The sequence below is a fragment of the Loxodonta africana genome, chromosome 10 (assembly GCF_030014295.1).
Source record: "Loxodonta africana isolate mLoxAfr1 chromosome 10, mLoxAfr1.hap2, whole genome shotgun sequence".
NCBI lineage: Eukaryota > Metazoa > Chordata > Mammalia > Proboscidea > Elephantidae > Loxodonta > Loxodonta africana.
In genome coordinates this window covers 79,573,560-80,726,992 of record NC_087351.1, presented here as the reverse complement: position 1 = coordinate 80,726,992, position 1,153,433 = coordinate 79,573,560, and the positions used below count along the sequence as shown (strand labels likewise).

At 41.0% G+C, this 1,153,433-nt stretch overlaps 6 protein-coding genes, 1 long non-coding RNA gene and 1 pseudogene across 23 annotated transcripts; 5 read left to right on the top strand and 3 right to left on the bottom strand.

The window, feature by feature from the left end:
• Positions 1-222,501: 222,501 nt before the first annotated feature.
• On the bottom strand, positions 222,502-939,578 carry RAD51B (RAD51 paralog B). Of its 8 annotated transcripts, XM_003408521.4 has the most exons (11): positions 938,215-939,578; positions 932,856-932,969; positions 929,063-929,176; positions 918,574-918,690; positions 901,347-901,483; positions 889,037-889,156; positions 888,299-888,482; positions 434,885-434,981; positions 303,171-303,274; positions 239,081-239,159; positions 222,502-229,218 (listed from the first exon to the last, which is right to left on the bottom strand). In XM_003408521.4, exons 2-11 carry the CDS (start codon positions 932,937-932,939, stop codon positions 229,214-229,216), a joined length of 1,041 nt encoding a protein of 346 aa, XP_003408569.3. In that variant the 5' UTR covers positions 932,940-932,969; positions 938,215-939,578; the 3' UTR covers positions 222,502-229,213. The 8 variants fall into 8 exon arrangements, 7 of the variants coding, with proteins under 7 accessions (XP_003408569.3, XP_023402062.2, XP_023402061.2 ...); XM_023546294.2 differs by lacking the exon at positions 303,171-303,274; XM_023546293.2 differs by lacking the exons at positions 222,502-229,218; positions 239,081-239,159 and adding an exon at positions 282,985-288,807.
• LOC111750164 (large ribosomal subunit protein uL23-like) lies at positions 250,685-251,502 on the top strand (annotated as a pseudogene).
• Positions 497,288-524,205, top strand: LOC111750165 (uncharacterized). 3 transcript variants are annotated; one of them, XR_002785324.2, is made up of 5 exons: positions 497,308-497,835; positions 505,154-505,267; positions 516,128-516,189; positions 516,360-516,397; positions 516,679-524,205. It is a non-coding gene; the product is annotated as an uncharacterized LOC111750165 (long non-coding RNA). The 3 variants fall into 3 exon arrangements; XR_010323181.1 differs by having other exon boundaries at positions 497,288-497,835; positions 516,128-516,397; XR_002785325.2 differs by lacking the exon at positions 516,360-516,397 and having other exon boundaries at positions 497,313-497,835.
• Positions 939,579-939,593: 15 nt separating the features above from the next.
• Positions 939,594-1,027,181, top strand: ZFYVE26 (zinc finger FYVE-type containing 26). 5 transcript variants are annotated; one of them, XM_023546288.2, is made up of 43 exons: positions 939,599-939,901; positions 940,402-940,673; positions 942,089-942,167; positions 947,927-948,016; positions 949,427-949,949; positions 950,962-951,092; positions 951,717-951,881; positions 952,031-952,119; positions 953,244-953,407; positions 956,371-956,574; positions 957,922-958,533; positions 958,789-958,881; positions 961,375-961,443; positions 961,866-962,017; positions 964,624-964,825; positions 965,821-966,099; positions 971,671-971,790; positions 971,884-972,048; positions 972,829-973,047; positions 976,255-976,357; positions 977,151-977,896; positions 979,854-980,050; positions 981,113-981,217; positions 983,975-984,097; positions 984,460-984,636; positions 986,102-986,348; positions 987,661-987,759; positions 991,139-991,302; positions 992,747-992,883; positions 994,802-994,833; positions 995,755-995,832; positions 996,132-996,268; positions 997,597-997,817; positions 1,001,221-1,001,368; positions 1,001,624-1,001,833; positions 1,002,722-1,002,940; positions 1,007,833-1,008,030; positions 1,008,732-1,008,931; positions 1,009,977-1,010,118; positions 1,010,425-1,010,484; positions 1,012,330-1,012,512; positions 1,013,923-1,013,967; positions 1,025,110-1,027,181. In XM_023546288.2, the coding sequence occupies exons 2-43, from the start codon at positions 940,480-940,482 to the stop codon at positions 1,025,311-1,025,313; spliced, it is 7,725 nt and encodes a 2,574-aa protein (XP_023402056.2). In that variant the 5' UTR covers positions 939,599-939,901; positions 940,402-940,479; the 3' UTR covers positions 1,025,314-1,027,181. The 5 variants fall into 5 exon arrangements, with proteins under 5 accessions (XP_023402060.2, XP_023402056.2, XP_023402058.2 ...); XM_023546290.2 differs by lacking the exon at positions 958,789-958,881 and having other exon boundaries at positions 939,600-939,901; XM_064292626.1 differs by lacking the exon at positions 995,755-995,832 and having other exon boundaries at positions 939,601-939,901.
• A 24,798-nt stretch (positions 1,027,182-1,051,979) lies between these two features.
• Positions 1,051,980-1,094,820, bottom strand: RDH12 (retinol dehydrogenase 12). 3 transcript variants are annotated; one of them, XM_064292625.1, is made up of 7 exons: positions 1,061,873-1,062,266; positions 1,060,343-1,060,461; positions 1,059,639-1,059,809; positions 1,058,771-1,058,875; positions 1,057,762-1,057,971; positions 1,055,887-1,056,076; positions 1,051,980-1,052,697 (listed from the first exon to the last, which is right to left on the bottom strand). In XM_064292625.1, the coding sequence occupies exons 1-7, from the start codon at positions 1,061,938-1,061,940 to the stop codon at positions 1,052,595-1,052,597; spliced, it is 966 nt and encodes a 321-aa protein (XP_064148695.1). In that variant the 5' UTR covers positions 1,061,941-1,062,266; the 3' UTR covers positions 1,051,980-1,052,594. The 3 variants fall into 3 exon arrangements, 1 of the variants encoding a protein (XP_064148695.1); XR_002785321.2 differs by lacking the exons at positions 1,051,980-1,052,697; positions 1,055,887-1,056,076; positions 1,057,762-1,057,971; ... (1 more) ...; positions 1,059,639-1,059,809; positions 1,061,873-1,062,266 and adding exons at positions 1,073,518-1,073,635; positions 1,094,331-1,094,820 and having other exon boundaries at positions 1,060,369-1,060,461; XR_002785320.2 differs by lacking the exons at positions 1,051,980-1,052,697; positions 1,055,887-1,056,076; positions 1,057,762-1,057,971; ... (2 more) ...; positions 1,060,343-1,060,461; positions 1,061,873-1,062,266 and adding exons at positions 1,081,014-1,089,448; positions 1,094,331-1,094,573.
• Positions 1,075,129-1,093,336, top strand: RDH11 (retinol dehydrogenase 11). Of its 2 annotated transcripts, none has more exons than XM_023546286.2 (7): positions 1,075,129-1,075,264; positions 1,078,589-1,078,707; positions 1,080,388-1,080,543; positions 1,082,880-1,082,984; positions 1,083,555-1,083,764; positions 1,084,642-1,084,876; positions 1,090,777-1,093,336. In XM_023546286.2, exons 1-7 carry the CDS (start codon positions 1,075,197-1,075,199, stop codon positions 1,090,877-1,090,879), a joined length of 996 nt encoding a protein of 331 aa, XP_023402054.1. In that variant the 5' UTR covers positions 1,075,129-1,075,196; the 3' UTR covers positions 1,090,880-1,093,336. The 2 variants fall into 2 exon arrangements, with proteins under 2 accessions (XP_023402054.1, XP_003408568.1); XM_003408520.4 differs by having other exon boundaries at positions 1,075,131-1,075,264; positions 1,084,687-1,084,876.
• On the top strand, positions 1,094,804-1,111,518 carry VTI1B (vesicle transport through interaction with t-SNAREs 1B). Its single transcript, XM_003408519.4, has 6 exons — positions 1,094,804-1,095,037; positions 1,100,657-1,100,715; positions 1,103,442-1,103,633; positions 1,107,511-1,107,684; positions 1,109,453-1,109,514; positions 1,111,384-1,111,518. Exons 1-6 carry the CDS (start codon positions 1,094,923-1,094,925, stop codon positions 1,111,478-1,111,480), a joined length of 699 nt encoding a protein of 232 aa, XP_003408567.2. The 5' UTR covers positions 1,094,804-1,094,922; the 3' UTR covers positions 1,111,481-1,111,518.
• A 414-nt stretch (positions 1,111,519-1,111,932) lies between these two features.
• On the bottom strand, positions 1,111,933-1,149,007 carry ARG2 (arginase 2). Its single transcript, XM_003408724.4, has 8 exons — positions 1,148,825-1,149,007; positions 1,147,881-1,147,953; positions 1,122,338-1,122,515; positions 1,118,445-1,118,604; positions 1,117,495-1,117,589; positions 1,117,238-1,117,342; positions 1,114,855-1,114,991; positions 1,111,933-1,112,138 (listed from the first exon to the last, which is right to left on the bottom strand). Exons 1-8 carry the CDS (start codon positions 1,148,933-1,148,935, stop codon positions 1,111,933-1,111,935), a joined length of 1,065 nt encoding a protein of 354 aa, XP_003408772.1. The 5' UTR covers positions 1,148,936-1,149,007.
• Between the last annotated feature and the right edge of the window lie 4,426 nt (positions 1,149,008-1,153,433).

Here is a 1,153,433-nt window from a genome sequence, read left to right as displayed (position 1 = left end):
AGCAGCTGAGTGTTAAGTGCTTGAAAGGCTTCCCAGTGAGAGTTGGAGAAAGGAAATGAGTTAGGGAAACACAGGGGCTGGATCACATTGGAGGGGCCGAGCTGTCGGAGCAGTGAGCGCCCTTGGCTTGGAAATGCTAACACAGGCTGGAGGTAGGGCCCGGGAAATGCTGGGGAAACAGGAAACAGACATTAGGACTTGGCCAGTGACACGCAGAGTCCTGGAGGAGCCATGTGGAAACCCTTCCCAGGAGCGGTTCTGTGCATCATCCCTTCCTTGCAATGACAGGCTTGGGGGACACCAAGGATTGGGGCTCAGCCTCAGTCCCCTGCAGGACCCGGTGCCCCTGGAAATTCCCAGCCGAGGCCGCCTAGGAGGGCCAACAGTCTGCTCCCCCACCTACCCCTTGAAAGGTTTTCTACTAATAGCCACAGCACCCCAGGAGGGGTGCACTGGGATCCATTTGTTTTTCCAGAGTCTGACCTCTGGGTAAAACTCTTCCCCCAAAATGTGCCGGTTTAAGTGAAAGCGATAAATCAGCCCCTTTGAAATGCAGAAGAAGCTCGGGAAGCCCCCTTTGATATGCAGCTTGGAAATGGGGCACTTAAAACCTGGGTTAATTCTCTGGCTTTATTGGAGGCAGAGAAAGGGAAAAGGAGGAAGCCGAGGGCCGGTCATTAAGTCTGGGGGACTTGAAAAGCCCACGGCAGGATCACGGAGGCAAAGCGGCCATGGGAAAAGCACCCCCCACCCCGATGAACTTTAATCCTGGTTCCCACCCAGACAGATGAGATGGGGAGGGGGCTCGGCGGGGGCGGCGGTGGGGGAGGCAGGGCCAAGGAGAGGCTCGGGAGGGAGGAGAGACTGTTGCTATGGAAATGAGCCGGTGCCTGGGGAAGGAGAAAGCCAAGGGCTAACTTGGCAATTTCCTGAAAGGAGCTGAGAATTCACGTGAGTGTGTGTTCCATTCATTTCGCTGCTTGTGCTTTCAGAGGCCAGGGGGCTGCGGCCCCTCCATGGGGGCCAGGCTGTATGGCTCGCCCACTACGTCGGGGGCCCCTTGGTCTGAGCCCTTCATTAGAAACACCTGGTCCTCGCGGCACTCTTCCTCACAAGGCAGGGTGGAGGTTAAGGCCCTGAGGGCTCCCCGTGATTTTCAGACACAAGGTGGGGTTCTGAAAATGCAAGGTGCTTTCCCACCCATTCCCAGAAGGGAGGACAAGCTGGGTGCCGGGGACACAGGAGGTCCCAAGGCCGCCTGTTGGTGGTGAGGTGGCCCTGTATCCTGGATTTTCTAGGGGGGTTCTCCTTCAAGATGTTATGGGCCACTATTATCCCCATCCTGTCATTGGGCAGATGTTCCAACTTGGGGTCAGGGAGAAGCAGCCCGTCACTTCCCCCTTGAGCAGGATTCCTTGGAGTTCCTGAAGGTAGCTCCTGCAGCTGCAGGCCAGCCCTGCCTCCTTGTCCAAACAGCTGTCCCTGGCTGGCCTGTGGGCTGTGGCAGGGTAAGTGGGGAGACAGCTTGGTGCAGCCTGCCCACTCCTCCTCAGTCTTGTTTTAGGGGGTTGGGGAAAGGCAGGTGGGAGGGGGCGGGTGAGAGATGAGGAAGTAAGAGCTTGATTGTCTAGAGTTTAGACCTTGTCATTTCAGAAAGGCCAAGGGAGAAGGTGCCTGACAAGCGCTTGCCATCTCCAGCCCTTCTCTGATCTTTGGTGCTGAATTCTGGGGAACACATTTGTAAAGCAGCTGGGCTGGCCTGCTGGCCCACACAGGTCTGGGATCCTGAGCTCAGTGGGCTTGGGTTTCACCCACACACACACATACACACTCACACACACGCACGCACACATGGTAAACTTAGAAGCCAGTGGCAGAGGCCTTTCCTGAGGCCCCTAACACATCTCCCCACTCCTCTCTCACCTGTGGGAGTCACAGACTCATGCCCATTTGGAGACGTTTCACCCCCCCACCTTTTGACTCCTCAGGAGTCCGCTGCGATATTCCAAATCTTTTTCCTGAGTTAGAACAACATGCTTACAATTGCGTTCCTCAATAAATTAACTCAATACGTTAAATAAACTCAATAAATTACTGAAATAACTTGCTTGAAGGTCCCCTAACTTGGGACAAACTGAGAGCAAGCCCCCCAAGGAGGCAGAACTTGGGATAAACTGAGAGCAAGCCCCCCAAGGAGGAAGGGGCACAGCAGTGTTTTCTGTTGTCACCTCCACCTCCCTGAGAGATATGAGGGGGGCAAGGCCCCTCAGCAGCTTCCAGGTCCCCATACGGGGCCCCTCCACACAGCCATTTCTGCTGCCTCCTCATCTCTCTCCTGCTCTTGGAGTGACCTGGGGTGGAGGGCTCCCCCTGTGCCAGCTTCCTCACACAGCTCTCATCTTGGATCTCCTGATGCCCCAGCATTTCATAGAGTGAAAGCAGCAGACACTGGGTGACACCACCTGAGCTCCAAGGCTGTTCTAGAAGGCCTGGGTGGAGATGCCATTTTGCTTTCTCCCTCCCTCCCCGACTTTAGGAAAGGTGGGGCTTGGGAAAAGGGGGAGGGGGAGCCATGTTCACAAAATGCCTGCTTGAAAGCAGAGCCAAAGAGGATTAAGAAAGGGGATACAATCAACGAAAGGCCCCAGAGAGAAAGGCAATGATGGCAGGAAAGGAGGTGGATGGTTGCGGAGCCCGGAGGGAGGAAGACAGGAGAGAAAAGACAGACCTCAGTGGCTGGGGGGAATGTCAGAACCAATCCCTGGTCAACAGGAGTGAAAGCTAAATTCGTGTTGCCTGAGGTGTTGCTGGGGAAGATTTATGGGGGTGGTGTGTGTGTGTGTGTGTGTGTGTGTGTGTGTGTGTGTGCGCGCACACACGTGCGTATATGTACATGAGAACAGGAGCCTGTGTCCATATCCACACATCCGCACTCACTCAGGCACACCCAGGGGGAGCTATAAGGTAGGCCTGTGCCAGAAACTGCTGCATTCCTCCTAACCCCGAAGCCAGCTCTCTTTCCAAAATGCTTTCTCATTATTCGCAGGCACATTCTTCCCCCACCACACTCGCCTCTTGTTTCTACGTGCCTGCTGCAGTCGAGACTCTTTTTTCCCTCCTCTCTAATGCAACTGTAAAAACACCTGCATTTTATTAATGCTGCGTGGGGCTGGGCTGAGCCCCCTCTGCTCTCCGCACCCCCTCACCCCCAACCAAGCCCAGTGAAGCACAGCACTAGGGTTAACCCTGTGTGGCTGGGTTTCTGTCCTGGAGATGTGGGTACCCACTCGGTCTGTGCGGAAAAGTGCAAAAGAGGTGGAGGGGTCTGATCCGCATCCCCCAGACCTCCCGCCTGTTCAGCTGGATAGAAGTTCCCGAAGCTTTGCCTAACTCCATTCTTCCCTTGCTCCGAGCTTTTGGTCCAGTCCTCTCCTCACTGCCCTCAGTTTCTCTCTTCAGAATACGACGACACCATTCTGTCTTGAAAGGAATCCTTGTGAAGTTCTAAGAGAAACTCCTAAGAAGCCTGGCCCTTTAAGAGTCTACGCCACCCTTGTGCCTTTAGGATCCATTGAGACTAAACCACTCTAGAAAAATAGCGGCTTTCCTATTTAAAATATTTTAAATAAGGAAAGTATAAAGAATATAAAAATGGCCCATAATCCCATCCCCCTGAGAGCCATGTTAACTTTTTTTTTTAAAAAATGCAATATGTTTAGTTGAGTGACTGAAAAAAAAAAAGCTTAGAGAGGTATAACATGAAACTTAAGTTTTTCTCCCCTCAAACCACAGATGCTCCTCCCAAAGGTAACGACTGTTTGAACAGTGCTTCCTTCTTCTCTCACATAACTTAGAGAGTGAGAATTTTTTTTATGCCTTGGTAAACTGTCATGTTATTGTTGTTGTTAGGTGCCATAGAGTCAGTTTTGACTCACAGTGACCCAGTGCGAAAGAGTTGAACTGCCCCATAGGGTTTTCTAGGTTGTAATCTTTATGGGGGAAACCCTGGTGGCGTAGTGATTAAGTGCTACAGCTGGTAACCAAGAGGTTGGCAGTTCAAATCTGCCAGGCGCTCCTTTGAAACTCTATGGGGCAGTTCTACTCTGTCCTATAGGGTTGCTATGAGTCGGAATCGACTCGACGGCACTGGGTTTGGTTTTTTGGTTTAATCTTTATGGGAGCAAATCACCAGGCCTTTCTCCCACGGAGCCACTGGCGGGGTTTGAACCGTCAACCTTTCGGTTAGCAGCCAAGTGCTTAACCATTGTACCACCAGGGCTCCTCGAAAGCTAACACTTTCTTGTGTACCCTTCAGGGGAAGAATTTGGGCTGCTTCTTCTTTTAATTAAAAATGAGTCTGGAATTCTTGCCACCGCACAGACCCACTTCGTTGTTTTTAATGGCTGCACATTAATCCATAGCGTGGCTGTACTGTAGTTTATTTAACCAGTCTCCTAGCGATGGACATATAGGCTGCTTCCAGTTTATAACTCTTATAAACATTGCTGCAATGAGTGTCTTTGGACACATACTCGTGTGTGAGTGTATCTGCAGGGAAATTCTTAGCATGCAATTACTGGCTCCGATGATATGGCCATTTAACTCTTTTTTTTTTGTTGTACTTTAGATGAAGGTTTACAGAGCAAATTAGTCTTTCATTAATATACATATTGTTTGGTGACATTTGTTGCCAACCCCACAACATGTGAACATTCTCCCCTTCTCCACCTTGGGGTCCTTGTTACCAGCTTTGCTGTCTACTCCTGCCTCCTTATTCTTGCCCGTGGCCTGTTGTGCTCATGTAGCCTCGATTTGTTTTATGGTCCTGTCTAATCTTTGGCTGAAGGTGAACATCAGGAGTGACTTCAGTTCTGAGTTAAAAGGATGTCCAGGGGCCATACTCTTGGAGTTTCTCCAGTATCTGTCAGACCAGCAAGTCTGGTCTTTTTTTGTGAGTCAGAATTTCGTTCTACATTTTTCTCCAGCTCTGTCCTGTACCGTCTATTGTGATCCCTGTCAGAGCAGTTGGTGGTGGTAGCCAGGCACCATCTAGTTGTGCCAGACTCAGTCTGGTGGAGGCTGTGGTAGATGTGGTCCATTAGTTCTTTGGACTAATCTTTCCCTGTTTTTGGTTTTCTTCATTCTCCCTTGCTCCAGATGGCGTGGGACCAGTGGAGTATCTTCGATGGCTGCTCATGAGCTTTTAAGACCCAGCATTTAACATTTTGTCTACACTTTTTTGAAAAGAACTGTTCCTTTTCCTTGGATGCTCTTCTCCATATTTTTTGGGCAAGCTCCTAGTCATCTGTCAGAACCAATTCAAATTTCATCTCCTCTGTGAAGCCTTCTCTGATTGCTCCAGAGACAAACAGACTCCCTCTTCCATGTGCCCTTAGTCCCTCTTAGACAGCCATGTTGTAGCTCAGTTTTCCTTCGGCGTCTGTTCTCCCAACTGGTTCGGGATTGAGTGCACTGAAAACCTTTCTCCTGGGGCACATTTCTTGTGACTTTTTTAAAATTTTCTTTGTGTGAAAATGTTATCATCTCAAAGACTCCAAGTTGCTAGCGAGCCCTCTCCATGGGGTGATGTCTGCTTACTTCAAGGCAGTTTTGACCCATCTAAGACTGGCCAGTAGTTACCCTGTATTCAGATATTTTCTGGGAAGGGAGCCCATTACATTATTAGGCAATCTTTTCCAGTGTCTCAAAACCCCAGACATTCTTGGTACCAGACCTTTCCTGCTGCACCTGAAGTCGATTTTTCCTTGGTCAGTAAGTGCTTTGTCAGACCACTAACTCCTCACGCACTGGAAGGCTCTCATTACATCATCCCTCAGCATCAGACCTGAGGGCAACGAGTAATAGGCTGGGTGACTGTCTGTAAGTGGACTTTGGGGGCCTGGCAAGCCTTCTCTCCTGCTCAATTCTTATCAACATGATGAATAAACATTTCTGGGCTTCTATTCCTCGCCAAGACAAATGCATGATAGCAAGAGGAGCAGTTCTGAGTCCAAGGGCTCACAGCCCCATGATGTTGTTGTTGTTAGCTGCCGTCAAGCTGGCCCCAACTCATGGGCTACAGTTCAGACCATTGTGATCCAGAAGGTTTTCATTTGCTGATTTTGGGAAGTGGATCACCAGGCCTTTCTTCCTTGTCTGTCTTAAGCTGGAAAGTCTGCTGAAGCCAGTTTATCATCATAGGAACAAGTAAGCCTCTACTGACAGACTGGTGGTGGTGGCTGAGTACGACGCGCATTGGCGGGGAATTGAATCTGGGTCTCCGCGTGGAAGGGGGGAACTCTACTACTGAACCACTATACTGCCGCTGAGGTCCGATTCCTAAGCAGAGCCCAGAGCACAAGACCTTGGGGTCTTGGCACGTGAAGAGTTGTTCCATCTCTCACCTCATTTGGAATGTGGTTTGCTAGACACTAGAGCTTTACCCTCTCAGATCTCCATCTGCACCTTCTGCTGAAGGCCTTTTGCTGTCAGGGTTGAGTTCACAAAGGCACAAGGGCAGAGCTGGTGAGCTATTTCAGCAATCCCCTTTGACTCCCTCCGCTGACCAGGGACTGCATGACATATTAATCAGCTGCTTGAAAGGTCTGCCTGGCAGGCATATTCCCTGCAGCCTGGGAGATGCTGATCTTGTCAGCTTTGCAACATCAAAGAGGCAATGAGAGAAGAACAACGGGCTCAGAAAGACCTAGTCACCTGGGTGCCTGTCAACCGCAGGCTTGCAAGGCCTAACACATCTGAGACATGTTGTCTGGCTCTGGGAGGAAGTGGAGCCTTCTCTGCTGAGAGGACCTGCCCCCAGTCCCTGCTTCTGGGGCACAGGAAGGGGTGGGGGTAAGCCTAAATGTTGGCCTCCATGCTCAGTGACTCAGATGTCACTGCTACCACAAAGGAAAATTCGTGTGGGGGTGAGCACCTCCAGAGACCTCTCACCTGAGATTCAGGGCATAATATCTTCACTCACATGTTCATGGGCCAGGCCTGTCAGCCCCGGAACATTAGTCAATAGGCCTGTGTTGACATTTCTGATTTCAACTCATAGTTTCTATGAAGGACCTGGCCTCAAGAAGGGGCTGAGCCCTGAGGGAGACAACAGCCCTCAGGTACTTCACACAGTAACGGTTAAGGTTAGAGGAGTCCTCAGGAGTCAGTCTGGTAACTGGGTTTTGATATGACCTAGGTGATGGGGCATCAACATTAACATAGTTTGTGTGCTATAAGATGGTCTTGGTCCTTTTATTTCCCAATAAGCTGGAATGTCTGACAGAGTAAATTCCAGATGCCCTTAAGGGATTTTTTTTATGACTAGGTTGCTAAGGGGACTGTCCTCTATTGATAAGCATTTGGGAAATGCTAGTATTAGGATAGGTTTTTTGGTGTGTGTGTGTTTCTTGTTGTTTTTGTATTTGTTCTACTCCCCTCCTACCCCAGACTCACCCACCCAAGGAAACTTAGGAAATTATATGCTGCAGAAGGTGTAAAGTGTTGCCAAGCTTTCACTAGACTGTAAGCTCCACAAAGAAAGGGATTCTATCTGTATTGTTCACCATTGAATTCCCAGTACCTCACACAGTGCAGGCTCCAATTAACAGTTGATAAATCTTGAAGAAGAGCCCTGGTGCTAACCAAAAGGTTAGAGGTTCAAACCCACCCAGTGGCTCTGCAGGAGAAAGAGCTGGCGATCTGCTTCTGTAAAATTATAGCCAAGAAAACCCTATGGGGCGGTTTTACTCTGTCACATGGGGTCGCTTTGAGTTGGAACCATGACTCAATGGCACCCAAGAACAACAAATCTTGAAGGGAGGAAAAAACAGTCGCAGAGAGTTCACTTGAGTTGCCTGAGATTTCACAGTGAAACCAGGAGGAGAATCCTGCACCCAACTCACAGGCAAGAGTTCTCTGCAGCAAACCACTCGACTTTCTTTGTAAAGATCCTTTGGGTGGGTTTGGGTGTCAATTACCTCTCACAGGGGAAGCAGCAGCCAGGGTGGACATGGGTCTTGAAGCTCAGGACTGGCCTTGGGACCGTGACTGAGACAAGATGGGCAGGACCGTGACTGAGACAAGATGGGCAGGTCCCAAAGGCATGGAAAACCTGGATAAGGCCCTGGTTTTGGTGAAATAGGGCCTTCCTACAGCAATCCATAGAGGGAATGGCTTGGTCCTAGAGGCTAGGGAAGGTGTTCTCTTGGCCAAGACTTACCGAACAGCCGAATGTCAGGACTCGTGTCCCTGGAGGCTTTCCTAGAAAGGGCCTTCTCCCAACCTTACCCTGTAGAGCTGGGGCAGGGCTGGGGGCTTTCTGCCCTGTGAGAGGCTCCAGAAAGCCCAGAGACAAAAGGGACGGTGCATATGCATTACTCCTCCTCTACAGGGCTCTGTTCCCTTCAGAGAAAACTTCTTGATTTTTTTTTTTTGGTCAGCTAGGTACAGAAAGCTTCCCTTCCCTTGACAGCTCTAACTGGGTAGAATGTTAGCAGGAGGGAAATTATGACTCTCCAAGAGTGTGTTGTACTTAGACTGACCATTCCCTGTATACTGGTACTGAGAGCCATGAGACTAAGAACATGGAACAAAGATAGACACTGAACCAAACTCCAGAGCCTCAGTTTGCCATGGCTCAGCTCCCGCACCAGGAGCCTGTGAACCAGCAGTTTTGAAAAGCCAATGCAGGAAAATACCTGAGGTTGTTGGCGGCTATGACCAACCAGTCCTTCTCTAGCTCCTGTTCTTTAGACTTCCCTGGAGTTAGAAGTCTTCCATGTAAATTCTTGTCAGTCTGTACCCCGAACAGCCTAGGGTATGGTGGAGGCCCAAGATAGTGCTAGTTTTGCTGAGGTCATCAGAACAGCTTTCCAAGCATGTCTGGCCATAGTAGTCCCATCCAGGAACTCTCTTGGAACTGGTGTGGGTTGTCACAGGTTCCCTGTGATACAATGAACTCATCCACATCGAGTCCACCAAAGCACTTGTTCTATATCCTGGTCCTTTTTCTGTTATATTTTTCTCTCCTCTTGGGACTGCTTTCCTCCTGTCCTCTCTTGTTGCCCCTCATCTTTCCAAGTTCTCAGTACCACCTAACTCCAAGGACTCTGAGAGCTGGAAGATATCATGGAGCCAGCTTTCTTCAAGTCATACTCTAACCCTGTGAAACATCTGAAGATGTTTTCTTTTAAAGATAAGTTTGGGGAGAGGGTTAGATGAGCTATGAGAAGTTACGCCTGTTTCTTCTTTATTTTTCTTTCCCCCTCTGGGGTGAGAGACTAGCTTTTTTTCTTTTTTTTTTTTTTACAGTACATTTTGGCAGGCCCCATTTTTTTTTTGACAGAAAAAAAAATAACAGGCATATTTTGGGCGATTACTCAACTGGGGTCCTTTGTGACAGGATATGCAGCTGCGTGACTAATGGAGCTGGCTTTCTCCTGGCTTCCTTCCCCTTTCAGAGCTCTTGTTTACTGCCCTATACAGAAAAAAAAAAAAAAAAATGCCATAAGCTACAGACTTTTTTATAAGAAAAAATGCCTGTGAGATACTCAAAGGCAATAAATCCTTTGGATATCCTATTTCCAGGCTGCAAACTCCCCACTCCCTCCCCACTTCTTTTTAAATGCTCAAGCTCTTGACTCACGACATGTGAATCTTCTTCTCCCACCCACACACCCTTGCTTTCTTCTGAACATATGTCCAGCAGATCGTGTTCGCGAGTGTGTGTGTCCCTGTGTGTGTGTTTGGGGTGGGGGAAGGGAGCAGGATGGAAACCATATTTATGATGCTTAACTCAGCAATTGCTGAAGGAAGGAATAATGACTTCCAGGGGCTTAGGGCCTTTTTTCCAAGGCCTTTGTGTTTCCATAATCTATGAGAATTTTGCAATGCAAGCAAAAGTTATTACAAAACATGGAACGAGCTTAATGAGGAAGAATATATTCTAAACATGGAGGCACTGTCTCTTTACAAAGGAAATCCAAATTCGGCTGGCTTTGGAATTCAGAATCTTTGGGCTTCCCAGAGAACTTTTGAGGAAGACTTTCTTTAGCTTGTGGCATTCGACAGCTGGAACTGACCCTTTAGTTTCTCTAGAGATCAGACAACATTTTATTTGAAAAGGTGTCTGGCCTGTGGATGGAAACATTGACTAGCTATTTAGGTTTCAAAGAGACAGTGTAGATAGAGTATAGGATTTATAGTCAGGTGATGGGTTTAGGTTTCAGTTGTGTGATAGGAGCAAGTCATTTAACATCTCTAGGTCTTGGTTGCTCCACTGTTAAAATTGAGATATTGCCATCTCCCCGTCTAGGTTGCTGGCAAGAAAAATGACATGAGAGGAGTGGGACAGTGGGAGTTTTAGAGCAGTGTACTGTGATCCCTGCTAATGATTCTTCAGCCAAAGGACCAGCTCACACTTTCAACAGAGGAGAGAGTATGGTCACATGAGACCTATGATGCGCTCCTGATGAACAGGGGACCTGATGAACAGGAGAGAATTTATTTATAGAGCAGCCCTGGACACAATATTACATGGATGTTTGAGAGGCTGGTATTGCCTCCAAATTTGCCCACATCCTAGTTATCGTCCATGCAGGTCTCAGAATCATAACTTCGATCACATTCCTTCCCTACTCAGGAAACTGTCTCATGAAATCCAGACAAAAGGTACCTACTAACCCCAGTTCGCCTGCTTTTTCTTCTGTAACTCATCTTATGCACAAGCTCGTTGTTCTAGAGAGGCGAACACTGGACACAGTTTTCTCTAGCCCCTTGCCCAACATTTTCACTGGACGTTGCCTTCACTTTCCTCCTTTTCCTCTCTGTTAAGCCTTGCTCATCTGTTGTTTCTGGTAAGATTCTACCCAAAACTTAACTCTCCTAGAGTTTCCACTGACTAAGAACACCTTGAGTAGAAACTCCAAGCCTTCCAGCAAATTCCAGCAATGGTCTCCTTTTACTTTCCTTGCTCAAGTCTCATGTAGGTTACGGGTCCTCAGGAAAGTCTGTCGACTTTGTCAGAGGGTAAACTGAGGTACCAGCCAAGGAACTAATTGACCAGGGTTTACACAGCAAGTCAGAGGCACAGACAGGAATAGAAACCCCACATCCTGATCCCAGTTTGCTTGGAGTCTAGAGAGGCGCCTTAGCTTGGTATCCCAGAATAGCTTCTCCCAGGCTGACCAGCTGTGAAGTGATGTGTTGCAAGGGTTATTTTTTGCCTTGGCTTAACTCTTAAAAAAACACCCCAAACTCCTAAAATCGGCCTAAGAAAATCCATTTCTCACAATGTCATCCGCTTGCCAAGTTTAAACCTAGTATATTACATCATGAACACCTTCAAGCCTCACTCTCAGCTTACGGTGACGCTCAGGTATCTGAATTCAGTTCAGAAATCACAGTTTATTGAAGGAAACAGATCATTAAGTCACTGCACTGGACTGAAACCATCGACATTGCTTATTTGGAGAAGCTGAGCATTGAATAACGTTCTGTAGAGTCGTGTGGACCTGGACTAGCTGGGGCTATTTAATAAAGGGTGTGGCCATCCGATGGCATGAGGCCCACCAGGGCTAATGTGAAGAGGGAAAGGGGCAAAGGTGTACTGGAGCTAGCTTGCATTGCCTGTGAGAACTGACGGTTAAATTTTCAGTAATTTTGCAAGTTCGTTGTTAGACTCAGACATTATTAAACATTAAATTACATTAACTTATAATTAACTAAATTATATTAAAAACAAAGGTCATAAATACTAAGAACTAATCACATCCTAATTATTTTACTACAATTTGCTATTATCAATGTGCTCGAGTTATTTACGTCTATTGTATCTATGTGGTGGGAATATGGTCTAGTGGTATGCTGCTATGCATCTCTTCCCGATTCCAAGTTCAGTGATGTCACATTGATAGCTTGAAATTGGCCACAGTAGGAATATTTACACCACGGAAATTGGCAGACTGTACAGGTTAGGGCTGGATTTTTTGTTTTGTTGCTGGTCTAGGCTTAAAAAAATGAAGGAGAAAACGTTAATAATGAGATGTTTGTAGCAGCGACATCATAAATAACAGAAAAAATTGAGAGAAATTCTTTCAGTATTCAGAAACTATTATCTGATTCAGCAAAGAAGCCACCCATATCATGGACAAATGAGTGAAGTTCTGAAATACATCTCTGCTGTTTCACTTTGTCTTACTTGTTATTGTAAATGAATTTATCAATCAACATTGGTGTCAGACCTATGCTTGGAAAGTCAGCTGTTAAATTTACCAGCACACTGTTGGAAAGGAGTGCGTATGGAATACTCCCTTGAGGTCTTAGAGGAAAGATGTTTTAGAATACCTACAACTCAGCAGTCAAGATCTTGCCGGAGGGACAGCTGTGGAAGAGGAGAGATTAATTGCTGGGAAAAGAGCAATTCAGAGCCAGCAGCCAGCGACTAGTCCATCAGAACAAGCATGTGGGAAATAAACCGGATAGACTAATCTGAAATATACCACTAGATACCAACAAGGTGAGGTGGCAGAAAAGCCATCATCACTTCTAAATTCAAGGTGAAGATTAATACCATATGTTAATACCATGCCTTAAAGTTCTAAATGTCTTTCCTGTACATAAGCTCATGTGATAACCAGAACAGAACTGTGAGGTAGACAGGTAAGCTAGATCCAACCCATTGGCATCATATTCATTTTACAGATGAGAAACTGAGGCAATGGGAGGCTAAATAGTTTACTCTTTCTACGTAACTGCCTACGCCGGCACTTGAAGGAGAAACAGAAATAGCACGGACTTTGGGATCAGACACACCTGGGATCAAACCCAACCTTGTAATTTATGTAACTCTGAATGAGTTACTTTCAGTGGCGTATCTACAGAAAATAGTGCCTATGGCAATTAGTTTTAAATTGCTGAATGATCTCTCATCAGCCGGCGATGGAAACTGCGATGGCCAACAGAAACTGCTCATTAGCGCTCTCCTCAGGCAGCGCCAGGTCACTCACTCTACCTGCCATACCTTAGTTACACCTCTGGTTACTTTCCCTTTTAAACTTCGGTTTTTAAAGTTACAAAACTGAGGTATAAGGCCCAGGTTACAGGTTTGCACCGGCGACTGGTTTAAATTAAATACTAGATGTGAAGGACCTGGTACTTAGGACGTCACCAATAAATGCTTGTTTCCTTCTCCCTCCCACTATCATATTTTAAAATTACTGATACTTGATTTTGAAATGCAGATAAGATTCTTTTGGCTAACATATTTACTTTTCTAATTATATTTTTTAGACTTAGGCAAAATTACTCTGCATGGCTTTAGGCCAAACCAGTTCAAGGGGGTAGGGTCGGGGCAGGGGCAGGGAGATGGGCCCGAAGAGGGCTAGGCTAGGGTTTCAGTTTCATAGAGAAGTTCTTCACTTATAGGTAATCGGAAAGAATCCAACACATTTTCCTAGTTCAACAAGCCTATTCCATGCAAAACGAGCCAGATTCCAGATGGACGGCTCCTTCCTGGGCCTAGGCCTCTGCATCACCACCAGCAGAAAAGAGAAGACCCCTTTCCTGCAAGACCCTCACCCTCTGTCCCCTAAAATACACAAAGCCTCACTACCACTCTCTGCCTTGCAGGAGACTATCTATGGAAAATAGTGCCAGTGAAAGAAAATGGGATGGCCGATAGATACTGTTCATTGGCGCCCCTCCTCAAGTGGTGTCCAGGGCACACGCCCTACCTGCCATGTCTTAGTTAGGCTTCTCCTGCCTGACACCCCAGGACCTATCTCCACAGGAAGCCAGGGCCTCCAGACCATTCCTTACCTCCATGGGCAGGAAGGCAGTCCCCACCCCTATCAGAGCCCTGCTCCTCCTTTCCAGCTTTATCTTCTCAGCACTTTCCCCATCTGGCACGCTGTGTAATTTACCAGGATGAGTGGGAACCGATTTGACTGCGATGGGTTTGGTTTTTTTGGTTTAAGCTCCATGAGGGCAGGGCCTTTTGTTTGTTTCATTTGGAACCTGTTGTTGTTGTTGTTAGGTGCCGTTGAGTTGGTTCCAACTCATAACGACCCTATGTACCACAGAAGGAAACACTGCCCGGTCCTGTGCCATGCTCACAATCGTTGTTATGCTTGAGCCCATTGTTGCAGTCACTGTGTCAATCCATCTCGTTGAGGGCCTTCCTCTTTTCCACTGACCCTCAACTTTACCAAGCATGATGTCCTTCTCCAGGGACTGATCCCTCCTGACAACATGTCCAAAGTATGTAAGACACAGTCTTGCCATCCTTGCTTCCAAGGAGCGCTCTGGCTGTACTTCCTCCAAGACAGATTTGTTCACTCTTCTGGCAGTCCATGATATATTCAATATTCTTCGCTGACACCACAATTCAAAGGCCTCAATTCTTCTTCTGTCTTCTTTAGTCATTGCCCAGCTTTCACATGCATTATGAAGCGATTGAAAGTACCATGTCTTGGGTCAGGCGCACCTTAGTCTTCAAGGTGACATCTTTTCTTTTCAGCACTTTAAAGAAGCCCTTCGCAGCAGAGTTACCCAATGCGATGCGTCTTTTGATTTCTTGATTGCTGCTTTCATGGGTGTTGATTGTGGATCCAAGCAAAATGAAATCCTTGACAACTTCAATATTGTCTCCGTTTGTCATGATGTTGCTTACTGGTCCCGTTGTGAGGATTTTTGTTTTCTTTATGTTGAGGTGTAATCCATACTGAAGGCTGTGGTCTTTGATCCTCATCAGTAAGTACTTCAAGTCCTTTTTGGTTTCAGCAGGCAAGATTGTGTCATCTGCACAACCAATCCTGATGCCCCGTTCTTCTTCATATAGTCCAGCTTCCCAGATTATTTGCTCAGCATACAGATTGAATAAGTGTGCTGAAATGATACAACCCTGACACCACGCAGTATCCCCTTGTTCTGTCTGAACAGCAGTTTCTTGATCTATGTACAGATTCCTCATGAGCACAGCTAAGTGTTCTGAAATTCCCATCCTTCCCAATGTTATCCATAATTTGTTATGATCCACACAGTTGAATGCTTTTGCATAGTCAATAAGACACAGGTAAACATCCTTCTGGTATTCTCCACTTTCAGCCAGGATCCATCTGACATCAGCAGTGATATCCCTGGTTCCAAGTCCTTTTCTGAATCCAGCCTGAATTTCTGGCAGTCCCCTGTTGATACGCTGTGGCAGCCGCTTTTAAACGATCTTCAGCAAAATTTTACTTGGGTGCGATACTAATGGTATTGTTCTATAATTTCCATATTTGGTTGGATCACCTTTCTTGGAATAGGCATAAATGTGGATCTCTTCCAGTCGGATGGCCAGGTAGCTGTCTTCCAAATTTCTTGGCATAGACGAATGAGCACTTCCAGCACTGCATCTGTTTGTTGAAACATCTCAGTTGGTATTCCATCAGTTCCCTGAGCCTTGTTTTTCACCAATGCCTTCAGTGCAGCTTGGACTTCTTCCTTCAGTACCCTCAGTTTCTGATCATATGCCACCTCCTGAAATGGTTGAACATCAACCAATTCTTTTTAGTATAGTGACTCTGTGTATTCCTTCCATCTTCTTTTGATGCTTCCTGCATTGTTTAAAATTTTTTTGCCCATAGAGTCCTTCAGTATTGCAACTCGAGGCTTGAATTTTTTCTTTAGTTCTTTCAGCTAGAGAAATGCTGAGCGTGTTCTTCCCTTTTGGTTTTCTATCCCCAGCTCTTCGCACATGTCATTATAATACTTTGTCCTCTTGAGTCAGCCTTTGAAATCTTCATTTCTTTTAGTTCATCATTTTCACCAACATAAATGGTGACTACACACATGGACCTTGCCAGATGGAATACACAGGAATCAAATCAACTACATCTGTGGGAAGTGATGATCAAAAAGCTCAATATCATCAGTCAGAACAAGGCCAGGGGCCAACTGTGGAACAGACCATCAGTTGCTCATATGCAAGTTCAAGTTGAAACTGAAGAAAATTAGAACAGGTCCACAAGAGCCTAAGTATGACCTTGTGTATATTCCACCTGAATTTAGAGACCATTCCAAGAACAGATTTGACACACTGAACGCTAATGACTGAAGAACTGAAGATGAGTTGTGGAATGACATCAAGGATGTGAGACATGAAGAAAGCAAGAGGTCATTAAAAAGACAGGAAAGAAAGAAAAGATCAGAACAGATGTCAGAAGAGACTCTGAAACTTGCTCTTGAATGTCAAGCAGCTAAAGCAAAAGGAAGAAATGATTTGGAACCTAGAACAGAGTAAATCCTCTCTCCCCCCTTACTAATTCAAATAACAATTCATATTCAGTAGACAGATTTGGCTCAGACCTCACAAGCGCAAATCATGGAGGGTGGAGGGTGTTGCCAAAGGCCTGGAGCAGAGGTCACTGTCGGAAACAGACCTCCCTAAGGATCAGCCACAGACTGGCCATGATGGGGACTGAATGAGGAGATGGAGCTCAGTGGTTAAGAATGTGGTGGTTCAAATCCAGATCCTGGCACTTATTAGCTATGTAACCTTGGGTACGTTATTTTATCTCCTTGGTCTCATTTTTCTTATCTGTAAAATGCAAATAAAAATATCCACCTCATATGGTTGTAGTGTGGATTAGTGAGATAAAGCATGGTGAGTACTTAGCACAGAGCCTGGCACGGGGAAAAGGAGCCAGTATCCACTCCACTGTGAAGGCAGAGGTGGAGATGGGGCACTTGGGCAAGCTGGAAGTGGACAACTGGGGGAGATGGGGAAAAGCCAAGCATGCTAAAAAAGCCTTCTCTTCTGTATACACAGACAACATGCCCACCAGCCTGGCATGGGGCAATGCAAAGGAGCTTTGTAGCAATGACGTTGATCCAGGAGGCCTGGCTGGCTTAGGGGTGTCACCATCACAGCACTCACTGAACCCAGAGATTGCTGGAATGACTCCAATGCCTTCAGGTATATATGGTGTCTAACACAGCTTTCCTCTCTTGGGCAAAGCAACGGCAAATACACTTCAGCACATAGGAAACCACATAAGAGGGAGGATACCAGGACTGAAGCCACGCTCGAGGATAAAGGACACCAGGAGTCACGAGATATACTGAGTCGAGGTCTACAGGGTTTAGACCCAGGAAGAAGCAATAAGGCAAATGGAGAAGGTAGCATCATTTTTCTTTCACTAAGACAGTTGTGGCTTATTAAAAGAGGTGGGATTTTGAGGGGGCATTGAGGTAGAGGGGCTTTGAAAAAGGGCAGAGAAGGAGACAGCAAGAATAAAAAGTGGCATGTATGAAAGTATTAAGTATGCTATAAAGAAGACTGGGAAAAGGGGCGGAGTCCCTCAGTGGTGCAAACCATTAATGCGCTCGGCTGCTAACCGAAAGATTGGAGTTGGAGCCCATCCGGAGGGACCTAAGAAGAAAAGGTCTGGTGACCTACTTCTGAAAAATCAATCATTGAAAACTCTGGAGCATAGTTCTACTCTGACACACATGGGACACCATGAGTCAGAGTCAATTCGATAGTAACTGGGAAACTGGTAGACAAGAGGGAGGAACACAATGCAGGGTGTACAAGGGAACTACAGGTCTGTTCAGCCTTTAGGCAGGGCCTGAGTACATCAATCATTAGGTAGCAAACAGTCTGCCCCAGACACTGAGAGGGTCCTCCTGAGAAGCCTGATTTAGCACGAGAGGTCCCTGTTCCATCTGGCATTTTAAAGGGTGAAGTTGCTCAAGACACTATGGTATATGTGAAGAAAGACCTGGAAAAGAGGTCAGGAAATTTGATTTGAGGTTTCAGAAATGTCATTTTCTAGCTTTGACCTCAAGACTCAGTTTCTTCATCTGTAGAACAGAAGGAACATGCCCGGCTCCTCTCCTCCATAAAGCATTAAGAGTATGTGGTCAATCTCACAGGCCCATCTATTCTTGACCATTGGGGCCTTTGGCTCTGGATGCTCCGTGCTTTGCCCTTCCATGAACACTCGCTTAAACAGGCCCACCTGCCTAGTGCGGCTCCAGTGAGGAGAGCGTCCTTTCCTGTTAATTCTGACCTCTCACTGCCCCTACCTGCATGTGGAGACACAGCCTCTGGAAGCTGGGTGGGGTGGCTTGTCCATCAGTCAGGGCAGCTCAGGCGCTAAGTACATGAATGGACTCTTGCAAAGCATTCTGGGCCCTTTGCTTGAAAGCCACTGGAGCAAGACAAAGGGTGCCTTCCCTTGCTGCATTCCTTAGCAGGGGGCTCGCCACACCTGTCTTGCCCCAGAAGCACCTGTGCAGGTGTAGACATGTACACCTTCCTGGACGCTGGCTCTATCCCAATAGTATACAATGCAGGTGCAAATTCCTTTCCTCTGCAGCTTCCTCTGGAACTGTGTATCAGTCACATAGCCCTAATCTCGCCAGGACTCAGTTTCCAGGTTTGCAAAGTAGGGTCCTCAATCACTCTAAACTCCCTGCCTCCTGGGGAATTTTCTGAAAGCTGTTACAGACTGTTTTAGATTCTCTGGGACCTCTGCTTTCCTCGCTCATCAGGGTCTCAGAGATCCTTTATTCAGCACAAGTCAGAAATAGAAGACAGAGAAATGGACCAGAGACCTGAGCTGCACCCAGAAAGAACAGGACTTGATGATGCCCTTATGGGTCTGCCAGCATTCCCACACCAAATGCAGCCATTTGCCTCATCCTAGCTGAGAACATTTAGGGTCCCCAACCACAGCTTACTGTGAGGGTCCAGAGCCAGCCTGCTGGGGTGTGGGTATTCTGCCTCCCACTTAGTAGCTGTGCAACCCTGACCAAGTCACTTTAACCTCTCTGTGCTTATATTTTCCCACCATCTGTCAGTTTGCCGTGCTGTGGTAGCTTGCATGTGCTTTGATGCTGGGAGCTATGCCACTGGTACTTCAAATACCAGTAGGGTCACCCATGGTGGACAGGTTTCTGCAGAACTTTCGGACCAAGACAGACTTGAATGAAAGGCCTGGAGGCCTACTTCCAAAAAATAGCCAATGAAAACCCTATGGATCACAACACAATATTATCTGAACGAGGGCTGGAAGATGAGCCCCTAAAATGGAAGGCACTAGACAATAGCAACAACAATGGACTTAAACATACCACGGATCATGAAGATGGTGCAGAACCGGGCAATGTGTCTTATTTTGTTATGTAAAGTTGCCACGAGTCGGAGCAAACTTGACAGCAACTAACAACAGCAACAACAGTTTACATTTTCTCATCTCTAAAATGGGGGTAGTAGTTGCACTCACCTCATAGGCCCTTACATGTACAGTATTAACTTATGCTGTTAATACTGTATTTGTAAAGTATCTGGTACCTAATACAGTAATTATGAATGATAAATAAAAATAATAATAATAATTGTTGTTAGTTGCCATTGAGCCCATTTTGACTCATGGTGACCCCATGTGTGCAGAGTAGAACAGCTCTATGGGGTTTTCAAGGCTGTGACCTTTTGGAAGCAGATCATTAGGCTTACCTTCTGAGGTACCTCTGGGAAGTCCCAACCACCAAACTTTCAGCTAGTAGTAGAGGGCTTAACTGTTTGTTCCAATCCTTCTTTCTTCACCCCAATCATCATTCTGGTCCATTTCTCTGACTTTCTCATTACAGCCCCAGAGCCTGGCCCTGTCTTTGCCCTAGGTTTGCTACTACCATGAACACTCCAAGACTCATGGAAGCAAGGCGAGGAAGAGAAGTTGTGTGAAGCAGGTTGGGAAGAAGGATTGAAAAGAGAATGGGGTTGGGCTCAAGGGGAGGGGAGAAGATTAAGGACATAGAAAAGAGGAAGAGAACAACGCCTGAGTTTCCCCTCACAGGTTTGATACCGCAGTGCATAGCTGAGTGTCGGTGGAATTGTCCCCATACCTGGGCTCCCCCCAATCTAACTTAATCCAGCTTTTAGTAACCTGTGTATGAAAATGTTGTAGGACTAATTATACCCTCCAGATTTTGAATTCATTGAATGTGGGGGCCTTATCTTTGTATTCTTTGGCTCTTGAATTGAACCACGTTTAAAAGTTATTGCATATCCATATTCTTCCTTCCTTGACTTGGAATGGGAGGTTGGGAATAACTATGAGAATAACTATGGCCTCTTTGTCCCAACCCTAGGCCTTTCTTCAGCGTTTCTGCAGCCCCGCTGGACACAAAGAGAATCAGGAATCCCCTAGGCACCCAAATGAGCAATGTGAGTAAGGGTGTTATCCCCTGCCCATTTGACTAGATACTAAACTGTTCCCCGCTGCCATTTCTAATCTAGCACATGGTACCATATTGGATTTGTGCCAGATAAATCCAAGGAGTCTCCTCAAGCTATATCTCAGAAAGCTGGGACCCCAACTCAGATGTTTTTAGGTCTCTCAAGCTCTCTCTGGTTGTTAATAACACCCTAATCTTTAGGGTCTCTTCCGCAGGAAGGGTTAAAAAAAGCCATTGCCGTCTAAACTATTGCTTCTGTTCCTCTTTCTCCCCTGTTTCTCCTTCCAGCCTGGAACAGCCTTCTACTTTCTCTTTCCATCTAGAAGGAACTTTCCTTAGGTCTCCTCCACACCATGGCTTGTAATAAAGTCCTACTATCAGGTGTTGTTCTGGATATGTAAAGTGAAGATTTTAAAATTTAGAAATCCTTTTTTCCATAGAGCCTCTAGCAACTCAAGACAGTCAGCTTGGATTCTCAAGGCCCAGCAGTAACTCATTGTCCGGGTGGTTCTATCCCTCTACAAGAAGAATTAAGCACCATGGGTCCATGGTTGGGAAACCATAGCAAAAGATGACTTCCAGTGGAAAGGAAAATACAATGGTTTAAGATTTTTAATAGTATTGTCGTTGTTGGTTGCTGTCGAGCTGGCTTTGACTCATGGCAACCTTAAGTATAACAGAACGAAACGCTTCCTGGTCCTACACCATCTTCACGATCATTGGTATGTTTGAGTTCATCGTTGTGGGTATTGTGTCAATCCACTTTATTGAAGGTTTCCCTTATTTTCACTGACCTTCTACTTTACCAAACATGATGTCCTTTTCTAGCGAATTATCCTTCCTGATGATGTGTTCAAAGTAAGCAAGTTGAAGTCTCACCATCTTCCCTTTTAAGAAACGTTCAATAGTATTACCTCTGGCATACTTATAAAATGGAACATACATCATGGCACTATTCCTGTATAATTTTACATATCATTTTATACTTTTGTGTGTATATAATGGGGAGGGCATATGTCAAATGAAAGTAATCTTTTCTCAACAGTGGAAATATATGTGGTTTTCACCTTTTTCTTTTGGCTTGTACCCATTTTCTGATTTTCTACAATTAATATATGTTTCCTTAGCGTTATGGTGTTGGTGAAGAATATTGAGTATACCATGGACTGCCAGAAGAATGAACAAATCTGTGTTGGAAGAAGTACAGCCAGAATGCCCCTTAGAGGTGAGGATGGGGAGATTACATCTCATGTACTTTGGATATGTTTTCAGGAGGGGCCAGTCCCTGGAGAAGGACATCATGCTTGGTAAAGTAGAGGGTCAGCGAAAGAGAGGAAGACCCTCAACAAGATGGATTGACACAGTGGCTGCAGCAATGGGCTCAAGCATAGCAACGATTGTGAGGGTGGCACAGGACTGGGCAGTGTTTTGTTCTGCTGTACACAAGGCTATTATGAGTCACAACTGACTCAATGGCACCTAACACCACCACCACCTTAGAATAAAAATAAGACAATAAAATCAATGATTTCTTACATCTCTTGGGATAAAATAAGAATTAACTATATTTATGTAATATAATATTTTATAATATAAAAATATATAATATAAATAAATTTATAATATAAAATATATAATACTTTATATGAAAAATAATCCTATTTACCTGTTTATTTATGTAATATATGATACATACGATGTATTAGCAGATAGATGACTACTCGAAGGAAAATACTAGAAGGAGATACAACAAAATATTATCAACAGTTTTCCAATATGTGTTTTTTCTAAGTTTTTTTGCATTATTTATTATTTTTGTAATTTGGAGAAAAATCTGTGTGTGTGTATGTGTATGAGTGTGTGTGTGACTCCGTATGCTTCCTTTGGTGAAAACGAACATTTTCAAGTTATTTTCAGATCGTTATTTTTGTTTATTTTCCTGGTACAGATTAGTTATCTGTTTTTCTTAGCATAAAAACAGGTACTGCTTTTTTCCGGTACTGATAACTTCTAACAGTTACATGTTGGAGAGTTTGGCCAAGTCTGGCTAGTGCATATAACTGATGGACATGGTTGGGTGAACTGTGGATGAGCGTCTAAACTTGTTTACAAATAGTGAAAAAAACCACAGAGTAGAGAATGTTCTGGCCCTTATTTCCATGCACAAGGAAGTGTGTTTTGGGGGATATATGTGAGCTTAATCAGGAACACTGGTCATCGTCCAAAGCGAGAGACAGGTAATGACTGAAGCATCCCCAGAAGGGGGATTGTGAAGTTGCATCCCGGCTGTCCAGGCCCCCGGAGAGATGGACATGATGATCTCATGGTTATTTTCCATCCCTTATGATCTCTGGGACTTCCCTGATGCTTGTGTAGCTGTTTGTAATTTGTGCTTTGGCTAGTGCTTTCTAGATTGCTCTGAGGGAAAACACCGATTTCTCCATTTTATTCTGGGTCATATAAATAGCAAAGTTTTAGGTCTCCATCCCCTGTTTATGAATTTGCTTCAGGAAATATTATCCAATATAAAAATGGCCTTAAGAAAAAGGAAGTTCTTATTAAAGAGGTGGATTTGAATTCCCAGGCACCTCTGGGCCAAGATTTGTTCACGTGTTAAGAGGACTCCCTGTCCCTACTCCCAGCCCCATTGCCCTTGGACTTCTCTGTGGGCAGAAAGGCCTTCTTTTCTGCCTAGAATTTTGAAATTTTCTGATGGAAGTCTTGGTGCAATGACAAATGTCATTTTGAGACCTCAGAATGTTTTCCATTCATCACAAATCACCCTTCTACAAAGCAGTTTTTAAATCCTTCTCTAGCACTAGTAAGGACTGAGAAACAATAGAGGTTTCATGTATTTGTCCAAATTGCATGGAAAGTTCCAGGGACTATGGGAGGGAAGGATGGGGAGGAGAATAAAAACAGAATGTCAGGGTCTCAGGATGTCCAACTTAAAATATTGTGCTTCAAGCATGTCCCTCTGTCTATAAATCCCATTCTCATCTCACTTACTTGGAGGTGGAAAGTTAACATTGTTTAGCTTCTCTGGTTTTGCTTCTCTGCTTTTATTTGACTGTTGGACACTGTTCACCCAGCTACCACCTTCCATGGGCTCTGTGAGACTCTAGGACTATCAGGAGGACTGCCTAGAAAGGAAAACCCATTTTACCACTGCCCCCTCGAGAAGGGACATCTGGGTCCACAAGGATAGTTTCACTTAACACTGCTATAGCTCTTCCTAGTTATGTGTCTGATAGCTTAAAATTTATGTTTAGATAAGCAATCAAATTCATACTATCGCCCAAGGCCCTAGAGTGTTCAGAGCACTGGGGAGGCAATTTTCAGGCATGTAAAGATTTCCGAGACAAGGCTGGGGGACACATAGATTCATTAGGAAGACAAAGGCCAACACATCTGAAACAAAGAACATAGAAGATGGTCTTCAAAAAAGAAGTTAATTGTGGGGAGTAGACAAAAAGTGCAGTGTGTGGAGGAGAGGCAAGGTAGGTTCCAGGCTTCCCAAGGGTTTGGCTGGGGATGGGAGAGTAGGGCTGGAGCTAGACCTCAGAAGATGGGCAAAATCTAGATGGATATGGCAAGCAAAGGAAATGGAATGAATAAGGACAAAGAATAGGCATGGAGCAGAATTTGGGATGAGTTTGCACGTCTGGTCAAGGTGAAGATTCGTGTTGGGGAAGACATTCAGGCAACAATGGAAAAACTTGATTCAAGTTTGGGGCTAGATTATGGTCACTATGAATCGGAATTGAATAACTCGATGACAACGGGCTTTGTTTAGTTATGGAGGACTTTAAATGCTTCTTTTTCACTGTAAGTTCCTGTGCGCCCTCTATTTTCCAGATAAAGACATTTTTCCAGCAGTGGCTTGTTCAAAAATCTGACATTTGTCCTGGACCTCTTCTTACTTCCTTCCTCATACTGGCCCACTACTAAACCTCTGAGCCCACCAACCAACCCAGACTGGGTGGTTTGCTCAGTTATACTGGGTACCATGCAAAGTCCAGGCTGGCAGGGAGGTTCATTTTGCCGATAGAGATGGACTGAGAAGAAGTTGAATCAAGGGGTTGGGCTGTGTCTCCACAGGCTACCACACTGGGAGGGTCAGTGGCAGATGCCAGGAGCTGCCTGGCATTAGGGTGCAGTCTGGTAGCCACAGAAGAGACCCTCATCCTAGGAGGATCTGAGAGCACTCAAACACCTGCTTGGCTTGATTTGCTTTGGCTAGTAGCATTTCTGGCAGGATGAGCAGGAGACGGATGGTTGAGAGCTGGCAGCAGTAGGAAAGGAAGTGTCTTTAGTGCTGAAATGAGATAACCTGTGAGCTCCTATCTGCAAATGGACAAGTTCTGATTTTAGATAATGTTGCTGGCAAACTTGAATCAAGTTTTTCCATTGTTGCCTGAAGCACTCCAATAGAAGACGAGGGTGGAATGGACCTGCCAGTGCCACTCTCCATGTGAAACAGACGATTAAAAGAATCCAATGGCCAGGAGGTCAAAGTGAGGTTTGACCCTGTAATGAGACAGAGGTACGTGAGGGGTCAGGATGTAAGAGGAGACAACATTGTTGGGTATTGCTGGGGAATGGGGCTCCCAGAGATGGGAACTATGGCCGCGGTTCTCGAGCCCTTTCCATGTCTGTGTTCCTGGCCTGCTGCCCTCTACATGGATTCATGAAACCAAGAAGCAAATGTAAGGGAAGAAGGGCTTTTCAGCCGAAAACACCCCATGAAGAACGACTTTTCTACAAGCAGACCAGCGGGGAGGACATTTGCCACTCCTCCCTGCCTCATAACCATGACTTTCTCAGTCAAAGACTGTCCATCTTTCCAGCTGTCCCACCAAGCTCTGGAGCCCCATGCTGATTTCCTTTGGAAGTGCCCCAGCTCCCGGGGCAACCTCCACAACAGCAGGGCCCATGGACGGCTCCAATGCCAAACTTCCCGTTGCAAACAAGGGTCGGCCTGGTCTGTGGAAGTTAAAATAACACACCGGCTGTTTATGAGCAAGAGCCCTCAGTAAAGTCATTGGGATGGTTCTCTCTGCAGCGTGTCTAATCTTCGCTGGCTGCCTTTCTGGGTCCTTGATTCTCAATCTATTTTGGTTTCTCTCTTCTTTGACTCATTCTGGAACTTCTGTGCCATAAATCTGATCAGCCCCCTCCCCCTGCCCCATCCCATGTCTGGTCCCACCAGCAGGCAGACAATTCAGAATTAGCTGTGGTCATGGTTGTCCAAACTGACAGGCAGGGAAACTGAGGCACAGCAGGCTGCAGGACCTTGTCTGGACTCCCACAGCGACCCAGTGGCACAACTGCCAGCAAGACCCAGGGTTCTGGCTGGGGCATTAACTCTGGAGCTCTTAGGGACGGCCCAGGGCCATGTGAACTATTACAAAGCTCTTACTAGGCCACACTTGTCTAAAAATCCTAGGACTATGTGGCAAATGGGATTGCAGTGGGGGTGGGAAATGTGTAAGGGTGTGTGTGTTTGTGTGTGGCAGATTTGATGGTGCTGTTTGCAATCCCCTCCATGCCTGGAATTTGACAAGCTCAGAAAAGGAGCAGAAAGCCCAAAATAATGCGGGGAAAGAACAAAGAGCCTTCCCAAAGCCATGGTTCAAGCTGTGGGCAAAATGTCTTCTTGGTTCTCATCCAAAGCCCCTGCCCTCAGGCTCTAGGGGCTAGCTGGGCTGGTTTGGCCAGTCCAAGGCCATGTCTAAGGAGTCTGATCAGCTGAACTCCTAGCTCCAAATCTTCCTGCTGCCCCAGGCCTCCCTGGGCACAGCCTACCTGCTCCAGGGAGGGGAAACAGGGAGGCAAGGAGGTAGTCAGGCTTTTAGACACTTTCCAGGTGCTTCAGGGGGTCCACATATTTTCTATGTTAAGTTCAGTCTGTTTGCAATTAAGCCTTTCTTCTTTGCTTATTTCTGGAGGGATTAAAAATAGCGAAATCAGCTTAATCTGGGAGACTGAGATCAACAAGGCCACTGTTTCCAGCAGTATGAAAATACCAAGCAGTCCCACCCACATTCATGGGTCATACAGTGAAGCAGGCCTGGTAGGCTTTCTGGATGAAGGAACTTTAAGTTGCGTAAATTCTCAACAGATAAGCCTGTTTTTGGACTTCAGCAAGGATATCTTCTTTTCAACTTCATCTAAAACAGAAAGGGCCCAGCACTGTTTAAGGCCTGGAATCCTCTCTTTCTTTCTTTCCTTCCTTCTAAGTGAGCTTAAAGGGGCTAAAGGCCTTTCAGAGAATCTCATCTTGGTTCATTTACTTCACCAGCTATAGCCTTTCCTTAGAGATATGGGCACACAGGGATCCTGGGCAGCGCGGGATCCAAGAGCGCTGCTCCTGAACTGTCATACCAGGAGAGTGTGTGTCTATGGTTCTTTCACCAGAGGTTGGAACAGATGTCACTGATCATCACGAGGGCTGGGGAGGAACACCCGCTTCTGTGAGATGGCTATTGGGCTGAGAAGGACAGGTGTGTCCATGGATCAGAAGAATAATCCCTTTTATGTTCTGCATTAGTCAGAATGGGAAAGGCTATGCTCCTATAACAAAGAAACCCCCAAATCTCAGCGGTAATCCTTCTGAGGAGTCTCTGGGTGGTGCAAATGGTTAACACATTCAGCTGTTAACTGAGAGGCTGAAAGTTTGAGTCCACCCAGAGGCACCTGGGAACAAAGGCCTGGCGATCTACTTCTGAAAAATCGGCTATTGAAAACCCTATGGAGCACAGTCTTACTCACCTCACTACCCCAGGCTGGTCTGCCTACAATGAGAACAAAGTGGAAAACATCCTCATCCGCTGGGGGAACAGGGGGCAGGCCTGAAGTGCTTTTCTGGGGTGTTGGTTGCGAGGGGAACTCTGCAAACAGTAAAACATAAGCCAAGGGAATTTAATAAATAAGAGCCAATTTACGTACTTCAACAGCAACAGAAATAGAGCATTCCATCCAGATTGAATCAAGTGATCACCATGGATTTTCTTCCATCCTTGGAACTGACAAAGCTTCCTCAAGGGACATTATTTACAGTGTCCACCTTGGTTTGGCCTGAGTACCCCAAGTTGAACCCTCACCGATAAGTAGAGGAGCAAGTGGCAATATTGGCTTAAGCTGGGTGAAGCCTAGACGAAATTAAAATGTCATGATTAATAGACATTTTAATTAATTCATAGTGAAAGAGAGTAAATTGTGAGGAAATATCATTTATGGTAGTATACATAAGAGGGTTTCACCATGGAAGTAATATTTATTATTACATTAAATACACACTAAGAACAAAGACTCAGCTCAACAGGCATGATCTGGACTTATTAGTAATTCCAATTCTAAAAACGTAGTGTTTGCTAGTGGAACTCCTGTCTGGGGTACCCCCACCTGCTGGTACTGCTGTCCTCACACTAAAAGTGTCTGATGTGCCTCAGTCTCTGTACCTGAGCAACAGACTGAGCTTGAAAAGTATCAGCCTAGTGCTGGCCCTGCCGCCTTTCTCTTAGTGCCACTGAAATGATATCTGTGCATTTTTTTCCTCCCCACTCCTCCCTCCCAGCCGCTGGTAGCCACTAGTCTACTTCTGTCTCTATGCCTTGGCCTTTTCTAGCTATTTCATATAAGTGGGATCACACAATATTTTGTCTGGCTTATTTCACTTACCACAATATTTTCAAGATTCATCCATGTCGTACCATGTATCAGAACTTCATTTCTCTTTGTGGGTGAATACTATTCCATTGTATGGATAAACTACATTTTGCTTATCCATTCATCTATTGGTGGACACTCGGATTATTTCCACCTGGTGGAAATAATGCTATTGTGAAGAATACTGCAATGAAAATTGGTGTGCTAGTGTCTGTTTCAGTCCCTACTTTCAATTCTTTGGGGGTGTGTATCTAGGAGAATTGCTGGGTTATAATGCAATTCTTTGTTTAACTTTCTGAGGAATCATCAAACTATTTTCCACAGCAGCTGCACCATTTTATATTCCCACCAGCAATATACGAGTATTCCAATTTCTCCACATCTTTGCCAACACTTGTTACTTCCTGTTTTTTTTTTTCTTTTTAAATAATAGCCATTCTAGTGGGTGAGAAGTGTATATGTACTTTTTGACTGCAACTGTAAATTAGGGCTCTTTAGTTTCCAGGGACAGAAAATCTGCCTTAGTCTGCTTTAGCAAAAGGAAAATTTAATAGCCCATGCAATTGAAAGATCCAGAATTAGGACCAGCCACAGACATAACTGGATTCAGGGCTAAAATAATATGTTTTTAGGATCTCCATCACAGCTCTGCTTTCTCCTATATTGGCTTCAGACTCAGCTTCCATGAGACAGTAAAGAGGGAGCAGTTCCAGGCCCTATACCTCTCAGATTTGAAGTTCAAGGGGAAAGAGTGAGACTTTTCTGCTAGAAGTCCTAGGGAAACCTCAAGGTATCTCATAGGCTTCGACTGATCAGCTGACCCTTCCCTAAACCAGTCACTATGTCCCGGAGAATGCTGTGCACTGATTGGCTCAGGCCTGGATCATATGTTTCGTCCTGAATCTCATGGACTGAGATCAGGGGACAGCGTGGGATTCCCCAAGAAGAAACTCTACATTAATGTTTGGCAATTAATGCTTAGCAGTACAAACACCAATGAGGAAGCCTAAACATGCTGAATCTAATCATTTACAGAAAAGCACATTCTGGGGGCAGCGTCTGTGTGAAGTTGGTTCAACCTTTTTTTTGACTGCCCCAGGATCCCTTTCTGTATGTGCTTGGTATAATTGCCACTGCCAGGTTGGTATAAGTTCTATTAGTGAGTTATTCTCCCCCGAACCCCTCTCCCAAGACCCAGTGCTATTACCAGCCTCTTCCGTCCAGAATCTGATTATAGACACAGTTGGGGATGGGATGGGGGAGTGTGTTTCTGATGATCCCTGACAAAGTGATGTTTCCATTTCACACATATGACTAATAAGGAACTTGGCCAGGAATAGCTCTTTATACAGCTTTAGAAACCCTGGCCTGAGCCATAAATCACTGAATGAGGCTCAATCTACATCCTTTAACTTAAAATCCAGTTTCCGTCTGCCCAGTATCCTGCCTGAGGAGTGGGACAACAGAGCATCTGACGGTGTCATCCCACTGGGACTACCTCCAGGCTTGTGGGGAGGTCACCTTCCCATGGTGTTGCCCTCAGCAGCAATCTGGGGTCAGGCAGAAACTCTGAGCTTGGCCCCTCACATCCTTCTACTTGCTGCCTTGCCAATGCAAGCCTTAAAAGTCATGGAAACATCTCTGGTTTTCTAGCTCAAAGGATTCCAGCAATAGGGGTCAGAGGGTAGAGGGTCAAGTAGGAATATGTGGAAGGGTAGATATCTCTGGGCAGGAAGATTCTTGCTCTTCCTGCATCCATGTGAGTAGCGGGACAAAAGGAGCTGAAAGGACAGCAAGAGTGTGGCAGGGCTTGGGCTTCTCAGGATAGAGACCAGGAGTGAGCGGCATTGCCAGAAGAGGCTGGGAAAAGACGTTTGTCTAGATTGAGCATCCAGAACACTTTGTCATGCATTTCCATTAGGATAGAAAAAAAGAAACCCAGTTGCCATCAAGTTGCCTCTGACTCATAGCAACCCCGTATGTGTCAGGGTAGAACTGTTCTCCATAGGGTTTGCAATAGTTGATTTTCCAGAAGTAGATCACCAGACCTTTCTTCCAAGGCACCTCTGGGTGGACTTGAACCTCCAGCCTTTCAATTAACAGCTGAGTGTGTTAACCATTTGCACCACCCAAGGACTTCAGTAGGATAGGCATCCAGAAAACCATCAAATTTCTAACACAGGAGATAGAGAGTAACATGGCATGAGATGGTCCAGCAGACACGATGACACATTGATAATTCAACAGCAAAGCCGCACTAGCAAAGCCTGCGGTTGGAGCAGCAAATAAGCAAACCAACCCAGAGTGATCAAATGCAAGCAAGATAGCAGGTGGAAGACTCACTGGCAACAAATAGATACCCTGGGGTGATGAAGACGGAATTGTTTTCTCTCTCCAACAAGGATAGCTGTTTTCCTTCGTTTGGGCAGAATTTCCAACTTTCGCAGGGGCCAGGTCTTTCGGGAACCCTGTTTCACCCTACACCAGCTATAAATAGTCTGGTGACGCCAGAGAACCTTTGACCTTCTTTGGATTTAGCTTTTGGACAAAGTTAAGAGTCTTTTCTGAGCCTTATTTTGGTAAGAACATCATTTGAAGGAGGATGGGTTGGGAAGAGGGTTCGTAAGGGCAGGCTGAAGACACATTTCTTTAAAGACATGTGAGTTGTATTTCATGGCTAGGGAACAGATGTCTCAACCAGTGTCCCTGGGCTCGTCCATAGCCCTTCCTTTTCAAAAACTCCAGCAGAGATTTGGAAGAACTTTCAGAGGTCAGGCTTACACGCTTGCTGCTAGAAGGAGTAGCTCATACCTGGGATAGCAGAAGTGGAATCTTCAAAGAGCCCAACATTTGGATTAATGGTGGCTGAACATAACAAGATGAAATAATAGGGTACAATAGGGAGCCTTGGGGCCAAAACAGATTGAAATCTACATTTTGGTTAGCAGCTGAGTGCTTAACCACTGCATCACCAGGGATCCTGATACATATCCAGGATTGGAGAGATGTGAAAAAAGACTTGGAGGTTTGAGTTGAGAGTAAACTTGATGTGAGTCGACATGCATGAAGTGTCAAGAAAATTGGTGTGATCATAGGTGACATTAATTTAAGAATAATCTTAGATGACATTAACTGAAGAGTAATCTTAGGTGACATTAACTGAAGAAAAACATTGAAGACCAGAAATGTATTTCCCTTGTTGGACTCTTTGCTGGGCTGTCCTACCTGGCATACCACAGCACCACCTTTAAAGGAGAGACAAAAAGAAGTTGGAATACATTTGGGGAGAGGTATTGGGAAGGGTAAGAAGCTTGAACGCTTGTCACGTGGGAAACGTACGAAGGAAAAACAGAAGAGACAATCCAGGGCAAATAAGAGAGAAGTCATCTTTGAGTATATGAAAAATGGTCATGTGGAAGAGCCTTGTCCAGATAGTGCAGAAAGAAAGCACAAAGACCAGTTGGTGAAGGCTAACATAGATAGCTCCCACTGAGTTAACTCTGACTCATGGTGACCTTATGTACAACAGAACCAAATGTTGCCTAGTCCTGCATCATTGTCATGATCACTGGCATGTTCAAGTTCATCATTGTGGCAATTGTGCCAATCCGTCTCACTGAGGGCCTCCCTCATTCTTGCTGGCCCTTTGCTGCACCAAACATGATGTTCTCCAGCAATTGATTCTTCCTGTTGATGTGTCCAAAGCAAGTGAATGGAACAATGTCTTGTTGCGATCCACAGGGTTTTCATTGGATAATTTTCAGAAGTAGATCGCCAGACCTTTCTTCCTAGTCTGTCTTAGTCTGGAAGCTCTGCTGAAGCCTGTCCACCTCAGGTGGCCCTGCTGGTATTGGACATATCAGTGGCAGAGCTTCCAGCATCATAACAACATGCAAGCCACCACAGTACGACAAACTGAAAGACGGGTGGTGGGAAGGCTAGTGGGAGGCAGGTCTAAGCTCACTCTGCTGGGAGTCAGAGTGAGATATAAGCTAGTGAGCCTGCTTTCCCTGGAGGTGTTCAAGCCAAGGGCTGTTGGAGAAGAGACTGAGGAATTGAATGAGAAGTAGAGCCATGTTGCCCCAAAAGATCTCTGTCAAATCTAAATGCCTAACCACATGAGTAATGTTTGCAAACTTGTACTTCCTGCACTCTAGCTATTCATCAGCTGTATGACTGATGACCTAACATACCCAATGACTATTCTTCAATGCTTAGGTCATCAGGGTCTCTGAGCAGGGGATTCCCCTACGTGACCTTGGGTAACCTTTGGAAAAGCAGTTTCCTTCCACACAGTGGAAAGATCCTGGGCTTTGGGGTCAAGCAGACCTGGGATTGAATCTCCTCTGGGCCACTTTTCACTATGAGGCCTCAGATAAGTCACTTGGAGCTGGGATCACTCAGCTACTGGGCACAGGCTCTGTGCAGACACCAGAATTTGATAGTGAACAGATAGACACTGTTCCTGTCCACAGGGAGCTTACTTTCTTGAGCCTGTTTCCTGTTCAGTAACAACGTGCCTGTTCTGCAGCGTGTTGTGAGGAATACACGGACTAATACATGGGAAGCTCAAGGTCAGCTCAGAGTTGGTTCCTTTCCTTTCTCTTCATTGCAAGGAGCTCAAGGCTACAGCCATTCCCAGGAAACCATAGCTCCCAGAAACCCTTGAGGGCCCTTGTGTGAAATCTGTCACTATCTTTCCTTTCAAAGGTTGCTGAGAATTGGGCCCACCTGTCTCTCCTCCCTAAACAGATGCCCTTCTTCCATGGCCTACAATATGTTCACATGACCCACTCACCAACTTTTCCTTGGAGAACCTACACACAATTTGGTGGCAGCGGGGGTGGGCAGGTGGGGTGGCAAGGTTGGTAGCAGGAGTAGGATGGCTGCTGTTTCCTAGCAGGCAGGTATCCCCTGGTTTCTGTGGTCCTGGGTCCTGATTCTAGAGCCCCTGTTACAGATTTCTCAATGTCCTGGGTTGAGTAAGAAGACTCTCAGTTTCTGAATTTTCCATCTTTTCTAACAAGGAGGCCTTCATACTTATTTTTCAAAGTTCATACCAAAGACCATTTCCCCTGGGCAGCATCGCCTGATTTTTCCCCTTCGCCTGAACGTTCTGGGCCACATAACCAAGCACTGCCAACGGTTGGTCTCTAAACATTTCCTGCACCAGTCTTGGTTTCTCCAGTGTGAGGGTGGGACCAGGTCTGATTCTCTGACCCCGTCCAATGTCCAGCTCCTTTTGGGTAGACAGTTGTTGTTGTAGGTGTGGTCAAGTCAGCCTCTGACTTGTGGTGACCCTATGTACAACGGAACAAAATGCTGTCTGGTCCTGTGCCATCCCCATGATTGGTTGTGGATCGGACAGTTGTGAGCCGTAGGGTTTTCACTGGCTGATTTTCAGAAGTAGCTCACCAGGCCTTATCTTCCTAGTCCATCTCAGTCTGAAGCCTATTTGGCCGCATAGCAGCACGCAAGCCTCCACTGACAGATGGGTAGTGGCTGTACACGAGGTTCATTGGCCAGGAACCCAGCTGAGGCCATCGCTCAGGGAAGGCACGATTTCCACCACTGAGGCGTCCAATAAACCTTGCTGTTGAATTCTGTTTTCAGCTTTCCTCTCACAAATCCCTTTGTTAAGTGGAGAGCAGGAAGAGTAAACACCAAGTTAGCAGTCATTCAACCAATATTTCACAAATGTCTCAAGCCCGTGATTTACAGAATAAAACCTGCCTACAGTCGTGCCTCATGTGGCCTGTATTGTGTGTAATTAAAAAAAAAAAAAAAATTATTACAAAAAAAAAAAAAACCCAGGAGATTTGTATACAAAAATCTGAATCTCTAGGCTCTCTTGAAAAAACCAGCTAAAACTGAGTTGCGGCTGCCCCCTTTAGACGGGCCTGCCTTCTCCTGTTCACTGCAGACCCTAACCAGCTAGCTTCCCTCCTTTGGGTTATTGCCAGTCCCCAAAGGCATCGGAGTTTTCAATCCGTGGCTTATTCGTTTAAGAGCTACTGACACCAATAGGAACCCTATGAAACTTTGAGCTTAGAGACGCCTGACTTCCCGGGCTTGTTTCTTGATCCACTGTAGGGTGTGTTCCTCCAGCCCAAGACTCTCCCTCTCCCAGGTGCAACCAAATCCCAGTTCCCACTGTGGGTGCTGCACCTCCCATGGGTCTTGCTGACAGCTTTGCTGGCAGCAGCCTGCCACAGAACCGTGCCCAGCTTGCAAGGAGAGCTCAGGTGGGCAGGTGTGTGCCCCCTCAGGGCACCGCTCCAGGTTGAGCCTGAGGGCCCCAGCAGCTGCTGTCCACGTGTTGTTTCCCAGGCAGAGGGAGGCTGTTTGGAAAGACCACCCACTCAAAGGCTGGCCCACTTCTCTTGAAACTCCTTTCAAAGACACCCAGGGATTGACCCTCTGCTTGGCCTGGTGCAGTGACCTGAGTTTACTCACGCTCTCAGGGCAGTAGGGACCCTACTGAGGTCCAGTTTCCTGCCCTCTGCAGGCCTGGATTTCAAAGCTGTCCATTCTCTCTTCCTTCTTCTCCTGCCCGCCTCCCGCCCTCCTTTCCTCCCCAACATTCTTTGCTTCTTGTTTATGTTGCAGAAAACATCTGCGAGAGTAAATGACTGAGATGAAAGATCTTGGCAAAGGGCAATTTTTCTTTGCTTGGCTTAAAGGCGGACAGATGAAGACTTTAGCCTCACCCTCGCCTTCCCCAGTATGACGCCCTCCTCCACGTCCCGGGGAGGATAGAAATGGGATCTGAATGAAGACAGACCAGAAGGTGGCCCAGCCAGCCCCAAGTCCCCAGGCAGGGGAGATTGTTTTTCCAATGGAACAGGCTCGCCTAGAGGAAAAGGCTGCACCGAGGGTGGAGGAAAGCAGCTCGCCATGTTTCTACAGCTGGTTCTGCCATAGTGTTTTTCCTGCCTGAGAGGGCTCTGTCACTGCTGTCTCCCACTGCTCTCTACTCAGCCCTCCCTCTAGGCTGTGTGGCCGCCAGCGCCTGCGACTGACTCTTTGTTCTGGACTCAGTGGCATGGAATGGAGGGGAGTCCATCCCACCCTCCCACCAGCCTTTCCACCCTTTTGCTCCTCTCTCCTGAGAGGTTGTGCAGTACAGGGAGAGACAGCCTATGCTTCAAATCCTCTCTCTTATCTCAAAATGGCTGCATGGTTTTGGACAACTTTGTAACTTCTCTGATCCTCAGTTTTCATGTTTGTAAAACGGGATACCTACCTCAAAGCGTTGTAACGAGGATGAAATGAAATAGCAAAACACAAAATTGAACACTTAATAAGGACATAATATATGGTGGTGATGATGATGATCTGATAGGCTGTGGGGAGAGAGTAAGTGAGGGAGAAAGCTAACCCTGAGTTTCTCCATTTCTCCCTCTGTTGATGGGTTAACTTCTCCCTCTGCCCCTCTTCTCTGTAGAGGAATCGTGAAACAGCTCTGAACAAAAGTACTTGGTGTGTCTGTGGTAAGGGGTGACGCGGAAACCAGCTTCACCATCCTTGGCAACGTGAGGGCTATTGGCTTTACTTTATGGCTGTTGTCTCCCTGCACTTGCTGACTCTCCTCCAAGGGAGGGAGGTCAGTGGCTATTATGGCTTGAATTGTATCCCCCCCAAAAGATGCATTTAAATCCTAACCTTTGTACCTGTGAACCTGACCTTGTTTGGAAATAGGGTCTTTGAAGACGCTACCAATTGAGTTAACATGAAGTCATACCAGACTGGGATAGTGTCCTGATAACGGAGGAGAAGGGACACGGAGGCACTGGGAAGACGACAGCACCTGATGCTGCAGCTGCAAGCCAAGGGGCACCTGGAGCTACCAGAAGCTCAAGTGGGGCATGGAACAGATTCTCCCTCAAAGCCTCAGAAGGAATCAACAGGGCTGACACCCGGATCTTGGAGTTCCAGCCTCTAAAGCTGTAGAGAATAAATTTCTGTTCTTATGAGCCACCCAGTTTGTGGAACTTTGTTAAGGCAGCCCTAGGAAATGAATACAGTGGCCGTGGTCATCTAGATGAACACCTGGAGCCCTGCACCATGAAGCCTGTTTGCCATGGCTGGGGCTGAGTGCCATGGGCTGGATTGCTGGGCCCCCAGATTCTTAGTCCAAGCATGGCATGGTGGCACCAGAGGGTTTCCCACAGAACAAAGGTAAAGAGTGTAGCTGCACCAGAGAGCAGCATGGGCAGCTCTGTCCACCCCATCTCATCTGCCAACCTGGCCCAGAACCTCCCTTCTTCTCCATGTTGCCTGACTCTCCTTCTGTTGGAGTACTGCAATAGCCATAAACCTTTTGGAAAGGGCAGGGCCAGATCTTAGGAGGACATCACCACCTGGGACCATGGCAAGGCAGTTGTCACTTGGGAAAATAATGAACAAATTCTTATCAGGAGGGACATGGGACACATAAGCTTTGGCCTAGATATAGGAAGAAGAAAATTTGGAGTATGGACTAGGGTAGGAATCCCCTTCCTACTCACATCATCACCAGGCTCACTGACTGAATCCAGGAAATTTTGCTCTTAGAGATTCTAGCTGGAGGGCATGGAACAAGGCCCATGCCTGGCGACCTGTCCTGAGGCTCCCAGACCTGCCCTGTCAAATCTTCCTGCACACAGGCCTCCCTCTTTGGAGAAGTACAGGCCTCAAAAGAGAAAGGCTGTGTCTGTCTCCTTTTCCAAACTGAGAAGCCTGAAGCCCCCAGACTGATCTTTGCAGGGAAAGGTGAAGGGGAAGAGCCTTGGCCGAGGAGCGGGGGCAAGATGAGCTACAAGTTCATCTCTGCCCCTGTGAGCTGGACCCCTGGGGTTTGGTCCCAGGTTATTAGGCTCACTCAGTATCATTATTACATCATGTATTTAATAATGGAGAAACTGGGTTCCAAGAGATCAAGCAACATTCCCTGTGCACATGGTGGAAAGTATAAATTGCAGAGTCAAGGTTTGAACCTGGGTCGGTGTGGTTTCATATCCTTAGTGTTCCTTCCCCACTAGACCGGCATGGTCCGATACGAATACCACTAGCCACTAAATATGAATTACCATATGACCCAGCAATTCTGCTCCTGAGTATATACCAAAAAGACTTGAAAGGAGGGACTCAAACAGATAACGGGTACACCAATGTTCATTGCAGCATTACTCACAAGAGCCAAAAGGTGGAAACAAACCAAGGGTCCATCAACAGAAGAATGGATAAACAAAATGTGGTATATCCGTACAATGGACTATTACTCAGCCATAAAGAGAAGTGAAGCTCTGATACATGCCACAACAGGGATGAACCTGGAAAACTTTATGCTGAGTGAAATAAGTCAGACACAAAAGGACAAATATTGTATGACCCCACCTAGATGAAATATCTAGAACAGGCAAATACATAGAGATAAAAGTAGATTAGTGGCTACCAGGAGCAGCTGGGAGGAGGAAATGGGGAGCTATTGTTTAAGGGGTAGTGAGTTTCTGTTTGGGGTGATGAAAAAGTTTTAGAAATGGATATTGATATTGATTGCACCATATGGTAAATGCAATTAATATCACTGAATTGTACTCTTAAAATGGAATTTTTTTGTTATGTATATTTTACCACAATAAAATAGAAAAAAAAAAAGTCCCCTGTGGCTCGTTACTATCATATTGGACAGCGCAGATACGGAACATGGCATCTTCACAGAAGTTCTATTGGATAGCACTGCAATTAGACGGTACGGACTCTCTATCCTTCTCTTAACCACATTGTTTAAACCATTTAATTAGCTACAAACTCTTCTCTTCAAACACCTACACACTCACACCCAAAGACAGGGTGGTAATTATTCACCCCATGTTGGGAATAGGAGCACCGAAGAGCAGAAAGGGCCAGTGATCCATGGTGGCTTGGAGCCAGGAATTCAACCCCTGTCTTCCAGGCCTCTCTGCAGCTTCCTCGCTGCTCTGTGCAGAGTCAGGGCTCAGCTGGGCCTGCACGGCTAGGGGAACTTGGGGAGTGAGCCTCACTCACTCACTGACTCACTGAGGCAGGCCTGAAGGTCATGTTGCCGGCCTGCAGCCGTCCTTTCAATCACCCAGCCCTCTGAATAGGACCCTGTGAGCCCAGCCTTCTGAATAGGACCCTGTGAGCGGGCTTTGTGCAAGAGCACAGGAGAAAGGGGCTCTGTCTGGGAGCCCTCGAGCTGCTCTGAATCCCAGCACAGAGACCAGCACTGTGCATGCCTGCCCAGAGAGGTCAGGGCAGGGGAGGGGCCACGCTCCAGCATCACACGTCAACCTCCCTGTTCTGATAGTGGCTCATGAGTGTGTGTGTCTCTGTGTGTGTGACAGACCTTAGTCCCCAGTTGCCCCATCAGGAAAAGCAGGAGAAGAAGAATATTAGAATTAGACAAAGGCTGTATAATTTGCCAAGGATTTCACGCACAGTCTTGCTTTTCACAGCTGCCTTAGGAGGTAGATAGGGCACCTATGATCATCCCCATTGGCAAACGAGATGACTGGGGCACAGAGAGAGACTTGCCCCACAACACCCAGCTAGATGGTGGCAGAGGAGGCTGCCTGAAGCCAGGCCAGTGGTCTCTCAAAGGTTTTGCCCTGTCTGAGCATCCTTCACAGCGTGCTACAGATGCTTGCCTACCCCTGGGCTAGGAGGCCTGGCCCAGGAGACTCCCTGAACCAGGGCTTCAGGAGGGCAGAGACTTTGTCCGGTTCCTTGCTGAAAGCCAACCCTTAGATGATGCCTGGCCCTTAGAAGGCCCTCAACAGAAACTAGGTGGATGGATGAGTGGCTGCTGTTGAATGTGAGCAGAGTGCAGGGGACAGTAGTGTCACCTGGCTCCTGTCTACTGTGATCAGTTACCTGCCTTGGAGAAAAAGAGGAGATGGTGGACAGAGGCTGGGAAAGTTCCGGCTCTATTCCGTCCTCAACAAGCCACAAAGGCCAGAGAGAAAAGACACCACTGATAATCGAGGCTAGGCTTAGTCGAAGAGTTGGTACTCCCCCAGGGCCCCAAGTCCTAGTGACAGTCTCCCGCTCCTCACTTACCCCCTTGGCCCTGGATGCTGGGACCCAGAGGCCTGCTCCGGGGCCTGACTTCCGGTGTGTGTGGGGGCCTGCAGGCGTCCCTGGCAAGCCCAGGGCTGGGCGGAGACTGTGTAACTGGAGTGAGGGTGCGTGTCAGAGGGGACCGGGCTGCACAAGGAGACCTCAGCCAGGATGAAATAAATCTGCCCATTTCCCCCCACTCGCCTGCCCTCTCCCCCGACCTGCACAGGTTTGCAATTCATCCGCCGTCCTCAGATGCTGTTCATGCTATCAGATGATGAAAATGGAGATTCATCTTGAAGAAAGAAAAAGGTAGCTCGTTCTCCCCTTCCTAGTCTATTTGAGCCCACTCCCTCCCCCATCGCCATGTGTTCCTGAAACCTGGGGCTGTTCCAAGCCTTAAATGTGCTGGAAAGTATATCCCTGAGCAGCTGTGAACCTGCTCAGGCTGCAGTGGCCTGGGGTGAATCAGAAACCAAGAGATAGCTGGCTAACAATGCAGCCCCTTGTTCCTGCGTTGAGAGAGAGATTGCCATCAGCGCCAGGGCTTCTGGGAGAGAGGGGCTGTAAGCGCACGCAACACACACACACACACACACACGTGCACACAGGCACACTCACACATATGCATGCTCTTGTTCTTACACACACTCCTGCATGCTCACACTCACACGCATTCACACCCACTTACACACACCAGCATGCTCACACTCACAGTCAAACACCACACACACACAAACCCATACACACACATACTCTCACAGTATACCCCCACACTCACACACACACACCTGCATGCTCACACACACCTTTTGCCTCCTGGCACCATCCACCCGCAGTGCTGTGTTACCTAGCAGGCTGGAGGTGATCGTGACTGGCCGGCTGGGTTAGTCTCTCTTTCACTCTTACCCCAGCCTCCCACTCTTTTCCTCTCATTCTGACCTAGCTGGGAAGGCAGAAAAGGGAGCTGGATGAGGGGGTTTGCATGAAGCCAAAGGGAGTGGGAATGTTTCAAGGTTTCCCAGGGAGCTGGGGGATCGTGAAGGACGATGGGATACACACCTAGAGGGGCTTCTTGGAGCCTGAGAAGGTTTTGGGGAGCCGGTTTGTAGGAACCAGACATTCTGAAAAAAAGAACGTGCAGGCAAGTCTCAAAGCAGACCTGGTCACGGACTTGGCAGCCACTCAAGGCCGCGGTGGAGTCAGGGGGCCTTCTCATCAGGCCTGATTACAACCACTTAGAACCCTGGCCAACTGCAGGCATGAAGTGCCAAGGACCTACAGGGGTCCCAACCACCCACAGAAACTGCCCTATTCAAACTCACCACATCCTGGAGAGGTGAGGGCGCTCTCCCCTGATCATGGATGGATAAACTGAGGGGCAGCACTACTTGGCTTCCAGGCACTGGCAGTGAGGAAACTATGATGCTCAGTTCCTTAATCCACGGTCCCCGGGTGATGCAAATGGTTTGCATTCGACCACTAACTGAAAGTTGGCTGTTCAAACCCACCCAGTGGTACCATGGAAGACAGGCCTGGCGATCTGTTTCTGTAAAAATTACAGCCAAGAAAACCCTATGGAGTTTAGTTCTACTCTTAACATGTAGGGTTGCCATGAGTTGGAACTGACTTGATGACAATGGGTTTTTTTGTTGTTGTTGTTGGCTCTTTCCACCAGATGCCTCCCATGAGCCTGATCTAAAGGTGAGCAAGGAGAAAGGATGAACATAAATACTTCCAGATGTAAACGTATCCCCACAGCCCATGGAGCAGGTCTTGTCTTCCTACACAAGATGGGCACAGCCCAAACTCCAGAATGCTTCCAGGACAAAGGCCTTGACTCTAAGACTGATCCTGAAGGACTCTACCAACTCTGAAGCATGGGATCACCTTCAACTCTACTCTCTCTCGGTCCTCACATCCAGTATGCTTGAGTCCTGCAGGTTCTTTCTCAGAAAGAACTTTCAAATCCTGCCTACTTTGCTCCCTTCCCAACCACCATTGCCTTACATCATCTCTTCCTTGAATTGTCACCACAGTTTCTCTCCTTCACCATACACCATGCCAAAAATGCATCTGTTCATGACACTCTTCAGTTGCAAAACCTCCCCTGTGTTCCTTTCCTCAGGATCAAGTGCAAGCATCTTAGTTACACCAAGCTGAGGCCAGTCTGAATCCAGCCTCATCTCTAGTTCCTTCCCAGGCACCCTCTGAACTGAACCGCTCTGTGACACCTCAATGCCTTTGCACATGCTGTTCCCTCTGCCTAGAATCTCTTACCCCCAACATTGTCTGTACCTGGAAAATTGTACCTCTCCTCTAGAACACAGCTCAGGTGCCCTCTGACTCCCTGCATAGCCCTGTGCTCATGCCTCTATTATACAGCTTCTTTAGACTGTGATGATCATTTACACACTTGTCCATCCCACTAGACCAGTGGTTCAAAACCAGGATAATTTCACCTCCAGGGGACATTTGTCCATGTTTAGAGACAATGTCACAACTTAGGTTGTATGTGTGCTACTGGCATCTAGTGAGTAGAGGCCAAGGATGCTGCTAAACATCCTACAATGCACATACAGAAAGAATTATCCAGCCCAAAATGTCAATAGTGTTGAGGCTGAGAAACCCTGAACAAGACTGTGTGTCTCTTGAGGCAAATACTTACTATTTGCTTATTTTTTATTGTACTTTACATGAAGATTTACAGAAAAAAACTAGTTTCTCATTAAATAGTTAGTACACATATTGTTTTATAACATTGGTTAACAACCCCATGACATGTCAACATTCTCCCTTCTCAACCCTGGGTTCCCTATTACCAGCTTTTCTGTTCCCTCCTGCCTTCTAGTCCTTGCCCCTGGGCTGGTGTTCTCTTTTAGTCTCGTTTTGTTTTATGGGCTTGTCCAATCTTTGGCTGAAGGGTGAACCTCAGGAATGACTTCATTACTGAACTGAAAGTGTGTCCGGGGGCCGTGCTCTCAGGGTTTCTCCAGTCTCTGTTAGGCCAACAAGTCTGGTCTTTCTTTTGGGGGCAGATACCTTTGTAATTCCAGTGCCTGGCCTAAAGAGGCATTCAATAATTATTTTTTTAATGAATGAATGAAAAGACTCATTTAATAGTTAGAGATTCTCTCTCTTTCTCTCGAGGATGTGGGTCACTTTGAGATGGCCAAGTTAGAACTTAAGAAGGTGAACAGACACTGAACAAGCCTATTGAAAAGGATGGAATAAAAGATGTATGTGAACCAAAACGTGCTGTTTTAAGGCAGAAAAGGATGAAGGTATAGCATAATTAAATAATTATTTGATTAAATCATGTAATTAATCACTTAATTGATTAATTATTAATATTATTATTATTGTATTTTAACGTGGATCTCAAGTTAAGCATGAACACACATCACCATTGTAGCCCTTCTTTTATAATTAGACAGGGACCTCAGGTAAATTCCCCCAACACATGCACACAGGGAGAGTCTACATTTATTAGGGCAGAGGATGCAAGGCCAGGCTCCACATCTTACATGGGATGTGGCCAGCTTGGAGACCATTCAGAGAGAAATGAAAATGATTAAAGCTCTCAATACCTAGGCCTGATGGAGAAAGGAGAAAGGAATTGGTATTATTTAACCTCAGAAAACGATGGCTGAGTAGTGTCCTAATAGTTATTTCCAGTGACAGGAGGGAGTGACCAGACACTTTTTGACATCCAGGGCCCAAGAAGAAGATACAGCCGAGGAAGGATGGAGTTTAAGTGGCTTCTGACAGAGCAAGTAAGTGAAGGGATGAGTGAGAACCCACAGAAGCTCATTGTCTAGGGTTCTACCTGACTCCTGGTCTCTTGCCTTGTTCTCTGCCCCGCCACAAGCACAGATGGAGGGCTGGAAGGGGTGCTGCCTAGGCTTCAGACCCCGTCTCTAGAACTTTCCTTTGAACTGGATGGGCAGGAAAGACAAAAGAAGCCTGGAAGGCAGAGGGCAAGAGTATTGGGGTGGGGGGATAAAAAGGGGAGAAAGAAGGAGAAAGGAAAGCAAGAGAGAGGAGGCAGCTGGAGAGACATCAGGAAATGTCGAGGCTGGGTGGTGAGGCCTCCGCATCTGGAAAACAGACTGGGGGATATATTTAGCCTGCCATGACTTGCAATAATTTGTGTGAGGGGGAAAAAAGGAAAATGTGAAGTTGGCGTCGTTTTGGGGAGGGAATGAGTTATAAGAAAGGAACAGCTTGATAGGGGAAGCAGCGCATGAAGCCATCAGCCCTTGGCAGCTAGTTAAGGGCGTCTGAGCAGCACAGGCTGTCAAGAGTGAGTGATGGTGTTTACTGAGCTTAATTCAGCTCATGCCCCCATCCCCTGATGTGCCCTGTGCTCCCCATTGAGAATGTGGGGTGCATTCCTGGGCATGCCAGGCGCACCACCTACCATGCACCATGGCGATTCCAGGATGATTCAGGATGCTTTCTGGAGAAACAAGGGCAGACGGAGGGGCTCTGGATGGGGCCTCAGGACTACGTGAGCAGCACTGTGTAAATTCTAGGAATTTGTATACATTGCAGAGGCCTCTCTCCAGCTGGATTATAAATAGAGGATTAGTTCAAAGGCAAGCAGCCTTTTAAAGAGACAGTGCCAAGCAAAGCCTGCAAACCAAATACAGTAAAACCTCCTTAAGCCCCTGTTGGTTTATTCCAAGTAACATATAAGTCAAAGCAACAGCACTTTCCTGGCTGGCTAGGCGTTCTCTTGCCCTATAGGGAAAAGTCTCTTCCCCCCCCGCTGCCCAAACTCATGGTGTCCCCATGTGTGTCAGAGTAGAACTGTCTTCCATAGGGTTTTCAGTGGTTTATTTTTTTTTCAGTAGATCACCAGGCTTTTCTTCTGAGGTATCTTTGGATGGAGTCAAACCTCCAACTTTTTGGTTAGCAGCTGAGCAGGTTAACCTTTTGCACAACCCAGGGACTCCTAGAGGACTCAAATCGAACTATTGTAAGAATTCAGTTATCCAGAATGAAACAAGTCATTCTGCACAACTGAGCTTTCCAGCTAGCTAAAGGTTTGCCCTTATTTTAAGTATCCCATTTAAAACATTTAATCATTTTGGATGTAAGTCTTTCTAAAAAGAGCCACATACATCCCTGGTTTTAAAATAGAATGTACTGATCTTAACATTTTTGTTCTACTTAGAGTCATTTTATAAACGTCAGTAACTACACTGTTATTCCAGTAGTGCCAAAGCCTTTTGAGGTATGGGCGGCCTTTGTCTCTACGACACGTCACTTCATAATGCTGTGTCTTGGTGTTCCTGGGTCTACTTTTCATCATTTTTCTCTCTCGCCTTTTGTGGCCAGTAGTTGCATTGGCCTGTTGTTAGGGAGAGTGCTATTTTACCTGTAGCAACCTCATAACCTGATCTTCTTTCAGTCTAATTTACTTCTTTTAGTCTATTCTGGGTTGAGAAACCAGATAGGCAAACTTGTTAAAATTCTGTAAACAAAAAGTAAACAGACTTTGAGTGATCTTAGTCTTTCTTATCCCTGTAGGATTCACCCAATCTTTTCTTAAAGGGTAACAGGCCATCCAGCCCTCCAAAAATGTAGTTGCTTTCAATTATAGGCTACTTTATATAAACCAGTATGGGTCTATGCAGGTAATTTTGGCTGCTGAGATGCATCTTGGCTCATCTCCAGGTTCTGGTGTGACCTTAGATAATGAGGTGTTGGGGTAGCTGTGTTTTGGGTAGGTAAAGGCTTACTCTATTTAATGTGAAGTCTATGATCTCAAGGTCCTTCATTTGAGCTAAATCGTTTTTGTTTTTGTGTTTCGCTTTTTGCCTGCATATATTTGAGACAGAAACGTGATGGCACAGTGGTTAAGAGCTACAGCTGCTAGCCAAGAGCTCAGCAGTTCGAATCCCCCAGCCACTCCTTGGAAAACCTGTGGGGAAGTTCTACTTTGCCCTATAGGTTGGCTATGAGTCGGAATCAACTCGATAACGGTTGTGTGGCCTGGTTTGATTTTGGTGATATTTGAGGCTGGTGGTGTGATTAAACCCAGCACAGGGAAAAGACCATAAATAATTACCCTACCCACTTATTCATTAATGCTCCATTTTCTATGCCCTGGAAGATGACGAGGACTTCCAGGCAAGATGCTAAGCAGGAGAGCCATGCCTAGCCTCAAAAAAATGGGAGGACAATGGCTCAGAGATGTTGGGCTGTAAGTTGGTTTAGGGAAGCAGGTAGAAACTGGATATTCAAAATGGGTGAAAATAGGTCAAGTCAACTCTAGAGGGCCTAAAGGTATTTCCTTGAGTTGTTTCTCGTATCTTCTGATTAAATAGTGAAACCCTTTCTGTGGTTAGTCAGATCTGGTGCTTTGTAAAGTCCTCAAACTGCTGACCTCCCATCAGCAAAGATCAGACATTACTGATGGAGAAATTAGGCTAGGACCAAGGGAGTGACTTTAGGCTCTCATAGACCGACAGACCAGGAGGTGACTCTGAAGTTCAGGCCACAGCCTCAAGGCAGCTCTCTGTTAGCATGTCTGAGGCAGAAGGAGTCCTACATTATTTTGAAGTTCTATCACAGTTTACTCTTGGATCAGAGCTCAGGGTCAGACTTATTTTGTCCTCATATCAGTATCAAAGTAAAAGACAGCTGGTCCCTGTGCTGAAGATGCTCAGCAGAGCCAGTCTGCCCACATTCTATTGTGAGGAAATCCATCCCAAAAGGCCAAAACAGGCTCTGGAGCACGTGCTTCCCTCTTCACATATGGACAGACTAGGGGTGCACACCTGGCTCAAGGACGACCCATCTATTGGCTAGCCAAAAATGGCCAATGGTTGTGTGGCCTGGCTCAAATAGATGGGCTAGGGTAAGTACATCCTTTTAGGGGAATCTGAGATTGAAAAATGGAAGGACTGGGCTAATTGACAACAGACACTGCAGCTGAAAAGTCACATAGGTCTAGAGTGGGGCATTGATGTCCTTCTGTAAGTTGACCTTATGGTAGAGTAGAAACGAATAAGAGGTGGAGACTGGAGGACAAAGTAGAGTTTTAGAGAGAGAATGCTTAGAGGGAAAGAACATAAAGAACTTTCCTAAGAGAGAGATGTCTAAGTTCTTCACAGCTTGTCTGTTCCTGTGAGGCCTGGTTACACTTGTGTTCCTGACTGTGGATTTCTGTGAGCTAGCTCAAGTTTTTTTTTTTTTTTTTTAGCTCAAGTAGGTCTCTGTTCTTTGCAAAAGAAGCACGTTGCCTAAGACTACCACATTCTCTATAAAACAATTTTTCAAACACTAACTAGGAGCTCAAAGTTAGATTCATCTTAATATGTTCTTCTCTCCTCTAAGGAATTCCATTTCTTAACTTCTCCTCAGAGAACCCATTTGTCAAGGCTTTAATCCTTATCCTGTAGGATAGAGCAGAACGGCCCCCATAGGGTTCCCAAGGCTGTAAATCTTTACAGAAGCAGACTGCCACATCTTTCTCCCACAGCACAGCCGGTAGGTTCAAATCGCTGACCTTTCAGTTACCAGCCAAGTACTTTGCCACTATGCCACCAGGGCTTCTTGTCTTTTTCTGACCCCTCCTAAAGATTTAACTGAAAACCCTAAAAATCTGCAAATCCTTCATGTTCCGTTGCTATGACTGGGGTCAGAATTGGCCTTGGGGATGGTCAGAGTTGGTTCTAGTGCACACTGTTCTCTCGGCCATCAATCCTAGGACTGCACTCAGATTGATTTTTTAATAACAGAGCAGTCCTGCTGACTGACTCCAAGATCTGCTTCTTCCCAAACCTGATATTCCCCAGGGCCATCACCATCACAAAATGTCAGTGCAGGCAGGGGCTTGGCCCCTATGGAGCCCAACCCTGTGGTTTTAGTCGTGAGGAAACTGGGTCCCCCCACCAAAAAGAGACTGCATTATTTGCCCAAGGTCAGGCAAAGTTGAATAACTTGTTTTTTCCCCTCTTCAAGTGCGTGTGTGTGTGCTTTGCTCTTGCCATTATTGAACTTTTTCCCATGAATTTTAAAATTCTTCAAGCTTCAGAGGGCATTTTGAATTGCACGTATCCAAATTTCAATACCTGATTTGTGATCCTCTGTGAGTGACAGAACTGAGTGTGCAGATGTTCCACAGAACTCTGTAGATGCACAGGTGGACCGAGCCACAGATGTTCCCCTAAAACTCACTGCATGTGACTGGTCTCCAAAGTAGGGTGTGTGCAAGTTGATTTGTTAGGGTAAGGGAAAAACAGTAAATATCTATTTTTTAATCTCATTTTAAATCGTCATTTTCTGTGTTTTATAATGTATATAATATTACAGCAAACATGCATATACCTCATAAACAAATATACGTATGTCTATATATTTGAGGGTGGTCAACTTTTTTATTGATAGAAGTGTGCAATCGAGGCTTTAACATGTAGTTCAAGTTCAGAGTTGCTGGTCACAGAAGAACCGTACATTACAATGTGGTGGGGATTGTGTGCTCACCATCATTCAGCCTCATGCAGTCCCACTAAACTAGTAGAACTTATATCAAAATGAAGAAATCATAAAGGAGAATGATATGATAACCTTAATAGATTCTACAAAATACATTTAATTAATCAATCACTCCTGGCTTTCTTTTTAAAATATTTCTTAGAAATTACTTTTTTAACACAAAAATACTTTCTACCTTAAATCAAATGCCAAAGTTATTCTTAATGTCCCAACATTAAAGGCATTCTCAGTAAAAAAAAAAAAAAAAAAAAACTAGTGCCATCATAAAAGCAAAGATAAAATGAAGATATCAGCTCTCATTTTTACTATGTAGTTTTACTACACCACAGTAATTCTGAAGTTGTTTTTCAATGCAGTAAGACATGTTACAAGAAATAAAACTCCCGGAAAGGAGATGATTAAAATTGAGTTACAGTAACACAGCTTAATATAAGACAAATAAATAAAAACCAACATGTGAAGCAAATTATGTCAATTTCCTCAAATTATCAGAGATTAAATAAATAAATACATTTTTTTAAATAATAGAAGTTGCTTTATACTTAGAATTTTAATGCTAGAAGAGGTAGTAAACATGTACCTGACCCACAGGTGTTTGGTGCTTGTTGAATGCATGAATGAATTACAAAGTAGTCTCATTTTATAAGTAATGTAACTAAGGTCCAGAGAAGGAGCCCTGGTGGCACAATGGTTAAGCTCGGCTGTTAACTGCAAGGTCGGCAATTCCAACCCACCATCAGCTCCTCAAGAGAAAAGACCTGGCAATCTGCTTTCTGAAAGAATACAGCCTAGGAAACCCAATGGAGCAGTTCTACTCTGTCATATTGCGTCACTATGAGTCGAAATCTGCTCGAGGACACCCAACAACAATTGTAAAGTACAGAGAGATTAAATGACCTGAATGAACTCACCTTTAAGGAAAATAGATTTTTCTTTATACATAAGACTAAGGATTGGAAGATAATAGTTTTATCCAGCAAATGAAAATAAGACAAATTAGATATTTGAGCAAAAAAAATAATTCAGAAATTCACTAAACAGCATTCCGAAATAAACTCCATATAGTTTAAAGAGTTAAATGTTAATAAATAAAAAAGAACCCAATCAGATTTCTAAAAGAAAATATAGGTGAACAGCTACAGCTGCTCCGTGGAAGAAAGATGTGGCAGTCTGCTTCCATCAAGATTTATAGCCTTAGAAACTCTTACAGGGCAGTTCTACTCTGTCCTATGTGGTCACTATGAGTCGGATTTGACTCCACCGCCCATAACAATGATCCCTGGAGGAGAAGGGACTCTAGACTAAAAACAATGGAAGTATCACGAAAGACCTAGAGATTTGACTACATAAAACGTTTAGATGTTTTTACTTTGAAAAACCAACTTAAAAGGCCAACAGCAAACGAAGGGAAAGATTTATAACAAAATGCAAGAGACACAAGGTTAATATCCTTCCAGAGTTCGTATGGTTTGACAAGAAAAACAAAAAGATAAATGAACAAAGAACAGGAACATAAAGGGAAGTGCAAAAGACCAACCACTGGAAACAAAAGGTCAGCTTCATTGATAATCAAAGCTTTGTGAATGACTATTTTCCACTTATCAAAGAAGCAAAGTTTTAGGTATTTGCTTACTTTTAAAGAAGCACCCAAAGCTGACAATTTGTAGGGAAACAGTCATTCTCATTCACTGCTGGGGGAGAGAAAACCGACACCACTTTTCTGTAAAGCTCTTTGTCCATATACATCCAGACTCCTGAAAACGCTCATCAGCTTTGACCAATTCATTTTACTTTTAGGAATCTACTTATGGTAGGACTGCTAGATTCCAGGTGCCCAGGTGCAAATGAATTTCAAGAAAACAACAAAAAATGTTTAGTGTAAGTATGTCTCAGGCAATAATAGTTTGGGCATACTTACACTAAATTCTTCATTGTGTGTCTGAAATTTAAATTTAACTGGGACGCCTGTATTTTATCTGGCAATCCTAGCCTATGGAAATAATCTGAAACGCAGCAAAGATTTATGTGCAAATCTTCTTTGCAATTTTATTTATAATAGCAAAATTACTGCAAGAAAAAAAAATCCTACATTTCCAACCATGGGGGGATAGGGGAGTCTGTGTCTGAAGAGTTTTTAATGACAATGCTTATGACATAATGTAAACTTAAAAATCAAGCAGGGTCCAGCCTATGATCTCAAGTACATAAAGCAATATGCACAGAAGAGTGACAAAATGGCAACAATGGCTCTCCCCAACTATTGACATTATGGACTATTTTTATTCTCTTCTCTCTATAGTTCTCTATTTTCTAAATTTCCTATCATGAGCACATAAAACCTTTATAAGGAGTGTGTGTGTGGTTAATTAAAATAACAATAATGATAAAACAAACCAGGCATGGTCAAAACCTGCATTATGGATGGTTGAGGACATATCCAGGAGGGTCCTGATGCTACTCAAGATGAGTGGGAAATGGGGCGAAGGCAGTGCTTCTTCTAACACATCCCTACTCTCAGGGCAGAGATCCGGGAAGGATGACAACCCTCGGGGTGGTTTGTGGGCTCCAAAAAGCAGCAGCAGGAACCTACGTCCCATTTCCAGGCAGGGCCCCAGAAGGCTTCCAGGCCTTCAAGAAGAGATGCTGCAGACTAGTCATAAGAAGGTCTCACAGAGTCCCCTGTGCCCCAGGGGGCTTGAGAGCCACAGAAGGATTTGGGGGGGGCCCTCAGAGTGGCACAGAAGTGGCAGGCAGAGGTCGGCCCTGTGGCCGTATGGCCAGGAACAGGACTTTCAACAAGGGTCCTGGGCTGCTGCCTGGGCACCAGAAGGGGGTGGACACCTTGGCCCTACACAAGCTGTCTAAGGGGCAGCTTTCATGTTTGAGCACTCAGTAGGTGCACAATAAATGCTTGTTGCATGAATTGTGATGCCAGCAATGCCCAGGGCAAGCCTAAAGCAAAGTTGCAGGAATAGGAAGGGAGTAGAGAGAACTATGGGCAGAGGAGGAGGAACAGATGGAGGCCGTGTAGGGGAGCATAAGATAGGAGGGTGGGGTGAGGCTGGAGACTGCCACCGGGAGGGGCAAAGCCCAAAGAGGAAGCTGAGAGACAACAGTCTTCTGCTCCAGCATCTTCTCCCATCCAGGGAGAGGCCCAGCCCATTGTACATGGCAGCTCCTCTCACCTGGGAAGATGCTGGAGAGGAAGCAGGGACCTGGTGCTGCCGTTTTTGAGACAGGGCCATTGAGGAGGGGTGAACAGCCCACCCAGACCTTCTAGAAAAGAAAGACACAAGGAGTTGGTCTGATTTCTTGGCACATGTTTAACATTAATATTAAGTGAGTTACATGCTATATGAACATGTCTACCTGTTCCTAGGGTCCCCGTAGAGTCTCTATGAGTCGGAATCGACTCGATGGCACTGGGTTTCGTTTTGGTTTTGACCCATTCCTTGGAGGAGTGTGATAAGAGAAGTAAATACAGGGCAGGGGAGGAGAGTAGTTTTATCTTCCATCAGTGACGAATTTTTTTCCTCCCCACTTCAAAATGAGGCGATGCAGTAGGTTGGTATTTGCCATATTTTAGAGGGATCTGGTTTATTCTTTATTCCCCTGCTGCTCCCCCCCCTCCTCTGGACTCCCTTCTCTCTGTAGCACCCGGAGCAGTGTTAACAATGAAGGCGGCTGAAATTACAGCCATGACTTCAATGCGCAGCCAGTTGACTTCTGCTGGACTCCTCCATCTGATGGTGTGGTGGGTCGAATAATGTCCTCCCCAAAATCATGTCCACTCACAACCTCAGAATGTGACCTTATTTGGAAATAGGGTCTTTGCAGATGTTGTTGTCGTTAGGCGCCATCGAGTCAGTTCTGAGTCATAGCAACCCTAAGTACCATAGAACGAAACACTGCCCTGTCCTGCAGCATGCTCACATGAGCTGGTTGTTGCAGCCACCGTGTCAATCCATCTCATTGAGGGTCTTCCTCTTTTCTGCTGACCCTTTACTTTACCAGGCATGATGTCCTTCTCCAGGGACTGATCCCTCCTGACAACCTGTCCCAAAGTATGTAAGATGCAGTCTCCCCATCCTTGCTTCTAAGGAGCACTCTGGCTGTACTTCTTCCAAGACAGGCTTGTTCGTTCTTTTGACAGTCTGTGGTATATTCAATATTCTTTGCCAGCACCACAATTCAAAGGCGTCAATTCTTCTTCGGTCTTCCTTATTCATTGTCTAGATTTCACACGCATATGATGCGATTGAAAATAACCATGGCTTGGGTCAGGTGCACCTTAGTCTTCAAGGTGTCATCTTTGCTTTTCAACACTTTAAAGATGTCCTTTGCAGATACAATCAAGTTAAAATGAGGTCATACTGGGTTAGTTGTTGTTGTTAGGTGCTGTTGAGTTGGTTCCGACTCATAGCAACCCTCTGCTGGATTAGGGGGAGCCCTAAATCCAATGAGTGGACCTTATACTGGATTAGGGGGAGCTCCAAATAAATGCAATGAGTGGAGTCCTTAAAAGAAGGAGAGGACACAGACACACAGAGGGAAGATGGCCACGTGAAGACGGAGGCAGGAACTGGAGTGATGCTGCCACAAGCCAAGAGCCAGGAACCAGAAACTGTACGAAGCAAGGAAAGATTCTCCCTCAGAGCTTCTGGAAGGAATCAACCTTCACAGGAATCAACCTGTGACGTATTGAATTTAGACTTCTCGCCTTCTGACCTGTGAGAGAATATATTTCTCTTGTCTTAAGCCACCCAGTTTGTGGTTCTTTGTTACAACAGCTCTAGGAGGCTGCAGATCTTGCTCCTCTTGCATCTCAACTGCATTTTGGACTTCCTGCCTCTATTTTCAAATCCCATGCTAAAAACCAACCAGTGTGAGCTTGTAAGAACGCAAACATGACCATTATCAGTCTCCTGCTTAAAACTCTTCAAGGGCTACCCACTGCCCACATTGTAAAGTCCATGAATGAAACAGACGAGGTCTCAAGGTTCAGGATCCTGCCTACATTCACCATTGCGACTCCCACCCCTGCCAGCTTCTACCGCATAGTCCAGAGACAGTAAACTCTGTGAGATTCCTGCCTCACCCACGTTCCAGCTCCTGGGCCAACACATGTGGAACATCATGTTGCTGTTTGTTGCTGCTCTTTTGTTTCTGCTGTTCCTTAGGCCTGGAATTCTGTAGCCCATCCCTCTTACCTGGTGAACTCTCTTCTCCACTAAGAGTCAGTTGTCACCTCCCCAACAAGCCAGGGCTGGGTCACCCTCCTCTAGGAATACCTAGATCATTGCATTTACCATGCCATATTTTCAGGATCTGCTTCTGTATCTGTTAGCCCTACTAGAGTATAAGATTCTTGAGGGCAGGAATTTTGTTTGATTCATCTTTGTTGTTGGTTTGTTACTTTGGAGACCCCATGTGTTACTATAGGGTTTTCTTGGCTGCAATCTTTATGGAGGCAGATCACCAGGCCTGTTTCTTCTAGGATATTGCTGGGTGGGTCTGAACTGGCAACCTTTCAGTTACCAGCTGAGTGCAAACCATTTGTGCCACCCAGGGACCATAGTTTGATTCATCTTTGAAGCTCCAATAACTAGTAACTACTGTCTGGCCTGTAGTAGGTGCATAATAAATGCTTGTTGCATGAATTACTGTGTATTGGTACTGAGCTAAGCACTTTATAAAGTGGATTATTTTTAACCCTTACAACAAGCTTGAAAGGTAGGTACCAGTGTCCCCATTTAATAGATGAGAAAACTGAGGCTCAGAGAGGTTAAGCTATTTGCTCAAAGTCAAGGTGGTTGCATCTGGATTTAAACACATATCTTCTGATTCCAAAGCCCATGTTCCTGCCGCAGCATCACAAAACCCCCCTGGGAAGAGGTCTTTTCCGGGGGCCCCCTTGGATGTTTGGAAGTGAAATTGATGCCTTTCAGGGGATCATGCTCGCCTGGTTTAGGGAAGTGTCATGTGAAGTACTAGGGAGACATTAGCTACTTCCAAAGCCTTGAGGCCCGGCCTCTGCACCACATCTCCCCCACAGGCCTTATGGGAGCCAAATTTAACAGCTCTTTCTCAGTCCCCACCCCTCTAGAACTCTCTGCAATACTGCCCTGTTCTCTCTCATTCCCCTCAAACTGCCTCCTTTCTCCTTCTCTGGCTTTTCCTCCTCTTAATTCGTAAATGTTGATACTCTCCCTGCTTCCCCCTTTTGCTGACACGCCCATCCAGGTTCTCAGTTCCTCTCCCTGTCCTTGTGGCAGAGATGACCACCTGTCCACCAAACTGTCATGTCCCTAGAGATGCATGCTCAGCCAGTGACAACCTATCTCCACCCTTCTTGCTTCTGGGTGAGGCCATAAGACTGAGTTCTGGCCAATGGGATGTCTGGCTCATAAAAACCTCCTATGAGACACTCTACAACCCCGTATGCCAAATGGATGTTAATTTCAAGGCAATCCTCAGTCAGGATCCTTCAGCCCTGTGCCAAGGTGACTTTATGTGAGTGACAAACAAACTTCTATTGTGTTAAAGCACTGAAATTTGGGAGTTAGCATAGCCTTAACTGGGAAACCCTGGTGGCGTAGTGGTTAAGTGCTATGGCTGCTAACCAAAAGGGCAGCAGTTCGAATCCACCAGGCGCTCCTTGGAAACTCTATGGGGGCAGTTCTACTCTGTCCTGTAGGGTCGCTATGAGTCAGAATCGACTCAACAGCAACGGGGATTGCCTTAACTAACTCAGACCCCCTCACTGATTTCTGTGTTCCTGGGCTCTCCCCACCCCAATAGGTTCCCCATTACTCTCTACCCTATACCTTATTGCTAATTAACCTTCCTTCAATCTATTGGGTCATGATGCCACCTTTCCCCCTAACTCTGCGATAGCTCCCCTATACCTACTGACTCAAGGACGAGCTTCTGGGAGAACTATGGAGACTTTGGGCTCCAAACCACCTCCCCTTTACTCTCTTTCTCCTCCTTGCACTCCTGTCAAATCTATCTCCAGAGAGCTCATAGGTATCCTGCCCTCTCCTGTCTCTGCTTCCTGTTGTTTTCTCTGCATCTCTACCTTTTAAAATCTTGCCCGCCCTTAGAGACCATCTCAAATCCCTGTAGTCACATGGAGTTGCTCCTCTCTGAACGGTCACAGCTCTCTGCTTGTCTCCCACATGGGATCTCTGAGATGTTGCATTACACTACAGTGATGTGTGTTTATTAACCCTCCTTCTTCCCTGCTAGACTGTCGGCTCTCTGAGCACAAGCCTGGGTCTTCCTCGTCCCCCACTGGTCGGGTCAGAGCCCCAGGTACACAGCACTAGTAAATCCCCTCCCCAACCACCCAGCTCTCCGCCATCTTTCTTTCTTGAGGGCGAGGCTGGGGAACTGCAGAGTGTACACAACCACCTCATCCATCTCCCTTCTCCCAACACACTCAGAGGGCTAACAGTGTGACCTTTTGCATCTGCGAATTCCTCTGGCTTGCTCCTTTTTTTCCTCTTTAAGCACAGGGTCCTGGAGCTTGCTCAAAGGCCTGACCTGGCTGGGAAGAAGTTGGCTGCTCCGTTTTATTTAGGCTAGCCCAGACATCAATCTAAGACTCTTTAAAAATAAAGTCCTGTTTCAGCTGAATCCCCAAGCATGTCCCCACCCACTCCTAACAAGGAGCTTATTTGCCTCCTCGGGCCCCCAGTCTCAATTACATATCCTTCACGTGGCCCACACATGTGTGAACGTGTGAGTTAGGATGTCAGCTAACAGTTGCCCTTCCTGGCCCAGTTCAAAGGAGGATTTCTCTCCTGTCCTAGGCCTTCCTTCACTGGTGCTTTTCTATCCTTTCTGTCCCAGGGGACCTTGCGAACTTCCTTGAGGCCTCTTGCCTCCCCAAACTAGCCAGAGCAAACCTTGTTCCTGGAGAAGATACTGCCAGTTCCAAAGGTCTGGGTCCTGCCATTCTCTTCCCACAAGGCCTTCTTCACAGTCACCATAAGAGCAAACAGAAGACAAAAGCCAAAGCCTGAAGCAGAAAGTGAGTTTGCAGTTGTGCTAGAGTGTGTGATGGGGGCCTTTGAATAAACGCTCCTAGTTGGGGGTGTGGGGAAGGGCAGCAGTCTGAGGGTGTACGAGAGGAAGCCCAGATTACTTAGGGGCCGACCCTTCTTACTAGTTTGCTTGGCTACCGGAGCCTTGGTTCTTTCCCATTTCGACTGATGAAACACTTCTTTATGTCTTATTCACATCCTGTCTTGACTACCACAATTGTCTCCTTGCCGGCCCACATGTCTCTCATCACCAATGGGATCCAAATGTTGCTGACAAAACAATCTCCCTGCCTTGGTGCTGCAATTGCATTCCTCCACTTCTTCAAATTCTTCTCTGTCTCCCCATTACCAGGGGAATCACGCAAGCAGACCACTATCTCAGCTTCTTCACGTCCCCTCACATCCCCACCCTCCACCCCCATCCTTCTCTGCTCTTCCTACCTCCTTGTTCAGCCTCTTGCTAGTCCTAAGATCACAGCCCTTTCAGACCTGCCCCAGTTTTCCTGGCAGTCAATGAAGGTTTATTTAGAGGGACATGCAGTCTTCTAGGCAGTGGAGGTTCAGCAAGAAACACAACTGAGGGATTCTTGCCCTCCTGGAGCTTACATTCTAGTGGGGAAGACAGACGACAAACAAAAGTACAGTAGAATGCTGAATAATTATAAGTGCTCTGAAGGAAAGTAAAGCCCAGAGAGGATAGAGAGCAACAGGGGAGGTCCATCCCTCTTACACAGGGTGGTTGGGGAAGACCTCTTTACGGAGGCCTGGAGCCTGCTGCCCATCTTCCCCTCATATGGGGCTCAGGCTTCTCTAATACCCTCCTGCTTTGACGGAGGACTCCCCTCCCACCCTTCTCTTTGCATATGTATACCTTGAACTAAGATCAGGGGAGAGGCACTGGGTGTAATTTAGCTTCAACAAGAGACTTGAAGCATTATTAATTCATGAAAGAGTCATGGTCAAAAGATGAGACGGTGGTGGTTTAGTGGTAGAATTCTTGCCTTGCATGTATGAGATCTGGGTTCTATTCCCAGCTAATGCGCCTCAAATACAGCCAACATCAGTCTGTCGGTGGAGGCTTGCATGTTGTAATGATACTAAACAGGTTTCAGTGGAGTTTTCAGACTAAGATGGACTAGGAGGAAAGGCGTGGTGATCTACTTCTGAAAATCAGCCAATGAAAACCCTGTGGATCACAAGGGTCCAATCCTCAGCTGATCAGGGGGATGGTGCAGGACTGGTCAACATTTCCTTCCATTGTGCAGAGGGTCGGTCCATGAGTCAGGGGGCTGACTCGATGACAGCTAACAACAAGAATATGATCAAAAGAAATCAAGCATAAACACACAAATCACAAAACATACTCTGTTCTTTTCCATTTTCCTACCTAGAATGGAGGTTATTTAAATATGGCATCTGACTGACTAATGGAAACTCTGAGCGTCCTATCAATGTCTCAATTGTGTATCCCTTTACCTGGGATCAGAGAGCCTCTTTGGCATTAGTGACCCAAATCCAGCTCTGTCTAGCCTAGCTAGTCTTCCTTCTTCAGAGAAAGTGTAGTGGAGCCCACTACATGGATGCTTAATGGTGATCAGCACCATGTTCACCTTTAAACAGCCTATAGGAAAAAGTACCCAGTGATGGGGCTTCAATGAACAACTTTATTAGCAGGCGGAATGACTAATATTAAGTTAGCAGCAATACAAATTGTGTATGTGTAGGTTTTCTTCCTGGTAGGAGAAAGGGTTCTGAGGGGTAGGAAGATGAATTTGGGTGTGGGTTTAGACTGGAAACAATGTTGTTGCCCATGATCTCCTACTGGCTCTCTGGCAGCCAGCTCAAGAGTAACAGCCACCCCGTCCCTCACAGTTTCTCTTTGCCCCAGATTTCATAGCTTCGCCTGTTTAGATCTGCTCTGTCCAATAAATAGACAGTAGCCACTGGTGGCTATTGAGTCCCTGAAATATGTACGGTCCAGATTGATACATGCTGTCAGTGTAAAATATATACTGGGTTTTGAAGACTTAGTACAAAACAAATAGTAAAATATCTTACCTGTTATTTTGATATTGATTACATGTTGAAACAATACTTTGGGGTTAAATATATTATTAGAATCAATTTCACCTGTTTATTTTCCCTCTTTCGATGTGGCTATTGGAGTCCCAGAGTGGTACAAATGGTTAACACACTTAGCTGCTCATCAAAAGGCTGGAGGTTTGAGTCCCCCCAGGGGCACTTTGGAAGAAAGTCCTGATGGTCTGCTTTTGAAAAATCAGCCATTGAAAACCCTGCAGAGCACAGTCCCACTCTGATACATGTGGGGTCTCCATCGGTTGGAATCAACTCCATGGCAAGTGGTTTTTTTTTTTTTTTCTTAATATGGTTATTAGAAAATTTAAAATTACATATGTGGCCTGCATTACATTTCTATTGGACAGTACTGGTCTAATATCAGAACTCTGGTTTTAAAAAATATTTTTCCAAGGAAGTTACACTTTTTTCTATGGAAATCTTACACAAAACTGCACTATGTAAAGCAGGCAAAAGTGGAGCTCCCTAGGTTGGAGAGGGGGATGCCAGGGGAGAGGAAGTTGGGGTACATGGAGGAGGCTGGGAGTGTGGGAGGACCCCCATCCATCGCTGAGCCTTGTCTGGCTCATCTATTATTGGATTGGATGGCCCAGTCATTTGAAATTGTGGGGAAAATGCTCAGAGGCGGTCCTCATTCAATCACCCTAAGTGGAATCTGATCCTTATCTTGGGATAAACATTCCAAATGGAAGGTGAGTGCTGGGAGATAAGGAAGATAAGAAAACCATATGGCCCCCATCATGGGAGGCTTTGAGGACCTTATTCTTGAAAGGATTAATGATTCCAAAAGGGGATCATAGCTGTTTTGTTTCTTCAGGAGGCAGAAGCTCCAAAGCCCTAAATAAGGGATATGAACTGTCCTGAGGCTGAGAGGACTAGAACTCAGGAAGTGATGTTCCTCCCCTCCCTTACCTGGGTTCTTCTCTCTGCCCTCTTCCACTCCCTCCTTCCCCCCACCCCCATCAAAGCCTCTGGGGCTGGTGTAAATGGACTTCTAATCTGTAATGCACTGGGCAGCCTAGATCTGAGGAGTTTGGGATCTGGATCCCCCTCCCCCAACCCCTTAATCTCAGGTAATTTCTAGAGACTCTACCTCTGCCCCCCGCCCCCCTTCTGTGCCTGGCCTGGAGAGAGGCAGGGGTTCAGGGGGCCTGCCTGGACCAAGGCAGGCAGCTGTGGGGGAGGGCAGGTAATCTGAGCCCAGGAGAAAGGTACCCAGGGATTTGGGGTTGACGGGAGGGGGAGGCAGAGGCGACAGGCTTTTGAGCACGTTCTCTCCTCCCTACATCACGAGGCACCTCATCCTTCATTCCTCTGGCACCGATGGTCTTCCACAGCTGTTCCTCTTACCCACAACTGGAGATTGTCAAATGCATTAGGTTTAGGTGCAGAAGTGAATGCTCTCACCAGGGATGGTGTAGCATACTAATTGATAATAATAAGAATAATAAAAAGAATAACCAGTATTTATGGAGGGCTCACTTTGTGCTAGTGCTCCACAAGGATTGTCTCTGTGAATCCACAGTAGCTCTATGAGGTAGGTGCCATTTTACTAAGGAAGAAACTGAGGCTCAGAGAGGCTCAGTAACTTGCCCAAGGTTGCATAGCTAGTAAGAGCTGGAGCCAGGAGTCAAACCTAAGAGTCTGAAACCCCGCGTCCAAGTTCTTGACTATCTTGATGCAGGCAAGCACGCAATTATTCCCATGAAACTTCAGCAGGCTTGGTCAATGGCAAGCAATTGCCCAGACTCTCCCGGGTCACATTTTGGACAGCCCCAAGGTAACAAGGGCAATTGCACCAGGCTACCAACCAAGCAAGCCTGAGCTGTGGTCTCACACCCCGCTTGGTGGGACAATTCGAGCCCACTTTTGTTCAAACAGTCCTGGTAGAGAAGGGGACACCCCCTCCCCACCCCCATCCCCAGCAGGGTCAATCTTCGGGAGAGGTGGGAACAACTTAGTGGTGGGGAATGGGGTTGGGCAGAACGGCATGAAGGCCCAGCCCACAGGCTTCCCCTACCTCAGGCTTGCCCTGGCTGATGGCCTGGGTTCGGGGCTTTTCTGTGCTCTGAGCACATCTAAACGTTTGGAGAAAAACAAGAAAGCAAACAATAGCCACTTGTGGGCTACAGAACAGGACCGACTTCCCCTGGGACTCAAGCACCGTTCATAAACTGCCCCAGCTGCACTCTCACGGTTGGGGTGTCACTGGAGCCTCACTGAATTACAGCCTTGTCCTCGCTGGGGGCGGCTACTGGCTCCTTTTATATCTCCTTGCGGGAATGCAGTGCCAGTGGGGGGAACCAGCCTTTTGGGGGAGGGCATGTCTTCCTGCCTGTCTTTCGGCAACTCACATAAAAAAGATGCACCCAAGCCTGGCATTGTAGCGCTGCCAAGACACGCAGTGACAGACATGTCCTGGTCAGAGCTGTATGCCCCACAGAAAAAAGGATCAGCTTTCTATCAAATGGGCCTTGGGCGCAGCCCCAGAGAGCTCGAAGGGGTCAAAAGGCCGTGGAGAGCAAGTGGAACTACCTTGTGCTGAGAGCAGTTTAGCCAGGAGGTGACGGCATGGGTGCCCACAAAAAGAGGCCTGTTTGTCCTCATGTTGTGCTGGGTGGGGCAGGTGGGCCCACGGTAGGCTTCTCCGAGCTGGCTCCCCTCAGGCTTTTCAGAGTTGCTTCTCATTGTCACCAAGCTCAACTCCCTTCTCATTCACAGTGGAACCAGTGACACCAACCAAGGCTCAACCAGGCTAAATTCCCCAAACAGGTGCTGCCTGATGGACCTCAGGACCCTCAGACAACTTCGATGTGCTGCCTGAGAGCATCCCCATCTGGATGGCATCCCTGGAAACGGCTGGAGTGTTTCTAAAGAGGCTGTTCAGACATCACATCACAGTCCCAGACGGCCCAAGCAGTTCTTGCACTCACTTGGCACCCTCCCTGAGAAATGCTTTGGACCAGACAGCACTTCTGGGGTTGTTTTTGCCTGAGGAAAGTGGTAAGAATTCCTATTGAAGGAAAAGTCAGTGAGTTCATTTACTAAAAGTATCAGTAAAGAACTGTCTTGGGGCTGTGAAGGGTACCATGTCACGGCCTGGACAAAAGACACTAGTGTGGGCAAGGAGGCCCCCAGCTGAGGGGACCTTAGGGCAGAGAGAGAGAGAGGGATTTAGAAACAAATGATTTGGTTTCTGGAGAATGAAGTGTCTTTGTTATTGTTAGCTCCCAACTCATGGAGACCCTATGTACAACAGGCTCAAACTGTTGTGACCCACAGGCTTTTCACTGGCTGATTTTTGGAAGTAGATCGCCTTTCTTTCTAGGCCTTTCTTCCTAGTGTGTCTTAGTCTGGAAGCTCCACTGAAAGCTGTTTGGCCTCATAACAACACAGAAGCCTCCACTGACAGGTGGATGGTGGTTGTGCTGGAAGCACATTGGCCGGGAATCAAACCCAGGTCTCCTGCATGGGAGGCAAGAATTCTACCACTGAAGCACCACTGCCCACCTCATCCTCTTTTTATTAGTGTCTAAAATGTTCAAAAAGGCTGTGCTAGGTTATACCCCCAAGCACTGATCCAAGGCAAAGATCAATAGTTCTGTGCTGACGAGGTCTTCCTGGGAATGTAGCATTCCTTTCTTCCCTCATTCACTTAGTACAGTCTTATTGAGGGGCTACCAAGTGTGGATGCCGAGGATAAAAAGATGAGTAAGAAACCATCACCCTCAAAGCTCTCAGTGGTGATGACATGGTGGAAAGAGTGAGGATAGGGGTGGGCAGAGGGTGGGCAGCGGATCAACTGTGGGAGGGCAGCAACCAGAGCCTGGGGAGGCTCCTACAGGCATAAACCTGAGCTAAGCCTTCGAGGATGAGCCAGGAGTTTGCCAGGCAGCCAAGGAGGGACAGATAATCCAAGCAGAGGGAACAGAGTGTGCAAGGGCTGGGAGTGAATGTGTGTCTCCCTAAGGGGAGCTGGGACAAGGGCTATAAAAGGGGATGGTGCCCAAAGAGCCCCACATTCTTTGCTTTTGACTCTCATGATTTTCTATAAGCAGGGCACACGGGGGCTGTGAAAATCTTCTGGTATGAGGCTCTCTCTCCAGTCAAATTCAGCACCCTGGCTTTGGTGCCATGGTGATCCCCACAAAGAGGGTGCCTATAGCCAGCCACCCGCTCCTTTCATAGCTAACGCTTTCCTGAAAATCCGTGCATCAGGCAAGCATGTTGTAAGAGAAGGTTCTGTTCCCAGGAAGTTAAACAATATTTTCACTGTATTTTCTTCATTTCAGTCTGACAGCATGTCCCCCCACCCCCTGCCTGGCCTCAGCCCTAAAAAATTGTTATTAAATCAATGCACCTTTAGAACTGAGGGAATACGGTAAATCTTTAATTATATCCCCACCTTTTAGACACAGTCTTTGATGGTGTATTTCCAGAATTTCATATACGCTCTCCAAGTTTATTCTCTTCCTTCACAATTGAACAGTCAACTGGCTTAAGTCCAGTGAGCATTTGATTGAGGCTAAACATTCCCCACTTTCAGCACTCTTAATGATTTCCATCTTTGTCTCAATTATGCAAGGTTTATGAGACCTGCCCTTCTTATCACTAGCATCAACACTTCATTTTTCCATTTCCCACTCATTTTTATAAAATAATAAGGTCAAAATGCAATAGAATATTCAAATATTTGCACAAACAATGCTGAACAGTCAAAAGGTGACGTTGCTGAATTTGTACTGTCGACAGCCAAGCAGTGTTACCATGTGATAGCTTGAAATGTTAGTTCATTAGCCAATCTGGGAAAGATGAACCCAGCGTTTGGTTCAAGGGGTCAGGGTGGTGTAGCTCAGTGTATAAAACCAAAGCCAAACCACTTGCCACTGAGTCAGCTCTGACTCATGGCAACCCCACGTGTGTCACAGTAGAATGGTGCTGCTCCATGAAGTTTTCAATGGCTAATTCTTTGGAAATAGATCTCCAGGTCTTTTCTCTGAGGCACCTCTGGGTGGGGTCAAATCGCCAACCTTTTAGTTAGTAGTTGAATGCTGAACCATCCACACTACCCTCTGAGGACTGGCTGGGTATAAATTCTGCCACCTCCTGTCCAGATGGGCAGGCATTGCTGGGTAACGAGGCTGTTGGTAAAGGCATTTTTCCAGGCAGTTTGTATTGCATCACAGACATGCTCCAGTAAAATTTCCAATTTCTCTGAGTCTGAGGTGCATAAGGGGAAAGGGGTGTAGAGACTGCCACCCCATTTTATAGCTGGGGAGATTCTGACACATCCATCACAGAGGGAGGTCAAGTTCTAGGTAACACTTTCCATAGACATGGCCCCAGGCTGATCTGCTGGCAGGAGGAGGTGGGGTGGAGGGGCTGCTATCATCTCAGAGATAGGGGGCTTACCAGCAAAAAGAGTGGTGAAAGGACACTTAGTGTTGCTTGAAGAAATTCCTCAGAAGGCTCAGTGGTGCATGGAAACAGATACACAGGTTTTCTCTGCCACTTAGCAACGCTTTGCGGTGGAACGTGACTTACAGCTTATGTGTCTAAGCTTGTCGCACTCTGAACGTGGTCCTTGCGAACTCAGCAGTTCTAGGGGATACACAGGCAAGATACTCCCTATCTCCAAGGCCACCTGAATCTCAAGAACCTTTCGGTACTGTTGAGTCAGAATCTCTTAGGTGCAAAGGAGTTTGTGAGGAAGTGGTGGACGAAAACCTGTTTTTTTTAGCCCATGACTGACTAGCATGTTAGAAGGGAAGAAACCTAACCATGGAGGTGGGAGACCTGGCTTCCAGGCTCACCTCTGCCACAACTTTCTGAGTGAGTCCAGACAAGTCCCCTCATCTGCAAAATAAGAGGGTTGGTCTTTGTGAGCTCTTGCTTTAATACCTGACTATTAGATTGGTGAAATGGGATAACATGGGAAGTGTGAAAATTATAAAGTATGATTTTAAAAACTATCTTAGGAGGTATTTACTGTTTTCTCACCTGAGAAAGGTGACCAGTCTGACCCTGAGATTTGTAACAACATATGCTGGCCGGGGTGCTCTGGGCTTCCAATACGGCCTAAAACAACCACACAAAACTACAAAGCCATTTGCTTTTGAATCAGATCCACAAGAGCTCTGGGTGGAAGGGTCACAGGTTCCCCGCAAGATTCTGACCAGTGGAAAGCTGGGATAGGAAAACCTCCTTTTTTACTAAGGTTAAGACCAAGCACACTTCTCAGTCGCTACGACCCACATTTTATGTTTTGCTTTGAGTTTTCAAGATCTAGTCTGAAAGATGGTGTTTTCCCAGCCTTTAAAGAAGAAAATGGGAAACGTGGGTTTCGTGATTCTTACTTTGCAACCCTCCTGGGAGACAGTACAAGAGCTCCACCTTTGCAGCAGCAGATACACACCTGAGCTTGGAAGGAAAACTACCTGGTAGTCAGCTGTGAATGTCCGTGAGACAAGGAAAGGGAGTCAGGGCTGGGAGGCAGGCGAGCTCCCCTGCTCGCTGAAAGCCTACTTTTGTTTGAGCCACATCCCAATCATGACCTACGCTCGAGAGGCAGGGACCATACCAGGGAAGGTGGGAAATTCCTAAAATGAAGCCGGGGCACCGGATGGGCCTGGAAGCTTGTGGCTGCAAGAATCCCTTTCTGCTGCGCCTCTTGAGGCAAGAAGGTTCCTCTCCCCCGCCAGCCCGTTCGGGTTGGTTTGCGCTGGAATGCCAAGCTTTTCAAAGTGTCTGAGTGATAGGCACTTTCTAAATATGTACAGCGATGGGCTGATAAGAAATCCAGCGTCTGGCTTCCAGGGTTCGTGCCCCCCCCCCCCCCCCCCCAGCCCGCGCGACCGGCGCTCCTCCTTGCAGCCCAGGGGGCACGAGCTGGGGCGGCGTCCCCGCTGTGCTCAGCTGAAACCCTAGCACTTCCTTATAGGCCTTGTTTGGGAACGCTTCTGTTCACTCCTGGGGTCCCCGTTTTCCAAGTTTTACTTCTGGAACTGAAAAAGAAAAAAGAACCCCCACCCCCGTCCTCGGCACCACACCCACAACTTGAGCAGGGCAGCAGCCGGGGTCACCCAAATGGCTGAGTCAATTTAACGAAACGGGAGCGTCCCCAACGGGCCGACCGCCCCCAGCTGCCTTCACCCCTCGCTAGGCCCCACAATGCGCCCTTGTGCCGCGCCTGCAGCCAGGCCGAGGGATTTGGCGCAGGGATGGGGGGAATATTCGTCAGATATTTAAAACAGAGCCGGGAGAACAAAGCAGGCCTTTGTGCTAGGAGCAGGGCCGAAGCCGGCGGCCCGCGCCGATTGCTCGCCGACGCGCATGCGCCTGGCGGATCCGGCCGCGCTCGGGTTGCGGACGGCTTTGCACCCCAGGTACGCTGCGCGCTCAGTTAACCCCTTCTCCGCTCGCTCCCCTTGGCGGGGCTGAAAGAAAAGCTGACTTTAATCGATGGCCATTACATGTTTAATTGAAAAAAGAAAGTCATTTTCCCTGTTTCTATAGGAAGCGCAGATCATTAAAATAAAATTATATACCAGTTGGGAATCCAGGTTTTAAATGACCAGGATTAATAGGACGCTTGGTCTGTGTAAAAATCAAGACATTTTGAAACGAGGCCTTCTATGGACTCTAGAAGTGAGACTTTTTAAAAAAGAAATAGAGCTTCTTCTCGTTTCTGCTATGGTACGTGTTTCATTTTCCTGTTTACTGTCTGTCCCTTGGGATTTGGAAGAAGCATTGGTTATTGTCGAGGTGTTGACTCTTGTTTTAGATTGTGGGCTGGAGGGTGCTTATTTAATATCAAAAATAGCTAAATAGAAGTGAAACGTGCATGGAACACAGATGAACCAAGGAGTAAATCCAGTTTTGTGCACCAGAGTTTCCTATAGGAAGGAAGGAAGAAAGAAAGAAAGAAAAAGAAAATAGTTGGCACTAAACACTTTGTTATTGTTGGGGGAAGAGTTTGCGGAAGTCTCTCAAATAGGGCAGACTAGGAGTAACTAGGTGGGGGATGGGATGTGCAAAGTACCCCGTCTTTCTTCACATTGGCACTAATTGCCCTGGAATGTGTAATGGGACAGTGACAGGCAGAGGCTGGGGGAAGCCAACTTCAGGCTTTAGGTAGAAATGAGTTATTGTGAGTTATACAGGTGGATGGATGGGAAGGGCAGATGATTGCATAGCCTTCCAAACCAGGCTTCTGGGCCCAAGTCCAGAGGGGTTAGATCAACAGTCCCCTGCCAAGTAAGTCAGGGGCAGTGGGAGGAATTAGGGGGACATCTCACGACTTGGGCGCTAGCTCTCTCTGTACACACACCCGTGGAATATCTGGCTCTTTTTCTTTCCATCCTAGCTCAATTACCAGGTGGTCACAAGAAGGGAGAGGTATTTTTGTGTGAGGTCATTTTGGCAGAAGCTCCCTTACCATCCTTGACCTCTAGGTCTCCAGGGCAATGGCTGCTGGGATGTCACTGGCACCAGATCATGTTCCTTAAAGGCCACACTGCAGCAAGGGCAGATAAACAATTTCGCGGCAACAGTCACGTAGCAAACTCATTCTCAAATGTGGCCTGGTCAGTTAGGATGATGTAAGAGTTTTTTCCCACTCCTTCCACATTCTTGCCTCAGAATTCCAGGACTAGGGTATAGTCTAAGATTGTACCTTGGAATTTTGGCTAAGAGAACAGCATGGGGTGAGACTTGGAGATGTACCTTCTTCTAGATAGAGGGACAAAGCCTCTGTCCTCTTGGCTTCCCCAGCCCAAAGCTCATTTCCTCTCTCTCTCCAAGCCCAGTAAATAGTTTTATCTTTATATAAAGGAAGTTGCTATTGACAGCCTCCAAGATGACAGCCCTCAATTTGTTTCCTCCCCGTGTATACAAGTCTGCTCCTCATCCCTTGAATCAGGGCTGGCCACAGTGACTTGCTTGGCCAATGGAATATGGTGGAGTGACGCCCTGGAACTTCCAAGGCTTAGTTATAAGAAACCTTGTGATATTTGCCTGGGTCTCAATTTTGGGACACTCCCTCCAGAAACCACCCACCATCTTATAAGATGTCCAAGCCATATAGAGAGGCCAGAAATAGGTGCTCCAGTCAAGAACCCCAGCTGCTCTGTCAGCCAACACTCAGCATCAACTGCTGGCCATGTGAGTGAGTGACATCCATCTTGGATGTCCAGCCCAGTAGAACCTATAGATGACTACAGCCCTAGTCATTAACTGACTGCAGCCTTAAGAGATCCTGAGTGAGAACTGGCTAGCTAAGCCTAGTCAACAGTGGTGTGAGAGATAATAATAAATTGTAGTAAACCATTAAGTTTGTGGTTATGTAGCAATAGATAATCAACAGGAATGAAATGCTGGATGGTAAGTGGAAAGAGAAAAGAGACGCTCTTGATATCTCAACCACTTCAAAGGGCTCTGACCATTTCTCTGTCTTTTCTGCCCCTGCATCCCTCCCCGCCCCAAAGGAGTGCCTGAATGGGGCAAACAGTTAAGGTGTTTGAGTGCTAACCAAAAGGATGGAGGTTCAAGTCCACCCAGAGGCACCTTGGAAGAAAGACTTAGTGATTTAATCAGCCTTTGAAAATCCTATGGAGCACAGTTCTACTCTGACATATTCAGGGTCACCATGAGCCAGAGCAGTTGATGGCAACTGGCTACCCCCCAACACCACTTTTCCTTTCTGAGTTATGCCTGGAACACAGAACCACACGAACCTTGTATTGCTCACTAATTGTTTCATGGGCATGAGGGTAGGGCCCTGTTTTACTTGATTCTTAACACTCCTTAGCACTGACAGATTCGTCAAGTGGTTCTAGTGGATAAATATGGAGAATAACACCTGAAACAGCATTTCAAGGTGCTTTAAATAGCTTCTAATCTTTGATTTTAGATATCTGGTATATCACGACTGACTGGGCCCACCCAGGAGCCAGCCACATTCTGGGAGAGTCTGAACCCCACCAACACTGTGGTTGCTCAGGGGAAGCAGATGGGAGCCAAGAGTCCAGCTGCTAATCTCCTGCTTAGATTTGTCCCTACTGGGGCTTTAGGATAGGACACAGGGATAGGACACAGGGATAGGACACGTGTGGCAGCCTTGGAAACCCAAAGGGGGTTAAAACCATGAATGGGAGAAAACACCACAAAGATGCGAGCCCCCAAGACTCACTCTCAGAGCTCCCTGTCTTACAGCTGAGTGCCTGCCTTACAAAGGGCATTGCCACTTGTTCAGGCCTCCTCCAGCTGTCCATTTGTGGACATGTATGTTCTAGCCCCACCAGGGTCAGAGGTGGGGACACAGATCAGCTTGTGCAGAACCTGGTGCCTGCTCAGAGGTCCTGCTGAGCCCAATGCACACTTAGCGCTCTGCCCTGGAGGTGGGAAGACAAAGGCAGTTTAGGGAGGAATTCCTTCTTGCCTTTACTGTTTACCTGTGAGCTAAGCCTAGCTTCTGTAACTGGGGATGCAGCTGGGAATAAGACAGATGGACAGACCAGTCCCTGCCCTCAGGGAACACACCTTCTTGGGAAGTTGTCACTGATACACATCACACCTAAGTGAGAAGAGCTTGGCTGACTCTGGGAGTTGGGGGAGCTTGTGGTCTTGTCTCCTTACATCTCAGCCTACCAACTTCATTAAAGAGCTGGAACTCCCTGTGCTGGGGTGGTAATGAGTGTGGGTGCTAGAGCCACATGGTACGGGTTCAAGTTTTGGTTCCACCACTTATTGGCTGTGTGACCTTAGACAAGTTACTTAAACTCTCTGAACCTTTAGTTCTTCATCAGTGAAAATAAGCATAGTAATACAGAGGCAGATTATCTAATAAACAAGGTAAGCATAGGCTTACTTACTTATCTATATAGTGAACAATGTCACATTTTTTTTTTCACCACATCAGAGATTCTGCTTTGGAGTATGGCTGGCATCTGTCTCTCTCCCAACCTCACAGCACCTTCCTACAGAATCAAGGCCTCTTTTCAAGTTTACAATCTTTGACAGGGGTGGAAGACTCAGTAAGCAAGGTAAGCATGGGTTTACTTGTGCTTACTTACTAATCTGTAGTGAACAATTTCACATGGGTTTCACTTTGATGTGGTGTGGTGAAACTCATGTGAAATTGTTCACTACAGATAAGTAAGGAAGCACAAGTAAGCCTTTGCTTACCTTGCTTATTGGATAGTCTGTCCCTGGTGATAGTACTCCATCTCAGGGTTGTGCAAAGCTAGCACTTAGCTCTGTGCCTGGCTCCTATCATAAGTGCTTCCCATAGGACATGGGAAGGCTCTGCCTCTGAAATTGTCTGCAAGGTCCTGGCTGAGGTAGGACAAGTAGCTTTTGCTTAGAAAAAGCAAAATGGATAATGAGGGAAGGGAAGAGGACCTCACCTGGGGATGAAATAGTCCCGCGACCTAGCTGCTCCAGTTATCTATTTCCTGAGAGGATGGAACAGGACCCAGTTGACCCAGGTCTGACTTTCCTGGCTAAAGTGTTTACATGGATCCCACCACCAAGAACTGCCCCTGCATGCTCTGAATCTCACACAGCTCTGGGAGCCTAGGCTCCTTTTCCAGAAACTTGAGATAGGTTTGAGGTCACCATTGTGGGGCGGGGGTGGGGGGGTGGAGTTAGAGGAATGGGGGAGGAGGAATGGAGGATGGGGTGTGGGGGGATGAGGGGTGGCAAGGGGGGGGTGGGCCATGAGAGCAGAGAACTGAGGTTCCATCATTTTCATTCCATCCCTTTATCTCACTTCAAACTCTGACATACGAGAGCTATGACTCACAGGCCCTGTTCCCAGCCCATCAATCCCTCTCCATGCTCACTTTTCTGCCTATAAAATGAACATAATACACAGCCCCTTTTGACTTTGAGGGGACTGGGGAGATGGGCAGGTCACAAAGGATATCACACTGGGGGAGCAGTTCTGAGAGGGGGTTAGCTGCCCCTGCCCATAGGAATGGGTTGTCTTTGTCAAACGTTCCCACAGTATAAAGCAATCAGCAAGGGGGACCATGGCCCTTTCTTCTGTAGTCATCAAGCATCTGCTAGAATCACAATTCCTTTTCCAAGCAACACATCCATGTTAAGCCACCATTCAGACAGTACTGTGGGCCCAGTTGTTCTGAGTATGGAATACGCTCTCTGGTCTGTAGCCTAAACCTCTACAAGAAGGGCCATTTTCCTGAGAAAATGCCCACCTTACCTCATATTTCAGGATCTAGCTGGTGGCAGGGGCCCACGTCCTAACCAAGGGGCTCTTGGTAAGCAAAGCTTTAGCCCCGCGTCTGGGAAAGATTCCAAATCCCCAGTGTTTCCAATGCAGAGGGGTTATACTTATTGTAAATCTCTACTCTCCTTAAAGTAGTTTAACAGAAAGAAGGTATTTGATCCTTCCTTAGTATATCTCAGTAGTTTGATTTTCACTGTCATCTGAACTCAGGACATAGAAAAGCAAAACATAAAGCTCTACTGGTCCTACTGGTTTATCCATCATATTCTGTTACCCCCTAAGAAGCCTGCTTTATTAGCATATCTGATCACTTGAGAAACACCTGGTCAGAATGAGTAAGTGGCAACAAGGGAAGAGTTGGCCTAGTTTCCTCCCCAGATGTAATTCTTTGCGCTCTCCACCCAGCGTCACTACTAGTCCACATGGCCCCTATGTACAAATTAGCAAAAATTGCCACTTCTCTGTGTGGACACGGCCATGCTAGGGAACACAGTTTGGATTTCAGCCCTCCACCTGACTTCTTGCTGTGATGAGCCTGTTCAGTGAACAGCCTGTACAACTGTACATGATGGCCCTTCCTCCAACCATTGTCACGAGCTCCAGTTCTTCTTCTTGGAAAGTGCTTGTTGGAGAGGGGTGGGAGAGATGATCATTGCTGTGCATTAGAGACAGGTGCCTGGAGGCCCAAGAGCAACACCTGAATAGGGGCATGTATTGAGTACTGATTGAGCTTCCAGGGCATTTCACTGTAGGGCCAACTTTCCCTGGGACAGGGGACCAGGCCTTAAAATTAAGATAGTCATGGGACATGGAACAGCTGGTCAGCCTGCCCATAATCCTGCCTGGAAACCTGACAGCAAACAGCTCTGGATTTGCTCATTTGGATGCTTTAAGGGAATTTCCAAGAACCCTTCACCCTCTTCTGAGAAAGAAAGGGGGTGGGGGTTTCATGGAGCTACTCCCCTCTTGCCTCCTATTAAATTTGGTCTGTGGTTAGGACATCTGGGTGCAGGGAGTTTTAACCCATCTCTGCTTTCAGATCTAAATCCAATCACCTGTCAAGGGGCTTGCCTTCCCTGCTTTGATGTATCTATTTAAGGAGTTCTCCATGGTGCGATATGGGGGATGAGCCCGGAAGACTCCCTATGAGATCTCAGGGATATCATCTTCCTGGGCTGTGACCCAGTATCCTCACCTCTAAAACAGAATGAACAGCACACAGCATGCCCATAACACGGAGAGCCCTCATGACGAATCAGGACATGAAGCTTAGTTGGGCTTTTTGTAATGGATGCGTGACTAGATCCAGCCTCAAGTCCTGTAAATAACCAGGGCTATTAGGAAATGCAGAGATACTTGTTCATTTCCTAATTCATTCATTCAACAAACATTTTCTGAGTGTCTACCATGTGCCAGGCCTGTATGAGACTCTGGGTGAAGAGGCAAGTGAGGTAAATACCCTCCTGCCTACAACTTACACATCACTTCCTTGCTTGGGCAGGCCTTTCCAGACCACCCCCTCTCCGGACTTTGACCCCCTTTGTGTACTGCCTTTTGGTAAATAGCATCACGCTTTAATTATCTGTTCCATGCCTGTCTTCCCCACTAGAATCAGCTTCAGGAGAAGAGGAACTATGTCCACATTAATCAAAATGAATCCGTTCCAATGTACCAGACCTGGCACAACATGACCCCAAATAATGTGGGTTGACGGAATCAAATTTCCCCCTCCTTACTGCACTCTTGGGGTCACCATGAGTCAAAATCAGCTCCACGGCAACTAACAACCAACGTACTGAAGTCTGGAATGGCTCCCCCGCCTATGATTCTCCTGTGTTTAAGAAATCCAGCCCGCTGGAGGGTCAAATCCCAAGTGAGGATTCATCTGTCAATGTCGGGGTCACAGCCAGAGGATGGCCAAGCCCCCTCCCGCCTAAAGCCAGCAATTCTAGGTTGGTCTGGAGGCCTGAATGGTGAAGGGACAGCCAGATCACGGTGTGGGGACCATGTTAGAGACAGACTTACAGACCCATTCCAGGTGCCCAGGCTCCAGGCCTGGTCCCTCTTTAGGAAAGAAAGAAAGATATGAACCAAGAGTGTGGGTCTGAACTAGACCCCTCTGTGGGCCTGATGTTGACCTGCCACTACCCCCAGCCCACGTGCTCCAGATGGGGGAGACTAACCACCAATGAGTTTGCCAGAGGCATGAGGTAACATGGGATAGGGGAGTGGTGTTGTGGCTGCTTGGCCTGCCTCCTCACACCTCAGAGTCTGGGTCCAGTTACACTCATTGTCACTGTGCACAGAACCCACGTCACCACTGGGAAGGAGATTAGCTGGGCCCTGGTTGCTGACAGCACTGTTTTATTCTTGCCCAGTCACTAAATCCTGGCTGTGTTGTTGTTTCCAATAGTAACAGGAGGAAAGGCTGTTTTTCCTCTTCCCTTTTACGATAGGTTGGTTACAGCATCGAGGCTTGATGACCTGGGTCTCCATTGAGGCCTTAATTCGGATCCTGGTGACCCATAAGGAACAGATCCAGTTAACTCTGCCCCAGGCAAACTGAGGGTGGCTGGGTGCTGGGGGAGCCAGAGTTCATCTGGGATTGGGCTCAGCTGCCCCTCCTTAGTTTGAGTGCTTATAGAATGTCCTTGGTGGCTGCCTTGGGTAGGCCTTCGGCAGTAGGACAGAAGGCAGAAGAAGGAGAGGAATTAAAGGAGAGAAAAAGAAAAAGGAACTTAAGAGAAGAAGAGGGAGGGACAGGGAGAGAATGGGGAGAGAAGAAATGTGTCTTGGAGAAGAACAGTGACAGTTATCAGCAGCCTTGGACATTCTTTGGGCTATGAAGCCAAAGTGGGATAACCCCATGGGCCTGGTGGAAAGCATGGGGTTTCTTTCTGGCAAGGGGCTTTTGTTTTCCCCTAGGAAGGAGCTGCCATTGTGGCAGATGAATGAATGAGTGAATAGGACCAAGATCAGTGGAATGGGATATTTCAGGAATTGAGTGAGGGAAAAAGGGGAAGAAAAGAACAAGTGAGCTATGGGAGAATCCAATAAGGGGGTTAAATCATTTTAAGTGAGAATAGTTAGTTACAATGTTGGTGCCAACTGGTGGTTTGGGAGGGGCTTGCTCCTTCCCCAACCCTCCTCTACCCAAATTCTGTTGGCTTCCCCAAAAGCCATCCTAAGTACACATGTAATCAAAGTGAAAAATAAAATGTTTACTATAACAAACAGCCTGAAGAAAAGTCCCCTACCCCCTGTATCACCAGCTTGCCATCTCTAGGAGCCCTTCTTTCCAGAAACTCCAGAATTCCTGCTCATCAACTGCAAGGCACTGTGTCTTGCTTTCTCCAAATTCCTTCCCAGACCAAGCGAATTCAGGCTATGGACAGACAGGTGAGGACCTGAAACATGACTAGAGAAGGCGGGGAAAATAAGCTTCAGATTAGTTTGAGAATAGGAAGAGTAAACCTTAAACTTCCAGCCACTCCTACTTGGGGACTTGGGGTATGAATTACTCTAACAATAGCAAATGATTGGGTAGATTGCCTCTTCACTTACTTCTTATCCTCCCGTTCCCCAGTAAAAAATGTTAAGTACAAACTTCTTCCCGGGGAAGATCCAGTGGGAATAGTCCACTGGAGTCAGGGTCGAGGGTTAGAGGTCAAAAAGTTGTGCCCACAAGCCTTGAACCAATCATGTGGGCGGCTGGCGCAGAGGTGAGCAAGTCTCTTCTTTCATGGAAGGCCTCTTATTAGAAACCAGAGCTGCACAGAGGGACTCAGTGAGTCAGATTACAATAGCTACCCATGGAGGGGACAGGCCAGAAGGGGTTGGGTAGAGGCTGTAGGGAAGGGGTGCCATTCTTAGGCCTTTGCTGCCTCAGGGACCTGCTGACTCACTTGGGAATCCTGGGACTCCAGGCAGATCCAGTCCAACAACCTGCCTGGGTGTGTCTTCAGTTAAGTCTGGGTTGCCTTTAATGTTAACAAAGAACTGGAAAACACTAGCGTTTCCCTAAAAAAAAGGTGCACTGTCATGTTCAAGCCTTTGTAAGAGTGAGGAGGTCTGATTCCCAGAGAAGCATACATCTTTCCTGACATCTTGGAAGGAACCCTGGAGAGAGAGGAAAAAGGAGAGGGAGAGAGAGGAACTAACCCAGGAGTAGTGTCCCTGGAAGCTTTGGCACTGAATCCCAACGTGGATAGGGAAAGGTGCATTCTATCTGGAGCGAGGGTCAAGTGAAACTCTTGGAAACCATCAGCTCTGGAGAGTGAATAGGCTTGCCATGCTGGAAGCCGCAAAGGTACCATAATGTTCATTTAATCAAAGAGGAGACATAAAAGATGTGCTTTGCAAAAATAACCTCTTAGGAAGGCAAGTAGGTTAAGGGGTTTTCACAGAAGGTAGATGGCCATTTCATTCCTTCTCTCTCTCAGGACAGGGATCTGGAGACACTTGTGCAAGATGTTAAAGTTCACTTTTATGGTCCTCACTGTGGACTAATGTCTTTCCAGGTAGACTGTCTCTGTTTCCTTGGGCTCCTTCTATTCACAGATTCCTTCCACCGTAGCTTCAGCTTCCATTTCTAAATCTGCTTTTGCCTGGGGGAGGCTGCAGTAACCGGCTCTAACTTGCTTTCTTCAACTCAGGACTAACCTTTAAATAGGACTAACCTTTTAAAACTCATGATTTTCTCTTCTTTATTATTTGAAATCCTGATTTTTAAACTTTTTCCTTTACTCACGCTGTCGATCTTTCTAGTTAAAAAATAAAAATAAGTCCTCCCCAGGGAGCTTGTATCGGGAGGGGGAAAAGGCTCCTTGTGTGTTAAGTCCTGCCAAAAACACCCAGAATAAAGCCTGTTGCTGTTGAGTCAATTCTGACTCATAGTGACCCTGTAGGACAGAGCAGAACTGGCCCATAGAGTTTCCAAGGAGCATCTGGTGGATTTGAACTGCTGACCTTTTGGTTAGCAGCCATAGGTCTTAACCACTACGCCACCAGGGTTTCCTAAGTCATGCCAGCCAGGGCTAAATGCTGAGTTACTTGTGTGAACTTGACCTTGATTATGATCCCCAAATGATTGCTGTGGTTCATGAGTGGTCTTCATCTGGCCTGATGCTCTCTTAGACCTTACCAGGTTGTATCTGTTGCTATAACCTGGACGGAGAGGCTTGGGTTACCCTATGAAAGAGAGCAGCTGAGCTAGGAATTCTGAGGGGAGAACAAGGAACAGAAAAAAAAAAAAAAAAGATAGCGGGTGAGTCAGGAACTCATTTTGCTCCAGGGCTGCTTCTGTGGTCCATCCTTCTGAGTTTGGGTTTTGATTTATAGTGCCCCAAAAAGTCAGGGCTGGGCCAAGGGGAAACTAAAGCTGGAGTCAGTAAATTGAGCTGCTGAAGGTCCTACAATTAATGGAGAATAGAAAATGTACATTTGGGGGCAGCATCAAGAGCCCTGTAGTATCAATCAGGGTCCTGGTAGGGAAAAGACAGAGAAGAATTTAATGAAGGGACTACACCTGCTCCTCACTTATTGACTCTCATTATCTAACATTTCACATTTACAACAATACTAAAAAAATCTACCATTTGACTATTTTGGGCATTAATGATCTGCGTCTGGCAGCAACGAACGCTGAGGTGCGAGGTGAGAGTAACTCTGGCTATGATGGTTAAGGTTATGTGTCACCATGGCTGGGCCATGATTCTCAGTGGTTTGGCAGTTAAGTAATGATACAATTTGACAGTTCATAATGATGTAGTCATCTACCATTTTGTGATCTGATGTGGTCATTCTCCATTTTTGCATAACACCAATTTTCACATAACAACCTGGTCTTTGGAACCTAACTGTGTTTATAAGTGAGGAATGGGTGTATTTACAAAAGTATGACAGGGTTTAGGGGAACCAACAAGGGATAGTACAATACCCCAGGTTTAATAACATTGGGGAGGCATTACCATCCCTAAATCTGAAGGGGAAGGAATAGTTATCAGAACCCAGAGGGAGTAACTATAAGGAGAGAGCTGCCTGATAGGACCTGTAACACTTGGCGGAGGCACAAAGCCAATACACAAGTGATTTGGCAGAGAAGAAACTAGGGGAATAAATACCCCAACCTCAAGATGTTCTTGCCTTCTAATTTCCTGCCAGTAGCTCTCTTTTGCTGAGCACAATTAGAAACCAGAGAGAGAAGGAGCCCCTTGATGCAAGATGAAGTGTGGAGAGTAGATCTGGAGGAGAAAATAGCCCATCACCTGGGAACACAGTTGAGATTTGTTTTCAGTAACTTCTAGCTTTTTTTGCTTCCTGCTCCATTGTCATACCTGTTCCTGTGTGGTTTGCTGATAATAGAATTTTTCTGCTACTTCCCTATACCCTGGAACTTCTAGCAAAATCATCGGTGTCTAGTTCCTGTCCATCTCTTCTCTCACCCACTATTTCTGTATCAAAAATCTTAGCGTTTTTGCTACTGGTCATGATACAGCGTGATGGTTAATGTTACGTGTCAACTTTGCTAGGCTATGATTCTCAGTGGTTTGGCAGATATTATGTAATCATCCTCCATTTTGTGATCTGATGTTAGCAGCCCATCAATTGGAAGGGGAGTTTCTTTGGGGTGTGGCCTGCATCCAATATATATGGATGTTCTGGCAAAGCTTGCTCTCTCTCTCTTTCTCAATCTTGCGTTTATCTCGTCATCCTCTGACCTCCAGTTCTTGGAACATGAGCCAGCAGCCTACTGCTTGACCTGCAGATTTTGTATTCATCAGCCCTTGCAATCATGTGAGTCAGCAAAAGCCTCCAGCTTGCTGTCTGACCCACAGATTTGAGACTTGCCAGCCTCCACAACCGTATGAGCCATTTCCTTGAAATGAGCCTCTCTTCAGTAGTCCCCAACTTATGATGTACCTGAGTTACAATGAACCACACTTACAATCTTTTTTTTTTTTTTGGTACATCTTTTTGTTAGTAACAGCAACAATAAGATTGTTAGTAACTCCCATGTGTCTGTCAGTTTGTCATACTGTGGGGGCTTGTATGTTGCCGTGATGCTGAAAGCTATGCCACCAGTATTCAGGTACCACCAGGGTCACCCATGGCGGACAGGTTTCAGCTGAGCTTTCCAGACTAAGACGGGCTAAGAAGAAGGGCCCATCAGTTTACTTCTGAAAAGAATTAGCCAGTGAAAACCTTATGAATAGAAGCAAAACATTGTCTGTTATAGTGCTGGAATATGAGCCCCCCAGGTTGGAAGGCACTCGAAAGATGACTGGGGAAGAGCTGCTTCCTTGAAGTAGACTTGACCTTAATGACATGGATGGACTCAAGCTTTTGGGGCCTTCATTTGCTGACGTGGCATGACTCAAAATGAGAAGAAACAGCTGTGAACATCCGTTAATAATCAGAATGTGGAATGTATGAAGTATGAATCTAGGAAAATTGAAAATTGTCAAAATGACACATTGCATCAGGCAAATCTCCTGCAAAGGACTTCTTTAAAATGTTGAAAAGCAAAGATGCCACCTTGAGGACTAAAGTGCCCCCGACCCAAGCCATGGTATTTTCAATTGCCTCGTATGCATGTGAAAGCTGGACAATGAATAAGGAAGCCTGAAGAAGAATTGATGCCTTTGAATTGTGGTGTTGGCGAAGAATATTGAATATACCACGGACTGCCAAAAGAATGAACAAATCTGTCTTGGAAGAAGTACAACCAGAATGCTCCTTAGAAGCAAGGATGGCGAGACTGCGTCTTACATACTTTGGACATGTTGTCAGGAGGGATCAGTCCCTGGAGAAGGACACTGGGCTTGGTAAAGTACAGGGACAGCAGAAGAGGAAGACCCTCAATGAGATGGATTGACACAGTGGCTGCAACAATGGGCTCAAGCATAACAATGATTGTGAGCATGGCACTGGACAGGGCAGTGTTTCGTTCTGTGGTACATAGGTATGAAGGTTGTTAATGAGTCTTCCTCTGATCCTCATGCCATGTTACCTTCATATAGTCCAGCTTCTCAGATTATTTGCTCAGCATACAAATTGAATAAGTATAGCTAAAGGGTACAACTCTGACTCACACCTTTCCTGATTTTAAACCATGTGCTATCCTCTTATTCTGTTTGAAGGACCGATCCAACAAAATGTGGAAATTATCGAACAATACCGTTAATATCACAGGTAAGTAAAATTTTGCTGAAGATCATTCATAAATGGCTGCAGCAATACATAGATAAGTAACTGCCAGAAATTCAAGCTGGATTCAGAAGAGGATATCAGGTGGATCTTGGCTGAAAGCAGAGGATACCAGAAAGATGAATACCAGAAAGGCATTTGACTGTGTGGATCATATCCAATTATGAATAACATTTCAAAGAATGGGAATTCCAGAACACTTAATTGTGTTCATGGAGACTCTGTTCATAGATGAAGAAGTAGTCATTCAAAGAGAACAAGGGGATACTGTGTGGTTTCAATGGCAAATATACAGGTAAATATAAAAGACACATTCTCTTCATTTTTAAATATACTTAAAAGATGAAAGCAAAAATAATTATGTATTGTGGAATTCATAACATATTCGAAGTGAAATGTGCAGCAACAATGGCACAAAGAAGAGAAGTATATAGCTAATAAGTTAGTGGTGGAGATAAAATGAAATCATAAAAGAAAAGCTCAATCAAAAAGAAGTTAGGGAAAGTTTAAAACAAACAACAGATAGGACAAACGGAAAACTAATAATAAGATGGAATGCTTAAACAGAGCATATTATATTACATGTGCTTGTAATTAAATGCAAATGGTCCAAATACCCCAATTAAAAGGCAGAGATCATCAGACTGGATGGATACTAAATCAAGAAACCCATTTTAAATATTAAAATGCAAACAATATAAAAACGATAGGAGGTATACCATGTAACACTAATCATAAGAAAGTTGGAGTGACTGTATTAATAACAAAGAAGACTTTAAGACAAAGAATATTACCAGAGATAAGGAGAAATAGTTTCATAATGAAAAAGGCAAAATTTTACTAAGGAGACATAAGAATCCTAAATGTATACGCAACTCCTAACAGAGTTTCGTAATACATAAAGCAAAGCCCGACAAAACTGAAGAAGGAATAGACAAATCCACAATTTCACCACTCCTCTCTCAGGAGCTGATGGAACAAATAGGCAGAAAAATCAGTTAATTAGTAAAGATATAGAAGACTTGAACAACACCGTCAACCAAGTTGACCTGATTTATATTTATAGAATACTCCACCAAAAAGCAGAATGCATATGTCTTCTCAAGGGCTCAGGGAAACATTCACCAACACCAACTGCAATTCGAGGCATGATACCTGACTAAACACATTTGCATAGATTGAAATCATACAGAGTATGTTCTCTCATCACAAAATAATTAAATTAGAAATGACAGAAAGATATTTGGAAAATCCTCAATTATTTAAAAATTAAATATTATATTTTAAGTAACCAATAGGTCAAAGAAGAAAACACAAGGATAATAAAAAATACTTTGAACTGAACAAAAATGAAGACATAACTTATCAAAATTTGTGGGTGCAGGTAAACTACAGCTTGGATGAAATTTTTAAAATCTTTCAAGAAAACGTATTTGCTAACGTATAATTTACATATTTTAAAATTCATTTGTTTTAAGTGTACGATTCAATGATTTTTTTCTCCTTTAAAAAATTTTTAAACTCCATAAGCTTTCATAAATTTTTACAGCTAAGAGTCTTCTTCTAGAGCATGTGACCCTATCTGCTCTAGGTAATACTTATTATATCGTAGAAAACACAGATCAAAGTGAGTTTATAAAGTTAGCTGGGCTTTTCTAATGTGTAGCAGATGCATGGGTTCCAGAATAATTGTAAATGCCTTGGTATCACGTAGCACATTTTCAGGTACTGTAGGTCTCCCACTATATTTGGTGACAGATTTTACACCCTATTGTAAGTCAAGGGAAGAGAAAGGACATGGAGGTTTATGCAGGACTTTTTTTTCCCCCCTCATTATTGTAAATATGTATATAATATATACATATTATAAAAATATGTTTGAAAGTATCCATGAAAAGTTTGACACATAGTAAACATTCCGTAGATTTTTTTTTTTTAATTGTGATTTAGGTGAAAGTTTACAGAACAAATTAATTTCTCATTAAACTGTTAATACACATACTATGCAACAATAAAGAACAATGACGAATCTACGAAACATCTCACAACATGGATGAATCTGGAGGGCATTATGCTGAATGAAATAAGTCAATCACAAATGGACAAATACTGAATGAGACCACTACCTTAAAAACTCATGAAAAGGTTTACACAGAAAGAGAAACCATCTTTGATGGCTACAAGGGAGGGGACAGGTGGGGATGGAAAAACACTAAATAGATAGTAGATAAGTGGTAACTTTGGTGAAGGGTAAGACAGTTACACAATAATGGGGAAGCCAGCACAGCTTGACCAAAGCAAGGTCATGGAAGCTTCATAGACATATCCAAACTCCTGAGGGACTGAATTACTGGGCTGAGGGCTGGGGACCATGTCTTGGAGAACATCTAGCTCAACTGGCATAACATAGTTTATAAAGAAAATGTTCTATATCCTACTTTGGTGAGTAGTGTCTGGGGTCTTAAAAGCTTATGCTCGGCCATCTAAAATACTCCACTGATCTCACCCCATCTGGAGCAAGTGAGAATGAAGAAAACCAAAGACACAAGGAAAAGATTAGTCCAAAGGACTAGTGGACCACAACTACCACAGCCTCCACCAGACTGAATCCAGCACAACTAGATGGTGCCTGGCTACAAGGATCACAGTAGAAGGTTCCGGACAGAGCTGGAGAACAATGTAGAACAAAATTCTAACTCACAGAAAAAGACCAGACTTTCTGATCTGACAGAGGCTGGAAAATCCCTGAGAGTATGACCTCCGGACACCCTTTTAACTCAGCACTGAAGTTACTCCTGAGGTTCACCCTTCAGCCAAAGATTACCCATTGCCGTAGCGACTCACAAAGACCCTATAGGACAGAGTAGAACTACCCCATATGGTTTCCAAGGAGTGCCTGGTGGATTCCAACTGCCAACATTTTGGTTAGCAGCTATAACTCTTAACCACTATGCCACCTGGGTTTCCAGCAAAAGATTAGACAGCCCCATAAAACAAAATGAGACTAAATGAGTACACCAGCCCAGGGGACAAGAAGGAAGGAAGGGACAGGAAAGCAGGTAACGGAGAGCCCAAGGTTGAGAAGGGGAAAGTGTTGACATGTCGTGGGGTTGGCAACCAATGTCACAAAACGATATGTGTATTAATTGTTTAATGAGCAACTAATTTGCTCTTAAACCTTCATCTAAAGTGCAATTAAAAAAAAAGAAAGACAGTTAATACACAAATTGTTTTGTGACATTGGTTGCCAACCCCAGAACATGTCAACACTCTCCCCTTCTTGACCTTAGATTCCCTGTTTCCATTTGTCCAGTTTTCCTGTCCCTTCCTGCCTTCTCATCTTTTCTTTTGGGCTGGTGTGCCTATTAGTCTCATATACATAATTGAACTATGAAGCATATCCCTCACATGTGTTATTGTTGGCCCTATAAACCCATCTAATCTTTGGCTGAAGGGTGAACCTCAGGAGTGACTTCAGTACTGAGTTAAAAGGGTGTCTGGGGGTCATACTCTTGGGGTTTCTCCAGTCTTTGTCAGACCAGCAAACCTGGTCTTTTTTGTGTGTGTGTGAATTTAAGTTTTGTTCTACAGTTTTCTCCAGCTCTGTCCAGGACCGTCTGTTGTGACCACTATCAGAGCAGTTGATGGTGGTAACTGGATACCATCTAGTTGTTCTAGGCTCAGTGTGGTGGAGATAGTGGTAGTTGTGGTCCATTAGTTCTTTGGACTAATCTTTCCCTTATGCCTGTGGTCTTTTTCATTCTCCTTTGCTGCAGCTGGGATGGGACAAGTAGATGTATCTTAGACGGCTGCTCGCAGGCTTTTAAGATCCCAGTTGCTACTCACCACAGTCTGATGTAGAACGCTTTCTTTATAGACTATGTTATGCCAGTTGAGCTAGATGTCCCTCGAGACCATGGTTCCCAGCCCTCAGCCCAGTAGCTTGGTCTCTCAGGGCGTTTGATGTGCCTGTGAAGCTTCCATGAGTTTGTCCTGGTGGAGTTGTGCTGACTTCCCCAGTATTATGTTCTGTCTTACCCTTCACCGAAGTTACTTACCACTTGTCTACTATCTAGTTAGTGTTTTTCCCTCCCCACCACTCCTCTCCCTAATAAGCATCAAAGATTGTTTCCTTCTGTGTGGAAACATTTTCATGTGTTTTTATAATAGTGGTCTCATACAGTGTTTGTCTGTGATTGACTTATTTCACTCAGCACAGTGCCCTCCAGGTTCATCCATGTTGTGAGATATTTCGCAGGTTCGTCATTGTTCTTTATCTTTGCGTAGTATTCCATTGTGTGTATGTACCATAGTTTGTTTATCCATTCATCTGTTGATGAGCACTTAGGTTATTTTCATCTTTTTGCTATTGTAAATAATGCTGCAGTGAACATGGGTGTGCATATATCTATTCGTGTCATGGCTTTCATTTCTCTAGGATATAGTTCTAGGAGTGGGATTGCTGAATCATATGGTATTTCTATTTCTAGCTTTTTAAGGAAATGCCCTATTGTTTTCCAAAATGATTGTACCATTTTGCATTCCCACCAGCAGTGCATAAGAGTTCCAATCTCCTGCAACCTCTCTAACATTTGTTATTTTCTGGGTTTTTTTTATTCATGCTAGTAATGTCGGGTGAAATGGTATCTCATTATAGTTCCGATTTGCATTTCTCTAATGGGTTTTTTTTAATGGCTAGTGATCTTGAGCATTTCCTCATGTGTCTGTTAGTGGCCTGAATGTCTTCTTTGGTGAATTGTCTATTCATATTTGCCCATTTTTAATTGGATAATTTGTCTTTTCACTTCAGAGATGTTGGATTTTCCTTTAGGTTTTAGGGATTAAACCTTTGTCTGATATGTCATACCCAAATTTTTTTTTCCCAGTCTGTAGGTTCTCTTTTTACTCTTTTGTTGAAGTCTTTTGATGAGCCTAAGTGTTTAATTTTTAGAAGATCTCAGCTATCTAACTTCTCTTCTGGTGTTTGTGTATTGTTAATTATGGTTTGTATGCTGTTTATGCCATGTATTAAGGCCTCTAGTGTTGACTCTATTTTTTCTTCCATGATCTTTGTAGTTTTTGGTTTTATATTTAGGTCTTTTTTTCCATTTTGAATTAGTTTTTGTGTATGGTGTGAGGTATGGGTCCTGTTTTATTTATTTATTTTTTTTACTAATGAACATCCAGTTTTGCCAGCAACATTTGTTAAAAAGACTGTCTTTTCCCCATGTAACGGACTTTGGGCCTTTGCTAAAGATCAGGTGGCCGTACATGGATGGATTTACATCTGGTTCTCAATTCTGTTCCATTAGTCACTGTGTCTGTCGTACCAGTAGGAGGCTGTTGTGACTACCGATGCTGTAAAATAGATTCTGAGGTCAGGTAATGACAGGCCCAATTCAATGATTTTTAGTAAATACAGTCATGCAACTGTTACCATAATATGAATTATCTTCTTACGGTCTCTTAGAGATTCCTGTTCTGCAATTACAACACAGGTGTAGTCGTCAACTCTGCTTCTCACTCTTGTAACCAGCTATTTTTAAAACTCTTTAAGTTGAGATACAATTCACATAACCTAAAATTCACCATTTTGAAGTGTACAATTCAGTGGATTTTAGTATATTTATTATGCTGTACAACTATCACCACTATCTAATTCCAAAACATTTCTATTATCTGAAAAAGATACCCTGTACCTATTAGCAATCAGTCCCAATTCTTCCACATCCTATCCCCTGGAAACCACTAATCTATTGTCTCTCTCTATGGATTTGCCTATCGTGGCCATTTAACATAAATGGAATCTTACAGTATGTGGCCTTCAATTCCTGGCATCTTACATTTAGCATTTGGATGGAATGTTAAAGCTTTAAATGCTCATATTAGAAAAGGAGAAAGACCTATTTTTGACACAGGTGCCAAGACAATTCAATAAGGAAAGAATAGTTTTTTTCAACCAATGGTCCTGAGAAAACCGATATCTATATGCAAAATAAAAAAATAAAGTTGGACTCCTAATATACAAAAATCAACTCAGAATGGATCAAAGACCAAAATGTAAGAACTGAAAATATAAAACTCTTAGAAGGAAACATAAGTATAAATATTCATGACCTTGGATTAAGCAATGGTTTCTTAGGGTGTGACATTAAAAACACAAGCAACAAAAGAAAACATAGATAAATTGGACTTAATCAAAATTAAATCTTTGGTGTGGTAAAGGACACTATCAAGAAAGTGAGGAAACAATGCAAACAATGGGAGAAAATATTTGCAAATCATAGATCTGATAAGGATCTGGCACACAGAATATATAAAGAATGTTTACAACTCAACAATAAAAAAATAAATAACTAAAAAATGAGCAAAAAATTTGAATAGACATTTTTCCAAAGAAGATATACACATGGGAAATAAATATATGAAAAGATAAAAAAAAAAAAAAAGCCAAACCCGTTGTCATCAAATCTATTCTGACTCATAGTGACCCTATAAGACAGAATAGAACTGCCCCATAGAGTTTCCAAGGAGTGCCTGGTGGATTCGAACTGCCGACTTTGGTTAACAGACGTCACTCTTAACCACTACGCCACCAGGGTTTCCACTAGTCATTAGGGAAATGCAAATCAAAACTATAATGAGATACCACTTTACACCCACTAGGATGGCTATAAACAAGCAAAAAAAAAAAAAAGCTGGCAAATAAAAAGTGGGGGGTGTGAAGAAATTGAAACCCTCAGACATTGCTGATGAGAATGTAAAATGGTTCAGCCACTGTGGAAAACAGTTTGGTGGTTCCTCAAAGAGTTAAACATAGAGTTACCCTATGATCCAGCAATTCCACTTCTAGGTATATATTGAAGAGAACTGAAAACATACGTTCATACAAAAACTTGTTCACGAATGTTCATAGCAGCATTACTCATAACAGCCCACAAGTGGAAACACCCCAAATGTGGATCAACGGATGAATGGATAAACAAAATGTGGCATATCCATACAATTGAATATTATTCAGCCGTATAAAGAATGAAGGACTGATACATCTACAACGCGGATGAACTTTGAAAACATTATGCTAAGTGAAAGAAGCCAGATATATGTTGTCTGATTCCATTTATATGAAATGTCCAGATAGGCAAATCCATACGGACAGAAAGTAGATTAGTGTTTGCTAGGGCTTAGGGGAGAGGAGAATGGGGGACTCAGGTTACTTTTCTGGAGTGATGAAAATGGTCTCAAATTAAATTGGGATGGTTGTACAACTTTGTAAATAAAAAAACCCACGTAACTGTAAACTTTATAAAGGTAAATTTTCTGGTGTGGGAATCAACTCAACTGAAAAAAAAAAAAGGATCTAACAGAAATGACTTTATGTCCCAGTGGTGATGACTGAATACAGACTTAACAGGGGGGTCTTTTCAGGAATATCTGACTCATCTCTGGCCAGTGCCTGCCCCCAGAGGTTACGGAATCTGTTTTCTCAGAAAGTCTAACTCCTAGGATTTTTAATTTTCTTCTCAGGTGTGGTTGCTACCAGGCTGCCTCCAAAACCCAAAGAATCTTGTAACAAACAATGCTGGTTGAATTTCCTATTTTGCTATCCAAGCTTACTTTCCTACTGTATGAGTCCTTTAAAATCCTTTGCTAACTTGTTCCCAAAGCCAGACCCCATGGAAAGAATTGAAAGATGGTGAGGCACTTTACAGTTTACGCTCACCACTGTTTTGATCTGAGGCACTTAAATTTAAATCGAGCATTATGACATGCCCAATGCCACACAGCCAGAAAGTGGCAGGCCTTGAACCATAGCCCCAGTTTCTCTGACTCCAAAAATCTAGTCTTTCTTAGAATAACTGAAATGTATTTGTGAACGGGTCATGGAGAAAAGGCCTCCCATCCTTACTTCCATGGATACTATGAAGGCTCTTGGGCATTTGAACAGCGGCTTCCACCGAGGATCTTCCATTAGTCTGCAGGATGCATAAGGGCCCCAGTTTTAGTTATGGGGAGTTCCCAGAGAGGAAATGATTTGGTACAGTAGGCACACCTCCTTGAGCATGCTATTTGTGGATCCATTTGTCTCCTGCAGGGCCACATACACACATGCACACATACACAGGCACCGCTCTTTAGGACTGGGAATTGAGAACCCGGCTGCCTTCTCCCAGCAGTGGTCTGAGATCCCACTTGTACTTCTTGATGGCAAAGGATCATGTGGTTCCAGAGCTGGCCCATGGGACCAGGTGATTGCTGTGGTAGCCAGCTCAGGAGCACTGATAGGAGAGTCTGGAGCATAAAAACAGCTCCCGTCAGAATTAGGAGTGCTCTCCTCACCCCAACGACAGCTGGAAATTCTTTTTGCTCTTCTGCAAGTCGGGTGTTACAAACAGGAGATTTTTCAAGCACAACCCCAAACACAGGAATTCTCCTCTCGTCAGTCTGTCTCCTGGGCCCCATGGAGACAGCTGGACTTCCCACGCAAGTTGTGAGTGCCCCTTCCTGGGTCAGCCTGCTCCAGCTTGCTCTGGAAGCAGAGCATAAGCTCCTTAAGAGCAAAGATTACGTTGCTGTTCCAAGTTGTGTAGAATGCAAAGTGGGCCATTTGCAAAATGTCCATTTCTGCTCTTAGTAGCAATTAATGCAATCTAGGCTACCTCGGGTTGGCAGGACAACTGTATTTACTCAGCTAGTTCTTTGAAATTCATGCATGATCCTTCCACTGGCTTTGGTGAACATAAATGAACCAATTTGTTATTACTGAAAAAGAAAATCCTTCACTGCAGACCACAATCTGGGCATAAGGCTAGACTGGAAGTAAGAAGACTAGAAAATGAAGGTGGAGCTAACAGGCTCCGTGATGTCCCAGGCCAAATCTGGTGGTAGAGGGTGGTAGAGGGTACACAGGCACAAAGGATATGAAAATCTTTCCGAAGCGAGAAGGGATTGGCTTAGCTTTCTCCAAATTCCCATACGAGATTGCCTGTGTGACTACCCAGTGTGGGCCATCACACAGACAAGTGGTTTCTGACTTGACTTTTACAAAACACACTAATTTGTTGAGTGTTTTGGAAACCCTGGTGGTGTAGTGGTTAAGAGTTACAGCTGCTAACCAAAAGGGTGGCAGTTCAAATCCACCAGGCGCTCCTTGGAAACTGTATGGGGCAGTTCTACTCTGTCTTATAGGTCGCTATGAGTCAGAATCAGCAATGGGTTTTTTGTTTTGTTTTTTAATTTTTATATGGTACATTTCCTTCCAGGAGCCACAAGCCTTAACAAGCTTCAGAAATTCTCATAAAATAAAGATGATGCAGTAAGGAAGGCAGGAAAAGCCCTTCCCAACTCCACAGAAGACCCAACCGGAGGAAATGAGATAGATGGCGGGCATCAGGGGATGAAGGAGTGGGAGGAAGGTTTAAAGAAGCGGAAAAAGAGGTTTTTCACTGGGGAGATGGTAAGACAATGACATTTTGTGCTGAAAGAGATAAGGAAGCAATTTCCCTGGAGGTTCAGAACTCCTGATAATACTCTTTGCTCAGAAAGGTATTACGTCCATACCTGGGCAAGGAGGGCATGAAAGAGTGGGCTGGCGACTTCTGGGTGCTCATCCAAGGTCTCTGTTCTGATTCTACTTGGCCAGGTTTGCAGAAGGAGGGACAGCGGTGAGAACAGTTAGAGCCATCTGCGAAGGGCATGTCCAATCAGACATTGGACACCTGAGCCTGGGATTGTTTGTTTTCCCATGTATTGCACTAGCAATTAGGATACTGGGGCTGAGATACGATTCTGCCTCTGACAGGCCACTCTGGCCTCCATTTTATCATTTGTGAAATGAGGGAATAGGACCTGATTCAAATGCAACACACTCTCATTAAGAATGTGTAGGATACAAAGTTGAATAATTATCCTTTGGCCTGCAGGACCACACAACAGGGGGATAAGACACCCACACATACATTCGGATGCAGTTATAGTAGGGAACAAAAAATAGTCTAAGGGAGAATGGGAGAGCGGAGAGATTGATCATAACTTTTGGAATCTTACAGGTTTCTTGGAGGAGATGGGCTATGAGCTAGGTCTTGAGTATGGTTGAATAAGGTTCTGACAGGTGGATATTGGAGCAAAGAAGCTGAGGCAACTCTGGCAGAGGAAGCCATGAACAAAAAGAGGAACCAGCAAACTAGGTGAGGGCAAAGTGGCAAATTCTGGGAATGGAGAGTAGGTAGCCGTGACCCAAGCACATGTATGTGCCACATGGAAGGTTTTCAGTAAACACCAACTGAGTGATGGAGGCGAGGACCGGGCTGGAAAGGCAGGCAGGGCCCTCTCCCTGGCTGTGGACTCAGAAGCAGTGTGGAGTCTGCACGGGTTTCTGAAAGGGGACCCACTGAGATGGCTCCGTGTCCACGGTTGATGTGCAGGTGAATCAGGGAGGGGAGAGCCAAAGGCAAGAGAAATGGTCCAGGGTAGAGAAGGCTAGGGCTTGAGTGTAGACAGCAACATTGAAGAGGGGATAGATACAGAAAATAGTGCAGAACAAGATTCTGTAGGCTTCTGGAAGCTGATTAGATATATAGGGAGAGGGAGAAGAAGGAGATAAAGATAATTTTTGAAGGTTTCAAGCCTGGGCAGTGGCAAGGGTGGAGATTCATAAACAGAGATAGGCAACCTCAAGAAGAGGGATGAATTGAGGAAGGAGATGATCAGTTCAGTTTTGTGCAGAAAGGTTTTAAGATATCTACAGGGATTCTGGAATCTCTGGGTGGTACAACTGTTAATGCCCTCAGCTGCTAACTGAAAGGTTGGCAGTTTGAGTCTACCAAGAGGTGCCTCGGAAGAAAGGCCTGGCAATCTACTTCTGAAATAGCCATTGAAAACCCTGTGTTCTACTCTAACACACATGGAGTCACCATGAGTCAGGATCAACACAGCTGCTACTTTTTTTTTTTTTTCCAACAAAGTCTGTGTAGAGATGGCCAGCAGGCAGGTTATTGTTGGTTCCGACTCATAGTGACCCTATGTACAACAGAATGAAACACTGCCCAGTCCTGTTCCACAGCTGGCCCCTAGCCTTGTTCTAACTGATGATATTGAGCTTTTCCATCGTTTCTTTGCACAGATGTAGCCTATTTGATTCCTATATATCCTATCTGGTGAGGCCCATGTGTGTAGTCACCATTTATGATGTTGAAAAAAAGCATTTGCAATGAAGGAGTCGTTGGTCTTGCAAAATTCTATCATGTGATCTCCAGTTTCTGTCACTAAGGCCATATTTTCCAACCACCAACCCTTCTTTGTTTCCAACTTTCACATTCCAATCACCAGGAATTATCAATGCATCCTGATTGCATGTTTGATCAATTTCTGACTGCAGAAATTGCTAAAATTCTCCAATTTCTTCATCTTTCGCCTTAGTGGTTGGTGCATAAATTTGAATAATAGTCATATTAACTGGTCTTCCTTGTAGGCGTATGAATATTATTCTATCGCTGACACCATCATACTTCAGGATAGTTCTTTTTGACAACGAATGCAACACCATTCCTCTTCAACTTGTCATTACCTATGTAGTAGACCATATGATTGTCTGATTCAAAATGGCCATTTCAGCTCACTAATGCCTAGGATATCAATGTTTATGCATTCCATTTCATTTTTTACAATTTCCAATTTTCTTAGATTCATACTTTGTACATTCCATATTCCAATTATTAATGGATGTTTGTAGCTATTTCTTCTCATTTTGAGTTGTGCCACATCAGCAAATGAAGGCCCCAAAAGCTTGACTCCATCCACATCATTAAGGTCAACTCTACTTTGAGGAGGCAGCTCTTCCCCGGTTGTATTTTGAGTGCCTTCCAGCCTGAGGGGCTCATCTTCTGGCATTGTATCAGACAATGTTCCACTGCTATTCATAAAATTTTCACTGGGTAATTCCTTTTAGAAGTAGACCGCCAAGTCCTTCTTCCTAGTCCATCTTAGTCTGGAAGCTCAGCTGAAACCTGACTACCATGTGTGACCCTACTGGTATTTGGATACCAGTGGCATAGCTTCCAGCATCACAGCAACATGTAAGCTCCCATAGTACAACAGACAGGCGCGTGAGGGTAGAAATGTGGAAATGCCAGTGACCAGAGATTTGAGGCTCGTGGACTTGGAAGTAATGGATGAAGTTGTGGATGAAGTAGACAGATGGGATGTGCTATGAGAAGATTCCAGGGCAGGAAGTGGAGCACTTGGATGGAGAGGAAAATGGGAACCCAGCAGGACAATAACTAGGAGAGCCCAGGAAAGAGTCCACATGTGAGGAGGAAGCAATGGGTTGGCTCTCAGGCCACTGTTTGTGAGGAAGTCCTGAGAGAACGGCCTCAGGGCAGCAGTGGGGTTGTCAGGACCTGAGGAGAGGAAATAGAAGTAGAAGGTGTAAACCAAAACCAAACTTGTTGCCATAGAGCCGATTCATACTCACAGCGACCCTATAAGACGGAGTAGAACTGCCCCATAGGGTTTCCAAAGAGCTGGATGCTCCCTTTACTGCAAACTTTTTTAAAGGGTCCTTTACACTTTCAGGAGCCCTGCTGGTGCAGTGGTTAAGGGCTTGGCTGCTAACCAAAAGGTTGGCAGTTCGAATCCACCAGCTGCTCCTTAGAAACCCTATGGGGCAGTTCTGCTCTGTCCTGTAGGGTTGCTATGAGTCAGAATGGACTTAATGGTAACAGGTTTGGTTTTGGTTTTATAACAAAGATGAGCAAAAAGATGGTGACCTCAGAGAAAACAGAGCTAAAGGAAATATTTCAGGATAAGGAAGATGAGAACATACTTTGGGTCAGTGCTCCTCAAACGTCAATGGGCATTCGAATCACTGGGGTTCCTGTTAGCATGCAGCTTCTGATTCAGGAATGCGGAGAGGGTGATGATGCATCAGCATGGAAGAGACAGGGGCTGATGCCATCAAGGATCTAGGTAAAGAAGTTAGTATTTGCAAAGGAGGCAGAAATATTGGCTGACCTCTGATTAATCAAAAAATAAAAAAATAACGGAAACCCATTGCAGTCAAGTTGATTCCAACTTATAGAGACCCTAAGGGACAGAGTAGGACTGCCTCTGACTAGAAGGAAGAAAAAAGACAGGATGGTGATATGAAGGCAATGTGAGGTGGAGGACAAAAGGAGATGTGAGCGGCCCTATGGAAAGGCTTGGGTCTTCTTGGTAAGGTGGATGGTGAGAGATTCTGCAGAGAGAAGGTAGAGGAGGAGGTTTAGGGGGTCTGAGAACAGTGGAAAGCTCAGGAACAGCTGCGTGGCTGACTTGTTGGTATGGGAAGCGAGTTGGGACTATAGCCTGTGTGGTGGCTGTGACTTCCTCTGCAGGGCTCAGACGCTGCAGAATGAGTGGAACCTATTGGGCAGGTCCAGGAAAAGTCAGGGGTTGAGGGGACTGAGGGTGCAGATGATTGGAATGGCTGGTCAGGGAACCCAGAGAAGCTCCTATGGGGGACTAGGGGGCAATGAGGCACAAGAGATGAGAAAGGAGAGCAGGAGGAAGGGGTTGAAAAGGTAAGAGGAGGAGGTGGTAGTCAGAGTGGTCGGAGTGGACATCAATGGCAAAGGTCGTGGAGGTGAGCAGATGGACCTTTCTAAGAAAGCTAGGCAGGTAAGTGACCAGCTTGGAGACTGGAGAGACGAGGAGGGTTGGAGGAGGGGCCAGCACCAGAAGGGAGAGGCAGGTCCAATGGCAGAGTAGATGAATGATTGAGGAAGAACCAGGGTCCAACTGCAGCAGAACAATGGAGTCCAGGGCTCTGACAGTGAAATTGCGGTAGAAAGTCCTACTCATTAAGCAAAAGCACCTGCTTAGAAGTCAGGATGGCTCTCAGGCAAAGAGGGCCTTCCCCATTTACACCCTCTCAACCCCCATTTCTGGAGGCTCCGTGAAGCTGGACACAAGCTTCACCCCTGGGGACTACGAAGCCGAGAGCAGGGCAGGAAAGGTGACTCCTTCAGCTGCTGACCCACTGCCCTGAAGCCTGCTCAGAGGCACTCTGCCGCCACCCCTGCAACCTGCAGCTGCTCTCTGGGGCCGGAGAGGGTAAACCCCACTCTGAGGTCAAGCCCTTGGGTGCTGAGATTCCAGCAGTTCCTGCTTTCCCAGACCCCTGAGACTCAGGGAAAGCCATGAGGCCCAGTTTTGAAGGCATGGAGCATTTCCAACACACTTCTGCATCAGGGAACTCATGGTAGGGGAGGCCGTCAGCACTTCTGGTCTGAAAGGGACAAGCCCACTCGGCACAGCTGGACTGCCCAATCTCCATTTGTTCAGCTCAGTTTGATTTTCTTTCTCTCCCTGGTGGGCTTCAGTTTGGAGTTGTTTGCTCTTCATCAGCTGTTTTAGGGAAATGGTAGCGTTGGGGAGGGTTGAGGAAGCCTAGCGAAGGGAAGGCTCCACCGTGCTTGGGGTGGTCGACCTTGAGCTGTGCCCACACCCAGCCCTTATGCCTGCTGCCCTTCTCACACAGCCCTGCGTTGATGTCTTTTCTAGACCCTGTCAGGCCATTGACCTCAGGCCACTCCCTGCCAGAAACTGCCACAATATCTTTCCCTCCAAATCCCTCCCTTCCCTAACGCCTGGGATTTCTTTTCTTTTCCGCCCCAATCTTTCTCCTTATTGAGGCCTTTGCAAGGAGGGGGTGGAGGTAGGGCTGCTGGCCTTCCTTTGGCCTTGTCCTCCCTGGATGACCTACAACTCCTCATCTGGTGTGGCCAGCCCCCATGCTTTCTCCCCAACACCACATGGACGGCCTCTGGCCTCTCTCTGAGTGTGCCTCCTCCGTGTCTGTGTGCTCCTTGTCCCATCTTGTGTCCCTTATTATTTGTCCGCAGCGGGGGAGGGAAGCACTAAAGGATCTGTGCAGAGACCCTGGGCAGAAGAAGATAAATGGAATTTGCAATAAATCCAGGAGCAAAGTTGTAACTTGACTTAAAAACAAACAAAAGCGCCAGAACTGCACTTAAGCGCAGCAGAGGCTCATCTCCCAGTGTAAACAGAAAAGGGCGGACGTGGGCCGAGAGGCCTTGCACAGGCTGGGGCCGGTGGAGGAGGGCTCTGGAGCAGGCACTGCACTGACTTTCTCTGGGGGGGTGGGTTGTGGGGAAAGGTCTCTGTGGCCTCATTAAAGGAAAAAGACGATGCTGGCACTGCTGTTGTTTGCCAGTCATTTTTCCATGACTTACTCTTTTGGAAAGGATTGGGACAAGAAGGTTGTTTGAGGGAAATGCTTTCTTAGCCTGTTACTGTGGCTGGGGTTGAGCAGATAGAAGCTTGGACCAATGAGAAGGAACTGAAATGTTGGGCGTGAGCTCCCAAGCTCTTAGCCTTCCCCAGGAGTGGGACATTAAGAAGCTCACTTGGACCTCTCAGGCTGAAAGGGGCGGGGGGCTCCACACTGCTTTTCCCTCAGCGGAGGGTGGCAGGTGGCTCTTGGCTGCAATCACTGTGCCTCACCTAGAAGTGTGAGGCTGTAATTACAAAAATTACTGTGCCTTGCCTTTACATATTAAACATCATAATTTCAAAGTGCTTCCACACGGGCCCTCTCATATGAGCCTCCCCAACAACTCTGAGTTGGTTGCAACTTTTGTCATTATCAATTTGTGGACAGGAAAACTGACACAGGAGGTAAAAAGACTTATCGAAAGCCACACAGCAAACCAGCAGTTGACGTAGGCCTACTAGTTGCCAATGAGTCGATTCAGAAGGATGGAGTCCAGGGCCCTTTAGGACTGAGTAGAACTGCCCTACAGGGTTTCCAAGGCTGAAATCTTTATGGAAGCAGACTGCCACATCTTTTGCCCACTGAGCGGCTGGTGGGTTTGAACCTCTGACCTTTTGGTTAGCAGCCAAGTACTTAACCACTGTGCCACCAGGGCTCCTTTGACTTAGGTCAGTGCAGTGGAAAAGATCGATCAAGAGACATGAGTAATACAAGCTGTGTGATCTTGGGTGAGTTATTTAACCTCTCTGGGCCCAGGCTTTTGTCTAAACGGTGAGGTTCCTTCCAAAGGCTAAACAGGTCACCTCCTGCCCTCTCGAACCCTGTGTAGCCAGATCTTTCAAAGTCAGAAGCCTGATGCTGTGTTAGGGAGTATACAAAGGCACAGTTAAAAATGGCACATCCTTGACCCTCGGACACCCTTATAGCTCAGTAATGAAGTCACTCCTGAGGTTCACCCTTCAGCCAAAGATTAGACAGGACCATAAAACAAAACCAGACTAAAGGGGCACACCAGTCCAGGGGCAAGGATGAGAAGGCAGGAGGGGCCAGGAAAGCTGGTAAAAGGGAACCCAAGGTCAAGAAGGGGAGAGTGTTGACATGTCATGGGGTTGGCAACCAATGTCACAAAACAATATGTGTATTAATTGTTTAATGAGAAACAGTTTGCTCTGTGAACTGTCATCTAAAGTACAATAAAAAATAAAAACTATAAATAAATAAAGAGAAAAAAATGGCACATCCTCCTGGAGGAAAAAAACCAAGCCTTTTTCTTTTAAATGTTAAAAGACAGCTATATTATAGAAAAGAATGCAAAATCTACATTTTAAAAGTAAAACAGGAAATTTCAAGGACATTCTGCACTGTGGCTGGCAGCTTCAGGCCCTCAAAGTGTGTGTTCACTCTCCCCTGTTGCCTGGGAACCTGGTGGGAGCGTTTGGAAAGTGTTGCTGGGGGCCCAGCCCAAGTCAGGCTGGATTCCCAAGCTCTGTCCTCTGAGACGCCTGGCCTGGCCCATGGGCTTGGCATGATGAAGAACTGCTCTTCTCTCTAATGGGCATTTGGGGCCCACCGGGCAGTGACCTATAGACACCCATATTCCTGGTGGATGCAGGGGGGCTGCATTTCCTCTCCCAAGGAGAGAACTGTTTTCACAGCACCTGGCGTAGTCATTCACATCCCAGGTTATATGTCAGAATCATCCAGTGAGCTTTTTAAAAATACCCATGCCAGGCCCAGCCCCAACCAAGTAACCCAGAGTCCCCAGGAGTGTGAGTAGGGCTCAGTGTGTTCTGATATGTGGCCAGGTGCACTGGCCTCTGTTTCAGACTTCAGAGGCCAGGGAGCCCCACAGTGTCCATGTGTCCATAGTGTCATGTCACTGGAGGGGAATCAGTGACACAGACAGTCCCCCACCCTCTACCTTGAACTAGTGCTTTGAACCGTGGGCAAAAGAGCTGCTTCCAGAAGCCCATACCCTCCACTATAGGGAAGAGTGGGGAGGGTAGGAGAACAAGACAGATCTTTGCTGGGAGGATAGGGAGGCTGCTGTTAGTAAGTCCTGGCTGTAGCTGCTCCACCCGTGGATATTTGAGAAGGGGACTGCAGCCCCCACTCCCAGACACACTGGGTGGGCATCTGAGGAGCTGCAGAGTGTTGCTGACTTGATGCCAAAGATTCTGTGAAGCTGGAAGGGAACAAACCCTTATAGGCTCGTTTTACTGAAAAACCGAGGAGATAGAGTAAAATGACTGTCTAAGGTGTTACTCTCTGAAGGTAAGACAAGAACAAGGGGATCAGCTCATCCACTCATTCACTCACTCACCACCTAGTTATGGAGCCCTACTATGTGTCGGGAGCCCCTGGGTGGTACAAACAGTTAATGTGCTCAGCTGCTAACCAAAAGAATGGAGGTTTGAATCCACCCAGAGTTACCTCAGAAGAAAGGCCCCGGTGATCTACTTTTAAAAAATCAGCCATTGAAAACCGTGTGGAGCACAGTTCTACTCTGACACACGTGGGGTGCCGTGAGTTGGAGCTGACTCAACAGCGACTGGTGTTTTTTGTTTTTTTTTTTTTAAACTATGTATCAGGCTAGACAGTTTGAATCCGCCAGGCGCTCCTTGGAAACTCTATGGGGCAGTTCTACTCTGTCCTATAGGGCGGCTGTGAGTCGGAATCGACTTGATGGTGACGGGTTTGGGTTTTTTTGTTTATCAGGCTATAGGGTTGCTATAAGTCGACACTGACTCCGCGGCAATGGGTTTATCAGGCTTTGGGAACACAAAGGTACACAAGACCAGAACTGGCCCTGGCCCCAGGGAACGTGAGTTCCCAGGGTCCCCTGCTGATAAGTGAGGAGTTGGGTGAGTGAGCACTGTGATTTCTTCCAGTTCTGACATGTGGCAACTCAATGGGAGCAAGGAGGCAGGAAGAGCTGCAGGAAAGCACGCCTGTGAGGGCGAGGAGCCACGTCCACCGCTCTCCTCTGCAGGCACAGATGGTGAAGTATGCTTACCGGAGAGCCAAAGTGCCAAGGACCAGTGCTGTCCCCACTTGGCCACTGCGGCCACTATCAGTCCTCTTTAGGAGGTGAGACAGGCCTCGGCAGCTGCCACTAGTTGTGCAAAACCGAAAAAATCTCCGGAATATTTTCAGCCCGTTTGCACTTATCAAATATCACACTCGAAAACCCAGCAATTTGCCTAGGATCCTTTCCAGAATAAAGGGGATTTCACAAACTTGGCCTTGTGTGGGGTGAGTTTCTTGGAATTTCAGCCTGGGAGCGGGCCTGGCCTCCTGTTGGTGGGTTCACCCCACCTTCCCATACTCTCCTCCAGCTCCTCTCACGGACACCTGGCCACACTGTCAAAGGCGACTTTCTGGACAGACGCTCCAGCCACAAGATGTCTGCGTTCCTCTGGCTTTTTGGTTTCCCCTTTGCATTTTTGGGAGTTACATGACACTCAGCAGCCAGTGATCCTGGCAGTCTAAGAAACACAAAGTTCAGGGCCCTGGGCCACTGTGGCCTCCACTGCGGTTTTTCTGAAGCTCTGTTTCAGTTGGGCTAGAGGTGAACACTTCCCTCCTGAGACCCCAGCAGGCGGGGTCTGAAGCAAAGTTCAAGGAACAGTCGCTTCCACCATGGCTGGGTGATGTTGGTCTCGCCCAGAGACAGCCTGACAACATGCTGACAGGCAGCCTAGGAACAGCCCACGGGCCGGACTGCTGAGAGGAGTGGCCTGGGGTGAGACGCAGCGGACGCAGAGACGCAGCGGACGCAGCAGACACGGGGTTCCTGACTCCTTCCTAACAACAATTTAACAACAGCAGCCATCATTAACTCTCCAAATGCTTTTATTAAAAGTTCCATGTTACCTGACACGAATATAATTAGAACAGAACAACCGTTTGCAGTTAACTGTGAGTTTTATGACCTCACAGGCTTTTACAGGAAAGTCCCAGAGCACCTCATTTTCAAAAGGAGCCCAGAAGTGTGCTGAGGGTCCCAAGAAAGAGCTGAGATCGGAAGCCCAAATCTCCTCATACTCATAAAAGAAAAGATTAAAGAAAAAAAACATTTACTGCTTTTATGGTTATAAAAGTAATGCATGGCATGTGAGGACAATTTGGAAGACATGGAAAAGTATAAAAATAAAATAGAATCCACCCACAGTCCTTCCCCAGAGGCCCCTGTCAATGTTCTCAGGAATACTCCGATTATGAAAATATTAATATCTCTCAAAACCTGTACCTTCAAAATAAAAGTGGAACCAGATTTTGGAAAGACAATTCATAATTTCATAAATGAGCTGTTAAAAACCTGTTATATTTCAGATAAATTTGATATAGGGGTGTGATTAATAAAAAAGGATAAAATTCATTCACCAACAAGTGATTGGGGGCCAGTTCTGGGGAAGGAACTGTATTATGTACTGTGGGATTATTGTTAGCTGCTGTCAAGTCAGCCCCCGGCTCATAGTGACCCTGTGCACAATGGGACTAAACACTGCCCAGTTCTACACCATCCCCGTGATTGGTTGTGGATCGGACTGTGGGGATCCTAGGGTTTTCTCTGGCCAATTTTTAGAAGTAGATTGCCAGGCCTTTCTTCCTAGTGTCTTAGACTGAAAACTTCCCTGAAACCTGGTCAGCATGGTAGCAATACACAAGCCTCAGCTGACAGCTAAGTGGTGGCTGCCCGTGAGATGCTTTGGCCCGGAATGGAACCTGGATCCCCCGCCTGGAAGACCAATATTCTACCCCCGAACCACCACTGGGTGGCTGCTGTTGGAATTGCCACCAGTTGCCGTTGAGTCAATTCTGACTCATGGTGAATCCATGTGTGTCAGAGTAGAACTGTGTCCCACAGGGTTGTCAGTGGCTGTTTTTCCGAAGCAGATCATTAGAGGTTTCTCCTGACGTGCCTCCGGGTGGACCTGAACCTCCAACCTTCTGGTTAGCAGCTGAGCGCACTAACCATTTGCACCACCCAGGGGCTCCCAGTGGGGATTAAAGACATCTAAAGCATGACCCCTGGCCTTAAGAACTAGAGGGAGATGAGTAGCACACAAGGGTGGCTTTGGCCTTTACGTCTCCGGTCTTAGCAGCGATTGTCATGAGGCCCTCAGGAATGTCTACTCTTTACTCATTCACTCAGCAAATATTTACCTAGTGCCTACTATGTGCCAGGCAGTTAACACTGAGACAATGGACAACTCTATGGGCTTGGTATGGGGGAGGACTACTCCCAGCAGAGGCGGTCAGGAAAGTGGGCTTGAAGGGTGCTGGCAAGATGGGTGTGCAGGGCGGAGGGGAACACCTCTGTGAGAGAAGATGAAGCAGCGGAAGAGCACCGAGAAAACGGGGGCGGCGGGGGGGAGGCGGCAGTGGGTCTGGTGGATAAGCACCATGTGCGGAAGCGGGTTGGGGGCAAGGTTGGAAAAGGGCACAGAGCTGCCTCGAGGCAACGAGAACATGAAGCCGTTTAGGTTTTGGAGCAGGGAAGCATTGTGATGAGAGCAGCATTTTAGGAGATTTATATGGGCAGTGGCTTGTCTATGCATCTGTCTGCCTGAGGGTATATGCCTGTCTGTATGTCTTTGTGTGTGTGTCTGTGTGTACCTCTGTGCATGCCGGTACATGTTTGTGTGTCTATGTATGTCTGTGTCTATATCCATGTATCTGCGTGTTGTGTAAGTCTTCATGAATGTGTGTCTGTGTGTGCATTTCTGTGTATCTGTGACTGTGTGTGTGCCTGTGTGCGTGTCAGTGTGTGTGTGTATCTACATGAGTGTGTACGTGCGTCTATGTGTCTGTGTCATGGTACCCTGGGAAAGGAAGTCTTTTAGTAGAGTTTCTGTCAGTACAGATGGTTTGTTGGGAGGGAGAATGCAAGCTGGGTCTGGAAGCCAAGCAGGAAGTGGGAGCAGCAGTAGAGCAGGTTACACAGTGAATCAGACTGGGGCAGCCACAGGAAAGGGGCAGGAGACCAGGGCAGGTTTGGGAACAGGATGGCCAGAGGTCAAAGGTGGAGCAGAAAGGTCTGCAGGGCAGCTTAGGGACATAAACATGTCACACCTGCCTTGAGTCTGACGTTTTCATGGCCCAGGGTAGGGCTTTTAAAGGGATCAAGCAGGTCAGGGCAATAAAGGCCTGAACTGAGGAGGTGGCAATGGAGAGAAAGATCTGGAGACTGGGCCCTGAGAGAATGGTAAATAGGGCCGTTGGGGTAGAGAATTGGTTTGGGGAAGATGATGACTTCAGTTTAGACATGCTGGGGTTGAGGAAACCACAGAAAAAGAGGCGGTCAAGTGTGTGGGCTGTGTGTGACCAGTGTCATGCTCCAGAGAGGACAAGCAGAGTGAGGAAAGGCCATTGGGTTTGCCTATTAGGCGATCTTGGTACTCTCAGTGGAGGGGACAGAAGCTGGTGAAAAGGCAGAGGAAACAGTGAATATGCATGGATTGAATTATGTCCTCCCAAAAATGTGTGTATCAGTTGGGCTGGGCCAAAATTCCCAGCATTGCATGATTTTCCTATACATTGTAAATCCAACCCTGGTGGCGTAGTGGTTAAGTGCTACGGCTGCTAACCAAGAGGTCAGCAGTTCGAATCCCCCAGGTGCTCCTTGGAAACTCAATGGGGCAGTTCTACTCTGTCCAATAGGGTCACTATGAGTCGGAATTGACTCGACGGTAGTGAGTTTGGTTTTGGTTTGGGATGATGTTAATGAGGGAGGATGGGTGGCAGTTGTGTTAGTGTTAGTGAGGCAGGACTCAACTACAGGATTGGATTGGGTCTTGAGTCAATCTCTTGAGATAGACTGAAGCAAGCAGAGAGACAGGGGGTCTCATATCACCAAGCAAGCAGTGCCAGGAGCAGAGCGCATCCTTTGGACCCCGAGTTCTTGCGCAAAGAAGCTCCTAGTCTGAGGGAACATTGATGAGAAGGCCAACAGAGAGAGAATGTCTTCTCCTGGAACTGATGCCCTGAATTTGGACTTTTAGCCTACTTTACTGTGAGAAAATAAACTTCTCTTTGTTAAAGCCATCCACTTGTGGTATTTCTGTTATAGCAGCACTAGATGAGTAAGACAGGCAGTATGTCAGGATCCTACTATGATCATATGGAAATGAAAAACAAGGATACTAACAACATGAGTGGGCAGCAGAGTTGGGTGATGGGAGCTTTGTGTTTATCTGAATAAAGAATAAAACTCAGTCATCAAGATAGTCAGGCCTGATCCCATTAAGTACTTCCTCTGAGAGTTAGCAAACTGATATCCTTTAATCATATATTTTTAAAGACCTTTCTCCAAAGGACCCCAAGTGCTCAATAAACATTAATTCACTCTCTCTCGCAGCCTCCCTTGGAGAAAAGTTGGTGGCAGCTATCACTGTTATGTTTAGAGGCACAAAAACTGTGGCAAAGATGAGAATGACATTGCCAAGGTCACAAAGCAAGTCTGTTATGGGAGGTGTTGTACCTGGCTTTCCTTCTTCCACTGCTGGGCCATTCCTAAAGTACCCACATCTTTCCAGGATCCTCCAAGTTACTGGTGAGACTTGGCTATGAGACCAACTTCAGGGTCTGATGCTTCAGGCTGTGGCCACAGGATAATCCCAGAGAGACCCAGAAGCCAGGTGTGGGGCTCGCGGTGTGGATCCGTTGTTTGCCCAGTCCTGGACCATATGGGGACCAAAGCAGCTTACTTCTGCTGAGTCCTCAGGAGGTCATGAACATAGGCTGGGACCAAGCAGTAACAAAATTCTTAAACTCAAGTCATTCAGATTGTGTTTGATGGGTGACATGCTTGGAAATAAATGTAAGCTCATGCAAGAAATTCTCTAGTGCCTTAAGTATGGAAATACCCGATCCTTGTGCTTTGGGCTGTGCAAGATCCAACCAGATGCTCAGAAGCAAAGTGCTCTCTAAATGCAAAGAATAATCAGGGGCAGCCCACTAAGAAGATGTTTTCGTCACTTCTGATAGTGAGCTTGGGCTTTATCGGGGCAAGAAATGAAGGGAATCCCCAAAATGGAGGTGGTCTGCAAAGTCTTCCCAGCTGTGGCCCCGAAGAGTACAGATGTAGGGACCATAAGTCACTCTGTACTTCCCAGGATTGGGCCTGTTGACACCTGCCGAGCCCTGTGAGCTGGTGATACTCAATCTCTTAGTTAATGGGATGGGCTCGTGCAGGATCAGCTAAGTGTTACACATTCCCAGTCTAGTGTTTATGCCTCTTGGGTGGATCTGGGAAATTCAAGGGGCCACCAGCATGTTGGCCCAAAGCCAACAGTTTAATCAGGCCCTGAATCTCCAGAGATTCCACAAGGGGCTGGGTCCCTCTGAGGCCAGCCAAAGGGAGAAGCATCCCAAAGATCACTTGATTGGCTTCTTTTGAATCTTCTCTTTAACTCATTGTTCGCAGAGGCATTGCTTGTTAGTGCAAATTGTTCCCTCCGAGTCACGAGTCACGGAGCAACTGTAGAGAAAACCAGAGGGCCAGGTCTGCACATGAGCAGCTGAGCTTTCTTGGCTATCGTGCATGTAGGTTGTTTCCCACACCCATCTACTTCATTCCGTGGAACACGGGTAACCATGAGGAAAGAGAAAAGAGATTAGCACAATAAAGCATTCATTTTTAGGTTTCTGTTGAGGAATCCTTGGTGTTGGGTCAGAAATCACCAAAGCATGGAATGGTGAGGGTTGACTTATTTGAGTTTGGAGACCCAGAGAGCCCAGATACTTATAGGACAGGGGCCCGGGCCCTGCAAGACAAGGCCTAATCTTTGGGGCACCAGGAGATCCCTGGGAAGGAAGAGGCTTGTCTTAATTTCTTATTGCTACTCTAACATGAATGCAAGTAAGTGGTTTTAAGAGAACATAAATTTATTTTGTCACATTTCTGGAGGCTAAAAGTCCAAATCAGAGTTTCAGTCATGTCAATTCCTTCCTCGTTGGTAGCCCCAGGCATTCCTTGCTTTCTTGGTGATCCTTACACAGCATCTGTCTTCCCCTATGTGTGCAGGTCTCTATGTCTAATCTGCTCTTTTTTATAATTTAGAAGTGATTAGGTTTAGGATCCACCCAATACTGGTGTGATCTCAACAGACTCATATATTATATTAGATTACATTGTGGAAGATGATTACATTATATTACATTCACAGGTGTAATGGTTAGGATTCCAACACATATTTTCAGGGGACACAATTCAATCCATAACAAGGGTGATGTGAAGTAGTTCTGAATGGACGAAGGACTTGGGGCTTCCATGGAATTTCTGTCTTCTCTTTCCTTTCCCCATCCCTTTCTATGCCTTATAGCAAAGAAATTACAGCTTCTTACAATTAGCGTGAAGAGAGCCAACGCCAGAGTAGGCAAGCAAGGGCAGATTTGCCTCATGGTCTGGGTGGCCATGCATGGGTGAGCAAATTGTTTCCATGGAACTGACTGGTAACTCAGGTGCACAGGTGCATGTTTGATGTAGGTAGAGCTGAAGGGATGGAAGGTTGTGGGAAGAGAACTGTGAAGTCTTGTCTTTCTCCAGTTTTCTTCTTTCATTTAAAGAGAGTAAAGATTAAGTCCTCAGGTCTTGAGTCAGATGGCTTGAGTTTGTGCCATGGAAAATGCCACATAGAAACCTGGTCCCAACCCATATGGGGAGTCTACTGACTTCCTAGTTCTTCTCCTTGCATTGGGGCCAATGGGTTTTCCAAAACTGACTAGGGCCAGATTTCTACCTTGTGGTCCCTTCCTTCTGCTGCAGCCTAGGAAGTAGTATAAACACCTCCTGGGTGTTTATTAAATGAGCTATGATCTATAACATTAGAACAGCGTCTGGCATCATAATGGGTTCTATATGCTAGTCATCGTCATCATCATTGTTATTTTCAGCCTGGGGCTTGGCTGGTTATGGAGATTTGCCCACACTGCCACAACTCCTGGCAGCCTCCCTGTGTTCAAGGAGTGTGGGAACAGGGCACTGGCCTGAGTCCGATGGTCAGCACTGCAGTGGGTCATAAAACAGCGGCAAAGGGAGCGGCCAGCTCAGATAGGGCGCTGGAGATGAAAGCTGACCGTGTTTTCCTTTCCAAAGTGCCGCTGTGTTCCTGAAGGCCTGCAGCTTCCTCTGCCCTGCTGGGTCTTTTTTTTTCTTCCCAGTTCCTCTCAGTGATATCTTAAGAGGCAAACTTCCAGCACTAACAGGAGGTCTTTTGTTCTCCTTTTCTCTAAGTGGACTTTAACCCAGTTACTACAGACTGAGTCACTGTGAAAACAAACAAATAATAATATTCCATTTTCTTAAAGGCTCTCCCATGCCTGCTGACAGAAGAGGGGGAACTTGACATGGTGCTGGGTCTATGAGGCCCTTCTCTGTCCCACTTTTTGAAGGCACAGCCCGGGAGAACCCTCCAGAACACACTGGAGGCCGGCACCATGAAACTATTCAGCTGGGCTCTGGCCTGTTTAGAATTTCGTCTGATTTGGGGTGGCCCATGATATTCGGAAAAAGCCAGGTTCCAAGGAATTCTGGTTTCAGCACAGTTCTGGTGGGGTTTAGCCCAGGCTGAGAAGTAGTTATTACACTCCTGGACCTGCCACAAGCTACATTCTGGAGTTGCTTCCCTTCTCCACACTTCCGTTTCTTTATATGTGAAACAGAGATATGAGACACGCTTTCATTTTTTTAGGAAAGACTTTGCAATAGTAATATCTTCCTGCTCTATTAGAAGACCCCAGGGAAAGCCTGTGCCCATTCAATAAAGGTTTCACCAGGCACTTTGTTTCACTGGGGTTATAGAAATGAGAAAGACCGTCTTCTTGCCCTCAGGGACACAGGTACATAAATAAGAGGGCAGTGACATCCGATACAGGTGAGATGAATATCTGCTGATGGTGGGGATGGTCATTCTACCTGGGATGTTGGGAAAGTCTTCTTAGAGGAGGTGGCTTTTAAGCTGAGTCTTTAACCATGAGTAGATGTTCACCAGATGCTCTGGAGACATGAGAGCAGATTGTGCAGGTGGAGGGAGTGAGGGGCATAAGCAAAGTACTGAGGAATGAAATCCCATGTCAAGTTTGAACTGACCTTTGTGCAAACCCTGCCCAATCTTTGTCCATGCATTTTTGGCCTACATGCTTAAGAGGACTGGACCCTCATTTTCCTGAGAAGGAGTAGGCCTGGGTGGACATGCCTTTGACTTTAGGACTCTGATCCAAGACGTTTTTTTTCTAGCTACATCAAACACTAAGCCTTGCTTTGAGCCACTAGCCCTCTGAGCTCACTGGCAAAGAGTACAACATATGGTTCCTAATGGATATTGTTGTACATGTCCTCCAAAAGCTTGTAACCCACTGTGTTCCTGACTTCCTGGAGCTCAAATGCGGAGTGAAACATACTCATGTCTATGATGAAAACATCATTCCAATTACCTGGAAAACTCCTGCTCATTGTCTACCCCAACTTACAAGCCTCCTTTACTGAGAAGCTCTCAGAAGCACTGGATAGCATTAGCAGCACTCTGCTTTGTGCTTTGTGCTCAGTGGCTCATTCTTCTCATCTTGGTTTAGGCTCTAGCTGTATTCTATTATAATTTCTCTGTTTCCCTGAGTGCCTCTCCTCATGGGCTGTGAGCTCCTGACGGGAGGATCACAGCTAATGCATTTTCGAATCTTCAGTCTTTAGCATGATATCTGGCTCATTTATATACAAGGTGTTCAATAGATGTTTGTTAAATGAACACCTGAAGGAATGGATGAGGTTTCAGTTGGCGTATTGCATAATCAATCACACTGACAGGAAGCTTCACCTTCCACATCTTTGATAACAAAATTGTAAGGCCTAGCTAAGGATTTCCTATTGATAGAGCTGCTTGGTGCATTAGTACATCTGTCTTTCTGAGAAGTTACTTGCATTTGATAATTTAAAGTTGGATTGAGCCAACCCTGAGCCGCTAGTGCAAAGAAGGCCCTAGTCTATTTTTTTCCTGCTGACTTCTCTACTTTAGAAAATTCCAGGAGCCAAAACAGTGAGCATCCTCCATGAAATGTGTTGAATTTGCACCTTCTGGAACACAATTCTTTACATCCTGTGTCAGTCATCTGAAAAGTGAACATCTTCTCATCTTGTGACCTGACAAGGATGGGGCAGGCTTCCTTCCATCAGGGCCAATTTATGTGCCTCCTTTTTTGAGGAGTCTTATCAAATACCATGGGGGTGACAGGAGCCTCATTATACAGGGAAGTGCTCCTCTGCTGGCCCTTCCTTCCCCACTCTCTATTCTGCCATTCCCAGGTGTCTCCAAGCAGCCAGGAAGAGGCTGACACTAGATGATTTCAGTGTTAGGCCTGAGCTGACACCCCCACCCTCCCATGCTGGGTATAGATCCCAGACCTAGTGCGGAGCCCTGGGCCTAGCAGCAGCTTATCTCTGTGTCTAATCTGCTCTTTTTATAACTCAAAAGTGATTAGATTTCTCTGCTTTGGAAGAACGCAAGTCCTTGCCTCAGACCTCATCTCTAGGGGTTGGATTATGGGTTTATAAGGATGAGTAAAAAATTCCAGGAACAGGCTTGGTCTCAATGACAGTAGCTGGTTAATTTCTTCTGAGAACACGGAAAGCTTGGTCTTCTGATGTGTGCCATGACAGGCATAAGAGGAATTTTCCAACACAAGAGCTGAATAAATTTTCCGAAGACAGGCTGACTGAGAAAAGCCACCATTTGACCACACATCAGAATTAAGAAATATGGCACCCCTGGAGAGGCAGTATTGACCAGCTGGAATAGTGGACCACAAGACGGACACACTCCCTTATCCCCCAGGTTTGTCACCAAGATCTACCACTGACTGGATTAGTAATCCCAGGAGAGCTAGAATGCTTGTTGTGCTGTTTCCTTACAGTGAGAAGTTGGACAATCTTGACCATTGTTATGGATTAAATTGTATCCCCTCAAAATACGTGTCCTGCCACTCATCTGGCAGTTTGCGGTACTGTGGTGCTTGTGTATTTCTGTGATGCTGTAAGCTATGCTGACGGTTTTTCAAATACCAGCAAAGCCACTCACGATGAACAGGTTTCAGTGGAGCTTCTAGAATCACTTGGAAGAAAGGCCTGGCAATCTATTTCCAAAAACTAACCAAGGAAAACCTTATGAATCACAGCAGAACATTGTCTGACTTGCTTGTTTTGGACATGTTATCAGGAGGGATCAATCACCAGAGGAGGACATGGTATTTGATGAAGTAGAGGGCCACCCAGGGCAAGGGAGACCCTCTGTGAGATGGATTGGCACAATAGCCACAATGGTGGACTCTAACGTGCTGGCAATCATGAGGATGATGTAGGACCAGGCAATGTTTTGTACTGTTGTCTGTAAGGTTGTCATGAGTTGCAGTAGACTCAATGGTACTATCTATAAAATATGTATTAGAATCTGTAAAAATGGCGTGGAGGCAGTGTCTGACCTCCTCTAACTTGACAAGGAGGAGGGAGGACCAAGATCAATAGCACAAGGCTGATTCCTATGAGGCAGTAGTCAGCCATGCCTCCTCTCCCGGCCATCTTAACCAATTCTGACACCAAGCATCCCTGCCACAGCACTCTCTACTTCTCTGCTGGGTTTGATTATTCATTGCAATGGCTACATAGAACTCACAGACCATACTCATTATTATGGGCTTTATTAGAGAAATAATAGGTTACAATTCAGGCTCAGGAACACTCAAGAATACAGTTTTTCCATCAGGACAGCCTCTTCCCAGCCATGCTCGCAGGTACTCCTCTCCCTGGCCCTTAGTCTCTGCCCAAAGACACTCAGCTTTCTCACTCCATGAGCTGGGAAGTCCACTGCGCCATCTCCTGCGGGTCAGTCTCTCCTTCCTTGGTGGTGGCGGGCTCTTCTCTTTCCTGCCTCTGATGTAGCTCATTTCAAGCCCAGTGGGATGGCAAAACTGGCCAGTCCCTTTGCTCAGTCCCAATTACCCTACGACGCAGTCCCGCCCAATCATTTCGGTGGGAATTATAAGACCATGTCTAGAAAGGCCATACAAAAGCGATGCATCACACAGCAGGCCACCCCCTGGCTTTTCTAGTCATGGTTCTTTCATATTTGGAGGATAGCTTCGTCTCCCAATCATTTTACCAGTCTAAAACAATCACTAACAATTAATCCTTCAATAGGGCAAAGAGTCCTCAGGGTGAGAATACTCAGGTACCGCCATTCAGGTCTGCTGTGGGTGAATCTTAACCCCTATATCTGTGAATATAATCCTGTTTGGAAATAGGATTTTCTTTGTTATGTTCACTAGATCATACTCAAGGAAGGTGGGCTCTAAATCTAATCACTTCTGAGTTATAAAAAGAGCAGGTACACACAGAGTAGGCACACACGGGGGGAGGGTGTGGTGGGAGACAGATACCATGTGAGGATTGTCTGTAAGCCAAGGAACCAAGGAATATCCAGGACTACCTACAAGGAAGGAATCCACATGGCTGAAATCCTGATCTGGACTTTTGCCGCAGAACTGTGGGAAAAATAAATTTCTGTTCTTTAAAGCCACCCACTTGTGGTATTTTTGTTACAGCTGTACTAAAAAAAAAAAAAAGACCTGCTGCCATCGTGTTGATTTCGACTCATAGCAACCCTATAGGACAGAGTAGAACCACCCTATAGGGTTTCCAAGGAGCAGCTGGTGGATTGAAACTGCTGACTTTTTGGTTAGCAGCCAAATGGTTAACCACTGCACCACCAGGGCCCCACAGCAGTAATAGGAAACTAAAACAACCATTTTGCTTCAGAAAGAGGCGGTGATGAAGAACAGCTAAAAGCTAAATGGGGTCTTTAAAATCTGTGACAAAAATGGTGTGCACAAGGCCTAGCATTATTCCTCAGCAGACGTTTACAGTGGTCCAGCTGTCCCCTTCTGTGAACTCAGTGATCACTCCTGGTGTCCACTCACTGCACACTACTCCATGTGGAACATTGTCCAATGAACTGGACAAACAAGGGTGAATTGTCTTCATCTCTTAGTGTTGTTCTCTTCAATTCCCTTCATCATCCTTCCATAAAAAGAAACGGGCCATTGTTTCCCCCAGTCCCTTTCTTTCTCACTTCAACAGCAGATCTTTGAAACTCTGAGGGCTAGGGTGCTGTAAAAAAGTCCAGGAGAAGGAATGCATTGCCCTTGTGTGTGAAAACCCACTGAGCAGCTGTCTAGGTTTCTACCTATCTTCTGTGAACCTTTGGAAACTTCCTTGAGAACTTGGAGATCCTCATTCTTGATTATGAAAAAAAAAAAGGTTTTGGTACGATTAATTCCCAACGTCAGGTGGAAACAACACCTTTTCAAAGCTGTTACTGTTGGCGAAAACTTCAACTTAGTGGTATTGTTTAGGACATCAGCTACTCTCCCTCGACAAGTGTCTGTGTGGGGAGGATCAAGGAACTGGAATCTGCGAAATAAAATGGAGAATAGACATATAATGAGAAACAAGTAATTGACATCAGCAGTTCTCTCAGATTACCTTTTTTTAATATAAAAATTCTTCCTGATTTTGAAATAACATGTATTCATGAGAGAAAACTTGCAAAAGTAGAGATAAATCCAAGGCGGGAAAAAAGAGTCAAGTATACTCTTGTTACTCAGAGATAGCACTTTTAATGTTTTTATGCATGTTTTTCTAGTTAAAAAAATACGTGATACTTTTTCTTACAAAACTGCTACATTCTATGTATATTCTTTTATAATCTTCTTTTTCCTTTCAGTGATGTACTGTGAACACTTTCCCATGCGATTAAGCCTTCTTCTAGCACCTAATTTTAGTGACTGCCTACTATTCCATCACACAGATGTTTATTTAACTAATTCCCTGTGGCTGAATGTTTAGGTTGTGTGCTTTTTTTCTATTGTAAATAACGTGATATAAACATCAGCGAGACTGACTTCTCCATTGTTCTGGTCATAAGGTCACTTAGTCCTGCCTCAGAAGCCATTGGCCATTTGGGGCCAGAGAAACAACATCATATTTGACTTTACAACCCTTGCTCAGAACATAAGAACAATCTACTCAAGCTAGCCACAGCCCCTAAAGTTGTCTTGATTCTACAGAAACACTCACCAACATAAAAGGATAGTTGTGCTCAATTTATTTATTCATGGATGTATTGTTTCAGACAATACAGGCTCCCTTGACTGAGTCCCCCTTGACTCTGGCCACCTTTTCCTACAGGGAAGACTGACTTACTGTCACAGCAGTGGAAGCTGGATGCCATTTAGCAAGGTAATTCCGTAGAGGCAGCTTGAAGTGTGCATTCCAGAGTGAATCATGCATCGTTTTGGAATTATCAGTCATGTTTAGGATTTTCGGTGTCACTGTTGCGCTCCATTCGGATAGATAATCATGAGGAGACTCAAATAAAAGGCCCAGGACTCTCAGCATGCCCTGCAGTTTACCAAAACACTGTGGTGTCATGGGCAGAATGGGGAAGGTGTGGGTTCAGGAACACCGAGCAAACTCCCAAAATCTGGGGCAAAATCTAGGCCGCCTGCTCCCAGTTCAGCTCAAAAAAAAAAAAAAAAAAAAAAGTTCAGCTCAACTTCAAGAAAATCGATCTGCCACACGGGGTGTGCCTTAGCATACCTTGTGTTTCCACATCCATGGTACTTTAGCCTGGCAGGAAGCCAGAGTGGACATGTGCTCCAAGGTAAGGGGTGGGTGCTGCATGACTGGGAGGTTGGGTCTGGGTGGGGCAGAGCAGCAAGTCACCTCCCCCTACATCTTCCCCTCATCTCAGTGGCCCTACAGAAGACTCCAGTGGCTGTTGGATGAGATCTGTAAGGAAGAAATTCTCATTTTCAAGGCAAAGTCTGGAATCCCTGGCCATCCTCTGAGGCCCTTAAGCTTCTGGAAGAGGCTGGTAGAAGAAGACTTAACAGAGAGAGAATGAGTTCAAGAAGGATGGCACGGAGATGCACATAACGGTAAAAATGTAAAAAGAAGTACGAGAAATTAAATACATGTGGGAAAGGAATACTGGTGCACAGATACACTCACACACACACACTCTCGCAGTTTAATGGGGTTTCTGAGAAAGGAAATTGTGGTCTCAAATGCATATGAAAAGTGGCTTGTCCTGGAGGGAGCTCTCAAAAGAGAGTGTGTGTTGGGGCGGGGGGGGGGGGGGGGGGAGGCGGGGGTGCTGAGGGAATCACAAGATTCCCCTTAGGCAAACATTTTTGTCCCACCTCCAAAAGGTCGTCCTCTCTTCTCAGCTGCTCTAATATGTCACCAGACACCCCTGGCCAGTCTGACAGTCTCGTGTACACAAACAAAGCACCCCAGTGAACCATGCCTTTCCCAAGCTGCCGAGGGGTCTTCTGGGGGTTGGAAAGGATTCTTTCTGAGTTGATCCAGCCCTGGCTAAGGAGCTCAGCTGTCTCCTCTTCTAGGAAAGCAGGCAGGGCTTCTAGGAAAGATTTACTGCAACAGGACGTGGCTGTCTTCCACCATCTTTCCCGCCCGCCCCCTTCTTTCTTCCCAGCCAGAGACCGAGGTGGGGAAGTTTATAGAGGGGATGCTGGGAATAGATCAATATTCCCGTTCTGGGCGACTGAGGAGCTGCGTGAGGACAGCAGATGCCTCTCTTGGGACTCATAATTGGACAACTGTGGCACCCGGAGACATTCCCCACTTCTGCCCAGCCCAGGTGCCCAGCCCCTGAATACTGGCATCTGGTGATGAAGAAAGAAGAGCCCCATGCCCATTTTGCCAAACCAAGGACCTGAATTGCTTCCGTGCCCCATCAGGTTTAACTCTCCCTCCCCTTCTACAGTTTACTTCTGCCTACCACTGTGGCGATTTGGCCCCTACTTGTAGTCCTAACATGATGACAGATGGATGAGAGTTTGAGAGCTGACCCAAAGTCCCAACATGGGCCAGGTCCTGTTCTAAAGGCTTCTCATATATTAACTGCTTTAGACCTCCCCTTCACATTTATGGTGCAATTAAGACCTCTGGAGTTGCGGCCATTCCCTTACCAGCCCATGAAACCAGGGTCTCTTGATGTTGGGAGGGGTTTGGTGCTTGAAGCTCTGGAAAACATTCATTCCCTTACTCCTGAGCCCAAGGGAAATGACATCACAGCCATCTGAAAAGAATGTTTTGGCCAGGCCCTTCAGGGAATTGGACCTTCAGAGGACAGGGAAAGTAAGCCTCCCCTTGGACCATCTGCAAACCGCTTGCCACCTGAGTCTGCGCCTGGCTTCATGCAGTCCTCTATGGTGAGGCAGCGACCCAGGGCTCTGTTTTTCCAGCAGATCCAGTAGTAAAAGGCAAAAAGGGCAGTGACAGTAGGACTGTGTTGGGCACTCAGGTGGCTGGATGATCACTTTCACATCCTGAGGGCTCAGGCTTGCAAGTCCAATGTTCTGGATGCCTACAGATCTCTGTCACTGTGGCCCAGGTAGAGCCAGACTCCCAAATGGCAGCAGGAGCCCAGCACTCCTTAGCAACGAAGTAAATACACTTGTTATAGCTGGTGGGGGGAACCCTAAAGAGCACGGTCCTGGCCTGTGCCACAGTGTTATTGGGAATCCAAGCTCACTCCACTGTCACTGACTCCTCTAGGCAGATTCCCTGAATCCACTGGGGGAAGATGCCATGACTCTGCCTCCAAAACCAACAAACATGAGCCAGGGCTTTAACTTGTTTAAATAGAAAGGAGGGAAGAGAAGACTCAGTGCAAAGAAACAGAATAAGAAGAGGTAAGGGGCCGTGGCCATCGGGCCTTCCTCAGGTGGGGGCAATCGCCTAGTAAGTACTTCATGGGGCTTAGCTCAGCCATCATTCCACTGTCCCTCTGGAAAGGTCCCTCCGTGGTGAGAGTGTTGAAGATGTGACATTCTACGGACTCTACCCACCCCTCAATGGTCAGGGTCAGGGTGGATCATGCTAATGTGGAGTAGTTGGTAGCTCAATTATGAAAATATCCTGAGAGGTGAGTCTGCATCATCATACTCTTAGGAAGAAAGATTGCAAAGACATGAGAAATTGAGATTGGATAGCCCCTTACAGGCAATCAGTCGAAACCCAAGGTAAGGCAGCTAGATGGTGTCAACATTTAGGACCTAGCTACATGTTTATACCCCCAGTGGGAGTCCAGAGGAGAAATCCAGGTTTGGGAGGCAAGGAGAGGTCTACTCCTCAGTCTTGGGAGTGATGAGGCCTCTGTCCCAGAAGCCTTTGATGTGGATAGGCCGTAAGCTAAAGAGCCATATCTGAGGTCTCCAGGATTTCTTTGCTCTGGGAACTGGACTCATGGAACAGGCTACCCCGGACCCTGCAGGGGAGGTGGATGGGAACACCCTGCCATGCCGGCAAGCTGAGTGGAATTATAGGTGTTGATCTGAGGAGTAGACAGACTGGTTTCAAGCCTGTGACCTGCTGGTGGAAAACTGGTTCCATTATTTAACAACTGTCAGCTTGGCCCCACCTGGGCCTGGGCAGACTGGCTAGCCGGCTGAGTTTGAAGGGATGTGTGGTAATTGCCGTCTCAGCTCTCTCACCCATCAGTCTGCAGAAACCCTCCGGACTCACAGGCTGACAGACTTCGAAGTTCTTAATGTTGGCAGGATGAACAGGCTAGAGGCCGGGGCCAGCACTAGCTTTCCGAATCACCGTCTGGGAGGGCACGCCATTGGGCTGCCCCAGGGTGACCTGTGTGGGGATAAACGGGATGAATGTGAGGTGTGGGTAGAAGCAGAGAGGGAGGCTTTGAAATGTGGCTAGGTCTAAAGTGAAAATAAATACCGGAGCAACATTAACAAACAGACACCAGGAGCACAAATCTGAATGCGCATGGAGTTTGTGTGTGTGTGTGTGTGTGTGTGTGTGCGCGTGTGTGTGTGTGAGAGAGAGAGAGAGTGCTTGAAGAGCTAAGGGAAAAGGGGAAAAAAAGAAAAGTCCCTTCTTTCCCTGTAACCATTAGAAAGAAAATGAAGTCCAAATTGCATTCAGGGCTGCTGGGACAGAGGAAGAGAGGCAAGAATGGAAAAAACAGACCATAAAGATGCCAGGGCTCCTTAAGCAGAAACATCTGTTGAAGTCATAAGACTTGGGGCCTGGTCAGGCTTCTAACAAACCCAGGAAGAGGAGAGTCCATGCTGGATCAGGACTGACCTCTCTCGCCCTGCGTAGACCCCTGGGACCAGCATACGTGCAGAGGAGATACCTGCTCCGGGGCTCAGCAAGGGCCTGGCTTCCAGCAGGAATGGGAGGGAGCGCTGTCCCCAGGTCCGGAGGGGCCTGCGGCAGTCATGGGGGCAGGGATGTGACTGTGGTTTTGAGCATGTATTTATTTAAAACTTTAACTCCCTGGGGTAGCCTGGGGAGCCACATGCCTCAACTCCTGCAGCTAAAGAAAGAGAAGATGAAGGTGGGGGAGGGGAGGGGAGGGCAGTTGCTGACTTGCACAGGAGAGGGGAGGCTGGGCTTGTTTTTTGCAAATGCAGGCCACTCAGTAAATTGTGATTTTCAACCTAGGCCAACAGTCCAAGGCCTACCTCTTCTAACAACCACAAGAACGGCCCTAACATTTACTGACCATATACCACTCTCTGTACCAAGTTCCTTAGTAATCCTCCAGCAATCTCGTCATCCTCAGAATGGGTAGGGACTTGCATGACCATCTTTAGGGAGGCTCTCGAATTATCCTCGGAGGAAACTGAGGCTTAGTGAGTTTAAGACTTGCCCAAGGACACCCAGCCAGTACATTCCAAGGAACACCCAGGAGCTGCCCCTCCTTCTTTCCCCCCAAAACTAATTTGAAAATCAGCTTCAGCAAAGCACCCTTGAGAAAGCAGCTCTGCAAAACCATCTCGAATGCATGGAGACCTCGAGGCAAAACCATCTCGAATGCATGGAGACCTCGAGGCCCCAGAAGACCCTTGAGGATTGCCCGATCTAGTGCTCTGTTGCACAAACATGCTAAAGAGGGAGGGAGCTATGGCCACAGAACACACTAACCCAAAACAAGGGCCAGTGGGCTCCAACTCCAGCTCCCCAACAGCAACCAAATCTGAATGAAATGGGAAGATCGAAGGAGAACTGACGGATTTGAATTGTGGCGTTGGTGAAGAATATTAAATATACCGTGGACTGCCAGAAGAACGAACACATTGGTTTTGGAGGAAGTATAGCTAGACAGCTCCTTAGAAATGAGGATGGCGAAGCTTCGTCCTGCTTACTTTGGGCACATGATCAGGAAAGACCAATCACTGGAAAAGGACATCAGTTTGGTAAAGCGGAGGGTCAGTGAAAATGAGGGAAACCATGCATGAGATGAACTGATACAATAGCTGCAACAATGGACTCAAACATATGAACGATTGTGAGGATGGCACCGAACTGGGCAATGCTGTGTTATAGATAAACTTGCCATTAGTAGGAAGGAGCCGGCAGCTAACCACAGCAACAGCGAAATGCACAGATGGGAAAAGAAGTTCAATCCAGATCCGACTCGACGGCAGTGGGTATATATATATATATATATATATATATATATATATATATATACAGTGCTTGCCTCTGGGAAACAGTCGAAGTGCTGGTTATAAAGCTCCATCATGAAGTCAGATGTTATGTCCCATCTTCCTAGAACCACCCTCCTCAGGACCTGACTCTGCCTACCCACAGTCATTCAGCACTTAATCCACAGCTACTCATCCTTCCACGAGACAGCTTGGCCCCTCATAGGGCACTCACACTCTTATTTCACAGGTGGTGCAATTGTGTCACTAGGGTTGCTGTCACCCAGTGCGGAAACTCGTGGTGTCACCTCCACCCACCTAGTAGGCAGACCGGCTGATTCTGCCCCTCCTGGCCCCATCCTAGCAGCTCCCCAAAGCTCCTAACCTCTCCCATTGGCCGAGGTAGAGACCTTCCTCTTCACCCAATGGCAGTTGCCGCGGCCTGGCTGTCAGCACTCTTACTGGTGGGTGAGGGGGTTGGTGGTGACAAGTTACCACGCCAGATGACAGGCGACAGGTGACACCAACCCTTGGCGGCCCTTCCTCAGGTGGCACCAGTCTACCTGCCACCACTGCTGCAGTGGACCCTGAGGTCATTTTGGTATCACCCCCTCTAACAGTGCCAGAGAGCGTGATCTACACCTTCCCCCAGCCCCTTTGTGACACCACTAAGGTGGGGTACCTGGAAATGAAAGACTACCCCTCTTGGCTACAGGGTTCATGATCAGGGTCATCCCCCAGACAATGCAAAAGTGAAATGGCAAGGAGACTGGTTGAAGCCCCATCTCCTGGGCAGCTGACTTGGGAAAGTAAAGAATATTAATGTTTCCTGAGCAATCGACTCTGAGCTACTAACATTTACTAGGGTAGGAGCCTGCTGGAGCAGTCTCAGTCTCACACTAACCCTTTATGATAGGTAACTTCACCTCTCCTTTGAAGGTGAGGAGGACACTGAAGCTCAGAGAGGGTGCCTAACTGACTTAACATCACACAGTTGCTAAGTGTCAGGTGGGAATTAAAATCCACGAAGTTGGAGACCAAAGCATCTGTCCGTCTTTTCCTCTGCTCCAGTGGATCTCACACTCTATGTGCATCAAGTCACCTAAGGATCTTGCCAAAACACCCAAGATTCTGCAGTCTCTAACAAGTTCCCTGGTGATAGCCATGCTGCAGGTCCGGGACCACACTTGAATAGGAAGATTCACACACGCTACCTTCTCTAACCCATGACTGTCTGTGCCATTTGAGCTGGCATGTCTCAGCCTCTCCAATGAGCTTTTCCACCAGAATAGACCCCTGAAACACACCGTGCAGTCCAGCCTTGTTGATTGCCTCATTCCTCACTATTACTTGTCTGACTGTTGAAAATCCAACATCACAGTAGGGTAGGAGAGGCTGGTGGGGGTCTGCTTAATGGAAATACATAAACGAATGGTGGAGGAAGGCTGGGATAACACTTTGATACAATTCTGTACCTGGGAAATCCATGTGATAAAATCTCCCCCCGAAGGTCTCCCACAAGCTAATGGGGGAATTTCCTGCTCAGACCAGCAACTGGAGGTTCAGGGGGCCAAGTAGGAACACGAAGCAAGAAGGCAAAGAGATGCTTTTGTCTGGGCCCAAATGACTTTCCTTCCTGGTTCTACTCCATTTTCGATAAGGCTTTTCTCCAGGGCTTCCTGGAGAGCTGGGAGCACAAACCTTGCAGGAGGGCTAAGGTGATCTGCATTCCACAGAAAGGAGGGGTTGAGAGAGGCTTGGGCTTAGGTTTGCTCAGGAGCACAAAGACAGACTAGCAAGACAACCCAGAAAACTCAACCCCGGCCTCCGTGGCACCCTGACAACTGTTCCCATTCCTCTGACTTGGTGGAGGGGTTCCTTCTATCGACAGAAATTACTGAGGGTTCCACGTGCAGAGGCTGTGCCGGACATCTGCACATAGTACAGGGCAGGATTCCCTGGCTGCTTGCTGGCCCCATGAACTCAAAGCAAGAGAGGGCAAACTTCTAACTGGGTAATAGAGTTGCACGGGGTAAATGCATGGAAGAGGGGAGTCTGTGGTTCTGGGGTTACCTGTTCTGGGGGCGCATTCCCTGCCCAGCATGTCAATCATGCCCCTCGGCTGTCTTTTCTCCAAGTTGAAACCATCACCTCTTTTGGTTGTCTCCCTCACTCTCACTCTGCCTTGAAAACTTGGGTCTCCTTTCCCCCCTGGCTGGCCTTTATCTCCCTGATACCACCCTTTTAGAACCCACCGGACACCTTGGCGAAAACCAGAGTCACAAATCAGTTTGTGCTAAAATGGGCATCTGGAACTTATCAGCACAGTGACTGATTAGGCCACGCATGGGAACTCTGCAAATGTTTGCACTGGTCAAGAAGAAAGGTGTATGTGGAGGGGAAAGGTCAGGTCAGACAGGGCAGACAGGAGTCCCGGCTGGGTGTGTGCCACAGAGAAGGGACTGTGGAGCTGGGGTCTGGTCATCCTGCACCCACTACCAGCTTTGAAAAGATCCCAGGTACATCACCTCCCCAGGACCAGGACAGCTCTGGCTCTCCACACTAGCCTTACAGACTCTTGATTGCAGTCCCTCCAACCCAGCCCCTGCTTTCTGCCTTTTATTATCTTCTCTTCCACAGCCCAGGAGGCGATGAGGGTGAGGAGAAATTTTGGATGAAGACTGATTGCAGCAGATTCACTATTAAATGAGCAGCTTAACATGCCGTGGATGCTTTACGGGGGCGTGTGAGATCTGCAGCAGATGAACCAGTTGCCTTGGTGACGCTAATGAAAATCAGGCCTCTGAGAGGTCCAAGAACCCCTGTGGCTGAGCTATCTTCCCCCTCTGCAGTTCTCCTTGAAGTAAGGTTCAGCAGTGGGGCATGCGGGCTCTTGGTGGATAAGCTCCTTTAAACCCTGGACACCTCCTTGCCCGTGGTTGGGCAGTGACTGAAGGAGAGCTACTCATGCCCCACTGCTGAACCTTGCTGCGGGTACTCGGATCCTAGAATTTACTGCCCAAATCTGAACCCAGGGGATGTGGGCCTCTACCCTAGGTGTCTCCTCCCAATGAGGGGCAGCTGTGCCACTGGTGTGCACATTGTAGGTCTCAGGGAGTAATCAAGGGCTGGCTGTTTGGGGGCGATGTTGAGCTTGGACATGTGGGGTGGATGTCCACATACGTGTGCTCAAGGCCCTTCATAGTGCCAGATGGAGCCTAGGTATGAAGCCAACCCAGGGCTGGCCCTTCTTATGCCACCACTTTTCAGTGTGGAGCTCCAAGGAGTCCCTAAATTCTAAATTCAGACTTGGCCTTCAGGATGTCATGGTAGGACGGTCGAACCTATTATATTTAATAGTTTGTTAGCTTGGTTTATAGCTTTGAGATATTGAGGCACATGGATGGGGTCCTCTGTTATACTTTTGCCCCCCTCAAATGTTAGGTGGTGGGCCAACATTTCCTAACCCATTTTACAGACTTTCTGTCAACTTACACGACTATGAAGGGCCACTTTTTCTCTGAAGGCTTGCACCGCCTCTCAGCAAGCCCTCAGGTGTCCTAGAGGGAAACCTAATGGGCCTAAGGCTTTATACAGCCTGCCTGTGCCCACAATCATCCCACCAACCAGTCCCAGGAAGCCTAGTGACATGGATTCCAGGCCAGCAGAAGGTCTGTTATGCTCCCAAGGGTACCCCTCTGGCCTTGATGACTCATAAGCTTTGGGATCCTGGGTGGATGGCAGGGCCTGCCTTACAGGGCAGCAAAGTAGTGGTCTTTTGCACCCCTGGGTGTTTGTGAGGGAGCGTGGAAGATCCCCTTGGCCGGCCAAAACACCTGCTCCCCACCACATCCCCCGTGAGGCCTGAACTTTCTGTATAGGTACCAATTCACTCTGAGTTTCCAGCTCCGTACCTTTGCTTAGACTGTTTGTCAAACTTTACCCTTACCCACCCCATCTTAAAGGCAAACTACTCAATAAAGAAGGCATGAGAGCCTGGTCCAAAGTCATCCATTCCTTCTTACTAAGTGACATTATGGTTGCAATTACTGTTAAAAAAGTAATTAATGCTCACGGAAAAATTTCAGTCCAAAGAACGGTATAAAGTGAGAAACAGAGGCCCCCTCACCCCACGTCTCAGCTGCCTTTTCTCAGAGATGACCATCCCCAGAGATGACCAGAATTGCTTGTGTCCCTGTGTAGAAAAAGTCTGTTTTTACCCAGGTCTCTATTCTCTTGGTACTTCCACTGCTACTTGAAATCTACAAGGAAAAACGATAAAGAGGGATGAGAACAGGGCCAACACCAGAACCTTGGAGAGATGGGCCTGGTTAGGCTGGTCTGAGAGTGGAAAATAACGGAGAAGGGAAGCAGAATGGGCTAAGAGGGGAAAGAAAAGTAGAACAGTGTCATGGATCCGAAGGGAGGAGCATGAGATGTGGCTAACGTGTGTGCATCAGGAGTGGCAGATGAGTGGGCCAAGGAGGGCGAGAAAAGAACAAAACTGGTGGGGGAGACTGAGAACAATTTCAGTGGAGTGGTGGAGACAGAAACATATAATAACACATATACAATAGTGTTTACTCCACGCTGGCCACTGATGAGCACATTTAATCCATATGCTTCCCACGTATTAACAAATTTAATCCATATGAGGAAACTGGGGTACAGAGAGGTAAGTATCTAGCTCAAGGTCACATAAACAGTAAAAGGCAGGAACGGGCTTGAACCCTGGGAGTCTCTCAAGCTGATCCACAACTGTCTAAGCTTGAGCAGGAGGTGAGGATGTGGGGCAGAGTGATGGGGACTCCCTGCATAGCTTCTACCCCGAGAGCACCTTCCAGAACACAGAGGATACTGGGGAAGAAGAGGAGATGCGTGGAAAAGGGAAAAGAGAAGAGCAGGAGCCCAGGCCCTGATTTTTTCCTGGATGGTGGGGAGCCAGCGGAAGGGTCAGGGAGGGCAGGGAAAATGGCGGCTCAGGAGGGAATCAATGCTTCCTGGTTGGCGACTTTCAAGAGGCCCTTCAAAGCTCCAAGGCTCTGAGCTCTCCGAGGGGTCCCGCCTCCACTCTCTGTCACTGCCTCCCAGGCAGACTGTTGCGAAGAGGCCCTTCTCATAGACTTGCGCCCTCACCTGGGCCAGGAGGCATCCGCGATGAGCCTGACAGCTGCTGCTGTAGTTTCTCCTTTCCATTGTCTTTTCTGGGCACTCCGACAGCAGGGCCTGCAGCCCCCTTGGGAAAGGGTGTGAGAGGGGAACGGGAATTGAGGACGGAAGTTGTGCCCTACGCAGCACACCCAGCTCTATCCTGGCTGCTTGAGAGTGGCTGGTGTGTTTGGGAACTGTGCAAATAGTGTTGCCAGATAAAATACAGAAACTTGAATTTCCAATAAGCAGAGACTTTTTTTTTTTTAGTGTAATCAAGCACGTCCCACATGTATATGGTAAGTATTTATATGAAAAAAAAAAAAAATCCATCGTTTATCAGAAATTCAAATTTAAATGGGGGTCTTGTATTTTTGTTGTAAATCTGGCCATCTTACTCACAGACAGAAATACCCACTCCCAGGACTCCCAGGACTCAGTCAGAGAGAAACCCAGGCTGGTGCTATGCCTTTGGTTTAGCCAATTTTAGTCCTTATGTACCAGGAATAGAAGAAATCTCTGAGCTGCTTTGGCTCTTGTCTGAGAAGCTCAAGTACCAAGCTAAGAGGCCCCTCCTGGGCCCACTCTGGAGGGAGCTTAGATCTCTGTGCGTAGTAGATTGGCAGTTTGGAAGCAGCTGGAAGAAGGACTTGAAAGGGAAGACCAGGATCTGTTTCCTAGCATGGGAGGCTCAGAAATGGCTTGTCTTCAGACCCTTGAATTTTTGAGGTGAGTGAGGCATTGTATGCAAAGGGAAACTGGTAGTGGTATCGTTGCAACTTGGAGAGTCAAGAAAGTCCAGCATCGGTGACTGCCAGGAGCCCCCCTGGGCCCTGCTTTGTGTCCTACCTCTCGACTCTTCAAAGAGCCATGGAACATTGGTGCAAGAAGGGGCCAGAGAAGAGATCACTAATGGAAAATGAGGCCAAGCAACTTCTCCAGGTCCACACAGGAAACTAGAGGTGAAGCCTACAACCCAGATCACTAGACACCCCAATACTGCCAAAGAGTTAGGTCTTGGATGGGTCAAGCATGAATCTACTAGATATCCCTCAAGTGCACTCTCCTCTCCTTTCTCTTGTCACCCCTCTATCTGCTATGTGTTGGAAGCCACATGGGTTTGGTGCATGATGTCTAAGTCCAGACCACCTGAACTCTCTCTCTGGATTTTGCTCCTCATGATCCTGTGACCTACTCTTTCCAATCGTGGCCTCAGAAATTCATTATCAAGGCCTTTTCCCAATGAACTGATATATCCTTCAAGGGGATATCAAAAGATATTCAGATGTGAATGCCTTTATTGCTTGCTTTCTTTCAAGCTAATTGTGTAGCAGGTCATGCATGAGGTGGGCTGGTAGATGGGGGAAACTCTGTGAAAGCTGCCGTGTCACACTATCCATGGAAAGAAAATTACCTCGTTCATCTTTGTATTTCTTTGTTTTCACTTCCATTAGCAATGAGTTCCCATAGCCATCTCCACATTCTGCTGTGTAGGCAGCCACTTGTTTGACAATGTGTTGTTGACAAACACACACCACAAAATCAAGAAGGTCAATGTGTTTTTAAGGAGTTTGTCTGATGGAAATGAACTCAGCTGTGGACCAGTTTGAAGCCCTACAAAGCAGAGGGCACACCCACCTACCCCTGAGGACATGTCTGACTTTGTTCATTCATTTAATAGACACTGTTGTCCACTCACTACATAAACCAAAAACCAAACCCACTGCTGTCAAGTCGATTCTGACTCACAGTGACAGTATAGGACAGAGTAGAACTGCCCCATAGGGTTTCTAAGGAGCGGCTGGTGGATTCAAACTGCTGACCTTTTTTTTGGTTAGCAGCCAAGCTCTTAGCCACTGCACCACTAGGGTCTACCCACTACATGTCAGGCCCTATTTTAAGTGCTGGGGATACAGCTTTGGAGAAAATAGACAAATTTTATTTCCTGCCCTCATCCTACTGTGTGTGTGTATGTTGTGGGGGAGATGATTAATAAACAGTAAGTGCTATAGACAAAACTAAAGCAGGGAAACGGGGATAGAGGGTGCTTGGGAGTGATAAGTTTGGTCTTTCACATAGGAAGGTGAGGGAAGGCTTCTCTGATAAAGTGATATTTATGGAAACCTGAAGCGAGGAAGCTAGACATATGGATTTAGGGAGTAGAACATTCCAGGAGGAGGGAAGGGAGTAGAACGTTCCAGGAAGAGGGACCATGCCTAACATGGTAGAGGAACAGCTTGGAGGCCAGTTTGACTAGAGCAGACAGAGTAAGTGGAGAAGTGGTGGAAAAGTAGTAGGTGGAAGGGTAGTAAGGCCGTATCATGCAGGGTCTCATAAGACCTTTACTCTGAGTGAGGCTGGAAGCCACTAAGGAGCTTTGAGCAGAGATATGACATGACCTGATTCATGCTTTTAAACAATGACTCTGGCTGCACTATTGAGAATAGTGGGGATGGGGGGTGGTGGTGGTGGTAAGAAGCAGAGACCAGCTGGAGGCTTTTGCAATAATCCAGACAAATGATGATGGTAGCTTTGACAGTGAGATAGCAATGGAGATGGTGAAAGGTTGTTGGATTCTGAATTTATTTAAGGGAATGGCCAACAGGATTTGCTGATGGCTTGAATGTGGGGTGTGAGATTCCCAGAGGAGGCAAAGATGACTCTAAGACTTTTGGTGTGAACAACTGGAAGAACGGAGTTTCCATATACAGAGATGAGGAGACTTGGGGGCTGATGAGAATCAGGAGTTTGATTCTGATGTTAATCTGGACATGCCCAGTAGCTATCCCAGTGGAGATGCCAAGTAGGCAGTCAACTGTAGATGCATTTTTGGAATTTAGGGGAGAGGTCCAGGCCAGAGATCCAGTTTGGGAGATGCCAGCATATGGATGTCACATGAAACTATGAGACAGCATGAGATCACCTAGGAATGAGGTAAGACCTGAGAATGGAACTCTGAGGTCCTTCTCTGCTGTTCATGAGCAATCCTGAAGAGCCATGCTTGGCATTCAATGGGGAGGCATGGCACCCACAACAAGGGTTGGTTCCTTTTGGGGGAAGATCTTCTAAATCAAAAATAGGCTTAGGAATGAGTTGGGGGTGGGAGGCACTAAAATGGATGCATACCTGCTCCACTTCCCTGGCAGAGATGTTTAGGGAGATGGGCAGGTCCTGGTGTCCCTACATCCAATGATCCACCATTTGGCAGGCAATGAGACTTGAGCAGTTCACAACTGAGAGACCTGCTGAGAAGAAGAAAGCCTGGCAACATGGGTAAGAGACCTTGGGCATAGCTGACACTTGGAGGTGGTCGTGTGCTTGTGACAGGCCCTGGGACTTTGTGAACCAGAGATGTGGGGTGGACCAAGCAATGTCTGACAAAGTGGGTCTCAAGATGCTGAACATGCTTGGTGAGAGGTACTGTAAGGAAGAGTGTAGACAAGGTGAAATGAGAGAAGGCGGAGAGGAATCTTTCAATGCAGGGGTTAAGAAAGTGGGCTCTGCAGTCAGTCAGACCCAAGTTCAACTCCTTGGACAAGTTGCTTGAGCATGCTGTAAATGAAGAGCTAACAACTCATTGTTGTTGTTAGGTGCCGTTGAGTTGGTTCCGGCTCATAGCGACCCTATGCACAACAGAACAAAACACTGCCCGGTCCTGAGCCATCCTTACAATCGTTGTTATCCTTGAACTCATTGTTGCAGCCACTGTGTCACAACTCATAGAGTGCCTATTTAATGTTTTTGACAGAATGCCTCTGGCTGAGCAGCTCCTACTGAGGAGATTCATCTAAAGGGCTTGGCTCATAACAGAGTGCCAGTAAAAGTCACCATCAGTTATTAACTAAGCCCACCCCCATGGCTTCCTGTTAGAGAAATCGTCATTCTTGAGAAGCTTCTTGGAAGTGAAGGTCTTTTTAGTCTTTAGTAAGGACTTAATAAGGCAACCAGAAAACCAGTCAAAGACTTTTTTTTTCCCCTTTTCTCTCGCTTCAGAGAAGGTGCCGAGAGAAGACTTTCCTCACCCCCTGCTTCTCTTGCTCCTCCAGCCCGTTTCCCCAATTCCTCCACCCCTAGCTACATGAGACAATAATTCCTTGCTAAACTGGCAGGCTTTCACCCTGCTCTGAGGAACTCTTGGAATTGACTAATAAGGCTGCCACAGGTGCTGCCTTGCCGTCAGCCATGAAAAATATAAAAATAAACTCTTCTCTGTTGGAGAATGGTGACAGGGCGCATATGCCCAGAACCTGCTGCTGCAGGGGTCTCAAGCCACAGGGCCTTTTTGATATCACATTCTTGTTTCTCTGGCCCAGAACCCACTTATCGGCCTCGCTATCCCATTAGGGTAGGCCTGGTGGATTCAAAATGGAGGCCTGAGTGGCCTGGACTATCCCTGGCAACCCTCTGGGGCCAACTATGCAGGCTGTTGAACTGTTGGGTGCAAGGACAAGAACTATCTTTTGGGAGAGACCAACAAAGATTTGTTGGTTTTATTATTTTAAATAATGTCCAGTGGACTAGACAGAGTTTTGAGGGCTGAAAGCTAAGACCTGTGTGGCCAGCAGTGTTGTTACTGGAAAAAACAGCTGCTTCTCACCCTCTGCTTGCCGGAATTACAGGGAAGAGAATGTAAGGGAGAGCTTTGGACTCCCTTCAACAGGTGAGTTAGCACTCAAAAAAAAAAAAAAGGGGCAGTCAATGAGAATGGAAAATTGAGCTCAGCCCAGAAACATGTGCTGCATGTTCTTGTTTGCTAAGCTACGTGGAGGAAACTGAGCACCAGAGTGAAGCTTAAGTCTAGATCTGTGACCTGAATGGAAGATTTTATACCTGGTGACCCAGGAACAGACATAGTTTAAGCCTGAGATCTGGATGGTAGCCTGGAGCTTCCCTGGAACCTTAGGTTCCTGGAGGTAGTCATGGGGCTTTGTACATTCATTCAACAAATACGTGCTAGACGCTGCTGGGACACAGCAGTGAACAAATGCTCTGCCCTTCTGGATTCTTAGCCTCAGGGAGAGAGACAGATAAACAAATACATGTCTCATGGGGTAACACATTTATGGAGAAAACTAAAGCTGAATGTTAGGGATCGAATTGTGTCCCCAGAAAGATATATTGAAGTCCTAACCCTTGGTACCTGTGAATGTGACCTGGTTTGGAAATAAAGTCTTTGACTACATTATCAGTTAACATGAGGCCACGCTAGAGGAGGGTGGATTCTAATCTGGTTCTAGCAGTGTCCTCATAAAAGAGAACAGACACAGAAACAGAGGAAGGAGGGCCATGTGAGGATGCATCTACAAGTCAAGAAACACCTGAAGCTACTGAAAACTGGAAGATACAAGAGAGGATCTTCCTCCAGAGACTTTGGAAGGAGCATAGGCTGGCCAATACTTGGATTTGGACTTAAATTTCCATTCTTATAAGCCACCAGTTTGTCGTATTTATTACGGCAGTCCTAGGAAACTAATACACTGGATAAGTGGGGTGGGAAACTTTGGGTAGGGATGGGGTTGCTGTTTTATGCAGAATGTCAGCAAAGACCTTTCTGAGACAAGAAAGAGCCCAGCAGATACCTGGGGTAAGAGCCATCAGGGAGAGGGAATAGTAAGTGCAAAGACAGTGAAGCAGGAAGGTGCCTTGGCTTCCTGAAGGAACAGTAAGGCATTTAGTGTGGCTGGAGAGAAAGAGAGGGTATGTGGGGTGGAGGTGAGAGGACAGCAAGAGATAAGGGCAGGGAAGGAGCAGGGTTGGATCATGTGGGCCCTGTTGGCCACTCTGAGGCCTCTGACTTTTACTGAGTAATACAGGAGCCACTGGAGGGTTCTTAGCAGAGCAAGGACATGATCCAATTTACCCAGATCACCTTGGCTGCTGGGAGTTGACTATAAGCAGGGTAAAGTGGGAAGAGGGAGACTATGCTAGTAATCCAGTTGAGGGATTAGGGCACCCCACAGCCTGGGTTTGAATCCTGGCTCTGTCGCATGGACCTATACCATTTTGGGTAAATTATGTAATTTCTCTGTGTTTCTGCCTCCTCACCTGTAAAATAGGCTTGTACCCATTCTTCATAGGATTATTGTGAGGATTAAATGAGTTTATACATGCACAAAGCACAGGAAGAGCTCAATAAGCATTATCTATTATTACGCTGAGGATGATGTTGTTAGTGTAAAGTAGGCAGTTTAGAGACAGGAAGTTAAGGTCCACAAGGGCAAAGGGACATCAAGATGGGAGTCACCCACTGGGAGCTCAGTCATGAAAGTCAAGATCCACTGGGAGGTCAGGATAAGCTGTGGATCATGGATGAGAGGATAGCCCAGGAACAGGTGGGAGGAACCTTGGCAGCCAGAGGCCAGGTGAGAGTCTAGGTGTGGGCAGTGGGGGTGTCCCAGGAGTTATCTGAATGTCTGACTGGAATCAGGAACCCCAAGCAAGGAAACTGGAAAATAAGAAGCTGGCCCCCAGGCAGAATGAAAAGATGGGGCTCTCTGAGGGGTCAAGTTGAGAAAAGCAGTTGGTGAATAGAAATCACTGAGCTGCAGGGACCGCTCAAGAGCAAGTAACCAATGCCCACATCTTAACTCAAGAGTTTTTTTGGCGTTTTGAAGAGAAAGCTTCGGTTTCAACAAGGTGGAAGGCAAGACAATTCCTGACACAACCTCTCTTGCAAGATGTAAAGTCTGGGGGGCATTTGGGCAAGGTCCATGATGCCGGGTTGGGGCTGATGTCTGTGAGCAAGACTTAAACCCACAATAGGTTTGAGAGGCTCAAGGGGACCAATGGACATTTAACGGAAACGACTACTTTGTTTGGATTAGAGATAAAACCTCAAAACTTTGGCCACACATTTAAAGATGGATCACAAACATCTCTTCATCTAAACCAGAGAACACAGGACAGAAAATGAGGACTCAAGGCCAACTTTTTTGTATGGAGTATAAAATAGCTATGCACCGAGGTTTGTAATGGTATGTGTGCTAACAAATTTCCCCCAAATGGCATGCTTTCTAGTTCTTGGGATTGTGCTTTATAGATTTGTTCTAATAAACAATAAGATAAAACCAATGCTCATTTCCTTCGTCTGTCTCTAGCCGCTCCTTCTTCCCTTTAGAGACTATTTGCTGTAATTTTTCTCTTCTTCTATCTGGGTTTTGAGTGAGGACCTGAGGAGGATCTCTTAAAAAAAAACACCAATCAACAACCAACCAACCAACCAACCAACCAACCAACCAACCAACCAACCAACCAGCCAACCAACCAACTACCAATCAACCAGCCAACAATTGACCAACCAACCAACCACCAACCAACCAGACAACCTATACCTCTAATCCGCATGGTTTAAGCACAATGCTGCTGGCATGCGTTGTTCTCAGCCTCGTTCTCCAGTTTTAGCTTGCATCATCTCCTGCCTTGTATTCCAGGCAAGCAGGGAAATTGCTCATTCCTTCACTGTCCCTGACTCTCACGTCTACCAATTCTTGCCTCCTCCTGGAAGGGTTGTTATAATATCTCACATTTGCATAGAACCTTCAGGCTTACAAACACCCTCACTGGTTGGTATCAGGTTTAAAAGAAATGATGTACATGTGAGTGTTTTGCAAACTGAAAGCTAATATAAACATGAAGTATCATGTGATTTTAAGTGTGTGGGGGGCTCTCCAGTCTTTGAGCCCGAGGCCTCTGCATGTCCTTAGGGCTTTTGTCTTAGGGTATTTATCACAGTGTCTTAAACTATAGTTATACTCTTTATAGATTGAGAGAAGGGCTCTGGACTTAAGTATTTGTCTTGGTAACGCACATAGTGAGAAGGTTAGCTGGAGGTAAAAGTGGGAGTAGGAGGTAAAAACAAGAGGGTCGTAAGGTTACAATAGTTGCCAAAGGCACTGGCCCCACCTCCTGGCTCAGCCAGGGCCCCCAAACTTAGACCCCCTGATGATGGAACTTGGCCTTGCTTTTGTCCCATCTTTAAATAGTACAGGGCACTCAGTAAATAGTTGCTGAAAATGTATTTCTCACAGTACCCGCCTCTGTTTTGTCCAGGTCACACCATCACCTCCTGCAGATGCCTCCATCCCTGGCTTCTTCTGGCCTATCTTATGCATATAAGACTAGTCCTCCACAGCCCTGTTTGATCCCAGACCTTCCTACCCTAAAGTCAAATGGCCTTTGGAGACAGCCTTCATTCTGGGGCCTCTCCTGATCTCAGGCTTCCACACAGGTCCTGTCTGCCCTGTGCTCTGTTCAAGGCAGGGCAGTTCTCTGGGTGCTCCTTATTCCCCAGGTAGAGGAACAGAGGCTGGCCAAGGAGGGGCAGGGTAGAGGGACCTGGAAATGTGGACCCAGAAGCCACCAGGGCAGGCTCATTCTTCCTTCTCGTTGGCACGGTCTGTCCTGTTACTCCGGGCCACTTTAGGTAAACAGGGGAAAGAAAACAATGTCTGTCTGCTACAAAATGAACCTGTCAGGAAAGAAATGTTATTGCCAAGTGTTCTCAGAGGGCAAGACAAACAAAGAAGGTGAAAACCTGTCTTTAACATTAGGCCCCAGTTCCCAGCCATGGCCCAGTGGCCTTTCTGTAACCAAAGGCCTGATGCCCCTTAAAAAGGGAGCCCTTTCTATGCACCCCTCCTCACTTTTCAGGGATTAGTTTGGCCTCTTCTCTCAGTCCTGCTTTAGAGGCTCCCAGCTGAACAGCCAGTGGGGGGCAGAGGCTGCTGGGATTCAGGCTGCTGCTAAGCCTGCTCTACAGCAAAACTAAAAGCTCATGGTAATGTCGGTTGCTGGCTATGCCCTTTTGGTGGTGGCATTCCCATCTCCAAGGAAGCAGTCACATCAACCTGGGGCATTCGGCATCCTGCCCTCTCGGCAGGCAGAGGTGTCCCATAGCAACTGGAGCTGTGATCTGCATATGACAGCACACTGCGTCTATTCAGGACTTTTCTTTCCCCTGCTTTCTTTGAAACAGGCTTGCCCTATATCCAAGTTCCCTATGAGCCCCATACAATGAAAACAGCAGTTGACAGGTTCCCTGTAACTCGTGAAATCTGAGTGCATCCAAGGGGAGAAAAAGAGTGCTCGTTACTGAAACACAAAACGAGCCTCTGTCAAGGCGCAGCTAGTTGGCCCTTCAGTTTGCCGCTGCTGACCCCGCTGCCCTTCCAAGCACAATAAGCAGAGGGAGGAGAGGGAGAGAGAGGTCTTTGCTCCTTAAGTTGCCAATTGACCACCCTCCTAACCCCTATAGGGACTTCTTCACCCAAACAATTCGGGTGACAGAGGTCAGGGCTCCAGCTCATTCCTCCTGGGAGATCTTAGCTCTGCCTGTAGGGACTTTCCCAGGTAAAACAAAGACAAACCCTAGAAGCATTAAACAAACTCCTGCTGATGACGCAGAAGGGAAACAGAGAAAAGGGAAATTAGAGGTGCCCAGAACCACAACACTGGACCTCAGTCCTTTCATCTAGCCAGACTTCAACAGCCTTGACACATTCTGGTATTGGGTCATGCATTGGGAAAGCCTAGCCATGTCCAAACTCCAAAATGGTGGTCAATGACCACCTAGCAACCGGGTTGGAAAAAGAAGCCAAGTAGCCAGAGGAAACTGCTCTTCTGTTTTTGTCTACACTGGCTTTCAGCTGATTAACTAGATTTCGAATAACCAACACATCAGAAGATGAGAAAAAGAGAAAGAAAAGGCAGAGGAAAAAGAAGATGAGATTTACAACATAAGACAAAAACAGTGCAAGCTTCAAAGGAAAGCCTGCAGTCAACTGCTACCCATTCCTGATTTGCCCAGTAAGGACTCTAGAGGTATCCAACTCCATCCACCCTGTGAATCATACACTCTGTTCTGCACAAAGTAACACAGGGTAGTGTAAATGAAGAGAGAAAACAAAACAGAACGCATTGGACTCTGTATTTTATCCCCACGCAGCTCTCAGAAGAGCATGGAATGGCCAAGCAGGATAGAGCTCTATTTTTCTTTCACTTCTGATTCCAAAAGCAGTGACTGAGAGCAGTGATAATCTCATTGTACCAGCGATAGAGTATAAGCATACTTGGGGACTACAGGCAATCATTTATCCTTTGGGCCTCATATTTTATCATCAGGAAATAAACTGTACCACTTGCAAGTCTCTAGATTTGGTGGTGTGCTTTCACTTCCCCCTGCATCCATCTGCCCATGCTGACCCTTCTTGTTGGAATGCTTTCCACCCACTCACCTACCTGGCATATTTTTGCTACTTCTTCAAGTTCCATATCAAGTGCCATATTCTTTATACAGGCTCTATTTTAGCACTTTGCACATTGTATTATGATCATCTATTTACTTATTTTTAATATCACGAGACTATAATTCCTTTGAGGGTAGGATCAGCCATTTTATTCAGTTGGGTGTTCCTGGTGGTTACCATGTAGTAACTATTCAAGAATTGAACAGAATCATCATGCGGATAATTGTTTCTTTTTCAGGTCCTGGATTGAATTTTATTCAATCACAATGGACTTGTGAACAAGACTATGGCATTGCATAACATAATAAAAGTGAAAAAGGCCCTTGGAGTTATGCAATATGGTGGCCCTACTTATGAAACTCCTACCTTGTGCCTAGGAGGAGCCCTGGTGGTGCAGTGGCTAAGCACTTGGCTGCAAACTGAAAGGTTGGTGGTTCAAATCCACCAGCTGCTCCATGGGAGAGAGATGTGGCATTCTGCTTCCATAAAGATTTACAGCCTTGGAAACCCTATGGGCAGTTCTACTCTGTCCTGTAGGGTTGCTATGAGTCAGAATTGACTCAACAGCCCACAACAACAACAACAACAACCTTGTGCTAGGCACAATGGGAGAATCCAAGTACTAGGAGCTTACACTCTAGTTTCAGAGACAGAGCTGATACAGAAGGAGGAAATACGGGCACAGCTGAGGGGGGCCCTGCTTGTGGGTGCAATAAACACCCTGGGAAAGTAGAGATCTGTGTGGACTTCATCCATTAGGAAAGGTTTCATAAAGAAGGCAGAACTTGTGCTCTCCATGACAACTGGAATAGAAAATAGAATGATAAAGTATGAGCCTATTTGGGATATTAACAAAAGCAAACATATTGAGAAAGGAATGAGCAGAACACAAAGGGAAGACAATAAACAACACAGCCTGACCATAGATGGTAAAGAGGAGTATACATTGTAAAGTAATAAGAAATTAGGTTGAATTGGCAAGCTGGGGTCAGATAATGAAAAATCTTGAAAGCTAAGGACAGACAGTGGGACTTTATGTAGGAGGACACAGGAAGGTCTTGTAGGTTCTAGAACAGAGAGAGAAGTGATATAATGAAAATAGTGACTTTAGAAGAGGGATTTGTTGAATATTCAGATACATGGGTGACTAGAATATGCCCACTGTCGTCGAGGCACCAGGTAAGTTTCTCCCAGCTCTACAGGTGTATGCTATGATTCCATGACTCTCTACGAGCAGAGCTGTGGAGGAAGGCAGTTGATCTGGCAGCAGTGGGTAAGAGCCTACAATGCTTTATGAGTACCAGTTTTCTAAAAATGGATTAGGTTCACATTATAAGGAAAACTGGTCTAATGGGGGATATGAGACAAAAAATGCCCAAGCCCGAGGGTCTGGCTTGGCTTTGCTGCTTACTTGTTTGAAATTTGGCTCCACCTTGATTTCTTAATATCTAACGAGGATGATGTATACAAGACTGTTAGATGGAGAAAGAACCAGATTCACCCTATCATTAATCTCTGGATTTTTATACAAAGTATAAGAGCAGAAGATATAGTTTCCTTTATAAGTTGCATCCTGAGGACCAGCCAGTCATTCAACATAGTCTTGTAGACTCTGAAGATACAGCAGCAAAGAAAACACACAAATTCCCTGCCCTCATGGAGCTAACATTCCAGTAAGAAACCATATAAAGTGAGTTTCTCATTAGGTGTGGAGAAGGGTGAGTCCTGGAGCTGTTTAATCCAGAGAAGCCAGAGAAAAGGGTGGCAAAAGCAAGGGAAGCTGCCTTCCAAAATGTGAGGGTTTGACATCAAGAAGAGGAAGTAAGTTTACTTTTTCTGGAAAAGTACTCCTCAAATTTTCCATCCCATCAAACCCAAGGGATGCAAACAGATATACCACACTCGTTAAGAGTGGCTTGTGGCAAGAGTGGTTCTAGGAAGGGATGGGAATGGAGAAATGCCCTGGGAGAAAAGATCCAGGAACACTTGCACTGGGACAAATTGATGAAGTGAAACTTCGAGGGGAGCGATTGCCTTCCCTGACCACATTCTCCAAAAATTACATCTTTTCAACAATGTTTAGAAAGATATTATATTGTATTATATTGACATGAAGCTGTCTAAGGCCATCGTGAAAATATATAATAGGGAATGAAGGGTAAAAGCAAGAGTCAGTCTGTCCAATATATGTAGTCAAAACACTAGTGAGCAGGCAACAAGATGAGGAGAGAAGCGGCAAAGAGGGAGACAGCCCTCTTTATGTATCTGCTGTGCTTGATATTGGAACCTGGCTATACTTCTGCCCAGCTTTTGAGAAGTATTGAAAAAATTAGGTCAATGGATCAAGGTCATAGAGTAGCAGAGTCCACCTCAATATAAGAAATAACTTTTAAGGATGAACATTTTCAAACAGTGGCTCAGACTTCTTCACAAAATGGCAAATGCCCCATCTTGGAAGCATTCAAACCCAGGATGGTTACCTGTTTGAACATCCTGTACTACGGGAGATGTGACTCCATGATCAATCCTAGCCCTCTGAATCTCAGAATCTGGACATGCAAAGCAGAGGTCTTAGGAGCAGGAAGGGGAATCCGAGGACCCCTTCCTACCACCACCAGCCACAGTTCAGGGAGAAACCTTTCAGCAACAATTAAGGGAGCCCAAAGGCTGGTTCTTAAAATTGAATGTCAATAGAATTAATTCCCTGCTGAATTTTCATCACCAGTGTCTAAGCATTCATTCCCCTGAACCATTATTTATGCCTTGGAGGCATTTTTTTTTCCTTTGTACTTTTTTATTGTGGTAAAATATATATGACATAAAATTTGCCATTTTAACCATTCTTTTTTTTTTTTTAAGTGTACAATTCAGTGACATTAATTATATTCACAATGTAGTGTAACCGTCACCACTATCCGCTTCTAAATTTTTTTCATTATCTTAACCTGGAACTCTGTACCTGCTTCAGCGACAACTCTATTCCTCCCTCCTCCCAGCCCTGGTAACCACTAATAAACTTTGGTCTCTATGCATTTACCTATTCTAGATAGTTCTGTAAGTGAGATCATACAATATTTGTTCTTTTGCATCCAACTTATTTCACTCAGCATAACATTTTAAAGGTTCATCCATGTCATAGCATGTATCAGAACTTCATTTCTCTTTATGGCTGAATAATCCATTGTATTTTTTTTTTTTTTATGGATATACCGTATTTTGTTTATCCATACATTTGTTGATGGATGGCTTGGGTTGTTTCCACATTTTGGCTATCATGAATAATGTTTCGGTGAACATTGTTGTGCAAGCATTTGTTTGAGTTCCTTCTTTCATTTCTTTTGGGTATATACCCCGGAGTGGAATTGCTGAATCGTATGGTAGTTCTATGTTTAACTTTCTGAGGAGACATCAAACTGCTCTCCACAGAGGCTGTTCAATTTTACATCCTTATCAGCAATGGACGAGGGTGCCATTTCTCCACCTCTAGAGGCATTTTAAAGATGGCTGAAATTGAGATGTGAGAAAGTAAAGGAGAGACTTGCCTGGAATTAGAACACAATGAGGTTTGCTCTGAAGTGGCTGTGCAGAAACAGTAAAACAGACATGCCTGCCTCTGACAGCATCAGGTCCCATCTGCCCGTGGGTTATAATGAGTCTTTCTGGATTATTGAACAAACGGCTTGAAATCACCTTTGGCCGGAGGAAGTGTGCTCCTTACAGGAGGACCTTAGAGTGGCCCCCTGATAAGGCAGCGTCCTGTCTGGCTCCCCGTCCACCCCTTCACAGCTGGTCCTGGTGTGGTTGCTGCTGACTTCAAAGGCCCTGCTTCCCTTGGATCCACATCAAGGACTGGAATGAGAAAAGGGTCCTCTGACCTTAGAGTAGTAAGGGACGGGACCACCTTTGGTTGTGTGCGTGCACGTGGATTTTTCCTGTTGCTATTGTGTTTTTATGCACTAGATATAGAATATCTGAAAACAATAATCGGAAACAGTCTTTCACCTAAGGCCAGAAGCTGGAAACTGGCCCAGTTGGGGGAGAGGCTGGTGGCCCACGTTAATGACTTCACCAGGGTGGTTAACTGGGCCCTTGCAGCCCCAGCCCCAAACACTGGTATTCTCAGGTTTTCTCAACCAACTATGCCACAGGCTATGATCAAAAATGCCTTCTAAAAAAAAAAAAAAAGCCTTCTGCCTACCTAGGTCTCTCAATGGGAGTTGTCTACCTGGAGGCCAAATCTTATCCTCAAACCCATAATCTGCCTTGTTCTCAAGGTTTTCCACTTCGGTTTCAGCCCAACCTGATAATCAAGACCATTCTACTCTTGAAATCCAGCCCTCTCCTGGGCTCTTGGGAGGGTGCCTTGTGGTGGTGGTAAGTCATATGGGAGGACCATTCTGAGGTTAAGGCTGCTGGGTACTGGTCATGGGAAGCTGACAAACTCTGTGGCTGTAAGTAAGGGGTAGGGAAGCTCCTTAAATCCAAATTCCCCGCCTCAGGCCTGCACCTGGCCTCCTCTCTGGGAAAGGGGCACACATCACATGCTTTCTCACGGACCTGTCCTCCACTGGGATGGATCTTCCAGCTCCAGGGGCCTCTCATTAACAGGAAGTGCCACAGCAATGCTAACAAGGCAGTCCAGGCCTCTGCGGTGTGACCTCTCCTGAGAGGAGCCCGTCAAGCCGTGAGCCAATACCCACAGGCTGAAAGGAGACGGGGAGCCTTGATGAGGGAAAATATGAGAAGCATGAAGGTTTGTACCAAAGCGTTATTGGCTGCAGTGACCGCTCTTCAGGCTTTCTCAGCCATTTTCTGTGGGTCCTGAGGTTTAAAGGACCCAATGAAGAAAAACTGGGCCCCAAACTGATGAAGGCCCAACTTCTCGAAAAGACACAGATTGCCCCTTCCCTGCTCCAAACACCAGGCAGAACAAATGCTATTAATAACCCTGGGCTCTCCTCAGTCCAGGCAGGGTGTGCAAGGTTGGGGCCTGCACCCTCAGTGAAGCCAGCTGTTCCAAAACAGGTTTGGGAAACTGATCTTTAGCACAAAATAAAAAGTGTGTATGTGTGTGTAGGGGTACCCAAGAATTCTTTATCAAGACCAGCGTTATTTTTAATTGCCAAGAGTCAGCTGGTGGGTGTTATTCAAGGCTACAGAGCAAAGGCTTGCCTGGGATCAGAAACCAATTTCAAGAGGAGATAAGAAAGCACAGCCCAAGGACTGGTCGTTATGGAACTGCTGTTTTCTTGTGGAAAATTTGGCTACACCTCAGAGTTTATACGACTCTCTCCCTCTTTCTTCCCTATTTAAAAAGGGAACAGTGGATTTGAGCAATCTGGGAATTCTGGTTTCTGCCCTCCCCCCAAAGCATGACCGATGGCCCATTTTTCAAGCCAAATCTAACCCCTTGTAGGCAGCTGTCAGGAAACCACAGAAGGTGCTTGAAGGAGTGCAAGAAATAGCTGGTTCTAATCTGGAGAAAAAAAAGATGAATTAACAAGGCAGCTACTTATGGAAGAATGTTTTCTTTTCTTCAGCCCCAGCCTGCATATTTTCACAACATGTGTACTCTGTTACCTTGTCACTTCCCTGTTTTCTTTGGGTAAATAACTGGGTTCTGGACTTGGGGAAAAAAGAAAAAGCAGCTTGGAGTGTCCCTGGGCATGCCTGCCTGCCTGGCTGTGCTGGAAGGAAGAATGAATACGCACTGCCAGCAAACAGGCCCGTTTCAAACTCAGCTTGGCCAGCCCTGGATGGGGCTTTTCATTGAACTCTCCAGGTGAGGGTGTGGGAGTCAGAGAAGGGAAGAAGCAAGCAGTTCAACTCAGCCTTCAGGTTGGCAGGCCCTGAGGCTGGGGGAAATAAAGAACTTTTCTCCTTCGCCAAGTCAAAGGTGAACCCCTCTCTAAGCCTGACAGTCAACAAGGCATACCACGGCTTTCCTTCTAGTTTCTGCCTTCCGACTGGTCGGGAGGCAGCCAGGAAGACAAAGGTCTGGCCTCACAGTGCCAGTTTGTGAACTCTGGCAGGGACCAGGTTGTTCCAGGGAAAACAGGAGTAGGGTGTTCCTCTGCAGCAATACGTGGTCAGCGTTTGGACGTGTAGGCAATGGGCTCCACCTAGAACATGCCCAGAGGTTTCCGAGTCACAGTCTTCAAGAAGCGTATTTAATACCGTTTCACATCTCTCTTCTTGGAATACTCACTTGGCAGAGTCTGTACCATATTCCGGATGAGTACACAGCAGCCCTGGTTTTTCATTACCAGTATACCATTTTAGACATGCACTGTCGATGAGAGTGTAGGGGGATGATGAGATTGTGGGGCAACAGCTGGTTACCCTGATCAATTGGGGTCTTTTATTTATAAAGCTATTTCCTGTTCTTGTTAGCAACTGTAGAATTGACTATGACTCATGGCAACCGATGTACAACAGAACAAAATGTTCGAGTCCATCGTAGTGGTGCCCATCCATCTCATCGACGGTCTCCCATGCCCTGTTGGCCCTCTACTTCACTAAATATAATGTTCACTCCTAGCAAAAGATCCCCCCCGATGGCGTGTCCAAAGCAAGTGAGTCAGACAATGTTCCATAAAGCTATGTTTCTGTTGTTGTCGTGTGCCGTTGAATGGATTCTAACTCATAGCGACCCTATATGACAGGGTAGAACTGCCCCATAGGGTTTCCTAGGCTGTGATCTTTATGGGAGCAGATTGCCAGGTTCTTTCTCCTGCGGAGCACCTGGTGTGTTCGAACCACTGACCTTTTAATTAGCAGCCAAACATTTAACCATTGCTCTACCAGGGCTCCTTCTATAAAGCTGTTGTTGTTATGTGCTGTCGAGTTGGTTCCGACTCATAGTGACCCTACAGCTATAAAGCTATGGCAACTCTTATTTGGTTAGATTCCTCACAGCTGATCATTAAAACAGAGAACCAACAATCATATTGCTCCCAACATTGAACAGCCATAAAAAAGAGTTAGTTTACTGTACTCCATAGCATCCCTGTGGGTGCTAGTTCCACCCTGCTTGGGGAAACTGAGGCAGGGTGTGTGTACTTAGAGGCTGAGGCCTGCCACAAAAGCCCCCACAGGTGACATGCAAAAACAGGATTAATTGGATGCTCTCTGTACCTGTGTGTGTGTGATTCCTTTCTCCATCTGCTCAGGAGCCTTTGAGTCCAACCTTGAACTCCCTGTCTCACCTTGTAGATCACACAGCTTTCATCAGGCAGAGGTTTGGAATCCAAAACCGGAGTTTTCAGTTGCAAAGGTCTGGCCCCCATCTGGTGAGCAGTTCTTCCAGTATCACTCAGTGGAAGGGCTACATATGTCCTAGGAGATGGGTCCCTTGGAAAGGAAGGGCAATGCTGTTGTAAGTGTTGGCTATTCTGAACTGGCACTTCAAGAATGTCAAGGGCTTTCAGAAGGAGAAAAAGGGGAAACTAAAAGCTTTCTGGTAGCAACAAGACAAGGACATTCATGAACTATCCAAACTATTTACCTGGTCTAGTCCTAAAAAGACAGCCGTGGAGATGTGTTGTGAGGCAGATGGGAACATCTGTGTGAACAAAGATGATCGCTAATGTTCACTGAGCAGTCCTGCTCCCAGGGCTGTTTTAAGTGCTTTGCCCATATTACCTCATTTAATCCTCTCACCTACCCTCTGAGGCAGGTACTATTTTCCTCCTTTCCCAGATGAGGAAACTGAGGCACAAAGAGGGTAAGTAGCTTGCTCAAGTTGACCCAGAGAAACCAGGCCCAGGCAGTGTGATTCCAAAGCCAGCATTTGTATTTGTATTCACTGACCCTGAGGAGAAACCCGAAGGAATTCTCTCCTCACAGTTACGGAATTCAAGAGCAGTCCCTCCATCTGGCTTGACTGCCTGTCCCCAGGCCCAGGAGACAACTCTACTAAAGCCACCCTGGCAGCAGATTTAAATACCTCTCAGGTTTTTTCAGGTCACTGTCACAGCATTCTTTCCACAGGGAGCCCTACGACCTGCTAGTCCCTGAGCAGCCAATACTTGGACTCCCCTTCCTCTACCTCCTCCCAAGGGTACTCGACCTGGTTTGTATTTGTCCCTAAGCCTGCACTTCTGGTCTTTGCTTCCTTCTAGCTGCCTCCCTTAAGTGTCTTGGGTGGTGTTTTGCAGAGTATAAGCCCCATACTAGGCCAAGATTTAAGCCGTATTTCTCCAAGGCGACCTCTAGACTGCCAGTATCAGCATCATTTCAGGTGTTTCAAGAATGTGGATTCTCAGGCTTTGCCCAGACCTGAATAAGATTGTCAGTGATGGTGCTAGAAATCTGCATTTTTAACAAACTCCCCAGGAGATTCTAAAGTGCGCTAAAGTTTGAGGCCAACTGTTTAGGCTATTTATCTGAATTAGCATATGTTGAAAAAGCCAGACTTGGCCAAACAGAAATCAGCCATTCTCAAACTGAGCTTGGCCTCTTGCCCTGGGGGTGGGGTGGGGTGGGAGTGGGCCCCATGCAAAGAGATTGAGCACATTTAGGTGCAGCAAGGGGGTCCTCAAATGGGGAGGCCGGGGTGAAAGGTGAGGAGCGGCAGAGGGGGGCGAGGGAGGCTGGGCAATATCCCTGCCAACCCATTTGGAACTCCTGGATGGGTGAAGGCCCTGCCAAAACACTCTCCAGTGACGGTTCCAAGCAGAATGCCTCCAGAACCCTGTTTTAATAGGTGTTCCTGAACCTGCCTATTTCCTGCTGGGAAGCAGCGTCCCTTTGGTTCCCTGCTGGATCATCCCAGGCAGCAGGATGGATAGAGAATCCTGGCTTGGGGCTTCTAGAAAGGAAGTCAACCAGGTCTGGAAAGTGGAGAGAGGGGGTGGGATGGAGAGGCAGGCAACCTGGGGGGCTGAGAAGTAGAGGCCACGAGAGCCATTCCAATGCAGCTGAAGGTCACTCACGAAGAGGCTTAGGGGAGAGACAGCCACTAAGAGACCCAAGTCCCCAGGTCCTTAATGAAAAACCTCCCAGGGAGCCCACTGTCTCTAGAAGATGAGATTAAGTTTATGGTTGGTCAGTCTGGAGTTGGAGAAAATGGAAAAATAAAAGAATTTTTTTTTTCTAAAATTGAGAAAGTAAGGCTTTTTTTTTTTTTTTTTCCCACCTCACCAACAACTCCAAAACAACTGAACACAAAGTACCTTAAACTGGGCATGTGGCAAGACTTACATGAAAATAATTTTTCAGCTCATTTGAAGGGGAAAATATTGCTATTTTTTGTGACCACCTGTAACATATGGACTTGCTCAGTGGAAGTAACACAAATTAGAAATCTGATTATTGGTTGAAAAAGTGGGGCAAGATGGAGATAGAGAAGGGAAGTGGGCTGAGGAGGGAGTCTTTACAGGGTACATGAAGGTGGGACTTTTACTTCTAGAACTGTTGTGCCCATGTGGACTTGGGCAAGCTACTTCATGTCTCTGGACCTTGGTTTTCTCATCCAAAACAAGGTGGGGAAGAACTCTGTGAGGTCAGGAGAGTTGCTGCTCTGTGGACTAGGAACACTTGGGGTGGATCCGCAGGGCCTCTGTCTATTCTGTGTACTCAAGTGTTTTTTCCAGTGGCCTAGCCTGGGGCCAAAGAAGTCCTCGTGGTGCAATGGTTAGGCATTCGGCTGTTAACCGAAAGGTCAGAGATTCAAACCCACCAGTTCTTATGCGGGAGAAAAGACCTGACGATCTGCTCCTGTAAAGATTACAGCCTGGAAAACCTATGAGGTAGTTCTACTCTGTCATATAGGGTCACTATGACTCAACAGCACACACAAAACAACAACAGTGTGTGCCAGAAAGGAGCCCTGGTGACACAATTAAGTGCTCACTTGCTAACCAAAATGTTGGTGGTTCAAGTCCACCCAGAGGCACCTTGGAAAAAAGGCCTGGTGATCTACTTCAAAAAAATCAGCCATTGAAAACCCTATGGGAAGGAGCCCTGCTGACACAATGGTTAAGTGCTCAGCTGTTAACTTAAAGATTGGCAGTTCGAACTCCCTTTCGGCTTTTCAGGAGAAAAGATCTGGCGATCTGTTCCTGTAAAGACCACAGCCTAGGAAACCCTATGGGGAAGCTCTACTCTGTCCTATACAGTCACCATGAGTCAGAATCGACTTGATGGCACACAGCAACAACAGGTTAAATCGATTAAACAAACAAAAAAACCCGGTGGAGTACACCTCTACTCTGACACACATGGGGTTGCGATGAGTTGGAGTCAATTCTAGGGCAATTGGTTAGCTTGGGGCAAGTTCTTGTGTCTCAGGCAAAGACAGGCTTTTCCCACCACCTCTTTGGTGGGAAAACCACTAAAAAGGGATTAAGAGCAGCTTTGCTGCCTTCTTCCCTAGATTAATAAAATTAGGGCATGACTCAGAATTGCTCCTATGATTTGTATTTATATGAGTGTTTTGTCTATATATTATAGTGTTTATGTCCTTGCTGGTTAAGTAACCTAAGGCTTTCCCATAAGGCCATGAACAATTACGCATTTGACTCCCATTAGAGAGTGGAAGGGAAAGAAAGCCTTTGTGGAGAGTCAGAAGTACATTAGCCTGAGCCTCCAGTTCTTGGTCCCTCTCCCTGGCTTACCCATTCTCTCTGGGGCAGAGATGGAGTGGAGATATTCAATGGTTTCAAACTGAAACCAACATATGAAGAGTTATGACGGCCTCTACTCTCCCCTGCTCCTTAGTGGTGATGGCCTATGACTAAGGCCACACAGCCACCAGCCTAAGCCCAAGCTTGATCACCTGGAAATGGGAGCCAGGGAAGCACAGCCTTCCTACCTGTGCCCCTCTCCCGCCCAGCACCAATACAAGTGTCTTTGAACTCTCAAAGCCTGGCATAAATTTATGGTTAGAATGCCTCTAGATCAGAGGCCTCACAGTTAGAGAGTTTCCTTTTTTACTTTAATGGCACACAGGAATTCTCCCCTCTCAAAACACACACATCTTTTTAAAATTTGCACCTTTTTTTTTCAGGCTGGTTTCCTATGGTGAGGGAGAGGCTAGGAAATGCCCAATAAATCATCTCTCTGTCCTCACTCAATTGAAAGGCAGGAAATGCAGAGAACAATCCGTTACCTTTTCCACTTTGCATATAACCAGAGCCATCAGGATCTGTTCCTTTGAAGGGCAGACCCCTTTGACATTAACTCTTCAGGGCCAATGGCATTTGTTTCTAGGGACCAGACCCAGAAGGAGTAGGCGCATGTGGAATGCCTCCTCTACCAGCCCCTTCGACAGGCAACTTTTTGTGGGCTTGCCCTGTGAAGTCCATTCAATCAGCCATGATTTAAGGGCTTATGTGCAGGACATTGTATTAAGTTGTGCAATATACAAGGAATTATAATCCATGTTCCTTGTCCTTAAGGAGTTCACAATCTAAGTGTGATGACAGTTAAGTCATGAACATCAAGATAATAACCCCATCAAGGAGAGGCTGAGTGGGGTGGGAGGAGCAGAAAATGCTTCCCAGGAGCCAGCAAAGTCTTCCCGAAGAAATGAAGAAAGCTGTGGGCAGAGGCCTGAAGACTAGCTACAGCTTGATGATACGGAAAAAAGGAGGAATGGCATTGCTGAAGATGCCGGGGACTCCTGAGAATGTCACGAAATGGGGGCTGTGGGGGGCAGGAAAGAATGCGGCTTATTCAGGGGATAGTGAGAAACCAGGAATGTGTGGAGAATGTTTGGGTGGGAGCGATAGGAGACAAGGCTGGAAAGGTAAGTAGGGATCTGTAGTAGGTTGAATTGTGTCCCCACCCCCCACAATTCGTATCTGCCCAGAACATGTGACTGTGACCTTATTTGGAAATAGGGTCTTTGCAGATTTAATTAAGTTGAGATCATACTGAATTAGGGTGGGCCCTAAATCCAATCGCTGCTGTCATTATAAGAGGAGAGGAAACACCCAGAGACACACGGGTGGAAGAAGGCCACGTGAAGATGGAAGTAGAGGCTGGAATTATGCTGCAACAAGCCAAGAAATGCCAAGAACCACCAGAAGCTGGGAGAGGCAAAGAAGAATTCTCCCCTAGAGTCTTCAGAGGGAGCATGGCCCTTGATTTAGGACTCTGGCCCTCAGACCTGTCAGAGAATAAATAACTGTCGTTTTAAGGCACCAGTTTGTGGTACTCTGTTATGGCTGCCCTAGGACACTAATCCAGGGCCTTTTCTGGGAGGTCGTGGGAGTGTGGCTGAGGACGGCGGACCACCGAGCACGACATATTGAAATTGTGCTTGCAACCTGCATAAACCTGACTCACTGGCCCTCCCTGGAAGACGGCTCCACTTGGGTTTGTCTTCAAAGAACACGCGCAACTCCAAATGCCTTGAGACCTAAAGTGATCTCTGCCATAGGTTTTCATGAAAGGGGCTGTGATGCAGGGGTTTCCTACAGTGCATTTCACAGAAAACTTTCCCCTAAACCTCCTGGGACATTTTCTCCTCCTCTCATGTACTAAAATTATCTCTCAATCTCTTTCTTTCTCTCTTTCTAGACACCTCCCTTTTTCAAGACACCCCTCCCCCACCCTCTCCTTGCCAGGCATTCTCCCACCGCTGCTGACCCTCCGACCCACCCACAACCTCCTCACACCTGCTGTTCAGGACAGGTGAGCTTCTCCTCCTCAGGCTGTTGGGGAATTAGAGATGTCTTCTGCTGTGCCTGCTTTTCTCCCCGTGACTCACCCTCTAAGTATCCTGGGGCTAAAATCCTCTATCTTGTTGTGGCTCTTAGGAACCATCTGGAAGGGAGTGCAAGTGAGATCTACAGAGAGGGAGGGGATGCTGAGGAGGCTGGAGACAGGGTAGCAGCAGGAGGCCACTGGCTCCAGGGGCAAGGCCTGAGCAAGGTCCTGGGAAAGAGCAGACCCTGAGAGGCATCCGGTTGTCCACTGAGGCTCTGGGTTGGGCTGGAGCTTCACATTCGAGGTCTGTCTTTTTTTTTCTCCCTTACCTCATTGTGGGATCCGTGAGTCTGTTTTGTTCACCAGCCCCCAGCACAGCACCAGGCACATGGCAGACATTCAGTACATAGCTACTGCATAAACGAATGTTGGGATGAATGAACGGGTGTGTAAATGAGTAGCTCAGCAATGCCCCAGGTGAAGAGAAGGGACCCTCCACAGCCCCATGGCCAATCAGTGACCAGCCATGGCCATTGGATCACCTGCACTGGTGTCCATGAAGATGAGAACTCCAGCAGGTGGAAGGAAGGGTCCCTTGTGCCATTGCCAGTTTCCTCCCTCACTGATTCCCACTAGGGTGGAACCATAGACACACTGGAAACGTCCTCAGAGATCACAGTCCCACCCCCACATACAGACACGGAGCCCACAGCTCTGCCAGCATGTACCTCGCGCCTTCTACTGAGGGCCAGTGTGTTGTTTTTCCCCTGTAATATCTGCTTCATGGGCTAGATGTTAAGGCTTAATGTGTTATCTCTTCTGGAAATATTTTTTATTTTAAAAGAAGAATGCACTGAGCAGATTACATTTAACACTGGAGAAAGAAAGAAGAGAAAGGGAACCACCATGTTTTAACTCCCTGTTATGAACCATTCACTGCTGATGCTTTTAAAAATAATATTTTTATTTATTCCAATCTCTATTGCTATTCATTCAACAATTATTTTTTGAGCACCTAATGTGTTCCAAGTATGTTCCAGACATAGGGAAATATTAGGGAACAAAACAGACAAAAATCTCTGTCCTCATCACACTTACATTCTAGTGGAGAAAACAAACAACAAATAGGAAAAACGAATAAAATGAGTGTATCAAGAGGAATTAATGAATGAATAATGACTATATTAAAAGGAATAAATTAAGTGTATTAAAAAGTGATAAATACTATGGAGAAAAATAAAACTGGGAAGGGGGATAGCCCAAGAAGTGGGGGGTTGGGGAGGTTGGCAGTGGGAAGGGGGCAACGTAGAATAAGGTAGTCAGTTATCACTGAGAAGGTGACATTTAAGCAAAGACTTGAAGAGGTTAGGGAATGAGCTGTGTCCATACCTGCCGGAGTGTTTCCACCTACAAGGAGAAAGCTCTTGTGGTGGGAATGTACCTGGCCTGTTCAAGCAACAGGGAGACCAGCCTGGTAAAAAGTACACTAAGACAACTCTTTAATGGAGAGAACTGGTTTACCCTGGTAGCCCACTTGGTTAACTCATATTGCTAAGGAAGTCAGGTCACAGATATAGGATATAGTTGTTTTCCGACAAAAGCTATCTTATAATGGCAGGAGAGATGCTCACCAGGGATTGGATTAATTATCACAATCCTGTCCTTGGAGACAACCTGGAGCCTGATTCCACTGCTCACTACCTGATTTATACAAATCACTCTCTCTGAGCCTCAGTTTTCTCTTCTGCAAAATAACCCACTGCCGTCGAGTCGATTCCGAATAGGGAGACATTTAATAACAATTACCCCAAGAGATCAGTCTAATTCATTGTATGAAGTACTTTATAAACTGATCTATTGCAGAAATTGTTAATTGCTGTCATTATACTATGAAGGTAGCTTGATGTCTTTGCCTAGCTCACGATGGGTCTGTAAAGCCATTTTAGTAGGCAAAGGAGATTTCTTGGTTCTGTCTGCAAGGTTGCAAAGACTGTGTGTCAGAGTAATCACACTATTTGGGATGGGAAAAGATTTCATAAGGCACTCAGCCCCTCTGATCTTTGGCTGGATCTGCTAGGCCATTTCCCAAACCTGAGATAATCCCACTATCCCCACTCTCCACCCCTCCTCTCCTCTGCTCTGTCTCTCAGCCGTACTGGAGAGAGACATGTATCTGTGCCAACGACCTATTACTAAATCATATTGTGTGACCTTGACCAGGCTCACAATGCTAACAATTTCCATCCTTTGGTTAAGCCCTTGTTTGCTTCATGTGGTGAAGCTCTAAACCTTCTCCACCCTCTCCAAGGCCCCAGCCCCCCATCTCCTCCACTTTGCTCTAAGCTGATGGTCTGTCTTCAGCCTCACCTAAGAGGAGCCAACTCAGCATTGGGAGCTCCCTTCTTGCCTGGAAATTCTTCACCTTTATTCCACTCACCATTTTCAGGTCCAGAAGCAATACCATCTCCCCTGTGGAGGGCATGATTGCTTCTTGAGCTGGCAGCTCACTTTCTATAGACATAATCAGAGTGGCCCCAAAAGATTTACGAATAAGGAAGTTGATTGCAGCAGTGTTTATTATAGCAAAAACTGGGAAGTAACGTCTATACCCCAAAAGGAATTGGTTAAGTTGATCATGGTACTGCCATGAGATGGTAAAGAAAACTTTACAAGTAGAATGATCTCAGTTTTGTTAAAAACCAAACAAAGTCAGCAACAACAAACACAAATATATGTATAGGGGAAAAAAGACTGGAAGGACAAATACAAAACATAAACACGGATCATCCTCAGGTGCTGAGACGGCGAATGACTTTTCTTTTCTTTTAACCTGGCTGTCATGGAGTTGATTCTGAGTCGTGGCGACTCCGTGTGTAGGAGTAGAACTCTGCTCCCTAGGGTTTTCAATGGTTGATTTTTCAGAAGGAGATCACCAGGCCTTTCTTCAGAGGCACCTCTGGGTGGACTTGAACCTTCACCCTTTCAATTAGCAGCTGAGAGTGTTAACTGTTTGCACCACCCAGGAACTTCATTTACTCTTGGTAGGTCACTATATTCTAAAATTTCTACTGTGAAAATATTGTATTTTTGTAATTAGAACAAAAGGCAAAAAATATTATGTTATTACAACATTTCTCTGTAGAGAGAAGCTGCGTATAATTCAGATCCTTTGTTGTCCCTTTAAATGCAGCTTTCCTGGGGGGGTGGCCGGTTGACAGCTGCACAGTAACTCGCGTTACATGTAAGGACTAGAAGCAAAGAAAACCATAACCAATTAGCATTGCAGCGGGAACTGAGGCATGCAGAATGGAAATGCCTCAACGAGAACGTGTGATTACTAATTTTTTTTTTTTCCCATTCTGAGACAGGTGTTTAGGGGAATGCACTTGATTTGTTCCAGATTTTTTTTTTTTTAAATACAATTATTTCATGTTTCTACCTCTGTTTTCCTGGGAACTGTTAACATGCTGAACCATTCAGTTGTGAATGCTGCGTTCCAAATCTATTTCATCTCTTTAATGGAGGCCCTACTGTGTGCCAGCCCTGGTGATAGAAGGAATTATCAGCCAGTGGTTCTCTGCCTGGGGTGGTATGGCACCCTTTACCAGGAGCTTTTGGAAATGTTTGGGGGTATTTTGAATTGTGAAAACAAGCAGAGAAAGGGTGCTACGGATGATTAGTGGGTGGGGATCAGGGCAGTGAAACATCCTACAATAGGAGGGGTAGTCCTTTACAACCAAGAACTGTCCTACCCCAAATGCCAGGGCTCTGGTGGGCAGGTGAGTACAGGTGTGACACTCTTGCCCTGGGCCACGCAGTCAGATAAATGAGTGACTGGGCCTGGGCAGGACAGATAGAAAGGAGGGGACACCGGGGACAGTTGTTCCTCAGCAGCATCCCAGCATACCACACTGAAATTCAGGGGTACTGGATCGCCCAGATTTTCCAGCAGAGCCAGAATCTAGATGATGATGTAAATTTTTCTGACTGTTAAAAACACTGCATGGGCCAAACAAAACACATCTGCTGGCCAGACTAGGCCTGCAGGTTGCCAATTTGCAGTCCTGTCTTAGGGTAAGATGCAGTCCCTGTGTTCATGAAAGGAGTATAACAGAGCCTTCATGAGTTCAGGTTCTAGAGTTGACAAACCCAGGTTGAGATCACAGCTCCATCGCTCACTATCTGAGTTCTCAGCAAGCCAAAATCCTTTGAACCTCATTGCCCTACTCCATATATGGAACTAATGGTAACGCTCATTGGGTTGCTATGAAGTTCAATCCATGCAGGACAGGTGCCCAGTGCCTGGCATACAGGAAATGTTTAATAAAGTAGAGCTATTATTATTATTCCACCATCCATATGTCAGTTTGTTGTACTGCGGTAGGTTGCCTGTTGTTATGATGGTGAAACTATGCTACCAGTATTTCTAATACCAGCAGGGTCACTCATGGTGGACAGGGTTCAGCAGAGCTTCCCAACTGACTAGGAAGATCTAGTGATCTGCTTCCAAAAACTAGCCAATGAAAAAACCCTCTGCATCACAAAAGAGTATTGTCTCATCTAGTGCTGGAAGATGAGCTCTCTACTTTGGGAGACACTCAAAATGCACAGCAGCTGCCCCAGTGGTGCAGTGGGTAAGCGCTTAGCTGCTAACTGAAAAGTTAGTGGTTTGAACTCACCAGCCACTCCGAGGGAGAAAGATGTGACAGTCGCTTCTGTAAAGATTACAGCCTTGGAAACCCTGTGGGGGCAGCACTACTCTGTCCTATAGGGTCACTAGGAGTCAGAATAGACTCAACAGCAACAGGTTTGGTGCAACAATGGACTTGAGCATATCAGTGATCGTGAAGATGGCTCAGGACCAGGCAATATTTCATTGTGTTGTACATGGGGTCGTCATGAGTTGGAGCTGACTTGACATCAACTAGCAACACCAACTCTTACTATTATTAAGGACATCACAGTCTAGCATGAGCACCTAGACTGTGTACACCGCACTTGGTGCTGAGGGGTTAGAAAAAAGTATGAGAGAAAGCCCTTGGCTCAGAGGCATGTTCATTCTGGAAAGACAAAGGAACCCTGGATATCAATATGTGAGCTGGTCAGATACGTGAGTGGTGTGACTGACACGAGACACTTATTGCAGACCAGAGGTGAGCATTTCTTGGGGAGGTGGTTAGGGCAAGGGGGAGAGAGGAACACTACAAATGAAAGGTGTGGCCCAAGCAAAGGCAAGGAGACCGATTATAAAAGAACAATAACAACTGAGTGCTTGCCATGTGCCAGGAACTCTCTCTAAGAACTTCAGTACCAGTTGCTGTTGAGTCGGTTCCAACACACAGTGACCCTATAGGACAGCATAGAACGGCCTCATAGGGTTTCCTAGACTGTAGTCTTTATGGGAACAGACTGCCACAACTTTCTTCTGTGGAACTGCTGAGCAAGTTCGAACCGCAGCTGAGCATTTAACCACTGCACCACCAGGGATCTTTAATAACTTCACTAAGGACAGTAAATATGCTCCTTTTCCTTGTACACATGGGCAACAACGGATGAAGCTGGTAAGGTCCCCTGGAGCCAGGCCATCAGGGGCCTTGACTGCCAGGCCAGAGCAGGAAGATTTAATTTGTTGGCAGGGAAGTGGAAGGATGGAAGTAACATGAAGGAAGATGGATCTGGGGTTGCCTACAGGGTGGAGTGAAAGTAGAGAGACTGGGGGCAGGCCAGCTTGTGGGGAGACCACATGTACGGCTTGGTAGTAGGTGGGGCGAGCAGTGAAGGACGCTTTAATAGGCTTCCAGACTGATTGAATTTGGGGGGTGGTGGTGGATTAGGGGAATTTTGTAAAGGGAGAACAAATTTAAACTCTTGTCTTCAACCATTTCTACAAGCTCTCTTGCTCTCCTGTCCCCCTCCACTTAGCATGTCCGTTGTCTTTATTGACCAGACCTCATGGTTGTAAATATCTTTCCCTTAACTATTTTTCAAAGTTTCGGAAGCAAGTACTTCCAATCTCTCCAGAAAACCCATACCCCCCCCCCCACCCCCCAACTCCTCACTCTCTAGAACACAGTTCTCTGCCAGTGTTATTGATGGATTGGGTGCAGCAAAGCTTCCAGATTTTTGACCCACTGAATCCCATCCTGCTTAGCAAATACATGAAACAATCTTTTTTTCCCCAGGGGGAAATTCTTAATCCACTAAAAGAGCAAACTCTTTCCAAGCACTCCAACAACAACCATTTACATTCCAACAGGCAAAATGCTGTTTACACACGAGTCTCATCTATTTTCAGAAGTAGACCAGGCAACGCCTCTTCTAGGGAACATTTTTCAGCTGTAATTCTGATTTATTCTATACAACGTAGAGTAATAGGACTACTTTGCTGGAGAAGTTTCATGACTGATGCATTTTTAGCACGAAAGGTGCCATGAACGATCACTTAAGTTCTCCCAGGTAACTACTATGCAGTAGCTGTTGGTGGGGAACATACATCTGACCATTACTTCCCTCTCAGAAAGGATCCCTCGCTTTGAAAAATGAGTAAAATGCATCCGTATCCACGTTTCCAGGAGGAAAAGTAAACAAATGAGAGTATGTGGTGGTAGGGCGCCTCTTGGACCAAAAGGGAGAGCCCTGCAACTTGTACCCAAGGAAGGGGCAGAGGCCAGGGCCTGCTTGAAGAAAGGAGAGATTGCCTCTTCTTGCTGCACCTTTCGAAGACATCTGAGTCCTACTAGTTCTTTCCCTGCCCTCCCTTCAGAGGCCCTTAATCTTCCTCCCATGTCCAACCCCCACCCCTGAAACCAATGCTGGTGGACAGCAGAAAAATTTGCAGCAATAGAGTTTCCGGACAACAGACGGTAGACCCAGGTTTTAATAGGCTGCCTTGCAGATGGCATAGTTGCTGTCACCAGAGGTGAACATAGGCTGAATTTCTGTCAGCAAGAATTGTTGTTGTTGTCAGCTGCCATCGAGTCAATTCTGACTCATGGTGACCTCATGTGTGCAGAGTAGAACTGCTCCATAGGGTTTTCAAGGCTGTCGCCTTTTGGAAGCAGATCACCAGGCCTGTCTTCCAAGGTGCCTCTGGATGTGTTCAAACCTCTAACCTTTCTACTAGTAGTGAAGCACTTAACCTTTTGCAGGTTTCCTCCAAGACTCAGGAGCAAAGAAATACCTATCAGACTCTTGTTTCCTTCTTTCAGATTTTCTATAACGATGTATCCAGACATGGGATAACAATCCTGTGATTACCTGGCCCCCCATACACACACACAGCCATTGCCATTGAGTTGATTCCGACTCATAGTGACCCAATAGGATAGAGTAGAATTGCCCCATAGGGTTTCCAAGGAGCGGCTGCTGGATTCAAACTGCCAACCTTTTTGGTTAGCAGCTGAACTCTTAACCACTGCACCACCAGGGCCCCCTACAGCTGGGCACAAATCACTTCTCATCTGTCAAAGGAGAATTTGGGCTTAAAGAAATCTGAGTCCCTTCCCTGGGCTTCAGCCTTGTATGACATAAACTCGAGACGTCTCAACCATAGATAGTGGCTCAAAAACTGGGATGATCCCAAGTTTGACTCAGTCAAAGGCTTTGGAATCAGAGCTGGCTTGTGAAGAGGAGTAAGGGTATCTGGTGGCTTTTGAAGGACCTGAGCTGCCCCTTGGCTCAAAACTCTCCCAACTCCCATCTCAACTCCCAGTACCTGAAATGTTAGCCTTATATTCACTCCCTGGGGATTTGAATCCTCCCCAACCCCACTAAGGGGCCTTATAATTAAATACAAATTATACCTTTATGCACCAAAGGGATGGGGGACTGGATTAGTTGACAACTCTGGGAGCACCAGGCAAATGGCTCTGCAGAGTGACAGTCCCCCACAGGGGGATGTCTGGAGAGGAAGGAGAACAGAAAGGGAGAGAACTCCAGGGGATCAGAGACCTCAGCTGGCTCCTGCTTCATCCCCAATGTGTCTGTACACATACACAGTCCTGGGTAGGGGTATTATCTGCCCTGGGCATTGTCTTGACTTGGCCAGGATTCCCACCCCGTGGGTCTCTGGCTGCAATTCTGGCCCCTCAGCTGTGGTGCTCTGTTTTAACCCACGACTCTCCAGGCCAAGTCCCCAGAGAGCCTGCTCTATCCTTCTCAGTTCTCCCCAGGCTCAAGAAGCTAGGCAGAATACAAAAAGGGCCCTTGGTGGGGGCACAGCTTCCTGGGAGAACAGGGACGCTGAGAGTGACAGAGTCTACTCTGAAACCTGCTCCAACAGTGTAAATCAAACTGCTCTCCTCCCTCAGCCTGCCCTGCCACCCTTTCCAATCAGGGAGTCTAAAATTACCATATTTACAGCATCTGCAGCCAAGCCAAGCACTAAACAAGATGAATAGCCATGACGCAGGAGGCTGAGTAGAAGTATGTACCCTAGCTGGGCTGGGCTGGGCTGGGCTGGGCACCAGGGCAAGAGCCACAGGGGGAGGGCTAGGACAGTCCCCAAGTGGGGGTCCTGGTAGAGAGGACTCACCAGTGCTAGGGGTGGGGGTGGAGACAGTCAGAAATGAGGAAGCCCAACGATATCAGCCCCTTGGAATAAGAGATGGAGCAATTAAGTATTAGATATGAGAATATGCTGGTAACTTTAGAAAACTTCTCCCTTCCCCATTCTATCCTATCCTCTTTCTGTCTCCCTCCCCTTAAGCCATCAAGGACAGAAGTGTTGAGTCCTCTAAGACAGGCTTCCTTAAATTGGGTTTGCTTGAGTTTGGGGATGGGGCAGAGGGGTAGGGTGGAGGGTCTCCAGTGGGGTCTTGCTTTGGACTTTTACAGTGGGGACGAATGTGTCTTGTGAGTCCCTTTCTAGAGCAACCTTTTCCAGAGAAGTCTGGTCAACCCACACAGGCCAAATGACTCATGCATAAAGAGGGCCTTGAAGGTCTGGGCGACTTTGCTCCGGAAGGACTGGTGAGGGGAATGATGGGAGTGTGTTCTGTGTCCAGGTGTTCCAATGCTCTTTGTCTTGGCCTGGCTTGTTCTTTACTTAGGAGGGAAAATGCCCACTGTCTTATTTATCTAGTGCTGTTGTAACAGAAATATCACAAATGTATAACTTTAACAAAGAGAAATTTATTCTCTCACAGTCTAGTAGGCTAGAAGTCCAAATTCAGGGTGTCGGCTCTAGAGGAAGGCTTTCTTTGTCTGTCAGCTCTGAAGCAAGGTCCTTCTCATCAATCTTCCCTTGGTCTAGGAGCTTGCCTGCATAGGAGCCCTGGGTCCAAAGGATGAGATCTGCTCCCAGGCTGCTTTTTTGGTGGTATGAGGTCGCCCTGTCTCTCTGCTTGCTTCTTTCTTTTATATCTCAAAAGAGATTGATTTAAGACAAAACCAAATCTTATAGATTGAGTCCTGTCTCATTAACATCACAGAGGCAGAATTTACAACGCATAGGAAAATCACATCAGATGACAAAATGGTAGATAATCACACAATACTAGGAATCATAGCCTAGCCAAGTTGACACATGTTCTTGAGGGACAAAATTCAATCCATAACACCCACAAATTCTCTCAGAGATTTCAGAGCTAGGTGGGACCTAAATACAACAGAGAGAGGGAAAGAGGCTGGGCTAAGGAGCCTCAGCTTGCGGACTCTAAGACCAGTTCTATTTCTTCTGGGTCAGGGTTTTTCAAAACAGATTTTGTGGTGCTCTAGCATTCTGAGGAGTGAGCCAAACTCTGGGACCCGACACTCCTCCTTTTAAGCCAGGGCATCTCCAATTTGATCTGTTTTGTGTCCTCAGCTTCTCTTTAAGTTTTTATCTCATTTCTGCAAAATTTTCAGTGATTCAGGTATGTATGAAGATAACTGGCCTGTACCACAAGACAGGAAGTAGTAGATGGTCCATTGGTGACTGGAAGTCAAGCTGAATGAGGTGGCTGTGGAAATTGGATTGGCTGTGGCAGGGAATACTGAGAAAAGGAGACAGATATCGAAGGAACATCAAGACCAGCACTAATGTGTGTAACAGCTCAGAAGAAAACGACTCCCCTGAGAAAACCAGAAACTGCAGCTATCTTCAATAACCCTGCTGGAAGCTGAACTCAGACCCCAAAGCTCAGGCTATTTATGAAACAACTCTCTAATCCAGAGAAGCCATTCTTGGTAGGAGGTGATAAAAGGTAAGATTTGATGGTGTTTAATTTGTAGTTGTCCACACATACAAAAAAATGTTTCCAAGCTGTGGACATCCTCAAACAGGTGGACAATTCAGCACATGACTAAACCTGGCCCTACCCTCAGGATATGCTAGAGGAGAAAGTCCTGATAAACTGACAGATGTGTTTCTGTTCTTGGTGGCCCAGAAGAGCCAAGAGCCCTCCCCCCCGCCATTAACATGGTAAGAACTGGGCAGAATTAGTCACCCAAAGACGACAGCTCCTATCCCCACCAGCCTTTGCCCTGTCCTAGGTGGGGTCTTTACTTCTCAGTAGTAGCCAAGAGTCCTCTGCTCTCCTCCTACCTCTCATCTCATCCATTCTCTGTCTCCTCCACTGGCTCCGTCCACTTTCCTTCCCTCCTATTAAGTGGTACTTCCCCAGGTTTGGGCTTCTGTTTTTTCCTCCAAATCTGTCTGCTTTTCTTGAGTGACCTTGTCCTCTGCTGGCTTCATTTATCACTAAAAACCTGTGACCTCAGCCCTGACCATCTTCCTGAATTGCCAACATATATTTTCAACTGTCTACTGGACACCTCCAGTTGGACATTCTATGGTTGTCTCAAACCACACATGTTCAAAACTGATTTCATTATCTACGCTCCCCTGCTTCCCATGACAAGCCACTCTTCTGGTTCTTCCTATATAGTTTTCTCTCTCCATCAATTGATATCACCAGCCACTCAGACATCAAAATGGAAAACTTTAAAATCACCTCTGGCTCCTCCCTCTCCATCACCAAGGCCTGGCAATGTTAACTCGATGAGTCCCTTAGATATACGGTCTTTCCATCTCTGCCACCAGTGCCTGGAGTAGATTTTCAGCGTTTCTCTGCTACTATAAATCACTCCTACCTGATCTCCCAACCTCAGGTCTCCTTCTGCTCTACAAACCTGAGATAACTGTCTAAACATGGATCTGATTGTTCATTCACTAAATATTGACTGAGGGCCCACACTATGGCAGACTTTGTGCCCAGAGCTGAGTAAACAATGGTGAATAAGTTCTTATGGGGCTCACATCTCAGTTGGAGAGGCAGACAAGAAACCAGCACGAAACAGACAAATGAAAAAACAACTTCTTTGTTGTAACACCCATCTGTCAGTTTGTCATGCTGTGGTGGCTTGCATGTTGCTACGATGCTGGGAGCTATGTCACTGGGAGCAGGGTCACTCATGGTGGACAGGTTTCAGTGGACCTGCCATACTAAAACAGACCAGGAAGGAAGACCTGGCAATCTACTTCTGAAAATTTGCCAGTGAAAACTCTATGGATCATGATAGAATATTATTCAATATAGTGCTAGAAGATGAGCTACCTAGGTTGGAAGCCACTCAAAATACACAGTGGCCACAACAAAGAACTCTAACATGCCAACAATCTTGAAGATGGCGCACAATTGGACAAGGTTTCAGTCTGTTGTATGTGGGATCCCCCTGAGTTGGAACTGACTTGATGGCAACTAACAACAACAACAAAGTTGTAACAAGTATTATGACAGAAACAAACCAGGGGCTAATGTAGAAAATAACGGGGTAGGGTGTATATCTGTGCCACCCACTGTGGAAAGACCTTTGAGAGCCCCTCATTAACTACAGAACGAAGTTCAGACTCCTCTGTATGGCAAGTAAGCCCCTTGCCAATCTAGCCCAATATAAATTTTCAGTCATTTCTCCTACCACTTCCCCTGTACCCTATGCTTCATGCCCTATTCATTTTTGAATCCCAAGTCCCTTGTTCCTGGCAAATTACAAGGTGTGTAATCAATAGTTAAGGAGTACTAGTGGTGTAATGGTTAAGCCTTTGGCTGCTAACTGAAAGACTGTTGTTTTGAACCCACCAGCAGCTCTGCAGAATAAAAGACATGAAGATTTGCTCCTGCAAGGGTAACAGCCTAGAAAACCCTATATGGCAGTTTTACTTTGTCCTACAGCATCGCTATGAGTTGGAATAGACTCAACGGAACACAACAACAGCAACATTCAGTGTTTGGGGAATCAGCGTGTAGATGGATGAATGATGAATAGGGTTCCCTTTACAGGGCACACCCTCTCCCCTTTCTCACGTCTGCTCTTAGGTGAAATTTCTTTACTATGTATGACTCCTTCTCCTGAGTCTTCATTGTGTTTCTCACATGGTTTCTGCTTGTGAGAAACACAACATCTGACTGTCTTTCCTGCTAGACTGCTGAGGCATTAAAGGCAAGGGCAGTCTTGTTCCAGTCTGAAAACATGCCTGGCACATAGCCGATGCCTGAAACGTGCCAGTTGAGTTGACTGTGAAGGGCATGAAGCAAAGGGAAGTGATTCTTGTCCATTTTAGATAGTTTCCTGTTAAAACAGCTCCAGTGGCCAAAATATTTGGGTGGAAAGAAGCATGAAGACATCTTTTGCCAAGTGGGCAGCCAGAGGCACACACCTCTTCTCATTCAACAGCCTTAAAGAGCCCATCTTTGTCACTCTGTTTTTGCCTTTGAAAATGTTTTTGTGCAATCAGAGAACAAACAACATGCCCATGGCAACTGGTGCTCAAAGATCTGCCCTTTCTCATCTGAACTTCTCTGGGCGGGGGGTTGATTCTATGGCTTGGCTTATGCCTTTAAATGCTCTATGAAGAACTAACTCCATTTTCATCCTAGCAACGAGGTATTTGTTTCTTTCCAAGGAATGTCAATGAAACTTGACTTCACTTGGCTATCGTGAAAAGGTTGCTACTCGTGATTTCTTCACTGATCCCAGCCTTCCGTGTGTCACGTTACCAGATAATAATGGATTCCTATGCTTCTCCTGTCTTAGCACACCATTTGTTTCAGCAAGCACCCTCTTAATTGATGCCATCTTGATTGTTCCCTCAAAATTTTTTGAAATTTCCCAACAGTCACATTTTCTGTCGCTCAGAAGATGCATCAAAGAAAAAAAAAAAATCAAATCCATCACCCCTGAGTCAATTCCAACTCAAAGGGACCCAGTAGGACAGAGTAGGGGTTTCCAAGGCTATAATTCTTTACGGTTGCAGACTGCTGCATCTTTCTCCCATGGAGCAGCTGGTGGGTTTGAACTAATGACCTTTCAGTTAGCAGCCAAGCACTGTGCCACCAGGGCACACACACTCTAGATATCCTAAGATGTGTTGGTCTCACACTGACACATGGTATGACATGGGGAGAAGTGCAGCTCTGCCATTCACTGGCTCTGTGACCTTGGAGAGCTATTGAATCACTTCAAGTCTCTGTTGTCTATCTGCGTAATGGAGATCACAATAGAACCCACCATTTTGTAGTTTTGCTGTGAAGAAATAAATGATATTCATAAACCTTATGCCTGACATATGTGAAATGCTCAGCAATGTTAACCCAGTGCCGTCGAGTCGATTCCGACTCATAGGCACCCTACAGGACAGAGTAGAACTGCCCCATAGAGTTTCCAAGGAGAGCCTGGCGGATTCAAACTGCCGACCCTTTGGTTAGCAACTGTAGCACTTAACCACTACACCACCAGGGTTTCCACTTAGCAATGTTAGCTACAGTAAAAGCTCAATACATATTAACAATCATAAAGTGCTCTCGCTGCTCTGAGCATATATCTTTGGGCCTTAGTGAATGGTCTGGCTACACATTACAAATCCTGTCCCTATTTATGATTGTATCACTTCCTTTCAGAGCCAGCTGATCATATAAATCTTAGGAAGGATGTCGTAACATCCCAGAGATAATCTCTATTTCAGATGCAGACTCAGAATGCCCAGGGGTTCAGTAAGCAGCTAGTTAGTGGACGAGCTGGCATTTGAATTTATTCTTTCTGACTCAAAAGCAGTAATGTCTTCATCTTTTCACTTTACCTTGTTTTCTCCCGTGTGAAATGGGCTGTCATTCCCTGTTGATTATTGTAGATAGTGCAGCTGAGGTTATTCTACCGTTCTGTAATTACCCTCAGACACAGCTGATTGAGATATCTGATGGCCTCCATTCCGACCCACTCCTGGCCTGGGGGAGATGACAGGCAAGGCTGTGAAAATTTCCCCCATCTTTCTCAGATCTCCCACTTCGCATTCTTGGAACTCCCCAATCACTATTCTGTAGGCCAGAGTAACTGAATACAGGGGTCTCTTGGTCTTTGGCAAATATATTCAGAGTCCCTGACTCCTATGGCAGGATGAGGGGAAGGTGGACAGGGAAGCAACCATAAAAAATTCCAATAAAAAGCCAGATTAAAGGTAATAATAAGACAAGAGGTAGTTTTTAGCCTTGCTGCTGCTCTCAGAAAGTCATTGGGTGTGTGCTGATCTGCCTCCTTCCAAAACACGGTTGACTCTTGAATTTCACACGTGGTCACTAGTCCTCCTTTCTTTTTTTTTCAGTCTCCCCAGAAAGCACCCCACCTGGACCTGAGCATTTCATTAGCCCTACCTCTGTAGGGGCCATTTCAGATTTTTCTTGACTGCTTTATTTTATTAGCTCTGGTTCAATGTCTCCAGCTCGACTGGTCTCGGCCAAGCCTCCAAAGGAAATATGATCTTCTTGCTGCGTCAGATCATTTGGAAATAGGTACAATTGGCTTGGAGTCTCTCCATGTAGGCCTGTAAAATTGCTCTCTCTCCTTCTCAGTGGGTTGGGTTAAGCCCAAACTGAGGCAAGAGGTTTCCAAGGAATACAGAGCCGAGAACTGTAGTAAGGGCTGGTGATTCAGCCAGTGGCCCTGTGGCTTCGGAGTCAGTACTAACCTTCCACTGGCAGCAAGTCTCATGTAGGCGGCCTCCAGAGTCAAACAAAACAGTGAGATCTTCAACACTGGGCTTCATGAAACATTTTATATGAGTAGCGGGGATGCAGGTTGAGTGTGAATCTCTTCACTCAAGCCAAGCTCTAGTCTAAGTTTTTGTGTTTCCAAGATAAATGAAGGTTAGTGAAATTGATTTCGAGATTTATGTATCTTTTTGCAAAGTTGGCAGGATGTCTACATTCCCATTGGACCAATTCCGCTAAATACCATTGAAATTCTGACATACATTTGTCCCAAGGTCTTCTTGGAGTTTCAAATGGGGTTAATATATTCTCTGACCTAAATTCACATTGTGTTATTTTGTTCTACCTAGTTGAGGGCCTGTCTAGTATAATGAAAAGAGCTCTGGGTTGGAAATCAGAAGACTTGGGTCAAAGTCCCAACTGTATCATTCATTCACTGACCTTGAGTAAGCCATTTGACGTGCCTCAGTTGCCTCATCTGCAAAATGGGAATTGTCCTATTTGCTTTGAAAACCTAAAGCACCGTACAAATATAGAGAGGGCTCGGCCTCACTAGTGGCTGTGTGGCTGAGAATGAAGTGATTCTCCAGGTTTTGTTGAAGCCATGAAAACCTGTGGGCCCAAAACAATGTGATAGGGAGATGGACATGAGTTATCTGGTAAGCAAGACACTGACTGCACACTTAGAGGCCTGATTCCAACTCATGTCAAACCCTTTAATCTCATTAATTAGGATTTTTATATAATCTTTGATTTGGGAAATGTCTTAGTCATAAACCATTCAATCTTGTATCCAGTGGAAGAATTTTCCGGTATTTTCCTACCAGGAGCACCCTAATAATGCTCAATATTCAACAAGAAGCCTTTATTAAATGGCTTCTAGGTTACAGGTTTTAGCACCAGAAATAAAAGACTTTGACTTCAAGGATTTCAGTCCTTTGGAGAAAATAAACTTATAAACAACCATAAGGAAAAGCAAAGAAGCTAGAAGGAGGGCAATAGAAGAACGACAACATCTCTAGGGCAGGGGTGGGCCAATTAGGGCCTGAGAGCCAAATAATAAGAACAGCAGCACTGACCGCTCTGCTGTGGTTCTCTTCAGACATATTACAAGCTGAAAACAATGACCAGATGTGACAAGAAGTCAAGTCAAAAAATTTTTTTTAATTTTTAGAAATATGAATTTACATCCATCATTATTTATGATGAATCTCATCCTACATATTTATTGTTCTTTGAGATATTAGCTAATGATAGTATGAAACCATCACAATTAGTAAGATATCTTAAGCTATGGTTTATTTCATCCTTTTAAAATTTAATTTTGTATATGTACAGAATATATGTATATACATATATATGTATAGTAATACATTTGTATAATGTATAAAAATAAATTTACATATATTAAAACCCACTGCCATTGAGTCAATTCCAATTCATAGTGACCCTATAGGACAGAGTAGAACTGCCCGATAGAGTTTCCAAGGAGCACCTGGCGGATTCAAACTACTGACCTCTTGGTTAGCAGCCTTAGCACTTAACCAGTATGCCACCACAGTTTCCGTACGTATATTAAGAGTACATATTCAATAATGGAAACCCTGGTGGCGTAGTAGTTAAGTGCTATGATTGCTAACCAAAGCGTTGGCAGTTCAAATCCGCCAGGCACTCCTTGGAAACTCTATGGGGCAGTTCTACTCTGTCCTATAGGGTCACCATGAGTTGTTTCCTGATAGGGTGTTCAACCAAAAAACTTTGGAGGTCACTTCTATAGACAAGAGAAAGTAATGGAGATTTTTTTAAAAAAGAAGAGATAGGATTAGGCTTGTTGAAGAAGTTCCCACAGGATGTGTATCTTAGTTACCTAGTGCTGCCATAACAGATATACCAAAAGTGCATGGCTTTAAAGGACAGAAATTTATTTGCTCACAGTTCTGGATGCTGAAAGTCCGAATCAGAGTCTTGGCTGTCTCGATTGCTTCTATGGCCTCTCTCCTAATTTCTGATGACTGCCAGTAATCCTTGGCATTCCTTTATTTGCAAGCAATTTTCCCGTGGCACCTGTTTCCCCCCTGTGTGTGTCTCTGTGTCTATTTTGCTTTTTTTTTTTTTTTTTTTTTAATAACTTGGAAGTGATTAGGTTTAGGAGCCACCCTAATCTGGTATTATCTCATTAACATAACAATAGAAACTCCTATTTCCAAACAAGATTACGTCCATGAGTACAGGGGCCAGGACCTCAATACATATTCGGGGGGGGGGGGGACACAATTTAATCCATGAGTGTGTTTCTCTAATAGCTTCAGGTCTCCCCAGCTGCAGCCTGAGTTTCTTGGGTGCATGTGCTATGTGGAGGATAGACTGGAGAAGGAAAGACATGTCAGCGTGGCCAGTTCCAACAGTTTTTAAACAGTTGGAACAAAAGGCAAAAATACTAAAAACTACTACTGCAAGTCCCATTCTGCCAGTTCTCTTTTCTTTCAGAAATGATTCCTGGCTGGCCTAAGCAGTGCCTTAAAGGATTGCACTGACAGTTCCTGGTTTGGCATCAAGCAGTTAGTTGGGTGACATAAGAGCACAGAAGAAGCTCTAGGGCTGAGGACACATACCCTGGGAACACTGCATGCAATCCAGACCCAACTTTCTTTTCTGACCTACATGAGTTTCCAAGGCAAAGGATTCTTCATTCAAGAAGGGATGTAGCCACTGTTTCAGCCAGAGAGGCCATTCCTACTCCTGATCAGCATGATTAATTGATTCTGACAAGCAGACACATTCTATCAAGACTGTGTATATAGGATGTGGCTTCTGGGAAGGCATTTTTCTTCGGAAAGGGGCCAGGTAGACCACTAATCTATTACAGTAAGTTCTTCTTAGCCATCTACTCCTTGCCACAAAGAACCCAGTTGCTGGATTTGAAGAACTTAACCCATATACTGTCAAGTCCTCAAGAAAAGAGGAGGCTAAACTGAATTGGGCAGGATAAAGTTCATGGAATTCCACTGATGGTATAGCCCAGGCATTGCCTGAGAAGCCGCCATTATCCATTATTGGTCTTGAGCCTAAACCTAAAAATCTGGAAACTTTAAAGAGAGCTTTCTTCTTTATAGTCCATGAAGGAGGACATATTATCTTCCTTCCTGCTTTTCTATTTAAAGAACTTGAAGGGAAAAAAATAAATACAAAAACAAAATGACAGCAACTACTGTCACTTTTTATGGCCAAAGATGGAGCTGGGAGAGAAAAAAGAAAGGCAAACTCTGCCTGGTTTTCATAACGCTATACCATCCGACCCTCCCCTGCAACTAAATCTTATTCTCCAAACGAATTCTTCATTCCAATAATGTCTGTTTCCCTCTCTCAAGCATGCCATCCAATTCCATCCTTTGCTCTTGGTTGAAATTCTTTTCAACCTTGTAGCCCTCACAAACCTTTGTCCCCTTCATGAAGCTTCTCTTACTGGTGCTAAGCCCACTCTCTCTTTCTTCTCCAACTCCTGGCCAGTCAGGTGTTCATACTCAATAGGTGCTCCCTTATGTCTCTTTTACACACATGGGATCACCATGAATCAGAATTGACTCCATAGCAACTGGTTTGTGTGTGTGTGGTGGGGGGTGAGGGTGGGATGGGGATGATCTCTAATCATTTCAGGTCTCCTCAGGTGAAATTTGAGGTGACGTGTCATTTTGTATTTCTACAGTACCTAGAACCATGCTAAACCCAACTTTACAAATACTTATTTTCTGACCAGCTAGTAGCATGTGTTACATGGAGAAATGAGTGATCACATTGGAAAATAAACAACCCTCTCATTCCTACCTAAAGAGCAAGATCTTGGAAGGGTGGCAGGTGAATGAAACTGAATAAGGGGGGGATAGATTAATAAATTTCATGGTGAACAGAGCTTGTCTCAGCTGTCCAGGATTACTGACAATCCCCTATACTGTTGTGGTGTGGTCTGCAGAAGAGTCTCCGCTCTTGAGCTCCAAATAGCGTGCAAGGATCTGGGAATTCTTCTCCCATGTTTGTCCTGAGCAGAACATTTGAGTTCCCTAGATCTTGTATTTAAGAAACAAATAGGAGAAGGGTGGGGATTCACTCCTGATCTGGAAGCACTTGAAAGGGGCTGAGCACAGGATTGCTATCTAGTGATTCCCTTGGTGCATGTTGCTTTGTACAGCAGTTGGGGATGGATGCCAGCACAGACATGCTCCCACAAGGACACAGCCTGCCAGGGTTACGGGGCCTAAAGGAAACACTGACAGAGAAGATACTCTTAATACCCTTTCTTATTGCATTGGTACAAAACACTGAGCGCAAGAGGCTTAGCCAACAGCAGCCTGGAGGACAGGGGGCCCCATTAAAGGCCACAGTTTAACATCCTTTCACTCAGCTGAGGGGAAAAAAGTCCCTCCTTTCTCACCCCTTCCCCAAAATTAAAACAATGAAAATCAGTTCTCATTATCCCAATAATTAAGTTCCATTCAGCCAGCTGACAACGGCCAAAGAATGATTTTTCTGTGCTGCACTGTGTGGCTGCCCTCCATGGCCCCATTCATGGGCTACTATGTGCATTTAATCACCCTTAGCTGGGCCGAGCTAATGAAATGCTGGGGCCTTGCCCTGCCCTGACCCTGCTGCTATTTCTATCTGAGCTCAGCATGTCTTTTGCTTGACAGTTGCAACCGAACAAGCAGATTTTTCTCTCCCATCTATGGAGTGTAAAGAGCCTATTTTGGCAGCCTGTGGGGCTGGGGACCCCGCTGGAAACCCAGTGAATGCCTCTGTACGTTACTATGTAAAGCTGTTTTCCAGACTGAAAGGAGGGGTAGGGAAGGGGGCAACGTGCAGGAGACCTGAAGGCTACGCGGGTTGTGGCCCCCAAGCCCGAGGGAGGAAGGGCTGGGGGCTCTTCCTGGGGCAGGAAAGGAAGATGAGCCTGGAAGAAGTAAGGGCCCATGTGGTAGGGTGAGCTGCTTTATCCTGGTACAAACCTGAACAAAAGCTCTTTGTCAGTTGTCAAGGCTCTTCCTCCCTCCCTCACTGGCGTCAAAGCAAGAAAACCATTGCATTGGGTTTCCAGTTCACATGGCCTGGTGAAAGAGGGGGATACCACAGGGAGACTGCTCTCTTGAAATTCCTAGCTCTTGTTCTACTGGTTCCCGAAGATTGAGAAATTAGGGAATAGGATGCCAAAATTATAGGCATTTATTTATATCGAAATTTAGGGAATCACAGTTAGCTAATGGAGAAGAAAACTTCCTTTGAGGGAACTTGGAGAAAAAAAAGCAAAAGAATTTCCTAAAGTGATAACATGGTGGCTTTATAGAGAAAGAACATAGCTAATGAACTCAGCTGCTAAACCAAAGGTCAGCAGTTCGAACCCCCCAGCTGTTCCATGGGAGAAAAGACCTGAAGATCTGCTCCTGTAAAGATTACAGCCTAGGACGCCCAATAGGGCAGTTCTACTCTTTCGTATAGGGTGGCTATGAGTCGGAATTAACTGGATGGCACGCAATAACAACAGTAATGAAGGACTTAAATCAGGAATGAAAATTCAAATGTCCCCAGGGGCCAGAAAGGTCACCCAGTAAGGGAAGGAAGACAGGTAGGAACTGTGGCAAATTAGGAAGCACCAGCCAGAGCCAGTGTTTTCTACTCAGCATCAGCCCCTGGTTGCCACAACGGTAGGTGAGCCTAGAATTCCATGATTTTCTGGGTTTTGTTATTTTTTAAAAAAGAAACCAGAAATCTGTATTCGTATATGAAGTCTCCCAATTTTTAACTTTGGAAACTAACTCAAGATGTTAAATGGTGCACTAAAAAAAAAAAAAAAGAAAGAAAAAACCAAACCCACTGCCATGGAGTCAATTCCGACTCATAGCGACCCCATAGGACAGAATGGAACTGCCCTGTAGAGTTTCCAAGGAGCGCCTGGTGGATTCAAACTGCCAACATTTCGTTTAGCAGCCACAGCATTTAACCACTACACCACCAGGGCTTCCCAAAACAGTGCACTCGCCAAACAAAATACGTTGGCGTGCTGCAAGGCCACCCCTAATGTTTGCAGGACTTGGGGCAAGAGTACATATGGAGGCCCATGTATCTAATGTCTAAAAATTTAAAAGGTGTAAATTAAGCTCACAGATTACTAAACAAGCTATACCAACCTTTCCATTATGAAAAGTATGCCTTCTTAATGACCTCATGAGAAACCTGTGCATAGATCAAGAGGCAGTCATTCGAACAGAACAAGGGGATACTGCAAGGTTTAAAGTCAGGAAAGGTGTGCGTCAGGGTTGTATCCTTTCACCATAATTACTCAATCTGTGTGCTGAGCAAATAATCCAAGAAACTAGACTATATGAAGAAGGACAGGGTATCAGGATTGGAGGAAGACTAGTTAACAACTTCTGTTATGCAGATAATCCAACTTTGCTGAAAGTGAAAAGGACTTGAAGCACTTACCGATGAAGGTCAAAGACTACAGCCTTCAGTACGCACTACACCTCAACTTAAAGAAAACAAAACAACATAAAGAAAACCAAAATCCTCACAACTGGACCAATAAGCAACATCATGATAAACGGAGAAAAGACTGAAGTTGTCAAAGATTTCATTTTACTTGGATCCATAATCAGCACCATGGAAGCAGCAGTCAAGAAATCAAATGATGCACTACATTGGGCAAATCTAGTGCAAAAGACCTCTTCAAGTGCTAAAATGCAAAGGTGTCACCTTGAAGACCCAAGTCATGGTGTTTTCAGTTGCCTCATATGCATGTGAAAGCTGGACAATGAATAAGGAAGCCTGAAGGAGAATTGATGCCAATTATGGTGCTGGTGAAGAATGTTGAATATACCACGGACTGCCAAAAGAATGAACAAATCTGCTATGGGAGAAGTACAAGCAGAATGCTCCTTAGAAGCAAGGATAGAGAGACTATGTCTCACATACTTTGGACATGTTATCAGGAGGGACCAGTCCCCAGAGAAGGACATCATGCTTGGTAAAGTAGATGGTCAGGGAAAAAGAGGAAGACCCTCAACGAGATGGATTGACATAGTGGCTACAATAATGGGCTCAAGCATAACAAAGATTGTGAGGATGGTGCAGGACCAGGCAGTGTTTTTTTCTATTGTACATAGGATCGCTATAAGTCAGAACTGACTTGACAGCAACTAACAACAACAATATCCTGGAAACCAGGTGTGAATTTGGAGTTCTGGGACACCCTGGTGGTTAGGAGCTATGGCTGCTAACCAAAAGGTCAGCATTTTCAATCTATCAGGTGCTCTTTGGAAACTCTATGTGGGAGTTCTACTCTGCTCTATAGGGTTGCTATGAGTAGGAATCAACTCAATGGCAACAGGTTTTTTGGGACATCTTAGAGTTCCTCACAGAACTGACACAGCAGGGGAGAGCTTGCTCCTGGACCCCAGCCCTTTTCTTCCTATTCCCCGGCTCTGCCTTGCATTTCCAGGGGCCTTGCACACTCATGGAAACCCTCGTGGCATAGTGGTTAAGTATTACAGCTGCTAACCAAGAGGTAAGCAGTTCGAATCTGCCAGGTGCTCCTTGGAAAATCTATGGGGCACTTATGCTCTGTCCTATAGGGTCACCATGAGTCGGAATCGACTCGACGGCAGTGGGTTTGGTTTGGTTTGGGTTTTGCACACTCATGTAGTTACCCAGCCCACAAGTCCAAGCTCTGTCTATCTACACCTACACCTACAGTTAGCTTTCCCTTTGCCTCCCTCTAGGTTAGTGGTACATTCACCAAGGGTGCATGCAGTTTGCCCAAATGGTCTTGGTGACATTTGACAGGAAATTTCAGAGTTCTGGGGCCCAAAGTGTGGTCTAGAAAGAGGGTCATGGGTTCTGGGTGGTCACATCTCTTTGCCCCATGTGGCTGGGCAAGAGCCAGAGTGGTGCGTTTTAAAGTGTGAAGTCCATGGCAGGAACCCCTCTTGCCCAGATCTAAGGCATGAATTAGATCTCTGAATAAATGAACCAAATGCCCAAAAGTGAAGACATCTTGGTTTTTGCTCTGGTTTTATGACCAGCTATGTGATGTTGGGTAAGTCACAATCTTTTCATGAATCACTTTCTACGTGAATAAAATTGGGATAAAACACCTGTTCTAACCAATTTATCTGAGAAATAAAATGAGATTATGCATTTGAAAATTAATGACTAATGAGAGAAGTAAAGAAGATGATTTAGAAAATAATAGTACCTGACACAAAGGGAAAGTATATATGAAGATCTCTCTCAAAATATCTCATTAAAAGTCTGTTTTAGCCCAAGGTATGGACTAAATCTAGAAGGACTAAAATGGTAGTACTTCTCATTGAGGGTTTTCCCTCTTCTCCAGTAATCCCTCTGGTTGGGTTTCTCATCACACTGATCTTAGAAACGCACTGCAGAGGTGAACAAAACAAAACAAAAAACCTGTAGACTTCAGAGATTCATGGCTCCTTTCTAAGAACATAGCAACTCCTTTGATCACCCCTAAAGTAGAATTTCTCTTTAGGGACGTGTGTGCCATTATTGTGATAGTATTCCAGAAATGTCGGGTCCTGATTTTTAATGAAAGAAGGCCAAAGGGAAAAGTAGCAAAGGGGAACAAATTTATTTAAAAGAGGAAGAAAATACTAAAAATTTCCTAAGGATCTAAATCAATAACAAAGCAGGAATTTTTTTTTTTTTTTTGGTAAGCCGATAGAAGAATTAACTTATCACCAGAGAAGTAGACAAAATCTTGCGAAGGGTACCTTCGGCTACCAGGAAATATTTATATGACAGTAGGTTTAAGAGTTCCTTCCAAAGCAGTATTGCTTGATATAGATAATCATGTCAAAACATAACTAGCCTGGTACTGAAAGATATCCTTTTATTTAGACAAATTCAGTCCTAATTCTGAAAGTAAGGCTGGAGAGGAAATAAGTTTTAATATTTTCTTAAATATCCATGGAGGAGTTGGGAATAGTGAACATTCGTTGTGTTAGAATGCTCAGCACCTGTTTCCTCTTCCTAATAGCATCATGATTTCCTTTTTCTGGTGTTATGTTGTTCCTATAGGACAGAGTCTATAGATATAACCGGTAATCAGGAGGTCTGCGATGAAGCTAGGCCAATCAGATACTCCCCCAATGGAACATGAATTTTGAGCAGAAGGACAAAGAAAATGAAAATGTTAGGAATGTCATCTCTTCCAAGGAGAGTATCCTGACCACAGTTTTGTGACCCTTGTTGTAGTTCTTGTTTCCTAGCTTCTGGAACTTGCTTGCTTCTTGCCTGTTTCCAAGACTGCTTCTCCAGCTTTCCCTCAATCCTGTGGACTCGCATATCCTTCCTTCAAATTCCCCTGGGCTCACATTAGTGTAAGTGTCTCTGTTGTATGCAGCCGAAGAACCATAACAGATACAGTGACACCAATGCACTGTGGGAACTGACCTTCAGTCCAATTTACCATATTTATTGGTCCTTCCATGTGCCCTGACCTCATGGAGGGTACTTCTCACTGAGGGATAGGACACAAACACTTAACACAAAAACAGTGCCCCCATTCCAGGATTTTTCCACCTAGTTACACATATTCATTTTCTGTCTTGGTTTTCCTGAAATGTTGGACTGTTCATTTAACTTTTTACTTCACTGTATTTTTTTTTTTTTTTATGAGCTGTTTATAAAATGGCCAACAGAATCTCAGCACTTCAAAGGGTGCTCCTGGAATGAGTTTATGGTTGGAATCAGTGTGACAGTGAGTCAGTTTGGTGAGCCTAAGGCCTGTTGTAAGATCGATGTGTCAATATCACATGCTTAGAAGTTAGGTTTCAATGCGCCTGACTGCCCTTGAAAGAAGTTGGTGGAAAAAGGCCGAGGGTTTGCCAGGTGTCAGGGTTGGGATATGCTGAAACTAAAAATAACAAAGAAGGGAGATATGGGGGGCGGGGGTGAAGATACATGGGAAGGAAGCAAAAAGAACCAGGGAGCTGATAACAGAAAGTACAGAATGAAAGATAAACAAGAGTGCAGGGTATTAGGGACAGGAAATGCTCTGTACTGGGTTTTGGTCTAGATTTTGAAATCAGTATTAACATTTTTTTGTTTAACTTTTAACCTTAGTCACCACTAGAAGTCCAGCCTCTTTGGTCATTTACCATGACTCTTACCTTGATATTGATCTGTATGTCCACCAACCATAGGGAGGCAGGGTAATTTGGTGGTTAACAATACAGGGACCCTAAAGCCAGACCAGAGTTATAAATTGGGTGGCATTCCCTCTTTTTGTACTCCTAAAGCAGATTGTTTCATGTAAGGGTTAACATAAGGTTGTTCTTTAAAAATTAATTTTTCTAAAGAATTATAAATTTCATCTATTGGTATTAAGTTATTCATAGAGTTGTTCATGAAGTTTCTCATTCTATTTTTATTTTCCCATAAAAAAAAATTTTTTTTATAGTATCCATAGTTATACTCCCTTTTTAAATTCCGAACACCATTGATTGCATTTTGTCTCTTAATTTCTTGAGCAGTCTTGCTAAAGTTTTTTCTATTTTACTAGTCATATCCAATAATTTACTTCTAGATTTGTCGATTCTATTATTACTTTCTTTTCCATTAATTTCTGACCTCTGTTATTTCTTTCTGCTTTCTTTGAACTTAATCTGTTGTTTTTCTTGCTTCCTGGTTTAAACACTTAACCCCTTTATATTGAATCTTTTAAAACTCTTTTTGAATTAATAAATTTTAAGGTTATAAATTTCTCTAAATGCAGCTTTAGCTACGTCTTCAAGCTTTGATAATACACAGTTGGTCCTTATTATTCACTGGTGGTGCATTTGTGAATTTTCCTACTTGCCGAAATTTGTTTGTCACCCCCAATCAATACACATTGTGCCTAAGTGGTCATTCATGGACATGCAGAGATACAAAAAATTTGAGTCACCCCAAACACGTTCCTAGCTGAGCTCACACAGGGCGATGCTCTGCCTTCTTTGTATCAGCTTTCATACTGTAAACAAGTGCCTTTTAGGGTCTAGCTGGTGTTACATTTTTTACATTTTTATGGCTTTTATTGTTGATTTTGATGTTTAAAATGGCCCTCAAGCATATTGCCAAAGTGCTGTTTAGTGTTTCTAAGCAAGAAGACGGTCATGTGCCCTATGGAGAAAATACACATGCTAGATAAGCTTGGCTCAGGTATGAGTTACATAGTGCTGTTGGCTATGATTTCGATGTTAATGAATGAACAGTAGGTACATCCAGAAAAAGAAGAACTTTGCTAATTTTGAGTGGGAGATCCTGTTTCTCTCTTTTTTCTTGTCTTTCCCCCCATAATGGTTTTGTAGAGGTCTCTGGTTCAGAATCATCTTATACTAGTAGTTTGAGATCCTGCCCAACCATGGTATTTGTGATCTCTCCTTGTGTAGTGAAAGCACCCTGGTTTCTGGTTGCTGGCTGCTAGGCTGTCACTACTTCTTCTTGCCTCCCCAGGTTGCCAGTTTCATAGAAACCAAAGGCCCAGGTAGAGTCATCAGCAGCCTTTTCCAACCTCCTTTCCCTAGTGATAAAGATCTACCTCACAGTTTCATTTCAAGTAGTGATCCTGACCCTGGTAACCTACCTCACATAGAACAATGTCAGTCCCTGTTAATTCCACAGGAGTCGTTTGTCCTTCTTCTGGATTCAGAACTCAGTCAAACTGTGGTTTCAGCTCTGTTCACCATTTCAAAATTAATCCACTTGGAGGAAGGAAATCAACTGCATGTGTTGAAGCAAAATAGGGTTGGGGATGATTTAGAGTTGGACAGACCAGGGCTTCAAACACAGACTCATCATTTACTAGCTGGGAAATTGGAGGCAAATTATTTTACCCATTCGAGCCTCCAGTTTTCTCAGTCATCATTTAGAAATTATAATACCTACCTCACAGGATTTCTGGGATAAAGTTTAAGATAGTACCTGGCACCCAGTAGGTACTCATAGCAAGTATTAAAATGATTATTAAAGACTAACTTTTAAAGTGAAATATTTAGTTTCAAATAAATCCATGCTTGCATTCATGATGTTTTTTCCACTAAATATTGAACCTGGATTCAGAGGCTCTCTCGTTGATGCTCTTCATGCCTCCTCTTGGTAGTGATCAAGATGTTTAATAATATGAAAGTTAACAGATGGATCGTGAGTTTTTACAAGAGATTGGGTAAAACTTCATTTATTTAATTTATACTTTATGATTTATGTCCACCTTTCAAAGTATACTTGTAGTAAGTTTACAATAAAAGACACATGTACAATAAGATGGTTGAATAAGAAAATGAGAACTTTAAACCATAGAGGAGAAAGGGGAAAATAATAATGCCAAAAACCTGAACTGAGCTAATAGTTATTGTAATTGAGCATTAAATTTGTTCAAGGCTTCCTGGCAACTTAAGGCAAAAAAGAGGAAATGCGATGCATGACATAATTCTCAATGGCTGAAGTTTTTCTCTTGAGTAATTTAACAAAGTTATGATGGTCCTCAACTTTGTCTGTCAATTTGTCATACTGTGGTGGCTTACATGTTGCTATGATACTAGAAGTTAGGCCACCAGTAATCCAAATGCCAGCAAGGTCACCATGGTGGACAGGTTTCAGAAGAGCTTCCAGACTAAGACAAACTAGGAACAAAAGCTTGGTGATCCACGTCCAAAAATTAGTCAATGAAAATTCTATGGAGCACAGCAGAATATTGTCTGATAGAGTAATGGAAGATGGGCTCTCTGCCTTGAAAGGTACTCAGCATATACAACATATGCAGGTTAGCCCAGGCAGCTGTTCTGATGGTTTTGGTTTCATAAAATACTATAATACAAACCTCTTTTATAAGGATAAAGCTAACAGCAACATACAATGCCCCAGTTCTGCTGTTTTCAATTCCAATGATACCAAAGAATATGGAGCATTTTTGTTTTCTTGTTATTGTTACTGTAGTTTGTAATCAAAACTTTGTGCAGGTGTAACCATCTTCCGTCCTGAATTCTCTGCTCTGCCCAGAAACTTCTCTCCTGGGCTTGTCCTGCAGCTGCTCCCGAAGTAGTCACTTAGAGCTTGCTCCCTCTGCACTGACCAGGCCTCATGGTTGCCAGGCGAAGCTGGCTGCCACATCAAGAAGGGGCAGCGTGTTAAGAGAGGCCTCTGTCTAGGACAAGCAGTGTCCTGGGCACCATGGGCATTTCCTGGTTGAAAATGAGCTGGTCTTCTTTCCTTTGGTTCTCTGCCTTTGGGAACCTATTAGCTAACACCCAAAGTGCCAAAAGGCCTAAAAGTCCAAGGTTGGCCTCACAGTGAGATGAGATTCTGGGACCAAAGATCTCTCCGGCAGGGAGAAGCAGTCTGGACGAATCAGGCTGGGTCAGCAGGGGGCATGACTTAGCAACTGAGGTGCCCTTTCCCCACTATACTTGCATAACTCTAAACACAGGGCTTGTGTCTCCAACACTCACTCATCTGGTCCCGGCACACCAAAGCCTGCTTCCTGAAGGAGATGTTCAGGAGAAAAAAAAAAAAAGGTTTTAAAAAGGACGTGCATACCTGTGCTTGAACACTGTGTCATTCATCTCAATCACGGGGAGCGTAAACGATGGCAAACCAGGAAGAAGCCGGTTTTCCTGACATGCCAGATAACTTGCCCCTCAGGTTTGGGGCCCATTTAATAGTAATAACAACAGCTAGCACTTCTTTAGTGCTGAACACATGCTAGGCAGTACTCTAAACACTTTGTATATATTAACTCATTTATTCTCCCATTTTATAGATAAGAAAACTGAAGCATGATGAAGTTAAATAGCTAATGTCACAGAGCTTGTAAAAGACTGAGCCAGAACCCCAGGAATCCTAACTTTTTAATCTGGATCAAAAGCTTTACTTGGATATTTATGTGATAGGGATGGGGGGAGGGGTTGGGAAAATCACAAATTTCCACAGATAGCTTGTCAAACCCAAGAATGGCTCAGGTTGGCCCCCAACACTTGGCATGTCATGGTCTTGTCATACTAATTCTACATCCTGGAGCCCATAGAGTTGTGACAGGCTATCTGGAAGGGAAGAGGGGTCCTGCAAAGGGTGTGTTGTCCAGAAGTGTTTGGCATTTTGGATGGGTGTGCGGAGCAGCTAAGTGTAACACAATGGGCTGCCTGGGCCATACTGAGGAGAAGCCCTGGCAACATTCCTCAGAAGTGAAACATCTCTAGTCAAAAGAGGCTCCCGCCCTGGGAAACTCTAAAGGGGGAAGCACTCAGATGTTGATGGGGCTTGGCCAGCAGGGCGCAGTGATTTTCCAGATGGTCAAAGAAATGCTAAGGTAGCTTGTCCTGGTTTTCAATCAGCAAAGGCCAGGTCATGGCACCTGGAGGAGGTTGTTTTCTTTTGTGATGCAGCTGTCTGTTGGGTTCTGAATTAGCTTCCTATCACTGCTGCAACACCTTACCATAAATTAAGTGGCTGAAAACAACACAAGTTTATTATCATATAGTTCTGGAGGTCAGAAGTTTGAAATGGGTCTCACTGGGCTAATCAAGGTATTGGCAGGGCTGGGTTCCTTCCTGGAGACTCTAGGAGAGAATTCATTTCCTTGCTTTTTCCAGCTTCTAGTTGCTGCCTATGTTCCTTGACTCATGGCCCCCTTCCATTTTCAAGGTCAACAAGGGCCCATCAAGCCTTTCACAATCACTTCACTCTGACACTGACTCCCTCTTCCACATTTAAGGGCACTTGTAATTACATTGGGCCCACCTAGATAATCCAGATTATCAATGATTAGCAATGTTAATTCCATCTGCAACCTCAATTCTTCTTTGCCCCTTAACATAACATATTCACAGGCTCCAGGGATTAGACGTGGGCATCACTGGGGGCCCATTATTCTGCCTTACACAGGCCCAAGTGGAAAGGCTCAGAACCCAAGATGGAGCCATGGATGTTCTCAGAACATTTGAGGTCCTGCTAAGCAGCTGGTGGTCTCTGCTGCATGCTGGAGAAGAATAGTGGGGACCTGCTTCAGAGAAAAGATTGTGAAGTTAAATAATTTAATATCTACCAGGCTTTTAAAGAGCTACAGATGCACTCATCTTCTTGAGAAGACTCAAGCAACTAAAAGTCTAGAGCTGCCAAACTTCTGTTCCCATCAGAGCCTAACAATAGAACCATCATGTGGACCTAGACCACCTGGAATTCTCTGGAACAAGGACCACAAGGGAAAGTTTGAAGGAGAACATGAGAATTTGCCACAGTTAAGCCAAAAACCAAACCAAACCAAACCAATTGCTGTTGAGTTGATTCTGACTCACGGCAGTCCCATGTGTGTCAGTAGCATTATGCTCCATAGAGCTTTCAATGCCTGATTTTTGGAAGTAGTTCAGCAGGCCTTTCTTCATTCTGAGGCACCCCTGAACGACCTTGAGCTACCAACCTTTCAGTTGGTGGCAAGCATGTTAACCATTTGCACCATCCAGAGACTCCTTCCACAGTTAACTCAGTCCTAAAATCTCAAAAGGATGTATCCAGAACGCTCTATCATCATGTTTCTTGGATCTGTTAGATACAACTTTTTATAAAGCCAGCTTGAGCCTGTGGGCATGATTAGCCTGTCTACCTACTAGGGTAGTAAGCTTAGTGCTTGCAATGTGCTTTTATTTCTTGGTCTTGAAACAACCCCTTCTGGAGTGAGGCCTGTAATTCTAACACTGTTAGGTTACTCAGTCAGGGTTTACTCTATCCATATACCTTATTTTTCCTGTTCTGCTCTGGTTTCCTCTCAGTTTTAGTCTGCCTAGCCCGAAAGGTTAGAATTTATAATGTTAAAGCATCTTTTAAAATTATTTAACTTTTCTGTGTGTTTAAGTCACCCCAGAATCATGGCAGTACCTCTTTCTGTTGGTCTATCATAAGGAAGGGCCAACTGTGGGTCAAAACATCAATTACCCATATGCAAGTTCAAGTTTAAACTGAAAAAATTATACCAAGTCCATGACAGACAAAGTACAATCTTGAGTATATCCTACCTGAATTTAAAGACCATCCCAAGAATAAATTTGACACGTTGAATAGTAATGACTGAAGACCAGGCGAGTTGTGGAATGACATCAAGGACATCATACATGAAGAAAGCAAGAGGTCATTAAAAAGACAAGTGAGAAAGAAAAGACATAAATGATATCAAAAGAGACTCTGAAACTTGCTCTTGAATGTCAAGTAGCTAAAGCACAAGGGAAAAAATGATGAAGTAAAAGAGCTGAACAGAAGATTTCAAAGGACGGCTCGAGAAGACAAAGTATTATGATGACATATACAAAAGCCTGGATATAGAAAACCAAAAGGGAAGAACACACTCAGTATTTCTCAAGCTGAAAGAACTGAAGAGAAAATTCAAGCCTTGAGTTGCAATACTGAAGGATTTCACAGGGAAAAACAACACAGAAAGCATCAAAAGAAGATGGAAAGAATACACAGAGTCACTATACCAAAAAGAATTGGTCGACGTTCAACCATTTCAGGAGGTAGCATACGATCAGGAACCGACGGTGCTGAGGAAAGAAGTCTAAGCTGCACTGAAGGCGTTGGCGAAAAACAAGGCTCGAGGAATTGACAGAGTATCAACTGAGATGTTTCAAAAAACGGATGCAGCGCTGGAAGTGCTTACTCATCTATCCCAAGGAATTTGGAAGACAGCTACCTGGCCAACCGACTGGAAGAGATCCATATTCATGCCTATTCCCAAGAAAGGTGATCCAGCTGAATGTGGAAATTATCAAACAATATCATTAATATCACATGCAAGCAAAATTTTGCTGAAGATCATTCAAAAGTGGCTGCAGCAGTACATCGGCAGGGAACTGCCAGAAATTCAAGCTGGATTTAGAAGAGGACGTGGAACCAGGGATATCATTGCTGATGTGAGATGGATCTTGGCTGAAAGCAGAGAATACCAGAAAGATGTTTACCTGTGTTTTATTGACTATGCTAAGGCATTCGACTGTGTGGATCATAACAAATTATGGATAACATTGTGGAGAATGGGAATTCCAGAACACTTGATTGTGCTCATGAGGAATCTGTCAAAAGACACATTGCATTGGGCAAATCTGCTGCACAAGATCTCTTTAAAGTGCTGGAAAGCAATGCGTCCTTTGATTTCTTGACTGCTGCTTCTGTGGGTGTTGATTGTGGATCCAAGTAAAATGAAATCCTTGACAACCTCAATCTTTTCTCCATTTATCATGATGTTGCTTATTGGTCCAGCTGTGAGGATTTTTGTTTTCTTTATGTTGAGGTGTAATCCATACTGAAGGCTGTGGTCTTTGATCTTTATCAGTAAGTGCTTCAAGTCCTCTTCACTTTCAGCAAGCAAGGTTGTGTCATCTGCATAATATGGGTTGTTAATGAGTCTTCCTCCAATCCTGATGCCCTGTTGTTCTTCATATAGTTCAGCTTCTTGGATTATTTGCTCAGCATACAGGTTGAATAGGTATTGTGAAAGCATACAACCCTGACACACACCTTTTCTGACTTTAAATCACACAGTATCCCCTTGTTCTGTTTGAACGACTGCCTCTTGATCCATGTACAGATTTCTCATGAGCACAACCAAGTTTTCTGGAATCCCAATTCTCTGCAATGTTATCCATAATTTGTTATGATCCACACAGTCAAATGCCTTAGCATAGTCCATAAAACACAGGTAAATATTTTTCTGTTATTCTATGCTTTCAGGATCCATCTGAAATCATCAATGGTGTCCCTGTTTCTATAACCTCTTCTGAATCCAGCTTGAATTTCTGGTAGTTGCCTGCCGATGTGCTGCTGCGATTACTTTTGAATGATCTTCAGTACAAATTTACTTGTGTGTGATATTAATAATATGATTTGATAATTTCTGCATTCAGTTGGGCCACCTTTCTGGGAATAGCCATAAATATGTATCTCTTCCAGTTGGTTGGCCAGGTAGCTGTCTTCCAAATTCCTTGGCATAGATGAGTAAGCACTTCCAGCACTGCATCTGTTTGTTGAGACATATCTATTGATATTCCATCAATACCTCTTAGCAATTATTATTATTAAAAGTTCAGATAAGACATGAACCTCTTCTCTTATAGTTGGTGAACCAGCCACCTTGATGTCTCCAGAGCATTGATATATGCACTCCATTTTGAGTGCAGCAAAAAACATTTTCAATCAAAGTCCCTTTTTGTTTGGCTCTATACAGATATTATTCCCACAAACGCCAAGTCTTGTGGGGGAGGGTAGACATCAAGATCCATTGTTGAGTGCATACATGACATCTAGATGGATAGCTGAATACTTACACCAGGACCCAGAAAAACTCCTCTACTCAGCTTGTGTCAAGCACACAAATAAGGCAGAGTGGGTTCTCTTGGGGCTCTTTGGTGCTCATGCTTTACCCTAACCCTATCCCAAACTCACAAGGAAGCCTCCTAGGACAATGCCACATTGCTGTAACAGCCAATTCAACCCTATTATTCAAAAGGCCATCAGGACAATACTTCTCATGAACAGATCTTGGTTAAGACCATTCTAACTGGGCTTCGAACCTCTGTGCACAGCTTAACTTCTCTGTGTGCACTTTGTGGCACAAAGTTGAATGTTACAGGATTGTCCTTGGGTTCTGTAAAGCTGGATCCCTCAGGCTTCCCGCCCTATCCCAGGGCCACTTGCTATTCTCTGACCTCATGCCTGCTGTTAAGGATTGAATTGTATCCCCTCCAAAAGATATGTTGAAGTCCTAACCCCCTGTACCTGTGAATACTACCTTGTTTGGAGATGTTATCTTTGAAGGCATTATCGCTTACCATGAGGTCATACCGGAGTAGGTTGTGACCTAATCCAATAGGAGTGGTGTCCTTATAAAGGAGGAGAAGAGACACAGAGATACACAAAGAAGGAAGATGGCCATGTGACAACAGAAGCAGAGATTGTAGGAGGTAGAGCTGTAAGCCAAGGATTGCCAGGAACCACCAAAAGGGAGAAGAGAAGAAAAAAAAGCACAGATTAAGTTCTGCCTCAGACCCCTCAGCAGGAATCAATCTGACTGACCCTCTGATTTCAGACACCTATTCTGCAGAACTGTGAGACAATAAATTTCTGTTGGTATAACCCACCCCGTTTGTGGTGCTTTGTTACGGCAGCCCTAGGCAACTGATACATCTTATATTCTGCTCTCCTCACAGTAGTAGTTTACACAGCCTGCCCTCCAATGGCCAGATTCTGTCACCAAGCCCAGACGAGCTTCAAGGCTGGAAAACTTGAGCAAACTTCAAATGGCACATGAGCTGCACAAATTGCTCAAATGTGCACCCCAAAACAAAAGGGTCCCCAGGGATTCCATCTATTTCACCAAGCTTCAGCTGAGGAAAAAACATTCTAATGGCCCCGAAGCAAAAACGTCAGAGATCCGTTTTGCACAACAGCAAATGCACTGCCAGCTTTATCTAATCGGGGAGACTTCTTCACAGCTGATGCAAGGCTGTTCCTACAAATCGGTCCTGAGCCGTGGGGAGTACAGGGAGAGGGGCCTGGATTTTAAATACTAAATGATGGTTCTTTTGGCACAGGCAAAGTAGGTTGGCAGCTGAAGTTTGGACTGACCTCTGACCCTGTCCCACAGTTCCGCCAAGTCCCACCACACAAAACTAAGCCATCTTCAAATCCCCAGGCTGTAATTGGCTCTGGTTTGTTTTGCTTTTCTATTCTACTCAGAGCTTCAAAAGGTGCTTCCATAATTGTTTAAGGCATGAAAAAGGCAGGTTTCAGCTTTCCTAACTGGAATTGGAGGTAATTACTGTCTTCCACATACGAGCCAGTACATGCTTTAAATCAGGTGGCTTTGGGTTGTTTTATAAAGTGTAGCTGGGCCTCTGGGCCAGGAGAAGGAGGATTATGGAAACTTTCAGAGGCTTCGTTCCAGAAAGAGAAGGATTCAGACATCTCAGAGACTGTGAGGGGTCATCCATATTCTTCTGTAGTCATCTCAAGCTTTGTCCAAGAAGTTTGGCCTGAAAAGATTGTGTCTTCAACCTCATCCTGGAAATTCAGGAGACATTTTTCAGTTTCCTCTCTCAAGAGACAGAAGCTGACGGCCTGTTAACTCCCATCTTACTTGTAATCAGCAACTATGGGCTTGATCTGGGGCTGTTCTCCTGTCAAATCTAAACATAGGTCCAAACCCACTTAGGTCTAGTAAGAGCCTCCATAGAGGACCAGAACAAGAATTCATTTTTGTACTTTCAGGTCAACAAACCCAAATGTTGGCAGTCTCAGGCTTATATCCCACCCACACTGCCCTGAGTGTGGACTTGGAGCCAGACCTTGTTTCATATTCCAGTCTAGTAGCTGTGTGTCCATAGGAAGGGGCTAACTTCTCTAATCCTCTGTGGCTGCTCCTATAGGACAAGAGTAGGAACTGGCCTGACCTAATAGAGTTGCTGTGAAGTCTATGTGAGGTTAGCCCATGTAAAGTGTTTGGCATAGTACTTGCCACATAGTAAGTGCTCAATAAACATTAGCTATTTTTAGCTACCATTACCCACTTATCAGTTTGCCATACTGTGGTGACTTGTGTGTTGCTATGATGCTGGCTTTCCAAATACTAGCTGGGACACCCATAGTAGATGGGTTTTAGCAGAGCTTCTAAACTAAGACAGACTAGGAAAAAGGCCTGATGATCTACTTCTGAAAATTAGCCAGTGAAAACTCTATGAATCACAATAGAATATTGTCTGATATAGGGCTAGAAGACGAGCCTCCCAGGTTAGAAGGCACTCCAAGTACACAGTGGCTGCAACAATGGACTCTAATATGCCAACGATCTTGAAGATAGTACAGGACTGGGCAGGGTTTCATTCTATTGTACATGGGGACCCCATGAGTCAGAACTGACTCAACGGCAACAACAACAAAAACATTCTTAGCAAATATAATTGTCAGAGGCGTGGCCACTGATGCCAAGGGAACCACTCTGAACATTTTGGAAGTTCTGGGGTTTCAGAAATGGAGGAAGAAAATAAGCTGCTACAGGAACAAGGTAAAGAAACTGGAGGAAGAGCAGGGCAGACAGCTCCCACCTTAAAATGTCTTCCTTCCTGAGGGCATCATCTTAGACGTTCCACAGGCTAGAGATTTTGTTTTGGTTACTCTCTAGCTTCTTTTCAGCAGTAGATCTCAATGAGAACTGGATGGTTAAATATCATGCTGCTTATTGAAAGCTTGGCTGTTTGAACCTACCCAGAGGCTTCGGAGGAGAAAGACTTGGTGATTTGCTCCTATAAAAGTTACAGCCTAGAAAACACTACTGGGTAGTTTTTGTCTGTCACATAGGGTCACTGTGAGTTGGAATCGACTCAACAGCACTCAACAATAACGTATATTGGCATGAATTGGTTTACTTGCTTTCTTCCTAACGCCAACACATTCAACAGCTCTTGAGGGCAAGGGGTTTGGGTCTGAGACAGGACTGAGGAAAGAAAGAAAGCAATAATTTAGGGTCATGAAGTTCTGTCTGGGAGAAGGCCAGCTGTTCAGATTCTGAGAGCCACAGGTCAATTCACTCTCTTTGGCCCACAGACAGCCTGCCTGACTCATGGGAAAAGAAGAAGGAGCTAAATGGAGACCCTGAATGGCTTCTCTGATTTTTGTACTTTCGTATTGATCACTCCTAAAACACCGTCTTAAATGGCTTCCAGGACTCCAGCCTCTCTGGGAGCTCCTCTCCTCTGCCTGAGCTACATACCTGGGCTGCCCTGGGTTCGGGCCTCAGACTCTTCTCCTCTCCTCTACAAGCCATCCCTAAAGGATCTCACCCAGGCCCAGGGATTGGGTCTGCCTATTTGTCATTGACTCTCAAACCAGCTTCTCTCTTGACTTGAATATTCAGTTGCCTACTTGACATCTCCCTTTCAAACCCCTCAAATAGAACTCTCGATGTTCCCTTGCCCTAACTCCATGCCAACAAATACAATCAAAACAAGAACCAACCCATCAGCAAGGTCTCCACATGAATGTTCTTGCTGTAGACAACCTTTCAGAAATATTTCTCTTTGTACCATGCATCTTTTTTCATAGCACTTAAGACAATGTATAAACACATATGTATTCTATACTTATTTGTACTATGCCTATTTCCCCAACAGACTGTAAGTTTCATGAGGATGAGGTAAGGTCTATTGGTTTCCTGTTCTTCCCCACACTCAGGCCAGTGCTTGACATACAATAGGTCCTCACTATGTATTTGCTGAAAGCGTCAACGATTTCAGAGTGGAGATGGGTCCTGGGGTCAGGAAAAGAGCTTCTTTACACACACAGAAAAGGCTGTGAAATCCAGCAAAAGTAGTTGAGATCATATCTTATTTTCCTTAAGTGGGCCATCTGACTTCTTCCCCTCCAAAAACCCTGGACAGTTAGAACCAGCGTATAAGACATGACCATGAACTTGGTGATGAACTGCTGCAAGCTTAACTCTCTGATGTAAAAAAACCCAAAAAACCTGTTGCTGTGGAGTCCATTCTGACTACAGCAACCCTATAGGACAGAGTAGAACTGACCCATAGGTTTTCCAAGGAACGGCTGGTGGATTCAAACTGCTGGCCTTTTGGTTAACAGCCTGAGCTCTTAACCACTGTGTCAGTATGGCTCCTATCTGATATAGGGAGTACCTAAATTATATGTGTACACATGGTCAACTCTCAATTACCCATTCCAACGGATAATCTAATGGCCAATAATCTAATAGTTTATAATTTAATAGTCCTTCCTTCTGAAAGTTTTAGATGTGGCTTTGGATTATGTTTCTGAATTTGCATGAGGATACAGGGAGCTCTGATGGTTTAGGAATTCACAGTACTTTGAGCTCATTATGCCCAGTGTCCCAGTCCCAGTCACCTCTTAAGGGCTCCTTTGGCTCTAAAAACATGCAGAAGAAATACTGCATCATACTTGAGAGGAAAATGTATTGGGTATTTACTGGGTTAGAAGATTTGGGGTCCAAATCCCAGTTCTTCCACTTATTCTGTTTTCACATTACCTGGCCTGGTCTTTGTTTTCTCATTTATAAAAGGGGAATATGAATCCCTACCTCCCAAGACTGTTATGAAACACAGTCAAGTTTTCAATGACTCCTCAGGCAGATGTAAAAAACCAAGTCCAAAGCAGAGATGAGCCCTCTACAAACTTTCTGTTTCACATTTGAGGAAAGTAAGACTTCTCTCTTCTCTCTTCTCTCCTTTTTTTTTTTTTTTTCCTTCTCCCTAAAGGGCCTTCTCTTCTAGGCCCAGTGGGCCAAGGTAAACAAAGTCCTGCCTTTATAATCATGCCTGGTTCTGAGAGTTCCTGACAATGACTCTACAAGTCTGAAAGAAAATGCTGTCCTCAGCAACCTAATATGGAAAATGACTGTGGGCTCTCCCTGGGCTCCACTGGCCCTGTCAATGGTACAAATGGTGGTGAATTTCTTCACACTGGTGCATACGTCTGGGCATTTGCTCATGTTGTCTTGGCCCCAAAATGTCAAGGCTAGAAAGTGAAGGCACCCTGAAATCCAAGGCAGAACCAATCATGCTGTCAGTGGGTGGCTGGGACTCGGAGGGCCCCCAAGGTCCCACCTCCTTTTTCTGTCATAAAGTTCATATCTCGAGGGAAAACAGCTGTCCATTCTCAGGCCAACTGGGACTGAAGCCAGCTGCTCCTTCCAGATGCCAAGAGCCAGATGCACGCCCACTCTTCTCGCTCACTCCCTAAGCCTAATGTCTCAAACTTTGAGTTTATGAATAAGCTGAGGAGCTTGCAAAAAAAAAAAAAAAAAAATGCATTTCTCAGGCCCTACATGCAGAGATTCTGAGTCAGTCAGGTCAGCATGGCCAGAAAATCTGCATTTTAAATAATGACCCTCCATCCTTCTCCATTCCCCAGGAAATTCAGATGTAATTGGTCTGAGAATCATACCCCAAGCAACAATCTTTGCAGTAGAGGCACTGGTGTGGCGGTAAATGTTTAACAATTAGTTCTGGAAGGGGAAAGCCTGGTTTGCAGATTTCCACGGTGTAAATAATCCCACCATGGCCAATTTCAAGCTACCAACATGACATCACAATTGCGGAATTGGGGAAGATGCATACAGTCAGTTCTTTCAAGCCCATACAAGCCGGCTTCAGCACACCACTGAGTCTAAGTCTCTGGAAGCCTCTGAATGCTGGTTCCTGAGCTCTAGGACAGAAGGGCAACTGTACAGCCCAGGATGTCACATCTCCCAGTTTTTGATAAATTCTTAGCTCTTTGAATGGTTTGTTTTGGTGATTGGTTCCCAAAAACCTCTAGAGGCTCCAAACCAGAAAGAGAGGAAGAGAGAGAGAAATGGTTCCAGGAAAGAAAATGCAATTAGTGCAGGATGTTGGCCTCAGCCACACTGTCAACCTTGTTCAACCCAGCTTTTAGTGGGGAGGGGGTTTTCAAACACCTGCTTTCTGCCTTCGTTTGATAAGCTTTCTGGTTGACTCACATAAACCTGATCCTGCTGACCTGGAGAAGGATGAAAAGGCTGAGTGTTGGGGACCTGAGGGGATGAAAGGACCGGGGAAAGACCGTAGGGTGGTCATATGACCTGAGGTCGCCATCGGCTTAAGGCTTCCCCTTTGTCTCCTGCTCTGGCCCCACGTTGGAAGGTCTTGGTGATTTCCTCCTGCCCCCGAGTAGGAGAACAGATGTGGAAAGGTCTCGAGTTCCCAGGGCTCAGGACAGAACCCCTTGTTGTTTCCCGCCTGCAGATTGGGGCCTGTGATCACAGATACAACAGCTATACAATCACTCACCACACGGCTCAGCCCAGTCAGGTGCGGGGTTCAAGCCTACTCTGCATTTCTGTGGTGCAAACAATTTACACATAAGCTAAACTGAAAAGAGTGAAAAACAATCACATCCCTGCCCTTTCTCGAAGCCACTTTATATGACTTCTGAGGGACTTTCAGAGAGGCAGTGCCTTTGGTTCTTCCACAGTGATAAATCCTCATGGATGCCATGATTGTTTGAACAAATGCAGCCTTTTGTCCATGCTATTCCTCTTGCCCCGTGTTGTGGGGGCTGCCGACAAGAGAACTTTGCCTGTGTTTGCCTGGAGCTGGAAGGAGCCAGCTACCCTGAGAAGGAAGTCTTCCATGGTCCACTGAACTTTCACTGCTCATTAAGTGAAGGAGGGAGAAGGAAAAGGGTTACAAAGGAAGGGGCGCAGGTGTTATCTTCCTCATTTACCTTATTTTTTCAACACTGATAGTCTGAGGAATTTCTCAGAGCCTAGTTTCCTCATCACCCTCTATATATCTTTTACAAGTGGGACAAACAAAACCATAAAAATTATCCTAATCTCTCTTAAACAAAGAACCTGTCTCATATCTATACAAGAATAGGCTTATACAAGAATAAGCTGATGTCTAATGATATGCTTTCTAGCTGATGCAACAATTGATGGCCATTAAAATTTTACACAAAGACTTGGTACATGTGTGTCTTGGCACGTAGCATATTCACCTGTACATGCTACAAGTGATGAAATATCACTCATTTCCCTAAACCAGTGATTCTCAAAGATTCCTGTGACCCTTTCAAGGTGTCGTCAAGGTCAAAACTATTTTCATCATAATGCCAAGATGTTATTAGCCTTCTTTGCTGTGTTAACACTTGGGTAAAACTGCTGGCGCCTTAGCACTAATCAAGGCAGTGGCACCAGACTGTACTGGCACCCATGGTATTCTTCACCACCACAAACTCACAGGGGAGGGGGAAAAAAAAAAGGAAACCAGTTTCTTTTAAGAATGTCCTAGATTAAGCAGTCAAAATTGTTAATTTTATTAAATCTCAGCCCAAGTACACATCAGTTTACAATTCTGTGTGATGAAATGGAAAATAAGAATTAAGCTTTTCTGGTACATTCCGGAGTATGATGGCTGTCTTGAGGGAAAGCACTTGTGTGATTGTTTGAGCTGGGAGCTGAACTAACCACTTTCATGGAACACCAGTTTTACTTGGAAGGACCGAATAAACACGGTTATTCAGACTTAGTTATTTAACAGACATTTTTTCAAAAATGAACAAACTGAGCTCGTCACTTCCAGAAAGATAATTGACAGTATTTGTTGCCAAAATCTGAGCTTTCAAGCAAAAATTAGGCTTCTTGAAAACTCATATCTGCTACAGTGAGCATAACACCTTCCCAATACCTACAGAAGTGTCTGGTGAAATTGGTGGTGATACTAAGAAATATGAATTTTTACTTTTTATAATGAAATGCACCAATATTTGGAAGACCTGTATAACTTAGTGCAACGATGTTTTCCAAATAGCCCATGCATGGTATTATGAAATTGTGCAGGGTAAAAGACCAATTCAAGCTGCAAGATAGACCCCTGGATCTTCATGTAACAGAGCGTGAAAAGTTCATTGGTATGGTTTCAGAGTCCACATTGCAACTAACCTTTAATAAACTACCATTTATCAAGCTTTGGTAAAGTGTCAAAGAAGAATATCCACAATTATTTGAAAAGGCTATAAAGATATTCTTCCCTTTTCCAAGTATGTATCTATGTGATGCTGGATATCCTTCATAGCCTTCAACCAAAACAACATTATCACAGCTGATTGAATGCAGAAGCAGATATGGGAATCCAGATGTTTTTTATTAAGCCAGACATTTAAAAGATTTGGAGAAATGTAATACATTCTCATTCTTCTTACTAATTTTTGTTTTGTTGTGAAAAATGCAGCTATTTTAAAAATAAAATTGTTATTTATGTTAACATGTAATGGGTTTATTAGTTATTTTAAAAATAATTGGCAAATAAATATTGAACATTCTTATGTTTTAATTTTTAATATGGTAAATGGTTAAATTATCTATTGCTACATAACAAAATTCCCCCAAACCCAGTGGCTTAAAACAACACTAATCATTGGCTATCTCTCAGAGTTTCTGTAGGTCGGGAATTCAGGAGTGGTTTGGCTAGGCAGTTCTGCCTCACGGTCTCTTGTAAGGTTGCACTCATCTGAAAGTTTGACTGGGGCCGGAGGATCTGCTTTCAAGGTGGCTCACTCACGTGCCTGGCAAGTTGGTGCTGGCTGGTGACAGGGGACCTCAATTGCTTTCCAGATAGGCCTCTCCCTGGGGCTATTTATGTGTACTAAAAGCATGGTGATTGGCTTTTTCCAGAGTGAACAATAGAAGAGATCACGTAGGAATCTGTAGCCCCTTTTATGACCTAGGCTTGGAAATCCCACACTACCACTTTTGCCATTTTCTGTTGGTCAACTAGACCAACCCTGATTCAGCATGGGAGAAGAAGGCACAAGGGCATGAACACCAGGAGATGAGGATCATTGGTAGCTATCTTTGAGGCTAGCTACCCCAGGAAATACCAATAGATGTAACCCACATAAACAAAGACTCTTGAGGGTCTTCAAAAATTTCTAAGAGTGCAAAGAGTCCTAAAGACCAAAACATCTGATAGCAGCTAGCCTAAAGGAATCAATCCATTTCTTTCTCCTTCTTCTTCTTTTTTTTTTAATTGTGCTGTAGGTCAAAGTTTACAGCTCAGGTTAATTTTTCATTAAAAAAATTTATGCACATATTGTTTTGTCAATCCATTTGTTAATAGCATCTTTGTTCCTTTTTAAAATTTCTTGGTTCTATTGCTCATAGTTATACCATTATTTAGGCAACTTCTTGTGCATTTGCCTTCCGTAAGTTTAGAGACGATTATCTCTAGCTTGTTTCTGCTAAGTTTGAGTTTATTGGGGGCTTTCTTGTGAGTTTTAATCCTCCCCATAATTTTGGGTTGTTGAATTTTTTGCATGGCAGTGCTGGGGCTCACTTTCAGCTCCAGTCATCCTGAGATCGGGCTTCTTGAACAACCAGCCTGTTCAAGATGGGGTCACCAGCAGGAAAATTGGGGTACTAGCAGATAAAGAAGAGCTGCCCTGAGCCAAATGCCTATAGAAATTGGGGAAACATCAGTGATCTAAACAGACTGAGGTCCCTGTCCTCGTGGGGTCTGCATTCCAGAGGAGAGATGAAGAGGAACAACAAACAATACATAAGCAAATTACGTAGTGCGTTAGAAAATGAGAAGTGCTGTGGGGAAAAAATGGAGTCAGGTCAAAGGAATTGGGAATGCAAGGGGGTGTAGAAAGCTTGTAGGATTAACTAGGGCGGTTAGGGTGAGCCTCACTGAGAAGCTAAAATTGGAGTGAAGACTTGAACAGGTGAAGGCACTAGCAGAGGGAACAGCTGTAGCAAAGGCCCTGAGGTGGACACATGTCTGGTGTGTTTGAAGAAACTAAGGAGGAGAGGGAGGGAAGACCAGATCCTTCAGAGGGGCCAGATCATTTAGGACCTTCATGGCCACTGTAAGGACCATGGCTTTTCACTTTGAACCAGATGGGAGACCTCGCGGGGTTTGGGGAAGGGGGTATATGGGATCTGATTTGTATTTCAAAGGGACCACTCTGGCTACTATGTTGAGAATACAGTACCGGGGAGTCCCAGGGTGGTGCAAATGGTTAACGCACTCAGCTGCTAAGCCAAAGTTGGAGGTTTGAGCACCACCTCAGAAGAAAGCTTGGCCACCTGCTTCTGAAAAATCAGTCAATGAAAACCCTGTGGGCCACAGTTCTACTCTGACATACTTGGGCTTTCCATGAGTGGAAATTGGCGCAATAGCAACTGGTTTATACTACCAGGAACAAGTAGAATAGAAAGACCAGTCAGGAGGGTCTTACTGTTGATCAGGGAATAGACGACAATAGCTTGGAACAGGGTATTGGCAGCGGAAGCAGTGAGAATTAGTCTGACTCTGGATAGCTTTTGAAAGTAGAGCCAACATGATTCCCCAGCAGCTTGGTAGTGAAGTGTGAGAAAAAGGCAGGTGCCAAGGATGGCTCCAAGGTTGTTGGCATAAACAGCTGGAAGGTTGGTGTTGCCATCACTTGACAAGAGGAGGTTTCAGGAGGAGCAGTTTGAAGGAAGGAGAGATTTAGAGAGTACCATTTTAAAACATATTAAGTCCAGACATTTCCCAAGTTTTCTGTAAAACCCCAGTTACAGTTGGTCTCCCCAGAGCCCCCGTCACACCTCGGTTCTAGAGGCTTGCCCAGGCCCTCCTACTGCCTACTTTATAGAAGACATTAAAGGCAATCACACACTGTATACAATTTTATTTAAAGGGGCTCAAGAATGTTGTTTTTTCACCTCCCACTCTTTGTCTTTCTTATCGGAAATGAAGCGAAACAGCCAGTGGAGATGGAATCTCAGGTTTAGAAATCCTAGCAGGTAATTTGGAAGTTGAAAACAAATCTCCCCTGAAATGCATTAAGCAGGTGAAGGGGATTCCAGCTTCAGCTCTTAAACCACACCTTATCCTGGCCTGGCAAATAACTTCCTCCCAGCCCGGGGCAAATCCCAACTTCCACCCACCAAATGCCTGTAGTTAATAAACCTGAAGTGACAACAAAACCCCAAAGTGGGAAGAGGAAGTCTGATCGAAGGGCATGATACCAGAAGGGCTGGCTGCCTGAGAGTCTTTCTCTGAAGTAACACTCCCAGAAGGAACATTTGGGCAGGGTAGCAGGGGCCCCGGGGATGGGGGACCAGCGGCATTACTTCAAGTCTTGAATGCCAACAGCCAACAGCCAATACCACAAAGAGAGGACAACAGCCTTATTTCAGAAAAGGGCAAATACCTGACGAGTCAAAATGATTATTCTTCTTGAACAGCCTTGTCCACTGGTTTAATTAGAACTTTATATCACCAATCATAATAGTCAAACCCCACAAAATGGCTAAATCTCCAGATCCGTTACCAAGTGGTGATATAAGTCATGCCTCCCGCTAAGCGCAGCAGGGCTGGAGTTTCCAAACTTTGGCCTAGATAAGTCATCTGAGGGTCAGTGAGGAAAATTCTTAGGGATTCAGGGGGAACTAAGGAAAATAAAGATCATGTTATGCTGCGAGGAATGTACGCCAGCAGTGCTTAGCATTCCCATTTTACATATCAGAAAACTGAGGCTCAAAGAGGTTGAGCGACTGGTCACACAGTTAGCCAGCAGCAGAGTCAGGACAGAGATTCATTTGAAAATTTATGGTGACTACCTTGTACTGAAGGAGCCCTGGTGGTGCAGTGATTAAGTGCTTGGTTGCTAACTGAAAGGTTGAAGTTTTGAACCCACCCAGTGGCTCTGCAGGAGAGAAAACCTGGCAATCTCCTTCCATGAAGATTAAGATTACAGCCTAGAAAACCCTATGGGGCAGTTCTACTCTGTCCTATGGGGTCGCTATGAGTCGGAATGAATTCAATGACACATAACCACCATCGCCACCACTACCTTTTGCTGAGCACCTCTAACGAGATAGGAAAATACCCTATGCTTTGTGTGTACTGACTCGTTCAATTCTCATGGATCAGTCTCTTTTTAAAGAAGTGAGAACTGTCCAACAGAACTTCCTGTGATGACGCAAACATTCTATATCAACCCTATTCAGTATGATAGTCACTAGCCACAAGCAGCTATCGAGCTCTTGAAATGTGGCTAGTGCAACTGAGGAACTGGATTTATTGTTTTATTAATTCTAATTAATTTAAACTTAAATGGTTACATGTGGCTAGTGAAGAACTGACGCCTTTGAATTGTGGTGTTGGCGAAGAATGTTGGCTATACCATGGACTCCGAAAAGAACAAACAAATCTGTCTTGGAAGAAGTATAACCAGAATGCTTCTTAGAAGAAAGATGAAGAGACTACATCTCACATACTTCGGACATGTTATCAGGAGGGACCAGTCCTTGGAGAAGGACATCATGCTTGGTAAAGTAGAGGGTCTTCGAAAAAGAGGAAGACCCTCAATGAGATGGATTGACACAGCAGCTGTAACAATGGGCTGAAGCATAACAACGATTGTGAGGATGGCACAGGACCGGGCAGTGTTTCGTTCTGTTGTACACAGGGTCGCTATGAGTTAGAACCGACTCAATGGCACCTAACAACAACAGTGGCTACTGCATTGGACAGCACAGCTCTAGGAGGCTATGTAGCTTTTTCCAAGCCCAGAAGCTAGTAAGTGGTGCAGAAGGGTGAGCCTTGGGGCTAACAGAGCCACAGTCTTTACTTTTCCCCTCTGCTCCCTAGCCAGGCGGCCTGCATTTTATAGAATGAGAGGCCCAGGGAAGTAAACTGACTAGACATATACAATCAGCCAAAAATAGAGCCAGACCCCGCCAAAGGCCAGGTCTGTATTCAAGACTGCTTCTGAGTGTGTCTGGAGGCCCCAACAGAACACCAGCTGAAGGCCAAACAACCCATGAGGTGTTTGGAACCCTGCATCAACGGCTTCCCAGATCCCGCCCAATGGAAGCCCAGTTGGCAGCGGGTTCTGTGACTCACAGGCCAGTTCCAACCCTGCTATTTACACAGCAGCGTTTCCTTTTTCTGGGCTTAAGAATAATCAGTAGAGAAGTGGTGAGCTCCTAGGCCCAGCCTAACCCTGTTGAAACATGTAGCTGCTAAAGGCTTCCACTTCAGGCACTACCCGGGAAGCACAGCTACCACCTGCCCTGTGTCTGAACGCAAATGTTCCACCCAAGCTGGGCCATCATTTGTTTCATCAGCTGCTCTACAGCCTTCGAATGTTCACCTCTACCCCATCATTCCCCTGATTCAAAGCTGCCAAAGACATTCCACACTGCTCTGAACAAAACCCAGAATCACCACGTCCATGGGCTGGCTCTTGCCCACTTCTCTGACCTCATGTCCCACCCTCATCCTCATGACTCACTCTGTTCCTCTTCTCCTTGGTGTTCCCCAAACACATCAAACGTGTCCCTGTCCCAAGCCTTTGCACTTGCTGTTCCTTCTGCCTGGAATGTTCTTCCCCAGGACTGGCATGTGGTTTACTCTCTTTTCATTCAATCTCTGCCCAAGTATCACTTCTTCAGAGAGGTCTTCCTGATTCTATGTGTGTTAAATAGTGCACTCCGTACCCCCTTCTCTTTATCTGGCTTTACTCTTTTCAAGGCACTTATCACTAACTAGTATTACATGTATTTGTTTGTTTGTTATCTCTCTCCCCTGAGAAGTTATAAGCTGGGTAAAGGGACATTGTCTTTTTTTAACCTGTGTCTCCAGTGACTAGAATAGAGTCTGGCACAGAGGTACTGCCTGAATATCTGTTGAATGAATAAGTGAACAAATGAATGAATGCATGCATGCATGCATGCATGACTGCTTACTGAGAGTGCAGGGAGTGGGTAAGTTCAGGCTTGGCTCGCTCTACACAGATCAGCACTTCCATGGTTTGGAGGCTGAACCATGAGAAACAGATTTCTTGGTTGAATTTCCTTTGCCCTGGGAAAGTTAAAAATCACAGATAATCCAAAACTCAGTGCCAAGTTCTCTGATTTATTCATGGAATCATTCTCACAGAGGTAAACAAGAGCAAAGGACTGAAAAGTGAACAGTTGAAGGAAAATGATGGAAAATAGCCTGGGGGACCCATATGCTCCACATGCCTTGAACTGGTCTGGGCTCCTTCCACCACACTCACTCAAACTTGGATTCAGAGAATCCCCGATGATTTTCACTCCCAGACTGCTTTGGTTCAAGCTCCCATGTAGCTGTTAGGAGCGAGGGGTGACTGCAAGAGAAGGCAGCCAGGGAAGTCCCACCTGCATGTGAAAATGACACTAAGCACCCATCCGAAAGGCGCACCCATCCAAAAGCACACCCAGAACAGCTGGCATTTCCCAAGGATGCCACAGGCTCACAAAAGCCACCCAAATTTCTTAAAACTTGATTTTTTTTTCTTTTCCTCTCTTTGTCCTTTTCCCTGTATTGATATTTCACTTGATGAGGTTTTGTCCTTACCTTCTCTTTTCCAGTAAACGAAATTGTGTTGCGACCTTGATTTAAAAAAAAAAAAAAGGGTATTTGCCAAACAAAATAAAAACTACCACAGTGAAACACACAACAAAACCAAAAATGTTTCTAAGCTATAGAACCTCAGTTTCGGGAAGAGTTAAGTGACCCAATAATGAGAAACTACCTCTTAGAAGAATGCTTACTTTTTTTTTTTCATTTGCCATTTCAACATTTTTTTACATATACAATTCAGTGACATTAATTACATACATCATGTGTAACCATCACCACTATCCATTTCCAAATTTTTCTATTACCATTAAAAATCTGGATTTTTTGGAAGAAATTTCTTTCCTTTAGTGTATTCCACACAAACACATCTCTTTTATTCCATCTTTAAAAACTTCAAAGACATAAAATTAGTGGCACCTAGAACAGTGCTTGATGCATAGAAGGTAGCCAGTATATATCGAGTGAATAAATGAAAATATCATGCCAAAAGGGAAATTGTAGGCTAATATACAATGGTGCCATTACCCATTTAAATACCAGCAGGGTCACCCATGGTGGACAGGTTTCAGTGGTGCTTTAACACTAAAACAGACTAGGAAGAAGGATCTGGCAACTTCTAAAAAAAAAAAAAAGGCAGTGAGAACCTTATAAACAGCAGCGGAACATTGTCTGATACAGTGCCAGAAGATGAGCCCCTCAGGTTGGAAGGCACTCAAAATACAACTGGGGGACAACTGCCTCTTCAAAGTAGAGTCGCCTTTAATGATGTGGATGGAGTAAAGCTTTCGGGACCTCCATTTGCTGATGTGTCACACATCTCAAAGTGAGAAGAAACAGCTGCAAATATCCATTAATAATTGGAACATGGAATGTACAAAGTATGAATCTAGGAAAACTGGAAGTCATCAAAAATGAAATGGAACACATAAAGATAGATATCCTAGGCATTAGTGAGCTGAAATGGACTGGTATTGACCATTTTGAGTCAGACAATCACATGGTCTACTATGCCAGGAATGACAAAGTGAAGAGGAACGTGTCACATTCATCGCCAGAAAGAACATTTCAGATCTATCCTGAAGTACAATGCTATCAATGATGGGAGAATATCCATACGCCTACAAGAAAGACCAGTTAAAATTACTATTATTCAAATTTACACACCAACTACTAATGCCAAAGATGAAGAAATTGAAGATTTTTATCAACTTCTGCAGTCTGAAATTGATCAAACATGCAATCAAAATGCATTGATAATTCCTGGTGATTGGAATGCAAAAGTTGGAAACAAAGACGGATCAGGAGTTGGAAAATATGGTCTTTCTGGTAAAAATGATGCCAGAGATCACATGATAGAATTTTATAAGACCAACAACTTCCTCATTGCAAATAACTTTTTTCAACAACATGAACAATGTCTATACATGCGAACCTTGCCGAATGGAATACACAGGAATCAAATTGATTACATCTGTGGAAAGAGACAATGGAGAAGCTCAATACCATCAGCCAGAACAAGGCCAGGGGCCGACTGTAGAACAGACTTCAATTGCTTATATGTAAGTTCAAGTTGAAGCTGAAGAAAATTAAAACAAGTCTATGAGAACCAAAGCACAACCTTGAGTACATCTCACCTGAACTTAGAAACCACCTCAAGAATAGTTTTGACACATTGAACACTAATCACATAAGACCAGAACAGTTGTGAGATGGGATCAAGGACATCATACACAAAGAAAGCAAAAGGTCATTAGAAAAACAAGAAAGATCAGGCCAAAATGGATGTCAGAAGAGACTCTGAAACTTGCTCTACAATGTAGAGTGGCTAAAGTTAATGGAAGAAATGAAGTAAAAGAGCTAAACAGAAGATTTCAAAGCTCAGCTCCAAAACACAAAGTAAAGTATTATAATGAAATGTGCAAAGACCTGGAGTTAGAAAACCAAAAGGGAAGAACACAGTCTGCATTTCCCAAACTGAAAGAACTGAAAAAAAAAAATTCAAGTCTTGAGTTGCAATTTTGAAGGATTCTGTGGGCAAAATATTGAACAACACAGGAAGCATCAAAAGAAGATGGAAGGAATATACAGAGTCACTGCACCAAAAAGAATTGGTCAATGTTCAACCATTTCAAGAGGTAGCACATGATCAAGAACCAATGGTATTAAAGGAAAAAGTCCAAGGTACAGTGAAAGCATTGCTGAAATACAAAGCTCCAGGAATTGTTGGAATACCAATTGACATGTTTTGACAAATTGATGCAACGCTGGAAGCACTCACTCATCTATGCCAAGAAATGTGGAAGACAGCGACCTGGCTAACTCACTGGAAGAGATCCATATTTGTGCCCATTACAAAGAAAGGTGATCCAACAGAATGCAGAAATTATAGAACAATATCATTAATATCACATGCAAGTAAAATTGTACTGAAGATCACTCAAAAGCAATCGTAGCAGTACATCAAAAGGGAACTGCCAGAAATTCAAGCTGGATTTAGAAGAGGACAGGGAACCAGGGCTATCATAGCTGATGTCAGATGGATCCTGGCTGAAAAAAGAAAATACCAGAAAGATGATTACCTATGTTTTATTGACTATGCAAAACTATTTGACTGTGTGGATCATAACAAAGTATGGATAACATTGTGAAAAATGGACATTCTAGAACACTTAATTGTGCTCATGTGGAACCTGTACATAGACTAAGACATAGTCACTTGAACAGAACAAGGGGATACTGCCTGGTTTAAAATCGGGAAAGGTGTGGGTCAGGGTTGTACCTTTTCACCATACTTATTCAGTCTGTATGCTGAGCAAATAATCCGAGAAGCTGAACTATATGAAGAAGAACATGGCACCAGGATTAGAGAAAGACTCATTCACTAACTTCAATATGCAGATAACACAACCTTGCTGATGAAGATCAAAGACCACAGCCTTCAGTATGGATTATACCTCAACATAAAGAAAACAAAAATCCTCACAACTGGACCAAGAAGCAACATCAAGACATCGTCAACAATTTCATTCTACTTGAATTCACAATCAATGCCCATAGAAAGAGCAGTCAAGAAATAGAAACGACATATTGCATTGGTCAAACCTGCTGCAAAAAACCTCTTGAAAGTGTTAAAAAGCAAAGATGTACACCTGACTCAGGCCATGCTATTTTCAATTGCCTCATATGTATGGGAAAGCTGGACAATGAATATGGCAGATGGAAGAATTAATGCCTTTGAATTATGGTGTTGGCAAAGAATATTGAATATACCACAGACTGCCAGAAGAATGAACAAATCTGTCTTGGAAGAAATACAGCCAGAATGCTCCTTAGAAACGAGGATGGTAAGACTTCCTTCCGTCTCAAGTACTTTGGACAAGTTATCAGGAGGGACCAGTCCCTGGGAAGGACATTGTGTTTGGTAGAGGGTCAGAGCAAAAGAGGAAGACCCTTAATGAGATGGATTGGCACAGTGGCTCTAACAATGGGCTCAAATTTAGCAACGATCACGAGGATGGTCCTGGACTGGGCAGTATTGCCTTCTGTTGTTCATAGGGTTGCTATGAGTCAGAATCGACTCCACAGCACCTAACAACGACAATACACAGCGGTAGGGTTGAGCAAAGCCTGGATCGACAGTCAGAAATCATGGGCTGAATGCCCTACTATGTAACTTTGGACATGCCCAGAGCCTCTGTTTTCCTCTCTGTAAAATGAGAGGCCTTGCGTAGCTGGATGTGAATTTCCCTCTCAGCTCCAACATTCTCTAATCCTCTGAGCATGACTTCTCAACCTTTATTCTGGGCTAGTTCCTACTTGTGTCCTACTGAAAGCAAGGTCAGCTGCCCTCAGGATCACCCATTGTTTTTAAGCACTAAAGGTTATTTCATAACAATTCTCCCTGAATATTTGTCATGTCTTCCATGAAAGAAGGTTCAGGAAGGTAGCCTTCATCAAAATAGGAAGTGAAGCAGGCTGCTATTGCACTTATCAGGTAATGCAGGCTTAACCGAGGTTCCTGTGACCCGGTATGAGGATTCTGGGAGCTGGACTAGGTTTCAGAGGTTTTTAGAGTGCTGAGAAGTCATCTCTGTGGCTCGCTGGATTTGGTGCCTATTTTCCTCCTTTCTGCACCTCAGGGGCATGGGTGCCAGGTGAAAGTTTCATGGCCCTTCCCTTCCTCCCAGGGTCCTAGTGCAGGCATCCGGGCCTCTGTCCTCTGAGACTAGTTCCTTCCTGTAGATGCCATTGGAAGCCCAGCACTGGCCCAAATCGTTCCCCGGTCCACCTCGGGATTTTCTTTTAAGCTGCCTGTGAACTTGGCCGTTTCTTTCCACTTTTAGAGTGTCGCAAAGCACCAGTGTGGTAAAATTTGGGTGCCTTCTCTACTTTTCCCAACTCGGTTCACAGCCTCAATTTACCAGAAGGAGAAAGAACCCTGGACAAGAGCAAGGAGAGCGTGTTAGGCCTCAGTCTCCTGAGATGTGATTAGATAAGGGGCTCCCTGATTGGGCTCTGGGATGCAGGGCCCGCCCCTTTTCCTTGTTTGTTTGTTATGTCACTTCTACACAGGCAGGGACTGTTTTTTTTTTTTTTTTTTTTAACGTTCTTAGGTACTCTAGGAAGAGAGAAACATTTTTATGACCCAGTAACTAAACAATAATGGAAATCATGGCAGCCATCAGCCTAATCAAACCCATGGCAAAAAGCTCCACATTCCCAAAGGAGACCCTGGGAATTCAAAGCTCTCTGAAGCTCTAAGTGGTGAGGGCATTGCCGAGGGCCCCAGGACGTGGGCTGATGGCTGATGAAAGGATTTTAACGCGCCACTGAAATTCGCTTTTTCAAAATAACCACTTTGAAACCTGTTAATTACAGAGACACAACCAGCCCCAGCCCCCCAAAGGGACCCAGGGCTTTTCCCGGGGAGAGCTGAGCTCTGAGGCTGGAGCTTCCATGGCGCTGCACAGGCTTTGTGTTGGGTGAATTAGCTTCAGGAAGAGAATCCAAATTAATTAAAACCACATGGCCACTCCCCTCACCCCAGCCTCCTACTCCACCCCCTCCCCTGGAGACAGAGGCCGGCTCAGTCTAATTTGGTCCAGTGTTTTTGTTTCCTAAAATCTGTCTTGGGCTCTGGGCCATTAATAGGTTGCAGCTGATTTTAATCGACATGAATCAGAGACCTCGCTTCTTTGGTTTTGAGGAGATTACAAATTGTGTGTCCCACAAACTGGGGATGGAGGGGAAAGGCCCTGGGTGGGAAGGGGGGGGGCGGTGCAGAGATCCTGGAAGGCACAAAAACTCTGCTCTCCATTAAGCGGGACAGGGACTGAATAAGCCTGTGATCTCGGAAAGCTGGGGGGAGGCCAGTTAGTAGGAGGCGGGGGTCTTGCTGCTGTGACCCTCTGGCAGAAAAGCAGAATGCCTTCTGTGAAAAAACAAAAAAACCATTGCTGTCCAGTCGATTCTGACTCATAATGACTCTATAGGACAGAGTAGAACTGCCCCATAGGGTTTCCAAGGAGAGGCTAGTCAATTTGAACTGCCAGCCTTTTGGTTAGCAGCCTAATGCTTAACCACCTTTCCACTCACCTATCTTCAACAAGGAAACCCTGGTGGCATAGTGGTTAATTGCTACGGCTGCTAACTAGGAGGTTGGCAGTTTGAATCTGCCAGGTGCTCCTTGGAAACTCTATGGGGCAGTTCTGCTCTGTCCTTTAGGGTCACTTTGAGTCAGAATCAACTTGATGGCAGTGGGTTTGGTTTTTGGTTTCCAACCTTCAACAAATTAATTTCTGAAGTTTTTGCTGGACACCAACCATGAGCTAAAACAGCATCAGTAAAGGCCCGTGGGTCAAATTCTGCCCATAGTGTTTTTTTGGAAATAAAGTTTTATTGGAACACAGTCAATCCCATTTGTTTATGTATTGTGGAAAGTATTTACTTTCTGGCTCTTTACAGAAAAATTTTGCCGACTCTAGAGCAAGAGAACTATGCTAAATCTCACTGGGCAGGCATTCTACTTACATGACAACAAAGGACAGATTTAGAATTGACCCTGTTCCCACGTTATACCCAGATCTAGGTTTCTTCTAAATATCATCTTCAAAGGAAGTGTCTTTATGCTCATTTAACCAATGGTGGTAAGAAATAATGCCCACGAGCTTGCTATTCAGGTAAGATTCAAAGTCCTCACCCTGACAACCCTGCACTCCCATTTTACAGATGAAGAAATGAAGTCACTGAGCTTAAAAAAAAAAACACTGAAGATTAAGTGGGCATGGGCAGCCTCTGGGGCAGAGAACAGTGCTCCATTCATCACATGACATGTAAACTGTTAATGAAGGGAGTTGGGTGCTTTAACATGACACTACTTCCTTATATATGTTGTTTGTTGTTGTTAGGTGCCATTGAGTCTGTTCCAACTCTTAGTGACCCTATAGGACAGAGTAGAACTGCTCCATAGGGTTTCCAAGGAGCAGCTGGTGGATTTGAACTGCCGACCTTTTGGTTGGCAGCCTAGCTTTCAAACCACTAGCCACTAGGGCTCCCCTTATATGTGTAAGGTCATTTTACAAAGCTCTTTCACATGCGGCTCCACAAACAATCCAGTGAGCAGCTGAGTCCATTTTTTTCGGTAAAGAAATGTACCAATGGATGTCAGTGGAGCAGGGATGAGATTCAGATATGCCACACCACACTCACCCCTTGAAAACCACTTTTATTCAAGGCCCAATGGCTTATGAGTGGTGGGGGTACTTGGGCCAGGCCTTCTGGGCCCAAGGCCAGCCCCCACTCTGTCAGGATCCCAGGCTGCCCCTCCCACTCTCACAGTGTGCTTCTAAGACAGCCCTTGGCCTTCAGATTCTTTCAGCCTGGGGGTGGGGTGAACAAGAAAGGGGGGAGTTATAGTTAAGTGACAGGTACAGTGATGGAGGGATGCATGGGTGCTTGGAGAGGACAAAGGAGAACACTGCCCTGTCTGAAAAGCAAACCTCTTTATAAGGATCCCTGAGTTAAGAGTCTCCAATGCAGAGGCTGCTCTCTGGAAATGCAATCAGGCACCCTTCCAAGGCTTTTAGGGACAAAATAATTCTTATTGGGATCATCTTGGGGACAGGCAGAGAAGTCTGAGAAATGAGCAGTCTCCCAGGGACTAGTTTTGGCAGGTAAACGGATGAAAGCTGCTGCATTGGACCAGTAAGGACAAGTGCAGGCCTCTTCCCAAAGGAACCCATTTCCTCCCTCCTCTGGGGGTTCCAAGTCAGGGCCAGGCCTGCGCTCCAGGTGGAGACCTTCCAGCCAAGGGAGGAAGTCTCCCCAGGCTGCAATCGCAGTGCTCTGGAACACACTGGAGAGCGGCTATGCCTGGCCTTGAGCAGAATTGCGGAGGACGTGGAGAGCCACACTAGCTTCATACAGAATGCTGACTCTCTGCAAGGTCTCCAGCTAACATAGGAGCCGAAAGTTCCTGTAATGGATAATGGTCTGTACTTCACCGTACCCACTGTACCCGGGTCCCTTTTCCTTGCCAAGCTTCTCCCTGAACTTTAGGCAGCACCTTAAAGGAGTTTCAGAACTCATGGAGGAGTCACAGGTCCCAATCTTTAGAAGCTCTTGCTGACTAGAGATTGTGAATTGCCTGAGGGCTTCAAAGAGACTCCAACTGAGCAGGGACGAAGGGTAAAGCAAACTCCAACACCATTAAACAACTGGAGTCTTGAGTTGAACCAGGGCAAAGCCTGGGAAATGACCCCATTGGTATCTTTGTGTCCCACAGCCATCAGAACTCGGTGCTCGGAGTCAGCCATAAGTAAGGCCTGTCCTGAGGGAGGACAGGCATGGCTGCCTCTGGCTTCTACCTCCCAGTAACCCTCCCAGGACATTGTTTCTGATAGCACCAAGGGTTGTGGGTGTTATCCTCAAAGTTCTGTTTTGTCTAGACTTGGCTTCCTGGGAGGCTTGGGTTCTCTGTGCCACGGAACCCAACAGCCTTTGCGTTGGTTTTTGTACTGCTTCCTTCAGTCTAGGTTAGAGGAAGAGCAGGGGCTCGTGATCCTCCCCTGGGTGCATTGGGAACCCACATAGGCACTCAGGACACCTAATTTACAAGACCCTGAGCTGTGCTAAGAAGCCATGTTGGCATGGTGCATCTCTGGTGATGGCATTGTGGCTCTCGAATGCAGGAACGCGCCACAGTTAATAGTCATCACTGAGTATCTATCATGGACTGTGGCACCATGTAGCTCAACGAACTGCCAAGACAGACTCCGAGGAGGTCAAATGCCAAGGAGTTTGTAGAGTGGAGTTGCTCCCCATATTGCAGGGTTCAGAAATGTCTGCCCTTACATCTGCCACAGCGGTGTTTGGCCAAACTCCTCAATTTTTCTGTGGGATGCCAGTTTGAGGACCCAGAGCAACCTGGAGCCCTCACACAAAGAACAGAGCGTTAAGTCAAGCTCTACTCTTCTGTGCTACCAGCCAAAGCCAACTGAGAATAACGCAAAGTGAAAAAGCTTGTGACTACTTCCTGGGGCTGGGCTCACAAACTGAAGCTCAAAACAGAGGAGGCCAGACAAGTTTAAAACCACATAAACACAAACACTCGAGCTGCTATTGGCTGAGCAGATTTGGCTCTAAAATGGCTTCAGAGCAATGAAGGAGGAGAGGGTTTTAAAATTAGAGCTGTATCCTCTCTCCCCTCCAAGCATATATGGGTGGGAATTGTGGATGGATACCGAAAATTGATTTCATTTGTCTTTCAAAAGAAACAGGCAGCAAAAGAGCTTAGCCATCTCCCCCCTCCATCCCCTTTCCATGCCCCCTCATCGTACTCTTCCAGCTCACCTCTAATACCTGGAGCTTTGGCTGTCAGTCATATTTTGTGTCCTATCTAAACAAGGGCTGGTAACTCGCCCAGGAAATGAACTTCGTGAGCACTGCATATATACCGGCCTGTGATGTGGGGAGTTGCCAAACTTTTTTCTCACGGAGAATTTTCTCAAAATCTTGAAACTTTCCCTCAGCTTCCCCCTGCACCCTTGAATGTGTGCATCTGCTGTGCAAGCACACACACTCAAACACAAAATTTCCCCTCAGTTTCCCCCAACACACACGCACAGAGACACTTGCTCATACACACACACACACACACATTCTCAAAGCTTCCCCCCGCCCTAGTTTTTCCCCCCAAATATTAATGTAAACATCTAGGCATGCAGCCACACCCCCTACCTCTCAGACACACAGAACTTTTTGCCTTTCATGGTTTCCCAGCACACAGGAACTCAGGGGCTACATATGTTTATATTCCCGTGCGTGCGCACTCACTAGCGCACACACACATGCGCGCACGCAGCCACGTTCCAACTGGTTCACTCACAGCCATGAGAGGCCGGGGTCTGCTTGCAATTGTTTTTCATTGGCCTCTAACGGGGCATTCATGTAAGAGAGACGGTCACCAGAGGTTTGCCATCCGTTTTGTAGCACTTACCCGGAGCCTGAGTGCTGAGAAGGTGGCTTTTTCAAATTATGCGTGGGTGACAGGGTGAAAAGCTGAGACAAAGGTGTCCTTTCCCATCTTCTGCCTGAATTTCACTCACGAATGAGCACTGTTCTGGATTATTCTGAGGATTTATTTGTTGTTCTGCTTGAAATTGGGCTGGGAGGATGGTGGCTCAGCTAAAGGATTTCTGAAAGTTTTCCCTCAGAGTCCTGCTTGGCCACTTCATATTACTCCAATTATTCTAGGCCTGGGCTGCCAGGGGCAAACTGTCCTCTGAAGGCCTGGGTGGGAAGTAGAAACTAAAGGAGATAAAAATGGGCCCCATGTAATCACCATCCTTCTGGGAAATTCTGGCCCACAAGGAAACCTGGTACATAGAGGATTCCCCACTGCAACCCCAACTGCACTGAATGTTTTAATGATTCTCTCAGCAATACGTATGCAACGGGGATATTGCCTTTACATTGGCAATAAGGCTGCCTAAGGCACAAGTCCATTTTTTTTATTTTCAAGAGCCAGATGGACTTAATGCTGCTAAGAAACTCACAAATCCAGCGTTCATGTGGATCTGGACAGAGGGGCTGTATTCTGTTGCTTCATTCACACACAATTTTACTCCTGGTACACACACCGAGCTGCTGACGGATCTCACTGCACCCTGCTCGGCAGTGGAAAGGGGCTGGCTAGAAGTACGAGTTCTTCGTCCTTAGCTTTTGCTTGTAAGTGCCACTCTACTGTCCTCCCCAGCAGAAGCCTTTCTCCAAATAAAACCTTGCTAGAAAACCCAGTGTGCAAAACTGATAAAAGCAGTGTTGCTCTGGCTGGGAAGGGAAGGGGTTGAGCGAGGGATTGGTTTGCGTGTGTGTGTCGGAGACTGGGGGGAGTCCCATCTGCTCTTACTCCGTCCTGATCCTTCCCCCATGTACACTTCAGGGAACCTCCTTGGAACCCAGTTTGAAAACCATTGCCACAATGCAGGCCCTTGCTCAAAATAGCTTAACTTACAGTACCCAAGAAAACACACAATGATAAAGAGCTGCTAGAAATTTGACAGCTCTTTTAAATTTGCTGGACCTTTACATTCCATTGAATCAAGCTGCAGCCTATGTTTGGTGTGCATATGGAGTTGTGGACCCCTTTCAAAACTCCCTGCCTCCCCCAAGGCTCCATGCACACACACATATGCAGGTCTACAGCCTATGCAGAAATTAAGAGAGGAGCAGGAAAAAAGACTGGGGTCCCAGATGGAGCCACGCCATCAAAGGACTCCGGTGTCCAGTGAAGGAATTTGTACGTAATGCTATTTGGTAATGTAAGGCCATCAAAAAGCCATATGCAATCATGCATTGTTGTTAAAAGCAAAATAAAACAAACAAAAAAAACCCTGTAGCTATTGAGTTGATTTCGACTCATAGTGACCCTCTAGGACACAGTAGAACTGCCCCATACAGTTTCCAAGGAGCCCTTGGTAGATTCAAACTGCCGACCTTTTGGTCAGCAACCATAGTGCTTAATCACTACACCACCAGGGTTTCCATTGTTAGGTACTGTCAAGTCAGTTCCGACTCATAGCAACCCCATGTACAACAGAACGAAACACTACGTGGTCCTCCATCATCCTCACAGTCACTGTTATGCTTGAGCTCATTGTTGTAGCCACTGTGTCAATCCATCTCATTGAGGGTCTTCCTCTTTTTTGCTGACCCTCTACCTTACCAAACGTGATGTCTTTCTCCAGGGACTGATCCCTCCTGATAACATGTCCAAAGTATGTGAGACGAAGTCTCGCCAGCCTCGCTTCTAAGGAGTATTCTGGTGTACTTCTTCCAAGACCGATTTGTTCTTCTGGCAGTCCGTGGTATATTCAGTACTCATTGCCAGCACCATAATTCAAAGGTGTCCATTCTTCTTCAGTCTTCCTTACTCATTGTCCAGCTTTCGCATACACATGAGGTGATTAAAAACACCATAGCTTGGGTCAGGCACACCTTAGTCTTCAAGGTGACATGTTTGCTTTTAAATGCTTTCAAAGAGGTCTTTTGCAGCAGATTTTCCCAATGCAACCTTTGATTTCCTGACTGCTGCTTTCGGGGCTGTTGATTGTGGATTCAAGTAAAATGAAATCTTTGACAACTTCAATCTTTTCTCCATTTATCATGATGTTGCTTATTGGTCCAGCCGTGAGGATTTTTGTTTTCTTTATGTTGAGTTGTAATCCATACTGAAGGCTGTAGTCTTTGATCTTCTTCAGTAAGTGCATCAAGTCCTCATACATATATACATATGTATACATCTATATATATATGTATTTTTTTTAAAGTATTATCCCTTTGCAGCTGAAGTTCCTTTTCCCATCTTCAGCTCTCTGAGCCTCTGGGTCTCCTGTCCTGTACAGGCCACTGGGAAGTTTCCCTTCAGAGACAAGCACCAGTCCAGACACCTTTTTCCAGCCATCATCATCAGAAGCGTGTACCGTCAGATGTGGCACTACTTCGAGTGAGTGGCCCAGCCCAGTCCTCTGGATCCTCTTAACTGGATTGTGAGCAGACCCATTGAAGTACTCAAATGAACACAGGCCTAAATTAAAGAATGTGTGTGTGGGCAAGCAACAGAGGATTCATACTGTATGCAGGCCAAAATGGGGACCTGATTCCTCGGTAGGAATTCCTAGCTAGGGCTGCAGTAACAAAATAGCACAAACTATTGACTTATAAAAACAGAAATTTTTTGTTTCTCAATTCTAGAGGCTGGTAGTCCAAATTCAGGGTGTAGGGGAAGATTCTTTCTTTTCTCTCCTGGCTTCTGGTAGCTCCAGGAATTCCTTGGCTTGTAGCTGTAGCATAACCCCGTGGTCACATGGCTGTCTTCCCTCTGTCTGTCTCTGTGTCCCTTCTCCTCTTTTTATAATGATACCACTTGTATTGGATTAAGACCTACCCTACTCCAGTGTAACCTCATGTTAACTCAACTGATAACATCTTCAAGGACCTTATTTCCAAAAAAGGTCATGTTCACAGGTACCAAGGGTTGGAACTTCAATATATGTTTTTGGGGGGACATGATTCAATTCACCGTCATTCCTAGACCTTCTGACTCCTCCAGACCTCTCAAGAAAGAATTTGATTGCATTTGCTGAGTCAGGAAACATAGCTCTAGGTGGCATCCGACACTGGCTTAGGCATTTGGGCAACAAGGCAGCACTCCTAGCTCCAGCTCTGTACTATTTGCCTTGGGGAAAATTGCTAAAGCTTCTGGTACCTGAATGTGTTCATGCCTAAAGCTCAGAGTACTGTTAACTTGCATCTAACAAATTCAGAAGGGGCGGTGGGGATAAAAATGTAATTAAAGTCTGTGAATGCTTTGGGCTTCCTGGATGAAAGACAACACTGAAGTTTTATTATCTACCTACTCTGCTTTTTTATTGCTCCGGTTCCCTTCTGTTTTTCCTTTTGCGGGTCTGCATAAACTTTATTAGGTATTAATTTCAAAAAAAGTCCTCCTCGCACCTCAGAGCAGGATTTTGTTTGGTGCCTCAGAGAATTAGTCTCCATAACTAGGACCCTCAAAGGATTCCTCTTGGTCAGAGTGGAAGAAGCCTACATGTATTTGGCTACTCAGTTCAGCTCAATCTAGCAAATATTTATGGAGCATCTACAAACATATGCCTAGCCCTGAGAGGCAGGGCAGGCCTGGAGTGATTAGAAAAGAGATTATGAACTTTGGAGCCAGCCAGCCCAAGGGATGAATTCCAGCTCTACAGTTTCATATGGTGTCCTTGGATACCTTCATCATCTCTCTGAATTTTTGTCGCCTGTGGAGTGGGGATAGCTTCCTCCATCTCATGGGGTAAAGTAACAGAAAGATATAAACCTTCTAGTAAGCAATTGGTGGGGGCTCCGTAATTCCCAGTTGCCTCCCCCTCCAGGATCCCACCTCTGCAGAAGGGGGAGAGGAGAGGACTCTACCTGCAGCTCCACTTCCTTTCCTTGAGGCCCTCTGTCTAGTCCTGGAGGGTTGTTAATCCATTTTGGAAAGAATGCTGGCTGGTTGAACCAGTGGTTCTGGAACCTTCTCATCTCAGTTTCCCCCAGGGCTCCTGGGCAACCCACTTCCTCCACACACTCCCTCCTCCCCCCACCAAAACCTCCAGGCCTCCACATTATTATTCCCCTCCACCCATCCTCTAAACCCATCCCCAAGAAGGAAAAAAGAGCTTTCCCATTCTTCTGGGAAGGAGAGCAAGGTGGAAATGCCTTTGCTTTGTTGCAACCACTTCAGGAAAGATCAAACCATGGGCTTTGTGAAGTGCCAGTGCTCCTAAGAGGAGCTTCAGGTAGAAGGGAGGAGAGGCAAGGCCAGGCAGGGTAGGCCGACAGTGTCACACCAGGGCCAGTCCAGGCAGGACTGACACAGCTGTCCAAGATAGAGCCTGCTCACCAGTGCCCTCATCTGCCTGGGCCCAGCCTCAAAGATGCCCCTAGGATGTTCCCTGGCAGAGATGGCTCTCCAGTCTGAGAGAACCATGCTAATGGTGTCCACGTTGGACCTTGTCCCTCCCTAAATGAGGATTCTTGTTGTCTCTCAGGTTGCCAGAGAAGAGAGCGGATGCAAGGAAACCCTTAAATAGGCACCACTGAGGCCAACACACTTTAAGAGTCTGATGCTTAGTAGGGGCTGTGCCTTCCCACAAATCCCCCAGTGCATGGAGCTTTGAGTCTGAGTGCTCAGTCTGTTTGTTCTTTCAGAAATGCGCCCTGGAAGCCAGGAGTTATTTGTTTCCGAAAGGTAGGTGCTCATCAGGTGGGTGGTCTTCGCATTTTTTGTGTGCTTTGATTCCCTCTCTTTTCTTTTCAGGACCACTGAGTGGTTTATTTTTCCCTCTCCCTGCTTTTTTTTTTTTTTTTTTTTTGATTCCCTCTCTTTTCTTTTCAGGACCACTGAGTGGTTTATTTTTCCCTCTCCCTGCAGTGCTCTGGGGGTTTGGCTGCACAGTGCATCTGTGTTGGGTTTTCCCACAGGCCGGTGCAAAGGCAGCCCAGTTGTCTTCAGAAAGCCCTGGGCGCCCCGTAGGGAGTGCCGGAGCTGCAGCTGTGTACCCCCTCCCTTCTGCAGCAGGCTTTGATCAGTTTTTGTGGGGGCTGCGTGCAGACTGACCTCCCGTCTTCAGCGTCTCTCAGGTGGAAAGCTCTGTTCAGCTTGTCTGTGGCTTCAAAGGCCCTCTCTCCTTCGGGCTGGGACGGGACTGATAATGGTTCCCATTTTGTTGTTGTGTGATCTCCCAGCAGCCCTCATCTTTCCATTGACAGGCTCTTGCTTGTTTGGCTGAGCTGCTTTGGCCGAACTCAAACCACCTTTCTGGTTGAGGAAGCACATTGACATCCTCTCCCATTGAGGCTCCTTTGATTGCTCAGACATGGCCTTCCAGCCTAGACAAAGGTGACTAGGCTGCAATGGCTGGGCACCTGGGTAATCAGAATCTGGGTGCTGAGCAGGGCCGATGGGCATGAGAGGCAGAGCACTCCCGGAGCCTGGTGTCGGTCAAGAGGAACACTCAGTGCCGCCCTTCCTACCTCTCAAGTACCAAGCTTAAGGGGAGCTGGTGCTTTCTGCTCCAGTTGCTTGCAGGAATCCAGCATGGTGGCTGGATTAGCATGCCGTCCCACACCAGGGTCTGAATCTAGTCTAAGGCTGAGCAGAGGAAAAGGCCAAAAGTTGTGAAGTGACTACATTTCCCATGAACTTGAGCTATTCATTATCTGGAAAGGTAGGCACTAGGCCAGCCAAACTCAGAAGTTCCTTTCTGGCCTATTATTTCCAACATTTGTGGCTTTATGGACTCAGTTCTCAGCCTGAGGGGTAAACAACAACTCACTCAGCCACTCTTGGGCCCACTTCCTGCTCCTGCCCCACACCATCGCTGGCTGAGCTCAGCCTTCCAGCCCTGTGGTCGGGGTGGAAGGAAAAGACCTGGACGACCAAGGTGGCTGCCAGGGAGTTTGAGTGGGAGCAGGGATTTGAACTGGTTAGTTCTGGTAGAACCTGTACTGAGAATCTGCATTTCGAACACTTCCCAGGCAATGCTAATGCTGCTGGTTAGGGACCAAGTCTGAGAAGCACTCGTAGAGCCAAAAAAAAAAAGAAACGTTGCCCTCAAGTTCATTCCGACTCACAGGGACCATATAGGACAGCGTAGAACTGCCTCATAGAGTTTCCAAGGAGCGCCTGGTGGATTTGAACTGCTGACCTTTTGGTAAGGGGCCTTAACTCTTAACCACTACGCCACAGGGTTTCCCACCTGTAGAGTAATGGTTCTCAAATTTTGTTATAAGTAAGAATCACCTGGGAATCTTGTTAAAATGTAGATTCTGATTCAGGATATCTGGGGTGGAAATGCAAATTCTCAGCAGGGGTTTGAACTGGAATGAACTGCTCTGAAGCCCTGGGTGGAAGTTGCTGCCTCACCAGATGATCCAGTGGGGCCTCAGCCACAGCTCGCTGCTCCTCACCGTGTGGATGGGGTTAGGCTGCACGCTGCCCTTCAGTTTCCTCACATTTAAAATGAGGGTGGCCAAGGGCAACAGGAGCGGTCAGGAGATCATCCTTCTTCCCCAGCCTGATAGCACAGTGCTCTTCCTTCCTTTTGATCATACTCAAAACAACTCCTGCAATAGAACAATAAGTCCGGGAGGAGGTGGAGGGGGGGGATTTATTATGCTGTTGTCCTGGGGCAGAGCTTTGCCTGACTTTATCTTGCACAGAGGTCTGCATGGGAGGAAATCTGGCAGGCCCTTGGGTCCTCTCCCTGATGCTGACGCCCACCCCCATCCCCCTCCTGCACTCCCTCCAATGCGGAATGCTGGGAGGACGGAAGACACTGCCATATTAGCCACACCCCAGTCTACGCCACAGCAGGAGGGATATCAACCTTGATCTCCAAAACTAAAAAAAAGGCAACTCTGTGAAAGACACAGGGACTCCTGACAGGGCCAGCTTAAGTCCACCCCACAAAGAGGGGACTCCAAAGAGTGTCAATTTGCCCCAACAAGACCTCTTCAAACCTTTCTCACCAGCCAGTTTATTTCTTCTCTGTCCTGGCTGCAGGAGTGAGTTCTGCTTGGATGAGTCCTGTGTTCGTGGAGAAGCAGGGGACAGACTCAGCAGTGAACTCTCAGCTTCTCACACCGGAGAAACCAGTAGATTAGGGGTTTCAGCTCTTTCTCCAACATGGCTGAGAAAGGAAAAAGGATCTTGGAGCCTTGGGGCTAAAAAGACCTATATCAGCTCAAGTTTTGACTAGATTTTCCCCAGAATGCAGGTACCTTGCCATCCATCTGGTTTTAGCAGGATCTAACCAGGTCCTCTCAGCAGCTTTAATCTCACAATCCATCACCCCAACTCCCCTGTCAAAGAGAAAATGTAATGCCAGTGCTGCTAAGATTCAGAAAATAAATCTGTTCGCATCAACGAGCCAGGCACTATGGGACCCGGACCAAGTGTCTTTGTGGGACTTGAGCTTTTTGTAATGCCATGGATTGCATACAGGCAGATCTGGGTTGGAAGTCTGATTCCATCATTTGTTGAATGACCTTAAACAGGTTACATGAGCTCTCAGAGCCTCAGTTTCCTCATATGGAAGATGGAGATCAGAATACCAACCTTATAGAATGACTTCTCTTTGTGTCAGTTCTACTCTGACACACATGGGGTCACCACGAGTTAGAGTCAACCCAGTAGCACCTGGTAGGATGGCTTTGGGGATTAAATGACAAAATTTATGTAACACCCCTAAGCACGTGTTAAACAGTCTACAAAAAGTGTGGACATTATTGTTAACATTGTCTCAAATAGATGTGAGGGTCTGATGTGAGTAGCATCCTTGAGTGAACTGTGAGCCCTACTCAGCCACAAGGGGTAAATGTATGAGAAGTAAAAGAGGGAACAGCAGCACAATGTTTAACAGAGTTAACCTCTGACACCAGCAGCAAAGCCAGGGGCAGAACTCAGTTTTCTAGACCTCCAGATGCTCTCTCTCTCTCCAGTCAAGTCATCTCTCTGCACAACCTCATTGTTATCAGTTTCCTACAGCTGCTACAACAAATCACCAAAGACTGAGTGGCCTTGAAACAACAGAAATCTATTCCTTCACAGTTCTGGAGGCTAGAAGCCTGAAATTAAGGTGTTGTCAGGGCCATGCTCCCTCTGAAGTTTCTAGGGGAGAAGTCTTGCTTGTCTCCTCCAGCTTCTGGTGGTTGCTGGCAATCCTTGACTTCCTGGGCTGCATCACTCCAATCTCTGCCTCTGTAGGCACATTGCCTCTGGCTCTTCATGGATCTGTCCTCTGTTTCTCTCTTATAAGCACACAAGTCATTGGATTTAGGGTCCACTCAGGCAATGCAGAATGATCTCCTCTTGAAATCCTTAACTGAACTTATATCTGCAAAGACCTTTTTCCAAATAAGGTCAAATTCACAGGTTCCAGGGATTAGGATGTGAATATATATTTTGGGAACCATCAGCCAACTCTCTACATCCACTAACCCTGCAAAATGTCCCATTGGATTGGTGCTAAAAAATCAAAGACCAGTGCACTTGGCCTGTGGCTGATGAGGAAGATCATCCCTCTCCATGCTGACATAACCAGTTTTCCACTTGGCCTCAAGAAGGGAGTGTTACCTCCCACCTTCAAAAAAGAAAATCTGGCTGCTCCTTCTTTATTTATTCGCATGTAGCGAATTACAGCTTTGGAAAGCCTTATCTATATTACTGGGTCACTGTGAGTCAAAATCGACTGGATGGCGACGAGTTTGATTTGGTTTTTAGAGAAGACAGAAAAGGACATCACTTAGAAAAGGACATCAAAACCACCCACTGCATCAAGTCGATTCTGACTCATAGCAACCCTATAGGACACAGTAGAACTGCCCCATAAGGTTTCCAAGGCTATAATTTTTACAGAAGCAGACTGCCACATCTTTCTTCCTTGGTTCAGCTGGTGGGTTCGAACCACCAATCTTTTGGTTAGCAGCTGAGTGCTTGACCATTGCAGTATCTTCAAAAGAAAATCTGGCTGGCTGTTTGTTCTGGTAGAGAAGATAGAAAAGGACATCGCTGAGAAAAGGACATCATGTTTGGTAAAGTGGAGGGTCAGTGAAAATGAGGGGAACCCTTCATGAGATGGATTGACATGGTGGCCACAACAATGGGCTCAAGCATAAAAATGATTGTGAGGATGGCACGGGCCCAGGCCATGTTTCATTTTTTATACATAAGGTCGCCGCAAGTCAAAGCCAACTCAACAGCAACAACAGCAGTGAAGACAAGTTCTTCCTGCCCTTGGAGAAACTGAGACCCCTTGCATTCCATGGGACAGTTCAAATTAGAGCTGAGTCCTGGGTCCTCCTATTCTTAGCTGAGCATGTTGGGACTTCACAACCTGTTTTGCACCTTAGGGTTATGAGTGAGCTGTGAACACCTGCTTCCAAACTGTGTAGTGGGCTTCCTCTCTGCTAAACTCCACAGGAGACATCAATTCTCCTGGTGTTCAAGCTCTTCACCTTCTCTTCTTCTCCTTGCCATTCTCCCAAGGTCCCCCCCCCCCCCGCCCATGCTGCTTCCCCTAGAAAATGACCTGGGGAGCCTTCTCCTGTCTTTTCTCACAGGTCTCCTCTGGCCTTGCTCCCTGACCCCTCTTCTCCATTTCCTCCTTCAGCCCCTCATTCAACCGTAAAGATCCAAGTCCAAACAGAAAGTACATTCTCCCAGGGGTCCCCAGGCCCCTTTTGGGAATACCTTTCCCCGCAAATTGCTTACACTTCAGCTCCCAGTCTGTGAGGGAAGGAAGATTACAGCCAATAGCATTCTTCACTATTCCAATCAAACAATACTCATATATCAAGTTCACACAGGCCTCAGCTTCTTTTCAAGAAAGAAACCAGGTCAATGTTCTTTCCCTCTGAAGAGTCTAATTCAGTGGCATTCTTGTGGTCACCTTGCTTTTCTCCTCAACAGCTACTATTAATGACTTGGGTTTGTAGCTTTCTCTTTAAAGGTGTCCCTCCTATTTCTGGCTTGCAGATGTTGACAGGTGGCACGTGTAGAGCTCAACCTTCGCACACTTGGGAGCTCTAAACTCTGGAAGACATACTAGCAGAGTCCCATGGGTTTATGGAACCTGGCTAAGGATGGGAAAGTCAGTATGAACCTACAGTCCTAAGAACAGGGTAGCAGCAGAGACTAACTGGAAATAAGTAAAAATCAAACACAGTAGACAACAAAACTACCCAGTGTGTCCCTTAGTTAAGAGTAGCATGGCAAGGAGATGGGTAAAGTCCATTACCTCTCTGAACAATCCTTCAGCTCATCTACTGAGGGCTCCACTTTCTCCCCTCTCCCTGCCCACATGTTTGTACAGAACTTGTGTCTTCAAATACAGACCATGTATGCACAGGGCACAGCCCTTTAGACCTGGAAGGGCCTTGTACCACTTTAGAATGTGACTCCTAGAAGGGTAAGATCTGAGCTGTTTGTTCCATGCACACAGTCCAACCCCTGCTCTCGCTCTCACTTCACACTTCCTTCCTGGGCAGACCCAGGTGCCCCATGTTCATGGTACCGTATTGGCTTATGTGCAGGTTACCAATGAGCTTGCTCTTGATCCCTCTTCTTTGGCACTTCCTCTAAAATGCAATGACTAAAGCTGAGTCTACAAGGTAGCAACCAAACTTTCCAGCAGAGAACAATGGGTGTGGGTGAGAACACCTTAATAGCCAGACTGTTGTTTCCCAATATTTTGTTTCTGTGGCAGTAAAGCAGATTTTTCTGGGCAAGATGAACAGGTTTGGACATTCCTTTGTCTTTCAGAATTCCTACAGGCTGCAAGAAGAAAAAGAACACAAGCGATACAACACAGAGGAAAAGATGCTTGAGTCCTGTGTAGGGCCCAGCCAGGACCTTGTTTGAAACTTGCTGGTCTCAGTTATGGGGGAAGAAAGTGAATGCTCCCATTATATTTGCTCCGACTTCATTTGAGACTTTTTAGTTTTGTGCTTCTAGAACAGAGAGGAGATTTGAGACTTAGAGGAGAAAAATGCCCACAGAGAGAACTGGGGATATAGAGACTGTGCCCCATGTTAACTGGGGCAGAAAGTAGCAAATCCGAGGACTGAACTGTCATTCACACACTCACTCATTTAACACAGGCCTGCCATGTGCTGCCAGGCAATGGGCTAGGCCCCTGGTCAGACACAGAGAAGACCCAATCTTATACCTGCATATACAGGTCAGTGAGACAGCCAAGTGGGCACACCAAGAGCACCATGGCCATAGTACAAGTGCTCATTCAGAGTAGCAGGTCATGGAGCACCCAAGGAGCCCCTTCCAGGGGCGCCAGGAAAGGTTTCCCAGAGCTGGTGACATTGAAGCCTAGAGTTGAAGGATGTATAGCAGTCTTCCAGATGGAGACAGGAGATGAGCATCACAGGCAAGTGGGCACAGTGTCTGCATTGGCTCAAAGGTATGAAAACGTGCGTATTTGGAAACTTCGCGTCTGGAAGGCCGGGGAGGGCTGCAGAGAAGGCAGGTCATGGATAAGATTGTCGAGGCAAGTCAGGACCAGGCTGGGAAGGGCCTTGCATTTGACCCAATTCTTTCTGCTGACTTTTTTCCTTTTCAAAGAACAACAGCCAGATATTTATCATAAATCATTTCCTTTAATCCTCTCAATAGCACCTTTTATACAAATGAAGATTAAAAAAAAGGACATTGCCATGGAGTTGATTCTGACTCATGGCAACCCCATGTGTGCCAGAGTAGAACTGCTCCACAGGGTTTTCAATGGATGCTTCTTGGGATGTAAATCACCAGACCTTTCTTCAGAGGTGCCAGCAGCCCAGCTTTTAACTGCGCCACACAGGGACTCCACAGATCAAGATAGTGAGGTTCAAAAAGATTGTGATTACCCCCAAAGAGGGATGTAAACATCTTGGATGGTATCAGGAAATGCAGGGGAATGACAGCATGGTCACCGCTGAGGAGGGGAGGAGGAAGGATGGAGCCAGGAAGGACACACAGGAGGCTTTAACTACATCATAATATTTAATTTCTTAAGCCGGGTGTGGGTGCACAGCAGCTCTTTATGCGTTTCTGTATGTGTGACATTCTCATGATGACCTTTTATGTCACTGGACTAGTACATTAGGCTATCATTTCAGTTGGGAAGCAGGCACTGTATTAGGCTGAGGAGCCCTGTGGGGCCCACAGGACCTGCTTTCTCACCTTCTAATACCTGCTGAGTTTTTCACTATGGTGGAGTATAAGTTGGCTATTTTCCTTTTTTAAATACTTTGCCAGGGTGTCAGAGGTAACACTTCTTCAGAAAATGCGAGACAGAGGGGTTTATCCCTCCCGGCCTCCTCTGTGGACGGTTATTAGAACTGAATGTTTCCTTCCTGGGATATAGGAGGAAAGAGAGGAGGAGAGAAAGGGAGTCCAAGCCCCACTTGGTGTCCTCAGGGATGGTCTATATGCTTGAAGGATGGAGCTCCTTTAAAGTGAGTTTCCCTTCAGCTACACTGTTTGCTTTTCCTGCCAGAGCATCCTGCCCCCTCCAGCGCAGCCCTGAGGAGGAGACCCAGCCTCCTGCCTTCCTGGCGTGCAGAGCCTAACACAAGAGCCCTCTGCCATCGGACATCCTTACCATTTCCAGCTATTGAGTGTAATCAGGTGTGCCAGGATCCGATTTCAAAGCCAAAAGCAAAGGGACTCAGAGGACTCCTCTCTTGCTGCTGCTTCAGTGGAAGACAAAGGGGACTGCACAAACAGGATGTGCCGAGAACAGCACCCAGCACTGCCCCACCACTGAGGGGCGGGCAGGATGCAGGGCGGGAATAGATGGCCAGTGAGCTTGGATGTTGTCATGGGAGGTAAACCAGGCCCAAGAGAAACAAGAGGCAGGGTGAGAGGGACACATGTGGTGGCTCATCTGACAGCCTCTCTGGGAGGCTCTTTTTTCTTAATTAAATGAATTTTTAATTGTTGTAAAAATATAGGTGGAAACCCTGGCGACTTAGCGGTTAAGAACTATGGCTGCTAACTAAAAGGTCTGCAGTTCAAATCCACCAGGCGCTCTTTGGAAACTCTATGGGGCAGTTCTACTCTATCCAATAGGGTCACTATGAGCCTGAATCCACTCGATGGCAATGGTTTTTTTTTTAAACATAGATAACATGACATTTGCTATATGGGTGGTTCTTGATAGACAATCATGCTCTCGCAGTGTCCAGGGAGTTGTATAATCCCTGCTACCAGAAGATTCTGACTCTGGCCTTGCATAGAATGTTGATATTTCTAGAAACCAGAGGGAACCTCCTTGAAGGGCAGGAGAGGAGTGGTATTCGAGGAGGCAGGACTCCTGCGGAGTTGAGTGGTAGTGAATCTGTCTCTGTCTATTTGATCCCAGATTCTGATTGCTGGGTTTGGGACCTACATCTAGTATTCTCCCAAATGGAAACTTGAAAAACAGCCCAAAGTCATTCCAGGGAACAGGACCCTTCTTAGAAGGATATGGGCTGTCTTAGTCATCTAGTGCTGCCATAACAGAAATACCACAAGTGGATGGCTTTAACAAAGAGAAATGAATTTTCTCACAGTCTAGTAGGTTACAAGTCCAAATTTAGGGCGTCGGCTCCAGGGTAAGGCTTTCTCACTCTGTAGGCTCTGGAGGAAGGTCCTCGTCCTCAATCTTCCCATGGTTGAGGAGCTTCTCAGGCGCAGGGACCCCGTGTCCAAAGGACGTGCTCTGCTCCTGGTGCTGCTTTCTTGTAGGTAGGAGGTCCCCAACTCTCTGCTTGCTTCCCTTTCCTGTAATCTCTTGAGAGATGAAAGGTGGGGGAGGCCACACCCCGGGGAAAATCCCTTTACTTTGGATCAGGGATATGGTCTGACCAAGAGTGTTACATCCCACCCTAATCCTTTTAACCACAGACAGAGATTATGATTTATAACACATGGGAAAATCACAAAATGGAAGATAACCACACATGGCCAAACCAAGTTGACACATTGTGGGGGGACACAATTCAATCCATTACATGGGCCCAAGGAAAATTTCAGTATTTCCTCCTCTCCTTCCCACTACCTACATTCTTATATAAGAGAAATCAGAGATTTTAAGAAATATTAATCAAGGGTGGACTTGAAGGCGGACAAAAGTGTTTAAGAGCAACAAGAGCAGGAAACAACTTACAGTGGGAGGGGAGATGTCTTTGAGGGTGGACCGTCTCCCTTGCAAATGGTAGATTTAACTGGGATGTGCCCCCACTTCAGCATCTTTCAGAAATAACTTTGCGGGTGCTCCCAACCAAGGGGGCTTGGAATGTTGCCTACGGGCACTTCTGGTGGCACAGTGACTGGGGGATGCTCCTGGCATTTTGTTGCTGAGACAGGAAGGCTGAATGTCCTCCAGTACACAAGACAGTCCCACACGGAGAACTATCTCAGCCAAAAGGCTCATAGAGCAATACTGGTGAAAGTGGTTGTTTCTGACACTGAACTGAACCCCTAGCTTCTCCATCCTAGAGTCATGGGACGTGAAACCTCCAGAACCAGTCTGAGAGGGAGAGGCAGATTGTAGGGCAATTGTTGGTTCTTGGTGAAATAAAAAGCACCCAGAAAACGAAAACCTGCCTGGTATTTACGGTTCCTCATTGCCTCTAAAGACAACTCTGAAATAAACTGTTTCTTGGAGAAATTTTAACCTGATGCTTTAAGCCTCCAGAGATTTACTGAGATGCTTTCTTCCAGGGTTAGGGTTCAGAGAACTGGAGATTGAGTGGTTGCCTCTGAGCTTGCATAAAATAGGCCTGGGGCATATACTAGGTTCTGCTTGGCTGCTAACTGAAAGCTTGACTGTTGGAACTCACCCAGCAGCACCGTGGAAGAAAGGCCTGGTGATCTGCTTTCATAAAGATTACAGCCAGGAAAACCCTACAGAGCTCAGTTCTACTCTGTAACACAGGGGGTCACCATGAGTCGGCACTGACATGATGGCAACGGGTTTGGTTTTTGGTTTTTTGTTCCTGTTCTGGTGCAAATAGCTGCCATACTATACTTCAGCAATGGCTAACAAATAAAAGTCCAGCTAATAGTGGGTATATAGAAAGCACAACAAATGTGCTAATTATAAATGATTTCTGTCTATGTACAGCGACAACATGATTGGGGCTTTTCCTTAGTGTAGGCAGGCTGGAGGAGTGTGGAGTCCTTGGGGGAATTCTAATTCCGTTAAATGGACTAACTACAGTTGTGCTTTTGGAAAAGGCAGAGGCAATCCTCTAGATACTACCTAGATTTTTCTTAAAGGGTGAGGCTGTATGAATCCATCATTCTACTCAATAGCAAGTGACCTTCAATGAGAAGTTGAACTGTACGGAGATTTTAAGCACAATGTTGCAATGACTTTTAGTATATGATTTATGATTCAAGATGAACCACTGCTAACTCCTGGGTTATCCAGCCAGGGAGGGTGGAAAAGGCGGGCCCATTAATCCAAAGGTGGCAGGAGACCCCTCTAGTGAGCTAACTGAATGGGGAGAGGAAGTGAGCCCAGGTGGAGAAGAGAAAGCCAGGAAGAAAGACCCCCTCCCCTCATCTCCTGGCAGTCCTGAGCGATGGTCCACCTGCATTCTCTCTCAGAACCAGACTGACTCTGGAGCTTGTCTGAGTAGAGTTTAAGTCCTGGGTGCCACCCACAAATTGTGTAACATTAAGCAAGGCACCTAAACTTTGAACCTTGGTCCTTCACGTTTAAGATGGAGATAATAGTACCTTCCTCAGAGGGTTGCTTGGGAAATAAATGTGCATTTATGGAACAATATGTGCCCAGCCTTGTATGAGGTGCTGCAGAGACAGTAGTGAAAGGACTGATAGTTTAATGAGATCATTTATGGAGTGCACTGGGCCCAGACACTGCCTGGTATATAGTAGCTGCTCAACTAACAGTTCCCTCCCCCCCTTATAACCTATACCAACTGTGCACCTGCTGTGTACAAACTACAGTGCCAAGCCCTCGGATCTGACATTACAGTTACGGCTGCTGATAGTCAATTTCGACTCGTGGTAACGCCCCCCACCCCCGTGTGTCAGTAGAACCGTGTGCTCCAGAGGATTTTTGGTGGCTGATTTTTGGGAAGTAGATCACCAGGCCTTTCTACTGAGAAGCTTCTGGGTAGACTCTAACTGCCAACCTTTTGGTTAATAGCTGAGAGTGTTAACTCTTTGCACTATCCAGGGTCTTCGGACCTGACATTACACAGCACTTTATAGCTTCAAAACTGGTTTCACATATGAGAACAATTGTCACCAGTTTTCAGACTTGCTCACTGGGGTATGGAGCTTCCATGTAGAGCCCCAGGAATGGTAGAAGGGTTTTTGATACTTCCCTTCAACTGGAGCAGCCTTTCTTCTACAACTGTGCATCTGGGACCTCTCAGGAAGATCCAGTCTATTTATTGAACATCCTTGACGTACCAGACACTGTTCTAGGTGCTAAGGACACATTGGTGAGCAATAAAGATCCCTGCCCTCCAAAGCATATATTGCAACAGGGAAGACACATAATGAATGGCAGACATAATGAGTTCTTCAATGATGTTGTAGGGTGATAAGTACTTTGAGAAAATAAAGTAGAGCAAGTTGGGGGTAAGGAGATTGGGCTGCAGTTTTAAACAGGGTGGTCAGCGTATGTCTCATGAAGAAGGTAGTATTTTTGCAAAAACTTAAGAGGCAAGGTTTGTAAAAACAAAAGTTTTTTTAAACAAAAACTTCTAAAAACTTAGGAGGTTATAATATTTTTGCAAAAAACTCAGCTATGGGAACATCTGGGGGGAAGAGAGAGAATCAGCCATGTCAATATCTGGGGAAGGAGGTGAGGAGTTAGCAATATCTGGGGGAAGGAGATGAGGGAGTAAGGTCAATATCTGGGAGAAGGAGGTGAGAAACAGCTATGTTGATATCTGGAAAGGAGGCAAGGAGTCAGTAATATACGGGGGAAGGAGGTGAGAGTCAGTTATACTGATATCTGGGAATGAGGTAAGGAAGTCAGATATGGGAATATCTGGGGGTAGGAGGTGAGGGAGTCAACTATGCCAATACCTGGAGAAGGAAGTGAGTCAGCTATGTTGATATGTGGGGGGAAAGCATTCCAGTAAAGTGTCCAAATGTGCAAAGGCCTTGTGGTGATGGTGTGCCTGGGGACAGGAGGAACAGCAAGGAGAGGAGCATGGCTTCAGCAGGTGAGCAAGTAAGGTATTGGATATGCAGAGCTTTGTGGGCCAGTGGAAGGACTTTGCTTTCACTCTAAGTGAAAAGGGAGTCACTTCAGTGTTTTGAGCAGAGGAATGGTGTGATCTGATTCACTTTTTAAAACTGTGTTGTTGTCAGGTGCCATCGAGTCAGTGTCAATTCATAGTGACCCTGTGTACAACAGAACGAAATGCTGCCTGATCCTGTGCCATCCTCAAAATCGTTACACTTGAGCCCATTGTTGTAGCCACTGTGTCAATCCATCTGGTTGAGGGTCTTCTTCTTTTTCACCGACCCTCTACTTTACCAAGCATGAGGTCCTTCTCCAGGGACTGGTCTCTCCTGTTAACACATTTAAAGTATGTGAGATGAAATCTCACCATTCTGGCTTCGAAGGAGCATTTAAAACTGTAGAACACGTTATTGCTCCAGGCTCAGACTGTCATGAAGGTTGGAAAACCACTGATCTTTCTTTTACCATCTCATAAGGCCCCTTTGGGACGAGGGTCAGGCAGATTATTTCTATTTTTTCACACTGAGAAACTGTGATTCAGGAAGGTTACAGGAGTTTTTCGCCCCAGAGCTGGAAGGTGGTGGGCTGGGCTTGAATCCAGAGAGTCTGTGGCCCAGGCTTCCCATGGCCTCCCTGACTGGTCTAAAATGGGTTCCTGGACAGTAGCAGCTGCTTGCTCCAAGTGTTAACGTGAGTTTCTTGTATGCTCGAGGGCTGTTTTGAGGCAGAGAAAAAGTCCATCTGGGACTACTTTGGTTTTTGAAATTAATGTTTTATTTATTAAAGTTATACATTTAAAAACCTACTTTTCCCTTAGGCTTTAAAGTTCACCTTACAAATTTCATATTCTAGTAATAAATTGTTGATGCTCAATAAAAATTTGTGGATGATGTCCTCACATTTCAAAAGATCCTTCCTGCATAGCACCTCAACAGTGAGCCCAATACACTCCATGTAAACCAAACCTGTTGCTCTCGAGTAGATTCCAACTCACAACGACCCTATATGACAAAACAGAACTGCCCCATAGGGTTTCCAAGGAGCAACTGGTGTATTTGAACTGCCAACCTTTGGGTTAGCAGCTGATCTCTTAACCACTGCACCACCAGGGCTCCACACTCCACCTAGTGCTTCCCATATCATACTGCTGTTGTTAGGGGCTGTTGAGTCAATTCTGACCCCATGTGACAGAGTAGAACTGCCCTGTAGGGTTTTCTGGGCTGTAACTGAAGCAGGTTGCCAGGTCTTTCTCCCTCGGAGCTGGTGGCGGGTTCGAACTGTAGACCTTTCAGTTAGCATGTCCCATAGTAAATCACACCAGAAATGAAAAAGGGGTCCTGTTAGGGGCTGGTGGTGGGGGTGCAACTGAGCCAGACACTGACTGATAACCAAGGCGCATGGGTAGAAGATTCCAGAAGCACCTGAATGAATTAATAAAGGGAAATGTTGTCCCTTCTCCTTTTCTCTATCTCCAGGAATCCTTGGGTGGGAGGTTTGAACCCAACCAGAGGTGCCTATAAAGACAGGCCTGCTACCTGAAAATCCCAAGGAGCGCAGTTCTGTTCTGACATACATGGGCTCATCATGAGTTAGAATCGACCAGACAACAAACAACATTTCCCATCTCACTTTTCAAACTTACTCCAGGGAAAAATTGTGACGGCAAATTTGTAGGCTGTTTTTGCTTCCACCATGTTGATTAGCAGAGGTGCCAGGGGCAGGTTTGTAGCCCAAGTCCTCTCCAAGACCCTCTTCCCTTCTCTGGCCACGGCTTCCCTTCCCCCATCCTCTCCTGGACCTGCGACAGTTTATCTCTGCTTTTTCCAACTCTTCCCCTCTCCCCTCTGGCTCCCAATACTTCAGCCCTTCCCTCTCTCGGTCCTTCCTGCTGCGTTCCTCCCCTCCCCTTCCTTCTTTCTGCCCTGGGAGCCCTCCGCCCTCCCTCTCCCCACTGTTCCTCTCCATCCCCCACACTCTTTGTTGCCGAATCCAAGGTTCTCAATACAATAAAGCTTTGATGATTTGCCCCAATTGAGGAGGAATGTCAGCTTAAATTAATGAGGAGTCTGAATAATAGAAATTTAAAGCAAAGTTTAGTTGCTTTCAGGTTATAAGACATCCTTTCTAGGGTGAAGCGTTAGCATTTAAATGCAGTAGTAGCCTATGTCGAGAAATGGGGCAATATGTCCTAAAGAATCTTTAAAATGGTTTCACAGAAAAGAACCATTTGTAATTAGCACACTCTTTCTTTGAATCTGAGGGTTTCAGCTCCTAAAATCTTTCATTTTTAGTGGCCAACATTTCTTATTACCACGGTGATTTTACTGGGCGTCTCGTGAGTTTTTCATGACAGAGACATTTCTACATTGGAAGTGCTCTTTAGAAATTTTTAATTTTCAATTTCATGAGCAATATATGAATATATTTTCTTTGCAAAAAACTAAAACCTTAATAATAATAATAAATTAAAACCTTATAAATATTGAAATCATTTCTGCATCCCAGTTTGTACCCCTTTCTACTAGCCTGTGCAAAAATGCCTTCTCTGGGGTTCTATCCAAAAAGGAACCATCTGCACTTTGACTGGTTCTTGCTTTCTTTAAAAAGTAAGGAGTGGCAGAGGGAGTTAAAGCTCTCAGCTCTCCCATTCAGTACTACTAAGCCTCAGTTCCTCCCTACTTCCTTACCACAGCGCCACCATAGTCCACTCCCATCTCTGCCAGGAAAACTCACCAAGATGAAGTATATATGGTGAAATGTTAAAACCAAAACCCATTGTCGTCGAGTCGATTCTGACACATAGCAACCCTATATGACTGAGTTGAACCACCCTATAAGGTTTCCAACGCTGTAATCTTTATGGAAACAAACTGCCTGCCACATCTTTCTCCCGAGGAGCAGCTGGTGGGTTCCAACTGCAGACCTTTCAGTTAGCAGCCGAGCACTTTAACCGTTGTGTCACCAGGGGTCCTGATGACAAGATGCTAGCAATTGTTAAATCTAGATAAGGGTATTTGGGTGTTCATTATATTTTCTACTTTTCTGAATGTTTAAAAATTTCATAATAAAAAATCAAAGAAGAAGAAGGAAAAAAAAGACAAACTCACCAACCAAACTCTCTGAAAAGCAAAATGGCAAATGACCCCAGGGGAAAAAAAAAAAGGAGTGTTTTTGGTTACAACTGGCCTCTTCCTCCTGAGGATTCCCCAGCCTCTCAAAGGCTGTGCCTCATTTATAGGTATCATAACAATAATGCCACAGCAACGTCCATATCCTTCAAGCCCTTTCGTACATATTTGTCTTTTATTCTCACAGCAATCCTTTGGGGGAAAGGCAAAGCAAGTGCTGTCCCCGTTTTACAGAGGAAGCCATGAGATTTAGTGACACTAGCTAACAATAACGTTGTTGCTGGTAGTTGCCATGGAGTCGGTTCTGACTCATGATAACCCCATGTGTACAGAGTAGAATTGCTCCATAGGGTTTTCAAGGCTGTCACCTTTTGGGAGCAGATTGTCAGGCCTTACTTCTAAGGCATCTCTGGGTGGGTTGAATGGCCAACCTTTGGTTAGCAGCAGTGATCTTAACCATTGCGCACTAAGGCTCTGCTAACAATAATAGCTCCCAGTTGGGGCTTTCTTACTAGGCAGCAGGCATTGTTCTAGGCATTTACGTGTGTTAACTCATTTCATCCCGACAACAACTCTATGAGTTAGGTGCTATTACTATCCTCATTTTACAGATGAGGAAAGGAGGCACAGGGAGGTTAAATAACTTGCTCAAGATTACAAAGCTAGTAAGTGGTGGACCTGGGATATGAGCCCAGGTAGTCTACTCTTGAGCCCATGCTCTTGAATACCTCATGTGATGACATTACAGATGTCTTCCTAGTATTCCAAGAGTGGAAATCTGGCAGCCTCCAAGCTGTATTCAGCTTGCAAATGTGCTTATTTGATGCACTCAGTATTTCACTATTGTTAAATTAGTTGCTATTCTTTAAATATGGAAAGATTTCATCTGAAATTCCGTATTTCTGGCCTCTCTTGAAAAACCCAAAGTTCTGGCAAAAGTAGGCCAGCATCCCACAAGGTAGCAGTTAGCTGGAGCTGATACCTGCTGTCTCTTTAGACAGGGCATACTCTCTCCAATTTGTCACAGTCCCTACTACCCCCTGTTATCCACCTGGCCTCTTTTTGCAATGCTGTTGTCTGTCTGGCTTATATAAGCATTTGAGTTTAGAGTTCCTGTACTGTAATAAAACTACAACTCCAAAGAAGCAGAATGTAATTTCTGCCCTGGTGCTGTCAAAGCACTACCAGATTCATCCATCTATCTGTCCAGCCAATCATCCATTCATTTTCCATCCGTACATCTTCTGACTCTTCCTGTCTCACGTGCCCTCATTACCTAGCTCAGCAGTTCCCAAACTAACTGTATATAGTCACACCTACTGTTTCTTGGCCAACATCTACTTTTCTCCCACTTAGGACTAGAAGGGTAGCATCAGAGGTAGGAGATGATATATTGAAGAAAGGAGTTATGGCAGGGAACTATTTCCCATATGCCCCATGTCCACCCTTTTTCCCTCCCCTTCCTCTACAAAGGCAATCATCCAACACTCAAGGTCATTTGTTTTAGCAACTAAGAGTAGTTGTCAGCAATCAGTCAAGAAATTCTATGGTTTCCCCAGTGGTGTGAACACAACCACCAGGATGGACTGTGAGGGTGGGGAAGGGCTAGGAAGATACAACTAAAGAATTCTACTAAACTTTCACTAAAGATGAACTCAGACCATTTCACCAACCCTCCCGCCCCCACCCCATACCAGAAATGGGCAGATGTTGCCTAAAGTTCATAGCATAAGGAAACTCTGGAGCTGGGAAGCAGGCATGGAGAAATTAGCAAAACCCAAGGTGGCTTAAGGAACTCTGAGAGCTCTATAGGCCTATCTAGCTAATTTGTTGGGTTTAGCAAGCTGTTTTTGTCTGGAGACTCTGAGTCCAGTTTAAACAGAGTGATGGTCGGAATAATTACTGCAAATTTTGCTTCATCTTAAGCCTTGCTATGGGTTTCCTGCAGGTGTTCTGGTTAGAGAGGCTTATGTTATTGACACAAAGATAGGTGGTTGCTGATTAACCCCGGAGGGGCCTAGAGAACTGGGAGAAAGCCAATCTGGCTTCTGCTCCATTTTTGCATCAACTTTCAAGCTGTTAGCTTGGTAATGACTGCAGAGTTTGGATGATGGAGTTGGAGTGAGAGGCCAGACAAACCCCAGATGGGTTCTCAGACCCAGGGGACAGCCAATGGCAATAGACTTCAACCTCCGATTCTAAATGAAATGAGCAGAGATCTGGAAGTTATCCAGAGGAACTGACTCTAGAATCCCACAGCATCAGGTTTAGAAACACTGTCAGATTTACCTTCTCTGCCTTCATAGGCTTCTAGGAAAACTTTGCAATTTCAATCAGTAGGTAAAAGTGTCAATCACAGGACAAGGATGATTTAATCAACATGGGCATATTCAGAGCTCAGATACAGAAAAGGGCAGGGAGGCACAGGTTTGTGTAGATTTGCCACTATTTCACTTCTAGGTTCATGTGCTGAAATTTGAATGTAGATGGTTTGGGTTGGCTTTTAAACATCTGATGATAAGGTATAATGGCAGTGGTATCTAATGAATAAGGGTTAAAACAAGTGTTACAATTCAATTGTTTCCCCTATTCCTTTAGTTAGTGCGTGAATTCAGACAAAGTTACAATTTCTCTGACTCAGCTGATATAGGGCCACAAAACACATGACTAATCTTCCAAACACATCATGAAGATCTGTGAGTAACTGTCCATGAAGAGCTTTGGTATCTCAGGAGAACACATAGCAAAGGCCTGTGCCACACAGAGTCCTTCACTTGTATTCTAAACCTTAGTTGGACAGTAGATTGTTTGGGATTTGCTATTCAAGAATCTGGGACCAGGGCTGAAGTCCCTGGGCTGATGGATGAGCAGTGATGAGGGATGATGACCTGGCCTAGGTGGTAAAGGGACCAGGTCTACAGTGATGAGAAGGGGAAAGAGGAAGTGCAAGAGAGAATGGGTATTCTTGTAGCAATTCAATCTGACAGTACAAAGAAGCTGCCTTATGACATCTGCTGCTGTTTAGGCAGCCATGTTTTTGGCAATACATTCCTCCCTCGGCCCACGACTGATTGGTTGGCTGGCGACCAATGATGTAGTCTAAGACAAAACAATATGATGTGGCTGAGCCAAATAGATTCTCTTTTCAGAATTTTAACTACAAAGTACCACGAAAAAAAGACAATGAGAACTGAAGATGAAAGGCTGGGGCATACGGAGAGAGGCTAGTGACACCATATGCAAGGTGAAGTTTTGAGTAAGCAGAACTACAGTACGTAGGCCAATCTATTGGGAGGGAAAGTTCCCGTGGGCAGACACGCAGAGAGAAGCAGAAACACCAGGGTAATGAATCCCCAGGGCTCTTAAATGCATTCCAATTCAGTTCCATTTCCAGGCCACCTATGTCCTTAACAACATCATCCCCTTTTATCTGAGATAAGCAAGTCTCTTCTTCCCAATGAAAAGAGCCCAACTATAACAGTATGTACAAGTTCCATGTAAGTAAGTCAAAAACTGAATTATTATCTGAAGAGACTTATTTTGGGGAGAATGAGTAGGCTGGTTCCCTGAACAAACATGGTTTACTACCATTGCTTGCTTGGAAGCATCTTGTGTACTTGAGATTAGGTTTTAGGCAGGAAATGGTGTGACCTAATTTCTTTCTTTGTTCTCATGATGTCAGGGTAGGCCAAAACTATGTCTGAGTCCTGAAAAGAGGAAGTCTTGGCGTCTACAAAGAACTGGTCTGGTCTGAGAAAATTAAGTCCTTTTTAAGTTGCTAAGATTCAGGTCCACAAGTCTCTATGAGGAAAGCTTTAAAGCCAGGACTTTTTGCCTAGTTAAAAGGAGCAAGGCATGGCAGCCATGTTGGTTCACCAACAAGATCTCTTGAATCATTTCACATCTCTGATTTCAGGGCTCAGGAGAGCTAAACTGGAAGAAAAAACAAGAGCAGCTCTTGTCCATATGAGACTTCATCTGTTATGTCCACAGGCTCTTGGAAATGTCCCCCGGCAAGGCTGCCATCAGCACTTGACTGAAAACACATGGAGGCAGCTCACTCAGAACAGGAATTCATTATTGGAAAAATAATAAGGGAAAGTTTCTCTGTGTGTGTCTCTCTCTTCTGCTGCTGGGAGAGCTGCTTTCTGGAAAAGTCGCAGGGCTTAGACGGAATTTGACTCATGTCTGGTAACAAGGGAAGGAATGAAGGGGGAAAGGCACATTTCCAGAAGACTTTTCATACAAAGCATGATGGTCCCAGGCAACTCAAAATGAGTTGTTCCATCTTAGATGTACTGTTGAAATCAGGCCATGGCTCCCTTTAACCCATTATCCTTTCCCAGAGTTGTTAGTGTCTGATAGCTGTATGTGTAAAGTTTTCAGAGTTAACTGGTCTTTCCTGGATACAAGCTGGAAAATTATTTGGTCTCCCTTCCTCAACACTACCTCACAGATCTTCAAATATATGCCAGGTGATCCAAAGGAAAGACATATATAAAGAGTGAATGCGAGGAAGGAAACATTTGCCAGCCACTGAGCATTGCAGTTCATGGCAGACATTACGAGCATTCACTGATATCTAGTTTTCCTTCCTTTCGAATCCAAACATAGGGGAGATGTGTACTTCCCCACGTCCTTGAAGTTAGGAGCGGGCATGTAACAGCTTGGCCATGAAAGCGGAAGTGATGGTGCCATTTCTTGGGAGTACTTAATTGCCAGTGTTCAGCCTCTCTCTCTTCCCCTGCTGTGGTGATTGTAGAAGTGCCTTTTGATACTGAAATGTGATATTGAGTCATCACATGGAGGACAGCTTCCCTGGAGTGTCTCTCATGCATGTGCAGACTTTGTTTTAAGTCACTGAGGCCTGTGGGTGAGGTTTTGTTTATGCAGCAAAACCAAGTTGATCCTGACTTACACCCGGTGATTTATTGGTGTTCCCTCCTCACAGATCTATTTGGAGTCCTGGAGAACCTGTGTTCCATTTCAACCCTGAAATTCAGAGAAGTAGGCAACGTACATTCTCTCATACCTAGGATATTCGGCTGAGAAGTGTGATGGGCTCTTTCCTTCCATTTGAGCATAAGAGGCCTCTGGAATTCTGTAGCAGAATAAAGTCCTTTCACAGCCATAGGACAAAAATGATGGTGAAGATATTGAAAAGCCTGGAAAAAATGACAAAGCCTGGAAAAAATGATGCTCCCAACTGGTTCTAAGACCACATTTTTTTTTAGGCCAGAATCAGATATTTTGCACTTTCCCTTGCCTCTCTCCTATTGCCCTCACTAGCTAATCCCCATCGTTCACCTTGAAAACTTTCATTTGGCAAACCGGATGTTGCCTGATAAAACTTTCAGCAATCCTGTCACTGAGCAATAACTGCTTCGCTCACAACAGACAACATAAAAGACACTAGGTACAGAGTTCAGCACCTCTGGGTTAATCCAGAAATCTTCACTCTGTGGGACTGACAGGAACCACACACTTCTGAGTCTTCACCAGTAGCAGATCAACAGAATAGCTAGGAGACTAGAACTATTAGGGAGACAAAATTGGACTTAGCCATATACGTACATTTATATATACATACACATACATCCCTAAAAAATCACTGAATCACATCCAAATTAAATAAAAGTAACTAACAACACAAGGTGCCTCACTAGCATCTCATGGGTGGTGCCAGTCTGGCAGATTTCCAGCTCCCGGGGAAGAACACCACCTGTGACTTCTTGCTTGTGAACATTTCCTAGGGCAACTTTGCTGTGCATGTCTCCTAATCTTTCATCCTGGTGAAAAGAGAAGAGGCAGCGATGGGGTCGCTCTGAATTCTCAGCCTCTCAGCACCACTGCCCAGACGCTCTGCAGCCCCTGCACACACCGGATATGAAACCTAGTGTTGCTTCTAGTGATTCTTTCTATTGAAAAATATTTACTGAGACCCTGTTACGTGTACAGTATTGTGCTGGGTACTTCGGTGAATCAAGACTAAACAGGAGAGTTGTAATAGATGTGAACAGAAATACAACATGCGTGAGGGGTGAGATAGAGAAAGAAGGAGTAAGACTGCTTGAGTTCAAATCCACGTTCTGTCACCTTGTGGAAGAGGCTGAACCCCTCTTGCCTCCATTCCTCATCTGTAAATAAGGAATACAAATCGTGAGATTGTTAGGTGGATGAGATAGGGTTACGTATGTACAGTGCGTGTCAGACATGCGGCAAGAAGGTAGCAAATTTCGGCACAATCCGAGATGGTTCTTAGGTCCTGTCTCAGCAGCATGGTTTGTGGTGAAAAGCCTTCTGGATCTTGGAGCAGGAGAGTATGTGGAGTGACGTGTCAGTCACTGGGTGTAGAGCTAAGACATTTCCTGGGCTCAGAAAAGTAGTCTCAAGGAGGAAGCCATTTAATCTTTAACATCTGGGGTCAAGATATGCCTTCCTCTTACCTTTTTTAAACACCTTTGAATGCCCTATTTTAACATGTCACCTGTTGAGCTTTCCTTTCTTGATGGACAGTGAAAGTGGAGAGACATCAAATTAATAGTTGCAGAGAACAAAAAACATCTTTCCCAACTTCTCAGATAGTCCCTTTATATTTGCAATTAGCTGATCCATGTAATAAGAATTCATAGGAAATGTATATTTAATCAGCTGCAAAACCTCAGCTTGGTTTCCGCAGACATTCTATTAAAGACCATAAGTTCTCAAAGTGTCCCTCAGTCAGAGGGAGACAAATGACCACAGTCTGGAACGTTGGCCTCCCCTACCTCTTCCTGGTCCACCAAAATCCTTCTTGTCTGATGCCTAGTGCACACGCTTGCTCTTCAGGAATAACTTCTCTGATCCACACCAGCCAAATAAAAAGCTCTTACTTTTGCCCTTGTAGCATGTGGCTCGGGCATGTCTCTATCATGTCACTTATTTTATTGTGCTTTACACTATAGTTAGTAGTATATGAATTTTTCTCTTTTTTCCATTCCTTGTAATACATTTCTCAAGGACAGGGTGCATAACCTGTTGTTTTTAAGGCTTCACCTTAACACTGGGCACTTTGTATGTGTTCAACAAATGTCAAGTTGTTAAAGGATGTAGTCATTAACCATTCTTTGTCAATCTGCACTACTATGAACACAGCATTCTGTTGGGCACTGATAAGACCAAACCAGTTGCCGTTGAGTTGATTCTGACTCATGGTGACCTGTGTGTGTCTGAGTAGAATTGTGCTCCATAGGCTTTTTGATGGCTGAATTTTTGGAAGTAGATTGCCAGGCCTTTCTTTCGAGGTGCCTCTGGGTAGGTCTAAACCATTAACCTTTTGCATGAAATAGGACATGACTTGATTTCAGCCCCCAAGGCAATTAAAATCTCTGAAGGATGGGTAGGTACAAACTGATTCTACAGAGAACAGCTTGGACCACTAAGAACCTGGGTAAGAGAAATCCCAGTGCCAAAGACTGGGAAAAGTTAATGCCTAGCTCTGAAGAAGCCCCTAGACTTGCACTGAATGAAGCCTGAAGCTTTGGTCAGAAGCCTCATGGTGTTAGGAGCCTGTAGGCTGGGTGTTCTACTGGAAACATGACTAAATTATCCTACGGGTCACCAGTTGGTTTATTTGCTAATTGACTAGCCCAGCTTTGGGCTTTGAATCTAAAGAAATCATTCCATCCTTTATTAGATACTGCATGAATCTCACTCTTTATTCTGCAGGTCTATACACAATATAATAGTGAAACTTGAATTTACACCACAATAGTTATGTGGCTAATGACCCTCCAAATGCCACTAATACCGTACATGCTACGCTTCTTGGTTGGATCTGAACCTGTCTGTGAATTCGGAGACCACTGACCTCCCTTTGACACAAGAGCCACGCCTATGCCCACCCTCGGCCTCCCCCATCCTTCCATGATTTTATTTCTGAATCAGTTCCTCTTTGGAGACCCCAATTCCTTTACACCTACTTTTTATTTGCTGGACAATACTTTATTCGGAAATGTTCCCTCCTGTAATTACAAATCCTGTTAGTCATCCTCCTCCTCTCCACGGGGGGATTGTGAGCCTTAATTAATTAATGTGGTTAAACCGCTTTGAGGTGCCTGGTTGAAAGGTGCTATATAAGTGCAAATTATTATTATTATGACTGTTGACATCCCATGGCGGCAAAGCCTTCAGCCCCATGCATCTAGAAACCTGAACAAAGGCTTCTTCATCTTCACCTTCCCTGCTAGGTCTGAAATCTCTGGCTCAATGGTACAGGAGCAAATCTGTTACCATCTCAACAGCAATCAACTAATTAATCCCCATTATGTTGGCTTCCGTTTCCTTCTTTTAAGCAGCGTGGTCCTATTTCATTTCACAAATCATGCATCCATCAGCTCTAGACAAAGACTGCAGTATTCTTTTGGCCTCTGTTAGCCTAAAAGGAAAAAAAAGAGCGAGAGAAAGTGTGAGAAAACTGTTGCTGTCATGAAATGCACTAACTTCTCACCACCAGTCTAAATAAAACTCTCCTTACAGCAGCAGTCCTCTTACAAACCTGTCTACTATCCGGAGAGCCAACAGCCTCACAAACCAAAGACACTCAGAAACATAGCGCAGGTGTGGATTAAGGTTCCACAGCTCTAGCTTGACTGCCCATAGCTATAGACAAAAGGGGAGCTGTCTGGGCTGATGGGAAGAGGTCATGCAGAGAAGTGGGTGTCCCTCTTTGGCTTCGTCCGCTACCCCTCCCAAGTTTCCCCTGAGAAAGCCAGCTGCCATCTGTAGCCAGGAAGCTCTCACAAAGGCAAGGGACCATGATTTAGATGTTTTGTGCTACACCTAGCACACCATAGCCCTTAACAAATGCCCAATACTTCCACTACGAGGGTAGCCATTGAAAACAGCCCTGTGGGGGAGGCTTGGCCTCTCATAGGGACACTGCTGACCAAAACGCTCCTTACAAGGTTGCGCCTCAGCCCCTTTGTTAGAGTGGATGTGGGTGAGCCTCAGGGGGTCATGTCTTCATCTGCCTTCATTTATCCTCCCTATTGAAGGGCTCCTTCAGGACATCGGTCAGTCTCTGTGGGGAATGATTTTGAGAGCAACAAAAGAACTTGGGCCCTTTGGGGGGCCTTCAGAATTCAGTAAACATCTGGACACGGAAGGCTAGGTTCTCAAGCAGTCTAGCTGGGGAGATGTCAAAAGAGAGAAAGAGCCGTGTATGTAATGCAAGCTCTTAGTTCTGTGGCGACATTTGTTGTAGAAAGACACAGAAGCCCAGTAGGTAGATAGGAAGATTTTTCTAAAGCTGCTCTATTTGTCAGTTTTTGTGAGAGCAGTGCACTGTTTGTTGGTTCTCATGGCATGTGTGAGGAAATAGAAGTTTCGCATCGCTGGCGAGCAGCATGTGATGGATGTCGAGTCTGTATGTGCTATGAATAACCCAAGTTGCATAAGCATGTCCTGGTAGTTATTGTTAGGCATTTCTGTTATCCCTGAGGTTTACACAGCACTTTCTAATCAAGGTGACTTGTTGGATTCTCATCATGAGCACATTTTAATTGATGAAAAAATGAAGCACTAAGAGGCTAAGTGATTTCCCTTCATCACACAGTGAAATTCAGGATCTGAACTCTTGACTCTTAACACTCCCGTTATTGTTGAGTCAATCCATTTAGAACAAATTAGTCAGCATGATTCAACATTCATCACACGGCACTAATCAGCATTCCCCCATGTCCCCAAATCTATCCTCGAATAGCAAAAGAAACTGGTGTCTGTCAAGAGACAGTGGAACGTGGTTTTTGTCAGTATTCAGGAGCTGACGTCCAGTTCATGTCTGTCCTATGTACTCCCAGGAATCTTCCTTGGCCCTCCTAGTTGGAATGAGTCTACCTCTTCTATCTTTTCATATCCCATTGTTTGAGCCTAGGTAATAGGCTGTTTTCAATAAAATATATTTAAGTAAGTTTCCTCTAGCTAGATTTTGAGCTCCTAAAAGTAAGGGATCATCTTTTTTTTTTTTTAACCTTATATCCCCTGAGCCCTGAGCACCATGGTTTGCAAACAATAGACACTCAACAAATACTTGCTGAGCTGAACTCACTGAAGTGGAGCTTTAGTCATATTCAAGAAAGAACACCAAATCCTTTGGAAGAGGTTTTTAAAGAAAATCAACAACCTGAATTGATTTAACATCTTTTGCTATTACTACCTGGGAATGTTCACAAATGCAAATTGTTAACTTTACAAAGATAGCCAAGTAGCTTCCAGGTTCTAAAAGAGAAGTGTGGATCCAGTCGAACTATAATCCAGGCTCTGGAATGAAGTTTTTGTCTCTAATCTTATTCCAAGTGATATTTTGTTCCAGTTAAAAAAACAAAACAAAACAAAACAGAGACAGGAAGAAACATTTTTGGGGAAAAAAATGTGTTTGGTTTATGACTTTGGACTCAAGTTCACACTCTGCCTTGTGCTATAAGGATGAGTAGCTCTTGTTCAAGCATCTTTCTTGCATACTAGCAAACCACTCACTGAAGTTCCTGTCCTAGGGAGATTCTGTTTTTGGTAGGGGACCAAGATTTTTGGGTGCAATCCTTGCGTAGTGACAGACTGTAATGTCCTACTCCTCTGTTCTAAACTCTGGAAATAAATGGGGTCCACAAAGCATTTCCAACTCAAACAATATTTGTGCGTTTGTTTCAAGACTGTAACTCTATTATGCAAGAAGGCCAACCCTAGGGTCTGTACTACTGTACGCTGAGGCCTAATCTCTGCCACTGGGTTCCTCTTAAAGGGCTGTATCATTGAATATTCATAATCTTCTCTCTCGTCATAATAGAATTGAAAATTTTAGCTGGGCACATGGCTGTACAGGTTAAAGACTACATTTTCCGATCTTTCTTGTCCTATTTATATAGATTGGTCAATAAGATAGACACATAAATAATGTGTGTAACATCTAAGTAATGTCCTTAAAGAGAGATGACTTTCCCTCCTACCACCACTCCTTATCCCACACAAATCCTGCTACCTGCATGGAGGACATGATGCTGAGTCATCCTGGATCATGACAACAAGGGCAATACCTTAGGTCTGACAGGGCAATAAGATAAGAGTCTGGGTCCCTGGACAACCATGTGGAGCACAGCTGCCATTCCAGTTCTGGAATGTATGCCTCAGCAATGCTACATGAAAAAGCACTAAGCTTCTATCTTGTACGCCACTGATAACTTAGATTGTGGTTACACACAAGCAAACTTACAGCCCTACTACACTCAGAGTTTCTTGAGGGATCACTATTATCAGTGCAAATGATCCATTTTAGCTCAGAATTTCAAGATTCAAGATTCAGGATGGGCCTGGAGTATCTCAACGGAGGCCCAAGAAGCCTGACAGATAAGTTGTCATGGGGCTGCCATGATGGAAGATGAGAGGGCCCAAGCCCCTTTATGATTTTTCAAATCTTAGGAGCCCAGGCTAAGTTCTTGGAAAGGGATAAGAATTCAAATTTGAGGCCCTGGACATACTTGACTTTACCTTTTTGGAACTCCATTCCCTGACCTGAAAAAAGGGTGTTGGATGAGATTACAAGCTTTCTGGGAAGAATATGAAGTTAACTTTTGGGAAAGTAAAGTCATTTTTGTCAGTTAATCATCGAGGTACATGCATAATGCACACACACTATACAGAAGATCCCACCAGAGGCTCTGGAAAGTTTATGCTCCAGTGACAGAGAAAAAAGAGGCACCCATAAAGTATGCATAAGAAGACTGACCTTGAAAACATTACCACAAATTATACACAGCTGCACAGGTCCATTACCTTCAGAGGAAGTGCAAACTGATAGACCTCTTTGGAGAGCAAATTGGGAATATATAGTAAAGATGAAAATGTGTATAACCTCTGACCAGCCATTCCATTTTTTTTTGATATATATGTAGAGAAACTCTCAAGCCTGCATACCAAGAAACATGTGTAATGATGTTCATTAAGTTAGAAACAATAGCAATTTTCATCAATAATGGAGTGAATAAAATATGGTATATTTATACAATGAATGTGAATACCTCAATTAAAGCAAAAGAACATGATCTATATGTATCAACATGGATGTTTCACAAAAATATAACATTAAGTGACAAAAGCAAGTTGTAGAATAATAAAAAACCATTTATGCAAATTTTAGGATGTACTCAAAACAAATCATTGTATTATGTTTGGATTCATATATATGTCAAAAAGTTTTTAAAAATAGAGGGGAAGGATTTACACCAAACCCTGGAGAACTTTTACTTCTGGGAAGGAGTACAGGGTGGGGAAGGAATGGACTAGGGATAGGTACAAAGGAGTTTTGACCTTTGTCAAGTTTTATTGCTGGAATTAAAAATAGAAAACTGAAACAAATATGAGAAAAATTTAAAATTTGTTAATTCTGGATGTTAGCTGCATGGGTGCTTGTTTTATTATGTCCTGTACTACTCTGTATTAAAAATATTTTTCCACATTGAAAACAAAATCTCTCTTTGAGAGCTAATAGCCAGAGTAAAAAAAGTGGACAAAGCAGAGGGTCAGATTGGGAAGATGTCATGGAAGGAGTGAATGTGAAATGAACGTTAAAAGAATAGAAGAGAACTGGGCAGCCAGGGGTCCTTCCTCATTCCCCCTGGGAAGCAAGCCCCTTGCCAAGAGGCAGGCAGAAGGAGAAAAGGATATTGCTGCGGCCTGGACAAGCTTTCTGGGGCTGCAGTGGCACCTGGCAGACTCAGGGCAATGTGATAAGCCTGCTCTGTCTCCTTCCCCGTGACCTCTGGAGAGAAGTTTGCTCTCTCTGCTCCATGAAGCCCCAGGGCTCTCTGCCCAGGCTACCACAAGAATGCCAGTCTGTGCCAGGTGTGTGGGTGGTATTGACCATGTAGACACCTCTGTACCTGGATGGAAACTGATCAAGAATCTTCTGGGTCACTTTGAGTCCATCAGGCAGAAAACATTTAGATGGGTTACTGATTCAAACTGAAATCTGATGAACTCACATGGTGGTACTGCGGGGGAAGGGGGGGTGGGGGTGGGGGAGGGAAGAATTTTTCAATAAATCATCCAGTTGGCTTGGTGACTAAGAAAATGGGGTGGAAGAATCTAACCCAAGTTTGTGACAACGGAACAAATAGAGGAGATTAATGCCTCTTCGAATGTGCTTCAAAAGGCGATCAAACAACTATTTTTGATTGTAAAAGCGAAGCAAAGAAAGACGAGGCACATAATTTTCCAGCTCTTTAAAAAAAAAAAAAAATCATTGTTTCTTTGTTTTCTGGTGTCTTCTGAGTTCCTACTCTAGGTGGATGGAGAAACAGGAAACCATTTTGTTTCTAACACCTTCTCTGGCTCTCTCTCAGGGTGTCCTGGTCTCCTATGAGGTTCTCCATGTCCTAGGTTTACGCCGCTTATTCAGACTTAAATTAGTAGAGGTCAGCATTAGAATCCAAATTTAACCTGTCATACCCGATCTTGATTAAAAATATATATATATATATATAAAAACATACTCTGTCTGAGAAGGGAAGCCATTATCTTCTGTTGGTTTAAAACAGACTAGCTTTTGCTTTTCCAAATGTTCTCTAGAAGAAAAGATGGTAGGGCACAGAAAAAGTGAATAATGAGGAGCCCCCGCTGAATCAACATCTCTCTCCCTGGTGGCCCCTTCTTTAGGATCTGCTTCTTTACCAAGTCCATGGGTGGTTAGTCCCTGGAGCCCCAGGAAAGCCAGGATGGCAGCAGGATTGCCAAGCCCTGGATTTGCCCTCGGCCTCCAGCAGCATCAGCTACAGAGCCTGGCTGCTTTCAATTATAGAATTTCTATTCTTGGCATGACACAAGAGGCCCAGAGGTCCCAGACGTGTTCTGGGTGGCACAATGCTTGGGGCTTGCTGGGAAAAACAAGTATATCACCGGAGCAGACTTGGATCACGTTGGAGCTCACCTGTAACCTCTTCCTCCCCACTGCAGCCAAGTGCTTCTGTGGGCTAACCCCAAAGGCAAATTCCCAAAGAACTCCTGGCTTTTAGTCTTAGTGGTTAAGAGTTCGGCTGCTAACCAAAAGGTTGGCAGTTTAAATCCACCAGGTGCTCCTCGGAAACCCTATAGGGCGCTGGGGCTTTCATGGTGAACTCTGGGGACAAAAGGGAAAATGGATTAACGGGATCCCCTCCCCACCCCAACCTTTCCCACTTCGGTTGCACAAAAGGACTGAACTCTGCTGTCTGGGCCTCGGTCCCTCTCAGAGTCCCAACAGTCAGGGCACTGATGGCTGTGAGGTCCCTCTTCTTTGGAGCGCAAGCATTTCCAGGGTCTTGGGCCCAGCCAGGAGAGGCCAGGATGCTGGACAAATGCAGAACAGACAAAGACGAATGCAAACAGGATGGTATTACCATGTTAATGGCCTGAGCCAGGCGGCCTCCTGAAGATGGTGGGAGGGTTTTCTTTCTTTTACTTTTTTTTTGCAAAAGGAGAATAGTTCCGCTTTCTATTTTTCTACAACAATAGCAGGGAACGGCTCCTTCAAGTGTGGCAAACAGCAGCCTGAGAAATCCCTAACCAGCCCCTCAGTCTCTCCAGCCTGCCGTTTTATTGTTCCCCCATCCCAGTGAACAAAGGGGAAAGAAGGGTATAAGGCCCCCAATTGCTGACTGTTCTCAGCATCCTAATCTTTGAGAATTAGTGAAGGGAATGGCCTGTGGAGCCAGTAAATCAAATTTCGGCCTCACCTTTTATTCCCTCTCCCTGCTTATTCACTCAGGAGCTCTTCAGGTATTATAAGGCCTCTTGGTTAGCAGGCCAGTAGGAATCTTGGAACTTGCCAAGGGGATTGGGGCTTGCTAAGGGGATAAAAGGCACTAAGGGATCATTCCCACATTCACTAACAATCCGCTCCTCACTCCCCACTTCCCTCCCCAGGACTAGCCTGTTGGGATTCTTTCCCACAGTTCCAAGCTGGCTCCAACACAGATTGAAATGTCAGGCCACAAGAGGCTGGGCAGTTCCTCTTTTAGTTGGTCCTGCAGGAGCTGCCTTCACTCTTACAGTCCGTCCTTCACTGTCTCTCTGCCCCTCAGACATGGATATGCCCCCAGAGCCCAAGTACCACCATGCTCTATACCAACTGGGAGCTATCATGCCAGAGCAACCCCTCACAAATAAGGAGGCTTCTTGGCCTAGGACTGCTGGTACTTTTCCAAGGTCACCACCAAGGATCTAAGATTTCTTTGCTTTAAACCTGGGGAATTGTGCAGGTGTCTTTTAGCTCTGTCAGCTGGTAAGAGTGGGAAACAAACAAACAAGCAAAAAAAAACCCGTTTGTGTTTCAATGTGTGGAGATCTCAAGGGTATGGCTCTACTGAGCTAAATGAATGATAAGTACACCGCCTCCTAAGAGAATCAGATAAAGCTGAGGTGGGGAGGCCACTAGAGATCACCCAGTCTGGTTACTACAAACCAAGTAAGAAAGACATTTTACATAGCAACCCTCAAACATGAACTCAAAATTTTCACACACACACACACACACACACACACACACTCTCTCTCTCTCTCTCTCTTTCACTCATTCACTCACATAGCAAGCATGTCATAAAACGGTATAATGTATGTAATATAATCTGATATTTTCTATTTACCTCTATTTCATTAAAAAAAAAAAAATGCTGGTTGTGACCCATTAGTTTGATTTCAAGACCCACCAATGGGCTGCAACAAGTTTGAAAAGTGGTTCATCAAGGGTAACATTTTCATTTTCAAGCTAACAAAACTAGGGCCACAAGGATTTTCTCAAGATCACACCAGAGCTGGAATTGAAATCTGAGGGTTCTTTCCAATAAAGAAGGGTCCCTATTTTTCTACAGAGCAGGAATTCTTTTTGTTTCCCCTAAGTCTTGGGAGCCCCATAGCAAGAGGAAGGAGGTGCTGGGAGGTTTGTATTCAGTGACATTGCTAATTAGAGATAGAAGGTTCCACTGCCCCCCAGAAAACCTCAGAGAGAGGTGTAGCTTCAGAGGAAGGGTGTGGGATAGAAAAAACAGTTTGAAAAGCAACCAGGTGAGATTCTGAAGTCTCTTAAATGCTTTATTTACTTGTAAGGAGTTCTTGTAACATAAGAAATTTTCCTGAGTTTTTCTGTTCTCTGGACGCACACTTCCAGGTCATTCTCTTTTAGTAATTCACTTTCTCCCGTTTTCCAACCTTTTTCTAATAGTCATTCCTTGCAGTAAATTTTTAGCCTCCAACAATTCATTGGATTTCCGGTGTCTACTTTCTCTGAACAACTTCCTCTTCCCTGTCAAAAATCATGAACTTAGCAATAAGCATTCAAGAGGCCAATCTGTGACTCTTGTTCCCACAAATGTTATCCCCAAAGTTATCCAAGTTAGTTCAGGCTTAGAAATGCTAGTTGCCAAAATGCCCAGGAATCAAGATGCAGGCATCGTGTCAGGACTCTAAATACGTTGTTGCAGGCTGTCAGGGCAGAATGGGCTCTCTTTCCCTCCTGAAATCGTCTCATAATCTTCCATAGAATTTCTTAAAATCCTCATCTAAGTGTGCTACCTACTAGAATTCTAATCTTTTAAGAAAGCCTCTAAAAACGAAGAGCTGAAAGCCACACCAAGCACTAGGTAAATACAAGTCCAGCTTTCTGATTGCTTAGTTCTCTACACCCTTGGAGAGTATGTAACAAAGGGGCCTGCTGTTTGCTTTGCTTAATCTGGTCTTAAAATCTCTGCTTCTTTGTCAGAAAACAATATTTGCAATTGTAAAAAAAAATATTTACCAAGGAACTTGGATAGCATAAGTCAAAGGCTAAGAGCCAAAGGTCAGTAGTTCTTACCCCAAATTTCCCTGGACCTGAGAGTCCCTGCTGTGGAGCTCAGCTCCACCAAACAAACACAGAGCTTTCTGGGCCCATTAAGAAGCAGACATTTGAGAAGGGGAAAGAAAGGGAAGGCTGTAGCCTGTTTCTCAGTCAGAAGCATGAACTTTCCAGCCTGCCCCATAGAATCCTGCTAGACCTTTGCAGGGCAATGGTCTCCACGGGGATATTGCAGGGACTCACCCTGTTGCACAAACCTAGGAAAACACAGTATTCTCCTTACAAGCTCCTAAAGGGCAGATGTTCCTCAAATTGGCAGTGATGGCAACATGCTGTCCTGCTCCCCTGTGGTCTAGGCCAGATGCTCACCTATGCATCTCTGTGGGTGAGGCCTCTTGCCTGACAGTGGGGGACAGATGTGTATCCTGAGAGCCTCTGCAGGGACCCTTTCCTCACAAAGCAGATGACATCTACCCCATGGGCTGATTCTTCTGAGTTTAATGGTGTTTGCATTTACCCCTAATGTTAACTGTTTTCTGGACAGACCTGCCATTGGGCACCAGTGACCACCAGAGTGTCCAGCAACTAGGACTGAGCCACCACTTGTAGATCAGTGAGCTCTGGGTTGTGGTCTTGTGGTGCTCCACCCTGAGCAAGAACTCACTCTTTCCAAGTCCCAGGCCCATGTCACAAGATACAGGTCAGTGAGGTCTGGTCCTCAGGGGAAATGCCCTGCTAGAACTTCAAAACAGGGAAAGGAAATGGAGGAACTAGAAGGAGACGGTGAAAGTAGGGAGCATGGAGCCATGACAAAGTGCCCCACGGGCTGCCGACCTAGATGGTTTTTCAGCCTGCTAAGCGAGGTGGCTCCTCCAAACTGGTGTAGGAGACTCAATGCCCAGTTCCTCACTCCATAGGATCTGACAGGACTGTGGTGGTAGCAGTTCCTAGCTTGCTTGGTTGGAGACTCATTTTTACATACAGTAGTATAATGCGTATGAATTCACACTCTTCTACTAATTGGCTAGGTGCCTATAGCAGGGCCTACAATTTCCCCTGCTGTCCATTCCCCCTTCTCCGTTTTAGTAAATAGCTCCTCAAGCTTCAACATTTGCCTGCCTCTTTTAAAGCTAGATGTGGCCATTTCACTAAGCTTTGGCTAACAGAATGTGAGCGGAAGTGATAGGCAGAACTTCCAGCTGTCTCACTGCTATGGAATTCTGTAGTTCTCCCTCAACCCCACCTCAATCTTTTGTCAAATTCTTGCTGCAACTACCAATCTCTTTTATCTTTCAGGATAAATATCACTGATCAATTCATCCTGGCTTTTGATTCTGTCTTGAAGTAGCTTCTAGCAGGATCACAGTGGCAATTACCACGAGCAGTGGGCAGCACTGAGCAATAATTAGCTTAAATAAATGGTTTAATTCAAAGGTCTTACCTTGAAGAACCAGGCCTTCATCCTTGATGGTGTAGACAAATGAGGTGAAAGGAGCCAGAGGGGACTTGGCAATGAGAATCTGCACACAAAGCATATTTTCCCATGTTAGTCAAAGGAGATATTAGGGATGAACCTCTACTCACTCCCTTTCCCACCAAAATGTTGAAACAAAGTGGTAACCTCTAAGCTGTAAGGTTTATTTTTTAAAAAATGATTAGAAAACTAAATGTTCAAATGAGTTTTATCCCTTCAAAGTGGTCACCTTGAAAAGTCATACACTTACTCTGCCACCGAATGCTTCTAGAAATAAGTCTTATTATTTTATGTCACCCACTTAAATAGCTATTTTTCTGTCCAAAGATAAACCAAGACTGATTCTTTAGTTGTAGTCATCAAACTTAGCTATTTTACTAAAAAAGGCGTCAAAGTCACCCTTAAAAGATAAAGATTTACCATCACTGTAAATACTCAAAATAACTTGCTATAAAGGCAATGCTAGCTATGGATGGGTGTGTTGTGTGTTGCTGACCCCAATGCTTCAACCCGTCTATAGTCACACCCTTTGTCATGTGACTGCATGTCCTCTTACTAAAAGGGTGGAGTATTTCCCATGGCTCTTGATTATGGACTTGGACTCACGACTTGCTTTGGTAAATAGATTTGAGGTAGTTCTCAGCCCAGGCCTCAAGAAGCCTCACATACTTCCACTTGTTCACTCATGCTCTCCCATTGCCAGAGAAAAATACATCCAAGCTACTGTCCCAGAAGGGCGATGAGAGTTGCCTGGAGCTGAGCTGCCCAGCTAGGCCCAGCCAACTCCCACAGATCCACCTGCATATGAGTCAAATGCTTCTACTGTACGCCTCTGAGATTCTGGAGTAATCACAAAGCATTACTGTAGCAAAAGTTGACTGATTTACCATCTAAAACAGAATATCAATGGGCATTGTCCCAAGAAGATACTTACTTTAAAGGAAATGGTCATTTTGTCATTAAAATGTGAGTATCATTAGCACATTATCACGTCATGTGGTTCTATAGAACCACATTTCTATTATATTTTATCATTTCTACTAAAAGAAGATGAATATTACTTTCCTATTTTACAAATAAAACAACATCATCAAAAATAGGAATGGTTTGGCACAGAGCCACTTAGGTAATCAAGGAGCCAAGAACAGAAAGAAATAATTTTAAATAACCAAAAGGCCAACGTGTAATATCTCAATGCATCTCAATTCAACGAACATTTACTGACTGTCAACTATGAGAAGTAGTATAATGTATATGAATCCACACTCTCCCACTGATTACCTAGGTGCCTGTGGCAGGGACTATAAATTTCCCCTACTATCCGTTCCCCCTTCTTCCTTTTAGTAAGTAACTCCCCAAGTTTCGACATTTGTCTGCCTTTTTTGAAGCTGGATGTGGCCATTTAACCAAACTCTGGCTAACAGAATGTGTGCAGAAGTAACAGGCAAAAATTCCAGACTATGTTTTCATAAGAAAATCACATGCTCTTCACTTTCTCTTTCCTTCTTTCTAAGGGCAGGGACCAGCTTCAACATATGGATGTGGACAACATCCTGGGGGATAACAAAGCAACAAGAGAGAAGAAAGATAGATGACATCATAGAGCACTGAACCGTCCCACTTGGGGTCACCTGTCCATCTTTAGACAGAGCTGCTTGTCTGAACTACTGTATTTCAGGGTGTCTCCTTGGAAACTCTATGGGGCAGTTCTACTCTGTCCTATAGGGTCGCTATGAGTCGGAATCAACTCTACAGCATTGGGTGGGTTTTTTCTTACTATAGTGTAGCCTGAGCTCTAACCAATACTGCAACTCTGGACAAATTAACCTTTTTGAGTCTCAGTTTCCTCACATGTAAAATGGGGATAACAACATTTGCCAAATTGGGATCATTTTGAGTATTAAATTAAGTATATAAAATGCCTATCATTGTGTCAAACACACAGTAAGTATATAATAAATAACAGGTACAGTTCCAATCAATTCATCACATATGTTTCCCAACTGTCTCTTAGCTCTCACTTGCCAAGAAGCAATATACCTTGCTTTTTCCAGAAGGAAAAAATTTTCTAGTTGGACCTCAAGATTCTGACAGCAGCTCTAAAGTTATCTAGAGAAACTTGCTCATCATTCTTAGAGCCAGTGTCTTAGTCTCCTAGGGCTGCAGGAACTAAGTACCACAAAGTGGATGGCTTTAAAGACCAGAAATCTAATGCCTCTCAGTTCTGGAGGCTAGAAGTCCAAAATCAGTGTATCGGCCATGTCAATTCCTTGTGAAGGGTCTGAGAGAGGAACTGTTCCAGCCTCCCTCCTAGCTTCTGGTTTCTGATGGCAACGCTTGGCATTCCTTTGCTGCTTGGAGATGTATCTGCACATGGTGTCTTCCTCCTGTGTTACTCTGCCTCCCTGTCCTCCCCTTTTATAAGACACCAAGGAGTCTTGGTGGCGCAGTGGTTAAAGTGCTTGTCTGCTAACCAAACGGTTGTTGGTTTGAATCCACCAGTTCCATAAGAAAAAGATGTGGCAATCTGCTTCTGTAAAGATTACAGCCTTGGAGACCCTATGGGGCAGTTCTCCTCTACGTGGGAGTTTTTTTTTTTTTTTTTAAATAAGACACCATTCAGATGGGATTAGGCCCAACCTACTATTTTTACTCTGGTATGACCTCATTAATTGATAACATTTTCAAAGAAAGACACTATTTCCAAAGGTCACGTTCACAGGTATTGGAGTTAGGACTTTTTAACATATCTTTTTGCGGGACACAACTCAATCCATAACAACCAGTGAGTAGATGTTCCAGCTGGGCATTTACATCTTCATGGCCAGAACAGCTCCACTGAAGATTAAAGTGGGTTCTTTCCTGACTGAGATAGTTTAGGGACGGTTCAATGTGAAGTTTATGAGATGCCTCTTACTAGGGGAATGGCATGGTAGAAGAAAGGGCAGTCAGTGCTTCTCAAGCTTTAATGTGGTGTGAATCGCCTGGGGATCCTGTGAACAGGCAGATTCTCCGTCAGTGGGGCCTGAGAGCCTGCATTTCTAAAAGCTCCCAGGGCACACTGATGCTGACACTGTGTAGCAAGTTTCCAGGCAATCAGCTTGATTGAAGAGTCTAAGACAGATAAGAGTTTGGAGGCCTGGAGCTAGTTAGGAGGCTATTGTGATAATTCAGATATCAGGTGACAAGGGTCAAAACCATAGCTGTATCAGAAAGAATGGGAAAAAAAGAAACGGATGAGAGAAGTATAAATACTTATGTAAAATAGCAATAAAAAAATACACTAAACATATCTAAAGCCTCAGCACTTCATTGTCTGCATGTGGCAACTGGCCACAAAACTAAAGGGTATAAATAAATAATAGATAAAGTATTATACTGTATTTTTGAAAATCGTATTACTATTTTTACTTTATAGACTGCATAATGTGAGGCCCAGAAAAAAGTATATGATATTCTAATGCTACAACAAATGGCATCTGAATCCTCCCCTTGAGAGGGAGAGCAGTCAGATGATGGAGGTGGAATATCATAGAGCTGGAAGGCTTAAATTCAGATGTCATCTCATCCCGGAATTATTTCAGTAGCCTTCTAACTGGGTCCACACCTTCACTTTGTGAACAAGCCCTGAGCCCAGTCTAGGAGGGCCCTCTTTCTCAGGGAGTCAAGGGACTTGGGCAGGTTACTGATTAATACACTGTCTTTCTGGGGAAGAGTTTTAAAATGGATTATCAAAAGGATGACTTGTGTGCAGTAAGAAAAAGTGGAAGTAATCAGTTACGTCAGATGATCCCCACTTCCTTTTTCTGGATAGAACTTCCAGATAGATAGATCAGAGGGTTGCCACCAACACGAAATATCTGATTTTTAGCAAAAATATTGACAAACTATTACAATAGCTTTCTGAATAAAGGGAAGACAAGTAGTTGGGTTGGATGCTAATACCATTAAGCGGACCTGTAAGTGAACAAAGGGTCAACAGCAATCTGGCAAGGGGGTAGAAAACTCTAGCAGAATATACTGGATTCTAGCGTTGGCCCTGTCACATGCAACATTCTTACTGACTAGGATGAAGACACTGATTCTTACACACGTCCATACAGTAAGTATGAGAGAACAGCAGGGAATAGAACTAACAAAAAATGCTGTTCTAACAAAGCTTACATTATAAAGGAGGCAAAAAAGACAACAAAATAAATAAGTAAACTATATGGTATGTTGTTGTTGTGGTTAGGTGCCGTCAAATCGGTTCCGACTCATAGTGACCCTATGCACAACAGAATGAAACACTGCCCAGTCCTGAGCCATCCTCACAATCGTTGTTATACTTGAGCCCATCGTTGCAGCCACTGTGTCAGTCTACCTCATTGAGGGTCTTCCTCTTTTCTGCTGACCCTGTACTCTGCCAAGTATGATGTTCCTCTCCAGGGACTCATCCCTCCTGACAACATGTCCAAAGTATGTAAGACCCAGTCTCGCCATCCTTGCTTCTAAGGAGCATTCTGGTTGTACTTCTTCTAAGACAGATTTGTTCGTTCTTTTGGCAGTCCATGGTATATTCAACATTCTTCGCCAACACCACAATTCAAAGGCGTCAGCTCTTCTTCGGTCTTCCTTATTCATTGTCCAGCTTTCACATGTATATGATGCGATTGAAAATACCATGGCTTGGGTCAGGTGTACCTTAGTCTTCAGGGTGACATCTTTCCTCTTCAACACTTTGAAGAGGTCCTTTGCAGCAGATTTGCCCAATACAATGCGTCTTTTGATTTCTTGACTGCTGCTTCCATGGCTGTCGATTGTGGATCCAAGTAAAATGAAATCCTTGACAACTTCAATCTTTTCTCCCTTTATCATGATGTTGCTCATTGGTCCAGTTGTGAGGATTTTTGTTTTCTTTATGTTGAGGTGTAATCCATACTGAAGGCTGTGGTCTTTGATTTTCATTAGTAAGTGCTTCAAGTCCTCTTCACTTTCAGCAAGCAAGGGTGTGTCAGATGGATCCTGGCTGAAAGCAGAGAATAATGCAGGTTTTTAATGAGTCTCTCCAATCCTGATGCCCTGTTCTTCTTCATATAGTCCAGCTTCTCGTATTATTTGTTCAGCATACAGATTAAATAGGTATGGTGAAAGAATACAACCCTGACGCACACCTTTCCTGACTTTAAACCAATCAGTATCCCCTTATTCTGTCCAAACAACTGCCTCTTGATCTACGTAAAGGTTCCTCATGAGTACAATTAAATGTTCTGGAATTCTCATTCTTCCCAACGTTATCCATAGTTTGTTATGATCCACACAGGCAAATGCCTTTGCATAATCTATAAAACACAGGTAAACATCCTCCTGGTATTCTCTGCTTTCAGCCAGGATCCATCTGACATCAGCGATGATATCCCTGGTTCCACGTCCTCTTCTGAAACAGGCCTGAATTTCTGGCATTTCCCTGTTGATATACTGCTGCAGCCATTTTTGAATGATCTTCAGCAGAATTTTGCTTGCGTGTGATATTAATGATATTGTTCTATAATTTCCACATTCGGTTGGATCACCTTTCTTGGGAATAGGCATAAATATGGATCTCTTCCAGTCAGTTGTCCAGGAAGCTGTCTTCCATAGTTTTTCGCATAGACGAGTGAGCACCTCCAGTGCTGCATCTGTTTGTTGAAACATCTCAATTGATATTCCATCAATTCTTGGAGCCTTGTTTTTCGCCAGTGCCTTCAGAGCAGCTTGGACTTCTTCCTTCAGTACCATCGGTTCCTGATCATATGCCACCTCTTGAAATGGTTGAACATCGACTAATTCTTTTTGGTATAATGAGTCTGTGTATTCCTTCCATCTTCTTTTGATGCTTCTTGCCTCGTTTAATATTTTCCCCATGGAATCCTTCACTATTGCAACTCGAGGCTTGAATTTTTTTCTTCAGTTCTTTCAGCTTGAGAAGCGCTGAGCGTGTTCTTCCCTTTTGGTTTTCCATCTCCAGCTCTTTGCACATGTCATTATAATACTTTATTTTGTCTTCTCGAGAGGCCCTTTGAAATCTTCAGTTCTTTTACTTCATCAATTCTTCCTTTTGCTTTAGCTGCTCGATGCTCAAGAGCAAGTTTCCGAGTCTCCTCTGACATCCACCTTGGTCTTTTCTCTCTTTCCTGTCTTTTTAGTGACCTCTTGCTTTCTTCATGGATGATGTCCTTGATGTAATTCCACAACTCCTCTGGTCTTCAGTCACTAGTGTTCAATGCGTCAAATCTATTCTTGAGATGGTCTCTAAATTCAGGTGGGATATACTCAAGGTCATATTTTGGCTCTCGTGGACTTGCTCTGATTTTCTTCAGTTTCAGCTTGAATTTGCATATGAGCAATTGATGGTCTGTTCCACAGTCGGCCCCTGGCCTTGTTCTGACTGATGATATTGAGCTTTTCCATCGTCTCTTTCCACAGATGTAGTCAATTTGATTTCTGTGCGTTCCGTCTGGCGAGGTCCATGTGTATAGTTGCCGTTTATGTTGGTGAAAGAAGGTATTTGCAATGAAGAAGTCGTTGGTCTTGCAAAATTCTATCATTCGATGTCCGGCATTGTTTCTATCGCCAAGGCCATATTTTCCAACTACTGATCCTTCTTTGTTTCCAACTTTCGTATTCCAATCACCAGTAATTATAAATGCATCTTGATTGCATGTTTGATCAATTTCAGACTGCAGCAGCTGATAAAAATCTTCTATTTCTTCATCTTTGGCCCTAGTGGTTGGTGCGTAAATTTGAATAATAGTGGTATTAGCTGGTCTTCCTTGTAGGCGTATGGATATTATCCTATCACTGACAGCTTTGTACTTCAGGATAGATCTTGAAATGTTCTTTTTGATGATGAATGCAAGACCATTCCTCTTCGAGTTCTCATTCCCAGCATAGTAGACTATATGATTGTCTGATTCGAAAGGGCCAATACCAGTCCATTTCAGCTCACTAATGCCTAGGATATCGATGTTTATGCGTTCCGTTTCATTTTTGACGATTTCCAATTTTCCTAGATTCATACTTCGTATATTCCAGGTTCCGATTATTAATGGATGTTTGCAGCTGTTTCTTCTCATTTTGAGTCGTGCCACATCAGCAAATGAAGGTCCCGAAAGCTTTACTCCATCCACGTCATTAAGGTTGGCTCTACTTTGAGGAGGCAGCTCTTCCCCAGTCATCTTTTGAGTGCCTTCCAACCTGGGGGGCTCATCTTCCAGCACTAAACCCCAACCCAGTGCCATCGAGTCGATTCCGACTCAGAGGGTTGCTACATAGGACTATATTAGACAATGTTCTGCTGCTATTCATAAGGTTTTCACTGGCTAATGCTTCTCAGAAGTAGACTGCTGGGTCCTTCTTCCTAGTCTGTCTTAGCCTGGAAGCTCAGCTGAAACCTGTCCTCCATGGGTGACCCTACTGGTATCTGAATACCGGTAGCATAGCTTCCAGCATCACAGCAACACACAAGCCCCCACAGTACGACAAACTGACAGACACGTGGGAGTATGGTATATTAGATGATAATACGTGTCATGGGGAAAAAAAAGCACAGAAAGAGTATAGGGAGTGTATTGTATTGAAGGAAGGGGTCAATTTTAAATAGGGTAGTTAAGGGGTGACCTTACTGAGAAGATGACATTTGGATTTGTGGGCCAAGTCACTGATAATGTACTATCCTTCTGGGAAAGAGTTTTAAGATGGATTATCAAAAGAATGGTTTGTGTGCAGTAAGAAAAAGAGGAAGTGATCAGTTATGTCAGATGAACCCCACTTCCTTTATTGGCTAGAACTTTCAGATTGATAGATTAGAAGGTAACTCATTCCATTGAGGTAACAAAAGACAAACATGTAGAGAAAGTACTAATATATTGGATTAGACGATCATGTTGTCACAACAAATCTTAATTTTATTTGTTGGGGCAAATCCTACAAATCTTTTAGGATGCAATTTTATTAAAATAAATGTAAGATCTTATCTTGGAGAACAAGGACCAACAATTGGCTACAGCATGAGGGTGATGAGATTTAGCACTCAGAAACCACAGTTCAATATGAGTGGGCTATGAGACGTGATTTCAAAAATTTAGTGCGGCCTCAGGTAACATCGATGGAGACACAGTAACTGGAACAAGGGAGGTGAAGTTCCTGCTGTCCTCCTCACTTGGCAAACTATGCCTGGTGAAATGTACTTGGATTAGGGTCCAAATTCTGGATGGAAATTGACAACAGGAGAACAATCAAAGTAGAACCATCAAGGTGGTTAGACGCCCAAAGCAATTCATGACCACAAATACTTCAATGCAAACATGACAATAAGAGGACTGGGTGAAGGCTCATATTGCCTTTAGCTTGAGTTTCCTGATCTGTAGACTCGGTAATGTTACATTCTATAAAGAGAAGTGCAAATTAGCTTTCTAGCCCAAGACGTTTCAGAAAAAAGTGATGCTTGCCAAGCACATTTGTGAATATACAAGCATTCTCTTTCTTAGATGTGAATCAATACTACATGCCCTTGGCTTTTCTGCTTTTCAAGCTGTAAACTATTCTACTTTAAAATAAACAAACCCCTAGCAGATGATTTTGGCTATTCTGTCTCAGTTGTTCTGCCATACCATAAACTTGGGTTGTTCTAATCATTGTCTTACTTGGGCTGTTTGTCAAGTGTCCTCCTATTTACTCCAATACATAATGCACTACAGGGAGGACTGGCTGCCTAATAAAACTCCAGGGTCCCAGTGTAAAGCTGACTATGGAACTCTCTGAGGGTTCATGGAAATACAGAATTGGGCAAGAACAAGTGTAGATACATGTAGGTCACAAAACCTGGAGCTCCACATGGTAGGTGTGCGGTATCGTGAGCTGTTAACTCTGCCTCCTGCAAATAGCCAGATTGATTTTTATTCAATGTTTCTTCCATATCAGATCAGCTCAACGATATGAATATACTATCTTCTCTCTTCACCTATTCTTGCAAGGAAAATGATCACTGGTATTTTTAAATTCTTTCAAGGAACAGGTAATGTGTATTGACTATGTGTTAGAGGTCTCCTGGGTGGTGTAAATGGTTTGTACTGACTTGACTACTAACTGAAAGGTTAGCAGAATCCACCCACTGGCTCCACAGAAGAAAGTCCTGACAATCTGCTTCTGTAAAGATTATAGCCAAGAAAACCCTATGGAGCAGGTCTATACTGTAACATGTGGGTTCACCATGAGTTGGAATTGACTTGACGGCAGTGGGATTGGGTTTTGTACTAGGTGCTGGGCTCCAAAACCCACTGCTATCTGGAAATAATTCCCAATATCTGTACCATCCACCAAACCATCCATGCACATATTCAATCCACGAATATTTACTGAGCCTTTTACTTTGTGCCAGGTACTGTTCTAGTGCGAGGACCTAGCAGCAGACAAGACAGACAAAGTCATTGCTCTCATGGAAGTTACATTCTTGTGGCAGAAGACAGATAATACAGAGATGTCTTTGGCTTTTGTGCTTTCATGACTTTGATTCTATTATGAACCCCTCATTCTTGGACATTCACTCATTCATTCATTCAATCTATCAACTGACATTTATCAAGTACTGTGTTAGTTTTCTAGGGCTGCTATAACAAATGACCACAAAATGTTCTGGATAAAAACTACAGAAATGTATTCTTTCACAGATCTGTATGTAGTCCAGAGGCCCAAAATCAAGGTGTTGGCAGGATTGGTCCATGACGGCCTTGCAATCTCTGCCTCCATCTTTGTGTATCTGTGTATTCTTTTATAAGGACTCTCTCATTGGATTTAGGGTTCATGTGAATGCAATACAATTTTATCTTGAACTTTAATTACATCTGCAAAGAATTTATTTCCAAATAAATTCACATTCTGAGGTTCTGGGTAGACATAAATTTTTGGAGGAGCACAATTCAACCCATTACGAGTACCTACAATGGCTGAGGCAGATTCAGTTTGCACTGTGTGAGTTTGCACTTATTAAAAGACTGCCATATGCAAAATGGACATGAAAAGAGAGAGTGGAGGGAGGGAGAGGGCTGTCTCATCAGGGGCAGAGTAATTGGTAGTATGTAGTAAGGTGTATATAAGTTTTTGTGTGAGTGACTGACTTGACTTGTAAACTTTCACTTAAAGCATAATAAAAATTATAAAAAAAAAAAGACTGCCATATGTTTCTACTGCAATTTATTTCTTATATGTATGTTCTGAATTCTTAATAGGATTGCTAAAAAAAAAAAAAGATCAGTGGCTTTTTTTTTTTGTATCTACTCTTTTTCCTTCTATAGGGCCCAGTCCAATGCTTTGCATACAGTGGGCTCCTAAAAAATTGTGACTGACAGGGCTTTTCCTCACTATTCCTGATTTTATCCCTGTGATGGTTAAGGTTATGTGTCAACTTGGCTAGGCCATGGTTCTCAATGGTTTGGCAGTTATGATGTAATTTGGCAGCTGTGTAATGACGTAATTAACTCCATAATGCGATCTTCTATGAACAGCCAATCTGTTATCAGGGAGATTCCTTGGGGTTGTAGCCTGCCTACAGTATATAAACGGATGTTCCAGCAAGGCTCTTGCTCTGGATTCTGCATCTGGCTCATCACCATCTGACCTCTGGTTTTTGGAACTTGACCTAGCCAATATTGGGATTCGTTGGCCTCAGCAGCCTGTGAGCCAGTGGCCAGTCATCTGGCCTGCCAATCCTAGGTCTGTCAGCCCCTGCAGCTACTTGAGTCTGGAGAAGCCTCCAGCCTGACAACTGACCTGTGGTCTTGGGACTTGCCAGCCTCTACAACCATGTGAGCCATTTCCTTGTAATAAATCTCTCTCTTTTTATTCTACATAACACACACACACACACACACACACACACACGCTTCACTGGTTTTGCTCCACAGGAGAATCCAGCCCAAGACAATCCCTAAGCTGTATGTGTGGAGGTTTCTTCCAACTTACAAGTGAAAACACAGAGGTCTCTGTACTCTAGACAAATTTAGAAGCAGTTTCATTTGGAGCTCACTGACCTTCCTTGCGGATTCTCTCCTCCTTCTTTTATGTTTCTCCCCTCAGGTACCTATTACGCTGTCAGCAAATAACTGTCAGCCCTGGTGGCACAGTGGTTAAGCACTGGGCTGCTAACTGAAAGGTTGGCAGTTTGAACCCATCAGCAGCTTCATGGGAGAAATATGTGGCTTCTGTAAAGATTACAGCTTTGGAATCTATGGGGCAGTTCTACTCTGTCCTATAGGGTCATTAGGAGTTGGAATTGACTTGACGACAATGGGTTTGGTTTTTGGTTAATTCTCTTTAGTCCTAAAATGACAGCTGATTTAAACTTTTCAGTGTTAACCTTTTCAGGTATGTTTGCATTTTAATACAAGACTTCAAAGGGAGGATAATGGATCTAAACTGGTGGAAAGTCTTGCTGGATCAGGGAGGTGGGTGGTGGAGCCTTCCGGGAATCCCATAGTAATAATAATGATGAAAACAATCACCACCACCAACAGATATTAATCCTCTCAACAACCCTTTGAGGTAGGTAGTTTATAAGTGTTAAAGCCAGGATTCTAACACAGATCATCTGGTTCTACAGTTCATACTTTTAACCACTTTGATGGCAGCCCCAATGTGGCACATATAGATCAACCTACTTCCCTGGGGTAAAATATCATGTGAGGATGAATGCATAATAGTCAATAAGGGCATTTTTTCCTGCAGCATGGATACTGCATGAGTCAAGACAAGGATGGGAATTAGACTGGACACCCATGTGGGTGGCCTCAGCTGTTCACGAGCTTCCACATTGGCAGTCTTCCTCCTGCCCTTCATCTCTGAATGCCTAATTCCTAATTATCTTTGGAGCCCCATACAAATAATACCATCTTGCTTTTTATAAAGATGGCTCCGAAAGCAAAGAAGGAAGCTTCTGCCCCTCCTAAAACTGAAACCAAAGCAAAGTCACTGAAGGCCAGGAAGGCAGTGCTGAGAGGCAGCCATGAAAAAAAAAAAAAAGAAGATCTGCACTTCATCTACCTCTGGCAGCCCAAGACATTGAGGTTCTGAAGGCAGCACAAATATCCTTGCAAGAGCACCCCCAGGAGAAACAAGCTTGACCACTACACCATCATCAAGTTCTGCCGACCACTGAGTCAGCCATGGAGAAGATTGAAGATAGCGACACACTTGTGCTCATTGTGAATGTGAAGACCAACAAGCACCAGATGAAACAGGCTGTGAAGAAGCTCTATGATGTTGATATGGCCAAGGTCAACACCTTGATCAGGCCTGATGGACAGAAGAAGGCATAAGTTTGACTGGCTCCTGACTATGGTGCTTTGGCTGTTGCCAACAAAATTGGGATCATCTAAATTGAGTTCAGCTTGCTAATTCTAAACACAAGTTTTTTTCACCATACACACAAAATTTGGTACCATCTTCAGAAAGTCTATGCTGACTTCTCCAGCATGAGCTAGTCTCTTTTTAATCCCATCCAACTTTATCTGTACTGCTGTAGTAGCACTTTATACTTTTCTCTATTTTAAGTTGATCTTACATGAATTTACTTAATCTGTTTGAAGGCAGAGACCATCATTATTGTTGCTGCTGCTTCTTGTCCTACCAACCTCCAACATGGCGCTATATATATAGTAAAGGCTCAATTATGAAACTGAATGAATGAATTAATGTACAAACTGATGACACACAGAAGCTTTACTGACTATATTCACTTTGAAGACTCATCCGGGAACCCTTCCTCCCTGCCCCCTACTCCAAATTGGGGAATGCAGAAGATGCCAGAGAAAAGAGCAGGCTGCCCAGTCAATCACTGCCAAGATTTTCAGTTTGGGCAGGCCTAAAGTCAAGTCTTTCTTTGGTTTTCATTTGCTATAGCATCACATGTTTTTCCTGGCCTGACCCCACTTCCATAAGGCTCAGAGTGTGGAAAAGGAGTCGCAGAACAGAAAGGGCTGGGCATAGGAACCCTGGTCCTCCTCCAGGACGGTGAAACCTTCTAGGGATAGTGCTTGTGTCCTCTTTTTTGAAGTATAGGTGTGACCCTCATCTGGCGCAACCCAACCCAGCCCTTCTCCTCCATGGGTGGCCAGAAAGGCCAGTGTGGGACAGGCAGCACAAAGGTGTTAGGAACCTAGGTACAGACCATTCTGGAGGCTGCTTTTAATAGCATTCTGGTCCTGGCAGGTTGCATAAGTTCTTGCAATAGAGCCCCAACTTGGGAAAAAGTGAGTTTTGCTTTTGTGGCCCAGGAAAGCAGACAGGAATAGGCAGCCATGTGCTAAGGGCAAGCTGGCACCGATTCTTCCACTTTCTCCTTTCTAATCCCTGTGCCAGGCAGGCTTCCTTTAACACTGGTAATGAGTCCTTCCTCTCTTTTATTTTCTTCCCCTTCCCACCCACCACCCTAAATCTCAAATTGGTTTGGGGCAAGGGGCAGATTAGAACGAGCTGGCAAAGAGAAAGTGTAAGTAGAAGGATTTCTTGCTGAAGGGGCAGGTGGTAAATAAAAAAAAACAAACCGGTTGCTGTTGATTCCAACTAATGGTGACCCCACATACTGCAGAGTAGCACTGTATTCCATAGGGTTTTCAAGGCGAGTGATGTACTGGTTAAGTGCTCATAACTGCTAACCAAAAATCAGGCAGTTCGAACCCACCAGCCACCCCATGGGAGAGATGTGGCTGTCAGCTTCCTTAAAGATTACAGCCTTGGAAACACTATGGTGCAGTTCTACTCTGTTCCATAGGTTTGCTATGAGTTGGAATCGACTTGATGGCAATGGGTTTGGTTTTCTGTTTGCCTCTGGGTGAGTTCAAACTGCCAACCTTTTGGTTAATAGTTGAGCGCTTAACCATTTGCACCACCCAGGGCTCAGGGGCAGGTGGTAGGCCTGAATTTTCTCCAACCCTGCCCCTTGTTATAAGATGTAGGGCCCTAAAGACTAATGTAATGTGTTCAGCCAAGAATACTGGGATGAAAAGCAACTGGGGTAGGTAACTCAGAAATATGACTTTGCATTTGCCCACAATTTCCTTTCCTGCTAGCTTTTAAATTCTGTTTAGTCTCTCCCATGATCCACAAAATTATGAGGTTGTAAATGAATTCAGCTTGATGTCCTTATTGAATGTGTCTGATACTTTTATCTGCATGCAAGGTTCCTACTGAGAAGCTAGAGAGGAAACCCACTGACTCTGAAATGTCCTTCAACAGGGACCCTATTATCCCACTTCAACTGGATTTCTGGGCTAATAAAACCCATTGCTAAGCTAAACAAACCTTTCCTCTAGCTGTGCCAAGTGTCTGCGACAGAAACCCTTCATGCCAGGGTTTTTCCTCCTTGTCCAAGACTTAGAAAAAGGTTGTTTTCTCAGCTGCTTTGAAGTCCAGGAAGAGAGCCAGGGAGGCAAACAAGCCAGTCACTCTTGCATCAGACAATTCAACAGGCTTTTGATAACCTCAAGTCTTCTGTGTCTTCCCCATGTTGAGCTGAACTCTCCAAGTCAAGGAACAGAGGGGCCGGAAATGTTCTAGACAGGAAGATCTCTGGGGCTGGAATGGGGCCACAGGATCAGGGGGGCTTGAAGTATACCCAGTGATCCTCAAAGGAATTCTCTACTCATTGTGTTGAGAAAGCTGGAGGGAAAAGTGGCAGAGGTCCAGCTCTCAGTCCATATCTGGATCTTCTACTGATTACAATCTGCTTCGTCACTCAGGAAAACCACTCTCCACGGAACACTGAAGCCTCAGCGCCAACAGGGTTGCAAGACAATGAGGGGAGAGTAGAGAATGAGTTTAGTGATGTCCAATCTGCATCCTCTTAATAGGAAGGAAAATCTATAGAAGTGACATTCAGAACCAAAACCCACTACTGTTCAGTCGATTCAAACCCATAGTGACCCTGTGGGACAGAGTAGAGCTGCCCCACACGGTTTCAAAGGCTGTAAGTCTTTATGGAAGCAGACTGCCACAGCTTTCTCCCTTGAAGTGGCTAGTCTAGGGTTCAAACTGCCGACCTTTCAGTTAGCAGCTGAATGCTTAACCACTGCACTACTGAGTCTCCTAAAAGTAATATAGTGCTGGGAAATGGCAGGGTGGAAAAATGAATTGTATTTGAGCAGGCATCAGATTTATTCATTTATCCCATACATGGTCTACTTCACAACTTATCCTACAGAAATTGGAGGGTAGAAATTAAGCTGATCTGAATCTCTAATGAAATATAATTTTAGAACCTGGGAAGATTCTTCCAGAAAGTCTGGCTCTGAGGCTACAATATCTGAATCCACCATAGAGTATAACTAAGCCTTTTATAACATCTCTCTGGTGATTGGTTTCAAAAAGTTTACCTATAACCCATCAGGTTCTTAAAGCATATAAAGGTATTGCTAGCTTCTTAAAGAAAATATATTAATTTCTTCAGGTCAACAGGATATTAATTTAGTAAATTAAGTGACAGTAATAGTTCAGCAAAGTTGAAAGAATTTTACAGTGAATACTCATATACTATCAATCAGATTCTACCATTAACATTACACTATGGAGCCCTGGTGGCGCAGTGATTAAGAGCTCAGCTGCTAATCAAAAGGTCAGCAGTGTGAATCCACCAGCCGCTCCTTAGAAACTCTACGGGGGCAGTTTTACTTTGCCTTATAGGGTTGGCCGCTGTGAGTCGGAATTGACTCAACGGTAACTTTTTTTTTTTTTTTTAACACTTGTTTTTATCACCTTTCTATCCATCCATTGATCCATCTCTTAAAACATTCTTTACATTTCAATCTAAATTGCAATGGTTCAGCACGGATATAATTAACTATGTATAAGTTTAATGTTTGTTCACACTTTTTAAAAACCATATTTTTTTTTTTCCAGTGAACTTTACATGTGGGTTTGAAAGGGTTAGTGGCTCCTTCCCAGTCACACTAGAAGCAGAGAGAATTTTAGTGACTGCATAATATGGTGATATGCAAGTTTACACAGTCAGAGAATACGGGGTCATTGATTCTCTCTCTATTAGATACTAGCTTTATTTAAGTGCAGTTTACATACAGTAGACTTCACCAATTTTAAAGGTATGGATTGATTAGTTTCGACAAATGTATACAGTTGTATAGCCACCATTGCTGTTGTTAGGTGCCATCGAGTTGACCGTACAACAGAACGATCCTTATGATCATTGCTATGTTTAACCCCATTGCTGCAGTCACTGGGTCAATCCATCTCATTGAGGATCTTCTTCTTTTTCACTGACCATCTACTTTACCAAGTATGAGGTCCTTCTCCAGGGACCAGTCCCTCCTGATAACATATCTAATGTATGTGAGACAAAGTCTTGCCATCCTTGCTTCTAAGGAGCATTCTGGCTGCTTCTTCTAAGACAGATTTGTTCATTTTCCTGGCAGTGCATGGCACAGGCAGTCCCTGGGTTACAAACGAGATCTGTTCCTAAGTATGTCTTTAAGAATTTAGAGGTAAGTTGGAACAGGTGCATATGGTTCTTATTTAGCCTTACTTTAGCGCAAGAAAAGGCTTGAAGTCTTTTCAATGATTTAAAAGCTGCATGTGCAGCAGCTGACGGTGATTGGATAAGTAGGGGTTGGTTCAGGAAACCCTGGTGGCATAGTGGTTAAGTGCTATGGCTGCTAACCAAAAGGTCAGCAGTTTGAATCCCCCAGGCGCTCCTTGGAAACTCTATGGGGCAGTTCTACTCTGTCCTATAGGGTCGCTATGAGTCGGAATCCACTCGACGTCACTGGGTTTGGTTTTGGTTTAGGGGTTGGTTCAATCATTTCAAAGTGAGGGCAAATTTATATAACATTAAAGGGCAAGTACAATTGTCCATAAGTCAGACATTTGTAACCTGGGAACTTACTTTATATTCCATATCCTCCAACACCATAATTCAAATGCATCAATTCTTCTTCGGTCTTCCTTATTTATTCTCCAGCTTTAGCATGCATGTGAGGCAACTGAAAATGCCATGGCTTGGATCAGGTACACTTTAGTCCTCAAGGTGACGTCTTTGCTTTTTAACACCTTAAAGAGGTCTTTTGCAGCAGATTTGCCCAATGCAATACGTTGATTCATTTTTTGACTGCTGCTCCCATGGATGTTGATTGTGGATCCAAGTAAAATGAAATTCTTTGACAACTTCGATATTTTCTTCATTTATCATGAAGTTGCTTATTGGTCCAGTTAGGAGGATTTTTGTTTTCTGTATGTTGTGGTGTAATCCATACTGAAGACTGTAGTCTTTGATATTCATCAGTAAGTGCTTCAAGTTCTCTTATCTTTTAGCAGGCAAGGTTGTGTCACCTGCATATGGCAAGTTGTTAATGAGTCTTTCTCCAATCCTAATGCTGTGTTCTTCTTCATATAGTCTAGCTTCTCAGATTATTTGCTCAGCATACAGATTGAAGAAGTATGGTGAAAGGATACAACCTTTCCTGACTTGAAACCATTCACTATCCCCTTGTTCTCTTCGAATGACTGATTTTTGGTCTATGTATAGTTCCTCATTTCTGTTTTCTTTATGTTGAGGTGTAATCCATAATGAAGGCTGTGGTCTTTGATCTTCATTAGTACGTGCTTCAAGTCCTCTTCACTTTCAGCAAGCAAGGGTGTGTCATCTGCATAACGCAGGTTGTTAATGAGTCTTCCTCCAATCCTGATGCCCTGTTCTTCTTCATATAGTCCAGCTTCTCGTATTATTTGTTCAGCATACAGATTAAATAGGTATGGTGAAAGAATACAACCCTGACGCACACCTTTCCTGACTTTAAACCAATCAGTATCCCCTTGTTCTGTCCAAACAACTGCCTCTTGATCTATGTAAAGGTTCCTCATGAGTACAATTAAGTGTTCTGGAATTCCCATTCTTCCCAATGTTATCCATAGTTTGTTATGATCCACACAGGCAAATGCCTTTGCATAATCTATAAAACACAGGTAAACATCCTCCTGGTATTCTCTGCTTTCAGCCAGGATCCATCTGACATCAGCGATGATATCCCTGGTTCCACGTCCTCTTCTGAAACCAGCCTGAATTTCTGGCAGTTCCTTGTGGATATACTGCTGCAGCCATTTTTGAATGATCTTCAGCAGAATTTTGCTTGCGTGTGATATTAATGATATTGTTCTATAATTTCCACATTCGGTTGGATCACCTTTCTTGGGAATAGGCATAAATATGGATCTCTTCCAGTCAGTTGTCCAGGAAGCTGTCTTCCATAGTTCTTGGCATAGACGAGTGAGCACCTCCAGCGCTGCATCTGTTTGTTGAAACATCTCAATTGATATTCCATCAATTCCTGGAGCCTTGTTTTTCACCAATGCCTTCAGAGCAGCTTGGACTTCTTCCTTCAGTACCATCGGTTCCTGATCATATGCCACCTCTTGAAATGGTTGAACATCGACTAATTCTTTTTGGTATAATGACTCTGTGTATTCCTTCCATCTTCTTTTGATGCTTCCTGCATCGTTTAATATTTTCCCTATGGAATCCTTCACTACTGCTACTCGAGGCTTGAATTTTTTTTTCAGTTCTTTCAGCTTGAGAAACGCTGAGCATGTTCTTCCCTCACAACTGGACCAATGAGCAACATCATAATAAATGGAGAAAAGACTGAAGTTGTCAAGGATTTCATTTTACTTGGATCCACAATCAACAGCCATGGAAGCAGCAGTCAAGAAATCAAAAGACGCATTGCATTGGGCAAATGTGCTGCAAAGGACGTCTTCAAAGTGTTGAAGAGCAAAGATGTCACCCTGAAGACTAAGGTACACCTGACCCAAGCCATGGTATTTTCAATCGCATCATATGCATGTGAAAGCTGGACAATGAATAAGGAAGACCGAAGAAGAGTTGACGCCTTTGAATTGTGGTGTTGGCGAAGAATGTTGAATATACCATGGACTACCAAAAGAACGAACAAATCCGTCTTGGAAGAAGTGAAGCCAGAATGCTCCTTAGAGGCAAGGATGGTGAGACTGCATCTTACATACTTTGGACATGTTGTCAGGAGGGATGAGTCCCTGGAGAAGGACATCATGCTTGGCAGAGTACAGGGTCAGCGGAAAAGAGGAAGACCCTCAAAGAGGAGGACTGACACAGTGGCTGCAACAATGAGCTCAAGCATAAGAACAATTGTAAGGATGGTGCAGGACTGGGCAGTGTTTCGTTCTGTTGTGCATAGGGTCGCTATGAGTCGGAACCAACTCGACGGCACCTAACAATAACAATAACAACAACATAGTTCCTCATGAGCACAATTAAGTATTCTTAAATTCCCATTCTTCACAATTTTATCCATAATTTGTTATGAGCCACACAGTCATATGCATTTTGCACAGTCGATAAACACAGGTAAACATCTTTCTGTTATTTCCTGCTTTCTGCCAAGATCCATCTAACATCAGCAATGATATCCCTCATTCCATGTTCTTTTCTGAATCGGGACTGAATTTCTGCCAGTTTCCTATCGGTGTGCTGCTGCAATCGCTTATTTTACTTGCATGTGATATTGATATTGTTCAATACTTTCCCATTCTGTTGGATCACCTTTCTTTTTTGGAATGGGCACATACATAGATCTTTTCCAGTCGGTTGACCTCTACTTCCACCTCTACCTTCACTGCCACCTCTACTGCTGTAACAACTGGTACTGCCACTACCGCTCATTCTGCTACCAGCAACTGCAAGGTTGTGTCATCTGCATATCACAGGTTCTTTTGTAGATGTTCTTTATCAAATTAAGGAAGCTCCCTTCTATTCCTAGTTTGGGGAGTGTTTTTGTCATGAAAGTGTGTTGGGTTTTGTTGAATACTTTCTCTGCATCAATTGAAATGATCATGTGAGTTTTGGTTTTTATTTTATTGATATGATATATTACATTAATTTTCAGATGTTAAACCAAGCCTTGCATTCCTGTGATAAATCCCACTTGATCACTGTATATAATTCTTTTTATATGTTGCTAGATTCAGTTTGCTAGTATTTTGTGGAGGATTTTTCTGTTCATATGCATAAGAGATATTGGTCTATAGTTTTTTTTCTTGTGATGTCTTTGATTTTGGTATTAGGAAGATACTAGCCTCATAAAATGAGTTGGAACATGTTCTCTTCTATTTTTAGGGAAAGTTTGTGAAGAATTGGCATTAACTCTTCTTGAAATGTTTGGTAGAATTCAGTGGTGAAGTCATCTGGATCTGGGCTTTTCTTTGTGGGTAGATTTCTAATCAACAAACTCAACCTCTTCACTTGTTAAACGTACCTTCAGATTGTCTACTTCTCCTTGAGTGGGTTTTAGTAGTCTGTGTCTTTCTAGGAATTTGTCCATTTCTTCTAAGTTATCTATTTTGTTGGCATACAATTTTTCATAGTGTTCTTTTATAATCTTTATTTCTGTAAGGTCAGTAGTAATGCCCCTCTTTAATTTCCCAGCCTAGTAATTTGAGTCTTCTCTCTTTTTCTTTTTCTTGGTCAATCTAGCTAAAAGTTTGCAAATTTTGTTGATCTTTTCAGAGAACAGCCTTTGGTTTCACTGATTTTCTCTATTGTTTTTCTATTCTCTATTTCATTCATTTCTGCTTAAATCTTTATTGTTTCCTTCCTTCTGCTTCTTTTGGGCTTAGTTTTCCCTTCTTTTTCCAGTTTCTTAAGGTGAAAGCTTAGGTTATTGATTGGAAGATTTTTCTTCTTTTTTAAAAAAAATATGTTTAAAACTATAAATTTCCTTTAGTTGCACACCATATGTTCTGGTATATTGTGTCTCAGAGTATTCTACAGTTTCCTCTGTGATTTCTTCTTTGATCCACTGGTTATGTAGAAGTGTGTGGTTCCATTTCCACATATTTGTGAAATTTTCAATTTTATTCTGTTATTGATTACTAAGTTCATTTTATTGTGGCCAGGGAACTTGGTATGATTTCAGTCTTTTAAAATTTACTGAGTCTTGTTTTATGGCCTAATATATGGTCTATCCTGCAGAATTTTCCATGTGCAGTGGAGAAGAATGTATATTCTATTGCTGTTGGGTAGAGTGTTCTATAAATGTGTTAATTCTAGTTGGTACATAAGTACCATCTGAGTTTTCTATTTCCTTGTTGATCTTCTGCCCAGTTGTTCTATTCATTAATGAGAGCAAGGTATTGAAGTCTACAAAGATTAATGCTGAATTGTTTATTTCTCTCTTCGATTCTGTCAGTATGTCACGTATTTTGAGGTTTTGTTTTTAGGTGCACATATATTTATAATTGTTATGTCTTCCAAATGCATCAATCCATTTATGATTATAAAATGTACTTTTTGCTTTCCAGTAACAATTTTTCTTTTAAGTCTATTTTGTCAGATATTAGTATAGTCACTTTAACTTTCTTTTAGTTACTGTTTGCATGGTATATCTTTTTCCATCCTCTTACTTTCAACCTACTTGTGTCCTTGCATTTAAAGTGTGTCTCTTATGGAAAGAATACAGTTGGATCATTTCTTTTTTTAATTCATTCTGCCAAACTCTTCCTTTTGGATTGAGATGTTTAGTCCATGTACATTTAATATAATTACTGATATGGTGGGATTTACGTCTGCCATTTTGCACTTGACTACTAACCTAAAGGTTGAACCTACCCTGTGGTGTCATGGAAGAAAGACCTGGCAATCTGCTTCTGCAAAGATTACATCCCAGAAAACCTATGGAGCAGTTCCACTGTGTAATACATGGGATTGCTATTGAGTCAGAACTGGCAACGGGTTTGGTTTTGGTTTGGTCCTCTGTATCTGTTGCTTCCATGTTCTGAAAAAAATCTTAAGGTTTCAACCGCTGCAGTATTTCGCAGGCACTTTGGCTTACAGTTCCCTCTGCTCTGTCTTGTCAATCTTCTATCATTTTCTGTCTTCCAATATTTTGTGGAAACTCATTGATGTCTCTTTTCTCAATCTCTTTGCCTTTTTGGGTTAATATTATCATTATTTTTTATTACTCATTGCCACCAAGTTTATTTTGACTCATAGCAACCCCATAGGACAGAGTAGAACTGCCCCATAGGGCTTCCAAGGGTACAATTTTTATGGAAGCAGACTGCCACATCTTTCTCCCGTGGAGCATCTGATGGGTCCGAACTGCCAACCTTTCAGTTAGAAGCCAAGCACATAACCAATGGATGGTTAGAGAGAGTGGAGATAAATATAATTGGTCAAACCTTCACTTTAAATAGGAAGCTGTCTTTGTGAACTTTTGATCTTTTATCTCCAACCAGGTAGTGATTTGGTGAGATTATCATAAGATCAGCTTTTCTTTTTTTTAAAATCATAATATCAGCTACATAGACACACACACACATCACACATATATCTATCACTACTACCCACTGCTATTCAGTTGATTCCAACTCATAGCGACCCCAAAGGGTTTCCAAGGCTGTAAATCTCTACGGAAGCAGACTGTTACATCTTTCTCTCTCAGAGTCACTGGTGGTTTTTTAACTGTCAGCCTTTTTTGTTTAGCAGTACATTGCTTTAACCACTGTGCCACCAATAAGTACTATATATACCATGTAACTTCTCTCAAGGGTGCTCAATATAATTTTTAGGTGCTATCAAATCATTCTTACAGGCACCTTAAAAAGGTGGCTTGTGGCCAAGTATGATTATCCTTAATATAAAACGCAAGGTTCTGGGTAACAATTCAGGAAAATTAGTAATATGCCGTGTTTTGAAGGCCAGACTCTGTCTTTTCTTGCTGTCCATCTGAGTGCGTCTGTGTGGGCAAGGCTAACGTACAACTTGACACACAGGTTGTAGCACTAACCATTACTGAGGTTGTTAATGTTACCATTTGTTAATGTTATCAGTTGGCGCTATTAAAGGAAGAAATAAAATTGGTTGTATCATTGGTAAATACATGGCCATCAAATACTGTATTTTTATGCAAATAATGTGTACCTTCTATGTTTGTTTGCCAATTGTGCCCTCCCCCCTTAAGGCATTTTCTTAAGCACCACTATGCTAATTTTTTTACATGTTGCTGCAAAAAAATTAGCATACTACCCATATGAAAATACTTTGAGTGGGGAGGGCACAGTTGGCAAACAAATGTAGAAGTGCATGTTATTTGTGTAAAAATACAGTATTACATGTAGGCTTTATTTTTAATGGCTCTTCATCAAAAGTTAACTTAAGTATCACCAATTGCAACTTTCAAATAAGTATAAACAATTATGTGCTGGTTTCATTGTCGTCTAAAGTGTCGTCTAAAACTTCAATTTAACTCCAACTAAAGCAACCAAATGGAAACCCTGGTGGCATAGTGGTTAAGAGCTGCAGTTGCTAACCAAGAGGTTGGCCATTTGAATCCACCTGGTGCTCCTTGGAAACCATATGGGGCAGTTCTACTCTGTCATATAGGGTCACTATGAGTCAGGATTGACTCAACAGCAATGGGTTTGGTTTTTTTTGGGGGGGTAAAGCAACCAAATAATGTCACAGGCAATTTCAAGTGAAAGAGACCCATTCCCTTTCTCTACCTTAAATCAGGAATATAAAAATGGCCAGAAAGACAAGATGCTTAGGAACTCTGCCCCTGTTGTTGCTAAGCTTCTAACTACCCAACGAGGCAGGCCTGACTTCCCAGCACTTTCCACAGGCCCAAAGGAAGCAGAGCTGGCTTCTCTTGTCCAGGCCCACTTGAAACATAGCCAAGGCAAGGCAGCTCTGGCCTTCAAGGGTCACAGAAGGAAGGCTGTGGCCGTGTGATTATTACAGTAAAAAGATGCCAGGAACTCAGAGGGTGTGGCTTGAATTCTGAAGCACACATCCTTGTTACATCATGCTTGGGCCACACGGGATTTTCTTCAGTCTCACAGGAACCGATTCAAGGAAGGCAACATGTTTCTATGTAAAGAAGCTGAACTATGAATTTGACACATCCAAAAACAGCTGGTCAACTGGGATTGGTTTGTGTAATGTACCACATCCCTGGCCCTACTCTGATGGGTGGAGGTACCAATGTCAGTGAGAAATCAACACGCTTTTTCTTCAGAGCACAGTTAAATTAATTCCCCCTGTTACCAAAGCATTCTTACTATTTCCCCAAAGTCCTCCTCCCATGAAAAAAGGGCAAAGGACATGGAGGAAACACAAGACAGGATCTCAGAAGTGTTTAAGAGTGTAACGGAAAGACAGTAGAGTACCCTCATCATCCTTTCTTTTAGGGTTTAAACTAATCTAGTTTGAACTAGTCTTTGTAACAAGGTCAATAAGATGGAAGGGAGCTGGAACTTTATACAATAACTCTCTCTAGTATTGTCAGGGAATTACTGGGGACTGTCAGCCTGGTCCTTGTATTTTTAATATTGGTAAGGTGACTATGTCTTTATCTTACACTGCATATAAATGTAAAATGACTCATTTATCAAGCACTGTTGGGGAATTAAGGCATCTTTGACTCACAGAAAATAGGCTCATAGACTGAAATACTTCAAGAAATAAGAATCTGCAAGAGATGGATTTCAGAGAGAATTTGATTAGAAAAGCTTGATAGCAACCAGATTGGTTTTATAAGGATTTTAAAAATGAGTCTGTATCTTCGAGTACTCATTTGATTTCTACTTAAAGGTCCACTTCAAACATTAGGACTCCTGGCAACTTGGGATAATAGTAATTATAATAAAAACATTTATTAGCTCTTACTCTGTGTCTGGTACTCTTCTAAGCCATATAATCCTCACATCAACCTTATGAGGTAGATACTATTATTATCCCCATTTTACTGATGAAGGAAGTAAGGCACAGGCCAAGTAAGTCCACTGATCAGTAGAGGGAAGGGTCTGGCTGCTCATGTCTAGAACTTTAATTTACAGAAACCTGAGAACAAGTGGGCCCACCAGGCACACACTTATGAGGTCTGATTTGAGGGATGCCAGGAGTATGCTTAATCAAAATCTTCCTCCTCCTCCTGACTTGTCAGGGTCTAAATTGTCATTAGAATCATACTTCTGGATTAAATTGTGTCTCCAAGCAGTCTCCCTGGTTAACAGACACATGTACCACTAGGTAGAACACATCCTGTAGAATGAGTCAGTGCCTGAAACACAGGGCTCTGAAGCTGAGGCTACAGACGAATATTGAGCATCAAAAAGGTCAGAAAACTCTCAACATGAGATGGTCCCTGAGCTGGGAAGTCTGGACAGGCCCTCTGTGGGGTCTAGCATGGCCTGACTCTAAGTCCCCAAAGGAAGGTGATGGGGGTGTTTAACTCCTCCTATTTTGCCACCTTGTTAAGGGTTAGCCTTGTTCAGCACTCTTCCAAAAAACCAAACCAAACCCATTGCCATTGAGTTGATTCTGACTCATAGCAACCCCCCAGAACAGAGGAAAACCACCCCATAGGGTTTCCAAGACTGTAATCTTTACAGGAGTAGATCATCAGGTCCAAATGATGTGCTCTGCTCCTGGTGCTGCTTTCTCAGTGGTATGAGGTCCCCATGTCTCTCTGCTCACTTCGATCTTATATTTCAAAAGAAGTTGGCTTAAAACACAATCTAATCTTATAGATTTAGTCCTGCTTCATTAATATAACTGCCACTAGTCCCATCTCATTAACATCCTACAGATAGTATTTACAACACATAGGAAAATCACATCAGATGACAGAATGGTGGACAGTCACACAATACTGGGAATCATGGCCTAGCCAAATTGATACACATATTTTTTGGGGACACAGCTCAATCCATGACACCTGTGTAGCACCTGGTGAGCTCGAACTGTTGACCTTTGGGTTAGCAGCTGAGCCCTTAACCACTGCGCCACCAGGGCTCCTTCAGAATTCTTAGGGGCCCTTTAAAGTATCATAATGGTACAAGCATTCTTTATCCTTAATGTTGGCTAGACTGAACTATGGGAGTATTTGCCAGACCCGCCAAGAAATTGGCTTCTCTCCTTCCTGCTTTATTTTTTCTGATTATATAAATAACACATGTCCACTATAAACAATTCAACCAACATAGAAAGTTATGAGGAACAAAGCAAACCAGCCCCTTCTCAGTGATCATGGGTAAGGAAAATTCTTTCGGTTAGGAACTGCAGAGCAGAGTATGGGGTCCAAGCTCCCTTCTTCCCTGGCGCCCTGTCTGAGGTGGGATAGGGGGCAAACCCAGAAGATATGGTTTTAAAAAGTCCTAAACTCTTCCCGACCCCAGGCCTTTCCAATGCCAGTCTCAATCTGTCACCGTCTGTTCTCATCCTCCTATCAGGCAGGTGGCTGTCTCCTGGAATGGCACACAGCAACCTTGGCCTTGGCCTAATTAGGAGGCCCAGCAATGTGAAAAGACTCTCCTTTGTTCCCCCAGGGCACCCATCTTAAATAACAACTCTCAATTTTTTCCCCTCCTTCCCAAGGAGTTAATCCTGTTTTAGAAGCAACTAGAGCTCTGCCTAATTACTGTGAGACAAAAGCTTTTATCACAAAGACAAGAGCCCACATGAGTTTTCTTCAATGCTCAGGCAGTTTTCCTAACAGCAAAGAGGAAGAATAAGCTGGAGATAACTGCCCTAATGACACTGTGAATTCCTGATTACAGAGGTAGGGAGAGTTATTCCCAGGGGAATCAGCCAGTACTCTATGGGGACTGAGATACCAAAGAGAAAAAAAGGCAAAAGAGAATGGAAACTTAAAAAAACAAAACAAACCAAAAAAAAAAAAAACAAAAAAAAACAGGTTTGGCAACACAGGAGCCTAGAGACCTCGCTCCTCATCAGGCACAGCTGCAGAACCTCTGACTTTCACAGAGGAGAAAGCCAGTGTGATCTTGGGGCAGACTGGGGGAGGGATATAAATGCATCTCATTGTTCTGAGGTTGGATTTCTCTGGCAACCTAAAGCAGTTTTCTAAGCCATCTCCCCTTTTAAAATCAAGATCATAAGTGAGGGGCACAATTAAGGCAGGCCCTACTGAAAGACATTAAAAAGCAACAACAACTATATTTAAAGATCCAGTCAGGCAGGGATCACAATGGAGGGTCCCAGACAGAACTGGAGAAAAATGTAGAACAAAATTCTAACTCAAAAAGAAAGATCAGACTTGCTGGCCTGACAGAGACTGGAGAAACCCTGAGAGTATGGCCCGTGGACATCCTTTCAGCTCAGTAATGAGGTCACTCCTGAGGTTCACCCTTCAGCCAGTGATTGAACAGGCTCATGGAACAAAACAAGACTAAGGGGGTGCACCAGCCCTGGGGCAGGGAATGGAAGACAGGAGGGAATAGGAAAACTGGTAATAGGGAACCCAGGGCTGAGAAGGGAGAGTGCTGACATGTCATGGGGTTGTTAACCAATGTCATAGAACAATGTGTGTCCTGTTTGATGAGAAGCTAGTTTGTTCCGTAAACCTTCATCTAAAGTACAATAAAAAAATAAAAAATATAAGAGAAAAAACCCAAAAAAACCAAACCCAGTGCCGTCGAGTCGATTCTGACTCATAGCGACCCTATAGGACAGAGTAGAACTGCTCCACAGAGTTTCCAAGGAGCGCCTGGTGGATTTGAACTCCGACCCTTTGGTTCGCAGCCGTAGCACTTAACCACTATGCCACCAGTGTTTCCATAAGAGAAAGACATGGAAAAAAAAAAATAATTAAAAATAAACTGCTTAAAAGCCTTCCTGTATGAGTTCGATGGACACAATAATTCCTTCATTTTAAATGCCATCATCCTTTTGACTACATTTCTGTATAGCCATACCATGGAATACCATGGCACTATGAAAAAGGAGGAGTCCCTGCGTGGTACAAATGGTCAAGGTACTCAGCTGCTAACCAAAAGTTTGGAGGTTTGAGCTCACACAGAGGTGCCCTGGAAGAAGGGCCTGGCTATCTACTTCTGAGAAATCAGCCATTGAAAATCTTATGAAGCATAGTTGTCCCCTGACACACATGGAGTGCCCATGAGTCTGAATCAACTCTACAGCAACTGGCTATGAGAAAGGATAAAAAACTCGCCGTCGAGTCGATTCTGACTCATAGCGACCCTATAGGACAGAGTAGAACTGCCCCATAGGGTTTCCAAGGAGCAGCTGGTGGATTCAAACTGCTGATTGTTTGCTTAGCAGCCAGGCTCTTAACCACATTGTCTCCAGAGCTTCAAGAAAAGATAAGTAACTCTATATTTACACGGAAAGATTATCCATGACGTACGGATGATTTAAAAAACAAGTTATGGAGCATTATATATGGTGAGTACATACATACTTTCATATACGCATAGAAAAATCTAGAAGAGTGTATACTTCTGGAGGATTTTCTTTCCTATTCTGTATTATTTTATATTGTTTGATTTTTTTTTTTTTTAAACATCAGGCATGTGTTACTTTTATGTTTTCCATTTTGGAATAAATAAAAACATCCTCTCCTTCATACAAGTAGAGAAAATGAAGTTAAAGAGACAGTGAGTGCTCTGCCATACTAAATCAGCAATCAAGCCAGAGTATGCAATTCGTTGTTGCCAGGAATTCCCTGTTGAGCAGGCGTGGACTTTAGTTAAGTGCCACTGAAAGCAGATCACGCCAGAACTAAGCTACAAGACCTAAAAAGGGCAGACACCCTTTGCAATTATATAAAACCATATTTACAATAAGTATAAGCAATAGTTACTTAGAACTGAAAGACTTATTTAATGTTATACTAATTCAACAAATATTTACTGAGTACCTCCTATGTCCCAGGTACTGGGCTAGACACTAGGGAAAACAAAGATGAATATGATGAGGTCCCTGCCATAAAAAGCTAAATGGACTGGCTTTGAGGTAACCCAGGCCTTGGGAACCCAGATGACACACGCTGAGAAGCTCTGGCTTCCCAGCTCCTTGCCTTTGTGTAGACAGCAGCTCAGGGCTTTAGTGGCTCAAAGGCCTGCGCTTACAGCTTTCTCAGATGAATCTGATCAATATACAAAAGAGGTTTCCTGGTAGAGTGCATGGATTATGTATCTTATATAATCTTAAAGTGAGTTTTCTCTGTCGCATAAGCAAAAAAAAAAAGAAAAAAAAAACAACCCAAACCAAGCCTGCTGCTCGGTCAATTCCAACTAACGGCAACCCCATGTGTTACAGAATTAGAACAGCCCATAGGGTTTTCTTGGCTGTAAGCTCTACGGAAGGCTTTCTTCCCTGGTGCCACTGGGTAAGTCTGACCCACCATTCTTTAGGTTAGTAGTCGTGTGCAAGCCATTAGTCCTCACCACTTGGACTACCACATTTTTTTGCTTCTTGAAAACCTTTCTTGGCCCAGTCTGGGTCTGCTCACTGTCCCATCCTCACCTCTCCCAGTCCGGATCACTTCCCATTCTGGCTCTGCCAATTTAACATGTTAGGTGTGCCTTTCTTTGGGGTGTTTTCTCTCTCCTGGATGAAATCTTAGGTTGTTATACCCTCTGTCAGAGCCCAACTCAAAAGTCACCTCCTCTGTGAAGCTTTCACCTACTCTCTCCTTGACTCACGAGAATCAGCTGTGCCCTCCCAGCCTTTTATTCAGCCTGACTGCTGCACCATGTCAGTCCGTCTAGTTGTGTAATATGGAAGTACTGCTCTGTCACTTGGCAAGTAGCTACTGCCCTTGCTGCCCCAGCCCTAGAAGCCCGTTACCTGATCCAGCAACTAAGGGGTTACTGATGGTACAGCAGGGGGCCTCCAGAACCAGCTATTAAGACATCTGTTTTGTCTGGTCCCTTGGGATGCAGCACCAGTCCTTAAATGGTTTTACTCTCCCCTGCCCATTACACTGCGTCACTGCAGTACAGTGGTTAATGCTCAGCTCCTAACAGAAAGGTTGTTGGTTTGAACCCGCCAGCCACTTTGCAGGAAAAAGATGTGGCAGTCTGCTTTCATAAAGATTACAGCCTTGGAAACCCTATGGGGCAGTTCTACTCTGTCCTATAGGGTCGCTATGAGTTGGAATTGACTCGTCGGCAACAGATTTGGTTTTGGTTATCCAGATAGATGTTGAAAATTATGTTTTATTCACCTTTGCTTTTTCCAGAATCTAACACAGCATATAGTAGATGTTTAGTAAATGCCGGCTTGCTAAGTGATCACATTTCCAAAATGATTACAATTTCAGCTCACACTATTTAATGCCACTTCTGAACTGGAAAGAATATTTTACAACCCATCATTAATGATTAAATAAGATTAACCCAGGAGAGGCTGTATTTTTGTAGTGGAAGAAATGACATCAAGAACTTTCATTAAGCTTTAATATGTGGCAAAGATGCGGTGAATAGAATGGCGAACTAAAACCCCAAAATGGTTTTTTAATTGCTTTCAAGTCATTATTTATTTTTTTTAACTTACTCTTTATCTGAACCTTTTCAAAGAGATATATAAATCAGAAAAGTTGGTTAATGTAACTTTCATACATTTTTTCCTCTATTGTGGTGGAGGCGAATAATGAAAAAGCCAAAAGGAAACAGGGAAGGGGAAGAGCAAACGTATATGGAGGAAGAGAAGCAAAGGCGTGGAATGATCTTTTGTTCTTGTTAGGTGCTGCCAAGTTGGTTCCGACTCATAGTAACCCTATGCACAACAGCACGAAACACTGCCCGGTCCTGCGCCATCCTCACAATTGTTGTTATGCTTGAGCCCATTGTTGCAGCCACTGTGTCAATCCATCTCCTTGAGGGTCTTCCTCTTTTTCGCTGACCCTCTACTTTACCAAGCATGATATCCTTCTCCAGGGACTGGTTCTTCCTGATAATATGTCCAAAGCACGTGAGACATGGTCTCACCATCCTTGCTACTAAGGAGCGTTCTGGCTGCACTTCTTCCAAGACAGACTTGTTCATACTTTTGGTAGTCTGTGGTATATTCAATATTCTTCACCAATACCACAGTTCAAAGGCGTCCATTCTTTTCAGTCTTCCTTATTCATTGTCCAACTTTCGCATGCTTAGGAGGCAATTGAAAACACTGTGGCATCGGTCAGGCCCACCTTAGTCTTTAAGGTGACATCTTTGCTTTTCAACACTTGAAAGAAGTCTTTTGCAGCATATTTGCCCAATGCGGTGTCTTTTGATTTCTTGACTGCTGCTTCCATGAACGTTGTTGCTTTTCAACACTTGAAAGAAGTCTTTTGCAGCATATTTGCCCAATGCGTTGTCTTTTGATTTCTTGACTGCTGCTTCCATGAACGTTGACTGTAGATCCAAGTAAAATGAAATCCTTGACAACCTCAATCTCTTCTCTGTTTTTCATGATGTTGCTCATTGGTCCAGTTGTGAGGGTTTTTGTTTTCTTTATGTTGAGGTGTAATCAATACTGAAGGCTGTGGTCTTTGATCTTCATCAGTAAGTGCTCCAAGTCCTCCTCACTTTCAGCAAGCAAGGTTGGGTCATCTGCATAACGCAGGTTGTTAATGAGTCTTCCTCCAATCCCGATGCTCTGTTCTTCATATAGTATAGCTTCTTGGACTATTTCCTCAGCATACAGATTGAATAGGTATTATGAAAGGATACAACCCTGACGCATACCTTTCCTGACTTTAAATCACGCAGTATTCCCTTGTTCTATTCAGATGGCTGCCTCTTAATCCATGTACAGATTCCTCACGAGCACAGTGAAGTGTTCTGGAATTCCCATTTTCTGCAGTGTTATCCATAATTTGTTATGATCCACACAGTCGAATGCCTTTGCATAGTCCATACAACACAGGTAGACATCCTTCCGGTATTCTCTACTTTCAGCCAGGATCCATCTGACATCAGCAATGATAACCCTGGTTCCATGTCCTCTTCTAAATCTGGCTTAAATTTCTGGCAGTTCCCTGTCAATATACTGCTGCAGCCGCTTTTGAATGATCTTCAGCAAAATTTTGCTTGCACGTGATATTAATGATATTGTTCAATAATTTCCACATTTGGTTGGATCACCTTTCTTGCGAATAGGCATAAATATGGATCTCTTCCAGCCAGTTAGCCAGGCAGCTGTCTTCCAAATTTCCTGGCATAGATAAATGAGTACTTGCATCGCTGCATCCAATAGTTGAAACATCTCAATTGGTATTCTGTCCATTCCTGGAGTCTTGTTTTTTGCCAGTGCCTTCAGTGGAGCTTGGACTTCTTCCTTCAGTACCATCAGTTTCTGATCATATGTTACCTCTTGAAATGGCTGAACATCAACCAATTATCTTTGGTATTGTGACTCTGTGTATTCCTTCCATCTTCTTTTGATGCTTCCTGCGTCGTTTAATATTTTCCCCGTAGAATTCTTTAGTGCTGCAATTCGAGGCTTGAATTTTCTCTTCAGTTCTCTCAGCTTGAGAAATTCTGAGCACGTTCTTCCCTTTTGGTTTTCTATCTCCAGGTCTTTGCACATGTCATCATAATTCTTTACTTTGTATTCTAGAACTGGCCTTTTAAAAAATTTTTTATTGTCCTTTAAGTGAAAGTTTACAAATCAAGTCAGTCTCTCATACAAAAATTTATATACACTTTGCTATATACTCCTAGTTGCTCTCCCCCTAATAAGACAGTACATTCCTTCTCTCCATCCTCTATTTCCGTGTCCATGTAGCCAACTTCTGACCCCCTCTGCCTTCTCATCTCCCCTCCAGTCGGGAGCTGCCCACATAGTCTCATGTGTCTACTTGAGCCAAGAAGCTCAGCCCTCACCAGTACCATTTTCTATCTTACAGTCCAGTCCAATCCCTGTCTTAGGAGTTGGTTTTGGGAATGGTTCCTGTCTTGGGCTAACAGAAGGTCTGGGAACCATGACCTCCAGGGTCCTTCTAGTCTCTGTCAGACCATTAAGTATGGTCTTCTTAGGAGATTTGAGGTCTGCATCCCACTGTTCTGCTCCTTTAGGAATTCTCTGTCGTGTTCCCTGTCAGGGCTGTCATCGGTTGTAGCCGGGCGCCATCTAGTTCTTCTGGTCTCAGGCTGATGTAGTCACTGATTTATGTGGCCCTTTCTGTCTCTTGGACTCATAATTACCTTGTGTCTTTGATGTTCTTCATTCTCCTTCACTCCAGGTAGGTTGAGACCAACTGATACATCTTAGATGGCTGCTTGCTACCGTTTAAGACCCCAGACACCACTCTCCAAAGTGGGATGCAGCATGTTTTTTTAATAGATTTTATTATGCCAATGACCTGGATGTCTCTGAAACCATGGTCCCCAAACCCCTGCCCCTGCTACGCTGGCCTTCAAAGCATTCGGTTTATTCAGGAAACTTCTTTGCTTTTGGTCTAGTCCAGTTGTGCTGACCTCTCCTGTATTGTGTGTTGTCTTTCCCTTCACCTAAAATAGCTCTTGTCTACTACCTAATTAGTGAATACCCCTCTTCCTCCTTCCCTCCCCCCTCTCGTAACCATCAAAGAATATTTTCTTCTCTGTTTAAACTATTTCTTGAGTTGTTAAAATAGTGGTCTTATATAATATTTGTCCTTTTGCAACTGACTAATTTCACTCAGCATAATGCCTTCCAGGTTCCTCCGTGTTATGAAATGTTTCACGGATTCATCATTGTTCTTTATCAATGTGTAGTATTCCATTGTGTGAATATACCATAATTTATCCAGTCATCTGTTGATGGGCACCTTGGCTGCTTCCATCTTTTTGCTATTCTAAACAGTGCTGCAATGAACGTGGGTGTGCATATATCTGTTCATGTAAAGGCTCTTATTTCTCTAGGATATATTCAAAGGAGTGAGATTGCTGGATAGTATGGTAGTTCTATTTCTAGCTTTTTAAGGAAGCATCAAGTCGATTTCCAAAGTGGCTGTACCATTTTACATTCCCACCAGCAGTGTATAAGTGTTCCAGTCTCTCCACAACCTCTCCAACATTTATTGTTTTGTGTTTTTTGGATTAATGCCAGCCCTGTTGGAGTGAGACAGAAACTCACTGTGGTTCTGATTTGCATTTCTCTAATGGCTAATGACTGTGAATATTTCCTTATGTATCTGTTAGCTACCTGAATGTCTTCTTTAGTGAAGTGTCTATTTATATCTTTTGCCAATTTTATAATTGGGTTATTTGTCTTTTTGTAGTTGAGTTTTTGCAGTATCATGTAGATTTTAGAGATCAGGTTCTGATTGGAAATGTCATAGCTAAACACTTTTTCCCAGTCTGTAGGTAGTCTTTTTACTCTTTTGGTGAAGTCTTTGGGTGAGCATAGGTGTTTGATTTTTAGGAGCTCTCAGTTATCCAGTTTTTCTTCTACATTCTTAAAAATGTTTTGTATACTGTTTACGCCATGTATTAGGACTCCTAACATTGTCCCTATTTTTTTTCCAAGATCTTTATCGTTTTAGATTTTATATTTAGGTCATTGATCCATTTTGAGTTAGTGCTTGTGCATGGAGTGAGGTATGGGTCTCGTTTCATTTTTTTGCAGATGGATATTCAGTTATGCCAGCACCATTTGTTAAAAAGACTGTCTTTTCCCCATTTAACTGTTTTGGGGTCTTTGTCAAATATCAACTGCTCATATGTGGATGGATTTATGTCTGGATTGTCAATTCTGTTCCATTGGTCCATGTATCTGTTGTTGTACCAGTACCAGGCTGTTTTGACTACTGTGGCGGTATAATAGGTTCTGAAATCAGGTAAAGTAAGGCCTCCCACTTTGTTCTTCTTTTTCAGTAATGCATTATTTATCTGGGGTCCCTTTCTTTTCCGTATGAAGTTGGTCATTTGTTTCTCCATCTCATTAAAGAATGTTGTTGGGCTTTGGATTGGAATTGCATTAAATGTATAGGTCGCTTTTGGTAGAAAAGACATTTTTATAATGTTGTCTTCCTATCCACGAGCAAGGTATGTTTTTCCACTTATGTAAGTCTCTTTTGGTTTCTTGCAGAAGTGTACTGTAGTTTTTTTGTATAAGTCTTTTACATTTCTGGTAAGATTTATTCCTAAGTATGTTATCTTCTTGGGGGCTACTGTAAATGGCATTCATTTGGAGATTTCCTCTTTGATGTTCTTTTTGTTGGTGTAGAGGAATCCAACTGATTTTTGTATGTTTATCTTGTATCCCAGTACTCTGCTGAACTCTTCTATTAGTTTCAGCAGTTTTCTGGAGGATTCCTTAGGGTTTTCTGTGTATAAGATCATGGCATCTGCACATAGAGATACTTTTACTTCTTCCTTGCCAATCTGGATGCCCTTTATTTCTTTATCTAGCCCAATTGCTCTGGCTAGGACCTCCAGCACAATGTTGAGTAAGAGCGGTGATAAAGGGCATCCTTGTCTGGTTCCCAACCTCAGTGGGAATGCTTTCAGGCTCTCTCCATTTACGGTGATGGTGGCTATTAGCTTTGTATAAATGCCCTTTATTATGTTGAGGAATTTTCCTTCTATTCCTATTTTGCTGAGAGTTTTTATCATGAATGGGTGTTGAACTTTGTCAAATGCCTTTTCTGCATCAATTGATAAAATCATGTGATTCTTGTCTCTTGTTTTATTTATGTGGTGGATTACATTAATTGTTTTTCCAATGTTGAACCATCCCTGCATACCTGGTATGAATTCCACTTGGTCATGGTGAATTATTTTTTTGATATGTTGTTGAATTCTATTGGCTAGAATTTTTGCATCTACATTCATGAGGGATATAGGTCCATAATTTTCTTTTTTTGTGGTGTCTTTACCTGGTTTTGGTATCAGGGATATGGTGGCTTCATAGAATGAGTTTGGAAGTATTCTGTCCTTTTCTATGCTCTGAAATACCTTTAGTAGTAGTGGTGTTAACTCTTCTCTGAAAGTTTGGTAGAACTCTGCAGTGAAGCTGTCAGAGCCAGGGATTTTTTTTGTTGGGAGTTTTTAAATTACCTTTTCAATCTCTTCTTTTGTTATGGGTCTATTTAGTTGTTCTACCTCTGTTTGTGTTAGTTTAGGTGGGTAGTGTGTTTCTAGGAATTCATCCATTTCTTCTAAGTTTTCAAATTTGTTTGAGTACAGTTTTTCATAGTAATCTGATATGATTCTTTTAATTTCAGCTGGGTCTTTTGTAATATCACCCATCTCATTTCTTATTCAGGTTATTTGCTTCCTCTTCTGTTTTTCTTTTGTCAGTTTGGCCAGTGGTTTATCAATTTTATTGATTTTTTTCAAAGAGCCAGCTTTAGGTCTTGTTGATTCTTTCACTTGTTTTTCTGTTTTCTATTTCATTGAGTTCAGCTCTAATTTTTATTATTTGTTTTCTTCTGGTGCCTGTGGGTTTCTTTTGTTGCTCTCTTTCTATTTGTTCAAGTTGTAGGGATAATTCTTTGATTTTGGCCCTTTCTTCTTTTTGGATGTGTGCATTTATTGATATAAATTGGCCTCTGAGCACTGCTTCTGCTGTGTCCCAAAGGTTCTGATAGGAAGTGTTTTCATTCTCATTGATTCTCTGAGTTTCTTTATCCCCTCCTTAATGTCTTCTATAATCCAGTCTTTTTTGAACTGGGTATTATTCAGTTTCCAAGTGTTTGATTTCTTTTCCCTGCTTTTCCTGTTATTGATTTCCACTTTTATGGCCTTATGATCAGAGAAGATGCTTTGTAATATTTCAATGTTTTGGATTCCGCTAAGGCTTGCTTTATGACCTAATATGTGGTCTATTCTAGAGAATGTTCCATGTGCACTAGAAAAGAAAGTATAGTTGGTTGCTGTTGGATGGAGTGTTCTGTGTATGTGTAAGAGGTCAAGTTGGTTGATTGTGGCATTTAGATCTTCTGTGTCTTTATCGAGCTTCTTTCTGGATGTCCAGTCCTTCACCGAAAGTAGTGTGTTGAAGTCTCCTACTATTATTGCGGAGCTGTCTATCTCACTTTTCAATACTGATAGAGCTTGTTTTATGTATCTTGCAGCCCTGTCATTGGGTGCATAAGTATTTAATATGGTTATTTCTTCTTGGTGTATTGTCCCTTTAATCATTATGTGGTGTCCTTCCTTATCCCTTATGACAGATTTAACTTTAAAGTCTATTTTTATTGACACTCCTGCTCTTTTTTGATTATTGTTTGCTTGATATATTTTTTTCCATCCTTTGAGTTTTAGTTTGTTTGTGTCTCTAATTCTAAAGTTTGTCTCTTGTAGGCAGAATTTTTTAAATCCATTCTGCCACTCTCTGTCTCTTTATTGGTGCATTTAGTCCATTTACATTCAGGGTAATTATGGATAGGTATGAGTTTAGTGCTGTCATTTTGATGTCTTTTTTGGTGTTGTTGACAGTTTCTTTTTCCCACTTGATCTTTGGTGCTGAGTAGTTTATCTTTACATATTGTCATTTCTTATTATTTGTTGTTGTTGATCTTGTTTTTGCTAAGTGCTTATTTTTTTCTTGTACTTTATTTAATGAGTAGGATTGTTAGTCTCCATTGTGGTTACCTTAATATTTACCCCAATTTTTCTAAGCTTAAACCTAACTTTTATTTCTTTATATCACCTTGACTTCCTCTCCATATGAAAGATGTATCACTACATTAGCCCCTCTTTATTGTTTTAATGTTGCCTTCTTTTACATAATGATATTGCTGTTTCCCTTTTCTGACCATTTTTTAAATCTTGATTTATTTTTGTGATTTCCCTCTCTGGGTTGACATCTGGTTGCTCTGACTTGTGTTCTAGTCTTGGGTTGATATCTGATATTACTGATTTTCTAACCAGAGAACTCCCTTTAGTGTTTCTTTTAGTTTTGGTTTGGTTTTTACAAATTCCCTAAACTTCTGTTTATCTGGAAATGTCCTAATTTCACCTTCATATTTGAGAGACAGTTTTGCTGGATATATGATTCTTGGCTGGCAATGTTTTTCCTTCAATGCTTTATATAAGTTATCCCATTGCCTTTTTGCGTGCATGGTTTCTGCTAATGCTTTATATAAGTTATCCCATTGCCTTTTTGCGTGCATGGTTTCTGCTGTGTAGTCCAAGATTATTCTTATTGACTCTACTTTGTAGATGAGTTTTCGTTTATCTCTAATAGTACCACTCTTAAAATTCTCTATCTCGATGGCACTGGGTGTTTTTTTGGTCTTTGGTTTTGGCAAGTTTGATTATAATATGTCTTGGTGACTTTCTTTTGAGATCTACCTTATGTAGAGTTTGATGAGCATCTTGGATAGATATCTTGTCATCTTTCACGATATCGGGGAAGTTTTCTGCAAGAGATCTCCAACAACTCTCTATTTTCTGTTATCCCTCCCTGTTCTGGTACTCCAATCACTCATAGGTTATTTCTCTTGATAGAGTCCCACATGATGCTTAGGGTTTTTTCATTTTTTAAAATTCTTTTATCTGATTTGTCTTCGAATATATTGGTGCCAAATGTTTTATCTTTAATCTCACTAATTCTGCCTTCTGCCTCCTCAATTCTGCTCCTCTGACTTTCTATTGAGTTGTCTAATTCTATAATTTTATTGTTACTCTTCTGAATTTCTGATTGTTGTCTCTCTGTGGATTCTTGCACCTTATTAAATTTTTCATTATGTTCTTGAATAACCTTTTTAAATTTTTCAGCTGCTTTATCTGTGTGTTCCTTGGCTTGTTCTGTGTTTTGCCCAATCTCGTTTCTGATGTCTCGAAGGGTTCTGTATATTAATCTTTTGTATTCTGCATCTGGTAATTTCAGGAAGACACCTTCATCCAGAAGATTCCTTGATTCTTTGTTTTGAGAGCTTATTGAAGAGATCATGGTCTGCTTCTTTATGTGATTTGATATTGACTGTTGTCTTCAAGCTATCTATAAGTTATTGTATTAGTCTATTTTATGTTTGCTTACTATATCCTAGCTTCTTGCTTTGTTCTGTTTTAATATGCCCAAATAGACTGCTTGAGTGAGCTAGCTTGATTATTTTTGCCTTTGAAGCTCTAACGTCCTGTCACCAGATGGCTGGAGCTGTTAGCAGGTAGATGAGCCTAGGCACCCATTCACTTTTCTTGAATGGATTCAGCTCAGGTGTCCAGGTGGCTGGTCATTAAGTGTGTGGTATGGGCTCTGTCCTACAGTATTAGAGGGGCAGGGGTGATTGGTGTATGTACAGGCATCTGGTTGCAGCAGAGGGTCACACTCTGAACAAGGCAGGGGGCTGACAACTGTCGCTCAAGTGTCTGTGAGGAAAGCGCATCCCTGTTTCCCTAGAGTGCACAGGTTGGTGGGTTCTGCAGCCCGACCATGGGCACCCAATGCTTTTGGTTGTAAGGACTGGGAGGCAGCACTTATCCTTGGACCTCTGTCATGGGTGGCTAGGTGACATGGGTAGAGTCACCAGTCCTTAGGTTCCCGATGTGAGTAGGTGAGGACCCTTTTTAATAGGCAAAGCAATGTCAAACATCAAACACCCACCTGTCCACCACACAGCTGAAACAGTTGCAGTCTGCCAACAAGGGCATATTCTCCTGAAATGGGCCCACACAGGTCTACGCAGGGGTGAAAGGTATTCAAAGTCCATGGACCATTTGTGCCTGGACAGGAGCCGCTTCTTTCCTGAGCTCCCCAGCTTAGTGGAGCTGGCAGATTATCTTTCCCCCCAGTTGTGAATTTATTCCTTCTCCAAGGCCAGGAGAATTGCTCAGAGCACACAGCAGAACTTATCTTAGGCCGGGGAAATCGACAGCCTCTGAAGCTGGCCTGGGGGCAGGGGGCATGGTAAAATAAATGCAAGTACTTAGCTTTTGCTGAGAGTGCTGTTCTTCTCTGGTTCTAGAGGTGTGAGTTAGGCTGTGCGGCTCACTGTCTCTCCCTGAGGAAACCGCATCTGGAACGCTACTGCCAGCCCCACCACAGTTGCTCCAGGGAATGGTGCCTGAGGGCTCCTGCCGAGTCAGGTCCGCAACTCCTCACCGCTTCTGACCTATCTCTCTCTCTCTCCGCCACTCAGTCCACTTTCTGACTTTGCCTTTGATGTTCAGGGCTCCTAGCTTGTCATATATATAATCATTTCACTTGTTTTTTTAGGTCTTTGTGGTAACAGGGATCACCGGAAGCATCTGACTACTCTGCCATCTTGGCTCCACCTCTAAAGCTGCCCTTTGAAATGATCTAGAAACAAATCTCTGCAGCAAGGGTATGTGATCCTCCTTTTGGTCAGGCCTGGAGCCAGTGGGCACAGTCAGTCCTACCTAGACAACATAGGCTGAAAATTGAAGAGGGGTGTGTCTTTTCAGGAAAATCAGGGTGTAGGTAGTAAAAGAAGGGTTCAGAGATTAAGGGGAAGGAAAAACACCAGATGTTTACCACACTGTTTATGAAGCAAGACAACGTAGTGGCTAATAGTCACTTGAGAGTCAAATAGACCTGAGTTTGAATCCCTTTTCCATATTTACTGGTTGTTTAAACTTCAGAACATTTCTTAATCTCTTTGACCCTATTTCTTCATCTGTAAAATCAGCATAATAATACTCACTTCATAGTGTTATTGTAAAAACCCACCTCACAGTGTGTTGTGAAGATAATGTTTGTATAGCTTTTATCATGTGCCTGGGACAAAAATGGCAGCTGTTAATGCTGTTATCAGCATTCCCTGGGCCAGTCTATAATGGAAATGAGCAGGAAAGAAGGTGCATAGCCATAACTTAAAGATGTCAAACCATGCCAATATAGCCTCATTTTTCAGCCTCTCTGGAGTCCATTGGCTTGATCTTGGCACTTGAACAGAATCCCTGTCTCTAATTCCTTAAACCCTTCTCAGCAGCAGACCACATTTGTCTCCTCTCTCTTTATTGTACAAGTTCCGCAGGATGGACGATCCCACTTGTTCACCAAATTAATCACTTTCTATTTTTATACAACTGTTCATAACTTTCAATTAGAATGATATGACTTGAAAATAGCCAATTCCTAGCTACAATATAAGGTGGGTCAGCAATTAAGAACGCTAAGTGGCATAGTGGTTAACAGCTACATCTGCTAACCAAAAGGTCAGCAGTTCGAATCCACTAGGCACTCCTTGAAAACTCTATGGGGCAGTTCTACTCTGACCTATAGGGTCACTATGAGTTGGAATTGACTCGACAGCAATGGGTTTTTTGGGGGTAATTTCAATTATTTTATTACCTATGGCTCAGTGTTATAAGTTGAAGGAGGTCGGGATTCAGAAAAGCCAGTGGATTTTAGGATATATCTGCAGGGTTGTACCTTAAGTTGGGAATAATAACTAAGAAAAACAACTAACAATTATTTAACCTCTTTGTGCCTTAGTCTCCTCATCTTTAAAATGGATAATAGTAAGTCAGTTCTGACTCATGACCACCCCATGTACTTCAGAGTAGAATTGCTGCATAGGGTTTTCATGGCTTTGACCGTTCGGAACCAGATCACCAGGTCATTCTTCTGAGGCAACTCTGGGTGTATCTGAACCGCCAGCTTTTCAGTTAGCAGCCGAGCATTTAACCATTTGAGTCAACCAGGGACAGCTACTTTAGTGCCTGATAAATGGTTAAGTACTTGATAAATGTTAGTTGTTACTGTTGTTACTAATATTATTAAATGCTTCTGCACTGGAAATCCTTATGTTAGTGATCTTACTGGTCCTTTAGCAATTAAGAGATCTTTTCCTTTTGAGGGAAGGAAAGTTTAAGAGATTTGGCTAGGCTTACAGATTCAGAGCTATGTGAACCTGGGAAGAGAATTCAGTTGTCTTTTCTCCTAATTTGTCCCTTTGTTGTAAGCCTTGTGGGCCAGCCCTTTATGCTGCAAGCCAAGTGTGAACGTGGGAAGACATCCTGTAATTCTAGTTTGGTGTTGTTTTTTTTTTTTTTTGGGCTGCATAATGAGGGTCTCTGTCTACCTCTGGACCTCATAACAGAGTCTGGAGAGAAACAATTTTGCCAAAGTTCAATTGCATATCAAAGAAAGCCACAGAGCCAGAGAGCTCCCCGAGGACCCACATAGCTGCTCTGTCTACTGCCAAGCCATGGCCCTAATGCATAGATACGCCTGTAAGCCAAGAGCCAAAGCCACAAAGTTCCACTAGTTCATTTAGCCTTGGCATTTTCACATACTGAGGGATCTGTTATTTGGGTTGTTGTCTCATTGTTAATGGGTAAAAACAGAAACATCTTCGTCATCGGAAAACTGGTTTACTAAAATCACCACCACTACCGCCACCCCATCTCGACCCTTACTGTGAGAACAGTTCCACTGCCTTGGTTGACCACATGGAACAAATGTCAGCTTTCCCCCTGGTGATCCCTGATCTGTTTGTGGCCATTCTTTTCCACAGGGCAGACTTGAATGGGCCAGTTTCTGCATCCCAGGGTGGGTGCAGCCCCACAGCTAATGCCTCAATGCTCACTCTCTGGAAATAGAGTCTATTATCTAGCTCAGTCCCTGCCCTTTGAAAATGAAGCTTTCTTCAAGGTTTAATTTCTATTCCAATAGCTTTTCAAATCTTCCCTAACACCTTTTGACCCTAAAATGAAGAAACAAGAGAATTCACAACTCTTTCCTCTGGAATTTGCTTTCCTTTCAAATGGTGACCCCAAATCCAGTGACTAAAACTTTTCTCCCTGGAAGCCATGGTGCTTTGAGTTCTAAAAATGTCCTTAAATGGAAAGTTACATAGAACGTATCACACAAGAGAATTCTGAAGTTACAAATAATAACTTGTCATATTTAGAGAATTTTATCTCATTTAAGCCAATTGAATACATGTTGGTCACTTGCTCTGTGCCAGGTAATGCGTTGGGGCTTTTAGAGGTGAATTAGCCCCACCTTCTAATTTTTTTTTTTTTTTTTCTAATTTAGTTGAGCTCCTAGTTTTTACCTAGCACAGCAGAGAGGCAGGCAGCAGGTAACTGTACTTAAAACCACGTGTAATGGGAACACAGGGAGAGACACTCTTCATGACAGTTGAGAAAAATTTAAAGAAATGGTATCATCAAGGCCAGGCCATGTAGGAAAAGTAGAATTTCTTCAGATGAAGGGCATTCTTGGCAAGGAATACAGCATGAGCAAATGAAGCAAGTCTGGAAAGTTCTAGGCAATACTACAACCTGCAAAGTCTTACTGGAAATGTCTAATTTATGAGTAAATATTAAATTTTTAGTAAAGAGAAGTTACTTTGCGCTGGTAACATTTCTTATATTTGAATTCTGTTTGAATGCTCAAATTCATCTCTTACCAGAAGAGTTTTTACTCTTTGAAGTATAAAGCATTTCTTTCTTTTCTTCCTTTTTTTTTTTTTTTACAAATTTATGTTTTCAGAAAGGGAAATGCTATCCTTGAGAAGAAGTGACTTATCAAAGGCTGGGAAAATGTCAGTGACCTGACAGTTGCCACTGGCCAACCTGGAGGCGGACCTCAGAATTCCATCTTCTGCATTAGCATCAGACCACCCTTCCATCTAATAAAACTAACCCCATGTCTTGGTTTTGAACATTTGAGAATTGAAAGAAATGTGACAGGTCAAAATCTCAGATTCCCTTGGCTTTTTGATTACTTGCAAATTCACATAAGGCTCACATATCATTCTCCTCTCTTTTTGTCTGCATCCGAATTTGTTTGGTTGTTGTGTGAGTGATGAAAACTTAAAAGCTATGTTGATATGTACAGCATGTGGAAAACCACTTTAAGATTCTCTCTGCCCTGAAAGAGCTACAGGCACACGCACACACTCTTATACACCCAAACAGACCTAGTTGTCCACTTGTGCACATACTCACCATCACTAGACACCCGTTAAAAAAAACACATGCTGTGTGCTGACTCGATGGGAAGCCACGGGCTAAGTTCTCAAACACTGGCCAAGAAGAGATGGGATCCAACCCATCCCTAGACCACAGGAAAAATACTTCTGACCACAGAGCTGGCTGCAAAATATTCTTTTTGTAGGAAACAAAATGTTTCCAGCCTGGGATTTTTTTTTTTTGGGGGGGGGGTGGTCCTTTCACTGTTATTGAGTAGGAGAGGCAAATGCTTAAGCAAGAAGCCAAGTAAACATCTAAAGAAACCAAAACCAGGCTCCTTTGCTAGGAGAGTGGAACACAAAGTGAATGGGCGACACACTGGATGAGCCCCAGGCTTTTAGAAGTTTTAGGGGAACAGGAACCCGGGCAATTCTTTACGTACTTACAACCCCAGTTCAATCTCACTCTGTTGCAGCTGTGCTTATTAACCAAGTAGATTTGGATGAGTTACCTAACCTTTCTAAGCCTCAGTTTCTTAAATGCCAAGTGTGAATACTAATAATAACAATAATAGTACTGATATTATAAATAATATTTACATTATAGGTTACTGTAAAGAATAAATGAAACATATGCAAAAGTAGCACAATGCCCAACACATAGTAGGTGCTCAAGAAATGAGTCGTTAAGTATGTTCAGAAACTCTTACAGGTCAGTAGAGAGTCATTTTCATGGACTCCAGCTCCCATATTTTACAAATAAGGAAACAGTCTTAGAGAGATGGAAGAGCATGACCAAATCATTCAGTAAACAGTAGGCTTGGGACTAAGATCCTGCAGACCAGATGCAAAGTGTAAAGAGAATTCAAGTAATTCACAATGCAGCATACACTATCTACTATTAGTTGGCGGTGGGTCTCGGACTTTAGTGCACCTGAGAATCACCAGGAAAGGTGTAAAAGTGCAGGTTTCTAGGCCCACCCCAGAGCTGCTGATTTTGTTTGGGAAGGCCCAAGAACCTGAGTTTTTTTTTTTTAATTTCTTTTAATTGTACCTTAGATGAAGGTTTACAGAGCAATTTAGTTTCTCGTTAAACAATTAAACACATATTATTTTGTAACATTGGTTGCCAACCCCAAGACATGACAACACTCTCCCCTTCTTGACCTTGGGTTCCTTGTTACCAGCTTTCCTGTCCCCTCCTGCCTTCTTGTCCTTGCTCCCGGGGTGGTGTGGCCATTTAGTCTCATTTTGTTTTATGGGCCTGTCTAATCTTTGGCTGAAGTATGAACCTCAGGAGTGACTTCACTACTGAGTTAAAAGGGTGTCTGGGGGCTATATGCTTGGGGTTTCTCCAGTGTCTATCAGACCAGAAAGTCTGGTCTTTTCTTGTGAGTTAGAATTTTGTTCTACATTTGTCTCCATCTCCGTCTCAAAAATCTGAATTTTTAACAAAATCTGTAGGTAGATTCCAAGAGGTATTCCTCTGACTAGCCCTTCGAGAAACATTATAAGAAGAAACCATGAGTCAAATAAATGACTGAGCAGAGTGCTAGGGTTTTATGCTATAGCTTAGAACAAATAAACAATGTAGCAAACCCTACCATAAATAGTGAAGAATATTCTCATTGTACAAAATAGTAAATGAGGTATAGCATAGCATTGCTTCTTCATAGAATCAGAAAATACAATCAACTTCTAGATCATTAAACCATGTTATAAAAGAGGACCTATGAATTCAGAGTCATTTCCCCAAGATCACATATCTAATTATAGACAGAGCTAGAATTTAATTCTAAAATATCGTTAGCTTTTTCATAACAGAGAAACTTCTAGGTTCTTTGAGGTAAAGACAGTGGGTTTGTGAGTGTATATTATACACCAGAATCCATGGATTAATCTGTCCCTGAAAGGATAAAAACATCACCCTTGCTTTTTTAAAAATATATTTTGTTTGTGTTTGGTGCAACAGACACAAGCAAATATACACCCATTCACAATTTCTACATGAACATCATCCTTGCTTTCTGATGCACTCAAATGCAAAAGTCCTCCTGTGTTATTTCCTTCCACAATTCATTCCCAAAGGGTCCCTGTAGGCTAATGAAAGAAACTTTGTCAGAAGAAAGAATGAACAATGTCATATAGTGCTGGACATTTCAGAGACAACCAGAAACTATGGTTACATTGGTACGTACCACCTGCTTCCTTTTCATTAAAATCCTACTCTTCTAATATAAAACATATACTTGACCTCAAGGTCTATAAAGTTCTGTGCGTCATCAAATAACCACATAAGTATCCTGGTTAGTGGTTACTGTGTTAAAGAATTTGGGGGCTTCCTAGACACAGCCCAAATATGAGAGTGGATTCAGAGTTGTTCTCAAAAGGATAGAGTCTCAGCTGTTCCCTGTAGTGATGGAGCATGTAATAGTCTCTTAGCAATTTCTGGAGGTCTTGCCACAGACTAGAAATAATCATTATTTTTTACTTCTTGGTCCAATGCTGAAGGATATGAGAAAGCACACAAGTACAGCTCCTCCACTTCTACTTTTCTTTGATGAATGCTTTCATCAAGACAACAATTAATCTTCATCCTTCAACACAGTCCCTTCTGAAAGTTGCTGGGAAATGTGAGCAACATGGCAAAGTAAAAGCCATGGGCTGTTGGGAGAAAATCAGTAATGTATTCTGCAGTTGGGTGATGCCTACCCAAGCAAGAATCTCAGAACACTCCAATTCATTAAATTGGTAACAGTCCCTTTACAAAAGATTTATTATGATTTAGGCCAATCTTACAATCATTACTATTGGCCAAATAAGGCCTAAGGAAGAGGTTATAGAATGCTTCTTGCAGAAGCTGAGGTTGAATCTGAAATAGCATCCAAACACTTTGCTAGCCACTTAACCATCTAAGAGAGAATTCTGGCTTTTGGAGCCGTCCCTCTGCTCCATGTCATCAGTGCGTTCAGAAAATGCCAACTCCTTTCTTATGAAGCAAACCCATTAAAGGATGGGAGCCTGCCATGCTTTCAACAAGGGAGGGGCAGAGGTTATGCGCATATATACAGTCCTGCAACATTTCAACACGTCTCTTTTCAGAGGAGTTTCTGTTGGTTTCAAACCCCTAACCCCCACGAGGCATTATTTCCAGCCATTAAAATGTTTTCTGAGCTTAGATACATCTGGAAAGTTTTGGAAAATCCCACAGGAAGGAGACTGGGCCAAGAGAGCTCCTTTTCTCATGCCATTCAGGAAGCACTGCACAAAATGTTTGCCCTACAAGACAGCCCAGCCCAGGAGCCCAACTTTCAGGGCTGGAGAACCATGATGGACAGAGGAGCCCTTTGGGAAACAGGGGTAATGGATAACAGATTTGGGGTCTTATATTAACCATGTGCCAAGCAGAGAGCTTAGGTAGACCCATATTGGTCAAGATCCATCAGAAAAATAAGACTTGCCCCAAGTAGTTCAAGAAAGAGAATTTAATGTTTTGCTGGGAATTAGTTACAAATGTGTTAGAAGAGCTGAGAGAAAAATAGAGAGGCAACCCAGAGATGAGCAACAGTAAGAAGTCACCACCATCCCTAGGGGTGAAGGGACAATGGAAGAGGATGAGGTACCCAACTGGAGCTGAGACCACAAAGGGATCACGGAGGAGGAACTAGTATCACTACCTGAGACACCAGTGGAAGCAGAGGGCGAGGGCAGAAACGCATGACTTCTTCTATACTTCTACCCTTCAACCCCCTCCAGGGCCTATGGCTCAGAAGCATGGAAAGAAAGCCTGTAAGAGTCAGCTCCCTGCAGACTGAGCAGAACAGGGGAAAGGCAGGGAATGGAAATGAGAGCAAACAAGCAATGACTGGCACGACCCACTAAGGCATGAATTTCCAATCCCCAGCTCATAGACGGGGATCTTTTAGAAAGCCTTGAAGCCTAAACTGGTAGTTGTCCAAAACAGTTACTGATGCCACACTCCTGGACTTCAAGATTTCCAGAATATGCTGGAAATGGAGGCACAACTATCCATAGGGCCCTCTCCTTTCTGAGCCTAGGAACTTTACTACAAATATTAAAGTCCTATATGTACCTTTCCCCATTGGGCATCCTCAACTTTTCATTTTTCACATATCCTGATGATCATTGTCCCTTTATAGAAGCCAAAGTTCTAAAAGAAGGAAGTAGCATTGAGGGTGGAGAAGAAGGGAATAATGGGCTGGAAGTAGTGGATGAGGAAAGAGGAAGAAAAAAATTTGACTTAAGATTCTATGCAATTATAAGAAATACCTTCTGATCTCCAAGCTAACACTGAGGGCAGTCACTGAGGTCTGGGCTAAAGAGTGGAAGCAGCCACACTGTCATGTAACAGGGGACTAAGCATGTTCCCAGCAGGGTCAGCTATTGTCTCCCATGCAGGCCCATTCTTTCTCCTGTACTAGCCCATTTCAGCGAGCGATACCTCATCTACTCATTTGCTTACATCAGAAACCTACCCCTCCTTCCCATACAGTTCCCAATCCTCCTCTCTGTGCTTAAATGCTATTGATCCTGCCTCCTTACCATCCCATATCTCTTCCTTCTTCTCCACCTCAAGGGCCATTGTCTTAGTTCAAACCCTTATTTCTTTGCATTCTATTTCAAATCCCTCCAAGCCCTTATGGCAAGTTCCTGCCCAAAGGAGCCTTGTAAAGTACAAATCTGATGTCACAGCCCTGCTGGGAACCTCTCACTGGGGTTACAGAGTCTTCAGGATCCAGTCTGATTTGCCCTTTCTTTCCTTGTTCTGTCTTTAACTACAGTTTCCACCTTCCCTGCTGCCCCTGCCCACCGCACAGACACTCACATGCCCTGTGCTCAACACTAAAGAAGGATCATTTGCAGTTCCCACCTCTGGGCCTTTGCTCATATAGCTTCTCATCTCCTGGAAAATAGTGATATGCCTTTCAAACCTTGTCTCAAACATCACATATTCCTCTGAATGCTTCCCTGATCATCCCTTCCCTGCTGAGAGTTCTGACCATTACAATACTGACGCCCACACTGTACTCTGTCCCAGCTCCCGCGATACCTTCTTGTATTTATTTACATGTCTATCTCTTTCTACAAGACTGTACAGAAACTGGGATTTATTTGACTATATCTCCAATGTTTTGCACGCAATATCTACCCCAGTAAAGATTTGAAGAAATAAAAAAATGATTGAGGAAGGGAAGCATGGAGGGAAAGAGAGGTGTCCAACAAAAAGAATACTTATTGGTCTTGTTTAGATAAAAACAGAGAGTTATGAGAATCCATATCTACGATTAGAGCACACACACAAAGGAATATTCTTACAATTATGGTTCCTACATTTATTGTCAAATATTTTAAACCGTAATGTATGTTGTTGTTGTCATTAGATGCTGTCGAGTCGGTTCTGACTCATAGCAACCCTATGTACAACAGAACGAAGCACTGCCCAGTCCTGCGCTATCCTCATGATCGTTGCTTTGTTTGAATCCATTGTTGCAGCCACTGTGTCAGTTCATCTCTTTGAGGGTCTTCCTCTTTTGCACTGACCCTCTACTTTACCAAGTATGATGTCCTTCTCCAGGGATAGGCCCCTCCCGATAACACGTCCAAAGTACATGAGACAAGTCTTGCCATCCTCACTTCTAAGGAGTATCCTGGCTATACTTCTTTCAAGTCAGATTTGTTTGTTTTTCTGGCAATCTATGGTATATTCAATATTCTTCATCGATATCATAATTCAAATGCATCAATTCTTCTTTGGTCTTCCTTATTCATCGTCCAGCTTTTGCATGCATATGAGGCAGTTGAAGATACCATGGCTTGGGTCAGGCATACCTTAGTCCTCAAAGTGACATCTTTGTTTTGAACACTTTAAAGAGGTCTTTTGCAGCAGATTTGTCCAATGCAATACGTTGTTTGATTTCTTGACTGCTGTTTCCATGGATGGTGATCGTGGTGCCAAGTAAAATGAAATCCTTGACAACCTCAATATTTTCTCCATTTATCACGATGTTGCTTATCGTCACAGATGAGTGGTAGCTATAATGTACACTTTTCCTAAATTGAGGAAAAATATTAGATTTTTAGTGGATGTAAAAAAGTCACCAAGACTTCACAAATCCTATGGCAGTCCTCATCCAACTTACCTCAGTGTGTTTTCTTTCAAAGTATTTGGCCTTTGGACAACCATAATATGTAGAGAGAACCCCTACGTAGTGGGGTCCTAGAGATAAATGAAGCCTTTGGTAGAAATACCTGTTGATTAAGTCTAACTGAGATTATTGGTGGATTCCTGAGGAGGGCTGGTCTTCTCAAGTCAATGGGATCAAATATTGACAGACTCTTAGCAGAACAAGTCATGGGGATCTGGGAGCAAGATCTAGGTAAGATGGGGTGGGGGAAGAAGGTGCAAGGCCAGTTCCAGCATGGGGTCACAAGTTGGAAATGGAGATCAGTCATAAGGAAGAGCCCAGCATTCCAATGCAGGTCAGTACAGGGTGGTACGTCTGAAAAGAATACTGTATAAATAGCGACAAATAAGAGAAAACAGCTTGATACAAGCACACTGTAGCAGGATTGGAGGCCACATTGGATCTACCAAACCTGTGTATTTTAGGGAGGCACCAGAAGAGAACAGAGAACTGCAGGAGTTTTCCCATTTCATTAGACATTGATCAAGCCTTCATTAGCGGACTGGATAATAATTTTCGAGAAGAACAGACAATTCAGAAATAATTTAAAGGTAAACCATGAAATTGATTACTATGTTGGAGAAGTGAATTTGCAAGAAAGAGTAAAGGGACAGATATCATTTATATGTCATTCTGCCTCATCCATGAGGAAAGGGATCTATCTACTATGCTTACCATTGTACCCTGCAGGTTCTCACTGGAGGAGACCATGGACAGGTAGGCACAGGCCTATCCTCAGTGTGGGCAAGACACCACAAAGACTCCCTTCTTCCTCTCTGACAATAAATGGCGGGATGTTGAAGCTGAACCCAGAACATGGGCAGGACACTGACTAGAAAGGCCAGAACATGGAATCTGAGAGAGGAAGGGCCAACTCTTCCCCTGGCTGAATGGAGAGGTTTAGAGGACCATGTCCCATGGACCTCATTCTTTCTCAAGAGAGTTTTATTGCCATACAGAATCACGGAAGCTATAGAAAATAACTAATGATTATTAAACAAATAAAAAACCCAAACCCAGTAGTAGTAGGCAAAAACCCCTTCAAGACAATAGATTGTTCCACTCTTTGAGGAGCGTATTCTACCTAGTACAAACATTGCAAGAAACTATACCACGGTGGTTGAATGGATCAATCTCCTGTGATTAATTCCAAGCTGCATGGAGGAATAATCTTACATTAGCATAGGAACAGTACAGAATAGTAGTCAAGAACCTAGAAATGTAGGGAGAGACTGTATGTACGTGTATGTGTGTGTTGTGCGGGGAGAGCAAAGGAGGGAGAAAACTCTGGCTTTGCCACTCAGAATCCACGTGATTTAGAGCAATTTTTAAAAGCTCTATAAACCTTAATGAACTCATCTATAAAATACACTTAGTAGTACCTCCCTCACAGGGTTGTTGTGAGGCTTGAACTGGAAAATGACACATAGCACTTAGCATAGAAACCATACAAAGGAAATTCTCCATAAATGGATGGGTAGACAGAGCAAAGCAATCAGAAAGCAGGGCCATGGGGCTTTGTGTAATTTGTTTTCAATCCCTCCCAGATACACCAGGAGCCTCAATTCCAACCTGAGTTCTAACTTTTCAAGTCTTGTAAAGACGTGCCTCTTCCTGGAGTTTGACATTCAGAGAATTCTGTTACTTAGAGTCAAGGATGCCAGGCCCAGCTCGATCTCTCATTGCCAGTTCTGTCAAGGGTTCAGCATGGATGCATTGGGGTACAACTACTGTAGGTAGACTGGCTCTCCAGAGGTGTTCTTGAAATCATAGTAAAAAAAAAAAAAAAAAATTTTTTTTTTTTTTTTGATAACAATAAAACAAGGGTCCAAGACTCAAGCACATATGCTCTTTGTCCTAGATGCCAGAATTCTTAAGCTCTGCCAAGCCAAGAAGGGAAACTTCCAGAAAGAGACCCTTGGTGGAAAAATCTCTGCTTCAAGCATTTGAATCTAAGGTGGTTGCCAGGAGCCATTAACTGATTTAAAAATCCAGGCAAGTTTGGGTGTAGAGAGACAGGCAATAGAGTAAGAGGAAAGTTGAGGAAAGGAAGGAATGAGTATGTCAATTTTTATGGTAACTGAAAATTCAAAATTATTTGTTGTTGTTAGGTGCCGTCAAGTCAGTTCAGACCCATAGAGACCCTAAGTACAACAGAATAAAATGCTGTCTGGTCCTGCGCCATCCTCATAATCGTTGTTATGTTTGAGCCTATTGTTGCAGCTACCGTGTCAATCCATCTCGTTGAGGGTCCAAATTATTTAGACCAGCAGAAATCAGGAAAACTCACTGAGTTAGATTGTATTTGACAACTAATCATGCACTGAATAATGTGTAACATATCAAAAAATGTTATGGTAACATAAGCAGACTTACATAAATTCAAACCGAATGCTACAGACATATTTAATTCATTTTCGCTCACACCTCCATCATGTAAATCCTTTGCTTATCTCCCATCCCCATACCCTTAATTTCACAAGTGATTAAGATTCTGGAAGGGCCTGAACCCCCGCTCCCCATCCTACCTCACCCTACTCACTGCCCCAATCAGTGAGCTCAGGAAAGGGCATGAAATGCAAACCAGCATTGTACCATGCTGTGACCCTCACAGTCACAGCTCAGGCGGGTAGAGGAGCAAAGGTCACAGGGGGTATAAATAAATCACGTCACCTGCACCACCTCAACAAGGGGACATTGCCCCACAGTAACAACCACCAAATAAATTCTCCAAGCTAGACCTGCTTCAGCCACATGTGTGACAAGCTATGCTTTTCAAATCACATGCACAGAAAAGGCAAGGAGCGTTTCTGAATCACAGTTGCATGCCAGGAGTATTTCTAAACCAACTAATGCCAAGAGCACAGGCAAAAAGCAAGGAGCAGCTCATTCTCTCCTCTTTAACGTCCCGCACCAGAGGGAGGTGCTCTTCTAATATGTAATTCTGTAAGCCTTGGAGGTAACCTAAGGGACATTCTAGATCTAGTGGTCCTTGGGGAGAAAGTCAGAGAGACACAAAATAAGGGTCATCCACCACAAGCCAAAAGAATCATCACTGAGTTAGGGCTTCACTTTCCAGTACCTCATTTTATTCCTAAATAAAAATTACTTACATCTCTGAGAACATGGTCTAGCAAAAAAAAACTTAGGCTCTAGAGTTGCATGGACTTGGTTTCAGATCTTGATACTACCACCAATTACAAGTTATTTGGAAGGAGCCCTGGTGGCATGGTGGTTAAGTGCTCAGCTGCTAACTCAAGGGTCGGTGGTTCAAACCCATCAGCTGCTCTGCAAGAGCCAGACATGGCAGTCTGCTTCTATAAAGATTATAGCCTAAAATTGACTGAATGGCAATGGGTTTGACAAGTCATTTGGAGCCCTGGTGATACAATGTTAAGCACTCAGCTGCTAACCAAAAGGTTGGCAGTTTGAACCCACTTAGTGGCTCTTGGGAGAAAAGAGCTGGTAATCTGCTCCCATAAAGATTACAGGCTAGGAAACTCCATTGGGCAGTTCTACTCTGTCCTATTGGGTCACTAAGCCAAGCCAAACCAAGCCAAGCCAAGCCAAGCCAAGCCAAACCAAACCAAACCAAGCCAAGCCAAACCAAACCAAACCAAACCAAACCCAAACCCAAACCAAACCTGTTGCCATTGGGTCAATTTCAACTCATAGCGAACTTACAGGACAGGGTAGAACTGCCCCAAAGGGTTTCCAAGGAGCGGCTGGTGGATTCAAACTGCCGATCTTTTGGTTAGCAGCTGAGCTCTTAACCATTGCACCACCAGTGCTCCGTTGGGTCTCTATGTGTCGAAAATCAGCTCAACAGTACCCAGCAACAACACAAGTTATTTATTCCCTTAGCCATTTTCTCTATTTCTACAAATGGAGGTAACAATATCTACCCTGAAGGATTGTTGTAGGGATTAATAGAAATAATGCATGCGAAAAGGCTGAACATGACATCTGCAATCTTATGAGTACTCAATAGAGGTTAACTCCTTTCCATCCCAGGAAAATAAAAAAGGCTTTAAATCAGTATGAAGTCCCTGGGTAGTGCAAATGGTTAACGTGCTTGGCTGCCAGCTGAAAGGTTGGTGATTTGAGTCCACTCAGAGGTACTTCAGAAGAAAGGTCAAGTAATCTACTTCTGAAAAATCAGCCACTGAAAATCCTATGGAGCACAGCTCTCCTTTGATACACATAGGGTCACCATGAGTTAGAACTGACTCAATGGCAATAACTGGTTTAAAATTAATAGTGCCTGATATACTGGAACCAAGCAAGGGTGCTCCTACCTCACCATCTCTGGGGCTCTGAGATGACAGGAAATGGGTTTTCTTACAGGCTGCCTGTCACCTCCCTTCCTCCCTCTGTCCAACTTTAGGTTTCAAAATTAAAGACTTAGAGACACAAAAGTATGATAAACACAAGCTTCTCCCACGCAAACAAAAAACAAACAAATACTCAGACAACTCCAGCTCTCCCCAAACCATCCCACACCTTTAGCCTATGAAGGCAGGAGACAGGATGCTCATGAGCAGGAGGGGCAGTGTAGTTAGCCCTGATTGCAGAATGGTGTCTATAAGGAAAGTCATTCAACTGGGAAGTCCATGTTCACTACTTGAAGTTCAACCTGAAGAAAGTCACATATTCACAAGTCTGGGCCCAAGATAATGGTTTTGCAGAATTCTGTAGAACTTTTTATTAACCATGGAAGGTCAAAGGGGGTATAAATATCACATCATCTGCAAACTCAGTTGCTTGACTGGGTTTGGGGACTTTTTTGTTTTGCCCAGTTTTCCTACCAGAAAGTCAGCACAGTAACATGAAAATAGCAACAGATTAGATATCGAAAGAATTGAATTCCAGTTCCATATCTGCTACTTACTAGTTGTGTGACCCTGAATAACTGAGTTAACCTCACTTGCTTACCCCCACCTGTAACTTGAAAGAGAGAGAACAGAATGTGGGTGTGAGGACCACACACTGAAGAATCACTGGGAATGCCTGCCAGAAACTTGCAGATCCTGGGCCTGGCCCCGCCCTGACGGAATTGGTCTTTGGGGGTGGGGCCTGAGGTCTGTATCATTAACCCAAAAAACCCACTGCCATGGAGTAATTTCCGACTCATAGTGACCTCATGGAGTTTCCCAGGCTGTAAATGTTTACCGAAGCAGACTGCCACATCTTTCTCTCAGGAAGGCACTGGTGATTTCAAACTGTAGACCTTTCAATTAGCAGTCAAATGCTTTAACCACTGCACCACCAGGACTCACTGTATTGTTGAGAAAGGTCTTCAATTCTTCAGCTCGCTGTACTTGAGAACCGCTGGATAAGACAATCTCTAGAGAGTCCCTCAGTGGTGCAAATGGCTAATATGCTCAGCTGCTAGTTTGAGTTCACCGACAGGCATCTCAAAAGAACGGCCTGGTGGTTTAGTTCCAAAAAGTCAGACATGGAAAACCCTATGAAGCACAGTTCTACTCTGAAACACACGGGGTCACCATGAGTTGGAATCAACTTGATGACAACTGGTACTGGTAAAGCACATATCGGAGATGAGGCTGTCATATGTAAATGCTTTTTGTTCTAGTGAAAGTGCTGATACATCTGTAAATCTGTTCATAGTCTATGCAGATATTAAACCGTTCTCTCCCCTTTGCTTTCCCTACCCAACAATGTTTCCCCATTTTCTTCTCATTCATAGCTAACTAACGAAGGCAAAAATACAACCTCTTGTTCAACCTTCATTTTCAAATGGGTCAACTAGATTTCAGTGTCCTCGACTCTTGGCTCACTGCCTTGTCCAAGAGATCTCGTAGCTGTCTCCCGTGTTATTTCCCAACTGAAAACACTTTCCTTCCCTAGCTGACACTAGGGTCTTCAGTTTGGTTTGGAACGTCTATGTCCCTTCTACTTAGTTCCTGCAACAGCTGAGATTTCTCTAGCAATCTCTCATCTAGGTATTTGGCCTGGTTTACTTAGCAAGTTACAGCTGGGAGGGTCATTGCATAAGGGGATTTTGTACCAGACGAACAGTGTGTAAAAATAGAACTAGTCAGGGCTGGAGGAGAATGAGGGGGGTGATAAAAATGCTGGTGAAATGAGTGCCTCATTAAAGGAGAAACCACTTAAATGCTCTGTGAGTGGACAAGTCATTCAGCCCCTGGTGGCCAGAGATTATGACCTTCAAAGAGAGAAATATACTAAGGTTTTCATAAAAATAACCAAATTAAATGTAAAGTATTTTTCTTTATTTACAGATATGCCCTCCCTACTTTCTGGTGTTAAAGTGTCTTTCCCTTTTAGAAACGATGGTGACAATTAATTTTACAACTCTACTTGATAAACAATGAAGTTTAAAACCCTATGGTGGTTCTCCCACCCTTGTTTGGTTTTTATTTTTACTTGGAGCTTTTATTGGCCCCATGTGGGTAAGACCTGAACTGACAGATCTGATCGGACTCTCCCCTTTAGCAAAGGTACACAGCAAAAGCATCTAAGACTCCCATCAGAAGCGTGGTGGCGACTGTACAAATGTATTTTTAAATAGCAATTTTCAATGGAATCTCTTCAAGGGAAAGTTCTCTCTACTGGAGCCCATTCAGAAATAGTGATTTCTTGGGTATGTCTACTTTTTTCAAAAGGACCCCCCATGGAATTTTTTTGTTTGTTTGTAGGTGAACGGGAAGGTCTATCGATAACTCTTGTCTCACATGCTGAGATAGGAGCAGAAGGGTCCACTTGGAGTCTGTGCTCTTCCTTCTCAGATGGAGCCTGTCTTCATGCTCTGGGAATCCTAGCCTACTGTATTCATTTGCTGTGACTGTGTACTTTTAGGTAACACTTCCTCAGATTTTAATACATTTGCCTAGTGACCTGAAAAAATCATTCAATTAAAGTCACAATTCTGGGTTCCCTTTTGTCCATTTTCCCAATCTGCACAATACCTGTTAGAGCACTTCTGATGGAAGACTGTGGGCAGGGGCTTAGATTTCACACTTGAGCAGCTCTGAAAAGGGAGGGAACATTTATACCCAAGGCAATGTACTTGGCTGGGATTCTATGTTCCCTTTGCTATTTCTGCAGATATTTATGCTTAAAAAGAAATTTCTCCCACTCCTGCAGTACAGCCAAACTCTGGCTGGATCCAGCCATAAAAAAGCCTCCCTGCCTAAAAACAGCAAACAAGTTGGGGTAGAAAACAAGAGAACAAATATAATTACCTGGAACCATTGTACAAAGGGAAAGACATTCATCTTTGAGTCATGGCAGCTAAGCCCAAATCCCTCCTTGAAGGAATCTCGGAGTATGGAGACATAAAACTATGACTTACATTGGGTAAAACATTATATCCGATAGCTTTCTTTGAGTGAATATGGATATATGCCTGACATTCTACCCCAAATCTACCCTTTAGCTTAGTGAGGAGAAAGGATTTATCATCTTTTTTTCATTATTCAGTCCTCTACTAAGCCTTTCCAACCACAGTTAAGACAACTTCAGTGTTACGGAAGATGGCAACAAAGACCCTACCCCTCAGCCAAAGTCCCCACTGCTGCCTGTTCTCTGAAAGCAAAACCCCTCCCTCACTCTTCTAGGTCTGTGTTTAGACTCTGGTTTGCTTACACAAAAGAATTTCAATTAGGATTTCAAGGGAAGTCTTGCTTCCACTCTCCCATAGCTCCCAGAGGCTGGATCTACAAAAAAAAAAAAAAAAAAAAGTGTCCCTATATTCAGTATTCTTACAGTATTTCTATATAAGTATGTGCTTGTAATTGTCAAAGGTTGATGCTCACTTTTATAACTGACAATTACTAATCTTCTAAAAGAACTATTACACTGTAAAATTAAATTCCTATGGGGAAGAGTGATTCCAAGTAGGCGGTATATCCTTCTCAAGACTGAGTTTCAAATATGGATACAAAGTGTTTTTCTCTCTCTTTCAAAATAAATGTATTGGATGTATAAATGCCAAGCATTGTCCTAACCTCTAAGGGTACATAGACAAGATTCATTTATAGTCCTCAAGGGGCTCATAATAGAGGGTTCATGAGTATAAGAACAGACACAAGTGCTAGGTCCAAGTGTGAGCCAGAGGGAAGGGGAAGTGATTATATTCAGGGTAAAAATGGAGAGTTAGGGATGTATTCACAATGGTGGTGCTTGTTGTTGCTGTGTGCCATCAAGTTGATTCTGATTTACAGTGACTCTATAGGACAGAATAGAACTGTCCCATAGAGTTTTCTAGTGTGTAATCTTTAAGGGAGCAGATTGCCAGGTCTCTTCTCCCATGGAGCCATTGGTAGGTTCAAATTGTCGAGCTTTTGGTTAGCAGTCAAGCGCTTAACCACTGTGCAACCAGAGCTCCTTGTGGTGGTACTTGAGTGTTTTAAAATACAGAATGGAAATGGACAGAAGAATTATATCACCAGAAAAGGAAACACAAAACACTTCTAAGATGCAAAACGGTCTGGCGCTCTGAGAAAAGCCTAAGAATTCAAGTGAGTACCAGGAGTTTGAGTATTTATTACTAGTCTTGTCAACAGTTTGCTGGGTACTTTTGACTCCTCCCTCAAGTGCTCTGTAACTTCAGGGTGCTTTCTAAGTAGAAGATGAAAATATTATTATAAGGTTCATTATAAATAAATCTCTTATATGAAAAAAATCACTTCTCCCCAATTTGCTGAAATAAGAGTCATAATGTTTATTTCAGAAAGGGGGTGTGAGGCTTAGTCAGGATTAATTTACTTCATTACTCCTTCTTGGGCACTTAAAAATTTATATAATTCCCTATGTGGAAAAAACAGACTTTGTGAGGATTTGATGAGAAATTGTATGAATGTTTCATCAAGTTTTTTCCATCATTCTTTCATGTATAACCACCCTCACTCTCTATTCCAGTCCATCATTGCAATGTACATGGTTACTGTGAGATCTTCCCAAATGAAGGCCTCTGTCAAAACATTCTGCATGCCTCTGCCCCACTAATCTGCACAGAATCTTCCTTTGTGGATGAGCCCTCCATCTACTCCTGGGTAAAGGTCAGCTGTTTTGAGCAGGTGCTCCTGCCCTTCCCAGGCTAGCCGGGTTGCCCTTGACTACCCAGCATTATCATCTACGGCTCTGCCAGCATTACCATCTCATCATACCCCTTCTTGGCTTAATAATCTCCTTGAGCTCTTATTAGTATTAGTAATGTTTCCTTTCATTGAGCACCTGCTATGAGCCAGGCATTGTACTGGATGCTGTGTAGGCTTTATCTCATTAATCCTCAAAACATTCCCATGAGATAGGTATTATGACCTTCAGGGCACTACAGTCATGATTTTGGCATAATTGAGCACTTACTGAGACTGTACCAGGTATTGTACTTGACACTTTATATATATTATCTCATTTACCCTTATAAAAACCACGTGAAGTAGCTATCATTAGTTTCATTTTACTGATGAGGAAGTTGAGGCAGAAAGGGTTTTAATAATGGCACAAATCACTTATCTGAGATTCAAGCCCAGGCTGGTCATATTCCAGAGCACATGATCTCCTTCACTGCCCCTGGAATGACAGCCCCCACACCTTCTTACCTCCACACCGAAGGCTCTTCACAACCTGGCCCAGCCCATTTCTCTAGTCTCCTCTCTGCCACTGTCTCCAACACACATTACACTGCAACACATTATTCAATCTGATTCCTGGGTACCTTTGCACATATTTTCTGTAGGCCTAGAACGGCTTCTCTATGTTCTTCTCTGCCTAGACGACTGCTATTGCCCCTTCAAGGCCAAGTTCAAACATGAGATCCTCTGTGACCTTCTCTTAGAGGCAGAAGCAGTGATGACCACCTTGTGGTTCCCTTCGTGCTTACTTGACTTATGACACTCTTATAGCACATACTGTTTACAAGTTTATCTATTTCCCCAAGTAGACTGTAAGTATCTACAAGATATCAACTATCCCCTATTCATCTTTTGAATCTCTAGCACCTTATACAGTAACTAACAGAGAATAAAACGAGCACTGGTGGTACGATGGTTAAGTGCATGGCTGCTAATCGAAAGGTTGGTGGTTCAAACCCACCAGTGGCTCTGCAGGAGAAAGACCTGAATAGCTGCTCCCATAAAGATTACAGCCTAGGAAGCCTTATGGGGAAGTTCTACTCTGTCCCATAGGGTCATTATGAGTCAGAATCATCTTGATGGCACACAATAACAACACCAAAAGCAGAGAATAAGATTAAATAAATATTTTCAAATGAATGAGTGCACAAACCCTCTGCTCTTGTTAAAAAGCAAAAAACAACTTTTCTTCTGAACATGTGACATGCCCTCCTGTTTTTCTTCTTGTGCTGCTTACCTCTCACTCCCAACATCCTCCCTTTCCTTTCTGACTAACCTAATTTTATCTACTATTTAAGGCAGAGGTTCTCAACCTTGGCTGCACGTTACAATCACTTGGGGAGCTTTGCAAATAAAATAAAAAGTGCTGATGCCCGGCCTCACTGGCAGAAATTTTGATAGGTCTGCGGCAGGGTCTGGAGCCTTGGTGGTGCAGTGGTTAAGAGATTGGCTGCCAATCAAAAGGTGAACATTTCGAATCCACCAGCTGCTCCTTGGAAACTCTATGGGACAGTTCTACCCTGCCCTATAGGGTTGCTATGAGTCGGAATCAACTCCATGGCCAACTCCATCGGTTTTTTTGGTTTGCAGCTGGGTCCTGGCATTGGTGTATTGTAAAGGCTCCCAGTCAAAGTGCAATCAGGTTAGAGAGCCACTGACTTAGGGTGATACTCAAGTCCCACCTTTAAAAACTTAATGTGCCTCTGATGATTTTACCTGCCTCTGGACTCAGAGCAGTTACTGTTTTAACCACTCGTTAGATAATAAGGGAATATCTGCTTTGTGGCAGCACCTCAGTATTAGTTTGTTGTTTAGTTCCTACATTGTGCTTTGATTGTTCATGAGTATATATATCATCTTCCATATTAGACCAGAAGAACCTCAAGGGAAGGAACTGGCTTCTACTTCTTTGCATTCCCGTGCCAAGCACACAGGCCAAAACATATTTTTGATGATTAAAAAAACTACCTTAGGTATTTTTACACAAATAATGTGAGCCTTCTACATTGTTTGCCAACTGCATCCTCCCCCTGTGAAGTAATTTCATAAGCACGCTATGCTAATTTTTTTACAGCAACACAGTAAAAAAAAAAAAATTGCATAGGGGTGCTTATGAAAATACCTCTATTGGGGAGGGTGGGATTGGCAAACAAAATAAGGTGCCATTATCTGCATAAAAATACAGTAATTGAGACCATTCTAATTCTACCCCAAGGACGCATCTTTGGTAAGGATAAATATGTTGCAAAAGGGTGGGGCAGGATTGAAGCAGAGTAGGAGAAAAGTAAATAAAAGTCAAATGGAAAAAAGCTAAATTAGCCCAAAAGAAAATGTTTCCCGGCTTCTTAAGAGGGTTTTTGCAAACACTGAAGCAGAATAAACAAGAGAATTAACTTGGCTTGTGCCCTGATAAGGAGATTTCTTTCTTGATTATATAATTTTATGAAGTTTCCAGGGTGTAAAGAAAATAATCAGCCAGGGAGGACTCCTTTCCTTACCCTAACTACACAATGCAGCTCCTGGGTTAATCGGCTTGCAGTTCTGCTAAGCTTGACCTGACCTCTTTCCAGCCCTGTGATCTCAGACTTAAGCCTCACATTCAAGAGCCCTGGTGTAGGGCTCAATGTCATAGAAACAGGATAAAACATAATTTTCCTTCCATAACCTTCATCCCTTGGTGTAGTGGTCTCTGTTTATGTACCGAAATAAATAAATTGGCTATACCTGGTGTCTACTCCAAGTGGTTGGTGTTCTAATGTCTACCTACCCTAAAATGATCCGGGCATGTTCTACTAAGTAGTGCTACAAAGTGCTATTTGGTGCAATCTCCTTAAAGGTTAGCCTTAAAATATTGCTTGGCGCCCCTATCTCAGAAAAGGTTTATCTTCATATGATCTTCTATACTTTGCCACAAAGTAAGACCACAGGAAAGGCTCAATGAATCACTAAGCACACCCTCTGCTAAGGCAAGATAAGTTCATCAGACATAGACATATTTTCTGTATCAAGCTTTATCCTACTTATTAAGTCACAAAGGTAACAACTGGCCCCAAAGTTACACACATTTCTATAGATTACATTTAAGTTCTTTTGCCTGGGTTGGCCATTTTAACACTGGTCAAATTTTACTTCAATTTCTAATTATTGTTTGAAAACATGAGTCAAAGCTTTTAATTCTGCTCCTGATTGATTAGTAATGATAGTAACAAGTTGTCCTTTGCAGATTAAGATAACACTGCTGACCCATCTAATAGGATATGAGTTGACAGACTATCACTGATCCATCCACACATCCCTCCTGGTTCTTCTTGTGACCAGTGGCCTGCAGTTGACCTTATGAGCCAAGAGCCAAGAGCTACCAAAGCCTTTCAGGCACAAAGAAGACACAAAATCATAGCATTTGTCCTACCATCAACTTTCTGTTGACAGAGACAAAATGGGAATGACTGATTAATTAACCGAAAAATGTGGCTCTAAATTCTCAATTTACTAATAAATTCTAACTAGAATTTAAACTCGGATTCTTGAATCCATGATTCTGTACATACTAAACCGAATCACAAAATCAGTATGTTAAGATGAGAATGCCATCTAAAATCTAAAACAAAGATGAACTACAGATTTTTAAGGACGAAAATGAATGAATCAACACTGATCCACAAAAAATCTTGCTTCCCCTAAATAGAGTTTAGGTAGTTGTGTTTGACAATCCATAATGATATCCCTGACAGCTGCAGACAGGATTTACTTAACACCATTAATTACCTAGGGTACAAACCAAAGGTCGTTAGGTTCTCCAGGAATATTTTTGGATGAGTTTCATCAAAAAGAGAAGTAAAAGATTCAGAGCCCAGGACATCTGAATCATCAGGGGAAAGGTATCATTGATGTAATGAGCAAGTCAGGGCCCGAAAACTCAAGAATGTTTCTCTAAATGAAAGCAAGCAGCTCCAGCTTCTCAGAACATGGCTGACTCAATCACCAAGTTGGAATGTTATTTACACAGTCCTAAACAAACCAAGAAGAATCCTCTGGTCTGTAACCAAGAGTGCTTGGAAAGTTATGTCTGGAACAGGCAAAGGCTGATGTTTGTTTTTGATGATTCCTGGCTCCTTGGAAAAGAGCCAATTTACCTAATGCAGGTAAAGGGCAACGACTCCCCATCCAAGCTGCCTCCTCCAGCCAGGACAACCAGTACAATATTTCATGCCTCTTTGATTAATAACTTGGGTTTGTTACATATTTAGAAAATGAGCAAACCTTGGTTCTGAGTTCTGCCCTGTCCAACAAATCAGAATAATAATCCTGTCTACTTCCACTTTCTGCTTGCAGGATGGGCATGGAACCTAGTCCACACAGCAGGATAAAGTTGAGGTTAGACATTAGGAAAAGTAAGTTTCTTGATTATGAAACATTTTACCAGAGGAGTCAGACTGTGGCATAGGGATAGGGAGAGAAGACAAAGAAAGGAGTAGAAAGTAACCTTTCTGGGAATGGAAGGGGAGAATTCTCTCTTGAGGCCAGGATAGAAACCAGAAACCATAACCAGAAACCATAAACAGGGAACTATGAGAAAAATCATCATCCTTTAGAGGTCTCCCTGGCATCATTTAGTACCTTAAGCTACTAGTATCTAGTATGTATCTAGTATCTGGGGAATAGATTATTCACTTGACAGGATTTCGGTGACCTAAGATTTTCAAAGCATACCAATATCAAGAAAAAGAACTACCAACATTTAATTCATACACAAATTATCTCATCCTCAGCAAAGCCAGAATGATCATTCACCCTTTAGAGATGGAGAATTTGAGATTCCTAGTGGTGTGGGCCTTATTTACTTACAAGTTATTGCAAACATCAGGGGGAATGCTAACTCTCTGATATCTGTTCTTACATTTTTTTTCTTGTGTGTGATTTGTCTCCCCATTTTATTATCATGGCCATTGGGGTAGGCTGGGATGGTGGTTTCTTTAGGTATCCCCTCCCACCAGTTACCAGTGCTGACCCAGGAACAATAAGGCCAACACTTGCAGAAGATGAACCCTCAGATTGTTATGTAGGTCTTGTTCTCTGACCTTGACAGTTTCCCAGTCAAAACACTCACTTGTCTTCTCTCTGAATCAAGGTACTGGAGAATCAGCCTGGTGTTCACACTGTGACTCCATGTGTTCCCTAGTGCAGCTGTCACACAGCTGGATGCAGAACTGCCTGAAATGAAACCAAGCAAAACCACAGTTATGAATGCCTTTTCTTGCGATGGCATTTCACATAGACAGAAGTCCAGTCATTACACATTGCTCAGAGAGCACTTGGACGCTTGGTTCATTACCAAAAAGTTGATGAGTTAGAGAAGATGGTGGTGGGGGGGGGCGCGGTTAAGGAATAGAAAGAAAAAAAAAAAGGAATAGGGGACTAAAAATTGGAACCACCATGAGTTTTCTCCAGCCTCAGTAAAAGTGTCCACCACCGGGCTAAAAGATAACAGTTATATATCAACAAGAGGCAAGGCAGCTTGGAGCCATTGCTAATAATAAATCAAGCCATTCCATATCCATGGTGGAAAGGCATAATGCTACTCCATAGAATAAAAGACAGCTATGAAACAGTCTTAGTTTAATAGTTGTAGGACTTCTTTAGCTTGATAAGGGTCTTAACTCAATTTTCCTTATCACTATAGAAATGGTGGCATATGCATATAAAATTTCTGCCCCCCCCCCCGACTGGCCCCACCCAGAAAAGGATTCTGGAAGAGCTCACCATTTCATATCTAATCTATTTTAGACATCCTTATCCAAGAGAAACATTCCTTTACCTTCTAAGACTTTCCTATAAAGGGGAAGATCTGAAATGAACTTTATCTGGAATCCTTCGACCACTCAAAGTTGCAGTTCAATACTACCTTACATCTCCAGAGCTTCACTGATTTCTCTTAGTATTACCAGGAAAACCATTCTTGCTCTCCTCTTCTTCCTCCTTAGAGGCAGGCCTGCAAGTCTCCTGAAACCAACCCATACTGGCATAACCAGCACATCCTGAGGTCTCCTCTGAGCTTCACCCCAGACCATGGGAGGAATTCTAGCCTTGGGGTAGGTGTGCAGTTGGTCATTTAGTCTGCTTTGTACCCTCAAGATATCATCTCTTTTCAACCGGGGGACTAAGGTACAGAGAGGATGGAGTTTTAATTAGGTAAAACCAAATGAGCCCTTGAGTTTCTCATTTATTTCCCACTCACCTCATCATTTGATTTCACCCTCGGTGTTGAGCAGGAACTGATCCTCTTTTCCAGGCTGGGCTACCAACCCTGCATGGCCTTGAGTTCCTGCTCCCAAGTGCTATAACTAATGATGAACATGGTTCAGTATATCTCAGCTGGAGGGGATTTTTTTGGTCATGTCTAATTGGGCATCTAGTGGGTAGAGGCCAGTGATGCTACTAAACATCCTACAATACACAGGACAATTCTCTACAACAAAGAATTATCTTGCTCAAAATGTCAGTAGTGTATACTGCAAGAAATCAAAAAAGACCTACGTAAGTGGAAAAACATACCTTGCTCATGGATAGGAAGACTTAAGATTGTAAAAATGTCTATTCTACCAAAAGCCATCTATAGATACAATGTAATTGTGATCCAAATTCCAACAACATTTTTTAATGAGATGGAGAAACAAATCACCAACTTCATATGGAAGGGAAAGAGGCCCCAGGTAAGTAAAGCATTACTGAAAAAGAAGAACAAAGTCGGAGGCCTCACTCTACCTGATTTTAGAACCTATCATATTGGCACAGTAGTCAAAACAGCCTGGTACTGTTACAACAACAGACACATAGACCAATGGAACAGAGAATCCAGACATAAATCCATCCACATATAAGCAGCTGATATTTGACAAAGGCCCGAAGTCAGTTAATTGCGGAAAAGACAGTCTTTTTAACAAATGGTGCTGGCATAACTGGAAATCCATCTGCAAAAAAATGAAGCAAGCCCCATACTTCACACCATGTACAAAAACTAACTCAAAATGGATCAAAGACCTAAACATAAAGTATAAAACAATAAAGATCATGGAAGAAAAAACAGGGACAATGTTAGGAGCTCTAATACATGGCATAAACAAAATATAAAACATTACTAAAAATGCCAAAGAGAAACCAGACAACTGGGATCTCCTAAAAATCGAACACCTATGCTCATCCAAAGACTTCGCCAAAAGAGTAGAAAGACTACCTACAGACTGGGAAAAAGTTTTCAGCTATGCCATTTCCAATCGGCGCCTGATCTCTAAAATCTACACGATTCTGCTAAAACTCAACTACAAAAAGACAAATAACCCAATTAAAAAATGGGCAAAGGATATGAACAAACGCTTCACTAAAGAAGGCATTCAGGCCACTAACAGATACATGAGGAATTGCTCACGATCATTAGCCATTAGAGAAATGCAAATCAAAACTACAATGAGATTCCATCTCACTCCAACAAGGCTGGCATTAATCCAAAAAACACATAATAATAAATGTTGGAGAGGCTGCAGAGAGACTGGAACACTTATACACTGCTGGTGGGAATGTAAAATGGTACACTTTGGAAATCGATTTGGCGCTTCCTTAAAAAGCTAGAAATAGAAGTACCATACAATGCAGCAATCCCACTCCTTGGAATATATCCTAGAGAAATAAGAGCCTTTACACAAACAGATATATGCACACCCATGTTCACTGCAGCACTGTTTACAAAAGCAAAAAGTTGGAAGCAACCAAGGTGCCCATCGACGGATGAATGGATAAATAAACTATGGTGTATTCACACAATGGAATACTATGCATCGATAAAGAACAATTTTGAATCCATGAAACATTTCATAACATGGAGAAACCTGGAAGACATTATGCTGAGTGAAATCAGTCAGTTGAAAAGGACAAATTTTGTATAAGACCACTATTATAAGAACTGGAGAAATAGTTTAAACAGAGAAGAAAATATTCTTTGATGGTTACAAGAGGGGGGAGGGAGGGAGGGAGGGAGGAAGAGGGGTACTCACTAATTAGGTAGTAGTTAAGTTTCATTTTAGGTGAAGGGAAAGACAATACACAATACAGGAGAGGTCAACACAAATGGACTAAACCAAAAGCAACGAAGTTTCCTGAATAAACTCAACGCTTCAAAGGCCAGCGTAGCAGGGGCGGGGGTTTGAGGACCATGGTTTCAGGAGACATCTAAGTCAATTGGCATAATAAAATCTATTAAGAAAACATTCTGCATCCCACTTTGGAGAGTGGCGTCTGGGGTCTTAAAAGCTAACAAGCGGCCATCTAAGATGCATCAATTGGTCTCAACCCACCTAGGGCAAGGAAGAATGAAGAACACCAAAGACACAAGGTAACTGTGACCTTAAGAGACAGAAAGGACCACATAAACCAGAGACTACATCAGCCTGAGACCAGAAGAGCTAGACGGTGCCCGGCCACAACCGATGACTGCCCTAACAGGGAACTCAACAGAGAAACCCTGAGGGAGCAGGAGAGCAGTGGGATGCAGACCCTAAATTCTTGTAAAAAGTACAGACTTAATGGTCAGACTGGGACTGGAGGGACCCCGGAGGCCATGGTCCTCAGACCTCCTGTTAGCCCAAGACAGGAACCATTCCCAAATCTAACTCTTCAGTCAGGGATTGGACTGGAATAGGGGATAGAAAATGATGCTGGTGAAGAACCAGCTTCTTGGATCAAGTGGACACATGAGACTATGTTGGCATCTCCTGTCTGGAGGGGAGATGAGAGGGCAGAGGGAGCCAGAAGCTACCTGAATGGACACAAGGAGAGAGAGTGAAGGGAAGAACTGTGATATCTCATTAGAGGGAGAACAATTAGGAGTGTATGGCAAGGTGTATGTAAATTTTTGTATGAGAGACTGACCGGATTTGTAAACTTCCACTTAAAGCACAATAATAATAAAAAAAAAGTCAGTAGTGCAGAGGTTGAAAACCCCTGGGATAGACAACACCAACCATACATTATTCCTGGTTGAAGCAGGTATGGGGGATGAATTAGGTGGAAATCAACAACTGGGGCCTTAACAAGCCTGAGGACTTTAGATTGGAGGGAAATTTAGTATCAAAAAGAATTAAATTTGGGGTGACCTTGGGTCATCATGCACACAATTTAAAACATACATAAATTAATATAAAAAAAACCCCTAGACTGTGCTGATATGATCGTGTTACAGTCCTTTCTCCCCCGCCCCCCCCCAAAATCCTTCACTATCCCTCCGTGCCTGAGAATAAAATACTAACTTGTGAACAGTGTATTCTGGACACGTCAGCATCTTCCTCTGCATCTCCCTCTGGTCTCATCACTCTAAGCCCTCTTACTAGATGGTCTCCCATGACCTCTTCACTTTGTCTCTGTTCTTATCCTCCTCAGCCCCTCAACAGCATTTGATAAAGCTTCTCCCTCCCTTGGCGTCCAGGATACTGGCTTCTACTTCTCCTTTTACAGTTTGAGCACTTCTTCCTTTCTCTGCCTTTGTTCTCCCTCTCTTCTCTTCATAGCTTGGGGTGGAAGTCAGGGAGCTGGCCATGACCAGATTTCTGTGTGTTTGTTTCTTTATACCCAAAGGCCTTCAGTGGCTAAGAATGTCACATACATTAATAAAGAGGCCATGCATTTACATATGAACATGCAGAAAATTCTTAATTATCACAAAGAGATGTATTCTTTTTCATATTTCTTGAAATACCTGACTCTCTCAGTCTACTTTCATTTCCTCCTTTTTGATAGAGACACATTTAGGGAGAATATTTTCTGCTACAAGAAAACCAGCATTGCAAGGGCAATAGCACTGACTGGGGTTTTTTTTTTTTTTTCATTTTTTAAAACCAGCTTTATTGAGATAATTCACATACCATACAATTCACCCATTTAAAGTATACAGTCTAATGGCTTTTAGTATATTCACAGAGTTCGTCAACCATCACCACAATGAATTCTAGAACATTTTCGTCACTCCATAAAGAAGCCCTGTACTCCTTAGCTGACGGCGCCCAACTTCCCTCCCCAGCAAATAAGCCCTGTACTCCTTAGCTGACAGCGCCCAACTTCCCTCCCCAGCAGCCTCCCCCCACCTCCCCACCCAATTCTAGGCAATCACTAATTTACTTTCTGTCTCTATAGATTTAGCAACTGACTTTTAATTTTATGTGTTAGGAGATGATGGGAGTAGCGGGACTGTGGTCAGTTGGAGAATTCACCTGCAGTCTTATGGGGAGCAGCCCTGTTCAGCTTCAGCTGTTGCTGCCATGTGGCACCATAGTTAGCTTGATCATTTGGTTTTTAAAAGAGAATTCAGAGATCAATATTTAAGCACAATCTGATACTAAAAAAAAAGTTTAAAACACACACACAAATAAATATGCTTGTGGGCTAGATCTGAATCATTGCCCACCAGGCTTGTAACATTTGCTCCATGTGGCATGGCGTGGCTGTTGATGAGGACAATACCCCTACGGGATGACTCTAAGCCTTGGTCTCAGCCTCGCACTTCCCTTAGCACCTGTCCTCCATTTACAAACTCAGGAGCTGCAAGCCTAAAAAAAAAAAAAGCCCGACATCATGAATTTTAGCATCATAAATTCAATACCTTCTGATCAGGCTCACATCTTTCCATGTGAACGTGCTCCTCCTTCTCTGTCCCTTTCTTTGACCTCCCAGTTAATCTGGTTTGAAACCTCAGTTCCATTTTTTATTTCTCCTTCTCTCATGCTCCTTCACTTCCAATGGGTTGTGAAGTCCGATTTGATTTAACTTTAAAGTCTCTTCTATATCCATTCCCTGGCCTCTATTCCACCTACCCTGACCTTGGATCAGACCCACATTAATTTTCACCTAGGGGTGACTGTTACAGCTTTCTAACTTGTCTCCATGCTGCTGTAAGTTCCTACTTATTAAAACCCATCTCCTATTCTGCTGTGTGATCAACGGCCCCCAAGCACACACCCAAATATGCTACCCTGCCACTTACGACCAGCCTGCTCAAAAACTTTCAATGGCTCAAAGAGTTCCAAATTTGTAAGACTGGCATTCAAGGCTCTTCCAGACTATGCTCAACCTGCCTTTCCACACTTCTTTCCTCCATTTCATTTCATAAAGTCTTTACTCCAATTTAATCACTTATTCCTCATGTCCCCTCCATACCTGGAATGTCTCTACATCTACATGTCCGAAGGATTCATTGCTACCTCCTACGTGATGACTTCCTTGGTTATCATGGAAATAATATCTTCCTTCTCTAAATTTCCATAATACATCTTCTCCTCACTTATCAATTATCTTGCTATCTGACATTTCCCATTTACAATATTGAAAAATCTATTATCCAACTATTTTGCCCATTAACAATGTACATCTGGCAGTAATAAATGCCGAGGTGTGAGGCAAGAGTAACACTGGCTTTGATGGTTAAGGTTATGTGTCAACTTGGCTGGGCCATGATTCTTAGTGGTTTGGCAGTTATGTAATGATGTAGTCACACTTCATTTTGTGGTCTGATGTGGTCATCCTCCATTTTTGCATAACACTGATTTCACATAATAACCTGGTCTTTGGAACCTAACCAAGTCGATAAGTGAGGAGAGGGTGTACTTTTTTTCACTCTCCCATATTACCATCATGTTTCAGCCTGTGGTATATTATTTGTGTGTTTTTCTCATTATCCTAATGTATGTTATCAGAGGGCAGAACCCATATATGATTTATGCTAGCATATGTGAATCACTTAACATAGGGTCTAAGACACAGTGGATGCTTAATAACTATTGATTAAATAAATAGTTAACAAGTTGTTTCTACTGAACTTTGAACCATGCTATGTACTTGTTTTAGTGGATTTGCATTCCTAATCATATTTTGCTTAAAAAAAAAGTTAAGACTAAACGGTTTACGTCTTCCAAGCCAACTCTAGGAGCTAGCTGCTTAGATGCTTGCTAAGTGATAAGACGAAGTGAGACTGAGCTTCAGAGCCTGCCAAAGAAAAGTACATGTGCATAACTAGGAGCTGCTAATCAGTTAAGCACTTAATGAAATTTATTTTTGGTAATAAAATTGTAGGCGCTTCCCAGGTCTAAGGAAGACAGAGGGTGTTTTCAGAGGTCAGAGCCACATCTGGCCGGTAGAGACTATTTTTAAAGAACTCCATGTCCCTAAACCAGTGAGAACAGTGTACAAAAAGTGCCATACACTTACTTGTCTGTTTTCTAGACTGGTAAGCATGGGTCCTAACTAAAGGGCATGATTGCAAATGACCAAGGAAAATTTCCAATGTGAGCCCTGGGTGAGCAAGCTGGAGGAGATATATTTTCAGGAGTGCTCCCCAACATTAAACCACCACAAGAGTAATAACAGCAAGGCCTTGAAAGTTAATGGTAATAAAGGCAATATTTTTGAAGTAGGATATGCTAATATATTTATTATTAAATATATTTAATAATAAATATAATATATATATTTTTTACTATATACTTGGCAAGGAGCCCTGGTGGTGCAGTGGTTACGTGCTCAAAGGTTGGCAGTTCAAACCCACCAGCCACTTTGAGGGAGAGATGTGGCAATCTGCCTCTGTAAAGATTTACAGCCTCGGAAGCCCTATGGGGCAGCTCTACTATGTCCTATAGGGTCACTATGAGTAGGATTCCACTTGATGACAATGGGTTTGGTTTTTACATACTAGGCATTGTGTGAGCCCTTTCTTTACACAGGGAGGGCTTGCATTTTGTTTGAGCTCTGTATCTCAGTTACATCTTTTTGATCCTCACAACAATGCTATGAAAAACAGTATTATCGTCCCTATTGACAGGCTGAGGCTATGAGAGATTAAGTAACTCTCCCAAGGCCACATAGTTGGGTTTGAAATCAGATTGAGACTTAAATACTACTCCAATTAACCTTCTCCAGGCTCTTCACATCTCTGTAGTAAAATAGTCTGCTACCCTACCAGCCCAGAGGGGGCCCATAAGAAGTGCCTGAGGGGCTTAAAGCCCATCTCTGGGCAGACACTGACAGAGGTGTATCACAAATATCTTATCACTTATCTGGACTCTGCTTGTCACTCAAGCTCCATGCTCAGCTTCCTCTGTCCTGATGTACTGTGATAACCCAGGCCAAGATGTTTCCAGAAAGGTAAAGTGCGTGCCCTGGCTTGGCGAGTTATTTAACCTCACTCAACTGGCCCAGCAGCTGGATTTGCACAAGCCAGAAGGCCTGGAACTGACCCTTCTTAGGAGGCTTATAAATCTGGTCAGGACTAGAAAGCTATTTCACTTAATAGGGCCTCAAATATAGAAAAACATTGGAACATAATTGAATGGTGGTTATGGGTGGTGGGATCTCTTGACAGAGAACTGAGAGAGAGGGAAGTGGGAAAGTTGTTAGCTACTATAACTTCATTTTCAACTAGAAAACTCAGTGGTCTCTTATGTATTTTGACTTTCAAGTATTCCTATGAGAGGGCTGGTATAAGTGATCATTATTAGCATTGTTTATGGGAAATCTTAAGGTAGGAGGAATCTGCTTACTGGCTTTTCTGAAAAGGTGATTTCCTGCCCAATGACCTAATTGGACAGGAAATAGATAAGTGAATCTTGTCTATGCTCATTTTAAGCAGAAGTTCTAAAAAAATGGGGCACTCTTTCCTTCTCTCTCTCCTTTGTTATGAGTATGATACTTAGACCTGCCAAGGATGTATGACTTCTTCGCACTGGAATTTGGTTGATTTCAATACAAATGAAATATTAAATAAATGAACTGGTCTTTGAAAATATTTTCATTATCCAGAGATTTTTCGTTATTATAGGATTGAGCCTATAGAAGTATCTGGGTAAGCTACATAGAATAAATCTAATTTATTTACAATGAAGTCAGGTGTCTCTAAAAAAGACTGTGGGAACATTCATTGCCCGTTTTCTCAGGGGCTCTTTTAGGTAAGTTAAAGCATGTTTTTTTCTATGATTGCTTACCCATCTGTAAAATGTGAATAATAATTCTTGGCTCCAGGCAAACAGAGGTTCTTTGTGACCCTTAGATGAAGATACTTGATACATATAAATGACAAGAATAATGATGATCAAACGCTGAAGATGAAATTCTAGGGTGAAAGGAAGTTTAATCATCTTCCACATTATTTTATCCTGCTAATGATGAAGCCCTGGTGGCACAGTGGTTAAGTGTTTGGCTGCTAGCCAAAAGATTGGCAGTTTGAATCCACCAGTCGCTTCTTGGAAACCCTATGTGGCAGTTCTACTCTGTCCTATAGGATTGCTATGAGTTGGAATTGACTCGACAGCAGTAGGTTTGATTTTTGGTTAATGATGAAGCAAGGTAGCGAAGCTCAGTAGCGAAGTGGTTAAAACAACAGGACTTAGGATTCTGGAATATCTTTCATGACTACTATCTTTTGGATCCAATTCCACACTGCTTTGAAGTAAGAGTTGCTTATGAAGACAAATTTCTTACAAGGCAAGAGGCTTTCTCCCTGTGCAATCAGACTGGAGGAGGAAAACAGGTTGCTATGTAGCCTTGATTTTGAAAAAGGTACGGGCCTCTGGTACCAACCTGTGTCAGTATTTAGAAGGAGCCTTCAATAAGAAAGCTCCTTCTCTGAAAACATCGCAATTTATGACTCCTGTGCTAAGCATTTCTGGAAAGTCAAACTGAATCTCCGGTACATAACAGAAAAGTGGTTGCCCTGTAGCAAAAGGGTCAACCTTAAAAGAATACACTTTCCATGTTAAAAAAAAAAAAAAGTGAAAATAAAGCAGTGACTCCCAGAATAGGAACAGTGGGGAAGGAAAAGTTCATGGCCTAGGAGGCTGGATATTCAGTCCCTCCTTTTCCTTCAGAGAAAAACAATTTATTAAGACTAGAGAAAGGAAATTAAAAACAACAAAACAAAAAAATGGAATTAAAATGCCTACAAATGATATCTGGACTGATATAAGTTCATGAAAAGAGAAGGGATGTTACCATTGGAACTAACAATCTCTTTCTTGTCTCTTATCCTCACATCCTAAAACATGATCTATATAATGCATGATGGCATATGGTCAGCTGCTGGCTGGGAAGCAGGACCCTGGAGTTCTATTTCTGACATGGCTGTGGGCTTTTAATGAGACCAGCTGGGAGAAGGAGAGTGGTGTAACAAAGAACATCAGACTAGGCCTCAGAAATAACCAGGTGGGCCACTTACAGCACCTCTTTGAGCTCAGTTCTCCTCATCCGTGACAAGAAGGAGTTGTTTAAAATGATCTCAAAAGTTGCTGCTTGATCTAAAAACTTTTGAGTCTGTGGTATTTGGATGACAACAAATTAGTTCCTCATTCTGGACCTCACTTTTTCCAGGAAGTTCAAGAATGCTCTACTCATCGTATTATCTTTGAATTGCTGTGCCTTACCCGGCACCCATTTGAGCCTGAAAAGAGTGCAGACATGTAGTCATTTTCCTGATAGCAGATTTCTCTCCAGTTCTGGGATTTTCTCAGTCTATTCTACCCACTAACACCTTTTCAATGGCCAAATCCTAGCAAATACAACTTCATATGAAGCTTAAAGATGGGAGGCTGAGTGTGACGGTAGGGATTACAAGAAAATTCTCATCCATTAGTTCAGTTTCTTCTGTTTAAAACCAGGCCCATGGAAGTTGCTGAGCTTCAGCATATGTTTTTTGTTGGGTCATCCATTTGAACTGGGGAAGTGACTGAAAATCTTGGTTACTCCCAAGAGAAAGATGAAGTGGGTGATAAGTCTAGATCTGCTTTCTCCCAAGTTTCCCAGAGTAGCCTAAGCTACTTTTGTTGGTGGATCATCAGCTCTTGTTCTATTAAATGCAGAAGGCCAGAATTCCAGCAACCAAAGTTGAAGAGGGTGGAAAACTGTGTAGGTTAAGCTCTTTCTAGAAAAAGGATTCAAGATGACCTAGAAGCCCCAGGAGGCCACAGGGCAAAGGTATCATATAAAAGAGATTGGGGTATGTTCAGACATCTATCCTCCAACAAAATTAACTTCCTTGGGGGCTTGTGGTTCACTAACTGAACCTATGAACCAGCTGTATTTGATGTGCAATCTACTTCCTCAGGTCTCTAAAATTGACAATGGTCTGTAGGTCAAGTTCCAACAGAGTGATATTTCTGAACTAGCTCTATAAATAGAACACTGGAAAAAACCCGTCAGCTGCAAATGGCCCAGGGACCACACGTTATCTATTAAGTAACCGCAGAATTTGTGCTGCCATTTTAGATGAGGGGAAAAAAAAAAATGTTATTTATAATCTTCTGGTCTCTGTGATTCTCAAAATACTTCAAAGCTATTAGGTTTCTTTCAGGTTTACAAATAAAGAACGTAAGGCATAAAACCATGCAATAACTGCCTCACCCACTAGCACCTGCCCACGGAGGAAGGCATTTGGCATGGCAAAGTATAAGGCTGCTTCACTTTGATAAAGAGGAAATCTTTCATTCCCAATGGCTCTTGACTAGAGAGGAATGGAATGAACGCCGCCCAGAGTCTTTACTTTCACAACACACCAAGGCTGATCTAAATCTTACTAAAACATGTACCAAGAAAGGTAAGAAAAGCAGAAGAGAGGAAAAAGTAGGGCAATCAGATCCTTTGGAATGCAAGAGTTAGAGATGGATTAATTTTCCATAGAAGGTGGAAACAGGGTTAGCTAATCACCAGGATAAAGACTGGTATGCACCAGTCCAAATCCCTCAAACCAACTTTATTTGCTTTTGCATGGGGAGAAAATACTATAAGTTTTCAGAGTCTTTGAGTGGTCATATAAGTTATCATCCAAACAGGACACTTTTGAGAATGAAAAGGGGGCAATTATATTTGGATAACAGGGGTAATCTGGGACTCTTCCAGGCAAACCAAGATGTATGATCACCGTACAGAGATACTATGTAGGAAGTGTCCAGAATTAGGACACTGAATCAGAATCAGAATCAGAATCATTTTACAAGAAAATGGTCAGTTTGGAAATCATCCCACTTGCCAGCCAAACAGTTCTGAAGGGGATACTAATAGGACTTCTCCCCTGTATTTGCAGTGACAATCATCAAGGTCCTCAAATATAGCTAGCAAAACAACAGCAAGCTTGAGAAGAGCATAAGTAGAATATCTCAGAAGAAAGAAACAATCTCTCCCACCCAGCTCAGCTCCCTAGGTGCCCCAGGAGGACAGCCCCTTGAACCCTTCCTCTAATTAGCTTTCCTCCTGTGACCATCTATTAGGAGTCCCTGGATGGCACAAATGCTTAAGCACTCAACTACTCACCAAAAGGTTGGTGGCTCAAACCCACTCATAGGTGGCTCAGAAGACAGGCCTGGCAATCTGCTTCAGAAAGGTCATAGCCTTGAAAACTCTATGGAGCAGTTCTACTCTGCACATGTGGGGTTGCCATGAGTCAGAATTGACTGGATGGCAACTAACAACAACTTTCTATTAAAAACAAAACATTCAACTACGGCCCCTGGGTGCTCTGTTAACCCTGAACTAAAACTATACCCGAAGCCCACTCTTCAGACAAAACTTAGACTGGACTATAAAATAAAAAATAAAACTCGTGAGAAGTGTGCTCCTTAGTTCAATTAGATACATGAGAGCAAATGGACGGCTTCTGTCCAGAGGTGGGATGAGAAGGCCGGAAGGAACAGGAAGTGGTTGAATGGACACAAGAAACCTGGGGTGGAAAGGGGGAGTGTGCTATCACATTGTGCGGACTGCAACTAATGTCACATAAAAATATGTGTGTAAATTTTTGTATGACAAATTAACTTGAGCTGTCACCTAAAACACACACACACACAAAAACAAAACATTCAAACCACATAGGGGGCACAGTTATCGAAGCTTCCTAGACATAAGCAAACAACTCGCGGGATTGGTTTACTGGGTCAAAAAGCTTGGGACATAGTCTCAGATAAAACTTAGCCAATAGGCGTAACATGGCTCACAAAGATAATGTTCTACATCCAAGTTTGGTGAGTAACGTCTGGGGTCTTAAATGCTTGTGAGCAGCCATCTAAGATACAGTTATTGGTCTCTACTCACGTGGAGCAAAAGAGAATGAAGGAAATCAAAGCTCAAAAAAGAAACTAGTCCATGGGACTAACAGCCCACACAAACTAAAACCTCTTCAGACCTGAGACCAGAAAAATTAGATGGTGCCCAGTTACCACTAACGACCATTCTGACCAGAGACAGAAAGGAAGGTCCTGGATAGAATGGGAGAAAAATATAGAACAAAACTGAAATTCCTTAAAAAGACCGGACCTACTGGACCAATAAAGATTAGAAGAACCCCTGAAACTATCTCCCTAAGATATCCTTTGAACTTGGAATTGAAACTATTTCTGCAGGTCATCTTGTATCCAGATAATAGACTGGCTTATAAAACAAACAGTATCACCCGTGAGTAATGTGCTCCCTTAAATAATTAACTATATGGGACCAAATGGTCAACAGTTGCCCAAAAGCACAGATGAGAAGGCAAGGAGGGGAAGGGAAGAAAATTGTAGCACGGAACAATATGTATAAAAATTGTTAAAGAGGAACCTAATTTGCTGTGTAAACTTTCACCTAAAACACAATAAAATATTATTAAAAACAAAATTAAAAACCCATCCTAAATGGTAACCTATAGCTAGGTCTCCTGACCCTTGGCAAAGAATTCTTTAACTAAAAATAATTTAAAATTTTACTCAGTACAGAAACACTCACCACCCTTAAGTAAATATTTATAAAAAAACAAAACAAAAATCCGACTACTTAAAAAAAAAAACTGAGGCATTTTCTTTGTGAATTTAGCCTTCATCCAACATAAGCCAGGAAGATGCATACCTAAAATGCACACATTACCTCCACAATGTGTTCTCTTTTTACTGTGAATTCCTCTTGGGATGAGCTTTGCATTTCTGTTCCCGTGGTAGAATTTGAGGCAGCAAGGGAGTACCAGAGCCATATTCTATCTATTAAATCTTGTGGGTCCACAGTCATCATCTCATTTTTTTTGACACATTTGGTATTTGTTTCAGGTGATGTTGGCTGAGGAAGAAGAAACATAGCTGCCTATTCTGACCTTGGATTGCACGTGGCCCTGGCTGCTGGAATAAAATCACCCTCAGATGTACATCCGGTCAGTCAACTGCCCTTGGAGAGAGCGGGGAAGGGTAAAAATGGGCATATCCTTTACCAGTAACTTGTCCTCCAGGAGATTTAAACTATAGTGGTACGATATTTGGGAGTATTACATATTCAAGGAATTAGTCTGGGCATCGAGTAAGCCAGGTGACAACTTACTTGACTGGGACGAAAAGGGGCACACTAACAGTGACGTAGAGTCCCTGGAGGGTGCAAACAGTTAATGTGCTTGACTGCTAACTGAAAAGTTGGCAGTTCAAGTTGACCCAGAGGCACCTGGGAAGAAAGGCCTGGAGATTTACTTCCAAAAAATCAGCATTGAAAACTCTATGGAGCACAGTTCTACTCCAACAGACAAGGGGTTGCCATGAGTTGGAAGTGATTTGAAGGCAACTACTCTGGCACTGGTAACAGTCATATTGTTTGCCTCTGGTAAATCAACTCACAAGGCAAAACCAGTACAGGGAGGCAAGGCTCCCAAGGCCTTGGTGGAGGCAGAGTTGGATCTGGGTAAGTTTGCTCTTGCTTTAGGTTCACACTGGATCACTGGCTCTTTTAAGCAATAAAGACAGCAGGGAAAAGAGATGCTGCAGTTTATCAGCATATATATTCTTTTTTTTTTTTAGTTCATTCATTCAAGAAACATTTATTGAGAGCTTATGGAATGCCAGGCATTGTTCTAGACATAGGAGATACAACAGAGAACAGAACAGACATTGTCCCTCCCCTTAGGGGGCTCCCAGGTTAGGTGGTGGTGAATGCTATGAAGAAAAATTAGGAGGATAAGGGGCTTCAGAGGGCAGTGTGGTTCAGTGGTAGAATTCTCACCTTCCATGCGGGAGACCAGGGTTTGATTCCTGACCAGTGCACCTCATGTGCAGCCACCACCCCTCTGTCAGTGGAGGCTTGCTTGTTATGATGCTGAACAGGTTTCAGTGGAGCTTCCAGGCTAAGACAGACTAGGAAGAAAGGCCTGGAGATCTACTTCTGAAAATTAGCCAGTGAAAACCCTATGGATCACAACGGTCTGACCTTCAACAGATCATGGGGATGGTGCAGGACTGGATATGACTTTGTTCTGTTGTGTGTGGGGTTGCCATGGGTTAGGGCCAGGATATATGTTCTTGAAGGAAAATATTTTTTGAAAACATCAGTGGCTTAAGACACAAAGACTTTTCAACTAAATGCAATGCCTAATCTTGGATTGAATTCTGGATCAGAAAAAAAAAAAAAAGCTATGGAACGCACTGTTGGAGCACCTGGGAAATGTGAATGTGGTTGGTATATTACATGGCAGTAGTACATTAGTACTAAATTTCCTGAGTGAGATGACTGTACTGTGGTTATTGTCATTCTTGTTCTTAGGACATAAATGCTAATGTTTTGGGGACTAAGGGTCATGATGTTTACAACTTACTCTCAAATCATTTGGCAAAGATAGCAATAATAGAAAATTAATAATATTATTATTAAAATTAAATTGGTAACAATACCACGAGAGAGAGAGAAAGCAAATGTGGCAAAATGTTAACAATCTAGGTAAAGGGTTGGAGAGTTTGTTTTACTTTACTCTAGCTTGAAATTGTCAAGGAAACCCTGGTGGCGTAGTGGTTAAGAGCTACAGCTACTAACCAAAAAGTCAGCAGTTTGAATCCACCAAGCACTCCTTGGAAACCCTATGGGGCAGCAGTTCGACTCTGCCCTCTACGGTCACTATGAGTCAGAATCGACTTGATGGCAGTGGGTTTGGTTTCTGGTTTAGAGCTTGCTAAAAAAATTAAAAAAAAGTGTAAAGATGTAGGTTGGCCCACCCTGAGAGATGATCAGAGTTGCTGACATCAGGACATGGGATTGGCTCTCCGGAGAAACTATTAGGGCATTGTTTCAAATGTATGGTCTAGGCATCAGATCCACCTGGTTAGCTTCTAAAAATGTAGAAACCTGGGCCCCACGCCCAAACCTAATGAATCAGAATCTTTGAGGATGGCGCCCAGGAATCTTATGGGGCAGTTCTAATCTGTCCTATAGGGTTGCTTTGAATTGAAATCACAATGGATTTGGTTTTGGTTTTCTCCCAGGCGATTCTTATGCACAACTTAAAAATTTGAGAAGATTTTTCGTTAGATACTTCCTGTTGTGCTTGTAATTGTAGGCTTCTCAGACTCCATGGACGGTCCATGTACTCTCATGAACACATTCTCGTTAGACAATTACCTAGTATCTTGTGGTGTGGCTCTGCATTCTTTTCATCTTGGAAGCCATGGGTCTAGAAAATGCCTTTTGGCTCATTTTTTTAAGACTCCTATCTGCTGACATTATCCCCTACCCTACTTCCTAAGAAGAAGAGAGATGTAAACGATCTTTAGAAATGCCATAATTCATCTAATTGGAGTTGTTGTCAGAGGAACCACCCAAAACACTAATTCAGAAAGGCTTGGTGGAGGAGGGGCAGCTGACAGCCTTCGGCATGAAACAGGCCAGGACTGGTGGTGGGGTGGGTCCCTCTCAGGCCAAGACCCTCATTAGGGTCCTGCCTCAGTCATGCTCCTTGACCCGCATTTCTTCTAGACTCAGCCTTCAGTGTTCAAGCTCCTCTTTGTTTCCACAGGGAGAATAGGAACTTAGTGCAAGTATAAAAACAAAAAATCAAACTCATTGCTGTCGACCCTATAGGACAGAGCACAGCTGCCCCATAGGGTTTCCAAGGGGTGCCTGGCAGATTCGACCTGCCCACATTTTGGTTAGCAGCTGTAGCTCTTAACCACTACGCCACCAGGGTTTCCAGAGTGCAAGTATAAGGGAGTTGAAAGAATAAAAATGGAGCAGGAGCGAGAAGCCTGGAAGTGTTTGAAAAATTCCAGAGTACTTAAAGTGCATCTAATGGATTCAACTTAAATTGCTTTTCCTGGTCCCACAATGTATTATCATCATTCTCATTTTATTGACAAAGAAGTGACTTGACCACTGAAACCCACCCAGTCAGAGGCAGAGCTGGCCCAGGCCTTCTATGACTTTCCACTGTCCCAGCCGCCTCCCTTCTGGCACATTGTTGTGGAGAGTGATTTTAATTATCGGCTTGCCCACAGTGGGGAGATTTATTGCTCTGCTTTCCTCCCACCCCATCTCATTCGCCCCTTTGGGAAGCAGAATGATCGTGATAGGACTCAGGGTATTTTCATGTGTAGGACGGAATGGAATGCTGGCATCACATGTGTCTGTTGCCCCTGAAGGCTCAGGGCGGGGCAGGGGGGAAAAGTAAGATGTTAAATAGTTCAGTGTAGGCAGTCCTAGTCTCCTCGGCACCCTGAGTTTTAGAAGAGAACCCCAAAGGTTTTCATTTTCCCATTGTGCTGAATTCACTTTGGCTGCTGAGTTCCTTCAGTTCAGCTTGTGTTTTCTTCACATCTGGCGCTGGGCTTGCTGATTCAAGGCCGGAGAAGCTACTACTGCACTTCTCGCTTTTTGTGGTGTGTGCAAACACAGACTCACGCACACATAGGAGGGATGTCCCCATAGCCATCCATCATGTCAACATAAGCTGTACAACAAATCGGGGTCACAAGAGGAAGGAGAACTCCACTGTGACAGGCATTAGAGAGGGTGTAGTGGCCTTGTGGTCCCAAGTTGCAAGATCTGGACAATGTGCAGATTGCCAGCCTGTGGGGGATCTTAGGCAATGGAGGTGACCTTGCTTTAACTTCCTCAAGTGTTCTGTTACAATAGTGTCCCAATCCCCACGGGTGCAGTCAAGTACTTTCAGGCCATCGCCTCATGGTGGGAGAGGGAACTGATGAACAAAATGTGCTGACGCTAACAGAGTTATTTTAATGGGGGGAACTGGTTTTGATGGCAGCAGCAGTCAGTACACATCTGCAAAATATGAATTCTTGGGCAAAGCAATTTCCTTCTTCCTTGAGGACACCATTTATCCAGAAATGGGAGAGAACTATGGGTTTACTGAAAATGACCAACATCAGGAAAGCGATCAAGATCACTGATTTGATGTAACTTGTCCCTAATCTCAGGCCTCAGTTGATATAAGACAATATGATAAAGAATTAAGAAGTAACATTTTGGGATATTTAGTATGTTCCAGGCTAGGCTAAATACCTTACATATATTATCTCCATGAGGGAGGTCCCACTATCATACCAATTTTCCAGAGAACGAAGATGAGCCACAGAGAGAATAAGTGATTTGCTCAAGGTCTTCTGGCGAGTGGCAGAGCCAGGATTTGAAAGCAGCATTCTGACTAGTCATTTCGTCTGTTGTTGGCTCCATTTGGCCGTTTAGAAAATATTGTAAAACTGACACTTATCTCCCTCTCTGGGAGGTAAAACTCATGGAGCCCCCCTCCCCACTTCCCAAACTCCCCACTTGTTTTCTTCGTCTCTTTAAATTGTAAGATTCTATTTTTTATTCAGAGTCATTTGTGCCTTCTGAGGAAAGCACATTTTAATAACGTCTTCTCCCTATTGTTAGGCAACTCTTGGCCATAGGATGGGTATCTAGAAGCTGATACCAAAGAAAAATAAATCTCCAGGTTCTGTAGATTTCCAACAGAAAATATGTAAAATAATCCCAGTTGCCAAAATCATGACTGGCCTTCCTTCGATGACTATAATCTCTACATCTGGCTCACTTTCTTTGCCAGAAGTGCATGATTATGTGCCTTTTTTTTTTTTTTTAATATCTTAGGATATTTCTATAACTTATGAGTTTTCTCAATAGAATTGCTATGCTAATTATGTCTATAATTTCAATGATAATTCTACTGTTCATTTAATCAGTGTTAACTCTATTGAAAACATAAAGCAGCAGAAGGCAAATGTGATGCAGTCAGAAGAGGTCTGCAGGTTGTCAGTTAGCCCATTTTCTTCATTTGTAATGTGGTTATGGGACAGGAAGGGGAATAACAGTCACAGCTAACATTTATGGAGCACCTATTACATGCCAGGAACTGCTCTGTTTTTAATGATAAAGTTCTTTTAATCATCTCAACAACATGAATTAGATACTATTATTGCCCCCATTTTACAGATGGTAAAACGAAAGCACAGAAAGGTTAAATAATTTACCCACAGCCATATTGCTAGTAAGTGGTAGCCACAGGATTCAAACCGTGGCAGTCTGGCTCCGGAGCCTATTCTTCAGCCTTACCTATGATTCTGACAGACAGCCAGGGCTGGGAGTTCCTGTTCTAGATACTTTTCACATCAGCAGGGAGTTAGACCCCAACAATGGATTATTATAACATCCTTAACCAAGGATGGCCCATAGAGTTTTTATGACACTACCACAGACTCGTCTTGTTTATGAAATAAAGCGATGGTACAAATTGAAGAGTTAGGTTTTAAGTTTTTTTTTTTTTTTAATAAAAGATTTTATCATCATTGTTCCTAAGGAAAAGTGACTTGTCCAAGGTCACACACTTAGTCACAGGTGACTACTGGTACAAACACCCTGGCACATATAGTCCTTGAGCCTCAGGGCTTATTGCTTCACCTAGAAGATATCCAGGACTCCTTGCCTGAATCCAGTTACCTCTATAATTATATACAGCTTGGTTCAAGTAAAAAGGGAACTCTAGAACTGCTTCATCAGCCCTAGCTGTAAACTAATGATAAAAACAACAATGACAACAACACTGCAGCAGTAACAACAGCCATAGTTATAAACTAAATGGTGGAAAGAACTCCAGGGTCCAAAAATCTCCTTAAATGGGTCAGTAAGGGAAAGAAAGGGAGGGCTCCTTCTTTAAAGAGGAAAACGTCTGCCAGCAGGAACCTAAAACTAATTATTCTGTATTTTCTGTTTTCATGACTAAAAAGTTTTCCTATCCTCCCCCTTCCCATCCCTATCAAAAGAATATCTTCAAGACAATCACAAACTTTAAAAGTAGCAAACTCTCACTTCAATAAAAGAAAGAAATAGAAACGCTAAAATCCATAGTGGTTGCACAACAGCTTTGTGAGCAGGAAGGGGAAGATTTATCTCAAGGGAGGCTAACTTCACAGGGTTGGGAAAAGAGAGAGATGAGAGGGGGCAAGGGTGGGAGTGCAGAAGAAGGGGAGGCGGGAGTGGAGGGGATAAAGGAGGAAAAATCGCTGGCTTTAAAAAGCAACATTGTCCAGAGAGGTGAAAGGGAACAGATGGCCGTGGAGAATGTGGCCCTCAAAGCTCCGAAGAAAGGGGCGATGCTGACAGGTCTTGCTGTTTCCCATTGATGCCTGAATGTTCTGGTGTGGGGAGCCGAGGCCAGTGCAGGGGACAGACCTCTGTTCCCAGCGGCTCACTGGGGCACTGGCACTGATGCTCGCTGAGAAAAAGCAGGCCAGAGGGAGGGGGGTGCAAGCAGCTGTGGCCTCCAGAGAAAAATGACAGTGGGCGGCAAAGGCAGCATGCGGGCTTCTACAGCTTTCTCTCCTGGCCCTGCCAGGACAGGACAAGAGCTGGGCCCAGAGTCCCGGCATCCTCCAGAGCACACACTGGGGGAGACATGGCTGGGTTAAAACGCATGCTTTGGGAGTATGGGGAGGAGGGATGAAGAAACTATTCTAAGTGCTTTTAGAGAATTGAGACATTCAAATGACAATAAACAAGAAATCTGGGTCTTGGAAAAAGGTCCGCAAACACTGCCAAGTAAATTCTATATTATTTCATGGAGTCTCAGGGCAGGGAGTGCTTTGCTGAGGAGTCCAGGAGTCAGTCTCAGAGCCCTGAGTCAGAGCCCAAAGAGGTGCAGAATTCAAAGTGGGGCCTGCCAGGTGCAGCAGATGAGGAGGCTCAGGGGGCCTCTGGCGTGCAGTGTGTCCTTGTGTGTGACTGCTATGGGCACCCTGAGGGGGCCTGCGTGTGGGCTCCTTTCCTGCAGTGCATCACAGTAGAGGACTGTTATTAGAGACTCACACGTCATTGTTACAAAGCATCGCTGGTACAGAAACCTCTGGCCAGATGATGGAGGTGTCCTAGGAGGGGAAAGCCAGACAACCAGACCTGTAGATGAAGGCACAGAGAATGGCTAAAGAGGGGGAAAGTTTGCAGAAGCATCGATCACGAAGAGGCTCCTAAACTTCAGGGGCAAAGATGTAATCAGTGTGATTTCCTTAATATAACTTTGATCAAGGAACTTATCGTTTCAGAGGCCTCGTGACCTCTCCCTATACCCTTGAGAGGATGATGATAACATTCAGCCCTGCTTCTGCCCACTAAGGAGGGAGTCACATTCTTCCTGGGTCACTGGGCAGTCTGTCCACAGAGAGCTGTGCGAGCTCAAAACATTTCTCCAGTTCTGATGATTCACTCAAGAGACCTGAACCCATGGCTCAGGTCATGAAAAAGTGGAATGCAGGCTTGGGGAAACAGATTCCCTCACAGAACAATCATTTGGAAATATTCCCAACATCTCAGGACCCCATAAATGTCTCTCATCCAATCCTCTGTGGGAGTAAGGGGGCTCTAAATATACTTAGTGACCTAGCGAGTTCACATTTACCTGGAGCTAAACCTCCATTTCCACGTGAAAGGAGATGCTACAATGGCAACCGAGGCCCACACTTTGTACTGTACATACATCTGAGTTACTAAGAAAATTCCCATGGAACGTAGTGAAAAAAGATCAACCATGATAAAGGCCCTCCTTTTATTTCCCTGCTTCGTCCAAATTGCTACCAAGGCGCTTTAGACTTAGAAGTTCCACTAATCAACCTTATAAACAGCAGCCCAGCCATTGCATAGAAATTACTTTGTATAGCTCCTAAGTGAAATTACCCTGGCGGATAGAAGATGCCTAAGGCTTTCACAATCACAACATAACACAGCCTCAGTCTGAGAATAGAAGACAACCCCACTTTGACATCCCAATTGAAACTCCAGGCTGAATCTGACAAGAAGAATGTAATTACCTTTCCTAGTTTGATGGTGTACTAAAGAAATTGGAGAAGTGAAATACCTATTAGCTCCCCACTAATCCTCCTCCTAAATTCAAAGCAGGGCTAGACCCTGGAATTCATTTCTGAGTATTCTTACTCTCCACTATTGTTAAACTGCTCAATGGATAAGTGCTTCCAGCTAATAATGCTTTCTGCTGAGTTCACCCCCTCGTCTTTCCCAGCAGCTCAAAGCGCTTTACAAATATCACCTCATTATTCTTTGTAACACTCATGTGAGCCTGATAGGTAGCGAGGTTCATTATCTTCTCCTTACCAATAGGGGAAATAGACAAAGGAAGGAGAAGTGACTCGTTTAAGCCTACAAAGCAGAGGCAAAACTGGAACTAGGACTCAGACGTCCTCCTGACTCCAAATATGCACATGTCCTATGTCAGCTAGTAAAGCTGTTCTGCTGACAGGGCAGTATTTATTGTCTAGCTGGGGGCTGTGTTGTAATCAACAGGTCCACAGAATTGAGGCCCTGGGCTGGAGGGAAAGGGCATGAGCTGAAAATGGAGAGGCCCTTCTTGAATGCCCTTAACTAGTCTGGACACCTCTGAGTCTTAGTGTCCTCCTGGTAAAAGGAGGTGTTTAGATTGGGGGATCCTGAAGGTCCCTTCCAGCTTTTAGATAATGAGTGAAGCGGGAATTTCAAAAGAGGGGTTCTATTTTTCATTCAGCCCTTTGTGACCATCTGGTTTTCATTCCTCTTGTAAGTCTGAAATAGCATCCTTGCCTGTGTATGGAGGGCTTTGTCATCCACAGTCCATTGAAATGGGATCTTATCAGTCATTGCGAGATGGGAAATGTGAAAGGGGTGTCAAAGCCAAGGACTAAAGAGATAGAGAGATGGAGATGGGCAGGGATCAGGAGAGAGAAAACTGGGAGGGTCATAAAAAGAAGAATTGGCAAATAACATCTTGAGCTGGGCCTCGGCCCTAACCAGGGACACTCTCTACATTCCAAGAAACCTCCACAACATAAGAAGGCCCCAAAGAAAGAGGGTTTGCTTTGGGTTTCTAAATACAGGACTCATTTGCCAACCCAAAATACCCAAGTGAACAATGTCCCAATGTACCCGGCAGTGGTGGTTTTCCATTTAAACAGAATTTCATTTTAATGAAATCACGTTATTGTCCCTTCAAGTTAATTAAAATTGGATTTTACAGATGGTTTCATAGTTTATAATTTGTGTTGCTTGAGCCAGGTACAGTATGAGCTCGGTCAGATAAGCCTGAGCCTTTAGAAAACCTGTAGTATTTTATCTTTGATCTTTTACACTTTCTTTTCCTAAACGATGCTTTGATACTCTTCATTTGTCACAAAGAGAGTTGGAGATGGAGAACATTTAGTAAAATCAACATTTGTCTGCAGGAAAAGCAGCCCCCACAACAAGAATAATGACCCTGGAAAGGGCTTTGGGTGATGGGCTGATTACAGTGACTGGATATAAAGAACTGACTGTGCAGCGGCCAGAAAGAAACACATTTTTGTAATATCTGAGTTATTTCTATTGGCCTGGTTTTCCTTGCATTCACCATGGGAACTGAGTCAACAAGTTTGCTTGCTTTTCTTTCAATGATTACAGTACATCCTCCTCCCCCCACCACCATCCCGTACACGCACACATAAAGGGAAAAGAAGTACAGAATAGATATATCTCCTCGAAGTCAAAGTCTCGACGGCCCCAAAAATGTGGGTATAATTTTATTTATTTCCAAGTCAAGCTGTAAAGCTGATTGGATGTAAGCTCTATTCCATCTGCTCTCTCCGAGGACCTCGGCCTGACCTTGTGGAACCTTCTTTCTGGGAAGTTAAGGAATTTCCAGGATTAGCTCAAGTCCTGAGGCTGCCAACTGTGATAATCTACAAAGCTCTCTTAGGTAATGGTTCAGATCCTCATTCTGTTCAAGGCCAAGATGTTCTCCAATGAGTTAGAAATATTCTCATTTCCTGGACCTAGACTGTAGGGTGAATTGACCCTGGAAGAATTTCAGAAGGGCAAGCTCAGCATTTCTGCATACTAAAGACTCAAGAATTCATAGATTGGTGACAATAGAAATATAATTGGATTTGAAAGGTGGGGACTCATGAGGTCATCAGAAATAAGTTTTGAAACCACACACACACACATCTGTGCATGTGCGTGTGCACACACACATACACGCAACAGAGCAGGATACAAAATAAATTTAATAACAATTGATCTCAACCACCTGATTTGATAGGAAGGAATGTTATAAACATCTCTTGAATTGAGCTTTTGAATTCTCCAGCAGAAAGCCAAGTTTCCAATGCTGATCAGATAAAATGCCAAATTCCTCTCACCATTACAATCTCAAGGTGAGGAAAGGAGAAGCATAAATCAATGCTCTCAGCTTATTGTTAGATCACTCACTGGTGCCAGGCCCATATCCAACCTAGGTAGCCTGGAGATGAGTAAGGCCTTAGGTCCTAATAGGGACTGCACTAGTTGAACGGGGTCTAGAGGTCATCCCAATCATCCTTTAGACACTGTCTTTCTCTTTATTTCCTGAACAGTACAGACATTTGGGGAGTAGATGGAACATCAAAGTAAGCTTCCAATTCAGCTTCTGTGACTTCCTTTAGATCCAGTTTTTCTATTTGAAAAACGGAAGTAGGCCTCTTAACATCTCTGAGATTCCCTACTACTACTGCATCTCTGAATTGATTGGTTCAGTATTTTCCCCAGTCACAGTATATTCTCTGTTTCCTTCAGTGCTGGTGCCCAAGGGTCCCTGACAGTGTCTGATGAGTCTCAGGCCATAAATTCAAGTTTTATTGGCCGACAGAAATATTTACTTCTCTCATCCCTGCAGGGTAGAGTTAATGTCAGAATACTAGTGTTCCAGGTGACTTCACACAAGAAAACCCACTGGCATATGCCAAGAGACACAATCCGAATGAACAAAGACAAAAACCCCAAACGAGAAAATTTAGTGTGTAAACCAAAAATGCAACAGCTTAAGTTCACAGTATGAACATCTAGGAAATAAATGGACAACTTTTAAATTAAGTTAAATTGCCAGAACTTCAAGGCTTAGATTTTCCACTACCCAAGATTTGCAGTCTAGTTATGACCCAGCTGAGCAACTATCTCCATAACAATGTGAGTTGGGGAAATTTTAAGGAACAGTTAGCAACTCCAAGGAAATTTTCATTCAAGGACTCCAAAATGTTATGTAAGCATTACTTCTTATGATCCTAAACAGATGTGGAGATGAGGCTCCTCATCTGAGAAATAAGAAACATTTTACGACCTGTCTCAGGTTATAGAATAAGCCAGGATTTCAACACAGATTCCGATAAGCCACTCATAGAATTATCCAAGTTCCTAATGAGCTACTCATTTCAAGAATACTTGGGCTTAAAACAGTAGAGAGAAATTCAGAAGTTTCATCAAGAAACAAGAGGCCCAACTCAGTCTTGACTATCAAAGTTCTTTGGCAACTTAGGTGTCCATTTGCTTACTACGCTTTATTCAGAAGTCTTCTGGAAGCCAGACCAGGCTGGACCAAATCTAGATCTACCAAGCCTGGCAGACTGCCTGACCAGGGGTCTCCAAGGGCTCTGGGCTGACACTGCTGCTGCCTTGGATGCCCTGTCCCTGTCTGCTGCTCCCTGTGCAATAACCGCTGGGCCACCCACCCATTTACCCAGTGAGGCTCTGCCTGTTGTGGGTGAAGGAAGGGCAGCCTCTGGCCTGTCCTTGCCTTGAGTCCAGGCTGAGCCTACCCTATGAGGCAGTGGGAGGAGGGCAGCCATTGTAGTCCTCTCCTCAATCTGTGGCAAAGCACGGGCCTATGCCCAGCACAAAACTGCTGACTGGGGAACCTCTGCCAGCTGCTCTAGACAAAAGGCAGGAGACCAACGCTATGGTTGGGTTGAGGTCCACCCCCGCTCCACTGCATCCCCCAGAATATTAAAAGAAATGTTTTGAAATATTTTCCCACTTTTCTATATTACATGTCAGGTCAATTCGGAATGTAGCCCCATTAAGATAAACCGACATTTAGAATACTTTGGTAGATGTGATCTATTAAACAAACAAACAAAAAAATCACAAAGTATTATGTGTACTACAGTCCAATTTCTGAAAAAAATTCAGGTAAGTCTTTATATACACAGAAAAGTGGCTAGGATTATGACTGATATTTTATATTATCTTACTGTAGCAGGATTATAGTTTTTATTTTCCTCTTTGTTACTATATTTTCTATTGGTATATACAACAGCATGGAAAAGTTTCATAAATATAATGTTGAGTAAGAGAAACCAGTACCAATGCGAACCTACTTGATGACTCTATTTACATAAAGTTCAAAAGCATGCAAAACTGATCTAGGCTGTAGAAGTTCAGGTGGTGGTTATCTTGGGGAGGAGGAGTATGACAGGAAAAGGAGCCCTGGTGGTACAATGATTAAGTGCTCGGCTGCTAACCAAAAGCTTGGAGGTTGGAACCTATCCACTGTCTCTGTGGGAGAAAGAGCTGGCGATCTGCTCCAGTAAAGATTATAGCCTAGAAAACTCGGTGAGGTAGGTCTACTCTCTTGCATGGGGTCACTATACATTGAAATTGACTTGATGACACCCAACAACAACAATGACGGGAAGTGGGAGCTTCTATTTCTTACTCTGGATGCTGTTACCCATGTGTTCACTGAGAGTTCATGGAGCTATATACTCCTGAAGATGGATACCGTGTCTGTTTGTATATTTCATTTAAAAAGTTACTTTGTTAACATAAGAAAACAAAACAAGACTGAATCCAGGGGTTTCCTCACACATATTGTGAGGAAGTATAGGGGAAAAACTATTTTTCAGTGGGGAGAATATTTCAAACTGCGTCTTTAATTGAAGGATTATCTCTCTTAGGTGGTGGCAATCACAGGGAAGAGACAACAAGATTTCCAAAGCTCCACCTCTGAGAGAGGGGCTCTGGAACCTGGCTTTATAAAAGGAAGACAGCAGGAAGTTTAGAGGGGTCTAGCAGTCACCCTAATCACTCCTTACCCAAATTCACAGCAGTGAAGGGTCCTGACAGGTGAATATCAGCCTGCCTCATATCTCCCTCCACAATATCCCAATAACCGTATTAATAGTCATTTCTGGAATCCAAGTTTTCATTCCCTTTAGGCTATGAGTCAGGTTGATGATTCAGCAAGAACCAGATGCAGACACGTTGAGAGACGTACTTTTCGCACAGAGACTATATTCTTGAAAACAACTAAATGTGGCTGAATATATTAGCAGGGAAGTTCTGTGGAGGCAGGGATACTGGATCCCCAGAGTCTAATGTAGGACTGGCACAGCTTGTTGTTGTTGCTAGGTGCCGTTAGGTGTTAGGTGGCATAGCTTAGGGGCTCAATAAGTATTTTTGAGGTGACTGAGTATATAAACCAACTTTCTAGAAGAAGAAACTGTTCTGGCTCAAGTAGAAGTTACTATGAATGGCAAAAGGGAGGGAAAAAGATGGAGTAGGATGATATATATTTGACTGGTGATATGTGTGTCTGATTATCCCTTCAGTGTTCCTCAACTAAGATAATTTAGGCTAAGCCATGGAAAGATTTGTGTTGCTGTAGATATTTGGTAAAACCATTCAGAACAGTATTGCCCAATAGAAACATAACGTGAGCCACATATGTAATTTAAAATTTTCTAGTAAGAGGTGAAATTTCTAGTAAAAATCTTTTAGAAGTAGTGAAATAAATTTTAATAAAATATTTAACCCAATGTATAAAAAAATCATGTCAAAAAATTAGTATAAAAATTATTTGTGAGATATTTTACAATTCCCCCTTTTGAAATCCAGCGTATACTTTACCCTTACAGCAAGCACATTTCAAGTGCTCAATAGCCATATGTGGCCAGTGGCTATTGTATCAGACAGTGCAGGTCTAGAAGAACACCCGTTTGGTGAAAGTTCTATCAAAAAAGTTGACAAAGGTGTGTGTGTGTGTATGTGTGTGTGTGCGTGTGTACATATAAGAGTTTCAGACAGAGAGAAAGACTGACTACCAACTTGATGGTATTTAACACTGGTTTTATCTGCTCCTGAAGTCAGCTGTGTCAGTCCTTAGCAGTATCCTGACAATAATTTCCACTTTATGATTAAGCTACTTTGAGTATGATTTCTGTCACAGGCAATCAAGAGTCCTAACCAATAGAGATAAGTATTGAGAAAACATGCCCAAAGATGCACCCTGCTTTAGTGGCACAATGCCTGTTAAGTGGTAGACATTAAATTGCCATTGTTGAATGACTAAAGAAATAAAGTTATTAACAAAAATTTGCCACCGTTCTATTCCGAAAGTTTTTATGTCACTTGCTGTAGATCGCACAAGCAATTTGTACATCCCTTTTGAGAACAAATGAACCAAAGTCTAGCTCCAACTTGAAGTATTCCAGGTGCATTTTGGCTATAATTTCTGAATCAAACAGGAGTTTAATAAGGTGCAGGCGCTACAAGTTACCTGGATACTATCCATCTGAGACTGCTGCAATGTAAAAGAAATTAAAATAACAGCCTTTCTATCAGCCAACATACCTCCTGCTTCATCTCAGGGTTTGTCTTCCTGCCAACACACGTTTACTTCTGTGTGTCTTCAGGTAAACATGGAACTGGAGTTCCAGGGGAATGGATCAGTGGTTTAACTTTACTGAGGGAAAAGCAGTAGCTATCCCTGGTCTCATAACCCAAATCCCTTTGCAATTTAAATGCCATGAATAAGTTTGACATTTCAGTATTTTTTTTTTATTTTGCTCTCTTAAGTACAGACCTGCATAGGAGGGGTGTTCTCAATGCATGTACAGTTTCATCTTGATTCTAAATCGTCCATGTCACATACCAGTTTTTGAGAATCCTAAACTGCATGTGTTGGCCCTTTCATGTTGCTGGGATATCTTCACAGGCAGCTCAGTGCCAGTAAGTTGGAAAAACCAAGCCCACTGCCATTGAGTCATTCCGACTCACAGCGAACCTATAGGACAGAGAAGAACTGCCCCATTGAGTTTCCTAGGAGCGCCTGGTGGATTTAAACTGCTGACCTCTTGGTTAGCAGCCATAGCACTTAATCACCATACCACCAGGGTTTCCAGTAAGTTGGAAAAAAGACAGAGCAAAATGAGAGACAGAAACAATCACCTTCCTGCTGCTCGATGGGAAACCCCGCCCGGGACTAAGAAGAGAGATAGTGAATTCCATTAAGAGGAGCTCTTTCTGGCTTGGCATTCAAAACCTCCAGTGCTAAAGATACATGCAATGCCGGGGGGTTGGAGGAGATAGGAAGAGTGACTGGAGTACTAGGCAGTATCAGAGCAGAGATAGTTAGAAAGGAGTAAAAAGAGATGCTGTCTGTCATCTCCTGCTATTAAAGCTCCTGGACAGGCCCATGTGTACTGATTGTGGGAGGCAGTCTGCAGAATCAGCCATAACTCCCGCCATCCAGAGAGGCGTAAGATACTTAGCTGGTGCCTTACAGCAAAGAGAGGAATGGGGAATGGTACATTATTGGTACATCTATACGAGTCATAGGCTTGTAAATGCTTTTATATCCTGTATAGATCATTCATTCAGCATTTGAGTTGGAAACAACCTAATTGTCTATGGAGCTGTTCATGATTTGCCCTGGTTGAAAGGGTTAAACAGGTCAAAGAACACTTAATGTGTCATATTCGAACTTTCTATTCATCATGATTATGTGTGGGGAAACGCTTAGCGGATGGAGCCCCGGGCAGGAAAGCAGGACTCCTGGGTTCTGCCAATAGCTTGTGTGTGGCCTTATGCAAGTCCCTGCTTTTATCTCACAGTCTCCATTTATTAAATGGGGCAATAACAACTTCCAACTGCCCTAAATGTTGATGAGACCACGTCTGAAGAACCTGCAAACTCTGGACAGGGTTCTGGGGAAGTAGAGTGAATGAAGCGATAAAGGGACCACCTTAAGTGACACAGTAAGTGGCTAAGAGCATAAACTCTGGAGTCAGTTTCTGGGTTTGAATTTTGGCTCTGCCGCTTATTAGCTGTTCGTCTTTGGACAAATTACTTCACCTCTCAGTGCTTCAGTTTCCTTATCTATAAATCAGGGGGAGTAACAGTACCTACCCATGTTGTTAGCTGCAGTTGAGTTGGCCCCTGACTCATGGTGACCTCATGCACAATGGAAATAAATACTGTCTAGTGCTGTGCCACTCCCATAATTGGTTGTGGATCCAACTGCTGTGATCCGTAGGGTTTTCACTGGCTGATTTTTGGAAGCAGATCGTCAGGCCCTTATTCCTAGTCTGTCTTAATCTGGAAGCTCCACTGAAACTTGTTCAGCATCATAGCAACCCACAAGCCTCCACTGATATGCACATGAGGTACATTGGCCAGTGACTGAACCCAGGTCTCCTACATGGAAAGCAAGAATTCTACCATTGAACAGATGCATGTCTACCTAGCCCATAAAAGCAGATCAAACCTGCTATCATCGAGTTGATTCTGACTCAGTATCATCAAGTGAGTTAATATACGTTAAATGTGTATATATATATACATGCACATGCACACACATCTCACTATTAATAAGCACAGCATACTTTTATTTTTAGAATTGGAAAAGACTTGACAAAAGAACTAGTTCTTCTCAGCAAACACCCTTTTACAGATGAAGAAATGAGGGCCAGAAAGGTAAAAATAAATCAGTGGAAAGATTTGTATATCCTATCCAGCTCATCAGTACAAATCTAACATTTTTAAACAATTATTCTCAGAAACTGTCCTAAGTGTCATCATTGGGTGCTCTTAAAGCTAGACTAGGACCAGAAAGAAGACATACCCTTCTGGGTAGAGTTCTGGAGAACTAAGGTGACAGACACAGAATGCACCTGAAAGCGTTTGGCAGTGTACCATCAAACTGCCAAGGTGGTCAGCCTGAGAACTGCCAGCTGCTTTAAGGGGGTGTTGGGAAGGAAAGGGGTGCTAAGGGATGACAGGTCAAGGTCTATCACATGGGCTAGATAAGTCTTTTGGAAGGAATGAGCTAAGTTCAGAGGCTTCCATTCCTGAGTGGAGAGTCTGGGGGAAGCCTTCATCTCAACGTGATGTAGCAGTGAAGGGTGGCAGGCCTGGCAAGCTTCCCGCTGCAGAAAGGCTGTGGCCCAGCTGACGGGAGAGTCGGGCTGAGCAGTCTCACTTATTCCCTCGAGATCTGGCTCGAGCTCATAGCCAGGGGAAGTGGGGATTAACACAATGTGGTGTCCGAGCTAATGAGTTAGCAAAACAGAGACAGATGGCAATTGCAGTAACTTAACTCGCCCATCTCTGTTTGCAATGCCCTCCCACGGCTTCTCCTCTGTCCTCATGCTTTCTAGCTCTGCTCAGCCCTCTCTGTCCATCCCAGAGATCGCAGCCACAGAGAAATCGTTCTGTACGAAATGGAGCTGTAACACTACTTTCCAAACACAACTGCCTCCCACAATTGGGCTATGGCGGTGGGAGGGAGTTCTTTCAGACAGCTTTGGGGAGCTATTGACCTTGGCTCTAAACTCAGTACCTTGGCTCTAGCAGGAGGCAAACTTATTTTTATTGCATTCTTTTTATTTCATGCACTTGAGATGTAATTTTCCATAACAACTGCTTAAAAGGTATACAGTTGCATACAGGAATGCTAACAGGGGCAAGACTTACAACTTGGGGATGAAAGCAAAAAAGGGAACTTTTATTATGACCCCAAAACAAATTTCCTTTAGTCAGATCTGTAGACCGCGGACCAGTTTCCTTCACAGGCAGAATGGGATAAGTGATGCCAGCTTTAACACTTTGGGAGGCAAATGACTGCTTTACAAAGTGTCTATCATCCTGTGCCTCTTCTAAGTTTTTTTTTTTTTCCATCTTCTTTTGCAAGGTCATTGTTTCCAGGTGGAATTACTGTGCCAGCCCCCAGCAATGAGACACACCTGGCACTGAAGCCAGCCAGGACATAACCATATTGGAAAATCCTGCCTGGGACTTTTATTATTTTTGTAATAATCTCCTTAAAAAACAAAACAAAACAAAACAAAACAAAAAAACATGAGAAACGTGCTTCTTAGTTCAATCACGTATATGAGACTAAGAGGGCAACATCTGCCCAAAAGCAATGACAAGAAGGCAGAAAAGGACAGGAAAAATGGACGGATGAAAGCAAGATATTGGGGTGTGGAAAGGGATAATGTTGACACATCATGGGGATTGCAACCAATGTCACAAAAGAATTCGTGTATAAATTGTTGAATGAGAAATCAGCATGTTTTGTAAAGTTTCACCTAAAACACACACACACACACACACACACACAATTCAACCTCGTAAACAGCAGAAGATTTTCAGGAAGGAGAGGAAGGAAAAAAAAAAAATCCTTGCTTTATACATTTTGGTAGAAAGGTTAATTTTTTCCCCCTATTTTTTTTTTTTATTCTATCTAGTTATTTCGTTCAATGAGGTAATAAGAAACTTCAAAAAAATTCAAGTTAAACTTCATCTATGCAAGTAGGTTTTGGTTTTGCAAAGTGAAAAGCTGTCTAATGAGCAGAAACTTAAATGGTCATTGAATTACTCTATAGAACATGGACCTAAATAGGGATATTGAGAAAGAAGATTCTAAGCAGAAAATGTACTCCCTGCCCCCAAACTTCCCCACTCGGTGACCCTCTCAAGGGCTACCCACTCACTTCTGTCTTTTCAGAATGGGACCTGGGGATTGAAAAGTAGTAAAGAGTGATCAGTAGTAAGAATCTGCTGCTTACCAGCTGGCTGGGTCAACTTTACACCAAATGATGTCTGGGGAAATATTTATATTCTACCCCTGGTCCTATGCCTGATAATGAGGGGCAGTGGGTGCTGACAGTAACACTCAAAGGGAACCAAACGCAACCTTCTCGGAAGTTGCACTTCATTACGGATTTTGTCACTCTTTACTGATAGGAATTTACACTCTCCAACCAGAAGGATCAGCTGCCTTTCATGGGAAATAACTAGTCACAACCTCCTTGTTCAAAGAGGCAGATATTCTGAAGAAGTGAAACTCATAAATGATCAGCATAGAGTTGAGTTACATTTCCTACAATGAGTACATCTGTACGTATGCCACAGGGTTTCTCAACTTCAGCACTGTTGACGTTTGGGGCCAGATACTTCTTGGTTACGTGAGCTTTCTTGTGTATTGTAAAATGGTGAGCAGCATCCGTGGGTAGATAGATACCAGTAGCACTCCCCCAGTCGTGACAACCAAAAATGACTCCACACACTGTCAAATGTTCCCTGGGGGGCAAAATTGCCCCCAGTTGAGAACCACTGGTACGCTAGTACACATGGTAGTGATAAAAATTCTGAAAAAGTTGAATGAGGAATGTTTTATAATTGACACTTTCAAAAGTTAAACAATTAGCTTATAAAATGTATTTCCTTTTTGCATAATAAGAATCCAACTCCCATGTATCCAAAGAGATCAAAATACTGACAGGGAATTAGCATCAAATTATAAGAGGCATTAGTTCTTCTTCTAATAGGGAAAATTTAAGAGCAAATTAAGAATTAATTGATTTTTCTAATTGTGGTTTCTTATCTGGCAAAAAGGAGCTGTGGTGGTGTAGTGATCAAAGCACTCAGCCGGTAAATGAAACGGTAGGCAGTTTGAACCCACCAGCCACCCCGTGGGAGACAGATGTGGCAGTCTGCTTCCATAAAAATTACAGCCTTGGAAGCCCTATGGGGCAGTTCTACTCTGTCCTGTAGGGTGGTGAGTTGGAATCGACTCTACGGCAGCGAGCATAGGCGTGGCGTACACTGCCAGAAGAATGAAGAAATATAACCAGAATCCTCCTTAGGATCAAGGATGAGGAAGCTTTGGCTTGCTTACTTTGAACACGTCATCAGAAAAGAACATCGTGTTTGGTAAAGTAGAGGTCAGTGAAAACGAGGGAAACCCCCAATGAGACTGGTTGGTGTAATAGCCACAACGATGGACTCAAATATACCAACTATTGTCAGGATGGCATAAGGTCGTCATGAGTCAGAGCCAACACTTTGGCAGCTAATAAAAACTGATGGTATGTTGATAGCATCTTGGGCTACAAAAGTGGCATGGTTAAAGCTGAAAAGAACCTTAAAACCAAACCCGTTGCCATCGAGTCAATTCTGACTTATAGTGACCCTATAGGACTGAGTAGAAGTGTCTCACGGGGTTTCCAAGGCACAGCTGGTGGATTCAAACTGCCAACCTTTTGGTTAGCAGCCTGAGCTCATAACCACTTCACTACCAGGGCTCTGTAAAGAACCTTAGGGATAGTGAAAAACTCCTCTTGTTAAATCAATAGCACAATGTCACATAGCTTTTTCTGACCCAGCTGGGCCCAGCCTCCTTCAGATCCAAACCACTGTTCTTTCTCTGATATGTAGGGTTTCCAAGGGGCGCCTGGTAGATTCAAACTGCTGACCTTTTAGGTTAGCAGCCATAACTCTTAACCATTACGCCACCAGTATATTCAATATTCTTCAACACCACAATTCGAATGCATCAATTCTTCTTTGGTCTTCCCTCTTTCATTGTCTGGCTTTTGCACGCATATGACGCAATGCAAAAGACCATGATTTGGGTCAAGCGCACCTTACTCTTCAAAGTGACATTTTTGGTTTTTAAAACTTTAAGGAGGGCTTTTGCAGCATATTTTTCTAATGCAATACATTGGTTTCTTGACTGTTGCTTCCATGTATGTTAATTGTTGATCCAGCTAAAATCACATCATTGACAACTTCAGTTTCTTCTTCATTTATCATGATGTCATTTATGAAGATTTTTGTTTTCTTCACATTCAGATGTAATTCATATGGCAGGCTGTAGTCTTTGACCTTCATCAGTAAGTTCTTCAAGTCGTCTTAATTTTTGGCAAGCAAGGTTGTATCATCTGCGTATTGCAGGTTGTTAACAAGTCTTCCTCCAATCCTGATGCTGCGTTCTCTTCATATAGTCCAGCTTCTCAGATTATTTGTTCAGCATACAGATTGAGTGAGTAAGGTGAAAGGATACAATCCTGCTACATACCTGTACTGTCAGTTGTTGTTGTTGCTAGGTGCGACCGAGTCAGTTCCAACTCATAGCAACCCCACGTACAACAGAATGAATCATTGTCTGGTCTTGTGCCATCCTATAATTGTTGTTATGCTTGACCCCACTGTTGCAGCCACTATGCCAATCCATCTCATTCAGGGTCTTCCACTTTTTCGCTGATTCTCTACTTTACCAAGCATGATGTCCTTCTCCACAGACTGGTCCTTCCTGATAACATGTCCAAATTATATGAGACAAAGTCTTGCCATCCCTGCTTCTAAGGAGCATTCTAGCTGTACTTCTTCCAAGACAAATTTGTTGGCTCTTCTGGCAGTCTGTGGTATATTCAATATTCTTCACCTCACTGTTCAGCTTTCACATGCATATGAGGCAATTGAAAACACCATGGCTTGGGTCAGGTGCCCCTTAGTCCTTAAAGTGACATAGTTGCTTTTTAACACTTTAAAGAGGTCTTTTGAAGCAGATTTGCCTAATGCAATGAGTCGTTTGATTTCCTGACTGCTGCTTCCATGGGCGTTGATTGTGGATCCAAGTAAAATGAAATCCTTGACAACTTCAATCTTTTCTCCATTTATCATGATGTTACTTATTGGTTCAGTTGTGAGGATTTTTGTTTCCTTTATGTTAAGGTGTAACCCATACTGAAGGCTACAGTATTTGATCTTCATCAATAAGAGCTTCAAGTCCTCTTCACTTTCAGCAAGCAAGGTTGTGTCATCTGCATATCGCAGGTTGTTAAAGAGCCTTCCTCCAATTCTGATGCCCTGTTCTTCTTCATATAGTCCAGCTTCTGGGATTATTTGCTCAATATACAGATTGAATAAGTATGGTGAAAGGATACAACCCTGATGCACACCTTTCCTGATTTTAGACCATGTAGTATTTTTTTTTTTTAGTATTTTTAGTATCCCCTTGTTCTGAGTGACTGCCTCTTGGTCTATGTACAGGTTCCGTATGACCACTATTAAGTGTTCTGGAATTGCCACTTTCGTAATGTTATCCATAGTTTATTATGATCCATACAGTTGAATCCTTTGTGTAGTCAACGAAACACAGTTAAACATCTTTCTGCTATTCTCTGCTTTCAGGCACAATCCCTCTGACGTCAGCAGTGATAGCCCTGTTCCACGTCCTCTTCTGAAACCAGCTTGAATTTCTGGCAGTCCCCTGTTGATGTGCTGCTGCAACTGCTTTTGAATGATCTTCAGCAAAATGTACTGTCAGTAGGATAAATCTTCAAAGTGTTTTTTTTTTAAGTAACCAGAATAAATTTGTGCTGGTCCAACCAGTGAAATGGTTGTTCCCAGTCAAAGCCAGAGAAGGGAACCAAAATCAAAACCTCAAAATCTTGACTTCACTAGCCTGAGTGAACAAATCAACTGTATGAAGTAGAATTTGAGGAGTATTAAGTTCTGAGTCCTTGTGTGGTGGTTTTTTTTTTTTTATTTAGAACTTTGCAGAGTACCTGACATAGTGTCATCTGTAATAGATGTTTTTCGAAGGAATACATAAACAATTTGTATTTCATAAATAAACAATTTGTATTTTGGCTTTTATTTGCACTAGATAAGGAATGTGTAGGGTAGAGTCCTAATGTTTGAGGTTAAAAGTAGGAAGGCCACTTTGCCCCCCACAAAATATCCCTTGGTGCTGGTGTCAAAGATAAAACCTTGAATGAGATCAGTGGTTCCCAACTGGGAATGATTTTGCTACCTCTGCCACCTGGGGAGGGGTATTTGGTAATGTTTGGAGGCAGTTTTGGTTGTCATAAGTAGAATGTGGGTGTCACTGGTATCTATCCAATGGGTAGAGGCCAAGGATCCTGGTAAACATCCTACAATGCACAGAACAGCCCTCCACAAGCAAGAATTATCTGGTCCAAAATGTCAATAGTGCCCAGGTTAAGAAACCCTGGGCTAGATAAACCACTGGCCAGAGCTAAACAAATGGACTTTATTTTAGAATGTGTTTTCTGCCAGTCTTAGTTCTTGGTCTTTCTTTTTGTATCTACTCCCCTTGAACTTCCTAATCTCAGGTCTTATTTTTTATGCATTTTGCATTCACTGGCCATTACATCTGATTGTTTCAAAGACAATCTGCAGGTAAGCATGGGATGGAACTGATAAAAACAATGGTCAGGGCAAAGCCCATGTGGGAGAGGTCTTCAGTGGACAGGAACAGAATGATAGTTGTTTCCTCCTGAAAAGGAGCAACTGGAAAGGGTGCTGGGTAGAGGCCCAACTGGTGATTTCCATTCTAGTCTGCTTGTCGTGGCACTATTATCAACTAAGGGGAAGTGGTTCTAAAACCTAATTATAGGGAAACTCTATTCTATAGCTTTTTAACACAAATTCACTATGACCAATTTGGGGGAATTAGGAATATCAGGAATAACTCAATATTGCTTTAAGTGAAGCTTACATTAGTAAAATTCTTCTAAGAAATAGGTAAAAATATATTTCTGAGGGAAAATCACCTGGTAAAGTAGAAAGACTGGAATTCTGGCAAGCCAGAGTTAACAGGCTGAGTGACTCTGAAAAGTCACGTATCATCACTGAAAATTGATTTCCTTATCCATAATAAGAGATCACTTTCAGAAGCTACATTTGATAGTTTATGGGATGAGCAGAATAGAATATACAGGAAAATTTGAAAAAGTGAGAGATTTAGAATAAACAAGAAAATGATTTCATGGCTTAGGCTGATGGCTCTCCATTCTTCCCTTTTAGTTTAGAAGCTTATCAAAAGATGCTGAGAAAACTGTGTTTGCCTATTGATCACTTTAACTTAAAATGATTGAAGTGCCCACTTCACTTACTTTTACAAGACTGGAGTCACCACTCTTTTAAACTGAAGGTTGCATTATGTTGGTTTACACAAAGCCTGGCCTTGATGGAGGCGGAATTAGAACACAGTTTTCCTCTCGCGATCCAAGTATTACGGCCTAACAGTAAAACACTGAGAACCCTGAAACTGCAACAAAAGATGTGGGATTATATTTTCACTTAAATGACACTGGGTGGTGGTGCCATCCAGACTTTGGAGTGAATTATGGCATAAACACAGCCTAGAGACTCGGCTTTTCACTGTTGCTTTTTCAACCGATGATTCTCACTGTGATTGTAAAAGCCAGTGATCCCTATTCTACCCCCACCCCATCTCTCTGTGGGGAATTATAATATGATTAAATACTCTTAATTATACACACACACTGACATCCTGAGGAAACTGATGAAAACTACCTGGCAGAAAACATAGGTGTATATTAACTCTAACCATCTGGGCCTGCTGGGGCACTAACCACAACCCTTGGCTTTACTCCTCTAGTGAGATGTCATTCCGAGACCATGTGTGTGGTCAGTTAATCACGTATGTTTCAGTTTGGCTTGGTAAATATGCTCTGCAGTTTCACTTTGGTCCCCTCACATTCTTAGCTTTTAAAGATCACCAACAACTCCTGTCAGAGAGGAATAGCTGAGAGGGAAAGCAGCCTCCTCATTGAGAAGCTACTTAGAAGCACACGTTAAGCACAGGAAACACCTCCTAAACACTAGGGCTTCGAGAAAGAGGCAATTTAAGCGAATGACAGCAAAATAAAAGTCTGGAATTTTCGGAAATGGTTCCAGGAACAATGAGTATATAAAAATGAAGTGAAATCACTTTTTCCAGGCAATCCACTTTCATAGACAATGCAATCATATGACAATAACTAGCATTTATGAGTGTGTGAGCACACAGTATATGTTTATAGATACCTCAGCAGCCGCCAACAGCGGAAGAGGGTAAGTGGATCCCTTTGTGACCAGCAGCCTCCCTTTTCACCCTGCTATATTTTCACCACACCCATGGGAGCATCGCTTACTAGCCCAGCAAGGGCTGCCTTGATTAAAATGTGATGTCCCTGGACACTAATAGTTCTCTTGGGAAGTAAAGGGAAAGTAACCAAACCGCATTATGGGAGGAGCAGACAAAACATCTCTCCCCTTCCCATTCAGACACATCCTGACCACAGAAAATGTCTTCCCAACTTCTCTGCTCTCCATCCCATTCTTCTCACTTGGTTACATTTATCTGCCTTTCCACCTACTCCTCACACATCTCTGTCCTTTCTCTCCTCTTCCTGTGGTGGGAGTGGGTTATTTCAGTCAACTCCAGGCAGAAAAAGTGGTACCATTTCCCATATCTGCACTGAAGCTTAGGAACCTGGTTATAGACGGGAAGGTGGCTAAGGGCAGAAAGAGGACTTCTGGTGACGTACCAGTGTACCTCTCTCTCCCAGTAATTCCTTGTTCTTTTCCCCTTAAAGTACTGGGCAGTCATTGACCAAATGCTGTTGGCTAAGAACTTGAAAAAATGTTGGCAAAATCTGTGCAGCAAAAATTATCTCCAAATTATAAACTACAATCAGAGGGATGATTTTTTTTTTTAAAAGATTTATTCATTCGTGCACTTGTCATTCAATGAATATTTGAGGAATAAGGTATGCCTGACCCAAGCATTTCAATTGCCTCATAAACATGGGAAAGCTGGACAATGAATAAGGACGACCAAAGAAGAATTGATACATTTGAATTATGGTGTTAGCAAAGAATATTGAATATACTGTGGACTGCCAGAAGAATGAACAAATCTGTCGTGGAAGAAGTACAGCCAGAATGCTCCTTAGAAGCGTTCTCATATACTTTGGATATGTTATCAGGAGAGATCTCAGTCCCTGGAGAAGGACGTCATGCTTGGTAGAGGGTCAGTGAAAGAGAGGAAGGCCCTTAATGAGATGGACTGAGACAGTGGCTGCAACAATGGGCTTAAGCATAGCAGCAATTGTGAGGATAGTGCAGGACCGGGCAGGGTTTCGTTCTGCTGTACATAGGATCACTATGAGTTGGAACCGACTTGACAGCACCTAACAACAGCAACAACAACCTTCTATGAACTAAGAACTAGACTGGGGGAGACCAGCCAGGTCTATTAGTAAATAATGGCATGTGACTTATGTCAGGCTGAGGAAGCCTGGCAATGTCACGCTCTCCTTGAATGAGAAATTCCACTTACAGTTTCCTGGAACATCTAATAGTAGAATAGCACAATATGGCAAATAAGAAGTACCCAATGTATATTTTTGTTGTTGCTGGATGAAGAAGGATTGTTGGGAAGAACAAGTAGACTGAGTCAGAAGGTATGAGGCATCTTCTCTGGGCCTAAGAATCCTCACCTGTAAAATGAGGATCTTGCCACCGGCTTCATTTCCCTGATGAGACTGCAGCGAAAATCAAAAGAGATAAAGTATATGAAAGCACTTGGTAAACCATAAAAGTGGAACGCATACAAAAACCATTGTTGTTATTGTTCAATCTCAGGGTACCAATAAGAGTAGTATCTCTTCATTTCAACCAACAAAGAAGCTTTTATAGAGGAAGGTGGCCACAATTAATCAGGTTAATCACTAATAAATTAAATCATCTGTGTCTTAAAGGGAAAGGGAAGTAGCTATTGGGAGAAATAAGCTCTTTATAATTTAGTATACAGTGATTGAAAACAGGAAATACTTGAATTATGAAAACAGAAGAAGCCCGTATGCTAATGAATTAAACATATTGGGATGGTCCAAGAGGAATTAGGTTGAGTGAGATGAGGATAAGAAAGTTAAAGCTAGTATTTTGTTCCACCTCTATATCCAGTTTATCAATATATGGAAACAGTTCAGTGTTTCTCAAACTAGAGTCATATATGGACTCTTTTTAAAGGGGAAAAATTGCTTGAGATGCCCAAAATACATTTAAAAACCTCTAGAAGACCTTGGATTGAGTCTAAAAAAGATTCAGAACCACCAACTTACTAACCTTAAGACTTAATTTTTGAAAATGTCTTTCAATTGCAAAGTGTAATCTTCATAACAGGTTAAAAGAATATTCTCATTAAAATAAAAATGTAAAATTTAAAAAATCTCATAAAACTTGCAGATCACAAGAACCCACAGCTCCAATTTGAGAAATACTGATTTCATCTCACTCCTTCCTTTTTTTAGATGAAGGGACTCATCTGTGGAGACACAGTGACTCTCCTAAGCCACACAGATGGCTATTAGTAGAGGGGAGCTGTAAGCTCAGGTCGCCTGGTTTCTAGAGCAGAATTTTTTCCTTCTTTAGACAAGGCCTTCTCTGTTTTCAGCAGAGCTCGCTATCTGCTTCAGACAGATACTGGTATTGTGTTAGTCCAGAGACAAGGAAGCAGATGGAGGCGAGAAGGTTTGACGGGGAGGTGATGTGGGTGGGGTTGATGCAGAACATCACTGCAGCTGGGAGAGCCATTTGTAAGAGGGTTATTTCCAAGGCTGGATTCTTTTGTTCATGACTGAAACAAATTCTGAGTGGAAAACACAGGCAGTTTTAACAGCAACAGCATTTCTGCCTAACAACCTTGGGCGGAAAAGTAGGAAGAATATCGTCTCGAGCTCAAAACCGGAGAGGAACTGCAGAAGGTAAGAGGTTATAATTCAGGGTGGCCAATTTAATCAGCTCATATTCATTAAACACCCACACACACATGGTGCTTTACAACAAACCCCTACCCTCACTCTGAAGCATCCACAGGCCTATTTTAAACAGGCCACCCTGTACACGTTGGGAATCTGGCCAGGGTGTTAAGGCAACTGCTTCCCTTTCTAAGAAATAAAGGGTAGATTTTTAGACAACCACAACTAAAGGTTAAAGCCTCTAGTTTTACATCCCATTTGAAAGCTGGGAACAACTATGGGAATCTATTTTCCAAGAATCTCTTTGCAAAACTCAATAATATATTAAACCCTTCCATTTCAGACCAGTAACATCCTATACTATCTACATTCCCCGACATTTACCCTGCAATTTCCCTGGGTGCATTCCCACTCCTTATTGGATCTGAAGGCAAGTGCTTTATAAATATTTCTACATAATGACTGAACCATTATGACCCTTGAGTTATGTATAATTAGCCAATCAATGATTTTAGTCACTTCCGGCCTTTGGATAATGAACTCATTGTAACTACAGAAAGCATGTAGCTGCCATTGCTCCTTTAAATTGCCAAAAACATTTTCAGCCTTACTGATTTATCAAGTGACTTCTGATTGCAATCTGATGAGAGCACCGACTGGGCCTGTTCCCCTGACATTTCCCAAGGAGCTGCGTCTAGCAAGCTTCTGGTACTAGGTCCTAGGGAGTAGTGCAGCATAAGTCAACCCACTTCGGTCCCTGCCAACTGTGCTGGCTATGACTTTTCCAAGAAATCTCTGATTGTGGCCCACACAGGAGGGCATCAGATCATTCGGAAAGACTTAAAAACTGCCCTAATATCTGGTCATTCTCCAATAACTTTCTCCTTCATACATGATGATATCCACGTAGAAGGCCCCAGAAACTCAGCATAAGTCTCAAGGCATTCTAATTACATCTTATAGGACAAAGCACAGAGCTGGTGCTCGACTAACTGCTGCTGGGTGATTGGTTGTTTATTATTTGGGCTAGTTTCAAAGTGTGTTTTAGGGAAATGAGATGGGTTCAAGAGGTAGTGCATAAAAAAAAGGAGAGGCAGAATGGCTTCTTTGCAATGGCTTTGCATGCTCCTAAGATGTGAATAGGAAAAAACAGGTATTTTCCAAAGCAGTTAGGTGAACAATCATAAGGGTTGTGTTATAATAAGGCTAAGTTCTGTAAGTAATAAGGTTAATTTAATAACAACCTTTTTTTTTTTTTTAACAAAATCCGTGGGAAGCCCCAACAGCTTTGCTGTGGGTATGCGTGAAATGAACAGCAAGTGGCTTATTTAGCATGTCTCTCTAGCTCAGGAGTAAGTCCGGGGGCCTTGGATCCCTAAGAATCCTCCAGCTAAAGCAATACAACGTTATCAATATTCTGGAAACCTCTTGTGTAACCCTTGCCAATGGCATCATCTTCTCTCCCAACCAAAGTTAACCTTTATTCTAAATGATGATTTTCACTCAAAGTATTTTCAGCATTTCAAAAATCTTATCAAAAACCATATTACATAGCATAAGACCTCACCAGGCCAATATAAGAGACAAATTTCTTTTATTTTTCAGTAGAATGAAATTAGGTAATTCATTAACTCATTCAACAAATGTTGACTGAGTGCCCCCTATGTGTGGAACAAAGACTTAGGCCTTGGGGAAATAGCCAGATGTGATCCCTGTCCTTGTGGAGCTTATGGCAAAGACAAGCAAATAATTACATAAATAATTAATAAATTATAATTGTGAAGAGCTCTGTGGGTGAAGTAAAGGGTACTCTGTGAAGTAAAACTGAAGGTCATAATCCAGGAATGGTCACAGGGTCTAGGAATGTGTCCCTGAGAAAGCACCATGGAAGGAAGTTCTGAGGCAGAAAAAGATTCGGCATAATGACATTAGGTATCAAAAAGAAAATGGAATCATTATTTAACCATTAAAGCTTGTTTGCTAGACCCAAACCTTCAAAATATGTGTCTGTCGTGGATTAAATTGTGTCCCCCCAAAATATGTGTTGTATATTCTAACCTGTATGCCTGTGGTCATGATCCCATTTCAGAATGGGCTGTCTTTGTGATGTTAATGAACAGGATTAGTGTAGGGTGTATTTTGAGTCAATCTCTTTTGAGATATAAAAGAGATTAAAAGCAAGCTAGCAAGCCAAGATGGGGTAAGATAGATGCCAAGACACATGGACCTTCAAGGAACAAGGAAGCAGAAGTTGAAGAGATAAGGACCTGCCTCCAGAACTGACAGAGAGTAAGCCTTCCCCTAGAGCCTGCATTTTGAATTCAGACTTCTAGCCTACTAAACTGTGAAAAAATAAATTTCTGTTTGTTAAAGCCACCCACTTAGAGCAGCACTGGATAACAAAGACAGAATTTGGTATCGGGAGAGTGGGGTGCCATTCCAATAGATACCTAAAATGTGGCAGCAGTTTTTTGAACTGGGTAATGGGTAGAGGCTAGAAGAGTTTTAAGGTACCTAGCAGTGAAAGCCTAGATTGCCCTGAAGAGACTGTTGGTGGAATCATGGCTGTCAAAGGCAATTCTGGTGAGGGCTCAGAAGGAGGTGAGAAGTGTTATAGAGAAAGTATCACCTTAGAAAATACATATGGCACCAGTAACAGAATGTTACTTCTGGTGAGGATTTAAAGGAAAATGATGAACACGTGATTGACAATGAAGGATGGGCAATGATTTTTATGCAGTGGCAAAGAACTTGTTTGAATTATGTTCAGATGTCTGGTGGAAAGTAGTCCTTGTAGGTGATAAAGTTGAATATCTGGCTGAAGAAATGTCTAATCAAGATCTTACAGGGGCTGTGTGGTTCCTCCTTGCCACTTACAGTCATGTGAAAGGAGAGAGATGGGCTTAAAAATGAACTGTGCAAAATGGAAACAGAACTTAAAGATTTGGAAAATTCTGTTGTACACGTGTCCTAGAATGCTCACCAACGACATGGCTACACAATCTTTTGTTAAATAGATTAAGCCTGTGACCGATGGATCTAACTAAAGACCACAGGGGAAAACCTGTCAGCTTAGAATGAAGTAGACAGAGAAAGAATAAAAGGAAAAGAGTGCTATCTGCCTCTTAGAATTCTACAGGCAGGAAACAGGTCAAAAGAGCTGTATCTATTGTCTTCCAAGAAAAGAAAAGTACCATCCCTGGAGCAGCATGGAGATCAGCAGAACTGTTGGAAGGAGCACAGGAAGCAGGGCCTTCTCGGTTTCAAAGGGTGGAGCCCCAGTCTCCTGGATCTCAAAGGGTGGAGCCACAGCCTCCTAGGTTTCAAAGAGTCAAATCTTTACCAACTTGGTTCCAGTTCCAGAGTGTGGGACTGCTGTTAAGGTGTGCTGGGGGATGAGGCCACCACCCAAGGGACAGAAGAATAGGGGCAGCCAGGGCCAATTGGCTGGGTCACCACTCAGATGAGTTAGGAGAACAGGGCTGCCCTATCCTGAGGGAGCAGAGTTACCATCCTAGTGTGCCTGGAAGGCAGAGCTGAAGCTCAGGACCAAGAGGCCTCCACCTAGAATCCAGGGGGCATGGCCAGCACTCAGAGTCTAGAGGGTGGGGCCGTTGCTCATATGGTCCCAGAGGATTATTTTCAAGCCTTGAGAGCTAATGTAAATTCTTCTGCTGGGTTCATGGACTTACTTGGTGCCCGCTATCCCTTCTTTCCCTCCAATTTCTCCCGTTTGTACAGGAAATGTCTACCTTGCACCTGTTCTACCATTGTACTTTGGAAGCAGATAACTTGTCTTCTAGATGCCACAGCTTCACAGATGAAGAAGAATTTTTCCCAGGATGGACTATGCCTAAAGTCACCCATACTTGATTTAGATGATCCAGAAGATGAGATTTTGGATATGAACCTGATTTAAGACTTTTAGGATGATGTGATGGGGTGAATGTGTTTTGCATGTGGGAAGGACACGAATTTTGTGAGGCCAAAAGGTGGAATGTTATGGATTGAACTGTGTCCCCAAAAACTACATGTTGTAAATCCTAACCTTTATGTCTGTGGTTATAATCCCATTTGGGAAAGGGTTGTCTTTGGTATGTTAATAAGACAGGATTACTGTAGAGTATATCTTTAGTCAATCTCTTTTGAGATATAAAAGAGATTAAGAGCAAGCCAGCAAGCAGAGATGGGGTAAGATAGATGCCAAGACATATGGAGATCTCCAAGGAACCAGGAAGCAGAAGCTGAAGAGATAAGGACCTTCCTCCAGAGCTGACAGAGAGAGAAAGCCTTCCCCTGGGGCCAGTGCTCTGAATTTGAACTTCCAGACTCTTAAACTGTGAGAAAATAAATTTGTTTGTTAAAGTCACCCACTTGTGCTAATTCTGTTATAGCAGCACTAGGTAACTAAGACAGGGTCTATAAGAAAAAATAATAATAAACCATAAAGTTTAAAAACCACTTCTGCAGAATGACCCACTAGCCACTGAAGCTGGGTCAGAGGAAAAAGAGTGTTAGGGACATTCAACTTTATCACCACACACAAAGATATTGAAGAAGATCCTTGCATCCGGCTCCTGAAGTGTTATATCCCGAGATCAAGCAGCAGGCTGTTCCCAAGTTTCAATCGGGTAGTGCTAAGTTTCAGTTGCTGAAGCAGTTTCATCTCCACGAACCTTTACAAACCATGACTATGTCAGTTTTTCCAAGCAGGAGAAATGGATGGAAAGCCAGGCCACATCTTAATAGGGCCCTGGTGAGCTAATGGGTGTGATTATTTCATTGTCTCGGATTCACGCCAGCCCAGGCTCATCAGATACAAGCACAATCCAGGAGAAACATGACCTCACTTTCAACATGGGACCACATGTTCAGATGCCAATAGGAATTTAGCGATCCCTTGGCGCAGGTAAAACTGAGCTCTTTACAGTTCCAGCTAATGAGAAGCATACCAAAGTTACCTAAAACAGTAAAGCTAATATTGACATTAACATACTAGATACTGTTAGGGTAAGGGATGCCAGGAAAAACTTCTGACACCATCTGTGCTAAGTGTGTCACATCCATAATAAGGAGCGTATTTAAGATAAATTGCCATCTCTTTAAATGACTAAGTACCAGATTTATGGAAAGCTATAACCCCACCAGGGCCACAGAGCTGTTAAGTGGTTAACGCTGTAAAGGTGGGGATCTCAAGATTTCAGTTCCTCCACAAACTGTCCCCTGACTTTCAAAGTCTTTGCAAAGGTAACTTCTGTGCCTCGGTTTTCCCAACAATAGAAAGGGTAATTCCATCACTTGCAGTGCATACCTAGGAGAAAAGTAGGGGGTTTGCAGTCAGAGACATGCACATAGTTACTGATTTATTCTGAGAACCTCCCCGTCGTATCATGACGACATTCATTGGAAGACACCAGCAAGTATAAAATAAAGTTTGGTGCATTCTAATTCCAGCTTAAAGCATGTTCACTGGTTACTCATTCAATAATTTTTCCCTGAGAAACCCTGAACAAGGTAGGCACCAGGGATATAAAAAAATATAAAAAAAAAAAAAATTTTTTTTTTTTTTATAGTGGTGATTAAATAGAGATTTGATCCCTGTTCCAAATCTACTAAGCTGCTCGCATTTATACTCATGCGGTTTGCCTTTGTTTCTGTTACAATGGATAAACAGCCCTGCTTCAACCTAAGGCCAGCCCATCCACTTAGACCTGCATCCTATCATTTCCTACATCCTCCATGTCTTTGTAACAGTGGATACCCTTTTTCTTTCTAGCATTATTACATATTCCCTCTCTACAGCATCATGGACATAAATACAAAAATATAAAATAAAAACACCCATCTTAAAAAAAGAATAAAACTTCCTTTGAGTCCTCCAGCTACCATTCCATTTTTCTGTTTCTATTTGCAGCAAATCATCTGAAAAGGGTTTCCGTGCTCTTTGTTTTCACTTCCTTGCTTCCAATTCTCTCTTTGGGCTCGGGTACACGCTCTCGTCGAGGTTGCCATTGACGGTATCCTGCCAAATCTGAGGTCGAGTCTCAGTCCTCATCTTACCTGCCATCTCTGATGCACTGGGCCTAGCTCCTTGCTTCTTGAAATACTTGCTTTCACTCATCTTCCAGAAAATCATACTCTCGTGGACTTCCTCCCACCTCATTACCCTTCCTCCCAGTCTTCTTTGCAGGTTTCTGCTCCTCTTCTCCTTGCAGTCTTCTTTGCAGGTTTCTGCTCCTCTTCTCCACTTCTAAATGTTGGCCTACCTCCAGGATCAGCCCTCTTCTCATCTCTAGCTCAATCCATTCCCCTGAGCTTCAGACTCATGCATATCGCTGCCTAATTGACATCTTCACTTACACGCTTAGCAGACATATCAAACTCTCAAACTTTTCTAGGACATAACTCTTTATCCCTACTCTCCTACGCCTACCTCAATCTGTTCTTCTCGCCAACATTCCTAGGTTTTCTGGCCAAAGTAACTCTGAAAATAGAAAAAGTAACACTATTCTCAGTTACTTAGGCTCCCAGATCTAGAGGTAATTCTTGATTCTCTTTATATTCACACTTCATATCCAATCTATTTCTAGATCTTATAAGCAATTTCTTCAAAAATATATCCTGAATCTGACCACTTCTCACCCCTCCACCACCACCACCCAGTCCAAGGCACCATCATTTTTTGCCTGGATTAGTGTTACGTTTCCTGACTGGACTCCTGGCTTTCACTCTGACAGAGTCATCTTTCTAAACGGTCAATCGAGATATATATACCTCTAGCTTAAAACTTTACATTATGCTTAGATTGAAATTCAAACTCTTTACCTGGCTTATATACCTAGCCTGTGCTTACCTCTCCAAATAACTTACCAACCTCACCAGCTTGTTGTGAATATAAAATTAGACATACAAAGGAACTTTAAAATTATTAGGTGTCCTAAGTAGATGTTGTTGCTATCATTATTATTGGATCAGTTGCCCTTTGTTAAAGAGTTTGAAATATGTCTTCTAAACATAAACTGTAATTCCTGCCAATGGCTGTCTATTATTACAAATACATTGTGTAACAGGCAAATTCTTTCATTCTTGTTAATAGGTTTAGCTATTATCCTGCTGCTATATATTTAACTTTGTCCTTTTCCCTTCTGGACGTGGGATGTCCCTTGCAGGAAACAACAGCTGTGCCACTAACCCTGGATATGGTCCAGGGCCATTTCCATATCCTGTGGGAGAACCATCCCCTAAAAGTTTGTTTTTGCAGCACAGAGCAGACAAAAGATCATTTTTGAAAATATACATTATATATAGCACTTTTTGTCCAAAATGACTTCTATGGGACCTGGAGCAATGACTGAGCTGCAGTTTCCTGTTCTGCAACTTGTATTGAGCTAGACATTATGATTGTTCTATTCATCACCTAAATGCAATAAGCTCTGGAATGGAACCCAGCAGTCAGATAATATATGCTACAATGGCTTGGGAAGGGAAATGAAGGGGTTGACACCCATTTTAAAGAACAGGAGTAGTTTACGGAAGATGAATGCCACTGATTGAGTTGCACCAAAATTCCAAGGCCAAATTTTTCCCTTGATAAGGTTAGAATCCCAGTTTCATGTTTTACCGAGAACCCAGCAATGGTAGGGCCAGGAGAGAACCTTGCAGTATATTAGCAATGCTTTGTGGATCACTGATACTACTTCCTGAGTGTTGCAATTTTTTTAGGTATGCTTTCCACATCTCAACTCAGTGGACTGAATCTGTACAAGAGCTGATATGCTGAAGTGCAATATCTCAAGATAATCCTGATGGTGCCTTTCCTGAATGGTTTCCATATTTTACAAACAGCCAAACCCATTGGCATTAGGCTATTTGCCATGATTTTTATTTTTAGATGAAAAGCCGACAAACACACTAATAATCTGGGGACTCAAGCAATAAGCCCAATGGGTGATATCAATACGTAACCATGTCTCATCTCCTGAGAGGGATGAATCAGTCGGCCTCTTCAGGACAAGCAAATGCTAGCTTCAGGGAGGAGAACTGGGTACTGGCTAAACTCTACAGGCAAGGGGCTCAGGAATGCTGTTGCTTTTTTTCATTGCCATGTCACTGCTCCTAGTGAAACAAAACAAAACAAAACAAAACAAAACAAAACAAAACAAAAACAGTAACTCTGAAAAAAGAAAAGAACAAACAGATTCCAGCAGCTACCCTGAAAATGAGCCACAAAGTCCAACTTGATTTTGTAGTCACACGTCAGATGTTTATAATCTACTTCAGTTAGCCTTCTATGGGCTTTCCCTTTCAATTTTAGACCACAGATTTCTCATAAATTCACTGCTCTCTTTCATTCCTTTTGTAGCAGCTGAGTGTTTCCTACTTTGGGAGGTAGGCATGGCTTTCTCGTATTAGGACTTCAGACAATTTCTCTCTTTTGCTACTTAACCCATTGCCGTCAAGTTGATTCTGACTCATAATGACCCTACAGAACAAAGTAGAACTGCGTCATAGGGTTTTCAAGGTTGTAATCTTTATGGAAGCAGACTGCCACATCTTTCTCCTGCAGAATGACTGGTGGGTTCAAACAGCCGACCTTTTAATTAGCCGAGAGCTTTAACCATTGCACCACCAGGGCACTAATGACACTGATGGACTCAAACATACCAACAATCATGAAGAAGGTGCAAGACCAGACAGTGTTTCGTTCTGTTATATGTAAAAAAAAAAAAAAAAATAGGCAGCCATGAATTGGAGCTGACCTGACGGCACTAACAACAACAATGACACTGAAGCAGCAGCCTTGATGGCAGATATGCAGCCCAGGTACCATCACTGCCCCATTGTAAAGCCCATGGTAGCCATTGCTAAGTAATTACAGGACAGCAATCAAGCAGCCACTATCAGCCATTTGCGGTTGGATGGAAAAGGAAACCTACTTGCCATCTCTGGCTAGAAGCACCCAGGTATTATTGGGGGGAAAAATGAGGCATGTCCACTTTACAGATCAAAGATAAAACCCAGACAAATATAAGAGAATTCACATATTCTGTCTTTATCTGGCAGGTGGACAAAAGCCTGAAGATGTAGCTATGATGAGTGGGAGCATGGTTAATGGAGAGGACAGGGCTTTGCCATGTACTGGCTATGGGATTCTGAGGAATTTACTTAACCTCTCGGAGACTGTTTACTCATTGGTGAAAATGCAGAAAAAACCACCTGCCTCACAGGGCTTCTATAAAGATTGTAGGAGAAAACAGAAATAAATACTTGGCTCATGATTAATGTTAGTTCCTTTCCCCTTTAACTTTCTGGTTTTCTAGTTCTTAGAAGCAATTTTACCTGGCTTTAGTAATTTTTCCTCAGTAATAAAATATCACTCTTAAATTGAACCTGCAATAAATAAACGGCAGGATTCTGCTAACGCTTTGGCATCCAGACAGATCTATAGCCATTAAAACAAGAATCAACTCTAGAATGTTTCCCCATGAGTTCTCCTTTTCTAAGTGGTTGCCAGAAGTCTTAGAATGACCATACCCTTAGAGATACATTCCAAAACAATGTACTTTTCAGACATTTCCCCTTTTTGATCCAAGCTGTGGCATCAGCAGTTTGCCTCTATCATTAATTATCCCACTTCCTCAGGAGCCAAAAGGACCACCTCTTGACTCTTCTCCCCCTAGAGAAGAATGGCAATTTTAGCCTGTATCTTTTAACAGGGCCCGATTAAGTACCAACTCAGCCTTTGTGCACAATAATTTTAGTGCTGTACCCTCTATTTGGAATACTCTATTTTTCTGTCTCATGGACTCATTTCAAGTCACCTCCTTTCATCTTCTCTGGACTTCCCCATTCCTGAGAAGTAATGGATCTCTCCTCTCTGTTCTTTTAATCATTATCAACCCATATTTCATAAATCTGTTCATGTTTCTGCTCTACTTAACGTTTTTTGTATCCTCAGGTTTGGCACATAATAGGCATTCCATAAATGTTGAGTGAGCAAATTAATGAATAAATAATTGAATTAATATAAAAATTATCAGCTTCTCAGGTGGCCTCTCACAACTTATACATAAGCATATAGATCTGAGGTAAGTCTTTTGAGTCCTCCTACTCAACATGTAAGAAATACAAAGATGATGAGTGTTCCATTTTACAGGTGCATCTAATTTAGTCTAGGTAAAAAAAGAATGACTAAGAAAGTGAATATTAAGTACAACTTGAAAAAAATATTATTATCTTCATTTTTTCAATCCAATAATTCATTCCATGAACAGGTTTATTAAGTGGCCATTCGGGTTGCCTGCCCATCAGGCTGGACCATATACAATTACAAGGATTCCTCAGTAGTCTGTAGTCTCTGCCTGCATTTTATAAAGAGTACTTCAAAATGCTCTGAAAAAATCTGTTTTTATGTCTTGAAGCTCCTGAGAGTGAAATGTTACAGTTGGATGCCGCTTGAAGCTCATTTACACATTGAAGTTATTAATCCCTTTCTTATATATTTGATATAAGCCCAAGGGCACTTGGGAGGGTGATCCAATTACCCAATTCAGAGAATTGCCCTTTTCTTTCAACCAAGTTCAGAGCTCTGAATTTTTGTTCCACCAATGACTTTTTGTTTCAGTCAAACAAGGTCACGGAAGAGGCCAGTATCTGCCAAGGCCAACAGGGGTTTCATTTACATGCCCACTAATGAGAGCAACATAAGAACCTCTTGAGAGCATTAAACTAGGGTGTGGGACAACAAGACTGTTATTTATCTACCAGCTCCCAAAGCCACCACTGCCAGTTTTTTACTATTCAACATTTTTGGTTACCATTTTGGATTTAATCAAACTCTCTTTTGTGCATCTGGAAGATGTGGGTGGGATTTTGTCAGTAGACAAGGAACCTCAGGGGAGATGTTTAGGTGAGTACTGGAGGAAGGCTGTTTCAGTCTAGGGACATAAGACTGGCTAGCCAAGTCTACATTTCCTTAAGTCAGAAATTTCAAAAGCTAGCACATTAGTGGCTACAGATGATGGATTTTCTTTTGCCATCCATCATCTGCCACAGGCCTTATATTCATGATATTTATTTTTCATTTACTTTTTGTTGTTGATGTTTCCTTTACAATGACTAGTAGAGCGTGAGTCAGTCTAGCTTTAGCTAAGACTAGAACACGTTTATCATGGCCAGAGAGAAGATGGCCTGACCAATGTCCTATCAGTGTGAGAGACACAGGCTACTGTTGGGATTGACTGCGGTGTGTTTGATACTAGAAGTTGCCGAACAGTTCTTGAGTTGAGAATCAGCATTTAACAGATGGTTCAGGGAAATAGGAGCCCTAGTGGCGTAGTGGTTAAGTGCTATGGCTGCTAACAAAAATGTTGGCAGTTCAAATCCACCTGCCTCTCTTTGGAAACCTTATAGAGCAGTTCTACTCTGTCCTGTAAGGTCGATAGGAGTCGGAATTGACTTGATGGCAATGGGTTTGGTTTGGGTTCAGGGAAATAAGGTAATATGTCAATGCATTTATTAAAACTTCCAGGACTCCCAGTTCTAGAGTTAGTAAACAATTAAAATGACACTAAGGTTGTGAAGAGAATAGCTAATTTGGGGAATGTTTATTAAACTCATGGACAAAATCCCATTGCTATTGAATCAATTCCAACTCATAGAGCAGAACTGACCTATAGAGTTTCCAAGGCTGTAATCTTTATAGAAGGAGACTGCCACATCTTTCTTCCACAGAGCAGCTGGTGGGTTTGAACTACTGACCTTTCAGTTAGCAGCCGAGTGCTTAAACACCAGTCATAAAAAAAAAAAAAAAATGATACCAGTCTTTGAATTGTTCTGTGTTTGGAAATAATTATCAGCAGAAGCATCTGGAAAACTCTCCTTCCTGCCTGAGTATTTCACGAATGGATAAAAATTATCACTGAAAAAAGTCAGGAAACAAAAAAGTAGGGGAAAAAATATTGTATTTTCTAGTGACCCAATGATGAGCCAACAGTTTTTGAGTCTAATATGTCTAAGAGGAGACAAAGTTTTGTGAATAGATGGAGATATGCTTTATAAAAGGTAAAGAAGGAAAAACCCAAAAACCAAACCAAACCCAGTGCCGTCAAGTCGATCCCGACTCATAGCAACCCTATAGGACAGAGTAGAACTGCCCCATAGAGTTTCCAAGGAGCGCCTGGTGGATTCAAACTGCCGGCCCTTTGGTTAGTAGCCATAGCACTTAACCACTATGCCATCAGGGTTTCCAAAGAAGGAAAAGATAGTTTAAAATATAGTTTAGATAGCCATACATTTTACACAGATGAAATTTTCTGATCCATACTGTTCAGATGAGAATGACTTCATTGCCTTTTCTTGTTTTTTTGGAACGAAGAGGAAGAATTCATAGATCACACTGATTAGTTAATGATCTGGAAACTAGAGCATCTAGGTTTTGATCTCAGGTCTTGAAATTAATTCATCGTGTGCCTACCCTCAGTTTCTCCAGATGAAGTATCTAGATTGTAAGATACAGTATGATTCACCAAATAGAAAGCCTTCACAGATAATGCCTGCACACGCAAGCTCTGAAGGTGAAATTCCTTTCAGCAATTTGAAGCTCTAAAACACTGAAGCGCAAATAAGACAGTTCTTTGTTTTCTAGTGGTGCTATCTATCAGGGTCTGGATAGAAATCGCCTCATGTCTTTCCTCATTAGACAGCTAAATCAGGCACAGACCCTGGCTTCCCTTTATTCCACAGTCCTTACGCAGATCTTTTTCTTTCGGCATACTCCCCGAAACTCTGGAGTTAAAGCCAATGGTCTATTCTGAGGTGCCCACAAAATACTCTTTATTCCCACTTCCATGTTCATTTTTCTATGAATTCCAGCCCTAGATATCTAGTCCCAAGCACATTTTTTTTGGAGCCAGGATAGAATGAGGTAGATGACGTATGTGAAGGAGCACTAAATCCCTACTGCCCTCAACCCTGAGCTCTCTCACCAAAGTCAAGGGCAGCCAGATGCCAGCACTGAGACTTGGGTATCTCTCTGCCCCCACCACCTGCCAATTCCCGCCTACAACAATCCAAAGAACGCTGGGGTCCAGGGAGTGTGAGTGGGAAAAGGGTAACTGGCGGGAGGGAAAACACAATCCTAGTCTCAAAACAGCAATAAAAATAAAATTAAACCCTCACACCACACATAAGATTCTTTATGTCAATTGAAGTTGCCTGAGTACTTCACACTGGAACTACGTGCAAGAGGATTTTCTGAAAAAACAAACCACACACACAACAGACCTTACTGCTCCCTTGAAGGGGCTTATTTAAGGCAAAACAAGGCCTCCCATCATTCCTGTGAGAGATCATTGTCCCCCTTGTTGCTACAGCGCCCTGTGAGGCTGTGGGAAACAAATGACCTCAGAGGCACTGCAGTGTGTGTCACTGCGAAAGAAAAGAGGAGCGAGGGGGCTGGGGGGAGGAAGGGGGGCTGCTGTCGAGCAGAGCCCTCCATGGCACAGTGGTCCTCCAATGATATCCCTCCAGGCGCAGCAGGGAATGAGGCTTGTAGGCCCCAGGAGCCTCCATCCAGCCAGTAACGGGATTAGGCTACCATTCCCCAGAAGCAAAGCCTCTTTCTGGATGTCCTGCTGCTCACCCTGGTCAATCTGGCCTCTAATTGGCCCTCCCGACAAAGTGCCTGATGATTGCTAGTGTCTCACTCTGTTTAATGGGTGTCTTTTCAGTCAAGCAAGGGCTCTTGTGAGGCCTGTGAGGAGAATGAGGGAGGGGAGGGGAGGAGAGAAGAGAGCAGTCAAGAAGAGTGGGATGGCTGGAGGCTGGGCAAGAAGGGGAGGGACAAACAAGTCAATCTGGAGAGCAAGGGAAAATGGAGGCAGGGAGAGGAAAAAGACAGGGAGTATGCACAGGGGCAGGAAGATGGTGAAGCAAAGTTTAAGCAAATACTGAACATTTACTTTGCCACAAAATGTGCAGGTGCCGAAGAAGGAAGCCCATCCTGTCCTTACTCCCATTCAGGGCAGGTGCAGGAAAACAAGTATGCAGCCCAGACAGAAGTGTGCCTTCCCACAGCATACCTTCCTCCCCTAAAGTTTAACACATCACAGGTTTTGCTTCTTCTCCTGGGATCTCTGTGAAATAGGGCAGTTGATGTGATTTCAACTCTACATAGGCACACAGGATCACAGAAGTAGGCTCTAAGTCTTACTAAGTGGGCACCTCTACCTTCAACACACACACATGCACACACACCCCAGTCTCAGTTTCTAGCTCTTCCTGTTGGGCTCCAAGGCTGCTGGAAACACTGAGGTACGGCACCACATTTAACGTTTAAGAGATAACACCGGCCTCTGGCCCTCTGCCTGGCCCTCCTGCCTGAACCACAGAGCTATGGTAACCACAGGGCTAAGAAAAAAAAAGGTGAAAGAGGACAGAATGGACACAGGTGAGGAGAGCATAAACACGATGGAATGAGGAGGCCTGCTTGATTCAAAGCTCAAACACTTGAGGATGTTCTGTCTTTATACTGCAGAACATTTAGGAAACACAGATAGGCAAAAAGAATTAAAAAAAATTATACATTTACATATGTGTGATGTGTTTGTGTATGTGTACACACACACACTCACACAAATATACGTGAATTCAGCCAACCTCCTCGGATGGAAAATATTTGGGGGGAGGGGGGAAAAATTTCCAGAAAGCAAAACTGGAATTTGGCACCCGATGAGCACTATGCTGAACCTATGCGAATGAAGAGATACATAGGCATACCCTGCTGTAGCCTCCTACCATTTCACAGGTCCTCAGTCTCTCCAGCACTAGTTAACTAGTTGTTTGGGCATTGTTTGCTTTGTGTCTTGTCATTAGTCCCTAAAAAAATACAGTACTGTATAACAAATACTTACATAGCATTTACATTGTATTAGATATTATAAGTAATCTAGAGATGATTTAAAGTATATGGGAGGATGTGTATATGTTAAATGCAAACACTATGCCATTTCATATAAGGAACCTGAGCGTCCATTGATTTTGGTATCCGAAGAGGTCCTGGAACCAATCACCCTTGGATACCGAGGGATGGTATATAACATTTAGTTTATGGGTAAATTTCCAACTACATATTGTCATGGATTGAATTATGTCCCCCCAAAAATGTGTGTATTAACTTGTTTAGGCCATGATTCCCAGTATTGTGTGGCTGTCCTCCATTTTGTGATTGTAATTTTATGCTAAAGAGGATTAGGGTGGGATTGTAACAGCACCCTTACTCAGGTCACCTCCCTGATCCAATGTAAGGGGAGTTTCCCTGGGGTGGGGCCTACACCACCTTTTATCTCTCAAGAGATAAAAGGAAGGGAAGCAAGCAGAGAGTGGGGGACCTCATACCATCAAGAAAGCAGCACCAGGAGCAGAGCGCATCCTTTGTCCACGGGGTCCCTGCGCCTGAGAACCTCCTCGACGAGGGGTGGATTGAGGACAAGGACCTTCCTCCAGGGCCAACAGAGAGAGAAAGCCTTCCCCTGGAGCCGACACACTGAATTTGGACTTGTAACCTACTAGACTGTGAGGAAATAAATATCTTTTTGTTAAAGCCATCCACTTGTGGTATTTCTGCTTTAGCACCACTAGATGACTAAGACACATATGTGTATATTTTCAATGTAAATGTGTAGTGTGTTATTGTGAGGTAGGTATGTACATTTCTTTTTACTGTTTAATCTCCTGTGTTAATTTACCAATTATTTACTTGATGTATAGTTTTAATTTCTGAAAATACTAGAGCTGCAAAAATTCTATTTATCTGTAGAATATGTATTGTCCCCTATAACAAGGAGACATGGTGCCTTCAGTCTTAAAGGTAACAAGAGTGGTAAGCTGAATACAAAAAACTATTTTGTACCAAAAATCTTTCCTCACAAAACAGTCTCAACTGTGGTAACGCAGGTTTTTGCACCAAGTTGGCGGCTGGGAAATACTGGTTTGGGAGAAACTGGGTTTGATATAGAAAAGTCCTGCCCATTTGGAGTTGTTTACCAGGAACAGAAACTTCTCTGGGTTGCCCTCCCTCCTCCTGGTGGTGCCTGAGACAGTGCAAAATGCCAGAGGTGCTTGCCTTTCACAAATATGCTCATTCCTGGTACAAATTACAGATAAGAATAAGAAGGAATTAAATATGTTACATTTCTATTATCTTTAAGTCCGATGCTTTTTTTTTTTCCAGAGTAGCTATGATTATGAAAGTGTAGGCTCTAGAATCAGAAACTTGAACCCCAGCTTCCCAACTTAACCTCTCTGTGTCTCCATTTCCTTACCTTAAAATGGGACCAATGACAGTACTTATATATCAGATGGTTATGACACTTAAATGAATTAATATATAAAAAATCCTTAAAATAGAGGCTGGTACAAAAATTAGCTGCTATAATAATTATTAATATTAATTAGTATATTGCTTAGCTTATTCTCATTTAAGATTCTAGCACCCCTGTCAGGGATTAATGAAAATAATCACAAGGGCTAACATTTTCATTTACTAAGAGTTTGCTGTGTGCCAAGAACTTGAGTTGCTTTATACATATTCCCCCCAAAAATGTATGTAATTCTCACAATGGTTCTATGAGGGAAGTTTGTGAGCATATTTCTAATGTCTCTGATAGAGGCACTGCATTAGTTTCAACCATATGGAATGGCTGATAATCAACCATTTTGATCTATAAAAACACCAACTTAATTTAGCTTAGCCTAATTCCTTTGGGGTGAATATAAAGACTTTAGGGGTACAAGAACCAAGTCAAGGAAAGAAAATACACAAGGCAAGGACCAGGAGGCTACCCCTTTGCCCATCCCATCCCCATCTCCCCCACAAGCTAAACATGACAAGAGGATATGATTCTGGGGGGGAGGGGGAGAGGCGGGGGAAGCAGGAGACAAGATGACATCAGGTATAGAAGAAAAGGGACTAACATCCCAGACAGGAAAATTATAACAGCTATGACTTGAAATTTCTGTCAAGATTTTCCCAGGCTCAGAAAACAACTTCAGGTCCATTCATTCATTCAATAGGTATTTGTTGATCATCTAATAAGTGGCCCTGAAATAGAGTGGAAATGAGTAAGACCTGGATTCCAACTTTGGTTCAGTCATTTGTTAGTTATGTGACCCTAAGTGAGTTTCCTAGCTACTAAGCCTCAATTTTCCCGTCTATAAAATAGAGGTAATACCACCTTGTTGGGAGTATTAAAGACAATACATGTGAAAAACACTTAGCACAATGCCTGGCACATGGCACGTGCCTAATAAAGGGTAGATGTTATTATTATTATTACTACTACTGCTGCTGCTACTGCTGCCACTACTATAGGGTAGATGTTATTATTATTATTACTACTACTGCTGCTGCTACTGCTGCCACTACTATGACAAGGCATTGTCTTAGACACCTAAGGGTGGGCCCTGCTTTCAGGGGGGTAAGTCAATGGAAGGAAGAGATACACAAATAACACTGGCACAATGTACCCCAAGAGAGGAAGGCTAAAATGCATTTAGGGTAGCCTTTTTTTTTTTTTTTTTATAGGAGAGGAGGATTCACCAAATGAAGGGTAGAGAGAAGACAGTCCAGGAGAGGGAGCAGCACCTAAAAGGTAGAGAAGCCTAAAAGGAACCCAGTGGGCTCTGAGCTGGGAGTACGTCTGTCTTGGCATGTGGCTGGAGAAAAGGGAGGGAGAAGGAGTAAGAGAAGGTCCGGGGGGTGAGGGGTGGGGTTGTCCACAGAATAGAGAAGAATAAAACAAACAAACAAACAAACAAAAACCCGAACCCACTGTGTGGATTCCAACTCACAGTGACCCTACCAGAGTAGAACTGCCCCACAGGGTTTCCAAAGAGCGAACTGCCAAACCTTTTGGTTAGCAGCCAAGCTCTTAACCATTATGCAGTGCATTTTCCCTGATTCTTCTTCTCTGCCTCCACACTGCCACCCCCTCCCCGCCACACCCCAGAAGTTCAAAAACAAGGAAGACTAGGCACATTTTAGAATTCTTCTTTTAATTACCAAGGATTTTTTTTTCCTTAAAGTTTAAGTGTTTGTTGTCTGAGACACAATATCCCAGCCCAAGGTGATGAGGTTGAGTCCTCCTGCACCCTGCAAACACTGTGAAAGGTCAAAACTAAACAAGCAAAAAGCACTCGGGCTAAAGGCAAACCAGAGGAATTTTCTTTCTTTTCCTCCTTCTTCCAGTCTCTGAAAGGACGGGTCCCTAAAGTCTCTATTTCAAACAAAAAGAACAGGCAGTTTCAGCTTCTAAATACTGACAGAGAAGAACAACCACTGTCTTTACAGGGAGAAAAAACACACCACCCACCACACACAACTTTCAGTAACACTTTTGCTAGCAGCATTCAAAATGATTCCTTTGAGTTAGCCAAGAGGAGCCCTCAAAAAGTTAAAAAACTTGCAGATATGCATGGCTTCTGGGGCAGGTAACGGCCATTCGGAAATGCTGGGCCCTGCTTCCTGAAGCTGCCTTGACCTGGCTGTCCAGTCTGCGTTTTCAGGTAGCAGCTGTTTGTGTTTACCACCCCTACCTTGAGCAACAATTGTGAGGATGGCACAGGACCGGGCAGTGTTTCCTTCTGTTGTATATAGGGTTGCTGTGAGTTGGAATCAACTCAGTTTCACCTAAAAACAACAACCTTAAGTGATAAAGGAGGGGACTTAGCTTTCATCACCCGCCTTTCCCGGCCCTCCCCACCTCCCCGTTCACTTTTTCTTTAGCTTCCATTCAACCCCTCCCAAAACAACAAAATGCCCTGCTTGCCCCTGAGCTAAAGGAATCCAATCACCCAGAAAGGGAGACTTTATGAGCTTTCTGGGGGCTCTGGGTGGACGGAAGGGATTAAAACGAGGTGTGCTTTATGTCTTTTGTAGTGTACTCTCCTGCTGCCTTATGGAGTAGCCAATTCCCCACCCTTGGACAGGTCTGCTTGTTCCTCTTGGTGGGTTCTGTTTTTCTTTTCTCCCCCCATGATTTTTCGTGAGGTGGAGGGAGCATGCAGTAAAACTTCATTTCAGACGCATCATAAAACTTGGAGAGGCTGGTCTGTGGCAGCTTTCAAGTAGGTGGGGTGTGCTCTGCTGCTGGAGCAGCTCCTCTGCAGGGTGGTGTGAACTTCCAGAGGTTTCCAGCTGTTGTGTCACTTCTTGCTGGGCCCCCAGCAGAGGGGCACAGCCAGGCCCAACTTCTCTAGGATTGACATGTCTTCCATTAGCATTGTGAAATTCTTCTTTTGTTAAGGATAATCACACTCCATGGTACAGTTAATTACAACATATGATAATTCTTAAAATATCTTCCTAATGGTTTTATAAATTCTTCTAGTAAAGGCTTTCGTACGATGTGATCTAACTAAAAAATGATTTACAGGGCAGATCCTGCATTCCAAGGCCTGATTAAACCGTAACCCTCCCAGAGTTTTCAGACTGGACCAAACAAGCAAGTCACAACAGGAGAAACACAAACGGGCCGTAAGCATACAAAAAAATTCTCAATCTTTCTAGTAATCAAAGTAAACATACACAACCATGAAATCTCATTTTCACTTAGGGGATTCACCAAGATTGAAAAAAAAAATTTTTTTTTTTTCCAGTGTAGGCAATAGTATGGGCGGCCAAGAATTCACAAACACTATTGATGAGCATGCGAATTGATACCAATCTGACAGTTTGGCAATACGTATGAAAGTCGAAACACGCATATGACCCATGAATATCATTTCAGGAATGTATCCTAAGGAGATATTTAGACAAGCTTGGTAAGCTGTATGTTTATTACAGTCTTGTTTTTTTTTTTTTTTTTACTTTTTCAAAAAGGCTTTATACTGTACAATCCAATTCATATGAACTTTTATTGAGCTTCAAGTGAACGTTTACAAATCAAGTCAGTCTGCTACATATAAGTTTATATACATCTTACTCCGTACTCCCACTTGCTCTCCCCCTAATGAGTCAGCCCTTCCAGTCTCTCCTTTCTGACAATTTTGCCAGTTTCCAACTCTCTCTATCCTCCCATCCCCCCTCCAGACAGGAGATGCCAACACAGTCTCAAGTGTCCACCTGATATAATTAGCTCACTCTTCATCAGCATCTCTCACCTACCCACTGACCAGTCCCTTTCATGTCTGATGAGTTGTCTTCGGGGATGGTTCCTGTCCTGTGCTAACAGAAGGTTTGGGGACCATGACCGCCGGGATTCCTCCAGTCTCAGTCAGACCATTAAGTATGGTCTTTTTATGAGAATTTGGGGTCTGCATCCCACTGATCTCCTGCTCCCTCAGGGGTCCTCTGCTGTGCTCCCTGTCAGGGCAGTCATCGATTGTGGCTGGGCACCAACTAGTTCTTCTGGTCTCAGGATGATGTAGGTCTCTGGTTCGTGTGGCCCTTTCTGTCTCTTGGGCACTTAGTTGTCGTGTGACCTTGGTGTTCTTCATTCTCCTTTGCTCCAGGTGGGTTGAGACCAATTGATGCATCTTAGATGGCCTCTTGTTAGCATTTAAGACCCCAGACGCCACCTTTCAAAGTGGGATGCAGAATGTTTACATAATAGAATTATTTTGCCAATTGACTTAGAAGTCCCCTTAAACCATGGTCCCCAAACCCCCGCCCTTGCTCCACTGACCTTTGAAGCATTCATTTTATCCCGGAAACTTCTTTGCTTTTGGTCCAGTCCAATTGAGCTGACCTTCCATGTATTGAGTGTTGTCCTTCCCTTCACCTAAAGCAGTTCTTATCTACTTATTAATCAATAAAAAACCCTCTCCCTCCCTCCCTCCCTCCCCGCCTCGTAACCACAAAAGTATATGTTCTTCTCAGTTTATACTATTTCTCAAGATCTTATAATAGTGGTCTTATACAATATTTGTCCTTTTGCCTCTGACTGATTTCGCTCAGCATAATGCCTTCCAGGTTCCTCCATGTTATGAAATGTTTCACAGATTCGTCACTGTCCTTTATCGATGCGTAATATTCCATTGTGTGAATATATCACAATTTATTTACCCATTCATCCGTTGATGGACACCTTGGTTGCTTCCAGCTTTTTGCTATTGTAAACAGAGCTGCAATAAACATGGGTGTGCATATATCTGTTTGTGTGAAGGCTCTTGTTTCTCTAGGGTATATTCCGAGGAGTGGGATTTCTGGGTTGTATGGTAGTTCTATTTATAACTGTTTAAGATAACGCCAGATAGATTTCCAAAGTGGTTGTACCATTTTACATTCCCACCAGCAGTGTATAAGAGTTCCAATCTCTCCGCAGCCTCTCCAACATTTATTATTTTGTGTTTTTTGGATTAATGCCAGCCTTGTTGGAGTGAGATGGGATCTCATCGTAGTTTTAATTTGCATTTCTCTAATGGCTAATGATCGAGAGCATTTTCTCATGTATCTGTTAGCTGCCTGAATATCTTCTTTAGTGAAATGTGTGTTCATATCCTTTGCCCACTTCTTGATTGGGTTGTTTGTCTTTTTGTGGTTGAGTTTTGACAGAATCATATAGATTTTAGAGATCAGGCACTGGTCGGAGACGTCATAGCTGAAAATTCTTTCCCAGTCTGTAGGTGGTCTTTTTACTCTTTTGGTGAAGTCTTTAGATGAGCATAGGTGTTTGATTTTTAGGAGCTCCTAGTTATCTGGTTTCTCTTTGTCATTTTTGGTAATGTTTTGTGTTCTGTTTATGCCTTGTATTAGGGCTCCTAAGGTTGTCCCTATTTTTTCTTCCATGATCTTTATCGTTTTAGTCTTTATGTTTAGGTCTTTAATCCACTTGGAGTTAGTTTTTGTTCTTGGTGTGAGGTATGGGTCCTGCTTCATTTTTTTGCAAATGGATATCCAGTTATGCCAGCACCATTTGTTAAAAAGACTATCTTTTCCCCAATTAACTGACACTGGGCCTTTGTCAAATATCAGCTGCTCATATGTGGATGGATTTATATCTGGGTTCTCAATTCTGTTCCACTGGTCTATGTGCCTGTTGTTGTACCAATACCAGGCTGTTTTGATACAGTCTTGTTTTTATGATAATAAAAAATAGAAAAAACCTAAACGACCAATAATTGGGAATCCATAAATGGGTTATGAGACATCTATTTAATGGAATATTATATCTTTATTTATAGACACAGAGTTGTCCACAATAGGCTGTTGAGTAGAAAGCCAGCCAGTTACAGCAGAATCTTGTTTTTTAAAGTTGGTGCATGTGAGTATAAATGTGCACATTCTGAGAGACATCTAGAAAACTGCTCACCAAAGTGTTATTTCTCTCAGTGGTATGATTTAAATTGACTTTTACATTTTTCTTTACATTTTCAGTAATAATAAGTAATAATAATAAAAATAAGTAATAACAAGTCTATCTTCATTTTGAGGAGGAAAAATTCCCAAACCGCTGAACTAATCTGAGCCATCAAACTGTGACCCGCAACCCCATGAATTTCAGTCCATCTGGATCTGGGGAGGTATTTACTAGAAAGACAACTATGGCTTAGATGACATTAGAAAGAGTTCCTTAACACCAGGAATAAAAGAACCAAACCCAACCCACTGCTGTCGAATCGATTCCAGCTTACAGCGACCCTATAGGACAGAGTAGAACTGCCCCATAGGGTTTCCGAGGATTGCCTGGAGGATTCGAGCTGCCGACCTCTTGGTTAGCAGCCGTAGCGCTTAACCACACTATTCCACCAGGGTTTCTGGAATAAAAGAAGGTGGATGAAAATCCCCAGGAGATACGTGGGTGGATTACACTAGAGAATCTAGTAGATCCACAAGCCCAAGTTCCACTTTATTTTTTGTGGTTTCCAGAATCAGGCCAAATTAGTATGTTATCCTAGAAAATAAATTGACAGAAAGGCTTACGAAGCTGGTAACAAAAACAAAGTGCTAAACTTTTCAGGCAAATAGTTCGGGTTCTAGACATTGTTAAGGTGAATTTTAAAACGCTCAACTTAACTTTGAGAACACTGGAACTAACCTACAGCTTGATAAATTTGAATTATTATTTTGTGCAACATGAACAGCTAAAGAAAAAAGTTGTTAGATGCTCGAGTCGGTTCTGACTCATAGCGACCTTATGTACAACAGAGCAAAACGCTGCCCGATCCTGTGCCATCCTCACAATCACTGTTATGCTTGAGCCCAGTGTTGCAGCCACTGTGTCAATCCATCTCCTTGAGGGTCTTCCTCTTTCGCACTGACCCTCTAGTTTACCAAGTCTGATGTCCTTCTCCAGGGACTCGTCCCTCCTGATAACATGTCCAAAGCATGAGAGACAAAGTCTCACCATCCTTGCCTCTAGGGAACATTCTGGCTGTACTTCTTCTAAGACAGATCTGTTCTTTTTTTTCTGGCAGTCCATGGTATATTCAATATTCTTCCCCAACACCATAATTCAAAGGTATCAATTCCTCTTTGGTCTTCCTTACTCATGGTTCGGCTTTTACATGCATATGAGGCAACTGAAAACACCAAGGCTTGGGTCAGGCACACCTTAGTCTTCAAGGTGATATTTTTGCTTTTGAACACTTTAAAGAGGTCTTTTGCAGCAGATTTTTCCCAATGCAATATGTCATTTGATTTCTTGACTGATGATTCCATGGATGTTGACTGTGGATCCAAGTAAAATGAAATCCCTGACAACCTCAATCTTTTCTCCGTTTTTCATGATGTTGTTTATTGGTCCAGTTGTGAGGATTTTAATTTTCTTTATGTTAAGGTGTAATCCACACTGAAGGCTGTAGTCCTTGATCATCGTAAGTGCTTCAAGTCCTCTTCACTTTTAGCAAGCCAGGTTGTGTCATCTGCATAATAGAGGTTGTTAACGAGTCTCCCTCCATTCCTGATATCTCATTCTTCTTCACATAGTCCAGCTTCTTGGATCGCCTGCTCAGCACACAAATTGAATAAGTATGGTGAAAGGATACAACCCTGATGCACACCTTTCCTGATTTTAAACCATGCAGTATCCACTTGTTCTGTTCGAACTACTGCCACTTGGTCTATGTACGGCTTCCTCACGAGCACAATTAGGTGTTCTGGAATTCCCATTCTTCACAATGTTATCCATAATTTGTTATGATCCACACAGTCATACGCCTTTGCATAGTCAATAAAACACAGGTAAATATCTTTCTGTTATTCTATGCTTTCAGGATCCATCTGACATCAGTAATGATATCCCTCCTTCCACGTCCTCTTCTGAATCCAGCTTGAATTTCTGGTAATTCCCTGTCGATACACTGCTGCAACTGCTTTTAAGTGATCTTCAGCAAAATTTTACTTGCATGTGATAGTAATGATATTGTTCGATAATTTCTATGTTCAGTTGGATCACCTTTCTTTGGAATAGGCATAAATTTGGATCTCTTCTAGTCTTCTGGCCTGGTAGGTGCCTTCCGAATTTCTTGGCATAGACGAATGAGCACTTCCAGTGCTGCATCCGTTTGTTGAAACACCTCAGTTGGTATTCTGTCAACTCCTGGAGCTTTGTTTTTCACCAATGTCTTAAGTACAGCTTGGACTTCTTCCTTTAGTACCATCAGTTCTTAATCATATGCTACCTTCTGAAATGATTGAACATTGACCAATTTTTTGGTATAGTGACTCTGTATTTCCTCTATCTTCTCTTGATGCTTCCTGTGTCATTCAGTATTTTGCCCATAGAATCCTTCAATATTTCAACTCAAGGCTTGAATTTTTTCTTCAGTTCTTTCAGCCTGAGAAATGCTGAGTGTATTCTTCCCTTTTGGTTTTCTAACTCCAGGTCTTTGCACATGTCATTATAATACTTTACTTTGTCTCTGAAAACAGTGTCTTCAAAAATAGGCAATATATGAAGAAAAAAAAAAGGGTGGGGCATAAAAACACATTTTTCCTAGTCCCACCAAAGCAGGCATGCCACTTTCTGAGCTGTGTCCATTCGGCAGCCACCAGCACCACTAGGATAACTTGCTGGAGTCCTCTTTACTGTGTGCACCTTGGCCCCCTCCACAGTCAGAGAACTTGCTTCACTAGAATTCTCCCAATGCCAAAAGTTACTTGAATATTACTGTAATACTAGGATTATCTTCTCAATTTATAAAAAGGGGAACTGAGTCACCCTGAGGCTAAGAGGCTTACAGATAGGCATTTCAAACCTCAGAGCTTGAAATGAAACTCTGAATTCAGAATTCAGGTCTGGGTCCAACACTGAATTTTTTTGTTCTTCCCTATATCACGAGTGAACCCTGAAGCTGGTCAGCAGCTTCCTGGAAGCCGACCCAACTCACCTTTCCCATCAGACAACAGAAGATTCGTAGGTCTTGAAGCTTCTGAGTACCCCGGAGCAACAAACTTCATTTTTTTAATTTAAAACATTATTGGAAGATGCAATTGTGTTCTACCATAATAGGCATGCTCATCACAAATAGCAATGACTACGGTTCCTTTTTCTAAAGGTCTTTATTATTTTACAAGGAATTCCTTTGTCAAGAGAACATTACCGCTATTGCCAACATTTCTAAATAGTATTTAATTTCATGGACATGGTGATGGGAAAAGATCACAAGTTGGCTGCTTGTTTTATATCATACCCAAAACTCATATAATGTGTATATCTGATTTAAGCACATCCCTTTGAGACTCATGGGCTTGGGGTACCCCACATGCTTACCCTAGTTGGGTGCCCTGAGTTGCTCAAAAATCTCTAGTAGAAACATAGCTATGTGGATGTAGAGGTCTTCCTGAGCCATTCCCCCAAAGTGGCAAATTTTCAGAAACATTCTAAGTAAAATATTGACATTTCTGTGCCCTACTCCCCCTACTGCAACAAGAGCCACTCCCCTCCACTCTCTAGGCTATTATAACCGGGGTTCTCCTCTGCCTCCAAATTTTTGTGCTTTCTGCTCTTGATTCCAAGGCTACTGGGGAACCCGCCTTCCCCAGCCCTGGTCCTGGATCTCATCTTCCCCAATACTCGGTCTAAGTCTTTGGTGGCAAATATGGTTGTGGGAGGGAGGAAGGGACAGGAAAAAAGGTAGGAACACCCCAACTCCATCATTTCACATATGTACTCTTCTCTTCTAGCCTATCCCCTATACCTATGTACACAGAGGCCCAGTCTAGCTCCTGGGACAAAATGCCAAGGAAGCTACTCTGCTAGCTCATAGTGACTGTCTAAAATGCAGATAAAGGTTATTTCAACCTTTTGTGAATCCATTATTACCACCAGTGCATTACTTTATCTTTTTCTCTGGAGTTTTAAGTAAGATCTTCTAAACATTTTAGAGAAAAAGAGGTCCCTTTTGGCAATTAGGAAACCCTGGTGGCATAGTGGTTAAGTGCTATAGCTGCTAACCAAAAGGTCAGCAGTTTGAATCTACCAGGTACTCCTTAGAAACTCTATGGGGGCAGTTCTACCCTGTCCTATAGGGTCACTAGGAATCAGAATCGACTCAACAGCAACGGGTTTTGGTTTTATTGGCAATTATGGAGCTCTGGTGGCTCAGTGGTTAACTGTTCGGCTGCTAACTGAAAGGTGGGTGGTCTGAACCTACCAGCCACTCAGCAGGAGAAAGATGTGGCAGTCTGCTTCTGTAAAGATCATAGCCTTGGAAACCCTTTGGGGCAGTTCTACTCTGTCCTATATGGTAACTATGAGTCGGGATTGACTCAACTTCAAAAGGTATTGGCAATTATGCCAAGACACTAGGCATGAACCAAAAATTTCTGTCCTTAGAAACTGGAATTTGTGTTCATCCTAGGTCTAAGAAAAACAATACAGAATGAGAGGCTAGCGAAGTGGGCCAGAGGGACTGTTTTGCTCTCCACCTGCTTTCTACATTGATAGTAATAAATCCCTTAGAAACTTCCAACAAGCTGTGTGCTTGCTTCAGGAACCAGAAAGATGAGGAAAAGGTTTCTGACTATACTCTGTAGGCTAAACATGAGGAATGAAACAGTACCACCCCACACCTTCTCCATCATACCCTTCTTCCCAACACCATCAGAGACAATAGGTAGTAAAAACAAAGGACACTGGTAGGTCAATTCTTTGGGTCCTCAGAAAAGGAAAAAAGGGAGTGAACAGGTTCAGACACAGACCTAGAAGAGCCTCAGGGGGCCTACACTGACAGGTGTCCCAGGAATCCCTGGGGCTCCCTCTATGAAACCACTAAGCCCCTCCTAATAATGACAACCAGGTAGGCAGTGCCTGGAAGTGGGATGGAAAGAGGATGAGGAACAGTCCCCAGGCCCATGCCCAAGGTAGCAGTGAAGAAAATCTGTCCCAGCATCCCTAAATCCTGTTGAACATAACGTTCCACAGAAGGAGCCCTGGTCGTTAGGGTCTATGATGGCATAACCCCATAAGTGTACTAAGTATATTAAAATCCCCTGTAATACTCCCCTGTAATCTCAGGAATCCAGGTGCTTATTTTGGAAAGAGTGTTCTGCAATCCAACAGCCATCTTCTATGTGACCTGCTAGAGCCCACTCACTGGTAAGTTCGAAAGGTTAGGAGAGGTGTTTCCTCGTGGGCAAGGCGACGGGCTGGTCATATCTCAGATTCATGTTAGCTTTCAGAATGTGTCTACAGGAAGTATCAGAGCTGATCACAGAAGAAAAAAATGCATTTTGGCCATCTTCACAGTTGATAATAGTTATAGAAATATTGTGCCAAATATTTTTTTTACAGTTGTGTAAGCCTTTTTCTTAATCTATGCTCTCTTCTCTCTCAATCTCATCCATTAATTCATTCTATTATTCACTCATTCAACTATTGTCTATTCACACTCTAGGCTCATTTACCACCTGTAGGGAATGACTCTCAAATGTTTAACTCCAGCCCACACCTCTTCAATGAGCTCTTATATCTTCCTGGTATCTTCTCAATGTCTCAAGGGCACCCCAAACTCAACATCTCCAAGGCCAAGCTCATAATCAGCCCTTGAATTCATTCCTTTTTTTTTCTTTACCCCCACCATATTACCGCAGTGCAAACAACCGCATATCCCACCTGATCAGTTGCATCTGCCTTTAGGCAGGACTCCCTGTCCCCTCTCTGCACACCTCTAATTTATTCTCTATAGTTTAGCCACAGTGATCTTCCCAAAAAAGCAAATCTCATCACTTCATCCCACTCCTTGCTTGAAACATATCAATGGCTTCCCATTGTTCTTAGAATAAAGACAAAAACTACACCATGGTCTGACTGCTGACTCCCTGGTCAGCCACGTCTAACACTGCCCATCTCCTCTTGCTACCGCAATCTCTTACACTTGCTGTGCTTCTTCTCTCCACACAGCCTGTGTTCATGCTGACCCTCTTCATGAAATGCACTCCTCTAATCAATGTCTACTCTCTATCCAAATTGCAGGACAATATCTCCTCTTCATCAAAACTCCATAAATATATTCAACTCCCCTGTAATACTCGCTTAGCCAATGCACCTTTCTTCTTTGAGGCAAGGGTCCCAGATGTAATTTGTCATCTACTTTGGGTTTCTTTGATTCATAGCTCTCCTCCCCTTAACTGTAAGCTTTGTGTAGACAGGGGCCATATCTGTTTGGTTTATCATAGACATATATTAAATAATTATTGAATAAAGGAAGGAAAGAAGTATGAAATAAAGGAAGAAAGGGGAAGAAGGGATGGAGGAAGGGGGGGAGGAACAAAGGAGAGACTTTTCCCACACTCCATAAAACACTCTGGACTTTTCTATTTTTGGACTTTTGTTCATGCTATTCCCTTAGTTTAGCAGATTCTTCTCCCTCCTGCCAGTTAAAACTCTATTTCTCACTCAACGCCCCGCTTACACGCCACTTTCATGTATCTGTCCTTCATTTACGGCATTCATTGGGTCTGGTCTTGATTAAGGTGACTTATACACACCGTCGCCTTGTGGGCAGGGATCATGTCTTATTTGTCTCTGTCCCACCCCCCCAGCACCAACCTCAGGGCTTACGACCGTGCCTTCCACAGGTTTACTGAAAAGAACTGAATTACACAGAGCCACTGATAATAAGGCTGGAGCTATGAAGGAACACATTCCTCTTCTAGAGCTGGAGGACTCCATGCTGTACAGTCACACTGCTACCCAGTGCCATTCTATCCAAGACTTCACTGAAATCTGAACTGACAATTCTGCAAGGCTTTTTATTTTCTTAAAGAAGTCAAACAGATGCAATCCTACCTTCTAATATCCTACAATATGAAATGGAGAATGACAATAAGCCAAACACTTAGATGTAAACATTAGAGTAAGTGTGTTATGTGGATTTGATGAATAGAGGTAGAGGGAGTTAGATATCCTGAGGCAACCATCACCTCCCCTTCACTAAATCAGGGAAACAGTCTATCTTTGCTTAATTCTAAAGAAAACTTGTTTTAGTTTATCCATCTGTCTCATGGTTGCCACAATGTAATTTTCAAATGAAATTTCTGAATGCAGACCACACACGTATTTCAGTGGACCTAACACTGATTTATGCCACGACTGGGGGAAGGGAGACACTCTGAAGAAAGATGCTTTACCAGCAGTTTTCTGACGCCAGCCTTTGCCTGCTCCACTGTAATAGCATGCAGATAGAGTTTAGTGTCTCAGTTACTTCTGGATTTGGCCCATTCGAGAGTCATATCATCTCTGCTATACCAACAGGCATGAAAGTCAAAACTGTGATTCCTAACACAACCATGGTGATAGAATATAAATTAAAAGGCCCTTGCTTGCTTAGCCTTCATTTTGAAAACATCAGAATGCAATTTGTTGGACAGATTCTATAATCCGCAGATGAAGGCAGTTATAGAGCTCAAGTTTATCCAGCGTTAACAAGCCCTAATAGTCTAGTTCAGCTCAGACATAACAAACGGAAATGGCTTTAAATTATCCTTCCCTAGAGACATGATTTCATAAGAGAACAAACTCTATATGCGCACAGAGAGATTTCCAATGTAAACATGTGGTGGAAGCTAAAAGCTGCAGCCGGGTTTCAAGCCTGGATATGCCAATGGCAGGGTATTTGATTTCAAAGACACCGATTTCCTCCCAGTGCAATAGCATGCATGCTTTTTTTTGCTGACTACACTTTGAACTGCAGAATACACACAAGCTTGCATATATGTGTAATTTTATAGTTTTCTTTCTAGCTAGGATATTAATAGATTTATTCAGCCTTTTCCATGCATAAGTATGACTGGGATACAGATGCTTAAGGGATAGGGTTCCTCATGGAAAACACATGGCTCTCTCATCACCTGGGCTGTCTGAAATGTAGGTGAGCAACTTGGCTTTTGCATGTTCAAATGGGAGATCAACCTAGCTCCTGCTGAATATGAAAAAGTGGAGAAAAGTGAATTTCCTTGAGCTATCCAGAGGATACGATGTCCTAGCTTTTTCCTTTTGGGCTAGTCAGGACTAAAAAGCCTAAGCCTAAGACTTTGCAATGGCAACTATTCAACGTCCCTTCAGTCTGTAGGCCAAATTAGGCCACCTGTGGTTTTTGTTCAGCCTATGAGCAAAGAATGGTCTTTATATTTTTAAATAGATGGAAAAAAAAGAATATTTTCATGAAACATGGAAATCACAAGAAATTCAAATTTCAGTGTGCATAAATAAAGTTTTATTGGGACACGGTCACAGTCTTGTTTACGTATCCTCTGTGGCTGCTTCTGTGCTACAATGGCAAAAGCCGAGCAGTTGCAATGGAACCTATATGACCTGCGAAGCCTGAACTGTTTATTCTCTGGCCCTTTACACAGAAATGGTTTGTGGATCCCAGATCTAAATTATGAAACAAAGGCAGTGTTAATCTTCAATTGCCTTTTTTTTTTTTTTTTTTTAAAGAAACCTACGCATTACGTTTAGGGACTCCCAAATGAGTTAAATATCCTTTGGGTTTATATAAAAATCCACCTGTCCATAATTGAAAGCCTTTGTACAATTTTCCACAAAGTCAAATATATCTAAGGGCCAGGATGAAACTACAAGTAAGAAACCTTAATTTTTATTCAAAATTTCCTGAATTTGAAAATACTGTATGACTATTTGCAATCTCTTCTTTAGGCTTGCAGCATACCCAAGATGCCTCACTTTTCAACCACTGCAAGCTGTTATTGTTTCCATAGCAGCCCTACGTAAACTGTTCTTTGCAAAATAGTTTATATTTCTTTATAATAAAAATAAAATAAAGGTAGTCTATGTTCGAAGTCTCTGGGTGGTACAAATGGTTAACCTCCTCCGCTGCTAATCAAAAGGTTGAAGGTTTGAGCCCACCCTGAGACGCCTTAAAAGAAATGCTTAGAGATCTGCTTCCAAAAATATTAGCCACTGATGACCCTATGGGGCACAATTCTAGCCTAACACACATGGGGTTGCTATGAGTTGGAGTCAACAACAACTGGTAAAGTCTATGTTTATTATCAGAACCTGTCACAGGAGGCATATTAGTTTCAATGACATTAACAACTTTCGAATATAAACCCTTTGAGGGAATGTCCTTTTCACTTAAATTTTGTCTGTACCTTTGGGGAGCATGAGCCATGCAACAATTGCTTGGTAAATACTTGCTGTCTTGACCAGTATTCACTGCACCTTGCCTTCTCTCTTGCCCGGTTGACTTTCAGAGACTGGGTGGAGCTGAGATGCCCTGGGGCAGACGCCTGTCTCAGTCTACACAGACATCTTGTGCCTTGGCTTCCACGCAATCTTTCCGTGTGTAGGGATTAAGATAAAGACCAAAAGTGACCAAAAGCTTTCTGCAGCCTAAAAGAACAAAGGCTGCTCATCTCAGTAGCTGAAACTAAACAGAGCCTGCTGTTTTCACAAGCCTGCTTCTAGAAGCCCAGATCTTTGCAATTGAAAACCAAAAAACCCATTGCTGACAGGGGATTCCCAACCATTCAGGAGAGCAGCTAATGCTATTTCCTTGAAGTTATAGGAAGTAAAGAAACATTGCTAATAAAAATTTCTAAACTGCTGTCTTACTCTTCCATGCATACAAACATGCATTTAATCAACAAACATTTCTAGAATATTGCTAAAGCATCAGGTGCAATGCTCTGTGTTAGAGACAACAAAAGGAGCACAACTTGGACATTGCCCCCAAGATCTTTCAGTCTAGTGGAGACAAACAGAGTTGCAAAATAGTTCGTGAAAAAAAATGTGTTGTGTACTGAGAGGCACAGATGAGGACACAAGGGAGAGAGTTCTTGATTCTTTCTGAGGGTAAGTTGTCTAGAAAGGTTTCAGAGAGGAAGCGGCACTTTGGTTGAGTCTTGAAAGCCGAGCCAGCTTGTGGGGCTAGGCTGGGGGAAGAGCTGGAAGGGGTGAATTACAGGCAGAGAAGCAGCAAAAGCAACCAAAAATGTGAAATAGCCTAGACCGTAAGAGGTACTCTGAGTGATTCCTAATGGCTCTAGTGTATGTGTGTTGGGACGAGGGGAGTGGTGATGGGAAAATGAGGCCAGCAGAGAAATCATTCAGAGAGATATGGCTAGAGAACTCAGAACCTGCCAGATCCTTGAAGTCCCTGTGTGTACGCTAAGGAGTTTAGACTAATCCTAGAGTCAGTAAAAAGACGGTAAGGGATTTCAAGCACAAAAGTAACACAATCACATCGTCATGTCAGAAAGAACACTTTGGCCACAGTGTGGAAGAGGGATGGAGGGGCTAGAGAGGGGCTGCTGAACAAGTCCAGGCGAGAGAAATTCAAGGCCTGAACTTAGACAGTGGACATAGGCCTGGATGTGAAAGGTGCCAAGGAGGGAATCTTCATAACTGAGTGGATGTTTGGGGGAACGAACAGCAGAGGTGAGAGTAAGAAGTCTAAGTTGACTCTCAGCTCTTTGGTAACTGGGTAACCAGTGCAGTTGTTCACCATGAGAAGGAATAAAGAAAGAGGAACAGGAACTTTTTTGCTTAAAAAAAAAAAAAAAGTGTCTTCTTGATTATATCCCAGGCTAGGAAGCCATATCAAATGAACTTGTGCTTCAGGGTGTCTTGGAAAATTCTTTTTCTGTCCTTGTGACTTCAACCATGTCGAAGATAAAGTCACCTTAAATCTGTCTTGGAAAAAGGTGGGATATAAATAAGTAACATAGAAAGTGCCAAGTTTAGTTTTTAATCCATTCTCTGTACATATCCAAAGACAAATATAGGATCTTCCCAAAACTTTTGTAAGGTTTGAAGGCATCATTAAATTACACATCTTTTCTACGCCTGAGTTTCGAATCCACCAAAAGAGACAGAGGAGGTGGAGAACGTGGTTTGGGTGCATAGCAACAGTGGGTTTCCCAAAACCACACCCCTGAATTAGGCAGTGGCCCCTTTGTTTCTGTGGCAGGTGGAGGATCATACCTGAATGTGAGAAATGGCTTCCTTATTCTAGACTCACCAATCAGAGAAGCCATTCCACCTTCCCTGGCTAGGAATGAGGAGGAAGCAGAGAGAGCCTAAGAATGGGCTAGGAAAAACCCTTGTTTATACAGAATAAGGATCTTCCTCCTAACAGCCTTGTCTAGTTTGCACATTTTTATTTACTATTTTACTAACTTAAGCAGGGGATGCGATAGAATTCAATTCCATACAATGAGCATCAAATTGTTTCTCTGTTCCAGGCACTGGTCTAGGCATTGGAAACAAAGGGAAATAAGTTTATAGGAGAAAGATAATCAAGTGCTAGAGTAGAAGGGATAAGCAAAATATTTGGGGAGCAAAGAGGAAGTAATGATTAGTCATAACTTTGGGAATTAGAATATTAAAAGCACCTTCAATTTTTTTCTTCCACTGCTTAAAGCATTTCAAACTGTCATTTCTTTTTCATCAATGAAAGTAGCTTTTCATTTGCCACAGGATGTGGAAGCGCCTGATGTGCGATTGGGTGAGGTCTCGGTGGATATCTATCTTTCTACTTGCCCAACATCCCTTTGCCCTATTCTGGTAACAGAAACCTTGTTTTCCTTTAGAGAACTGCCCCAGCCCTACCTTTGGGCTCCTGCCTCCCTGCCACAGGCGTAGGCAAGTGATCCCATAGGTCAACAGGACTCTTTTTAGGTGTACTGACTTAAAGACAGAAGGGAAAGGGGTCTCAGGCCTTCTGAGATCCTAAGTAATAAGGATCAGGGAAGCAGCTTTGCTTGATGTGGTAAAACCTGTTGAAAATAAAACCAACAACAAGAAAGCAGAGCAGAGAGATGGAAAGAGCAATGGAAACAATGACATTGTTAGAAATCTGGTTAGATCCACCCCTTAGACTTCCCAATTACATTACATTAGCCAATAAATTCCTTCGGACCTGTCACTTGGCACCAAGAACACTTTCTAGTACTGTATTTATCATAAACTTACAAGTGAAGACATTACTTAGATTATTTCTATTGTACCTTTGACCTACGATATTAAAGTTCAGATTTCCACAAGTCTTTATGAAGATCAGTACATACATAACATAAGGTATGTTCTAGGAACTACAGATTATTTCATAAATGACAGTGTCATTTAATGACGAAGCTACTCGAATACAGTCATTTATCAACTATCATTTTAGCTTTTATTTTTCCTGTTATATAATACCTATAGCTCAATCTTCACTAATATGTATTTCTATGATTAATTTTATCCCTTGTGCATTTTTTTCCACTACAATTTACTGAAATACTGTCACTGTGGTTCTTGTTATCCTTTAAGAGACCAAAGTCATTTCCGATTCTAATTCAGTCATTAACGTTGTGGTTTATCTTAACATTCTCTCTGCCAGTTCATCTTAGCAGCATCTACAAGGTTAAATCACCTCCGATATGTGGAAATTGTTGTTTCTCATCTTCCTTGAAGGTGAAAAGATGAGCAAAATTAGAATTTTAAATTTTAAGAATGATCCTCTAACTTAGTTTACCTAGCAGTAAAATGCTTACCTCCTTCTTCTTAACCCATATGGGTGAAATGGAACAAGTGAGAGCTTGTGGAGATTTCTAGCACCAAAGGCAGAGTGTTGCCCATTGTTTTTGTCTTTTACTTCTCTACCATATTCTCATCTCTTAGATAGCCAAATACTAAGAATGTCTTCGGTTATGCCATATATGCAAGATAGCGGCGAGATGATAAAAAGAGAGGGTAAAAGTTTATCTACTTTCCTTGATTACTCATTCCAATGTTTCAAAACTACCCAGATGTTATTTTAATAAATATTTCTAAGTAAACGCTATTAGCAAAATACTATTGAATACTCATGTGCCAGCCACTGTTACATTTCTTCCAAAATAATTTCCTTTTCTTAACCCTTGTGTAGACAAAGAAAAAGCAGGTTCCTTCTCTGTAAATGATTATTATAAGGTCACATCTCAGCATTGTCTGTGATGAACTACCTCCATTTCTTTAAACACTCTCGATTTTGATGATTGCAATTATACACATTACAGAAAAGACTGTGCCATTCTATTCCTATCTTACACTACTCCTTTTCAGCTTTTATTGCTTGGGAGAGGCAGATTTCCAAAGGCACTAATTTATCAACATTTAGACTGATTCATGTTTATGAGGGAGAACTAGACACAGAGAGAGAACAGTACGTTCAATGTTTGTCAACTAATGAAATAAAGTTATTTGGTATGGATGCTGGGGTAGGATGGGGAATAAGAATATGGTTAAGTATAGAGACACATTCTGAGATATGTGAACAGTGTCCAATTTTAACCTCCAAATGGGTGGACCATTGGCAACCATGTTTTAATCATGTGACCTGATTGGTACTAGGCCAATCAGATGCTCTCCTTGGAATTTTGTTTGAGAGATGCTGGGAAAATCTGCTGCAAAAGACTTCTTTAAAATTTTAAAAAGCAAAAATATTACTTTGATGACTAAGGTGCACTTGACCTATGCCATGGTCTTCTCAATCTCCTCATATGCATGTAGAGTTGGGACAATTAAAAAGGAAGAGAGAAGATGAATTGATGCATTTGAATTGTGGTGTTGGCAAAGAATACTGAATATACTATGGACTATCAGAAGAATGGACACGTCAGTCTTAGAAGAAATACAACTAGAATGCTCCTTAGAAGTTAGGATGGTGAGACTCTGGTTTGCTTACTTTGGACATGTCATCAGTAAAGGCCAATCTCTAGAAAATTACATAATGTTTGGTAAAGTACAGCGTTGGTGAAAATGAGGGAAACCTTCAACGAGATGGATTGACACAATAGCCACAACGATGGACTCAAACATATCAATGATTATGAACAGGGTGCAGGACTGGGCAACGTTTCGTTCTATTATATATGAGGTCACCATGAGTAGGAGACAACTCAAAGTTAACTAACACCGACAACAGTTAGCCTTGACTGGTCATCTGAACTGAGAACATAGAGACTTGAGTACCGAAGAGGGCCAAGTATGGCCACGTGCTTACTAAGCAGTGAGAGTGGCCAGCTGAGAAAGAGAAAAAGAAGAAAGCAGATATGCAGAGAGAAGCAGAGATCTGAGTTCACGAGTTGCAAAGAGAGCAAGGTAGACAGACAGAAACACCTGGGTAGCGAAGAGTAGCTACCTGCATCCTCGTCAGAGTTCCAGTTCCAGGTTCTAGCCCCATACGAAGCCCAGCTAGATTTCATGCCCTTGGGTTCTGTGAGAGTCTCCTGATTTCTTAAGATAAATTTCTCTTTTTTTTGTTAAGATGGTTTGAGTGGGCTTCAATTATTTGCAAACAAAGGTTTTCCAACCAAGACTATAAGGCAGTGGTTCTCAACTCTGTTTGAGCGTCAGAAAGCTTTGAAGAGGTTCTTAAAAACACGAATACCTTGGCCCTGTCCCCTTAATTGCTGAATCAGAATTGCCTCAAACCACATACCTATCTCTCAAAACTGTCATTAGTATTTGACTTAGATGAGTTTCAGTTTTACAGTCAAGAAGGCAGTATACAAAAGGGTAAGATCATTTATTTGTCCAGGACGGTGTCATAAATGTGCAGAATCTGATTCAGCACATCTGGGATAGAGCTGAACATGAGACCTGATAATAACAATAAGGTACATAGCAGAAAGCTAGGTATCAAAAGAGAAAAGACATTTCAGATCAAGACAAAAATGGCAAATAGAGAAGAAATAACAATAGAATGCAAGAATGCAAGAATGCACACCATTCCACAAAGCTATGGCTGTAAATGACTAATCTAAGCACCTACTTCTGCACTGAACAAATTGGGGTCAATTTCAGCCACCTGTCATGAAAAGAGACTTAAGGTTCCAAATGCCCAAAGTATTTTAGTGTCAATAAACTCTCCACTGCAGCTTTAAATCTAAATCATTTTGGTACCTGGAAGCATCAACCTTTAAAAAACATTATTTAGCTGGACAATTATAGGGCTAGAATCAGCACAAATGAAAATAAGACGTGAGTGTGTGCAAGAGGCAATTAGGTAGAAATTTAGTATAGAAATTCTCCCCTGCACAGGAAGAAATTGAGTTTAAAAGTTTATTATATTCATCTGATAGCAAGATTAGCACTCAAATTATGGAATAAATTAGTATGGAAAACTACAAGTGAGATCACCCTCTTATTACTTAGACAAAGGGATTTATCTGAAAAAAAAAATTTTTTTTTTTTATTTTTTAGAGAGGGGATCCTTCTGAGGTAGAGGAGAAAAATCACTGTACTAGTTGTATAAACAAAACATTAATTAAAACTATAAAAGAAAATTTATAGTGTTCTACTCTTTGTTGCCATGAATCAGAATTGACTCAATGGCAATGGGTTTGGTCCTTTTTTTTTTTTTTTTTTTATTCTTCAGAAATGCATCCTTTAAGAAGTATACTATTTGGTTAAGAGTCACTGGGAACAAATAAAGATATAGTTAGCTCACTTGCAAGGCCTGGGAATAAATTCTTCACCAGAGAATGGGCTGGGGTCTGAAAGGCACATCAGGAATAATATACAATCACATGAGTTTCAAGAAATTGATTCAGAGAAAAAGAATCTGATTTGGGATTTAGAAACCTTCCCTGTGTAATAGATGCAGATTTGGCAGCGAGTAGAACTCTGTCATTATCTTATGGGAAGGTTCAAGGCACTTCTTATGTTAAGGTAGGGATTTAGGAGTATTTCCTTCTTTAAAACTTCGAGAACTTACTGGAAACTGATTGGAGAGTATCATGATAGCAAATCCAGGTCTTGGGCGGTCAAGGCCCTTGAGGATGGAGTTCTCAACTTCTTCAGTCTACTTCATTGCTTACTATAGTCCCACATGCAGGCCCATGTGTACAAAAAAGGATGAACAAGCGTTGAATGAAATCCAATGAAAAGAGAATATAATCAGTACTGCACATTTATGACATAAAAAACATTGATGACATAGCTCTGGACAAATAAATGATCTTAACTTTTTGTATTCTCCTTTCTTGACTGTAGAACTGAGAATCATCCAAATCAAACGCAAAGGAAGATACTAATGACAGTTTTGAGAGATAGGTATGCAGTTTAAGGCAAAAGATGGCAAAATCATAATTAAATATTCCGTTTCCTCAATAGTTTGCTCTATGAATGAGGTAATAACAGCTAACATTTGTTCAGTACTTACTATGTATCAGATACCATTCTAACATATTACATTACTATCTCTTTAAATCTCCCTAATAACCCCTGAAATAGGTACTATTATTCTCATCTTTACAGTTGAGGAAACAGTGGCACAGAGAGGCTGAGTAACCTACCCAAAGTAAAATAGTTGATTAGTGGCAGAGCCAGAATATATACCCAGGCAGTCCAGCTTCTGATTAATCTCCTATCCTTTAGGCTATACTGCTTCAGGGAATATTTTGATCACACATGCTCTTCATTTCTCTCCTTCTAGTCTCAATGCATGGCTGATCTAATGGCCATTTCCCTAGTATCAAACCTATGGTACGTGTCTGCTTGTTCACGGTGAAGGCTGCTCAAAGGATCAGTATTTTGACAGATTTACGTAGTTCCTTTATGTCAATGTTTTTGTTACTGGCAAAGTAGTGGCCACAGATTCTGGTCCCTTGTTGTTCTTAGTTGCCGCTGGGTTGGCTCTGACTCATGGAGACCTTATGTATAACAAAATGAAACACTGCCCAGTCCTGCACCATCTTCACAATTATTGGCATGTTTGAGTCCATTGTTTTGGCTCATCTTCTAGCACTATATTGGACAATATTCTGTTGTACTCCATAAGGTTTTCACTGTCTAATTTTCAGAAGTAGATCGCTGGGCCTTTCTTCCTTACCAAACCTATTGCTGTCCGGTAGATTCCAACTCATAGCGGCTCTATAGGAGAGAGTAGAACTGCCCCATACGGTTTCCAAGGAGTGGCCAGTGGATTTGAACTGCCAATCTTTCGGTTAGCAGCTGAGCTCTTACCCACTATGCCACCAGGGCTCTGCCCCTAATTAGCCAGGTGAATCTGAACAAGCCTGGCAAGGCCTTAATTTCCTCATTCAAACAAAGGAATTACATTAAATCATCCCTAAGGCTATTTTCCAACTTTATGAGATTCTATGAAAAAAGATAAAGATCCCAGACCTTTTCTACAATTCCCCACATTGTCAAGCCTTATCAGCACCATCCTCACAGAGCCTACAACCAGCTCCAGGCAGGTGAATTAGTCAAGGAAACCTGTGGGTATCATAAAGGAAATGCTTGGAGGCTGAAAAGATGCAATCAGAAAATTACCAAGGAACTACAGTATGCTGACTGTACTAGTCAACCACGTGGATGGTTATCTTCTATTTTCTACATACTTTATTATTGTGAAATAAGGTTATCAATGTCAAATAAAATACTAATTTTCTCCACTTGCTTCTTTTCATGTCTTCATGACCAATTTTTCATTTTTCCTTCTCAAAATGTTACATGCCACACTTGTGGAAATAAAGAATTCTTAAATACCGAGCACGATTAAGGACCTGAACACTCAACCACACTACCTATACCAAAACCCAAACCCACTGCTGTTCAGTGGATTCCGACTCATAGCAACCCTATAGGACAGAGTAGACCTGCCTCACAGGGTTTCCAAGGTATGGCTGGTGGATTTGAACTGCCGACCTTTTAGTTAGCAGCTCAGCTCTTAACCACTGTGCCAGGATGTAACTTTTGGTTCCACTTGTAGCGTGCAATTGTGGTCCTAGTGGTTTTTTCACAGCCATTCTCTTTGATAAGTTTTTGGAAAATGTTTGTCATGATGACCTTTATACATATTTAAAACCCAGGCTTTGTTGCATCTTGAAGAGTCCAGCTACCCGGCCCACAGGCTCCGCCACCAACACCTGGCCACATGGGGACGGTGCCTCCTGCACCCTCCTCGTTTGGCAGCCACACGGAAAAGCTCTTCTCTTTTAATTTTGAAAATAAATAAATAAATACAGAAAGAATAGAGGAAAAATATAACAAACACATGTGAAAATTTTTCTTCAATTTTTTCCTTTCCTTTTTTTGTTTTGTATTTTTTTAAAAGATATGTATCAAGTTGAAGTACCCTCATTGCATTTCCTTCTCCAGTGACAACCACTGTCAAGAATTCGGTATTTATCCTTCCAGTCTTTTTCATAAATATACAGCCATTTTAGTCTATAATCCTATCTGTGAAGCATGGATTATCTCTAAGGTATACACACAGAATTGCAGTTATTGGGCTGTAGAGTGTGTGCCTTTTCAGTTTAAATAGATGTTGCCAAATTGCTCTTCAAAGTGACTGTACTAATTTATTCTCCCATTAGTAGTGTGGGTTCCTGTTCCCTCATAGGTTCACCAACATTTACTTATTTATTTAGGCCAAATTTATGGGTAAGAGTAGTATCTCATTTTTATTTCCTTAATGAGTTCTAAAATTGAACACTCAAGTTTCTTCTTCTAAAAATTGCCAGTTTATATTTTTTGACCATTTCTCTATTGGGTTGTCTTTTCGTTTGTTTGTTTTATTGATTTTGGGCATTCTTTATATATTATGGTAGGAGTAAGCCTAACTTCTTAAGGCCAGAAGATCATAGGTTATAGAATCATTTGGGGGGCCTTGGTTGGCCCTGATTGGGCCAAGGAGACACCCAATTGATTGGCTGGCTTCCTAGGGAGAAGCCTACTTGCAGTAGCATAAAGAGTTGAGGTCATTCTATCCAATAATCAGCTAAATGGTTACTCAGCTTGGTGGCGAGGTTATGGACCAAGTCCTTGGGTTCGCATTCATTCCCCTATCCATTGTCCTGGTCACTCTGCTACTCTCTGCTTCTATTTCATAGTCGGTCTATGGGAGAAATAACACCAATCTTTTTTATTATTACTCACGGAATCACAGAAGGAAGGAGAAAAGGTCTGGACTCTCTTGAACTTTCTAAAGAAATGTTTCACATACATGAGATGATTTTAAAATGTTTTTACTCAACTTACAACATGTTAAAGAACTGATGGCACTAAACTGAAATGGAATAATAAACAGAGATTTAGCCTTATTTTTCTGCATCTCAGTTTTTCCTTCTAAGAAACAGGGAGAAATATTTTTGTTTTCATTTCCTGAGGCTAACTAGAGACAGCCGAGAGTTAGAAATACAGCAGAGGCAATATTTTCTTTTTCTGTGAGGTGAATGAATAAATGATATACTCTCTTTCCCTAAGAGAAGTTAGGCCTTTCAACATCAGCCATGAGGCTATTTCATGGTTCTCTCCCTAACTGACTCAGTGGAGAAGAGCCACACACCTACAGAGGTTTGGAAAGAAAATAATAGTATGAAAGGGAGCTTAGTCTTTTTGAGATTTCTTGACATAATGATCTCATGTCAAGCTGCAACTGTGAAAATGAATTTTATTTTGATTAATGACCTTTATTCTGTTAAAAAAAAAAATGACCAAAGTGTGTGTTTATATATGCAGAGATGTATATTATATGTGTATGTGTGTGTATCTCATTTGTGTTCGTGTGTATATATCAAGAGTGAAAGAGCCAGCTGTTTTAGCCATTTATTTTGGGGGTTCTGTTGAAAGGAAATTATGGGAGAAAATCTGATACCTTTAATCTTTCAACAAGACAGCGTTCAGAGGGCAAGTGTGGAAATAAATTAGAAACCAGCTTCTTGTTTCTAGATCAGTTAAAAAATGTAAACAAATATATAACGTGAAATCTTTTTGGAAGCCAGGTTTTCGTTGTTGCTGCCTGGGGCTTTTTGTTTGTTTGCTTGCTTGCTTGGTTTTGTTTTTCAGTCGGTTTTTCTTGTATAATTCAATTGAGAAGTGAGAATGGGTTAAATATTGCAAGATCCTTTTCCATTCAAAAATCACCATTTTCAGCAAACACTCCCTGAATCCTTTCAATAACAAGGTTCAGAATTGATATCCTTCCCCCTTCCCAGTTATCCCCTGTACCTTGGACTTGAAAACTACAAACCTAGAAATTATCGCTTGAATATATTCAGAATAACCAACTGTGAAGTCAGACAACTTCTGCTTATTAGCAGATTTCACTGGAAAGCCTCCTGGATAAATTACTATTAAGGGACCAAGTGGGCTCCAAGAAGGGGAAATGACCGTTGGTGCCTAACACGCGGAAACTGCAACGCCTAAGCCGGGGAGGCCAAGGAAACTGCAGAACCTAGCTATGGGGCTTCTTAGTAGATATGTGCATGCACAAAATCTATAGTCCAAAGAGCTCTTGTACAAAGCATCCCGAGTCTCCACATAGCAGAGCTTAACTCAATGGCCCAAGAAGTGTAGAAAAACTTTAAATAAATAAACTCAGCTTAGTGAAGTAACATATGGCCTTTAAATTTTTTTTTTTTTTTTTACTTTAACTTTTAAATAACTCTAGATCCATCAAAGCACTAACAATGGCAAAGCTTGTATGGAAACCCTGGTGGCGTAGTGGTTAAGTGCCACGGCTGCTAACCAAAGGGTCTGCAGTTCAAATCCGCCAGACGCTACTTGGAAACTCAATGGGGCAGTTCTACTCTGCCCTATGGGATCGCTATGAGTCCGAATCGACTCAACAGCACTGGGTTTTTTTTTTTTTTTTTCCACATATATAAAACTAGAGTTGTTTCCCTAAGTAAAATCCATTCTCCAAAGTCTTGGTTTGAAATCTCTGAATCCCAAATTAGACTAGTCAAGTTATAGTAAGAAATATGCCAGATATCTACTAGATGGTCAACAACTGAACCAGCAGTAAATGCTTCCGACTCAATATGGGACCCATCCACTTAATACTACCTCTCCAAAAATACTGGCACTGATGCTAAATTAGCTCATGATTATATAGTTAATGCAGAAACTAATTGTGGATTGCAAACTTACAGCTAAACTGAAAGAGTAGAAAATAGAAATCTTAAATTTCATAATTTTTTCTTTACCACTAGTATTTTTGCCTTGTTTATTTTGCTTATTTTTTTTCTGACGTGCTGTTTGTCCATACACAGTATTTGCTTCTTCACAGGCATGTTACGAATGTTGGAAGAAATCCCTGGGCAGAACTGCACCTAAGCCAAATCTGCCCTTTGCTCATCTTACATTTTAAGCTAGGCAGCAAGTGATTTCGCAACACTTTCGATAGGCAAATTCATGATCTGGTAATCAGGGACTCTTAGTGAAGAGGAATCTTATGGGTCATCTAGTCTAACTTTACACTCAGTACAAGAATTCTATCAGCTTGAAAAATCCTTCTTTTGTACCAGTGAAATGTCTAAGGCAATCTTCTCTTAATATACTCAGTGGAGGAAGAAAACATCTGGCCATCTTTTTTTTTTTTTTTTTTTAAATAAGAACTCATTCTATACTTAAAAACCATTTATTTTCTCCCTTCAATTTTCTTTTCTTTAGGATAAATAGCCCACTTTCATCGTTCTTCAGAGATCTGATTTTCCATGCTTTTAATCATTTCAATTGCTTTCCACATCCTCTTAAAATGTAGAAGCCCAAGCTGGGCATGGTAGCTGAATGAGAGCTTTGCTACGAAGTGTCTCATTCATGCTGAATATGGTGACTCAGTTTTTCGTGCCAGGCTCTGTTAACATGGCCTAGTATTATGCCAGATTTTAAATAGTGCTGCCTTTTTTTTTTTTTTTAATTAATTCTTCACTTTGAACTCTTTAACTATGTTATCAAAATAAAATATTTTTAACATTAACTTCTTTAAAAGTGAAAATTTCTCAAACCATTTAGAATTGTCTTTTCTGAGGCAAAACCCAGATCCCACAGGGTTTTAACATATTAAGTCACAGATGCCACACAGGACTGATAATATACCTTGTTATGAATCCCAAATTTCTTCTTAGAATTCCTGAATTCTGTATGTGTATCAGCATGCTCTCCGGAATCAAAGAAAATGAAAACTATTCTCTTTAGTTCCTTGGCCGTTCAGCTTAAGCTGATCTTAGTATGTTTTTAGTAGCTTGGGGCCTCCATGGGGCTGTAGGTGACTTTTCAGATAGGTGGATATTCTATGCAGGAGTCTAGTTATAAGTGATAGAGTGCCAACTCAAAATGGCATAATGGGCAAAACAATGGGTAGGGCTGAGGGGAGAGTTATGGCTCACATTACCAAGAGAGCTGGATCCAAGTGCTTAGATGATGATGGGATGGTCTTTATCGTTCAGCTCTGCAGGCATTCTCAGACAGGATCCCCCCCAGTGGTAGCTTCAGACTTACAGACTTACGTTCTAACAATTTAGTGACCCTAGCAGGCAGAGGACTCCTCTTTCTCAGGTCTTCCAGCTCAACTCTTAGGGTAGATTCTCATGTGCTCAACTTGGGTCAAATGTTCTTTCCTAAGCCAATCACTGAAACTCTGCTTGGTCAGATCCAGGTTCAGAGCCAACCTCTAGAGCTGGAGGGTGGCATCAGTCCCATGTAATCCACGTAACTGGAAAGTGGGGTGGGGGTAGTTCCCCAGAGGAAAATTGTGGTGTTGCTTCCAAAAGAAGTGGGAAGAGAAGCTGGGTAGGGGAGAACAGAGCATCATTCCTCTACTCATAACCCTTCCAGGGAGCTGACAAATGGCATCATCTGTGACACATAGCTCAGAATCAGCAAATGCCTGCAGAATGAATCCACTAGCTAACAGCCCTGCCTCATTGTGAGCATTGGTCCATTACCAGCACAAGGCTGTAAACACTTAGGGACAGCAGTAGCATTGCCTAGCAATGTAAAGGAGAAAGTGTTAGTTGGGTTTGGATGGTTTAAAGGGACAAGGGTTGAAAAGACACAGTCTTTTCTGTGTAATTCCATAGAGCGCAACCCAAGAATTAGAGAAATTGATCCCATGGATCTAAGAAGCACCATATACTTAAAGCCTACAATGAAAATTCCCATAGCATTTCTTTGTTCCCTGGTTCAGTGAGGTTCTGACCAAAACTGGCAGGGTGGCCATGGAGACAGGCTGGATAAAGGTGAGGAACATGGGAAGGGAGGAATGGACTGGGGGCTCCATAGAAAACTGAGTACCTACGGCATTCTAGGCAGAGGTAGCGTAGGTGCTCTTGGAAATTATCTACTTTTTGAAAGTGACCTAAGGGTCTCCTTCTGAATATCACAGTAAGATGGATGCATACCAGTGAAGAATTAGAAGACAAGATTCTATTCTAAAACTTACAAATACTGTGCTGAAATGTGCCACATGATGTTTACTAAGGCACAGTGATTAACTTTTAAATTCCAGTGTATTTTGTCTTTTATAGTCACAGGTATTCCTTTGCAATTATAACTTGATATTTAATTTATGACTATTTTATGCTGTGTTTTAATAACACCTTCTCAAAGATTAATATCCACTCATAGTGGTTAGAACTTGAAATGATTACGGTGTGTTTATCTTTGGTTCCTTGTTGAGTCTTAAGTTAATTATGAAAATATTTGTAAGTAATAAAAATAACCTCGATGGATAATATGGGTATTGGTATTAAAAGCAAACGGGAACCAGGAAATTTAGTTGGATTCCCAAAGGAGTCTTTGGCTGAGAAAGGTTTGGGAACCACCAGGGTAGATGTTTCCAAATGTAATATACTTTTGGCCTAAGCATAGACGGAGAAACCAATGAAGAGAAAAAGAAAAGGGAGAAATGGAACAACTCTCTCCAAAAAAGAAAAATCTTAGAAGAATAGTATTTTTATTCTCTGTGTGCTTTGGAGGAAAGCAGTTTAATTTATACACAGCTTTCCCTGAAAAAACATGGGCTAAGACAATAAGACACTGAGAAAAAGTAATGGTGTAATAACTATGGCAGAAATATTTTTTAACCTATTAAAAGTTTAGCTTGCCAAAACATAAAATTTAAATATACACCCCTACCTCTAAAATAAAAAATAAAAACAAGTTTGCTGGGTATCTTTCCGTGTGTCCCTCCAGATTTACTCTTGATCCTTCTCCACCCTGCTCTCTGCCTAAGGAAGCCTACCTGTGTGGGTTCCTTTCCTGGGCTTAGCCACTGGGTGTGGGGGGCGGTGTGTGTGTGCCAGCGGGGGATTAGAGGAGATAGAATGGTGATGGGCTACAGACTGGCTACACCTCCTAACAAAAGGTCTCAGATCCTGCAAGCATTCTTTCCTCCGCACACCCCACTCTGTATCCTTCTTCCAGAAAACAGCCCCTCCCCTCACCCTTTCAGGTCTAGGGTATTAATGGAGCCCCATTGTTCCTAGTCCTGGAGTACTGCACAATCCCTTATGGGTTCCCTGTTTCTTGTCTACTCCACTGAACCCGAACCAAGCCCGCTGCCATTGAGTGGATTCCAACTCATAGGGACTCTATAGGACAGAGTAGAACTGCCCCATAGGGTTTCCAAGGAGCGCCTGGTGGATTCGAACTACTGACCTTTTGGGTAACAGCCAAACTCTTAACCACTACACCACCAGGGTTTCCACTCCACTGAAAGTACTCCTTTTATTAAGCTCGCCCACATTATCCTAAGTGTTCCATCTCTTTCCAGATGGGATCCTGACTGATACAAGATGTAATGTATTAGGTTGTAGAAGAAGTATTAATTGTAAAAACAGTTCTAATGACCAGCTGCACCGCACTTTATGTCTAGTTCTAACATTTACTATGATTTTTATTAGAACTGAATGAAGGCCAAGCCTAGGCATAAGGAGCATTATGACCAAAAAAGCCTCCAGTCCTCTGCTCATGATCTAGCCATAGATACAGAGTGGGCTGGAATGAGAACTTCTGGGCTGTCATCACGCTGATACCACCCACTGTCTCTTCTCCCCATTGTCCTAGAATCTCTATTTCATCCTTACAACCTTTCTTTTCACTGGCTAGTGGTGGGGCAAACAACACTGTGGGTGACAGTGTCCAGGGTAGTACCAAGCATATAGTACATTCAACTGGGGAGACAAGTTTTACATGCTAATGAATGTATAATTAAATCATTCAATTAGTATTTAATAAAATATGGAAAGAAATTGCTGTAACTCTGAGCACCTCAACTGTAGGAAGCATGTCTTATTCATTTTTCTATCCCAAGAGCTAGCACCATGCCGGGCATGTAGAAGAGACCCAGGAAAACCTTCACTGAGATGAATTAGACTGCTAAGCTCTATGCAGTAGCCATAGCTATGTATCCTGAGTATACATTTCTACCATATTCTCAGGTTCTATCTCACTCTTAACAGAACATCATCAATGTCTCTCTCAGTGATTCGTAATCACCTTTTTGTCACGGACTTCCCCTCTGAGAATCGATGAAAGCAATATATCTGCTCCACACCAAAAAATAAATATAAGTCAGGGACTAAGATCAAAAAATATCCTCTCTTAGTCAAGATGCTCAGTATAGTACTGAAGAAGACAAGGCTCTGCTTTGTGTTAGGACAATTCAGAGCCTAACTCTGCATAGAAATGGGCAGGGCACAAGTATGAGGAATCTGAAAGGGTGCACTGCAGTCCAGACTTCGCAAGAATACAACCTAGAGACACCTACTTTCTTTATTCAGACTTCAACTTCTGGCTATGTATATATTGATGGCTGCTGCTGATGACAGTTCTCACTATGGGCCAGGCACTGTTCAAAGTGTTTTATACACCTTAACTCACTTAATTCTCACAACATCCATGTTAGGTGGATAATGCTAGTCTCATTTTAAAGATGAAGAAGTTGAGACACAGTGAAGTTCTGCAGACTGCCCAAAGTCATAGAGGTAATTAGTGAGGGAGCCAGGATTAGAATTCAGGTAGTTCTACTCGAATGTTTGAACTCTTAACTAGTCTACTACTGCTCCCTCAACTAATGAGTCAATAACTACTTCACTCCACTAATGGAACTTTATTAGCACAACTATGGTTACCTATTTATTGAGTATCTGCCGGGGTGCAGGGCATGTTGTTGGTTGCTATGGGAGACCTAAAGAAGTACAAAACATAGTTCCACCCAAAGCTGTTTAAATACTAGGGGAGAGTATAAGGCAGATTTAACACCTCATTTGCATTAGTAATATTATGTGGCATAAAACCCGTTGCCACGGAGTTGATTCCAACTCATAGCGATTCTGTAGGCAGAGTAGAACTGCCTCACAGAGTTTCCAAGGAACTGCTGGTAGATTCGAACTGTCGACCTTTTGGTTAGCTGCCAGGCTTTTAACCACTGTACCACTGGGGCTCCTCATATGGCATAGGTGAACTACCATAAGTGCTACCAAGGTAAAGCATTGAGAGGATAGGTGAAAAGCAGCCTGAGAGGATATTTAAATTTCAGGGCAACCTGAACAGGAATCCAGAGTCTGAAAAAATAGTGAGTAGGAACGAGAAGGTGAAGTGGCCTGTAGAAAAGATAATCATACTCCAGAGAGGGAAACGTAACCTAAAAATTAATCTATAACATGAAACATAAAATTTATATTTTAAATATATTATTTAAATAATATAAAAGGAAAAAAGTTATAAAGAGGTCATTTATATCGTTAAAAGATGTCATTTCAAGTTGGGAAATTCAGAATGGAGCCTGTGCAAACTGAGCCCAGTGTCAGCTGGGGAATGTCTGAGATGAGCATATCCAAAATGGACCAGTCCCCACTCTGGATCTCGCTGTGTGCCAGGTACTCTGCCAGGCTTGGGGATAAAGAGATGAGCAGGATAGGGTACCCACCCTCAAGAAGCCCATGGTTGATTGGGAACGATGGACTGCACAATTTACTATAAAACACTGTGGTACCTGTGATGACAGAGGGGTGAACAAGGAGTCTGTAACATGTGGACTGGAAGGAACATCAAGAGTCATTCCTGCTCAGACATGCAGACTGAGAGCAGATGGTTTGTTGAGTCTACCTGGGCTCAGATGTCCCATTCTAACAATATTGGAATGGACTTCAGAACATAAAACAAGAGATTATTTGAGAACCACCAAAGCAGTACTGTAAGTAAACTATACACAATTTATTGATTGGGCATTTATAAAATAAATTACAGTATATACAACTGTAGGTGTGGTTTTATTTACAAGCCTTTTAAGAGGCTAATAAGCTCTTCTAGTCACTGGTGGCTAGATGTACCTGTCCTGGCTCTTTTTCTAGATTTCCTTTCCTGCTGCCCTAGCTGGCTTTGTAGCTTCTGAAAACTCATAATGGTATGGCCTGGTCAGGAGGGTCTCTGTGATTGCCTCTGCATGCTCTCATAGTATCTGAATGCCATGGTCCAAGGCTGAGCTTGTACTCTCAGGAACATTTCTTGGCTCCTGCTCCCACTCTGGCTGTAGAGCATCTGTGCATCACGTTCTCTTATGCAGGGCTAGGTTTCCTCAGTGCTTTCTTGTTTGTACTGTGCCTCCTCTCTGGCCACCTGCCTTCTCTCTGGCAGGCCTCCCAGTTCCCCATGGAATGCCACCCTTAGCTGCCAAGGCCTCAGACTCAATGCCTGTTGAGGTCACAAGTAGAGGGTTAGCCCACTCTCTCGTCCAAAATAAGTACTCAATAAATGTTTGCTGCAGAATGAAGGGATTAATAAATGAGTGTGCACACTTTCAGGTCTCTATAGACCCTGTCCTTGGCTGCACTGGCAATAATGCTCAGCTCGCACAGACTGACTGCCGTCCCATTCTCGCCCTGCACATCTCATCCCTCCGATCCGCTTCCATTCCCAGACCCCATGGTCTGGCCCGGTGTTCTGTGTTTGGGTCAGGAAGGCCTATTATCTTGTCCCTGTGCTCTGTTTGGGGGCAGAAGTAACTTCTGGGCTGATTGCTGCTAGGAAGACTGTCCCCTAGAAACAACAGATGTTTTACTCTCTCTGTTCCTGCTTTCCCTTTTGAAATCCTCACAGTCACCATATCTGCTGGTCAAGGTTATTAAAATGATACATCTACGAACATCAAAAGCTATCCACAAATGGGGAAAAAAAAATTCAACGCTTTTTAATTCTCCCAACTGTCTTTTCCAACTTACCTCCAACATGTGAGAGTTAAATGGCCACGTGGTCTGGGTAAATGCATTTGTGGGCGTGAAGACATACGTGCCATTGTGCTGGAGTAGCAGAATTTACTTGCAGAAAACATTCTTTCCCATATAATATTTTCTTTATCTACCCACCAAAAATTGCACAGGATAAGAATAATAGCACCTAATGATGGAGCTTTAGATAGTGCCATCAACGTTGATGCCATTTTGATCCAGTCTGTGTACTTTTTAGTGGTGATACCGTGATTTTTCCAACTCTGTGTTTAGCCCTTTTCCCACCAGGTCTACAAAGCTGAATATTTTCAGAAGCAGCCCTTTGAATTATAAAAAGTATATTTTAACTATCCCTTTAAAATATATTTTTTTGAGGTGCTAATTAAAAGCATTCTTGGTAACAACTGTGCAAATCCAAAGTCTTTAGATTTCTGCTTGCAGGCACTCCTCCTCTCACCCCACATTCACATTCCAGCACACTCCCCCTATGCCCCTAACTCAGACTTGCCAGCAGCTGTCTCTGCCTAGGCCTACAGCAGAGGCTCTGAATTGTTCTAGCACAAAATAGGGAGACATTGACCTTTCAGCAGAGTGCATCCATGAGATTTAGACGCGAGATTCTACTAGGTGCCACACACCTCTAGGACATCCCCTTCCCAGTCTGCAAAACCTCAAATCAGTCAATCAAGATACACTGATAGAGCACCGCTTATGTGCTTGGCTGCTAACCAAAAGGTTGGCAGTTCGAATCCACCAGCTGCTCCTTGGGAACCCTATGGGGCAGTTCCACTCTGTCCTATAGGGTCGCTATGAGTTGGAATCGACTAGAAGGCAACAAGTTTGGTTTGGTTTTGGTTTATGTGATACATGACCAAAAGAAGTTATGATCTAGAGGAGTACAAGGCTTTGTAGAGGCCTTAAATAGATACTGGAATGTTATTTGCCATGGAGTTGGCTCCCACTCACAATGACCTTATGTATAAAGACTGAAACATTGCCTGGTCCTGCGCCATCTTCATAATCGTTGGTATGTTTGAGTCCATTGTTGCAGCTATTGGGTCAGTCGGCCTCACTGGGGGTTTCCCTTGTTTTCAGTGGTCCTCTACTGTGCCAGACATGATGTCCTTTCCTGGCAATTAGATACCAGTGATTTCTACTGATACTTAAAAAAGATACCTAATAAAACAGGTTCATATATGCCGAGAGCCGATATGAGATGGTAACAAGGGCAACTGGGGAGAGGATGGAAAGAAATTTTGAATGGGGAGTTGGAATGAAAAACAGTCAATCAGTCTGGCCAAAATACAGGTGAGAAGAGGTACATCAAAGCCAGGCTGCCAAAGTCCTTGAGTGAAATTATGGAATACGTTATCCTGCAGCCCTTGTAAACTGCCACTTGGATTTATTTTGGACCTTCTAGGTGTCATACGGAAGTTGTATATAGTTACTCCAGCATGGATCAAAAGAAGGACATTATTATTATTTCTTGTTTTATTTATTTAATATCATGCTTACTATGTGCTAAGTACTGTTCTAAGTGATGTACAAATATTAACTCATTAAATCCTCACAGCGACATTATGAAGTGAAAAATGATTATTTTGCCCTTTTTATAGACAGGGGAATGGAAGCACAGAGAGTTTAAGTAACTTGCTCAAGGTCTACACCCGTGCTGCCTTTCTTGTATCAAAGAAGAACAGGTTATGGACAGAATGCTTCTGCTTGCTGAGCCCCTCAGAGGCAATGACTGCCAAAGGCAGGGACTAATAAATGATGCCTCTCCGGAGTTTTCTCTGAAATATTCTAAGGCTGTCACTTGCTAAATTGTTCCTGGAAGTTCCTGTGACATCAGCATTCCCCAGAGGAGAGAAACAAAAGTTTGCAAGTTTACCAAACCTATAAGTTGACTCGAAGCCCTGGTGGCGCAAACGGCTAAACCCTTGGTTGCTACCTGAAAGATGGGTGGTTCAAACCCACTCAGCAGCTCCACAGGAGAAAGGCCTGGCAATCTGCTTCCGTAAAGATGACAGCCTAGAAAGCCCTGTGGGGCAGTTCTGTTCTCGCGTGGGGTGGCTATGAGTGGAAATTGACTCAATGGCACCTAGCAATAACAACGTAAGTTGACTCGTACCTGAAGCGGGGGCAGGGATTAGAAAAGGACGGGACATGGGAATGTGAGGAGAAAAAAAAAGTGTGTGTAGGGTAGGGGGTGACTGGGGCTGCCCTTGACTTGAAGAATAGAATAAGATTACTATTTTCACCTGTGTAGAGCTGAGAAAAAAAAAAAAAAAAAATTATTTTTTTTAGAGCTAAGAACGGACACTGTAACACTATGCTCTTCACCCACTTTCTCCCCCTAGTTTCCTGTTGCTTTGTTTTGAATTTGCTTTTGGAATTAGATGGGTTTGATTTTTAAAACTGTCGAGAAGTTAGTGGTTAAAGGAAATCGGAAGTAGGAGGAACACAGCACAATGGGGACTAAGACAGATAAAGGGACGCCAGAGGGAAGAAAGATGAGAGAAATGTTTCAAGCCAGAGGAGAAAGACTGAGACAGCTTTTTCCGAGAAAGAGTCAGTGTTCTAGTGTGACCCTATGAAAAAAATTCGTCCAGGCTCTTGGGTCCATAACCCACAGTTTGAGAAATGCTATTGGGATACTTGGTAGACCACACCCATAGGGATATTTTACACATAACAACTGTGGCCACAGCAGATTATGGGAATGGAATGGATAACTTCATGAACTTTCCCAGCTGGGGCAAGTAAAACTTTTTACTTGATGAGGAGAACAAAATGCTGACCAACTATTTTATATAACCTGTGAACCAGAAGGAGTATGTGTTGGTTCAAAAAGAAAATGGTGCTGGGCATTGTATTTTTGCTACTTCTTTACCAAGAAGAATGCTAGGAGGAGGGAGAGGATGGTGAAGAGGGCTAAGGCCCTTTGGCTTTGGCAGAATATCTGGCTGAGTGCTACAGTAGCTCTGCAGAGTTTAGATGAACAGCGATTTTGGGACAATCATGTGATTCCTATGTAAGCTCATCTTGTAGCTGTTACCCATTTACATTCTAATGTTTGGAAGTCTCTTCAGGCTCTTTAAAGATATTAAAATGATGACACATTTAAATGTTGTAATAAAGCTGTTGGATGTTTTTCCCATTGGTTTAAACATTTTCACATAGCATAGAAAGCAACCAAAGCTAACATCTTACAGTGCCCAGGTCTCCATGTCTCGAGCTGCTGTGTGACACACACAGACAAAGATTGTTAAGAGCCTATTTCAGAAGGAAAGTCCCCCATTAATTTCAGCCAGAAAGCAGCAAGGAAAGAAATGGATGATTCCAACATCAAGTCAAACTGGGAGCTTTGGGAGGGAGTGGAAGAGTGGGGATCGAAGGGTACCACAGGGGCAGGGGTTTGGGAGTCAGACTGACCTGAATGCTATTCTCAACTCTGCCTCTAAATAGCTCTGTGACCTATGGCCAGTTACTTAACCTCTCTGGAGCTTCATTTCCTCATTGTAAAATGGAGAAAACAATACCTGTCTTATAGGGTTGTTGGAAGGCAATATGGTGAAGGTAAAGGATTGGCACATATTAGGCACTGAATAAATGATAGCTATTTTTATATTATTATTCTATGGATTATTATTCTCAGAGCCATGTCTAGTCAGACTTCACTTCACTAGGCCAGGTAGGTATTTTACAGAGGCAAGAATTCAAGAGGGCCCAGAGCTATCCTAAAGAAGATAAGTACTTTGGATTTAGAAGGCAGCCCCAATTCTGACCTGATCACCTGAGTTACAAAGCTGAAACATGAAGGTATTCTACAAGGTCTGATTCCGAGCTAAACGTAGGAGGGCCACTCCCAAGAGAAAGCTAAAGGAATGAGAACGAACTCCCTTCACCTTTGTATGACTGACCCGATAATATTTTTAGGGTTTTATTTCATATATTTTTTGTTTTGGTTTAAAACTGATAAGAACTTTCAGTAATCATAAAAGCTCCCAGGTTCCTTGGACAAAATTATCATGGAAGTCATGTGGTTTGCCAGATTTAGCAAATAAAAATATAGGATGCTTACTGAAATTTAAATTTCAGATAGACTATGAATAATTATTTTTAATATAAGTATGTTCCGGTGTAATATTTGGGATGTAGTTATGATAAAATAGTATTGTTGATCTAAAATTCAAATTTAGCTGGGCACCCTGAGTTTTATCTAGAAACCCTGAGCAGTGGCCAAGAAGTTGCCTTTTCTAACCTGCAAAGTGGCAAAGTAGTAATCCCCACCTATAATTAGTACCGCATTGGAAAACACACAAAAAATTTGTTTCTAGGACTATTACTTCTCAGCAAATACAGTACTAAATTCAGGCTTTTTTTTTAAAGATCATTTCCTCACACAGGGATTTAAAAAAATTTTTTTTTTTTTAAGCATCTCAGTCTAGAGAAAAAATAACAATGGGAGGGGACTTCCCCTCTGATGGCATTTAAATCATTTTTGGTAGACTGATGTTTAAGACGTGATGCTGGTTAGAGTACTCACCTCTTACTTATTTAGCTTGTCTAGTAAGGCCAATAGGCTCACTTATATTCTTCCAAATATCTCTCTTCTTTATTCTTTATAAAAATATACATATATATATATATACACACAGAAATTACATTTCCCCAAACTATGAAGCAGCATTTTCTTTGGTAGTTTTGATGCCACTAAATACTATGAAATTAACCTTTAGGATCGAAAGGGCAACACCTGACAGTGCTGCCCATTGTCTCTAGCTACAGCTGCAGTCTGCCTATTCACACTGACCCAGAGAGAGAGGTCGGCCATGTCGTGAACAAGGCCATACAGTAGGTGAACAGTCCATGCAAACAAAGAAAGGCAAAACTCCCTCTTCCTTGGTTATATCAAAACCAACTGAGTTCTTTCCTTCCTGATTGTAAAACGATAATATTCCTTACTTTTCAAAATATCCTAAAATAGCCCCAGGTTCAAGGTCCTCAGCAATTTAAATTTAGAAATTGGTTTACTCTGTAGGACCCTGGGAATTTTAAAAGCAAATGGTATCAGTCTTTTTTTTTTTTTTCCCTCAGACCTTCTATCCAGTCCCTAATGCTATCCAGGTACAGTGATTACCCTTTCAAGGGTTAGCAACCAATGTTTCAAGGAGCTGCTATTGTTGTTGTTTTAGTCTTCTTGAAAGTATTACATTAAAACTCTGGGCCAGTGTGCAGCAGGCCTATGGCCAGGTTGAACTGGACAAACAAATGGAACTGGTTCCAGTTTACCAACTTGGCACAAATTATGTCCTGGTCCAGGAAGTCCTTTTTAAACCATGGGAAGCCACTAGTAAAAGTGCACTGGAGCTTTGATGGTGGCCCAGTGGGTGGTGTCCACAGTGATGAATCACAAAAGACAAAACTGAAGAAGAACACTAATCATACCACCTTGGCATAAGGAATTCACAAGGGTCAGAGTGAGTATGAACTGCTTCTCTGGCAAGTCTTCCTTGATACAGATCTTACGGTTTCCTTGATTTCCCTGTTTCTGACATAATCAAAAAAAAAACCAAACCCAGTGCCGTCGAGTAGATTCCAGCTCATAGCGATCCTATAGGACAGAGTAGAACTGTCCCACAGAGTTTCCAAGGAGCGCCTGGTGGATTCAAACTGCTGACCCATTGGTTAGCAGCCATAGCACTTAACCACTACACCACCAGGGTTTTAGAAATAGCCTCTACCAATGATATACGCATTCATCCATCTTGGATTAATTACTGCTTCCAGAATACATCCAAAGCTCTCCTGTCCCTGAACCTTTGCTCTCATCTTCTCCCATGCCTGCTGAAATCCTACTTATTTGTCAAAACTGAGCTCAAATGCTACTTCTAGAAAGTCTTCCCTGAAATGGTTTCTTTCCCAATTCCTAGCATTCTTTGCTTTTCCCATTTTTATGAAGCTATCTAATTGGAAGTAGTGATGAGCTTGTTTCCCTCACTAGTTATAAAACCCTCTGAAGGTAGTGACCAGATCTCACAGAGCCTCACCCAAATGGGGCAGAGGGCAGGCACTCAGATGATGTCAGCAGGATCGATGCATTTATTAGCCATGTCTTTGTTTTCTCAGTAACATCTCTTCTAGGAAGCCTTTACTGATGACCTTTCATTATGCTCTGATACCACACAGTATTTACCTCTACCAGAGCACTTATGATGTCATAGTGAAATTATCTGTTTATAAGTAAATGACTGGACTACAAGCGCTCAGAAAGTAGGAACCTTCTCCCACTCATCTGCATGTTAGCAGTGCCTAGCATAATACCTGGAAATCAGCAGGCATGCAAATGAACATTTGATGAGATGTTCAAAGTAGACTATAAGCTCTTTGAAGGGAAGGTCCACAGTCTCATCTTCTGCACCTTCTCTTTAAAACCAGGAAACATTAATCGATGTTGATATGTACCAAACTGTTTCTTGTAGATCATACCATTCGGTGAGCAAAAACATGGAAGCTCTCCCTAAACATAAATGCTCATCTCAAGGCCTCATGCACTTTGAGAAACTTGGGATTTAGATGTCTCCAGTGACTTCCTGGGTGGTCCCCTTCCCTAGCCTAAGATAGCCTCAAAAATGTGTTTTGCACTTCATCATGACCTGCATTCCAATTATGATTATTATTTGGTATTTTCAAGATAAGTCCAACTGATGTTCTAAAATTGTATTGAGGTGATGGTTGCATAACTCTAGAAATTTACTAAAAATCACTGAATTGTACACTTACAATGAGTGAATTTTATGGTATGTAAATTATACCTTGATAAGTGTGTAAAAGGAAAAAAACAAAAAGAACTCAGACTACTGAACAACAAGGAAAACACCTTATTTTTCACTTTGACCTCCAAAGTCTGTCATAGCAACAGCGTGGCTGTTTCTTGTAAGCCAGGAGGTGCATCCACTCTGGCCAGAGTGCTCAGGCAGGTCAACGAATGTAAACGGCTCTGCAGAGGTCATCACAAAGGCGCTGTTGTTCTATCTCATAGCCGAGAAGGAAAGGAGAGTCGCCATGGAATATCTATGCTCACTTGCATACCTAATTAGAAACATGTGGAACAGGGCCCACCCACGGGTCAAACTAGCCAGAAAGGTCCCTTTTCTTCTGCCTAATGTTGCATCTTGGCTGAAGTAAGACCTCTCCCTGGGCCTGCCACTGGGAATGGTTTCAAATTATAAAAGCATCTCCAAGGGCCACCATCAAAGCACCGATGGATTTTCACTAGTGGCTCCCCATGATTTGAAAAACACTTCCATGACCAACACATAATTTGTACCAGGTTAGTAAACTGGAACCAGTTCCATTTGTTTGCCCAGTACAACCTGGCCAGAGGCCTATTGTCCCCTCAACCAAGTTATACACTGTTCAGGCCCCCCTGGGATAGGTGAAATGCAGAACTTACAACGTTTAAAAGCTCTAGGCAGCATCTTGGCAACACAGGTCACAAATGTCTGTATTCTTTCTTGTAATACGTCTAAGTTGAACTTAATACTCTGTTTTTTTTCCACTTTACAGATAGAGAACATAGCACCAGTACCCAAACTGTCTCAATGAGATATCAAGGAAATGAATGAGGGATTAAATAAACTCTACTTGTTAATGCTCTAAAGAAAATGGCACGTAAGACTTAGATATTACCTATTATGTTGTTGTTAGGTGCCATGGAGTTGGTTCCAACTCACAGCAACCCTATGTACAACAGAACGAAACACTGCCCAGTCCTGTGCCATCCTCACAATCATTGTTATGCTTGAGCCCATTGTTGCAGCCACTATGTCAATCCATCTTGTTGACAGCCTTCCTCTTTTTCACTGACCCTCTACTTTACCAAGCACGATGTCCTTCTCCAGGGACTGGTCTCTCCTGTCAACATATCCAAAGTATGTGAGACGAAGTCTCACCATCCTCGTCTCTCATGAGCATTCTGGCTGTACTTCTTCCAAGACAGATTTGTTCCTTCTTTGGCAGTCCACAGTATATTCAATATTATTTATTATAACATCACCCAAATAGCAATGCTGCTGTCTGCATTCAGAAAAGCCCCAGTTAATATTCACTTTTCTTCAAACTCTGAGAGACAATGACTTGTTTTAGTAGTAGGAAATCAATATAAGTCAGTGCAAGTTTTGCTTTGAGTTTTAAGAGGTACAAATGCTAGCAGATCTATTTACACACGCTAAAATGGTCTTATATTTTCCTTTTCACATTGCAAGCAATACATGTACAGCGTGTTGTCCTGGCCCAACATGGGGCCTTTTATAAATATCAGATAGTCCAAGAGGCCTGCTTTGATCTGACCAAAGATGGGTATTTAATATCCTATGTGGAAGAAAGCTATAGTTCTTAATTACCTGGCCACAGATCTGCTGCCAAGCTGCTTCAAGCCTCTCCTCCTAATGTGAAATAAAATGGCCATTTACTTCAAACCATGTGGTAGAGCCAGTGCTCATGCCAGAGAATATGCATTCCTTCTTCACTCATTTACAGATACATAAAAGATCAGGGCATCATTCGTTAGCATGGGAAGCAACCATCAGTCTGTATTCCATTGTTTCTTCCAAGCTTGCCAGGCAGAAGACCAGGGACTAACAATGGGTGATTCTGGGAAGGAAACTGTGGAAACTAGAGGGAGTTTATTTTACACAGAGAGTCGATCTTGGATGAGATGTACAACTAAAATGAGACAAAGACTGAAAGGCCTTTGGGTAGAATCCACGCGAAATGTCATTAGTTGGCTTTCTACCAAAAACTAACTAGGTTCTGGCTACTGGATGGTGGTAGTAGTGGGCGGGGAGGGGGAGTCAAAATTTAGAACCCATGGCTCCAGTTAAATCAGTCACATGCTCTATAGGAAAGTGATCAGTGTGGCCTATCACAGAGACCAGAGGACCAAAGTTTGGATATAAAGGATGATCCTGAATCACTGACCTTCCCTATGTCTCTGCTGCCTCAACTACTAAAAAATTGTAAAAATGGTGCGATGGTGTCGTCAGGCCTCCTTGTCTAACTTCACAAGGGAGAAGGAGAATCAACAGCCCAAGGCTGATTCCTATAAGGCGGATGTCAGACATACTTCTTCTCTCCAAACTTTTTGCCAATTTTGACACCAGCTGTCCCTCTCATGGCATTCTCCACTTCTCTGTCGGGTTCAACAATTTGTTGCAGTGGTCACACAGAACTCACAGACCATACTCAAAGTTATGGGGCTTGTTAAGGAAACAAGGAAACCCTGGTGGCGTAGCGGTTAAGTGCTACAGCTGCTAACCAAAGGGTCGGCAGTTCGAATCCACCAGGCGCTCCTTGCAAACTCTACGGGGCAGTTCTACTCTATCCTACAGGGTAGCTATGAGTCGGAATCGACTTGATGGCACTGGGTTTGGTTTTGGTTTTGGTAGAGAAATAACAGGTTACAATTCAGAATCAGGAATGACTCAGGATACAGTTCTTCGACCAACACAGCCTCTTCTCAGCCGTGTCACTGGCAGGTCTCTCTCTGGCCTTGGCACCCTCTCAGCCCCACCTCTGCCCTGCTCAGGAAAGTGTTACAAAGCTCTTTAGCTCTCCCAATAAGTGCCTGGGGGTATCCCACTCTGCCAGGAAGCCTCCTGCCCGAAGGCGCTCAGCTCTCTAGCTCCATAGGTCAGCACACCCACTGTAGCTGCCTCACTCCATGGGCCAGGAGGCTCACAGTGCTGTCTGGTGCTGGTCTGGTTCTGTTTCCACTGTTTCTCTGATGTTGCTTCTTGCTGTCTTATGCCCTCTTTGGTGTTACAGTCTCTCTCTTTCTGTCTCCTGGTTCTAGGAGGTTCTCAGCACAGGGACCCCAGGTCCAAAGGATGCACTCCACTCCTGTCTCTTCTTCTAGGTGGTAGTGAGGTCCCCCCTTATCCTCCTCCAGGATGGCTCATTTTCCCTAGCAGGATGGCAAAACTGACCAATTCCCTCATTAGGGTTCTGTACACCTTATTTGCATGTTTCCACCCCCCACAAGGGTGCCAAAGACCTTGTCTACATTATTAGCAAGCTATCAAATCCCCTTGGTGGGCCATAAGCACTTCATCTGCATAGTCCCACTCAGGCATTTGGTGGGAGTTACAAGACTTTAGCGAGAAAGGCTATACAATAGCGATCCATCGCACCACAAAAATAAGTAATACCTACCCACTTCGGTGTGAAATGAAGTTGCATCACCTTTTTGGCTCCATAACCAAGATACGCCTTGTTAATATTACATTGCTCTGTACAATCAAATAAGTGGAAGCTCAGGGCTTCCAATACGTGCATGAATGCTAGGGAATGAATGACCAGGAGCCAAATGTGAAATCAGTTCTGTGAAAAGAGGCAAGCATTTTAAGTCTGCCTTTCAAGAAGCTACAACCCCACACGACTACTAAGGTCTAAAGGGAAGTGTTTTAACGTTGTTTAGCTCTAATTTCTTTGGCTGGTTGATGCCTCACTGACCACTTCTATGAGAGGTCTAGGCAAGGTGAGGGATCAGAATGACTGCACACGGTTCAGTGGGCTGGGGAGTAGGAACAGGAGAGGACACAGTGGAGTGAGAGTGAAGTGGGCAGAGAAACTGTCCTTTGAACAAATGCTTATTTTTCTCTAGGCAGAACGATTATAGTGGACTTGCTATCAGCACTCTAGGCCTAATCTTTCCAGGTACGTCTCTGAAGGGAATGGCTCTGATCAAACCGTCCCAAAGTCTGTAGTTGAAGAGGTAGAAGGAGGAATTTAAAAAGCTGGTGATGCACTTAGAATTCTTAGTAGGAAGCTAGATTCACTCCTCTTGGACACAGCATTTGCCAGCTTCTACGTTTAGGCTGCCAGGCCTGAAAGGCTACACCAATCAGGGGCCACTGGGGACTTTATGCCCCTTGCTTCTAGGTTTCAAAATGGCCAAGGGAAAAGGGAGGAAACCAGTCACTAAGAATCCTGGTACTGAACAATCCTAGCTATTGTCACCCTGTTCTGTATAATTCTATCAGCAAAACCGTTTACATCACTCCAGACCCATCCCCAACCCCACAATCTCCCCTGTCACTCAACTTATGATAGTTCCAGGGGAATTACAGGCCAGAGGTGAAGGCTTCCTTTGTTTCCGTCTCTATGATAGGATGACATGTGGTCCTGAGTGCCAAGGTACTGAGATAAGAGGGGTGCTCAAAATGCCCAGATGGCTGGAGAATGAAAACCCGGAGACCAACGCCAAGTTTGCACAGCAGACAAGGGCCACTGTGGCCAGGGCTGGAAGTGGAGTCCTTGTAATCCACAGGCAGCAGCGGAACTAAAGGGAGGTCGTCTCCCGACTCAGCTGGTGGGAGTTGGGCAGCTTCCCAGCTGGAAGGAACTCTCAAACACATCCCTGTAAGCTGCCTATGAAAGAGAGAGATGCCGTTAAAAACAACAAACAAAAGGAGCCGCTAATCAAGAGGAACTTTAGATTTAAGAAGGGGATTCAGTCATCCTTCCAGAAAGATGCATGTCTGGGCCAAGGCCCAAGAGAATGACATTCAGCTGCTGTACCCCTCTTTAGCACCCAAATATGGAGGCACTGAAAGGAGGAGAGATTCACAAAGGAGGCAGATGGGAAGGTCCCCATGGCCGAGCAGGGTGATTCCCACACAGAATATTAGAATTCACCAGGTATAAGCAATCACAATTGGAAACGAAATAATGTTTTGAATAAGGAACCAAGAATGACTTCAGAACTCACATTATGCCCGTTTCCCCTAAACTTTGAAAGTTATGATGCATAGTGCTGGGAATCGGCGACTAATGATTTTGTCCACCCTAAGTCTGATTCCTCAAGACACCCTGGCCAAGGGTTTTTTCTGTGGCTGGTAAAACAAATACAGACGTATATTAGGCATATATAGCCCAAATGGTCACAATTCTTCTCTTTCAAGCTTAATATTTATCACAAGACTATTTCGTTAACAGGGGCTGCTCCCTCTATTTCTTCCCTTATATTTTTCAGTACCATCCAAATTGCTCTTAGCAACATGTTATCTTCCACTAATCCTTCAGATACAAAGGCTGTGGCATCCCCAGGTGAACCACACCGAGTATGACGGTAGAAAAGAGAAAACATCAAAGCTTGATAATTATGCTGGCAAAGGCTATAGACTATGGAAAGGAACTGCTGATAAGACATTCTAGAATAACTGGGCTTCGAGAACTATCTGAGTGGTTTCCAGGGTTCCACTATTTTTTTGTTCCTGAAAGTCCAGCTGCCTTCGTTCAGGGGCACAAGAGGTGCAATTGCTGCTGGAGCCATCCTCAGAAGACAACAGGTTTAAGGCTGCGGGGATCTGCATGGCCTGTGAAGACTGATCCTTCCCTACCATCTTGCTTTGGTGGCTGGATGGACTGGAGGTAAAACGATAGAATCTTTTCCCTCTGGGCTTTCATTTTCAATCTGTTTTAAATTGGAAGACAGCAGAATAGTGGATCGGCTCTTCTGCTTTAAACTTGCAGGAATACAAAGCAACAGAGAAGCTCCAGGGAACTGCATTTTGTTCTTCCCACTTATTTAGGTAGTGTCAGTGCAGACCAACTGAATAAATCTTTATAATCAGAAACGGCTGCTCAGTTATAACTTACCCTTGGAGACACCACTTTCCACCAGGGTTTTGTTTTTTTTTTTTAACAGCACATTTCTCTTCCATGGTGCTACCATTCTATATAGACTTGAGACTTTGTAAATGAAGAGTGTTCAGTTATCCGCACAAATGGACAAAATAATATTTACTTGATTTTTACACCATGACTTGAAATAACAGTAGTGAGTTTCAATGGGTCAATTTGCTAGATTATAGCATGTTTGGGGCCCATATTCAGCTACCTTCTCTTTTTGTCCTGTCGTCTCCCCAGATAACATCAACATCCATGGGTAGAGTCTTCTAAACAGCAGTGGTGCTATTTTAAGTAGGATAACATAGAGGGAAAAGATGATCTTGAGATGAGATAGCATGAGGATTGCAACAGGAACAGGATACCCTTTGCAAAGAGAATGCAAGCTCTTCATAAGAGCAAGAATCCAGGATGTCCTAGGCCACTGCTGGTGGCATTGTCATTTATCACTGGCTGAAGAAACAGTGGCCAGATTTCCTGAAAATTTTTTTTAAAAAGGTTTTTTCCTGAATTTTCTCCTGACGTAAACCATTATCCATTTGCAAGAGATGAGAGAGAAAAAAAAAAGAAGGCATACACATATGTTAAAACTTCAAGCCTTTAAAATAGCCATTGCCTGCTTCCCAAATGGCCTGCTTATTAAGTCTCATTTTCTTGCAATGATTTCCTCTTCAGACAAAGCTGCCTAGGGGTAGTCTGTTAAAACTGATTTTCTTGGTCTTTTTTTTTTCTTTCTAGATTACATGTTGGGCTGTAGTTAACAAGGTAGACATGGCACCAACAATCTACTCTGTATTGAGGGGTGGATTAACCAGTAAACAAAGTACATACAGGCTTACTTGTGTTTCCTTACTAATCTGTAGTGCACAGTATTACATGTAAGCCCATGCACACCTTGCTTATTGGGTGATCCATCCCTGTCTGTATCCCACAACTCACAGAAACTTTCTGTGTGGGTTTCATTCACACAATGATGAGGTGCACAGGGCAGGAAAAGATGGGAGATAGCCAGGGAGGTTAAGAGGCAATGGATGAAAGACCACAAGCTAATTTCCTTGCCAGTTAGCTGTCTGGTGATAAGAGCTGCCTGCTAGGAGAATAACATGGCCTAGGATCTTTCCACAAAAGGAGCTGCACCATCACTGTAACATCCTGGGGAAGTCTGTGAGAGAGGAAGCAGAATGGCTTGCAAAGGGTCTAGTAAGAAAAAGCAAGAAAAAATGCTGGAACCCGGCTCACATGTGGAAGGCTGCTCACTACCTTGTATAGTTAAATTTTATTTTTAGACAAACTAGTTTCCTTAAAGACAAAGGTTATTTGATTTTTAAAAAGACTGGCCTCACCTGCTTCACATTCAGCCTGATGTGCCCCAGCTCAAGCACTCATGACAAAAACGGTGGTCCTGACAACAGCGTGGAGTTCTCCATCAATATCATACCTGCCATGGGGTTTTGAAGTTGTCAATGATTTCATTTTACTTGGATCCACAATCAACAGCCATGGAAGCAGCCATCAAGAAATCAAACGACACATTGCATTGGGTAAATCTGCTGCAAAGGATTTACCCTTTTAGTGTGGAAAAGCAAAGATGTCACCTTGAAGACTGAGGTGCACCTGACCCAAGTCATGGTATCTTCAATTGCCTCATATGCATGTGAAAGCTGGACAGTGAATAAGGAAGACAGAAGAAGAATTGATGCCTTTGAATTGTCGTGTTGGTGAAGAATATTGAGTATACCACGACTGTCAAAAGAACAAACAAATCTGTCTTGGACGAAGTACAACCAGAATGCTCCTTAGAAGCAAGGATGGCGAGACTGCGTCTTACACACTTTGGACATGTTGTCAGGAGGGATCAGTCCCTGGAGAAGGACATCATGCTTGGCATAGTATAGGGTCAGCAGAAGAGGAAGATCCTCAACGAGGTGAATTGACACAGTGGCTGCAACAATGAGCTCAAGCATAACAACGGTTGTAAGGATGGCGCAGGACCGGAGAGTGTTTTGTTCTGTTGTGCATAGGGTCGCTATGAGTAGGAACTGACTCGACGGCACCTGACAACACAACACGGGGTTTACAGGCTTCAAGACATTGTAAAAAGTAGCAAGCACAGAGGATGAAAGCTAGAACTTTTACAAATCCATTGGTGATAAGAGGAAATCAGATTTGGGTGCCGGAGGGCAAAGTAACTCACAAAACTTTGATGTCATCCTTCCTAGCCTAGAGTGAATAAGGTATCTGATCTTCTACCCAATACCACCAAGGCTGAAGATGCCAGAGAAAGGAGTTTTATGTAGGAGAGATGTGTGCGTCCTCATAAGCCTTTACAAATCTCCCCAGGAGCCATCGATGAAGCAACTGACTGATTCAAAACTAATTTTGGAGCCTGAATTATAGAAAAAAAGATATAAATCAAAGAATTTTTTGGAGCTATTGTCAGGCATGGATATTCAAATGACACCTTGCAAACAATCTTACTTATTCATCAAATTATGCTTCCTCATAATACGAAGTCAAGTAAATTTACATGTAACATCCTGGCATGTCTAAGATTATTCCTTATATAAAACCATCACGCTCTGTTGAAATTCCCTAAGCTCCACAGCCAGAATAACCTTTTCTCTGGGATTACTGATTTCTTTGGTTGGGAGAACTAAGCCTGTTAGTGTCCAATACCTGCGGCTCTGTGTCAACTCCAGTTGCCATATCTACAGTAAATATCCCAACTCTACCACTAGCTGGAATGTTTTACAACAAGCGACACTGTCATTAAAGACACTTCTTTAGGGGGATTTAATAAATGCTATTTTTATTAGTATCTATATTGTTACGGTTATTTGGAAAATACTATGGAAGATTCTAAGTGCAGACTGAGAACTCTATGCTCCTAGCTTTCTCCCTTCATCCATTCTGTGATTTTCATCTCCAAAAATGATAAAAGCCAAATTTAGCAGAACTCTTTGGCTTTTTGATCTTGGAAGATGTAGTGTTTCTTAATGTCCAACTGGATTTCGTCTTGTGCCCTTTACTTCTCTCTGCCTCTCTGATTCTGCTTTCTTCTCTACATGAAAATAAATGTTCTTTACTGGCCTCCCATTTTCTGATCCAGAGTCCTGAATTGTGACACTGTGACGAGTAATATCCTCTCTGTGGCTCATTTCACTGCTGATACCAGCACCACGGACTTGGCGTTTTATTTAATCACTGAAAAATCGGTACCAGCCACTTAATGAAGGCTGGTCTGCCTCAAATGTTTCCCATTAGACAGATGAAACAGAGCTGGCTTTCTTGGTGGAGAACATGAGCTCTTTTATGCTCTATTAATTAATGAAGGCTCTTAATTAACACAGCATAAAAGATGGGTCTTGCTGTAGCAAGATAACTCATGAAATAATCGATTAACATTTTAAAAACTAAAGATGGAACATCAGTGTTCAAGTGACACAGGAACATCATAAAATAGAATGGTGCTGTATCAAAGCTATGTTCATAGGCCCATCACTGAAATAAGTGGTGTCACCCATCAATATTATAGCCTAGGAAACCCTATAGGGCAGTTCTACTCTGTCCTAGAGGGTCACTATGAGTTGCAATCAACACATTGACACAAGACAACAACAACAGGATATTACAGCAAGGAATTTTTCTTCTGTGTTCTAAGAGCCTTCCCTCTCAGTATTGTCTATGGGCAGAGACCAACTGCAGCATTTCCAAAAGAAAGTTCATTTGGTTTCAAATCACTTTCATAACAACAGAGACTAACACTTAGCAAGAAGAGAGCTCCTTTGTTCAGGATGAGGATGCTCACTTGGGTGGCAGGAAGCTGAGTAGTCTCTTCTCTGGAGAAGACAATGCCTGTGGGTAGCAAGCCTCATCCCCAAACTGCCTCCTTTTTTATTTATTCATTTTTTAATGACAGAGATATAAACACCAGTGATAGAAAAATCAAAGAATCATCTCAAATCATAAAACTGGCAGGGACCTCAAGAAGTTGTCATCTGACTGCCTCATCTAGAAGGTTGTGTTTCTTAAATTATTATATTAACCCTCAAGCACTGTGATTCAATAAGGTCTAAGGGCACAGCAATGTTTTATAATTTATTTCATCAAGCCCCTTATGGGGGCTTTTGTTATTTTGAATAATGAGAAAAAGAATGAGGTTCTTCGAGATTTGGCAACTTGAAGATTTTACAGGTTGTTAAGTGGAAAAGGTAGGAATAAGATCCAAGCCGTGTTCCTTTGGCAAAGGAAGTGCCTGTGTCACTGGTTGCATGTCTACAGCAGCCAGGAACTCGCTCCATCACAGCATTTCTTCAGAAAAACCCTACTAGTTACATTCCCTTTTCTCTCACTGACAGAGAGGAAGGCATACTGGATAAGCTGATATAACAGAAGAATTCTGATGCACAAAATGTCCTAATGAAAGGTTCGTCAGGAAAAAGAAACAACAACGACAACACAGAAAACAAAACAAGAACACCCAAATAGAGAATCATGTAATTCCACCCTTGATATTATTTAGAAAATAGCAGGGGGGAAATACCATCCACTGTATGTTCCTCCAGAACCTACAATCAAGGGCTCTAAAAAAAAAAAAGAAAGAAAGAAGAAAAAAAAAAAACCAAACCTCTTGCCGTTGAGTAGATTTCCACTCATAGTGACCCCACGTGACAGAGCAGAACTGCCCCAAAGGGTGTCCTAGGCTGTAATCTTTACAGAGGCAGACTGCTACATCTTTCTCCTGTGGAACGGCTGGTGAGTTCAAACTGCCTACCTTTAGGTTAGCAGCCGAGCACTTAACCATTGCACCACCAGGGCTCCTTAATCAAGGGTTCTAGCCATTACTGGCTATAAATAAATTTAATAAGGACAAAAAAAAAAAAAAATCACTGCATCATTTACAGTTCTCTCTCAACTCCAGCTGACAAAAATCCAGACCAGATGTTTGTTTTGCAAGAACAACAGCAAGTGGGGAAACCTCAGTCAAGAATATGAAAGCCCCAGAAGAAAAGGAGGAGTTTGAAGAGGAAGAGAGAGCAAGGTTAGCAGAGAGGGTGTGGACGAACCTGGTTTGATACAGATTTAACAAAAACAGAATAATTTATTTTGTACATCAGAAATCCAGCTTATGAGCCTCTCCCCTGCCTCATCACCTTTTCAAAGCCACAGGGGCTTGGCTGGTGAGGCCTGAAATGGTTGTTCCATAACCTTTGCTTTTAAATTAAACAAATGACCTCAGATTTTGGAGCAGTTGTTGACTCGGGGGAAAGTATGCCATTAAAAGTGTGCCAGAAACAGATTTAATTGGTACAAGTCCCAAAAAGTGCTCGAAAGAGCACAGGCTTCCCGTGTATAGATTTCAGGGAAATTACTCAAAGGCGAGCAGCTTTGTCAGAATTTGAGATGTGAAACAAGGCAGCTGAAAGACTCCATATCAAAAGGGTAAATTCAATTCGGGTGATATTAATCTGATTACCTAAGTAAGGCCGTGAATCGGATATGCTCCATTGTGCATTCTCGTTCAACCTGGACAGCTGGAAGAGCCAATAGCTTCCCTTCCCCTGACATATAATTAAGTTTTAAGAGATGATCAAGTTACGGATACAAAGTTTTAAGAAGTATTTCACTCAGGAGTGGCATTTACAGTGCTTGCCTGTTGCAAGAGATATTGTTCACTTTATTTCCTTAAGCCACACTGGAAAGTGTGTGGCTTAGAACGTAGGGGCTTGGTGTTTGTGTTTCAGGCTACAGTAAACGCCCTCTCTGCACCTGCCTGGAGGAAAAACCAGTCCAGCCGCCTCCCAAGACAAAAGGGCCCTGTATTAAGTGCTGAAAACCCAGACATGAACTGGCCCTGTCAAATTCCGGTCAGGCGAAAAAAAATCAGTATTTTCATTCAACCCAAGAAGAGCTGTAAAATATGTTTCTGGGTTTTCTTTATCACCCCCACCAAGTCTGAACAACAGTGACCCATCAACAAAAGTCACCTCCTTTCTTATTGGCCTCCTTGCCCTTCTAGGTTCCTTTCCTGATGGTGGAATCTATTGCCTGGCACATGATAATCTGTCCTCCAAGGATCAACGCACACTTTCCTGCTCTTTCTCCATCAGGCCCTTCCCATTGCAATCTCTCTTCGGTTAGTAAGGACATGCAAGCATATCCTCTCAGAGAGATAGCATTACTAACTTGGGTGTTTTCAACCCGAACACATACTCCTTGCAAACTCCAGGTATGCTTAGAGTTGCAAGACTGTTTATCAGTAGGCCCATCGCGGTTCTCAATGCCAATTGGTCAAAGGACATTGTGGATCAGGCATACCAGTTTTAGGTGACTTCCCCTGGGAGGCCTGTTCAGCTTGGGCTTGCTCCAATTCATGTCTAGAATCATGCTGGTCACAGCTGATCCGAACATTCTCATACAGAGAGACGATTTCTTACAAAATTCAAAATGCAACCAGGTGAGGTTTCATTCTTAAATTTCACCAGAAGCATGGGCAACTTTAGCCTACGTCACAGATGAATAAACCAAGAAGGGCAAGGTGATTATCCCAGCTTAAGAATGCAAGCTGGACACAAAATCAGAAAAAAACAAACAAACCAGTTGCTGTCCAGTTGATTCCGACTCATGGTGACCCCATGTGTTTCAGAGAAGAACTGTGCTCCAGAGGGTTTTCAGTGGCTATGATCTTTCAGAATTAGATTGCACTTAACTGCCTGCATTACCCAGAGACTCCTTAAAATCAGAAAAAGACCCGTGAGTTGCAATCTCTGAATTCTCTAAGCCAACCCTGAGTGGAGGGGGAAATTGATTAAATAATGATTTGATAATGATTTAAGCTGCCATAGATAGTAAGGCTTGGGCTGAGAAGCACCTCTGAGAGTATTTGGTGATAAACAGCTACATTTTCACAGGTTAACAGCTCTCTCAGGATTGATCTCACAGCTTCTCCAAACTCGTGCCTGAAAAAGAACAAGAAAACCAGATAATGAGCACAGAAAGCCAGGCTCCCTAGCCTAGCATGGCCATTGCACCAGGATGTGCTTAATTGTTTGTGTCTGGAGAAAGCAGAGGAACCAAGTGGCAGCCTATCTGATTTGCTGCATCTTAAACAGCTGGCCAAGAAAAACAGTCACCCACCACAGGTGCTAAGCTACATGGAGCTACCTTGGCCAGCCTAGCGAGCTCTCAGTGAAAAACAGGCCGGCTTTATATATAGCCTGCCACTTTATGAGTGGATCTAACCTGGTGATCAAGGTTGCCTGCTGGCTGATCTCCAGTGCACGACACACACTGTGATTCAGGATAGACCTATCACGGGAACCCATCTCAGTGTTGTCCTAGTGATCCTCAGTGATCTCCTAAGATGGTGGCCCAGGCACTGATGCCAGTGATCCTTCCTTTCTGTGAGTGCCTCTGACCTTAACAGTCTCCCTCCTCCTGGCAATTCACTAGGTGCCATGCTGCAGTGTGACTTTGTTCCATGTGAGTGGGCCTCATTTTCTGGCCTTTCCCCATTTCCTTTCCTTCTGTCCTAGCCACTGCATGTAACACATGCAGCCTATTCAGATGCACGGTTAGCCTCATGCAGGAATTCTAGGGTTCCACCAACCAGACAAAAAAAAGCAGTAGGTTTTATGTTCTTAAAGGAGCTCTGCTGGCACAGTGGTTAAAGCACTATGCTGCTAACTGAAAGGATGGCAGTTTGAACCCACCAGCCGCTCTGTGGGAGAGAAATTTGGCAGTCTGCTTCCATAAAGATTACAGCCTTGGAAACCCTATGGAGCAGTTCCGCTCTGTTCTATAGGGTTGCCAGTCAGAATCAACTCGATGGCAGTGGGTTTGGTTTGGTTTATGTTCTAGAGGACAAGGGCCAAGTTTGATACATTTTTGTTACCCTCTAACACCCAGCAAGCACTACACATTATAGATGCTTCATACTTAATGAATGAATGAAGCAAACACTCGAGTTTGGGGTTCAATCCTGCTCTTCTTGAAAACAAGGAGGGGAGACATGTGAACTTTACCATAGGCCTATACCCAGGATAACTCATCGGGATGTGGGGAGAAAATATGACAGCCTAGCTCATTTTAGAAAAACTTCTATTTCTAGTGTGTTTTGCATAACTTAATAAGACAGCAGAATCACTGGGTGGTGCAGATGATTAAGCATTTGGGTATTAACCAAAAGGCTGGTAGTCTGAACCTACCCGGAGTCACCTCAGAGGAAAGCCCTGGTGATCACTTCCAAAAAATCAATTAGTCATTGAAAATCCTGTGGGGCAGTTCTCCTCTGAAACACACGGGGTTGCCACTCGTTGGCGCTGACTGGATGACGGCCGCTAATAGCAGCACTGCATGTATTTTACAGAGAGCAAGGTACGCGGGGGTTTACAGTAAGCAAGATATGTGTGGGCTTAATCGTGCTTACTTACTAATCTGTAGTGCACAGTTGTGTAAGTAAGCACAAGTAAGCCTGTGCGCACCTTGCTTATTGGGTAATCCATCCCTGAGTATCGTTACCTGTGTGTATGGCTGAGGGAACTGAGGCCCAGAGAAGTTCAGTGACTTGCTCAAAATAACACAGATAGTCTGCAGAAGAGCTGGTCCTTGAACACAGGTCTCCTAATTCCAACTCCAGTACTCTGTCCACTGTTAAAAGCACTACTTCTCTAATGTCTAGCCAAAAAGAGATTTCAGGGTTCATACAAAGAAACGGCCACAACTATAATACTGAAACAGGGAACCCTCTCAACTCTGGCAATGACAGAAACATATAATCATAAGCTCTATCTGTGGTAGTTGTATTATCATCTTGTAGAGCTGAGTATAGTGTACCAGCCAAGAGCATGGACTCTGGAGTCAGAATTTCTGGGTTTGAACCCCAACTAATCACTAGTTATGTGACCATCAGCAAGTTATATAAACGCTCTACAATTCAGTTTGTTTATAAAATGGGGAATAATTGAACCCCACAAAGTTCTTGAGATAGTACGTGCTTAGTACAACACTTGATAAATAGTAGGCAGTCAATATTATATTATTATTATAATTCTTAACAAAAGGAATGTTAAACATGTATTTATTCCCATAATGTGATTGTAGCACTTTAAAACAGTTGCTTTTTTCTCTCACCTGGTCACATTCTAACTATAAGGTGCCCCGATAAATGAGAAACTCACCTGATGCTACTCAGAAGCCTGGTGCACCAAAGAAATCTCTCCCAGGTTGATGAAGTAGGAAATTAAACCAGACCTGGCCACCCAGAACCTTGGTATGGTTAAAGCTCATCATAAAGTTCTCAGTGCCTTAAGAAATTTGGTGCTAGAAAACAACAAATGCCGGCAAGGTTGTGGGGGAATTGGAACTCTTGTCCATTGCTGATAGGATTGTATAATGGTACAACCATTATAGAAAACAGGATGGTGCTTCCTCAAAAAGCTAGAAACAGAAATACCTTATGATCCAGCAACCCCACTGCTAGGTATAGATCCTAGAAATATAAGAGCAGTAGCACAAATAGACATTTGCATACCCATGTTCACTGCAACATTATTATTCACAACAGCAAAAAGATGGAAACAACCTAAGTGCTCATTAATGGAAGAATGGATAAACAAATTGTGGCACATACATACAATGAAATACTACACAACTGTAAAGAATAATGAGGAGTCTGTGAAACATCTCATAACATGGATGCATCTGGAGGACATTATGCTAAGTGAAATAAGTCAATCACAAAAAGGGAAATATTCTATTGTTCCATTATTATAAAAAGTCAAGAATAGATATACATGCAGAAAGCAAAGTTCTTTGATGGTTACAGGGATGGGAGGGAAAGGGATGGGGAATCACTTTCTAGACAGTAAACACTTTCTAGATAGTAAGACACTTTTGGTGATGGGACAGGCAAGGTCAAATATGGGTGAAGTGAGCACAATGTGACGAAGGTAAATAAAGACACTAAGAGGTACACCAGAAAAAGGGTCAATTTCGGTAAATGCTATAACATATACAATTTTGCAACAACAGTAAAAACAACCAAAAAATGTGTGTGGTTACGTAAGTAGATATGGATACATATATGTGTACAGAAAGGCATATCTGAGTAAATGCATGTGCATGTATAGGGGTATCTGGAGGCATATGTATATATGTATTTGTATGTGTTACATATATATCCACATATATAACAAACCACATAGAGGGCACAGTCACTGAGGCTTCCTAGACATACCTAAACAACTCAAGTGATTGGCTTACTGGGTTAAAAGGCTTGGGACCATAGTCTCAGGGGACAGCTTAGTCAATTGACATAGCTTACAAAGATGATGTCCTACATCCTAGTTTGGTGAGTAGTGTCTGGGGTTTTAAAAGCTTGTGAGTGGCCATCTAAGAAACAACTATTGAAAAAGACAAATAACTCAATTAAAAAATGGGCAAAAGATATGAATAGACACTTCACTAAAGAAGACATTCAGGTAGCTAACAGATACATGAGGAAATGTTCACGATCATTAGCCATTAAAAAAATGCAGATCGAAACTACAATGAGATTTCATCTCACTCCAACAAGGCTGGCATTAATTCAAAAAACACAAAATAATAAATGTTGGAGAGGCTGTGGGGAGATTGGAACAACTCTACACTGCCGGTGGGAATGTCAAATGGTACAACCACTTTGGAAATCGATTTGGCGCTTCCTTAAAAAGCTAGAAAAAGAACTACCATACGATCCAACAATCCCACTCCTTGGACTATACCCTAGAGAAATAACAGCCTTTACATGAACAGATACATGCACACCCATGTTTATTGGAGCACTGTTTACAATAGCAAAAACATGGAAGCAACCAAGGTACCCATCAACAGATGAATGGATAAATTAAGGTATATTCACACAATGGAATACTATGCATCGATAAGGAACAGTGAAGAATCTGTGAAACATTTCATAACATGGAGGAACCTGGAAGGCATTATGCTGAGTGAAATTAGTCAGTTGCAAAAGGACAAATATTGTATAAGACCACTATTATAAGAACTTGAGAAATAGTTTAAACCGAGAAGAAAACATTCTTTTGTGGTTACGAGAGCGGGGAGGCAGGGAGGGTGGGAGAGGGGTATTCACTAATTAGATAGTAGATAAGAACGACTTTAGGTGAAGGGAAAGACAGCACACAGTACAGGGGAGGTCAGCACAATTAGACTAAACCAAAAGCAAAGAAGTTTCCTGAATAAACTGAATGCTTCAAAGGCCAGCATAGCAGGGGCAGGGGTCTGGGGACCATGGTTTCAGGGGACATCTAAGTCAATTAGCATAATAAAATCTATTAAGAAAACATTCTGCATCCCAGTTGAAGAGTGGCGTCTGGGGTCTTAAACGCTAGCAAGCAGCCATCTAAGATGCATCAATTGGTCTCGACCCACCTGGATCAAAGGAGAATGAAGAACACCAAGGACATAAGGTGATTACGAGCCCAAGAGACAGAAAGGGCCACATGAACCAGTGACTACATCATCCTGAGACCAGAAGAACTAGATGGTACCCGGCTACAACCGATGACTGCCCTGACAGGGAACACAACAGAGAACCCCTGAGGGAGCAGGACGCCAGTGGGATGCAGACCCCAAATTCTCATAAGACCAGGCTTAATGGTCTGACTGAGACTGGAAGGACCCCAGTGGTTATGGGCTCCAGACCTTCTGTTGCCCCAGGACAGGAACCATTCCCGAAGCCAACTCTTCAGACATGGATTGGACTGGACAATGGGTTGGAGAGGGATGCTGGTGAGGAGTGAGCTCCTTGGATCAGCTGGACACTTGAGACTATGCTGGCATCTCCTGTCTGGAGGGGAGATGAGAGGGTGGAGGGGGTTAGAAGCTGGCGAAAAGGACACGAAAAGAGAGAGTGGAGGGAGAGAGCAGGCTGTCTCATTACGGGGAGAGTAATTGGGAGTGTGTAGCAAGGTGTATATGGGTTTTTGGGTGAGAGACTGACTTGATTTGTAAACTTTCACTTAAAGCACAATAAAATTAAAAAAAAAAAAAAAAGAAACAACTATTGGTCTCTACTTATATGGAGCAAAAGAGAATAAATGAACTCAAAGGCACAGAAGAAACTAATCCATAGGACTAATAGCCCACATGAACCACAGCCTCTTCTAACCTGAGACCAGAAGAACTTGATGGTGCCTGGCTACCACTACCTACCATTCTGACCAGGGACACAAAAGAAGGTCCCAGACAGAATGGAAGAAAAATGTAGAAAAAAACTCAAATTCCTTAATAAGGCCAGACCTTCTGGACTGATAGAGACTAGAGGAACCCCTGAGACTATGTCCCTAAGATAACCTTTGAACATGGAATTGAACCTATTTCTGCAGGTCACCTGTCAGCCAGATAAAGATAGGCTTATAAAATAAACGGTAGTACCCATGAGTAATGTGCTGCCTTAAACAATGAACTACATGAGATCAAATGGTTGACATTTACCCAAAAGCTAAGGTGAGAAGGCAAGGAGGGGAAGAGAAACTAGATCAATGGAAACAGAACAAACAGAATGGAAATAATGAGAATGCTGACACATTGTAAAAATTGTAACCAATGACACGGAGCAATGAAAATTGTGAAAGGGAAACCTGATTTGCTGTGCAAACTTGTACCTAAAACACACACAAAAAATTAAGTGTGTATATATATATGTATTAAAAAAACACGTATATATATATATACATATATATATGTAATGTATATACCAAAAAACCAAACCCATTGCCACTGAGTCAATTCCGACTCATAGCGACCCTAGAGGACAGAGTAGACCTGCCCCATAGGGTTTCTAAAGAGCGACTGGTAGATTTGAACTGCCAAGTTTTTTGTTAGCAGCCAAATCACTGAACCACTGCATCACCAGGACCATATATACATATATATATATATATAATGAAACATTGTTTTATTTTTTTATTTAGCAGTTCTTTATTATAAATGATGCCTGTTTTCCATTCATGATGTTAAAATTTCTTTTTGAAATAAATTTAATTAGATACAAAAATTATAATAATAATAAAAAAAAGAACCAAAGAAGACACTCAGGTGGCTAACAGACACATGAAGAAAATGCTTGCAATCACTAGCCCTTAGAGAAATGCAAATCAAAATTACTATGAGATACCATCTCACCCCGACATTACCAGCATGAATCAAAAAAACAGAAAATAAAAAATGTTGGAGAGATTTTGGGGAGACTGGAACTCTTATGCACTGCTTGTGGGAATGAAAAATGGTACAACCATTTTGGAAAACGATATGGTGCTTCCTTAAAAAGCTAGAAATAGGAATACCATACGATCCAGCAATCCCATTCCTAGGAATATATCCTAGAGAAATAAGAGCTGTCACACAAGTAGACATATGCACACATATATTCATTGCAGCATTATTCACAACAGAAGAAAGGTGGAAACAACCTAAGTAGCCATCAACAGATGAAAGGATAAACTATGGTACATATACACAATAGAATACTACAAAACAATAAAGAACAATGATGAATCTGCAAAACACCTCACAACATGGATGAATCTGGAGGGCATTATGCTGAGTGAAATAAGTCAATCACAAAAGGACAAATACTGTATGAGACCACTGTTGTAAACATTCATGAAAAGGTTTGCACACAGAAAGAAATAGTCTTTGGTAGTTATGAGGGAGGAGAGGGATGGGGAGGGAAAAACACCAACTAGACAACAGATAAGGGGTAATTTGGTGAAGGGTAAGACAGTATACAATACTGGGTAAGTCAGCACAACTTGACCAAGGCAAAGTCACAGAAGTTTCATAGACACACCCAAACTCCCTGAAGAACCGAATTACTGGGCTGAGGGGGCTGGGGATCATGGTCTTGGGGGAGATCTAGCTCAACTGGTATAACGTAGTTTATAAAGAAAATGTTCTATATCCTACTTTGGCAAATAGCATCTGGGATCTTCAAAGCTTGTGAGCGGCTATCTAAGATTCTCCACTGGTCCCACCCTGTCTGGAGCAGGGGGAATGAAGAAAACCAAAGACACAAGGGAAAGATTAGTCTAAAGGACTAATGGTCCATAACTACAACAGCCTCCACCAGACTGAGTCCAGCACAACTAGACAGTATCTGGCCACCACCACCGACTGCTCTGACAGGGATCACAATAGAGGGTCCCGGACAGAGTTGGAAAAAATGTAGAACAAAATCCAAAATCACAAAAAAAGACCAGACTTACTGGTCTGACAGAGATTGGAGAAACCCCAGGAGTAGGGCCCCCGGACATTCTTTTAACGCAGTACCAAAGTCACCCCTGAGGTTTACCGTTCAGCCAAAGATTAGACAGGCCCATAAAACAAACAATAATACACGTTGCTCAACCATGTATACGGGAGTAAATGGGCACACCAGCCCAGGGGCAAGGACGAGAAGGCAAGAGGGGACAGGAAAGCTGGATGAATGGGGAACCCAAGGCGGAGAAGGGGAGAGTGTTGACACATCACAGAGTTGGCAACAACTGTCACAAAACGACATGTGTATTAATTGCTTAATGAAAAACTAATTTGCTCTTTAAAACTTCATCTAAATCACAATTAAAAAAAAAAGAAAGAAAAAGAAATTAGGTCCTATCCCCACCCAAAAGTGATTCCCTCCATCCTTCTAACCTGCAAACTGCTGCCTGAGAAATCTCTTTGAATTACAAAATGATCTTGTCACTTTCTGCTTCAATGGCTCCCCATTACCCTCAGGAAAAAATTCAAACTGGTGAGCATGGTGGAAAAGATCTTTCACAATCTAGCTCTGGCTAGCCCTCCAAAATGATTCTCACCACTCCCCTCCATGACAGCCTTAATGGACCACTCACATGTCTTCCATAGCCCTCTCTGCCTCTTTTATTACATGGGGTTTTGCCTCTGCCAGGAGCACCTTTCCCTCCTCCTTCTCCTTTTGGGGACTATTACCAATACTTCAAGATCCAGCTCAAGTGTCACCTTGCTGAAAAGCCATCTTAAAGAGCCCTCAGCCCCAACCCAGGACATCTATGTTCTCCCCCAGCAATATCCTGAACCTATCACTACCATGGCCGCCCCCCCCCCACACTTTTTTTACTTGTCCATCACGGTTCCCAAACCACCTTGTTGGCAGCTCCCCAAAGAACAGAAACTGTGGCTTTTGTCTCTGTATCCCTAGCACTTGCCAAGCACAGGACCTAGTACATAGTAAAAAAAAAAAAAATGGTGCCCAATAAATATCCTTATTCTATATCAGACTAAAGGACTTCAGTCACTATCTTTGTGTAAATGTGGAAGATTTCTCCTTCAAAAGCTGAGTGATCAGTCTCCTTTTCTTTCCTTTCTGACACTTCCCAGTGCTGCCTGTTGTTATTCATCACCCGCAGTCAGTTCAGGTACAAAATTAAAGCTGACTGTACTTTGAAGGAATTTTGGAGTATATACCATGCATGGTGAGAAAAATCACAACGGTGGTTCATGCTTCTCTTAGGTGAATGCAGGTCTAAAGCCTTGAATAATTCTTTTGTAGCTGTAGGTGCCTCATTCATTTGTCAAATATTTATTGAGCAACTACTACGTGCCAGGCACTATATGAGGCTCTGAGGATCCAGAAACATACAAAATACACAAAAATTTCCGTCTTCAAGGTGCTTACATTCTAATGGCCCTTAAGACAAGATTTTCTTGCTGGTTTACCTTAATTTTCTACTCTCCAGTCAAAGGACAAGCTCTTTCCCTCTGCCCATGATTGGTCCCTGGAGGAGAAGGTTCTTCCCGACTGGGCCTTGGATCCATCCCTTGGGCTCTGGAAGCCGTTTATTCACTGATGTTTGCCTCCTGGTCTGGAGCTCTCTTGCAGGCATGTTCTCCTTGTCATTCAACTCAGAATCAATTTATTTTGACATTTTCCTAGCCTCTAAAACTCCTGCCCAATGGAGAATCTCTATGGCTGGAAGTGATAATGCCAGGAGCTTGGATTTTCTTGCCACCTTTCATGGGTCTAACAGATGGGAGTATGGTTAAGAAAGTCAATATCATACCCTAAAAAGGCCTTATTGTCTTCCATTAAAACACAAGATTCACTTCTCTCCACACACATTTCCATTTAACTCATAAAACTCATGATGGTAGGGAGTAGTTTTGTTCCAGCATCTTGTAAATTATGGAAAGGATGTAACTTACAGATCTAGTTCCCCAATGTATATATTTCAGTTATTCAGCTGCCATTTTGGAGTCTCTGGCTTATCTTGTCTTAAGCATTTGATAAGTGATAGCTGAGCATAAGATATAGGCTGTGCTAATGTACCTCTGTCATATGCCTCTGCGTGTGAGGTAACTTATATACAGTCAATTTTAGGCCTTATTCTCATAGGATAATACTAGTTTAGAGTAAGTAGTTACTTCTGGACAAATAAGAGAGACTTTTCTCTACGCTGAAGAGAAATTCTAGGGCTAGTTGTAGTTATAAAGAACATTAGATCAAAGGGGAGCCAGATGGTTATCTGGGGCTGGAAAGAAAATGTTTAAAAACTTTTTTTTTTTTTTTTTAATTACATTGGCTTAAAGGCATAGACAAGCAAGAGAGAGATAATAACAAATAAGCTGATCTGAAAGGGGAGGAAGTTCAGAACGGACGTGACTGAAGAGATTGATAGAAGTACACAAACCTACTTAGCAAGCTTATAATAATACCTACTCAGTTGGACAAAACCCTTCAACTAGATGTTATGCCGCGGCACTTGCCTTATTGGTGTTCCCTTCTAAAGGAATCTGCCCTCTCTACATAACCCTTATAAAGGGAAAACTGCCCAAGCCCAAAGACCTTGTAAGAAAGCATAGGTGTACTAGCCATGTTCTTTACCATGTGACCTTCTCCTGGGTTGGTCATGGCTACTGGACAAAAGGACAACCCATCCACAAAAAGACCTGGTATGAAATGGTAAATTGGACCAATCAGATCATAAAGACAAGATCAGTACTATGGAAAGCCAAGGCAGATATGAAAGAAATTAAGAGAATGCCTGAGGTTTTAACCTTTCCAATTCCCATGTGATCTGGCTATATATGTGATCTGGCTACACATTGCCAGGAGAATTCCAACTGTAACTTTACCGAAGGGCTTAGTGGATAAAAATGTAAGTTCTGGAGCCAGACTCCCTGGGTTGAAATATTGGCTCTGCCACTAATTAATTGTGTTGTTTTCTAAGTCCCAGCTCCTTCATCTATAAAATGGGATGATTAATATCCACCTCAGTAGGTTGCTGTGAGGATTAAATGTGATAACAGATGTACAAGCTAGGCACACAATATATTGTCCAGAAATGTTAGCTGGTATTTAAAAGGCCTGCCTTGTTTTAAGCTAATTTGAGTGGTTTTCTGTTTCTTGCTACCAAAAGGGCCCTGAAGTTGTAACTACTCCATACCAGACTTGAGACAAAGCATACAGACAACACCACCGGTGACCCAAGAGGCGCATGGCTACCATGAGTACTAAAGATGAAGTTACCCTTTTACATGTCTATCTCTCTCATTAGGACACAGGCTCCTTGAGAGTGGGGATGGAGGCACATTCTCTTGGTATTTCTGGTGCACAGATAGGGGCTCACTGAATAAAACAGTAGCTCTCAAAGTGTGCTCTCCAAACTAGCAGTATCAGCAACCCCTGAGAATTTGTTAGAAATGAAAATCATCAGGCTTTTCCCAGACCTACTAGAACTCCAGCACTGGGACCCAGCAATTTGTAGGCTGATAAATGCTCCAGGTGATTCTGACGCCTGTTAAAGTTCGAGATCACTGGAATAGAGATTCTGGTGTTGAAAAATAACCACTCCATATCCTTGACTGAAGAACAGCCCTACTCTGTCTTGGGAGATCATCCGTCTTCTGTGATTGAGCATGTGGCTTTGGAAGGGATGCATACGGAACTCTAAAGGAGGAAGGAGAAACATTTCTAGCCAGCCAAAATAGCTTCATCAATCACATCGATCAAGGGGACGATGTGTTACTGATGGATTATCCTCACATTCTTGTCACAGGGGCTTCAGGAAAAATCATAAACTCCCTAACATGGCACGCCAGATGTCCATGACCTGCGCTGCTTTCTTAAGTCTCATCTGTCGCCATTCTCCTACATGCTCCCTGCCCTTTCAGTCATAAGGAACCATTGGTGGTTCTTCAAATAACTATGCTCTTGCTACCATATCTTTGGAAATAATACACCCTCTACCTAGAATGCCATTCTTCCATCAGTACCTGGTATATAATGGGCACCCCAAGTCCCTAAATACTCAGTGAGTTAATTATCTCCCTATGTTCAATTTCCTCATCCCCTGAGTCACCTAACACATCTATCTATAGTCATCAAACTGCACAGTTATGATCATTTCAGTACAGTCTAAACTCAATTTTAGCGTTCAAAGTCTCACCTCAAACTTCCAGATTTATCGCATATGGCTTACCTTTATTTACCCCAAGCCCCATTCAAATGGGACTCTTTTGCCCTTTCCACACATCGTGAATTTTCGTCCTACCCAGATCAGATATTTACGGAGTGTCCTCCAGGAAATAGGGTACACAAAAGTGATCAAGACAAAGTTCCTGCCTTGAGGATATTATATGTAAGCAAAGGAGGCAGACAATAAACCCATAAGCAAATAAATTTATAATACAAGGTCAGGGAGTGATTTATAATTTATAATACAAAGGCGATGAAGGAAAATAAAGCAGAGTTAGGGAACAGATGAAATTGACTTGAGGGACAACAGGTTTTTTGTTTTTTCTTTTGTAGTGAACAGAGAAGAATGGGATGAGGTAGGGGTACTATTTTAGATGGGGGGGTGAAGGAAGACCTCTCTGAGAAATGACACTTGAACAAGACAGAATGTAGTGGGGAAACAGGCCAAGAAATAATCTTTAGGATAGGTGCTCTAGGCAGTTAAGAACAGCAAGTACAAAAGCCCAGTGGCAAAAACAATTTGGTGAGTTTGAGGAACAAGGAAGTGGGCTGTGTAGCTAGAACAGATTTTAAGAGGTTCAGAATGATAGGAGATAAGGCCAGAAAGATAGACATGGCTCATTTTGAATTTCTTGTTGTTAGTTGCCAGCAAGTCCATTCCAACTCATCGTGGCCCCATGTGCGCAAAGGAGAAGTGCTCCATAGGGGTTTTCAAGCTGTAATCTTCCAGAAGCAGATCACTAGGCCTGTCCTCTTAGGCACCTCTGGGTGGGCTCCAACCACCAACCTCTTGGCTAGTAGTTGAGCGCTTAACTGTTTGTGCCACCCAAGGACTCCAATTTTGAACTTAATGCCTTGCTTTGGAGAATTTCCTGATCCTTACTTATCTCTGTCTATTGAAATCTTAACTATTTCAAAGGCCTATCTCTTAAGTCTTCCTCCCTAGGTTCTTTATATTCCCCTCTGCTGAAAGAGATGTTCTCCTTAAATTCTGGAGCCTTTGGTACATACCATACTTGTCTGGAAGCATTTCATACATATAGTTTTGCTTTAGAATTATTTCCAAGCTACAGTGCATACATCTTGAGGGCAGGGACAATATCTTACTCATTTCTGGATCTCCTGTAACTCTAATACAGTACACATACTAGGTGTTCCACAATTCATGGAATCATTGGGTTAGAAGGCATTTAAAAGTTGCTTCATTTAGCCAAAAAGTTTTTTTGTTTGTTTTTTTTGAGAGACCATAACACTAAAACTATGATAATATTTGCAGGAATGCAGCTAATACATAAGAAAGGTCAGTATGACTGAATGAAATACAGTTTAACCCAACTAGCATTTATTGAATGGTTTGTCAGAAAAAAAAGAAGAAAGTCAAAGCCCTAAGAGAGATGGAAACCTAGATCAGAGCTCAACTAGACCATCTTTGGGCCAGACTGTCTTAGTTGTCTTTGCTACAGTCCTATCCCAAATCCTAATAAATGTCAAATATGCCTTCTGAATCTACTTCATTCCAAATTGCAACACAAACTAAATTATTTCCTAGGACCACCCCTAAAAACCAACCATTCTTTCACTCTTTATGATCTCTCAGACCTAGAGGCCTCTCACACTTGGTATAGAATTCCCTGTGATGATGGTAAATAAGCATCTCTTCTCAGAGAATCCATCCAACCTGGAGGCCTCCAAGATCACAACTCTTAGAGTTCCTTTTCTCGGCTTTTGGCCCCGTTATCTCTGTAGTCGAGTCAAATAACAAGGCTGGCTTTGGTGTTCTCGTCCCTTCTGCCTTCTTGACACTGAGATTTTAACAGGAACATGTGCAGATCTGGGAAATTAGCCAGTAAATCCTAGATGGTAAAGAAGTCTGAGGGTGAGAAAAGAAAGGGGGGAATACTTTCGAAACATCTACCCTAGCCCTCCCACGAACCAACTCAAAGACTGTTCCCCAAAGAAAACTCTCTGGCTCTCATCTAATTTGATCTTAATGCACTTCATGCTTCAAATGCCTCGCTCTTTGGCAAACTACCACTAGCAAAACAGAGTTCCTGACCAAGAACTACTTCCTGGTGGTTGACTTTAATGTTCCCTTTCTCCTTTTGATCCCCCAGCTGTGGTTACATTGCCTGCTGGCCTCCCCACCGAAAATCCTCAACATTCCTCTCCCTTTTCAGATTTATGTCTTTTCAGGCATTTGTAGGCAGTGCCCATCTCCTCACAACTCTAGCTGGCCCACCTCACATAATATTTAAGGTTTCTTTAGCTAAGCAGCACACATACTTGGTGCTTTTAATCTTTTTACTATAAATTAGGTCTTTTGTGGCATCTGAACAGTTGCTAGAAGTAATACATGCCAGTGTGGGTATGTGTGTGCCCTTCTGAGTAGAAGCATGTGAAGTCATGTGTGTTTATATATGTCCGTGGTTTAGGAATTGCAAATTAAAAGGTCACCAGGACACTTATATATTTTCATCCGAAACTCACTCCTAAGAGGCAGCAGTGTCCAAATTTAGGATTTCATACAAGGGGCTCCAACTTCTGTCCCCGGCACCAACACCTCTCACTCACCCTGTAGACTTTGAGTAATTCCCTTCTCTCCTTCATGGTTCAGTTGTTGCTTGAGGTGGATTAAGAAATTCATCATTTCAAGACATTTTAAAATATATAGAAAGTCTAATGTTAACAATGTTGATCAGAGTTGTTAATACTATCCCTGTAGTCACATGGTGACACCTTATGTTTTCAGCCTGTGCCATCCCCATGAGAGGTGGATTTTTAAAACTCCTCCATCCATACCCATTTATTTATATGTGATCCTACCCAAGCCAGTTAACATTTAGTTTGAGATCAGGCTGAGGAGGGCCTTGGAGCTAAAGTGTGGAGAGAGTTCTGCTAACTTGACCAACCCACCCCAAAGTTTGTGCTTAATGGCTTACAAATTTGGGTAATGCAGGACAATAAATCACAACTATAATAATAAAGCTGAAAGTACACACAATTTAAGCAGAAACACCAGTGTTTTTTATCGGAAATGAAAAGAAGCCATTGATCATAGCAACTGTCTAAGATTAGCAGGGAGCCACATTTTCAAACATCCTGCAGTAAATCTAGAGCAGATCCAGCTGGAAAGCAAGAGTGGAAATAAAACTTGAAAATTCATACCATGCTTTGAAGTCCGTTTCTTTCACAACCATGGGTCCCTGATTTGCCCCAACCACTCTGAGCTGCTCTTGCTTGTTGAATTTATTTTAAAAGACACACAAGCCACGCACTTGCATATAATTTTTCAAATGGACTCCAGCTTTTTGCAAGGATCGCTTGTTAGGGAGTATAAATCCCAAAATACTTTCTCTTGCACATGAAATCAGCCATCAATTCCCCTGACTTCAACTGCAAATAGAAAGATTCCAATACTAAAACTAGAAACCACTCTTGGTTCTACTAAGTACTGCTTTTTTTCCCTTGTATTCTTTCCTTGACCTATATATACTTTCAATTTTTAGTTTTCATATGCTATGATCTATCAAAAAATATTATCACAGGTAAAAAAATACTAACATGTCAGATGCTAGAAATGCCAGGACAGCAACCTAAGAATGTCTTCCTTTCCATAAAGCCATATAGGGCTCCTGAAATGGGCCATGTCACCACACTGAAGTAACTGCAAGCTCATTAAATCATCAGAGCAAAGAAAGCTAATGGTCTAGGTTGAGTAGAGCTTCAACCTTGCACAGGGCTTATTATTAACTTACATCAATTTCACCTACAAACTATGTCCCAGTGGATGGGGACTCAGTCAGTTATTTTGCTCAAATCCCAGGTGATTACAGAAGAGGATATGGCATCTCAGGCCAGCTGGACTGTTATATTCTTTCTCTACTGTTCACAGCCTGGGCACAATCACACCCAGGGAAAAGGGATGTTCCTTACGATGGAGATCGAATGGTCCTTGGTATCTTCGAAGACCAAAGGAAGAATCAGAAAAGGCATCTAAGAAACGTGTCCTTGGCCATTGAATAGTCACAATGATCTAGCCAATGACTAGTCACTGAGCTCTGCAACAACCTAGCACACACTTGAGTTTCTGTCAACAAAACAGAACAAAACTGAAGAAGAAAATACTTCGACTCATGGTGCCTGGTCTAAAACAATGTAGGATACAGAATAAAAAATTCTGATTTTTTTTCTATAATAATTTTCACATTATAACTTTGATCAGTTTGTATAAGTCCTGAAAGTTTCATTTTCCCAACTAAATGAAATAATGTTTGTGAAACGTAGGTTTCAAATCGACAGCACATTGCACATATGAGGAGCTATTTTAATTAAATAGGGAAAATTCAATTTGCTCTCTTGTTCCTTCTCAAGGCACAAAACTCCAGGACAAGAGTAAAGTCCGGAAGTCCTTGGACTTTAAGGTCCACTTCTTTTTCTGCCATCTGTGTCTCTCCCACCTTAGAGCAGGATAATTCAACAGTGGAAAGAACTTCAATGAAGACAATTATACTGTGGACCCAAGTGGTCCACAGTATAATTAATCCGAGCATCAACCCAGTCACAAATTTAATAAGACAAAAAAAAAAAAAAGCAAGAACACCTCAGCAACACAAAACAAAGAACTCTCAACTTTACAAACACTGGGAGGGCAACAGCTGGTCAGCTGAGATTAAAGGAGCGTGAGAGAGCGCCTCCCCATCTCCTGACTTCTCCTCCCCCATAGACATCCCTACAGCCAGCCAGAGCTCGCTTTTATAGCCCTGTGCAGATGACCTTGTTCCAGCTAAGATAGGGGCTCTTTTGATCTCAGCAGGGGGATGCTCCGGGCCTGCAGCTGGCAGATATTAATATTACAGGATCTGTTGGGGTGGAAGAGATCTCTCAGTTGGGCCCGGTCACTTGTATTCCCTCCTCTGCGTCAGGGCAGAAGGGATTTCATTTCCCTGAATCAGCCCCTGCTGGGTACTCCTCTCAGGTCAGCTCAGATCATTTCATTGCTGGCTGCTTGTTCTCACTCCACAACTGTTTTTCAAGGGAGCACTGTTAAAGCAGTACCCTCTGCTCTGCAGCTGAAATCTATTAGAGGGTAGGATGGGCCCTGGGCTCACCCCATTGCTGTGTGTTTCTCACTCTCACTGGTGTGCACATCCTTCTTGTTGTGCACATGCTTGTGTGGGAGAGAGGCCAAGAGACAGACAGACAAGATCAGAAGCATATACAGCGGGAGAAAGAGACAGCAATACCAGGAGAGGAGGTATGCCAAAGTATCAGTGCTGAGATTTCTGGAGATCCTTTTTATTATGCTTTATCTATGGATATATCAGATCCAAGGTCCTTCTTCCCAGTCTGTAAATCAGAATTAAAACCTCATCAATCAGTAAATGTTCCTGATCTTCAGTCCTACTGTATGATCTTATGCTAGAGCTGGGAGAGACTTTCAAAACCAAAACCAAACCCATTGCCATCAAGTCGATCCCGACTCATAGCGACCCTATAGGACAGAGTAGAACTGCCCCATAGGGTTTCATCGGCTGATCTTTACAGGAGCAGACTGCTACATCTCCCTCCTGCAGAGTGGTTGGTGGGGTCGAGCCACTGACCTTTCGGTTTACAGTCGAGTGCTTTAACCACTGTGCTACCAGGGCTCCTTTTGAAGAGACTTTAGCAGTCTTCTATTCACCCCATCTGTCATTTAACAGAGGAAGAAACTGAGGCCCAGAGTGACGAAAAGACCTGCCCAAGATCACAGAGGTAATGACACAATGGCAAAGCTGTTATAACAAATGATTGAAACAACAACAAAGCAATTTACAGATACACAGTGACATTAACAACCATGGAATATATTCTAATAAGTATAAATGTTCTAAGAAACTTGTCCACCTGCTCACCTATATACAGAAAAGATCTAGAAAAATCAACTGCATCAATTCTTCCATGGATTTCATAATAAGGAAAAGTTGTCTAAGGATGATTTGGTAACTTTCCCATTGCTTATGAACATGACTATCATTTTCTTGTAGCAGTTATACTGGAGACCCAAAGCAATTTCCTTTGTATTTGTTTTGCTCTTCTTCTTTGGTTAAAGTAAACCAGGGAGCCAGGACAAAGAAAAGCACTATTACATCAAAAGCCAAAACCAAACCCCTTGCAATTAAGTGGATTCCAACTCATAGCGACCCTATAGGACCTAGCAGAACTGCCCCATCGGGTTTCCAAGGAGTGGCTGGTAGGTTCAAACCACTGACCTCTTGGATAGCAGCCAAGCTCTTAACCACTGTGTCACCAGGGCTCCACTATTACAAAAAAAAATCCCGTTGCCTTCGAGTTGATTCCAACTCACAGAGGCCCTATAGGACAGAGTAGAACTGCCCCATGGGGTTTCCAAGGAGCGGTTGCCAGATTCAAACTGCCGACTTTTTGGTTAGCAGCCAAGCTCTTAAGCACTACGCCATCAGGGCTCCCTAGTATTACATACTAATTTTCAAATAAAGAAATACATATGTGTGTATGTGAAATAATTCTAATACAATTTTTGGTGATGTTCATAGGTGTTTTATGTGATTCTCATGGTTAATGTTCTTCCAACATGTTTACTATGGTTTCATTCAGCATTTGTTTACCGCCTACTGTATGCCTCAAACTTTGCTAGTCACAGGGCACAACATGGATACAAAAGGAATAACACATAGTCTGTGTCCTTAAAAATCTGACAATATAGTTGGGAAAACATGAAAAGCTACTTTTTTGAGAACTTTTCTTTATATAGTTGAGCAGGTGGAGAGGCCACCAAGGATGGAGAGTGACACCAGTGTGGAGTAGAGCAGGCAAAGAGATTTAATGGAAGAGCTGTTCCTTAGTAGGACTCAAAGGATTTGGGCAGAAAAAAAAGAGGTGGAAGGGAAAAAGGGAAATGCTGTTCTAGATGGGGTGAGCTGCCTTTGTGGAGGCTTGGAGACAGGAGTGACGAGGGCAGGAGGAAAACCTGCAGAACACTTGGCACAGAAGCTTCCCTTAAGGCTGAAGAGGAAGGGAAAGGACAGACTATGAAGGGTTACAGAGTGCCAAGTTTAGTAAGTGATGTCTTAGTAACCTGGCCCACCAAAAAGAACAAAAAAATTCCCCTGATTTTAAGCATTTGTTAATTTCCATAGTGTAAATATTGCCATCTGGGCTGACTCCAAGCTAGCAAACCCCAATAATTGATTTACTGATTTTAGCCCGTTCTCGGAAAAAAACAATTCCAAAGTTTCTGAGCAGGAGAGTGACGCAGTAGAAGGAAGCCGGATTGGGGAAGTTCAATTTGGTAGTGGTGAACTGAAGACGGTAGAGGCTAGAGTTGGGATACCCATTTTGGAGTTTATTAAAATAATCCAGTTGTGAGTTTAACAAGTCAGCTGATCACAATACAAATTACAAAAAAGAGGGAGCAGAGGAAAGATATACTTGGAAAGAAGAAGCAAGACGACTTGATAACTAAAGGAGTGTGTGGAGGGAGGAGTATTAGAAGATCCAGAATTTCAGCCTGGGTAATGAGAGGAAGGATAACGCATTGCTGGGCGTGGAAAGAAGGTATAGAGCTTCTCAGAGGTCTTATAAATAAGTAATTAGTTTTCACTTGAAAGACACCACCAAAAAGCAAGAGTGTGGTCCTTGCAATTTCTGAGGCTATAATCTAGGCAGATGCCCAGAAGACCACATGAGAAGTCAGGAGCCATGCTAGGCCTAAAGTTCCCATGTATTCCATCATGAATAATTTTCAGAAATTAGAAAGTGCAGAGGGAGCTGGAGCACTTATACACATCTACCTAGGCCCACAGCATTGTGCCGTGAAATAAAGCAGACTACAACTAGAAGAACTCAGAGAAATGTCAAGTAAGAACTTTCAATAAAACTAGAAACCACCCACTGGCTCAGTGGTGTAATTCCCCTAGCTACATAAAGCTTATTGCCATCAAAACCATGGCCTGTCTGACCTTTTGTAGCATGGAAGGGTGAGAAAATTTTGCAGATTTACCAATTTGCCAAAAATTCAGAGATTTTTCTGAATCCTTCTATAAAGCCGATTGGGAATGTGACATCTCTAGCACCTGATAGCTGGTGTATACTTTTAGCCAGTCCAAAGGTACCCACAAACAGAAGGCTCAATTGCGATGTGACAATTGGTAAAGCCAACATTTGAGCATCAGTTTCAAAAATGAAGTCATGCAGCAGTACGCCAGCCCTTGTACTGAGGATCTGAAACAACCCACAGAGAGTGATGAGCCTCAAGATTGAGATGATGGATATCTCTGAGGAGGACTCGCTCAAGTGAAAAAGGGAGTTCACTTAGACAGGGCAAGGGAGTCTCTGAATATAAGGGATCAGATACTGGGAAAGGTGGCCAAGCCTAAATCACCAGGCTCCAGCTGGGTTCTCTGGCCAGAGCTTATTAGCCATATCTCCCAGCTCTCAACAGGAGGCAGAGAGGAGGTGGGGCTGTATGTCAGTGTCAAGTTTCAGCCTCTCTAGGACAGATCCCTTACCTTCAGACGGGGACAAATCATCAGCTGGAGACACCAGGTCTGCCTGAGAAGCGAGGGTTCTGCTCAGATGGGTTGTAATTTGATTCGTCAAGATAACCTGTGAACAGACAGGGAGAAGGTGGGGGAAGGGAGAAGAAAGAGAGAGAAGACTAAATTAATTATTAGAGCTATCGAGAGGCAGACTGTGGTTTAGGCAAAGGCTGATAAGTACACAGGTAGGAAAACCCCAGCTCTGACTTTCAGCAACTTTATCTTTAGGCCAGAATATCTGACAAGGCCTGTCAGTCATTCAAAACACAGAAAACTGAAGAAGCAGGCTAATTTTTCCCCCCCTGAGCTTAAACTGCTAACCAATTCTTTCTAAATGCTGAATAAATTGCAATAAAGAGGTGTTGTTATATTAGCTGAATAACAGAAGGCTAACTAGAGAGTTAAGATGCATATATACACAGCTTACCAGATGTCACCTTTTTAAAATTATATCCATAGACAAAGATATTGCTGGTGCTGAATAAAAGTAATTTAAAATTTGGATGTCTGTGGCTTCTACCCTTGTTATCTCAAAAGTCAGATTTTATTTTCCGTTTTGTAAAATAGGAACAAGGTTCATCTCCCACAGTATAATATGCTTCTTGTAAATTAGTTGAACTCTAACAAAGGAACTCCTAAAGTCTCACTGTATGTTTAAAACAAAAATTAACATAATCTTACCTATCCAAAGTTCATAATGTTAAAATTCCTGACAAGGACTCTAAAACTACACAATTCATGTGGCCTTACTGCCACACAATATTTTCACACTTGGTAGTTAAGAAACTATACTTTAAATATCCTTATTCACAAAAAATCCTTATTGTTTAGAAACCTAAAGGAAGAATAAACTACAGATTCTCTGCTGGAAAACCGTAACACGATTAACACCACAATCATTTTCCAAGGTCTGAGTGTGCCCATCAAGGATAGAAACTGTGAGCGTATCGGTCACTCTGAGGTAACTTCCCTTCTGAAAATGGCACTAGGTATTCAGTGCACAATTCACTGGAACATCCTGATGCACTGTCTTGGTTTGTCCTGAGGGTCAACTATGATTTTGTTGCCACCTTCATTTGAACAGAAATGGAAATCATCTCTGTTCTTCATTGTCCAACATTTCAGCCACACCTCTGTCACTGTCTCTTGGATGAACCAGTGACACATTATAAATCCTGTGCCAATGGCAGCTTGATTGAGGACAGAGAGGAGAGCAGGATGGCAAGGTCAGGTCTATTAACAGAGACAACTTTTCCAAGATCTTTGTGTGTCAAGAAGGCTTATATGTGCCTCCAGCAACTCTTCAGCAATGATCAGATATTGTGGCATTCACTGAGTATTTGCTTATCTTGTTATCCCCCATATTCTTTTGTATAGATACTTTTCACTTGGGCTGGTAAGAATCACATATGATAAGTCTTTAATTAAGATGAACTGAAATGGTCAAATAATAGTTTGCTTTTTTAAGAAACAAGGATTCATATTCTGGAGTGTTCATTTCCCACTTTATGATATAGGGTATGAGCTTTGGAGTTCAATAAAACTGGGTTCAGATTGTGACTCTGACTCTGCATGCCTTGCAAAAGTTATTTAAACCTCTGTACTTCTGTTGTTGATAGGTAAAATAGTATCTATCTTATAGAACTCTTATGAGAATTAAGTGAGATAATAAATATTAGGTACTTAACACAGTGTCTGGCCCATAGTAAATAGTAAATGGCAGCCACTGTTGTTGTTATTACCTCCTTCAGAAGATAATATAATATACAGGTTAATAAATTAGTATATGCCACATCCACCAATCAGTTGTAAGAGCAGTACACTAAACCATGATTTTGTACATAAGGATATACTTCGATGCCTGATCATCTCTACTGATCTCTTATTTAATTAAGTTTTATTTAAATGCAAAGAGTTTGTGTAAAAATCTCAGTTAAAAAAAGACAGCAATGATTTAAAACAAAGGCAGTAGATACTGACATTATATAATGCTCTGAAAATGCTATGTGCTGTCCTTACCAACGATCAAAATGATGTATCTGTCTGTTCCCATAAAATTATTGTGAAATTTATGAGATCTATAAATATGTTAACTATGATTTTATGAGATTCTTTGAAAAGATGGCTTGGTTAACATGAGTAAAACTCCAAAGATATGGCAACAGTCATCAGAAAAAGAAATATTTACTGAATACGCTCCATGCAAAGCATGTCATGATGTACTGCATGTATTCTCTAAAAACTTACAGGGCATTTACCAAAATATTCAAACCACTTTTTCTCAATTTTATTATTATTTCACTGGTCTTGCAATGGAAACTTGTACTGAGGTGATGGTCGCATTATATATAGAGCTGATGAAATGATATCCTGCAGAGCCTAAAACCAGGCTACAGATATACCTCAAAGGATAAAAAAAAAAATTTTTTTTTTTTTTTTTTGCAAAGGATACCCACCCTCATTTCCACTTCCGACGGCAAGAGTAGATGAAGAAGAAAACATTTCCACTCTCCAGCGGCAAGAAAACAAGTTCCTAAATGGTTTTGCTAATAACTGAGTCTCAAAGCCAAATCACTGAAAGGATACACAGAAACAAAACTGAAGGTTTTGCTAATCACGCCATCTTATTGTTGTGGTTTTCTAAATCCGCGTTCAGCAAAATGACAGAATGGAAACACGTCCAAACAGCATTGATTACAAACAATGACAACTTGGGCAGAAGCCTATGGATGTGTTTTTCCTCTGAGGCAATCTGAAGAATTGAAAACTATACTCTTAAAATAACTAATGAAATACTATTGCAAGTTATAAACAGTCTTAATACTATCTAGTTTCTGAAAATGAGTTTTGACTGATACTTCAGAGGGGTTTTCCTGCTGCTTTGCTTCATTGGAAAGATTGGGGCTTCTGGTGTTCAGTTCTAAATTTGTGCAAGAGCACTTTGCACAATGGTTTAGAGTGAGGGCTTTTGAGCTGGACAAACCAAGTTCAGATGCCAGGCTCAACCACTTACTAGCTGTGTGACACTGGGGAAGTTTCATAACATTTCTGAGTATAAAAATAGTACTTAACTCACTGGGTTGTGAGGATTAAGCTGGATAATGCAGATGAAGGCCTTAGTACAGGACCTGACCGATGGTTGTTGTTGGGTACCACTGAGTTGACTTCGACTCATAGTGACCCCATGTGACAGAGAACAGCCCCATCGGGTTTTCTTGGCTGTAATCTTTACAGAAGCAGATGGCAAGGTCTTTCTCCCGCAGAGCCACTGGGTGGGTTCGAACCACCAGCCTTTTAGTTAGCAGCCGAACGCTTAACCATTGCACCACCGTTGTGCCACAAGGGCTCCTTTGATTTATGGGAAAAGTTTAATATGGGTTAACCTTCATCATTGTTATTACTTATCCTTTGCTGATTCATATCTTGCTTTTTTAGACAGAAAATCTCATTCCTGATTCCCTTTTATACAACATAAAGCCCACTGCTGACAAAAAACAAATATTTGCTGTTTATATGTTGAAAAACAATAAATCTTTAATTGAAAATTCATCTGCTACTCTTGTCATTTCTTTAAAAGTATGGCTCATTTAAAACACACAATACCCGCCTCCCCAACTATCATCAACCACAAACCGTGGGACTCTTGGACTAAGGGGAAGATATATATTTTAAATGATCATGATTACATTCAAAGCCAGAGGAGACCAAATCCAGCTTAAAATTTACTCTTCAGGATAAAGTATACCATTCATCTACTGGGGGGGATAGGAAGCCCTATAAATTGTATAAAGTGACTATTGTCTTGTACTCAATTTTATATACAGAGAGACCATTTACTCCCAGGGCTTCCCCACATTGCCTTCTTGGTTGTGGGATGCTATAAAGATGTACACTTGAATAGCAAATGGCCCCCCATCTCATGTCACATCAACTTTGAGTCCTCATCTTTAATGTTCCCCTCCTAAGGCAAAACGGGGGGATTTCTTCCTTAAAAGACCATGTCCCAGGGTTCCAATTTTTCCCTTGCAACACCAAGCCTCTCTAAATTCATCCTAGTCTACTCTCTTGTGTATGTACAATAGTTCAACACCTGTGTATGTTCAGTTTAAGGGAACAATTAAGCTATCTAAAAAAATAAGTGAGTTTAGGGTGCAGATTTATAAACAACCCAATAGGTCCTGTTTTCACAGGGAGCAGGACTTATTTTACAAGCTAGAGAAAAGAGATGGACAGACAAGAACCAGTTAGAGACCAGATGAACAGGTAAGGAAGGTGGCTGGAGAATTAATGTAGTTTTAGTCAGAAGACAGAGGGTGTTAGGAATGAAAAACCAACAAACACATACAAAAACAAAAAAGGAAGACCCAATTCCTCTAAATACCAGAAAGGTAGCTTAAGATAGCAAATACCTTGAGACAAGAGGGTAGGAGCAGAATGAACCGATCAGAAGAATCATTAGCCCTAAGGCTCAGTGGACTAGTGTGCTGACCAATGGAGACTGACTCTCCACCAGTCTATGTGTCCACTGCTGAACACCTGCCTTCAGCTCTGCTATGACTAGAGTACATCTAGACTCTACCCAAACCATACTTGAGCTTGCTGCTCTTGGCCTAGAATAAGTTCTGCCTTGAGGAGTTACTGTATGTGTCTAGTCTGATCTGTCCTACATTAAAATATTAGAATTATCCTTGGTGTGGCTTCCATGAGCAGCCACTTAATGTATTCATGCCCACCATGAGTACTGGAATATAGTGGACAGAAGAGAAGATGGGACAGCCCTGGAGAAATCAGTGAGGAAACTGCCAGGCCTGGAGGCACAGCCTTTGATGGAAGAAGTTCCTTTTATTTTACTCTTGGGAGGTGACAGAGAAGAGAAAGTTTGTGGTCAGCCAGGGATAGAATAAGATGGGATGGGATATCTGGCCCTGTTTAGTTAACAGAAGAGATATGCAGGACTAGCAAAACAAAAACTGAATATTCACAAGTCAGATTTTTCTAAGGACCTAAGACTACGGGCAAATGCCACTGTTTCACTTTCTCAATGCCCTGGGGGCAGGGGAGAGGCAAATTTCCACAGAGTGAACTTGAGTCACCTGCTTGAGATTCTAGTACAGATAAGAAGAGGGATGAGCAGGCTTCCCTGCCTACTCTTCCTCCTATGGCAGCACGGAGCAGAAGAGAGAGAGAGAACTTCTGCAAAAGTGTCAAGCACATGAGGCAATCCTAGCTGAATTCTGTCAATCTTTTTGGTGGTTTTCAGTGGTTCCAGACTCATAAAAAAAAAACAGCTTGTCATTTCCTAGGTCCCAGGAGCTTGAAAACTAAAGCTCTTTGTGGAACTCATGTCTAGTGCAACAGAGTTCAAGGGGTAGGCTGGGCTACAGAAATCATGCTGCAACCTCAGGTATCAAAGGGACATCTCTATGCCTGTAAAACACCCACTTCCTCCTGTCACCCCCTCCCTGCCAGAAACCCACCACAATTGAACACAGACAATCAGAGGAGTTTCTAAATCACTTTAATTGGGCCTGTATGGCTCGTGCAATGATTGCCCTGACACTTTCAGCTCCAAAGTGAACAGCCAGCCAGCTGGATTACCTGGCCAACCAGAGAAAGGGCATCATCTGCGTGACAAAGTGGGGATGTGGGTGCTGACCTCACTCATAAACTGCCTGGTGCTAAATCTCTCAGAATGGCTGTGCTCTGCCTCTCATCAGCTCCGAAGGCAAAGCTAATATATATATATACTTTTCTTTTTGTATTTAAAATGGTCTATCTTCTTAAGGCACAGTTTAAAAAAAAATGTTACTTTTGGTATCTAAAATGATCCAGATTGCCAGATATGACAGCAACCTAGCCTTTCTATCCAAACGGAGGCACCAAGCCTTTCTATCCAAACGGAAGCACCGGATAAATCAGAAATTCTGAGTTTTAATCCTGGCTCTGTTAAGGGTTGCTGAATGCCTTGCTTTTAAGGAGACAGAGGCCAGAACTTTCCTGTGAGAAACTGTTAAGGTTCATTGAATCCTTTCATCACCAAGGCTTCAGAGAAAGGCCCTGGAGTGGTTTGCAGTATGCTCTCCTCTGACTTGATCTCTTTCTTCCCAACCATGACCGTGGGTGCCCCAACCCATCTGCTGTGATAACAACATGGTGAGAGGGAACTAGGAGGAAAGAAGAGAGAAGAAGGGAATCAGGAGAGGGCAAGAGGTAAGGGAAAAGGATGCGAAGAGTGGGAGGGATGTTCTGGGAATAGGGTAAGTTTCCCTAAAAGCATATCTAAAGGGCCACACTCCCAGGCCCACGCCTCTCCCTGGCCAACTCCTCGTCCCACTTGCCTCCCGTCTACTTCCAGCTTTGAAAAGAGACATCCAATATTTGTTGTGAAGAAAAGTCAGACCAAATATTCTGGCATTTGAGCATCACAAAAACAAATCTGGTTTTGCTATTCGGTAGCTTAGTTTTGCCAAGCTGTGGAAAATTATAAAGTATTAAAAAGAAAAGCCATTCTTCATTCCAGTCAGCCCAGAGAATATCAAGTAGAATAAAGGTCTGATAAGGTTTTAGTCTTCCAGCCTGCTATTTCCATCTTAAAGGACTGCATGACAATTGTTTTCTGGGAAAATCTAAAAGGCTATGGGGGGATTTTCCTTTCGAAATATTTGTGGTAAAAGGACTAAACTTCTGTTTGGCTTGAAGAAAACACTGGTGTGAGAGAGCCAGATGCCTGGGTTTTATTTCTGGCTCTGTTAACAATCTGCTGTGCAATTCTGGGAAATGCTCCTAACTCCTCTGTACCTAAAAGTGTTGAGTCCACCAAAGATAAGGAGAGAATGAGCCCATGATGACTGTAAATTGTAGCAGGCTGCTAAGAAAATGTTATATGTGTTTCATCTCCTAGTAGTATTCACGTACTTAAAATTCCACCATCACCATTGATTCCTATCATCTCCAACCTTAAGAGATCCATCCCACACAGAACCAACTGACGTTGGCTGAGGAATGAAGGAGGGAAAAAAGAATGAGAGAGAGGCAACTTTAAATGACCTGTGTTAATGGTCAGATTATTTTCCATCTTGATAAAACTCACGGCTCTTATTATCGACTGTGAGGAAAAATCTCTGTGGATCTCACTGTGAAACCCATAGGCAAAGCTAGGGAAATCCTGACTAGCAAAGGAGTCTCTGAAGATGTTGGCTCAGTATGAGGCAAAGCAGATGAAGGAAAAGACTCTCCTCAGCTTTGCACAAACACACTCCTCAATCACAAAAGGACTGGCAATTTTGCTTCCACCCCATTCCAGCCACTGCCTCCACCACGAATTCAGAGAAAATGCATCGAGGCTAGAAAGATGTCTGCCATTTGGCCAAAATTAACACAGCAGGGACTGCTGGTTGTTCTCCTTGGCCTACTTCTCCTGGGTACACACGCAAGGGGATGCAGTGGAAACCCTGGGCCAGCAGCTATCGAGCCACAGGCATGGGGATGGAAAGCTCTGGTTCCACTGTCGGCACGCTGTTCCACTGGCCCTGATGGGGCTGAGGTTAACACATGTTGTCGGTTCCGGGTCTCAGATGGGGCCGACAGTTGTAACCAGGCCACAAACAGTAGGCTGGTGTGCTGTTTCCACCTTCAGCCCAGCCTCGGCGGCATCCTGTCAATAATCTTGTCCCACTGCAGGAAATAACATGCACCATCGGCGAACTGCAGCAGTGCGTTCACAGTGGTTTCAAATGGTACATTTGCCAAACGCGTGCAATTCTGCAGCCAGCACGGGACCAAAAACGTCTCCGGGCAGCCAGGGACTGGAAAAAACAAGGCCAGCTGTCAAATGACTCTGAGGTTCACAAGGACGTGGAAGAAACTTTTCTGCCAGCCTTCACCCGCACTGTACATTTTTTGTGGCTAAGTCGCTTTTGCGTGAAGTTTGTTTGACTGTCTTTGCCCACACCCTCACCGCTGCCCACTGAGCCCACAGAAAGGCAAGGGAGGTGAATTTCCAACAGCCCCCTGAGTTTCTGCTGACCTTTTTTGGTGTTTTTGTTATTTGATGGTGCTTTCTATTCACGTGTTTGCCTGAGTTCTGGGGATTCCCCTCCCTTTGATTTGCAAGGAGGATTAGAAAGACACAGCTTTGTGATTAGTCCATCTCAGATGACTGGTATTAACTGATTTTCCCTCCTTAGACTTATTTGAGACCAAGACAAAAGTTCTGTTGAGTCACTTGTTCCCCAGAGGCTTGAGAATATGGCTCTTGGGGGGAGTCCAACCTGATGAACCTAACTTTGCTATCCTCCAGCCCCATCCCCACTGGGAGCTGAAGCTCCGGGGAGCCTCTGGTCTCAGCCAGGCACTGAGATACCTTCGAAAGGAGTATGAGCCAAACCCGGATCTGACTCTTTGAATCTCTATGGCACCAAGGCTTGCCCAGAATAAAACAGCATCCTAACCACCAAGAGTTCCCCAAACTCAGTGACTGAATGGTGCAACCAATTCTATCTCTACAGCGAATCTGTGCCATAAAATGGGAGCAAAAAGTCATTCACTATCTATTAAAAAAAGAGGTCAAAAGACCTGCCCAGGAACAAATTTCTCTGTTCACAGTCTCATCAGATATGTTATTGAACACAAACTATTTATCTGATGTCTTCAAGGAAGTAATATTCTGGAAGGCATTATTTTCTTTATATAAGATGAAGCAATGCTGTCTATGTCCACGTTTAAATAAATGACATCAGTACAGACAAACGATAATAACCTACATTTAAACAGAGTCAACACAGGAGAGACAGAAGAATAGGTCTATAACAAATACAGTAAAATGGCCAAATATTTACATGGTGAGTAGGGGCAGGCTTCCTTCCATGGCAATGCCCTTGGAGTAGAAATCTTTCATTGTGATCACTAACACGCCAACTCCCAAACATAAGATACAGGCCCATAAAATGAATGTCCTGGCCGAGGCAAATCACACTCGAAATATAAGCTCTAATGCCAGGATGGCAAACAGATTTTTAGTCTTCAGTGCCCACTCCAGTGGCACAGTGATGATCACGTGAAATAATGCCCCAAGAGGAAATATGAGGCTGTGTCAGGGTTCAGCAGAAAAGGGTGGCTAGAGGGGACAGTGAGGCACGTGTGTGCTTCCTGTGATTTTTTTCAGTTGGCTATCTTGTTCACTTCTCATCTAATGTTATTGATGATAATAATTATGCCATTTTACATATGTAAGGTGTTTTATATTATTCAGAGTATATTCACAGCACAGTCTTAGACGATCCTCACTACTGTGTGAGGGAAGCTGGGAAATAACTGAGGCAGCTACTATGTTAGGACGGTATGCTCTGGAGCCAGACTGCTTGGGTTTCAATCTCAGCTCTGCCACTTACTAGCTGCGCAATCCTGAGTAAATCATATCATCTCTCTGTGTCTCAGTTTCTTTAACTGCATAATTGAGATGATAATAGCACTTATTGTAAGGATAAATGAGTTAGCATATAAAGCACTTAAGACAGTGCCTAGCACTTAGTAGATACCTAACAAATATTAGCTTTATGTTTATTATTCTATCCATTTCAATTTTCTAGTAGGAAGACTGAGGCTTATGACATTCTCATTTTAACATCTATGTTTCTCATGGCTTATTCACTCTGGCTCTCACACCCTCCCCAGGTGCCCTGGTCTGAAATGTCATCCTTTACTCTTCCACAGTTTCCATCTTTCAGGGGCCTGTTCAAATCTCACTTCTTCCATGAAATCTTCCCTAACTATTCTAGTCCCAACTGAGTTCTCAGTTCTTAACATTCTTACTGTACTTAGAGTTAATTTAGTAGTAGTCATTTCACATGTGTTATTTTTTTTATTATTCTTTCACCTGCAGTGTAAATGTCATGAGATTTTTATGTTTTATGTTATTCTGACTTTTCTGCAGCCCTGTCTCCACTCTAAAGGAGGAAAGGGACAAGAGGAGACACCAACATTTATTGAGCACTTCTATGTTTCAGACCCTGTACCAAGTGCTTAACATGCATTGGCTCATTTCATCCTCACAACTCCCCCACAACTCAGTGAGGTAAACATTATTACCCTAGTTTTGAAGATGAGGAAACTGAGGTTCAGAGAAGTTAAGCAATTTTCTGAGACCAAATAGCTAGCACGTGGTAGAGCCAGATTCAAACCAAGTCTGTCTGGCTCTCTAGTCTACATTGTTTCTACCACCATAAATGCTAACAATACAAAAACCCACCACCTCTTAGATACGTGTTGGTTAATTTCCTCAAGGCAAAGTATTTGCTGATATCAGATTGATGAAGTTCTGGGTTGCTTTATGCAAAATCACATGTAAAGGAAAACTGTAAAAACGTTCAAGAATAAAGCAAATTTCCAGTAGCAAGAAGAAACCAGTTGACTGTTAGAATTTGATTTGGTAGAGCTGGAAACATTGAGTCTTCAGGCTGGGGAGGAACCATGCTCCAGCAGGTATGGCAAGGGAAAGGACACAGACTCCTAGATTCTATTTCTGTCTTGGCCACTAACCACTCTGCTAATATTTTCACTTCTGCTAAAATGTGATGACGGGAGTTTCAGAAGGAAGGTTGCCACATAAGAACAAAATAAGAACAGGCAGTTAGCTGGTTAAACGTGGTAGAGCCACAAACGACATTGAGATCTGTAATAGGAGTTCATAGCTTGGACAAATTCCATTTGGGCATCTGCCCTTCCAACTTCGTTTCAACCAGCACTGGGTCTGGAACAATTCTTAAACATGAATGATAACAGTATCTATGTTTTTAAACACACCGTAAGGCTATCTTTGGTTTTCTTAGTACTCATCTGAGCCATTCAAGAAGTTTGCTCTTGCTTTCCTACTTGAGATGGTGTTTGCGTTTATTTTTCAGACTGGTTGCTCTGTGCAATGGTAGTATTAAATAAGAAAAAGTCAATTGATTCTTAATATGTTTGGAAATTGATTCATGAAGTATATTAGTGCCTCTGCATCCTGATGGAGCCCCTGGCCTTATGGTGATGAACACCCTGGGATGGAGGTGGCGGGCAGAGGTTTGTTGGTTGTTGAAGTCACCCAGCTGAGAGGCTGGGCCTAAAAGGACTGGTGACCGAGGTGGGTTTGTGGCTGCTCCTTCAACTTTCAGGTGTAGCATGATCATTTTGAAAAAAGGGGTAAAGGACCTGTGGGTGGTAACTGCCTAAGTCCACATAAATGCAGAATCTTGGAGCTAGGTGCAACTCTTGTGGAAGGCTCTTCTTCCATCAAGGCCAGGAAAGGGATCACTGCTGAGAAGAGATGCCCGGCTGCTTTAGAATGGGGGGACAAGCAAGCTCTTTCTGTTGGGTTATTTACAACATAGTGTTCCTTTTCAGGAACTCCTCCTGCCCTCCCCAGGACCACACCAAAATGACGGACTCTGCCTGTTGTTCCAGTGAATCCAGTCAAATAAATAAGTCAATTCTCTTTAAGTCTGTGGTCTCAACTCCTTGTTGGTTTATTGCAAAATTAAAGGGCACAGGGAGTAGAACCATCAATCAGTAACCAGCAGAGGAATAAGCTCTTTGTGGAATGTACTGAGAAGCAGGAAAGAAGAGGAGAAAAAAATGAAAAGAAACCTCATGAAATGGTCATTTGTTAGGAGAACAGAGGGAAAAAAAAAATTCACATTTCATATGCAACGTTATTTAGGAAAAGTCTTATTAAAGGTTTCCTATCTCACCAGGAGAGCAAGCACAGGAACGCAAACAAAAATCCCTCAAAATGATCTGCCATTTATTAGTGTTGGTTTCTTGTGGGTTTTGCTGTATTCTACAGACACAGCCAGAGATTGTGGCCAAGGGGCTGGAACAGTGACTCAGCAGGCTCGGGACCAGGGGAGGGAGGCAAGAAACCACCATTGTTTATCATAAAACAAACAAACAAACATAACTGGCTCCTTCAGCCCTCTACCCCAATCCTACCTTGTCTCAGCAACACATTATTTAAAGTAAAAGCACCCAATCTCATCCCTTACTTGGAAATTTTTATAAATGCTTTTTGACAAGGGTGAAAACTGAAAAGTAGTATGTAGTCTAGGGGAAGAGAACACTAACAGTACCCACCGGGTTCAAACACCATGCTAAGTGCCTTGTTTATATAACCCCCTTTGATCCTCATTGCAACCCTATAAGGTAGGTGACTTTATTCTTCCACTTTAAGGATAAACATATTAAGCAACTTGCAGCAAGCAGCAAAATCTGTATGACTCCAAAATCAGTCCTCTCTACTAGGTGTACTATGTTCAAGCACGGTACCAGGAAAACTATCATGGTGTTCTAAATTACACTGAAGAAATTAAATAGACAGGATTGGAAATACCACAGCGGTAACTCACCAGCCCTACGTCTACCTTGCACTTTTTCTTCACCAGACATGTTTCTTCTTCAGAGCAACTACTATTCTTATTCATTTCACAGGAGGGGTAAGTGAGGTATCAAGAAATGTAGGGAACTGCTCATGCTGGTAATAAGAAGAGTCATCAGACTACGACATGGCTCTGACTCTTATCTGTGGCCAGATGTAGTCTTTGAAATAACTTGGTAATGTGGAAAAATTGTTAATGTTGCTTTAGAGAGAGGAAGTGGCTATATATATATATACACACACACACATATAAATGTATATACGGAACCCCAGTGGCACAGTAAGGAGCCCTGATAGCACAGTGGTTAAGCACTCTGCTGCTAATCAAAAGGTTGGTGGTTCAAACCCACCAGCTGTTCTGCAAGACAAAGATGTGGCCATCTGTTCCCATAAAGATCACAGCCTTGGAAACCCTATGGGGCAGTTCTACTCTGTGCTATAGGGTAGCTATGAGTCGGAATCAACTCAATGACGATGGGTTTTTTATTTGGTTAGTGGCAAAGTGGTTAAGCGCTTGGCTACTAACTGAAAGGTTGGTGGTTCAAACCCACCCAGCAGCTCCACAGGAGAAAAGACTTGGTGATCTGCTTCCATAAAGGTTACAGCCCAGGAAACCCTATGTCACAGTGGGTTGCCACGAGTCAGAATCAACTCGCTGGCACCTAAGAACAACAACATACATGAATATAAAATCTCATTATCATCTAGTGATAAGGCAGGTATTACATCTCTTTTCACATTGGGGAGGAAAAGTGACTTGCCTAAAGTTTACAGCATATAATTAAATGGACCCAAACCCAGGTCTACTCACTCCAGAGTCTAAGCTCCCTGATCAGAGAGAGAGACATACTGATAGCAAAGAATAAACCCCAGGTCTCAATGACTTTCTGAAACAAGGATGAGCTGCTTGTGAAGTTGTAATGCTCACTGGAACTTGATCTTGGCTTCACTTTTTCCTCCACAAAGGTAACTATTAACAGTGTTAGAACCTCTGTGCTCTCATTAAAGGTGGTCCTCCCTCATTACTAATGTGAGACTCATTGTAAATATTGGCTGTGTAAATATTGGTTTATCAAAAATGGTTCCCTTCATTAATTCAGCCAAGAAGTTCCCAAGAGAGGACAGCAGAAGCAAGAAATAAGAAAAAAAAAAAAAAACCATATTCGGGCCTGGGTAGGTTCAGGGCAAGATCGCAAGCAGGGTGGAAGGTAAAGTTTATATTTAGGGTTTATCTCTACAATCCCCAGCATCTTCTCTTTGCCCCAAGTATCCCATTGGCCTTGCACCCTCATCCTGCCCAGTGCAGCCAAAGTGGAACCCCTCTCAGTCCTCCTTTCCTAGGCCACCACTACCTGCTGGGCTTCGACAGCCCAAGAGCCCATTCCTACACTATCCACCACTACTTATAAAATCTACACAGTCCTTTCTCCCCTTCCCTTTTTCTCATGAACTAAGTCTTAAATAAGTCTCATTGGTGATAACCTTTGCCACAGGTCTTCATGTTACTATAGGAAGCCCCTAGCTACATATCAATTGTCCTAATGAGACAGAGTCCTCACAGTGGTGTATTCTTTACCTGGTTTCCCTACAGTGTTCTATTGCAAAATCGTTTCCTTTACTGGGTGCCCCTCCCTCAGCTTTGCATTTGAATCCTACTTTTGCTTGGCGGTTTTATGTGTAAACCCCATTGTACCTGCGTAGTATGATTAAGAATGTTGCTGATGTAACTTGTATCAGCTCCCTACTTGTAAACCCTTTTAAAGGTAACCTGCCAGCCCGCCCTTGGGGAGCAGTCTTGGCAGCAGTAAGCACCGACTGACTCCCTTTCCTTGTACAATGAAACAAAGGTGCCTTTTTGTTCTCCCACCTCAGTCTCTTGTTCATCGGCCAATACCAGTCATGCTGAATAAGAATCTGGGATTTCAAGTAGTGACTAAAATGGTGGAGATGGGTCTTGAACCCAGTTCTTCTACCTCCAAGCTCCGAGTTATTTCCTCTACATAATTTTTTTCCCTCCTCTTCTGAAATAGAAAATCTAGCTCTACATCTTACTGACTCCCCTACAGATATTTGAAGCATAGTTTAAAAGCAGAATATGACAAAATAAAATTACTTAAATAATGTATTTAATCATTAGAATTTAAAATGTCAACAAAATATTTATTAAATACTAATTATGGGCAAAGCCAAGGAAAGAAATAGCTAATGCTTTACTGTTCAGAAAGAAGCAACATAAGCATATGAATGAGCTCTCATGAAAGTGAGCAAATAATCCTTGTCTCATAACAGGGGTGGAAAGAGAGAGCTATGGGAGTGTAGAAGATGGGAAGAGGTGACTTCTAAATGGAGAGCTCAGTGATACTGTCATTTGAACTGGGCCTTGAAAGTTAGGTACAATTTAGACACTGAGAGTTATGTGGAAGGTCATTCCAAATGGCAGAATAAGCCCTGATAGAAGAATTTGGATCTGTACAATCTTTCAGCCAACCACTGTATCTTTCTAAGAGACCAGGCATTTATAACAAGAATTCATTTGCCTCTAGAAGGAGCTCACTGAAAGCATGGAAACAAGTCCCCTAGACGAAAGACATTGGGAGAAGACTGCCCCTCCTCATGCAGCTTCTCACGTCTAGTATCATATCCCAGCCTTTCCGAAAGAAGAGGCAAGGTGTCTTCATAATCCCTTCCTGCCACTGAAGCTAGTTCCTACAGGACAAGTTTTTACAGTAAAAAAATAATACCTCAGCTGAGAGAGTCAAAAGCGTGCGTGTGTGTGTGTGTGTGTATGTGTATGTGTGTATAGAACTAAGTTTCAAACTGTATTTAGAAGCTAAATTCTGCTAAACACATCAAAGAGTACCAGGCCCCATTACAGAGGAAAGGAAAAGCCCTAATTCATACGCAAGAGGGTTTAGAAAAAATCTTTATGACAGACTTCTTAGCAAACTAGGGGAGCAAAAACTAAAACAAAATAACCACCAAAGAAGTGCTCAAATGACTGTGTATCACTGGTGCCTGTCCTTGTAGCTTCATTCCAATTCTTAGGCAAAAGAGACCCTGTTAGGCTTCAAAGTTTTCGTACCCTGGAGAAAGGAGGCATTATCAGCCAAAGAAGAGTCCTCAATTTGTTCCACTACTCAAAAAAAGGCTATTTTTTTTTTCCCCCAGTTACTTTTCAGCCTGACTGACAAGGAAGCTTTCCACTTTTCTGTTTATATTTTCAAAGCCAACAGCAAAGCTCTAACTTCTAACTTCTAGTTATAAGTTCAAATAAAAAACTTAATCAATACAATGTATGGATATATTATTTTCATATTTTCAGTTACTAGGTAGTACATGGGGGTCACAGAGAAATATCTCCTACCCCAACCCAAAACCTGGAAATGAGGAAAATAAGATGGCTCTCTGCAGTTAAACGAGGCAATCAGGACCTATTGGCCCAGAGTAGAATCCTACAATGAAAGGTCAGAATATGTGCCTAGTAAAATAATGGATCTAGGCAATGATCATCATTGGATAAGAAGGTCATTAGGTAAAAAAAATTGCCAGAAAACTTGGTAATGGTGGATCAGGCTGCCACCATCTGAACCCATTGATCAATTCGAGTACCATCAAAGGTGGTACAAACAGACATTTCTTCCTCATGACATGATACAATAGAAAGTACACAGTACCACCTGTAAAGTATTTTTGCCTAAAATAATTAGGATCTCCTAATTAGGATCTCCTCCTGATTAGAAGATCGTATTTTAGGCAAAAACACTCCATAGGTGGTGCCGTGTACTTCCTGTTGTATTATGTCATGAGGAAGAAATGTCTGTTTGTACCACCTTTGATGGTACTTGAACTGATCAGAGGGTTTGGATGGTGGCAGCCTGATCTTCTACTTAGGAAACCCTGGTGGTGTAGTGGTTAAAAGGTATGGCTGCTAACCAAAAGGTCAGCAATTTGAACCCACCAGGCATTCCTAGAACCCTGTGGGGCAGTTCTACTCTGTCCTATAGAGTTGCTGTGAGTCAGAATCAACTCAATAGCAATGGGTTTGGGTTTTTTGGGTTTCACTCTAATCAAGCCTCAGGTGTAACTATCAGTGTACTGGAAATTTGAAATATAAGAATAAGTTTAATTACACCATGAGGAAGCCATCAGGTAAAATCTAGAATGGAAGGGTTGGGGAGAGGACATTCCACTTTCGATTTCTCCAATGAATCAATGTCATCAGCAAAGGAGGAGAGGTGTATTGTTACAGAATAAAACAACCAAATGCAATGTGTTGACCCTATTCAGATCCTGATTTAAATTAACCAATTGTAAAAGGACATCTTTGAAATAATCCAGGACATTTGAATGTGGGCTGAGCATTAGATAATAATGAATTATTGTTAGTTTTGTTAGGTGTGGTGAAAGTACGTCAGTTATGCTTTTAAAACGCCTTTATCAATTTAAAGATGGGGGCGTGTATTCCAAAGATGAATTTAAAAGTAATATGTGTATCAGGAGGATGAGAGGAAGAAGTTGGTCAGCCAAAAATTATACATAAAGGATAGTCAGAGGGGCAGTGCTAATTGTAAACCCAGCTGGGGACTGGGGGGAGGGTCCTGCGCAACTCCACCTTTACAACAGGTAGATCTGGACTGTGGAGACAGATGCAGCTGCAAACAAGGCCCGAACCATAAACATTTGAATCACTTAGCTCCCCTGTTAATCAACTCCATATTCACCAAGCAACCTTCCAAAAATTTGATTTCTCATTTAACTTGCCTTGAGGAGGAAACATGTTAGTCAGATAGGTGTGCCTATTCAACTTACCGAACAGCTTTATTTTGGATTGTAAAATCAATAATTTGGCATTCTGTTTTATAGCTCAGTCTGTACTGTGAGCTTTGGGACCAAGAACATGGCCAGTTCCACCTGAATGTGATAAGCGCTGGGACACCGAGCCTACGAGGACCGTGGTCAAGTTCTGGGTCCAGGCCAGGTCACCAGGTAAAAATGATCCAAAAGACTTCCTGGTTTTGGCTAGCAACCTCCTCCCTAGGAGTTGCCCTGACCGCAGGGTCCTCCCTATATTTCCTTGAGTACTTTCATAACCCCATGTTAACCCCTGTTACTTTCCTATATTATAGTAAATAACTGTGATCACTTTTCGGAAGACAAAGTGGTCACCCGTGGCTCTTTTCAAGCAAATATAAACCTCACCAGGGGCTTTCAGAACCCATAGGACATCATGGGCAGAAGCTGAAGAAAATACAATAATAAACACTATTAACTGAGCACTTTTGAAGTACCCCTTACACATAACATTCAATCCTTACAAAACCCTGTGGTATAGGAGAGAGCGATGCAGTAAAGGAGGAAGAAAGAGAAAGAAAAACAGGACAAGACATAAACTAGACAAGACACTGGAGCTGGCTGATTCAAAAAAAAAAAAACTCTAGTAAAGCTAAGAAGGGCCCTTTTTTTTTTTTTTATAGGGCCACTCTGTTTTAAAATATTTATTTACTTATCTATTTTACAAAGGTGGGATATAAGGTACAGTGAGGTTGAATAACTTGGTCGGGGCCATGCAGCAAGATGGAGCAAGGACTGAAACCTGGACAGTCCAGTTGAACGGTATGGTTCCCAGAAACAGTGAAGTGTCTTCTCAGACTCACAGCAAATGAGGAGCAGAGCTGGGAAGAACCAGTTCTCATTTTTCACTATGAGTCTGCTGTCTCCCTAGAGGAAGTGGAAGCCAATGGAACCCTTGAGACATTACAATCTCCCAAAACCAGAGCCACCAAAGCCAGTTCCGTTAGCTCAGAAGGAGCTGACTAAACACCCAAGTTATGTAAGTCCATCCCAATGATCATCTGGTGGAGCAGAGCTTGTATGGCAACTGAATCTCAAAATTCAAAAATAACCCCTAAAATCAAAACAGAGCTGTCTGATTACAGGAAAAAGAAAAGAATATGGCACATGAGAATTGTTTGCTAAGCAGCCATCTAAGATGCATCAATTGGTCTCAACCCACCTGGAGCAAAAGAGAACGAAGAACACCAAAGACGCAAGGTAATTATGAGCCCAAAAGACAGAAAGGGCCACATAAATCAGAAACTACATCAGCCTGAGACCTGAAGAACTAGATGGCACCCAGCTACAACCGATGACTGCCCTGACAGGGAACACAGTACAGCATCTCTGAAGGAGCAGGTGAGCAGTGGGATGCAGACCTCAAATTCTCATAAAAAGACGAGACTTAATGGTCTGACTGTGACTAGAAGGACCCCAGAGGTCATGGTCCCCACACCTTCTGTTAGCCCAAGACTGGAACCATTCCCAAATTCAACTCTTCAGACAGGGGTTGGACTGGGCTATAAGATAGAAAATGATACTGGTAAGGAGTAAGCTTCTTGGATCAAGCACACATGAGACTATGTGGGCAGCTCCTGTCTGGAGGGAAGAGGAGCAGGCAGAGGGGGTCAGAAGCTCGCTGAACGGACACAGGAAATACAAGGTGGAGAGAAGGAGTGTGCTGTCTCATTAGGGGGAGAGCAACTAAGGAGTACATAGCAAGGTGTATATACATTTTTGTATGAGAGATTGACTTGATTTATAAACTTTCACTTAAAGCACAATAAAAAAAAATTGTTTGCTGTTCCCCTTTCAGGTTGAAACAAAAATCTCACAAAGGTAACCTCAGGCATTTGCCTTTGTCCCTCTAGAAAAGGGAGAATGCAGTGAGAATGACAACATCAAATTAGTAGGTTCTCAGAGTTCTAACAAAACTGTTCTTTATTTATTTCAAAGCTACCATTTATTGAGAAGTTATTATGTATGGCCAATGGGGCTCAGTGATTTACCAGCATTATCATCATCACTGTCTTTAAAACAGCTCAGGTTAATCAGTCTCTTGCTATGAACCAGGCACTACTTTGCTAAGCACTTTATACAGATCACCTCATTTACTCCTAACCACTGTCTTATGAGGCAGGCCGTAGCATTAGATCCATTTTACAGCTGAAGAAACTGAACTTAGAGATATTATAGACATTGCACAAGATAAATGGCTGAGCCAAAACTTGAAGCTAAAACCCAGAGTCCAGATCTAATGGAATGTAAGGCATTGCCTCTTAACCTCCGTGCTACATTGCTTCTTTATTTATCTCTTTTGGTCTTTACAACACACCTACAAGGCTAGTGCTATAATCTGCATTTTACAGATGAGAAAACTGAGGCTCAGAAAGGTTAAATAACTTTCTGAAGACAAAGACCTTGTAAATGGCAAGGCTGGGATTCAAACCCAAGATTATCTGCATCCAAAGCCTGTGCTCTTCATTACTATACTATACTATACTATACTATACTATACTATACTATACTATACTATACTATACTATACTATACTATACTATACTATACTATACTATACTATACTATACTATACTATACTATACTATACTATACTATACTATACTATACTATACTATACTATACTATACTATACTATACTATACTATACTATACTATACTATACTATACTATACTATCTCTCCTTTCACGGGGATGTCAGGTCAGTCATGCAAGGAATATTTATCAAGGGCTTACTACGCACCAGTTTCTAGGCATTTAGGGTACAATGTGAATAAAACAGACAGAAATCCTCACCATTGTAGGGTTTATATTCTAGCAATGGGAAGCAGATGGTAAACACAACAAATGAGTAAATAACATAGTATGTTAGAAAGTGATCATTGCCACAGGGAAAAAATAAGCTAGAGTAAGGGGATTTGCCATAAGAGGTGGGAACAGGTTGCAATTTAACCAGAGTGGGCAAGATAGGCTTTACAGAAAAGGAAAAATTTAAGCATAGATTTGTAAGTGCTGAGGGCATCAGGCATGTAGATAGTCCTTCATCTCTTCACCAGCAATCTTTAAAGAGAAATTTAACCCTTTTAACATCTTTTCTCATGTGGATATACCCAGGAAGCAGAAAAGTGAAAACGTGAAGGGCCTTGGCTTTGCCCCACAACTCTGACAAAAACGTATACTACAAGGCAACAAGAAAACATGCACCCAGCTCAACCACCGCTACGGATGGGAATGGTAAGGATGGGTGGCCGTGGCTAGGCAAGGAGAAAAAAAGGAGCTAAATATTTTACCTATCAACAATTAGCTCCCAAAGTGAGTGGCCTTTCTCAGGCAATCTGGGTGATATCTTTGTCAAGCTCTCAGTCTACAGATGTTAGCATTATAAAACTATTCTCATAAAACCACTCTGCATAACAGCCAAAGACTGGCTGAACCTCTGTGACCCAAAAGTGACATCCCAGAAAAGCCAAGGAGGCCAGCGACATTACACGTTCCATGAATACACAACGCAGAAACCATCCTGCAGTAAGATCTTGTTACACTGCCAGGGTCATCAGGGAGTTCATCCTATGACTGTGGGAAGTTTCCGAGACAATCTCTTCATCCAAATTAAAAAAGACAAAAAAAAAAAAAAAATTCTCCACTGGGAAAGACCTCAAGAACTTGTCCCTCTATTGTAAACTTTCTAATAAGGAAGAGTTAAAGCTATACACTGAATTTTGTTGCTTGGCCTCATATATGAATTGCCCTGGTTGAAACATCTTCCCCTTCTAGTGATCAAGGACATTTTGTTGGCCAGATCCGAGGGTATGTCAATACGTATTCTGTAGGTCCCACTGTGATGGGCTATATTGCAGGGCATATCCCAAGTTCAGCAAACTGGAAAAGCTGAATTGTCCAGTTTGGTAACAGATGCTAAGGTTGAGAAGTAGTTACCAAGGCTAATGTTCACACAATTACTTTAGAATTGTTTTTAATATTGATTTACTTGCCGATCCCTGGAAAAAGAGGGTGGCTCTATAATGGCTGTATCCAAACGGCAGCTATGCATGACCAGAAGCCTCAGATCAGGTAAGCAGGTAAACCCAGGGCCCTGATCTGAGGCCTGTGTTCCTCCACTACATCACACTGCTTTCACATGATGCAGATTCTACAAAACAAATTAAAAATAAATTTTAAAAAGAAGAAGAAAAGCCAAGAGACAAAAAAATAACTTTAGATTCACTTCTGCATTGAGTATACATGTTTGCTGAGCACCCATTCTTTGACAGGCACTGTCCTAGGTTTTGGGGTGACAACAGAGAGCAAGACTATTGAAACTCCTGCCCATGTGGAGTGAGTGCACACACTACCTGGCATCTGACAATAAACAAGGAAACCAGGAGATAAGCAAGAAAATTTCAGATATGCGAAATGATGTGAGGGAACAAAACACTGGGTGAAGGTCAGTGATAGGACTGGTCAGGGAGGCCTGTCTGAGAGAGGATGTCTGCACTGAGATCTAAGTGACAACCTAGATGTGGCACAGCATTCAAGGTAGAGAGCTCTAGGCAGAAGGGATGAATGTATAGGTCCTAAGGCAGAAGCAAGATTGGGGTACCCTAGAAACCCAAAGAAAGTCTGTGTGGCAGGAAGCTAGTGGGCCAGAGGGGTGAGAGAAGTGGGCAGGGCCGAGTCAGGCAGTACCTTGGAGATCAGCACAAAGGCTTTGGACTTACTTAGAAGAGTGGTCGAGACCGCTGGAGGATTGGAAGCAGGAGATTGACATGATCTGGTTTATGTTTTTAAAATGTGCTGATTCTGAGGAATTAAAAATGCCAACACTGAACACCTACCCTCCTCCCCTTGAAGGTATAAAGATTATATTCTGTATAGCTCATTCAAAACACTCATGAGAGCTCAATTTTCCTTGGCTGAAAAGAAAAAGAAAAAAAAGTCTACTAAAGCTGTTCTTCAGGTTGCCAAGAGCTGGGGAATGTGAGAGACTAGAACACTCGGTCCCAACGACGAGGCAGTGCAGTGGGGTACAGGCCTACTAAGGGTCTAGACCAGAACCAGGGGAGTGTTCTTGTAGCCCCATCTCCTCCAAGCAGCCAGAACAAGACACTGAAGGGGAGAAGGTGTCTGATCACACTGGGGCTGCTACAGCTGGATCTTAACAGATGCAAGAGGACTGAAGTAGAATATGTCTAGCTGGAACCATTTTCAAATAGAATTCCAGTTTATCCAAGGCAGGATGTGGTCTTACTGTATCACTCAGCAAGTACTTATTACATCTCTACCAAATGTACCGTAGGAACAGAGGAAGATGAAAAAGTGAGTATTGGGTTAATTAAAGATGCAATGTACTTTTGAGGATTTGAAAGCAGAATAAGGTAGACAGGACTGAGAAGGGAAATTATCTACACTGGTACACAGCACTTTCTTCACGGGTACGTAGGTATTTAGAGACAGAGCTAGAACCTAGGTGTCTTAGTTTCTTAGTGCTGCTGTAACAGAAATACCACAAGGGGGTATTTTTAAAAAACAGAAATTGATTTTCTCACTTTCTTCTAGAAGTCTGAATTCAGGGCACTGGCTGTAGGGGAAGGCCCTCTTTCAGTTGTCTCTGGGGGAGATTTCTTTTAGTATCTGTAGACCCTGCATTCCTTGATTCTTTAGTGATCTCCATTTGGCATGTATCTTCCCTTCCACTTGCACTTACATCTCTGTGCCTACTCCGCTCTTTTTATATCTCAAAAGTGAGTAGGTTTATCAGCCCAAGACCGAAAGGAACTAGAAGATGCCTGGCTACTGCTGATGACTGCCCTGACAGGGAACACAACAGAGAATCCCTGATGGAGTGGGAGAACAGTGGGATGCAGACCTCAAATTCTCATAAAAAGACTAAACTTAATGGTTTGACTGAGACTGGAGGGACCCCAGAGGTCATGGCCTCCAGACCCTCTGTTAGCCCAAGGACTGGAACCATTCCTGAAGCCAACTCTTTAGATAGGGATTGGACTGGACTATGAGACAGAAAATGATACTGATGAGGAGTGAGCTTCTTGGATTAAGTAGACACATGAGACTATGTGGGCAGCTTCAGTCTGGAGGTGAGATGAGAAGGCAGAGGGGGACAGGAGCTGGTTGAATGGACACGGGGAATACAGGGTGGAGAGGAGGAGTGTCCTGTCACATTAGGGGGAGAGCAGCTAGGGTTACATAGCAAGGTATGTATAACTTTTTGTACAAGAGACTGACTTGATTTATAAACTTTCACTTAAAGCACAATAAATTAAAAAAAAAAAAAAGTGAGTAGGTTTCAGACACATCCAATACTGATATGGCCCTATTAACAGAACAAAGAAAACCCTATTCCCACATGGGATGACATTCATAGGTATAAGGGATAAGATTCCAACACATATTTTGGGGAGACACAATTCAATCCATAACACTAGGTCTTTTGATTCCTGGTTCATCTCCGTCTCCGGTGAAAGAACCTACAATGAGATGTGAGCAGACATTCTGGCAGGAGTCTGTAACTCCCGCTATTACCCCCAAGAAGGCGAAGGTCATCCATAAACAGCCACTTGGCTGAATCCACTTCAGCAAACTGAGTCTCTTCCAACCCACCATCAGTTTCGCTTCCCCATGGGGAAGCTACAAAATGTACACGGGAGGAAGTGAGAGTGACCAGCTGGTGATCATTTGTCTTTTTGAAAATGCGCACTCTACACGATGGTATACATACACACAGAGGCAAACTGCAGTGTGGAGTGCGTGTGTGTGCTTGCAAGCACATATTCATGCATTCTAACTCTAATATATATGCATTCTAACCCTCATCCAAGAAAAATAAGCAAGATGTGAACACGTCAGATGCATCTACAGAGTGTCTAAAGTGATATCTGCCACAGAGGGACTAGAGAATTGGCCCGGTTTCCTGGCTAGAAGGGAATGCAATTCTTTTTTTGCTGCTCAAGAAGAAATGCTAGAACTCTATCGGAGGCTTTATGCTAGTCTCTCTTCTCCGAAGCAAGGTCCGATAAAAATGGCATACAGGTCACTTGTTTAAAACAACAGCAGCTTATAACAGTAGCTGATATACTACTACGTGGAGGTGTCTGGCACATTAGTTAACATCTGAAAAGTTCAGTTTTAGCTCCGTAAAATGGGAACAGTAAAACTGACATGCCTCAGAATCTGGGCAGTGGGCGCTTTAGCATGAAAGAAATAGTTTAATTAAGATAAAACATCAAGAAAACAGCAGCCAATAAAAACATTTTCGTACCATATTCATATTCAAAGTGATATGATTAATTTGGTGTTAACTCAGAAATATCAATCAAATAGATCATAATCCTCCACTGTCAGCTGGAGAGTCACAAGACTGAACTGTGGGCCTCTAAGCCAAATACTTCAAAGACAAATTCTTCTACGCACTGTGGGGAAGACCCTCCTTAAGGGGGTTGAATAGGCATTATGGGAGTTCTAGAATAAAGCTCCCTCTACATAAACTCTGGTGGTGTAGTGGTTAAGTGCTACGGCTGCTAACCAAAAGGTCAGCAGTTCAAATCTACCAGGCGCTCCTTGGAAACTCTATGGAAAAGTTCTACTCTGTCCTATAGGGTCACTATGAGTCAGAATCAACTCAACGGCAATAGGTTTATAAGACTCATATCAAGAAGTATCATTCTTTTAATTAACATTCATATTTGCCAAATTATCTAATCCTACACACTTAATTCGTATCTATTATCTCACTAGAGTTTGTACAGCAATCTTCTGAGGTGGAGAGAAAAGTTACTATATTCTTTTCTATATATGAGAAAATTGATGCTCTGAGAAGTTACCAGAATTGTCTTTTCCAAAGGAGGTAAGATTCTAATCCCAGATTTTCATGATGTTCAACTATCATCATTTCTGTTAACCAGCAAAATATAAATTAAAATTATATTTTTAAATTAAATTTTAGCAAAATTTTTGTATCAGAAAGCAAGTCAGTAATTGCCTGGGGCCAGGGGTAAGGGAGGGGGTTGATTACAAAGGAGTATGCGGGAACTTTATGGGGTGATAGAAATGTGGTTAGAAGGTGTATACATCTACCAAAACTCATCAATTATACACTTTATAGTATGCAAATTAAATTAAGTTTTTTTATGTTAAGGTAATCCCTCAATCTTGTTTCTCATATGCTAAAAAAAATTATTGATCCTTATTATTCGCCTACTGACTTTGCCTAGAAGACTAATAATTCTTTCATTTGAATCTTCTAGTAGTGAACATGTTCTCTGTCACCATCTCTTTGATGTTAAATGCAACGACATTAAATTATGCTTCTAGGTTTGCATAGGGGAATTTTTTCATATAATACTGTATGTATTTGAGGTATGTTTTTAACATCAGTGGTTGTCACAGTGTTCCTGTTATTAGGGCGACTCTGGGGATCTGAATTAGCTGGATAGGTCACACTTAGAGCTCAAAACCAAAGAGCAAAAATTTCCAAAGAACAAAAAAAGTAATGTCTTTTTTTGACATTAAGAGCATAGTACTCTTCCCCTTTTCAAGTTGCCTTTTACCCAGCTGAGGAACAACATCAGGCCATCAGAGGCAATGTACTGAGGTAGACTCACAAGTCAACTTTTCAGGGTAAAGAGCCCTTAGCGAGAACTCAAGTTTTTGGTCTCCTGTTTTGGAACTGATTGAGAATACTGATTCTGTTTTCCTAGAATATGGGCCCCATGTCTCTGTAGCTCTTTGCGTAAAACAAAGAACCATAGAAAGAAATGGTTTGCTGATGTTTTTGATAAAATAACAACATTTACATATCTTCACAGCACCTTACAGAGTACTTTGACATTTATTACTGCATTTGCAGCAACACCTTTGTGAGGTTGGTACCATTATTTTCCCTATTTTACAGAGATATCAGAGACACTGGGAATATATAAAATTTGTCCAAAGATACTCAGTAAGTGGCTGAATCTGAATTTGGTCTCAAATCTTCAACCTCATGGACAATCGTCTATTCACTTACACCACGCTGCCTCTGATAACTTCACGTATATCAAAAAGCCAACCCCCTTAGAAAGAAAGAAGTACCTAAAGCCTATTTCCAATAGTGCAAATACTTACTACTTTGCCAGATGAGTTCTTCCTCATGAGTAGGAAAAGGAATAAAGAACAAACATGACGGGACCATCCTTACCTAAGCCTGTACATTCACTTTATCCAATTTGGTAACACTACATCTTGTTACTTGTGCATTCCTATCATTGTTTTATTTATAATTCACATTTTGCTGAGCATAATCATGTACATTCTTCAAAATGCCAGGCAGTCTTGCCTTCCTCTATGAGTCCTTCTCTCATCTTCCAGAATGATTTAAGTTTTCCTGCTCTGTGCTCACTTTATTCACACCAGAAGAATAGCATTTACTATCTTATATTGTATCGTTAGTTATTTTCACACTAGTCTGTCCCAGTGGTCTGGGAGTACCTTAAAAATAAGGATCACACTTCATTTATCTTTATGCCACTGGCACAGCACTTGCTATACAATAGGTTTGGACAAATGATTGCTAAATTGAATAGAATGCTCATTATGGAATCTAACAATTATTTGTGATATTCTTAGATATAAATGAGTAATAGATCTCAAGAGAACAAGCTTTATTAAGGTTAAATCACTGTCCTAAAGACACAGTAACTCTGCCATTATAATCCTACCTCCCAACCCAGTGTAAGAATTCTATTTTAACGACTACAGAAGTTATCATAGATCTCTAGCTCATAAGGGTCTATTCACCCCAGACATCACAGTAATAGGAAGCTCTATCAGTAAAGTGAACTGGATACAAGATAGGAAGCTGAAACCCAAGACCACCCCATTCATTCTAAGACATCTGGTCACTTGGCCAGTATTCCACATAGTCTGGTTGACCTAGATTATCCTATTTATTTCACATCCAACCCTGTAGTATGTACTATACACTATTTTAGAAGTACAGTTTGGAGACATAAAGGCTTCAGAGTCCATATTCCATGTTTTTTCTATTACACTATGCAGCCCTTCCTACACATACCTTCAGTTTGGGACAGGTAATATCCAAGTATGACAGATGAAAAGAAGTGGTAAAGAAGGAGGTTAGGATACAATGCTAATCCCTCTCCCTGCCATCTATTTTCCTTGGATCCTGAAAGCTTCTGACAGCTCTTTCAGCACTCTACAATTCCCCAAAACTAGTTTCTACCAACCTCTTCACTAACTGCACTAATCCCTGCTTCAACATTCAGCCCCTGATAATTATCTTGTTTCCATAAAAGTCCCAGTAACCCAGTAACCTTTCCTAGTCTCTAAAAAAGCTAAACACCCTATGCGAAGTCTCCTGTATTTCTAGTTTTTCCCACAAATTGCTAAGGTTTTCTTTTCATATAATGCCATATGTATTTCTGAAAATAAATGATGTCCAATAAAAAATAGCATATAGATCACTTGTTTAAAACAAACAGCAACCCAAAGCATCTCTTACTGGCTTATCCAAAATCTTCTCACAAATTCCTGACCGTCCAAAACAAAACCTACTCAGGAAACGTTCACTTCTTTTCCACTCTGGTTAAATCTATCTTCAAGCTCAGAAACCTTTGATAATATGTCAGGAGTTTGGCTCCATCCCTGCCTGTAAGTCATCCCTAGTGACCAAATTCCTAGAAAACTAGGAACTTGTGAGGTTGGTACCATTAGGCATGTTGACCAATATGAAAACCCCTGATTAGCAGCAGAGAATGGCAAGTCAAAATGTACAGACTAAGTCCTACTGATTTCGAAGCCACATAAACACAATCCTTACTCCTATTCTAAGCAGTACGCCCTGGTCCTTGAAACAATGGATAGAGCTCTTGGTCCTGGAGCTCTATCCATTGCTTCAAATGAATCCTGATAAAGCGGCAAAAAGGGGCCGTGCTTGCAGAAAAATCTCCAGGTTTGGCAAAGCAGGGCAACCACCTACCCCTGGGTTTTGGGAACCTTGGCTATTCCCAGAAGAAGAGAAATATAAGGCAGTTAGAAGACAAGCTCCAGAAAGGAGAAATCACATATAAAATACATTTGCTGTTGACTTTTCTTTAAACACTGTTTTTTTGGCATTCCTTTTACCTACTATACATGTTTTGTGATTTTTGTATTCTGGTTTCTGATGATCAAGGCTGCCATTAGTGCTCATTTAAACCAGATGTTTTCCACAAGAAAATGTCAGATGAGGGGGAAGGGCTAGACCCATTATGAAAGAACGTAGGCTTTACAACTTTCCTCCTCCATGAGACTTTGCAGATTTGACTCAGGTTTCCGAACTGAAAGCCCGACTTATTCTTTTTGCTTATAGTGGAGTGTAGTTTTATGTGCTCAAACAAAACTACTGTCAGGGGAAAAAAAATGCTATGAAATATATTAATCTTTGCATATATGTATAACCAATGTTATTTTCATAAATCTGAAAAAATAAAATAGGAAGTAACTATTAATGATCAATGCTATTATGAAATAAAATTTAATCTAAGTTCAAAAACCTTATTTGAATTTTTGTTGAGAATGTGTAGTTAACATCACTGGGGTCATCTGCCCTGTGAGCCTTCACCACGCCCTCATCCCTTCTATGCAGCCACTTGACATTCTTGCTCCCTTTTCACTCCTTAGGTCTTCTCTGAAACAGGGAATTCTTTCTTTGCCTTAGGCTGCTTTGATTTGGCTTTTTGGCACTTGTAACAAAGAGTTTGACTACAGTGTTGTGCTATGCACTAGAATATTCTGGGTTCAAGCTCTCTTACTAAGGCAGTTTGTTTTATGGGTAATTTGTAAAAATTGCAGGAAAGTATTTACAGGTAATATTTTTATACCACTTGTTATCTTCAACCCTAACAATATACCAGTGAAGCAGGTACCCCTTCTTTGATGCAGATGAGGAAACTGAGGCCCAAAGACTTGCCCAAAACCTCGTAGTTACTAAGAGTAGTGGGGAGGATTCCTACCCAGGCCAGTGAAACTCAGAATTCTATTAAGCTTCTAAAGGAGCTGGGTAAAAGGGTAGATAAGAATCCCACAGCAGGGGTCCATGAATATAAATGTCAATTGTATTAGGTGAAAAGCTTAAATGGTGTATGGGATAAGTTGTTTACCTTTCTTTACTAACAAAGTAGAAAAATTTCTGTGTCTGAGTAAACAGGCTCTGCCTGAGGGTGTGTGGGGTGGGTGGGAAGGGGGTAAGAGAGTGGTGCTCCTGGGTAGCTTTGGACAGGGGTTGCAAGGTTCACACAACCCATCCCGTTTGACCTTCATCTTCCTGAGAGTCCCCTTCCTATCCCCACCAGTATCTCAGGTTCCCCATAGAATACTGCCCCAGCCAGAATAATAAAAACAACTTGCTCTTAAAATCTTGGACCCTGAATTCTAGCGCCCTCTGCTACACTGCTGCCCTCTGTTCCCACTCTGTCTAGAGCATCACAAGTACACAGGCACACACGTGCACATGCATGCAGCAGCATTCACAGGGAACAACTGCACAAGTATGTGTTACTACAAAAGAAAGGGAATTCTGGGGGAAAAGGGCCAATGTCCACTGGGCAGGGGTTCCTCCCATTTACAGATGCTCTACTGACCTGGCTAGAGTCATTATGTACCCTGGATTCATTACAGGAGACAGCCTCACCCAGGAGCTACCCATCAGCCCAGACCTCTCCTCTGCTTGACCCTTAGAGGCCCAGGCAGGTGTTCACCTGCCTCAGATGCCCTTGTTCCTCTATTTTCAATTCAAATATGGCAAGTTCCTTCTGCCTCAGCCTTTTCTTCTCATGACAGTCCACTGCCAGCCCTATAGTTGTTATGGGTTTGAACATATAATATCTCAGCCACAATGGTTTTCTTTTCTTTCTGGAATACTCCAACCTTGCTCTTATCCCAGGGTCTTTGAGCTAGCTATTTCCTTCTGTCTTGAATATGTTTCCCCCAGGCAAGAGGTGAATACGAGTTCCAGTTCTGCCCATTACTTTACTTCCGGGGAAAAACAGGAATTTGTAAATATCTAATACAGAGGGATCTCCTTTTACACTGGGCTTGCATTCTATAGTTGGTGTGTAAGGCAAGATTTGCATAGTCAAAATTACCCTGGAAAATCCCTTAAATCACCCAGTATAAAATACATGGTTTTGTAGTTACAATGCTGCACAGTAATAGGTGTACACAGTAATATGTCTACTATATAATTAAAAGTATAAGTGCAAAATTCAATTCTGCAGTATTTTTAATGTATACAAGAAAGTGAGTGCACATTTGAACTTGAATAAATTAAACAGACCTCTGACGCTACTCATCTGTATCTTTCACCCCAACTCCCACAGGCTTCTCGCACACTTCTAAATAGGCTTAAGGGCTCCATTGACATGAAAAGACAGACAGCTCCGGGAACCTTTGAGGCCTTCTCTTAAGGTGCACAATCACCACAAAAGGAAAAGGGAGAGCATTCTTTCACACAGATCTCTTTTCCTGTTTTTGCCTTGTGGCAGGAACAAAAGATTTCTGAAAGAGAAAGCTGGTGAAAACTGCAGGCAATAACTTCTACACCAGGCTGTGAAATACGTCCACTTTCAGAATGCTTCCTTAAGCTGCACTCTCCTCAGAACACAGCCTTGAGGACCCCCAAGGGTCTTTGTGACCAACTGGTCTAAGGTCTCTGAAGGATGTATCAGCCTTAAAAACGAATCAGCTCTAAGAAGCCATGCAGAATGAATTAGAAAGGAGCATTTCCATTGAAGTCTAGGGTAAAACAAAGGTTAGAGTAGGCATTTCACGACTGATGGAAGATTAGCAACTTTTTTTTGAAGGTCCTTAGGGTCGCTATGAGTCGGAATCAACTCGACAGCACTGGGTTTGGTTTGGGGTTATTGCTTATTGGAAACCCTGCTGGTGTAGTGGTTAAGTGCTACGGCTGCTAACCAAAGGGTTGGCAGTTCGAATCTGCCAGGCGCTCCTTGGAAACTCTATGGGGCAGTTCTACTCTGTCCTATAGGGTCGCTCTGAGTCAGAATCGACTCGACGGCACTGGGTTTCTGGATTTATTGCTTATTAAGAATTATTCTCTAAGTATTTCCTTAAATATAGCATCAGGTAATTGCTTATGTTATCTGTTGACTGTTCTTGTAAATGTGAGAAAATGAACTTACATTACCCCACTCCACCACCATACACACAAACATACAACACCTCAGCCACAATAGCCTTCTTTTCTTTCTGGAATACTTCAACCTTGCTCTTACCCCAGGGTCTTCGAACTAGCTATTTCCTTCTGTCTTGAATATGTTTCCCTCAGCTCCTCTAATGACTGGCTCCTTTTCATCATTTAGGCCTCAGCTCAAGTCACCTCTTCAGAGACCATCTATGACCAACCATTTTACAGCATCCACCTTTCCCCTACTTCCCCTTATCACCTTTCTTTGTTGTTAGCTGCCATCAAGTCAGCTCCAACTCATGGCGACCTTATGTGTAACAAGGACATGTTGCTCAGTCCTGCACCATGTTCATGATCGTTAGCATATCTGAGTCCATTGTTGTGCCTATCGTGTCAGTCCATCTCATTGAGGGCTTCCCTTGTTTTCACTGGCCTTCTACCAAATATGATGCCCTTTTCTAGTGACTGGTCTTTCCTGATGACATGTCCAAAGTAAGCAAGTCGAAGTTTTGTCATCCTCACCTCTAAAGAATATTCTAGCGTATTTCTTCTAAAACTGATCTGTTCATTCTTTTGGCAGTCCATGATATATTCAATATTCTTTGCCAGCACCACAGTCCAAACGTCAACTCTTCTCTGTCCTCCTTTTTTGCTATGTAACTTTTGCATACGTATCACCTACCCTGATTTTACTTCCCTTGTCACATTTATGGAGCCTGGTGGCACAGTGGTTAAGAGCTATGGCTGCTAACCAAAGGGTCGGCAGTTTGAATCTACCGGCCACTCCTTGGAAACCCTTTGGGGCAGTTCTTCTCTGTCCTATAGGGTCGCTATAAGTATGAATTGACTTGATGGCAATGGGATTTTTTTTTTTGGTCACATTTATCACTGTCTGAAAATACCTTATATATTTGCTATTTTGCTTACTGTCTGAATCTTTCCACTGTAATGTGAGCTCCTTAAAGACACTATCTCTGCCTTGTTCACCATTCTCTCCTCACTGTCTAGCACATGCTTGGGCTACAGTAGGTGCCCAATAAATATTTAATGAAAGAATAAATGATTCTCAGGCAAAATAGGTGGAAGTAAAGGCTCTCCTGCTTGGACCACAATCTGATGGCCAAGGCATAACGCCTAACTGGTGCTTGCTACTGTAAGCACTAGGACAAGGGCTAAGAAGGAGAGTAAAGCTGTAAGGGCTCAACTTGCATGCCTAAAGTTATAAACAGACAGGAATTATCACAGAATTGATTAGTTTGCAGTGTCTCTACCATTTTCCTATACTCTGCCTATTGAAAAGAAGAGAGGTAGATCAGAGATGTAGAACCATCACCTGTCAGGAATATCAGATATACCCCTGCCTAAGATTTACAACAGAACCAAGTTTCCAAGCCATTCACCAAAACACTGACTCTTTTTACCTGGTCCAGTCGGATTAGCTAAAATCATGGGGTTCTAATCTCTGGGTATTATTATGGGGGAAGCTTGCATAACCATCAGACTCACTATGATTTCTTCCTTGACTAACAGAATACACCTACTTCCTTTTATGGTATCTGTTGAAATTCACTTTAACAGACCTTTACTGAGCACATATGGTATAACACACAGAGTGCAAAGTGCCATAGAGGACACTGAGATGAGAGTAAGCCAGTGGGCTCATCACCAACAATTTAATAGTGCGAGGCATAAGACAAACATATTAACATACAAGCCTGACTAGGAGGGTCAGAAGAGGCCCAAAGAGTCCTCAAGTATCAAGAACCACTTATTACTATATATAAAAACCCAGAAACTAGACGATAATATACAGAGGACAGTGTCAACCAGTAATAATAAGTTTATGTGTCCCTATAATCTGATCTGCAAAAGACACTGGAATTGCTAATCAGAGAATCAAAGATAGTGTAGCGTGATAGAACAAATCATGAGGAATGAGTGAACAAAGAAATATTTCTCCAAGTACTCTCCAATGCCCTAGGCACCATCCTAGTTACTTCAACATGGGCTATTTAATTCTTATAATAATGATATAAAGCATCAATTCAATTTTATTATTGTTTTTATATACGGGGGACTTGAAGCTCAGAGTGATGAAGGAACAAAGTGAAGGTGCCAGGGTTGGAATTCAAATCTTGAGACTCAGCATTCAGTGCTCTTTTTATTTTCCCACAACCATTTCCTTAATCAGACACCATATAACCCATCTTCGTGAGACAGAAAACCACACATGTCAAATGAGTTATCCAAATCCAGCTTTTCAAGTGAAGACTACATAAACTTCAAAAATAAAGTATGTAATTGAGGATATAGATCCCAAAAGGTAGTATCTTCTCCAGATGGTACAGAAGTAATGATACCAATTTTGTGTTAGATCATTTATTTTTCATAGATTCTCAGCAAAAACATCCACTGGAAAGTATCTAACAGAATTAAAAAAAAAAAAAGACTAAAACTAAATGTAATCACTAGCTGCTTACCAAAATTTCCTAGGATGACTAAGGGGGTTTATTTTATAAAATGTGTTGCCAGTTTCTTTGAATAGACCTGAGGTAATTTAAAAAATATATTAGTGGTGCTCCGTGCATGTGTCTACCACAGACCTGGGCTTATCCCTGGTCTGTTATCCATCTTGTTTTAGAATCATATGAAATTATGGCCATTTATAACCACACACAGCAGATTACAACTGCCATTACATACTTAACCTTGTCCAATTCTTCCTCATCCCCTAAAAAAAGGCAAATGCCTTCTTGTTAAATCACACATGATGACCCAAGCAAAAGCCTTTGCCTTTTAAGTACTGTGCTTGTGCTCTGAGAATTTTTAAATCACCCTCCTTTTCTTTGCATTTTGTTCTGTTCTTTCAAAATAGCATGAGATCAGATAGGCCCATTGGGGTAAAAGTTGAATGGGAAAAGACAGGCAAGTTGACCTTGTTTTACCTCTACAACTTCTTCAAATCCTGATGCTTCCTTTAAACATGATTCACAGCATTTTAAAATTCATTCAAAAGCATCTGAAAAGCAACATTTAGATTTCCTTGAGAAAATCAAGAATTTTAGTAGGGTATTACAATCATATAATTGCTAGGAATGGTGGGTATGAAACAACTGAAGGAAAAACTCGTACTTCGAAAGAATGACCTGTATTCATTGATGACAACCCCCAGAGGATGTTTGTTTAGCTTTTTTTTTTTTTTTTTCTTTCCCCCAAAAGAGACTATGGTGTCTTAATTCAATTTGTTCGACAAATATTTGCAGAGCACCTTCTATGTGACAGGTTCTATTTTCGGAGTTGAGGTTATAGCAATGGCCAAGACAAAGTCCTCGTGGAGCTTATGCTGTAGTAGGGTAGATTATGTTGGTGTTAAACCGTATCTGCAAATTCTGTGACACAGCTCCCCAAAAAGATAGAGCCTCTATGCCCTCCCCTTGAACCTGAGTGGGCCTTTGCAACTACCTTGACAAACAGAATGGCATGTAAGTGATGCTGCATGACTCCCCAGGCTAGGTTTTAAAAAAACGGGAAGACCTTGGAGGCCATGGTGAGGATTTTGAATATTATTCTAGGAGAGATTAGAAGCTGCTACAGAGTTTTGAGCAGGGGAGCGACATGATGTGATTTTTGTTTTAGAAAGACCACCCTGGCTGCTGTCAGAATAGATTTCAGAGGATAACAGGAAAACTAGGCTAGTATCCTTGCTTATATAACTAATGATGGCCACTTGGATTACGGTGATAGTGGTGGAGGCAATGCGAAGAGAATGGATTCAGGGCATATTTTGAAAACAGAGTTGACAAACTTGCTGATGGACTCAATGTGGGTGTGAGGGGAAAAAAGAAATCAAGGGCAACTCTGATATTTTTGGCCTGAGCAACTGGGTGAATGGTGTGCCATTAACTGAGATCATAAAGATTATGGGAGGAGCAGGTTTGAGGCAATCAAGCGCTCTGTTTTGGACATGTTAAGTTTGAGATGCTATTAGATATCCAAGCTGTGGTGTCAACAAGGCATTTATTTGGATATATAGCACTCAAGGGAGGGGTCAGAGCTGGAGACATAAATTCAGAATCACCACTGTATATACCTGATATTTAAAGTCAAGAGAGGTGTAAACAAAGATTGAAGAGTGAAGAGGTTAAGGCCCTGGGTGTATTCTCTGAGGCTGGAAGAACTAGCAAAGGCGAGAAAGGGAGAAGGGACAGGAACAGTAGAGTAGTCATTGAGATAGAAAAAGCGAACAAACAAAAAGGAGCATGATGTCCCAGAAGCCAAGTGAAGATGATGTATCAAGAAGGATCAACTGTCTCAAATGCCACTGAGAAGTCACATAAGATAAAACTGAGAACTAACCATTGGAATCCATAACAGAAAGGTCATTGCTAACTTTGACAAGAGTGGTTTCATGGAATGGTAGGTAGGAACAAAAGCCTTATCAGGGTGGGTTGAAAACAGAATGGATGGTGAAGGAGTAAAGACAGTGAATGAGGACTTAGATGATTCCTTTGATATGGATAAGATGGATGGTATCTAGAGGGGTAATGTGAGATCTAGAGTATGTTTAAGATGAGAGATATTCCAGAATGTTTTAATGCTGATAGGAAATGAACAGGGCGAAGCCGATGAGGGAGGAGACTGGATAATTCCAGGTGCAAAGTTTCTGAGGAGGTTAGAGTGGGTGGGATACACTGCACAAGTAGATTTAGCCTTAGAGGGACAAAAGGACAAAGAACGTGAGTGTGAATGGAGCAACAGATTTGTTAGTAGAAAGATGAGAAACATCTTTTGATTGCTTCTATTTTCTCAGTGAAATTAGAGGCAAAGTCATCAGAAATGAGTAAAGAGAAAGTATTAGAGGTTGGAAGAAAGAACACGTGAAGTGGTTATTTTAGAGAGGAGATAATAGAATTGATGGGCATTCAAATGAGGATTATGAACATAAATATCAAAGCAGTACATGTCTTTCTTCAGTGATAGCAGAGTGGACAGAGAGACTTAACTAGTATAGGAATTTTTCTAGATGAGTATGATGGAGAGAAAGGAAAGGAAGCTGAGTGTATAAAACGAAGTAATGATTATAGAGGTAAACAGTGGAATCAGTTCAGGTAAGGAGGGAATTGAGAACTTGAAGATAGTTGAAAAGTGGTATAATAGCTTGTTTGAGGATCTTGATGTCATCAAAGTAGTATTGTATAGGGGATACTAGAATAAATGAGCTTTAAATATAGGTGGTGGTAATCAGAGAAAAGGATACTTGATGTCATGACTTTGGAGATGATGGTACAATTGGTAATGTCAAAGTGTAAGGTAAGACCATAGAGTCGATGACTGAAGTGGCATGGAGGAAAAGATCCTTGAGGAGAGAGGGAGGTCAAGGAACTCAGAGGCAAGAATGTTGGACACATTATCTACATGGGTGATGAAGTCATTGAGGATGATTACAGGCATAATGCAGAGAAATACAGGGAGTCGAGAGCCTACATTTTTGATGCATGAGCAGAGACCAGAAAGTTGATCAATGACTGGTTTAGAAATTGACATTTCACGACTGATTTCCTTGAATTTAGGCCCTGTATTTTTTTCCCCATCTCGAATTAGAACTTTACTCTTAACTCTGAGTGAACTAGAGCCTAAATTTGGGTCTACTCAGTAACCAGTGCCGTCGAGTCGATTCCGATAATTTGGGTCTAGGTATCGGTAACTCATAAAAAAAAAAAAAAATCCCAAATGCATGAATAAGTGACAATAATCTGTGCTTCATGTGCCTACACTAACACTTTGATCTTGGCCTGCCACAACCGTTTTTCTCCCTTCTAAGGGAGCCCACCTAGCCACAGTCCATTCTGTCACAGTTGGTGCAAGGCAACACCCCATGCCCCTCCTCTTACAGTTTTTGATATATAGACAACTGAAATTTTCTCAGTATTGAGGTAGGCAGCTACTGGACGGCGGATGGGAGGAGCTAAGCTGCCATTTTCCCTCCATCATGGCCCCAGTGTGACTGTGCCAGCCCGATGACATTGGCATCATCACAGGAGCTGTCCACCAATCCTGATGGGCCATGCCCCCGAACATGTCCCGAAGAACAGCCCACCCCTACTCTGTTTCCTCCCATATAAACCCCTGTGCCTACTTATTGAGTAAGCCCCAGTGTGCTCCTTTGCTTGGCCAACCAAATAAAGTTTTCTTCTTTCACTTTCACCCGACCCATGTCTCCATGTCGCACTGAGTGAGACCTGGAGATCTGCTAACAGTATTTTGTAATTTTTTTTTTTTTGCAAATGCAGCATTGAATGGCAACATCCCTTCCTACTCCCCGCCCCCACCCAACTATATTGCTACTCTTAAGGCTTCCTATTTAAAAATTCTACAGCCTCCACTGCCAGTGGCCTAGTTGGTCATTTTTAAACGAGGGTAACCCATCTCCAGTCACAGTTGAATAGGCCAGAGTTAAGCACCTGAGTCAAGGGTAGGAAGTGAGGACAGAATTTGCAAGTGGGAGCTGAGTTAAAGAGAAACTGTTCAGACTATAGCTGAGACATGTCAATCAGTGAGGCCCCACAAATCTCTGCTGCTGAAGTCCACCTTCCAATACCAGCAGCCTCCACGAAGTCCCACTCTATCGTGGGTTCTGTTCTTGAATTTCAAGGAGATTCTTCTCCTCGCAATAAACCTTCTTTCACTTAAGCTAGCTTGAGTGGATCTTTATTCTTCACAGCCACAAGAGTCTAATTCAAACAGTACCAGAGTGTGAAGGAAGGAGAATAATGCGCTGCAGTAAACTGTCTCATATGGGTGGTCATGACCTGCCCTCAAACAACAGGTAATCTGTGGGAAAGCCTGCAGTGGGATATGGGTGGGAAAGGTGCAGCATTCACTGTTTGACATCACACACACACACAATCTGACATCCTGTGTCACACATGCAGTTGGCATCATAAAGACTCTATCCTGGAGTTTTGTAGCAAATCTGCTGCAAAATTCCTCTTTAAAGTGTTGAAAAGCAAAGATGTCACTTTGAGGACTAAGGTACACCTGACACAAGCCATATTTTCTTTTTTTTTTTTTGATGGTGTAAAACATTTTCTTTTTTATTAAACTTTAGATGAAGGTTTACAGAACTAGTTTCTTATCAAACAGTTAGTACACACATTGTTTTATGATGTTGGTTAACAACCCCATGACATGTCAACACTCTCCCTTCTTAACCCTGGGTTCCCTATTACCAGCTTTCCTGTTCCCTCCCGCCTTCCAGTTCCTGCCCCAGGGCTGCTGCACCCCTTTAGTCTTGTTTTGTTCCATGAGCCTGTTCAATCTTTGGCTGAAGGGTGAACCTCAGGAGTGACCTCATTACTGAGCTGAAAGGGTGTCCGGGGGCTATACTCTCAGGGTTTCTCCAGTCTCAGTCAGGCTGGCAAGTCTGGTCTTTCTTTTTGAGTTAGATTTTGTTAAACATTTTTCTCCAGCTCTGTCCGGGACTCTCTATTGCAATCCCTGTCAGAGCAGTCAGTGGTGGTAGCTTGGCACCACCTAGTTGCACTGGACTCAGACTGATGTAGCCATGGTAAAAAAAAAAAAAAAAAAAAAAAACCGGTAGATGCGATTTATTAGTCTTTGGACTAATCTTTCCCTTGTGTCTTTAGTTTTATTCATTCTTCCTTGCTCTCAAAGGGGTAAGACCACTGGAGTATTCTAGACGGCTGCTCACAGGACAAGCCATATTTTCAACCGTGGCATATACATTCAAAAGCTGGACAATGAATAAGGGAGATGGAAGAAGAATCGACACATTTGCATTACTGTGTTGGAGAATAATATTGATTCCAGGACAGGAAACATTCCCAAAGCCAACTCTTCAGACAGGGATTGGACTGGACAATGGGTTGGAGAAGGATGCTAGTGAGGAGTGAGGTTCTTGGATCAGGTGGACACTTGAGACTATGTTGGCATCTCCTGTCTGGAGGGGAGATGAGAGGGTAGAGGGGGTTAGAAGCTGGGGGAATGGACACGAAAAGAGAGAGTGGAGTGAAGGAGCGGGCTGTCTCATTAGGGGGAGAGCAACTGGGAGTATGCAGCAAGGTGTATATGAGTTTTTGTGTGAGAGACTGACTTGATTTGTAAACTTTCACTTAAAGCCCAATAAAATTAAAAAAAAAAAAAGAACATTTAATATATCATGGATTGCCAGAAGAATGAACAAGTCTGTCTTGGAAGAAGTATAGCCAGGAGAGCTCCTTAGAAGCAAGGATGGCAAGGCTTTATCTCCTGTACTTTGGACATATTAAGAGGGACCAGTCCCTGGGAAAGGTCATCATGCTTGGTAAAGTAGTAGGTCAGTGAGAAAGAGAAAGGCCCTCAATGAGATGGACTGACACAGTGGCTACAACAATGGGCTCAAACATAGCGATGATTGTGAGGATGGCACAGGACTGGGTACAGTCTTTCATTCTGTTGTACAAAGGGTCACTATGAGTAGGAACCGACTCCAAGGCACCTAACAACACAACAACAGTCTCTCTCCAGGACTTGTTGTTTGAGCGTTGTTTGTCTCACGTATTGTCATTATTCCCTAAACAATACAGTATTACAACTATTTATATAACATTTACGTTGTAGTAGGTATTATAAGTAATCTAGAGATGATTTAAAGTACACAGGAGGATGTGTGAAGGTTATATGCGAATAATATGCCATTTTACATAAAGGACTGAGCATCCACAGATTTTAGTATCTGCGAGACGTTCTAGAACCAATCCCCCTCAGATCCCAAGGGAAGACTGTATATGTATATATGTACATTTACACACAATGTGTTATAAAAGTTATAAAAATATATATGGGTCAAGGCTAAAAGAAAACATGGCTAAATGTTAATGATTGATTTGTTAAGGTGGTGGGGTTATATATATTTTTATAACTTTATATTCTGCTTTTATTGCTTAACATTAAATACAATTTCTTATTCTTCAAAATCATCATTTAATTTTAAATTGTTATCAATGAATATAAACACAACTTTTTTTTTAGTGTACTAGGTGTATATATCCTAGCTGAACTAGTCATTCTTCCGTTGTTAGACATGGGTAGAGTTTTTTCTTTTTGTAAATAATGTTGCAATTAATTTGATTCATACATTGGTGGGGTTTTTTTTTTGTTGTTGTTGTTAATTTCAGATTTTATTCTTTTTCCCTGAAACCGATTCTCCTAGCAATATAATATTAAAGTATGGCTTTTTAATAGAAGTATTGATTACTTGTGATCTCTTTAATATAGCTTATATGAATAAAGCCAGACTTGATGTTGATGATTTTAATATTTATCTGACTTATTTGATTGGATGAGCTAGGAGTTGTTAGAAAACACGGCCTCTTGGTTCCTGGGACAAAAGTTTGTTTTATTTTTATACCACCTATCAGATCTGTAGACATTTAGAGGCAAGAGAGATGAGTGGAGGATTAAGACAACAGGAATGGCGTGCGAAGGCGGTAGGATTTGACCCAGGCCTGGGAAGCATGGTAAGATGGTGGACAGGTCTCAGAGAAAAAGGAAGCTTTACAGATAACGGGAACAACTTGGGAGAACATACAGAGGCATGATAACAGAGCAGTGTGACTTCCAGGGCCGTTTCCTTGAAAGCAGCAGAGGGGTAAACAGGGAACAGCTGGAACAAGCTTGAATACGAGAAGGGACATAGCCTTGGAAGGACCTGAGAGCCGGCATGAAAACTGAGACTTCCCCAGTTGAAATAAATTCAACCATACTCATCAAATTAGATGAGACATTTAATGGACTTTTGACAAGTCATTTTTGAGGTGATTCCAGACACCCAAAGCCACCTACCATGAGGAAGAGAGACCGCTTAGTCCTTTCCACACAGACTGCAGAGCAGGCTTCAGATGGTGAAAGGCAAGACAGAAATTACCAGTGAAGTGTTAACTGGCCCTGGCCCTGGGCAGGTGACAAAGATGCCTAAGCCCTAGAACTCCAACGATCAGTCCTCAAATCAAGGCCTAAATAGGGTCAATCAGTATCCACTTGTCAAGCTTAGTGAGTCACCTGGCCAAATCCAGCCAGAGGTAAGGTGCAGCACGTACTTCTTCAGTTGACCTCAGTATAATATCCTGGATCCAGATGAACTTTCTTTACACAGTATTTATTATTCTAATAAACCAAATGGAATGTTTAGAGATGACTGGAGCAATCTGATTGGCAAACTTACAGGGCATTAATTCTTCCAAGGTGACTGGTGCACAAAAAGTGAAACTATAGCACTCATGTAAACAATCCCTCTGCCTCATTTCCCTCCCCCAGGCACCTCTAATTTTCAGCTTATGTTAGCTGTAAGTTGAGCTCAGGTTTTTTGGTGTAGAAACTTGGCATTATCCCAGAGGTAGAGCTTACTTTTCGGAAAAGAGGAAAAACTCTATAGTCACACAAGGTGCATAAACAGGCTTTCATGATCAGTAACTAAGATGAGTCACTAGGACATTTTGGTAGATAGGTAAGGTCATTGCATGAGCATCTCAGAAACTAAATACTAACTTATTCCAGGTATTATAAGTTGCCTTTAGGCGAGAATGTGTGAGAACTTTTGCCCACAAATATGTATACTTTTGAATTAATCCCAAAGAAAGGACAGGAACTCAACAATACAGTCTCGCTTTCTTATTTCTTTCAAAACAAGTCCCTCCCTGCAGGTACTTTGAAAGTTAGAGTGAGTGATCGTCTTATGAGCCAAACAATTTATAAAGGAGTTGAGTCAGTCAGGGATGAAAGAAGGACTTGGAATTGTGGGGCCAGAACCAGGGCATACAGGCTATTTCCTGGGGCCAGACAAACAAACCAGGTAGGTGCCCTTTCAGGTCAATTCTTAATTATCGGGAGGTAATTACCTTATTCTTATCTTTGGCATATCTTGCTTTCAACTTCTTGTTGATATTATTAACTTTGTTTCAACCTCTTTTGTTTTTCCCTGTCCTTGAATTCATTCTTAGACCAGAAAGAACAAAATTGTTTTTTAGAAAATAGTTGAAACACAAAATCCTTGAGACACTAATGTGTTTAAAGGGTATAGAGAAAGAAAAAGGAAGAGAAAGAAAGTGAGGGAAGAAGAGAATGAGAAAGAAATAAAAAAGAGAATGGGGAAGAAAGAGAGGTACTAAGTTGGAAGGAGAGAATGAAAGGGGAGGGAGAGGGAAGCAAACAAGCAGTTGTATTAAGGATGATAAAGAGAATTATTCCAGAAGTGAGGAAATCATGACATCAGAAAGGGATATGCTGAAGTCTCTTCCAGCTCCTCCCAAGTCATCTTTTGATTACTCAGTACCTAGCAAGTATTTATGAAGCCCGATGGTACCCCGTGTATCCAAATACACAGGGGCTCATCATCACACTTATACCATGGATCCCTTTGATGGCTTGGTGAAGCCTATAGACCCCTTCTTGTTTTTGAATGCATAAAATAAAACACATAGGGTTAAAAAAAGAAAACAATTTTATAGAAATACAGTTTTCAAAGTCTCTTTAAAAAGTGAAATATTAATAAATGTGGTTCTTAGTGCATTAGATAGGAAAATGTAGTAGTGGGTCTAAAAATTACTACGATGACTGTAAAGAATATTTCAAGAAATCTGGAACAACTGAAATATGATATTTATTGTTGTTGCTGCCATGGAATCGGCTCTGACTCATGGTGACCACATGCCCAACAGAACAAAACATTGCACAGTTCTGAGCCATCTTTCCAATGGTTGGTATGTTCGAATCCATTGTTGTAGCCACTGAGTATTTTGAATGCCTTCCGATCTAGGGGGCTCATCTTCCAATACTAAACCAGATAATATTCTGTTGTGATCCATAGGGATTTTATTGGCTAATTTCCAGAAAGAGATTTCCAGGTCTTTCTTACTAGTCTGTCTCAGTCTGGAAGCTGTGTTGAAACTTGTCCACCATGGATGACCCTGCTGGAATTCAAAATGCCCATGGCATAGATTCCAGCATCACAGAAACATGCAAGTCACCACAGTATGACAAATTGACAAACGGGTGCAGGAAATGTAATATTAAATATCTGTAATATTAAGTATCAACTTACCTGTGTTTTATTGACTACACAAAAAGCATTTGACTGCATGTATCATAATAAATTATGGATAACAATGTGAAGAACAGGAATTCCGGAACACTTAATTGTGCTCATGCAGAACCTTTCATAGACCAAGAAGGAGTCGTTCAAACAGAACAAGGGGATACTGCATGGTTTAAAATCAGGAGGGGTGTGGGTCAGGGATGAATCCTTTCACCATACTTATTCAATCCGTATGCTGAGGAAATAATTTGAGAAGCTGGACTATATGAAGAAGGACATAGCAACAGGATTGGAGGAAGACGAAGACTCACTAACAACCTGCGTTATGCCAATGACACAACCTTGCTTGCTGATAGTGAAGAGGACTTGAAGCACTTACTGAGGAAGATCAAAGACTACAGCCTTCGGTACGGATTACACCTCAACATAAAGAAAACAAAAATCCTCACAAATGGACAGAAGCAATGTCATGATAAATGGAGGAAATACGATAAACAGAGAAAAGTTGTGAAGGATTTCATTTCATTTGGATCCACAATCAAAACCCGTGGAAGCAGCAGTCAAGAAATCAAACAACGTACTGCATTGAGCAAATCGGCTGCAAAAGACCTCCTTAAAGCATTAAAAAACAAAGGTGTCACTTTGAGGACTAAGTTGTGCCTGACCCATGCTATGGAATTTTCAATTGCCTCATATGCATGCAGAAGCTGGACAATAAATAAGGAAGACTGAAGAAGAATTGATGCCTTTGAATTACAGTGTTGGCAAAGAATACTTGAATATATCATGGACTGCCAGAAGAACAAACAAGTCTGTCTTGGAAGAAGTACAGCTGGAATGCTCCTTAGAAGCAAGGATGGCGAGACTTCAAATCACATACTTTGGACATGTTATCAGGAGGGCCCAGTCCCTGGAGCGAGACATCATGCTTGGAAAAGCAGTGGGTCAGCAAAAAAGAGGAAGACCCTCAATGAGGTGATTTGATGCAGTGGGTGCAGTAATGGGATCAAACATGGCAAAGGTTGTGAGGATGGCGGACTGGGCAGTGTTTCATTCTGTTGTACACAGGGTCTCTATGAGTCGGAACTGACTTGACAGCACCTAAAACAACAACAACAACATAAGATTAAAGTCACAGGTGCTGCTAATATTATTGCAGTTTGTTGCCTACATTCAAAATTGAAGCAAATGCTAAATTTCATCTAAAGGCTAGCGAAAATGGACATGTAATTTTTTCTCATCCAAGGTGATGAACTCCCTGACTTCCATCCACAGACCGCTTGGTGTGGAGATGGGGAGGCCCATTGATCCTAGGTTAAGAACTCTATCTAGATGTTCTAAATAATAAAAAAACAACTGGAAGAAATAGTTCGTCTTATTTTACAGGACTTTTAATCTAGAAGAAATATAAAATTCTGTGAAATTATGCAGACAAAAGGTGCTGAGGAAACCAAGAACTCTGAGAAAATATAATTGAAGAAAAAACTAACATGAAGTGGCACTAATTATAAAGGCTTCTTGGAGAAGGAAAGCCTTTCCAAATTCCTAAAGAAGCACTATATATTGGGGACATTGACTAATTGAAAAAAATTAAATATAATCCTCACCTCACACCATACATCAAAGTAAAATCCAAGCAAATTAGAATTAAATTTGTTTTAATTAATAAAAAACTGAATGGACAAATTAAACTATTTAAAAATGAAAACAAAACATAAGTATTTCTCTTCTTTGTTTTTAGTGATTGTTGAGACAGAGTAGGATTTAGCATAATATACCAGTAAAACAAATGGCAATAAATGTAGTAGTTAAGAGTGTGGGCTCACAAGCCAGGCTGCCTGGGGTTGAATCTCATTTATGCCACTTCTATCTATATAACCCTTGGTTCCTTAATTTCCTTATTGGTGAAACAGTGATACATATAAGTTTATACATATAAAACATTTGAAATGCTAGCTAATAATTAGTCTATTGTTATTATTATAATGAAATCAACTTCTTTTAAAGCCCTTTAAGCCTAAATGAAATTATGAAAGAAAATAGCGATATATTTAATTACCTCAAAATTTAAAATTTTTTTTATATCAATGATTCCTTAAACAAAATTAAAAGGATAATAAATGGCAAATGAAAAACTGGGAAAAATAATTGAAACAAATATGAGAGGCAAAAATACCCTTACTATATAAAGAGTTCCCACAAATCAATAAAGGAGCCCTGTTGGCACAATGGTTGAAGTGCTAAGTTGGTGGTTCAAACCTACTCAGCAGCTCTGCAGGGGGAAGACATGGAGATTTGCTTCCATAAAAATTACAGCCCAGAAAATCCTATGGGGAAGTTCTATTCTGTCACATGGGATCACTGTGAGTCAGGATCGACTTGATGGCACCCAACAATAACAAAATACATTATCCTAGGAATAAAAAACATATATAATGTAATATTATATATATCTACACACACACACGCACACAAATACATTGACATTCCAATAGAAAAAAAAACAAAAGACTTAAGTGGACAACTCACAAAAGAGAAAATACTTGTATAAAAATTTGTTCAAAGAAGATTTAAGGACACGAGAAAATATCTAAAGTATATTATTAAGTAAGGAAAAAAAAAGGGGGATCAAAACTGTATATAGCATGGTGTCAACTTTGTAAACATTCACACAAATACACTGAAAAAATTCTGGAAAGAAATAACTGATTTCTATTTTCTTTATAATTTTCTGCCTTTTCAAATAAAGATTTGATCAAATTTATAATGAGGAACATTCTTTTTAATATGAAAAAACAATATAACATTGCAGCATTGCTTGAAATAGTGAAAACTGAAAGCCGCCTAAATTTTCATCAATAACAAATGGGTTAAAAATATACGTAATATGTATGTATGTATTCAATATGAATTACTTGGCAGTTGTTATAAAGCAATGAAGTATATTTTTTTCTGCAATGTGGCTACATAAAGTAGCACAATAGTTTAAGTATGACCTTATTAAAAATACTGCACATTTCTCCATTATTTAAATTTATTTCTAAAGCTACTGATATTTATATAATTAGAAAAATCATGAAAGAAAATGGTCATGGACAGAGATTGGCAAAAGAAGATATGTGTGTCTGTGTGTGTGTGATGGAAGGAGTGGTGAAGGACAAGCAGGAAAAGAGATTCAAGGCCTGGGGGAGTATATTAAATTTCCAAATCATAAGATAGGATTATATTTAAATGTAAATTCAAAAATACATATCCAAGCTAGATTTTAATTAGATGGCTCCTACTTCCTCCTCCCCTATTCACATAATTTTCCAGGTACTTGGGATAAATAATAGAGAAGACCTATATTTGGGTCCCTGTATAGAATATTTTCAGAACAATCAGGGTCTAATCAATCTCTAAGGAGTCCCTGGGTAGTGCAAAAGTGAATGTGCTCAGCTGCTAACCAAAAGGTTGGTGGTTTGAGCCTGCCCAGAGATACTTCAGAAGAAAGGCCTGGATATCTTACTTTCGAAAAATCAGCCATTGAAAATCCTATGGAGAAGAGTTCTATTCTGACATACATCAAGGTCGCCATGAGTTGAACTGACAACTGGTATTGGAATCATTCTCTAAAGCTCAAAATTTTTATAGCTAAAATGCAATTTAAAAATATCACCGTCTTGCTGATTTCAAGTTTTAGCTGCCTGGCTATAGATAGGCATACTCAATTCCTGCAAGCTGTAGTATTAAAAAGGGAATTTGATCTCCTCTTTTGTGGGAGCTGTAGAAGAACCTTTAGAAATAAGAGGTTCAAAGAGGAAGGCTGTTGGCTGTGAGAGACACTCCTTTTAAATTCTCAGTAAAAAACAGTTCCTTCCTGCGCCTTACAGGTTACGAACCCTTCCCCAAACGACAGCATGTCAATCCTTACGTGGATGACTGAGATGATATGGCTGAGCGAACACTGTGTTCAGTCATAACAGACACTTTGTGCTTTTCCTAGAACTTTAGAAAACAGAGACTTTTAATGCAACGTATTAGCATATCATCTTTAAACAGCACTGTTCTCTTTTACTGTCAAAAACAGTTTTTCACACTTTTGTAAGGACTGAGCTGGAAAAGTAAAACACTAAAATCTGAAAAATTCAGCAGGGCTATGAGCAAAGATATCGAACCCAGCAGACATGGAGAAAATGTTAGTTAGCTTGTCTGCCGAGAGGAACACATGTGATGCTTGCAGGGCACTTCAGAGAACAGAGTCCATCATGGGAAAGTCTCTTTTTTCAAAATTATTTCCTTTATTTTGTTCTCCTCATCATGAGAGTCAAAATGACAACTCCTTCACATTCTTTCAAAAGCTTTAACAGGTTTCAAGCTATTTACCAGCATTTAAAATAGAAAAAGGACTGGGACCTCTTCCTTTCTGTAGCCACACTCCCCTCTAAATAAACAACACATGCTTGGCTCTTTCACCTTATGCTTTTAAGAAGGAATTTTAATGGGACGGGGCTCCTCGATGTGCACGGACTTAGGAGGGAGGAGCACATTAGTAAATTATACCTTACAAAGAGTCTGAGCCCACTGGCCATTGTCAGTGATGTTAAGTCCATAAACAAAATCTGTTTTTTTTTTTTTTAAATCCCTCCTTGAAAGGTGCAATAGAAGAAGATGAATCACTTCTTTTTCTCCAGGCCTGTCATATGAGAATGAAGGACTAGTCAATGACTCCAAACAGCAGGGCCCTGACAAGTAGTCAAAGACAAAGTTGTTTTGTTCAGCATCTTTCCTTTCTCTGGTAGCATTTTCCTCTCAATTAATATGTTATGAGGCTGTACTGGAGAGCTCAATAAACTGACACTCAAGGTCATTAGTTGGCTTTTTTATGCTGAGACCACTGCTAAGAGATATATATAGCTTGTGTCCATGAAGGTGGAGTTGCTGGAACTTCTGCTAACCTCTTGCTGCAACACCGGACTACACTGGGGCCACCTCTGCATCCTGTGTTGCCGATGTTTTTTGTCCTTACCTAGGAATGGCCCCCTCTCCTGGACTTCACTCTCTTGTTGCTCTTACTGTTAGACTCCAGCCTCAGGTCTCTGGCTTTGAGCTATCATTTAGATGTCAGTATGAGGCCCTCAGAAACCCTGGTGGCATAGTGGTTAAGAGCTACGGCTGCTAACCAAAAGGTCAGCAGGTGGAATTCACCAGCTGCTCCTTGGAAACTCTACGGGGCAGTTCTACTCTGTACTATAGTGTCACTACGAGTCGGAATCGACTGGATGGCAACAGGTTTTTTTTTTTTTTTAAGTAAGGCCCTCAGTGATTTAATGCTGGTTGGCCCAGGACTGTGAACAGGCCTAAGGAATACCCAAAAGGTCTGTTCCCAAAGAATTTGGGGAGAACTTTGCCTATTTTTGGAACCCTAGTGGCACAGTGGTTAAACGTTTAGCTGCTAACCAAAAGGTCGCCAGTTCGAATCCATCAGTCGCTTCTTGGAAACCCTATGGGGCAATTCTACTCTGTCCTATAGGGTCACTATGAGTTGGAATTGACTTGACGGCAGTGAGTCTGGTTTTTGGTTTGGTTTTGCCTATTTTAGGTATGCTTTTTCTCCCTATAGATAAAAACAATACAATCATTACCATCGTGTTGTTCATTTTAGAAATACAAATCCAAGGAATTCTTGAATATTTGAAAACATCTAATTAAAAGAATTCACCACTTGTCTGTCAGTGTGTCATGGTGTAGAGGCTTGCATGTTGCTATGAGGCTGGAAGTTATGCCACAGGCATTTCAAATACCAGCAGGGTCACCCACAGTGGACAGGTTTCGCTGGAGCTTCCAGACTACGACAGACTAGGAAGAAAATCTAGTGACGTAATTCCGAAAATGACCCTATGGGTCACAACAGAATATCGTCTGAAATTGTGCTGGAAGATGAGACCTATAGGTCGGAAGGGACTACACAAAAGACACAAATGTGAACTCAAACACCAATGATTACAAAGATGGGGCAGGGCCAGGCACTGTTTCGTTCTGTAATATATAAGGTCACCATGAGCTGGACAACAAAAATTAAAAGAATGGACTAAATTTGGGTTGTTTTCCCTAAAAAGTAAACTATATAGTTCTATTCCTTGAGCGTTATAGTGAGAAAATTAAGCTTCTTGACTGAGAAACAAGCTATGACTCATTTTTTACCATCATTCTATTCCAGAAACATAAAAGATGGCCTGCATAGCAACGATCCACATGAAAATGCACAGGCATACTTGCTGTAGTCCTAAGAGCAGAAGGTACCAATTAATTAGAGGGGCATGAAAATAAAGACATGACCAATGGCAGAGGTGGGAATGGAGAAAGACAGTAGAAGAGTGACAAACAGCAAAAATATCACAAATAAATAACCTGCAATGAATGCTAGATACAAAAAAGGAAGGAAAGCGAGGCCGCCGTTCAGAGACTGCATCCAGGGTTATTCTGTACAACACATTTATTCACTAAAGCAGCTATTAGAGGAAACAATAAAGAGGCCCCCTCCCCCTAGAAATGTGAGCCCTGCTTTGGAATTTTTATGACATTTCATTCTTAACAAACAAGAAAGTCTCACAACCCTCTCCTAGCTTCAAAGCATCACTCTGGTGGTGGTCTACGATGGATAGCCTGGTCTGATTTAAATACGTTGTTTGAGGTGAACTCAAAAGTCATATATACTTTATTCTTTATGAAAGAATCTGGCAGCTCTGGCAGACAAACAAACAAACAAGCAAACAAACCTCCTATATCCCTAACCTAGAGGCTTATCCCAATCACTGTGACTCATCTTGGTCACTTCAACAAGGCCCCTTTGTGTCACCAGTGCCCTGTCTGCAAAATTAGGATATTACCAGGGTCCCAGCTAATAACAAAAAATACTTAGGGATCCTTAGATGGAAGGTTGTATAGGGTGTGTATGTGAGTGTCTGTGTGTGGTTTGCAAAACTACAGTCTGGTTGTTGATTTATGCAACAAGTGGGTTCCTGAAAAGTAGAGATTAATTTTTTTTTTTTTTCATTTTTGTAATAGAATCATTTACAATTCACATCAGGAACTCACTATTTAATGAAATCCGATTGTGGTTCCAGCTGTAAAGAATGCTTTTGTAATTAAAATAAAATTCTTTTGTTTGATCAGTTTTATACATTCAGACTTGGTTTTATTGGAGTTCTTTAGAGTATGCTCAGGGTATTATTACCAGTTGGTACATATTGTCTTGTTTTAATGTTATTCTTTTTTTTTCCCCCAACAAAAATCCAAAGAATTATTTCTGTACTCCAAGTTCGTACTTTTCAGAACACGGAAGGATGACGCTGGCACTGAAGCTTTATTTAGCTTAGTGTGTTTCATGGCATGTGAGGTTTCCAGGGTAGCAGACATGTTAAGAGTACTGAGACACACAGACCAGGCAGCAGTATTTCCAAACCTGTAAAGAGCTGAAGCGCAATCAAGCTGCACTTTAAAAACTGTATGCCTGAGTTGGAGTCCCTGGGAGGTGCAAAGGGTTACCATGCTCAGAAGACAGGCCTGGCAATCTACTTCTGAAAAATCAGCCATTGGAAACCCTGTGGTGCACAGCTCTACTCTGACACACATGGGGTCACCATGAGTCGGAATCGAATCAACAGCAACTGGTTATACACCTGAGCTAGCGAGGGGGTATCTTCAAGCTGACCCAGCTCAGCCACTGCTACCCCTCTGCCAGAGCAGATGGCACCACTCAAGGCAATGGCTCAGGTGTCTCATCCCCATACCCTCCATGACCCACTGGCACGCAAAAGTAAGAGTGTCAGTGCCATTGGGCCCATCCATCCCAATCTGCCATTTCAAAGCAGCTGCCTGCAGGCCATGTATGCCCTCTCCTACCCAGAAGCAATGGAGTAGAAAAATTTAAATGCAGGGGAGGTGGGGGTGCAAGGTGGGGGATGGGGGGGAATAGACAGAAAGAAACCTGAAGACTATCTTGGAAGCATATGTTCTAGAATCGTTGCAGCCAGTTCCCTGTCAAGAAAATATTGGCCAGGTTGCTTGGTCCAATCTCATGTAGCCACAGATGGTTTGTGCCTCACCATTCGAGACCCTGCTCTCTGAGAGTGAAAAACAAAGGATATCTTGTTTTGTGGTGTAGTTATTCTGCCACCTAGTGTTATACACGAAAACAAATATCACATCTTTAAAACTACAGGCCATATTCAGAACAGTTAAAAGAGAATCATGAACTTTGGCTAAATGGCATTTCTTTTCTTCTAAAAACAAATATCCTTCATTAACTGGCCTGGAAAGGTATCACCAACAATTACAACAGTCCTCGTGTGAGGGGAAAGCCGTAAATATTAGACTATGAAAGAGAAGAGAATACAACCTGAAAAAACATTTCAATGAGTTTTAAAAGGACTATTCATTTCGTGTAAGGTAAATACCACGAATTCAATAACAGAAACCAGGAAGTGAAACCCCCAGGAAATGGGAAGGGAAAGTGTCACCATTGCAGTTTCTGTCCTGGAGGAGAGAGGAAAAAGTAAACACTACACAGAAAACAGAGATTGCTTTATAAGGCACTATCACTTCTGTACTATTTCATCAGGAGGTAATGTTGTGAGCTCTGGCCTTGGAATGAACGTCTGGATTTGAGTCCCAATTCAGTAACTTCATAGTTGGGTTGGGTAAGTTGTTCAGTATGTCTGAGCCTCAATTTTGTTTTCTGGAAAACAGTTGTTCTTACATCCACTCTCCCTACCTTCACAAAACTGCAATGAAGATCAATTAGATAATGTATGTGAGGGCATTTTGTAAATATAAAGCACTATACTGACTGCCATTGAGTCAATTCTGACTCGCAGCAACCCTAAAGAACACAGTAGGACTGCCCCGCAGGGTTTCCAAGGCTGCAATCTCTATAGAAGCAGAGTGCCACATCTTTCTCCTGCCAGCCTTTCAACTGGTTAGTAGTTGAGCACTTAGCCATTGCGCCACCAGGGCTTCTATAAAGCGCTATACAACACCATAAAAACAATCACCCTTCTCTACTATATCATTCCTTTCTCTGGTTTATATGTGGGTATGTGGCCCTCTGTGTAAAGGCCTGTATATCAAATTTGTCCTAGAGTGCTAGTGTTCATTTTCAAATTAGTGCGTTTATGGTTAAAAGAAGTATTACATAAAAAAAAATGTTCAAATATGTCATGCAACATATGAATTAGCTTTATAGCTTAAAATCAGGTTATTCCAAATATTTCTCCTTAAAATTACGTTACATTGAGAATAATAAGGTTATCCTGATTAGCTGTTTCTAAATTAAAATTGATACATTCTCCAAGTTCTTAAAGAGACTGTGAACTCAACTTTCCTTCTTGTGGGCAGAGCTTACATTGTTGATTATAAACCAGGTATCACAAAGTTTAGTTTTTCATTTCTGTTCCACCACTAACTTAGATGTATGACTTCGGGCAAGTTACTTAGCCCCTCTCGATTTCAGTTTCCAAATGTGCAAAATATAAGAGGTAAACTAAATAACTTCTCCTTCCAGTTGTGATGAAAAGTGGTTCTTCTGCTTTTGATGATGAAATTCAAAGAAAGCCCAAAGCTTATGGTAGACCAGATATAATTAAATTCTTTGGAAAAGTCCTAAAGTTTGTATAAATCATAAGAGAGTCATAGGACAGAAAGAACAGTCTTAGGAGAAATGGCTGCTGTAGTATAGGTGTGTTTGTGTTCTCTGTCAAAAGGTCTTAAAGCTGCTCAGAAACCACTTGGGGCTAAAACAAACAGGCTGCAAGAAAAGGTTACTCCAGCCACCTACCTGGGCTTTCAAAATTGCAAAGGAAGATTTTACTTCCATTTAGCTCTGAAAACACCCTTTGCTCTTTTTAGTAATATTTTTTTTTATCAATGCCAAGAAAAGAGTTCTTTTCATCCAGATTTTCTCTCTCCCTACAAATGTCAACATTACTTGGGAGTACAGCAAAAACAGCCTGGAATTTTCATGGCGTGAACGTCAGACCAAAGTCACACTGCAGAGGGATCAAACTAGAACATGACTGCCAATAAAGGATTCAACCCTGCCTAGAAAAAACACAGCTGTTGGTTTCTGCTTTAGAAATCACCACCACACAGGGTTTACAAGCTCTTCTTCCCATATGGAAGCAGCTTTGCTGTAACTGTTTGAGATCCCCTCTTACTCAGGCAGATACCAGTGCCCAGTCTTGTAAAAATGTTCAGATTTGCCCATTCTCCACACCTGCACATTTGTATACATCCTGGCACATTTCAGTCCAGAAGATTGAGCCCTTTCCCTTCCCCCATCTGCTGGAACTTCTACCCACTATATCAAAAGGATTTTTTTCAAGTCTTTCCAATAATCTGCTGGAGGCCACCGAGACAGGTCTAATCAGGGTTTTCATCAATCTTTCTCTAGGAGCCAAACAGAGCCAGGAGGCTAAATGGAAAGGTGCTGAATTATTTTTTCTCCCTGAAGACACACTTCTGCCCAGATTGAAAGCCCACCGTGTGTTCCTGGGAGCTAACATTTTCCTGGGGAAGGTTCAGGGATTTCACATATGCCCCAAACCAAATACACATGAGGCTTTAAGCTTAAATTCCACAGAGCCTTTAAAAAGGAGGGGCCTTTCCTCTCCTTGACTTACAATAACCCTGAAGGCTTGTTGTATCGCATTCACTTTGGCAGTTCTCCAGAGCAGCTGACACACTGAAAATAAGCACACTGCTGTCCCATGCCACCTACCCCTACCCCCTCACAACCACCACTCTTCTCACACACACAGACCCAAGAGAGTTCAAAGATGCCTTTAAAATAACGTGTAGGTGAACATACCCCTGCCTCATAGCTCAGAGTTTAGTATCAGTCTGGAACAGTCCTAGTTTAGAATCTCAAGTGTAAGTCATCATTGGCCTAAATCAGACTGTGGGATTACAGCCCTCCTCAGTATGTGACAAAAAGAATCACCTTTTAGAGATATGTGTCTGGGTGGTGCAACCTGTTAACATACTCAGTTGCTAACAGGAAGATTGGAGGTTCAAGTCCACCCAGAGGCACCTTGGAAGAAAGGCCTAGCAATCTACTTCTGAAAAACCAGCCATTAAAAGCCCTACAGAGCACAGTTATACCCTGACATACACAGAATCGTCATGAGTCAGGACAGACTCAACAGCAACTGGCTTTATCTAAGGTCGTAAATCTCTTTGGAGACATTTCCTCCACTTCCAAACTGCCTCTGTGTCTCTGTCATCTGGATAAGCAACAGGAAAAAGGTACTGGGTAATTTTTATTGTACAATTTGAATGAAATACTTGAGGCAGGCCTTTCCCTGCCTGAGAATCCCCAGTGGAAAGCTGATTTGGGAGGAGGACACAGAAGCATGATGCAGTAGCAGATCACACCAATGCTACAAAATATAAACGACACGCTCCAGGTAAGAACCTGAGTCCCCCAAGTAAGAGGCCATGCCACCTGTTATTAATGCATCAAGAATCTGATCAAAAGGGTCACATAACAGAGACTCCTTCAGCCTGAGACTAGAAGAACTAGATGGTGCCCGATGACGGCCACCAATGACGGCCCTGACAGGGAACACAACAGAGAGTCCCAGACAGAGGAGGAAAAAAGGAGGGTACAGAACTCAAATTCTAGTAAAAAGACCAGACTTAATGGTCTGACTGAGACTGGAGGAACCCCAGAAGACATGGCCCCTGGACTCTCTGTTAACCCAGAACTAAAACCATTCCCGAAGCCAACTCTTCAGACAAAGATTAGACTGGACTGTAAGACATAAAATGATACCCGTGAAGAGTGTGCTTCTTAGTTCAAGCAGATACATGAAACTAAACGGGCAGCTCCTGTCTGGAGGCGAGTTGAGAAGGAAGAAAGGGACAGAAGCTGGTTGAATGGACACAGAAAATCTGGGGTGGAGAGGAGGAGTGTGCCGACAAAGAGATAGCAACTAGGGTCACATAACAATGTGTATATAAATATTTATATGAGAAACTAACTGGAGCTGTAAACTTTCACTTAATGCATAAAAAAAAAAAAATGAATCTGATCAATCCAAAGCTGGCAGTCTACTGACTCAGAATTTAGCAGTAGCTTCAGTTTCCCAAATCAGTGAGGGGAGTTAGGTATCCAGCACATAAAGCCTTCCAAAATGAACCACTATCTTTGAAGGACTACATTTATACACACTCCAGCTTCCTCAACCCCACCCAGGCTGGGGTTCCTTCAGATCACAATACAAGTTGGATTCAGACCCTTCAGAACCAGGCAGGGCCTGACTGGCCTGGAGGGGAATGGAAATGACAATTAGGACAGAGGTCATGGTTTTGCGTAGGTGTTTTTGTCTTGGTGTCAGCTGATGCATCTCAGCTATTCTGTGTTAGGATATTTTCTTACTCCTCCCTCCCAGGGAAAGATCATGAGCCTTTCATACTACTCCCATTCATCTACTCAAATGCTAGGAGATTATTTTCTTTATGAAGTATGCCGATTAATTGCCAAGGCAACACCTGTGCATCCCCGTTTTTGCTATGGGAAGCATTCTAGGAAATCCATGTACAAGACTGTCCAGAGATCACCCACCCAGTGGCTTGGAATGCAGTGTGACCAAAGGCATTTCCAGAGAGCTCACAGGGCACAATGGTTATGCATGGGTGGATTTGCTAGATGGATTAGACAAACCAACCGCAACCTTTCCATCTTTTGTTTCGATTCCTTCCAGTAGATTGGCCTTGTTACCAATACTGATGCCAAGACGAGCAATTGCTCACAACAAAGAATTGTTGTTAACCCCTACCCCCTGCTTCATTCACCCTAATTATTCTCTAACAATACAATGGCTTCAAAAAGCCTCCAACTGTCCAGCAGACACTAGGGGCCGGAGGAATCACTGAACACAAGCAGCCTATCAACAAAAGACAATTCTGAAGCAGCTTCTGTTTGGGTATTTGCTCCATCTTCTCTGAGACAATGGGAAAGAGAGCTCAGGGGAATAAAAAGGAAGTCCTGCCTTAGGGGTCTTTTGTTTGTCTGCCTTTGCTGTATCTTTTCCAAGTTCTTGGATGTATACTTCACCACTCCTAAATACAGGAAAAAGCCCTGATTTCCGAGGAAATGCAGCTTCTCTGTTTTTGATGAATTTACATTGCACTCAAATCAGAGTTCAGAGAGAAGGATCTGGTTAAGATTTTTTTCACTTAAGGCCAAGTACATCTTATTACATAGCAGAGATATGGGTCCACTGGGCTAAATCATAACAACAATAACAACATAAATAGTTCTTTCCATAAAATTTTAGATGGCAGCATAGAACCCACCAGTGGCTCAGCTTGTTTTGTTTTCTTTTTTTCAACAGATAACACGGATTGACAGAGTAAGTGAATAGAAAAATAATACATTAGAAGCAAGCCATCATGAAAGGAGACCTGTTTAGTGAAACTGGAATTGATACAGTAATCCCTGAAGTTTCCAAACAGGGAGAAAAAAAGTCAACAGAAAATTAAATGAGAGGAAGCCTCTGTTGATTATAAATCAACATATAATTAGATTGAGATGCACCCATGGTGATGAAATGGCAGCAGAAATAAAAGGTCAGTTGTTTCCAATAGTCAATGCTGCCAGCCCTGTGTTTAAGGGGAACAGATCCACACAGCAACCCAGAATCTCAAAGATACCCCAGAGTAAAGGGAATTCATTATAGTCTTCTTGAGTCATCAAGTAGTGTGTGTCTATATATAAATGGAACATTGGACCTGGAATGTGTCTAGTGTGTCAATTACTACAGGCAATTGAAGCAATAAAAACCAAAGCTCCAATGCCCACAGCTGAGACATAAATAAGTGAACAAAGGGAAACTGAATTCTCCAAGGAAGAAAAAGACTGGATCAAAAAATCAGGAAACTCTAGACCTCAGAAAATACAAAATAACAACGATCATGACAATTTATTAGTGATACTACTCAATTACTCTAACACACTAGAGGACTTAACCAAAAAGATAAACCATTAGAAATATAAAACAATATGCAGAAAGGTTTTTTTTTTTTTTTTTTTTTGCCTAAAAGTTTGCATAATTAAAGAAGTTTATAGTAGGCAACAATTTGAACAAATGCTTTACAGGTTAAAAAAAAAAAGAAAAGAAACTTTGATTTATTGGAACTTGTAAAGGCTAAAAAATTACTCATCTTGAAGATACGTCATTTACTAAAAAATAGACATGATCACTCTAGGCAAGTTTTTGTTATATTTCCAGAAATTATAATATCACAAAACTGTGGCCACAAAAAAAAAAATTGAAATGTCATTAATTATCATATGTGACTCAAAGCAATGAGTGATTAGAATTTAAGAAGTACTGATTTGCTTTAAAATTTCTGGTATAAATAGTCCTAGCTTTCAGATGTAAATTAATTCTGAAGACTATATCTTAAATTAATAATAACAGTAATGCATGCAATACACAGTACTTATTATAATTAGTGTGATGGATGTGAGAATGCACTAACCAAAGTCCCCTTCAAGGATGGACTTCCTTCCCAACCCTGAAAGAGTACAGTCAGCAGGCTGTCTCCAGCATCACGTCCTTACGGGTCAGTCTCAGCTCCAGAAGGCCTCTTTGTCCTGGGTCATGGCCTTCCCGAAACAGCTCATATCCAGTAACTAGGAGGTGTGGTGGGGGGAGGTAAGTATAATGGCCCCCATTTTAGCCCATATGAAGCAATATTCACTCTAGAACTTTCATAGGGTTGACTGAGGCTGTGTTGGGTCCACATAACCGTTCAATTTCTTCCTCTGCCCAATCCTGCTCCTTTCCTTTTCTTTCTCAAATGTTGATCCTTACTTAATAAATGTCTTGGACCCCAAAGTCCATTTTAATATATGCTTTTGTAAAACCCAACCTGAAACAGTGGTTCAATAATTCATCCATTCAACACACAGTAAATATTTATTAAACACCTACTATGTGTCAAATCCTGTTCTAGATACTAGTGATTCAGTGGTGAATAAATTCCTACTCTGCTGGGCTTTAAATTCTAGCAGGGAAAAACAGACAATAAACACACGAACAAGTAAATGTGATCAATTCAGACAGTCATAAATGCCCAGAAGGGGAAAAAAACACATCGTACTCAGAGTAGAGAGTGTCTGGATGGCGTAGGATAGGAGAGTGCTAGTTTAGCTGGGGATTTCAGGGAACCTATCTAAAAGATGACTTTCTAGCTGAGATCTGAATGATGTGACATGCCAGTCATGTGAAGATCAGAAGTGAAAGCATTCCAGGCAGGTGTTTTTACTGTTTCAGGTGCAAAGGTTCTCAGGAAGGGACAAGCCTGGCACACTGAAGGGACAGCAGGAAGGTCAGTGTGGCTGAAGCACAGTGTTAAAAGATGAGGTCAAGAAGGCATGGATTAGCTTGCATATATTTTCTCTGTACACTGAGTAACTGAGGGATAGAACCATGTCTTATTTGTCTTGTTACGAGCACAAGCTTGAGCTCAAATCCTGGTTCCACCACTGATGAGCTGTGTGACCTTAAGGAAGTTACTAATTTCTCTGAGATACAGCTTACTTAATAGTACACTGATAATAATATCTTCTTCATGAGGTTGTCATGAGTATTAAGCAAAATAATGTATGAAAAATATTTAACATGGTTCCTTGCACATAGCAAGGGCTCAATAAATTGTAGTTATAATTACTATTTTTAGCTCCAGCAACTTAGCAGACACTCAGAAACTGTGTTGATTAAGTAAGGCAAATTCTTTCCTGTTTCAGCAATAGAGAAAACTATCAAGTTCAAACTGAGGAAGCAAAAAAGGAACTTTATTGCATATTTGTTCAATAAATATTTACCATGCACTGACATGTCAGGGCTTCGACCTAGAAGGGGAAACAAGATGTGTAGATATTCCATTTCCAGGCTATCTGTGACAAGTGTCGTCCAAGTATAGATTATCCACGAGTTCAGAGTTTGGTGGTAACATCCAAACTCCTCCTGGTTAGGATAGCTAGGAAGGCTACCTTGAAGGGCAATGAGATTTTTGAGAAAAAGTCCATGCTGGGCAAAAGGGATGGGCTGAGCCAGGTGTAAAGTAAAGAAAGTAAATGTATCTTTAGGGAATGATGACTAGATCAGGCTAGCTGGAAGGTGGGAGTTTATGCTTGGGAGTAGTGAGAGAGAGGTCTGGAATGGGCAGTGTGGACTAACTTGGAAGGGTCTAGATGCCAAAGCACAGGTGGTGAGAAATCAAAGGCTTTCAAAACAAACTGACCCGGCAGCTGTGTACAGGGTCCACTTGGGCAGGAGAAACCCTGGAGACAGGGCGGACACTGCTAGACTCATTTAATCCTCATAACAACCCAAAGAGCTTCCTTGGATGGGGAAACGGAGGCAGTGTGTGCCTCAGGTTGCACATCTTAGACATGATGGGGGTGGGATACAAACTTAGGCAGTCTGGCTGCAGAATCCGTGAAGAGACAAACATGATTGGGCAGTGTCTTGTGAATGGTAAAAGAGTAAAAACAAAGGGGCTGGGCTGCAGAAGGGGGTTGGGGAAAAAGGGAAAGGAGGGAGGTGGGCAGAAACTACAACCTTTTGAAAAATAAAACCTGAGAACCAAAAGAATTTAAATGGAACTTGTATTCATTAGACTTAACCAAAATGATGAAACTAAATATGTTATCATGATATCATGATTGTCAGCTTAAAAAGAGCACAAATAAGTTTTTCTTACAACAACAAAGGAAGAAAGAAAAGTAAACACAGAGTTGTTTGACACAAGGTTCCAACCCCACATGGCAGTTTACAAGAGGGAAGAACATGCAATTTGGGTTTGACAGTGTACCAGAGCCACGTTTCAAAGAGAAAGACAAGAAGATGTCATAGAAAAGGTACTGGCAGGTATCTAGGGTGAAAGCCATGATAAGGTACAAACAGCTACTGATTAACAGAACAATGAACACGCAAAGATGGCAAGCTCCCTGGATTTTTGCTTTTCTCTGCAGAAATGTACATATGCATTTGGTTTTATTTTAGTTGAATAGATAATACACGTAAAGGACCCAGCACAGTGCCTGGCCACTTTTCTTTCTCAGATCCTTTCCATTCTATCCAACAAAAGGGCAAAATTGCCTTTCTTTTTTCTGATAGCTTAAGCTGGTGAAATAGAAAATAGTCCTACAATTCTCAGCATTAAAAAAAAAAATTATTATTGTACTTTAGATGAAGGTTTACAGGACAAACTAATTTCTCACTAAAGAATTAGTACACATATGGTTTTGTGACACGTCAGCAAAACATGTTGATACGACATGTCAACAAAACATGTTGCCACGACATGTCAACATTCTCCCCTTCTCCACCTTGGGTTCCTATTACCAGCTTTCCTGTCCACTCCTGCCTTCCAGTCCTTGCCGCTGGGCTGGTGTGCCCCTTTAGTCTCGTTTTGTTTTATGGGCCTCTCTAATTATGGCTGAAGGGTGAACCTCAGAAGTGACTTCATTTCTGAGCTAAAAGGGTGTACGTGGGCCATACTCTTGGGGTTTCTCAGTCTCTGACAGGCCAGTAAGTCTCGTCTTTAAAAACTGTTTTACAATTCTTTCGAAAGAAATACATCAAGGCAAATTTAGATGGGCTAAAATCTTTGAGTACTGGCATTACATAGGAATGAGTGAGGATGGGGATGGGTATGGAAATTGTAGTTGTTGTCAGCTGCCATCCAGCTGTTGTTAGCGCCACCAACTCATGATGACCCCATGCACAATGGAATGAACTGCTGCCAGGTCTTGCACAATCCCTATGACTGGTTGTAGATCAGACCATTGTGAACCACAGGGTTTTCATCGGCTGATTTTTGGAAGCAGACCACCAGGCCCTTCTTCCTATTCCATCTTAGTCTGGAAGCTCTGCTGAAACCTGTTCAACATCATAGCAACATGCAAGCCTCCACTGAAAGAGGGGTGGTAGCTGAGCACGGGCACTGGCCGGGTATCAAACCCTGGTTTTCCACATGGGAGGTGAGAATTCTACCAGTGGATCACCAATGTCCCAGGAATGGGCATAGGCCCTGTCTTTTTGAGAAGTAAACAAGGGCAGGGACATGAACAAACTTCAGGTCATGTGAACACAGGAGTCCTTTTGTACTTTGGACACTTAATCTTATTCTAGTGGTGACGCATTATAAAGAGTAAATTCATGTGCCTGTTGAAACCTCAGTTTTTCCTCCTTTAGTTAAATAATCACCCTTTATCACCATTTTACCCCCTAGCAATTGATGAGTAAGGCCTTCTGAGCACTTTTAATGAAAGATTAGGTAAGAAAAAGAAATTAATTATATATACACTCTAGAAAAAGTACACTGGTAGCTTACATAAGCTTTAAGTCATATTGGCCTGAGGCAAAAAGGCTTATGCTGCTAGTGGATACCATCCTCTTTTTCCTTCACCCTCCCTGACCAGACAATCACCAGAAGCTCCTGGTCATTGTCTGTTCTTCCCTAACTGGTTGTATATGGAAGTGTGGAGATGAGGCTGTTAAAATCTTCCCGGTCTTGGGGTAAAAGGTGCTGTTCTAAGTCATTCCACTTATTACAGACCTTGCAGGCATGGGCTGTGGTCCCAAATACAGACAATGAGGTCTGTTCTGAGATGAAGAAAACAAAATACCTGAGGCAGGCTTTATTATTGTAGATATAACACCCAGGGTAATCCATAAGGGTAATAAGAGTACCCAATAAAAAAACACTGCTGCTGATAAAGGGGACTGTGGGTCCTGGACAATGTCAATGTCACATAGGTGAAAGGTCTCTCTGCTCCAGATGCCTTCTTGGATGTTCTCGTGGCCAGACTGTGGCCTTCTGGGTAGGCTATGTAAGAATAAGGAACAGTTGTGGCCAGAAGAGTGTGGCTAACATCACTTTCTCATGTCCAATCGAGGCCTTTCAGATACTGAATTACACTTAGAATGGTCAGATTTTCTAAACAACAACAAAAAAAGGACCCTTGTCAGTAAACTAAATTCAAGGGGACAATGGAACAGAATATTTGAAATGAGATCGTTGGACCATCTGATAATTCGATTCTGCTGGACAAAGAGGCCTCATGTGGTTCTTTTGGCTGATGGCGATTACAAAAGAGGCTCCAGAGTCCCAGAACTGAATCAGCGCCATGGGCTGGGTTGACAGGACGGGTGAGTGGAAGTGAAAGTTAAAAAAAAAAAAAGGACACTGAGCTAAAAGAGAACAGTTTGTTGAAGATATCACAACCAGGCACTAGAGTAGAGTCCTGGAGCTCAGTGAAAAACAGAGCTGTGAAGAAGTACAGCTTCTGTGAAGAAGGACAGCCTGAGGTAAGATCAGGGCAAGTACGTCCTCCCTTGGTGAGAGTCAGGATGTGACTTGAAAGCAGTTAGATCTTCTCAGAGAGACAAGCCGAAAGGAAGGCTGTAATTGCTCTTAAGCAGGCTTTGTTCTTTTAGAATTCGTCAGTGTTGGTTAAATTCAACACCACCAAGAGTGGGGTTCAAAGGTGGGGTGCTGTTTGTGACTCCTTGAGAAAGGAAATCAGAGAAGAGGAGATGGGCATAGGAAAGACTATAGGAAAGAGATGCAGCCACCCACACCCTCCAAGTGTTCACAGCTGATGTGACAAAAGAGCAGAGGCATATCCTCATGTAACAGTTCTGTCTCATCTGGCATGAGTCTCCTCAGGAGGCCATAATCCCAACAAAGACAGGGGCTAGAGCTTAGTCATCTATGTGGCCCGAGTGGCCATGGCCAGCACGCCGCCTGCCATGTTCTGACTGTTGAGTAAATGTTTGTTGTTTTTGTTGTTGTTAGGGCACCAAGATTCCTGCAGAACTAGTGTCCTCCAATAGTGGTTCACAGAATGTCACAGAACATTAGAGCTGGAAAGGGTCATAGAGATCATCGCATTCAACTCCCTGATGTAGATCCAGAAACTGAGGCTAAGAGGTATAGCATGCCTTGCCCAAGGTCACAGTTAGTTAGTGGGGGGGCCAAGTCTAGTGCTCTTTCCACTGTCTTCATGGGTCTCAAATTTGACTGTGCATAAATGGACTTTGGAAAATTTTAATAGCCTCTGACCTCGTTAGGTTCCTTGGCTCTATGCCCAGATATTTTGATTGCTATGAGACCCAGGAATCTGAATTTTTAACAAGCACTGCATGTAGCCCAAATTGATGAAATCCATTGCAGGTACTCTACTGACTATAATCCAAGGATATACTGCACAGTTTATGTGGTCTGGCTTTAAGACTTGAGAACAAGCTGAAGAGTATGGTCCCAGTGATGAATGAGGGTCCATAATCTACCAGCAATATTTCCTTGTAAAAATTAATCGATTATATTTTTTCAGATGTTTAGAATCAAAACTACAATGAGATACCACTTCACACCCACTAGGATGGCTATAAGATGGACAATAACAAGTGTTGGGAAGGTTATGGGGAAACTGAAACACTCATATATTCTTGGCAGGAATATAAAATGGTATATACCTGCTGTGAAAAACAGTTTGGTAATTCCTCAGAAGGTTAAACATAGAGTTACTATATGACTTCACAATTCCACTCTTAGGTATATATATTCAACAGAAATGAAAACATGTTCATACAAAAACTTGTACATGAATGTTTGTAGCAGAATTATTCATAACAGCCAAAAAGTGGAAACAACACAAATATCCAACAACTAATGAATAGATAAAACATGTGCTATATCTGTACAATGGGCTATTATTTGGCAATAAAAAGGAATGAAGTACTGATATGTGCTACGACATGGATGAACCTTGAAAGCTAAGTGAAAGGAGCCAGTCAGAAGAGACCACATATTATATGACTCCATTTATATAAAATATCCATAATAGAATAGGCAAATCCATAGAGACAGTTCAAATCCACCAGGCGCTCCTTGGAAACCCCATGGGGTAGTTCTACTCTGTCCTATAGGGTTGCTATGAGTCACAATCAAATCAACTGAAACGGGTTTGGTTTTTGCTTTAGTGCTGGCGAGGAGGGTGGGGAGGGGAGGCAGAATGGGGAATGACTACTAATGGGTACAGGATTTCTTTTTGGGATGATAAAAATGGACTAAAATTAGATTGTGATTATGACTGTACAGCTCTGTGAGTATACTAAAAACCAATGAACTGTACACTTTAAAAGGATAAATTTTACAGTATATGAATTATATCTCAATAAAGCTGTTAAAAGTATTTTTTGAAACATCATACTGATTTGTAAGTGTTCTAAATAACTTTGCTAATAGAGACTGCAAATTCAGAAGCCTATGAAGCAAGGCACATAAATAAAGTACATGAGTGAAGCAAGTGAGGTTCAAAAAAAATAGATAGTAGTAGGGACTTGGGCAAGTTGGAGAGGCATGCCCAGTCTCAAGGGAAGAGCTACTTAGGTCTAATCAACTGTTGTCATGTAAGATGGTGGCCCAGTATTGTCAGGTCTTCCAATTTTCAAGAGAAGCAAGAAACTTGGATTTTTATATAATATTTCTCCATTTTTAAACACTTACACTGAATTCATATTTTTTTAAAAAGACATCACTGAGACAGCCAAGTAAAATATGTCTGTGGGCCAGAGGATCAGATAGTTGCCAGCCCGTGACCTTGGATCAATACATGCACATTTCCTTTACAATTAGTAAATGAATAACATTCAAGGAGCTCAGAAGCTCTTACAGTAAGTAATCGTCACAATTTGGAATATCCAATCAATTAACAAATACTTATAATAGGTTTTTTTTTTTTTTTTTTTTTTTTTTGTATAATAGAGCTTCTAGGTCTAAGCCAGTGTGAAATAAGGATTTATCATCACAAATGGAAAGTGTGGGATTTGTGAGGGAGATAGCTCTGGTGGCCTGCACAAGACAGTTATATATATGGCACTAAAACCAAGGGTCCTGAGTTCCAGCACACTGCTAGGCCACATCTTGTGATACTTAAAACTGGCTGTGGACTATCTAACTGGCTTATTTTTCATTGCTTCAGTGAACAGCAGAAGGAAACAGGCTCATAGTTTCTCAGTGTGCTCACGAACTTCAATTCAAGATGCAGGTCATTCTTTCAGAGTCAGAGGGGAATAGACACTTGAATCCAGGTGCTCTGCAGGCTGGAAGAGATTTAAATCCCAGAGTTGGCTCCACACAACAGAAATATTTTTTCAATAATCCTCTTCTGAAGAAATTTCCCAGGACAGGGGGTTTTGTGGAAGATACATCACTGCTCACACATAATTGAAATAGCAGGTGAATAAAGGGGGAAGGGGCCAGCTGACTTGATGGAGGTTCATACAGATGTCCTTGAAAATGGGCAAGTGCTGGAGAATCAATTTGTGTGCTTCCTCAGAGACTTAAGGAACAGGTTGTTACAATTAGTTAAGGGGCTGCATACGAATGACACCCTTTGTGTGGATGTCTGCAAGTCTATATAGAGCCAGCAGTCATTTGGACTCCAGGTTAGCCCAGGAAAACTGAACAGGGGCATGTGTTTATGGGGATGCAAGGGATGAAGTGGGTTGCTTTAGAGAGCAACTCCCCTACTCTCCCCAAAGCAGCTCATAAAGATTATGGCCTAAAAGGGGTCAGTGTCCTGCTAGTCTTTGGCTGAGGCTTCAAACTTCATTAAAAGATCTATTTATTAGTCGTGTGTAGGAAAATAACAGAACCAACAGTGTGTTCCACAATAGAAACAACAAACACGGTTGCGAAACACCCAGTTAGTGATTCCTAATAACAGCACGAATAGGTTCTTCAATCCACAATCTGCACAGAACACATTCGCTATGTCCTTGGCCCTGTTCTCTTCTGCTTCATTGACCTCATCAGCTGTCCAAGCTTCAAGTACTTCGAATGCCTCTCACCTGAACTCTCCTTGATCCTGCTATGGCCTCCTACTGGACTTTACCACCTGAATGTCTCACTAGCACCTTAATTTAAACTCACCATGTCACAAGAGACCTCATCATTCCTCAAGGCTGCTTTTCTTCTGGGTTTTCGGTGGAAGGCATCATGATCCACCCAGACGCCTGTGTCCCTAACCTGAAGCATCATACTAACAGCAACCACTGTATCCAACCAACCATTAGAGTCATCCCATTTGACTTTTTTTTAAAAAATAATTTTTATTGTGTTTTAAGTGAAAGTTTACAAGTCAAGTCAGTCTGTCACATATAAGCTTATATACACCTTACTCCATACTCCCACTTACTCTCCCCCTAATGAGTCAGCCCGCTCCCTCCTTCCAGTCTCTCCTTTCGTGACTGTTTTGCCAGTTTCCAACCCTCTCTTACCCTCCCATCTTCCCTCCTGACAGGAGATGCCAACACAGTCTCAAGTGTCCACCTGATACAAGTAGCTCACTCTTCATCAGCATCTCTCTCCAACCCATTGTCCAGTCCCTTCCATGTCTGATGAGTTCTCTTCGGGAATGGTTCCTGTCCTGGGCCAACAGAAGGTTTGGGGACCATGACCACCGGGATTCCTCTAGTCTCAGTCAGACCATTAAGTCTGGTCTTTTTATGAGAATTTGGGGTCTGCATCCCAATGTTCTGCTCCCTCAGGGGTTCTCTGTTGTGCTCCCTGTCAGGGCAGTCATCGATTGTGGCCGGGCACCATCTAGTTCTTCTGGTCTCAGGATGATGTAAGTCTCTGGTTCATGTGGCCCTTTCTGTCTCTTGGTCTCATAGTTATCATGTGACCTTGATGTTCTTCATTCTCCTTTGATCCAGGTGGGTTGAGACCAATTGATGCATCTTAGATGGCCGCTTGTTAGCATTTAAGACCCCAGACGCCACTCTTCAAAGTGGGATGCAGAATGTTTTCATAATAGAATTCTTTTGCCAATTGACTTAGAAGTCCCCTTAAGCCATAGTCCCCAAACCCCCGCCCTTGTTCTGCTGACCTTCGAAGTATTCGGTTTATCCCGGAAACTTCTTTGCTTTTGGTCCAGTCCAGTTGAGCTGCCCATTTGACTTTTGAAATGCAACTCAAGTCTATCTCCTCTTCCCTCCCCCTACTATCACCATACTTCATTGCCTCTCATCTATTCTAGACAATGCAGCAGCTTTCTAACTGATCCCTCTGCTGCCATTTTCTCCCACCCCACAGGACCACCAGAGTTCTCTTCCTGAAAATGTAATCAACTGAACTTACTCTCTATTTCAAAACCTCCATAAGCCCTTCCAGGGCTTACACGAAAGTGCTTTAGTATGCTATCCAAGGTCCATCATAATCTTATCCCCAATTTAACCTATGTAGGATCATCTTTTACCAAATCCCTTAAATATTTTCTCATTCTACCCTAAGTATGCTATGTTCTTCCACAGCTCTTTGTATTTACATGTTGTTCCCTGTGCTGAAGATGCTCCTCCAACCTCGGTCCATCTGGAAAATTTCTATACATTCCTGAAGTTCCAACTCCAATGTTTCTTCCTCTCCTTGTAGAACTATTTGCTTCTTCTGTTCCTTACCAAGTAGTTTTCTCATACTAATCACAAGGCACTAACACTATGAATATAACCATGCCTTATTCACAACTATATCTCTAATGACTAGTACACTCAGGTGCTAAATAAATGTCTGTGAACTGAATGAATAAACTAGGGTATTAAAGCATTACACAAGGGAAATTGACTTCGCGTATAATTAAAAGTATAACCATGAATCTAAAAGCGAGTATTTCTTCTTAAATTAACTTCATGATGAGGAATATTAGCCAGACAAAATAATATAATCAACATATATGTCCTTGGCTCAGACAACCAGAAATGACCTTTCAGTCCTGTGAATACGGTCTCTTAAGGAAAACACTCAGAATAGTGTCTGGCAAAAAATAAGCACTATATGTATGTTTGCTGTTATTGTTAGGGGTTATGATCTGATCCATAGTCCATCTAGATAGATACTAAAATCAGCTGTCATAGTGGAATTCTACTGTTTAAGTAACCTACCTGTAATGCCTAATCTTACATTAAGAAGCTAAGATATTCATACACACCCAGAATATGAAGATAACAAGTTTCCTAATGCACATGAAAATATCCTGCTTCAAAAACATGAATGAGCCAGTGGCCTTTGGCCATAGCCCATGTACTAGCATCTGAGAACAATGTGCTTAAATGCTCTTGGCAATATCATCTAGGTCTTTCTATAGACCAACATCAAGCCAATTTATCTGACCTTCCTGATCTACACAGCCCATCCAGTACCTACAGCTATTTTCTAGAGGTCTGCATGAGTCAGAACAAGAAAATGATTAATCAACTTGGAGGGATTTGAAGGCTGGAAGAGAGCCATCCTGTGAGTAAAACCTCAGAGCTGTGGGATTGCAGCCCTTGGAAAGTTAGGGGATTTCCATGGTTGAAAACACTTGGCCAGCTTGCTGTGGTCCTCTGACCTTGCAATAAAGACAGGACAGATCGAGCTGGGTGATTTACCTCTGACAATATCCTATGTGTGCTGTCTTTGGCTATTCACTCTGACTTGACAAAACCAAAGTTATTCCCCCTGAGCCTTATGATTTTGGAACTGGCTCAGAAAATCCCCTGTGTTTCTTCCTCCCAATGGATATCATTCTCAGTCCTTGGCTTCACTTTTATGTCTTGTGAAGCTTAAATTAGAAGTGTTATGTAAAGCAGCTAGCACCATACGTGGTAAACAGTAGGTTTTTTTCTTTTTTAGGTTGGTCTCCCAACTCTTAGTGTATAAAGCACCATCTTGTTTTTCTTTCTTGCCCATTGTTAACCTGCCAGTGCCATTTTAAAATAGTTTTCCCCACTTAAGATTAGTATCGCTCACCACTGTTCCTTATTTCATCTGTTTAAATTCTTCTAATTCCCTTTACGTAGGACTTCGTTTCTGAAGTCACTTTTAAAGATGCTACTCTAGCATTGGAAACCTTGGTGGCATAGTGGTTGGCAGTTCGAATCCACTGGGCGCTCCTTGGAAACTCTATGGGGCAGTTCTACTCTGTCCTATCGGGTTGCTGTGAGTCAGAATCAACTCCATGGCAATGGGTTTACTCTAGAATTATCTATCTTTATTCTTCTAAAGCACTACAGACACTGCACCTGAGTTGTATTAATGCACTGATGTGTTTTTTCTTATTTGTTGTTTAAGCTGTAATATTTATTGATCTCAGCAGAGTGAATTTCTGATTTATTTGTCTATCTCTACCAGTCATGTTTCTAGTTCTTCCATGTTTTAGCCCTTTCACATTATGTGCACTGCCCTGCTTCTTCTTTCTTTCATTAAACATATGAATCGCTTGGATTTTATTACTATTTATTATCATCTCTTTCTTTCCTGGTTCTACTTTCTAGTCTATCAGTGTCAATAATACACACCCTGTGTCTGCTATCAATACTATGTCATCATGATACACTAATGCGTGACTCTTTATGGGTCTTCTGTCCCTATTTTCTCTTTAGTGTTATCTACTTTCCTTATGTATCTTCTTAGGACTTCGTCTGTTAATTTAATGAAGGAATAAGTTTAGGTAACACTTTCTGCTTAATTCTTTTCCCTACCAGAAAAGATTAAAGTACCTCTCCATTCAGCAAACTAGTTGCTTCAACATAGTCATACATCTCATATAAACAAACACATATATATATAAACTTTTATTGACAGGGTTCTTATCCATCGACTCATGGATCACAAGAAACTTGTTCAGCAATGACAGCTGTTGCTTTTCACTGCAATGGTGTGGACAGAGGGCCCAGGGGATTTTGCCTTGGCTCACAGGTCAGTAAACACATTGAGAATTAACAGTGAAGAGATAAGAAACTGGGGTGGTGAAAAGGCTAAAAAGTCTTGGGTTGGAGGAGAAAGAGAATGGAAAGAAATTTCAGGAAAAGGAATAGAAGCTGTAGACTGAAAGACCAAATAAGGAAAAGCAAGGGAGAGAACAAATAGGGTTAGAGAAAAGAAGATTAAAAAAGAAAATGCAGAATTGGAGGGAGGAAAGTAAAGTGGTTACGGAAAAGAAATCAGGAACAGAGGCAAAGAGAGAAGAAAAAAGTGGCACACAGCTGGCCATTCACTTGAAAAAGAAAGCATGATGGAATATATTTAGGAATAAGCAAATACAGATGAGAAAACATTCCAAATCAATGTGTCATCCTCATTTAAAAGTCCCCTTTGTTATTATAATCTACTACCCACAATATGGTTTCCTGTTACAAATCCTTCAGCCTATAGGAGCAGAAATAATGCTCTTGCAAATTCATTTGAAGTCTGTAACTCCAGTCAAAGTCCGAAAAGACACAAACGCTGTCAATCTACACAACTCAACAGTGAGAAAATAACTCAAAGTGGAGTGTTCTTCTGAGAGATTACCTCTAATGACTGGCCTGAATTTTGGCCTTCCATATATGATAATGATGATGATGGTAATTTATATCACATACACATAATTTTAAAAATTCATTTGACTCCAGGCCAGTACAATGACCAAAGATGCCCACTGTTAATTACAGATATAAATTCTAAAAGTACACTGGCGAAAAAGAACTCTAAAGTCACAGCCAAGCCTTCCTAAGCTTGGTAAAGGACTTTATGGCAACTGCTTCATAGGAAGCAGTTGGTGGTACAGTGGTTAAAAGCTTGGCTTCTAACCAAAAGGTCAGCAATTCCAATCCATCAGCTTCTCCTTGGAAACTCTGAGGCAATTCTACTCTGTCCTGTAGGGCGGCTATGAGTCGGAATCAACTCGACGGCAACAGGGCTGCAAAGACGAAATCCTTGCATTGTTGCCCATTTCTTTGGTTGTAAGGTTGAATCCATTCCCACCTTACGGAATAGGTTTTTTAGTGGATAGCTGTTGTCTCTAAATCTGTCTTTCTTTTGGTAGGAGCACCCTCATTTAGTTTGGGGGGACCACTCTGACCTTCGCTGTGGGCAGAGCTGGTAGAATTGTCAGTCAAAGTGCAGGATTTTCCCTGGTCAAGAAGTAGGCTCATAACCCAAGCCAGGCAGTCAGACTCTCCTGGGAAGTTGAATGAGTAGCAGAACACTAAGATCAGAAAATGTCTGGAATAAATTCATGCCAGCAGTGGTCCTTGATGTGACTGCTTATCTCTTACTGTTTCCTGGATTCTCAGAACCATCCTGCTTCCTGTCCTTTATGAAATCTCTTCGCTCTACTTTTCCTTCAATTCTAAGAGCTATTCCATATCTGCCCCAAAATGGATTTTTTCCTCCTAAGCCATCCAGTGCTAGTTTCTGTTGCTGGCAATCAAAAAAGCCGCAAATAATACAATCCACATTATGGTGGATCAGAAAGCCACCTGTTTAAGACTGTTCTATAATTTGATGCTTTTTGTAACTTCTTCACTAGCTGTAGGCCTAGTTCTTCTGTGCCTTCTCTGCCCTGGATACCCAGTTGAAAAAGCTTAGTTGATTCTAGACAGCAGGAGAAGGATGTCAGAAATAATGTGAGTTCCCTCAACCTAGGCAAATTTGAAGTTTTAGTATGAGATAAGGAAGGTATTTGGGCAATGACGGCACCAGAAACTGGTCACCGCCACTCTGTCAAATCTTGAGCCATTAATTTAGAGATGAGACAGTTTACACAGCTGAAGGGGGTACAAAGGGACAACAGATCTAGGACATAGCTCTGATTCTGCCACCAAAAATTGAAAGTTTGCTTAGCCAAAAGGACATGCCAAGTCCCAAACTGGAGCTGGGACGATTGCCTTGTTGGTTACAGTTTTCAGAGCCATCATCTTGGTCTGGAGACAGGGTGACTGACCAACTGAAGAAAGAACGCTGTTTAGTGTATGCCCAGGGCCTTGCAGGATTTTTTTAGGATACTTAACTAACTCATCCGAGGTCAACAGTTTATAAACGGCAGAGTAGCGATTTAAGCCCAGAGAGTCTTACAGACTGAATAATTAGCCGCAGCTCTGGGCCCCAAGGGTGGGGGAGGGGTGCAGTCCTGGGGCTCCATATCAGAGGTCCTGGGGAGAGGAGAAAGTACTACCTAAAGACAGGAAGGACTGGCCTATTGCCTTCTTGGACAAAACCAGAAGGTACCTAAGCCCTGAAGGATGTGTATCTCTCTCTCTTGTTACTCCACCTCTAGCCACAGACTTAAGATAAAGAGGGTATTATTGAACCATTAAAGGCATCCACATACTTGGAAAGATCCAAAAGCCTCCACCATTACCTGAAATACTTTTGCTTTGAATAAAAAATCCTTGAAGACCCGATTACAATTCCATTCTATATGACCAGCACCTAGCACAGTGCCTACCATATAAAAGGGTATACTAACATTTCTGGAAGGGAGAAAAGGGAAGGGAAGAGAAGAAAAAAAAAAAAAAAAAAAAACTAGAAAAGGATTCTCAAATACTGTATCAGAGAATGATGGTCAAATACTTAGCTCAGTAAAAGAGCCCTAGCCTGGAGTCAGAAGATTTGGGTCCTGGCTGTGTAAAACTGGGCCATTCACTTAGTTCCTCTCACCCTCAGTTTGCTCATCCATAAAATGGGTCGAATGCAATCTATAAATGAGTTAATGTGAAAGAGTCTTGCTCAATGGCTGGCCCAGACCAGGCTTTTAACCTATGTTTACTGAATGTTATGCTTCCTAGCTTTCAAATTTCATTTTCAGTCATTTAGTTTGGCTCCCTCATTTTAAGATAAGAAAATTAAAGAACAGAGAAGTGACAAGTCCAAGATCACACAATGAATGGAAGTACACCTGAGACAACAATCGAGTTTCCTTGACTCTCCAGCTGGTGCCCTCTATTCTGTATCACACTCCTCCTGGCTTGATTAGTATGCTTGCTTCTCCCTGCCGTCCATGAAGAAGTTTTAAAAAATAATAATAACACCACATAATTGATGGCATTCCAGGAAGCCATCAAGTCCATACCATTGTCTTTGAGCAAGACTCATCTTAAAACATACAAACGGAATAGAATATTTTTTTTTTAATCCTCAAAGATGGAAATTCCACCATCTTTCTCAGTAATTCACTCCAATTTTGCTTGTTAGTAGACACTTCCTTATGTCTATTCCAAATCCTTCATGCTGCAGTGTAAGCCTAAAGTGAGATGTGTTCTGTTAAGAGTCTTTATACACTCAGATTGCTATTAAATTGCCCTTTAGTCTCCTTTCTTCCCAACCTAATACCAATTTCTTCAAATTCTTAGTTCTTATTTCCCAATCCTTTAATCACCTTTGTAGCTGAACTCTCAGCCACCTCTAGATTCAACCTCTCCCTGTTAATTACAGATAGAACTGGGCACAATTTCCAACCACAGTTCTGAATGCTGACGACAAACTGATTGTATCACGGATGGGTCCTACAGGATAGCTCCCTAAATTAGCATCCCACCATCACACTTTGGTTTGTAAAACTACAGACCACCCTAGTTTAGGGTAAAAGTGGAGTGTTTGCAGCTTCTCTGTATCAAATTTAAACTTGAACTGGCTATCTCCCAATCCCCACTGTGTTTCTAACTACTCCTTCTCCAAGCAATTAGGGAAAACTAACTTTAATAAGAACCCAGATAAAACACAAGTAAGAAAGTAAATTAGCTAAACAGGAATCCTAAAATGTACATGAGGTATGGATATAAATATGTTCTGGGTTTTGTATATCACTGTTCCTCCATTAGCACAGATGATTCAGTGTTATCTAAAAAGCAATGAGTTACAGAAACACAATTTACGTATTGCCATTACAGTGTTTTCTCTTTTTTGCACAATTCTTTTAAATTTACAATTTTTTAGAATTTTTTTCTAAACTGCACAAAAGTATGCCTAAATTTTCTTTAACAAATATACTTTTCTCCTGTGCTTCTACATGTCCTGTTGAGGCTTAAAAAGAAAACAGCTTTCTAAGGTGTCTTTTGTTGTTTACATAAAAAATAGGATCACGGCACTGTAAAATTAGCAATATCCTGAGCCACATATTCACATCAACTTAATGAATATTTATCAGGCACCTGCTATGTGTGCACTTGGTACTTGGAGAGCTGGATAAAATAAGAACAAAGTACAATATGAACCTGAAAGGCTTTTCAGAGGAGATGACATTTAGGTTGTACAGAGAGGAATGAGTAGAATTTAGGCTGATGCTTAAGCTGAAGGAAGACATGCCAAGCAGAAGTAATGGATGAGCAAAGAAAGGCAGAGCAGCCTCGCTTATATAGCTAATGAGACATGGGCAAAGAAAATGATTGGGAAAGAATAAAATTGAGTTCTGGAGAGACGCTATTTTTACAATAAATTTTCCAACTAAAAGCTGTTCTTGAGAAGTCATCCAAGCACTGTAACAGAGTCATGTCATTTTAGTGCAATCTCAGGAAGAGAAGACAATTAATGAACACAACTGGTTGCATGCAGGATGGAGACTGCAAAAAAGGAGGCATTTTAGAAGGCCTGACAACCCAGGGAAACAAAGTCATTTGCTTTTCACGGTTTAAATCATGTCACTCTCCAAGTGTTTCACAATTTTGCTCCATTCCACACCAGGATTAGTAGGTCCCACTTGGCAAACATGGGACTTCTTTGTCTGTGCATGTGTTGTTTCTCAGCAAGAACAACAACAACAAAAATGTGGCGGAGGTTGATTTGTAATTTTTCACTGTGGCTTTGAATCACGGATGATATCAGCACAGGTACAGAAATTGGGTTTGTCAGTTAAGCCTACCTCCCTGTCGGATAAGCAGCAAAGCATGAAACATAAACCAGAACGAAACAATGGCAGAGCTCGGAGTTATCTGTTGTTGTTTTCCAAAGACAATTTAGTGACAGAATGGAAAGTGGTCAACTGGGAATCCAAACTATATTCTCATCAAGGCCAAGATCATCTTTCAGTGTAGGATTTTCTTTTCTTTCTTGCCTTCTTCTTTTTTTAAAAAAATTTGTTAACAAAGGGGAAGGAAAATGGTTGAGAGATGCCTAAAAATGGTTTGGCAGAACAGAGTATGTGGAGTAAATAGCCAGAAGGAATTCTGAATAATCATGGCAGAGTTCTCAATCCACATTCCCTTAACAATTACACATGCTTGTGCCACAAGACAGTCTCACCAGTAAACTGAAGAAGTTAAAGGGCTGGACAGGAGTTGGTGAACTTGGAGGACTTGTGTGAATACTTACGTGTTTGTGCTTGTAGGCATACACACAATGTACGTGCTTTCAGGCACACACACATATGGGCTTGTGTCTCTCAATAAAAACCAAAGAACTATACAAGAAATGCCTATTCATTAGACATTTATTAAAAACATACGTAGTCTGGATCAGGCCTTGGGCTAGGCAGGGATATAAGTGCTAAAGACACAGGAACCCTGTTTTGGAGGGGATCCTGAAGCAGAAGGAGAGAGAGGAATGTAAACATATTCAAGTGGATGTGGGTGGTAAGGGAGAGGAAACATTTCTATGCCCCCAAAATTGTGCCTTCAACAACTGTCTGGATAATAATTTCCCCACTAAACAAGATAGGGAAAATGTGAGAAATGGTCATTTTGGAAAGAAAGACCTGGGCATTCTGAGTTGGAAGTAGCAATACAACATCTAGTAGGAGACTTCCAGGAGAGACTTGGACATGTAGGCTTGGGGTTCAGGAGAGATATCTGGGCCACCGGTAGACAGCTGGAACTGGTCAGGATGTGGGTGGCGGTGGTTCCCACAGGCATAAACGAGAGATCACCCAGGAATGGTATCTGCAATGTTGTAACAGACAAAAATTCCATAAAGACCTCTTGGGTAACCATTATGTGCAGGCATTGAGAGTTGAAAAAGATGGAGTTTCAGCCTTCAAGGAGATTACTACTCTTATGAGCACTTGAGTAAGGCAAATATTTCTTTCTTAATACTTTCCCTATAGTCGCCCCCAAATTTACTAAAGTTACATAATATTTTCTTTCTATTCCTTTTCAGTACCTTTCCCTAAGTTGTTGTTTTTAAATTTAGGGTTGTCAATTGTCAACGCTGTCTCTACCATTAGAATAATAAGGTCATCTTGCTAAAACATTTATTTCTTTTTGAAATTCTCAAGAATTTACATGTGAATAATAACTACCACTCACTGAGCACCTATCGTATGTCAGACATTGTTTTTAAGCATTTTACAGAAGGTATTTCATTGAAACATCACAACAACCCTTTGAGGTTGGTATTATTACTCCATTTCATAGATTCAATAATTAGGGCACAACTGCTGGTGCCTAGAATAGTCAGGACACAGCTCAAGTCTGTCTCATGTCCATAGCAGTAAATCCATACTCTAAAAAATTCACCTATGATGTTGCTATATAACCACTCTCAGGAAGAGGGAACAGATAATCACCATCAATGGCAGGAAAGAGGTTTTATGATACCTGAGGACCTGCCATCAAACACCCTATCTACTCCCACCCACTCCCATGATCACCTTGGGAATGCAGTTATCTTGCTTTGAGAAGTACTCCTAAGACTATTTAGTGAATGTCCAAAAGTTTGACGAATGAACAATCTGGTGAGTGACAAGTGTTGCTGTACATAACATAACACAGTGAGTATATCTATTTAGGAAATGGAACAAATAATGTTCTATGCAGATGGGCAGGTTGGCCTTCGGTCTTTTCCTAAGACTCAAGATTTAATAATACCATGTTGGGCAGTGAAATTAGGGACTATAAGGGGTCATAATAAATTGAAGAATAAAAAATGAAAAGCTAAAGATTCAAAAATTCAAATTTGACAGTATATTCCTAAGAAAAGGAGTAGATTACTTGGTGTTAATGTAGCTCTGAATTTAAAAATAAAGCAAAAATTTAAAAAATGTGGTATGTATGTCCATACCATAAAGTATTATTCAGCCATAAAAAGGAATGAAGAACTGATAATCATGCTTCAACATGGATGAACCTTGAAAACATTATGCTAAATGAAAGAAAGCCAGACACAAAAGGTCACATATTATATAATCCCATTTATACGAAATCTCCCAAACAGGCAAATTGATAGACACCAAAAATAGTTTCGTGATTCCCAGGGAGTGGGGGTGGGAGATGGGGATAGGGTGGGGAGTGATTTCTCACGGGTATGGAGTTTCTTTTTTGGGGTGATGACAACGTTCTAAAATTAGGTAGTGGAGATACTTGCACACCTAGTGAATATACTGAAAACTCCTGAATTGTGCACTTGGAAAGGGTGAATTTTATGTTATGTGAATTATATCTCAACAAAAAAATTACAAGCTAAAAAATCAAGCAAGACAATGAGATTTGTAATGATTAATGTAATTGGTATCACTGAATTGTACATGTAAAAAATATAGAATCGGTGAATGTTATATATATTTTGACCACAATAATTTTTTTTTTTAAGACAATGAAATTCATAAGAAGTAGTATGTAAGAATCACAAGACAATCTTATTTTCACTATAGAATTGGTCAGGACCTATAGATTACAGCATCCAATTCTGGAATCCAGATAGATGGCTTTACAGGAGAGCCTGAAAGTTGATTCCCAAAAACCGGTTGCCATCCAGTGGATCATGACTCAGTGATCCTACCGGACAGAGAAGAACTGCCCCATAGGGTTTTCAAGGAGCAACTGGTGGATTTCAACTGCTGACCTTTATTTGGTTAGCAGCCAAGCTCTTAACCACTACACCACCAGGGCTCCATTCAAAGCTGATTAGACTTGGAAAATAACTTACACAAAAAACTAGGAAAAAAAAAAAAAAAAACCCAGTGCCAAAAAAATACTAAAGAGACAGGAATAATTCTACCTAAAAATCCAAAGTTAAAGGGTAATTTAATTTCTTCAAGTATATAAGAATTCTTAGTAACCAGCTGCTCTCCAGCTTCTCTGAAGACAGGGTAGAAAGAAGAGAGCTCCAAAGGTAATATAAGGGATTTGGGACAGACACAAGAAGGAGTACCCTCATGGTGAGAGCTTAATAAAGGGCAATGTTACTGCAGGAGTCTGTCGGCTCTCCACTACCTCTGCGAGTCCCTAAAGTGGGGGCAGATGCTTCAGAACTGTTCAAAAGTCTTTTCAAAGCCATATTTGTGAATTTGTCATCACGCTACTCTAGCAGATACCCATTTTATTTTAAGACTCAGGTAACTGACTGGGATAAAGGGAAAGACATGCTATGGACTACATGAAATCCAACCAGATTAAGGTTAAAGTAAATTTCTTCAAAATAATCCCAATTTCCTATTGTTTTTCTTCATAAAGCATCCTGATGGGAGAGAAGATTATCAAATTCTCTTGCTCCAAATGAACTGAACGAGATTCAGGCACTCTGTCAACACCACTCCCATGCTGGGAGTTTTAGGTCCTTAGAAGTTTCCTTTCCCTTCATTAACATTTTTGATATTTTGTAGTTTTTCCCTAATTCTGAGAGTATCTCTGCTGCCAACCTTACATCCAGCTACCCAGTCTGTCAACTGTAGAGTTTTCCCATTGCCCTTGTCTTGGACCCCTGTCATCAGACTTTGTACCTTACAGAATCATTCCTGCTCTACCACCAGTAGCGATGACAACTTCTCTTTCTGACTGCATAATCAATCATGTCTAATAGTGCTACGTTGAAACAGTGTGCCTTGATAATATATATACCCCACCATCTAATACATCACATCTTTGTGTTGAAAATAGTACAAATTTAAGCTTTGGGATAATGTTAACTCATATTAGTTGCCTGCTTTTTAAACATAGAAGTACGAATTTTCTGACATAGTTAGGGTGCTTTCTCATAGCTCCTAACTACGTGCTTTTCATCCTTAAAGAAAGACCAACACACTGATGTCATAATTACGCATTTGATTTTCTGTCTCTTGATTCGATAGGTACATAGTCAATGTTAGTGCCACATCAATAGCACTCATATTCAGGTAACAGGAAAACTAAGTCATCATTTAGGATTAACATGCTTGCCAATAAACACATATTTCTCTAGTGCCCATCCTCAGAGTATCAGAAATATTAATGGCAGCCATATAAACTGTTATGAAATGTACTGCCAACTGCCAATGATACAGAACAAAAAGTAGACATCTCATCTTACTGAAGCCAGAATCAAAGTTAAACCAGAAATAAACTAGGCAGTATTACAATCTTTTTCCTAATCCCTGGTCCTTACTTGGAAGTGGGATGGGGTGCAACATCAAATGCTCTTTATAAGTAAGAACAGAACAGGTCTTAAAATTGTTTTTGGCTCCACTGCCCCTGGGTCAGCTCCTGAAACAGAAGTCAGGCTTACATTAGTTTTCCTCATGCTGCTTAATTTTAGTAGCATAGTTTCCACATGCGCTAATTTCTTATTTTCGATGTTGTATGACATGTCTTGTAAATACTGTGGAGTTGGTTAACTGTACAACATTAAAGTTATATCCCTGTTAGATCTATAATTGACCTGTTACTTACAGATAAGGAGTAGTTCTGACCTCTGGTAACTACTGAGAATTTTGGAGCAATCCAACAAGGCCCTCTTACTTGCTTTAGACTAGCCCTAAGCAAGGAAAGTCTTGATAAATTAGACATAGTTGCCCTTTGAAAATAAAGTAGACAGACATTTTATATTCTACTACATGAGTAGAAAAATATTCTACTACATGAGTGTCCAACTCTCTGCCCCAGATTTTTCAAGTCTCATTCTTTCATAAAGACTATGAAAGCAAGGTTTATATCAAATGAAATTTGGTCCATAGCCACACAGCCTCACCAAGGGATTGGGGGAGAACCTTATAAATACCACTTTAGAGCCAAAGCAAAAACTGAACCCGCGGTCATCAAGTCAATTCCAACTCATGGCGACCCCATGCATTAAAGAGTAGAACTGCTGTACTACTCTGGGTTTTCTTGATTGTAATCTTTATGGAAGGAGATAACCAGGCCTTTCTCCTGTAGCCCCTCTGGTTGGGTTTGTAGTTGAGCACAAACTGTTTGTGCCACCCAGGAACCTCACTCTAGGGCAAGAGCTGTATATTATTGATATTCAGAACAAATCCCAATATGTTTCAGACAGTGTATCCATCCATTAATACCACAGTCCTTGCATGCTGAATGGGTTTAGGCCCCAACTCCCAGTCAGCCTAATAGACTCTGAATCTATCTCCCCTATACCGTGCACCCCCATCATATAACACTGACTAATTAAATAAATAGCTAAAATAGCAGTAATGCTCCTGATCAAGGGACCATTATCCACCTTCTCTATAAAAGAGCCACAAACTGCAAATTAATCAACCACCAATGATATGCCTTTACCTTGTGCAGGCTAAGTGCTCTGAGATCTATATATAACTGATAACAAGAGACTCAAAGTTGAGGATTTTTAGGGAGGAGGGATAAAAAAATGGTCAGAGAGCAACAATAAGGAAAAGGGAAGACACCTCCCCCCACTCCAGGCCTAGTGGCAGGAGAGAAGGCTGTGGAAGGTAAAATAGCTACGACTGAAGGGGGCATCAGGGGAAGTGCCTGCTCAGAAGACAGCCACACTGCTCTCAGAGCTAGACGGCAAAAGGGCATCAGGGGAAGCGCCTGCTCAGAAGACAGCCACACTGCTCCTAGAGCTAGACGGCAAAAGGAAGTTCAGAAAGGGGTTAGGGATGTAAGAGCTTTGCTGATGACAGAATCTGAATTCCAGGAGACACACGACTTGGAGAAGAGTGAAAGAAGGAATGAAATAGAAGAACTGGAGTTTGGGAGGTAAAGGATTTCCTTTAAGTCTGAAGCTTCTTGTGGTGACTGATCTAAACAAGGATAAAAGGCATGACGTTGTTGTTATGTGCCACTGAATCAACTCCAAATCGTAGCAACTCTATAGGACAGAGGAGCAGCTGGAATTGACTTGATAGCGATGCGTTTAATCTTTATAGGAGCAGATCACCAGGTCTTTTCTCCCACGGAGTGGCAGGTAAGTTTGAAACACTGACCTTTCTGTCAGTAGCTGAGCATTTAACCACTGCGCAACCAGGCAAATAGTGGTGAGTAGGTTGAGAATGTGGGGTGAGAGAGGGATTATTGTCTGGGCACCCCTTGACCCCAGCTGATGGAAGTCAGGAAGCCCAAGGAAGTTGGGTCTTATCCTAGTGTATAGACTCCTCTTGATTCCAGATGATGGAGAGGTGATATATAAATCCATAAAACAGAGGAATATAATATGCAACACTTTGAAATATTTCTTTGTAATTCTAGACTTGAGGAGTCTGATGGAGCAATGGTTGGAAACTCAGCTGCTAACTGAAAGGTTGATTGTTTGAAACCAACAGCGGCTCCACAGGAGAAGAGACTTGACAATCTGCTTCCATAAAGATTACAGCCCAGGAAACTCTATGGGGCAGTTCTACTTTGTCCTATAGGGTCACTATGTGTCAGAATCGACTCAATAGCACACAACAAAAACAATTTTAGACTTAATGTTATAGCAACAAATAAAAAGGTGAGGGAACAGCTGGGATAATGGAACTTAGATGGGAGACCTTAAGAAGAATTTGGCAGCCATATCTGGGGACCCTTTTGGGAGACTTAGGGATGTTTCATGGCTTCTGCGAAACTGAAAAAGATATGCTTGATTTCATGTCCCCTTAATTTTTTCCAAGACACCATTGTAGAATCCACCTTGGGCAAGTTATAAAATCTCCTTCAGATTCAGTTTCCTTGTCTGTCAAGTAGTGATGATAACGCCTATCTCCTTGGGGCCTCATGAAGGAGTCCTGGTGGTGCAATGGTTAAGCGCTCAGCTGCTAACCAAAGGTTCACAGTTCGAACCCACCCAGAGGCTCTGCCAATGAAAGACCTGGCAATCTGCTCTCATAAAGATTACAGCCTAGAAAACCTTGTGGGGCAGTCCCACTCTGTCACATGAGGTCGCTAAGAGTCAGAATTAACTCCATGGCACCCAGCAATAACAACTCTGTTGTCATGAGGATTAAGTGAGATAAATACAAGCACAGCACCTACCATACAATGTGTGCTCAACAGACACTGAGCTGCCCTTCTTTCAGTCATTCTTTCTTACAAATCCATGAGTCAAGTGTTATCCCTATTTTAAGATGCAGAAAGAGGTTTTTAGTGAAGTTCAGTAACTGAAGGTCACTCCTCCAAGAGGCTGGGCTGGGATTTTTGACTCTGCCTAGGCTGATACCACAGGTCAGCCTGAGCGCTTTCCACTAAACCTCACTGCCTCTCCTACTAGTTTTTCAGCTACAGTTAATATTGGAACTCACTTCTCAAAAATTGGTTGAGGAACACATCTGCAGGGGTGCCACCTCTATAAATTCTGAAAGTAGTAAAATAGGTATAACCTGGCACAGGACTACGTGTGAATCACTATCAGGCAAGAACCATCTGCATTAACCAATGATGATGGTGACGATGGCGACTGTGATGGTAGCAGTGGTAGTTGTAGCTATGGTGGTGGTAATCAAGAATAAACAGAAAATGAAGAGAACATTAAGGCGCTTAAAGATCCCGAAAGAGCCTGGGCATCTCTTTGGTACTAAGCGGATTGCTCTACGTTGTAAGGGCAAAACTCAGCTCAGCTTTCTTGGTTTCTTCTTTTTGTATTGAGAAAACCCAGTGTTAATGAAAACCAGTGAAGCAGCTGCAGGACGTAGTAGAAAATGCACTGAACAATCGAAAGACATAGGTCTGGCCCTCCCTAGGCCACTGGGTAGCCAAATGGTCTTGGGTAGGTTCATAACCTCTTTGGTGGTATAATCCAATGATTAAGAACATGGATTTCAGGAGCAAAAAGCCTTGCGTCTGATTTCAATTCTGCTACTTACTACTGCGTGACTTTGGGGAAGTTAACCTCCGTAACAAGTTACTCTCAAAACGGGGATAATAATATCTAGTGCACAGACATATTAGAAAGATTAAATAAACTATTGGGAGAGGCACTGGTTCAGAGGTAGAATTCTTGCCTCCCAGGAGGGAGAGCTGGGTTCAGTTCCCAGCCAATGCACAGCCACCACCCATCTGTCAGTGGAGGCTTGCATGTTGCCATAATACTAAACAAGTTTCAGTGGAACTTCCAGAATAAGAAGGACTAGGAAGAAATCCTGGTGATCTACTTCTGAAAATCAGCCGATGAAAACCCTAGGAATCACAATCGTCTAATCCACAACTGATCATGGGAATGGCTCAGGACCAGGCAATATGCTTTCTGTTGTTCATGGGGTCACCATGAGCTGGGGGCCAACTCAATGCCAGCTTTACAACAGCCACAACAACAAATAAACTATTGCATGTAGTTGCCACAAAGTTGGTGTTCAGTTAGTGTCTGTTATAATTGTTACCACCACCAGTCTTTGAGCTTCATGTTCCCTATTTCTGAAATAAGGATAATAATACTTGTCTTGGCACCTCAGCTCTTCCTTCCAAACAGGTTATCATGTGTAAAATAGCACTTTGTAAGATGCAAAAGACCATATAAGGATATGTGGTTATTATGATGATAACTCAAGAGAGAATTGGATATACTATTTCTGCCACTTGAGGTTACAAGGATGATTAATCTTCTGGAAATTTTTGAAAATGATAACCAAATCCTAAAGGTCTTAAATATCTAGCTGAGGGAAACAAAATGTTCTTCAAGTTCTCAGAACTCCAAGTTCTTTTTTTCCATATAATAATTGGAACCCCTTAGGATTCATTTAACTCATAGCAAAAAGGCAAAACAACAATGACAAGGTTGAAATAAAGGGAAGGCTGGTTTCACAGATTGCCCACAAAACTGGAAAATGGTTACTAACAGCACAAAGCAATAAAGAGGCTTACAAATTGAGTCCTGGGAGGAAGGACACAAGCTATATTTGTTGCATGTGGCTATCGGAGGCCAGAACTTAGTCCCTTCTATTCTGTGAAGTGCCATGTCCATAAATTTGTAGACTGTCATTCCCTTTAAATCAAAACACTGGTGAACAGTTGTAGCAGAGCCACCTCCAGAACATGACCAGCCATAACACTCAGAACATTGATCATCTCTCACTGCTCAAACAAATTAAGTCCTTGAACCACTGACCTGCTTAACTTGGAGTTTTTCTTGTTCACTAATATGTGTCCTAACTTTACAGATCTCAAGAAAACCTTAGGGAGGGTGTCTTAGAAGTTATCTAGATCCTTACTCTATCCCAATGATGAAACAGTCTTCTTCACAACATTCTGTACAGAGGCCAAGCATTTCTAGGGACAAGAGTGCCCCACTGCCTTGGTTGTCCCTTGGAGTTACTGTTAGTGAGTCCCAGGGGTAACACAATACCCCTGACCTAGGGCTTTCATGAGGGGCCTCCTGCTTGAGTAACATTCTGACCTTCTATTTACAGCGCTGTCCAAGGGATGCACCTTTTGATAAGATTCCAGGAAGGACTTTTGTGCAGACATGAACTAGACTCCCTTCTCTCTTTCAGAGTAGCCTGAATTCAGGATGCATGGATTCTCTCCTCTTCCACGAAGGAAGAGGCCTGACCCTGCAAGGAAAAGCCTGCAGGTACTCAGCTGCCGTGCCTGACTCCAAGGGTGTATTTACTTGGGGAAGGAAATAGAATAAGAGGCCTGATTGTAGCTCCAAATGAAGCCACATTCTCCACATCCTGATACCTGTCTATTTCCCAGCCAGTTAAGAACCAGGAATGAAGAGAAAGTGACCTTTGGATCCTTTAACCACCAGTAGAGTATACTTTTATCATATGACCCTGTTAATATTTGAACAGTAGTCTTCATACTCCTCTTTTCCAGGCCTCATATCTTGAGTTCTCCATTCCTCCTCTTACAATGCAGATCCACACCACTTATTTTCCTGACTGTAGTGGTTAATGACCACCTTAATAAATGGCCTGGACCTAGTACTCTGGACATGAACAATTAGAGTACAGAGAAACTATTACCACCTCAAATTGTTCTGTGACACTACATTTATTATAATGCACCCTTAGATTCATTTATTAGTTGTTTTCTTTATAAGCATGACACTGTTGGATCACATTAAATTTCCTATCAACTAGAATCCCTAAAACTTTTCCCCATGACTTGCTATTAAGCTAAGCCCCTCTTCTCTTTTGGGACTTAATGCAATAGTTTAACCTAAGTGTAGGACTTTACATTGACCCCTGAAAAGTCTGGACTCATCAGCTCTAACAGCATGACACAGTGGTTAAGAGCATGGCTTTGGTGTCAGACAACTGGTTCCTGTCTCACCTATGCCACTTACCGGGGTAGGACTTGATATCTCTGTGTCTCTATACCAAAAACCAAACCTAGTTCCATCAAGTTGATTCCGACTCATAGCGACCCTACAGGACAGAGTAGAACTGCCCCATAGAGTTTCCAAGGAGTGCTTGGAGGACTTGAACTGCCAACCCTTTGATTAGCAGCTGTAGCACTTAACCACTACGCCACCAGGGTTTCCCTGTGTCTCTATAGTTGCCTGTATTTAAGTGAGAGAATCCATGTGACATATTTAGCTTTCTATCAGTGCTTAATAAATGTTATCTGCAGTTATTACTAGCAAACCCATCCTGCCAACCTACACGGATCTTTTTTAATCTTGTGTCTCTTATTGGACAAGTTAACCATATCTTCCAACCTAAGCCAACCATATGTTGCACAAGGACATCTTTTATGCTTTCATAAAAAAATTTTTTAAATGATAAAATTGGACAGAACGGCATCAGCAACAGGTTCCTGAAGCATATCATGATAACCTCCTTCTAGAATGACATCAACTCAAACCACTTGGGTACATTTGTTCAACCAGGTGTGGGTCTACCTACTTAGCCCCAACTTAATGACAAGAATATCATAAAAATCTCTGCCAAACTCTGCCCAGAAATGAAAATCCACTCTATCTATGATGCTCCTATAAGCAACCAGATCAACTGTAAAAAAATGAAAGGATGTTAGACATATGAAAGCTTTGTTTTAGTGAATTCATGATCAAAAAACCACTAAACCCACTGCAGAGTAGAACTGCCCCATAGTGTTTCCAAGGAGTGCCTGGTGGATTGGAACTGCCGACCTTTTCGTTAGTAGCTGCAGCTCTTAACAACTATGCCACCACGATTTCTAAATTCAGGATAATGGTTCCAAATACTCACATTTTTCCTTTTCAATCATTCACCATTGTTTAGTCACCCATTGTAAAATTTTACTGAAGACTGATGTTTGTAGTTTCTAGAATATGCCTTCTCCCCTTCACACCCTATTTTTTAAAAATAAGGGTAATGTCTTCCCTTTTTCAGTTTTCTGGCACCATACCTTATTGCTATAGTTTCTCAGAAGTGATGCGATCACTCTGGCAAGTTCTGTCACTACCCTGGTGGTTCCAGTGGAAAGGGCTCAGCAAGGGAATTAGGGGATTTCTAGATCAATCTAATTTGTTGACCACTCAAAGGCCTCATGAGGCGGCATTTACCTTGGTAGTGATAATAATAACAACCCTATGAGTTTGGTGCTATGACAATCTCCTTTTTAAAGAGAAGGAAATCGGCCTAACTCACACAGCTTATAAATGGCCAATCTAAGATTCAAACAAAGGTAAATCAGATTCTAGAGTCCAAATTTCTAACCAAGTTCTACATTATCTTCCTTCTGTAGTAAATAATACCCTGTTGACCCTATAGCTATATGAATTACAGCTAGGGTCCAGTCCCTGCCTTGCAGGCCCAGAAACTTGACATTGACAATATCCCAGAGTTGACTAGACTTAGCCATGGTGCCTCATCCTAACAAAATTCACAATAAAGCAGTATAGCAAATCAGAATGCCAATTTATTGATTTACAATAGCTGTATATCTACCACACAGAACAAATACAACAGTTGGATCAAAACATTTTTCCCTTCAGACTGTTCTACCTACAGAGTCAAATTATAGTCACAATATAGTATCACAATAAGAGGAGTCTGCTATAGGACTTGGATGTTAAGTTGAATTCCCAACAAAGAAGGACTCTTGTTAGTGGAAGTAAAGCTTTGAAGGCTGCCAATATTCCCATTCCTATGGACAGTTTCTACGGGCGAGGGCACAACCCTCCGGATGGTCTGATGTTGACCAGCCCCCTTTCTGACACAGCCGTGCTTTACTTACGTTGATGCCAGTCTTTGACCTAGAGACAATCACTCTTTTTTAGAGACTTTTCAAAACTCTGCTCTAATCCACTCTCTGATGCTTTTATGTATTCATATATTTCCCAACCAAGCTCTTGAGTAACCTCCAGATCTAGTCTATCCTCTACAGTATCACTACAACCTAAGGCCTTTGACTCATTTAAGGCAGCTAGGAGCTCTCCTACTATCTTTTTTACTTTTATTTTTTTACTTCTTAAAGACATATTTACCATATAGGGTTTGGTGAAGGTAGTACAAAAATGGGAGTTGAGACGGTCTTTTCTGTCATCTGTTAACATGATTCTATCTTCTCCAAACACTGGTTTCGGAGGGGGCGGGTAGTGGGAGGGCAATGTGATCAGGGAGAAAAGAAAGAAGTGGGGGGTTATTCATTTACTGTTTATATAGCTCTGTTATTTTGTTATAAAATGTATATATTACTTTCACAGTTAAAAATTCCAATTGTCCAAATTTCAGTGAAGCCAATAAAGTTTCAAAAATAAAAGTTACCCAGTCCAATAATACAAATAAATTGTCCCTACAACATACTTTGACTGGCTGTCTAATTTACTCCTCAACACCTGTAGTCATGGAAATTCACGGACTCTTGGGGCAGTTCATTCCATCTTTGGACATCTCTGTTAGAACAATCTTCATTTTATTAAGTCAAAAATTGTCTCTATGAAGCTTCCACCTATGGCCTTCACTCTATCCCTTGGGGCCTGACTGGACACATCTCATCCTACTTGTCCTTAAATACTTACAGGCATTATAACAGCTTAGATAGTAAACAAAACATGACCTCACTTGTTTGACTTTTCTTCTGGGCTAAATATTTTCCAGGATTGTGGGAAGGATGCTGAATGATAACAGAAAGCCATATGCTATGCATCTTTTCTAGACTATGATTTTAAGATTGAGACAGAGCTCCTCAAGTCCCCAAGAGTCTGTCTTACAAAGGTTCACCATTTTCTTATAACATTCTCACTTACAGAAGGAAGCAGGTAGCCAGACCCTAATAAGGATTCCAAACCACCATACATGGAAAGTGCCTTGTGTAAGAGTCAGGACCTTGAATTTAAAGTGGAAGTATCTCTATAATCAAACAAAATCACAGGCACTGGGCAAGGTGAGTAGGGGGCACAGGGTCAGAGAACATTTTGGATTAGGCCTCTTGTTGATTTTAGACATTCCTACCTAAGAAATGTACCATGGGCAATGCTATCATTCTGACCACAGTACATTAGTCAGAGAAATGGACTTCTCAAAGAGAAGGTAGAGGAAGACAAAGCAAATTATGAAGTGTGGGAACACCAAATTCACTGACACTGAAAGAGAGCTTGGGAACTTGAAAGTGAAAGTGACTGGAAATGAAGTGAAACAATTTTGTTGGTAAAGGATGGAATGTGAAAATGAAATGAACATTCAAAATAGAGCACAGTTCTCATTGCTCTTCATTTTACTCGGTGACTCACACTGGGAGTTTTTATCATACATACAGAATTCAATCAGTAAAGTGACTGCCTACTCTCTTCTGACAACCTTATCATGAACTTCTGGGGAATAACTCCTTCCGTGTCATCGTGATAATGATCACAAACATGTTTCCTTGCTTTTGCAGAGTGCTGTGGAGATCACAGACCACATTCCCAAGTATCTTTTTTATTTAATCCTCTGTGAGGTGGGATTATTGTCTGTTTGGACACAGGTAAAGAAACTGCTTTAAGTTCAGTGTTTTTTTCCCATGACACCATGGCAGCGGGTGCTGCTACCACAGCCTACCGAGAATTCACTGAAGGCAACTGAGATACGCAGTGATTGCTCCAATACCCTTTATTAGTGCAAGGCCTAGTCATCCAAACAAGATCTCCTAGTCTCTGTAATGATTTGTGTATATACGTAGAATGCTGCATTATCATCTCTAACATCTCCTTTAAAATAAAACTCACATGTACAAGAACGTTCTGAAGGTCGTCCTCTTTGGCCCTGGTGTATCTGAACACTACAACATGAGTACTGATCGCCTTTATTTGCCTCTGGCATGGCATATAAAAACTGCCGTTGCGTTGTATAGCTAGCTACCTTATTACCTGGTCTCAACGTTTCTAACCATAGAACTACCTTAAAGATATTCCTAGAGTGTGTTTCACCCAGATTAATATAGCCTGATGAAATTTCAGTGCCAAATAAGGAAAAAGAGCATGTGTTACATTCCCCAGAGGTATATTACAGCCTGGCAAAGAGCTTCCTGCAGTGCCCATTTACAAAGATTAGCAGAAAGAAGAAAGCAAAGGTTACAATAAAAAGGGGGAAAAAAATAATCACTAAGAGTTCTTAGTATTATTCCTTGGCTTTGAAGCCTAAACAATGCAGCTTCTAACATGTAGTTAAGGCAAATGTATCCAAAGGGCAGGCAATACCTGAGGGTACAAAATATTTTAAAATCCTCATCCCAAAAGTAGATTTAAAGGACACCTTTTTATTTTTTTTTACATTTTTCAGATTGAAATAGTCTCCTTTTTCCGTGTCCTTGCTTAGGCTCTTTCGAATGCCAGAGAAAAATAAATAAGGAAAAAAAGAGAAAACGTAAAATGTTCTTAGGAAACTCATCTCCTTGGAGGGAATCTTGGTGAGAGGAACAGCTTTCCCAGAGGGAATACCAGTAAGACTGTGAAAATCTGAGGCCCTGGGAGCCAGAGCTGTTACTTAACAGAAGCCACAGCAGGGACAGTCAGCAATGGCTGCTGTCCTCTCTGTCACTGCCTTGAGCTCAGGAAGACAACAGGCAGCTCTCAAATGTCCTGGTTAGCCTCAAGGTGCCTAGCATGGTGCCTGGCTCATACAGCACTCTGGAAATACTGGCTGAGTGAAATCAGACATAATAAAAATAGGCTCTCCAAGCCCCAAAGTATTACAAACTAGAATTCTAGAGTGGAATTGTTCTCTATTAGAAGAAAGATGAAAGAAACACTATTTTGAACTTAATGTCTTCAAGTCTTTGTAATTTGAAGGAGGAGAAACCCTTCTGGTCCGTCAGGGTCCCCAAACAGGGTCATCTCAAACATGATAGAAGAGGAAAGGGCTTTTCCAGGGTACTGTAATCTACAGAAAGGAGCCCTAATGGTGCAGTGGTAAGCACTTGTCTGCTAACCAAAAGGTTGACAGTTCAAACCTAACAGCTGCTCCTCAGGAGAAAGATGTGGCAGTCTGCTTCTGTAAAGATTACAGCCTAGAAAGCCACTGAGCACGATACAACTCTATTGTAGTACAACTTGTCATCACCAGATTTGATATACAACTTCTGGAGTATAATCTATAACCCCAAAGAAGTTTTGCTGTTGAATAGAGATGCTATAATGAATCATAACAGCTGCAGGCCTGGGCAAGGGTTGGGTGGACGGTGTCAGTTGGCCTGAGTTCAAACTCTACCATTTTCCAGTTGTGGGGCCGTGGACACATTATTTCACCTCTTCTAGTCTTGGTGTTTTCATCTGGAAAAGAAGAGGATGAAAGCAGATGACCTTGAAGACCCCTTCTAGCTTCTAACATTTCTAACACTCTATGGCTCTGTGAAGAAAAGCAACTAAAATGAAATCCTTTATTGATTATATGCTGGGAAGGGAACAGGTTGATGCATCAGCAGGTCACATAGACATGGATCCTATTAGCAAAAGCCCAGCCCTTTTTGTGGCTGAGAGGAATGCGAAGAATATTTTGACTTTCAAATGGGCGAAGATTTGGTTTGGACTTCTCTCCAAAAAGACAGCATGTCTCAGCAGTAGAAAAGATGCCAGTAGCCACAGGCTGGGTCACTGCTTTTAGTGAGGCCCAGCATGCATAACACAAATTTTTTAATTACCATTGCCATAACCTCTACCACACTTTGTTTTTCTTGGGCACTCTCCTGGTCAGGTAATCTGGGTTAGATTCAACCCAATTTATAAAATTTGAGACTTTTCCCACTGTAGGTAAGATTACATGCTATTTTAGGAAACCTCTTGGGGGCTGAGGAAATATGTTGTTTTTCTTTTAAATATTATACTGTATATCGATTCCAAATGCTAACCGAGGTTTTAAAGAAAAACACGAGTTCCCTAAAAATAGCCTGTCTACAATGCCTCTTAGATTTGGGCACAGAGCATAACTTGCTTAGCATGCAATTAGAAATAAAATAATATTTGGTGAACATATCTAAAAGGTTAAAAAATTAAATGTGAATGCTCCCAAAACATTAAACAAATATTCATTAATGTGAACTGGGTTGCTCCTCTAAAGCTGTACTCTAAAAAAAATTTCAAATGGGCTCCTAAGTCCAGTTTTAAAAATCTTTGGTTACCAAATACCAAATTCAAAGTCTAGTCTTAGTATTCTATTTTCTCTGACCTCCCTGCAGTTTTTGACTGCTGAAATTCTCTCCTTTCTTGACCTCCATGACTCCTCATAGTACTGGCTCTCCCCTTACCTTGTGACTTAATTTTTGACATTTCCTTCACCAGACTATTCTTATTGGTCACATCTTCTCCTACAATAAATTCTTAAGGTATCTCAAAATTCAGTGGGCATCTTCTGCTCCTTTCTCTCTCAGTCTTTTCCTTTTATAGTCTCTTCTCTGACTTTGCAAACACTAGTTGTGTTTACTCCTAACTCTGTATGGATGACCCCCTTATCTTAATTTCTCAACTTGATCCTTTAATGTGAGCTTCAGTTTTCTATCTCCCCCACTGCATGCTGGACATCCCTACCTGGACATTTTGCCTTATCATTATTTTAAACTTGGAACCTATATACAACTGGAATGAGTAAGAAAAAATAGGCTGACATTGGAGGTATCAGTGCAATCTCACAATTTCTAAAGTATGCATATGCATATATATGCATATGTATGTATGTATATATATATCTATATTCATATACATATCTATATATATTTCCTAGTACTGTGCACTGAAAGGGCCAAGAGGCAAAGATACCCCAATAGCAGTGAGCACACCCACACCAACTCTTGCTCTTTAATGCCATTTCCCACTAAAAAAGAAATGGAGATTCTTGAAGAAATGGATGATTTGAGGGCTGAGGTAGGTTAACGACAAGATGAACCCAGAACAATTTATTATGCCAGAAAGTGAAGTGCCAAAAAAGGGAAAGGAAAGGAAACAAAAAAGAAACAGAAAGGGAAGAGAAACAGAAAGGGGAGGGGAGGGGAGGTAAACAGAAAGGGAAGGGAAAAGAAGGGAGGGGAGGAAGGAAGAAACAAAGAAAAGATGGAGACATTACACAAGAACACACTAGCTAAATCTGGGAAAATTTGAGCACCAAAAAAAATTCAGTACAGTAATTATTAACCACTGAAAAGAATAGGAATCTGTGAGTCCAAACTAATAAGATACGGATGATGGATAAATGAATGGATGGAAAGAAAATAGAAAAAAAGAAAGAAACCTCTACCTCTGAAAATCAGCTAGTGAAAACCTTATGGAGCCCAACAGTTTTATCTACAACCAATCATGCGAATGGTGAAGAACTAGCCAGCATTTTGTCCCATTGTGTATGCGGTTGTCATGAGTCGGGGGCTGACTTGATGGCAGCTAACAACAACAACATAGCTTCTACAAGCCACAGTTAGAACTCCTTCCTGTTGATCAGTGATACAAAAAAGACTGATACATTTCCTCTCATTGACAAGCAGGTGAAAAGTACCTGGTCTCCAGTTGGCAGGTAAGAAAAAGAGAACATGAAAAGGTGAATTATTTGCCAACAGTCTAGATATAAGTCTATGAGTGGGTTCTAGAGCACATGCCCTAAGTTGGACCACAAAAAAGTTTTCCCTGGGAAATTTTTTGTGACACTAGGCCTGTCCCTGTTAGACCCTTAATGTCTGATGATAGCACAAGTTGACTGGATAAGCTTACCCTTAAAACCAAATGGTTTTAAAATTAGTTACATGCATAAGTACTTCAAGTTAATGAATTCTCTTTCCCAAAATGTCACTAAGATTCAAAGCCTGTCCTTTTCATTGCTTTTAGGGAGATATATTTCCTGGAACTATGCTAAAAACTATAACTGAGAAGGGGCTCTAGAGGAGCTGCTTTAATAAATAGATGTAAATGATTTCTAAGATCATCTGTCTTAGAAGAAGTACAACCAGAATGCTTCTTAGAAGCAAGGATGGCAAGACTACATCTCACATACTTTGGACATGTTATCAGGACGGATCAGTTCCTGGAGAAGGGTATTGTGCTTGGTAAAAGTAAAGGGTCATCGAAAAAGAAGAAGACCCTCAATGAGACAGATTGACAGTGGCTCCAACAATGGGCTCAAGCATAACAAGAATGGTGAGGATGGCGCAGGACCAGGCAGTGTTTCATTCTGCTGTGCATAGGGTTGCTGTGAGTCAAACCAACTTGATGGCACCTAACAATGACAGAATTTGTAAGATCAATAAATTATATATGGGTAGGAACTTATAAAGTATTTGAAAGTGCTTGAAAAAAGATTTTTCTCTAAAAACAATTTCAATTTTCTAATATGATTGGGTTTTAAAAATAGGATTAATGATGAATTAGAAGAACAATGCAGTTCCATTGTTTAAACAAAGCAGCTGGGGCTACTTTGGATTTTTGGAGTGAATTTTTAATACTACCAGTAACTTCTGGGAGATCCAGCTGCTGCTTCTATGAATTTATATAGAAAATTACTGTTACATTTTACTGAGATCCTTCAACCTAAATCTTAAGAACAAATTAAGTCATGGGCTCACAAAAGGAAGGGTGTCTGTGAGGATATTAAGTTAGAAAAGAACGCACTTTAAATATCTTGCCCTGCAGCATTTTTGGTCTGTTTAAGAATTTTCTGTAGTAAAATTTTACGAACACTTTTGCAATTTTAAAACAAATTTCTAATGGGTAACACTTTAAATAAAAGCAATGACACAGTACTGCCCATTGCCTTCTCCAAGATGGCCAAGCTCCATAATGTCAAAAGGAGGTTAGAAGGAAGTGGTTAATATTGCTGTAGTAATCCTCAAAGCAAAGCCTCCATCCGGATGGCCTGTGTTCTCAGGCTCCCCCATGCCGGATGCTGAGATTGGTTTCAGGGACAAGGAAGGTGCCACAAAAGAAATGATTAAAAACAACTAGAAGACGATTACTCCTTTGTGACTCCTGCCTGAGAGCCTGAAATCTGACCAGAATTCATCTCAGTTTCTCTAATGAATTCCTCTGATGCTGTCATGCGGTTAATTCTCCACATTTTCTACTACTCTGATTATTAAAAAAAGAAGCAAAAAAGGAAAAGGAGCCAGCCAATATAAACATCAAAGGGTACTCCCACTTCTGTGGCCTTTAGATATTTTCCAGAGCTGGATTGTGGGGACAAAAGAAATGGTGGTGGTGGCGGGGGGGAATGGTGTTTTCTATTTCCTCTGGGAGACAATGGGCCAAACCTACCCGACAATGCTACAGTGCACACTGGGGGCATGTTTCATATTGCTGGGCAGCAAAGGTTTTTCTCAGCAGAACTAGAAGATATTTCCTTAGCTTAGTCAGGACAGACTCTGGCTATTACTGAATGCCAGTGTCTTGAGGATGAGAGCTGGGCCCTCCCTAAAAGGAGTCTAGTTGCAAACATCCTCCACTGAGCCTCAGACCAAAACAATGAAGGGGATGAGGAGAGAGCAGATGGAGGGGGTGGAGGAGGGAAGGAACTTGAGAAACTTAAAACCAGCATAACTTTTCATTTCCTGAACTTAAAGCAAATAGCTGTTTTGTGGTATTCACTGGAGTTTGAGTTTTGTCTTTAGCCAAGCCTGCAGACCCCACAAAAACTGACTAGAGGATTGATCTGAAGTTAATGAGGTGAGACTGAATGGGAATAAATGTAAAAATCTATTACACGGATACAAGAAATAAAACAAAACAAAAAAATTATATGCCTAAATTCAAGATGGAGAATTGACCAGGCTGAGCAAGAAAAAGATCTAGGAGTTTTAGTTGACTGTGAACATTATATGAGTCAACAGTGTGAGCTGGCTGCTGAAAAACCCAATGCAATCTAAGGCCAGATTAGCAGAAGTACAGTGTCCAGAGAAAGGGAAGAAAGAAAGAGTCCACTTGTGTTCCATCCTGGTTAGGACACAGTGGGGGTATTACCTCCATTCTTGGTGCCAAGTTTTAAAGAATATACACAAAAACTGGAGCATGTCAAAAGAGTCACGGGAAGAGAAAGGGTGTGGAAATCATGTCGGCTGAGGAGTAAGTGGAGAAATTAGAATTGTTTAGACTGGAAGAAAAGAAATTATTGGGCAGGTAAGCTATCAACAAATAACTGGAGGGTTGTTATACATAAGAAGGAAGAAACATCTCTAGAACCCAAAGGGCAGACAAATGGGCAGATTTTAGCTCAACATAAAGAAAGCTTTTCTAACACTTCAAACTGTCCAAAAATGGATTATACTGTTTTATATAATAGCTACTTCTCAGGCACTGGAAGAGTTCAAAGTCTAATGAACACCTGTCAGGGACATTAAAATTGAGTATTCCAGCATCATGAGGGAGGCTAGTCTCAACGCTTTCTTAGATTATTTCAGACTTTAAGATTCTGAGCCTGAGAACTATATAAGAAGACAGAAATAAAATAAAATGTGAAAGGCACCCATCATTGGTTTAAACGCTTCTATGTTAGTGGGATGTTTAGTCATATCATTCAACAATACCATTCCAGTTCCTGGAGTTGCATTATGAGTAAGTAAGGAAAACTTCCTTCCAGTTAGATGCTTACACTAAAGAAAGCATTGTTTGTAGGAATTCCAGCATTCCAATACCCTTTCTAATATATTAATTACACAGTTTGCCTTTTGTATAACTTGTCATCAGACACACTATATGCCAAAAAAGCAGAACTCCTGGTCTTCTTTACCTTCATACCACTAGGGCCAAGCACAACACCTGACACAAACTGGATGCTCAAAAATATTTGCTGACTATGCTAAGCCTGTGGATAAGGGAATAAACAAAACAGACCTGGTCTTAGCCATCACAAAAATTATAATCTACTGGGAACCACTGATATTAAACAAACAAAAGTACAAAGAAAGACATAATTATAAAATTATACTAAAAACAATGAGTAAAAAGTAAAGGGTAGAGTGAGGCATTATAGGGCAAGATCTAATTTTCTCAAGGAGGTGACCCTTAAACAGAGACCTGATGGGTAACAAGAGCTGGCCAGGTGAAGACTGGGGGAAGGAGGACTATTCTATGGAAAGAATTTATGTGAAGGGATTGAGAGGCAGAAAGAGGAAAGGAGAGGCAAGGGCTAGGCCATGAAAGGTCTCGTAGACCATATTATTTTTCCGAGGTTTTATCATAAGTGTAACAGAAAGCCAATGTAAGATTTTAAGCAGGGAAATGACATAAAATCATCACATTGTATTTCAACCCAATAGTGGGTCAGGAAATGAATTTAGTTGATCATGCCCAGCATTAAAAAACAAAAAAAGGAATAAATATAAAATAAAATGTCAAACTGTATCACACATAATAGAATTAAGTATTATTTTATGAATATTTTGTTTCAGATTTACTTATAGATACAGCTATGTGGCTGTCCTGGGGGTATTATGAATGTATTTTTTTTTAATGTGGGTCACAGTCAACAAAGTCTGAAAGTCACTAATTAGAAGGAAACAAGAGTAGAAACTAGGAGACCAGTGAGGAAGTGACTAAAGTAGTCAACATGGTAAACATGTCGAGAAGTGGACGGGTTCAACACATATCCTGGAAACAGCCATTCAGAAGGACTTGATGATTGTTTGCATTTCAAGGGAAAATGAAACAGAGATGTCAAGGATGACTCAAGTTTCTAAGCACCTATTAACTCGAAAAATGAATGAATGAGTGAAAAAATGAATAAATGGAGATGGCACAGTAAATCTAGCTAAAACTGTGGTTTTCTTCAAATTTGACTACAGAAGAAAAAAAACTATGTTATTTAAAACGTTAGGAACTTATTCTCTCCCTTAGATTATGAGCTTTTTAGAGATAAGGCCCATGTCTTATTCATTTTTACAACCCCAGCTCCTACCTTAGGGCCTGCCATGTGATACATGCTTACTAATTATGCGCTGAATGAATTAATGAATAAATTAAAAACGGAAAAATTGCCAGTCTTATAGAAAAACAAAGTATTGTGTAGTTCCTAAAGTCAAGGGAAAGGAAAACAAATTGTTGCAGATTTTTCTTAAAATTGCCACTTAGTGATCAAATTTGCAAAGTTACCATTTTATAAAATCAAAGGAACAATATCTTTAACATCATAATTATACTATGAAAGCACTCTCACTCCTTTTGTGGCAGAGAATTAATAAATCTTCAAAAGTCCCCTCCTACCACAATGTCATATCTCATTCTCATTCTATGTTTACAGATTTGTAAGAATTTCAAAGTTCTAAATTCACATTTCTAAACACTACTCAGATTATTCCTGTGTGCTTGGTTGAAGGCAGGTATAATTCTCAATTTAAAACAAAATAAAATGAGTCATAGAGAATATCCAAGAAACCTAAAGCCACCTAGCAGCAGAGCCCACAGTAATACATTCCTTGCCTTCGGGTTTGTAGTTAGCCATCCAGCACTCGGATTACACCCTGCCTGACACCATTTTTTTGTTGGTCCTGGTATATAGGACCTTTGTCTATTAAATTTTCACTCCCTAAAAAAAAAAAAAATTTTTTTTTTTTAAAGGGCAGACACCATGTCTTCTACTTTTACTGTATTGTCCATAATGCCTAGCAGTCCTGAACAAAGTAGACACTTAATATTTCTTGACTAGACTAGCATTAAGATTAAAACCAAGATCTCCTGACTTAGGAGTTCTTAAACTAGACTTTGCCACTTTCATTGAGCTGTGTTTGTCTTGCATGCAAGTTTTATTTCCAGTAGTTCTTATCTTCCATTACAAGACAGCATTTGCCTCTTTCCAAAATGAAAAACATTTTCCACTGTGAAGTTATACTCCCAGCTGCGATGTTGAAATGTTCCTCAAACAAAGACCTTTATCTGTGCTGCAAAGGGGGAAAGTGTAACTCATAAACTTAATTCTTTAAACAAATTAAATAACTCTGTTCTTTTGGTCCCTCTTAGCTGGTTTGTTTGCTTTAATGTCCCATGTCTTTTCCCACCAAGTTCCCATAGTAAATAGTCCAGTGAGTGTGATTACTCCAGGGCAGACTCTTGCTGGTATAATGAATATGATTCCTATCATCTCTAACAGCTAGCCTGTTGTCCCAAGCAAAGAGCGCTGAAAAGGTGAATACACGTAGAGATGAAGGCAGGGGTTAAGAGGCTTGAAGGAAGCCTAAATCATCACGTTCAGTCAGAAAAGCTCATTCTCCAGCACACTCACCTCAACCTGATTTGGTGAAAACAGACTAGAGGCAGACTGTGCCTACTAATTTTTAGGTAGCTTTTTAGAAAAACACTTTTTTTTTTTAGAAATACACAGATTGTTATGTCACACACCTGTCACTGAAAACTTGAGGTAATCATTTTGAGAATTATAGTGACTATTTTAAAGGGAATTTTGAGTTTGACCAAGTGTTTTACTATCAGTCACTTAGCCCCTTCTCACAGCATTTCTGAGAAACCTAATTATCATTGTTTTCATGTATTTATGAGCAAGCGATGTATGCAGCAAGAGCTGCGCCAAGCCCATCATATAGGTGCTACTTGAGAATATGGTCATGGTGCTCAATGAGTTTGCTTCTCGTAGAGGTGGCGGACATGTATAGAATCAATGAAACCACAAGGTAAAGTTAACAAACTGCTTCAGTATTGGGCCAAATAGCATTGCAAGGGGCAGCATTTAAGTGCAACCTGAAAGCAGGGGAAATTTAATCATGGAAGTAGCATTTGTCCTTTGTCTTGAAGGAGATCAGGTATTGAAGAAGGAAATGAGACAAGAGTGCCAGGCTGAGGTAACAGCATCATCCAGGCTGTAAACGTGGATAAGGGCATGCTGTACGCAGGAAACCACATGAAACCTGCATGGCTGGAGCAGAAGGTTCAAGTGATGAGTCAAAGCTCACATGAATAAAATCCACAAAAAAAGTTATAAGTAAAAAATAAATGTAATTTTAAAGTTTTCAAACATTTCTAGTGCCTCAAAGAAAAGGGGCTGTACCAACCTCAGTGTTACAAATCTTACTTAGGGTGAAGCTGACAAATCAACCATCTGAAAACATAACCTATCACTAAATCCTTAGATTAAAAAAACCTATTAATATAAATGATGTATTCAAAAATTCATTCATAAAATGATCCTATCCAAATTCCTGGATATGCCCCTTTTTTAATAAGGGTAACTCACAAGACGAATTCTCATAAAATAAGGTAAAAAAAAAAAAAAAAAATTTTTTTTTAAGGTAGGATACAAAACCAAAATGGAAAAAAGAGGCTGACATTTAAGGCCTCATCCATCAGGTTGGGGCCTGTAAAAAGAGTTGCCTGCAGAGTTCTGTTCTAACTTTTTATGCTAACATCAACAGGAACATATGGTTACAGACAGACAATCTGGATTCTGGAGAGCAAAGTCTATTTTCAGAAGGCCAATATATACCTTTTGACGGCTGACATTTAAGATCTAATCAAGTTTGGGGCCAATTAAAAGGAATTGTCTGGAGAGCACTGGCTTAGCATTTCTATTGCCATTAGCTGAAGCATAAAGATTACAACTTGACAATTTAAATTTGGGATAGAAAAATACGTTTTCAAAGAGGCTGATACATAATATTCAATTACTTCTGCAAGGCAACACAAAGTTCTTTTCCTTTTACAATGTTAAGGAGACAGAGCTTCCAAAATGAAGACCTAATGAAAGGCTCCTTTCAAACAGTGGTCCTTGCTGTGTCCTCTTGATTAAGGGCTCATAAATAAAAGGACACAACAGCTGCAACGTGTGATTAACCAGGGTTTAGTATTTCAAACAGTGAATAACATTATAGTTATTGGAACCAACAAAACTCCTTATATTGGTTCAACACATGACCTTGGCTTTGTCTGGCCGGTGGGTGACCTGAATTGAAGAGAGATGTCTGGGTTGAAATTTAACTCGGTGTCTGAAAACCCGTGTCACATGGCTGGAAAGCCAGTAGTGTTGCAATTTCAGGAACCCTTGCTCCCCTCAATGTGATTGGATGGTATAAAGGTGAATCTGAGAAGAGCAGCGAAAAATAACGCTAATTGGTCAGGCTCGGACAGCCCTTGAATAATGTCCAAACATTTGCAAACAGTCTGAGTAAACCACTCAGGTTATTCTTAACACAACCAAGGTAACTTTACTGCCTGCCATGGGCAAGTACCCTCTAGATTAAAGTGGTAAACAATTCTTGAGTGATTAATGACATATACTCTTTCTTTGCCCTCTACTGAAGGCAGAACACTCTTAAGGAGAGCGGAAAAAAGCTTTACCCCTGGATTTACAGGCTACGACCAAAGCAAACTGGATTTTCTCCAAGTGTAAGAACCTATTTCTGAGTAACACCTGGGTTCTCAAAAGGCAGGCCACATAAGACAGGAAGAAAAGGTCTTCCATTCCCTAACAAGTATGCTCTAAGAAGTTGCCAATGCCCCTGAGTCTTAGTTGCAGAGTTTCAGGACCTGATTTTAAGAACTATTTTTCCCATGTCCATAATAGATGAAAACTGAAGGATAGCTTTGCTTTTCTCATTCCAGATGACAAGAAATTATATCACTTAGTACTTAAACAGTGTTTTTTATCATAGGGCCTCAAGTTACCTTTAATCAGGTTGTCCTATTAAATGGTCTGATCATATAATGGTTTCAAATTTCGTTATACAGAAGTTCAAATTTCCATAAAGCAGATCTATGGACTCTTTAAAACCATGTTCAAGGCAAATATGTCTGATTTTTGTCTGTTTATTACTAGCTTAGATCTTAACACTGCAGTAGAAGTTGGGTTTCCAGCTGTGATTTAACCAATCACATTTTTACTTCCAAGAAATCATGAGATTTCTAAAAAGTTAATAACATTTATTGAACACACTTTTTTTCTGCATTTACAATATCCTTTAAACTTTTTTTTTTAATGCCTAAAGTGATATAGCATTAACTAAGAGTATTTAGACAATTAATGGTAGAATCTAAGGAGATACATATTTCCCAGGAAACAGGAGTTTGCTTGCGTCTTCCATTTTATTTTTACCAATGAAATATATGTAACATTAACCCCATGAAGAACTTAACATTCACTAGCCATTATTTAAATTAATGGGATAAAAATGCTAGTTCCTACAGATTACAGACTACGATCTTAAAGAGTACTGAGCACAAAGTAGATACTAAATGGACACTTGTTAAATTAGCCAATTAACCACAGGGAAGAAAACCTAGTTTTTTGTTCATTTTTAAATACAGAGTCAAAATAAAATTTTAATCTGAACTTGTCGTCTTGGTATCCCCAGAGTGTACAGTGTTTTGTATATAATAGGCATCATCAATAATGACTAATCATGTGAATGAATAAACTGATTAATTAATTAATGGAAGAAGGGCAGTTGAATAATACAACTAAGACAAACTGAGAAGGGATAATGCCATCTAGGTCAGTGAAGACAGGAGACAAAACATGTTCATTTAGTGTTATTACCTATTTCCATATATGCTTTACAAAGAAGAGTTTAAAATTTGAATCAGTGCAAAGTAATGGTAATTTAGCCTGGGTTTCCTAGCACAGAAATGATAACTGTGCCAGCCTTTTAAATAGGGGACTGTGTTTATTTCCTTTAAGGTCCTAATGTAAATTAAAGGTATTGCTTTCAGGAACATCTTTCAAGAAAGACTACTAAGGCCTCTTGTTAAATCAAATTTCTCTGAGCAAGTTTTTTGATATCTAGCTTTTTAAAAATGCATAAATATCATTTCCTTAAGTATGTCAGCAACTCTTAGTGGGAAAAGTAATTTTGAAATTAAACATGATTCCATTTCTAAAGCAATCAGAGCCTATTTTTAAGAATTTAAGGGAGAGGGCAGTTTTTTTTTTTTCTCTAAGAAATAAATAGCAAGGGAAAGGCAGTTTAACCTTAACCGTACATCTTTGTTATTTAAAAACTCATGTCTTAAGATTTATAGTTTCCAATAAAACTTTATCAAGTGGGTAGAAAAATGTATGAAATCTACTCTTATTCATGGATCCGTAATTGCCACTAAGGAAACCATATTTTAGGTTATACTTCTTAACTTTTGAGGTTAGTGGCATGAAAGCAAACAAACATTACTTGGTTTCACAGTACTCCCTTTCCATAAAGAAATCAGCAGTGGATGATTGAGGGGATGACCTACTGATGACTCATTCACTCAAGCATTTACTGAGTACCTAGGTCATGGAAATTCAAGAATGAATAAAATACAGTCCTATCTTCTGAAGACTCACAGTTTAGGTACAAATTTAGACATGAAAAAAATTCATCAACTGTATATTTAAGGTCTGTGTACTTTATGGTATGTAAATTTTATCACAATAAAAACATTTAAAAGGAAAGATTAAGACAGGTAAGGTAAGTTTCACCATAACATTGAAACTATTATAACAGAAACAAAGAAAGAGTTCCTAACCCTGCGTAAGGAGTCTATCAACGTCTCACCAAAGAGCTGACGAACATAAAAGCTTCACTAAGCTATGAGTCGGAATCAACTCGGCAGCAGTGGGTTTGGTTTTGGTGGGTAAGCAGAAATGGTTGCAAAAAGCATCCTAGTGGAAGGAAAGGCAACTCAAAAACGCAAAGGTGAGGAACACCAAGAAGTTGAGTGTATCTGAAGCATATGTACATGGAGTGGAGTCTTTGTAGTTGAAGCTAGAGTTATGCTGTTAGGTGCTGTTGCGTCAGTTCTGACCCATACTGACCCTACATCCAACAGAGTGAAACACTGCTCAGTCCTGCACCATCCTCACAATCGTTATGCTGGAGCTGTTATTGCAGCCACCGTCTCAATCCATCTCGTTGAGGGTCTTCCTCTTTTTCACTGACCGCCTACTTTACCAAGCATGATGTCCTTCTCTAGGGACTGGCCCTCTTGAGAACATGTCCAAAATAAGTGAGATGAAGTCTTGCTATCCTCGCTTCTAAAGAGCATTCTGGCTATACATCTTCCAAAATATATTCTTTGCCAATGCCATAATTCACATGCATCAATTCTTCAGTCTTCCTTATTCGGAACTGGGTATGGGTAGGAGGTGATTAAAAACATCATGGCTTGGGTCAGGACACCTTAGCTCTAAAGTAATATCTTTGCTTTTAACACTTTAAAGAAGTCTTTTGCAGCCGATTTGCCCGATGTAATACATCCTTTGATTTCTTGACTGCTGCTTCTTCCATGGGTGTTGACTTTGGATCCAAGTAAAATGAAATCCTTGACAACTTCAGTCTTTTCTCCATTTATCATGATGTTGCTTATTGGTCCAGTTGTGGAGATTTTTGTTTTCTTTATGTTGAGGTGTAATCCATACTGAAAGCTGTAGTCTTTAATCTTCACCAGTAAGTACTTTAAGCCCTTTTTCACTTTCAGCAAGCAAGGTTGTGTCATCTGCATATTGCAGGTTGTTAATGAGTCTTCCTCCCATCCTGATGCCATGTTATCCTTCATATAGTTCAATTTCTCAGATTGTTGCCTCAGCATACAGATTCAGTAAGTATGATTAATGGATACAACCCTGGCGTAGACCTTTCTTGACTTTAAAACGCACAGTATTCCCTTGTTCTGTTTGAACAACTGCTTCTTGGTTTATGTATAGGTTCCTCATGAGCATAATTAAGTGTTCTGGAATTCCCATGTTTTGCAATGTTATCCATAATTTGTTAGGATTCACAGAGTCAAATGCCTTTGCACAGTCAATAAAACACAGGTAAATATCTTTCTAGTATTCTCTGATTTCAGCCAAGATCAAGTTGACATCAGCAATGATATCCCTTGTTCCATGTCCTCTTCTGAATCTGGCTTAAATTTCTGGAAGTTGCCTTTTTTTTTTAATTAACTTTTATTAAGCTTCAAGTGAACGTTTACAAATCCAATCAGTCTGTCACATATAAGTTTACATACATCTCACTCCCTACTCCCACTTGCTCTCCCCCTATTGAGTCAGCCCTTTCAGTCTCTCCTTTCGTGACAATTTTGCCAGCTTCCCTCTCTCTCTATCCTCCAATCCCCCCTCCAGACAAGAGTTGCCAACACACTCTCAAGTGTCCACCTGATTTAATTAGCTCACTCTTCATCAGCATCTCTCTCCCACCCCCTGACCAGTCCCTTTCATGTCTGATGAGTTGTCTTCGGGGATGGTTCCTGTCCTGTGCTAACAGAAGGTCTGGGGAGCATTGCCGCCGGGATTCCTCTAGTCTCAGTCAGACCATTAAGTATGGTCTTTTTATGAGAATTTGGGGTCTGCATCCCACTGATCTCCCGCTCCCTCAGGAGTTCTCTGTTGTGCTCCCTGTCAGGGCAGTCATCGATTGTGGCCAGGCACCAACTAGTTCTTCTGGTCTCAGGATGATGTAGGTCTCTGGTTCATGTGGCCCTTTCTGTCTCTTGGGCTCTTAGTTGTCGTGTGACCTTGGTGTTCTTCATTCTCCTTTGCTCCAGGTGGGTTGAGACCAATTGATGCATCTTAGATGGCCGCTTGTTAGCATTTAAGACCCCAGATGCCACCTTTCAAAGTGGGATGCAGAATGTTTTCATAATAGAATTATTTTGCCAATTGACTTAGAAGTCCCCTCAAACCATGTTCCCCAGACCCCCGCCCCTGCTCTGCTGACCTTTGAAGCATTCATTTTATCCTGAAAACTTCTTTGCTTTTGGTCCAGTCTAATTGAGCTGACCTTCCATGCATTGAGTGTTGTCTTTCCCTTCACCCAAAGCAGTTCTTATCTACGATTTGGAAGTTGCCTTTTGATGTACTGGTGCAACTGTGTTTGAATAATCTTCAGCAAAATTTTACTTGTGTGTGATATTAATGATATTGTTTGAGGCTAGAGAGGTGGGCAAAAGAAATGTCTTTGTCACAGATTGAATTATGTCCCCCCCAAAACATGTGTATGGATTGGGTTGGGCCATGATTCCCGATATTGTATGCTTTTCCTATATGTTGTAAAATCCTGTCTCTGTGATGTTAATGAGGGAGGATGGGCAGCAGTTGTGTTAGTGAGCAGGACTCAACCTACAAGATTGGATTATGTCTTGAGGCAATCTCTTGAGATATAAAAGAGAGAAGCAAGCAGAGAGACAGGGGGACCTCCAACCACCAAGAGAGAGGCACCAGCAGAAGAGTGTGTCCTTTGGACCCAGGGTCCCTGCGCAGAGAAGCTCCTAGTCCAGGGGAAGACTGATGAGAAGGCTGAGAGAGAGAAAGCCTTCCCCTGGGACTGACACCCTGAATTTGGACCTTTAGCCTATTTTACGGTGAAGAAAGAAATTTATCTTTGTTAATGCCATCCACTGGTATTTCTGTTACAGCAGCACTAGATGACTAACAATCTTACATACCAAGCTAATGAATTTGGATTCCGTGCCATAAAAAAGGGGAAGTCTAATGAGGTTTTTAATAGGAGAGTGACTGGATCAGATTTGTTTTTAGGATAACTCATTCCATCTTTCTAGAACAAATCACCATCACCCTTAAATTCAATTAGTTTTCTCAAGCCCATTTCTGGAAAGAATGTCAGGGTGGAGAAAAAAAATTTTGCTTTCCTAGCAGCCATTAATTCATGATTCACACTATCAATACAGCCATCACAAGTAATGTGTTGGCCAATGTAAAATTAGAGTCATGGTCAGGCCTGCTACTTTTGCCTGTAACAACTGCTCCTGAATGACCATTCTAAAAAGCTCTTGTCTAAAAAAAAAAAAAAAATCACCATCCGGCTCTCTTCTTTTTAATTTTGTAAAGTATGCACCACCCAAACCAGGGCCTGATGAGCTCTGAAGGAAAACAAGAAAATTAAGAAGACTGGTGTCCAAAATTCTCCTATGAAATATGTCCAAGATGAAGTAAGCAGAAAAAAAATTGCACAATGGTATATAACATATAAACCCATTTTTATTAAGAAAACGAACAGTAAATATGTTAATACACACGTTGAACAAACTTGAAGGACAATATACAAACTTGCTAGCAGCAGTTAAGTCTAAGATTATGGGGGATATTTCCTTTTATCCACAATGTATTTCTTAAAAGTCTGAATTTTATGACTATATATTACTTTTATAAACAGAAAAATATGTGAAGGATCAATTTAATTTAAGTCTTTCGATGGTGGCCTATAATCACAAAGGCTGTGGGAAGCCAGATAAGAGAGCTAAGTGCCTCCCTGTGAGACTCACCACTAATGAGCAGGTTCCCTACATTTCTGTATGGCCCACATAACATAGCAAAGGAAGAGTTTTGAGATTTGAAGGCAATCCTCATTTACCTGCCTTGTATTCTCCCTCCCTAATTTACTTATGAACATGGTGTAATTCCTTGCTAACATCGTTTTTGCCCCCTGTGGCCTTTAAAATGATTTTAATGCTGATAAATTTGCTGTCAATCTGTGCCAGCAGCAAATAATCTTCAGGTTTGCCTTTGTGAGAAACAAATGGGCATTTGGGTTCTGTGGAATTTCCTTCTCTTGAAGGACAGCAAATCCAAATGGTCACCAGTGAGTGAATTCAAGAGCGATTCAAGATTAATTTCTACATACTATTCTACTTGCTCCATATAGAAACTGAATTGCTAAGGCTAAGTCTAACCTGTCAGCAATAGTATCTTATTATACAGTTATTCTTCATTTTTCAAAGTGTATTCCTATACATCATTTCATATGATTCTCATAAAAACCCTGTGAGGTAATTGGGGTTGGAAATTATCCCTATCCCTTTTGTTCTTCACAATTTTTATGTTTTAAGAGATACTAGGTTTTGGGGGGAGGTGAGAGAAAAATGAAAGGAGTGCACACCCAGCACATAAAATTTTGAAAACACAGGTAAAAACAAATAAAAAGAAATAGAACCAAACCAAAGAATCACTCATATTTCCACTACCAGATATAACATTATTACCACTTTGGTGTATAGGTTTCCAATTTTTTTTCTCTGTATTTTATTAAGCCTGTTTAAAGATGAGAAAATTTTCACATGGCAAATGAAAGTCAAAGCTAAGGCCCATGTACTCTTTCCACTATACCAGGGGTTCCTTCCTTTTTACTAACTTGTTTCACTTTCAAAATGCCCAAGCATTATAAATAAAAGAGTTTCAGAAACACAGATTTTGAGATGCTCATGTTTTGTTTCCATGTATTAAGTAAACTTATTGATGGTCTTTGGAGAGAAACACCTCTAGTATAAAAATGACTAAGATGCTCTCTAACTCTGAAATGATTCGAACCTTTTCTAAATGGAATCACCATCCAAGGGCAGGATCAAAAATCTGGATCAATAGGGTATCAGATGAGGGTAAGTTAAGTAAGTCAAAATCCCATTAGTAAGCAGTTAACCAATCTAGAATCAAAATGCCAAACCAATGTCACAAGTTGGAACAAGGGTTAATTAAGGAAAAGAAAGGAATACAGGCCAGGAAGGATGAGGCTTAACCAACAAGTACATTTGTCGGATAATGTTGGCAGATCACAAAACCTGTTTCCTCTTCTTCCTGGGCACACAGCTAGATTACATTTTTCAGTTGTCCTTACAGTTTGGTGTGTTCATGTGACTGCATTCTAGTCAATGGAATATGGCTAAAAGTGATGTATGACATTTTTAGGCTTGGTCCCTAAAAACCTTCCATCTGCAATCTTTCATGCTGTTTCCCATCCATGATGACCTTGTTGTTAGATGCTGTCGAGTCCGTTTTGACTCATAGTGACCATATGTACAAGAGAACAAAGCACCGCCCCATCCTGCACCATCCTCACAATCGTTATGCTTGAGCCCATTGTTGCAGCTACTATGTCAATCCATCTTGTGGAGGGTCTTCTGTTTTTTCCTGATCCTCTACTTTACCAAGCATTATGTCCTTCTCCAGGGACTGATATCTCCTGATAACATGTCCAAAGTATGTGAGACGTGTTCTCGCCATCCTCGCTTCTAAGGAGCATTCTGGTTGTACTTTTGATGACCTTGGAAATCATTTATTAAAAATGGTGTAGTCACAAGATAGAAAGAGCCTGAAATTACTGAAGAGCCTCCCACCAACCAAGAACACCTAATTAAATTTTATATGAGCAAGAAATAGACTTGTATTCATCAAGTCATTGAGACTTGGAGGTTTAACCTCTGACAGGGGACAAATTAGCCAGACCATGTAGGCAAGGCCAGACTTTGACATAGTCTTGGATTAGCCAGTCTTCATCAGTCTAGGTCCACACCTGCTGGTCAGGCTTTGGTAGCCAGATGCCAACAGCATGCTGGATTATTTTTTGTCAGTGAGCTCTTATTCTATCTGAATTTTAAATAGGTTAAGAATATCAAATGATAGAATCACACATGTGTTATAAACAAACCATGAAAAGATTCAGCAAAACCCCAAATGCCCATTCAAGCTTTGAGAAGACTGTGATAGTGCTATATGGAGGTAAAATATAATTAAAACAAATTACAGCATATAGATTTTTAGACCAAATATGCAAAAAAGGGGGGAGAGAAAGAAAAGCTACGATTTATTGCAAGTCTAGTATATTCAGCTGCTAACCAAGAGGTCGGCAGTTCAAATCCGCCAGGCACTCCTTGGAAACTCTATGGGGCAGTTCTACTCTGTCCTATAGCGTCGCTATGAGTTGGTATCAACTCGACGGCAGTGGGTTTGGTTTTGGGTTCTAGTATATTCTAGAAGCTTCCACATACATATTTACCATATAAACATGTATGCAGGCATGCATGCATGTGCACACACACAAACACATAATTTAACTATCTGTACTTCAAGTTGGCTGACTTTCAAATCAAGTCTCTCATAATCAGAAATTGGCATATATAGAGCATTTGAAAACGAATCCAAATTGAATGGAATATTAAAATGTTTACAAAGCGTACTTGTTCCCTGTTCAAGAAAACCCTGCTGCCCATTTAAGTCTGCAAACACATTTGTCTGTAATATGTTAAATCACTACATTTGGAGGTACAGGCAAAACCAACAGGCAGATCTGAACTAGCAGACAACAAACTGAAATGCTGATAGCAGTCAAAGTTAGAAAAGATAAATCACAAGAGCTATCTAGTACACTCCATAGCTGTTAATTTAGCTCTGGAAAAATCTCTCTAAAAGTGGAACTTTTTCTAAATTGAAGCCATAAGATGGCCTGAATAGTGGCAGGGGTTTGTAAGGGAGGCTGATATCTCACAGGAACAAGGGACCACACATCAGACATGAGAGCTTCTCAAGTACCTTTTCACTAAACCCACTGTATTATCATGGCAAAATACCTTACAATGCTCTAGGGGTTGAAAACCTTAAACAGTAATGCACACATAATTATATTCTCTAAGATAGCATTAGATCCAAATGAAAAAAAAAATGTACTGTTTAAAAGCCAGTTGCACTTATTAGCCATATAAGATTGGAGAACAGGATGCCTGACTTCTACTCACAATTTTTCCAGTGACTCACTGTGTAATTCTGAGGACACAGCCCTTTTGATCTTTAGTTCCTTAGCCCATAACCAGAGAGTTTTAAATTGTACCCCCTCCCCTTTTGGAGGCACTTCTCAAGCTTCTTTTGCCCTCAGATGAAAGGATCTATAGACGTGGAAAATTGTTTAGTGATTTCCTACATCCCTCTTTCTAATATTTCAGTCATTATCCTTTTCCTCTGAGGGACAGTGCAGTGAAGTCACTGCTGTGTACAATTGAAGCCACAGGCTTAAAATCTCACTGTTGGAGGGGCAGGCTGAGAAGGAACAAGTCCGGCTTTAACACCACAAATATTTCCAATTACCAAATGTGGGCAGAAAGAATACAAAAAACAAGGCATGCTAAAAAGGCCCTTGGTATCCTTCAAAGCTTCCCTTTTGGGATGAAAGTTCTTTGAGGCTTCCAAGGCAGAAAGCCCAAGCAGGCTGCACACCTGGAGTGCATTAGTGGGCCCTGGACTCGAGGTGAAACAGGCTGAATTTCATCTGGAGGCTTCCCACAATCCATTCTCATAAAAGCTCACAGTAATTTACCAGCTTAGGAACATGGCATGGTGTTCAGGGAGCTGAACCCCAGGATTACCTTCCAGAGTCAGTGGATAAATCCCACTGCTTATCTATGTAAACACACTTTCATCTTGATTACCTTTAGCTCAAGGAGAGTTTCATTTTGTTTGCTATGGCACAGGGTCAAGACCAAAACCCACCCTCAAATCATTCTCATGCCTCTCCCATAAAGCCTTTCAAAAAGCACACAAATGATTCAACTAATGAGTGGTCGAGTTTTCACATTGGGCTATGTGCTCAACTAAATACAAAATGCCAACGCTTCTGCTGTTTGCTTCCCTGACCTCACCTGCCTCACAGAAATGATGCTGGTTTGTCTTGCCAGTTCCCCTCTTCAGTGTCCCTCTTCAGTGTCCCCCCAACCTCTGACCTATATGAGTCACCAGTAGGCTCCAACCCTACCATGGCTGCCAACAAGGCTGCTCCTACCCAGAAACACTGTTTCCCCACATTTCCCCATCACTACCCTGTACCTCTTGAAGTATAATTCACCACAGAACTCAACCAGCCTCCATGATTACTGGAGTCTATGCATCTGCTCCCTAGTTGTCTCTCCCCACCCCCCTCTACTTAGAGAAGAGGTAGAGAGGAGGGGCAGAACAAGATGGCAAAGTGAGTGCACACTTTCATTTCCTCCCCCAGCAACTAATCCACTAAACAATGAATAAAAACAAGCACAGAGCGAGATCTCAGAGCTCCAGACAGCAGCTGAGATGCTGGAAAGTCAGGGAGAGTTCAGAAGTAGGGGAGGGGAGAAGCAGGGATGGCACAGAAGCTTGGACAACCTATCTGCTAACATCAGGAGTACTTGCTCATCACAGCCATTCTGGGACAGGGCTGGGCAACACCCTAAACAGGGAACACAGAAAAGGACCTAATCTGAGGAAGGTGTAGCCCAATTTTTTAAGGTGGCACAAATTGGCCATGGGAGTTTGTAGGCTGTGCAATTAGGAGGGGGTGAAGGGAGACCATGGTGCTTCAAGAGAGTGCTATCGAATCTTGCTGAAGCCCAAGAAGGAAGACACTAGGCCCAGGAGGAACTGTAAGGGCAGTAAAGTGAAGGGAATACTTCAGACTGACGGGTGAAACAGAGGGAAACAGCTGGTTCCCTGCCACAGTGGGACACCGTGGGAGAGCTTGTGCTGGGACACCTGTGAGAGAAAGACAAAAAGAGCCCCCACCTTTTCCACAGGGAAGTCAAGCCCCACCATTTACATCAGCATCTGTCACCAGCTAACCTCCTGCCCCCATGCATGTATACTGAATTCCAGAGATCAAGCATCCAGAACACCTGAATCAGTGGGGGAAAAAAAAAGCCTAAGGAAGCACCCTCTAATGGTTCTCAGGAGAATATACCAAGATCACTGCCACGGCATCAATTCTGACTCACAGAGACTCTGTGCAGCAGACTGGAGCTGCCCTGTAGGGTTCCCAGGGCTTTGAGTCTTTGCAGAGGTGGGATGTTTCATCTTTCTCCCTCAAAGCATTTGGCGGGTGCGGGCCCTGGCCTTTCACTTGGCAGACAGGTGTTTGGCCGCTGCAGTACCAGGGTACCTAATCAGAATATTTTCTTGCAAAAATCAGAATACAAAATTTAAAGTGAAAAAAAAAAAAAAGGATAATGGTTCAAGTTCAACAAAAAATAGTAAAACACACAAAATCACAAGAGCAAAAAGACTAATCAAAAGCGAAGCATGAAGAAGAGGAAATTTCTACTACGGAGGCCAGACTAATGCAAAGAATTGATAACTTTCAGACTACAGTGCTAAATACGTTTAAAGAAAGCAAAACAGCACACAGAAAACAAACTAGCAGAAATCAGGAAACAAAAGCTGGAACAAAATGAGAGACTCAACAAGGAAATTGAAAATATTAAAAAAAAAAAAAAAGCCAGAAAGAACTACTGGAACTGAAGAATAAGGCAACTGAATTAGAAAAAGCAAGGAAAACACTCAGCAGTAGAGTCAAACAAATAGTAGAATAAATGAACTAAAGGACAAAATAACTGAACTTGTCAAATCTCAAGAGAAACAACAGAACAAAGAAAAGTGAATAAACCCAAAAGGAAATAAGGGATTCAATTAAGAAATCTAACATTATCATTATTGGAACCCTGAACCACCAAGACAACATCAAAGGTATAGAAACAATTTTCCAAGAAATAATCCGATAGAATTTCCCAGACCTGAACAGAGAATCAAACCTGCAAATACCGGAAGCTACAGAAGCCCCAGTCAGAAGAGATACAAAAAGATCAATTCTGCACCACATTCTAATAAAATTCTTGAAAACCAAAGACAAGTAGAAAATTCTGAAAGCAGCAAGAGAAAAATGCAATACAATATACTATGGGTCTCTCATAAGAATCAGTGTGGATTTCTCCCCAGAAACTCTAGAGGCCAGAAGACAATGGAGAGATGTACATAAAATACTGAATGAAAACAATTGACCATCAAGATTTCTTTACTCAGCAAAACTGTCATTCAAAAATGAGGGGGAAATCAAGACATTCCCAAACAAATAGAAGCTCTGAGAATTTGCCACTACTAGATCAGCTTTGCAAGTATTGCTCAAGGGAGCACTCCAAATGGAGAGGCAAGAGCATTAAATACTCGTATCTATAAAAAATATACCCAGGGAAAATAAATAAATAAATAATAAGAAAGATATCTCCAAAAAAACTCAACAACATGGGCAATTATAAGAACTGAGTATATGATATTTTCAGGAAATAAATTCAATAATTAAATCCCACAAACAATAAATACAACATCAAGTTTATAAGAAATAAACACAAAATTTATCGACTATAGGGTTGTATATTGATGTTAATTGAGACACACCAACAGATATGGGGGAGGGAGGAGCATATCAGGAATAGATTTATTATCTTAAGGTTGTATGTTAATTGTTCTTCATATGTTAAACTTTGTTGCAATTGTGAGTTGTATAATGTAATATATGTGGTAACCACTAAGAAATCAAGAAAAAATATTCAGAAGAAGAAAGAAAGAAAAAAGGCTCACCACAAGAAAGCAGCCAAATACAAAAAAAACAGACAAATCAGAATTAAAAAAAAAAAATGAAACACTCAGAAAACAAATGGCAAAATGAGTGAGATAGACACTTTGTTTTCAGTAATAACCTTAAATATAAACGGTCTAAATGCCCCATGCAAAAGGCAAAGAGTGGCAGATGGATTAAAAAAAACATGATTCATCCTTTTGCTGTCTACAAGAAACACACTTTAGACATAAAGACACAAACAGACTGAAAATAAAAGGATGCAGAAAAATATTCCATGCAACCAATAAAGAAAAAAGAGCAGGGGTGGCCATACTGATATTAGATAATATAGACTTTAAATCAAAATATATTACATGAAATAAAGAAGGACATTACATAATAATAAAAGGGTCAACCCAGCAAGAAGACATAACAATTATAAATATATATGCGCCCAACAGCAACGCACCAAAATACATGAAACAAATACTGACTAATATGAAAGGAGAAATAGACATCTCCACAACAGTCATAGGGGAATTCAACACATCACTTTCAATTATAGACAAAACATCTAAAAAGATTGCTAAAGACATTGAGAACTTACATAAAATCATAAGCCAATCAGACCTAATGGACACATACAGAACACTCCACCCACCATTAGAACAATACACATTCTTTTCCAAAACAGACCATATGCTAGGACACAAAACACATCTCAACAAATTTTAAAAGACTGAAATCATACCAAATATCTTCTCTAACCATAATAGTATAAAGCTAGAACTTAACAACAGGAAAAACAATAAATACATGGAAACTGAATAATACACTACTAAAAAAACTATTGGGTCACAGAACAAATCAAAAGTAAAATTTAAAAATTCCTAGAATCAAAGGAAAACGAAAACACAACATATCAAAACCTTTGGGACACAGCAAAAAAAGTACTCAGAGGAAAATTCATAGCAATAAATGCCTACATTAAAGAAAGATCCAAAACCCATTAACTTAAACTGACAACTCAAGCAAATAGAAGGGTGAAAGAAGCCAAAAGCTACCAGAAAAAAGAAAATAAGAAAGATCAAGGCAGAAATAAATGAAATAGAAAAACAAGAGAAAGAATCAATAAAACCGGAAGTTGGTTCCTTGAAAGTATCAATAAAATAGACAAATTACTGGCTAGATTGACAAAAGAAAAAAAAAAAAACCATAAGAGTAAAATAACAAAAGAAATGAAATTGGTGACATTACAACCAATCCAACAGAGATAAACAAGATCATAACTGATTACTATGAAAAACTGTTCTCCAAAAATTCGAAAACCTAGATGAAATGGACAAATTCCTAGAAGCACACTACCTACCCAAACTAACACAAACAGAAGTAGAAAATTTAAACAAACCCAATACAAAAGAAGAGATTGAAGATGTCATCAAAAAACTGCCAACAACAACAAAAAAGCCCAGAACCAGATGGCTATGCTAGAGAATTCCACCAAATACAAATGCGCAAACAGAAGAAGACAAAATAGATAAATGGGACCTCATAAAAATTAAAAGCTTATGCTCATCACAGGATTTTATTAAAAAAGTAAATAGACAACTTACAGACTGGGGAAAAAATCTTCAGAAATGACTTATCAGATAAGGGTTTAATCTTTAAAATCCATAGAAAACTGCAACAACTCAACAACAACAACAAAAAGACAAAATAACTCAATCAAAAAATGAGCAAAAGACATAAACAGAACCTTCACCAAAGACGACATCCAAGCAGCCAACAAACATATGAAAAGACATTCATGATCATTAGCCATTAGAGAAATGCAAAACAAAACTATAATGAGATACCATCATACCTCAGCTAAAGTGGCACTGATTAAAAAAAACTGATAATGACAAATGTTGACGAGGATGTGGGGAGACTGGAACCCTTATCCGTTTCTGATGGGACTGCAAAATAGTACAACCACTACGGAAAACAGTATGGTGCTTTCTCAAAAAACTAGAAATAGAACTACCCTATGATCCCACTCCTAGGAATATATCCTCAAGACCTAAAAATAATGACACAAACAGACATGCACACCTATGTTTACTGCTGCTTTATTCACAAGAGCAAATAAATGGAAACAACCAAGTGTCCATCAACAGATGAATATATAAGCAAACCATGGTACATACATACAATGGGCTACTATGCAATCATAAAGAACAATGATGAGTCTGTGAAACCTATTATAACATGGATGGACCTGGAGAGCATAATGCTAAGTGAAACAAGTAAAGCATGTAAGGACAAATACTGTACGATCCTTTTTTTATAAGAAGACAAGAATAGATATATACAGAGAAACGAATGGTCATTGGTGGTTAACAGGGAAAGGAGAGGGGGATGGGAAAATACGCTTTAGATCATAGAGACTTGTTATTGTTACTATTATTTTTGGTGATGGGAAAAGTGGCACTGAATGTTGACGTAGTGAGCACAGCACAACCAAAGTAAAAATGAATGTTTGAGCACATATGGATGGATATAGGCATATTGGTATATGGGTAGGTACAGGTGTGTACATAGGTGAGGACAGATAGAAGTATCTATAAAAAAAAACATAAAATTTTTTTTTAGGTACTTGTAAATGCCAATATGTGGGTGCAGGCACATATATTCATTGTCAACACAAATACGGGTACTCCACAGACATAACCAAACATCTTCCAAGGTTGGTTTTCTTGTTTGAAAGCTTATGACCATAGTCTCATGGTCTCAGTCAATTGGCATAATATAGTTAGCAAAAATCATGACCTACATCCTAGTGAAGTGAGTAGCATCTGGGGTCTTAAAATCTTGCAAATAGCCACCTAAGACACAAATCCAGGACTCTACTTACCAGGAGCAAAACAGTAAGAAGGTAACCCAAAAGCTCAAAGAAGAAACAAGTCTACGTGAGCCACAACCTCATCTACCCTGAGGCCAGAAGAACTAGATGGTGCCCAGCTACCACCACTGACCGTTCTGATTGGGGTCACAATAGATGGTCCCGGATAGAAGGGGAGAAAAATGTGGAACAGAACTCAAATTCTTTAAAAAAAAAAAAAAAAAGCCAGACAAACTGGGACAGTAGAGAACAGAGGACTCCCTGAAACTATGCCCTGAGACACTCTTTAACCTAGAACTGAGCCTATCCCCTGAGATCACTCATTAAACATTAGAGTGGCACATAGAACAAAGGATATAACCTGTAAGATTGATGCCCTACTTAAAAGCCACCAATATGAGACCAAAACCACCAATATGCAGAAACTCTCAAATTGGAACCTAATTTGCTATGTAAACTTTCACCAAAAAATTGATAAAACATCATGAAAAAAAAAAAAAAAAAGAGGAGGTAGAGGGAGCATAAGGCTACAGGCTCAGAGGCATAGCGGGGGTGGGGGGGCATTTACCCTTGGGCACAAGTCCCAGGGGACACCAAATGAGGCATGGGATGATATTCCTAGGCGCCACAAATATGAAAGGTGCCTGACTAAGGCAGCCAGACAAGACGGGGGAAAAAGTCTCTGGTTAAGTGTCACTGCTATCAACCATTCACCTTGAAATTGGGGGGAGGGTGCAACTTAGAGACTGCCCCTGGGTGCTGGTTACCCTCTCTACACTCCCGCACAGGCTGTAGAGCCAGATATTCTGGGTTTTTTTTTTTTTTGCATTTTGGCTCTGCAATTCACTACGTTTGTAAACTTGGAAAATTTAGCCTCTATTTGCCTCAGTTTCCTCATTTCTAACAAAAGGACAGTAATGCTTACAGGGTTGTTGTAAAGATATATATACATATAAAACAACAGTGCCTGATATAAAATACTCAATAGCATAATGATGATCATGATATCTTCATCATCAAAGCCAAGTACTTTCTTTAAAACGAGTGCTCCTCCACATTGGTCTTCTCTAACAGTACTCATCTGTTAGTGCACAGGATGACCTCCTACTCCCAAACCGTAGCCAGCTAGAGAAAACTGAGACATCTGTAAGCATTCTGTAGGATAAAAAAGTTTGAGCAAAATACTACACAAGGGCAAAGTAAAGATGAATGATGGCAGCTCCCAAAATACTCTGTACTCCATCCAATTCAATGTTCTAAAAATATAGGCTATGGTTCAGAATCTACCTGGAGATGGAGTATTTTAAGGTGACAGGTGATGGAACTTTTTACCTAACTTGACCGTTAGAATGAGTCGCTGAGTTAGGCAATGCTCTGTCCCAGGGGCGGATTAACCAGTAAGCAAGGAACCCACGAGTTTACAGTAAGCAAGGTATGCACGGGCTTAACTTAGTTTACTTATTAATCTGTAGTGAACAGTTTCACACAGGTTTCACCACATCTTTCACGTGGTGAAAAACAAGTGAAACCGTGCGCTACAAATTAATAAGTAAGCACACTAAGCCCCTGTGTACCTTGCTAATTGGGTAATCCATCCCTGCTTGCCCTATACATGTGCTTCAAGACTAAAGGATTACTATACCACAAGCCAAGCTCTAACCACAGAACGCCAGGTGGGATAAAGGGTAGCAAGTATAGCACTCCCTCTCCTACGCCCACACACATATAGACTTTCTATCATTTACACAAGAACCAACCATATTGAAGCAAGACCTGAACTGGCCAGAGTCCTAGTATTTGGGGCTCCTTACAAGTCATTTGTATTTCCCATGTGATGTGAGGTGTAACACTCCTACAGTGTGACACCCTGAAGGATGCCTCGTCAGTTTACCTGTGTCACAGACTAGCACTCTAGCACATGAGCTCTATGGCAGTCTTGTGCCCAACAGATACTATAATGTGGCAAAGCATTTTCTGAATTGTATACTTCTATAAATTGTGATATTACTAGAGATGTTCTTTGAAAACAGTATTCCATGTTCCACATTAACATTATAATTTCTATGTGTACCATGACACAGAAGCGTGTGATGTATTCAAGACAAAGATCAGAGAGAAACCTATCCACCAAGTCACCAAACATTTACTGAGCACCTACTAAGAACAAGTCCATGTGATGCCATGCCTTAAATATTCCATACTTTGGGTTCCTATTGGTAGGTCAGGGATAAAAATATATATATATTTGCCTGAGAGGAATGCCCTCTGGGTAATAATATTTATAAGTGATTTGAGTTTTTTGGATTAAAAAAAAAAGTAAAAATGAATTCAAGTATTTATTTTTAACTGGCTGCATGAAATGTGTCTTATCCTCAATTAGAGTCTTGCCAAAAAAAGATAACAGAACCTCATCCTAAAAACAAAGCAGACTGAGTCTGAAATCTGGGGATTATATATGAAGAACATCTACCACATTCTAGCACAGCAAGGAAATTATATCCCAATAAACAGTCGTTTAACTGCAAAAGGAATGCTTAGCACATACTGCAAACAGCTCCTTTATCTTCAAAGGAGAAGAGAAATACTAATGAAGAACGAAGGGGTTTTAGAGTACTTTGCAGGAAGATGGCATTGATCTCACTTGCTTCTGTATCAAAATGCCAATGCAGAAACACACTCCCACAATTCTTCTACAACCAAACACTTGGCATTCGCTGTAATTTAGACCAGGGCGGCAATTTTGTCTGTATATCTTCTTCAAAGTGTTGCCTATTTCAGCCTTTTCAACAAAGCCAAATACTCCGATCTAGTTCTGACCTTAAAAAATCCTGTCTTGAGTTGCCTTAAAAGGTAGGCCTAGATGATTTTTTTTTTTCCTAATAACACAAACAACATCAGTTGCCAGCCATACAAAACAAGGGCAATGAAACGGATGTATTAGACTGTGGGGGAACTTTCATGCAGCTTTACTGACAACAGTCTTCTTCCTTGACATTGCATTCTACCATTTTCCAACATGTAAACTATAGGCCAGGAAACCCTAGTGGCATAGTGGTTAAGTGCTACGGCTGATAACCAAAGGGTCGGCAGTTCAAATCCACTAGGCGCTCCTTGGAAACTCTATGGGGCAGTTCTACTCTGTCCTATAGAGTCGCTATTAGTTGGAATGGACTCGACGGCACTGGGTTAACTACAGGCCAGCAATGGAAAGAAGTCTCAGCCCTCCAGGCCGTGTATAAAAATTCCTTTGTTGACTTAAAGGAATAATGGAAAATCGAAAGGCCTGACCTTCAAACGTATAACAAAGAAGGATTTGAAAAGGAATGTGATTCAAAAGGCTGTGGATTGCCCAATTGCTTGAATGATCGAAGTCTTAATCCAGCCTCCAATGCCAGCTCCCCACATGCCTAACGTAACCCTGTATCTTTATTCAGGAGATTGAGAGAAGGGGCAGGGGGGACACCGAGAGAAAAAAAAAAAAAAGATGACACAACCACTGCAAAGTGGGAAATGGGCCATAGCCAAAATAATGATTAAGCATATAAAACAACAGTCTTCAAAGTATTCAGAAACACTAATGCAATGAATTAGGTCACCAGGAAATAATCCTTTTATATACAAATCTGATAAATGGGTCCACGGATTAAATATTAAGAAAAGTTATTTATCAATTTACTCATGCTGTGTCTATGCTCTGGAAAGAGGTATGGGTTTCAGTTTATACCAGCTGTTGTCATAACAGCCTCAGGGCACAGAAGGATGATGAGAAAGGAAGAAGACCCTGATTTTACTGCAAAATAAAGAAAACAGAACGTTGACCAGTTCCATGTCAGAAAGACAGCATTATAAAAACAGTGCTGAGGTGACCTGGTATTTTACCTTCTTGGATGAGCTGCCTTCTTTCAGGCAATGTCAAGGTCATGTGCACTGAGCTGTTGAAGATACCTGAGTAGGAAAATGTTGTTAGGCAAGGTAACTCTCTTCAAAGTGTGCTCAGTCCTGGTCATCTGATGATCACAACAGTGACTCAGTGATGAATAGCTAGGACAGGGTGAAAAGCTTAGTTGAAGGCCAGAAGGTTTGAACTGCTTGGCTGGAGAGTTAAATTCTTTTAACCCATGATAAGTCTTTGTTAGAGAAAATTTATGTATATGTGTTGTCAGAAGCTTAAGCTGATTTTTTTAAACTTTAAGTGCTTCTTATTTCTATTCCTTTATTTCTCTGTGTCTCTTTCTGTTTCCTTCCATCCCTCCTTCTCTTTCTCTTTAAAATCAATTTAGAGTTGCTCAGAGAAGCTTCAGTGATAATGCCAACATTAAAACAATTTTATATCACTTATCCAAACTTGAGGAGCCCTGGTGGTGCAGTGGTTAAGAGCTCAGCTGCTTACCAAAAGGTCGGCAGTTTGAATCCACCAGGTGCCCCTTGGGAACCCTATGGGGCAGTTCTACACTGTCCTATAGGGTCACTATGAGTCAGAATCGATTTGATGGCAACAGGTTTGGCTTTTTGGTTATCCCAACTTGATGGCACCTAACAACAACAACATCCTTATGATTGGACTTACGCTCTGCGCTGGTGAGAAAGAATATAATCACATGTAATAGATTGCAATCTTTCAAGGAAAAGTCTGTATAGAAAACCTAGTTAAACTTGAAAAATAGATTTTGGTAGATGGGAATCAGTAAAGCATATGTAACTAGATCGCTCACATACTGGCCAACAATAAGTATCGTTCTAAAAAACAAGAACAAAATAGCTAGGTGCCTCATTGCTCATGCATGCTCATGCACACACACACACACACACACACACACACACGCACGCCCGCGCGCGCGCGCGCGCATGCGCGCACGTGCGCAGGCAGAGGCAGCTGCTGGTGGGATTGATTGTCTTTCTGGCACCCAGAAAAAGGTGGTACTTTAAAAAGTTTTCAGGGGAAACAGCACTGAATATGTTTCTGTGCAAATTTACAAGCTGTTTGCCGTTTGCAGTTCCTGTGGCATTATACACTTAGTGGCATTCTAGGACCTGGAAGAAAAATCTTGCGTAGAAACAAATCTTAATCCTCAATATTATCTTTTTGGCTGCTTCTGGTAGTTACACTCTGCGAAAAAATCTCCTTCGCTCGCTTTGTGACGTGCCTCAACTGTGGATGACAAACTTGATGGTAATATTATGAAGAGAGTGATTTAGAACAGATCTGTAGTGAAAAACAGAGCTCAGTCTTGGCATAGTGCAGATGATTAATACACCCTGGGCCCATGAAATACGTACTCTTGTAGCTAATTGAAAGAATCCAGAAGCCTTCTCTGGTAGTTACCTGGGTGATATTTTTCTGTTATTCTACCCTCTTTTGGCAATGCTGTAGCTATTTATTTTAAGGTTGGTCACCATTTAATTCCCAGAGTCAGGAAATTCATGGTTCAAAGTTTACTTTTTTGTATGTAAAATGAATGTACCCAGAAGTTTTCAATATGAAATGTTAAGGCTATAAAAGGCATACAATGTTCATCTTTCCTGGAGACAAAAGGGCTTTACGAATACTATCTTGTTTCAGTTTTTAATGCTTGTTCTACCCGAGTGGCAGACATCATGATACTCATTTTCCTCCTGGAGAAATATTTTAAGAATGATTGAGTTGTCTGAGATGAAGTCAGTGGTGAGGCTCAGAAGTGCGTTCAAACTTTTCTGATCCTCAATTTCAGGGCTAGATTATATTATCTCATTTTTTAGAAACAGCTATGAATTTAAGAGCTCTTTTGAAAACAGCATATTAAGAGTGTAGACTTTGGAGTTAGTTGTACCTGGTTTGAATCCCAGTTCTACTATTTACTGTTGTGGGCCTCGGACAACAACAGTAACCTCTCTGTGCCTCACTTTCCATCCATCCATGCAAAGTTCCAGAAAAGCAGATAGGGGTTACTTGTGTTTTCCAAGATGCATGCCTGTGAGATAAAATCTGCTTCCTCCTCCTTAGATAGATTGGAAAGTTGGCACACACTCTGAGGCCCCAGCTAACAGAACACAGTATCCAAATGGAGTCAGAGCCAGTAGGAAGATCCAGCCTATTGAAGCACACTCCTAGAGATTTACCAATGGATACAGTAAGCAGACTGCTAGATCACTCACCGTGACGTAAAGCCCCATTACCTCTTGTTGTTGAGTTGATTCCGACTCATAGCAATCCTATAGGACAGAGTAGAACCACCCCAAAGAGTTTCCAAGGGGCGGCTGATGGATTCAAACTGCTGACCTTTTGGTTAACAGCCGTAGCTCAATGTAGCTCTTACCACTACACCACCAGGGCTCCTCATGCTATAGAGCAAGGGGAGGAAAACAGATAACACCTCAATAATAGATATTGCAGATATCTTTATCTCAGCCACCTGCAATTTAAACCGACCCCATAATTCCAAATTTTGAATTTGGTTTGGGAATCACAAAAGAACCCTAGACTTACTGATGAGGCACTGGCAGACTTAATATCATACCCAAGCACTGATTTAGAAGGAAATGAATCACAGATTGAGTCAGCAATGGCTCTTCCTGCATGACCTAAAATAGGTGTTTCTTAGCTCCTTTCCATGTAAAGGCTGTCCCCAGTCAGCTATGCTTGTGAGGACTGATGACCTCACAAACATCCCAAACACAGGCGGGAGGGCCATGGACGAGTACACCTACCAAGTCTTTAAAAGCCATACCTACAATGAATAAAATGGAACTAATCAGTCTGACACACTTAATACTTAAATTACTCTGCATGACTGACAAAACTCAAATACCTCTTTGGTGTGCTGTAGTTCTATTATAAACACAGCAACTTTCTCTAAGGCCAGTAAATGTACTTTCAATTTGTTCCTCCATCAATGACAACAAAAGGATGAAGAAAAGGGTTTGGAGTTATATGCTTTAGATGGAAAACCAAAAAGCCAAAAACATGAGGAAAGAACAAATGAAATGAGAAAATACAGTATATCAGTATCAAAGATCCTGTACTGCAACTGAATGAATTTATTGTTTTACTTATTGTTTAGCCTTCTAGGAAAATATTGATCCCCAGGATGCAAAGTAGAGGTGGAGAAAGGGATAGAAGAGTCTGTCTCTGCTACATAGGTAAATATTATAAATACTTACACTAACTGAATACCATTTGTAAGGAGGAACATAAAATGAAAAACTTACAGGTGAATTGTACCACTGAGCTTACATTTTCTTGTGTCATGTAGCTCAGTCCCTAAAAAGAAGATCAGTCAACATGACGTTTCATTCAGTTCAAGTTTAAATACGTGCATCAGAGTAAGTTTGTAGGCCTCCATTGAGAAGGTGACATTTGAGCTAAGATTTAAAGAGGGTGAGGGAGTTAGTCATGTAGACATCAGAGGGAAGAACATTTCAGTCACTAACTTTGATCCAACCCAATGGATCTTAGTCTTGGCCCCACTGGATACAGTTTTACCTACATATTCTTGGCTTTATTTCAGCATTGTTCAGTATTTCCAGTGTATCCTCTCCTATGCCCATGCATTTTATTTTTAAATAGCTTTCACTAAAGGGCTCAAGGTACTATATCTAAATTGATCTCATCTTAGCCAGGAGACACTGAGGCCCAACAAGATTATTTCCTTATCTTAGTCAAAATGATATTGTTCTCTTTTCCACAACTGTTCTTGGACCACTGTTGTTCCTTGACTACTTTGGACTTAAAACCTGACAGAAAGTGGAACTTACCCCAATACCCATGAGAGTCTGAACATGCAGAGCAAAAACTAGTACATGCAGAGTAACAATAGAAAAAAGTGTTAGGGTCATTAGGAAGATAAGGGGGGAGTAGGAATAGGCTGCTGTTAATCACATTAATAGTCAATGCTAAACTAGAAACATCATGATGAAATATTCTAAGACTTGGGCTAGTCAGTGGCATAATTACAAAGATGCCCTGCAGAGTAAGTTTCTAGTGGTTGGGGTTTCAGTGGCTAGAACTTTCCCCTTCGTAGACCAGTAAGTGGTCACAGATGTCAACATAATGACCTATGTAGAAGTATTTTATATATTTTGCCTGTCTTAAGACTTCACTCTTTCAAAGCTATGCATTCTTCCTTAAGTAAATATTTGTCTATGTAGTCTAGTGGTCACGGGCCAAGGAAAAAAGCCGGAAAACATGGATGCTACTCCATATTCTGCCACTGCTATTCAATACAAAAATGTGGAAGTCATTTCTCCTCTAAATTGCCTCTTAGAGAGAATTTAGTGACAGTACTAAGGAACTTAGACTGTCAATGTCCCTAGCCAACTCCTAGAGACCTTTACACAAAATTGTTCATATTCTATACAATTTTTATCCCACAGAAGGTGCCTGGACCTTGCAATCTAAATCAATATGTAATAATAATACTCTGTTCTTGTTACCTCTAAGATCTTAACTAGGACTTCCTGTTCACATGTCGAAAATCCGCAGCCCGAAAGGTTAATTCCCCAGTCAGGACTCAACTATACTTATTGACTGCTGCCTTGCAGAATAAGATCTTGGGCCCTAAGATCTGGTAGCTCCCACAGACAAATATGGCAAGACAGTAATTAGCTTTTTGCAAAGAATGTAAAGAGGATAATTCTACCTTTAAGTCTGATCTAGGCTTCAGTGGCAACTAATCAAACTGAAAACTTTATTAACTACAAATGGCTCGAGCCAGCCCTAAATAATAAAAATGTGCCTTGATGGGTTAGAAACTGAACTAAGTATATTAACAGTGCATGCTCATTTGAATTCTGTCACTGATTTGCTGTGAAACTTCTGGCAAGTCAAAACTTCCCTGAGCCCAACTTCCTCATCTGTAAAGTTAAAAAAAAAAATTTTTTTTTTACCACCTGGGCTTTCACAAGCAATAAGCTGGGGGGGGGGGGGGCGGGGAACTTTGAAAAATGCAAATGCCTAAAGCTGTGTAATCAGTCACACTGTTTTCAAACTAAAACAAAGGCCTGACTCCCTACCATGCAGGTGGCCTTACATTGCAGTGATAAGGGACCTTGGAGATTTGGCTCAGAAATGAGTCAACAGACTACAATACAGGAAGGGCATGGGCTACTAGGGAGGGAGGCCAACGCAGGTTAATCATTCACAGGATTAAGTGTCTTACTTCTCTTTCATAACATGGGCTTGACTAGCTGGAAACATACCCAGCCAAGCACAAAAAGCCATCAGTGGTTAAAAGGAAATAATTGAATGGGAAAGGAACCATGGTTCAGGTCACATCATTTTCATTCTCTTAAATTCTTTCTTTAAGGGTCTTTACTCACTTGAAATTTGGGAGATGTCAGTTCAACCTGAATACATATTCACTTATATTTCTTGTTGAAACAACTTCTTACATATTGTATGAATGAGCCTTATAAACTGAAAAATTCCTGTGGAAGACTTTGGCAAGAATTTGCAATCCTTTTCTTACCTCTTTGTAAATGGCTATGTGACTTAGACAAGTCTCTTAACCTAGCTAAGTTTCTTATTTTCCCAAATGAGAAAACAGAAATTATGAGTTCGGCCCTGGCTAATGATGGGACCCATTACCTTCACACAGTTTATGATAGCGTGGTGGCTTTCATGTTGCTATGATACTAGAAGCTATGCTGCCAGATTTCAAATACCATAAGGGTCACTCATGGTGGAAAGGTTTCAGCAGAACCTCCAGACTAAGACAGACTAGGAGGAAAGCGCTGGCAATGCGCTTCTGAAAATTAGCCAACGAAAACCCTATGGATCACAGGAAGGTGAGCCCTCCTAGGTGGGAAGGCACTCAAAATACACAGTGGCTTTAACAATGGACTCGAGCATGTCAATGATTGTGGGGAAGGTGCAGGACCCAGTGGTGTTTCAGTCTGTTCTACATGGGGTTGCCCTGAGTTGCAGCCAACTCAACGGCAACTAACAACAATAATGAAGGCACAAACCCATCAGCACCTGACTCTCCTTTCCTTCAATAACACGTTTGTACTTTACAACGTGATCAGAGGACAAGTCAGAAAGGACACGACAAATATACATGCAAAAGGTTAAGAACGTAATGACAGAAAAACATACAGGATGCACATCCTTTTCGCAACAATGAAGAAACATTTCTTTGTCCCTTCTAACTGAGAACTCCCTTAAATCTAAGGGAGAAGAGACGGTACAAAGTGAAACTATAGGAGGTACTGTTCCATTGAAGCCTTAACAGAATGTAATGGAAAGGAATGTATTCAAACCGGCTGATAAATATAATTTTAAAGTGGCTATGATACAGAGGTGTGAAAGTTTTAAGTATTTTTATCAACCTAAAATAAAATGAAACATGGTAAGATGAAAGGTAATCACTGCCTAAAACACGGTATTTAATTTTTTCTTTAGAAAATAATACAACAAATTTGAATGAAAAACCCTTCTCCAAAGAAAACTCCACTGCAAAAATGCTTCATTTCCCTCTCATTCTGTCAGGCTCTATAGTAACAAATAAGAGAAAATGATGATGGATCAAATAAGTTAGAGCCCCTTCAAAAGAGAACCTCTCACGTGAACACATGAACTCAATCAGTCTGAGAACCAGTCCGTCTGTTCGCACAAAAACATGAGCGACTTCTACGACTTGCAGGAACATAAAGGAGTGGCTAAGCTGTATGTTGGCCTAAAACTCTCCCTGGCAGGCAGGGCTGACCCCTTCAGTGACTCCTAATGAAAATCGCTTTGCTCCACCCACAGGCCAAAATCAGGGCATGAAGCTTTTATTTCTAAAAACCCTAGTCTAAAAGTCAATGATGGCATTATTCCATGAACTCCTTTTTTTTTTTTTTTTTTAAAATCATAGACCTTTATGCTCAGAACCTGAAACCGATTGCCACTGAGTTGATTCCAACTCATGGTGGCCCATCTGTGTCAGAGTAGAACTGTGCTCCATGGATTTTCAACGGCTGATTTTCCAAAAGTAGATCACCAGGCCTTTCTTCCGAGGTGCCTCTGGGTGGGCTCCAACTTCCAACCTTTCTGTTAGCAACTGAGTGCATTAGCCATGTGTACCCCCCAAGGACTCTTTATAGTGAGCATAAAAGGTTTCATAGCCTTTCCAAAATTATTGTGGATAAAACAAACACAATCTAAATGTCCAACATCTAGAAGAAGAATGATTATAAAAAATGTGTTACAATCATAAGATAGTCCATTATGCTACCATTATGTCTGTTTACAAAGAGTTTTCGATAGAATGAGAAAATGTTCGTGATAAATGGTAAGTGAAAATACTACATAAAAACTGAATGTAAAATATTAACTAAACTATGTAAAAAAACTATATAAAATAAGACTTTAATGAAGTGCTATTATTAGTAGTTATTTCAGGGTAGGGTTATAGGTGATTAATTATTTTATAACAGCTTTTTTGAGATATAACTCACATACCATAAAATTCATCCACCGAAAACAATTCCATGATTTTTAGCATATTCAGGGTTGTGCAACCATTACCACAATCGATTTTAGAACATTTTCATCACCTCAAAAAGAAACAAGGTGCCCTTTGCCATCACTCTCCAACTCCTCAATCTTTAAGCAACCACTAACGTACTGTCTGTCTCCACAGATTTACCTATTCGAGCTATTTCATAAAAATGGAATTGTATAATATATGGTCTTTTGTGACTGACTTCTTTCACTTAACATCATGTTTCCAAGGCTCATCCACACCATACCATGTATCGGTATTTTAATTCTTGTTATTGTCGAATAACATTCTATTACATAGCTATGCCATACTTCGTTATCCATTCATCAATTCATGGGCATTTGGGTTTTGTCCCCCCAACCCTGATGGCACAGTGGCTAAAAGCTCGGCTGCTAACCAAAAGGTTGGCAGTTCGAATCTACCAGCTGCTCCTTGGAAACGCTATGGGGCAGTTTTAATCTGTCCTACAGGGTCGATATGAGTCAGAATCTACTTGATGGCAATGGGTTTGATTTTGTTTTTTTGGGTTGGGTCGTTCCCACTTTCTGACTATTATGAATAGTGTTGTTATGAATATTTATGTACAAATTATTTTTAATTATCTTAGGCATACACCTAAGAGGAAATGGGTGATTATTTTTAATCTTTTTGTGCTTCCCAAATTTTCTACAAGAAACATGTAATATTTTCATTAATTAAAAAAAAAAATCAGTAATAAAAAAAGGTACCTTCTTGATTTTAATTCTCTTGTGTGCCAGTACTTCCCCTGCCCAATCTTTCATTCTGTCCTAAAACCAATCTGGACGTTTTGAAGTTAATTAACTAAAATGTTTTTAATGAATGCTTGCTCTGAATTGGATCCATAGGGTTTCCAAGGCTGTAATCTTTACAGCAGCAGACCGCCACGTTTTTCTCCTGCAGAGCGGATGGTGGGTTCAAACAGCCAACCTTTTGGTTAGCAGCATACATGCACATGCACAAGCGCACACACACACACACACACACACACACACACACACACAGAGGACTTGCTTCCATTCATAAAGGTTGTATCGGCAGGGCAGTGCAAGAAAATGTAGCAATGGCACTACTGTAAGGTAAATTAGGAATCCATATGAGACCTCTAGTTCAAAAGGTACCCATCATGAGTATTTTGCAAGAACAACCAGCCCTCACGTGAACGTGTATTGCTGACGCCCCTCAGGCTACCTGGGCCACAGAATTCAAGCCATTAGGATCCAGCAATATCCATATAGTTTTTTTGGATACAGTCTATCAGATTGAGGGAGGGAGTTAACTTTCTTTTTTTGTGCAACTCTACTGATGTAAATAGCACCAAGGCTCCTGGGTGAGATGAGGAGGGGACACTTTTTTTGTTGTTATTTTTTGAACATTTTATGTGAAAGAAGTTTATACAGCAAATTAGTTTCCCATTCAACAATTCATACACAATTTGTTCCATGACATTGGTTGCTATTCCCACAATAACTTTCCTAATGTAATATGCTACATTTAAAACATACAAAAAAGTTCTGAAGAATATTATAATAAGCACCCATGTTATCAGCTTGAGATATAAAATATTAATGGGAGTATACTTTAAGGAACAAATGAGTGGAAAAATCAAATTTTGTAATCTTAGTGACCAATAACAGAATAAGAAGGTTAGAGTCATCAACAAGAGGTCTAAAAGTAGGATAAAATGCTTTGGGAACAGAAAATCTGAATCAGTCACTAGGCAAAAATCTGAAACCAGGCGATGCTGGGAGAATACAACCTGTCCTGAGTATGACACTGGCCTGTGCACTCTCTGGCTCTCCCACACTGCCTCTCCCAGGGAGCCAGGTGAATCCTCCATCAGGAGACTGACGAAAACCAGCCTCGGATTAAAAGGAACACAGGCTACCATTTATTGCATATGTTATTCGGGCTGGCATCTTTGGGGAACAGGGACTGTATAAACTGCTGTTATAGTGACTAGGCAAACAACAACAGCTAGAATAATCCTTCCTGAAAACTGAAATAGGAGAGTGCCAGGAGTGAAATGCTTTGGTGGAAGTATGCCCATGTCCTAGGATCTGGAACAGAAGAGGATTTTAAAGGGCAAGTCTGAAATGTACTCGCTGAACATGACTTGCCTTGCTAAGCCTGGTTCTTGTCATGGCTATTATGCCCTTAATTTCATGAATATCATGTTCACTTGGAATGAAAAAAAAAAAAAAAAAACTTGTTTTAGTATAATTGCACATCAATATGAGAGTCCTATTATTTCTATTAAGTTAATTAACCTATTTTTGAAAAGTATACAAAATAGGTCACTTAAGTGGGTGTGACCTTACCCAGTGAACTATGCTTTTAAACTGTCTCCAACTATTAAGATTTATAGACCCCTTTATCAACATCTTGGTTTGAAAAGGGAGGGTGAGTGAAAGGCATGCAGCACCAGGCAAAAACAGCTTTGGCCCCTATCAATCAGCCTATTATAACTTAATGATATTTAGATGATGTGATTAGATTTTCAAATTGAATGCTGTTTAATCTAAATTCCAGGGTGCTTGTGCAATCATGCCACATTTTTGAGGCTCAGGCAAGCAGTCTGAAGGACAGAATACGTATCTGAGGTCTATAAAAATAATGTTCCTCCTGGATTGATAAGAAAGAAAATGAATTTACCATGGTATATATTTATGGGCAAAAACTGCTTCTAAACCATCACCATTATCATCACTAAAACCATGAAAGGCCTTTGCACAACTGAGCTTCATGCTAGGCAATATACAAAAGCTTTGTCTTCTATTTTGGTCCTAAATAAGATGGGGTGAAATCCTAGAAGTCCATTTCAACTAAATTTAATAGAATTTCATATTCAAAGTGATAATATCCCTTGGGCCTCTTCCCATCTGAGTTTCTCTGGTTCCATGACTATGTGGCCCATCTCAAAGAGACTCTTCCAAGCTCTCACATTCTATAAAAAACTTTCACTATGAGAAAGGTGCAGATCACAAAAATATAATAATAATATCAAGTCTCCCAAGAATGATAACTTTCTCGGGATCTGTGAGCTCCAACATTATATATATGGAGTCTCCCCCATTTCAGGACCTCACCTGAAAAGTAGTGTCAAAGTCACAGAGCCTAGTGGGTCCCAGTCCTAGTCATCTTTAAACCCTCACTAGGAAACTACTAGAATCTCTGGGTGGCACAAATGATTAAGTGAGGGGCTAACCGAAAAGTTGGCCATTCGAACCCACCCAGAGGCATCTCAGAAGAAAGACCTAGCCATCTACTTCCGAAAGATCACAGTCATAAAAACCCTGCAGAGTACAGTTCTACTCTGAAATACATGGGCTGCCATGAGATGGAATCAACCTAATGACGACTTGCTTTTTGTTTAGGTCAGGGACCTACTAGGCACTCAGAAACTATCTAGTAAAAGAATGAACAAATATGCAGAAATTGGCTCTCTAACGTCTCTGGAAGAAAGCCTAGGCTTCTTGGTCTTGTCTTTGAAGTTCAGTCTCGGTTTCCAGCTGTACTGTTGCTCTAATACAGCCCTTCATGTTTGCTTCTCTCTAAGTAAAGTGGCTATTATTGACTATTCCCCATTCATTCTGCTTGTTTGTTTATTTTTCCCTCTAACTTCATGTCTTATCTTGTATTATTCTTTTGTTGCAGCATGGTTCCCTCATCTCCTAGTATTCAAGTCCTCTCCACATTTTATTCGGTTTAGATGCCATTCTCCTACATATAATTCAGCAGTTTATTCCTAGAGAAACAGATTTAAAGGGGTTCTGGACTCAAAGACACCAGATATAACAGAGAACAAGATAATCAACTGAAAATGGTTAAGTAAAAGTCTACATACTGGGTAAAACAATACCCCCACCTCTAGCCTCTGTCCCTCCCTCAGCGTCCAAAACTCTGGCAACCAGCTATTCAAATCCAAAAAAAAAAAAAAGGAAGGATATCTCTATGGACAAAGAAATGAGCCCTAAAGAAAAGACAGATACAGACATTTGGAGGTCCACCCACAAAACAGCTGGGTCCCTCTCAATCACCCTGTGACGAAGCCATCAATCAACAAAGTGCCCACATACTTAGAGCTTCCATTCTGTGTGCGTGTGTGCACGCGTGCACACGCACGCACACATGTTCGCATACCTTGCTCAATATGCATGCCTCGCCAAAGATAACCAAGCTTTTGAAGAAAGCCTCCAACATGAAAGACAAAGAGCAGATCGTAACCCACAGGTGTTAACTATGCCCTAACAATTGTCTGTCTTTACCACTGAAACAGTCATATTAAGGATTATTTTTAAAAAACACTTCTGAGAACATTAAGGATATGATTTTCAATAGTCAGCATCTTGTACTTTGATGAGACCTGGATGATTATCAATACAGTGATGAGAGAAACTTTTAGGTAACTTCTACTAAGGTTAAACTAAAACTTATTTTTGCAGAGAAATGATAAATGAAGAAATACAAATTTGGTACATTTATATTATGACTGTGCACATCCTAGGGCCACCATCACATCTAACCAAAGTCTAACTTACCTGGGCCTTCTCTTCCCTCTGCACTACTTTTCAAAAGTTCAAAACTGTCATTTCCTCTGAATTCTGTTCTTGGCAAGCTGACATGAAGAAAGTTATTTGTTTGATGAATACGTGCTAAGGTAATTGCTAATAGATTTATGTCTCCTTCTAAAGCAAGAAAAAAAAATTTTTTTTTTTTTCTAAAGCAAGGCTCTAAGAAAGAAAGGATGCTGGAGTCAATGGACCTAGGTTCAAGCCCTAGCTCCATCACAGGTCAATGGAATGCCCTTAGGTGGATCAGTGAATTGCTTGAAAGTTATATTTCTTGATCTCTAAAGTAGATGTAACAAAAATCTACCTTGTAAGGTTGTTTTCAAGATTAAATAAGATAATGCTTGTGAATGGACTCTGTAACTATAAAGTTCTAAAGTGGGGAGGGAGTGTAAGTAGAATATCATTACCCTAGTAAATGAGTCTTCATGGTGAAACTTCAGACTGGGTAGGCATAGGGGCTACGGGGGCTTTCCTGTTGGCCCTTCAATCATACCAATTAAGTAAAGTCCTACTTTAACTATCAGATCTCAAACTGGGTACTTTTAAGGCCATTTCCATGCACTGCTGAAAAAGCAATGGAATTCAGGCAGGGAGACATGGTCATAGGACTTTACTTCATCCATTCAGCCATCTACCCATCTATCCATTTATCCACCCATTTAACAAATCAACCAAGCCCAACCTCTGTCCCAGCCACTGAGCTGGACATGGAAATGCAAAGATGAAGACTTGGTACCAAAAAAAAAAAAAAATGACTCCATGCATGAATTTACTCTGGGTCTAATTAAAAGAAAAAAACAATTGAATATGGCAAATTATTGGTAAATTCAAGACTAGTAAATATTACAAAAAATATTTACTTCAAAGGCTTACTCTTTTGAACTTTATAAATAATGATGATATTCTGTATATACTGTTTATAGCACCTTTATCCTTGGAACAGGAGAACTTTATACTTTCTCTCATTAGTTCTAACAACTTGCCTGTCGGGTCAGCAAATAGCAGGGCTTTTATCTTCATGGTATAGCTGAAACTAAGACAAAAACAGTAGAAACAATGTACCTGTGGCCTCCCAGTAGGTCATTAAGGTGAAGCTGGAAACCGAATACAGAGCTCCAATCTCCTGGTGTGCACTCTCTCTCCTACACTATCATCATCATTGGTCATCATTTAGGATATTACCAGTGGGTCTCTGGCACTATATTCATGGCCCTGTGCCAGGCCACCCTCTTATGGAATAAGATATTAATGCAGAGATTATTGCAGGGATGGGAGTAGTGACGTGAGTAGGGAATTTTCTGAGGCCTTTCAGCTACTACTATATTTCTTTTATGTATTGTGTTTATGAAATTAGGTGGATTACTACATAGCATGTAAAATTAAAAAGAGTTTTATGAAGTACTTGTAACCTCAAATATGGAGCCAATGGTAAAGGGAGTTATTTTTGATCATTAATGAGGGAGGCAAGATGACAGAGAGAGCAGGCAATGAGATTTGGAAGCCTGCACCACCAGGTCACCAGCACAGATCTAGTCCAGGCTTGGAGTGACTGGAAGTTACACTGATACAATAGAGTTTTGTTGGCTAGTGTGAAATCACTGGTCTGTTTCATGCCAGTTCTCACAAGACAAGCATTCACATCACAAAATAAATAGCACTTCTGACCCTGATAGGACCCTTCGCCCAAGTGAAAAATCTGGATGAATGAAGTCTGTACTTCTGCCTCCCTCCCTCTCTCCCCACCATAAAAGCTGAACCACTCTCTCAGTGTTGCATCCAAATCAATAACCTCTACATGGCCGTTATCTCTCTCTGGCACAGCTTGCAGGCCACTGTGCAGTCTGACTTTCCTTCTGAGATGATCTGTAGGAGTTCCTGGGTTTATACACAGTGTGTGCCAAGGTAAAGTTCGCAATGAGTTGCTAAGGGGACAAAAGAATAAATTTCATTGTAAAGTGATTTCCAAATTTCCCTGTTGAAAGACATCTGAAAGTACTTAAGAAACCTACTTACATCCCTAGTGTTCAAAATTAAAAAAAAAAAATTCTGTCTTGCTCCATAAAGGTTATTGAAAATACCATGAGATTAATGCTATTTATATGGCATTGAAATAAACTCCAAAGGTAACACTTACCCACCTTCTGTTTACCAAGTTAATCTACCAAATTTGTTTACTTTGTCTGATTTACCAAGACAAATACGTTGAGTGTCTGAAATGTTTTAGCTGGCCCTGGGAAAGGAAAACTAAGGAGTGTTGTGCTTTTATTAATAGATAAGTGCAAACAGGCCCGATCCTATCAAATGAGCAGCTAGGACCTTTGGTCACTGTTTACTGAAAATAAAATTAGCCTTGGCTGGCAGGTACTTATCAGATCTGAGAATAATTAACTACCCACATCTGGTACATGTTACTGAAAATGCTAGGGGGAGCCATTAACTTTGGTGAGAGTTATTTTTTCTGAACAGCTAACATCCCCCTAACGTCACCATCAGAATGCATTCTGTATTCCCAAGCACACTCATGGCAGCACCAAAAGCAGTTCCACAAACGGTTTCCCTACTCCAACCCAAAAGGGGAAAAAAAAACCACTTCTACAAGAGAAAACGAAATCACCGTGACATGGTTGGTTCCCACCGCACTCCACAATACTCACCAGTGAGACGACCTGCCCTAGCAAGTACTGGGGAGCTTTGTAAGCAAACTAGGGTCATTTTAAGTTAATCAGTAATAACATCGTTTTATGTTTTTGAAGGATTTCAAAGAACATCATCAATGTAGAATATTTTGTGACATTAGTTTTCACAATTCAAAAGCACACCTAAAAACTAACAGCTTCCGTTATTAGGAAGTTGAAAAGGCAGTAATCAAATTAAGGCACATTGAGCTTCGTTCATTTATTTTCTATCCAAACAATTTCTTTACAAGGTATTATTTCTTATGATTTTATGGAAGGGAAGGAAGTGCCCTTAGGCACTCATATAAATAAGCAATGCAGAATAAATAATTTTACATTTATGTCACGGGAGCTTAGAGACAGGAAACTCTGGACCCAGCAATTAGCTTGCTGTGAAATTCTAACTAAGTCAAATGACTTGTTTAGTCAAGTGACTTCTCAACCATCTGGTCTGTAAAACTGGGAATACCAAACATTTCACAAAGCTGTTGGGAGGAGTCAAGTTGTGATAGTGCCAGGAAAATGTTTGTAAATAGATAAGGTATTCCAAATCTCCACAAACATATACTCTCAAGGAAAACAGTTGTTGTTAGTTGCCGTGGAATCAATTCCGACTCATAGTGACTATGTGCGTCACATTGGAACAGCTCCATGAGGTTTTCAAGGCTGTGACCTTCTGGAAGTAGATCACCTGGCCCATCTAAGGAAAATAGTGAGACTGTATTAACAGCGCAGGAGCACTGGTGCTGCAGTGGTTAAGCACTCGGCTGCTATCCAAAAGGTTCAAACCCACAAGCCTCTGCAGAACAAAGATGTGGCAGTCTGCTTCCATAAAGATTTACAGCCTTGGAAACCCTATGGGGCAGTTCTACTCTGTCTTATAGGGTCACGATGAGTCGGAATCGACTCGACGGCAAAGGGTGTATTAATAGTAAATTATAACATTTTACCTAGCACCATTTATCAATGTATATTTCTACATTTTTTTTTTGTAGACAAATACTATTGTCCCTCCTAATATAACATAAAGGCATTGGAGGTTTAGTGGTAGAATTCTCACACCTTCCCTGCAGGAGACCCGGGTTTAATTCCCAGCCAATGCATGTCATGCACAGTCCATACTCAACTGTCAGTGAAGGCTTACATGTTCCTGTGATTCAGAAGAGGTTTCAGCAGAACTTCTGGACTAAGACAGACTAGGAAGAAAGGGCTAGTGATCTACTTCCAAAATCAGTCAATGAAAACCCTATGAATCACAACGGTCTCTCTGATCCTCTTATACATGAGGTTGCCATGGGTTAGAGGCCGACTCAGTGGCAGCTAACAATAACAACATGACACAGGAACTTGTATTCCAGTGATTTCTAAGCCATTGGATGGTTTCAAGATCAGCAACTGCCTTATTCCCAAGAAAACTGTAAATTATCACCTTTCTGTAATATTTTTGTTTCTGGGATTCTACCGACAACAAATAGATGGCCTGTTGTATATGTCTGCCTTATAAAAATATGCTAGGTGAACTCTTTTTCAACATTGTGCTGGAGGTCCTAGCCAGAGCAATTAGGCTAGATAAAGAAATAAAGGGCATCCAGATTGGCAAGGAAGAAGTAAAAGTATCTCTATTTGCAGATGACATGATCTTATACACAGAAAACCATAAAGAATCCTTAAGAAAACTGCTGAAGCTAATAAAAGAGTTCAGCAGAGTATCAGGATACAAGATAAACATACAAAAATCAGTTGGATCCCTCTACACCAACAAAAAGAACATCAAAGAGGAAATCACCAAATCAATACCATTTACAGTAGCCCCCAAGAAGATAAAATACTTAGGAATCAATCTTACCAGAGATGTAAAAGACCTATACAAAGAAAACGACAAGACACTACTGCAAGAAACCAAAAGAGACCTACATAAGTGGAAAAACATACCTTGCTCATGGATAGGAAGGCTAAACATTGTAAAAATGCCTATTCTACCAAAAGCCATCTAAAGATACAATGCAATTCTGATCCAAATTACAATGACATTTTTTAGTGAGATGGAGAAACAAATCACCAACTTCATAGGGAAGGGAAAGAAGCCCTGGATAAGTAAAGCATTACTGAAAAAGAAGAACAAATTGGGAGGCCTCGCTCTACCTGATTTTAGAAGCTATTATACCGCCACAGTAGTCAAAACAGCCTGGCAGTGATACAACAACAAATACAAAGACCAATGGAACAGAATTGAGAATTCAGACACAAATCCATCCACGTATGAGTAGCTGATATTCGACAAAGGCCCAAAGTCAGTTAAATGGGGAAAAGCCAGTCTTTTTAACAAATGGTGCTGGCATAACTGGATATCCATCCGCAAAAGATGAAACAAGATCCATACCTCACTCCATGCACAAAAACTAACTCATAATGGATCAAAGACCTAAATATAAAATCTAAAACAATAAAGATCATGGAAGAAAAAATAGGGACAACCTTAGGAGCCCTAATACAAGGCATAAACAAACAGTATATAAAACATTACTAACAACGCAGAATAGAAACCAGATAACTGGGAGCTCCTAAAAATCAAAACCTATGCTCATCCAAAGACTTCACCAAAAGGGTAAACAGACCACCTACAGACTGGGAAAAAGTGTTTAGCTAAGACATTTCCGATCAGCATCTAATCTCTAAAATCTACATGATATTGCAAAAACTCAACTGCAAAAAGACAAATAACCCAATTCGAAAATGGGCAAAGGATATTAACAGACACTTCACTAAAGAAGACATTCAGATAGTTAACAGATACATGAGGAAATGCTCATGATCATTAGCCATTAGAGAAATGCAAATCAAAACTACAATGAGATTCTTTCTCGCTCCAACAAAGCTAGCATTAATCCAAAAAACACAAAATAGTAACTGTTGGAGAGGCTGTGGAGAGACTGGAACACTTATTTACTGCTGGTGGGAATGTAAAATGGTACAAGCACTTTGGAAATCAAGATGGCACTTCCTTAAAAAGCTAGAAATGGAACTACCATACGATCCAGCAATCCCACTTCTTGAAATATATCCTAGAGAGATAAGAGCCTTTAAGCAAACAGATATATGCATACCCATGTTCATTGCAGCACTGTTTACAATAGCAAAAACATAGAAGCAACCAAGGTGCCCATCAACAGAAGAATAGATAAATTATGGTATATTCACACAATGAAATACTATGCATCGATAAAGAACAATGATGAATCCTTGAAACATTTCATAACATGGAGGAATCTGGAAGGCATTATGCTGGCTGAAATTAGTCAGTTGCAAAAGGACAAATGTTGTATGGGACCACTATTAAAAAAAAAAAAACTATTAAAAGAACCCCAAAAATAGTTTAAACAAAGAAGAAAATATTCTTTGACGGTTACGAGAGTGGGGAGGGAAGGAGGGAGGGGGTTTTCACTAATTAGATAGTAGACAAGAACTCTTTTAGATGAAGGGGAAGACAACACACAATACAGGAGAGGTCAGCAAAACTGGACTAAACCAAAAGCAAAGAAGTTTCCTAAATAAACTGAACACTTTGAAGGCCAGCATAGCAGGCGCAGTGGTTTGGGAACCACAGTTTCAGAGGACATCTAAGTCAACTGGCATAATAAAATCTATTAAGAAAACATTCTGCATCCGGCTTTGGAGAGTGGCGCCTGGGGTTTTAAATGCTACCAAGTGGCCATCTAAGATGCATCAATTGGTCTCAACCCACCTGGAGCAAAGGAGAACGAAGAACACCAAAGAAACAAGGTAATTAATGAGTCCAAGAGACAGAAAGGGCCACATAAGCCAGAGACTACATCAGCCTGGGACCAGAAAAACTAGATGGTGCTCAGCTACAGCCGATGACTATCCTGACAGGGAACACAAAAGAGAACTCCTGAGGGAACAGGAAAGCAGTGGGATGCAGACCTCAAATTCTCATAAAAAGACCAGACTGAGACTAGAAAGAAAGAAAGACCCCAGACCTTCTGTTAGCCCAAGATAGGAACCATTCTCAAAGCCAACTCTTCAGACAGGGATTGGCCTGACTATGGGATAGAAAATGATACTGGCAAAGAGTGAGCTTCTTGGATAAAGTAGACACGTGAGACTATGTGGGCAGGTCCTGTCTGAAAAGGAGATGAGAGGGCAGAGGGGGTCGGAAGCTGGCCAAATGGACATAAAATTAGGCCATGGAGGGAAGGAGTGTGCTTTCTCACTAGAGGGAGAGTAACTAGGAGTATATGGCAAAGTATATAGAAGTTTTTGTATGAGAGACTGACTTGGTTTGTAAACTTTCACTTAAAGCACGATAGAAATTAAAAAAAAAAATGCTAGGTGAGTGGACATCACACACCTTAGTAGATGAGGAAATGAACTAAAAAATGGAGAAGCCTAAGGATATGGAGCCCAGTAAATAGGGCTTGGGAAACAGAAGGAGGTATGAATAATAGGTGAGAAGGAAATATAATATATAGGAGGAAAGATAGGCTAAAGGAAACCAGAAAGAATAGAAAAACCAATGTGTGTTTCCTGGATTAGGTAGTAGGGTCAGGTGAAGAATGAAGCCAAGCCAGTGGGATGATAGGCATGAGCTAGAGAAATGTCAAGTGGTGGGAGAGGGGTCATCCAAGTGAGATAGAAAGGCAAGCAGGAATTGGTTGAAATCAGAAGAAATGCTAGTTTATCTGGGTTGGGTCCAATAAGGTTGAAAAAAAAAAAAAAAAAACCCAGAAGACAGTAACAGATTTGTAATTCCATGCATGCACAGAGTCAGGAAGCATCTGGAACACAATACTGAAAAATTATTTGTGTAAAACTGGCAGATTTAAAAAAATACTAAGCCCCAAATCTTCCAACTCCAACAATAAATTTGATTTCCTGGATTATCAAAGATTTCTTACCTGAATGCCATCTGTAGCATCACTCTAATTGTTTAACTATTCTACTGGAATGCTATCTGTAGTTCAAGTATAGAAGCATAGCTTTCCAAAAAGTCATACAGATTTGCATACGTAATTCAGAAACTACTTGCAGTCTTGAGATAGACAGAACAAACTACTTTTATGTCATTAAACAGAAAGGTTGATTTCTCTGAAATGTCAAGCCCCATAGCTAGCAGCCATAAAACATGGCATGTACTCTTCTGTCTTCATTTCTTTTTTTCATAAAGTGCTTGCTCATAGAAAGACAATTTCTATACATTTTCTAATACATTAATATCCTATTATCATGAGAATTTTTAAAAATGCTTTGGCTGAAAGTTTTAAAAATAATTATTTCCCCTGGTATAGAATCTTCTGTTTGAAATGTTTAAAAGGTTTTCCAAGATAAACCTAAAAAAACCCACTGCCGTCGAGTCGATTCCGACTCATAGTGACCCTACAGGACAGAGTAGAACTGCCCGACAGAGTTTCCAAGGAGCGCCTGGCGGATTCAAACTGCTAATAACTAATAATAGCTAAGAACTGCTAATAACAAGAAAAACTAGCATAAATTTGTTTTAAACCCATTCAGTACTCTAATCAAAATATCTTCAGATTTATATTTTGAGAAAAAAATTATATGGCTTATTTTAGAATTAAAAATTATAACTGGAAAGTTATCTAAAGCTTCATAAAATAATTTTTAAAAAGGAACTTTTAGAATTTCAGTTAACCCACTGAATAAGAGAATTTAATATTCTAAAGTTGGCTGCTAGGAAAATAAAAGTTTCCTTCAATTGGGCAGTTACTTAGTTATACCTAGCTGTTTGAATTTCTTTCAATCTTGCTATTTTATATCTTTCTTTCAAGTTTTATGTTAATAGTAATAGCCTAGAAATGGAACCTGTAAAGCAAGGTTTCTCAGTTTCAAGACTATTGACATTTTGGGCTGGATGGTTCTTGGTTGCAAGGGGCTGGCCTGCGCACTGTGGGATGTGTAACAGCATTCCTGACCTCCACCCACGTGTACGTGCATGAGTGTGTGCATGCGCACTTGCACAAACACACACCCAGTTACGTCAATGAAAAGTATCTCCAGACATTGCCAAATTTCCTCTAGGGGAAAATCACACCTGGTTGAAAACAACTGCTGTAAGGGGATGGCAACCATCACAGTTTCACATTTAGGTAAAGGAGCATGGTATTTTAGGGACAGAACAAGGTGTGGAGAAAAGAGGACGGGCTTCAGAGTTAGGTGGATTTGGGTCAGAATTAGAACTCCATCACTTATTAGCTGGGTACCCTTGTGGAAATTAACTAAGCCTCAACTTCCTCATCAATGAAATAGAAATAATAACATTTTAGCAGAATGTTTATACAACATTTGTTTTGGCCTGTCCAGAATCCCTTATTTAGAAGGAGGAGTTAAGAAATCTGCTCTTCCTTTAGGGAAAACAGTTATCCCCCACTCTTGGTCCAGCCTCTGCTCCAGGGTTCAGCACATGAACCAGACGTATGCAGTGAAATAATTGCATCCCCAGGCTTTAATGACTGGCTCAGGGTTGGGCATATGACCAATGCGGGGCCAATTATAGCCAATTCTGAGACTTTTGCAGGAACAATCAGGAAAGATGCTTTACCTTTCTGCTGAGGTTGCTAAGGTAGTAGAGTGTACGGTAGAGCTACTCTTGTGGGAAAGCCAGAATGATAACAAAGCTAACCCAGCAGAAAGCAGAATCAAGAAAGAGAGAGAGACAAAGCCCTGATGAAATGATGGGTAATGACTGAAGTCAGATTCACCACCTCAGATTTTTTCAGTTATGTAGCCAATGAATTTGCTTACTTAAGTCAGTATGAGTTGGGTTTTATCACTTGAAACCAAAGGAGTCCTGTCCAATACAAATACCTATCTCAAACAGTTGTTAAGAGGCCCAAGTAAAATAATGAACATAATAGACCTATAAAGAGCTTCCTCCCCTTGATTCCCAATTTATAAAAATCAAAACAAACACAATTATATAAGAGCTCAAATAACAATACAGTGAAGGATCAAACAATAGAACCCATGCCTTAGCTTTGAGCTTTTTTCAATGAACTGTTAGACATTCTAAGAAAGTCTAAATTCATTGAGCCAAAAATTACTATTTTTTTTTTAAGTTATCTACAATCAACCCAATGAATAGCATTTGCAAATTCTACTTTGCTTTGTTTGCCACCATCATTTTTAAGTGGCCAACAGTAAGAGTTTGCTTTGTTTGGGTGCAGCTTGATTTTATTCTAATTTCAGAAGGATGAAAGAAGGCATTTATAGAGTAAATGGATTAAATTAAACTAGCAAGGTTGGAACCAGGGTTGGTTTAGTGAGGCACCAACCTAGGGTGCAAAATTTATGTGGGAGCCCAAAAACTCAGTAATCAAGATAAATATATTTTAATGCAATGTTTTAAAGAATCGAAATTATTGCCAAAAATTTGTGATGAAGAAACTACCACAATTTTAAATAAAGACAAGATTAGTATTTTTCTTTTTTCATCAGGTTCAAATATAGCTCGGCACAACATTGCAAAATAGAGTAAAATTTCTAAGCCATAAAAAGCAGAGACATATCAAGTGTTCACAAATAACACTGAGAACCTAAATGCACTTGAAGAGGCAAAGTAGTTAATACCTCTGGATTGAAAGCTAAGGAACTCAAGTGTAAGTAGGCAGCTCTGCCAGTACTGAGGTATGTTTAACATTGAACAAATTACTTGGCCTTTCTAAATCTTCAGTATTTTCTTAAATTGAAAGGGCTATCCCAGATTTTTACTAAGATCTTTTTTCACTCTGAAGTTCTATGATTCCATTCTAAAACTGATTTCCTTTGATATGTAAAAACAAATCATACAGAATATGTTGAATTTCCAGTTCAACGTTTGTGTTTTCTAGGAGCTTATGAAATGGTAAGATTTAACCATTCAAGTCTACCAGCAAAAATTATCTGGGTTGATGGTGAATTTTCTTTTCTTTCTTTCAATATGAGTGCTCTCACATGTTTCAGATGCCATCTGATTATAAGATCCTACGATGGGGAGGTCAGCAGCTTTCTGTTCTGGGTATAGGGTAGCATGGTTGATCTGCATCTCTAAAGGCTGAAATAATTCACATGGCCACCCACTGACAGGTCCATTGAAGTATAAAGTGATTGGGTTAATAAGTGACTGCTTAACAATTCTCAACAATTTCCAGAAATAGGAAAATGAAAATCTAAAATCAACAGTGACAAAAAGAAAGTGACAAGAATCTGGAGCAGGAATAAGAAAAAGAAAAATTGTCATCTATTAACACTAAAGAAATAGCAACTGGTTTGGAATGCACTGGAAATAGATTATAAAAATCAAATATGAAAAACTAAAATGCATATAAAAAAAATTTTATTTTCAATTTCTTACTGAACCCTAAGAAGACCTCTCCAGGCCTGAAAGATTTTAAAACAGTAGTTTTTATAAGGGAATTTGTAAATCAAAACAGGGGTATTTTTTTTTTTAATCAACATTACTTTTAAACTTTTTACTATACAAAATTTCAAACATATACAAAGTAGAATAGTATAAAAAGATCCCCCATGTGCCCATTATCAGCTTCAATAATTATCAACTCATGCTCAGTGTTATTGCAACTATACTCCCACACATTTCCCCTACTCTCATAAAAGGCTATTCATTTTAAGCACAAAAATAAACAAATCTTTTGAGGCTTTAGTCTCCTTGTTTGTTAAAATGCTGGCAATTATACTAACCTTATCTACCAATGAAGTTATGAAAAATGACCAAACCTTTCAAGCATTTTCTGACCCTTACTGTGGTATTTCAACCTCAGAAATAACAAAATGGAAAATGGCATCAACTTTTGTTTAAATAAGTTTTCTTCTAAGCAGTTCCAAGTGCTTCGGAAGAATTTAATTTTCATTCTCCCAGCACCTCTGTGTGGCCACTGAAAGTATTATTATCCACCTTTAGCAAAGGTAGCAATTAAAGAAAAAGGAAATGATTCAAGCCAGATCATACGAAGAAGCAATAGTACAGTCAAACATAAATCCAGATTTTCTGACTCCTCATGTTTTGTTATAATATGCCACTTCTATCATTATTACAATTTATGTGGGTGAAAACAATTTTACATGAAATGGACATAGACTCTATTAGCAAGTTTGCACCTTTAAAAGAGCAGTGCTGTATAACAATGTAGGAATTCAAATATATTTATTAATTGACTAACTTTAAAGCTCACCTTGTAGACTCATACAAGGACACTCTAGTTGGTTGAGCTTACCTACAGAAGACAGCAAGAAGTAAAGCAAGGAAATTAGATACACCTGTGGTTCACTGGACTTGAACAATTATAGTTTGCCATTTCATAGGTTTGAAATCTAAACCATTTACTTGGCAGATGCAAAAAATTACTTTAGTATTACACTAGAGAATTACACAATTTGGGACCAGTCCATAGTGCCACAGGCATGGATGACGCAACTTCCAACTCATTACAGAGTATTTTTATAGCGCTTACCAAGTCATTATAACTTCATATATTTAAGACATTTTCCTTCCGACTCACACAATGGTTCCTGTTCATTGAGTTTAGTCAAAACAGGTTGGGATGGGGTGGGGAAAAGAAAAAAAGGCCATGTGAAGGGTGTGGCAAGAACAGCCTGCTATGAATGTTGCCTGTTATTCATTTCACGGGATTTATCAGGGCACAAGCCTTCCCTCTTTCCATGGTCTCAAGAATAGCCAACTGTGGTCTGAGCAACATCTTCTAAGGCCATTATAGCAGAGATCACAACTACCTATACACTCAAATGAATAGTTTAAAAGAGTACATAGGAAGTGGATTCTTCTCTAATGATTTCTCTCTAACTCTGAACATAGTATTAGAGGTCATGAGCTACCCAACAACTGGTTTTCTGTGGCTTTCTGACCAACTGAATGAATGAGTGAACAAGAGGTTTAAATAATATCTCAAAAATAATAGTTTGTTGTTAAAATCATTATTATTGTTTTTATTCAGGATGTAGTGCTAATGTGATCTGTTACTTCTAAAATAAGGCAGAAAGCAGAACCCAGATGTAGTAGAAAGGACAGTGAACTGGCAGTCAAGTGACATATGTTCTCATCTCATATCTGCTCTAATTAGCTCTGTCAGGCAAGGCTGATAGGTTTCAGGCTAGCAGTGTTCTTGTCTGTCAAAAGAAACACATGGTCTTAGTGATTTCTAAGATTATTTTTAGTTATAAAATTCTTATACTACCTAATTCCATACCTTTTATTTTACTAGTTCTATGGAATGTCCTCTTTTTTCACAACGCCATCTTTTCATAAAGCATGTCTAGCTTGCTTAAAAATGTTAATGATTCCTCTATTGATCGTTGTTGTTGTTGTTAGGTGCTGTCGAGTCGGTTCCAACTCACAGCGACCCCATGTACAGCCAAACTAAACACTGCCTAGTCCTGCGCCACTCTTACAATCGTTGCTATGTTTGAGCTCATTGTTGCAGCCACTGTGTCCATCCATCTGAGGGTCTCCTTTTTTTCACTGAACCTCCACTTTACCAAGCAGGATGTCCTTCTCCAGAGTCTGTTCCCTCTTGATCACATGTCCAAAGTAAGTCAGACGAAGCTTATCTATTCATTAGCTTATAGAAAAAAACTGTTTGAATCCAAAGCAGAGAAAAGGAATCACTTATATTAAATGAGCTTTTAATAGCACTTTTTTTATGAGCTTAGGCTAAAAAAATAATAAGAACAAGACTTTCTAGTTCTCCATATCACATCTAATCAGGCCATTTTCTGAGATTCAGAAATGACAGTTTTGGAGAATCTGGCTCAGTGTCTGGCAAATAATAGATGCTAGGTAAATATCTACATATTCAACCCCTCCCCAATCTTTCGAACACCACTGCCCCTACAAGCAAAAGCAGTTCTTTTAAAAATTGCAACCTTCTCTTTGAACCAAAAAGATGCTACAGAACCTGACTGAGGACTCATAATACTGAACAAAGGTTTAGGCTTTATGTAAAAGAGCTCAAAATCTTGCTAAAAGAAAAAAACGTATAAAAGTTTGTTTTCAAACTGTCAAGAATGGCCTTGGGTACATTATTAACAAGAGAAAATTTGTAAATAAATGGAAACCATTGTAATTCATTATAGTTCAAGCATATTTTTATTTTATATTTTCCCAAATACTTCAAGAATAAATATCACTCAGTATGCAATGACTTCATAACAGTAAAATTAAACATAGAACTTATAATTAAAAAAAGACTAAGCCTTCTGTGCATACTGCATGATACCAATTGCCATATTAACACCCAAGCAGAACAGAAACCTGTATACCAATGTTTACTGCAGGACTTCTCACAATAACCAAAAGGTAGAAACAGCTGAAATGTCCATCAACAGATGAATGGATAAACAAAAAGTTGTTTTGTACATACAATGGAATATTACTCAGCCTGAAAGAAAAATGAAGTCCTGACACATGCCACAAACAGATGAACCCTGAAAACATTATGGTGAGCTAAATAAATCAGTTACAAAGGGACAAACGCTGTATGGTCTAACTTATATGAAATAAGCAAATATATAGAAACCAAAGGTTATTAGTAGTTCCCAGGGGTGAGTGGGATAGGGAAAGGGGGAATTTTTTGTTTAGGGGGCATTGTTTAGGGGGCACTATATTTATGATGGTAGAATAATTTGAAAAAGGATCGTGATAATGATTGCACAACATGAAGAATGCAATATTAATGCCACTGAATTATACACGTAGAAATTATTGAATTGGCTAATGTTCTGTTATACATATTTTTACCACACAAAAAAGACCCAAGTGGAGTGCTATATGCTGTTGTGTTTCAAAAAAAAAGGTCAGCAGATAGGTTTTCTAAAATGCCTCCTTGACTTAAAAGAGGGAATACACCTCAAAGCTGATAACTGGATAAGGGAGAAACCAGACTTCCCCAACAACAAGGCATAAAATAACTAGAAATCACAATGTGATCGCAAAGTATTCTGCAATTCTAAAACTTGCACACAAAAGCCTTTCCCTGTGGAGATGAACTCCTTCCATTCTCCAAGGGCTCTGTCAACATCACCAACCTCAAACACTTGGCTCACCAAAAAATGTGATGACGCAGGAAATTGTCTGGAAACAAACAAATAAACTAAAAAAGTATTCTTTCTCCCTGGAACTAGAGCTGCCCTGGCAGAGCAGGCAGAGCCACCAACATGTCAGGGCTTCATTTTAAAGTCGGTTTAATTGTTCCATTCCAGTTCAACAGCCTAACCCCTTTTCTAAGAAGTACAGAAAAGATCTTCCAAATATCATCTAGTTCTTACTTCACTAGCTCCTACTGAAGAAACTCTAAGTACAAATTAGACACATACATAGACTGGGCAGATGAACTCCAAGTCTTTGTATGTTACTACTCTAACTCAGAAGGGTCTTTTTCTGCTCTGAGGGCTTAGTCAATCAGAAAGTCACATTTACAAACTACGAACACCTTTGTGAAAGTTTTGTGTGTCCTAAACTCATATTTGCATTCTAGCCATTGCTGTGGTTTATCCATGAATTTTTTCTACTTTTCAAACTACTCTCCATAAAGGGAGAAAGCTGTTACAGCAACCACTTTATCCCAACCTAGGTAGCTTTTTGCAAACATTTATTGACTTGGCTTATACTATAAGGATTTTAACAAAAGGAAGGAGATAACCAACATCTCTCTAGCTTTTTTGTATTTTTTCCTGCTTCTTTTCTTGCCAAAAATTGGTTGGCTCCCCAGTGAAGCCCAAATAACAAAGTAAAACAAACAACCAAAATAAAAAACTTACAACTATTTGCTATTACAAAGAAATTAAAATAATACTGTACTATACCAGACGCTCCTTGGAAACCCTATGGGGCAGTTCTACTCTGTCGTATAGGGTTGCTATGAGTCAGAATCAACTCGACGGCAACGGGTTTGGTTTGGTTTTTTTATGATACCAACACAGCTCCCTTTTATCATTCCCTTTTTATATAAATTGTTCAATAAACCTTATAATTCTAGTAGTTTTTGTATCTCTTTCTCCACAAAATTCAATAATCTACCCATTGATGGTATACCATAAGAATACAAAAATACATTTGCATAGCAAGGAATTCTGTTACATAAATGTTTGTCAAAGATGTGGGTGGGAAAAAGAATAGATCAATAGTAATTCTGAGATCAATTCTGTTTCCTAGCTCTTAATTCAAGATAATAATCATGGATACTTAGAGACTCCTTGTTTTCCTATTGGCCATTTCTGTAACCACCACTGAAAACCTAAAAGATGCTCCCTGGAGCACATTTGCTTCTGATAAGCTGTAGCAACAGGAACTAGATTTACCCTACTACCTAAACAACCAAAAATAGAAGAAAAATAAAAGAAAAAAACATATGAAACAGTTTTGTCAAGACACTGGACATCAGACAATGAAGAACAGTGATTGCTGAGAGGTGGGAAACAAATGAGTAGAGCTCTGCAATTGCCTAGCTTATTGCCTTGAATTTCCAGGCTGCCGTGCAGGCAAAGGGAACCCAGGTGGAGTCCAGCAAACTGCCCTGTGTTGAAGAAATGGAGCTGAGAACTGGGGAGAATGAAAGAGCTACAGTTCACAGGACAGATTTGTGGAGGGTTCCTCTCATGTATTCCACAGAGTACTGACCAATGCATGCATTGAGGAAACCACTTGAGGCTAGAGAAAGAACAATCTGAGAAGATTAGAGAGAAGAGTATCTGGCACTCACACAGGGCCAGGAATAGTGTCTATACCCACTAAAAAAAAAAAATTTTTTTTTTTTTTTAGTAACCAGACTGGAAAATTTCATAATTCATGGCAAATTTGGTATAGCACTCAGAAGGGTCTTTTCTAAATTACTGCCATCAAAGTGACTCTGACTGACGGTGACCCCACATGTGTCAGAGTAGAACTGTACTCCATAGGGTTTTAACAGCTAATTTTCTGAAGTAGATTGCCAAGTCTTTCTTCTGAGGCACTTCTGAGTAGATATGATCCTCCAACCTTTCAGTTAGCAGCTGAGAGTGTTAACTGCTTGCACTACCCAGGGGCTCAACCCTTGCCTCAATCAAAAAAAAACCAAACCCACTGCCATTGAGTTGATTCCGACTCATAATGACCCTGTAGGACAGGGCAGAACTGTCCCATAGGGTTTCCAAGGCTGTAATCTTTACAAAAGCAGACTGCCACATCTTTCTCCCACGGAATGGCTGGTGGGTTCAAACCATCAAACTTTTGGCTAGCAGCCAAGCACTTAACCACTGCACCACCAGGGCTCCTCCTTGCCTCAATGGTGAAGAATAATTACCCTCAGACTAAATGCTGTTCCTGCACTGTATAAACAAAACTTTAAAAGCACGATACAAAAGAATCAAATGTTTCCAAGTAATTTAACTGCATCCCAGAACAAAGTTCAAGAAGATTTTAAAAATATCCATCACCTAAGAAAGTCAAATTCAGAATGTCTGGCATCCAATCAAAGATAACCAGGCATGCAAATAAGCAGGAAAATATGACCCATAATGAAGAGAAAAATAACTCAATTGAAATGGATTCAGAACTGACACAAATGTTAGAATAAGCAGACAAGGACATTAAAATAATTATAGCTTTTTGAAAAGTTAAATACAGATATGAATAAGACTCAAAACACAACTTCTATTTCTATAGGGGAAAACTACAATGTACTAAATGGTAAAAAGACTGGATGGGACTAACGGTAGTTTAGACATTGCAGAAGAAATAATTAGTGAACTTGAAGACAGCAATAGAAACTACCCAAAATAAAACACAGAGAGAAAAAAAAAATCAACAAAAACAAAGTGCATCACTGATCTATATAAGGCAACTTCAGGTGGCCTAATATATACACAATAGAAGCCCCCAAAAGAGAGAAGTTAGAGAAAAAAAAATTGGAAAAATAATGGATAAAATTTTCCAAATTTGATGGAAATTATAAACTCACACATCAAAGAATCTCAACAACACCCAAGAATAAGAAACATGAAGAAAAGCATGCCATGGCATATCATAATCAAATTGCTCAAAACCAATGACAAACAATCTTAAAAGCAGCCAGAGAAAAAAGAAATATTATGTACAGAGAAAAAAGGGTAAGGAAAAAATCTGCTTCCAGTCAGAAACAATGCAAGTCAGAATAGAGTAACCTTAAAATACTGAAAGGAAAAAAGACTGTCAACTTAGCATTCTATACCCAGCAAAAATATCTTTCAAAAAATGAATGAAAATGAAGACATCTTCAGGCATACAAAAACTAAATAATTCATTCCCAACAGACCCACTCTACAAGAAATGGTAAAAGGAAGCCCTTTAGGCTGAAGGAAATCTGGATTTATACAAAGGAATGAAGAATACTGAAAATGGTAACTACTGGGTAAATTAAAAGATATTTTTCTTATTATTTAAATATTTTTGAAAGTTAATTAGCTGCTTAACCAAAAACATATAGTGGGGTTTGCAACTTACATGTAAGTACAAACTTCATATTCTATATGTGAAGTGGTATATCGCTTAGTGATAAGACTGTGATAAGTTAAAGGTATTGCGATAGTTCATTTTATATATCAACTTGACTAGGCTATGGTACCCAGTTGTTTGCTAAAATGCTAGTCTAGTTGCTGTTATAAAGTAATTACATGTGACAGAATAAGCAGGTTACCTTTCATAATGTTGGCAGGCCTCAATCAATCACTTGAAGATCATAAAAGGAAAAAGGAAGTTTCCCTAGGATATATTCTACCTCCAACTATTAATAGATATTTTTCTAGAAACCTCTTACTCCTCACTCTTCTCATCACCTGACCTATGGATTTTGAGATGCAAGTCTGCAGGAGTCTCTAGACTGTTGCCTGACCTACAGATTTGGGACTCTATAGCCTCCCATAATCGTGTGAGCCAAATTCCTTGAAGTAAGTCAATTTTCTCACCCCTCCCTTATTTCTCTCTGTCTCTCTTTTGCTTTCTTACTCTGTATGTTACAGCTAATAAGAATTACAGCTATTAAGGAAACAAAGGAGATAAAATGGAATCATAAAATATGTTTAATACATAAGAAGGCAGAAAAAAGAAAAGGAACCAAAGAACAGATGGGAAAGATAGAAAACAAATAGCAGATGATGGACATAAACTTAACTATACCAATAATTACATCAAATATAAATGGTCTAAACATCCCACTTAAAAGGCAGAGATTGCCAGATTGGATTTTAAAAAAAAAAAGCAGAACCAAAATATATGCTGCTTATAGAAATGCACCTTAAGAGTAAGCACATAATAAGATAAAAATAAAAGGATGGATGAAGACATACTATGCTAACACAAACAAAAAGAAAGCTGGAATGGCTATATTAGTATCAGACAAAGGAGAATATTACCAGGCATACTAAAGATCATTTAATAATGATAAGAAAACATTGCAATGGTTTCTTCATTTCAAAAAGACACTATAATGTCATCTTCATATATCAAGAATAAATGTAATGTGACACCAAGAAGACATAACAATCTTAAGTGTTTACCTAATAATGGACTTCAAAGTATATGGAACAAAGATGAATAGAACTGCAAAGAAAAACAGACAAATCCATAATTATAGTCAGAAATTTTAATACTTCTCTCTCAAAAATTAACAGACAAGTAGAGAGAAAATTAGCAAGATACGGAAGGACTGAAAAGCACTACCATGCAACTTGACCTATTCATATACGAAGAATACACCCACCAGAACTGTAGAATATGCATACGGAACCTTAGAAAGTATATATGGAACATTTACCAAGATAGGTCATATTCTGACCATAAACCAAGTATCAATATTTTAAAGAATTCAAGTAATAATGAGTATTCTCTGGTCACAATGGAATTAAATTAGAAATCAATAACATGAAAATATCTAGAAAGTCCTCAAACATTTGAAACCAAATAATAAATTTCTAAATAAATCATGGATGCAAGAAGAAACCAAAAGAAAAATTAGAAATTTGAACAAAATGAATATAAAAACAATATGACAAAAATTGTGGGAAACTGCTAAAGCAGTACTTGAAAGGAAATTTGTAACACTAAATACCTACATTAGAAAAGAAAAAATATCTTAAATCAATGACCTCATCTTTCACCTTAGCAAACTAAAAAAAGAAGAGAAAATTAAGCCCAAAGTAAACAAAAGAAAGAAAATAATAACGATCAGAGTAGAAATCAATGAAATAAAAAATAAAGAAAATCAATGAAACCAAACCTCGTTCTTTGAAAAGATCAATACAATTGACAAACCTCTAGCCAGAAGAATCAGGAAAAAGGAGATAAGACAAAAAAAATACCAATATTAGGAATGAGAGAGGAGACATCATAGCAGTTCCTATAAACAGTAAATGGACAGAAGGGAATATTATGAACAATGTTATGCCAATAATTTCAACAATTTAGATAAAATGGACAAACCACCAAAACTTGGTCAAGAAGGAATACATAACCTGAATAGAAATAGATAAGTCTTAGAGCTCTTTACAACCAAAAACTGAGGGTGGGCAGGAGGGAGGGGAAAGGGGGACTCACTGCTTAGAGGACACTTATCTTTTGTTAAGAGTGATGAAAAATGAAAAAGATCTATACAAAGACAACTACAAAACACTACTGCAAGAAACCAAAAGAGACCTACACAAATGGAAAAACTTAACGTGCTCATGGATTAAAAAAAAAAAAAAAAAGACTCAAATTGTGAAAATGTCAATCCTACCCAAAGTGATCAACAGATATAGTGAAATCCCAAACCAAATACCAAATACCAACAGCATTCTTTAATGAGATGGAAAAACTAATAACCAACTTTATATGGAAACGAAAGAAGCCCCAGATAAGCAAAGCATTATTGAAGAAAAAGAACAAAGTAAGAGGCCTCAAACTACCTGATCTCAGAACCTACTACACAGCCATGGTAGTCAAAACAGCCTGGTACCGGTACAATGACAGACACAAAGACCAATGGAACAGAATCGAGAACCCAGATGTAAATCCATCCACCTACGGTCAGCTGATCTTTGACAAATGACCAAAGTCTATTTAATGAGGGGGGGGGGGAAACAAAAAACTAAACCCACTGCTGTCAGTCTTTTCAACAAATGGTGGTAGCAAAACTGGACGTCTGTGTGTAAAAAAAAAAATGAAACAAGACCCATACTTCACACCATACATAAAACAAACTCAAAATGGATCAAAGACCTAAATATAAAACCTAAAACTATAAAAACCATGAAGAAAAAATAGGGAAAAACTAAGGGCTCTAACACATGGCATAAAAAGAGTACAAAACATAACTAACAATGCACAAACACCAGAAGAGAAATTAGGTAACCGGGAGATGCTAAAAATTAAGCACTTACGCTCAGCAAAAAAATTTCACAAAAAGAGTAAAAACAGAACCTACAGACTGGGAAAAATTTTTGGCTGTGACATATTTAACAAGGGTCTAATCTCTAAAATCTATAAAATACGTCAACACCTCAACAACAAAAAGACAATTAATCCAATTAAAAAATGGGCAAAGGATATAAACAGACACTTTACCAGAGAAGACATTCAGGTGGCTAACAGACACATGAGGAAATATTTGTGATCATTAGCCATTAGAGAAATGCATATTAAAACTATAATGAAAAGAAAAGAAAAAAACTACAATAAGATACCATCTCACCCCAACATCATCAGCACTCATTAAAAAAAACCAGAAAATAACAAATGTTGGAGAGGTTGCGGGGAGACTGGAACTCCTATGTACTGCTGGTGGGAATGTAAAATGGTACAACCACTATGGAAAATGATATGATGCCTCCTGAAAAAGCTAGAAATAGAAATATCACATGACCCAGCAGTCTCACTCCTAGAAATATACCCTAGAGAAATAAGAGCCGTCACATGAACACCTATGTTCACTGCAATGGAAACAACCTAACTGCTCATCAATAGATGAATGGATAAACAAATTATGGTACATACACAATGGAATACTATGCAACAATAAAGACCTATGATGAATCCACGAAACATCTCACAACATGAATGAAACTGAAGGGCATTATGCTGAGTGAAGTAAGTCAACACAAAGGGACAAACATTGTAGGAAACCACTATTATCAAAACTCAAGGAAAGGTTTACACACATAAAATAATCTTTGTTGGTTATGAGGGAGAGGGGAGATGGAGAGGGGAAATCACTAACTAGATAGAAGACAAGTGTTAACTTTGGTGAAGGTAAAGACAACACACAATAAAAGGGAAGTCAGCACAACTTGACAAGGCAAAGTCATAGAAGCTTTCTAGACATATCCAAATACCTTGAGGGACCAAATTACTGGGGCTGAGGGCTGGGGACCATAGTCTCGAGGGACATCTAGGTCAATTGGCATAACATGGTTCATAAAGAAGATGCTCTACATCCTACTCTGGTGAATAGCATCTGGGGTCTTAAAAGCTTGCAAGCAGCCATCTAAGATACATCTATTGGTTCCATCCCATCCAGAGCAAAGGAGAATGAAAAACCCAAAGACATAAGGAAAATGTTAGTCCAAAGGACTAATGGACCACATGAACTACTGCTTCCACCTGCCTGAGCCCAGAAGAACTAGATGGTGCCTGACTACCACCACCGACTGCTCTGACAGAGATCACAATACAGCGTTCCAGACAAAGCCAGAGAAAAATGTAGGACAAAATTCAAATTCTACAAAAAAAGACCAGACTTACTAGTCTGACAGAGACAGAAGGAACCCCCAAGACTCTGATCCCCTAGACACCCTACTAACTCAGAACTGAAGCCATTCCCAAAGTCCACCTTTCAGCCAAAGATTAGACAGGCCTATAAAACAAACAATAACACACGTGAGGAACTTGCTTCTTGGTTCAATAAAGCATATGAGACCAAATGGGCAACACCTGCCCAAAAGCAAAGATGAGAACGCAGAAACGGACAGGAAAACTAGATGAATGGACGCGGGGAACCCAGAGTGGAAAGGGGGAAAGTGCTGACACATTGTAGGGATTGCAACCAATGTCACAAAACAATCTGTGTATAACAGATAATGGTGATAATTGAACAACTGATAAACATAATCAATGTCACTGAATTGCACATGTTAAGAATGTTGACATGGCAAATGTTTTATTACATACATATTCACCACAATAAAAAATTAAATAAACAACAACAAACAGGAACCATAGTCAAGAATCTTCCCACCAAGCAACTTAAGGTTCGAATGGCTACCAAACATTTAAGGAAGAAACAACTTCAGTTCTACACAAACTCCTCCAGAAAATTGAAGTGGAGAGAATACTTCCTAGTTCTTTCTACGATGCCAGCATTACCCTGATGTGAAAATCAAGCAAAGATATTATAAGAAAAGAAAACTAAAGATAATACCCCTCATGAACACTGACATAAAATTTCTAAACAAAATTTTAGAAATAGCATCACACAATACATAAAAAAGATTAAACATCATGACAAAGTAGGTTTTATCCCCAGAACGCAAGGCTGGTTTAACATTCAAAAATCAATCAATAGGAGGCGGAGCCAAGATGGCGGACTAGGCAGACGCTACCTCGGATCCCTCTTACAACAAAGACACGGAAAAACAAGTGAATCGATCACATACATAACAATCTACGAACCCTAAACAACAAACACAGATTTAGAGACGGAGAACGAACTAATACGGGGAAGCAGCGATTCTTTCCAGAGCCTGGAGCCAGCGTACCAGTCAGGTACGGCACAAGCACAGAAAGCGGCTCCACCCCCCTGAACTTACCCCGGGAGGGGGACCAGCCGGTTCCACGGGCGGCGTGGGACGCAGCCGGTAGGAGAAGTCCCCGGGAGGCAGTGACTGGTCTTGGAGCAGAAAGAGCAGCGTCCGAACCGGGGAACCGTCCCGCAGGGATTTGGACTGGATGCAGGTACGCCATAAACACGGAGAGTTGCTCCACCCCCCTGAACTAACCCCGGGAAGGGGACCAGCCGGGTCGCGCGGGCGGCATGGGACGCAGCCGGTAGGAGAAGTCCCCGGGAGGCAGCGACTGGTATTGGAGCAGGGAGAACAGCGTCCCAGCCGAACACTCGGTCACGGCACAAGCACTGGGACCTGCTCCACCCATCTGAACTAACCCCGGGAGGAGGCCCAACTGGTTCTCGGAGGCGGCACGACCACGTGGCTGCAGGGACGAGAAGTCCCCGGGAGGCAGCGACTGATTTTGGAGTCGAGAGTGCACCGTCCCAGTAGGGGAGCCTTGACGCTGGGCGTGGGGCTGGAAGCGGAGGATCTGACCGTGACTCCAGCGGGCCAGACCCCCCCCGGGCAATCTCCACACAGCCAGCACACATAGGCAACGCGCCCCGCGGGAATCTCAGATATAATAGTCATTCCAAGCAAGACAAGCAACTCTGGCTATATTCGGAGATGCTACTCTCCTATCTCTCTGTTCCCTCCCCCACCCTCCCCAGGCGGCTTCATTAACATCTGAATAGCCTGAGCCAGAGGGAGAACTCTGATAGGGATCTGACTGCATTTTTTTTTTAGCGGATTTTCTGGAAAAACTAGTTTCCCAGTGATGGCTCGGAGACAAAAATCCATATCAAACCACTTAAAGAAGCAGACCATGACAGCTTCTCCAACCCCCCAAACAAAAGAATCAAAATCTTTCCCAAATGAAGATACAATCTTGGAATTATCAGATACAGAATATAAAAAACTAATTTACAGAATGCTTAATGATATCACAAATGAAATTAGGATAACTGCAGAAAAAGCCAAGGAACACACCGATAAAACTGTTGAAGAACTCAAAAAGATTATTCAAGAACATACTGGAAAGATTAATAAGTTGCAAGAATCCATAGAGAGACAACATGTAGAAATCCAAAAGATTAACAATAAAATAACAGAATTAGACAACGCACTACGAAGTCAGAGGAGCAGACTCGAGCAATTAGAATGCAGACTGGGACATCTGGAGGACCAGGGAATCGACACCAACATAGCTGAAAAAAAATCAGATAAAAGAATTAAAAAAAATGAAGAAACCCTAAGAATTATGTGGGACTCTATCAAGAAGGATAACCTGCGGGTGATTGGAGTCCCAGAACAGGGAGGGGGGACAGAAAACACAGAGAAAATAGTTGAAGAACTCCTGACAGAAAACTTCCCTGACATTATGAAAGACGAAAGGATATCTATCCAAGATGCTCATCGAACCCCATTTAAGATTGATCCAAAAAGAAAAACACCAAGACATATTATCATCAAACTCACCAAAACCAAAGATAAACAGAAAATTTTAAAAGCAGCCAGGGAGAAAAGAAAGGTTTCCTTCAAGGGAGAATCAGTAAGAATATGTTCTGACTACTCAGCAGAAACCATGCAGGCAAGAAGGGAATGGGACCACATATACAGAACACTGAAGGAGAAAAACTGCCAGCCAAGGATCATATATCCAGCAAAACTCTCTCTGAAATATGAAGGTGAAATTAAGATATTTACAGACAAACACAAGTTTAGAGAATTTGCAAAAACCAAACCAAAGCTACAAGAAATACTAAAGGATATTGTTTGGTCAGACAACCAATAATATCAGATATCAGCACAACACAAGGTCACAAAACAGAACGTCCTGATATCAACTCAAATAGGGAAATCACAAAAACAAATTAAGATTAAAAAAAAAAATACACATAACAGGGAATCATGGAAGTCAATAGGTAAAAGATCACAATAATCAAAAAGAGGGACTAAATACAGGAGGCATTGAACTGCCATATGGAGAGTGATACAAGGCGATATAGAACAATACAAGTTAGGTTTTTACTTAGAAAAATAGGGGTAAATAATAAGGTAACCACAAAAAGGTATAACAACTCTATAACTCAAGATAAAAACCAAGAAAAACGTTTAACGACTCAACTAACATAAAGTCAAGCACTATGAAAATGAGGATCTCACAATTTACTAAGAAAAACGCCTCAGCACAAAAAAGTATGTGGAAAAATGAAACTGTCAACAACACACATAAAAAGGCATCAAAATGACAGCACTAAAAACTTATTTTTCTATAATTACCCTGAATGTAAATGGACTAAATGCACCAATAAAGAGACAGAGAGTCACAGACTGGATAAAGAAACACGATCCATCTATATGCTGCCTACAAGAGACACACCTTAGACTTAGAGACACAAACAAACTAAAACTCAAAGGATGGAAAAAAGTATATCAAGCAAACAATAAGCAAAAAAGAAGAGGAGTAGCAATGTTAATTTCTGACAAAATAGACTTTAGACTTAGATCCACCACAAAGGATAAAGAAGGACACTATATAATGATAAAAGGGACAATTTTCAGGAAGACATAACGATATTAAATATTTATGCACCCAATGACAGGGCTGCAAGATACATAAATCAAATTTTAACAGAATTGAAAAGCGAGATAGATACCTCCACAATTATAGTAGGAGACTTCAACACACCACTTTCGGAGAAGGACAGGACATCCAGTAAGAAGCTCAACAGAGACACGGAAGATCTAATTACAACAATCAACCAACTTGACCTCATTGACTTATACAGAACTCTCCACCCAACTGCTGCAAAGTATACTTTTTTTTCTAGTGCACATGGAACATTCTCTAGAATAGACCACATATTAGGTCATAAAACAAACCTTTGCAGAGTCCAAAACATCGAAATATTACAAAGCATCTTCTCAGATCACAAGGCAATAAAACTAGAGATCAATAACAGAAAAACTAGGGAAAAGAAATCAAATACTTGGAAAATGAACAACACCCTTCTGAAAAAAGACTGGGTTATAGAAGACATTAAGGAGGGAATAAGGAAATTCATAGAAAGCAACGACAATGAAAATACTTCCTATCAAAACCTCTGGGACACAGCAAAAGCAGTGCTCAGAGGCCAATTTATATCAATAAATGCACACATACAAAAAGAAGAAAGAGCCAAAATCAGAGAACTGTCCCTACAACTTGAACAAATAGAAAGTGAGCAACAAAAGAATCCATCAGGCACCAGAAGAAAACAAATAATAAAAATTAGAGCTGAACTAAATGAATTAGAGAACAGAAAAACAATTGAAAGAATTAACAAAGCCAAAAGCTGGTTCTTTGAAAAAATTAACAAAATTGATAAACCATTGGCTAGACTGACTAAAGAAATACAGGAAAGGAAACAAATAACCCGAATAAGAAATGAGAAGGACCACATCACAACAGAACCAAATGAAATTAAAAGAATCATTTCAGATTATTATGAAAAATTATACTCTAACAAATTTGAAAACCTAGAAGAAATGGATGAATTCCTGGAAAAACACTACCTACCTAAACTAACACATTCAGAAGTAGAACAACTAAATAGACCCATAACAAAAAAAGAGATTGAAACGGTAATCAAAAAACTCCCAACAAAAAAAAGCCCTGGCCCGGACGGCTTCACTGCAGAGTTCTACCAAACTTTCAGAGAAGAGTTAACACCACTACTACTAAAGGTATTCCAAAGCATAGAAAATGACGGAATACTACCCAACTCATTCTATGAAGCCACCATCTCCCTGATACCAAAACCAGGTAAAGACATTACAAAAAAAGAAAATTATAGACCTATATCCCTCATGAACATTGATGCAAAAACCCTCAACAAAATTCTAGCCAATAGAATCCAACAACACATCAAAAAAATAATTCACCATGATCAAGTGGGATTTATACCAGGTATGCAAGGCTGGTTTAATATCAGAAAAACCATTAATGTAATCCATCACATAAATAAAACAAAAGACAAAAACCACATGATCTTATCAATTGATGCAGAAAAGGCATTTGACAAAGTCCAACACCCATTTATGATAAAAACTCTTACCAAAATAGGAATTGAAGGAAATTTCCTCAACATAATAAAGGGCATCTATGCAAAGCCAACAGCCAGTATCACTCTAAATGGAGAGAACCTGAAAGCATTTCCCTTGAGAACGGGAACCAGACAAGGATGCCCTTTATCACCGCTCTTATTCAACATCGTGCTGGAAGTCCTAGCCAGGGCAATTAGGCTAGACAAAGAAATAAAAGGTATCCGGATTGGCAAGGAAGAAGTAAAGTTATCACTATTTGCAGATGACATGATTATATACACAGAAAACCCTAAGGAATCCTCCAAAAAACTACTGAAACTAATAGAAGAGTTTGGCAGAGTCTCAGGTTATAAAATAAACATACAAAAATCACTTGGATTCCTCTACATCAACAAAAAGAACACCGAAGAGGAAATAACCAAATCAATACCATTCACAGTAGCCCCCAAGAAGATAAGATACTTAGGAATAAATCTTACCAAGGATGTAAAAGACCTATACAAAGAAAACTACAAAGCTCTACTACAAGAAATTCAAAAGGACATACTTAAGTGGAAAAACATACCCTGCTCATGGATAGGAAGACTTAACATAGTAAAAATGTCTATTCTACCAAAAGCCATCTATACATTTAATGCACTTCCGATCCAAATTCCAATGTCATATTTTAAGGGGATAGAGAAACAAATCACCAATTTCATATGGAAGGGAAAGAACCCCCGGATAAGCAAAGCACTACTGAAAAATAAGAAGAAAGTGGGAGGCCTCACCTTACCTGACTTCAGAACCTATTATACAGCCACAGTAGTCAAAACAGCCTGGTATTGGTACAACAACAGACACATAGACCAATGGAACAGAATTGAGAACCCAGACATAGATCCATCCACGTATGAGCAGCTGATGTTTGACAAAGGACCAGTGTCAATTAACTGGGGAAAAGATAGCCTTTTTAACAAATGGTGCTGGCATAACTGGATATCCCTTTGCAAAAAAATGAAACAGGACCCATACCTCACACCATGCACAAAAACTAACTCCAAGTGGATCAAAGACCTAAACATAAAGACTAAAACGATAAAGATCATGGAAGAAAAAATTGGGACAACGCTAGGAGCCCTAATACAAGCTATAAACAGAATACAAAACATTACCAAAAATGATGAAGAGAAACCCGATAACTGGGAGCTCCTAAAAATCAAACACCTATGCTCATCTAAAGACTTCTACAAAAGAGTAAAAAGACCACCTACAGATTGGGAAAGAATTTTCAGCTATGACATCTCCGACCAGCGCCTGATCTCTAAAATCTACATGATTCTGTCAAAACTCAACCACAAAAAGACAAACAACCCAATCAAGAAGTGGGCAAAGGATATGAACACACATTTCACTAAAGAAGATATTCAGGCAGCCAACAGATACATGAGAAAATGCTCTCGATCATTAGCCATTAGAGAAATGCAAATTAAAACTACGATGAGATTCCATCTCACACCAGCAAGGCTGGCATTAATCCAAAAAACACAAAATAATAAATGTTGAAGAGGCTGCGGAGAGATTGGAACTCTCATACACTGCTGGTGGGAATGTAAAATGGTACAACCACTTTGGAAATCTATCTGGCGTTATCTTAAACAGTTAGAAATAGAACTACCATACAACCCAGAAATCCCACTCCTAGGAATATACCCTAGAGATACAAGAGCCTTCATACAAACAGATACATGCACACCCATGTTTATTGCAGCTCAGTTTACAATAGCAAAAAGTTGGAAGCAACCAAGGTGTCCATCAACGGATGAATGGGTAAATAAATTGTGGTATATTCACACAATGGAATACTACGCATCGATAAAGAACAGTGACGAATCTCTGAAACATTTCATAACATGGAGGAACCTGGAAGGCATTATGCTGAGCGAAATCAGTCAGAGGCAAAAGGACAAATATTGTATAAGACCACTATTATAAGATCTTGAGAAATAGTAAACCTGAGAAGAACACATACTTTTGTGGTTACGAGGAGGGGAGGGAGGGAGGGTGGGAGAGGGTTTTTTATTGATTAATCAGTAGATAAGAACTGCTTTAGGTGAAGGGAAAGACAACACTCAATACATGGAAGGTCAGCTCAATTGGACTGGACCAAAAGCAAGGAAGTTTCCGGGATAAAATGAATGCTTCAAAGGTCAGCGGAGCAAGGGCGGGGGTATGGGGAACATGGTTTGAGGGGACTTCTAAGTCAATTGGCAAAATAATTCTATTATGAAATCATTCTGCATCCCACTTTGAAATGTGGCGTCTGGGGTCTTAAATGCTAACAAGCGGCCATCTAAGATGCAGCAATTGGTCTCAACCCACCTGGAGCAAAGGAAAATGAAGAACACCAAGGCCACACGACAACTAAGAGCCCAAGAGACAGAAAGGGCCACATGAACCAGAGACCTACATCATCCTGAGACCAGAAGAACTAGTTGGTGCCCGGCCACAATCGATGACTGCCCTGACGGGGAGCACAGCAGAGGACCCCTGAGGGAGTAGGAGATCAGTGGGATGCAGACCCCAAATTCTCATAAAAAGACCAAACTTAATGGTCTGACTGAGACTGGAGGAACCCCGGCGGCCATGCTCCCCAGACCTTCAGTTGACACAGGACAGGAACCATCCCCGAAGACAACTCATCAGAAATGAAAGGGACTGGTCAGCGGGTGGGAGAGAGACGCTGATGAAGAGTGAGCTAATTATATCAGGTGGACACTTGAGATTGTGTTGGCAACTCTTGTCTGGAGGGGGGATGGGAGGATAGAGAGAGAGGGAAGCCGGCAAAACTGTCAAGAAAGGAGAGACTGAAAGGGCTGACTCAAGAGGGGGAGAGCAAGTGGGAGTAGGGAGTGAGATGTATGTAAACTTATATGTGACAGACTGATTGGATTTGTAAACGTTCACTTGAAGCTTAATAAAAGTTATTAAAAAAAAAAAATCAATCAATATAATTCACCAGGAAACCCTGGTGGCGTAGTGGTTAAGAGCTACCGCTGCTAACCAAAAGGTTGGCAGTTCAAATCCATCAGGCGCTCCTTGGAAACTCTATGGAGCAGTTCTACTCTGCTCTATAGGTTTGCTATGAGTCAGAACTGACTCGACGGCAACAGGTTTGGTTTTTAGATTGGTTTACAATTCACCATATTAACAAACTAAAAAAGAAAAAAAAAAGATCATCTAAATAGATGCAGAAAAGGCATTTGACAAATCCAACATTCTTTATCCATTAGATAAAGGAGGAAAAAAAAAAAACTCAGAAAACTATGAATAGAAGAACAACCTGATAAAGAGCAAACAGGATAAAAAAATCTACAGCTAATGTCATACATATTGGTGAAAGATTGAATTTCCCTCCCCAAAGATCAGGAACAGGCACAGATGTCCACTGTCATCACTTCTATTCAACCCTATACTGGAGGTTCTAGCCAGTACAGTAATGCAAGATGAAATGAAAGACAACAAACAATTGGACTCTATTAATCTGAAGCAACAGAGGAAGAAAGAGAGTCAGGAATAGGAGGAGTTATATGGAATGTGTGTCTAACTGCCTCCATGAACATCTTTTGCCATGAGACCAGAAGAGCTGGATGGTGCCCAGCTACCATTATTGAACATTTCGATCAAAGATTCCATAGAAGAATCCTGACGAAAAGGGGAAAAATGGAAAACAGAGTTTCAAATCCTCATGGACACCAGACTTTCTGGAGTCATGGAGGCAGGATGAATCTCTGAAACTATTGAGATAATCTTTAAACCTTAAGCCAAAAAAATCCCCTGAAGTCTTCTTAAAACCAAACAATATTTTAGGTTAACTAGTAAAAAAGGTCTGCATTGAGCATTATGCTCTTTTAAGAACTATCTATATGGGATCAATTATCAGAAACCCTGGTGGCCTAGTGGGTAAATGCTACAGCTGCTAACCAAAAGGCCATCAATTCGAATCCACCAGGTGCTCCTTGGAAACTCTGGGGCAGTTATACTCTGTCCTATAGGGTTGGTATGAGTCAGAATCGACTCGATGGGAACAGGTTTATGTGGGATCAAATTGACAACAGAAACTCGAAAGATTAGATAGGAACCTTAGGGGCTGTGAGTTTATGTTAATGAGGGAGGAACAACTCAGAAAAGGAGGTGAGAATAGTTGCACAACTTGAAGAATGTAATCAATGTCACTAAACTGTACATGCAGTAGCTGTTAAAAAAAAAGTTGACAGATTGTGATAAATGTAACTAATGTCACTGAACAATTTGTGTAGAAATTTTCAAATGGAAACCTAAATTGCTATGTAAACTTTCACCAAAACACTATAAAATATCATTAAAAATAGAAATAAAAACATCTAGATAGGAAAGAATGATGTAAAACTCCTTTCATTTGCAGACAACAATAGTGTTTATACAGAAAATCTAGTAAAATCCAGAAAAATGGTATTAGAACTAATAAGTGAGTTTAGCAAGATTGCAAGATACAAAGTCAATATAAACACATGAATTGTATTTCTATTCAATAGCAATGAACCATTGGAAATGAAAATTTAAAAAAATAATACCATTTAAAATAGCATAAAAATATGAAATCCCCAACCCAACACAATGAACCATTGGAAGTGAACTTAAAAAAAAATAATACCATTTAAAATAGCATAAAAATATGAAATACTTATGGGTAAATCTAGCAAAACGTGTACAATACCCATCAAAGAATAGCTAAATAAATGTTCAGAGGCTGAAAGACTCAATATTGTTCACATGTCAATTCACCCTATATTGTTCTGTAGATTCAACATAATCTCAATCAAGTATTTCTTGTAGAACTTGACAAACGGCTTCTAAAATTTATATGGAAATACAAAGGACCTAAAATAGGTAAAACAACTTTGAAAAAAGAATAATGTCAGAGAGCTAACACTACCTGATAAAGATTATTATAAACTATAGTAAAAAAGACACTGTGGTATTGGTACAGAGACAGAGCAATGGAACAGAATAGAGAGTTCCGAAATACACACACACATATATATATACATATATGTCTATATATTGCCTTTACGGCTTTGTCAAAAATCCTTTTTTATATATACATTTATGTACATGTAAATATGTATACATAGTATATGTATACATATATAAATATGTATAGGTATACATATATATGTATATACAAATATGTATACATATATAAATATGTATATAAATATAAATATGTATATAAATATACATATACATAAATAAAACCCAAAAAACCTACTGCCGTCAAGTCAAAGAGTAGAACTGCCCTGTAGAGATACATAAATAGATATATAAAAACTGATGTTTGACAAAGTTGTAAAGGCAAGGCATTATAAAAAGGATAAACTTTCTAACAAATTGTACTAGAAAAATTTAACACCCATATGCAGAAAGATAAACTTCTATCTCCCTCATATCATATATAAAAACAAAATAAAAATGGATCATAGACTTAAATGTAAAATCTAAAACTATAACATTTCTAGGAGAAAATCTTTGCAATGTTGAATTATGCAAAGGTTTCTTAGTCAAAAAGCCATGATCCATAAAAGAACAAGTTGATCAATTCTACTTCACCAAAATTAAAATTTCTACTCTTTGAAAGACACTGTTATAAGAATGACAAGATAAGCCACAAGTTGGGGAAAATATTTACAAATTATCTGATGAAGGACTTGGATCCAGTTTATAAAAAGAACTCCAACTTAAGATAACAATTCAATTTTTAAAAAATAGATAAAAGATTTGAACAGATATTTCACCAAAGAAGATACATGGATAACAAATAATTTAATGATGAAAATGCTGAAAAAATTCCCAGCATCTTTAGGGAAATGCAAATTAAAGCAACAATGAGATACCACTACACACTTATTACAATGACTGAAATGAAAAAGACTGACAATACTAAGTGTTGATGAGGATTTGGAGGTACTAGAATTTTCACACATTGCTGGTAGGAATGTAAGTTATTCAACCACTTTGGAAAAAAGCCTGGAAGTTTCTTAAAAACTTAAATATGTATCAACTCTATGATATAGCCATTCCACTCCTAGGTATTTACCCAAAAAGAAAGAAGGCATACCTCTACCCAAAGATTTATAGCCAAATGTTTAAAAAAAAAAAAATTTTTTTTTTTTTTATAGCAGCTTTATTTGTAATAGCTATAAACTAGAAACCATTCAAAATGTTCATCAACAGGTGAGTGGATAAGGAAATAGTGGTATATACCTTTAATGGAATACTACTTAAAAACAGAAAACAATCAAGTAATGATACATGCAACAACATGGATTAATCTCAAAATAGATGAAAAATTGTACATACTGTATAATTCCATTTATAATATAAAACTCTATAGAAAATACAAACTAATCTGTAGTGACAAAAAACAGATCAGTGGCTACTTGGGGAAAGTCAGGTGGGGAAAGATGGGAGAGAGAAATTACAAAGGCCAGTGGAACCTTTGGGGGATGATGGGTACGCTCACTATCTTGATCATGGTGATAATTCAAAGGCTGTATATGTATGTCAAAACTTAACAAATTGTACTAAATATGTGCTGTTTACTGGACGTCGATTATGCCTCAATAAGGCTGTTAAATATCATTAATATCAAATGCAAGCAAAATTTTGCTGAAGATCATTCAAAAGAGGCTACAGCAGTGCGTCGACAGGGAACTGCCAGAAATTCAAGCTGGATTTAGAAGAGGGCGTGGAACCAGTGATATCATTGCTGATGTCAGGAGGATCCTGGCTGAAAGCAGAGAATACCAGAAAGATGTTTACCTGTGTTTTATTGACTATGCTAAGGCATTCGACTGTGTGGATCGTAACAAATTATGGATAACGTTGTGGAGAATGGGAATTTGGGAACACTTAATTGTTCTCATGAGGAATGTGTACATGGATCAAGTGGCAGCTGTTCAAATAGAACAAGGGGATACTGCACGGTTAAAGTCAGGAAATGTGTGCATCAGGGTTGTATCCTTTCACCATACCTATTCAATATGTATGCCGAGCAAATAATCTGAGAAGCTGAACTAAATGAAGAAGAATACGGCATCAGGATTGGAGGAAGACTCTAACAACCCGGGTTATGCTGATGACACAATCTTGCTTGCTGAAAGTAAAGATGACATGAAGAACTTACTGATGAAAATCAAAGACCACAGCTTTCAGTACAGATTACACCTCAACATAAAGAAAACAAAATTCTCACAACTGGACCAATAAGCAATATCATGATACATGGAGAAAAAATTGAGGTTGTCAAGGATTTCATTTTACTTGGGTCCACAATCAACACCCACGGAAGCAGCAGTCAAGAAATCAAAAGATGCATTGCACTGGGAAAATCTGCTGCAAAAGTCTAACTCTTTAAAGTGTTGAAAAGCAAAGATGTCACCTTGAGGACTAAAGTGAGCCTGACCCAAGCCATGATGTTTTCAATTGCCTCATATGCATGTGAAAGCTGGACCACGAATAAGGAAGACAAAAGAAGAATTGACACCTTTGAATTGTGGTGTTAGGAAGAATACTGAATATACCATGGACTGCCAAAAGAACAAACAAATCTGTCTTGGAAGAAGTACAACCACAATGCTCCTTAAGCAAGGATGTTGAGACTACATCTCATATACTTTGGACATGTTGTCATGAGGGATCAGTCCCTGGAGAAGGACGCCATGCTTGGTAAAGTAGTGAATCAGCCAAAAAGAGGAAGACCCTCAAGGAGATGGATTGACATAGTGGCTGCAACGATGGGCTCAAGCACGGCAGCAATTGTGAGGATGATGCAGGACTGGGCAGTGTTTCGTTCTGTTGTACATAGGGTCACTAGGAGTTGGAACCCACTCAAGGGCACCTAACAACAAGGCTGTTAAAAAATTAAATAATAATAAAAATTCTAAAGCACCCTTGTTTTATGTTCTTTTGATCCATGTTTGATTCTTTAGTCATGGTAGTTCCTTCCTGCTGTGTTGTAAGTCTCTGCCTATAACAGTCAGTGTTTAATATAGAAAGAACTACTTCTTTGTTCATCATTAAACAAAAATATTTATAGAAAATCTAATGTATACAAAGCAGTGGACTGGGCACTTGAGTGGGATATAATGGGGTGATACACGGGTGTCAGATTATGAGGGGTAAGTAATACTGATGACGATGAACTGTAGGAGGCAGATGTAGCTTACTTTGCTAGGGTATAAAAATGCTCAGGGAATGATTAAACATGAAGGCAAATTTCAGGTTTGTAGAGTGTTCTTTCTAGAAAGATTTTAAAAACGACAAGGTTAATACATCAGAAATTTCAAGCAGAATATAGAAGAAGCCAAACACAAGTTCTTGAAGTTAAATTCTTTTAGAATCTTTTCATTTATTAAACTGTAATACAATCAATCTCAATGGGAGTATACAAGACTAGAGTATGGCTAATGATTAGGAAAAAAAGTGGATTCTGGGATACATTTACTCATAGTATGTCTTTTGTATGAAAATTATGGGGACACAGTCTCACTGTCATCTAATTGAACTGGGTGTGTACGCTTCAGTTGATTTAAAGTTTATCAACTTTGGCACTCTCTCCTCAAAGGTCAGGAACTTCTGGCTGTTACACCTCAAGTGGATTAAGATTCCTGGAGAAATTCTTTTGCCACCACAACTATTTCAGTGTGGTTCTAAGTGGTGTGTCCCAATGCTTGCCAAATTCCTCTGGTCTGATCCCATTTGAATGGACCCAAGATACAGCAAAATAGGACCTTCTACTCCCTGGGCCTATTTGGTTGTCCAATATCCTTCCAAAATCATGCATACTTTTATCTTTAAAAATTAGTAGTCTAATATATGGCATTAGGTACAAACACATGCAAGGAGCATTCCACTCCCTACCACTGATACACTCTTACTTTCACTTATTGAGAAAGCAACCAAGAAAACCATAAGAATGTTTATAGCTTTCACTTATCCAGTATCAGGTTTTGATTCCACAGAAACTCATAGCTATGGACCAAATTACGTGAGCTTGAAAGTTCCCTGTCAATTAAGGATTCCATAAAGAAGACTCACTATGTGCAAGACATACGGCACCTTTTTCTAGTTCCAATTAACATCTATCTAAAATCGAACTCCAAGCTCTTTCTCCTGAGCATTCTCTTTATTAGTTCCTCAAAGTCCTTCCCTCCACTTCCAGCTTAAGTGCATTCCAGCTAGCCAACAGAAACCAGGCAATCTGAGAGGACCTCAGCTAAAATTCCCCTGGATCACATCTTCTCAAGCTTCCAAACTTCCTTTTCCCACTTCTGGCCTTTGCTAATTCAATCTTAGCTTTTGTTTCCTAACTCATTCCTTCTCCCCACACTACTGGGTTCAACAATGTAGTTCTGCTTCCTTTTAGTAAACAGGGTTGGGCTCCTTCACGGTACTTTATGTTCAAATAAGATAACTCCTACTTATATTCCAAATAGCTTTGAAACTATTCATTACACATTGAAGCCATTCATCACACAGGTCAATGAGTTTCAGAACAACTCAAAACTTCTCAAACTTCTCAAAAATATGAATGTAACATCCTACACAGACTATATTCTAGATTTATATTCAAATGTTTAGCTAAATGGAAAGCACAGGCCAAGCCCAGGGACACTCCAGATGTCTTCTTTGGGTGAGTTCAACGTGTACAAAAATTTTTGGACAAAATACACTGTAGCTAAGTACAGGTGAAAGCCATAACAAAAAAAAAAAAAGGAAATGCATGAATCATAGTCATGGTATAAATAACTTTCAGGAATTCATCTCCAGACAACTCAGTCCATTCATACATTAATGCTAAGTTTAAGAATCTACCAGGAAAATATTATTGGATTAGAGAAGCTCAATTATAAAACACTTATTTTAAATTAATTTATTGAACACATTGTATACCTGGCACTTTATGTATGTTACATAATTTAATCCTCACAATAATCCTAAAGTTTTATTGTTATTACCCCCATATTACAGAGGAAGAAACAGAGTCCCAAAAAGCTTGAGTTTCTTGCTCAATTTATTCTGCCATTAGTTGACAGAACAAGATATTCAAACTTAAACCTGTCTGACTCCAAAGACTACACTACCCTTCCCACTAGGATACACTCCCTCTCTGTTGAAGTAGTTATCACTACTTTAGTGCTCTGGAAAATTCCTGACACAAGGAGCCTGGATGTTACAGTGGAAAAACACTAGACTAGGGGTCAGAAGGCTTGTGAGCCTGGGCTCTGGCAGGTGTGTGACCTTGGCCTAATCATGTTTCTTTTGTAGGCTTTCTTTTCCTCATCTCTAAAATGAGGAATCTGGGTAGCTAACATCTAAGGGCCCTTTCAGCTCAACTGTTTTACCATATTATGATTCTATGAATTGCAGACAATACAAAAAGTCTGGAATATGGGGAAAGGGTGCATGACAGAACGATTAATTGCGCATTAGAAACAATATGGCCAAATAAATCAGGGATTGAAGAAAACAGACAAGCAGAAATGAAAGAAAAATGACTTTGTACTATTAGATTCCCAACATAAATAATAAGAATTTACATATAGTTTTTTTTATGTGTCTTAGTTTCCTAATTCTTTTGTAACAAATACCGTAAGTGGGTGGCTTTGAAGAACAGAAATTTATTTCTCACATTTCAGGAGGCTGGCAGTACAAATTCAGGGTGTGGCTCTAGGGGAAGTTCCTTCTTTGTCTATTCCAGCTTCTAGTAGCCAGCAAAATCATCCCTGGTGGTATAAAGGTTAAGCACTCAGCTCAGCTGCTAACTGAAAAATCAACAGTTAGAACCCACTCATCGACTCTATGGGAGAAAAGACCTGGCAATGCTCCTGTAAAGATCACAGCCTAGGAAACCCTACAGGTAGTTCTACTCTGTTACACTGGGTCATTATGAGTCGAAAATCAACTCGATAGCACCTCACAATAACAACAACAGTAGCCAGCCATCCTAGGAGTTTTGGGACTTGTAGATTTATGAGACAACATCTGTCTTCCCTTGTCTGCCTGTGTATCTCTGTGTCTAATCTGCTCTTTTTATAACTCAGCAGTGATTAGATTCAGAACTTGGTATAATATACCTAACATAACAAAGAAAATTTTATTTCCAAACATGATGACATCCACAGGTATAGGGGTTAGGATTCCAACACACACTATGGGGCAGGGAGGGAGGGAAGGAGGAGGGGAAACAACACAATTTAATCCATAACGGTACGTACAAAGTTAGACAAGATCCTATCACTGATTAATTTTTTTCAAATAGACTCACCCGTGGAGTTCCTCTTATATAAACAGAAGTGTGGGTTGGCGCTGCCAGGTATATGGCAAGCTGACTGAGTATCCAGAAAGAGTGGCAGAAAAGAACAACCCACTGTATATTAAAAGCTCTACACATCAACAAAGGACAATGCTTGCTACAACAAACAAAAGACAATGACTGTGTGGGGTTTTTGTTTTGCTTTCCATATTCAGGCCAGGAAGGTCAGTCTGGGCACAGTGGAACTATTTAAAACCTTCATAACACATGGCTTCTTATATTCAGCCAAAATACTTCAGTCAGATTTCCTGATTCTTCCTTGGTTTTCTAAAATGATAAGAATAAAGTGCCTCTCTGCTCAGCTGCCATCACTAAGAACCAACACGAGACAGATGCAGACAAGCTCCATGGGAAAACACCACAGAGCAGAGGTCAAAGGACACCAAAACTAGCTCACCACCAGCTGGGGTTGGACAGACAACAATGATGAAGAGCTTTCTGGTCCTGGAGAGACATAATGGTTTGGGATGTGCTGCCAGAGATGAGGCAGGGCAAACTTTCTATGACAGTGAGAGAGTGCGTAGGCTCTGATTATCCATCCTGAGCTCTCCCCTCCCAAAAGATAAATGTTTGATGTGGAAAAAAAAATAATAATAAAAGAAGATGAGCAGCCTAGTAAGAAGAGCCTAAGACAGACCAAATCTTCCACAGGATGTTCACGGACAAAAGGACTGAGGAATGTTTAAAAACAAAAAAAAACAAAAACAAAAAAACTCCCCCAAGAAGAAGGGAGGGGGAAATAATTAAAGCCATCCGTTCTGATGTTTGCCAAGGAAAGAGAGTAAGAGCAGTGTTCAAACTGCCTATAACACAAAAAACCAAACCTGTTGCCGTCAAATGGACTACAGTTCATGGAGTGGCTGGTGGATTTAAACCACCAACCTTTCGGTTAGCAGGTGCCACCAGGGCTCCTTCAAACAACCTATAAACCAGGTTCTGACTGTTGGTTCTAAAAGAGTCCAAACACCTTTACAACACCTCATAACCACCACCACTGTATCTCCTCTGAGGATCCCAGCTGCTTTTCAAGGCCCCAGAAAGCAACAAGCAGAATATAGTGACAGCTGGGAGGCAGAGGGTGGAGGGAAGGACTTGGCATAAATAGAGGTGTAGCCAAAAGGCACAAATCTGAAGGAGAAAGACAATTTTCCAGTGTGGTTTTTGCCTGTGGTATGGTGGGAGATCAAAATAAGAGCTAGCCAAAGCTCTAGCCTTGATTGCCTAAAGGATTTGGCAGGCTCAGCCTTCCTCATGGCAGGTGGGCTAGGAAATGAAGCTTTCAGCTATCTGCTTCAATGCTTTGCTCACTGTCACCATTTTCATGTTCAGCTCCTCACCCATTTGGATTTTTTTCTTCTTCTTCAGGGATTAGTACACAAGTGTGGACAAAATACATTTTGGTTATTCAGGACTGTTCTGTATATGATTTCCTCCTACATCGTATTTGTCAAGGAGGGACTTCAAGAACATGAAATCCTGACAGAGTGCAAAACAAACTATAGAATTAGAAGATCTGTAAGGAGCCTCTGAGACCATCTGTAGCCTCATTTTACAGATAAGGAAACTAAAGCTAAGAGCTGTAAGGTGATTTGCTGAAATCACACTAACAGAGAGTAACAAAGTCGGCACAAGTATTCAGTACTCCTACTCGCACCTAGCCAGTGCCCTGTCCACAAAAAAATCCCAATGTTCTTTTAGGACTCTTTTTTTTTTTTTTCTCAGACAACATACTGATTCCCTCCCTCCCTAACAAGTTCCCTTCTTAATGGGGAATTGATCAGAAATGTGATGCATTCTCTCTGCTTTCTTATCAAGAAATTGCACATAAATTTAGTAAATAATCATCCAAAATGTTTGGTCCCCAGAAAAGAAAACCAACTTGCGCACTTACATAACTAAAACAGCACCCAGAAAAAGACACAACCTAAAACCAAACAGAGTGCACGTTAGTAAAAACTAGCTACAGAAAACTCAGCTTTTGCTTTTCACTTTCCATATATAGTCGTTGTTGGCTGACTCACGGCTACCCCATGAACAACAGAAGGAAATGCTGCCTGGTTCTGTGCCATCACCATGACTGGTTGCTGATTGGGCCATTATGATCCATATGGTTCTCACTGGCTGATTTTTTGAAATATCACTGGGCCCTTCTTCCTGGTTTGTCTTAGTCTGGAAGCTCTGCTGAAAACTGTTTAGCATTATAGAAACACACAAGACTCCGCTGGCAAATGGTAGGGAATCAGACCTGAGTCTCTTCCTTGGAAGGCGAGAATTCAACCACTGCACCACTAACGCCTCTATCATATATAAGCGCCACTATTATTAAATCATGAGGCTAATGCTGTCACCCAAATGAACTATGGTCTCAGTTTATCTTGACACATTGATTTACAAAGTTTAGCAGGTTAATTTCAGGCCTCAGAGGCATCTTTTAAATTAAATTAAGCAGGTACTAAATGAAGGAATACTGCATGGTTTAAAATCAGGAAAGGTGTGCGTCAGGGTTGTATCCTTTTACCATACTTATTCAATCTGTATGCTGAGCAAATAATCTGAGAAGCTGGGCTATATGAAGAATATGGCATCAGGATTGGAGGAAGACTCATTTACAACCTGCAATATGCAGATGACATAAGCTTGCTTGCTGGAAGCAAAGAGGAATTGAAGCACTCACCGATGAAGATTAAAAACCACAACCTTCAGTGTGGATTACACCTCAACATAAAGAAAACGAAAATCCTCACAACTGGATCAATAAGCAACAGCATGATAAATGGAAAAAATATTGACGTTGTCAAAGATTTCATTTTATTTTGATGCACAATCAACGCACATGGAAGCAGCAGTGAAGAAATCAAAGGATGTATTGAATTGGGCAAATCTGCTACAAAAGACCTCTTCCAAGTGTTGAAGAGCAAAGACATCACTTTGAGGACTAAGGTATGCCTGACCCAAGCCATGATATTTTCAATTGCCTCATATTCATGGGAAAGCTGGATAATGAATAAGGAAGACCAAAGAAGAACTGATGCCTTTGAATTATGGTATTGGAGAATACTGAATATACCATGGACTGCCAAAAGAATGAACAAGCCCATCTTGGAAGAAGTGCTCCTTGGAAGTGAGGATGGCGAGACTCTGTTTCACATACTTTAGACATGTTATCAGGAAGGACCAGTCCCTGGAGAAGGATATCATGCTTGGTAAGACAGAGGGTCAGTGAAAAAGAGGAAGACCCTCGACAAATGGATGGACACAGAGGCTACAACAATGAGCTCAAACATAGCAACAACTGTGAGGATGGCGCAGGACCAGGTAGTGTTTTGTTCTGTTGTACACAGGGTCACTATGAATTGGAACCAACTGGGCGGCATCCAATAACAGCAACAACGAAAACAGTATTTCTACCTCAAATTTAAAAATCAGAAGAGAATATCTTCATGTGAAATATTTTCATGGGAAAAAAGCATACTTTAACTTGAAATGTTGTTTATGACAAAACTGAACCTGTATTACAAAAATTTATTTCTCAATTTTTCTTCTTTTGCCAACAGAAATCATTTCTGATATTGAGGAAAAGTGCATTCTCAGAAATGGGTAATCCTTAAAGGGTTTAAAGGATTCTGACCCTGAGAAGGATTTGGGGAGTGTTTAGGGGTAGGTGAATATACATGGATTTGCATGCAATGTCATGACACAGCAATCTATCTTTTTTTCTCATACTGTGGTCTCTTATATTTAAATGGAAGTTTCAACACTATGAAAATCATGTCATATGACATTAAAAAAAAATCACTAACTAGTTAAATCAGTTAACTTTTCTTCCAATTTCACAGTTACTCTCTAAACTCTTACCCAACCCGACCAGCTGTCACCAAGCGGGTTCCAAGTCAGGGCAGCCCCTGTGTATCTGGCAGCCCCTGTGTATCAGAGCAGAACTGTGCTCCAGAGTTTTCAATGGCTGGTTTTTTTGAAAGTAGATCACCAGGACCTTCTTTTGAGGCACCTCTGGGTAGACGCAAACTTCCAAATGAATAAGGGGATTAAAGACACTGCCTCTGACATAGAGGCACTCAAAGTTACCTGTGGGAGATCAAAACGCGAATGGAATAACCCCTAGTGGTAAGTCCAATGATGAAGGATACTTTGGAAGCACATGGGAGAGGCACTAGGCCAGCCTGGCAGCCTGGAAAGGTCCAGGAAGGTTCACTGAAGAGGGTGACAACTCAGATGAAGGGTAAACAAGAACTAGTCACGTGAAAAAAACACAGAAGTTCCACTTCTATTATCCTTTGTATTTTCTTATCTAACATGCTTGTTTCATATGAGAATTTGACCTATTCCCCTAACACTGTTGAAGAAAAAATGACATTATTGTTATGTCCAAATAAAATTATTTAACAAAGAGTACTAGAACACATTAAATATCAAAAGACAACAAACCAAATAATAATGTTAATGTAACACCCAGACTTCAGGGAACATGGTAACTTTCAAAACTGTCACAGGAACTTTTCTATGCATATTAATAAAGAGCATTAACTATACGCAAAGCACTTTGCTAGATGCTACCAACTCATTGCCATCGAGTCGATTCCGACTCATAGCGATCCTACAGGACAGAGTAAAACTGCCCCTTAGAGTTTCCAAGGCTGTAATTTTTGAAGAAGCAGACTACCCCATTTTTCTCCTGCAGAGCAGCTGGTGGGTTCGAACTGCTGACCTTTTGGTTGGCACTTAACCACTGAGGCACTAGATGCTATAGTAGATGCAATAAGGAATAAAAGAGAGTCTCTATGGTTAGGGACTTTATCACCTTGCTTTACCTGCATATTCCTTCCTAGGGACAGAGAAAGGTCTAAAGCAACACTTCTCACACTTTTTGGTCTTGGGACTCCTTTACACTGTTAGAAATTATTGAGGACTGGTACGGCTTTTATTTATAAGGGTTATATCTTTTGAAATTTACCATATTAGAAATTAAAACTAATACATTTTTAAAGCATTTATTCTTAATTCACTTAAAAATTACGATCATAAACCCATTACCTCTTAACATAAATAACATTTTATGAAAAATAACATATGTTATGAGAAGAATAGCACTGTTTTGTTTTCTTGCAAATCTCCTTAATGTCTGTCTTAGCATGCAGCAGCTGGATTCTGACATTCAGTCTGGTAGGATAGCATACTTCACATCCCTCTGGAAAATGCCACTGTACGTTCATGAGAGAATGAGAAAGAAAAAGGCAAATAATGCCTTAAGATTATGGTGAAAATGGTCTGACCTCATAGACTCCTTGAAAGGATCTTGGGAACCCCCAGAGACCCCAGGCCACATTTTAAGAACCGCTGATTTATAGCAATAAAAATAAGGTTCAAAACTGGGTAAGTCAGAGTGTGAATTCAAGCCCACTTTACCTGAGGTTTTCACTTACGGGAATCTTGCAACAACAGAGTCCAGTCCCTCACCCACTAATGGCCATATACGGTGAGGGTGACCATATACCCGGTTTGCCTGGAACGGTCTCAGTTGATTCCTACTGTCCCAGAGTATTTATTAATAAAGCCCCTTCACTCTCAAAGGGTCCTGGCTTGGCTGATAAATTATGTGCTCACCTCCATGATGCTTTGTAAAAGCTAAGCTAGCAGTCTGTTTCTTCCCACTACGTGGACAGGTCTAAAAGCAGCCACGCTGAGTTTGCTTTACATAGTAATGTTCTACCAACCTGTTGTCCTAAAAGACAGCCAGTCCTCTGAGAAAGGGATGATCTCTTGGGTTCTGTGTTGTCTTTGCCTTCTTAAACTGTTGACACCAACAGTTTTTGACAGTTCTGTGTGAGAGCATGTGCTGCTTGTCTTCTTGCTATGTCCTAGTTCAGGGTTTGAACTATAGAATGTCACCTTGCCCAGTACTCTCAAATTGGTTGGAATGTAACCTATCAATTAAGGTCTACAAATTAACCAGACTGGGTGAACCACTAGACTAATAAAACACTAGGGAAAACCTAGCGCATAGATTCACCCCATCACAAGAAATTGAGGCAACTAAGTAAGACAAGAGACTTCTATGAAAAAGTACTAAATCTACTAGGCCTAACCCCAGGAGCAAGGCAGGGGGTATGAAGAAGACTGGGAAAGAAGTGCTATAAATTCTGAACAGTGAACCTTGAAACTGACGTAAATTTGGCTTTGCATCACCAAGCAGAGAAACCTCAGCAGTTATTCAGTGCTGTTAGAGAAGAGGGTAAAATTATAAGAACATTTTTATGAGTTGTGGCTGGCAAGCCCTCGCCTGTTAAAACTCTTTAAAAACCAATGCCTTGGTGGAGGTAACATTTACTGTTTACTGTAGCTCTGGTTGTTAGGGGTTATTGCTAAAGTCCCAGTTTTCCATGACATCAGCAGCATTCCAAGGGAAGTGTGTGTCAGTGACTTTCAGTAATGACTGTCTTTTCCAAATGTTCAAAGCTTCTGCCAAGTGGCCCTACACCTGCACACCAGCTGAGCTCCAGGAAAAGGAAAAGCAAGATGGATTAAGTGGGATTTTTGTCTGGGTTCCTTAATAGGACTAAAGGCTTTGCTTTCTTCAGTGTTTGGTTTTGTGCAATAAATTGGTGCCAACCCCTTTAGGAGTGACGTGACTCATCCTTAAATTTTTATAAACTGGTCCGATTATGTCATGACCTCTCACTGTCATACTCTGGACTAGCCTTTTGAGAGTTTTCTTCTGCAGGAAAAGCTTAGGGCTTAGTGAGATGATTAGCCCAGCATAGCCACACTCTTGGGAGGGTTTCTGAGACGGCCTCTGCTGCTCCCCAAATTAGCAGGAAACAGAAGCAGTAAAGAGTCATGACTGTGTGGCTGCTTTACGAATCACCTGGCTTTCAACATTTCACACCAGACATGCACTCTCGAGGCAGCAGCAGACCTCATCCCAGAGGCTGTCCTCGCCAAAACGGGCTGGTTAACCTAATCAGAGGGCGCCTAATGCCCACTCAAGAAGTTTGTGACTGGGATGGGGCCAGTACTAACTGTGTACTTAGGTAAGATCTTTCTTTCAAAAGGCTCAAAGCATTTTATCAACTTCAACTGACTAGTATTCACAGCAACCCTCTGAGTAGAGAGGTGGCAAATATTAGTTCAGGTGGGAGAAATTGGGGAGTGGGAGGGAGGAGAATTAAGTACTCTGCCAAGAGTCAGGCAGTAGGAAAGCTCTCAGAGGCCCAAGCCCCCACACCACCACCCCTAGATAACGCATGCCTTTCAGGACTTGCTCCAATTCTGCCTATGCTAAACTAACCTGCTTTTTTGTCCCAATCAAAAGATTGCGAAAAACAAGCATTGTTGTTAATGAGGAAAAGTTGTCAGAGGACAGGCTGCCCTCTTAAGGGTTCTGATAAGAACATCGTTAAGCATCTAATATCTGCTCCTATGAATGACACAAAGCAGAGGATTCAATTTTTCTATATCTCAGTTTCCTCATCTATAAAAAAAAAAAAAAATTAGAATATTTTCAAGTGCTATTTTGAAATTTTAATAATTAGCGTCTTGAATTGCATATACACCTTTGAGGGAGGATCTCTGAAGGGCTAAAAAGTACGCTCTTTTACAGTACATTACACAGATCTACAGAAAATTCCTTAATTACTGGTGCATTTGTTTTTAGGAAATAGGGATGAATTCACGTGCTTTCAAATGATGTTTTTTTAAAAAACCTCTATAATTACAAAAAAAAAAACTCCATCTTGGAAAAACAACATAGAATTAAGAAAAGGCATGTGGGCAGGATCTTCCTGGAATATGCCAGTCACAGATAACATACTAATAAAAACTGCTGCATTTCACAAATAAAGTCTCTCTGATTTCATCAATAGAATTGAAACAAACAAAAAATACCAAAGGACTCATTCTCAATCACAGATTGCCCAGGAAGATTAGAAAACATGGCTCTTGAGCTCAATTCCTGAATTAAACTGTAAAAGTCTGTCCAATGTAACCTGGCATTGAGTCCTATACCTCAATTTCCTTGCATAATTTTTAAAGGGAGGGCTTTACAATTATAACTTGTTAGCAAGAGACTGAGCTATTACTGATTAGATAACAAGTACTTCAATAGACTTTCTGGTAAATAGGATTAACAAAGCTCTCCCTGAGCCTAAACTCCCCAAATGATTTTTATAAATAAGTAAATACATAAATCAGGAAGCAAAAAGAGAGAGAGAGAGAGACGCTTTTATCCAAAATGCTTAAATCCCAAGAAAAAAGAATTGAAAAAAAAAGTTTCTTTTCTTCTTGGAGATAAAAGATTTAATGAGTTACTAATCCCCTCAGTAAAGTTCCTTTGGTAATTGCCCTATTTTAAACCACACTAATTTTGCTAGGAGCCTTTGCTGTTAAAATACGTTGTTTTATTATGCTAAATTACACACAAGAGCAATGTAACAAAACGGCAAAATATGCTTCTGATTTTGTTATGCTACCAACCTATACTTACCCCGAAATTTTAACTGCCAAGTGTCTTTTATCTAATGCAGACTTCATCTTTCACCACCCACCCTTCACCACATGAAGTAACAACGTCATTAGGAGTGGAAAACTCTGTGGGAATAAAAACCTGAGTCCTGGAAAAAAATACTAAATGGGAATCTGCCTCCAGCTCTGCAGATTTGCAAGCTTGCCCTGGCCTCATGGGTCTGGAAGCTAGACTTTTGTGCCCAGAGTATGGCTATATGAGGAAGGCAGTCTCAACTCACACCCGGAGGGCTAGGAACAGAACACACAGTCTACAGTCCTCTCAAGAGCTCTGAGGGCTTGTGTACAGAGGATTCTTTCTCATTGGCCCTTGGTGATGTCATGCCCATGTCTCTAGGGCCCAGGAAATGCACCATGACTAATGGAGTGCCTCATTTGTGAATACACATTCCATCTCCGAAGAGCAGCAACAGGCAGTTTCAGGGCAACGAAGGCCTAGTTAGAAAATGCCAGTCAGCCATGCACAGAGGGCCTTCAGTAGTTCTGAAATAGACTGCCCTTGTTCATTTCCCCAGAAAACCCTTCAGCAACTGCCTATGAGCCTGTGGCCTATACTACTACAGAGCAGAAACCCTAAAACTGGTTTGTTTTGTTATTAAAACTATTCTCTTTAAGGAATGAAAAGTGGTCAATGTAACTGGACACACATCCTTTCAGATTTCTAATGTATTAAGGCAGGGGTTGGTAAACTCTCTCTGTAAAGAGCCAGATAATAAATACTTGAGGCTTTGTGGCCCGTATGGTCTGTCGAAATCACTCATTTCTGCCCTTGTAGCACAAAGTAGCCATAGACAACGCATATATGAGTAAGTACGACTTTGTTGCAATAAAAATTTATAAAAATAGGTGGCAGGCTGGATTTGGTGTACATGTCATAATTTGCCAACCCCTATATTAAAGAGCAGACCAACCCCTCCCTAGCACATACTGGGGCCACAGTACTCTCAAATAAGGGTGTAGTTAGTTACAGGAAAGAACGTGAAGAATATACCTGTAATGACTGTCCCATAAAACCTAAAAGGAGTTTCCAGAGAGTCAGTCTAGCTCAGTGCTTCAAAACATAGGCTCTAGAGTCAAACGACTGGGTAAAAATTCTGACTCTACCTCCTCTGAATTTAAGGACTTGGACAAGTTGTTTTATTGCCCTGAGCCCTGGTTTCTTCATTTGCAAAATGATGGTCCAAATAGTTCCTATCCTGTAGAATATGAAGCTTCAATGAGATAATATATGAACAAAGCTTAGTATAGTGTCTTGAACACCATAATGCCCCCCCAAAAGAAAACCCCAAGCCTGGTGCCACTGAGTCAATTCTGACTCAAAGCAATACAACAGGACAGAGGAGAACTGCCCCATAGGGCTTCCAAGGAGTGGCTGGTGTATTCGAACTGCCAGCCTTTTGGTTAGCAGCTGAGTACTTAACCGCTCTGCCACCAGGGCTCCTTAGAACACCATAACCTGTTGCTGTCGAGTTGATTCCGATTCATAGTAACTGTGATGGATTGAATTATGTCCCCCCAAAAATGTGTGTATCAACTTGGTTAGGCCATGATTCCCAGTATTGTGTGGTTGTCCATTTTGTGATTGTAATTTTATGTTAAGAGGATTAGGGTGTGATTGTAACAACACTCTTTCTCAGCTCACCTCCCTGACCCAATGTAAATGGAGCTTTCCCTGGGGTGTGGCCTGTACCACCTTTTCTCTCTTAAGAGATAAAAGAGAAGCAAGCAGAGAGTTGGGGACCTCATACCAACAAGAAAGCAGCACCAGGAGCAGAGCACCTCCTTTGGACGGGGTCCCTGTGCCTGACGAGTTCCTCGACCATGGGAAGATTGAGGACAAGGACCTTCTTTCGGAGCCAACAGAGACAGAAAGCCTCCCCCTGGAGCTGACACCTTGAATTAGGACTTTTAACCTACTTTACTGTGAGGAAATAAATTTCTCCTTGTTAAAGCCATCCACTTGTATTTCTGTTATGGCAGCACTAGATGACTAAGACAATCACCCTATAGGACAGAGCAGAGCTGCCCCATAGAGTTTCCAAGGAGCGCCTGGTGGATTCGAACTGCAGACCTTTTGGTTAGCAGCCACAGCTCTTAATCACTAGGCCACCAGGGTTTCCTACTCAATAATTATTATCTGCCATTATTGCTAGATCTTTTAAAAAGCAATCATAATCGCTACCCATGACTTCAGTAGCCCAAAGTGAAAAGGCATAGATCACCACAAATGCTACTATGCTATAAACTTCTTTCCAGTTTACCTATTAATACTACCCTCATTTTTAGTTGCTGCATATAATTCCACAGTAAGAATGTACCACAATTGAACCAAATTCTTATTGTCTGACATTTGTTTTCTGTCTTTTGCCATTATAAGCTATAGTATAATAAACATCCTAAAATCATGCATCTTTGAACAGGTATCCAATTTTGTTCCTTAGGGGAAAAAGTATGCATATTTTAAAGAGTTTGTAATTATCCTGTCAATTGGCTACAAAAGAGGTTATACCAATTTCTACTTCTACCAGCACTGTGAGGATCTGTTTTCTAACATGCTTCAAAAAAAAAAAAAAAGAAGAAGAGTTTTTCTTTTTTTTGACCACCCTGGAACCACTTTATTTTAACATTGGAAAAACTAAGACCCAGAGAGGTGAAATAACTTGCCCAATTTTAGTTAAAAAATGTTTAATGTGGCCTACACATTTATAAAATAGTTATTTTGACTAATGGCAGATCTTTCCAGAACTCATATGATTGATAATTATGAATAATCCCATTTTACGGTTGAAAAAGCTAGAGCTCAGGAGTTTACTTAAGATAGCCAAAGTTCTCCAGATAAGGCAAAGGATACGGATGAATCTGGTCAACCTAGAAATAAACTTTGTCCTATTGCTGGATGATGCAAGGCTCACCATAATAATCCCAGGCAACGTTTAATTTCTAAACAGGAGAGAAATATACTGTCTTCTTAGGAACTAATTTAATTTTCTTTTGGCAAATACCAAATCCAAACAGAGCCCTTTTAGTTTTTAAATAAGCCCATAAACCAAATGTCCTCTTACCAAAGGAAAAACTTAAATTACCTGAGCACTTGACAAGAAAGTCATAGATCTAGGCACTTATTAAGATTTATTTCATTCACTCTACCCCATTACCATGCTTCATTTTCTTCTTAGCACTTACTATAATATAAAAGTACATTAATTTGTTTTAGATGGAGGGATCCTCCCAGATACCACCTATGTATCTCCCTAGTTCTATGAATCCAAGGCAGGAGGCAGGCTTTGGCATGTACTATATATTAGTAAGAATAGTCATTCTCTATTGAAAACACTGCAAAGCAAATCAGCTTCCTAATGGAGGTGAATAGCCTGTCTCTCATGAGCAGGGTCTCTACCCTATACTTCAACCAACCGCTCACTATTAGTTCAACTGTTAAGGTTACATGCTAGCATACTGTGTTCTCCCTTCTTACCCTTTCATTCAGGAGATTCTGTCACTGTTAATCCCTGTAAGCATGTGCACTAGTTTTATTTATTTAGTTTATTTGTTTGTTCATTTGTCTTCAAAAGACAGGTGGGTCAGTAATTAGAATAAAGTTCTAAAGATAAAGCACCATATGTTCACTGTTTTATCTCAAAATATAATGAACATGGTAGTTGACTGCCCAATATCCACTCTGTCCCAAATGATTGATCTAGTCCTATACGGTCCAATATAGAAGCCACTAGCCAAGTATGGTTATTTAAATTTAAATTATTTTTTTTTAATTCAGTTCTTCAGTTGCACTAGACATATTTCAAGTGTTTAATAGCCACATGTGGCTAGTGGCTACCATATTGGACAGCTCAGATATAGAACATTTCCATCACTGAAATAAGTTCTACGGCCAGCATGGGGTCTAGTCAAACATGCTAATTCCACTCTCCTTGATTTAAAACGAGTATGTGATTCAATGCTGGTCAATAAAACATATGAGAAGTCTGCTGAGGGGCTTCTGGAAAAGATTTTCTTACCCTTAAAAAACTTGCACAGGAAACGGTCTCTTCTTCCTTTAGACTGTGCATTTAGGATGTGAGGGAAATGCTGCAACCACCTTGTGAACATGAGGGGAGCCAGTCTAAGGGCAAAGCTTACCCAGTAAAGATGGCAGAACAGAATAACGGATGGATGAAATCACTGAGCTGTAGAGTTGTTCTACCTTATATCCTTGGTATGTGAGATGACAAGATGATAAATTTTCTCATTGTTTAAACTATTTGAAACTTGAGCTTTGTAACTTATAGTCAAATGCAACCTAATAATAGAGCTCTATTTATATTTTATAACTATCCCTAATAAAATTGACCCTACATTAGGCAATCTACTGCTAAAAATCTACAAAGACTCTCCACCTTGATGTATGTCCCAACATCTTGGCTACAACAAAGCTTCTTTCATTCATACCTCAACTAAAAAGTATTGCTGCTCACAGGTCTGAGTACCTAGTGTCTTTCTCCCTGTGCTAGTAATTTCTATTTATCCTATCACCCTTTCATCTGAGAAATTTGAGCTTCAAATGCAACAAGAAAATATACTTTGCAAATAAGATTTCAGTGGTGAAAGCTTTCCTTTTGACAAAGGCAACAAGAGTTCAAGGATAGGATTAGAAATCTTGGAGTTCTCAGAACTGAAAAGATCCTCAAAGATCACCTACATCAGTACCTTCATTTTACAGATGAGGAAACCGAGGCCCATAGAGATAAAGTGCCTGTAGTTGATAGACTAATTCCCTGCAAAGATGTGCATGTCCTAATCTTTGAAACCTGTGGATATGTTCGCGTCACATGGCAGAAGGGACTTTTACAGGTATGATTGAAATAGGAATCTTGAGACAGGAGATTATCCTCAATCATCCAGCTGGGCTAACTGTAATTACAAGGTTTTAAAAGAGGGAGGCACGAAGATTAAAGACAGAAAAAGGGGATATGACAATGGAACTAGAGGTTGGAATGATGTGCTTTAAAGATAGGGGAAGGAACTATTAATCAAGGAATGCAGGCAGCCTCTAGAAGATGGAAAAGACAAGAAAATGGATTCTACCTGAAGCCTCCAGAAGGAACGCAGCCGTAGAAATATCTTTGGACTTCTGACCTCCAGAAGTGTAAGAGAATAAATCTGTGTTTTTGGTAATTTATTACAGTAGCAATCGGAAACTAATACAGTGACTTTCTGCAAAGTTACCCTGTAATGCCAGTGCTCGAATCTTCTAAGTCCAGCTTTCCTTCTATCAAAAACTTCCATATAGTACTTCCTTTTTCCCACTGCTTTCTCAAAGACAGGAAAATCTCAGTTTAATGCCTTTATTATGTTATGTGGAAAACTATCTGATTAACCATAATACGGCACCATTATATAATGGTTAAGAACATAGCCTCCAGAGCCATATGGCTTGGTTTTGAATCCTGGCTTGCTGCTTACTAATTTTGTCACTTTTAGCAAGTTACCTAGCCTTTCTGGCCCGTGTTTCCTCATCTATAAATAGAGTTCATGATATTAACTATCTTATAGGTTTATTATGAGGACTTAATAGCTGTAAAAAACACAAAATATGTCCAGTACAGAGTAAGCAGTATGTGTTTGTTAGCATTACACTTTTAAAACTATGGCTGATCTTATCTGTAGCTGTCATATGTGAAGCTGCTCACAACAAATAAAATCTTAAAGATGACTGGATACAAAGAATTTAACTCAAAATAAAATGTTCCACTCAGAATGTTGTTTCTTGATTAGTTTTGATTTTTAATTAACACAGTTTATATCCTATTTTAGGATTTTCTCTGTTTGGGCAAGTCAGACTACAGATAAGCCAAAGGAGCCCTGGAGGCACAATGGTAAGCACTCGGCTGCTAACCAAAGGGTTGGCAGTTCAAACTCACCCAGCAGCTCCGCAGAAGAAAGACCTGGTGATCTCCTCCCGTAAAGATTACAGCCTAGAAAACCCCACAGGGCAGTTCTACTCTGCCACGTGGGGTCACCATGAAATGGAACTGACTGGATGGCATACAGCAATAGCAGATAGGTCAGCCAGTTTGCAGATAGGAAACGGGTCCATAAAACTTACATGATTATCACATTTTTATAAATGATACAAGACCAGGATTTTAAAAACGTGAACTATGCAAAAAGCATTTGACAACCAGCTCATTCAAATGGCTCAGCTTCTTTTTATAGAAGAAAGTATAGAATCCACAGTTACCCTGAAGGTAACTTAAGGCTCTGCCAAAAATTTTCCCAAATGGCAAGAAAGTAACAAAATACTCAGATTTCCTCCTCCTAACATTTTCTTGTGTGTGCTTGTAAATATTTCTTGCTTGGTTTTTGTCTTTAATGGAATGCAGGCACTCCCAAAACACTGAAACTGTTCATTGCAATTTTGACACGCTGCATATTGGACAAATAAGGAAGACTCTGTGACAGGAGATGGAAAATAAGAGTGTTTAACTGAATCATTGAAACACTGGCAGGCAACACAAGCCTGCAACAGTAAGAAATGAGAACTAAAAGCTCCATAAGGGCAGCACCTATGTCTATCCTGTTCCCCACCATGACCCTGAACCTAGTACAATTCTGACACACCAAGAGATGCACAGTATGTGCACTGTATTTATTTGTGGGGTGAACAAATAAACAGATGAACTGTCAAAAGGAGAAACCAAAAGTTAAATGTGTGCAAGCAAAGCACATGGAATATTGTTGTACTATCTGGTATGTTTGAGAATATGTAGAGAGGAAAATATTAGTGATGTCAGCTGTCTTTGTTACAAAAGTCAATGACACAAATACGGTCAGATCATATGTCCCCTTTCCAGTCTGTAGTGAAACTTCTCTGAAACTCATAACCAAAGTACCTCCTTAGTAGAGCAGGATTTTCCTTTTCTACATTAATTAAAATAACTCTAAAGAGAAAAACAGGTGTTAGAATAGAGGCAAACACACAGCCATTCCATTACACTTGGATAACTATATATTGAATGATTTTTTTTCCATCTTAGGCTAAACTGCACTATACTGGTAATATGTCTGACCTGGAAAAGGAGAAGGTGGAGCAAGTAATTTGGCTGTTTAGAATTCTTTAGCTCAGTCTTGAGTAGGTGAAATCTATCCCTTCATTACTTAAGAGAACTAACTTCATCGAAATTAAAAACTTTTGCTTTGTGAAAGACCCTGTTAAAAGGATGAAAAGACAATTCACAGATTTGGAGAAAATATTTATAAACCACATGTCTGAGACAAGACTTAAACCTAGAATACATAAAGAATTCTCAAAACTCAACATTAAAAAGACAAACAGTACAATTAGAAAATGGGCAAAAGATATACAAAGACATTTCACTGAAGAAGACATACAGATGGCAAACAAGCACATGAAAAAGTATTCAGCATTATTAGGAATAGTGCAAATTAAAACCACAATGAAACATCACTACATACCAATCAAAACGTCTAAAATAAAAAAGAACAGGAACACCAAATGCTGGAGAGTATGCGAAGAAATTGAGTTGTTCATACACTGCTGGTGGGAATGTGAAATGGTATAGTCACTCTGGAAAACAGCTTCCCAAGTTTCTTTTAAAACTAAAAATGGATCTCCTATACAACCCAGGATTGTGCTCTTAGGCATATAAACCAGAGAAATGAAAACTTATTTTTACACATAATCTTGTACACCAATGTTCATAGTAGTTTTATTCATAATAGTGCCAAAATGGAAACAACCCAAATGTCCTTCAGTGGGTAAATGGTAAGTAAACTGTGGTACATCCACACCATGGAATACCACTCAGCAATAAAAAGGAAAGAAATACTGACACATGGAGCAACTTGGATGCACTTAAGGAAATTATGCTGAGTGAAAAAGCCAATATCATCCCCAGACACTCTACTAACTCAGAACTAAAGTCACTGAAGAAGTCCATCTTTCAGCGAAAGATTAAACAAGCCTATACAACGAACAACACATATAAGGTGCGCGCTTCTTAGTTCAATCAAGTATGCAAGACCAAATAGGCTATGCCTGCCCAAGAGCAAATAGAAGACAGGAAAGGATAGGAAAACTGGATGAATGACATGGAGAACCCAGGATGGAAAGGGAAAGGGGTAGAGTGCTGACATATTTTGGGGATAGCAACCAATGTCACAAAACAATTTGTGTATAAATTTTCAAATGAGAAACTAATTTGTGCTGTAAACTTTCACCTAAAACAAAATTAAAAAAAAAAATTAAGCCAGTATCAAAAGGATACATGCTGCATCATTCCATTTATATAACATCTGTGAAATAACATAAGTATAGAGATAGGAATGGGGAGTGAGGTGGGTGTGGCTACAAACAGGTTGCACAAAGAAGTCTTACAGTAATGGTGCAGTTAAGTATGTTGATGGCAACGGTGGTTACACAAAGCTACACATGATTAAATTGAATAGAGCTACACATATGCACACACAAATGAGTGCAGGTATAATTGGTGAAATCTGAATAAACTCCATCAATTTTACCAGTGTTTGTTTTCTGGTTTTGATATTGTGTTATACTCATGCAACATACTAACAACGGGGGAGGCTGGTTAAAAAATGTACAGGGACTTCCCTGTACATTTCTTTCATTTTCCTGAGAATCTATAATTATTTCAAAATAAAAAGTTTTTTAAAAAATCATTGTAAAACAAAATTATTGAAATTTAGGAATGTTCTGTTCTTTCAAAGGTGAACTATGTGATTTTAAGTTCCTATGTTCCATTTTTTTAAAATAATTTTTAATGTGCTTTAAGTGCAAGTTTATAAATCAAGTCAGTCTCTCACATAAAAACTTATATATACCTTGCTACATACTCCCAATTTCTCTCCCCCCAATGAGACAGCCCGCTCCCTCCTTCCACTCTCTCTTTTCGTATCCATTTTGCCAGCTTCTAAGCCCCTCTACCATCCCATCTCCCCTCCAGACAGCAGATGCCAACATAGTCTCAAGAGTCCACCTGATCCAAGTAGCTCCCTCCTCACCAGCATCCCTCTCCAACCCATTGTCCAGTCCATCCCATGTCTGATGAGTTGGCTTCAGGAATGGTTCCTGTCCTGGGCCAACAGAAGGTCTGGGGGCCATGACCACCGGGGTCCTTCTAGTCTCAGTCAGACCATTAAATGTGGTCTTTTTATGAGAATTTGGGGTCTGCATCCCACTGTTTTCCTGCTTGCTCAGCGGTCCTCTGTTGTGTTCCCTGTCAGGGCAGTCATCAATTGTGGCCGGGCACCATCTAGTTCTTCTGGTCTCAGGATGATGTAGTCTCTGGTTCATGTAGCCCTTTCTGTCTCTTGGGCTCATTATTACCTTGTGTCCTTGGTGTTCTTCATTCTCCTTTGATCCACGTGGGTTGAGACTCATTGATGCATCTCAGATGGCCGCTTGCTAGTGTTTAAGACCCCAGACGCCTCTCTTCGAAGTGGGATGCGGAATGTTTTCTTAATAGATTTTATTATGCCAATTGCCTATGTTCCATTTTTTAAAAAGTATACGACTCCTTCTCCATCAGACATTTTTAATAATAAAATATTTTTCTCCTTCCTCAAACTAAAAAATAGATGTATAAATGTTCCTCAGCTTTCAGAGTAATCCTTGAGATGTGATACACAGAAAAAAAGAAAAATGTCAGCTATAGCCCAAAACCAACATGCCTGCCATACCTGGTAAGTAGTTGGAATCATAGCATTTCCAAGTTGGAAAGAACTTAGGTATCTTCCAGTTCGAATTTCCATCAATTTAAGAACCCTTTCTATAAAATCTCTGACTGATCCAGCCTTTCTTTGAACACACGCAGTGACAGAGTAGTAGATACTTACTGTTTTGCCTATCCACCACATTCTCTCTGGTAAAGTATCCCTCTTCTGTGAACTGCTTTTCTCCAGCTGTGGCTTACCAAGAGCCAATTTTGCCCCATGTTCCTAATCAGTCCAGAGAAATCACTTGAATCAAACTGAGCATCCTGCTTCTTGTCACTGGTTGATTTGCCCAGAGTTGGGCATTGAGCCCAAAGAGGGCTGAAGCCTTTTCCCAAGATTAAAAACCCAAGATTATTCTCACTAAATATGATAGAGAAACAGGGTCTTTTTCCAGTGTTGTAAGCTATGAAAATCAGGCACTCTTTGCAATTTATGATGGACACGAGAAAGAATGTGCAGAAAGAAAAAACAAAGCCAACACTCTGCGAGATGCAGAGATGAGAGAAGGAGAAGTAGGGACAGCTGCATTTGAGTCCCTGGTTCTAGTTGTTTCTGAGGCTCAGTGGCATGTCTACCCTTCCCACAGTTTGGGTGTTCTATCCTTACTTTGTTCACATGAGATACACCTATTATCTTTTTAATAGTTTTCTTTTTATCAGACTAGTTCATGTCAAGTTTCCGCCACTTGTAACCAAAAGAATCCTAACTGATATAAACAGGAAGTCCAAAGCCTCACAATGCAGCCTGTTAACAGATCTAATTGTTAGACTGTCCTTCCTCATGTTGAATCACAGTAAGCCTTCCTGGACGTTCCAGTCATTGGTCTAGTATCCTTACCAATGCTCATCCCTTTTCCAAATATTCTAAGATCATGATCACATTTTACCTGTACATTTCCCTCTTATTTTGATATACCACCCCAATTTGGGGGAAAAATTACCTCTACCCTAAATGAGGCAGCCCAGGGGAACTATGAGTCAAGAAGCCCTGCCTTCCTCTAGCCAAAGAATGAGCTTGTAACCCAAGCTAGATCCCTAGATTTGAATCTTGAAAAAAACATTGAAAGTTGCTGGAGCGTGATCACTCTGACAGTGAAGTCCTGAAGAACAAGACCATCAAGTTTACCAAAACCTCTTAAGCTGCTTTGGTCCCTGTCCTTTCTAAGCCTGATTCTTTCCCCTTCTCTTTGACTCTGTAAGCTCCTGATACCTTACTGTAAAGTATATCTTTAAGTTAACTAGAGTTAGTACATGCAACTAAAGAATCCTTACTTAAACACACTTCCAAAAGTTTTCTCTTTTTTAGGCTAAATAATCCCAGTTTGTTCAATAGTTCTTTATGTGGACACTTATTAGAGGCTGGATTTCCAATCTCTGACCTGATTGGTTCCCTTCTACATAAACTCATTTATCAAAATCTTTCTGGCACTCAAACAAAAGATGGTCCGACAAAGAGCAGAGAGATAGGGAGAATACTTCCATCATTGATCTGAACATGTGTTTCTATTAATATAGCTACAAAGTCCATGTCACAACCCCATAACATTGATGGCAAATTTTGAGTTTACAGCCAACTAAAATGTTTTTTAATAATTAAAATATTTTATCATGTTGTCAGTGAAACTAATTTGTCACAACAAATTAGGTTCCCGCTTACCAATTTCTACACAATTTGCTCAGTTGACATTGGTTACGTTTTCTATACTGTGTCAACTTTCTCATTATTTCCATTTTGATTGTTCCATTTCCAGTAATCTAGTTTCCCTACACCCTTGCCTTCTTGTCATTGCCTTTGAGTAAATGTTGACCATTTGGTCTCATATAGATGGTTTTTTAAAGAAGTGCAATACTAATAGATGATATTGTTTATTTTATGAACCATCTGTTACTTAGCTAAAAGATGATCTCATGGAATAGGTTTGATTCAATGTTAAAAAGAGTATCTCAGAGCAATAGTCTCAGATTATCCCCCAGTCGCAACCAGTCCAGTAAGTCTGGACTTTGTAAGAACTTGAGTTCTGTCCCACATTTTGCTCCTATTCTATCAGGATACATCTATGTGTTCCTGATCAGAATGGTCAGTAGTAGTAGCCAGGAACCATCTAGTTCTTCTTATCTCCAGGAATATGAGTCATGGTTCCTGTAGACTATTAGTCCTGTGGACTAATTTCTTCTTTGAGTCTTTGGTTTCCTTCTTTCTCTTTTACTCCTAACATGTACAGACAAACAGTTGTATCTTAGATGGCTGCTCGCCAGCTTTTAAGATCCCAGATGCCACTCACCAAGCTAGGATGTAGAACATAAACTTTAAAAAAAAAAAAAAAAACTTTAGGTACTATATTATGCCAATTGACTGAGTTGTCCCATGAGACTATGTTCCTAAACCTTCAGACCCTGTAAACCAACTCTGCGAGGTGTTTGGTTAAATCTAAGACATATTCATGCTTGTGCCTCCTATGTGGTTTATTAAGGAGTCCTAGTGGAGCAGTGGTTAAGCACTCAGCTGCTGACCAAATGGTCTGTGGTTCAAACCCACCAGCTGCTCCGCAGGGAAAAGATGTAGCAGTCTGCTTCTATGAAGATTTACAGCCTTGGAAACCCTATAGGGCAGATCTACTCTGTCCTAAAGGGTCTCTGTGAGTCAGAATCAATGGCAACAGATTTGGTTTATGTGCTTTATTGTATATGTGAATACATACAGATGTATATACTTACATATACACCTGCAAATAGATACATCTATATATAGCTCATATACATACATACTTATACATACCTATACACCTGTATGCATACATACATGTAACCACACTCCTATTTTTTAGTTGTTGTTACACAGTTGTATATGTTACAGCATTTACCAAAAATTTCCTTTTTTCTTGAGGACTTCTTAGTGACATCATTTACAATGGCCAAGCTGTGAACACTTCGTCCACATTTGGTGTTATATTTCGCATCACCAGAAATAACAAGTGTCCATTATCTAGAGAGTGATCTGCCCACCAGAACCACCCATCCCTGGTAACCACCAGTGATTGTTGGTTTCAATATGTATACCTATTCTTGTCTTTTTATAATACTGAGTTCATACAATATTTGTCCTTTTGTGATTGACTTATTTCACTCAGCATAATATCCTCCAGATACATCCACATTATTATATATTTTGAGAATTCATCATTATTCTTTATGGCTGCATAGCATTCCATTGTATGCATATGCCACATTTTGCTTATCCATTCATCTGCTAATGGGCACTTGAGTTGCTTCCATCTTTTTGCTATTGTGAATACTGCTGCAATGAATACGGGTGTGCACATGTCTGATTGTGTTTTTAATATTAGATCTTTAGCATCTACACCTAGAAGCGAGATTGCTGGATCATAAGGTAGCTCTAGTTCTGGTTTTTTTAGGAAGCACCATGCTGTTTTTAATAATGATTGTACAATTTTACATTCCCAAAAGCAGCAGAGACATGTTTAACTCTCCTCACATCCTCGCTACCCTTTGTTGTTGTCTGGTTTTTTTATCAGTGTCATTTTAGTAGGGGTGAGATAGTATCTCATTGTAGTTTTGATTTGCATCTCTCTAATTACTAGTGATTGTGAGCATCATGTGTCTGTTGACCATGTGAATGTCCTCTTTGGTGAAGTGTCTGTTCATGTCTCTTGCCCATTTTTTAATTGGGTTGTTGACTTTTTGTTGTTGAGTTGTTGACAATTTCTATATATTTTAGAGATTAAACCTTTATCAGATACATCATTCCCAAAGATCTTTTCCCAATCTGTAGGTTATCTTCTTACTCTTTCAATAAAGTCTTTTAATGAGCATAAGTATTTAATGTTTAGGAGGTCCCAGTTATCTAATTTGACTTGTGCTGCTTGTGCATAATAATTGATCATTTATTTTTTAGAACTTAGATCCCACAGCTTTGTCCTTATGTTTTCTTGCAAGAACTTTACAGTTTCAGCTTTAACATTTAGGTCTTTGATATATTTTTACCTAGATTGTGTATGGCATGAGGTATGGGTCTTGTTTTATTTTTCTGCTTGTGGATACACAATTTTGCCAGCACCATTTATTGAAGTCCCCATTTAATGGGCTTTGACCCCTTGTCGAAAATCAGTTGCCCACAGATACATAAATTTAATTCTGGGTTCTCAATTCTATTCCACTGGTCTATGTGTCTATCACTGAATGAGTACCAGGCCATTTTGATTACTGTGCTTATACAGTATATTTCAAGATTGGTGAGTGTGAGGCTTTCTACATTGCTCTTCTTCTTCTATAATGCTTTGGTTATTCAGGGCTTCTTTCCTTTCCATATGAAGTTGATGATTAGCTTTTCCATTTCAGCCAAGCATGTAGTTGGAATTCGGATTGGGATTGCAGTGCAGCTATAGATCGTTTTGGGTAGTACTAATATTTTCAGAATATTAAGTCTTCCAATCCATGAACATGAAATGGCCTTCCATTTATGTATAGTAGTCCCCCTTTATCCCCAGTTTCACTTTCCACAGTTTCAGTTACTACTCATGGTCAACCACAGTCCAAAAATGTTAAATGAGGATCTTGATGAAATCTTGCACCATCCCACTCTGTCCTGCCCAGGGACCACATTCACATAAATTTTATTACACTAAAAACACCAAACCCAGTGCTGTTGAGTCGAACTATGTAGTTATGATTGTTCTATTTTATTATTAGCTATTTTTGTAAAACTCTTACTGTGCCTAATTTATAAATTAGACTTCATCATAGGTATGTATACATAGGACAAAACATAGTATACATATAGGGTTCGGTACTATCTGCAGTTTCAGGCATCCATGGGGGTCTTGAAACATATCCCCAGCAAATAAGGAAGGACTATTTTATGTCTCTTTTAGTCTCTTGTACTAGTGTTTTACAGTTTTCATTGTATAAGTCTTTCACATCCTTGGTTAGGTTTATTCCTAGATATTTTATCACTGTGGGGCTAAGACAGATGGAATTGTTTTCCTGATTTCCTTTTAAGAGTTCTTTCTGTTAGTGTAAAGGAACCCAACTGATTTTTGTGTGTTCATCTTGCAACCTGCAACATTGCTGAATTCTTCTATTAGATCCAGAAGATTTCTTGTGATTCTCTGGGATGGCCAAATAAAATTTTCTTTTTCACATTAAATTCTATAAAATTAAATCTTTCCAGCCTTACAGGCTATAGTTGACTTTTTAAATTCTAACTAAAGTTTCAGCCTGCTAAACTTTATGCAGTTTATTTCAGTTAAGTCTACAGATTTACTGTATTTTTACCCAAATAACACACCCCCTCTGCATTTGTTTGCCAGCCCGTGCTCTCGCCCTGAGAGTCACCCTCACAAGTGCCGCCATACCAATCATCTTACTCATGTTGTTGAAAACGAAACTAACATAGTGTGCTTACAAAAATACCTTGTGAGGGGGAGGATGTGGCCAGAAAACAAACAAATGCAGAAGGCACATGTTATTTGAGTAAGAATACAGTACTGTTACCAATGTACTGATGTGGTTGTCACTGACTTTGGAATCAACTCAAATACGGACTGTGATTTAGCCTCTGACAACGTGAGACTATCCTGATCCGACAAAGAAATGAACTAGAATTAATTCTTATTATCAATCTTTACCTAAAGATGTTTAAGAACTCTACATTTGTATGTTTGAGTTACATAATGGAATTAGCTAAGTAAATTTGCATGGAGGGGCATCTGGGCTATTGACACCCAAAAAATTTATGCTAGATTTCCTAAGGCATAAAGAAACAAAAGTAGGCAAATAGGCGGAGCAAGATGGCGGAATAGACAGATGCTTCCATCGAGCCCTCTTTACAACAAAGACCCGAAAAAACAAGTGAAACGAGTATATTTGTGACAAGCTGGGAAGCCTGAGCATCAAAGGCAACCTTAGGAAACGAATTGAGGGACAGGAGGAGGAAGAGGCCATTCAGAAGTGGAGAGGAGTTACTGGACCTGAATCGCGGGGAGCCCTCAGGCACCATTCCTGGAGTGGTGGTGGCGGTGGCAGCGGTGGTGGGCTGGTACTAGCGTTCGGCCGCAGTTTCCTCAGGGAGAAGCAGCCAGCCACGCAGCCCACACACACCTCCGGAACCTGAGGAGACCTGTGTTCTTGGAAAAAAGCTAAGTACTTGCGTATATTTTACCATGCCCCCCACCCCCACCCCCAAGCCGGCTTCAGCAGCTGAATCCCTGGGCCTGAGATAGACCCTGGTGAGCACCTAGAGCCATTCTCCTGGCCTTGGGGAAGGAAAAAAACTACAACTGGGGGGAAAAGATAATTTGCTAGCTCCATTAACCGGGGGAGTTCAGGAAAGAAGCAGCTCCTGTCCAGGCATAAACCATCTGTGGACCTTGAGCACCTTTCCCTTCTGCATGGACCTCTGTGGGCCTATTTCAGGAGAACAGGCCCTTGTTGGCATATTCCAACCATTTCAGCTGTGCGCTGGAGAGGTGGGTGTTTGACTTTGACATTGCTTTGCCTATTAAAAAAGGTCCTCACCTACCCTCAACAGGGACCTAAGGACTGGTAGCTCCACTCAGGTAACCGAACCACCCGCGACAAGGGTCCAGGGATAACTGGTACCTCCCAGTCCTTACAACCAAAAACTTTGGGTGCCCATGGTCCCTCTGCAGAACCCACCCACCAACATGCTCTAGGGAACAGAGATGCATTTTCCTCAGAGACACTTGGGGGTCAGTTCTCAGCACCCTGCCTTGCTCAGAGCATGACCCCCTGGTGCAATCAGATACCAGTTTATACGTCAATCACCCCTGCCCCTCTAAGACTGTAGGACAGAGCCTGTACCACTAGCTTCATGTCAGCTACCTGTAAACCTGAGCTGAACTCATACAAGAAAACTGAATGGACTCCTAGACTGATATACCCGATAACAGCTCTACCCAGCTGAGGACAGGACGCCACAGCTCCAAAGGCAAAAATAATCAAGCTAGCTCACTCAAGCAACACATAGGGGAGTATACCAAAACAAAACAAAGCAAGCAGCTACTACACAGTAAGCAAGCATAAACTAATACAATAATTTCTAGATGACTCAGACACAACAGTCAGTATCAAGTCAGATAAAGAAACAGACCATGATCACCTCAACAGGCTCTCAAAACAACGAATCCAGGGATCTTCAAGACGAAAGTGCATTCCTGGAGTTACCAGATGCAGAATACAAAAGTTTAATATACAGAACCCTTCAAGACATCAGGAAGGAAATGAGGCAATATGTAGAACAAGCCAAGGAACACACAGATAAAGCAACTGAAGAAATTAGAAAGATTATTTAGGAACATAATGCACAGTTTAATACGCCAGAAAAATCCATAGACAGAGAGCAATCAGAAATTCAGAAGATTAACAATAAAATTACAGAATTAGACAACTCACTAGAAAGTCAGAGGAGCAGAACTGAGCAAGTAGAAGCTAGAATTTCTGAACTCGAAGATAAATCACTTGGCACTAATGTATCTGAAGAAAAATCAGATAAAAGAATTTAAAAAAATGAAGAAACCTTAAGAATCATGTGGGACGCTATCAAAAGAAATAACCTATGAGTGATTGGAGTACCAGAACAGGGAAGGATAACAGAAAATACAGAGAAAATTGTTGAAGATTTGTTGGCAGAAAACTTCCCTAATATTGTGAAAGATGAGAAGATATCTATCCAAGCTGCTCTTCGAACTCCACATAAGGTAGATCTTAAATGAAAGTCACCAAGACATATTATAATCAAGCTTGCCAAAATCAAAGATAAAGAGACAATTATAAGAGCAGCGAGGGATAAATGAAAAGTCACCTATGAAGGAGAGCCAATAAGAATACACTCGGACTACTCGGCAGACACCATGCAGGCAAGAAGGCAATGGGATGACATATTTAAAATATTGAAGGAAAAAAATTGTCTGCCAAGAATCATATATCCATCAAAACTGTCTCTTAAATATGAAGGTGAAATCAAGACATTTCCAGATAAGCACAAGTTGAGGGAATGCTTAAAAACCAAACCAAAACTACAAGATATACTAAAGGGAGTTCTTTGGTTAGAAAATCAATAATATGAGATATCAACCAGAGACTAGAACACTGGGCAGAGGAACCAGGAGTCAACCCAGACAGGGAAATCCAAAAAAGCAAAGCAAGATTGAAAAAAAAAAAAAAACCCAACACAGGGTAACAGCAATGTTATTATATAAAAGCAGACAACATCAAACTAATAAAGAAGGACTAAGAAATGTAATCATACACCTTCCATATGGAGAGGAAGATACAGCGATACAAAGAAATAAAGTTTGTTTTAAATTTAGAAAAATAGGGGTAAATAATAAGGTAACCACAAAAGAGACAAACTATCCTGCTCATCAAAATAAAATACAAGGGAAGAATGCAGACTCAGCAGAAACAAAATCAACAACAACAAATATAAGGAAAGGACAATATATAAAGAAAATCTACTCAGCAAATAAAATCAAGTGGGAAAAAGAAACTGCCAACACACAAAAAAAGGCATCAAAATGACAGAACTAAATTCATACCTGTCCGTAACTACCCTGAATGTAAATGGACTAAATGTACCAATAAAGAGACAGGGAGTGGCAGAATGGATTAAAAAACAAGATCCATCTATATGTTGCCTACAAGAGGCACACCTTAGACTTAGAGACATAAACGAACTAAAACTCAAAGGATGGAAAAAAATACATCAAGGAAACAACAATCAAAAAAGAGCAGGAGTGGCAATATAATTTCAGACAAAATAGACTTTAAAGTCAAATTCATCAGAAAGGATAAGGAAGGACACTATATGATGATTACAAGGACAATACACCAAGAAGATATAATCATATTAAATATTTATGCACCCAGTGACAGGGCTGCAAGATACATAAAACAAACTCTATCAGCACTGAAAAGTGAGATAGACAGTTCCACAATAATAGTAGGAGACTTCAACACACCACTTTTGGTGAAGGACAGGACATCCAGAAAGAAGCTCAATAAAGACACAGAAGATCTAAATGCCACAATCAACCAACCTCACCTCGCAGACATATACAGAACACTCCACCCAACAGCAACCAAGTATACTTTCTTTTCTAGTGCACATGGAACATTCTCTAGAATAGACCACATATTAGGTCATAAAGCAAGCCTTAGCAGAATCCGAAACATTCAGATATTACAAAGCATCTTCTCTGACCATAAGGCCATAAAAGTGGAAATCAGTAACAGGAAAAGAAATCAAACACTTGGAAACTGAACAATACCCTGGTCAAAAAAGACTGGATTATAGAAGATATTAAGGATGGAATAAAGAAATTCAGAGAATCCAATGAGAATGAAAACACTTCCTATCAGAACCTTTGGGACACAATGAAACCAGTGCTTAGAGGCCAATTCATATCAATAAATGCACACATCCAAAAAGAAGAAAGGGCCAAAATCAAAGAATTATCCCTACAACTTGAACAAACAGAGAGCAACAAAAGAAACCCACAGGCACCAGAAGACAACAAATAATAAAAATTAGAGCTGAACTAAATGAAATAGAAAACAGAAAAACAATTGAAAGAATTAACAAGACCAAAAGCTGGTTTTTTGAAAAACTCAACAAAATTGATAAACCACTGGCCAAACTGGCAAAAGAAAAACAGGAGAGGAAGCAAATAACCCAAACAAGAAACGAGATGGGTGATATCACAACAGACCCAACTGAAATTAAAAGAATTGTAACATAATACTATGAAAAAATATTTTCTAACAAATTTGAAAGCCCAGAGAAAATGGACAAATTTCTAGAAACACACCTAAACTAACACAAACAGAGGTAGAACAACTAAATAGACCCATAATAAAAGAAGAGATGAAAAAGTTAATCAAAACACTGCACAAAAAAAAAACCCTGGTCTAGATGGCATCACTGCAGAGTTTTACCAAACTTTCAGAGAAGAGTTAACACCACTACTACTAAAGGTATTTCAGAGCATAGAAAAGGATGGAATGCTACCAAACTCAGTCTATGAAGCCACCATATCCCTGATATACCAAAACCAGGTAAATACACCACAAGAAAAGAAAATTATAGACCCATATTCCTCATGAATATAGATGCAAAAATCCTCAACAAAATTCTAGCCAATAGAATTCAACAACATATCAAAAAAATAATTCACCATGACCAAGTGGGATTCATGCCAGGTATGCAGGGATGGTTCAACATTAGAAAAAGAATTAATGTAATCCACCACATAAATAAAGCAAACGACAAGAATCACATGATTTTATCAATTGATGCAGAAAAGGCATTTGGCAAAGTTCAACACCCATTCATGATAAAAACTCTCAGCAAAATAGGCATAGAAGGAAAATTTCTCAACATAATAAAGGACATTTATACAAAGCCAACAGCCAACATCACCCTAAATGGAGAAAGCCTGAAACCATTCCCACTGAGATCGGGAACCAGACAAGGATGCCCTTTATCACCACTCTTATTCAACATTGTGCTGGAAGTCCTAGCCAGAGCAATTAGGCTAGATAAAAAAATAAAGGACATCCAGATTGGCAAGGAAGAAGTAAAAGTATCTCTATTTGCAGATGACATAATCTTATACACAGAAAACCCTTAGGAATCCTCCAGAAACCTACTGAAACTAATAGAACAGTTCAGCAGAGTATCGGGATACAAGATAAACACACAAAATCAGTTGGATTCCTCTACACCAACAAAAAGAACATACAAGTGGAAATCACCAAATCAATGCCATTTACAGTAGCCCCCAAGAAGATAAAATACTTAGGAATAAATTTTACCAGAGATGTAAAAGACTTATACAAAGAAAACTACAGTACACTTCTGCAAGAAACCAAAAGAGACTTACATAAGTGGAAGAACATACCTTGCTCGTCGATAGGAAGACTTAACATTATAAAAATGTCTGTTCTACCAAAAGCGATCTATACATTTAACGCAATTCTGATCCAAATCCCAACGACATTCTTCAATGAGATGGAGAAACAAATCACCAATTTCATCTGGAAGGGGAAGAGGCCCCGGATAAATAAGGCATTACTGAAAAAGAAGAACCAAAGTAGGAGGCCTTACTTTACTTGATTTTAGAACCTGTTATACCACCACAGTAGTCAAAACAGCCTGGTACTGGTACAACAAAAGATACATGGACCAATGGAACACAATTGAGAATCCAGGCATAAATCCATCCACATATGAGCAGCTGATATTTGACAAAGGCCCCAAAACAGTTAAATGGGGAAAAGACAGTCTTTTTAACAAATGGTGCTGGCATAACTGGACATCCATCTGCAAAAAAATGAAACGAGACCCATACCTCACTCCATGCACAAAAACTAACTCAAAATGGATCAAAGACCTAAATATAAAATCTAAAACAATAAAGATCATGGAAAAAAAATAGGGACAACATTAGGAGCCCTAGTACCTGGCATAAACAGTATACAAAACATTATAAAGAACGTAGAAGAAAAACCAGATAACTGGGAGCTCCTAAAAATCAAACACTTATGCTCATCCAAAGACTTCACCAAAAGAGTAAAAAGACTACCTACAGACTGCGAAAAAGTTTTTAGCTATGGCATTTCTGATCAGCGCTTGATCTCTAAAATCTACATAATACTGCAAAAACTCAACTGCAAAAAGACAAATAACCCAATTAAAAAATGGGCAAAAGATATGAATAGACACTTCACTAAAGAAGACTTTCAGGTAGCTAACAGATATATGAGGAAATGTTCACGATCATTAGCCATTAGAGAAATGCAGATCAAAACTGCAATGAGATTTCATCTCACTCCAACAAGGCTGCCATTAATCCAAAAAACACAAAATAATAAATGTTGGAGAGGCTGTGGAGAGATTGGAACACTTCTACACTGCTGGTGGGAATGTCAAATGGTACAACCACTTTGGAAATCAATTTGGCGCTTCCTTAAAAAGCTAGAAATAAAACTACCATACGATCCAGCAATCCCACTCCTTGGAATATATCCTAGAGAAATAACAGCCTTTACATGAACAGATATACGCACACCCATGTTTATTGCAGCACTGTTTACAATAGCAAAAAGATGGAAGCAACCAAAGTGCCCATCAATGGATGAATGGATAAATAAATTATGGTATATTCACACAATGGAATACTATGCATCGATAAAGAGCAGTTAGGAATTCTGTGAAACATTTCATAACATGGAGGAACCTGGAAGGCATTATGCTGAGTGAAATTAGTCGGTTGTAAAAGGTCAAATATTGTATAAGACCACTATTATAAGAACTTGAGAAATAGTTTAAACTGAGAAGAAAACATTCTTTTGTGGTTACGAGAGGGGGGAGGCAGGGAGGGTGGGAGAGGGGTATTCACTAATTAGATAGTAGATAAGAACTACTTTAGGTGAAGGGAAAGACAGCACACAGAACAGGGGCGGTCAGCACAATTGGACTAAACCAAAAGCAAAGAAGTTTCCTGAATAAACAAAATGCTTCGAAGGCCAGTGTAGCAGGGGCAGGGGTCTGGGGACCATGGTTTCAGGGGACATCTAAGTCAATCGGCATAATAAAATCTATTAAGAAAACATTCTGCATCCCACTTTGAAGAGTGGCGTCTGGGGTCTTAAACACTAGCAAGCAGCCATCTGAGATGCATCAATTGGTCTCAACCCACCTGGATCAAAGGAGAATGAAGAATACCAAGTACACAAGGTGATTACAAGCCCAAGAGACAGGAAGGGCCACATGAACCAGCGACTACATCATCCTGAGACCAGAAGAACTAGATGGTACCCGGCTACAACCTATGACTGCCCTGACAGGGAACACAACAGAGAGCCCCTGAGGGAGCAGGAGAGCAGTGGGATGCAGACCCCAAATTCTCATAAAAAGACCAGACTTAATGGTCTGACTGAGACTGGAAGGACCACGGTGGTCATGGCCCCCAGACCTTCTGTTGGCCCAAGACAGGAACCGTTCCTGAACCCAACTCTTCAGACATGGATTGGACTGGACAACGGGTTGGAGAAATGCAAATCCTTGGGCCATAAGAATCTCTTCCAAACGAATGAAGTGAAGCTTAATCTTATAGTGGAAGAATCTGGGAGCAACCGCCCACCAGATCCATATTCTAGCTTCTGAATACTACCATCTTCGCAAGGTTTCAATATTTCGCTTCCTATTTTGTTCCTGTGATTCTTCCCAGGCAATAAAAATAATTTTCACTTTGAAGTTGGGAAAGAATTTCTGTAAATTTTTCTAGTTAGATTATGCATTCAATTTGATTCAATAGACAGTACCATCACTCCCATAGCTATGTTAGGAACTGAGGTAAGAGGCACACAGCTTACACATCTGGGGGAAGAGTGAGATACAGACTAACTAGTAGGCAATTCTACTATCAGGTACAGTGAAAATTCAAAAGTTTAAGTCTACCTTGTTACAAAACAGAGAAAATATATCACAATTCTATTTGACTTTTAAGGGATGACAGATCACTATCTCTGGGTTTTAAAGTAAGAGTTACTAAACAACATACCCCTCCTGTCATGATGATATGAATAGAATGAAGCAGAATACTTTAATGGTACTTTTCATTCCCTAGGGATAATCAAAAGTATATATATGTATTGTGATGTGCAATTGTTATTTATACCTTATTATTATGATGCAGTACAGCTAACTCTGGAAAATGGACCCCAATCTTTCACATTCATATACTCAAGGCAACAGTTCACTAAGTCCAACAATCATTCAGTAGAAATTCAATAAGTACTCTCTGTGTTCTGGAACTATGCTAGGCCCTGGGGAAACAGAGGTAGAGGGCTAAGTCCTTGTCCCCATGGAATTGGCAGTCTAGTAGGAGAGATAGCTACATAAACAAATAATCAGAATAGTGTGTGAATTGTGCTCTAAGAGGACTTAATCCTAGGAGAGAGGAGGAAGTGAGCAGCCCTGCTTAGAGGAGGAAACCAGGTGGATCAGGATGGGGTGGGGGTGAGTGCTTGATCTACTACTACATTTAAGAGTCTGGTTGCGGGGATACAAAAATGAGTAAGACAAAATACCTACTCTAAATACAAAGGGGGATAGGGAGAGAGATGAAAAATAAAATCCAAGGTGGAATGAGATATAAGTACTTTTATGGAAGTGCGAAGTGTTTTGGAAAAGCAGAGCAGGCAACAAAACTATTTTCTTTTGAAAAGGGCATTGAAGAAGGTTTCATAAAGGAGTTGGTATTTGAGTTGGCTTGTTGGCTTATATGCTGGAAGGTTCTATTTATACCAGCGAGACATAAATGATTTCAGAGGTGCTTTTAGACTTTCCCTTACAGAGAAACTGCAATAAGCAAATACATTTTCTGTTGAAAGAATCCACCCAAACACCTTGAGATTCTCATTCTGCATATTTCACACATGGTATCTTTTATGTCTGGGAAAGGAGACTAGGAAATGGTTCAAATACCCAAGGGCCCCAAAACATATACGTTGGAAAGTTTACCTAATTTCCAAAAAGGTCAAATTGCAGAAGAATCGGTTTTGATTGGAAAACAAGCTGCTCACTTATGGGTAGAGAACAGATGCAGCAGTTAGCGCTAAGGAGGTAAAAAAGACCTCTGTTGTCAAGACAGCCAGCCCACACCCTCTTCCTCGTCTCAGCAGCAACCTCATATTGATTAGAACTGTCACAATTTAAAACTCATCTTTGTGGGGAGAGGAGTGTAGTTTTATACTTCTAATACTTGCTGACAATGATTTAGAACTAGAAGACTTGGACACAGAATAATCTATAAAAAAGGAAAGCAATTTTGCAACTGCCAAGTGTGAGATGTGTTTTGGAATACACCAGAGCTGAATAGCTGCCCAGAAAGATACCCTGCACAATGCTAGAACCGAGGTAGTGAAAGTGATCAGGAAATAAGGTCATATAAGATAAGGGCTAAGCACGAATGTGAATATTAAAAAACTAATAAAAAACAAAATTATCAGCTCAAAGAAACTATACAGTTGTAAGACACAGATGCATATAATCCAATTTCTATTGCACCACAGTTATCACAGCCAAGTTATTCATGTCAGATCTAGCAACAGAGAAACCACGAGAAAACACCACAATGAATTGGCGCCCCCATCAACGTAAAAACTGATAGTTATTATGAAGATCAGGTACGGGGTTGTCATGCTTTGACTTCACAGGCACCATTTTGGTAACCCCTTTATAAACTCTGTTTTCATGTGATCCTAAAGGACCTTGGTGCCTAATTACATCTCTAAATGACATCATGAGAATGGGTGACAACAGAACTACAGTTTTAAGAAAAGTCTACCGTCAAATTTTGTGGCAAATTACTAATATTTAATATCAACTATCTGATCATCCAAAAAGGGATGAATGGTTACAATATGTCCAGAAGTAAGGCACTTTTATCTTTTCCCAGCAGTACCCAATCGTCCTGGCAACCAAACTGACCAAAGGTGAATTGTACAGATTATCTCTACAAACCTTGATGTGTACATGTTAACCAACATGCTCTACCACTTCTCAAAAATATTAAAGCTCAGTTTGCATGCACCGCAATTTGCACTCATGGATCCCCAGTTCCAAGAGCTATCACACTAAATTTGCATTCAGAGGAGCACAGGGCACTGAGAATTACACAGCCAGCTACTCATAAATGAGTGTGTATGCTTTTTCCATTGCATCTTTTCTTCCAGCTTTCATGGCAACAAGCACAGCCTCGGCCCCTTGATGAGCCAGCAGAGTCCAGTCATCTGGCAACAATGACTGGACTCTGGCATCTGATAAGAACATCAACTAAGGAAAATGAAAGGATTTTAAAAAAAAGATATGAACATAAGACAATACACTTCTCACACCCTTAAATTCTGCAGTTCCACTTACTTGACTCAGAATTAATTTTGTTTTTAATGCTATGTAAATGAATGTTACAGTCCTATCCAATTTTCAAACCACTTTGTCCTGTGCCTGGTATAGGGCTCAGTAATGTTGTTGGTGGCATGAGTGCTCCACAAAGCATAAGACTCACCGATGTACTGTTTTAAATAAAGATACATTTCCCATCCGATATGACCTTAGGTGGGAAAACTTAACTTTGTCACCTGTTTGTCGTGAGTGCTTGAGAAAGTTACATAATCTCTTTCAACTGTATCTTTATGATCTCATCTTTAAAATGAGTAAGAAAATCTTTTTTGTTTTGACCTATAAATTCCATTCACCGTATAAAATGACCAAAAACAAATTGCAAACTCATCAAAATCCAGGAGCTAATTCACTGTTTTCTCCTAGGAAAAACTCATATAATCTCCAAGAAGAGCACCATCACATGAAATATGTAAGTGCAAAACCACATCACTTTGTAGGTAAAAGTCCTTTTGCCTAGGTAGAAGCGTGAAGCCATGCAGTCTCATTAATCTGCTACTTTCTGAATAAGAAAGGCACCAACACTATTGCTTCCCCATTAAAGTTGCAAAGGCTTGAGGTAAAATTGGGTAAAACTCCTTACTCAAGGTCACCTAGAAACTCTGAGGTCAGAATGGAAAAATAAGGTGAGTCTACACTTTTGGAGAGGATTATAGGTGTTATGGATTAAATACAGAGAGGTGTGCATCAGGGTTTTATCATTTCACCATACTTACTCAATCCGTATGCTGAGCAAAGAATCCAAGAAGCTTGACTATATGAAGAAGAACATGGCACCAGGACTGGTGGAAGACTCATCAACAACCTGCGATACGCAGATGATACAACCTTGACTGCCGACAGCGAAGCGGATTTCAAGCACTTACTGATGAAGATCAAAGACTACGGCCTTCAGTAAGGATTACACCTCAACATAAAGGAAACAAAAATCTTCCCACTTGGACCAAAAAGCAACATCATGATAAATGGAGAACAGTTTGACGTTGTCAAGGATTTCATTTTACTTGGATCCATAATCTATCCCCATGGAAGCAGGAGTCAGGAAATCAAATGATGTGTTGCATTGGGCAAATCTGCTGCAAAAGACCTCTTGAAAATGTTGAAAAGCAAAGACGTCAGTTTGAGTACTAACATATGCCTGAGCCACGCCATGGTGTTTTCAATCGCCTCATACGCATACAAAAGCTGGACAATGAACAAGGAAGACCAAAAAAGAATTGGTGCCTTTAAATTATGCTGGTGGTGAAGAATAGTGAATATACCACGGACTGCCAAAAAACGAACAAATCTATCTTGTACAAAATACAGTCAGAATACTCCTTAGAGGCAAGGACAACAAGACTTGTCTCACATACTTTGCACATGTTATCAGGAAGGACCGGTCCCTGGAGAAAGACATCATGCTTGGTAAAGTAGACAGTCAGTGAAAAAGTGGAAGACCTTCAATGAGATGGATTGACACAGTGGCTGCAACAACAAGCTCAAACTTAACAATGATTATGAGGATAGTGCAGGACCAGGGAGTGTTTTGCTCTGTTTTACACAGGGCTTCTGTGAATCAGAACTGACTGGACAGTACCTAACAACAACTATCTAGTGATTTCCTCTCCCCTGCCTAGTAACCATCAGATTTTTTCTTTCTGTATGTAAATCTTTTCTTGAGTTTTTACAACAGTGGTCTCGTGCAATATTTCTCCTTTTGTGATTGACTTATTTCACTCAGCATAATACCCTCCTGATTCATTCACGTTGTAAGATGTTTCACAGATTTTCATTGTTCTTTATTGTTGTATAGTATTCCATCTGCATGTATGTACCATAATTTGTTTATCCGTTCATCTGTTGAAGGGCACTTAGGTTGTTTCCATCTTTTGCTATTGTGAATAATGCTGCAATGAACATGGGTGTGAATATGTCTATTTGTGTGATGCCTCTTATTTCTCTAGGATATATTCCTAGGAGCTCGATTGCTGGATCATATGGTATTTCTATTTCTAGCTTTTTAAGGGGGCATCACATTGTTTTCCATTGTGTAAAACAGTTGCACCATTTTACATTGCCACCACCAGTGCATAAAAGTTCCAATGTCCCCACAACCTCTCCAATATATGTTATATATTTACTTTTTTTATTAGTGCTAGTAATGTCATGGTGAGATGGTATCTCACTGCAGCAAATCAGCATTTTTGTAACAGCTAGTGATCGTAAGCATTTCCTCATGTGTCAAAATTAATTTCTTTTTAAGAAATAGGAAAGAGTTCTGCCCTCAAAACATTTGTTTGCCTGACGTTTTAAATAGCACATCACAGCTATCTCTGTCCTATGGATCACTAGTCACAGAGTCCAAGGTGCTAATATACCCTTATGGAATATTTAGACCCTGCAAAAACATAGAGTCAAATCATAGCAAGGGCGGTTAGGTTTTCCTTCCTTTTAAAATGCATGAATGAAATTCCATGCAATTTCTGTGCATGAAGCTCTTTTCAATAAGATTTTTGTAATGCAACCATGAATTGATATCTTACTTTTTAAAGAGATGAAGTTCTTGGCAGTTACATGACTAATTTTATTTTCTTGGAATAGGCAAAGCCTGAACATAAAATATAAAATGATTTGTAGTGAAAAAATGATTCTCTCTCTTTCCCTTGTTTCCCAGGCACCGATTCCCCTCCCTGGAATAAATCTTTTAAAAATAAGCTATATGTGGACACAAGCACGTGTGTGTGTTATATCTGTGTGTACGTGTTGTGTGTGTGTGCATGTATGTCTACATGTGTGTGTATACACAAATGGGAGCATATTAGACATACTGTTCTTGTTTTCTTTACTTAACAATGTATCTTGGATTCTCTTCCATTATCACTCTAGAACTTCCTCACTCTTGTAAAAAGTTGCAGAGTAAATTCCATGGATGTACCATAATATATTTAATCTGTTCCATATTGATGGACATTTAAATTGTTTTCAATCCTTTGTTATTGCAAATAATTTTGCTATAAAAAAAATTTTGCTATAACTTTGCTTATGTCAGTCATTTTGCTCAAGTGAGAGTACAAATGTAGAAAAACCCTTAAAAGTGGAAATGTTTGATCGAAGAATCCAAAAAACCAAACCCATTGCCATCGAGATGATTCTAACTCATAGTAACCCTGTAGGACACAGTGGAGCTGCCCCATAGGGTTTCCAAGGAGCAGCTAGTGGATTCAAACTGCTGACCTTTTAGTTAGCAGCCAAGCTCTTAACCACTGAGTCAAAGGATATGTGCATTTAAATTTTTGATAGATGTCAAATTTTCCTCCCCACAGGTTGTACCAATTTATCATTACACCAAATTATGAGACCAACTGCCTCTTCAAACCCTTGACAAGCCATTGGTTGACCAAACTTCTTCATCTTCAACAATCCAATAAATAATGTTATTTTATAGTTTTAACTTAATTTCTATTATGAATGAAGTTGGACTTTTTTTTTTTTGTTAGTTTAAAAGTTGTTTGTCTTTTTTGTGTGTGATCTGTTTGTGTTTGTCCTTTACCCATTTTTCTACCATGTTGTTGGTTGTTTTCTTACTTGTAGATGCTCTTTACACAAAAAAGAATATAGTCTTGGTCTGTGATATATGTGAAATATTTTTTCCAGGTTTTCATTTGTCATTGACCTTGTTTATAGTGTTTTTTGTTATGCATAAATTTTGTTAAGTATTTAAATTTATCAATCATTTCTTTCATGGCTTCTTTTTTTTTATTGTACTTTTTTTTTTTAGATGAAGGTTCATAGAGCAAACAAGTTTCTCATTAAACAATTAATACACATATTGTTTTGTGACATTGGTTGCCAACCCCACGACATGTCAACACTCTCCCCTTCTTGTCCTTTGGTTCCCCGTTACCAGCTTTTCTGTCCCGTCCTGTCTTCTCATCCTTGCCCCTAGGTAATACCTTCTGGGTTTTGTATAATACTTGGAAAAGATTTTTTCATGCAGAGATTATGTGACATGTTTTTCCCAGTGTTTTCTTTTAATACTTTTCTGATTTTATTTTTTACATTTAAGTTGTTGTTCCATCAGAGATTTATTTTGGGATAAGGTTTCAGGTTCAACATTGTTTCTTTGCAAAAAGGTAGCATTTATTGAATACGTCATCTTTTCCTTCACGATATGCAAAGCCAACTCTACCATCTGTGCAATTTCCATATATATTTATTTCATGCTAATCCCCACATTTATTTTTGCATGTTCCATTCTTTTTCATTTATCTATTTGTACCAGTACCACAGTGTTTAGATTATTATAGCTTAATACATTTCATAACAAAATGGACTAGTTTCACCTCAATACTCTGTTTTCTCAGAGTTTGTCTGACTATTCTTGCATGCTTACTTTTCTAAATAAATGCTATAATCAGTCTATCTATTCTAAAACTAAGTCTGTTGTTACTTTATGTATGTTAGTTTATACAGCTTACATTTGCAGGTTAGTTTATAAAGAACTGACATTTTAATAATCTGACTCTTCCTACCCAGGAACAAGCTATGTCTCTCTGTTAAGTCGAGATATCTTTTGTGTCTTCCAGAAGTATTTTTAAAGTTTGATTCATATATATCTTATGCATTTCTTGCTCACATCATTTCCAGTATTTTATCCTTTTTGGTGTAAGTATAATATAAATGGGACATTTTCTTCCATATATCTTCTAACCAGCTGTTGTTTCTATAATGGGAAACTACTCATTTTTGTGTTTATAGCAGTCACACTATAAATTTTCTTACTTTTGGTAAGCTTTTTAGTTGAGTCACTTGGGTTTTCCAAATATACGATCATATTAGCTACGATGTATGCTTAACCCTCCTCATTTCCAGTTTTTGGACTTCTGATTTCTTTCTCTTATAAGACTGTTCTGGCTAGTACCTCTATAACAATATTCAATGATAGTGAGGATAGAGGTCATTGTTGTCTTAACAACATTAATGGAAATGCTTCTGATATTTTCCTATTGAGCAAGATGTTGGCCTTCCAATTGAGATAATACTTTTTTTTTTTAAATATATGGGAAAAAAAAAAGTCTCCACACATGGAAGACAATATAGTATAGTGGTTAAGAGCACAGACTCTGGAACTATATTCAATATGATATTTTAAAAAAAAACCAATGCCATCGAGTTAATTCCAACTCATAGCGATCCTGTAGGACAGGGTAAAACTGCCCCATGGGATTTGCAAGGAGCAGCTGGTGGATTCAAACTGTCAATCTTTTGGTTAGCAGATATAGCCCTTAAACCACTGTGCCATCAGGGCTCCATATACCATAAAAAAAATAGAGGGTCAGAAAAGCCAAAAGTTGATTCTCTGAAGAGATTAATAAAATTGACAAACATCTGGTGAGCCTGAGAGTAAAAAAGTATACTTATTCTTCACTTATCAACTATCTCGTTATCTGGCATCTCACTACAACCGTAAAAAATCTACTATCCAACTACTTTACACATGACATACATCTGGCAGTAACAAACACTGAGGTGTGAGGCAATAGTAATGCTGGCTGTAATGGTTAAGATTATGTGTTAACTTGGCTGGGCCATGATTCTCTGTAATTTGGCACTTATGTAATGATGTAGTCATCTTCCATTTTGTGATCTGATGTGGTCATCTTCCGTTTTCACATAATGCCAATTTTTGCAAAATCTGGTCTTTGGAACCTAAGCACATTGATAAGTGAGGAGTGGGTGTACAGATTTTAAAATTTGAATTTTTTAAAGAAAATAAGTATAGATGTAGCAAAGACTAAAGCAATAATAAGAATACATCATGATCAATTTTATTCCAACAAATTTGAAAACTTAGATGAAATGGACAAGTTTCAAGAAAAATATCTATCAGCAGATCTGACTGAGGAAGACATAGGAAATATGAATGTCCTAAAACCATTAAAGAAATTGAATTATAGTTAAATATCTTCACACACAGCAACCCTGGTAGTGTAAGGGTTGAGAGCTACGGCTGTTGGCTAAGGGGTCAGCAGTTCAAATCCACCAGGCACACCTTGGAAACCCTGTAGGGCAGTACTACTCTGTCCTATAGGGTCGCTATGAGTTAGAATCGACTCGATGGCAACAGGTTTGGTTTTTTGGTTTTTTTTATCTTCACACACACACAAAACCATCTGGCCTAGATGGTTTTATATGCAAGTTCAGCAAAATATTTAAGCAATAAATCATTCCAATCTTATACAACAGTTCCAGAAAACAGAAAAAGAAGAAATACTTCCAACTCATTTTTTGTGGCTTGTACAATTTGGATACCAAAACCTGACAAGGACAGTACCAAAAAAAAAAAATCACTACAAGGCAACCTCGCTAATAAACATAAATGCAAAGGTCATTTAAATATATATATATATATTCATATATATACGCCAGCAAATCAAATCACAACCATGCAGTTTCTTGATCAATAAGAAAGCTATTAATGCAATTTATCAGGTTAGTAAATTAAAAGACAGAGAGCATATAATTATTTCAAAGATTAAAAAATAGCATTCAATTAAAAAATTAATAAATATTAATGATAAACACTCAAAAATTAGGAATAAAGGAGGACTTTTTTAACCTGATAAAGGATTCTGGCCAATGAATGGGACAGAAGTTGTATATGGCACTTCCATGTTTGATCATAAAATATTCCTGATGATCCTACATGCTCTCTTTTCATGTCAGCTAGTTAAAGGTAGAAGATCCAGCAGAGAAATCTGAGGAAGGCCTAGAGCACAGCGAAGCCACGAGATGAAAGATTCTAGACCCCTAGTCATCCCTTGTAAAAGTGTATGAATTTTCATTGTGAGTATATTTGTGGGATAGAGTGTGTACCGAGGAGTTTCTTCTCTCCACTGACATCCTTGACAATATGGTGTACTGATTCTTTTCCTACCTTTCTGAACCTCTACTGGTTCCTCTTCCTCTTCTTGTTTTATAACTATAGGAATTCTTCTGGCTCTTTATTCTTCCCTCTCTTAGATTCGACTATCACTTCTGAAAAAATGATTATTTTTTTTAACTTTTTATTTTATGGATTCATATGGATTTGTCAGAAATAATACTGAGAGTCTCCCTAACAGTAACATCTTGCATAACGATAGTAAAAAATTGATATTGATATGCCATATTTTTAAGCAAATAACACGCACCTTCTACCTTTGTTTGGCAATTATGCCCTCCCCCAACAAGGTATTTTCATAAGTACCACTATGCCAATTTTTTTTCACATGTTGCTGTAAAAAAATTAGCATAGTGTGCTTATAAAAATATCTCCCGGGGTGGGCAACGGTTGGCAAACAAATGTAGCAGGTGCGTTTTATTTGCGTAAAAACACAGTATTCCACTGACTTTAGTCAGATTCCACCAATTTATATGCACTCATTCATAAATGAGTAACTTCAAAACTTACAAATCACTTTTAAAAAGCATTATGAAGATTTTCAGATATACTCAAAACTAGACAGCACTTAAGTACAATGAATTCCCACATAACCATCAGCCAGATTCAACAATTATCAAGTGCCACATCAAAGCACCTTATATTCAAAGAATCCACTATTAACAGTTTAAGGTGAATCATTCTATATCTATTTCTATGTATATGTATACATACACACACATACAGTATGCTGTTTTAAAAAACCTAAATGGCATACCATTTGTATTAGTCTGTTACTTAGATTTTCATTTAACACATTTATACTGTAGAGGCTTTTTTATGTTATTACATATAGCTCAACCTCATTCTTTTTAGAGCTACATACTATTTCATATTCACAAAAAAAAAAACCACAAACCCAACTTTATATTCAGAAAGAAACGTAGCTTCCTTAATGAATTTCTGGCAAAAATAAAGTTCAAAAACTGCTAAGATAGCAGTATTTGATACAAGTTTTACAGCAAATCCAATATCAAAAGCCACAAGGGAGTGGGTGTTGTCTTAGAGCCTTGCTAGAAGAATCCTTAATTACAAAGTGCAGCCTGTGTCTCAAATGTGTTTTAAAGTTTAGTTTTCTTCTTACCACAAGGAAGAGAAGAGCAGAGCTGAGAGTTGAGAGCTCACACAGTTATAGTTACTATTTTAGTGGAAAAGTGGTAAAGGAGCACCAGAGTTAGTTACTGTCAGTGACGCTGTTTCCCAGTTCTTTCATCATGCCACATCACTCAAGAATTTGTTTCAGTGAATCCTTAAAATGTTTCTCTTGCCATTCTTGCTTGCAACTGTCCCACTTCACTCTCCATATGAGAGCTGTCTGGAGAGGAAAATGGCATAAATAGAAGAACGTTCCAGGTAGAAAAAGAAACATCTCTGAAGACCCTGAGGTGAAACAGAGCATGGCACAATTGAGGATTTGAAAGAATCCCAGTGGCTAGAGGGTAAAGAGGGAAAGGAAGAGCTAGGAGAAATAATGGGGCTAGAGAGGTGGCTAATGGTCTGATCATACAAAGCCTGATAGGTATTGTTAAAGATTTTGATTGGTATCCTAAGAACAATGGAAGCTCCTTAAACAGAAGCTTAATATCATCAGATTTGCATTTTGAAAAGATTACTCTACCTACAATGTGAGGGTTGTTGTTGTTAGCTGCCTTTGAGTCAGTTCTCAACTCATGGCGAGCCCACACGTTACAGAATGGAACTGCTCCATAGGGTAGGTTCCAGTCACCAACCTTTCAGTTAGGAGCCAAACGCAAACCACTTGTGCCATCCAGGCTCCCAACCTGAAGGTACAAGAGCAGATAATGGAGCAACCTACTAGGAAGCTATTAGCTTCATCCCAGTAATTAACAGAAAGATTGAAGCTACCAAGGTAAGAAATTGGGAAATGATGATGAAATTGAGCTTGGGGAGAATACAAATAGGTATTGAATTGAGAAGTTATGCATGCAAAAGGTATTTTAGGTGAAGTGGAAAGCGGAGGAGAATTACAGCTAGAGATACCAGTTAGGAGACGATTATAGTAGAGAAGACGTGAGATGTTGACAGCTTGACTAGGATGATGGCAGAGGGAATGGAAAGGAAGGGACAAATGCGAGAGACTCAGCATTATGAAAAGATCCACAGAACCTGATAAACACCTGCGCTAGGGCTATGGATAGGTTTGGTGCCTTCATGCACTGTGAGCTCCTTTGTGCCCAAATATATCTTATTCTTCTTTTTAACTCCAGCAATCGGCATAAATTTGGCTCATGATAGACTCACAGCAAATACATAAATGAAAGAAAGGATTGACAGGACAGTGACAAGGACAGAGATACTTTTAGAATTACATGCAGAGTTTGTGGCTCTTTTCTTTCTTTCTTTTCCTTTCCCTTCCTTTCTTTTCTTTATTGGTACTTTATTCAAATGTCCTCACTGGGCACTGTCACAGGATGGAGGAGACTCTAATAGTGTTAATTTTTAGATTTCAGTAACTGTACTCTGCTTATGCTAGACGCTAACCTTAGAGCAGGCTGGGTGAAGGATATATGGGAACACGCTACTATTTTTGTAAGTCTAAATTATTTCAAAATAAAAAGCTAAAAAAAAAAAATCCTCACTGACAAATCTTTATTTTTTTAAGAGTAGAATTGATTTTGAAAAAAAAAAAAAGAATGGAAAAATTAATGCAGAATGAAGGCCATTAAAAAAAAAAGTCAGTAATTTATCTGGGTAATAAATTTCTTTGTGGGGTGAGGGGAGGGGGATTGGTTAAAAAAACATGGTGTGACTTTAATTAAATGTGAGACTGTTTTCTTTTGCAGTTTATACATGGTTCCTAAAGGCAATTCAAAAGGACGAGTTCTAAAAATATTTTTTGCAATGACAGCATCGTTGGATTAGTGTAAAGCGTGGCTAGGTTGAAGGAAAGCACCCATTTAAACAGTGTAACTTATGGCATATATATTTTAGAAAATCACTCTTCATTCATTACCTTATGGTCACACCTCAGGGTGTTAAACTAGTTTCTGAACACTCAGTAAATGAAAGAAAAGTTCATTGAATGCAATAATTTATCATGTCTCCAGCTTTCTAATGTCAGAGAATTATTTTAGCCTCTTGTATTATGGAATATCTTTTTTTTTTTAAAGCAAAAATATTATTCTTTCAAAAAAAATTGCAATTGCTATGGGGAAAGAAGGACAGTACCAAGAGAAACAGTGATAGAGAGTGTCCGACAGGCAGTGTATGATCACCACAGCCAGCTTTCTCAGGCCACGCCGCTGTTGGTCTCACACTGTATTCTACCTTTACCAACACTGAGTAGCCACCACACATATTCATGAATCTGTTGGTCATGACATCTGTAACATTTTTGGATAATTTATAACTCAGGATCTCATCCATTAGTTAATAAGCTCAGATATTCATTACTGCAGTTTTATGTTGGCAGGCCTTTGAGTCACATACTCAAAATAAAATAAAATATTAAACTATATACATATATATAAACAATTACCAAAATAGGTACCATGTCTAAGTCCATAACAAAACAGAAGAAACTTTATTTCTTTATTTCCCTAATGAGGCAGTGTCGTCTAGGATATAGGCCCAAGCCTTACAATCAATGTCTTAATTTCTTTTCCTTTTTGCCACTTAATTTGCCTATATTTTGCCTGCTTTGCTTATAAAACAGATGTAATAACATTGTTACCTTCCAGGGGACTTATGTAGATTAATCAATATGGCTATAAAACACTTTGCAAACATGAAGTGCTACATAAATACTCACTAACTCCTTGAATGTGCTCATTATGTTGCCCACTTTGAACCTTAATATTTGCCTATAACTCTATACTTGAGATTTCCCCAAGGAAGAAATTCCAACTTTTCTTGCCTCTGGCTTTATAGACTCTTCTTTATGTAAGCAAGGTCCAATTCATTAGGAGGAAGAAACAGGAACAAACACAATCAACCAAAAACCAAGCAGTATTCATGGAAGGTCTAAGTCTGTGAACACACAAAATGCACCTTGGCAATAATCTCATTCAACCACCATGTCCAGTTGGGAACTGCAACAGAAATGCAATGACTTACAGAGAGGAGGACAGTAAAAATTAAAAGTTTACAATACAATTTCACGACTCTCGAATTCTCTGCTTAAACAGAAGATCATATTTCCTCAATAATCAAAGGGCAGAATATTATAAAGGCTAAGAGGAAAACTTACATCTAAGATCTGAGTTATCTAGCCTTCTGTTGCTCCAGTTTTATACATATTCTCAATGAATTGTTTCAAACCACTGATACTTATGTTCTACTTAGCCAATCTGAAACTACTGCCAACTTAAAAACTCAGCTATATACTTAAAATTACTAAAAATCATTAAATTAGATAGTACAAGAAAAATATTCTCCACAATCCTCGTTATATAGTAAGGACTCATAAATAGTATTTACATAAAATAATATATAATAATAATTAACTGACAAATCAACTGATGTTTAATAAAAATGAAATTACTGAAGACTTAGGGAAATACCAATATTTCCACTTGTACATTAAACCAATGACAGTGAATTGTAAGTCTATAGTTATTTAGCCTGTATTTTGACAAGAAACTTATCACAGTGAGAGTAACAAGATTAAGAAAAAAAATTCTCGCTGTAAAATATATACATAGTATATATTTTAAAATGTAGCCCAGAAACCATCATATATAACTGTACAAGTCTAATGATAAAATACTCTGTGTACCCCTCAGAAGTTTCAATTGAAAAATGACTACCATACAAACAAGGTAAATAAGAAAAGTAACTGTCGATTAATGTTATTACACTTGAATTGCATATCTGAAGGATTAATTCTATGGCAAGTCAGAATACAATCTGTATAAATGGGTCAGTGTAAAATAAAGAGAAAATCAGCAAATGAAAACCTTATGGATAATCATAGAACATTGTCCAACATAGTGCTGGAAAATGAGCCCCTCACTTTGGAAAGCACTTAACAATGGCTCAAATATGCCACCAATCATAAGGATGGCAACAAACAGGGCAGTGATTTGTTCTGTTATACATAAGGCCACCATGAGTTGGGGCCAACTTGAAGGCAACTAACAACAATAAAACAAATGGCTTTCCAATATTGTAATTTAGAACAATCTCAGTTATGTAACAGGAAACAGTCCAAGTCCACCTTAAAAGTTTCAGCTATAAAACAAAATAATACAACTTGCTGCAAAATATGTTCAGTGAGGCTGAATCAGGCTTTGCCATGACATAGGGTTGGATGGCTGCATCCAATACCAGCATCAAATACCAGAAGGGTCAAGTATTTAGGATGAAACCATAAAACAAGCATGGTACCACAATTCGTACGGCTTCAGTGAGTTCACACAGGAGAGAAGGAACCACATATATGTACTGAATGTGGAAAATCTCTTACCAAAAGATTAAGTCTTCTCATATACCAGAAAATTTATACTGGAGAGAAACCTTATGTTTGTACTGACTATGGAAGGGCCTTTAGACAGGAGTGAGAGTTGATTGTTACTTGTCAAAGGATTCATACTGCACAGAAACTTTATGAATGTAATGTCTATGGAAAATCTTTTGCTAGGAAAATCGCATCTTCAACTGTATCACTTAATTCATAGAAGAGAAAAACTTATCTGTGAGCTACCTGTGAGGAGGCCCTCCCTAATAAGAGGTCAAATAGGAAGAAAGCCCAGAAAGGACATACTTAAAATTAAAGCCTATCACTACAGTGACTGTGCTAAGGGCTCCCTCCAGATAGCAGTCCTCAGATGCATCAGAGCATTCACACATGAGAGAAAATCTATTTTGAAAGTGATAGAGCTTTCTCCCAGAAATCAGAGCCAATTATAGAGAATCCATGCGTCAGAGATCTGTTATGAATGTGTTATATGTGGGAAAGCTTTCAACAAGAAATTACTCCTTACTGTACGAGTAAGAAATCATTCCCAAGAAAACCTCTTAGAATGCATGGCGTGAGGGAATCTTTCTTTACTTGCATCAGCTTCATTAAGTATAACATCTTTATGTTGAGAGTTTAATGCTTCAAGAAGAGCCTTCTTCTCCACAGACACATCCAAACTCCCTGAGGGACCAAATTACTGGGCTGAGGGCTTTGGGGACCATGGTCTCTGGGAACATCTAGCTCAATTGGCATATCACAGCTTATAAAGAAAATGTTCTACATTATACTTTGGTGAGTAGCATCTGGGGTCTTAAAAGCTTGTGAGCAGCCATTTAAGATACTCCATTGGCCTCACCCCATCTGGAGCAAGGAATAATGAAGAAAATCGAAGACACAACAGAAAGATTAGTCCAAAGGACAGAGAGACAACTACCACAGTCTCCACCAGACTGAGTCCAGCACAACTAGATGGTACCCAGTTACCACCACAACTACTCTGACAGGTATCACAATAGATGTTCCCGGATGGAGCTGGAGAAAAATGTAGAACAAAATTCTAACTCACACAAAAAAGACCAGACTTACTGGCCTGACAGAGACTGGAGAAACCCTGAGAGTGTGGCCCCTGGACATCCTTTTAGCTCAGTAATGAACTGACTCCTGAGGTTTACCCTTCAGCCAAAGATTAGACAAGCTTTAAAAAAAAAAAAAAATGAGACTAAAAGAGCACACCAGCCCAGGGGCAAGAACTAGAAGGCAGGAGGGGACAGGAAAGCTGGTAATAGGGAATCCAAGGTCAAGAAAGGAGAGTGTTGATATGTCGTGGGGTTGGTAACCAATGTCACAAAACTATATGTGTACTGATTGTTTAATGAGAAGCTGGTTTGTTCTGTAAAACTTCATCTAAAGTATGATAAAAAAAATTTAAAAAAGAACCTTCTTGTAGAACATATTAAAATTTACATTTCTTTAAATATTAGTGAGGTTGTTACTGGCAAATTACAGTTCCTCGTCTTCACCACCTGTCAGATGGTCGTACTGTGGTGGCTTCTGTATTGCTGTGATGTTGGAAGCTATGCCACTGTTATTCCACATACCAGCAGGGTCACCCATGATGGATGGGTTTCAGCAGAGCTTCCAGACTGAGACAGATTAGGAAGAAAGTTCTGGGAATCTACTTCCAAAAATTAGCCGGTGAAAACCATATGGATCACGACAGAATATTCCCTGACATCGTGTCAGAAGATGAGCACCCTAACTCGGAAAGAGAACAATGGACTCAAACTTGCCCGGCAGTCATGCGGATGGCACAGGACCAGGCAGCATTTCGTTCTGTTGCACTTCAGGTCACCATGAATCGGAGCCAGCTCAGTGGCAACTAACAAAAACAGCAGTTCCTCATCAATGAACTACCTGCTCAAAAACTCTTACCTATTTTTCTTATGAGTTGTTTTCTTTAATTGGTTCATAGGGGTCTCAATATAATATGGATATTAATCACTTATTTGTTATGCATTGCAAAAATTTTATTCTAGTTTTCATTATGGAGTCTTTCACAATAGAGACAATACAGATTAAGCTAAATTACAAATACTACTTTTCATCCAAAAAAGCTAAAAGTAAACCAAACCAAACCTGTTGCTGTCGATTCTGACTCATATCAACCCTACAGGACAGAGCAGAACTGCCCCATAGAGTTTCCAAGGAGCACCTGGTGGATTCAAACTGCTGACCTTTATGCTTAGCAGACATAGCTCTTAACCACTACACCACATACAAAGTCTAGTGAAAATTAATAAAATCAGTAAGCGAACTGCATATATTTTAAACATTTATAAAATATTTTCAGGGAAAAATCAGACATCATAGATCAAAATCTCATAAGGGTTCAGAGAACTTAAGAGCATGTCTTTTCAGTGGAATTAATTTAGTAGAAATATTGCCTAATTATATAAGGTAAATATTGTCTTTCTAGGTAGTGTGTTTATTTAATTCGTAAAGAAGAAAACACTGATGACACGCTCTCTAAGCATGCACTATATTCTTAAGGGCTTTCTACTGAAGTCTCACTTCCTGAGTGTTAACTGCACTGGCTTCAGAAGCATCTGGCAGGTATTGCCTTAGATGACCAAAGACCATCTCCTGGAGCCAGGGAGCCAGGGGAGCCTGCTGCCACTTTTCTCTCTGAATTCAGCTCGACGGAACCAGCTGCGACACAGCTGCAGGCCAGCTGTCAGCTTTGATTTCCCATGGTTGCACTAAAAACAATCACCCCAGCTTGATCGCATATAATTAAATTTGAATTACTACAGCTAAGGCTAAGGCTTAAAAAAAGAAAAAATTTTTTTTGCTTACAACACTAGAAATTAAAATTTGCTAAGAACTTGGACTATCTGCATAAAGAACTAGGTTTGTGTCTCTGACATCACGTACCTCTATGCACATTCTGTCATCTCATCTTAGGACAGGTAGACAAAAGGATTGATCATATTTTGTGATGGGGATAAATATTATATTTGCCAAACAAGGAAAGACAGAAATACATTATGGCCTATTGTTGGGCCAAAGGTGCCCTGACGGCACAGTAGTTAAGCACTGGGCTGCTAACCGGAAGGTCGGCAGTTCGAACCCACAAGCCACTCTGTGGGAGAAAGGTGTGGCAGTCTGCTTCTGTAAAGATTACAGCATTGGAAACCCTATAGGGCAGTTCTACTCTGTCCTATACGGTCGCTAAGTAAGAATCAACTCAATAGCAAGAGGTTTTCGGTTTGATTGTTAGCCATTAACAGCAAGTAACCACCACATCAACACTCAGAAAAACAATTTCCCCACAGCTCACCAGACCATAAGCAACTCGAGAGCAGGGGCCATGCTTACCAATTTTTCTGACATCAGTTCTAGCCAATGTCCAACACAACAGGTGCTCGATAAATGTTTTCTGAATGAATGATAAAGGAAGCTGCAGTAGAATACACAAGGTAAGTTATAGAAATAGTTAAGTCTCCTCTATAGGTGACAATAGGACAGGGCTGATGATTTAATTTTTTATGTGATGTAGGGAAAATAATAGGTAGAATATTCCTAATTTCCATAGTCTCTGTCCTTTCAAGTCATAAATTTCATAGAATGAGTACTCAAATTTCCTCATTATGAAGAGAAATATTTTGGGTATGTATTCTGCAGCTCATCCAAGAGATAAAAGGAAGAAAGCATTCAGAGAAGTTACCAGGAGCAATCTCAGAACTAAGAAATAAATATTTTCACCAACAAAATCACTGGTAAGTTTAGTACTTACTTGCCACTACATTTTAATAACATCTACTAATTGAGTAAATGTCTTTTTAGAAAAGGGAAACTTTGCTGGTGCCTCTGACCTAGGGCCTGTTCCTCCCTTTGAGCTAGGAGCAACTGCCCCACTTACTCTGTGGAAGTTTTATAAGGAGTGTATACTGTGATCACACTCACTGGGAGGTCACTTGTTCACTCACACAGATTATATACAAATTACATCAGAGAAGTGGGGGAAGTAGTCAAGATATATTTATTTGCTAGCACGTTACTCCTGGGCAGAGAAAAGACTGGGTCTAAATTGGGGACATGTCCAAATTAACAGATAAAGCCTCGACATCCTTGATTCTAAGGAGCATTGTGGCTGTACTTCTCCCAAGACAGGCTTGTTCATTCTTCTGGCAGTCCATGGTATATTAGATATTCTTTTCCAGCACCATAATTCAAATGCATCAATTCTTCTTTGGTTTTCCTTATTCATTGTCTCATTTACTTTGGACATGTCATCAGGAGGGACCAATCACTGGAGAAGGACATCATGCTTGGTAAAACAGAAGGTCAGTGAAAACGAGGAAGACCCTCAACAAGATGCACTGACACATTGGCTCCAACAATGGGCTCAAACATAGCAATGATTGTAAGGATGATGCAGGAAGGTGCAACGTTTCATTCTGTTATGCATAAGGTTGCTATGAGTTGGAACCAATTCAATGGCACATAACAACAAGAACAAATTGGGGACTATTGACATTTTAATCTTTTGCTCTTATTTCTAAATGTGACTTCATAAGTAGGTAACTGTGGGATCCCCAAGATATGCCTATGACTCAATTTGAAAATGAGCCCATGGTACCATTTGCCAGTCTCTTGGAGACCTGGGTTCAGAACTCCAGGACCAGGTGACAGGATCTACACCATGATAAGGTGGAAAGAGGAGAGAGATGGGGCTCTAGATGGGCACACTATGAATCACATGATTCTTTAACCACACCCAAAGGAGAGGCTTATGGATCTGTGTTCTGAATCTTAAAAAAATAAAGAAGGCCCTAAGAAGAAGGCAAGCGAGATCTCAAAAGAAGACAGCTGAGACTGGGCCTCAATGAATTATGAGAGACCATTAAATGGGGTAGAAAAGATAAAATTTCAGTATAAGGAGAGGCTCCAGTGACTAAGGCTGTATGAGTGGAACCTTGTACTAGGATGCCTACCTTTGAATGCTAACTGAATTTCCTGTAAGAGTGTATGCTATGGATAAAGCTGCTTCTATAGTAAAATCTCCGAAGGCTTTAAAAAAATGCCTTTAAAGGCAGCTCTGTGGGTAACACCATGGCTGCTGCTGGAGGGACCAGCAGAGATCCTACTATAACCTACCCTCCAGAGGAGGGTTGGAAGACAGCAGAGTGAAGTTTTCTGGCAGTGAAGGGCCCTTAGGGTAACTCACAGGAACTCATGCCCAAAGGACAAGCAATGAGGTCCTGCAAGGTACAAGAGGGCGGGGAAGGGAGCATCACACAGGTAACATGACTGCCTGAAAAGTGCAAAGTACAATCACAAATCAAAGGTGTAATAATGTCATAATACTTATCACCACAGGTGACCATCTGCTCTGAGGCTATTACAGGATATAATTGCTCCCTGTGTGCTGGTAGCCATTTCAGGAGACCCTGGTGGCAGCTCTGGCAACCTACCCAAGGTGGTCCTTTCCCATGTGTATTTTGGCAGGAATGGAGGGGTACCGAGTAAAGGAAGTGGTTTGGTGAGCACTATGGGATTTTCAGTTTAACCAAAACCAAAGTACTTAGGATGGCATTGTAGTAGGGTTGTGCTGTATTTATTTCTCAGAAAAGAAAGAACTGCTGCACATTTGATATGTGAAAAGAATCCTTGAAAGTAGACACCTACTCACCAGGAGCAAATAATAATTTAAGATGGATGAACTGAAAAGACATGCAACAGCACAACCACATGAGAGCTTTTGTGTATGTAAATTTGCTTGGTTTTTAAACCACTGATATCCTGTTTCTGAAAACTTATTCCTAGCTTCTATTCTTCTCTAATAGAACCCAATCAGTGTCTGACAGCTCTTTCCCAAACAGCTGTCTTTCATTTAATTTCATTGAGTGTGCAAACCGTTTCAAGTTGCATGCACAAGCATACTGTGAAGAATTCATTTTCTCTAGTTTCCTGGCGACGTTAAAAGAATTTAATAATAAAAAAGTTGAACTTTGGCCTGAAATGTTGCTGTCCCGCTGAAATGGTGAATTATACAAGTGGAAGTGATCCAAAGGTTATTTGGTCCACCCCCTACCTTGCAAAAAAAGCCTAAACAGATCTTTTCATGTAATTATCTTACTTGTCCTTTCAAAACCTTGTAAGAAAAATTCCACATTCTCACTAAATAAATTCGGTCCAGACCTTGATATTCTGAAGAATGAACTTCCACAGGGATAAAGCACAGAAGAAAGAAAAACATTTAGGACTAAAAAAACTAAACACAAGTCAGAATGTGTAATTAAAAAAAAAAAACACAAGTATGATTCTAGAATGCATATACAGGAGAATATCAGAGAAGACTTTTATAAAGGAAGTTGAGTTTTTGTAGGAAAGAGACATGGTATCATACAGTAGTTTAGAGCATGGACTTTAGAATTTAATAGCCACAGATTCAAATTCTACCACTCTAAGTATCATTCTCTTCTCTCCAAAATGGGTATTAACATTTATTGAGCTCTTACTATATTTCAGGTGCTATTCTAAGGGCTTTACATATATTAACTTACAGATAAATGCCTGTATAATAGAGTTGTATAGATTAAATAAAATAATAAAGTGCTTAGCTCAATGCTCATGTTCAATAAATGGTAATAATTACTATTCTTATTTTTGCTTGTGAAAACCTAAATTGACCATCAATAACGCTTTCGGACCCAAAGACCTAGAAAAAGAAACTAAAATAAGTGATATCGCTCTGCTTCCTACCTGTTTCCCTTCTATCCAATCCAGGAAACAACTTCAAGATAGATGTGAGAAAGAAAGGAGATTCAGTTTCGTCCCTTTCCCTAAATAATCATGGTAAGAAGAGGAGATTCTGGGACAGCATGAACGCCTTCCCACTTCTTTCAGCACAAACAAGAATCACCTCATCCTCCACTTCTTCCCACCACGCTCATTGCTCATGCTCGTTGTATCATTCTCTGAGTTTCTAACCCACAAGGATCTCGAATGCCACAAAGCGCCAGAGAGAGCAGGCTTGCTGTCCCTTGTGAACAGCTCCCTATATTTAAATGGCCACCTTTTGCAAAAGACATGCTAAACTTAACGATCCAATTTCTTAGTAGCTCCTGAATATAATGGCACTTGGAAATGACAAATGTCTACTTACGATGATGTCCTTCTCTGGGGACTGGTCCCTTCTGATAAGATGCCCAAAATACGTGAAGTCTTGCCATCCTCACTTCTAAGGGGCATTCTGGCGGCAATTTAAGACCCTCGACAAGATGGATTGACACAGTGGCTGAAACAATGGACTCAAACACAGCAATGATTATGAGGATGGCATATGACCAGGCAGTGTTTTGTATTGTTGTACACAGGGCCACTATGAGTCAGAACCAACTAAACGGCACCTAACAACAACAACTACTTATGAGCTTCAATTTAATTTGGGCCTTAGAACTTTTAATCTATTGATAGTACTTGAATCTCAGTATATCCTTAGGTAATAAAACCAGACTTCTCTGTGTGATCTTTCTATGTTCAGTTCACCCACAACTTGAACAAAACAGGGATATACTTCAAGGGTGATTGTGAAGCCCCTGTCCCAGAGATTTTGTCCCTATTTGAAGGAAAAACATTTAGTGTAGAGAAGAATGACTTGCTTCAGAAGGAGACTGAATATATTAAAAAATGGAGTCCTGGTGGTGTAGTGGTTAAAGAGGCTGGCTGCTAACCAAGAAGTCAGCAGTTTGAATCCATCAGCCGCTCCTTGGAAACCCTATGGGGGCAGTTCAACTCTGTCCTGTAGAGTTGCTATGAGTCGAAATTGACTCAACAGCAACTTTTTGTTTTGTTTTGTTTTTACCTACCTAAAATTATGATAATGAAAACCCTGGTGGCATAGTGGTTAAGTGCTACGGCTGTTAACCAAGAGGCTGGCAGTTCAAATCCGCCAGGAGCTCCTTGGAAACTCTATGGGGCAGTTCTACTCTATCCTGTAGGGTAGCTATGAGTCGAAATTGACTTGATGGCAGTGGGTTTGGTTTTTTTTTTTAATATGATAATGCAGCCCTGTTAGCACAGTGGTTAAGAGCTTGGCTGCTAACCAAAAGATCGGCAGTTCGGATCCACCAGTTGCTCCTTGGAAATCCTACAAAGGAGTTCTACTCGGTCCTATAGGGTCGTTATGGGTCAGAACTGACCTGATGGCAACAGGTTTAATATGATAATAGAGAAAAATAAATGAGAAAACTGAATTACCCCTGCCAAAGGAATCAGTCAAGAAAAATAAATAATAAAACGAACGAAATTTCTGACAGTAAAAGCTGTTACACTGTGGAATGAGCTATCTCGTTAAGAGGTTTTAAAATTACTAAAAATGGTTAATTGCTTAGGATCTTTTTAGCTGAAGCATTCTTCTAGGAGGAGGCGGGTGGATGATATGTCAAGATTTGTTTTAACCCCAAGATGATGTGATACTTAAAATGGTTTTCTATCATGAAATCATATGATTTTAGAAACCCAGGTGAACACATGGCTATTATTTAAGATCCCACTCCCACCACATTTAAAAGTTGAATAATCAATTTTAGTTTAAGCAAGATAAATTACCTATTCACCTAGGTTCACGTGCTTGGAAGAGAAGAAAAAAAATTTTTTAAAAAAGTGCCATCTCCCCCTGGGACTGTTGGAAGCAATGGCTAGAAAGTTGAGTCAAGATTAAGGAAGCTGAATTTGAACATTCTTATCACTTGAACAGGTGACATAAACAGTTAAGATCAAGGCTGCTAATTGAAAGATTGGCAGTTTGAACCCACCCAGAGGCACCTCAGAAGAAAGGTCTGGAGATGTGCTCCTGAAAGCTCACAGCCACGGAAATCCCATGGAGCATGGTACTACTCTGTAACACATGGGGTCGCCATGAGTTGGAATCAACTCGAGTAAGAGGCAAAGAGGGAAGGCTGCTGGTGAGTAGAACTAACATGAGAAAGAACTGATTAAAATTAACAACTTTAATCAAATGTGGCTGGTAACTAAAGCTGTGTTACAAAATTCTCTCTATGTACGCCAAAGACTTGGCAGGCATCAACTGTAGGGATACTTAGCATTCAATTTGACAAGAGGCTAAAACATAATCTATTTTAAAAGGGAAGACCAGAAATGAGGTTGATGATGCCAGTGCCTTGTGTTATCAAGGACTGTCAACCACTCTTCCATCTCCAGCCTCATATTTCTATCACTAGCAAGGACGCCTGGGCCAGACACCACATTCAGAACTATGGCTCCTTGCTGTCTACACTCCAGGCCCCAAATAACTGGTTTCTTCATCCAATCACTCTGAATAAGAGGGAATATTGTCTAGCAATTAAAGCAGAGGATCCCAGTGTATATCCCTGGGGAAATGCTTTCAGAATGACAATGGAAAAGAACCACCCTCCAGCAAAGATTTTATCTTCCCTTTCTACCAAGCTCCTTATTTCCCTCAGAATACTTTGCTTCCTGTTACATAATGCTTTGGGTAGGACACTTAGACTTTGCGCTAGCACCATGCCAGAGCACTCAAGAAATAAAACCTACTTCAATCCCATGTTTACAAAAGAAAGAGACATGTACGAATTTATACCATAAGCTGGATTCATAGACACATTATAAAAGTCATATTCAACCTGCCTGCATTTTATCAAACCATGAATCATTTCTACACTGACCCCCCAAGACTCTTGTGCTCTGGCCAGGAAGCATTTCAAATGCATGGCTATCAAGTGCCATGAATAACAGAATTCAAGAAAAGCAGTTTGTAAATCAAATCTGTATTCTTGAAAATAAACACATTTCCAAATGATGTAATTACAACAGGATGCCGCACTTGGTTTGAAAGTTAATATAACATTTAGGTTTTTAAAAAAGGTACCAAGAAGGAAATATAAACAAATATGACATCATATTGTTCTGTACCAGTTTTTGCCTGAATGTAATTAGGCTAGCTGGTATAACGTAAGGCAATAGACAGATACAGATACAAATAAAGAAAATTAGAGGCCTCAAAGACATTAAAAGTCTAGGTTACATTGTAGTCTAATATAAATAGCCTGAACACAAACAGATAATCTAAGTGGTATATAGCATCCAAACACCCAAAGCCAAAGCAATTGGTTTTTTAAAAATATATGTAACGGCTTTATTGAGATATAATTTACGTATCATAAAAGTTTAAAGTATACAATTCGGTGTTTTTTAATACTTCACAGAGTTGTACAACCATCACCACTATCTAATTCCAGAACGTCTTCATCATCCCAAAAAGAAACCCCATATCCATTAAGAGTCACTCCCCATTCCTCCCTCCCACCAGCCCTACCAAAAAAAAGAAAAACAAACCCACTGCCACTGAGTTGATTCTAAGTCACAGTGACCCTATTGGACAGAGTAAAACCAGTCCATGGGGTTTCCAAGGCTGTAAATCTTTACGGAAGCAGACTGCCACATTTTTCTCCCACGAAGCAGCTGGTGGGGTTCGATTCACCGATCTTTCTGTTAGCAGTCAAGCACTTTAACCACTCCACCAGCAGGGCTCCTTCCCCAAGCTCTAGGGAACCACTAATCTACTTTCTATCTCTATAGATTTGCTTATTCTGGATATTTCACTTATCATCATGTAATATGTGATCTTTTTTTGACTGGTTTCTTTTCACTTAGCATAACATTTTCAAGATTCATCCATGTTTTGGCAGGTATCAGTACTTCATTCCTATTCATTGCGAAGTAATATTCCTTTGTATGGATAAACCACATTTTGTTTATTCACGCATCAGGTGATGGACATTTGGGTTATTTCCACCATTTGGCTATTATGAATAATGCTACCATAAATATTACACACAGGTTTTTGCCTGTATGTTTCAGTTTTCTTTGTTATACACCTATTCCTCACCAACCAACTTTCTCATTATCCTACCTTTCTCATTTAGGACAATAGTAAAAAATCTACTATCCAACTATTTTGTGCATTAATGACATATATCTGGCAATAGCAAATGCCAGGGTATAAGGCGAGAGTAACACTGGCCGTGATGGCTAAGGTTATGTGTCACCTTGGCTGGGCCATGATTCTCAGTGGTTTGGCAGTTACATAATGATGTAATTTGGCAGTTATGTAATGATGTATCATCCTCCATTCATATCCTCCTCCATCTCGAATAATGCCAATTTTCAGATAACATGGAACTTAACCATGTTGTTAAGTAAGGAGTGGGTGTATTTCTAGGTATGGAATTGCTAGGTTATATGTTAAGTCTTTTTTTTGTTTTATGTTAAGTCTATGTTTAACTTTTTGAGGAATGGCCAAAATGGTTTCCAAAGTATCTTTGTCATTTCACATTCCCACCAGCAATGTATAAGGGTTCTGATTTCTCCACATCTTCATCAACACTTGTTATTTATTGTCTGTCTTTTTTATTATAGCCATCCTAGTAGGTGTGAAATAAGGACTGGTGGTGCAGTGCTTAAGTGCTTGGCTGCTAACTGAAAGGTTGGTGGTTTGAACCCACCAGCCAGTCCACTGGAGTAGAGACCTGGTGATCTGCTCCCATAAAGATTTCAGCCTAGGAAACCCGATGGGGCAGTTTTACTCTTTCCTATAGGTTGTTATGAGCTGGAATCAGCTAGACGGAAATGAGTTTTTGGATGTTTTAGTAGGTGTGAAGTGGTATCTCGTTGTGGTTTTGATTTGCATTTCCCTAATGGCTAATGAGGGTCAACAGTTTGAATCTATCAGGCACTCCTTAGAAACCCTATGGGGCATTTCTACCCGGTCCTATAGGGTCACTATGAGTCGGAATCGACTCGACCGCAATTGGTTTGATTTTTGGTTTTTTAATGACTTATGCTGTTGAACATCTTTTCATGTGCTTATTGGTCGTTTGTATACCTTTTTTGAAGAAATGTCAATTCAAATCCTTTGACTCATTTTTGTTTTGATTTTTCTTTTCATTTTATTGTTGCATTATAAGAGTTATTTATATATTCTGGATACAAGTCTCTTATCAGATACATGGTTTACAATTATTTTCTTCCATTCTGTGGGTGTCCTTCTTGATGGTGTCCTTTGAAGCATAAAAGTTTTCAATTTTGATGAAGCCCAATTTATTTTTTCTTTTGCCACTTGTGTTTTTGGTGTCATATCTAGGAAACCACTGCCTATTCCAAGGTCACAACAATTTATACTATGTTTTCTTCTCAAAATTTTATACTTTTAGAGCTACATTTAGGTCTCTGATCCATATATGGTGTAAAAAAGGGGTACAACTTTATCTTTTGCATATGGATATCCAGTTCGCACAGCACCATTTTTTTTCTTTTTTATTGTACTTTAGATGTATATATATTTTTTTATTTAGATGAAGGTTTATAGAACAAACTAGCTTCTCATTAAACAGTTAGTATACATATTGTTTTATGACATTGGTTAACAGTTCCACAACATGTCAACACTCTCCCTTCTGGACCTTGGTTCCCCGTTACCAGCTTCCCTGTCCCATCCTGCCCTCTAGTCCTTGCCCCTGGGCTGTCGTGCTCCTTTAGTCTCATTTTGTTTTATGGGCCTGTCTAATCTTTGGCTGAAGGGTGAATCTTGGGAGTGATTTCATTACTGAGCTAAAAGGGTGTCTGGGCACCATACTCTCATGGTTTTTCCAGTCTCTGTCAAACCAGTAAGTCTGGTCTTTTTTTGTGTGTGAGTAAGAGTTTTTTTCTACATTTTTCTCCAGTTCTGTCTGGGACCCTCTATTGTGATCCCTGTCAGAACAGTCAGTGGTGGTAGCTAAGCACCATTTCATTGTACTAGACTCAGGCTCGTGGAGGCCAGGGTTATTGTGATCCATTAGTCCTTCAGACTAATCTTTGCCTTTTGTCTTCGGTTTTCTTCATTCTCCCTTGCTCCCAAAGGAGTATCTTAGATGGCCGCTCACAAGCTTTTAAGACCCCAGACGCCACTCACCAAAGTAGAATGTACAACATTTTCTCTATAAACTATGTTATGCCAATTGAATTAGATGTTCCCTGAGACCATGGTCCCCACAGCCCTCAGCCCAGCAAATCAGTCCCTCAGGGAGTTGGGATGTGTCTATTGAGCTTCCATGACCTTGCCTTGTACAAGTTCTGCTGACTTTCCCAGAATTGTGTACTGTCTTACCCTTCACCAAAGTTACCACTTATCTGTTAGTGTTTTCCCATCCCTACCCCTCCCCTCCCTCAAAACCATCGAAGATTGTTTCTTTTTGACAGCATCATTTTTTGAAGAGACTAGTCATTCCCCCACTAAATTGTCTTGGCACCTTTGCTGAAATCAGTTGGCCATAAATGTAAGGGTTTACTTATGGACTCTCAATTTTATTCCACTGATCTATATATTTCTATCCTACACTAGTATCACATTGTCTGGATTACTGTAATTTTGTAGTAGGTTTTGAAATTGAGAAGTATGTGTCATACACTTTTTTTTTTTTAAGATTGTTTTGGCTATTCTGTGTCCCTTGTATTTCCAGATGAATTTTAGAATCGGCCTGGGTTTTGATAGGGATTGTGTTGAATCTATAAATCAGTTTGGACAGTATTTCCATCTTTACAACATTAAGTCTTCTGATCCATGAACATGAATGTCTTTTCATTAATTTAGGTCTTAATTTCTTGGATAGGATTTAATTTCTTTCCACAATGTTTTAAATGTTCACTGTACAAGTCTTGTATTTTTTGTTAAATTTATTCCTAACTATTTTCTTCTTTTTGATGCTGAAAGTATTAAGTTTTAGTGTCTCTTTTAGCTTTCTTGAAGCATCAAAGTTAAAAAGGAATCATTATTTATGGACTTCATGTCCTATGCTCTATCCCTCTTGGCCTGACTGTATCCTTAGTAAAGAATGTTCACATCATCCTAGATATTTATAAACACATTTAATAAAGAGAGAAATAGCACTGATCTATCGTGAGGCAGTAGAATGGAGCAGAGTGAAGACTGGAATCCAACAACAGGTTCAAACTAAAATCTGATCAATTATAGGATGTAGAACTCTAGAAAATTTGCTTTCCTTCTCTAGTCTCAGCCTTCTCATCTATAAAATTAAGACAATAATATATGCCATTTAGGACTTGATGTGGATCAGAAACAATATATGGAACATAAGCTCCTTAAGGGCCAGGACTTTGTCTTGTTCACCATCATATTCCTGGCCCCTAGGTCAATGCCTGGAGCATAGAAGGTACTCAATAAATATTTGTTAAATGAAATAATAAAACATATAATGTATCTAGCAAAAATAAAGACTCAATAAACGGCAGTAATAGTTATTAGCATCATCATTATCAGCAGATTATAAACTTTAGCATAAATAACTTAATTCTCCAATAAGCAAACTGAATTGTAGTGGCACCATAACCTAAATGGAATGGAAATACAAAAAAATTAGCCAGAGGTAATACAAATCTGAAGAGACCAAAGAAGAATCTGAACAACTCCAATGAAGCACAAATACTGCAATTTTGTTTATTTGCTGTTGCTGAAGATAAGAAAGTCCCAGAAAGGGGGAAATGTTTAAGGTTTGAGAGCTGACTAGAAATAAAAAAAAAAATCCACCATGTCTATATCATGCTTATCATAATAAAAATTATATTAACAATGTGAGGATACTTCAAATTTTCAAAACTAGGATGGCGTATTCCTTAGGCTCTTATTTTCTGAAAAATTCTTCAAGTTTGTTTAAAAAGGAAAATAGAAAAGAAAAGAGAAAGAATCCCACACATATGCCAGGCTAGAAACATGTAGTTTCTGGCTTCTAATAGTTTCTCAAACTTCATAGAAGTATCTTGAAAAATAGGGAAAAAAAAACAAAAAAACTAACGTCCACACCAAAATCCAAGTGCAGTTGCCATGCAGCCTCTCAAAATGCTTTCTGATGCTTCAACAGATTGCTGGTTCATTTCCTGTAGTTTTACCTTCTAAAAAGATTAAGAAGGAGCTACTGTTTTGTATTTAAGACATGGTAATAAGACTCCTTATTTTTTAATAAGACTCTGAAACACCCGGCACTAGTCATTTTTAATTGGCTTGCAAAACAACTATTTTTGCACCTCAATTTCATACCCATCTTTGCAATCAAAGGAAGATAATTCTAGAAAATGTCATAAATAGCATAAAGAAACAATAAGATCTTTTGGCAGACTCAGCAAATAAAAGGTATGCTAACATCACTAAACCGTGCTTCTATATTTTTAAAGGCTTCTTGTTTTACCACACAAAAGTAGCTGTCTTCCTTGATGGACAGGACTTAAAAAGGCCTTTCTTGCTATAATAAAACCAAAAACTTGCTTATAATTACAAATAATAATTTAAGATTAAATAAAATATTTGGAGTCTGAAACAAAATTCAAAATGTTATTATCCTGGCATGCATTTTATAATGACTTGAAAATCTTACTTTTCTCCTTTTAAGAATAAAAAGACCAAATTTGTTTTTAAACAATGCATAAAAAAATGCATAAACTTAGCAAAAATAATAATAATAAGCAAAGAAGAGTAAAAAATAAATGTAAAATTCTCCCTTACCCACAGACCCACAGTCCTAATCCCCAAAAGAAACCACTGTTCACTGTTTGTTATTAACAACCTGCAATTTTCGATGCATAGACAAATATAAGCAAACATACATACACAAAAGAAATTTCAGTTATACTACTGAAAAATATAGGCTAGCTCTATTAATGCAAAATAAAATTACGCACATGGCTAAATTTTTCTTTTTTGTAATTATCAGGTATGACTATAATGGAGCCCTGGCGGCACAGTGGTTAAGAGCTCAGCTGCTAACCAAAAGGTTGGCAGTTCAAAGCCACCAACTGCTCCTTGAAAACCCTATGGGGCAATTCTACTCTGTCCTATAGGGTCACTGTGAGTCAGAATCGACTCAGTGGCAACAGGTTTGGTTTTTTGGTTTATGACTGTAATAGAATAATCAGAGAACCTTCAGCTTGAAGCAACTTTGGAGAATATCTACCAGTCCTCTCGTTTTATAGTACAGGAAACGCATGCTGAGTCAATTAGACAACCAGCCCAAAGCTCATTAGTGTCACAGCTATTCCTAACTTTTATGACTTGGAACCTCTGGTTTTTTGTCCTCTGCATAATTTGAAAGGTATTGCTATCTCCTAAAGACCTCAGAACATCTTTCTCAAAATGGAAAAAAAAAAAAAAAAAATCCCTGAAATTTAGTTTAAAGGGAAACCAAACCTAGTGCCATCAAGTCAATTCCGACTCATAGCGACCGTATAGGACAGAGTAGAACTGCCCCGTAGGGTTTTCAAGGAGCGCCTGGTGGATTCGAACTGCCGACCCTTTGGTTAGCAGCCATAGCACTTAACCACTACGCCACCAGGGTTTCCTTAAGGGAAGAAGTTGCAAATTATTCAAGTCTTTCCCACTGTTTCAACCTCTCATTCCATTAAGGGGGATTTCATTTAATTCCATTCAAAACAACAGTTCTGCCTCCTGGGCAGACTCAACAGCCATATTCACATCTGTACCTTGAAGTAAACAAGTAAAAATAAAGAGTAAATGTATAAATTTAGCTAACTCCTGTGCAAGCACAAGTAAAATGATGGATTTGATTTTCTCAGTTGAGGGCTTAAGAATTCAGATATACTAACAAGTCCCGACCTGTGTGCTGTATACACTGGATATCTCATTAAGAAGCTCAAAAGGAAAAGTTTCTGGTTCCATTAGAAGTGAATTAAATCTGTCATGGATTTTTTGTATTCCACTTACAAGAATCACGTGGGCCAACATTCACCCAACTGGTATGTGAGCAGAGACATGATGTCAACAGTGTCTAGAGATAACCTGTTCCAAAGCCACTGTGTTCAGTGATGCTCAGCAGTGATGAAAAGTACTTTACTGGATGGCTGCTGGTAGAGGACGCAGTGGAGCAGGGAGATTAGATAACTGAATTGTAAGACACAGAATTTGGTTTTGGTCACACCATGTGACCCCAGGCCTATCTTCTAAGTGATTTGTTTCTCAGTTTACCTGTTTTTTGAATTGGCCACAATGATATTTATTGGCTTAGGGGGTTCAGAGACGTTTGACAAACAAAGGCCTTGCTCAAAGAGCATACTGTACTTATTCATTACTTCTAAATTAAAGAAAAAAAAAATCAACCTAGAAACAGCTTTTGCCTTCCCTTATATCTTTGCAGGGTTCTATAGATGTCAGGATCTCTAATATCCATTATATAATCTTTTGCTGGTTCTGTAAACCTTTCAAATTCACACAGAAATAGAAGCTGCCCCTCTAGCCTGACCTGGCACTAAATACTAAAACTTCTGTAGATTGTCAGCAGTAAAAATGCCAAATAAAAATCTCCCGGATACACTCTCTCACTCTGTATATGCTGTTACCTTGAGTTTCTGGCATTTGTCTCCAACATAAACAGGACTAGTGTCACCCTGAAGGAGATTATCTCAGTCCTTCTGAAAACTATGACTGGGTAAGTTCTATGCCCTAAAACAAACACAGAAGGAGGGCAAGGCACGCAAGCCATAAGCCTAATACTGACAAATGCCAACTATCACTTCTAAAGGAAATAAAACATATTGAACCCGCAAAATTCTCTAAATTTTTACATGAGTGATTAATTATATTTTTAATTTCTAAAGCATCTTCCTTCTGAGGAGTTATTTGATCCTAATGTCTCTTTTTCAAAAATTAAATTTTTTTTTTTTTAAATCATTTGCTAGGAAGTCTAAAGCTATCAGAAATGGTCAATAATATATTTACCCCTCCTTTGTTCTATTAGGGCCCAAGACTTTTCCTTAGTCAGCCTGTTCTCTACCAAAATCTACAGAACTTCTCTTCCTCAATTTGTACTAAAGTTTTAAATTAACTTTGCACACTATGGAAAAGAAAATGAGAAATAGCTGGAGGTTGTGGAGAGAGACATAAAACATTATAACAGTCATAGCAACCTACACTATATTCATAGGAGTAATAGTTTAGAATCTCAGCTATTGGCACCTAGTAATCTAATATCTTTGGCTTTGTTTTCACCTCCTGGTTGCCTGCCTTTGGACCACTTCATTTTGCTTTTTTTATCATCATATTTTCCATGACAGGAAGAAAAACACGAGGAATTGAAACTTAACTTGGTAATTTACTCCCTAGTTGTTCTCATAAAAAGTTTGATGGACTAAGAGAATGAAATATTATGGTGACTCACATGAGGTTCTGAATTATACGTGGAATTCATTTAATTATTTTATTAATATTCTTGGTAAGGCAATAAAGTAAATGGCTGTAGTTCTCTCTGCTAATAATCAACCTGAAGTAGCTCAAAAGGCATGAATTGATATAGAAAAAAAAAAAAAAAGGCTGGGGGGTGGTGGTCAGGATCTGGGTGGGGTCCCCATACATCTATTTGCTAGCTGAGTGTCCCTTAATAAGCCATGTAATCCCTCTGGGCTTCAGTTTACTCATTGCAAAATGTCATGCGTGGACCATATGATCTCTAAGGCTCTATTTAAAAAAAAAAAAAAGTTGTAGAAGGGTGGATTCCAACTCATGGTGACCCCATGTGTTTCAGAGTAGAACTATGCTCCATAGAGTTTTCAGTGGCTATGATCTTGGCACTGGGTACTGGGTTTTATGATCTTTCAGTAGTAGGTTGCCAGGCCTTTCTTCTGAGGCACCTGGGAGAATTTGAACTGCCTACATTTCCATTAGTAGCCAAATGCTTGACTGTTTGCACCACCCAGGAGGGATTCCTAAGGCTCTATAAATCTCTGAAAATGGTAAATTATTTTAACCAATTAAATATTCATATCTCCTTTTACATAGGTCAGGCTCAGGTAAAAATTATTCATAAAGATAAGAAAAGTAGGGCACAATGGAGGGATGAGAGCCCAGAGTGCATACCCAATAAACAGAGGAGCGAAGAACCACCTAACCTTGAGGGGTTTACTGAACTACAAGCAGATGCCATATTGAAAGGCAAGAAATCTTTTCTGAAAGAAATACAGACTTTCAAAAGAAAAATTCTGTGTTAAAAGACCAGAATTTGTACACATCGGAAAAGCAAATGAGCATCCAATATGATTTATAAAAGTTTTAAAAGTCAGTTTTTTTTCTAATAAAAAAATTCGTATTTGATCATGTTTCCCTCTTATACTTGAGGTCTTTGGAAATACACTTCTATCTCCCTCCTTTCCCATCAAGCTCTCACGTGTTTCCATGGGCAAACTTTAACCAGAGCGTGAACCAGGGCATAGGACAATGGTCCGATCAGGAAGAAAGTCTGAGAGGACTTCCCCCATCCTTTGAAATTTTAATTCCTGTCCAGGCACTCCCTCTCAGCCCATACTCCTCTCATAAAACGGTATTTATTTATCTTTGATTCTCCTCAAAGGTGCCTGGAGAAGCCTGTTGAGTGAGCTGCCACCTTCTAGATATAATCGGTTTTCCTCAGTTCTTTGGCAGCTCTGAACACAGAAACCAAAAACTCTTCCGCTCGATTGGGCTTTCTCAATACAAAAGCTGGCATAGCCTCACACAAATTTCATCTAAGCGGAACAATAACAATATTAAGTTCCCTCCCATCACAATGGCCCTAGTGTTATTTGGTTGGATTGTCACTCCACCTGTCAGCTGCCACCAGAAGACAAGGAATTTGCAAATTTACACAGTTTTCTTAGGAATGTCCTTTCTTTCTTTTTCTTTTGGATTCTGCCTTTCTGTAGCTCCTATTCTTCAAGGGCATGGGGGCTTATTTAAACATAATTTTTTACCATTTTCCTGGAAGGGTGCCCTGCTTACAAACACCGGAAACTGTGCCAACACAGCAAACTTAACAAATGCAGTAAGCAGGTGACAGCAAGTAATAGGATTCAAAATTATGATTTTTTTGTATGATCAAGGCGAAAGGGTGCCAGGAGATTTTGTTCAGGGCTGTAGGCTAGGGTGGGGGCCTAGGAAAAAGAAGTAGGGAGTGTCTACATCTAGTTACGGTGAGGTGATTTTACCTATCTTCACAACCTAGGTCAAACTTCAAAGACATGAAAACCTAAGACACTTTCATACATCCCTGAGCGTAGTAATTAAATATTGATAGGTTAGGAATCTGGTGCCTGAACCAATATCCTACTGTGACACCCATTGCCATCAAGTCAATTCCAACTTATAGCAACCCTACAGGATGGAGTAGAGCTGCCCCATACGGTTTCCAAGGAGCAGCTAGTGGATTCAAGCTGACAACCTTTCATTAGCAGCCGAACTCTTAACCACTAGGCCACCAGGGCTCCTATCCTACTGTGATAGGTCCCTCTAAACAATAAGAATTTGGGGGTTCTCCTCCCATAGAAAGTAATAAGCAGACAGGCAGGACAAAGGGACTCTCTCATGTTTGGGGAAAACTTCCAAAACTCTAACAATTAAAGAAAGGATGGCTTTTGAATTACAATATACAGTCGTCCCTTGTTCCAGGTCCCCCTGAGGTACCAAAATCCGTGGATGCTCAAGTCCCTTATATAAAATGGCGTAGTATTTGCACACAATCTACGCACCTCGTACAATGTAAATGCTGTGTAAATAGTTGTTTCATCACAATTGAAGATTTGCTCTGGAAGGTAGCCTTTCTGTTCTTCGAGTGCTTGGAGCTCTTCTGGGAACACTGATGCTGCCTGGGCATCAGTCGATGCCAATTCTCCCCTCATCTTGAAGTTCTTGAGGCTGTAGTGCTTTACAGAGCTAGCCAGTCATTTCTTGCTAGCCTGAAACTCCTTCCTCTCTCGCTGTCCTCGACCCCCTCACACTTAGTCTTTGAGGGATTGCTTTGACCACTTAATTGCTTTTTAGGAGCCATTTTTTTCACAGAAACAAAGGGTGCACACAATGCAAGTAGCTAATGAATGAGACCACAAGTTTTGGCTTCTTCTTTTTTCTTTTTCAATAAATCAGTGTTTCCTGACTTTAAGATCTGAGAGGAATTTCATCCTAGGTCCTCTCAAGGATGATGTGGTATGATATGCTAAGTGGTCTCCTCAATAAAAACTTAATTACATACAAAACAGTGAATTTTATTCAGCTGTTTACTATAACAGCCATCATTGAAGACACATTTTTAACACCAAAAAACGGTGAAAGAAAGAAAGATTTAAAAAAAGGAAAGGAAAAGGAAGAGAAGGGTAGGGAAGGGGAAGGGAAGGTGAAAGGGGAAGGAAAGGGAAGGGAAGGGAAGGAAAGCAAGGACTTCTGCAAGGGGTAAATAGTCCAAATACGTAGCTCTCTAATGGTCTGATTTGACCTGTTGCTAAAATTCAGACAATCCAGAGAAATGGATAGAAAGCAAGTCGTTCACACAATCTTTTATAAATATCAGAATCAGGCATTTGAACAACTGGGCAGTGGAGAGTTTAAGTTCCAATCTCTTAAAATAACCTAAATACAGATTGTCTATGGTACAACTTTAAGGTACCCACATCTTTCAGTATAGCTGGAGCAGAGGGTAGGATTAAAGTCTTCTTAAAAAATTAAGGAGCCTAATGGCATTACACTCTACATGTATATGAATTTTGTAGAAAATAGCCCATGAAAAACATGGTAGTAAGGTAGAAAAAAGATGAGCTCTGGAGTCAGGCTTGGCTTCAAGTTTTATTTCTGTTTTGCATTGCAGTGGCCCCACCCTCTGCAACTGAGGAAGTGACAGCCTCATCCCCCTACCCTGCCATGCTCATGCTGGCAGTCCTGCTGGTCTCTGAACTGCTCCTGGGGTTGTCTTTTTCTTTTTTTGGAGAACAACATATGTTCGCAGCCAATTTGCCCCATTGTCCCATTCCTGCCTATAGAATTCCAGTAATTGGTCAGCTTTCCTTCATTTCCATGCCATCTCTGTCTCCTTTAGTCTAAACTGGAAGTATTTCTATGGAGATGGTTGACTGGATCCACAACTCACAAGCCTAATCTCCTTAGCAAATGGGTTGTTCAGCCATACCTATAGTGTCCTCTCCAGGGCATGCTTTCTTAATTTTTACAATAGAATTTTCTAAATCTTCAAGTTTTGGTTTCTTTTTGCAATTAGTTCACTCCTCAGTTTATCTCTTCCCTCCCACATTTTATTATAAGATCCAAAGAGAAACCAGACTCTCCTTTCAATTCAAGATCTTCTTTAGAAATCTCCTTAGCCAAATATCCAAGTTCACTACTTACAAGTTCTACTTTCCACATAATATTCAAACACAATTCAGTCAAATTCTTTGCTAATGTATAACAAGGATCACCTTTTCTCCAGTGTCCAATAAAATGTTCATCATTTTTTTTTAAGGCCTCATCAGAAGCATACTTAATGTCCACATCTCTAGCAATGTTCTGTTCATGACAATAGAAGCTTTCTCTACAGGTCTCCTCAGCTCTCACCAAAATCACCTGTTAAATTCATAATTCTACCAACGGTCTCTTCAAAGCAATCTAGGCTTTTACTATGAAGCACCTCCAAACTCTTCTAGTCTCTACCCATAACCCAATTCCAAAGCCTCCTCTACATTTTTAGGTGTTTATTACAGCAGCATCCCTGTTCTCAGTGCCAAACTCTGCCTTAGTTTCCTAGGGCTGCTACAACAAAATGCCACAGAGTGAGTGACTTCAAAGAACAGAATGCGTTGTCTCACAGTCCTGGAAGCTAGGAGCTGGCCCTAGAAAATCGCTCAGCATTTCTGAATCTGTTTCCTTTATCTATAATAAACAGGTTATAATGAGAAATAAATAAGACAATAAAGTGCTAGCATATTATCTGATATGTAAACATAAAATAAATGGGTGGCAACACATTTGGGGAGGAAGAGAGTACCAACAGAACTAACTCAGCAAAAAACAGTATGCATGAAACTGAGGGAGGGAAATGTGGAATCCATATCTGGCTAAGGAAGAATTCTCTATACTGTGATAGTATGACACACAGCACAGCTTCCATTAATGGGAATGTATCATATTCCTCCAAGAGTTTTGGTAGGCAGAAAATAAGTTGAGAATACAGTTCTAGACTAAGACCTTGGTTTTTTGCTTTGTTTTGGTTTTTTGCCTTTCTCTAGTTGCATAAAATTAGTCAGTGTTCAATGTTTACTACAAAAAGAAAAAAATCCACATCTCAAATAATAAAGGTCCATAAAAGAACTCATTCATCTAATTTCTAAGTAACCACCCACACATTGCTTCTGTATATCATCACATTTAAAATCTAGTCAAAAGAACACTTATGATAAATTACTTAATTATAAACCTATACTTGCCAGGAGAAGAATTTTAATTGAACATGCAACATAAAAAATAACCAGAGCCTGCTCTTGATAGTAACTATTCATTTTATCTTATGGCAGGTGTACACATGTACTTGAAAAGAAACATCTGTTTTCCTTCTTACAGATATTCTCACCTAAGAAAAAAAGACAAATTCCTGTTTCTCCCAGAAAATGCTATTAAAAGTCAAAAGTGGATGACCTGATGGATTTATTTAGGTGCATTTTTCCTCCTTACAGACACCGCACTTACCAATCATAACACTTTAGATGTTTTATATCTACTTTTCTTCAATTCACCTTTTATGGCTATTTGGTCACCTAATCTATTTTCTGGTTGTTGTTAGCTGCCGTGGAATTGACTCAGATTCATGGTGACCTTATGTGCAACAGAATTAAATGTTGCCCAGTTTTGTGTCATTGTCATAATTGTGAGCATGTTCAAATCCATCCCTGCGGCTATTTTCTGGTTATGTCTCCGAAATTATATTCATCCTTGTCCTGTCTCCCAGACCACTGGGTTAATTACACTTCTCAGCCCAGATTATACTATTATTATCAGTCCATTCAAGGCCCAACTCTTGGTTTTTTGTTTTTCTCTTTATCCCCAGTCCCCATTCCCCCCTACCTATATAGGCAAACACTTAATTGTTTGGCATCTGTCTTTGGACACGAGTTGTTGCTTTGAAAATATAAAGTGTTGCTTTGTGTATATATATGTTCTAAACTTTCGTAAATGGTAATGTGCTATGTATAGCCTTCTTTTCTAATGTTTTTCACTATATACCCTTTTTAAGATGCATCCATGATGGAGAATGGCCTTCTAATGAATATTATATTGTTGCATTGTATTTCAAAGTATGAATCTGCTACCATAAACCATGGTACTATACCTAAAGGTGAGCTCCAGATGAATTAACCTAAAGATAAAGGTGGCTAACAGAACAAAGTGTCAGAGAGGAAATCTGTGGCCCCAGACCCCAACGACACAAACTATGAAGTGAAAAAAAATTTTTTGACAAAATGGAAATTAAGGGTTCCATATAACGTGAGGTCTTAAATCAAGGCATGGTAGAAAAAAGTCAAATAACTAACCAGTTATTTCTTTTTTTATTATTTAACTGGTCAAGAACATAAAGAGATTCTCAACTTTGTTAGTAATTGAAAAAATAAAATGAAATACTGCTTGTTACAACAACCATCACTTTGGAAAAACTGAACATATAAAATGTTGACAAGAATATGGGGAAACAAGAGCACTCATATCCTATTGGTACGATATAGACTGGTATAGCCTTTCCAGGAAGCAATGTGGCAGTGCTTGGTGGCCTTAAGAATGTTGCATTCACCATGAATCTGCAATCTTACTCCAGAGATACCCCCAAAGAGTACAAAGATGCTCCTTACACCACTACTTGTGCTAGCAGGCAGGTAGAGACAATCCACTTCTTTTTGATGTCATATAAAACCGTGTAGACCCACACTATGAAATACATACATTTTGTCAAAAAACATTAAACGTGTAAAAAAAAAACGGCATCTACCACACACTTTCTGTATTAGGGCATGTTTGGAAATCTGAAGTACATAATACAAAATAAAATAAATATCTCACATTTACAAATGTATATTATTTTCTATAGACTCAAAAAGAATTTTTCTTAAATAACTAAATACTCTCTACAAACTAAGGCCCTAAATACTTCGCACGGTCTGATTGTTATTTAAATGCAATATCAATGTACTTTGACACTTTAAGTAATCTAGAATAGATTTATTAAAATTGCTTATCTTAACCCGTTATTGAAAGTATGATGTGATAACACTCAAAGGGTAAGAAAGTTGCATTTTCTAATGTTATACCTATCTTTCAACAATAAAAGAATCTCATTTTTAATCTCCAATGCTGCCTTAAAATAAGTATAGTAATCAGTTCACAAGAACTACAGCCTATTATATGCTGGAAGTCTTAATGAGATGTGCTGGTACAGTGCTCTGAGTAAATACTCCAACCACTTTGGAGATGGGTTTGATGGACACTGTGTCCATGTTAGTGTCACACTTTATTTTGGAGTTCCCACAGACATGTGGCTCTGAAGTCAGAGAAAGCTCTGAGTGCCTGTATAAAAAAAAGACAATAATTTGGCCACTGGAAAATCAACAAAAACAACTTGAATTATAAATTTATAACAGCTCTAGGTTTTTGCTTATTTTCCTAAGCCTTTTTTTTTTTTAGATATAAACCTGAAATGATATCACCTGGGGTAAAAAAAAAGAAAAGCCCACAAATATCTAAATTTCAGGGGCCTATATACACGGGGTCTCCATGAGTCAAAATCAACTGGACCGCAACTGGCTATGCTCTACAGCAGCTAACAACAGCATCACTTTGAAGAAACTGCTATCCTGAAATGTGATTTAAACAAGAAAGGTTTTTGCCAAAAGCCAGCATTTTCACACACACAGAAACATGTACCAGACACAGGCTACCAAATAAGCACGTTCAGAGGAGGAAAAAAGTGTGTGTGTGGGGGGGGGGGTGTAGGGGGGGCCGTGGGGGGGGGGCAGTGCGAGAGCAAAATGCAAGAGAAGCTCAAGGCAGGGACGGCAACTCGATAGGCCCAGGCAGATTGGGGTGTATGGCTTTGTTCCATCAAAAGGTCATTTGAAGCACAGCATTTTATTTTTATAGTAGGGTATTGAGTTCTGAGGTCTCTGATACACCCCAGGGAGCCAGCAAAAGCTAGTCTCAGCGCTGTGCCAGCCCCCTGCCGGGTCACTAATGAAGACAGAGAACTGTGAGCGCACCCAAATAAAACACAGGAAAAGGCAAAAAGGGGCTCCAAGCTTGGTCCATTCCTTTTATTCCAGAGAAGCAACCCTTCTGTACTTAGGGGCTAATGAGTCGTGAACAGGAGGTGGGAACAAATCACACAGTGAGTTACCAGGAGGGACAACATGCTTAGGCCTTTGTGTTCAGTAGCCGGTTCAGTTTTCAGAGCATTTCCCAGCAAGGACCAAAAGCAACTTGAACAAAGAAAACCTTGCAGTTAGATACTTGAACTGTGTCCATTAATACTCCAGAGAATTGGGTGCTTCAGAGTTGGATGACTGGTTTTTGTTGTGTTTTTTCTTTTGGGGGGGCAGAGTGGGAGGAGGGGACTTGATATAGGTAAGGGGGACCAAGGAATCAAATAAAGGTGGCTTTCTTTATCTGAAAAGTTCATAGAGTAGAAAATGATGAGAAATTTTTTAAAACTTTTTCAGAGTTGTTGTTTTGAAAGTTCTATCTCATTTCTAAGGGACGTGAACTCGGGTCCCTCAGAAGACTTTTAAAGTGAGAACAGAAATAAAGCCTAAGGAGGTATTTTTTTTCCATCCTCACCACTTAATTAGGAAGAGCCTTTTACTGTGTGCAAGGTTTTAATTGCCTCCTCCCTTCCCCAAGCTCCTTCTTAAATTACGCCCATAGAGCAACTGAGCCAGAGCCAAACAGACATCTGAAGCTTCTCTCACATAGGAAAAAAATACCAGTACAATTACCTCGACACCATTTCTCTCCCTCCCTTCTTCCTCTCTCCCTCTCTTTCTCTATGACACACACACCCCTCACACCCACCCCTGGCAGAAGCCTTCCTGGCATAACTGACAGCAGCAAATGCTGCAACCTGAGAAAATTCCCAATAATCTGAAGAAACAGGAGAAAAGAACAAAAAGGGAGGATCTATTAGAAAGAAAGGAGAGGTTGAACAGGTTAACTTGGTAAAAAACAATAATAACAACACTTTAAAACTGAGATACTTTCATGGAAAATGGCAGTGATCCAAAAAGAATTGGATTTACTTTCATATACCTTAATAATGTAGAATTTTACCTGGATTTACTACGATAACATGCAGGTCAGTAGAAGATGTTTTAGTGGGCCCAGGACTATCACAAAATCTCTGTCCTTACCAACATTTAGCCCAAGGACATTGCCATTAATCCATTTTAGACCCATGGAGAAATGAGATCCTTGATTTTCATTCGGAATTCTAACAATAAATTCAGAGTATGCTTACTGCTCTGCAATTCTCTAAAGTACCAAAAGCAATATTAAAGAAAAAAAAAAAAAAGATGCCTTTGAGTTGGTTCTGACTCATGGTGGCCACACGTGTGTCAGAGCAGAACTGTGCTACATAGGGTTTTTAGTGGCTGATTTTTCAGAAGTAGATCACCAGGCATTTCTTCCACGGCAGCTCTGGGTGGACTCGAACCAGCCTTTCAGTTAACAGTGAGCACCTTAACCGTTTGTGTCAGCTAGGAACTCCAAAACTAATATTGACTCCTATTCATGGAACACTAACAGCAGTGGTTAAGAGCTCAGGCTTCTAACCAAAAGGTTGGCAGTTCAAATTCACCATCTGTTCTTTGGAAATCCAATGGGGCAGTTCTACTCTGCCCTATAGGGTCACTATGAGTCAGAATCAACTCGACGGCAATGGTTTTTTTTTTTTTAACAGCATGCTGGTATATATGCACGACCTCTAATCCCTGTAACCACCAATGCAACTTAGACATCATCAGGTATTACTATAGAGTAGAAAAGTGAGGATATTTGACTTGTCCAAGGCCACTCAGCTTAGTGAATGATGAAGTCAGGATTTGAATCCAATTTTTTCTGGGTCTAAAGTCCACCCTCTTTCCATTAAACCTCAGAAGAAAGTGAGCTATAATCAACTCTTCAACATCTTAACAGTACCTTTTTTAAGCTTAATACCCAGCCAGAGTTTTCCATAAACAATCCAGCCTATAAATAAGTAATCATCAAGAGCCATAATGGGAATGACATCTTTGCTAGTTAAGGCAGACTGGCTGTCAGCTATCCCCAGGTATACTTTGACACCTGGGACAAAATGTCAAAATAAAGTCACAACTACAGATCATATAAAAGCAACAATAAGAAATCCAAAAGATAAACAAGATTTCAAAAATGGACAATGACATAGAAGGTCTGAGAAGCAGGTCTGAAACAATGGAAGACAGGATCAGGGAAACTGAAGACAAATACTTGGATACCACTTTGTTTGAGGAAGAATCAGAAAAAAGAACAAAAATCTGCAAGTGACCGGAGTTTCAGAAAAAGGGGAGAAAATGGAAAACACAGAGAGGATAACTGAAGAACTGCTGACAGAAAACTTCCCTAATATCATGGAGTCAGGACTTGAATCCAATTTCTTCTGGCTCTAAAGTCCACCCTCTTTCCATTAAACCTCAGAAGAAAGTGAGCTATACTCAACTCTTCAACATTTTAACAGTATAGTTTTTGTTTTTTTTTTTTTTAAGCTTAATACCCAGGGTTTTCCACAAACAATCCAAACTATAGATAAATAATCATCACGAGTCATAACATGAATGACATCTTTGCTAGTTAAGGTAGACTGGCTGCCGGCTATTTCCAGGTGTACTTTGTCACCTGGGAAGTCTCCAGAGGATCTCAGAACACCCTGTTACTGTGATTCTTTAGAGTGGGATTGGACCCTAAGCCCTAACCTAACCTAAGCTGATTTAGAGTCCAATTCTAGAACATGTTGGCTGCTCAGAATAGAGAATCGTCCCTCCCGGGGATCAGTGGGCCCTAGGGAATTCAGAAATGGTATGGACTGTTCCAGGAGTCTCTTAGAGTCTCTCTATCACTCTGAACCTTCAGAAACATTATTCCTTCAAAATTCTTCCAAAGTTGGAAGGCATTTTCAGCAAAATATAGAACTTCTTCATCACTAACAACACTCCTCCACTTTGGAAGGTGTCTTTCCTATTTAAGATTAGTCCTTCTCCCTGTGCTCCAGGCTCATCACATCCCATTTTGTTCTCAGCCCCATTTTGTCTCTTCCTGTATCAATGTCTCCAGTGATTCCTTCCCATGAGCATTTACATATGCTAAAGCCCACATGCCCTTCCCCAGCCCACACCTCCTTAGATACTATCTTCAGTCTCTTCTTTATAGCCAAAATACATGACCAACACCTGCTGATTCCATCCACTCACCTCCCATTTACTCCTTATCAAATGTATTGGATTCCTACAACCACCAGTCTACCAAAAAGGCTTTCAGAAAGTCACCAATGTTTTTTAGTTGCAAAATTCAATGACTACTCCACAGTCTTCATCTTACTTGACCTCTTAGCTAAATTTAAAAAATCAAATACTCCTTTCTTTTTGAAACTCTCTCTACCCTCGGCTTCCATAAACCATACACTCCTAGTTTTCTTCACACTTTTCCAACCTCTCCTCGGTCCCCTAAATATACCTCCCAGCTACCCTAGGCTGTCTTCTTCCTTTGGGAACTTTCCTTGGACAATTTTACCTACTTCCTTGATTTCAATCAAATATCTATATACCCTGAAGAATATCAAATCAACATCTCCAGCCTGACCCTCTCTCCATATCTAGAAATGCAGACTTTGTGTGAGGAACAGCGGATACAAATAGGAACAAAACAGAGATGATTCTTGAATTTCCCAAGTTCACTGTTTAGCTCAACCTCTTTCTTGAATGTCTCAAAGGCATCTCCGACTGAAAATGTCAAAAGCTGAAATCAGTATCTGCCTCCACCCAAAACAAAGCCTGTTCCTCCCACTGTTCCCCATCTTAACAAATGCCACCACTATTCACCCTTTTAACTAAGTTAGAAGCCTGGAAATTATTCTTGACTTCTTCCTTTCTCCAATCGATCAACATATTGTAATATTTTTATCTCCTAAACATCTCTATAAAACCTCTTCTCATCATCCCACTGTCACTCCCCAAATCCAAATAGCCATCATTTTCTATCTATATTACAGCCAATAGCTTCCTAACTGGTCTACTGCAGGCTTACTATCTGCCAATTCATTACATACAGCCACAAGAACCACACAGCAGCTCCAGGTCACCAGCACCGAGCCTGGCATATAGCAAGGGCTCATTATATTTTTGCTTAGTCAATGAATGAACCAATCAATCAGCCAACCAACCAATCCAGAACCCAAGGGCTAGCGTTGACATTTCTTGAAAATCTCCCCAAAATTAAGTGGTAGTCTTAGAAAAACAAAATATTGCCCCAACGTTTGTACCTTTGTATTGCTTTGCTGCTCCAGATCACAAATATTGCATCAGACTGCTAAATAATGTTGTGGGAGCCACATTTGAACAAGCCATGTAAAAGCACCATGTATGTCTATAGCAGAGATTCTCAAACGGGGGCATATTTGCCCCCCATGGGACATCTGACATTGTCTGGAGACATTTTTGATTGTCATAACTTGACAGAGGGTAGTTGCTACTAACATCTAGTGGGTGCCACCCAGTGATGCTATTAAATATCCTACAATATAAAGAAGAGCTCCCCACAACAAGGAATAATCCAGTCCAAACAGTCAATAGGGACCAGGTTGAGAAACCGTGGTCTGTAATTATAAAACCAAGGCAAACCTTAGTGGTGCTATCTCAAAACACCACAAGATTAGAATGTCACAACAAGACAATAAACCTATTTATTTCCTTTGTAAAATGAGATCTGGCACATTCTACCTTTCAGAGCAAAAGTTAAAGAGTTTCTCCAGTTTAAAAAAAAATGGCAATAAGAAAATTTAAATAATGGCTTAGAGCTCCAACTCTGGGAATTAAAAAAAAAATGTTTTAACAAGTTCTAATAAGATTGTTTTCATTTCTTTATTGAAGGCCCTTTTCTTTCTCTACTCACCCCCCCCCAAAAAATAAACACAATAACCAAATACCCCAACACACACACACACACACACACACACACACACACACACAAACACACACAAAATTTTGTACCCTTGCTTCTCAGTTTTGGGAAGGAAAAAGGTCGTTTCTCCCTCTCACCCCCTCCACTCTCTTTATTTAACCAACTATAACATAGTTGGGAAGTACGTTTTATTGCCCATTGTCCTTGTTAATGTGCTTCCTATTGCTAAGATAAAACATAAACAAGTGGAATTCTTTACATTTCTCTCAGAAAATAAAAATAAAAAACTACATCAAGATGCTTAACTTGTAAAAAATGTCAATAATTTTTTTTTTTACAATCAAGAAGTAATAAATATTATCTATTTCTATCCCAAAACAAGTCATCATCAAGCCAAAGCAAACATAAAGCAATTCTAATAGCTTTTTCTCGGTTAACTTTCTTTCCTAGATACCACATCATCTGTCGGTTTGTCTTACTGTGGTGGCTTGCGTGTTGCTGTGATGCTGGAAGATATGGCGCTGGGATTTCAAATACCAGCAGGATCAATCATGGTGGACAGGTTTCAGCAGAGCTTTCAGACTAAGACAGAGTAGGAAGAAGGACCTGGTAATCAACTTCTAAAAAAATTGGCCAGTGAAACATTATGAGTAACAGCAGGACATTGCCTGATACAGTGCTGGAAGATAAGCCCCTTAGGTGGGAAAAAAAAAAATTTTTTTTTTTTTTGAAGGCACTCAGAATAGAACTCAGAAAGAGCTGCCTCCTCCAAGTACCCTCCAAGTACAGTCAATCTTAATGACAAGGATGGAGTTAAATTTGGGGGACCTTCATTGGCTGATATGGCATGACTCAAAAATGAGAAAAAACAGCTGCAAAGATCCATTAATAATCAGAACATGGGATCCATGAAGTATGAATCTAGAAAAATTGCAAGTTGTTGAAAATGAAATGGAACATTTTAGGCATTAGTGAGCTGAAATGGACCAGTATTGGCCATTTTGAATCAGACAGTCATAAGGTCTATTATTCCAGAAATGACAAACGGAAGAGGAATGATGTCGCATTCAAAGTCAAAAAGAACATTTCAAGATTTGTCCTGAAATACGACGTTGTCAGTGATAGGATAATATCCACACACCTATAAGGAAGACCAGTTAATACGACTATTACTCAAATTTATGCACCAACCACTAATGCAAAAGATGAAAAAATCAACTCAATGGCACCTAACACCACCACCACATTTTTAACGAATGGTATTTTCTACACAAAATCAGAATAGGCAAGGAGAGTAGCAGTTATGATTCAATGAGTAGAAAATTTAGTGGAAAAAGAAGATTTTTATCAAATAATCCAGTTACTAAATAGCAAAAATCTCCATTGCTTGCTGTTACAGTATTCCTTTTTTGAGCTTCATATGATATCTTCAAGATTTAGAGTAACCTGCTATGGGTCAACAAATTTGCTCAATGACTTTGTTGTCTGATTACCGCATCTGATTACTACCATAGAGTTTTTGATCATCAAATATAGCAGCTGTGTGCTGAACAGAACTATTTGAAGTAGGCCGAAATAATAGATGGAGACCTTGAAATCAAAGAGTAAAACTGCTTTGATTATCTGTATTCATCTCACTGTAAGATCCTGGATAATTCCCATTTTCTTATCCCTGCTTTATCAATGATACAGTTTTCATTCACCATATAACTCTTTTACCTGAGACATAGGATATGTCACAGTCATCAAAACCACATTTTAGTAATTGGAACTCTCTAGTTTGCCAATAGAAGCTGTGACCCAGCACTTGTACAGCACAAGAACTCCAATAAATAAGTTTTACCTTGAGTGAGTGCTCTGAGGAACGAGACTGGAACTAGACCGTAGAGCAGTACGCACACGTACACAGATGTCTATATACAAACACCACAGATATGTCAGAGTAGGATAAATAACTTTCAGCACTTGGTACTTATATCTAGGCCCTCTCAAAAGCTAGAAAGTGAATTCAGAAGTAAAAATAACCAGGAAGCAACATTAATCACTGTTAATAAAAGCAAAAGATTAGCAACAACGTAAATGTCCATCAGTAGGGGGGCTTAGTTGGAACCTTGGTGGCTCAATGGTCAAGCAGTCAGCTAACCAAAAGGTCAGTGGTTCGAACCCACCAGCTGCTCCAGGGAGAAAAGAGGAAAGACCTGACTATTTGCTCCCATAAAGATTACAGCCTAGAAAATCCTAGAGGGCAGTTCCACTCTGTCCTATAGTGTCACTATGAGTTGGAATCAATTTGATGGCATAAAACGACAACAAAAGGGGCCTGGTTAAAAAAAAAAAAATACAGTCAACCAATACACAGACACCATGAGACCACAGGAAAGAACAAAGAAGCTTTTTAAATACCAACATTAAATGACTTTCAAGATATGTTGTTAAGTGAAAATTTTACCAAGGTATAAAAAAGTAGGTATGTACACACACATTTATACATCTTTTATGTGCATAAAATATTTATGGAAGGAAGAAAAACAAACTAGTAACTTGAGTTGTCTTCAAGGAGGCTATTAGGATGACTTGTGAAAAAGAGTGAGCAAAAGACTTATTCCTATATACTGCTCTGTACCTCTGGAATTTTGAACCAAGTTAAAGTATTTCCTATTAAAAATGAATAAAACTGGAAAAAAAATTAAATCTTATTTGTCAAAATGTTGCATAATTGGTTCATTAGGAAAAAAAGACTTATCACTCTATAAGTCAATAAGTTCTTTTAATATGTGCGTCAATACGTATGCCTCAACATTCCATTAATGCGACACTTTATTAAAGAGCTTCCCACTAAACATTAACTTAAAAAAAAAAATAACTCTATGGCAGTTTTCACCTCAATATCTTTCTTTCCAAATCAATACAGTACTTGCAATGAAAAATAAGATATACTAAGGTACACTTTGTGATCACTTATTCATTTTCCCTAATTGTAAGAGAGTAAAAAGATATTTTTGGCCTAATTTATTTGTCCATCAGGAGCCTTGGACCCCCACCTGCCCCCTACCAAAAAGACTACGACTTCCTTCAGAACTCTCATTCAATGTCAACACGAGCCTCAACGTAGGGGAAAAACCTTGTTAAGTGCCTTTTTTCTTTATTAATGTGTTTATTGTAGATAAATTAGGACACACAGATAAACACAGAAATCAGTTTTTGACACAGGTGATTCCAAACATAAATGCCATAAAATGTGGCTTTGCCCTAGGGCCTCTCTTTTAAAAAAAAAAAAAAAAAAAGCACACATTTCATTTAATGATGTGATTGTGTGGCCTAGACACATAATCCACCACCACAGCTACAGGAAACTTGAGAACGCTCCTCTGAGCTGGAATCACAGTCCTTCTTGTACTTTTTAAAAGGAGGATCATGAAGTATTTGAATCTTTGGACAATTTCTAACAGAAAAAAAAAAAACTCATTATCAGTTATGCCAACCCTAAACCTGTGATCTCTAGGGGATAGTCTTCAGTGCTAGATAAATAGTACTAAACAATTTTTTTTTTTAGGCATCTCACTCTATAAAACTAAACCAAAACCGTTGTTGTGGAGTCAGTTCTGACTCATAGTGACCCTACAGAACAGAGTAGGACTGCCCCATAGGGTTTCCAAGGAGCAGCTGGTGGATTTGAACTGCTCACATTTTGGTTAGCAGCCAAGCTCTTATTTGGAGCACCACCAGGGCTCCAAATAATTCTATAGGGATCATATTCAAGTGATAAAAAAAAAAAAAATGGGTAATTGTTAACTTCTGACTTCAAAATCTTTCAGGAAAAGATACAGAACTTTAGGTCTTCAAATAAGTACCTGCTTTCGTTGGACTCCATAAATCAGATCAGGTCCGGGTTTTCTACACAGCCATATAAATGGTTAGGCATTACTATGGCTCTGACCTTCAGCGAAATGCTATCAATGAATAGTTTGTTTCTAAGTTTCGATGTCCTTTTTTTTTCTTATTTTGAAATTTAACCATTAATAGTTTATCTGAAATTGATGATGACACCAGATATTCACTGTGAAACTATTTTTCTTCAATTAGTATTAGCCTAGATGCATACATGTTGAGGATCACGGTAAAATACCTGTTCTTCAGACGAGAAATTACAGGTATCAGTTATTGTTCTTGAAGAGAACCCTGTATTGATCAAACTCAGCCCTCAGTCATGGCAATGCTTCCTAATTACCTAGGTTAAAAAGAAAAGGCTTTTGAGTAGAGCAGAGAGAGGCTTTCAAGAAAAGGCCAAAACACTCACCTTGAAACTGATCTGCACTTTAGAGTATGGACACCCCTCTTGCTATACCCTTCAATGGTCTAGGGCTTGGGTTTTGATAGACACTCAAAAGTAAATGCAGCTAATCAAACATTTGCCCATATCTGAAGAGTATGTTGGGTACTCGAGTGCATTATGGAATGTAATTAACATGCTCTGATTTTGAAAAAGCCCAGAGAACTGGAAGGGAAAATAAATAGAAGAATGGAATAAAAAGCATATAATTGGACATTTTGGAATCAGAAGTATGGACAGAAAATATATGAATAAAATTAAGCTGATATATCTGGGGAAAAACACTAGCTCATTCATCCTTAAGTTGAAGTAAATGGGAAGCAACTGTTTCTATCCTCGTTCTGCAAATAGGAAAAGCAAAGCATGAAGCCGGAAAAGCAACAAAGTGAAAGAAAATTCTAGGTTTATAAAAGCGATAATTGAGCAAGAACAACAAGGTTAAGTCTCTGATGTCATACGCTGCTGCTTTCATGTTTCTTTATCACATAAAGAATATTTTTATCCAGGTGTAAGAGAGGGAGTAGAATGGTAAAAAGATATGATCCTTGACTTCCAAGAGTTTTATGTATTAGAGAGAGAGATAGCCACCTTAAATCTTTTTGGGAACAAATAAAATTAGTTTTAAAATACGCAGAATAGATGCAGTCTAATATTCTACACAGTAGAAAAAACACACACTTTAAAAAGCTTTTGTCTTTTTGCCTTTTATGCTTTTAATATACTTTGGCTAAATATTCAGATAACACTGGGTGTAGCAATAAAATAAAAATCAGTTAAAAGGTTTAGATTTCAGTGAGATAAGTAGCCTTATTGTAATTTTAAAATATTTACTTATATTGCTAGTAGTATTGTTTGCTATAACTAATAACAATGAGAAAAATACTACTACGGTGCCATCTGCTTTCTAGAACGTATTAAGGTTTAATATATTCTATATTAAATGTTATATACTGTGGTATGGTCAAGTAGAGCTTCAGGTCTCTGTAGAATGGATGTACATTTTTTAAAAAATGGCAACAGATACTATGAAAAATCAATGGAACACTAAGTTTCTAAGAATATTTTTTTTACCATATTTTAAGCATACTTTACCAATAACACATGAAATAAAAAAGGAGGGTGAATAACAATTTACCTGGAACAGGCAAAGGACTTAAATAGATATTTCACCAACAAGGATGTTCAAATAGCCAACAAACACATGAGAAGATGCTCAGCATCTTTAGCCATCAGAAAGATGCAACTCAAAACTGCAATGAGAGGCCACTTCACTCCCACTAGGATGGCTAAGATTAAAAATGAAAACAGAAAATAACAGATGTTTGCAAGGATGTGGGGAAATTGGAACACTTATCAATTGCTGGTGGGAATGCAAAATAGTACAGCTGTCATGGAAAACAGTATGGCAGTTCCTCAACAATCCCACTCCCAGGTATATACCCAAGGAACTTAAAAGCAGATGTGCAAACAGATATATGCACACCAATGTTCATGGCAGCATTGTTTATAACTGCCAAAAGGTAGAACCACCTAAATGTCCATCAACAAATGAATAGATAAACAAAACGTGGTACACGAATATAATGGGATACTGCTCAGTCATAAAGAAAAAAAAGTCCTGATACATAGTACAACATGGATGAACCCTGAAAATATTATGCTGAGTGAAATCAGTCAATCACAAAAGGACAAACATTTGTATGATTCCACTTATATGAAATGACAAGAATAGACAGGACAGGCACGAACGTTTATTAACGGTTATCAGGCGTGGGAGGGAGGGGGAGAGGAGAAGTCATTGTGTGGGAAGTCGTGAGTTTCTGTTTATAGTGATGGGAAATTTGGCATTGATTAAGAGTAATGGTTGCACAATATGATTAATGTAGTTGATACCAACAAGTTGTACATCTCAAAAAGGTTGAAAATGGCAAATGCTGTGTTAGACACACATTTACAAAAAAAAAAAAAAAGAGTAGCTGCTGATGCTGCTTATGTACAACCAAGCACCTCATGGAATTTGTTTTCTTGGTTTGGAGGTTTAGGGTCATGGTTTCATGGGACAATCCAGTCAATTAGCCTAATATTATTTTTGGTGTTTCTGTCCTATATCTTGGAGCCCTTGGTGGCACAGAAGTTAAGAGCTCAGCTGTTAACCAAAAGGTCAACAGTTCAAACCCACCAGCTGCTCCTTGGAAACCCTATGAGGCAGTTCTACTCTGTCCTATAGGGTTACTATGAGTCAGAATCAGCACAGTGGCAATGGGTTTGGTTTTTCTGGTTCTACCTCCTAGTTTGTTGTATAGTTCCTGGGGTCTTAAATGTGTGCCAGCAGCCATCCAAGTCAATTGGACTCTATGCGCCTGGAGCAACAGAGGAAGGAGAGTCAGGAATTGGAAGAGGAACTGAAGTGTGTGTCTAATTGCCTCCATGAACAACTTCTTCCTTTGCCATGAGACCAGAAGAACTGGATAGTGCCAGGCTACCACTACTGAATGTCAAAAATTCTATAGAAGAATCCTCATCAAAAGGGGGGAAATGTGAAACAGATTTTAAATTTCCATGGAATCCAAACTTTCTGGAACCATTGAGGCTGGATGACCCCAAAAACTATTGCCCTGAGATAACCTTAGAGTCAAACTATCCTTTGCAGTCATCTTTAAACCAAAAAACAACTCACTGCCATTAAGTCCACTCCAACTCATATCGACCCTATAGGTCAGAGTAGAACTGCCCCATAGGATTTTCAAAGCTGCCACATCTTTCTGGTGGTGGGTTTGAATGAACCCCTGACCTTTCCATTAGCAGCCAAAGGGCTTAGCCACTGTGCCACCAGGGTTCCTGGCTTAACCACAGAGAAATGAGATAATAAAATATTCTTAGCCATTCAACTGGAATAAGTGTGTGTGAAAATAATAAATATAAAGATGTGAATTAGATCATACAAGCATTATACTACACACAATATTTGTACACCATATGACATATCTAATATGCTGGTAGCTCGTGGGCACATAAAACATTTGTTATCTTCTACTTTATGCACACATAATAATAAGCACACATTTTAATACAATATATTCTAGCAAAACATGACATACAACTTACAATTTTTGTTTGAGAGGTGTTGGGGTTTTTATTTGGTTTTTGGAGTTTGTGCTTATAGTAGTCTTTTAGGATTAATCTAAACAATTTTTATATATAAAGATATTTTAAAAAATCAAATGTCTTTAAGATTCAACTCTAAAAATTTTCAAAAATTTATATAGAGCCTTTCTACACAATCAGTAGGCTAGCCTTCCCAAAGTGAAACTTAACAGGATAACCTATTAAATAATGAGCAGTCTACTGGACAGACTGACTATAAATTCCCTAAGGGCAGGGATGGTATCTTGTATTGCTATATTCTGCCCATCATGTAGTATGTATGGCGCCTTGCATATATGACAGCTATACAATAAATGCTGATTGTCTGAAACAGACTCTAACAGCTCAAATCCTAGCCCTACTCTGACAATGAAATTCTTGGGAATATAATAAATATCTTTTGTGGTGTCTAGCTCATGATTCATTCCCACTCTGCTCAGAATTACTGACCAACGTACAGAGGAGAAAGCCCATTTCTAACCCGCATTTTAGCCTTATTTCCAATATATACGCCTTATTCCTTAGCCATAGATGATTGGATCAAGAGTAGACTCACGACTCAAGCTAAGCCAATGAGAATGTGAACTTCAGAGGCACATAGATTGGGGATTGGAAGCTAAACATGCAATCAATGGCAGAGCACTAAAACAAAGGTTCATGAGCTTCTGCAGCTGAGTTTGCCAAAGCTATCTTTGTTGCTGTCCTTTCTGAAGCGTATCTCTCCAACTTTTCCTTGAGTTCCGAGAGATCTCTCATATCCTTAAAGGAAATTTTTCCTTTTTGGGTAGTAACAGAAATGAACTAAATCTGTTTAAGCAAGGATCTGAGGCAAGTTACTTTTCTTCACAGCTGTTTCAACACATAAAAACCATTATATGTATTCTTCAAGTAAGAAAGGTACTTTGGTTTGTTAATTCAAACTCTCTCCCAATCAGGAATTCCTTTGACAACCTCCCTAAGACTTAGCTCATGTTAACTATTTTTTACACAAAAGAATCCAGCTCTAATAGCCATGTCCTTTAAAAAACAAAAAAAAAAAATTTATTTTCTTATTTTTTTTTATTTAGAAGGAGCAAAAATCTGCCTTCCTATAACTTTGATCCACTGATCCTAGTTCTGTCTTTAGGAAAAAAAAAATTTAATGTATTCTGCCTTCCACGTACCAATCTTTTAGCTTTTGGAGATGCTATATCATATCCTACTTTCACTCTTTCCCAGCTCATTCATTCTTGCCTGTACTTAATTAGGTACTTTTCATGGCTACAGAGATGTTAACTATTAAAGAAAACTCTACTTTTAGCTTCTCTGTCATTGAAGAAAAGACACACAGAAAGTGTCTCTATTGCCCACAAAACATTTCTATATGGATAAAAAAAAAAAATTTTTTTTTTTTTATAGGTACCATTATCTCAGCTAGGGAGAAGGAAGCTGACACACAGAAGCCCAATTTCAAACAAGAAACAGCAAAGCCTGATACTGTCCCCAATATTCTCTTCCATATCCTCAGGTTCAACAAGCGTGTCCTGCCGTCATGCTTCCCCCAGGAAATAAGTCTCATTTGTCTGCAGAAAGTTACCCTAAATGCGGTGAAAACATTGTATACCCTGCTCCCAGCTTCTAAGGCATAGCTCTGGTCAGGTCAAGCCTGTGCTCAAAAGCCTGAAAAGTAACGTCCATGTTCACCAACATCTGGCACAAACCAATCTCCCCACCTTTATGACACAAAAACAAAAAAAGGAGAATTCATAAAAAGCAATTCCAGAACGGCAGAGTCAAGACCTTTGAGATCCACTTACTTGTTCATAAAACCAACAAGAACACTGGTGGAACTGTCCAAATCAACTTTTCCAGAACTCTGGAAATTAACAAAACGCTTGCAACAATCTGAGAAATGTTTATTCTAAAAAAAGAAAGAAAGAAAAGAAAAAAAAAAAAAAAACAGCTTATCTGGGTAAGAATAGCAGCTTTGTGGCATTTAGCTTTCCCTTTTTCCATCTTCCTCTCCCCAGCTCCACAGTACCCTTGAAGACCAGCAGCCTTGCAACTATGGTAGATGGACAATAAGAAGTGTTGGTGAGGATGTGGAGAAATCAGAGCTCTCACACAGTGCTGGTGGGAACATAAAATGGTGCAGCCACTTTGGGACAGTTTGCTGACTCCTCAGAAAAATGAACAAACTTACCATATGACGCAGTAATTCCACACCGAGCTATATAACCATGAAAATTGAAAATACGTCCACACAAAACTTGTACACCGATATTCATAGCAGTATTATTCATAATAACGAGATAGTGGAAACAACACAAATGTCCATGAACTGATGAATGCATAAACAAAATGTGGTATGTCCATACAATTGAATATTATTTGGTCATAAAAGGAATGAAGTACTGATACATGCTAAAACACAGATGAACCTTGAAAACACAGGCTAAGTGAAAGAAGCCAAACACAAAAGGTAACATACTGTCTGGTTTCACTTTCATGAAATATCCAGAGTAGGTCAATCCATAGAGATAAAAAGTGGTTGCCAGGGTCTAAAAGAAGAAACGAATGGGGGGTGATTGTAATGGGTATGCAGTTTCTTTTTGAGGTGATGAAAATTTTCTAAAGTTAGATAATGGTGATGGTTGCACAACTCTGTGAATACACTAAAAACCACTAAATTGTACATTTTAAAGATGTTTTTAAAATCTGTTATAAAGCTTCCATGACCTTGTCTTGTACAAGTTGTGCTTGCTTCCCCAGCATTATGTACTGTCTTACCCTTTACCAAAGTTACCACTTATCTATTGTCTACTTAGCGTTTTTCCTTAGATACATCCAAACTCCCTGAGGGACCGAATTGCTATGGTCACCACGGTCTCAGGGAACATCGAGCTCAATTGGTGTAACATAGTTTATAGAGAAAATGTACATTCGACTTCGGTGAGCAGTGTCTGGGGTCTTAAAAGACTGTGAGCAGCCACCTAAGATAATATACTGGTCTCAGCCCTTTGGCAGCAAGGGAGAACGAAGAAAATGATACAAGGGAAAGATTAGTCCAAAGGACCAGTGGGCCACAACTACCATGGTCTCCACCAGACTGAGTCCAGTACAACTAGATGGTGCCTAGGTACCACTACTGACGACTCTGACTGGTATTACAATAGAGGGTCTCAGACAGAACTGGAGAAAAACGTAGAACAAAATTCTAACTCACAAAAAAGACCAGACTTACCAGCCTGACAGAGACTGGAGAAGCCCCAAGAATATGGCCCCCCAGACACCCTTTTAGCTCAGTAATGAAATCACTCCTGAGGTTCACCCTCCAACCAAAGATTAGACATGCCCATGAAACAAAACAAGAGTAAAGGGGCACACCAACCCTGGGGCAAGGACTAGAAGACAGGAGGGGACAGGAAAGCTGGTAATAGGGAACCCAAGGTCCAGAAGGGAGAGTGTTGACATGTTGTGGGGTTGTTAACCAATGTCATAAAACAATATATATATATTAACTGCTTAATGAGAAACTAGTTTGTTCTGTAAGCCTTCATCTAAAGTACAATGAAAAAAATTTTAAAAAGAACTATTAAAAAAAAAAGTTACACACACACTAAAAGGAGCTTTCCCTGATCTAAACCTTGCTCCCACATCTTCTTACCCGTGTTTCTTTGATCATATCATTCCTCTTCCTGGAATGCAGTCTCTTTTTTTCTTAATTGTTGAAATTAAAACCTATTCTCTAAGAGCTCATTCAAATGCCATCTCTTCCATGAAGCCTTTTCTGGTCTTCCCAGAAGAGATTTTTTTTCTTTTTCCTTTGGACTTTCAAAACGCTAAATCATTCTTGTATGTCACTTTAAGTATGTTGTCTTCAGCAGTTCTTTGTGAACATCTTCTATCTTCCCTACTAAATACTGAGCTCCTTGAGGGTAGGAATTGTGCCTTCTTTGTGCGTATATTCCTTGAGTGTACAGTGCTTTACCCCCACGTGTCTGTCAGTTTGTTGTACCATACGAGTTTGCATGTTGCTGTAATGCTGGAAGCTATGCCTCCAGTATTCAGATACCAGCAGGGTCACCCATGGAGGACAGATTTCAGCTGAGCTTCCAGACTAAGACTAGGAAGAAGGACCCAGCAGTCTACTTTTGAAAAGCATTAGCCAGTGAAAACCTTATGAATAGCAGCGGAACATTGTCTGATATACTACTGGAAGATGAGCTCCCCAGGTTGGAAGGCACTCAAAAGATGACTGGGGAAGAGCTGCCTCCTCTAAGTACAGTCAACCTTAATGACGTGGATGGAGTAAAGCTTTAGAGACCTTCATTTGCTGATGCGGCACAACTCAAAATGAGAAGAAACAGCTGCAAACATCCATTAATAATCGGAACCTGCAATGTACGAAGTATGAATCTAGGAAAATTGGAAATCATCAAAAATGAAATGGAATGCATAAACATCAATATCCTAGGCATTAGTGAGCTAAAATGGACTGGAACTGGCCATTTTGAATCAGACAATCATATAGTCTACTATGCTGGGGATGACAACTTGAAGAGGAATGGTGTTGCATTCATCGTCAAAACAACATTTCGAGATCTATCCTGAAGTACAACACTGTCAATGATAGGATAATATCCATACAGCTACAAGGAAGACCAGTTAATACAACTATTATTCAAATTTACGCACCAACCACTAGGGCCAAAGATGAAGAAACAGAAGATTTTTATCAGCTGCTGCGGTCTGAAATTGATCAGACATGCAATCAAGATGCACTGATAATTACAGGTGATTGGAACGCGGAAGATGGAAACAAAAAAGAAGGATCAATAGTTGGAAAATATGGCCTTGGCGATAGAAACAATGCCAGAGATCGAATGATAGAATTTTGCAAGACCAACGACTTCATTGCAAATACCTTCTTTCACCAACATAAATGGCGACTATACACATGGACCTCGCCAGATGGAACACACAGAAATCAAATTGACACTACATCTGTGGAAAGAGATGATGGAAAAGCTCAATATCATCAGTCAGAACAAGGCTAGGGGCCAACTGTGGAACAGACCATCGACTGCTCATATGCAAGTTCAAGCTGAAACTGAAGAAAATAAGAGCAAGTCCACGAGAGCCAAAATATGACCTTGAGTATATTCCACCTGAATTAGAGACCATCTCAAGAATAGATTTGATGCACTGAACACTAGTGACCGAAGACCAGACGAGTTGTGGAATGACGTCAAGGACATCACCCATGAAGAAAGCAAGAGGTCACTGAAAAGACAGGAACAAAAGAAAAGACCAAGATGGATGTCAGAGGAGACTCTGAAACTTGCTCTTGAGTGTCGAGCAGCTAAAGCAAAAGGAAAAATTGCTGAAGTAAAAGAACTGAACAGAAGATTTCAAAGGGTGTCTTGAGAAGACAAAGTAAAGTATTATAATGACATGTGCAAAGAGCTGGAGATGGAAAACCAAAAGGGAAGAACATGCTCGGCATTTCTCAAGCTGAAAGAACTGAAGAAAAATTCAAGCGTCGAGTTGCAATGGTGAAGAATTCCATGGGGAAAATATTAAACGACGCAGGAAACGTCAAAAGAAGATGGAAGGAATACACAGAGTCATTATACCAAAAAGAATTAGTCGATATTCAACCATTTCAAGAGGTGGCATATGATCAGGAATCGATGGTACTGAAGGAAAAAGTCCAAGCTGCTCTGAAGGCATTGGCGAAAAACAAGGCTCCAGGAATTGATGGAATATCAATTGAGATGTTTCAACAAACAGATGCAGCACTGGAGGTGCTCACTCGTCTATGCCAAGAACTATGGAAGACAGCTCCCTGGCCAACTGACTGGAAGAGATCCATATTTATACCTATTCCCAAGAAAGGTGATCCAACCGAATATGGAAATTATAGAACAATATCATTAATATCACACGCAAGCAAAATTTTGCTGAACATCATTCAAAAACGGCTGCAGCAGTATATCGACAGGGAACTGCCAGAAATTCAGGCCAGTTTCAGAAAAGGACATGGAACCAGGGATTTCATTGCTGATGTCAGATGGATCCTGGCTGAAAGCAGAGAATACCAGAAGGATGTTTACCTGTCTTTTATTGACTATGCAAAGGCATTTGACTGTGTGGGTCATAACAAACTATGGATAACCTTGCGAAGAATAAGAATTCCAGAACCCTTAATTTTGCTCATGAGGAACCTTTACATAGATCAAGAGGCAGTTGTTCGGACAGAACGAGGGGATACTGATTGGTTTAAAGTCAGGAAAGGTGTGCATCAGGCTTGTATTCTTTCACCATACCTATTTAATCTGTATGCTGGACAAATAATCTGAGAAGATGGACTATATGAAGAAGAACGGGGCAACAAGACTGGAGGAAGACTCATTAACAACCTATGTTATGCAGATGATACAACCTTGCTTGCTGAAAGTGAAGAGGACTTGAAGCACTTACTAATGAAGATCAAAGACCACAGCCTTCAGTATGGATTACACCTCAACATAAAGAAAACAAAAATCCTCACAACTGGACCAATGAGCAACATCATGCTAAACGGAGAAAAGATTGAAGCTGTCAAGGATTTCATTTTACTTGGATCCACAATCAACAGCCATGGAAGCAGCAGTCAAGAAATCAAAAGACGCATTGCATTGGGCAAATCTGCTGCAAAGGACCTCTTTAAAGTGTTGAAGAGCAAAAATGTCACCCTGAAGACTAACGTGCACCTGACCTAAGCCATGGTATTTTCAATCATACCATATGCATGTGAAAGCTGGATAATGAATAAGGAAGATCGAAGACGAATTGACGCCATCGACTTGTGGTGTTGGTGAAGAATATTGAATACACCGTGGACTGCCAAAAGAACGAACAAATCTGTCTTAGAAGAAGTGCAGCCAGAATGCTCCTTAGAGGCACGGATGGCGAGACTGCATCTTACATACTTTGGACATATTGTCAGGAGGGGTGAGTCCCTGGAGAAGGACATCATGCTTGGCAGAGTACAGGGTCAGCGGAAAAGAGGAAAGCCCTCGATGAGGTGGATTGACACAGTGGTTGCAACAATGAGCTCAAGCATAACAATGATTATAAGGATGGCTCAGGACCGGGCAGTGTTTCGTTCTGTTGTGCACAGGATCGCTATAAGTCGGAACCGACTCGACGGCACCTAACAACAACAACACAGTACCTTGCTCTGCACATAGCAGGTCTTCTCACAAAGTTTGGTGAATGAGTGAATATCTACCATATGAGTAAACAAAATATATTAAATCAGATGTGTGCAAGAAGTCTAATGCTTTTTCCTACCTTGTTTCCTTTTAGTACCAGCCAATTCACTGCTTGAAGAATAAATCACCTGAGAGTTTCAACGTCATGTTTTACATAAAACGTGGTCTCAGAATTCTCTATTCAATATCAGTCTGTGTTTCAACGATGTTTGTCCCTTAATAAAAATACTATATCCTTCTTTATAGAAAAATGAAAAAACAGTAAGTGAAAAGAGTTTTTAAAATTATTATTTACCATATTACCATCTAGAAGAAAGACTAATATTTTTCTGTATTTTCTTCCTGAGTTTTTTTCATTGCATTATGAACATAGTTTGAGATCTCAACTGTAAGCACAATTTCATAAATATTCCCACAATTGTGTTTCGTGTCATTACAAATTCTTTGCAAACATATCCTTTCCTATAACTGAACATCATCCCCCTTCATTCTCATAATATTAGGCTGCTTTCAAAATTCCATTGTTGTAACAATGAAGACCTTGATGAATAATCCTTCTGTGTTTCTTATTATTCCTTTGGAATAGATTGAAAATCAATAATGTGATTTGCTAAGGTCAAAAGGAACGTTCTTTAGAAATTAACATCCATTCCTTTTCTTATTATAAAAGTGGTACATGGCCCCTAAAGAAAAAGTTTTTAAATACAGAAAATGTAAAAGAAAAATCATTCACAACCATTGGTATATGTCCTTCAGGCCTTCTCAAAGAGATGAACTCACACCCTATACAGTTTTATTATTCTCCTTTATTTAATTACCATTATAATATGAGCATTTTTCTAACACCATTAAAATTTTAATGACTTCATAATACTACACTGTATAAATATACAATCATATATGCAATCAGTGTTGAATATGTGGATTGTTTTCCATTTTTAATTATTATAAATAATGCCATAAAAACTATCCTCACATATAAATATTTATATACACCCATGATTATTTCTTTAAGGTAGATTTTCTGTTAATAGGCTTACCAGGTCAAACAAAGTATACCAATAATTTTAAAGCTCCTGATACTATAACATCAAGTTACATTCCAAGAAAGTTGTAATATTTTATATGCCCAACCAGAGGGGCATAGAGTGCCCACACTCTCAGAGCATTAGCAGTAAACAAAGCAAAAATAAAAAATTAAATTTTAAGTTTCCTTTTTAAATCTATGATTTTTATAATTCTGGATTATATATGTGTGCGTGTGTTTTGTATTTTACTTATTGCTCTTAATCTTAGGAAGTTCTCTATTAAACAGCATGTCAATATTTACTGATATTTTCTTTGTGTGTGTGTGCTATAATTGCTACTTAACAGGAGATATTCAACACAGATATAACATCCATTTTTAAAAAATGCACGTGCTCAAAAATGACAAATACATTCAAGCAAGGTTTGGACCAACATTTAAGGAAATCTTAGATGCTTTTCCTACAGCGATATCAAACCAAAATGAAGTCAAGTACCACCTTACTCGCAATAGCACTTTAGACAAATGAAATTTTTATTGAGGAAGTAAAATGTAAACTCTGAAGAGAAAAACAGAGAAAGAAAAGGAAAAACAAGAGCAAAATAAAGGAAAAGTTTTCATAATGTTTCAATTTTCAAGGTAACTGAAATGACCTCATTTTCAATAAACTTGAAATACAGAACTTCAATCTTATAAAATAGATAATGGAGGAAATTCATTTGTTAAGAGTATTCAAGGTCTGGAACTTAGAGAATATAACAGTCTGACTGTTGAGAGGATAGCATGTTAGAGAGTGGCATCTACTGGCTAAAAACAATGTGTAACCCAATTTTATTAGACATTATAAATACCAAAAAAAAGGGGGAGGAAAATTTGGAAAATCTGAGTTGTGGAACTGAAATCTGTGAGCATGAGAGAATTTTTTTATATGCCAGGAGAGCATAACGAACAGAAGGGAGCACAACGGAAGGGCAGCAAATTGCTGTTACATTGTCAACAAGCCACAGTCCATACTTCTGTGACAGAACCATGCTGGACTTCAATTCTGGATCCCCATCACCACCCTGTCAAAATATTTCTTCAATAAAAAAGGAAAAAAAAAAAAAAAACCCACTGCTGTCGAGTTGATTCCAACTCATAGCGACCCTATAGCACAGAGTAAAACTGCCCCATAGGGTTTCCAAGGAGTGGCTGGTGGATTCGAACTGCCAACCTTTTGGTTAACAGCCAAGCTTTTAACCATTGCGAGACCAGCGCTCCTTTTTCAATATACTGGGGGCTTTTTCCTGTATAAAAACATTGCTAATATCATGATAAAATCAAATGGAAATATAGAATTTGCCCAAATGTTTGCTGAGGGTCTACTATACACTCAATACTGTGTCAGACCCAGTGAGGAGTAGAGAAGTATAGCACATGTTCTCTGCCTAGAAGAAGACAAGTTCCAAACTTAGTGGTAGACAATGAAACCTAAGGTATCTATTTAAACTAGTTTTCTAACCCTACAATCTACAGCTCTCAAAATATGTAAATTGAAGTTACCTTCAAGTTATTGTTATTCCGGATTGAAGGATAAACATTACAATATTAAAAAAATAAGGTGGTTGTAGAAGAAAATATTTTTAACAATGAGTAGATAAAGACTTCTTAGGACATAAAAGCACTAACCATAACAAAATTGGTAAATTAGTCTTCATCAAAATTAAAACCTTCTGCTCTTCAAAATACACTATCAGGAAAATAAAAATTCAAGCCACAGATCAGAATAAAATATTAGAATATGTACCTAGAATATATAAAGGAGACTTATAATAAAAACTCAGCAAAAGATTTGAACACCACGAAAGATATGCAAATAGTCAATAAGCACATAAAAATATTTTCAATATTATTAGTAATCAGGTAAATGCAAATTAAGCCCACAGCAAGATACCACTTCACACCCACTAGAATAAATAAAATTAAAAAGACTGGCAATACTAAGTGTTGGTGAGGATGTAGAGCAACTAGAATGCTCATTAACTGCCGGTGGAAGTATAAAATAGTACAATCACTTTGGAAAACAATTTTGCAGTTTCTGATAAAATTAACTGTACACTTAGCAAATGACTCAAAAATTTTACTCCTAGACATTTACCCAAGAGATGTAAAAAAGGCTTATCAAAAATTATAATACTTTATTCATTATTCCAAAATGGGAACAACTAGAATGTTCATCAGCAGTTACATGGATAAATTATAGCATATTTGTACAATGGCATACTGTTGTTGTCGTTAGGTGCCATTGAGTCAGTTCTAACTCATAGCAGCCCTACCGGACAGAGTAGAACTGCCCCATAGGGTTTCCAAGGGGTGGCTGGTGCATTTGAACTGCTGACCTTTTGGTTAGTAGGTGAGCTCTCAACCACTATGCCCCTACGGATCCAATAATGGCATACTATTCAGTAATAAAAGGAATACACTACATGCAACAACATGGATGAATTTCAAAATCATTACACTGAGCAAAACAAGACAGACACAAAGGAGAATGTACTACATGATGGAATTTATATGAAATTCTAGAACAGACAAAACTCAACCACCATGACAGAAACCAGACCAAACTACTGCCTGGGGACAGGGTGAGGACTGCCTGCACAGGGGCACAAAGAAACTTTCTGGAAAGATAAAAATGTGCTATATCTGGATGTAGTGGTAATCACAAAGTTACATTTGTCAAAAGTCACTGACCTGTACACTGAAGTGTGAATTTTTATATATAAATTATACCTAATAAAGTTGATTTTTAAAAATGAACTGGTACAAATATGGTGATTAAGGAAATTGTCTCATTCTCCATCTAATACCTATATATTCCAAACTGTTAACCTTAGGAATGAGGAAAGCTAAAAAAGAAATTTTAAGGTAACTATTTTTTTTATTGTAGCAGTCATGAATCAAAACCAAAAATGAAAGTTCCAAACGATGTTTGGGTCATTAGGACCATTCACCCTGCCTCGTCTCCGATAAGTTATGTTCTCAAGGAAACTCACGGGAATTAAGCATGATGAAATTAAAATGAGACAACCCAATTTTTTAAATACAAACAAATTAGGTTAACACCAAAAGAAAGAGTTGGAGGTGAAAAAGGAGAAGGAGAGGTTACAGATGGGAAGTGGCCCATCATTTGTTTGATAACAGGAAAAACAGGTCTTGACAGTTTGCTGCCTTCCAAGAAGTGTGGGAAAGACAACTCAAGAAGAAGAGTGGACAGCCACCTGGAGCATCTGTCTATTTCTACAAGACCCATTCCCACACTGAGGCCAGAAGTCAGATGATGATATATTGGGAGCACATCTCCCCTCAAGGTGAACAGTTCTCTTTTGTACTAAATTCCTTAACTTTTCAACTCCTTATTGAATGAAACACTATGCACCTTCCAGACTCTTGCCCAAATTCTTTTTCAATCTTGCTACTGGTTGATGCTAATGTGACTGAAGCCATTAGACACATTAAAATAAATCTGGTGAAAAAGTCCTCATGTAAAACCAAATTATTTTTCACTCAAGACACTTTACCCCTCAACAGAAAATACTGATTAGATGTTCAATTACTTTAACTGAAAGCATGTTTTCCCCTACTTTCACATTACCACAAATCTAGGTCACGAAGAACTGCTGAAAAATTTCAATATCCTTTCAGCTTAATTTCATTCCTAACTATAGAAAGGTGAGTTAAGAATCAGAATTAGAAAGTTGGAAAAGATCTTCTTGTCCAGCAGTTCTTAACTATGTGATAAGTTGGAGCATCAAAATCAATTGTAAGATGTACTTGGTTCCTACAAATAATGAAAATACTGCAAATGTTTTGACTAATGTTTGTATAGTTTAAAGTTATTCCTATTAATAACCTCACGCCAACCCACCTGCATTCTGAGAAAGGTGTTACAGCTCACTGAGAAACAAGAGAGAGGCTTGTATATAACCCCCGGCCTGTCTTTCCAATCTCGAGCCTGTAGTGCGTCACTTATTGGTACACCAGAAATAGCTGTGGCAGTTACAAAATCAAAATAAAATTAAAGCATTCTAATTATATTGTTTTCTATCAAAAGCTAAGTATGTTGATAGGAACTTCTTCACACATATAACCTATCACGTGTTCTGCGACAGAAAACAGGTTAAGAAAAACTGACCTAGTCCAACTGCCTCATTTTAAAAACAAGACAACAGGTTATAATCATAGCTAAAAAGTGGCAGAGGCACTGGGACTCTTGCTTAGATCTGCGAGGCTTCCTAGACTGTGTTCTTCCCCTGACATCATACTGCCTTTTTGTCATTAATTCTGAAAGGTATTTCAAGTTGTAATCCAACTATTCTTCCATGTACACGCAAAACCCTAAAGAGTAGGTCAACTCTAAAGTCAATATACAATAAAAACTTAATAAAAATACATACTATGTATGGGCTAGGGAAGCATACCCAGATGAGTATGATATTGTCCCTGCTCTTAAAATGTTTGTAACCTACTGAGGGACACAAAATGTTTACAACTAAAATACTTGACAGAATATGTTAAATAGAAATAAAAGCTTAAAATACAGTATTATGAAGCACATGGAAAAGACTGCTTTTGGGTAGGCAAGCAGGTGTCATGGAAGAGGTCATATCTGACCTAGGCTTTAAAGAATGGATAGGATTTCAACCAGTAGTAATACAGAGGAGAACATTATGGCTAGATGCAACAAAAACCTAAAGCAAAGGGATTGACCAGGAAAATGGAAGACTGTTCAAGACATGACGAGTAGTCTAGAATGGCTACAGCTATGTGCCCATGGGAGGAGAGATACAGGAGAGCACAATGACAACTAAAATTGGAAAGAGAAGGTAAGGCCATGCCATTCCACTGTGTCTTCAAAGTCAACATAAAAAGTCTAGGCTTGGGTGGAAAATAAAGGAAGTTACATAATTACATCTTATGATGATAACTACAGCACCAGGGAGAAAGAATTACAGCAGGGAGAAAATAAAAACTGAAAGATTATTTAGCTTTATAACAGTCCATGAGACATTATGAGGGCTTGAATTACGGCAGTGGCAATAGAAATGGAAAGAAGGCATTAACTGCAGAGGTGGAATCAAACTGGGATTATGGGCAAATGATACAGAACACAAAAGAAAGGGAAAAACAGACACTGACTCCAGGGTTCAAGTTTCCTGGAAGAGGATATTGGCCATGAGTAGCCCAAGAGAAAAAATCAAAAACATAAGAAGGGTGGAAGGTTGGAGGGGTTATCAATGATTTTGTATGAGATAAACTACTTTTCACTAAGTGTTGTATTTTATGCTATTGTACGATATAAAATACTAGCTTTAGAAATACTTTCAGTTGCTAAGTGTGGGGAAAAGGATATACCTATTATCACTGGAAACCTTGGTGGTGCAGTGGTTAAGAGTTCCGCTGCTAACCAGGCACTCCTTGGAAACCCCATGGGGAAGTTCTACTCTGCCCTGTAGAGTTGCTATGAGTCGGAATCGACTCGATGTCAATGCGTCATATATGATTGGTGGAAATATAAAGTGGTCCGACATGTTAGGCAAAAAAATTCATAAAATGCACACAGTTTTCTGACTAGCAATTCTATTTTTAAGAATTCCCCTCACAGATAATCTCATACATGTACACCAAGAATTTAAAATAAAAAACATATGCATACAGCATTGTTCATTAATAGTTATATTAATATTATATCAATATAATATTAATATAACTATTAATGAAATATTAATAATAATAAAGTGTGACGAAACCTAAATGTCTATCAATAATATCTGGCTAAGGAAATGATACTATTTGGATAAAATGTCATATTTAAAAAAAACCCAATGCACCCTTAAAAAAATTAAGCAGCTTCATTAGTGAAAAAAGTAACGTGCAAAATAGTAAATATGGTATGCAACCAATTTGATGACAACCAAGAGCAACAACATTTATAAGAAAAATAAATATGCACACACATGCTTGTTTGTACACAGATCATCTTTGGAAGCATACTTGAGAGAATGAACAGGATCTGTAGAGGGAACAACGGGACTGGAAATGTTATGGCAGAAACACTTTTTTTTTTTTTAAACAATATGCCTGTATTGCCTATTCTACTAACTCAACTGGAAGGCAACTGATGAATTAAATTTTTCTCCTTCCTATGGTTGCCCTCTAGTGGGAAGGCCAAATAAAAGGGTCAAAAGTATGCGACAAAAAAACTCAAAGGGACAGAAAAGTCAGAAAATTGGTAAACCAATTCTGAATAGATTATACTCCTCAAAAGTCATTCTACCCAAAACAAGTGTTGATCAACAAAGAAGTCTTTCCTAAAATACAACACAGATAAAACTGAGGGTCATATATCTTAATATGAGATATGAGCAAAATCATCTAGTTCTGTGATAATTTTTCACATATTCTTTCCCCCACCAATTAAAAGTGCTTATAAAAATGTAAAAGAAAAATACAACTTAAAATATAATTTATTTGAGGGAAACTCTAAGTAACATAAAAAACTTTAAGTTGATAAGCAGGCAGATTTGGATTTTATCATTTAATTTTTTTTTACTCTTCACATGATGTTTGTTTCTTTAACAACAAATTAGAAAGAGAAAGAGAAAAAAATAGCAAGTAACAACTTTTCTAGTTAATTATGAGAAAGCTATACAAATCTATGAAACTTGAAAAGAATTTTGTCATGAAATAGACAATATTTTCAAATTCTATGCTATTTTTCAAATGTTTGCAAATATAGTTTGACATCTTTTGTATGTTAAATAAGGCCTGCCTAATTAACTTTATAATATAATCCTCTCTTTAAATCCTATGGCCTATGTCAAAATTCCCTCACCTGTCTGTCAGTTTCTCATACTGTGGGGACTTGTGTGTTGCTGTGATGCTAGAAGCTACTCCACTGGTATTCAAATACCAGCAGGCTCACCCATGGTGGACAGATTTTTAGCTGAGCTTCCAGACTAAGACAGACTAGGAAGAAGCACCCAGCATTCTACTTCTGAAAAGAATTAGCCAGTGAAAACCTTATGAATAGCAGCAGAACGTTGTCTGATATAGTGCCGGAAGATGAGCCCCTCAGGTTGGAATGCACTCAAAATATGACTGGGGAAGAGCTGCCTCCTCCAAGTACAGTCAACCTTAATGACATGGATAGAGTCAAGCTTTTGGGACCTTCATTTGCTGATGTGGCACAAGTCAAATTGAGAAAAAACAGCTGCAAACATCCATTAATAATCAGAACATGGAATGTATGAAGTATGAATCTAGGAAAATTGGAAATCATCAAAAATGAAATGGAACGCATAAAGATCAATATCCTAGGCATTAGTGAGCTGAAATGGAATGGTATTGGTCATCTTGAATCAGACAATCATATGGTCTACTATGCCAGAAATGACAACTTGAAGAGGAACGGCGTATTCAACATCAAAAAGAACATTTCAAGATCTATCCTAAAGTACAGCCCTGTCAGTGATAGGATAATATCCATATGCCTACAAGGAAGATCAGTTAATATGACTATTATTCAAATTTATGCACCAGCCACTACGGCCAAAGTTGAAGAAACTGAAGATTTTTACCAATGTCTGCAGTCTGAAATTGATCAACCACGCAATCAGGAAGCATTGATAATTACTAGTGATTGGAATGCAAAAGTTGGAAACAAAAAAGAAGGATCAGTAGATGGAAAATACAAACTTGGTGACAGGAATGATGCCAGAGATTGTATGACTGAATTTTGCAAGACCAATGACTTCTTCATCACAAATACCTTTTTTCACCAACATAAACAGCAACTGTATACATGGATCTCACCAGATGAAATATACAGGAATCAAATCGACTACATCTGTGAAAAGAGATGATGGAAAAGCTCAATATCATCAGTCAGAACAAGACCAGGGGTCGAATGTAGAAGAGACCATCAATTTGCTCATAGGCAAGTTCAACTTGAAACTGAAGAAAATTAGAACAAGTCCATGAGAGCCAAAGTATGACCTTGAGTATATCCCACCTGAATTTAGAGACCATCTCAAGAATAGATTTGATACACTGAACACTAATGACCAAAAACCAGACGAATTGTGGAATGACATCAAGGACATCATACATGAAGAAAACAAGAGATCATTTAAAAGATAGGAGGAAAAAAAGACCAAAATGGATGTCAGAAAAGACTCTGAGACTTGCTCTTAGATATCGAGTAGCTAAAGCAAAAGGAAAAAATGATGAAGTAAAAGAGCTGAACAGATTTCAAAGAGCAGTTCAAGAAGACAAAGTAAAGTATTATGATGACATGTGCAAAGACCTGGAGATAGAAAACCAAAAGGAAAGAACACGCTCAGCATTTCTCAAGCTGAAAGAACTGAAGAAAAATCCAAACCTCGAGATGCAATACTGAAGGATTCTACAAGGAAAATATTAAAGAACACAGAAACCATATGATCAGGAACCAATGGTACTGAAAAAAAAGTCCAGGCTGCACTGAAGGCATTGGTAAAAAACAAGGGTCCAGAAATTTACAGACTACCAACTGAGATCTTTCAACAAATGGATGCAGTGCTGGAAGTGCTCACTGGTCTACACCAAGAAATTTGGAAGACATACCTGGCCAACTGACCAGAAGAGAACCATATTTATGCCTATTCTCCAGAAAGGTGATCCCATAGAATGCAGAAATTATCGAACAACATCATTAATACCACATGCAAGCAAAATTTTGCTGAAGATCATTCAAAAGCAGCTGCAGCGGTATATCAACAGGGAACTGCCAGAAATTCAAGCCAGATTTAGAAGAGACTGTGAAACCAGGGATATCATTGCTGATGTCAGATGAATCATGGCTGAAAGCAGAGAGTGCCAGAAAGATGTTCACCTGTGTTTTACTGATTATGCTAAAGCATTTGACTGTATGGATCATAACAAATTATGGATAACATTGCTAAGAATGAGAATTCCAGGACACTTGATTGTACTCTTGAGGAATCTATATGTGGATCAAGAAGCAGTCGTTCAATAAGAACGAGGAGATGATGTATGGTTTAAAGTCAGGAAAAGTGTGTGTCAGGGTTGCATCCTTTCACCATACCTATTCAATCTGTATGCTGAGCAAATAACCCAAGAAGCTGGACTATGTGAAGAAGAACGGGGCATCAAGATTGGAGAAAGATGAATAAACTGAACATTTCAAAGGCCAGTGTAGCAGGGGTGGGGGTTTGGGGATCATGGTTTCAGGGGACTTCTAAGTCAATTGGCAAAATAAAATCTATTAAGAAAACAATCGGCATCCCACTTTGGAGATAGCCATCTAGGGTCTTAAACACTAGCAAGCAGCCATCTAAGATGGATCAATTGGTCTCAACCCACCTGGAGCAAAGGAGAATGAAGAACATCAAAGACACAAGGTAATTATGAGCCCAAGAGGCAGAAAGGGCCACATAAACCAGAGACTACATCAGCCTGAGACCAGAAGAGCTAGATGGTGCCTGGCTACAATCGATGACTGTCCTGACAGGGAACACAATGAAGAGCCCGAGGGAGCACTAGAGTAGTGGGATGCAGACTCCAAATTCTCATAAAAAGACCAGACTTAATGGTCTGACTGAGACTAGAATGACACTAGAGGTCATGGTCACCAGACCTTCTGTTAGCCCAAAACAGGAACCATTCTCAAAGCCAACTCTTCAGAGAGGGATTGGACTGGACTATGGGATAGACAATGATACTGGTGAAGAATGAGCTTCTTGGATCAAGTAGACTCATGAGACTATGTTGGCATCTCCTGTCTGAAGGGGAGATGAGAGGGTAGAGGGGGTCAGAAGCTGGCCGAATGGACACGAAAAGAGAGAATGAAGGGAAGGAGTGTGCTATCTCATAAGGGGGAGAGCAATTAGGAGTACATAGCAAGGTGTTTATAAATTTTTGTATGAGAGTTCGATTTGATTTGTAAATTTTCACTTAAAGCACAATAGAAAAAAAAAAAAAGATTGGAGGAAGACAAATTAACAACCTGCATTATGCAGATGATACAATCTTGCTTGCTGAAAGTGAAGAGGACTTGAAGCACCTACAATGAAGATGAAGGACTACAGCCTTCAGTATGGATTACACCTCAACATAAAACAAAAATCCTCACACCTGTACCAATAAGCATCATCATGATAAACAGAAAAAAGGCTGAGGTTGTCAAGGATTTCATTCACTTGGATCCACAATCAACACCCATGGAAACAGCAGTCAAGAAATCAAAAGACATATTGCATCAGGCCAATCTGCTGCAAAAGGTCTCTTTAAAGTGTTGAAAAGCAAAGATGTCACCTTGAGGACTAAGGTGCACCTGACCCAAACCATGGTGTTTTCAATCAACTCATATGCACATGAAAGCTGGATAATGAATAAGGAAGACCAAAGAAGAATTAATGCTTTTGAGTATTGGTGAAAGATATTGAATATACCATGGACTGCCAAAACAATGAACAAATCTGTCTTGGAAGAAGTACAACCAGAATGCTCCTTAGAAGGAAGGACGGCGAGATTTCGTCTCACATACTTTGGGCATGTTGTCAGGAGGGATCAGTCCCTGAAGAAGGATATCATGCTTGGTAAAATAGAGGGTCTGTGAACAAGAAGAAGACCCTTAATAAGAGGGACTGACACAGTGGCTGCAACAACAGGCTTAAGAATAACAACAACTGTGAGGATGGCACAGGACCGGGCGGTGTTTGCATAGAAAAAAAAAAATTGGAACTGACTCGACAGCACCTAACAACAACGACATCGACATATCTAAACTAACATAGAGTTTTAGAAAGTTCTGTGCAACTTTAGCTTCATTACAGTTTGTAAGTATATTAAAAAAAAAAAAAACAGCAAACGGCATTTCAAAGCATATTTATTTAAGTTTATATCACATACAACACATTCTGGAAAGTATCAAAGGCAATTCTGATGATTATGGTAAGAAATCCAAAGATCGTTAAAAGGAACAATTACATTTTGGCTTTGAGAGCTTTTCATCAGTAATCACTTCTTCTGTCATAAAATAAGAAGTTTAAGCAAATATGATCCAACACTAGTGCTATTTGGAGCAATCATGGTTTGGAGCTTACTCCATCCAAAGCAATAAATATTTCTTCAGCAAATAACACTGAGTTCTAGCACCAAACAGAAAGAAAAAAAATGGCCAAAAAAGCTAAGTCACTGTTGACACAAAAGGATCATATCTCACACTGAGTCATCGTAGTAATATTTTTAGGGCACTACAAAGGTAATTTCTTGTACTAAAAACAAACACATGGGCAGACTCTAGTAGCCAGCCTTTAAGATAACATCCAGTGATCTCTACTTCCTGATGTTCATTCCCTTGTGTAGCTCCTTAACACAATTAATCAGAGTTGGTTTGTGTGACCACTAAAATATGGCAGAAATGATAGGTGACTTCCAAGGCTAAGAGCACTAACAGCCAGCACAATTTGGCAGCCATATGGGTGAGCCAACTTGGAAGAAGGGCATCCATCCCATGTCAAGCCTTCAGATAACTGTAGCACCAGCCAGCAACTCAATGAAACCTTATGAGAGACCCAGCACCAGATCTGCTCAGTGAGCAACTGTGAGGGCTAATAAATATCCGTTGTTTTTAACTCACTAAATTTAGGGGATACTTTGTTGTATTTTTTGTTGTTGTTGTACAGCAATAATACAAAAGTCAAAATTAAGATATCAAGAAGTTTTCTATATCTAGCATTGCTTATTGGTCTTTTGCCATTGCTATCAGATAATTATTCCCATCTTTAATAAGTCTCTCTGAGGGTGGCTGATTATTGATTTATGTATTTACATATAACGAGTCTTTAAGAGTCCTGATGATACTTACTGATCTGCAAATAAACACTAATAGTTTACATCCTTTCTACATACATTAAGTGAAATATCCTTTATCTTTAAAGATTTATCATGATCTTATGTGGTTCTTACATCACTGGCCAAGAACAGTTTTCTCTGTGACTCATCAAAGGCAAAAATTATCCCTAAAAGTGGTTTTGAAAAGAGGCTAAAAATATGTTTATATCTTCAAATTAGCTATATCAGACAAATCACCAATTTTTTTAATATTAAAGCTGGAAAGGACATTAGAGGTTACCTACACAAATGCCTTCACTTTTATGGATAGGGAAATTAAAGTCCAACATGATTACGTGTTTACACAGGTTCTGTTAGCTTATGAGGAATGCTAGTTTATTCCTAAATTGTTGAGTTTTGGGGATTTCTATAAATACCATTATAACCGAGACCCAACTAGTCCTCCAAACTGATTATGCTTTAATGTGGAAAAACAGGATGGATACAACTAAACACTGGTTCAAAATGTAATCTTCCTAGGATATAACAATACATGGAATACCATGCAGTTGTAAAAAAGAATAAGGAAGATCTCTACAAATGATACAGAATAATTTCAGGGTATATTATTAAGTAAAAAAAAAAAGTACAAAAGAAGAGTATCTACAATATGTTACATTTTGTGCAAGAAAAAAGAGAAAATAAGAAATACATAAATATCTGCTCAAATAAGAACCATCCCATAGGGTTTCTAAGGAGCAGCTGGTAGATTTGAACTGCTGACTTTGGATTAGCACCCAAGCTATTAACCACTGAGTCACCAGGGCTTCAAGATACACATATATGTGTACATATATAGGTATATGTGTGCGCATATTGTTGTTGCGTGCCATTGAATCAATTCTGACTCAAGAGTGACTCTATGAGACACAGTATAACTGCCCCACAGGGTTTCCTAGGCTATAATCCTTACCAGAGCAGATCACCAGGTCTTTTCACCTGCGAAGTCACTGGTAGATTTGAACTACTGACCTTTTGGTTAGCAGCCCAACACTTAACCACTGTGCACCGGGGCTCCACATATGTGTGTGTGTGTGTATGTATGTATGTATATACAAAAGGAAACACACGAAAAATAAGCAAGAAACTAAAGAGATTGGATACCTACAGGGGTAGATGAAAATAGGGTGGGAAGGATGAGGGGGTCTAAATAGCATAGAAGGAATAGGAGGTGATGCTCCTCTGAGTACAATTTTTTATAGGGTAATGATTTATAGAAATCTGTTGATGTTTTATACACACACAATCAATAAGGATGGGGGGAATTCTAAAATTTTAAAACAAACAGAAACAAATGAATCCAACTTTTATTTCAAATGAGTAAGATAATCACACTTCATGGAAGTAGGGGTTGGAGAAAGGATGGAAGACTAACCCAAGTAATTTTTTATCACAGTATTTGCACTATATACTCTCAAGCTAAAACACAAAAAGCATTCTAAATAAATAGTGAATACTAGTTAGAAGTGGTCTTTTTTTTGGCATATGTATGGGTTAGCAATTCCGAAACTACTTTCTTTGTATCTAGGACTGAGCAAGTAAGTAAATACATCGAGGACAATGGGAGCCACATTTCTCACTGTTAGTGCAGGGAACTGAAAACATGGAAAGAAGGAATGATAAAATGAACCTTGTGGAGCCCTGGTGGCGCAGTGGTTAAAAGTTCGGCTGCTAACCAAAGGGTTGGCAGTTCGAATCCACTAGATGCTTCTTGGAAACCCTGTGGGGCAGTTCTACTCTGTCCTATAGGGTTGCTATGAGACAGAATCAACTCAACGGCAGCAGGTTTGGTTTTTTTTGGTTTTGTGGTACCGAATTGGAGTTAACAGTATGAACTCATGGTTTTTCATACGGATAGAATTGATGCTCAAGGCATTCTTGAAGAAAGGAATGATACGAGAAAATGTTTTCAAAAGATAAATCTGGAGATGTAATGTAAGACAGTGAGCAGTGAGGGAAGAAGCAAAAAGGCTGGTTAGGAGGCTGTTGGAATAACGAAGGACTGATATCTCAAAGGCCTGTGTTACTACTTTAGCTACGGTAATCGACAAAAGCATAAAGTCAAGAGACATTCTGAAGGATTGTTTGAAAGCTCTTGCTATAAAATTTCAAATTTTTAATAGCAATTCCAAGGAGACCTGGGGTTCACTCTAGGAGCTGCAGATCACCTGCACCTAAGGAATCTGGAGCTCATCTGTAATCTAGAAGGTGATGGGAAGGGTAAGGAGTGACTCTGAGAAGGACAAGCAGAGAAGCCTTGGCTGGTGGCAGAGGAGCTAGGGCCCTTGAATGGATAGGTTTGCTGGGCTGAGCTTTGGTGCAATCTCCATATGCTCTGAAGGGTCCTGGCACCCTCACAGGGAAACGCTGGCCTGGCTCAGACCTTGAGTGGCATCTCTAATAGCTAACAAAATGTCCAAGTCACTGATTCCTGGATCAGTTCTATCATGTAAGTTCTAGAAAGGCTGATCTTTACGTCTTATTAAATACCTAAAGAATGTTTTGATTACTCACTATGTAGCTATCTAAATATTGTAAAATTCACAGCTACTCCCTTGTATACTTCATCTAGGCGTTGGAGGAATGAATATCCAACAAATATGTTCATATCATTTTCAAAGCAGCCTTTCTTTGATAAGATTTCTTCACAATTTAAAACTTGTTGACACACTAGACACTGCGGATAAGGTTTCAGTTAAAAATATTTCATTCTTTAAAGGACAGACTACTCTGCCTTCCCTCAGAAATAAGTCCTTAATAAAAAAAAAAAAGGGAAAAGAAACAGAAAAAAGCACCCGTGAAAAATACCTAACTTTCTTTCCTGTAATCTGAATTCCCTTCCTCCAGTAAAGCTCGCTTCAAGAAGTAGACTCATTTATAGACTAACATTCCCTGAAACACAAGCTCAGGCATAGTGATGCCCACCCTCACAGTACCGAGGAGAGGAGATAATATTTGTAAAATGCTTAACACAGTGCCTGGCACATGGTAATTCCTCAAAATGAGAGCAAAAAATAGCAGTCAGCAAAAACAATTGCAGACCAAGAAAGTGCTTATTCAGCATGATTTCAATTATGTTAAATTACATGGGAAAAGATTAGAAAGAAATCTGCTAAAAAGTTAAGAGTCATTATCGCTGGGGGATGGTGTTAAAGGTGGTTGCTCTTTCTTATTTTTCCTCATTCCTTTCAAATTTTCCACAATGGGTACATATTGCTTTTATAGTCATAATTTGAAAATATCGAGTATTAACAGGGTTTTGCACAGGAGAGGCCGGTAGAGGGGTTTGCTCCCCCTGGCAGGTAATAGACGGATAGAATTTTGTCTTCTCCTTCTGCTTCACACCTTGGCCCTGTGCTCCCTCCACGACAAGACAATGCCTTATACCCTTTTTATCCCTTCTACTTGTTCCATCTACTTCTCTGCAAGTTGCCTACCGGCTATTGTTTCTTTTGTTCTCTGGTTTAAAAGGATAAAAATTTTAAAGGTCCAAAAAACAAACAAAAATAGACTCTTACAAAGCTTACTTCCAAGTAAAAACTTTATTTATCTAGAAAAGTGACATTAAAAAAAAAGTCTCCTGTCGTGAATATGAGATGTGAAAAGTCCTCTTATTATTATGGGAACATAGGAAATGTTAGAATTAAGAAAAAAAGAGTCCCAGGGCTGGAAGAAGTCACCATTGTATAGACAAACAAACTGAGACCTAGAGAAGCCTGACCTAAACACAGTGTCCTGACCCATTCTAAAATTCTATCTACTCTACCTTTCAACTTTTCTTAAATACTTAGTTAAGAAACTAAAAGGAATAAGTTTGGCTACCAAAACAGATGCTCATGTTACACTTTTTTTTTTTTTTTTTTTAACTTTTTGAAAAGTACACTTATTATAAACACTATACTGGAAGGGAAGATTGCTTGCTGATCTAATATGCTTAAACTGGACCTCACTATAATTTCATCTGATTTATTGAAGAAATAAAAAATATCAGATGAAATTGGAAACACTGGTGGCATAGTGGTTAAGTGCTACGGCTGCTAACCAAAGGGTCGGCAGTTTGAATCTGCCAGGCGCTCCTTGGAAACTCTACGGGGCAGATCTACTCTGTCCTATAGGGTCGCCATGAGTCGGAATCGGCTCGACGGCACTGGGTTTGTTCTTTTTTTTGGGGGGGGGGGGTATTGAAGAAATATCAATAATCCCATTTTATAATGAAAATCACAAAATTTACACAGGGCCTTAAGAGTTTTTTAAAAGCAATGTTCTAAAAGGCTACAAGATTAACGAGCTGTTCCACAGAATGTTTTCCTGACAATGCCACAATTTCCACAGGAAGAAGTCAGGGCTGCTGCTGCTGCTGCCGCTGCTAAATTTAAGGAGAGAAGAACTCAGAAGAGTGAGGGAAGTCTCTGTTTCCAGGCTCGAGGCAAGAATTAAAACATTTATATCAAAAATCTAATAATTTTACACCCTTAAAAAATCCACAAGGCTTTTCTTCTTTAAGCGCTAGTAAGCAGTTAAATCATCATCCCTGAGGGTCTCATATCTTGCTCTCCTCTCCTACCCCACCCACATTACACCCTGGCCTCTCCCTTAGTCTCTAACACCTACTGGAAAGCAGTAATAAATACAGAGCAAAGGTATTTTCAAATTATTACTTCATATATTTACACGTGATAACGCTCTGTTTCTTGATTGTAATGTCAAATGCAGATGTGCAGAATATTTTATGCTTCTCTCTAAAAAAACAACTTGTAAAAACTAAATTAAGTTACTTTTTACTTATATGATTCTCAACTGGTTTTCGTTTCCTGTAAGGTTAATGGATTTTTGGCAGAAAATATTCTTCACCACTCCTGGGTTATATATTAAAATGCAGAATTAAACGATCTTCCCTCACACTCAAAAATCAATAAATATGTTATTCAGGCCCTACTGTGTAAGATACTCTGTGGGAAATAAGATGTAGAAAACAGGACCTGCTCTTAAAACAGTTATTTACATTCTCTGTTACCCAAACCTAAGGGACATCCTTAGTAATGCAATACATTGTTTCCATTTCTAAAAAGTAACAGCATCAAACTCATGGAATCTACCGTTTCCTCTCAATCTCACAAAAATCCTGCCTGCTGAATCACAGATTGCAGTTGGGCAAAAAGTAAAACATGATAATGTTCCCACTGGTCATTTATAAACAAACAACAACAAAAAAGCCAAGGCCGTTACTGTCAAGTTGACCCCATGTGTTACAGACTAGAGCTGCTCCATAGGCTTTTCTTGGCTGTAACCTTTATGGAAGTAGATTACCAGGCTTTTCTCCCACGGCACCAGTGGGTATGTTCAAAAAGTCAATCCTTTAGATTAGTAGCCCAGCACAAAGCCTTGGCACCACCCAGGAACCTTCAGTTATTAATAAGCACCCACCCAGTGGCTCCATGGGAGAAACACCTGGCGATCGGCTTCCGTAAAGATTACAGTCCAGGAAATCCTATGGGGCAGTTCTTCTCTGTCACACTGGGTCACTAGGAGTCGGAATGGGCTTGGCAGTACCTAACAACAACTATTAGATTATAACCAGTAAGAAAGAGACAGTGAGGAAAAAAAACTGGGGGGGCGGAGGCGGAAAAAAAGATCTCTTTACTAAGTTGTCTGTTTTAGGATAACCAGAACCAAAGTTTAAGAAGAAAAACATGAATTTTTCTTATACTGAAAGGAACACAAAGACTTACTTAAAGAAATAACATATAAAGTTGGTGAAAATAAAAAACAATTTTAGACCTAAACCACTGTGGACATCTGCAGACCACCTAATACTCTGACCAGCCAAGCCAGTACCAGGATAAACTCAAGGATTCAAAACAGATCTTCTTGCTCTCTTGGCATTTTAAACAATTTGAGGAACATATGGATTAAAGGAGAGAAGAAAACCATTAACACCCCACGATTTGAAGTAAATAAAATTCTACAGTCTATATCACTGTCCTTACACTAGTTTGCGGAATTCAGAAGTAGAATTTCCCAACACTTCCTACCAGTTGGTTTCACAATAATTTTAACATGAAGACATTCACGGCAGTTTGTTTGCAATGCTTCTTCCTTCTCCAGCTGGACGCTTATTTGCATTGTTGTTGTTTTACTCAAGGAGACAGTGACTAGTCTTCCCAGTTGCTGGCATGGGTTTTTCTGAGCCAGATACAAAAGATAGGAAGCTGACAGTAGGCAAGAAGAAACCTGTTTTTCCCTTCGTGCTTTGTTGTGACCTGATAGGCAATAAGAAGCTGGGTGTCATATTTAGCCATGTCCCTTCCCTGTTTTTTAAAAACCTTATGGCTTTGTCCTCATTTGTAAAGTCTCAGCATGCTTCCTTCTTTTACAACCTTCTCTACAAACTATAACGGAAAAGCTACCTCATGGCAGCTTATATAACGTTACTCTTCTCAGGGGTTCTGCCTCTCAAGACAGGTTGGCTTTAGAATCACAGATCTACCCTATGTTTAGCCTCCTGGGGGTTTGGCTTTCTTTCTTTTTCTCTTTAATTCCAACAACTTACCTTTCCAAAAGAGGGCTGCTGTCTTTACTTAGCTGTTGAGAGCCTTTCTTTTTTTTTTTGGTTAACATTAACGTTAATTTTCACATTAGGTATGGGCCCAAGGCTGCAGATCAATTCTGCAACTTTTCTAGAGATTTGCAGGTCCAGCCAGAGAAGTAGAGTCTGGTTTGCTTTTGTGGAGAAAGTGATACAGACAAGTTTGGAAACTACTACCTAGTTAAAGAGTCCAAGTTCCAAATCTTACTGAAACTACGTGGGGCTCAAATTCCATTTTTCTCCCCAACTAAGAAAAAGCTGACGCTAAAAAACTGTTTTTAAAGCTTCTAATATTTCTCATCCGCCAAATATATTTTCCAAAACAGCATTCTGATCAGCATACAGTAATGCAAAGGAATCACCAATAAAGCAATTAAGTTCCACCCAAGATATTCCTGTACTAAAATTCAAAGGGAAGTGCTGGCAAAATGCACCTTAGCATCTGCCAAACCCCAAACATCTGAAAACAAATAGTAATTCTAGGATGTTTTGCCAGACTCCAAACAGCCACTGCCCACCCCTCTTTAAGAATGTCTGCATGTTTCTGAACACGTTCTACTTAGGCTTCCTATTCTAAGTCCTGAAGTGTCAAAGGTCAGAAACCACCAACCAGAGAAGTAATAAAACTGAAACTCTGGGTAAATAAACTTCAAACTCCAAAGCTCTGTCAGATAGATTCACACACAGTTCATCCGTTGAGAGAAGATTTTTTTCCCCCCACTCAAGAAGCATTTTCGCCTCAGGATTACCTTTCATTCAGCATGGATCACCTACATTCTGACTCTTGTGGTTATTAGAGCAAATCATGGGGTGTTGAGAACTTGGCTCCCTGCATCTTAATAAAACCGTTAAAGTCCTAGAGGCAGTTAATCCGTGGAGGGCTTTGTGATCCTATCCCCTGACATGTTTGATAAATATGGAAATTGTAAAATGTTCTGACTTGTTAAAATTTTTTCAGCCTGCTTAACATGCTCTTTGGCCTCAACACGCACAAAGTGCTGACTTGGCATGCCCTGGGAGCCTCCATCACCTTCTCTATTGTGTACACACTGACAACCCCTCAAGCATAAATAAGTCACACTTCACAAAGAAATGTTTATTCTACACTCTAAGAGGGGCTCTCTTTTCTCAAGGAAACAAAAGTATGGCAAAGGGGAGGGAAGACGGGTGTGCAGAAAAAAATGTGGCAGAAAGAAGAAAAAAGAAAAACCCAATTCTAAGCAACTGTAAAGCTGAAGACCGTAAAAAAATCTGGGTTAGAGATAGGTGTGTCTACAGTTGGCTGATTAAGAAATCTTTCAGTCTGAAATCACTATGGTAAAAAACAACTATTCCTCTTTGTTTCTCACTTTACAAAATGTAATGAATAACATAAGTTTCTTTCAATACCGCCTATAATTCAAATGAGTCAACTCCCCCTCAACACTATTCAAAGCTAAGAAAATGAAATACAATTACGACATGTATCCAGCCACCAGTGAGCATGAAAGTAAGCTCTGGACTCATGAATAGGTTTAACTTCTACTCATCTCAAATAATCATCTTGGAGACTGAATAAACAATTATATACATACCAAGGAAGAGGCCTATAACTGTACAAACTAGGTGTGGTATATAGAAACCCTGCAGACTCCTCTAGGCATAGGATTCACAGGGAAACTCTGTGAAGAAACAGTAAAGACAAAACACTGATGAAATGCTGGTGACGAAGTGGAATGCTTCGGAATCTACATACAGTTATGCTCATCAGTCATAGCCATTACTGATATTCCTAGATTTAACCATCAAATTCCTAACACTTTGACAACTACCAGAAGATTCTCTTTATGGGGTATCCTGAGGCTGCTGTTTGCGTTAATCTTAAAATTATGAGAGCAACAGCAAAAGTGGAAAGCAGAGGATGCAGGCAGAATGGAAACAGAGGACCCACGGATGTAGCAGGCCTGAGGAAGGCACAACTCAGTTAAGAGGAAACAATCAGTAAGAGAGCTGAACGACAGAGAAGTGGAAGGAGAAGGAAAAGAAGCTAAGAGTCAGGTTGGTGTACACAGTATTAAAACCATGCAAGAATAATTGAGAATTAGCTCTAGCTCCACAAATAGTCTTCAGGGCCTGGGCTTATTAGGGTGGGCAGGAAAAGTACAACCAGGCCATTCCAAAAGGAAAGAACTCAAATCACTAGTTTCTGGGGAAGAAAACAAAGAGAGGAAAGGGTGAGAATGTTGACCTCCCAGCCTAGTCTTGGTACCCCATAGGAATGAAGGAAAGTGGTCCAAATGACAAAAGATGACTTTGGGATAGAAAAAAAAAAAGAAATCAGAATGATTGAGAATATTATCCCCTACCTTCCCATCAATAGCAAGTTTTTAAATAATTGTTGTAGCTCAGAACATCATGTCATGAAGAGAATAACAGTACATACAGAAAAGGAGACCAGCCAAACTCGTGACCAAGTCACTCATCTTCTCTAATGGGAGGCAGAATGCCCAGTAGTCTAGATCAGTGCTTCTCAAACTTTAATACACATGCAAATTCCCTGGGGATCTCACTAAACGGCAGATACTGATTCATAAGGTCTGAAGTGGACCCAAAGCTTTTGCATTTATTTCCAACAAGCTCCCAGGTGATGCTGATGCTGCTGGTCCACAAACCACACTGTGAGTAGCAAGGGTTAGTATGGATCTTGGTCAGGTATAGTTCTCGCTTTGCTTCATAAACATGGATGAATTACTTAATAAGTCTCAGTTTCCCCATTTATAAAGCAGAGATAGCAATGCCTACTTTACAAAACTGATATAAGGAATAAACAAAAAAGTTTAGCCTAATGCCTAGTTAAGGAGTTCTGGTGGCACAGTGGTTAAGTGCTTGGCTGCTGACTGAAAGGTCAGCAGTTCAAACTCACCAGCTGCTTCTCTAGAGAAAGATGTGGCAGACTGCTTCCATAAATATTACAGCCTTGGAAACCCTATGAGCCAGTTCCACTCTGTCCTATAGCGTTGCTATTAATCAGCATCGATTCGACAGCAATGGGTTGACTATCTATTTACTACCATCACTAGCATAATGTTTCCCAAAGTAGGTTGCACATATCACTAGAATGCAAAGACAAACTTTTAACATTTTTAATTGTTAGGCATTATCTGTGGGGCAGTTCTACTCTGTCTTATAGGTTGCTATGAATGAGAATTGACTCGACGGCAGTGCGTTTGGGTTTTTGGTTAGGCGTTATTTCAATAGATATTAGAAAAAAAATGTAACCGTCAGCTTAAATCCAAGATTTCATGGGTATTATCACTTAAGATAAAACTAAGGCTAAAAGAAAAAGTCAATTTAAATAATTACTAAGTAATTAAAAGTATAAGAGGTACACAGATATGACAAAAGTCATGAGGATGATACCCAACTGACTGAAGTTTGGGAAACATCAGTTAACAAAGGGTTGTCAAGCTCCTGGAAGGCTCCTGCAAGGCAGGGGCCTGAGCAGATTATCCTTTCATGGGGAGCGGGGATGTGAGAGAGTTCTAGTTACATTTCAATACCTTATGGGTATTCAAGGCTTAAAAACTCACACTTTCATCAAATAATATTCTTACCCATACTTAATTGTGCATTACGCTATCATGGATCATCAAGCTATCCATAAGGTTAAGGGAAACAAAATTAAACAAGTTTGATTGAATACAATCATTTTCCCCTTCGATACTTAAATTAACCAATCTAAACTACCTCCCAACAATAGGCCTAAATAATAGAATTAAGACTTCAAGGAAAGGAAAGCTATGATTTCATAAATCCAGTATTATGATATTTCTCTTTTCCCACCAAAGTTTTGTAACATCAGTCTGAGATAATTTGTGGTCAAAGGATGAATGTGGATAACTGAACACTTTACCAACAAATTTGTCACACACTTTAACAACAACCTTTAGAGCAAAGAGAGGAAGTCTGGGGCTATATATGAGTTGAAAAAGAGGCAGCATGTTTATGAGTAGTACGGTTTTCAAAGAGAACTATAAAAGGCTTCCTGAAGTACTTAGCATCTGATGTCTGACGTGCTTGGAGTGCCATATTATTCTTACAATTCTACTACAGTTGGTTGATAGTTTCCACCAGTGGTACGCTGGTTTATGTTTAAGAACTGGTTCTTGGGGAGGAGGGGTGTATGTATGTATTATAACAAGAGCCCTGGTGGTGCAATGGTTAAGCACTGAGCTACTTACCAAAAGGTCTGAAACCACCCAGCGGGTCTGCAGGAGAAAAGATCTAGCGATCTGATTCTGTAAAGGTTACGGCCAAGAAACCTGATGGGGCAGTTTAATTCTGTCCTATAAGTCAGAATTGATTCAATGGCACCCAACACGTATTGTCAATTTTACTGACATAAATGAAGAATAGCATAAAATTTACAAATAATAAAATCTATAATATTCTTTATTCTTTATTTTGCATAGCCAATTCATTTTCATAGAATGTTTTCGTTAATTTTTGCTGAATAGCCAATCTAAGGCTATAACTGACAAATGAGTATAGTTCTAACATGAATATTGGTTGGTATTTCATTTATTTCATTTAAGTTAACGATTGAGAAGAAAGTGAACACAGACATATGTCAGAACTTTACCCATCCATTTGTCAAGGAAGTGAGCCACTTCTTTACTGAATTGAATAAGTTTTCAAACATTAGAGGAATATTTTCTCAAGTTTTCTGTGCTATTCATAATACACCAGCTATAGAAATGATACACTTTAAAGCTTAATCTGTATTATTAACATTTTCTCTATTAAAATTTTCTCTTTTACTTTCTTAAGTCTAAACAATCAACGAAATAATCAATCAAGTCACGATTTGTTGTGTTTGCCAATTTCCATGGTGTTAATACTTTGACCAGGACTAATTTCAAACTACTGGACATGGAGTTGGGGCTAGATGTGCAATAGTATATACCATTATACACTACTGACACGATAGACATGAATAACTTCAAGAACACAGATAATAGTAAAATATACTAAAATAATTATGAAATGATATGTTTTGAGTATTTACCTTTGTTTTTAATACAATTTAACTCTAAGCTTATATAGTTCAATATGCTATGTATAATACACTTATGTATATACAGTATGTATATATTTTTTAATAGATACAATTTATATATATTTGATTCTATATATATATATAAATAAAATATGTATACATTTTTAACAATATCTGGCTTATAAAATTTCTAAAAATTTAACAATCAGTTCTCAGGTGCCAGAAGAGGCTGTCTCCAGACACCTCTGGCCACAAATCACATTCTACATAATTGTTGCTACTACTGCTAGATTTACATATTTTGAGTTTTCTAAGTTAAAAATCTCTTGGATAAATATAATAAACTTTGTGTGCTAAAGACACACCTACACACATTGCAATTCGTATTTTTATATGGCCAAATTTGTAGTTAACAATGGAAAACTTAAACACCAAAGCCTTTAGGAAATCAATAAAAGCATCTTTGCATCTCAAAATATAGGCAATAGACAGTTGGAAAAAATAGGATATCAAGCTAAAACAAAATACATTTGCATTGATTTTCACAAATAAAAGTGACCAGAAAGACTTGATTTGCTAAAAGAACAAAAAAAGAAAAAATGCTGCTTATAAATGAATCATAAAGATGCTTTCAATGAGACAAAATATCCCCACGATATGAGTGCCTTAGATGCCGTCATTACCGGCCAACATCAACTTTTTAACTTGTAAAAGATAAAAGGGGGAGTTACAGTTAAATTCAAAACTCTTTCACTGATTCCTCTGATAAAAGTAAACCACTTAGAGAATTAGAGAACTTATCCACAAAATGGTCCTTTATGACACTGACTAGCACTTTTAAAGAATTTCAAAAACAGGTCTTCATTGCCCTGGTAAATTTTTGAAAAACTAGAAGCAGTGAAGTTGCTCTTAGTTCCTTGGAAAAACTCAATTAACGAGGACGAAAATTCAACTACCTCCCCTTTCATGGAGAATAGGCTTGTGCGAATGACTTTCCAAAACCTACCATAAAATCCTATGAAACTGTTTATTTCGAAAGTAAATCTTCAAAGGTGAGGGAAACGTACAGCACACGCGTTGTTTATCTCTCTACAAGATGGAGCATATGAAAAAATTTATAACTGTCATGTGTTATTATGCTGCAAAACAAACGCAGATAAACACAAAAGTAATAAATATAGTGAGATTCATTAACAAATTGGATTTGCTGGAGGCACATGGAAGAGTTTACAAAAATTGCCATGTTTAAAACATCAGCAGGACACTGGTGCTAACCTGGGCTTTAAAAGAAGACTGTATGCAATAGACTCAGCTGCTCCTTCTGAATTATAACACAAGTTTAGGCTTGCAGGCTAATTTGAGAAGCAGCCCTGTTCAAAAAAAGAAGAAAAACAATTCCTGTCTTGTGTTAAAAATTCCAAATAAACCTTATGGCTACTCAAAGAAGGGGAAGCGGGGGAGGAAGAGTAAAACAATTAAAATTGTAAAATAAAATAACTGTTGAGTGAAATTTTTATAAAATAAAAATAGCTTAAAATTATATTCATAAAATAATTATTGCAAGGCAAACAAGTTAGGGTTTTAAAATTTTTAATTTATAGCAACATAAATTACTGAATTAAGCCAATTTTAAATTTTAATCCCTATTTGCAGCGACTTTCATTTAAAAAAAAAAGAGGGGGAGCACTAAACCTACATTTTATAACACAGAATTTTCTAATTATCTCCCTAAATTCTTTCTTTCAGTGTAGTCTAGTATGGAAATAGACGTTTCAAAAGTCTAATTTCACACGTAAAGCTTTAATTAAGAAATAATAATAATGTCTCTAATATTCGTCAATATCAGCAGTACTGTAAAGAAAAATTCTTCTAAATCAAGTACAAAGAGAGAAAAGCAATTCCTGACAAATAAGTCTCTGTTATTTGTTTAAAGCTTACATGTACTAAATGCAGAGGATTAAATAAGGCCTGAATGTTCTTTCTATTTTCTTCAGTCCTTTGGTCATTACTTTAACAGGCAAAGAATAACTAAACAGCAAAACTCTTTGACGAGAGCACATATTTTCCACACACCCTAAATGTCAAAGGCCTGTTTAGAGAAAGGCCAGTCTACTGCATCTTAGACGTAAGGGCCAGAATTAGGAGATGTTTCTGACTAACAAGTCTGTTTCTGCTTCTACCACTGCCTCATTCTGTAACCTTAATGTAGACTTTTATCTATTCTTCACTTGGCTTAAAAAAAAAAAAAATGGAGCCACATTACCTCTATTAGCTCCCTAGTATATTGTGAGACTACAATAAATAATGCCCATAAGAACTTTTATCTCTCAGGAAAAAAAAAAAAAAGAGAGAGAGAGAATTCTGACAGAGGCAGGAGAGGTTTGAGAGATTCCTGAGAGGCCAACGCTAAGTCAGGGTGGAACACAAGGAACAGATAAACCACCAATAACTGGAAAATGGCTGTTAGCCCTTCTTATTTCTTTTCCAGGTAAAAATGCTCTTTGAAACTAAGCCCACAAACTGCCATCTTGATCCTATCCAATTTCCACTCCTATAACATGCACTTATACCATCGCTACAAATTATACCTTCTGAGCAAGAGACAGCTGGAGTAACTAGACTTATGATTAGAAAACCAGAAGAAAAATCTGGGTACTTAATTTCTAGTCCTGGCTCCTGCTTACCCCCACCCCCTACCCAAAAAAAGAGGAATTAGAAAGTAAGAGGAAAAAAAAATTTCAGGCTTTCCGATAAGGAACACTGGTGGCGCAGTGGTTAAAGCACTCAGCTGCTAACTGAAAGGTCGGCAGTTTGAATCCATCAGCCTCCACGGAAGAAAGGTGTGGCAGTCGCCTTCCGTGAAGATTTACAGCCTTGGAAACCCTATGGGCAGTTGATTTTGTCCTACAGGGTCACTATGAGTCAGAATTGACTTACCCACAATGGGTTTTTTTTCTCCCAAGAGAAGTCATCAATATGGCTGCCAGGATCTCTTGGTGGGAAAATGATTTTATAAGTTTAAACAACTGTACTTAATTGAACGTTAGCTCCCGGATATATGCCAGTATTTGCATTTAAGTTATTACATATTGGGACACAGTGTTTTCAACTGACTCTTCTCTGTAAAAGATGTCATCTCCAAAATACATATAACTTATACTTTTTATGTATTGGATGTATAATGTTAGTAATAGCTTACTATTACTTCTTTTTTCCCTAGAATTTAGGTTCACAATAGCTATACATCCTAAACACCCAATACTTAACTTCATACAATAACACACTATGTGACAACAGAGCAGCATTTAGAGATTTACAATGCGATGTGAAATCACACATGGTAAAAGAGGAGGGAATAGCTGAGTACATAAACAATCTTAGCAAAACTTCCACAGATTGATAGAATCTGTATTTGTTCACTGATGACAATCTTGAGACTTAGGATTTGAAATCTATCAGATAACCAGTAAACTAGTTGGCTTCAAGACAATCCTGACTCATGGCAACCCCATGTGTGTCAGCATAGATTTCAGAATTAGATTACCAGGCCTTTCTTCCAAGGAGCTTCTTAGTGGATTTGAACCTCCAACCTTTCAGTTAGCAGCAGAGCACACTAAGCGTTTGTACTACCCAGGGACCTGGCCACTCTTTATTGGTTATTACCTTCTAGGAAGCAGTGATAGATCACTTTTAATTTCTTCTAGCCTCCACTAGTTTTGATATTTTCTTTGTTTATTTACAAGGGAAACTTAATGTGCTGTTACGTTTTGTTATAAGTCTTAATCTACTTCATCAGTAAGACATTTTCACCTGCGCACATACACAGAGTCCTTCGGTGATAATTTAGCCAGTGTTTTAACTCCTGAGAACTACTGAAGGTGTCAGAACAAAAGCACAATTGGACATCTGCATATCGCCATCCTCCTCGGTGCTCACCTTTGAGTGGAGGAAACTGGAGAGTCTAAAGGCTCATTGCTCTGAACGATCACAGAAGAAACGATGTTCCATTAAATGAGAGATGTGGTGCTATTTGCCACATATGGAAAAGAATGAATATAATTATGCCTTTCATCTAATTACCATTTCCTATGCCGATTGCTGGTTAATTTATCATGGCAATGGTTTAGGGGCAAAAAGATACCAAAAGCAGTCCAAGTCCCAGTTTGTTAACAAAGAATGTAATACTGAAACCTCTATTAAGGTTTTAATATTTTTTAATTCCTTGATCTAATTCCTGGGACTTCTAGGTTTCTAGAGTTACTATACTAAGAATTTCATTAGTAAAATTTTTCTAACAGAAAGCTCTGCTATGTTTTAATTTTTATATACAACTATGGTAATTAGCCCCTTGTAAGAGCACAAACCTTTGCTTTTTACGGTTTATTTTTACTATTTCTTTATCACTGTTTAGCATACCACCCCCCCACGTGTCTGTCAGTTTCTCGTACTGCGGGGGCTTGTCTGTTGCTGTGATACTGGAAGCTATGCCACCAGTATTCAGATACCAGCAGGGTGACCCATGGAGGACAGGTTTCAGCTGAGCTTCCAGACTAAGACAGACTAGGAAGAAGGACCCGGCAGTCTACTTCTGAAAAGCATTAGCCAGTGAAACCTTATGAATAGCAGCGGAACATTGTCTGATATAGTACTGCAAGATGAGCCCCCCAGGTTGGAAGGCACTCAAAAGATGACTGGGGGAGAGCTGCCTCCTCAAAGTAGAGTCGATCTTAATGACGTGGATGGAGTAAAGCTTTCGGGACCTTCATTTGCTGATGTGGCACGACTCAAAATGAGAAGAAACAGCTGCAAACATCCATTAATAATCGGAACCTGGAATGTACGAAGTATGAATCTAGGAAAATTGGAAATCATCAAAAATGAAATGGAATGCATAAACATCAATATCCTAGGCATTAGTGAGCTAAAATGGACTGGTATTGGCCATTTTGAATCGGACAATCATATAGTCTACTATGCTGGGAATGACAACTCGAAGAGGAATGGTGTTGCATTCATCGTCAAAAAGAGCGTTTCAAGATCTATCCTGAAGTACAACGCTGTCAGTGATAGGATAATATCCATGCAGCTACAAGGAAGACCAGTTAATACCACTATTATTCAAATTTACGCACCAACCACTAGGGCCAAAGTTGAAGAAATAGAAGATTTTCATCAGCTGCTGCAGTCTGAAATTGATGGAACATGCAATCAAGATGCATTGATAATTACTGGCGATTGGAATGTGAAAGTTGGAAACAAAGAAGAAGGATCAGAAGTTGGAAATTATGGCCTTGGTGATAGAAATAATACCGGAGATCGAATGACAGAATTTTGCAAGACCAACGACTTCTTCATTGCAAATACCTTATTTCACCAACATAAACAGTGACTATTTTTTTTTATACACATGGACCTCGCCAGATGCAACACGCAGGAATCAAATTAACTACATCTGTGGAAAGAGATGATGGAAAAGCTCAATATCATCAGTCAGAACAAGGCCAGGGGCCAACTGTGGAACAGACCATCAATTGCTGATATGCAAGTTCGAGCTGAAACTGAAGAAAATCAGAGCAAGTCCACGAGAGCCAAAATATGACCTTGAGTATATCCCATCTCAAGAATAGATTTGATGCACTGAACACTAGTGACCGAAGACCAGACGAGTTGTGGAATGACATCAAGGACATCATCCGTGAAGAAAGCAAGAGGTCACTGAAAAGACAGGAACAAAAGAAAAGACCAAGGTGGATGTCAGAGGAGACTCCGAAACTTGCTCTTAAGCGTCCAGCAGCTAAAACAAAAGGAAGAATTCATAAAGTAAAAGAACTGAACAGAAGATTTCAAAGGGTGTCTCGAGAAGACGAAGTATTATAATGACATAAGCAAAGAGTTGGTGATGGAAAACCAAAAGGGAAGAACATGCTCGGCGTTTCTCAAGCTGAAAGAACTGAAGAAAAAATTCAAGCCTCGAGTTGCAATAGTGAAGGATTCCATGGGGAAAATATTAAATGATGCAGGAAGCATCAAAAGAAGATGGAAGGAATACACAGAGTCATTATACCAAAAAGAATTAGTCGATGTTCAACCATCTCAAGAGGTGGCATATGCAGGAACCAATGGTACTGAAGGAAGAAGTCCAAGCTGCTCTGAAGGCATTGGCAAAAAACAGGGCTCTGGGAATTGATGGAATATCAATTGAGATGTTTCAACAAACAGATGCAGCACTGGAGGTGCTCACTCGTCTATGCCAAGAAATACGGAAGACAGCTTCCTGGCCAACTAATTGGAAGACATTCATATTTATGCTTATTCCCAAGAAAGGTGATCCAACCGAATGTGGAAATTATAGACCAATATCATTAATATCACACGAAAGCAAAATTCTGCTGAAGATCATTCAAAAATGGCTGCAGCAGTGTATCGACAGGGAACTGCCAGAAATTCAGGCCGGTTTCAGAAGAGGACGTGGAACCAGGGATATCATTGCTGATGTCAGATGGATCTTGGCTGAAAGCAGAGAATACCAGAAGGATGTTTACCTATCTTTTATTGACTACACAAAGGCATTTGACTGTGTGGATCATAACAAACTATGGATAACCTTGCGAAGAATGGGAATTCCAGAACACTTAATTGTGCTCATGAGGAACTTTTACATAGATCAAGAGGCAGTTGTTCAGACAGAACAAGGGGATACTGATTGGTTTAAAGTCAGGAAAGGTGTACATCAGACTTGTATCCTTTCACCATACCTATTTAATCTGTATGCTGAACAAATAATATGAGAAGCTGGACTATAAGAAGAAGAACGGGGCAACAAGACTGGAGGAAGACTCATTAACAACCTGTGTTATGCAGATGATACAACCTTGCTTGCTGAAAGTGAAGAGAATTTGAAGCACTTACTAACGAAGATCAAAGACCACAGCCTTCAGTATGGATTACACCTCAACATAAAGAAAACAAAAATCCTCACAACTGGACCAATGAGCAACATCATGCTAAACGGAGAAAAGATTGAAGTTGTCAAGGATTTCATTTTACTTGGATCCACAATCAACAGCCATGGAAGCAGCAGTCAAGAAATCAAAAGACGCATTGCATTGGGCAAATCTGCTGCAAAGGACCTCTTCAAAGTGTTGAAGAGGAAAGATGTCACCCTGAAGACTAAGGTGCGCCTGACCCAAGCCATGGTATTTTCAATTGCATCATATGCATGTGAAAGCTGGACAATGTGAAAGCTGAATAAGGAAGACCGAAGAAGAACTGACATCTTTGATTTGTGGTGTTGGCGAAGAATATTGAATATACCATGGACTGCCAAAAGAACAAACAAATCTGTCTTGGAAGAAGTACAACCAGAATGCTCCTTAGAAGCAAGGATGGCGAGACTGCGTCTTACATACTTTGGACATGTTGTCAGGAGGGATGAGTCCCTGGAGAGGGACATCATGCTTGGCAGAGTACAGGGTCAGCGTAAAAGAGGAAGATCCTCAGCGAGGTGGACTGACACAGCGGCTGCAACAATGAGCTCAAGCATAACAACGACCGGGCAGTGTTTCATTCTGTTGTGCACGGGGTCGCTATGAGTCGGAACCGACTCGACGGCACCTAACAACAACAACAGCATACCACCATTGCTTTCACAATGTAAATAGTGTAAACAAATTAAATGTCAAATTTTATTACTGTAGTTCATGCTAATAGAGGGACTTCTAGGTGTTTAGAGATTTTTTGGTTAACCTTCAATGCAAAAGTACCATATGGTATATAACTCTAGGATGAATTTTAAAGGATTCCCTAATATGTGTATACTAGGGACTAAACTGAAGAAAAATTCAAGCCTCAAACTGCAATAATGAAGAAATCTGTCTCCGTCATCTAATGCTGCCATAACAGAAATACCACAAGTGTATGGCTTTAACAAAGAGAAATTTATTTTCTCAGTCTAGTTAAGTTACAAGTCCAAAATCGGGGCATCAGCTCTAGAGCAAGGCTTTCTCTCTCTGTCAGCTCTGGAAGAAGGTCCTTGTCCTCAATCTTCCACGGTCAAGGAGTTTCTCAGGCACAGGGATCCTGGGCCCAAAGGACTCGCTCTGTTCCTGGTGCTGCTGTCTTGGTGTTATAAGGTCCCCACTCTCTGCTTGCTTCCCTTTCCTTTTGTCTCATGAGAGATAAAAGGTGGTGCAGGCCACATCCCAGGGAAACTCCCTTTACCTTGGATCAGGGAGGTGACCTGGGTGAGGGTGGTGTTACAATCCAACCCTAATCCTCTCAACATAAAATTACAATCACGAAATGGAGGACAACCATACAATACTGAGAATCATGGTCTAACCAAGTTGATACACACATTTTTTGGGGGGCGTAATTCAATCCATGACACATTCTATGGGCCAAATATTGAACAATGCAGGAAGCATCAAAGGAAGATGAAAGGAATACACACAGTCACTGTACTAAAAAGAATTGGTCAATTTTCAAATATTTCAAGCGGTAGCATATGATCAAGAGCTAATGGTATTGAAGGAAGAAGTCCAAGCTACACTGAAGGCATTGGCAAAAAACAAGGCTCCAGGAACTGACAGAATACCAATTAACATGTTTCAACGAAGGATGCAACGCTGGAGGTGCTCACTTGTCTTTGCCAAGAAATTTGGAAGACTGCTACCTGGCCAATTGACTGTAAAAGATCCACATTTATGACTATTCCAAAGAAAGGTGATCCAAAAGAATGCAGCAATTACTGAACAATATCATTAATATCACACGCAAGTAAAATTTCACTGCAGATAATTCAAAAAATGGTTGCAGCAGTGTATTGAAAGTGAACTGCCAGAAATTCAAGCCAGATTCAGAAGAGGACACGGAACAAGGGATATCATTGCTGATGTCAGGTGGAACTTACCTGAAAGCAGGGAATACCAAAAAGATGTTTACCTGTGTTTTATTGACTATGCAAAGGTATTTGACTCTGTGGATCATAACAAATTATGGATAATATTGTGAAGAATGGGAATTCCAGAACACTTGATTGTGCTCATGCAGAACCTGCATACAGAGCAAGAGGCAGTCTTTTGAACAGAATAAGGGGATACTTTTTATGTGGTTCAAAATCAGAAAAGATGTGCATCGGGGTTGAATCCTTTCACCATACTTATTCAATCCATATGCTGAGCAAATAATTCAAGAAGCTGCACTATATGAAGAAGAATGGCGCATCAGGATTGGAGGAAGACTAACAACCTGCAATATACAGATGATAAAACCTTGCTTGCCAAAAGTAAAGAGGGCTTGAAGAACTGATGAAGATCAAAGACTACAGCTGTCAGTATAGATTACACTTCAACATAAAGAAAACAAAAATCTCACAACTACACCAATAAGCAACATTACGATAAATAGAGAAAAGATTGAAGTTGTCAAGAATCTCATTTTACTTGCATCCACAGTCAACATCCATGGAAGCAGCAGTCAAGAAATCAAATGGTGCATTGCATTGGGAAAATCTGCTGCAAAAGACCTCTTTAAAGTGTTGAAAAGCAAAGATGTCACTTTGAGACTAAGGTGTGCCTGGCCCAACTCATGATATTTTCAATCACCTCATATGCATGCAAAAGCTAGACAGCGAATAAGGAAGCCCAAAGAAAACCTGATGCCTTTGAATTATGGTGTTGGCAAAAAATACTGAATATACCATGGACTGCCAGAAGAACAAACAAATCTGTCCTAGAAGAAGTACAGCTAGAATGCTCCTTAGAAGCAATGATGGTGAGACTTTGTCTCAAGTACTTTGGACATGTTATCAGGAGGGTTCAGTCCCTAGAGAATGACATCATGCTTGGTAAAGTAGAGGGACAGCAAAAAACAGGAAGACCTTCAATGAGATGGACTGACACGGCAGCTATAATAATGGGCTCAAACATAACAACGATTGTGAGTATGGCGCAGGACTGGGCTATGTTTTGTTCTGTTGTACACAGGGTCACTATGAGTTGGAACCGTCTCAACTGCCCCTAACAACATTTGATGCTAATTTTGTATTAAAGGGGGTTACATAAATAAAGTCTCTTCCCAACATTCTTATTATAGGTTTAAGAAGGCAAATAATCCTACTGATCTAAAACCAAAAAATGCAATCTTTTCCGGGTCACATGAGATTTCTGACTAATCTTCCAGTGGTATAAAAGGACCAGTAATTTCAAGATTAGGAATATTTTTCTGTAAAAAATTTTAATTTTTTTTTTTATACCAAGTGCACTAAAACTGGAATAAAATCTCTCCCAAAATATATTATCAAATAGTAGTCACAACAATAAGGCAAGAAAAGCTAATGTATAGTGATCCATTTGTATCTCAGATCAAAAAATAAAGACTTCTTCCTTAGGAGCAACACAATCAGCATCAGCTGCATTCCAAGATGAAGTTTTCATAAGTAAACATAAATAAAATTTTCTTAGCTAGCTGGTATATCCACCAAGATCTTTTGAGAACATTCATTTTTCCCTGTCAGAGATGGTTCAGTGCCATAGCCTACTTCAGCTCAAAGGTGACTAGGAAGAGTGGACCATTAATCAATCCATCGATAGGTTCCCCCTTGAGCAGCTTCCTTGTACGAAGCAGCCCTGTGGCATGGGCTGTGGAGCACCCACAAAAGTCTAATCCACAGCCCTCTGCACTCCTAGTACTTTCTACCAAACTTGTTGGAGAACAAGACAGTTCATTGGGCTTCATTATCTTTTAAGATGCAGTGAATTGAAGACTGTATGATTTAAACCCAACTTCTGTCTGAAAAACTTCACAAAATTATCCACAAAAATGTCACCCAAATATAGCTGGAAGACTGAATGAAAGTTGGCAGAAGTGGCATTTTACACTCAAAAGCATTCAAATACGAAAAAATTGTTTGTAGTACAAAATAAAAAATAAACACTAAAAGATTTAAAAATAAGGAAATGTATAAAGATAGGAAAATAAGAGCATGCGTTGAAAAGCAGTCTCATTATTTTCCACATTTACTTCTGTTTAAAGAAATATTCGAAGCTAAATTCAAGAACACCATATGTAGCTCTAAACCCTAACAAATATTGTCACGTGGAATAGTTTTTCTCTTAACCAAATTAATTATTTAACAACAACATTACCAACCAACCAAACCAAAGCCACTGCCGTCGAGTAGATTCCGACTCATAGCGACCCTATAGCAACAACATTAAGCAAACTTAATTACTGAGTGTCTACTATGGGCCAGACACTGAGCTAAGGGATGCACTGGTGAACAAAAAAGACATGGTGCCTGCCTTCAGGGAACTTGAGGAAAGGCATGGAATGCTAAAGTGTGATCAGCTCAGAGGCAAGAGACAGCTGAATAAATTAAAGTCAATAGAGCGAGAGCACAGATAAGAGGAAGAGATCAAGCTGAAGAAGTAAGTAGGACTAGATCAAGAAGGGCTCTACCCCAAAGGCAGTAAGAACATTGGACTATCCAGGAAGGGAAATAACATTATCAGCTTCACATTTTTTAAAAAGATCAATCTGTCTATAGAACAGAGTATGGAATAGCATGGTCCCATTGCTGTCAAGTCGGTTCCAATGCATAGTGACCCTATAGGACAGAGTAGAACTGCCTCACTGGGTTTCCAAGGCTGTCAATCTTTATGGAAGCAGACTGCCACATCTTTCTCCCATGAAGCAACTGGTGGGTTTGAATCACCAACCTTCGGGTTAGCAGCCAAGCACTTAAACACTGCGTCACCAGGGCTCCTTATAATAGCATGGTACAGGTGGAATGCTAGGAAGTCATTGCTGTAGAACTGAGAAATGATAACACCCTGGTGACATCCAAAGAAGAGACATAGAAAAATTTAGAAAATATTTAGAAGGTAGAATTATCAGAACTGTGCTTAGTGATGGAATCCTGGGAGGGAAGAAGACGGAGACAAAGGTATCTCCCAGGTTTCTGACTTGAGCTACTAGGAGATAAAGACAGCAGCAGCAGAACAGGCTTGGAGAGGGAGGGGTGAAAAGGTAGTGAGAATAGGACTAGGAATAAAATTTAAAATGTTTAGGAAGTTAGACTACGGCGGGTTCCAAAATGAGTAGAAGGTAAAAAGTGGAGAACGATTACGATAGGAAAGACACAGTGCTAAACAGAAAGAATATACGGACAACTTTTTAAGATGGGAAATATTAATAATGTTAGGAGCCAGTGGAAAGGGAGGTAATAATAATTCAAGGACCTTTCTTTTCAGTACTTACCATTATCAGCCACAGTGCTTAGCACTTTAAAGATATCACCTCTTTTAATTTTCAGAAAAACCCTATGACACAGGTATCATTATCCCCAATTAACACCCATGGAAACTGAGGCTGACAGAGTTTATATAACTTGCCCAAAATTTCACAGTAACAGACCTCAAATCTGAATTCAAGTATGTCTGATTACAAACTCCATGCTCAATCACTAGACCACATACAGGATTTAGGAGAGAGAAAGGATTAGAGAGAAATCAAGATCCCACTAAGGTAGGAAGATGATGGGACCCAGAACTTTACAAAAAGAAGTAAAAATTTTCCTTCATAATAGATGAGACAGAGGAAAATAACTGTGTACAAAGGTTTATAAAGTTTTGTTGGCAGATGAAAAGGGAGTTTCCTATCTGAAGATTTCCATTTTGCCTGTTGAGATGGAAGTAGTCATCTGCTAGGTATCAAGACAGAATTGATGAGGAAAATGTTTGAAGACAATGGAAAATAACTGAAAACATCATTCATTCACTGAACATGCTATTCTAGGCAATGGGGTTACAACAGTGAAAAAGAAAGATAAGCTTCCTGCTTGCAAGGCTGTTAAGTTTTTGTGAGGGAACACGTAAAATAAGCGCATAAACAAAGAAGATAATTTCACACTCTGATACTATAATTGAGGAAATTAAGCAAGATAATGAGATCGAATGTGTTTGGAGAGAACTACCTTAGATGAGGTGCTCAGGGGAAGGCTTGTCTGAGGCAGTGGACACTAAAGCTGAGACTGGAAGGAAAAGCCCTATATGAAGCATGTCTTCATACAGAATAGGGGAAAGGGTTATTTATGGAATAAAACTGGATTGCTTTTAGATTGAATTGTGTATCCCAGAATGATGTGTTAAAGTCCTGACCCCCTACCAGTGAATGTGACCTTATTTGGAATAGTGCCTTTAAAGATGTTATCAGATAACATGAGGTCACACAGGAGTACAGTTGACTCTGACCCAATATACCTGGTATCCTTATAAAAAGAGAAAAGACACAACACAGAGGGAAGGCAACCATGTAAAGGCAGAGGCAGAGAGCTGAGTTATGCTGCCACAAACCAAGGAATGCCTGGGACCTCCAGAAGTTAGAAGAAGTAAAGAAGGTCTGGTCCCCTAGAGCTTTCAAAGAGAGCAAGGCCCTGTTGACTCCCTGACTTTGAACTTCTACCCTCCAGAATTGTGAGAGAATACACTTCTGTTGTTTTAAGCCATTATAGTTTCTGGTAATTTGCTACGTTAGCCTAGAAAACTAATACACTAGGTAATGCTAAGAAGCCTACTGAGTTAGGTGTCTTGCATTTATAGTCACATTAATAACTTTTTCCAACTGAACTCAGCAGGGCAAGAGCAATCACAGAGAAAGCTCAGAGTACCACCCACGCTTTGTGATATCCCAGGCAGGTATGACTAATAATAAGATGACAGAGTTTAGTATGTTGAGAAGAGAGAAGTTAGAGTCCATGCGATCTAAACTGAAGAGGAAAGACAGTAAATAACTCAACCTATATAAATTCCAAGTCCCCATAAGGCTAAAGATCTGGTGTATAGGCTGGAAAGATAAAGAAGTTATGGCCAGAGAAGAAACCATCTGAATTTCAGAGGAGAGGTGAAAGTGGGTAGAAAAATGGCATGAAAGGGTGAAAAAACAAAACAGAGGGACAGGGTGTTGAAAAAGAGATAACAGGAGAAATGGAGGTACAAGAGAAGATGGAGATGGACAAAAAGGGGAGGGGAGAGGTAACTGTCAATGACAGCACAGAAAAGAACAGTTGGTTTAGCTAGAAAAAGTAGCTGGTGGTACAGTGGGTAAGTACTCAGCTGCTAAGCAAAAGGTAGGCAGCTCAAGTCCACCAACCACTCCTCTGGAGAAAGATGCGGCAGTCTGCTTCTAAAAAGATTTACAGCCTGAGAAACCCTATGAGGCAGTTTACTCTGTCCTACAGGGCTGCTATGAGTGGGAAATAACTCTGTGGCAATGGGTTACCAGGATAGCTAGATAGCAAAAGTAGCTTCAAAAAAGCAGAGTATTTTAGAGTAGGGGAAGAAGTGATAGTCCAGTAGTGACAGGGAGGATTCACGAGGACAACGGCTCTATGACAGTGAAGATGAAGGAAAAAGACAAGAGTCTTCTCAGAAGGAATGCTGGGGAAATAATATCTCAGGTGAGAGTCAGGCCTCAGGTCAGGAAGGAAACCAAAGCTGAAATGTCAGACACTGACAGCCATCACTGGCCTCTGATTGTATGTGAAGGAACCATTTCTCAGGGTGTGATTTCCTCCATCTATGTGTCCCTTCTGCCAGATTCTTCTAATGTGACATTAACTTAGTTGGGAAGAAAAACATCAGAAATGCTTGTCTGAAATAAACATCCTTCTAGACAAATTTTAAATAAATATTTATAACTGAAAAAACAAACAAGAAAAAAAGCAAAACCGTTATGCTGACATCAGAAGAGTAAGGCAGTTTATTTAGACTCATTTGAACAAGGCAGACACAGTTGAAGGACACACACGGATTTTAGGTTCCATCATCTGGTTTCCCCAGATCCTCTGCTGAGACTGCCCTGCACCACAGAGCTCTCTGTGAATCTACTTAAAAGGTCTGGGTTAACACTCCTTTTATTCGCTTCAATATCCCCTCGATAAAGAGTGGTACATCCAAAGGATAAAACGAGTACTCAGCCATGAAAATCAGACTGTAAAAATATACTTATTCACGTGGAAAGATGTACTCTTTTCATTGTGAGTGTAAAAAGCAGGTTACGCAATAGAATGTTATACCCTCATTTTTGGAAATAATGCATTTTTACATATGAATATGTAAAAGTCTGAACCAGTATACACGAAAAATTTATAACAGTACAATTATAGGCCATTTTTCTTTCTACTTTTTAATCCTCTATATTTTATGATCCAGGAAGCAGCAAAAGAAGATGGAAGGAATACACAGAGTCACTGTACCAAAAAGAATTGGTCTATGTTCAACCATTTCAGGAGGTAGCATATGACCAAGAATCAATGGTATTGAAGGAAGAAGTCCAAGCTGCACTGAAGACACTGGCAAAAAGCAAGGCTCCAGGAATTGACAGAATACCATTTAGATGTTTCAACAAACGGATGCAGTGATGGAGGTGCTCACTCGTCTATGCCAAGAAATTTGGAAGACCGCTACCATACTTGTACCCATCCCAAAGAAAGGTGATCCAGGAGAATGAGAAAATTATCAAACAATGTCATTAATATCACAAAGTAAAATTTTGTTGAATATCATTCAAAGTGATTGCAAGAGTACATTGAAAGGGAACTGCCAGAAATTCAAGCTGGATTCAGAGTACGTGGAATGAGAGATAGCACTGCTGATGTCAGATGGATCTTGGCTAAAAGCAGAGAATACCAGAAAGATGTTTACCTGTGTTTCATTGACTATGCAAAGGCTTTCAACTGAGTGGATCGTAACAAATTATGGATAATATTATGAAGAATGGGAATTCCAGAACACTTAATTGTGCTCATGAGGAACCTATACATAGATCAAGAGCCAGTCATTCAATCATAACAAGGGGATACTCCACAGTTTAAAGCAAGAAAGGTGTGCATCAATCAGGGTTGTATCCTTTCACCATACTTCTTCAATCTGTATGCTGAGCAAATAATCCGAGAATCTGGACTATATGGAGAAGAATGCAGCATCAGGAATGCAGGAAGACTCATTAACAACCCGCAATATGCTAATGACACAATCTTGCTTGCTGAAAGGTTGATGAAGATCAAAGACTACAGCCTTCAGTAGGGACTGCACCTCAACATAAAGAGAACAAAAATTCTCACAACTGGACCCATAAGCAGGATCATGATAAATGGAGAAAAGATTGAAGTTGTCAAGGATTTCATTTTACTTAGATCCACAATCAACACTCATGGAAGTAGCAATCGAGAAATCAAACGACATATTTCATTGGGCAAATCTGCTGCAAAAGACCTCTTTAAAGTATTAAAAAGCAAAGATGTCACTTTAAGGGTAAAGGTGTGCCTGACCCAAGCCGTGGTGTTTTCTATTGCCTCATATCCATTCAAAAGCTGAACAATGAATAAGGAAGACCAAAGAAGAATTAATGCCTTTGAATATACTGAATATACCATGGACTGCCAAAAGAACGAACAAATCTGTCCTAGAAGAAGTACAGCCAGCATGCTCCTTAGAAGCAAGGTTGACAAAACTTCATCTCATTCACTTTGAACATGTTATCAGAAGGGGCCAGTTCCTGGAGAAGGAAATCATGCTTGGTAAAGTACACAGTCAGCGAAAAAGAGGAAGATCCTCTTGAGATGGATTGACACAGTGGCTGCAACAATGGGCTCAGGCATAGCAATTTTGAGGATGGCAGAGGATCGGGCGGTGTTTCACTCTGTTACACATGGGGTTCCTATGAGTTGGAACCGACTCGACGGTGCCTATCTGAACATTTTATGATATTTTTATCTAAATGGAACTGCATTTCTAGTATAATTTTGTAAGTAATTTTAATGTTTTTTTTTTTTTTTAAAGATATTGACAGTTCCAATATTAGAAAAGAAAAACAGAGTTGGGGCTATATGTATCACCTTGTTTAGACCTGAGCTGGTAATTAAAACACAATCCATGAGTGATCTCAAACAACTCAAATTTTCTATGTATTTTTTTAGAATGAAAAAGAAATCCAACACATTTTCAAATGCCTCATAAATATTTCAACACTTGAAAATGATTACTGCAGCAGAGATAGCTAATTACCCTCCAATATCCATTTTCACCCTTTTCCTAGTAATAAGAACCCTAATTCTTTGTTGGTACATTGATACCTAGCCAAAAGAGAACATTTTCTGGTCATTCTCTCAGATAGTTATAGCCATGTAACTAAATTTTAGACAAACAGAAAGTGCTATGTTCAACTTCCCAGAAGTGTGCTTAAGGGAAAGGGGCACACTGCTCTTTGCTTTTCTCTCCTCCCTGCTAGCTTTCAAGTTGATACAATGGCTGAAGTTTGAGCAGCCATCTTGGACCATGAGAGAACAGGCAGGCTAATCACGAGAGCAATAAGATAGAAGTTCCTTTTTTATTATATGCAGTCGACCTAATCCAAAATGATAAAATACCTCCTACATCAATGTCCTTCCCAACATATTTTATATCCAGTTCTGTAACATTGATAACAACAGTCATAAAAAGAATAAATTACTGAAATTGGTAAATAATGAAAGGTCACCAAAGTCAATGGTCTTTTCTCAACCTTCTTCCTACTTGAATTCTCTGCAGAATCTGACAATATCAGCCATTCTCCCTTTCTGAAACTCTTCTCCATTGAATCAATATTTTGTACATTTTGTTTCCCATCTGTTTGCTGGGTTCAGTTTTCCTGCAAGGCACCTTTACAATCTGGTGGTGAATTTCTCTAAACTGTTTTGACCAAAATTAAGTTTTTTGTATGCGTTTAAAGGCTGTTTCAGTAATCAATGTTCTCCTGAAGAGTACCTAATAACTAACCATTTAATGAATGGATACCATATACCAGGAACTTTACATATTTTATCTCTAATCTTCTCAGCAACCCCACACAGTAGAGATTACTATATTCACTTCAGAGATGAGAGGCTGAGGCACAAAAAATAATCACCCAAGGTCCCAGAGCTGGTAAGCGAAAGAGTCAGACTTTGAACCCAGGCTTAAAGGGTACTGACTCTAAAATTCATTGTCCATTAATACCCCATGGCACACACATGTCTCTGTCTCAAGGAGTTTACATTGTCTTAGAGAAACAATCCAGGCAAATAAAAAGTTGAATAACAAAGAAGTTTAATAGCAGTACATGGCAAAAATCCTCACAACTGGACCAATAAGCAACATCATGATAAACTGAGAAAAGACTGAAGTTGCAAAGATTTCATTTTACTTGGATCCATAATTAATGCCCATGGAAGCTGCAGTTAAGAAAGCAAATGACACATTGCAATGTGCAAATCTGCTGCAAAAGACCTCTTTAAAGTGTTAAAAAAGCAAAAATGTCACTTTGAGGACTAAGGTATGCCTGACCCAAGCCATGATACTTTCAATTGTCTCATATACATTCAAAAGCTGGGCAATGAATAAGGAAGACAAAAGAAGAACCGCTGCCTTTGAATTATGGTGTTGGTGAAGAATACTGAATATGCCATAGACTACCAGAAGAACAAACAAATCTGTCTTGGAAGAAGTACTGCCAGTGGGCTCTTTGGAAGTGAGGATAGAGAAACTCTGTCTCACATACTTTTGACATGTTACCAGGAGTGACCAGTCCCTGCAGAAGGACATCATGCTTGCTAAAATAGCGGGTCAGTGAAAAAGAGGAAGACCCTCGACAGGATGGATTGACACAGTGGCCGCGACAATGGGCTCAAACATAACAACTGTGAGGATGGCACAGGACCAGGCAGTGTTTCATTCTGTTGTACATAGGGTCTCTACCAGTTGGAACAAACTCAGAAGCACCTAACAACAACAATATGACAAAAACACAAAAGAAATAATAAGAAGTACTATGAGTCAGTAGGAGGGAGAGATCATTCCGAGTTCAACAGATCATGGAGTGCTTCTATTTCTCCCCCCCAAAAATACAGAGAATTACTTTCAAAACAAATTCTTGCTAAAACCCATCCACACAAAGTAAATAAAGCAGTAAGAGACATTACAACCTTGGGATAAAGGTAAAACTTAATAGAACTTGCTTTGACATTTAAATTAGTACTTTTAAAATCATCAATAAAGTATTTTTCCTCTACAAAGTATGCCACAGGTGGTTTGTTTCATCGCATCTTAATCTTTATGGGAGGGAAAAAAGAATCACACAGAAGATTAGCTTTTCCAAATTGTGTACTGAAGGTAACCTGTTATTGACTAAAAAGGGACAGGGAAAAACTGCTAGAACTATTTTCTGGAAGTGTGTGAAATAAGATTATCTGCTTGTATTTGAAGTTATGTAATTTGAAAAGGTCTGAGAAATTCCTTTACAAAGTAAGAAGAGCTATAAATGGTCAAATAAAATTTTAACAATGAAAAGGTAAACAGAAATATGAGACACACATGACTCAGGTTCAATTTTTGAACAATATACTTTCAATTTTCTTAAAGTGATAACTAGCTACTTAATTACGAAGCAGTTTTTAAAATAGGTACGGGCAGTCCAGGTTACAAACAAGAGCCCTTCCTAACTGTATCTTTAAGTCGAAGTTGTAGGTAAGTCGGAACAGGTGCATACGGTTCTTATCTAGCCTTACTTCAGTGCAAGAAAAGGCTCGAAGCTTTTCAATGATTAAAAGCTGCATGTGCCACAAGTGACGGTGGCTGTGATGAAGAATGTGTTGCCAGCAGGTGTTGACTCAATCGATTCAAAGTGAGGGCAAATTTACACAGCATTAAAGGGCAAGCATAAGTTGGCCATAAATCAGATCTTCGTAACCCGAGGACTGCCTGTAATTCTGAAGTTGAGGTATTCTTTTAATGCAGGATATTTTATAAAAATTCAAAATGGGCCATGGAAGTCTATGATAAAAAAAAAAAATTAAAACCTAGGGGGAGAAAGGAATTCAGTGTTGATTTATAAAAAGCAAAATCGATCTGTATATGTTCTATTGGTTGTTAGAAGAAAATATTGAATTTAAAAAAAAAGATTTATTTTGTTAATGCCTTTTAATGCTAAAAAAGCTATTAATTAGAATTTTGTTTTATAACTTTAAAATATTATTTATTTTTTCTAAAATTTTAAAAACGATTTTTGTTTTTATTAAAAATGTAAAATATGCTTATTATTGGAAACTTGGAAAATAAAGAAAAGAATAAATAAAAGAACAAAGGGATATCCTCACCATCTCCAAACACTAACATGTCCTTCTTCAATGAGCATACTTTTTATATTTTTAGAAAAACATGATCATTCTACGCAAATATTCAGCATTCTTTCTTTGCTTTGCTTTTTTTTTTTTTTAACCTAACCTTATGGTATTTTTTCATGTTGTTATAAAGTCTTCAGAGAACCCATTTTTAATTTCAGGAAATATCCCAATTGAGTTTACTTAATCACAATTCACCTTAAACAATGAGGTTGCTTCTAATTTTTTGCTATAATTGATAATGCTACAATAATCATTGTACTTTTTCTGATTCACAGATAATTTTCTTAGCATAGATTCCAGAAGTGATATTACTAGCAAAAGTCATACAATAAATAAATAGCAATTAAATAATATACATGTTGTCATTGAGTTGATTCTGACCCATAGCAACCCTATAGGACAGAGTAGAACTTTCTAAGGAGTGGCTGGTGGATTCTAACTGTTGACCTTTAGGTTAACAGCCGTAGCACTTAACCACTGTGACCCCGGCTCCAGTTTAATAATAGTACGTGATTAAAAACACAAAAGAAATAATAAGTGCCTGAGTAAAGAAATGAGCTAGAGTTGGCTCGTATTGGTTCACAAATGTCAATAAATTTTCAGTAATTTTCTAAACCAGTTAACACAACCATCATTAAAAATTAAATTTTGTAAATGCACAAGTAAGTAAATTATATTAAAAACAAAGGTAATCAATACTTAAAGCTGATTACATCATAAATTTTTTGCCACCCTTTACTGTTATCTAAACTCTGGTTGCATAGTAGTTAAGTGCTACAGCTGCCAACCAAAAGGTTGGCAGTTCGAATCCAACAGGTGCTCCTTGGAAACCCTATGGGGAAGTTCTACTCTGTCCTATAGGGTTGCTATGAATTGGAATCGACTGGATGGCAACAGGTTTTTGGTTTTACTGTTATCTATGCTCTTGAGTTACTTATGTGTATTTTCTTTCTGTGGTGGGAATACAATATAGTGGTACGCAATTGCCCATCTCTCAACCAATTTCACATTTAGTGACATCTAGTTTTTTTTAGTTGGTAGCTTGAAAGTAGCCATGGAGGGAGTAGTCCTATTCTGGAAATTGGAAAATGTTACAAATCTAGCATCCCCCCTTTACCGCCCCCTAGAGAATCCCAGAGAATTACCCTGATTATTCACCTGGTGAGTTCAAACTGTTTTTCTTTTTTTTTAGTATTAGTTTTTTTTTTTATAATTGTAGTTTAGATGAAGGTTTACAGAGCAAACTAGTTTCTCATTAAACAATTAATGCACATATTGTTTTGTACCATTGGTTGCCAACACCACAATATGTCAACATTCTCCCCTTCTTGATCTTGGGTTCCCCACTACCTGCTTTCCTGTCCCCTCTTGCCTTCCTGTCCTTGCCCCTAACCTGGTGTGCCCATTTAGTCTCATTCTGTTTATGGACCTGACTAATCTTTGGGAGTGACTTCAGTACTGAGCTATAAGGGTGTCCAGGGGCCATACTCTCAGGGCTTCTCCAGTCTCTGTCAGACCAGTAAGGCTGGTCTTTTTGTGTGTGTGTGTGTGAGTTTGAATTTTGTTCTACATTTTTCTCCAGCTCGGTCCGAGACCCTCTGTTGTGATCCCTGTCAGAACAGTCAGTGGTGGTAGCTGGGTACCATCTAGTTGTGCTGGACTCAGTCTGGTGGAGGCCGTGGTACTTGTGGTCCATTAGTCCTTTGGACTAACCTTTCCCTTATGCTTTTGGTCTTCTTCAGTCTCCCTGCTCCAGATGCAGTAAGACCAGTGGGGTATCTTAGATGGCCACTCACAAGCTTTTAAGACCCCAGTCGCTACTCACCAAAGTAGAATGTAGAAAATTTTTTTTTTTATAAACAATGTTATGCCAATTAAGCTAGATGCCCCCCAAGACCATGATCCCCACAGCCCTCAGCCCAGTAATTTGGTCCCTCGGGGAGTTCGGATGTGTCTATGGAGCTTCCACGACCTTGCCTTGGACAAGAAGTGCTGGCTTCCCCAATATTGTGTGCTGTCTTACCCTTCATCAAAGTTACCACTTAACTATTGTCGAGTTAGTGTTTTTCCCTCCCTATAGATTATTTCTTTTTGTGTGTAAATCTTTTCATGAGTGTTTATAGTTCTGGTCTCATACAATTTTTTTGTTGTTGTTGTTAATTGACTTATTTCACTCAGCATAGTGCCATTCTCCCCAGATTCATCCATGCTGGGAGATGCTTCACAGACTCATCACTGTTCTTTTATAGTTTTGTAGTGTTCCACTGTGTATGTATCACAGGCTGTTCATCCATTCATCTGGTGATGGGCACCTAGGTTGTTTCCAACTTTTTGCTATTGTGAACAATGCTGCAATGAACTAGGGGTGCTACATCTATTCATGTGATGGCTCTTATTTCTGTAGGATATATTCCTAAAAGTGGAATTGCTGGATCATATGGTATTTCTATTTCTAGCTTTTTAAGGAAGTGCCATATCATTTTCCAAAATGACTGTCCCATTTTACATTCCCACCAGCAGTGCATAAGAGTTCCATAGCCTCTCCAACATTTGCTGTTTTCTGTTTTTTTGATTCGTGCCAGTAACGTCAGGGTGAGATGGTACCTCCCTGTAGTTTTGATTTGCATTTCTCTAATGGCTTTTTTTTTTAATGGCTAGGGTCTTAGTTTTCTGGTGCTGCCATAACAGAAATACCACAAGTGGATGGCTTTAACAAAGAGAAATTTATTTCCTCACAGTAAAGTAGGCTAAAAGTCCAAATTTAAGGCGTCAGCTCCAGGGGAAGGCTTTCTCTCTCTTTTGGTTCTGGAAGAAGGTCCTTGTCCTCAATCTTCCATGGTCGAGGAGCTTCTCAGGTGTAGGGACCCCGGGTCTGAAGGACACACTCTGCTCCTGGAGCTGCTTTCTTGGTGGTATGAGGTCTCCAACTTTCTACTTGCTTCCCTTTCCTTTTATCTCTTGAGAGATAAAAGGTGGTACAAGCCATACCCCAGGGAAACTCCCTTTACCTTGGATCAGGGAGGTGACCTGAGTAAGGGTGATGTTACAATCGCATCCTAATCTTCTCAACATAAAATTACAATCACAAAATGGAGGACAACCACACAATACTGGAAATCATGGTATAACAAAGTTGATACATGTATTTTGTGGGGGGAGTATAATTCAATCCATGACATCTAGTGATCACAAGACTTCCTCGTGTATCTGTTAGCCACCTGAATGTCTTATTTGGTGGTGTTTGTTCACATCCTTTACCCATTTTTTAATTGGTTTCTTTCTCCTGTTGTTGTAGAGGGGTTGGATTATTCCTATAGATTTTAGAGATTAGACCTTTGTCAGATTTGCCATAGTCAAACATTTTTTCGCAATCTGTAGGTTCTCTTTTCACTCTTTTGGTGAAGTCTTTTGATGAGCTTAGTGTTTGATTTTTAAAAGACCCCAGTTATCTAGCTTATTTTCTGGTGTTTGTGTATTGTTAGTTATGGTTTGTATCCTGTTAATGCTGTGTATTAAGGCCTCTGGGGTTGACCCCATTTTTTCTTCTATGATCTTTATCGTTTTTGGTTTTATATCTAGGTCTTTCATCTATTTTGAATTAGTTTTTATGTATGTTGTGAGGTATAGGTCCTGTTTCATTTTTTTTGCAAATGGACATCCAGTTTTGCCAGCACCATTTGTTAAAAAGACTGGCTTTTCCCCATTTGATGGACTTTGGGCCCTTGTCAAAGATCAGGTGCTGGTAAGTGGATGGATTTACATTTGGGTTCTCAATTCTGTTCCACTGGTCAATGTATCTGTTGTTGTACCAGGACCAGGCTGTTTTGACTACCGTGGCTGTACAGTAGGTTTTGTAGTGTGAGTCCTCCTACTTTATTTTCTTTAATAGTGCTTTACTTATCCAGGGCCTCTTCTCTTTTCATATAAAGTTAATGATCACTTTTTCCAGCCCTTTAAAAAAAATTTTTTTTTTTTTTTAAAGAATACTGTTGGTATTTGGATAGGGATTGCACTGTATTTTTAGATTGCTTTGGTTAGAATTAACATTTTTATAATGTTGAGTCTACCTATCCATGAGCATGATATGTTTTTCCATTTATGTAGATCTCTTTTGGTTTCTTGCAGTAATATTTTGTAGTTTTCTTTGTACAGATCTTTTACATCCCTGGTTAGATTTATTCCTAAGTGTTGTATTTTTTTAGAGGCTATTATAAATGGTATTGTTTTCCTGATTTCCTTTTTGTCATTCTCTTTATTGGTATATAGGAATCCAACTGATTTTTGTATGTTTACTGTATCTTGCTACTCTGCTGAATCATTCTATTAGTTCCAGTAGTTTTCTCATGGAGTCGTTTGGGTTTTCTATGTATAAAAAAAAAATGTATAGTATCATATAATTGGCAAAAAGGGCTAGTTTTACTTCTTCATTACCAATTCAGATGCCCTTTCTTTCTTTTTCTTGCCTTATTGATCTAGCTAGGACTTCCAGCACAATGTTAAACAGGAGTGGTGATAAAGGGCATCCTTGTTTTGTTCCTGTTCTCAAGGGGAATGTTTTCAGCCTCTCTCCATTAAGAATGATGTTGGCTGTTGGTTTCGTAAAGATGTCCTTTACTATGTTCAGGAATTTCCCTTCTATACCTATTTTATTGAGAGTTTTTATCAGGAATGGGTGTTGGACTTTGTTAAATGTCTTTCCTGCATTTCCTCATGTATCTGTTAGCCACTTGAACGTATTTTTTCGTTAAGTGTCTGCTCATTTCATTTGCCCATTTTTTAAATGGTATATTTGTCTTTTTGTTGTAGAGGTGTTGGATTTTTCTGTAGATTTTAGAGATTAGACATTTGTTGGATTTGTCATAGCCAAAATTTTTTCCCTAGTCTGTAGGTTCTCTTTCTACTCTATTTTTTCTTCTACGATCTTCAGAGTTTTTGGTTTTATATTTAGGTCTTTCATCCATTTTGAATTAGTTTTTGTATATGGTGTGAGGTATGGGTCCTGTTTCATTTTTTTGTAGATAGACATCCAGTTTTACCAGCACCATTTGCAAAAAGTATGGCTTTTCCCCATTTGATGGACTTTGGGCCTTTGTAAAAGATCAGGTGACCATAGGTGGATGGATTTTCACCTGGGTTCTGAATTCTGTTCCATTGAGCTTGAAGTATGTCCAACACTCATTCATACAAAGTTTCATTTCTACATCAGCTATTAACGAAAAAAAAAAAAAGGAAGAGAGGGGAAAAAGAAGAAAAGAGGAAAAACAAAAAACCCTAAATTTTTTCTTTGCTCTTATAAAATACCCTAATGATAATGGAGATGAGAAAAAATTAAAAAATAAAATTTTTTTTTTTTAATGATAAGGGAGATGAGAAGATCATCCAAATTGCTAACCTTACTGATAAATGATTCTGATCTCAATTACAAATAAAGGAAAAGGCAGCCATTAGTTTATCACACTGACAGCGTTACTGTATTTTCGTAAGAGGAAACAATCAATTTATTAATAAAGTGTAGTGAGTCAGTCCAAGATTGTTGTCAAATACAATATTATTCATAACTTACTCATTAACTTGGGTATTCTCATAAAGAAATTACAACTAATTATCACACTGCAGTTCTAAGAATAGGTAAGGATGGAATCTTAGAGGCCTGACCACTGTGGTTGTTTGAGGAATTACTTAGTAGAAACTGTTCCTCTCTTAAACCCATTCTAGTATAGATTTATACAAAAAAAAATACAAATATGAAATTGTTAAGTGTTACATAAATAATAGTATGCACGTTAAAAAAGATCACAGTCAACTCTTTGTTATCCATGAAGTTTAGAGAAAGTTGTATTCTGAGTTAATCCAATATTCTGATTTAGGTTCCTCATCTGTAAAATAACACAGTTATAGATTAAATGAATTACTACTTGTAAAGTGCTTAGAATAGTGCCTGGCATATACATTAAGTGCTAGGTAGGTGGTTATTAAATAAAGTAACATATTTGTGGCAGGTTGCATTTTCCACAAAAGGGCTCAGTCACATTTCTGGGTCCCACATGCCCTTCCAGAACCTTACCATTCCCCGTCAAAGGTGCAGGCTAATTTCCTCCCCTTTGTGAGCTTGTGATTGTTCTGACTAACAAGTAAAATGGGAATGATATTCTCTGAGTTCCAATACTACCTCATAGAAAGGCTACAGCTCCTGCCTGGCTCTCTGTTTTTGGAATGCTTGCTCTGGGGTAACCAGGCCCTACTTAACGAAGCCCAAACTAGTCCGTTTGAAGAGATCACACTGAGAGGCCTACGTGAAGAGGAACTGAGGCCTTCTAGCCAGCAGCCAGCAACAATTGCTAGACAATGAATGAAAGAGCCTTCTGATGATTCCAGCTCTCAGTCTTTGAGTTTTCCAGCCTCTGACAATGTGGAACAAAGTCAAATCATCCCTGCTGTGTCCTGTCCAAATTTCTGAACCACAGAATCTATGAGCATAATTGGTTGTTTTATACCAAGGAATATTTGCGGTAGTTTGTTGCATAGCCACAGCAAAGGAACAATAAAATTGCCACACTTAAGATCTGCATTTCAACAAGAATAAAAAAAAACTTAAAGTGGCTTGCAAAATTAAATATAATGGAAATAGGGAAGACATAACACAGAAAACTCACAAAGTAGAAACCAGGGCTTCAAACCTGTTCAAACCGGTTCAGTCATGGCTGACAAAGTGAAACCGGAACAAATGCGAATTTTTACAATTCAGGAGATCCAGAACAATAACCACAATAGGAAAAATTATAAGTCAAAGCCCTGGAATAGGAGGCTCTGAAGAGCCATAGTAAATCCTTTCAGGAGCCTAATGTGTGAGACTGGATTATTGGAAGAACTGTAGAGAGGCATACAACATTCAAAGCAGTGCAGTCAGCCACCATCTTTGAGCGGAGCACCACTGTTTCTGACTCTGCTCAAAATCCTACAGGCAAGAGATTTGGTTCCTGTACAACACATACACAGCTCTTGTTTTCTAAGAGGGAGATTAGGTTTCTAGCAGGGCTTCGACTCGTAATATTTCCCGTTCCTGTTACCACCCTGGTTTACCCAATTTTAAAAAATTTGGGTCTGTTCCAGTTTCACTTCCTCAGCCATGACTGAACTGAAAAGAATCGGTTCAAAGCCCTAGTACAAACAACTGTCAGGCATCTAACATATTATTATAACAACAGTAACAGCTAACATTTATTGTCCTCTGTGTGTTTTTGTTAGGTGCTGTTGAGTCAATTTTGACTCATAGTGACCCCATGTGACAGAGCAGAACTGTCCCATAGTGTTTTCTAGGCTATAATCCTTATGGGAACAGAACACCATGTCTTTCTCCCAAGAAGCCACTCGGTGAGTTCAAACCATCAGCTTCCATGTGTAACCAAAAACCAAACCAAGCTCACTGCCATCGAGTAGATTCCAACTCATAGTGACTCTATAGGACAGAGTAGAACTGCCCCATAGAGTTTCCAAGGAGCGCCTGGTGGATTCGAATTGCTGACTTTTTGGTTAGCAGACATAGCTCTTAACCACTAGCCACCAGGGTTTCCTCCATGTGTAAGGCACTATAAAAAGCCCTGACTTAATGTTCCTAACAATCTTGTAAGGATATAAGTATTATCTCTATTTTTTATATATCATATGTAAATAAGAAATAAGTACTCTAAAATTGAAACTATGAAAAACCTATTTTCACCTTGCCTTATTGATTCATATGGCACGTTTTAGATCCTTGTAATGGATCATCATCATGATATCATCATGATAATATACCTGGGGAGTTGGCAAACTTTTTCTTGAACAGCCAGATGCTAAATATTTTAGGCTTTGCAGGCCACATATCGTCTTTGTCAAATACTCTTTATTTTTGTCTGTTAAAACCCTTAAAATGTGAAACCATTCTTAGCTTGTAGGTGATACAAAAACAGGCTTTGGGCCAGCTACTGGGGCATAGTTTGTCCAACAGACCATTTTAGCTATAGAGAAATGTTGAATACTAGAAGTTCAAATTAATAAATCCATTTTTATTATAACATTTATAATAGTATCTACAGTTACACCAAATTAAAAAAACAATTTCTGGCTCCAGTATATTATTCTCCACTAAAAGCACAACACAAGCATGTCTGAACTATGTCTGTCAGTAAGTGAAAATGTAGACCATAACTTCCATTACTAATAAATGTCTCTTCACAATTGACACTCACCTAATTTGAAAAGGTCACGTAGGAATCTGGAATGCTGTCTGAAAGAAATAATCTCTCTAGGGGCTAACTGCTTCTCCAGGCACTTACACAGATATATCTCTGTTTATTTATTGAGACTCATGACAGCCCAGTGTCACTGATAAAGCACTGAACACTTCTAACCTTCAATGTCAATGCTTTGCAAGAAAATGTTTATTATTCTTGGCAGGAAATGATGGAAACTGGTAAGAAATAGCCAGACTACCTTCATATGCAAGTGAACTGGAATTTTTAGGAACAGTTCCCCCTAGTAAATTTGTCCACATACAGCTCAATCAACCAAATTTATAGCTGTTAACAGGTTGTGCCTCTGTATTCTCAAACATATACATATTCTTCTTAATCAGAACAAAAACAGGTTTAGAGACCAGTTGTTTGACTGGAATCGGTACAGCCAATGCCTAACTGTAGTTACACCAATTATCAAGGAGAATCATAATCTTAGTGCAAAATTTGTTTTCCAGTTTCCTCAAAGCTACAAAGATGCTGCTGAGCAAACATTTCTGTGATCACCTAAAACCAAAGCTGTAGGATCTCATTTAAAAGAAGGTGCCCAATCTAATGCCAAATCAAACACACATTTTAAAATTGAGGTTCTGGGGCGGAGCCAAGATGGCGGACTAGGCAGACGCTACCTCGGATCCCTCTTACAACAAAGACACGGAAAAACAAGCGAATCGATCACATACATAACAATCTATGAACCCTGAACAACAAACACAGATTTAGAGACGGAGAACGAACTAATACGGGGAAGCAGCGATTGTTTCCAGAGCCTGGAGCCAGCGTACCAGTCAGGAAGAGCAGCGTCCCAGCCGGAGAACCGTCCCGCCGGGATTTGGACTGGACCCAGGTACGGCATAAACACGGAGAGTTGCTCCACCCCCCTGAACTAACCCCGGGAAGGGGCCCAGCCGGGTCGCGCGGGCGGCGTGGGACGCAGCCGGTAGGAGAAGTCCCCGGGAGGCAGTGACTGGTATTGGAACGGGGAGAACAGCGTCCCAGCCGGGACACTCGGTCACGGCACAAGCACGGGGAGCTGCTCCACCCATCTGAACTAACCCCGGGAGGCGGCCCAACTGGTTCGCGGGGGCGGCACGGCCACATGGCTGGGGGGACAAGAAGTCCCCCGGAGCCAGTGACTGATTTTGGAGTCGAGAGTGCACCGTCCCAGTAGGGGAGCCTTGACGCTGGGCGTAGGGCTGGAAGCGGAGGATCTGACCGTGACTCCAGCGGGCCAGACCCCCCGGGAGCAATCTCCACACAGCCAGCACACATAGGAGACGCGCCCGCGGGAATCTCAGATATAATAGTCATTCCAAGCAAGACAAGCAACTCTGGCTATATTCTGAGGTGCTACTCTCCTATCTCTCTGTTCCCTCCCCCACCCTCCCCAGGCGGCTTCATTAACATCCGAATAGCCTGAGCCAGAGGGAGAACTCTGATAGGGATCTGACTGCATTTTTTTTTTAGCGGATTTTCTGGAAAAACTAGTTTCCCAGTGATGGCTCAGAGACAACAATCCATATCAAACCACTTAAAGAAGCAGACCATGACAGCATCTCCAATCCCCCAAACAAAAGAATCAAAATCTTTCCCAAATGAACATACAATCCTGGAATTATCACATACAGAATATAAAAAACTAATTTACAGAATGCTTAAAGATATCACAAATGAAATTAGGATAACTGCAGAAAAAGCCAAGGAACACACCGATAAAACTGTTGAAGAACTCAAAAAAATTATTCAAGAACATAGTGGAAAAATTAATAAGTTGCAAGAATCCATAGAGAGACAACATGTAGAAATCCAAAAGATTAACAATAAAATTACAGAATTAGACAACGCACTAGGAAGTCAGAGGAGCAGATTCGAGCAATTAGAATGCAGACTGGGACATCTGGAAGACCAGGGAATCAACACCAACATAGCTGAAAAAAAATCAGATAAAAGAATTAAAAAAAATGAAGAAACCCTAAGAATTATGTGGGACTCTATCAAGAAGGATAACCTGCAGGTGATTGGAGTCCCAGAACAGGGAAGGCAGACAGAAAACACAGAGAAAATAGTTGAAGAACTCCTGACAGAAAACTTCCCTGACATCATGAAAAACAAAAGGATATCTATCCAAGATGCTCATCGAACCCCATTTAAGATTGATCCAAAAAGAAAAACACCAAGACATATTATCATCAAACTCACCAAAACCAAAGATAAACAGAAAATTTTAAAAGCAGCCAGGGAGAAAAGAAAGGTTTCCTTCAAGGGAGAATCAGTAAGAATATGTTCTGACTACTCAGCAGAAACCATGCAGGCAAGAAGGGAATGGGACCACATATACAGAACACTGAAGGAGAAAAACTGCCAGCCAAGGATCATATATTCAGCAAAACTCTCTCTGAAATATGAAGGCGAAATTAAGATATTTACAGACAAACACAAGTTTAGAGAATTTACAAAAACCAAACCAAAGCTACAAGAAATACTAAAGGATATTGTTTGGTCAGAGAACCAATAATATCAGATATCAGCACAACACAAGGTCACAAAACAGAACGTCCTCATATCAACTCAAATAGGGAAATCACAAAAACAAACAAATTAAGATTAATTAAAAAAAAAAATACACATAACAGGGAATCATGGAAGTCAATAGGTAAAAGATCACAATAATCAAAAAGAGGGACTAAATACAGGAGGCACTGAACTGCCATATGGAGAGTAATACAAGACGATATAGAACAATACAAGTTAGGTTTTTACTTAGAAAAATAGGGGTAAATAATAAGGTAACCACAAAAAGGTATAACAACTCTATAACTCAAGATAAAAGCCAAGAAAAACGTAACGACTCAACTAACATAAAGTCAAACACTATGAAAATGAGGATCTCACAATTTACTAAGAAAAACGCCTCAGCACAAAAAGGTATGTGGAAAAATGAAAGTGTCAACAACACACATAAAAAGGCATCAAAATGACAGCACTAAAAACTTATTTATCTATAATTACGCTGAATGTAAATGGACTAAATGCACCAATAAAGAGACAGAGAGTCACAGACTGGATAAAGAAACACGATCCATCTATATGCTGCCTACAAGAGACACACCTTAGACTTAGAGACACAAACAAACTAAAACTCAAAGGATGGAAAAAAGTATATCAAGCAAACAATAAGCAAAAAAGAAGAGGAGTAGCAATATTAATTTCAGACAAAATAGACTTTAGACTTAAATCCACCACAAAGGATAAAGAAGGACACTATATAATGATAAAAGGGACAATTGACCAGGAAAACATAACCATATTAAATATATATGCACCCAATGAAAGGCCTGCAAGATACATAAATCAAATTTTAACAGAATTGAAAAGTGAGATAGATACCTCCACAATTATAGTAGGAGACTTCAACACACCACTTTCGGAGAAGGACAGGACATCCAGTAAGAAGCTCAATAGAGACATGGAAGATCTAATTACAACAATCAACCAACTTGACCTCATTGACTTATACAGAACTCTCCACCCAACTGCTGCAAAATATACTTTTTTTTCTAGTGCACATGGAACATTCTCTAGAATAGACCACATATTAGGTCATAAAACAAACCTTTGCAGAGTCCAAAACATCGAAATATTACAAAGCATCTTCTCAGACCACAAGGCAATAAAAATAGAGATCAATAACAGAAAAACTAGGGAAAAGAAATCAAATACTTGGAAAATGAACAATACCCTCCTGAAAAAAGACTGGGTTATACAAGACATCAAGGAGGGAATAAGGAAATTCATAGAAAGCAACGAGAATGAAAATACTTCCTATCAAAACCTCTGGGACACAGCAAAAGCAGTGCTCAGAGGCCAATTTATATCGATAAATGCACACATACAAAAAGAAGAAAGAGCCAAAATCAGAGAACTGTCCCTACAACTTGAACATATAGAAAGTGAGCAACAAAAGAATCCATCAGGCTCCAGAAGAAAACAAATAATAAAAATTAGAGCTGAACTAAATGAATTAGAGAACAGAAAAACAATCGAAAGAATTAACAAAGCCAAAAGCTGGTTCTTTGAAAAAATTAACAAAATTGATAAACCATTGGCTAGACTGACTAAAGAAATACAGGAAAGGAAACAAACAACCCGAATAAGAAACGAGAAGGACCACATCACAACAGAACCAAATGAAATTAAAAGAATCATTTCAGATTATTATGAAAAATTGTACTCTAACAAATTTGAAAACCTAGGAGAAATGGATGAATTCCTGGAAAAACACTACCTACCTAAACTAACACATTCAGAAGTAGAACAACTAAATAGACCCATAACAAAAAAAGAGATTGAAACGGTAATCAAAAAACTCCCAACAAAAAAAAGCCCTGGCCCGGACGGCTTCACTGCAGAGTTCTACCAAACTTTCAGAGAAGAGTTAACACCACTACTTCTGAAGGTATTCCAAAGCATAGAAAATGACGGAATACTACCCAACTCATTCTATGAAGCCACCATCTCCCTGATACCAAAACCAGGTAAAGACATTACAAAAAAAGAAAATTATAGACCTATATCCCTCATGAACATAGATGCAAAAATCCTCAACAAAATTCTAGCCAATGGAATCCAACAACACATCAAAAAAATAATTCACCCTGATCAAGTGGGATTTATACCAGGTATGCAAGGCTGGTTTAATATTAGAAAAACCATTAATGTAATCCATCACATAAATAAAACAAAAGACAAAAACCACATGATCTTATCAATTGATGCAGAAAAGGCATTTGACAAAGTCCAACACCCATTTATGATAAAAACTCTTACCAAAATAGGAATTGAAGGAAAATTCCTCAACATAATAAAGGGCATCTATGCAAAGCCAACAGCCAATATCACTCTAAATGGAGAGAACCTGAAAGCATTTCCCTTGAGAACGGGAACCAGACAAGGATGCCCTTTATCACCGCTCTTATTCAACATCGTGCTGGAAGTCCTAGCCAGGGCAATTAGGCTAGACAAAGAAATAAAAGGTATCTGGATTGGCAAGGAAGAAGTAAAGTTATCACTATTTGCAGATGACATGATTATATACACAGAAAACCCTAAGGAATCCTCCAGAAAACTACTGAAACTAATAGAAGAGTTTGGCAGAGTCTCAGGTTATAAAATAAACATACAAAAATCACTTGGGTTCCTCTACATCAACAAAAAGAACACCGAAGAGGAAATAACCAAATCAATACCATTCACAGTAGCCCCCAAGAAGATAAGATACTTAGGAATAAATCTTACCAAGGATGTAAAAGACCTATACAAAGAAAACTACAAAGCTCTACTACAAGAAATTCAAAAGGACATACTTAAGTGGAAAAACATACCCTGCTCATGGATAGGAAGACTTAACATAGTAAAAATGTCTATTCTACCAAAAGCCACCTATACATTTAACGCACTTCGGATCCAAATTCCAATGTCATATTTTAAGGGGATAGAGAAACAAATCACCAATTTCATATGGAAGGGAAAGAAGCCCGGGATAAACAAAGCACTACTGAAAAAGAAGAAGAAAGTGGGAGGCCTCACTTTACCTGACTTCAGAACCTATTATACAGCCACAGTAGTCAAAACAGCCTGGTACTGGTACAACAACAGGCACATAGACCAATGGAACAGAATTGAGAACCCAGACATAGATCCATCCATCCACGTATGAGCAGCTGATATTTGACAAAGGACCAGTGTCAATTAATTGGGGAAAAGATAGCCTTTTTAACAAATGGTGCTGGCATAACTGGATATCCATTTGCAAAAAAATGAAACAGGACCCATACGTCACACCATGCACAAAAACTAACTCCAAGTGGATCAAAGACCTAAACATAAAGACTAAAACGATAAAGATCATGGAAGAAAAAATTGGGACAACGCTAGGAGCCCTAATACAAGGTATAAACAGAATACAAAACATTACCAAAAATGATGAAGAGAAACCCGATAACTGGGAGCTCCTAAAAATCAAACACCTATGCTCATCTAAAGACTTCTCCAAAAGAGTAAAAAGACCACCTACAGATTGGGAAAGAATTTTCAGCTATGACATCTGCGACCAGCTCCTGATCTCTAAAATCTACATGATTCTGTCAAAACTCAACCACAAAAAGACAAACAACCCAATCAAGAAGTGGGCAAAGGATATGAACACACATTTCACTAAAGAAGATATTCAGGCAGCCAACAGATACATGAGAAAATGCTCTCGATCATTAGCCATTAGAGAAATGCAAATTAAAACTACGATGAGATTCCATCTCACACCAGCAAGGCTGGCATTAATCCAAAAAACACAAAATAATAAATGTTGGAGAGGCTGTGGAGAGATTGGAACTCTCATACACTGCTGGTGGGAATGTAAAATGGTACAACCACTTTGGAAATCTATCTGGCGTTATCTTAAACAGTTAGAAATAGAACTACCATACAACCCAGAAATCCCACTCCTAGGAATATACCCTAGAGATACAAGAGCCTTCATACAAACAGATATATGCACACCCATGTTTATTGCAGCTCTGTTTACAATAGCAAAAAGTTGGAAGCAACCAAGGTGTCCATCAACGGATGAATGGGTAAATAAATTGTGGTATATTCACACAATGGAATACTACGCATCGATAAAGAACAGTGACGAATCTCTGAAACATTTCATAACATGGAGGAACCTGGAAGGCATTATGCTGAGCGAAATCAGTCAGAGGCAAAAGGACAAATATTGTATAAGACCACTATTATAAAATCTTGAGAAATAGTAAACCTGAGAAGAACACATACTTTTGTGGTTACGAGGCGGGGAGGTAGGGAGGGTGGGAGAGGGTTTTTTATTGATTAATCAGTAGATAAGAACTGCTTTAGGTGAAGGGAAAGACAACACTCAATACATGGAAGGTCAGCTCAATTGGACTGGACCAAAAGCAAAGAAGTTTCCGGGATAAAATCAATGCTTCAAAGGTCAGCGGAGCAAGCGCGGGGGTATGGGGAACATGGTTTGAGGGGACTTCTAAGTCAATTGGCAAAATAATTCTATTATGAAATCATTCTGCATCCCACTTCGAAATGTGGTGTCTGGGGTCTTAAATGCTAACAAGCGGCCATCTAAGATGCATCAATTGGTCTCAACCCACCTGGAGCAAAGGAAAATGAAGAACACCAAGGCCACACGACAACTAAGAGCCCAAGAGACAGAAAGGGCCACATGAACCAGAGACCTACATTATCCTGAGACCAGAAGAACTAGTTGGTGCCCGGCCACAATCGATGACTGCCCTGACAGGGAGCACAGCAGAGGACCCCTGAGGGAGCAGGAGATCAGTGGGATGCAGACCCCAAATTCTCATAAAAAGACCAAACTTAATGTTCTGACTGAGACTAGAGGAATCCCGGCGGCCATGCTCCCCAGACCTTCTGTTGGCACACGACGGGAACCATCCCCGAAGACAACTCATCAGACATGAAAGGGACTGGTCAGCGGGTGGAAGAGAGATGCTGATGAAGAGTGAGCTAATTATCTCAGGTGGACACTTGAGATTGTGTTGGCAACTCTTGTCTGGAGGGGGGATGGGAGGATAGAGAGAGACGGAAGCCGGCAAAACTGTCAAGAAAGGAGAGACTGAAAGGGCTGACTCAAGAGGGGGAGAGCAAGTGGGAGTAGGGAGTGAGATGTATGTAAACTTATATGTGACAGACTGATTGGATTTGTAAACGTTCACTTGAAGCTTAATAAAAGTTATAAAAAAAAAAAAAATTGAGGTTCTAAATTAGGAAGAGGCTAATTAAATCCAAACTGGAAGGGGAAAGATTTTTGAGAGCCTGCAAATCAGAAGGCCCTCACGAGCTGGCATGGGTATGGGAGTGGGGAAATGAAGTCAGGTATATACAAAATTGTATCCATTTTGCTCAGGGATGTAAAAGTAAGTTTAAGCAAGTAAGAACTAATAAGTATAAGTTCACAGACAGCCCCCTTTACAAACAGAATAGATATGAGTTGATTGCTGGTAGCAAAAGGTGTTGGCCACAATCATGTTAATAAAAACTGGTTGCCTTGCTGAATTAATTAGTTAATAGTCATCACAGAGAAATAACCAATCTAGTCATTTTTAAAAAACCACAGCTAGCCAATTTATATCCTCCAATTTTGAAAGCTCCTGGAAAATTAGAAATATTTTTTGAAGGCATCTGATATTTTTTACTATTTTGCATAACTTTCCAGACATAACATCCACAACATCAAAGTGTATCATATGTATTGCTTTGAATTAAGTATAGACAAAGCAGAGCAGCTAACTATACAGAAAAATCTATCACCCATAAACACAGCACATTTTGAACCTACATTACCGTATAACTGACAAACTATTTATTATTATAAGTCCAACTTAATACCATGCCCTGTATGAAACCTAAATTTTATGACAGACTTAAATGCTATAACATCTGTCCAATTCTTCTTTTCCTCAAATTATTCCAATGTGACTTCAAACTAAGTGCCAACAATAGAAGCTGATCAAAAGAAACAGCTCAGGTATATACCTTTTCGAAGTACTGGGAAGGGGTCCAAAAACCTTTAAAATAATGACATTTAAGCAATAGTCTCTATTTACAAGCATCTGAATTCTTCTGACATAGGAAATATTTTTATACTAAAAAAAAACCATTGTTCTAAAACCTTATATTTTTTTGTGATGTATTACAAAATGTATTAGAAAACACGGAGGGATTTGGTCTGAATAAATAAAATATATGACTGACACAAGACCCCAGACAAATACCAGCTTCTCCAACGAAGCTATGTTCTGACGATCCAATGACCTTTTTCTCTGAACTTCTAGAGCATCTGTGGGCTACATGGCACTGTCAAGCAGTTGATTATATATTGATTGGTATTGTTTCTAAGTCATTTCTTACGTTGTTCCATGTCTTTAAAATCTTTTGAATCTCCCAGCAAGTGAAATATATATATATGCGATACTTATGAGCTACTCACCTCCTCACAATTTTCTTTCGTGCTATGGAAAGATAGATTCCAGTTTGGTATAAAGAGGTTTGAATACCGGGTTGAAGGGTTTGCACTTAATTCAGTGGACCAGGGCAAACCACTAAAAGAGAGTGAAATGACAATAGCAGTACTTGAAGAAGAATAATCTAGATGTTTTTGTACATATTGGTTGGAGCGTTGTGAGACTGGAGGCAAAGAAAAAAAGACTACTCAATTGTCTACAAACTAGGTGGTCAATGCCTGAACTAGAATAATGGAAGGAGATGTCAAAATGGGCATAGCAACAAATGAATAGACTGAGGGAGCCTGGGAATAAAGTTATAAACTGGTAATTCATTAAATATGAGAATAAGATAGAAAGAAGGGTGAAAGATAACTAGTTTCAGTTCAGCAAACATTTATAGAGGCCGTGCATGGTGCAAGGCATTTGAAAATGTGAAAACAGATAAACTCTCAGAGGTACTTAAAATCCAGTAAGATAGATGCAATGTCCACAGAAATAACGAAGTTTTCCCTTAATGAGTATTATAGATGTAAACAACACATTATAGGAATCCAACAGGGTGACACAACCAATCCTGAGTAGAATTGGGACAACCAACACTGTAAACTAGAATGACTATTAGAATAATGAGACTTTTGCCAAACCCATGCATTCTTTCTTCAAAATGTATCTTAATTCACCTCCCTTAAATCTCCCTTTACTAGTGAAATAGAATTGAGACGCCAGAAATAAACCCATCCATCTATGGACAACCGATTTTGAACAAAGAGCCCAAGTCCACTTAGTGGAGAAGAAACAGTCTCTTTAACAAATAGTGCTGGAAAAACTGGACATCCACTTGCAGGAAAATGAAACAGGACCCATACCTTACACCATATACAAAAACTAAATCAAAATGGATCAAAGACCTAAATATTAAAGCTAAAACTATAAAATTGTTGGGAGAAAACATAGGGACAAACTATGGGACCTAATTAAAATTAAAAAACCATTATCAAACACAACTAAAAATGCATGAACAGCAGAAAACAAATTAGATAACTGGGACCTCCTAAAAGTTAATACTTATGCTCATCAAAAGACTTTATCAAAAGAGTAAAAAGACAACCTACAAATTGAGAAAAAATCTTCAGGAACTACATATCCTATAAGGGTCTAACCTCTAAAATATATAGCAAACTTCCACAACTCAACAACAACAACAAAAAATCCATTTAAAAAAACAGGCAAAGGACATGAGCAGATGCTTCACCAAAGAGGTCATTCAAGCTGCCAACAACCACATGAAAAAATGTCTGCAAGCATTAGAGAGATACAAATCAAAACTACAACAAGATATCGTCTCACCTCTGTTAAAATGGCACTGATTTAAAAAAAAAAAAAAATGCACACAAGAATGTGGGGAGACTGGAATCCTTACCAGCTGCTGGTGGAATTGTAAAATAGTACAATCACTATGGAAAATAGTATGGCACTTTCTCAAAAAACTAGTTATAGAAAAGCCTTATGATCCAACAATCCCACTTCTAGGTATATAGTCCAGAGATTTAATAGAAGAGATAGGAACAGACATATGCACACCTATGTTCACTGCAGCACAATTCACAATAGCAAAAAGATGGGAACAACCTAAATGCCCATCAGTGGATGAATAGATAAACAAAATGTGGCACATACATACAATGGAATACTACGCAACCATAAATAATGATGAGACCTTGAAACATAACATGGATGAATATAGAGGACATTATGCTGAGTGATATATGGCTGCTATGAGTCAGAATCAACCCGAAAGCAATGAGTTTTACCATGTGGCATATATAATTTTGAAACAACAGCAACAACAACCAAAAAATATATGTGCAGGTATAGATGTATATATGCATGCATACATGTGTATAGGCATGTATATGTGTGTACATACAAAACTAAAAAAAACTAAACCCGTTGCCATCGAGTTGATTTCAACTCATAGCAACCCTATAGAACAGAGTAGAACTGTCCCCTATAGAGTTTCCAAGGAGCACTGGTGGATTCAAACTGCTGATCTTTTGGTTGGCAGCCGTGACACTTAACCACTATGCTACTAGGGTTTCTATGTACATACAAGTATACGCATATGTACATGCATATATGTGTGTACATTCATATATATTCATATACATATTAAAGCACATAGGAGGCACAGTTATGGATACTTCTTTGACAGAACCAAACACCTTGCAGGATTTTTTTTCTGGGTTTGAAGGCTTAGGACATAGTCTCATGGGATGGCTTGGTCAACTGGCAAAATATAACTCATAAAGTTTAAGTTCTACACCCTAGTCTGGTGAGTAGTGTCTGGGGTCTTAAAAGCTTGTGAGTGACCATCTAAGATACAGCTAGTGGTCTCCACTCATCTGGAGTAAAACAGAAAGAAGAAAACCCAAGGCTCAGAGAAGAAACTAGTCTACAGGATTAACTGTCTACACAAACCACAGCCTCATCTGCCCTGAGACCAGAAGAACTAGATGGTGCCCAGCTACCACTACCATTGTTCTGATCAGAGCCACAGTAATTGCATCCGGATAAAATGAAAGAAAAATGTGGAACAAAACTTCAAATTCCTTAAAAATCCAGATTCACTGGACTAGTTGAGGTTCGCAGGACTCCTCAAGACTACTGCCCTGAGATGCTCTTTAAACCTTAAACCAAAACTGCTCCCTGAGGTCAGCTTTTAGATAAATAACAGATTGGCTCACAAAATAAGGAATGATATCCATGAGTACTGCACTCCTTTATAAAATTATCTATATGAAACCAAACGGTCAATAACTACTTTGAAACAAAGATCAGAAGGTAAGGGGTTAGGGAAACTAGATTACTGGACACAGAACAACCGGAATGGAAATGACTGGAATGTTCATGCATTGTGAAGAATGTAACCAATGTCACTGAACATTTTGTATAGAAATTGTTGAATAGGAACCAATCTGCTGTGTAAACTTTCACTGAAAATGCATTTTTTTTTTAATCTTTGCTAGCACTGGGTTTTTTTTTTTTTTTTGCTAACAAAGTCCAGGCACAGTTCATCTCTTGCCTATAACTTCTTCAGCAGACTCCCAACACAGGATATAATCTCTCACCTAGTTGCTCCTCAGTAGACCAAATCAAGTTAGTTACCAAAGTCTTACTGGGCTGTATTCATGCTACCCTCTTACTGCTCTGAGGAGAGGGCTTTCATGACTTCTAATGACTCTGAGGATCAAATCATTGCTCCCAAAACATTATTCTACTTTTACCTCAGTTTTTCTCATCTTGGAAACCCTGGTGGCATAGTGGTTAAGTACTACGGCTGCCAACCAAAGCGTCAGCAGTTCGAATCCACCAGGCGCTCCTTGGAAACACTATGGGGCAGTTCTACTCTGTCCTATAGGGTCGTTATGAGTCGGAATCGACTCGAGGGCACTGGGTTTGGTTTTTGTTGCTTTCTCATCTTGGCCATACAATTTTAAATTCCTTTTATCCTGGTTGAAAAGATGTAGCCTTACTGTAAAAGTGATTTGAGGAGCCCTTGACTTATGACTCAGAAAAGCTGAGACCACATACTGGCTCTACCACCTTGGTTACATGATATTGAATAAGTCAGTCTGCAATCTTATTTCTGTAGCCTGAGGAAATAAAGCCAACCTCATGGGAATATTGTGAGGGTTTATGTGAAGTTTTTATAAACTGAGAAGAGCCATGATATAAACTTCTCAATGTTTTATGAAAATTATTGTAGATCTATATTAGCTAAAACCAGTTCTTCACCTAATCAGTCTAAATGGTTCAGAGCCTAGAGCAGGGATTTGCTATCTTTGAAAATAGTATCTCAAGTCTCTGACTCCATTCATTTTGGCCATTACAGGCTAGTGGAGAGAGAAGAGATTGGGCGTTAGATGATTTTTAATCTATATCCATGTAGTGATTTCCTGACTCCTGAAGCTTTTGACTTTCTACCCCTATCCAAGTCAAAAAAACTGCAGTTTTCATCTATAAAGAAAAACAAAAGCCTAACTGGCCTTTCTAGCTTGATTAGTTTAGTCTTTTTCAATACTACCTGCCCCCTCCCTTTTTTAAAGCATTTGTAGTTTGGAAATTTTAAGCTTTTCTTTATTCATTCCTTCTATGTAAATGTTTTGCCAGATTCCTCGGTCTCATCATGTATTAACTGTCTATTAACAACACTTTCCAGTAGAACTTTCTGCAATGAAGGATATGTTCCATATCTGCATTGTTCAATATGGTAGCCACTGGCCACCTGTCACTATTAGCCATCTCTAACGCAGCTAGTGGAAACCCTGGTGGTATAGTGGTTAAGTGTTATGGTTGCTAACCAAAGGGTCAGCAGTTCGAATCTGCCAAGTGCTCCTTGGAAACTCTATGGGGCAGTTCTACTCTGTCCTATAGGGTCACTATGAGTCAGAATCGACTCGACAGCACCGAGTTTGGTTTGGGTTTTTTTGTTGTGGTTGTTAACGCAGCTAGTGCATCTGAGGAACTAAATTTCTACTTTTATTTAATTTTAATTAACTTAAATTTAAAGGGCCACATGTGTCTAGCAGTTACCGTTTTGGATAGTTCAGGTGCATAGCATGTGTACCAGAATCAGACACATTAAGGATTATAAAATCCACTGCCTTTACAAGGTTGACAGCCAGAGTGTCCATACTACTGCAGTTATAAAAATTAAGTTGATGCTCTCCAGGGTTGAGAGCTAGGGCGTTGTTTTCCCTACAAAGGCACCCACATGATCACAACTCGTACCATTGCCCATGGTGTTCCCTCTGCTTAGAACAGCCTTCCTTCACTGCAGACCAACCGAGTAAACTTCCACTTATCTTTCAAGGCCAGTTCAAATGTTACCTTCTCCATGAAGCCTCCTTAAATTTCTCTAAGAGAAACATGGCAGATTGAAAAGAACTATAATTATGGAATGTGGCAGATTAAAGTTTCAATCCCAGAGACAGTCCTTACTAAACCTTGAACATAATTTAACCTCTTTGAGACTTTTTATTCTCATCTACCTAATGGTAATAAAATACTAATCTTTCAGATTTGTTGTAAAAATGAGAAATTCTGAGCAACATTATCATAATTAAAAAAAAAAAGCTAACATCTATTAAGTGCCTACTTCTATCAGACATCAAGGAAGCCTAACACTTGGATTTTTTCATTTCATCTTCATAGTAACTTTAAAAAGTAAGTAACAATCCTTTACCTATTCATCCATATATTCAAAAATTTTATTCACTTATTCATTCAACCAATACTTGGGAGCCTAAGGTGTCTGGTGGTAAACTTTGGATAAAAGAGTACGTAAAACAAAATCCTTGCATTCATGGAGCTTAGATCCTAGTGAAAAAGACAGACAATAAGTGAGAAAATAAATAGATATATAATATAATGTCAGTAGTGTTTAGTGTTAATACAAAGGAAGGATAAAAGCATCAGGATAAAATAGAGAAAAATGCAGGATGCTATTTTATAAAAGAGGTTGCCTAGCAAGGCCTTTTTCTTGAGGTGATATTTGAGTAGGGAACTAAATAAGTTATATGGATATATGTAGGCAGAATGTTCCAGGGAGAAAGAACAGCATTATTGGGAGCTATTGCTATGAATAGGAATCGACTCAATGGCAACGGGTATTATGTAACAGGCACTATACTAAATACTAGAAATATCTGAGTGAATCAGACAAAATACTTACCCTCTGGGATTTTACATTATTGTGAAAAGTTTTTTTTAAAAAAAAAGGATAAGGAATTTAGAGGGTAAGAGAAAGTGCTGTTATTTCTACTTTACAAATGAGAATATTGAGGGGCTCAGTAACAAGGCAACACTGCTAGCATTTGAACCCAAGATGTTTGTATCCTAAGTTTATTCTTTTAGTTACTGTATCATTCATTCTCTTCCCTAAACCACAAAGTCTCCTCTGGAAACCACAGAATAGCAGTTTATTCTCTGTTACACCCCTATGCCAAAACAATGCAAATGCAAAATAAGGTTGAATAAACTCAGATTTCCACTCTAGATATAATATGAAAACTCCATGATAATTAAGAGACCAGGTCCTAAAACCAGAGCTATGGTTCTCCTTACTTAAGGAAATCCCATTTAAATAATAAAAATTAAAAAGCTCACAACGATAAATAAAATATAACATTTAAAGGTAGAAGTGATAGGTTTTGGAAAATAGTTGGAATGAGACAAAGTGAAACTCAAATGGGCCTAAAGCTTATCAGGGCAAAAGGGAACTATTTTTATGGGCTTGTAGGGTGGTGGAATGAGGGGGGATTAAAATAAGTAGGGGAAGAATTGCAACGTTATCATTAGTCAGATGTTAACAAACAAACTGGTGACAAGTTAGCATTACATTTGGGGATTTATTGACACTATTTGCCCATGTATTTTCTTCACTGTAAATCATTAGGACTTTTAAAATACTTTAAGTTTCAAAGCTACTTCCTATCACTTAGCAAACTAGTTCACAACTGTCAGCACTTCAGCTCAAAAACAGAAGGAAGAAAATTCCAGGGCCATATGGGAAAAATGCTCGTTATGTCATAATAATCTTTTAATCTGTGTAAAAACATCTTATTCATAATCATTGCACAGTTTTTTTCTAGTTACAAGAGCAATACATATTCATTTCTTTTTAATTTGGAAAATTCAGAACTATATAAGAAAGAAAATAAAGTTCAGCTGTAATTTCACCACCCAAAGATAACCACTGATAATACGATGGGGTATTTCCTTCCAGACTTTTCTCTACATATTATGTGTGTGTATGTTTGATGATTGTTGTCTTTTTTTTTAAATAGAATTGATATCTATAATTTTTACATAGCTTCTACTTTGCTACTTTTCACTTAACATTAACATTACATGAACAGCAATTTCTCCATATTAAAAATACAATTTTTAATAACAGTAAAATAGTCTACTATACCCAATTAATCATTCCCTCATTGTTGATTCCAAATTCACGTCACTAAATATAGGGCTTAAAAGAGTATCATTGTACCTAATCAATATACAAAATTATGATTATTTTCTCAGGATAAATTCCAAAGAGTAAAACTATCAAATTATTTACATATATTTATTACAACAAATTTGATGTGTTGCCATTTGTCCTGTACAAGGGTAATGCGAATTTACATCTCCACTATTAAGTCATGTGAGAATTTCACCCCATACTCATCCACAAAAGGCATCATATTTTTTAAAAAGTATGACAGCCAAAAAATACCATGTCACTATTCTAATTTGTATTCATTTAATTAATGAAGTTATTTTCCTTTTTTCTATTAACCATTTGTATTTCTTCTTCTGTGATTTCTTTCTTTATATATTTGGCCATTTTTATATTAGCATTTTTTTCTCTCATTGATTTAAAAGAACACTCATGTAGAGAGATATTTGTCCTTTACCAACACACATGATGCCAATACATTTACTTCCTGATGGCTTTTTAAGTTTTTCTAATGTAGCAATATTTAAATTTTTCATACAGTCATATTTACCATCATTTTGTTATTAGTTTGCTCCACAGACTTTATGCTGAAAAAGCCTTTAACACTTTTCCCTTATAGTTGGGTTAGAGCTACAAAAAACTTTTGCGCCTAGAAAATCTACTGGTAAAATTCAGCAATATGGGAAACCCCCAATCCTACACTTATATCCCCACACACAGATAACATGCTTACTCTCTCTTCTCCTCAATCATACAGAAATACTACATGAAACACATGAAAATTTCTGTTTTGAAAACACAAATGAGCTTGAAATGAATAAAGGGAAATCCCAAAATGCCAGAGGATAAAAATGAGAATCAAAACAGAACAATATTTTCCCAGAAATGTGAGTTTGATTCAAAAAACAAAAATCAATCAATGTAATATATTAATAGAATAAAGGAGAAAAAAACACATCAGCACTGTTATAGACTGAATTGATTCCCCCAAAAATATGTGTTGTAAATCCTAACTTCTATGCCTGTGGTTATAATGTCATTTGGGAATGGGTTATCTTTGTTATGTTAATGAGGCAGGATTAGTATAAGGTGTGTCTTGAGTTAATCTCTTTTCATATATAAAAGAGATTAAACAAGCAAGCAAAAGAAGCAGAGATGGCGGAAGACTGATGTCAAGCCACATGATTATTACCCAGAAGAAGTTAAAAGAGACAAGGACCTTCCTCCAGAGCTGACAGAGAGAGAAAGCCTTCCTCTAGAGCCAACACCCTGAATTCAGACTTCAAGCCTCCTAAACCGTGAGAAAACAAACTTCTGTTTGTTAAACCCACCCATTTGTGGTATTTCTGTCATAGCAAGACTAGATAACTATGACAGAATTTGGTATCAGAAGAGTGGTGTACCGCACTAACAGATACACCTAAAATGTAGAAGCGGTTTTGAAACTGGTAATGGGTAGAGGCTGGAAGAGTTTTAAGTTGCTTAACAATAAAAGCCCAGATTACCTTGAAGAGACTGTTGGTAGAATTACAGACATCAGAGGCAATTCTGATGAGGGCTCAGAAGGGAGTGAGGAGAGCTACAGAAAAAAATCTCTATTTTCTTAGAGAATATATACGGCACCAGCAACAGAACGTTGCTAGAAATGTGAACATTAATGTGCTTCTGGTGAGGCTTTAAAAGAAGATGATGAATATGTGATTGGACAATGGAAGAAGAGCAATGATTGTATGCAGTGGCAAAGAACTTGTCAGAATTATGCTCAGATATTTGGTGGAAGGTAAATCTTGTAAGTGATGGACCTGGATATCTGGCTGAGGAGATTTCTAAGAAACATCTTAAATAGGCCACATGGTTCCTTCTTGCTGCTTAGTAAAATGCAGGAGGAAAGAGATGGACTTAAAAATGAACTGAGCAAAATGGAAACAAAAATTAAAGATTTGGTAAATTCTGTTTTACAAACTAAGGACCCATGTCCTAGAATGTTCTCCAAGGACATGGCTACACAATCTTCTGTTAAAAAGATTCAGCCTGTGACTGATAGATATAACCAACTACCACACCAGAAAACTCATCAACTTAGACTGAAGGGGACAGAAAAAGGTTGAAAGGAAAGAACGCTGTCTACCTCTCGGAATTCTATAGGCAGCAAACAGGCCAAAGGGGCTACATCTGTTGTCCTTCAAGAAAAGAAAAGGACCATCCCTGGAGCAGATCAGCAGAACTGTCAGAAGGAGCACAGGAAGTAGGCCTTCTCAGTTTCAAAGGGTGGGGCCACAGTTTTCTGGATCTCAAAGACTGGGGCCACAGTCTCCTAGGTTTCAAAGAGTCAGATCTTCGCTAACTTCAGGAGTGTGGGGCTGCCATTAAAGTGTTGCAGGGGATGGGGCCACCACCCAAAGCTGAGGGGTGGGGCTGCCATGACCAAAGGGCAGAAGAATGGGCCAGCCAGGGCCAAGGAAGTGGGGTCACCACTCAGATGGACTAGGAGAATGAGGCCATCCAAAGATGAGGGAGCAGAGTTGCCATCCCAGTGGACCTGGACCATGAGCCTGAAGCCCAGGGCTGAGAGGTCTCCACCCAGAATCTAAACAGCATGGCCAACACCTAGAGTCTGGAGGGCAGGGCCATTGCCCAGTGGGTCTCAGAGAAGAAAGGATTATTTTCAAGCCTTGAAAGCTAATATGAATTGTTCTGCTGGGTTTTTTAGACTCGCTTGGTGCCTGTTATCCCTTCTTTCCCTCCAATTTCTCCCATTTGTAATGAAAATGTCTGCCTTGTGTCTGCTCTACCCTTGTACTCTGCAAACAAATAACTTGTATTCTAGATTTCATAGGTTCACAGATGGATTTTGCAAGTACACCAAAAGTCTCACCCATATTTGATTTAGATGATTCAGAAGATGAGATTTTGGACTTGGAGTTGATTTAAGGCCTTTACAATGATGTGATGGGGTGAATGTGTGTTTTGCATGTGGCAAGGACATAAATTTTGGGGGACCAAAGGTAGAGTGTTATTGATTGAATTGTGTCCCCAAAAAAGATGTGCTGGATTCTGTGCCTATGGTTATAATCTCACTTGGGAATGAGCTGTCCTTGTTATGTTAATGAGCCAGGATTAATGCAGGGTGTGTTTTGAGTTAATCTCTTTTGAGATACAAAGGAGATTAAACAAGCAAGCAAAAAAAGCACTGATGTGGGAAGAGAGATGCTAAGCTACATGAAGATCACCCAGTAGCAGAAGCTAAAAGAGATGAGGGCCTTCCTCCAGAACCGAGAGAAAAAACCTTCCCCTAGAGCTGGCACCCTGAATTGGACTTCTAGCCTCCTAAACTGTAAGAAAATAAATTTCTGTTTGTTAAAGCCACCCATTTGTGACATTTCTGTTATAGAAGCACTAGATAATAAAGACAATCACCTCAATACATGAAGAAAAGGCATTTGACAAAACCCAAGAGACTTTCATAATTTAAAAAAAAAAACACTCAACAAACTAGGGATGGAAGGGAACTTATATCAATGAAGTTCATGAAAACCCACACTTAACACCATACTTAATGGTAAAAGACTGAAAATTTTCCCCCTAAGATCAGAAATAAGACAAGGATGTCCACTCTCATCAATTCTATTCAACATGATAGTGGAGGTTCTAGACAGGGCAATTAGGCAAGAAAAAGAAATCAAAGTCATCCCGATTGGAAAGGAAGGACAAAAACTACCTCTACATGCAGACAGCATAATCTTATAAACAGAAAACTCTAAAGAACACACACACACACACACACACACACAAACAGAGCAAATAAACAAGTGCCAGAAGGTTATAGGATACAAGATCAATACAAACAAATTGACTCTGTTTATATATACTAGCAATGTGCAACGCAAAAATGAAATTAAGGAAATAAATCTATTTATAATAGCATGAAAAAAAAGGATACTTAGGAATAAATTTACCCAAAGACTTATACACTGAAAACTACAAAATGCTGCTGAAAGAAATTAAAGACGGAAATGGAAAGACATTTGTGTTCACGGATTTGAATAATTAATATTGTTAAGATGGCAATACACAACCAAATTGCTCTACAGAGTCAATAGAATTCTACCAGAATTACAACTGTCTTTTTTTTTTTTTTTTTTGCAGAAATGGATAAGCTGATCCTAAAGTTCATATAGACATTCAAGGAATCTACAACAGCCAAAACAATCTTGAAGGCTCATACTTCCCAATTTCAAAACTTACTATGAAGCTACAGTAATGAGGACAGTGTGATACTGGCATAAGGATAGACATATACATCAATGGGATGGGTTGGACAGTCTAAAAATAAACCCACACATCTATGGTCAAATGATTTTTAACCATTCAATGAGGAAGGAATACTCTTTTCAACAATGGTGTAGGGACAATAGTCATTTGCAAAGGGATGAAGTGGGAACCTTACCTCAGACCATATACAACAATTAACTCAAAATGAACCAGAGACCTAAATGCAAGAAGTTAAAACAATAAGGCTCTGAATAAACAACAGAACAAAAATAGATAAACGGGACTTCATCAAAATTTTTAAATTTTGCTTCAAAGTAATTAAAATGATCTCAGAAGGAAATAGAAAACTTGAATAACTATTAAAAATTAAACCTGTAAGAGAAGATTTTACATGTATATAAATCCAACAAAGGACTCATATCTACAATATACAAAGAATGTTTACGAATGAATAAGGAAAAGCAGACAACTCAAATGGACAAACATTTCTGTAGGCACTTCAACAAAGAGACTACGCAAATGGCCAATAAACAAACACATGAAAAAGGTGCTTAATGTGTTAAATAATCAACAAAGGCAAAATAACAGCATACTGTTATACTCTACATACTCACTAGAATGGTTATAATGAAAAATATGTGGAGCAACCAAAACTCAAACGCTACTGGTCAGAGTGTAAATTAGCTTAACAGCTTAACTGTTTGGCAATATCACTAAAACTGAACATATGCATGGCCTATGACTCAGTAATTCAACTTGCCAGGTATATTATATAAGAGAATATAAATTTAAATATGTGTAAATATGTTCATTAAAAGACATACATAAAAATGTTCACAGCAGTCCTATTCATATCAGCCAAAAACTAGAAACTATGCAAAAATCCATTAGTAGCAGAATGGATAATTAAACATGATACATTCTATTGTGTGGATAATCACACAATAGAATACTGTACAGAAAATAGAATGAAGGAACCACAACTGTACAAAAAACATGATGAATCTCACAAGCATATTGTTGAGTGGAAGAAGGCATACACAAAGAATTCATGCTGTATGATTTTATTTATATATAGTTCCAAAACAAGAAAAACTTACCTGTGTGGTTTAGAAATCGGGGTAGTAGTTATGCTTCAGGGGAAGGGAGAACAGTGGCTGATAGGCACACAATGAGGACTCTGAGCAATTTTCAGTTTCTTAATCTGAATTTTGGTTTTTTCAGTTTGTGAAAATTCATTGAGCTGTACATTTATGGCTTATGTACTTTTTCATATGTATGTTCTACTTCAATTTTTTGTATACCTCATCAGGCACAAAGGGTATAAAGATAAGTTGTATGATACCTTCAAAGAAGAAATAAAATCCTATGCTACACAAAAGTTCTCGAAAAAATAAAAAATGAGGAAAATGTATCCAACTTACTCTGTTATTTGATATGAAAGTATAAGTCTGATATCAAAACCAGAAAGTTATATTATTAGAAAGAAAAATTACAAAGCAGTCCTAAATAAAATATTAGCAAAAGAAACACAGCTATGTATTGTTGTTAAATGATCAAGTAGAATTTATCTGGGAATACAAGAATAGGCTAACACTAGAAAATCCATTAATGTAATTTACCACATAAACAGAATATAAGAGAAAACCTGTATGATTTCTCTCAGTGGATATAGATAATACAGCATTTGTAAATTCTGATATTGATTCATTGCTTTAAAAAAAGTCCAGCCATTCAGCAATGAAAAGAAACTCCCTAATGTGAAAAAATGATATGTTAGATGGAGTCTCTTTAAATCAGGAACATGGCAAGGTTCTACCATCAATACTTCTATTCAAGAATAAAGATGTGTAGGTTTGGAAAGGAAGAAATAAAATTATCATTGTTTGCATATAATATGATTCTCTTTATGGAAAATCCAAGAAAATCTACAAACCATTAGAATTAATACGCACATAAAACAATGTTGCTGGATTTTAAAACCTATATCAATTTTATGATGTAGCAACCACTTTGAATCTGTAATAAAAATAATTCCCATTTTAACAAAGCTATTAAAAATCCATGAATGAATCTTAAAAAAAGATATGCAGGATCTTTGTGGATAAAATGCTATATTATTGAAGGATATAAAGCAAGATCTAAATTAATAAGAGAAAGAAAGCATTTTCATGAATGAGAAGACTCATAAGGATGTAAATTCTCCTCAGTATAATCTATAAATTTAATGCAGTACTGGTAAGAACACAAGAGGATTTTTTGTGAGAGCTTATCAGAGAGAAGGAGAAGAACAAACTTTCAAATGATTGGTTATCAAAGACTGGGGGAAGGATTATGTAAAACTTGAAATCAAATTTTAAGGGTGATATTTGATTTTTGCTTTTCCCATTTCTGGTCTCATCATTTTCAGAGATAAGAGCCCTTCTCCACGAGTGTTATTTCTTCCAAAACATTCCAGAGCTTCAGAAACCAAACCAAATAATAACAATGTTATCGATGTTGTTGAGTGCCAACAAGTCAGTTCTGACTCATAGCAACCCTACGTACAACAGAATAAAACACTGCCAGTCCTGTGCCATCCTCACAATTGTTGCTGTGTTTGAGCCCGTTATTGTAGTCACTGTGTCAATCCATCTCTTTGAGGGTTTTCCTCTTTTTTGTTGACCCTCTCTCTACTCTACCAAGCATGATGTTTTCCAGGGACTGGTCTTTCAGGTCCAAAGTACATGAGACAAAGTCTTGCCATCCTCGCTTCTAAGGAGCATTCTGGATGTGCTCCTTCAAAGACAGATGTGTTCATTCTTCTGGCAGTCCACGGAACACTCAAATATTCTTCGCCAACACCATAATTCAAAGGTATCGATTCTTCCTCAGCCTTCCTTACTCATTGTCCAGCTTTTGCAAGCATATGAGGCGACTGAAAACATCATGCTTAGATGGAACAAAACAAGACTAAAGGGGTGCACCAGCCCTGGGGCAGGGACTAGAAGGTAGGCGGAAACAGAGAACCAGGTAATAGTGAACCCAGAGTTGAGAAGGGAGAGTGTTGCTATGTCGTGAGGTTGTTAATCAATGTCATACAACAATATGTGCACTGTTTGATGAGAAACTAGTTTGTTCTGTAAGCCTTCATCTAAAGTTCCATAAAAAATTTAATAAGAAAATATCATGGCTTGAGTCAGGCACACCTTACTCCTCAAAGTGATATCCTTGCTTTTTAACACTTTAAAGAGGTCTTTTACAGCAGATTTGCAAAATGCAATACCTCGTTTCATTTCCTGACTGCTGCTTCCGTGGGTGTTGACCATGGATCCAAGTAAAATAAAATCCTTGGAAACTTCAATCTTTTCTCTGTTTATCATGTTGCTTTATTGGTCCAGTTGTAAGGATTTTTGTTTTCTTTATGTTAAGGTGTAATTTATACTGTACACAATATAGAATAAATACCTAAAGGTTAGATAAAAGTTACCCACTAGAAAAATGAAGCCAACTGAATCCAGGAAGCTAATTGATTCTTGATAGTATAGAAAATAAAAATAATCTAAAAGGAAAAACACTTAATAGGACAAATCCTAGCCTCAATGAAATAAAATGCTTGAATTTAGAATTCCCCACCAAAAGAAATACAGAAAGTATATTACCTTATCTATTTTATTAAGCCTTCACAGTATTCATACTAAACATGAACACAGAAACACATACCGGAGAATCTAAGAAAGTTCTTTTTAGTATTCTCACATTATCAACCACTTAGAAAACCTAGAGAATCCATTTTTACAGGATAAATCAAAATAACTGGAAGTAACCCTAGGAAACAGGTAACAGAGAAAACCAATTCAGAAAACCCTTGGAAACTTGGGGACACTCTCTAGAATTTAATATTAATGAAAGGATCAGCTTAGAAGCAGTCTTGAATAGTGGGTTAGAAAATATGAGCCCACAGGAATTTTCCACAACTTTATTTCCAAATTTATTAGTCATGGCAGTAAACAGGAATGGCCTAAGGTTTTTTGCTTTTTTTTTAAGGAAGTAAACTTTTACTATGGGTTGGACTTTCTGGGCTTTTTTTTTTTTCCTTTCCTACTACTAAAATATCTTTCAGATCCAAACTGCTTTTTTCAAAGCTCTGGACTATGCTAACTTTCAAAAGTGTTATTTTCAGTTTCCTAACTTTTACACCTCTGAGGCCTTGCTCATTCAGTTCTTTAAAAGTAGAATATACTTGGAACCCATCTAATATCAAAATCCTGTTCGACCTTCAAGGCATAATTTAAATGTCATTTCCTCTCTGAAGAATTCTACAGTAATAATTAACTGCTCCTCGGGCCTATGTTTATTCTAAGAGGAAAGAAACTAACGTTTAATGATCCTCTACTACACGCCAAGTGATTTATAAAAGAATTTCATTTTAATCTTCACAACAGTTCTATCTCCATTTTGCACAATGGGAAACTAAGGCTGTGAGAGATTACATGGCACGATAATAAATCATGGAATTGGAATTTAATCCAAGCCTATCTGGTTTCAAAGTCCATGGTATTTACATAATTTCATGCTGCCTCTATTATAGCCCTTACCACAGATTGACTTATAATGAGCTGTTCATATGACAGTCCATTCTTACAGGTTATGAGATCTTTGAAGGCACAGACGTTGTCCTATTTAGGTTTGAAGCCTCCTGTCCTAGCAAAGTATCTAATATGTAGTAGATAAAGCATTCTAACAGTGCCAGAAATAATGTGAAGAAGTTGGTGTGGTATTCATTTTCCTCATGTAATTAGCTCCCATGTGACCACATGACCATAAAAAATAAGTACCTAGAATTCCAGCCATAACAGAGTAACTGGGACCAGACTTGTCCTCCTACTGTAAATAATGAGAAAACTGGACAAAATATACAAAAGAATTATTTTCACACATTGGACAAAATACAGTGCAACTGTGATCCCTAAGAGAGGGAAATGAGCAAGGTAAGGCCCCAAATCGTCCTGATGTCTGTCTGGAAGGATTTTCTGTAATATAACACAGGGAGAGGGGAATCCAAGCAGAGCACAGAGGTCCTGCTGAGTTGAGATGACAACAGTTCAGAGTTTAAAGAGAAAGAAGGGGATGGACTCTGCCCTACAGAGTACTAAAGAAGAGGGAGTTATGCAAAGAAACAGCTCCAGAAATCTACACAGGGTCCCCGTAAAACTGTGAGCAAATTACTAAGCTGCATGTGAATGGAGTAAATTCCACAAGGTCATACAAATGACCAAGGAGTGGTAAACTGAATAATTTCCAGAAATAAGGCTGCGAAACATTCGAAAAACTAAAGTAGAGAGACCTCATTGAAACCTTAATAGCATTGTATAGAGGCTCCAGAAGAATCACACCTTAGCGGCAAAGCTAAACTAGCCCTAGAGTAACAACTCAGTTGACATCAAGTTGATTTTCACTCATTGTGACATCACGTGAGTCAGAGTAGAACCGTAACCACAGTTTTCAACGGTTGCTTTTGGGGGGGAGTAGATCACCAGGCCTTTCTTCCAAGGTGCCTGTGGGTGGCCTCAAACCTCCAACCTTTCAGTTAGCAACCAAGTTGCATTAACCCTTTGCAACATCCATTTGCACCACCCAAGGACTCCAGCCATATAGTGGTGCTTCTTAAAATATAGTTTGCAACAGAATAACTTGGAGGGCTTGTTAAAGCACAGACCGCTAAGCACCACCTTCAGAGTTTCTGATTCAGTAGTTCTGGAGAAAAACTCTATACTTTGTGTATCTAAGAAGTTCCCAGGGACCATACTTTGAGAACCACCACCCTAGAGTAAATGCAATTCTAGACACACCCTAAAAAGATTCAAAAGAATTGAACTACCACAATTACACTACCTGCTAGAACAAGCCCAAGATTATAGAAAGACAATAAAATTCTACATTCAACATCACATTCACAATACCCAGCATCCAATAAAAAATTATAAGTCATACAAAGAAGAAAGAAAATGAGATCCGTAATCAAAAAAAAAAAAAAAAAACTTGGCAAATAAAACACATGTAAATGACAAGGATATAGAAATAGAAAAAGAGTTTTAAAGAGCTATTAAAAATATGTTCATGCTATTTTAGGTGAAGGGAAAGACAGCACACAATACAGGACAGGTCAGCACAACTGGACTAAACCAAAAGCAAAGAAGGTTCCTGAATAAAATGAACACTTCGAAGGCCAGCATAGCAGGGGCAGGGGTCTGGGGACCATGGTTTCAGGGGACATGTAGGTCAATTGGCATAATAAAATTGATTAAGAAAACATTCTGCATCCCACTTTGAAGAGTGGTGTCTGGGGTCTTAAATGCTAGCAAGCGGCCATCTGAGATGCATCAATTGGTCTCAGTCTGCCTGGAGCAAAGGAGACTGAAGAAGACCAAAGACACAAGGTAATTATGAGCCCAAGAGACAGAAAGGGCCACATAAACCAGAGACTACATCAGCCTGAGACCAGAATAACTAGATGGTGCCCAGCTACAACCAATGACTGCCCTGACAGGGAACACAACAGAGAACCCCTGAGGGAGAAGGAGAGCAGTGGGATGCAGACCTCAAATTCTCGTAAAAAGACCAGCCATAATGGTCTCACTGAGACTGGAAGGACCCTGGAGGTCATGGTCCCAGACTTTCTGCTAGCCCAAGACAGGAACCATTGCCAAAGTCAACTATTCAGACAGCTATTGGACTGGACTACGGGATAGAAAATCATGCCAGTGAGAACTGAACTTCTTGGATCAAGTAGACACATGAGACTATGTGGGCAGCTCCTGTCTCAAGAGGAGATGAGAGGGCAGAGGGGGTCAGAAGCTGGCCGAACGGACATGAAAATAGAGAGTGGAGAGAGCTGTGTGCTGTCTCATTAGGGGGAGAGCAATTAGGAGTATACGGCAAGGTGTATATAAATTTTTGTATGAGAGACTGACTTGATTTGTAAACTTTCACTTAAAGCACAATGAAAATTTAAGAAAAGAAAGGACGGTGTCTGCAAAGATGTGTATGACAGTCATGGCTTGGACTAGGAGCAGTTTTCCTGAGCTCTGGTGATGAGGATTCTTAGAACAAACAGGAATCCAAGTCTCTAAACTGTACTATTTCAGGATTATCATATAAAGAACCCTGTAATAAGATTTAGAACACATAAAGGAACAGATATTAGAATTAGATATTTTCATAAGTTGAACATAAAATTACCATATGACTCAGCAATGCCAATCCTACTTATATACACAAAAGAACTGAAAGCAGGAACACAAATGGATACTTGTATACCAATATTTATTGCAGCACTATTCACAATAGCCAAAAGGTGGAAATAACCCAAGCGTTGATCAACAGATGATTACTAAACAAAATGTGGTACATACATACAGTAGAATATTACTCAGCCATAAAGAGAAATGAAGTCCTGATACTTGCTACAAAATGAATGAACTTTGAAAACATTCTGTTGAGTGAAAAAAGGACATTGTGTGATCTCATTTATGTGAAATATCTAGAATAGGCAAATGTATAGGGACCAAAACTTATTCATGGCAACCAGGGACAGGAGGGGAGTTGAGCTTCTGTTAAGGGTGATGGAAAATGCTGGAAATGGACAGTGGTGATGGCTGAACAACAACATGAACGTGAGTAATATCACTGAATTGAACATGTAAAACTGTTGAAATGGCAAATGTTTTGTTACAGATACACTTACCACAATAAAAAAATAAAAAATCTTCATGCATGTAAAGAAAAACAAAAAATAAGGAAAGAAATGGAAGGCAAAAAAAAAATTTTAACCCAAACAGAACTCCTAGAAACAAAAAAGACAGTACTAGAAGTGAAAAATTCATTGGATGGGATAAATGGCAGATTAAAAAAAAAAAAAAACATTGTCGTTGAGTTGATTCCGACTCATAGCAACTCTATAGGACAGAGTAGAACTGCCCCATAGAGTTTCCAAGGAACGCCTGGCGGATTTGAACTGCCGACCCTTTGGTTAGCAGCCGTAGCACTTAACCACTACGCCACCAGGGTTTCCAAATAACAGATTAGATACAAAAAATGATCTACTTAACTTGAAATACAGCAATAAAAATTACCCAAACTGAAACACAGAAATAAAAAAGGCAAATGAAAATGAAAACTCGATGATCTGTGGAAGAATATCATTAGTTTAATACACATGTAATTAGAAAACCATGGGGGTGAGAATACCAGAAAAGTCTTTGAAAAACTAATGACCAAAATTTTATCAAATATGATGAGAAATGTCAAAAAATAGATAAAACCACCTCAACAAATGACAAGCAAGATAAACATAAAGAAAACTATATAAAGGTGAAGAATACTGAATATACCATGGACTTCCAGAAGAACGAACAAATTTGTTTTGGAAGAAGTTTAGCCAGAACACTCCTCAGACACAAGGCCGCTGAGACTTCGTCTCACATATTTTGGACATGTTATCAGAGTGGGCTACTCCCTGGAGAAGGACATCATGCTTGGTAGAGGGTCAGCAAAAGAGAGGAGGATCCTCAACAGGATGGACTGACGCAGTGGCTTCAACAGTGGGCTCGAGCATAGCACTGACTGGACAGGACAGTGTTTCAGTCTGTCATACACAGGGTTGCTATGAGTTGGAACCAAATCAATGGCACCTAACAACAACAACGTATTAAGCCATATTATAATCAAAATATTAAAAATTGGTTATAAAGAAAATGTATAAAAGCAATTATATATATAGATACACATATATATAAAAAGATACTTTAAACAGAAGAGCAAAGCTAAGAAAAACAGAGCCCACCAGAATACTAGGATGACAACTTTAAAGAGCTGAAAGAAAAAACACAAAACATTGTCAACCTGGAATTCTGTATCTAACTAAATTAACCTTTAAAATCAAGGCAAAATAAAAACTATTTCACTGAAAACAAAGGCTGAGAGAATTCATTGCAAGCACATCCGCAAAACAAGAAATGTTAAAGAACATTCTTAGGATGAAGGTAAATGATGCCAGATGAAAACTTGGGTCTACGCGAAGGGATTAAGAATACCAAAATATGGTAGATATGTGGGTAAATGGTAAATTTTTTTCCCTTATTTACTTAATTCTTTTTAAGATAACAGACTGCTTAAAGCAAAAATAATCAAAATGTGTTGTGAGGTTTATAACATAAACAGAACTAAAATGTATGACAACAATAGCAAAAAGGATGTGAGGGGGAAATAGAAAGTCTTATATTCCCTACCCCACCCCCAAATAAAATGTTTTTACAACTCAGTAAGAAGACAAATGGCCTGATTTTAAAACAGGCAAAATATTTAACAAACACTTCAGAGAATAATATACACAAATGGCAAAAAAAAAAAAAAAAAAGTCATGAACATGCTCAACTCACTAGGGAAATGTAAATTCAAAGCACAATGAGATACCACCACACACTCGCTAGAACTGCTAAGATTTAAAATACTGACCATACCAAGCGTTGATGGGGAAGGAGAGGAACTGGAAATCTCATATACTGCTGCTGGGAATGTAAAATGGTACCGCCACTTTGGAAAACATTTTGGCAGTCTTTATGAAGTTAAACATACATTTACCATATGACCAGCAGTTCCACTCTTAGGTACTTACTCAAAAGAAATGAGAATACATGTTCATACAAAGATTTACATGTGAAAGTTCATGGCAGCTTAATTCATAATAGCCAAAAACAGGCAACAGCCCCAATGTCCATCAATTCGTAAATGAATAAGCAAGTCATGGTATATCCATACAGTGAAATACTAGTCAACAATGAAAGGAATAAACTACTCATAGAGGCAACAATATAGATGAATCTCAAAAGCTTTCTTGAAAGAAACATGATTGAAAGAAGCCAAACATAAAAGAGTACATACAGTATGTATCATTTTTATATGAAATTCTAGAAAATACAAAGATAATTCTTGATAGCATACACCAAATCAGTGTGTGCCTGGAGCTGGGGCTGAGGGGATCCAAGCCACAGGCACATATAGTCAGGGGAACTACAAAGGGACCAGGTGAAACTTTTGGGGTGATGGAAATATCCATGTTTTCATTATGGTGGTGTCACACAAGTGTGTTTGTCAAAACTCATCAAATAGTACATTTTAAATGTGTGCATTTTATTGTACGTATATTATACCTCAATAATATTCATTTTAAAAATTAGCTGGGTTATTAGAAACATAAAGAACCTGACCATGGAGAACATAAGACTGTTCTTTGGCCAATTTCAGTTTAAACAACTTCTTTATTAATTCATATTTTCACCTATCATTTATACCAGTTTTAAAAATAAACAGTCTTATGAGCTATTCTAAAAAAATAACCTACAAAGCATATCAGCAGTAAAAAATCAGTTTTACAAAGAATTTTAGGCTATAATAAATACAAGATGCTAAAACTAAATTTATTTGCTATTTGTTTAATTTTTAACAGGCATTTTTTTTTGATACCATCATGTGTCATTCATTATGCTAAAGTCTGGGGATATAGAGATGAATTAGGAATAATATTTGCCCTCAAGAAGCTCATGAGGGAGACAAACAAGTAATAGCAATAATATGTTATAAAGGATTTTGAGAAAAGTATATACTGTGCATAGGGGAGCAAGGAAAGAAGTACACTCAATTCTGGCTGGTGGTGAGTGGCACAGAAAAGCCTTCACCTACAGGTGAAGCCTGAGTTACGTTTTGAAAGATATGTCGGTTTCTGTTAAGTGAATTTGAGATTGGGAGTAGGAAGCCACAGTGTATTCCAGGAAGAGGGAAGGGACACGATATGGTATGAAAGTCAATAAATAACTTAGTGCGGCTGAAGCAGAAGACAGAAAGGAATTAGAGATGACACTGAAGACATCTGGGAGTACATGACAAACTTTTAATTGCAGAATGACATGATTGAGGAGTTTATCTATTTGTTTTAAAGAACACAAAGTAGAGAGTGGATGGGATGAAAGGGACAGGTTGGGGACAAAACTAGAGGCAGGGAGGTCAGAAAATACTCCCATAACTTAAGAAGTGACTAGTAAGATCTAGAGCCCTGGTGGGGCAGTGGTTCAGGTGCTCCACTGCTAATCAAAAGGCCGATGGTTCAAACCCACCAGCCACTCCAAGTGAGAAAGTTGTGGCAGTCTGTTTCCACAAAGATACTGCCTTGGAAACCCTACAGGGCAGTTTTGCTCTGTCCTGTAGGGTCACTGTGAGTCGGAATCAACTCAAGGGGCAGTGCATTTTGTGTTTAATAAGATCTAAACTAAAGCAATGAATCGCTCTCCTCTCCTCTTTCATTTGCCCTCCAGAACACCTTATTTTTGATTTCCCCCTTATCTCACCCATTGCTTCATATCAGTTTCGTTTGTTGGATCCTTCTCTCTCCCATTCATCCTCCAGCCCAGATATCTTAGTGTCTAAGTGCCCCGGGCTCCACTCCCTCTTTTCTATCTACTCACTCTTTTGGGGACCTCACCTAGTCTTTGTTTTTATACGCCATATATTTGTATGTGACAGTCCTTGGTTGGTGTAAAGGTCTGTGCTAATCTACTAACCTACAGGTTGGCAGTTGTAAACTACTTAGTGGTACAGTGGAAGAAAGCCCTGGTAATCTGCTTCCCTAAAGAGTACATCCAAGAAAACACTATGGAGCCCTTCTATTCTATAAAGTATGGGGTTGCCGTGAGTCGGAACTGACTCAACAGCAACGAGTTTGTGGTGTTGTTGTTGTTTTAATTTGCATATGACATCAAAATTTGATGTTGTCACTAGGTGCCGTCAAGTTGGTTCGGACTCATAGTAACCTTACGTACATAAGAATAAAACACCGCCTGGTCCTGCGCTATCCTCATAATTGTTGCTATGTTTTAGCCCAGTGTTGTAGTCACTGTGTCAATCCATCTCCTGAAGTGTCTTCCTTTCTTTCCCTCTCTACTTTACCAAACATGATGTCCTTCTCCAGGGTCTGGTCCCTCCCGATAACATACACAAAGTATGGGAGACAAAGTCTCACCATCCTCGCTTCCAAGAAGCGCTATGGCTGTAATTCTTCCAAGACAGACTTGTTCTTTCTTCTGGCACTCAATGGTATGTTCAATATTCTTCACCAACACCATAATTCAAAGGCATCAATTCTTTTTCGGTCTTCCTTATTTCTTGTCCAGCTTTCCTATGCATATGAGGCAACTGAAAATACCATGATTCAGGTAGGTCCACTTTAGTCCTCAAAGTGACATCTTTGCTTTTTAACGCTTTAAAGAGGTCTTTTACAGCAGATTTGTCCAAAGAAATACGTCATTTGATTTTTCAGCTGCTGCTGCTTCCACAGGCATTGATTACGGATTCAAGTAAAATGAAATCCGTGACAACATCAATCTTTTCTCCATTTATCATGATGTCAATTATTGGTCCAGTTGTGAGGATTTTTGTTTTCTTTATGTTGAGGTGTAATCCATACTGAAGGCTGTATGTAGTCTTTGATCTTCATCAGTAAGTGCTTCGGGTCCTCTTCACTTTCAGAAAGCAAGCTTGTGTCGTCAGCACATCACAGTTGTTAATGAGTCTTTCTCCAATCCTGATGTTGTATTCTTCTTCATACAGTCCAGCTTCTCGGGTTATTTGCTCAGCACATAGACTGAATAAGTACAGTGAAAGAACATAACCCTGACACACACCTTTCCTGATTTTAAACCACACTGAATTCCCTTGTTCTGTTTGAGTGACTGTCTCTTGGTCCATGTACAGGTTCTTCATGAGCATAATTAAGTTCCAGAATTTGCATTCTTTGCGATGTTATCCATAATTTGTTATGATCCACACAGTCAAATGCCTTTGCATAGTCAATAAAACACAGTTAAACATCTTTCTGGTATTCTCTGCTTTCAGCCCAGATCCATCTGACATCACCAATGATATTCCTCCTTCCACATCCTCTTCCAAATCTGGCTTGAATTTCTTTCTCTCAATGTACTGCTGCAACTGCTTTTTTAATTATCTTCAGCAAAATTTTGCTTGCGTATGATATTAATGATATTGTTCAGTAGCTTCCACCTTCTACTGGATTGCCTTTCTTTGGAATGGGCATAGATATGGATCTCTTCCAGTTGGTTGGCCAGGCAGCTGTCTTCCATATTTCTTGGCATAAAAAACACGTGAGCACCTCCATCACTGGATCTGTTTGGTGAAACATCTTCACTGGTATTCGGTCAATTCCTGGTGCCTCGTTTTTCGCCAATGCCCTCAGTGCAGCTTGGACTTCTTCCTTCAGTAATATCACTTCTTTCTTGATCATGTGCCACCTCCTGAAATGGCTGAACATCAATTCTTTTTGTGTATATTCTTTCCATCTTCTTTTGGTGCTTCCTGTACTGTTCAATATTTTCCCTACATTTTCTTTTAGTATTACACCTGGAGGCTTGAATTTTTTCTTCAGTTCTTTCAGCTTGAGAAATGCTGAGCGTGTCCTTCCCTTTTGATTTCTGACTCCAGGTCTTTGCACATTTCATTTTAATACTTTGTCTACTCGAGCTGCTCTTTGAAATCTTCTGTTCAGCTCTTTTGCTTCATCATTTCTTCTACTCGCTTTAGCTACTCAAAGTTCAAGAGCAACTTTCAGAGTCCCTTCTGACATCCATTTTGGTCTTTTCTGTCTTTCCTGTCATTTTAATGACCTTTTGCTTTCTTCATGCATGATGTCCTTGCTGTCTTTCCACAACTCATCTGGTCTTTGGTCATTAGTGTGCAATGTGTAAAATCTATTCTTGAGATGATCTCTAAATTCAGGTGGGATATACTCAGGGTTGTACTTTGACTCTTGTGGACTTGTTTTAATTTTCTTCAGCTTCAACTTCAACTTGCATACAAGCAATTGAAGGTCCATTCCACAGTCAACCCCTGGCCTTGTTCTGACTGATGATATTGACCTTTTCCATCATTGCTTTACACAGATGTAGTCGATTTTGATTCCTGTGTATTCCATCTGGCAAGGTCCACGTGTAGAGTGGCCATTTATGTTGTTGTAAAAAGGTGTTTGCCATGAATAAGTCATTGGTCTTGGAAAATTCCATCATGCTATCTCTGGAGCCATTTCTATTCCCAAGGCCATACTTTCCAACTATGGATCCTTCTTTATTGCCAATTTTCACATTCCAATCACCAAAAATTATCAATGCATCTCGATTGCATATTTGATCAATTTCAAATTGCAGACGTTGGTAAAAATCTTCAATTTCTTCATCCTTGGCCTTAGTGGCTGGTACATAAATTAGAATAATAGTCTTATTCACTGGTCTTCCTTGTAGGCATATAGATATTATCCTATCACTGACAGCGCTGGACCTCGCTATAGATCTTGAAACGTTCTTTTTGATGATGAATATGATGCCATTTCTTTAATTTGTCATTTCCAGAATAGAAGACCATATGACTATCTGATTCAAAATGGGCAATACCAGTCCATTTCAGCTCACTAATGCCTAGGATATCGATCTTTATGCATTTCATTTTTGAAGATTTCCAATTTTCCTAGATTCATACTTTGTACATTCCACATTGCAATTATTAATGGATGTTTGCAGCTGTTTCTTCTCATTTTGAGTCATGCCCCATTAACAAATGAATGTCCTGAAAGCTTTACTCCATCCACATGGAGGGACCTCCAAATTCATTCCCTCATTACCTACACTTGGGTATCTAAAAGACATCTGAAAGTTAACAACTTATTCAACTCCTAAACCTGTTATACTCAGTCTTCTCCAACTCAGTTGATGGGAAATGTAGTTTCTCAAGACAAAAAAGCTTAGGTTTCTCTTGACTGTTTCTCTTATAACTTACATCTAATCCAACAGAAAATCCTATTGGTTCTATCTTATGGTTGACAAAACGGCACTGGTGCTTGGGTGGACAACTCCCCTAAGACTTATCTTTAGAAACTTCAGCTTAGCTTTCCTGTAAATCAGGCCACCCTCACTGACCAATGAGATTCTGACAGCAATTCAATAGCAAATTGTATAAGCCAATCATAAATGAGCTTCTTTGATTCCAAGTTTTGTCAATATAAAGACTGTTACCGCTGATACTGGGGGAGTACCTTTCCACTTTGTTTGGTGCTACTGATTCTTGAACATTCCACCCAAATAAACCTCATCCAACAGATTAATTTTGTTATTGATTCATTTTCTTTAGACACTTTAAAATTTCCAGAATCCAACCTTGTCTCACCACCTCCACTGCCACTAACCATTCTGTCCAAGCTACCTTCGTCTTTCTCCTGAAATATTCCAACAACCTCAAACTAGCCTCTCTGTTTCAAATGAAGCCTACTTGGACCCCCATTTTAAAAGCTGTCATTCTTCCCCAGTCCCCCACACTTCCAAATCGCCCTGTCCTATCCTATTTTTTCTTTTTTCATGGTATTAATGCCTTCTAAAATGCTATATAATTTACTTAACTCCTAGATCTATTTTTATTATTTTATTGTCTGTGTCCCCCACAAGCTTCATGAAGGTAGGAATCTTTGTTTTGTTCAACTAACTTGAACACAGTCTGGCACATAGTTGCTGCTAAGATTCCTTGAATGAATAAACTGTACTGGTGATACTGATGTATATAATCAGCAGGACTGGGCCACCAATTGTATTTGCAGTGTAAAGAAAAAAAGAAGGGTAAATTGACATCCCTATTTCTAATTTGGGATGAAGGAAACAAGAACAAATTTGTGAGGAGAAAAATCATAAGCTCAGTTTTGGACATGTAGAGTTAAGTGGCTTAGTTATATCCTTCAGTGAGCTTGTCTTACAGTTCCAATCCTGAAGGTTAAAACCATAAACCCTCAATCTAGTAACCAGTTTGTTTTGTTACAGAGTTAGGTTGTTGTTGTTAGTTTTCTTTTGTTTTTTCATTTCTTTGCAATTTTAAGGTCAATGTGGGAAATGTCAGAGAAGACCATGAGCTGAGGATGGGAAGAAAGATGGGCAGGAGTTAACGTGTCCCCAAAGAATCCTGGAAAACTTCAGAGAAAGGCAATATGGTAATAGAAAGTCTTGGGCATCTATAGATAAGACTTGAAGATCAACCAGTGGGGACCCCTCCCTGCCTCAAACCCTGCTTGGCTATAGTCATACAAGGGAGCAGTATAAAACTAGTTATAAAACTAGATATTACCTGCCCACTCTACCTAGGTGTACTAATGATTTATAAGCTGATGTTAATAGGTATTCTTTTAACATGAAAGACAGGCACTAACTATCTTATATGTTTTCTTAAATTATAGATAAAACTTGGCTGTGTAACAGTGAATATGTTCAACCATTAACTTACCCTAAGGGCTACGCCTTTTTTGGCTTAATATTTCAAAAGCTTTCTTTTTCAAGATCTTTCTCGTCTACCCAGCAATAATGCACATTGAAATTAAAACTACCTAAAAAAAAAAAAAAAAATTTTTTTTTTTTTTTTAAAACGTATTTAGCCAAGACAGCAAGAATGGCTTTTTTTCCTGAAAAAATAGTAGTTAATGTATATTTTTAAACTCTTTACACAGTATTTTTCATCTCAAAGAGCCAACATGGAAATGAACAACGTTCCAAAAAAGAAAATAGAGACAATTCTGATACTTAAACTAAAGAAAACCCTGAAAAACCAAGTTCTAACTCAGAATCCAGTCTCAAAGCAACACTATGTACTGATGACGTACATAAAGGTGTATGTGATTTTTATATCAATACATATCATAGTTAATATAGAGCTTTATACATACAGAGTTAAATACAGAATTTTCAGGGTTTCTTTATGATTTTCCTTATAATAAACAGTAATATTGTGCATTATTTTAATAAAAATGGATTCGACAGATTACATGAAACCGGGCCTATTAAAAGATTTTTAGGCAAATAATCAATGCAATTGTAGTATATTATCAACTTCCTAGCACCTAGCTGAGTGCTGGCACTTACCAGATAGTCAAAAATGTCTATGAATAAATAAATGAGTAAAAGAACAAATGAGTGAACGAACCAAGAAACTTGGTTATTCTGATGTTTCTATGTATATTCATTTCATAGCACTATCTTTTCACAGCCGCAGAATGATCACCCTTTTTTGGTGTTCATAAAAATGTGTCAGATATATAAATAATGTTTCCTGGAAACAACATGATTTTCCCTTTTAAACTCCCATGTTGTAAGTTCTTTTAATTCCAGGAAGATACTTAGGAGGGAATAGACAAGGATAAAGCTCCTTTCAAATGCCACAAACTTGTTTTGATAATAACGTATACAGATGATTCCTGTTTATCAATTTATGGTCAAAGACAGTCTCTGCTCCTTAGCCAAATGACAGGGAGCAAGATTAGTTGTAAACAAATAAGAAATACACCATCAAAAACAGGCAGCCTGCATCTTAGAAATCAACTCATTACACTAACTGATGAATAAATTTCTTCTATCACCACATGCCCAGAAGGTAGTTTGGCAACACCGTGGGAAATTTACTATTTAATTCCTAATGCAGTCCATTCCAATTCTGGATAACTCTAAGAATGAGAGAACTCTTCTTTACAGGGAGTCAAAATCTATCTCCATATAACATCTAACCATTGGTTGTAGTTTTGCCTTCTGGAGCCTCACAGTCTCATTTTAACTTCTCTTCCATGGGGTTGCTCTTCAAATATTAGGAGATAGCTATTAAGACCCCTTACAGGACCCAAAATCCCTTCTTTCATTAGCTTGCTTATATAAAAAATCCCCTTATTATTTTAACAGTTTTCTTCTGGGTATGCTTGAAGACTGTCACTCTTTGAAGTATGGCAGTCAGAACAGAATAATCTGATGCGTGTAGAATAAAGCAGGACTAGCACCAATTCTATTCTAGACATTCTATGAACATATCCTAAAATTATAATGCATTTTTGGAAAGAAACATGACAAAGTTGATTCATGCTGGGTTTTCAGTTAAAGATGTCTTTTTTTCCCCTACCTTTATATCTAAGTCATTTCTCCCCTATGCAGTAATACATAGCATTATATGTTACATTATAAACTTGTTCTCAGTAAATTTCACCTTGTCAGTTGACCCCACTATCCCAGTCTGTTTAGATCCTTTTGACTGCTATCTCTATAATGTAATAATTTAGCCATCCTTCTTCCCCAGTTCTGTATTATCTACAAATTTGATTAATGTGACAGCTATATTTTCTTTTAACTCTTTATATATTCTGTAACATGAAGCTGAAGACAGATTCTTGTGGTAACCCAGAGTCCTCCTTCCAGGTTAACACAGATCCATTAAACAGCACTCTTTCAGATGGTTGTTCAACCAGTTATACATCAACTTAAGAGTACATTATCATGTTATATACTCTTGCTCACATGGTATCATGATGGACTAAGTCAAAAAGCTTCACAAAATTCAGAGCCTTGTATGGTGTGATCGACACCTTAATAACCTTCCTCAGAAGAAAGAAATTTGGTCTACTTAGTGTAACATGTGTTTCATAAACTCAGACTGCCTCCTAGAGATCATCAGTTTTGCTTTCTGAGTACTTAAGAATCATCTGCTAAATTATCTAATCTGAATTTTACTGAGAATCCACTTCAGATTCACCAGCTATAGAGAATAAAAACAAGAGAAAACTAACATATGCTACTGCCTTAGGTCGCTATGAGTTGGAATCGACTCGACGGCACTGGGTTTGGTTTGGTTTTTTGTTAGGCTCTATGGTCACCCCTTCTCACCTCCATCCCCAGCCTCCCACCTCCACCCTCCATAGTTCTGCCTGAAGCTCCAGCTCAAGGGAGCTGGACCAAGTTGCAGACAGAGGCAGAGGAAAAAAGACACCAATGAGTTTTCCAGGTAAGTACCCAGCTCCTATTCCCATCTGCCTTTCCCATGCTCTTTAAACCAACAAAGAGGAGCAACAGTTATCTACTGTTTTGACTTATCTATACTACTTTTCCACTTCATTGGTATGTGGTATAGTTAGAGTAACTACACTGAAATGGTTTATATTACGGTGTCACCTTCTCACCCTTCTAAAAGAAACAAATGCTATTCTCACAGCAACAGTCTGTGAGAAAAGAAGAGAGCAGTTTGAGATGCAGCTATAGAACCATGTCTTTCTGGTTTTGCTTTTCACTCTGTGACCTACTTACCACAAACTATACATATTTGAAGGTATTTAGCTCAAAAACTCCCAAAGCACTTTATAGATAAAACATATTATGACTCATTAGTCAATACTAATCAAAGTACCACTACTTACTTCTTAGGCAGCAAATAATCTCACCTGAGAAATGTGCATGGCAGATCAAAATTTAAAATGATGAACCTTACATTCAATTGAAAATGAAAAAAAGATACAATTCACATGTCCTACAAAGATAACTCTAGCATGTAATAAGAACCTTCATAACTTCAAGCATTAGTTCAGTCTTTTAAATCTTTCAGGTTTATGTTTAGAAAATATTTATGAAATTGCAATTCACTTTAGAAATATTTATTGAGTTTTTGCAATGGGCCTATCACTGTGTTACTAAGGATGTTTCTACAAAGTCCTACCCATAGTTAGGAGCAGATTTCTTACAATGGGAGACTTCACCTTAACAAGTCAAGAACTGGTCATACAGCAAAAATGAGCAAAATTCAGGATAAAAACACACGGAATATTATGCTCCCTAATGATACGCTGTAAATAGCCACTGGATTTGAAAGATTTTGTTTTTTCACTTTTGCTTTTTACATAATTGTCCCATTATGCACACTGACAAAATGAATTAAATGGTGTTAAAAGTCAAACCACTGTATCTAGCTACCACTGGAAAAGAAAGGATTATTTTGTAATTTCCCCCAGAGAATTAGGATCAGGTTCAAACTCTCAGGGACCTTGCATAGGTGGGGCATACAACTGCCTAAATTGGGAAAAACGCAGGGCTGGACATGCACACGCAAGCAAAGCAGGCAATTTCAAAGAAAGGCATTATATCCTTGAAGCTAAGGTACTGGCATACTACAGGAAATTCCAAATGAAAGTTTTCTGTACAGTTATGACCTAGAGTGGGGCTGCCCTCCTACCCACTGCTCTCTCCCCACCAAAATGAAAAAGTCACTTGGGTTTTAAGTTTCTCATGCCCATATAAAAACACAAGGTCAAAAACCATTAACACGATATTTTAAATATATCTTTTAGAAAATCTTCCAGGAATTTCTACTGTTTTCGGTGTTATATCCAACACGGACATTGTAGAATAGCAGAATCAGAATTTCAGAGTTGAAAGAAACCTTGGACATCATCTAATCTAAAGCTTTCGATTTTCAAAGGTTCAGAGAATTTAAGTAATTTGCTTCAGTCAAGCAGCTAGTTAGTAGATAAGTCAGGAAACAATAACCACATCTAATTCTGTTACCTGTGTAAAACGAGACCGGGTCCCAAAGAACACATTCATAATCCTGATTGTACAGAAATCCTACTTTACCTGACAGCTAAACACTTTACATTTTAAGTGTCTGCTAATCCTGAAGTCTAATATTTTTCACTAAAACTCAAACATCTTTCTGCAAACTCATAACTACAAAAAAATGGGTGTTAAGGATATTATATACTGTAAACTGCATTTTAAAAACCACATTATAATAGCCTTAGTGTATAGTAATCAAATGTCATCACATATAATTAAAGATAAACTTGATGTGTCAAAACAGAAGATCAAAGCACTTTTAATACTTCAGGGGCCATCATTTTCTATGGTCTGTTCCTTGATCATGCCTTTAATTCACACAATTCAATGAATCACAGTCTCTCCCTGCTGCAGGAGAAATAAGCCAAAAAAACTATTTTAAGAAAATATCAACATACGGATAAAATATTTTCAAGTCATGACTATGAAAAATATTAGTACGGCACCAGTTTTCTCTTAAACCTGGAAAAATACACAAGAAGTTGTTTTTCATTCTCTAAAAACAGATTCTGACCTAAGGAAACACTGAATTACAGAGAGAGTTCTTGGCTTCATACTGTGGCAAGAAAGTAGATCATCTGAATTATCTGATATTTCTTCTTTATTGTTTGTTGTTGGTTTTTGTATGTTTGCTTGCTTTGTTTTATTTTGTTTTTAATACCTGTCATGACAAGGAAACACTACCTACTATCTGAGCAATTCAATAAGAAAGAACCAAGGCACAGCACAACCAAAGTAAAAAGGAGCATTTGAACACGTACAGATGGGTATATGCAAATTGGTAGGTACGGGTGTGTACAGAGGTGAGAACAGATAGAAGTATCCAGAGGTACATGTAAATACAAGTATGTGGGTGCAGGCACATATATTCATTGAAGACACAAATACAAATACTCCTCAGACATAACCAAACATGTTCCAAGGTTGGTTTTCTGAGTTTGAAGGCTTAGGACCATAGTTTCATAGGACAACTCAGTCAATTGGCATAACACAGTCTACAAAAATCATGATATGCATCATAGGTAAGTGAGTAGTACCCGGGGTCTTAAAACCTTGCAAGAGGCCATTTAAGACACAACTACAGGTCTCTACTGGACAGGAGCAAAATAACAAGAAGGTTAACTGAAAGTTCAGAGAAGAAACAAATCCACACGAACCACAACCTCATCTACTCTGAGACCCGAAGAACTAGATGGTACCTGGCTACCACCATTGCCCATTCTGACCAGGGTCACAATAGTTGGTACCAAACAAAATGGGAGAAAAATATGGAGCAGAACTCAAATTCTTATTTAAAAAAAAAAAAAAGGCCAGACAAACTGCACCAGTAGAGAACAGAGAGCTCCTTGATACTATCACCCTGAGACAGTCTTTAAAACTAGAACCAAGCCTACCCCCTGAGATTATCTTTTAGCAAAATAGCAGAGTGGCACACAAAATAAAGGCTAACCCACCACCCACTGCCCTCAAGTCGATTCCGACTCATAACAACCCTACCCGTAAGATCAGTGCCTACTTAAAAACCATCAGTATGACACCAAAAGGCCAACCAATTCTTATAAGCAAAGATGAGAAGATAAGGGGCAGGAAAACTAGAGTACTGAAAAGGGAACAAAAAAAACACAAACAGAATGTTGACACATTGTGATAAATGTAACTAATGTAAATGAACAATTTGTGTGGAAACTGTCAAATGGAAACCTACCTTGCTTTGCAAACTTTCACCAAAAACTCAATACAACTTTATAAAAAAAAAAAAAGGAAAGAAAGAACCAAAGGTGGTATCACCTGGCATTATACAAAAAACTCCCGCTTCAGCTATTTCATTACTCTAAACTTTGGCTGAACCACACTGGCTGTTATTTCACTGAGGAAATGATTGCCAAGTTATTCACAGGCACATACGCACAAACCACAGTGTAGAGAATGTCAGCCGTTACTCCTAAGAATATCTTCACTGAAGTATGTGCTGAGTAATGAGGAGTTACTCAGTAAGTTCAGATAAACGTAAAGTTAAAACAGGCCTACAGAGATAAATAATCAGCTGAGATAATACAATAGTTATGAAAGCCGATGTAAAGAAAACCTGCACGTTAAATGTTCCTCAACAAAACAAGAGAAAACAATGTTCCAAGAGTTCCTGAAAGCCTACAGATTTAAAATCATAAATAAGTACAAATACCAAGTTTAATTTTATCATGGACCTTTACAAATAAGTAATGGGTTTCCAGGAATTTAGAACCTCTAAAAGGCTACAATGCAGCTTTACAGCTGCTTATTTCAAAACTGAAAACTTTTTCTTATTCTTGCCTCTACAACTTTAGATGAGTCACTTTCCGTATAGCTTTGCTAATTTGATAAATAAAACTGAGAGAGAAAATAAAAGACCTTTTCTTGACAACCTAAGATATTTCCAATCTTGAGAAACGTATTTTTTTTGAAGTCCCAAAATCTCTCACGCTAGTTTCACTGTCCACTGAAATGCCAGGTCAGATGGAAATGTTATTTTGGAACTCTATATGGAAAAGGGGTCAAACATTATCGCAATGGGTCTCCTAAAAGGAATGATGAAAACAAACACCATATGTCAGTACAGGATACAGTGTCCTGAGCATGCCCCATATTCCATATTATATTATACTCTATATTATCCAATTTCCTACAAAACTCAATAAAATAAAACAACACTTCTACAGTAACTATGGCATTCTTCAACATCTTAATTATTGAGTTAATTAACCTGATATATTCTTCCCTGTATGTTTTAAAGCATCTCTATAATCTACAGAATTTATAAGAATTTTTAACTTATAAATACTTTTAACTTGCATTATGGGTAAAGAATTACACATGCTTGGAAGGATGAATCAATCATCTCAGTCACAAGGATCTTAAAATCTAGTTTAGGAAAGAGGACTCACACACAGGCACACACACACACACACACACACACAAACACACACAAACAATTAAATTACAACAAAGGAAAAAATCAAGGAACAACAGAAACAGACAAACCCAAATGAAACATTCTACAAAATTAAGGACCTGTACTCTTCAGAAATGTCAACATCATGAAAAACAAAGAAAAACTAAGAAGGTGATATGACAACTAAAGAGATACGAAAACTAAATTCCTGCCCTCTCTTCCCAGATTGGGGAAAAATACTATAAAGGTCATACTGGGATAATGTGCAAAATGTGATGAGCTATATATTAAATATTTCTATTGTACTGAATTTGATCAATATAGTGGTTATGTCTTTGTTCTTAAGAAAATGTCTTTGTCCTTAAGAGACACATGATAAAGTGTTCAGGATGAATGGTCACAATTTTTGCAACTTACTAGCAAATTGTTCAGGAAAAAGAACTATAATATGTATATATATATATGTGTGTTTGTAAGAGTCCCTAAGTGGCTCAAACAGTAAAGCACGCGACTACTAGGAAAAAGCTGATGTTTTCAACTCACCCAAAGGCACCTCAGAAGACAAGCCTGGCCATCTGCTTCCGAAAGGCCACAGCCTTGAAAACCTTACGGAGCAGTTGTACTCTGTACGTAGGGAGTCGCCATAAGTCAGAACAGACTAAACAGCAACTAATAACAATGAAAACATATGTGTTTGGAAGACAGGAAAAGGAAATGTGGCAAAATGTTAACAGTGGATAAATCAATGTGAATGGTATATGAGAGTTCATTGTACTAGCAACTTATTTGTATGCTTGAAATTTTTTCAAAATAAATTTTTTAAAACTCATGAACATTTAAGTTTAAAAAGGTCTTATAAATTGTCTAAACCAATCTTAGATATAACTTCACAAATGAGAAAACTGAGAGCTGATAATTCAAGATATATGATTAGTAGTATAGATCAGTGGTCTCCAAACTTTTTATGGTGTACCCCATCAGTAAAATGTTTTGAGCATGTACCCCCTCAATATATTTTAATTATTCTATTTGGTTACTACTTTATCCTATACATTATAAAACACACAAAAATATGAAAATTAACTAGGATGAGATTAAAATATTTTTAAAGTTTAGATATTTTCTTCCTGCCTCATGGTGGGTCATCCTGGGCACCCCCTCCCCCACCTTACCCTACTGCTCACTGGCACAGGTAACTTTAAGCAGAAAAGAGAAATACAGAATACGTAAGGATACAATGTCAGGAGAGATTTCAAGGAGATGTAACTTACGCGGCATCTCACGCATCATACGGCTTTGGTGGATAGGTAGAGAGAGAGAAGACAGGGATAAGGTCCACAGCGAACAAAGATAAAAAAAGGCAAAGAAGCAGAAGCATCACAGAAACTTTGGTGATTTGTAAAGAGGAACACAGACACAAAGACTGAATGGATAGCCTGGTAATGGACGGTGAAAGGTCTTAAATATAAAACCAAGGAGGAATGTCTTACACCACAGGTAATGAGAAAACTTTGAAGGTAACAAGGTGTCTTAAAACCAAGAAAGTTTAGAATAATTAATACCTCGCAGTGTTTTGCAGAATTAATTCAGGAAGATAGATAAGTTATTACTAAGTTACTCATCAGGGATTGCCATAACTTCTAAGAACCAAACTAAATCTTTGAAAAAACCTAGTTCTGCCTAATTTTTTTACTTGCCTAAATTTTATAGCCATAGGTCAAGGTGGTTTTCCGCCAAGAGATATACTTAACAATTTTCAACACAGACCACTTTTTTTTTTGCCATCATTATTTCAAATCCAAATTGCCAGTTGGTCACACTCTTTCTCCAAAAATATCAGATGTCTGATCTGATGTGCTTATTACTACACCTGAAAAAAAAAATTGAAACTAAGGATTATTAGCTCTGCAGGCTTTTAAATCAAGTTTAAATATCTCTTAAACATCATTATATAATGGAAGTAGAAACCATACCTAGTGTCAGACATTCGGTATTTTGCAGTTGGAGCCCTGGTGGTGCAGTGATAAGCACTTGGCTGCTAACTAAAAGCTCAGAGGTTTGAATCCACCAGCCACTCCACAGGAGAACGTGCCACTTGGCTTCCATAAAAAGTACAGTCTTGGAAACCCTATGAGGCAGTTCTACCCTGTCCTATAGGGTGGCTATGAGTCCAGAATCAATTTGACAGCAATGGGCTGGGTTTTGGGTTTGTTGTTGAGTTTTGTTTTTTTCCAGTGAGAAAATGCTAACAAATTTGTATAGCTTTTATATATTGTTATATGTTAATGCAGAGCTATCCCAATGGTGTCACTGTACCTCAGGCCAAATTCATTGTTTTCTTTTACTCAGACTGATGTTGGCATAAAGAAACCACTGAGATCTGAGCTTACTTTCATAATGGATAAATTAAGCACAATATATGAAATACAAAAAGAATCCTAACTCCACTTGGTTTAGACCTTTATTTTAGCTGTTCTGTTAATTGATACCAATTCCTCATTTGTGATAGAATACAAGAATTCTTTCCCCAAACTATTTTTTAAGTTAGTTGCTTAACCAATACAGTAGTAATAGTAGTAGTAGTGCTAACTGGTTCCCTAAGGATCCATTCCCTGTTTAGTAATAATTTGGTTTAAGAAGAGAACACGCTAAGAACAAGCAGCAGCATCAGCAAAATATAGGACTTTATAAAGAAAGTTATAAAGGATATTGTAGTGAAATGTACAAAGACCTGGGGTTAGAAAACCAAAAAGGAAGACTACACTTGGCATTTCTCAAGCTGAAAAAAAATGAAGAAAAACATTTAAGCCTCGAGTTGCAATGCTGAAGGATTCTATGGGCAAAATATTGAATAGTGCAGGAAGCATCAAAAGATGGAAGGAATACATTGAGTCACTGAACCAAAGAGAATGGGTCAATGTTCAACCATTTTCAGGAGGTAGCATATGATTAAGAACTGATGGTATTGAAGGAAGTCCAAGGTGCACTGAAGGCACTGGCAAAAAACAAGGTTCCAGGAATTGACAGAATACCAACTGAGATGTTTCAACAAACCGATGCAATGCTGGAAGTACTCACTCGTCTACACCAAGAAATCTGGAAGACGGCTACCTGGCCAACTTACTGGAAGAGTTATATATTTGTGCCCATTCCAAAGAAAGGTGATCCAATCGAATGTGAAAATTATTGAACAATATTATTAATATCACACACAAGTAAAATTTTGCTGAAGGTCATTCAAAAACAGTTGCAGCAGTACATCAACAGAGAACTGCCAGAAATTCAAGCCAGATTCAAAAGAGGACAGGGAACAAGGGACAACACTGCTGATGTTAGATGGATCTTGGCTGAAAGCAGAGAATACCAGAAAAATGTTTACCTGTGTTTTACTAACTATGCAAAGGCAGTTGACTGTGTGGATCATAACAAAGTATGGATAACACTGCGAAGAGTGGGAATTCCAGAACCCTTAATTGTACTCATGAGGAATCGTGCATAGACCAAGAAGCAGTCATTCAAACAGAACAAGGTGATACTGCATGTTTTAAAATCAGGAAAAGTTTGCGTCGGGTTTGTATCCTTTCACCATATTTATTCAATCTATATGCTGAGCAAACAATCCAAGAAGCTGGACTATATGAAGAATACAACATCGGGATTGGAGGAAGACTCATTAAAAACCTGTGTTATGCAGATGACACAACCTGTCTTGCTGAAAGTGAAGAGGACTTGAAGCACTTACTGATGAAGATCAAAGACTACAGCCTTCAATATGGATTACACCTCAAAATAAAGAAAACAAAAATCCTCACAACTGGACCAATAAGCAACAACATAAAAAACAGAGAAAATATTGAAATTGTCAAGGATTTCATTTTACTTGAATCCACAGTCAGTGGAAGCAGCAGTCAAGAAATCAAATGGCATACTGCATTGGGCAATCTGCTCCAAAAGACCTCTCCAAAGTGTTAAAAAGTAAAGATGTCACTTTGAGGACTAAGGTATGCTTGACCCAATTCATGGTATTTCCAATTGTGTCATATGCATGCAAAAGGTGGACAATGGAAAAGGAAAACCAAAGAAGAACTGATGCATTTGAATTGTGGTGTTGGCAAAGAATATTGAATATACCATGGACTGCCAGAAGAAGGTACAAATCTGTCTTAGAAGAAGTAGAGCCAGGATGTTCCTTAGAAGGAAGGATAGGGAGATTTCATCTTACGCACTCTGGACATGTTATTAGGAAGGACCAGTCCCTGGTGAAGGACATCATGCTGGCTAAAGTAGAGGGTCAGCAAAAAAGAGAAAGACTGTCTAATGAGATGGACTGACACAGTGGCTATAACAATGGGCTAAAACATAGCAACAATTATGAGGATGGTGCAGGATCAGGTAGTGTTTTATTCCGTCATACACAGGGTGGCTATGAGTCAGAATAGGCTCAACTGCACCTAACAAAAACATAAAGAAGGTGAAAGAAGGAGAATATACTTAAAGATTAAGATGATCTACTAGAGATTTAAAAAAAGCTTACTGTTACTTTTAATGACTTTTTTGGTGGGGTTTATGTATTACTATTATTTTAGCTGGTATAGATCCTCTATGCAGAATAAAAGACTGGAACGTTGGATGCCCAGAGTATAATATGCTCCTTTATAAAACAATCCTCCCTGATAACATTCTAACAACTCTATAAAACCAGTGATGGTAGCTGACACGTAGGCCTCTTCAATAATGTGTATGGACTAAACAACTGTGTTATTTTTGCTGTTGAATTACACCCCTGACAGTAGTTGTAGTACAATTTAATTGGGCTATAAAAAGCTGCATATATTTAAAGTATACAATTTGATAAGCTTTTAATTATGTATATACCAACAAAACTGCCACCGCAATTAAGATAGTGAAAATATCCTTCACCCCCAAAAGTTTTCTTCTGCCTCTTTGTAATTCCCTTCTCCTCCCCTGGTCCCCATCCCTAGGCAACACTGATCTGCTGTCAGTTCCAATTAGTTTTCATTTTCCAGAATTTTATACAAATGAGTCATATAGTATGTACTCTCTTTTTTTTTTTCTCTTTTGGTCTGGCTTCTTTCATCCACTGTAATTATTTTCACAGCCATCCATGTTGTTGCATGTACCAATAATTAATTCTTTTTTATTGTTGAGTAGTATTCCACTGTATGCATATACTAGTTTGGCTATCCATTCCCTTGTTGATGGACACTGGGAGATTTCCAGTTTTCAGCTATTACAAATAAGGCTGTTACGACATCGAGGCACAAGTCTTCATATGGACTTATGCTTTCAATTCTTTTGGGGTGAATACCTAAGGAAAACTACTAGATCATATGGTACATATATGTTTAACTTCAGGAGTCCCTAGTGGCTCAAATGGTTAAGCACTGGACTATTAACTGAAAGGTTAACAGTTCAAACCCACCCACAGGTGCTTCAGCAAACAAAGCATGGTGATCTGCTTCTGAAAAGTCACAGCCTTGTGACTTTATGGAGAGCAGTTCTACTCTGCACACTTGGGGTGGCCATGAGTTGGAACAGACTTGACCACAACTAACCACGTTTAACTTTTTAGGAACTACGAACAGTTTTCCAAAGTAGTTCCACCATTTTACATTCCCCCCAGAAGGGTATGAGAGTTCCAGTTCCTCCACATCCTTGGCAACACTTAATATGGTCAACCATTTTCATTTTAGCCATATTAATAGGTGTGGTATCTCACTGAGGTTTTAATTTGCACTTTCCAAATAATAAATGATGTTGAACATCTTTTCATGTGCTTATTTGTCTTCCCTTTATCTTCTTTGGTGAAATGCCCATTCAAATCTTTTGCCTATTTTTTAATTGGATTATTTGCTTTCTTACTATTGAGTTTTGAGAGTGATTTATATATTCTCGATACAAGTCCTTATCACTTAGTCTGTGGCTTGTTTTTTCATTCCCTTTTGAAGAGCAGAAATTTTTAATTTTGATGAAGTCCAATTTAACAATGTGTTCTTTAATTGATCTTGCTTTTGGAGTCATGTATAAGAAATCTCCACCTAACCCAAGGTTACAAAGATTTTTACCTATGTTGTCCAAAGTTTTTCCTCATAAGTTTTATTGTTTTAGGTTTTACATTTAAGTATATGATCCATTTTGTGTTAACTTTTTCTATGGAGGGAGATATGAATTTTTTTTTCTTTCACATGTATATCCAATTGTTTCAGCACCATTTTTAGGAAAGACTTACCTGTCTCTACGGCAATGCCTTTGTACCTTTGTCAAAACTCAATTGCCCATGTACATGTGGCTCTGTTCTGGACTCTCCATGCTGTTTCACTGAACTATTTCTCTGCCTTTACACTCATTTCATACTGTCTTGATAGCTATAACTGTATAAGTCTTTTAATCAGTTAGTTTTAGTTCTCTAACTGTATCTTTTTTTTTGAAAGTTGTTCTTTACAATATTTTGGGGGGGGTCTAAGATGCTACAGTGATAGAAATGAAATAAAAGAATTCCTACTTATAACCACATGAACCCCAGACATATTCCTATTTAAAAGATAGAACCATCAATTCTAAAAGCTAAGCAGTAAATCTTTAAAGAAGACACAGTACAGGCTTCAGTCAGGTTTAGTTTATAGTCTCTGCTATATTATGCAGGTACCATCACTCACCTCTTCTGTTTGATAATTTATGTGACTTAAACAACCACAATTTGGAAGCTGATAACCTACAGTAACAGAGTATGTATTTAACATCTTTTATATGTTCAGAAGTGTACTAAACTCCATACAAAAGAAATAGAAAAATAGTGTTTCTACCATGCCATATCCACTTGGAAGAAAAACACACACACAAAATAATTGGAAGAAAAAAAAAAAGCTTCAATAAATCAACATAAAAGTAATAGGGCAGGAGCTTGGTCTAAAAGTACTACGGAAAAGCAAGGTCAGATGGATTTACCAAGCAGACTTCTTAAAGGAAATCATCCGATTTTAAGGGAAATATGGGTGAGATTAGAGTAAATAGGGTCAGGAAGAGGCATCAAGTTATTTAGGAAAGATTATTTTAGTAGTACCAGATAAACCAAAAAACCCGTTGCTATCAATTTAAACTCATAGCTACCCTATAGGGCAGAGTAGAACTGCCCCACAGGATTTCCAAGGAGCGGCTGATGGATTCAAACTGCTGACCTTTTGGTTAGCATCCAAGCTCTTAACCACTGTGCCACCAGGGCTCCAGATAGGGTAGGTTAAAAGGGAGGATGATTAATGTTAGGGAGACCAGGGAGAAGACAATTGCTATAATCCAGGCATGAGACATTGGGGGCCTAAACCAGAGTAATGCCTATTGAAATGCCTTGAGATACCCAAAGAACCTGAAAGCAAAAGTTATTTAAAATTCTCAGCTCTATTAGAAATCAGAGTTAAATATTACATTTTAACTGCATTTATATATTATAAAATCATATATAAATCGCAATTGCATTTCTAATAATTTATTTTGGGGGGCAAAGATATCTACTCACACTCATCCTGAACAGTAGTGATGCCTCAGGGCTCCAGAATTGTTTACAGTGAACTCTGGGGGCTGCCATTTGCCAAGGCTGCCCACATTGTAACTGAATGTTTATAAGATAGCTAGCCGGTAAAGGATGCTTTCCTTTTTTCTCTTTCAGCAAAATGAGTAGACTAGCTTCGACCATATGGAAGCATTTTCATATTGCAAGATTTGGGCGGGGGGTGGGGGGAATTTACAAATGCCATCAAACGAAATCTGCACTTTCAAATAAGGCTGATTAGTCAAAGTCTTATGTGGCAAAGTTGTATTCAATAAATCTTTTCATTTTTTCAAGAAGAGAATGTTCAAATTTGTATAAAATGCAGCAGAGAGATCAAGGAAGATGGTGACTAAATAAAACATTTGGCCTAATGGACATCACTGGAGATTTTTGGAAAAGCAGTTTTATCTGAATGTTGAGGACAGAAATTCAAACGCATTTGCTTAGTTTTGTTTTTGTTTTTTAACTCTTTTCAGAAATATTAGAGTCGTAGCAGCATCTTGAGGGCTGTACTTATACTTCCTCCAGATACCTATTTTTGTCTGCCTGTGTTCTTCTCTTATGATCTCTCCTCCCACTTCTTTACCTCTTTTACCTTAAAACATACCTGAGGGTTTGTTGACCACTGGTAGTGAAGTGGGGCGTGTATGGGGAAGTGTAGGCTAAGCAAGGGAGAAAACTAAAAATAAGAGTCAGAACTAATATCACTGGATCAGCTTTTATGAGGACACCCTCAGAGGTTCAGGGGGTCTAAAGGAAGAAATGTGGAGGCAAGATGAAAATGATCTAGGAAGCAACCAGGTAAGTTCTTTATCTTCTCAAGGTCCAGGCTACAGGCACGGGTCAAGGGCTTTAACCTTTTCCAATTCCTGAATTTCTCTAATTCAACTATACCCATGTTAAAGACAGGAATCCTGGCTTAAACACCTACATGCACAAATAACAGGAAAAAAGGCTTTTTTATATAAACACCAGTAATTAAGCCACAAGGAAACCAAAAATGTACAAATAATAACCTAAATCACAGACTTGATATTATAGATAACCCTGAAACACAAACCTAAGTAGAGCTTGATAAGGCTGTAATGAAAGCTCAAACACTGCTCTTATACTCTAACCATGACCTAACAGTCTACCTTTGCCTTTAGGGAGGAAATACAAAAGAGGAACAGAAAGGTGGAGAAAGAGGGAGGACAAAAAATAAGTAGATACAACGGTATATTGGTAGAATTCAGGTTCAAGTTACCAAAAGAACCACAGCTTTACTTCCCACTGGCTCTCAGGTCTCACTCCCCAGGGCTGGAACAAAATATACTGAGAATATTATTCACAATATTATTCTCAGGCTGTATATGTATTTATATTTTGATTAATATTATTACCTGACTTTTTCTCAGTGAATAATGGGAATATACTGACATAAAATTTCAATTACTGCACTTTCTTTGTGAATCAAATCCACAAAACTTACAAAAAAGAAAAGATAAAAGATCATTCCTTGTACTTATCTATGTATGCCAAAGGGCTTGGCCAGGCCCATAGCTGGCGCAGGCTAGGGATCAGAGGCCTTGAGTTGCTTGCTACTTAATACCTGTTCCGCTCTAGGCAACTCTGAAAACTTCTGCTTTGATAGTCCAAGGCTAAAAGGCAATTTTGATGGTTTGCCAGAGGGAACATTTTTGTTTTAATCATCACTTCATACAGCCATACTTCTTCATGAAAATTATGAAATATAGGTTCAAACTGCCCCGAAGTACCAACTCCCATTCTCATTTTTTAACTTTGGGAGTTAAAATTCATTCAGCAGCATCACAAAGAGGATTTTTTACAGATGAGTCAAGTTTTCTAATTTTTTAATCAATTAACATGTACTTACACATAATAAGTGAAAGGGTTTTGCTCTCAGAAAGTTGGAATTCTAATTGGAAAGGAAAATTAACTCAAATAAACTAAAAATATAAAAATACACAGTTTGGTATCAAGAGTTAATACAGCATGAATTCAAAGATTTAAAATTAGACTAGGCCAGAAAAGTCCAAAATGGCTTTAGGAAAGACGTGAAAGGAACATAACGAGATCTGAGATGAGTGAATAACATTTAAAAAAACAAGGAAATGACAGAAAAAATTTCAGAAAAGGATAATGGCGATGGTTGCACAACACGATGAACGTAATTAATATCTCGAAACTGTACGTGTAAAAAAATGTTGAAATGGCAAACATATTGTTATGTATATACTTACGACAATTTTTTAAACAAAGGAAAGGAAGGAAAGCATCACAGGTAAGGTAGAAAAGCGGTCATAAAGGCAAGAAAGTAAAACTGGACAGGGTATTAGGGATGGAGTTGGGAGCTGGAATAAAGTGAAAACAACCTGTTTAAGTAAAACAGGTGTTTATTAAGGAAAATAATTAAATAGGGTGAAGCTGAGATACAGAAGGCTTTGAATGTCAAGGAGACCAATTTAAACTTGAAGATTAAGTCAAAGAGAGTCACAAATGGCCTTACTGATAAGGCAAACAGCAGTATAAATTTCACCAAAAAAGGTGGTTTAACCACAGCATGGGGGTAAAGATTGGAAGCCAGTGAAGAAGCTGGTGGAGCCATTTAGGTGTACAGTGATAAGAACCTCAACCAGAAAAACAGCATTCATTTATACAGCATTCCACACTATATACTGACTGAATGTCTACCATGCACATGTGAATAAGACCGATAGGGTATTCCTGACCCACAGAAACTGTGAGATAATAAATGTTCGTTGTTTTAAGTCACCAAGTTTCAGAGTAATTTGTTAGAGAATTAGATAACTAATATAAAAGTAAAACCAACAACGGGGACAACAAGTTTCTGTTTGGGATGAGAAAGTTCTGGAAACAGTGGTAATAGTTACCCACCATTGTAAATGTACTTAATGCTACTGAATTGTACACTTAAAATGGTTAAAATGATAAATTTTATGTTATTTATATTTTTACCACAATAAAAGTATGCAAAAAAGAGGCTACAATAATATTCCAGTAGAAGCATAAGAAATAAGAAAATATGGCAAAGTTATAAAAATTCAACATTTAAAATAAATGCTGGATGCTTAATTTTTTTTTTTAGTCTATTTAAAGAACAAACCAAGTAAATTTTTAATTTTTAAAATGGTTCTGATATACCAAATTAATCTATAACTTTGCTACTCAAAATATAAATAAGCTATTACCAATCTTTAAGAAGAGTAATCAGGACAAATTCTTATATTGAAAATGATTGTGAGCATTGACGCAGAACAGCTGCCACCCAGGATGACTAAAATAACACAAATTAGACATAATTGAGTTAAAGGACCACACCAGGTTTGTAATTCAATTTGTCCAATGTGGTTTTGGTTTGCGTTTCCCCCCCTCCCCAACAAACTACAGTTTGAAAACTTCGTCAAATGGGAAGTACAAAGGAACAAGACTATATATAATGCAAATGTTTAACATGAACAATTTACATAAAATCTACTTTAAATGTTTAGACAAAGTTGTTTTTGTTTTTTAAGTCTGAATGCAGGAGGCACTTGTTTAAGCTTCCTTTGGGGGTCCCAGTCACTAAAACATCTTCCTGCCAATTTCTCACTCTATCACAATTTATCCTTGCTGTAAAACTGCATTTTGTTTTGATCTAGTTTCCTAACTTTGCACACTACTTTCCTAGGAGTAGAGTAGATTTCAGGCTTGATTCAAGGCACTTACTTGCAGAGTTCAGTCCAGAATCCATATTTAAGGCCACTGATGAGGCTGAAGGGTAGAGCCAAAATTTTTACCACAATGGGCCTTCCAGCAGCCTTAGATATAGTTGATTAACAAGCTGATATATGTGGCTAATTACACTGTCATCACTGTGTGGATAATTTTTATTTCTATGGGTCTTGCCAAGATGAGCCTGTCCCAGAAGAATGCTTAGATAAAATGTCCTAAAACTAACCAATCCCTAACCCTTGGGATTTACTCATACAAGGCAATTTGATCACCGGGATTTTTAATGAAAAGAGGCTTAGAAATTTAATATTGCCTCTCACCATGCCCTTTCCATTAGAAGTCAAGGATTTGAAGCAAAATTTGAGGTGAAGAGTTTTCCAAATGAGTAGGTTGCACAAGCAGTTCTCAGTTCATGTCATGATGATAGTTCCACATAAAACCAAGGGGTCCAATGTAAAAACAGGCTTCATTTCAGAAATTGCTACTTAACAGGATTTCTCTGCTAATTATTGCTTAAGCAGAACATAGCAACAGAAGTGCGTGTCCACTTGATAAACAATCAGAGCACAAACTCACTCGCTGTTGATATTGATTGCCTATGAAGTATTTGGATTCTTGCATGTATTAAAAAGTCATTTTGCCGTGGGATGATAATATGTAAAAACTTTTACTGAGACAAACTCTTGCCGCTACAAATTTTTTACTCTGGCAGATGCAGACATGAAATGCACCTGGCCTAATTATCCTTTGCATAACACCAGAACACTCCACAAGCCTGTCCCCTCTAAAGTATAGGTTCTTCCCTGCTTTCCTAACACTCTAAAAACACACCCAACAAGCATAAGGTCCTTAGGTCATTTCTTCATGTCAAACAAAGAGGGAAATAATTTTTTAAATCACATTTTACTCTAACAGTATTGTATCAGGGAGATACGATTTTTCCGAAATAAGAGAGCTACCTATTTAGTCTTTTGCCTGCTATCTGACACCACCTGAGGTATACTATAAATCTTCCTGAAAGACAAGGCAAAGAAGTACTACTGGCTAATTATAGGGGTCTCATGACTAAAACAGATGCTGAGTAAAAGATTGTTAAAGATTATTGCCAGCTAGAACACGCATAAGGCGCTCAAACTATCTTGGGAGCCTAATTATTATTTTTATGCCAAAAAAAAAAAATGTGGTTCCCTTTTTAAAGGTAGAAGAATTAACAGTATTGTGGCAACACTACCTTCTAAAACTCATTCACAGTGAAAACCATCTCTACAACTTTGAAAGGTATGCCTCCACTGAATTAAATAAATTTCAAATTATATAGCCATTATCATTTTACAGTTGGAGAAATTAAGGCAAAGCAGAGTGATATGATTTGTGCAAGGCCACAGGTTAAGATTACACTGTAGTTAGAGAATAAATATCCAACTCTTCTACCAAAGCAGGATGTCCCAACTACTCATAAAACATATAATGGTAACACAGAACAAAAAATGGCCAAAGAGCAGTCTGGAATACATCCAGAACTATGTATTCTTCCAATCTATTACAGTTCATCCTCCTCTTTCCATTTTCCAAATTTCTTATAATGTTATAAAGCCACCTTTATTTAAATAGTAATTTATTTTTAAGTACAAAGCTGCAATTCAGTTTCAGTTTGCAGCCAAATAAAGGAAAAACAACAGAGATGCAAAGCAAGTAAATGGCATCTCTCTGTGCTTCTTGGTTACTTGACTGATTTGAATTCTAAAGTTCAAGAAGGATCAAAAAAGCAACCTTTTTCTTTTTTTTAACCTGCCAACCTTCTTTTTTTTAGCAGACTACTAAATCTGCAGATAGAAAAAACAATCATGTTTCACTGGTATAATAAGTGTAACTAATTTAAATTCTGAACTAACCAAACACCAAGTCATCTTTTTAAGTTCATATGAAACTGCTGAATAAGGAAACAGACAAAATCAGTTCAAAATGTCTTGCCTCAGCTGAGCCTGGTCTGAAGCATTCCAGAGTAGTTTACCTACTGAGTTATAAACACAACCATTTTGATTTCAGTATAAGTTATACTTACAAGTTTCATATGTGTTTATAAATATTTTGATTGGGAAATATGGATTTTAAAAATTGTAATCTTTAATATTTTTCACCTCATAACAGAATAGTCCCCAGCTGCAGAAAGTACACAGCAAACCCTGTTGTACTTCATACAATCAAGTGTCAGTTTTGCTCACCAGTTGGACACGAAATTTTGAAAGAATTCTCACACTACCCAGGATGACAGCAATTTGGAAAGAAGTACAACCAGAAGAGAATGAGTTTCTTTCAGCTCTTCCCGCAAATAAATATCTCCTTTTGTCTACACTTGTTTTTCCTTTACAGAAAAGTTCGTTAGTGTTTTGCATAAAAAAAAAAACAGGTATTTTTCAAGAACATTAAGAGTTTCTTACACATTTTTATAACAAAAAGCAACCAATCACAAGAAGGTGAGAAGTGGAATTTAGAAAAGAAACCTGAAACTCTACAGAAAGCATTAAAATTAAAAAAAATTTGTACAGTGGCAAATTTTACATATGACTTCCTATTCCAAGATTATCTAAATGACATAACTCAAAGGATATTGGAACAAAAATAAAAACATGAATATCCTTTAAAAAATATATAGTAAAAGGTAGGCCACTAACTTTTGTAAATGGCAGCAGATGACTCAGAATATTAGAGTTGGAAAGAGCTATATAGATCATGAATCAGTTCCTCAAAGTTGTAAGTCTTTACTTTTACGTTAGTTTCCAGCATTGTTCTAACATAGAAAACTCTTTATTGGCCTAAGAGAAATGATAAACAAAAACTTTAGGTGACCTACTCTGAGTACTTCTCCCACCACTTTCAAGAACTTTCTTAAATATTGCAATGACTGCCTTACCGGTGTTATTAATTTGTATAGAATCTTTACCAAGGAGCACAAAGTAACTGGAAGTGGTTATCTTTATTATTTCACAAAACATCTCTGAGTAAGTTAAGAGTCAGAAAAAATCTACTTCATGCTACAGATGGGAAAATTTAAGAGCAAGGAGTGACCTGCAATCACAAAGTGAGTTAGTGATGGGCCAAGACTAATTCCCCAATTCCTGACCCCTGACCCTTTGCTCCTGGTATATGATGGTACCTCTTGAATCTCTAAACACTCCAGAGCATATAATAAGTGCAAACATTTTACAAGTACTTTCTCAGAACCTCTCATTCACTTTGACTCAGTCCTAAATTTCTTAACTTTATATAGCAAAAAAAGAATTCGGATACTGGTAGTCTAATCTAGTTAAGCTTTATAGTTTGGTGTTAATAATAACCGTTGACAGTTGTCAACAAGTCATTTGAGAGTTTTACTTTGAGCATTAAATAACCATTATAAATATTCTTCAAGGAAGAGTGCCAAGTAGCACAAGTTCATTTTAATCATTATTCATTCATCTCAATATTATTAAATTATTTGTATTTTCAACTGCAACCTAATTCAAGCACAGAAAAATGTCTGTTTATCAGAATGCATTCTCTGAAATAAAGTTATTTCAATAATTTAATAGACTCCTAGAGCGATAAAAGTCCTAAAAGATCATCTAACTCCCTCATTTCATAGATTTCAAATTTGCTTCTTGAATTAATTTGGGAATTTAAATTAAGTGCTAAACAGAAGCAATTGAGGGGGCAGACTTCAGCATATGGAAATGGGAAAAGCAGATGTATACATACCACAAAGAGCCCTGGTACACTTAATTCTCAGCTATGCCAGTAACTGGGAAGGAGGGTGTTAATGTCAATGATGTCCTTTGAACTGGGTCCAAGAGTGTTTCTAAGGCAGTCTAATTTTTAAGAAAAACCTTCCCTACTCAGCCAACAATTGTTAAAGCTTCTTCCATATTTAACTGGCATCAGAACCAAAATTTGCTTTACTGTGATCTTTTTCTTTTTTACCTTCTAATTGTCCATATGAGATTACTCGGAGGAAAGGGTCAAGCTAGTCCAAAGATGATACTATATGACTGAAGTTGAAAAAATGCTGATAAATCACTTATACGCATTAATATGTAAAGATCTCCAAGATACACTGTGAAGTCAAAAAGCAAGTTCACAGATTGAAAGACAGAATAAGCATGATACTCTTTTTGCAAGGAAAACAGACATAAACACACACAAACACACAAAGCAATTCTTTACATCTTCTATAAGTCTATTTATCTATCTATACATCTAACCGTAAGTCAATAAATAGAAAAGGTCTGAAAAGATAGATACTTGACTGCTAATAGTCATTAATTTCTGGTGTTGGTGGGAAGGAGACTAGGATTGGGGGCGATGCTGTTGAGGGGTTGTTAAAACAATCTTTACAGATATTCCTAATGTTTTAAAGATATTATTTTAATATACCACTTATATAATAAAAAATAATTTTTAAAAAAGAATCAGATATGGAGGAAAAAGACAGAAGTAGAGCACAAATATGCAAAGATTATGGAGGAGTATCCCTAGGCACAGAAACCCTGGTGGCATAGTGGTTAAGGGCTACGGCTGCTAACCAAAAGGTCAGCAGTTCGAATCCACTAGGCGCTCCTTGGAAACTCTATGGGGCAGTTCTACTCTGTCCTATAGGGTCGCTATGAGTCAGAATAACTGTATAGCAACGGGTTTGGACTTTTTTTTACGCCTAGGCACAAGCGTGAGAAAGGTCTCTACTTCCTCATTAAACCAGTTGCTGCAGAGTCGATTCCGACTCATAGCGACCCTATAGGACAGAGTAGAACTGCCCCATATGGTTTCCAAGGAGCACCTGGTAGATTCGAACTGCCAACCTTTTGGTTAGCAGCCATAGCTCTTAACCACTATGCTACCAGAGTTTCCTCATCAACTCTAGGTATAGAGCTGCTGCCTTCCTTCATTTAGCTTACTCCTTAAACCTACCATGTCTAGCTTTATCCTATTGATTTTTATAACGCATCAGTATGAAAGCCCTTAGTCCTGTGGGTTCCTATCTATTCTTTAAAACCCACTGCCATCCAGTCAATTCGGACTCATAACGACCTTACAGGACAGAGAAGACCTGCCCCATAGGGTTTCCAAGGCTGTAATCTTTATGAAGGAAACTCTGATGGTGTAGTGGTTTAGTGCTACAGGGACTAACGAAAAGGCTGGCACTTCGAATCCACCAGGTGCTCCTTGGAAACTCTATGGGGCAGTTCTACTCTGTCCTATAGGGTCGCTATGTGTCGGAATCGACTCTACGTCAATGGGTTTGTTTTTTAATCTTTATGGAAGCAGACTGCCATATCTTTCTCCCACAGAACAGCTGGTGGGTTCGAAGAGCAGACCTTTCAGTTACTGGCCAAACACTTAACCACTGCGCCACCACGGCCCCTTATCCATTCTTTACCCCCTTGGAAAGTGAGTCAAGGTAGGAGGAGTAGGTAGATGACAGTAATAGGGTTTTTCTTAATTCTCAAGCTTAACTGCTATAACCAAAAAAACCAAACCCAGTGCTATCGAGTTGATTCCGACTCATAGCGACCCTATAGGACAGAGTAGAACTGCCCCACAGAGTTTCCAAGGAGCGCCTGGCGGATTCAAACAGCCAACCCTTTGGTCAGCAGCCGTAGCACTTAACCACTATGCCACCAGGGTTTCCTAACTACTATACCAGGAATCTATTGTGGCTCTTTTCTCCTACCCTCCAGCTATAAAAACAAGAGCTGGCTCTTCTCTACCAGTATTAATAGAAAGTAAGCATTAGTTTCATTTTTTTTTACATGCCAGTTTCATCACAGCTCTGGTTCCAGAACCTTCTGGAATCAAGTCCTGCTTCTGGTTTGCCTTGGGAGGAAGTAATTTGCAGCTACTAATCTGAACTCTGCTCTAATAGGTGCCCCTATTGCTTGGTTCTGTGCATATGGCTTGGTTTTTTTTGTCCTACTTTGTCAGAAATTTGTAAAAATCTTGGTTTCCTCAGTCCCTCCATACAAACAGGAATTCATCAACCAGGGAACAGTATTCTGTGTGATCAAAAGCAGAAGTAGGCAGCAAATCCTGGGAACCGTGAGGAAGCTGATGTGGCTAGAGCTAATGTACATGTGTGTTTGGCAATGAGGAGTGGGGGCGGGGGAAGATTTCAGCTGAAAATGAGGTGACAATAAGTGGACTCCGGCCAGGCTATGAAACCCTGGCAAGTTAAGGAGTTTAGACTTTATCCCTTGAATGCAGCGGAGACCCAACAAAGGTTTTTAAGCCAAAGAATGATACTAGATCTGTCTTTAAAGAAATTTGACAACAGTATGGAGGATGGATTGGAAAACAGACCAAAAGTAGATAAGCAGCTCTCCTAAGGATTAAAATGAAAGATGGAAAGGGCCTAAGCAATGGCTGTGAGAATGGAGAAAAGAGAACAAATATATTCAAAAACAATTTTTGAGATAGAAGAGACAGAGCTTCTTGATAGATTGGTTGTGGAAACTAAGGGACCATAAGAATTCAAGATGAATGTGAACTTTCCAATAGGGAGGATGGGGAGACCATTAATAAAGATAAAGAGTACCAGAAGGAACGGGTGCTTGGGTATGTGTGTAGCAAAATGACTATGGGATTTGTTGAGCTGCTTGATAGGATATTGACTCTTCGCAAATGCCAAGAGGATAAGGATCTTGTTTTTTAATTTATTCTGTGCTGCACCTACTTCGATGCCACGTGCATTTAATTCAAGGTTATGAGCATGGTGATAATGCTAACCTACCCCAGGATAACTAAGACTTGACAATACTTAAGATACCTCTTCAAAGTGGCCATGTGGAAAGGAAACATGAGACAAGGTGGTTTGTTTTACTTTTCTGTCAAATTTCCTCTTTAGTAGTCTCCAAAATAAATTTCCAATAATAATAGGGCTTTTAACAGAAGATCTATTACTAAGGGCGGCCTGCGGCAGACCATAGTACCTCTCAGGACTTTACATTCTACACATTCCAATAATCAAGTCACATCACCTTTAATTCTCTTTCTTGTTCAGGAACCTGTCCTACCACTTAAGATTCTAAAACCTGCCACACCCAATAGTCAAACATAATCAACTCTTTAAGCAATCTGGGAGGAAAAAAAGCCAGTCCTGTTTTATTTGAAAAACCTTAGCGGGGTATAGGAAAAAAAGCTCCATTTGTTCTGGTTAATGTTGTGCAATGTTTTCTGAGGTTTGCCTTGTGGGCATGTTGAAATCATAACTAAATAAATCAGCTCCGGCAACACAAAGAAACAATATTCCCTTCCCCCTCAGACGCCTGAAGGAAGAATGGCATCTTCTCCATGATGTGCGCACACTTTGGAGCTGCTTTGTTTTTAATCCTCTGCCAAGTCTAGTTTTAGTTTTATTTTCATCTTGGTAACCACAGTAAATTCCAAATTTTTGACAAGTAAATGCTTTCTTCCTCATCAGAATCCCACTCACTTTCCTTTCCAGCTCTTGGAACTTAAGAGTTCAGTAATGCCTGCACTTGCTGATCTCTTTTCGTGAAGAAATAAATATACTATAAATTAGGTATACTTCCTGGCATTTACATGTTAGTATAAGTGAGAAATAGGTTAAGATAAGCATGTCATCTTTTCTGCTCATCATATAAAAAACGTGTGTGTGTGTGTGTGTGTGTGTGTGTGTAGGGGAAGGAGCAGCATATGAAGTCTAGAGATCAGGGCTTAAGTCTCACTCATCTCATGGCTGTATCATGTTAGTCAAGCAACTTAAATTTGGTTTCCTTATATGAAAAATCCCTGATGCCCAGGTGGTATAGTGGTTAAAAGCTCAGCTGCTAACCAAAAGATCAGCAGTTCGAACCCACCAGCTGCTCCTTGGAAACCCTGAGGGGCAGTTCTACTCTGTCCTATAGTGTTGCTATGAGTCAGAATTGACCAGACAGCAGTGAGTTTGGTGCTGGCATAGTAGTTAAGAGCTTGGCTGTTAACCAAAAGGTCCAAAGTTCCAATCCGCTAGCCGCTCCTTGGAAATCCTAAAGGCAGCTCTACTCTGGCCTTATAGAGTCGCTATGAGTTGGAATCCACTCGAGGGCAACAGGTTTAACGGGCTCACTTTAAAATTCTGATTCTTAAGATCATAGCTATTACCTGGTTGTTGTTTTTTTTTTCTTCTTCTTTTTTTAAACACATGGAAAGCAGTCACTCAAAAAGTTTTTCCCAAGAAAAAAGTAATTTTGGGTAGTAAAATAGGATAAATCTTAGAAATTACCTAAAAATAATTGCAATAGCAAAAGTGTCCTCAACAGAGAACCCCTGAGGGAGCAAGAGAGCAGTGGGATGCAGACCTCAAATTCTCCTAAAAAGACCAGACTTAGTGGTCAGACTTGGACTAGAAGGACCCTGGAGGCCATGGTCCCCAGACCTTCTGTTACCCCAAGACAGGAACCATCCCCAAAGCCAACTCTTCAGACAGGGATTGGACTGGAATATGGGATAGAAAATGATACTGCTGAAGAGTGAGCTTCTTGGATCAAGCAGACACATGAGACTATGTTGGCATCTCCTGTCCAGAGGGGAGATGAGAGGGCAGAGGGGGCCAGGAGCTACCCGAATGGAAATGAGGAAAGAGAGTGGAGGGAAGAACTGTGCTATCTCATTAGAGGGAGAGCAATTAGGGGTGTATAGCAAGGTGTATATGTAAATTTTTGTACGAGAGAGTGACCTGATTTGTAAACTTTCACTTAAAGCACAATAAAAATGAATTTAAAAAAAAGATTATACATACTTTTAAAAATAAAGAAATTTTTAAAAATTTTATTTGAAATTAACAGACACTAAAATGAAACTACAGAAATTTTTAAACCTTAAGTGTATGCTTCTTCACTTAAACATTAATTGTGAAAAATCCTTCTAAAGAAACACGATGAAAACCATATAGATTAGACTATTATTACTTTAAAACTACTCTAAATTTTAGACAGGATTTACTGAATTGGTACTATGAAAACTGAGATTACTATGTCTTACTCCCACTTTCCTCCCCCGTCTCCCAAGTTTTGTTGTATGTATCTGCTTTACTTTGTCATAATGCATAACATTTACATTCCGTTCTATTATGACAGTCTCTAGTTTCTGAATCTTAATTTTATGCTCAAATATATTTAATATTCACAACCAGTCTTTATTGTGCTTGATGACTGAAGAAGTCTTTCTTTGTTCAGTAACAATCAGGATATGACTTCATGTTGATCCTTCTCTACCAATTTTTCAGTATTCAGTGGATCTCCGTGATCTGCAAATTCAGTTCTTCACTTCAGAGACATTTTGCTGTATCACTTCTCTAAATACTTTTTTTTAGTTCTAACTGTTGAGTCTTCTTCCTCATAGATACCAGTAATCCTTATTGTTGAGTCATTTTTGCGTCATACTTATCATTGTTAAACTTGCTTTAATCTTTGTCTTTTTTCCCTTGTGTTTACAGTGATTATACCAAGCTTTTGCTCCAAACCATTAATTAAAATTTCACCTGCATCTATTCTATTCCTTAATGGGCCGATATTACTTATTAGCTCTACGATGGTGTTGTTCTTCACTCTACAACCTCATTTTTCATTTTTTAAATTTATTTATCATTTGTGTATGTATGCATGTATGTGATCATGTGTATGTGTGCATGTATGCATAATACATATTGTAAAAGCCCAAAAACCTGTACATAAAAATTTTAATAGTTTCCTGTGGTAATCAGTGATTTCTTTTCCTTTTCACCTATCTGAACATCTTAATTTTCTTTCACGATGAACATGTCTGTTACTTGTATACTAAAACTGACAGACACACATACATATACATAAATGTTGAGCATATATTTTTAGAAAAAAATACACATTTCTAGAAAAAATATTGAAAACAGCAGCGGTGAAGTAATTTGTCTAAGAAGTCAGTTGATAGGACTATTATCTTAGACTATACTCGGCTATTTCCAAGATATTTGCCTCTGACAAGGTAGACCTAAGTTTTAAGAACAGTGAAGTATCAAGCCAAGGACGAAACATCTTTATGTCAGTGATTCAAAATGCGTAACTTTCCAAGAATAATATTCTCCTTTAAGCCATGTGTACATTGTGCTTTTTAAAAAATAGGAAAGTAAGCTGTCGGCACTGTGGTCACCAGAATACAATATGTGCCTGAGATAGAGATACACAGTGGATGGGAGTGAAAGTCTCTCCTACTCCCTTTCTGACTGATTTTGTTCTCTTTCAGAGATTAAGCAAATACAGTCCTCAGATAATTTCTCCATTAGAACTGTACCTAGAGAAGGAAACTCCTGAGTCTGGCAGGTTGATGATTAATGTCTAGGCTCTATCCAGTGTTCTTACAAATATACTTGTCTTAAGTTTGCTTTCTCTTAGATATATTGTGGGTATATTGATATGCCTACACTCACTCTGATGTTATCAAATTCCTAAAGTCTTAAGACAGGGTCCTGGAAAAAAACCTATGCATCTAAAGTGAACAGCAAAAATGATAGGCTTTTCAAGGAGCCTTAGTGACGCAATGGTTAAGTCCTCAGCTGCTAACCGAAAAGTTGGCAGTTCAAACCCACACAGCAGTTCAGTGGGAGAAAAGATCTGGTGATGTTCTCCCGTAAAAATTACAGCCTAGGAAACCCTACCGGGCAGTTCTACTCTGTCCTATAGAATCATGAGTCCGAATCAACTCAACGGCACACAACAACAACATAGGCTCTTCTGAATTAAGTTAAGGCTCTTCTGAGTTAAGAAAAACAATAGCTTTCATTGATGTCTAGGAAAACAAAGGTGCCTCATAGAAAAAAATCATACGGATTTAAATTTTTTTTTTAGGAAGAGATGAAATGATATTATAGAAAGATCAAGTCAAGTAGAAGCAAACCATTCCTGAATTTGAGTCTCAGTTTTCACCAAGCAGTATGACTTTGAACAAGTCATTTGACTTCTCTGAACTTGAGATTCTTCATCTGCTCAATAGGAATAGTATTTATTTCTGTCAGGTATTATATTCATATACTTAATATAAAACATTAACTTTACATTTGTATATTTCTTTAAGGTTTATAAAGTGCTTTTACAAAGAATATCTTTTTCTTGGCAGAAGTATGCAAACATATAACAAAAGAAAAACTTTAGTGGTAGATAGAATGGTAACTTGGCTGTTTATAAACTTTAATCATTAATCATCTAATAACACAGACGCATTATTTATCCCTGGGCTATCTTTAATTTTTGATGCTAACACTGGTGATGTACTGGTTAAGAGCTATGGCTACTAACCAAAAGGTCAGTAGTTCAAACCCACCAGGTGCTCCTTAGAAACTCTATGGGGCAGTTCTACTCTGTCCTATAGGGTCGTAATGAGTCAGAATCGATTCGACAGCAATAGGTTTGTTTTTGTTTTTGTTTTGGCAACACAAATTTCAAAAGAAAGTATACTGTTTTAGTTCGATGGCACAGGGGGTTGGTTACTATAACAGAAATACCACAAGTGGATGGCTTTAACAAACAAAGTTATTCTTTCACAGTTTAGGAGGCTAGAAGTCTGAATTCAGGGCACCAGCTCCAGGGAAAGGCTTTCTGTCAGCTCTCGGGGGAGGTCCTTGTCATCCATCTTCCCCTGGTCTAGGAGTTTCTCAGCACAAGAAACCTGGGTCCAAAGGATGCACTTCACTCCTGGCTCTCTTCTTGGTGGTAATGAGGTCCTCTCTCTATTTGCTTGTTTAATCTGTTTCATATCTCAAAAGAGATTGACTCAAGATACAACCTAATCCTGTAGATTGTGTCTTTCCTCATTAACATAACTGCCTCTAACCCTGTGCCTCATTAACATCATGTTGTTATTGTTGTTAGGCGCCATCAAGTCAATTCCGACTCATAGTGACCCTATGTTACAACGGAATGAAATACTGCCCAGTCCCATGCCATCCTCAAAATCACTGTAATGCCTGAGTGTACTGTCGCAGCCACTGTATCAATCATCTCGTTGAAGGTCTTCCTCATTTTCACTGACCCTCTGCTTTACCAAGCATGATGTTCTTCTCCAGGGATTGGTCCCTCCTGATAACATGTCCAAAGTATGTGAAACAAGGTCTCACCACCCTTGTTTCTAGGGAGCATTCTGGCTATACTTCTTCCAAGATATATTTGTTTGTTCCTCTGGCAGTCCATGGCATATTTAATATTCTTCACCATCACCATAATTCTTCCACAGTCTTCCTTATTTACTGTCCAGCTTTCACATGCATATGAGGCGACTGAAAACACCATTGCTTGGGTCAGGAGCACCTTAGTCCTTACAGTAACATCTTTGCTTTTTAACACTTTAAAAAGATCTTTGCAGCAGATTTGCCCAATGCAATGCATCCTTTAGTTTTTTGACTGCTGCTTCTGTGGGCATTGATTGTGGGTCCAAGTAACATCACAAAAGTTAGGATTTACAACACATAGGACAATTACATCAGATCACAAAATGGAGAGCAACCACACAATACTGGGAATCATGGCCTAGCCAAATTGATACATATTTTGGGAGACACAATTCAATCCATAACATGTACCAAAGAAATATCTTGAAAGTCCAAAAATCATAATCTAAATTTCAGTATTGATAACACTGGCAGTTGATTCCTATTTCAACTTTAATAGGTTACAGAATAAAACACAAAAATGAAGAAGGCAGAAATCAAATAATGTAAGAACTATCGCTTGTATTTGTTGTTGTTGTTGTTGTTAGTTGCTGTCAAGTCGATTCCAATTCACATGGCAACCCCATGTGTACAGAGCAGAACTGCTCCATAGGGTTTCCAAGGCTGTGACCTTCTGCAAGCAGACCACTAGGCCTGTGTTAGAAGGTGCCGCTGGGTGGGTTTAAACTGCCAAGCTTTTGGCTAATAGTCATGTGCTTAACTGTTTGCACCACCCAGGGAACCAGCACTTACATTAGATTATTTGAAATGTAATAGAAAAAATTTTGAGAGATGTAGAGAAAGGGCAGAAAAGGCAAGGTGAGGGGAAAAAGAAAGGTTTTCAAGGAAATACTAAAAAACTAGCTATCAGTGTGGAAGTCTTTGTTTGTTTGTTTTTTGGTGTCTAGAACATTCTAACAATAACAAAAATAAATAAACTCAATAGTACGCCCACATGAATGACTCTGGATGCCTAGTTTTGTAACTTACTGATGCAAGTTAGAAAAGACGGATGTTTTGTTTTGAAGGGGAGGATACGCTAGCAAAATTTGTTTAAAGTTGGAGCATCTTCAAGAAAACATTGAGACCTTATTCACTTGGCTCCAATTCCATCTCATTGAATTCATATTCAACTCTCCAACCTACTCCAGCAGCCTGAGCTAAATAAGAATATGGATGAAAATAAAGAATATTTTTCAAGCTGTAGCTTTTATCTGGATTTTGTTTACTATATTCTGTCTTGACTTTATACCAAGTTTATGTGACAACTACTTGGTGGTAAGAATAGACACCAAACTTTTCCTTTGTGAAAACCAATGTGGGTGGCTCTATGTATTTTTTCCTCTTTTACAAGAGGGTGCTTTTGTGGTGGCAAAGGCATCATATACCTATGCAAGAAAGTCTGCTCCCCAGACTAAGTGGGCATTTAACAGTTAATTCCAGCTCTGTGTTCTACTGGATTAATAGTGATCAGAAGGTTCAGCCAATCTGAAGACAGAAAAGGAAAGAAATTCATAAAGAAAGTCATCATTACCAAATAAAAATAAAACTTCATGTACAGAGCCCTATGCTAACTATTACGCAGAATAAACAGACATGATCCCTGCCTTCCAGAAGCGCCCATGCTATAGTAGATGATGCCAACACAAATGTATAAACAGACATTCACAATGTAGAACAGAGACATGATGGTTGCCAGTAGGGCAGAAATAAATCAACAACAGCCAAATATTTACAATATGTGAGAGATTTATTATGCGTAATGTCTTTTATGCAATACATATAATAATCTCTGGAATTGGTGAGAGTTAAGATAGAATTCTTTTTTCTCCTGATCCTACTCTATCTCCAACTCCTCATGTAAACTCAGGTTTTAATCTCACAGTGACTATTTTTTGTCCTATAAAAATGGAATTAAATTTCTCCCAGGTTACATATACTATAAGCACACAGACTCATGAAAATGCAGTACAGCAAATACTATTATGATTTCTGATGAAGTGAACCAGGAGAGAAATTCAATTTTTAAATCCTTCCTCAAAAATATTCTCACATAATATACTTCATGATACCAAGTCAACCATCTGGGGACGTGAACTTTTGAAATGTTTAATGTGAACTTTTGATTAGAGGTAGGGAATCTGAGCTTTATAAATGGCACTGTCATTCCCCATCCAATGCTTTCTGTTTAATTTCTCTGAAACTCTCTCAGACCATCTTCATTTCTTTGTTCCTTCTTTTCTCAAATTTCTTTTGTTTTCACTCTTTCTTGTGCTCCTCTGACTGCAGCATCACAGATATAAGACAGTTCCTCACGTAGTTGGGGGAGCAGGGATCTTTTTTCATCCAGTCTTGACTTACTCTCCCCAACTTAACCAAGTCAACACCTACTCACCTTACGTCAGGGAGAAAACCCTGAGTTAAGGACCCCTGTTATGTACTTTCACAGTCTCCTTGACTTCTCCTGTCACAGCATTTACCACATCCTATTTTATTCATCTGTTCACTTGTCTCTATCCCTCACTAGATTGAAAGTGCCATGTGGGCAGGAACTAGGTCTTTTCTTTGTCACCTGACTCAAGCATAATACCTGGCACATGGTACTTACTCAGGCAAGATTCGTTAAGGAGATGAATGACTATGTGAATTACTTGACCAAAATAATTAAAACATGTTCTATACCTCTAATGCAGTGTTGGCCAATAGAGCTTTCTGCAATAATGGAAATGTTCGACATCTGTTCTGTCCCAATATGGTAGCCAGTAGTCACAGGTGACTACGAACACTTGAAATGTAGCCTGTACAACTGAGGAACTGAGTTTTTTGTTTTATTTCATTTTAATTAATTTAAATAGCTATGTGACTAAGAGTTACCATATTGGGCAGAACAGCTCTAGAATCACAACGAGAATATAAAATAGCATGCATGACTTGGTTTGCTTACATTGTTTAATATACTGAACTTTGAAGCACAGCTTATTTAAATAACCAAAAGTTCCTAAGTGAAATTTCTCTCAACAGATTATACACTTTTTGAAAGCAGAAATTTTATCTTATTTGTCATCCTCTTATATATGTTTTTGTTAGTTCCCATTGAATTGGCTCCAACTTATGGTGACCCCAGGTACAACAGAACAAAACATTGCCCCGTCCTGTACTGTCTTCAGGATCACTGACATGTTTCAGTCCACTGTTGCAGCCACTCTACAGTGCCCTCCAATCTAGAGGGCTCATCTTCCAGCACTATATTGGACAATATTCTGCTGTGATCCATGGGTTTTCATTGTCTAATTTTCAGAAGTAGATTGCCAGGTTTTCTTTCTAGTCTTTCTTAATCTGGAAGCTCTGCTGAAACCTGTCCACCATGGGTGACCCTGCTGGTATCTGAAATACCAGTGGCATAGATGCCAGCAACACACAAGCCACAACACTATGGCAAACTGACAGACAGGTGGTGGATCTTATATATAAACCAAAAACCAAACCTGGAGCTATCAAGTGGAAACCCTGGTGGCGTAGCGGTTAAGTGCTACAGCTGCTAACCAAGAGGTTGGCAGTTCAAATCTACCAGGCACTCCTTGGGAACTCTATGGGCCAATTCTACTCTGTTCTATAGGGTCACTATAAGTCGGAATCAACTGAATGGCAACAGGTTTGGTTTTTTTGGTTTTAGCTATCAAGTCAATTCCAACTCATGGCAACTCCATGTGTTACAGAGTAGAACTGCTCCATAGGGTTTTCTTGGCTGTAATCTCTAAAGAAGCCTTTCTATGGAAGCCTCTCTATGGAGGCCTTTCCTCTGTCACACAACTGGGTGGGTCTGAACCACCAACCTTTAAGTCAGCAGTCAAGTGTAAACCATTTGCGCCACCCAGGGACCTTGATCTCATATATGTTGTTGTCGTGTGCCATCAAGTCGATTCTGACTTATGGTGATCCTATAGTCATATTTAATAAATATTAGTTTGGTTAAAATGAATGTAGACACCAACCACTCAAATTTAAAGAATTTTTTTTTTTAACCCCTTTCCAGTAGCCGTTGAGTCGATTCTGACTCATAGCGACCCTATAGGACAGAGAAGAACTGCTCCATAGGGTTTCCAAAGAGCAGCTGGTGGATTCAAACTGCCAACCTTTTGGTTAGCAGCCATAGCTCTTAATCACTGTACCACCAGGGCTCCAATTTACAAAAAGCAGGTAAAAACTAAAAAACAGACAACTAATATTAAAGTAAAATAAAACAAAAAAAGATGTTAAATTACCTGGACTGAGAATCTTCCACAGTATGAAACAGCTAGCTAAAGTCATTATTTTCAGAAAAGGAAAGAGGACAGAAGGTTCAAATTCACTAAGTACAATTAATTTTAGCTGCATAGAATTTATATAGCTCACTTTTCACAACTATTAGCAATTTCTATATGTAATATTTCATTTTTATCAGTACAAATTGTGAAAATTAAAAGTCTTCTTGGGTTGAGTCAAACAATTTTTACACATTAGGCTATTTCCTGATTTGGTATATTTCCAAACCTACAGAAATATCTTTCATATGAAAGGGAAGAAATCAGAAATGAGAAGAGTCAGACACTGTCATGAGAAAGCATACCACCGTGTGACAGAAAAGAGATGCTTGGCAAAATCCCAAACTACATTCCTAGAACAACTCCCTGAAGAGACTGTTTTCTCACAGCATTTGAAAGTATCTTCAGAAGATGAAGTCTCAACTGTATATGGCTTTTTTTGTGATCCAGCCATAAGCTATAACAGTACCACTATTATTTATATTTCTGGATCCAAAATGTATGCACCAGCACGAATTAGTTGACAACACAGTTCTTCCCATTTATAAATGCAACCTTTCATGAAACCTTCTTCTGTTCTTTTAAGCAAAAAAACGAGAACACTGCCAGAGAAAGGCAAGAAATAAAATTAAATATCTGTCCTCAATTGTCCTCACAGGAACACAGCAACCTACCTCACTACTCCACATATTTTCTCTGCTCTCCTTTCTCTTCATCATTAGCAAACAGCCTTATCTTCTCCTTTCAATGAGATGCCTGAGATCATATGCTATATCCTCTAACATCTGTCCTCTCCACCAGGAAGCTCTCCTGTATCTTGATTCATCTTCTGTCTTCCTTCCTCTCTGATCTCTAAAATTCCTTCCCAGGGTCAATATCTCAACCTATACACTTGATCACTTCTTTCTAGACTCCTCTAAGATCTCTGTTGGTCAACAATCAACTCCCCACTGTCTCTCCTCTCCCTCCTTCTCTAAAGGCTGTTTACCTCTGCCTACAAATATTTTCCTTTTTCTTATTTCCCATCTTACAAAAAAAAAAAAGACTAGTACATAGCAAGGTATATATAAACCTTTGTATGAGAGGATGGCTTCTTTATAAACTTTCACTTGAAGTGCAATAAAAAAAAAAAGACAAGAACAAAACTCCTTCCCTTGACCTTAGTGCTCCTATAGCCAACATTTCATCTCTCTCCTTTCCTTTATCTCATAAATCCTTAAAAGAATAGTCTACATTAGTTAAGTTCACGGCTTACAATGTACACATTATTTAACTTCCTGAATTCTTCCACCCACATCGTAGCACTAAAACTATCTTCTCAAAGGCCATCAGTGACTTCAAAACCACCTAAACTTAATCCTAATCTATCCCCTCCTCTGTGGAGCTTATACTATTGACAGGACTCCTACTAGAATCCTTTCACTTCTAGATTTCCATGTCACATGCTGATCTAGAAGGCAAACATCAGGTCCAGTATCTACATGTGCACAATGCCTACTATCATTTCCCTCACCCATAAGATACAAACTGGTTAAGAGCTCAGCTGCTAACCAAAAGGTCGGCAGTTCGAATCTACCAGCCACTCCTTGGAAACCCTATGAGGCAGTTCTACTCTGGCCTATAGGGTGGCTATGAGACAGAATCAACTCGACAGCAATGGGCTTAATTTTTTCTGGATAAGATAAAAAAGAAGCAGACTCACTGAGTCTGTCGCCTCTTGGGGAGACAGAGTAGAGAATTAAGCACATAAACTCTCATCTATCCGGTGAGCTCAGGAGTGGTATATAATCTTGGCACTGAGAACATAAACCTCTGATTTCTCATGCCATTCTGTTGGTACCCATCATAACCGCTTCTGTGATATTTAAGTAGAAAGAACAATGAAATTAACTTTAATCATGGATTTCCCAGAGATTCTGGGGATTCTTCTTTGGCAGAAAGACCAATCAATGCATAATGAAAAGTCTTTAAGGAGTACAGTAGAGTCTGCAGGGACAATGGTCATTGCAGCAGTCACAACAAAACAGGGTCACACAGCTTAATAGGAGCCTTTTATACTGCCTGATTTCCTCTCCCTTTTTGACCACTCACACTAACTTCTTTTCCTCTATTCAAACCCCCAAAAGTATGTATTTCTCAAGGTTCTCTTCAATCTTTTCTTCTCTTCCTGTTTCTTTCACCTCCTTGACATTCTTATGTGGCCCTACACATTCTTCTCAAACACTTAGTTCATCTTACGAATTCCCCAAACCAGCTCCTCTTCTTAACATCCCTCTTTCTCTTAATGGCACCACCACTGCCCTAGTCGCCCAGACACAAATCTTCCTTGGAAACTCTCTTTCCCACACTTCTCACATACAATAAGGGCACAGTTCTGCTGACTCTGCCTACCAAATGTTTCTCCTTTCTTTTCCATTTCTACTGCCACTTCTTAGGATGGGCCCTATTACCTCTCACCTGGGCCTCTGCAATGGCCTCTTTATTGCAATTCTTAGCTGTATTCTCTCCTCACTCCATTGTATCCTTCACATAATGATCCTAAGGCACAGCTTCTAACTTCTATGCTGCCACTACTAAAAAGTCTCATGGGCTCTCTACTTGCCTGGAGAATAAAGCCCAAAATCTCAGCCTCACTTTCAAAACCCTCCACAACCTGGTTCAAGCTTGACTTCCAATTTTATCTCCCACTACTCTCTTCAATGAAAACTTTACTTCACTCTACCTCAGCTGCTCCCTGTTCCAAAGAGGTTCCAGTCATCCCCACCTATGCTTCATCTTTACTCATGCTATTTCCCTTGCCAAGAGGATGTCTCTTACCCTCCACTTCCATCTTAATCTGTCCAGATTCTGCAGGCACTACAATGTCCAGTTCACATGCCCTTCCTTCATGAAACATTCATCTTTACAAGAGGATGGGATGTGCCTTGTTTACATATTCTTCTCAGATGGTTCATTCTGCTTCACTCTATAGATGTTTATATATTTTTGTTCTTTACTTGACAGTAAATTCTCTGAGGAAAGAAGCAATATCTTATTCATCCTGGCTTTTCTGCAATGCCTAAATAGTGTCCTATACTAGTGCTGAATTAATGAAGTCTCACAAAAAAGCTGATGTTACTGCAGACATTCAGTCAAAGATGCCAAAGAACATCTGATTCAAAATACTAAGTGTTGAGAAAAGTATTCATGCTTTTACAATTTTCAGAGAAGCTATGAAATTATACTCAGCAAATAATCTCATGTCATGCAGTGTTCCTGACAATTTTAGATGCCATAAGATATTCAACTATTTCTAGTTCTTAAAGAGCTTCTCCCATTCCTCATCTTCCTCTTCTTCTTTGTCTACCTCCTCTCCCTCCTCTCCCGCCTCCAACCAAATTTTCAGAGGACAACCTTACTTCACTTCATTAAATTTAATAGAGTGTTTTGATGTCACTTATTTCCTTTTTTACTTGAAGACAGCAGCTATACCAACCGTCCTACCTTAAAAGGTCTTTTAGGAATGGGCCAAACTATAAGATGTCATTTGGGAACAAGTTTAGACCACAACATGCCTATCTTTTTTTTTTTTTTAATTTTTATTGTGCTTTAAGTGAAAGTTTACAAATCAAGTCAGTCTCTCACACAAAAACTTATATATACCTTGTTACATACTCCCAATTGCTCTCCCCCAATGAGACAGCCCGCTCCCTCCCTCCATTCTCTCTTTTCATATCCATTTTGCTAGCTTCTAACCCCCTCTACCCTCTCATCTCCCCTCCAGGGAGGAGATGCCAACATAGTCTCAAGTGTCCACCTGATCCGAGAAGCTCACTCTTCACCAGCATCCCTCTCCAACCCACTGTCCAGTCCAATCCCTGTCAGAAGAGTTGGCTTTGGGAATGGTTCTTATACTGGGCCAAAAGAAGGTCTGGGGGCCATGACCACCGGGGTCCTTCTAGTCTCAGACCATTCACAACATGCATATCTTATTGCAGTGATATGTTACTATGCATTATAAAAGCACTCTGGCTCTGCTCATGTACACTGTTAGAATGTATGACAAAGTTTAATAACACTTCCCCCTACCTATCTGTTCATTCCTAATTTATTGCAAAAAATGTTTCATTTACTCTTCCATGCACAAATTTTATTACTTCTTAAAATCTTGTACTCGTATGTGCTTTGTTATTGACGACGATGCTTTCAAAAGATTTTTTTTCACTTCTAGTTGAGTTAAGGTACCCTTAAAAGAATGAAGTACCTTCAGGGTTAACTATAAACAACTTTGCAGCTACATGAAATCACTCACAAAAGAATATTAAAAAGTCCATTATTATTTATATAAGTTATAAAAACATGCTAGAATAGTTAAAATATAATTTATTATTGTAAATTCAGGTAAACATGAACCCTCACCTCTCAATAGTCATCTTTCTGTCTACTGTTTTATGACTCTCAGGATCATATGATCAAGAGGAGACAGGTTCAAACTTTCCAACTTAAAACTTTAAACCATAGTCTTGTTCCTTTCTGTCCAAGTCTTTTAAACCAGCAGGGCAATAAGCTTGAAGAAAAAATGGATTCTATACTAAAGGCCAAAAATAGTTGTGTTATTTTAGTTAATAAAACCATTTAATTTTCCATTTCTGTTCTCCTGAAAATGTTCATAAAAACTTCACTTGACAATAGCAAACTACCATAGAAGAAAAATAAAAAAGACAAAAGGCCTTTGACAACCAGATTATATTGGTATTATAATCTTCTCCCAGGTTCAGACCAAATGAGTGATAATATATTTTAATGAATGCCAAACCAGAGTATCAACTGCATACATTATAAGCAAATTTGTTACCAAAACAAAAACACTCTAACAGTGCATGCTAAGTAGCATATATCTCTAGACCCCAATTCCTATCACAAGAGATCTGTCTATTCTTCCTCCATCCTGGGAGACTTCCAGACTTCAACGTGTATTGGTAAGAAACAGAAAGAATTTCTATGATCAACCAAACCCATTACCATCAAGTCAATTTCAACTCATAATGACCCCATAAGACCGAGGAGAACTGCCCATAGGGTTTCCAAGGTTGAAAATCTTTATGGAAACAGACTGCCACATCTTTCTCCCTCTATGATCCAAGAACTACACAATATCTCCTAATCTGAACTCAATCTTAGGTGATCTTAGAACCAACCAGGTCTCATGAGAGTCTATTTTTAAATAAGGTCATAACTACACATATCCCTGTAGACTGTAACAAATTGGATGTATGTACATCTGAACTCTACTACCCAATAGGAATTTAGTTCTTAATCTAAATACAACTCCAAAAGACAGAGAGCTTTTCCTTAACAGATGGAACACTGTATATCTAATTTTATCACAGTGGCCATATTTTTTTATGATCAGTTTCATTGTTGAAGAAAATGTCATATTTCCTATGGTTGTAAATGCTTTATTGGTCAAGAAGACATAGAGGTAAATAGGCTGCATAAAAATTTCTTCTAAAATAAAAGGGTAAAGGTTTCTTAAATATCTTACTGAAACCACTACTTTTAGGCAGCAGATTTTTCCTTTATCATATTGTACTAAATGAGGGGCAAAGTGGGCTAAGACTACTTTCGTCGCTAATTGCACGGTAAGGATCAGCATGAATCCAATCCCCAAAGTTAAGGACAGATCCAGTACTCACCTTCCCACTGCTCCATCCTTATCATCAGTCACTTAAGTGGCATACTCTCTATCTGACATTAGCCATCTGAAGCTGGGTCAGGGTTAACAAGGACCAGCAGCCCATGCAACATTTCTCTGACTCTAGCCACCAAGAGCTAGGTCAGAGCTCACAAGTTTGAAGGACACCTTCTTCCAGATTGCCAAATAGGCAGTCACCAGCCCCTGCAGGCTCTCACTGCCCCTGTTGTTGTTGTTGTTAGGTGCCATCGAGTCAGTTCTAACTCATAACCAATCCTATGTACAACAAAACAAAACACTGCCCGGTCCTGTGCCATCCTCACAATCGCTGCTATGCTTCAGCCTGTTGTTGCAGCCACTGTGTCAATCCATCTTGTTGAGGGTCTTCTTCTTTTTTGCTGACCTTCCACTTTACCAAGTATGATGTCTTTCTCCAAGGACTGATCCTTCCTGATAACACATCCCAGTGGGTTCATTAATTCACTGGAACAATTCAAAGAATTCACGGACAGTACACATGGGGTCGCCATGAGTCAGAATTGACTCGATGGCAATGGGTTTGTTTGTTTGAATACCATAATTATAGCTACAACTCCATTACAAAAAAGAAGGATACAAAGAGGCACATAAGGTGAAGACTGGGAGGAATCCCAGCACAGAGCTTCTAGGTCCCAAAGAGGGATATGCTACCCTCTCCAGTGCCTAGTCACTAACCAGGATGCTTCTCTGAGCCTCAGGGTTCTTACTGGCCTCCCCATGTGGCCATGATAGATTACATCATGTTTCCTGGGGCTTAGTCTGCACTGAGTCCTCAGGTGGTCTCTCTTGGTCTGGTCAGCCCCCAATCATTAGCCTCAGGCATGCTCCAGCTCAAAAGAACCAAGAACAAAGGTCTAATTGCTTTTTGAAAGGTGACTGTACACCTTGCACATATATACACCAGTACACAAGGCTACTTAAGTGTTAAATGTTAGGGATTGCCTGATATACACAGGAATGAAGATAAGGTTTGTTTTTTTTTTTTTTTAAGAACAAATATTTGCCTTTCTGCAGAAAGTACCCCAAATCTGAATGTTCTTAAATTTAATTAAATCTTGTCTTTCCAGTAGTTTGCTTCAAACAAAGAAGCCTCTTTCCAAGAAAGACCTGTATTTTAACCAATAATCCTAGGGAAGAAAACTTATATAGTTTAATTACTGATGTGACTTGCTAATAAGAAATTCTGAGTATGGAAACAACTTTTTGCAAGCTAAAGTGAAGACAGAAGAAAACAAACTGATGAGAAGTATTTAATGTAACACCTAGCATGGGCCTGACACTATAATTGGAGTTGGAATAAAATGCAATCAAAACAGACACAGGCCCTACACTCCTGAAGTTATCATCTACTTGAAACCATTACTATATTTTTCTCACATCAAAACAGCTATCCATATTGTCATTGATCCATGAATGAAAGCTGAACACGCCTTGCAGAAACTCTCTCGTAACTCCTGAAACAATCTGCTCCTCTAAACAAGAGACTAACCAACTGGACCTTCTCATTTCCCCTAAGGCTTTGTGTGATTTACTATTTATATTTTATTCTGTACATTCAGTCTTGGAGATATATAATATATATGATATATACAATGGTAATGAGAGTAACAATAATGGCAATAGCTAATATTTATTAAGCAACTATTCAATTCCAGACACTGCACTAAACCCTTTATAGTTTAATCTAATCCTCACCACAACCTTATTTGGTGGGTACTATTATTATTACTTGATGCCTCCTGAAATGGTTGAACGTCAACCAATTCTTTTTGGTATAATGACTCTGTGTATTCTTTCTATCTTCCTTTGATGCTTCCCACTTCATTTAAAAAAAAAAAAATTGCTGTCAAGACAATTCCAACACGCAGCGACCCTATTGGACAGAGAATAACTACTCCCTAGGGTCTCAAAAAAAGGAGTGGCTGGTGGATTCGAGCTGCCGACCTTTTGGTTAGCAGATGAGTTCTTAAAAACTACGCCACCGGGCTACAATTGTCCAAAGAATTCTTCAAAATTTCAACTTGAGGGTTGAATTTTTTCTTCAGTTCTTTCAGATTGAGAAATTCTAAGCATGTTCTTCCCTTTTGGTTTTCTAACTCCAGATCTTTGCCCATTTCATTATAATACTTGATCTTCTTGAGCCACCCTTTGAAATCTTCTGTGCAGCTCTTTTACTTCGTCTTTTCTGTCATTTGTTTTAGCTACTCTACGTTCAAGAGCAAGTTTCAGAGTATCTTCTGAAATCTATTTTGGTCTATTATTTCTTTCCTGTCTTTCTAATGACTTTTTGCTTTCTTCATGTATGATGTCCTTGATATCATTCCAAAACTTGTCTGGTCTCCGGTCACAAGTGTTCAATGTGTCAAATCTATTCTTGCGATGGTTTTCAAATATACTCAAGGTCATATTTTGCTTTTCATGGACTTCTTTTAATTTTCTTCAGCTTCAACTTGAACTTGCACTTGATGCTCTGTTGCACAGTTGGCCCCTGGCCTTAATCTGACTGATGATATTGAGCTTTTCCACCATCTCTTTTGACAGATGTAGCCAATTTGATTCCTATTCTTTCCACGCAGTAAGGTCCACGTGCACAGTCACTGTTTATGTTGGTGAATATAGGTATTTGCAATGAAGAAATCATTGGTCTTTCAAAATTCTATCATGAGATCTCTGGAGTCATTTCTACCACCAAGGCCATATTTTCCAACTATGGATTCTTCTTCATTGTTTCCAATTTTTGCATTCCGATCACCAGTAATTACCAATGCATCTTGATTGCAAGTTTGATCAATTTCAAGCAGAAATTGCAGAAGTTGGTAAAAATCTTCAATTTCTTCATCTCTGGCATTAGTGGTTGGTGTGTAAATTTGAATTACAGTCATATTAACTGGTTTTCCTTGAAGTGTATGGATATTATCCCATCACTGATAGTGTTGTACTTCAGGGTTGATACTGAAATTTTGCTTTTGACAATAAATGTGACACCACTCCTCTTCCATTTGTCATTCCCATCATAGTCGACCATATGATTGCCTGATTCAAAATGACCAATACCAGCCCACTTAGCTCACTAATGCCTAAGATATCATTCTTTATGCACTCCATTTCATTTTTGAGGTAGCATATGATCAAGAGCCGATGGTAATGAAGGAGGAAGTCCAAGCTGCACTGAAGGCACTGGCGAAAAACAAGGCTCCAGGAATTAACAGAATACCAATTCAGATGTTTTAACAAATGAATGCAGTGCTGGAGGTACTCACTTGTCTATGCCAAGAAATCTAGAAGACAGCTACCTGGCCAATACACTGGAAGAGGTCCATATTTGTTTCCATTTCAAAGAAAGGCAATCCAAGAAAATGTGGAAATTATTGAACAATATCATTAATATCACACGCAAGTAAAACTTTGCTAAAGATAATTCAAAAATGGTTACAGTGGTACATCGACAGGGAAATTCAAGAAATTCAAGCCGGATTCAGAAGAGGACATGGAATGAGGGATATCATTGCTGATGTCAGATGGATCTTGGCTGAAAGCAGATAACACCAGGAAGATGTTTATCTGTGTTTTATTGACGATGCAAAGGCATTTGACTTTGTGGATCATAAGAAATTATGGAAAACATTGTGAAGAACAGGAATTCCAGAACACTTAATTGTGCTTGTGCCGAACCTGTACATAGACCAAGAGGCAGTCATTCAAACAGAACAAAGGGATACTGCACGGTTTAAAATCAGGAAAAGAGTGTGTCAGGGTTGCATCCTTTCCCCATACTTATTCAATCTGTATGCTCAGCAAATAATCCAAGAAACTGGACTATATGAAGAAGAACAGGGCATTAGGATTAGAGGAAGACTCATTAACAACCTGCAATACACAGATAACACAATCTTGCTTGCTGAAGGCAAAGAGAATGTGAAGCACTTACTGATGAAGATCAAAGACTTCAGTATGGATTACACCTCAACATAAAGAAAACAAAAATCCTTACAACTGGACCAATAAGCCACATCATGATAAACAGAGAAAAGATTGAACTTGTCAAGGATTTCATTTTACTTGGATCCACAATCAACACTCATGGAAGCAGCAGTTAAGAAATCAAATGATGTATTGCACTGGGCAAATCTGCTGCACAAGACCTCTTTGGAGTGTTGAAAAGCAAAGAAGTCACTTTGAGGACTAAGGTGCACCTGACCCATGCCATGGTATTTTCAATTGCCTCATATGCATGTGAAAGCTGGACTATGAATAAGGAAGGCCAAAGAATAACTGATGCCTTTGAATTATGGTGTTGACAAAGAATATCGAATATACCATGGGCTGCCATAAAAACGAAAAGTCTGTCTTAGAAGAAATACAGCCAGAGTACTCCTTTGAAGCAAGGATGGTGAGACTTCATCTCATGTATTTTGGACGTGGTTTTTTTTTTTTTTATCAGGAGGGTCCAGTCCCTGGAGAAGGACATCACCCTTGGTAAGGTAGAGGGACAGAGAAAAAGAGGAAGACCCTCAATGAGATGGACTGACACAGTGGCTACAACAATGGGTTCAAATACAGCAACGATTGTTTGGATGGCACAGGACCAGGCAGTATTTCGTTCTGTAGTACACAGGGTCGCTATGAGTCAGAACTGACTGTAGGGTACCTATCAAAAACAACATTATCCCATTGGAACCCTAGTGGCACAGTGGTTAAATTCTTGATTGCTAACCAAAAGGTTAGTGGTATGAACCCACAAGCCGCTCCGTCAGAGAAAAATTTGAGAATCAGCTTCAGTAAAGATTTAAAGCCTCAAACCCTATGGAACAGTTCTACCCTATCCTACAGGGTCGCTATGAGTCAAAATCAACTCCAAGGCAATGAGTCTGGTTTTGGTTTTATTATTCTATGAGATAGGGTTTATATTAAAAGATCACTGCTAAATCAAAAAGAGGGATTTAAATATATCAAACTAAGAAAACTAATTTTATTCCTTGACTCTTCTATCTAGAATCATAGTTAACAGCTTAATCAGAAATATAGAACTCTATGTTCAAGTTTGTTACAACAATTCTCCTCTTTAGCAGAGTATATGCAAAGGTTGGGGTATGGCAGGTGATGGGGAAGACAGAAGTAGTCTACAGCATCTCCAGTCCCCCAAACCTGTGTCCAAACAAAACCACAATAACAATTTGTTTTATCAAAGGATTTGTACCAAAGACTTTTGTTTGACATAAAGGAAATCTTAGGCAGTGATGAAATTAAAAATTTAGGTATTAATTTCTTTATTTGTATGTTCCACTGAGATCTAACAACTTTTTTTTTAATTAATTTTTATTGTGCTTTAAGTGAAAGTTTACAAATCAGGTCAGTCTCCTCATACAAAAATTTACATATGCCTTGCTATACACTTCTAATTGCCCTCCCCCTAATGAGATAGCACAGTCCTTCCCTCCATTCTCTCCTCATGTCCATTCAGGCAGCTTCTGGCCCTCTCTGTCCTCTCATCTCCCCTCCAGATAGGAGATGCCAACATAGTTTCATGTGTCTACTTGATCCAAGAAGCTCAGTCTTCACCAGTATCATTTTCCATCCCATATTCCAGTCCAATCCCTGTCTGAAGAGTTGGCTTTGGGAATGGTTCCTGTCTAGGGGTAACAGAAGGTCTGGAGACCATGGCCTCTGAGGTCCTTCTAGTCCCAGTCTGACCATTATGTCTGGTCTTTTTACAAGAATTTGAGGTCTGCATCCCTCTGCTCTCCTGTTCCCTCAGGAGTTCTCTGTTGAGTTCCCTGTCAGGGCAGTCATCGGTTGTGGCCAGGCATCATCTAGTTCTTCTGGTCTCAGGCTGATGTAGTCTCTTAGGCTCATAATTACCTCGTGTCTTTGGTGGTCTTCATTCTTCCTTGCCCCAGATGGGTTGAGACCAATTGATGCATCTTAGATGGCCACTTGCTAATGTTTAAGACCCAAGACACCACTCTCCAAAGTGGGATGCAGAATGTTTTCTTAATAGATTTTATTATGCCAATTGACTTAGAGGTCCCCTGAAACCATGGTCCGCAAACCCTCGCCCCTGCTGCGCTGGCCTTCGAGGCATTCAGTTTATTCAGGAAACTCCTTTGCTTTTGGTTTAGTCCAGTTGTGCTGACCTCTCCCATATCGTGTGTTGTCTTTCCCTTCACCTAAAATAAAACTTACCTACTACCTAATTAGTGAAAACCCCTTTCTCTCTGTCCCTCCCTCCCCCCTCTTATAACCATCAAAGAATATTTCTTTCTGTGTTTAAACTATTTCTCGAGTTCTTATAACAGTAGTCTTGTACAATATTTGCCCTTTTGCAACTGACTAGTTTCACTCAGCATAAAGTCTTCCAGATTTCTCCATGTTATAAAATGTTTCATGGATTCATCATTGTTCTTTATCAATGCATAGTATTCCATTGAGTATTCCCTTGTGTGAATACACCATAATTTATTTATCCAGTCATGCGTTGATGGGCACCTTGGCCGCTTCCAACGTTTTGCTATTGTAAACAAGTGCTGCAATGAACATGGGTGTGCATATATCTGTTTGTATAAAGACTCTTATTTCTCTAGGATATATTCCAAGGAGTGGGATTGCTGGATAGTACGGTAGTTCTATTTCTAGTTTTTTAAGGAAGCGCCGAATCAATTTCCAAAGTGGTTGTACCATTTTACATTCCCACCAGCAGTGTATAAGTGTTCCAGTCTCTCCGCAGCCCCTCCAACATTTATCATTATGTGTTTTTTGGATTAATGCTAGCCTTGTTGGAGTGAGATGGAATCTCACTGTAGTTTTGACTTGCATTTCTCCAATGGCTAATGATCGTGAGCATTTCCCCATATATCTCTTAGCAGCCTGAGTGTCTTTAGTGAAGTGTCTGTTCATATCCCTTGCCCATTGTTTAATTGGGTTATTTGTCTTTTTGTAGTTGAGTTTTTGCAGAATCACGTAGATTTTAGAGATCGGGTGCTGATCAGAAATGTCATAGCTAAAAACTTTTTCCCAGTCTTCAGGCAGTCTTTTTACTCTTTTGGTGAAGTCTTTGGATGAGCCTAGGTGTTTGATTTTTAGGAGCTCCCACTTACCTGGTTTCTCTTCTTCATTTTTAGTAATGTTTTGTATTCTGTTTATGCCATGTATTAGGGCTCCTAACGTTGTCCCTATTTTTTCTTCCATGATCTTTATCGATATCTAACAACTTTTTCTCCTTTCCTACTTTCTATTTCCTTCTCTAAAAATAACCATTCATCTATCTTAAAGGTTAGATTAGAAAGAAATATTTTAAAATTCCCCAGATGGTATCCCTAAATTCAAAACAGGATATCCTACTGAGAACTAGGAGCTCTTGAACTCCATTGTTAAACACATACATATAAATCCTAAATTCACTCAAAATCTCAGCACTGCAGTCAGTCCCTAAAAGAGTTCAAAATGGCCCTTCCTTCTCCAATATGTCCATCTGGAAAGATAACTTGGTTTCTATTATCCTGAACTGGAATAACCTTGAAGATGCCCCTGGGTAAAGTCCTAGTTACAACAATTCTTAACCTTTTAAGGGACATGGAAATCTTGAAGAATCTTGTGAAGGCTATGGACTTTTTTCCCAGAATAATGTTCCTAAATTTATACCGTATTTTTATGCAAGTAACACACATCTTCGACGTTTGTTTGCTGGCCCCAAGATATTTTCATAAGCTCATTATACTAATTTTTTTTACAGTAAGATGTGGAAAAGGATAGACATGGTGGCACTTGTGAGGGGCTTCACGGGGAGGGGGGTGTTTCTGGCAAACAAAGAGGGTGCACATTGATTGCATAAAAATACAGTATACAAAAAAGTTTGCACAATTTCAATTATAACCCTAGGTCTGTGTTACCCTCCTATATCACAGGAGCTTAGGATTATGTGTGAAAATGACAGAGTGAAGCTTTTTGAAGAAAAATCAGTTGAAAGAAAAATATTAGATTTCCCAAGATAAAGGGGATAGTTGGCAATCTGGGGTATTACTAAGCGGAATGACACCAAATGGTCTCACCAAACAGCACTAGCAAAGCCATACAGAAGTTACCATAATCTTAGACTGTGCTGGAAAGACACAACCCACATTAAAATCTCTCAGACTCCCATTACTGACTGACACCTTCTCAATTTAGATATTTTAATAACATTTAATCAGTGGAAAACGTTGACATTCTGGTACAGCCAGATCTTCCTTACTCTTCCTGATTCTAATCTGGAAGACAGTTTAGCTTACTTTGTTTTTTATTGTTGATTTTATGGTTTAACTGTCAAAGTTGGAGGGAGAAGGGAGGTCTTACTTTTCCCTTGCCTACAAGGAGTACACTTAAATATTTTAATATAATAATACACTCAAGCTAGGTATGATTCTTTCTCTTCTGTGAAAGGGCTTCCTGGCCTATCCAACCATCATAGTGACTCTGAAATACACCGTTGCACTTAATCACCCACTCCCAATCCAGCATATTTCAGACTCCATCTAGTATCTAATAATCTACAAACTCCATAAAGAAAGGGCCAGGTCAGTTTTGGCACTACAGTATATCCAGTGGTTAGAAAGCTGGTACACAAAAATATTAGATGAATGTACAACTTCAAAGCGTTGATGAAACTCCTGAAGCAGCTACTGGTTCAGCTACTAGGTATGTGACCTCGGGCAAGGAATAATAACTCTCATAGAATTGTTACTAAAATTAAATGAAATAAAATGCATACAATTAACTGTACAGTACAAAAACCAAACCCGTTGCCATTGAGTCAATTCCACTCATGGCAACCCCATGCGTTACAGAGCAGAACTGCTCCATAAGGTTTTCTTGGCTATATTCTTTTCAGAAACAGATAGAAAGTCAGGCCTTTCTTCCACGGTGCCACTGAGTGAGTTCAAACTGCCAACCTTTAGGTTAGCATCCAGTTGAAAACCACTTGTGCCACCCAGGGAGTAATGTCAAAAACCCTGTATTATTCTTTAATATAGATCTATATTTGAAGGCCTGTTAGAATGAAAACAGATGAATTTTAAAATATGACTACATTACAAATGATGAGATTCAGAATAACTTTACAACCACATTTATATAAAATGTATAATAATAATAAAAAGCCACTTACACAAAGAGAAACCCAACTAAAAGCAAAAATACTAAAATATAAAGAGGAAAAAAAAACTCATAAATAAAGCAATGTTTTGAAAGAAAATAACTCCCTTATATATTTGTGGCTTCAAATACAGCTAATACTTTCCAAGTGACAAGCCTGGTACAAACATAGCAACTGGGAGATATATTTTTGTTAAAATTATTCTCCAGCTTAGAAAAATCCCCATTTCTTAGAGGCATGTGCTCTAAGATGAAATTATTTTGGAGGTTTTCTTTTTCCTTTCAGAACTGGCTTCTTTAAAAACTTAGTCTAAAGCGCCATCTACCGTGTCTGTTAGGCTCACATCATTTTTGTTGGTTTTACTGCAATGAGTGCTGCAGAAATAAGAAATTTTGCCAGTTTAGAATCTGTCACCTTAAAATTCTGTTCCAAAGAAATTAAAGAGACTGCCTTTTTCCCCAGTGTGTGTGTGGTGCTCTGGTGGTGTAGTGGTTAAAGCACTCGGCTGCTAACCGAAAGATTGGCAGTACGAACTCACCAGCTGCTCCACAAGAGAAAGGTGTGGCAATCTGTTTCCGTAGAGATTTACATCCTTGGAAACCCTACGGGGCAGCTCTACTGTCCTATAGGGTCTCTATGAGTCGGAAACAACTCGAGGGCAATGGGTTTGGGTATACACTATAAACCAAAAAAAAAAAAAAAACCCAAACCCATTGCCATCGAGTCGATTCCAACTCATAGCAACCCTATGGGGCAGAGTAGAACTGCCCCGCAGAGTTTCCAAGGAGCACCTGGTAGATTCAAACTGCTGGCCTTTTGGTTAGCAGCTGTAGCACTTAACCACTATGCTACCAGGGTTTCTGGATATACACTATACTTAGATGTAAATGCCTACCTATAAAAACAGCGTGTGTGTATGCTTGTCTACCTACATGCTTTTTATCTCAGCGATCATTTTGCCTGCTCGGGTGCAATAGATTTCTCTTATGTGGCCTTTCTGGCCCTGGGGTTTGCAATTCTCCCAAAACGATCAATTGAGCCGTGACCTGCCAAAGGATTGGTGGATTTGCCATTCCCATAAGCGGTCTGCAACGATTGCTGGGTTTACAAGCTACCTAAGGGATTGAATGGGGGGATCTACGCTGTAGCTGACTTTTACCAGGATTGGCTGCCCCTCACCCAGTCTGACCTTTACCCAGACTGGTTAGGGAGCCCATCTTGTAACTGACAAGGAGTATAGTACAAACCAAAACTATAAACATATAAAAACCCTGGAACCTGAGGGCACAGCTGTCCTGATGGAGGGGTGAACTGTCTGAGAGTCACCCTAAGAGAGACCTGTTCAGCGGGGAGGTTAACTGAACCTGTCCTGGTTAACAAAGGGAGAGATACACTCTCTGCTTCAGGGACCTTCCCAGACCTTTCCCTGGGTTGTATCCTAAGTTTCCTGGGTTGACCTTGAGTTGCATCCTGAATTGTATCCTGCATTCCTCTGCACTGCTACCCTAATGAACCATGTAACGTTGAGTACAGTCTGTGAGTTCTTGTGAGTTCTGTGTGACCATTGCAGCGAATTATCGAACCCAGTGGAGAAATCTAGAGTGAAATGATGGAGAAGCAGGAAAGTGGAAGTATATAATACCTTTGCCTCATAGGAACCGGCCTTATGCTGAGTCTGGCTTATAAAGTTGCCCATACACCTGCTTTCTCTTCCCTTTCTCCTTAAATAGCCCTAAACTAATTATAAGACAATTTTCATGGACGTGAACAAATGTTTACCTTTACACATTAGAGGGGCAAGTAATAATAATAGTGAACTTTTTTATTATGGTAAATATACAGTTAACAAAACATTTGCCGTTTCTACAATCTTCACATGTACAGTTCAGTGACATAAATCATGTTCATCATGTCATTCAACCGTCACCTGACTTTTTCCATCACCCTTAACAGAAGCTCAGTGTCCCCATACCTACCAAAAAAAATAAATAAATAAACCCATAGCTACAGGTGTGTCAAATAATGTTCTAAGTGTTTTTCATTCAATATCTTATTTAATCTTCATAATAACGCTTTGAGGCATGTGCCATTAGTAACATCTCCATTTTACAGGTGAGGAAACTGAGGCACAGAGGGATTATGAAATACTCTGCCCAAGGTCACACCGCTGGTAAGTAATCAGACTATGATTTAAGCCCAGACATTCTGGTTACACACCTATCTGTTAACCATGATACTATTAGTGGGTTCAAAATAATTATTATTCACAGTTCTGTATTCAGAACTAAATAGGGCAAACTCTACCTGATGTATTATTTCAATACATTCTAATACCATTCTGTCTTTCACCGTTCTTTGTATATACGTATTTTTAAAAAGTATTGTTTTACACAGAGGGAAGCCTACTAAAACAGAAATACCTGGGCCCTGCTCTGGAGATTCTGATTAGCCGTATCTGGCAGGAATTTGCAATCTTTGTTTTTAACAAGTACCCCCCCAATGACTCTGATGCCATCTGAGACCCTGTATTTAGAACCATGAAGCATTAAGAGATAGCTTATTCTTGGGCTATCAATGACCACTTTACTAAAAAAAGAAAATCTACTGCTCTTGGACTAGAAGGTCTCCTGATTTTCTCTCACTCTGAGAGTTTAATACAGAGAACAGTAGAGACAAAAGTCAGTCATAAATTTAAATGTGTGGGGAATTTGTGTGCTCACACTGGCTTTCAAAATAGCGACACACAGGATTGGTAAATGGAAATTTTAAAAATTTGTTTTAATAATATCAGAAGGGTAAGGAAGAAATGAAGTAAGCCTCTGTGGCTGCTTCTATACACAAACTCTTTTCTGACTCTCCAGATCATTTATTCTTTCTACCAATGATTTTCAATACTTACTCCAGGAATTCTTGTTGAGGGTGAGGGGTAAAGGCAGAGATTCAGCACCATTTCCATCCCACCCTCACTTAACCAAAATAAAGGTCCCATGGAAAAAAGTCTGAAAACCACTGGCGCACTCCACTCACGTCAGTGCAATTGACTAAGGTGTTTGTTTCACCTGGATGTACCACCCTGCAAATAAAACCAGGCATCTTGAGACAAGCAACTGTGACTCATTGCTCTTCTGGGATGGACGGACGGACGCTCAGGCAGACGGGCAGATGGATGGATGGACGGATGGATACAGATGACCAGCCCATAGCTTCTGTGACAGTGTCTATCTTATTGTTTAATCTACAGGATCTTTTTCACTGTACAGATGTAGGCTTTATCCAGAAAATATCAATGCATTAAGGGACTCTCCAGTTAGTACCCAATCTTCTGCTACCTCCAAAGAGTATACTTAGAGGACACAGAGAAAAATTTGTAAAAAAGGAAGTCACTTATAAAAATGACACATCTATAGTTTAATGAAAGTGGTGTTTTTAACAAGCCTCTCTGACTTATAAACGTGAATGAATGATGTATGTCAAATAAATCAATCAAGAGCTTATTTTAATACTACCACTGCACTAATATTTTTGCTATTTCTCATTGGTAATTTCCTTCAGAGTCAGTTTTGGAAGCAATAAAAGAAAATTAATTTTATTATTTTATATTTAATCTATACTTTATTATTTAGTTACCAATCTTATTCCTCACATTTGGTTCGAAATGACTGTCGGCTATTTCAAAAATATCCTACAAAATGAGGACCTGACACCACAGAAAACAGAAGAGTGTAGCAGAGGCTAAAACCCACTGTCATCAAGTCAGCGCCAACTCACAGCAATCCCATAGGGTTCCCAAGGCTGTAAATCTCTGCGGAAGCAGACCGCCACATCTTTCTCCTGCAGAGCCACTGGTGGCTTCAAACCACCAGCCTTTTGGTTAGCAGTCAATCGCTTTAACCACTGCGCCACCAAGGCTCCTTTAGTAGGGACTAGTCCACAAAAAAGGGGCACACATAAAACAAACATATAATTCCATGACCATTTTGAGGGAAACAACACTTATTTATATGTATTACTGCTGGCATTAAAGAAAGAAACTCAAGACACAGTATTTTTAAAATAGTTACACTTTATAACTATAATTATTGCCATAATAGTTTTTATTTTTCTATATATCGAGATGTTCTTTGTCCTAAGTCTTCTTTATATGACAGAAATCAAAGTCAAGTCTTTTACAGAGAGACTCCACAGTCTTCCTCTCAAAGGACTTGGCAGACTTTGTAACTTCAGTGTCTTGACGTTACTATTGCTACTTCACATAAACCTTCACTTTAAGTTTATTGTGTCTGCTACCACATTGCCCAACTCTTCCACTATTCAAAATACTCTGAAGAAGCTTCCCAGAAACCCCTGCTTCCCAGAAACGCAGCAAAAGCAATTTGGTGTCATCAGTTGATTTCACCATTTCCTTTCTGGATTCATTAAAACATTAAACAAGCACGATCTTGGTATGAATCCTGGGTTTCCTACTATTAATCTCTCTCCAGCTGAAGTCCAGCCATTCTCTACGATGTTGTGGTTCCATCACAGGACCAGGATGTGCGGATTTGCTAAAAGTTTAAAATTCGAGGGATTTTTTTTTTAACTGAAAGTTGCGAAATAAATTACAAAAGTATGGGTGGGGGGGTCCCAAAGGAAGAGCCAAGGAAATCAGCAAAGAGAAACAGCTCCTAGTTGAGCAGTCTTATCCAAGCAACTCATTCTTAAACCTCAACAGGATTTTGACCTTTGCCTTCCAATTATTTATTTTCTTTTATAATCGTATGAGAGACCTTATTAAACACATTGGAAAACTCTGTATGAATTATAACCAGCGGGTCCAGCTACTTTATTAGTTTTTTACCCTCTTTATTGTATTTAAAGGGAAAAAAGCAAACAGTCTTTACTCCGAAAGTAAAAAAGCAAACAGCTTTCTTCCCAAACTGGTCTATACTCTGAATAAGAGAAATCTCTCTTTTATTCAAGTGCAAATCTGTTTGAAGCTTTCATTCTGCTTTCCCAGCCTGCTCTCTGCAGCTGCATAAAAGATGAGACGTGGGAATGAAAAAAAAAAAAACTAGACCAGGGCCAAAAAGCAATACTGTCCATATGCAAACTCAGTCAAAGAGCAGCAAGACTTCTTCTCTACCTCCCTTTCCACTTTTTCCAAAGGATTCCACCTTTCGCACAGACCCCTCGCCAAAGAGAGGTGGAACAATACTAAACCATGTCCTATCGTGTTTATAACAACATTTCATATACAGTCAGAGGAAGGATAAGGTTACTAGAGGCCCACCCCCAACTCCTGACACAGCACCTAAGCTGGAAGGAATAAGGCAGGATCAAGGGAGTAAATGGAGAAACTCTCACAGGTCTTTTAAGATGCCCATTGGGCAGGAGGGCTGTAGGGGCAGAGCAGCAGTGAGCAGAAATCACTTTACCTATCCTCCCCTAAGAGGCCAAGTGTGCTGCAGGCTTTCAGAAAGTCTGGCAACCTATTAGCTTGCATGGGAGGGTGTCAGGTAACCTTATACATAAACTAACCAAAAACCCAAACCCAGTGCCGTCGAATCAATTCCGACTCATAGCAATCCTACAGGACAGAGTAGAACTGCCCCGTAGAGTTTTCAAGGAGCTCCTGGAGGATTTGAACTGCCGACCCTTGGGTTAGCAGCTGTAGGACTTAACCACTACGCCACCAGGGTTTCCATAAATAAATAAACTACACAACTGAAAAAGTTATCCATCTCAAAATCAAACTCTGCTGGGATCAGAAGGGTATTCTCAAGTGTTTTGACTCAGATGTCTTTATAATTTCATGTTATTTTTAATACTGTTCTTTGGATTTTGCCCCACACAGAATTCCCAAGGCACAGGAGGACCATGAACAATGTCCAGAGGTATAAAATGCAAAAATACTTTCCTCCTACTTGTGGATTCCAAGATAAACACCACAAGAAGCACATGTGACTAAACTCAGAGCTCTTTCCAAATTAAATACTGCATCATGTGCAGAGTGTAGGGCTTAAAAAACAAAACCCCACAAATATTCTACACGGTTCATAAGTCAGACTTGGGTAAGCACATGACCATGCTCTAAGAAGGAAACATGAATTGGGGAGTGGGGGTAAAGGGTGAGAAAAGTCTGAGTCATGACCTTTCCCAGAAAACTGGTGCTATTTTCAGTGAACATTTGTGTAATATGTGACATAGATGAAAGAAGAAATAGTAGTTCTCTTTGTTTTTGTTTTTGTTTTTTTTTTACTGATGGCCCTCAAACTGCCCAGTAAATAGGGAAACCCTACAAAGATTTCAAAATCCCTAGCTAAGCCACACACAAACAACATTAAATACAGATGCACGCACACACACACACACACACACACACACACACCGTGTACGTGTGTGTCTCTCTCTCTCCCTCTCACCCTCTCTCCCTCTCTCTGTCTCTCTCTCTCTCTAAGGTAATGAATAATTAAATGTCTGGCTGACCAGCCCAGACAGAATCCTTTTGACCTATAAGCTGGGTTCTGGATGAAGTACATGGAACCTTAGGGGGCAGGGAAACAGGACACTCAGGTCAAGTGAAAAGACTTCAATATTATTTATACTGTGCTTCAAAAAACTAACTTAAAAAAAATACATGGATAGATAGACAATTTTGCTAACTGAGTGAGTTCAGCTTTTTCTCTCATAACTCATCCTAACTAAAAGATTTTAAGAAATCCTGATTGCTTGGGAAATGTTTAATTGCTAAAAATCTTGATTTTTTCAAATTGTGTAATATTTGATAGGTATATATACTATGTAGGTTATGAAACATAATGATAAAATATACACCCATGAACCCACTAACCAACTTACGAATCAGAATAATCCCAATTCCAGTGAAGTTACACATGGGTCTCTACCGAACCCCACCTTCCCACCTCCCTCTCAACAGTCATCACCATTCTGAATTGTGCATTTATTCCATTCTTGCCTTTTTTTAAGAAATAGTTTTACCACATCCGATAGCGTTTTATTTTTAACAAAGGAATTAGTATGCTCCTCACACTGTCAATTTTACATACAGGCAATCCCAGGTTATGAACAAGATCCGTTCCTAACCTGTCTTTAAGTCAAATTTGTAGGTGAGTCAGAACAGGTACATACAGTTCTTACTTAGTGTCAGTCAAATGTTTGTCTTAGTATAGAATACATATTTTTCCTTTCTATGCATAAAAAATATTTCAGAAACACTTCGAAACAGTGCAATATTTTCATGAGCATCACAAAGTAATACATGTGATTGTTATTATGAACCACTGTGGTACTGGATATTTACTCAAATGTTTAATATAATAGGCTTTGTGGCAGTATGTTCGTAAGTATGAGTCATCCATAAGTCGGACGTTTATAACCTGGGGTCTGGCTATATGCTATCTAATTTATGCCAGGATATACACAAAAGTGCACACAACTTGACTTCCAGTTTTTCAAGCTTACGTCCTAGAGCAGGATGACACATATCACACATTGAGTACACACAACGTACTAAAATGAATTAGATATTCCTCCTTTGTGCACCTCTTTGGATGTTTCCATACTGGAGAAAAAAAAAAAGAAAAAGAACCCTTACCTCAATATATACAAAAAATTGTGTATCTACATGTCTATCTCCCACCAAATTTAAGTACCTCAAGATCAGGGATTATAGCTTATTTGTTCTCATTTCCCAATACCTAGCAGAACGCCAGGCACATAATAAGGGTCAAATAATTATTTTTCAACTGATCACTCAAATTAGAGTCCAAATGCCTCAAATGTTTCACAGTCAGAGCTCGTCAGCAACAACAACAGAAAATATTACTCTTTTGATCACTACTTTTCTTATATAACAGGCCTCTATCCCTGGGCCCATGTTTACCAATTCTCTCCCTAGACTGAGAATCGATACGACCAATCAGTACATCATCTCATCACACACTACATAAAAATCTTAGGGGATACTGAAATTGTCAAATGAGCCTATTTCCTTGAGAGTCAGAATGATCAAGGCACAAGATTAAGATTGAGAAGATCCAAAATGTCTCTAGGTATGAAGACGAATCAGGGGAGAAAGTGCCTGAAGACTTTAAGCCAGTCAAGGGTCACCAATCTAAAGGATCTTTCTTGAGGGACAACAGCATTATTATTCCAAATGAGTTAACAGTTACACGTTAGGAAGCAAATTTTAGGGAACTGTTGACATAAATACTATCAATAGTCTGGAATTGGTTCTTATATTGTAAAAAAATGAAAACTAAAAAAACTTAAAAGTCCTGCAGCACAAGCCACTACTTTACAAAATCCACGCCTTTTCACAAAATATACCTGAGAAGGTTTGGTCAGAAATCCCCACTGATTTTGATAGGCCATTCCAAGGAAAAACCTTAAGAAGGTGGACATCCTTCTCAGAAGGCTTTTAGTGTTCTATTTCAAACCTCAAAGCAGAAAAAAAAATTATTTATCTGTGCCAACCACTTGCCAGTTATGATCATTTCTTAACTTACCTCAGCCAACTTAAAAAATATCCTCACTACTACCACTGCACTTCAATATCAAGCTGAAGGTATGGTAAGGGGACTAAGAAGGCTCCCAAATGGACTATTTGGGAGCGACTGGCCAAGAAAATGGACAAGGGATTGCAACCGTTTCAGTAAAACCATGTTCATCAAAGCAGTCAACCTGCTCAATTATTAACAGGGAGACATCTCCTTTCAGACTTAGCCAAAGACACTCCATTTTCTCCATCTACCTCCCCTGCTCAATCTAAACAGGAGTTATTGTTTACAATGGGTTACTCTCACTATTCCTAAAGTCAGCGAAAGACAACAGCTGCATCACTATGATGCCAATCAACTATGACGGCATTTCTCTGAAGGTAACCAGACACCAGCAGAAACTACTGCATAAACGCATCCCTGGTAGAACCGGTTGTTCCCTTATTGTTAGTAGGTTTACTTTTCGGCCATGTCTCTGGGAGTGTATCTCACCTGAGCCCAAAAGGAGAAAACAACACTTCTTTTCTCACTACCCCAACTCCTAGTATTTCTCTAGTAGTTTGCAACTAGCACAGCACAAAGACAGTAGGAAGGTGTGTTATATGCTAGGGGACATTATGTTTCACTCTTAGTAGTTCCTGTTCTTTTTTGGCTTCCTGTAATTACATTCCACATTGACTCAGGGCACAGCTTTAAGTTTCAACAAAAGACAACTGTCAACACTCTGTTCACCCCTTCGTAGCAACCTCACACAAGCAAGCACACAGTATTGCAATATTTCTAAACCACCTTATTTCATCATATTGTATTTAGATGTGTATAAAACATATTTCAGCTCTAAGGAACACTATCAAGAAAATGAAAAGACAATCCACAGAATGAGAAACAATACTTGAAAATCATATATCTAATGAAGAACTTACACCCAGAATATATATCAGACTCTTACAACTCAAAAATAAAAAGATAACCCAAATAAAAATGGGCAAAGGTTTTGAATAGACATTTCTCCAAAGAGGATATAAAATGGTCAATTAGCACACGAAAAGATGCTCAACATCTTTAAAAAAAAAAAAAACCAACATCTTAGCCCTGAAGTAAATGCAAATGAAAAGCACAATGAGATGACACCTGCCATGCAGCGGTTATGAACTAGGCTGCTAACCAAAAGGTCAGCTGTTCGAATCCACCAGTCACTCCTTGGAAACCCTATGGGGCAGTTCAACTCTGACCTAGGGTCGCCATGAGTCGGAATCGGCTCAACGGCAACAGGTTTTGTTGTTGTTGTTTAAAATGGTTTTTAATTTAAAAACAAAAAAAAAGGACAATAACAAGCATTGGGAAGATTTGGAAAAATCAGAACCCTCATTCACTCCTGACAGGATTGTAAAATGTGTAAGCCACTTTTGAAAACAATTTGGCAGTTCCTCAAAATGTTAAACACAGAGTTACCATATGACCTAGCAATTCCACTCCTAGGTATATACCCAAGAGAAATGAAAACATACGTCCACACAAAAAACTTATGCATGAATGTTCATAATTACATTATTCATAATAGGTAAAATGAGGAAATAAACCAAATGTCCCACCAATCAATGGATAAATAAAATGTGGTACACTGTATATCCACACAATGTAATACTATTCAACGATAAAAAGAAATTAAGTACTGATACATGCTACAACATGGATGAATCTTGAAAATATTATGCTAAGCTAAAGAAGCCAGACACAAAGGCCACATATTGTATTATTCCATTTACAGGAAATGTCCAAAATAAGCAAATTCATTTAGACAGAAAGTAGATTAGTATCTGCCAGAGGGTATTGGGGAAGAATGAGAAATGGAGAATGACTGCTAATGGATGAGAGCTTCTTTTTGGGGTGGTGAAAATGTTTTGGAACTAGATAGTGGTGTTGGCTACACAATTCTGTGAATATGCCAGAAAAACACTGAATTGTACACTTTCGAAAGGATGAATTTTATAGTATGGGAACTATATCTCAATAAAGCTATCAAAAACATTTCTGTTATCTGAAAGCTTTTTTGTAATGTGTTCTTTATAAAATAGCAAACAATTTGAGGTCAGTGATGATATATCTGTTTTCTTAAGTGTATTCTTGAATATGAAAGTTCTGGAATTCAATAAACAGATGGTGATCTACTAGGACTAACCTCTGGTGTGGTAAAATTTCAGCTGCATGAAATCCCTCTCTTTTCCTACTTTTTACTCTTGTACTCCACCATGACTTAGTTCCAATGGTCATTTTTGTAAGATGAAGTCCTCAGCGGGCCCTGGTACCCCAAGGAGTATTAATAGGAACCATCAGCCCCTATTATTTTAGAACAAGAAAACTACAGCTAGACCTTAGCAATGTATCCTAGGCAAAGCAACATAATTTACATTAAAATTTAAGAGAGTTGTATTTTACAGAATCAGCATTACAAATCCATCTCTGTCCTTGGACTGGTATATATGCTGGTTAACTTTGAAAGTGCACCACATTTTATACTTCAAAGTAATTGCCTAAACTAATATATGTACAAATTGTTAAAGAAGGTCTTTCTGGTATAATAAAAAATTAACTCTCAGAAAGGATTCCTATATGAATCTATCTTATACCAAGTATGCTACAGCAAATCAAATTTATTTGTTCATGTATTATGCGTAGCCATCACCTGCCAAACCCTGGTGTTACATAAATGAGTTACATTAGACACATGCTCTACCCTAAAAGAATTCACAGTTATGTAGAAACGGACTCCTTTGTGAACAGGCAATGACTGTGGTAAGTGAACCTAGAGGAGAGTACATACTGTGTTAAGAAAGTCTTCACTGTCAGAAGCCTGAATCCTATAAGGAACAAGGAAATCTGTAGGTTATAATCAGATGCTGAGGTTCCCATCTGATCCTATCATTCATTCAACACATTTATGGACACATACACACACACCACACCCCCATGACTAAGAGCCAGCTATTGAACCACATGCTCTAGATTCCTGAATAAAATAGACTCTCTCCCTCTGAGGAGCTAATTTTCAAAGTACGTCAGTAAGAACTTATTTTTTTATTATTCAAAAAAAGGTTTTCTCTGATAGGGAAATGAAACAGAAGAACCAAACAAAACTAAAACTAGAAAACATTCTGTTCCGTATTATTTAACATATCCTATAAAGAAGGGGTCAGAGTTTTTTTCTTTTTTAATAATACTTTATTGTGTTTAAGGTGAAATATTACACAGCAAATTCGGTTCCCAATGAACAATTTCTACACAAATTACTCAGTGATACTGGCTACATTTTTCACAATGTGTCATCATTCTCATTCATTCCAATCTGGTTGTACCATTTCCCTGCCCCCTTACCTTCTCCTCTTTGCCATAGAGCAATTTTTGAACATTTAGTCTCATATAAATGATTTTTTAAAGGAGCACATTACTCAATTCTTTAATTTATGAGTCGATCTTTTATTTAGCTAAAAGGTGACCTCAGGGATAATTTTTGTTTAAGTTTAAAGAGTATCTCAGGGCAATAGTCTTGGGGAGTCCTCTAGTCTCAACTGGTGCAGTAAGTCTGGAGTTATTAAGAATTTGAGTTCTGGTCCACATAGAAGAGGTCAGTTTTAAGTTCAGATATTTTAAGCTCCGTTTACATGTAAACTTTCTGAGGGGAAAGGCAGCATCTCCTTCACCATGTTATACTCAGCCAGAGTTCCGAACTCTCATGTAGTATGTGTCAAATAAATAAACAAATGAGTGAGCTTGTAGTGTAGGCAAAAAATGCCACAGGTACCACCTTCCTGAGGTAATTACGGATGGCCTTTTACTCTTTCCTTAACAATATGCCTGTTTACTTTCTCCTTTTCTCTACTCCATTTCTCCCTTGTTAGCTATCTCTTCCTTTCATTCTTATTTTAAACCTATGTCTTAGGACAGGAGCCCTGGTGGCACAGTGGTTAGGGTGCTCAGCTGCTAACTGAAAGGTGGCAGTTGGAACCCACCACCAGCGCCACGGGAGAAAGATGTGGCAGTCTGCTTCTGTAAAGATTACAACCTTGGGAACCCTATGGGGCAATTCCACTTTGTCCTACAAGCTCACTATGAGTCAGAATCGACTAGATGGCAAGGGGTTTATGTCTTAGGACTGCCACAAGCTACTCCCTCTGGCATTGCTTTGCTAAGTAGGCCACACTAGCTACTGACCCTAGCCATAGCAATAACACTTAAGAGTTTTTTTAATTAAAGAGTGCCACCTAGTGGCTAACGGTCCCTTTATCCAGAAGTTTAAAAAAAAAATCCAGTTGCCTTCACTTCAATTCCGACTCATGGCAACCCCATCCCTGTTACAATAGAACTGTGCTCCATAGGGTTTTCAATGGCTGACTTTTCAAAAACATATCGCCAGGCCTTTCTTCCAACCTTTTCAGTTAGCAGCCTGGCACATTAACACTTCAAACCACCCAGAGACTACCAGACAATAAAACTGGAAAGCCTAAAAGTTAACTAAGAAACATTAATGAATTTCAGTTGTTCTGTTGTGCCAGACTGGTCTTCTGGCAGTATCAGATACCCTCAATCCACGTCTTAAGTCTTAAGACCCTCAATGAGATGGATTGACACAGTGGCTGCAACAACGGGCTCAAACATAGATTTTGAGGATGGCACAGGACCGGGCAGTGCTTCGTTCTATTGTACGTAGGGTCACTATGAGTCAGAACTGACTCCATGGCTCCTGACAACAACAACAAGGCTATAAGCGGGGACAGTGGTGGTTCAGGGGTAAAAGACCTGGGTTCACTTCCAAGCCAATGCATCTCCTGTGCAGCCACCACCCATCTGTCAGTGGGGGCTTAGTGTTGCTATGATGCTGAACCAGTTTCAGTGCAGCTTCCAGACTAAGATGACCTAGGAAGAAAGGCCTGGTGATCTACTTTGGAAAATCAGCCAATGAAAACCCTGTGGATCACAACAATCAGATCCACAACCGATCCCAAGGACGGCACAGGACTGGGCAACATTTCGTTCCATTTGCACGGGGTCTCCGTGAGTCAAGGGCCAACTCACTGGCAGCTAACAACAACATAACAATCCTCTTACTCTATGCTAGAAACGTCTGCGCTTTTACTGTATAGGGTTACATTTCCATGTCTTTTTCTCAGTACATGCTTTTCTGGGGGTGCCCTCTTCTCTCTATTCATTTGGTAAATACTATTGATAGCACCTTTAACTTCCTAGTTATACGTTTATTTGTTTGTATGTCAAATATTTAGGACTAAGGATTATTAGAGGGCAGGAATGATGGTCTAACTTGTGCTTGTTTTCCCAAGACCTAGCACTGAGTCTGCCACAAGTCAAGTGCCCTATAGTGTTTGTTGAATGGATTAACTAATGTTCCCGAGCCCTGGATGATCATATATCGCAGAAGCTTAACTCTCATAAAATCTTAAAGACAATATTAAAACTTTAAAGTAACAGTCTTCATTTGTAGCTGTTAGGTGCCTTTGAATTGGCTCCAAATCACAGTGACCCTATGTACAAGAGAACAAAACACTGCCCAGTCTTGTGCCACCCTCACAGTCATTGCTATGTTTGAGCCCACTGTTGCAGCCGCTGTGTCAGTCCATCTCACTGAGGGTCTTCCTCTTTTTCTCTGACCCTATACTTTGCCTCTCCAGGGACTGGTACCTCCTGATAACATGTTCAAAGTATATGAGACAAAGTCTCTTCTAATGAGCATTGTGGCTGTACTTCTTCCAAGACAGATTTGTTTGTTCTTCTGGCAGTCCGCAGTATATTCAATATTCTTCACCAACACCATAATTCAGATTCATTAGTCAATTCTTCTTTGGCCTCCCTTTTTCATTGTCCAGCTTTCACATGCATATGAGGTGAGTGAAAAACCATGGCTTAGGTCAGGTGCACCTTACTCATCAAAATGACATCTTTACTTTTTAAGATTTTAAAGAGGTCTTTTTGGCAGGAGATTTGCCCAGTGCAATATGTGGTTTGATTTCTTGACTGCTGCTTCCACGGGCATTGATTATGGATCCAAGTATAATAAAATCCTTGACAACTTCAGTTTCCTTTCTCTCTCCCTACCATTACAGCCCCCGTTATCCTGTATTTCATATCTTCTTTCTCTTGTAAGTCTTCCGTATCTTACCCCTCTTTTGATGGGGCATTATCCTCCAACAGCTTCCCGAGAAAGCATGTACAGGAGATAAATCTTTTGAGACCTTGCTTGTTGGAAAATACTTTTATTCTATTCTCGTCAATCTATGTTTGTAATAATTTTCCTCTAAACTTGAAGGCATTTTTCTACTATCTACCAGCTTCCAGTGGCATTTCTGGAAAATCTGACATCCTGCTAATTGCTGTTCCTTTATTTGTGACTTATTTTTACTGTCTGGTACTTAGAAATGTCCTGATAATATGTCCTTTTTTCATTCATGGTGCTGAGCACTTTTAATTTAGAAGTTCATGTCCTTCAGTCCTGGGAAATTTTCTTATTTTATTTCACTGATAATTTTTCCCTTCTATTTTCTCTGTTCTGTTTCTCTGAAACTCCTATTACAAAGGAGTTGGACCTCCTGAATGGCTTCTCTATAATATTTTTAATATTTTCTCTAGAATTTTTGCATCTCTTTGACTTTTTAATATTATTTTCTGGGAGAGTTTCTGATCTTCCAATCTACTGGTTTTTTTTTTTTAATTTCTGCTATCATATTCTATGAGCCTCTTTTTCCCTAATGGTCCCTTTTTCAATCTCTTATTCTTGCTCCATGTACTATATGTTCCCTGATCTCACAGAGAAAATGATGTCAGGCACTGTGCTATGTGATTTACATTCAGCATTTTTAATCATCACAACTAACCTATAGGATAGATGTTATTATCCCTGCGCAGATGCCAAATAGGAATCTGAAACTCAAATATGTACAGGAATGAACTCCTGATCTTGCCCCAAAAACCTGCTCTACCTACAGTCCTCTTGTCAGTCAATGGCAATTCCATACACCTAGTTTCTGAGGCCAAAAACTTTTTTCTATCACACAACATATCCAAACCATCAGGAAATCCTGTTGGCTGTACCTCCAAAATGCATACAGAATCCAACGATTCCTCACCATCTTCACCGCTACTACTTTGGGTAAGCCACCATCATCTCTCACCTGGGTTACCATGAAAGCCTCCTAACAATTCTCCCTGTTTTTTATCCTTTTCCTCCACAGTCTATTCTCAACATGGCAGCCAAAGTGCTCCTTTTAAAACCTCATTCAAGGCTTTGGTTCCAAAGTCACCTTCTCAATGATGCCAATCTTAACTATTCTGCTTAGTTTTTTACTTGCTCTCCTCCCTACTCCATCTCTCCCTTACTCTGCTCTACTTTTTCTCTTCTTACAGCAGTTAGTATTTTTAATATACTCTAATTTACTTCTAATGATTTATGTTTATTGCTACACAAAGGAAGAAGTCATTTTTTTCACTGCTACATCTCCAACACCTAGAAGAGTGACTAATAGTAAATATTTGTTGAATGAATGAATGAATAATTATTTTATACATGAGGACAGTAAGGCCTAGAGAGATTAACCTGTCCAAAGTCACACGTTCAAAACATGAAAAACCTAGTAAGAATTCATGCTGGCATGATACCAAAGTCTACACCTTTAAGCAAAACTGCCTCTCATCCCTATCTGTGATTAAAATGAGGTAAATTTTCCACAGAATTCTAAGGTTTTTTTTTTCTGATATGTTCTAATAAAGGAAAGAAAAAAACATTCCTTTTGTGTAAATCTGAAGGGAAAGTGTTTATGCGTATGTGTAAGGCTGTAGAATGTGATGGTATTTAACAGAAAACCCAAGCACATCAAGCAAAATTGGAAATTTCTTTGATTCCTTCAACTACCTAAAAGGGAAAAAGGTTGCCAGAGAAATTTTTATGTGAGGCTTTCTGACCCCTAGTAGGATATTTACTGCTTTGTGCCACTTTTACTTAGCAAGGCAAGTCTTTGAGGTACATAGCATATGACCTTATCTAGGATTTTCCAAGTTTTCTTGCAATGATTTTAAATAAACACATGCAATTATATATTTTAACTGAATTACTGAAAAGTTTTTGGCTACTCCCTCTATTCCCCTTCAAGCATCAAAATTATATATTCTCCTGGAACAAGATCGAGGGAGAAAGAAAAAAAAAGAAAACCTTCAGGCTCCAAAAGGAAATATTACTTACTTTGTATTGGCAGGCTTAAAAAGTAAGGGGAGAGACTTCTTACATATAGCAACCTTAGACAATACTAATACTAACAAAGAGAATCAAACTCCAAGTATGTAATTTCATATGGATTCTACATGTTATATAAGAGTGACACATTTCGCCCCATAAGGTCAAGAGGGAAGCTGGGGCAAAGCTATTTGTGTGTCTTTGGCAGTAGGTGTGGTAGGCAAGACTAAGCTGCTGGGAAATTAGACTCTTATGCTTATTTTCCTTCACACTCACTACTTACCTGACATCATTTCCCTCCAGCAAGGAAGACAGAGGCCCATATAGCTAGAGGAATCAGTTCTGAAAAAATGGAAAGCTACTGCCAAAGCAGGGAGGAAAGCAAACAGTTACGTCTATTCCCAAGTAATTCACTTAGGCCCTCTCCCAAGTACTATAATTCATCCGATCACTAATTGAACTCAAGTCTATCCAATAAACCTTACTCCAGTATTGCAGTAAACATTTGTTGTTTTTGCCTGACTGGCATCTAATCCTCTTTTTCTGGTAAATATATTCCATTTGGGGGGTGTCATGGATTGAATTGTGTCCCCCCAAAATATCTGTCAACTTAGCTGGGCCATGAGTCTCAGTATTGTGTGACCGTCCACCATTTTACGTAATTTCCCTATGTGTTGTAAAGCCTCACTATGATGAAATGAGATGGATTAGTGGCAGTTATACTGATGAGATATACAAGATTAGATAGTGTCTGAAGCCATTTTCTTTGAGATATAAAAGAGAGAAGGCAGCAGAGAGATAGGGGAACCTCATGCCACCAAGAAAGCAGCACCAGGAACAGAGCGCGCTCTTTGGACCTGGGGTCCCTGCGCCTGAGAAGCTCCTCGACCAGGGGAAGATTGAGGACAAGGACCATCTTCCAGAGCTGAGAGAGAGAGAAAGTCTTCCCCTGGAGCTGATGCCCTCAATTTGGACTTTTAGCCTACTTTACTGTGAGGAAATAAATTTCTATCTGTTAAAGCCACCCACTTGTAGTATTTCTGTTATAGCAGCACTAGATGGCTAAGACAGAGGGAGAAACTACTCCTCCATACTCTTACATCATATGTTTTAGGAGGGGTTTCATCCCCAAAAGAGGGGTGGGATGTGCCATCCAGACCTAGCAGGAGCAACAAATCCCCCAGGCCACAGTGGGCACATAACCCTAGCTGGTCCAATCAAAGTGAATCCCAAGGGCTTGCACAGGAGCTACAAAAGAGATAACATAAGCCTGAAGCTGCTTGCTAACAAAGTAGACTCTGAGTGAGGGCAATATTAAAAAAGAAAAGGTCGCTCCACAGACACATCCAAACTCCCTGAGGGACCGAACTGTTGGGCCTCACGGCTGTGGGGACCATGATCCTAGAGAACATCTAGCTCAACTGGCACAACATAGTTTATAAAGAAAATGTTCTACATTCTACTTTGGTGAGTAGCATCTGGGATCTTAAAAGCCTGTGAGTGGCCATCTGGTATACTCCACCGGTCTCACCCCTTTGGGAACAAGGAAGAATGGAGAACACTAAGAACAAGGGAAAGATTAGTCCAAAGGACTAATGGACCACATCTACCACGGCCTCCATCAGACTGTGTCCAGTACAACTAGATGGTGCCAAGCGACCACCACTGACTGCTCTGACAGGAATCACAATAAAGGGTCCTGGACAGAGCTGGAAAAAAATGTAGAACAAAATTCTAACTCAAAAAGAAAGACCAGACTTGCTGGCCTGACAGAGACTAGAGAAACCCTGAGATTATGGCCCCCAGACACCCTTTCAGTTCAGTAATGAGGTCACTCCTGAGGTTCACCCTTCAGCCAAAGACTGAACAGACCCATGGAACAAAATAAAACTAAAGGGGCACACTAGCCCTGGGGCAGGGACTGGAAGGTAGGCGGGGACAGGAAAGCTGGTAATAGGGAACCCAGGGTTGAAAACAGAGAGAATTGACACGTGTTGGGGTTGTTAACCAATGTCATACAACAATGTGTGTACTGTTTGATGAGAAACTAGTTTGTTCTGTAAACCTTCACCTAAAGTTCAATTTAAAATAAATAAATAAATAAACGCTATTGGGGAAAAAAAAAAAAGAAAAGCTCTGAGAGGGAACTAGCCCTACCAGGCATTAAAACACATTATAGCAACCAAAACCAAACCAGTTGCTGTCGAGCTGATTCCAGCTCATGGTGACCCCATGTGTTTCAGAGTAGGACTGCACGTCATAGAATTTTCAGTGCCTGTGATCTTTTGTAAGTAGATCACCAGGCCTTTGTTCTGAGGTGCTTCCAGGTAGATTCAAACTTCCAACCTTTTGGTTAGCGGCTGAGCACTTAACTGTACCACCCAGGGACTCCTAGAACATACTATAAAGCCTCCATAATTAAAACATACAGTATTAGCGTATGAATACACAGACCTTAGAATACAGAGTTCAAAACCAGACCTATGTGCACATAAAAATTTAGTAATGATAAAAGTGGTATCTCAAATCACTATGACAAAGTTGTTTTTTTTTAAAAAAAAAAATAAACGGTGCTGGGGCAACTATTTAGCCATCTAGAAAGAGATAAAACTAGATCCATACCCCAAATCATATACATGAATTAATCCTAAATAGATGAAAGATCAAAATGTAAAAAATAAAACTATATAAGTACTTGAAGAAAACATGAGAAACTTCCTCTGGGAAAGGCTTTCTAACTATGACTCAGAATCCAGATGCAATTAAAGAAAATACGGATATATGGGGCTACATGAAAAGATACCAACAATAAAATCAATCAGCACTGTTGCATTTCCTTTACAAAGTACTACTCTGTTTAGAGATAAGACTTTTCAGAGGGAATACAGACCTTTGGTAATTCTCTCTTCAAAGCAAACCACAGATAAGGTTCATTCTCAATTAATTCTAGAATGATCATCTAATTTACGAACTGAATCATCCAATTTATGCCACAGACTGATTAAGGCCTCTAGAAAACCGGACGACCGAGAAGTACAATTTTAAAACAGGTTTTGCTTTTGTGGAATACTGTAGCGAACTCTGTGTCAAAAGTTGAAGAAGTTAAAAAAAAGCTCTCAAATAAAATTCCTAGATTTAATTTATTCATGCTGTCTTTAATCTTCAGACACAGAAAATCTGAAATTCACGCCAGGGGAATGAAACTCTTTTCTTTATCATTATAACTGAAACAAACACACATCTGGTCTAAAAGGCAGCAGCTTTTAAGAGTCCAGAGATTAATGGTTCTAGAATACAAACAGACCACAAAGCTCTATCCAACTGCAATAGAAATGGAGCTGAGGGGAGAATGGGAAGGGGTAGTCCTAAGGGAGGTAAATGCAACTCTCAAAGCTGGCTTCCGGCCAGCACAGCTATACTCACATCTCCTGACTTGCCAAAAGCAACATTAGGCTCTTTCTGACCACAAATAGTGAGGACAATAGTTTTAGGTTTCACCTAAAAATGACTATAAAAAACAACCATATATCAAAGTGTGATGAGAATTTTTAAACTTTGTATCATGACCCACTAAATGCTGTGTCTGTTACAGAGATGCCTCCACCCCATTTTTCATTCAGCACTAACACTGTAAAACAAGAACTATTACTTTAAAATCCAATCTATGATGTACAAGGTAAATTATCATACAAGGGTGTCTTCAGGTAGCGGTCTATGCTTTTCAACCTGAATTCAACTGGTACCTAATCCAAGTCATTGCACAAATGTGGCACTGCACAAATCTAATGAAATGTGAAAAACGAAAGGGCATCCATCAATGCTGACCTTAGTGGTTGGAAAGTGAGCAATAACAAACTGCAAAGCAGAATTAAAAACAATAATTATTTTCCTAAATTGTTTTTAAAATAGTTTACTTTTACTTTCTCTTTCATGCAACATCATTTTTGTTTAAATACTTAAAATAAAGCAGAAACAAGGGAACTACAGTCAAAAGAAGAATAAGTATCCTCTTAAGATAGCAAAAGGAGCACTTGTGGCACAGTGGTTAAGCACTCAGCTGCCAACGGAAAGGTTGGAGGTTCAAACCCACCAGCCATGCCTCGGGAGAAAGATGTGGCAGTCTGCTTCCGTAAAGATTACATCCTTGGAAACTCTGTGGGGCACTCCTACTCTGCCCCAAAGGCTTGCTATGAGTTGGAATCAACTTAACTCGATGTTAGCCACGTTATTAGACACGGTTCCATAATGTCCACCATGGAGATATTCACCTACAATTTCAAAATGGACTGAAAGCTAAAATGTTCTAGAAAAAAAAAAAAATTCCTAAAAATTATACTTACTGACTGATTTTGAGTTTTACAGAAATAAATATTTCTAACCACAAACCTTAAACCAAGGCCAGCCAAATGGATAATGGAAAAAGCTTTAAGATTTTAAAACAGAGTATTTTTTTTCACATCATTAAATATTCACTTACAACATTATTTTCAGAGGCTACGTAGCATTCTAGTGGCTGATTAGAACAATTCATTTAATCAAGCTTCTCTGATAGACTATTTATGAGTTTTTAACAAATATTATAAACATTAGTGTAAAAATACATTCTTATTTATTTTCTTATGATAAATAAGAAAATAGAGATAGTCGATTTTGGGGGCTAAGACATTTTGCTAACAGTATCCATTTCCCCACATCTTAATTTAGACTGCATGTTATTCTTTCTTTCAATCTTACGATGTCTACTGAATGTGTCTCTTTCTCCCCTTTCATTTGTTACAGCTCTACAATGAGCCAATGCAGAGTTAAACCAAAAATACCAGCTGCCATCGAATTGATTCCAACTGAAGTTGACACCATGTGTTTCACAGCAGAACTGTGCTCCACAGGTTTCCATGGCTGTGACCTTTCAGAAGCAGATCGACAGGACTTTCTTCCAAGGCACCCCTGGGTGGGTTGAACCATCAACATTCCAGTCACCATACAAGTGCTTAACCATTTGCACCAGCCAGGGACTTCATTTTCCTAGATTAATTTAAGCTCATTATTTGTGCCTTGATAACTGTGACAGCCTTTTGTTTTCCACATGCTCTCTCTTCTAATCTATCCTCCAGAGCAGGAGTTCTCAAACTTTTTGGCCTCAGAACTCTGTATACTCTAAAAATTATCGAGGATTCCAAAAAGCTTTTGTTTATGTGGGTTATATCTATCAATGTTTACCAGGTTAAAACCGAGAAAAATTTCAAAACCTAAGAACATAACAGTACATCTTTCATTAGCTGCAAAGCAATGATGTCATCACACATCATAGTCTTAGTATTATCAGGAGAGTTTTGACTTGGACTGTTTGAAAACGTCTCAGGTACCTACCAAAACCAAACCAAACGTGCTGTTGTTGAGTTGCTTCCCATTCATAGCGACCCTATAGGAAAGAGTAGAACTGCCCCATAAGGTTTCCAAGGCTATAAATCTTTACAAAAGCTGACTGCTGAGTCTTTCTCCTATGGAGCTGCAGGTGGGTTTGAACCGCCCACCTTTTGGTTAGCAGCTGAGCGCTTAACCACTGAGCCACCGGAGCTTCTCCAGATACCAGATACCTACAGGGGTCTTCAAACCATATTTCGAGAACTGATGAAATAGACGGTGCTTTCTTTGATGGTAGGATCCATGTCTTATTCATCTTTGCAACTCCAGTATCAGACATCATAGGTGCTCAGCAACCATTTATTTAATGACTAAATACACTCCACCACCGCCACTGGCTCTCCTAACATATTGCTCTGGCCATGTTGTTTTCCAATGAAAACATCTGACATTTCCTAATTGCCTACAAAATGAAAAAGAAATGTCTCTCTCTGGCCTCTGAGGGCCACCTTAATCTAGTCATTATTTCCCCTTTAACCTAATCTATCCTCAACAAAAACTCCTGCTCCAAGTAAAATGATTTACTAACTTAATTCCTAAAACAAACATGCTTTTACGCTGTTCTACTTTTATGTCTTTACTCATGCCATGTGTAATACTTGAAATTGATTCCTTAATCCTAAATCATCCAAATCCTACCTACGTATCCCAATTTCCACCTCTTCCTTTAGGTCTGCCCTAACCACTGCTTCTTATCTGAATTCCCATAGCACTGACTGTCCAAACCTGGGTCCCCAGACCAGCAGCATCAACATCACCTGGAGACATGTTACATATGCAAACTAGCAGGCCCAACCTCAGACCTAGTAAATCAGAAACTCTGGGGGTGGGACCCAGCAATCTGTGTTATTTAATAAGTCCTCCAAGTGATTCTGATGCACTGTCAAGTTTGACAACCATGAGGTCTGAGGATTATGTTTTGCTATAAATAACTGAAAACCTTACTATAGTAATTTAAAAAAATAGATATTTATTTCCTCACATAAAAAAGAGGTTCGAAGCAGACAGTCCAGGACTGGTACCCAGTGATGTCAATAGCAACCCAGGCTCTTTCTATATTTAATCTCCAACATCTTCAGCGTGCTGGTTTATTACCTCATGGGTACAAGATGATTTCCTGCTCCTTTAAGGCAGGAAGAAAAAATAAGCGATAAAGGACCATTCCAGAAACGTCACTGCCCTTCTATCAGGAAAGTGAAGGCATTCTTAGGACCCCACCACCACCACCACCAAAAGATCTTCCCCTAAATGCTGCAGTAAGCTGTATTTTCCAAAGATGGCCACTCCAATATATTAATCATATCCCACAAGTTCTTCTCATAATGTGATGGATACTCCAAGTGAGAGGAGAAGTCATGCTCTCTCCCCTGGAATCTGGAAAAGGGATTGTGACAGTCCCTACCAACAGAGTACATCAAAAGTGATACTATGTGACTTCTGAGGCTGGGTCAGAAAAGGGATACAGCGTCCATCTGGCTGTCTCTCTTGGGAACCTTGTTCTTAGAACACAGTGACCATGTTGCGACCACATGTGAGTGTTCCAGGCAACAGTACCAGCTGGGCCTCCCAGCAGGCACAAGCATCAACTGCCAGAAGGCATCAACAAGCCTTCAGAGTGTTCCAGCCCCCAGTCTTTGAGTCTTTAGCTGAGGCTTCAGACATGGAGAAGAAACAAGCTGGCCCCTGGCCTTATCTGAATTGCTGACCCCCAGATACCAAGAGAGATAATAAAGGATAGTTGTTGTTTTAAGCCACTGCATTTTGGGATAATTTACTAAGTAGTAATTGAAAACTAAAACAGATATATCACTGGCCAGAAATGGCCACGTGTCACATGGCCACCTCAGCTTCAGAAGAAGCTGAAAAGTCAGGGGACAGAATTGTCATGAATCTTTATCTAAGGTTCACTGCCACTGAAACATGATTAGGATTCTATTAGCAAGAAGACAGAAACGAGTACTGGGTAGGCAACTGTGATGGTTAAGGTTGTGTGTCAACTTGGCTGGGCCATGATTCTCAGTGGCTTGGCAGTTATGATGTAGTTTGGCAGTTAAGTCATGATATAATCAACTCCATGATGAGATCTGCTATGAGCAGTCAATTAGTTGAAAGGGAATTTCCTTGGTGGTGTGGCCTTCCTCCAGTATATAAATGGATGTTCCAACAAGGCTCTCACTCTGGATCCTGCATCTGGCTCATTAACCTCTGCCCTCCAGTTCTTGGGACTTGAGCTAGCAGTTTACCTACCAATCTTGGGACTCGTCAGCCTCCACAACCTGTGACCCAATGGTCTGCTGTCTGACCTGGCAATCTTGGGTTCGTCAGCCCCTGCAGGTACTTGAGTCAGGAGAAGTCTCCAGCCTAATGCCTGATCTATAAACTTGGTTTTGCCAGCCTCTACAACTATGTGAGCTACTTCCTTGAGATAAATCTCTCTCTATATATATATGTATATAGAGATATACATATGCAGATACATATATATATACACACACAAATATATATACATTTTTTCACCAGTTTGCTTCTCTAGAGAACCCAGCCTAAGAGAGCAACTAACAGTATCGGACACAATCACTTCCTAATACTTAATACCTACTACCTTGTATCAGGAAGCCCTGGTAGCATAGTGGTTAAGTGCTACGGCTGCTAACCAAAAGGTCAGCAGTTCAAATACGCCAGGCACTCGTTGGAAACTCTACGGAGCAGTTCTACCCTGTCCTACAGGGCCGCTATGAGTCGGAATCGACTCAATGGCCATGGGTTTGGGTTGGTTTTTTTTTTTACCTTGTATCATATTGATCTTTTCTTAAACGTATGTTTTATATCCATTAAGAAAAGTAAGAGTTTTTAAGACAAAAACTATTCCATTACAGAACACCTTAAATGGTGGTTGCTCTAAAAATTTTAGTGGAGTTCTTTAACTTCTGAAAGGAAATATTTAGGTTACTTTTTCCTTTAGAAAGAACTTCTGGGCCCTAATAGCTGTGAGATTCTGAAACAAATGCACATAGGTTTTATGTTTTTTGTTTTTTTTTTTCTGGAGATTTTCAGAACAATGTCTCTGGAAAAACACTAGTGCTTCTAAACAATCAAATAAGTTTTAAAGATCCCTTACAGAATACAGATAAATATCAACCGACTCCAGAGTCAGAAGCCATAGCAATGGCCCCACCTCTGAAAATCCTGCCCTGAGCTGGGCACCACAGGCACTTGCCCAGCTCTTTTAACAGAAATAAACATTGGCGTAGGCTAAATAAAAATTGCAGGGTACTTTGTAAACAAAGTGTGAAACATTTATTTTTAAATAACCACATTAACTCATTATTAAATGACAAACTTACTCTAAGTAAAGAGGGAACCTCACTGTATCTCTCAAAAATGACACTAGCCTCCAAGTACTCCTGACCATTCGCGACTTTTACTAGGTCACTATACTCTGTGGTGGCGCAGTGGTTAAGAGCTATGGCTTTTAACCAAAAGATTGGCAGTTCAAATTCACCAGGCGCTCCCTGGAAACCCTACAGGGCAGTTCTACTCTATCCTATAGGGTCACTATGAGTCGGAATCGATCTGACGGCAACAGGTTTGGTTTTTTAGTTATCTCTATTTCTTTAAACAATAAGAATAAAAATATGGAAACCAGATATTATTTGCAATTTAATTTTAAAGCAAACTTTAATACTAGTAGGAAAATATGCAAAAACTTTTATTCTTGCTAAACAGAAACTGAGTAAAGTGCATTATGAGTTTACAAAACTCTGATTCATCACTCAAATAACTAAAATTGAAACAGCCACTAATTTAAGGTTAGTAGGTTATGAAAATATCAACTAATATTCACATAGTGCTTCAAAATTTATAAAGTCCTTCCAGATAGGTAGATAGATACAGTGAAACCTGTGAGAGCCAGAACTCAACAGAACTGCTTTGTTTTTCCAGGTCCTGCAAGTTTTCCACCTGTGAAAGGTGCAGTCACCACTTTTGTATCACTCTCTATTTAGAGGAAAATATTTGAGTTTTCCTTCTCTGACAGGTTTCTGCTGTATACAGGTTCCGGCTCCTGCAGGTTTACTGTAGATAGGGCATTAGGTAAGTGGATAGATAATGTCTCCATACAATTATTAAATGAAAGTGCTTTATAAACTATAAAAACCTCTATAAGGATTAGTAATCTATCCATCTTTTAATATTACTAGTAACAATAATACTAAGCCTTGTGAGGTAGCAACTTTTATCCCCTTTCTACAGATAAGGATGCTGAGGCTCAGAAAGTAGAACTGACTGGCCAGGGTCACAGAGCGAGCTGTACTGCATTTGGTACTTAAACTCCTTTCTCTGTCTTGAAACTATAGGTACTTTCTACTATAGGATCGCTATGAGTCGTAATCAACTTGACGGCACTGGGTTTGGTTTGGTTTTTGGTTTTCTACTGTATCATGCTGTTACTATGAAATGTTTTATCTTCAAAGTATGATTACCAAAGACTGGGAGAGAAAAGTGAAAGACACCTATTGTTGGACAAAGAACTGTCATTTCCAAGGCTGTAGGGCAGGCCCATCCCATGTTATTGGACAACCCAGGAAACCAGGCTGAAGATCACAGAATAACACAGAAGATATCCACTACAATATAGTCTAAGAAATGAAATTAATTTCTGTAGCCCTAAGCTAGGAGCATGAAAAAAAAAAAACTTCTCCAATTATAACAATTTCAATGTATCTTAAAAACACTGTCCGTTGGTTCCCAAGACTATTGAGCATAACTCTCCTCCAGTTCAGGTCTGAACTGTCCCTCCCTCAAATATGCATATACTAAAGACCCTTTGAGTCATGATGCCTGTAAAAACTACCGTAAGTTTTAAGTCCCTACAAACTTTTAATTAAATTCATGAACAGAGAATTTTACTAGATACATCTGGCAATGCCCTGAAATTAAAATGTCTCCTGTCCAGTCTCAGCATGTATCAAGGCTTTATTAAATCTCAAAGCAGAATCTTAGGTGGCTGCCTGTATTTCAGATGTTCCCCAAGAGAGATCCAAAGTACAAGTACGTAGGAATTATTCTCCTAAGACGGTATACTTATCACAGCACTTAATATACAAGTTTGCCAATTTTGGTTAAAGAATACAGAAACCCAGCAGGCCTTTAGCATATTCACTGGCAGATAAAAGGCATTAATTATACTCTTACCATAAATGTATGACTTATATGTTGGTGAAAAAGTGATCAAAGCTGCAAGTCTTCAAGTATTCTTCTTACTTCAAATACTGATACTGATTCATACAGAAGGACCTCTCCAATTACACTTTCAAACAACAATCAAAGAGTAAGCAAAGTGTCAGACTTTCCTTTGAAAAAGGTGTGGAAGACAGAATTCTGAGTACTGAACAGCTTTCAGTAAGGGAACAGAAAAATTTTGACTACTCATTAGGAAGCAACATTCCATAGTGAATAAGAACGTGTGCACTGAATTCAGAGACATCTGCGTTCAAACCCTAGCCCTTCCACTTACTAGCTATGTGATTCTGGGAAAGTCATTTAATCCTTAGAAGCCTCCATTTCTTCACCTATAATAGGAATCATGTAGCCTAACTCATAAAATTATCTAAAAGATTAAATGAAAAATGTTTGGTACCTAGAACAAAAACAAGATAGGTCCCTGACTGGCTCAAACAGTTTGCACTTGACCTAAAGGTCGGGGGTTCGACCCACCCAGGTACCATGAAAGAAAGAACTAGTGATATGCTTTTATTAAGATTACAGCCAAGAAAACACTATTGAATAGTTAGTTCTACTCTGTAACACATGAGGTTGCCATGAGTCAGAATAAACTCAAAGGTAAGCGATTTTTAAATTTATTATTAAGAGTCCCTGGTGGTAAGAGGAAATACAGTCATTAGCCATTAGAGAAATGCAAATCAAAACTACAATGAGATCCCATCTCACTCCAACAAGGCTGGCATTAATCCAAAAAACACAAAATAATAAAAGTTGAAGAGGTTGTGGAGAGACTGCAACACTTACACACTGCTGGTGGGAATGTCAAATGGTACAACCACTTTGGAAATCGATTTGGCGCTTCCTTAAAAAGCTAGAAATAGAAGTATCATACAATCCAGCAATCCCACTCCTTGGAATATATCCTAGAGAAATAAGAGCCTTTACACAAACAGATATATGCACACCCATGTTCACTGCAACACTGTTTACACTACCAAAAAGATGGAAACAACCAAGGTGCCCATCAACAGATGAATGGATAAATAAATTATGGTACATTCACACGATGGAATACTACGCATCAATAAAGAACAATGATGAATCTGTGAAACATTTCATAACATGGAGTAATCTGGAAGGCATTATGCTGAGTGAAATTTGTTGCAACCGGACAAATATTGTATAAGACCACTATTATAAGAACTCAAGAAATAGTTTAAACAGAGAAGAAAATATTCTTTGATGGTTATGAGAGTGGGGAGGGAGAGGAGTATTCACTAATTAGATAGTAGACAAGAACTATTTTAGGTGAAGGAAATGACAACACACAACACAGAAGAGGTTAGCACAACTGGACTAAGCCAAAAGCAGTTTCCTGAATAAACTGAACACTTCAAAGGCCAGCATAGCAGGGCAAGGGTTTGGGGACCATGGTTGCAGGAGACATCTAAGTCAATTGGCATAATAAAATCTATTAAGAAAACATTCTGCATACCACTTTGGAGAGTGGCGTCTGGGGTTTTAAACACTAGCAAGCACCCATCTAAGATGCATCAATCGGTCTCAATCCACCTGGAGCAAAGGAGAATGAAGAACACCAAAGACACAAGGTAATTACAAGCCCAAGAGACAAAAAGGGCCACATAAACCAGAGACTACATCAGCCTGAGACCAGAAGAGCTAGATTGTGCCTAGCTACAACCGATGACTGCCCTGACAGGGAACACAACAAAGAATCCCTGATGGAGCAAGAGTGCAGTGGAATGCAGACCTCAAATTCTCGTAAAAAGACCAGACATAATGGTCTGACTGAGACTAGAAGGACCCCAGAAGTCATGGTCTCCAGACTTTCTGTTAGCGTAAAACAGGAACCATCCCCAAAGCCAACTCTTCAGACAGGGATTGGACTGGACTATGGGATAAAAAATGATACTGGTGAAGAGTGAGCTCCTTGGATCAAGTAGACACATGAGATTATGTGGGCAGCTCCTCTCTGGAAAAGAAATGACAGGGCAGAGGGGGTCAGAAGCTAGCTGAATGGACACGAAAACAGACAGAGGAGGGAAGGAGTGTACCGTCTCATTAGAGGGAGAGCAACTAGGAGTATATACCATAAAACCAAAACCAAACCCACTGCCGCTGAGTCGATTCCAACTCATAGCGACCCTATAGGACAGAGTAGAACTGCCCAATAGTGTTCCCAAGGAGCGCCTGGCAGATTCAAACTGCCGGCCTCTTGGTTAGCAGCTGTAGCACTTAACCACTATGACACCAGGGTTTCCACAGGAGTATACAGCAAGGTGTATATAAGTTTCTGTGTAAGAGACTGACTTGGTTTGTAAATTTTCACTTAAAACACAATAAAAATTAAAAAAAAAAAGAGTCCCTGGTGGTACAAAAAGGAAACCCTGGTGGCGTAGTGGTTAAGAGCTACGGCTGCTAACCAAAAGGTTGGTAGTTTAAATCTACCAGGCGCTCCTTGGGAACCCTATAGGGCAGTTCTACTCTGTCCTATAGGTTGGCTATGAGTCAGACTTGACTCCATGGCAACGGGTTTTTGGTGGTACAAATGGTTACTGTGCTTGGCTACTAACAGAAAGGTTGGAGGTTCAAGTCCACCCAGAGGTACCTCAGAAGATAGGCCTGGAGATATACTCCTGAAAAATTAATTACTGAAAACCCTATGGAGCATAGTTCTATTCTGATACACATGAGATTGCCGGGAGTCAGAAATAACTAGCAAGCAACTGGTATTTACCATCAACAGCACTTCAGCCCTATTTAGGCAGATTACTTAAATACTTTGGAAAAATTTCAACAGTTACTTTAACCACTAAAAAAAATTAATACAAACTGTGAGATACTACATAAGGTACCTGATCTTAAAAGGGACTTCATAACCCAAACATTTATGATCAAAATTTTATTTTAAAAGAAGTTTAGGTTTTCAGACCATTAGTGGTAAGAACAAGAGCCCTTGCTCTCTTTTTAACTGCCCACATATTTTTCTCTCCTATATCCATCAAAATACCCTTAGGAGTAAAGAGCAATCATCTGATTTAAATGTTTTAATAAGACATTTCCCAGCAGAGACTGAATCAACATTGAGACAAAACAAATAGGGAAATGTGAAATTGATAAAATTACTTCTCTTTTATCAAGGATAAGCAGAAGGCAATAAAGGGGGAAGGATCCAGAAATACAAATACTTTCAATATCCTTTATTTTAAATTATCTCAGTAGTACTGGAAGACAGATAAAACCTTTAAACCATTACAGCTATGTGTTTATATAAAGTCTTAAATGTTTGGGCAAATTTTAAGACCTTTACAAAGTCAATTAAGTGCCTACTTCAATTTTTACACTCCTTAAAGGGAAAACACTCTAACTAGGATAATTAAAGTACTTTCTATTTTAAGACCAAAACTTTGCCTAGGACTGTAAACTCTATTAAAACAAACAGAGAAATAAATTCAATGATTTAAAAAACTGATGAGAAATAGAAATAAGACTGGAAGATACCAAAAACTAAGTCAAGATTCAGGATGCCAAGAAATTAATTGAGCTCCTTTTCGGGGAAAAAAATAATAAGATATGAAGAAGAAAAAAAAAAGTAAGATTAAAACACCACAGACAACACACACCTGGAAGGTAACTGTAATAACTCAATAGACACATTCAAGAAAGACAAAGGACACACACTAATACCAACCAAAGAAACTATTTTTGTCTTTAGTTCAAAAACATAAAACATCCTCTGACTAACTTCTCATATACCCAAGATTGTATTTCAAACTGTTTATTTGAATTGAATTAAACAGTGAGCTATTAGTAGATTCCATTCAACACAATATCTAATTTTTCTACAACACCTTCCTCCGTTAAGTTAAAAATCATAAAGTAGAATATCATCTGACACTGTTAATCTTCTAAACATTATAGTAATACTGTATACAAGCACTAATGTTACATTCTCCCCTTGATGATCCCAGCACTTTGTATAAACTCTTGGGTGATGATGTCTCCCAGAAGTTCACACATTATGCTAAAATAAAGGTACAGAGCTTTCAAATTATCAGCTCACCCTCTACATCCAATTTTAACAGAGAAGGTGGTGGGTGAGAAACTCCAGTTTTAGCTTTTAAGTAAGTATGCTGTCATGAAAATTGTATAATTAAAAGTGTGATATAGTCATTCTACAAATATGTATTGCACACCTATTCAATATAGAACACTATTCAATATGAACCCGTCAATACAGGCAGTTATAAAGGATACATAAGAACATAGGTTTTCAGGGACAGTTTCATAGACATATAAAAGTGTAAATGATATTGCAAGACAATAAATGATTAAAGTTCCAATTAAGAAGTTAAAACCATGAGTCCTACAAAAAGAAAGGAGAGTTGATTAGAGCTAAAACACTGATACAAAAACCTCGGGGAAGAGACAGAGCCTGAGAGCTCAGGCATGAAAGAAGGGTAAAACTTAGAAAGGCAGAGATGAAAGCGGAGGACATCTATAGCTCAAATAAACATAACTCAGTAGAGGTAGGGATAGACCAGGGATAGACTTTCTCTCTGCACAGAAAGGGCAAGGCAGAAGGAGTACATTGGAAAACGATTGAAGACAACTTTGAATATCATATCAGGAATTTAGATTTAACAAAAATTAACAGGAACACCTATTATGTGCCATGCACTTCCCTAGATATAATAGACAACAACTGTGAACAACCAAGTAAGTTCTCTGCCCTCACAATGCTTAGAGTCTAGTAGACTTATAAGTCATACAATGTCACGCGATGCTTCTGAGCAGAAAAGGGATGTAATCAGAGCTATACTTTGGAAAAATTATGTAGCAATGGTATGCACCTATACAAAAAACAGACAAGCAGGCCAATTAAAACACTGCAATAATGATCCAGGATAGAATTAGAAAGTGATATTATTCAGTTACACAAATAACTTCTTGAGCCATCTTAAGAAAAATCACCTCTTTTCTCATTTGAAAATTGAAGACTGTCACTCAGTCACAACCTTAAGATTCTTTATTGGAAAATTCTACGACACACCAAAGCACTATGTTATATATGTAAAGTAACATTAAAAAAAAAAAATCTTTTTTTTTTTTTAACATTAAAGACTGAGCTGCAACTTGCTTTCATTTCTAATCTTTTCTTAGCAGCACAGCTTTATCACTACCAATCTGTCTCCAAAAGAGCATTTTCTTTCTGAATCAGAATGGGACCTCAAGGGTCAAGGATCAGACATGATAGAGGGTTTAACTAGTGCCTATGAAGGCCTGTTCCAAAAATGAAATGGAACGCATAAACATCGATATCCTAGGCATTAGTGAGCGGAAATGGACTGATATTGGCCATTTTTAATCAGCCAATCTTAGGGTCTACTATAGCAGGAATGATAAATTGAAGAGGAATGGCATTGTATTCATCGTCAAAAATAACATTTAAAGACCTCTCCCGAAGTACAACACTCTCAGTGACAGTATAATACCCATACACCTACAAGAAGACCAATTAATACAACTATTATTCAAATTTATGCACCAATCACTAAGGCCAAAATGAAGAAATTGAAGATTTTTACCAAATTCTGCAGTCTGAAATTGATTGAATGTGCAATCAGGATGCTTTGATAATTACTGGCAATTAGAACGCAAAAGTTGGAAAAAAGAAGAGGGATCGGTAGCTAGAAAATACGGCCTTGGTGACAGATACGGTGCTAGAGATCACATGATAGAATTTTGCAAGACCAACAACTTCTTCATTACAAATACCTTCTTTCACCAACATAAATGACAAATACAGGTGTGGACCTCGCCAGATGGAATATACAGGAATCAAATCCTCTACATCTGTGGAAAGAGAAGATGGAAAAGCTTAATATCTTCAGTCAGAACAAGGCCAGGGGCCGACTGCAGAACAAACCCTCAATTGCTCATATACAAGTTCAAGTTGAAACTGAAGAAAATTAGAACAAGTCCATGAGAGCCAAAGTAAGACCTTGAGTATATCCCACCTGAATTTAGAGACCATATCAAGAAGAAATTTGATGCGTTGAACATTAATGACTGAAGACTAGGCGAGTTGTGGAATGACATCAAGGACATCATACATGAAGAAAAAGCAAGACATCATTAAAAAGACAGGAGAGAAAGACCACAATGGATGTCAGAAGAGACTCTTGAAACTTGCTCTTGAATATCGAGCAGCTAAAGCAAAAGCAAGAAACGAGGAAGTAAAAGAACTGAACAGAAGATCTCGAAGGCCAGCTAAAGAAGACAAAATAAAGTATTACAACAACATATGCAAAGAGCTGGAGATAGAAAACCAAAAGTGAAGAACACACGTGGCATTTCTCAAGCTGAAAGAACTGAAGAAAAAATTTAAGCCTAAAATTGCAATAGCGAAGGATTCTATGGGCAAAATATGAAACGACACAGGAAGCACCAAAGAAGATGTAAGGAATACACAGAGTCGCTATACTAAAAAGAATTGGTCAACATTCAACCATTTCAAGAAGTAGCATATGATCAGGAACCAATGGTACTGAAGGAAGAAGTCCAAGCTGCACTGGAGGCACTGGCGAAAAACAAGGCTCCGAGAATTGACAGAACACCAATTAAGATGTTTCAATAGACCAATGCAACGCTGGAAGTGCTCACTTTTCTATACCAAGAAATTTGGAAGAGAGCTACCTGGCCAACTTACTAGAAGAGATCCATATTTATACCTATTCCCAAGAAAGGTGATACAACCAAATGTGGAAATTATCGAACAATATCATTAATATCACATGCAAGTAAAATTTTGCTGAAGATCATTCAAAAGCGGCTGTAGCAGTATATCGACAGGGAACTGCCAGAAACTCAGGCCGGATTCAGAAGAGGATGTGCAACCAAGAATATCATTACTGATATCAGATGGATCCTGGATGAAAGCAGAGAATACCAGAAAGATATTTACGTGTGTTTTATTGACTATGCAAAGGCATTCAACTGTGTGGATCATAACAAATTATGGATAACATGGCCAAGAATGGGAATTCCAGAACAACTGTGCTCATGAGGAACCTGTACATAGATCAAGAGGCAGTTGTTCAAACAGAACAAGGGGACACTGCCTGGTCTAAAGTCAGGAAAGGTATGTGGCCGGGATGTATCCTTTCACCATACCTATTCAATCTGTGTGCTGAACAAATAATATGAGAAGCTGGACTATATGAAGAAGAACAGGGCATCAGGACTGGAGGAAGACTCATTAACAACCTGCATTATGCAGACGACATAACCCTGCTTGCTGAAAGTGAAGAGAACTTGAAGCACTTACTAATGAAGATCAAAGACCACAGCCTTCAGTATAGATTACACCTCAACATAAAGAAAACAAAAATCCTCACAACTGACCAATAAGCTGTTGATAAATGGAGAAAAAACTGAAGTTGTCAAGGATTTCATTTTACTTGGATCCATAATCAACAGCCATGGAAGCAGCAGTCAAGAAATCAAGCGATGCATTGCATCAGGCAAATCTGCAGCAAAGGACCTCTTTAAAGTGTTGAAGAACTAAGATGTCACCTTGAAGACTAAGGTGCGCCTGACCCAAGCCATGGTATTTTTAATCGCATCATATGCATTCAAAAGCTGGACAATGGATAAGAAAGACTGAAGAAGAATTGATGCCTTTGAATTGTGATGTCTGCAAAGAATATTGAATATACCACGGACAGCCAAAAGAATGAACAAATCTGTCTTGGAAGAAATAAAACCAGAATGTTCCTTAGAAGCAAGGATGGTGGGACTGCATCTTACATACTTTGGACATAATGTTAGGAGGGATCAGTTCCTGGAGAAGGACATCATGCTTGGTAAAGTACAGGATCAGCAGGAAAGAGGAAGACCCTCAATGAGATGGACTGACACAGTGGCTCCAACAATGGGCTCAAGCATAACAACGATTGTTATTGTGAGCGTGGCGCAGGATCAGGCAGTGTTTTGTTCTGTGGTACACAGGGTCACTATGAGTAGGAACCAACCCAATGGCACCTAACAACAACATGAAGGTCTGTGCTACCTCCCTTTGTTTATAGTCTCAAGCAAAGGGCAGAAAGAGAGGTGACGGGTTACTTATGTATCTGTTAGAAATAGGAAAAAACAGTAGACAAGACATTTATTTTATTCTTCATTATACCACAGAGGGCTATATGTCTCCTAGAATTAACTTTTTTATAGGTGACTTAGGGTAAAGACTGTTTTACTCATCTTTATGATCTCATAGTGCCTAACACAGAGCTATGTACACAATTACCAAAGGTGAAATTTAAAAGGAAAAGACAAGAGAATCTGAGACCCAAAGAATGAGTTAAAGAAGGGTTTAGGCAGTTGCAACAGCCTCCATAACAAAAAAAGCTAGGAAAAGGGGATCCAAAAATGAACAAGGCATGATTTTTCCTTTTGAGACGTTTATAGCCTTATGAAAAAATATTAAAATATTAGGAGAGAGAAAATATACCAAGCATCGAGAATGAGGTAACTACTAAAATAAATAATTAATGGTACCTTTTACTGAATGTGTCAAACATTGGGCAAAGAACATTACAGACATTATCTCTAATCCTCACATCTCCATGAGTCAGATATTATTATCCCCATTTTTCAAATGGGGAAAATAAGAATTAGTAACTTACTCAAGGTCATAAAATTACCAAATTGTGGGGTAGTGACTCAAACCAATTCCAAAGCCAGCACTCTCAATCACCAGGAACCAGAGTGACAGCAAGGAAGGTAGTGATAAGTAAGCAAGTACTGAATATATTTTGAAGGTGGGGCCAACAGGATTTGCTGAAAGATGAAGAAAAAAAAAAAACTGAAGAGGTATTGAGTAATATCTATAGGATCAGATAACTAAATGGATGAAATCCAGTGCATCAAAAGTAAGTCCCTTTCTGGCTCCTACTTTCCTTCTCCAGGTGCAACCAATGCAGATTTTTTAATGAGCATTCAGAGCCAATTTATGTATATAAAAACATATATATTTCTCTCACCCTTTTTGTCTTTTCATTTTAATTTTGAAATAATTTTACTTTCAGAAAAGTTACAAGTGTTCCCATGTATATTTCACCTAGATTCTCCTAATGTTAACACCTTACATAAACCATTGTCCAATTATTAAAACAAACAAATTAAGATTGATGCAATCTATTAACTATATTTTGCCAATTTTAAGCAGTTACAAGGAAAGACGCCATAAAAATTCTTATACATATCTCTTGATACCTCTGTTTGTCAGGGGTCCCCAAGAACAGGCAAGAATTTCAGCAGCAAGTATGAAAACTTTTGTTAAAAAAGATAAAGAAAAATACTTAAAATGGATATAAATATGGCAGATATATTTTCATAAGACTTTATTGAAATTTTATTAGCAGTTTCTTCCTAAAGATTACTCATCCACAGTAGCAGACCCTGGGGATCAGAGATACGGAAGACATAATCTTGTCCTTTACAATCCGCTATCATTCTGTAGGTCTCAGAAAAAAAGATAATCTTACTGTAAAAAAAAATCCTGGAACTGACATCCAAAAGATTTTGCAATTTACTATTTGTCCTCTCCCCTGCTGAGTGCCCCTGAACAAGGCAGGTCACCTCTCTTGGCCTCAGTGTCATGTGTAAAATGAAGGGGCTGATCTGGCAAGAAAATCCTATTATTTTAATCTGATATATAATTTAAAATATACATAATAAGTATTCTGTGGATGGTAATTAGAAGTAAATGATAAACAGGCAACATAAATAACCATAACCACGATTTATTTTATACAGGCAATATTTAAATTCTTCTCTTATGCTAATCAAGTGTCATCTATAAACAATTTCACAGTCAGTATTTGTTCAGATTCTAGCCTGGACACACTTGAAAAAAACAAAGGTTCTGTACCTTACATCCCAATAACAGAGTGTTCTTTACACCTCCCCCATAAACTTCAGAAGAAAAGATTCTACCAGACTGTGCTTCTCAAACCACAGCCTGTAAAACATCCAAAGGTCTGTAAATACTCTCTGAGAATATTTAAATTTTATGTTTCCATTTCAATGATAGTCTAAAAATATTAGTATAGGCATTTATAACTGAAAACTGCCACAGGATCATTATCCCCATTTTATGCCTGTTTTCAAGGAAGTGATGCCAAGTGGTACTACTTTAATCCTCAGGGAGTAATGAGAAAAGAGCAATGGCAAAGTTAAAGTGTAAATGAATTCACACCCATGTGACAGCCAAATGATGTCAACCTCTCCAAATAGAAGAAGATTTTGTAGTGGTCCAAATAAAGAAAAAAGACTGGTGGCTCCACCCACACCACCTAGCCACTGCGTGACAGGGGTCTGAGAATAAGTGGTGCCTCCTATTCCTTACAGCCAACAGCACTGAGTGCCCATTCCGGCCGCAAAACCTACCCTCCTACACACTCTAGGGAACAGCAACGTGCTTTCCTCCCAGACACTCAGAGGCAATTGCCAGCCCCCTGCCTTGCTCAGTGTATAACCCCCTACAGCAGCCAGATACCTGTGCCTACACCAATCACTCCTGACCATCTTGGACTGCAGGTGAGAGCTGGCACCACACACTTGGTGACTGACTACTTGGACACCTGAATTGAATTCATACAAGAAAAGTAAATGGACTCCTGGGTTCACATACCTAATAACAGATCTAACCACCTGGTGACAGGACATTAGAGCTTCAAAGTACCAATAACCAAACTAGTTCACAGGACCAGCCTATTTGGGCATACCCAGCCCAGACCCAGCGCAAAAAAAAAAAAAAAAAACAAGCTAGGACACAGTAAGCAAACATAAAGTAAATAAATATAACTTATCAATGGCTCGGAGACAACAGTCAGTATCATATTACACAAAGAAGCAGACCACAATGGCTTCAGCAAGCTCCCAAAACAAAGAATCAAGAAATCTTCTGGAGGAAGAGAATTTCCTGGAATTATGAGAGGTAGAATAGAAAAGATTAATACATAGAACTCTTCAAGAGATCAGGAAGGAGATCAAACAAAATGCAAACCAAGCCAAGGAACACACAGATAAAGCAACAGAGGAACCTAAGAAGATGATACAACAGCATAATCACAAATTTAACAGGTTGCAAGAATTCACAGAGAGACACCAAACAGAAATCCAGAAGATAAACAATAAAATTGCAGAATTAAACAACTTAATAGAAAGTCAAAGGAGCAGAATTCAGGCAATGGAAGTCAGAATTAGTGAAATTGAAGATCAAGCACTTCACACCAACTTATTCAAGAAAAAATCACATAAAAGAATTTTAAAAAATGAAGAAACCCTAAGAATTATATGTGACTCTATCAAGAGGAATAACCTACAAGTGATGAGAGTATAAGAACAAGGTGATAACAGAAAATACAGAGAGAATTGTTAAAGATTTGTTGGCAGAAAACTTCCCTGATATCGTGAAAGATGAAAAGATATCTGCCTAAGATGCTCATTGAACCCCACACAAGCTAGATCCCAAAAGAAAGTCACCAAGATACATTATAATCAAATTTACCAAAACCAAAGATAAACAGAATTTTAAGAGCAGCTAGGGATAAGTGAAAAGTCATCTATAAAGGAGAATCAATAAGACTAAGCTTGGATTACTCAGCAGAAACCATACAGGCAAGAAGGCAATGGGATAACATATATAAGGCCTCAGAGGAAAAAAAAAATCACCAGCCAAGAATTATATATCCAGCAAAACTGTCTCTCAAATATGATGGCAAAATTAGGGTATTTCCAGATAAACAAAAGTTTAGGGAATTTGCAAAAACCAAATAAAGAAAAAAGGTAGGAAAGATGAGTCATCACATGAACTACAGTAGGGATATATACATATTAAATTCAAAAGAAGTTTTGCAATAAGTTAATACCACATTTATATTGAAAGCAACAATTTAATCTAGCAAACTATCATTTACAACATTAAAATAGCATAAATAATTTGAACAATACTGTGTTGTTCATGAATGCAATCCAGCTTTATGGTTGCATAAGTGTGATTTAATACAAAGAGTTCTTTGCTAGCTCTATAATTCTATATTTTTCCATAATATTGTAATAAAACTGAAGTCAGCAATGGAAGTTCACGAGAATATTACTTGCCTTTAAAATGAGTCAGCAATGGGAGTTCATGAGAATATTATTTGCCTTTAAAAGGGGTCAATATCTTAACCAAGTTTGAGAAAACACTGCTCTTTTGGCAGACTGCTCTCTTACTCTTAATCCCAATTCCTTGAGATACTGGGCTTGTGGTAGCACTAGCCCTGGGTCCTGAGACTAAGAAGAAAAGAGAAAAGCTCAGATCGACAAACTATTGCCCATGGGTCAAATCTGGCCCTCCAGTTGTTTTTGTAAATAAAGTTTTATTAGACCGCAGGCATGCCCACTTGTTTATGAAATGTCTATGGTTACTTTTGCACTACAGTGGCACAGCTGAGGAGTTGCCACAGACGCTGTACGGCCCGTGAGCTTAAAATACCACTATTGGCCCTTTACAGAAAAGGTTTGACCCCTGGCCCGATGGGCTAATAGGGTAAAAATGAGAATAGGCTCATTGGTATTTGAAAGTCCTGGAGCAAACATGTGGGAAGCAAAGTATTTTTGTTACTAGAAGGGAGATAAAACAATGAGATCCTATGATCTATAAAAGCAAGGTGTTAAATATTAGATATAAGATCCTCCTTACAGCTTTTTCCAAGTTATCATTTATTAAGCCATATGTGAGACTCTGTGCTAAAGCATATCTACTGCAAAATTATACTGAGTTTCTACTATCAGGGGAAAAAAAATTTTTTAATGCCATTCTCTAACTCCTCTAAGGACCTTTTGAAAAATGGGCACTATACCACTATTTTAAGCTGAGGCATCATTATCCCCATTTTATTCATTAGGAAACAGAAAAAAAGAAAAGTAATTAAGTTAGAGTTACACAAGTAGACGTGGAGGAGATAAGTTTCAGGCAGAGTATGATTTTTGGAGACTGAAGGCCTCCATTAACATTTAAAAATGTGTGTATGTTGTTGTTGTTGTTAGGTGTCAGTGAGTTGGTTCTGACTCATAGCAACCTTACGTACAACAGAACGAAATACTGCCTGGTCCTGCGCCATCCTCAAAATCCTTGTTATGCTTGAGCCCACTGTGGCAGCCACTATGGCAGTTCATCTCCTTGAGGGACTTCCTCTTTTTTGCTGGCCCTCTACTTTACCACGCATGATGTCCTTCTCCAGGAACTGATTCCTCCAGATAACATGTCCAAAGTATGTGAGACGTAGTCTCGCCATCCTTGATTCTAAGAAGCATTCTGGTTGTACTTCTTCTAAGATAGATTTGTTCATTCTTTTGGCAGTCCATGGTATATTCAATATTCTTTGCCAACATCACAATTCAAAGGCATCAATTCTTCGGTCTTCCTTATTCACTGTACAGCTTTCACATGCATATGAGGCAATTGAAAGCATGAGGGCTTGGGTCAGGCACACCTTAGTCTTCAAGATGACAGCTTTCTCTTCAACACTGTAAAGAGGTCTTCTGCAGCAGATTTTCCCAATGCATCTTTTGATTTCTTGACTGCTGCTTCCATGGGCATTGATTGTGGATCCAAGTAAAATGAAATCCTTGACAACTTCAATATTTTCTCTGTTTATCATGATGTTGCCTAATGGTCCAGATGTGAGGATTTTGGTTTTATTTATGTTGAGGTATAATCCATACTGAAGGCTGTGGTCTTCGATCTTCATCAGTACGTGTTTCAAGTCCTCTTCACTTTGAGCAAGCAAGGTTGTGTCATCAGTATAACACTGGTTGTTAATGAGTCTTTCTCCAATCCTGATGCCGTGTTCTTCTTTGTATAGCCCAGATTCTTGGATTATTTGCTCAGCATACAGACTGAATAGGTATGGTGAAAGGATACAACCCAGACACACACCTTTCCTGACTTTAAACCAGGCAGTATCCCCTTGTTCAAACAACTGCCTCTTGATCTATGTACAGGTTCCTCATGGGCACAATTGTTCTGGAATTCCCATTCTTCACAATGTTATCCATAACTTGTTATGATCTACACAATCAAATGCTTTTCATAGGCAATAAGACACAGGTAAACATCTTTCTGGTATTCTCTGCTTTCAGTCAGGATCCATCTGGTATCAGCAATGACATCCCTTGTTCCACTTCCTCTTCTAAACCCGGCTTGAATTTCCGGCAGTTCCCTGTCAATATACTGCTGCAGCCGCTTTTGAATGATCTTCAGGAAAATTTACTTTTCGTGATATTAATGATACTGTTCAATAAGTTTTGCATTTGAAATAGGCATAAATATGGATCTCTTCCAGTCCGTTGCCCAGGTAGCTGACTTCCAAATTTCTTGGCATAGACGAGTGAATACTTCCAGTACTGCATCCATTTGCTGAAACATCTCAATTGATATTCCGTCAATTCCTGGAGCCTTGTTTTTTGCCAATGCCTTCAGTGCAGCTTAGATTTCTTCCTTCAGTACCATCAGTTCTTGATCATGTGCTACATCCTGAAATGTTTGAAAGTGGACCAATTCTTTTTCGTATAGTGACTCTGTGTATTCCTTCCATCTTCTTTTGATGCTTCCTGTGTAGTTTAATATTTTCCCCATAGAATCCTTCAGTATTGCAACTCGAGCTTGAGTTTCTTCTTCAGTTCTTTCAGCATGAGAAATGCCAACTACTGATCCTTCTTCTTTGTTTCCAACTTTCACATTCTGATCGTCAGTAATTATCAATGCATCCTGATTTCACATTCAATCAATTTCAGACTGCAGGAGTTGGTAAAAATCTTCAATTTCTTCATCTTTGGCTTTAGTGGCTGGTGCATAAATTTGAATGATAGTTGTATTAACTGGTCTTCTTTGTAAACCCAAAAATAGGCATATGGCTATTATCCTATCACTGGCAGCACGGTACTTCAGGATAGATCTTCAAATGTTCTTTTTGACGATAAATGCAATGCCGTTCTCTCATTCCCGGCATTGTAGACCATATGATTGTGTGATTCAGTATGGCCAGCAGAAGTCCAATTCAGCTCACTAATGCATAGGATATAAACGTTTATGCACTCCATTTCATTTCTGACAATTTCCAATTTTCCTAGATTCATACTTCGTACTTTCCACGTTCTGGTTATTACTGGATGTTTGCAGCTGTTTCTTCTCATTTGAGTCTTGCCACATTAGCAAATGAAGGTCCCGAAAGCTTGACTCCATCCACGTCATTAAAGTCAACTCTGCTTTGAGGCGGCAGCTCTTCCTCAGTTGTGTTTCCAACCTGAGGGGCTCATCTTCCGGGACTATATCAGACAATGTTCTGCTGCTCTTCATAAGGTTTTCACTGGCTAATTCTTTTCAGAAGTAGACCACCAGGTACTTCTTCCTAGTCTGACTTAGTCTGGACGCTCAGCTGAAACCTGTCCACCATGGGTGACACTGCTGGTGTTTGAATACTGGTGGCATAGCTTCCAGCATCACAGCAACTTGCAAGCCCTCACAGAATGACAAACTGACAGACACATGGGGGGGTGTGTGTGTACACAATATATATTCACATGCACATATGTATAATCTATGTGTGTGTATAATACATATATATATATATATATCCTACTTGCTTACCTGAAATTCTGTACAGCAGTGATTGCCACTACTGATCATGCATCAAAACAAAATTTACCCCAATGTAAGTATATTTATTATTAAAGTATATACCTAAACCAAAAACCCACTGCCGTCGAGTCGATTCCGATTCATAGTGACCCTATAGGACAGCACAGAATTGCCCCATAGAGTTTCCAAAGAGCGCCTGGAGGATTTGAACCACCAATCTTTTGGTTAGCAGCTGTAGCACTTAACCACTATGCCACCAGGGTTTCCAAAAGTATATACATACCTGCCATATTTTTACACAAGTAACACACACCCTGTGCATTTGTTTGCCTGTAGCACCCTCGCCCAACGAGGAACCCCTCACAAGTGTTACCATGCCAATCCTCTTCCACATGTTGCTGTAAAAAAAAATCAGCACAATATGCTTACAAAAATGCCTCACGGGAACAGGGCATGGCTAGCAAACAAATGCAGAGGGCATGCATTATCTGCATAAATATATGATACTGTTTCTATATATTAAAGAACATAAGTAAAGCAGAAAATTTTTAAGTACAGGTAAAAAGTAAATACACGTATTTGTAACGATTTATTCCAATATCCTAATGTATCATGTTAAAGGTACCATATGCACACCCTACTTTGGAGATCATGATCAAGAAGACAATGCTTTCCCTCAGTACGCAGAGATAAGAGGCCTAAAATGCAAATGAACCAGAGACCTAGGATACCGGTAAAAATAAATTAATTGAAATGGTGGTTAATGGTTTCTTTCTTCTTGGAAGATGAGGACTAGAATATACGGCTGCACCACAGTGGAGGCTGTTGGGATTTGGGAGATTGTAATGGCAGCAAGGGAGTCCCTGGGTTGTGTAAATGGTTAATGTGCTTGACTGTTAACCGAGAGTTTGGAAGTTCAATTCCACCCAGGGGCACCTCAGAAGAAAGGCTTGGTGATGTGTTTTAAAAAAAATCAGCCGTTGAAAACCCTATGGAGCACAGTTCTACTCTGACATACATGGGGTCACCATGAGTCAGAATTGACTTGATGGCAGCTGGTAAGGGCAGCAAAAATCTTTGTTGATTCCATCAAACCTGTCTCTACCACATGTTCTCTGAGCAAGTTTGTGTCTCTCATAACAAAGTCAATAAATTAGGAGCATCAGGCTCTGAACACACTTTGCACCATTCCAACCTTTTAAATTTGTTGAGATTTGTTCTATGGCACAGAATAGGGTCTATCTTGATGAATTCCCATGTGCGCTTGAAAGGAATGCATATTCTGGCAACACTGGGTAGAGTGTTATATAAATGTTAATTAGATCAAGTTAGTAGATTACTTTATTCAGGTCTTCTATATCTTTATTGATCTTTCACTAGTTCTAACAATTACTGAGAGAGGATTATTGAAATTTTCATGTATGCATGCAGGCATGCTTACATACAAACATACATACTTAGACACACAATTTATATTTTTTATAAAGTTTTTAGCTGTAAGGACTTCATAAGCAATATTTATAACATAAAAAAACTAGGAAAAGACCAACTATCCAACAACATGAGACTGGTTAAATAAACTACTGGAACCATTATAAATAACAAGTTATGAATTCATATGCTGAATAAGAATACTCCATCTATCCACCCATCCATCCATCCCCCAGAACATTCAAAAAAAAAAACATTAGCACTGACTATCCTTTGGTGAAGGAGCCCTGGTGATACATACAATGGTTAGGAGCTCAGCTGCTAACCCAAAAGTCAGCGGTTCGAACCCGTCCAGCCACGCCACAGGAGAAAAGACCTATTGATCTGTTTCTGCAAAGATCTGTTGCTGTTGTGTCGTCAAGTCGATTCCGACTCATAGTGACTCTATACGACAGAAAACTGCCCCACAGGGTTTCCAAGTCTATAATCTTTAAAGGAGTATATCACCAGGTCCTTCCTCCCACAGAGCAGCTAGTGGGTTTGAACTGCCAATCTTTCAGTTAGCAGCTGAGTATTTAACCATTGCATCACCAGGGCCTAGAAAACTTTATGGAGCAGTTTTACTCTGTCCTATAGGGTCACTATGAGTCCAAAATGATGGCATCCTTTGGTTATGCGATTATTGGTAATTTCTATTTTCCCCCTTTAACCCTTCCCCAGTCTCCTTTGTTGGCTTTTTTCTTTAAAAAAAAAAAATTTTTTTTTTTTTTTTAACCACAAAATACTGGCAATGCACAAAGTCCTGTCCTTAGCTTTCTCCCTACAGTTTCAACTATAACTTCTATACATCTGGTACCCAAATCTATAATTCTAATGTACACATTTCTTGTGAGCTTTAGACCCTGACCTCCTGAAGTCTGTGCTGTTGTTGTTGTTGTTAGGTGCCATCGAATGGGTTCTGACTCATAGCAACCCCAAGCACAAAAGAACAAAACACTGCCCTGTCCTGCGCCATCCTTACAATCGTTGTTATGCTTGAGCTCATTGTTGCAGCCACTGTGTCAATCCACCTCGTTGAGGGTCTTCCTCTTTTCCTCTGACCCTGTACTCTGCCAAGCATGATGTCCTTCTCCAGGGACTCATCCCTCCTGACAACACGTCCAAAGTATGTAAGACGCAGTCTCGCCATCCTTGCCTCTAAGAAGCATTCTGGCTGCACTTCTTCCAAGACAGATTTGTTCGTTCTTTTGGCAGTCCATGGTATATTCAATATTCTTCACCAACACCACAATTCAAAGGCGTCAACTCTTCTTCGGTCTTCCTTATTCATTGTCCAGCTTTCACGTGCATATGATGTGACTGAAAATACCATGGCCTGGGTCAGACGCACCTTAGCCTTCAGGGTGACGTCTTTGCTCTTCAACACTTTAAAGAGGTCCTTTGCAGCAGATTTGCCCAATGCAATGTGTCCTTTGATTTCTTGACTGCTGCTTCCATGGCTATTGATTGTGGATCCAAGTAAAATGAAATCTTGACAACTTCAATCTTCTCTCCGTTTATCATGATGTTGCTCGTTGGTCCAGTTGTGAGGATTTTTGTTTTCTTTATGTTGAGGTGTAATCCATACTGAAGGCTGTGGTCTTTGATCTTCATTAGTAAGGGCTTCAAATCCTGTTCACTTGCAGCAAGCAAGGTTGTGTCATCTGCATAACACAGGTTGTTAATGAGTCTTCCTCCAATCCTGATGCCCCATTCTTCTTCATATAGTCCAGCTTCTCAGAATATTTGTTCAGCATACAGATTAAACAGGTATGGTGAAAGAATACAAGCCTGATGCACACCTTTCCTGACTTTAAACCAATCAGTATCCCCTTGTTCTGTCCGAACAACTGCCTCTTGATCTATATAAAGGTTCCTCATGAGCACAATTAAGTGTTCTGGAATTCCCATTCTTCGCAGTGTTATCCATAGTGTGTTAGGATCCACACAGTCAAATGCCTTTGCATAGTCAATAAAACACAGGTAAACATCCTTCTGGTATTCTCTGCTTTCAACCAGGATCCATCTGACATCAGCAATGATACCCCTGGTTCCACATCCTCTTCTGAAACCGGCCTGAATTTCTGGCAGCTCCCTGTCGATATACTGCTGCAGCCACTTTTGAAGTCTGCAGCATGCCTTTTTTTAACCTGAATGGCTTTCCAGCTCTTCAAACTTAAAACATCAAAACCAAATTCATAAGGTTTGCTAACTTGAAAAGTATAATGAACCAGATAACAACATACCATTTTAAACCATTTAGTTCCATGTGAACCCACCTATTCAAAGTATAGTATAAAAGCTTAAATGGTAATGACTTTCCATTTAAATGAGGTAACTTGGCTAGGAAAATGCTCACATTTCCTAAAGGGGGTATTTTTTAAAGCCTTTCAAAACCAGTATTTGCTTGCCACAAAAACCACTACTTCACTTGTGTAAAAGAAGCACATATTATATACTGCATATACGTCTAAACAGAATAACAATGGCAAATAACACAGACATACGAGGGATGCTAGCTACCATTCTTTCAAAGGGTTCTGCTAAAAACAAAACCACAACCTCTTTCTCACTCAGTAAAATAAATTACCTCAGAAAAACTGAAATTCATTAGCCTACAATTACTGCTTAAAAGCAAACAAATATAACTTTAAAAAAGTAAATTTTTCACATTGTATATGGGACTAAGTCAAGCAACAATATGAATAAAATAAGCATATATACTTAACTTTTCCATTCAGTCATGTATCTGTATAAAATATTTTTAAGTTCTCTTATTGTCCTTGATCCAGGAAAACATGAATTTGAATTTATCATGAAACAACTAAAATAAAATTTAGAAGATGAGCACATCACCCAGGATAAACTTATAACACTCGATCTCACCAAGAATTGCATCATATAAGCCAAAGCATGAACTCAAAATCCATTAAAATATGTGGAAATTTCTACATGCCACACTTTCTCCCCTAACTTCTTACTTGAGTTTCTGAGTTTCAAAGCCTATGTGGTAGTTTACACTACTGAATTTAAGTAATTTTCCAAAACAAATATAAAAATTATAAAATCATAACCAAATTTTATCTCAGTTTAGGGAATTTTCTTATCTTCTGTTGAGGCAATGCATGGCTAAAATTGAAAAGCCTGACAATGTTAACTGTTGGTAAGAGTGCAGAACAATTGAAACTCTCCCACATACTGTGAGTGGGAGTGTAACTTAGTATGACTACTTTCACAAACTACATAACAATATCTATAAAAGCTAAACCTATGCATGCGTACCACCACAACCCAGTAATTCAACCCCTAGGTGTATATATGTGCAATAGTATTATTACAACAGGCCCAAACTGGGATACTCAAATAATCATTAATAGCAGAAGAGATACATGATTTGTGGTATACTCATACAACGGAACACTACAAAGCAAGGGAAAAAATCCTACCACTTTGACATTAATGAATCTCAGAATATTGAGTGAAAGAAGCCAGACACAAATGGTTCTATTTATATAAAGTTCAAAAGCAGGCAAAATGTTTCTCTGGTGTTAGAAGTCAAAAAAGTGGTCAACTTTGAAAAGGTGGGGGTTAGTCACATAAGCTAAGCTATAAGGGTGCTGGTAATGTTCCATTTCTAGTTATGGGTGGAGGGTACATCAGTCTGTTCACTGTAAGAAAATTCATTGAATGGTCCAATTATGACTTAAAATTTACTTTAAAAAAATTCAAGATATGTGTATAAAAAGTTATACCCAAAGGTCACTGTTGATATGCATGTCAGTCATTTAAGATGCTTTCTGAAGATGACATATAACCATGTACAACCAGTAAAATTATTTTTAAAGTTTTATCTTGTTACCCAAAGGACAAAATAATGTATGTGGCCCATCAAAAACTTGCTCTAGAAAGCTTATCTTAAACAAGTTGAGTTCCCTTTCTAAATAACAGAATAATAGATTAATTAAATGTAATTGCCCTACATAAAAAAATCAATTTAAAAAGAAATGCTTCACATTTTTTGTAAATAGAAAAACAACCTGAAAATCACTTTAATGAACAAATAAAATGCTGAATTTAAGGAATCAACCAATGATCTGAAGTCACCTAGAATTAATTCTTCAGATCTTAAAAGGCTTAATCCAAAAGCACATTTATGTCTTATAGCTTGCACACCACAAACCCTTGTAATATACCCAGGTCTTCAGATTCCCTGATCATAATTCCCACTTCTGAAAGCCATGCTAGCAGAATCTTTTAAGAATTTTCTTACTGGCACTCTAATGACTATCACTCCAAAACCAAAAACAGAAGTCCATTGCTGTTGAGTTGATTCTGACTCACGGCGACCCTACAGGACAGAGCAGAACTGCCCGGTAGAGTTTCCAAGGCTGTAATCTTAATGGAAGCAGGCTGCCACATTTTCCTCCTGCAGAGCAGCTGGTGGGTTTGAACCACCAATCTTTCCATTAGCAGCCAAGCACTTTAACCACTGTGCCACTAGGGCACTTTGACTATCATTCCAAACATACCTTTATAGTCAGTTCTGGCCATTCGAAGCAAACCAAATCCTCCTGTATACAGAACAGTACTGAACATAATATCTAGACCTAAATATTTAAAAAACTACAAAACAGCACTGAACCCTAGATCCAAACCTAAAATACTTACAAAACAGACAACTGCTGCCATGAAAGAAACTGCATAAAAATAGGCCCAGGCAGTTTTATGGAGTTTTAATGCTTAACATTTATCTCAGGGTAACACTTAATGCTTAACATTTATCTCAGGTAAACAAAAAAAGGAATGACCATAAAAAATAAAATTTAAAAAAAGGAGTGACCATAGGAACTTTTTTAAAACACCTTTAAATCTTCTCTAGGCTCAAATTGTAAAAAATGTAAAATAATTTCAGCAGGTGAACTCATTTAAGAAGATGGTGATAATTGCTATAGCAGTTAGACTGTACTATCGTTAAAAAGTCATCTCTTTTACATTTTCCTCTACTTGATAATATGTCAGTGAACTTCATACAAAAGAAAGGGAAAGAAAAACTTACTGGAATTGAAAATTCCTCAGCCAAATACTTCAGTGAAGCTGCTTCTCTTGCCAAGAACTTGCTTCTTTCTTTCATATTGCCTTGAAGTTGTGTATCAAACTCCTTTCTGACCACAGAAGCAACAGAGTCAATAATCACAAGTTTAACTCCCTTTGAAATTATCTCTTCTTCCAAAGACTCAATCCTGGAAAAGCAGAATTTGTAAAGGAGTGAATAAATTTAAGATATAATAACGAAAACCCTATGGATCATAACACTCTAACCTGAAACCCATCACAGCAACAGTACAGGACTAGGCAGCATTTCTTTGCATTGTGCATGGGGCTGCCATGAATCAGGGACTGCTAACAAGGACAATAATTAAAAAAAAAAAAAAAAAGAGAATACTACAAAGATTAATCAAACAAAAATAAAACACCAGCAACAAACTGTTCCTAACTTATAATAATTACTGTAGTAAGACCTCAGTAACATTTGCTAGCTGACAGAACGAATCAGTAATGGTGGGGTCAAAGAACTCCAGAGAGCATCTGTGGAGAGGTAGGATCTGAATTAGAAAGGAAAGCACTGCTTGATGGAATTTATAAAGCATAACCAATAATTTTCCCAAAAAACATGAAATATCATAATTCTACTACATAAGAACTTTTCTTTTTTTATTCAGAGGCTGAAAACATGAAAAGCCAAAAATAAAGTCTTCAAAATACTACTTAAATACCAAAATCTAAAAGAGCATACCGTTGTAGCACTTCATCACAGGTGAGTTCCCGATAAAGATGAACTTTACTACTTGTCAAAAGTAATTTTTCTTCAGTGTTAAAATATTCGGGAAAACGGGATTCTGCTATCTCAACCAGTCTGTGGGGGGGCAATGAAAAGCACATGGGAAAACTGTCAATGATATTTAAGCCCACATTGCTGAACCACTAATAAATCTTACTTGGAAAACTCTTAAGCCACAAGTAACACTGGAACAACAAGCCTTATCAGTGGAGCAGATGTAAGCAAAATAGGTTAATGTCCAAGCTTAGAATATAAGCCCTCCTTTTAAAGCACTGACAGAGGTCAACAGTCAGAGCATGAGACCAGCAAGAGCCTTTAGATCTCACCTCATCTTGGGCAAGGAACAATGTCTCCTAGATTTATCTTTCTGGAAATAAATGTTTCTTATAAACAGTATTTTGACTAGCAGCTACAAGATATGTTTAGTAAATAAGAAATGCTTTCATTTTCTTGAGTGAAAGAAATTTATTTGAAAAAATACGGTATGTTATCATCCTAATAATTAGATATCAGTTAAGTCTTCACGTCTCAATCCAGAAAAATATGCTTTCTCAATTAAAACTTAATTCATACAAATAAATGCTATCTAATAGTTCCTTGGTATATGGCAAATTATATTCCAAACAAATTAATGCTATACACTAGTTCCTTGGAAATATGGAACTATTTCTAAATAAACGAATGCTATCCAATAGTTGCTTAGTAAACAAAAATTATTTTCTAAACACTGAATTCTGACCTCAAAGCTAGATCTAATGTGTGGGATAGGCCAAGTAAAGAAGAGTGACAAGTTAAAAAGATGCAACTATCTTCACAAATAGCACAAGACATGAGAAAATTACAAGAAATTTCAAATAGCTCAGGTTAAGGATGTTTACATACATAAATGCACATATATGTATCTTTGAGTGTAACTGTCTCCTATTTAAAATGATAGTTTATCAACTCTAATACTTAACCATCCAAGGAGGAGCAGAAGGGGGGACTATAAACACTAACATTATCTTATCTTTTATGTTTTGTATAAAAGAAAAAAAAATATTTTCATTCCTAAGTAGTTAGAGAATTCCAAGAAGAGGCTAAGAACTAAGAGATAAACAAAATAAGTTCCTTACATATGCTATAATCTGAAACAAAAGAGAAAAACCTAAAACAAGAAAAGAGAAATAAAAAAGAACTAGTCAAAACATCTTTAGTATATTTTGGACAATGTGACATATACATACACAAAAAAAAAAGAAAAAAATTAGGTTAAACAAGAAGGGGAAAAACTACTTCAGGAGTAAGGCATAGTACCAAGAGATGTCGAGTGAGAAGAAAATGAATCAAATGGCCGATCAGAGGAAGTGCTTGAAAAAGGCACAGGGATTGACGTGGAAGACGGAAACGAGGTAAGTGATGGAGGCAAGAGGATATGAGAGGGCGCTGGCAAAGGCAAACCCTGAGGGTTAGGGGAAAACGCATACATTTTTTGATTAGCGCAACCATTTGCTGAGTTTAGTGCTAGACAGAGAAGTCAACTAAAAAGCTCTGGTACTTGGAACTCACCGATATTTAATGTAATAGGCATGGCAGCATCTATCAGAAACATGGAAGTATGTCAAAATACGGGTGTCCAGTTGACTAGAAACCAGACTGAGAGTGCCTAACTCATTGTAACAATCACCAACAGCTGACAGACAATAATTATTTTCCACCCTCTAGCACTAGGCTGGATTTCAACTAGTGGCTTAAGTGGTGAAAGGCTCTGGAATTTATTACTGCTCTCTCATTCCATGAAGGCCCCTCAGAAAGAATGATGTTCAGTGTATGGACATGAATTAACTTTGTTCACAGTTACCATGTTATATAAAAGAATCAAATGGTTATTTACACATTTTCTATGATAAATTTCTCCAACTATTTTTTATTCCAGAAAAAAAAAATCAAATCAAAAGCCAAATAGAAATGTAGTATTTTATATGCTTTACGTTAATCACGGTAATTTCTTGTAAAAATCTTCATCATAAAGTCTTTTTTGGCTAAAGTAAGCAACAGAAAAGACCCTATCTTTTAATCCTAGACATTAATTATGTAAAGTATGAAAGCAATGACATCTAGCCAATACCTCTTCTTAAAGCGTATTCCCCTCAAAGTAGTCCCTGAGTGGCGCAAATGGTTAACGTACTAGGCTGCTAACAGAAAGGTTGGAGGTTCAAGTCCACCCAGAGGCACCTCAGAAGAAAGGCCTGGCAATCTACTTCCAAAACATCAGCCACTGAAAATCCTATGGAGCACAATTCTACTCTGAATACACATGGGGTTACCTAGCTGGTTAACTGTTTGCACAACCCAAGGACACCTGCTGGGTTTGTTGCTGTTGTTAGTCGCCATTAGGTCGATTCCCACTCATGTATAACCCGTTGCTGTTGAGTTGATTCTTACTCATAGCGACCCTATAGAACAGAGTAGAACTGCCCCACAGGGTTTCCAAGGAGCAGCTAGTAGATTTGAACTGCTGACCTTCTGGTTAGCCGCAGAGCTTTTAACCACTGCACCACCGGACTCCACTCATGTATACTCCCCAGTTACTCAATCAAACACTAATCTAGGTATTCCTAAGAGGGTATTTTGTAGATGCAATTAAAGTCTATAACCAACTTACCTTAAGTAAGAAAGGTTATCCAAGATAATCTGGTTGAGCCTGATTCAATCAATTGAAAGGCTTTAAGAGCAGAACTAAAGCTTTCCTGAAAAAGAATTTCACCTGTCAACTACAGCCTCAGCTCTGCCTTCCCTGATAGCCTGCCCTACAGGTCTGGGACTTGCTTAGCCAGCCCTGACAATTATGTGATCCAATTCCTTACAATAAATCTTTTGTATATATATACACATATATATGTACACACACACACATATATATATAAACTCTGTTTATCTGGCGGACCTTAGCTGATAAAATATGTTAACATATAATGGATTTAATGTTGTATTTTTTAATAAATAGTTACTTTTTTTTTAATTTCTCAGTTTAAATTTCTAACATGGTAAATACCAATTGACATAACTCGCCTAAACCAAAGGGAACAAAAAGTTTAAGAACTATGACAATAAAGGAAAAGACTAAAAAATTTAACCACCAAAAACCTCATATATAACAAAAGACAGCATGATCAAAGTTAAATGACAAATGACAGACTGGGAGATGTATTGTACGATAGACATCAATATCTTAAACAGACAAAGTTTTCCTATAAGTCCATAAGGAAAAAAGAGGGCAAAGTATATTTTTGGGCAATTTGCTGAAGAAATATAAATGGACCATGAACGTATGAAAAGATGTTGGGCCTCAACGGTTAAAACAATGAGATATCACTTTTTTCAAATAACCAAAAAAAAAAAAAACCAACTGCCATCGAGTCGATTCTGACTCATAGCAACCCTATAGGACAGAGTAGAACTGCCCCGCAGAGTTTCCAAGGAGTGCCTGGTGGATCAAACCACCAACCTTTTGGTTAGCAGCCGTAGCACTTAACCACTACTCCACCAGGGTTTCCTTTTCAAATAAGTATGATAAGTATGATAAAATTAAAGAGATTAATACTGATGAATGAGGCTCTCAAAACACAGCTGGTGGAAACGCAAAAGGAACGGAGGGGAATGTAGCAGTTTATATCAAAATTTAAGATAAGTGCATTTTTGTTGGGTTCTTGATGAATTAAAATCATTAACATAAAAGATAAAACTTAAATATATTAGTAAAAAACTGCAGAAGAATATCTGTGAAACCTAATGGTGGGGAAAAAACTTCATTAAGATTCAAAAACCAAAATCATAAGGCAACAATTACAAAATTAAGAATTTCTGTTCAACAAGGGACACCACAGATAAAAATAATAGATAACAGAAGATATTTGCAATATGTAAAACTCATAAAGAATATCTAGAAGACAGAAGATAATAAGAACTGTAAATCAAAAAGAAATGACTAGAAACCCAGTGGAAAATGGACAAAGATGAAAGAGGATTTGAGTTCACATCTCAGCTCAACCACTTACTAGCCACATGACCTTGGAAAAATCACACAATTTCTGAGTCCCAGTTTCCTTATTTCTAAGTTTGAGACGGAGCCCTAGTGGTGCAGTGGTTAAGAGCTACAGTTGTTAACCAAAAGGTCATGAGGTAAACAGTACCTTATGATGCTGCTGTATGGATCAACTGAGATGACTTTCAGTCAATTACATTATGCTGAAATATGTTCTAATTTGTATCATGTAAGCAAATGTTATCTATAGCAATGGCTCACAAGCTTATCAGTGTCAAGAACCTTCACGTTACAGGGTGTCTAGCATCCTGGGACCCCACCTATTTATTATTGTGAAAACCATTTATTTTTGAACCTCCCTACAAATTTCCAAAGCACCTCATGGGGGGAAATCTGCCTGCCATCCTCCCCTAAGTGAGAACTACTGATTTATAAGATGGAGGTAGTAACAATCTAAAGGACCATGCTGTAAAATAAGCTAACTTTATACTCCTGACCCACCAAACCCCAAAACTGTATCCCTGAAAACCTATTACATTTTCTATTTCAAATATTTCATTCTCTGTGGATGAATCATTTGCATATTAATTGCTAATGGGTTGCTCTGAGATAAAACACTGCCAACTTCTCCTTCCCTATCATCCAACTCCTACACGCAAAAACCCCGCATCTACACTCAGCGTCCCACTACCCTGAGCTACTCATTCCTGACAAATAATACCAGCTATGAATTCTACAATGAAAAGGTTTGCTGCAGTAGAAAGCCCCAGCAAAGGGTTCAAAGTGCTCCTTTTAAAAGGAGTCCTGGGCTACGTTTCAGTTTTTCACTCACCATCAAATTTCTTCTTGAAGGTGACTACATTTTAACTTGGACCTGAAAGCTACAATGTTTCTTAAAGATTCCAGTTGTAGAGAGAGTTAACTACATGTGAACAGATGGACTTCTTTGCTGATCAGTACCAGAATCAAAAGGCTATGTCAATTAAGGAGCAGAAAACCCTATTCAGCATTATTAGTTGCCCCAGTGACCTCACAGCTCTTGCATAAAATAAAAGGAAGTTAAAAGCTTTTCGTTAGTGACCACATGCCAACTTGAAATAAAACATATGCTTAATGCAAAAAAAATTCTCCAAAATTCTACTTGAAATGCAGCATCATAAATGTGCTGAAATTTAAGTTTATGGTTTCTCAAAGCTTCTTGTACATATGTAATATTTTCTTGTTCATTCATTCAATATACATTTGCTCAGCACTGTTGTATTACTAAAGATAATAATGTAAATCCATTAGTTTCTTGCAGATTCCAGAAAATTCCAGTTTTGTTTTAGTAATAATAAAAAGCACTTACTATGATTGATTTCCACTTTTTATCCTAGAAACTTTTCAGAATCACCTAGATTCACAAATGATAGGGCAGCTGGAACCAGACTCAGGAAAATCTATCCAGACTCATGGAACAATCTCAAAAATTGATAACAGGGAATTTATATGCCCCCTATTGCTCACCTCCTGGGTCAAAGATCCTGGATTTGTACCAACTAGTAAATAGGCCAAGGAGCCCTGGTGATGCAATGGTTACACAGTTCCACAGGAGAAATAACCTGGCAATCTGCTTCTGTAAAGATTAAAAACCAAAAAAAACCAAACCCAGTGCCGTCGAGTCTATTCCGATTCTTAGTGACCCTATAGGACAGAGTAGAGCTGCTCCACAGTTTCCAAGGAGCACCTGGCGGATTCAAACTGCCGACCCTTTGGTTAGCAGCCGTAGCACTTAACTACTACGCCACCAGGGTTTCCTCTGTAACGATGACGGCCTAGAAAACCATATAGGGCACTTCTATTCTGTCACATAGGGTCGCTATGAGTCAAAAATTGACCTGATGGGACCCAACATCAACAGTAAACAGGTCAACAGTGGCATTGTTTCAAAATTAACCAAGTTAATCTTTCGTCTTTACACACTGATTCGGAAAGAGTGATATCCTAAAAATCATTTGACTGGAATTAGGGGGTGCTGGCTCTGGGACACTTGGCACACTGAGAGGTAAAATGCATACCACATACATCAGCTCCTTTAGTCCTAAACTCAGTCCTTGCTCCCACACAGTACTAATGCAACATGTACCTCCACTTACTATATTTACCATAGTTCTGCGTTATGCATTGAATTGTGTCCCCAAAAATGTGTGTCAACTTGGCTAGGCCATGATTCCCAGTATTTGTGTGATTGCCTACCATTTTGTCATATGATGTGATTTTCCTATCTGTTGTAAGTCCTGCCTCAATGATGTTAATGAGGCAGGATTAGAGGCAGTTATGTTAATTAGGCAGGACTCAATCTACAAGATTAGGTTGTATTTCCAGTCAATCTCTTTTGAGATATAAAAGACAGAAGTGAGCGAAGAGGCAGGGGAACCTCAGAAGACCAAGAAAAAGGCACCAGGAGCAGAGCACGTCCTTTGGACTCAGGGTTTCTGCACCAGGTGAAGATTGACGACAAGGACCTTCCCACAGCACCAACAGAGAGAGAAAGCATTCCCCTAGAGATGGCATCCTGAATTTGGACTTCCAGCCTCCTAAACTGTGAGAGAATAAATTTCTGTTTGTTTAAGCCACCCACTTGGGGAATTTCTGTTACAGCAGAACTAGATAGGACATGAATTCTACATTTTAGTGATTATTTGATTAATGTCTTCTTCCCTTGCTGGACTATGTTTTTCTTCCAAGTTTTCAAAGCTTTTCGGATTTCATGATAACCCAAGAATGACCACTTTTACCTCCTAAAATTCCAGTCCTAAAGCCCACCCACCCAGGTCCTGGGTCTCATCTCTTACTTCCCCAGATCCCTCAGTTCTTCTCACACATGTCAGTTCCCTTCTATTTACAGTTCTAAGACTCATCTTTATATTCTTTCACCATTTTATTTCTCTCAAAGCTTTATTTCAAAAACTTCTATTTCTATCAACATTCCATATTATCTTCCTGTTCGATTCCTAAGCCCCCAGTTCCACCTTCTTCTAATTATCTCCAATAGGGTTTAATACATAATCCATTCAACTCACATATAATGAAATTCTCATAGTTACCAAAATTTCTGTAATCCAGAATATGGGTACAGGTTGCTGGATTAATCTCTTTATTCACATTCTCAAAGTGCAAGGTGTAAGCATATAGTGCCTAAGATTGCATAGGATCTTAAGCAGAAGTCCAATAAGTCAAACAAACAAACAAACAAAAAAGCCCTTTTCTCAATCAATTAGAAGGAGGAAATCCATAGCTCTGTCTATTTAGTCCTCCCTTCACCCCAAGGCAACCCCAAGTACCTGAGGGCTTAGCACCAAACCGTATCATTAACTAATTGTTAAATAGTCTGGAGGTACAATTACAGTCTATGATGAAAGTACACAATTAACATACTAGGGTAGATTATTATCTTCTAAAAGAGATATACAATAAACTAGGTAGTACATTCCTTTCAAAAATATAACTACTCTTTCTAAAGGAATTTTAAGTAAATTCATTTGCAGGATTTTCATTTTTAATGCATTTTAAACTTGGTTTTCATTTGAAATATAAATTAAAATATTCCTTTTTGAGTCTCATATTTTCCTATTTTACCTTTTTTCTAATTCTAGAAACTATTCCAGCTATGGCAGACACTGTTAATTGCCTACCCAATATCCATTCCCATTTCTTCCTTACTATAAGAACCCCAAGTTTACTCCACCAGCAATGTAAACCAAGCCTAGGCAACTAATCGTGATTGTTATGACAACCTTTTCCCATTCTTCCTCGCATCTGTGGTGGCCCAGTGAGATGAAAAAGGAAATCTGCAGAGAGGGAGAGGTGAGTGTTCTAGAAAAACTTTTACTTTCCTAATGAAAGGAATACATACGGCTGGTCCTTTCCCCTCCCACTGATAGGAGCATGGGATGGATGTGATAACTTTACCAGTCCTAGGTCTCTTGTGGTACTACTAAGCAGTTGAACCGGTGCCAGCAACTGCCTACCTCAGTTCTTCTTGTTATGTAAGAAAAATAAGCCTCTTTCTATTTAAGCTGCTGTTCTCTGGGTATTCAGTGACTTGCAACAGAAAATGTTCCTAACCGATAGACCAACCTTCCCCTAATAACTCCAAATAGGGGTCAAACAGTCCTGAAACAGCACCAATGTTATGAAACCAGGCACTACAGAGTCAGCTCCATTCCATGACCCCACCAGGACAAATTCTAGAACACCAAGTCTGACATCTATACAAAAGGAGTGCTGGTACTTTTGAGGTCACCTGACCCTATCATCAGACCTCAAAATGTACTCCATGTGGCAGTCAGATGACCACACTTTACCAGCCTTATAAAGAATGGAATAGGAAAATAAAGACAACACAAATTTCAAGCCCTATTCTAGAATGACCTTCAGATGTGCAACATAATTCCCACAAAGTGACTAAAATTTTACCTCTTCACATTTCCCAACCTGTCTCTGATGCAACTGCTAATATGCACATAGGCAGGAAAAGATAATTAAGGAGAAATAAGTAAATATGGAGGACCCAAAAAGTAGATAATTAAGGCTGTATGCAAAAACAAAGAAACACAAACAATACTCTACACGAATTAGAAAATATGGACTAGTCACCTGCATTTATGCTGGACAGGCTAAAACTTAACTGAAAACAACCAAAACAATTAGATATCACTCAATTCACTGACAGGGTTTTCAAACCTGGTAACAATATAATTATGCAACAGTTTACTCTTTAAGAAGACATTCTAAACTGGGCTTTTTAAAGGGTACAAAAAAAGGAGGAATCCAATTACAGTGAACCAAGCTAGGGTTTTTTGGGTAAGCTACCATTATCAGAATAACCTTAATCCTTGAATTCTTTAACCAAATTCCCTGGGACCTCTGTAAGAGCTATTTAGTACCTAATTGGCTAACTAATGCCTGCTTGATGTGTTAGTAGAGGAGTCCTCGTGGTGCAGTGGTAAAAGTGCTCGGCGCCAACCAAAAGGTTGGTGGTTGGAACCCACCAGTTGCTCCCCTGGAGAAGGATGTAGCAATCTGCTTCCATAAAGATTTACAGCCTTGGCAAGGTCATGGAAGTTCCACAGACACGTTCAAACTCCCTGAGAGACCAAATTATTGGGCTGAGGGATATGGGGACCATGGTCTCAGGGAACATCCAGCTCAACTGACATAACACACTTTATAAAGAAAATGTTCTACATTCTACTTTGCTGAGTAGCATCTGGGGTCTTAAAAGCTTATGAGCCACCATCTAAAATACTCCACTGGTCTCACCCCATCTGTAACAAGGGAGAATGAAGAAAACCAAAGATAGAAGGGAAAGATTAGTCCAAAGGACTAATGGACCACAACTACCATAGCCTCTACCAGACTGAGTCCAGCACAACTAGATGGTGCCTGATATCACTACTGACTGCTCTGACAGGGATCACAGTGGAGAGTCCTGGACAGAGCTGGAGAAAAATGTAATTCCAACTCACAAAAAAAGACCAGACTTACTGGTCTGACAGAGACTGGAGAAACCTCGAGAGTATGGCCCCCAGATACCCTTTTAGCTAAGTAATGAAGTCACTCCTGAGGTTCACCCTTCAGCCAAAGATTAGACAGGCCCACAAAACAAAACAAGACTAAAGGGGCACACCAACCCAGAGGCAAGGGCTAGAGGGCAGTGGGGGACAGGAAAGCTGGTAATGGAGAACCCAAGGTCGAGAAGGGGAGAGTGTTGACATGTTATGGGGTTGGCAACCAATGTCACAAAACAAAATGTGTACTAATTGTTTAAAGAGAAGATAGTTTGTTTTGTAAACCTTCATCTAACGTACAATAATAAAATAAAATAAATACCACTCCCCCCCCCAAAAAAAAGAAGAGAAAAAAAATCTATCAAAATAAATAAATAAAGATTTACAGCCTTGGAAACCCTAGGGGGCAGTTCTACTCTATCCAGTAGGATTACTATGAGTCAGAATCAACTCAGTGGCAGTGGGTTTGGGTTTTGAGTCATATATGTTTTTGCTTCTGTTATTTTTTTTGTTGTTTGTTTATGCCAAGAACCAGCTAAGCTCATCGTACTGCAATTGATTATTATGTCTTTTAAGCAGGGCTTAAAAGATTCCATCCAGTTCAAACCCCTGCTGAAAATGTGCACTTCTAACAAGTTCCCAGGCAATGCTAATGCTGCTAGTTAGGGACCAATTCTGAGAACCACTAGCAGAGCAGTAGTTCTCAAAATTTACTATACATAAGAATCACCAGGGGATCTTGTTAAAATGTAGATTCTGATTCAGTATATCTGGGGTGGAAATGCAAATTCTCAGCAGGGGTTTGAACCAGAACAACCTGGTTTGAAGCTTTTAAGTCTCCTTTAACCTAAAGGTTCCCCCTCCAACTCATTTCTTTTTTTTTTTTTTTTTAATCTTGCAATTTATTTGTTGAGAAAACCAAACTGCTCTATAGTTTCCCACAGTTTGAATTTTTCTGATTACGTCCCTGTACGGTAGGTTCACATGTTCCTCCTCTCTTCTCTGCATATGTTGTAAATTGGTAGTTGGAGTTGAAGGTAAATTGATCATTCAGGTTTGACTGTTCAGGAGATACACAATCACTGGTCCTGTTTTTGTGATGCTAGCAGCCTTTGATATTCAATACCTACATCCAATAGATTGTTAGGGTTTGTAAGTTGGTGTATTCTAGCATTCCCTCTTCATTTATTACTGTAATACTTCTATAAAAAAGACTTTTACAAAAAGATTACTAAGTAATACAGTTCGTATAGGTAAAAAAAGAATAAGTTCTTGATTTTTTTTTAATTTACTCATTTTCAAAATAATGACTTCTCCGGCATTCTCCAATATCATTGTCATTTCTTAATATCATTAATATCACTGACATTTCTTAGTATCATCATAGACACATGAATATAAGCATATTTCCTGTGTTTTAATCTACTGTCATTATTATTCTTATTGACACTCAATTTGTTTCACCTTTGGCCAGCAGGAGCCCCTCAGGTTGGTTCTCAGGTCTTTTTGACAGTTCCCTAATTAGTCTTTAATAGCATCCTTACTAAAAAAAAATTTTTTTTTTTTTACATCAGATATGATAGGATGTTTCAGACTAGCTTGGCAATGTCCTGCTCCAGACCTAGGATCAGTCATTTCCCCATTGTTTCCTAATTTTAATAAGAAATCATATCTGGATTCCACAGTCTGGGAGTTACAACTATGAATTCATTCACTTAGCAAATATTTTCTTAGTACTTAACGTGCGTCAGTCACTGAGTTTGGCTTAAAGATACAACAGAAACTCAATAAGCTGCCAGCCTAGTGGCATATACTCAGAAAGAATGGAAAACCAAGAAATGTACAGAAGAAAGCAAGTAGTTAACTCTGGGCAAAAAAATCCATCTGGACCTTCTCTGGTGAAGTAACATCTTTCATCAAAATGGTACTCTTTAGAAAGAAATAAGGGAGAAATCAGATTCATAGTGGCAAAGTCAAAGACAGTCTGAAAGGATTATACTTTGACTGAGAGAACAGGATGGAATGAGTCTCTAAATGTGTAAGACCTCGGCTTATGAATGCCAATCAGAGTTGGAGGTACAGGGATAGGGAGGCCAGATTTATCTCCAGGTGTACAGAATTACACAAAAGATCAAATGTCTCTCTCACAGAATGTTAGAGGTCCCTACCAAACTAACAAAATCTTTTCTTCCCAGGAGCGGATACACTTACCATCAGTGTGATTCTTAATGTCGCACTATTTCGAAGGTTAAGTAAAATACTTCTCTATCAAAAAATGCTTTGTGTACACAGGAAATGTGCAATTTTTCCAGTCACTAATATTTTATTTCCAACTAGAAATTACTCATAAAGCAGCAGACTTTTCGTCTTTCTTAATTTTTCATCTTCCTCATTTTCTACTTATATTCCTCCCTCTGTTACTTGAGCTTCTTTTTTCCTGACTTTCTGCAAAATCCAGCTTACCCAAGAGCCCCACTTAAACCAATGAGAAAGGGATACGGGAGACAAAAAGAAATCGCTTCCTGGGTCAGTTTTAAAAGGAAAATTCCTTTAAAACAGTATCTAGCATTCTGTATCCTCAAAAGAAGAAAGAAGGTAAATGTTAACCTATTTGTAAAATGTCATATGTGGTACATAAAAGAAGTTACAAAAGTAAAGCACTATTATGGCAAGTAATAAAATCTCTTACCTTTCAGCACTAAATGCTGACTCTGTGTCAATGTATGCAACAGCTCCTTCTAATCCTCCCATGTTGGTGGGTAACGTAGCCAAAACACTCATCATTATACAAAACTGAGTTTTTCCACAACCTGGGGGACCTGTAATCTAAAAAACAAGGGTTATCTGAATAAACATAACAAGCCATTGAAGAACCTGCCACATACACAATGTATTAGTCCCCTGGGACTGACAAAACAAATTACCACAAACTGGGTAGAGCTTAAAACAACAGAAATTTATTCTCTCAGAAAGTCTGAAATCAAGCTGTCCACAGGGCCATGCTCTGCTAAATGCTCTAGGGAAGAATCTTTCCTTGATTCTTCCAAGCTTTTAGTGGTTCCAGGCAATCCATTATGCTGAGTGAAATAAGTCGATCACAAAAGGACAAATATTGTATGAGACCACTACTATAAGAACGCATGAAAAGGCTTATACGCAGAAAGAAATAATCTTTTACAGTTACTAGGGAGGGGATGGGTGGGAAGGGAAAAACACTAACTAGACAATAGATAAGTGGTACCTTGGTCGCTGTGAGTCGGAATCAACTCGACAGCAATGGGTTTGGTTTTGATATGGTTTACTTTGGTGAAGGGTAAGACAGTACACAATACTAGGAAAGTTAGCACAATTTGACCAAGGCAAGGTCATGGAAGCTTCATACACACATCCAAACTCCCTGAGGGACCAAATTATTGGGCTGAGGGCTAGGGACCATGGTCCTGGGGGACATCTAGCTCAACTGGCATAACATAGCTTATAAAGAAAATGATCTACATTCTACTTTGCTGAGTAGCATCTGGGGTCTTAAAAACTTGTAAGCAGCTATCTAAGATACTCCACTGGTCTCACCCTGTCTGGAGAAAGCGAGAATGAAGAAAACCAAAGACACAACGGAAAGATAAGTCCAAAGGACTAATGGACCACAACCACTACAGCCTCCACCAGACTGAGTCTACCACAATTAGATGGTGCCTGGCTACCACCACTGACTGCTCTGGCAGAGATCATAATAGAGGGACCTGGACAGAGCTAGAGAAAAATGTAGAACGAAATTCTAACTCACAAAAAAGACCAGACTTACTGGTCTGACAGAGACTGGAGAAACCTCGAGAGTATGGCCCCCGAACACCCTTTTAACTCAATACTGAAGTCACTCCTGAGGTTCACCCTTCAGTCAAAGATTGTTGTTGTTGTTAGGTGCCGTCGAGTCGGTTCCGACTCATAGCGGCCCTATGCACAACAGAACGAAACACTGCACAGTCCTGCGCCATCCTTACAATCGTTGTTATGCTTGAGCTCGTTGTTGCAGCCACTGTGTCAATCCACCTCATTGAGGGTCTTCCTCTTTTCTGCTGACCCTGTACTCTGCCAAGCATGATGTCCTTCTCCAGGGACTCATCCCTCCTGACAATATGTCCAAAGTATGTAAGACGCAGTCTCGCCATCCTTGCTTCTAAGGAGCATTCTGGCTGCACTTCTTCCAAGACAGATTTGTTCATTCTTTTGGCAGTCCACGGTATATTCAATATTCTTCACCAACAACACAGTTCAACGGCGTCAATTCGTCTTTGATCTTTCTTATTCATTATCCAGCTTTCACATGCATATGATGATATTGAAAATACCATGGCTTAGGTCAGGTGCACGTTAGCCTTCAGGGTGATGTTTTTGCTCTTCAACACTTTGAAGAGGTCCTTTGCAGCAGATCTACCCAATGCAATGCATCTTTTGATTTCTTGACTGCTGCTTCCATGACTGTTGATTGTGGATCCAAATAAAATGAAATCCTTGACAACTTCAATCTTTTCTCCGTTTATCATGATGTTGCTCATAGGTCCAGTTGTGAGGATTTTTGCTTTCTTTATGTTCAGGTACAATCCAAACTGAAGGCTGTGGTCTTTGATCTATCTTCATTGGTAAATGCTTCAAATCCTCTTCACTTTCAGCAAGCAAGGTTGTGTCATCTGCATAACGCAGGTTGTTAATGAGTCTTCCTCCAATCCTGATGCCCCGTTCTTCTCCATATAGTCCAGCTTCTCAGATTATTTGTTCAGCATACAGATTAAATAGGTATGGTGAAAGAATACAAGCCTGATGCACACCTTTCCTGACTTTAAACCAATCAGTATCCCCTTGTTCTGTCTGAACAACTGCCTCTTGATCTATGTAAAGGTTCCACATGAGCACAATTAAGCGTCCTGGAATTCCCATTCTTCGCAGTGTTATCCATAGTTTGTTATGATCCACACAGTCAAATGCCTTTGCATAGTCAATAAAACACAGGTAAACATCCTTCTGGTATTCTCTGCTTTTAGCCAGGATCCATCTGACATCAGCAATGATATCCCTGGTTCCATGTCCTCTTCTGAAACCAGCCTGAATTTCTGGCAGTTCCCTGTCGATATACTGCTGCAGCCGTTTCTGAATGATCTTCAGCAAAACTTTGCTTGTGTGTGATATTAATGATATTGTTCTATAATTTCCACATTCGGTTGGATCACCTTTCTTGGGAACAGGCATTAATGTGGATCTCTTCCAATCAGTTGGCCAGGAAGCTGTCTTCCAAATTTCTTGGCATAGACGAGTGAGCACCTCCAGCACTGCATCTGTTTGATGAAACATCTCAATTGATATTCCATCAATTCCTGGAGCCTTGTTTTTCGCCAATGCCTTCAGAGCAGCTTGGACTTCTTCCTTCAGTACCATCGGTTCCTGATCATATGCCACCTCTTGAAATGGTTGAATATGAACTAATTCTTTTTGGTATAATGACTGTGTATTCCTTCCATCTTCGTTTGATGCTTCCTGCATCATTTAATATTTTCCCCATGGAATCCTTCACTATTGCAACTCGACGCTTGAATTTTTTCTTCAGTTCTTTCAGCTTGAGAAACGCCGAGCATGTTCTTCCCTTTTGGTTTTCCATCTCCAGCTCTTTGCGCATGTCATTATAATACTTCATTTTGTCTTCTCAAGAGGCCCTTTGAAATCTTCTATTCAGTTCTTTTACTTCATCAGTTCTTCCTTTTGCTTTAGCTGCTCGATGCTCAAGAGCAAGTTTCGGAGTCTCCTCTGACATCTACCTTGGTCTGTCTTTTCAGTGACCTCTTGCTTTCTTCATGGATGATGTCCTTGATGTCATTCCACAACTCGTCTGGTCTTCAGGTCACTAGTGTTCAATGCATCAAATCTATTCTTCGGATGGTCTCTAAATTCAGGTGGGATATACTTAAGGTCGTATCTTGGCTCTCGTGGACTTGGTCTGATTTTCTTCAGTTTCAACTTGAACTTGCATATGAGCAATCGATGGTCTGTTCCACAGTCAGCCCCTGGCCTTGTTCTGACTGGTGATATTGAGCTGTTCCATCGTCTCTTTCCACAGATGTAGTCAATTTGATTTCTGTGTGTTCCATCTGGCGAGGTCCACATGTATAGTCACCGTTTATGTTGGTGAAAGAAGGTCTGTGCAATGAAGAAGTCATTGGTCTTGCAAAATTCTATCATTCGATCTCCAGCATTGTTTCTATCCCCAAGGCCATATTTTCCAACTACTGATCTTTCTTCTTTGTTTCCAACTTTTGCATTCCAATTGCCAGTAATTATCAATGCATCTTGATTGCATGTTCCATCAATTTCAGACTGCAGCAGCTGATAAAAATCTTCTATTTCTTCATCCTTGGCTCCAGTGGTTGATGCATAAATTTGAATAATAGTGGTATTAACTGATCTTCCTTGTAGCTGCATGGATATTATCCTATCACTGACAGCGTTGTACTTCAGGATAGATCTTGAAACGTTCTTTTTCACGATGAATGTAATACCATTCCTCTTTGAGTTGTCATTCCCAGCATAGTAGACTATATGATTGTCTGATTCAAAATGGCCAATTCCAATCCATTTCAGCTCACTAATGCCTAGGATATCGATGTTTATGAGTTCCATTTCATTTTTGACAACTTCCAATTTTCCTAGATTCATACTTCATACATTCCAGGTTCCGATTATTAATGGATGTTTACAGCTGTTTCTTCTCATTTTGAGTCGTGCCACATCAGCAAATGAAGGCCCCGAAAGCTTTACTCCATCCACGTCATTAAGGTCAACTCTACTTTGAGGAGGCAGCTCTTCCCCAGTCATCTTTTGAGTGCCTTCCAACCTGGGGGACTCATCTTCCAGCACAAATCAGACAATGTTCCGCTGCTTTTCATAAGGTTTTCACTGGCTAATGCTTTTCAGAAGTAGATTGCTGGGTCCTTCTTCCCAGTCTGTCTTAGTCTGGATGCTCAGCTGAAACCTGTCCTCCATGGGTGACCCTGCTGGTATCTGAATACCGGTGGCATTGCTTCCAGCATCACAGCAACACACAAGCCGCCACAGTACAACAAACTGACAGACAGGCCCATAAAACAAAACAAGATGAAATGGGCACACTAGTCCAGGGGCAAGGACGAGAAGGTAAGAGGGGACAGAAAAGCTGGTAATGGGGAGCCCAAGGTCAAGAAGGCAAGAGTGTTGACATGTCGTGGGGCTGGCAACCAATGTCACAAAACAATATGTATATTAATTGTTTAATGAGAAACCAATTTGCTCTGTAAACCTTCATCTCAAGTACAACAAAAAATGTTTACTATGTTCCCTCAGGGCTCCTTTCCAATATATGCATATTTATTATATAGATAAACTATTCTACTAATGTATTATATATAACACAAAACATAAGTCAAATGGAAATTTAAAAAAGATTACAAACATTTAAAATACTTTCAAATATTATTTACTAATGGTACAAAAAAACTTTTTACTTTCATAAAAACTTTTTAAGATGTTTAGTGAGAGCAATGATTTCAGACTTAAGACCTCCAGAACTGTAACAGAATAAAATGCGTGTTGTTTTAAGTAAATTCCCCACCCCCCCAAAAAAACAACTGAAATTTTTTATTTGGAAGATTTTTCCAACAGTACAGAAAACATTGTTACTCAATTTTCTAAGTATGCAGAAAAGAAACTTTTCATAGGACACACACATCTTTGACAATAAAAATCATTTATTTGGGGGACTATATCTTCCCTGGTATGTCTTCCCCTTATTGGCACAAAAAACTTTACTTCTTCATGTACTTCATTATTAGAACAGAATCCAGGTAATACAATAATCTGGGCCAAATTAAAAAACATCTGTACTTTAATTACACAGCAATGTCCCACATTGAATAATTTGTTTTAATTCTTGATGCTTCAAATCATCTGCAAGGTTGAATTATATAAGAGATTACTGTAATGTCACTGAAAAAATCATGGAAGTTTGTCTTCCTATTCTGTGTATTTCTTAATCACAATGACTTCCTACTATCCCTAGCCAATATTTCAAAGGACAAAGTATCAGGAAGAGTTTTGTTGTTGTTAACAATAATGGATATAATCCTATATATCATATCGTTCTCTTCATACTTTCAAATTTTGGGTGTGTCTTATGAAATGAGACTAGATTGTCACTGCTTTTACTTGACTAGGAGTAGGAGGATCATCAGCTGACTTTTATACGTGAGTGGTTCACTTCTGCTCACATTATTATTGTCTTCAATCTAAATTTTCTCTGTAAGAGTATTTTTTAGAAAAATTAATTTTTTTAAAGAATTTTTTAAGCCATTTGTCTGTTTTGTGATATTTGGCTTAACTAAATCCATAAATCCACTTAGCAAGGTACTTGTAAAACTATAATTCATCCCAATATGCTGAAAATAAAAGCACAGGCAAGGTGCCTCTGTCAACCCTCTGTGCTCTTCCTTCATGAACTACACCTGATACATGACAGTCTGATTACACAGGCCAGATGAAGGTGTCAGTGTCAATGCATATATTAAATATTCATAAAGGATAATTTCATTTTTTAGATTGAAATACCAATAAAACGTCTAATATTTTCTTCCCACAACCTAATGAAACATATTGTGTATCCTGCTCTGGAAATTACTGGTTTAAAGAGCTCCCAACACTTACCATGGACCTTTTATCAATATTAAAGACAATATGGATCAAATGAGCCACCAGATACCAGAACAAGGGAAACTTCTGTCAGTGGAAATTGAAACTCGATGTTGAAAATGAAGTAATGGTTATACTTCGAAGTGCTAACTAATGGCGGAACCGAGGCCTGCCCTTCTACACCTGATATCTACATTCAAGGTTTTAGATATGTTCTAAGGCTTAATGAGTTAAAATCACTTAATGCTTCATGAATTTTAGTGGTAAGGTGAAAAAGCCATCATTTTAATTAGAATAATATATGAATTTTAATTCGTTTGTATTTAAATTATTAATATTTTAATAATAAAATCAATTATTTAATTTAATTATATATTACAATATTCAGTAAATTATCAAGTATCATGACAATGTAAGGTGTTATCTTACTATTCCATTTTTAAATAAAGCATGTAAAAAATATCTGAAAAATTAAACAAACAACTGGCATTTTTCCTATGTACTAACTCAACAGAGCCTTGGTGAAAATAGAGTATCATGTAAATAATGTTAAGAGATTTTGGGGTTTGTCTTTTTTTGAGTTTGGATTAGAAATAAAATATTTGACATAATAACCTTTACTATAAAGTGTAATAACTATTTTTCTAATTCTTTAGAAACCTCAGATCCTCTTCATATATTTTTTCTTCTCTTCCTAGCCTCAAAAAAATTAAAGTATATGCAATTTTTATTAACTGCCCAGAGTTAAATTTCGTTATTTTTCAGGTTTACTTTGTGGTTTAAAACATTTCAACATTCATAATTTTTAGCTTCATATAGTTTAGCTCTGAATTCTAGCACCCAAACCACAAAATTTCAAGTTGTGATTCGGTTCCCAACTTCAACTCCAGTGGCGGTTAGAAAGAGACAAGCCAGAATAGTCTAAGTTATTTGCTTCTTGGAAACTTAAGAGTGAATACAACATTTACACAGAAGCAAAGAACAAAATACAATTATCTTCATATAGATAGAGCCTAAATTTCAACAATCCTGCCTGAGAAATGTAAAAGAACTGGAAGAAAATGACCAGCAGTAAAGATCACTCACTACCAACAAAGAAAAAAAGAAGCAAATATTAATAATTGGTTTGAAGAGGAAAGAGAATTATTCCTAAGAAAAGAAGGTCTAGCTATATACTAAAGTAAAAATGAAGCCGACTCATTTTAATCTCAAATGAGATGAAGTGGTTGAGATGAATGTGAAACCCAGATATATTAGAACCCAAAATCTTAACAAGTTAACTCTCCCCACATTGAAGACAAGGGCAACAGGATGGGGCAATCGGCCAAACCAAGACTTTGCAGAAAAAATGTAGGGACTGCCTGGCTCTGATCTGAGACAAGAGAGCGTGTGGAAACTTCATTTTTTTTAATAATCTCTCAGAATCTGTGTGTCCTCATTTTTCTACAATCACATAGAAATATGATTAGGCCTTTCACATTCAAGGAATTCATTTTTTAAATAGGTCCCTAAATCCTAAAACCAAAAAACAAAACAATCTCAGAAAGGCCAGGTTGCACTTGGCCTTGTGAAAGAAAGAAAGAAACCTTGATCTTAAATTACTTTGCATCAACATGTGGAAGGTTTTATATCTCGGATTTTCTCTACCACTCCATCTTATATCATATTGACAGCTGCTGTTTTGCAGTAAATGGGAAGGGGAGGGAGAGAGAGAAGGGAGGCCAATAAGGCAGAATAAAGCAGTGGTACTTTGGGGCAGTTCTACTCTGTCATACACGGTTATGAGTCCAAATCCACTCGGCAGCGCACCAACAACAACCCTCTTGGACAAAGATACGCAGATATTACATGTCTTTTGATGACCTGGATTTGGACCAGTTCCCTAGTCCTGTAATCTCTAGATTACAAAATGAAAAGTACCTTCTTTGAAGATCCCTTTAAACACAACTTAAATTTTACCTAGTCACAGTAGAATCTACATCATACATTCTCAGCAGGGATGATATTAACTCCAGGTGAAAACTGGTTCTTGGGCAGAGGTAACTTTACTCTTTTTATGTATAAAGCACAGATATACATAAAGTACACAAAGCGATATAGAGCATATCTGTGGTATTAAAATTTCATGGGATGGGGGATGATTTAAAAAATTGTCTGAAAAAAAAAACTCTAAAAGTCTCCTTAACCAAATCAAACCCATTGCCACGGAGTTAATTCTGACTCATAGTGACCCTATAGGATAGGGGACAACTGCCCTATAGGGTTTCCAAGGCACAGCTGGTAGATTCAAACTACCAACCTTTTGGTTAGCAGCCATAGCTCTTAACCACTGCACCACCAGGGCTTCAAAAAGCCTCCTTAGGGGGGGTAAGAATGAAGAGTTTGGAAACACTGATTTTTATTATCTTACATGAGAAGACTACCATGATCTCCATGTAAACTTTTAAAATTTCAACTTCCAACATTATCTTTATGATAAATATCTAGTTATAATAGGTACAGGATTATCTGCTTATGTATTCTATACGTAAGGAATCTGATGTTCTTAGAGGAAAGGACAAAGCTCTGTAGTTCACTGTCTTTGGTGATTCAGCAGAGTTGGTATTTCTTTGATTTCTCCTCTCTGCTTCTGCTTTTGGCATGAGTAGCACTTTCTAGTTCGACTTTTAATCTTGGAGCTGTAACTGGATATGTAAATATATGAAGATTCAGTAACATTCACATAAATCAAAACTGATGGTAAATAAATTAAGGAATCTTGAAGTTAGAGTCAAGAAAGGACAACTATAAAAATGACAGCAGAATGTTTCCAGATTTATTCTCACTCCCTCAATCATCTCCAGACCTAGTCTAAGTTTACTCAACCAGTTGCCCCACCAGCTCTCCCACCAGATCTAACGTCTATTTGATATCTGGGATTCTAGGTTTGACCTCTTAACCAGAAACAAAGGTCATGCAAAGGTCAAAGGAATTACCTGGACACCTTCATTGATGTCTCTATTAATTTTCTATTACTGGGTAACAAATTATCACAAACTTCACAGCTTAAAATAACACTTATTTATTACTTCACAGTTCAGGCATTCAGATGGCTTTGGCTGGGCTCTCTCTTCAGGGCTTCACAAGGCCAAAATCAAAAGGATCAGCTGGGCTGAGCTCTTATCTGGAAACTAGGGGGAAGAGTCCACTTCCAAGTTCATTCAGGTTCCCTGCAGAATACAGGTCTAGGTCCCTGTTTCCTTGTTGGCTGTCAGCTGGGGGCCACTTCCTGCTCCTAGAGCCACCTAAGTTCCTTACCACACAGCCCCCTCCATCTTCAAACCAACACAGAACCTCAAGTCCTTTTCATGTTTCGAATCTCTCTGGCTCGCTCCTCTTCTTAGTCAAAAAAAGCACTTTATTTTTACGGGCTCATGGCCCTGGTGGCACAGTGGTTAAGAGCTCAGCTGCTAACCAAAAGGTCAGCATTTCGAATTCACTAGCTGCTCCTTAGAAACTCTATGGGGCAGTTCTACTCTGTCCTGTAGAGTCACTATGAGTTGGAATTAACTCAATGGCAATGGGTTTGGTTTTTAGTTTGGGTGATTAGATCAGGCCCACCAGAATAATCTTTCTATCTTAAAGTCAACTGTGCCATGGCGAATGTAATTAACGTCACTGAATTGTACACTTAAAAAATGGTTAAAATGGCAAATACTTTATTATATATATTTTACTACAAAATTCTTTTTAAAAAAGCCATATAACATATCATAATCATAGGACTAATATCATATTCACAGGTTCCAAAGATTAGGGCAGGACATCTCTGGGGGGCTATTTTAGAAATTTTGCCTACCACAATGTGTTGAGAATTTGTTACACTGCAATACAGAACAAAAAATATATATAACAAATATATAACCAAAAAAAAAGATTAAAAAATAGATAGGTAGACAGGCAGATAGATGGATAGATACATATGTGTGAGAGCTCCAAAACCGAGGCACTTGACTGGTATCAGAATGACTGGCCCAGGCCTGAACCCTGACTATATCTTAGCTTTTGCTTATTTCCCCTGCGAACTTTTAGACAGACTCAAGTACATAACAAACGCAACCATTAACTTTCAGACAGATTTAAGTACAAAACAAAGGAAATGGTTTTCTCTGTGGTTAAAGATATGGAAAGAATGTTCCTAAGGGAGGGTCTTGATTCAAGACCCTTATCAGAAGTCCTCTAAGCAGTCCTCAGGAAATATTTTATCCAAAACAAGCTAGCAGCCCTCAGGAAATGTTTTACCCAAAACAAGCTATTTTTAACAGAATGTTCTCAGAAAGAATTTCTTATAATCACCTTGTGATCACCCTGCGAACCCTGCCTTAGTCACATATTTCTGTAATTTAGGAAGCCAGCCAATCCAAATAGCCCAGCTATGTGTTTGCAATCATCCCTGTAAAGCTCCTGCTTCTAGTTGTCCCACCTCCTGTTTCCTGATTTTACCTCATAAATATGCCCATGTAACTCCACCACTTTGGAGCTTTTGGTTTCACTTTGTGAGGTCCGGCGCGTCCCCGGTTCGAACTGTTTTGAACCTTCAGTAAATCTCCTTACTTTTATTTTAGCAGAGCATGCGTTCTTGCTCTTAGACCAAAACCTAAACCAAACTCGTTCCTATTGAGTAGATTCCAACTCAAAGAAACCCTATAGGACAGAGGAGAACTGCCCCATAGAGTTTCCAAGGAGCAGCTGGTAGATTTGAACTGGTAAACTTCTGGTTGGGAGCCGAGCTCATACCAACCACCAGAGCTACTACTCTTAGATATATATATATTAGTGATACATAGCTTTTAAAACATATAAGAAAAAAAAAAAATTTTTTAAGACCCCCAAAATAAAAGAATTCCTGGTGTTCATTAATTTTAAAAAATCATATAAGTAGAAAAATCAAAATCATTAAATAAACTATTTTTATAATTAAAAAAATAAATGGCATACAAATGAAAATACTCAAAAAATAATGTACCCTAGAATAGCAATAACATTAAAAGTTCCTAAAGCTTGGCTTCCTCCAAGATGAAAGGGGAGAGTTTAAGAAAGGCAGCAGTAACCAAAGCATGTACGGGCCTGTAGGATATAGGAAAGACTTTGGCTTTTACTCTGATTGAGATAAGAAGCCCTCTAAGAGTTTTGCGCAGAGGAGCGCCATGATCTAACTTATATTTTAAAAGGATCACTCTGCACCTGTGTGGAAAACAGACTTTAGGAATAAAGATAGAAGCAGGGAGTATTCTAAAGCTCCTTTACTACAAAACTCCAGGTGATGACCACTTTGACTGGGATCACAATAGAGGGTCCTAGACAGAGCAAAAGAAAATTGTAGAATAAAAAACTAAACTCACAAAAAAGACCAGACTTACTGGTCTGACAGAGACTAGAGGAACCCTGGAGACCATGGCCCTAAGACGCCTTTCTGGCCTGGAACTGAAGCCATTCTCGGAGACTACCTTCCAGCCAAATAATAGGTAAGCCCATAAAATAAACAATAACACCCTAAACATGCTCGTTAGAACAATCCATTACACAAGATCAAAAGGGCAATATTTGTCCAAAGATGAGAAGGCAGGGAGGGTTAGAAAATCAGGGCGAAAAAAAACAGGGAATCCAGGGCAGAAATGGGGAGAGTGCTGACACATTGTGGGGAATGAACCCAAGGCTCTGAAACCCTTTACGTACAAACCATGGAATGGGAATTCAACTCGCTCTTGAGCGGGAATCCAACTCATAACATATTACAAAGGAAAAGGGGATGGGATTTGCTGATGGATTCAATATGAAGTTTGAGCAAAAAGAAAAACTCATGGATGACTCCCAGCTTTTTAGACTATGCAGCTGGAAGAATGATGCTGTTATGTCCTGAAATGAGGAATGCTGAAGGAATGGTTAACTTGGGGAACAAGACAGGAATAAGGGAGGGTACATCAATATATTCATTCAATGAGTTAATATTTTTAAAGCTTACTCTCCAATGCAGAGAACATATATGAAATAATCACACAAACGGTAAAACTGTAACATTGACAAAGTACTACACAGGAAAGGTAGATGGTTCTAAAAAACCCCCAGTGCTGTCGAGTCAATTCCGACTCATAGCAACCCTATAGGACAGAGTAGAACTGCCCCATAGAGTTTCCAAGGAGCGCCTGGTGGATTCAAACTGCCAACCCTTTGGGTAGCAGCTGTTGCACTTAATCATTACGCCACCAGGGTTTAGACCAGGAAAACCTAGAAATACGGGAATATAACCTAGTCAAAAAAGTTAAGAAAGGCTTCTCAGAAAATATCAAAACTAAGCTAAGACTTGAAAAATAAGGACACAACTAGGCAAAGGGGGAGAACAAAGGTGGATTTTCTTTAAAGTTAATGAAGCTTAAGCTTCAGGGCCCATTACTTGCATAGGCCTCTTCCAAGGTCCTGGGAAAGGCCCTAGCAATATGTTAATATGGTCATGTTTGTAAAATTTGCAAAAAAGAAAAGCATTTTAACTGCACATGGTTAAGACCACTATCTCTTTCCACTCAGACTCCCCGCCATCTTACTTCCCCTAATATCAGATAGCACTGGAGTAGCTGTCTGCATGTTTTTGGAATCCAACTAAAAAAAAAAAAAAAAAATTGAGTTTTACCCAAAAAAATCTGGGTACACACACAGTTTGAGTTTAGCAGAATATATTTATACAGAGTCAGTTCCGCATATTGCTAGCTATTGCAGTGTAAAAATGGCTTATAGGAATGCCCCTACAGCCTATGGAGCTATGTACCTAGTATTACAACACAAAGGTATGGGCCAGAGACTCATATAGAGTAGGAAAGAGTCATATGGTATCTGGCACGAGAAGTACAAGGCTAGTGGTAAAGAAACAAGGTTTGAAATGGATGGAGCTAGAAGCTTATTTTTGGGAAATTCTTCCAATCATAAAAGAAGTGAGGTTGTAAGTAGAGAATCTGGTTCTCATCAATGCTTAGTCAAAACAATATGAGCAGATTTTTGGGAAAAAAAAGTTAATATATATTCATAAGTGTGTAATCATACACACAGAAAGAATTAAAAAAAGACATATTCCAAAATACTGTTTTTACTCTCAGTGATATTTATTTTTATCATTTAATAAATCCATATATTTGTAATTTTTCCACAATAAAAATGTATTATTTAAATTATAAAGAAATATGGTTTTCCTTTTTAAGTCAAAAAGCTTTGTTTAAATATTGTTCAAAATGTTTTATTCTTTTTAAAAAATAGATACAATTCTTTTAACTAAAATAAACATTTAATAAAATTTAACTAAAATTAAATAAAACCATATATACCAAATGTCTGTAGCATAAAGTCTATAATTTTCCATAGCTGCTGTCCTCTTCACTGATGCCCTTTATCATTGAAAGTATTATCTATCTACTGACATTATGAACTTAGACTCTACCAGTGTGTGTTAAATAGTTGTATATGTATTGTTGTTGTCGTTGTTTTAGTTCTCCTTTGAGGAAACTGGGGTTGATAGAACTGAGGGTTGATGTGAAGTGAGAAAATTAACTGCCTTCTTAAAAGATGGGGTAAACATATTAGAACAAAACTTATATCATCAGTAGTTTCTTGGTAATAACTAAGGAATATTTATATCTATGTTTTCTGTGTTTTGTTTTGCTTACGTTCTTTAATCAAAAAGTAGAAAAAAATCATAAGAAGACTAAAAAAGTGAACTGAAAATAATAATAAAGTCAAATTATTGAGGTTTTAAAAGAAAGGTGAGATACTGGAAAATAATATGTAAGTGAGGAAGGGATGATCAGAGTTCAAACATTCTTAGGTTCTTTTACTCTTCAGGATGGGGATTAAGATATTGTGCAGTAAAATATTAACTCAGCAGTTCTAGGCTGTCCATACCCTGTACATTTCAAAAAAAGGTTTGGCCCTTGACTGGCTTCCGGGAGGTAACCTCTAAGGTCTTGAAATATCCTGCCTGACAAAAGTGTCTTTGTTTACCTAGAAGCCTTGGGCCATCCCAGATAGTATAACAATGGTCTTGGGTGGGGATCTTGGGGCATGTGGTATAGCTTCACTACTAGAGAAGCTAGAGACAAAGGTCAGCCACACAGGTGGTCAGCCATGACTGCATGACTGACCCTGAATCCTGAATAAAACCCTGGATACAAATGCTCAGGTGAGCCTCCGTGGTTGGCAATACCCCATGTGTATTGTTAAACATCATTGCTGAGAGAACTAAGTGCTGTCTATACAACTCTACTGGCAGGTAAGGTGAGAATTCTCTCACCAAACTACCAAAGTCCTGATTACTCATTAAAACCAAACTCATTGCCATCAAGTCGATTCCAACTCATAGAGACCCTACAGGACACAGTAGAGCTGTCCCATGGGTTTCCAAGGAGCAGCTGGTGGATTTAAACTGCCAACCTGTTGGTTAACAGCTGAACACTTAACTACTGTGCAACCAAGACTCCATTAAAACCAAAAACAAAACCAAAACCACTGCCACCAAGTCGATTCCGACTCATAGCGACTGTATAGGACAGAGTAGAACTGCCCCATAGAGTTTCCAAAGAGTGCCTGGTGGTGAACTGTCAACCTTTTGGTTAGCAGCTGTAGTACTTAACCTCTATACCACCAGGGTTTCCACGGCTCCATTAGAGAAATGGAAATTAAAGCCACAATAAATTTCACTACATTGTCCACTAGAACAGCTAAAATCAACAGTGGACACTACCAAGTATTGGTGAGGATATGGAGAAACCGGAACCATCATGCATTGCTGGTGGGATGTAAAATGATACAGTCACTTTGGAAAATAATCTGGCAGTTTCTTGAAAAGTTAAACACATACCTATCATATGATCCAGCCATTCCACTACTGGGACTCCACCCAAGAGGAATGGAAACATATGTCCACACAAAAACATGAATGTTCATAGCAGCATTATAGGAAAAAAAAAATAGGTTACCTCCCAGCAAAAGGTAGCACCTCCAGATAGTTTCAACGGTTTTAGTATTTTTCTAGTTCTTGTGTTGGGTCATAGGTTCACAAAAGTTCATAACTTACATATAGAGGATATATTAATCTTGTACATATAAAATATATATTAAAATTTTGTTTTTTAATAAAATGTAAACTGAAATGCTCCCTGCGCTCAGCTAAAAAAAAGACTGAAGAGACTACCTGTAGCTGAAACAGAAAGTAGAGAAGTCAAGAACTGGCCACTAAAAAGCAGTCTGGGTACGTAGCATATTCCAAGTCAGCCAGATAGATCATGAACAAACACCTGAAAGGCCTGTAACTACCGCTTGGATTCAAAAAGAATTAATAAAAGCTAAGTGAAAAAGTACAGGAAATTATTCTGAAACTTCAAAAATAGAAAGTAGTTGTTGGTTAATGTTCAACTTTTTGCAATTTAAATAAGTTTAAAATACTAATGATCCAGTATTTCAGCAGGAGCCCCAGGGTTATACAAAAGGTTAATCACTCAGCTGTTTATCAAAAGGTTGGCAGTTCTAACCCACGCAGAGGCTCCTCAGAATAAAGGCCTGGTAATCTGCTTCCGAGAGATCACAACCATGAAAACCCTGATAATATTGGAGCAAAGGTCCAACTAGAGCTCAAAAAGATTATGTAAAAGATTGATTCTAGCACCATCTGGTGGCAGTATTCTAAAACAGTAGGTTTAATTCTTTTTCTTATTAATACTAATTTGAGATATCTTTCCATTCACACTCATTCAGTCATTTAACATCTAATAAGCATCTACTACACATAGCACGGAGCCCTGGTGGCACAGTGGTTAAGAGCCCAGTTGCTAACCAAAAGGTCAGCAGTTCGAATCTACCAGCTGCTCCTTGGAAACCCTTTGGGGCAGTTCTACTCTGTCCTATAGGGTCACTATGAGTTGGAATCATCTCTATGGCAACAGGTACACATAGCACATTTATGTATCTTTAACTATTTCTTGGAAGGCTGGGCATAAAATAAGGTATAGTATCTAAATGTGTGTGTGTGTGTGTGTGTGTGGTGTGTGTATGTACGTATAAAATCAGGACTTTCATCTTGAAGGAAAACGTCTACAGTTAAATTATAACTGTCAGAATGTATGAAGAGTCTGCTTTTGTTCAAAAATGTGTTTAAAGTATCTGTGACCCCAGGACCTTCAGACAAGAAGTTCCTCGGGAGTGTACTGGGAAACATAGTCTATCAAGTTACCACATTAGGACTTGTGAACACACCAATGCAGTTTTAAGATATCCTCAAATCCTTTGACACTTCTTCCTTCAAAAGGTAGAGCCTAATTTCCCTTCCCCTGAATCTAAGCTGAACTTAATGACTCACTTCAAATGAAGAAAATGTGACAGAAATGACAGCGTATAACTTCCAAAGCTTCATCAATTCTGTTCTGCCTTCTTTCGGATCACTTTCCCTGTGGGAAGTCAGCCACCATGTTATGAGGAGGCTCAAGCAGCCTGTGGACAGCCCATGTGCAGAAGAACTGAGGCCTCCTACCAACAGCCAGCACCTACTTGCCAGTCATGTGAGTAAGCTCGCTTGGAACAAATCCTTCAGCCCTTCCAAGGCCTTCAGATGACTGCAGCCCTGACATCATTACACAACATTGCCTTACTAAGCCCACCCAAATTCCTGACCCACAGAAAATGAGGAATAATAAATGTTCACCATTGTGTTAAGCAACTTAATTTGAGGATAATTTGTTATACAAGAATACATAACTAATACAACAATCTATCACTTCTCAGAACCAAATTTTATCAGTAACAGGAAATAAAAATAGACCACTTTAATACTATAAGTTGCCCAAATGTTAGTAAAATTTCAAATTTTTCTTCCTAATTTACAAAGTAGTGACCCTTTTTTAATTCCCCCAAATTATTTCATAATTTTATTTCATAATATTAATATTAAGTTAATTTAAAGAAAAACAGTAACCTAAACAGATTTCAATCGGCCAATAAGGATTTCTTTGAATGCCTCCTTTTCATGAGCCGTACAAGGTATCGAATGGAGATGAAGGAAAAAAACAAACACGGTTTTCAGGAAGTTATAACTTAATTCAGATTAATGTTCATGAAATAATTTAAGTGTTTTAGTAAAACTTTTCCCTTGGCTCTAAAGATTATAGGTCAGTGGGAGAAGATGTGGAAAGTTTCTCCTTTACCTCTGTGAGGGATCCACAAGCCACACCACCATGCAGAGCTTCATCCAAAGCCGAAAGGGTAGTAGATAAGAATGCTGGCGAGAGATCAGCAGACCTTTGGGTCTTCATCCTAAAAGCCTGAACAAGAAGAAGATTATGTTCTTTTCAATCTCCAAAACTATTCAAAAACATAAAGCAACTCCAAATCTCTAAACTTTAGCAGCTGTAATCCCAGTCCATCTTTTCTTCTTCTACAGCATTATTTATTTGTTCAACAAATATTTACTATGTGCTAAGGACTATGCTAGATTATGAGGACACAATATAACAGATAGAGCCCCTGTCCTCACAGTTCTTATAGCCAACCGAAACAAAAAAAACTCAATCTGTTGCCATCCAGTCGATTCCAATTTATAGCGACCCTATACGACACAGTAGAACTGCCCCACAGGGTTTCCAAGGAGCGGTTGGTAGATTCAAACTGCTGACCTTTTGGTTAGCAGCTGAGCTCTTAACCACTGCGCCACCAGGGCTTAGGACTAAAAACCAGGCAATTACAATTCGGTTAATAAACAACATTGTGGTACGGAAAATGGAGGCATAGAGACCGTACACCTGATCAGGACTGTGCGATCCAGGAAGACCTCATAGAACAGTGGGATGTCTGAGTTAAAATCTGAAATAGCTATTATACAGGCAGGGGAAACGTAAATGTTTCTGCCAAAGAGGACAGAATGCACAAAGAAAGGTCAAGAAGCAAGAAAGAGATGAAATAGAAACTAAGGAAAGCTACAAAAAACTTTAAAAGTCCATTTAGCACAGTCACAAGATGGAGCATGGTCAAGATGTAGCAAGAGATGAGACTAGAGAAATAAGCAGGGGCCCAATCATGAAGAGACTTGTTGAAGAGTTTGGAGTTTATGCTGAGACCAACAAGGAGTGACAGGATCAAATTACCATTTCAAAAAGATATTATATTCAACACAGTTTGTAAAGAATAGCTTGACAGTGGCTGTGGTAAGACAAATCCCCCCCACCCCCAAAAAAAGATGTCCCTATCAAATCCCTGGAACGAGTAAATGCTACCTTATTTGGAAAAAGGGTGTTGACGGATGTAATTAAGTTAAGGACCTTGAGGTGAGGAGATCATCCTGGATTATCCCAGTGATGCCTAAATACCATCACAAATATCCTTATAAGAGAAAGGCAGAGGGGGATTACATACACAGAGGAAAATGTAATGTAAAGACAGAGCAGACAGACAGAAGTGGCCACAAGCCAAGGAATGCCCAACAGTCACCAAAAGAAAGAGGAAAAGGCAAGGAATGGAATCTCCCCTAGAGCCTCCAGGGGGAGTGCAACCCTGTCAATACCTTGATTTCAGACAACTGGCCTCCAAAAGGTAAGAGAATAAATTTCTGTTATTTTAAGCTACATGTTGTTGTTGTTGTTGTTAGGTGCCATCAAGTCAGTTCCAACTCATACCAACCCTATGTACAACAGAACAAAACACTGCCTGGTCTGGTGCCATCCTCACAATCATTGTTATGCTTGAGCCCACTGTTGCAGCTGCTGTGTCAATCCATCTCATTTAGGTTCTTGCTTTTTCTCAATGACCCACCACTTTACCAAGCATAATACCCTTCTCCAGAGACTAGTCCCACCTGACACGTCCAACGTACATGAGACGAAGTCTTGCCATCCTTCCTTCTAATGAGCATTATGGCTGTACTTCTTTCAAGACAAATTTGTTCATTCTTCTGGCAGTCCATGATACATTCAATATTCTTCGACAACACCATAATTCAAAGGCATCAGTTCTTCTTCGGGCTTCTTTATTCATTGTCCGGTTTTCACATGCATAGGAGGTGACTGAAAAGAGCATGGCTTGCATCAAGAGCACCTTAGTCCTCAAAGTGATACCTTCGCTTTTTAACGCTTTAAAGAGATCTTTTGCAGCAGATTGCCCCAATGCAATGCGGTGCTTGATTTCTTGAAAGCCGCTTCCATGGACATTGACTGTGGATCCAAGGAAAATGAAATTCTTTACAACTTCCATGTTTTCTTCGTTTACCATGATGTTGCTTATTGCTCCAGTTGTGGAGATTTTTGTTTTTTTTTTAATGTTGAGGTATAATCCACCCTGAAGGCTGTGGTCTTTGAGCTTCATCAGTAGGTGCTTTAAGTCCTCTTCACTTTCAGCAAGCAAGGTTGTGTCATCTGCATATCACAGGTTGTTAAAAGGTCTTCCCCCAATCCTGATGCCAAGTTCTTCTTCATACAGTCCAGCTTCTCAGGTTATTTGCTCAGCATACAGATTGAATATGTATGGTGAAAGGATACAACCCTGACACACACCTTTCTTAACCTTAAACCATGCAGTATGCCCTTGTCCTGTTTGAACAACTGCCTCTTGTTCTATCAATAGGTTCCTCATGAGCACAATTAAGTGTTCTGGAATCCACATTCTTCACAATGTTATCCATGATTTGTTATGATCCACACAGTCGAATGCCTTTGTGTAGTCAATAAAACACAGGTAAACATCTTTCTGGTATTCTCTGCTTTCAGCCAAGATCCATCTGACATCAGCAATGATATCCCTGGTTCCACGTCCTCCTCTGAATTTGGCTTGAATTTCTGGCAATTCCCTGTCGATGTACTGCTGAAACTGCTTTTGAATGATCTTCAGCAAAATTTTACTTGTGCATGATATTAATGACATCGTTTGGTAATTTCCACATTCTGTTGGATCGCCCTTCTTTGAAATGGGTACAAATATGGATCTCTTCCAGTCAGTTGGCTAGGTAGCTGTCTTCCAAGTTTCTTGGCATAGTTCTTTCCTGTCTTTTTGTGATGTCAGGGAAGTTTTGTGTCAGGAGTTCTTCAACTATTTTCTCTGTGTTTTCTGTCCCCCCTCCCTGTTCTGGGACTCCAATCACCCGCAAATTATCCTTCTTGATAGAGTCCAACATGATTCTTAGGGTTTCTTCATTTTTTTTAATTCTTTTATCTGATTTTTTTTCAGCTATGTTGGTGTTGATTCCCTGGTCTTCCAGATGTCCCAGTCTGCATTCTAATTGCTCAAGTCTGCTCCTCTGACTTCCTATTGCGTTGTCTAATTCTGTAATTTTATTGTTAATCTTTTGGATTTCTACATGCTGTCTCTCTATGGATTCTTGCAACTTATTAATTTTTCCACTATGGTCTTGAATAATCTTTTTGAGTTCTTCAACTGTTTTATCAGTGTGTTCCTTGGCTTTTTCTGCAGTTTGACTTATTTCGTTTGTGATGTCTTGAAGCATTCTGTAAATTAGTTTTTTATATTCTGTATCCGATAATTCCAGGATTGTATCTTCATTTGGGAAAGATTTTGATTCTTTTGTTTGGGGGGTTGGAGAAGCTGTCATGGTCTGCTTCTTTATGTGGTTTGATATGGACTGCTGTCTCCGAGCCATCACTGGGAAACTAGTTTTTCCAGAAAATCCGCTGACTGGTACGCTGGCTCCAGGCTCTGAAAACAATCGCTGCCTCTCCGTATTTGTTCGTTCTCCGTCTCTAAATCTGTGTTTGTTGTTCAGGGTTCGTAGATTGTTATGTATGTGATCGATTCACTTGTTTTTCCAAGTCTTTGTTGCAAGAGGGATCTGCGGTAGTGTCCACCTAGTCCGCCATCTTGGCCCCGCCTCTTTCCTGTCTTTTTAATGACCTCCTGCATTCTTCATGTATGATGTCCTTGATGTCATTCCACAACTCATCTGGTCTTCAGTCATTAGTGTTCAGCACGTCAAATGTATTCTTGAGGTGGTCTCTAAATTTACGTGGGATATACTCAAGGTCGTACTTTGGTTCTCTTGGACTTTTTCTAATTTTCTTCATCTTCATCTTGAACTTGCATATGAGCAATTGACGATCTGTTCCACAGTTGGCCCCTGGCCTTGTTCTGACTGATGATACTGAGCTTTTCCATAGTCTCTTTCCACAGACATAGCCAATTTGATTCCTGTTTTCCACCTAGGGAGGTCTACCTGTACAGTCACTGTTTATGTTTTTGAAAAAAAGTATTTGCACTGAAGAAGTCATTGATCTTTCAAAATTCTATCATGTGATCTCAGCATCATTTCTATCAACAAGGCCATATTTTTCAACTACTAATCCTTCTTCTTTGTGTCCAACTTTCGCATTCCAATTGCCAATAATTATCGGTGCATATTGACTGCATGTTTGATCAATTTCGGACTGTAGAAGTTGGTAAAAATCTTCAATTTCTTCATCTTTGGCCTTAGTGGTTGGTGCATAAATTTGAATAATAGTCATATTAACTGTTCTTCCTATCACTGACAGAATTGTACTTCAGGACAGATCTCGAAATGTTCTTTTCGACGATGAACGCGATGTCATTCCTCTTCAATTTGTCATTCCCAGCGTCTTAGGCTGGGTTCTCTAGAGAAGCAAAACCAGTAAAGTATATAAATACATAGAGAGAGATTTAGATCAAGGAAACGGCTCACACGATAGTAGAGGCTGGAACGTCCCAAGTCCGTGGATCAAGATAGAGGTTCTTCCTGATTCACATAGCTGCAAAGGCTGGTGAATCCAAGATCAACAGGTTGGAAAGCAGGGCTCTTGCTCACAGACTGTGAAGATCAACGAATCCCAAGATTGGCAGGTAAGCTGCTAGCTTAGGTCCCAAGAACCGGAGGTCAGACGAACCAGAGCCAGCTGCAGGATCGAGTGCAGGCAAAAGTGAGAACATCTGCTTATATTCAGATGCAGGTCACACGCCCAAGGAAACTCTCTTTCAACTGATTGGCTACTCACAGAAGATTGCATCATGGGAGTGTTCACATACACACATAAACATAAGAATCAAGGCCTAGCCAAGCTGACACACAAACTTAACCATCACGCCCAGCATACCAGACCATATGATTGTCTGATTCAAAATGACTAATACCAGTCCACTTCAGCTCACTAATGCCTAGGATATCAATGTTTATACATTCCATTTCATTTTTATTGACCTCCAATTTTCCTAGATTCATACTTCGTATTTTTCAAGTTCCAATTATTAATGGATATTTACAGCTGTTTCTTCTTTGAGTCATGCCACATCAGCAAATGAAGGTCCTGAAAGCTTGACTCCATCCAGATCATTAAGTTTGAGTCTTCTCTGAGGAGGCAGCTCTTCCCTAGTCGTATTTTGAGTGCCTTCCTACCTGAGGAGCTCATCTTCCGGCACTATATCAGACAACGTGCCACACAGTTTGTGGTAATTTGTTAGAGCAGCCCTAGGAAACTAGTACATCAAATTCTTATTTCAAAGAGATGGTCAGGTTGGTTTGTGAAGATTATCATGAAAGTGGGCAACAGCAGAAGCAAGGAAATCTCTTAGGAGGATACTGTTATCATTCAGAAGAAAAGGAAAGGTGGCCCAACCTAGGGTAATTGTAATGCGGATATAAGTTTCTGGTACTAGTGAAGAATCTAAAGCCAGGTACCTAGTATATCTGAAGTTTTTCTAACGTAATAAAATTCTGAAATTCTCCTTTCTCGCCCTAAGTGCTTATACTCAACTATAAAAGAATTTGAGTTATTTCATTTTTTGATTTTGGTAATTCTGATGTATTTAGACTTATAAAAGTTAAAACCCTACAGGGAAAATTATTTTTATAATTACTTTTATTAATCTTTCCTAGGATATTAAATGTTAACTTGATTTTTAAAAGATGATTATTTTCTAAGGTTTCCTTTTTCTTTCAAGAGTTTTTGAGACACCCTCCCTTTTGTAATGTTCTTTTTTACATTTCAGTTTAGTTTTGCCTTCTCCTGGGCACTGCACAAAGAGTTGCTACCCTAGGATATTCTCATGGATTGAACTGTGTACACCAAAAATATGTGTCAACTTGGTTAGGCCATGATTCCCAGTACTGTGTGGTTGTACTCCATTTTGTGATTGTAATTTTATGTTAAAGAAGATTAGGGTGGGATTGTGACACCCTTACTAAGGTCACATCCCTGATCCAATGTAAAGGGAGTTTCCATGGGGTGTGGCCTGCACCACGGTTTACCTTATATGAGATAAAAGGAAAGGGAAGGGAGCAGAGAGGCAGTGGACCTCATGCCACCAAGGATGCAGCGCCAGGAGCAGAGCTCGTCCTTTGGATCTGGGGTCCCTGCACTGAGAAGCTCCTCGACCAGAGGAAGATTGATGACAAGGACCTTCCTCCAGAGCCAACACAGAGAGAAAGCCTTCCCCTGGAGCTGATGCCCTGAACTTGGACTTGTAGCCTACTAGACTAAGAGACAATAAATTTTTCTTTGTTAAAGCCATCCACTTGCGGTATTTCTGTTATAGCAGCACTAGATGACTAAGATAGATATGAAGCAAATAATGTCTGCCCTTTCAGATACTGCCACAGTTCAGAAATTGTGAACAAAAAGGAAAGGACAGGAAGGTAAAGAAAATTCTTTGCATATCTACCATATGCTGCACTAAGTTTACACACAGTATTTCATTTAATCCTCACAATCACCCTAGTGTAATTATTTCAATTTTTACAGAGGCTAAAATATTGAGACTAAGAGAGGAAGAGAGGTTAAATGGTTTGTCAAAGATGACTCCAAAAGGGGAGGGGAAACAAGAATTGTTGCTGGATTCCGTCCCCTGCCCCTGCAAAAAAAAAAACAGAAGTCAGCATAACTCCATAATCCTAGATAACTACTATTGATAACATAGGTTATATACACTCACACATCTAGATTTCATTTTTAGAAAACTGACCTTGTACTCTAAATACAATTTTAAGGCCTACTTTTTTACCCAACATTTATATGCTGAGCATTTCTCCTGTTATTAAAATTCTTCAAAGAATATTTTAATGCCTATATATTTCATCATATAAATATAATAAAATTTATCCACTTCCTTATTATTGATTATTTAGGTTGTTTCCAATTTTTGATATAAGAAATATTTCAGTGCACACCCTTACGTAGACATTTTTTGTCTATTTTATTGTGTAATTTCTAAGGGAAAAAAAAATCCTAGATGTGTAACTACCTAGGAGTATAAATATTTTAAATTCAAATTGCTCATAAGAAGACCACACCAATTTCCATGCCCACTAACAATGTATAAGAATGCTTGCCTCTCTGCAAACTTTAACATTAAAAATTACTACTGTTTTAATTAAGTTGCCCAAATAAACTGAGGTCAAGCCGTAGAACTGCAATCATTTACTCATTCATTCAAAAATATTATTTGAGTGCCTACTGCATGCCATATACAGTACTTAGATGGGCTCTCAGAATACAGTCGTAAGCCAAACAGACCTGGTTTCAGCCACATCAAGTTCACAAGTTACTGAATTCATGTCCCAAATGCAAGGCTCTTCCGTCTTTGTAAGGATGTAGGAAGACCAGTGTGTTACTATTTATGAACAATATACGTGCCCACTCTTATGTAATCTTACCTACTGAATTCTTAGATCATGTAAAACACAGTTTATCATTGGATTTTTTTAAGCTTATATTCAGGTGCATAAAATAACTAGGAATGCTTCGGTAAAAACCATGTGGTTTGCACATGATTTAGAAATATCTGAATATTGTCTACAAGCTATCATCGGGTAATGCAGGTGGGCGCAGGGACATTTTAGCAAACATGTAAAGGCAGCTCTGTCTGTCATAATTAAAGTACTTCATTCATACCTACAAACGTAATTACCAGAATAACAGATTTGGCAATTCAAAAAAAGGGATAAAATGAACTAACAGAACAAGGCTTCAGAAACATTACTATGCATATAAATGAGACATAAAAGAATTTTGTGATATGACACTCTACCAGTTTTTCTTCTACTTTGGTGGCTGTTTCTTCTCAGGCTCATCCTTGTCTAATGTGCCCCTTAAATGTTGGTACCACTAAGGATTTGGTCTTGAGTACTTTTATCTTCTAGCTGTATACACAGTCTAGACAATCGCTCCTCCATTCCCAGAGTCAACTGCCATAGTTACACTAATGACTCCCAAACGTATACTTCTACTGCAGACCTCTTCCTTAAGCTCCAGGTCCATATATTTAACCCCCTATTTCGTATCTCCATTCCATATTTCACAAGCACTGTACATTCAACGACTACTAAACCAATTTCATGATCTGCCTCCCTCAAACCACTTCTCTCAATATTCCTTATCTCAGTAAATCATACTACCTGACTTCTCAAAGCAAAAATCAGGGAATCGTCTCTGACATTCTCCTGTACCTCACCACCACACACAGCCAAACAATCACCAAATCCTATTAATTCTTCCTTCTAAATCTCGTTCTTATCCACATTATACCCTCTGCATTAAATAGCACACTAACAATTCAAGCCACAATCATTTTCTGCCTGAATACCAATTTCTTGCTCCCTTTCAATTACCTGTCTATGTTTAAGACTCATTTTTAAAAACACTTATTAGATTGTACCTTTTATGGCTTCGCACTACTCTTAGAATAAAGTCCAAAGTTCCTAATACAGTTTTCAAGGCCCTAATGATCTGACTCCTGCCTACTTCTCTCGCTTCATCTCTTGTCACACCAGCCTGATTTTATTACCATGTCACCTCCCTTCCCAACCCCTTTGCCTATCTTTCTCCTATTCGTCCTTCAGGCTTTAGCTAAAGTGGTACTTCCTCAGGAAAGTCTTTCCTGACTCCTAAACTAAGTAATATTCCCTGTTAATAAGTGTTAAAGCTTCTTGTACTTTTCCTTCAAGGACTTATGACTACTACAATTAATCAACTATTTTTGTCATTATATGTTTAGTGTCTGACTTCCCCAGTAGACTGTAAGCTACATGACAGCAGGAGCTTTACGTATCTTGTTCATCAAGGTGTCTCCAATACCTGAGAAAATACCTGATACATGGTTAGCATTCAAAAAATACAAGTTCAGGGAATGAATGAGTGAAAAAATGAGTAAGTAAATGAACAACAATGACAAAAAAAAAAACCTTCTTAAAGGACTAAACTAAGGCAATTATTTAAGGCAGAACTCAAATCTAAAGAACTCTATGAAAGTGAATACAGGGCAAAGGAGAGAAATGGATTTTAGAACTGGATATTAGAAATAGTAGTGAGACGTCAACTGAAAATGGTAATGGAAATGGAGATTAAAGCTGAGTTTCTGGCCCATTCTTTCTTATTTAATTACCTAACTGGAAATATGCCACAAATATTGACCAGATAGAATGACAGATGTCAAAGTAAAAGGTTCTCCTGGTGCTTTACAACCTTCAAAGTAATAACAAGTTAATTTGAATCGAGCCACAGAGTCATCACATTTTATTTTAACTGTCTAACTTCTCCCATAAAACCAAACAAGCTGTTCAAAGCAACAAAATCAATGATAAAGCTACAACTAGTGTGAATTTCTAACTGTGATTCTAATTCTCCCTCTGTCTACCCTGCCTGTATTTTTCTTAGATCATAAGCTAAATCTGAACAAAAGAAAGTACTTTAACTGTTCATTATTTTGAAAAGTTTCAAACAAAACCAACATTCCTTCCTTCCCTCTTCACAGAATGACATGATACTTTACTGGTCAGGAAGAAGCCCTGGTGCTGCCGTGGTTAAGCGCTCAGCTGCTAACCAAAAAGGTCAGCGGTTCGAACCCACCAACCACTCCTCAGCAGAAAGATGTGGCAGTCTGCCTGCATAAAGATTTATAGCCTTGGAAACCCGACGGGGCAGTTCTACTCTGTCCTAAAGGGTCGCTAAGAGTCGGAATCGACTTAACAGCAACGGGTTTGGTTTGGTTCAGTTTGTTTTCGTTGCTTAGTGGTTACCAAATTTCAATAGAGGACGGAAAAGTGAGTAATTTACAACCCACACGAAAGATATATTTGTAAAGCATTAAACATATTTTCAGGCAGCTTTCATTCTGGGAAAAACAGTATCTTTCCTATGCACAAAACCTACATTTTGAAAAGTTACAGTAATGAGACAAAAAGTACAAAAAAAAAAGAATAATTTGATGAGGGCTTGTTACAAAAGACTTCAACTTTTCTTAAGAGTAAGGATAAATTTTAAAGTATCATTGATTCAATCAACAAGCAAGTATAACTACAATTATGTGTAGTTTATGATGTGGAGTAAGTGATGATCCTAAAGGTTAGCACTGTAGAGACAGGGGAATGCTAAAATTAAGAGTGTCTTATAATTTAGGCATGAAGTCCACAAATGCTACCCAAACAAACACCAGGAAAAGACGACCCTTTGAAATATCACCCTCGGTTACAGGGAAAAAAACCTTCTAATTCTCATAATTAGGAATTATCTTCCATGAATTTATAATCTACATAAAATTTTCACAAATATTCTAATTAGAAGACTAACTCTATGGTGTGAAAGTTGATATTTTTGAGGTGCTCATTTCTATTTTTGATTTGTCCTCATCCCAAAAAAATAGTTTCAACGTGATAGAGGATCATTTATAAAAGAGAATTAAAAAAAGAAATACCGTTTGCATCTGTGGGGCACAGGCCCTGCTGACCACACAGAGAAGTTCATGGACACCTCCATAGCTAAGGCCAGTCACCTTCATAAGCTCCAGTGGGGAGAGACACAAAAAGTCCTAAAGAGGCACAAAGAGAATATTGTAAACATATTATGTGTTTAAAAGATATTGGAGTTAAAAGAAAACTTTCAATTGATACCATCCATGTGTAGATAAAAGTGTAACTTATTGCAGATTAAAGATTTACGTGTTCCTTACAATACTTTTCCCCTAAATACGTCTTAAGTGAGAGATATAATGATATAGTCTTACCTTCTAATCATCTAATCTAGTTAGTATATTCCAGAGGAGCCACAGCATATCAGACACTTAAATTCATCAAATGTTCACTGTTTGAAAACTGAAAAATTTCCTGCAAGCATAAAAGCTAAGTGGCAAACTCCTACTCATTATACTTACCAGAACTCTATTAGTCAATGAGCTTAGGACACAACAAGTAACATCACACAGCAGTAGCAGCATGTAACCCAGGATTATATGAGCACTGCAATTGTGCCAGAAGGAGACGAGGCACAAATACATGCCCACAAAGTGTCAGGTTGAAATGCGTTTCCTTTTCAGCTAGTAGATCACTCAGGGAAAGTATTTGATAAATTGAGAGAAGATAAAACTGACTCTGGATGTCCTGATACACGTTACAGCACAGATGGACCTTGAAAACATTATGCTGAGTGAAATAAGTCAGTCACAAAAGGACAAATATTGTATGATCCCACTTACGTAAAATATTTTTTTAAAAAAAAAAAATTTTTTTTAAAGGGATCAAAGTTAATTAGTGGCTACCAGTGGCAGAAGGGAGGCGGAAAAAGAGAGCCACTGCCGAGCAGAGCACTGAGTTTCTGGTAAGGGTGGTAGAAAATTTTGGAACTGGATAGTGGTGATGGTTGTACAACGTGATGAAAGGAATTAATGTCACTGACTTGTACAGGTAAAAAATAGTGAAATGACAAACGCTTCCTTGTATATATTTTTACCACAATTAAAAAAAAAAAAAAACTTGACTATGGAATGAAATGTTAAATTTCATGCTTTTAAAAACATTTCAAAGTACGAACACGAAGATTTTAAGGGTATAAGAAAAGAATCAATCAAAGATACCTTTAATACACAAAGTAAGTTTTTAAAAAGTACAGCATGCTTTGAAAATCTGCTTTATTAAGGATAACATCCTAAAATAAAACTTTGTTGTTGTTGTTAGGTGCCATTAACTCAGTTCTGACTCATACCAGCCCTATCTACAAGAGAACAAAACACTGCCCGGTCCTGAGCCATCCTCACAACTATTGCTATGCTTGAGTCCATTGTTGCAGCCAATGTGTCACTCCATCTTATCAAGGGTCTTCCTCTTTTTCACTGACCCACTACTTTACCAAGCATGATGTCGTTCTCCAGGGACAAATTCCTCCTGATAACATGTCCAAAGTACATAAGATGAAGTCTCTTCATCCTTGCCTCTAAAGAGCATTCTGGTTGTACTTCTTCTGAGACAGATTTGTTTGTTCTTCTGGTAGTCTATGATATATATTCAGTATTCTTCACCAGCACCATAATTCAAAGGCATCAATTCTTCAGTCTTCTTCATTCATTGTCCAGCTCTCACATGTGTATGAGTCAACTGAAAATACTGTGACCTGGGTCAGGCACACCTTAACCCTCAAAGTGACATCTTTGCTTTTTAACACTTTCAAGAGGTCTTTCGCAGCAGATTTGTCCAATGCAATGTGTCATCTGATTTCTTGACTGCTACTTCCATGGCCATTGATTATGGATCCAAGTAAAATGAAATCCTTAACAACTTCAATCTCTACCCGTTTATCATGATGTTGCTTACTGGTTCAGTTGTGAGGATTTTGCTTTCTGTATGTTGGGGGGTAATTCATGCTGAGGGCTGTAGTCTTTGATCTTCAAGTCCTCTTCACTTTCAGCAAGCACAGTTGTGTTATCTACATATCAAAGATTGTTAATGAATCTTCCTCTAATCTTGATGCTTTGTTTTTCATATAGTCCACCTTCTTGGATTATTTGCTCCACATACAGATTGATAAGTATGGTGAAAGGATACAACCCTGACATACACCTTTCCTGATTTTAAACCACATAGTATCCCCTTGTTCTGTTCAAACAACTGCCACTAGATCTATTGTGTTCCTCACGAACACAATTAAGTGTTCTGGAATTCCGATTCTTCACAATGTTATCCACACAATTGAATCCCTTTGCATAGTCAATAAATCACAGTCAAACATCTTTCTGGTATTGTCTGCTTTCAGCCAAGATCCATCTGACATCAGCAATGATATCCCTCGTTCAATGCCCTCTTTTCAATCTGGCTTGAATTTCTGGCAGTTCCCTGTTGAAGTACTGGTGCAACCATTTTTTAATTATTTTCAGCAAACTTTTACTTGCATGTGATACTAATGATACTGTTCAATAACTTCTGCATCCTGTTGGCTCACCTTTCTTTGGAATGGGCACAAATACAGTTCTCTTCCAGTTGGTTAGCCAGGTAGCTGTCTCCCAAATTTCTTGGCATAGATTAGTGAGCGCTCCCAGCATTGCATCCATTTGTTGACACATCTCAGTTGATACTTGGTCTATTCCATCAGTGCAGCCAATGTCTTCAGTGCAGCTTGGATTTCTTCCCTCAGTACCATCGGCTCTTGATCATATGCTACCTCCTGCAATGACTGAATGTCAAGCAAATCTTTTTGGTACAGTGACTCTGCATATTCCTTCCTTTTTTTTTTTTTTTAACGCTTCCTTCATTGCTCAATATTTTGCCCATAGAATCCTTCAATATTGCAACTCAAGTCTTGAATATTTTCTTCAGTTCTTTCATTTATAAAACCTTAAATCTTATTTAACCTTCTAAGAGAAATTTGCTTTACTACTATGCTTAAAAATGCAGTACCTGCTCTATACAATTTTTTGATTCCATCAGTAGAAAAAAGATCTTAGCTTATAATTTCTCCTGCTTTGAAAAGGAAACTTTTTCATGTTAGCGAAAAAATGTCTTAGAAATGGACAAAATTCTCTGGAATCCTAAATACGGTACATGGCACAGTTGCAGCACATCTTATGTCAAGAACATTCTCCCCAAAAAATGCAAAAAAAAAAAAACTAAACCCACTGCCATTGAGTTGATTCCAACTCCTAGCAACCTAGGAGGACAGAGTAGAACTATCCCACAGGATGTCGAAGGCTGTAAATCTTTATGGAAGCAGCCTGCTACATCCTTCTCCGGTGAAGCAGCTGGGGTGTTCAAACCACTAGCCTTTCAGTTAGCAGCCAAGCACCTAACCACTGTGCAGCCAGGGCTCCTTGGTCTCTTTACACTGACCAATTCTAAATATTTTTTATAAATGGAATCATACAATATTTGTCCTTTTATGACTGGCTTATTTCACTCAGCACAATGTTTCCAAGGTTCAAACATGAACATTCTCCCCCAAAAATGCAAATACAGTGTTCAGGTAAATGAAATCACATTTCAAAATGCAACCTAAGTGGCTTGTTATTTAAAATTAGCCTATGAAGGAGCACCATCATTTATCTTTTTCTTTTTTTTCTGTAAACCTGGATATTCATATTTCAGGTTTATTTAAGAGTTACTAGGTTACTCTTACCTACCGACTCAACAGCAGTGGGTTTGTTTTTTTATTTTATTTTTAAGGTATACTTAAAATTAATTGGAACATAAATTTTCTCCTTGGGAAAAAAAATAAATAAATTTTACCTGACAGGTAACAATTCGGTGCCTGAGTAGACGCTCACACAGATCTTGTGATAGGCCCACTCGTCTTAGTTTCTTGCCAGCCATGCCTCCAGAACCAGCAAAGAAAAAAATAACCTTGAAAAGAGTCAAAAAACATCATAAGTGATAGCAGGTTGTCTACCCAAAATAGAAAATTCGTCAAACTTCTCTATATGCAAAATGAAATGTATAGTATTTAAAATATTACTGACAAAATCAAGGAAACCAAAAAACCAAACCAAACCCAGTGCTGTCGAGTCGATTTCGACTCATAGCGACCCTACAGAACAGAGTAGAGCTGCCCCATAGAGTTTCCAAGCAACACCTGGTGGATTCGAACTGCCAATCCTTTGGTTAGCTGCTGTAGCACTTAACCACTATGTCACCAGGGTTTCCAAAATCAAGGAAGGCTATTGTAATGGGTTAAACTGTAGCCCCCAAAAAGATATGCCCACATCCTAATTCCCAAACCAGAGCCGAAGTACATACAACCTTGAGTATATCTCACCTGAATTTAGAGACCATCTCAAGAATAGATTTGACACATTGAACACTAATGACAGAAGACCAGATGAGTTGTGGAAAAAATGTAGAAGTAAAAGAGCTGAACAGATTTCAATAGGCGGCTCAAGAAGACATAGTAAAGTATTATGATGACATGTGCAAAGATCTGGAGATAGAAAAACCAAAAGGGAAGAACACGCTCAGCATTTCTCAAGCTGAAAGAACTGAAGAAAAAATTCAAGCCACAAGTTGGAAAACTGAAGGATTCTACAGAGAAAATATTGAACTATGCAGGAAGCATCAAAAGAAGAGGAAAGGAATATAAAGAATCACTGTACCATGAAGAATTGGTCGACATTCAATCATTTTAGGAGGTAACATATGATCAGGAACTGATGGTAATGAAGAAAGAAGTCCAACCTGAATTGAAAGCACTGGAGAAAAACAAGGCTCCGAGAATTGACAGAATACCAATTGAGATGTTTCAACAAACGGATGCAGCACTGGAAGTTCTCACTCATCTATGCCAAGAAATTTGGAAGACAGCTACCTGGCCAATCGACTGGAAGAGATCTATATTTATGCCTATTCCCAAGAAAGGTTATCCAATCAAATGCAGAAATTATTGAACAATATCATTAATATCACATGCAAGCAAAATTTTGCTGAAGATCATTCAAAAGCGGCTGCAGCAGTACATCAACAGGGAACTGCCAGAAATTCAAGCCAGATTTAGAAGAGGATATGGAACTGGGAATATCATTGCTGATGTCAGATGGATCCTGGCTGAAGCAGAGAATACTAGAAAGATGTTTACCTGTGTTTTATTGACTATGCTAAGGCATTTGACTGTATGGATCATAACAAACTATGGGTAACATTGCGTAGACTGGGATTTCCAGAACACATAATTGCACTCATGAAGAATCTGTACATGGAACAAGAGGCAATTGTTCAAACAGAACAAGGGGATACAGCATGGTGTGCATCAGGGTTGTATCCTTTCACCATACCTGTTCAATCTGTATGCCGAGCAAATAATCCAAGAAGCTGGACTATATGAAGAATGGGGCATCAGGATTGGAGGAAGACTCATTTACAACCTGCATTATGCAGATGACACAAACTTGCTTGCTGAAAGTGAGGAAGACTTGAAGCACTTACTGATGAAGACCAAAGACCACAGCCTTCAGTACAGATTATACCTCAACATTAAGGAAAACAAAAATCCTCACAACTGGGCAAATAAGCAGCATCACGATAAATGAAGAAAAGATTGAGGTTGTCTAGGATTTCATTTTACTTGGATCAACAAACAACAGCCATGGAAGCCGCCATCAAGAAATCAAAAGACACATTGCACTGAAAAAATTTGCTGCAAAAGACCTCTTTAAAGCGTTGAAAGCAAAGATGTTATGTTGAGGACTAAGGTGTGCCTGACCCAAGCCATGGTGTTTTCAGTCACCTCATATGCTTGCAAAAGCTGGACAATGAATAAGTAAGACCAAAGAAGAATTGACGCCTTTGAATTGCAGTATTGGAGAAGAAAATATATATACCATGGACTGCCAAAAAAACGAACAAATCTGTCTTGTAAGAATACAACCAGAATGCTCCTTAGAAGCAAGGATGGCGAGACTTCGTCTCACATAATTTGGACATGTTATCAGGAGGGATCAGTCCCTGGAGAAGGACATCATGCTTGGTAAGGTGAAGCATCAGCGAAAAAGAGGAAGACCCTCAACGAGATCAATTGACACAATGGCTGCAACAATGAGCTGAAGCATAGCAACAATTGTGAGGATGGCGCAGGACCAGGCAGTGTTTTGTTCTGTTGTGCGTAGGGTTGCTATGAGTCGGAACCAACTCGACAGCACCTAACAACAATTCCCAAACCAAAAACCAAACTTCTAGCCATTAAGTCTGTTCCAACTCATAGAGACCCTATAGGGCGGAATAGAACTGCCCCTCATAGTTTCAAAGGCTGTAAATCTTTACAGAAACAGACTGCCACATCTTTCTCCCATGAGTGGCTTGTAGGTTCCAACCGAGGACCCTTCAATTAGAAGCCAAGCACTTAACCACTGTACTATCAGGGCTCCTTCCTAATCCCTAGAACCTATGAATGTGTCCTTATTTGGAAAAAGAATTTTTGTAGGTATAATTAACTTAATGATCTCAAGACAAGATTCCCCCAGGATTATCCAGGAGGACCCTAAATCCAGTAACATTTGTCCTTACAAGAGACAGGAGAAGACAGGACACAGAGGAAAAGGCCTCAGAAGACAGAGGCAGAGATTCAAGTAAGTAGCCACAAGCCAAGGAATGCTGACAGCCACAGAAGCTGAAGAGGCAAGAAACAGAATCTCCTCTAGAGCTTCTAGACAATGGGAAAATAAATTTCTTTTGTTTTAAACTAAGCAGTTTATGGTAGTTTCTTACAGCAGCCCTAGGAACTGTTGTTGCAGTGGTTGTTGTTAACTGTTGTTGAGTCAGCCCCAACTCATGACAACCCTGCAATGGATCAGACTGTTGCCGTACACAGGGTTTTCTTTTTCAATTTTTTAAAATATTTTATTTTGTTGTTGTTGAGAATATACCCAGCAAAAACATACACCAATTCAAGTCTCTACATGTACAATTCGGTGACATTGTTTAGCCCCAACTGGCCTGCAAACATCAGGTCAGTGTCACAATCCTGCCAGAAGTAGTTTCCTTAAAAAGGTGCTCTGCCCAAGAGACAGAGAGGGCCACATAAACCAGAGACTACAACAACCTGAGACCAGAAGAACCAGATGGTGCCCGGCTACAACCGATGACTGCCCTGTCAGGGAACACAACAGAGAGCCCCTGAGGAAGCAGGACAGCAGTGGGATGCAGACCCCAAATTCTCGTACAAAGACCAGACCTAATGGTCTGAGTGAGACTAGAAGGACCATGGTGGTCATGGCTCCCAGACTTTCTGTTGCCCCAGGACAGGAACCATTCCCAAAGCCAACTCTTCAGACAGGGATTGCACTGGACAGTGGGTTGGAAAAGGATGCTGGTAAGGACTGAGCTTCTTGGATCAGGTGGACACTTGAGACTATGTTGGCATCTCCTCCCTGGAGGGGAGATGAGAGGGTAGAGGGGGTTAGAAGCTGGCAAAATGGACATGTAAAGAGAGAGTGGAGGGAGGGAGCGGCCTGTCTCATTGGGGGAGGGCAATTGGGAGTATGTAGCAAGGTGCATATAAGTTTTTGTGTGAGAGACTGACTTGATTTGTAAACTTTCACTTAAAGCACAATAAAAATTAAAAAAAAAAAATGCTCTGATCCTGCCACTCCCATCCTTTAAAATCAATCCCCTATGGCACCCTCACATCACAGGATAAATTTCAAGCTTCTCAGGACTGCATAAAGATCCTTCATAAACTGGTTCCTTACTTCCTCCTCATTCATACAACGACTGCAAGGTTCAGGTCCTGACCTTCCTGGACAGTTACTTCTTCTCTCAGTACCTTAATTTCCTCAACTGTAAAACAAGGATAATTCTACCATCTAGTTCATAAGGTTACAGGGAGAATTAAAGGATTTGTTTGAGTGGTGGCTTGCACATTGTGCTCAAAATTAGTAATCATGATCATTATCAATTCATTCAGCAAACATCTATGTGCTGCCTCATGTGACCTGCTCTCCAACAATGTCAGTATACTGGTAGGTTGCGCAAACTTGCCATCCTGCCTCTTTGACTTTCATCCACAAAACCTTCCCCCACCCCACATCAGTCTCAAATGTTCTCACCAAACTTTGTTCAGAACAGTTCTATAATCTTATCAATGTATAACTATGACTTGCATGTTTGCTTCTCCCACTAGAGACTGTATGTGTGTGCATGCTTATATATGGGGTAAATCGTGACATTCAAAAGCAGTCCTGGTGGCACAATGGTTAAGTGCTTGGCTGCTAAGGGAAAGGTTGGTGGTTCCAACCCACCAACCACTCCTGGGGAGAGAGAGGTGACAGTCTGTTTCCCTAAAGATTACTGCCTTGGAAACCCTATAGTGCAGTTCTACTCTGTCCTATAGGGTCGCTATCATTTGTAATCAACTAGAGAGCACCCAGCAACAACAGTGATATTCAGCCCTGAAGACTGAACCTCTTTCCTCCCCCAACCAGGAAAAGAAAAATCCTGTCAGATATACGATGAAAACTGTGAAGTAACAGCAATAGTTAATGTTTATTGAGTGCTTACTACGTGCCAGACGTTGTTTCAAGCGCTTTGATTTTACCCCATTTTACAGGATACTGAGAAACTGACTTGAGAAACATGCACAAAGCCACCCGTTGCCGTCGAGTCAAAGCTAAGCAGGTAGCAAATGGTGGAGTCAGTCCACTCTGATCTGACTCCAGATTTCCCGCTCTTAACTACCTCCCCTTCAACATCACCTGGAGGACAGACCCTAAACTTCCCCTAAGGAGGATCTCCAACATGCCAACACTGAGGTTGGGGGGAAGGGGGGAGAGGAAGGGACCGAGGCATTAAGAGGCGAAAACATCATCCCAGAATTCCCTTAAAAGAGGTTTCTCTAGCATCCAGAATCTAGAAGCAACTTCCCTACACACACACACACACACACACACACAAAAAAGGCATCCGCACAAAAGAAGGCGAAAAGCCCCTAGATCCGCGCGGGTCCGGGTGAGGATCCCTACTGGCCTAAGGGGGCGTGCCCTGCACCCAAAAGAGACTCCCTGATGACACCGTTATCAATGCCCGCGGACCCAGTGAAGGCGCGGGAAAAAATAAGCGCACCCCCTTTCCGCACAACTGCCCCCCACATGAAGCTTTACAGTACCGGTCTGCAGCAGCCAACTTTCAAAGTTTCCCCCACCCCTTACACAGTTCCCCGCCGAAAGCACAGCATAGCAACAACCGAAGCGCTGGTTGGGTCGTCTCCCAGGCTACACTAGCCAATCAGAGGCAGAAACAGGAACAGGTTGGTTCGCCTGCTTGCTGGGAATTGTAGTTCACACTCTATAATCAGTCTTTCAGTACGGGTCAGAGCAAATTTCTCAATATAGCGATAATCAAAATCCGGTGAGGACAAACCACCAAAGAGATTGTGAAGCAAGGGAAAACCTTGCTTGGAATTTTATCTTTTCCTTCTTTTATCTCCACATTTTTTAAAAAATCGCTTAAAGGAGCAGAGGCATGCTAGTTTTATGGGGAATAGTTGAATATTTACTCTTCATAGAAGAGTTTTTGGGAGGGGGCATTTTGCTTGTTTGCTTTTTGCTTTATAAAAGGGGTTGTTAAACAGTTTGAAATACGCTGAATGAAATTGCTCAAACTGAAACGGGAGAGTGTGTAGTGAAAGAAGAACACGAAAGAAATCAAAAGGAGGCTTGGTTTAAAAGGGGCTCCGATGAGAAAAGAAACCCAGTAAACTGGTACTTTAAGACCCTGTATTAGATCATTATCTTTGCAAAAAGTCTGCTCCTTTTCTTGTTCTCATCTCTCCTTTGTAGACTTCTATCTTATGTGGCTCAGTGGTTAAGCGTTTGGCTGCACACCAAAATGTGAGCAGTTCTAATCCACCATTCGCTCCTTGGAAACCCTATGAGGCAGGTCTACTCTGTCTCTGGGGGCAATGGGTTTTCTGCTTGGTAGGGCCCTGGGTGGTGTTTGTGCTTAACTACTAACCTAAAGGTTGGTGGTGTCAACCCATCTAGTGGCCCGCCACAGAAGAAAGGCCCGACCATCCACAGCCAAGAAAATCCTATTGAGCAGTTCTCCTTCGTAACACCTGGGGTCGCCATTAGTTGAAGTCCACCATGCTGCAAGAGGTTTGGTTTCGTTCTTGAATTCTGTGTATTGACTGCACCCCTTACTGCACTATGTGCCCCTTTAGAGCAAGGACCATAGCTGACTCAGCTGTTTTAACTCTTTCCGCTAAGATAGGGCCTAGCACTGTTCAATTTACAGTTGAAGAGTGAATGAGCAAATAAATGATTGGAAGGACGCGGCAGAAAATGGGAATTCAGAGCGTACGGTTCAATTTCCGGATTAGAAGAGAGCCGACTGGATACAGTAATAATAATTCAGGTCTCACTGCTCTGGGTATCCCCAGAGCCTGGCAAACACTGTCACGTGGTTGGAGCTCAGTTAAATGTTGACGTCAAATTCTAGAGGGAAAAGAGAGCAAAAAAAAAGAAATTAAGGGAAACAGCTATTCCTGTCACCTGCTCTGCCGAATGCATAACTGAAAGGGCGGCGCGGAGGAGCTGTCATAACTAAGAGGGATGGTCCGAAGGCGGGACGCCCATTTGTTCTTTCCGAGCTTCCTACCTTTCCCTAGTCCCGAGCTCTGGCGTCACGCGCCACAAACAAATATGGCGAAACTTTTGTGGCTTCCCTCCATTCAGCCAATAGGAGTAGCCGCTCTAAATTGTCACTCCCCCTCCCATCGGGTGGGATCTGTCACCTGACACAGCTAAACATGGCTGCGCTGGAAGCTCAGTTGCTTTGGGCGCGGGGAGCAGGTGAGTGTGAGGCACCCCAGAGTAGGTGGGGGCGCTCTCCACGACCCCTGTAGGGATCATTCCTGCGCCTCAACCCCCACCGCCCTCCACTTCTGACACAGATTAGCCTCCCGATCTTCAATCTTCTCTCTTAGCAGAGAGCTCAAGCTAGGGGACTCCTGCTTAATTTCTCATCTTTGAGGAGGCAACCACCTGGGGATTTGGAGCTGAATTTAGCATTAAAGCGCAAGAGGGAATACTGACCTGAAGTTATGGGTCTGCGTTGTGTGCAAATACAACGATAAATATTAATTAAATAAAGAATGCGCATAGAGAGATGGAATCCACCCCTTGGGGAAAGGTGGCAGCTCTCAAAAGGAAATAGTAAATTGTCAAATTAAACTTAAAATGATAATTGGGAAAGTGAGACTCGCCTTTCCCAGTCGGGCTGGTAGTTGCTGGTTTGTCTGAATACAGTTCCTTCCCTTTCTTCTCACTGTGGGTTGTGTTGTTCCTATGAGGTACTGCACGAACGAGGAAATTGAGGATGTGCTTGGCATAACTCATCCTGCTCCATCTCCCTCCACTCTGCTGGGAAAATGCAGCACCCATTTGGAAAAGAGGAAGCTGCCTCCCAGAAGCAGCTTTGGGGATTTTTCTGTGAGTGCCTGCGGAGGGGAGAATGGGAGCTGGCACAGGCATGTGTACCACAGCTACACGAGGGACAAGGGGATATCCCAAAGAGGGTGGAAGACGTACTTCAGGCCCTGGTGGTGTGTCCACATTTGCTGAGGTAAGCGGTCATCCTTTCTGAAAGGCAATTACAGGACAGGAGGTACATGGTTCAATATTTAGTCATTGTCCTCCACCCAACAACCTTCTGAAGAATTAGCAGAGGCAGACTGAATTTTGCCTGCTCTGCAAATTTGCCTCTATAATATATATTTGTTGTTTAATTAACATTGGTTTTGGATTATCTGGAACTGGATTTAAACCTGGCCAGCAAAGTGTGCCTAAAACCACCATTTCTTGATTATCATCATTAAAGTAGATGAATGGAACTGCATTGAGAACTATTTTCTTTCCCTCCAAAAGAGCAAACCCTGCTCTTTTCTTGCTTATGAAATTGAAGGTGTTGTTGTAGCTTTAACAAAGGACTGAGAGTGAACTCATTTAAAACTTTTTATTTTGAAATAATTATAGATTCACAAGAAGTTGCAAAACAAGGACAAAGGGTCCCGTGTACCCTTTCCCAGCATCATCCAATGGTGATTGATAGCTGTAGTACAATATCAAAACCAAGAAATTGGCAATGGTACATTACAGTACTGTTAACTGAACTACAAACACAAACTACAGACTTTATTTAATTTTCACCTTTTTTAAATATGCATTCATTTGTGTTTGTCTAGTTCTGTGCAGTTTTATCCATGTATAGATTCATGTCACTACCACCACAATCGAGATACAAAACTATCACTGCAAAAGAACTCTCTCATTCCCAGGTGCTGCTCTTTGTATTGGCACTGTGCCTCCCTCTTTGTCCCCTAGCAACCACTAATCTGTTCTCCGTCCTAGATTTTTAATGAAGTTCTTCCTTAATTAATTAACAACTAGTGGTAGGGGAATCAAATGTACTATTCAGTCTCTCCCTTATTTCCCTTACTTTTGCTGTTATATACTGTTTAAGTAAGTATGAGCACATACAGAGTAGGGAAACTTAAGTGATTCTTTTCTTCCTTTATTTTTTTCCTTCAAATTTGGGTCCTAGCCATTTACTGTCTGATTTCAATTACTAATGTCAAAGAAAGGTTTATGAATTCTTTAATGCTATTTTTAGCATACAGTTAAAATTTTTTATGAAGTTCTGTTTTATGACCCTTTGATTCAGTTTCTCTATTCAAAAATATACTGTAGGTAGTTTTAGCTATTATGATTTGCTGTGTATTTTTTTCAATTTATTTAAAAATATTGAAGGGTAATGAGGTGAAGGTGGAATTGAGACATTTTTCCTTTTTTTATGACAGTTGTTCTCATTTTAATGTTTTATAGACTGTCGTATACATTTGAAAATTTCTCATTGCAACAGTGTCTCGCTTGTCCAGGTTTAAAACAGACTGAGCAGTGAAATCTAAATCTTGAATCACAGAAGAGAAAATGGCAGTAGAAACTCTTTTTTAGGGATAACATCCTTTTCATACTTTACAGATGCGGGCAGGATATCAGCCCTCAAAGATTAGCATGGGTCTGGCTTCTTGTACTGGAAAAATGGTTTGCCCAGGAAAAGGTAAGTTAGGTTTACATTTCAGATTTTCTCCTGAGGCCGGAACTGAGAAAAACTTAGAAGTAATTATGCAGTCTTCCTTTTGTCTGTTACTTCCTCTTTTGTGAGGTTTGTCATACTCTCTGTATTGACAGTGAGAATGGCTTAAATTTTTATTGCTGTCTTCTTACCTAAATTCATTCACTCATTCGCTAACATACAATGACATATAATATTATTTGAGATAACGCCATTTTGTTAAATATTGTTGTGTGCCTAAAGAACTTTCCAGAGCTCACTGAAAGTGACAAGATAGTGAATACAGTAGGAACCCATAACATTTGGATCTATTCAACACTCAAGTAAAGGAAAATGGGCAGAGCTACAACTGACTTTTCTTCCAACAGCCTTACTTTAACTAGTCTTGCACAGTGAAAATTTATAGAGTTTAAACCCCATTAATTAGTAATCTAGTAATTCAGATCAACTGGAATAAAAGTTACCAAACATAAAAATGTAGTGAGAAAATTAATAGTTAAAGATAACTTGTAAGTAATCACCTGTTTAAGACTGAAGGGTCAACAATTTAAATCAAAGATGAGACTGTAAGGGGGCAGGGAAACTAAATTAATGGAAACAGAACAACCAGGTAGAAGTAATGAGCATCTTCATGCATTATAATGTAACCAGTGTCACTGAAGAATTTGTGTAGAAATTGTTGAATGGGAACCTAAACTGTTATGTAAACCTTCACTGAAAACATAATAAAATACTACTAAAAAAAAAGACAGACTTGTAAGGAAGTGCTTTATTTTTTTGGAAAAACTGCCATCAAAAGTCCTTTAGGGAAGTCTTTGCTTAGGGGTCACTGAGTTTCTGTTAATGGTGGTAGAGTAATTTGGAAACAAATAGTGGAGATGGTTGCACAACTTGCTGAAGGTAACCAGTTTCACTGAATTGTCCATATAAAAAATACTGCATTGGCAAATGTTTTGTTACATGTATTTTTACCACAATAAAGTAATTTTTAAAAGCCCTTTTAGAAGTATATATTAATTATCAGAAATTGATATCAATGAAAGAAATTTCTCTGAGGTAGTTTTTTTCAAACCTCAGATTTTAAGACTTAATTGAGGAACCTTTGACTCAAAAGAGGAATGACTGGCCCAAAGTCATACCAAGTTAGCTGAAACCAAGCTCCACAAGGAGCTGAAACCAAGATCTCTGACTCCCAGTCCTCTGCTTTTTCTACCTCATCATTATTTTTTAACCCACTACATGGACTTAAAAATAAGGAAACCACAAATTCTATTTTTAAAATGTCTGTAATTCAGCCTGATTTTCTCCCCTACTCCCTTAAATTGTCTGAATTAATTTTGCCTTTAGTTCCAACTTTGCCTGACACTTATCCTTCTTCACATAGCTGTCCAAAAAAGTAACAAAAATTACTGATTTAACTGTATCTCTTAACCAAACTTTTGCTAAATGTCTGATAAAGAGATATGACAAAAAGACGAGCAGTGGGGGGAAAAAAAGAGAAGCAAGATTGAAAAGTAACCAACCCAAGAGTTGGCTATAGCTTCAGATTTAAAAGGGAAAACTTGAGCTAAAATGTTCAGTAGTATCTACTGAGGAAACAAAAGAAAAAAAAAAATCTTGTTACTGATTAAGGATCTTTCTAGCACAGACATGGAATTTGCCAAGCCAAATGAACTTTCCCCTCAGTTAAAACTATTTGCTTACTTTATGGCTGATTGGCTGCTTATTTTCTGGACAGTTGCTCAACCAGATCAGGTGGTAGATTTCACTTCCCTGGCTCCTTAGAGCAGACTAAGAGTTGTTCTTGTTTTTCCCAGCATCAAAGAACATTTTGGCCCATAAAGCTCCAGTGATTTGGTTATTTAAACAGTTGTGGGAGTGTTTTAGTTCCTCAGAGAAGTTTAAAACTTTGTTCAAGTACCAAGGCTGTAAGTGAATTCTTGGAGTAGTTCTGCAAAACCAGTCGTTATACGGGTAGTGCCTCCGTATTCTAGGCACTTAATGGCTGCCTACCCTTTTCCAGGTGTCTTAGTTATCTAAATACCATAGGTGGATGGTTTTGGCAAACAGAAATTTATTCTCTCACAGTTTTGGAGGCTAGAAGTCCGAAATCAGGGTGCTGGCTTCGGGGAAAGAACTCCTCTCTCTGTTGGTTCTGAGGGAAGTTCCTTGTCATCAATCTTCCCCTAGTCTAGAAGCTTGTCAACACAGGGACCTCAGGTCCAAAGGACACCCTCCACTTCTGGTTCATCTTGCTTGGTGATAATGAGGTCCCTCTCCTCTCTGCTTGCTTCTCTCTTTTATATCTCAAAAGAGATTGACCGAAAATACAACCTAATCCTGTAGATTGTGTCCTGCCCATTAACCTAACTGCCTTTAATCTGGCCTCATTAACATTATATAACACATAGGTAATTACATCAGATCACAAAATGGAGGACAACCACACAATACTGCAAATCCTGGCCTAGCCATGTTGGCACACGTTTTTGGGGGACACAATATAGTCCGTAACACCAGGTCTCCTACCTTCTGCCAAAAGCTTCATTTTTAACTATTAGTTGAAACAGCAATTCCATTACCATTTTTCCTTTCCTTCATCCACTTTTGCCTCTGTCTCTTATTGCTACACATAAAAACGTGTGCAAAGGTCAAGATGCAGACCTGTTCACTGCCATGCTGCTTAAAATTGGGAAAAAAAAAAAAACTGGAAATAATTCCCATGTTCACAGTACAGGACTGATTAATAAACAGAAGTATATCTGTATGGAGTCCCAGTGTGGTACAAATAGTTAACGTGCTTGGCAGCTAACTGAAAGGTTGGAAGTTCGAGTCCACCCAGGGACTCGGAAGAAAGACCTGGTGATTTACATCTGAAAATTTAGTCATTGAAAACCCTATGGAGCACAGTACTACTCTGCCACACACATGAACGCACTATGAGTCAGAATCGACTCGATAGCAGCTAACAATAGCAACATATATAAAATACCATGCCCGCTATTTAAAATAAAGGGTAAATGAATTTTAAGTGACACGGAAGTATGCTTATTCCCTGCTGTGTGAAAAAAAAAGCAGTTTAGAAAACAATATATTTGTTCTGCATGCATAGATGCATGTATAGAAAGTGGTCTGAATGACCTTAGACCACAGTATTAACAGTAGTTCTTTCAGTGGTACGATTTGATGTATACTTGATGATTTTGAAATTCTTAGATGTAGATTGTCCAAAAGTACTAAGTGTAGTTGGGGATTAAAGTTTTTTGCTTTTTTTTCCTTCTTTCTCTTTCATGTGGAAGGAATACATAACTTGATTTAAACTAGGCATTTGAATTTTTCATCTATATATATTTTTTGCTAATATATATATTAGTTTGCTTTTTCCTAATATTTCTACATTGAACATGCTTTACTTTTATAGTAAGAAGATCTGTGCTTAGAAACATCGAACAAAGTCTTGCCTGTTTTAGGCATGTTAGTCATTTAGGACCCTGATATAATAATTTCACCAGCTAAATAAATATAAACTAATTAGTCTTTAGGATTCTAGAAGAAGCTCCTAAATTTTTGACCAGACTTTGTTCTTTTGTTAGGGACCTGCAGTTTGAACATGGTATCTATTCTTTCCTTATTATCCTCAGTAGAAGCAAAGACCTTCAACTTCCCAGCATGAATTGTCTCCACCAACTTCCAATCACAAGCATTATACAAGCTGTTCAGATGGCATAGGTACACATATTAGGGAAGGGCGTGGTAAGAAGAAATAGGATAGTGGATCAAGAACATATTAGATCTTTTCTTTTCAGCTTCTGAAGTCATGAATAGAATGAATGAATGGAGGGAGTGTGATCTTGTATTCTAAACCCCTCTCAGGCACACCATACTACAGGTGCTTCTAGCCTTGCGTTAGGAGACCTTTCAAAGACTCACCTTCAGAAAGCTTTAACAGGAGGCATGATTTACAGGTGTCTCTAATTTAAAGCAATGTTTGTCATGAATAGTCCAAGACTTTCATCTTATTTTTATGTGTATCTGGAGAAAAGGGGACTAATTTTAGTTTTAAGGACCAAGTAAAGGGGAGTAATTGTAAAACAGGCATGCACAGAAAGAGTCAGATGCTTTCTATCTATTTATACATTAGTCTTCTCTAATGGCATTTCTCATTAACAGACATTGGATTACTTTTTCCATTTTGTTTGAAATAATTAGAAAATGCTTCCTAACCATTTCACCCTTCATTTCACCAAATCTGTTGCCGTTGAGTCAATTCTGACAGAATAGAACTGCCCCATGGGATTTCCAAGGAGCAGCTGGTGGATTCAAACTGCTAACTTTTTGGTTTGCAGCCATAGCTTTTAATCACTGTGCCACCAGGGCTTCATTTCACCTTTGTTGTTGTTACTATTAGGTGCCGTCAAGTCACTTCCAACCCATAACAACCCTGTGTACAATAAAATGAAGCACTGCCAGGCCCTGCACCATCTTCACAATCATTGCTATGCTTGAGCCCGTTGTTGCAGCCACTGTGTCAATCCATCTCCTTGAGGGTCTTCCTCTTTTTCGCTGACCCACTATTTTACTGAGCATGATGTCCTTCTCCATTGACTGATCCCCCCCATAACATGTCCAAAGTACATGAGACGAAGTCTCGCCATCCTTGTTTCTAAGGAGCGTTCTGGCTATACTTCTTCCAAGACTTACTTGTTCATTCTTCTGCCAGTCCATGGTATATTCGGTATTCTTCACCAACACTGTAATTCAGAGGCCATCAGTTCTTCTTTGGTTTTCATTATTCATTGTCCAGCTTTTGCATGCATATGAGGCAATTGAAAACATCTTTGCTTTTTAACCCTTAACCAAACAAAAAACCAAATCTGCTGCCATCAAGTCAATTCTGACTCGTAGCAACCCTATAGGACAAAGCAGAGCTGCCCCATAGAGTTTCCAAGGAGCGCCTGGCGGATTCGAACTGCAGACCTTTTGGTTAGCAGACATAGCTCTTGACCACTACTCCACCAGGGTTTCCTTTTAACCCTTAGTAAAGATTAATTAAAAATATATATACACCTATGCCACAAGTTTGTTCGATTTAAAGATTATCGTTGTTGTTAGTTGCTACCTAGTTAATTCCAACTCATGGCAACACCATGTACGCAGAGTAGAACTGCTGCATAGGGTTTTCAAGGCTGCAGGCTTGAAGAAGCAGAATTCTAGGCCTGTCTTCCGAGGCACCTCTGGGTGGTTTCAAATTGCCAACCTTTCAGTTAGTCATCGAGTGCTTAACTGTTTGTGCCACCAAGTAACTCCAAAAAATTAGATATGATTTAAAAAAGTGAAAATATGGCACACACTACTGGCCCATATTGTTTAATAAGTGTTAAATTCTTTCTCTTTTTTTCCTCCAGCTTATATGCAAATAATAATAAATAATGAAAACAGAGGTCTGGACCAAAAGGGGATCATATCCAGTGACAGAAAAAGTCATGTGGAATGAGTAAACCTTAGAGTCTGTGGCCAATCAGGGTGGGCTTTAAATGTCAGTATTTAAGAGTGAGATGGGTCCAAGTTTAGCTGTTTTTGTTTATAACAAAAAGTACCTGAAACTATATCCAGGAATTTAGTGGTTAAGAATACTTTATATTAAAGAAATAGCAAAAATAAGACTAAGTGGAGATAAATATTTACTTACAATTTGATAACTAAAGCATGTGTCTAATCTCTGTGCTCTCTTATGATACTTCTAGAAATTACTCCCAGCTGTTTTCCGGAGAAAGCTTGAGTTTCTTTTATTGTCAGAAGACCTACAAGGTGACATTCCAGAGGACATCCTCAAGGTGAGTGAGAGCCCTGGAGACATCTGCCGAGGGTTACAGTTACTCAAAGAGCTCATCTTCCAGGGACCCAACAGAATCATGTCCCAAAGTTGTTAACTGCACTTTCTTCTCAGGCAAGACCAGGCTAGATAGAGGCCCTTCGAGAGGAGTTTAGACTTAGGATAAGTTTATCTGATTTTGAAATTCTTAGAAGTAGATTGTCCAGAAGTACCAAGTGTGTGTAGTTGGAGATTAAAGGGTTTTTTTTTTTTTCCTTTTCATGTAGAAGGAATACCTAACTGGATTTAAACTAGGCATTTGAATTTTTCACCAGTAGATGGTAGGGAATATGAAGGTGGAAATGAACTAATATTTGTTGAGTGCCTCTTCTATAACAGGAGGTGTTATACCTACTACTCAGAGCAACCTTCTGGGGTAGATTCAAACTAAGTTTTCTATATGTATATGGCATATACTAGGTACTACGTAAGTGCCTGAAGTATGCTCTGAGGTTCAACACTTGTTTTCTTCATGACCCTGCCATCCGTTGATTAAAGACATTTTTACAGTAGAATAAGATAGGTGCTGTCACTTGTATTAGGTCAAAGTACCATGGTCTTGTGATCCATCTCTGAGGCAGTTAGTGAAGAGGCATTCCTAAGCACCGTCTGTAGGCACAATGCTAAAGTGTGGTATATAACCTACTTCCCAATCCCCTTTCCTTCCTCCACCCCTACCCTGAAAATGAAGTATAGGCTTAGAGATTTATGCCTTTAAGGAGCTTACAGGCTAGGTGGGAAGGAAGGACTAATATATGCATGAGACAATTAGGTACTAAACCATAGGGTATGAATTTTAAGTATATTGAAAGCTCAGGAAAGAAGGAGAGTGGTATGGGTTGCAGGTGTTGGGGAAGGTCTTATGGAAGGGTTAGGAATGAGCTAGACCCTTAAGCATGGCTAACATCTGATTTAGATCCAAAGTTAAAAGCTGGTACACAGTATTCTAAAAAAAATTGAATTCACATTTCCTTAGGTAGGCATAATGTCATATGTCCATTTGTCACCTGCCTGGTCTATGAGTTTGGGTTCCATAATTTAGATCAACAGTGTACGTTTTGGAGGCAGTGGTGTGGAGCTAGCTTGAGCTTGGAGGCCTTGGGCAATTGAGTTAATCTCTCTTTGCCTCAGTTTTGTCATTTGTAAAATGGAGGTAATAGTAGTATCTTTCTCTTAAGGTTATTATAATGATTCATTAAATTTTTCTGTGCAAAGAGCCTACCACAGGGTCTAACAGATAGTAACTACTACAAAAGTGTTTGCAACTGGTACTATTCTATATCTAGGCTAAAAAAGAAGAAAACATCAAGACATACAAGTGATAACATTCTAGACATGCTCACCATCATCCCTCTCTTCGTCTTCTATTTAGGAGCTATATGAAATCGTAGCACAAGACACGGAAGGCCCTGTGCCGGATGGAAATAGGAAGTGGGAAAGCTGGCCCCGTCGGCTCAGCTCAGAAGCTGTCTCTGTGCTCTGGGATCTTCTGAGGCAGGCTCCCCAGCCAGCACAGGCCTTGCTGGAGTTCCTGCTGAGGGAGGACGACAGCACCAGCCTCTGTGGCTGGCCTCTGCAGAAGGCACTGGTGGACCTCATTCAGAAGGCACTGAAGGCTTTGCACGGCCCTGACGCTGGGCCCCCTGGAGTAGTAGATGCCATCTATGGAGCTCTGCGGACTCTGCGTTGCCCTGCAGAGCCCCTCGGGGTTGACTTGCGCCTCCTGTGTGAGGCACTACTGGAGGCCTGTAGGAACGAGGGGAGCCCACTGCAAGAGGATCGGCTGCTCAGCTGCCTCCTGCACAAGGCTGGACGAGGTCTGCTCTCCCTGTATGGCCATACCTATGCAGAGAAGGCCACTGAAAAGCCACTGAGGGTCACATCCTCAGGAAAAGGTGTGTTCCCTTTCCTGCTTCTCCTTACGTTTAGGTATTGTCTTGGTTTCCTAGTACTGCTGTAACAGAAATACCGTAAGTGGTGGCTTTAAAGAACAGAAAGTTATTTCCTCACAGTTTACCCCCCAAACCTCACAGTTTAGGAGGCTAGAATTTCAATCCAGGGCTCTGTCTGTTGATTTTAGGTGAAAATCCTTGTCTTTTCGCTTTTGTAGCCCTCAAGTCCTTGGTGATCTTCATGTGTCATCTGCCTTCTACAATGTGTGCTTCTGTGTCTAATCTTTTATAACTCAGCAGGGATTCATTTTAGGACACACTGTACACTGATATGCTTCATTAACATAACAAAGAAAATCCTAGTTCCAAATAGGATTACATCCACAGGTATAGGAGTTAGGATTCCAATATATATTTTGGAGGCACACAGGTCAGTCCATAACAGGGATTTATCATTTGGTAATTCCAATATGCCTAACCTCTTTGAAGTTTCTCTGGGCCCGTGCCCTCCATATTGCCCAGGAAATCTAATAGGAGAGGCTGAGCAAAAATGCATAAGGTGTTCTTCTGTAAAAGCACAGATTGTATAGTCTAAGGTGGTAGTTGTTAGTTGCCATCAAATCAATTCTGATTCATGGTGACCCCATGTGTACAGAGTAGAACTGCTCCATAGGGTTTTCAAGGCTGTGACCTTTTGGAAGCAAATCACCAGGCCTGTTTTCCAAGGTGTCTTTGGGTGGGTTCAAACCGCCAATCTTTCATTAGTAGTCCAGCACTTTAACCATGTGTGCAAAGATGGTGGTGATAGGGGAAAAAGTTAAGGTAATAGCAATAGCAGGAAAGAGTTTTCCAGAAGCTACTAAGTGAAGCAAATAGCCTTTAAGATAGAAGCGTAGAAAACCTGGTTTAAGTTTCTAAAAACGCAAACTCACATGAGTTGGTTTTTTAAATGGGTTCTCACTTAGGAGAGAAGAGTTCCTGTTTTACCAGTAACCCCGCCTGGTTTGATTTTCAGTCTCACTGGATCATCTGGATTCTGAGCGGGCAATGCTAGCTCTGTTCTCCAATCCTGACCCAGCCCAGGCTTGGAAAGTGGCCTATTTCTACTGTCTGAGCAATAGCAAACACTTCCTCGAGCAGATCCTGGTAAGGCTAGCTTTGTTGTTCTCTCTCACTGAAGTAGCCAGGGGTTCTCTCCAGGCTTTTTCACGTTCTCATTTCTATCCCACTCACTTACCCAACCCAAAGACATCAGTCAGTGGTGAGTCACTTGGTTTTATCCATCCCACACTCCCTGGAAAAGGAAAACTCAAAACCAGTATGATTCATAGTTGGAATTTAGTCATTGTATGTGGGTTCTTTGGCAAGAACTAAAATGTTGGGTATATATAAGCTTTCTGGAGAGCATGAGGAAGAAAAGACAATGGCAGCAGAATGCTGCCTAGCTGAAAGGGGAATTTAATTAATCTAACCTTTTTCTTCCAAGTTACAATTGAGCTTCAGTTTAATTCAGTGGATACTTATTAATCTCATTTTATATTACATGCACGGTGCTAGGAGCTGGGGTTTCAGCAGAAGTCAGTCCCTACTTTTCAAGGAGCTTACACTCTAGTGTTCTCATGAACATTTATTTTATTCAGCTGGCCACTTTTGTGATTCTCAGAAACCTCCCTGCTGTACTAAAGAGCTTTTTACCCCAGTGAGCAACAAGATGGAACTCATTCTTTCCAGTCTGCATAACTGCCTATAAAAACCACTTATGGCTTACAGGTGACAGCACTAACACTGTTGAAAGAGGAAGACTTCCCAAGTCTTGGCTGCCTACTAGACAGAGAATTCAGGCCCCTCAGCCGACTCCTCGTGCTTCTGGGCTGGACACACTGCCAGAGCCTAGAGTCAGCTAAGAGGCTGCTGCATACACTCCACAGGACTCAGGTAACTCTCACCCTTCAGCCTGGTCTGCTCTAGAAAGGAGTGCTATGGGGCTTTGGGCTTATGCAGAAGATAAGGTCCTGAAGTTGGCATCACAGTCTCTAACCCCAGGTGCCTGAGTCAGCATCTCTTTATTCTGCCCATCAACACAGGATCAAGGCTGCGATAAGCTCCTCAGGGATGCCTGTGATGGGTTGTGGGCTCACCTGGAGGTCCTGGAGTGGTGTGTACAGCAGAGCAGGTAAGGCCCTGGGCAGCCAGCTCCCTTTTGCCCTTGGGTGTGTTTGAACTTGTACTCCCCGTGTGTGGCCATTTCAAGACATCTTTCACATAAATATTTTGGGTTGACAGTGTTGACCAGCAGCTAACAATTATTCTAGCTGTTAAACAGGAAACAAATACAAGTAATGATTATCTTCACCGTAGCCGTAATGTTATTACCAGAGGAACATCCTGAAGGATGACAGTGATAAAAAGAACAATAGCTCACATTTCCTGAGCACTTACTATATGCCAGGCATTGCTCTAAGCCTTTAACATGGATGTTTCACTGATGCCTCACAATAATCCTGTCGGGTAGATACCAATATTATCCTCATTTTGAAGGTGGGGGAACTGAAGCCCAGACATGTTAAATAACTTGTCCAAAGTGACACAGCTAGTAAATGTAGCCCACATTCTTCACAAAAACCAAACCAAAGTTGCCCTTCAAGTCAATTCCAACTCATAGTGACCCCACAGCACAGAGTAGAACTGCTCCATAGGGCTTCGAAGGAGTTCCTGGTGGATTTGAACTGCCCACCTTTTGGATGGCAGCCATAGCTCTTAACCACTACACCACCTTATTAGCTATATGTTATCCTGGATCACACTTTCAGTCAACAAATGCTTGTTGAGAAGTGTGCTAGGCCCTAAGCTTCCCTGATAACTATCCTTAGATCTAGGATCTTCCATAGATCTGGGTTTTTATTTTGTTCTTCACCCACTTCACCACAACTTCCTAAAGTGGAGTGGACAGAGCGGGAAGTTGTGAGGGTCTTTTACTCAAAGTAAAACCAGAGACCATTCTGTCAGCTCTAAACTAGAAAGACTATAGAAATTAGGAAGCTTAATCTACACGCCCTTTCTAGACCCTGCTCACTAGAAAGGCCCTTTCTAGATAAGTAGAGCTAAGTTAATGGATGTATTTCCTTTAGGGTAAATAAATGTAATGCTCCATCCCAGACCAACCAAAATTAGTGTTTGGGGAAGCGAAACCTGTGGTGTCATGGGCCAGAGAGAAAGAGCAAGAAGGAATGGAGATTGGTTTTTCAGGGCAATAATATAAACCACCTTCCCCTCCATCCTCCCAACTTTCCCTTTCAGCAACCCCATACCAAAGAGAGATCTCCTGTGTCATTTACATGGTGGAGACGGCCACTCAGTGCTCTACTCTCTCCATCACCTCACAAACCTTCCAGCCCTCAGGGAGGAAGATGTTCTCAAGCTCTTACGAAAGGTGCCAGCCAAGGACCCCCAGCAAGAGCATGGTGAGTTGGCAATGGAGTGACTTGGGCAGGATTCCCTCTTAGAGTAATCTTGCCCATGTATCTTACAGCATAAGATTTAGCTAAATGTGATTTCTGGAATATATCATTACAGTAGCCCAGTAGTTGCCTCTAAATTAGCACTGTTGGCCCCAGTCAGATTACGGAATATAGGAACATGTTTCTTCTTTCTTGGTAAGTTGTAGGAAATCCCATAAATACGATTTCCCCTCCTTTGTCCTCACGTAACCATCTCAGGAACCACTAACTTAACACTGTTTCCAATGAAACAGAGTTACAAAATGCCTACTGAATTCACAGCATTGTCACTGTCAGTGTTTATGGAAATTCTTGGTGAGTCTGTCTATGCTTCACATTTTGTATCTTCTCCCCACCTCCACATCTCTTCGTACTCTGTTGAACAAATAAAGGGGTTTAGAAGGAAGACTTACCTGAAACAACAGCAAAGCCTTTTTAACTTTAGTTCTTTGCTTAAAATTCAAGAATGCATTAGCAGGCTTTTTCTTTTTGCTCTCAAAATTGTATCAGTCATAAACCAGAGACTGCATCAGCCTGAGACAAGAACTAGATGGCACCTGCCTGCAACCGATGACTATCTTGACAGGGAACACAACAGAGAACCCCTGAGGGAACAGGAGAGCAGTAGGATGCAGACCTCAAATTCTCGTAATAAGACCAGGCTTAATGGTCTAATTAAGACTAGAAGGACCCCAGAGGTCATGGTCTCCAGACCTTCTCTTAGCCCAAGACGAGAACCATTCCCAAAGCCAACTCTTCAGACAGGAATTGGACTGGACTATAGAATAGAAAATGATACCAGTAAGAGTAAGCTTCTTGGATGAAGTAGTCACATGAGACTATGTGAGCAGCTCCTGTCTGGAGGGGAGATGAGAAGAAAGAGGGAGTCAGAAGCTGACTGAATGGACATGAAAATAGAGGGTGGAGGGAAGGAGTGTGCTGTCTCATTAGGGGGAGAGCAACTAGGAGTATATAGCAAGGTGTATATAAATTTTTGTATGAGAGACTGACTTGATTTGTAAACTTTCACTTAAAGCACAATAAAAATTGTTTTTAAAAAATTGTATCACGGTATATTCCCAACCTGCCACACAGGCCAGAGATGCTTGTCTTTGAGAGAAACTTTCTCATGTGGCAGCAGGGGGATCCCAGCCTGAGTGTTGTTTTGATTTACTTTTAAAAAGGACCTACCACTAATTGGAAAGCAAGCGTAACTAAACTCCATGTTTTTTTCTGGAAAGATGGGCAGCTTGTTTAGCAGCTTTCCTAGAGGAACTGAAACTCTAACTACAAGCACCAAAGCCCTCCAAAGAGGAACTTTAAATACCACCCCTGTTGACCCACCAGAACACAACTTAGAACTTGAGTTCTAAAAAGGCAAAAGAGGGACAATCGTAGAGCTGGGACTAGGGTGAAGCAAGAGAGGAATCTAGGGTGCAAAATTAAAGGAAGCCTGTGCTCTCGAGGTCATGTAAGTGCTTGCAAGTCCTGGCCCTGGATAGTAAAGCCATACAGCTCAGGGGCGTAGAGCAGTATTGATCTCGTTCTGCTTATTACCTTAACCCTGGCAAGACTAAGCTTCCGGAAAGTCTTATGCATCAACAGATTCATTACAACATGATGATAGCAAAGCATCTCTAGCTACTCCATTGCCCTGCAACAGGGAATTTGGTTCAGTAAGCAACAGGGTACCTATTCAGTGAAACAATATGCAGCCATCAGAAATTTAGTCTATGAAGAAACAATCAAATGTTTGTACTTTTAAGATTTTTAAGAAAAGGAAAATTAAACTGTATATAAAATATCATTACATTCAAGTTAAACACACACAAATTCACAAAACTATGGAAAGGGATAACCCAGAATCTAGTGGTGGTTGGATTTAACTGGTTGGATTATGGGTGATTTTTTTTTTTCCTACTTTTTGCTTTACTATATTTAGTGCTTTTTTCTTTAATGAACAGGTAGTACTTTTGTAATGGAAAGAATTAGGGCCAGATTAAGACCTTTAGAAAACCTGTGCATGACAAAGATGATGGTGCCCTCCTTTTCCGCTAAAATTCAAAATTACAAAAAGAGAAATTCAAAATTATAAAACAAGTATAAAGACTTTCAACAAAGTCTGCACTTCTGACCTGCTGACTCACATTACTCCCTTGAGTTTCATAATTTGCTGGAACAACTCACAGTGCTATCATTATTATTATAGTTTTATTATATCAAAAAGGATACAAATGAAAGCTGCATAGGGCAAAGTCTGGTGGGAGGGTTCCTCAGACTTTTTGGGATATGGATGCTTCCCCACATGAAGCTTTCCTATCCCAAAAAAGGAATATGCTACTTTCCCACGTGCGTTATGTCTTTCACCAACCAGGAAGCTCATGGAGCTTCCATGTCCAGAGCCTTTATTGGGGCCTCATTACGGTCATGATTGATTGAATTATATCCCCTATTCTCCTTGTTCCTGAACTCTGCTGACATCACGGGTGATCTTTCTGTCCTAGCCAACTCCCACCTGAGCCACCTCATTAGTGTGAATCCTCAGGTTTGGTCTGGAAGCCTCATCAAAGACACGTCAATCGCTAGGTAGATTCCAAGCTTTTAGAGATTATCTCTTAGGAACCAAAGACAAAGACCAAATTCTCTGGTAAAGTTAACCTCACAATGAGGAAATGACTTGTTGAATGGCCACAGGGCCTACGTTGAATAGACATGTAGAGGTGAGGGGGGAAAAAGAAATGGAATTAAAAGTTGATGTTGACTATAGGAGAAGCCTGGCGGGGAAGCATATCAAACTGATGGATAGGAGAGGGTGTGGGAACACAGTGAGTCCACAAGAGCAGCATCTCTTTGCTTTAGCCATAGTTGTAGCCCATGCCTGGAAGAACCCAACTCTGAAATTTTGCCTGTTTCTCTCTGCAATTCAGATTTAACTGATGCCCCACTCCCTGACCACCTGGGCCAGTGTCAGAACCTTACACTCTACCAGGGCTTCTGTGCCATGAAGTATGCCATCTATGCCCTCTGCGTGAATTCACACCAGCACTCACAGCGCCAGAACTGCAGAGAAGGTCCCTCTGAGGACCTGGCCTCGGTCGTGGAGCCAGTGAATGACTTGCTCTCCTCCCCAGGTACAGCTCGTCTACCCCTCCCTGGCATCAGCTCCCTGGTAACAACCTGTCCCGGTGAGTTCTTAGCGTGATAACCCTTTTCCACCAGGATTCAGGTCAGGCTTCATTTTATTATGCCCAGGAAAAATTACATCCATTTACCAGCCTCTCAAAGGGATATAGAGAAAGCAGGTGATTTGTCTAAGTTCTTATGGAGTTTGGTCATCTAGTACAGTATTTTCTAAATGCTTTGTTTTTTTAAGTACAGTAAGAAAAACATTTCACATCACTCTACAGCTTCACCTACATACCATATGATTTGAATGTATGTATATATATGGGAACACAGGTGGTACAGTGTTTAAGAGCTTGGCTGCTAACCAAAAGGTCAGCAGTTTGAATCGACCACCAGTTCCTTGGAAACTCTTTGGAGCAGTTCTACTCTGTCTGTCCTGTAGGGTCGCTATGAGTTGGAATTAACTCAACGACAACAGTTTTGGTTTGGTTTTGGTACATATATGTGTATATGTCTACATATGTTATCTGTAAGCTGAAACTAAGTTTTAAGAAACAATACTTCCCTTTCCAAATGGAGCATACTTGATTATTTTTCTGTTCTATTCCATCTTACTAAATCAATTTCATGGGTCCCAGCCCACAATGTGAAAAATACCAACCTAATGTCCTATTTTCTCTCATTTTTCTTAATAACTTGTAATTCTACAACTTGCCTTCTGTATTATAGGAAGGTATCATGTGATGGTTTGCACTCAACTATTATCCTAAAGGTTCGTAGTTCAGACCCACCCAGTAGTGCCATGGAAGAAAGGCCTGGTGATCTGCTTCCATAAAAATTTCAGCCAAGAAAAAACCCTCTGGTAGTGGTCAGTTATCTCTCCCTTCCAGCTTTGAAATAGACCTTTACCTCTGAGAATGGTCATCTTTCACCTAGTATTTCTTAAGACTTCTAGGTAGCCAGTGATAAGGTTCAGAGTATCAATGAATGAAAATAGAACTGAGGAGTAAGGAGTCTCCGTTGCTACCTTCATTCCAAGAAGTGAAGTATGGAGTACTTGTCAGAGATGAGGAATAATGTAATATTAAACAAGTTGGGACAAAATAATGAGTGTTCAGTCAGCTGTACTTTTAGTTAACGTAGTGAAACTTTTCTGTGAAGAGACACAGCTGAGCAGCCTCTGGGCTACAATCTCTCTTATTCTTCTGACTGTAATCCCAGTAGCCTCAGTATATTATAAAATATAAATGAGTTAAAGTTGTAAGAATGTTTGAGTCTGGCAAGTAGTGTTTTCTAATGTTTGCATTCTCTCGCTTTTCTTTCTCTGGGCTCTTTTATACATACTTCTTTAGGTGCTTCAAATCTCTTCTCAACATACCTGGCCAGGTGTCAACAGTATCTGCGTAGTATCCCTGACTCGTTGTGCCTGGAACTTCTGGAAAACATCTTCTCCTTGCTCCTTATCACCTCTGCTGATCTTCACCAAGAGCCTCACCTACCTGAGGACTATGCTGAGGATGATGACTTTGAGAGGAAAAGCTCCTTGTGTTTGAGGTCCCTATCAGAGAGCCCTCAGCACATAGCTCAGCCTGAGAGGAAGTCAGAACAGGGTTTTCTGGGAGTCTCCAGAAGCCTTGCTTATACACTTCCAAGCTGTCTGAAGGCAGAGCCAAAAGACAGTTACCCAGGGCCTCATGGGCACAGCTTTTTGGACCTAAAGCACTTTACTAGTGGTATCAGTGGATTCCTGGCTGAGGAGTTTGCAATGGGGGCCTTCCTCAGGCTTCTCCAGGAACAGCTAGATGAGATCAGCAGCCGCAACCCTCCTGAGAAGCCAAAGCTGCTAGAAGCCCAGAGCTGCTTAGGAAGCAAAGATGGGCTGCAGAGCCGCCTGCATCGATTTTCCAAGGTTCTCTCTGAGGCCCAGTGGAGATACAAGGTGGTAACAAGCAACCAGGCCTCAGGTGAGACAGGGAGCATCATTCCCAGAGCTGATGGGTCCAGACAGTGGGGAGGGAACAGGGGAGAAAGCTAGGAGTACATGGGAGTCACCACGTAACTGAGAGCACATCATAGCAACCAGCGTCAGAATACTGGGCTATCACTCCATGTCTCACAGCTCAGTCCAAGGCTTCCTCTTTCTACCTGTTACCCCAGGAGAAGGGTCAAATCAAAGTCTGTCACTCTCCTATATGACCCCATTGGGTTTGCTGTTTCAGAGGGGCATCTGATACCCTCCCAAAAATACCAACCTGTTGCCACATGGCACCCCAGTCTCCGCCAGGGTCGTCAGACACGAAGGAGCCAGGCAGGTAAGCTGAAGAGCTGTCTCCCCACATCTTGTTTCTATGTACCAGGCAAGTAGTATATTGTCAAATGTGTAGTATTTTTTTAGCATAAAGCACATGATCAAAACAAGCAAATAAAAGTTATCTAAGATTATCCTAGTTTCACTCCCCCAAGATAACCCCTGTTAATAGTTTCTTATATATCCTTCCAGAAATATAACAAATATATATGTCCTTTCATATATATAAATGTGTCATACCATATATATTAATAACCTTAACTTGTTATTTCAGTTATATTCTTTAATGTATATAGATATGTCATGCTATACATTGAGAACTTATTTCACTGATCGTTTTAAAGGCTACCTGGTATTCCATTGTCACATATACCCTGTTTATATCTCCAGGTTTTTCCTATTATAACAGTGCTGAGGTAAACAGCCTTGTACATGTCTATGATTAGTTATGTAAGTTTGTCTATAGGACATTTTACTACCCATAAAATTGTTAAGTCAAAGGTATATGGATATAGAACATAGATATTACCAAGTTGCCTAAAAACAAGTGAACTAATTTATATTCCCACCAACGGTGTAGGAGTGCCTTTTTGCACATAGGTTCATCAACAATGAGTAGTATGAAATTTTTTTAAATCTTTGCCAATAAAATTAGGTGAGGAATGGTACATTATTACTTTTTTTTATATATATATGTATATATATATATTTTTTTTTAGTTTGATTGCAGTTGTCTTTTCATGTATTTATTGGCCATTTATATTTTTCTGTGAGCATCCCATTCATGTTCAAGGTCCGTTTTTCTTTTTGTTTCATCTTTCTTGTTGAATTTTAATATGTTCTTTATATATTAAGGAAAATATTTTCTCCTCATGTACTACAATTTTTTTTTTTCTTTCTTGTCTTATTGACTCTGTTCACAGTTTTTTCTTAAAGGGGTTTAGTACAGGAGTATTACACGAAAGTATTAAAAGTTTAGATAATCAAATTTCCATTATGGCTTTTGATGCCCACCTTTTAAATAACATAGGAACTATTAATTAACATAGGAATTAATAAGGGGTTCCTCTGTGCTAAGTAGTAGGTATCTTGAATGAGGCATAAATCAGGCCCTCACCTTCAAAGAACTGAAAATTTACTGCATAGACAGCACACGTAAAAAATTAAACTGAATGGAGGCACTGCCTGAAAAACAGAAGAAATCTCTTAAAAGGAGAAGTTAGCACCAAATGGTCCTAAATTCCTTTTTATAAAAAGAAACACTTTGAATCTTGGACAGAATATGTTTAGTGCAAATAGAAGAAGAAACTGCCTCAAAGAACAAGTAATCTAATGGGATAAATGCTTATAAAATAATACTAAAACCAGAAGGAACCCAAGGCATCATAATTTATTGATTAATTAACTAATTAGACTACTTATTTTATTATTCATTGAACACATTGTTATTGAGTGTCAGTATGTGCCAGGCACTGTGATGGGTGCTACAGATACAATGATGAGCAAAACTGAAAAAAAAAAAAGAGATCAGCATGTCCTACAAAAGTCAGGGGACCCGACTTGATGGAGGAGTTGACTCCTTACCTGAATACAAAAGACTAAGTAGGATCTAGCTAAGGGGCAACAAAAAAGGCAAGCACAGTGGATAGAGTGATGAATGTCATGAGAAAAACCCAGAAAAACATCAAGGCTGAGTCGCCGAGGCTCTTAAGCTGCTTAGTTAATTGGTTTGGGTCAAAAGGCATAGTTTGCATCCGCTTGACCGTCCAGCCCAAGAATGTGTAATTCATCATCAATTACCAACAGATGTCCGTCCCTTCAAAAAGATGCTGCAGATGGGCTCAGGTCACCAAATAGCTGAGGGCTGTGAGGAAACACAGTGAGCAAGGATACTCCTTTCCACAGGCTGATCTAGTCCTCGAATGACCACACTAAGGGATAACAAGTCTCCATTTGCAAACTCAGCACTCCAGGAAAGCAGGTGTTAGGAAGAAGCATTTCCTCTCGGGTTTTGAATAGTATGGTCTTTGGTGGACCAGGCCTTATACACTGGTTCCCTACCTTTTCAAGTATGAGGACACTTTTTTCTATGTCAGAAAAGTTTGTGAACCTCCTTTACACCCTACTACTTCCTGGTTATAATAGGTGTGCTGTTTTTTTGTTTTTTGTTTTTTTTTTTTCAGAATATTGACAGTGGTTAGTGAGCAGATGGGGGTCGCTGACACCTAGAAGTAACTTGAAAACTCTGGAACTCTGACACGCATAGGTTGGAAACCACTGATACAGGCTACTACCCGAATGAACATTTGGGCCATACTAAGCCTTCACCTGTGGTCTATAGGAGCATCCATGTTGCTGCAGGAGGAGCAGCAGGTGTAGCAGTTACCATGGTCCTCTCACTCTCAAGCAACCTTAGACCTCGGCTTTCAAGCCAACTTTGCACTTTGTACACTGTAAGGAGTTGATGAATGATCTTCTCTCTTCTTAATACCTCTAGATGGCCGGGACAGAGATTCCAACCCATCCCTGGAAAGTACAATTAGTGAACTGAGCACAAGTACTTCAGGTATGGTGGTTCCAACCAGTTGCCAACTTCAAGCAGCTTTGCCCTCACGTAGAGTTGCTATACACCATGGTGTGAAAACCAGGACTAAGCAGTTCATCCTGTGTCTAAGAAGGTTGATCTTGCAGACGACCAAGCAGATTTCAGCTGGGAGAAGGGAAATGGCTCTTTCACTATCAATTGAGTTACCCCCCAGCAGAGAGAATCAGAAGTGAATGCCCGAGGAAGACCATTGGTACTCACAGCCTTGTATCAGGGAGGATAGCATTGGTCTGCCCCTCGCTCCAGGAAAACTTAAAGACCTATTTACAGACCTTTGGAGAAGGACTTGGATGCGATAAGAGTTTGGTGGGAGGTGTCAGCACTATGGTTTTTCCTCAATTCATATTGTTTTGCTGTCATCCCACATTCTCATGTCCCAACAGAGGGGAGTCTGAGCCCTGTGTCTGGGCAGAATGAGCTGGATGGCCGGTTGCAGCCCCAACCTCAAAGTTCACTCATCCCCATGATGTTCTCCCCACCCGAGTCACTGCTGGCATCCTGCATCCTCCGGGGGAACTTTGCAGAAGCCCATCAGGTGAGGGGAGCACTTGCGTTAAGGTGTTAGGAGCTGAGAGTAAGGGGGAGCCTGGGCTGTACTTTGTCATAGAAAGAATGGTAAATCAGCCCCTAGCTGGCTGTTGCCCAGTAGGCCTCAGTTGAAGCTAACATGCGTGTGCAACCAGTACTACTCAGGAGCACTCGGGTGGCCCTGTTCCAGTAGGAGACGCAGGAGGGAGCTTCCATATGTGGCCCAATCCTTAACGCTGTGGATTTAGAGACCCGGCCTGGAGGAGATTCAAGATGTTGACTTTGTTTTCTTAACATAAGCAATGTTTTAACAAGATAAAATGTTCAGCCGCAATCCCACCACTTTAAAAAAACTAAAATATTTTCGTCTCTTTCTTTGTACTCATTCTCTGAATACTTGTGTTTTTATGTAGTTAAAAATCATGGTGTAATTTTCATTTGTCAGTTTGGCCAATGGTTTATCAATTTTGTTGATTTTGCTATTTTCAATATAAATAGAATGTCAGTTCAGTATATAAAAAGTCTTAGGAACCAGCAAGCCAGAATATTCATGTTGTATAGGAAGAAAAAAAAAAATGGAGCCCTGGTGGTACAGCGGTTAAAAGCTCAGCTGCTAACCAAAAGGTTGGCAGTTCAAATCCACCAGCTGCTCCTTGGAAACCCTATGGGGCCGTTCTACTCTGCCCTATAGGGTCTCTGTGAGTCAGAATCGACTCCACCGCAACGGGCTTAGTTTTTTGTTTGTTTGTTTTATAGGAAAAATAGCACTGATACAGAAATCAGGAAGACCCTTACCCCCTCTAAGCTTCAGTATCCTCCTCTGTGAATTGTAGCTAAGTGTAACACCTGATTTTCCTTCTTCATAGGAATGTGAGGAGGATGATATAAAAGCTCTGAGAAATACAGGAATCTTCAATTGCTTAAATGTAATAGCATAGAACCCTTATGTTTACAACTCTCTTGGTACATGTTATGACACGTGCTGGTCCCTTAACGTGTGGGCCAGATATTTTTTTTCCTATGAATTTAATTATTGAGGAATAAATCTAGGTGATGAGATAATTTTTGCTTAACTTCCTCTGGTCATTTTAAATTCTGTACTTTAAGAATAACGATAATTGTGATCATCTGGGGAGGCTAGGACCCTTACCAGCCTTTCCTATGCCCAAATCCAGAGAAAGTAGGCAAAGAGTCCTCCAATGCTTTGTTCCTAAATATCCTTCACTCCTCTTCACCTCCTTGGGCCTTGGTTTTTTGTTGTTGTTGTTGTTTTTAAAAAAAGCTTTCTTTTTTAACTTGGTTATAGAATAAATTGTACATATTATAAGAAAATAGCAATATATATAGACAAGGAAATAAAATAACTTTTAACCTTATCATCTAGAACAACCAGTATTAACAATGCATATTTTTTGTCAAGGAGCCCTGGTGGTGCAACGGTTGAGCACTCGGCTGCTAACCAAAAGATCGATAGTTCAAACCCATCATTGGCTCTGCAAGAGAAAAGACCTGGCAATCTGCTCCCATAAAGATTACGGCCTTGGAAACCCTATATGGAGCAGTTCTACTCTGTCCTCTGGGCCACTATGAGTCAGAATTGACTCAACGACACAAAACAACGTATTTTTTGTCAATGTTTTTCCAAGCAGTTACATGACTCTTATATATCTGAGATTATTCTGAATTTAAAACTTTGTATCCTTCCCTTTTTACTTTATAATACAACCGTTAGCCTTGTAACTTTGATTTTAGTGATCTTACAATAGTTTGATCAAGTAGCTGCCCTAACCATTCCCTTGTTCCTGAACATTTAGATTGTTTCAGCCTTGTAATAAGTCGTGCCAAGATGATCACCTTTAAGTATTAAGCCTTTTGAATTATTTCCTTAAGAAAGTTTATCATAAAGTGACTGGGTCAAAGGGTATAAATTTATTTTAAAGCTTTATAGATTGTCAAATTGATTTTCAAAGTAGATTGTAGCAGTTAATTCTACCGCCGTTCCCTCAGATTTTATTTTTAGACTTCGCTATTGTGACAGATACAAAATGGTATTAATGTTACTTAAATCCCTTGGATTACTGGTGAGGGAAAGCATTTTTTCATGTATGTATTGTTGTTGGGTGCCTTTGATTTGATTCTGACTCATAGGGACCCTCTATGACAGAGTAGAACTGCCCCATAGGGTTTGTTAGGCTCTAATCTTTACGGGAGCAGATCACTACGTCTTGGCTCCCATGGAGCAGCTGGTGGGTTTAACCCCAATCTTTTGGTTGGCAGCTGAGCACTTAACCATTATGCCACCAAGACTCCTTATATGTGTATTAGTCATGTATATTTCTTCTTTTAAATTGTCCACAACTTTCACCTATTTTCTATTGAAGCTTTGATAGTTTTCTTACTGGCTTTTATGAGTTCTTTTTATATTTGATCAGTTCTTCTAACATTCAGTGCTCTCCAGACCCTTCAAACAGATGTCTTAGGACCATAGTCTAATGACTGGCAAAATCTCACACCTTTAGAACCCATTGCCGTAGAGTTGACTCCGACTCATAGAGATTTCCCCAACTCTGTGGGTATACCACAGGCCAACCCACGCTCTCTCTCCGATAACAGGTGGTGTTCATGTTCAACCTGAAGTCCTCGCCCAGCTCAGGAGAACTGATGTTCATGGAGCGCTACCAGGAGGTGATCCAGGAGCTGGCCCGAGTAGAGCACGAGATTGAAAACCAGAATTCAGATGCGGGCAGTGGCACCACTCGGAGAACTGGCAGTGGTCGCTCAACTCTACAGGCCATCGGCAGTGCTGCGGCAGCAGGTCAGGCTTTCCTGCTGCCACTGTGGTGAGGTAGCTGGGGGAGGAGGTGTAAGGAGAGGAACCACCTAAATCATAGACTTATTTTGACGGTGAGTGGAAATCCAAAGCAGGACACCTGTTCTGAAGAAGAGGAACCCTGGCACATTCTTAGTTTTCTAGCTATGCACACCCTCCTTCACCTTGGTGTTCACATACCTGCCACTTGAGCAATTCCACTGAGCTTGTCCTATGGGACTTAACTGATGAACGTGAATGCTATTTCAGCCTGTGTTGTAGTGGGCACTAAACTTGGCTTCATGAAATGGTTAGGATTTTATTTCCTTCCCATACAATTATTCAGAGAGAAAACAGATTATTTTACTCTTCCATAAAAAAGTTGTGTAGTAATGTGTGTGGCCTGAGACTCACAGGTCTCAATTCCCAGCCTGGCTGTCCTGCACCAAAGCTCATCCTCATCCTTTCATTATGTCTTGAAAGTGGAATCTCGTCCCACATGGTTGCACCTCTTCCTTGTCTAAGCAGTCTATATCAAGTTTACCATCACATGTTGCTCCTGATACATTCCCCTAGAAATTTCCTTTGCCTATTCTAGACAATACATGCACATCTTTTTGTCCTTTATAGAAATGGGCTCTTATTACAAATACACACCTATCTGCCTTGCCTTCTTAGCAATTTATTTTAGAGATTTTTTCAATTAGCACACTCGGGTCCTCCTCATTCTTTCTCACCCTGCTTTTGGATCCCATTAGGAAGAAATCCTCAGTCATCTTGACCATCTTGAGTTTCTCGTGGTCTCCCTTTCCACACCATTGTTCTGATGCTGTAAGAGTGGCCTGTAATGATGGTACTAGTATGCTAGTGAGGTTCTTCTGTACAGAACATATTCCGTGCAGAAGAACCTCAAACATTTTTAAAATAACCACTTTTCATAATAAAAGTAATAGTTACAATCATTTTAACCCCTTGCTTTTTATTCCACTGCTGGGTTCCAGGCATGGTATTTTACTCCATATCTGATGTGACCGACAAGCTACTCAGTACCTCTGGAGACCCCATCCCCACACTCCAAGAGGACTTTTGGATAAGTAGCACCCTGGTGGATAGCACCCTAGTGGAGCCCACTGCTCCCCTGAAAGAAGTTCTGGAAGACCTCAGTCCCCCTGCCATGGCTGCCTTTGACCTAGCTTGCTGTCAGTGCCAGCTCTGGAAAACTTGCAAACAACTCTTGGAAACAGCCGAACGGCGTCTGAACAACAGCCTTGAGAGCCGGGGTAAGTGTGCTTCTTTAGCTTTGTCCCTTAATCCTCAAACGAGGAGATGCAGTTGCAAGAGACTTGATAAATGGTGAGAAAAGAAAGGAGTTAGGGGCAGAGGGAGAAAGGACTGTTAGTTAAACGTCTTCAAGTCTAATCTGAAGACATAAATGTAGCCTGTGTTGAAAGTCTGACCTTCTTAATAGATATAGTAATCTGCAGTCATTTGGGGAAATTCTTTTCTGGTTTATAGATAAATAATCAAGGAATAAATATATATTCAGAAATGGTATAAATGGAATTTGTGCCCCTAGACTGCATGCTCCCTCCTGGGTGGACCCCACTTAACCTAAAACCTGGGATGATGTTGGAAAACTGAGTGGCTCACAGTTGGAGAAAGGATGATGATACCTTGAGGCTAATAATCTCCTACAATGTATGTATATAATTCTTACAAGAATCAGGGTGTCTACAGATAGAATTAGGCAAAGGTCCGATCCCAACCCATCCTTAATACAGGTGCCAAACATCGGAAGGATCTGACTAGTGAAGGAGAAAGGAACATGCTCTGCCTCAGTAGTATGGGGGAGGGGGTGGGGAATGGTGACTAGGTTGTGAGGTTGTGATATGAATAGCCTCTGTGTCAGGAGTATTGTAGGCAGACCGTGGCCTACATTATCAGATTTGTAATAACTACAGTGCTTCCTGGGTGCCAGGCTCTGAACTAATCACTTTCTTCACTTGATACTCAGAGTGCCCTTATGTAGAAGGTGACTGTTACTATCCCCATTTTTCAGATAAGGAAACTAAGGCACAGAGAGTAACTTGCCCAAAGTTACAAAGCAAGTATGTGGCAGGGCTGGGATTCAAACACAGGCAGTTTGGTTTCAGCAGCTGCATTCTGAACCTACAATGAGTTGAGCAGGTTCGGTGATTTCCTAGGATGACTCACAGGACTCATTATATGGTGATACTCGTAGCTAAGATTTATTACAGTGAAAGGATACAAAACAAAATCAGCAAAGGAAAAAGGCTCATGGGGTGAAGTCCAGAAGAAACCAGGTGGAAGCTTCTAAGAATCCTTTCCCTGTGGGGTCACACAGGATGCACTTGCTTCCTCCAGCATTGAATTGTGACAACACATGGGAAGTGTTCAGCAGGGAAGGTCATTAGAGACTCAGTGCTCAAGGCTTTTATTGAAGGCTGGTCACATAAGCACCCTCTGCCTAACGAGTACCAAAATTCCAGAATGAAAGCAGGTGTTCAACATAAACCATATTGTTTGTACAAATATTTAGGTACAATGAGTCACTTTTTCATTTAGGGAAAGTTCTAGGTCAGTGTAGGGAGCTGTTTACTAGTCAAGTTCCCAGGTGTCAGCCAAGGCCAATCTTACAAGCAGGGCTTTCTAAAGATAGCAGGCTCAGACCTTCGATGTTAACTCTCTACTGCACACACCTTCAAATCACTTCTGAGCAGTTGGTTAAAATGTCCTTTAATGTTGACGTTGTTGTTGTTAGGTGCTGTTGAGTCAGTTCCAACTCATAGCATCCCTGTGTACAACAGAATGAAACACTGCCAGGTCCTGAGTCAGCTTCACAATCCTTATTATGTTTGAACCCATTGTTGCAGCCACTGTGTCAATCCATCTCATTTAGGGTCTTCCTCTTCTTTGCTGACCCTCTACTTTACCAAGCATGATGTCCTTCTCCAGGGACTGGACCTTCCTGATAACATGTCCAAAGTACGTGAGACAAAGTACCAGCATCCTCACTTCTAAGAAGCATTCTGGCTGTACTTCTTTTTTTTTTTTAATTCGTCTTGCCACCTGTATTGAATATTAAGTTTCTGAGATCTATATTCTGTCCACTGGTCTATGATAAAATAGCACCTATAATATTGATAACGTTCATAATATTCATGACAATTATATCTCCTTCTTTTCAGTGCTTGCACTTACTACTTATTTTTCTTAAAAGCATTGGCCAGGCTCTCCACTGATATGATAAATATTTGCAATATTAGGGAGAATTCTTATATTCTTACCAATTTAAAGGGAAGTTACCTAAAGGTTCATGAATAAATACAACATTTGCCCCAAGATTTTGGCGTAAGATCTTTCATATGTTTAGTAAGTTCCCTTCTCTTCCTAACACACTATTAGACTGGATTTTCTACAGTTTTCTTTGAGATTTTGAGGATATAAAGATGGCACACGACCAGACAGTGTTCACTTCTGCTGTACCTAGGGTCACCACGAGTCAAACACAACCTGATAGTACCTAACAACAACATACAGAGGCAATATGGCCTATTATTTTCTGTTTTTCATTGTTCTTATCTGTTTCTGAAATCAAGATAACACTAACCTCCTAAAATCACGCAGGCAGCTAAAACACTTCCTCTATTTTCTGGAACAACGTGTGTAAGACAGGAATTAACTGTTTTCTCAAAACTTGCTAATTCTAAGGTGACCATTTATCTATAATTCATGTGACTAGAACACATTAGAGAATAAAACGGAGCATTATTAATACTTGTGCCAGGGCAAAAAAGAGCAAACAAGGACTATTCTAAGCAAAACAAACTAGAACTCAGTGTTAATATTTTAAGAGTCTGGAACTTAGTGGGAGAAGAAGCCTAGTGGGAGAAGAAGCCTATCAGTAGCATTTCAGTGGCTTCAGGCTTAGTTGACCTAATTAGGTTTATATTTCTATGAAGTATATTTCAAATTTATTATGCATATTTGCTCATCATGCTGTTGTTGTGGTTAGGTGCCACCGAGTCAGTTCTGACTCACAGCAACCTCACGCATAACAGAACAAAACACTGCCCGGTCCTGCACACATCCTCACAATTGTTGTACCCAACGTGTCAATCCATCTTGTTGAGGATCTTCCTCCTTTTCACTGGCCTTCTAATTTATCAAGCATGATGTCCTTCTCCAGGGACTGGTCCCTCCTGATAATATGTCCAAAGTACGTAAGATGAAGTCTCACCATCCTTGCTTCTAAGGAGCATTCTGGCTGTACTTTTTCTGAGACAGATTTGTTCATTCTTCTGGCAGTCCATGGTATATTCAATATTCGTCACCAGGACCATAATTCAAAGGCATCAGTTCTTCTTCAGCCTTCCTTATTCGTTGCCCAGCTTTCGAATACATATGAGGCAATCGGAAATATCATGAGTTGGGTCAGGCACACCTTAGTCCTCAAAGTGACATCTTTGCTTTTTAACACTTTCAAGAGGTCTTCTGCAGCAGATTTGCCTAGTGCAATACATTGTTTGATTTCTTGGCTGCTGCTTCCATGGGTGTTGATTGTGGATCCAAGTAAGATGAAATCCTTTACAACTTCAATCTTTTCTCTGTTTATCATGATGTTGCTTATTGGTCTAGTAGTGAGGATTTTTGTTTTTTTGTTATATTGACGTGTAATGTGTACTGAATGCTGTAGTCTTGATCTCCAGCATTAAGTGCTTCAAGTCTTCTTCACTTTTAGCAAGGAAGGTTGTGTAATCTGCATATCACAGGTTGTTAAATGAGTCTTCCCCAAGCCTGATGCCACATTCTTCTTCATATAGTCTAGCTTCTCAGATTACTTGTTCAGTTTACAGATTGAATAAGTATGGCGAAAGGTTGCAACCCTGACTTGATTTTAAACCACACAGTATCCCCTTGCTCTGTTTGAACAACTGCCTCTTGGTCTATGTACAGGTTATGTATAAGCACAATTAAAGGTTCTGGAATTCCCATTCTTTACAATGTTATCCATAATTTGTTATGATCCACACAGCTGGATGCCTTTACATAGTCAATAAAACACAGGTAAGTATTTTTCTGGTATTCCCTGCTTTCAGGCAAGACCCATCTGATATTAGCAATGACATCCCTTGTTCCATGTCCTCTTCTGAATCTTCTTGAATTTCTGGCAGTTTCTTGTTGATGTACTGCTGTAACTGTTTTTGAATGATCATCACCAAAGTTCTACTTGAGTGTGGTATAATGTTGTTGTTCAATAATTTTTGCATTCCAACAGAATTTTCACATAGTCCTTCTAAAAATTTATACTGTGTGGTATATACAATGCTGTTTTTTGTCCAACGATTACCCTTCCTCTCGCCTAGTACTATATTCTAAAACGGAGGGAGATATTATTCAAGATGTCAATAGCTGAAACAGTTTCATGTCTGTCTTAGGCTGGGTTCTCTAGAGAAGCAAAACCAGTAAAGCACATAAATATATAGAGAAAGAGATGTATATCAAGGAAACGGCTCACGCAATTGTAGAGGCTGAAACGTCCCAAGTCCATGGATCAGGATAGAGGCTTCTCTCAATTCATGTAGCTGCAGGGGCTGGAGAACCCAAGATGGACAGGTGGGAAAGCAGGGCTCCCGCTCCCAGGCTGTAAAGATGAACAAATCCCAAGATCTGCAGATAAGCTGATAGCTTAAGTCCCAAGAGCCAGAGGTCAGACGAACAGGAGGCAGCCACAGGATTGAGAGTGAGCAAAAAGCAAGAGCATCTGCCTATATTTGGATGCAGGCCACACCCTCAAGGAAACTCCCTTTCAGCTGATTGGCCACTCCAAGCAGATTCCATCATGGGAGTGATCACATTATCAACACTGAGAATCATGGCCCAGCCAAGTTGACAAACAGTATTAACCATCACGATGTCAATCAATTAGGAATTTATTGCCTAATTACCTTATTTATTACCTGTCTTAGTTACCTAGTGCTGCCATAACAGAAATACCACAATTGGGTGACTTTAAATAACAAAAATTTATTTTTTTCACAGTTCTGGAGGCTAAAACTCCAAATCAGGACATCACCTGTGTTGATTCTTTCTTTGAACTTCTCCTAGTCTGATGTCTGTTGGCAACTCTTGGTGTTTCTTTGCTTGTGAACGCGTTCTCAGGTGGCATCTGTCTTACCCCCTGTATGTGTGTCTCTCTGGCTATTTTGCTCACTTTATAAAACACCATTCAGAAGTGACTAAGTTTAGGACCCAATCTACTTTTGTATGACCTCCTTAGCATAACAAAAGAAAAATCCTGTTTCCAAACTGGATTGCATCCACAGGTACAGGAGCCTTCAATACATATTTTTCAGGGACACAAGTTAATCCATTACAAATACCTCCTGTATTTCCAGATTATCCCAAGTATATGGGTGTGCAGGAGAGGTATAAGGAATAATCCCTACTTATAAAGTTGTTTATAGCCTAATCAGGATGTCCAGATACCACTTAGAGAATTAAGGAAGACAGATATGATCCTGGCTCAAGTTCGTGGCTGAGGGCAGTACCAAGACAAATCTGTAAGAAGTGTCCAACTGACTTGGGGCAGCAATTCCATTGGAGTGCAGGGGATACTGGGTCTGCTGCAGTGGATAGCTGAGGCATCTGGCCGGAGCCAGCCCTGGAACCTCAGGCTTGAAATAAACCAGGTATGCTGGTTGCCATCCAAGTGGCACAGCATGTATTTCCACCTTGATGTTGAAGAATATAAAATTACTCAGGTAAATACTGTGTTTCAGACTCTGAAAGTAGCTTCTTCCTGCATTCCTTCTTTCATCTGTTTCCAGGTCGACGGCCAGATCATGTACTGCTCAACGCTGATGGCATTCGAGGATTTCCAGGTGTTCTTCAGCAAATCAGTAAGATTCTCAATTATCTGCTTATGTCAGCAGGACAAACTAAATCAGGTGAGCTGCTTTTCTCCTCTTTATTTTCATCTGGACTTAGAGCATTTGGTAAGCATCAGGCTACACTTTTTCTCTCTCATTTGCTTTCCACAGAGAATGTAGAAGAAAAAGGAGGAGGGCCTCCACGGTACAGCATCACCGAGCTTCTCCAGATGTGCTGGCCCACCCTAACTGAGGACTGTATTGCCAGCCAGATCACCCTCTCCCAACAGCTCGAACAGGTCGTTCAGTCACTGAGAAAGGCACTAGAGCTGTCAGGTATGGGGCCCATTCACTCAGGAGCACATGAGGGCTGACATGAAAAGAGGAAGCAGCTGAGAGGGGAGGCACACTTTGGAGCAGAAGCTCAGGACTCCAGAACTGAGCTCTACCCATCCTCTAGTGAGCAGGGTCTATCTCGTAACTTACTCACTGTCTGCTACCCTGCTTCTCAGGTGGAAGGGTGTTCATACTCCATTAGCCAATATGTTTTTCTCATTTCTAATGAGAAATATACTGAGCAGATACTCAGAATATATTGATCAACCCTTCCCAAAAGATAGTTGTGCTCTTCATAAAGTCTGTTTCACCCCTGCGACATTGAGGTGAAAGCAGAACTATTGTCGGGTGCTGTGGGGTCAATTTCTGACTCATAGCGACCCCACGTGACAGCATAGAATTGCCCCGTAGGGTTTTCTAGGCTGTAATCTTTATGGGAGCAGATCTCCAGGTCTTTCTCCCACAGAGCCACTGGCTGGGTTCAAACTGCCAACCTTTTGGTTAGTAGTTAGGCACTTAACTGTTGTGCCACCAGGGCTCTTAGAAAGCAGATCTATAGACCCAGATATGTTTAGACTCACACTGTTCCTGGCTGAGAATTGTCTACATGGGTGACCATATTAGGATGTTACATCTGCCTTGTAAGTAGAGCGTTCATGCTTCAGGATGCCCTCATGCAGTGTACAGGAGGCCCACTTCACATAATGTTTCAGAAGTTGACCCAAAGCTGGATGCACAGACTAAAGCCTGCATCCCTTTTCCTGCCACAACTCCTCTCAGAGCCCAAGAGTACTCCGCTCTCTTCCTTGGTGGAGCAGGCGGCCCAGAAAGCTCCTGAGGCAGAGGCCCACCCTGTGCACATCCAGACTCAGCTCCTCCAGAAGAATCTAGACAGACAGACCCCAGCAACCGGCAGGCAGGCTGACTACGTGGGCACCTTCTTCAGTTACTGCAGCACCCTGGCTGCGGTTCTCCTGCGAAGTTTGAGTGCTGAGCCTGGTAAGTAGCAAGAAGGAGGAATTAGAGTCATGACTGGCCTGCCTGTTTTAGGGACAGGGTTTAGTGCAAAGAAGAGGCAAGGTGCTAGATTAAGAGGTTCTGGGGATAGCAAAAACCAGGAATACTAGATTTGTAAAGTCCTCCTCACTTTTCAGCTTTGTCTATTTTATTTATCTTTGTTTCCCCAATACCTAGTACAGTTGTACAGCATATAGGGGGAACCCAACACATTTTGACAGAGACCACCTCAAGAATAGATTTGACGTGTTGAACACTAATGACCAAAGATCAGACGAATTGCGGAAGGATATCTTAAATGAAGAAAGCAAAATGTCATTAAAAAGACATGAAAGAAAGAAAAGGCCAAACTGGGTGTCAGAAGAGACTCTGAAACCTGCTCTTGAATGTAGAGTATCTAAAGCAAATGGAAGAAATGGTGAAGTAGAAGAGCTGAACAGAAAATTTCAAAGGGCAGCTGAAGAAGGCAAAGTTAAGTATAATGAAATGTACATAGACCTAGAGTTAGAAAACCCAAAGGGAAGAACACACGTGGCATTTCTCAAGCTGAAAGAACCGAAGAAAAAATTCAAGCTTCAAGTTGCAATATTGAAGAGTTCTAAGGGGAAAATATTGAACAACGCAGGACACATCAAAAGGAGATGGAAATGATACATACAGCCACTGTACCAAAATGAACTGGCCAACGTTCACCCGTTTCAGGAGGCAACATATGATCAGGAACTGATGGTACTGAAAGAAGAAGTCCAAGCTTCACTGAAGGAAATGGCAAAAAACAAGGTTCCAGTAATTGACGAAATACCAACTGAAATGTTTCAACAAACAGATGCAGTACTAGAGGTACTTACTCGCCTATGTCAAGAAATTTGGAAGACAGCTTCCTGGCCAATCGACTGGAAGAGAACCATGTTTGTGCACATTCCAAAGAAAGGTGAGCCAACAGAATGCAGAAATCATTGAACAATATCTTTAATATCACATACAAATAAAAGTTTGCTGAAGATCATGCGAAAGCGGCTGCAGCAGTATATCGACAGGGAACTGCCAGAAATTCAAACCGGATTGAGAAGAGGACATGGAACAAAGGATACCATTGCTGATGCCAGGAGAATACCAGAAAGATATTTACCTGTCTTTTATTGACTATGCAAAGGCCTTCGACTGTGTGGATCATAACAAATTATGGATAACATTGCAAAGAATGGGAATTCCAGAACATTTAATTGTGCTCTTGCAGAACCTGCACATAGACCAAGATGCAGTCATTCAAACGGAATAAGGGGATACTGCATGTTTTAAAATCAGAAAAGGTGTGTCAGGGCTGTATCCTTTCACCATACTTAATAAATCCATATGCAGAGTAAATAATCTGAGAAGCTGGACTGTATAAAGAAGAATGCAGCATGGGGATTGAAGGAAGACTCATTAACTCCCTACAATATGCTGATGACAAACCTTCCTTGCTGAAAGTGAAGAGGACTTGAAGTACTTACTGCTGAAGATGAAAGATCACAGCCTTCAGTACAGATTGCACATCAACATAAAGAAAACAAAAATCCTCACAACTAGACCAATAAGCAACATCATGATAAACAGAGATAATATTGAAGTTGTCAAGGATTTCATCTTACTTGGATCCACAATCAACACCCATGGAAGCAGCAGTCAAGAAATCAAATGATGTATTGCATTGGGCAGATCTGCTGCAAAAGACCTCTTGAAAGTGTTAAAAAGCAAAGATGTCACTTTGAGGACTGAGATGCACCTGACCCAAGTCATGGTATTTTCACTTGCCTCATTCGAAAGCTGGACAGTGAATAAGGAAGGCTGAAAAAGAATTATTGCCTTTGAATTATGGTGCTGGTGAAGAATATTGAAATATTCCGTGGACTGCTAGAAGAACAAACAAATCTGTCTTGGAAGAAGTACAGCCAGAATGCTCATTAGAAGCAAGGATGGTGTGATGGTTAAGATTGTGTGTCAGCTTGACTGGGCTGTGATTCTCAGTGTTTTGGCAGTTGTATAATATTGTGGTCACTTCCCTGTTGATATTTCACATGTGATCACCCCCATTATGGGATCGGCTGTGAGTGGCCAGTCAGTTGAAGAAGAGTTTTCTTGGGCATGTGACCTGCATTGAGTGTGGGTGGACATTCTGGCAGGGCTTGGGGGCTTCTACTTGTTCTGGATCCTGCAGCTGGCTCCTGTTTGTCTAACCTCTGGTTCTTGGGACTTGAGCTAGCAGCTTACCTGCGGTCTTGCCTGCCAATCTTGGAATATGTCGATCTTCATAGCCTGTGAGTAGCAGCCCTGCTCTCCAGCCTGCAAATCTTCAGTTTGCCAGCCCCTGCAGCTACGTGAATCAGGAGAAGCCTCTTTCCTAACCCATGGCCTTGGGACACTACAACCTCTACAGCTTTGTGACCCATTTCTTTGATATAAATCTCTCTCTCTCTCTCCATACACATATATATATATACATGTATATTTAAATGCCTTACTGGTTTTGCTTCTCTAGAGAACCCAGCCTAAGACAGATGGTGAGACTTTGTCTCATGTACTTTGGACATGTTATCAGGAGGGACCAGTCCCTGGAGAAGGACATCATGCTTGCTAAAGTAGAGGGTCAGCGAAATAGAGGAAGAACCTCAACCTCAACAAGATGAATTGACACAATGGCTGCAATAATGGGCTCAAGCATAACAATAATTGTGAGGATGGAGCAGGACCAGGCAGTGTTTCATTCTGTTGGTCATAGGATCACTATGAGTTGGAACTACTCAACAGCACCTAACAACAACAATGACTCAAAAATATCTCAGACCTTCAGTCCACTATGGATCTGAGAACCCAGCAGAGGAATCAAGCATCTGTCACGGGTACTGGATTCTCACTTGAGTCTCCAGAGTGAGTACTGCACGCACTTCAGTCAGGTTAAAGGGAACAGGAGTGAACTGTTTGTGGCTACATCTGTCCACTGAAGCTCGTCTGTGGTTGGAAGTCTTTAGAGCAGTGGCAAGGTGTGATTGAACTTTTGATCCAGGTCATGTTGAGAATATCCTTTACCTAGAATGGATCAATGATGGGTTCTTAATATAGTCTTCATTTTGACACTGTGCTTTTTTACTGATTCTGGAAAACATGGCTTTGAACTCTTGCAGTCAGTGGTCACTTCTTTTATCTTTGCAGATCAGGTGGTGGTCAAGGTCGGCAATCCCTTTGTTCTCCTGCAGCAGAGCTCTTCCCAACTGGTGTCACATCTCCTACTTGAGAGACAAGTTCCCCCAGACAGGTAGGAAGCACCCCTGTGATTATCAGCTAGGTGCCTCCCTGACTGTTCCATCAAAGACACCAAGGCCTCAGTGGAACAGTGCCTGGGTGTGGGCATTTCTTCCAGAATTTGCATTTAATCTTACGTAGCTATGTTAAACTCCAGTGTGGCCAGTTTCTTTCTCTCTCCTGCCACCTCTCACATTTATAGTATGACCTCCCTCTTGGCAAAAATCCAAAAGTTTGGTAGCATATTTTCTGGTTAGGCTGTAGAAAGACAAAACATCCCCATAGATTGCTGGTGGCACATGAATTGCTACAGCCCATGTGGGAATGTAATTTGTCAATATCTATTAAAATTATAAATTCATAGACTCTTTGACCAGAATTTATCCTGCAGCTTTATTATGCATATGCAAACCGATGTATACACAAAGTTATTTTATTATAGCCTTGTATGCAATAGCAAAAGATAAGAAAAATCCATGTTCGCTAATAAAAGGCTAGTTAAGGTATGGTTCATCCACATAATGCAATACTACGTAGCTGTAAAAAAGAGTGAAAGGCCTTTCTGTGGAAGAATATGGACAAGTCTCTCAAATATGTACTATGTTATTAAATGAAAAAGCAAGGGGCAGGGCAGTGTGTCTAATAGACTATCTTTTGTGTTTAAAAAAAGAGACAGGGATAAATAGTTAAGGGCCTGCATTTATACTGGCTTCCACAAACATAAAGAAATTCTAAGCAGGTACATAGGCCTGGGTGATGGTACCGATGCACCCAGACCCCGCATGCCCTCTGCTGTCTTCTTCCAGGCTGGCAACCCTTCTGGCCCGGGAGGGTCTTGGCCTGAGTGTGCCACACGTCATCATCAACTGCTGCTGTGAGCCCCTTGCCCTTTGCTCCTCCCGGCAAAGCCAGCAGACATCATCCCTTCTGACCCACCTGAGCATCCTGGCCCAGCTGCACACCTCCCACTGCCTGGATGGCCTTCCACATTCTACACCAAGCTCCCCAAGGCCAACTGAGAATCCCACGTTGGAGAGAAAGCCCCGCATCTCCCCAAGGGATTCATGTCCCACAGCCCTCACCTCTTCTGCCTTGGCCTTCCTGAAGTCCAGCTCAAAGCTGCTGGCTACAGTGGCCTGCCTGGGGGCCTCCCTGGGGACAAAGGCCACCAAGCCCAGCTTGTCATGGAAGGAGCTTCGTGGCCGCAGGGAGGTGCCTCTGACAGCAGAGCAGGTAGCCCGGGAGTGTGAGCGCCTCCTGGAGCAGTTCCCTACTCTTGAGGCCTCCCTCCTGGCTGCCTGGAAGCCTCTCCGAGGCTCCTCTGAGCAGGGGCAGAGTCTGGCAGTGAGTCTCTGTGGTCAGGCCAGTCTCTCGACTGTCCTCCTGGGCCTGCATTCTCCCATTGCCCTGGATGTGCTGACTGAGGCCTTCGAGGAAGCACTGGTGACCAGAGATTGGCCCCGGGCCCTTGAGTTCACCTATGAGTATGGGCAAGAAGTGGACGAGTTGAGCAGCGTAAAGGATGCAGTTCTGAGCCTTGCTGCAGCATGTGGTGAGCAAAAGCTGTCCTTTCCTTTCACTAGTGCTAATAGTATTATTTAGCATTCACCGAGTGGTTGCCACGTGAAGGCACTGGGCTACATGCTTTACGTGCATCATCTCATGTAATCCTCACAACGGTTCTAGAGAACTGAGAGGAGTCCCGGGCTCAGAGAGCTTAGGAAACTTGTCCAGGAGAGTAAATGGTGGAGAGAGCTGAGAACCCAAGTCTGAGTTTAGAACAGACACTCATAACCAGTATTCTCGACCCTGCATGTCAGAATCACTGTGAAATTTTAAAAGCTACAAATATCTGGGCCTCACCCCCAGGGGCTCAAGTGTTTGCTTTAAAACAAGTGTCAGTAAACTTTCTATAAAGGGCTTTGCAGGCCATCCGGTCTCAGTCACAAATAAGCAACTCTGCCATTATAGCATGAAAGTAGGCATAGACGATGAGCATGTCTATGTTTTCCAATAAAACTTTATTTATAAAAACAGACTGTGGATTTGTTTGATGACCCCTGCTTATAAAACATCCCAGGAGATTTTATGTGTAGCCACAGTTGAGAGCCACTGGAGGATCAAGTGTCCAGGTGTGCTGTAGCGAATGGCTTATTGGTAGGAAGATTGGCTGCAGTTTGGAAAGATGAAAATCCTTCCTCGAGAACCCACTCTCTGGCTTTATGATCTTAATTGGTTGGAGTCTATTTTTCAGATCTGCGAAGTAGGTGTCAGAGAGAGAGATCTTCTAAGTGATACTGACAGAGGATATCCAGGGAATGAAACTACTTTACATGAAACAAGGAGACCTGGTGGTACAGTGGTTAAAGCACTCAGCTGCTAACCAAAAGGTCTGCAGTTCAAACCCACCAGCTGCCCCACAGGAGAAAGATGTGGCAGTCTGCTTCCCTAAAGATTCACAGCCTCAGAAACCCTATAGAGCACTTCTCCTCTGCCCTATAGGGTCACTATAAGTCAAAATCAACTTGACAGCAGTGGGTTTGGTTTGATTTACCTGAAATAAGTTCAAGTATTGGAATGGAAATTTCTGGGAAAACTAAAAGTTCCACTGATAAGTTGAGCCTGAAACAGTGCTATATATGCAGCATGGCAAAACTTGGAAGGCTTTACCTTTTCCTCTGTCTTTCCTTCCTTCCTCCCTCCCTCTCGTCCTTCCTTCCTTCCTTCTTTTCTCCCTCCCTTCCTTCCTCCTTTCCTGCCTTCCTCCTTCTCCCTTCCTCCCTTCTTTCCTCCCTTCCTCCCTCCCTCCCTCCCTCCCTTCCTTCCTGTCCTCCCTCCCTCCCTCACGTCCTTCCTTCGTTTTTTCCTTCCTTCCTTCCTCCCTTTCTTCCTTTCTCCCTCCCTTCCTTCCTCCCTTCCTCCTTTCCTGCCTTCCTCCTTCTCTCCCTTCCTCCCTGCCTCCCTTCCTTCCTCTCCTGCCTTCCTCCCTCCCTTCCCTCGTTCCCTTCCTTCCTTCCTTCTCTCGTTCCCTTCCTTCCCTTGTTCCTTCCCTCCCTTCTCTCCCTTCCTCTCTTCATTCCTTTTTTTTTTCCTTCCATCCCTCTCTCCCTTCTGCAAGTCCCGTGACTATGATCAGATTTGCATAAAGGGAAGCATAGGGTATATTGTTTTTCCTTATGTATAATGTTTCCTAGTGTACCACTGGAGCCCTGGTGGCACAGTGGTTAAGAGCTCAGCTGCAATCAAAAGATCAGCAGTTCAAACGCACTGGCCACTCCTTGGAAACCCTGTGGGGCAGTTCTACTCTGTCCTATAGGGTCTCTGTGAGTCAGAATCGACCTGACGGCAACAGGTTAGTGTAAAACGAGTTACGGTCAGATAGATCTTAGGGATCCTCCAAGCTCCTGTTTTATGAAGTTGAACAAAACTTCTTTCTTGAGAAGTAGCCTGGACTCTCGAGGTCTTCCAGTGCCAGGCTTGCTTCCTCTGGGCATCTTTTTGTCTTGTAGACAAAGAAGGTTGGCAATACCTGTTTGCCGTGAAGGATGCATCTCTAAGAAGTCAGTTGACGCTGCAGTTTATAGACAGGTGGCCCCTGGAGTCATGCCTAGAGATCCTGGCCTACTGCATTTCAGACCCCACTGTCCAGGAAGGACTGAAGTGTGAGCTGCAGACAAAGCTGGCAGAGCTACGGGCGTATCAGAAGGTATCCTTCCTGGCATCAAGAGAAAGGAAATAGTCTTCTCCCCTTATTGCCAACATCAGCCTATTCTCACGTGATGGGAGATTTTAAGAAACACAAAACCTGTGTTTGGCGTTTGCTCTACAACTGGCTTCTGTTCCTACATGAACAGCAAGACTGCCTCCTATCTGGTTCCTGGCTTATGTCAGCCTTTCATTTTAAGGAATGCTGTTTTATTTACTCATATAATTTTAAATATATATGTATCAAACTAGAATAAGAATAATAACACAATTAACATTGGAATGGTGCTCTACAGCTCACGAAGGTTTTTTCACATGGTGTATTTGACTTTTGTGTGGTTTTATGTACATTATGTCCTTCTTAAATGTCAGCTAAATTTCAGGAGCCATTTTAAAAGGATGTATGAAAGTGACAGTTGCAAAAATGAAAGATTCTTGTGGGATGTGCATTCTACTCAAGATCAAGAGGTTTAAGGAGAGAGATTTAGGTGTATAGCTGCATAACAAGTATAAATATATGCTAATTGTTTTGTCTGTGCTTATAGCAAATCAGGCTAGAGCCCCACAAGGGAGAGTGAAAATGGCAGGGGAGAAGGATTTTCTTTTCACTTCGCCTCAGCTCTTTTCATGCAGAGCCAAAGTGCTGCATGAAAGGTGATCCTGCAGGGCATTCAAGCCAAAAGAATATCTTGGGTAAAGTTTTGAGATGAGGGAACATGGGACAGTAACCCCAGAAGGCTTGAACAAGCTGGGAGTCATGGAAGGTTCCAAGAATTGTCCTAAGAAATGAAAGGCCCCCGGCCTAGCCTCCCCACTCAGCCATTGCTCCCTGATTAGACTTCTAGGTTAGGTTGTCTTATAAGAGGGGTGAGAGTTCAGGTCACTCTCCTCTCCAAACAACATTTTCCCCATTTGCTCAAATGCCTTCTCTTTCCCGGCCGGCTCTGACAGCCTGACTTTGGGGCAGAGATCTAGGGATGGCCCATTCCTGGGAAATCCAGTGACTTGTTCATGGAGGGAGAAACTGTTGTGCAGTTTGATAGATTTTCTTGTCTTTCCTTAGATTCTAGCTTTGCAGGCTACCCCAGTGTGGTGTGACTGGCAGACCCTAAGGACCTGTTGTGTGGAGGACCCATCAACTGTGATGAACATGATTCTAGAAGCAAAGGTACCATTTTCCTGGGTGGTATCCCCCTTCATCCTTTTTTCAGAGTTGCAGCTCCTCAGCTAGTTGTGTCAGCCCGTTTCCACTTTATCAATGTCCACCTAATTTTTTTATAACTATGCCTCATTCTTTTTTTGTTTGTTTTTTAATAATATTTTATTGTGTTTTCCCTGAAGGCTTACACAGCAGTTTAGGTTCCCATTCAACAATTTCTATACAAGTTGTTCAGTAACAATTGTTCAGTGACAATGAGTGAACATTCTCATTATTTTTCCATTCTGGTTGTTCAGTTTCCATTAATCTAGTTGCTCATCTTTGTTTTAAACTAATTGTTGACCTTTTGGTCTCATATATGTGATTTTTTAAAGGAGCCCAGTACTTACAGGTGATTTTTTTTTTTGAGCCAATTTTTTATTTAGCTACAAGGTGACCTCAGAGGTTAGTTTTAGTTCAAGGTTTGAGGAATACCTCAAGGCAGTAGTCTCAGGGAGTTCTCCAGTCTCAACCAGTCTAGTAGGTTTGTGTGTGTGTGTATGTGTGTGTGTGTGTGTGTGTGTTAGGACAGTTAGTAGTGGTAGCCGGGCACCATCGAGTTCTTCTGGCCTCAGGGTAGATGAGACCATGGTTTGTGCAGGCTGTTTGTCCTGTTGCCACATTCTTTATTTTTTTGTGTGAAATTTACCAACATACAGAGAAGTATAGACAATAATATAATGGGCACTTTTGTACTATTACCAGCTTTTTCACATCTGAACATTATACAATATTTGCCACAGATAGGTTTAAAAAAAATTCGAATCACTAAGAGCCCCCACTATACGTCTTTGCAACCTAATTCCCCTCCTTTCTTTTCCAAATATAATACCCATTATGTGTTAATATTCTCATACATATTTTTATACCTAGGTCACATATTTATATACCTCTTTACAATATATAGTAATATATTTCAGGTTTTCAAACTGAATATTAAGATTATCATGCTGTATGTATCTTTCTGCAACTTGTTTTTTTCACTGTATGACATTTCTTTTTGAGATTTATCCATGTTATTTATGTTATTATCATTCTAGTTCATTCATTTCAACTGCTGTGTGATCATTTGTTGTATGGAAATACTACACATTATTTATTCATGCTCCCGTTGGTGGACATTTAGGTTGTTTTCAGTTTTTCACTCTTTAAAGAGGGCTATAACAAACTTTTTTATCTTGACACAGTTCCTTGAGCTCAAACGTGAGATTTTCTACACTGTGTACACGAGGTACAGAATGTATACCTAGAGTGGAATTGCTGTGTCATCAGACATGAGCAGCCTCACCTTTACAAGGTGTTGCCAATTGCTGTTCAAAATGACTGTCCCAGTTTTACTCTCACCTGCAGTTTGTATTGCTCCATATCCTTGTCAACTTTTGGTATTGTTCAGCTTTTCACTTTTTGCCAACAGGATGGTATTTCAATGTTGTTTTAATTTGTATTTCCATGAGATACTAATGAATTTGAATGTCTTTTCACATGGTGTTAGCCATTAGAGGAGTCCTTGGGTAGCACAAATGGTTAAGCTCTTGGTTACTAACCAAAAGGTTAGTAGTTTGAATCCACCCAAAGGCTCAGAAGAAAGGCCTGCCTGTCTACTTCCAGAAGATCACAGCCATTAAAAACCCCACGAAGCATAGTTCAACTCGGAAACATGTGGGGTTACCATGAGTCAAAATCAACTTGATGGCAACTGGTTTTGGTTTTTTTAATTGGCCATTAGAGTGCTCAATAGAATTTTATCTATCTTTTAAGAAGCAGATACACCGTAGTTCAAAATACAGATGCTCATTTAAATGTTCATTCATTCAGGAAACATTTGTTGAATGCCCATTATTTAGTAGGGTCTATGCTAGATGGTGGCAAAACAACGATAATTAAGCGTAGTCCTTACCTCTAAGTGGCTGACATTGGGGTAGGGAGGGAGAATGTGAGACACATCCCTGAGTGATTGCAATTTCATATATTAAGTGACAGCAGTAAGCACAGAATATGGTAGAAGGGCCCTTAACGTAGCCTGAGAAACAAGGAAGCATCCTAAAGCAGGCAGCCCCAGGCAGAGTCATGTGGAGGGACTTCCAGCATTACAGGCCCCACCATGTTGGAATATTTGGACAAAGCTCTGGGAATTCCATTCTCTGAAATTTCCGCCTTAGTTCACACATTGGAGGCAGGAGACAGCACATGGTTGGAATCCAACCCCAGACACATGTTTGTTAGGCCTAGGCAGTGCTAGTCTGCAGAATTTTTATTTTTTAATATTGACTTAGTGGCCAACATATTAAATTGGGAAATTTCATGTGAAAAATCAAAAGTCTGCCATAGTTTTCCCACCTGTGTCCTCATATGGCAGCAGTCAGTTAAGTAGGGGCTATCTCCTTTGGACAGAATGTTCGCAGACTTCCCCGCTTCTTAGTATCCCCAGGGCTGATACCAAGTGTCAGTTGCCATATATCATCTGCTTTTCTTTTTTGTAGTAGGGGTCAGAGGAAAATAATATCATTGGCAGTCAGCCTTCTATGATGATTTTCCTAACTTACCTTGCCACCCTAGTCCTTTGAGTTTATGATTCCGTATTAATGTTATAGTGAAGTTCCCATCAGCTCACCAAACTTTCCTGGAGCTTTAGCAGACTGGAGGCTGTGCTGAGAAAAATCATGCAAAAGCTGGATGAGTGATGAGGCCAGTGATGTAAAGGGACTGAAGATGTGTGTTTCCTTCCAGGAGTACGGCCTTTGTGAGGAATGGGGCTGCCTATACCCCATTCCAAGAGAACATTTAATCAGCCTACACCAAAAGCATCTTCTCCACCTTCTAGAAAGAGGAGATTCTGAGAAGGCTCTGCAAGTAAGCCTCTGGCTTTTCCCATTTCTCTTTTGGGGAGGGAGAAGTGGCTTTTTTTCATGCTAAACCTCATGCAAAGCATTCGCAGTCCGGGGTCTGCCCCTTCATGTCCTTCAGGAGGCCCCTGTACTCATCTTGATTTGAAGGTGCCTAGCCCAGTTTTAGGTGCCAGATGGGTAGCTAGGTCCAGGAGTCTGCTGAACTCTGGTCCTGTCAAATCATTGGCACATTTGTGAAGCTACCAGGGTAAAAAATAAAGGGAGAGAAGGGGTTAGTCCACATGTTCCTTTCTCAGACAAAACAAGGCTGGCCTAAGGGATCTTCTGTAGACCTCACCTTCATCCTTTACCCATTTCCTGCAACAGCTCCTGCAAAGAATCCCTGACCCCACCATGTGCCTTGAAGTCACAGAGCAGTCCCTTGACCAGCACCCTAGCCTGGCCACTTCGCACTTCTTGGCCAACTACCTCACAACCAACTTCTATGGAGAACTTACTGCTGCCCGACACCATGAAATTCAGGCGCTGTACATGGGATCCAAGGTAAGGAGGAAAAGGAGGTGTCCGAAAGCATGCCTGAGGGAGAGACTACTGGCCCAGCCCCAACTTCACAACTTGCTCTTTTAATGGCTCTCCTCCCAGGCCCTTGTCATCCTTGACCTGGCGCTTCTGTGCTCTATAAATCCTTCTCCTAGCAGCCTACCGCATACTAGTCAAGGCCCCCTAGGACTCCTCATTCTTTTATTTCCCTGCCTCCAAAGTGAATTTGATCTATTCCTCTAAAGTTCTACTTAATGCTTTCCAAGGCATCTGCTCAAACAGCGTTTCCCAATCCTGGTCACATATTAGAATGACCTGGACTTTTAAAAAATAGCAATGGTTAGCCTCTACCCCAGAGCAGTTGAAACTGAATCTCTTGGGATGAGGTCTGGATATCTCCCAAAGGGATTCTGATGTGAGGATTGGAAACTACTGCTTGATAAACTAGTCTGCTAATGGAAAACGGTTAGTGCTCAAGGCAATTGGATGAGGTTACTAGGTCCTTACCTTAGATGTGTAACCTCGGGGACACTAATACAAGGAATTACAAGCTAGAAGAAGGTAGGGTGTGGGGAGAGGTGGGACCCTCTGGCACTCTTCTGGTTATTCTGATGGACATAGTATATATCACATGGTCCCACATAGAGAACTAGTGCTGGGAGCAGCCATTAATGTGACCACTGGTCCGGCTGCTAAGACTTAACTACATAAAATGTTCCTGAAGATACACCTTTTTGGGTTTTTTGTTTGTTTCTTTCGTTTTACTTTTCGATGCACTCTACTTATATGGGGGAATCCTTGAGAACAGTTATTGGCAAAGAGCGGAGCCAGTGAACATATTTCAAGCATAGTGATAACGATCTCCGGAGGGAGTTCAGATTTGTCATTTACCTGTGGGACACTGGAGGTGTCAGATTTAAGCAGTCCGCTGACATCACCTTGTATTGCTCATTCTGAGTAAAGCCTCAAATGGATCGAATGGTGCCATTAAGGATTAGGCAGAGCTCTACCACACCTGAAGGGTTTAGGCCAGGGGTCAGCAAATTACGGCCTGTTGGTCAAATCCAGTCCTTATCCTGCTTTTTTTAAATCCAGTTTTATTAGAACAGGCACACCCGTTCGTTTACCCATTGTCTCTGGCTGCTTTCATGCAACATTGTCGGAGTTGAATAGTCAGGACAGAGACCCTATGGCCCACAAAGCCTAGAATATTTACTATCTGACCATTTACAGAAAAGCTCACCCACCCCTCCTCTAGGGCAGGGTACTGGGAGTACTTCTTGAGCACCACCTGGAGGATTTCGGTGGGCATTCAGCCTTGCTTCATAAAAGGCTGCTAGTCAGTTTCAGCAGTTGGCTTTGTGCCTTTTGGTCTCTAGCACCGCTGCAATTTGCAGTAAGCATCTCGAATTTCTTTCTGCAATTTGTATGCCGTTTTCTTTACTCTGTGGATTCACCCAATGAACAGGTTCTGCTGACCCTGCCTGAGCAGCACCGGGCCAGCTATGCCCACTTGTCCTCCAGCCCCCTGCTCATGCTGGAACAGCTGCTGATGAACATGAAAGTGGACTGGGCCACAGTGGCTGTGCACACGCTGCAGCCGCTGCTGGCCGGGCAGGAGATTGGCTTCACCATGGAGGATGTTGACTCACTGCTTTCCAGATACGCAGGAAAAGCACTGGACTTCCCATACACTCTGAGGGAGAAACGATCAGGTAGCCTCCAACAAAACACCTTTTCCGTCCATCTGAGGTGGGGTTTTACATGGGCAAGAAATACCATGTGCATGTGGATGCTTAGTTTTAATCATCTCCTCTTTTATCATGTTGAACTGATTGAGAGTGAAAAGTATGTACTTCAGGAGAAACAGCTCTTTGTTATGTAGGAGAGATCTGGGTCTTGCAGGAATAGCAGCCTAACCAGAATTAAAAAGTGGTAGATAGCCACTAAGGAGCCCTGGTAGCACAAAAAGTTGAGCCCTCAGCTGCTTACCAAAAGGTTGGCAATTCAAACCCACCTAGCAGGTCCACAGGAAAAGGACCTGGTGATCTGCTCCCATAAAGATTATAGCCTAGAAAACCCTATGGGGCAGTTCTACTCTGTCACATGGGGTCGCTATGAGTCAAAATCAACTAGACTGCACCTAACAACAACCACATAACTACTGCATGTTTGGTAGAGTAGAGGGTCAGCGAAAATAAGGGAAACCCTGAATGAGATGGATTGACACAATAGTCACAACAATGGGCTCAAACAGATCAAAGATCACGAAAATGGCACAGAACTGAGCAACATTTCATCTGTTATATATAAAGTCTTCTTGAGTCGGAGCTGACAACTAACAACAACAACATCAGATGGCTACTGCACGCACAATAATGTAAATGTTTGGGAAACAAAATATGCTGGAAATGGCCTTGGTCTGGCCTTGATGCAGCAGGTTCTTAAGAGCCATCATTTTGTGTTGAGAGTATGCTCTATTCCAAGTGTCACATTAGGTATCACTTGTATATGAGCTGACTCAACCTCTTTTAGGATGAAGAAAATGAAGTAAATATGGGCTGACATTCCCAGCCAGCTCTTTTTCTGACTCCCTACCCTCCAGGGGCATCATTTAAATGTCTTCTACTTCCCTCTGGCATTTTTAGATTTATTTTGTAAAATCCTAATGTCTGCTTCATTATCTCATGTGCCTAAACATGGTTTGTATTTATTTAGGAAATGTGCATGCTGTTGGCTTAGAAGTACCTCTACCATTTTCTTCATACCTAGTTGAATCAGCAGAGCCAACAAGGCTTTGAACTAAATGCCTAACACAGTTAATAAAGGTGCTTATGGCGTAGTAGTTACGTTCTACAGCTGCTAACCAAATGGTCAGCAGTTCAAATCCGCCAGGCGCTCCTTGGAAACTCTGTGGGGCAGTTCTACTATGTCCTATCGGGTCACTATGAGTCAGAATAGACTCGATGGCACTGGGTGGGTAGGTATGATGGATCAGCATTTCGTCAGCGTTTTCTCTCTCTACAGATTCTGTGATTCACCTTCTGGAAGTTGTCAGTCTGGTTTCAGACCCTGAGACTTTGACTAAATCATCATCAGCAGAGTTCTCTTCTGCCGCTCCTCCTGGTAAGGTTCTGAGAGTTACCCATTATTTGGTTCAAGCTTGCCCAATTCTGGCTTTTTGATTCTTTTGCCTCTTTTTTCATTTTCAGTTACAGCACTCTTATTATTATTTCTTGGTTTGTTCAATCTTTGTGTATTCCAGAGAATTCAACATATTTAGTCTTTATGTTCATTCTGCCTCCTACATTACAGTTAATTATTTATGCCTTTCACCCACACAGGGTACAAGCTCGCTTGAGGACCTCTGTCATATCCTGGTCACCCTTTTCACCACCATTCCTCTTCCCCAGCCACCAGCCCCAAACAAGAAGGCTTACACTCAGAAGAAGCTCGCCAAATGTTTGTTTTGCCAAACAATCAGGGGAGCAAGATTCTAGAATTGGATCTGTAACCTTTCTTCTTCTGGGTCTTGCTAAGAGCCGCTGTGTTTCTCAGTTCTCTTTCTTTGTGAGCTGCCAACATTGCTAGGTGACAGAAAATCTCTTTAGATGCCATAAAGCAAACACTGTGGCATTTCACTACCATACTTTGAGAATTAGCCATGCTTCATGGCTAGCCAGCAGACCTGAGGAGAGGGTCAGACTTACAAGTATATGAGCAGCTTCACACATCTGCATAAGGCACCCTGAGCAGTTTGGGTTTTTTCTAGCTTCTTCTTAAGGAAAATTTACAGTACACAGAAGTAGAGAGAAACATTAATGAAGCCTCACACACCCACAACCCAACCTTAATAATTCATCTCATGGTGACTATTCTTGTTTCATCTGTCCTTCTACTGGACTTTTTTTTTTTTTTTCTGAGTATGAAAATACTGTTGTATGTTTTTTATTTATTTTTTGTTTTTTTTAGGTGAAAGTTTACAGGAAGTTTAGTTTCTCATTAAACAATTAATATACAAATTGTTCTGTGACATTCTACTGGATTATTTTGAAGCAAATCCTAGACATCGTATCTTTTTTTTTTTTAATTTTTATTGTGCTTTAAGTGAAAGTTTACGAATCAAGTCAGTCTCTCACACAAAAACTTATATACACCTTGCTACATACTCCCAGTTGCTCTCCACCTAGTGAGACAGCCTGCTCCCTCCCTCTGCTCTCCTTTTTTCATGTCTACTGTGCCAGCTTCTAACCCCCTCTGCCCTCTCATCTCCCCTCCAGACAGGAGATGCTAACATAGTCTCAAGAGTCCAGCTGATCCAAGAAGTTCACTCCTCACCAGCATCCTTCTCTATCCCATTTTCCAGTCCAATCCCTGTCTGAAGGGTTGGCTTTGGGAATGGTTCCTGTCCGGGCCAACAGAAGGTCTGGGGGTCATGACCACCAGGGCCCTTCTAGTCTCAGTCAGACCATTAAGTCTGGTCTTTTTACGAGAATTTGGGGCCTGCATCCCACTGCTCTCCTGCCCCCTCAGGGGTTCTCTGTTGTGTTCCCTGTCAGGGCTGTCATTGGTTGTAGCCGGGCACCATCTAGTTCTTCTGGTCTCAGGCTGGTGTAGTCTCTGGTTTATGTGTCCCTTTCTGTCTCCTGGGCTTGTCATTACCTTGTGTCTTTGATGTTCCTCATACTCCATTGCTCCAGGTGGGTTGAGACTAATTGATGCATCTTAGATGGCCCTTGCTAGCATTTAAGACCCCAGACGCCACTCTCCAAAGTGGGATGCAGAATGTTTTCTTAATAGATTTTATTATGCCAGTTGACTTAGAAAGTGTGGTCCCCAAACCCCCACCCCTGCTACGCTGGCCTTTGAAGCATTCAGTTTATTCAGGAAACTTCTTTGCTTTTGGTTTAGTCCAGTTGTGGTGACCTCGCCTGTGTTGTATGTTGTCTTTCCCTTCACCTAAAGTAGTTCTTATCTACTATCTAATTGGTGAATACCCCTCTCCTTCCTTCCCTCTCTCCCTCCCCCCTCTCATAACTGTCAAAGAATATTTTCTTCTCTATTTAAACTATTTCTCAAGTTCTTATAATAGTGGTCTTATACAATATTTGTCTTTTGCAACTGACTAATTTCGCTCAGCATAATACCTTCCAGGTTCCTCCCTGTTAGGAAATGTTTCACAGATTCATCACCGTTCTTTATCAATGCATAGTATTCCATTGTGTGAATATACCAAAATTTATGTATTCATTCATCCGTTGATGGGCACCTTGGTTGCTTCCATCTTTTTGCTATTGTAAACAGTGCTGCAGTGAACATGGGTGTGCATATATCTGTTCGTGTAAAGGCTGTTATTTCTCCAGGATATATTCTGAGGAGTGGGATTGCTGGATCATATGGTAGTTCTATTTCTAGCTTTTTAAGGAAGCACCAAATCGAATTCCAAAGTGGTTGTACCATTTTGTATTCCCACCAGCAGTGTATAGTCTCTCCACAGCCTCTCCAACATTTGTTATTTTGTGTTTTTTGGATTAATGTCAACCTTGTTGCAGTGAGATGGAATCTCATTATAGTTTTGATTTGCATTTCTCTAATGGCTAATGAATGTGAGCATTTCCTCATGTATCTGTTAGCTACCAGAATGTCTTCTTTAGTGAAGTGTCTGTTCATATCTTTTGCCCATTTTTTATTTGGGTTATTTGTCTTTTTGTCATTGAGTTTTTGCAGCATCATGTAGATTTTAGAGATCAGGCACTGATCGGAAATGTCATAGCTAAAAACTTTTTCCCAGTCCATAGGTAATCTTTTTATTCTTTTGGTGAGTAGAAATCATATCATTTTATTCTAAGTATTTCAGTATATATCTCTAAAAGATAAGGACTTTTATAAAACAAAACCATAACACCATTAGTATAACTAAAAACAAATTAACAGTGATTTATTATTACTATCAAATAGCCAGTCAGTATTCAAATCTTCTCAATTGTCTCATAAAGATTCCTTACAGTTGGTTTTTCTAGAAGCAAGATCTAAATAATTTCCCGCATGGCATTTGGCAGAAATATCTCTTTCGTCTCTTTTAATCAATAGGTTCCCTTACCTTTTTTTTCTTTTTCATATCTCTTTTTGATTTGTGGGGGAAATGAGGTCCTTTGTCCTATAGAGTTTCCCACATCCTGGATTTTGCTGATTGCCTCCCTGTGGTAATTTGGGCCTCTTTTCCCTGTATTTCCAGTAAACTGGTAGTTAGATCTAGACGCTTGACTTGATTCAGATGCGGTATTTTTTGGTAAGTACACCTGGTAGGTGGTGCTGTGTGCATCCATTAGGAGGCATACAAGGGTCAGTTGACTCTTTTGTGGTGCGAACAGCCATTGATGATCTTTAAGTGGATCCATTATTTCAGGAGGGGTTTGCAAAATGGTGATAACTCTATCATTCCATCTTCATTTACTAGCTGGAATGTTTATCAGCTTTTATTCTTCTCTCTGGCTCTGACACCCAGGTATCTCGACTGTACATTCCCCAAGCCCAAGGGAGAGGAGTCTTCCACAGAGTCAGCCACCACTAGAATTCGTGCCCCCAGCAACACCCCCTGCTAGGCACCAGTGGGTACCCGATGAGACTGAGAACATCTGCATGGTCTGCCGCAGAGAGCACTTCACCATGGTAAGCAGCATCTGTATCCAGCTCTACCAGCAAGAGATGTTGATGAGCCTGAGTTTATAGTCACCTCTTGTCCTCAAGAGGACACGGGTTTTTTCAGAACTATCAAACCCAGAACTTTGGGTTTATTTTCAGCACAACTGTGATGCAGTTTCTGGATTCAGACATGTGGTAGATGCCCTCAAGTAGCCCTAAATTCAAAATCTTTGCCTTTCTCATGAAATAACTAAAAAGAGGCAATGTCGTATAGCAGGAGTCACCCAAGGTCTGTAGACTTTGTTTCTCGCTCCCATGTCTTTCGGAACGAGACAGATAGTGGTTATGTGCTCTGGTCTGGAAACAGAGGACGTGGATTCAAATGCTGCTCTGCCTCTTACTAGCAATGTGTCCATAAACTTTTTCAGTCATTTTCAAATACTTATAAAATAGGTAATAGCACAAACTAAATTAGTTGCCATCAAAGCATTTCTGACTCATGGCAACCTCATGTGTTTGAACATAGAACCATGCTCCATAGGGTTTTCAACAGTTGTGATCTTTCAGAAGTATATTGCCAGGCCTTTCTTTCACGACTCCCCTGGGTAGGCTCAAACTGCCAACCTTTCACTTAGTAGCAGAGCACTTAACTGCGCCACTCATGAGGCTGTTAAGACTTAATTCTATAATAAATATTAGCACACTTAACATAGTGGGCTAACTCACTGGCATGTTAACTCAGTGCTGATGAAAACAGTGTAACTTCTGTGCATCTGTTTCTTCCTTACCTGTAAAAGAGGTATAATTCTTCTATGAGCCCCACCCAACCCACTGCCAGCTGATTCCGACTCATAGCAAGCCTATAAGACAGAGTAGAACTACCCCATAGCGTTTCCAAGACTGTCAATATTTACAGAAGCAGACAGCCACATCTTTCTCCCACGGAGCAGGTTGTTGGGTTCAAACTGCTGACCTTTGGGTTAACAGCCAAGCGCTTAACCACTGTGCCACCACGGCTCCTCACCAACGCCACAGGATTCTTATAATGAAATGAGGCAGTACTTTTAAAAACACTTTCAAAAATGGCACTTTTCCATCATCATCATCAATACCGTGTAGAAATGTGATTCCTGTTGGCTGTGAAAGTCACTTCTTCCCATTATTTTTTGCTGTGTCTTCATGTGTTGCCTCCACAGACAGGAAGAACTTGTTTCAGGAGCTGTTGGGCAACTGTCCAAGACCTGGGCACCTTTGCCTCTTAGTTGAGAGATACCTTGTCAGCTTCTTGAGGGCAAGGACTGTTGTGTTCTTTTTCAATACAGTCCCTTATACCTTATGGTCTCTGATTACATAATAAGCCACAGGTGGCCAGTACCAGGTATGAATGGGTTGATGACAGGTATACTCATAGTTCCTGCAATCTCACCTTCTCTTCCTGTCTCTTCCATTTCTTCCTGATGACACCCTTCAGTTTAATAGGCGTCATCACTGTCGCCGCTGTGGTCGGCTAGTGTGCAGTTCCTGCTCCACTAAGAAAATGGTGGTGGAAGGCTGCCGAGAGAACCCTGCTCGTGTGTGTGACCAGTGCTATAGTTACTACAACAAAGAGTGAGTGTCCTGCAGCAGGGCTGCTGCTGTCATTGACCTCTACACCTTCCCACATGTCCTTACACTCCTGGGGGCTTCATTGCGGAAAGCATTTCAGATCTGGGGTAATTACAGAAACTTTTGATTTACCGCATTCACGCTGAAATGGCATTAGCTATAACAGTGACATGTGTAGACTGACCTTAGGGAACTACTAAGGGAGGAGGTACAGGTGAGAGGAAGCCATGTTCGTTGTTCAAGACTCTTACCTGATATTCTCTCTTAGATCAGAACACTTGGTTCTTCAGCCCTTCCCCTAAATCAGGCTATCGATCTGAGTCCACCGACAGCCTCACATGTTTCCCAGCCACTCTTGATTCAGTTGGTCCCAGCTGGACTCAAAGGCACTAAGTGTTTGGGCATCGCCTACCTCAGATCTAATCTAGGCAGTCATCCTGGCTTATTATCCACAATGAGAAGAGCCTCTACACTCTCATATTCCGAGTTCACCTGGCGTGAATTTCAGAAACTACTCATTCTTCTGACAAGACAGATCAAGACTGTGTTTTGCTCGCTCAGTGTTACTCAGTTTTTTCCTCTGTTTCCAACAGGATGGACTAAGACTCCTAGGGCATCTCGGAATATAGGCCAAAGCAGCTATTCAAAATCAAAATTGCTTTGAATTTTCCATGTTTTACTTAATGACATAAATAGATTTTACATTTTGCTCAATAGTAATTTTGTCTTTGTTTTAATATGGACATTTTTGTCGTTATTTACTCTGGTGATTACTGATATCATAGGAAGACATGCCATGCTTATTGTGTGGTTTCTGTGACCCTGGGGTAGGGCACCGGGGATTATCAATACCCCATACTGTTGAAATTTGAAATGAGCAGTACATTCTATTAATTGGAATTCTTCTTTTAACAATCACTTAGCAATAATCACTTTGCCCTCAAGGAGCTCCCATTTTAGTGGGGAGACAACCAACAAACAGACTGCAAGGCAGCAAATAGGTACAGTGGTGGGGAGCAGCACTGCTTAGCCTGGGACAGTCAGGGCTTCTTGGAAGTGGAGGCACCTGCACTGAGCCTTAGAAGATGAGGAGTTAATAGGAAAATAAGCCAAAAAAGAGCATGCCCACAAGTGAGAATAACAACTACAAAGGTTGGGACAGGAGAAAATGTGGATCCTATGAGGAACTGTGGTGGTAGATGATGGGCTGAAGTTCAGGCCGGCATACCCTGGATTTAGTGACTGGCAGCTGAGCGGGGAGGACCAACGCACTGACACAAAAGCTCAGGGTTTGCTCTCTGGCAGCAGGGGCTGAGGTTGACCAGCAGGCTGCTGGTGTGGGTGCTAGACTGGGCTGCGGCTTCTGGCATTGAAGCTTAAGGCTTGGTAATGCTGGCTGTAGCTAACCAAGGCCAGTGGCAGAGGAGGAATGATTTATGCCTTGAGCAGAAGTCACAGGTGGCAGGAGATGGCCTGAAGAGGTAGCCAGGCCAGATCACAAAGGGTTTTGTCTGCTGAACTGGGAGTGTGAGATTTTTATTTTTAACCTTAAAGAGCTATTAAAGCATTTTAAGCAGGAGCATAACATGAGCAAATTTGCATTTTAGAAAGTTTGCTATATCTGCAAAGTAGAGAATGGGTTGAGAGAATTAGAGAGAACAATTGAGAAGCTATTGCAAAGACTCTAGGAATGAATGATGAGGACCATCACTGAGGCAGGGATGGAGAAAGTTGGAGATTCATGAGATGGAACGGACAGGACGTGGTGAATGACGGGTGGTGATAGGTGAGAGAGAGGAGTCTTGGGTAGTTCTCTAATGTCTTAGTCAGGTAACAGAGTGACTATCAATGCTATACACTAAGCTAAAATACAAAAGGAGGAAGAGTGACTCAGGCATTTAATTTTTCTTTCTGTTTCCAGTGTGCCACAGGAGAATCCAGGACAGTTGGAAGGTAAGACTGAATTACATTCTCTGAGTCTCTATTTATATACTCAAGTTGGCTCTTCAGTGTATCACCTACAACTGATACACTCAGTGGCAAAACAATCTAACTTTTTTGTTAAAGAAAATCGTTATTTCTATCAGCCTGTTTTCCCTAAAGGACATCTATTAATCTATCACACCAGCCATTAGCTTCTAGCATTATGAAAGCAAGCAATGAAAGAAAGGCCTTTCATCCCTATTAACTGGCCTAATAATGTGTTTAGTGCTTCTGTTCTACCTCCTAGTCCGTTGTGTAGTGCCTGGGATCTTAAAAGCTTACATGCAGCCATCCAAGGCATGACAATTGGTCCCTGTTTGCCAGGAGCAACAGAGGAAGGAGAGTCAGGAATAGAAGGAGGAAATGGAATGTGTGGCTAATTGCCTTCATGAACAACTGCTGTGCAACCAGAAGAACTGGGTGGTGTCTGGCTACCATTACTGAACATTTTGATCAAAGATTCCATAGAATAAGCCTAATCAAAAGGGGGAAATGTACAACAGAATTTCAAATTTTAGTGAACTCTCCTAGAGCCAAGGGGGCTGGATAAACCCCTGAAACTATTGCCCTGAGAGAGTCTTTAAACCTTAAACCAAAAATATCCCAAAGCCTTCTTAAAACCAAATAATAATTTAGCTTAACTAGTAAAAGATGTCTGCCTTAATTATTATGCTCATTATGAACAAAGTGACAAAGCAACTCAAAAGATTAGATAGGAACCTTAGGGGACAGTGAGTTTATACTAATGGGGAGGAACAACTCAGAAAAGGAGGGTGAGAATGGTTGCACAACTTGAAAAATGTTATCAATGTCACTGAATTGTACATGTAAAGATGTACAACAAAGAAAGATCCTTAACTTTTAGTAGGTTATTTTTTTTTTTCTTCCTAGGTTCCCCGTCCTACTACCTGGTGCTCCTTGCCTCTAGACAGCTGCTATTAACAATTTGGCCTATATCCTTCACAGCAGGTTATTTCTTAGAGTACCAATGACTCAGCCCTCCATGTGGGAAACAGGAGCCTTTCAGGGTTTCTCATGTGAAGCACCAGGGTTGTGTGACAAATGTCACAGTGCTCATTCCAGGTCTATGCCTATGGAAGAATGTTTGAGATGCCTAATGGGGTCTCCTAAAGGAAACCAAAGGGACCAAGGAGAGAGAAAGGGAGCGCTAAGATAGCTTCTGCCTATAGTTCACCCCAGCTCACTGGACTGGGCTAGACTGGGCTACTAGCCAGTGACTGACAGATGAATGGCACTTCTCTTCTCAGCGCCAGACAGCTCCAAGAGTGAAAGCCCTCCGTTCTCAGCTGTGGTGAGAGTCCCCAAAGCAGCTGAGCTGGAATGGACTTTGGATCTGAACGAGGAGGAAAATGAGCTGGTGCGGAGTGAATTTTACTATGAGCAGGTAACAGCACTAAAATGTCACAGTTATTTGAGTGCCTTTGTGTTGTATAAAGGAGTCCCTGGACAGAGCAAACGGTTAAACAACCAACTACTAACTGAAAGATTGGAGGTTCCATCCTACCCAGAAGAGCCTTGGAAGGAAGTCCTGATGATCTGCTTGTGAACAGTTTTAGCCTTGAAAACCCAACGGAGTGCAGTTCTGTTCCCCACCCATGGGGATGCTATGTGTCAGAATTAACTCGATGGCAGCTGTAAATGATGTATAAGGCATGAAAGGAAGTTGAGGTATATGTGAACATGGCCTGAGACACATAAACAATTATGAGGCAGAACAATTGTGAGGAACATCTTGGAAAATACACGAGGCCAGTGAGTGTTGTGGAAAGTCAGAGGAAATCAGGAAGGGCATCGTGGAAGAGGTAGCATTTAAAATGAGCCTTCGAAGAGTGATAAGATTTCCACAAGCGGAGATTTGGAGGCTTGAGGGGAGTGAGGATGGGGAAGTACAAAACGAAAGCATCTGCATCAAGGCACAGCATCAGAACATTGCAGGGCATGATTGGGGAATTTGAAGCTGTTCAGTTTGGAAGGAATGTAATAAATTGATAGGGAGGCAGTAAAACATCAGATTGAAAAGGGATTCATGTATAAAACAAAAAAAAAACCTGTTGCTATCGAGTTGATTCCAACTCATATCGACCCTATAGGACAGAGTAGAACTGTCCCATAGGGTTTCCAAGCAGCAGCTGGTGGATTCGAAATGCCGACCTTTTGGTTAGCACTGAGCCCTTAACCACCACGCCACCAGGGCTCCAACGTATAGTGCCTTCAGTTCTGGGGTAAGGAGTATATACGTGGTGGTGCATCAGGAACCTGTGAAAGGCTTCCAAGCAGAGGAACAGAATGATGAGAAACGTGCTTGAGGAACTACCAGCAGTGTATCCAGTGGCTTGAAGCAGAGACTCCTCCAGATGATCAGATAGGGAGGTGGCTGTCATAGTCCAAGCTGAGAATAGCGACTAGTGGTACAGGAGACTGGAAAAGGGGCCCGGGGGGACGGGCTATCAACGGTCTCAAAAAGTAGGCAACACATGGACACAGCCGCCTTTTTCCCAGTAAGGTGACAAAACCTAGTAGCCAGAGCTTTGGCAGTGCTGCCGAGAATGTCTGAAATTTGTTTAGTTCCATTCCCACTTCTGCTTTGCTGTGGCATTTTGGCTCCTTCCACCAGGGAAATGGGAAGACTAAATCCTGCCACCCAGCAGCATCTGAAGAATGCTTTGCTCCCTGAGTTCACTGTGTCTTTCTGCCCCCTCGCACCCTGGCCAGGCCCCCAGCGCCTCTTTGTGCATTGCCATCTTGAATCTGCACCAGGACAGCATCGCCTGTGGCCACCAGCTGATTGAGCACTGCTGCAGGCTGTCCCAGAGCCTCACCAACCCAGAGGTGGATGCAGGGCTGCTCACAGACATCATGAAGCAGCTGCTCTTCAGTGCCAAGATGATGTTCGTCAGGGCTGGCCGGAGCCAGGACTTGGCTCTTTGTGACAGGTATTTGTAAATTGGTCCAGATTCTTTTACATGATGGTAGTTCCTCTCCGTGAAGCCCTGGTGGTGCAATGGTTAAGCATTCAGCCACAAAACAAAAGATCAAATGTTCAAATCCACCAGGAGCTCCGAGGGAGAAAAGACCTGGTGATCTGCTCCCATAAATATTACAGCCTAGGAAACCCTAGGGGCAGTTCTACTCTGTCACATGGGGCCACTATGAGTTGGCATTGATTCGGTGGCATACGCAACAACTACAGTTTCTATCCAGCTGCCTTTTCTGATCCCGCTGTGATTTTTCATCTCACAACCCTCTCTGACAAGACATGCTGAAATGCCTTGCATCTCAGTTTGATGTTGATTAAAATACTCAGTTATCAAATCCCAAGTGTCTTCCCTTGCTCTAAGTGGATAGCCTGTGTCCTCTTTCCCGGAGTGGGTCCTCAAAGCGGAGTTTTCTCTAGTTACATCTAGTTAGAAAGAAAGTAAAGACTTTAACTTGTGAATTTGTGATTAGAAGCAATGTAGGGGAGCACTTTCTGGCTTCAAAGTAAATGTCCAATGTTCAGTGCTTAGTCTTGACTAAAATTCCACATCACTCTTGACAAAATTCAGACTGTAACCTCAGGGAGTTTTTTGTAAATAAATAGATTTATTATGTATTAAGTAAAGTTTTAAAAATAATCATAAAAATAACTAAAAATCTGCGAAGTTATAAAAAAAGAAGGGGAAAAAAACAGAAATCACTTCACAAAGTAAAAAACAGAAAACGAAGCATGGAAAAGGATTTAAAAGCAAAAATAAAAATAGAGACCAAATATATCTTAAATATCAGTCAATCTAAATGAGAGAAAACCTGCTTATTAAAAGATACTCAGATTGGAGGAAAAACAAATTTAACATCAAATCCTGAATTTCCTTTAAAATCTAATATGTTGTTGTTAGGTGCCCTTGAGTCAGTTCCGACTCATAGCAACCCTTTAAGACAGAGTAGAACTGCCCCATAGGGTTTCTAAGGAGCGGCTGGTGGCATTGAACTGCTGACTTTTGATTAGCAGCTGAGCTCTTAACTACTGTACTACCATATTCACTTTAGGCTAAGGTAGCAGAAATTAAGAACGTCCTCACTTCTGTAGGATTCTCACCCACCCGCAAGGTGTCCTGGGCTTCCCTTGGCAGTTTACAGCAGTGATTTCAAATTACATATTCTTTGTCCCCCAGCATGGATTCAGATATGCCTGCTGCCAGGAGGCCTTGCCCTGGGTAGAGAATCCTCACTTCTGCGTGGCCAGGTTGCTGATGGGAGTAGACTCATCTCTCGTGTGCTTTGGCGTGCAAATCAGTTAAGAACTCCTGGCTTGCAGAGCACTTCCATAACTCAGACCCCCTTCTGATAGACATTAAAATTAAATGAATGAATGAATGAGTAAATGTATGTTTTAGAAAAACTCACACCACCTATTTCATATGTTTTCTTATTCTAAATGCACAAATATATCATGGTACTGAATTTGCTTTTACACGCTGTCTAGTTGCTGCTGAGTCGATTGCGATTCATGGCAACCGCACACATGTCAGAGTACAACTATGCTTCATAGGGTTTTCAATGGCTGATTTTTCAGAAGTAGATTGCCACGCCATTTTTCCAAGGTACCTTTTGGTGGACTCAAACCGCCAACCTTTTGGTTAGCAGCTGAGCACGTTAACCATTTGCACCACCCAGGGACCCAACCCATCTGTACTAGCTTGAGAATCTCTGGTGTACAGAATCCCTTTCCAGGGAGACCAATGGACAAGTCAGACTTCCCAGGGTTTTTTGCTGGAATTATTAGACAAGATTGGGTAACGTAGGGTGTAGGTTTGTTTTGCGCAGTACTAGACAGAATGATAAAGCCCTCTGGGCTCTCTGTCTTTACAAGGTTTTTGCATTCATCAGGTAAGATCAAAGAAGATGGCCCTACTAGTTGTAACAAGTGACCATTCTTAACCCAGGGAGAGGATTTCAAGTCCAGGAGACTAGAATCCAAATGAAGGGCCAGGATGCCCTTGCCCAGCAGCACCCCCAGGAAATAGTGGTGGTGTGACCTCTGTGCTAAGCCAGAGTGCAGGCCGTTGATACAGTCTCCATGCTCTCTTTCAAGAAGCAGGGCTCATTCAAAGGACTGAAAAGCAAATGGGTAACTTCAACATTCAGTATGAAAGCCTTGCCTCAAATAGAAGGCCTGAGCATCCCTGCACCAAGTATTAATATCTAAGGTTTAATGAGGGCCAGAAAGGTTCCAGACACTATCCTAAACCTTTTTACTTGAGTTATTAACCAAACCAAACCTGTTTTCATTGACTTGATTCCAACTCATGGCAACCCTATAAAAAAAAAAAAGGTAAAACTGCCCCCATAGGGTTTCCAAGGAGGGGCTGATTCGAACTGCCGACCTTTTGGTTAGCAGCCATAACTCTTAACCACTGTGCCCAATAACCTGGGCTCCTGAGTTATTATTACAGAAATGTAATGAAGAAATTGAAGCATAGAAAGGTTAACTACCTTGCCCATGGCCATAGAGCTGCTGATAGAGCCAGGATTCAAAGCAGTCTGACTCTAGAGCATTCACTCATAGTCTCTTTGCTATGTCCCTCTCACTTCTCATTATCACACTTTACAGTTGAAAATGAAATTAAAAACTTTTAAAGAGAAACTATCCTTAGTAAAAGATCCCGTGGTGGCACAAGCTATGTGTTCTTCTTGAGTGCACTTAATCTCTTTTTCTAACTCTAATACCCTTTCATCATGTTGAGATACTCAGTTGTGTTTTTCCTCATTCGTTTTTGCTAAGGATTCACCTATAGCTTGTAGGACATTTACAACATCTTGCTCTTCATTTTCTTCTGAAGCTTTTACACCATCTATTCAGGAAAACCATGCAACTGAGTTTTGACACATAACTTCTGAAGTTGCTCGTTTTCAAAAAATTTACTTAAATTATCTCACTCTTCAACTCTTAACAGAAATTTCTTTACTAACTCAGTAATCCGTTCTTTAAGGCTAACATCCCCTTCTTTTTGAGACAGAAGAGCTTCCAAATCACTATTCAGCTGGCTCTTTTCTGAATTCAATCTACTATTTTCCTTATAAAGTGACTTGACTTCAGATGACAGTGTTTTCTGGTCTTGACAGAAATTACAAACCAAAAGGGCGACAGTTCAAACCCACCCACCAGTCCTGGGGAAGAAAGTCCTGGCAATCTGTTTCTGTAAAGATTACAGCCAAGAAAACACATGGAGCAGTTCTGCTCTGCAACACACAGGGTCGCCATGAGTCAGAATTGACTCAATGGCAATAAGCTTGGTCTGGTTTATGCTTAGTGAGAGTCTGTGGAGGCTCATTGCTGTGCCCTTTTCCTCCCCTTAGCTACATCAGCAAGGTAGATGTACTGAATATTTTAGTTGCTGCTGCCTATCGCCATGTGCCATCCCTGGATCAGATCTTGCAGCCAGCTGCAGTAACCAGGCTACGGAACCAGCTTTTGGAAGCCGAGTACTACCAACTCGGTGTTGAGGTGAGGCAAAAACAAAGCTTACCTCTGCCCTACTGTAATGAGTTGCCATTGTCTAGCCTTGCAGACAGGTATTACCAACTCTCAGCTGTCCTTGGCCTGGGAAGTATCTAGGGCACAGATGTTTTGCCTGTGAGGAAGCGATGGTAGGTGGGAGTTTGGGGAGGTGGTTGGCAGCAGGGGGACAGAGTAGGTCTTTGGGAGCCCTCAGGCCTGGTGTAGGTATCTCTCACTAAGAAGCAGCAATTTTTCCTCCAGGTCTCCACAAAGACTGGGCTTGACACCACTGGGGCATGGCACGCTTGGGGCATGGCCTGCCTCAAAGCTGGGAACCTCACTGCTGCGCGGGAGAAGTTCAGCCGCTGCCTGAAGCCCCCTTTAGACCTCAATCAGCTGAGTCATGGCTCAAGGTTGGTGCAGGATGTGGTTGAATACCTGGAGTCCACAGCAAGGCCCCTTGTGTCCTTGGTAAGAGCACAGCAGTGCCCACTTGGGAAGGGAGTATGACCAGGCACAGTATACCCTGGGGTAAGGATAGGCTTCAATTCAGCTGACCCTGTAAGTCCTGGCTAAGAGCATGTCAGGCTTCCATTTTGTTTTTTTCCATTACGTATACAGTGAAACCTGTGAGAGCCAGAACTCGACGAGACTGCCTCATTTTTCCGGGTCTCACAGGTTTTCCACCTTTGACGGGGTGCCGTCTTAACCACTGTTCTATTGCTCCTCATAGTGGAACATATTTGTGTTTTCCTTCTCTGACAGGTTTCTATCTTACCATAGGTTCCAGCTTTTGCAGATATTACTATAGTTAGATAAGTAACTCTATATGTATTTTCTTTAAGTAACTCTATGTGATTAGATAAGTCATACAGGGTCAATTTTTTTTAAAGGAGAAAGAAGCCACAGAAAACTTTTTTTTAATATAAAAATTATTTGTAATCCTGGTTAAAAAAAAAAAAAATTCATCGCTCTTGAGTTGATTCTAAGCCATGGCAATCCTGTGTGCTACAGAGTAGAACTGCTCCATAGCGCGCTCTTGGCAGTAATCTTTACAGAATCAGATTGCCAGGCCTTTCTTCTACAATACCCCTGGATGGGTCTGAACACAAACCATAGAGCTCAAACCATTTGTGCCACCCAGGTACCTTAATCCTGTACGCAGTCAGACTTAATTAGCATTAAGGTTTTAGTGAGTTTTCTGATTATGTTTGTGAATGACACCGGAATTATACAGCATTACAATATGTAGAATTTTATATCCTGCCTGGGCATGTTTTCACATGGTCAAATATTCTTTGCAAGTATGGCACTTATTGAGTTCCACTTTTCCCATGAACCTCCCTCCTTTCCTGTCAGCAAGATGACGATTACTTTGCTACCTTGAGGGAGTTGGAAGCTACCCTTCGGACCCAAAGCCTCTCCTTGGAGGTGATTCCTGAGGGAAAGACCATGCACAACACCTACTACCAGGAATGCCTCTTCTACCTGCACAACTATAGCACCAACCTGGCCATCATCAGCTTCTACATGAGGCACAGCTGCCTGCGGGAAGCCCTGCTGCACCTCCTCAACAAGGTGGGAACCACAGACACAGTTCTCAAAGGGCAGTGCCTACCTTACCCACCTAGCTTGAACCACTCAGCTTTAAGGGGAGAGGGGTGCAGTATGGAAACATGGAGCTGTGGGATCATCTCTGGTGGAGCCGAGGCGAAATGGAAAATTCTCTCTACACAGTCGTTAGGCGGTGGGTGTGCAACAAGTCTTCTCCTGGATTCCAAATCACCCTTCTGACTGGCAGTGAGGAATTTCACTCCTTCCCCCAAGGCAGAATCAGATAGTAGTTAAGAGCATAGACTCTGGCGGGAAATGCTTGGTTTGAGTCTTGTAAGTCCTTGAACAAATTACCTAACCTCTCCTAACCTCAGTTTGCCTCATCTGTAAAATAGATATAATCACAGCACTTAATATATAGGATTATAAACCCGTTGCTGTCAAGTCAATTCCAACTCATAGTGACCCTATAGGACAAAGTAGAACTGCCCCATAGGGTTTCCAAGGAGCAGCTGGTGGATTCAAACTACTGACCTTTTGGTTAGCAGCTGAACGCTTAACCACTTTGCCACCAGGGCCCCTATAGGATTATAAAAAAATTTAAAAAATAAAATAGTGAGGGTTAAATGAATCAATCAATATTTTGTTAAGTACTTAGAACAGTGAGTGCCTTATAGAAAACTCTCCAGATGTGTTAGCTGTTAAGACTTTTTGGAGCACATTAATGCTGACAGAAATTTTTTTTTTTTTATTAACTTTTATTGAGCTTCAAGTGAACGTTTACAAATCAAGTCAGACTGTCACATATAAGTTTATATACACCTTACTCCGTACTCCCACTTGCTCTCCCCCTGATGAGTCAGCCCTTCCAGTCTCTACTTTCGTGACAATTTTGCCAGATTCCAACTCTCTCTATCCTCCCATCCCCCCTCCAGATAGGAGATGCCAACACAGTCTCAAGTGTCCACCTGATACAAATAGCTCACTCTTCATCAGCATCTCTCTTCTACCCACTGTCCAGTCCCTTTCATGTCTGATGAGTTGTCTTCGGGGATGGTTCCTGTCCTGTGCCAACCGAAGGTTTGGGGACCATGACCGCCGGGATTCTTCTAGTCTCAGTCAGACCATTAAAAAAAAAAAAAAAAAAAATTTTATGGTCTTTTTATGAGAATCTGGGGTCTGCATCCCACTGATCTCCTGCTCCCTCAGGGGTTCTCTGTTGTGCTCCCTGTCAGGGCAGTCATCGATTGTGGCCGGGCACCAACTAGTTCTTCTGGTCTCAGGATGATGTAGGTCTCTGGTTCATGTGGCCCCTTCTGTCACTTGGGCTCTTAGTTGTCATGTGACCTTGGTTAATGCTGACAGAAATTTTGTAAGTAAATGTTCTTATTTTTGTTTACAAACACCATCATATTGAACATTCACTGTAATGTCCTAGGCATATCACTGTATGCATTGTGATCTTTAAAAAGCAAAGTTTTAAATAATATACAACAAACAGGTAATACTTACCCAAAGTATACTGTGGTTTGGAATTTCCTGGTGAATTTCAGTTTGTAGTGGGAAGGAATTCTTGAACTGGAAACCATAGTAGAGAGATCAGAAGAGAATTGGTCCATCGAGAAGTCATCATAGAAAGTGTGCAAGCAGACAAAGCGAATGGAGTAAAATGGAGTTAGGAGCCGAGAGTTGACAGAGGATGAGGGAAAGGAAAAGCGTGGTGTCTAAAGAGAGCTAGGACCCAGGGACTAAGGCAAGACGATGCTTCATCCTTGTCCTAGTTCTGTTTGCCTCCCTCCATACCTGTTGACTTAGCTGCTGGTCCACTCAGAATTGTTACCACAGGGTCAGGAAGTACCCATGACACAGATCCCCTATCAGGGCTCCAAATATCTGGTAAAAGGAGAACGGGCACTGTTCTTTTTTTTGGTGGGGACCCCTCTACTTTTTTCTGCTCACATCCCCTGCCCTCCTCCCCTGGAGGCCAGGTACCACTGAAGTACTTTTTGGAGCCATTGTTGGGCAAAGTCAGAACTGTTTCACCATGACCCTTGGACATTCCTTTTTTTATCTGAATGTTCCGTGATAACTTTCTGGGGAATTTTGTACCAGATTTTAAATATGAAATTAAAAGACTTCAAGGTATACTTTAATTGCAGTCTGCTGCCTTAATTCAAAATGACATCCAGTGAAAGTTTACAAATAGACATATCTTCTAGACTTGCTCCCAGTGACCTCACCAGTTCAGAGAGTTGTGGTAACCATCCTCTACAAGACAGTGCAAGGGAAATGTTCTCACTACTGCTTTAGCTGCTAACAGTCTTAGCTAATAACCAGGCCTCAAGGGTAATGTAGAAGTTATTTGGAGTTGAACAATAAGAAAACTAAAGCAGGGGGAAGTGGTTTGTGCAGTTTGGGGTAGAATACCCAGGAAAGGTGATGTTTGAGTAAAGATCTGAAGGAGGCGAGGGAGTAAGCTATGCAGAAGGGCCGGGGGCGGGCAGCCAGGCAGAGGGAGTAGCAAGTGCAAAGTCCAGGGTGGCTGGAGCAGGGGGAGGAGCTGGGGAAAGAGTAGCAGCAGATAAGGTCTGAAAGGTAACAGAGTTGCTAACTTCTTTTTTCTTTTCCTCAGTTTCCAATTGATTTTTTGAGGTAAAGCTGCTTCTCTAAAGCAGGAATTACAAATGGAAACCACGTAGTCTGTTCTTTCTGTTTGATGACTGTGGTCCAGAGAGTTAAGCTGCTTATTTAATTATCTTGGTATAAGCTGACTACAGCACTGGCCCTGCTTTGCATTTGTCTGAGCTAGGAAAGAAGCCTCCGTTTTTTATCTCCTGTAATCACAATTCTTCTCGGGGCAAAATATCTTACCTTTATTTTCAAGGTGGTAAGAGCAGAAAAAGCACTGTGGAAATTACATCTGAATACCTAGAGCACAGAAGGTGTTCTGTTTCTAGCCTTATTCCCTGCCCATTTTGCCAGTTTGCCCACCACACTGCCCTGAGGATAAGCTCTCCAAAACACAAATGTTACTCTTGTTAGCTGCCTTCCAGTTGGCCCCTGACTCATGGCAACCGCACACACAACAGAACAAAACTCTGCCCGGTCCCATATCATCCCCATGGTGGCTTGTGATTTGGATTGTTATGATCCATAGTGTTTTCACTGGCTGGTTTTCTAAAGTAGATTGCCAGGCCTTTCTTCCTAGTCCATCTTAGCCTGGAAACTCCACTGAAAGCTGTTCAGCTTCATAGCAACACATAAGCCTCCGTTGACACACAGGTCGTAGCTGTGTATCAAGTTCAACTGGGAATCAAACCCAGATCTCCCTCATGGAAGACAAGAATTCTACCACTGAACCACCAATACCTCATTATTTATTAAATAGCCAGGGACTGTTCTGGGAACTAGGGATACAGCAGTGAAAAAAAGACAATAATATCTGCTCTTACGTTATAGTAGAGGGAGACAATAAACAAGGTAATAAACTATATAGTGCTGATGAAGATTAATAAGAAAACTAAAGCAGGACGTTGGGAGTGGCTTATGCAACTGTGAGTAGGATGCCCAGGAAAGATGACGTTTGAGTTAGACCTGAAAGAGGTAAGGGAATAAGCCATGCAGGTCGGTGTGGGGAGGGGTGGGCAGGCAGGCCAGGCGGAGGGAGTAGCAAGTGCAAAGGCCAGGGCAGCTGGAGCAGAGTGAGCTGAGGAGAGTGCAGCAGCAGATAAGGTCAGAAAAGTAACAGGGGCCATGTCCTGCAGGGCCCTGTAGACTTGTGAGGACTTGGGCTTTCCCACTGAGAGAGAAGAGAAACCGTTGGAACATTTTAAGCAGAGGGGTAACACGATCTGATTTGTGTTCTAACGAATTGCTCAGGTTGATTCGTTGGCATTAGAGAAAAGGAAGGCTAGGGTGGAAGATGGTAGACCAGGGAGGAAACTGTTGCGATAATCCAGGCAAAACATGATGATGGCTTGCTTGAGTCAGGATGATAGCAGCAGAGTTGGTGAGAAGAGGTCAGATTCTAGGTGTATTGTGATGGGAGGGTCAACAGAATTGACCAGTAAATTTGATTTTGGGGTATTAGGGAGAGGAGGACTCAAAAGTTTTTGATCTGAACAACTAGAAAAATGGAGTTGCCATCTACTGAAAAAGGGAAGACTGCAGAAAAAGCAGGTTTGTAGGAAACAATCAGCATTGGATGTATTATTAGATACCCAAGAGAAAATGTTGAGTGGGCAGTTGGATATAAATTGGATATGTACTTCTGGAGTTTAGGAGGAAAGGATAGTCTGGAGATAAAAATTTAGGCATCATCAACAAATGGATAATACTTCATGAAATTAAATGAAATCACCAAGAGAGTGAGTATTGATAGGAAAGAGAATAGGTTTCTCCTAAGCCCTGGAGAGATTAGGAGGAATCAGCAAAGGATATTGAGAAGGAGTAGCCACAGAAGTAGAAAGAAAACCTGATGTCCTGGAAGTCAAATAAAGAAAGATTTTCAAGAAGGAGGAAGCCATCAGCTATATCAAAAGCTGCTAATAGGTCAAATGCAACAAGGACCAAGAATGAACTGTTGGATGTAACCTCGTAGAGGTCATTGGTGACCTGAGGGTAGTTTCAATAGACTGTGGGTGCAAAAGCTAGTTCAGAGTGGGCTCAAGAGGAAATCACAAAAAAGAAATAGGAATAGTAAGCGTAGGTAACTCCGTCAGGAGCTTTTCTGTAAAGGGAAGGAAAAAAGTGGAGCAGTTGCTAGAGATGGATTCTCAAAGGTATCTGTGATGCACAAAAGGTTCAGAAGCACTGCTTTGGGGAAGATACAGGAGGGGTGTGAGTGGAAGGAAACCCAGTGGATCCCAGACATGACAGGCTCGTGACTTCTGACTTCTGACCTCTATCTTCTCCAGGAGAGTCCTCCAGAAGTCTTCATAGAAGGCATTTTCCAGCCGAGCTATATAAATGGGAAGCTACATATTTTGGAAAACTTGTTAGAATCCATTGATCCAACCTTGGAAAGCTGGGGAAGGTACTTGATTGCTGCCTGCCAACATTTACAGAAGAAGAACTACTACCACATTCTGTACGAGCTGCAGCAGTTTATGAAGGTAACAGCAGCCCCATCCTGCCTTCTGCTCTGTCACAGGCGCGCTGCTATGCAGGGGAGGCAGTGCAAGATGAAGGAACAAGACTTCATTTGATCCCTGGCCTTGCTCTTTGACAGACCCTAGAGTAAATCCATGTTGCTCTCTAGCATTGTTAAATAATACTAGGATTTCCATCCTAAAGAGGTAAACTTTAATCTTGTCAGTACTGGCATTCTTCAGGATCCAAGGATATAATGGTAAAAATGAGGTGAGATATGTGGTAGTTTGAAGGTAAGCATGAGGCATGAATGCAAAATTCATGAGGAAGAGTGGAAAACCAAGTGAAGATGCCTGAAGGGAGAGGGAAGAAGTTTCTCCCAATCTGTCTGAGGGTTGCCAATAGTAGATCACAGAGAAATTGAATTATTCAATGCCAAAGGGTGTGTGAAGACAAGAAGTTGAATAGAGAATCAGAAGTATCCTTTTTTTACAATCTTTTAAGCGGTAGAATAATTTCCTATCCAAGAGTTCAGCTGGTCAGCTTGTCTTAGGATCTCTTGGGCCTTGGAGTGGCTGATATGAAAGAGAGAGCAGCTCAGCCGGTTGGGGGAATGGGTGCTGGCCACAGGCTTCATAGGTGCAATCAGATCAGGATTCTTATCACACTCCATTCACAAGATACCTGATCGCCTTTGACCTGGATGCTTATTTCCCTCTTCTAGGACCAAGTTCGGGCCGCCATGACCTGTATTCGGTTCTTCAGTCACAAAGCAAATTCATATACAGAACTAGGAGAGAAGCTCTCGTGGCTGCTTAAGGCCAAGGACCACCTGAAGACCTACCTCCAAGAAACATCCCGCAGCACCGGAAGAAAGAAAACCACCCTATTCCGAAAGAAGATGACTGCAGCTGATGTGTCAAGGTATTTGAAGGTTCAGGGAATAATCAGGGTGAGGCAGAAAAGACTGGAACTGAGTGTCTATTAATGATGAAGATGTTCTCGCCCAGTCTCAGAACCCTTGAGAAAAACATCCAGAAGGAATCGTCCTGGATTATAGTGTCTCATACAAGCCTGGAAAGGCTAGAAAGAGGCTTTTAGGATTACACAATTAGACTAAATGGCAAAATCCACTCAATAGGCAAGAAAGCTCATGAGGATCTGGCCCCGGCCTCCCTCTCCATCTTTATTTCATGCTACTCTCTTTGTCCTTTTCTAAGCTTCCACATGTTCCTTAATACACCAAGTCCTTTCCTGCCTCTCAGCTTTTGTGTTTCCTGATCCGTCTGCTTAGAACACACCATCTAAAGTAAGCACCCCACCACCGCCATTTATTGCCTTCACAGGCCTAATCGCTGAGTATTTTATGTGTTTGTTTATTGTCTCTCCCCTAGCCTGTATATTCTATAAGGGCAGAGTCCATGTCCCTCTTGATCTATGTTGTTCTGTTACCAGCTAACATAGTGCCTGGCACATGGGTGCTCAATAAATCCTTATTAGCTGAACAACTAGACTTTGTCTCGTTCCACAGTGCACCTTAACTATTGTGAATCTGTACAAGCACTGGTAGTTGTTGTTAGTTGGTGTCAAGTCAGCTCTTGTACAACAGAATGAAACACTGCCCAGTCTTGTACTATCTTTATCATTATTGGTATGTTTGAGTCCATTGCTGCAGCGATTGTGTCAGTTCATCTCATTAAGGATTTCCTTCATTTGCATTGGCCTTCTGCTTTACCAAACATGATGACCTTTTCTGGCAATTGATCTTTCCCGATGACGTAGCCAAAGCACCAGACCACCTGTTTTTGTCATCATAACTGCTCAGAGGGTATTTTGGATCTCTTTTCTCCATATCAGTTCCTTTGCCTTTTCTCTTTCCATTTTATTATAACTTTTTGGTCACCCAGCCCTAGCCACAGCACTCCTGAAGCCCCTTATGAGGCTAGACTGTGTGTACCTGTTACTGTAGGCACATGAATACACTCCAGCTGCAGATGGAAGTGACCAGGTTCTTACATCGGTGTGAAAGTGCTGGGACCTCTCAAGTCACCACCTTGCCTCTGCCAACCCTGTTTGGAAATAACCACATGAAAATGGATGTGGCCTGCAAGGTATGTATGGTGGTTCAGACCTCAAGCAGACTTCTTCTCTCAAAACACTTTCCACAATTTTAATTGCCTACTTAGGATTTCAGTTGTATGGTGGTGCCTCCCCCACTCAAATGTGAGCCACAGAAGACTGGATTCAAGTCCATTTTGATCACTTATTTTGTGTCCCTAGTGCTTGGCACTTAGTGGGGTCTCAACAAACATTTGTTGAATAATTGAATAAATGGGAACCCTCAGTGACATTACTGATTGAGGGATTAATCCAATAATTATTGCTTCTTTAATCACCAGCTTCCCTCCCTTTTTCAGGTCATGCTGGGAGGGAAAAGTGTAGAAGATGGTTTTGGAATTGCATTTCGTGTTCTCCAGGTATGACTTGGATTACTGGAGGTTATACCAGGGGTGATCAGCACCTGACCCCAGTTCTGTAAGAGGCTATTCTTCAGAAAAGATTTATCCCAAGAAAAGCAGATTTACACGAACGTTAAGTGTGAAATCAAGGAGGTGGCTGTTCTAGAATTGGGTCACATTCAAGATTTGAGGCCAGTTTGCCAGAAATCAAGTAGGCAACCACAGATCTATAAAAAGCTATCGCATAAATACCTTGAACTGGGTCTGGGATTTCTCCTCACAAGTGTTGCCCTGCACAGCCTGTCCTAGTCCTCCCAAGGGAGCGTGGCAGGAGGTGGGATCTGAGGGTTTTCTGTGTATCAGGAGGGGCACCAGCAGCAAGGGCTTCCCCTCCATCCTCTGCATGTACAGGGGCCAGCTCTGGGAGCACATTTCCTATTGCTTGTGATAAAGGACACAGGTGTGGCTGTGACACCAGGTCAGGGGCTAGAGCAGGGTCTCTCCAGATACCAGCCCCCTGATGCCGACACCCTGGGGGCACACTAAGGAAATCATTTCTCTTCCAAGAAGCTGGGGTGTCCATGCTCTGTGCATATCTAAATGGCTTTGTAAGTAATCTGTCAAGTTTCTTTTTTCTCACACATTTCCAGTGTTGGACAAAGCTCTCCACACACAGATACCCCCACTTGAGCAGAGGGCAGCTCCTTACAGGCCTGGAGGCTTAAGTGTTGCTCTAGACCAAGTTTAAGGTATTTATCTAGCACTTTTCAGCACATCAGTCGTTTGATGAATTGGTCTCTTTCCAAACACAAAGGCATTACTCAACAGAGCACCAAGTCTCCAGGGCAGCAAACACCAACCCCTGACATGTTTCCCAACAGAAAGGTGACTCGTGAGCGAGAGAATGAACTGATTTGATTCGCGTAGATTAGAATATTTCCGAATGTAAGTGACACAGGAGCAAGTGCAGTATACTGTTTTAGACATGAAGATTGGGATTTTTGTGGATCCTCCTAAATGTCTGCCTAACTCTAACTCCAAAGGGGACCTTTCAGCTTGTGTTCTTCCTTATAGAGTCAATCCTCATTATTCACATGTTGCATATTTGCAAATTCACCTACTTGCTAAAGTTTATTTGTAACCCTGAAGTCAACTCAGGGTACTTTCACAATCCTTCTCAGACATGTGCAGAGTGACGAAAAACTTGAGCCTCCCAACGGACATGTCCCCAACTGAGATGGAACAAGGCGACACCCTGCTTTCTTGTTTTGGTGCTCATACTGTAAACAAGTGTCCTTTGTGCAGCTATTTAGTGCCACGTTGTTTGCATTTTTGTTGGTGATTTTGCTGTTTAAAATGGACCCCAAGCACTGTGCTGAAGGTACTGCCAAGGGTTCCTAAGAAGGCAGTGATGTGCTTTAAGGAGAAAATATACGTGGTAGGTTAAGCTTGGTTCAGGCATGACTTGCAGTGCTATTATACATGAGTTCAGTGTTCATGAATCAACAATAAAAAACTAGGTGTCTTTAAATAGAAACATAAAAACAAGATTATGTATTTAATCAGTTGATGAAAATGTGACCAGAGGCTCACAGGAACCTGACTCTATACTTTCCCTGAAGCAAAGATTAGTACCCAGTAATTTAGTGTTTGCAGCAACTTTATAGAATGTAACCACCATGAGAATCGACTATTTTGAATGTAACCACCATAATGAGAATCGACTATTTGTATTTGCCATTTTGACTACCGTCAATATGACTTATCTATGCCAAGCACAGTGGGAGCTTTTTAAATGTTGCCCCCCTTCCCACTGTTGGTACCCCCTGCATTATAAGCCCATCATCCCATGTTCTTCTCTAGGACTTCCAGCTGGATGCTGCTATCACCTATTGCAGAGCTGCCCGGCAGTTGGTGGAGAGAGAGAAATACAGTGAGATCCAGCAACTGCTCAAGTGTGTCAGTGAGTCAGGCATGGCAGCCAAAAATGACGGGGACACCATCCTCCTCAACTGTCTAGAAGCATTTAAGAGAATTCCACCCCAGGTATGCTAACTCCCATACTTCAGCTCGGCCTGTCTATTTCAACGTCTTCTGTCTTGGTTGTCTAGCGCTACTGTAGCAGAAATAAAAAAAAAACTAAAAAGTTTTTTTTTTTTTTTTTTTTTTTTAAATACCACTTTAAAAAAGCCACCCACATGTGGTATTTTTTTATCTCAGAGTTTAGGAGGCTAGAAGTCTAAATTCAGGGTGCTGACTCTAGGAGAAGCTCCCTATTCCTTGACTCCTTGATGATCTTCAGGTGGCTTAGCATGTATCTTCCCTCATCTCTGCTGGCTGGCTTGCTTGTTTAATTGCTTTTATACAGGCAGTTCCCAGATTATGGATGAGTTCTGCTCCTAAATTTGTCTTTAAGTCAAATGTGTACATAAGTCGAAACAGTTAGGTACAGTTCGTATCTAATGTCAGTCAAATGTTTGTGTTAGTATATAGTGTACTTTCTGTGCATAAAAGACAGTAAAGAAACACTTATAGATATGCTAAAACATCTTAAACATAATAATAATAATGTTTTGATGGGTGTCACAAAGTAGTTTGTTATTATGAACCATTGTACATACCTCGAATTTTTAATGTAATAGGCTTTAATGGGGTTGATTTGTAACTGTGGGTTGTACGTAAGTCAGACGTTCGTAACCCGGGGACTGCCTATATCTCAAAAGAGATTGACTCAAGATACACCCTACACTAATCCTACCTCATTAACATAACAAGGACAACCCATTCCCAAATGGAATTATAACCACAGGCATAGAAGTTAGGATTTACAACACATATTTTGAGGGATACGATTTAATCCATAAGAATCTTCACACCCCCTCCTCATTTTTCTGTTCTCCACAATGTTCCTGAAGCTCTACAAGATACCTTTATCTTTCTGACACTTCTACAATAACGATCCCACTCTAATCAACCCTTCTCTGCAAAGAAAAATTCATGGTGATACCTCTATACCTAGAAGATGTCCCTCAATATCCCATTATCTAGTATTTTTTGCATCTGGCAGTATCAGTATCTATGGGCCAACAGAGTTGAGCTTCTCCCTGTAATTCTAGAGGAGGTCAGGGTGGTCCAGAGGATGGCATTTGAAGCATGCTGCTTACAAAATTAACGCCTATGTTTTGGTATCATTGTGGGGTGAACAGAACCATATCCATTTGTGAAAACCAAATATGGGGTTCTTGGGACCTTTGCCTTTTCCCCAATTTCCCCAAGCTTAGTGTTATCTGTCAGATTTCTTTCATTGCTCTTATATCAGGAATTGAGTTTAAAAAGAAGAATCAGGCAGATATCCCCAACCTGGAGTCAGAATGACGAAGCTGAGACTGGATTGGGGCCAGGTTCCTGTGCTGGGGGATTCTTCTCTTACACCTACTATGTTTCTCTTTTGCACAGGAGTTGGAGGGCCTGATCCAGGCAATCCACAATGATGACAACAAGGTGAGCAGAATCCTCTCCAAACCCTGGTGATGCATGAACAGCACCTTGGGCTTGGCTTCTTGTTTTTTTCCCTTGCTCCCTACAACAGCACCATACAACCTTGAATCTCAACTTCTTTGTTATTCAGAGGTGGGGCCGATACTCTGACAGAAGTGTAGAAGGGAGGGAGTAGATAGGGGAACATGTGAACATCAGCTGCGTGAACTTTTGCCTTCCCATTTCTTTATCCCCAAGACAAACGTGTTCTAGACCTCTTCTGAATTTCTATTTTATACTGAAGTAAAAAGAGAACCCTAGGAAGTCCTTCTCTTCCATCGTTAGGGTGACTGAATGAGGTTCTCGGAATGGGTGGGCGCTTCCATCCTATGGAAAAGATGGAACAGCAGATACGAGGTGCTATTTATTAGCATATCCTGAGGGAAAGAGGGTACCCTCTACTGTTAGAAAAAGCTCCACCCAACCTTTTGACCAACAAACGTCCATTGGTATCCCATTGTCCAGAATGGGCCTCTCCCCTGAGGCCAATGGGCTCTTCCCTACCTAGTCAGAAGTTGACAAACCTTTGCTTCACATTGCCTTTGTGATAAATGCCAGCCAAGATAAAAGTACTACCTGCTGCCCCGTTTGTGGCTAACCACAGAATCGGTCCTCCTGCCATCTGGAGGATGGCACATGGGCCAGGAGAGGCACAGGAAAACCAAGCCAGACTTTGAGCTACGCTTTCCACCAGCAGTAGAGTGATCTGGCAGATGAGTCCCTCATGAAGAAAATTAACGTCAGAGCCAAAGAGCTTCTTACACAGCCACAGAGCTGCTGTGGCTATATTGCTGATACTGGGACTCAGTTTTCGGGCATTTTTCAGTTGAGGATTAGGAAGAAGAACATACTCTAAACATTTCTTCATTTATTTCTTCATATCCAAATGAAATCCTAAGGCAAAGATAGATGAAAGCTCTTCACATTCTGAAATGTGGAGAAATACTTTCAAAGAACCAGAATGAGAAACCGGAAGCCGAAACATTCACCCAGGTCCCTGACTCCTGGACTGCAGTTCTTTTCCGAGGCTTCACTGAGCTTCACACTCAACAGAACAGAAACTTTTTCCTAGGGAAGATGTACATCACTAAAATCCATACAGTTGTTACCACTTTTTCAACGTTTTCATTCTGCAGCCATTCTGATGCAGTTAAGTGATTTCAGGCCATGGAGTCTTGCCAAAAACCAGCTTTATTTAGTTCCTATTGCAAACATAGGAGCCCTGTTCGTAAAGCACTGAGTTGCTAACTGAAAGGCTGGTTGTTCAAACTTACCAGCTGCTCCACCAGAGAAACATGTGGCCTTAAAGATTACAGCCTCAAAAACCCTACAGGAGGCGGAGCCAAGATGGCGGAATAGACAGACGCTTCCATCGAGCCCTCTTTACAACAAAGACCAAAAAAAACCAGTGAAACGAGTCTATTTGTGACAAGCTGGGAGCCCTGAGCATCAAAGTCAAGCTTAGACAACGAACTGAGGGGCAGGGGGAGGAAGAGGCTGTTCAGAAGTGGAGAGGAGTCACCGAACCTGAATCGTGGGGAGCCCTCAGACACCATTCCCGGAGCGGTGGCAGCAGTGGGCTGGTACTAGCATTCGGCTGCAGTTTCCTCAGGGAGAAGCAGCCAGCCACACAGACCACTCACGCCTCCGGAACCTGAGGAGAACGGTGCTCCCGGCGGAAGCAAAGTATTTGTGGATATTTTACCACGCTCCCCGCCCCCCCTACCCCCAAGCCAGCTTCAGTGATTGAATCCCTGGGCTGGAGATAGACCCTGGTGAGCACTTAGAGCCGTCCTCCTGGCCTTGGGGAAGGAAAAAATTTGCAAGTGGTGGGAAAAGTTAATTTCCTAGCTCCATTAACCAGGTGAGCTCAGGACAGTAGCAGCTCCTGTCCAGGCCTAAACCGTCCATGGACCTTGAGCACCTTTCCCTTCTGCATGGACCTGTGTGGGCGTATTTCAGGAGAATAGGCCTTGTTGATGAACTCCAACCATTTCAGCGGTGCAGTGGAGAGATGGGTGTTTGATGTTTGACATTGCTTTGCCTATTAAACAAGGTCCCCACCTACCCACAACAGGGACCTAAGGACTGGTGGCTCCACTTGGGTCGCCCAGCCACCCGCGACAGGGGCCCAGGGATAACTGCTACCTCCCAGTCCTTACAACCAAAAACTTTGGGTGCCTGTGGTCCCTCTGCAGAGCTCACCCACCAGCACGCTCTAGGGAACAGAGACACGTTTTCTTCAGAGACACCTGGGAGTCGGTTCTCAGCCCCCTGCCTTGCTCAGAGCGTGACTCCCTGCTGCAATCAGATACGGGTATATACGTCAATCACCCCTGCCCCTCTAAAACTGTAGGACAGAGCCTGTACCACACACTTGATATCAGCTACCTGGAAACCTGAGCTGAATTCATACAAGAAAACTGAATGGACTCCTAGACTGATATACCCGATAACAGCTCTAGCCAGCTGGGGACAGGACACCAGAGCTCCAAAGGCGAAAATAATCAAGCTAGCTCACTCAAGCAACCCATAGGGGTATACCAAAACAAAACAAAGCAAGCAGCTATGACACAGTAAGCAAGCATAAACTAATACAATAACTTATAGATGGCGTGGAGACAACAGTCAATATCAAGTCACATAAAGAAACAGGCCATGATCACCTCAACAGGCTCTCGAAACAAAGAATCCAGGGATCTTCAAGATGAAAGTGCATTCCTGGAGTTACCAGATGCAGAATACAAAAGTTTAATGTACAGAACCCTTCAAGACATCAGGAAGGAAATGAGGCAATACGCAGAACAAGCCAAGGAATGCACAGATAAAGCAACTGAAGAAATTAGAAAGATTATTCAGGAACATAATGAACAGTTTAATAAGCTGGAAAAATCCATAGACAGCGATCAGAAATTCAGAAGATTAACAATAAAATTACAGAATTAGATAACTCAATAGAAAGTCAGAGGAGCAGAATTGAGCAAGTATAAGCTAGAATTTCTGAACTCGAAGATAAATCACTTGGCACTAATATATTTGGGGAAAAATCAGATAAAAGAATTTAAAAAAATGAAGAAACTTTAAGAATCATGTGGGACCCTATCAAGAGAAATAACCTACGAGTAACTGGAGTACCAGAACAGGGAGGGATAACAGAAAATACAGAGAAAATTGTTGAAGATTTGTTGGCAGAAAACTTCCCTGATATTGTAAAAGATGAGAAGGTATCTGTCCAAGATACTCATCGTACTCCACATAAGGTAGATCTTAAAAGAAAGTCACCAAGGCATAATCAAGCTTGCCAAAACCAAAGATAAAGAGACAATTATAAGAGCAGCAAGGGATAAAAGAAAAGTCACCTACAAAGGAGACCCAATAAGAGTAAGCTCGGACTACTCAGCAGAAACCATGCAGGCAAGAAGGCAATGGGATGACATATTTAAAAAACTGAAGGAAAAAAACTGCCTGCCAAAAATCATATATCCATCAAAACTGTCTCTTAAATATGAAGGTGAAATTAAGACATTTCCAGATAAACACAAGTTGAGGGAATTCGTAAAAAGCAAACCAAAACTACAAGAAATACTAAAGGGAGTTCTTTGGTTAAAAAATCAATAATATCAGATATCAACCCAAGACTAGAACACTGGGCAGAGCAACCAGAAGTCAACCCAGACAGGGAAATCCAAAAAACAAAACAAGATTAAAAAAAAAAAAAAAAAGCCCAACACAGGGTAATGGTGATGTTATTATAGAAAAGAAGACAACGTTAAAATAATAAAGAGGGACTAAGATATGTAATCATACACCTTCCATATGGAGAGGAAGATACAGCGATACAAAGAAATAAAAGTTAGTTTTAAATTTAGAAAAATAGGGGTAAATAATAAGGTAACCACAAAGGAGACAAACTATCCTACTCATCAAAATAAAATACAAGGGAAAAATAGAGACTCAGCAGAAACAAAATCAACAACAACAAATATGAGGAAAGGGCAATGCATAAAGGAAATCTACTCAGCACATAAAATCAAGTGGGAAAAAGAAACGGTCAACACACAAAAAAAGACATCAAAATGTTAGCACTAAATTCATACCTATCCATAATTACCCTGAATGTAAATGGACTAAATACACCCATAAAGAGACACAGAGTGGCAGAATGGATTAAAAAACAAGATCCGTCTATATACTGCCTACAAGAGACACACCTTAGACTTAGAGACACAAACAAACTAAAACTCAAAGGATAGAAAAAAATATATCAAGCAAACAACAATCAAAAAAGAGCAGGAGTGGCAATATTAATTTCTGACAAAATAGGCTTTAAAGTTAAATCCATCAGAAAGGGTATGGAAGGACACTATATAATGATTAAAGGGACAATACACCAAGAAGATATAACCATATTAAATATTTATGCACCCAGTGACAGGGCTGCAAGATACATAAAACAAACTCTATCAGCACTGAAAAGTGAGATAGACAGTTCCACGATAATAGTAGGAGACTTCAACACACCACTTTCGGTGAAGGGCAGGACATCCAGAAAGAAGCTCAATAAAGACACGGAAAATCTAAATGCCACAATCAACCAACCTGACCTCATAGACATATACAGAACACTCCGCCCAACAGCAACCAAGTATACTTTCTTTTCTAGTGCACATGGAACATTCTCTAGAATAGACCACATATTAGGTCATAAAGCAAGCCTTAGCAGAATCCAAAACATTGAAATATTACAAAGCATCTTCTCAGACCATAAGGCCATAAAAGTGGAAATCAGTAACAGGAAAAGCAGGGAAAAGAAATCAAACTCTTAGAAACTGAACAATACCCTGCTCAAAAAAGACTGGATTATAGAAGACATTAAGGATGGAATAAAGAAATTCAGAGAATCCAATGAGAATGAAAACACTTCCTATCAGAACCTTTGGGACACAGCAAAAACGGTGCTCAGAGGCCAATTTATATCAATAAATGCACACATCCAAAAAGAAGAAAGGGCCAAAAACAAAGAACTATCCCTACAACTTGAACAAATAGAAAGAGAGCAACAAAAGAAACTCACAGGCACCAGAAGAAAACGAATAATAGAAATTAGAGCTGAACTCAATGAAATAGAAAACAGAAAAACAATTGAAAGAATTAACAAGACCAAAAGCTGGTTTTTTGAAAAACTCAACAAAATTGATAAACCACTGGCCAAACTGACAAAAGAAAAACAGGAGAGGAAGCAAATAACCCGAATAAGAAATGAGATGGGCAATATTACAACAGACCCAACTGAAATTAAAAGAATCATATCAGATTACTATGAAAAACTATACTCAAACAAATTTGAAAACCTAGAAGAAATGGATGAATTCCTAGAAACACACTACCTACCTAAACTAACACAAACAGAGGTAGAACAACTAAATAGACCCATGACAGAAGAAGACATTGAAAAGGTAATAAACAAAATTCTGAACAAAAAAATGCCCTGGCCCAGACAGCTTCATTTTCAGAGAAGAGTTAACACCACTACTACTAAAGGTATTTCAGAGCACAGAAAAGGATGGAATACTACCAAACTCATTCTATGAAGCCACCATATCCCTGATACCAAAACCAGGTAAAGACACCACAAGAAAAGAAAATTATAGACCTATATCCCTCATGAATGTAGATGCAAAAATCCTCAACAAAATTCTAGCCAATAGAATTCAACAACATATCAAAAAAATAATTCACCATGACCAAGTGGGATTCATACCAGGTATGCAGGGATAAAAAAAAAAAAAAAAAAATTTTTTTTCAGGGATGGTTCAACATTAGAAAAACAATTAATGCAATCCACCACATAAATAAAACAAACGACAAAATTCACATGATTTTATCAATTGATGCAGAAAAGGCATTTGACAAAGTTCAACACTCATTCATGATAAAAACTCTCAGCAAAATAGGAATAGAAGGAAAATTCCTCAGCATAATAAAGGGCATTTATACAAAGCCAACAGCCAACATCACCCTAAATGGAGAGAGCCTGAAAACATTCCCATTGAGATCAGGAACCAGACAAGGATGCCCTTTATCACCACTCTTATTCAGCTTTGTGCTGGAGGTCCTAGCCAGAGCAATTAGGATAGGTAAAGAAATAAAGGGCATCCAGATTGGCAAGGAAGAAGTAAAAGTATCTCTATTTGCAGATGACATGATCTTATACACAGAAAACCCTTAGGAATCCTCCAGAAAACTACTGAAACTAAAAGAAGAGTTCAGCAGTGTATCGGGATACAAGATAAACATACAAAAATCAGTTGGATTCCTCTACACCAACAAAAAGAACATCGAAGAGGAAATCACCAAATCAATGCCATTTACAGTAGCCCCCAAGAAGATAAAATACTTAGGAATAAATCTTACCAGAGATGTAAAAGACTTATACAAAGAAAACTACAGTACACTTCTGCAAGAAACCAAAAGAGACTTACATAAGTGGAAGAACATACCTTGCTCGTGGATAGGAAGACTTAACATTATAAAAATGTCTATTCTACCAGAAGCGATCTATACATTTAATGCAATTCCAGCCCAAATCCCAATGACATTCTTTAATGAGATGGAGAAACAAATCACCAATTTCATATGGAAGGGAAAGAGGCCCCAGATAAATAAGGCATTACTGAAAAAGAAGAACAAAGTGGGAGGCCTTACTTGACCTGATTTTAGAACCTATTATACCGCCACAGTAGTCAAAACAGCCTGGTACTGGTACAACAAAAGGTACATGGACCAATGGAACAGAATTGAGAATCCAGACATAAATCCGTCCACATATGAGCAGTTGATATTTGACAAAGGCCCCAAAACAGTTAAACGGGGAAAAGACAGTCTTTTTAACAAACGGTGCTGGCATAACTGGATATCCATCTGCAAAAAAATGAAACAAGACCATTACCTCACTTCATGCGCAAAAACTAACTCAAAATGGATCAATGACCTAAATATAAAATCTAAAACAATAAAGAGCATGGAATTAAAAATAGGGACAACGTTAGGAGCCTTAATACATGGCATAAACAGTATACAAACCACTGTAAAGAATGTAGAAGAAAAACTAGGGAGCTCCTAAAAATCAGACACTTATGCTCATCCAAAGACTTCACCAAAAGAGTAAAAAGACTACCTACAGACTGGGAAAAAGTTTTTAGCTATGACATTTCTGATCAGCACCTGATCTCTAAAATTTACATGATACTGCAAAAACTCAACTACAAAAAGACAAATAACCTAATTAAAAAATGGGCAGAAGATATGAATAGACACTTCACTAAAGAAGACATTCAGGTAGCTAACAGATATTTGAGGAAATGTTCACGATCATTAGCCGTTAGAGAAATGCAAATCAAAACTACAATGCGATTTCATCTCACTCCAACAAGGCTGCCATTAATCCAAAAAACGCAAAAGAATAAATGTTGGAGAGGCTGTGGAGAGATTGGAAAACTTATACACTGCTGGTGGGAATGTCAAATGGTACAACCACTTTGGAAATCAATTTGGCGCTTCCTTAAAAAGTTAGAAATAGAACTACCATACGATCCAGTAATCCCACTCCTTGGAATATATCCTAGAGAAATAAAGGCTCTAGAGAAATAAGAGCCTTTACACGAACAGATATATGCACACCCATGTTTATTGCAGCACTGTTTACAATAGCAAAAAGATGGAAGCAACCAAGGTACCCATCAACGGATGAATGGATAAATAAATTATGGTATGTTCACACAATGGAATACTACGCATCGATAAAGAACAGTGAGGAATCTGTGAAACATTTCATAACATGGAGGAACCTGGAAGGCATTATGCTGAGTGAAATTAGTCAGTTGTAAAAGGACAAATATTGTATAAGACCACTATTATAAGAATTTGAGAAATAGTTTAAACTGAGAAAACATTCTTTTGTGGTTACAAGAGTGGGGAGGGAGAGAGGGTGGGAGAGGGGCATTCACTAATTAGTTGGTAGATAAGAACTACTTTAGGTGAAGGGAAAGACAGCACACAATACAGGGGAGGTCAGCACAATTGGACTAAACCAAAAGCAAGGAAGTTTCCTGAATAAACTGAATGCTTTGAAGGCCAGTGTAGCAGGGGCAGGGCTCTGGGGACCATGGTTTCAGGGGACATCTAAGTCAATTGGCATATTAAAATCTATTAAGAAAACATTCTGCATCCCACTTTGAAGAGTGGCGTCTGGAGTCTTAAACACTAGCAAGCAGCCATCTAAGATGCATCAATTGGTCTCAACCCACCTGGATCAAATAACAATGAAGAACACCAAGGACACAAGGTGATTATGAGCCCAAGAGACAGAAAGGGCCACATGAACCAGCGACTACATCATCCTGAGACCGGAAGAACTAGATGGTGCCTGGCTACAACAGATGACTGCCCTGACAGGGAACACAACAGAGGGCCCCTGAGGGAGCAGGAAAACAGTGGGATGCAGACCCCAAATTCTCATAAGACCAGACTTAATGGTCTGACTGAGACTGGAAGGACCCCAGTGGTCATGGGCCCCAGACCTTCTGTTGGCCCAGGACAGGAACCATTCCCGAACCCAACTCTTCAGACATGGATTGGACTGGACAATGGGTTGGAGAGGGATGCTGGTGAGAAGTGAGCTTCTTGGATCAGGTGGACACTTGGGATTATGTTGGCATCTCCTGCCTGGAGGGGAGATGAGAGGGTGGAGGGGGTTAGAAGCTGGCGAAATGGACACGAAAAGAGAGAGTGGAGGGATAGAGCGGGCTGTCTCATTAGGGCGAGAATAATTGGGAGTGTGTAGCAAGATGTATATGGGTTTTTGGGTGAGAGACTGATTTGATTTGTAAACTTTCACTTAAGGCACAATAAAAATTATTTAAAAAAAAAAACCCTACGGGGCAGTTCTACTCTGTTCAAGAGGGTCCCTATGAGTCGGAATCAACTCAACGGCAACAGGTTGCAAACTCTTTGGCAAATTGTCCTTCTTCTCTTGGTAGGAATTTTGCCTGGCAATCTGTGATACATATTAATACACTCGTGGTATACATTTAACACACATGGGTGTTCAGTGGGCCCTGCAAGGACTGAGTGAAAGCTAGCATCCCAGGGCAGAGAGGAGATGCCCCACACGGCAGGACTTGGTCAGTTTAGTGAGCACAGACATCTTCTGACTTCTAGGAGATTATCTGTAATTGAGCTTAGACAGGAAAGAAAGACTTTAGTGACCAGGACAAAAAAGAAATTGGAGCATTGAAACACAAAGAGAGAAGAACCCCTTCTACTAGCCAGGAAGGACTGTCATGGCAGAAAGGCAGCTGCTAGTGGAAGCTCTCTGATGGCTTGAGAGGGCCTTGCAGGCCACAGCCTAGGACACTGGCTAACCAGGCTGCGACACTGCTGAGATCAAAGCCAGGGATGGGAGCCGCTCCCACCTAGCCTGGTTTTCATGAGAGGGCTCCATTTGGGAGCCGCTTCTGATCCAAACAACAAAAGTCAAGTCAACCTGGGGTTAGGCCTTAATTACACCTTTTCTAATTGTGTGTATGCATTTTTCTCCCCAAAATTCCTTGCTATTTTTTTATTCCTTTTTTTAATTAATTTCTCATCATTATTGAAAATATACACAGTAAAGCATACACCAATTCAGTTTTTACATGTGCAATTCAGTAACATTGGTTACATTCTTCAAGTTGTGCAACCATTCATACCTTCCTTTTTCAAGTTGTTCCTCCTTCATTCACAAAAACTCACTGCCCCCTAAGGTTCTCATAGAACCTTTCTAGTTGTTGTTGTCAATTTGATCCCATATAGATAGTTCTTTAAAAGAACATAGTGTGCAAGGTGGACATTTTTTACTACTTAAGCTAAACCTTTGTTTTGTTTTAAGAAGACTTCAGGGGATATTTTTGGTTTAAGGTTTAAAGATTATCTCAGGGCAATAGTTTCAGGGTTCATCAGCCTTCATGGTTCCCAAAAGTATGGAGTCCATGAGAATTTGAAATTCTGTTCTACATTTCCACGTTTTGATCAGGATTCCTCTGGAGTGCCCTTGATCAAAATGTTTAGTAATGGTATCTGAGCACCATTACTGGTCTTATGGCAAAGGTGACAGTTGTTCATGGAGGCAATTAGCCACATGTTCCATATCCTCCTTCTACTCCTGACTCTCCTTCTTCCTCTTGCTCCAGACAAATAGAGATCAACTGTTGTGCCTTGGATGGCTGCTTGCAAGCTTTTAAGACCCCAGGCACTATGCAACTTGCTAAAGGATTTTTAATTAGCAAGTTGGAAACAAAAAATGGAGAAGGGAGATCTCTGTGCTCATGGTAGAGGGAGGAGATGTGATCATTCATTCAGTCATTCATTTAATACATATTTATTGAACACCTAGTACATGCCAGTAGTGTAGTGGTTAAGAGCTACGGCTGCTAGCCAAAAGGCCAGCAGTTTGAATCCACCAGGCACTCCTTGGAAACCCTATGGGGGCAGTTCTACTCTGTCCTGTAGGGTCACTATAAGTTGGAATCAACTTGACAGCAATGGGTTTGGTTTTGGGTTGACAAGCTGGCCCTGTACTAGATACCAGGAATACAAGAGGTAGAAGAAGAAGGCACTATTCCTGACCTCGTGGAACTTAAAGTCTGGTCAAGGAGATAGGCATTAATATACATAATCACCCACAAAGCTACAGTCACAACTTGTGGACAGTGACAGCACTGGCTTTGACACCAGGAGGAAGCTGGAGTGCCTGAGTAGTGAGGAGGAGGCCTTGAAGGAGTGGGCAGAGCCAGGCTCTGCCTGCTGCCTTTTTCTTTTGGAAATTCTTAGTTTTTTTTTTCCTTAGTTTATTTTTAATAACTTTTTATACTGTAAAAGAGTACAATATAAAAGCTTTGTGTCCACAGTATTTAAAGAGCTGTTATACTGTACTGAAAGGCATTTATTTTGTATTTATTTATTTTGTAAGTAAGCAGTGAGAGTTCACCTTCCTCGAGCTTTCTGCTGCAGCCCTGTGTGTTTGTTGACAACATGTTCCTTCCCACTGTCTCCTTATCTGATTGCCAGGTTCAGGCTTACCTAACGTGTTGCAAACTGCGTTCCGCCTACCTGATTGCCGTGAAGCAAGAACACTCAAGGGCCACTGTGCTCGTCCAGCAGGTGCAGCAGGCCGCCAAGAGCAGCGGGGATGCCGTAGTGCAAGATATCTGTGCCCAGTGGCTTCTAACAAGCCACATCCGGGGAGCCCATGGCTCAGGCCCCAAGAAGTGACTGTGTGCAGTAAGGCCAGAAAAATGCAGCCTGAGAACTGTGGCAACAGGAGTAATGGGGATGCCCCCATCTCTTTCTTCCTGGGGAGTAGGACTCCCTCATCTCTGCCCCCTGGTCAGAAGCAACTAGACTAGACCCTCCTTGCCACCTTGGGCCAGGATGGGACCTTTCACACAAGTGCCATATTTCTGTAAAATTGTGGGGTCTGTATGTTTGTCTGGGGATGGCCAGTTCTTTCTACCTCAGTGAGTGAGTGAGTGAGTGAGTGTACACGCATGTGCACTCATGTATACACCTGAGCATTTCTGAACAAATGAATCTCTTCCATTGAGAAGAGGCACTTTATTTTAGCCTTTTGCTAGTCTGAAAACCTTCCCTGTATTTTGGTTCTTAACCCGGGTCATCCTGTTTGTACACACCCCCCTCCATGTGGAGACACTTTAGTAGCTCCTCTTAACTAGAGGGGTTTTACAGAAAATTATCAAGCAACATCAAAGGATTGCCTCTTTTTCCCTTGCTTTCCTTCCCAAAATTCAGAGATAGCTTTGGGGCCAGTATTATCTGTGGACTAAAACTGTTTCCCAAGTGTCTTCTCTGACAAGCACAAGGAGTTAACTGGAGTCTTTGGAAGGTAGTGTGAGCGCAAGGGTGCCAGCACCTGAAAGCTACAGGTACAGATTCAAGTGGTCAGGCCTGGGAGCCTGATATACAGGCAGGACAGGCACCATCACTGTAACCCAGAGGAGAGGAATACGTGAACCTCTCCAATAAGGACACATGCGAGTTGATCACAAGCACAGAGCTATCTCGTTTGAACATCCCTGCTGCAAAGTTGATGGGTGAGAGAATGTAGCTCCCTTTTTGAAAGTCAGGGGAGAGGAAAATGACAGCCAGGATCCTGGGACCAAATGGCTAGACTTTCCCTATTTGAGTTACAGTCCCTTGAGTGCCCCCTTGAATTGGCTAGGAAACCACTTCCTCCTCTCTCCTGCTTCCCTTCAACTCTTCAGGACCAAGGGATGGATATGCAGATACCAAGGGGTAATTGGGAAAGCAGTGTGCTCCTTTTCTGTGTCTTAGAGTCTGAGTAGGGTCTATGGGACAAGAGAATGAGGGAACAAAGAGTAGGTCAAGTGCCATTGGTGGAAAACTAGGTGAAGTGCTTCTTCAGTATGCACTAGCTTGTCTTCCCACCAGAGAGGTGACTGTTTTAGGAAGGGCCTGGCATTCTCAGTGACTGATCTGCAAATGAGGGGGCCTAAATAAAACCTCAGAGCCTCTCACCAACCAGAACTCAGTCTGTTGATCTCACTTTGGATGCTGAGGCAAATGGGAACTGGAAGCTGAAGTTTGTATCTCTGGTGCTTAGAAACCCTGTGGATTTCGCACCTAGCCAAGTTTTTAATAATAAAATAAACAGCTATTATGGGCATCTGTCAGATTAAAAATTTTAATCCCATTACAGAGGGGAAAAACTCAAGGAAAATACTAGGTCCCTTTTGGAGAAAGTTCAGTGAGTGGCTTCTTCTTCCTTGAGTCATGGAATGGATCTGTCTCCCAGGAAACATGATTCCCTGGCATCTGCTTTTCCTTCTAAGTCTGCCCTTTTTGCACTGACCATTAAGCACTTTATATAATGGGTTGCAAATTTTGTAGCCCCTAATTTGGGATATTAAGACCAGACTTTCCTGACTTTTTCTCTAACTAGTTGAACTATAAAATAAGCAGCCATTGACCAGACTGACATAAGATGAGGCCAAAGGCCTTTGAGCATCACACTGTGGTTCAGAAAAAAGAAAAAAATATGTACATAAGAAGGGTTGAATGTTTTACTACAAGCAAGGCACAATAAAGTGTTTGTCCTACAAGTTTCTTATCTCCATGATTGCTTTGTACTGTCTAGCTCTTGGTCTTTGCATTGTTTTTCTTTGTGTTCTGTGTGGAGAAAAAAGATGGGTGGGAAAAATCAGATGGCCTTCAACCCTCGATCTTTCACTGAATGATCCCCATAAGGCTAATCTAATGACCCTTTGGTTAGGATTTATCTCATTTCCTATGTGTTAAAAACTATTATACACCTTTGTCACCAGAAGAGTTTTTTGTTTTTTGGTTCATTTGAGGGTGGGGTTGGAGATAGGGAACACATTCATCAAGTCTAGAAGGTAAATGAAAAGTCTCTCCCATCCGTATCCCAGCCACCCAGTCCCCTCCCAGAGGCCACCAATGTTAGTTTCTAGTGTGTAGTTCCAGAGCTATTTTAGGCATAAACAAGTATTAATGACTAAAGCATTCTACTGGGGGGGTGTGCTATAATTATGTAGTCAGTCCTTATTGATGGACATTTTTGTTTGATTGCCATCTTTTGCCACTACTCCTTGGGCCATAGTGAATCATCTTGTGCAAAATTGCTGGGTCAGAGGATAGGATACGTGCCTTCCAAAGTGGTCACAGCAATTAGCTGTCCCACCAGTGGTATAGAAGAGTGCCCCAATAGTGATCAGACTTTGTAGGTCTTTGCCAGTCTGATGGGTGCAATATGGTACTCTAAAACTTTTTAAAACACTGTTTGTCATTTTTTTTTTTAACTCTATATACCTTTTTTTTCTTTCTTTCTTTAATCAGCCAAATTATGAATCTTTGAAACCAGGGATAGGGTCTTTGGGAAAAGCAGAATTCAAATTTAGTGTAGTATATTCTCTTGCCCCCCTCTTAGAGCATATGTTTACAGTATGATACTTGAGCCGTGGTTAGTAGTATTGTGCCAATACCTCTTTTCCCCAGAAACATGATCTCATCCGATTTCCCAATTGAAAAAACAAAACAAGAGTACAACAAACATACACACAAAAAAAGTACAACAAACACAAAGTAATGATGAAAGTAAACCTGAAAACCAGCTGTGTGGACATGATATACCAAGACAGAGAAAAAAGTGGAACACCCAGTCTAAATCTAGAATAGATGGCCACTGACTCTGTTTAGAAACCTGAGTCACTCCAAAGTTGCCAGACGTCTTTGGCTGGAGCTTAAGCAAAGTAGATTAAAAGGCTATTAGACTCTTTTAATACCTAAGCAACCAAATACCAATAGACATAGTAACCTTGGAGGAAATAACATTTTCTTGATCCTCATTCTCTCTTCCACAGTGACAAATTTGACTAACTAGTCCTTGAAACTTCAGTTCTGTTACAAGAAATTTATTCAACATCTGGTTGTTGAAGGCTTTCTTTGGTGGAGTGTTTCCTGCTCTCTGTTTTTTCATGCTGTTGTTTCTGCTTAGAACACTTCCTTCATCACCACCACTCCAAATACTTTCAGGGCCGTATCAAATGCCTTCTCCTACAAATTAAACTTTCTTCTCTGGCTTAAAGACAGAAATTCTTCAAGGTTCTATGCATTCTCCCTTGACACCATCATCCTCTCTCATACAACCCCATACCTTCAGCAATCATCTTTGTCTTTGAGTTCTAAACCAAATTTGTCCCCTGTAATGCTCTTCAACATTAGACTTGCCTTTTGGCTGCATCCTGGAACTCACCCACATGGCTCACTGTGATGTGATAGATTGGTTTTGTGTGACCTTTCTCACCATGGTTTTGTAACTCCCACCCAAGCAATTGGGCCAGATTGTGCAAATAAGGTAATTGTGGCCCACCAAAGGGATTGGTCAGGTTTGCCATCCCACTAGGCTTAAAACGAGCCATCCCAGGTGCAGGAAGGGAGGTTCTTGCCACCAGCAAGAAAGAAGAGCCAAGAGTGGAGTCTATCCTTTGGTCCTGGGACACCTGTGTCGAGAAGCTCCAGGAAGACAGAAAGAGAGAGAACTGTAACACTGAAGATGGAGAGAAGTGGTGGCAGAGAAATGGCAGCAGAACCAGGAGATGGTGCTGTGGGTTTCCTGGCCCATGCAGTGAGAAAGCTGAGTGCCTTCAGGCAGGAGGCCTGCTGGCAGATTAGGGTGCTTCTGGGCACTTGGTGAAGTTAGGTTTGCCAACCCACAGAGCTAGGGCTGAGTGTCTTTGGGTCAAGGCTTACTAGTGGAGTGGGGTGTCTCGGGCTACTTCTCAGCAGAGCAGAAAGATGTTTATAACATCCAGGCAGGGCAGAGGCCAAGGGGTGAGAGAGAGGCATGCCTGCAGGCACGGCTGAAAAGAGACCGTCCTGATGAAAGAACTGTATCCTGAGTGTTCCTGAACCGGTATTGTAACCTGTTACTTCACTAATAACAAGACAATTGACTATATTGTCTGTGAGTTCTGTGTGGCCATTGCAATGAATTATTGAACTCAGCAGAGAAGTAGAGAGTGCCATGGGAGGGACAGTTGGTGTCAGAATTGGTAAAGATAGTGGAGAGAGGAGCATGTCAGACCTCCGCCTCATAGGAATCAGCCTTTGGCTGTTGATCCTGAGTCTCCTTCTCCCTGGTGAAGTTAGAGAAGGTAAGAAGCCACCGCCATACCATTTTTATACTCACAAGCCTGATCGTCCTCCTTTGGTGAATATCACTATTAATTAATGTTATTATTGTGCATGCTGCTCAAGTTAAGAACCTCAAGGGTTCTTTGTGCTATTTCTTCCCCCTCCTCCTTCAATAAACATTCAAGTACCTACCATGCATCAAACATATACCCAGTCAAACCCAAGTCATATCATCCTACTGAGTCCCTGGGTGGCACAAATGTTTAAGTGCTCTGCTACTAACCAAAAAGTTGGTGGTCTGAATCTACCCAGAGGCACCTCAGAAGAAAGGCCTAGAGATCTATTTCCGAAAAATCGCAGTCATTTAAAAATCTAATGGAGCACAATTCTATTCTGAAATGCACGGGGTTGCTGTGAGTCAGAATGTACTCAACAGCAACTTTTCTTCTTTTTTTTAGCATCCTACCTTAACAGTTGGAAGGCCTGTTACTTCTGCCTCATCACCTTAGTTCAGCCCCTTATGACTTCCTTCTGATTGTTGCAGGAGCTTCTTTCCATCACTTCAAATGCCTATCCTAGACTTGCACCTCCTAGCAACTACACATTAACAAATAACAACAATAATTCAAGAAGAATAAACAGAATTCTCGATAATTTTGAGGTACAAAAAGTCTTTCTAAGCAGATACAAACCCAGAATCCTTGAAAGACTTGATTTTTATGTCATCAGACTTATTGCTTATGAATTTTTTTTTAAACCAATGCAAACAAAAAGACCACCAAAACCTAGAAAAATATGTTTGTGATCTATATAACAAAGGCTTAAATTCTTTAATTTACAAAGAATTTCTACAATAAGAATAATACTAATAACCCAATTGAAAAATGTATAAAGGATACGAATAGGCAGTTTCTAGAAAAAGAAATGCATGGCCAAAAAACATGAAAAGAGATCAACTCATAAGAGAAATGCAAATTAAAACCACAATGAAATGTAACTTTTCACTAACAGATTGGCAAAGATCAAAAAGATTGTTAACAAATTGTGTTGCCAAGGATATGGGGGAATTGACACTCAAGTGCAGCTGATGGAAATGTGCATTAGTGCACTCTTTCTGGAGGGCAAGTTGGCAACATCTCTTAAAATTAGATTTATAGACTTAAAACAGGGAACTAGAGATGTTGACCAGTAAATGATGACAATGTCAAAACAATAAAAGGGGGCATAAACAGTGTAGGTATAGAACTTTCAAATGGAGAGGAATTCAAGGGGATATCAAGTAATAAAAGACTCATTCAAACTTGGGAAGATAAGGGTAAATTTCATGGTAACCTCAAAGAAAGTTAACAAAGCTAATCATCAAAATAAAAAAGAAGAAAAACGTAATACTCAGTAAACACAAAATCCACAATAATGAAAGAAAGAAAATCAACAACAAGAGGAACTTAGCACAAGAAAAAAAGAGGAACAAAGAAAACATCAGCACCACCAAAAAAGCACAATATGACAGCAATAAACTCATGGATAATCATGCTGAATGTAAGTGGCTTAAATACATCAGTAAAGAGAGATTAGCAGAGCGGATTTAAAAAAACGGACCTATCAATATGCTGTCTATAAGAGACACAAGTTAGATACAAAGACATAAATGTATTAAAGAATCCAAAAATATATATCAAGCAAATAGTAACCAAAAAAGAGCAGGAGTGGCAATACAAACCTCAGATAAAATAAACTTTAAGCAAAATCCACCATAAAAGACAAGAAAGGGAATTACATAATGATTAAAGGAGAAATCCATGAAGAAGACATAACTTTAATAAATATCTGCGCACCCAATGATAGAGCTCCAAAATACATAAAACAAACTCTAACAGCACTGAAAAGAGAAATCGACAGTTCCACAATAATAGTAGGAGACTTCAACACACTTCTCAGAAAAGGACAGAATATCTAGAAAGAAATTCAATAAAGATACAGGATATCTGAAGGCCACAGTCAACCAACTTGACCTCATAGGTGTATGTAGAACACTCCACCCAACAGCAGCAAAGTACACATTCCTTTTTAATGCACATGTAACATTCTCCATAATAGACCACATTTTAGGCCACAAAACAACTCCCGATAAGATCCAAAACATCAATAATACAAAGCTTTCTTTCTGATCAAAATGACATAGAAGTAGAAATCAATAATAGGAAGAGCAAGGAAAAAAAGTCAAATAAATGGAAACTGAAAAATACCCCGCTTAAAAAAAAATTGGGTAATAGAAGAAATCAAAATGGAATCAAAAAATTCCTGGAATCAAATGAGAAAGAAAACACATCATACTAAAACTTTTGGGGCACAGGAAAGACAGTGCTCAGAGGTCAATTTATAGCAACAAACACAAAAAAAGGACAAGCCAAAATCAAAACATTAGCCCTAAAACTTGAACAAATAGAAAGAGAACAGCAAAAGAAGCCCACAGCCGCCAGAAGAAAAGAAATAATAAACATCAGAGCAAAAATAAATGAAATAGTAGAAAAACAATAGAAAGAATCAACAAAAGTTGATTTTTTGAAACGGTCAACAAAATTGACAAACCTTTGGCCAAATTAACAAAAGAAAAAAGAGGAAAGGAAGCAAATAACTCAAATAAGAAATGAGATGGGGCATTATAACAGAACCGACTAAAATAAAAAGGATCCTTATAGAGTACTATGAAAAAACTGTACTCCAACAAATTGGAAAACTTAGAGGAAATGGACAAATTTCTAGAAACACACTATCTACTAAAGCACTACCCACTAACAAACTGAGATAGAAAATATGAACAGACCTATAACAAGAGACCCCCAGTGTCTGTCAGTTTGTCGTACTGTGGGGGCTTGAGTGTTGCTGTAATGCTGGAAGCAATGCCACCGGTATTCAGATACCAATAGGGTCACCCGTGGTGGACAGGTTTCAGCTGAGCTTCCAGACTAACACAGACTAGGAAGAAGGACCTGGCGGTCTACTTCTGAAAAGAATTAGCCAGTGAAAACCTTATGAATAGCAACGAAACATTGATAAGAGTGCCCGAAGATGTCAGACATGGATTGGACTGGACAATGGGTTGGAGAAGGATGCTGGTGAGGGGTGAGCTTCTTGGATCAGGTGGACACTTGAGACTGTGTTGGCATCTTCTGCCTGGAGGGGAGATGAGAGGGTGGAGGGGGTTAGAAGCTGGCGAAATGGACATGAAAAGAGAGAGTGGAGGGAGAGAGCGGGCTGTCTCAATAGGGGGAGAGTAATTGAGAGTGTGTAGCAAGGTGTATATGGGTGTTTGTGTGAGAGACTGACTTGATTTGTAAACTTTCACTTAAAGCACAATAAAAATTATTTTTAAAAAAGAGTGCCCGAAGATGAACACCCAAGGTCGGAAGGCACTCAAAAGATGACGGGAGAAGAGCTGCCTCCTCAAAGTGGAGTTGACCTTAATGATGTGGATGGAGTCAAGCTTTTGGGACCTTCATTTGCTGATAAGGCACAACTCAAAATGAGAAGAAACAGCTGCAAACATCCGTTAATAATCGAAGCCAGGAATGTATGAAGTATGAACCTAGGAAAATTGGAAATCATCAGAAATGGGATGCATAAACATTGATATCCTAGGCATTAGTAAGCTGAAATGGACCGGTATTGGCCATTTTGAATTGGACAACCATGTGGTCTACTATTCTCGGAATGACAACTTGAAGAGGAAAGGCATTGCATTCATCATTAAAAAGGACATTTCAAGATCTATCCTGAAGCACAATGCTGTCAGTGAGAGGATAATATCCATACACCTACAAGGAAGACCAGTTAATATGACTATTATTCAAATTTATGCACCAACCACTAAGGCCAAAGATGAACAAATTGAAGATTTTTACGAACTTCTGCAGTCTGAAACTGACTGAACATGCAATCAGGATGCACTGATAACTACTCATGATTGGAATGCAAAAGTTGGAAAAGAAGAAAAATCGGTAGTTGGAAAATATGGCCTTGGTGATAGAAATGATGCCGGAGACCGTATGGCAGAATTTTGCAAGACCAACAACTTCCTCATTGCAAATACCTTTTTTCGCCAACATAAACAGCGACCGTACACAAGGACCTCACCATATGGAATACATAGGAAGCAAATTGACTACATCTGTGGAAAGAGACAATGGAAAAGCTCTATATCATCAGTCAGAACAAGCCCAGGGGCCGGCTGTGGAACAGACCATCAATTGCTCATATGCAAGTTCAAGCTGAAACTGAAGAAAATTCAAACAAGTCCACAAGAGCCAAAGTATGACCTTGAGTATATCCCACCTGAATTCAGAGACCATCTTAAGAATAGATTTGACGAGTTGAACACTAATGACCAAAGACGGGACTAGTTGTAGAATGACATCAAGGACATCATACATGAAGAAAGCAAGAGGTCATTAAAAAGAAAGAAAAGACCAAAATGGATGTCAGAAGATACTCTGAAACTTGGTCTTGAACATCGAGTACCTAAAGCAAAAGGAAGAAATGATGAAGTAAAAGAACTGAACAGAAGATTTCAAAGGGCAGCTCGGGAAGACAAAGTATTATAATCAGATGTACAGGGAGCTGGAGATAGAAAACTAAAAGGGAAGAACATACTCGACATTTCTCAAGCTGAAAGAACTGAAGAAAAAGGTCAAGTCTTGAGTTGCAATAGTAAAGGATTCTAAGGGGAAAATATTAAACAACGCAGTAAGCATCAAAAGAAGATGGAAAGAATACACAGTCTTTATACCAAAAAGAATTGGTCAACATTCAACCATTTCAGGATATAATCAGGAAGGAGGAAGTCCAGGCTGCATGGAAGGCATTGGCAAAAAACAAGGCTTCAGGAATTGATGGAATACCAATTGAGATGTTTCAACAAACAGATTCAGCACGGGAAGTGATCACTCATATATGCCAAGAAATTTGGAGGATAGCTACCTGGCCAACCAACTGGAAGAGATCCATATTTATGCCTATTCCCAAGAAAGGTGACCCAACCAAATCTGGAAATTATCAAACAATATCATTAATATCACAAGCAAGTAAAATTTTGCTGAAGATCATCAAAAGCGGCTGCAGCTGTATATCAACAGGGACCTGCCAGAAATTCAGACTGGATTCAGAAGAGGACGTGGAACCAGGAATACAGTTGCTGATATCAGGTGGATCTTGGCCGAAAGCAGGGAATACCAGAAAAATTTTTGCCTGTGTTTTATTGACTGTGCAAAGATACTCAACTGTGTGGATCATAACAAACAATGGATAACATTGTGAAAAATGGGAATTCCAGAACACTGAAGTGTGCTCAAGAGGAACCTGTACATAGATCAACAGACAGTCATTCGGACAAAACAAGGGGATACTGTGTGGTTTAAAGTCAGGAAAGGTGTGCGTCAGGGTTGTATCCTTTCACTATACCTATTCAGTCTGTATGCTGAGCAAATAATCCTAGAAACTGGACTATATGAAGAAGAACAGGGCATCAGGATTGGTGGAAGACTCATTAACAACCTGTGTTATGGAGATGACACAACCTTGCTTGCTGAAAGTGAAGAGAACTTGAAGCACTTATTGATGAAGATCAAATACCACAGCCTTCAGTATGAATTACACCTCAACTTAAAGAAAACAAAAATCCTCACAACTGGACCAATAAGCAACATCATGATAAACGGAGAAAAGATTGAGTTTGCAAAGGATTTCATTTTACTTGGATCCACAATTAACACCCACAGAAGCAGCAGTCAAGAAATCAAAAGATGCATTGAATTGGGAAAATCTGCTGCAAAAGACCTCTTTAAAGTGTTGAAAAGCAAAGATGTCACCTTGAAGACTACAGTGCTCCTCACCCAAGCCATGGTATTTTTAATCACATCATATGCATGCGAAAGCTGAACAGTGAATAAGGAAGACTTAAGAAGAACTGATGCGTTTGAATTGTGCTGTTGGCAAAGAATATTGAATATACTATAGACTGCCAAAAGAACAAACAAATCTGTCTCGGAAGAAGTACAACCAGAATGCTCCTTAGAAGCAAGGATGGAGAGACTACATCTTACATACTTCGGACATGTTGTCAGGAGAGACCAGTCCCTGGAGAAGGACATAATGCTTGGTAAAGTACAGAGTCAAAGAAAAAGAGGAAGACCCTCAACAAGATGGATTGACACAGTGGCTGCCACAATGGACTCAAGCATAACAACAATTGTGGACATGGTGCAGGACTGGGCAGTGTTTCGTTCTGTCCTACATAGGGTCACTATAAGTCGGAACCGACTCGACAGCACCTAACAACAACAACAACATAACAAGAGAAGAGATTGAAGAGGTAATTAAAAAAAAAAAAAAAACTCCCAACAAAAAAAAAAAGCCCTGGCCCAGAAGGCTTCACTGGAGAATACTACCAAACATCCAGAGAAGAGCTCACAGCAGTACTGCTCAAACTGTTTCAGAACATAGAAAAGGAAGGGTTACTTCCAAATTCATCCTATGAAGCCAGCATAGCCCTGATACCAAAATCAGGCAAAGACCACAAAAAAAAAAAAAAAAAATCACACGCCAAATCTCTCATGAATATAGATGCAAAAATTCTCAACAAAATTCTAGCCAATAATATTCAGCATCATTTAAAAAAAAATACACCATGATCTAATGTGATTCATGCCAACTATGTCAAGATGTTTCAATGTTAGAAAATCAATTGGCTTAATCCATCCCATAAATAAAACAAAAGAAAATAATCACATGATCATCTCAATTGGTGCAGAAAAGGCATTTGATAAAGTCCAACACTCATTCCTGATAAAAACTCTCAACAAGGTAGGAATAGAAGGGAAATTCCTCAACATAATGAAAGGCATCTATGCAAAACCAACAGCCAACATCATTGTTAATGGAAAGAGGCTGAAAACCTCCCCTCTGAGAACAGGAAAAAGACAAGGATACCCTTTATTACAACTTCCATTTAACATTGTGCTGGAAGTCCTATCTAGAGCAATAAGGCAAGAAAAAGAAATTAAAGGCATCCAAATTTGTAATAGATTGAATTGTGTGTCCCTAAAGTATCTGTCAACTTAGCTAGGCCATTTTATGAGATTTTCCACCATTTTATGTGATTTCCCTATATGTTGTAAATCCTATCACTATGATGTAATAAGATGGATTAGAGGCAACTATATTGATGAAGTCTACAAGATTAGGTTGTGTCTTAAGCCAATCTCTTTTGAGATATAAAAGAGAGAAGCAAGCACAGAGAGATGGGGACTTCATACCACCAAGAAAGCAGCACTGGGAGCAGAGTGCATCCTTTGCCTGGTTACCACCACCTATTGCTCTGACAGAGATCACAATACAGGACCCTGGACAGAGCTGAAGAAAAAATATGGAACAAAATTCTAACTTACAAAAAAAAACCCAGACTTACTGGCCTGACAGAGACAGAAAAAAATCTGAGAATATGGCCCCTGGACACCATTTTAGCTCAATGATGAAGTGACTCTTGATGTTCACCTTTCAGCCAAAGATTAGACAGGCCCATAAAACAAAACAAGACTAAAGGGGCACACCAGCCCAGGGGCAAGAACTAGAAGGCAAGAGGGAACAGGAAAACTGGTAATAGGGAACTCAAGGTCGAGAAGGGAGAGTATTGACATGTCGTGGGGTTGGTAACCAATGTCACAAAACAATTTGTGTACTAACTGTTTGATGAGAGGATAGTTTGTTCTGTAAATCTTCATCTAAAGCACAATAAAAAAAAAATGTTGTAAAAGCTCAAGAAAAGGTTTACATACAGAAAAAAAAACAATTTCTGATAGTTACTAGGGAGAGGAGAGTAAGTCACTAATTAGAGAGTAGACATATGTTAACTCTGGTGAAAGGAAAGACAACACACAATATAGGTAAGTCAGCGCAACTTTACCAGGGCAAAGTCATAGAAGCTTCCTAGACATATCCAAACACCTTGAGGGATCGAGTTACTGGGGCTAAGGGCTGGGGACCATGGTCTTGGGGACATCTAGGTCAATTGGCATAACATGGTTCATGAAGAAAATATTCTACATCCTGCTTTGGTGGGTAGCATCTAGGTCTTAAAAGCTTGCAAGTGGCACTGTAAGATATATCTATTGGTCCCATCCTACCGGGAGCAAAGGAGAATGAAGAAAACAGAAGACACAAGGAAAATAAATATTTGTCCAAAGGACTAATGGACCACATGAACCACAGCCTCCACCAGCCTGAATTCAGAAGAACTAGATGGTGCCTGGCTACCACCACAAACTGCTCTGACAGGGATCACAAGAACAAGAGAAAAATATAGAAGGAAAATAAAATTCACAAAAAAGATCAGACTTACTGGCCTCACAGAGACTGAAGGAACCCCCAAGATTATGGCCTCCGGACACAGTACCAACTCAGAACTGAAGCCACTCCTAAAGTCCACCTTTCAGCCAAAAATTAGACAGGCCAACAAAAAATAATAATAACACACAGTGAGAAACATGCTTCTTAGTTCAACCAAGTGTATGAGATCAAATGGGCAACACCTGCCCCAAAGCAAAGACGAGAAGGCAAGAAGGGACAGGAAAACTGGACTAATGGACACAGGAAACCCAGGCTGGAAATGGGGATAGTGCTGACACATTGTGGGATTGCCACCAATGTCACAAAACAATTTGTGTATAAAATTTTTGAATGAGAAATTAATTTGCACTGTAAACTTTCACCTAAAGCAAAACAAATTTTAAAAAATTAGATGTATATTTCCTTTGATACAGCAATCCTATCATTAGGAATATAATAAACAGATATAATCCTAAATGGTACATGTTGTTAGCTACCATCGGGTTGGCTCTGATTCGTGGCAACACTATGCACAACATAACGAAACATCGCTTGGTCCTGCGACGTCTTCATGATCATTGACATGTTCGAGTCCATTTTACAGCCATTGTGTGGTGCCTTCTAGGGGACTCATCTTCCATCGCTACATCAGACAATATTCTGTTGTGATTCACAGGGTTTTCACTGGCTAGTTTTTGGAACTAGATCACCAGACCTTTCTTTCTAGTCTGTCTTAGTTTTGAAGCCCAACTGAAACCTGTCCACACCATGAGTCAAAATCGACTTGAGGGCAACTAACAACAACCTGGGTGACCCTGAGAGTATTTGAAATATTAGTGGAATAGCTTCAGGAATTGTAGCAACATATAAGCCACCAAGTATGACAAACTGACAGATGGGTGATGGAAACTGTACATAGCAGTATGGTTTGTAATAGGAAAAAAAAAAAAAAATCCAAAGGGTTCATCAACACAGGCTTTGTAACCGGACTGTTCAGGTCTGCTCCACACGGCCATAGAGACAAGAAAACAGGTGAAAACGAAAGAAGCAGCTTTATTTGGTTTGCCAAGCAAAAGAGCACACTAGGACTTGCATCGCCAAGATGGCTCCCTGAACAATAACTGAAACAGAATTTATTAGGGGAAGGGTCCTGGGGAAAGGAGCAAGGTAATTGGTTGGTCTGGCCCAAAAAAGACTTTCCGGGGCAGTTTTGTTGTCTGCACTTGCTCAGTCCAAAAGGGCGGTCTCTCAAACCAGATCTTAGGCTTGGACCCCTCGCTTCTGAAAGTCTTCCCCCAATCTTAGGCCGATAAAGTTCGGTTCCATCCGGCAGGAGAAAAGTTCCGGGGTCACCCAGAGGGTGGGATTGATGGTTCTGCCCTTGTAAGGTAGGCCAGATTTGGTCTTAACTGGTTCTGTGGTCTGCAGACCCCAGCCACTTGTTTTTCTTATCTTGGTCAGAAAGTTGGCCAATTGCCTAAAAAACATCTGCAGGAACCAGTTAGAAGGAGAGGTGGCTAATGCTACCCTACTTACAAGTTGGAGGTTGGTAATTGTCCCCGGAGGCTGGGGTCTCAGCTTCATTAAGCATAGATTATGGTACATCCATACAGTAGAATATACTGCAACAAAGAAGAAAAATGAGAAATATCTGCTGTGGTGATATTAAAAGATCACCAAGAATATTAAGCAGGAAAAAAAAGCCAAAAGTTTAACAGTCTGTGTTATTTATATTCTTTCATGTAAATTAAAGTACATGTACATTTTCTTAATTTTCTAGAGAAAATTACAAGAAACGGTTCACCATGTTTCACCTGGGGATCTGGTTAAAATAAAGGTTCTGGTTTAGTATATTGGGGGTGGAAATGCAAATTCTCAGCAAGAGGTCAAACAGGAACAAACTGGTTCAAAGCCCTGGATTATCTGGAACCACCCAGTATAAAAGTAATTTCCTGAAAGAAAAAAAATCTTTGCTTGTAAAGAAAATGGGTAAGATTGAACAAGTTTAAAGAAAAATTGAAAATATACTGTTCATCTGTATGGTGGGATTTTAAGGGCCTTGTTTTTGTTGGAGGTGGCTGTTGAGTTGATTTTGACTCATGAGAAAATCCAATAAAATAGTTTCCTCAATTTAGTAGTAACAGAAATTCAAACAGTAGAAATTTGGCTCCTGCTCTATTTTTTAGAAGTAAAATGTTAAACTGCTTGTTACGGATTGAGTTGTGTCCCCCCAAAAAATGGGTGTCAACTTGGCTAGTCCATAATTCCCAGTATTGTATGGTTGTCCACCATTTTGACATCTGATGTGTTTTTCCTATGTGTTATAAATCCTACCTCTATGATGTTAATGAAGTGGAATTTAGCAGCAGTTATGTTAATGAGGCAGAACTCAATCTACAAGATTCGGTTGTGTCTTAAATTAATCTCTTTCAAGATATAAAAGACAGAAGCAAGCAGAGAGACAAGGGGACCTCATACCATCAAGAAAGTAGAGCCAGGAGTATGCATCATTTGGACTCGGGGTCCCTGTGCTGGGAAGCTCCTAGAGCAGAGGAAGAGTGATGACAAGGACCTTCCTCCAGAGCTGACAGAGAAAGATTCCGCCTGAGCTGGCACCCTGAATTCAGACGTCTAGCCTCCTAGACTGTGAGAGAATAAATTTCTCTTTGTTAAAACCATCCACTTGTGGTATTTCTGTTATAGCAGCACTAGATAACTAAGACACTGCTCTTAAGCCACCTGCCTCAGACAGAGGCTACAAAGAACCATAGATTTTATTTACTGTGCTTTAGGTGAAAGTTTACAAATCAAGTCAGTCTCTCAAACAAAAAGTTATACATACCTTGCTGTGTACTCCTAGCTGCTCTCCTAATGAGACAGCACATTCCTGCTCTCCACCCTGTATTCCCTGTGTCCATTCAACCAGCTCCTGTCCCCCTCTTCTTTCTCATCTTGCCTCCAGACAGGGGATGCCAACATAGTCTCATGTGTCTACTTGATCCAAAAAGCTCAGTCCTCGCCAGTATCATTTTCTATCCTATAGTCCAGTCCAATCCCTGTCTGAAGAACTGGCTTTGGGAATGGTTCCAATCTTGAACTAACAAAGGGCCTGGGGACCATGACCTCCAGGTCCCTCCAGTCTCAGTCAGACCATTAAGCCTGGTCTTTTTACGAGAATTTGAGATGTGCATCCCACTGTTCTCCTGCTCCATCAGGGATTCTGTGTTGTGCTCCCCATCAGGGCAGTGATGGGTGGTAGCTGGGCACTGTCTAGTTCTTCCAGTCTCAAGCTGATGGAGACTCTGGTTTATGTGGTCCCTTCTGTCTCTTGGGCTCAGCTTTACTACATGTCTTTGGTGTTCTTCATTCCCCTTTGCTCCAGAGAACCACAGATTTTATAGAGCATTCTTTTATAGTGATGTTATTTTATTTTTTCATTCACTTTATGCAACAGATATTGATTAACCAATTAAAAAAGAAAATCAACTATTAAAAAAATACTGATGAAGGTTATATTGTGTGCTGCATGCTGAAGGTATAAAGGTGATCAAAATACACTTAAGTTATCTTCTTCCTGGAGCCCTGATGTCGTGGTGGTTAAGAGCTCAGCTGCTAACCAAATGGTCGGCAGTTCAAATTCATCAGCCATTCCTTGGAAGCCTTATGGGGCAGTTCTGCTCTGTCCTGTAGGGTTGCTATGAGTCAGAACTGAATCCATGGCACTTACAAACAACAACAACATCATCCTCCTGGAGCTTAAGTGTCAGCAGATACCCCAGTCACTTGCTATAGTCATATGTAGTAAATGTTATACGTAAAATGTCCCAGATGTCATGAAAGCACACGGGAGGAGCACTGAATACAGACTTGAGGGAGGTCAGCGAAGGCTTTCTGGAGGAAGTGACACCCAGGATATAAGTACAGGGAGATAGAGGAGGGCTCCAGGCAGAGCGAACAGCTTGTCTGAAGTCCAGAGACCACATAGCGCCTAACTCAGAGAAAGAGAACTCATCACAAGCTGGAGCCTGATCAAGGTGTTGTGACAAGTTCATGTGGGGTCTTTTAAGCTTGTTAAGGAGCCTGGGCTTTATCCCACCAAATAATAGAAAGATACTGTAAGGTTTTAAAAAAGAGGTAGACATGATGCAGTTTACATTTTAAGGTCACTTTGGCTGCAGTGTGGAGCATGGATTAGACAGGGGAAAGGGTGGAGCAGAGAGGTTAGGAGCTGTATTTGTTTCCTGAGGTTGCTGTAAGTACCACAAACTGGGTGGCTTATAAGAACAGAAATTTATTCTCATACAGTTCTGGAGGCTAGAAGTCTGAGATCAGGATGTCTGCCATGTTGATTCCTTCTGAGGGCTCTGAGGAAGAATCCATTCCATGCCTCTCTCCTACCTTCTGGTGACAGCTGATGATCCTTGGTGTTCCTTTGCTTATAGGTGCATCACTTCCATCTCTGCTTCCATCTTCATATGGCGGTCTTTCCTCTGTGTGTCTGTCTGTGTCCCTCCTCCTTTTTTATAAAGACTCTACTCATATAGATTAGGACCTACCCTACTCCATTATGATCTCATGTTAACTGATAACATTTTCAAAAACGTTATTTCTAAACAAGGTCATGTTCATAGTTACCGAGGATTAGGACTTCAACATATCTTTTTGGGGAACACAATTCAGTCTATAACAGGAGGTTTGGGCAGTAACTGAGGCTTCCTGTAGCCCTTAGAATAAAGTCTAAATTCTTAACAAGGACAATAAGGCCCTCCCTTATAAAACCTCTACCTTCCACCAAGCCCCATCCCTCTTCTTTCAGTTTCTCAGAGGTGGGCATATTCTTTGCCCCATCTGAACTTTCTGTCTGGATCACTCTTTCCTTCCTCTTCACCTGGTAACACATCCTCAAGGTCTTAGCTTAGATTCCACTTCATTCAGGACATTTTCTCTCATCTCTCGCCTCTATCCTAGACTTGGAGGGGTACTTTTGCCATGTGTCCTTGTAGTGAGGACAGGAACAGGGTCTATCTCGCTCACCTCATATTCCCCATGCCTGCAACATTGCCTAGAACATTGCCTGTAACATTGTTGTTTTTAGCTTTTGTGGAGCTGGCCTCTGACTCATGGTGACCTCATGCACAATGGAATGAAACAGTGCTCTATACTACACCATCCACATGATCGGTTGGTTGCAGATAGGACTGTTGTGATCCATAGATTTTTTGCTGGCTGATTTTCAAAAATATATCACCAGGCCTTTCTTCTAAGTCTGTCTGAGTCTGGAATTTCCACTGAAACCTGTTCAGCATCATAGCAACACATAAGCCTCCACTGATGGATGGGTCGTGACTGTGCATGAGGTGCAGGGCCGAGGAATCAAACCCAAGTCTCCCTCATGGAAGGTGAGAATTCTACCACTAAACCACTAATGCCTCCGCTTGGAACATGTCGTTGTTATTGTTGGGTGCTGTCGAGTCAGTTCTGACTCATAGCAACCCTACACATGACAGAAAGAAACACTGCCCGATCCTGTGCCATCCTCACAATCTTTGCTATGGAACATAGTCAATGCTTATTAATTTTTTCAAATGAATGAATGATCTCATGGTAGCCTGTGAAAATCTACAATTTAAGGGGCAGGCAGAGGAAGAGAAACCTGCAAAGATGGTCTAGAGAGAGGAGGAAAACCAGGAGAATGGAGGACATAAAACCCAAGGGAGCAAGTGTTGAATTCTAGTTTCCATCTGGCTCATTTCACTCTTGAAAACCACCGCAAAGGGACAAGGAAGGAAACAAACAGAAATTCTTATCTTTGATAAAACTAGGAGACAATTATCAGAGAGATCTGCAATAAAAAGATTTTAAAAAATTATGGAGGGACACTGTAAAAGAAGGAAAGGAAGAAAACATGAGTGGGATACAGGTAAGTTTGCTGGTATGGTGGTGGAAAGTTGAGGGAGCTTATATCTGATGGCTTCTATGTTTTCTATGAAGTAAGAGAAGAAATCACCTGTTAACAGTTCAAAGGGAGCTGATAGGCTTAGTGCTTTATGCATATGGAGTGGATATGAAATAGGTGTTGTAACTTTAGACAGATTCACCATGAAGGTTTTGAAGCTTATATGGGCCCCTGTGAGTAAAGGAAGTTGTTGGAAGTTGCAGTATTCTAGGTGGAGAGGGGCAGCCAGATTGCTATCAGGAAGTTTTTTTTTTTTTTTAAAGAATTGCTGGTAAATTCCTTAAAGAGATCTCAGAAGACCTGAATTGCCAAGGCTCCAATAACCCGTGATATTTTTTCTCATTCTAAATCAATGTCCACTTTTGTACCTAATTTTGTATCTGTAATTTTATATTCTTTTTCTAAAATATGGTCTCTCAAATTGTGTAAGCTTCACTGGATCCATCTTCGACTGTGGGAGAACAGGTGGCCAGACAGCACTGAAAGCTTGGTTGACACTGGTGACCATCAATTTATGGTGGCTCCAATCTAAGTGATTTTTTCCAGCAGCACTCTTGGCATGTAAAAGTGAGAGAGCTGGATTGCTCCTTGGTTGGCCTTTGCCAAGCAGAAGTGGTAATGGGGCAAGTTAACTGGCAAGGTAATAGGCAATGGAGTCTAAGCAGACAGTGAGAAAAGTAAAAACAGGAAAAGACAAAAAGAGGAAAACGATACAAGTCAGTGGACTGGAGGGTCCAGGATGTTAAAGAGTGAGTATAGTTGAGTAACTAGGGAGAAAGTAAGTTGTGTTACAATGGGACGTTTGAAATTAAGATGTGTGAGGAACAACAAGTTCATGTGATGACAAGATGTTCAGGTGTGGTATGTGTCATGGGAAGGGGGAATTAAAGAGGAACGGAAGAGAAGGTCACTGGTGATGAGGTCAGGAAACTGAGTCTGAGTGAATATATGGCACACGGTCAAGTGGCTAGTGCTTTGGGCAACCCATTAAATGTGTATATAGATAGATAGATAGTATAGATATCCATTCACTTGGTCTTCCTTCAGTACCATGTTATTATTTGAGTTAAGGTGATTACTGTTGAATTATACTCTCTCAGATACTTCATGAGGCAAAATTCGCATATGTTCAGTAAACACTCCATCTTTCTTCCATGCCAGATTGATATTAAACCACTGTGATATGTACGTGAACCACAGCCTCATCTACCCTGAGACCAGAAGAACTAGATGGTACTGAGCTACCACTACCAACCATTCTAATTAGGACCACAATAAATCGAACCTGATAGACTGTGAGAAAAATATGGGACAACCACAAATTTAAAAAAAAAAAAAGCAGACCTACCAGACTGGTTGAAACTGTTGCCCTGAGATACTCTTCAAACCTGAAACAGAAACTACAGGTCACCTTGTAGCTAAATAAAAAATTCACTCAAAAAATAATGATTATAAGTAATGTGCCCCTTTTAAAAACCACCTATATGAGACCAAACAGTCAACAATGACTTTAAAACAAAGAAGAGACTATAAAGGGGCAGAGAAACTAGATTAATGGCAACAGAACAACCAGTATGAAAATAATGAGAATGTTCATGCATTGGGAAGAATATAACCAATGTCACTGAATAACTTGTGTAGAAGCTGTTCAGTGGGACCCTGAACTGCTGTGTAAATCTTCACTGAAAACACAATAAAATATGATTTTTAAAAATTCTATGGAAAATGAAAAAAACACTATGGTAGACACCAAACAGGGTGGCTGCCTGGCACCATGAAAGGGCCTGTTCTCTAAGAATTCCTAGGACTGGGTCCCCAGTGGCCATGTCAGAGTTATATGAACAGTACTGCCCTTAGAATCTTGCAAGAAGGACTCCTGCTCTCATCCACACACTTTAAAAAATCCTACATTTCACAAAAAGTGCAAAGAAAACAGCAAATTTTTTTAAGAATACATGGAAATCTATGTCACTTGGACTCTGATGATAAATACCGAAATAGCACAATTTGATACCCTAAAGTTCTGCTCTCAACACTAACACTGTTTAGGCCCCAGGTACATACTTCTCAACTCCACCCAAATGCTTTGAAGGCATGTAGATTTTGCTGCTACTTCTGAGTGCAAGGAGGACTTGAACAGAGGAAGCCCTACGGTAATAGAAAACATAATTAGCTTGTCAGATTCTTCCTGTACATGAATGTAATACATTCTTGAATTAAAAAAGATATCATTTGGGAGGGGGGAACAATTTGGAAAGGTGAGTGAGAATGGTTGCACAACTTGAAGAATGTAATCCGTGTAACTGAATCGTACATGTAGAAATTGTTGAATTGGTTCCGCTGTGTATGTTCTCAGCAACAACCAAAAGCCAGACCAAACCCACTGCCACCAAGCTGATTCCAACTCATAGCAATCCTATAGGACAGAGTAGAATTGCCCCCACAGGGTTTCCAAGGCTGTAAGTCTTTATGCAAGCAGATCATTAGGTCTTTTTCCTGCAGAGCCACTGGGCAGGTTCAAACCACCAACCTTTCGGTTAGCAGCCAAGCACTTAACCTTTGTGCCACTGGGGCTTCTTAGAACAAAATTAGTGGGTGATTATAACAACATAGTAATTTTGTTGAAATGAAGGTAGAAAAATAACATTTATAGAATAAGCACATAATATATTATAAATTATATACGTCTTTATTTTATTATCCATCCAAACATCACTGGTCCAGAAATGAACCAGCCAGATATGTGCCCCAACTCACCCCATTGCCCTCAAGTTGTTTCTGATTCATAGCATACAGTAATAATTAAATTTGCTATTTTTTCTTTTTTTTAATTGTACTTTAGATGCAGGTTTACAGAGCAAATTAGTTTCTCATTAAACAATTTTGTGACATTTGTACAATTATTAATTTTTGACTTCCAAGTAAAATGTAAAAATATTCAGCTTTAAAAATTCAAAACATCTTCCATCAATCCTCTTCAGGGACAACCTCTCTTAAGGGTTCATTGTATATTCTTTTAGATCTTCTTCTATGATTTTACATAACTATATACATATCCACAGAAAAAATATAGTATCATTTTTATATGCGTGTAATTTTTTAATATAAATCTTATCATGCTACACACATTCATCATTCTGCAATTCGTAAGTTTACCTAACTATCTATATAATTTTTTCTATAATGCGGCATAGTACTCCATTGAATGATTATAAAAAAAAAAATACTCAACATTATTTAGCTTTTCTCCACTTGATGGACTTTCAGTTTGTTTCCAATTTTTTGCTCATGTAAACGATGCCTCCTCACATGCATGTGCTAATGTTATTGCAGATATTAAGAAGTGGAATTGCTGGGAAGAATTGGCTTTACCACTTCTTCTACTCATACCTGCAGTGTATGAAAATATCTATTTTCATGTCTTTTTACCAACATTTGCTAAGCTTTCTAATTTTTGACAATCTGATGGCTGAAAAGTGGCATCATGGCATCTTGCTTTAATTTGCATTTCCCTGATTACTACTTAGGTTGAACATCTTAGGTGTATTGGCCATTTGTAATTTTTCTATGAATTTCATGTTTTTGCAAAGTCTCTGTTGGGTTCTATGTCTTTTTTCTTATTGAGAAACAGAAGCTCTTTGTATAATATGGGTACTACTCCTTTGTCTGATATATATATTTCTGCAGCAGATACTGTGGTGAACCACCCACATTCCCCCCTTCAGAAATAGAACTCATTCCCCGTGGTACTGGGAGTGTACTTAGCCGAGAGCTCTCAACCGAGTCTCTCTCCAGAACTTGCTCTTACCAAAAACAGCCACCCCTCTCAACTAATGTCTTCGCCCTGGAAGCAGCGTACATCAAATGACTGGTCAATATCGGGGTATAAAGGCCAACCCCTTTCTTTAATCCAGGACAACTCAGCTCCGGACCTCCCTGTGGAATCAAGATCCTCTGAGCTACTGTTGTGACTGCATCGAAGTTCCACTTTTCCTTCTGCCCAGTCCTGTTTCCTTCACTCCCCCATAGATATTGATCCCAGGAATATCCCAGTGAGCTTCCTGCTTGAAAACATCTACTTCAAAGTCTGTTTCCCAGGATACCTAGCCTGAAACCATAACAGATACTTTCACCCAATATCGCTTGACTTTTAATTTTATTTTTGGTGTTTTTTTATATGTATTCCTTTTTTTTCTGTATATTTTTTCCCTTTCATGTCTTAAGAAGGCCATCTCTCTTCCAAGGGCTTGAAGATGTTCTCCTTTATTTTCCTCTAACACATCATGATAAACATAGAAAAGATTGAAGTTGTCAAGAATTTCATTCTACTGGGATCCACAATCAAGATCCGCGGAAGAAGCAGTCAAGAAATCAAAAGACGCATTGCATTGGGCAAATCTGCTGCAAAAGACCTCTTTAAAGTGTTAAAAAGCAAAGAGGTCTTCTTGAAAACTAAGGTGTGCCTGACCCAAGCCATGGTGTTTTCAATCGTTTCATATGCATGCGAAAGCTGGACAATGAATAAGGAAGACTGAAAAAAAAAATTGACGCCTTTGAACTGTGGTGTTGGCGAAGAATATTGAATATATGTTGGCGAAGAATATCGAATATACCATGGACTGCCAAAGGAATGAACGATTCTGTCTTGAAAGAAGTGCAACCAGAAGGCTCCTTAGAGGCAAGTATGGCAACATACTTTGGACGTGATATCAGGAGGGATCAGTCCCTGGAGAAGTACATCATGCTTGGTAAAGTGGAGGGTCAGCAAAAAGAGGAAGATGTTCGACAAGATGGATTGACACAGTGGCTGCAACAATGGGCTCAAGCATAACAATGATTGTGAGCATGGCGCAGGAACTGGCAGTGTTTCCTCCTGATGTACACAGGATTGCTGTGAGCTAGAACCACCTCAACGGCACCTAACAACAACAATATATATATATTTTTTAATTTTTCTGGTATTTTTTATGAATTGTATGAGGCAGGAAATCTAACTTTATGTTTTCATTTGGATAGCTATTTGTCCAATACCATTTATTGGACTGTACATTTTTCTCTCACTGATTGAAATGCTCTACACCTGTCACGTTCTTACATGCCTCTTCCCCGCTTAGCACAGCTGAATGCTTCACAGTGCGCATCTGACCCAAACCAAACCTGGAATTTTTTTTTTAATACTAAAAACAAGAGAGAGGCACAGTGCTGCTTCAATGCTAAAAACTGTGGGGGTGTGAAGTTTGGGAGTTTTCAGCAGTCAAGTTTCTTGCCATTTATTCTGAAGTGGCAGAGAATAAAGTTCACATTTATTTCTGTTGTTGGTTGCTGTTGAGTCGGCTCTGACCCATAGCAACCTTATGTGTAGCAGAACAAAATGTTGCCCAGTCCTGTGCCACCTTCATAATCGTTGATACAAAGATATGTTTGAGTCCGTTGTTTTAGCCACTGTGTCAATCCACCTCACCAAGAGCCTCCCTTGCCTTCACCAAGTCTCTGCTTTACCATCCACGATGCCCTTTACTAGGTCTTGGTCTTTTCTGATGACATGTCCAAAGTAAGGAAGCCAAAATCTCACCATCCTTGCTTCTAAGGAGCATTCTGGTTATATTTCTTCTAAGACTGATGTATTCATTCTTCTGGCAGTTCACAGTATATTTGATACTATTAGCCAACACAATTCGAATGCGTCACTTCTTCTGTTTTCGTTTTTCGTTGTCCAACTTCTGCATACATATAAGGCAATTGAAAAGACCAAAGCTTGGGTCAGGCACACCTTAGTAATCAAAGTGAAAGCTTTAAAGAGGTCTTTTGGGGCAGATTTTCTCTATGCAATATGTTGTTTGATTTCTTGACTGTTGCTTCCACAGATGTTGATTGTTCATTCAAGTAAAATGAAATCATTGACAACTTCAGTTTCTTCCTCATTTATCATTTAGAGAAAGACAAACATGAGAGCACTAGAGAAAGAATTCTGGAAGTATTTGAGCTCCCAGTTCTGGTTATTCCTGAGATAAATCTCTGGCTTTCTCACATTTCAGTTTCAACTCTTCCTTGAGTTTATGAGCCAAATATATCAATTTTTGACCTAAGTTTGTCAAGGTAGGTGTCTATGTTGCAATGAAAAAGAGCCTAATACACAAGGTAGCCCCTCCAGGGCTTGAAGGCATGGCAACGTATGCAGTGCTGACTTAGACGAGGGTCAGTGCCAGCCAAGGTAGTCTGCAGCAGCTAGTCATCACTCAGGTAATCTGTGCTCTGGAACTTGTTTGCTTCTCAACTTTCAGATCATCTCTTTGATTTCCTTTTCCTTTTGTTTCCCAGACAAATTTTATTTTCAAAAATTCAGGCCAGTCTCAGGTGAGCCAAAGGGCAAGGGGATTTCCCATCCCTGGGCCAGGCTAGCTAAGGTTCTCAGAGCATAAGGGAAGCCAGGAATAGTGAAGGCAGTGGGACTAGGACAGTTAGAGAAGCACCAAGGAGAGAAGTCAGGGATGATTGTAATCCCGAGCCTTTCTGTCCAGGATCTTGTATCCTGTATCCTAAGGGGAACTCTGCCAGGCAGGAAGCCATATTTGTAGCATGAGTAGACTGGGAGAAAACGGCCTGTGTAGTCACAGGAGAATCTAGAAAGCAGGAATGACAAGGTTGAATTGTGACTCATACCCAATTTCTAGCATTGCTTGTGCTGTGTCAAGGCCTTTCGCTTGCTTGGCTATTAACTTAGGGCAAGTCTCGTTTGGAAATACAACAAGAGGCCAAGGCTGGCACTTGTTCCTTGCCTGGGCTGTACAGACTAGATAATACTTTTGGCATTGAGCAGGAAGCTGTAGAGAGGCAAGATGTAGCCTGAGCATGGGGAGATTCGGAAGAATTGTGCTGAGGGAGGCTGTGCTTAATAGGGACACTTGGGCACCGTAAGAAATGATGAAGTCTAGAATCTAAACAAGTGGAACAGCAATGGTTAAATAACAACTTTTAAAACCAATATCCACACCTAATTTCTTTTTTCATTCTTTGCTGCTCAATTCTCACACATTTGGTGTCACTTACTGTTAGGTGTAGATGCATCCAACAATTTGGAATAGGATAGAAACCTTCAGATTCAAAATACTTTCCCTGACCAAGTAACATTTCACAAAGCTCCTTTGTATGAGAGGCAGTATAGCATTGTGGTTAGAAGTAACTACCCCCAGCCCTGCAGAGCTTGGAGCTGGGTGAGTTGCAACCTTTGCCAAGGATTGCTAGAAATGACACATGCTTCAGGAGGGAAGGGGCTCAACAGTGTGGAAGTTATGGTTGGGGAACTAGAATTGGAGCAATTTCTGTGTATTCCACAGACCAGGGTTAGATAATAATGCTAGAAATGACACCCTCCTCCCTAAAACCATTGAATTCAGCTTCACAATCCTCTGCTTTCTCCCAAGGGAAAAGATTTCTCCACCAAACACCATGTCCTTAAAATCAGTCCTCCAACCCCCAAAGTTCCTAAGGCCATTAGGCTATGGGGTAGCAAAGTCCTTCTCTCTTGGGTGGCTAGATGCTAGCTCTGACCGTCTTCCCAATGTTGTACATGGGGTTGCCATGATCTGGGGCCCACTAGAAGGCAGCCAACAACAGCAACAGCAACAACTACTACTACTTCTGGTCCTAATCTGTGGTGGAGTTAAGTACTTCATAATTTAAGCTACTCCTATCACTTCTTAGGTAATAAAATGTTAGAACTGGAAGAAACTTGAGAGAATCACCAAATGGACCATCTTATTTTGTACACAAATGCAATATTATAATAAGGCTATGGGTGGGTGGGTGGGGTGTGAGACTGCTCACTAAACTAGAATGCTGGCTTCACTTCTTTGCTCCATTTCTCCTTTGCTACCCTGAGGAAATAAATAAGGCAATAAGATGAATACACAGTCTTTATTTTCTCTAAAAATTGAGGTAAAGGAAAGTCTTTAGAAAAAGAAACTTCTGCATGATTGAAAATAGGAGGGCCCAGTTTCACAGCAGTGATTCACAGTTGCTCAGCGGAAGGACTCAAACTTGGCCTGAGTTAGCTAAGATCTCCCTGACTGGTCCAGACTGCAGGGCTGTGACTAGTATTTCAAAGAGGAAAGCAAATAGTCAAGAATTTGAGCCGATGTTCCTGGAAACACATAACACTGATGTCGTCTCTGGTGAAGACACAGGCTGGAGTTTCTGGTAGATGGTGAGGGAGGAAACCAACCCAGAGTCCCTTCAGCCACCCTCATGCTCAGCCTGGGATTTGCCTAGTCCTCCTCCCCCCAGAAGGTAACCACTCTCTATGTCTTGGAGAATATGGCTGTGTAGGCATGAACGTCTCATGCCATAAGCCAGACTCACAAGAAAGATAAGTGTGCAAAGGTTGCCAGAAGGATTAGGAGGACAGGAGCAGGGCCCAAGTCACAGCAGCAGCCAGCCAGGAGGGCAGTCCTTCAGGGTTGGCCTTCTCCTCGGTCCCCTTTCATGATGGCCTGGACTGGGCCTAATAAAGGTGTGGCTTCTCCACCAGCTACTCCCACTGAATTCCTAGAAGTTCACAGCTGACGTTCCACAGGCGCTCAGCAGTTTTGTTATTTCGGGCCCTTGAAGACACCCAAGTCCTCTTGCAGTCACTGAAGGGCAGAGACAGAGTGTGAACATACATGAGTGGAGACTGGGATAGAGGGACCAGCCCCCAGCCCCAATGGACCAAAGACCCAGAAACTGCATCAAGCCCTTCCTCATCCTGTCCTGTGTGGCTTGCCCTCTTGGATCCTTAACAAAAGGAGCAAACCTTTACATTTCTTTATTTCAGAGGCTCTAAACCTGTCTTTGTGCTCCAGGCCCCTTAGGTGGTCTGGAAAAGTTTATGGTCTCTTTCTCAGAATATATTTCTAAATGCATAAAATATAATACATTTGATTAAAAGAAGCCAATTGTATTGAAATGCAGTTTAAAAATATTTATGAAACAAATTTGTGACACGGTAATACATAGGGAACCCTGGTAGCATAGTGGTTAAGAGCTACAGCTGCTAACCAAAAGGTCGGCAGTTCAAATCCACCAGACGCTCCTTTCGAAACCGTATGGGGCAGTTCTACTCTGTCCTATAGGGTCACTATGAGTTGGAAATGACTCAATGGCAACGGGTTTGGGTTTTTTTGGCAATACATATGCTTCTTTATTAAGTGCATTCTATAACAAGATATAGTATTCAGCCTATTAACTACCAAATTTCAAAGTAGTGTCAAGCAGAAATGACATTCTGAAATACCTGCAACAACTGTAATACCTGTCACTGAAAATGCAGTAAAACCTGAGAAAGCTGGAACCTGTATAAGGTGGAAACCTGCCAGAGAAGGAAAACTCACATATTTTCCACTAATAGACAGCGATAGAAAAGTGGTAAAACTGTACCCTGCCAACGGTGGAAAACTTACAGGACCTGCAAAAACAAGGCATTCCCATTGAGTTCCAGCTCTCACAGGCTTCCCTGTATTTATTATTTTGTTGCTGACAAAGTCACAGGGATCACTACTACTATTGTGGTTCATTGTCCACATTCATAATGGAAGGACATGTTCATTTCAATTGGATGTCAATAAAATTATTTTTCCATCCAAGTTCACCGAACTCATACACGTTGTCATCAAGTTGATTCCAACTCATAGCGACCCTATAGGACAGAGTAGAACTGCCCCATATGGTTTCCAAGGAGCACCTGGTGGATCCGAACTGCCGACCTTTTGATTAGCAGTCATGGCTCTTAACCACTTCGCACCAGGGTTTCCCCCAAGTTCACAGACCTTTGGAATTCTATCCACTAGCTCCTTTGTGCCCCATGAACCCCATGCTAGTAACCCCTGTTTCATTTGTTTTGGAGGAAATGGGGGGCATGGGGGCTGGAAGAATGCATGGGATGAGGGCGGCACCCAGTTTTTTAGATAGCATTTAATCATAAAAGACCGTGCAGTGACAATTATGGGTGATGGTTGTGCAACGTGATTAATGTAGCTGATATCACTGAACTGTACACCTGAAAAGTGTCGAACTGGCAAATCTTGTTATGAGTATATTTTTCACAACAATAAAAAAAAAGTCCCATGCAAGACTTGGAAAATACAGTGAAGTACTGATAAAAGGAGAAAAGTCTGTTCTTTAACGCTTTTCCTTACAGTCTTGTTTGCTTTATTGCTGTGTAAATAAATACGCAGTCTTTGTTTCTCTCCTTTTATGCAAAGCTGGGATCAGACTTAACCAGTGTGGGAAGGATTTTCTTTCTCTTGTTAAAAATATATTTTTAGCTATATAACAAATAAATATATGATCTATTAAACATTTTTTAGTAGTAAAAAAATACCTAGAGTAAAAATTTAAAATCCTCCTTCACTGACTCTCTCTCAGGCTCCTTAGGAGAAATCACTATTCACAGTTTGCTGTGTGTCCTTTTGGACTGTTTTCCATGCCTTTCCAGTGTATAATCATGTAATTCTGTATTACGGTTTCTTTTTCGTTTTGAAACATTATGTCACCAGCATTTTCCTGTTAATTAAATTTTATTTGAAAATCTATTGAATGGCTATATAATATTTAAGACAGTGAAATTAAGCACTCAGACTCTAGATCAGTACTGTACAATAGAAATATGACGAGAGCCACAAATGTGAGCTACTTACACAATTTTAAACTTTCCAGTAGCCACATTTTAAAAAATAAAAACAGGTGACATTAATTTTAATGATATATTTTATTTATACAATACATCCAACTTACTTCAGCATGTAAGCAATATAAAAAATTATTAATGATATTTTACATTCCTTTTTCTATACTGAAGCTTCAAAATCCAGTGTGCATTTCACATTTGTAAACTATCTATCTCAGTTCAATGTGTCACATGTGGCTAGTAGCAACTGCATTGTACAGCTCAGCTCTGGGGCCAAGCTTCCTGGATTTAAATCCCAGGTCTACCATTTAAAAGCTATAGGACTTGAGCAAGTTCACTTAATTATTCTGTGCCTCCGTTTTCTCATCTGTAAAATGGGGATAATAACATTACCTATCCCTTAGAGTTGTGATGATTACGTGAATTCATATATGTAAGACACTTAGAAGAGTACCAAATACATTATAAGAGTTCAAGCAACATTAGCTATTATCATTTATCCATTTCCCTATTATTGGGCACTTAGGTTATTTGCAGTATTTCACTTAAAAAATGGTGCATCAGTGAACAACCTTGAACAAAGTGGGGTAAAGTCACAGAATAGAAAGGAGGCTTAATCCTGGGCTCCATTCTTTTCCCAAGCTCTGATTGCCCATTGAGTTTATCATAAGATTCAACACTGAAATTTCTATTTCTGTATTCTAATGGATAGTGCCAATCTTGGCAACAGCGGGGAAAAGAGTTCACACTGAGGAGAAGTGACCTTGCTCTGGTGCTTTGTGCCAAGTGATATTAAAGAATTCATGAAAGGAGTCAACCAAATGTTTCCAGGAGGAGAAAAAGAATCCAGAGGGCCCGTTAATGATCTTTCCATAGCATCACCAGCAGGGACAGTCTTCTCTAACAGCTCACAGAAAGCCACAGAGTTTACATGCAAACATGGCAAGCAGGTATAAAATAGAGCCATAAAAACAACTCTTTCCAAGTTTCTAACATAAGTTTCCTTGGAAAAATGACATTTGGTTTTTAGGCACAACCCAAACCTATATCCTAATATCAGACACAAGCTCAGCCACTGTGGGTGCAAATCCCAGGAAGCCCTGTGCCTCACCACGCACAGAGACAGTGGAAAAGAACCATGCTGTTTCCCACACACCTGAAATACTTGCCACTCAAGGGCTCCAGACCCTCAGCCAGGGCGCAGTGCAGGCTGGTCTGCGCCCCTTCCCGCGCTGACTTGACGAATGGGGAGAAGAGCCTCCAGAGCAGGCACAGGAGGAAAGAGTGCCGGAACAACTCGGAGTGGACTATGCCCGGGTGCACCGCATAAGTGGTGACCCCAGTGCCTAGGGAAAAGCAGGCACAGTTAGACCAGGAGCACACTCCAAACCCAGGAACACAATCTATCCCCTGCAGCTCAATGGACAAATGAGAAGAAAGGACTCAGGAAATGGGCAGTGCCCCCAGGGCTCAGAAGGAACCACTCCTAGCTGTGCAGATTCACACCAGTAACTGATCCCTTCTAGAAAAATCTATAGCCCTCTCAGCCTTCTATGCTCCTTCTATGCCTGGTTCAATGTCACCTTTACACAGCGGTATTAATAATAAAGACAGTAACATGTAGTAGTAAAATTATCAATTATCGACAGTGGTATCTTTAAAATTTATATAGGAGGGGCTTAGGGGTTGCAATCTGTTTGGAAGGTAGGGGGCTAGGACCTTGTTTTGAATTACATTTGCCTGGCAAGCATATTTTATGAGGTGTAGATTGAGAGGTGCTAATGGAGATTATAAGGGTTACATGCCCTCCAAAGACACTCCTGGTGCCACTGCTATTTTCAGTGCTCATTTTGTGCAAGGGTTGCACTAGTGCTTTGCATGCATTAACTCATTTAATCCTCAAAGAAGTTTGTGAGGTAGGTAATATTAAGATGCCGATTATACAGCTAAGGAAACTGAGTCACAAAGAGGTTAAATAAATTTCCCAAGGTCATGCCTTGTAGGTTTCAAGGCCAAAGTCTGAACCCAGTGTAGAGTAAGGAATTGGACACTGGAGCTAGACTGTCCGATCTGAATCCTGGCTCAGCTAGTGCTTTTGCTTGGGCAAGTTATCTTACCATTTCTGTGCCTGTCTCTTCATTTATAGAGTGCAGAAAATCATATCACCCACCTCACAGGGACGTTGTTTTAAATGAGTTAAAATATATATAGTACACGGCACACAGACAATCCTCAATTACTACTATTATTAATTTTTATGATTATCTTCTTCTTCTACCTTCAGCATTCTGATAGGAAAGACCATTGTTCCCAAAGTCTGGTTTATCCACTGTACAAATGGGTCCCCAGAGTCACGGATGTCAGAGTCAGCAACTCAACTAAAACTCCAGGGGAGCACAGAATCATAGGATTAAGAGCTGAGCTTATGTCATTTTACAGCAGAGGAGATGAAGTCAGGTGAGGGTAAAGGAACATGTCCACATACACATGTGGTTAACATGTGGTAGAGCTAGGACCCAGGGGTCTGACACACAGCCCTTTCTCCCTGACTCCAGGCCATGGCAGCTCTGTGGTTTGGCTCACTGTGTGACCTTTAGCAAATGGCAAGCAAAAGAAAGCACCCTGGATTTAAAGACACTCTCATTCCAGTCCTGACTCTTACTTGTCATATAACCTTGGGCCAGCCACTTCTTTAGGCTTCAGTTCTGCCCTACAAAACAGGAATATTAATACCTGCTTTACCTATCGCAAATGGTTGTTGTGACAATCAAATGAGATAACAGATATGAAATGAGATATAAGATAAATGTAAGGTAACTTTATGAAGTTCCTTACCCATATTCAATTTTAAGATTCCCGACGGCAAGAACTCTATTTTTATTCCATTTATAATCTCATTCTCCTTCACGCAGAGTTACCAATGGAAATATGCATGTCTGACAGCCTGACTTCAAACGTTTCTGTGAACCTCTAATCTTGACTGAGGACCCTGTTTTTGCTATCTTAACCCCAGCCATTACTCTTGACTTACCTTGGAGCTTCTTGGCCAGCTCACGAGTAAAAAGCACATTGGCCAGTTTGCTGTGGCAATAGGCAAAACCCCGGCTGTAGCGCTTCTCACCCTGGAGGTCATGGAAGTGAATCTTGCCAACATGGTGGACCACCGATGACAAGTTCACCACCCGTGAAGGAGCAGACTCCTTCAGTCGCTCCAGAAGCAGGTGGGTGAGAAGGAAGTGGCCTGTGAGAAGAGCCAGCAGGGGAGACTGAAAGGTGGAGTGCCAGCCCAGGCTCACGGTGTAGAAGCTGATGACAGGACTTCAGTGTTAGCTTACTATCTTCTGAGTGTGAACAAACGTGAAGCTATGTGTAACCCCACGCTAATTGTTAGTCAGTGTGAGTTAGTAGATTCCTCAAGTCAAGGGCCAGAGCTAGACTATAGGTAAAACAATATAGACTCAATCTGTACCTATTTGTATGTCTGCCCTTGCCCCAGTCAGGAGTAATGCACACCCACTTAGCTTCTGATTCCCTGTCTGGCCATGATGCCACAACTCTGGGCATCAGAGAACGTGCTCCATGCTCACCTCACTAGAGCCATCACCTTGATCTCTGAACCCTAGCCTAATTTTTCAAGTCTTTCCCAACTCCTCGAGGTTTGCCTGCCTCCATGGACCAACCCTTGGCTTGACTGCCCTCAGCTATGGATGTGCCCCTTCCTCCCAAACCAAGACTCCTACACCCTCCAGACTTGGTCTTGCCTGGCAAGTCTTACATTGCCACTGCCTCATCCAAGTATTACATTCTTCTCCCAGGTATCTCTTAAGATTTTGGGTTTCTTAATGGTATGGGCAGGAGGATATCACTTTTGTAGACTGGTCAGCAGAGGGACAGTGAATAACAAACCAGTACATCTAGTCTATTATAATCCTGGGCTTTATGAGGACCACTGGGCATTCTCAGCACTAGTATAGGTTCATCTCCCTAACAGAGAACAAGGTGGTGTATGCCTTGCTTTTCAGTCACTAGATGATATTTACCCAGGTGGTTGACTCCCAGGTGGGTCTCAAAGCCATCAGCTGTCTTTGAATATGGACACATCATCACTCCTGCATTATTTATCAGGATATGGAGCTGCTTCTCCTCTGTAAAATACAAGCAAGGAGACCTGGTGGTTATCAAGGAATCTGTTAGCAAGGAACCTGTCACAGCTCTGAGTATTTTTCCCTTGCCTTTGCTCTTGAGCTGTCCTCACTAGGACAAGTTTTTGATAGAAATTGTTCCCTTTGCTTCTGTCTTCTAAGAGAAGATATTGCCTCAGCAGTCAATAACTATTCCCTTTTGGACCCATCCCAGTGAAACTCAATAGCCATTGTCTCTAGAAACAAACCTAAGTTGGGTTTCTCATTTTAGTTAGTTATATTTTCCTGGACACCATTCATTCATTTGTTCGTTCAGCAAATGTGTACTGAGTACTAACTCTGGGCCAGGCCCACTCTGGTGGGCACTGGGAATGCAGTAGAAAACAAGACAGAGATGGTCCCTGTTCCTCATGGACTTCATAGTCCTAGGCAGAAGCTGGTCATTTTGCAAGACCCAGAAGAATTATGGCCACAGAAGGTTGATTCTCAGGATGAAAGAAGAAAGTGGCATGAGGGCCATAACTTAATGCCAAGGTACAAGCCCAGACAGGAGCTGACAACTCCAACATTCCCACTGCTGAGTCAAATACGAGATAAGGATCCTGCCCAGCTTGTCCATTTTCTATCCCTCTGCCAAGTCCCTGTCCTGCTGGTTCATGTGGCAGAACCTGTCCAGTGGAATGGATGTTAGTTCTGATGTAAGGGCCACAGATGGTCCAGGGTGGAGCAGCCACTCCCACATCCAGCTTCCTGTTTTTCTAGCTACCCAGCAAGTCCTCACCTGCCAGAAAGCCCTCAGCAAAGGCTCGGATGGATTTGGTGTCTGATAGGTCCAGTTTCTGCACCAGCACCTGGGAGTTCTTTGTATCTGCTCGGATTTCACTGGCGGCAGACTCCCCTTTTAATACATCTCGGCAGGCAATGTAGACTCGGGCTCCTGGGGCCAAAAAAAAAGAGAGAGATCCTAGGCTGAAAAAGAGATCTGTATTAAGTGAGCTTGGGACTGGCGGACAGAGCATTCTCCCAGCTTCCCCTAAAGCAGTGAGTGGTCTTAGTGCCACTTCAGGATTATCACAAATAGTACTGTCTGGTCTTATTACTGTCAGATTAGCCTCAGGCTGGAAACCCTCATTTTTTACACATCTGCCTAAAAACCAAACCCGTTGCTGTCTAGTCGATTCCAAACACAGCACTATTTAATGTTGTTTAGTATCGCCTTTTAGAATAACTGACTTGACCAATATTGTACATGGACTTCGTTGTTTTCCTTACTTTATATGATAGGGAAAGAGCAGGAAAGAAGGGAGATTTATTTAAGACCACACAGTAAGTTGGTGATGCAGCCAGACTTGAATCCCAGGTTCTTTGAATTCCTGATCAGAGCCTCCGGGCCCAGAAGGAAAGGCAAGAAAATGGGAGACAGAGCCACCAAGGAGAAGGGCAGGAGGCGCTGCCTGTGGGAAGACTTGCCTCTGCGAGCGAGCTCTCTGGCGGTCTCCTTGCCAATGCCTGTATTGGCGCCGGTGATCACCACCACCTTCCCAGAAAGCTGCACATTTGTTCTACATACCCCACCAGCAAAGAACTTCCTATGGGAAAGGGAAAAAACAGCATTCATGCACCATCCTTCCCAACACCAGGCTGAAATACATAAAATCTATCAACCTCAAAGAGGCATTTCTTTAATTTGTAGTCAGGAGATCCAAAGAAGCTAATCTTCAGGAAACACTGTTCTGCTGGGCAAGGTAGTCTGCTCTTCGGGGCAGGGCGGAAGCTCGCATGCCCAGAAGCTACAAATGATCCTTTGGGCAAACAAGGTAAAGTGCTTCTGAGCCAAGACCAATGGGGACCTTCCTTGTTAGTTGGCAAAGAAATCTAGCTTTTATCCCTAGCGGTTCCCTGAAGTCAGCATCTCCTCTAGCCTACGTTCAAACCATATGTACAATGAACATTAGTGGAATTAGCAGTCCTAAGCCCTAGGTCTTCAGTAAGCATCATCAGTAAGTAACTGATGAGCAGCACTGCATAGGGACCCCATTCAGAATACCGCTCTGGGGCTGCCTCTCCAGTTTTAGAGAGCTGGCATCTTTAGAGGCTTTCCGCCATGGTACTAGAACCTCTGGACCTCTCTGCGGAGCACCATTTTTATGCAGGGCTTACCTGACGAGTTCCAAAAAAGAAGACTGGATAGGGGCAGAACTAACATGTCTTGAGCATCCTCCCACTTCCAGGCACTAGACTAGGCACTTTACATAGGCCAGCTATTTTAGTCCTCTCGACCACTCTGTTAGTATCGTCTACACTACAGTGGAGAAAAGCAAGGCTCAAAGAAGTTCAAGTCATCTGCTAATGGTGGCAGAATGGTAATTTACACTCAGGTTTCTATGCCAGGACCTAGAGAAGCATTCTGCCCTTGTTATTTCCATTTAACCTTTGTTATTATTGGTAGTTTTTCCAATTCTCCACTCAGAACATGTTGTCTCTGATACCTCCTGAAGTCCTGCAGGAAAACAGCCATCTTGAAACTTTGGCTGGGGGTAGTCTCAAGGGGGAGAGAAATTGTTTCCCTCCCAAAGTGCCTGGTGCTTAACAATGAGTCCCTTAACAACGACTACCCATGATAACCTGACAAAAAAACCTGACAAGGCCACCCTAATTAGGGACAGAGAAGAAAGAAAGATCTTCAGACAAACCCAGGGGAATAGGGTGAAAGAACAAGGACTCCCACCTAAGGTGTCAGGCGAGCTACCTAAAAAAGTCATCCACTCAGCCTCTCACTGGCATCAGAATTCAAACCAGTCCCTCCTTCCCCAGCCCCAGGTGCCTCCTTCTCAGTTTTCCACCAAAGCACCCATAACCACTGCCCTCCTTCCTGCTTTTTCTGCCCTAACTTGCTCCCTCTCCCTCCACCTCCATCCTTACCTCCTTCCAGCAGCTGAGAACTGGCTCCCAATTCAGGGCTATGTAAAATATTTTATGAGATGCTGAATTAAGACAAACCTGATGGATGGAGCTGTCATATACAGGAAAGAAAGAAGGAAACTGAGCAGTCCCAAGATAACCAGCATCCTCTCAACTTCTTTTGTTGCTGCTGCTTTTGCTGCTGCTGCTTCAGCTCTGACCTCAACTCTGGCTCGGGCCCCAGCTCTTAATCTGGCTCCAACTCTTGACTGCTTCTCGCTCCTCTCACTCCTGGACGCTCAGCAACAGCCTAGCTCTAAAAACACAGCCCAGAATCCTATTTAAATCCGAGAGCTGTCAGAGCACACCCTGCTGGGAGATGCAGTCTACTCCCAACCCCCACCCCTCTCAGCAGCCGACGGAGGAAAGGTTAGAACCTTGCACTTACTGGCAAAAAAAATGTAGCGAAATTGAAGCAACTGCCCCCTAACACTCCCACCCTCACTTATTTCTCTTATGTAGGGAATGTGTTCTCCCAAACGCTCCACCTCTACTCCTGAAAGAGAGAATATTTTTTATTTTAGCAACAGACTCTGTGACGTTTGAAATACAAGTGTGATTAAAATAGAAGGATAAGGAAGACACTTCCAGAAAAGTGGTGAGACAGAAGCCTTGGTGGGGAGGGACAGTGAGTGGGAGAGGGCATGTCAGGAGCTAGGGAGGGTGGGGTCTGGCTGTGTTCTGTTCTTCTGAGCTGGGCGTTGGTTATACAGGTGAGCTCACTTTGTGAAAGTTCATTGTCCTGTACTCTTACAATTTGTGCATTTTCTGTGTTTTATGTTAGACCAATAAAGTTAGTATACACGTGCACACACCAAGAAAAAGGAATTGTGGTTAAGGGTCTGGACTCTAGAGTTAGACCTCCTGGTTCAGATCCCAGCTCATCTATTTACAAGCTCCATGGTTCTGGGCAGGTTCTGGGCAGGTTACTAAAGCCCTCTGTCAACTCAGTTTCCTCGCTTGTACAATAAGCATGGTAAATAGATACCCCCCTCAGAAACTAGCACATAGTAAACACTGTATAAGAGTTGGCCATTGCAATTAGCTGTGTTGATTCCTGTCTCCCTTGCTCTCCCACCCGCTTTACTCAAGGGTTTGGTGTGAAACAGGGAAAGGTCTAAGAGAGGGTGACCTTAGAGTTGAATGCTATTAGAGAAGAGGGGAAACACATGAGAAAAGCTAGCAGATGTTTTCAGAGCACTTTGCAGGTGTGTGAGAATGTGAAGGGTGTGGGTGGGGTCACTGCCTTTGCTCACTCAGTGTTTCTCTCCTGCACAGGAGGCAGGGACAGATTATCCAATAAGCAAGGTAAGCACAGACTGATTTGTGCTCACTAATCTGTACTGAACAATTTCACATGGGTTTCACTTTGATGTGTCGTTGTGAAACCCATGTGTAATTATTCACTATAGGTTAGTAAGCAATAAGTATGCCCATGCTTACCTTGTTTATTGGATAATCCGCCCCTGACAGGAAGACAGGCAAGGAGCTGGGGCTGGATCCCAGGACCCGTGCACCAGTTCTGCTCCTTCCTAAGATAGGCATTCGCTCCCTTATTCATTCATTCATCCATTTACTAAGTGCTTCATGGCACCAGACAAGAACTGTTGTTGTTGTTGTTAGGTGCCAGTCAAGTCTGTTCTGACTCATAGTGACACTGTGTACTACAGAATGAAACATTGCTCGGTCTTGCGCCATGCTCACAATCGTTATGCTTGAGCCCATTGTTGCAGCCACTGTGTCAATCCATCTTGTTGAAGGTCTCCCTCTTCTTGACTAACCTTGTATTTCAGCAAGCACACTGTCCTTCTCTAGGGATTGATCCCTCCTGATAACATGTCCAAAGTATGTAAGACGTAGTCTTGCCATCCTTGCCTCTAAGGAACATTCTGGTTACACTTCTTTGAAGACAGATTTGTTCATTTTTTTTGGCAGTCCATGGTATATTCAATATTCTTCACTAATACCACAATTCGAAGGTGTCAATTCTTCTTCGATCTTCCTTATCCATTGTCCAGCTTTCGCACGCATATGGTACAATTGAAAATACCATGGCTTGGGTCAGGCACACCTTTGTCTTCACAGTGACATCTTTGCTTTTTAACACTTTAAAGAGGTCTCTTGCAGCAGATTTGCCCGACGCAAAGAGTCTTGATTTCTTGACTGCTGCTTCCACGAGTGTTGATTGTGGATCCAAGTAAAATGAAATCCTTGACAACTTTTATCTTTTCTCTGTTTATGTTGTTTATTGGTCCACTTGTGAGGATTTTTGTTTTCTTTATGTTGAGGTATAATCCATACTGAAGGCTGTGGTCTTCTCCTCAGTAAGTGCTTCAAGTCCTCTTCACTTTCAGCAAGCAAGGTTCTGAATCTCCACAACACGGGTTGTTAATGAGTCTTCCTCCAATCCTGATGCCCCATTCTTCTTCATACAGTCCAGCTTCTCGGATTATTTGTGCAGCACACAGATTGAATAGGCATGGTGAAAGGATACAACACTGACGCACACCTTTCCTGACTTTGGCAAGTGCTAGGTAGATACAATTCCTGCCCCTTGGGAAGCCTGTAGACCTGCTGAACAGAGCAAGGGGGGATCAGATAATTCCAGGGGCAATCTGTCTTGGCTGACAGGTTACCTCTCCCATCTCTTTCTGCTTCTCCTGCTCTGGCTCCAGTTGCCTACAGTGATGTGGGCTGCAGAGACCTCGAAGTCCCAGGAGCCCCTGAGGAGAGCACGTTGCTGGCCCTCCCCAGCATCTGCCTCCTAGAGCTTGATGTTCACTGGGCCAACACAGCCTGCTGATTGGACAGAGTACTTTACCCCCACACCTGGTGACTCTGGGTCTGCAATATCTCACAGATTATACGTGAAAACAAGATCTTTTGGTGTTTTATACTCAGAGTCCCATGTAACGCCGTGTAACCAGAGCTGAAGTCAAGCAGAGGGCCATACTATGCAAGAGACAATACATCTAATACCCCCAAATCTGGGTATCTTTGTACTAATGTCTTCTGGGCTCCCCATTGCTACTGAATCTAATCCAATATCCCCCACATTTATGGAGATGGCATTCAATTTATCTTCAGTTTTCCTAGGAGGCATGAGAGCCCTAAAGAATAGCAAACAGTTCTCCAGAGTAACATAATAAAGAAATTAGAAGGAATATGAGGCATCCAGCATGTGGAAGAGGGCAGCGGTTTTTCAGTGATAGAATTGTCACCTATGAATCACAATGATCATCATGAGTTGGGGACAACTCTACAGCAGCTAACAACAAACAACAACAAAGCATTGTGGAAATACACAGATAGTTTGCTAAAAACTGATGTTAAATATTATAAGCCAAAGACCACCATCAAGTGATTGATTAGTCCTACCAAATGCTAAACTGTATTATAAAGTTATAATAATTTAAGCCCCATGATATGGGCAGGTGAATAGCCAAGAAATTCAATAGAACAGAATAGAGAATCAAGAAATAGACATATGGCTTCATCTAAAGCACACACACACAAAATTAAACTTTAGAAAAATTAAGGCTAAAATAAAAACCAAATAGACATAAAGGAGTTGGATATGATAAAAATGCCATTTAAAATCAGGGGAGGGAGGGTAGACTATGTAATTATTTTAACACCAAAGTATCTAGTTGGGAAAAAGTAAACTCGATCCTTACCATACTCTTTATACCAAAATTCCAGACAGATCAAAAATATAAATATAAAAAAAAGAATCCATAAAAATATTACAAAGAACCATTGGAGAAATTCTAATACAATTTTAGAGTGGTAAAACCAGAAACTCAGAAATCAAAAAAAGAAAAGACCGACAAAAAGAATCTTCATGACAAAAATCACCACACGCAAGGCAAAAAGGATAAGAAACTGGGGGAATATATTCACAACACATTTCACAGACAAGAAGCTAATTTATTTCATATATAAAGATTCCTCATAAATCAATAATAATAAGAATAACAGTCCAACTGAAATAACAGTTTATAGGAAAGGAAATACAAGCGGTTCTTCAACTTCACTCATAATAAGAGAGATGTAAATTAAAATTACTCTTGGATGAGGGGAAGGACAACACTCAGCACAGTGGAGGTCAGCACAACTGGACTAAACCAAAGCAAAGAAGTTTCCTGGATAAACTGAATGCTTCGAAGTTCAGCGAAGCAGGGGCAGGGGATTTGGGACCATGGTTTCAGGGAGCATCTAAGTCAATTGGCATAATAAAACCTATTACGAAAACATTCTGCATCCCACCTTGAAGAGTGGCGTCTGGGGTCTTAAATGTTGCTAGCGACCATCTAAGATGTATCAATGAGTCTCAACCCACCTGGTTCAAAGGAGAATGAAGAACACCAAGAACAGAAGATAATAACGAGCCCAAGAGACAGAAAAGGCTACATGAACCGGAGACTACATCATCCTGAGACCAGAAGAACGAGATGGTGCCTGGCCACAACCGATGACTGCCCTGACAGGGAACACAACAGAAAACCCCTGAGGGAGCAGAACAGTGGGATGCAGACCTCAAATTCTCATAAAAAGACCAGACTTAATGGTCTGACTGAGACTGGAAGGATCCCGGTGATCATGGCCCCCAGACCTTCTGTTGGCCCACTACGGGAACCATCCCCGAAGCCACCTCGTCAGACATGGATTGGACTGGACAACGGGTTGGAGAGGGATGGTGGTGAGGCGTGAGCTACTTGGCTCAGGTGGACCCTTGAGACAATGTTGGCATCTCCTGCCTGGAAGGGTGATGAGAGGGTAGAGGGGCTTAGAAGCTGGCAAAATGGTCATGAAAAGAGAGAGTGGAAGGAGGGAGCAGGCTGTCTCATGGGGCGGGGGGGAAGTAATTGGGAGTATGTAGCAAGTTGTGCATGGGTTTTTGTGTGAGAGGCTGACTTGATTTGTAAACTTTCACTTAAAGCACAGTAAAAATTTAAAAAAAAAAGGAACAAGGAGATACTATCTGGTATAAAATCAGGAAAGGTATGCATCAGGGTTGTATCCTTTCATCATACTTATTCAGTCTATATGCTGAGCAAATAATCAGAGAAACTGGACTTTATGAAAAAGAAAGCAGCACCAGGACTGGAGGAAGACTCATCAACAACCTGTGAAATGCAGGTGACAGAACCTTGACTTGCTGAAAGTGAAGAGGACTTGAAGCACTTACTGATGAAGATCAAAGACTAAAGTCATCAGTATGGATTACATCTCAACATAAAGGAAACAAAAATCCTTACAACTGGACCAATAAGCAACAAGTTGTCAAGGATTTCATTCTACTTGGCTACACCATCAACACCCATGGAAGCAGCAGTCAAGAAATCAAATGACGTATTGCATTGGGCAAATTACCGATGGCTAATTTCCTCCTAGCACATATTGGTTATTCACAATTCAAAGTTCAATTTAAATGCCACTGAAAAACTGTAATGGAAATATCATGTTTTTAAACATTTCTGGAATATTAGTCCTTTATAAATAGTGAATTATGGGCTTTGAGTTGCCATTTTTTTCTTTTCCAAGAACACAAATAGGAAATTTTTATTCAAAATGGGCATTTTCTTGTTATAAAAGCTCAATGCAAGACAAAAATAGGTTTCGATTCTTTCACGGACTCATAAATTTCTTGCCATGTATGAAAGTTTATGTTTGAAATATCTAGATAAATCTTTAAATATGGCTAAACGTCAATCTATTACTTTTAGTATGCATAAACTGTGAAGTAAAATGCATTTTGTACATTAATTAAAAAAAAAGACTGGGAAAGATCAAAAAGATTATAACATGGTCCATTGGCAAGGGTGTGAAGAAGCAGACACAGATGCAGGACTAGTGGGGGGGTAGATTGTTTCAGCTAACAACAACTAAATCTGTTTGGCGGGTAGGGCTGGGCATACATCCAGTGATCTCATTCATCTACTTGAAGTCTTCATTGGCTTGATTTTAGGGTAGAGTTCTATCTCTAGCTTGGCATACTAGCCCCTTCATGATCTAACTTCTGCCTGTGTCTCTGACTTCGTCTACAATCCCTCACCCATACCCACCCTTTGATTCAGTCTCATCCGATTTCTTAGAACACTTTGAACTCAATCACATTATTGTGCCTTTGCATCTATGTTTGTTATGTGTGCATTGTCCTCTCCACCTCATCTACTAGCTTGTAGTTAGTTGCCTTCAACTTGGTTCCAATTCATGGTGACCTTACGTATAACAAAACAAAGCATTACCCAGTCGTGTGCCATCCGGGCAATTGTTGTATGTCTGAGCCCATTGTTGCAGCCACTGTGTCAGTTCATCTCATTCAGGGTTTCTTATTTTCACTGATCCTTCGCTTTACCAAACGTGATGCCCTTTTCTAGCGACTGTTCTTTCCTGATGACGTGTCCAAAGCAAGCAAGACGAAGTCTCACCTTCCTCATTTCTGAGGAACATTCTGGCTGTACTTCCTTCAAGACTGATTTTTTTGTTCTTCTGGCAGTCCAAGGTATGTATATTCAATATTCTTCCCCAACACTACAATTCAAATGTGTCGGTTCTCCTTTGATCTTCCCTTTTCATTGCCCAACTTTCACACACACATGAGGTGATTGAAAAGATCACAGCTTGGATCAGGAACACCTTAGTCATCAAAGTGATATCTTTGGTTTTTTAACACTTTAAAGAGGACTTTTGTAGCAGATTTTTCCAATGCAATACATCATTTGATTTCTTGACTTCTGCTTCCATGGGCGTTGATTGTTGATCCAAGTAGAATGAACCTTTGACAACTTCAATTTCGTCACTATTTATCGTGATGTTGCTTATTGGTCTGGTTGTGAGGTTTTTCATTTTCTTTACGTTCAGGTGTAATCCATATTGAAGGCTGTAGTCTTTGAACTTCATCAGTAAGTGCTTCAAGTTGCCTTCACTTTGACAAGCAAGGTTGTGTCATCTGCATATCGCAGGTTGTTAATGAGTCTTCCTCCAATCCTGATGCCACATATAGTCCAGTTTCTTGGATAATTTGTTCAGCATACAGATTGGAGAAAAAAAGTGAAAGGATACAACCCTGCTGCACAGCTTTTCCTATTTTAAACATGCAATTTCCAGAAATGACTGCCTAAATGACAAATGAATCCATGTACAGGTTCTGCATGAGCACAATTTAGTGTTCTGAAATTCCCATTCTTCATAATGTTCTTCATAATTTGTTATCATCCGCACAGTCAAATGCCTTTGCATAGCCAAAAAAACACAGGTAAACATCCTTCTGGTATACTCTACTTTTGGTCAAGATCCATCTGACATCAGCAATGATATCCCTGGCTCCACGTCCTCTTCTGAATCCAGCTTGAACTTTTGGCATTTCCCTGTCAATATATGGCTGCAACTGTTTTTGAATTATCTTCAGCAAAATTTTTCTAGCGTGTGATATTAATGGTGTTGTTTGATAATTTCCACATTCTGTTTGATTGCCTTTCTTTGGACTGGGCATGAATATGGATCACTTCCGGTCAGCTGGCCAGGTAGCTGTCCTCCAAATTTCTTGACATCGATGAGTAAGTGCTTCCAGAATTGCATCTGTTTGTAGAAGGATCTCAATTGGCATTCCACCAATACCTGGTACCTTGTTTTTCACCAGTGCCTTCAATGCAGCTTGAATTTCTTCCTTCAGTACCAGCAGTTCTTGATCAAATGCTATCTCCTGAAATATTTAAACGTTGACCAATTCTTTTTTGGTAGAGTGACTCTGTGTATTCCTTTCATTGTCTTCTTTTTTTTTGTTATCTGGTGCTCCTTGTTTTTTATTGTTGTAAAAATCTCTCATCTTCTTTTGATGTAATTCAATTTTTTGCCACAGGGATCTACCAGGTGCTCCTTGGAAACTCTACGGGGCAGCTCTACTCTGTCCTATAGGGTCAGTATGAGTCGGAATCGACTCGATGGCAATGAGTTCTTTTTTTTTTTTTTTTTACTGTGTATGTAGTAGTATTTTACTGTGGCTTTAACTTGCATTTTCTTATGACTAACGATATTGAGCATCTCTTCATATGCTTATTTACCATGTGTATATCTTCTTTGGTGAATTACCTGTTCAAACCATTTGACCGTTTTTTAAATTGGGTTGTTGGTTTCCTTAATCCTGAATTTTGAGACTTCTTTTTATATTCTGAATTAAAGCCCTTTATCAAATACATGATTTGAAAATATTTTCTCCCAATTTGTGGTTTGCCACTGCATTATCTTAACAGTGCCTTTCAAAGAAAGAGCAGAATTTTCTGATTTCGATGAAGTCCAATTTTTCAGTTTTTTTCTGTGAATCATGCCTTGAATGTAGTAAGTGCCTACTTCTTGAAATGCTTTTCAGCACATTCTCCACCACATTCTCCAGGTTCCCTCCTGTGCCAGTTATCCATTTATTGCCTTTTAGCTCCAATTAACTTTTTTATCTGCTCTGTGAAAATGGAGATGAAACTGTGGACGCTAGAAATCTATGTGGAGACAGCATTTATTTACTAACCCAGTTAGTTCATAAGGGACATAAAGCTTCTAAAGAAAAAGTCCAGCTGGCCTCTACTCAAGTTAAATATTTGGGTAACCTTTCTGCCAAAGTTGTCACACTAAACCCCAGCCAGAAAAGAGCAATCTTTAACTTCCCACCTCCTAAAACCAAGAGGCAAGTCAGATAATTTTTAGGGCTGTTTTTTTTGGCTATTGTTGGAAACTCTTATGGAGTAGTGATTAAGAGCTAGGCTGCTAACCAAAAGGTTGGTGCTTCAAATCTACCAGGTGCTCCTTGGAAGCTTTATAGGGCAGTTCTACTCTGTCCTATAGGGTCGCTATGAGTCATAATTGACTCAACAGCAGTGGTGGGTAGGTGGCTATCGTCAGACATGGATTTTAAACTTTTCATTAATGGCTCAACCCTTACACAAATTATTAAAGGGAAGTGCACCTGATCCCCTAACTCTGGGTTCAGATGAGAATAAATCTATTGATAATTTTAAATGTGCTCTGTCCTCTGCTCTGGCTTTAGAATATCCCAGTTATAATTTACATTTCTCTCTGTTTATTCATGAGAGAGAAGGGACTGCCCTTGGAGTACTAACACAAAAACATAATAGTCAGCAAAGACCTGTATGATCCTTCAGGCTGGCAGAGGATTTCCTCAAATTTGGCCTAAAACCTTCACTAATAAAACTATGAAAAAACTCACCCTGGAGATGAGACCTAATCACATGGTGTACGGTAATGCTTTTCAGCTATATGCATCCCCTCCCTAATGGAATCAGCTTTGCTCTTCCCCGAAGCATGCTGGGGATGAATTCAGGCTGGACTCGGGCTAAGGTACAAGGCCAGGAGTGGCATGACTGGGCCAGCGGCCAAGGCCGAAGAATGTCTTAGCAACAAGAAGGAAAACATCTGGGCCTGGATGTGAAGTCCCTGGGAACACTAACTGCCCAAGGACGTGGGTCCTAGCTGGAATGGTATATAAGCTTGGGTCCCTTGCTAGGTGGTTACGGAAAATACTCCAGCTGGCCGCCACTGAAAAGCAGCTGCTTGCCTGTGTCAGTAAGTTTCCCTGAACATACGAATCTGGAAAGGGCTATGTGTCAGCTCTTTGGATTATCTGCCAGGATGCGCAGTGAGGGTCTTCCTTTGCTGAGGCTGTCTCCTGACACATGGCAAGGTGAAAAAAACAACTATGAGGTGAAATAACATTGAAATAAGGTAAACTACAGAGCACTCAATAAGAGGTTTTAAAAAAAAATCCTTGCAGAAGAAAGGTTACTCCATTGTGGGTGATTAGCACCGCCTGGCAGAAGCTTGGTCAAAACGGGGATTTTGTGAAGGCTAGAAATCTATGAAGTAGCCCTGGTGGTACAGTAGTTAAGCACTCAGCGGCTAACTGAAAAGTCAGGGGTTCAAACCCGCGAGCCACTCTGTGGGATTAAGATGTAGCAGTCTGCTTCCATAAAGATTTACAGCATTGGAAACCCTATGGGGCCGTTCTACCCTGTCCTGTAGGATCATTATGAGTCAGAATTGACTTGACAGCAATGGATTTTTTTGTTTTAGAAATTACGTGGAGACTAAAACAAACGTGGAAACTGAGCACGACATTTCTGCCAAGTCTGGAGAACATGGCTGAAACCTGGTCTCACAGGGCAAATGTTTAAGATATTAAGTAACCTAAACTTTAGAGATAATAACTAACTTGTTTCTTTAAGTTCATGTGTAACTAATACTCTTAGAATAGCCTTACATTCCAGACAAGCTGGCATCCAGCTATTTAGAAACCTGCATTGGCAGGTACTGATCCCTCAGACCTGTGTCGTTTGTCTTCTTAGCCAAACACAATTCTGAGGAAGAAAGAATTTTAAGAGACATTTTGATGAATATCCAGAAGATTCATCAGAACCACTTGGACTTCTTTTTCTTTGTTCCTTAGACTATAAAAACCCATACTACCTCATCTCTGATGCAGTACCCAATCTCATACTCTGCGTTGTCCAATTTACGAATTATATGATTGACTAATAAATCCCCAGCGTGGTTTTAACTTAATTTCAACTCTTGGAAATTATTAACAGAGCCTTTAATTTTTTTTTTTTTTTTGCCATCTGGCACAATGTTAAGCTTTGTTGCTTGTCAATACAGGATACTGGAGAGACATTGCGCGAAGAAAGGGGTTTGTTTCCTGATTATGCTATGCTAGCTCATCAGGCTTCCTCAGTATACTTGGCTTCTCCTAGGCTCCTGTGGCACTCAGTGACCAGCAGCTTCTTCCCAGAGGTTTCGGAGCAGAGTACCTTCAGTGCGACACCTCCCTATGGAATTAAAAGAGTTAATATATGGAGTGCCCTTAGGCAGCGCCTGGCACAAAATAAGTGCTGTGTTAGTGTGGGCTATTATTGCCATTTCTGCCACACCCCTTTGTCCCTATGCCCCAGCCAAACCGAGTGTTTTTTGTTGCTTTCTGCTCTCAGAAAGGCAAGGATTTTTTTTTTTTTAAACCTCTTATTGAGTGCTCTGTAGTTTACCTTATTTCAATGTTATTTCACCTCATATCTGTTTTTTTCACCTTGCCATGTGTCGGAAGACAGCCCCAGCAAGGGAAAGGCCCTCACTGTGTATCCCGGCAGATAATCCAAAGAGCCCTCAGCCGGGCTTTTCCCTCTGCCTGGAGCACTCTTGCCTGTACATTGCTTGCCCACTAACTCCCTCAGGCCTCAGGGGAAATGTTATTTCTTCAAAGAAGTCTTTACTGATCTTTAGACCAATGGAACTCTTCCTGCTATAAGCTCTCAAAACTTTCTCTGTTTCACTTCACAACCCTCATCATGTTTTATTTACAGTGATCATTTGTTTGGGGCCTCCCCTGATAGTCTATAAACTCTGAGAGTGTAGTGGTCATGTCTGCCTGGTTCCCTGCTGGACCTCAGCACAGTTCTTAGTATCCTGCAGGAATACCCCCAAAATTTGTAAAATGAATGGTTGAATGAATAAAGAACAAAAGACATGAAAGGCCTTTCTAAGTTTGTAAATCCAGGGGCTCTGCATCTGTGGATTCAACCAACCACCAATTGAAAAAAAAATTTCCAGAAAACAAAACTTGAACTTGCTGCGGTGCAGAGTACTACGCTGAGTCATGTGAATGAAGTGATGTGCAGGCATACCCTGCTGTAGCCTCCGGCCATTTCACAGCTCCTCAGTCTCTCTCCAGCACTGCTTTTGAGCGTGGTTCACCTTGCGTCTTGTTTGGGTCCTTACTTGTGTTGCATGCACCCTTTGTTTCTGTGAAAAAAAAAAAAAATTACTCCTAAAAACCAATTAAGTGGTCAAAGCAATCCCTCAATGGTTAAATATGAAGGCATTGAGGAGAGCGAGAGGAAGGAGTTTCAGTCTAGTAAGAGATGGCTGGCTAACTGTGGAAGTCGCTACAGCTTCAAGGGCTGAAAAATCATGGGAGAAAGGGCATCAGCTGATGCCCAGGTGGTATCAGCATTCCCGAAAAAGATCCAGAAATTCACAGAAGGGAAAGGCTACCTTCCAGAGCAAATCTTCAATTGTGATGAAACAACTATTTACATAATATTTACACTGTGATAAATCATCTAGAGATGATTTAAAGTATACAGGAGGATATGCATAGCTTATATGCAAATACTACACCATTTTATATAAGGGACTTGAGCATCCTCAGATTTTGGTATCCTCGGTGGTCCTGGAACAAACCCCGAGACAATATGGAGGGACGACTGTACAAATACTAGGTAACACAGTAATGAGGTAACAAAATTGGGTGATTATTAGATAGTCTAATGTTAGATAAGTAGGAGTTTTTACTGTGTGAAGGAAACTCCTCTCCAGTTGTTATAAAATATATTGATTCAACTCGATTTTGGAACAAGTATCTTTCAATCAAATGGAAATGAATGCTCCAAAAGAACCAGAAAATATAAAACACCCAATCTCCACCCCCAGGAAACCAGATATAAGTCTCAGATGCCAAAGCTGAAAGAACCAATTCAGCTTGAACAGGGAATCTGCTTATTCCCAGAAAACAGTTTCATGGCGTTACATCAAGACAGGATTAAACATTTTCATGAGTTGATAGAACCAACTGTGCCAACCTGAGAAATGCACTGCCTGAAGTCAATATAACTGATCCAAGTGATCAGGAGGTATATTCTATTATCATTTAACACTCATCAAACACCAGGAAAAATATGATAGGCTACAATTATTCAAACAACGTAATTCAAAACAGATACAATAGAAGTGATTCTTCAGGGAATGTCTTCAAGGTTTGATCACTTCTGCTAGTTGGATGAAAGAATTCCCGTTAAGGAAGGGCTCAAACCTCCGCACTTTACCAACTGTCAGGCTCCAACCGCTCCTCCTGTGTGAAACTGGCCTTAGAACCTTGCCCAGACACCAGTGTTTGATCTCCAGGACAAACAATGTGGCAACTGCCTAACCGTGACTGGGGAGAACCGAACCAGGGTCTGGGTTTGGGCAATGGGAGATAGAGAACTGAGATTTGACAAGAATCGTTAGTGGTCAGAAGGGCTGGGGGAGAGCTGGTTGGATGATTCCGATGGCCCTAGATCTTAGATGATTACAGATTTGTCTTCTAAGTGGTGCACGGTTTAACTTTTCTCAGCGACCGCAACGTTCTTGGTGCCTATTAGTCCAACGCCAAGCTTCGGACTACATTTCCCAGAGGGTTTTGCTCCCGCCTGCTGTCGTAATCTGAATTAAAGCGTGTCCAGGAAGAGAGAAGCCAAAGTCGGTGCGAATCGGCGGGTCACAAGCTTCCGCTGCTGCAGAAGCTCTGTCTGTCTCGGCAGAGATGGCTGTGGTCCTACTCCTGCTCATCCCTCTCCCCTTTCTCCTGTACATCGCTGCGCCCCAAATCAGGTCTGTGCAAATTTATTGTTTTCCCTTGCGATGTCGTTTCAGGGGAACATTAAACCCCACTGAAGCTATTTCTCCTCAAAAAAAGAAAAACTCCCCTAGGGGCCCCCAAGATGGCCGAGGCTGGGAGTTCGGTTGGTGGGAGGTGAGGTCTATCCTGTCCTGGATGCTGGGAGGTAGAACTGTGGCTGAACCAGGCGGCCAGTCCGGGAGACCATATTCCATAGCTGAGCCCGTGGGAAGGGTCTGCAGTCCCAGGCATCCTGCGTTTTCCTCTAACCAACCGCTACTTCCAGTGTCTAAGAAGTCCTGAAAGCAAAGCTCCCTCAAACATTTGAGTTTTACAGCTTTGGGGTTTCAGGCCTTCCAATGGAATATGTCTTCCGAGACTGTTTTTCCCTTACCTCTCGCGCTTTGTAGCAGTCCCGTCTAACTTCTAGCCTTTGAGGTGGTACAGAGGAGCGATTCAACTTGTTCCTCTCTGAAACTGCCCTTCGATGGGAATCAGGGCATCTGCAGCCCCATGGCTTACTCTCTTTTTGCAGTTAGATTCGATTTTCTCTGAGCAGATGTGGTAAAGGAGAGGAATGAAAGGGGAGGGTGTTTCATTATGAGTCCTATCCTCCTTTCTGATTAGGAGCATCGGAGGGTTTGGGTTGTACTCTGGGGGCAGGGATGAGGATGCTGGAGTTGGGGTTGCGGTGAGGGGGAGTGGCATTTGACTAGATGACAGACCAGCCCTGGCTAACCAAGCACACCGGAGAATCAGGAGAGGGCTGCACAACAGGCAACTGTGCCATTGGCTCTGAGTAAGTCACCTGAAGTGAAGGTGGACCAGTGATTGAAGACATAAACACTCTTTCTACTGGGTGGTGAGAGGTGGATGCCTGATTACAACTTCGAAGCCATGCTCGATCACACTGTGCCATTTTTTTTTTACCATGCGTACCTTTTCATTTCTTTTTAATTTTCTTGTCCCCCCTGATGCCCTTCTTCCAGTTGTTTTTTCTTTCTTCTGAATACTCAGGAGCCCTGGTTGTGCAGTGGTTAAGCATTGGATTGCTAACCAAAAGAACGCCGGTTAGAACCCACCAGCTGCTCCACTGGAGAAAGATGTGGCAGTCTGCTTCCATAAAGATTTACAGCTTTGGAAACCCTATGGGACAGCTCTGCTGTGTCCTATAGGATCACTATGAGTCTGGATGAAGTCGATGGCCATGGGTTCAGAATACTCATCCCTAGGCACACATGGGTGCCCACACTCAGATATAAAAGCTGCCTTTTATCTCTTTCACCACCAGGAGCCTCTTAATTCCTTGTACAATCTTGATGAAAAGTCAAACATTTTCAATGTGTATACCCCAGTGGGAAACCCTGGTGGTGTAGTGGTTAAGTGCTACAGCTGCTAACCAAGAGGTTGGTAGTTCGAATCTGCCAGGTGCTCCTTTGAAACTCCATTGGGCAGTTCTACTCTGTCCTATAGGGTCAGTATGAGTCGGAATCGACTCGACGGCATTGGGTTTGGTTTTTGGTTTATACCCCAGTGAGGTTTTTCTGGGAACAATTATACTCCAAGGGCCATATCCCCAACCACCTCACTAGGTAATAGGACCCACAGTTGGACTTTTATAGTTGATTGTCTCTTACATTCCTAATGGTTAAAGATAAAGAGATATAATTATGAGTCACAACACTTGTGGAAAAGTGAGCAGGGAGGCTTGTTCTCTGAGGAGAAAGTTTGGTTGGCACCATGAATTAGTTTGCTTCCTCGTCGGCCTCCAAGAAACAGGTAGCTTCAGTGGCGTTGCATTTCCAAGTTACATGAAAAAGGCTGAGACACTCTTTAAAAATGCATTACCTGGTAAACAGATTCTTTTAACTTTAGTCCCAGGGTTGCAGAGAAGAGAAGAGAATCTGAGGAACGCTAATACATATTCGTGCATTCATTCATTTGGAAAGGCAGTATTTTATAGTGGTTAAAATTGACGACTATGAATAAATTCTATTAAGAAAACATTCTGCATCCCACTTTGAAGTGTGGCGTCTGGGGTCTTAAACGCTAACAAGTGGCCATCTAAGATGCATCAATGAGTCTCAACCCACCTGGGTCAAAGGAGAATGAAGAACAGCAAGGTCACAAGGTAATTATGAGCCCAAGGGACAGAAAGGGCTACATGAACTAGAGAGTACATCATCCCAAGACCAGAACTAGAGACTACATCATCCCGAGACCAGAACTAGATGGTGTTCGGCCACAACCAATGACTGCCCTGACAGGGAGCACGACAGAGAACCCCTGAGGGAGCAGGAAAACAGTGGGATGCAGACCCCAAATTCTCATAAAAAGACCAGACGTAATGGTCTGACTAAGACTAGAAGAATCCCGGCGGTCATGGCCCCCAAACCTTCTGTTGGCCCAGGGCAGGAACCATTCCCAAAGCCAACTCATCAGACGTGGGTTGGACTGGACAGTGGGTTGGAGAGAGATGCTGATGAAGAGTGAGCTACTTGCATCAGGTGGACACTTGAGACTATGTTGGCGTCTCCTGTCTGGAGGGGAGATGGAAGGGTAGAGGGGGTTAGAAACTGGCAAAATGGTCACTAAAGGAGAGACTGGAAGGAGGGAGCGGGCTGACTCATTAGGGGGAGAGTAGGTGGGAGTATGTAGTAGGGTGTGTATAGGTTTATGTGTGGGAGACTGACTTGATGTGTAAACTTTCACTTAAAGCACAATAAAAATTATTAAAAAAAAAAAAATTAACGACTCTGGTTCAGCAAACCAGGACATGAATACTAGCTACCTTTTAAACTTAATCTGTGTCTTTTCTTTGTCTTATTTTTAACACTGTGTGTGTGTGTGTGGTTTTTTTATGTTTGTTTGTTTTGTACCAGGTTCAAAAGTTTTCCTAATTTTAACTTCTTGTGTATTGAATTAACTATGTCTCAAGGTTATAAAATGTCAGTTGTGGGCAGATTGACATGCATGCCTTCTTCTTCTGGACTGAGTTTTGTGATTTCCTAAGCCAAGTGTTCCTTAAGGGAACTCAAACCAAAGCCAGGTGCCTGACTAATTAAATATCAATCTAGTTCTGATACGGCACAGAGTAGCTCTAAGGTTTGTCTTTATAATAGAATCACTTTTGTTTTTGAGCAGGAGCTGAAAACTTTTGTCTTTTCTCCTCCGATCTTTCTTAAATCTACCAAAGGACAACAGTGGAAGGAACCAAAGTATGTCTTTACCTTGGGATCCAAAGATACAGGGAATCACAAGAACTCCCAGCTGAGGGAAGGGAAGTGAAGAACTGATGAGCTGTCCTCTCTCTGCAGGAAAATGCTGTCCAGTGGAGTGTGTACATCAACCGTCCAGCTTCCTGGGAAAGTAGCTGTGGTCACTGGAGCCAACACAGGCATTGGGAAGGAGACAGCCAGAGAGCTGGCTCAAAGAGGCAAGTTCAGCTGCTTCTAGTTCCCTCTTGCTGCTGACATTTTTGGGGTCCCTAGTTGGTGTACCCGGTTAAGTACTCAACCACTCACCAAACATTTGGTGGTTTGTACCCACCCAGAGAAACCTCAGAAGGAAGACCTGGCAATCTGCTTCTGAAAGGTCACAGTTTTGAAAACTATGGAGCACAGCCCTACTTACTCTGCAACACGTGGGGTCACCATGAATCAGAATCAACTTGATAGCAGCCTGTGGTGGTGGTGGTACTACCGTTTTAGCCCTCATGGTAATGTCATTCTCATCCTTTCCTCCCAATCTGGGAATTCAAGAACACTCCAGGTGCCCCACTGATTTGGTCTGAACCTAGTACAGTGCTCCACATACAGTGGGCACTATATAAATACATTATTTTTCTTTGCTGATTTGCTCATCAGATACCCACTTTGTGGAGTAGGGAAGAAAATTCCTGTTTTTTTTAAAAACAGTAAAAATAACGTTAAACATTGATGTTGTTGTTAGGTGCTGTCAACTCAGTTCTGACTCATAGCAACCCTGTGTACAACAGAATAAAACACTGCCTGGCTCTGTGCCACCCTTACAATGATTGTTCTGCTTGAGCCCTTTGTTGTAGCCACTGTGTCAGTGCATCTCAATGAGGTTCTTTCTCTTTTTCACTGACCCTCTAATTCACCAAGCAGGGACTAGTCTTTCCTGATAATATGTCTAAAGTACCAAAGTACGTAAGACAGAGTCTCACCATCTTTGCTTCTGAGGAGCATTCTGACTCTACTTTTTCCCAAGATGATCTGTTCATTCTTCTGGCAGTCTATGATATATTCAATATTCTTTGCAAACACCGTAACTCAAAGGCATCAATTCTTCTTCAGTCTTCTTTATTCATCATCCAGCTTTCGCATGCATATGAGGCGATTGAAAAATACCATGGCTTGGATCAGGCGCACTCAAGTCTTCAAAGTGACATCTTTGCTTTTGAACACTTTAAAGAGGTCTTTTGCAGCAAATTTTCCAAATGCAATGTGTCATTTGATTTCTTGACTGCTGCTTCTATGAGTGTTGATTGTGGATCCAAGTTAAATGAAATGCTTGGCAACATCAATCTTTTCTCTGTTTATCATGGTGTTACTTACTGGTCCAGTTGTGAGGATTTTTGTTTTCTTTATGTTGAGGTGTAACCCGTACTGAAGGCTGTAGTCTTTGGTCTTCGTCAGTAAGTGCTTCAAGTCCTCTTCACTTTCAGCAGGGAAGGTTGTATCATCTGCATATCGCAGGTTGTTAATGAGTCGTTCCCCAATCAGGTTGTTAATAAGTTATCATCCAGTCCTGGTGCCTTCTTCATATAGACCAGCTTCTCAAATTATTTGCTCAGCATACAGATTGAATAAATGTGGTGAAAGGATACAACCCCAGTGCACACCTTTTTTTATTTTAAACCATGCAGTATCCCCTGTTCTGTTCGAACAGCTGCCTCTTGGTCTATGTACAGGTTCCATATGAGCGTGATTGAGTGTTCTGGAGCCTTCATTCTTCTCAGTGTTATCCATAATTTGTTATGATCTACACAGTCCAGTGCCTTTGCATAGTCAATAAAACATTGATATTGGGCCTGCAATGCCCACTCAAAAATAGAACTGATGGTTTGTCTCTTACATATGTTGATTGACAGGAGCCCGGGTATATTTAGCTTGCCGGGATGTACAAAAAGGGGAATTGGTGGCCAAAGAAATCCAGACCAAGACAGGGAACCAGCAGGTGTTGGTGCGAAAACTGGACCTTGCTGATACTAAATCTATTCGAGCCTTCGCTAAGGGCTTCTTAGAAGGTAAGTGATTAACTGGAGACTGTGAGGTGAGTCTTGTGATTGACACGGCAGGTAGCTAAAAGGAAAAGATCCTCTGCCTCTCCAATACATAGAAATGCTGGATAAAATATAACCACAAACTTTTGATGCATAACCAAACTCGTTAATAACAAAAGGAAATCCTCAGGACGTGAAAGCTAAAGAGCATTTAATGGAGGTAGATATTATCTTAGAGCAGTGTTCATGAGACATACACTTTGCAGTGTTCTCTCAGCTTGGTTATTCGAATGAAAAAATATCGATCGTTAAATAGGTGAAAAGGCTTTCACCCTTGCTTTACTTTGCAGTTATTTCATTACTGGATTATCGGTGAGGCAGAACATACTTGTGTCCTCCTTAGCCACTGACTTCATTGCACATTGTTCAAGTCCTTTGCTTTTTGTATGTTGGTGTCTCAGTGCTTTTATTGTTGTTTGGATTGCATTCTATCAAAGAATTTCAGGTTTTTCCCATTTTTTTTTTTTTTTTTAATTCTTTACGTGTATATTTGGAGGGAATGTGTGAAAGTTTATAAATTTTGTGTGGTCAGATCTATCGGTCTTAATGTACTGTGATCACCCTATTGTTCATAAACTTGGAAGGTTTTTTGGTATCCTTTGAATTAACAAATCACTTTTTATGTGTATTGCCATCTCGTTTTCATATATCTCCGTGACTCCTTTTTGTCTTTTGTGATTAAATCTATTTCTAAAAGTTGGATCAGCTACTACCATGATTTGCAAGGCATTCTTCCTTATCATTTGACTAAAAACGTATATCTTCATAGAGCATGAAAATTTTAACTTTAGGTACTGCTTCTTACTCATATTTTTTTTTAATCTGTGTTTTTATGTTTTTTTATTTCCAGGTCCTCTCCAATTAAATCTTGAAGTAGTGCCCATGTTGCTGTCACTATATTACTGTTATTTTGTATCTTTTCTTTCAGAAGTTAGTTTCAGCTTTTAGTTTAATTTTGCCTGATACATTTGTGTTGGAACCACTATATTTAACTTGGCTTCATTCTCCATAAAGTTTTTATTTTATAAATTCTTATTTTCTCTTAAATCTTTCGTTTCTATATGCGTATGTACGTGTTTACACACTTTTACATATCCGCAATAAATAGAATCCAATACACAAAAAGCAAAATGAGTGAGAGAATTTAAAAAGCCATAGCAATGAGCAATAGCTGAAGTGGAAAATCTCACAGGAGTATCAGAACTCAAAATAGGCCTTTAGGTTTAGTGTCCAGGTCCAAACACCCACACAAGGACAGGGGATGAGGCCTCAGGCTTCTGAGAGCTGGAGAGCTGGAGCTGAGGCTCCACATTAGGTTGGGATTCACAAAGGGCCACCTGGTCCATGAGATAGGGGCTAGAAAAACTGGCCACCAGCACAGGGATATGACAAAAAAGCGCACCATCTCCTCAGAGCATAGATGAATCAAAGGCCATCAGCAAAAAGTTAGACTCTCAAGGTAACATCAGGTGTGGGGTGTGAATTCACACCACCACCGATGTGAGAATCTTGAACTGAGAAATCAATGTAAAAACAGTGAGTAGCTCCTGAATTAGAAAGATTGGGAAGGCTGTTTGGCAGTGTAAGGTGGAATTTTGTCCTGTAGTAAAGTATGTAGAATTTGACCAAAGTCTTAAGATGAAAGACAGTACAAAGTAAGTAGAAAGGGAAAATGGAAGAAAGATTGAAGTCCCACATCCGCATTTTCAAAGCCCAGGCATAGGACAGATTATCACAGCAGAAGCAAATCCAAGGGCACTCTGTCAGCATACCCCCTCATAACCCAGGGAACTTGGCTTCTGAGGGAAAACAGCTTCTACGATATGAGCTTATAATCTGAAATTACAAACCACGTGAGAAAATGAACCATGACAGAGTCAGCAGATACAACAAAGAGGCAAAACTACTATGCAGGTGGGGGGACTGAATTCCAGTGGCAAGGCTGCATACAGAATGTCCTCTTTTCTCTTCCTTTGGACTCTCTTCCCTTTCAGCTTGAGAAGTCTTTATTTTGGGAGAGGTGCACAGAACACTTACCAGAAACAGTGAGTAGCTCCTCAGTGAGAAAGATTGAGAAGGCCATTCGGTAGTATAAAATGGAATATTGTCCTGTAGTAAAAGTATATAGAATTTGACTGAAGTCTTTAAGATGAAAGACAATACAAAATAAGTATAAAGGGAAAATGGAGGAAAGATTGAAGTCCCGTATCCTCATTTTCAAAGCTTGAGCAGAGGGCAGATTTCCAAGATGTAACAGCCATGGTTGACCACTCCCACACTCCATCTCGTCTTCCCTGCAGAGGAAAAGCAGCTTCATATTTTGATCAACAATGCAGGAGTGATGATGTGTCCCTACTCCAAGACAGCAGATGGCTTTGAGATGCACATGGGAGTCAACCACTTGGGTAAGAGATCTGGCCTCATCAGAAAGATAGAGGGAACCTAACGTTCTCTTTAGAAAACCTAAGGGTCAGATTGAGCCTTGTTTGTGTGATGTGATTGGGTCTCAGGACTATAATAGACCATATGTGAATAACAGTATGGTCCTGCCTAGAAGCTAAGGGATGAACTTGAGGATCACTTGAGGTCCTACCTACGTTTCCATCTGTGATTCTGATTCGGTTTATCCTCAGACGTTTTTTGAACAACCTAATTGAATCGGGAGTTGTGTTGCCTTCTGAGTAGTGGTCTGGTGCCAGCATCAAGCAGAGGTGTCATGCTCTTAAAATGTGATGTTAACCAAAGTTGGAATGAGACCAGATGTCAGATCTCACATAATCCAGACCTTCTCCATATAAGGAAGAATCTTGTGTCTTTGGCTATTCCTGTTTCCCGAAATGCTCACTATACTTGTTCTCTAGTTGATAATGAAACGTTGAGGTGAAAGACCTTGTTCCATAGCTGAGCCCTTTTCCTCTACCCCTCCTTGCACGTCAGCCCTGAACTCTGTTAATTCTAGTTTTTTCCGCTCACAGGTCACTTCCTCCTGACCCACCTGCTGCTAGAGAAATTGAAGGAATCGGCCCCATCAAGAGTAGTGAATGTGTCTTCCTTAGCACATCACCTGGGAAGGATCCACTTCCATGACCTACAGAGTGAGAAATTTTACAGTGACGGTTTGGCCTACTGTAACAGCAAGTTGGCCAACATTCTCTTCACCCAGGAACTGGCCCGGAGGCTGAAAGGTAGGTTTGGAAGAAATGAGTGTGGAGATATGAGCCATTGGGAGTAGTCAGAAGCCAAAGAGAGAGAAAATTCTTCTGGAGCCCAATACCTAGACAGGACCTGCTTCCATGACTACAACTGGGCCTGCTTTTAGTAACTGAAGATTGGAAGTGGGCTGCAGGGGATGGGGAGATTCAGACTGAGTCTGAAAGCTTGGCTTTACTACTTACTGTGTGACCTATAGCAAATTACTTAACTTTCAAGATTTATTTCCTCATATGTAAAACAGGACTACTTCACTGGCTATTGTTCTCATTAAATCAGGGCTCATGAACAAGTTAAGGCTTTTTCCTCATGGCCAGACTGTGTAGAAGGGAGTGGTAGAGCTGGGATTTGAAATTGGTCAGTCTGGTTGCAAAGTCCATGCCCTTAACCACCAGATTATGCTGCCTCTGATAGTCTAGACTTAAAGGAGAGATTTGGGCTGTAGTTAAAAATGTGAAGGCCATGAATGTATAAATGTATATAAAAGGGGAGTTTAGTGAGCCATGAGAACTCCAAACATTTAAAGCTTGGGTAGAAGATGATGAACTGGTTGAAGAAAATGAGATTTAGCAGCTAGAAAGGTGTGGAAAACCAGAAAAGGTGAAGGGTCACAAAAGACAGAAAAGAAGGCTCTAAGAAGGGAGCAGCCAACAATGTCATGTCCACCTGAGAGGTCAAGTCCTGGCTCTGCTGCTTCCTAACAGAGTTATTGACCTCTCTGAGCCTTAACTTCCTGATCTTTGAAATGGGGGTATAAATTACTGTGAGTACTTGCGATGTTGCTTTGGGCAAGGAGTCCACGTGTGGGGGCCACATGTTTATTCATGTTCTCTGCTGTCTTCGGCTGGTCAGCAACATCAAGTCCTGTCGTTTCTCTACCTGTCACCCCCCGACCAGGCTCTGGGGTGACAACATATTCTGTACACCCTGGCACAGTCAACTCTGAATTGACTCGATACTCATCTTTCATGACGTGGATGTGGTGGCTTTTCTCCTTCTTTTTGAAGACCCCTCAGCAGGGGGCCCAGACCAGCCTGTACTGCGCTATAACGGAAGGCCTTGAGATTCTGAGTGGGAAACATTTCAGGTATGGATGTATCTGTTTCTAAAGATGGAATTTTATTGCCCAAAGGAAATAGCTTGGATTTGTCTAGTATACTGTACCCTTTTTAAAAAGTACGTGGCCTAACAATAGCTTTTGTTTCTTGGCTCTAGGGTTTTTACATTTTTATTTGACCCATTCACATTTTCAATCGTAACTGCTAGGTTTGATTTTATTCATACCATATTTTATATTGATGATTATGCTTTTGGTTGTTTGTTTTCTTTTTATCTTTTATGTCAGTTCAAGTTTTTTGTTTCTTTTTGGACTATATTTTTTACATTACAAAGAATTCGAATCTGTATTTCTGTATTGTTTGCCCTCAGGACTAAAATAGTATCTATGAACTCACTTTTTTTTTTTTTTAACTATACTTTAAAGATGAAGGTTTACAGAACAATTGTTTTATAACATTGGTTAACTACCCCAGGACATGTCAACACTCTCCCTTCTCAACCTTGGGTTCCCTATTACCAGCTTTCCTGTCCCCTCCTGCCTTCTTGTCCTTGTGCCTGGGCTAATGTGCCCCTTTAGTCTCATTTTGTTTTATGGGCCTGTCTCATCTTTGGATGAAGGGTGAACCTTGGGAGTGACTTCATTACTGGGCTGAAATGGTATCAGAGGGCCATACTCTTGGGGTTTCTCCAGTCTCTGTCAGGCCAGTAATTCTGGTCTTTTTTTGTGAGTTAGGATTTTGTTCTAAATTTTTCTCCAGCTCTGTCCAGCACCCTCTTTTGTGATCCCTGTCTGATCAATATGAACTTACTTTTTGACTAAGGCTTAAAATTTTTTTATAAAGAATTTTGAGTATACACAGGAGTAAACAGAACAGCATATCGAACTCCCATAGACCCATAATCTAAGGAACCCTGATGGCGCACTGGTTAAGCACTGAGCTGCTAACTGAAAGGTCAGCTATTGGAACGCACCAGCTGCTCCGTGGGAGGAAGATGTGGCAGCCTGCTTCTGTAAAAATTTAAGCCTTGGAAACGCTGTGGGGCAGTTCTACTCTGCCCTATAGGTATAGGATTAACCAGTAAGCATGGTCCACACTGATTTACAGTAACTAAGGTATAAAAAAAAAAAGGTATACACAGACTTAATTATGTTTACTTATGAATCTGCAGTGCACAATTTCACATGGGTTTTACCAGATCAAAGATGTGGTGAAAAACAGGTAAATTGTGTACTATAGATTAGAGAGTAAGCATACCGTGCGTACCTTCCTTATTGGGTAATTGTCCCTGCCTATAAAGTTGCTGTGAGTCAGAATGTCTCGACAGCAATGAGTATTTTGGTATACCCATAATCTACAACCTCAACAGCCATTAACCCATGGCCAATTCGTTCTCATCTACTACCCCTTTCCCATATTTTTCTCCTCTCATACTATTGTAGAAAGTCCCAGGCATCATGTAAGATCAAAATTTTAAGAAGATTTTGTTGAAAGAACCTGAAATTTTAGAGAAGGAATTGTAGCTAGAAATAAGATTGGGAAGAAACATAGATCATGGAAGGCCTATAATGCTAGACCTGTGGAGAAGACACAGAAGTTATTTCAGTGGAGAGAGATGCAATCTGGTCCGTGCTTTAGAAAAACATGCTTGGTGACTGTTTATGAATGAGAGAGAACGAGTTTCTGATTTAGGATAATGACAATTGGAATGAAAAGAATGTGTCATGGTTTCTTAGTGCTGCTACCATAGAAATACCACAAGTGGGTGGCTTTAATGAACGGAAATTCGTTTTCTCAGTTTAGAATGCTAGAAGTCCGAATTCAGGGTGCTGGCTCTAGGCGAAGGCTCTGTGTCTGCTCTGGGGGAGGGTCCCTGTCTCTCTTCACCTTCTGTTTCTCAGTTCCTTGGTGATCTTCATGTGGTGTGGCATCTGTCTTCCCCCCCCTTCTGTGCCTGCTTCTGTGCCTAATCTTCCTTTTTTTATACCTAAAGTGATTGGCTTAAGACATACCCTACAGTGATAATGGCCTCATTAACATAACAAAGAAAGCCTGATTGCAAATGGGGATAGCATCCACAGGTACAGGGGTTAGGATTTACAACACATATTTGGAGGTGGGGCACAGATCAGTCTATAACCGAATGGTTACATGAGAACAGACACTGGCTAACTTAAGTGTATTTACTGGAGTATTATGGGTGCTCGCAGGTTCAAATCAAAGACTGAAGAGCTAGACTTAGAACAGTCAGGAGTGGCTAATCAGCTGGCTGGCACACTGCTGTTGGAGTGAGTGAATGTCAGCCATCTTTTGTTTTTGTTGCGCACCATCTACTTTACAAGAGGGGGCATTGGACTCCCTTCTTCCCACCTCCTTGCCTTTCATTCCTGCATCGCTGATCCCTCGGCTAGGGGATGAGAGGCACCTGATTAAAACTGTATCTGGGGGAAGAAGTAATTCACAAAGAAATCAGGTTGCTATTACCAAAAAAAGGTGGAGTAGATGTTCAGCCAAAAAGTAACAGTTGTCCACTATGTAATAAACTTGGCTCTGTACCTGTTGATTGTGGGTTACCTATGAGGTATATAAGTAGAAATATATAGCAGATAGTTGGAAGTGTGTATCTGAAGTGCAAAAAGAAGAAATTTATATTACTTTGCTGGCTCCATATTGTACATTGGAATATTTTAGGGGTGAGTATGGATTCACCTTCCCTGGAGATTTAAAAAAAAAGAATAAATAACCCCTTTATCTTGGTTTTGACTGAGCGCTTTAAAGAAAGTCAGCCACAAATCCATGATTTTGGTCATTATTGAATTGACTTTTACTTTTTTTTTATTGACATGAAATTAATATAAAATAAAATTAATAATTTTAAAGTGAACAATCTAGTGGCATTTAGTACAGTCACAGTGTTGTGCAACTGCCACCTCTATCAGGTTCCAAAACATTTTCACCAGTTAAGCAGTTGTTCCCCATTCCCTTCTCCCCCAGCTCCTGGCAACTACCAATCTGCATTCTCTGTGGATTTACCTGTTTTGGATATTTCATATAAATGGAATCCTATACTACGTGACCTTTTGTGTCTGGCTTCGTTCACTTAGCATAATGTTTTTAAGGTTTATCCATGTTGTAGCATGTATCACTACTTCATTCCTTTTTATGACTGAATAATATTCCATTACATGTATATGTAATGGAATTTTTTTTTTACATGTATATATCACAGTTTGCTTATCTGTTCATTTACTGGTGGGCATTTGGATTGTTTCAACTTTTTGGCTGTTATGAATAATGCTGCTGTGAACATTTGTGTACAAGTTTTTGTATAGACGTATGTTTTCATTTCTCTTGGGTATATTCCCAAAAGTGAAATTGCTGGGTCATATGTAACTCTCCGTTTAACCATTGAGGAACTACTGCCAAACTGTTTTCCAAAGTGGCTGCACCATTTTACATTCCCGTCAGCAGCATGTAAGGGTTCACATTTCTTCACATGCTTGCCAACACTTCCTGTTATTTGTCTTTTTGATTATAGCCATCCCAGTAGGTGTGACGTGGTATCTCATTGTGGTTTTGATTTGTTTCTCTGATGGCCAGTAGATATTAAATATCTTTTCGTATGTTTATTGTCCATTTGTATTTCTTTTTTGGAGAAATTTCTATTCAAATCCTTTGCCCATTTTTAAATTGGATTATTGTTTTTTTATTGTTGAATTGTAACAGTTCTTTATATATTTTAGATACAAATCCCTTATCAGATACATGATTTGCAAATATTTTCTCCCATTCTATGAGTTCTCTTTTCAGTCTCTCAGTGATGTCCTTTTAATCACTGTCTTGATGATGCCCAATTTATTATTTCTTTTGTCGCTTGTATTTTAGGTGTCATGTCTAAGAAATCATTGCCTAATGAAGATTTATATCTGTGTTTTCTTCTAAGATTTTTATGGTTTAACTCTTACATTTAGGTCTGTGATCCATTTGGAGTTAATTTTTATATACGCCATGAGGGAGGGATCCAGCTTCATTCTCTTGCATGTGGATATCCTTTTGTCCCAGCACTGTTTGTTGGGAAGACTGTCCTTTTCCCCACTGACTAGTCTTGGCACCCCTGTTGAAAATTAGTTGGCCATAAATATACGGATTTATTTCTGGACTCTCAATTCTGTCCCATTAGCCTGTATGTCTGTCCTTATGCCAATACCACACTGTCTTGATTACCGTAGCTTGTAGTAAGTTTTTAAATTGGCCAGATAATCTTATGTATACTGATAAACACCAAAACCTGACTGGAAATATAAATACCATGACTGATGAAGTGCAGGTACCATAAACACACTTTAAGTGGCTTTTACTGTTGTATTTGAATAATTTTTATAGCATGTCATAGCTTAGGAGGCACTTTCATGTCCCTTATGTCATTTGCTTTTTACCGTGACCTTACCAAGAGTGTTAGTTATGCACAGTGCAGTGGAGGATGCAGAGACTTGAGAGGCCAGGTTGATTCTCCAGGGTCAGGCAGAGCGTTTTGGTTCTCAGTGATGGTTTTTTCCCTCGGAAATGGTGGGTTATGGCCTCTGGTAGTGCTGGTGGGTTCCCTTAAGCAGAAGTAATATACTTAATAAGGTTTGTTTTGTAAATTTGAAGACATCTTAAAGTGGTTTCTCAGACGTTAGTGTGTATAACTGTCATCCAGAAAACTAGTTGAGACACAGGTTCCTGGGTCTCAGCCCTAGAGACCCTGACTCAGTAAGTCTGGAGTGGGGCCTGAAAATGTGCGTTTCTAGCAAGATTCCAGGTGGTGCTCCTACTGCTGGTACATGGCCCACACTTTGAGTAGCACTGCCTTAATGGACATAGTGTTCTAAGTTTTTGTGTGGTTAATTCAGACTTGTCAACTCTCCATTTCACCTTCAGAATTTGCTTGAAATGTCCAAGAAACAGTTTTTTGAAATAGTATACTTTTAAAAATTGCTTCTCACTTGATTTCAAAGATTGTGATGCATTCATTTAATCATTAAAAAAAAAAAAACCTTCAGTGAATACTTGTACTAGAGTCAAGGAACACAAAAGTGAGTAAGAGGATGTCTTTGAGACTATCTTCTGGGTGGATTGGAGCTGGGATCCCCTTCTTGCATTTAATGGGGATTTTCTTAAAATAGTTGGAACTATAGCACTGAAGAGACAGCATGGAACACCTGGTACCTTGTTACCCTTTTTTTTTCTGCTGTTACCTTTTCTTTATTTTGTTGTTTATGAAGCTGCTTTACTTGTCATACTAGCCTAAAAACAGTTCTATAACTGCAGGTAGGCTAGAAACAAGAAGTGTTTTTTTCCCAATGTAAGCATTGGTGACCTGTGCAAATAGCAGAATCGCAGCTAGATGACACTGTACAAGGCCCTATAGAATGGACCTTACAGACTTAATTTGAAAAAGGCAGACACACACAGGTGTCAGACACTGATACAACGATTAGGTATGTATATACAAAGAGGACTATAAAGACTAAATGATATGCATTATGTATCAAACAAAACATTCTCCTCCTGTCTAGTGAGGAGGTCTAAAAATAGTAATTATATTTTCTGTGGGGTAATGATTGGAGGATCAAGACACAAACCCTATTCATTGAATACTTGTACTAGATTCAGGGAATACAAACGTGAGTAAGAGGATCATCCTTAAGGAAATTTTCTGGGTGGGTCAGAGTTAGGATACCCCTCCTGCTTTTAATGGGGACTTTCTTAAAATAAGTGGAACTATAGCATTCAGAAGGAAGACAGACACCAACCCTGTGAAGCACCTAGAGGTGGTTCTTCCCTAGGTCTCATCCCTGGGTAGTTTTTCTGTCTTATTCCTTAACCCAGGCAGAGAGCAGACTCCATCCTTCACACTGTGCTTTACGCCCCTCTCTTTCTTTTTCAGTGACTGCCAGGTGGCCCGGGTCTCTGCCCAGGCTCGAAATGAGACAGTAGCACGGCGGCTGTGGGATGTCAGCTGTGACCTCCTGGGCATCCCACTGGACTGACAGGTGGTGGCAGCCAGACCTAAGAGCGGACTATTCAGCACCTGCTGTCAAAGTGACTCTCCTTCTAGGTGGCCAAAAGGGAGCAAAACCTTCCAGCCTTGCCTGCTTGATGTCCAGTAAAAGCCTGGTACACTGCCAGATTTGTCTAAATGCTTTTCATTTGTCTAGGTTGATTTTGCTCCTGATATTACCAGAGTTACTAGAGATGTCATAGGATGAGAAAGCCCTCATAGGACCTGCACAGCTCATCTTTTCCATCAGAAACCTACTACCTAGAAGAATCCAAGCTATGGGAGGGTTGACTCATGGGAATTTGGACTAGTTTCTACCGTCTTTATTCACTATGTAGTCCCTGCCAACCAGTCAATCTTCACTTCAAGAGAGCCACACTGCAGCCTCAGCTCAACCCCAGGAGTCACAGTGGCTTGGCTAAAGAATAGGGATTATCTCTCACCTCTTTAATTAAACCGTCATTGCACCAATATCTAGAGTCTTTCAGAAAACTCTTAACTGAATCTGGATTAAGGCGTGGCCTGATCTCTGACAACCTGGAGCCACTCTTGTTAGGACACTTTCCCACATCTACACTGTAGAACTGCCTTTTCTAAGAAGGTTGTGGGGTTTGGTTTTAATTTGGGGGGTGGCAGAAATAAAGGTAAAGTTTGGAATGTCAGTCTCCTGCAGTTTCTCAGACCAGCAAGGAGAGGATAAAGGGGACAGTATGAAAAGACAGGCCACCTGATTTTCGTTACTGACTCCTTTCTGTGCTTAGAAAACTAGAAGGAGGGAACGGATATTTGGTCATTCTTAACTGAATATATCTTTGTGTGTGTTCCTGTATAACTATGCAATTGGGAGTATTTTTGCAAAATTCAAAACAGCCATAGAGGAATAGTATTAAACTGGGCCCTGGTGCAGGTAAATGATCAGAGATGGAGCAAACCACTTCATTTGGTCTTCAATACAAACGGGTAGAGCTGCAAAGCAAAGCAGGCCCTGCATATGTTGGTAACTACCTACGAGAAAAGCAAATGGATAACAGGAAAGAAGTCCAAAAAAGAAGCATCCTGGGAGATAATGCAAGCAATGGAGGGACTAATTGAAGATACAAAACAAACAAACAACAAGAACAAGAAAACGCTGTAAAAGAATTGAGAGAGCACCTAAGTTAGCAAGACTGATGAGGTGCTGTCTTAACTAGCACCAGTCAAACAGTGTGGCAGGAAAAAAACCCAAAACAAAACCAAAAAAATACCCAATTCCTATACAGAAAAATTATCTTAAGAACTGGTACTGGTGACTACATCCAATTTTAGGACATTTCCTTACATTATCTTGACAAGGTTAAAACGTCAATTTGTTTAAAAAAAAAATCTGTATTTGGAGAACTTTTATCAAAAGAAATGCTGCCAAAGGAAGTCAGAGGAATTGGTAATGTTCCTATCACTTGTTTGGAGTACGATACTGCAATAGAATTTGTGACTTGCTTGGACTGATAACTTATATGTTTAACTTTGGTGGAGGAAAATAGTTATAGGACCACAATCTTCACTTCTTACTACAGTCATGCACCACATAATGTCCATTTGGGCAAAGTCCAACCACATATATGTCCCATAAGATTATAATAGTTCAGAAATCCCAATCGGAGAACGGGACGTAGCAAACATAACTGGACATAGCCAGTGCAACAGCTTACTGCACACAGTGTGTATATGGCATGTCTCTTGTACATAAAGCAATTGTGCTGCCAGGTGTATAATGGTACAGTGCATATATAACCTCTAATACATGTTTTGATAGTCATAGTAAATGCCTATGTTAGTGGCTTATGTATGTACTACACTGTACTTTCTATCATCCCTAGGTTATAAACAACCCCTGTAAAGCCTATTATATTAAAAATTTGAGGTACACAGTGATTCGTAATAACACATGGGTGCTACTTTGCAATGCACATCAAAACATTACTATTACTCTATTGTTATGTTAAAGATGTTTTAGTGTATCTGGAAGTGTTTCTTTAATGTTTTTTATCCATAGAAAGGTAGACTATATATTATGACAAACACTTGACTAACTGATGTTAGATACAAACCATAACTAACCGTTCCAACTTAATGTACAAATTTGACTTTAAGTTGTACAAATTTAACTTAAAGACACTTAGGAACGGAACTTGTTTGTAATCCGGGGACTGCCTGTATATAATACGGTGTTCACACAGTGATCAAATCACATAACATCCTATTGTATCATGGGTGTAAAGTGATGCATGACTGTGTTTGTAAATTAATAATTTTTGGTTGAAATTGTTTTGAGACCATTGAACTACATAAGTAGAAAGGGTCATATTATGGAAAAGCTAGAAATCTTTTGATGATAGTGTAGTAGAATAACTGAATTAATATCTTATTTATATTGAATGGTCAGTGGCAAATAAAAATTTTTTGATTATTTTTCATGTTTTTATTTACCAAAATAAAAACTCTGAGAATTAAGCAAAAGAAAACACTTTTCGTTATTATAGTTATGTAACCATTTCTCATCCTAAAGGATAATTTGTTCCAGAGTTTAATTACAATACAATCTCAAGTGGCCATTAATTTTCGTTTTGTGATCATCTGATTATTCATTTCATCCAATTCCCACTTATTTTTTATAACACTGTTCAAAAATCACTTTTACCCAGGTTTCCTTATCGTCCCAGGCTGTAGTCTCTCCTTTTTGCGCTGCCCCTTTATTCCCTTAGCACAATATGTTACAGCATTGTGAGACTTACTACAGTACAGTGCCACCAACAACCTCAGACTTTGTCATTTCTCTGTGCTCAGTGCATATCAGGAGCTCTTGTTGAATCAGTGGCCAGTGAACTCAATCTAAAATAAGGATCTAAGAGATATAAATCACCAAATCATTTCCCCCTGAACATTCATAAGCTTTTTAATGTTCATGGGCAGTTTAAATATTTCAGAATGTGCTGCGTAGGCAAACCATGAAATCAGTGAATTTCCTGCCACTGAACCATTTGTACCCATAAAGTATTTCCTTATGCCCATGGAGTGCGGGGAACTACATTAACTAACACATTTAAAATCCACTCTTAGTGGCAGACGAGACCTGATGAAGCCAGGTCCAACTTCCCCACCAGATTATAAAGTACTAAAGAGTAGAGAGTAAATTCGTTTTATTCACCAACTTATTATGCCCAAATCCCTGCACAGTGCCTTCGCTTACCCCCTGTGGAGTGAACGTATGCACCCGGCAGCCTGCTGCACTAGGCAAGCACAGCCGTTAGAGGCTGAGTGCAGACTTCAGGATCACATTGTCCGGGTTCCTTCTGAAAGCATATGACCCTGCCATAAGTCACCTGACCTCTTCAGTGAAAGTGCTGTACCGGCAAAGGTAAAGCTTTCGAGGGCTGAAAGCTAAAATTCTAGTCAGGACGTACCCCGAGAGCGGCAGGATAGCAGGTGAAGTGCGATAACGCTGAAGACAACGCCCGGATACCAAACCCTGAGAGTCAGGAGCGGCCCCTGGCGGAACCGCCCGTCTCTAACGACGCGTCACGCCTGAGTCGGAGCGTTTCCCACGCCGAACTACAGCTCCCGGCATGCACTGCAGCGCCCGCCCCTCGCCAGCCGGCGGGGCCCGGGAGGAAGGCTGGCCCTGCTGCCCGTCCAGCAGGTCTACCCGGGACCTTCCACTGTGACGCTTTCCCCAACCCTGCATCGGGTATTTCCGGGACTCGGGGACTGAGGTTCGTCCCGGTGTGGCACTGGTCCTCCGGCACCCGTCTGGGCTGCGCAGCTCGCCGGCTTTTCCGTCAGGCATTCACTCCTGGCGCTCGCAGGACGATGGGGAAGAGGGAGTGGGCGTTCCGGCTCCGGAGGACCCCGCTGCTGGCCCCGGAAGCGCCTCGTCCTGGGCGGTGGGGGCGGCGGCCGCAGTGATGGCTGCGGGGCTCGGTGGTTGACCGGCGGAATAGGAGTGGGCCCCGCACCCAGAATCTCGGCGCCCGCTGCTCAAGCGCGGTTTGCACCATGGCCACCTCCGCCGCCTCCTCAGAGCATTTCGAGAAGCTGCACGAGATCTTCCGCAGCCTCCATGAATACCTACGAGGGGTGCCCGAGCGGCTCCTGGGGACGGCGGGAACCGGTGAGGCAGGGGCGGGCCGGTCCTGTGGGAGCTTGGCCCCTCGCGCTCTTGGCGAAAGAGCCCCGACCCTTGTACCAGACCTGGGTTCTCTTCTCTCTGCGCCCCATCACAGACATTCCCCCCCGGTCCTGGCAGGGTCACTGCGCCCTGAATGTCCCTGCTGTCATTTCGGGTGGGTCGGAGACGTTCTCAGGGATGGGCCTCAAAGTGTCGTTTCCCTGAGATCCTTCTCTTGATCTTCTCGTGGCCCTCTCAAAAATTTCTCGCCCTATGTTTATCACTATGGCAATTAACATCACAGGGGTTCTTAAACCTACAGTCCTGTGTTTTAGTAGCACTGTTCTTTTTCTGTAACTATTTTGTTTTATGCGGTTTAAAACATTTTCTTTAAGAGAGATCCACAGTTTTCATCAGATTGGCAAAGGATACGTGGCTCGAAAAAGGTTAAAAACGCAGAGGAGTCATAAATTTGAGAGTTATTTGGGGAAGTTGGTAAATACCAGTTTCTGTTGTTCTTTTGCCGGGGAGGGTGGAGTTTACATGTTCCTATAATGAATTTCTGTCTGCTTAGACCATCCCCTGCCCCTTGATTTCACAATTCAGGTTGCTGCAAGCTCTGCCTGGAGGAACTGGAATTTTCTAGTTAAATCTATAGGCAGACCTGGCTTGCCAGAATGGTCTTGTTGACATCAAGGCTAAGACTTTGTGTATTGTTTTGAGTGTCTCTGCTGAGAATGAGTGAGGCGTTGGTTTAGTGGTAGAATTCTCGCCTTCTATGCGGGAGACCCGGGTTGGATTTTCCAGCGAGTACACTTCATGCACAAGCACATCTGTCAGTGGAGTCTTGCCTGTTGCTCTGATGCTGAACAGGTTTCAGTGGAGCTTCTAGACTAAGGCAGACTAGGAAGAAAGGCCTGGTGATGTACTTCTGAAAATCAGCTAGTGAAAACCCTTATGGATCACAACGATCCAGTCTGTAGTCTGTCATGGGGATGGTGTAGCACCGAGCAGTGTTTCATTCTGTTGTTCATGGGATCCCCATGAGTAGGGGCCAACAGTGGGGATGAAATTCATGTACTTGATTAACAAGTATTTACTGAGAAGCACTGTCCAGATGTTGGTAATAACAGGCAGCATTAAGAGCTGTACAGAAAAATAAAGCAGAGTAAAGGAATAGTGAGGGAAGCAGTGATTTTAAGTAGGGTGGCTGCAGGGGCAGATTATCCAATAGGCAAGGTAAGCACTGTGCATACCTTGCTTACCAGATCATCTGTAATGAACAATTTCACACTTTTTCACAACATCAAAGATTCTGCTTCTAGCTATGGCTGGCATCTGTATCTCTCTCCTAACCCCACAGCACCTTCCTGCAGAATCAAAGGTTCTTCTTAAATTTACAATCTCTGACAGGGGTGGATGACCCAGTAAGGAAGGTAAGCATGGCCTTACTTGTGCATATTTACTAATCTATCTGTAGTAAACAACTTCCAATGGGTTTTACCACTGGTTTGATGTGGCGAAACCCATGTGAAATTGTTCCCTACAGATGATCTCGTAAGCACCATCCTTGCCTTGCTTTTTGGATAATCTGCCCCAGAGTGGCTTGGGCAGATTATTTGTATTAACCTGACTTCCAGGGAATTTCTGATGCACGCTGAAGTTTGAAAGCCACCGAGCTAGAACACGAGCTTTATATTTTGTCTGTCTGTTTTTCATGTGTCTTAAGCACTTGGAAGAGCGTCTAGCATATAGTAGGAATTTAACAAATACATGAAGGATTGAATGTATACTGTGAACTGTTGGGAAGGAGATGCTAATATATGATTGGGTATTGAAAAAGCGTGGTTTTATTTCTACTCTACTGTGTTTTCCATATTTTTATTACTTTTAAAATGGACATATGCACCTGTTAGAACAACAAAAAAGATCTTTACTTTCCCAAGTACAGTCTTCATTCAGTTTCTGCCTTTGAAGAATGGCAGACACGGTGTATCCTGTTTTAGGATGTTTGTGTGGCTTTGCAGTCCATTTAGCGTATATGATAATTATTAATCCACTCAGTATTAAGCACCTACAGCCATAATTTCTAGTCTTGGTTTTGCAGCGTCTGAAGAGGTCTCTCCAAATACTTCAGAAAAAAAACAAACCAAACCATTGCTCTCAAGTCGATTCTGATTCTATAGAACAGAGTAGAACTGCCACGTAGGGTTTGCAAGGAATGGCTGGTGGATTCGAACTGCCAACATTTTGGTTAGTGGCCGTAGCTCTTAACCACTACATCACCAGGCTTCAGATACCTCAGAGTGCTGTAAAATTTCTTAATACAGTTAATATGTTAAGTGCCTAGAGCTATAATTTCTAGTTTCAGTTTTGTAGCACCTGAAGGTGTGTCTCCACGTGTTTTCGTGTTAAAATTATTGAAAGTTTTTCAATTTACTTAAATTTCAGTAATTTTATGACACTAATACGTGGAAACAGAAAAAAAATCACTATAGAGTACCATATGCAGCAGCTTGGTAGACACCAATTACTCACTGACAGCAGAATTTTAATTATTCCAACTCTCTTCATATTTTTTGGTGAGTTTTGTTTTTACTCTTAAATCTCTTTCCCTAAGAATTTATTTTCAAAAACAACGGTGCTTGGTATTTAATGAACCCTTACTATGCCTGGCACTTGTTAAGTACTTTATATATTATATAGTGTCTCTTTTAACCCTTTCAGCAACTCTGTGAGGCCAGTACTATTATTTTTCCTATTTCCAGATGAGGAAGCAGGCTTAGGGGGATCTGATGCTGTTAGCTCCCTTATGGTGTGAGGTCAGGTAAACTCTATAGTGGTCTAATAGCAGATGCAGGTCATAAAAATGCCACAGTGGGACACCAAAATTAACCACAAAGCCAGATGTTTCCAAAACTAACCGGCCCGGGCTAGTCATTCTCACCTTGGTTGAACCTTAAGGTAGCCTCCCTCAAGCTGTATCTTTCAGAGCTTGCTGCTTCTGTTTTATTCTGTGTCCAGCAGCTGGTGCCACCATCCATACACTTTACCAAACCAGACAGAGTCTGTATTTCAAAGTGAGGCAGTCACATGTGACTGGTTGAGAAAAATGTGTGGGCTTGGAGAGTTGTTTAAAGTGGCTCATCCTTGTTTCTGGTGCTCGTTTTACCCCATATGCGGTTCTGCTGTTTTGTATGTGTAGTTCTTTTATCTCACTACCTTAAATGGAAAATCTATGTAATCTATGTAGTTTTTTCTAAATTATCAGAAAAAATGCAAGGAAGACAAAATAATGCTGTTTTAGTTATATACAATCGCTTTGAAGCTAAAGCCTGTTCTTTGTTAAAATGGGAGATTCGTAAATTTTAGGCAACAGTGGGATATAGCAGTATATCAACAGGGAACTGCCAAAAGAAGACAGAACCAGGGATATTATTGCTGATGTCGGGTGGATCCTGGTTGAAAGCAGAGAATACCAGAAAGATGTTTACCTGTGTTTTATCAACTGTGCAAAGGCATTCAACTGTGTGGATAGTAACAAATTATGGATTACATTGCGAAGAATGGGAATTCCAGAACACTTAGTTGTGCTCATGAGGAACCTGTACATAGATCAAGAGGTAGTCGTTTGAACAGAACAAGCGGATACCGTGTGGTTTGAAATAGTACAGGTGTGCGTCAGGGTTTTATCCTTTCACCATACCTATTCAGTCTGTATGTTGAGCAAATAATCCAATAAGCTGGACTGCTGAAGGAGAACAGGGTATCAGGGTTGGAGGAAGACTTGTTAACAACCTGTACTATGGTGATGACACAATATTGCTTGCTGAAAGTGAAGAGGAACTGAAACACTTCCTGATGAAGATCAAAGACCACAGCTTTCAGTAGGGATTATACCTCAACATAAAGAAAACAAAAATCCTCACAATTGGACCAATAAGCAACATCATGATAAATGGAGAAAAGATTGAAGTTGTCAGGGATTTCATTTTACTTTGATCCACAATCAACACCCATGGAAGCAGCAGTCAGAAAGCCAAAAGACACATTTCACTGGGCAGATCTGCTGCAAAAGACCTCTGTAAGGTGTTGAAAAGTAAAGATGTCACCTTGAAGACTAAGGTGTACTTGACCCAAGCCATGGTGTTTTCAGTTGCGTCATATGCACGCAAAAGCTGGACAAAGAATAAGGAAGGCTAGAGAAGAAATGACGCCTTTGGATTGTGGTGTTGGCCAAGAATATTGAATATATCATGGACTGCTAAAAGAACGAACAAATATATCTTGGAAGAAGTACAACCAGAGTCCTCCTTAGAAGCAAGGATGACAAAACTACCTCTCACATACTTCGGACGTGTTATCAGGAGGGATCAGTCCCTGGAGCAGGGCATCATGCTTGGTACAGTAGAGGGTCAGCAAAAAATAGGAAGACCTTCAGTGAGATGGATTGACACAGTTGGTGCAGGAGTGGGATCAAGCATAACAAGGATTGTAAGGCTGGTGCAGGACCGGGCATTGTTTCGTTCTGTTGTATGAGTCGGAACTCACTGACGGCATTTAGCAACAACAACAACAGCTCTAAAATAACAAAATGGGAAGTCTTGAAAGGGGAATGACTTTATCACTGCAATTCGGTGGTGTTTACATCATATCCCATACCACCACCAGTGTGAGAAACACTGTCACACCATACAGCCTACCAGTGAGTGAGCAGAGTAGGTGGGCTTTGAATGTGTTTTGCAGAAAAGCAGTGGATCAGGGTTAATATAGAGAGAAATGTGCAATGCAGGTGAAGTTAGGGGCAGGTGATTTCCTAGAACAAGGATCAGTAAACCATCTTATTAATGAAAATATGCCTACTTCCTCTGTTAGAGTGGGGGGAAAAAGGTTGAGAATTGTTAAATTTGACCTGTAGTGTCACTATGAGTTGAATCCACCCGAACACAACGGATTTTGGTTTATGACCTTTGGGACCAGATAGTTGTTATACAAGACTGCCCCAGGCATTGGTATCTTGTTCCCTGGGCGCTAAGTGAGCCCTGCTGGCATAACGATTAAGAGCTTGGCTGCTAATAAAAAGGTCAGCAGTTCGAAATCACCAGCCACTCCTTGGAAACCCTATGGGGCAACTTTACTCTGCCCTGTTGGGTCATTATGAGTCAATACTACGAGTTGGAATCGACTCAGGGGCAACGGGTTTGTGTTTGTTTTTTTTTTTTAATTCCCCAGTCATTAGAATAACAAGCACACATACGATTCTAAATACCTTTAGTTGTTGTTGTTAGTTGCCCTTGAGTAGATTCCAACTGATGACAGTCTCATGTGTGCAGTTGCATAGAACTGCTCCATAGGGTGTTCAAGGCTGTGACCTTTCGGAAGCAGATTACCAGGCCTGTCTTTTGAGATGCCTCTGGGTGGTTTCGAACTGCCCATCTTCCAGCTAGTAGTGGAGCACTTAACCATTTGCACCACCTGGTGAGCTGGCAAATACCTTTTAGGAGTGATTAAGTACTACTACTCACCAAGGAGGAGTGCAGGCTCATTCTAAGCAGAAGGAATGGCCTCTACAACTGTATGGAAATGGTAATGAGCATTTAAAACTTGTCTGTCTTTTTCCAGAAGAGAAGAAGAAGTTGATCAGAGATTTTGATGAAAAGCAACAGGAAGCAAATGAAACGGTGAGAACAAGGATCAAGTTCTTGTTTCTTCTTCTGTCTAAGGTTGATCTTTTCCAGAAATAATACTGTGTATGAACTAATCACAGATTAACTGTTTCTATCTGTTGATCTTGATTTTGATTATTTCTTACAAAACAAGGCTAGTTGATGGGGATGGGTGTTAAGGGGGTTTGACAAAAAAGTGGGTAAAGCTTGAAGACTCTCCAGAATGAGTTTTTAATAATATGTTCCAGATGTGAGTAGTAAGGACATTCTTGAGCCTTTACTTGGGAGGTCTTTTTTTTTTTTTTTTTTTTTAAGAGCTGGCTATTAAGATAAGTTACTCTTCTTTGTTAAACTTATTGTCACAGAAAATGTGGTTCTAGTTACAATATCTTCTGTCTTGAAAGACTGCACGGTAGCCGGAATTGGTATTATGAACAGGATGAGTTCCCAGCCAGGACCCAAAGTTTGTCGGAAGTTGCGCCAGGCTGCAGAGTAGTTCAGCAACTGCTTCTCTCTTAATCTGTGGCTTTCCTGAAAAAAAGTTTTTGTAACCCTTTGGAAGCTAGAGTCCTTGTCTCTCCATCTCCTTATGCTCTAGCCTCAGGAAACCCATTCAAGAAATTGAGGCTGAAGTCCAAGCCCTGGGTGATACTCTGTAGAAATACTTGCCCCTGGTTTTTTGCTGCCTTAGATGGAGAAGAAAAAATCTTTTGAGGCCAGAGAAGTTCCTTCTTGTGTTGAAGAACTTCTTCCCTATCCCAGTGTAGTTCTGAGAAGATAAGCCTTTCACATCTCTTTAAGAAGAACCAAGCCACCACCAGACTGTGGTAAATATCTCCTTCAAAATTAGAGTGCTAAAAATTTTCTTACACCTGTGTACAGCTGGGCTGTAAAGATGGCGTGGTGGCAGCAGACCTCATCTGACTTCACGAGGGGGTAGAATCATCAGTGTCACTCCAAGGCTGATTGCCATGATTTGCAGTTTAAACACACCTCTACCCTCCAGCCTTTTCTACCAGTTCTGACACCAGCCATCCCTCCCACAGCACTCTCTACTTCTCTGCCGGGTTTGATAATTCATTGGAATGACCCCACAGAACTCACATATAATACAATTATGGGATTTATTAGGGAAGTACCAGGTTATAACTCGGGGTCAAGATCAGCAGGCCACAACTCAAGATCAGGAAGCATGTAGGCAATGTCTCCCTTCTTCAGTGCAGGACAGCTCTCTCGGTTACTCTTGGCCATGAGGGCCCCTCTCGGTCCCTGGCCCTTGGCCCTGCTCAGGCCTGGGCCCTGCTCAGGCCTGGGCCCTGCTCAGGCCTGGGCCCTGCTCAGGCCTGGGCCCTGCTCAGGCAAGTGTTATAAAGCTCTTTAGCTCCCAGAGGCACCCCACTCCACCAGTAAGCCTAAGCCCAAAGGCACTCAGGTCTCTGGCTCTGTGGGTTGACACACCCACTGTAGTTGTCTCTCTTGATGGGCCAGGAAGCCCCTGCAACCATCTTACCTCAGTCTTCTGGTTCTGCTGCTGCCATTTGTCTGCCACTACATTCTGTCGTGCTTGCTGCCACTTCTCGCTGTCTCCAGTGTTACAGCTGCCTCTGCCTTCTGGGTCTGGGAAGTTCTTAGTGCAGGGACCCCAGGTCCAAAGGACACACGCCCCTTCCATATCGTCTTCTTGGTGGTAGTGAGGTCCCTTTTCCTGATCTGAGATTGGCTCGTTTTAAGCCCAGCAGAATGGCAAAACTGACCAGTTCCCTCATTAGGGTTCCATGCACCTTGTTAGCAAGCTGTCTGATCCCTTTGGTGGGCCACAAGCACCTTATATGTGTAGTCCCACCCAATCATTTTGTGGGAATTACAAGACCATGGAGAGAAAATGCCATATAAGAACAGTTCATCACATGCATGAGCATACAAATAATATCTGTTATGTCACAAGTCGTCTTTCAGTTAACATCTTGGTAACATTTTTAAAACCTTTTAGCTAATGTCTATTTATTTGTTTGGTGTTCAGATAGTTTTTTCCTATGAACTTAGCAAAATTAACCAGTCCCACTCTAGCCATCCCAGGCACATGAAAATAATCCAGGGCCTCTTGTGACCGTATCTAGGCATTACTTTTTACTTATTCCAGAAAAATGGAAATTTGTTTCCCCAGAGCAACCTGGTGTAGGCCCCTGGTTCTCTGACACTGAGACAGACGTAGTTGATTTTCAAAAAGAAGAGGAAGAAGAAACCTGATGTCAGACCCCTATTGTTGCTAGTACCCTGGACCGCAAAGTGCTGCTTGACAGCTACATTAAACCATACCAGCCTAGAAGGTTGGGATATTGAAGAGCTGAGAACTTGAAGATTTTGAGTCCTGACCCCTTTTATTGTGTGATCTTGAGCAAGTCTCTTTAAGTCATATATGAAATGGAGATAGTATTTCCTACATTATAGAGTTATTGATTAAATGAGAGACTGTGTATAAAAAATGTTTTATAAGATATAAGACGCTTGTCAGTTTTTGCATTTTTTTTAACCACATTTTTTAAATACCTGCTTTTGCTTGCTAGGCACTGTACCAGATATTTGGAATAATGAGGTGAACAGGTCAGATGTGACCCCTGCCCTCACGGAGCTTATGATTGAGTACTTATTTGGGGTAGTCTGTGTTTGATTAGCCTAAACTAGGCATATGCCCAGCTGAGAGAAGAGCCAGGCCAATCTACTGCTATTTTCTGCTTTCCCAGTTGGCAGAGATGGAAGAAGAGCTACGTTATGCACCCCCATCTTTCCGTAACCCCATGATGTCCAAACTTCGAACCTACCAGAAAGACCTCGCCAAATTACATCGGGAGGTGAGAAGCACACCTTTGACAGCCACACCTGGGAGCCGAGGAGACACAAAATACGGCACATATGCCACAGAGAATGAGCACGTGGTAAGCTTTAGCTGTTTTTCTGCCCTAAAGCTTGTGGTATAAGAACCATATTGTGGATGTCATGTTATCAGTTCAAACTAAACTTTTGTTTTTCCCCCTTATCCTTTTATGCATCCTTCTTCCCATTGGGCACCCACTCTATTGTATTAAATGCAATTCTTTCTAAACCATATGCTTACTTAAATTTTTTTTGTATCCTTTAAAAGTATATATGTATGTGAGGAAGACCCTCAGTGGGATGGATTGACACAGTGGCTGCAACAGTAGGCTCAGACATAGCAACGATTATGAGCGCGGCACGAGACTGGGCAGTGATTTCATTCTGTTATACATATAGGATCACTATGAGTCAGAACCGACTCAACAGCACCGAACAACAACACGTATGTGTGTATGTATTTATAAAGCTGCCTGGTATATAGTTCTACATAAGCGTTACCTATTATTATTATATCTGGGCTCTATATTCTGATCCATTGATCCCAGTTTCTTTTTCTTCTTGGGCTTTTGTTCCTTCATATAAATTTTAGAATCGGATTCTCAAGTTTGCCCAAAAAAACTCAGTTAGCTTTGTAACTGGAAATGCATTAAATGTATAGAGTAACCTGGTAAGGAGTCACGTCCTTACCAAGTTGTACCCGTTCATGAACATACTGTAAACAAAAAGCCATCACCATCGATGCCCCATTAGGGTTTCCAAGGAGTGGCTGGTGGATTGAAACTGCTGACCATTTGCTTAGCAGCCAAGCTCTTAACCGCTGCATCACCAGGGCTCCGAAAATGCTGTAGCTCACTGTTTATTCAGTTATTTTGCCTTTTAATAAAAGTTTAAATTTTTTTTTCCTAAAGATCTTGCATATTCTAGAATATATAATTTCTAGACCTTTTATAGTTTTGGTTTTATTGTAGGTGGTATTTTATTTTGTATTATAACTTCATATGTTCTTATCCCTAGACATTCCTGTCATAGGTGATATAATTTCTATTTTGAATGTTATTGAACTCTTTAATTCTAAAAATGTGTTGACTGTTTGGATTTTCTGTTGTCTGCTCTTTAGCTCTTTTGTAACAGGAAGTGACCTATGAGGTTAACGTGGAATGCTCCTCCCTCTGGTGTGCTAGGCACTGTGCAAGGCGCTTGGACTAATGAGGTCCCTGTCCTTGTAGAGCTTTTAGTGAAGTGCCTAGCATATGGCCTGATGAGGGAGAGGAACAGACCAAACTACTCCCTTCTTTCTCCCTTCCCAGCTGACACACGATTCTTGTAACCTGAATTTGAGATTTATCAGTGTTGTTATAAAATTAACCCAAGCTTTCCTTTACATTTATATTAAGATGGCTGAACAACCCAGAGAATGCAGAATGCTTCATGTATGGAAAGAGACATTCTGTTGCAGTGAAAAGTGAGCCAGATGCCTCTCTAACCTTCAGTATTCTGATTTATAAAATTGGACTGACTGATCAAAAGTTTGTATTCTAAAACCATCTATAGAAGCTAGATAGTTGAATAAAATAAAATTTCATGAACATTAAATTTAACATGGATTATATTCCACAGTACAAACTAGAAATGTCCTGGCAAGTAGCATGGAAGAGAAATGGAAGGGGGCCCACGAGTATAGGCTGAGTATGTGTAGAAGACTAGTAATACAGTTTTAAACAAACAAATCCTGTTTCATGATACATCCAGATTATAGTTTAAGGGGCATTCAGAATGATACTGGCCTAACATTTTTTTAATTTATTGTGCTTTAAGTGAAAGCTTACAAATCAAGTCAGTCTTTCAAATAAAAATTTATATACACCTTGCTATATACTCCTAACTGCTCTCCCCCTAATGAGACAGCACACTCCTTCCCTCCTCTCTCTCTTTTCGTGTCCATTTGGCCAGCTTCTGACCCCCTCTGCTCTCTCATCTCCCTTCCAGACAGGAGATGCCAACATAGTCTTGTGTGTCTACTTGATCCAAGAAGCTCATTCTTCACCAGTATCATTTTCTGTCCCATTGCCCAGTCCAATCCCTGTCTGAAGCGGTGGCTTTGGGAATGGTTCCTGTCCTGGGCTAACAGAAGGTCTGGGGACCGTAACCACTGGGGTGCTTCTAGTCTCAGTCAGACCATTAAGTCTGGCCTTTTTACAAGAATTTGGGGTCTGCATCCCACTGTTCTCCTGCTCCCTCAGGGGTTCTCTGTTGTGTTCCCTGTCAGGGCAGTCGCCGGTTTTAGCTGGGTACCATCTAGTTCTTCTGGTCTCAGACTGATGTAGTCTCTGGTTTATGTAGCCCTTTCTGTCTCTTGGGTTCGTAATTACCTTGTGTCCTTGGTGTTCTTCATTCTCCTTTGGTCCAGGTGGGTTGAGACTCATTGACGCATCTTAGATGGCCACTTGCTAGCATTTCAGACCCCAGAAGCCATTCTCCAAAGTGGGATGCAGAATGTTTTCTTAATAGATTTTATTATGCCAATTGACTTAGATGCCCCCCGAAACCATGGTCCCCAAACCCCCGCCCATGCTACGCCAGCCGGCCTTCAAAGTGTTCGGTTTATTCAAGAAATATCTTTGCTTTTGGCTTAGTCCAGTTGTGCTGACCTCTGTACTGTGTGTTGTCCTTCCCTTCACCTAAAATAGTTCTTATCTACTATCTAATTAGTAAATATCCCTTTCCCTCTCTCCCCCTTCTCGTAACCATAAAAGAATATTTTCTTCTCAGTTTAAACTATTTCTCAAGTTCTTATAATAGTGGTCTTATACAATATTTGTCCTTTTGTAACTGACTAATTTCACTCAGCATGATGCCTTCCAGATCCCTCCATGTTATGAAATGTTTCAGATTCCTCACTGTTCTTTATCGATGCGTAGTATTCCATTGTGTGAGTATACCATAATTTATCCATTCATCCGTTGATATGGCCTAACATTCTTGATGTCAAAACTAGAGTATTTGAGAATGACGAAAAAATTTCAAATACTCACAGGGTATTGTTACAGACCAGAAGCTGAGATAACAGGACCCCTGAGGAGAAACTGGGGAAGCAGATGGGTGGGGCTTCTGAAGTGAGAGCTGGGAGAGTGACTTTGCCCATTGTTACTGCCCCCCCCCAAAAAGAGTTCAGACAGTAATTTTGTTTTTAAATTATTAGTTTCAGAAATTATTTAAAAAATAGATATACATACACCCTTCAGTGGAATTATCGTTCCACATCTGTCTGGAGTTGATTTACGTGATCTTGTCTTCTGCCCTTTCTTTAGGCTAATCAGTGGGAATTTTACATCTTTTATAAAACCTTTTTTTCTGCTTTCTTTAAGCCAGGGTTTATTTGAACCTCATTCAGTGGTTTCCTGATCCACTGGCCTATGTGTCATTTATGAAGTAAAAAGACTTCTTGTTATTTCTGATCTGGAAACCCATCTTTTGGCGTCTTGGTGGTGGTGCCCTTGTGCTAGTAGTCACCTGCTTGGTGTAGTAGGCCCCTGCACTGGGCCCTTTGTCTTTGTTAAATTGTACTTTGAATATCTAAGTTAGAACAGCACCCATATCTGTCGATGGTTATTAATTCTGGCTTGTCCTTATGCTGTCTATCCTTAAGATTATAGGTGGAGTAAAACTTTGGTGGGGATTTAGAAAATTAGGGCACTGGAGAAATTAGGGCAGCTGGGGAAGATTGGTAACCCTGGTGGCGAAGTGGTAAAGTGCTATGGCTGCTAACCAAAGGGTCAGCAGTTCGAATCTGCCAGGCGCTCCTTGGAAACTCTATGGGGCAGTTCTACTCTGTCCTATAGGGTCGCAATGAGTCGGAATCGACTCAACGGCACTGGGTTTTTTTATCATTGAATTTGTAAATAGAAGTCTAACATTTCCCTTTCATATTCCTGTCAGAATCGGCTACAGTCTCAAAGGGCATTGCTTCTGCAAGGCACCGACAGCCTGAACCAGGCCAGCCAGAGTATTGAGCGTTCTCATCGGATTGCCACAGAGACTGACCAGATTGGCTCAGAAATCATAGCGGAGCTTGGGGAGCAACGAGACCAGTTGGAACGTACCAAGAGTAGAGTAAGTCTGGGCAGATGGGGAAAGGGGCAAGAGTGGGGGAAGTAGGTGAGCCCACTATAACCCACGGCCAGAAGCTACAGCAGTTCTGACTGAGGGGAGATCCCCTTTAGAAGTAGTTTTGCCCCTAGGATTTAGAGGTCATTGGAAATTTTGTTTTAATGAGGGGGGAGAAAACTCTGAAGAAACCTGATTTCTGCATTTATTGAAGATTGTCATATAAATATAAGAGTGCAGCCACTCCATCCTTTTATTAGCTGCTGTATTACCTCTCATGGGCATGAGAATAATAATGTGTCAAAAGACACACAGATTTCAAAGCCACCAGTCTGGGTTTTGTTTTGTTTTTTTTCTCACACATCTGTTGAATATATGCTGTTCTTTTGAAAGCGTCGCCTGCTTATAAGACCCTAACCTTTCTGTCATTTAGAGTCAAGAGTATTTTTCACATCTCATAAAATAGTATCACTGGCAAGCTGTAGAGATTTAATCCTGGACTGTTAACCCTTTGGAAACCCTGGTGGTGTAGTGGTTAAGAGCTACAGCTGCTAACCAAAAGTTCGATAGTTCGAATCCACAGGCTGTCCCTGGAAACAAACCCTATGGGGCAGTTCTACTCTGTTCTGTAGGGTCGCTATGAGTCGGAATCGACCTGAGGGCAACGGGTTTGGGTTTTTTTGGTTATAAGCCTTTACAGCTACCTAACGTAAGCTAGATCATTGTGGGAAGAAAACAAATACTTAGGCCAGCTGAGGGCTACTTGGGGAGCATCTAATCCACTGATACGTTAAGAGCTTCTGTCTGAAATACAGAATTCATTTCTTCCTTTCCATAAATGAGTTAATCTCCATAGGAATTTAAAAAATAGTACAACTGGCAGGTAAGATGCTGCATTCTTAATAGCACAAGGTAAATCAAGCTGAAAAGCAGACACTGTGGCCAAGACTAGGGTGGGAAAATACAAGCTCACCGTGGGGGTTTGAGGAGAATTTCTCATATATCTAAATAACTGCGATTCTGCATACGTACATCAGAGTGATGCTCTTCTCTCCTCATTGAAAGTCCACAGTGACGCACTAAACTCAAGGCAAGCTAAGGTGAACGCAGCTTGCTAATGGATTATGCGTTTTTTAATTTTTGAACATTCCAGGTGGATAGGTTCCATTTAAAAGTCAAGGAATGGCCCGGGAGTTCAAATTACCAAGGCCCCTAGGGAATAGGAAAAGGGCAGATGGCATCCTTTGACACATCTTCCCACTATCTAGATTAACAACAGCCAAAAGGGAAATATCTGTGAGCTTCATTGCTTTCACAGTTCAGTGTAAGTGCCTCTTAAAGGGGTAAAAGGAGGTGGGGGTGGGGGACCAGATCCCCAAAGTATAAATCCATCAGCCAGCCTATAAAAGCAACACTAAAGAGCCTGTCCTGGGAGTCTGGCTGATTAAATCCAAATCTTAAGTTGTTCAAAATTGCTTCACAGTCACAGGCTGGTATACTTGAGTAGCCAAGGGAAAGGATTAGCTCAGTCCCAGAAACCTCCCCCAAAGCAACCTCCGGATATGATTCCTAAGCCTTCTTGATTAGTAATAATATATCTTGTCCCTTCCAGTTTTTCCTACTTATAGTCAGAAGCCATCATTTAAATTGGTTTTATTTCTTAAGAGTTTTTCAAGGTATAGCCTTTATGCCCATCTGTCATTTAGGAATGTTCACATTCTACAGTGTATATTCTTGAAAGAAGGGGGAAATAATTGTCATTTTCTCTTCTCAGCTGGTAAACACAAGTGAAAACTTAAGCAAAAGTCGAAAGATTCTCCGGTCAATGTCCAGAAAGTAAGTTTTAAAAATAGTCACAAAATTAATTTCTTTTAATTCTTAATGTCTTTCATCCAAGAATGCCAAAGCTTATAATAGTGACTAAAAAACACCTCAGCTATTGATGCCACACAGTCTCCCTATACTCAGTACCACCAGCAGATCATAAGAAATGAAGGAATAGGGTCTTGTATAGTTAAACATTCCTGAATAGGCCCCCATGGAGAATTTACCCACTGAAAGGACTTTTATTCCTTAGAGAAGACAGCATGTGGGAGTACTAGAGCTTTGTATTCCTTGAAATAATATCTGAAAAACTACTTTCACTGCTACTGCTTGCTTTCGGCACTGCTTGCTCTTCATGGAATTAACCTTTTACTAATTAATTAATTAATTAATGCTCTTCATGGGAATTAACCTCTTACTAGTTGTTCTAGTCTCCTTAGCAAAAAGTTGACTTAAAAAAACGAATTAAGTGCTAACTGCAACAAAACCAGGGGCAAAAGAGAGGTAATGTCACTGAGGCTAAAGTTGAGGCTAAGTGGATAGTATTACGTTGACCACAGGTAGCCTGGTATGAAACAAACTACAACTGAGTCGTGGAACTAGCAGAATTGGATGGAATTTTCCTAAATAGTGGTCAAATCCCTTGTAGAGCACAGAGAAACTTCAACTTAGAATGAACACAGGAACCAGAAATAGGATTCTAGTGTTGACAAAAAAGAAAGTGCCTATACTACCTTTGAAGCCCTGGTAGCTCAGTGGTTAAGAGCTTGGCTGCTAACCAAAACGTTGGCAGTTCAAATCCACCAGCTGCTCCGGGGCAGTTCTCCTCTGTCCTATGGGGTTGCTATGAGTTGGAATCGACTCAACGGCCGTGGGTTTATACTGTCTTTGGAGCCTTGGTGAAATAGTGGTTAAGCGCTTGGCTGCTAACCAAAAGGTCGGCAGTTCTGCTCTGTCCTATAGGGTGGCTATGAGTCGGAATTGACTCGACAGCAACAGGTTTTTATAGTACCTTTAAAGTCCCTATGTGGCGCAGTTTGTGCTGAACTAACCTAAAGGTTGGTGGTTTGAACCCACTCAGCGGTACTGCGGAAAATAGGCCTGGTGATGTGTATCCATTAAGATTACAGCCAAGAAAACACTATGGAGCAGTTCTGCTCTAACACATAGGGTTGCCATGAGTCAGAATTGACTTGATTGCTATTAACTACAACATACTACCTTTATAATAGAGATACCCATTTGGGTTGATAGACAGTAAGAAGGGTAAGAAGTTTACAAGAAGTTAAAAGGCACAACTAAGCTTCTAGTTACTTTTCCTAAAGCAGGACCCATCCCTGACCTGGGCTTTGACCCTGGAGAGTCTGCCCCAAACCCTTCTCCCAACCTATGTTCACAGGTGTAGTATGTAACTGATGCGACTCAGTATAACTAGTCACATTCTGTTTTAAAATAAGATTCATCCTGACTTCAGAAGTGGTATAATTTTTCACATGTATATTTACTATTTTTTTTCTCTCGCACTCCCCCCTTCAGAAAAGCTATTAAGGGAGTAGCTACTATTTGAAGGCATTTTAGAATTAAAAAAAAAAAAAAAGAAAACTATGTTTATGCTTTGGTATCTATTTTCCTAGTTTTCAACATTTCTATGAGGTAGATAGCATTATCCCTAAGTTACAGCTAAAGAAACTTACAAGTTTTCACTTACCAGCTAAAAACCTTTACAAGTACTTTATAAGTACTTACTGCTAAGTGACTATGTAATCAAAAACTCAACCCACCTCAGTATCCATTCCTGGCCCTAAGTCAAACCCCATAGAATTACAAATGAGAAGGAACAAGGTTATTCTGACTTCTCCCCCACTTTGCTTCTCTTTATAGAGTGGTAACCAATAAGCTGCTGCTTTCCATCGTCATCTTACTGGAGCTCACCATCCTGGGAGGCCTAGTGTATTACAAATTCCTTCGTAGGCATTGAACTTCCACACAGAGAAAGATTTGTGGACCAGAACTTTGACCCTGTGAATGAATGATATTAGGGACATGAATAAACAAGTTGCTGCTGTGGGCTCACAGGTCAAGGATGCACTGTACAGCCACACTGTGGGAGGAGGGAGGGAAGACGGAAAACCCCTTAAATGTGAAGGAACATCAACAAGACCAGAATGATGTACCAAGGTAATAAATGTTGTTTATGATTTCTTTAAATTCATATAGTACTCCAATGTATCAACATCCTGTGAACTGCAAAAAGCATAGACATTTACAGTCTTATTATTGGTCACTAAAGTGGAAAGAAGAAACTTTAAAATCACCAGAGTGCGCATGCGTTCTCATTAAGGCAATATTGACCTGGCCAACCATTTAGTATCTGTCCCCTCAGATGCCTCGGGAATGCCCATTGTGAAACACTTCAACACACGGTATTTCCTAAATTCTCACACGTTCTTTGCTTTCTGATTCATCTGGTGAACTGGGAGTAGGAAGTTGGTCATAGACTATGTGCCCTCCTTCCCTTGTCTGACCAAAACTTGAAGCAATCACATCCACTGCCAGGCCAGCTGTAGCCTTCACCTCTTCCTCTGAAGTGGCCACCTGAGGATTGACTTCAACAAGATCCAGTGCTGACAGCAACCCTGAAAGAACAAAGTATGAAAAGCCTCAGCAAATTCCCTAGCAGCTACCTCCCAGCCAAGGTAACAACATGAGTCATTTTCTACTATAAAATGATCCACTGTCACGAAGTCCCTTCTGCCTCATCCTGTTGGTCATGCATTTAAGTTATAACATAGGTATACAAGAGTAGGGTTGGAAAGAAACCTTTAAAGTAATGAATCATCCTGGTTCAACCAATATAACAGGCACAGCTGTGAGGCCTTCTAGATAGCATAAGGAAAGGGCTTTTGGGAAAGAGGAGATAAAGGAGTTTCCAACCTGCCTTTTGGGCAAAACGTGTGCTATTTCCAATGTGACTAAGAACCTTCCAGATGTACCTGCCTAGAATTAAGTGAAATGTTAAGGCAGGGGCAGTCTCCCACTTGTCACTAGCCAGAGCTCTGTTACCACTTTGGAACGCTCTGCTGTATCTCTACCTCTTAACCCTACCGTGTACCCTGCAAACCTTATTGCCATCTCTGCAGGTCTAATCTCTGAGGGCAGGTTCGAACATCTGACACATTTTTATGTCTCCCAGCAAACCGAGCTGGCTCTTGCACTTGGTTAAGGGAAGACTCGATCATACTGATTGTTGAATCTGGACTCCAGTTACCTGTGAGGGTTTGGTAACTTTAGAAATGCTGTGCCAACGTTGTCAGCACTGTTCTTGGGCTTGGAGCAGGCTGAGGGGAAGGAATGATTAGACCAGAAGAGCCTGTCCAGGCCTCCTTTTCACCTTCCTACCTTCATACCCCCACTGCCAAAAATTACACACAGGTCCCATTTCTCTGGGGGAGTTAACTTTGTAGTTGGTTATTCTGGGTAAAGTTAATCTGCCTCTCCAAGATTCATCTAAACAAACTAGTATTTGAGAATACAAATACCTGAGAATATTTAGGGTGGCCATAAAGTCTGGAAACACCAGAAAATATACCTAATGGCTTATTGATACTACATTATTATGGACTGAATTGTCTCCCTGAAGAAGATATGTTGAAGTCGTAATCCCTGGTACCTGTGAATGTGATCTTTTTGGAAACAGAGTCTTTGAAGATGTTATTAGTTAACAAGAGGTCATACTGGAGAAGGGCGGGTCCTAATCCTGTATGAGTGGTGTCCTTATAAAAAAGAAGACAGACAGGGCAAACGGCCATGTGAAGATGGAGCCAGAGATTTGGACTGATGCATGTACAAGCCAAGGATTGCTGGCCATCACCAGAAGCTAGCAGAGAAGCTCAGAACAGTTCCTCTTCAGGGCCCTCAGAAGGAATCAGGACTTTGGCAACTTGATTTTGGACTCCTAGGCTCCAGAATGTGAGATGATAAACTTCTGTTCTTAAAAGCCAGCCACATTTGTGGTAATTTGTTACAGGAGCCCTAGGCAACTATTACATACATGATCCGTTCAGTGCCGTTACACCCGTTCAGTGTACCATCCCTTATTAGCAATGTGCAGTTCAGCAGTGCACAACTGCAGTGAGCAGACATGTTGATGTAGCCTTTCCATCAGTCCTGCATGTGTATCTATCTGTGAGGCGCTGCCTTGGGTGATTTGTGTCTTTGATAGTCCAGTGACTAAACCTGTGCTTTTAGCATATCGCAAAAGAAGTCATTAAGAGGGTTTGAGCTATTAAGAAAATATATTACTATATTTCCAGATTATTGCTACCCTATAAATTAGTTTAAGCACAGTGTCATGACAGTCTTTTGCAACACCCAGGGGGTAGACACAGGGGTAACCACTGCCCCATTTAAGTTAGAAGTTACCATCCCCCTCCTCTAATAGTGTAATTGGGAAGCAATGTCAAGGATTGGACATACTCCCAGGATCTATGGCCACCAATCCAAGGACCATTGGCAACATCTAAAGATTGTGGGTCTGAGAATGAGACTGACCTTGCTACTGTCAGATATTACATACAAGCCAAGCACTCTCTGCCTTCCTGTATGGCTCCAGGGTATAGTGGGCTCCAAAGCCAGGGAGACCATTTGTCAATGTCCATTTCCATCCCAGCTAGTCAAGGGTTCTTTATAGCTATGGACCCTTCCATCTGGGATCTCTATGCTACTGTCCGCACCCATCTCTTGAGATGGTTACTGAAGTATTGTAGTAGCGTTTAAACAGAAGCCTTCTGATAGAAATGGAAGCTGTTTGCAAACAAACATGAGTTTTGGGACAGTAACCCCTTTTAGCCACTCTTGATAATCTGGCATTCATATTCCAATATCCTCATGTTAAAGTTCCTATCAGGTAAGTCCAAGTATAAGACTTATAAAAGGACCCAAGGTAGTATCCAATTCTCATATATTTTCAAAAGATAAGCTTTAACTCTGAATTTTATCTCCCAGTGAACTGACCTCTTAAAACATTATAGCTATTTGACCATGCCTTTTGATCTTAATCTGCCTCTTGATAATACAGAGAAAAGGAACTATATCACTTTGACAATTTATTCTTGTGTTTATTAAGTGAGTAGACAAACACTTTTTTATTCAATATCATCTTAGCATATTTTGGTATAAGCCAGGTCCAAACACGGCTGTATCCCTCATTAGCTTGGCCATATGACTTTTAGCTATAATAGTTCAAGCAGAAACAAAGTCTGCAATGACATGGAATGGTAGAAGGATCCCCTGCAAGAAGATGCTTCAGCATATTGTGTAGTTAACAGGCTACAAGGGGTGGTTGCTACATACCTGTATTGTGTATTTCCTCACTAATGTACATGCCTTCTCGATAGGTCAGTCCCCCTGCAACACGGGTTCCTGTGGCTGGAGCCAGTGTAGGATCAAATGCATCAATATCAAAACTCAGATGGATTGGTCTTTGTCTTCTAGAAAGAATGAGGATAAAAGAATAATCATTTGGATGAGCTTGGGTATTCATCCTCCCTATGGTTGTGACTCCTGATTTTGTTGCTGTTGGCCCTAGTATTCTGTTAATATGACAGATTTCCAGGTTTCCTCTTCCTGAAAGTTACTGAGTATTAGCTTATTACCTTTCTACACACCACTTTATGACACTGCCATTTGTCCTGCATGCCTCAGACTGGCTACCACCAATTTATATTTCTGGCTTAATTAGAGCCTCTTACAGTAACAACTGTCAGTAGAGGCAGAGGGAATTCTTCACTTCCATATGACATTGGGCTCTGATGTATTCTAATTTTAGCTGGATTGGTCTAGGTTACAGTTGCTGTTATTCTCTCAGAGTAGAAAAGCAGCTGAACCTAACTCTGATTTTATGTCTGTAATCTTCCAATTGTAACTTCTGTTCAGCCCAGATGTCCAGTGGCTGAAACTAACATACAGCATCCTTATACCAAATAAGTAAATTTCTTTTTTTTAATTGTGAAAGTTTACAGCTCAATTTCTCATACAAAAATTGCTAGCACATATTGTTATGTGACATTAGTTGCAATCTCTACAAGGTGACAGCACACACCCCCTTTCTACCCCTGGTTTCTTGTGTCCATTCAGTCAGTACCTTGTCCCTTCCTGCCCTCTCATCCCACTTCCAGACAGGAGCTGCCCATTTGGCCTCGTGTATCTCACTGAACTAAGAACACTCTTCCCGAGTATTATTTTATGTTTTATAATCTAGTCTAATCTTTGTAGAGTGGGCTTTGAGAATGGTTTTAGTTCTGGGTAACAGAGCGTCTGCAGGCCATAGCTTTGGGGGTTCCTCCAGTATCAGACCACTACGTCTGACCTTTTTACGTGAATTTGGGTTCTGCTTCACACATTTTTCCTGCTCCATCTGGGGGGAGACTTGGTTGTGTTCCCTGTCTGAGCAGTCATTGATAGTAGCCAGGCACCGTCTAGTTCTGGTCTCAGGCTGATGGAGTCTCTAGTTTATGTGGGCCTTTTGTCTCTTAGGCTAATATTTCCCTTGTCTCTGTGGTGTTCATTTTCCTTTGCTCCAGGTGGGTTGGGACCAGTTGATGCATCTTAGATGGTCGCTCGCAAGCTTTTAAGATCCCAGATGCCACTCACCAAAATGGGATGCGGAACGTTTTCTTAATAAACTTTGTTATGCTAATTGACCTAGATGTCCTCCGAAACTATGGTCCCTAGGCCCATCCCCAGCTATTCTGTCCCTCAGAGTGCTCGGTTGTGTTCAGGAAACTTAGCTTTTGCTTTGGTCCAGTTGTGCTGACTTCCCCTGTACTGTGTGTTGTCCTTCCCTTCACCTAAGATGATTCTTGTCTACTATACTATCTAGCAAATTCCCCTTCTCCTCCCTCCCCACCCTCGAAACCATCAACGAATGTTTTCTTCTGTGTTTAAACCTTTTCTTGAGTTCTTATAGTAGTGGTCTCATATAGTATTTGTCCTTTTGTAACTAATTTCAGGATAATGTCCTCCAGATTCATCCATGTTGTGAGATGTTTTGCGGATTTATCATTGTTCTTTATCATGGAGTAGTATTCGATAGTGTGTATGTACCACAATTTGTTTATCCATTTGTCTGTTGATGGGCACTTTAGTTGCTTCCATCTTTTTGCTGCTGTGAACAGTGCTGCAATGATCATGGGTTTGCATATATCTGTTGGTGTGCCAGCTCTTCAAATAAGTGAATTTGTTAACAGCTTAAGAAATGACATACTACCAGAGGCAGTTGACATTAATTACCCGTAAACAAAGGCTCAGTATTAGAAAAATGCACTTACAACTAGCGTTTGATTAGTCCTCATCTGCCGTCTTTCTATACTACCAAGATCTGCTTAATATAAAACTATTCAGATGTAGCAATAGTGAAGCTGGGAAGTATGAACAGTTGGAACAGTGAATGTTTCTCACCTCAAAACATAAGAACCACTAAAATGGAGCTGAAGAGAAATTCATATAAGAGGATCTGGCCAATGACTTAAAAGAAATTCCCTCCCAACCCCAGAAGAAGAATATGAGCTGTGTTTCATATCAGCCTTACTGAACTATCTGAATTACATGTACATGTTTTGTTTTTTGTGTTTTAAAGAAAAGCTATCCTCAAGAGATAGGTGAAAATGTGCTGTGTGTTGGGAGTTTGCCCTATTCCCTTTGGGACATAGAAGTAGTCGTCATTGTAATTACTTACTTGCCAATCAGCAGATCGAAGGTCTGTTCCATGACCTTCTGGATACCAAGTCGATCAATGTCCCTCATGGAAAAATACTGGATATCATAGTTCTTTAAAATAAAACTGTGGTGAGATATAAAGGAATGAGTCCTTAGTTTAAAAAGCATTTTTACAAATGTATGTTTAGGAGGGACTTTTTATCAAGCATCAACCTTTCAAATGGAACAAAGGTAGCGAAAACAGACCCAAAGTCTAACCCTAACACATCAACTTACTGTTCAGGAGGGTCCACGTCTCTTAGACCAATGTATACAATATCTGGAGAAGAGACACAAGGCTTGAGCCAGGAAAATCCTGGGAGTTGTGGTACCTATGAAAGGAGGAATGAACAGAATTAATCAAAAGTTCTTGGTCTCAGTAGTGTATGCAACCTACCACAGGGTATGTTTAAAGCAACATAAGACACACTTGGTCTGGGAAAGAACTGATACAAGTGGAAATGTTTCAGAAGGGCAGCTGAAGAACACAGTACAGATTTCTCAAAAAGATTTAAGAAATCTCTTCTCCTAAAGTCACCTCAGTTTCTCATTAACTTATGTGAAGAACAGGAATACTGCTGACTAGCCCTTTTCTACCTTTTTGCATATTACTGAATTGTTACAGATTGGATCTTACAGTATAAGCCAGTTGCCACCTCAAGTTGCTAACAGCCAAAACGTGAATCCTGCCTAATGAATAACCTTTATACCGTCAAGGTTTAACTTGGTCCCTCACTGAGGGAAGGGATATATGGATTCAAGTCTACGCCTGACATGGACTCCCATGTCTGTGTCTTCTGAACAGCTTAGGGGAAAATACTACACAGAGGTAATCATGGTTTTCCTTGTTTTCTAGACTCGTATGTCTGAGAGTGTGGCCTGACAGCCTTTAACCAAGAAGTCCTCTGGCTATGCATGTATCAATCACTAGTTACTACCCATCGCTACCTTGCTTTTTTACCAGATTATGCGCTTCCCTGAGAACAGGGACCATCGTCTGTGCTCTTAGCACCTAGCAGATTACCTGGCCTTATAATGTTTGATGAACAAATGAAGGAATGGTAAGCATTTCTATCAACTGCCACACTCAACCCATCCTTAACAGAAATCTTACTGAACTTGACACTAAAAGCCCTAGAATAATCCCTGGGGGCCATTCAACTTTCTTTTCACTTCAGCCAACTGACCTTGTCCTGTAGTTCTCTGAGTAGGAATGAAACTGGCTGTCCATGGAGATTTCCTGATGGAGTAGTTAGGGGTGTGTTGATGTCAGCATGGGCATCAACCCAGATGACACAAAGGTCTGGGCAATGCCGGGCGTGGCCACTAATGGTTCCGATTGCCAGGCTGCAAAGAACAAATACAATAATCCTCAAGGACTTGTTCGGCAAACATCACCAATAAATATCCTCAGCCAGCGCAGCTTACCCTCTGTCCTCAGAGCAAAGTCGGGGCTCCAGACTGAGACAGGGTTTGGATGACAGAGTCCCGGGGATTGCAGTTCCCAAAGACTAACCTTGACTGAGTTACAAAGGGAGAAATGGAAGGTTCTTAAGATTCAAAGCTAACAGCTGGTTATCCCTATAGTGTGGCAGATGTCATTGCTGCCCCAAATTAATATAATTTGATCCATTAGCTCTGGCCCAGCAAAGGACCACAAATATTTGTGCAATGAAATGAAACCCAGTTAAATAATGTTAAATAATATACTTAACAGCTCACAAAAACGTTGCTTCATACCTCTTAAGGAAGACTTGGAAAATCTATTACCTCCAAACAATCAGTTAAATCTAACTTTTTAAAGGATGAAAATTGGAAAGTGTTATAGCTTTTCAGAAAGATTATATTGATAACTTCCTAAACACTTGCAAAGTCAAAGATGTTGAAGACTGACATTAAATAAGGGAACCCAAGTAAAGATCTCATTGAGACCAATGAATGAATAGAAGTTTATCTGCATGTTACCTTATATACATTAGCATGGCATTTAAATATTCTAAAGTGTTTCTGTTTTTGCCTTTCTTTGTCCTTGGCCTCTGCTTACATTAGCCAAATACCCCATCTCAACTTACAGTTGATGAGATTGGTGGGAAAGCTGCCCAGTTTCCCATAACCAAGGAATTTGACATAGATAGGAAATGCAACTTAAGCATCTCAGGAACTAACTGCATCCACCTTTCTTGGTCAATACAGCGTGAAACAGAGTTTTAGATACCATGCCTCACGTTAGACCTCTTTTTGAGATGTTGCTTTTAGGTGCCGTTGAGTCAGTTCCAACACAAAGCAACCCTGTGTACAACAGAACGAAACACTACCTGGTCCTGCACCATCCTCACAATTGTTGCTATGTTTGAGCCCATTGTTGCAGCCACTGTGTTAATCCATCTCATAGAGGGTCTTCCTCTTTTTCACTGACCTACTTTACCAAGCATGATGTCCTTCTCCAGGAACTGGTTCCTCCTAATAACCTGCCATCTTCATGTCTACGGAGCATTCTGGCTGTACTTCTTCCAAGAAAGATTTGTTCTTCTGGCAGTCCATGGTATATTCAGTATTATTTGCTAATATCATAATTCACATGCATCAGTTCTTCTTCAGTTGTCCTTATTCACTGTCCAGCTTTCACATGCATATGAGACAATTGAAAATAGCATGGCTTGGGTCAGGCACACCTTAGTCCTCAAAGTAACATCTTTGCTTTTTAATACTTTAAGGAGGTCTTTTGTAGCAAATTTGTCCAGTGCAATGTCATTTGATTTCTTGACTGCTGCTTCCATGGGCATTGATTGTGGATCCAAGTGAAATGAAATCCTTAACTTCAGTATTTTCTCCGTTTATCATGATGTTGCTTATTGGCTCAGTTGTGAGGTTTTTTTGTTTTCTTTATGTTGAGGTGTAATCCTTACTGAAGGCTATGGTCTTTGGTCATCAATAAGTGCTTCAAGTCCCCTTCACTTTCAAAAAGGTTGTGTCATCTGCATATCACAGGTTGTTAATGAGCCTTCTTCCAATCCTGATGCCCTGTTCTTCATATGGTTCAGCTTATCGGATTATTTGCTCAGAATACACACTGAATATGTAAGTATGGTGGAAGGATACAACCCTGACACACACCTTTACTGATTTCAAACCAAACCACACACTATTCCCTTGCTCTGTTCAAATGACTGCCTCCTGGTCTATGTACAGGTTCTGCATAAGCACAATTAAGTGTTCTGGAATTCCTGTTCTTTGAAATGTTATTCATAATTTGTTATGATTCACACAGTTGAATGCCTTTGCTTAGTCAATAAAACACAGGTAAAGGTTTCTGGTATTCTCTACTTTCAACCAAGATTCATTTGACACCAGCAATGATATCCCTCATTCCATGTCCTCTTCTGAATCCCCTGCTTGAATTTCTGGCAGCCCCCTGTTGTACTGCTGCAAAATTTTACTTGGATGTCATATTAATGATACTGTTTGATAATTTCCACATTTCACTGCATCTCCTTTCTTCAGAATGGGCACAAATACGGATCTCTTCCAGTCAGTTGGCCAGGTAGCTGTCTTCCAAATTTCCTGCCATAGACGAGTGATAGCATGCCAGAAAATAATCTTTGAGGGATAGCATGGTTAAATGATAAAAAGTAGTGGATTATGTCAGTATACTAGGGTTTTAGCCCTGAAGGGCTGTGTGACCTAAGACAAGTCACCCAATTTCTTCAGTTTCCTTTTCTGTAAGATAGGAATAATAATATTTGGCCTGTTTAAGTAAGAGTTGATTTGATGACTAAGGCAAATAGTATATATTATACTATGCCTCTTCCTTTAAAATGTTTAATAACTAATTCCAAGTTATACACTCATACCTTCCTTTCTAGAATCTCCCAAATTGCCTAAGTTTTAGCATTGAACAGGAAAAAGGTGAACAATGACACAGCTGCAATATAGATAGCTATAGGCAAAAGAAACCAAAGCCTGTGGTAATCACATTGATAAAAGGGCCCCCAATAATGAGACTTGACCAGAAGAAAGACTGGACAAATGAACTTCCAGAGATAGCACTGAGCTAGGACACCGGAGACCTATCTTCTGGTTGATTTCATTAAATCTTAGTAGAGAACCTAGGACTGACCACTTTCTTATTCTATCTGAATTTTTATTCCTAGTGAGAAATCTATCTCCTCTGGTTGTAGCAAAAAATGATTCAACTTCTGTTAAATTATCTGAAAAGCTCGAAGGGCAAGTTGCTAGACTGCATCTGGAAAGAGAAGTTCATTGCCACAGGAGTCACACTGACTTTGAATCCCAGCTTTACTACTTCCTGGCTCTCAACCTTAGTTATTTGACCTCACTGTTCTGGGCAGTAAATTAAGATAAATCAGATCACCTCAAGGCATCATTAGGAGGATTAACTGAGTATAGATAAGAAGTGCTCAGTACTCATAGTACACAGTGCCTTTCTCCTTCTATAAAAACTTTCATTACTTAGTTCCAATTACAGTCCCCTGTGAAATCTGACTACTCTAGCCCAGACTGACCTCTTCCTTCTTGTAAATCTTGTAGAATTCAGTATTTCATTTTTCATTCCATGTGTTTCATTTCACCTATTTCTGAAAACAGGGACTGTATCTTACTTTATATAACCACAATCCCTAGCAAAGCTGAGACACATCAGAATGTAGTTGTGTTGTTAGGTGCTGTCAAGTTGGTCCTGGCTCATAGCACCCTATAGGACAGAGCATAACTGCCCCATAGGGTTCCAAGGAGCAGCTAGTAGATTTGAACTGCTGACCTTTCAGTTAGCAGCCGAGCTCGTAACCACTGTGCCACCAGGGCTCCTCAAAATAGTGCTAAATAAAATACATGCTGATTCACTGGTAGAAGGACTGACTGTATAGTCACCTAGGGTCCACAGTGTAGAGGCAGCAAATGTACTCACACAAGCCAAGGGAATCCAGGCCATCTAGCATATACCAGAGTTAACCTTTTGCAAGTTCAAATGATACAAAGACAGGGATGCCTTTGCAAGAATTCTAAATGATTAGCCCAAAACACCATGTAACTCAGCTTCTGCACTACCCGTCTTCTGGTTTACCTGTGGTCTCCTCCCACTGTGATGCAGCTGTAGCCATCTGACACAGCTCTACTAACCACCTCAGCCAGTTCCTGGTTGGCAAGGCCCACTGAGCGTGGATTTACTATCAGGTTGTTGTAGAGATCATCTTTGGGAACTGGAGTGAAACTCAAATCTCCAAAGTCTTTTAGGTGGCAGCCTAGGAACAAATGAAGGATGACAAGATTAACTGTGTGAGCTATCCCAACTCTTACTAGCCTGGGCCACAAATAACAACTTTTGACAAAGTATACATACTCATTCTGTCATACTAAAATTCAAAATATTGCATGACTACGTGGCAGGACTATCTCAATCCTTGCCACAATTGTGTGAGCACCACTTTACAGATGGCATTGGCCAGGAAATGCAGGTCTGGCTTATGTTCAGAAAAGGATGAGAATGTACTTTGGTGGACAGCTGGCAATCTACCAAAAAAGTATTTTGTAATTCTGCCATAACCTTTAAGTGATTAAGAGCTCCAAATACTGAAGCTTAGGTTGCCCTAGGATTACCATTTTATATTATTTTTAACTACTCTAATTCATTACAGAGCTCAATCACAGTGAATGTACTATGCCATCCCGATGTAACGAGCTTTCTTCTTTCTCTAATTCCTGCTGTACCAACAGCATTGTAGCACCTAGAGGACTAGTAGAGAAGAACCCAGGGCTGGTTTGTAAAAAACAAAGGCTGAAAGGAAATGTGCATGGGAAGTTCGAATATTGGAACAATGTGATAAAAGATTGTAGAGAACACAAATTATGACCCAGAGTTTCTGAGATAAATGAGAAAGCTGATGGGAGGTTAATCTTTTATAAAGAGCAGGATAAACTGGCTAATATTGAAGCTATTACTTTATCAGAGTGCTATAGCAAATTCTTCTCATTCAAAGGGCATAAGAAACAGTCTAATTTTTTAATGAATCTCAGCTACTAATGAAAAGAGCAAATATTGTAATATGAAAGGTATGTTTGCCTGTCATGCCTGTGGGAATTGTCCCTTCCTCTGTGTGCTTCAGGTCAACCTATCTGCAAGTCTAGGTCAGGTGAGCCCTGGTGTTTCATTGCTGCTTTGTTCCTCTCTTTTAAGAAGGCACCATAGAACAGGATGTACCTGAAACTTCAAGGAAGCTCTTAGGTCAAACAGACCAGAAACAAATTTGAAAGGCTTCTCATCTTCCACTTGCAGTGAGAAAAAGGAGAGCTCTCATACACTGCCACAGCCTTGTTGCTTCTCTCCCCAGTGCTGGTAATAAAAACACACTGAGTATTATTCTGATCTTTTAGGTCTAGACGTTACCTTTAGCCTCGATAAACTTCTCCAGGTTCCATTGGAGTGGAATGAGAGAACACAAGTGCACCAAGAGAATGATGCAACCAGGCAGTAGGAGAAGAAATCAAAGCAGCCCTACGTGACCTTAGTGGTATCTGTGAACAGCACTTCTATTTCAGGGCCCTGATCACTAGTGAGTGAATCCCTGAACGAAGCTAGTGCCCGGAAAGAAGGAAGTGGAGCATAATCGTCTGCCTCCACATGCTACCTTGTGCTAGGCACTTTACTGGTACCTGCAAATCCTCATGTCCCCTGCTGGCGTTGTTACCCGTACTTTGCCGAAGAGGAAACTGCAGCTCAGCGAGCTGTCTTAGAGCAAGCCTGAAACACTTTTTGGCTAGAGATTCAGATGACCAGGTATTTTTCAGCAGCGTAAGTGTACCCCACTCTCCTTTCTGCTCTGACTTCCACTTACAGATGGCCCCATCTACTATCAACCAAGTCATGACAGTGACTGTCAGAAGACTCCACTGAGCCATAGGTGACCCATTGGCAGAAAAATAGATTTGGAGAAACATAAAAAGCCTTTTCAAACTGTCTCTGAATAGGAGGGAAATGTTGATGACTTCTCAAGAATAATTCAGTAAAACCTGGAGAAAAACTAAGATTGTGAGATCTCATTTGATGCCGAGAGAGTACTAATGGCTTTTAAAGTTACAGAGTTAAATATTATATTTGGCAGATTTAGTCCCATGCAAAGAGAATTCCCAGAATTTTGAAGGAATGCACCTGCTAATTCCTAGAACCTCGAAGTTGTACCCAGAATACCAGCTCATTGAAAACAAATTTGCAATGTTACTAAAGGCCTAAACCAGGAAAAGAATACCAGGGTTACTTCAGGCTATTTGAAGTAAGCAGAACTTTCCTGTTATCCCCAAATGTGATTTGAGTAATAACCTTTAAAGAGACTGTTATTTAGGGAAATTTATTTGGCTACCACCAATAAAATGCAGAGGTTTCCATTTTTTACTTGGTGCGTACAACTCCCAGAGGCTATGCAACCCTCAAGATCCATGTGTCTTGAGGTATCTGAAAATCAGTTCTTTGCTTCTTTAAGCTAGGTTTGGCACATTAAGGAAAGAAGCCATATCACACAAGTAGACATATTTGTTGCAATGCACTTCTTCAGAGTCCCCAAGAAGACGGTGCCAACCAGCACTCTCAACTTCTTCTTCCTCCCCACTCTGCTCTCCTATTACCTCGGCAGCTGGTGAGTGTTGTCAGAGGGAGTGAAGACCATAATGAGGAGGAGAGGAGCAGGGACGGCAGCAGTGGGGGTTCTAGGAGGGAAGGTCACCCAGGAATCCAGGCCAATCACTTCAGACATGTCCATCTAGCATATACCAGAGTTAATCTCATGCAAATTCAAATGACACAAAGACAGGGATTCTTTTGCATGAATGTGATCCTAGAGTAAAAATATTCAAATACAAAACAAACTCTAACTTTAGGCTCAAGAAATGTAGCTGACTCCCTTTTACTCAGTACTGAAGTCACTCCTGAGGTTCACCCTTCACCCAGGGATTAGACAGGCCCATGAAACAAAAGGAGACTGGATGGGCACACCAGCCCAGGGGCAGAGGCGGGAAAGCAAGAGGGGACAGGAAAGCTGGTAAGGGGAACCCAAGGTCGAGAAGGGGAGAGTGTTGATATGTCGTGCAGTTGGCAGCCAGCGTCACAAAACGATATGTGTATTGTTTAATAAGAAATGAATTTGTTCTGTAAACCCTCATCTAAAATGCAATACAATAAAAAAGAAATGTAGCTGACATGACTTCCAGCACCACTTATATATTTCCTGCTAACTGGTTCTTTAGCTACATCTGTCCTTCTTGCCAAAGGAGAACAGATGGTATCATCTTCAAAAGACAGACTGAATAACATTTGCAACTCTGAACCAAAATCATGTCAACCCTCTAAGCACCTTTAGATCATGGTGAGCCAGCTCAGGCTTTCTCTTAGCAGCTTGATTCCAGCACAGGCAGGGTTAGGTAGGTACAAGGGGGTTCCTCTGGCCTTGTAAGCCACACCAACACAACCACTGTCCTTCTTCAGAACAAGATTGTCGATCTTAAGAACAAGATTGTTAACATGTCGACAAGGCCTCAAGTTGTTCCAATATCTAATCACAGGATGAGATGGCAGAAAATCCCTGGAGATAGAAAGTTCTTTACAACATGTGATTTTTTGTTCAGTTATTCTTTACATGCTGCCTTGTTCCAGAAAGGACTTAAAAGGAGAAGACATCAGGACTGGGATATGAGATGGACCAGTTATACTCCTGATGTGTAGCTTTCCCTGCCTCAGACCCTGGGCTACCCTGACATTCTGGTGAGTCTGCAGAAGGAACCTCAAGCCAGACAGATCACATTCCATATTACTCTAGGCTGAAAGCACAGGGCACACATAAGATGGCCACAACGGGCCAAGTGACACACCAAATGCAAAGTAAAGAATTCCTGCCCTCTGGCCCCTAACTTCTAACCAAGTTCAGTTTCTAGGCCTGTCCTACCTCACACAGTTGTTATGAGGATTACCAAAAATGAGATGACAAAAAAAAACCCTGACACATGGTAGGGATTACATATTCAGATGATGAGGCATCTTCATGGTTTTTCTCTCCATCCTACCCTTTTTAACTTTCCCCTGAAACTGATGGTGTAACCTAAGACTTCCCAAAACCTGTCTGTAATATGACTGTGTCATTTTGAATAAAAACAGAGTTTTTGGTGAGAAGTTGGAAACAAATGTAGGCCCACTGACTTTTCACTGAAATGGCTCCTAGAGTCCAGCTCTCACACACAGTTCCTATTTTCTACATTCTCTATGAAAGAATATAAAAAGGCAAGGCCAATTTAATCTTGAAACACCAATTCCCTGAAAGCCCTAACCACAATGCCACACCCTACTGTGACTCAATTCTTGGATCACACTCTTAACCCTTTGCTGACAAGATTCCAACTCATAGCAGAAGGATGAGGTGAACTGCCCCATAAGGTTGCCAAGGAGCGGCTGGTGGATTCGAACAGCCAACCTTATGGTTAGCAGCCCAGCGCTTAACCATTGCATCGTCAGAACTCCTTGGGTCACACAGGAAAGTGTTTTCCGATTCAGAGGTTCAGACCTCTTGATGGGGAGGGGGTAGAGAGCAGGGAAGATTCTGTCTTCTCTTCAAATCTAAGTATTACCACACCTGTTTTATTAACACACTCTCAATACCAAGAGAGTCTGGTCATTTATAGAGAGGGACAAGTAAATTTATGCAGGGATTAAATTATTTAAACCAACCATAAAAACTCTTAGATTCTAAACCTCTGAATTGTGCTATTTTGAATTAAAAAAGGAATAACGCAGCATCTGTCTAAAGTAAATAACTAGAGGTCAGCCTTACTTGAAAGAAAGTGGTCATCATTAGCTACTCATGTCTTGGTTAAAAACAAATATGTTTCAAAAAGGGGATAACTGGCCACTGTAACCTACTAACATTTAGCATGAATAAATATATCAACCGGTAGACAATCACCTTGTAAGAGATAATGAAGTTTGATAGATGACAGTTATGCTTTGAGTCATACATACTTAAAAATCTGGGAACCAGGTGGCTTCTGAGTAGCTAGTCATTTTGAAAGAAAGGAAATAGTTATCCAGGGAAAATCTCATGAGTCAAGACATGAAGTGACAGAAGAAAGCTGTGATGCACTATCCCCTTTATTCCTTCAACAAAAATTTACTGTGTACTTTCTGGGTCTGGTACTCTGAGCTCTAGGGAGATAGAGGTAAGGCATGGTTGCAGCCTTCAAGGAGCTCACAGCCTGGTAAGGAGACAGGGAAAGTGTAAGCACAGTCTAGTGCTAACTCTGCCATGTGGCTGTGCACAGTGTGGTGGGAAGAGAGGAAAGGTGCTGACTGAAACCCAGGAAAGCCAGGAGGACTCCTCAGAAAAGGCAATATCTGAGTCTTTTTTTTTTTTTTTAATTTTTATTGTGCTTTAAGCGAAAGTTTACAAATCAAGTCAGTCTCTCACACAAAAACTTCTATACACCTTGCTACATACTCCCAATTGCCCTCCCCCTATTGAGACAACCCGCTCCCTCCCTCCACTCTCTCTTTTCATGTCCATTTCACCAGCTTCTAACCCCCTCTACCCTCTCATCTCCCCTCCATGGAGGAGATGCCAACATAGTCTCAAGTGTCCACCTGATCGAAGAAGCTCACTCCTCACCAGCATCCCTCTCCAACCCATTGTCCAGTTCAATCCCTGTCTGAAGAGTTGGCTTTGGGAATGGTTCCTGTCCTGGGCCAAGAGAAGGTCTGGGGGCCATGACCACCGGGGTCCTTCTAGTCTCAGTCAGACCATTAAGTCTGGTCTTTGTACAAGAATTTGGGGTCTGCATCCCAGTCCTCTCCTGCTCCCTCAGGGGTTCTCTGTTGCATTCCCTGTCAGGGCAGTCATTGGTTGTAGCTGGAAGAGGCAATATCTGAGTCTTAAAGTTATTAGCCAAGTAAAAAGGGGAGGAGCAAGGGCTTACCAAGCCTAAGAGGCACACAATACCTTCAGCCCTCTTGAACAGTTGAGAGTTCCCCTGAGTCCAGGGTGCCTTCAGGAGGACTGTGGAGAGATGAGGCAGGAGAAAGGAGCAAGCTCCAGATTAGGAAACCACTAAGATTTTCAAGTCAGGAAGTAAAAAATCATATCAGCATTTTAGATCTAGTGCTCTGGTAGGAATGTGGAAAAGGGACTGGCCTGGAGAAGAGGCCCCTCAAAGAGCTATAAAGATAAGGCAGTGGGAGAGAACAATGGTGGTTAGAGAGGGATTTGGGGGAAAGACAAAAGATCTGCCCCTGAACTTTCTGGGTCTGCTACCACCAGAGATGGAAAAGACAAAGGAATCGGAGATGGAGAAGACAACAAGAAGTTCAGTTTTGGATGTGTTGGCATTGAGGTGTTAAAGACTACTATGGATTGAATTGTAACTCCCCCAAAATATGTGTTGGAATCCTAACTCCTTACCTGTGGGTATAATCCCATTTGGGAATAGGGTTTTCTTTGTTACGTCAGTAAGGCCATATCATTGTAGGGTATATCTTAAACCTAATCACTTTTGACATATAAAGAGCAGACTCAAACCTGAGTCTATTCTGACTCATAGTGAACCCATAGGACAGAGTAGAACTGTGCCATGGTGGATTCAAACTGCTGACCTTTTGGTTAGCAGGCGTAGCACTTGACCACTGTGCCACTAGGCACAGATTAGGCACAGAAAAAAAAAGGACAAAGTGGGAAACAAAGATGCCACTTGAAGATCACCAAAGACCTGAGGAATGCTGGGGTTACAGAAGCTGAGACCAGTATCTTCTTCCCCCTGAACCCACAAAGAGAGAGCCTTCCCCTAGAGCTGGTACCCTGAATTTGGACTTCTAACCTCCTGAACTGTGAAAAAATAAATTTATGTTCTTTAAAATCACACACTTTTGGTATCTTTGTTACAGCAGCACTAGCTAAGAGACTATACTGTTGAAAATACATGGAAACAATCTAATAGATGAATTCTAGGCAATTATTAATGGCAGATAACACTGCTTCTCAAGGAACTGTACGCCATCATCTATGAAGCTGTCTTACCAAAATAAATAAATAAATAAATACTGAACCTGAATCTGCCCCAGGCTCTAGATCTAAGGGTTCTGGGTCTAGATCTAATTACCACTTTACAGGAAATGCAAAAGACAAAGGAACATGTTATACTACACCATGGGGATGCCATCTTCAAAATTCAAATTGAGTGAAATTCCACAAATGACCTAGTTTATTCTACAAATAAACTGCAAGGAAGAAGAAAAAAAAAAAAAAAACAGAGAGGGACCTATCAATTAAAGAACTTAAGAGATATCAATCAATATGGACCTTATTTGGATCTCAATTCAAACTTTAAAAAAAGAAAAGTGTAAGTCAACCAGGCAATGTGAACACTGATGAGATATTCAATATTAACTTAAGGGTGATAACGGTATTATGGTTAAGTTTTAAATAATTTTCTTTTAATAGAAAAACAACTGAAAGAGTTAACAAGACCAAAAGCTGATTCTGTGAAAAGATCAACTAAATCAATAAACCATAAGCCAGACTGACAAAAGAGAAACAGGAGAGGAAGCAAATAACCCAAATAAGAAATGAAACGGGCGATATCACAACAGACCCAACTGAAATTAAAAGAATTGTAACATAATACTATGAAAAATTGTATTCTAACAAATTTGAAAGCCCAGAGGAAATGGACAGATTTCTAGAAACACACCTAAACTAACACAAACAGAGGTAGAACAACTAAATAAACCTGTAACAAAAGAAGAGATAGAAAAGGTAATTTTAAAACTCCCAACAAAAAAAGCCCTGGCCCTGACAGCTTCACTGGAGAATTCTACCAAACTTTCAGAGAAGAGTTAACACCACTACTACTAAAGGTATTTCAGAGCATACAAAGATGGAACACTTCCAAACTCATTCTATGAAGCCAGCATAACCCTGATACCAAAACCAGGTAAATACATCACAAAAAAAGAAAACTACAGACCAATATCCCTCATGAACACAAAAATCCTCAACAAAATTCTAGACACTAGAATTCAACAACATATCAAAAAAATAATTCACCATGAGCAAGTGAGATTCATACCAGGTATGCGGGGATGGGTCAGCATTAGAAAAACAATCAATGTAATCCATCGCATAAATAAAAGACAAGAACCACATGATCTTATCAATTGATGCAGAAAAGGCATTTGACAAAGTCCAACACACATTCATGATAAAAACTCTCAGCAAAATAGGAATAGAAAGGAAACTCCTCAACATAATAAAGGGCATTTACACAAAGCCAACATCATCCTAAATGGAGAGAGTCTGAAAGCATTTCCCCTTAAGAATGGGAACCAGACAAAGATGCCCTTTATCATCATTCTTATTTGACATTGTGCTGGAGGTCCTAGCCAGGGCAATTAGGCTAGAAAAAGAAATAAAGGGCATCCATATTGGTAAGGAAGAAGTAAAAGTATCTCTATTTACAGATGATATGATCTTATACACAGAAAACCCTCAAAAATCCACAAGAAAACTACTGGAACTAACAGAAGATTTCAGCAAATACCAGGATACAAGATAAACATACAAAAATCCATTGGATTCCTCTACACCAACAAAAATGTCAAAGAATTCACCAAATCAATACCATTTACAATAGCCCCCAAGAAGATAAAATACTTAGGAACAAATCTAATCAGAGATTGTATAGAAAACTACGAGACACTACTGCAAGAAACCAAAAGACACCTACATAAGTGGAAAAAAATACCTTGCTCATGGATTGGAAGACAACGTTGTGAAAATGTCTGTTCTACTCAAAGCAATCTACAGATACAATGCAATTCCAATCAAAATTCCAATGGCTCCCAGCCACAACCGATGACTGCCCTGACAGGGAGCACAACTGAGAACCCCTGAGGGAGCAGGAGATCAGTGGGATGCAGACACCAAATTCTCACAAAAAGACCATAGTTAATGGTCTGACTGAGACTAGAGGAATCCCGGCGGTCATGGTCCCCAAACCTTATGTTGGCCCAGGACAGGAACCATTCCCGAAGACAACTCATCAGACATGGAAGGGACTGGACAGTGGGTAGGAGAGAGATGCTGACGAAGAGTGAGCTTTTTGTATCAGGTGGACACTTGAGACTGTGTTGGCATCTCCTGTCTGGAGGGGAGATGGGAGGATGGAGAGAGAGGGAAGCTGGCAAAATTGTCACGGAAGGAGAGAATGGAAGGGCTGACTCATTAGGGGGAGAGCAAGTGGGAGTATGGACTAAGGTGTATATAAACTTATATGTGACAGTTTGACTTGATTTGTAAACGTTCACTTGAAGCTCAATAAAAGTTAATAAAAAAAAAAAATTCCAGTGGCATTCTTTAATGCAATGGCGAAAACGGTCGCCAACTTCATATGGAAAGGGAACAGGCCCCAGATAAGTAAAGCATTACTGAAAAAGAACAACAAAGTGGGAGACCTCACACTACCTGATTTTAGAACTTACTATACTGCCACAGTAGTCAGAACAGCCTAGTAGTGGTAAAACAACAGACACATAGACCAATGGAACAGAATTGAGAATCCAGACATAAATTCATCCACTTCCTTATGAGCCGCTGATATTTGACAAAGGCCCAAAGTCTGTTAATTGGCCCAAAGACGGTCTCTTTAACAAATGGTGCTGGCGTAACTAGATATCCATCTGCAAAAAACTGAAACAAGACCCATACCTCACACCATGCACAAAAACAAACTCAAAATGGATCAAAGACCTAAATTTAAAATCTAAAACAATAACAATCATGGAAGAAAAAATACAGACAACGCTAGGTGCCCTAATACATGGCATAAACAGTATACAAAATACTACTAACAATGCACAAACACCAGAAGAGAAACTAGGTAACTGGGAGCTCCTAAAAATCAAACATCTATGCTCATCCAAAGACTTCACCAGAAGAGTAAAAAGACCACCTACAGACTGGGAAAAAGTTTTTAGCTATGACATTTCTGATCAGCATCTGATCTCTAAAATCTACACGATACTGCAAAAACTCAATTACAAAAAGACAAATAACCCTATTAAAAAATGGGCAAAAGATAAGAATAGACACTTCACCAAAGAAGACATTCAGGTAACTAACAGATACATGAGGAAGTGTTCACGATCATTAGCCATTAGAGAAATGCAGATCAAAACTACAATGAGATTTCATCTCACTCTAACAAGGCTGGCATTAATCCAAAAAACACAAAAAAATAAATGTTGGAGAGGCTGTGGAGAGATTGGAACACTTCTGCTGGTGGGAATGTCAAATGGTACAACCACTTTGGAAATCGATCTGGCGCTTCCTTAAAAAGCTAGAAATAGAACTACCATACGATCCAGCAATCCCACTCCTTGGAATATATCCTAGAGAAATAAGAGCCTTTACACGAACAGATACATGCACACCCATGTTTATTGCAGCACTGTTTACAATAGCAAAAAGTTGGAAGCAACCAAGGTGCCCATCAACGGATGAATGGATAAATTATGGTATATTCACACAATGGAATACTACGCATCGATAAAGAACAGTGAGGAATCTATGAAACATTTCATAACATGGAGGAACCTGGAAGGCATTATGCTGAGTGAAATTAGTTGCAAAAGGACAAATATTGTATAAGACCACTATTATAAGAACTTGAGAAATAGTTTAAACTGAGAAGAAAACATTTGTTTGTGGTTAAGAGAGGGGGGAGAGTGGGAGAGGGGTATTCACTATTCTTTGATGGTTACGAGAGTGGGGAGGGAGGGAGGGAGAAGGGTTTTCACTAATTAGACAGTAGATAAGAACAATTTTAGGTTAAGGGAAAGACGACACACAATACAGAAGGGGTCAGCACAGCTGGACTAAACCAAAAGCAAAGAAGTTTCCTTAATAAACTGAATGCTTCGAAGGCCAGCGTACCAGGGGCAGGGGTCTGGGAACCATGGTTTCAGGGGACATCTAAGTCAACTGGCATAACAAAGTTTACTAAGAAAACATTCTTCATCCCACTTTGGTGAGTGGTGTCTGGGGTCTTAAAAGCTAGCAAGTGACCATCTAAGATGCATCAATTGGTCCCAACTTACCTGGAGCAAAGGAGAATGAAGAACACCAAAGACATAAGGAAGATATGAGCCCAAGAGACAGAAAGAGACACATAAACCAGAGACTTCATCAGCCCCAGACAGGAAGAACTAGATGGTACCTGGCTACCACCAATGGCTGCTCTGATAGGAAACACAACAGACAGTCCCTGATGGAGCAGAAGAAAAGTGGGTGCTGAACTCAAATTCTAGTAAAAAGACCAGCCTTAATGGTCTGACTGAGACTGGAGGTACCCCAGAGGTCATGGCCCCTGTACTCTCTGTTATCTCAAGACTAAAACAATTCCTAAAGCCAACTCTTCAGACAAAGATGAGACTGGACTATAAGACATAAAAAATGATACTGGTGAGGGGTGTGCTTCTTAGCTCAAGTAGACACATGAGACTGCATGGGCAGCTCCTGTTGGGAGGTGAGATGAGAAGGCAGAGGGGGAGAGGAGCTGATTGAATGGATGAGAAATACAAGGCAGAGGGGAAGACTGTGCTGTCACATTATAGGGAGAACAACTAGGGTCACATAATATATAAGTTTTTATATGAGAAACTGATGAGAATCGTAAACTTTCACTTAAAGCACAATAAAAAAGTAAAAAAATAAAACATCTGTGCAAAGAATAAAATGATTTTTCCAGATCTTAAAAAAAAAAGTTTGTATGTTTTGATGATATATACTGAAATATTTACATATGAAATGTGATATCTGTGATTTGCTTCAAATGGTCTGGAGGTAGAGTGAAGAGCACAATTAAAAAGATGGCCATTTATTGATGACTGATGTGGCTGATGGATATATCCAGTTCATTATGTTATTATTCTACTTTTGTTCTGTTTGACCACTTGCATAGTAAAAATTTGAGAAGATACACAGAAGATATCTTGTATACAGGTTTTAGAGCTGGGAAGAGATAAAGGGTTAAAATAAAGCTTTAGGAGGCATCAGTATACACATGACAGTAAAGCCATGAAAATGGACAGACTGCCAAACAAGACAGTGTAAAGCAAGAATCCTGGAAACACCAACGGTTAAGGAGCAAGTGGAAGAAGAGGCTCTGTCTAGCAAAAGAACCTGAAGAGTTAAGACAAAAAGAGAGTAGTAGTAGTTTCTGTTGAAACTGACACTAAGGAAGGAATGGTTTACGGTGTTAAATAAGATGAATGTTGCCGTGTCCACTGTATTAGAGACTAGGAGGTTGGAGACCTTAGCGAAACCAGTTCCACTGCAATGATGGGCCAGGAAGCCAGGTTACAGGGAGGTGAAGTGTGAAAGGGCAGAGAGGAAACCAGGAAGCTGGCTCTGAAAAAAAGGGAAACAAAATAACTGGAAAATAGCTAGAAGGCTCCATAGGGCCAAGGAGAATGACAGATGGGTAAGATCTGGCTGCATATTTCATTTTATGGATATACCACATTTTGTTTGTACCTTCATGAGTTGACGGACATTTGGTTTGTTTCCACTTTTTTACTATTGACAATAATTCTACTGTGAACATTCATGTACATATGTGAATATATATTTTTTTCAATTCTGTTAGGTATATAGCTAGGAGTGGAATTGCTGGATCACATGATAACTCTATGTTTAACTCTTTGAGGAAATGCCAAACTGTTTTCCAAAATGGCTGCATTATTTTACATTGCTTTCAGCAGCGTATAAGAGTTCAATTTCTCTACATTCTACGCAACACGTGGAACTGTCTGTCCTTTTAATTATAGCCATCCTAGTGGATGTGAAGTGGTATCTCTACTATAGTCTTTATTTACATTTCCCTAATGACTAAATGATGTTGAGCATCTTTTCATATGCTTATGGGCCATCTGGAGCCCTCATGGCTCAGTGGTTAAGTGCTCAGCTGCTAGCCAAAAGGTCAATGGTTCGAACCCATCAGCTGCTCCACAGGAGAAAGATGTGGTAGTCTGCTTTCATAAAGGTTACAGCCTTGGAAACTCTATGGCACAGTTCCACTGTGTCACATAGGGTCGCTATGAGTCAGAACTAACTAGATAGCAATGGGTTTACTGGCCATTTGGATATCTTTTTTGGAGAAATATCTATTCAAATCCATCACCCATTTTTAATTGGATTATTTACCTTTTTACTTTTCAGTTCTAAATGTTCCATAGGGTCGCTATGAGTCAGAATCGACTCAATGGCAATGGGGTTTGTTTTTTTTTAATAGTTCTTTATATATTCTTGATGCTAGGCCTTTACCAGATGTATCACCTGCAAATATTTCCTCCCAATCTGTGGGCTGTCTTTTCACTTTCTTGATAGTGCCCTTTGAAGAACAAGTTTTTCATTTTGATGAAGTCCAACTTTTTTTTTTTTTTTTTGGTGTCACTTGTGCTTTCAATGACGTATCTGAGAAACCACTGCCTAAACCATGAAGATTTAGTCTTACATTTTTTGCTAAAAACAGTTGCATAGTTTTAGCATGACATTTAGGTCTTTGATCCATTTTAGGTTAATTTTTGCATATTGTAAGATAGGGGTCCAAATTCATTCCTTTCTATGTGGATATACAGTTGTCCCATCACCTTTCTTGAAAAGATTCTTCTTTCCCCACTGAACTGTCTTGGCCCCCTTGTAAAAAATTAATTAACTGTAAATAAGAGGGCTTTTTTCTGGGCTTTCAATTTTATTCCACCTACATGTCCATCCTTATGCCAGTACCGCATTGCCTTAATTACTGTAAATTTGTAGTAAGTTTTGAAATGGTTAGTGTGTGCTTTCCAATTTTATTCTTTTTTCAAGATTGTTTTGGCTATTCTGGGTCCTTTGCATTTCCGTATGAATTTTAGCATCAGCATGTCAACTTCTGTAAAGAAGCCAGCTGGGATTCTGTCAAGGATTGTACTATTTATCGGTTCATCAGTTTGAGGAATACTGCTACCTTAACAATACTAAGTCTCTGATCCATGAACATGGAACATCTCTCAATTTAAGTCTTTTCAATTTCTTTCAACAATGTTTTATAGTTTTCAGTGTACAAGTCTTACACTTCTGTTAAATTTAAATTTATTCATATATATTTTATTCTTTTTGATGCTATTGTAAGTGGAATTATTTTTATTAATTTCATTTTTGCATTATTCATTGTAAGCAGATAGAAATACTGTTTTTTTTTTTTTTATATTGATCTTGTATCCTACAGCCATGCTCAACTTCATTAACTCTAATAGTTCTCTTGTGTATTCCTTAGGATTTTCTATATACACGATCATGTCTTCTGCAAATAGATAGTTTTACTTCTTCGTTTCCAATATGGATGCCTTTTATTTCTCTTTTCTGGCCTAAATTGCCCTGGTTAGAACCTTCAATACAACACTGAATGGAAGGTGCAAGAGCAAACATTCTTGTCTTGTTCCTGGTCTTAGAAGGATAGCTTTCACCATTGAGTCTGATGTTAGCCACGGAGTCAAGTTAAAACTTCTGCCAAGCTCACTGTTCTTAATGAAATTCAACTGCTTTTCTTGAATAAACATTCCTCAGATTGCTACAAGCCTTTGGTTAATCTCCAAAGTTCTGAAAAAAATTCATTTTGACCATCTTTGCTAGTGTTCTCATTGCTTTTATGGCAGAGAGAGTTTTTGGAGGTCCTTACCCCACCATTTTCACTGATATCACTATAGTATTTTAAAATAAGCTCAGATTTTCCCTTTTCTTGAAAAAAATGGAGATAAGGGAGTAGAAGGCCCTCCTCTTCCCATAGGGCAACCACTGGTTGGGAGATCAGTAATGGCTTTTTGTTTCCTGAACAACCAGACACCTTCCTGCCTCAGGGTCTTTGTACTTGCTGTTCACCCTGCCTGAAAAGCTCTTCTCACAGATAGGCACATGGCTCCTTTTCTCATCTCCCAAAGGTCTGCTCACATGACACCTTCTCAGTGAGGCCTCCCTCTTTACATTTACAGTACCTATACCCCTTTTCCAACACTCACTATTCTACATCCCTTACTTTTATTGGAGCCCTGGTGGCAGTGGTTAAGAGCTCGACTGCTAACCAAAAAGTCTGCAGTTCAAATCCACCACTTGCTCCTTGCAAACCCTATGGGCAGCTCTACTCTGTCCTATAGGGTTGCTATGAGTTGGAATTAACTCGATGGCAATTTTTTTTTCTTGCATTTATTCCATACCACTCATTACCATTTGACATACTATATGTTGTACTTAAGTCTATTTCCTACAACCCCTCATTAGAATGAGAATCTGGTAACAAGGATTTGTTTTGTTTACTACTGGATTCTCAAGACCTAAAACTTAGAAATGCCCAATTTTTTTGAATATATAAATTAGTGAATGGATGAATTTGCTACAGTTTTTAGTGAATAAAAGCTGCTCCTACAGAAAATAAAACTGAAAAAGATTCTTTTGAATAGCTTTGAGGCATACTTTCTATTAATTCCATTAGTTTTAAGTTCAATGAGTCTTGTAATTAATACCTTGCCGCTAAAGATACAGAAAATTGAAAATGATTTTTAAGTTACTGTGGTACATTAAACTAAGTTTGTTTACTACAGTCAAGTATGCCTAGAACTTGAAGATATTCTTAAGCTAATTAAAATTTTAGTGGCTGCTATCTTTAGAAGTCACATTAAGGAACTCGATGGTTCAAAAATCAAAGCACCAAGAGCTGGGAGTTGCTGAAATCCAGAGTTTCTAAATACAGTCCCAGATTAACTAAAGGTCAAAGAAACTACAACCTAATGAGTTACATTAACTTACAAGAAGGCAGTGTCGACTATTACGGAAAAAAAGCAAACAAAAGAACAAAAATTTATCACCAAGATGCTGGCAAGAGATGGCTTTGAGTATTCCACTCCACTTGGCAGTTTGTTTCTCACTAGAATCTGTAAAACTGGTTTATCAGTCAGGGTCTTTAAGCAGTAAACGATAAAAGCCTGGCTAATTTCAGCAAAAAAATCAATTATTAAATTAGGGTAACTTCCACAATCCTTCCCATTGTCATCAAGTTGATTCTGACCCATTGCGACCCTACAGGACAGAGAACTGCCCCATGAGGTTTCCAAGGCTGTAATCTTATGAAAGCAGACTGCCACATCATTTTCCCACAGAGCGGCTCGTGGGTTCGAACTGCTGACCTTTTGGTTAGCAGCCAAGTGCTTAACCACTGAGCAACCAGGCCCTTCCAGAATCTTTAAGAGGGCCCAAATCTGGTTTGAAGGCTACAATGGCAGGAACAATGACAAAAAATCACATTGCAGAATGGTCCAGTGAAGATACTATTGCAGGAAAGGCACTGCAACTTGTATGACAGACCCCACTGACTGGACAGAGGATACTGCTAGAACTGCTGCCACCACTGCCAATCACAGAACGGATTCCTTGCTGCTCCTTCTTTCTGAATGTCAAATCAAAGTTTGGGATGGCTATTATCAGAAACATGGAAAACAGTAAGTGTTAACTAAGATGTGGGGAAACTGGAACCCTCATCCATTGCTGGGGGAAATGTAAAATGGTGTAGCCGCTGTGGAGAACAGTTTAATGATTCCTCAAAAGTTAAAGAGAATTACCACATGACGCAGTATTCCATTCCTGGATATATACATGAAAGATTTGAAAGCAGGGACTCAAACCAATACTTGTACACCAGTATTCATTGCTGCGTTACTTACAATAGCCAAAAGGTGAAAACAACTCAAGTGTCCATCAGCAGAAGAATGGATAAACAAAATGCGATATACAAATACAAGTGAATATTATTTAGCCATAAGGAGAAATGAAGTTCTGATACACGCTACAACACAGATAAGCCTTGAAAACATCATGCTGAGTGAAAGAGTCAGACACTAAAGGACAAATATTACATGATCCCACCTACATGAAATATCTAGATAGGTAAATGCATAAAGACAGAAGTTTATTAGTGGTTACCAGGGGCTGGGGAAGAGCAGGAATAGGGAGTTATTTTTTACGGGTACTGAGGTTCTGTGTAATGTGATGAAGAAGCTTTGGAAATAGTGGTGATAATCTGTACAACATGGTGAATGTAATTAATGTCACTGAATTATACATTTAACAGCTGGTTAATATGACAAATTTTTTATTACATATTTTTTACCACAACAAAATTAAAAAAAAAAAAAAGGTTTAAGATAGGTGCTTCAGTTTGTGGAACCTAGGTCAAGTGCCCACAACCCTAGGTGTAAAGACAATGCGATGGAATGTGGGTGGAGATAAAGCTAAAAGAGGTAGGCAAGAGTCAAATTATGGATGGCCTGTCCTGTTGGTTGGTCAGTATGAACACATACCACTAGTGGTTGAAGGGCAGACATCAGTGAAGACTATAAAGTGTAAAAATCATTAAATAAAAATGTATTAGAAAAAAACATATCTACCATAAACCTGGAAACCCTGGTGGCGTTGTAGTTGAGAGCTGTGGCTGCTAACCAAAAGGTCAGCAGTTCGAATCCACCAGATGCTTCTTGGAAACTCTATGGGGCAGTTCTACGCTGTCCTATGGGGTCACTATGAGTAGGAATTGACTCAACGGCAACGGGTTTGGGGTTTTTTTGGTTTAGCATAAGCCTGGGATTTCATGGTTTATTGTAGGGGCAGGCTACATTTTAAAAGTATAAAGCTTTAAAGCCAATTTAAGAAAAAATACCAAAATAAATAATACAAGTAGAACATGAATATGATAAATTTGCAAAGATAATATATGAATGACTAATGGTTGAGAAGCATAGATGCACTTAAAAGAAAGTCAGGGAGAGCCTTTAAGCAAGAAGGAAAATGTAGTCAAATAGGCATTTTAGAAAGATCACTATGACAGCAGTGAAGAAGGCATGGTGAATTGAGGAAGGCAAAAATGGGGCAAGAGATATCTTTTGAAAGTTACAGTCACGTTTGAGAAAACAAAAAACCCTGTTGTCGAGTCATTTCCTACACATAGTGTCCCTGCAGGAACAGAGCAGAACTGCCCCATAGGCTTTCCAAGGCTGTAAGCTTTACGGAAGCAGACTGCCACATCTTTCTCCTGTGGAGCAGCTGGTGCGTTCGAAGTGCTGACCTTTTGGTTAGCAGCAGAGCACTTAACCACTGTGCTACCAGGGCTCCTTCAGGTGTGAGAAGAGGGCCAGAGCTAGAGAAGTACCATATGGGAAGGATTCTAGTATTTTAGGAAGTAAAATCAACAAGCCTTGTGGTCAACAGATATAAAGAATAAGAGGGAAGAAGGGAATTGTGGGTGATGACGTGAAACAGACAATGAGAAGATAAGCAGGATGTGTGGGACAAAAAACTAGGTATGGCCTTTGTCTCAGGTTTCAGGAAAACAGCCCTTGGAATTTGCCAGCAATCAAGGTGTCTTTGTTTTTTTAAAATAGCCAGGCAACACTTAAACATGTTCAAATGAGTATGGGACACACAGGCCCCAAACTGGCAACAAAACTCAGGGAGGGGGGCACGATGCAATCATTATGCATTAAGACCTCAATGACTATTATAAGGGTCCCTGGACCTTGGAGCTTCTTTTGGGGCTTCCTGAACTAACAAGTACATCCATCCACCAGAGAGTGTGGCACATCCCTGGGGACAGTGGAAGTCTCGTGCTGGGACCTCTCTCAGGCCTTGCCTGACAGTTTCTCCACTTGTATCCATTCTAGTTATAAGAAACTGGTAAGTATAAGGTAGTGGTCTCCCTGAATCTTGTGAGCTGTTCCAGAGAATTCACGAACCCACAAGGGGCAATGAAACGCTAGCTTACCTCAGGGTGGTGGATACAGGGAAAGGCTGCTTAAGCAGTTGATGAAGGATAGAATCCTTCCAGTTTGTGTCCTAGCCCCAGGAGTCTGAGGGGAGGGGATCCAACTGGCCTCAAATACAGGAAGTTGTGCAGTCTCCTGAGCCTATGGCTAGTATCCCGTGACCTGGACTGGGATGACCAGGCATATATATTTTGACCTGTCTCTGCGTGGCGGGGGATGAAGTCTGACCTAACTCTGGGTGGTTAGGATCAGAGTGAGAAGGCTGGTGATGAGGAATGGAGCAGTGAGGAGGTAAAGTCTGAATCCACTTCCAGGTGGGAATTGGATTCATACTGTTCCTGACAAAACCATTTTGATTCTTCTGGAATCCAGATTTCTGGGTTCATGGAATTGAGGTGACCCACCTAGGCCATTTGCCCTTAGGTTATCTTTTGAAGCTTCAGCCCGACTACCCATTGCCATCGAGTCGATTCCAACTCATAGTGACCCTTGCAGGACAGAGTAGAACTGCCCCATAGAGTTTCCAAGGAGCACCTAGTGGATTCAAACTGCTGACCTTTTGGTTAGCAGCTGTAGCACTTAACCACTATGGCACCAGGGTTTCCTCAGCCTGACTAGAGGCTGCGTTTTAGGGCATATGGTGTGCCTTTGGTGACTGTGTTTCTGTAAGAGACTGATCCTGAAACTCTGCACTGTGCTTTGATGTTATCTCCTGGAAAATTAACATAACAATGACCTATATAACCTGATCTCACTGTCCCCTCTTTGGAGCCCCTTCCCTTTCCTGTTAGGTTGACTCTTACCCATTCGCGATAAATATATTTTACACTAATTTTTGGTGTTTCTCTAAACATTTAAGTTTTTGACAGTCCTCCTCATAATTTAGCAATAAAGATAGGGTTTGCCCACTTTGCCCCTTTAATGGTGCACCTGGTGCACAGGAGAAGCAGATTTGAGGGAGATGTTGATTTTTGTTTTGAACATGTTGAGTTTGAGACATTTGTGAGAGTGAGATGAGGTTTCCAAGAACAAAGTTGGAGGAACAGGCATGGCACTCCAGAGGAAGGTCAGGGTTGGAGCAGAATTGAAGGGTACAGTGAGAGTGGAAGAGATCGGGTACTTGAGGTATCCACCAGTGAGAAAATGCCAGGGATAGAACAAGGGACATCAACATTTGACGGTCAGGAAAAATAGGAGGATCCCACAAGGGAGAATGGGAAGGACCACTCAATGCACAGAGAAAATCCAGGAGAGAGTAGTGTCTTGGCTAACAGAGGAGAGTATTTTAATAATAGAGTGGTCAATGGTGTGACAGAGAGGTCCAGCAAAATAAAGGCTGGCAAATCAGTGAGTTTGCTCAAGGCAATTTCAGTGGAATGGTAGGGTGAAAGCCAGGCTGAACTATCATACAATTAAACTCGTGATTGTTAACATTCCCAACCAGCCACTGAGAGAATATAAAGACCCCTGAATTCACACACTGATCTGTTCCAAGTAAACAACTCTCACATCTTATGTTTAAATAACTACACCTCACGTTATCTTCCTGAAACAGATCGGATTCTTAGGTCACAATCGGTCTCATCCAAAGGAATTACTGTTCTACTATCTGATAGAACACCAAATGGACCAGGAAGAATCAATGTTCCTAGCTTAGCTGAAAGAAGCCCTAGTGGCACAATGGTTAAGCACTCAGCTGCTATCTGAAAGGTTGGCGGTTCAAACCAAACAGCCACTTCGCTGGAGAAGGATGTGGTAATTTGCTCCTGTAAAAATTATATAGCCTAGAAACTCTATGGGGCAGTTCTGCTGTATCCTATGGAGTTGCTATGAGTCAGAATCAACTCAATGGCACACAACAACAGCAGCCTAGCTGAGGAGAAACAGAATGGCTCCCAACTGGCTTCCTGAACTCCAGAACACTTGATCTGGCCACAGTGACAAGTTCAGTTAGACAGCTGTCCCGATGCCTGTCATCTCTCTGCAGTACCACAGCTGGGTCAAGTTACCATAATTACAAAGATAGAGAATGCAAAGTGTTAATCTCAGCTTAGAGCTATCTCTAAGAAGCTCTAAGACTTACCCATAGAAGACTCATTCTATTTCTGAAGGGAAGAGGGCAAACAAATTACCATGACTATCAGAGCTAACCATAATCAGGAACAGATACATTGCTCCTGAGCCATGCCAGGGCAATGCCTCTTCATTTCTCTTAGGCCCTCTTCATACCCTAAAATAAGTGGTTACATGAGAGTGGAAACACTAAGTGTCCTTACTAAGCCCAGGGAAAGGTACAGACAAGCCCAGACACTAAGTCAAACACATTTATTCAAGAACAAAGAAAGTTTAACTAATGCAGTGGTTAACACTGGCAGCCTGTGACATCAGGGCAGAAGATGAGGAACAAAGGGGTTTGTGAAAGTTACCTTTCCATGGGTCTTCTCTCCCTTAAATTTTGACCTATGGTGCTTATTTGAAAATGCTTGAAGGACTTAAGTTATGTTGGTACTGCTTAGGAGTACAGCAACTGAAACTTAGTACTTTTCTCCAACATATCCCGAGATGAGCCAAATGCACATACTGGAAATCTGCTGAGTGTCACAATCTTATTCTTATGCAATGAGATTCTATTTCAGACTGCTGGTGATACCAGGCCACCAATCACTACAGGGTAAAGATATAAATTGGAAAATTAAAAACACTTGAAAAAAAAGAAAGAGAAGTCCAAATAAACTTAGACTTCATCACGTTAGGTTGGAAGCAGGGCTTCACACTGGCTCATTCCAGTCGGAACCCCTGTTCAGAATTTGCACTTCCACCCCAGATACCCTGAATCAGAAATCTACATTTTAACAAGATCCTCAAGTGATTTTTATGAATGATCAATTTTGAGAACTGCAGCTCTACTAGGTTCTCAGAATTGGTCTCTAACCAGCAGTGTTAACATTGCCTGACAACTTGGTAGAAATGCAAGTCTCAGCAGGGGTTCTAACCAGAAGGAACAAGTTCCAAGCCCTGGTTGGAAGTTTAATGGAGAAACAGTAGAGGGAACAGTAAAGGAGAATGGCTTCTTCCCCCCAGGTTGGAGTGGAAAAATACCATGAGCTGGGACAGGAAAGGTGTCCAAAGCAAGAGAAGCTGCTACAAACGTGCCCCTCCTCCCTCATTCAGCAGCCTCCGCTGAATATCATAAATGTCCTCTGTGTAAGAGGCAGAAACTGCTTCTTGTCAGAAGTCTCTTAAGGCCAAATCTAGAGACGGTAGAGCAATTCGAGCAATGCGTGACTCAGTTGCATCAGATCAGCTGTGGAGGCTCATCCAATATTAAAAATAGTGAGTACCAGAGATTGTTGCCTTCAGCGTAAAATGATTCTTTTAAAATGGCAGAGTATGTACAGCTGATTTAAAGGGACAGTATACCACTACTGACTGCTCTGACTAGAAACACAATAGTAGGTCCCATTTAGAATGGGAGAAAAATGTAGAACAAAATTCAAATTCATGAAAAAGACCAGTCTGGTCTGATAGAGACTGGAAGAACCCCCAAGACTATAGCCCTAAGATAATCTTCTAACTTGGAACTGAAGCCACTCCTGAAGATCACCTTTCAGCCAAATAATGGGCCTATAAAGTAACCCATAACACCCACGAGGAACGTGCTCCTTAGAAAAGCCAACTGTACTAGACCAAATAGGCAACATTTGCCCAGAAGCAAAGATGAGAAGGCAGGAATGGGTAGGGAAACCTGACAAACGGCCACAGGCAACCCAGGTAGAAATGGGGACAGTGCTGACACATTGCAGGGATCGCAACCATTGTCACAGAACGATTTGTGTATGAATTATAGAATGGGAAACTGATTTGCTGTGTAAACTTTCACCTAAAGCACAATAAAATGTTCAAAAAAAAAAAAAAAAGACTGCATGATAAAATTCCCTGCAGATTCCAGAATGACAAAATAATAGTGGGACAGTATCCTCATTTATAAGTGGAAATAAAAATCTCCCATTAGTAACTTGTGACACATTAGAAGACTCTTAGCAATTTACCTTTCATCTTTGGTGGTGAACTTGGAGAGTTATTAAAACAATTAAGACAGAGAGCCTATTGAAGAAGGAACTGCAATTATGTAACTGAGAAAAGAAACACTTTTGAGTATTCAACTCAAGACACTATATCCATATGTAGGTTGTGGCATTTGAAGGACACTTGAACTCAAGGTGATTTCAGTAACCTCATTGTTCTTTTGTGTTTGAGAAAAAGATGATCTACCCTTGAAATAAACTCATGATCAGCAGAAGAGGTTTCAGAGAAAGAGTGGGAAGAGGATTTGTAGTTTAACTAGACATTGTGCTACTATCTCCAGGACCTACAGATCCCTGCTGCCACACCTTCTGCACTACAGCTTCGGATATGTGAAAGGTCCTAATATGAATGGAGAAAATGGTCTTGAACAGCAGCTAGAAGCACTTGGGTTAGATACAAGGAAGAACTCTCCTACCATAAAAAAACTACCATAAGGTAGTAGAATTTGTGCCCTGTAACTAAAAGGATTCTCCCTACTATATAAATGACATTTATTTTTAGGTCACATTTAGTTCTGGTTCTAAAAGTTTAGAATATTATCCCAATAACAAGAATGTAACTTCTGATGACCTGGTGTGCCTGTGAAAATGCACATGTCTGGGTCCCACCTCAGACCCACTGACCTGGACACTCCCACAGAGGAAGCTAGGAATCTGTATTTTTTAGTTTTTTTTAATAATTTTTATTGTGCTTTAAGTTTACAAATCAAGTCAGTCTCTCACATAAACTTATATATACCTTACTACATGAGTCAGCCCGCTCTCTCCTTCCATGACCGTTTTGCCAGTTTCTAACCCCCTCTACCCTTCCATCTCCCCTCCAGACAGGAGATGCCAACATAGTCTCAAGTGTCCACCTGATGCAAGTAGCTTACTCCTCATCAGCATCTCTCTCCAACCCATTGTCCAGTCCAATCCATGTCTGACGGGTTGGCTTTGGGAATGGTTCCTGCCCTGGGCCAACAGAAGGTTTGGGGGCCATGACCGCCGGGATTCTTCTAGTCTTAGTCAGACCATTACGTCTGGTCTTTTTATGAGAATTTGGGGTCTGCATCCCACTGTTCTCCTGCTCCCTCAGGGGTTCTCTGTTGTGTTCCCTGTCAGGGCAGTCATTGGTTGTGGCCAGACACCATCTAGTTCTTCTGGTCTCAGGATGATGTAGTCTCTAGTTCATGTAGCCCTTTCTGTCTCTTGGGCTCATAATTACCTTGTGACCTTGGTGTTCTTCATTCTCCTTTGACCCAGGTGGGTTGAGACTCATTGATGCATCTTAGGTGGCCGCTTGCTAGTGTTTAAGACTCCAGATTCCACACTTCAAAGTGGGATGCAGAATGTTTTCTTAATAGAATTTATTTTGCCAATTGACTTAGATGTCCCCTGAAGCCATAGTCCCCAAACCCCCGCCCCTGCTCCGCTGACCTTCTAAGCATTCAGTTTGTTCAGGAAACTTCTTTGCTTTTGGTCCAGTCCAGTTGTGCTGACCTCCCCTGTATTGAGTGTTGTCCTTCCCTTCACCTAAAGTAGTTCTTATCTACTATCTAATCAGTAAATAACCCTCTCCCACCCTCCCTCCCTCCCCCCTCTAGTAACCACAAAAGAATGTGTTCTTCTCAGTTTAAACTATTTCTCAAGATCTTATAATAGGGGTCTCATACAATATTTGTCCCTTTGCATCTGACTAATTTCACTCAGCATAATGCCTTCCAGGTTCCTCCATGTTGTGAGATGTTTCACAGGGAATCTGTATTTTTAACATGTAAGCCAGGGGTTATGGATTGAATTATGTCCCCCCAAAATATGTGCTGTAAAGCCTAACCTCTGTATCTGTGGTTATAAACCCATCTGGGAATGAGTCATCTTTGTTATGTTAATGAGACAGGATTGAGTTAATCTCTTTTGAGATATAAAAGAGATTAAACACGCAAGCTAAGAAGCAGAGAGACACCAAACCACATGAAGACTCCCCAGGAGCAGAAGCTCAAAGAGACAAGGACTTTCCTGCAGAGCCCAAGAGAGAGAAAGCCTTCCCCTAGAGCCGACACCCTGAATTCACACTTCTAGCCTCCTAAACTGTAAGAAAATAAATTTGTTAAAGCCACGCAGCTGTGGTATATCTGTCATCAAAGTAGTAAGTCAAGTCGATTCAGACTCATAGCGACCCTATAGTACAGGGTTATAGCAGTACTATATAACTTAAGGCACCAGATGATTTTCATCATCAGGGAAGTTTGTAAAACACTACTTACAGTAACCCTAAGGAGGAAATGAATAGCTTGAAGAAACTGGGAAGACTGATGAATCATTAGCACTCATGACTGAGTTAGAAAAGCTAAAGTTTTAGGGTGGGGGAAAGGTCGACTATGCAATTCAAAGCTGGAGCTAGCATTCTCAGCACCACTTTGCAGCCACTGGCACCTTGTTCCAGGCCCTGCCTCACTCCACCTTGTCTTCCACACAGTTACTCCCTTTATCACAAGACTTTCCCTGAAGACTCTCTAAGAGATCTTAAGCTGCAGGTGGAATCCAAGGGAGGATGGGAGACGTGGCAGACTGTTCCCAAGTACACAATTAACACTGCAGTCCCTAGATAGAAAAGATAAGCTGGTGAACTGGTCTGTTAACAGCCCTGCAGAGACATCTAATATCCAGCCACTTACCCAAGTTGGAAAGCCTTTTCATCAAGCCAGCTTCTCTTACAGCAGCTGGACCATATTCCACTCCTTTTCTTTTCTGTCACACAAATTACACAGTTAGATGTGAGGAAAGATGAGTGGGGGGGGGGACTTTAGTTTACAGAAATCTGAATTTTTAGTTCTCAATAGATTCCTCTGTATAACTGTGACAGCATCAGCCTTCCATCTATTACTTCCATTTCTAAGGTCTGGTGGCTTCATCAGACACTTGGACGGTAAGAAGTGACACCGAGGAGGGGAAAACAAGCCCATCGCTGGAACCAACCCAACATTCCAAGCCCCCCTTTGTGGGAAGGTCAAGACAGGCGGAGAGGCTGAACCGGGGTCAGGGTCAGTGGGTGAGTGTGCGGCGCTGGAGCCAGAGCTCAGGCTTTCCAACCAGCGAGCTCTCGGCCAAGGCAGGTTTCTTTCATTGACGAGAGGACAAAACAGCCCTCCCTTCCTCCAGCGGTGGACAGGTTAGCGCCAATTTCCTTCCCAGTTAACGCTCTTTCTGAGAAAATTGGCCCTGAATGCTTAAATCCTCGGTCGCTTTCTTTAACCTTTTCTCCCTCGATTTTCCACAGGCGATTCTGGCCCGTTTTCCCTCCTCCACTCCATATCTCTATGGAATGCTCTCCCTCCTCCCCTCCGTCCTACCAAGCTGGACCCAGCGCTGTGTCGCCCTTTCTGGGGAAGCCACAGAAACCCGCGTGCACTCTGGCCCCTGCCCGCACCCCACTCTCTTCCCCATCTTTCTTCGGGGATGACCCCACATGCTGTCCGGATGCCCAGTCGCGGGAAGCCACCGGCTCTCCCCGCTCCGCTTCTCCCCATCCCCTCCTCGCCTCCGGTTCCTCCCCGCCCCCGCTTTCTGCAGGCTCTAAGGGGCGGGGATCCTGCCCCACGGCGCCGGCCCCCGTTCTCACCTGTCCCCCTGAAAAGGGGGCTCCTACCACAGCCACGGAGTGAACGGACTTCTTCAGGACGGAATGGACCTGCGTCTGGAGGAACCGCGGGAGACTGCTGCTCAGAGACATGATCCGCAGCGCAGAGAGTCGCCGAAGCAGCAGCTGCTCCGTGCGCCCGCCGACTCGCTTCCCACCCGCGCTCCGGCCGCCCCGCCCCGTGACGTCGCCGCCCCGGGGCCACGCGGCCCGCGCCCCCGCCCGGCCCCCGCCCGGCCCCCAGCACACCTTCCCGGCCGGCCCACTCGCCGCCCGCCGGGGCCCGGGCACGCCTGCGCTGACGTCACGCCGCCGCGGCCGGGCCTCCCGGGCTCCCCCGGCAGGGACACGCCCCTACGCCGGGGCTGCAGGGCCAGAGTCAAAGCACGGCTAATGCGAGTCGGTGACGGAGCGGCTGGCCGGCGCCCGCCAAGAGGGGGAGGGTGGCGAGCTCGGCGGAACACGCGAGCCGGTCGGAACAGCGCCTCCGTGATCGCGCCACTCTGCACAAACGCACGCCTGACAGCGGGCTCCCTGGGCCGGTCTTGGACTGGCCGGATCCCGGGAGAGTGTCCTGCCACGACCTAGTGGGCTTCGATCCACTCCATTCCATCTCAAAGCTCAAGGTCCAGAAAACGCTCTTACCCTACCTTAGAGGGTCGAAGGCTAGGAGACCAAATATAATCAGACCTCTCCGGCCCGACAGGTTAATTAAGACCCACCTATTTTTTTTTATTTGGGGTAGGGAGGTTTCAATTGCTTACCTGAACAACAGAAGCGTTAGTTATTAAAAATCAAACACTGCAACATATTTGCAATATTTCTAAATTTTACGGAGACTAAAAAAAGTTGAAAATGTTAAAAATGTAAAAAAAGTTGAAAACTACTTGGAGTCTCAATAACAATTAATAATAATAATAAATAAAAATAATAATAACAACTGAAGTTCTAAGAACCTTAACTCTCAACAGTTCTTTAAGGTAGGGCCTATTTTAAAGACGAGGAAACAGGATCAAAGAAGGTAAATAACTTTCCCAAAGTCACACAGCTAGCAGAGCTATTTGACTCCAGATTCTGTCAAAGAGAAAAATTAATAACAGACATCTTACTTTGATTTTAGGGTTTTTCTTACCCATGAAACAAAAATATGCATCATAAAAACTCCTGACCAAATCTTGCCTTTTTTTTTTTTTTAACCCATGTTGCCAATCTTTTCTTTCCAGTTGGAAGCCAGGTTTACTTAATTTAAATCCCAAAAAGACATCAAGGCTGCAGATGGGTGGAGGGTCAGAGACCACTTTTTAACCAGACAGCAGTCAGTCTCAGTATCAGTAAAAGGGGGAGGGCAGGGTTCAATCAATCATGCTAAGATTAGCCAACAGTTGATCTTCTATTCTCTCTTCTCTTCCCTTTCTAAGCCTCATTGTAACCAGCTTACTTTGAACCATTTGCCTTCCCCCCGCTTTTTTTTTAATCAGGATGGTCTCCCTATGGCTCAGAATAAACCTTACGTTTCAATTTTTTTGAGTTTTGAGTCTTCTGAACAACACTATGGCATGCAGGAATCTGGACAGCTGTCTTTCCCACCAAAAAAGTTACATAAATCCACCAGAAAATTATTTCAGCAATGCCAAGTTACATGCTGCTCTCTAAACTTTTTCAGAAGTCTCCATGGCAACATCATAACTCCAAGAAACTTTAGTATTATAAGGTACTGTATTTTTAGAGGATAAATTTTATACTTGTCAACTTCGGTGATGGGAAAGACAACATATAATATAGGGAAAATCGGCACAACTTGACTAAGGCAAAGGAAGGCACTTAGAAGAACAGAAGAAAAAAAAAAAAAGCAACCAGAGTAAATACTATAGCATATACAACCCTACATGAACAGTAAAAACAAACAACTTACAAGCAGATATGTATACTGAATAGGGGAAGAAGGGCTTATAGCAATACATCCATGTACATATATAGGTTAGGCTGTGGATATTTTTACATATATATTTGTATGTGTTGCTGTCAGGTGCCATTGAGTTGGTTCTGACTCAGTGACTTTATATACAACAGAATGAAACACTGCCTAGTCCTGTACCATCCTCACAACCGTTGCTATGTTTCAGCCCATTGTTGCAGCCACTGTGTTAATTCACAGCATGTATATTCACGTATATAATATAGCACAAAGAGGCACAGATACAGAAACTTCCTAGACACATCCAAACACCTTGAGGGACCAAATTACTGGGGCTGAGGGCTGGGGACCATGGTCTCAGGGGACATAAAGGTCAACTGGCATAACATAGTTCATAAAGAAAATGTTCTACATCCTACTTTAGTGAGTAGTGTCTGGGGTCTTAAAAGCTTGTTAGCAGCCATCTAAGATACATCTATCGGTCCCATCCCATCTGGAGCAAAGGAGAATGAAGAAACCAAAGACACAAGGAAAATATTAGTCCAGAGGACTAATGGACCACATGAACCACAGCCTCCACTAGCCTGAGACCAGAACTAGATGGTGCCGTGCTACCACCACTGATTGCACAAACAGGGATCACAATAGAGGGTCCTGGACACAGTGGGAGAAAAACGTAGAACAAAATTCAAATTCACAAAAAAATACCAGACTTATTGGTCTGACAGAGATTGGAGGAACCCCTGAGACTATGGCTGCTGGATTCCCTTTTAATTCAGAACCAAAGCCACTCTCAAAGTTCACGATTAGACAGACCTATAAGGCAAACAACAATGCACAGTGAGGAACGTGCTTCTTAGTTCAGTCAAGTATATGAGGCCAAATGGGCAACACCTGCCCAAAAGCAAAGACGAGAAGGCAAGAAGGGATAGAAAAACTGAATGAATGGAAACTGGCAACCGCAGGGTGGAAAGGGGGAAGAGCACTGACACATTGCAGGGATTGCAACCAATTTCATGAAACAATTCATGTATAAATTTTTGAATGAGAAACTAATTTGATCTGTAAACTTTCACCTAAAGTGCACGTATACACGCGCGCACACACACGCAAGCAAACACACACACATAAAAAAATACACACACACAAATTGCTTGTCTTCCCCTGCTGGTTTAACAAAGTGATGCCTTTGAGAACCTTTGCTTTAAAACAAGCACCATATCACCATAAGGCATTGGTTCTAAAAGTGTGGTCCCGGATGAGCAGCATCAATATCACATGATCTGTGAACTCGTTAGAAATGCAAATGTTGGGACTCCATTCCAAACCTACTGAGCAAATGGTGGGACTCCATTCCAAACCTACTGAATCAGTAATTGGAGGGAGGGAGAGAAACACCAACGACATTAAACAAGCCCTCCCTAGGTGGCACAAATGGTTAAGAGCTGGGTTATTAACCAAACCGTTAGTGGTTCAAACCCATGGACCAGGAGAATAGGGTACAACCCAAAGTTGAAGAGGTGGGACTGCCACGTCAGTGGGTCAGGAGAATGGGGCTGCCCAAAACCAAGGGATCTAGGTTGCTGTCCAGTCCAGTGTGCGTAGAAAGAAGGGCTGACACTCAGGGCCAAGGGGCCTCCGCCTGGAATTCAGAGAATGTGGCCAACTCCCAAAGTCCAGAGGGCCTGGCCATTGCCCAAACAGTCCCAAAGAACTAGTCTTGAGAGCTAATGAAATGTGCACTGCTGGGTTCTGGATTTGCATGGTACCCATGACCCCGCCCTTCTTTCCCTCCAATTTTTCCCTCCTGAAATGGAAACGTCTACCCTGTGCCTGTTCCACCATTGTAATTTTGAAGTGGATAACTTGTATCGTTTCACAGGTCCACAGATGGAAAAAAATTTTGTCCCAGGATGGAACACACCCAGAGTCTCACCAATACTTGATTTAGATAATTCAGATGAGATTTTGGATTTACAGTTGATGCTGGAACGGCTTAAGATTTTTGGGATTGTGGCGCTATAGGTTGCTTTTATACGGCCTTTCTAACCATAGTCTTGTAACTCCCACCAAAAGACTAGGTGGGAATATGCAAATAAAGTATTGTGGCCCACCAGCGGGATTGGACAGCTTGCTAATAATGCAAATAAGGTGTATAGAACCCTAACGAGGGGATTTGTCAGTTTTTCCACTCTTCTAGGCTTAAAAGAGAGCCAACCCCACAGCAGAGGGGGGCCCTCACTACCACCAAGAAGCACATCCTTTGAACCAGGGGTCCCTGCACTGAGAACCTCCTAGACTCAGCAGACACAGACAGGGAGCTGTAATACAGGACATGGCGCAAGACGGCGAGAAGCAACAGCAGAGAAATGGTGGTGGCAGAACCAGGAGACTGGCACAAGACAGCCCAGTGAGCTTCCTGGCCCACAAAGCAAGGTAATTACAGCGGGTGTGCTGATCCACATGGCAAGAGACCTGAGCACCTTCAGGCCAAGGTTTACTGGCAGAATAGGGTGCTCCTGGGTACTTACTGGCAGAGCTAAAGAGCTTTATAATACTTGCGTGAGTAGGGCAGGTGTTTGCTTGTCTTAGAAATAAGATTCCCAGGATATTTTGGTTATCTGATTGGATTTGTACTAATTTTTTTCCTTGATGAATGCCTGCTAAAGCATTGAT

Coding starts and splice junctions, on each gene's coding strand:
- RAD51B (XM_003408521.4), bottom strand. CDS start 932,939: ATGGCTGGCAAGAAACTAAGACGAGTGGGCCTATCACAAGATCTGTGT. Junction 889,157..901,346: donor TCAGCATTTAGTGCTGAAAG/GTAAGAGATTTT, acceptor GCCCCCCCACAG/ACTGGTTGAGATAGCAGAAT. Junction 303,275..434,884: donor TGATTTGTCCCCGTCTGAAG/GTAAGGGATCTG, acceptor GTTTCATTTCAG/GCAGTTCTGCATCCAGCTGT.
- ZFYVE26 (XM_023546288.2), top strand. CDS start 940,480: ATGCAGCACCCATTTGGAAAAGAGGAAGCTGCCTCCCAGAAGCAGCTT. Junction 991,303..992,746: donor GCAGAGAGCACTTCACCATG/GTAAGCAGCATC, acceptor GACACCCTTCAG/TTTAATAGGCGTCATCACTG. Junction 997,818..1,001,220: donor GACTTGGCTCTTTGTGACAG/GTATTTGTAAAT, acceptor TCCTCCCCTTAG/CTACATCAGCAAGGTAGATG.
- RDH12 (XM_064292625.1), bottom strand. CDS start 1,061,940: ATGCTGGTTATCTTGGGACTGCTCAGTTTCCTTCTTTCTTTCCTGTAT. Junction 1,058,876..1,059,638: donor GGCAGGTGAGGACTTGCTGG/GTAGCTAGAAAA, acceptor TGTATTTTACAG/AGGAGAAGCAGCTCCATATC. Junction 1,052,698..1,055,886: donor TTGAGTGGCAAGTATTTCAG/GTGTGTGGGAAA, acceptor TCTGCCCTTCAG/TGACTGCAAGAGGACTTGGG.
- RDH11 (XM_023546286.2), top strand. CDS start 1,075,197: ATGGCTGTGGTCCTACTCCTGCTCATCCCTCTCCCCTTTCTCCTGTAC. Junction 1,078,708..1,080,387: donor CAGAGAGCTGGCTCAAAGAG/GCAAGTTCAGCT, acceptor GTTGATTGACAG/GAGCCCGGGTATATTTAGCT. Junction 1,083,765..1,084,641: donor ACTGGCCCGGAGGCTGAAAG/GTAGGTTTGGAA, acceptor TCGGCTGGTCAG/CAACATCAAGTCCTGTCGTT.
- VTI1B (XM_003408519.4), top strand. CDS start 1,094,923: ATGGCCACCTCCGCCGCCTCCTCAGAGCATTTCGAGAAGCTGCACGAG. Junction 1,095,038..1,100,656: donor CCTGGGGACGGCGGGAACCG/GTGAGGCAGGGG, acceptor GTCTTTTTCCAG/AAGAGAAGAAGAAGTTGATC. Junction 1,109,515..1,111,383: donor CTCCGGTCAATGTCCAGAAA/GTAAGTTTTAAA, acceptor TTCTCTTTATAG/AGTGGTAACCAATAAGCTGC.
- ARG2 (XM_003408724.4), bottom strand. CDS start 1,148,935: ATGTCTCTGAGCAGCAGTCTCCCGCGGTTCCTCCAGACGCAGGTCCAT. Junction 1,147,954..1,148,824: donor CCCCCTTTTCAGGGGGACAG/GTGAGAACGGGG, acceptor TTTGTGTGACAG/AAAAGAAAAGGAGTGGAATA. Junction 1,117,343..1,117,494: donor GACGTGGACCCTCCTGAACA/GTAAGTTGATGT, acceptor ATCTCACCACAG/TTTTATTTTAAAGAACTATG.